At 41.0% G+C, this 1,069,143-nt stretch overlaps 5 protein-coding genes, 3 long non-coding RNA genes and 1 pseudogene across 27 annotated transcripts; 3 read left to right on the top strand and 6 right to left on the bottom strand.

Moving 5' to 3' along the window:
• The first annotated feature begins 3,911 nt into the window (after positions 1–3,911).
• Positions 3,912–546,947, top strand: CA10 (carbonic anhydrase 10). Of its 2 annotated transcripts, none has more exon segments than NM_001131337.1 (9): positions 3,912–3,990; positions 89,710–89,784; positions 233,129–233,271; positions 429,858–430,043; positions 523,621–523,716; positions 528,071–528,143; positions 541,230–541,384; positions 543,588–543,762; positions 545,654–546,940. In NM_001131337.1, coding segments are annotated over 7 exon segments (762 nt in total). In that variant the 5' UTR covers positions 3,912–3,990; positions 89,710–89,784; positions 233,129–233,217; the 3' UTR covers positions 545,677–546,940.
• On the bottom strand, positions 104,613–124,074 carry LOC129054932 (uncharacterized). Its single transcript, XR_008519557.2, has 3 exons — positions 123,867–124,074; positions 121,882–121,987; positions 104,613–104,770 (listed from the first exon to the last, which is right to left on the bottom strand). It is a non-coding gene; the product is annotated as an uncharacterized LOC129054932 (long non-coding RNA).
• Positions 348,339–356,757, bottom strand: LOC129054933 (uncharacterized). Its single transcript, XR_008519558.2, has 3 exons — positions 356,044–356,757; positions 353,129–353,300; positions 348,339–348,499 (listed from the first exon to the last, which is right to left on the bottom strand). It is a non-coding gene; the product is annotated as an uncharacterized LOC129054933 (long non-coding RNA).
• A 138,835-nt stretch (positions 546,948–685,782) lies between the features above and the next one.
• Positions 685,783–686,580, top strand: LOC100450916 (large ribosomal subunit protein uL30-like; annotated as a pseudogene).
• Positions 686,581–811,702: 125,122 nt separating this feature from the next.
• Positions 811,703–853,322, bottom strand: LOC112129730 (uncharacterized). The gene is made up of 4 exons (XR_008519569.2): positions 850,929–853,322; positions 846,804–846,921; positions 845,172–845,276; positions 811,703–812,108 (listed from the first exon to the last, which is right to left on the bottom strand). It is a non-coding gene; the product is annotated as an uncharacterized LOC112129730 (long non-coding RNA).
• A 39,996-nt stretch (positions 853,323–893,318) lies between these two features.
• Positions 893,319–930,563, bottom strand: UTP18 (UTP18 small subunit processome component). Its single transcript, XM_024234991.3, has 14 exons — positions 930,171–930,563; positions 927,735–927,847; positions 924,844–924,942; positions 922,573–922,640; positions 917,960–918,048; positions 915,432–915,557; positions 914,123–914,297; positions 911,353–911,453; positions 910,979–911,069; positions 905,828–905,951; positions 903,008–903,182; positions 897,196–897,338; positions 894,247–894,285; positions 893,319–893,470 (listed from the first exon to the last, which is right to left on the bottom strand). Exons 1-13 carry the CDS (start codon positions 930,561–930,563, stop codon positions 894,261–894,263), a joined length of 1,722 nt encoding a protein of 573 aa, XP_024090759.2. The 3' UTR covers positions 893,319–893,470; positions 894,247–894,260.
• Positions 930,564–930,839: 276 nt separating this feature from the next.
• Positions 930,840–1,014,680, top strand: MBTD1 (mbt domain containing 1). Of its 14 annotated transcripts, none has more exons than XM_054546539.2 (19): positions 931,227–931,262; positions 931,892–931,955; positions 936,309–936,407; positions 966,576–966,777; positions 971,325–971,464; positions 972,743–972,857; positions 974,335–974,417; positions 984,816–984,933; positions 987,888–988,022; positions 988,589–988,677; positions 988,882–989,116; positions 989,733–989,788; positions 990,111–990,215; positions 996,498–996,645; positions 998,338–998,420; positions 998,831–999,065; positions 999,567–999,644; positions 1,005,561–1,005,752; positions 1,011,449–1,014,680. In XM_054546539.2, the coding sequence occupies exons 4-19, from the start codon at positions 966,624–966,626 to the stop codon at positions 1,011,565–1,011,567; spliced, it is 2,085 nt and encodes a 694-aa protein (XP_054402514.1). In that variant the 5' UTR covers positions 931,227–931,262; positions 931,892–931,955; positions 936,309–936,407; positions 966,576–966,623; the 3' UTR covers positions 1,011,568–1,014,680. The 14 variants fall into 14 exon arrangements, with proteins under 14 accessions (XP_054402510.1, XP_054402511.1, XP_054402512.1 ...); XM_054546545.2 differs by having other exon boundaries at positions 966,602–966,777; positions 971,325–971,458; XM_054546543.2 differs by lacking the exons at positions 931,227–931,262; positions 936,309–936,407 and adding an exon at positions 930,892–930,977 and having other exon boundaries at positions 966,602–966,777.
• A 5,882-nt stretch (positions 1,014,681–1,020,562) lies between these two features.
• On the bottom strand, positions 1,020,563–1,026,036 carry NME2 (NME/NM23 nucleoside diphosphate kinase 2). 6 transcript variants are annotated; one of them, XM_024234268.3, is made up of 5 exons: positions 1,025,745–1,025,929; positions 1,025,352–1,025,481; positions 1,023,969–1,024,070; positions 1,022,237–1,022,349; positions 1,020,563–1,020,820 (listed from the first exon to the last, which is right to left on the bottom strand). In XM_024234268.3, the coding sequence occupies exons 2-5, from the start codon at positions 1,025,475–1,025,477 to the stop codon at positions 1,020,703–1,020,705; spliced, it is 459 nt and encodes a 152-aa protein (XP_024090036.1). In that variant the 5' UTR covers positions 1,025,478–1,025,481; positions 1,025,745–1,025,929; the 3' UTR covers positions 1,020,563–1,020,702. The 6 variants fall into 6 exon arrangements, with proteins under 6 accessions (XP_024090036.1, NP_001127154.1, XP_024090037.1 ...); NM_001133682.2 differs by having other exon boundaries at positions 1,025,811–1,025,880; XM_024234269.3 differs by having other exon boundaries at positions 1,025,707–1,025,813.
• A 4,201-nt stretch (positions 1,026,037–1,030,237) lies between these two features.
• Positions 1,030,238–1,038,713, bottom strand: LOC103892831 (nucleoside diphosphate kinase A). The gene is made up of 5 exons (XM_024234461.3): positions 1,038,583–1,038,713; positions 1,036,464–1,036,593; positions 1,032,167–1,032,268; positions 1,031,001–1,031,113; positions 1,030,238–1,030,542 (listed from the first exon to the last, which is right to left on the bottom strand). Exons 2-5 carry the CDS (start codon positions 1,036,587–1,036,589, stop codon positions 1,030,425–1,030,427), a joined length of 459 nt encoding a protein of 152 aa, XP_024090229.1. The 5' UTR covers positions 1,036,590–1,036,593; positions 1,038,583–1,038,713; the 3' UTR covers positions 1,030,238–1,030,424.
• Between the last annotated feature and the right edge of the window lie 30,430 nt (positions 1,038,714–1,069,143).

The raw sequence follows: 1,069,143 nt of genomic DNA on the forward strand, positions 1-1,069,143 counted from the left end.
GCCAAACTAATATATGTATACTGGTATCTTATTGGAGTTTTAATTTTTATTTTCCTAATGACTAATAATGTTGAGCATTTTTCTATATTCTTAATTGCCATTACTATATCTTTATGGTAAAGTGTCTTTTCAAGTCATTTGCCCATTTTAAAATTTTTGTTTTAATAAATTGAGTTTTGAGAATTATTTACCTATTTTGCTTACAAGTTATTTGTGCCATATATAATTTCCCAATATTTTCTCTCAGACTATGACTTTTAAAAATTATTTAAAATTGTCTTTTGAAGAATATTAGTTCTTAATTCCAACAAAGTTCAATTACTTTTTAATTAATCATGATATTGGTGTCATCTGTAGAAAATCTTTGTCTAACCCAAACTTACAAAGATTTTCTTTTATTTATTTTTAGTAGTTTTAAAGGCTTAGGTTTTACATTTAGGTTTATAATTCATTTCGAGTTAATCTTTTTTTTATATAGTGTAAGGTATGGATTGTAGTTCATCTTTATTTTTTCTCAAAAATAGACACCCAAATATTGAAAAGGCAATTTGTTAAAAAGACTATTCTTCCTCCAAGGAAATGAGTGTGCACCTTTGTTGAAAATCAACTCAATCAATATATGTCAGTCTATTTTTAGACTCTCTCTGTTCTATTGATTTGTCTATATTGATGCCAGTACTACATTGTCTTGATTACTATAGCTTTATAAGCCTTGAAGTTACATAATTTAAATATTCCAGCTTTGTTTTTCTTTTTCCAAATTGTTTTGGCTATTTTAGTTTCTTATATTTTTATATGGATTTTAGAAACAGCTTGACAATTTCTGTTTAAAATTTTGCTGGGATTTTTATTAGGATTATATTGACTCTATAGATCAGTTTGGGAAAAATTGGTATTTTAACAATATTGAGCTTTCTCATTCATGAACATGGTATATCTTTCCATTTATTTGGGTAATTTTATCTTTTTGATAGAAGTTGGGGTAGCTTCATCACTAACTTCTCTTTCCCTCTGGCATCTAAGCAATTAAAAATAGAAACATTTTCTAAATGGGAATGGGACAGTCCTTAAATAGAGCTTGATGTATTTCAAAATGGCATTTTCCAATTATTCACCCCAAATTCAAAACTAGAAAATCACTTATAAGGATGATTGGGTCTACAAAGAAGGCTCTAAATATGCTTTCCCAGCCACATGCATGATTGTGACTGGCCCCAGAAAGCTAAGTACTGCAAGAAAGCAGAGACCTTACTAGCTCTGCTCTTTGAAAGTGGCATACAAAATAAATATGCATAGGTACACACACTAAAATTGTGAGCTCACTGTGCCTGAAGGCAGCTTTACCAAGAAAAGAGAGAAGTGGGAAGAGTGATAGATTTCCTTTGTCTTCTAATACAGTGTGCTTAGCCTCTGATAAATGCACCCTAATGAAAGTCAAACTCTTAAAAGTTTACTATCAGATGAGTCATCCCTTCTTCTATGGTGTTGAGTGAAAGAGAAGGTACAGGAAGAACCCAAAGGAATTTAATATTTTTCTCTCTTGGAAAATGGAAATATAATTCCTTGCTTTCTATAGGCCATTGGTATCTCTCACACTTGGGTGGGCTTGGCCAAGACTCTCTGTTAAATGTGTAAGATACTTACACTTGATTTGTAGTGCAGAAATGTAGAGGAGTAGGAAAGGAACAAAAGATAAAGGTGGGTATGACGTGGAGAGATTCTTTGTAGTTATTTAGATATACATATAAGCACATTAAAATATGAAAAGGTCTAAGAATATTTTCTAGCTTCATGGAATTTTTTCCCCACATTTCTTTGGTTTGTTTTGTGGGCTAAAAAAAAAAACAAAAATGGGAGGCAGAATTTACTTAAATGTAAAGGCTTCTACTTAATGCATTTTTTTTTTTACTGAGTTATATTCTGTATTAAGATGGTGAATTTCTCAGAAAAATATATAGCAACCTACTCTAGAAATGTAGTAGCCTAGAAATGACTCAAAAATGTATGGCTCTTTCTTCTAGCAATTGCTAGTATGGAATCAATATGTTGGGGACTATTGTGTTCACTGCTGTATTCCAAGTGCCAGAACCAGAACTGACATCTAGCAGGTGCCAAAATTCTATCATTAGAAACGCTTTTGATTACTTCTGATTCCCAATGATCTTTTCCTTATCCCAACTAATGTAGTTGGGTTCTAAATTGCATTGTTTACCATTAAATTTTCATACCACCTTTGATTAACTTCCAGCTGTCCTGTGTGTACTTCTGTTCTCTTTAAGTGCAAAATAACCTCCCCAAGATGATATTTTTCATTTTACAGAGCATATAAGGAAGTGGTGTGACATGATTTCTGAGTTTAGACTTTCCAGCTATGGTCTCTACACTACTGATTAGCAGCTGTGGCGCCTTGGGCAAATAACTACCCTAGTATTGTTTTATTGTCAGTAAAAGGGAAGTGATAATGACATTTATCTCACGGTCACATTACGATGACTAAATGAGATAATTTATGTAAGGGATTCACAATGCTTCACATATAATCTTCACACATAACAATCAATACACATAATGCTTCACACATAACAATCAATACACTCAAACTTTTTTTAAACCAACAAATACTCTCATATGAGTTGCCTTTTTTAAAAACTGAAAGCACTTAGTGGCAGATCACAGATTAAATATTCTTTGGGAATGCTGGAGGTGAGGATGCAGACTGAAAGGGTGGAAATAAAGTATTATTTTACTGGCATTGGCTCTTAAAGCAGAATATAGAGGGATATATGGTCTGCAGATTTTTTGAAACCAAGGATAATGCATTTTCAATTACAAAGCCCTAGCATCTTGCCACAGTGTTTGACACATATAAGACACTTAATAATTGCAGAATTCATTAGTAAATGAGTGGGTAGTGACATAAAAATTCAGGCACCATGCTTCTGCTTCCAGAGAGACCTCTTCTGCCAGCTTGTCTTCCCACACAAGCACGGACGGTAGGTCGCTGTCCACGGTTCTGAACTCTCACCAGGCTGGAATCTGCTCATCTTTGTCAAACTGCTTTTTTTTTTTTTCTCCCTCTCTCCTCAAAAAAAAAAAAAAAGAAAGAAAGAAAGAAAGAAAAAATAATAATAATTCTTCGTGCAGTCTACTTTCAAGGCACGGAGACAAACGCCCCATATGTTTCCCAAATGGGCTAATTCTCACTATCCGGAATTCTTTTAATGTTCTGAAGTTTCATTCTTTTCCCTGCTGAGCCTGGAAGCTCTGTACATAAGAATGCTGGATTTATTTCATCTGGGCCTAGATTTTTAATGTGTTGACCACCTAGAGTCCTTGGCCTTTGTTTCACAGACCAGATCTCACGGCCACATCTCCTTCTTTAAGAGTAGGCAGGTCTGCCGGCAGTTCCTTTTTCGAATCCCTAGAGTCGGTGAGACTACGTAGCTCTGGCTCCCGCAGCCGCCCAGCCCAGACAGCTCAGAGAGCTGCTGATCTGCTCTGCGTTCTCTCTTGTTCCTCCCTCTTCTCCCCGCCACTCAGCAAAAAGACCCTCCAGACTCCTGGGCAGTTGGAGTCCCTTCAAGAATCCTGGGAGCACTGTAATGTAACTCCTTTAGCTCCCACTCCGCACCTTCAGATGCCGCACAGCCTGGGTGCTGGGATCGACACGGGAAGATTCACTAGATTGACTCTGTGCGGATGAACGGGCACCCTTTCCTTCCCCTCCTCCATCTCCACTTATCTACCCTTTGTGCAATTCTTAGACCAAGGTTTATACTGAAATAGCTTCTAAACATCAAATATTAAAAGTGGATAAAAAATCCCTGCGGGATATGTGTGTGTTTGTGTTTGTTATATGTGTGTTCATCCGCGCTTGTGCAAAATCTCCTAACGTCACAGTTCCCAATCGGGACAAGCGCGCCGAGAAATCCTGGATCTTCCCAGGGATTCCCTCTACGCTCCCTCCTCTTCTTCAGTAACCCCAAAGAGGTAGGTTTGAGCTTTCGCAAACCACCACTGCAGCGATGGAAGCAAACACATCTTTTGAGATTTTGTCTTTCCCCTTTCGTTCCCAGCCCTCTTAGGCAAGCAGTTCTGAGCACAGGGTTTTCTTCAATTCCCCCGCATCCACACTGCAACCGGGTGCAAGTCTTTCCTAGGCTATAGACAGCCCGACTCCCCACGAGACCTTCTGCGGACTGGCTGCCCTTGGCCTCGGCCTGGGCCTGGGTGGGTGGGTGGTGCTCGCGCCGCCCCTACCTTCCCCTGGGGCCCTGGAGAGCCGCGCTGGGTGTGTGTGTGTGTGCGCGCGCGGGTTTGGTGGGGAAATCTCCTTCAGTGCAAGCTGCTGAGTGTCGTTGGCGGAAAGTATCCTGAAGCCCAGCAAAAGCCTCCAAAGCACTAGAGCTTCCCCAAAGAAAAGCAGAATAAAAGAAAGACAAGAAGGGAAGCCCGTTCCTCTAAAGCCCGGGTTTCCAATAGTCCCGGATACTCCTGGAGTTGGGCGAAGGCGCAGGTGGCAGCAGCCGCTGCTGGTACCCGGACTTGGAAAGGCGGTGTTCCCCCTTTTCGGGAGGAGGGAGGCAGGGACTTGCAGGCAAGAGTTGCACCCGGTCTAGGAACCTGCAAAGAAAAGAACTCTGGGGTAAGTAGTGTTCTGGCACTGGAGTGGAAAGGGGTAAGGGGTGGGGGGCATGAGAGGGACGAAATGGGGAGGGCAGGGAATGAATTATGCAAAAAAAAAATCTCCAATATTTCGCAGCGGAGGGAGAGCACAGCACAGCACTCCCAGGATGAGTCCTGCCTGGGTCTCCCGCGCCGAACCTGCAGCACGAAGTTCTTTTTAAGAAGAGAAACTCGAAAATCCTGGAGGGTAACAGAGGCAGCCAGGGCGGGGCGGAGTGCGGAGGCGGCTGCCAGGGACTGGGGCCGAGGCGGCGGCCAAGGTGGCCTGAAGCTGTGACACCCAGCCTCCTTCTCCTCCTCCTCATGGCCGCGCTCAGCCTCACCTCCCCGCCCGGGCCTCCTGCCTCCGCCCCCGGGTGCTGGGCTGCGGAGCTGACGCTGGGACTCCTGGCGGCAGCGAGGACGCTCACCTGGCCGAGCCTCCTTCTCCTCCTCCCCCTCCCGCCCCCACCTGCCCTCCTCCTCACTGAGTTGGGAAGCGTCGGGATCCGTAGGCGAGGAAATAACGACCCCTGCAGTTGCATTGCGGAAAATCTCGGCAGCGGCGCTAGTTGCGGGCGTTGGAAGCCAGGCAACTGGGGGTTCTGGGGAGTCCAGGAAAATAGCAGAGGGGCAGGAAGCGCGCGCGCGACCTGGAGAGTCCGTGTGCCCCCACCGCGCCCCAGTCCCCGGGGCCCAGCCCTTCCCCTCGGCGCCCCGGACGCACTGCCGGAACCCGGCTGAGAGGAGGCAGGCTGCGCGCGGACTTGGGGAGCAGGGAGGGTCGGCGGAGGCTGCCGGCGGCTGGCGGTTTCGGGCAATAATCCCTGCCTCTCTTTCTTTGTGTGTCTGCTGTGTCTGCTCCTTCCCCGCCCCCCGGAAGCAGGAGAAGAACGGCCCCGGAGAGCAGCAGCCACCCTCCGACCATGCCCCGGTGAGGGGGGCGGACTTCGAGGGCAACTTGCCGCGGACTGCCTGGGCTTAGCCAGCGAGCTACGCGCTCCCGGGAGCCCGGAATTGCACGGCGCGGCCCGGCGGGGGGCTATCGTCTATGTCTTCTTGGGGCGCCAGACGAATCGGGGTCTGGTTTTTGCTGGAAGAGCCCAGTGTTGGTGGCTTCAGGTGGCTGCCGCCGCCGCCGCCGCCGCCGCTGCTAGTGCGGTTTCCGCCGCTGGTGCGAAGAGAAGAGACACGCAAGCGGGGAGACCTCCAAGGCAGCGAGGCATCGGACATGTGTCAGCACATCTGGGGCGCACATCCGTCGAGCCCGAGGGGAGATTTGCCGGAACAATTCAAACTGCGATATTGATCTTGGGGGTGACTGTCCCTGGCCGGCTGTCGGGTGGGAGTGCGAGTGTGCACTCGCTCGGAAGTGTGTGCGCGTGTGTATGTGTGTGTGCCGTGTCGGGCCCCCCCCTTCCCCCCCTGTTTTCCCGTCGAGTGATGCACTTGGAATGAGAATCAGAGGATGGAAATAGTCTGGGAGGTGCTTTTTCTTCTTCAAGCCAATTTCATCGTCTGCATATCAGGTACGGGACGCGCCGAAGTCACTGGCTGATTTGGATTATGTTGTGATGTTTGGGGTGTATGGGGTTTTATTGTATGTAGCCGCGGGGCAGAGAGGCGGGTGGCGAGACCCTTTCAGTTCTACGGGTTTGCCGCCTTCAGAATCAAAAATCTTCTCAGCCCAAGGGTGTGTGAATGTGTTTGCGGGGGGGGCGGGGGGTGGTTAGGATCTGTGTGCAGTCCTAGAAGGGTGAAGGAAAAAGTGGTGGGGGATGAGAAAGAAGAGGCAGATGGGTGTTGATTTTCAACTGCTTTCCTGGCTGAGAACTCTGGCGCCGAAATCCGAGCCTTGGCAACAACCACCCCCATCCCCTGGCTTTCAAAGTTCCCAAACTCGGTGGTTCCTGGCTGGCAAAATGGACGCGGGGCCCTGCCCGGGTATCTAAACACTTTCAAGAGACTGCGGGAGGATGCGGGACTGGAGAGTACCAGCAGGGATCAGAGATATGTCCTCCATGCCTTCCCCAAACACATCAGGACTGATTGTGATGCTTTGAAACCTGCTGGCACACCCTCCTCTACCCCCCAGTTTTCTTGTTAAAGCACTACAGTGTCACAAATACCACTTTACATCATGGTGTTTCTTAATTCCCAGTAGCAAGGATGTGCTAGCTCAGACCTCTCAGTCTACTTGGGCCTGTCTGTGCTTTTTAAGAGCAAACGGGATTTCAGGGTGTTGAGGTGAAGGAGGCTGGGCTTGTGGACACCTGTGCCTGAGTGTGTTAGGACGGGTTCTGGTTTTTGAGCACTGTCTTTGTTGATGCAGTAAATTGGGGATGGGAGGAAGCTGGGAGGGAAAGGAGAAAGCCCCTGGACCAGCAGTATTCCCCAGTTCAGTGGCTCCTCCCATTGAAGGCGTCCACCCCATTTCCCTTCACACCTGCCACTTAAGCACCCAAGGAAAAGCCCATTTGTAGTGCTCCCTTCTGCCTGCATTCCTTCTGCAGAACTGGGGACTCGGCCAACTTCCCATGAAGTCATCAGAAGAGGAGAGCAGGATATTGCCCCTTTGAGCAGCCACATTTAAGCAGCATTGGGGTGGAGAGACATGTTTCCTGCCTCTTCCTTCAGCCCTGTCAATCCCCTCCCTTTAAGCCAGATCTGATTCTGGATAGGAGAAAACAACCCTAGTTCTGCCCTCACCCTGGACTCTGTTCCAAATCCCAGTCTCGCTCCCAATTTTGTCCTCATAGGGAAGGAATGGGACTCTGTTATCCGAAATCGTTCTGTGTGGGGCTTGGCTACCCTATTAAGAAATTTGTCTCTGTGATACATCAGTGAGATGTGTTGTGTACCTGGCAGACAAGAAAATGTGCCCTGGGGTCACCCCAACTCCTCTAGTGGGACTTCTATTATTCCATTCTGCATCTAGGAGTAAAAATTCTCAAGTGACTTGTAAAGGTTTATATCAGTCATATGTCCAGATATGAACTGGGTGGCATCTCACAAGGCCATATTTTACATCTTTCTCTTCTACATGTCTATTTCAAACTCTCTCTCTGGTTCCAGAATATTTGACTAGTTATAAAATAGCCTTTCCTTACTTCTCCCCAGTATCATTAATAATTTTCAAATCAGACAAGCCATCTGAGTACCTTTAAGATTTATAAAAGGTTAACATTGATTAAGGCTCTGGATTTCTTCCAGCATCCTCTTTGTCCCCAGCCCTTACCTTGAATTTGGCCAGGCAATCACCGAGGGGAACAGGCTGAGAAAGGGTCTGATCTTAGCCTCCAAAAAATGCATTAGTGGGATACCTGTCACAGCTATATTTGATCTGGTGTATCAGCAACTAAATTATTCAAATGGAAGCATTAGGAGGGGGGTTATTTCCAACCCAGGAGGAGTGCTATGGAGTACATGGGGCCTTTCACATGTATTTAGTAAATAATCATTATTGCTATGTAATGAGACGATAAAAGTGTAAGCAAAATTGCTAGCTATTAGCTAAACACAGAAAACTAGGTTAGCGTTCCAAATGCCTAGTTAGGATCTGCATTAATTTGCACTTTATGAAGACATTTAGGCAGGGATGCAACATCATATACTCTTTATTTTACACATCCATAAACAACTTTAAAAGGCCATTTCTTCTCCATGGTCAGGGTGGCCTCATCCTCCTGTAAGCAGAGTCACTCATTCAGTAATGCCCATGTATGTGAGAATTATTATTAGTAATAAGATTATGACTCACAATTGCTACAGTTTGGGAGACTCAGACTTCATTCTTTTTCCATCTGGCAGCCTTAGGATGTATAGGAAATGCAATGCACTAAGGTTGAATAATTGTGGCTTTGAGAGAGTTTAGTGGATCTTTCATTTCTGTCTCCATGATTTGCAGTTTTAATTTACTCATGACTGAGTTCTATTGAAAGGAACATAACCCTGTGATCATAGAATCTACTGAATCTTAAATTAAAAAAAAAATTAAAAACAAAGCACCCCTTTAGCATCTTGGAATGAATTTTCCTGACCACTAAATGGGTGCTAATCCTTACAGAGTTACCAGACATTGATACTTGAAGCATTGATAGAGTTGGCTTCATTACTGAGAAACACCAGGCTGGAAAAGGCTAGTAAAAGTCTGTAGTCTAAACACTTTACAGAAGGAAAATGTTGGTAGTAGCTTTGTCGTATGGAAGATATACTGACTGATTTTCATTTGGTGGCATTTGCTTTCAGGAAAACATTGGTGCTTTGTAGCTTAGTGTTTTGTTAACCAAAGCTTCCAACACTTCCTCTAACCCACCCCCAAATTTCTCCTTGGGCCTATTTGGATATATTGCTTAAAGTACAGACACCTGGGCTTGGCATATTTGATGGTTCTGCACTAATAATTTGGTTTCGATGAAACTGTTGAAAAATGGGACTCTTTGGCCAGGCTTAGCTAGATGCTGGGTCAGTAGCATGTATGTCTTATTTGCGAGATCACATCAGCTTTGGCTACTTAATGCAACACAGCTAGGCTAAAGGGCATGATTTGGGAGTTCTTCTGGCTTTCCGTTAAACTCAGATCTCACTTTGCTGAAAATGTAAGGCATCCAGGGTCTGTGAAGAGATCAGAGACAGAAAGGGAGAGGGAGAGAGAGAGAACCAGAATGATTTTTCTGTGTACTGCAAGAGCACCATTCCCTTCCTACCAAAGCAGCTCAGATCACAAGAATGTATGCTTAGCAACATGAGGAGAGAAATTTCTTGGTCAAACGAGAGCTGCCTGATTTAATTTTTACAATGCATCCTACTTCCTCCTTATGTAACTTTACTTCTTTGTCAGTTTATTAATAATAATAACATCAATAACCATTTGAATTACGTGGCATTTTCACACATTGTGCATGTATTGCACATATTTAATTCATCTAGTCTTAGAATTTGTGGGATAATCTTACAGATATAGCAACCAAAGCCCACAGAGCTTCAGACGAGAGGTTTCACATCCAGGTCTACCTGAGTCAAAATTCAGTATATCATTAATGTTTTTTGGTTCAAGATTCCTTTCAAATATTTTTATTTAACATTTTTTATTTTGATGTCTCTGAAAGAATGAATTAGGTTAAATGAATTTAAGTCTTAGAGAATTTGGAAGTAAAAGTTTTAGATGATTACAATTTAGAGCTAGAATTAAGGTAGCATTTGAGTTGTACATTACCGTGTCAATCAAATAGATGAGGCTATTACCCAAATGCCTCTAGCATCTTAGGATCTGCAATCTCTACAAGCAAGGAATATTTCCTGCACTGTTTTCCTAATCTTAACATGAAAATGGCATAACTTCAGTTTCCTTATGTGTAGAAAAGAGATAATAGTACACATTCCACATATTTGTTCTATCAACTAAATGAGATATTGTGTCCAATGATTTTCACATAGCACAGTTTCTACCACATAGTAAGCATGAAATAATGTCATTATTTCCTACAAATCTGACATTGTATAGGCTTAGTTCATGGTCGAGTAGAGCTTTTACCTTTTTCCATATTAACTTGTTTAAAAGCAAAAAGAAAACCATCATCAGCAAGCACATCTATAACATTGAGCACAAATCCTATTTTCCAGGAAGCCTTGGCTAAACAATTTTGAAAAGTCTCTTAATTTTCCTTCTCATACAAATGAGACTGGTAGCATTAAGCTTTGGTGCATAGTCATGACTGTAACCCACTTTGTCCCTATGAGTCCAATATGGAGTTGAGGCTTGGAAGGTTTACTAAACTACCTGGAAACCATGTAGTACTTATTACCCAGGGGATCAGCGAATTTTTCTTTCCGTTGTATATTATAATGCAGTATAGACCCAACTTTAAAGTGACTCAAAACTGGCAAACTACATATGCTTTCAATATGGCTTGAAATAGAATGTCCCATCAAATAAAAAGCCCCACCCTTACAATGACTATTTATCTGATGGTCTTATTAGCAATGTGGTTTCTTTAAATCCAGTTTCCCATGTGATGTCATATAGCCCAGTTACTGACAGATAACCATCATCATAGATAAAACTCTCCAGATAGTGAGTCAAGAAAGTCTTTTGGAGTTGTATGAAATCCCAAGGGAAAAAATAAATGTCGATGTGAATACCCAGTCCCTTGGCTGGGGAGAGGGGTTTGATTACTAGCCTAAGTCAGTAACTAATGTCTCAATTTATCACCTTAATTAAGCATTACATACTTGGGACTAAGGTCAAAAAGAGATCTAGGTATCATAAATGTGTATGATAGCAAGCCATTATGGAAAGAATATGGAAATCAGAAGACATATCCTTCAATATGACTCTACCTTCATTACCTTTGTAAATTTGGGCAGTTTTCTTTACCTCTCAGAATCTCAATCCTCATCTGTAAAATAAAAATTATATTTGCTTTGCCTATTTCAAAGCATTGCTGAGGGAAACTTCAGAGAGTGATTCTTGAATAACTATTTTTTGCATTATGCAAGTGTAAAGCATCTGTGTCATTACTATATATGATCCATACTTAAGATATAGTTATAGAGGCAAAGTTGAGATACATACGCATAGTTTAAAATGATATAAAGTAATATGAGTAATGTTTATTTGTTAAGATATTATTATAAATGCAAAGTTGTAATGCTAAAATGCATTGTGATATAAAGGAATAGGAATAATGTCTAATTGTTTAATAATTGGCATAAATTGTATAGAAGGGAGAAGTCTAGACATGAAAGAAAAGGAGTATATTAGATTGATTTTGGAGGTTTGGATGAAAGAGACAGAGGGGTCCTCATCATCAAAAAGGAGGAATAGAAACAAGATGATGTACACTAAAGAATGTCCCAACTGAAACAAAAAATTCACTTTGGGAGATACTGGAAAGTTGGGATGAGCCCACTTAGGGAGCTATTGAATTGAAAGAATATGAAGTGTCCTAATATGGTTATTCACTTTGTGACTTTCGTTTTTGTATTACAGATCTTCACATTGATTCAATGGATTCTTGGTTAAAATTTGTTTGAAATTCTAACATTTCTTTGGATTTTAAATTTCTGTTGCATGTCTACAACTAGCACTGTACTTTATATAGTTTGTAGCCTGTTTGAGATTGTAGACAGTTGAGTTGGAATTTTTTTGTAGGGGGTGAACTGGAGGGGGCTGGAGGTAGGGTCTCAGCTTGCTCATCTATAAAACAGAGATGATAATTACCTCTCAAGGTTGTTCCTACAAGGTAATTATAAGGATAACAAAACACCATTTGTAAAATGGCTAATGTGGTATCTGGAATACAGTAGCCATTGGCCAATGTATACACATCATATGAGAGTAAGCCTGGGTTTTGGAGCCCAGATAGGCAGACGTGTGAATTCTAATTTTGGGATTCACTCTCTGTTTGGTCTTGGATAAGTAATTTAAGTTCTGTGTGCCTTAACTCCTCATCTGTAAAATGTGAGGTATAGAAAGTGTACATAAGAATCTGCCATACTGCCTGACATGTATTAATCATTCAGTAAATTGAAGTTGCTCCCATAAAGTTAACATCATCATCATCATTGACATCAATAAGTTTTTGTAAATGCCAATTAATTATTTAATCATTTATTCTATGTTCAACAAAAATGTATCGACAGCAAACTGTATGCTAGGCACTGGAATCACAGAAATGAACAATACTTGGTCCTTAGTATTTAACAAGAGAGTACATGTTGTAAAATAGAAATGTGTATGAAGTATAATGGAAGTATAAAGGAAGAGCAATTAACTCTGTTGTTGGTAGATACAAGTGGGGAAGGGAAAAGATTTATAGAAAACATTTGAACTAGACCTAGAAGAACACACGCGATTTCAAAAGAACAGGGAGAAAGAAGACGTATCATGTGGCAAGAATAGTATGTTCACAGACAAGAAGGTATTTAAAAAACAAAATATCAAAGTATGGTGGATTGGGCATATGGAGTGGGTAGGTTAGACTAAATGACTGGATATAGGGGTTACAAAGATAACCTTAGGCCAATGTGAAGGGGATTGTAAGCCACAATAAGAAGCTTAGACCTTACCTTTTACTTACGAGGAGCTAGCTAATGGGGAGCTAAGGAAAATGACATAATCAGGTTTGTGTGCAACTTAATATTTTTACTTTGATTGTAATAAGAAATTACTTAGAAACCCAACTCCTTGTCTTCTTTTTCTGTCAACATTTATTCTTGATCACAAAACACATTAAAAAAAAAATCCTGACCTAATAGCTCAATTAGCCCATTATGGGACATTCTAAGTGATAGACTTTTTTAAAAATTCATTTTTTATAAATCTCTTGTGGCCCTCATTTATGCTGATCTTTGAGATTTGGTATTTTCAGGTTAAGCAAATACAAATGTCTTCAATTTTGCACTTTAATAATAACAATGTCTTTAGCATTAGATGAAGGCTAAGAGAAATGAATCATCTGTACATGCATTGGTGTCATGAAGATTAATTATGGGCTAAGCAATAGATGCACTATTTGACATAAAACAGATGCTCAAAGCACTACAAAGCATTGTGTAGCAGTTTTATCTTATTACATTCTGTTCAACTCTTATTTCCAATAGAGTACACATTCACTTAACAGAGTATACCCGTGGTTAACTAAGTGATATATCCATTTTACCCACTCTGTGGTTCAGTTACTATAGAATGAGTGTAGAGACCTAAATTGAAATGGTTTTCCTTGTCCACTTAATCATTCAACATTTATTGAGGATACACTATACATCAGGTACTCAGAATCCAACCAGAATAAGTAAGACAGTGACCTTTTCCTCCAAAAATTCTTCATCTAGTAAAAGACTGATTTTTAGAATATTGGTAGTCACAGCAGAATGTGATAGGCATTGTAATAAAACAGTATAGAAAGTGTTTGAGGAGAAGAGAGAAGGGACATCTGACTCATTCTGAAAGTAGGAGGGGTAGAGAAGGAGAGTATGTAGTGTTAGTAGAGGATGCTTAGGGTGAGTCTCCAAGGATGTTAAAGAGTTGTCGTGGAAGATTTTGGCTACTTAACCAAGAGGGATGTGATGAGAGATGGATGATCATATGAAACAGCATTTGCAAAGGAAGGGAGATTAGATAGGACATAGGACATGATTAATTCAGGAGACGGTCAAAAAGTGAACATGGTCACAACTAAAGAGTGTAGTGTGATGGGTGAGGTTGAGATGGAAGAGTATTTAAGGTATATAATTTCCATAACAGTAATCCCTTGCATATAATAATGTCAGTAAAAATCACCCATTTTCCCTCTGTGCATGAAAGGCATCTTTTAAAGGCCCAAGGAAATATGCAGTTTGCATCCTTCATTGGGAGGAGACCAGTCAGTATTAAAGCTTTGGCTCTTGTCCAGCTATGCTCCACTTGGCCCAGACCACTGATCACTTTCCAGTGTTGTCCCTGGTTCCAGATGGCTTCCCAGAAGCTTTGGAATAACCCAGATATAGATTACAGAGTTTATATCATCTTGTTACTTAGTTTATTGCCATAGGTTTACACCCTAGGAAAAAAAAGCCAGGACCCTATTGACTGATCATGGATTTTACAGTATGTCTATTATCATCTTACTCATTGATTAGAGAAGGTTTTCTGTAACTTTTTGCAGTTTTTATTTCATGTAAGCTTAAACAGAACTTTAAAGGATTTCCAGCAGTCGGGGGTTGGGGTGGGAAGGTTTGGGTGGTGACAAATGATCTAGAATCACTTTTATAACAAAGCCACAATTGCTGTTTATTAGCAAGATTGGGCTGGTAATGGGATAGCCAGTGTGGGGTTTGATGACATTTGCATTAGGGGGCCATCAGGATGGCAGTGGAGAGATTATCAATGGTTATCTAGGAGACAACATACAAATGCCTTTGCCTCCTGATCTGGGAGAGGTGGTAATTTTGTCACAGTAAATGAAGAATTAATCTTTAACTTTGTCCAATACTTCATGCCTGGTGGCTGAAGGGGCTGGCAGTAGGAAATGAGACCTGTGACTTTCAGGTGAGTTTTCCAGAGCCAAGTCTTGCTGGCTTTGCAACACATTTGGCAGCAATGCCGGAGTTGGAATAAACACATTTACTGAAGGATGTGAGTCAACATATTCTCTTTCCGCTCCCCTCTCTCTCACTACACACACAGCTACCTTTTACCCTCAAGGAAAACAATTCTGATAGCTGCAATTATTGAGGGAGCATAGGCCTGTCCTCCAACACAAGGTTAGAATAATAGTAAATACCTCAGAGGATTCTTGAAATAAACAATAAAGTAATATATATGGAAGATTTTTTTCCCAGTGTTAAATGTATTTGTTAATTTATTCCACAAATGCTAACAAATGCCTCCTATGAGGTGGGCACTGGGCCAGGCATAAGATAAAATGTAGCAAACAAAACAGCAATGGTCTTTGCCCTATAAAATGTGTATGTAGTGACACACAAATGTGTGTGTTTTTTTTCCCATTACCCAACCCAGTGCCTGGCATTTAGAAAATGCTCAATAATAAATGACTGAATTAACACATAAATGAATAACAAGGAGCGATTGAGAGTGGCTTTTCTGCATTCAGGGGAGACTGAGGGACAAGATCTGAGGCCATGAGGGAGGGGAGATGAAGAAGACACCTCTACCAGCTGTTGTCTTGCTTCTACTGCATGTAGGTTTTTGAGTGTGCAGAGTCACAGAGAATGGGAACCTTCCCAATGAGCAATATGTTTGATAGTTTTCTAATCCCTAGTCTGACTCATATTTCCATTTGACAAATCATCCTTATTTGGGGCACTTATAGTTGTTTAAAATGTATTTCGGCTCTTTTGTATTTATGACACCATACCAAAGGCTTGAACTAGGACAATTAAAGATCAGTGGATACATTGTCGTTCTTTTCTCCATGTCATCTCTGTTCTTACTTGAGGAGATTGTTTAGAACATGTATGCTATTTCTTACCAAGTTCCTGCTTGGGAGAAAACAACACTTTAGAAAGCTCACTGCTCCCTAGTTAGTGTGTTGAACTAGAGTGCTTTAGGGAGAATAGCCTACCCCACTTTTTAGTCTTGATGCAGAGAAATACAGGAAATTACTGTGGTCTCTGGTGTTTTCAGTCTTGTGTCAGAAAACATTACTTCCCCTCTGGCCTTTTGTAACAGAATTGTGGTGTAGCTTGCTAGTTCTTACCAGAGAAGAGCTGGCAGCCTAGGAATTCAAAGAACAGAGTGGATTTGCTGTTCTTGGCTGTGAATTCACCCTGTAATCACCTGGTTAATCTTTACAACTGTGAGGAGATGGTCAATTGGGTAATTTGTTGTTGTTGTTTGCTCGTAATCTTAATTACAGAAAAAAATAAAAAGGGGTTATAGAAAAAAAAGGGGCCCTATTGTTAATTTCTCAGTGGATGTTTGGGGATTTTAAAGTGAGACATCGGTGAGTATCAAGTTTCTATTGGATGACCTGGGTGTGAATAGAAATATGTCACTTGATGTCTAAGTCTTGTAATGCACCATAATGATACTGGCTCTAAGTTACAGTGACTCAAACCCCTGTAGAGTGGAATATAAAGTAGTGAAGTCATTATGTTTTATTTCTATAACAAGTTTCATTCCTGTTTTTCCACTGTGGTGAAGTTCTTTGTGGCCTTTTAGTTTGTTTTAGAACTGAGTTTTATTGGCTGAATGAGAGCCACGTGCAATTTTAAGTGTATAAGTTAGTGCAGGCTTCTTTTGTTTTTTAATCTGCTTTTAGAACTGCTTAAATTAGAGCTTGACTAAGCCAGGTAAAGGAATATAATGTGCCACATCCAAAGTAAGACAAATTGAACAACTTCATGAATGAGAGTTGTGTTTATGCCTTGGTTGTTTAGGCCAATCATGTATCCAGCTGAGATGTTCTTTCTTGGTCAGTGCTCTTTGCAAGAGTCCCTATGCGAAGTGTTTTAGTGTCACAGACGTGAGTGAAGCCGGGAATCAGAGTGTACTTTATGCCAAATATGATATACTATTATGAAAACAATTTAGTAAAAAAATTATTCCCCATAGACCAAATTTTTGTTTACTAAATTTTGAAACTATAACTTTTCCAATTTGTACTTTAAAAAGAAACTTTATATCTTAAATATTTCCCCATGTTGCTTCCTAGTTGTGTCAGTTCAGCATATCCTGGACCCTGACACATACACCCCGCAATCTCAGTGACATAACACAATGGAGGCTTACTTCTTATTTGCATTAATTGTCCAATAGATACCAATGTATGTGTGTGGGCATGTAGGTGCTTGGTGAGAGGAAAGAGATAAAAGAAAAAAAAATTCTGTATTTAGTAGTGACTTGGGAGTCTCAAGGCTGATGGGGGCTCTGCTACCTCCTATGGTTTCCAAAGTTTTCCTGGGCATCAACATCACCAGATGGGGAAAAAAAGTGTAGAGGAAGACCATGGGAGGGGTTTTTGTGGGCCAAGAAGGAAAGCTGTGGGTATCCTTTCTGGTCAGTCATATTGCCACATCTTATTTTGATTTTTATTTTTTTACCATGGGGTTTCACCACATTGGTCAGGCTGGTCTCAAACTCCCAACCTCAAGTGATCCTTCTGCCTTGGCCTCCCAAAGTGCTGGGATTAAAGGAGTGAGCCAAAGTGCCCAGCCAGCCACATCTTATTTTTCTTATTATTATTATTATACTTTAAGTTCTGGGGTACATGTGCACAACATGCAGGTTTGTTACATATGTATACGTGTGCCATGTTGGTGTGTTGCACCCGTTAACATCTTATTTTAAAGCAGTTAGAGAGTTGTAGGCTAGCCTTGTAGCCAGGAGCAAAGGGAAAATGGTTTGTGAACAATTAGCTAGTGTCTGCTACTTTAATATGCATTATTTTTTCTTATATTTCCATAGTAGTTTATTCATGTAAAATAGCATTATTTATATTTAACTTTTCCCTTGTTTTTAAGCATATATGTTGTTTCTAGTTTATGACATTTTTTGGCATTTGTTTTTATCCAAGTAGATATTTATCGAATTATTTTTAAAAAATAATCTCAATATTGTGATTATTGGGTCAAACAGTATGAAGTTCCTTATCATTTTACTGTATTATATCCGAAAGTAATGTATAACCTGTTTATGAGGCTCTAGTAATGTGCTTGAATTCCTTGAGAGTAAGCAAGTATGTAGAATAGTGACTAATCTTTCAAACATCCTTTCAGCAATGGTTTACCTCAAAATCTATTAAACAAACCTAAATAGCTATGGGATTCAAGATGTTATTTTGCATAACAAGTTAGATCAGAGACAGGAAACTGTGGTTAAGATAAACAAGTACCGTTTCTAGGTCTAGAATTTTAAGCCTTCTTAAGTATTGTTCCTGGAGCACATTTTTATACATTATAAGGAAGATAGAATTAGGTGATTTGCTAAAGAGATTACTAGGATGGAAGTTAGGACATGTTGTGTTTAGTGTTAGTTTTGCCACTAGTATGTGGCATGGAGGAATTAATTTTACTATTCTGGGGCCAGTTTTCTCCTTTTAAACAGTTTAAGCATATTGGGCTAAGTAGTTTCTAGGTCCCTTTCCAACTTGGGAACTTTAGTATATTAAGAGACTTTTACAGAAAGTTGTCCAAATTTGCTGTTCATGCTAAACTTCCCCAGTTTTTGAAATGTTGAGGCAACAGGATGAAAATATAGGAAGATCTTTCACGACTATGAGTGAAAAAAAAGCGGAAAATGACTTTCTAGATGGGCAATCATAAGATAAGGCATTATGAGAAAAATAACCCAAATAATATTTGTGGAATGATTACCTTGTCACCCTCTAGTGCAACGCTTGGAAAGAGTCTAGGGGTCGTCATTGACTGCTACAGATTTATTGAAGAGCATTCATCAAAAACATTATACATTATACATTATCTTACTATTCAACCTCAACTCTGATGTTTCTTATTGTGTGACTTTAGGAAGTTATTTAATATCTCTAACTAAGTGTCAGTATCCTCATTTGTAAATTGGAGGCAATAACACCTATTTTTGGAGTTAAGCGGGCTTGAAATAAAAAAAATGGAGCCTGGTGTTTGGCATATAGAATGCACTTGATAAATGGTGGCTTTTGCTTTCGTTATGGCTGAAGCTAAAAGAATAAAAGACACATTGAGCAAAATTAGGAAGGAACTTGGCAATATCATGTAAAACATGGGGATTAAATGAGCCAATGCATGTGAAAGTGTTTAGCACAATGTCTGCACATAGCACATAATCAGTTAAGGTTGGTTGAATCTGACTCACTAGGGGAAACTGGAATGTTTGGGGAATATTTTAAAGGTAATAAGAAGGGAAATGATCATGTCTTTTCATAGCATCATCTTCAGAGACAGTTTACTGGGTCTTGCCCATATGTTCCTTTAATAATTTTTTAAAAATTAAGAAATTAATGCCACATACTTTTAGTTTACAACTGCACTTTAAATTTATCAAAACCTCTAATGTGGGCATATGGTCTCATATAATCCAATAAATATTCGGCCTTGACAGTAGTGGCATAAATAGAACCCTGGCTCAGGAATTTGCTTATTATTTTTCCCACTTAATACATTAGTAAATTCTAGATCATTTGCCAGAGCAATAAAGAAGTGAGGTATTATTATGGCCTAATCCATTTATGATAAAAGATACACTATTTGCCCTGCAATTTTTGAAACTGTCACTCATTTTTACTGAAATTTGGCTACTCTATTTCCTTTTCATTGTTCAGACTTGCCTGCTTCCCCAAGCAGTAATTTGTGTTTATGGTAACCTTACCCATGTTTTTTTTCAACCTATTCTCAACATGAAAACATAGCTTTGATTTATGTTTCATATTCACTTGAGAGAAGGATTTCTTTAAATGATAATTAAATGCTGTGCTATTCTTGGGATTGCGGTATGGTTCCTTTTCAAATATATCTGATCTGAGCATTTCAGCAAAAGGCATAAAAGGAAAACCAACAAGAAATAGGACAGATGATAAATACTGTATTGATGTTAAGTAAAGACAAGCAAACTGTGACCTGAGTATGTCTGTCTCTAGGGAGCCTGCTTCAGAGCTTTTCCCAGTGTTTGGTTTTTTTGTGGGATTTTTTTCCTCCAATCTCGTTGGTAGAGGCTGGATTACAACTGAGAATGCAGAGATTAATGGCCTGCTGTGACTAATCCACTAAACCCCTACTCCTGTTTCTCTTAAACTGATTGTACTTAGAGAAGCTGAGTGTAGACCCACCCCAGCTAGCCTGATTTTAGGTCCCAGTGATTTAATGAGATCCAGTAGCTTTAAGCACATGGAACCTTCATGGGACATCATCACTTTTTGCATTTGGGCATTATTTCGTTAGTTGCTGATTAGTTCCCAGTGGATTATTTTATAACCTCTCTTTTTTTAAAAAGAACATTTTTCACATGATTGTATTTTAAAACTTTAACACTAACATAATCCAATTTAAAGTAATTGGGAAAAAAGAGAAAAAACAGATCACTTATAATCACATAACCATAATACAACTATTATTAATATTCTGGTTTGTTTCTTTCTAAGCTTTTACTTATATAAGCATTTTTTACTTATTTAAAAATATATCACATTATTGTGTTTGGCCAGAAATTCATGTGAGATAAATATATGGTTTGTGTTCATTAAAGCAACATCCTCCTAAAATGTAGCCCAAATAATGTGAAAATAATTATATACATAGATGGATAGATATGCCATTGATGGAAATCAAGATTTAATACTAAAGCAGTGCACTGGGATTGTATTAAATTTGAACAAAATTTAAATTTACAAATATTTTATTATTGATTTGGTGATCTTAAAAAATAATTCATAGGAAGATAAAAAGATGACAAATGTAATTATAGTATTGGGGATCTTTGAGGAGAGGGAACACTGGAGAAACAATTTAGAAATGATGTTAAAAGTATTTTATTTAACTATTAAAATGCAGAAATATGTTTAAATCCACTGAGATGCCATATAGCTTGAGTTGAGAATGATTAAGAGCTGCATTTAAACCCACACTCTGCCTCTTACAAGCTGGTTGGCTTTGGGTAAGTTAACTTCTTATGTATCTCAGTTTTCTAATGGAGATAAAAATAACGCCATTATTTTTTCTAATGGAAATAATTATTATTTCTAATGGAGATAAATAAATTATTCTAATGGAGATAAATAAATTATTATTTCTAATGGAGATAAAAATAACCCCATCAGCTCCTGAGGCCTGAGGAGGTTGTGGGGAATATGAGCGGTGCTGTCTCTCTCAATGTGCCCTTTAGATGATTCCCCCTCCTAGGGCTGCCTGCACGGGTTGTAGGCTTGGGAAAGATTGTGTAGGTGACAGTGAATCAGAATGAAATGGTAGATTTTGTGTAGATGCATTTGTCTGTTGTAATTTTATACATATATATTAAACTTACTGTAACTCTACAGTTCATTTCTGTTGTAAAACATCATTAAACCATTTTCCAAGTATTTTCAAAAAAAATAACCCCATCAGTGATTTTTTATAAGCATTATTAAATGACATATGAAAGTAAAGCATTTAGTACACTATTATCAGGTACATAATAATGGCTTAATAAATGTGATCTGGTATTAGCATCAAATTCATAACATGTGAGATGCAGCCAACCATAGTCTCTTTGTAAAGGAGGAAGACTATTTGAGTTAGCTGCTTTGTAGGGGATATAGTACTACAAGCTCAGAAACCTTCAGTACCTGTCACTGACTCTTAAAAATAAAGAGTTCACACTGTTGAAAGTGATGTTTTAAAGTCTTCCATGATGTGCCATAGACTGACCTTTCCAACTTTGCTCCAATTTCCAACTCAGGATTCTGTGAAGGCACCTTGTAGACACTTACCTGTGCTTTTGCTCGTGCTGTGGTTTTTACCTTATTTTGACGCACCTGAATCCTACATGGCTTACTCGTAGGTTCTCACATGTTCAACCAGAGGCTTCTTTGTGAACACTGTTATGAGCAGTCCAGCCAGCAGCAGTATCTCCCCATAATGCCCCATCGGCTCTTCCTGTTCCCGGTGCTGCCCATCCACTGGCTGCCTTTCTACTTTCATCAGGAAAATTCACCATGGCCAGGATTCATCTAGGGTATCCCCATCCTACTCCTAATGCAACATGCTCATTGGTTGGGTTTCACTCTCCAATCCGTAATGATAGGTTTTTCCACATTCTCACCAGTAGTCTCTGCTGATTTAGGTTTTTTTTCTGTTCGCTAAACCACCAAGTCCCTTCTAGATATAACGCAACTCAGACCAGAGCTCAGCAAACAACAGCCTGTGGACTAAATCCAGCCTACAACTTGTTTGTTTACAACTTAGAAAACAAAGTTGTACTGGGACACAGTCATGCACATTCATTGATGTATTGTCTAGGGCTTCTTTTACATCACAACAGCAGCATTGAGTAGTTGCAACAGAGACCATACTGCCTGCAAAGCCTAAAACATGTATTCTCTGGCTCTTTACAAAAAAACATTTCTGAGAAACAATTGAATCAAATGCTTCCAACAGGTAGGAGGATAAACTGGGTGTCTGAATAATAATTTTTTCTTCAGTAAGGGATTGATTGAATTTTACATGTAATAGTCAATTTTTAAAAGCTTTGAAGCTTCAAGAACCTCAGAACGGTCTTGACTTTTGTGGATACCTTGGCCGTTTTACTACCCCAAAGTAATGCTTCAAGCACCTTCTACTGTCAGAAGCCAAAAACAAGAAACCTCAGTTTGTGCTGGTTTGCATTTATAAAGCTCCTTTTGCTCTCAGAGGAGCTTAGAGTAGCTCTGGTCCCATCCAGGCAAACATTATGGGGGAAAGTCACCCTCCCCTAAGGCATGGTTTGTGCTGGGATGGCAGTTTGGCAGGGAAGGAGCAAGCTTTCTGAGTACTCTTCTTCTGCCAGCTCTTTGAAAAAATAACCCTTCTCTTTGGGGAGCAAAGGTCAGACCATATTCAGAAATAAGAACATCACCTACAGAACAAGCAATTTTAGGAATGACAACCTGAGAAATCAAACTTTCCCCCGATGATTGAGACAGGCCAGACTCATAACCCAGGCCATGATCAGCTTCTGCACTTGGATAGAGCATTTTCTCTCAAATAACAAGCTGAATGAGCTTTACCAGACTCTGAGAGATGATTGTTGTCCTCTCTGCACAGATGGCAAAATTGAAGTCAAGAAGCAGCAGCTTAGGCTGGCCACAGAGAGAGTGGGTTCTGGCAAAGACCCTGCAGGGCTCACAGGAGCTGGACTCCCAGCCCTCTTAGACATGGTATTTGCACTAAGTCCCTAAAGCAGATTTCATAACGCTGCCTAACAAAGCCTCTTTGGAACTCTAGAGCAGGGGCTGACAAACAGTGGCCCACTGACCAAATCCAGCCTACTGCCTTGTCTTTGTAAGGCCCAGGGGCTAAGAATGGTTGTTACATTTTCAGATAGTTGGGGAAAAAAAATCAAAAGAGGAAATAATATATTTCATGACACATGAAAATTATATGAAAACAAATTTTGGTTCATGAATTGTGTTTGATTGAAACACAACCACACCCATTCATTTATGTACTGTCTAGTATCTATTTTCAATGGCTACATTTACACCATAGGGGCAGAGTTGAGTAGCTGCAACAGAGCCTAAGGCCAGCAAAGCTCAGATTACTTTCTATCTGTCCGTTCCTAGAAAAATGTTTGCTAACCCTTGCTCTAGAAGCATAATACATTAATTAATATAAACTTTTATTGAAGTGCAATAAACATAAAATGCACTCATTTTAAGTATATGGTTTGATGAGTTTGGGGTAAAAAAGATAGTCCTATAACCACCACCGCCACTAAGATGTGGAACATTTTCATCACTCCCCAAATTTCTGTATGTTTCTTTGTAGTCAGTCTCTCTCCAATCCTTGTGCAGGCAACCACGGATCTGATCTCTGTTAGTGGTAACAACTTTTCAACAATTATTTAGAAAGGATTTCAGATCACTAGAGACCGTGTTGAGGGAAGGTGGTGGTGGGGGTGTTTGAAAACATGAAGTTGATTTTATTCTTTCATTTGATAATTCCTTAATTCACTCCAAACACCCACTCCAAACAGCCACTTAACTGTTCACAATATTAGAACCTAACAGGCACTGTGCAAAGTGCTTTCCATTTATTATCTCATTTTATCTCTAACCCTGTGAGGGAGTTCTTATCCATTTCTGATTCTATTGAGAGGAGACAGGCACTCAGGTAACACTGAGGAGCACACAGCTGTTAAGATATAAGCTAAGATTTGAACGTGGACCTGTCTGAATCCAGAGTCTGAGCTCAGCCACCATACCACATACTTATTCAATCTTCACTACAAGTCTGTTTGGGAGTATAATATCAACATTTTGTAGAAGAAGGAAGCTCAGAGAGGTTAAGTAACTAGTTCAAGTCACGCAGCTACTAACTGCTACAGTTAGAATTTGAACTAAGCTCTCCAAACTGCAAGCAAAAGACACTGAACAGAGAGAGATGGAAATGCATTATTTTGAAAAAAAAAAAATCACCTTGTCTTACAGATGGATAAAGTAAGAGCCAAATGTGAGCAAGTTCTAGATAATGCAGAAGTGAATGAGGCAGTAGGCAAAAAGTAGTTTTAAGCCAGATATAATTTTGCTTTCTAAACTAATGGATATCCAAGACTATTTAATTTAATATAAACAACTAATGGCCGTAAAGTGCTTTGAAAACCACTGAGGGGTGCATCCATGCTGACCAGAATCAGTAATCAAAATCTCTCTTGCTATTCCTTCACAAACAGAATTCTATCTGAATTGGTCTGTCATATTGAGAAGAGATGAAAATCAAAGTCTCAGAACAGACCTCCATAGGATATTCTCTTTCTCTCCTCCCCCTACACCGGGTATTATAAAGAACAGCGCAATTTACCAACTCCTAGTTTGAATGATTGCATTCCATTTCTTCAGGGCCTTTTTTACTAAGTACTTGGCACCTAAATGGTGCCCCAAATGATTGTCTGCTGTTCCAATTTTCTAGGAGCACTCCGTCAGCCTCCCTGCAAGCCCTTCTTACAACCTAGCACAGGAGGCTATGTCCATTGGGTTCCTTAGTTATAAATAATAAAACCTTCAGGACTACTATAAACAGGAAAAATTTTTTTATTAAAGCACTTGAGGTGCTCACAGAGTCTGAGGGTAGGCCAAAAAATAGTAATTGGAAATTGTACTTACAAGGGTATATTATGGCATTGCTCTAAAAAAAGACTCCTGCCACTGCTGTGTAGAAATAGCCAGATCTCATCACTGGTATGGACTGAGCTCTATGCACCATTGGTATCCAGAAGCTGGACACTGCTGCTACTAACCTCGCCAGAAGATGGATTTGATATCAAACCTGCTTCCTCATGCTGTTCACTTTAGAACCATAATCTCAGGCATCTGAATGACCAAGTTCAGTTACATGCCTGCATCCTGTCCAAAGTAAAGTACAGGATTCTATCTGGGTGGGACTGGATACAAAAGGCAAGAAATACTCCAAATATAGTGAGTTGGCTGAAGAATAGCCTCTCAAAGTTGTTCGTGTCCTAATTCTAATGCCAGGAACCTATGAATACGTTTATTTTACATGGTAAAAGGGATTTAGCGTTCATGATTAAGTATCTTGAGATTGGGAGATTATCCTAGATTATGTGGGTGGGCCAAATGTAATCACAAAGGTCGTTATAAAAGAGGAGCAGAATGATCAGTCAGAAAAAGATGTGAGAACAGAAGCTGAGGTTGGATTGATGTGCTTTGAAGAGGAAGGAAGGGAGTTACCAGAAACAAAAGATCCCCAGTAGCTGGAAAAGACAAGGAAATTAATTCTTCCCTGGAGCCTCAAGAAAGAACACATGATTTTAGCCCCTTAAGATTCATTTCAGATTTCTGAGCTCCAGAACTGTAAGATAATACATTTGTGTTGTTTTAAGCTACTAAATGTGTAGTAATTTGTTACAGCAGCAATGGGAAACTGATGCACATAGGATAGGTATTCAGAATGTGATGACAGTCCAGGGAGCATGACAAATGTCTACCACAGCTGCAGTGAAGGTAAGCTAGAAAAATTATTAATATTTCCCGTATCCAGTGCTCTCCACCTTTTGGTAGCATTCTAATAGATTCCTAAAGCTAGGTTGGGTGAAGAAGCTAAGTAAAATTGCTTGTGATTGTTCAGATTGTTCACCCACTTTATTCACCCCATGATTTATTCAACAAATGTTCCATTTATTAAATAAATATTTACTGGAGCTGAGTGCCAAGCACTGTGAAAGATATTATGGCTTCAAAGGAGAATAAGAGAGTAAGACTCAAAGCTAACAGTCAAGAAGTTCATAGATACCAGGCTTGTATTTAACTGATTTTCAGTTGTCTCTTCACATCAAATCCTACCCCAAATTTATATTGTTTGTTTTGAACAATGGGAGTTAGGATGTCAAGATGATTTCACAACAATTTATGCATAAAAGCATTATACTGAAATGAATATTTTCACTTGAATATCTAACAGCAGTCAATATTTATTGAGTGATTCCTGTGTGTTACAGAAAATAGTAATATTTTGTATTATTTATTTCATTTAATTGTCACATCAACCCCGGAGAAATGGATAGTTGTTCTCCCCATTTTGCAGATGAGGAAGCTGAGGCTTAGGAAATATGACCAAATTCATACTGCTAGGTAAGAGAGCTGGGATTTGAATTTCCAGTTATTTGACTTTTGGGTCCATACACTTTTGCCACCCTGCCTGCCTGTGTGCCAAGCTCTGGCCTAGGGACTCACAAGTGTGTGTGAAAAAAAAAAATCCCCACATATGTAAACTTCAAAATTAATAAGTATTATAAAATGAGCTATAGAAATACAGAAGAAGAATTTATATAGATTTCCAAGTTGACTAATTTTAATAGGGAAAAAATCCCTCATTTTGATATTAATTACCAGTTCATTTAGTAAAAAGTCACGTTATTTTACAACTGAGGTATTTTCCAAAGTAACTCTGTGTTGCTTTCACTAATCTAGGTGCAAAATTTATTCTCTTAGATTATTTCCATTTCAAAATCGTATCTCACAAGGAATATACATGAAATATACTCTCTCCTGTCACCTCCTTCCCTCCATCCATAACAGTGTGAATACATTGGCCAATGATATTGTTTATGTTAATACCTGTTGTGGCCTCTTGCTAGAAATTATTAGGCTCAGAAAGGGGGACAGAGGGAACTCTCCAGGACCCTTTTTCTAGCTGGATGTCTCCCTTCTGCAAAGCTCATCAAGCACCGACACAAAAAAGCTGAAGGTGGCCAGACTGTGAGCAAGACACACAGATACCACCCCTCACTCCCAGCTTGAGTAGTTAGGGTGTGTAGGATTCCTTGACCGTGAAGCTAGGGGCCATGTCTTACACAAATAGCACACAAGTGTTTTGCTCCTTAAATTCTGGGAGCTGCTGTCGGCTGAATTACCTCTCAGCAGTCCTGTTGACAGATGGTGTAACTTGCTCATTAAATCAGGACCCTCCCCATTCCGAGGGCCCCGGGCATGTTAGGAGACAGACTTGGTGGTGTTTTCTAATGCTAATGGTCTGCAGCTCCAGAGCGAAGATAAATATTCTACTTTATTGTGCAACCACTAACTTCAGCCTTACTGGGTCTGCTCCCTTCATTTTGACAGGGCACATTTAGAAAAGTGAAATGAAGTGCTTTTAGGCATCCAGTTCCTCCATCCGTCACTTTCTTTTATATTCTGCCAGCCTCGTCTTTTTCTCTGAGACTTGTCTCCACACAGTGCTTTATATCAGTGACATACAATATCCTGAACTAAAAAGAGACCTTCCTAGTCCAGAGTTCAGGACTTAACTTTGGTTTTAAGGCAGTATCGTGCAAGGCTTGTTTATTTGGAGAGCTTGTTGGAGGAAACAGCAACAGCCTATGCAAAGAGGGGGCCTGATATAAAGTCGGTGTGGCTCCAGCACAGATAATAAGCATGATTATTAAACAACCATGTTTAACAAGTTGCATGTGTATGCTAAGAGCAATGGGGAAGCCAGGAGAGGGCCTTAGGGTGGGGGTTTCACATGATCATAGTTATGCTTTAAGAAGACCCCTCCAGCTACAGAGTGGAGAATTGAGCAGTAATGAGAAGCAGAGAGGGAAACAATTATCAACTGAAGAATGACAAGATTCATAAATTTGGGAAAACAGCTTTATTTCTCATAAAGTGTTGCAGCCTGCAGGGTGCCCATTCCCACAGGCTAGGAAGCATAGCCTCTTGCCAGAGGCTAGAAACAGACACTTCAAGGGAGAGGCAAAGGGAATAGGAACGTGTGCTGAGCAGGGTGGCCGAATATACATATTTAATAAGCTATAGGAGGAGTCATGAATATTCATGAAATGAGAAACATGGTCCTGTGCAATTGAGCTTCATGCCCATTTGTGGGTCCCATGTACAAAAAAAATGGTAGCATTAGCATGATCCAAGGGTGCAGTTTTGAGCTCTCTGATGTCAAAAGGTGAAGCAGAGGACACAAAAGCCTTTACTGCACATTCTCCGTAGATGGGCCAGAACCACTGCTGGTCAGTGGTCTTTTTTCAGGCAAAAAAAGGAGGGGCAGCATCAGGTGGTTGGATGGTATCAAAAGTGGAATCTTTCCAAAGAGCTAGTTTCTGTTTATCCCTTAGGGAGGAAAGCCTAACATGATTAGCGAGGGAGGGATATACTGAGGTATGTCTGACCTCTCATGCTGTCATGGCTGAGAACTCAGTTTTCAAGGTTAATCTGGGGTCCCCTTGGCCAATAGAGGGTCCGTTCAGTTGGGGGGCTTAGGATTCCATTTTTATTTCTCACAGGCGACCTCAGGAGGGCAGTCAGGAGGCTCTAGTGGCAGTCTGGGTTGGAGATACAGGTAACCTGTTGAAGATGATGGCACACATGGAGAGCAATGGCCAGCATCGGGAGCTGTTCAGGATGTGGATTCACAGAGCCTGATGAACTGTATATGGTGGGGGTGAGGGAGAATGGTGAGTCAGAAGGAGACCAGGGTTCTCACTCATGCATGGGGTGGATGGCAGTGACATCCACGGTGCTAGGGCACAGTGGAAGAGGCAGCTGTCATGCATAACCTGAGCTCTGCTTTGAGTCACACAGAGAATTGCAAAATACCGTGAAGGAAAGAGGCAGATGTGCAGTTGTAGGAGGGGAGAGAAAAAGAAATAATAACCCAAGAAAGAGAAGACGATTCTTTCTCCCAGAGAGTATGCCAGGGCATAAGAACAAACTTACTATTATTATCATTTTTAACTAATATTGGCAGCACCACTATTACTAGCTGCTGGTATTGCTTGTTTAGTTCATGTTTAAACTTTACAATAGCCTTCAATTCTTACCAAAATCGTGTGGATAGGCATTATTTATCATGCCTATAGAGGTGAACAGACTGAGACTCAGTGATATTAAATAATTTAGTTAAAGACAGAAAGCTTGTGGGTGGATGAGCTAGGCTTTGAACCCAAGTTTGGCACTAGAAAGTACACTCATAACTCTTAAAGAAAACCATCATCTCCCAAGAGACAAATAAATAGGTACAAGGTTACAATAAGTTAAGAATAAAGTACTGAGTAACAAAGAAGCTGATGGCAGTTTATTTTAGGATTATTTCTTGAGGAAGTTGAGGTTTAGGATTATTTTCTGGAGAACTTGAAACATTTTGTTTTGAATGAGTCTATATATGCCAAATCTTTGAATGTGAGCACATTAGTTTGAAGTAGGGAAGAAATGTGATTAATAACGTATAGAGTGAAGATGGCACTGGGGGAACAGCTCTTTGAAACATTCTGCTTTACAACCTTTTATTATGCTACCTTGCCAGTGTTTGAAAGCTGAAATGCTTAGCTTGGCACACATCACCAGCATGGCATGTTAAGACACCTTTATAAACTCACTTCCTGCCTCCCCTCGCATGCACCCTGTACAGTCCTAAAGCATGTTCCCTCCTTCGTTCCTTCTTCATTCATTAATCTTCTATTCATTTAGTGACCATTAATTGAGCATTAGCTAATATGTGCCAGGAACTTTACTAAGTCCTGGGGATATAAGGATAAATATCCTCAAGAAAATGATGAGTGACTATAATATCCAGAGTCATAATTCATTGCATAATATTTTGAAATATGCTATTACAAACATTGTATCTATTAAAACAGAGGCCAGAAGAGGGTATGGCTTCGTCTAAAGGAGGTGAACTTTGAGCTAGAGTTGAGAACAAGTGGAAATTTGTCAAATGCATAGAGCAGTCAGAAAAATGGAAAACAGCGTTCTGCAAATGTCGACATGAGACTTGAGCAGTTTCTGATATGCAACTGTGTTTTTTTTTTTTTTTCGTTACCACGTTTTGCTTTGCTCTCCCCAAATCCTGGAGCCTCTTCTTCCAGTCTCTTGTTTTCTGTTTCCTTCCACCTCTTCGCTGACTTTCTGGATTAAACTCTGCATTGCGGATCTCTGACAGTTTCTCTCCTGCTTTGCTAACCACTTTAAAAAATAGACATTTAAAGGCCTTCTGTGTATCTCCTGCTATGTTATGGCTCTCCTGCTGTGTGAATTGAAGCTCCCTGCCCAGAGGACGGATGCCCCACCGCTGGGGCGCTGGAGGCTCCAAGGCTTACCTTAGAGGTTTGCACCATGGGCTGCGATGAATGACAGCTTGGCTTTCATTCCCCAGGGTCAGTCACCTGTTCCATGCCTTCTTTCACCAAAGGGCATGGTACCAGATTGCTTGCTCACCAAGAAGGTGAGGCCCAGACAGGGCAGTGAAGCAGCTCCATGCAACATGGATTAGGTCCAGCCCAACTCCCAGCTTTTCCTTACCTTTGGATTCATATAATCCTTATCTGCATACTCAGCCTGCCCATGGTCCTCTGGGCTACTCCTAAGAAGAGGTAGCACTGATTTAAGCCCTGTAATTCCACCCCATATATTAGGCTCTGCTCCAAGGTACCCTTGCTGTTGTCTCACTGTGGTCCTGTGCCTCAGTTGAGCCACGAGATGTCATGTCACCTGTGTCTGGACCAAGTCTCCAGTTTGTACCCCAGTCCTGATGAGGGCCCTCTCTTCTGTACCTGCTACATGCATTTCTATTGTGTTAACCTATACAAGGACCTTGGAATCTCTAGGCTTAGGGCCCCAAATCCTCCCTAAATTTGTTTCTAGAACTGCCTATAAGCTAACTTCACTAAAACCAAATATGCTCAGATGGCCAGAGCCTGAGGAAAGATGCTGAATTCTGCATGTTCACTGTGCCTTCATTCCCTGTTGCTGTGCCCCACATATAAGTCAGAAACCCAGAAGTCAGATATTGGTCTTCATTCTAATTATTCAGAATAATATAGCAGTTGACAGGTACAGCACACCTACTTTCTCCTTTACTGTGCTTAGCACTTTAGAAGAATTGACTTACATAGCTCACAACAGTTCCATGTGTAGCACTCTGTGGCACTGGGATTCCAGTTTAGGCAGTCCTCTTTCAAAGTGTATTTTCTTAGCCCCCCCATGTGCTTTACTGTCTGTCACATCTGGACCATATCCTGTTGTTGTCATGCTCAGTGCCTCTCCAGTAAAACCATCTCTCTTGCAGCGTCTTCCTCTGAGTCTGCCTCTCCATTGCTTCCACAGCTCTTGGGGACAAGTTTTTTTTAATTTTTTTTAATTTAAAAATAAAAATAGTATATATTTATCATATGTAATATTGTGTTTTGATTTGTGTATAAATTGTGGGATAGATAAATCAAGCTAATTATACATATGCATTACCTCACATTCTTATTTTTAAAAAACACTTAGAATCTACTCTTTTAGCAATTTTCAAGTATACAATACATTGTTATTCACTATAGTCACCATGGAGTACAATAGGTCTCTTGAATTGATTCCTGCTGTCTAATTGAAATTTATATCCTTTGGTGGTGTGTGCCTATTGTCACAGCTACTCAGGAGGCTGAGGTGGAAGGATCACTTGAGCCCAAGAGTCTGAGGCTTTAGTGAACTATGATAGTGCCACTGAACTCCAGCCTGGGCAACAGAGCAAGACCCCATCTCAAAAAAAAAGAAAGAAAGAAGAAAAAAAGACATGTATATCCTTTGACCATCATCTCCCCAACCCCGCACCATCTAGTCACTAGTAACCACCATTCTATTCTCTGCTTCTATGAGTTCAACTTTATTACGTTCCACATTTAAGTGAGATAATGAGATATTTGTCTTTTTCTGACTTATTTCAATTAATGTAATGTTCTCTAGGTTTATACATGGTGTTGCAAATGACAGAGTTTCCTTCTATTTTAAGGCTGGATAGTATTCTATTTGTGTGTATACCACATTTCTTTATTCATTCATCAACTGATGGACATTTAGATGGATTCCATATTTTAGCTACTGTGAACAGTGCTGCAGTAAACATGAGAATGCAGATATCTCTTCAACCTCTGATCCCATATACTCTGGATATATACCTAGAAGTGGGATTGCTGGGTCATATGTTAGTGCTATTTTTAATTTTTTTGAGGAACCAGCATACTTTTTTTCTTAATGGCTGTACTAATTTGCATTCTCACCAACAGTGCACAAGGGATCCCTTTTCTCCATATCCTCACCAACACTTGTTATCTTTCATCTTTTTATTAAGAGCCATTCTAACATGAATAAGCTGATATCTCATTGTGGTTTAAATTTTTATTTCATTTCACTGATGATTAGTGATATTGAGCATTTTTTCATATACCTGTTGGCTCTTTATATGCTTTCTTTTGAAAAATGTCTATTCAGGTCCTTTGGCTATTTTTAAAGTGACTTGTTTTATTACTATTGAGTTTCTTGTATATTTTGGATATTAACCTCTTATCAAATATATGGTTTGCATATATTTTCTCCCATTCTATTGATGTTGTCTTTATTCTGTTGACTGTTTCCTTTTCTGTGCAGAATTGTCAACAAATCTTGTTCCATTCTGGCCCCTTCCCTGTGTCCAGGCCTATGTTAAGTAATTGAACCATATGCAGTTGAGTCTTGAGATGATGATAGAGAGGACTCAAGGACACTGAAAAGCCCATGGGCATCAAACTGTAAATTAGGCATATAATGAGTACTTACTTTGTACTTATTTATTACTATTTAGTACTATGTATGTACTCAGCTGTTTTTGGTGCTATAAAAGGATCACATGAAAGAAAGTCTCACTGGTTAAGCTCTTAGATTCTAGAACCTGGCTGCCAAGATTCAAATACCTGATTCACCACATAGTATATCCATGTGATCTTAAGCAAGTTACTTATCCTCTCTGTGCTCAGTTTTCTCATATCCATAATGAGGATAGCAATGGCATCTACCTCATAGTGTTCTTGCAAAGATTAAATGAATTAATTCATGGAAAGCATTCTGCACTCAATAAGTTAAAGAAAATATTTGCAATGGTGAAGAGGACAATGATGATAAAGGAGAGTATGGCAATATGTTCCCTGCTACAAGAAGCTTTTTGCCTAATAAGGGAGATGATAGATCACATAAAACAATATAAGACCATATATAATTAAATGCTAGTTTGGTTGATGAATATCAGAAGTTAATAAGGAGCCTAATAACTGTTGGGGAAAGTTGAGGAAGGCAACATGGACTATGGCTTTCAGGATGAGTAGGCTACAGAGAGGTAGAGGAGAAAGTGGTGGTAAAGACTAAGGTCTTCTTTACACGAGGGCCACTTCTTTCAATAGAACACTGATAGTCCTTGTTACAGTGTTCGTTATATGTTATTTCAGTTACCGTTCGAATAAACAGGAACTCAAGATGCTGGGTCTAACTGAAATAGTGAGGATTTGCCGTAGTCATGGTAGGGTGTGATTCACCCTTGGGAATTAGAGCATGAATTGGAAGGTGATTCAAGAGATAGTATCCAGATGTTTAGCTGTCATGGAAGCCAGGCAGTCAAGTCAGGATTTCCCTCAGCAGCTGAGCTGGAAAGCAGAATAAAGGCATGCCCAAAAGACTAAAATCTGGGGTTAAATGCTAGAAGAAGAGGTCTGGGAGGGAAAGTTAGAAAACAGGTTTAGAAGTGAAGCGCTGCAAGATATGAAGGTCTCCAATTGATTAATTAAGGCAAATTAATTCTAATTAACGTATCAGATAAATTAACTCACATGAAGGCATCAGATCCTGCATCAGTGGTGTCGTATGAGAATGGGCCATAAAGAAAATGGTTCTCAGTGGTAGAGATAGGATTAGAAACCATTCGTATCTGGAGGTTCTGATATGAGAATTACCTCCTGAAAAGATGCCACAGTGGGCTACCCATGAAGGCCATTGTCAGATTCAGCAGGGGGACAGTCAGTGATCTTGGATTGTAAGGGAGAACTTTTGTGAAGCTGAGTGATAAGTATATCTTTCTTTCAAGATATATTTATCAAGTTCCTACTGTGTTTGAGGTACTGTATTTTTTGAAATGGTCTTGGAGACAGAGGTGACTCATCCATGCATTTTTCAGTTGAGAAGCTAACAGGCTAAAAGATAAGATAAATCCTATTGACAAATAACTAATGAAAGGTAGAAAGCAATGCCTGATGCAAGGGAGGCAGAGATAAACAGCCTTAGGAGAGCAGAGAAGGGAATGATTGCTTGCAGTAGAGCCCAGTGGCTCATAGCCCCAGAACTGGTGTTGGAAACCACCCAGCCCAGATTCAGATTTCTGCTCTATGTCTTAATAGCCCTTATGTCCCTGGGTAGATCTACATACCTCTTTGTGTACTCATTTGAAAAATGTAGATCAAAGCAATACCTATCTTACAGAGTTATTTTGAGGATGTATTGAGATAGTACATCCAAAGTGTATGTCAGTTAATCAATGGTAGTTGTTATTAATTCCAAAGAACAATTTTAATGGTCAGGTGAAACACAGGTTCACAGGATATCTGTTATCAAAGATCTAGCCTTTTAAGTACTGTCTGAATTATTGTGAGCATGTCACATCTTATTTCAGCTAAAAACTGAAATAAGAAAGGACAAAGAAGCATTAAAAGGGAGTTCACTCTAGTGAAATGAAAAGGGGAGAACCATTGCCAGCTAAGCTCCTTTCACCTCTTGGGATTTACCTACTGAATATATGTTCATAACCCTCAGAGAGCTAGAGGACACCAGCCTCTTCTGCCCAACTGACTACCTCCCTAGAATAGCACAGAGATGCTTAACTGGAGTGGTTTCTGTTGGTGAAACTGTACATTGTTACTTCATTATTGGAGGGCAAGTCTGCAGTGTCTATTTAAATTTAAATGGAGGAAAGGAAGTGAATACTTCTGAAGCCATAATTATACCTCTCAGTGTATACCCTGGAGAAATATGCATGCATGTGTGCTGGGAAGCATATACAGCACAGTACATCAGAAACAGCCCAAAACCCACCCACCAGAAATGGGGTAGGTAAACTGTGGTGGATCCATGTAATACAATACTATGCCACAGTGAAAAAGAATATGCTAGAACTCGATGTTCCCACATGGTAAGGTCTCCAAGACATATGTCAAAAACAAACTTGCTGGACAATATGTATAGTGTGCTATTTATGTAAAATCTATATATATGTTTGTGATTACATACTAAAAACTCTAGAATGATACATACCAAATTGATAACAGTAATCACTTCATGGTTGGGGTAAGGTTATGATGAGGGAACAGAACAGGTAAGAGGAACTTGAGCCTTTAAAGTACTGTCTGAATTATTGTGAGCATGTGTTCACATCTTATTGTATAATTGCAAATAAATATACAAATATATAAGTAAAGAGGCCAGTGCTCTCCTCCATTTGCTACATTCTCTCCTCACTCCTAGTCAGCTTTCAAAAAGGTTGACATCAAAACATTCTTTAGCAAAATGTAATGTAGAAAAGGCATTGCTTAGTTTATTTTTATGTATTAATCCTGTATAAAGCTACATAAAGTATGCTGCCATTTTTTGAAATTTTGCAAACAGTTGCAAAATTAAATTTGTTTCCTAAGTTTCATGGGTAATGATTTAATGTTCTCCTACACATTGTTGGAATTCACATATGCCCCAAATAAAAATGAGCTACATAGAAATATAAATAACATTTATGTGAGATGGACAGTCCTGCTTAGCTTGTTTTTCAAAGTGGGCATGAAAATGCCCATTTAAAATTTATATTTAGACAGAAAAATTACCATTATCTCAATAGTATAAGAAAAAAATAATAATGCTAGAGATTGATGCTTTCAAGGGCACAGCAGTAAATTCGTGACTTTTCCAAGCATGCAGATAGGTTAACCAAACATTCAGATGAAGACCGAGGCTGTCAGCCAGACATTTGCTCATTTTCAAACATCTAAATGACTGATGGATATTTTTTTAAAATTCATGTGTTGGCTCTTGGAAAGGGTGAATAGACACTGTGTTACATCAAAATTAAAATAATAACAGTAAAGGCATATACTTTATCTGTTTTCAAAAATGCATTTCTATTCTTTCATATGTGAGCCTCATAGCCACCCTTGCTAGTTATTTAGAGCAGATATTATTAGCACCATTTTAGAGTGTTATTTTATAACATTGAGTTTCAGAGAGCTTTAACAGGTTTGTCCAGGATAGGTTGAGCAATATCATAGCCATGTTTTTTCACATAACACTTACCACTAGTATATATTACATTGTATATGTGATTATCTTTTTTTAATTTGGTCTAGCTCCCTTACTGGAAGAACTTATGAGGGCAGGGGCTTTGCTTATTCCCTTCATCACCTAGAATAGTACCTAGCACTTAGAAAGTATTCTGTAAATAGCTGTTGAAAGAATGAATGAATGAGTGAATGGATAGGACTTGAGCCTGAGCTAGCACCCCATCAAGCATTCTTTCCACCACATCAGTCACCCTCAAACAATAGCATCAGTCACCCTCAATCAGTCACCCCCAAACATCAGTCACCCCCAAACAATGGAAGCACTCTATGAAGAATGGAACCTGAAAAGATGGAAATGAATCTACAATAAGGAAAATAAAGGAGAAACTGATCACAGACTCTTCTGGGAAAGGCAGGAAATATATTAAAGAAGAAAAAAAATCTTTAAGGATAACTGTTATGGGAAAAACACCTTCATCCCCAAACTAGGAAGGTGTCAAGAGACCGAAGAATGATTTGTACAAGTGCAGCTTGGCAAGCAGATGAGTTAAGATTTACATATAGGGCACTCCTGGATGGCAGGCAGGAAGGCACCTTTAGAGATCCGCCCCACTTCCCATCTCTAAGCTGCTTTTAAGCTAATTATCTGGCTCTTAGGCCTACTGTGCATGCGTGATGGGACTGTTTTCTTTGATAGGTTCTTAGATACTCTGGGATGTTTGGGTTCTCAGGGACACCTGCTCTTTGGCTGGTCACCTGACCTCAGCTCACCAACCAGCCAGATGTCAAGATGCAGGCAGTGGATATACACCCTTAAGTAACCTGATGGGGGATCCTTCACACTACAGTAGCATTGGAAAAGTCAGTCACTAAGTACTTATCAATGAGACACTGGCAAGGAGGTACCAAGATGGCGGAAGCACTCAGGCAGCAAGGAAGACTGACACCAACGCTGACTCAGGGGGCTTCCGGAAGAATGTGACACCTCAGCTAAGACCTCCCAAACACCGAGTTGAAATTTTCCTAGCAAAAGTGATGAGGGAGGCAGAGGGAGCTCTGTGTGCAAAAGCTGTGAGGACAGACAGACAGTGATGTGCATGTGAAAACCATAAGTATTTCATTATGGAGAGAGAATAGCATCAGAGGGCATGGTAGGTATAGGAGAAGAAAACACTGAAGATGTAAGCAAGATCCAGATCATGAAGGGCCTTGATTGACATGTAGAAAGATATGGACCTTATCCTGAGAGCTGTGGAAGCTGCTGAAGTAACAGTGTTGTGGACACAGAGGAAAGCAAGCCTCACTCAGTGAGAAAGGTTCCTAAGTCATACTTAACAGGTTCTAGAAGGATGAGTTGGAACTTGCTAGGTGAACAAGGTGGTAGAGGCATTGAGGATGAAACAGCATAGGCAAAGGCTTAGAGGCATGAAGGTGGAGGACAAGGGATCCTGCCAGGTTAGCATGGTTTGGGTACTGTGGGAATAATGAGGAGTCATGGAGAAAAAAGCAGGAAAGTCAGACAAGCCAAATTATGAATATCTTATATATCATGCTAAAGAATTATATTTTTATTCCATAGGTGCAGGAAGATATGGCTCTCTAGTATCATCTGAACCTTCTTACATGACTTATATCACTCATTATGTCAGGCTTTGAGCAACTGCATGCTGTATACCATGTATACATACCTTGGTAATGTAACAGAATCCTGGGGAAAGGAGACCTGGTTCTGAATCCCAGATCTATCACTTACTGAAATCTGAGGTCATCACTCTTAAATCTCTAACCTTCAATTTCCCCATCCATAGAATGGGACCAATAATAAGTTTTGCATTGCCTGCTTCATAGAATTGTTATGAGGACTCACTCAAAAAGTGTGCAAGAAATTACCCATGCTGGACCAAGTTCTGTAGGTGGGAAATGGGATGAAGGAGAGAGGATAAATGCAGGACTAGAGAGGATAAACTAGTGTGTTGGAGAGGCAGGAAGTACAGGATGGAGCACCATAGTGAAAATGAAGAATAAATGAGTGTGGTTAAGGTTGTATACTATCTTGAACAAGATATTGGAGAGTTCAAGTGGGACAAATCCAAGAGGAAGCATCTGTGGAACATATCATTGATTTGTTAGCCAACAGGTGTGAATGAATGAGGTGCTTTATAATGTCTCTTAATGATTGTTCTTGACAAGATGCTTTTTTTAAACAGGGTCCCAAGGGTCTGTTCCTATTGGATGCCCATATCTATCTTAATATGGTTTTCTAATCCTGATGCCTTTTGAAGTTTATTCGGATGTTAAAACAATGGTGATAAAAGAAGGAACTCCTCATTCATTTATTTATTCAATAAATATGCATTGAGTCTGTCCAGGGAGAACGCTGCAGGATGTTAGGCCACACAGGTGGTTCCTGCAACTCAGAGAGCTTACATTCTAGTAGATACTCTTGAAAAACTTCTGGAAATGTTATTTTCTTAATGAATTATATCAAGCTTCGGTCAATGGCTTTGGGTCCCTTGGTCTGCTTTCCTTCCATACATTTATAAGCCTTGTATTCAATACTTGCTCAGAAACTCATTGCTCTACCGGATCTCTTTCAGTTTTTTGCCATAGCTGATTTGTTTCAACAAAACAATGGTTCCTACATAGGAGGTCCTTAGGTCCCCAAAGAACTAGAAAGCTGGTAATGGAGATCTGGATTATTTTTCAACTTTTAAATGAAAACATCACACACACACACACACACACACACCCCATATATATATATACACACACACACACACATATATGTAATCCTGTTACTACTATACCAAACTTTTTTACATTACAGTTTTATAAAGCTAGGTGAAAACATGGTATACCTACCATTTCTTTCATGTCACTCTTTTAAGTTAATATTTCATTATAATTATTTTTGAGAACTCAGTAATTCAAAATATCTAATGAAATTGTGGCATCCTTGATGAAGCTGGGCAGGCTCAGTTGCAGGTCAAGTATCTCCACCTTTGACCACAATTGTGTTGGTTCCCTCTGGCAATCACAGGTGATCTCCCACTGATCAGAATATATGATTGGCAAATTCAGATATCTTGGCCTATTAAATGGTGGACAGAATTTATGCATAAATTCATTCATAAATGTTTGCCAAAAAAAATATATTTCAAAACACAAGCCTTGGTTACAGGTGGGGAGAAAAAGTCTTTGATGGTATAAAGCCTGGGAATTACTGATCTAAAAGGACCTTGTTTGTGAAACAAAACCCCACATACAGCAGATATGGAAAAGTTAATGTTAAATTTGTGACTTTCCAATTACAGTTTCTCTTGAATAAAAGCCATAGCAGTTGAACCCAAGAGGCATATTTAAGCTGTTTAAGAATGCTTAAGTAGGATCTGCCCTCCATTCCACTTGTACTAATTCCGGGGCCTCTGATTTTTTAAGATAAGATGGGTAGCAATATTATGGAAGGCTATATCAGAAGAAAATACCCTTGTTCTTTCTAGTGATACAGGAATTATCAGTAATTTGGAGCAGGGCAGGGATAAGCATGGGATAAGCAAGGAGCTTGCCTTGGGTGCAAATTTAAGAGGGTGCCACCAGGAAACTCCTAAATCAAGATATGTAATATTTTAATAAAACATTTTTTAAAAATCAAACTTCATGCAAAAAAAATCCATGATGAATGAAATATCCAAATGTTTATTGAAAACACGATCAGCATTACTGATTTTCTCTTTTGTCTTAGGCTTTAAAGTGGCTCATTATGGTACTGCTGAATTTTATTATTTAAAATTTTGATATTTGGTTCACAATGAATTTATCTGTATTAAACTCTATTTTAAAAAATGTATTGCATTAGAATATAATTTATCTATCTCAGTCACTGAGCTTTTTAATGCACCTTAAATTTTGCCTTACCTGCCTAATTTCCATCAACTAGCCCCCAGCATCTGTGGCTTCTTAATACAAATTTGACTTTGCAGTTCATTTGTCTGGTTTTAGAACTTTTTCTTACTCTTCTCCCTCTCCAAGCTGTGTTAATGGCTGTTTGGGTAATCCTGATTGAGGTGTGCATAAAAGGATATTTGCTACACGATGAAAGGCAGTAAGAAGTATATTTGTGGGTGAGATGTTAGTTTGCTGCTGTTAGTGCTGGGATAATAATTGCTACATTCTGAGAGATGCACCAGAGGTTGGGGACGAGTGAGTAGGTCAAGGCTCCTAATGATCAGCTTCTTGCCTACAGGTTTCTGGAGGCCATTGGATGAGAAGGCAGCACAGGTGTGCAGCAGGGGCAGGATTGTTGTCTGGGAGACGGGCTTGCTTTTGTAACAAAATTTTCACTGTGTTCTGGGCTGTGATTGACCTAGTGCCTTCTAGCAGTGATTGGAAGTTAATATTTTGCCCTGGTGTGTGTGTGTTTATCTGTGTGTGTGTGTGTGTGTGTGTGTTTAGAGATAGATAGAGATTCCCTCATTTTTTTCTATTTTATGTGATTTCCAGAGGATCTCTACTGAGGGGCTGCAATTCTTTTTTTTTGAAATGAAGGTCTCTTTCTAATGAAAATTATGGAATGGGTTTACAGCTTCACATACCTAAGCATTGTAGAATGATTTATGGCAAAACTATTCAGCAACTCTGTTCTGCAGTACATACTAAGTATTAGGCTTTAGTTTGCATGCTAAGCAGAAGTCTTTTTTTTTTTTCTTTTTTAAGCAATATCCCTTCCAACCTAGGTCTTCTCCCTATTTTAATGCTAATGAGACAGTTTTGCCAATAATAGCAGAATCAAGGAGTTCTGAATGTCACCCTTGTCTTCTCATTTTGTCAAACCAACTAACCAGAGATGAGGCAGAGAAGGTGAATCCTTTGACAGTGCTTGGAGGAACTCTTAGTGTATTTGCCATAACGTCTGCAAGAGAGGAGGTGATTCAGCCTTTTGAGGCTATCTGCTATATGGAAAATTCTGACAGCGTTTAAGTAGATTAGACACCAAACCACAAATGGCAAAGACATGGAAACCAGTCAGATTCTTGGAGGCAGGGAAGTGATGGGTGAAGATTTCAACAGAACAGTGGAAGGTATCCAGGTTAATATGTAGTCATCATTTGAGCAGTCCTACCATAAACAAGTTCTCAGAAGGTAATGATACAGGATTTTTTCCTCCTTAGTTCAGCTAAAATCCAGGTTCTTGTCTCACAACAAGGAAAACTTCGACGTGCAGACACATTGAAGGGTGAGAAGGGTAGATTTATCAGGTGAAAAGAACGCTCTCAGCAAAGAAAGAGTGGGTCCTGCCAACAGGATCCCACCTCACAGATTGAATACCAGGCTACCACACATGAGCTGAAGAGGCTAGCCTCCTCCCCGTGCATGAGGTGGGAATTCCTGGTGGCTCCACTCCAGTGCACATTGACCCAGTGCACATGGGCCACCAGTCCCTTGTGGGCATGCCCAGGGAAGACCCTGTGCAGGTTCCCCATCTGCACAAAGACATCTGGCATAAACACTTGTGGGGCAGGTCAGAGATTCTCCAGGGACACTTCCTTATCTGCTTCCTGCATCTATCATTCCCCCTACTAAAGAAGTACATCTAAATGCCCTTAGGATAAAGATAAGGATAAGGATAAGGATAAGGATAAGGATAAGGATAAGGATAAGGATAAGGATAAAGATAAGGATAAGGATAAGGTTAAGGATGAAGACCAATATTAACTGCTTCTTGCTGACAGGGGGCGCTGTTTTGGGGAATCAGCAATCAGATCTCCCTCATAGGCCTATATAAGGGTCCCTGGTAAAAGGGGTGATGATCATCAAAGGCTCCGGCGGCAGGACTATTTGGAGTATTTGGAGTTTGATGGCCTGAAGGCCAGAAGAGACAAACTGGGTTATTGGAAAACATGTATCAAAATGAAACAAAAAGGGATGGGTAAGGGCAGCTCAAAAATCCCAAAGCTGCTGGCACACATAGATAACTGGTGGCTATAGTTATGCTTGCTAAGATTTGGGTGCATGGGGCTTGACTTTGGTTAGCTCCCTTGGTCTTATTTTCTCAAAAAGGATACCTCTGGGTGATGGGCACCCTATTTACTCCTATCACCTGCCAGGATTTGCAAGATAATTGCCCAGAACTAGAATATTTGATCCAGATTTTTACATTACTCATCTCTTTTGTTTCTTCTGAGCTGCAGTTGGAGATCACTGGTTGTTTCACAGGAATAAGCAGAGTTAATTTATAATGTGGGGAAAAAAAATTAAAACAACTAACAAGTCTAGAATTTAATGACAAATGTCTAAGTTTTGGAACATAATTTATCTCTCTCCAGTCCTCATTCTTGTCAAAAACAAATCATGATGGGACTGAGTTGTTTGAAAAATAGACTTTAGTCTTATACTTGGCCTGATTATTTGCATAAAGTACAGCACAAATAATTATTTTTACATTATTTCTTGGCCTTTCAGATTGGCTTTGACGGAACTCTGTCCCACAAGGAATCTGAGATAAGACTTTTTCTTCTTTTTTTTAAAGTTGAGCCCAGCCATGGGTTTGTACCCTCAAATACCTGAGTTGCATAAACTCCTCTCTTCTTGAGGTCCAAGAACATGTGGTTCTTGGACTTGTTAGAAAGCAACATTCTTTACTTACCATGGGTCAGGAACCCTGTACAGGGACTGTGAATACAAGGTGTGAGGCCAGTTTTCCCAAGGGACTTTCATCAGCTCTGCAAGTCAAGCTTGATTCCTTAATGGGATGCATACCCTTCCAGTCAAAGCTTTGGTAAAACAACCAGTTTCTCCACTTGCATTCTGTTGCAAAAGAAAATGGATTCTTATTGCAGTGACACAAATAACTATTTTGCCATAAGTCATGAATACTCATGACTAGTTTCCAAATTCTGGAGAAACCAGGAAAAGAGAAACAAATATGCTCCAAATTTTGTTCACAGAATTATACTTTATTCAATTATTAAAGGCCATAAATAGCTCAAGATAAGGTTCCTTGACTCTGAAAAACAAAACAAGGATCAGCAGTGTTCTAAGCGAACATTTAAAAAGGCTACTTGTTCGGTTTGATATTCATGAACATTTCAGCTCTTCATGAATTCATTATTCCAATGTCACAATCTCCAAAATTACAAGAAATCTGCATTTGAGAGTACCTGTCAAAGTTCTATAGCTGATTATAAACCATCTTTTGAACAGGATCAAAACAAGACAAAAATTGCCTGTGAATAAAAATATTCCAGGGTAGTTACAGTCAAAAACATGATTGACAAAGAAATTTGGTTATCTCTGTGGTTTACAATAACTTAACATAATATCAACCTTAATCATGATTGATAGCATATACCCAAACATTAGAATTTTAGAAATCCCATACAATTTTGGAATATATGTTAATATTATTCCCTAAATTATAACCTGAAGAAGATTAAACATCATTTTGGCAATCCCATGTACCTCAACATGTCAAATAATCCTGTTTACCTCTCTTTTGGATGTTCCAGGGGCCATCTGTAGCATCCAAAAGCTGAGGTCAGAAAAGACAACCTGAAGCTGAAATTTGATTCAGGGAAGCCTGTTAAATATGTTAAAAGTTTAAAACACTTGATGCTATAAAATAGAATTTCAGATTACCCTGAGTTGTTTATTTTGCCAAAATGATGACTTAGGAATTTTAAAACAAGGCAAAAAATCTTTACTCATTAACAGGGAAGACTTAGTTTTCCAAAAAATGTTTCTCTTGTCTGCTCTATCTTTTCCTTGGCAGTCTATCCACAAGGCAAATGAAAATCACTCATTATCCTTTACTAGTACATGAAAATCTTGTACAAGGGAGAGAAAGCCAAATTTTACCCTTACATTAATAGCAATTTTACCCTTACTATTAATATCTATCCCAATTTTCTAATGAAACTTTACAGACAATTCTATCTTATCTTAACCAGTTTAACCACCAGGTGAGATCCTCATAATCCTTTTATAACCCTCTACAACTTTTGCTAAAGAGCAGATTAGTGCCTTAAGAAAACCTTGTTGTGCTTTTACTTCAATGTTCCATTTACAGAAAAACCATATAATACCCTTTTGAATTAAAACCATGTAATACCCCTTTGAATTTGGTCAATGTGCAAACACAGAATTTCTTTTGCAAGATTAATTCTTAGAAACCTTCCACAATGTGTTTAAATCTTTAGCTTTATCTTATCTAATTTAAAAAATTTCTTTAGCCCTAGGCAAAAATTTACATTTCCATGCCTTCTTATAATCTTTTACTAAAAACACATTTTACTGTTCTTACACACCTTGTATGTAAATCCATTTTCAGTGGTCTCAATTACATGTTATAGTGGTAACTCTTAGGAAATTTTAACTGTAATGTAAAATCTGGTAAGTTGTTTTAATTATGTACTAGGTATCAATAAAGTTTGACTAAGTTTGATCTAAGTGCTTATTTTTCTTTAAGCCAATTAATTAGAGCTCTTTTTTATAGACATCACACACAACACATATATAACTACACAGACAGAAGAAGATCCAGTAGCTATAAAATTTTTCATTTGCCAATCTCAATTCTCAGGGTGGAGAAAAAAGGAAAAAAATCCCAATCTCAACAATCCCAGTTGGATTATTTGCCTCAGGATGGAGCCCTTTAAGAGCATGCTGTTTCCAGGGCCCAATAAACAGGTATAGCTGGAAGACAAAAACAGATTCTGAGAGGGATTTATCTGCTTCTAATTCCTGGGCTTCCATGAGGAAAACAGAGGTTTCTCCCAAAATGGAATCTGTAGTGTCTTTTCTGTCCTTCCCAAGGGGTCCCAGGCCATCAGAAATTATCTTAGGGGCTCTAATGCATGCATTAAGAGTGGCAAGGCAAAATGGAGAAAAATAATTCAGTCAACTGAGGAAAAACCTTTTTTCAGCAAAATAAGATTCAAGAAGAGAAAAACATAAAGGCCTTTTAAATATACCTATAACTTGGATATACACTTCCAATTAAGCTGAGCTCTCTTTAAGAAAATCCTTTTAAATCCCTTATTAGTTCACTTTAGCCATGCCAAGCAGCTGATATATCTAGCTTTTGAACTTTATCAAAAGTAACCTCACCAGTGAGACCAACAAGCCTCAATTAAGACACGCAAAGCATACCAGATTGGCTACAGCTTAAAACCAATCTCATATATCCTTTTTCATTAACCAGAACTTCACAGATAATATAAACAGTGATTCTTATCATTCCTTTTACTGGTGTGCACAGGGAGAGGGAAGCCGAAAGCCCAACTGGTAAAAACTTTTACCCTTTTGCCAGCATGTCAGGCTTCTGGGTTCGTTTCCCCTGAGCTCAACTCCAAGCCAACTAGACTAAAGATGAATGGCTACTCATCTAGAAGGGGTAACAGGCACCCCTGGTTCCTTTCTCTTTTTAGTGAATACCCAGGCTATATGAGTGAGAGAAGAAAAAAGCATCCTTTTTCCTTCTTCCATCTTTTTATTCCCGAATCCCAGTGGCCATGACAGGGTGCTGCCCATGGGTGTCAATGTGGCTTTCACCCATGTTAATAGGGGGGCCTGAGGGAGGGATTATCCGCTCTTACCCATGAACGCCATGTCCCGCCTGCTGTCAGTAGCTTTCAAGTTCCAAAGCTTGGAATGGAGTTTGGGGCAAAAATGTGTCTCATGGGGTTGCATGGACTCCTTATAAGCTGAATGTTAAGGCAAAGCTGTGGAACCGACTTCCCCTCCAACAAGGGAGAGAAAAGAGCGTCTTGTGAATTGGGGTCCTGGCCTAGTAAAAACACCTTCTAAAAGGAAAAATCTCTCACACAAAAGTTAACTCCTGATAGGGTGAAAAAAGAAGAAAATAATAATAGCTTAAGTGCAGGACTGGAAAGATGCCTGGGGGAATAACCTCTTATTCTTATGTAAATGGATTTCTCCAACAGAGAGAGAAACTTTTTTTTTTTTTGAGACAGAGTCTCTCTGTGTTGCCAGGCTGGAGTGCAGTGGCACAATATCAGCTCACTGTAATCTCCGCCTCCCGGGTTCAAGTGATTCTCCTGCCTCAGCCTCCCAAGCAGCCTGGACTACAGGCGTGCACCACCACACACAGATAATTTTTGTATTTTTAGCAGAGACAGGGTTTCATCATGTTGGCCAGGATGGTCTCGATCTCTTGACCTTGTGATCTGCCTGCCTCGGCCTCCCAAAGTGCTGGAATTACAGGCGTGAGCCACTGCGCCCAGCTGAGAGAAACTTTTAATTGCTGTTGGACTGAGCTGGACCCCTTGGCCAGGAGAGGGGAAGACTCCTGGTGCATGGCAGGGAATGCTGGCCAGCCAGTCATGCAGGGCCCTTGGGCCATGTGCCCGAGGCCCAACCGAGAAGGGAGGGGGGCGGGGAGCTGCTGCTCACCCATCTGTCCTGTGCATGCACCTGTGGCCATTGGGGTGGGGGTGGAACACCCCCAATATTGTAAAAGAAAAGATAGCTGCCATTACAGTCCTAACAAAAAGAAGAAAATTGCCATAGAAAAAACTGGGCTGGACTGAGGCCAACATTCCTGACCCCCAAGAATGACAAGGCAAGTCTCAGTTTTTTCTACCTTTAGAAGAAATCTGAGAACAAGAAGGCTCCAAAACAAAAGGGAAAGAAACGTTCAGGTCTGTATTTTACTCACCCTTCTCAGATCTCCATATGGGCCACCAAAATGATGCAGGATTTTTTGCTCCTTAGCTTGGCTAAAATCTAGGTCTTGTCTCAAGACCAGGAAAAATTAGGCACACAGACACATTGAAGGGTGAGGAAAGTGGTTGTATTAGGCAAAAAGAAATCTCTCAGCAAAGAAAGAAGGGGTCCTGCCAACAGGCTCCCACCTCATAGATTGAATACCAGGTCACCACACAGGAGCTGAAGAGGCCAGGCTCCTCCCCTGCATAAGGTGTGAATTCCTGATGGCTACACCCCATTCCTTCAGTGCATGTGGGCATGCCCAGGAAAGACCCTGTGCAGGTTCCCTTATCTGCACAAAAACATCTGGTGTAAACACTTGTTGGGCAGGTCAGAAATTCTCTGGGGACCCTTGCTTATCTGCCTCCTGCATATATCAGTGGCAGAGCATAGCATTAGGGGGCCCCAGTGGATGGAGAATGGCTGGGATGCAATGACTTAGTGTTTAGAATCACTGACATTGGTCAACACTAACAGCCCTTTCCAGAGAAACACAGGTAGTCTGGAGCCAGGACCTGATAGGTAGAAGACCAATTTTTGAATTAATTATAATATTATAATTAGGTCCTATTAGTGGAAGGAGTGGGGTAAGATACACACAAGGCCAGAAAGAAGACTACCAAATTGATAAACTCCAACTTGTTATATCTCCATTTGTAGGACCAGTGTTGGTCCCAGAGAAGGAGGCAGGTTGCCTCTATAGCTGGCATGTTAAGTAATTAAAAGAATTACTAATTCTACCCTCTTACTTAGCAGTGACAGGGTATGCCAGCTTATATTTATAAGGTATTTACTATGTATATTTCAAAAAGCTTCACATGTATTAGCACATTTGGCCCTAATGATAACTGTATGAGTTTAATACTAGTATCCTTCCCATTTACAACTGGGCAAACTGAGGCTCAGTGGATAGATAAGCAATTTGCTCTAGATCACAGCAGTGGGATTGGGATTGGAACCCAGGTAGTTTAGTTTGGGAGTCACATTCTTTACTGCTATGCTTACGGAGTTTATACAAGCAGATCATCAAGCTCCAAAATAAGAACTCTAGTGGTCCAAAAGGAGCAGAAATCTGAGGGTGTAGTTAAATTTGAATTTGGTGGCATATCTGGAAATAAGCCTCTTCCCCAAACATCTAGGAAATAAGGGTGGATGCAGTGAATTGGTGAATATGATAAAGAAGCTTCATTCAGGAGACTCACTTGTAGATGTTTTAGCTTAATCTTTCTAGAACGTTTTAGAATTCAGCCATGCCTGTTCATTCGTACTGACTCTGAGGAGGCTGCTCTGATATTCAGCTATGTTCTGTCAACTTGTGGGCCTTTTGATGCTGTTCAGGACCCCATCCCATCCTCCTGTTTTTGCTACAGGAGCATGCCTTCTTCCAAGACTTTACCATTCCTAGTGTTCTGATTTCCATCTGAATCTTTTGGTTTAACCTACACATTACAGCTGAAGTTGTTAAAAAACAAAGTTCAGTGACTGATTAACACACATTGTTAGCCTGGGAAGCTAGTTAATTAATGTTTATTTTAAATGAAAACACCTCAAATTACTCACTTGAAGTGTAAATACATATTTAACTTTAGTGTTTTTATCTTCCTTCAGTAAGAGGAAGTAGGATGGCCATTTTCTTGTGTTTTGATTAACAAATTTACATCATGTGGATTTTATTTTCCCCTGAAATTTCTATAATATTAACTATCTGAATTTAGCAACTAATTACTTATTGCATAGCAGTATCTTTTCCACTGTTGTCTTGTACTGTCATTGAACTCATTAATTGCTATTTAACTTTTCATGGGCTTGTCTTGCTTTCTCAAGCAGATTATTAACTCCCTAGGATGGGAATTTTACCACATTGATTTTCTCCGTGGTGCCCAGGGCAATGCCTTATGCATATGGGCATCAGTATACATGTTTTTTTAGAACTCAGAACACTGACCTTTTTATTATTAACCTGGCCATAAGGAAAAGGTGGAAAGGAAGTGAAAGAGAGAGAGAAAGAAGTACAATCTATTTATTCATCTGTATTTCTCAAAAAGGTGGGTTTTTCAAACTTCTACTAATTTTATCCCCACTTTACATTGCTACCTTACAGAGGCTGGGCCCTCTGTTCATCTTGAGCATCTAATCTGGACAAACTTGTAAGCTCTCTTAGGAATTCAAGGTTTATATTCTAAGCCAATCTCTGATCCTACAATATCTTTAGAACCTCTAATTGAGTCTAAAGATAAAAAAACACTGTGAATTGTGAAAACAAACCAGTTGTTGTGCCAGGGTTGTTAGGCTGGCCATTAAATATTTTAGACAGAAGAAGGAGGTTTGAAATCTCTGCTTGAGCTTTTTAACTGAAGCCATCTTCCAAGAATAAAGAGAGGAAAAGAAAAGAAATGGCTTCCCTTCTGCGCAGCTGCTATAGAATACCTAGAATACCTAGAAAGTATCTATCTGCATTCAGAATATTGGAGAGACATTCCAAACTTATCCATGAGAAAGGGCAGAAGGGCCTCTGGGTGGTTCTGTTAGCATGAGAGCCAACAATGTATATGGGGAGAAGGATACTTGTTCTTGTTGTTTATAATAATAATGGCTAATAGTTATTGAATCCTGAATATATGCTAGATGCTGGTCTAGGCACTTTGGATATTTAAACTTACTCAATCTTCCTATCAACCCTAAGTGGTAGATAGTGTTCATGTCCTCATGATGATTATATTGAGAAACTTTCTGAAAGTACCACAGCTAATAAGTGATAGAGCCAGTATTTAATATCAAGGAGTTTGGCTGTAGAGCAAGAGTCAGCAAACATTTTCTATAAAGGGCCAAATACAATTATTTTTTGGCATTGTGGCCAGCATGGTCTTTTTCTCACCTATTCAGCTCCACTGTTGTTATCCTAAAAGAAGCATAGGCAATATGTAAATGAATGGGCATGGCTGTGTTGTAGTGAAACTTTACTAACAGAGACAGGCAGAAAAGAGATTTGGTCCATAGTTTATGGGCTTCTAATCTAGAGCTCAGCTATATTCCTTTCCAAAATTAAAGTCTGTTTTTGCCATTAAAGTGGATGTATTAATACATGTGAGAGCTAACTTTCTGTATTGCCCATACCAAATTGTGAGGTTTTTTTTCTTTTTCTTCTTTTCTCAAATACCTCATGATCCTAATAGAACTAAAATGAAATCTGGTGAATTGGGGCAGTAGGTCCACTTGTTTCACACACATGAATCTTCTGAAATTCAACAACTTGTCTTTAGACATTCGTTTCCTTGACTTCATGAGGGTGATGATGATGTATAAAATCCCCATTTCCTTTTATATGTTATCTATTGGCCACTCACAATTAAGGCTCTTGAACCACCTGCTAGATTTGTTTTCTGAATTCAATTTAGTCTCTACCAGTAGAGAGAGTATTAGATAAAAGTACAAGAAAAGAGCAGGTTCCTCAACCTGTTTAGGCTCCTTTTTATTTGTCCCTAGTCACCTGAACAGATGTGAAATCTCTGGAAGGGGCTGATTAATTCAGAAGGAGATGTAGGTAGAACCAGGAGCACTGAACATAAAGTTGATAGTAGAATAATTAATACTAATAATTGACCTTTATAAATCACCTTGTGATTTACAAAAAGCTTTCGTCCATTCCTACTGATGACCAACCCAGCTGTCTCTTTCTATCCCTGAGTGCCTGGGGATTTGCCCTAATGGTGTTTCAGAGTGTAAGGCTGCTGATACAATCTAATCTGAGCAGGCACTGGGACCTGCGTACATGACTTATTCATTCATTTGCTGATGGAGATGGAAACCCAAGCACGACATCAGTAGATCCACAAGGCAGTCCTTCACATCTTCTGTCTCTTTAAATCTGGGTTCTTGCTTGTCAAGGAGAAGAAAAAGTACATTATTTAAAAGTGCACCTGTCACTTACGTGCTTGGAAACATGTCAGAGTGAATGGTGAAACATTATTAATTCCTTTTGCCTTCAAAGAATAATTCATGCACTTACAAGTATAATCTGCATCACAATGAAATATTTGGATGTAAGCGTAGGTGTAATTAGCACCAGAAAATCTCTGAAACAAGAGAAGCAAGAAAATTTACAGTTAAGTGAGATTCATACATAATCAGTGTGCCTGGGAATTTAGGGGTGTGCTACAACCTTGTGTAGTCTTGGCAATTCTGAGGGCCAGTGAAGGGGAGGCATGTGACAGCTGTCTCCAAAGATTCTGAACATGCGGATGAGACAAAAGCTATTCATGCTGGCTTTGCATAGTCTATGCAATTTAGATTCTTCAATTTAGTTCAACTATTTGGTGAGTCCCTGTCATGTCAAAAGCCCATATTTGGACATAGAATGATACAAATATAATAATAGTGTAGTGGGTGTTTCTGGTGCCTTGCCCAGATCTTCCTTACATGGTTGCTGTGAGTATAGGTTGCTCTCAGCTCACAACTGCCCTATTCTTCGTGGAACTGTCCTTGGCCGTGGGAGCTGCTTGGCCATGGAGGATATGTCCTTCTCTGCCCACAAAGGAAGGCAGCCTATAGCCAGTAACCAATGGACATGGAGGGTTTGAATGGGGGAAGGATAGAAATGGCTGGACCCATCCCAAGAGGGAACCAACCTTTTGGTGCAATTTATGCTTCAGACCTCCCTGTGGGATCAGGCTGAAGCTAGAGTTCAGCTTAGCTCCTCCCCCGATTCTCTCTTACTTCCCTAACTCCTTTCTTTCTGAGACCTCTCCTTCAGGCAAATCGCAGACACCCAAATCTCCATCTCAAATATTACCTCTAGAGAGCCCAACCTAGGATACAGTGGTATTATTTATCACATCAATTGCTAGGGGCAAGCATTGGCTAAGCCATTTGCATAAATGTCATTGGATACTTACAATAACTGTTTTCCTATTGGAATTGAGGCTCAGAGAGGTTAAGTGCCCAAAGCCCTACAGTTAGTAAAGTTGGCCTTCCAGGATAGGTCTATGAGACTCCAGAGGACTCATTTTATCCCGCTGTCTGAGTTAAGTAAGGCACGTGATCATACCTGCTCCCTACCCACAGGAACTTACAGTTTAACAGGCAGAGAAAGCAAATGAAAAGCTATTATCAGAGAATGGAAGAAAGGTTATGGGGATCCAGGGGAGGGAGAGCTAGCATTCAGTTGAAAAACATGACTGTAGAGATTTTATCACATGCTTATACAGAGACCATGCTGATCTGTCAATTTTTTCAGTTGGACTCATGCCGGTGTCTAGTCTAGGGTATCTTATGCTTTGTGTTTGCAGAATAGTCATGCGGATGAGATTAGGAGGGTATGAGAATGCACAGTTATATAAGCTCCTCATACACCTGTTGCAGATAAAACTTCTGTGATCATGATACTAGAGGAGGCATGGGATGCGATGCCTCTAGATTCCAGAGACAATAGGAAGAGGGTCTCAAATTCTTTAAGTCAGAAAGGAAAACGATTCTTCCTTGCTATTGCCTTCTCTGAAATTGACTGCCTGAAAGTCATGAAACACACTGGCAATGCTCTTGTTCCTATCTTTTGGACCACTGATCTAAGATAGTAATAGTGGAGATGGAGAGAATAATGGAATGTGAGACATATTTTTGAACTAGACCTGATAGATTTTAAAGACTTGCTCATGGGATTGAATGTGACTTGCATTAAACTCCCTCTCTGTTAATTTCCAGTCCCTAGAAACTAATAGCCACTATTTTGTCTACAGTCCTCAGAGAGAACACAATGTAATCTGCATTAATCTGCAATAGTTTATTCCCCAACCAGGAAATGATCTGGGGAAAGATTACAGCCTTCTACAATGTTTCCCACACAGTGCCTTCTTCTGGAAGGTACTCGCACTGAATAGAACTCTTGCTTTGGAAAAGTTAGTGCAGAATCAAACTCAAACATTTCTTCTCTCTACTCTATTGCTTTGGTTTTCCCCTGGAAATATGTGGTTTATTTTGTTTTTTGTCTCTTCGGAAAAGAAGATACACATATATGCATCCATATAGCCCTAGCATCCTTAGAAGGACTTGAATGTTTTCTCAGAAAATCTCTTAGAGCAAAATTTTAAATATCAGAAAATAGTACTTATTATCTGTGGGATTTGGTCTTTTTAGGGAAGATACATAATCTTCTTAATTATCATCTACAACATGAGTGTAATGCCCCTATGATTCCCTTCCTAGTATTGGTTTTGTTGTTGTTGTAATAAACTTGCAGATTAATTTGGGGAGAATTGACGGCTTTATTATGTCAAGTCCTCCAATCCATGAACCTAGTAGGGATGTCTCCATTTATTGAGGTCTCGTTTGATTTCTTTCATCAGCAATTTGTAATTTAATATACAGATCCTGTGTTTTTCACATTTTTTAAAAAAAAGTTTGTACTTAAGTATTTTATTTTATTTCTCCATAACTTGTTGGGGTACAGTTGGTGTTTGATTACATAGGTAAGTTCTTTAGTAGTGATTTGTGAGATTTTGGTGAACCCATCACTGAGCAGTATACACTGCACCATATTTGTTATCTTTTATCCCTTGCGCCCTCCCACTCTTCCCCAAGTCCCCAAAGCTCATTGCATCATTCTTTTTTTTTTTTTTTTCGGAGTCTCCTTCTGTCACCCAGGCTGGAGTACAGTGGTTCAATCTTTGCTCACTGCAACCTCTGCCTCCCAGGTTCAAGCGATTTTCCTGCCTCAGCATCCTGAGTAACTGAGATTACAGGCACACACCACCACGCCCAGCTAATTTTTTTTGTATTTTTAGTAGAGACAGAGTTTCAGCATGTTGGTCAGGCTGGTCTCAAATTCCTGACCTCGTGATTCACCTGCCTCGGCCTTCCAAAGTGCTGGGATTACAGGCGTGAGCCACCGCGCCTGGCCCATTCCATCATTCTTATGTCTTTGCATCCTCACAGCTTATTTCCCACATATCAGTGAGGACATACAATGTTTGGTTTTTGATTCCTGAGTTACTTTGCTTAGAGTAATAGTCTCCAGTCTCATCCAGGTCATTGCAAATGCTGTTAATTCATTCCTTTTATGGCTGGGTAGTATTCCATCATATATATTATATATATATACACCTAATATTGATTTTTAAGAAGCAAATACAATTATTCATTTCAAAGTGCCTGATAGAATAAGTGCCTGGCTTATTCTTATAATAGAATAAGTTCCTGGCTAATTAAATGCAAGGATGTTTTATTTTTAAAAACAAATTCCTTTCTTGAAACTTGGTAAATTTTCCCTAGGCCAGATTATTGCTAAGTCAATCAACTTTACGTTGTTGTATGTGGCATTTTCTGCTTTTTCTCATAGTAGAAAAGAAGTTCTTCCAGCATTGCCTTGCTCTGACTTTCTTAAATGCTCTTAATGTTTGTTGCAAGGATGGAGGATTACACTGTGCTCAACCTGCCTGAGCAAATGTCTTCTTTGAACTGTGACTAGGGACTGGGTTATCCACCAAAATGATGGAAGCGAAAGGTTGCTGATCACATTGCAGATGTGCTTTGTGGAGGGAAGTAGTGCAGCTTTTAAAAAATGTTTCTGCTTAGGGACTCAGAGCCAACTTTTCTCCCTTGGACTTGAAGGGCCTCATCATTGTATTTTCCCCCCCAAATTATAAGAATCTGCAATAAATCTCCATCTAGAATCTGGTGTTGGATTTTTTTCTCTCCTATGTTCTAGATAATAAAAAGTTACAGTTTATTCAAACTGTTCATGTGGAGACAATAGTTTCAGCTACAAGTATGAGGAGCTTTGTAAGGAATAAATCCTATGTTTTCTAGAAAATTGTCATAGGAAAAAAGAAAAAAAAACCTTTTAAAGGGGTTTTAAGAGGAATTATCTTTCTGAAAATTCCTCTCTGTCACTTATATGTGCTCGAGGTTAGTATGACTGGAGTCCTAACATATTGGAATTCAAAGGAACCCTGGAGATTTCATACCCTCCTCATTCACTTTATAGCAAGAGTAAAAGGGAATCAGAACTAAATCTCAAATTAGGACTCGATCGCAGGGCACCTGGCTTCTAACATGGAGTGCAGTCCCTACTGCCCCAGCTTGAGAGATTAAAAAGGGGCCTTGTGCCTGTCCTACCTCAACCTTCTCCTTTCACAGATGAGAGGGTAGGCCCATGTGAACTCAGATTTTCTGGCTCCTGGTCATGGTTCTTAAATTATCAAATATATGGAATCGAAAGCTCTTTCAGGAAGCAGAATATTCAAAAACAGAATAGACAGTTTGGGGTTTTATATACAGGAGTCTCTCCACCGTACTCATAATTGACCTTGAAAAAGTATGTTTGAGTTGAAAAGGCCAATACTTTCTAAAAATAGCTGTAGTTTTTGTAGGACATGGTCAAAAACAGGCATGTACTCCAGCATGTGGCCAGTAGAGGGCGATCAAGTTAATACAATCTGAGCCGTGGGCTTTCAATTAATGCATGGAAGTGAATAAATAAAACAAAGAACCAAGTTAGTCTAAATGTTTTAAAACAAACCCTTTAATCAATATCTGCTAAATGGAGGAAACCAATTTTTCTTTATCTACTGTAGTCATTCACCAAGGAGTATTACAGAGTTGTAGCATAGCCTGTTACAGTTCCTTAATTAAGCCCTAGAAATCCAGGCAGCTTGCTATTCCATCATTGTCAGGGCTCTTGGTGGCCGTCAGGTGGAAGACAGGCATGGAACTTGGCATGTGTTTTTGTAGCGCTTATAGCATTTTCACATTAACAACAACGAAAATCTATACTCTTCCAGAGTGAAAGGACCTCTTATCATATGTGATGGGGAGTAGCTCTTAACTCATTTCTCACGCCTCCCTTTTCCTCCCTATTCAATTTTCAAGGACTCAGCAATAAACAAATCAGTGGTGGAGGATTCCACCTCCCTGGCTCACTCCACTTCCAGCATAAATCAGTTCTGCTCTTGATTAGAGTCATGGGCGGGTTGCAGCATTTGGAAACGGAATGAATGGCCCCGTGGTCAGGAAGACTTTCACGATCTTCAGTCACAGGCAAAATCAGTGTGGAGGGTGAAGGCAAGTGGAAATTCCCTAGTAATCCATTCATTTGTGCATTTAGAAAACTTTCCTTAAACCCCTGATGCAGGCCAGCCCCTATAGCAAAAGCTAAGAAATAAGCACAAGAAAGATCTTTGGCTTTACTTAGGAGCCAAGCTGGGTATTTTCTTGGACAGGAAATGTATTAAGAATACTCCAGAATTATCAACTTTTATTGAAAATTGACTATTATGTGCAATTATAACAGCTGGCATTTATTGAGCATTTACTATGTACTAGGGCTCTGCTAAATACTTTTCATGCAATATTTCATTGAGTCCTCATGACTTACTTCTTTTACGCTGTTTATAATCTCCTGATGCACAAAGGTGTTAAGTAGCCCAAAGTCACAGGACTGGAGATTAGTCACTATGTCTCATAGACACACACACATAAAATGCTAATCCACAATAAGGAAGGGCTCAAATGCTTTAGCATGCTAATAATAATAAGGTATCACTTGGTGAGACTTGCCGTATGTCACACATTATGCTAAGTGATTTCCATCTTAATCTCCACAAACAGTTCTGTGGAAGGTACTGTTATTATTGTCATTTTGTAGGTGAAGAAGTGGGTAAGAACCTTGCTCAAAGTAATATGGTAGTGAGTGCAAGAATAAGGATTTGAGGCCAGGTGCGGTGGCTCACGCCTGTAATCCCAAAATGGCTCACGCACTTTGGGAGGTCGAGGTGGGCGGATCACGAGGTCAGGAGATTGAGACCATCCTGGCTAACACGGTGAAACCCGTCTCTACTAAAAAATACAAAAAACTAGCCGGGCGTGGTGGCGGGCGCCTGTGGTCTTAGCTACTCGGGAGGCTGAGGCAGGAGAATTGTGTGAACCCAGGAGGCGGAGCTTGCAGTGAGCCGAGACTGTGCCACTGCACTCTAGCCTGGGCGACAGAGCCAAGACTCTATTTCAAAAAAAATAAAAATAAAAAATAAGGATTTGAACCTGGGCCTGATTTCAGAGCTGGAGAGTTTAATAGGAAGCCAGTGGGTTTTTAAGCTTTAATGCATGTAGGAATCATCTGGGAGCTTGAATACAATTCCTTGAGCCCGGGCCAGTGATTTGACCCTAATCATCTTACAAATCACCTGAGAAGCTTTTTAAAATTACCCATGTTGCCCTACCCCAGCCTAATTGAACCAGAATCCCTGGAAGTTGAGGGTCTAGACTTCAGGTGAGTCTAAAGTGCAGCTAGGTTGATCTTTCATCAGTCTGGGTGGCTCTCAGGAACCCCTTATTTTTTTATAAGTACTCCAGCAAGAAAAGTTGCCTAAGCTCTACAGTTAATTAATCTAAGCTTTATCTAACCTACTGGGAGAAAAGAAATGGTTGTCATCTGTGCAGCAAATGATGAATCGATGGAAAGCCCTAGCAGGGCCAAGACTAGCGAGAGGCACCCAGGGCCCACAATTCAAGGAGTCAGCACTTAGGACTTGGGAGAGGGTGAATGCCTCCTTAAGTCAGTACCCTCAGTGCTTCATTTGCTGTTCCATGGAGTCCAGCACCTGGGAAACTTTCCGGGAAGGCACCAAGAGAGGAGAAGGAGGTAAGGTTGGAGATTTCAAAGAGGGTTGGATCTAGGGGTGGGAGAATGGATGCTTTGACAAAGTTCTCCTAGTAGTTATTGTTGCTGGTGCCCTTGTTTGAGAAAGACAGCTAAGAACAAGGCAGGAGGGCCAGGCACAGTGGCTCAAACCTATAATGCCAGCATTTTGGGAAGCTGAGGCAGGCGGGTTGCTTGAGCTCAGGAATTCAAGACCAGCCTGGGCAACATGAAAAAACCCAGTCTCTACAAATAAATGCAATAATTAGCTGGGCATGGTGACGCACGCCTGTAGTCCCAGTTAGCTACCCCGGAGGCTGAGGTAGGAGGGTTGGCTTGAACCTGCGAGGCCAAGGTTGCAGTGAGCAGAGATCGTGCCACTGTACTCCAGTCTAGGTGACAGAGCCAGAACCAGACACTGTCTCAGAGAAGAAAAAAAAGAAAAGGCAGGAGGTGTGATGAGGGACCCCACCCTCCTTTGTAAAGGGATCCAAAGGAGGAAGGAGCAGGTGCTGACTGCCTAACAGATGTCCTAATATCATCTTAAGTCCATTAGACTTGAGGCAGGTATTATTATTTTTTTATTATCCTCATTTTATGGATCGCAAATGGCATCTTAGTTAACTATGGTCATTGGCCCAAGGCCACAGAACTCTAGATTCTGCAGAGCTGGGGTTTGAACCTAGATCAGTCTGGCTCCAAAGCCCGAGCTTGCTTCACTACATCAGGCTGCCCATGTGGAAACATCTAAGGTGTGAGGCAGCGCCCACGCCAGTGTGAACTCATGTCATCCAACTAATCACCCAAGTGCTGGGGGGACTGCCTCTTGCGGTAAGGAGAAACTTGGGCTATGAACTTGAAACAAATGAGAGCCTTGGAAGAAGAAATGCGATGAACTGCATCCTTCATTTTGTGTATATGAATCACCAACAGTAGTTCCCAGCTTTGTGACTAAAGACAAATGTCAATGCCAAAATCACCCTAGTTCATCCTAGCTGAAGCATCAAACAGTCATGGCCACCTAATCCAGTAGGGAAGCTAGCAAAGGTTGAGTTTCCCTAATTTAAGGGTCAGCAGTCTTGGGCACAGGCACAGACTACTGAGTTGCTCTGATTAGGAGGGTGCTTACCCAGACTCACTCTTCAGCAAGATTGACCAGCTCCCCGTGGGGGAGCAAGAATGAGATTCAGGTGACAACCAATGGTATAAAAACTGAATGTGTGAACAAGTGCAAACCTGCCTCTCTGGCCTTAGAAGTCACTGTGGATTATGCCGTGGGCGACTGGGAGAGTGACTGGCGGGAAGTTGATCCTGGAGCAAATGACAGAGCATGTGGTCATTGAAAAGCCTTAATTATCTAACCACAGGTGGTGCCCAAAGAAAGAAAACAATAACGCTATCCTCCTGCGCTAAATAGTGGAGAAGTCTTACTTAGGGCTGTGTACAAAAATTATCAGGGAAGATGGTTTTACAAAACACAGGTGCTGGGTATATCCCTCAGACTCTGATTCAAAAGATCTAGTGACGTTCTTTGTAGTTTCAAAATCTCCAGGTTATTCTCATGATTACCTTAGGCTGAGACAATTCTAAAAGTGTAAACCCAAGGACAACAAAAAGAAGTGAGAAATGCATGCACATAGCAGGAAAAAAAATCTAATACATGAAAGCCCTTGAGGATGTATATTCATGTCAACAGTAAGTGACTTCCATAGAGAGTGAAGGGCACATAAGAATATATCTGGGATGACATGAATTTTGGACCTTTTGTAAGGTTTAGTCACTAAGAATGAAACACCATTCTTAGTAATGAGGTTGAGGAAATGAGGTTGAGGAAAATTTTATTTACATTCTTGAGAAGAATACTGTTAAAAGATAAACTGAGGCACAATAAAATTGTATAGAGTTTATTCTGGCAAACAGTGACTCATGAATCAGGCAGCAAGTGGTTCAGGGTTCCACTGAAGAAGCCCAGGAGGAAGGCTTTTATAGTGAATACAGAAGCAAGGCAAGGAAGATATCTGATTGGTTTTGGTTATGTAGTTGCCTCATTTTGTCTGTCCTACTGGAAAGCTTCTAGTTGCATAACTCTGTGTTAGATGGCAGCTTTTGACTGGTTCAGTTAAAGTTCCATTTTTCTTAATGTTGGCATTTATAAGAAATAGCTCAAGTTAAGTTCCACTTGTGGTTGCAAATCAAACAAGTTTAAGGTCACTTTCAAGGCCTATCTCTGTCTTCTCTAGAATTTTTCATGCCTGGTCTCCATTTTAGTTTATTTTAACAGCACTGCATTTGCTTGAGATAATCGCTCAGCAAAGTTGTTTACTAAGGAGATGAGAAAAGGTAGAGACCTCAAGGACATGTTTGAGTAAACAAAGACGTTCCACAAACAGCCTTCTAAGGAGGCCGGCCGGAATTCTCTGGAGGAGTCTCTATTTTCCTGAGAATTTTGGTGTTTAGCTTGTAAGTTAAGAACTGAGAGAGTGTTATATTGGGAGTTAGAATACATGGGAAAGTAACTTGAAATCCCACAAGAGGAGGGGACAGGATTCAGGAAAGCAGAGCTGCAGGTGTCAGGGTGGCTAAGGAGGGATTTTGGAGAGCAAAACTGTCTGTGGATTTTAAATTTTAGTGGAAACAATATGCACTCCAAAATATCCTTTACAATGACTCAATCACTCTTCAGTATGGATGACCAAGGAAAAAGTGAACAGAAAAGAAAGAGGAAAAAATGGAAGGAAAGAAAAAAGGGAGGGAGAAATTTATTAATTTAGGTGTTCAGTATTTACCTTTGAATATTTCTATTTAAACCCTATGCTATATATGTTTAAGTTGATTTTATCCATACCCTAGGAATAGCTAACATTTGAAGTGCCCTTGAGAAGAATACACACCCCAGAGGGTAGCATTGAAGAGACACTAATTAGTAGTCAACAGTTCAGTGGCAGCCAAGACAAGTGATCAACTCTCCATACCTAAATCTCTACCTAGAGACTTTGTTGGTTAACATAAGAAATATTATAATTTTTTTATTGGTGAAATGGATGGTCTTCAAGACATGTGGATTGGTCAAAAGCATCACACAGGAACCGCTGCCCTTGAATAAATAAGGTACGAGGATCTAGCAAGTCCAAAAGCTGTATGCTCCTTTCTAGTGGTGGCCCTCGCTTAGGGATCCATTTAATAAGTCTTATGTCCTGCCACTTAACAGAGAATTTGTTTGGCTGATTTTAACTGGCTTACTGGCTGAATTCTGCTGCTGACATGATGTCACATTTGCCTCAAGTCATCTTTTCATACAAGGGTCCTTTTGAAAGCGTCTTAAAGAACAGAGATGGTGCTTTGCCATCTCATATGAGAAAAAAATATTGTGTACATGCTCATGAATAAAAGGATGTATGTGTTGCAGAAATTAGATACATGTTTTCATTGCAACATCTCACCTAGTGGCTGGGTTGGGAGGCGGGGACTTAGCTCTCACTTGCATCTCATTACTGGAGGCCATCAACATGTACCCAAAAAATCCTGCCAGCTGGGAATGGTGGCATCAGCTTACATTATTCTCAGGGTTGTCGAGACTAGAATTCTTGGGGGAATATGTTAAGGTCTGAATTTTGCAACTACATTGACTTAGAACCAAAAAAGAATAAGCCTTATTTGGGCAAAGGGTTAGCTAATATCTGGACTGTAAGTCAGAGTAGCAAAAAATATTTAGAAGGCATCATAGACAATGAAGATATCATTATTTCCTCCAAAGAGCCTACCAAAGCTATAATACAGTACAAGAAAGCTATAATACAGTACAAGAAAGACCTTGCTAAGCATGTAATAAAACTGTGAGAAAGTAGGGCAAGATCGATGGTGGGTGACATTGATGATTATCAGGAAAGGCTTGATGGGAGTGATATATTTGAGATGTTCCTTGGAGGAGGAGTGAGAGTCTCAGCATACCAGCATGAGAGACCAGATATGGGGAGAAGGCTGTTAATGGCACCATTTTAAGTGTCAGAAATGGTGTGGGAGAACTGAGACAGGATAAGACGTAGTTCCATAATTTTAAGGCATTTTTATGCTGTTGAGGATATCACATTTCCTCTCCCCATTTCTCCGTTCAGAAGTTGCTTACCTCTTTCTTGCCCTCTTTCATGTAGAGTTTTGCTTTTGTTTTTGTTTTCACTTGTAGTTTGTGGGGTCCCACTAGGTGTCGGCTTGTCTGTTTTTCTTGAGAGTCCTGTTGCCCTTGAGAATGGGTTATGTTTTTTCTCAAATATAGAAGAAAATTGAGGCAGACAGAAACCCCTATACCTTTTCACTGCCCAGATAAACTATCTGTATCTCTATCCTGTCTCTTTCAGTCCTGTTTCTATGAAGATGATATCTCTGTGCCTATCAGAAATCAATCCTAATGCTTTGGTCTGGATCCCGGTCCTTTTTACCTTCTCAAGGTCTTTGCTTCTGCAATTATATCTTCCTTTATTCCTGAATCATCACATTATCCCTCTCAACTAGTCCATTTCCATTATTATACAAATACGCTCTTGGATCTCCTATTAAAAAATTGATCTCTTATTTCCTTCCAACTACCACTCTCTTCACTCCCTTCACATAAAATCTTGAGCTTATTATCTACAATCATTATTTTTACGTCCTTTCTCACATTCTTAAACTATCTGATCAGACTTTCCTCCCCACCACTCCACTAGGGCCACTATTATCAAGGTCACCACTGATCTATGTATTGCCAAATCTAGTGGGTTTTTCTGTGTTCTTATCTATCATCTTACAGTAGCATCACATATAGTCAGGCCCTGCCTCCTTGAAACACTTCTTTGAGCTCACAAGACTCCATATCTTCAGTCTTCCTCTTTTCATTCTTCCTCTGCCTTAACTGGCCACTTCTCAAATTCCTTTGCTGGTCTTTCCTCCTCTGATCAATCTGTTAGTATGACATTCCCTATGGATATGCCTTAAGAATCATCTGCTGAATATGCCAGGTCTTTTGCTCTTGCCCAACAGCTCATTGAATCTTCAGGACTCTTATTTCCAACAGTCAGCTTGCCACCAACACGTGGATGACTGGCAGCCATCTGAAACTTACCATGATCAAATGAAACTCTTGTGTTCTCTCCTCAAACATCACCCATACAACAACTTTCCCCAACCAAGTAAGTGACCCCAATAGCCAACTGACTGCTGAAGCCAAAAACAAACAGAAAAAGTAGCTACCCAGTAATTCTATCTGGAGCCTTATAGAGTCTACCTCTAAAATCCAAAAACCTCAATGATCACTAAGGCTGCATATCACACTTAGAATAAAATCTATACTCCTGACCCTGACTTATGTAGGTCAGCAGGATCTAGACCCTTTCTACCTTTTCAATGTCAGTGTGTTCTATCCCAACCCCCATTCATTATGCTCCAGGCAGTTTACTGACCTTCCCAGTCTGTGAGCATATTAAGCTCTTTCCTGCTTCAAATTCTAGTACCATCTATTTTCCTGCCTTTGATGCTCTTTTTCTTATTATCCATACACGGTGTCTTCCTGCTAATAATGCAGGTCTGAGCTTAAATGACATCATCCTGACCGCCCAGTCCATAGGAGCCACCCTGCCACCCTCACCTCTTGCTATTATTTTCAGCATAACACCACCATATGAAATTCTTCTTATTTATTTATTCATGTATTTTTGGAGCGTATCTGACCCAAGCAGAATATAAATTCCATGAGAGGAAGCACTTTGTCTCAGTACCTAAAGCAATGACCACCAGGTACGAATGCTCACGCACTATTTGTTGAAGGAATGAATGAAACATTGTAAAGATGTGTCTTAGAGCCTTAGCTCCCTGGAGGATTTCTTTAATATGGCAATGGGCCTTTGTACAGCTAAAGAAGCTCAGGTGCATTGTTGGATGCATGCTAGGTATACCTTCTCTATAGACTGGCCCAGTAGAGGAACAGGTAGGTACCACAGGCCCCTCCCGACATCACTAGCCTCCAATTTAGTATAGCTGCAAAGAGATACGTGTATACAAAAACATATCTCCATAAATAGAAGATGAAGTAGTATTGACTTTAACTTTTGCCCTTCCTAAAAAGACTTAGAGGACTTAGGTCAGTACAGGACTTAGGTCAGTACATATCTATAGTGTGACGCTGTTGTCAGAGAACTGATTTGACATTGGGCTGGGTCATTAGTGTTGGATCAGAATTATGGTGGTATTGGTTCAACTACATTTTAAGCTGCAAAGACCCTTGCTACTCAAAATATGGTCCTCAGACTAGCAGCATTGGCATCACCAGGCAAGTTGTTAGAAATACAGAATCTCAGGCCCCAGCCCAGGCCTTCTGAGTCATATCTGCAATGTTTTTAAAAAATGTAGATGTTTCATGCACACACTGAGGTTTGATAAACACTGTCCTTAGACTATTTTTCCATGAACCTATGTATTCTTCTGAGCACTATCATGTATGAAGGATAAAGATAGATCTGAAAGAGAGTAATTGGGAAGGTGAGAATACCTGTAACCAGGACACAAGTGAAAGTAGCTCCTTCCAAATATGACAGTCAAATATGTAACAGCAGTTCTGGGCACCAGCCCGTCAGAACAGGCCAGCTGCAGCACAGGCATAAGGTCCTGGTGTACCTCCCACACCCTGCCACCCCCTTAATTGATATAGAAATATTGGGGGGCCTCGCCTGGAAGAGTGGCCAGGTGATGGGGGAAAGATACACAAGAGGACTATGACAGTGGACACTTATTGCAGGCAAGTTTTATAGAAATGTCTATTTTAATAAATGGTGTGGTGAGAGGGTGAATATCTGTTAAAGTCATCCTCATTCTGTCCTACCTTTGTTTCTTGTGCATACCACTATTACTGGGCTTACCATGTTGTATCATTAGTTAATTCGATGTCTGTCTCCTCTATTAAACTGTATCTCCTTGATGACTTGACCCAGGTTTTATTCCTGACTTTGGGGTGTGCTTAATTTGTGTTTGCTGAAATGAATAAATGAGTAAGTATGTGAATGAATGAATGAATAAATAAATGAACAAATAGATATGTAAGGCAGTGATATGAAAGAAAGGTCAGACTTATTCTGTGTCATCCCAGAGTGCAAAACCAGTGTACTGGATAGAAATATCAACAATACAGATTTGGGTTCAATTTTAAAAAACTTCTGAAAATTAGAAGTGCGAGAGAAATTGGTTGAGCTTTGCTGGGAGAAGTAAAATGTTCTGGAACCAGAATTATTCAAACAGTCTAATAAACCATTTGATGTACAAAATATATAAACAAGACTGTTTATAGATAAATTCCAACAGCCATAAATGTATGAAAAATTTGTTCAGCCTCACTGGGATTCAGGAGAAATTAAAATTGCAGTAGCATACCATTACAAACCCATCTATTGACACACATTTAAAAATGTGATTATACCAACTGTGGCCAAAAGATGTGGTGTTTTAAATTGTTATAACCACTTTAGAAAGATCTAATTTGTTCCAAGATAGGCATACTCTACAATTGAGCAATTCTGCTTCTCAGCATCCATTCTAGATTTTTTTTTAAATGGGATATCCTAGTTCATAAACAATGAGAGCTACACAAGGATATTCATTGCAGCATAACTTAAAATAGCTAAAAATGGCAGAAGTGGGGTGGATCCAGCTATTTATTTGTAAGCAAATGGACAAATCCATGATTATTTATACATTGCAGTTAAAATGAATGAATTGTATCATTGCAGTTAAAATGAATGAATTGTATCTGCATTATGATAAATGAAAAAAGCGAGTTACAAAGGATAGACAGGGCTAGATGCATTTTCTATAACTTTAATGATACCGCATAGCATATTATGTGAAGACTTTGGATAGAAAACCAAAAGCATATATGCAAATGGCTTTCACCAACCTCAGAAATGAGGTGCCTCAAGGGAGGGGAGAGAAAGAGGAAGCATGCAGAGTAGAACTTCAACCCTATCTGTAATTATTTTTTTCAAGAAAGAAATCTTAGTACATTTAGCAAAATATCAATGGCTCTTCCAGAAGGATATTGGAGACATTGGTGTCTATTATGTTATTGCCTGAGCTTCTTGGAATCTGATATGTAGTAATTCTTAAAAACTGAGGGATACCTATTGTCATAGCTGTTGATGGGATGGGGGATAAAAGATTGTTCACTCTGTCCTCAGAGCCAATTCTCCTCTCTTTCTTTTGTAATCGGATGTACCAGAGTGTCCAGGAACTTTTTCTCTAAAGATGGGGAAAAGAAGGTAGACCAGTTATTCAAGTTCCTTGGTCATTACCCAGCCAAGCCTTTTAAGACACTCTCACAGGCTGCTTGTTGAGATTCCTTCCTGACAGTAGAAAGTGTGTGTTCATTAGTGAGAACACCCACTAAGTTCCAGAAAGGAAATGTGGGTCAGAGAAAAAGCAACAGATGGAGAGCAATGAGATAATCAAGCTGTAGTGGACACTCAGGCCTGCTGCTTTCTTTATGTCAGCCTATGTACCCCTATATTGGCAACCAGGTGAACCTTAGTACCCATGCTTTCTAGCTCATGGTGCTTTCCCCACATGCATTATCCCAAGAGATATTCACAATACCTGGGAGGTAAATAGGACTAGCCTGGTTTTTAGAGGTGAGGGGGCAAAGGTTCAACAAATTGAAACCAAATTTCACAGGTAATAAAAGGACATCTAGACTCAAGCTAAAGTTTTCTGACACTGAATATTACTCTCCTTTTATACCACCTTTCAATTTCTGTGCTAAGCACCTTGTTCATTTAGCACATCATGTTATATCCTTACCTACATCCAACATGGTTTTGAGGTACTGAACGGCATACATAAAACATTTTCATCAGAAGGGAAGTGGGGCTGGAGTTTGGGGAGTGAGGAGCAGAAAGAGAGAATGAAAGTAAATATACCAAAACCCAGGCTAAAATGATTAATTTTGGATTGAATTAGTGTGTGCTTCCTGACACAGGTGAGACATGACAGGATATATGGTTTTATTATCTGATAAAGGGAATCTTACCAGAGTGTCAGGAGAGACAAATGTTTTCCTTGGACCTTAATTATTAATATAAAATGGATAGATGATATAAATTCTTATTCAGGAAACTGGTATAGTTACAAGTATATTTCCATTTGCCATGTTCTTCTCATTGAGAGACAGAGTGCTGTTTGGTTAATTACTTGCTTTTTAAATTGAGATTAACATATAGAATGCACAAATCTTAATTGTACAGATTAATTAATTTTACACATGTATATACCACATAACTATCACACCAATCAAAATATGGAACATTTTCATCACTCTATAGGTTCACCCCCATCCCTTCCCAGTCAATTACCAACACCCTTCACCCTCACCCAACAGAGGAAAAAAATATTCTGACCTTTATAACTACGAACTTGTTTTGCCTGTTTTTAAACTTCATATAAATAACATCATGCAGAATGTACTCTTTGTGTCTGGCTTCTTTCACTCTACAATCTGAGACTCACCTATGTTGTTCAAGGTAGGAACTGTTCATTCTTTCAATGTTTAATATGTATGCCATTGTATGAATGTACAACAATGTATTTCTCCATTCTGGTGTCAGTAGACATATGGGTTGTTCAGTCTTTGGCTATGATAAATAAAGCTGATGTAAACATTCTTGTACATGTGTTTTAGTAGACATATGCACTAATATTTTTTGCATCTATACCTAGGAGTGAAATTATTGTCATAGAGTAGATGAAATTTGTAGTTTTTATCAGCTTTAGAAGATAAGGCCAAACACATTTTCAAAGTGGCTATACTAATTTATATTACCGCCAGCAGTATATGAGAATTCCAGTTGCACCACATTCCTGCCAATACTTGCTATTATCCATTGTATTAATTTTAGCCATTCTGGTGGTGGTAGTGGCATTTCATTGGGGTTTAAATTTGAGTAGTGTTGAACAAGTTTGTATATGCTTACTGCCCATTTGGATATTCTCCTTTATCAAGGATCTATCAAGTCTCTTGCCCATAAATGAATAAAAGACTTCATCTTTTCCCTATTAAGTTTTAAAGTATTTCTGGATACTGTATGAGTATATTTTGGATACAGTATATTCTAAATTCAACAAGTTTGCCTGGATGTATGTATCTCCTCCCAACTCATGAATTACATTTTCACTCTTTTATGATACCTTTAGGTGAACAGAAGTTCTTAATTTTAAAGAAGTCCAATTGTTTCCCCTAGTGTCCTGCTAACGAAGCCTTTGCTTACTCCAGTTGCCTGACGATACATTCCTATGTATTCTTCTAGAAACTTTATTGTTTAGTGTGACACAATTTTAAGGACATAATCTTTTTTTTTTTTTTTGCTTTATACATTTATTTAGGTTTTTTAAAAATTATACTTTAAATTCTGGGTTACATGTGCAGAATGTGCAGTTTTCTTACATAGGTATACATGTGCCATGGTGGTTTTCACCCATCAACTTGTCACCTACATTAGGTATTTCTCCTAATGTTATTCCTCCCCTAGCCCCCTACCCCCCACAGGCTCCAGTGTGTGATGTTCCCCTCCCTGTGTCCATGTGTTCTCATTGTTCAGCTACCACTTATGAGTGAGAACATGCAGTGTTTGGTTTTCTATCTTGTGATAGTTTGCTGAGAATGTTGGTTTCCAGCTTCATCCATGTCCCTGCAAAGGACATGAACTCATCTTAAGGACGTAATCTTTAAAGTTGAATCTTGCTTTCAGGCCCCAGCTTTCCAACTTACCAGATGAATGACCCTGATCAAGTAACTTTGAACTTCAGTGTCTTCATGTATAAATAAGGTAAAACCTACCTAATAAATTTCTGGTGAGAATGAAACAAGATATATGTGTAAAACGTCTAGTACAGAGGAGACTCTCAGAAAATTTAGTTATTACCCTCTTTTCCATTCTACCGCATAAAAGCTAGCAATATTTAGGAGCACTGGTCTCTTGCATTCAAAATATTAATAAATTAAACATTTATTTATATTAGCATCTTCTTTTAGAGGGGCACAACGAAGACACAAAAGTAAGGTTCTCTTAGTTGAAGAGACAATAACAAGAGAGGAGTGAAATAACAACACAAAAGTTAAGTAATGATTAAAAACCCCACAGGGAAGTGAAGGATAAATTGCTAAATAGGTGAACATTGTCATAAACATTTAGAGAGGAAGAGTTGTTTCAATTCACCGCAACAAAGGAGATTTTCCATGGGTGGGTGATGGTTTCGGTCAAGATGTAAATAGCATTTGTACAGAGAGGGAACAACCTCAGATGAGGTCTATGAATGTGAGTAAGAAAACACATTGCACTTATAGGGGGCACTTTTCTAGTTGGCTGGAGTGAAAGATTTGCTTAGATGAAGATTGGGAGATAATTCTATGAGTTGGTTAATTCATTAATTCAATAAATTAATATATTAAGCAGCTAGTATGTGCCCATCTCTGTGTTGCTTGGTTTCCCCAACTATGTGCCCTCTTTACTTCCCTGATATATGTATGTGTACATACGTGTCTACATATATATACATATATGAACAGTAATTCCTCACTTAACATTACCAGTAGATTCTTGGAAACTGACTTTAAGTGAAACAACATACAAACAAAACCAATTTTTTTTCTCGTCAACGTTATAAAAAATTACATTGAAGGAAATGATATTATTTGAAGGGCCTACTATACGTTGTTTTGCTTAAAGTTCCAGTTTCCAAGAACCTATCAACAACATTAAGTGAGGACTTACATAGACAAATTATTTTACCTTTTATTTTTTACAGAGAATAGATAGAAATCAAATGCCATATTATCTTACAGAAGCTAAGGAAAAAGCAGTTGAAGAAGATGAGTTCCATGGTATTCAATCCTCAGAGAGCAAGTACAGTAAGGACTGAGTGAAGGACATTAGATCCTCAACATTAGAAAACCCTATGAAGGATACGTTTATTTTGTCTCGGGAATGAAAATCAGGTTGCAGGAAGTGAAAAAGAGAGCTGGCAGGAAAGGAATGGAGGTGGGAAGGATGGAGGGCTGGTTGCTCTGCTGCCTTTATACCTGTGGGTTAAGTCAGTTTACATCTTCCCAGGCCATGGATTTCCCAGCCTATGGATTAGGAAGAATAGCCTTGTATCACAGAGAAGGTGCGCTCTGCAAGCATGTCCACATACCAAGAAGGGTGTTACTCTGGGGTCCACGGGGACTCATTACCAAACAGCCATCTTCCATTTTCTGCGAATGGGTGGCCTTTGGACAAAATTCTTCTGTGAGCCTCAGTTTCCTGATTTATAAGAAAAGTTTTTGGTTTTTTCTTAAAAACTTTTTTCCTCCTCTTAGGATTGCTGAATGGCTTGAATTAAATAGTGTATATAAAGTAACATAGTGCCAGAAAAAGTAAATGCTATATTAGTCCCCTTCCCTTTTAAGAAAAAATTCTGTGGACAAGAAAGAATGAATGTTATACAGAGAATGAGACAGAGATAGACACTGAGAAAAATACAAACAGACACTCATAGAAATGCACATGAAGAGGGAGAAACAGACAAAGGAGAGAGTCAGAAGGAAACAGGGACAGATACAGAGACAGACAGGCAGAGAAAGAAAGAGAGACAGAGAAAGACAGGTTGTTTTAACTCATCCCTCCCACAGAAAGATATATCGGTATGTAGAAGTTTGTGTAGTGATTTAGAAGCCCTATGTGAAGAGCATAAGCGGCATATACTTTTCAAAGGTAACATTTATCCCATTTTACCCATGGCTTATAAAACCTCGCTGGCTATGCAGAAAGCAGGTCTTTCCAGGGCACATTCATTTCATTGTGCAGCCCTCTTAGGAAGTCCTCTTAGGAAACCCTGCATCATGGAGATGGTCTTTGGGTTCCCTAAAGTGTTTGCCATTTCCTGCTAAATTGAATTCTGGTGTATACAGCAAGGTCCCCCTCCAACAGCGATGTTCCTTGTCTTGTACAACTGCAAATCAAAATTGAGTCCAAAGTGTTACCAAGTTCCCTGAGCTTAGAGCTTGAAGTAACACTCCAGGCTGTCCTCCTCATTAATCACCCTTAGGGTGGTTTCTCTGATTTAACATGTATCTTTTATGCATGAGCAAAACAAGTAACTGAGAATGGAGGGAAATTGTTTAGCCAGCAGCACAGTGGCCAATATGTGGGAGTGAGAAATTATGCTCAGAAACGGTCAATGTCCTTTGGGCTTTCTTGCTCCCATCTATAGCACTGAAAATTAAATATTAATGTTGGGAAAACTCATTATTTTTACCACTGAGAAGTTGTTAGGGTCCTCAGTGAAATCTGGGTCACTGGTTCTGGGAAGCTCAGCACACAGTGGGAGGTTTTGCCTTTATAAAAATTTGTATACCATTTTTATCCTAATCATAAAAAATACACGTTACAAAAAGTTGGAAAAGAATGGTTAGAAAATTAACTTCACTTCATCATCATAACACTTGAAAATAACCTCACTTAATATTTGGTTGTATTTCCTTCCAGATATTTTTTCCTTCTCAAAATTAGGATCATATTTTATATACTTTTTTATATCCTGATTTTTTTCAGATAGTATTTTTTGGTGAGGATTTTTCTGTCTTTACATAATCTTCAAAAAAATTATTTAATATTTCTTAGTGTGAGTGTTCCATAATATATTTAGCTAATGCTGTATTGTTCAAAATCCTGTTATTTGTAAGTTTACTAATAAGTGTGTAGTCAGCAGCTATTTACATAAATCTTTGTCTTCCTTGGCTCATGGTAACTCCCCTAGAGGATCCACTTATCTTTCCTTTAAAGAAGCCCAGATCATCAGATAATCTACGTAGATCTGTAACCCAGTTTTACACCATATTCCAGTTCATCTCACATAGGGGTGTGGACAGAATTTATTTTAATTTCTCTGAATGTTCTGTGAGAGTTAGGCTGCTGGTCTACCTAGAATGCATAAAAAACCCTTAGGTTTAGGACAAAGAGGAACCTACATTAACTTAAAGATGCTTTATTTACAGAAAAAAATAGTTATATTCTATTTACCTATTTTAAAATTTTCATTTTACATTTAACTTTTAAATCTATCCAGGATGTATATTATGACAAAAATAATAATTTTTGTTACAATTAGCCAATTTTCTTAGTAATTGTTAAATAGTCCACTTCTTTGCCATAGATTTTGATATTTACACTGTTATATCTTATATAAAAATATGTTAGGGAATATTTCAGCATCATCAATGCTATTTAATTGATCTGTCAATTACTTATCAATACCTCATCATATTAGTTATTATAACTCTATAAAGTTTCGATATCTCTACAAGTAAGTCCCTAGAATTTTCTTTTTTAAAAACCTTGTTTGTTCTTCCACGTAGTTTTGGAAACAGTTTTAAGTTACTGAAGAATTCCTTAATGTTACTGAATTAGGATTTCATTAAAACTACATCTATTTAAGAATTGACGCCTACTTGGTCTATCACTTTTGAACTATGAAGATTCTCATTGATCTGTATCTTACTGATTTATCTATCTTACTCTTCCCTTCTGAGGTTGTTTTTTTTCTAGCTAATTTTTAAAAACACATTTACAGTTACCTAATAACTTGTTTGTTTACAACTGTACCTATTTTTCCTTGCCTATTTTAAAATCATGGCTTCTTTTAAGCATACTGGAAAAACTACTGAGAATATGTGAAATACTAATAACTCATCATTCTAAAATAGCAAACATTAACATTTTGCCATATTTGTTTCTATTTTCAAATAAATAAAATTTTAGTAATCTGTGTATCCTTTCCCAGTTATATTCCCCATTCTCTCCCTTCCTCTCAAGATAGATAACCAATTTCTCCAAGTTAATATGTGTCCATGGTTTTATAACTTTACCACATATGCATGCATGCATAAAATTTATATTTTGAGAGTTTTAAAATATGCATATTATAAATGTCATATAAAATATATATACATTTAATATTATCACTGTTCTATTGTTTACTAGCTACTGTTGTTAATGTCTTACAGTGCCTAATTTGTAAATTAAACTTTATCATAAGTATCTACGTATAGAGGGAAAAAAACAGTATAAATAGTCACCAGCTATCTGAGACTTCAGGCATCCACTGAGGTTCTTGGAACATAATCCCCTGCAGAGAAGGCAGGAATACTGTAACACAAAAGAGAGTTGATGTGAATTTAATGAGTCAATACATATATAAAATGCTTAGAACAGTGCCTTCCTATAAAATCTATTTAAATGTCAGCTATTATTATTTCTTCTCTTGGCTAACTTTTGGCTGCTAAGAAAACCTTGGAATCCAACTCAAGTCCAAGACCTAATGCCAGCCCACCCTTGGTCCCTGTGGTGACACTTTCACACATTGTACACTCACCAAGACCAGCATCTATTCATTGAACACCATAGTAAGCGTACACATAGTGAGTGACACAAAAACTCAGTTAAGGTCAATACTGGTGTATTTCTTGCACACTTCTGTCATCTTCCTATCCTATCTTTTTGACCTTGAAAATTAGAGCACAACATTTGCATCAGCAGCATGTGGAATGTTTTCTGTGTCTGGTTTTGCCTACCTTTTGAAATTCGTAATTACGTGATCCTGCCTGTTCCAAAGGAAGAGGAATTGTAGCACTGTAGAGCATTAGCCTAATGATGGAATTGCTTACTTTCTAAACAAAACATAATCTGAGAAAACTGGCCACCATGATGAAAGCACTTTATTGACAGATTTATATATAATCTATAGTGTATTTTTCACTTTTGTGCTTGGTAATTTTTTCTTTTCTGAAAGTTAAGGATGCTGTGGCTCTTACAAATGACATCTACCTCACCTGTGATTTTAAAAAGTATAAGGGTTTTTTCTTTTCATTTCTTGCTTTTGTAATCATTTGCTGGTATGTAACATTTATAACAAAAATATGGTGTTCTTGGCATTCCCAGAAATTTGAGAAAACCTATTGTTTGAGGGGAAAAATGCCTATTTTGAAGTGCATTTTCCTTTGTTCCTTGAAAAATTAACTTTTAGAGGGGGATCTCAAGGAAAGCAGTTCCTATTGGTTCATTCTTTTCATTTGTAATAATCTGTCTTTGATGTACAAAGTGAGTAGATCTTGAGGTTATGTGGTAGAGTGCTGGAGGTGAATAATGGAAGAACAAAAGGTGCTTACTGTAACTTGTGACCCACGAGCTTGCCAAACTGTTCTTCCACTCAGTTTTCCTAGACAGGGTGCACATCCTCCTCTAGAGTCACTTTTCTATAAGCCAACAAGACAGAATCTCATTGTTACAGATTTCTTTGGTAGAATGACTGCATGTGATATTAAAAAACTTTGGATTTTGCTGACTACTGAACTAATTATCCTAAATAACTGAATTCAGATGTTCTGTTTAGCTGACAACTAATTCTTCCTTTTACAACTTTTTTTTAACTTTTTTTTTAAGTTCAAGGGTACATGTGCAGGTTTGTTACATAGGTAAACTTGTGTCAAGAGGGCTTGTTGTACAGATTATTTCATCACCCAGGTGGTAAGCCTAGAACTCATTTGTTGTTTTTCCTGATCCTCTCCCTTTTCCCCACCCTCCATCCTCCTATAGGCCCCAGTGCATGTTGTTCCCCTCTATTTGTCCATGTGCTCTCATCATTTAGCTCCCACTTGTGAAAACGTGGTATTTGGTGTTCTGGTCCTATTACTAAGGATAATGGCCTTCAGCTCCTTTTAAAATCCTTTTGTATGTAGTTGATAGAGCACCAATTTGGTCACCAGAAGCTCTCATAGTGTTGGCTCCTACCGTTAACTCTTCTGAAAGTTTTTATTCCTCTAGGATTCTGTTTCCCCATCTGATAAATAAGGGGGGCATAAAACACTGTCTTAAATCTCCCTTTCACATGTATAATTCTATGTTGTATTTTCATTTTTCTGAACATGCTATTTCGTATTTAGGGGAAAATTAAATGTAATTAAATAACTTCTATATATGATAATTATAACTTATTATATTCAATATTTTGTAATACAACTCATTCCGGCAGCTATTCTCACTGTATAGAACAGAATTGAAGACAGCATAGGGAGTCGTGTTGAATATTTGCTGTTGAAGAAAAGTTATTCAGGGAAGAAGGAGCCATTCTCCATACCTTCTACCACTCAGCCTTTAATTCCTCTAATAAGCTTATTTTCTTGACATTTGCCTCTTTTTATCTAGCATTTAAATACAAGGAAAGGGGCCAGGTGCGGTGGCTCACATCTGTAACCCCAGCACTTTGGGAGGCCAAGGCGGGAGGATCACCTGAGGTGAGGAGTTTGAGACCAGTCTGGCCAACATGGCAAAACTCTGTCTCTACTAAAAATATGAAAAATTAGCCAGGTGTGGTGGCACACGCCTATAATCCCAGCTACTCAGGAGGCTGAGGCAAGAGAATCACTTGAATCCAGGAGGCGGAGGTTGCAGTGAGATGACATCAGGCCACTGCCCTCCAGCCTTGATGACAAAGCAAGACTTTGTCTCAAAAATAATTAATTAATTAATTAATTAATTAAATACAAGAAAAGGTATCTGGGTCATCAGGTTTCTAGTAATTGTGTCTTCTGTAGCCAATTGAGTTGTTTGTATTGACTTATTGGCTGGCAAATGGTGAGTAAGAAAGCAGGGGAAAGAGATAGGTTGTAGGAGGATTGAAAGCAGGTGCACATTCTTGATTTCATTTAGACAACAGACACACAAGAAAAAATATGGGTCAGTATGTGGATGATCTGGTAGAAACCTAAGTGCCCTATAACCAGAGTCTTCAAAATGGCTAAAGCTGCGTGTGGAAAAGACTGCTAAGTGTAGAGATGATCACATAATTTATCATCTAAACTGGGACATCTTTGAGACCCCATTTTATAACAATATTGGGACAACAAATGCAAATAGAATATTCTAGACAAATTAGAAGTTATAACCACTCTGGCTGCATGTTCTCCAAAAAATATTTACTCCTCTTCTTGGGCCATTTTAATGGAGTGGAAAACTTTCAAATTCTCTTCAGTATCATTGTGTGTGAGGGATTCTACAAGACTTCCCTCAGTTCTGTCCAATCCAACACCACTGTGTAGTCCACAGCTGGACTACATTTCCCTAGCCTCCTTTTACATTTAGTTGTATTAAAGAGGCTAAGTTCTAGTCAATGAAATGTGGGCAGAAGTAGTGAATATTATTTCTAGGTTTAAGCCAGGAAAACAACTTTTGAGAAATCCTCCACGCTTTTTTCCATTCTGGCTTGACCTACACAGCATAGTGGCCTTTGAAGTCTTGTATTGCAGATAGCAGAGCCACAGGACAGAAGAAACCTGGGCCCTGACTTGGAGAGCTATATGCCAATCAGGAAAACCAGTTTGGAAATTTATATGTATGAGAAATAAACTGGTACTATGCCATTGAGATTTTAGAGTTTGCCTGTTATCGCAGGTAAACTAGCATTGTCAACACTATCATTATCTTAATTTGTATATTGCATACATTTTAGCCTAGAATATATTAAAGACATCCCCTTATTTCTCATTGCACTGTAAACCACTCCAAAATAAAGACCTAGAATGAGTATTCAAACATAATGAGTATGTTCTAAATATTAATATTTTCTGGATTTGATTGAATTGAATCATATTGAATTGGACTGAAATGAAATGAATTGTATACAATATGGTAAGAAACTTCAGAGATTATAATAAAGCTTTCTTTTATCTGGAGAAACCATGGAAGGTTTTTAGAAGGTAGTGTTTGAGCAGACACTTGAAATATTGGTTTACTTTGGATATACAGTAAAGAATATGATATTCCAGTAAAAGTAAATAGTGTGAGCACATGGCAAACATCACCAAGAGCAGATAGTTCAGTCTGACTAGGGTTGGTCAGTGAGAAACAAATGTCTAAATTTACTTCAGTCCAAATACATTTACAGGACACCTATTCTGACAGGAGGACAATCTCATGAAGAGGTGATTTAAGAAAAATATATATGATAAGTAAATGTATATAATAAATGCCATGAGAGCACAGAGAAAAGATGCCCAAAGAAGATAGGATGAGTTTTGGAAAACAGGTAAGTTAACCACACCATACAGCTTGTTGAAAGTTTCACTGGAACACTTGCACATTATTGTGTAACCAATAGGGAGTCATTGAAGGGCTTTGTGGAGAGCCTTGAAAGATGGTCAATGAGTTTGGACCCGGCTTTGTAAATAGTTGGTAAATGAGCTTCATAGGAAGACTCTGTGCATGTCTTTCACTGCCCCTCAAAAGTGAAAGACAACATGGACACAGTGCTGCTGTAAACAGGAAACATAATCATACAGGAAGTGTGAAGACCACAGCAGGGAGCATGGATGGACACAGGAGTCCAGTTATTAGGCCACTATAATTGGCCATTTAAGCAATCACTGAGGGCCTTTGTCTAGGATCTGTGTCTAGGCCATAGAAATGTGAAGGAAAGAATGGATTAGAGCTATAGCAGAAGTAGAGTCAATGTCTTCACTCCATGGGTATTGAAGGCAAGTGTGTATCAGCTAGGATTAGTTTCAGCTATGAGTGATGGATAAGTCTAAATAAGATGGAGATTTATTTATATCTTATAAATGTAGGCCATGCAGGGATCCCTTCTCTTTCTATCTTGATGCTGAAAATAAGGCATTTGCATGATGGTTCAGGATGGCTATTTGAAGTCTAGCTATGATGTCCACATCTCAGCTTGCTGGAAGAGGTGAGGAGAGGCATAGCATTTTCTTTTCACACTTCCTGGAACTCTTACACATTTTCTAACATCTCATTAACCAGAACTTATTCACATGTCCACACCTACCTACAAAGGAGATAGGGCTATATAGTCTGTATTCTGTGATGTCTTACTGAAACCAGAGTTTTCCTTGTTAAGGAAGAAGGGGAAATAAACATTGGGGGATTTAGTAGCACTATTTTTACCACAGGGGCAGAAGACAGTTGTGATCATGAGGTCCTGGAAAATAGCAATATTCTAATTAATAGGCTGCTGAAAAGCTTGCATGGAACTGGAATAAAAAATCCAGGTGGGGAATATAAATTTGAGAATCATCCTCATTGAAGTAGTAGCTGACATAGGGATGGTCCTCAAATCTCCTCAGATACAACTCTCCAGACAATTCAAGTTCTAAATTTTAGATTGGTCTTGGTTATTTTTATAATGAAACTCTAGTTTGGCTTGTGTGGAAAGCCCAGATATGGTCATAATTCACTGGCTCTACTACTTATAAGTATGTGACAGCACCTGTCATATAGTGCATGCTCAGCAAATGCTGTGTGGATCAGAATTGGAATGAAGGACAAAAATATGTTGAGCTATGATGTATATAAAAAATAAATCTGCCCTGGCCTTTTCCTATGGTTTGCATGTGGCTTTATGTCCCACCATGGCAAATTGACTTAATAGGTCATTTCGCCTACTTTTCTACCGGGCATTGGGCTTTATCTGGGCTTTGTCCCAGCAAAGACCACATGTTTCCCGCATGAGTTCTCTGAATCAGTTGTTTTCCTGCTGCAAATCTTATATTCTGTTCCCCAAGTTTCTTCAGTGACTGTACTTTGACTTACAAACGGCGTGAATGTCCTCAGAGGCTCCTGAAGTCTTTTTTCAGTCAGGGAGGGCTATCTTTTTTCTTCCACAAGTTGGCTCATACTTTAGAGGAGTTTTCTTGGTAATTAAAAATAGACTACCGTTCAATCTAGCAATCACAGTATTGGGTATCTACTCTAAAAAAATCATTACATCAGAAAGATAACTGCATTCATATGTTTATAGCAGTACTGTTCACAATAGCAAAGATATGGAATCAACATAAGTCTCTATCAATGGGTAAGTGCATAAAGAAAATGGGGTATATCCATACCATGGAATACTACTCAGCCATAAAAAAGAATGAAATCACGTATTTTGTGGCGACATGGATGGAACTGAAGACCGTTCACTTAAGTGAAGTAACTCAGAAACAGAAAGTCAAATATCACATATACTTATAAGTGAGAGCTATAAGCTATAATAATGTGTACACATGGAGATAGTGGAATAATAGACATTGGAGACTTAGAAGAGTGGGAGAATGAGGGGGATGAGGGATGGGAAATTCCTTAAGGAGTGTAATATACCCATTAAGGTGAGGGTTACACTAAAAGCCTAGACTTCACCACTAAGCAATATATCTGTATTTTAAAAACTGCATTTGTACTTTTTAAATTTATACAAATAAACATTTTTTAAAAAGAGATGAAATAATTTGCCCAAAGTGACACAATTAGTAGTAAGTTTGTGATTTAACCCCAGGGTGCCATGTATTTCCCATCATTTCCCACTGCCTCCCAAACCAACAATTCTGCTGGATTCCTTTCTTTTCATTGCATTTAGCCTTGCTGAATTCAAGCTTAAGAGAGATACAAGGAGATTTTAGTCTCATTCAGAGATTTCAGCTGTGATAGAAAGTTTTATGTGACATGAGATTAACCCCGCAATTGACTAACCCATTGATTTTAGGAATTACCAATAGTTTCTTTCCAATTGTAGTTTAAAAATGGATTTATTGTATCAGTATGCTCCTAGCATTCTGAATATAGCACGTACACATTTTCCTTATTGCTATGATTTATGGGAGGCTGCATGAACCTGGGCATGGACTTGAATTCTTGGGATCTGAAGTTTCATCCATCTGTTTAAAAACATAAATACACTCTACTACAAAAAGGAGCTACAATATTTACAGATAAATAATAGTATTCCAAACAGATAAATAATAGTAAAAATATGGAATAGATTTCTATGAAATGTCCATCTCATGAGCTCATGACAGAACAGATTCATTCATTAGAGTAATGATGCTTCTTAAGTTGCCTATTTGTCAGAAGTCAAAATTATATTTAAATGGTTAACATTATTTTATTATGTAGTTATCCTGAAAGTACCACCAGAATTTTCCTTTGAGAAATAATAATTTATACTTTTGTGACAATGCAGATTGTTATAATATTTTTTACAAAGTTACTTAACATATATACTTCTGTCCCTTGACTCTGATTTTGGCTCACTGTGCTAAAGAAAGGTCTAAAAGAGGACGAGCGAGGGAAGCTTTGTACCTGAGTAGGTTAAGTGCAGTATTCAAACAACCAGATAACCAATAGGGAAGGAATAATTGGTAAATTATGGCATATCTACTAAAAGAACTAGTATCTGTACATTAAAAATAAGAATGAAAAAACAAGACGTAATGTTTGGTGAAAGGAGCAAAATTATAGCTATCCTCTTAAAATTACAGAGATTAGAGGTAATCTTTTTGTCCCTTTTCTTTTGTGTTCCACTATTATTGAGTTACACTCTTCTTTGAATTCTAAGGACCTTTTATCATTAAACTTATTCCAAGGAAATAATAGAGGGTAGTCATCAGAGTGAATATTTCTATAAAACTTGTAAATAACATTTATAAATGGAGGTTCACATGTCATTCTCCCTTTCCTAGATTTATTAAGCAAATAATTGTTAAACACTGTGCCAGTGTACCTATGACATGTGTTGCATTATGGAAGACAAAGCACAACATTTTTACCCTTGAGACAGCATTAATTTAGTCAGGGAGAGAGGAGTAATAGCAAAATATATATTAAAAATATACAAAGAAAGTGTTGCAGCCATGAGGAGACTGAAGATGCTCCCAAACTACTCCCTCAGTCTCCCTCGTCATCTCAGTAACTGTCAACATCTAGTCACTCAGACTAAAAAGGGTGGGAGTTTTCCTTGAGGTGTGGTCTTCAACTTCTCTCATCCAGTTCATTACCAAGTCTTATCCATGCTTCATCTAAATCTTATGATCTGTTTTCACCAGCACTGCCCTAGTTGAAGCCACCACCACCTTTCTCTTGGGCCACTACTTAAATTGTCCGGCCTCATTTTTAGCCTCTCTCTCCCCTCTATCTACTATTATCACACCTATTGGCCACTTTTAGTTTTCTTAAAGAAGCCAAACTTATTTCTGCCAACTTTCAGTCTTTGAATCCACCTGAAATACTACCACTGTTGATCTTCATGAAACCAGATTTTTTTATTTAAATCTCTGATTTAGTGTCATAATTTCAGAGACCATCACTGTCATACAATCTAATATGTTCTTCTAGTCACTTTACTACCTCACCCTCTATATTACAGAGTACTTTTCTCCAATTTTTCTTATATATTTGAATTAGTTCTTTCCTTTTCTCTGTCTCCCTCCTGGAGAATGTATTAGGTTTATGCAAAAGTAATTGTGGTTTTGCCATTACTTAACAGCAAAACCCACAACTACTTTTGCACCCACCTAATAACTTCATGGAAAACAGGAACTTTGTACCCTCAATGCTTAGAACACTTACTGAAAATCATAGGTACTCACTAGATGTTTCTTGAATTAATAAGAATGGCAAATGAAGAATAGACACTAAAGTTCTGAAATTCAGGGAAGTGAGGGATTACAGTAGAGTTGGAATGATCAGTACACCTTTCTTGAAAGGAGTGTGAATTGGAGAGGCTTTGAGAATTGAGTAAGACCAGGTCAAGAAAAAGTAGACAAAGAGGGAATTTCAGGGGGGAAAAGGGCAGAGTGAAGGTGTGGAGAGAGCAATAAACGTGCTATGCTTGGGGACAGCAGGAAGAATGACTCTTGTAATTTTTATGATAAATGATATTAAATGTGTGGTAAACTCAAATTGCAGAAATTCTAGAATACTAGGCTGAGAATTAGCCATAATAGGGACTTTCCTCTTGATGATTTTCAACTCTAGTTACCTTTGAGCTTCTCTCTGTTTATTTATTTTTTATTTTTTTAACTTTTATTTATTTTTATTTATTTATTTATTTTTGAGACGGCTGGAGTGCAGTGGTGCGATCTCGGCTCACTGCAAGCTCCGCCTCTCGGGTTCACGCCATTCTCCTGCCTCAGCCTCCAGAGTAGCTGGGACTACAGGCGCCGGCCACCACGCCCGGCTAATTTTTTGTATTTTTAGTAGAGACGGGGTTTCGCCGTGTTAGCCAGGATGGTCTCTATCTCCTGACCTCATGATCTGCCCGCCTTGGCCTCCCAAAGTGCTGGGATCAGTGGCGTGAGCCACTGCGTCTGGCCTTGAGCTTCTTAACAATAGTATCATGCTAAGCTTTTTAGATGAAAGTAATACAGGCTACCCACTCAATATTTTTTTCTTATCTCCCAACACAAATATAATTTTGTCAGCTTGCTTAGGTCTGGTCCAACATGCAAGGTGATTCTAGGTCATACCCATCTTCTCTGCTTGGAAATAGTCACTTTGTCGTCCATTAGCCAGTTCAAGTCTCAAAGATCTGAGTGTCCTGTCTAGTTTGTATGGTAAGTGGGGTTTTCACATAGGATGGAGAGATAGAAATGAGTTTCATCCTGTCTCGCGAACTCAGGAAAAGCAAAGAATGACAGAGATGTAAATAGTTCCAGGTATGACACATCTTCCCCTTTGCTTTTAAATGAAACACATTGTGCTAAATAAAAGTAGGTTTGCTAAGCCTTTGATTTCCCTAGGCAGGGTGTCAGCTCCTGGTACTCTTCCATCTGTCAAGCAGGTGTGGGCCTGTCAACCAATTTGAAACCACTTTTGTCCACATTCCCACTGGCCACAAATACAGGCGTCACACCCACAAGTCTTTGGATAAAGACTAAAACCTCCCAAGGATTGTGTGAGCTGGACTGCAAGTTGATATAATATACAACTTCACTACCACATTTATCAGGCATTCACCCAATATTTTTCTGGCACTTATTATGTACTAAGCTTTTGCATAAATAATGGATGGATTTATTTATTTATTTATTTATTTTGAGACAGAGTCTCACTCTGTCGCCCAGGCTGTAGTGCAGTGGCGCGTTCTCTGCTCACTGTAACCTCTGTCTCCCGGGTTGAAGCGATTCTCCTGCCTCAGCCTCCCAAGTAGCTGGGATTACAGGCATGTGCTACCACACCTTGCTAATTTTTGTTTTTGTTTTTGTTTTGAGACGGAATCTCGCTCTATCACCCAGGCTGGAGTGCAGTGGTGCGATCTCTGCTCACTGCAAACTCCGCCTCCCAGGTGCATGCCATTCTCCTCCTTCAGCCTCCCGAGTAGCTGGGACTACAGGTGCCTGTCACCGCGCCCGGCTAATTTTTTATATTTTTAGTACAGACAGGGTTTCACCGTGTTAGCCAGGATGATCTCGATCTCCTGACCTCGTGATCTGCCCACCTCAGCCTCCCAGAGTGCTGGGATTACAGGCGTGAGCCACCGCGCCTGGCCAAATAATGGAATTTTAAAATAAGATATGTTCTCTGACCTCAGGAAGGTTACGGTTAGGTGGAAAAGAATGATATGGAAACAGATAGTGTGAGGTACTACCTAAATGTTAGAATGTAGGACCACACATAATACAGAGAGTGCACAGAAGAAAAATACCTTCCGGGTGTTGTAAAAGTCAAGCACCTGAGGAAGGGCATTATCCCCATTAGTCCGGTGAGTGCCATGCAGCTCAGTGGGGCAGTCATTTATGTTTCTTCTGATGATCCATGCACTTCTCAATGTTCTTGCTTCCCACTTAGAACACAGAATTGGCCATGCAAGGAAAGACAGTGATGTCATGGATATGCATCCAATATTAGAAGTACTTTTTTACCTTCCAACTTATGGTGTTTCCTGGTTAATAGACTTGGTACCTTCTTCCTTGAATTACCTCCTCCGGTGGAGAAATGCAGTTTCTGAGGGAAACAGCTGTTCAGGGCTTCTACCATTACATTAAAATGAAGTAACCAAAGCAGCGTATGTACTCTAACTGCCTCTCCTCTATATCTGGCTCCTTTTTTGCTAGTTGTAGACCACTTGGCACAGGTATAATTGTGCTTGGAAGCTCATTTTTGCAATGTGTGTGCTTATGGTTTGGTATGTTTTGACTGATGGTGGAGTTTTATTAAGCAACATCCCTTCCCCAACTGGATCCCTTTGTGAGGGCTTTTCTGTTCCCTATTGCACCATTTCCTTCCCCACCTCAACTATGCTGTCTCAGATGTTGCTTTTAAGTCTTGTTTCCCACCAGGTCAAGAGACCACTGTAATTTCCAAATGGAGTTATTTCGCAGTTATGTTTTCTCTGAACCTAAGTTAGTTAAATTAGTTGACTTGGAGCAGTAAGCCCTGTTAATGATAGGGATTTACTCACAGGCCAGATCACATCATCTTTGGGAAGTTTTAGTCTGGATCCAAAGACTTGTTGGTGTGATGCCTATATTTGTGGTCAGTGGGAATATGAACATAATTTTTTAAGTTGGTTGGCAGGCGCATACTTGCTTGAGAGTTTATGGACTTGTGGGAAGAATAAAAGGGGATCAAGATATTGTTCAGGTCTTTATTGACTGGTTTGAAAAACCCAGCATGGGTTGTAGGCCTTGTTTATATAAAGCTCCACCAGCTTTGGTGGTTTAGCCCAATGGAAATTGGGTGGAGAGAGGGAAATATTCAATTTTATATAGATGCTGGTGACCAATTTCAGATCTGGAAAAGATTTAGTATGATAAATACCTTCTGCAGTACATATTGATCAGATACCAGGCACATGTAATTCGAAACCCATATATTTCAACATTCTGATTTTTTTTTGTAAAGTAGCTCACTTCTGAACATTTAAGTAAGAAACAGAACTGGATAACAAAAATCTTTTAGATCCAAGACAGGACTGAGCAAACTGTGGCCTACAGATCAAACCCAGCTCTCTGTTTTCGTAAATAAAATTGTACTGGCACACAGCTACACCCCTGTATATTGTTTACAGCTGCTTTTGTGCTACAATGGCAAAGTGGAGCAGCTGGCACAGAAATAGTATGGGCTTCAAAGCCTAAAATATGTATTATGTCGCCCTTTATAGAAAAAGTTGCTGACCTCTGTTTTAAGACCCTAACTTCTTATAAGTGAGGTTCCCTTCTCTGTGCAAGAAGGGATCACCAAAAGCCTCTGTTCCACCCAGAAAGTTGCAAAACACTTTGCTCTTTCTTCATCCCCAACGATGGCTTCTTCCGCTATCCCATTCATTCAGAAGTAGAATTATGTAAGATAATTCTGTTCATTTGTATAAGAAGCCATTGGAGCAATGAACATTGTCTCTCAAAATCCTGAGATTCAGAGTTTCCTTTGGAAAATCATCAGTTCTCAAACTGCCACAGTGAAAAATAAACCGAGAATAAAATTGAAATAGATTTTTCCTTGCTATGTATATCTTTTCCTCTGGCAGTGATGACAATTTTTATTGTCAACACAATTTTTTTAATTAGACACCTGGATTTTTCCCAGGGGCTGGTTGCACATTAAAAAATTCTGATCCACACCTAGGCAAAGAGGAGCATAGAATGCTGTAAAAGCTCAGGCAGCTCTCTGTTCACCTGTTTGCTCTGAGGAATTCTCAATCAGCTCTTCACTCACTTCAAATCACATGTAAACAACAACAACAAGATGACTACCAAGGATCTGGTGGGAGGCATTAAAATAAGAATCCTGTATTTCTCTAGGAGATCCATCTATAATAAACTTCTTGCAGTACTGTGGCAGAACTTTAAATGAGGTACCTTTTTAAATGTGCCATCCTGTCTTTCTAAATTACCAAACAGTATGAGGCCAGCCTGAGCATCCAAGGGAATTTGAAAACATTACATAAATCATCTTTATTTTCTTCAGTTCTAGTCTGCAGCCATTAAATTTTGTAATTGATAGACATCAAATGGGCTCTTCCGGCTGACTGATTTTTGGAGAGTGAATTTGGTTCTTCACAATGCACATCAAAGACAGCTAACAGGAGCTCTGCAGTTCTACTATTACAATAGGCTTTATTCAGATGGTCTGATTGTCTTATTACCTGCTAAAATCTTACATAGTTCTGCTTCTGAATGGATGTGATAGCTAAAGAAGCAATGATTGGAGATGAAGAAAGAGCAAAGTGTTTTGCAACTTTCTGGATGGAACAGAAGCTTTTGGTGAGAATCTTGTCAGTTCCAAAACTCTTACTTACCCAGGGGCTTCTTTCTTCTTCCTTCTAGACAGATGTTTCTTAAATTGATATTTCAGTTTGACTGATAGGTTGTCCTTATAGGGGAGTGTGGAAGATATGCACATGTAAGAAAGAGAGATAAAAAGAGGGACTAGGAATGCATCTAAAAATCTGAGAACCTAGTCATCTTACTCAGGTTTTATTAGAGTTAGCTTTCCCTTTTTTGCCATCTTGACAACACGCATCTATGCTTTCTCTTTTTTCCTTACTGCTTTATCCCTTGTAGAAATGAAAGTTTCTTAATGATATGGTCAAATGGCAGGAAAGAGTAGAAAAAATATTTGAACGTATAATTGAGTGGCAAATGTATTCGGTATGACACTACAATTCAGATATATGGGGAAAGATGTATCTTTTGTCTACTTAGACAAAGTACTATCCTCTGATTAGTGTTCAACATAATGTTTCATTTTATCCTCTCTTAGCACATGTAAGTATTCTAAATAGCACCTTTAGGTCAGTGACTGTCACTAGAGATGTCACTGTTTCTGGGGGAATATTTTGGAAATGGGTGAGGGCACTTGAGATTGTTATAATGAAAGAGTGGCAATTAGCACCAACTAAAGGGGGACAGAGATGCTATGCTCTGCAACATATTAGATAGTTAGAAACAGTGATAAATTATCCCATGTCCCAACAGACATTCAAGTGAGTGGAAAAACTGTTTTATTTATTTGACCCTCCAGTCAAACTCCATTTTGCATATGCACACAAAGCATGTCTTAACAAAGTTTTATTACACCTGGTTCTTTAGCAATGCAAAGATCATGTAAATCAAGAGAAGGTGGTACTTAATTGTGTTCTAATCTTTCCCAAGAGTTCACTATTTTGGAAAACCACATACTATTGAGAGCAATGCCACTTGTGGATTCTGGAATCTCTAATATAATACAAAGTTGTTACTTTTGTCTGTGTTAATCAAGCATCCAACTTCTTCATTTTATCTTCTAGTGCACCATGCCCGAGTATTTACATATTGAAATATATAATGTCTTGTTTTACATTATGTTCCTTGTATTTCCCCCTTGTATTATAGTGAAAGCACTATATTAATTATATTGATTGTTTTTCTTTTTGAAATTATGTATGTAAATTAGCACGCAACAAATATTTTCATAAAGAGCCATGGAGGAAACATTTTAGGCTTTGTAGGCCAAATGGTCTCTGTCATAACTATTCCACTCTGCCATTGTAGTGAGAAAGCAACTCTAGAGAATATGTAATAAATATGTGTGGCTATTTGGCAATAAAACATTATGGACACGAAATTTGAATGTAATATAATTTTAACATGTCAAAACATTTTTTTCAACTCATTTTTTTTCAACCATTTAAAAATGTAATTCATTTTTAGCTCTTGGGTAGTACAGAAACAGGCAATGGGCCATGTTTGGCTAGCAGGCACAAGTTTTCCAATCTCTGTTCTAGTGTATCATACTCAAGCATTTTCACATTGAAATATATATTATTATAAATTACATTTCTTTTATTTATAGTTAAAGCACTACATTAAATTTTTAAAGTGATGTGTAAATACTGTAAAAATATTTTTGTAAAACAATTAGGTAAAAAGCTTAATGTAAAACAAAAATTGAGTGCTAAGTGGATATTTATTTGCAGTAATGAAACACATGTAAGATAATGCAGCTTCCCCAATGACTGTCTCGTAGAATAAAGAGAGAAGGCTGGATTTATGGTTTAAATTGTTTGATGACAGTCAGCAATCCTGACTGGATAAAACTTGGTGTGAGTTTTTATAAAACTCTGAAGTTTTTGCCTGTGATAAGGAAAACCAGTCCTGGCTTATCTCTGATGCTAAGCTGTTAGGTGATGTTTATAGTCCAATACTTTCAAGATCTTAGAAATGTGCATTTTTCCCAGGCTTTAGACATTTTACATGTCTAGCAGAGCTAGGCTGAAGTTTAGTGAATTATCAGGGTTGGGGTTTGGTTTTCTTGTTGTTGTTTTTTAGTAGGTTGTACTGTCTGTGAATTTTATTTAATTATACTCAAGGTGAGCATTACAAAGTAGTTGTTTCATAAGAGGGCCATTAGATATCTGATCTTACAGGTTTCTAAGCCTTTGGGATTCTCCCCTGGCTCCTATGATGACTGTCTAATGAATTGGAGGAGAAGGAGGGTGAGTCAGGCAATACCAAGACCCAGAGGAAGAATCAGAACCCTTTCTGAACCCTAGAGAAATGTTCTTTGTCTACCCACTTGGTGAATTTTGCAGCCATAACCAAACCTTGATTTGGTTTCTTGACTTGGTCGGGCCTAAAGACCTCTTGGCTGACTTCAAATCTCCCTGTCTTTCCCTGGTGCTACAAATTCTCAGTCCCAATTGAATCTTCCGTCTGACTCCCTGGTTGGACAGAATCTTTCCGGCTTCTGCTTTGAGGTCACTTCTTCCTTTGCCTGCTGTCCCAGAGCAGATGCGCTGGCTTCCAACTCAGCTGACCTCAGGATCTTCCTCAAGGGCTATGGAAACGTCCGAACTCTATCCACACCACAGGTGCAATAAGAATACCAGGAAATCCAGTATACTTTGGTGTGTCCATGCCCGAGATTTGTGCTGGGCAAATTTAAGGCGTTATTTTTTCCAGAGTCTTAAATAAGCTCTTTGTCTCTCTTCTATTTGTTTTTAAAGTCCCCTAAGCCCACTGTCAGTTCCAGAAGGAGTGGGCTTCAGTTTCACTCATCCTATGTCAGAAAATATCCTTCAACCACAAAGATACAAGCCTCAGGGCTCTTAATATCATAGGAAGAAAAAGTATCTTCACTATACTGTAAGAAGAGACTTGAAGCTAAACAGTCCAAGCTTATCTGGAAGCTGGAGAAATCTAGTAAATCTTCTCTCTATACAAAGCCTTGCATTCAAATCCATTGTCTTATACCCATTCTTTCTAACTCAGAATGATGAGTCTTTTCCCTAGAACTTTGAAGAGGAAGGCTGGGGAAAAAAAAACCCCACAAGATTTAAAGAAGAAAAGAAAAAAGTGAAGGTTTAACATTAGCATTAATAGCAGCCAAACTACAAATATGATTGATTCACTTATTTTCTTCCAATGTGTCTGGGAATTGAAATATGAATGTAGTTTAATAAAGGGATAAGCATAAATTTATGTATTATGTATACTTTGGGGTTTGCATGCATGTGTAATGGCATTGCCCCAATTCACTTGTCAACTGTCATGAATTCAAGGGTTTTCCTGAGGTCATGTCAGCATGAGCTTACAGATCTCCATGATATTTTCCAATATCTTGAGCCCTCTGCCCTTTTTGCCTGTGATGTCAAAAACCTCCACCACAGTTATTTATATTCTTGTTTTCATTTTCCTGGGACCTAAGGAAAGCTGGCTGGGTATACCTTTCAGCCTTCTAGACTGGCTCCTTCAGCAAACTTCAATCTCTCCCAAAACAAGGGTTCCATGGACATACATGGATGGGATCTGCCTCCTCTCCTCAATTTCAGCAGGGGTGCTGTGTGTGTGTGTATGTGTGTGTGTGTGTGTGTATGGGAAAGATGACGAGAACAGGTAGCAGGGGACTTAAATACATAATTACTATCTCTTTAACATCAATTAAAATATCAGAGAACTTTCAATAAAAATTTTGTTATATTTACCCATCAATGATCTATTTGAAAAAAAAAGGAAGGGAGAAGGAAGGTTCTGTTGTAGTATGACTTTGGGGTAGAAGAGGATTATTTTATGGATATTCACCCTTCTTACTTAGACAGCTGGGACACAGTGCTTCTCTACTATCATCTTAATCTCTCTTCTTTGCTTTTCCTTTAGCTCAACAGAATTCACCAAAAATCCATGAAGGCTGGTGGGCGTACAAGGAGGTGGTCCAGGGAAGCTTTGTTCCAGGTAAGTACACATTAATTATTTTATTTATTTATTAAAAACAATTAGAATGAAAGCTAGCATTATTTCCAGGATTTTACATTGCAAAAGGTGAGGCAGTCTAATTTATGTGTGCAATGAATACTCCATCAAGACAAAGTTTGTTAAGTAACAGGCAATTAGAGTACTTTTTTTTCCATCTGAGCCTGCAGTCTCAATGTCCTTCAATCTATAGGATGCCGTCAGGGGCAGGGGGATGGATGATTAAGGGCCGAAGCTCTGTCTGCTGACATTTGGTTAAGTGAGGAAGAGCCATTTCTTAACATTAATGAAACAGGAACTATGAAAAGACTGACCATGGCAATGGAGCTGCTAGAACACATGCTGTCACTTTAGCAGCATCCATGGCCAGGACTTAGCACATCGGGCCAAGTATCAGCTAAAAATATCAGGTAAAGTGGATCCTGTCAGCATGGGGGCAGAGGACAGAGAACTGAAGACAGATTAAAGCAAGGATTATATTATGACTTTAGTTCAGAAGCAAGGTGGAGGGTCCCTGTGTCTCCTCCCACTACTCTTACCCTCATTATGGTCCTCTTGCTTTTAATGGTCCTCTTGCTTTTGCTGCTTTAGTAAAGAGAGGCAAGAGAAAAAGCAAGCAAAAGGCAAGGATAGAAGGGAAAGCAGGTGACATACTTCAAAGTATTTTTAACTGCTCAGATGTGAGAATAAGAAATAAAGCTCTCAATAGGAGCCAATGTGCAATCTCTACTCAGGCACTGAAAACAGAGGGCTGGAGATGTCAGTTGAGGTCTCTGTAGTTGGTGGCAAATAGAAAGAGCAGAGTCCCAGGTCACCTCATTCATTCTTGGCTTCTATGTCTTCTTTTCCTGTCCTTCTGTAGAGTTTATTACACCAGCTGTGCAGAGCTAAGCAAGTCACAAAACCCCTCTGAGCATCATTTTTCTCATTTGTATGATGGGGCAATTATAAGTACTCGTGAGGCTTTGCAGTAGAAGGAAAGCAGGCATGGTAAGGGAGAGTGGGTGACCCAGGAAAAAGCCAACTGGCTGCCAAATAGCCTCAGAAATGAATATTATTAACTTGATAAATTTACTATGGCACATCTAGTCTATGGCCCAGTGAACATAGAAACTGAACTTGATTAATTCATCTAGAAATGACCAGGTTTCTAATCATATAACAATTTCATTGGCACAAGCTATGTTCATGTGAAATAATATTGGCAAATGGCATTCAATACTTACAATTGAGGATGCCCTTTTAAAGAAATAGAATGTTTACATACTTTTTTCCTAGGAAATCTGTTATATTCAAGATATCTCAGAAGTTACATTTATAATTATATTATTGTACCTTGTGAGTATGGAATTAGAGAAATAAAGGGTATTCTCTCCAGGTAATAAGAAGTCTTGCTAAGTTAGTACAACCTGTAAAGAGAACATCCTCTGTAGTGATTGACATGCCCATGGGTAGAACTGGGTGGTCACTGCAAAATGTTTTGTGTCTGCCTCACATTTTTCGATGTTTTTTTCTCTGTTGTCACATTCTTTCTTTAGTGTGTTCAAGGCCCTATTTGAGTTGGTTTTTGCTTCTAAGACAACCACAGGAAATAATTTTTATTGTCCCCTTACATGTTGATATAAAATAACTTTTCCTTACTCCCAAATTTAATGGAGATAATATGTGTAAACCTTACTACGTGGGAAGCAGTAACATGTGCAAGTGTAATCATGGCCTCTGAAGTCAGACTTGATGGGACTTGAGTCTGGGTTCTGTGGTTTCTTGTGGGTAGGACTGTCAGCAAGTTACCTACCCACCTCAGCTCCCTGGGTTCTTCATCTGTAAAATGGAGATAAGAACTAAATCAGCCTTGTGAGGTTTGCTGAGGATTAAATTGCATAATGGAGGTAATGTGTGTATGGTAATGTCTGGTGCGTGTTGAGTCAGTATATGTCAATTGTTGTTGGTATCTGCTTGAGAAGAGGGAGACAATTACAAACTGGAAAGTGTAATAATGTGTGTAAGGGTTTCTCAAGATGCCTGAAACATGGGAGATGTTTGAATTTTTAAGGTCAAGGGTTTTTACACAGTGGACAACTAAAAGATGACTTCCTCGTCCTCTGAATTTAACAGGTCTTTTGTCTTTCTGGTAGAGAAGATTGGTATCTGATGATTCCACTTTCTAAACTTTTGGGAACTCCAACTCTGTTTAAAAGGATAAGAGTCATGAGAATTTGTGGATTAAGCAACTGAACCTGGGGCTCTTAACATCTGACTCCAGATGACCTACTTTTTCTGAGTGGGTACTTGTGGCAAACAATGGACCCCTTACCTCTTATTACTTGACTATAAAGTTAAGAGTGTTCTTCAATTTGTTACTGAGATTTTTTTCAGGTTATGGATGTGTGAAATAGGAGAGAACTTGATAGGACTGAACTAGTTTTATCATCCCATAAGTTCCTCACTGAAGTGTCTAGAAATAATAGTCAGTTGGCATAACAGTTGTGAATCTGTGACTTCAACAAAGCTGTGGTGGATAAAAATATATGAGCTCTATAACAATGGTGAGTACAAGGTTAATTCAGCATGCAAATGCCCCACTTTGGTCAGTTCAATAGCATTTATGGAGTACCTACCTTGTGCTGAGCACCAAGTTTGGGTGGTTAATAAACAGGTAACTGATACATGATTCTTACTCAAAGGTGAGCCTATAGTCTAAAGGGGAAGATAAGCCATAAATCCATGACTCAGGGTAACAAGGGCTCCAACAGGGTTTATACATGTAAAGGAGGCAACGCAGTATTGGGATTCCGCCTGCCTAAGTGTTTAACAGATGTTGTTTACCTGCTCAAACCTATGCCTTCCTCTGACTTCACCCACAACTAGAGTCTGTCTTGCAGGCGGAGCCCTGACTATGCTTGCACATTCGCCCTCCATACCATCATATACTCAGGGAAGGAGTCCCTTACCAGCCCCAGAGGGTTACTCCTGGCTGAGATTTACACCAACAATGGTGATTCTGGTCTCTTTCTTCTCAGTAATTGGTTTAGACATTGTGATGGCTAATTTGATGTGTCCATTTGGCTAGGTATGTACCCAGATATTTGATCAAACATGCCTGGATGTTGTTGGGAAGGTACTTTTTAAGAACAGATTAACATTTGCCTCAGTAAACTTTGAGTAAAGCAGATTATCTGTATAATATGTGTGGGCCTTATCCAATGAGTTGAAGGCCTTAAGAGAAAAAGACCAAGGTCCCCAAAGAAAAAGGGAATTCTGCCTCCAGAAGCCTTAGGCCAGGAGCAGCAATATCAACATTTCCCTAGGCCTCCTGCCTATCAGCTTACCCTGTAGGCATCATCCTTGCCAGCCATCATGTGAGCCAATTTCTTAAATAAATCTCTCACTGTCACCCCATTCTGTTGATTCTCTTTCTCAGGAGAACCCGGAGTAATACACTAATATAGATATGCATATGTGATAAACAGTTCTATTCATGCCATGTAAGGAGAAGCCTTCTGAATAAACTTGGGTACAAAAGACACACTAAGATGGCAAAATGGACAGTTGAGAAAAACCTATATCTTCTATAGCTTACTTAAGAGTTGAATTCACCATGGAACTGCCTCACCACTTATTGTGTTAAGTGATGTAACAAACTTCTTACTGCTCGAGCCACTTTGAGTCAGACTTTCTGTCACTTGCAGCCTAAAGCAGTCTTCCAGGGCCAGGCATCTCACTACAAGGCTAAAGGAAGAAAGGAAGTTAGAACTGGGTCTTGACAAGGTTCAGGAGTACTCAAAGTGGAGAAGGGTGGGAAAGTGAGGAATATTTGACAGCACAGGCAAAGAGGGATTATATTAGTCCATTTTCATACTGCTTTAAAGAACTGCCTGAGACTGGGTAACTTATAAAGGAAAGAGGTTTAATTGACTCACAGTTCAGCATGGCTGGGAGGCCTCAGGAAACTTACAATTATGGCAGAAGGCAAAGGGGAAGCAAGATACCTTCTTTACAAGGCTGCAGGAAGGAAAAGTGCTGAGCGAAGGGGGAAGAGCCCCTTACAAAAGCATCAGACCTTGTGAGAACTTACTATCATGAGAACAGCGTGGGAGAAACCACCCCAAGATCCAATTACTTCACCTGGTCTCTCCTTTGAAATGGGGGGATTATGGGGATTATCATTCAAAATGAGATTTAGGTGGAGACACAAAGCCTAAACATACCATACCACTTTGGGTCCTTCCCAATCCTCATGTCTCTGACATTTCAAAACCAATCCTGCCTACCCAACTGTCCTGCAAAGTCTTAAGTCATTTCAGCATTAACTCAAAAGTCCACAGTCCAAAGTCTCATCTAAGACAAGGCCAGCCCCTTCTGCCTATGAGCCTGTAAAATCAAAAGCAACTTAGTTACTTCCTGGATACAATGCAGGTACAGGCATTGGGTAAATAGAGCCATTCCAAATGGGAGAAACTGGCCAAAACAAATGGGCTACAAGCCCCATGCAAGTCCAAAATCCAGCAAGGCACTCAAATCTTAAAGGTCCATAATGATCTCCTTTGACTCTGTGTATCACATCCAGGTCATGCTGATTCAAGAGGTGGGTAGCTCTGCCCCTGTGGCTTTGCAAGGTACAGTCCACCTCCCAGCTGCTTTCACAGGCTGGCATTGAGTGTCCACAGCTTTGCCAGGTGCATGTGGCAAGCTGTTGGTGGATCTACCATTCTGGGGTCAGGAGGATCTTGGTCCTCTTCTCACAGCTTCACTAGGCAGTGCCCCAGTGGGGACTCTATGTCGGAGTTCGCACCCCACAGTTCCCTTCCACACTGCCCTAGCAGAGGGTCTCCATGAGGGCTCCCCACTGCAGCAAACTTCTGCCTGGACATTGAGGTGTTTCCCTACATCGTCCGAAATCTGGGCAGAGGTTCCTAAACTTCAGTTGTTGGCTTCTGTGCACCCACAGGCCCAACACCACATGTAAGCCACCAAGGCCTGGGGCTTACACCCTTTGAAGCAACGGCATGAGCTATATGTTGGCCCCTTTTGGCCACAGCTGGAATGCAGGGCACCAAGTCCAGAGACTGCACAAAGCAGCTAGGCCTTGGGCCCAGCCCAGGAAACTACTTTTTCTTCTAGGCCTCTGGGCATGTGATGCGAGGGCTGCTGTAAATACCTTTGACATGCCCTGGAGACATTTTCCCCATTGTCTTGGCTATTAAAATTTGGCTCCTCATGCAAATCTCTGCAGCCAGCTTGAATTTCTCCTCAGAAAATGGGTTTTTCTTTTCTATCACATCGTCAGGCTGCAAACTTTCCAAACTTTTATACTCTGCTTCCCTTTTAAACATAAGTTCCAATATCAAACCATCTCTTTGTGAATGTATAAAATTGAATACTTTTAAGAGCACCCAAGTCACATCTTGAATGGTTTTCTGCTAAGAAATTTCTTCTGCCAGATACCCTAAATCATTTCTCTTAAGTTCAAAGCTCCACAGATCTCTGGGGTGTAGCAAAATGCCACCAGTCTCATTGCTAAAGCATAGCAAGAGTCACCTTTATACCAGTTTCCACCAAGTTTTTTTATCTTCATCTGTGTTAATCTGTTCTCATGCTGCTAATAAGGACATACCCAAGACTGGGTAATTTATAAAGGAAAGAGGTTTAATTGACTCATAGTTCCACATGACTGAGGAGGTCTCACAATCATGGCAGAAGGTGAAGGAGAAGCAAAGTCATGTCTTACATGGCAGCAGGCGAAAGAGCTTGTGCAGGGGAACTCCCATTTATAAAACCATCAGATCTCATGAGACTCATTCACTACCACAAGAACAGTATGGGGGAAACTGCACCCATGATTCAATTATCTCCACCTGGCCCTGCCCTTGACATGTGGAGATTATTACAATTCAAGGTGAGGTTTGGGTGAGGACCCAGCCAAACCATATCACCATCTGAGACCACCTTAGCCTGCTGTATTTCATTGTCCATATCACTATCAGCATTTTGATCAAAGCCATTCAACAAGTCTCTAGGAAGTTCCCACATCTTCCTGTCTTCTTCTAAGCCCTCCAAACCATTCCAACCTCTGCCTGTTACCCAGTTCCAAAGTCACTTTCACATTTTTGGGTATCTTTAGAGCAGCACCCCATTCTCTGTGATACCAATTTACTCTATTAGTCCGTTTTCATACTGCTATAAAGAACTGCCTGAGACTGGTTAATTTATAAAGATAATAGGTTTAATTGACTCACAGTTCAGCATGGCTGGGGAGGCCTCATGAAACTTACAATCATGTTGGAAGAGGAAGCAAGTCACCTTCACAGGGCAGCAGGAAGGAGAAGAGCTGAGTGAAGGAACAACTGGATACGATGAAAACTCACTCACTGTCAAGAGAACAGCATGGGAGTAACTGCCCACATGATTCAATTGTGCCCCACCAGGTCCCTCCTACAACATATGGGAATTATATGAACTACAATTCAAGATGAGATTTGGGTGGGGGCACAGCCAAACCATATCAATGGGCAAAGGCCTGGAATCTTGGAAGAGAATGTTCACTAGTGCAAGAAGAGCTCTGGGAATTAAGGCCTTGGAGAGCATCAGAGGCCTGATTATGGAGGGCCATACCAACTGGGAGTTTGGATTTTACCTGAAAGGAACTAGAAGTTTGGATTTTACCCTAAAGAATCAAAGGAGAGGTTGAAACTCTTACAGAATTCAAAGTCACAGAAGAGGGCCATATGAGCTAAGGTAGGAGCAGTGAGGGGCCTAGGGATGGTTCAGCTTCTAGGGTTAGGGACCTTGTCTCTTCCCACCACATATCCCTCCAGGATATACCTCAGGCCTTCCATGCACCAGGGGCTCAATGTTTGCCAAACAAACTTGGATCAGAACAGACAACAGTCTTTGTTCCTTAAAGAAAAAGACAAAGGCTTGACTCGGGAGACAGAGTGAAGGGCTGTTCCTCAACCCTTAAATTGAGTTATAAAATAATAATATTAACAAATACATCAGTACAATCTGCAGTACATGCTATAAATGGAAAGTACTCAAGGTTTTGAGAAGCGTAGTAGAAATAGTCGGGAGATCAAGGAGAGCCTCCTTGTGTAATCTAGGAGAAGCTAAGCTAAGGAAGGACGTTGCTAGTGCAGAGTCATCTTAGACCAGCTGTTTAAGGCAGAAGCATGAGCCTCAAGTGTGGGCATGACATGTATGAGAAATGGAACAAAGGTCACTGTGGCCAGAGTGCAAAGTGACAAGTGCAAAGTGGTTGGAGATTGGTGTGGTCAGGAGCCAGCTCATAGAGGGTCTTGTGGGCCACATAAAGTATTTGGATGGAGATCCTGGAAATAAAGGACAATAAATAGTTTTAAGCACTTTACTCTTCCTCTGAGATCTGGGAAGCAGGAATTTCTGAGGAATTAGATCACCACTTATTCAGCAGCTTAAAATCATAATACAGAATTCCTCTGAATGATTAATAGAGGAACTCATTGCTGCCATTTCTGATCAGCATTGGACCTAGCAGGCTACTTTGGCTCAGGACAGCATCATCTGTTGCATTCTTCAAAATTGGGTACAAATGGTTTACCCAGGTCAATAAACCTCCCAGCATGCTATTTTCCATCCTTTTCTTTGTGGGTAGTTTTAAAATCTAAAGATTATTGGACAAGGAAGATAATTATACCCAACCACCTACAAGTTACCACTGATATCTGTTTATCAAAATGTCCACTTTTTTTTTTTTTTTTTTTTTAAAGTCTCATGATTAAGAGGTAAGGAGTGTAAGCTCTTCTTTCTTCACAATACTCCCAGGAAAGAAATCTGGCTGGATGGTGAGGGTTACTTGCTGATCACAGCCTGGGGCTGTGCATGCTCTTCGTTCCTTAATTCATGGAGTAAGTAGTACCTGCATTGATTTTTTTGTTGCTACTTAAGAATTACCATTTATTTAGTAGTTTAAAATGATACACATTTATTGTCTCACAGTTTCCTTAGGTCAGAAGTCTGGACATGGCTTAAATGGATCCTCTACTGAGTCCCATAAGGCTGAAAAAGTTGTCATTCTGGCTGCATTCTCATCTGAAGTCAAGCTCATGCGGGTCCTTGGCAGAATTCAGTTCCATGCAATTGTAGGGCTGAGACCCTTGTCTCCTATGGCCTGCCACTGCTGAATAAGCAGTTCACAACACAGTTGTTTGCATCTTCAACGTTGGCAGGAAAGTGCCTCACTTACTTTGAATCTCCCCATCCTGAGAAGGCCTAGACTCTCTTTTAAAGGTCAAGCCTACTCAGTATAACATGCCTTTTTATTAACTCAAAGTCAACGGATTAAGAATGTTATTCACATCTGCAAAATCTCTTCATCTTTGCCAGAAATAGTAGTCTAATCAAGGAAGTGAAATCCTGTTATACTCACAAATCCCACTCATACTAGAGGGTGTGTACACTATGAGGTAGGAATCTTGGGGGCTGTCTTATTCCATTTGTGTTTCCATAAACGAATACCTGAGGCTGGAGAATTCATAAAGAATTTTGAGATAAAGAGATTCATTTGGCTTATGATTCTATAGGCTGGTGTACAAGGAGCATGGCACCAGCATCTGCATCTGGTGAGGGCCTCAGGCTGTTTCCATTCATAGTGCAAGTGGAAGGGGAGGCAGCATGTACAAAGATGACATGGTGAGAGAGGAAGCAAGAGATACAGAGAAATTGCCAGGTTCTTTTTAACAACAAGCTCTTACAGGAACCAATAGAGCAAGAACTTACTCATTACTATAAAGATGGTACCAAGCCATTCATGAGGGATCTGCCTCTAAGACCCAAACACCTCTGATTAGACCCCACCTGCAACATTGCGAATCAAATTTCAACATGAGGTTTGAAGGGTCAGATTTTCAAACCGTAGCATTCCACACTTGACTCTCCATGCCTCACATCCTTCTCACATTGCAAAATACAATCATTCTATCCCAATGGTCCCGAAAGTCTTAATTTGTTCTGGCATCTACTTAAAAGTCCCAAATCCAAAATCTCATCTGAGACTCAAGGCAAGTTCCTTCCACCTATGAGCCTGTGAAATCAAAAGCAATTCATCTACTTATAATATGCAATGGTTGTATAGGCATTAGGTAAACATTCTCATTCACAAAGACAAAAATTGGCCAAAAGGAAGGGGTAGCAGTCTTCACGGAAGTCTAAAACCCAGCAGGGGAGACATTAAATCTTAAAGCTCCAAAATAATCTTTGACCCATGTCCTGCATCCTGGGCATACTGATATGAGAAGTGGGCTCTCAAGGCCTTGGAAAGCCCTGCCCCCACAGTTTTTCTGGGTGCAGCCCACATTGCTGCTCTTACAGTTTGGAATCTAATACCTGCAGCATTTCCATGCTAGTGTGGCTCATTGCCAGTGGCTATATAATTCTGGGGTCTGAAGTGTGGTGCTTCTGTTCCCACAGCTCCCCTGGGCACTGCCCTAGTAGAAGCTCCCTGTAGGAGCTCCTCCCCTGCAGAAGGCTTCTGCCTGGGCACCCAGGCTTTCCAATACATCCTCTGAAATCTAGAGGCTTGGCAGCTTCCACCACACTTGCATTCTAGGAGCCTACAGACTTAGCACCAAGTGGATGCTGCTGAGATTTATGGCTTGCACCTTCTGGAGCACCAGCTGAAATAGTATGTGGGGTTATTTGTGCCTCACCTGGAGCTGGAGCAGCTTGAATGTTGAGAAAGCATATCAAAGTGGCTTCGGGGTAACTCGGGCCTGTTCCCTGAAACCATTTTGTTTTCCTAGGCCTACGAGCCTATGATGGGAGGGGGCTACAAAGATTTCGGAAAAACCTTTTTCCAATTTTCTTGACTCTTCACACCTGACTCCCTTTTATCCATTTTAATCTCTTTAACAAGTGGTTACCCCTCAGAACCATTGGATTTTTCTCCTGAAAACATTCTTTCCTTTCCTGTCACATTGCTAGACTGTAAATTTTTCATGTTTTTATATTCTGCTTTCCTTTTAATTATAAATTCCACCTTTAGGTAATTCCTTTGCTGCCATATCTTACTGTAAGCTGTTAAAAGTAGCCACACCTTAGCCAGGGATGGTGATGGGTGCCTGTAATCCCACATACTTGGGAGGCTGGGGCATAAGAATCACTTGAACCTGGGAGTCAAAGGTTGCTGTGAGCCAAGATTGTGCCACTGCACTCCAGCCTGAGCAACAAAGCATGACTCCATCTCAAAAAAAAAAAAAAAGTGGCCACATCATTTCTTGAAAGCTTTGCTTTGCAGCATATAGTGAATTTATGAGGTTTTCTCCCTCAGAAATTCACTATGTGACCACCCCTTCCAAGAGACCCACATTCAGTCTCCCTTTGATAAGCCAGTAAGCTTATCCTTCAATACATCCCAATTAAGTGATAGTTAAAGTAATTGTATTAGTTTCCTATAGCTCCATGTGCTAGTCCTTTTTCACACTGCTATAAAGATACTACCCAAGACTGGGTAATTTATAAACAGAGGAGGTTTAATTGACTCACAGTTCCACATGCCTGGGGAGGCCTCAAGAAACTCACAATGATGGCGGAAGGTGAATGGGAAGCAAACACCTTCTTCACATGGAGGCAGGAGAGAGAAGAAGCCAGCAAGAGAGGAACCATCGAACACTTACAAAACCATGAGATTTCATGAGAACTCACTATCATGAGAACAACACGTGGGGAAACTGCCCCCATGATCCAATCACCTCCCACTAGGTCTCTCAACACCTGGTAATTACAATTTAAGATGAGATTTGGGTGGGGACACAAAGGCTAACCATATCACTCTTGCAAAAAATTACCCTAAAGTTAGTAGCTAGAAGCAACAGATTTATTATCTTACCATTTTAAAAGTTGGACACACTAAAATCAAGGTGTCAGTAGGGCAGCCTGCATTATGGAGGCTCTGAGGAGAAATCAATCCCTTGCCTTCTCCACCTTCTAGAAGCCACCTGCATTACTCAGTGCAGAGTCCCTTCCTTGCATGGCTCCAGCCTGTGTTTCTGTTATCACATATCTTTCTCTAACTCTGACCCTTCTGCCTCCCACTTTTCAGAATGTTTGTGATTGCATTTGGCCCATCTGGATAATCTAGGATGATCTCCCCATCGTAAGATCCTCGACATAATCATATCTGCAAAATATATTTTGCCATATAAGGTAACACATTCACAGGTTTGGAGGATTAGAATATGGACATTTGGGGAAGACCATTATTCTTTTTTTCATACTTACATTATCTCCAAAGCTAATGGAAGCACAATTAACCCATCACATGAGCATATGATTTTGTAGTTGTCAGTACTGGTTCACTCATGTTACTTCATTCAGCCCTTATAAAATTTGTACTCATACTCCCCTTTTTCCAGATGAGAAAACAAAGCAAGTTAGATAAAGTTACTGTCTAAATTTCCAATGCAGGTCAACATAGAAGCAGGTTTGTAAATAAGCACATTTCTAATCCAATGCTCTTTCCACTACAAATATGTATAAATCTGATTAACAGATGATACTTCTTGGATAGACAATAGTACTGTTCTGCTTATCTTCTAGAAAAAAAATGAACTACAGGCAAAAATAAAAGGCTATATGCCAGATTAATCCACTGAAAACTCAACACAAATCTCTCTTCTCTCTAGACATGATCTAGCATTTGGATATCATTTATTACATTTTAGAAAGCCTTCCAGGTGTCATCTTTCAAAATAATTTTTTTATTTTGGAATGACTTTAGATTTACAGAAAAGTTATACAGGGAGTTTCCATATACTCTTTATCCAAGGTCCCTAATTTAATGCCTTACATTAGCAAAACATTTGTCAAAACTAAGAAACAAACCTGGATACATTACTGTTAAACTAAACTCCAGATTTTTTTTTAATATCCGAGTTTTTCCGCTAAGGTCCTGTTTCTGTTGCATAATCCAATTTAGGATACCATATTACATTTAGCCTTCATGTCTCTTTAGTCTCCTCTGGGCTGTGAAAGTTTCTGAATATTTTGATTTTTCATGACTGGCAGTTTTGAGAAATACTGGTGAGCTACTTTGTATAAAATTCCTGAATTTCTGTGTGTTTGATGCTTTTCTTGATTAATCTGGGATTGTGAGTTTTGGGGAAAAGTTCCCTGGAGATAGAGTTCCATTTGCATTACATCCTATCAGAGGGTACGTGATATCAACATGTGTTTGTCTCATTTGTGACAACTTATAAAAAGACACGTATTTCTATCACCAATCAGTAAACGTGGAAGATTCAACAAGGCTAGAGATTAATCTTTAGTTGTAGAACAAATGAATGATGGAGTTGGACCTAAAACCAGATCACTTGCATTAACAGGTAGTATTTCTCGAATTGGACTGTACTCCAAAGCCCCTACTGATGTCTTACTTTATGACATCAATTATTTTGCTACAAAATTGTATGTAAACCTTTGTGTTTGAGAGTAGAATTTTGTTTCAAGTTATCGTAAGAATAAAACTTGCATTTTAATGAGCCCTGTGGCATATTGAATAACTCTCTCCATTGGAGGTAGTCAGTTGTTAACTGTGTAAGGTCATATTTCAGCCATTGAGTTTTCTTTTTTTTTTCTTTAGCACTTTTTTAAATTATACTTTAAGTTCTAGGGTACATGTGCACAACGTGCAGTTTTGATACATAAGTATACATGTGCCATGTTGGTGTGCTGCACCTATTAACTCATCATTTACATTAGGTATATCTTCTAATTCACCCATTGAATTTTCTTGGGCAGGGAGTGTGTGTGTGGGTGAGCACACCAGTATTTTGCCCCCGCCGGACTTTGTTTTTGTTATCAGTTGTCTTCCTCCTTTGGAAAATAGATGCAGCAACGGGTTCTGGAAAGTGCTCAGTGGCTTGTGTCTTCCACTGACCAAACATGAGATCTTAGGCAAGTCACTGAGCAGATCAGGAGCTTGTTTTCCTAACCTATAGAATCAGGGTATTGAGCTGCATGGTTTTCAAAGAACCATTCAAGCTCTGATATTTTTTGTGAGCTTGCTAAGATTGGTTTGGAAGTTATAGTTAGCAGCATTAAGGAATAGAATATTGATTTCATCCACAGGATAATTTTATTATGTTCTCAATATCAGTGTTTGTTAAGTGGAGGCAGTGATGCAAGTCTCTCTCTCTAGATTTCTGATTTTTCATCTCTAAGAGGAAGCAAGCAGAATTTAATGGATATATTCTCTCAGTATGAGAGGGTGATGTTACACTGACTCACCCTCAATTAGAAATATTTTGTTATGTTTTTTTCCCCAAAAAATTGGGATGCATAGTGTGTAAAATTTACTCAGAGCCTGATGTGCCAGACACTCTGCTAGACACTAGGGATACAAATAAGAATAAATGACAGCTCCTGATCTTAAGAGCTCGCAGTTGAGTTTAGAGACAGACATGAAATTAAGAGTTACAGTTTAGCCTAATAAGGCATGTGAGACATGAGTGGTGGGATCCACACATGTGGATTGGCTGCAGAAAAAAGAAAACAACTAACCCTATCTGTGGGGTCAGAAAAGGCTTTGCAGATGAAGGCTTCTCTTGACATAGGGCTTAAAAGATGAATAGGCATCTGCCAGGTATGCAAGATGGGAAAGATCATTGCTGGTGGATTAAACATAGTGAAATCTGAACTGCTACTTAATAACAGATTGAAAACTTTGTGTAACCGGTAAATAGTCCTATTTATCATTTCATCTGTGAGAGTCCCTATTATTACCACACTTCAGAGCTGCATGGCAGAAAGCCCACTGGACTCAGAAGGTCATGCTTTGGATCCAACTCCATTGTGTTCCACCCATTTGATGGACAGTAATGTTTGAAAATCACCTAATGTCTCAGAGCCTCAGTTTACTCATTTGTAAAATACAGACAATAAGACAATGAGAAATGTGTCTTATTTTTGTAAAAATAAAATTTTGTATTAGAGTTAGTCCTGCATCATAGACTATGAAAGTATACAAAGATATTACTATTTTTATTATTATAATTTTGCTTTAGGCTATGTAAAGTTGCAAAAATGCAACCTGATCAGTTGTACCACTACTGAGTTCCTGATCCTTCTGGGTTCCTTCTGATCCAGGGAGGCACGGGTAAGGCTTTTCAGTATGTGCCAACTACAGCATATTGTACTTAAAGACACTGCCTCGTGTAAGTATATATAAACCTGCATATATATTTCAGCACTGAGAGGGTTTGGGTCACGTTTCAGCCATCCAATATGAAGTACTCCTGTTGGATAGGCTTTTGTACCAATCCTTCTCAGAGGTTCATGGCTTTCCTAGTCACACCAGGAAATTTCTGGCCAATCAACACAAGTGGTTCTAGCTAATCAACCTCTTGAGCAGCACTTTGGAACTTCAGGACCTACACAGTCAGAAGTGCACAAAGGAAGGAACACAGGGAGTGTTCCATGCTGGGTGCAGGCAGTAACAGCATGCATTGTCTGGAGAGAATTTAATAATAATAATGAAACCCACCAAAAGTTTGACCTGCTTTTTATTATCCCCAGGTGCTGGAAATTGTAAAAACGCCAGCGATAAAATACTCCACTTCGAAAAACCTTTTGTTGGTCTAAGCTCTAAACAATTGCTGTCATTACTGTTGAGTTTTAACAATACGATTTACCCTTGAGCAATGTGGTGATTAGGGATGCTGACCCCCATGCTGCCAAAAATCCATGTATAACTTTGACTACCCCAAAACTCAACTACTAAGAGCCTATGGTTGACCAGAAGCCTTACTGATAACAAATACTTCATCAACACATATTTTATATGTTATATTTATTAAATACTGTATTCTTACAATAAAGAAAGCTAAAGAAAATAAAATGTTATTAAGAAAGTCATAAGGAAAAGAAAATATATTTACTGTTCATTATGTGGAAGTGGATCATAATAAAGATCTTCCTTGTCTTCATGTTGAATAGGCTGAGGAGGAGGGAAAATAGGAAAGGTTATGCTGTTTCAGTGGTGGCAGGGGCAGAAGAGGTAGATAGATGGGGAAGCAGGATGGGCAGGCACCCTTGGTGTAACTTATTGAAAATAATCTGTGTATAAGTCGACCTATGTAGTTCACACCCGTGTTGTTCAAGGGTCAATTGCACATTTTAGTTACTGATTCTTTACTAAGCACTGCATTTTACATAGAATCTGATGGGGAAAACTCTAATTATTCAGTTAGCCTCCAACATGGAGTCATTCAGCTACATAAGTTTTGTTCCAAGAGAACATTTCAAAGGTTCCAGATTGGTGGAGCTACTGTAGGCCAAGTCGTGTCTCTAATCCCTGTTGTACTACATATTCCTGAATTTCAGCAGTTCATATAAAATAAACAATAGCACTATGTAAACACAAAGAACAGAACTTGAATTACATCAACTATGTCATTCTGTGTGACTATTTGGAGCTTTTATTTGTACTTAAAATCAGATATAGCTTTACTGAAGAGCAGTTTGGTTATCTGTTGATACTTTGTAAGGGTAAGTAGTGCTCACTGGGTTGTTGTATGATAATGGGATTGTTTACAGAATACACAGCAGGATGCTTTAACCTCAGGTTATTCCTTTTTGTCAAGCAGAAGAAAATCAAAGACAGCAAGACTATAACTCCCAACAAGGAATTCTACTTCTTATAACTGCAAAAGCATGACAGGGATATGCCTGTGGACACTTATAAAATGTAGTTTGTATAACAGTCTTAAAAATGACAAACTATATAGCAAAAGCTTTTATGCAGCAAGTATCCAGCATGGGATGCTCTTACTTTGAAAATTTCACAACACAAGCAAGCCAGCTCCTCTTTCCCAGCCCAGCCTCAGTTGAAGGACCCGTTTTGATGATCATGGCTGAGGTTAGGGGGTTTCTTTCTTCCCGCCAAACCACTTCATGACTTCTTATGAATAGACTCCATGGTGACTTATGATTTTTGCATCCCAATTCCAAATTTCCCTGCAAGCTACCTTCTTCCCTCACTGAACAGAATTGGGTCATCAGTTCCTGCCAAGTGCCCTTGGCACCTTTCCAATCACCAATCACCAATGACTCTCATTTTGGACACCTCCTCTTCCTTTCTGGAAGAGTGCACATTTCTAGATTTGAGGGTTCCTTTGCAGCCTGCTGTGCCTGCTCTTCCTCATGTCACCTCCTAAAAGGCAGATTTCCAGAGCCTCTTCATCTGCCATCTCTTCTTCTCACAGCTTCTGTCAGTGGTCACCTGCTTTATGTGAACTACTACAAAATCTCCCACCCTAGTTCCAGTTGCTTCCCAGTTACAACCTCATATTCCAAGAATTTGTTCAGCTTTACCTCCCCATGTGAGCACCTGAACTTCACAGAGTGTAGCTAATATCAATTATAAATGCTTTTATACTTTATTTGAGGCTATCTGCCTTATTCTTGGAGATATGATGGCTTTCCCCTGAAGGATCTTTCTAACACTATATCAGTTGCCCAGAATTATGACTCATTTTAAAGAGTTTTATATTCAGACCGTGCCATTCTTGCATTTATTTTTACTAGGAAAATATTACCTTTTTATGGCTAATCGGGAGAAAATAATCCTTCGTCTCATCAGTCTGAAACTGTATCAGTAATATATTTTTATAAGACTTTTTATAATATATCACACAATAATAGATCAGTTTCACAATACATTTACACTCTTGATTTTTAATCAGGCATTTGGTGTTAATGACAACTACTTTTTCTTGAAGACATTCCTGGAGCCTCCAACATGCTGTTCTAATGTCAACTGATGGTTTTCTAACCTTGTTTTTCAGATATCACACTAAATTTGTTTTACTGCCTAGATTATTTCTATTCTTTCTCATATATTGTGGTATACATTTAAATTCACTTTATAGTTTTGGAAACTCCATATTTCAGTTTTGCTTTGCTTTTTCTTTTCACCAAAAGGGTATATGAGTGATGAGTTTTCTGGGTCCTCAGGTGTCCAATAAAAGGTTTTTCTTCACCCTCATGCTTTACTGACAGTTCATCTGGTAATAAAATTCTAGTGTCAAAATTACCTTCCTTCCTTAAGATGTTCCTAGGTGTTACTCCATTGCCAGCTTGCAAAGAGTCTCAGATAAGTCTAATGCTTTTGTAGATAAATCTTCCCTACCAGACCAGGCCTTACTGGCTTTTAGGATATCATCTTTATTCTCGAAGTTCAAAAATGTCACTGGGGTATATCTAAGTGTATATGTTTGTTAATTATTTGTACAAGGCAGAGATTGTTTCCTGATCTGTAAATGCTAAGAACAATGCCTGGCAAAAAGTAAAAGCTCACTAAATCTTATCAACTAAATGAATATTCAAGTCACTTCTTAGAAAAATTTTCTTCTATTATTTCTTTGATTATCTTCTCCCATCTGTTACCCCTACTCTCTCATTCTGGATAGGTTTTGCAACACATGGTCTTTTATGCCTTTTTTTCTTTCCATTCATAATTTCCATATCTATCAGGGAAAATTCACCCCTGATATTTCACATAGGTTCTTTTCTGTTTTCCCTAAGTGTTGGCCAGTCTGAGAAATAAAGGGAAAGAGTACAAAAGAGAGATTTTAAAGCTGGGTATCCGGTGGAGACATCACATATCAGCAGGTTCCGTGATGCCCCCCAAGCCGCAAAACAAGCAAGTTTTTATTAGTGATTTTCAAAAGGCGAGGGAGTGTACAATTAGGGTGTGGGTCACAGAGATCATGTGCTTCACAAGGTAATAAGATATCACAAGGCAAATGGAGGCAGGGTGAGATCACAGGACCACAGGACTGGGGCGAAATTAAAATTGCTAATGAAGTTTTGGGCACACATTGTCATTGATAACATCTTATCAGGAGACAGGGTTTGAGAGCAGACAACCGGTCTTACCAAAATTTATTAGGCGGGAATTTCCTCATCCTAATAAGCCTGGGAGCACTACAGGAGACTGGGGCTTATTTCATCCCTTAGCTACAACCATAAAAGACAGCCGTCCCCAAAGCGGCCATTTTAGAGGCCTCCCCTTAGGGACGCCTTCTCTTTCTCAGGGATGTTCCTTGCTGAGAAAAAGAATTCAGCGATATTTCTCCTATTTGCTTTTGAAAGAAGAGAAATATGGCTCTGTTCCGCCTGGCTCACAGGCAGCCAGAGTTTAAGTTATCTCCATTGTTCCCTGAACATTGCTGTTATCCTGTTCTTTTTTCAAGGTGCCCAGATTTCATATTGTTCAAACACACATGCTCTACAAATAATTTGTGCAGTTAATGCAATCATCACAGGGTCCTGAGGCAACATACATCCTCCTCAGCTTACGAAGATGACGGGATTAAGAGATTAAAGTAAAGACAGGCATAGGAAATCACAAGGGTATTGATTGGGGAAGTGATAAGTGTCCATGAAACCTTCACAATTTATGTTCAGAGATTGCAGTAAAGACAGGCATAAGAAATTATAAAAGTATTAATTTGGGGAACTAATAAATGTCCCTAAAATCTTCACAATTTATGTTCTTCTGCCATGGCTTCAGCTGGTCCCTCCATTCAGGGTCCCTGACTTCCCACAACACATATCCTTTCTATGCACTCAATTTCTATCTCTGCCTTTTTATGTTAATTTTTAGATTTCCTTTCTTTATCTTCCATATTTCTTCTTTGGCTTTCAGCAATGTCCATCCTTTTGTATAGGACTTCTTTTACCTTCTTAAATTTTGACAATTATATCTTAATTTCCAAAAACTTTTCATTTTTCTATTTATCTGTTTATGAATATTTTCTTATTTTATAGACATATTAGTTCGCTAAATTCTTACAAGTATACTGATTGAACTTTTTAAAAGTTTTCTTTTGTTTTTTATGTTACCTTTCTTTGTTAATCTTGGTTCTTCTCTCTCATGCCATTGATTTCCCTCAGATGTCTGGTTATGTTTATCTATATGTTCCTGTTTTAAACAAAGAGCTCAGTTGGTATTGGAAGCTGGTATGATTTCCTCTGCAGTTACGTGCTTATGGTAGCCCCCTACTATTAATGAGAGGGTTAAAAATGGAGACAATGCTGGTTTCACCGTCTTCCTTCAAGATACAGGAGCAGAGGATAAAGAGACAAGTTGGTGAAATCTATTTCTAAAGTAAGGAAAACATTAGCAAGTGATATGTATGGTTGCATTTTAGTCCTCTAAAGAATTGTCCTTATTTTTTCATTTCTGTGTCAGCTGTGTGGTTCTGAAGTTACCTTGGTTTGGTCTGCTTCTTTCTGGCCGCAGGCACATAGTAGGAAGCTACCACACACACACACACACACACACACCACTCACACTCATACACACTCTCTCTTTCTCACACACACACACACATACTCACACACACTGTATTGCTTTACTTGAAGGCCCTTTACATGATTTCAATATGGGAGCAAATGCCATATCCAACCTTAGCATTAATATGCAAAGGTGGAGAAGGAAAAGCAGCCAAGGCTTTCATAGGTTGTACTCTAGTTATTGCCCTATGTAAGCTGCTTCTGCTCCCAGTACTTTTGTCAGCAGGTTTAACCTTTATCTAAGGAGCCAGTGAGAAGCTGGGAAGAAAAGCTATTATACTGCAAGGAGCTTATTCTCAGTCCTAGTTATTTATTTATTATTTTATTAAATCTGATCCTATCCACTTGATATCTTCTGAAAACTCCTCAAAATTCCTGGTCTTACAAGTACCACTTGTTCATATTTATTGAAGTTGTTATGTATTCATTTCTTTTCTAATATCTTTTCTAAGATTACATGTGGGAAGCATGCATGGAGGAGACAGTAAATATGTGTGCCCTGAATGATAATGAGCCAAAACTGAGTGAGTCCTCTTTTCATACCAAACTGGTTTATCCTTCTTAACTCCATTGTTTCAATGCCTTGCCAGGTCTGAGAGGCAAAAGTCAATGGCTACTCGTCAGGGTTGGTGAATGCCTGTCTTTTTTTTTTTTTTAAAAAAAACCTTTTAAGTTCAGGGGTACGAATGCAAGTTTGTTTGTTACATAGGTAAACTTGTGTCATGGGGGGTTGTTCAGATTATTTAATAACCCGGGTATTAAGCCTAGTACCCATTAGTTATTTTTCCTGATCCCTCCTCCCTTCCCCCACCCTCCACCCTCTGAAAGGCCCCAGTATGTATTGTTACCCTGTATGTGTCCCTGTGTTTTCATCATTTAGCTCCCACTTATAAGTGAGAATATGAAGTATGTGATTTTCTGATCCTGTGTTAGTTTGCTAAGGATAATGGCCACTAGCTCCATTTATGTCCTTGCAAAGGACATGATCTTGTTCTTTTTTATGGCCGCATAGTATTCCATGGTGTATATGTACCACATTTTCTTCATCCAGTCTATCATTGATGGGCGTTTAGGTTGATTCCGTGTCTTTGCTATTGTGAATAGTTGTACAGTGAACATATGTATGCATGTGTCTTTATAATAGAATGATTTATGTCCTTTTGGGTATATACTCAGTAATGGGGCTGCTGAGTTGAATGGTATTTCTCTCTTTAGATCTCTGTGGAATTGCCACAGTCTTCCACAATGGTAGAACTAATTTACACTCCCACCAACCGTGTTTAGGTGTGCCACAACCTTGTCAGCATCTGTTATATTTTGACTTTTTAATAATAGCCATTCTGATTGGTGTGAGATGGTATCACTGTGGTTTTGATTTGCATTTCTTTAATGATCAGTGATGTTGAGCTATTTTTTATAGGCATGTTGGCCACATATATGTCTTCTGTCGAAAATGTTCATGTCCATTGCCCACTTCTTGATGGAGTTGTTTTTTTCTTGTGAATTATCTATAGATAATTTACATTATCTATAGATGCTGGATATTAGACCTTTGTCGGATGTATAGTTTGCAAAATTTTTCTGCCATTCTGTAGGTTGTCTCGTTACTCTGTTAATAGTTTATTTTGCTGTGCAGAAGTTCTTTAGTTTAATTAGATCCCATTTGTCAATTTTGGCTTTTGCTACAATTGCTTTTCGTGTCTTCATCATGAAATCTTTGCCCATGTCTGTCCTGAATGGTATTGCCTAGGTTGTCTTCCAGGGTTTGTGTGCCTTTGTTTCTTTCCTTCTTTTCTTCTCTCTCTTCATCCCTCCCTCATTTCTTCCTTTCTTTTCTTTTCTTTTTTTTTCTTTTCTTTTCTTTTCTTTGTTCCTTCCTCCCTTCCCACTCTTCGTTTCCTCCATTATTCCTTTTTTCCCCTCCCTCCTTCCCTCCTTCCTTTCCTTCCCTCCCTTCCTTCCTTCCTTCTTTCCTTCCTTTTTTTTTTCTTTTCTTTCTTGTCAAAACATACATTTCAACCCAGGCACTAAACAGGGTCTGGGTGTATAGCAGTGAACAAAACCATATTTGTTTTGTTTATAATTAGGAGATGAGTTTATAATTATAATTATAATTATAATCAGTTTATAATTTAGGAGATGAGGCAAATATCAACCAAACAAGCCTACAATAAATACATATTTTCAAAGTATGCACATTCTATGAAGGAAATAAGAGTTGGGGGGCCTTGCTGGGAAGACGTCATTTGAAGGGAGCCCTGAAGATTAAGTAGAATTTGTTCAGTGGTCCAGCAAGGTTAGAAAGTTGCAACAAGGTGGAGCACAAACCTTGGAAGTCCTTGAAGTGAGAAAGAGCTTGGCATGTTGGCAGATGAAAGAGAAAGCCAAGGAAGGGATTGAAGGACATGAAAAGAGAATGAGAAGCTGGGAAGAAGAGGCCTTGTAGGCCATTTGAGAATATTGAGGTTTAATTCTTTATTCAGTAGTGAGTGATTAAAGAGTGTTAACCAGAGTAGTGGCATGCATGATATACATTGTTTACCAATCTGTTTAGCCATTGTGGGGAGAATCGACTAGAAGAGGGCAAGCATGGAATTGGAGAAACTGATTAGATGTCAATTACAGAAGTGCTTTTAAAAAATAACAGTGACTAGACCTGGAGAGTCAGGAGTAAAGAGAGCGATAAATGGATTGACTCTGGAAATGTTTTGGAGATAATGTCTACAGAACATACTGATGTATTGAATGGGGAAAAAAAAAGCAATGAAGGATGAATCTTAAGTTTGGATTTTCAACACCTCCATGAATGATGGTGCCATTGTCTGAATTGGCAAACTATAGGTGATTCAGGTTTGGGGTGGGGAGAGTCAAATAGTCATGTGTCACTTATCAGTGGGGATATGTTCTGAGAAATGTGCTAGACTATTTCATTGTCATGTGAACACACCATAGAGTGCACTTACACAAACCTACACGACATTGCCTACTGTACACCTAGGCTATGTGGTATAGTCTTTTGCTCCTAAGCTACAAACCTACACAGTATATTACTGTTCTGAATACTGTAGGCAATTGTGGCATAATGGTGAGTATTTGTGTATCTAAACATATATAAACATAGAAAAGGTCCAGTAAAACATATGGTATTCCAGTATAATCTTATAGGATTATGGTTGTATATACAGTCCACCATTGACTGAAACATCCATATGCAGCACATAAATGTATTCTGTTTTAGTCGTGTTAATTTTGATGCACTTGTGAAACTTTCAAAAGAAGGCATCTTGTTGGCAAGAGAAGTCTGAGGGGACATACACATTTGTCTCCTGCCAACATATAAATGATATTTATAGCCACTGAGTGAATGAAATTGGCTAAAGAGAAAATATAGCTTTCAAACAAAAGATTAAGAAGGAAGAAAAGACAACACTTTAGGAGATGGGCAGAGATGCCAAAAGTTTCACCCACGATGGCAACTCACATTAATATAGGACTATGTGAACATAGTGAGGTTTTGTTTGTTTTAACAAACACTTGTAAAACACTTACTTTGTGCCAGGCATGACTCTGAGCACTTTGCAAATGTTAACTTGTTTATTTCTCCTAACTTTCACATAAAGGAATTATTATGATTGTTGGCCATATTTTATGAGAGGAGGCATGTGCTGGTTTAGTAACTTACTCAAGGTCGCATAGCTAGTAAGTAGCAGAATCAGGACTCAAACCCAGGCAGTCCAGCTGCAGAATTCACATTCTGAGTACTCTGCCATGATACTATTCTGAGCATCCTGTGGTCACACCTGGATTCAGTGAGATTCTCGCAATCATAAGTGAATATGTGAGATGGGAATGAAAGTACATCTGCTCCTGTTTAGCCTTCTGGATCTTGATTCTTCCTAACGCCCGCCACTTAAAGTCAATATTGATCAAACTCATAGCTTTTAACTACAAAATAATTCTTATATATGTCATTTTATTGTATGCCTTCTGCTACCATTGTGGTTTCAGGCTTTCAGAATATTGTGATAAACCCCTACCTTGTTTTTATTTTCTCCCATCATTTTTTAGTCATTGCAACAAGATTAATCAAAGCACAACAGCGTCCTATTATATCCTTGATCAAAAACCTTCAGTGACCTCCCATTTCTTGTAGGGTAATGTCTACACATCTCTCCTGGTAGCCAAAGCCATCTGCAATTTGCCCTCAACTTCTAAGCTCATCAGTCACAATTCCCCAGCATGTAGCTACTGCTGTCAACCTGGACTAATTAACTCTTCCTGGGTATGTCCTCAGCATTCTCAGCTCAGCAGCTTTGTCATGCCTCTCAGCAAATTCAGATTATTTTCCTACCCCAACTGAGGGCTCCTATACCTGCCTGTTGGAATCTGACTAGTTCCACACAAGCCAGCTTTAGAGTCCCCCCTTTCATGACTCCTTGATTTTTCAGCTGGAAGTGTTCAAATTCTATTCTGAATTCTTAAACTTTCTTTGTACTCTTTACAATAGACATCACATTATAGGAATTTGTGTGTACAGATTGTCAAGTCCTAGAGGGCAAGTAATTTGTATCTTTCCACCCGCTATACTGCCTGCATGGTGCCTGGCTAACAGTAGGTGCTTAAAGTATTTATGTACTTGATAAACAGATGCAAGAAATCACTCTCAGCTGCTTCTTTCTATCTGATTAGTACCTGCAGAGCACTGCCCCCTTTGTCTTGCTTTCCAGCGGAATGATTCTGTTTCCCAGATGCATTTGTATCTTGGAGTGATTTATTACATCTTTTCCTGAAATATATACTAAAACCAAGAATGTTAAGTGACTGACTCCAAAGTTAAGTCTTTTGCAGATAGGGTGAACTCTAAACAAGACATTTTTTTCCCCAGTTTGGCTCTCAGCAAACTGCCTTTCAGATGCTTCAGCAAAATAACTAAAACCAAAAACAAAGGTTTTTTTTATTTTTTTTATTTTTGTGGGTGTGGGAGATTGGAGGGAGCCATTGGTGTATAGATGAGAAGTAAGTTTTGAAAATTCATTTGTTTTCATCTAAATAAGACCAAATGAAACTTTTTCAGGCTTTTATTTTACTAATATAATATTGTTTCACCATAAAACATATTTTCTAACTGGAATTTTTTAAGTTGGAAAGAGTTATTTTGCAATACTTATGAACTAGATATTCTGAGTTTTCTAATCAGGGAAATAAACTCCATATATTAGGTTTTAATTTTGTAGTTTTAGTAATAAAAGCAAGATATTGAATCATATATACAGTATGATTAAATTTTTTATATTCTCTCATAACTATAGAAGAAAAACTCTGGAAGGAAAGCTGCAAAAAATAAGTATTTATCTCTAGATGATAGTTATTATCTTTTTTGTACATTTCTACATTTTCTATTTTTAAAAATAATTTGCATGAATTACTTTTATGTGAAAATTTTCTTAAAATTGAACTTTCATTTTAAAAGACTTGGGAAAAAGGGAGATATTGAGAGTTTATTGTCTAAAATTTAAGACTTGTGAAAACCTTATAGTCTTTTAAAAATCTATTTTGTTGAGATATAGTTTACTTATAGTAAAATTCTTTAATTTCAAATTTACAATTTTATGAGTTTTCACAAGTGTATACGGTGCTGTAAAAGCAGGATATGTAATATTTTTATGATCCCGAAATGTTCCCTTGTGCCTCATTGTAGCAGATGAACTCCTCTGACCCCTTCACCCTTGGAAACCAATATAATTTTACATTTCCTAGAGGTTCATATTAACAGAACCATATGCATATAATCTTTTGTAGCATTTCTTTCCCTTAGCATGGTGCTTTTAAGGTTCATCCATGTTATATTGTTGACTGTATTAGCAGTTCATTCCTTTATATTGCTAAATAGTGATTTATTCTATACATACATCAAAATCACATATTGATGAACAATTTGAGTTGTTTCTAGATTTTGTCTATCTGAAATAAAACTTATGAACATTCATCTGCAAAGTCCATGTATGAACATGTTTTCATTTCTCTTGATTAAATACCTAGGAGAGGAATTGCTGCATCTATGGAAATGGCTGTGTGGTCTTTTATTTTTAGTTTGTTAAAATGGTGAATTAATGATTTGTTTTTGAATGTTGGACCAACCTTGTATTTCTGGGATGAACTGCACTTGACTATGATATATTATTCTTTAATATATTGTTGTATTCCATTTGCTAATACTTTGTTAAGGATTTTTGAACTTATGTTAAAGAGGTATATTGGTCTAAAAGTTTTTTTTCTATATAATGTGTTTGTCTGGTTTTAGTATCAAGGTGATTCTGTGTCTGGTTTCTGAAATGAGCTGTGAAGTGTTTCATCATCTTCTATTTTCTAGAAGATTAAATATTTGGTAGAAAGGCATCAATGAAACCATCTAGGCCTAGACAATTTCTATAAAGATTTATAACTACTTCGATATCTTGAATTGTTATATGACTATCCAGATTATTTCTTCTACAGTAAGCTTTGGTAGAAAGTATTTTCAAGGAATTTGTCATTTTCATATAAGTTGTAAGATTTATTAACATAACATTACTCATTATATCCTTTTAGTATACTTTTAGTGTCTGTAGAATCTTAGTGATAAATTCCTTCCTTCCCTTCGTACTGTTGATAATTTATACCTTTTATATATTATTTTCCTATTAAATTCTTTTTTTTTACTAGAAGCTTACCAATTTTGTCAATTTCTCAAAAGAACAGTTCTTGGTTGGTGTCATGGATTTTCTTTTTTCTTTGTTTTCCATTTCATTGATTTCTTTATTATGTCTTTTTTTTTTTTACTTTAGGTTCAGTTTTCTCTGCTCTTTCTAGTTTTTTAAGCCGAAAGCTAAAAACCTTGCATGCGTTATTTTTTAATATAAGAGTTTAGTGCTACAAATTTCCCTGTAGGTACTACATTAGCAACATCCCACAAATCTTAGTATGTGTGATTTAATTTTTATTCAGTTCAAACTATTTTCTTATTTCTCTGTAGTTTTTGACCCATGAGTTATTTAAAATACACTAGTTAAGTTCCAAATATCTTAAAATTTTCCTAGATATATTCCTATTACTCATATCTAGTTCATTTCTGTTGTGATTGTCACATGTCTTAAGTTTTTAAGACTTGTTTTATGTCTCACAGTATGATCAAATTGCAAAACATGCCATGTGCACTTGAAATGAATGCATATAGTGCTGTTATTTGGTGGAGTTTTAAAATACATGTCATTTAGGTTCCATTGGTTGAAAGTGTTTTTCAAGTCTTCCACACATTAACTGATTTTTTCATTGTTATGTCAATTATTTAATGAGATGTGTTGAAATCTCCAATTATCCTTGTGGATTTGCATATTTCTTCTTTCAGTTCTAGCAATTTTTCTTTATTTATTTTGAAGCACTCTTATTAGCATATGGAAACCTTACAACAGTATATTTCCATTGCCCTCCTCTTGGCTTTGTGGTATGAATGTCTTATATTTTATTCCTACTCATGTTATACACTGTATTACAATTGTTGTTTTCACTTTAAATCATAATTTATCTTCTGAAGAAATTATAAATGAGAAAAATCTTTCATATTTATCCAAATATTTAACTTTTATGTTTATTCCCTTGTGTAGATCCAAATTTTCATCCATAAAGCTATCATTTTCTATATGATTTTATTACCTCCTTAAATAGTTCTTTGAAATATTGCAGAGCTCTCGGCAATGAATATTTTTATATATTTTTTTCCTGAAATGGGCTTTATTTAACCTTTATTTATAAAATGTGTTTTTACTAGGTAATAAAATCTAAGTAGGTTGGTTGGTTGGTTTTCTGTATTTGATATTGCATCAGTTAGTTTTGTTTTGCATAGTTTTAAGTAAGTTTGCTAGCATTCTTACCTTTGTATCTCTGTATGTAATATATTTTTTAGTTTGCCCACTTCTAAGATTTTTTTTATTCTGGTTTTCATTTATTTTATTATGATGCATCTTATTGTGGTTTTATTTATGTTCAATTGTTTATGGTTCATTGAACTTCTTGGATTTGTAGGTCTTCATAAAATTTGGAAAGATTTGGCCATGATTTCTTCACAGTTGTCACCATCACCCACTTTCCAATCTCAATTCCTTCTGGAATTCTAGTTATACATATCTTAGATTGCTTGATAGTGTTTCACAAGTTATTGAGGTTCTGTTCAATTTTCTTCTTTATTTCTCTTTGCACTTTAAGTTTAATAGTTTCTATTGCTATTTCTTCTAGTTCAAGATCTTTTCATCTGCAGTGTTTAATCTGCTACTAATCTCATGAAGTATATTTTTTCGTTTCAGATATTTAAATTTTTTATGTCTAGAAGCTCCCTTTGTATATTTTGGAAAGCTTCCATTTCTCTAAAGAAATTCCCAGGCTGGGTACAGTGGCTCACACCTGTAATTGCAGTACTTTGGGGAGGCCAAGGTGGGTGGAGGGCTTGAGCTCAGGAGTTTGAGACCAGCCTGGGCAACATGACAAAACCCCATCTCTACAAAAAATGCAAAAATTAGTCAGGTGTGGTGGCATGCACCCATAGTCCCAGCTATTTGAGAAGCTGAGGTGGGAGGATTGCTTGAGCCTAGGAGGCTGAAGCTGCAGTGAGCAATGATCATGCAACTGTACCCCAGCATGGGCAACAGAGGGAGACCCTGTCTTAAATAAAAATAAAAAATAAATTCCCAGAAACATACAACCTATCAAGACTAACCATGAAGAAACAGAAAATCTGAACAGACCAATAGTGAGAAAAGAGATGAAACCAGTAATCAAAAACCTCTTATCAAAGACAAACCCAGGAGCAGATGGATCATGGGTGAATTCTACCAAACATTTAAAGATGAATTAATACCGGTCCTTGTCAAACACTTTGATAAAGTTGAAGAGGACAGAATTCTCCCAAACTAATTTTACAAGGGCAGCATGACTTTCATATCAAAGCCAGATAAGAACACTAGGAGAACAGACAATTACAGGCCAATAGCCCTGCTGAACATAGATGCAAAAATCCTCAACAAAATACTAGCAAATTGAATTCAACAGCACATTAATAGAATCATACACCCTGATCAAGTAGGATTTATCACTGGAAAGCAAGGATGGTTTAACATACAGAAGTCGGTAAACATGATGTACCACATAACAAAATGGATTATGAAAAATATATGATTATCTCAATAGATGGGGAAAAAGCATTTGACAAAATCAACATCCTTTCATAATAAAAATTCTCAACAAATTAGGTATAGAAGAAATGTACCTCAACATAATAAAGGCCATGTATGACAAGCCCACTGCTAACATTATACACAACAGTGAAAAGCTGAAAGCTCTTTCTCTAAGATCAGAAATAAGAGAGGAATGCCCACTGTCACAACTTTTATTCAATATAGTACTGGAAGTTCTAGCCAAAACAATTAGGAAAAAGAAATAAAAGATTCAAATCGGAAAGGAAGAAGTTAAATGGTCTCTCTCTGCAGATGACATGATCTTGTTTATAGAAATGCTAAAACTCCACCAAAAAACTGTTAGAACTAATAAATTTAGTAAAGTTGCAGTGTATAAAATCAACATGCAAAAAATTTTGTTTCTGTACATTAGCAACAAAATATGCAAAAAAGAGATTAAGAAAACAATCAAATTTACAATAGCACCAAAAAGAATAAAATACTTAGGAATAAATTTAAGGAGATAAAGGATCTATAGTGCAAACTGTGAGACGCTGATGGAAGAAGACACAAATAAATAGAATGATATTCTGTGTTAATGAATTGGAAGGATTAACATTGTTAAAATGCTCATGCTATGAAAAATTATCTACAGAGTCAACACAATTCCAGTGTATTTTTTCACAGAAATAGAAAAACAATCCTAGATTTCACATGCAACCACAAACAGCTCTGAATATCTAATGCAAAATTGCATTACAATAACAAAACTGGAATCATCACACTTTCTGATTTCAAACTATATTACAAAGCTCTGGTAATCAAAACAGTATAGTACTAGAATAAAAACAGACAAACAGACCAACAGAACAGACTAAGAGGCCAGAAATAAACCTATGCACATCACTCAACTCATCTTTGATAAGGGTGTCAAGAATACACAACAGGGAAAGGATAGTTTCTTAAATAAATGGTGTTGGGAAAAATAGGTATTCACATGCAAAATAATGAAATTAGACCCTTGTTTTACATCATACACATAAAAAAAACTAGAAATGAATTAAGACTTAAATGTAACATTTGAAACTAATACTCCTAGAAGTAAACATAGGGGGAAAGCTCATTGATATTGGTCTTGCCAATGATTTTTTTAATATGACACCAAAAGCACAGGCAACACAAACAAAAATAAACAAGTTGGACTACATAAAACTAAAAAGCTTCTGAACAACAAAGAAAAAAATCAAGATGAAAAGGCAAACTATAGAATGGGAGAAAATATTTGCAAATTATACATCTGATAAATGGTTAATATCTAAAATATATAAGAAACTTATACAATTCAATAGCAACCAAACCAAACCAAAAAAAAAACCCTAATTTAAAATTGTGCAAATGATCTCAATAAAAGTTTTTTTTTTTAAAGGCATACAATTGATCAGCAGGTACATGAAAAGGCATTTAACATCATTAATCATAAGAGAAATGCAAATTAAAACCACAACAAGGCATCACTTCATACCTGTTAGGATGGCTATTATGAAAAAGATAAGAGATAACAAATTTTGGTGAGGATGAGAAGAAAAGTGAACCCTTATACACTGTTGATGGAAATGTAAATTGGTACAGCCAGTATGGAAACAGTATGGATATTCCTCAAAAAACTTTAAAATTGAACTACTATATGATCCTGCTGTCTCACTTCTGGGTATATACCCAAAGGAAATGACATCAGTATCTCTAAGATGCCTGCAGTGTCATGTTCATTGGAGCACTATCCATTATAGCCAAGAGATGGAAACAATCTAAGTGTCCATCGATGGATGAATGGATAAAGAAAATGTGATTTTCTCACACACACACACACAGAGGAATATTATTTCGTTGTAAAAAAGAAGAAAATCCTGTCACTTGCCACGACATGAATGAACCTGGAGGACATTATATAAGATGAAATAAGCCAGACATAGAAAGACAAGTGCTATATGATCTCACTTATGTGTGAAATAAAAAAAAATAGAACTCATAGAAGCAGAGGGTAAAATGGTGATTGTCAGAGCCTGGGAGAAGGGAAAAGAGCAGAGCACAGTGAAAATGGGGAGATGCTCGTCAAAGAGTACAGACTTTCATTGCAAGATGAATAAGTACTGAGTATCTAACATACAGAATGGTGACTATACTTAATATCATATTGTATGCTTTAATTCACAAAAGGAGTAGATCTTGTGTTATCACCACACATTCACATAAAAGGTAATTATGTGAGATAATGGATGTGTTTATCAATTTGATGGTAATCATTTCACAATGTATACATGTATCAAATCATCATGTTGTGTGCCTTAAATATATACAATTTTTATTTGTCAATTATAACTTAATAAAGCTGGGGAGTAAAAAGCTTCCATTTATCTTCTAATCATGCTCATGCTTTTGTCTACTTCCTGAACATATGGAAAATCATGATAATAGCAATCTCAATGTTTCTGTCTGCTAATTGTATCATTTGTGTTGTTTCTGCTTTTGTTGCCATTGATTGGTTTTTCTCCTGGGCATAGGTTATCTTTTCTTGCTTCTTTGTATGACTTGCCATTTTGAATTGATAGTAGATATTGTGAATTTTACTTTTTGGGTTGCTGGATTTTGTCATATTTCTTTTCTAGTGTTGGATTTTCTTCTAGTATGCAGTTAAGTTACCTGGAATCTCTTGTAGCCTTGGAAGCTTTGCTTCCTTAGGGTAGTTCCAGAAATCATTCTAAGGCTAATTTACCTCCTCTACCAAGACCATGCCCTTTCATGGATTCTACCTGATGCTGTGTGTATTATTTACCTGTGTATTTCCTCTTTACCTGTTGAGAATACAAACTCTTCCCAGCCCTTTGTGACCTTCAGAAATTGTTGTGATTACCTCTTTTCAGTTTTCTCCCCTGGCTTTGGGTAGTCTTCTCTCCAGCATGCTAACATTCACCCTCAGCCAAAGACTCAAAAAGACCTATCTGCACATTTCTGGCAGTCCATCTTGGAATAGTTCCTTCCTCTTCAGTAACTTGCACCATGATTTCTAGCTGCCTTGGTCTCTCCAAACTCTGAACTCTGTCCCCTCCACTCAGTGAGGCTACTGGATTCGGTTTGGGTTTTCCCTCTCTGTACTTTGACCTGGAAACATTTTTTTCAGATGATGCTCTGGGCCATTTATAAGGGTCATCTTGTTTGTTTCTCTTCTTTCAGGGATCATTGTCCTGCATAGCCTGCTGTCCAATGTCTGAAAACCACTTTTTATGTATCTATACTAATTATCTAATTGTTTAAGGCATGAGGGTAATCTCATCCCTGTCATTCCATGGTGGTCTGAAATGAAAGTTTCTTTAATGATTCTCTATTTGAAGACCTACATTCAACATCTCTAGAATGCAGAGAAGGCTTTCAAGGAAAAACAGGAAGCAAATTACTATCATAGAAAAGGATATGAGGGTCCTAATACCTGTAATAAAAATGATACCACTAGTGGAAAACAAACATGAGCACTCATAAATAGAGCAGATACCTGATATCAGGGTTCCATGTTTACAGATGAAGATGAGAGTCCGTGTCTTTCCTCCAGGGGAGGTGGTGGTTTCTCTGTTATTGATTTTGAAAGTGACTTGAGAATGCTTCCAAAAAAAAAAAAAAAAAGAAAAAAAGGGATCTTAATTTTATAAAGAATCTTTGTTACTTCCCAGTTATATCATCTCCAACTGATAGCCATTTGCCCTCTCCTTACACACATTGTGTGTCTAGTCAGTGTCACCTTCTGAGAAGACCTGTTCTAATGCAGGATTGCTTGATCCTTTGGAATCTTCTTTGTACCATTTAGTCAAATATCTCTTCCTCCTGTTTATCTGCTGTGTCCTCCTGAATAGCATAGAATGTATTGTGTTATATATTAATAATTGACGACCATTATAAGGTCTCTCTTAAATCGTCTTTTATCTGAATTACAATCCTCTGTCGTCTTATAGAGAACATGACTTTCAGACCCTTTTAATGTACTACCCATTATTCTTTGGACAAACTCTAATGTGTTACTTTTACCCTTAGCATATGATTAAAAGAAATGAATACTCTAACTTAAATATAGAGTGAATGAGTCAATTACTTCCCAAGACAAGGAAATTAGATTTCTATTAATGCAGCTTAAGGTGGTATTAACTTTTTTCAAATGTGTAGAGATTTAATTTCTAGGTCTATCTGGAACTAAAGGTAATTTAAAACACATTTATTTTCTACCCAATTGATATATGGGTAGCAGAGATGATCACAGGGAGCCCATTGGTTCATCCATCTGTCTGGGCTTTGGATAGAGATTCCTGCTGGTTTCAGATCACTTTAAAAAAATCAATGTAACTTTCATTCCCTGAATTAAAGCCAGGGCCTGCTGTTTAAGATGATCACTTCTCCCCTGAAATTTTCTATCAGCTTCCAGCTGACAAAAGGTGCTGTGTAAAATGGAAGTATTTTTTTAATCCCTGTCAACAGTGAGGATAGGAACTTAATCTAGTATTTAGAGGAAAAAGTTACTCATCCTGGATTTCAGTGCTACAATAATAATACTCATAGAGAAATTCATCTAATATGTATTTACTTTCTTGGAATCATATCAAGAACAAGAAAATAAAGACATTCTCAGATTCCTAAGAACCAAATGTCAAGATGGGGGAGAATTAATCTACATTCCCGTATCACAGGAATTTCAGAAGAGTAAATAATTATAAAATGCATGTGTTGGGAAAAATTTTAGAAATCATTTAATTCCATTCTCTCACTTTACAGGTAAAGAAAGTGAGGCCGAGAGAAATAAGAGGACTTCTGACCCCTAGTCAAAATTTCTGTGACACTATTTGAAATATTTCTTGAAATATACCATGTTATTAAATTGATTTGAAACAGGACTCGGAGAAACACCAACTCTTAATTGCAATCATATTTTGATGATTAAGGCAAAAAGGAAAGGAAAAGCAAAAAATTGGCAAGAGAAATGTTTAAAGAATGTAGAGCAGGGAGGAAGTCAGGAATCCTATAATTTATTGTCTCTTAGATACATAGAGTTGTTCCAGTTTTGCAAAATGCCTGCAAAATACATTGTCTTACTTGCTTCTCATCACAGTTATATGAGGCAAGTAGATGAGACAGATCTGATTTCTCTCCTTTATAAATCCATTTTTTATACATATACCTGTTCTTGCCTCAGCAGTACAGATGCCATTTACTAGATCAGTTAATGGATGCCAAGTCTCTATTTGCATCTTGTTTTAATGTTTAATTCAGTTTAGTCTTCTGTATTCTAATTCCTAAAAGCAACATGGTATCAGAATACTGAAGTATTGTAAGAATCATATTCAATTTCTTACTGACACAAGCTGCTTTATTTGGGCAACAAATTGGTAGACTCTCCAAGCTTCTGTGCACTCATTCTTGAAATGAGAATGAAAACACTATTTTAAAGTTTATGTGATGATAAAATTACTTGTAACAAGTGTGCCTAGTACGTACCTGGTTACTTTCCTCTTCTTTGTAAGCCATCCCCACTCCCACATCCTCTCTCTAAACTTCAGTTCTCTGTGTCCCACGCAGTTGTTCAGTTTATGTGCATAACTTCTTAATTAATTTTCTTTTGCTTGTCCTGAATTATTTAGAAATGCATTTTAAGCATGACACCTGTTTCCTCCATCCTTTCAATACTGTTTATTGACTGCCTTCTATATACCAGGCACTTGGATACAACAGAACAATTGGATAGAATACAGACCAACAGAGAGGGAGTAGTTTTTCACCTTGAGGAACTGAGGAGGTAAATAAAAGAAGTGTAGGTTGTGAAAAAAATGCTATAAAGAGTTTTGGGCCAGAGGATGGTAGTAGATGGGCAAGATAACGAGGGTCTGGTATGGAACAAAAATCAAGCTTTAAGGTATGAGAGAATTATTTCCTCATTTTAGGAAAAGTTAAGGGAATTTTTCACTGAGGGAGCAGGATGACCAAAGGCACAGAGGCTAGAAAAATCATGGTGTGTATTGGGAAAATACAGACTCTGCATAGTTAAGACAATCTTCATAAAAATGTCTGAGGAGGTGAGGCTGGGCTAGTGTCATCTGGGGATCACAGAGGGCTTGGAATGTCCTTGGGGAGAGGGTGAGTAAAGCTAACTTTCAAATCTTTATTCTTGAGGTTTTCAGGAGGAGGGTATTTTGTTCATTATGGGGAGAAAAATTGCTCTTTGACTTAATTTCTGCTTATCCCCTTTTACCTTATATGTAAATATATATTTCTTTATGAAATGTACACAATACATTCCACCTAGTATAAAGCAGAGGTCTAAATTGCCTCTCCTGTTTCTAAATCCAGGTGTTACTCACTGATCTTTATCTTGCTCGATCTCTGGAGTATTCTATATTGTTGCCTGCTACTCCTCCTTAAAATTATTCTCTCTTAGATACTTGGATGCTGTCTCATGATTCTTCTTTTCTACTTCTCAATGCTGACTTTTTAAGCATTGGTGTGAACTTTCTTCTCCCTACATAATATTGCAGGGTGATATTTCACTTCCATCTATTCAACTGCCAACCCAGGGATTTCGAATTTGGGTAGCCAAGATCTTTCTTTTGCGTTCCAGACATTTCCATTTTGATATACCACTGATTTCCAAAATTGACATCATCACCTTTTCTTCAAAATCTTTTCCCACTTCTTGGTTACCACATCACTTGTCTTAATCATTCTCTCCTCTTTCAGTTGTAATGGAGACCTTAGTATGCCACTCTCTGCTCACTGCCCTCCCTGAGTCAGGCAGGAACGAGAGTCCTTCATTTCTCGCCTTGCCCGCCTCAGTAGCTCCACCTGTACCTCGTACTCTAGTTCATTAATGACTGTGAATGTATCATGCTCTGATACATCACTGGGCCATGATAATAACACTAATAACAATTGCTCATATTTATTAAGGACTAATTGTGTTTCAGGCACTAGGCCAAAATACTATACATTCATTATCTTATGTAACTCACACATCAACCCTAGGTGGTCAATTCTTTTATTATCCCTATGTTTGGAAGAAGATACTGAGGTTTTCAGGTTAAATAACTGACCCAGGCTAGTAAGTAGCAGAGCCAGAATTCCTACTGTGAAGCATGATGCCATGTTGCTTCTCTTATGCCTTACACAATCTGTTCCCTCTACCTGGAATTTCCTCCTCTCACCTGCCTATTTTTCCTGTTTGATGACTATTTATTCTTCAAGATACTCCAGGTGGCTCCTTCTTCAAGAAACCAGGTAATTCTCTGGGGTCCCAATGTTTCCTATGCTCCTGGGAGTCTTATATACTGTATCATCTATTATCTCATTTCTTCCACTAGACTGCAAGCCTCTAGAAGGCAAGGACCATATACATTTATCTTTATATACCCAGAGCCTAGCACAGCACCCAGGATACAGTTGTAACTTTATATGTTATTTTAAAATAAACAAGGTTTCCAATGAAGCCCAAATTCTTTTACTTGCTGTCTGACCTCTCTTACAAAATTGGATCAATTCTATTCTTTGATCCAATTTGACCTCATTCTATTCATGTATAAAATGAGAAAGTTACATTATAACAGTAGACACCCCCATGTGTGGCCCCTGGCCCAGCAGCATCAACATCCTCTGGGAACTTGTGGGAAATGCAAATTCTCAGGCCCCACCCCTACAGAATCAGAAAATCTGGGAGTGGGGCCCACCTATCTGTGTTTAACTAGCTCTCCAGGTGATTCTGATGCATGGAATATTTGAGAACCCCTAGACAAGTTGTTGGCCAATTACAGCCTGAGAGTCCATGAGCCAAATCCTACCCAAGGCATGTTTTTCTATGGAAAAGTTTTGTCAACTTCTGCACTAAATGCTAGTGAAGCAGGATACTTCCCTGACCCCTTCATGGGACTCACAACAGGAATGCCTCATTTACTCAGCTTGCCGCCCTCAACTCCTCGTGGGAGAGAGTGCATGAGCGAGCAAGGCAGGAACTGGAGTGCACGAGTGTTGGAACTGACTGGCTGCATCGGCACCAGCAGGAGTGAACTCCATGTGGGCCCCCCGGCAGCATCCAGGTGGGGGTGCCTGCGACCCCTGAAGCCCCAGATGATGTGTTACAGTGCTCTTTTAGCACTGCCATCTGTAGATGGCTTAAATGTTAACAGCTCAGTGAGTCTTTTGTCTTTTTGTGTGAGGCAGCTGCCCTCCGCCAGCAAAGGCAAAGGGCCAGTGTGACAGCTTTTTGCGTCTACACTCAATGGCTCTTGGGCTCTTGTATAGCAACCAGGAAAAGTGACATCACACAAATTGAAGAATGGTAAATGCAGGAGATTTTATTGCCAATGAAAGTGGCTCTCATTTGGGAAGGGGAGCTGAAAAGGGGACGGATGAGAGGGTAGGAAATCTTCCCTTGAAGTCTAGCCATCTCTGGCCAGATTATTCTCTGAAGTTACTCCATCAAGCCATCCTCTGAAGTGAAGTCGCTTCTCTCTAACATCCAGCTGCTCCTCCTCTCTGCTGGCTGAGTCTGGGGTCTTTATAGGCACAGGATGAGGCATGGTGGGGCCGTGGGTGGTTTATGAAAAGGAAACATTCAAGTGGAAAAACAGAGATAGAATTTCTCACTTTGGGCTGTTGTTTCAGGCTTTTCAGCTTGAAGGTGGGGCTTCACCAGAGACTCGCCCTTTTCTGGCTAGAATTTCTCTGCCTCCTGTCCCTATCAGTAGGATCACCAAGGAGCCTTCCAGTTATACAGTTCTTTTGTTGTGAGCCCAGTGTGATATTTCTCATTGTTTCTACCTTGTAATAAAAGTTAATTCTACTCCCCTAACCTTAGTTTCCTTGTCATGAAAAATGAGATTGAAGTAAGGTTATCATCACCCATCCCAGGTCTTCTGTCCTCTACCTACTTGAGCTGTGCACTCCATTATTTATTTTTATTTCACCATCACTTATATTTATTCCTGTAGTCTCTAAGAGCTTTCAAACACTAACTCATTTAGTCATTGTAGCACTGTTATTAGCCATATCTTATAGGTAAGGAGTTGAGACTTGGAGAGGTAAAATCATTCTCCCAAGGTGTCACGCACTGGTGAAGTGGTTGAGCTGGACTGGATTGGACTCAGACAGCTTGGCTTCAGATCCCTACTAATCTCCCCATAAAATAGAGGGGACTCCTATGTAACCATCCCCCAGCTCTATCAGATCTAAAAAGCCTGCCAATTTGTGTCACATTTCCCTCTTCTCTTTTAAGGAATAAAGATACAATCACAGTTAAAGGCAACTATGTACATCTTAATTGATTCTCTTCTTTACTTTCTACCTAGATCAAACTACTGTCCCAGACTCTATATTTGCATTCTCATGCAAGCTTTAAAAAATTTTGAGATATAATTGACATAGGCTGTACATATTTAATATATACAACTTCATGAGTTTAGAGATAAATACACACTCATGAAACCATCCCCACAATCTATGCCATAAACCTATCACCTCCAGAAGTTTCTTTCTGCTTTCTTTATTATTTCTACTATTTTGTGTGTGATAAGAAAATTTTACATAAGATCTACCCTCTTAGCAAATATTTAAGTATACAGTACAATACTGTTAACTATAGGAACTATCCTGTACTGTAGATTTCTAGGACTTGTATATTCCAAGCGCGGATAAAGTGATTTGTACCCTTGACTAATACCTCCTCACTGACCCCTTCCCGAATTTTTGTCAACTACCATTTCACTCTGCTTCTGTGAGTTTGACTAGTTTAGATTTCACATATGAGTGATATCACACAATATTTGTATTTTTGTATCTGACTTATTTCACTTAGCATAATGTCCTCTAGGATCATTCATGTTGTGGCAAATGGCAGGATTTTCTTCTTTTTAAAAGCTGAATAATCTCTTAGGAGTGCAAACCTTATTGTATATAATTGATCAAAAGAGATATTTTCACCTGCATGTTCATTGCAGCATTATTTACAATAGCCATGCAAGCCTTTTAATGTATACATTAAACAGTTTGTAGTACTATTTCCATGCTGTTAATCTTTATTGTTATGGTATCTTATGGAACGTAACTTTCTGTAGTTTGTTTTCTTTTTCCACTTAATATGTTCGTTGAGACTTATTTATTTTGATAGATCCATTGGGTTTTAGTTCATTTAACTGCTGAATAGTACCCTATTAAATGGATTTACTACAATTTATTTTTCCATTCTGCACTTCACGAAAATTTATTTCTAATTTTTCGCTATGATAAACAATATGCAATGAACGTTCTTTTGTATTCTTGGATACACATGTGGGTTTATATCAGGAATTTGACTTCCGGATTATAGGGCATATGCATCTTCAATTTTACTAGACACTTCTGTGGTGTTCTCCAAATTAGTTCTACCTATACATGGAGTATTAACCTATGTCTTTATCAGTACTTGGCATTGTCAGTCTTTTGTATTTTTTCAGTGTGAAGGGGAAAAATGAAATCTTCTAATTGTTTTCTCTGGGTTCAAATTGGTATGAGCCACAGTGTCCAATTTTACTACTCCATATCTTTGTCCTTGCTGTTTCATTTTGTATGAAACATGCTTCTGATTCTCCACTTAACAACATCTATTTTTCCTTCATGACCCAACGCAAAAATTTCTCTGAAACCTCTGGTGGCCCACCTTCCTCCAAATCCATGTTGTAGCTGGAGTCATTGCCAACCACTTAATAAGCCAAATATCTTAGTTCTCTTGACTCATGCCTTGATGTATACTTCAGTTAGGGTTCTCCTTTGTGTTTCAAGGCATTTAGATCCTAATTAGGATAATGTTTATGTCAGTCGTCCTTGCAGAATTATTGATGCTGCCCATTTCATTCTCAAATGTCACCCTGTTTGGATAATGAATCAATGCTGACCCTTATGGGCTTTATTGGAGTATATTGACATCCCATGTTGGCCCATTTTTCTCCCTGGCAAATCTGAGATCTCTTAGACCACTGATATTTTCAAAGTGCCTGACTTCCAATATTTGCTCAATAAATGTTTGCTTCTAGCCAGACACTCCTTTGTCATGCAGAAGGAAGGTTTCCAGTCATATTTTATTCTCTTTTCATGGGGCCCGACTTGGCCCAAACCCAACTTCTCCTTGCCAGAGAGAAGTGTAAAGAACGCTTTCTCTGCAGAGGCATAGCCCATTTTCTTATGAGCAACCGGCCAAGAGGAAGGTACCACGAAGACAGTAACTAAAGGAAAAGAAAGAGGCTGCTTTCTAATTTTACTTCAAGCTTTATTTAAGAGTTAAGTTTCATGAGATAATTAGATTAAGTCAGTGTGTTTCCAGCATGCAAAAAGAGGTACAAAGCCTTATGGATTACAGTTATTCAGAAAGCTATCAAGCAGACCAATGCATAAAAGGAATTGCTCTTCAAGAAAGGTTCCTTGCAGAATGAAAATAATAATAATAATAATAAAGTGATATTGATATCCTTTGGTTGCCTTGGAAATATTAGTTCATCTGCTCCTGTAAGGTATTATGGTTCATCCCACTATATTAGGTTTAATAGAAAATCACATAACCAGCTATATTTTTAACCATGTCTGGGATTTAAAGCATTCACTGGACTGTAGTGGTAGTGGGTAAGCGTAGAATTATGCATTTTAGTTTGTGCATTGATATGACCTCTCTGTTGGGTTGAGAGGGCAGAAAAGCCAGTGCTTTTAACTTACTCGATTTTTATTTATGTGTATTAGAGATCTTTACTGTGCTCATGGCAGCTCTTGTATTTTTTCAGAGTGCTTTAATTTCAAATTTCGGTCCCTCTGTTAAAATTCTGTATTGCCTTAAATATGTGGTCATGGTAACTATATTTCAAAAATTTCAGGGAAGCCAGACATTCTCAATTTCTAATTTTTATCAACTGTGTCTTTTTTTTCATCATTTGATTTATAGATTGAGCAACTTATTGCAAAAGGGAAATTTGGGGGAATGGTAGAAGATATTAGCATTAATTAAACATATGGCATCACCAAAGAACTGTGTGAAGAACTCTTTACTTATTATTGTCTTTAATCCTTGAGATGTTAGAAACCCTTGATATTTTTAAAAAATATTTTGGGAATATTTTGGGAATATTTGGGAATATTTGGGAATATTTCTACTAGAAAATGATAGAGCTTTATATGAATCCTTTACATGAACAGTCACAGAATCCCATGTTATTCCTATTACACAGTGGTGAATTGGTGAACACTACCTATATTTTAAAAGTGTCAAAATTCACAAGACTGGGTGCAGTTAAGTAAGTGTGTTTGTGCCTTACCTGTCGGAGAGTTGGAGTCACAGCCAGGCACAGTGGCTCACGCCTGTAATCCCAGCACTTTGGGAGGCTGAGGTGGGTGGATCACTTGAGGTCAGAAGTTTAAGACCAGCCTGGCTAACAATGCAAAACCCCATCTCTACTAAAAATACAAAAATTCGCCAGGCATGGTGGTGCATGCCTGTAGTCCCAGCTACTTGGGAGGCTGAGGCATGAGAATCGCTTGAACCCAGGAAGCGGAGGTAGCAGTGAGCTGAGATCATGCCACTGCACTCCAGCCTGAGCGAGAGAGATACTCCATCTCAAAAAAAAAAAAAAAAAAAAAAAAAGAGTTGAAGTCATTCCCAACCACTTAATAAGCCAAATATCTTATTTTTCTTGACTTATGCCTTGATGTATACCTCTATTACGGTTCTCCAGAGAGGCAGAATCAATAAAATATGTGTGGATAAATGAGAAGAGATTTATTTAAAGTATTGGCTCATGTGATTATCAAGGCTGAGAAGTCCCATGACATCCTCAAGCTGGAGACCCTGGGATGCCAGTAGTGTGGCTCAGTCCAAGACCGAAAGCCTCAGATCTAAGGAAGCTTATGACAATCCCCATTCCATGACCAAAGACCTGAGAGCCTCAGGTGGGGAAAGGGGTTGCTGGTATAAATTCTGGAGACCAAAGGCTGGGAGCCTGAAATTTTTGTCCAAGAACAAGAGAGGAAGAGGGTATCCCAGTTTGAGCAGATAGATTGACACATTCACCTTTTCTGGACTTGGAAGAATGAATGGTGCCTCCTCATATCAAAGGCAGATCTTCCCCACCTATTTTACTCAGACCCACATGCTAATCTCCTTGGAAAAATCCCTCACAGACACCTAAAAATAATGCTTTACCAAGTTTCTAGGTATTGCTTATTCCAGTGAAGTTGAAACCTAAAATTAACCATCACAGTACCCAAGGACTGCATATTTAGAGCAGAGATGGAAATGGAATCCCATTTTTGCCTCCTTTGCTTCCATTTATGTGGGATTCTTCAATTCTCACAGAACTAAAGCAAGTTTCCTTTGTCAGCCTGAACATCCCTGTCCCACCTCCTCCTCTCCATGGGTGCTGCTTCTGGGTACACACTCTTTCTCCCTTTTGTCCATTGATGTTATCCCACTGTTTTGCAACTCATCTTTAAGAGAGAAAGGTCAACAGGCCCTACGGCATGATCTTTAAAAGGCTGATAATGTCAAGATAAATGCATCCTCTTAAATCTGTTTCTAAAGGCCAGAACCATTCATGCATTTCTAGGAGGATAATGACATCAAAATTATTACCAGGAGCCAGTCCCTGTGATCATCAGGGGCAGCCAGGATTTACTGCTCAGCTGGACAGAAGCCTTTGCTACTACAAGCCTATGTTTCATCCCTGGTGGACTCAATTTTAGGGTATGAAGAGCAAAGTCATTCTCTCTGCACTCTGCAGCAAAGCAGTATGTGCTCTATACAAACGAACAGATGCCCTCACTTGACGTAAAAAGTCTTATAAAAGTCTTTCTCTCTTAAAGTATAAATACATAGTGTGTGAGATGTATACATATGTATTATAATACAATAAATTATAGAGTAGATCCACTTTTTAGTTCAGTTACATAGCTTTTTTCATACTTGGATTTGAAATGAAACATATGGCTAAGGAGTTATAAGTTTCTTAGAATATTTGTGATCAAGGTTCAATGGCTCATATGCTTCTTAATTTCTTTACTTTTCTTGAGAGAGTCAAGCTCAAGGTAACTGAAACTCACTGAATGACTGAATCAGGTACCACTATTGGCCAAACATCCTGACATGCACTTTATGCCTTGCTGATCTTCCACAACAGTGATGGGGATGGCAATCTTCAGTATTTTACAGATAAGAAACAGCAGAGGCCTTGAGAGGTTGAGCAACATTCCTAAGCCTGTTGTGGGGTGGTGGGGGGCGGGGGTGAGGGCGGGTGTGGTTTAACTCCAAGACCTGTGCTCTATTAATACACCCCTGCTTCAATCTCAACAGGATTATTCAAGGTTCAGAAACATGGTGCTCTATCTAAATCAGTGTGTTTGCTCTAGAATCAGGAAGAGCACTCAAAAGTTGTGGGAATATGATTGGGCTTGCTGACCAAAGCGTGTTTTGATGCCATCTCTTGAAAACTTAAATTTGAGATGATAATTGTTCATCTCCTATGATGATCTACCTAAATCAAGCAAGAGGGGGTCCAGGAGATCTAGGTGGGTTCCTTCTTGGGTTATACAGAAGATATGAGAGAAGGCAAGATCTAAGAGGAACTTCAGCAATGAATAAACATAAATGGGCTCAATTAAGTTATAGAATTAACTTATAATTTAAAACTGAAGATGTTCAATGTTTACTAGTGAAAAACAGACCATGACATATTTGGGCTATGATAACACCCTCAAAGGAATTATCCAGTAGTTTTAAATAAGATTACTGAACAGGGTTGAGGGACAGGAATAATGTTGGAAAGGGAATGTAATGCCAGAAAAATACATTCTCTAGGCCACAAGCTGGAAAGAGTTTTAGTGTAAGCTATGTGGGAAAAGGTAAAAATTGAAATGTAAAAGTTAGTGTTAGCTTCTTCATGGCCCTAAAAGTCCTGTCATCACAGCAGAAGCTTTGTGGGCACTCTAAGAGTCAACAATTTTGTGGGTTTGCATTAGAGAAGTGGACAGTATGTCTAAATCAAGATGATGGCCCCACTGCTTTTGACCAACACCAGCCCTTTGCAATACACTGGCTCATAGCTAAGTGTGGCTCCCTTCTTATTTTGTCCACACCCAGGTACTATTTTTAGTTGCTTTTCCAGAGCAACGGCCTCCAATATTTGCAAGTGATGCAACTGGCTGGTAGAATCTTCTCTTGGGAGGGCTCCACTGCCAAAATCTCAAATGGTTGTCTAGAAACTTCAGTCGTACCTCACTTCATGCCAGATCTGTACCTTTAAAAGGTTTTCAGGAAATCATTATTTTACAATTCCAATTTCACTGAAATTCCACAAAGCATGAAATGTTTTGAAGTTTTTAATAAGGAAAACTAGAATAGTTTTGTGAAAGATAGCTATATGTATAGATCCTTGATTGGTATACTTTTTCTATTAATTGGATTTGCATAGAATAGGTTTGTTTAAAAATGAGTACACACTTGTAGTCAGTTTCGCTATTGGGAAATACTGATTTCATATCTATGTCTCCTTGCTAAAAAATTGAGAGGTGTAAGAATTTGGCCAAATGTAACTCTGCAGCCTCTACATTTTGTTAATAACATCACAGTACGTCATGGGGTTTTTAACACCATCATTAAGAGGAGCTCATTTGGTTCTCACCTTTATTATCTAATTTATCTTACTATCCCTGGGAGACATAGACTCAGATATTGCTGCTTGTATTTACAGAGAGGAAACTCTGAGAGGTCAGCTAATATAAAGTGATGGTCAGCAAGATGGCTTTAGAGAGAACTCACCTCAGCCAAAAGCAGTCCAGCCTACCAGTGTTGAAAGTAGGATCCCAGAAGCTCTTGACACAATGGTTCAAGGGAAGGGAGATTCTGTCAAATGACTGTCTCTGTCTCCTACTTGTTTCTCTCTACCACTTATTAGATACACTGTGTCACTGTGGACAAATTACTCAACTGTGACTCACAGCTTTCTCATCTGAAAAATGCAAAGCATTGTATCTGCCTCACTTCTGGAAAGAGATTCTTTCCTAAGAAAAATTAGCTCTGATTCTGAGTGGGGGTGAGGGGAAAAAAGTGAATGAGGGTCTGCAAAAGGGAATGAGGTCTCCTGAACATGGCTTCTGTAAGAAGAGTTGCATAGTCATTGCTTCAGCCTCAGGGCTTCCTTCCTTCCTACACTACATAGATTTTTAAAATGTAACTTCTATGTGCATGTCATCTTTCCCCAATTTTAGATCTTAGACTCCCAGAGTACCCAGCTGGGGCAGACTTCAGATAATTATAGTTCAAACTCCTCTTATTATAGCTGAGAAAACTGAGAACCAATGAGGGGATTCCAAGAAGAAAGCCAGTCTGTTGCATTTCCTTTCCTCTAGGAGAGGGGTCTCCAACACCCCCACCCTCTACCCCCATACTAGAGGCCTGTTAGGAACTGGGCCACACAGCAGGACGTGAGCAGCAACAGGTGAGTGAGGGAAGCTTCATCTGCATTTACAGCCACTCCCCATGACTCACATTACCACTGAGCTCTGGTTCCTGTTGATCAGTAGCTGCATTAGATTCTCATAAGAGGGCAAACCCTATTGTGAACTGCACATGTGAGGGATCTAGGTTGCATGCTCCTTATGATAATCTAATGCCTGATGATCTGTCACTATCTCCCATTGCCCCTAGATGGGTCCATCTAGTTCCAGGAAAACAAACTCAGGACTCCCGTTGATTCTACATGATGGTGAGGTTGTATAATTATTTAAATATTACAATGTAATAATAGAAATCAAGCACACAATAAATGTGATGTGCTTGAATCATCCTGAAACCTTTGCCCCAACCCCCACCCCAGGTCCACAGAAATATTGTCTTCCACAAAACTGGTTCCCCATGCCAGAAATGTTGATGATATGGTTTGGCTGTGTCCCCACCCAAATCTCCTATTGAATTGTAGTTCCCATAATTCCCATATGTTGTGGGAAGGATCCCATAAGAGGTAATTGAATCATGGGGGTCGTTACCCCCATGCTGCTGTTCTCATAATAGTGAGCTCTCTTGAAATCTCAGGATTTTATAAAGGGCTTTCCCCCCTCTTGTTTAGCACTTCTCCTTGTTGCTACCACGTGAAGAAGGATCTGTTTGCTTTCCCTTCTGCCATGATTGTTAGTTTTCTGAGGCCTCCCCAGCCATGCTGAACTATGACTCAATGAAACCTCTTTCCTTTATAAATTACCCAGTCCTGGGTATGTCTTTATTAGCAGCATGAGAACAGACCAATACAGTTGGGAACCACTGCTCTAGGACGTTTTCTCCCGTCACCTGCCTCTGTTTTTGAAAACTGTAGGTCTCTGGGAGGCTTAAGCTAGAAAAAAAGGGACATAGTAGATGCTGTTGAGTAGAGAACCATGGGAGTTGTATGAGAGAGGAAAGTGAGATTCTTCAAATCTGGAAAGACAGTGGTGGTTCAGAGGAGACTTTGAGGCTTATGTAATTTTACTCTAGTGCACATTTATTGCACAACTCACTTTGATGAAGAATCCTCAGCTGCATGGGGCCCCTAACCCATGTCACTCTGTTCCACCTCAGTAGAAGACTCTTTGGCTTTCTTAGACAATTTCCTCTGTCTTCACTGGGACAAGTTTACTTATGAATGGGAGCCCATATTTGCTAGAATCTTAACCTCAGCCGGATTAGGGGAAAACTGTTATTCTTCTCTCAATTTAAAAGATATTTTCCTTCTGTGTGTACATGTATGTGTACACACAGATATATATATATGTAATATACACATTATATATACATATATACTATGTGTATATATATATTTCTATGTTTGTATATTTCTTTGTACATAAAAAAGCATAGAAGTACATCCTGGACAAGTTGATTTCCTCAGCCTTTCCCGTATGGGTTCCATCTCTTCCTTGTCACCATCAATTCTGTCTTTATCTACAGCTTGAAAAGCAATCATCAAATCCATTTGTATCAACAAAGTTGCCTATCACATGCTGAAAAGGCTGGTATTTTATGCATGTTTTACTTCTCTACAATCAAAAATATCTTAAGTTAAATGAAGACAGAAAAGGCATTCATGAATAGAAATGGCAGTGTCCTGATTTTATCATTTTCTATCTAGGTGCCTTACCCATTTGGTTTAAGTGGCACTTAGATTTTTTTTTAATTATTCCCTTATAAAAGTGCAGTGAATTTGAAGCAAAAAATCCATCTAGTCCTATGTGAATGAACCTTGGGAAAATTGCTTTCTATTATCAATATTTTCCAGCAAGAGCCGCAATGAGGAACGTGTCTCTTCTGAAATATGTGCTGTTTCTCATTGGAGACCTTGCTTATTAATCATCCTGAAACTCTGAGCTATATAAACTAGTGTGAAGTCCTTCTTCAAGCTCTGTGACAATGAGTAAGTTAGCTTTATTCTCTCCTTGACATTACTTGTATGAGGGAAAGTAGAGTAGAACCCAGGTGGAGGCATGTCCTATGTCACAGAGACCCTGTTTAGGGCACTGGTGCCCTGATATAGAACTCAGCCAGTTCAGTCAGATAGAGGCTCAGAAGCATGACCACTTTACAGTAGAAAACATATTTTAAAAGCGGTAAATATCGGACTTCCATTTTTACCTTGACCTTAATATACAGTATGTATGTATATTTAAGACATTTTTTTCCATGGACCAGGGGTTGGGAGGGAAGGTTTTGGGATGATTCAAGCGTACATACTTACTGTATATTAAGGTCAAGGTAAAAGGGGAAGTCTAGCATTCTGTCATGTCATAGCTGACTTTTTGGGGGAGTGTATATATACATATACTATATATATGATATCCTCTTTATTCATGGTAATGATAATCATTTTTACTTTATGACCATCATCACAATCATCAATATCTTAAACACAATAATCATTATCACTATCACCATTATCATAGCTCTGACTTATTAAGCAATTACCATGAATAAGACGCTATTCTAAGCACTTGCATATTTATTATTTACAGTCACTACCAGCTTGTAATATAATTATTCATGATTATCATTTTAAGAAATATGAAGCTTAGAGACAAAAATTTATCTGCTTTTAGAGGGAGGCCTGGGTATCATCTGTGGATGAGGAAGTAGACTGTGAGGGCCCCAAAGTGCTTCTGGATATCTTCCAATACATAATATACCACACTGCTACTTCCTTCACCGGGCTCCCTTCCTCTGCTTCCCTTTGGCTTGGGATTTCTGGCAGTAGCTTTACCCCCTCCCACCCCCCACTGACTCCAGCTTATGATTTGGCAGCCCCTCAAGCATGCACGGGTTTATAGTGAGGTCACGTTGCCCTAGTACTCTCACTTAGGGCAACTGGTGACTAGGACTGCAGATCTTAATGTTACTTAATAGGCTCAACATTATTATCTTTTTACATAACTTAAATTTGGCTCACATTTCACATATGTGACTATGTCTAAGTAAAAATAAGCATATTATGTGTTCAGTCTATGGCTAGGATTATGACAGTATAAGAAGTATCACCTCAAAAGGGGATGTTCTCCTTCTGGCTATGGAGGATTAGCTTAGATCAGATTGATCCTTTTGCAGAGAACCAGATAATGTGCATAAAATGATTTAAAAATATCCCAGAAGGGATTTTAGAGTAACTGAGGTTACGAAGCCCTAAGCAGCCAAGAGCCCAGATAGAAGGAAAGTGCAGAATAAGGTAGGAGTCATGTTTGCTGAGATAATGGTTGGGAATTTTCTAAAACTGATAAACACACTAACCCACAGAGCCAATAAACTTGACGAACCCCAACAAGAATAAAATAAAATAAAACTACATATAGGTAAAACATAGTAAAACTGTTAAAAAATAAAAGTAAAAAATTTAAATATAGACAGAAGAAAAAAGAGACATTTAACCTTTAAAGAAAAAGAAATAAAATGCAGACTTCATTCAACACAAATTATATCTGTTGCCCACTTTTTAATGGGGTCTTTTTTTTGCTTGTTGGATTGTTTAAGTTCTGTTTACATTCTGGATAGTAGGCCTTTGTTGCATGCATACTTTGCAAATTTTTTTTTTTTTTTGCCATTCTGTAAGCTGTCTGTTTACTTTGTTGATAGTTTCTTTTGCTGTGCAGAAACTCATTAGTTGAATCACGTCCCATTTGTAAATGTTGGAGGTTTTTTTGTTGCAATTGTTCTTGAGGACTTAGTCAAAATTCTTTGCTAAGGCCATGTCCATTAGGGTATTTCTTAGGTTTTCTTGTAGGATTTTTATAGTTTTAGGTCTTACATTTAAATCTTTAATCCGTCTCTAGTTTATTTTTGTTTACAGTGAAAGATAGAGGTTTAGTTTCATTCTGCATATGCGCAGCCAGTTATCCCAGCACCATTTATTGAATAGAAAGTCCTTTCCTCATTGCTTATTTTTGTTGACTTTGTCAAAGATCAGTTGGTTGGTTGATTGGTTGTAGGGATATGGGTTTATTTCTGGGCTCTCTATTTTGTTCCATTGGTGTTTTTTCACTGGTACCATTGCTGTTTTGGTTACTGTAGCCTTGTTATATAGTTTGAAGTTGGGTAATGTGATGAAGTCTGACTTTTATTTTTGCTTAGGATTGTTTAGCCATTTGGCTCTTTTCAAGTTCCGTATGAATTTTAGGATTGATATTTCCAATTCTGTGAAAAAAGACATTGGCAGTTTGCAAGGAGTAACATCAAATATGTAGATTGCTTTGGGCAGTATATTCATTTTAATGATATCGATTCTTCCAATATGTGAGCATGGAATGTTTCTCCATTTGTTTGTGTCATCTTTGATTTCTTTCAGCAGTGTTTGGTAGTTCTCCTTGCAGAAAATTTTTCACCCCCTTGGCTAGATGTATTCCTAGGTATTTTGTTGTTGTTGTTGCTATTGTAGATAGGATTTTGTTCTTAATTTGGCTCTCAGGTTGAATATTATCAGTGTATAGAAATGGTACTGATTTTTGTACATTTATTTTGTATCTTGAAACTTTATTGAAGTTGTTTATCAGTTTTAGGAGCCTTTTAATGGAGTCTTTAGGGTTGTCTAGATATAAAATCATGTCATCAGCAAAGAAAGATAATTTGACTTTTTTTCCTATTTGGATGCATTTTATTTCTTTCTCTTGCCTGATTTGTCTGGCTAGGAGTTCTAGTACTCAGTAGAATAGGAGTGGTTAGAATGGCATCCTTGTCTTGTTCTAGTTATTAAGGGGAATAGGGGAATTGTTATAGTTTTCACCCACTCAGTATGATGTTGGCTGTGGGTTTGTCACAGATGGTGCCAGTAATTTTGAGATACATTCCTTCAATGCCTACTTTGTTGAGGGTTTTTATCATGAAGGGATGTTGGATTTTACTGAAATCTTTCTGTGTCTATCAAGATGATCATAGGATTTACGTTTTTAATTCTGTTCATGTCGTGAATCACATTTACTGATTTGTGGATGTTGAACTAACCTTGCATCCCAGGAATAACACCTGCTTGATTGTGGTGAATTAGCACTTTGATGTGATGCTGGATTCAGCTTGCTAGTATTTGTTGAGGATTTTCATATCTGTGTTCTTCAGGGATAGTAGTTTGTAGTTTTCTTTTTTTATCGTGTCTTTGCTGGGCTTTAATGTTGAGCTGATGCTGACTTCATTGAATGAATTAGGGAGGAGTCTCTCCTCCTTGATTTTCACTTGATCTTAGCCAAAAGGCTGAGAAGCAGTCCTCCTCCTTGATTTTCTAGAATAGTTTCAGTGAGGATTGGTACCAGCTCTTCTTCATCTGTCTGGTAGAATTTGCCTGTGGATCCATCTGGTCCTGGGCCTTTTTTGGTTGGTAGTCTTTTAATGACTGATTCAATTGTGGCACATGTTATTGTTCTGTTCAGGGTTTCTATTTCTTCCTGATTCAATATTTGAAGGTTGTGTATTTCTGGGAATTTATCCATTTTCTCTAGGTTTTCTGTCTGTGTGCATAGAGGTGTTCATAATAATCTCTGAGTAACTTTTGTGTTTCTGTGGGATTGGTTGTAATGTCATCTTTGTTGTTTCTGATAGTGCTTATTTGAATCTTCTCCCTTTTTTCCTTTGTTAATCTAGCTAGTAGTCTATTGATCTTTTTTATCCTTACAAAAAATAAACTTTGGTTTTCTTGTATAGATTTTTATTTTGTTCAGTTCTGAAAAGAAGACATACAACATTATTAATTATCAGAGAAATGCAAATCAAAGTTACAGTGAGATATCATCTCAAGTCAGTCAGAATGGCTATTAAGAAAAGAAAAATAACAGATATTGGCAAGGCTGCAGAGACAAGAGAATGCTTATACACTGTTGGTGGAAATATAAATTAGTTCAACTACTGTGGAAAGCAGTTGAAGATTTCTCAAAGGATTAAAGATGGAACTACTATTCAACCCAGCAATCCCATTGCTGGGTATATCTCCAAAGGAAAATAAATCATTTTCCCAAAAAGAAACATATACTCGCATGTTCATTGGAGTGGTATTCACAATGGCAAAGACATGGAATCAACCTCAATGCCCATGATTGGTGTAGAATTTCAAAATTTCTGTGATTTGCTTTAATTCTTAAAAGATGCCATTCCATTTATTCTGCCTTCCATAACTTTTATTCAACTTCTATTTTAGATTCAGGGGGTACATGAGTATGTTTGTTATATGGAATCAACCTCGATACCCATCAATGGTAGACTGGATAAATAAAATGTGGTACATACAAACCATGTAAAACTATACAGCAATAAAAAAAGAACAAAATCATGTCTTTTGCAACAACAATGAGTGATGCTGGAGACCATTATACTAAGCAAACTAACACAAAAGCAGAAACCCAAATACTACATGTACACATACATGGTAGCTAAACATTAGGTACACATGGACATAAAGATGGCAACAATAGAACTAGGCACTACTGGAGGGGGTAAAGAAGGATGGGGCAAGGGTTGAAAAACTATTGGGTACTATGTTTACTACCTGGGTGATGGAATCAATCATGCCCCAAACATCAGCATTGTGCAATATATCCATGTAACAAACCTACTCATGTACCCCCTGAATCTAAAATAGAAGTTGAATAAAAGTTATGGAAGGCAGAATAAATGGAGTGACATTTTTTAAGAATTAAAGCAAATCACAGCAATTTTGAAATTCTATACCAAGTAAAATTATCCTTTCAGTGTAAAGACAAAATAAAGACATTTTTAGACAAAAACTGACAGATTTGTAGAAAACAAAATATAAGCAAATTCTTTAGGCAGAAGAAAAATGATCCTAGATTGAAAAGCAAGAAAATTCAGAAAGTAATGAAGAAAAAGTAGACATATAAATTAATATTGACCCTATAAAGTGATATTAAAATATAATGCTACTAATATTGTTTTGAGTTTAAAATTTATGCAGAATTAAAATACCACACCTCAAAAACAATGACATAAAATATGGAAAGGGTATCATTGGATTTGAAGCTTCTAAGAAGCTTGCATTGTTCAGGAAATGCCAAAAATATCTGAAAATATATCATCCAAATTGTTTAATATGAGGTAATGTAGATTTAAGGCAAAAAATATTACCAGCGGTAAACAGGACATTTTATAATGATAAAAGGGTCAATCCACTAAAAAGATATAACAGTTCTAAATTTGTATTCACCTTAAATCATAGACTTAATTTTAATAAAGCAAAAATTGACAAAACTAAGTGTAGAGCAATCAATAATTATAGTAGGAGACTGTAACAATTCTCAACAACTGATATAAAAAACTTTTTTTTTAAATCCAGAAAACACAAAGCAGATTGTGTATATATATATTATATGTATAATATATATATATTTTCTCTTCACAGTGATATTACACTGTAAGTAAATAACAGGAATGTAACTAGAAAATTCCCAAATGTATTCCCAAATGTTGGAAAATTAGGCAACGTATTTCTAAATAACCCATGGATCAAAGAAGCAATTACATTGGAAATTACAAAATATTTCTTGCATATGCCTACTTTGATCTGGGGCTTCTGGAATGCTGGTAATGTTCTATTTTTTAGTGTAGGACCTAGATTTTTGGTGGCAAACACATAGATGTATTTACTTTGTAGAAATGAATCAGATTATATACTTATCATCTGTGTACTTTTCTGCATGTGTTGTATACATCAATTTAAACATAGTAAAAAATTATAAAGTGTATGCTTGGATTGTTTCATGTAAGAAAATCTCCAAATACCTTCTATCTGCTGAAAACTGCTTGTGGGATTGACAAATTAAAACCAAACCAAAATAACCCTTCTCTCCCAGTATTCAGAGAGGGCGAATCAGTCAAAGATAATATTTTTGGTATAAGAGACAATACAGAGAAACATTAACATGTTTACAATGTACAAATTAATGTAAATGGCTACACTAAATTTTATTAAAATATATAATTTCACAACTAACATTTTTTCATTAAAGAGAATAATGGCAATGAGACTCTTGACCCTAATTTTAAACCACTAAAATGTCTGAATCTTGGTGTTTGTAAAAAGAACCTAGAATTATGTGTGTCTGTTTTGCGCTGCTATAAAGCAACACCTGGAATTTTGTAATTTATAAAGAAAAGAGGTTTATTTGTCTCATAGCTCTGCTGGGTGTACAGGAAGCACGGCATTAGAATCTCCTTGTGGTGATGGCTTCCAGAAGCTTCCAATCATGGTGGAAGGAAAGTGGGAGCAAGCATGTCACATGGTGAGAGAGCGAGCAAGAGATAAAGGAAGGAGTGTCAGTCTCTTTTAAACAACCAGATATGTGAACTCATAGAGTGAGAACTCACTCATTATCATGGGGACAGCACCAAGCCATTCATGAGGGATCCATCCCTGTGACCCAAACACCTCCCACTAGGTCCACCTCTAACACTGGAGGTCACATTTGAACATGAGATTTGGAAATGGCAAAATATCCATACCATATTATTTCTCCCCTGGTCCTCCAAATTTCATGTTCATCTCACATTCCAAAATACAATCATCCCTTCCCAATAGTCCTCCAAAATCTTAACTCATTCCAGCATCACTCAAAAGTCTAAAGTCTCATCTGACACTCAAGGCAAGCTTCTTCTACCTATGAGATTGTCAAATCAAAAATAAGTTATTTATTTCCTAGATATAATGGTGGTACAGGCATTGAGTAAACATTTCTATTTCAAAAGGAATAAATTAGCCAAAAGAGAGGAGTAACAAGCCCCATGCAAGTCTGAAACACAGCAGACAGACATTAAATCTTAAATCTCCACCATAATCTCCTTTGACTCTGCTTCTTGCATCCTGGGAACATGGGTATGAGGGATGGCCTCCCAAGACCTTGGGCTGGCCTGTCCCTATGGCTTTGCAGGGTACGGCCCCCACGGCTGCTCTCACAGGTTGGAGTCTGTTGCCTGTGGCTTTTTCTGACTGAGGGCATAAGCTGTCAGTGGCTCTACCATTATTTGGTCTGGAGGGCAGCATGACCCTTCCTACAGCTCTACTAGGCAGTGTGCTGGTGGGGACTTTGTATGGGGGCTCCAACCCCACACTTCCCCTCTGTACTGCCCTAGCAGAGGCTTTCTCTGAGGGCTTTTCCTCTGAAGCAGGCTTCTGTCTGAGTACCCAGGCTTTCCCATACATCCTCTGAAATCTGGGTAGAAGCTGCCAAGCCTCCTTCACTCTTGGTTCTGAGGGCCTAAAGGCTTTGCACTATGTGGAAGCTGAAAAGGCTTACAGCTTGTGCTATCTGAAGCATCTGGCTGGAGTTGTGCCTGGGACTCCTTGAGCCGCAGCCAGGAAGTGGGGAGCAATGTCCTGAGGCTGTGCAGGGAAGCAATGCCCCAGGTCTGGCTCATGAAACCATTCTTCCTTTCCAAGCCTCTGGGCCTGTGGTGGGAGGCCTGCCTCAGAAACTTGTGAAATGCCTTTGAGGTCTTTATCCCATTGTCTTGGCTATGAGTGCTTGACTACCATTTAGTCATGTGAATGTCTCTAGCAAATGGTTGCTCCACAGCCTGCTTGGACTATTCTCCTGAAAATGGTCTTTCCTTCTCTACTATGTGGCCAGGCTGTAAATTTTCCAGATTTTTATACCCTGCAGTCCTTTTCATTGTAAATTCAAACTTTAAGTTATGCCTTTGCATGTGTGTCTAATTAACTGCAGGCTGTTAGAAGCAGCCATGCCACATGTTGAATACTACTGCTTAGAAATTTTCTTCTACCAGATACCCTAAGTCATTCCTCTTAAGCTCAAACTTCCACGGATCCCTAGGACATGGACACAGTGCAGCTAAGTCCTTTGGTAGCACATAACGTGGGTAAACTTTATTCCAGATCCCAATAACTTCCTCATTTTCATATGAGACTTAATTAGCCTGGCCTTCACTGCCAATGTTTCTGTCAGCATTTTGGTCACAACCACTTAACAAGTCTCTAAGAATTTCCAAACTTTCCTTCATCTTTCTTCCTGCCTTCCTCTGAGACATCCAAACTCTTCCAACATTTGTCAGTTACCAAGTCCCAAAGCTGCTTCCACATTTTCAGGTATCTTTATAGCAGTGCTCCATGCCACAGTACGAATTTTCTGTGGTAGTCTGCTTTGCATGGCTATAAAGGAATATTTGAAATTGGGTAATTTATAAAGAAAAGAGGTTTATTTTGCTCACAGTTCTGCGGAATGTACAGAAAGCATCTCACCAGCATCTGCTTCTAGTGAGAGCCTCAAGAATCTTCCAATCATGTTGGAAGACAAAGGGGAAGCTGGTCAAATGGTGAGAAAGGGAGCAAGAGAGCAAGGAAGAAAGTGCCAGGTTATTTTATTTTAATTAATTTATTTATTTTGAGATGGAGCCTCATTCTATCACCTAGGCTGGAGGGCAGTGGCACAGTATTGGCTCACTGCAACCCCCACCTACTGGTTTCAAGCAAGTCTCCCACCTCAGCCTCCTGAGTAGCTGGGATTACAGGCATGTGCCACCACACTTGGATAATTTTTGTATTTTTAGTAGAGACAGGGTTTCACTACGTTAGCCAGGCTAGTCTTGAACCTCTGACCTAAAGTGATCTATCCACCTCAGCCTCCCAAAATTCTGAGATTACAAGTTTGAGCCACCACATCTGGCCCCAGGGTCTTTTAAACCGTCAGGTCTCACATGCACTCAGAGTGAGAACTCACTCATTACCTTGAGGACAGTACCAAGACATTTATGAGGATCCACCCCTATGACCCAAACACCTCCCACTAGACCCCAACATTGGAGGTCACATTTCAACATGAGATTTGGAGGAGGAGAAACATCCAAAGCAAATCAAATTAGCTTTTTGCAATCAATGCAATTAATACATTTACTGAGTGGTGATTGAAATTCCCAGCAATCTGCAATGCACTGGAAATAGAGTTAATGAAACGGTAGATGTGGGCCTTCCTTAAAAAGGTAATCTCTCTCCTGTAGTTGTAAGGCTTTTCTTTGTTTCTTTTAATTTCTTAGGACAAATTGTGCAATTAAGAACAGAAAGATTGCCTGTATTATGGGAAAGGCTGGCTAAAAAGCACTCTGGATGCTTTGCATGGAGATGCTCTGAGCTGCTTTGAATCCTGGTGTCTGAAAGCCCCAGCCTGTTAAAGCTCTCAGATCAAGCTATGGCAGCAAACTCCAATGCCTCTCCCAAAGGATTCTCCTTCTCCATCCATCCCACCCTTCTCCAATGTCTACTCCAAGGTGAGCAGAAGTAGACTCCAATGTCTACCTCTACTCACCTGGAACTCTGATGTCTACTTCCACTCACCTGGAAACTACCTTCTCTGAGGAGCTCCCATTCTAAAAATGATCCTCCCCACATCCAATGTGGTTGACCTGAAAGAATATCTGATTTGTTTAAATAAAAAGCAGCATTCAGAATTGGATCCTATGCCAACAACATGTAGCCTAGGACTTGTCTACAGAAATTCTTAACAGTGGATGTTCTTAGGTAAGGTTTCAGATCTTAGGCTTCAGAAATTATATGTAAATTTTGCATATATGTGCTCATTTCTTGAAGAAATGGTGAAATTGAGACTTTAATCTTCCTTCAGACTCTCAAGGAAGTCTCTGACACAAATAATTTTAGGTACCACAGGCTTAGAAGAAATAGCTGGAGACCTGTGGCTTATAAATCCTTACTTCTCATCAGTCACTTGGCCTCTGGCAATTGCCTTCCTCCTTAAGCCTTAGTTTTCAATTTGGATAACTTCCTCTCAAGTTCATTCAAGATCTAGCTATTAACTTTCTTAGGATTTGTTCATATCTTCAGTGTTCTCCTCATCATGCTCCTTGTTGACAACTCACATTTTATAAACTGTTTCAGTCATTGAAAATATGCTATTTGGGACAAATTCCCTGTTTGCTTTTAAGGAGCTAAAAGGCAGTTGAAGAGGAAACTAACAACATCCGTGCAACTTACATCAAGTCATCAGCTTCATGACCCAACCCCAGCATGATGTCAGTTCCAAAGACAAACGGCAGCAACAAAAAATAATCAAGTATTGTCTCAGAGGTCTTATTCTTAGAAAAAGTGTCATTATACGTTTATATACTTCTTCATTCCAGTTTGTTGTTTGTTTTTTGTGTTCTGTGTTTTCTTGGTCACTAGAAGGGATCACTACACTGACGTTAGTACATCACCTTTTACTCTTGGTACATATATGTGTTCATAATTATTGCATATACTATATGTGTCCTTTGCAACCTGCTTTTTTAATTATATTTTGAAATATATTCATGTTCATATATGTAGGTATAGTTTATTTATTTGATCTTAAGGATTACATTGTATAAATATGTACCACAATTATTCATCCATTTTCTTCTTTGACATGTTTGCCCAATTAATTGCAAGATTTTGCTGATGTGAATAGATATCTTTGTTTTTCAAATATGCATTTCTCTGAATTACAAGTGAAAATGAGCATCTGGTTACTTGCTTAGGTATCTTCTACTATGAGTTTTTAGTTTATATTATTTGCCTATTTTTTATCGATGTGTCAGAGTTCTGGATACTAATATTATATCACTTATGTGCCCAGCAAATATCTTCTCCCAGTCTCAGGCATTTAACTTTGCTTATACAGACAATTTAAAATGTTAATATGTCACATTTATCTACTTAACTAACTTTTCCTTGATAGCTGATAGATTTTGTACCTTATTTCATTAATCCTCCCCTGTGCTAAGATTATAAAAATATTATACTTCTCTCTAAATTTTATAACTTTTCTTTTCACATTTTGGTATTTTATCTGTGTGAAATTCTTAAATTGTATTAATATGAAGTAGGGATCCAATTATTTCCCACAGCCAGTTGAATTACTAAAATTTGTTAAATAGTCTATTCTTAAGTCCATATTGATTTTAATGCCACGTTCTTTGTATTCCAACTTCGCACATAACGCATGTGATTCTAGGCTTTCCCTTCTGCCACTGGTCTAGTTGTCTACAACTTATACTTGTATAGGTCCTGATATCATCTGGCATAATTAGTCATCATTCCTTATATTTCTACACTTGTCTTGGTGCTTTCCTCTTTCTTAAGAATTTATAATTTTTCATTCATAAATTCATATGAATTTATAATTTTTCATTATAAGATTGAGTTATTTTTAAATGGTACCTGATATTATTTTTAATACAGAAGTTTAATTTCAATTTTCATCCTGATTACTGGTATATTTGGTCAAATTTCTGCCACTTTCTATCATATTTTTGTTTGTCATGATTTATCTTTGCTTCCTCTAGTTTCCCAGAGTTCTATTTATATTCACTTAATAAATAGTTAAACTTGTACTATGCTTACATGAATTAACAGAATCGAAATTGGATCAGTGTAGTACAGTAAGCGCTCCGTGAATGGGGAAACTATGGCTATGGAGGGTCAACTATACTACGTTATTTTATATAAAGGACTTGAGCAACTACAGATTTTGGTATCAGAGTGGGGTTCTGAAACCATTCCCCTGTGGGTACTGTGGGATGACTGTAATCTACTTCTGAATATGTAAGTAACTCAGACATCACAAAAACAAAACAGGAAGTCAATTAAATACCATCATCGAAGACATAAGGGAAGACTAACAAGCCACAAGTATATACTCTAAGTTGTTTCTTGGATGGTAATCTATTTCTTTCTATGTTCCATATCTCTTCATCTTTTAACTTTTTCTATATGTTTCTGTGTGTTGAATTCTATGTGGCTTCTTCACATCTGTTTTCCAATTCTCTAATGCCCTCTTTAGCTAATCATAGCTGTTGTTTAATACACCCACTGCATTTTAATTTTATTCTTATAATTTTCACTTTTATCAGTCTATTCTGGTTTCTTCTTAAATCTGATTTTTCTTTTTCCCATAGGAGGTCTTGTTCTTTCATTATGATTGTGATTTCTATCTCTTCTGTTACATTTTTATTATAAATATGTTGTTTTTTTCAAGAGTATATATTATTTTTGATTCTTACAGCATACATTATCAGTTTAATTTTAGCTTCTGACTACTCCTACATTGATTTATTTCCTCCTGTTGTTTCTAATTTTGGTCAGGAATCTGTTATTCAATGGATATCCCTTTTTCTGTGGAAGTTCCTTGTGAGGATGGTTGTAAAAGTGTTTCTACAGAGCAATTTTGTTTTTGCTTTTCCTGGTTCCCAGATAATGGTTGCTTTATCAATTTAGGATTTTCTTATACTCATTGCAGGATTTAAGTTAAAATTTCTTACATGACATTGATGTCTATATATACACCTTGGCCAGCAAGTAAGCTACATTGGTATTTTCATTTTTAGATAGGGAGTTAGGAAAACTATTCCTATCTACAGCAGAGGAAGCCCTCTCAGGGTCAAGCCTGAGCAGAAAAAAAATGCTAACAGCCACCTAACTTTAAAATAGGACATTTTTTTTTTATAATTAACACATTTCCATTTCCTTTTTTATGTTCAAACTTACCATTCTCCAGTTTTCTACTTTTACAAAGAGAATTATTTGATATTGAAAAATTGTAGACAATTAATTAGAAAATGTTAAATTTGGTATCACAAAATTACACATGTAGGTGGGGCAGAATCTTCTGTGTGTATGATTTAATTCTTTATATTAATAATTACTGAACATACTGAACATAGTTTAACTTTGAACCATTTACATTTCTTGGAGTATTTCCTTATGTATAAAGTAAGCATATTGCAATAAAAGGTATCTAAGGGCCCTTTCACTTCTAAAATTCTATAAACTTTGACCTTTGCTTATAATATATATTCCATAACCATGTGACCTAGACTCGGCTTCTACCATTTCAAATAATGGGAGACAGTGTGTTATCTCAAGTGCTCATAGATGCATGTATGTGATTCTGTGTTTTCTCACAGATCCGTATTCAAACTTTGATTCTTCTACCTATCAGCTGTGTGGCCATTGTTAAGTGACTCAGTGTCTCCAAATTTCAGTTTCTTACCTGAAAATAAGGTTAATAATGCTGAACTAAGGTTGTTGTAAGAATTAGGGATTTCAAAAGAATCAGCAAAAGGTAACATCTTTTTCCCCTCAGTTTCTTCGTCTGTGATATCAAGATAATAACCATCACAAAATCATTATAAAGATTATGAGACATTGTAGTAAATTGCTTAGTATTAATATTAAACCTAATAAATGGCAAGCTACCATAACCAGCTCAGTTCATGGCATATTGGAGCTCCCAGGTGGAAGGTCTCCTTGGCTAATCCCTCCCTCATTCATCCCAGATTTGCGCTCACCTTCACTCCTGTTTGGCTTCACAGGCTATTCTGCCACTTTTTCTGTGGATTGCATTAAAACACAACTGTGTTCACCACCATACCCTTGAGACTAGTTACCTGGGAAAAACAATTCTCATTTCTGAGTTTTTACTTATTTCTTCTATGTTACTGAAGTCATTTCTCTGTTAGCATGTATTTCTGGTCCCTGTCTTCTTTATGACCCTCTCTTCCCCACCAGTTCACAGACCCTTGTTTGTATCATGATCTTTAGTTCTTCCTGGGTCACATCACTTATCATACATGCAGTCCTTGTGTTGCATGTGTATTTCACATACATTTTCATTATAAAGTGGGAAATAGCTCTCCCGTGTTACAGAGCATTGGTATATAGTAAAGAAAAAATCCAAATGTTCTTTTGGCAAAGTAGATTTTTTTTCTCATTTGCTTTAATAAAGCATCTCATGTTTTATATATTGATTAATATAATTGAACAAAATTATTTGGCTATAACTTCTTCTTATGACGGACTATTCCACTTTATTATGATTATTTATAAAAGATTAATGCCCAAACCATTGAGAATGTAATTTTTTAAATTGCCCTAATTATTTGCACCAGAGCATACTGCCATGATCATGACCCTCAGGACAAACTTCATTTACCTGATCAAAGCAGAAACTCAAGTTCTAATTTGCAAGTCTGATCATAGGGCTATGAATCCCAGGATTGCTGACTGGAAAATTTTCATCATCATCCTCATAATAATAAATGATTATGATAAAGGATCATAAATTATAACATAAGTGATAGGCTCCAAATATGGTATTAGGAGCATATGTACATATATTTCAGTATTCTTAACAAACATTCTTCGAATCCACAATTACAATTCTCAGTTTTTAGGCATAGAAAGTAAGGCTCAGAAGGGCTAACTAACTTCCCCAGGTTGGTAATTAGCTGACTCAGGACAGGATCCCATCTCTGTGCCTCCTCCCCCGCCCGCCCCTGCCAACTGCTTGTGTGTTTGTAGCATTCCACTTTGCACACTTCTTCTCATCATTTTCTACAGTAAATTTGCTGAAACTTGACTTCATTCCCTGCTCATTGAATTTAAACCTTAATGATTTATCTACTGATAGAATGGATTTAAGTTTTTGATTGGATTACATCAGCTTTTCTGAGTCTAATTTAAACAGCACTAACATGCATTTTTCTAATATAAATAATATTAATGAGTCCATGTTGAACAAAATATAAAAAATCCCAGGTATTCTTTAAGTTATTTAGTGGTGATTTCTGGGATTTTGCTGCACCCATCACCCAAGTAGTGTAAACTGTACCCAATGTGCTGTTGTTTATCCCTCGCCATCCCCCACCTTTTCCTCCAGTCCCCAAAGTCCAATGTATCTTCTATGCCTTTGTGTCCTCATAGGTTAGCTCCCACATATAAGTGAGAACATACGATGTTTGGTTTTCTATTCCTAGGTTACTTCCCTTAGATTGATAATCTCCACTTCCATCCAGGTTGCTGTGAATGCCATTATTTAATTCCTTTTTATGGCTGAGTAGTATTCCATGGTGTATGTGTATATACATACACATACACACACACAGCACATTTTCTTTATCCACTCATTGATTGATGGGCATTTGGGTTAGTTCCATATTTTTGCAATTACAATTGTGCTGCTGTAAACATGTGTGTGCAAGTATTTTTTTTGTATAATAACTTCTTTTCCTCTAGGTAGATACCAAGAAGTGGGATTGATGGATTAAACAGTAGATCTACTTTTAGTTCTTTAAGGAATCGCCACACTTTTTTCCATAGTGGTTGTACAAGTTTACATTCCCACCAACGGTGTAAAAGTGTTCCTTTTTCACAGCATCCATGCCAACATCTATTATTTTTTAATTTTTTTATTATGGCCATTTTTGCAGGAGTCGGGTGGTATTGCATTGTGGTTTTGATTTGTATTTCCCTGATAATTAGTGATATGGAGCATTTTTCCACATGCTTCTTGGCCATTTATATATCTTATTTTGAGAATAGTCTATTCATGTCCTTAGCCCACTTTTTGATAGGATTGCTTTATTTTTTCTTGCTGATTTGAGTTCTTTGTAGATTTTGGATACTAGTCCTTTGTTGGATATGTAGATTGTGAAGATTTTCTCCTACTCTGTGGCTTGTCTGTTAACTCTGCTGATTTATTTCTTTTGCTGTGCAGAAGCTTTTTAGTTTAATTAAGTCCCATCTATTTATCTTTGTTTTTGTTGAATTTGCTCATTCTGATTTAAAGTGTGAGTTTTGAATCATAATTTTTTATCACTCTAAAATTAAACATCTCAGAATTATAAATTTAGAAGAGAAATTATGCAAGAAATTATAATTGACCTTTGCTTTAGAGGTATTCTAAAAGCCTAGTAATTTTATGTAGCCTTGCTACAAAGCCAACGTTGAGGGGTTGATTCTTGTTAAAAGGAAGGAAGGCAACATTTCATGCCCATAGGACATCTGCTCTCCAGGTGACACATCAGCACCATAGTTCAGCAATCTTCATACTGGCCTGGTGAACATAATGATTAATTAAAAGGCAAACAAGTGAAAAATCCAAACATGATCATTTCCTTTATGTTACAAAGTATTTATTCATCAAATATTTATAAATTGTTTTGCTTTGTATAGAACAAAAATTGGATGGATCCTGGTCTTAGAGAGTTTACAGTCCTGTAAAAAAGAAAGTCTATGTCCATAAATCAGTGTCTTACGGTATAGAAAACAATAAGTGGTATAAAAGAGACATGTTAAAAAAAAACTTCCAAAATTGAATTATTTCCAGTTGTCACTATAAAGAAAAGCTTTACAACAGAGGGAGGCTGACTCTTGAAGGAGTGAGATTTAGACTTGTAGTGTCTTTAAGGGCTATGTTCATATCTGTAGAGATGAGATAGACTAAGATGAATGGCAAAAGGAAGCACTTGTAACTATTAGAGAAATATCTCTTCAGTACTCTGTGCCAGGCAATGTACTAGACACCAAAGTCAAAAAGATAAGAAGTACTTCCTATCCTCTAGGAGCTCATGGTCTAGTGTTTAGGTGAGGAACTGAGGGAAAGGTGAAACCTTAAACAAAGGCAGGCAGAAAAATGTCAACCCTTCAAGAGCAGCATCAGCTCTTCTGTTTGGGAAGAGGGAAAGGTATTCAAAAGCAGGATCAAAAAATAAGCTCAGATAGGAAGCCCAATACATTCATGTTTCAATTCCATTTTTTTTTTAATTGAGCAAGTTCAAAGAACTTTATGTATCTAAGAGCTACATGACACTTGAGACTAAGGTTATCTTTCAAAGTTTCCTAAGTAAAAGAAAGATACTGGAGGATCTATAACTTACAATATGTAAGTTGTCAAGATGACATTGCCCTTCTTCTGATTCAAACACCTAGCAGTAATAGAAAAAAACCAAAAATTGAAATTAGAAAGGCTCTAGCAGGGTACTCCATTAAATTAACATACTTAACCAATGTATAAATTATTTAGTTTCTCTATGCTGTTCCCTCCAAAAGAAAATTATACATTAAATACTTTACACACCCCATTCCCTAGTAATTGTTGTCTAATATGTTATCTTCTCAATAAAAATAGTTCTTACGTTTTTATCTAGTCATGTATTCTAAACCATCTCATTTAAAATTTACTTTGTTTCTTCTATGATTTTTATTCCATTTGGAGTATAGTCAAATATTAATTGTTGATTTTGTCAACTTTCTTTGCAATAGTTTTCCTCAAATGGTTTAGAACTTTGTTTGCAAAGGAATCCCCTGGAAAGAAGCAATAATGAAGTAGAAAACAAAGAAGAGATGATCAATACAAGTAAAACTGGCCCTTTGAAAAATAAAACTGATTGTATTAAATAATAAATTAGCAAGACTGATTAAGAAAAAAGAGAGACTGAATGAGTAATGAAAAAAATAATGCAACTGTAGATACAGTGGAAAGATAAAACTATGGTACTATTTTGATCAGTTGTTTTATTACACCAAATATTTAAAATATTAAGAGATGGATAATTTTCTTAATAAATTAAATTATTAAACTTGCTTGAAAACTTAGTTTGAAACCAAAACAAACAATTAGCTATTATAAAATGTCTTTCTTAGAAAACTATAGGTATAAATGGATTTATGAGTAAATGATGGTACATATATGGTCCAAACTGTTTCAGAGAATAGAAAAATAAAGAATGCTACCCAATTCATTTTATGAGGCTAATATAGTCTTAACATCAAGAGGAGATAAAAACAAGAGGAAAAAAAAGTATAAGCTATTCTCATGTGTGATCATATATACAAAATTGTAAATGAAACATCAGCAAATGAAATCCAACAGAGTATTAAAAATACATTGAACTATTTTTAAAAAGTCTTTTTCTTCCAGGAATATGACAATAGGACACTATCATAAAAATTCATAAAAATCTCTCAGTGTAATTCTGTACATTGATTAAAGAAAATAATCACACAATCACTTCAATAGAAGTAGGAAAAAGTATTTCTAAATTTTAGCATTGTTCATAATAAAAATTCTTATCGACCTAAGGATCAAATACTCTTAATCTGTTGAAGAGTATCCACCAACATTCTCTAGCAAACACCTTACTTATGGATGAAGTGTAAGAAATTTTTCCATTAAAGACAGGTATTTAGTAAGATATAAGATATTCAAGGCTACTGCTAGCACTTAAATTTGTTACTGGAAAGAAAAGAGAAGAATATAAACTATAGGTTGATTGGAAAAGAAGAAAAAAATTGTCACTATTTGAATATGATATGATCATATAGATATTTGAAAATGAATTTCCAGCCAAATTGTTAGAAGAGTGTTTAAAAGGTTTATTGCGCATCAGATCAATATAAAAACTTGAGAGTGTTTTTACACATCAGCTGTAACAAAATAGAGAATATAATAGGAAAAAAATTGCCATTGATAATAATGACTACAAGGAACCTGTAACTATGTACATAATATGTGTAAAATGCCTTTAACAACAATAAAAAAATTATAACGTGCAATTGAAGGATCTAAAAGATTGGATGAAAGAGAAAGAATCATAATGCACATGACTGGCTAAAGTTAATATAATGAAGACATTAATCTCAGATTAATCAATTTAGTAATATTCTAATTAAAATTCCAAGAGGGCTCAAGAATCACAATGACATTTTTTAGAAGGTGTATTTATACAGGAATATATTCTTGAACTTGAATGAGCTAGATTTTTCCTTATCAACACTGAAAAATCTCAACCAATCTTGTGTGAAAAAGCAAATTGCAGCATAAATACTATATGATTACATTTATGTAAAACTTTTTAAAACTCAAATGCTGTGTGTTATGTGGAGATGCAGATAGGTGATAAAAATATATGAACAACAATCAGAAAGGATATAAAACAGCTTTGGGACGTTGATTACCTCTAGGGAAAGAGGAAAAAAAAATGCTTAAAAGTGACAAAAATTGATCTTCCACTACATTTGCATTTTTCTCACAAAGAAAGATTTGTTGAAAGACTGGTAAGTGTTAACATTTGCTAAATCTGAGTAGAAGCACGTGGCATTAGCATTTTTATATTCCAAATTTTATGAACTTTTTATTGTGATATTTTATAATTTGAGCCCCAAATTTAGCCCCAATTTTATTTTAATATTTTATAATTTTCTGCCCCATTTTCTTTTTCAGTATAGCTAGTTGGGAACAAAGGGACAGAATAGAGTAACCTGCCCATCATGAGTTCGAGTTCATACTTTCTTCTGTAGGAACTGCTAGTGTAACACTGGAGCTGTCAATAGAAATAATATCAGGTACTACTTCCTTGTACAGAGACAGAGACCAAAATCTCTGGTCTCTGTTGATCAGCGATTTTATAGTATGTGCCTTCAGCATCATCTTCTCTTTGGCCATCTCATTACCTTACCGATTACATGGGATAAAAGTAGCAATATGGCATCACCCCTAAGAACAAAGGAAGCTCTGTGTGGGACGGAAATTTTTATACATAAAGGCAGTCTTTTTTTCATCTTCTTTTTGCTTTGAACCTTTAAATCAGCTCACCCTCACCTTTCTTACCTCTTCAAGTGTCACTCTTCTCCTTTCATGCCCAGATGTTGAAAGCAAATCTGGTTTATGGCCCACCATTCTCCAGCTGCTGGTTGTTTATCATATGACTAATTATTATAAGTCAATACAGCCAAGAGATCAATACATTTTAGTGAAAGTTCTCTGAAACAGAATTTGTGAGGATGTAAAAGGATCTTTTTGAAAAGTTTATCATTACATCAACATAGCAGACAAAAGCCCAATAGCTCCCCACTGCTGTTACCCTGGACCACAAAAGTCTGGTAAAGAATTGTCAATCCATGAAATGGCTTTGATAGCTGTTCTCCAAACTAGTTAAAGGGAGCTCTTCCAGGCAGCATGCAACACTCATGGTGTTTCCTGTTGACAAAGGACCCTAAAGAGTCATAATGTGTGATGAGTGTAATACCACTGAGGCATAGACTGGAAACACACCGTGTGATCTGGCCAATCTCTTTGGCCAGGGAGTAGCCCGGGTGGACTGCCCACTTTTGTAGAAATGATGTGAAAATAAGCTAAGATAGTGTCATGTGTACTAATAATGCAAAAGTCATACATTTATTCCAGATCTCCAATGTGACATCATTTTATTAATTCTCTTGTTAGTGTCTAAGGCATAGAATGGCTGTACTAAGAATCTCTACTGTGAACTTCTAAGAAAATACATACATGTGTCTTTTCCACAGTGTTGGTTATAAATTACAGTTTTGGTGGAATGAGCAAGATGTTAGACTTATTTTAGAAATACGCAGCTGACTTCCTTATTAACTGGGTAATTTTGTTGTTCTGATCCCTAAATAGGTAGGTACTTCTCTCTGTGTCTTTTGGTTTGGGTTCCAGTTAAGAAATTATGAAGTGAGAAACTTGTTTCATTAACTTTTCATGTGCATGTGTATATATAAAATGCATTGATTGCAACTGACTGCTAAAGGGTAACATAGGGAAATTATTACTTATGGGGATTTATTCTGGTGCTGAAAACAAGATATTAAATTATAGTATAAGAAGAAGCACAATTCAATGAATTTTTATGATCTGTAAAGATGGGCAAATTGCAGTGCAAATGATAAATGGGTTTTCAGCATCAACATCTACAAATAAATCATCATAAGTAGATATTTCGATATATTAATGTAACTAGGAAGCAGCCCTTTGGGATGTGCATGTTATTTTTGGTGGTTGTCCTCATAAGAGACAGATACTTATTATGTGTTGTGTTAAGGGTTTTTTTGTTGTTTTAGTTTTTACTATAAGTATCTATTCTGAATATTTTTAGGAAATGTTTTAATCCCTTAGAAATAAGCTTTTTTGCACATAGAAGTGGAAATAGATACTAATTTGATTAGCTCAGTATCAAAACAAAGTAAAAGCTGATAAAAGTCAACAGGACAGGTGGGAGGTCTCTTTCTCTGCCTTTTCCTTAAAGTCATTGCAACTAAGTGTATCCATTTCCCTTTTGTGTGAACTTTTGTTTCCTTCCTGAGTTGCAAGTTCCATATCAAATCCCTCTGTCTGAAGCTTCTCCTACTCTAATATCATTGGACAAATAATAAAATAATGAACATTCCTGTTTGTATTTCTTTGATCTACTATTCAAAATTGTAGCCTAAAAATTATTAAAAAGGAAAACAAAGGTTTCATCTACTCATTCTTTTAACAGACACTAACTTACCACCAGTAGTCAGGGACCATGCTGGAGCCCAGGGAAACAGTGAGCACAGCCCCTGCTTTCAAAGAATATATGGTAAAATAAAAGAAATACATATGCAGTCGGCTCTTACAATGTACTGTGGTATTTGCTTGTAGGGAGATGATAAGGTATTCTGGGAACCCACGGGACAGGCATCTTTATAAACCGGAGGGCATCCTTGGGGAGCCATGATGGCTGTCACAGTGAAAAAGGGGTGAGGGAAGACTTCCAGGAGGAGCTGATGCTCAAGTTTGACTTGAAAAATGTAAATAACAGGTCAGGTTATCTGTGGCAAGGGCAGCAGCATGTACAGTGGTCCACAGGTTAATGGGACTATATTCAGGGATCAATAAGGAGATCAATCTGTTGACAGGCCCATCGTATAACCTGAGGAAAAAAGTGGAAGCAGCTTGATATCTAGAAAGAACAAGAGACTTGGAGACAGCAAACCTCATTCCTGTGCAAACTTTTCTCTCCTTATTTCTGAAGGTAGGATAATCCTACATAGAGAAGGAAGGATTGTATAATGGAAAGAGGTCAAGGTTATAGCCAGACATAGGGCTCAAATTCCAACTTTAGAACTTGCTACTTGTCTGGGATCTCGACTAAACTTCTCAGTCACAACTTTTTCATATGTTAAAAGGCAACAATAACACCTAAATACATGGTAATAAGCACACTGGCTTCTTACGATGCTTACATGAGGGAATGTGGAAATGTCTACGGAGTGCCTGAATGTCCATCAGAGCCGCTTAATGGACATGTTTCCTTTCCCTTTTTGAAACTTTTCTGATTTCTGAAATGGAGAACTTGATTCTTTCTCCCTACATGAATTTTAAGAATAAAATAAAATTATGCATTGAAAATAATCCATAAATAAGTATAGATATAGTGCATGCTCATTATTTATTTTTGTGCAGGCATACATTTAAAGAACCCCCTGAAGTCTTACCATTTGTTTAGACACTGAACTCTCTTTGTTTGACTCCATAACTATCCATCTTCCCTCCTCTACATTCTCTGTTCAATGACCCCAAGCGGGTCACTTCTTTGCAGTAGCACCTCCTGTATGTAGTCCCAGACTCACCTGGACTTTTTATGGCCCTGTATGAATTTGTAGGCTTGGCTCACATGCCCTCTGGCCTCCCCTCTCTCCCTGATATAGATCACTGCTTGTCTTTCTCACCCACCTTACCTCTGTAGTGGGCCAACCAAGAAACATTTCCAGGAGATTCATTTTTTTTTCATTTATAACTTTTCTTTTTTTATTATACTTTAAGTTCTAGAGTACATGTGCACAATGTGCAGGTTTGTTACATATGTATACATGTGCCATTAAAGTTTCGTGGGAGTCTTGGAAGCACTTTTTTGCTTTAATATGTGTGGGCTCTTTATTCTCTTCCTAACACATTTTTGGTAAAACCAGGATAAATCTCAGAGTGGCTATCAGGTTATCTGTCTTAAGTGCTTCTTGCCCCTCCTTATTTTTGACCTAGAAAGGAGGCTAGTAGCCTTGAACCTCAGGGTAACTGTTGCCTTCAGGGTCAGCCAAATGGAAGGCTGCCCCGAGCTCTCCAGCACAATGACTTGGCTGTAACATTATTGTGTGTATTTTTTATGAAGATAAATGCTGTCTCCCAAACACACATTTTTATCATGGAAAGATGTGAATGGTAGAAACTTAAAATCTGCTTCAGGCAGGATAGTTTTGAGAAGATACATATGTAACCCTAATAAAGTTGGGCTGCCTCATGACCTATTTCTATACAGTGCAGCACCCTAAAGAAAACACAAATCCACTTTCAAAAAGTTATAATAATCTTTACTAGAATGTCTTCTAAAAATGGTAAGAGATTACGTGGCATGACAGGGAGCAATATCCCCTATTAAAAAAAAAAACAAACACTTCCCTATAGTTACTTATCCTTTAATTGCTTACAGAAAGGTGTGACAGCAATGGCAGAGAATATGTACTATCTCATGTATTCTTATTCACTTCACTGAAAAACACCAAACACAGTTTTCTTCTACTTCTTTCATTCACTCCTCTATCTTCCAAGATCTCTAGGTTGAGCTCTGCATTTTTAGACTAAATCAGTATAGGCTTTCTGGCTCTTTTAGTTCTGTATCACAAGGTTGAAAAAACAGCATGGATAGTCTATGGTTTGGCAAACTTTTTCTATAAAAGGCCAGATAGTGAATATTTTAGGGTTTGCAAGCCACACAGGCCTCTTGCATATTCTTCTTTGTTTTTTACGATCCTTTGAGAATGTAAAAACATTCTTACCTCATAGGCCACACAGAAACAGGCCTCAGGCTGGATTTGACCCATGGACCATAGTGAACTAATCCCTGGTATAAGCAATAAAGGCACTGTGTCTTCTTAGACTAAGCCCTAGTGAGACAATTAACAACAAAAAGAGTGCTCAGTACATGTCAGGCATGGTATCGGCAGCTTACTTATCTTAGCTTGGTTAGTCCTCAGAATAACAGTTTGAGATAAGTACTGTACTGTTTCATTATTAATAAGCTGAGGCTTAGAACACTATACCCACCCCCACCCCCCAACCAGTTGATCATCTGTAGTTGAGATTTTAATCCTCATTACCGTTTAACTTGATACAACATAGAGATAACTTAACCTCTCTTAATATTTGAACCTCAGTTCCCTAATCTATAAAAAAGCAATACTATTATTATCCTCATAGGTTTATTTGTGAGAATTAAATAAACTGATATGCATAGGCAATGTCTGACACATCCTTATATGTTCCGTACTTATCAGCTCTATCATTATTTCAGTGAATTGATTATTGGTCCTTGTTGTACCACTTGCCAGCCATATGACCTTCAAGCAAGCCATTTTTATACTCTGTGCTTATTTCCTCTTAAATGGGTGTTAACAGCATTTCAAGATTACTCTGAAGGTCCACTGAAGAGAGCTAGCGAAAGTCAAAGAGACATACAAAAGTAAAGCATAGTAATTACCATGAATTCACGACTGTTTGCCTAGCTTCATCTTGAGGTCTCTAGATCCATTATCAATGTGTTTCTCACAGCAAGTTTATAAGGCAAGCATTTTGACAAGTGTGGCCACTATCTGTGAAAGCACTTGAAAGAAACAAGGTGTTAAACTCATGTGTGGATTTATTGCTTTCACTACACCTGCATGAAACCAGGACATTCAGAAACCATAGGTCTTGCTCTCAACCTTCATCTTCATCACAGGCTTTGTCATATCAGTGGCCCAGGGCTTGAGGACTCCCTTAAAATGTTACTCACATCATGAAGTCCAAGATATAATTCCCAATAGTGATTCTTACCTTCACAACAGCATCTCCTGTTAATTTAGCTTATGATTATTAAAATGCAAATTGCGTATTTTGTGAATTATCTGAACAAAAAGAAAAAATCCTTAGCACAATTCTGTGTCATGCTTCATTTTCACCATAGAGCCAGAGGGACTAGTTATTGATTAAGAAACAGTTATGTGAGGAGAGGAATGATTTCCTAGGATTGCTCATTGTCAGAGTTTGACCCGAGAAGCATACCTGATAGGAGCTGTAAAGAGTAAAGAATTATTGCAAGGATTGGATGTTACGCAATTGTGGGTGCTGGATAAACAGTCTATGTGAAGCTACTGCTTCTGTGTCTTGGTGCTAGAGCCTGAAGCCCACATGTAAACCACTAGAGAAAAAAAAGACAGATGTGAAGTCGGGGAAACAAGGACAAAATGGACAGGCTGGAACCTATAAGGACAGCTGAAACATATATCAGTCTCTCACCATACTCAGCTTTCAACTTCGATGATGGAATGATCTGCAGGAAGAGCTGGCATCCTTCTTCACAGATATGAACACACAGAGGATGTCCAGCAGGAACTGAAGGTGCTGCAGGCCCAGTCACTGCCCCACATTCACAACTCAGGCTGGCAGAAAAGTGACAAGGCTTGTGCACTACACCAGTGCCTCATACTCAGCACCAATCTTGCCCACATAAAAAGAACATGGCTGACACCTTACTTCTGCCTTCCAGTCCCACACAAAATGTCTCTTGTGGCCCACACTAACTCGGAACTGCAGCAAAAGAACTTTTTAAAAACAAAATTCCAACTTAGCTACATTGCCACAACGCATATCCTTCATTTTCAGTACATGTGTGATGATCTACAACTGTTTTCCCTAACTCTTAGCCCAGAGGTTTTCCCACAATCCTCTGCTGCTCTGAACTTCCTACTCCATAAACTAGAAGATTGCCTTCCTCATGGAGTGATTGCACAAGACAGTGTTTACAAAGTACCCCAAACAGTGCTTGCTTGGCATTCTAAAAAGTACTATCTTCTTTTTCTTGATGTCTACTTAGAGATCAAGAAAACATCATTAATAAGAAATGTACATCTTTTGGAGGGAAAAAGCATATGTTGTGTTACTCAAGACAAGTATCATTAATTCAGAATCACCCATGATTTTAGATTATTCACTCCATTAATTCCCATTACAAGTTGGTAGTAGAGAGTCAGTTACAATTTCACCAGACCAATTTGGAACCTGGCTTTAGCTCCAGTTTATGTGAAGTGGAAGAAATGCACTATTCTATATGGAAGAGAGAGAGAAGAGGTGGAGAGACTTATTTGATTAGTCTCAGCTGATGGCCTACCTGACACCCCTGGATTATTACTGAGAATTATTCTGTGATCAAAATAAGTTGATTAAAACCAGAGTCCTAGCATTAAAGTGGAATTAAACTACACAGTGTGATTTTAATACTAGACTCTTTCCCTGTGGTGTGTGGCATAATAGAAACCAATTGAAAACATAGGTATTAGGACAAATAAATATAAATAAGTTGATATACTGCAGAAAGTGGACCAGGGGAGCCCACAGTGAAAGGGGGTACTGCCAGAGTTTAGAGCATTATCTTTTAATTAATAAAAGGAAAATGAGAAGAGAAATCCACTCGAGGAAGAAGGGATGGTGCTCTAATTTTATAAGGCTGGTGTTTTATGGGATAAGAAATTCCCAGGGACAGGCATTAAAAGAAAGTAAAGTTAAATTTATTCTTGGCTGACTACACTCAATGAAGAACTGCAGGAGGGCAAATACTTGTATCCCATTCTTTTCTGGATGGCCATTCTCTTGTCTCTAGCTATCTATAGCACCTGCAGTCTGAATGTGTAATTGAGCACAAAATTATTATACTACTTTCATTGTTCCTTCATTTTCTCCCATGAAGAGTCATTTTTATCCTTGATCCCCAGTATGTAGCAGTCTAGGGTGGATGAACAAAGGACATGGCTCTGTAAAGAACATAGGCTTTGACCTGGGTCCCTACCTAATGGAACAACTTAGCATCCCAATCCTTCCTCTGTCTGTCTGCACTGGGCTGGGTCCAGGGAGACCTATCTTTTACCTTGGCAGATACTACAGTTAATATGCTGCTTTCCAGTTTGCCACTTGATAGCCATAATCCCCACATGTTTCTGTCTCTGTGGTTCCCACTAGGAAAGTGACCTTAGGGTTATCACAGGAGGCTGACATTGTTACAACAGCTTATGTTGACTTTCTTCCATTACTCTGAGTGCTTCTTTCAGTGGGACTCTGGTGGGATGTTTACTCAGTGGTGTCAGTTTTCTTTGATGATCCCTGAAAGTATTGCCCTGTTCTTTTAATTTTTTAGACCATGCTATTTTAAATATGATTTCTCCCAGTTTCAGTCAGATAATATTTGTCTCAACATTGTGTTACGTCTAAAATTCTTTTCACCTCACGTACACACACAAAAAAATCAACATGTTTCATGAAAGAATCTTGGACAGCTTAACTCTCTTCTACCTCCAGATGAGTTTTCCATCCACTGGAGAGTGTGAGAAGAACTTTGCTGAGCATGATTGCAAATTTCAAAGTATTTTTTTCCCTCTTTGTCTCAAGGTATCCATACGTTCCTCATACAGACAAAACTCTTGGAAACCATTTAGCTACCCTGATAGAAGTAGATTTTCATCAACAATTGATTATCCATGGACCAAACTAAGAACATACCATCTACTACTTTTTTACACTTTTATGTCACCTGGCATGATGCAAAATGGAATTATATTTATTCCACACATACTTATTGAGACTTACTCTGTGCCAGGATAGTGCTACGTATGCATGGATGAACGAAACAGTGCTAGGTATGGATGGATGAATGAATCATTACAAAGCTTATGAACAAGTGCAGAAAAATATAGCAAACAAATAATAGATCTACAATGGTAAATTAGCGTAAGTACTATGAAGGAAAAGAACCAGACTCTATGAGAAAGATGATAGCGGGGATCAATCTGGATTGAACATCTAGAAAGATCTCTTGAGGAGGTTGAACATAAGCCAAAACTTAAAGGGTCAGCAGGTACCAACCAGACAGAGGGATTGAAAGTCATGAAGCTTAAGGTACAGTCTAGTCTCTGTCACCTGGAAGCTCTGAACCCCTAGCCTACATCTGTTGGCTGTGAGAAAGTTAGATATTTTCAGAAATTCATTAACATCTTTAGATCTGGGGGAAATAGTTGTGCATATTACGGAAGTTCTCTTGGTGACGTTTTTATCACCTGTGATTGTTTTGTGTTTGGCTGGAGTGGGGTCCTCAGCTGTTATTTACAAGGTAAGTTTTTGCTCTCATTTGGAATAACCTGCTGTGGTTGGGTGTAGCCATCTGTTAGCGGGGGTCAAAAAAGCCAAGTGGGCATGATTTTTGATCAACTGAATAAGCATTTTTATGAAGAAGATGGAGTCAGGAAGAAATTCTTACCAAGTAGAGAAAAGTACATGCTGTGAGCTACAGACAATTTAAAGAAGAGGGCATGTTTAGGGAATTAAGGAAAGTTTTGTGTATCCTGGAATATGAGATAGGAAATTAGACTGGAGAAATATAAGAGGGCCACACTGGGAAGAGTTAAACCATGGGCCATGTCGAGGAGATTGAACTTGTTTTTGTGAATAAGTCAGACCAAATGGAAATTTTTGAACCAGTGCTGCTTAAAAATAATAATAATTTAAGGAAGGAAGATACTAGTGGCAAAGAGGTTATTGTAATTGTCTAGGCTAGAGATGTGGAGGACCTAGTTCATTGACAGAAGAGATACGAGCTATTTCTGAAGGAGAAAACACCATTTAATATAAAAAGGTGAAAGAGGAGAGGGGTATGATTGTGAAGTGTGGAGGACAGGGTGGATGATGACGCCATGAATAGGGAATGTGGGAGGATCACCATTTGAATGAGCTGCTTCCTCATTGGTGCTCTTCCTCTGACATGAATAACTACTTACATATTTGCCTCTCTTGGTTTACTGGGAGCTCCTCAAGGACAAAAATGCTTTATTTACTACTGAACCCACAGTACAGGTGACAAGGCATATCTGAGGAATTCAGAAAGTAGTAACTACTATTATCATTAAGCTTTCAATAGTTTTGTTTGAGTGAATGCATGGATGGCATGCTTTTGACAGTATAATAGTGAGTTCTGAATACTCCAGAGAGAATGATGGGAAGTTGATTAAGAGAAATTCTCTTTAGATGAATTTATTTCAAGGAGGAGAAAAGTGACAGCTCCTCAGGGAAGAAGAAATGTAATATGTGAGGGGACACAAAAGCTGACCCAGTTTGGTTCCACTGCTAAAAGGCAGCCACTGGAAAGGTTTGAAAGCAAGAATAACACGGGAAATGATTTCTGAAAATCCAACCATCTCAGTTGAGTCATCCTTAGGCCTGGATAGTCAGAGAACCTTTGCACAAAGAACACATAACTTTCTCAGATATTACAGAAATTTTGGAATTAACCTTGGCTATACTTTTCTCTGTTTACATCCTCTTTTTGTTAGACCCAATTCCGCTTATTTAGGGAATGTCACCAAATGTAAGGATTTAATATAACTTTCATGAAAATGTTAAAGTGGCCTGATGAGGTTTTTAAAATTTTCTCAATGGTTGAATGATGTCTTCTCCTAATGACCAAATTTCAATTATTTAGTTAAATCATTATTTGCATATTGTTTTTTTTTAAAAAAAAATGCTAACCCATATAAATAAAATTCTTAGTTGAAAATTCAGCATTTGTGTTTCAAGCATCTTATTTCATATTTTTTTAACTTATTTGTAGTAAGTGAAGCACAACATAAAAGCAATTAACAATTTTAATTAAAGAATGACATTTTTCTAATAATCCAAATGCTGGGTGTTGGGTTTTATTTCTCTTGTTTTGTTTGTACCAAATATTTTATAACTTGAGATATGAGCAATAAATCATATTACATGGTTTTACTCCTCTATGATAACTTTGTGTATCAACCATAATCTTGATATTTTATCAGTTTTATTCTCTTTCTTCTTATATGTCTATGTCTATTTGTTGATTTCTGGATTGCCATCACATTCAATTCCATTCACGCATCTTTTGTAGTAAACTATAGGAAAGAAAAAAAGAGCTATAGAAAAGGAAAAAGGTAAAAGTCTAGAAGAAAATAAAGTCTGAGAGGTGATTCTTTAACACTGTTTTTAGAAAAGGGTTTCTGGCCCATCTTATTAAAGCCATTCTCCTTGACAAAACTCTACCATGGATATGGATATAATGAGGTAGGTGCTTTTAGGATCTAATATCGTAAAATATTTAAATCATTCAATTCTTTTTGCTGGAAGTCCATACTTAAGTAACTTTTGATTAAAATGTAGATTTCCCTTTAATTTTTAATAAATTTTAGGGCAAGCTGACAAGACTATTTACTATAAATCAATAAATTGATCTATATGTATATAGTTTATTCTAAATTTAGTCTGTGTAGATCAGGTACTCAAGTCCAGATCTCTGTAGCATTGATGAGAAGTTTCTGGACTTCCAAAATTAGAAACCAGATACTGAACTATAGTAAATTCACCAAGGTAGCCTTCCAGCCTACCTCTCCTAAAGACAGACCAATCTCATTTCCTACCGTCTCTCAGGACTTCTGCAAACCTTCAGTCGGATGTGTCCTGCCCAAAACTCCTTATATTAGAGTTGAAAAAATTAAAGCCTAGAAAAGAAATGTGACTTGACTAAGGTCACATGCAAATTTGGTCTCTTGCCAGATCTATGTTCCTTCCATTATACCATGTAGGGTCTTAATACATCGTTATCCTTGGAAGTCTAAGGAAACAATTCAATAAATAATCCAAGTCATAGGGGGAAAAAAACTCTTGGATTATGTATCAATCTAATCCCTACTCTTGTACCTCAATGGGCAGTGGTGCTACATGCAGTTGAATACACTCTGTGCCCTTTTTCTTTCTGATGGAGTCGGAACCTGGACAATGTCTATTCACTCTTTAAGATTCACCGTTTGTTGCCTCCAGTTTCAAAGTTTTTCCCATTTCTCCAAGTAGAGTTAGTCATTCTCCCTTCTGCCCATGTGTATCTCTGTTACGTGCCATATATTATATGCCACATGATATTAAATATGTACCTATTTTATTGCCTATTAAGATGTGAACTACTCTAAAAGAGTAACTACTGGTTCCTTATCTCTGCATGCCAGCACCCATCACAGCATCTGGCACTTAGTAATTTATCAATAAAAGAAGAGAGGGAACAAAGGAAGGAGGGAGATAGAAGAGAGAGAAGAAGAAACTTGAGTGCATCTTCCACTGGGAGAGACTTCTGTTTTCTCAACACCAGATTACATGAGAAGAGGAGGTGTATAAATTTAGGCAAAACCACATATGCAGCTCAAAATAATACTTATTTTTAAGGCTGATTTGGAAGACCTTGAGTTATTTTCTCTTCCTATCACCTTAAGCAGAATACAACGATAAATAATTAGAATTTTTCTTCACATTCCACCGTGAATTTAAATAATAATGCCCTTAGAACACCTGAGGCACTGGGGAGGATTTCTGTTCATGGTTACACAGATGCTAATAAATAACTATATCAGTTCTCCAAAGTGACCTCATGTCAGAGCTGAAGGATAGTTGGTTCCAGTGTCAACTGAGATGCTGCATCAGTTGAACAGATGGGAAAGAATCAAAGTGTATGCTTGAGAAGAGGTCCGTATACCATTCAGTGTCAGAGACAACAGTAGATGTTAATCTAGCAGAGCGAATTCTATAGTGGGGAGTGAAATATTATTTAATCAACAGTGCTTCATACATAATTCAATTAACTGCCTTCACTCATCAGTATTAACGACAACAGGAGCTTGGATTAATGTGCAAGAGCCTCATAAAAAAGCTCCCAGCCTACCTAAGTGCTGCCAGGACTTTATTAAGTCCTGCCAATCAAATCCTGGTATCTGGACCCAATGCATCAGTGCACTGATATTACAAATTATCCCAAGCACTTCTTATTGTTTCCTAATTCTTTAATTATGCTGATATCTGCACTAAAATGTTTAATTAGTGTATGGGGGGAAACCAAGTAAGATTGCCTGCCACTTCCTTGCCTATCAGTATTTAGCATCAAGTAAACAAAATGGAATTTTATCGCGAATAGTTTTTAAAGGCAAGTTCAACTTTTTTTATTCTGTAAATCTTGATAATTGAAAAGGAAACAGCAAGTTGGGTTATAACAATCTAAAAGGCTGAGAGGGTATTGAGGATGCCAGAAGACTGAGTGCTCATCTACCCATTATCTTTTAGTTTGGCCTCTGGACTTTGGGAACCTTAGTTTTGCCCTGGTTGTTTTTGTTTTTCTGGTATCAGGTATTGGAGATGAATATGTGATACTAACAATCAGGCGATCAGGGCCCCTTGAAAGAATAAAGAGATCGTCATTACTCTGGATTTTTGAGGATGAATGGATATTAGCCTGCATATTCTGGTCAAGTTACTATTTTAGAGAACTGGTGAAGAACTATCCTAATGTGCTTTAAGACTATGCCTGAAATCAGAGAATGGAAGGCAATCAGTCCAGCCTTTAAAGCATGTATTTACTTTACAAGTTTTGTGTACTTCCTATATATCAGGAACTGGGCTAAGCTATAGGCATATAGAGAAAATAAATAGTTCCAGATCTCAGAAAAGCAAAGACCTACTGGAGGAGACATATGAATGTGCAGAGAAAAATAATAAGGTCAAGAGTGATGATAACAATGATGGTGATGATGAGGATGACAGAGATGACGATTGTTTTAACTCTTTGTCAGTCACAGTATAAATTTTACTTAAGCCTCATAATCCTTTAAGAGGGGTATTGTAACTCCTTTTTTTATAGTAAAGCAAAAATGAAACTTATGGACACAACAGGACAGTGGTTGCCTCCAAGGAGGGAGGAAGAGAATAGGATTGGAAGGTTCACAGCTATATCAGAAACATTTATAGATCTTTAAAAACCAGAACCAAAATAATATAACGAATGTCAACATTCATGAAAAATTGAGTGGTAGAGTAAACCACGGATGTTTTACTTCTCGGTATGTTTGAAATGTTTTGTAATAAAAACAAAGGAACAGTGCCCAATTTGCAGTTAATAAGGTCTATGATTGAGGGCCCCAGAGTAAGATGAGAGGGCAGAGCTGGGGTGGGCAGAGGAGGGGGTAGTTATGGAAAGTTTTCTAAAGACTTTAGGAATGCCTAGCATCAACAAAAGGCATTTATTTATTTATTTTGAGATGGAGTTTCGCTCTTGTTGCCCAGGCTGGAGTGCAGTGGCGTGATCTCGGCTCACTCCAACCTCCACCTCCCAGGTTCAAGTGATTCTCCTGCCTCAGCCTCCCAAGTAACTGGGATTATAGGCATGTGCCACCACGCCCAGCTAATTTTGTGTTTTTAGTAGAGACAGGGTTTCTCCATGTTGGGCAGGCTTGTCTCAAACTCCTGACCTCAGGTGATCTGCCCACCTCGGCCTCCCAAATTGCTGGGATTACAGGCGTGAGCCACCAGGCTTGGCTTAACAAAAGGCATTTATTAAGTACCTGTTTATTCCTGGCATTGTAGTAAATGCCCAAGAAGGGAAATGAAACAAACCTAGACCCTGTCCTAGGATGTTGATGATGCCGTTGTAAGTAAATACAGGGGTCATTGCATACAAAGATTATTCAGCAAGAAATACATCTGAAATAGATCTAAAGGACAAATAACATTTTGGAGGGAGTTGACATGGACATGTTTGCAGTTGGCCATTAGAAAGTTTAAAATAGGGATAATATCAAGTTGAGGCCTCAAAATTCCTGTAGTTCAATAGGAAATGTATTGAAGGAAAATGCTAGTGGATTATTATTTGTCAGGCGCTGGACTCTGCACTACATTTTCCATCATTTTTCTCATTGCTGTCAGAAACACTAGGTGATAAGTTAAAATGCCAAATTACAGATGGAAGCTGAGATTCATAGTGTTTATCTAGTTCACGTTGACACAGTTAAAAACGTAAGGTTCAGAGAGCCTGAGTAACTTGCTGGAGGGCACACAGCTCTTAAGTGGTGAAGGTATATGCACACCATGGTCGTCTTTGTATCTCTCAGAAAAGGGCAGATTCTTCTCCCTGTTTCTGGTATCTGCTTTATTTGAGGCAAAGACTGGGGCCATCTATGATACAAGTGGTTTTTCTGACCTGGCAGCACCTCCTAGGAAAAGCAACTAGGTGTTGACAGCCAAAATGTGAATCCACCTAAGGGTACAAAGAACTTCCCTACCCATAACTCTCAAGAACATCCCAGCCACTTTATTGCAGTCAAGTGAGAAATAGAGAGTTGAAATTTCCAAAGGAAGAAGAATTGGACCCTTTCCAAAAAGCAGTCATGTTAACTGAGGAAATGTAAATGGAATTAGATTGATTAGAATGAAAAGCAAGAGAATCTGAAAAGAGGATCACTAATTAATGTGCAATAAAATTTACCACCTAGATATCAAGAAAGTGGTTGTTTGGATTTAGAATTATCTCAGCTTTGTACTGTCTCCCCTCCTACTTCCTTTATGGGCATTTCACTGGTTAGCACAACTTCTACTTATAAAACTCAGACCTGTTAGGTTATCATTTAGATTAATTTTTTTTAAATGAGGAAAACATTTTAGCAAAAATTCTGTTTGGATATTATACAATTTCATAAATATTTTCTTAATATTAATGTGAAATGATAGACACAGAGATAGCACCTGGCAGGTGTTCTGACCTTGGCTTCCACACAATAATATGTCTACTAGCACCTATAAAACAGGGATCTTGAGTACTGGAAATTCTGGGGCAATTGGACCCGGAAGGGCAGTCCTAGCAGGAAAACACAAATGAAGCCATCCCTCCCTCCCTTCTTTACAAAAACATTTACTGTATTAAATAGTTGTTGTAGAAAAAAGATGTATAAGATATATATCTTTGAAGAGCTAGATGTATCTTAAGTAGAAGAGACAGATATATAAACAAATAATGGTTGGTTAAGACACTGGATTCTGGAAGCAGGCTAGTTGGTTTCACATCCCAACTCCACTAATTACTAGCTGGGTGATATTGAGCAAGTTACATAATCTATTAGTGCTTCTCTTTTCTCTTCTGTAAAATGTGGATGATAGAACTTGTAAAGCATTAGCATGCAGTAACCAGCACATAATAATTGCTTTTTGGAGGAATGATGGACACGAAGAGAGGATTACAGCAGAAAACAGGTTAAGGAACTGCTGAAGAGCTTCTAGAAAATGATTGGGCTGGATATAGGTAGTCTTGCTATTCAAAGTGTGGTCTGTGAACCGAGCAGCAACAGTATCATTTGAGTGCTTGTTATAAACAGAGATTCTGTTCCTGTGTTAGTTTGCTAAGGATAATGGCCTCCAGCTCCATCCATGTCCCTGTAAAGGACATGATCTCATTCTTTTTTACAACTGCATAGTATTCCATGGTTATATGTACCACATTTTCTTTATCCAGTCTCTCAATGATAGACATTTAGGTTAATTTCATGTCTTGGCTATCGTGAATAGTGCTGCAATGAACATACTCATGCGTGTGTCTTTATAATAGAATAATTTATATTCCTTTGAGGCCATTATCTTTGGCAAACTAACACGAGAACAGAAAACCAAATACCGCATGTTCTCACTTACAAGTGGAAGCTAAAAGGTGAGAACACATGGACACTTAGAGGGGAATAACACATACTGGGGCCTTTCAGAGGGTGGAGCATGGGAGAAGGGAGAGGAATCAGGAAAAATAACTAATGGATACTAGGCTTAATATCTGGGTGATGAAATAATCTGTAGAACAAACCCCCATGACACAAGTTTACCTAGGTAACAAATCTGTACTTGTACCCCTGAACTTAAAAGTTAAAAAAAAAAAAAAAAAGAAACAGAGATTCTGATATAGTAGCTCCAGGATAAGGCTAAGATTCTGCATTTATTTTTTTCTGGGTGAAGCCAATGCAGCTGATCTGTGAACCATATTTTGAAGAGCAAGGATCTAGAACACACTGTCCAATATGGTAGGTACTAGCCACATGTAACTGTCAAGCACTTGAAACCAATATGAATTGAGATGTGCTATAAGTGTGAAGTACACACAGTATTTCAAAGATATCCAAAAAAAGTTGAAATAGCTTATTAATATTTTTATATTGGTTATATTTTTGAAACTATAATACATTGGATATACTGTTAATAAAATATTAATTTCACATTTTTTCAATGTGCATACTAGAAAATTTAAAATTATATATGCATCTCCTATTGTATCTCTATTGAACAGTGTGCCCTAGGACATTTTTACCAACAGATTTCCCTGTACTACGTGTATCTCTAAGTATTGTACTTAGAAGCTGACACTAGTAGAAAGGTAAAAATAAAGAATGTTTATTCTTAGGTAGGAGTAAAGGACCCGATACTTTAAAAATGATTTTTATTTTATTTCTTATTACAACAGTGTTGCATATTTACTGCATGACAGTTTTAAAAGGTAGAAACAGAATGGAAAAAAATTAAATCACCCACAAAAGCCACCACACTGAAACAACCACTGTTTAAATTCTGTTTTATAGGTACTCAACATCTAATAATATACTTTTAAATTTACTTTTTAACCTTCTTTTATGAGAATCTTTCTTCATGGGCATTCTGGAAACCATCTTCTCTTGGTTTTTCTCCTATCTTACTGACTGCTACATTTCATTTTCTTACCTTATTTCTCTTCATCTTCCCCACCAACTATACTTGCATATTTAATGTTTCTCAAAGTTTGTGTCTAAAACCCAACTCGATTTCTGTCTCTTAACCAGACTTTTTCTTTTTCTTTTTCTTTTTTAACTTAGTGGTTGCCCTGGGGTTTGCAAAATACATTTACAACTAATCCAAGTTCAATTTCAAATACAACTATACAACTTCACAGGTAATGCAAGTTTCTTAAAATATTCCCAATTCTTCCCTCATTTCCCTTATGACATTACTATTATTCATTTCACCCATCCATAAATTATAGTCACAAGATACATTATTATTTTGAACAAACTTATCTATTAGAGTATTGAAGAATAAGGAGCAGAAAAGATTTTATTTTACCATTCTTTCTATAACATTCTTCCTTTCTTATATAGACCTGAGTTTCTGACCTATATTATTTACCTTCTTCTGATGAACTTATTTTAACATTTCTGGCATGGCAGGTCTGCTGATGACAAATTCCCTCAAATTTTGTTTTTCCTTTGAATTTTAATTTTCATGTGTTTTTACTGTACCCCTCTCTTAATCGCCTTGGTGAATAGTTTATCTATTTTGAGTTGTTATTTATTGCTGTTACTTTTTTCCATAGAACAAAATATCAGATTTAGTAGTCAGATCTGCAGTTTTTCTGTCTTTTGTTTATTTTCTGCTTTTATCTGGCACATAGAATATTCTGAATAAATATTTGTTGAATGGATTATTAAGTAAATATTTCCTCATCCTTTTTTAAAATCTTTTCTACATTTTTTTAAATTTTTTTATTTCCATAAGTTATTAGGGAACAGGTGGTGTTTGCTTACATGAGTAAGGTCTTTAGTGGTGATTTGTGACATTTTGGTGCACCCATCACCCGAGCAGTGTACACTGCACCCTATTTGTTGTCTTTTATCCCTCGCCCCCTTCTCACCCTTTCCCCAAGTCCTCAAAGTTCACTGTGTCATTCTTACGCCTTTGCATCCTCATAGCTTAGCCCCCACTGATGAGTGAGAATATATGATGTTTGGTTTTCCATTCCTGAGTTACTTCACTTAGAATAATAGTCTCCAATCTCATCCAGGTTGCTATGAATACCATTAATTCGTTCCTTTTTATGGCTAAGTAGTATTCCATCATATACTTACGTGTATCACAGTTTCTTTATCCACTCGTTGATTGATGGGCATTTGGGTTGGTCCCACATTTCTCCAACTGCTAATTGTGCTGCTATAAACACGCATGTGCAAGTATCTTTTTCATATAATGACTTTTTCCTCTGGGTAGATATCCAGTGGTGAAATTGCTAGAGCAAATGGTAGTTCTATTTTTAGTTCTTTAAGAAATCTCCACAGTTTTCCATAGTGGTTGTAGTAGTTTACATTCCCACCAGCAGTGTAGAAGTGTTCCCTGTTCAGCACATCCATGCTAATATCTACTGTTTTTTTATTTTTTGATTATGGCCGTTCTTGCAGGAGTAAGGTTGTATTGCATTGTGGTTTTGATTTGCATTTCCCTGATCATTAGTCATGTTAAGTATTTTTTCATATGTTTATTGGCCATTTGTATATCTTCTTTTGAGAATTGTCTACTCATGTCTGTAGCCCACTTTGTGATGGGATTGTTTGTTTTTTTCTTGCTAATTTGTTGAAGTTCGTTGTAGATTCTGGATATTGTTCCTTTGTCAAATGTATAGATTGTGAAAATTTTCTCCCACTCGTAGGTTGTCTGTTTCCTCTGCTAACTGTTCCCTTTGCCATTCAAAAGCTTTTTAGTTTAATTAAGTCTCAGCTATTTATCATTGTTTTTTTCTTTTCTTGCCTTTGCTTTTGGGTTCTTGGTCGTGAAATCCCTGCCTAAGCCAACATCTACAAGGGTTTTTCTGATGTTATCTTCTAGAATTTTTACAGTTTCAGGTCTTAGATTTAAGTCCTTAATCCATCTTGAGTAGATTTTTGTATAAGGTGAGAGATGAGGATCCAGTTTCATTCTCTTACATGTGGCTTGCCAAATATCTCAGCACCATTTATTGAATAGGGTGTCCTTTCTCTACTTTGTTTTTGTTTGCTTTGCCAAAGATCAGTTGGCTTTAAGTATTTGGGTTTGTTTCTGGGTTCTCTATTCTGTTCCATTGGTCTATGTGCCTATTTTTATATCAGTACCATGTTGTTTTGGTGACTATGGCCTTATAGTATAGTTTGAAATCAGGTAATGTGATGCCTGCCTCCATATTTGTTCTTTTTGCTTAGTCTTGCTTTAGCTATGTGGGCTCTTTTTTGCTTCCCTATGAATTTGGGAATTGTTTTTTCTAGTTCTGTAAAGAATGATGGTGGTACTTTGATGGTAATTGCATTGAATTTGTGGATTGCTTTTGGCAATATGGTCATTTTCACAATATTCTACCCACCCGTGAGCATGGGATATGTTTTCATTTGTTTAAGTTGTCTGTGATTTCTTTCAGCAGTGTTTTGTAGTTTTCCTTGTAGAGGTCTTTCACCTCCTTTGTTAGGTATAATCCTAAGTATTTTTGTTTTTTTATAGCTATTGTAAAAGGGGTTGAGTTCTTGATTTGATTCTCAGCTTGGTTGCTATTGGTGTATAGGACAGCTACTGATTTGTGTACATTAATTTTGTATCTGGAAATTTGCTGAATTTGTCAGTTCTAGGAGTTTTTGGAGGAGTCTTTAGGGTTTTCTAGGTATATAATCATATCATCAGCAAACAGTGACAGTTTGACTTCCTCTTTACCAATTTGGATGCCCTTTATTTTTTTCTCTTGTCTGATTGCTCTGGCTAGGATTTCCAGTGCTATGTTGAAGAGGAGTGGTGAGAGGAGGCATCCTTGTCTTGTTCCAGTTCTCAGAGGAAATCCTTTCAACTTTTCACCGTTCAGCATTATGTTAGCTGTGGGTTTGTCATAGATGACTTTTATTACATTAAGGTATGTCCCTTGTATGCCAATTTTGCTGAGAGTTTTAATCATAATGCAATGCTGGATTTTGTCAAATGCTTTTTCTGCATCTATTAAGATGATAATGTAATCTTTGTTTTTAATTATACATATGTGGTGTATCACATTTATTGGCTTGCATATTTTAAACCATCCCTGCATCCCTGGTATGAAACCCACTTGATCATGGTGGATTATCTTTTTGATATGTTGTTGGATTCAGTTAGCTAGTATTTTGTTAAGGATATTAGCACATATGTTCATCAAGGATATCAGTCTGTAGTTTTCTTTTTTGGTTATGTCCTTTCCTGGTTTGGGTATTAGGGTGATACTGGCTTCATAGAATGAATTATGGAGAGTTCCTTCTTTCCCTATCTTGTAGAATAGTGTCAAAAGGATTGGTACCAATTCTCCTTTGAATGTCTTAGAATTCTTAGAATTCTGCTGTGAATCCATGTGGTCTTGGACTTTTTGTTGGTAACTTTTAAATTACCATTTCAATCTCACTGCTTGTTATTGGTCTGTTCAGGGTATCTAATTCTTCCTGATTTAAGCAGGAAGGGTTGTATTTTTCCAGGAACTTATTCATCTCATCTAGGTTTTCTGGTTTATGTGCATAAAGGTGTTTGTAGTAGCCTTAAATGATCTTTTGTATTTCAGTGGTGTCAGTTGTAATATCTACTGTCTTGTTTCTTAGTGAGGTTATTTGGATTTTCTTTCTTCTTTTCTTGGTTAATCTTGCTAATGGTCTGTCAATTTGATTTATTTTTTCAAAGAATAAGCTTTTTGTTTCATTTATCTTTTGTATTTTTTGTCTGTTTGTTTCTATGTTATTTAGTTCTGCTGTGATCTTGGTTATTCCTTTTTTCTGCTGGGTTTGGGTTTGGTTTGTTCTTGTTTCTCTAGTTTTTTGAGATGTGACCTTAGAATGTCAGTTTGAGCTCTTTCAGTCTTTTCAATGTAGGCATTTAGGGCTATGAACTTTCCTCTTAGTACCACCTTTGCTGTATTCCAGAGGTTTTGGTAGGTTGTGTCATTATTGTTGTTCAGTTCAAAGAATGTTTTCATTTCCATCTTGCTTTCTTTTTTGACCCAAAAGGAGAAGGTTATTTAATTTCCATGTATTTGCATGGTTTCTTCTTATTTGTGTTTGTTTTGTATCTCTTTTCCCATCATACTATTCTGTGAGATTGTATAGAGAATTATAGATGGGTAGATGCACATTTCTTGGTGAAAGGGTAGAGTGCTTTCATTACATTAGTAGTCTAATAGAATCAGAATTCATTAAAAGTTGAAAAATACTAGAATAAAAATAATTTGGGGAGGATAATCAAATACAATAGTAATGATAGTTATACTATTCAAAGTCAACCCTTGCATAGAGACTTCATGTTGGAAATATTTGCCAAAAAGAACGGAAATCAAAGGTGCTCTTACCAAAATAGTTGAAAAGGTCTTCTACCTTTTTATATGGAAAGCTTCCCCTGCCACCCAAGCAGTGACACTAGTGTCCTTGATTTGTTGGCATAGGATTTTTAAAATTTTATCTCCAATCATGACAGTGTGAGGGACTAACAAAGTCACTGACTTTCATTATTGTTGTCCAGGAACTAGACCATCTTGTTGCTGATTGTTTGCTGAAACTTTATCTAATTATAGTGTTTTTTATGCTTGATATACAGCCAGAGATAGTGTCTTATTTTGTTTTGCTTTTGTATATGACTTTAAATCAATAAAAAGTAAACAAATAAAAGGTGAAATACATATGCAGTCATCTGGAAAAAAAACACCTTTTTTATTTTTTTGTAAACTGGGATTCACAGAAACAAATAAGACCTGCCATCCATTCTCAGAGTTATTTAAGTAGAGTATATTATTGCATTCGAGAGACAGAAGAGGTACTCTAGGTACAGATAATTTATTGAGATTTCCAATGTACTTTTGATGTTGCATATCATACTGGAATAAATCAGTCAGACAAATCAGAAAGCCTTATGTGAGAGAGATTGTATACAATAATCCCCAATTTGTTTTTAGGAAAGAAAGAAAAGTTATTCATGATGACAGAAACCACTCTCTGTTATGAATGCCCTAGATAGGAATATAGCTTGAAAAGTGTTCGGGTTTGCTGATGTGCAGAAAGCTGACAGGGAACATAAAATGGTGAGTAATCTGGACAGAGTTAGTTTCATGGTGGATAAATGGCACACTCTATTAAGGGTGACCAAATATAAAACACAAAAGAGTTTGAAATGAAGGAAATATAAAAAAAATACATTATTTCCTATAAAAAAATTGAAAGCAGACTCAAAGATGTGAAAGTAGATTAGGCTTGAGATAAAAAGCAATATTACTGTAGAGGAAAACTCAAGAAAAAATAATCTAAAACGTAACTGAATATCTTAAGCTGAAATTATCTTTATAAAGTTGGCACCTAATATAATTTTAGGAGTGATGGTATTTCAAAATTTCTGCTTCCTACAGGTCATTGGTCCCTCATCAAACAGTTATTTGACACGTACTATGAACCAGACCCCAGGGACAAAGATTAATATTACAAAATACCTGCCCTCCATGAGCTCCTAGTCTTGTAAAAAAGAGACATGAGCAAATATATTTAAAATACCTGAAGTTGATGATGTAATTTATTGGGAAAAGGTTGTGGTATTTGCCAGTCTTGAGTGAAGAGTAGGACAGAATAGGACTTTAACCATCAGGGAAAAAGAGAGAGAAAACATTCCAAATAGAGAAATAGACATAAAGGAGTCTTGACCACTAGACGTAGTTTGGAATGGCCTTTGCAGTTACAAATTAGTTCAACCAAAGTTTGAACATGTGAAACTGGGATGTTCTTTACTATATTCTTGACTTAATCTTTGTTTTTGAAGGTTGGAATGAGTCAGGGCATTACATTTCCCTACCTGGACACCTTTAACTCGTAGACACAAAAGACTCCATCATGACTGACAGAATATACCTGAATGTCTGGATAGACCCTGACTGCACAATTTAAGTCAACCAAGAAGCTGAACACAATGTGGCTGTTGATAGTAGTGATGAGAATCTTCCTAACTTCACTGCCTTTATTGCCACCACAGCTAAATCCCGAGGGGGAAGGTTGCACACAGTAGACATGCTGGCAAATGTTAAATACCAGGAAAAGCACTCTGTGAAAGCACAGTGCCTGTATTATTTATGCATAATTTCTCCTGGATGTTTACTTAGCCCCTATAGTTCTAAATGTTTGAAGAGGGAGGAAAGGTTCCAAATAATTTGTATAGTCTGACAGTATATTATAAGTTAAAATTTCATGATTAAGAATGTAGTTCCACATCTGGTATTTGTTTAATCTATAAGCCTGAATGGCAATTTTCCGAGTGTGCCTTAACTTCTTAATACCTTCATATATTATATTATGTTGGGCTTACTGTAGAAAATGTTAGGGAAAAATATAATAAATAAATTCAGCTGGTTTTCTGAATTCAGCCCATTTCTTCTTATCATTTAAGTGAGTTCTTTTGTCTTATGCAGTATCTTCCTGGTGTTCTGACCAATTTCAGTACTGTCAAAATCTGCTATTTTGATTATCATTTGTTGTACATCCCAGTAACGGGGGAGAAAAGAAATTAAATGGCTGTCCTAGGGAAGGCAGATGCAAGTATCAGGTTTTATTACTAATCACATGGGTAGTCTTGTAGAAATGAAAATATAATTTATTTACAGTGAAATGCATATGCCATAAGTGTAAAATTCGGTGAATTTTGACAAGTGTAAACATCTATGTAATACACCTCCACCAAGATATAACACTTTCATTACCCCAAGGAATTTCCTTGGATCCTTTCTCAATCAACCACTCTCTCAGAGAGAATCAATGCTCTGATTCCTTTCACCATAGGTCAGTTCTACCTATCCTAGAACTTCATATAATACAGTCCTTTAATATGTATTATTTTTCTGTTTGACATTTTTGCTCAACATCATGTTTTTGAGATTCACCCATGTTGCATGTGTCAATTGGTCTTTGCTTTTTACTTCCAGACAGCATTTCACTGTATGATTCTATCACAGTTTATCTTTTTTCCTTTTGATTTTTGATGACCATTTGGGGTGTTTCAGTTTGGGATTATGATCAATAAAGATACTATGAATATTTTGTGCAAATCTTTATGTCAACATAGATTTTAATATTTATTGGGTAAATATTTAATAGTGAAAAGGCTGAATCTTATGGTAGGTATATCTGTAACCTTTTAAGAAACTATCAGAACTTCCAAAATGGCGGTACCATTTTATACTTGCAACAACAATGTATGGGTATTGGAGTTGTTTCACCTCACTAGCATTTGGTGTCACCAGTGTTTTCAATTTTATCTATTCCATTGGGTGTGTAGTGATAATCAATTGTGTTTTTAATGTGCATTTTCCCTGATGGCTAATGATGTTGAATAATTTTTCATGTGCATGTTGTCCGTTGTGAATAACTGTTTGTGAAGTAACTGGTCAATGGAACAGAAGAGAAAGTCGAGAAATGAGGCTGCACACCTACAACCATCTGATCTTCAACAAAGCTGACAAAAACAAGCAATGGGGAAAGGACTCCCTGTTCAATAACTGGTACTGGGAAAACTGGCTAGCCATGTGCAGAAGATTGAAGCTGGACCCCTTCCTTATACCATATACAAAAATCAACTCAAGATAGATTGAAGACTTCAATTGAAAATCTGAAACTATAAAAACCCTGGAAGACAACCTAGGCAATACCATCCTAGACACAGGAACAGGCAGAGATTTTGTGACAAAGACACCAAAATCAATTGCAACAAAAGCAAAATTGACAAATGGGATCTAATTAAACTTAAGAGCTTCTGCACAGCAAAAAAAACTCTCAGTAAAGAGACAACCTACAGAATGGAGGAAAATATTTGCAAACTATGTGTCTGACAAGGGTTTAATACCCAATATATATAAGGAACTTAAATGTATAAAAGAAAAGCAACCCCATTAAAAAGTGGGAAAAGGACACGAAGGGACACTTTTCAAAAGAAGACACACATACAGCCAACAATCATATGAATAAAAGATCAACATTACTGATCACTGGAGAAATGCAAATGAAAACCACAATGAAATACCATCTCACACCAGTCAGAATGGGTTTCATTAAAAAGTTAAAAAATAACAGATGCTGGCCTGGCGAGGGTGTGGAGAAAAGGAAACACTTATACACTGTTGATGGGGGTGTAAATTAGTTCAACCATTGTGGAAAGCAGTATGATGATTCCTCAAAGAGCTAAAAGCAGAACTAGAATTCAACCCAGCAATCCCATTACTGGGTATATACCCAGAAGAATATAGAACATTCTAACATAAAGACACATGCATGTGAACTTTCATTGCAGCACTATTCACAATAGCAAAGAAGCAAAGACTTGGAATCAATCTAAATGCCCATCAATGACAGATTGGATAAAGAAAATGTGGTACAAATATACCATGGGATACTATGCAGTCATAAAAAACAGGACCACGTCTTTTGCAGGATCGCGGATGGAGCTGGGTACTCATCTCTGGGTACTAATCCCTAACAAACAATAGCAGTAACAGAAAATGTAGCTCCTGCATTTCATGGAATCCATGTAAACAAATAAGGCCTGCCATCCATTCTCAGTTATTTAAGTAGAATATATTATTGAACTCAGGAGACAGAGAAGGGATATTCTAGACATAGATGATTTATTGAGATGTTTGTGAGATTTCTGTTTTCATTCTTATGAGATGCAGGAATAGAAAACCAAATACCACATGTTCTAACTTATAAATGGGAGCTAAATGATGAGAAGTCATGAACACAAAGAAGAAAACAACAGGCACTGGGGTCTATTTGACGGGGGAAGAGAAGGGAGAGGAGCAGAAAAGATAACTATTGGGTACTAGGTTTAATACCTGGGTGATGAAATAATCTGTACAACAAACCCCAATGACACAAATTTATCTATATAATAAACATTCACATGTACCCCCAAATATAAAATAAAAGTTTAAAAAATATTAAGATGTTTATTTTGTATTACTAATATATTTGTTCTGGGTACAAGTTCTTTGTCATATATGTTTTGCAAATATTTTTTTCTATCTGTTACAGGCTTATTTCTCATTAAGGCTGTGTCATAAGTGGGGAAGGAAATACACCTTGTGGGGTCTTTAAGGTTCACTCCAGTATGGTCATGGAAATTATACCTGGAGAGGCATAAGAAATTAAAGGATTTATTATACTCATAGGTCCTAGAGAAGGAGACACCACATGCTCAGAGGGCCATGCAAAGTCACCCAAAAGCCAAACGTTTGTGGCAGGCAGGGAGGAAACAGAATAAGGGCCTCTGGGCAAGTGGCTTTACTGAGGGTCATGGGTGAAGTAGCTGTGGCATGCAGGAAGCCTTCTTGTGGGTAATTTGAATGTAACTGAGTTACTATGGAAAGGAAAGAAGGGGTAAAATGGTGAAGTCATCATGAGACTTATTGCTTGAAAATATACATGTTAGGGATGAGTACCCAGAGATGGGCAATGACTAGGTAAAAGTTCAAAACAAGTGGGGGTGGCTGCTTGCATTCAGGCAGCCATGGAGCAACAAATAGCTTTACATTGCAAAGGCCTTTTAATGAGGAGAAGATTTTTCATTTTGATGAAATATAATTTATTCATTTTTCAATTAATGGTTAATGCCTATTGTGTTCTGCCTCAGATGTTATTGCCTACCTTAAGACCAAAAAGATCTTTTCATACATTTTTTGTATACTTTTTATAGTTACCCCGGTTCGTTGAAAATGATATGATATGAAGTAGAGGTTAAAGCTTGCTTATTTTTTCCTATATGAATATCTAGTTGCAGCAGCACCATTTGTTGGAAAGAGCTTATTTTCTCCATTGTATTGCTTTGATACCTTTGCACACACACAGACACACACACACACACACACACAGACACAAACACAGATCAACTGAGTATGTAAGCATGGATCTATTTCTGGGCTCTTAATTCTGTTCCATTGATCTATTTGCTTATATTAATGTGAATACCTCACTATTTTGATTATTGAAGCTTTACAGTAAGTTTTTAAGTTATCCAACTTTGTTCTTTAGATTGTTCTGGCTATTTTAGATTATTTGAATTATTATATAAACTTTATAATCCATTTGTTTCTGTTAAAAATACAAGGCTGCTGAGACTTTGATAAGAATTGCATTGAATTTTTAGATCTATTTAAAGATAAAAGACTTTTTATTAATACTGAGCCTTCCAAACCCTAAGCATGGTATATCATTCCATTTATGTAGACTTTCTTCAATTTCTCTCAGCAATATTTTAATTGTGTCAGCAGAGCATTCTTGCATGCCACCCATTAAATTTAACCCTAAATGTTTTATGATTTGAATATTTTGAATGACATTTTTGTTTTTATTTTTCAAATGTTTATTGCCGGTATATAGAACCCGAATTTTTTTCTAGATTGGATTGTATTCTGCCGTATTAGTGAATTCACTTTAGTTTCACAGGAATTTTTCTTTTTTATTTATTTATTTATTTATTTATTATACTTTAGGTTTTAGGGTACATGTGCGCAATGTGCAGGTTAGTTACATATGTATACATGTGCCATGCTGGTGCGCTGCACCCACTAACTCGTCATCTAGCATTAGGTATATCTCCCAATGCTATCCCTCCCCCCTCCCCCCACCCCACAACAGTCCCCAGAGTGTGATGTTCCCCTTCCTGTGTCCATGTGTTCTCATTGTTCAATTCCCACCTATGCGTGAGAATATGTGGTGTTTGGTTTTTTGTTCTTGCGATAGTTTACTGAGAATGATGATTTCCAATTTCTTCTGCGGATTTCTTAGAACTGTATATGTTCACAATCACAGTGTCTATAAACAATGATGGCTTTACCTCTTTACAATCTCTATGCCATTTATTTTTATTACTTTACTGAACTATCTAGGACCTCTAGTAAAATATTAAATGAAATGCTGTCAATATACATCTGTGTCCTTTTCTAGATCTTAGAAGAAAAGTGTTGAATATTTTATAATCGTTTATGACATTAGCTATAAGATTTTAGCACATACATTTTATTAGTTTGAAGACTTCCCCCCTATTTCTAGTTTGCTAAGAATTTTTCCATGATTGGCTGTTTAATTTTTAAAAATAGATTTTTTGAGCCAATCTAAATGATTATATGCTTTTTTTCTTTAATTTTTAATGGAGTAAATTCCATTAATTTAATTTTGTATATTTAACCAACCTTGAATTCCTGTACTAAATTCATTTAGTCATTATATAGAACCTTTTTTTAAAAAATGTGTTATTGGGTTTTGTTTACTAATATTTTATTAAGAATTTTTGTGTCTGGGTTCATGAGAGGTATTGGTCAGGATTTTGAGGGTTTTTTTCCCCTTTGTCTGGATTTGGTATCAAAGATATGCTATTTTCATAGAATAAAATGCAAAGTTTTCCATCTCCTCTATTCTCTGAAAAAGAATATGCTAAATGGATATTGTACAGTTCTTAAATATTTGATAGTATTCACCAGTGAAGCCATTTGTGCCTAAGAAATATTTAATTAAAATTAACTTTCTAAAATGTATACAGGGTTGGTCACACTTTCCATTTCTTGTTCTATTAGTTTTGCTAAGTTTTGTTTCATGGAATCTGCCCATTTAATCTATATTGTAAAACTAATTAGCATAAAATTATATAATATTTCTTTATTGTCTTTATAATGTCTGTAGAAAGGTCCCTTCTTTTGCTTCTGATACTGCTGATTCTTGTTTTTCCTTTTTATCTTGATGAGTTTTATTAATCAGTTTTACTAACCTTTTCTTCAAATTTTGATCTTGTTGATTTCCTTTTTTTTGTCTTTTTTTCACTCATTTTTAACTTTTCCTTTCATTTACTTTCAGTTTAATTTGTTCTTTTATCTTCTTACGATGAAATCTTAGACCATTGCTTTTATAGCTTTTATTTTCCTTTCTAATGTAGACATGTAACACTATAAATTTCCCCCAGATGAACTGCTTTAACTGCATTCTACAAATTTTAATACATAGTGTTTGTATTTTCCTTATGTTCAACAATTTTTAAAAATTTCCATTGGGCTTCCTTGTCTGACACATAAGTATTTTAGAACTGTGTTGTTTAATTTCTAAATATGTGTGTATTTTCTTAAAATAATGATTAAATTTCAATGTATGACAGTTTCGCCAGAGAACACAATCAATATGATTATTGATAGTCTGAAATAAACTAGTAGATTATCTATCTTGAAAAGAATATGTATCCTGCAGTTCTTATGTGTAATGTTTTAATTAGGTCAAGATGATTTATAATGTTATTCAAAACTTCTATATCTTATGGACTTTTGTTCATTTCTTCCAACAATTACTGAAAGACTGGTGTTATTCTTTTTAACTACGATTGTGAACAAATCTAATTCTCCCGTTAGTTTAGAAACTTTGAGAGTTTGAGAGATTTTCTATGAAATGAATACACATTTAAGATTTATGTCTTCTTGATGAGTTGTCACTTTCAACATTATAAAATATGCATCATTATCCATGATAATGCATTACTTGGTGAAGTCTAATTTGTAAGATATCTATATAACTATATTGGCTTCTACATGATTAACATCTTCATGATGTTTTTTCCATCCCTTTCCTTTTGACCTGTGTCTTTGTGTTTAAAGAATATTCCTTATAAACAGCATATAGTTGACTCTTGCTGTTTTTTTTTTTTTTTTTTTTTTTTTTGAGACAGAGTCTTACTCTGTCACCCAGGCTGGAGTGCAGTGGCGCAACCTCAGCTCACTGCAACCTCCGCCTCCTGGGTTCTAACAATCTAGCGATTTTAGTGCCTCAGCCTCCTCAGTAGCTGGGACTATGGGCATACCCCACCACACCCAGCTAATTTTTGTATTTTTATATTTATTTATTCATTTGTTTTTGAGACAGTCTCACAATGTCACCCAGGCTGGAGTGCAGTGAGGTGATCTTGCCTCATCACAACCTCTGCCTCCGGGTTCAGATGATTCTCCTGCCTCAGCCTCTCGAGTAGCTGGAATTACAGGCATTCGTCACCATGCCTCTCTACGTTTTTGTATTTTTAGTAGAGACAGGGTTTCACCATGTTAGCCAGGCTGGTCTTGAACTCCTGGCATCAGGTGATTCGCCTGCCTTGGTCTCCCAAAGTGCTGGGATTACAGGCGTGAGTCACTTTGCCCAGCCAGACTCTTGCTTTTTAAATATAATCTGACAGTCTTTGCCTTTTAAGTGGGCCATTTAGTCTGTTGACACTTAATGTAATTATTTACAATTTAGATTAAACACACTATGATTTTATTTTCTACTTTTCTATATTTTCTCTTTGTTATTTCATTTTTGCTTTCTATTTGTTCTGTTTGCTCTGTTATTTCAACTTCTCCTTTTCTACCTTCTTTTTGGTGAACTGAATAATCTTTAGTATTCTATTTCCTCTCCTTTATTGACATTTTTGCCATGCCTTTTTAGGTTACTATTTATTAATCTAGAGATTATAATGTGCATGTTTAACTTATTGCAGTCTCTCTTCAAAATATTAACTCTCCAAGAAACACAAGTTCTGTTTACCTATACATTTTACCATTTCTTGTGCAATTCATTCTTTCAACTACATATGTGTTCCATCGTCCTTTAACATAAAAATCTTATGACATTTCTTACCTTTAAAATTCTCTTCATTTTAGTTTTTTACTGAAATGTGTTTATTTTACCTTTACATTTGAAAGATATTTTGTTGGGTATGGAAGTCTGGGCTGAACAAGAGTTTTTTTCAGCCCTATCATGTGTTCCCTTTTCTTCTTACTTGCCTTGTTTCTGGTAAGTCAGCAACAATTCTTATCATTTTTCTCTTGCATGTAATGTACCTTTTCTGACAGCTTTTAAAATTTTATTTTTGGTAAAATAGTAAAATAAGTTTTCAGCAGCTGGATCATTAATTCTTCAAATAATATTTTTGCCAAATTTTTCTCTCTCTTCTCCTTCTAGCATTTCAGTTACACATTAGACTATTTGGACTGTTTGACATTGTCTCACAGATCATTGAAGCTCTTTTCTTTCTTTTTTTTTTGTTACAGTTTTTTGTTTTGTTTTAGTTTGTATGACTCCTTTTATTCTTGTCTGCGAGTTTACTAATATTACTTTGGCATTGTCCATCTACTGATAAGGCTATACAATTCCTTTTTTTTTAAATGAGATGGAGTCTCACTCTGTTGCCAGGCTGGAGTGCAGTGACGTGATCTCGGCTCACTGCAACCTCCACCTCCCGGGTTCAAGCAATTCTCCTCCCTCAGCCTCCCAAGTAGCTGGGATTACAGGCTCCCACCACCATGCCCAGTTAATTTTTGTATTTTTAGTAGAGACGGAGTTTCACCATGTTGGCCAGGATGGTCTCGATCTCCTGACCTCGTGATCTGCCTGCGTCCACCTCCCAAAGTGCTGGGATTACAGGCGTGAGCCACTGCGCCCAGCCTACAATTTCTTTAAAAATTTATCTTGTAGTTTTCAGTTGTAGAATTTCTATTCTTTTTTGTAGTTTTTCTTTAATGAGATTCTCTATATAATCTCATCAAGGCAATAAGTATATGCTTACTTTATCTTTTTGAAGAAAAAAATTGAACAAATTTATGATAGCTACTTTTGTAATCTTTTTCTGCTAATTACAGCATCAGTCTTATCCACGTCTATTGACATTATACTTCCCAATTATGTGTCATATTTTCCTGCTTCACGTTCTAGTAATTATTTTATTTTCTGATGTACATTGTGGTCACTTCATATTTAGAGCTGAAATATTATTGTCTTTCTTTAAAAAGCATTGTCTCTTTTTAACAGAGGATAGTTAATTTTCTGGAGAATCAGATTTGTGCTGTGGAGACTTGGATTTGGCTTTGTTAGAATGGGTCTAAAGACTACTTTAAGGCTCGTGTATCCCTATTCTTTATTTGCAATTTTTATGAAATTTCAGCTGAATGCTTGAGGCATTAGGAAAGTCTCTCCACTCTGAATGTCAGAACTACAGTATTTCCCCATATTATGCAGGCTTCAGAAACTCTATTCAGCTCACAATTCCCCAGAAGTTATTCTCTGCTAGACCTCACAAAGTCTAGCCTTGCTTATGTACACTGTAATACTCACTACAGTCTAGGAGACTCGTAGGCAGATTTCTGGAGCTCCTTGTCTGCAGAGCGTCCTCCTGTCCTCTTCCCTGCTGAAAGATTCCTGCCCCTCACAATCTCTGTAGTCCAATGTGTTTCCTTCATCCAGTTGAGAATGCTCCTCCTTGCATGGGCTCCACTCCATATGTCAAGACTTGAAATGTGCCCTCTGGCAACAATTCAGGATCAGTGTGTATCTCACTCGGTGTGTTTTTCTTTCACAGATCACAGCCCTGTGTTCTCTCTTATCCACGTCAGAAAATATTAACTTCTGGTCATATAGTTGTTTATGGCAGGAAGTTTGATCTGGTATTCATTACTCTGTTATATCAGGAACTGAAAATGGTGATGCTAATTAGTGTTTAATACTAAATTAGATTGAGACCCTGTAGAATGCTGCCTCATCAATTGGCTAGTACTCTGCAGACCCATTTTCCAGCATTTCCTAATCAATTTGACCACATCAGCCTGAAGTGATATGAGTGAAATTCTGTCCTTGTGATTCTCAATAGCCATGCTTGCATTTTTCCTCATTTTTATTTAGGTAGCATTTGGATGGTCTGTTGATAAGCTGGCCTTCATGTTTTGACACATTCTTTTAGTACTGCTTACTAAGGTTTTGGTTTTAGATTTTTGTTTTTTTTTTTCTTTATTACTTCTTGCCTTTACTTACTAATTTAATCTTTTCTATTGTCTTCAGAGGTGAAAAGATTAGCACACTATGCTAGATATTTCACGTTTTGTTTTAAGACATGATTTTCAGAAATATGTGATATTTTCAAACAAGAGCCTCTTTTTGATCACCCAGTACATTGTGCTATTACAGTATATTAGATTTATATGTTCCTGAATCCACTTCCTTTAATGGATGGACCTCCTCTAAGACCAGGAGTCTTACGAATCTCTATCAATGGTTTTATCCACCTCTGTATCAGTTCTTATTAATCTCTGTATCTATAACAGTAATGAAGGTCACAACTGTTGTTTTCAGATAACTTAGATATTCAGAAAAGTGCATTATACAAAACTTAGCTTAGAATACCATCGATAATCTTGAGTACTAACTTTAGATATGGAATCTAAAAACAAAGATTGAGGACTCATGAGTATTAGTGAAGATAAAAAGTAAAACGGCAAATTATGACCATGGCATGGTTTTTCAGCCGGTCTCCAAAAAATTTTCAGTGTTCAGTCTGAATCTTTCCATGACCAGAAAAAAGAAAGGAGAACTGAGTAATCTCACATTTCTTCTGTAATCTTGTTCTTTTTTTGATTCCCCAAATGGCATGCTTCCCTTATATAACTCACATATCACATTTTCTATAATTTCTGGTTCTATTTTGTTATATAATTACATATGCCCATATCTTTTTCTTCCTCCGAGGCTGCAAGATATTTGAAATTAAAAAATTGTGCTTATTTTTTAATACCCCTCTAGTGTGATCAAATGACTACTCTGATAAATCAATAGAAACTAAATAAATGTTGGTTGGTAGAATACAGGAATAATTATTATAAACTGAGAAGAAATCAATTAAATTTTCAATTTTAACTTCTATAATTTCTAAGAAAAATATTTAAAATTATTTTAAATATATGTTATACTAGCTTAGGCTAATAAAATAGGTCTCTAGCATCTTTATTCTATGTATAAGTAAGAATAGCTTTTTATTAACACAGGACATTATAAAACATGAGTTCTTTTTAAAATGGTAGAAATGGAAAGCTCAAAAGTGCATTAGTATTTTTAAACATTTCCAATATCTTGTTAAAATTCTGGTTTGCCTACTAATAAAAAATCAGTAAATAAGATTAACTTTCACTCCTATATTAATGTTATCTGAAATAGCACAAGTCCTGATTAAGCAAGTAATAATTTTCTATAGTGGTTGCTCTCTAGCTAGATCATCCCTAAATAACGTTAACTAAGCTTTATCCTTCAACAAGAAAAGCCTAGACTTTCTGAAGATTTCCTTTATAATACAGGATCCATGTCTCATACACAGATGTAGTTTTGATTTATCACGCCCAAGGACAGACTTAAACAAAATCTCACTAAGTATTTTGTGCTTCTTATGAAAGAAATGGTTGGGTAGAAGTTTCATATGATTTTTCTGCTCTTAATCCTATGAAGATAGTAAGCATAATGTTGCCCTTTACAGATAAGAAACTGTAAGCTCGGAGGTGCCTGTAAAAATGAACATGTTGTATTCTAGGTTCATTTCTAGGCACTCCTCATGGAAATATGGAGTGGTTTGAGACTTTCCAAAAATGTTGGTCTGAAATTAATGAACAGCTGTAGATCTTTAGTTTATGGAAATATTCCATTCAAGTCAAAAGTCTGATCTGGAATTTCTTTCATAGTGTATTTTGAAATCCATATTTAGATCATATCCACTAATGAATGAACACCAATTACCATATAGTACCTACCCAAATATGGAATGGTCAGGGCAATATTTCCCATGCAAATCCGTTGTGTAGTCAAGTAAATTTTCATCACTGCTTGCCCACTTTCTCTACTGCTTCTCTTTCCAGTCTCAAAACCACTTATTATTGTTGATTCTTCTTGGTTCCTCTGTGTAGGTATTTTACCTTACAATATAAATGTTACTTTATTTTTAAAAGGAAATAGTAAGAAAGCAAATGGAACTTCTCTGTGATTTGTGATAAGCAGAATAAACAAAACACTGAATATTTGCAGGATAAAAGAATAAAGAATCTGTGAAGAACATGCTTTAGTAACTTGGAAAGACTGATGAATTAGATCACAAAAGGATTAATGCATATCATGCTTATCTCATGTGAGCTAATGGTTCAAATAATTCTGAATAAGCCAAATAGTCATTTCAGCATTGGATTAGCAACACATCTATGCTCTGCTATAAAAAATTATGCAGGGTGATAACAGAATCGCTTTTCCTCTCTGAAAGCTATATAGGATAAAATTTAAAATATGCTGCAGTAGTAGCTTTTAATTCCGATTTTTAGACTTTCCATTCTCTTTTTATTCTTCATGTGTAAGAGGAACAAAAAATAATAAAACTAAAATATTCCTTTTACTTTGTGGAGGACTTTTTCTTTCCTGAAGGAAATGCCTTTTTGGATAATTCCTTCTGTTTTTCATATATATTTTTAATCCACAGTCTCATAAAATTAAATTGAAAAATAAGACTTTCTAGATGTCAAAAAAAGGATATTTGAGAAGATTGTGCTTTAATAGGATTTAAATGAAGTAAAGACTTAGCTTGGGTAGCTCAGAATTGGACAAGTTTTGCCCAGCCTTGCATAGTATCTTTTTAATTAAAGAGGCTATGAGAATTCTATTTGGAGTAAAAATCTACATTGGCCTGAGGTGTGTGTTCCATCTCTCCCCTTTCCACTCCTTGAGCTAGCTATTCTTTGAGCTTATATTACTCTACAAACAGCCCACTCAGTAACTCCATATGCCTTGGTCGTTTCACTGCAGTTAGAGCATCCAATTCCCACTGTCAGACAGCTGTGAAGAGAAGCAAAGAGCATTTAAGGGGCAGAAAGGATAGTTTCTCACAGCATAATTTTTATTTTTTTTTCTGTTTCTTTGTTAATACTGTTTGCTTCTGCCTGGAGTGGACTTTTCTGCTTATTTCCTACTCATAAGATCCCCACAAAAGCTTCTTATGGTTTATTTCTTTTATAAAATTTTTGATCTAATCTCCATTGCTTAACACAGTCCTTCACACACAGGGGTACTCAATAAATATCCATCTGCATGGAAATATGAATATGTAGCTGAGTTGAGATAAGAACTGGGGTCTTTCTTATAGTTCCAATCTATTCTTTTATTCAACATAGCAGATTAGGGAAGACGTTCTAGAGGGGACACTGTTCTCTAAGACTGTCAGTTGGTTTGCTAGAAATAAGGTGAAAAAGGGCATCACATTTGAAAAACTATTAAGGGAAAATAACAAAACTATGAGTGTGGTGTAGTAGTAATAGAAAGGGCATAGTCATCTGGACTCAGATGCACAGTGAAATTACAGCTCTGTCCACTTACCAGATACGTGAACTTGGGCAAGTGTTTAACCTAGATGAGCGTGTTTTCTCATCTGTAAAATAGGAACCATTATTTTACCTGGGATGTGGTGGCCTATGTAAAGCATCTAGCAAAGTGTCTGTCACAGACAAGATGGTAAATAATTTGTAATAACCATATTATTGTTGTTAATTAGTTCATTGTGGTGGGAGTGTTGAGTGGAGAACTAGGCAGGAGATGAAGCTCAAAAAGCATGCTTATTTAGGTTTTGAAGACATTTTACATGATATTTGGAGCAGATTGCTGCCCTTTATCCAAATATATGTGGGCTTTTGTTTTCTTTCTTATCAAAGCTGGGAGGAGAGAAAAAAATCCATGCTTCGATGATTCTTTAAGACCTGAGCAATATCTATTAGAGGAAGGCAGCTTAGAAAAAAGATATTCAATGTAGTTCAAGTTAAAAACAAAAGAAAACTAATTTTACTACGGTTAAAAATGAGATTGTGTTCACCTTATAGGTTTGTTTTCAAGGTAAATATTTAAACTGAGTAAATCATTTTTTCCTAAAACTACTTGGTGAGTATCATCATGCCCTTCATTGCCACACAAATACAAATTTGAGTTTAAAATCTTAGATTACAATGTAGAAGCTAATCAAAGCAGTTCACCATTTTTATTTTTTATTTGTGTACGATAAAATTCACTGTTTTGTGGTGTATAGTTCTGAGTCACATAACCATTACCAGAATCAGGATACAGAGCAGTTCACTCACCCCTCAAGATCCCCTAGTATTACCCCTCTGTGGTCAATATTAATCCCCATTTCCTAACCTTTGGCCACTACCTATCTGTCTCTATAGTGTCTGTTTCTTTAGAAAGTCGTATAAATGGGAATATACAATAGTCAACCTTTGAATCTGTTTGGTTTTTGTTTTGTTTTTGCTCAGTGCAATGTATTTGAGATTCATTCATGGTGTTACATGCATCAGCAGTTGATTCCTTTTTATTACTGAGTAGTATTTCATCTATAACATGGAATACTTAGCAACAAAACCACAGTTTCTTTATCCACTCACCAGTTGAAGGACATTTAGGATATTTCTAGTTTGGGATGATAATGAAGAATGCTGCTATAAATATCTGCTGCTATAAATATCTGCATACAGGTTTTGATTGAATATAGTGTTCATTTCTCTAGAGTACTGCTATGCTGTGGCCTAGGTGGGTTATAAAGATGTATGTTTAACTTCACAACAAATTATCGAACTGTTTACTAGAGTTGCTGTACTATCTTATGTTCCTTCCAGCAATGTTAGAGTTTCTCTTGCTCCGTATCCTCACCACACTTGGAATGTCTCTGACTTTCCTTTCTGTTCTCAACTGGAAAACAACACTATGCTTTTAAATGGATCATGTGATTAGATTACTTATACTTCAATAATCTCCCTTTTTCAATATAGGGTAACACACAGGAATGATATCTCATCATACCCACAGTTCCAGTCATTAAGCTGGAAAATATTGGGAGGCCATTTTTCATATTCTACCTCCTTATTTTCTTTTTTTATAATTTCAACTTCTATTTTAGATTCAGGGATACATGTACAGGTTCATTACATGGGTATACTTCGTGATGCAGAGGTTCAGAATGTAAATGATTCTGTCACCAAGGTAGGACCTGACAGTTTTTCATATCTTTGTCACCTTCTCTCACTTTCCCCTGTAGTAGTCCCCCATGTCTATTGTTCCCATCTTTATGTCAATAAATACCCAATGTTTAGGCCCCACTTATGAGTGAGACTATGCAGTATTTAGATTGCTGTTTCTGAATTAATTTGCTCAGGATAATAGCCTCCAGCTGCATCTATGTTACTGCAGAGGACATGATATCAGTCATTTTTATAGCTGCATAGTATTCCATAGTATAGATGTACCACATTTTCTTTATCCAGTCCACCATTGAGGGACACTTAGGTTGATTTCACATCTTTGCTGTTGTGAATAGTGCTACAATGAACATACAAGTGCATGTGTCTTTTTGGTAGAATTATTTATATTCATATATATATGTCTCCAGTAATGGAATTGTTGACTGAATTGTAGTTCTAAGATTCTTCAAGAAGTTTCCAAACTGCTTTCACAGTGGCTAAACAAATTTACATTTCTATCGACAGTGTATAAGTGTTCTCTTTTCTCTGCAGCTTCACCAGTATCTGTTGTATTTTGACTTTTTAATAATAGCCATTCTGACATATCAGATGGTATCTCTGTGGTTTTGATTTGAATTTCTCTGATGATTAGTGACGCTGAGAATTTTTTCATATGTTTGTTGTCTTCTTTTTAGAAGTGGCTGTTCATGTCTTTTGCCTGCTTTTTAATGGGATTGGTTTTGGTTTGTTGAGTTGTTTAAGTTTCTTATAGAATCTAGATATTAGACTTTCATCAGATGTGTAGTTTCTGAATATTTTCTCCCATTCTGTAGGTGTAGTCTGTTGATAGTTTCTTTTGCTGTACAGAAGCTCTTTAATTTAATTAGGTCCTGCTTGCCAATTTTTGTTTTTGTTGCAGTTGCTTTTGAGGACTTATTCATATATTCTGTCCCAAGGCCAATGTCCAGAATGGTATTTCCTAGGTTTTCTTCTGAGATTCTTATAGGTGGAGGTCTTACTTTTAAATCTTTAATTCATTCTGAATTAAGGTTTGTATATGATGAAAGGTAGGGGTCCAGCTTCATTCTTCTGCATACAGCTAACCAGCTATCCCAGCACTATTTATTGAATAGGGAGTCTTTCCCATTGCTTATTTTTCTTGACTTTATTGAAAATCAGATGTTCATAGATGTGTGGCTTATATCTTGGTTCTCTATTCTATTCTATTGATCAATATGTCTGTTTTAGTATCAGTACCATGCTATTTTGGTTACTGTAGGCTTGTAGTATAGTTTGAAGTCAGGTAATGTGATACCTCTGGCTGCTGCATTTTGCATAGAATTGCTTTGGCTAGTCGTGCTCTTTTTGAGTTTCATATAAGTTTTAGAATTGTTTTTTCCAGTTCTATGAAAAATGACATTGGTAGTATAATAGGAATAAAATTGAATCTGTAGATTGCACTGGGCAGCATGGCCATTTTAACAATATTGATCCTTCCAATTTGTGAGTATGGAATGTTCTTCCATCTGTGTCATCTGTGATTTCATTGAGCAGTGTTTTGAAGTTCTCCTTGTAGAGATCTCTCACCTCCTTGGTTAGATATATTTTTAGGTATTTTTTGTATGGCTATTGCAAATTAGATTACATTCTTGATTTGGCTCTCAGCTTGAATGTTACTGGTCTATAGAAATGGTACTGATTTTTGTATGTTGACTTTATAACATGAAACTTTACTGAAGTTGTTTGTCAGTTCCAGGAGCCTTTTGGCAGAGTCTTTTGGGTTTTGTAGGTATAGAATCATATCAGCAGTGAAGACAAAGAGTTTTACTTCCTCTCTTCCTATTCGGATGCTTTTTATTTTTTTCTCTTGCCTGATTGTTCTGGCTAGGACTTTTAGTACTATGTTGAATAGGAATGGTGAGAATGGGCATCCTTGTTTTATCCCAGTTCTAAGGAACATTCTCAAATGCTTTCAGCTTTTGCCTGTTTGGTATTATGTTGGCTGTAGTTTTGTGATAGATGGCTCTAGTTATTTTGGTGTGTGTTCCTTTGATGCTTAGTCTCTTGAGGGTTTTTATTATGAAGAGATGCTGCATTTTATAAAAAGCTTTTTCTGCATCTATTGAGATAATTGTATGATTTTTGAGTTTAATTATGTTCATGTGATGAATTACATGTATTGATCTGTGTATGTTGAACCAACATACACAGAAATGAAGCCTACTTGATCATGGTGAATTAACTTTTTGATGTGCTGCTGGATTCGATTTGCTAGTATTTTGTTAAGGATTTTTGTGTCTATGCCCTGCAGGTTTTTAAAATTGTCTTTACCAGGTTTTAGTATTAGGCTGATGCTGGTTTCATACAATGAGTCAGGGAAGAGTCCTTCCTCCTTGATTTCTTGAAATAGTTTCAGTAAAATTGATACTAGCTTTTCTTTGTCTGGTAGAATTTAGCTGTGAATCTCTCTGGTTTAGGGCTTTCTTATGTGACTGATTCAATTTCAGAACTCATTATTGATTTGTTCAGGGTTTCAATTTCTTCCTGATTCAATCATGGGAGGTTGTTTATTTCCAGGAATTTATCCATTTCCTCTAGGTTTTCTAGTTTGCGTGCAAAGAGGTGTTCATTATACTCTCTGACGGTCTTTTTCATTTCTGTGGGATTGGTTATAATGTCACTTTTGTTGTTCCTGATTGTGCTTATTTGGACCTCCTCTGTTTATTTTTTAATCTAAGTAGTGGTCTATTGAAATTGTTTATCCTTTCAAACAATGAACCTTTTGTTGACCCTTTGTATGGATTTGGGGGGGTCTCAATTTCTTTCAGTTCTGGTCTTGTTTTAGTTATTTCTCTTCTATTGCTAGCTTTGGGGTCAGTTTGTTCTTGTTTTTCAGGTTCCTCTAGGTACAATGATAGATCACTAATTTGAGACCTAAGTTTTTGAGGTAGGGATTTAGTGCTTTAAACTTTCCTTTTAGCACTGTATTTGCTGCATCCCAGAGACTTTGGTATATGGAGTCTTTTATTTCAAAGATTTTTTTTTGACTTCGGCATTAAATTTGTTTTTTACCCAAAAGACATTCAGGAGCAAGTTGTTATATTTCCATGTAATTGTGCTGTTGGGGGCAGGGGATTTTCTTGGTGTGGATTTCTATTTTTATTCCATTGTGGTCTGAGGGTATGGTTGGTGTAACTTCAATTTTTTTTGAAATTATTGAGACTTGCTTTATGGCTGAGAATGTGGTCAATCTTGTTGTATGTTCCATGTGCAGTTGAGAAGAATGTATATTCTGTGGTTTCTGTGTGGAGTGTTATATAGATGGCCATTAGGTCCAACTGGTCAAAATGTCTAATTTAAGTTCAGAATTTCTTTTAGTTTTCTGTATTGATGATCCATCTAATGCTGTTATTGGGGTGCTGACGTCCCCCATGATTACTGTGTGGCTGTGTAAGTTTTTTCTGTAGTTCTAGAAGTTGCTTTATGTATCTGTGTACTCCAATGTTGGATGCACATATATTTAGGATAGTAAAGGCTTCTTGTTGAATTGAACCTTTTTTCATTATTTGATGCCCCTCTTTGTCCTTTTTTTAATGTTGGTGGTTTAAAGTCTGTTTTACGCCATTTAAGAATACTGACCACTGTTCTTTTTTGTTTTCTATTTGTGTTATAGAACCTTCTCCAGCCCTTTACTTTAACCTATGAGTGTGGTTATGTTTGAGATGGGTCTCTTGAAGATCACAGACAGATGAGTCTTGTTTTTTATCCAACTAGCAACTCTGCCTTTTAAGTGGGGTGTTTAGACTATTTACATTGAAGGTTAATATTGATATGCAAGATTTTTATCCTATTGTGAAGTTGCTTGCTGGTTGCTTTATAGTTTCTATTGTTTGGTTGCTTTAGAGGGCCTGTGGGATATGCACTTAAGTGTATTTTTATGGTAGCAGGTGTCATTAATTTGTCTCCATGTTTATAATTCCCTTAAGGGTCTCTTGTAAGCCTGTTCTAATAATAAATTCCTTCAGCACTTGCTTGTCTTTAAAATATTTTATTTCTCCCTCACTTAGAAAGCTTAATTTCACAAGTTGTGAATTCTTGGTTGGAATTTCTTTTCTTTAAAAGTGCTAAAAATAGACCCCAGCCTCTCCTGACTTGTCAGGTTTGTGCTGAGAAGTCCACTGTTAGCCGTAGGTGGTTCCTTTTGTACATGATCTGATCTTTTTCTCTAGCTACCTCTGAGATTTTTTTCTTAGTGTTGATCTTGGACAGTCTGGTGGGTAATTGCTTTGGTGATGTTCATTTTGCATAGGATATTGCAGGTGTTCTCTGGATTTCTTGTATCTAGATGTCTACCTCTCTAGCAAGATTAGGGACGTTTTCTTGAATTAGCCCCTCAAATATGTTTCCCAGGTTGCTTATGTTTTCTCCTTCTCTCTCAGGAATGCCAATAATTTGTTGGTTTGTTCGCTTTACATAATCTCATATTTCTCAAAGACTTTGTTCATTTTTCTAAATATTTTTTCTTAATTTTTGTCTGACTGGGTTAGTTCAAAAGACTAGTCTTCAAGCTTTGAAATTCTTCTTTCTAGTACAGTCTATTGTTAAAGCTTTCAATTATATTTTGAAATTCCTTGAGTTTTTCAATTCTAGAAGCTCTGATTATTTTTAAGGTGTTTGTCTCTTTCTTCATTTCATTGATTTATTTAGAAGTTTATTTGTGTTGACTTTTAACCTTGTTTTAGATCTCATTGAGCTTCCTCTCAATACATGCTTTGGATTCTTTGTCATTTCTGAATTTCCATTCTGGTTGGAGACCATTGCTGGAGAACTACTGTGATCCTTTGGTGGCATCACTACATTCAGATTTTTCATGGTGCCAGAATTTTTGCATCATTTTTTTCTCATCCAGAGATGATAGGACTTCTAATTTTTATAACTATTTAACTATGTGTAGGATTTTTCCCTTTTTTCTTTATTTCCCTATAATATCATTAGAGGGTTTTTTCTTTCCCTTTCTCTTTCCCCCACTCCCTGTGGGGTGTGACCATAGAGAATGTTGAATATGGTTTTTTGCTTTGCTTCTATAGCCATATGCACTTCCTTTTGGTAAATTTTATATTGAGTTGTGTGGTTTCACTTACAAGCCAGTAGATGGTACTTATGGGTAAAAGCTGGCTGTGGCCAACATGCCTGGGTATATATTTTATTCTTGTTTACCAGTAGAAGCTCTCTGTTACCTCTAGCAATGGGCTCATCCATGGAGCCCACAGTTGTCTGAGCTGTCTGCTCAGTCCTGAGGGGTTTGGGGGCCCAGATGGGTGAGGTCAGACTGGGCAGGCCCATGTACAGGTCCCCCAGTGTCAGCCACATGCATCAGCACCAAGGAAGAAACCAGTGAAGGGCCACCAAGCCCCCAAAGGTGTGACTAGGCAAGGGCCTGGGAAACCTTTTTTGCCCGAAGTTCTCTGCACAAGTGGCGAGGTCAGCCTAAACTCCTGATCCAGGAAAGTGTGTGCTCCAGATGCCTGGTTATCTGCCTCGTCATAGAGTGTAGAGGGCCCCACTGCACCACAATTTCTGCACAGAAAGGGTGGGGCAGCTCAGGCTTATAATCCATGCAAATGTGTGCTCTGACTGCCTGGAGATATGCCTGGGCATGGGGCAGAGAGGGCCCTGCTTCACCACAGTATCTGCACAGGAGGAGTTGGGTGGCTCAGTCTGCTGATCGAGGTGACTTGGTGCTTTGACTGCCTGGAGATCTGCTTGGGCATGAAGTGGAGAGGGCCTGGATGCACCATGATTTCTGTGCAGGAAGGGTGAGGCAGCTCAGACTGTCAATCTGGGTGAACCGGTGCTTTGAATGCCTGGAGATCTGCTTGGGCATGAAGCAGAGAGGGTATCCCTGCACCAGAATCTATGCACAGGAAGGGTTGATTGCCTCAGACTGCTGATCCAGTGACCACTACCTCCCCATTTCTTGTGAGTTTTGGTAGTTTTTATCTTTCAATAAATTGATTCATTTAATCTGAGTTGTCAAATGTGCGGGAATAGAGTTGTCTATAATTTTCTCTTAATATCATTTTAATGTCTGTGTGGTCTGTAGTGTTATGTCTTCTTTCATTTCTAATAGTAATTTGCTACTTCTCTCTTTGGTCAGTCTTCTTAGAAGTTTATCAAATTTTATTGACCTTTTCAACAAACTGCCTTTTGATTTCATTGACTCTATCTGTTGTTTTCTATTTTAAATTTCATTTATTTTTTTTCTTTTACCTTTGACATTTCTCTTTTTCTCTGCTTGGTTTTGGCTTAATTTGGTTTTTGTTTTCTAATATTTTAATATGGAAGCCTAGGTTATTGGTTTGAATTTTTCACTTATAATTCAGTATTTAGTGCTGTAACTTTTCAGTATTTAATGTACAACTTTTTTCTCTAAAGCTTTAAATGCATTACAGAAATTTTTAATGTGAGGTGTATCAGTCCGTTTCCACAAAAGAAACTGTGTGTGTGTGTGTGTGTGTGTGTGTGTGTGTGTGTGTGTGTGTAGAGACAGAGAGAGAGTAGGCCCAAGAAATTGGCTTATGCAATTGTGGGTTCTGGCTAGACAAGTTCAACATTCATAGGGCAAGCCATTAGAAGCTGGAACTCTTGGGCATAAGTTGGAGCTGAAGCTGCAATCTGTAGTTAGAATGTCTACTTTTGCTTCAGGGAAGTCTCAGTTCTGCTCTTAAGGCCTTTCAACTAATAATCTTCTTGCTTAAAGGAAAATAATTATACAGTAATCATGTCTACAAAATACCTCATAGCAATACCTAGACTCATGTTAGCAAGGACTACCTCTTAGCCAAGTTGAAAATACAGAACTGATCATAATTGTGGTATTTTCATTTTCACTTAGTTCAGAATATATTCTAATGTTTCTTTTGACTTCCTCTTTCATATTTGGATTATTTGAAAGTGAGTTATTTAATTTTCCAATATTTAGAGGTTTTTAAATATCTGTTTTTTATTTCTAGTTTAATTTCACTATGATCAGAAGGTCTTTATTTCACTTTTTTCTGAAGGATATTTTTGGTTAATATAGAATTTAGAATTAATAGTTCGCTGTCAACACTTTAAATAGATTATAATACTGCCTTCTGGCTTCTGTGATTTTCACTAAAATACATTGTCATTTGAATTATTTTTTTCTATATGTAAAGTGTTCGTTTTACTTGTTGCTTTCAATATTTTTTCTTTATCTTTGGATTTTAGTGGTTTAGGTGTGAGAATCTGCAGGAAATATGTTTTTTTGGTGGTGGGGGGTGTTTCTCAGCCTCCCAAATCTGTAAACTTATGACTTTCCACAGATTTGAGAAGTTTTTAGCTATATTTTTTCTGCACCAATCTCTTACCTGTCTCCCTCTGGGATTCTAGTAACACAAATGTAAGATATATCCCACAGGTCCCTGAGGCTCTGCTCATATTTTTTTTATTTGTGTTTTCTCTCTTATTTATAAACGATTATTTCTGTTGATCTACTTTTCAAATTCAATGACTCTTTTTTTTCTGGCATCTCCATTCTGCTATTGCATTCATCCAGTATATTTTTTAGTTATTTTTTATTTTTAAAATATTTACTTCTTGTTTATATTTTCTATTTTTTACAACATTTCTTTCCATCCATTTTAAAAGAATTTTTTTCTTTTCATGGAGGATAGTTACAATAACTACTTTAAAATCTTTGTCCAATAATTTCAACATATGGGTCACCTTGGGGATTGATGTCAGTTGACTGACTTTTGAGGTGCTCTTTTTTATTTTTAGTAATTTGGGATTGTCTTATGGTCATTTGAGTATTATATATTAGACTCTGGTCCTGTTAAAATCCTCTAGAGAAGAGAAGATTTTTCTTTTCTTTTCTTTCCTTTGTTTTTTTTTGTTTGTTTGTTTTAGCAGGTAATCAGTCTCCCATGGTTCTTGTCATAAGTCTAACCTCAACCTGCTCTATGTAGACTTTGGTTTCTGTGTTAGTTTAGTTTTCAAATCCTTTATAGAGCTAGTTTGTCTGCTCCACACACACATACCAACCACCCAGGGGTCAACCTGAGCTTTGTTCTATATCATAGTTTAATTATCAAAGCAGTTGTTACGCTGCCTTGGTTAATTTCAATGCATGTGCCAATTAGTGGTGAGCCTGAGACTTCATACACAAAATTAGGTGTACTTTTTCTCTACCACTTTCTCCTCCATGATTTCTCTTCACTCACTAGTCCCCAGGGGCTTGTTTCTCTGGTCTTCTGTCATAAAAGGCAGGGCTTTAGGTTCCCTATGCTATTTCACACTTCCCATGATGACTTGCTTCCCTCGAGGGCAAAACAACCAGAGACTGGAAAGAGAAAATTAATGAGGATTCATACACAAACACACACACACAGAAAGAGAGAGAGAGAACTACAAGAACCCAGTTTTCCAGTTTCTCTGCTCAAAAACAAAACAAAACAAAACAAAACAAAACCAAAAAAGAATGTCTTCCAGAGTTTGAGGTGTATGCATAGCTGCTACTTTCACTAGTCTAAGGCTTTGTGACTGGGGCTTTTCTAGAATACAGACAGGTACATATGTTTCCCTTGAAGCATTTCCTGTCTCTGCTTGATGTGCAGTTCTGGGATTTGGGCTGTCCTAGAGTCCAAGCTGGAGGATTAAGAAGAAAACTGAAAATACCTTTAAACTTACTACCATATTGATACTACTTTCCATTTCATTTCATTCCCCAATTCATCTGTCATTATTTACTTTTCTGAATTTTCAGATAGACTCCTTACATTTATTTGTAATCAATGGGAAATGGAGGATGGTATATGCTTAATCACAGCCAGAACTGGAACCAAACCAAATTATTTATTTTTTCTTCTGTTGGTATTCTCATGTTTTCTTTTCGTTTTGTTTTTGCTTATCTGTTTCTTTGTTTTGTTTGCTTTGTTTTTACATCATGAATATTTTAGCCTGATATGTTTGAGTTTTAAAATAATTTTTCTTAGCCTGCCTTGCTAAGGTATATTTCTCTTTTCCTGTAAATTATCTAGAGAAAAGAGCCCAGATATTACTTAGGGAAAAGCCATTCACAACTGTTTCAAAAATATAATGAACCGTAATATTGAGGGAAAAATAATACACTTTTATATTCCCTGTCTAGTATTTGTCTTCTTGCCTTTAAGTTTTCCTTTCTGGACACAATTATGAGCTACTTATTTACTTTAATAAAAGCAAACATTTCACCATGTGCTATCCAGGAAAGGTAATGAATCCAGCAGCAAATGACCTGCTTTGAACATAATTTCTAAGTGAGATTCATGTGGAATAGCCTCACTTACCCACTCAAACATACACAATTTGCTTGCTTGCCCGGGGAATTGAACCTAAGATCTCTTGGTAGAGCCAAGGGAATTAATGCCAATTATCAAAAAAAAAAAAAAAAAAAAAAGAAAGAAAGAAAAAGAAAGAAACTCAATTATTTTCAGTAGAATCATACTTACATGGAATTTGAGGCAATTCTACTACCGCTATCTGTTGACTACTCTAATTCCTAATACTACATGTTTTTTTTTCTTTCAGCTACACACGTCATTTAATGAACTTCACATTGAACGCTTACTATATGTTAGCACTGTGCCACAGATTGAAGGCACGACAAAGATGAATTAGATGAGTCCCTGTCTTCTAAGAGTAAAGGACACAGAGGCATGCACAATTTATGAGACTATTTGTCAAACTGTGCTGAGTGCTGTATTTTACAGAGGCAGAAACAGCCTTCTCTGGAATACACACAAGGGAGGGATGATTCACCCTTCTCGAGGGGAGTGAGAAAGGTTTCCTAGAAAGACAATGCTTAAAATTAGCTTTAAGGTTGCATTACACAGTGGATAAGTACAGAATACAGGGAATGTCATTCAAAGCGGGAGTATCAGCAAAGGCTTGGAGGCTTGCAAATGCATGGCACTCTAGGAGAGCAGAAAATAGTTGAATATAGCTGGTGCGTGGCACACTCCATTTTGTTTTTATTCTCTCGAACCAAGTTGTATTATTTTTCTTACATCATGGTTTGGGCAGTGATAGAATTGGCCAAACTATGAAAACCAGTACTTGGACTCCAAGTAGATGTGCTATTGCAGGTGCTCCTTGGAGGCAGTCATAGATTGTTACAACTTGGCCTTCTCTTGCATCCACCCTCTATGTGGAATGTGCTTCCTATGTGACTCTCCAGAACTACTCAATCTCCTGCCTTCCTCAGTGAACCATACCATCACTCTCTCTTTACAAAAAAAAAAAAAAAGTTTTCATATATTCAGGGAGTAGCAAGTAACTTCTTAAGAGCAGACATCATCTTATTCACCCCAATGTTCTACCACCATGCCTATGAAATTAGATACTCTCATAATAAACAGAAGGAAAAAAAGTGATAAATGTAAATGTTTCAGTAGAACCAGTGGGAAGTGAGATGGTGCAAGACCTGCCTTGAACACCTTGGAATAACATTTCTTACTTTCCTTTCAATTTATATAAAATCATTAAGAAATAAATCCAAGTTCTACTTTAATTAACTTGCAAAATACTTGAGCTCATCTATTACTCTCTATTCTGTAGAAAAATTTATAGGCATATTTTAATACTGAGGAAATAAATCATATTTTTTCTAAAAGAGTTTGTTATTTCAAGAGAAAATGAAAGCAATGTGGGCCAGTGCTGAATACAGAAAACTAGGATTTAAAGAGGTAAGACTCCAGGTGCCATTTGGACTTAATTCTGCCATTCTGTATAATAGCATGAACAGCATCTTCTACCTCCATTCTTGAGACTTGGAAGAGCTTGGCAGAGGCTAAAGGGCCCCTGTAGCACGTGTGGTTCCCTTAAAAATGCTGACTGATTTCCCTCTGCTTTGAGTGTGGGTCAAAAAAAAAAAAGCCTCTGCTTTTTTGTAGGTCTAAAGAATAAAAAGTTTTTTGCTGAACCAAAAGGAACAGGAAGCCTCTCACCACTGCCAAATGTATCATTTTGATTTCCCCATAATTTCTTTTCTACCCTAAGGGCTTAAATGGTGTTTAAGGATGGGTAAGATTCATAGTTAATGGATCAATCCAGATTCACTTCCTGTTTTTGCTAATACAAGCAGTGCTGCAATGTACACTGTTGTATGTTTCTCTTACTCTACATTAAAAAACAAATGAGAAGCTAAAATTTCTATCCATTGAAGATAATTATTTTTGTATATTCACACAATAAAATACTATACAGAACATTCAATAAGTGAACTACATCTACAAAAATCACAAATGTATTGTTGAGTGAAAATCAAAATATGTACAGCTGATCTATATATAGAATGAGGTCATATGTGTACAACAACATACGAGACAATCAAATATAACTTCTGGGATACATACATGTGTAATGAATATATAAAAGCATGCCAATTAACCATAAATGCCAAATCAGGAGAGTGCTTAATACTGAGTAGGAAGAATTAGAATCAAGTCTCCTTAGAATCAAGGAGACTTATACGGAGAACCAAGTATTGTTTTATATCTTTAAAAAAAATCTGAATCAAATGGCAAAATGTTGAGATTTGATAAAGATGGAAAATGAGTATACAGGTGTTTTTGATATCATTCTTTATGCTTTTCTATAAAATATTTCTTCTAAAAATTATTAGGTGGGAAACTGTCTATACTATCTCTGCAACATTTTTGGAAATCTAAAATTAGTCCAAATAAATTTTTTGTTATTTTAAGTTCTGGGATACATGTGCAGAATGTGCAGGTTTGTTACGTAGGTATACATGTGCCATGGTGGTTTGCTGCACCTGTCAACCCGTCATCTAGGTTTTAAGCCCCTCATGCATTAGGCATTTGTCCTAATGCTCTCCGTCCCCTTTCCCGCTACTCCCTGATAGGCCCCGGTGTGTGAGGTTCCCCTCCCTGTGTCCATGTGTTCTCATTATTCAACTCCCACTTATAAGTGAGAACAAAAATGTTATCAGATCTGTCATTGGTTTACAAATGGCTTTGTCTTTAGGTCTAATCGAAAGAACCAGAGCTTAGAGTAGAAGGCTTTGAGACCAGAGAAAAAGCTTAGGTGAAGGAGTGATTCATTTTGGCTGGAAGGTTTCTCACAAACAGGAGCCTCTGATCTGAGCCTTGATTCTTAGGGAGAATATTGATTGATGAAGGAAAGGGGGAAAAAGAAAAAGTATGCCAAGGAGAGTGGGCAGCCAGTGGCATGTTTGAGGAGTGGCAAGTTGCCACTGTGGCCAAAACATGAGTTACCCGGAGAAGTGGAGCAGAAAATGAAGCTGGAGTGGAAGCTGAATTTCCAAAAAGCACCTGGCTTGCCATGCTAAGGAATGCGGACTTTACAATGTGGAAATAACCAAGGTTTCTATGGGTGGTGACAAAATCCAACCTGTTTAGTATTCCGAAGGATGGTAGAGATGAATTGAGGCCATCAAGAAAGCCACTCAGAGGTAATGAGGCTCTGAGATCAAAAAGGTGACCACTTCGAGATGCAGAAAGATGAAGGAGCAGTAGGAAACCAGTTTCTCTCTTCTTTTTTGCCTCTTGCTTTCCTCTTTCTCTTTTTCACTCTATTCCTTTCAGTACTTCTCCCAAAGTTTTCAGTTCCTTTATGAAGGCCATCAAATACTCCACCCAAGAGCTGGGCTATTTTTAAAAATGAGATGCAGTGTATTCTGTGGGAAGGTCACCAGTAATAGAGCCTCAAACTTCCTATCTCTTTTGTGAATCTTGACAGCCTGAAAAGAAGCATACATTATCTATTACACAGACTCCCTGGAAGGAACTGATGTTCTTTCCTCTGGAGCTGTAATGGGGTCTCTATAGAAAGAAGCCTCATCCCTCGACATGCAACCTCTTTTCATTTCCTTACAGAGGAGCTGCTTTGTGCCTGCAAAGGGCACCAGGGCTTCCAATTTAATAATTCTGAATATCACTGTTGCACAGTATTCTACTCATTTGCAGTCTCTCCTGTGCATCTTTGATGACCTTTCTTGGCTTCAGAGAAAGTGGAATAAAAGCAATCTGATCAGGACTTTATTCCAGCTGGTCACTCTCTGATTAAACCAGTGCCAGATTTTACAAGCATCAGAACACTGGTTTGGGAGTGAGGATATCTTGTTTTTTTACTTGCTCTAGGACCTAGTGCCTTAGCTTTTTTATTTATAAACCAGAGAGCATTATTTAGAAATCCTCTAAGCCCATTCAAATCCTAAGCTTATGTGACTCTGTGACTCCCTAGAGTCTAAAGATGAACTGTCATCATTTGTTCATATTTTATGACCATCTGCTGAGTGCAAAGAAGTGGATGCCTCAAGTGCTTGGAAATGCTTAGAGAGAGATGGTTGGCTTGTGCTAAATTTGCATTTCAAGGGAGGCATAAAAATGGAAGTAAATGAACTTTTTTAATGTTTAGTTTAATTTTGCTCAAAACAATAAAAATTTAGGAGAGGGAGCATTGGAATTTGAATCTGAAATTATAATAACATACAAGCTTTGTCAAACTGGCTTGTAACACTTTAGTTTAAAAAGTCACTTATCTTTGAACCTCAGTTTTCCTGTCAAATGAGAATAATGTTTGTCTCTCAGAGTTTGCAGAAAACAAATGATAATGGACTTGAAAATACTTTATGGTGGAAGCTCTAATCACAACCGAGTAATACTTATCACTATTAAAATTGGTTTTATTTATTGGTTTAACTTTCTTGGAGCACTGAGCAATTGCCAGGTACAGTGTCTGGCACTGAAGTTTTGTAATTCAGTATTGAAACCTTGCTTTCCCTTTTCATTTTTGATATTTGTACCCTTTATACATCTAAGAGCAACAAGTTAAAAAGTTATAATGGAAGAAAAGATGCCATCACAATAACCAAAATGATCAAATATTTAGGAATAAGATAATTAATATGCAAGATTTATATGAATTAAAATGCTATTGGTATATTTATATCAAATATATTGTGCACTATAAATATATACAGTGTTCCTTTTGTGAATTAAAAAATGTTTAATACTGTTGAGAAACACCAAAAGAGACTTGAACTAATAAAAAGTGGCTGGTTCTTGAGAAGACTCAGATGTCAAATATCCCTAATCTACAAACGTATTGCAATTCCCAATAAAATTTTGAACAGGAAATCTAGACATTCTGATAACAAAGTTCAAATTAAAAAAAGCAACAACAAAAATATCCAGGAACTATTCCTATCATATATTAAACAGATATTCAAACAATGTGGTAGCGGAGATGGAAAAGACAGAGTGTAATGGAATACAATTTAAAGTCTGGAATAAACCCAAATACATGTGGGAATTGAGTATATAATAAAGATGGTATTTAAAATGAGTTAGGAAAAAAGTTTTTCAATAAATGTTTGGATCAACCAGATAGCCATCTGTGAAAAATAAAGCTAGATCCGTACTCACAGCTTATACCAAGATAAACTCCTGATGGAGCAAATATTTCAATGTAAAAACAAACTGGTACTAGAACAGACTGCATCAGTCTGAGTCCAATCAGGAGACAAACCACACAGTGATTTAAACAAGGAAAGTTTGTATAAGACTTTGAATCTAGGCTGCATGCAGTGACTCACACCTATAATTCTAATACTTTAGGAGACTGAGGCAGGAGTATCTCTTGAGGCCAGGAGTTCAAGACTAGCCTAGTCCTTTTTTAATTCTCCTATTTTGAATGACCTCCACCAAGCAAGTTGCTGTAGATATGTCACATAAGTCTCTGGATGGGTTTTCATATAGGATGAGTCACTGCTGCTACTTCCCCTCCACAAATGCATGTGAGTCTCAGCTTTGGGAAGAATGAAATAAAGGCAGTGTGTGCTTTGGAAAGCACCAGAGCAGAGCCTTGTGCCTTGTGCTCTGAGTCTCTCTATGTTGCTATTGCTGACAGGTAACCCTGGATAAGACACTTTCCCTTTCTATTTATCACTAAAAAACAAAAGAGCTGGACCAAGTGTTTCTTAGTATTTTCTTAAGACCTAACATTTTTTACTTTTACCATTTGTTATGGTTAAATTGTGCTCCCCCAAATTTATTGATCTTCTTTTAGTTTTAATTTTTTTTTTTGAGACAGGGTCCCTCTCTGTCACCCAGGCTGGAATGCAGTGGCATGATCCTGGCTTATTGCAGCCTTGAACGCTTGAACTCCTGGGCTCAAGTGATCTTCCCACCTCAGCCTCTCAAATAGCTGAGCATGAGCCAGTGTGCAGTTACATCCCCTTTCCCAAATGTACAAGTTGCAGTCCTAACCCCCGGTACCTCAGAATGTAACCTCACTTGGAAAAAGGGTTGTTGCAAATATAATTATTCAAGTTAAATGAGAACTCTCTCCAGAACTGTGAGACAGTAAAGTTCTGTTGTTTTACCACCCGGTGTGTGATACTTGTTATAGCAGCTTTAGCAAAGTAATAAAACATTGGAGAGTCATACCACTGCTGGCAGAGGGAAATACAAGTGCCGTTCAAGTGAAAGAAAATTATATCTTACTTTGCACTTACCTATTCATGTAAGCTGTTCTATTCTGGTTCTAATAGAAAGTAGAGTTCCATTTTAATAATTTTGGCAGTTAATTTTCTCTTCTTCCCAAAGACTGTTTGAACATCACAATGTTTTGATTTACAGCTCAAGAGACTCAAAACCACATGAGAAAACTCTTACTCATGCCACTATATATAGCCAGAGATGAGCACAGCATTAAAAATTGTAGCCACATGCACATAGAAGTTATTGTGTGTACAGAATGTTTCCTCCTGGATGCAGGATTCAGCAGTTTCTCACCACTTAGGTTCTCCCTCCCAAGACAACCTCAGCAGGTTCCACGAGGTTGTCTTGAAGATCAGATTTTGTTCAGTATGGTAGCAACTCTCAGAGTACAGCTGCAGTTATTGATTAGTGCAAAGAAAGGAAACTCAGGCATGTGAAAAATAATCTGGTTTTTCCAATAGTAAAGTAATGGGCATGTTTAATAGGCATAGAGCAATTCATAAAGAATGCATCACCCAAATTTTCGCGTGGAAGACAAAAAGGTATTTGTATGTGTTTCTCATTTTTAAAAAAAAATCATTTTCTTTTGAGTTAGCTCTTTGCTGTAAGGATGTTGTTACCAAAGACGATTGTTAAGTCTGATTTGGGCAACTAAGCCCTAAGAGTTATAAGTTAATTAAGTAATGGAGCATCATATGCAAATTAAGTAACTGAGCTGGGGAGCAAGATTTTGATTGATTTTTCTCCTGTTGCAAGTAAGGACAAAGTGAGCCAAGGCTTTGCTTCCTTGGTCAGTTTTTATGGTCCTTATTGAAAGAAAAGAAGAAATGTTCTTAAAACAGAAATCAGGAGGGAGAAAGAAAATCTGTTAACTCAAAGACAACTTGAAAAAGTGAACTAATAAGGTCCTTCTCATGATTGGCTCAATATCTGTTGGAACTTTCATTATAAGAATCTTGGAGGAGGGAACTGAGAACTTTCCGGAGAGTTTGCTGCTACATTACATTTCATGTGCTTTGAAAATAATCAGGGATATGTATTATGTAGGAATTAAGCTAGGTTAGTCCAACACTTAGTAAAAGCTGGTGAAGAATAATATATATTTGTTCCTTAAGTTGGTGATTTCCAAAATGGAATGTGCAAGACAATCCACTGGGACCTAGGAGGAAAATATTATTCATCTATGTATTTGGCAGGTACCTGGGTGCCTACTAAATGCTGTGCACTATCCTAGGAGCTAAGCACATAGCAGAAAACAACAACAGGTGAAAAATCTCTGCCCTCAGCTATTTTCCATTCAAATGGGAGGAATCAGACTATCAATATAAATATATGCTATATTTATTGGTGATAAATGCTATATCATTCAGGGTCTTGGGAAGAAACAGATGGCATGCTCAAAGTAAATGTCTGAGGAGAGTGCACAAAAAGCTATTTATAGAAAGCTAGGCAGAGTTTAAGAGAAACTAACAAGGAATGGTGAAGTCGTCTAGGGCCTGCTAATAATAGGGAACTATCTCCTCCAGGGAAAGGAGCGGTGGCCCAAATGAAGAGGAAGCAGTGATTGGTGGTAGGAGAAGGACATCCAATAGGAGGTGTGACCTTGGGAGAGGAAAGCAGCCATTTCCCATCCACAGCCCTGCAAGGGTGGTTGCTGATGGAATAAGCGTCCAGGCATCTCTCCTCTCACCCTCCACTTCCCTGCGAGTGCTTCCTATTGGCCAAACCCAAAGAGAAGCCATAATTCAGGGGAGCCCAGTTGAATGTAATCCATGCAAATCAGCCTCCTAGGGCACAGAAAAGGACAGAGAAGGGGAAAGCACTCTCTGCAAGGTAAACAGAGAAACCCAGCACAAGTGTTCTAGAGTAAAGAGGAGACGGAGGGTCAGAGGTAACACAGGAAGTCAGAGAAGGCCGTCTGAGATTGACCTTCGAGCAGTCTTGAAGTAGGTGAGAATATGAACCAAGTGACTAGTGGACAGAGAGGCATCCAGTGCAGGGATGGTGAGACACGGCATGTTTGGCAAGGCTAATGATCAGTAAGAAGGTTAGTGTGACTACAACTGAATGAGAGGGTGCTGGCTGATATTCAGTGTCTTGGAGGGTACCCAAAACTAATTGTTCCTAATTGTACTAATAATTAGTATAACAGCATCCATATGTACTTTATGAATAAATATTCACATGGTGGCATTGCACACAAATTTTTTTCCCCGCCAGGGATATACTATCCAAAATTTTTGCAACTACTGCCTTAGACTGAGTTGCTTTAAGACATTGCAGTTAAGTGATCTTGTATAATGGCAGGCTGCACAGGGGCCACAAAGCTCTATAGTCCAATGTCCATCTTCACAGATTAAGATTAGCCCAAGGTTCCTCTATGGAACATCACCCTCAAGGCTAACCTTCTGTAGTTCCTGCTCAACATTTGCTTCCATACATCATACCCCCCTCCTGCTTTATAAGACGCTGAGGGCCAACTGTCTTAATAAGGAGTTCTATGTTGGCTTACACGCTAAATGAACATTCTTTGGCGTGGAATCTTGGCCACAGTGAGAGACTAACCTCCTTGCCTGGGCCTTAGAGCCTCACCCACACAGCTCTAAGTGGAAATTTTGACAAAGGAATCAAAGTGTAGAAATTTCCAACATATGTGCAGATATTCAAACACTGTCATTTTCTGAAAGGTACTTATGCCTTGATTGAAGGCAGAGGCACAGAGTTAAAATTAATTCATGAATGAGTTTGAAAATAGAAGTGTAAATGAGACCATAATTAAAGTTTTTACTAATTCTTCTTCCCAGCTGTAGACTTTTCTGTGAGTTGGTTTTAGTTATATTTAGTTGAAAAGTTAAATTTTAGATGCAGTAGCATGTGTGCCTTTGAATTACACATATTATATAAATGTTTTGGGTTTCAAATTGTGACAAAGACATAGATTGCATCTTAATTGTTTGATAGTTATTGCAATCCCAACTAAATATTGGGCAGAAGAAAAATCCTGCTGCCCCAATTACTTATGTTAAAGATATTCTAAGAGTTATTTAAATAGGGATAACAGAGTATTCTCATAAAGATCATAGTATCCTGTTATTTTTAACTTCTTGACAATTTTGTTTATTTTTGTTATATATGAAACAAATGCTTACTAATAAAAAATCACTGCTGTTATCACTCAATGTATTATGGACATCTTTCAGGACAGTAATACTAATCTATCATGTTCTTTTTAATAGATGCAGATTAATCATACATTTTTAGCATGTAAATATACCTTCAAAAATATATAATATCAGCAATTTAGCAAACATCTGTGTAACTCTGTTACAAGTAATAAGTTATGTCAATTAGGGCCCAGTGAAGAAAGTAGAAACCATGCAATTATCTCAACTGCGATAATTTAATATAAAATAATTGTTTAATTGGATATTAGAGGGCTGGAAAGGCACACACAAAAAAGACCCTGGTGCACCACAAAAGTCATAATAAAAGGAACCAACTACCACTTCAGGGACAGCAGAATAAGGAGAAGGGACTGGGATAAGAATTTAGAAGCTGAGCATTGGAGACCACAGAACTGGAGACTCAGAGCAGGGCTTTCTCCACCTGCTGTTGAGGACTCTGGAGCTTGGAGGAGGCCCTTGCAGAACTGGAACCCAGTCCTCTGGGGAGCATTGCAGCTGGTTGGTGTTGGTGTGTCCAAGGGGTTATGATGAGTCTTGTTTTAGGAATGTGGGAGGGTAAATCTTAAGAGTGGAACCAAGTGCCAGGGCAATGACCCATTGGTGGAATAATGCCAACAGGAACAGGAGGCAAACAGGAAGAGCTCCAGCCTTCCAGTGTCTCTCTAGATTTCCTATGGGCAGAGCCTGCAGGAATGAGCTGACAAAGCAGAAATATAGCTTATTGAGCCCCTGCCCCAGCAACACAGGTGGAGTGTAGAAAAGTGGATTGAAAACGGAGAGAACCTCACAGGGGTGGCAGTCTTGTTGCTAAGTCCCAGCAGTAGAAGAAATTCCACTGTGTCTAAACTTGAGTTGAGCTCAGTTTCCTTGGCCTCCTTTACTTGAAGTCCTAAAGGATAATTAACCTTGACAACAACTAGCAGGTTGAAGATGGATCTGTTTGTTGTATGCCAAAGCCCCCAAGAATGAATCTAGATATGTGGGTTTGGTCTAACCCCAGCTACTTTTTTCTTTTTCCTTGAATTTTTTGAGCCTTGCTGATATCTCTAGGATAGGCATGTTTCATATTCTCCTAAGAGGGGAACCCCACAACTGGACATATGTTGCTCCATGTTATTCTGTAGGGATTTGCAAGCAGAAGTGTTTGAAAGTGCTCAGAGAGACTGCTAAATATCCTCACAGCCACCTCCTGCATCATCTCAGGATTGTCAAGGTGTGCTAAGTGCACCATGGCCCCTGCGCATGATGCTACAAGAGGGGCTTGAAAGAAAGAGCAGAAAGTTTTAGTCAGAAAGAGGTAGTGACTTAATCTATGCTACAAAGTGCTGCATTGTGAAAACTTTGCTTGTGTAGTTGGTTGTACCCTAGCTCCAACAGGACCTCTGTCTCACATTAAGAATTCAGATTATAGTGTCATATTAAAGTGAAGTTAAACATCTGTCTGTTTGCTGGGAGAATAATTTCCCTGAGTATAATGTGCCTTTACAATTGAGTAGAAATATTTGCACAGCACTAATATAGTCTGCAAAGAGACCGGCAAGATCACGTCTACACTGACAAGAACATATGCCATGTTTACAAACCTCAGGTATGTGAACCTTTGTCGGATTTTATGAGGCTCTCCCATTCACTGTAGCCATTTGGGCTGCTCCTACCAGTCTTTTACAGTACACAAATAAAGGTGACTCAAAGTCTAGACAATGTTTTTGGCATTTATGTTTGTTTGTTTGTTTGCACATGAAGATGCATTCCAAAATCAAGATGTTGCATTCTAAAAAGTGCCTGAGGGTCTCTAAAGAGCAAGGTGGATTCTACATACGGAAATACTTAAATAATTACGTTATAAAGGCCAAGTAGAAAAAGGTCTGTCATTTCTGAGACAATGGAAGCATTCATCATATTTTTGTTTTTACTGTTTTTCTATCTGCTTATCAATATTTTATTTCTCAATTTAGATACCCAAATTGTGCTGACAGAAATGTGCGAATATATGAGAGCCAGAGCAAGTAAACAAGAATAAGAGAAAGGTCCAGCTTGTGATGTGGTAGCATTCACTCAGAATTTGTGCTCAGGATACCTTAAAACTTCACTCCTCATTCATTCATCAAACAGTGTATATTTCATTATCATACTATAAGCTACAAGGATTATTAAGACGCAAAAACATGCTTTCTGCTATTGTTATAAGACATGTTACAAATGGCATAAGAGAGACATTGGATAAAACAGAATTTTAGAGGAAGAAGAAAGTATCACTTAATGTAAGGAGCATTGAGGAAAATCCTCAAAGGAAGCAATACTTAAGTCCAGCCTTGGAAAATGAGTAAGATTTGAATGAGTAGGCATGCCAGGTGAGGGACATGGTGTGATGGAGAAAGGAAAGCACCAGGACACACTGGAAATGTCAGACTCTCATCCAGCCAGTGGCCAAGATGAGGAGCCACAGAAAACAAGCCCCACGGGATGGATTGCTGCCAGACAGCAAAGGGCATTCAAAGCCAGACTAAAGGAGGCTCAGTGCACCAGTGGCAATGAGGAGCCATTGACTGTTCTTAATCCCCAGAGATACTACAAGCTTCTGATCAGTAGATTGAAGTAGTTAAACTAAATCAAGTTAATTAACATACGTCTTACCTCACACACTTAGTTTTTTGTGGTGAAAACACTTAAAATCTGTTCTTAGCACTTTCCAAGTAGACAATGCATTGTTTTTAACTATACTTACCATGTTAATAAAATAGATTTCTGGAACTTATTCCACCTAACTGAAATTTTATATCCTTTGACTAACATCTCCCCAATTGCTCCTCTTGTCCCAGCACCTGGTAACTACCATTCTGTTCTCTGATTCTTTGAGTTCAACTATTTTAGAATCCACATGTAAGTGAGATAATGCAGTATTTGTTTTTGGTGCCTGGCTTAGTTAATAAGCCGCCCCCCAGGTTCATCCATGTTGTCCCAAATGACAAGATTTCCTGTGATCTTTTTAGGATGGTTTGGTCATAGCCCTCATCTGGCCTGAATTTCTTATCTAGCACAAATTTCTATCATCATTCCCACCTTTCCTAAGTGTGTTTTTGTTTATATCTGATCGTAAGTACCAATCAGCAGTTCAGACTGTGTGACTGTGAGAGGTGTAATCTTGCATGGGGAGCAGGAGAGATAGACTTAAAGGGAGTGAGAAATGGAAATAGGCTACCTGATAAGGGAGTCAAGGGGAAGGAGGCTTAAAAGGCAGGTGAAAATGTATGGAAGACCAATTTAGCCCACCTCAACATTTTGCAGAAGGCTAGCTCTACTAAGTGGTTTTATTCTGATACTTTGATGACAGTCCCAAGAAATGAGATTACTTATCCCCCTGTTAAGTGGTAGAACTGACTGATGTGGGAAAAGAAGGAGCAAACTCAGCTGACATTGGCTTACCTGACACCTTCAGAAGGCCCACGTAATGCAAGAGCCTCAGCCCCCTAGAGTTTTCTGTCCCTACCCCAGAACGAGTCAGTATTGATTTAATCTGAATTTAGCATTAGATGACAAAATCGAATGTGTGCCATCGTTTTCAGTTTTTCTTCAACGAGACAGGAAAGCCTGTGGTCTCCCAGCAAGGATATTTACCCCACCCCTGATGGAGCCCCAGTCTCCAGGAAAGCTAATACTCTGAGCTCCAGGACCTCAGACCTCCTGACACACAACATGCCGTCTCTAAACATCAATTGGCAGCTGAGCCCTCATTTGTTTCTTCCTCTGCAATTTTTCTTGAGATTGGAATGGATTCATCAGCCAATTAGGATGAAAACCAGCCAATTAACTAAATCTCTATTAGCTTCTCTTGTCCAAGGGCAGGGATGAAAAGGAGGAATTCTTGCTCGATATAGAGAAGTCTCCCAGGTCTTCTTTTTGACAACTGCTAAGTGTGACTGCCCTTTCTCTCCTTTCCTACAAGGGGAGGGTGTACCACCTGCATGTTATTCCTGGGTCTACCCGGATCATCCCAGTTGACCCAGAAATTCGGAAAGTGGGTGCAGAGAAGTAGAGTCTCTTTATCATTTCCTTGCTAATGAAAAGAGGTGTGATAAGAAAATTAATCAGTTTAACAGAATATAATTCTCCGTAGTGTTAAAATCTGGCCCAAAGGAGCAGTCTTATTGTTCAAATGTTTTAATTCTGAAAGTACTACCTGCTCATTGTAAATAGCTTGGAATATATATATATGTTAATATTCACCTGCAATTTCACTATCTGGAGATAACATCTATCCCCATTTTGGTTATTTTTTTGCCCCTCCAGTGCACATTGTTTTATATATTTGAGACTATATATAAAAATTTGCTGTTTTGTTAAAATTTATGTTAATGATGGCACCAATATTCTTTATGTGAGTTATACCTAATTTACTAAACCGTTCCCCTATTATTGTTGCACATTTAGATTGTTTTTAGTGTTTCATTACTATAAATTATGTTCTTGTTAATGTCTTTGTGCATAAATCGTTTTTGGTTTTTAAATGCAGCTTGTTGTTTCTTACGTGATGATGAGTTGCAGACTCTCTTCCCATAAGGTGAGGGTAGCCTGCAGAGGTAGGCCATTGAGGGGCAGGGTCTGGTTGCTGGCAGTGCCTGTTGGAGGCCACATACCGGTTAAACTTCATGGCCCCGTGTCTGATAAACATATTCTTAATTCCAGAAACAGGATAGTCCTGGTATATTCACTGATGAGGACCTTAGGGCTGACTGGTGATCATTAAAATAGCACAGGATGATGAATAAGCCGTTATGACAGTTCATTTTATAATGTGGGAATTGGGAAATCCCCTTTCTATAACAGAACTATTCGTACCTGCCATCTAAGACATTCTTTTTCTTTCTTGGGATTAGAACACTTGGTAACCTTTATCCAAAGGTTACTTGGTGGACGAAGAATTAGAACAAAAGATGGAGAAAATTGAGAGCAATGGTGGGTCCCAGTGAAATTTTACTAACCCCACCAAGAGATACTGTTCTGTACCTCTCTCAAGGGGCAGGGCGGGAGGCAAAATTTGAATGTTTGTTTCTCTGTTCCATACTTTCTTATTGACCCTTTAGTCGATGTGTTTTTCCCTTTAGGCCTGTCATTGTTAAGGCCATGTTGCTGACCTTGTAAAGCTAAGAAAAACCTGCTTTCTTCCAATAAATGTTAATTTCACTAGTTGGTTTCTCCTATTATGATGACCTATGGACAATTGCATGGGAAGCACCTGGGCTGCTTATCAAATAATGCAAATCTCTGGATACCACCATAGACTTATTTAATCAGAGTCTCTGGTTTGAGTCCCAGGTCATGCTTGCAACAAGGACTCCATTCAATTGTTGTGTATCCTAAAAATCATAAATTAAAATAATATAGGAACACATCGTGGTTAAGGTGTATTGGCTCTGGAGCCAGACTGCCTTGCTTTGAATACTTTCTAGCTGTAAAACTTTGGAAATTTGCTTCAAATCTCCTCGAGTCTCAGTTTTCTCAACTCTAAAATGGGGATAGTAACTATACCTACTCCTATCCTAGGAGTGTTGTTAGGATTAAAAGAGTTAACACATACGTCAAACACTTAGAATGGGACCTAGAATGGGTTTAGCATTTAATAAACATTAACCATTAAACAGCATTAGACCAACTCTCTGTTTATGGCATCCTGCAAAGACCTTTGACCCTTTAACCATTATTCCTTGTTTCCCTTTCTTTGTAAACATTAATCTATTCCCTTATTTCCTTGTTGAACTAATATTAGCCAATGCCTCTTATGCTCATAGAGTCTTGTTAAGCCCTGGAATTAGTGCTTTATCACCACACTAAGCCTTCATTGGTATATATTTAGTTATCAGTAATGCATCACTTCTGATTGCTTCTGGATTTGGATTTTGCTTCCTGTTCTTTAGATCAAAGAGAAATTTAAAAAGTTGCCTCCTTCTGAGAGAAGGTATACAATCTCATGTTTGGTGACTTGGACTTATACAAGGGGCTTTTGTTGAACTGCCAAATGAAATCATGCACTACTGTATGAGGTAGTAGTGAAACCTTCATGTTTTGAGAATGTGCTTTATAAACCATAAAGTAATACAAAAATTAGAGCTCTTCTGATTTAGCCAGATTTTTCAATGCAAAAATAAATAATAATTAAATAGAAAAGGGCAATAAGGGTAGTCTTATGATGAATCTGGAGCTAACACTTAGGCTGCTTACAGAGGAAACTTCTTAGAATGTGTTCATTGCTGATCCAATTTCTGAGCAGTCCTTGTGACTGTCTTAGGCATCATGGCCTTAAAACTCAAATGTTCTTTTCATGTCTTGTCACCATGAACTGGTGTTTCCTCAGGGCAGTTTGTGTTCTCAGTGAAAACCAGATCAGCACCTCCAGCTGTACTGAGAAAACTTTGTACTCTCACTGTTTCACACATACACTCAAAAATGTTGAACTTTAATGTCTGGAGCCATTGATTTCAGAGAGTTTTCTACGCTTGATTAGTTTCTTAAAAAAAAAAAAAAAAAAAAGCTTAGCTTAGATCAGCATGAATTTCTTTTGCTGGATTATTGGGGATCTCCTAGGGAAGCTTCAGGTTGGGTTAGGGTTTGTTAAGCAGCTTGGGAAGCAACAATAAAGGAAAAAGCTGATATTTATGCCATATACTTAAGTAAGCATGACAACAAAAATACGTTCCTTGTGTTTAGTACATGAACTCGAGCTGTTGTCCTGTCTGGACAGCAAAATTGTACTGAAATACAGAGACCCCACTGACCAAGAGAGTGCTGCTCATTTGTATGCATATTGCAATGTAAATATGAATAATTAGAAAGCAAAAATGTATAACAGTTGACAAAGCACGTCTACATTAATTTATCATTGAATCTTTGTACAGTAGTCTATGGAAATGAGAAGTATCTTTAAAAATGAAACCTAGGGATAGGTGTGCATTCTTCTATGTTCTAAAGTCATATTGACCAATGTCAAGGTCTCTTGAGGTGGTACCATTTTACTACTTCTTTTTCCAACTTGATTATTGGACACAGTCTTAAATCTGTTTTTCATGATTGGTACAAGGATGGATCAAATGCTTGCCATAGGGCTATACTTCTGAAAGCTCAGAGCATACCATGCTCATAAATATAGAAATGAATAAAATGCTTCTCTATTTATAGTCTAACTCATAAAATTCTTCTATTCCCTTTCCTACTGACCACTGCAAATCTCTTTACTAATCTACTTTCTTTCTTTAGTTTTGCGTCTTGAATCACTCTTTTTTTCCTGTTCTATTTGATATCCCAACTTTGAACTTCTGCCTTACCAAGAATGTGGTCAAATCTCCACTGTATCTGGTATTCTTACTTTACAACATGGATAAACAACACCGTGTTTCTAGAATCAGGCCTTACCTACCACTTCATCTGGGAAAGGTTACAGGATATTAGTCATCCTGAGTAAATGCCTAGCACTGGGCCTATCACAAGTACATGCCCAGTAAAATGACTACCCTCCCCATTCCCATCATTTGCCCCACCTTCCACTAGTATATGTCAGGTTTTTACTATTATCTCTTTTTTTTTTTAAATTTAAACACCATTGCCTGTGGATCTACCAATACTGGACACTTGTCTTTGGAATGACGAGAGATGGAAGTCTCTGTTTACAAGAAATGTTTATCCTAGTTGAGGAGGCAGGCACATACAAACTTACAACATAGTGAGTATTAGAGAAATGCCCAAAGATCACAAGGTCATGTGACTCCACTAGAAAGAGTCCGGAGTAGAGGGAATGGAAGATGGGAAAAGCTGCTTAGAGGAGTCATTGACCTGCACCTTGAAGGATGAGAATATACTCTATGCATAGGAAAGTAAGGAAGGATGCTCCAGGCAGTGCAGCCACTGCAGGCAAAGGCTTATTGGTGGAACTGTCAGGAGCCCCAAAAGGCTGGGCATACATTTGGGTACAAGGTGTTGAGGAGTGCCAGAAATTCACTAAATCTATTTTCCTGCTAGTGTCATTTTGAATACAAGAGATTTTCTTTAAAAACCCTTTAGAGATATTTACTTTTGGTCAGTCACCTTTTATAGGCCCAGGCCTTGTAATTAGGTCTTGTGCCATATCAGAGTTCCTGATCTTGAAGAACTTGCATCTACTTAGGAAATGCATTTTTAAAACAATGAACAATATAGCCATGCATAATTAAGTAGGAATCCTCTAGCACCTAACCAGCTTCTCTAGAAATCCAGTGTGATGATTTCAATAGTAAAGGATGACTTAATGGAGGGATTGGTATTTAAATTAGGGGTGCTAAGAGGTATAGAATTTGACTATGGGGTGTAGAAAGTGGAAAGAATAATTAAAGCAAAAGCACAAAAGTAAGCATGAGCATATTGTGTTATTGGGGGTATTGAAATGAAGTAGAATAATTCTCCACTCATTCTACAAATTATATTGTAAGATCATAGTATGACAAGGACGGGAGAGAAAATAATATGCAAAGCAGACACTTGGTCCTGCCCTCTCTCATGCATCCATCCATGCATCCATCCACCCACTCAATAAGTAGTTGTTGAGTATCTACATTGTGTCAAGTATTGGAATGGAAACTGGCAACATGGTGGTAGCACCAAATCAGAACTCCAGGGCTGCAAGGGAACACAGGTCTAGAGTAACCTCATCCTTACATTGCTGTGCACTAAATTCTGTTGCGGACCATGGACCTAGCCCAATTTTTAGTCCTGGTTCTTCCTTGTCTGCCAAGCTCTTATGTCATTTGCAAAAGGGAACTTTAGTAAGATACTGTAGCAAAAACTAAGGTACCTGGCAGTGGGAACCTGCATTAGGCTACTAGTAGCTAGGTTCAACATTGAAAGCATCCAAAGCTATCACCCAGATTTGATCATGGTAAGATTTGGGAGATGACAGATATATATATATATATATATATATATATATATATATATATATATATGTATATATATAATGCCTGCAAGATTTCCTTCCTGGCTAATAGGAAGTGTGATTATACAAAAGTCTAACAGGAAAGTTAAGAGGACAATTGAAATGTGTTGGTCAAGACACTATATCATAGAAGCAAAATCTAGCACCTCAATAAAAAATATATTGCACATTTATTGGACAATGAATCCTAGTGCAAAGTCATTAAAACACCAACAGATTATATATGTGGTTTCGTTCCATCTTTGGTGACCAGTTGTGTTGTGTTTGGGCTCCAAGACTCAGTGGCAGCATGAAGATTATTTCTCCTGATGTCTCATGAAGATAACTAAGCCCTGTTATTTGTGTAAATAATAAAGAAAATACCCTACATACACATAAACCTCAAGACAGACTGGAACAGCTGGAGGTTTCTATAGAATTACACAAATGTGAAGACAATGAGAAATTGCAAAATCTGAGGTATCCACCGCTGCAATGGGCTGTAAGGCTAAGTTCAACTGATCCCCATATACAGGTATTAATATGTGGTAGGGTTTGCAATTCTACTGTACCCTTCATTATTCACCTACTTTTGCCATGTGTGTAAAGGTATAATTTTGCACGTACATAAAGAGTGAGTGAGTGTTAAAGGGATAGAGGGACAGTGAGATGTTTACATACTAAAATAAAGGACAGTGTATTCCATGATATCCAGATGTTTTGCAGGATTTCAGAAGTGCTTCACCAGATGTTTGAATTTGTAGGAAATCATCACCTGATACTGTTTTGGTGAACTTTCAGAATTTACAAAGGCTGAAGAAGATCACCTATTTTCAGTGGTCATATTATTCTTTTCTGGCATTTAATTCTTGTGTCCCTGCTGGTTTCAGCATTACTGGTATTTGCTTCTGAAAGCCAAGAAGATTCAGCTTTTGTATAAACGTCAAGTAGGTCGTGTGATTATCCAGAGGCATCAGCCTGGTCGTTTTCTTCAGAGTTGAGTAGGTAGAAATAATTAATGGGCTGGTTTATTGACATGCATTGAGACATTCCTCTCTTTGTGGTTTTAATTCCCAGCTTCTATCAACTAATTTCAGATTTTATCTGAAGCACCCATAATTACATGGGGCAAGAAAACTTGCTAGCCAAATGTAACCTGATAATGCTTAACACAACTGTTAGACTAAATCTTAAACCTGATACAGGCACACAAGAGCTTATTGCCTATGTAAACCGGACTGTCTTTTATGCCTTCCCATGGATTCTTGCAAGAATGAGTCATCTGATTCAGGAGGCTTAATTCTCAGAAAGCAAAATATTGAGGAGGAAACCATAATGGTAGCTTAATTCATCTTAATTCTGTGCTAGGTCTGAGGAATGAATGAGAGCACAATGAGAGTGGGAATTTTAGACCTGGGTTCAAATCACCAGCTCAGCTGTGCACTGGCTGAATATCCTTGGATAAATTACTCAACTCTTTGAGCCTCGGTTTCCTATCTATAAAATGGGAAAACTAGTACCCATCTTTGGGGACTGCAATTATGTAGAATTTGATGTAAATCTACCTTCTTTCTGGTTTCCCACCAATGGCATACTCCATGACTTGGTGAGTAAATAGAATTGGCTATGATGATCATTGCTAATTTTATTGTTTTGATTTTTCACTATCACTTTGGTGGACAAAGATATTCGGCAAAGTGTGTCCTCTTATGACCCTGATTTTACAAAGGAGGAGACTGAGGCTCAAGAGAAAACATGTTTGGCTTAAGTCAGGGCACCAGGTTAGGAAGGAAGTATAGCACAGGAGTTATAAGAACAAGGAATCTGGAGCCAGAACAACCTGAGTTTTGAATTTTGACCTCACCACTTGCCAGGGTGTTTTTTTTGTTTATCTTGAACAAGTTAGTTTGACGTCTCTATGTCTCAGATTCCTTTAAGACTGGTGAGAATCAGGGCGATAATAAAGTCTACCTCCAAGATGATTAAAAGAGCAAATTTCCCCTCGAGGGCGTTTTGAGGAAAGGGGCAGGCCTTGTCCTCTATCAAGTATGACTAAAGTACATAACTACCTGAAGACATGAGGAGGAGCCAGATAACCTCTGACAGTCTTGTGCCCCCAAGAATGCTCCAACAGCATAAGGGTTCCTAGGATCACTAGTCCTAACTCCAGATTTCCCTGGAGCTTGGGTGTTTATGGTCCCATAGTGGTAGCAGGGGAAGAGCAGCGTCTTTTTGATCAGGAAGTTTTGTCATATAAATTACCGTAAATGTTACTACACTCAAAACAGCATGACACTTACACAAGAATACACAAATAGGTGAAACAGTCTAGAAAGACCAGAAGCAAATCCAATACATATGGAAACTTAATCTGTGATCAAAGGGGCATTCAGTTTGATGGTGAAAGATGGTTTGTTTAATAAATAGTGCTGGCACTATTCACTTTTTATCTGGGAAAAAATATTAGACCCCTGTCTCATAGCATATACAAATATTAATCACTGGTATATTTTTAAATAATCAAGTTGTAAAAAGTATAACAATAAAAATATTTTATAAAAATGTAAGAAAAACACGTATATAACCTGTAGTTGGAAAGGCCATCTTAAATGAGAGAGAAAACCCAGAAACCTTATGAAGAAAATTATCAACAAATCCAACCATACAAAATGGTAAAATCTTTATATAGCAAAATATCAAAAACAAGGTTTAAAAGCTAGATAACAGGCTACAAGAAAATATTTATACCATGTCACAAAATGTTAATATCTCCATAATTCACATGACAGCTAAAGTTGAAATGAAAAACATAAATAACCCAGAGAAGAATATGTGAAGAATATGATCAGAAGAGAAATGCAAATAACCAATGAGCATGTGAGAATATACTAGAAATATTTCTAGTAGCTAGAAAATGCAAATTCAATCAGTGAGACACCATTTTTTTCCTGTAGATTGCTAAAAATAAATAATAAATAACATCCAATACTATGGAGATTTTGGGGAAACGGATGCATCACACATTGCCGATAGGAGAGTAAATGTTCATCATAGTCACTACCAGTATCTTTGAAACTAATTTGACAGCATCTATTAAAATAAAGCATGTGCATACCTCGACAGAACAATACTACCTTTAGGAATCTTTTCTACTGAAATGAAAGCACCAGTATGAAAAAGAATATCTCTGAGGCTATTTATTGCAGCATTGATTTTCATGGTAAAGTAAGATGGAAATAACTTTAATGTCTTTCATCTAGGGAATGATTGAGAAAAGTGAAGTGCATTCAAACTATAGAAGTTCTGTAGCTTTACACAAGAAAGAGAAGCTCTGTTAGTATGGACGTGGAGGGACATCCATGGCATAATGTTACTTTTATAAAAATACTTCTTTTTTAGAAAAGAACCTCTCAAATATATATATACATGTATATATATTTGTATGGGTATTTGTAGGAGCATACTGAAAGATGTTGAATGATGCCTAATACACTTTCACACTGGTTTCCCTCAGGATGTTACTGGACGGAGGAAGAGATGATTACCTCTTGCTTTATACACCTGTGGATCGTTTGACATGTTACCATACATACATTACTTTCTTTGGTTTTTTTTCTTTGTTTGTTTTAAAGAAAGAAACTGATCTCAAATTCTAGTTCCCTAACCTACTGGCCAGGTGACCTTAGAAAGTCATTTAACCTCTTTGAGTATTATTTTCCTCACCTGTAAAATAATAATAACGAGGAGGATTGAGCAAGATAAGATGTGTCAAGTTTCTAGCACAGAGCTTGTTAAACAGTGGGTGATCAGCAAAAGAGAATTCCCTCTTCCTCCTTTCTCTTTACCTTTAGTGATGTGCTTTTGGGGATCAAGCCAGCCACCACTTGGAACCAAGTACAAACAGGAAGAAGGACAAAGCTGCTGCTGCACAAATAAGTAATCTGACAACTCCCAAAAGCTACATTAAAATGATTTTTCTTTGGAGTTAAAAACCCTATTGGATGACCCATATCACTGCTCACTGCCTGCATTTATCCAGACATTGAGAGCTATGGATCCAAGAAATAAATGCACATGGCTCATTGAAAGTATGGAATTAAGCAACTAATCCCCTGACCTAGACTCCCATCAGAGTGCCCTGTTCTGAAACCAGGCTGGGTTGGGTGGGCATCTGAAAGTTGCTTCCCTGTACCCTTCTGCCTGGCTCCTTCACCCTCAACTGTTTCTGCCCTGAGAATGCTACAGTGTTGGAATCACACTGTGGTTCATGCTGTTCCCCCTCCTCACTCAACCCCTTCTCCAATGTTTTAAATCCTTATTATAGAGCCAACATTATGCTAGACCATTTATAAATACATTCTCACAATCTTCCCAACAGCTCTGTGAAGTAGCTGTCATCCCCATTTTTACAGATAGAGAAATGAAGCCACCTAGTAATTTAGCCACCTTCTGATGGTTCTGTGGTAAGGACATGGTACTAATGATCTTTTCCCCATGGAGTAATAGCTGTATGGGAGAAATATTGGAGAAGTCAGAAGATGGAAGATGCAGTGGCTTAAATTTTCCCTGTATAATAGTTTGCATTCCGGTGATAATCCATCTTAGTTGTTAGGACTAGTATATCTCTGTTTGAGGAGATGCTTCAATGTTTTAACTAGTTACAAGACTAAAAACACACCCAAAGCAATAGGATTAAAACAATGCACTCTCTACGAGTAAGGCTTACCTTAGCACTTGAGAAAAGGGCCAGGTCAGCTTGCTTCTTGCTCTGAATTAATGTAAGCCTTAATATATACATACCCTTATTATAACACCTGTCATATTTTGTTATAACTATTTGTTAGCTTGTCTATCTTCCCACCATACTGAGTGTCCTGAAGAGTGGGAGCGTTTTGATTTATCTTTCTATCCCTGGTTCATCAGATACAGTCCATTAATTTTTTAGATGAATGCATAAATTAATGATTATGGGTTAAATAGGCTATATGCAATTCCTTAGTGGTTCCCAAGTAACAGCCCTAGTTCTCAATGGGAGAACTTACCTTTAACAATGGGCAGCCCTAGTTAAAGACCCTCCATGTGCTATGAGTCAGAGGCCCTGCAATGGAGGAAGAATTCATCAGCAAAGGGGTTAACTTTAAGGCCAATTCCATCTATGAAATAAATCAAATCAGAAATGGACCAAAAGCCTGTAGCAGGGGGTATTTTAAACTTGCTCATTAATAATGGCTCAAAGTGGAGATTTATTACAGTTGAGAAGAGAGGAAGAGGCAGTAAATCAGGATTGGTGAGGAAAAGAGCAAGGGAAAGATATGAGTTCTTATTTAAAATGTATTCATATGCTTTATAACCCCAAAGTAGAGATTGCTATATTGAAGTGGAAGGCTTTATTTGTAGGATTGAATTCACTATAGATATGTTTTATGTCAGTGTTCATTTTCCCAACTTTCATTTGCTTTCCCTTGACCAAAAAGTAGGGGACTTAGTTTATTGCTTGAAAACGAGAAAAGATTGTTTTAGCTGAGTGTCTTCATGAACATATTCCTTGCTTCAAAGAATGGCTTGTAAAGCACTAGTTCCTAGGAAAACACGATTTTATTGGCACATATTTTGAAGAGAATAATTTTAAAATATTCAATTAGTTCTGCCTTTGAAATAGAATTTAAACACACCCAAAGCAATAGGATTAAATTCACGTAAAAACCTACGTCCCCAACTGTTGCTTGGGAACCAATTCTTTTCCCATTCAAACTACTTCAAGAATAGTCAAGCTTGCTCTTGGCTGTGTTCCATCTGAGGCAGATACCTGCCTTTAATTAAAAAATCAGACCATGGTACTTCCCTGCTAAACTCTCAGTGGCTTTCTATTAATTTGGAGTAAAATGCAAACTCCTTAGTGTGGCCTGCAGAGCACTTAGCCATCTGTTCGTGGTCTACCCAGCCAGCCCCCATCTCATTTCGCTCTTCTCCTCATCTGGTCCATCAGGCTCAAGTCAACTGACTTCCTCTCAGTTCCTGAACACATCCAGCTCTTCTCTGCCAAGACTGCTCTCTTTCACTCTGCCTTCGACATCCTTTCTCCTGCCACTGTTTAGAAGCAACTTTTCCAGTCCTTCCAGAGTCTACCAGCTGACCCTTCCAGAGACACCACCCTTGACCATGCTACCTAGGTTTTCTCTCGCATACATGCTTTAAGCTATGATCCATTACCGTCTTGTCTCTACAACATGCTTACCAAAAACTTTACACAGATAGACATATAGAAACTTGTTTATCTCCCATATTTCCCACTATCCTGCAAGATTCATGAGAATAGGAACCATATCTCTCATTCATAATTGACTTCCCAGAACTGATGGCAGTGCCTGACACATAAGTAGGTCCTCAGTAAAGATTTGTTGCATCAACTTTCAGTGCCATCCCTAATGCCTGGCACATCAGAGGCTGTCAGTAAATGCTTTTGAATTGAATTTATCTTGTTGCCATAGGACTTAGCAAATTCACATAAGCTGTATAAATTTATTCCAAGTGCCTAATATCCTGCCCACAGCAGCAAATTCTGCTGGCTCAGGACAAATGAATAAGGAAGATGCCTAAAAGCACAATCTAACTTCAGAACACCTTCTCTAGGACAAAGATGTCAAGGCCAGTTTTAACTCTCCTTATCGGACTTGATTCCTCTGGTTCCTTGCTCTTCTGACCTATTTGTTTATGGTGAAAACTTTGTTGTTTTTGTCTGGACGTTGCCAAGGTGTGTTATTAAACAACTGGAGCTTTTTTATTTCATGGGTCTGAACAAGCAGCTGATAAGTTTTGCTTTGGGTTTGCCAAGGCTCATGATTTAAGCGGTTGAAATCACAGAGTCACTGAGCATCTTTCAAAATTCACTGGACCCAGAGCCAAGAGAACGTTTGGGATTTGTAATTTATGGTAAGAATGGCAGTAGTGCCATTGGGAAATACTCTGGCAAGATAACACATCACTGTGATGCAGCAGTTAAGTTCCATGGTTTAGGCTGTGTGAAAATTAATTTGCAAAAATATTTAGGTCTGTTTTGTGTTCTAGTTTATATGTAAATTAGAAGATTGTACAAAAAGGATGCCAGGGATGATGGAATTCAAACATCATCAGACTGGTTGTCTATTAATTAGAGTGATTCTTACTCTATTTTGCTTTATTTACATTTTCTCTCAACAATAAGTTGTATTGATCAAGTAAAGACACAGCATTAGCTAAAAAGCCATAATAATGGATGCTTTAAAAATAAAAGTTTAAACATCTGATTTTGGAGGATAGCCATGCAAACTAAGAGAAAGAATTCAACAATATTTCTCTTAGCTTGGAAATAGAGGCAGTGCCTGCTACAGCATTATATAACCCACTTTTGCTCCAAAAGGTGACATGGGTGTCTATAAACCTGAAGGATAACACTATGAAGGGTAGTTAAGTATCAGAACCTTGGATATAACTGAGAGTTCTGCACAAACCCACAGGGCGAGTTTCTCACTCTAAATCTTGAAGCTTTCATTCAAATGCCCATCCTTGCTCTGCATGTAAAGTGAGCCATCTGACTCCCATGTCTCAGTAGGCACGGGCACTTCATGGACGCCTGTTTTCACAGCCTTCGTCCTAAACCATTTCCCTAGAATCTAGATGACACCACATTTGCAGACCTAGTCTGGTCCATTTGGCACTTGAGTTCCGTAGACTAGCTTCAATACCTTAATTATTGTCCCAACAGTTAACACCGCTTCTAACAGCGCTGACTTCTCATTTTTATCTGCACTAAAACCTTGCCCGGTGCAGCTGACCCCAGAAACTATCCCTGGAGCAGCTCTTTGTGTGCAATCATCCCCATCAGGTCTCCTCAGAGGCCTGCAGATGGGACCCAAACACATCGCCTGAACTGAAGTCTTTTCACACCCAGGCCCTTCTGTGTATGTTACTCCATGGTTGTATGGCTCCTTTAAAATCCTGAGTTTATTTAGAATAGTTGACTTTCAAAGCAGTTTGATTCAAACCTTTGCACTTGAAATTTATTTTAACTGGAAAATAGGCACTAATGTTATTCTTGATTTACCAAAAGGGAAATTATAGCAAAAGTCTTACAGGGGCCTTGGCAACAATTAACTGAAATTTCCTGCAATGATCTGCTCACGTATAGAGCCCGCTGGAGAGGAAGGGGTTTAGAACAGCAGAGGCTCAGTAGCACTGGAAACCTTGAGTTCTGTTCTTCACTCTGTCCTTCCTCGCCTCTACCTGGCTGTGTGACCTAGAGTGGAGGACTTTACTCCCTGCCTCTATGGCCTTAAATCCGTGTAATGCATTTACGTCAGATCATCTCTAAGGTGGCTTCTATTTCTGAAAAGCTATTAATTCAGAGCTGATTTAAAATCAGCAATCCAGGGGTAAATAAACTTAGATACCCGTTCAGGACTGGAGCCAATGAGGGACACAGCTGAGCAGGAGAGATGTTTCTCAGTTGTTCCTCGATTGGCTGAGCAGGTGATTAGCATCAGAGACACAGGCTTTGATCGTGAAGTGGGGATATAAAACCCCGAAACTGTTTGTCATAAAGAATTCCATGCCCAATAAAAGAGAAGGCAGATGTTCGCATAAAGTTTTTGCTGTTTGTGTTTTTGTGGGGGTACTTTTTGGGCATGACGTTTATTAGTGAAGTACAGCAGCAGCTGCCCACCCATGTTGCCACATAATAGCAGTCTTACAGTCCATTTATGGGCTTGGAATTATTTTTGTTAATGCTTTTCATGGGAGTAGATGAAATGCAATGTGCACCAGCTGTAACTACTTTAATCATGCAGCTGCCTTCTAGGGAGAGCCCTGCAAGCATCATAGATGTCTTCATTGTCAAGGAGGTTATTGTCTCACAGAGTTTTAAAGGTAAAGGGGTGCTGTATTACTTTTCTGTCACTGCTATAACAAATGATCACAACAGCATGGCTTAAAACAGCAGACATTTATTATCTTATGTTTCTAGAGGTCAAAAGTAAATATATATATATATATATATATATATATATATTCTCAAGGGGTTAAACATCATGGTATCAGCAGGCCTGTATTCCTTACAGCAGGAGGCTCTAGGTGGAGAATCCATTGTCTTGCCTCTTCCAGCTTCTAGAGGCCCCCTGCATTTCTTGGTTCATGTTCCCTTCCTCCATCTTCAAAGCCAGCAGAGTATTAACTTCTCTCCTGGCTGACCTCTATTTCCGTCCATATATCTTTATTCTATGTCTCTGACCCTCCTACCTTTCTCTTATAAGGACTTTTGTGATTACATTGGGCCCACCCAGATAATCCTAGATAATCTCTCCATCCCAAGGCCCTTAACTTAATTACATCTGCAAAATACCCTTTACCTTCTAAGCTAGCATATTCACAGGTTCTGAGGATTAGGATAGTAAACATCATTGGTGGGGAGCCATTCGGCCTACCGCAGGAACCATGAAGAACGTGTCAGGTCCAACAGACACATGACTTACCAAGGGCCACTCAGTTCACTTGTGGAGGTGCCATGACTGTGTCCCTGGCATGCTCACATTTGCCACTTGTGTGTGCGTTACTGACAAAGACTGCTAGGAGGATGCCCTAATGAAGGCTTTATTTTCATAATTTGAGATGATTGAGGGATAAATAAATATAAGATCAAGTCAGTTTTTTTAAAAAAAGAGTAGTTTAGAAAAGACAAGTTTATATTTATAATATAAGTGCGTTCATAATCCAAGAACTTTCTTAAATATTGTAGTCTTGCTAGGACATGGTACCTTCTAAAGGTGGAGTAACTTGTAGTGATAACATATTTTAAGCAATGATAAGAAATGAGAGTGCCGAGGAAGCTCATGCACATGTGTCAATGTTTCTCCTCTTCCTCCTCTTCCTCCTTCTTCTCTTTCTCCCTCTGTAACTCAGGCCATTGCTACCATTTTGAAAGTCATTAATGACTGAAAAGCCAATTCAAACTCCTTAAACTAAAGGAAATGGTCTACCAGAGGCTTATTGGCATGGATGAAACCAAATTAGATATTTGTCATGTTTTAAAATGAGACCCATCTTATTTCGATGTTGAAGTGTTTGTCTAGGCCAAGGAACTTATTTTTAGTTCTCCTCCCATGTCTGTTACAGTTGCCTGTAACAAATAAGACAGTCATAGAATTTGAATATCTTTGGCAAGTGTCTGCCAAACTCCTCTTTTGCCTTAGTTTTCTCCATCTATGCTATAGGCAAGAATGATGGCTACTGTAAGTTAAAGGCTTTGTTCAATTTGAGTTTAACTAAACTTGAGTTTCTGAGAGGACAGGTCCATTTAAGAAGGCTAATGTGATTGTTAGGCTCATCTTCTCCAAGAGTCACTCCCTGCCTCCCCTCTACCATGGCAGGGTTGGCTTCCCCTCATCCAGAGTCTCATAGTCTCATAACATACTCGACCTCACACTAGTGAGCCTCCCCAGTGTGTTAGTTGTTCTTGTGCTTGCCTGCCTTCCTCGAGATTCAGCCTAACCCAGGGCGTGATGCAAAATAGGAGTTCACTGCATGTACTATGGGTGGATGAATGAATGGCCATATAATCTCAGGGGAATTTGAAGGACACATGGATCCAGAGACTCAATGGAAGTACTGAGAGGGGCAGCAAAAGGCTGAAAGTACAGTTTTGATCTTCACTTATATAAAACTAGTAGGCTGGCTCCCCACCCTTGCCCTGAAAACTTTCTTAAATAGAGAGAAATAGAACTGGAAATTGCCACAGAAATTTATTCTAATAGATGTTTTAATGTGACACTGAAAATGAGTGGATGGTTTCCTTTGGGTATCTGTGCTCAGCTCTCAATGTAATTTTTCTGCCTATCAAATGAACACCAATTCTATATCTACAGGTTCATTAGGTTAATGACACAGTGTTGAACTAAACAAAGATGAAGTCAAGTTGCTAAGTTGTTGTCTGGCATTGATTAGGGGGCTCATAAAATAAGTCACTCCCTCGGTTTAGTCTTGACAACCCAAAGAAAAACTTTCTGTATACTGAATGACACTTTCCTTGAAAAACTTCCAAATAGGATAAGGTTGATTTTCACATCGTTCTTGCCAGATAGGAAAAGCAGAGCATCAACTCAAGGGAATTGCTAAATATTTGTACTACCCCAGGCATATTGCAAAGATGATGAGACCTGAACAATGATGTTAGCATTAAAGTGTTAATGATGACTGCACTCAACAAAGAAACTGCAGGATGAGTGGGCCTCAAACAAGAAAATCTGATGACAAGAGATCATGCAGGTAAGACTTAGAGAAGTGGACCAAGATTCAGGCCAGGAAAATACCATAGCAACCCCCAAGGACCTCCATGGGTGGGAACATTTGGTGGTTCTCTTCCATTTTACCATGTTTGTACATAGCTCTGTTTATTTATGTTGTTTCCCCAACCTGCTACTCAGCCTAATTGTACAATTTCTTTTTGTTTCTAGTTCCTTCTTTCTGGGGATTGGTGAACTCAGCTTGGAATCTTTGCTCTGTGGGGAAACGGCAGTCGCCAGTCAACATAGAGACCAGTCACATGATCTTCGACCCCTTTCTGACACCCCTTCGCATCAACACTGGGGGCAGGAAGGTAAGCCACCATATTGCTTCCATGGTATAGTTGAAGATGGGGCCATCTTGATTCTGAAAGCTGAGCCTCAAGGCTTCAGTCTCTGTGATGAGTTTGTCCTCCCATCTAGGAATACCACAGACTTCAGACCTGCCGCCATTAGATAGAAATATGTCTACTTTGTGCTTTTTCTCCCTAACTAGTCAAACTTTTGTGCTTCTGATTACTCTGTACCTCCTGGAGGTTGCCTGAAGTCTTATCAGACAATCTTGGTACCCCCATAAAGGACAGAAAGCATAGTGGCCACCCCTGCCTATCATGCTGGGAAAATCTTTCCTCTAAGAAACTGCTTTACTAGGCCTTCTTTTAACCTCAGTGAAGTGGGAAAACCAATTAACAAAAATAAAATCAGAACTTTATCATCTTGGGAGGAAAAAAACAGACAAAAATCACCTTAGATGATTTATAAGAAAATCAATAATTAATCTTCCTAGGGGCATCTTGCTTGCTAAGAGTCCTAGCTCCTGCACAGAAATGCTGAGCTGGGTTTTGTGATTCTCACACCTAAATCCCTCCTTCACTCTCCTCCCCCCATAATGAGCTCCTCCTTAATTTGTGGAAGGGCACAGGTGCCCATCAGGTCTTCTCATCACTGGAATCTTAACATTTCTCTTGCTGGTTCATGTCTACTTGGCTATCTTTTACTGTTGAGTAGGTTGTTAAAGGTAAAAAAAAATGCACATGCAGAAAATTGTGTTCAAAGGTAATTTAGCTATTGTTAACTCAAGAGAAATGGAAAATAATTTGTGTGCAAAAAATTGTGGTTAAAATTATTGACAACTTTTGAAAATACCAGCGGCTGATTCTTTAGGGTTTGGGTTCATTGGGCTCTGTTCTCCCTTCCTTTGTGCAGTCTGTTCACCATAAGTACCATGAAGTTTGTAAGTTAACTTTTTCCCCTTCTGATATATTGAAATATATTTTCTTGTACCATGTAACTGTCACAGACACACACACCCATAATGACTCATCAAAAAGCTGTAAGTGACTTTGACTCAGGTCACAAGGCAGGTTTTAAAAGACATTGCATGTGGTCAACAGCATTTAGTTATGCAGTATTTGTGTACTGTTTTAAATATGACTTGAGAAGCATTTTTGTGGAAAGGTCATATATAGGTCATTTGGTTTATTGCTCCGATTCCATATAAAATGATGCTATCCTAATTATTGTTCCATTTAATTTTATTTTTATAAATTCTGCAAGGAGCTTGTCATGGCTTCTAAGTACATTTCTCTTTAAATAGGTGAATTATTTATTTAAAGTCATGAACACGTGTGAGTTCGCTGGTCAGTATTTAAGAAGGAAAAGTTGTAGTTATGATTAAATATTCAGTCATTCTTTCTTTCTTGGAGAGAGTGATGTAGGGGATAATTGCGTTCTAGGCAAAAGGAAAAGCAGGGGGTGGAAAAGCCCAAGATACAGAATGGGGTTTGGTGCCTGAGTTCCAGAATGCAGCTGAAAGGTAGCCAGCAAGGCTGAACACAGAGAGCAAAGAGGGGCTTGCAAGATGGTAGGCTAGAGAGGACAGCAGAGGGCAGGTCCTGAGGCAGTGTTCGGGAGCTGAATCCTTTGCCTAAGAGTTATGGCAAGCATTTGAAGGGGTTTTAGATAAAGTACAGATTGGGATTGAGATGGAAAATGTGTCAAACTAACACAAACAATGGACATATAATTTTTACTTTCCATCAGAATGTCTTAAAAGAAAAATGTTGATGTGAAAGAACAACAATGTCAACACAGCTTCTCCCTAAAATGTATTGGGAAAGAAGAGATTGGGAGATAGTCTGGTATTAAAAATCACTCACATGTTATTATTTGGGTTTTTTTTTTGTTTTAGAGATATTTTTTGAACAGATAATTTTGTATCTTTCCAATTCAGTAAAGTATACCTGATCCAAACCAATTTTCAAATGCATTGGAGTTTGGAATCTTGGCAACATTTACTTTTCATGGTGTAAATATTTATATCTGGCACAATTTTTGTTGTCAGTGGTTTGAAGAGCTGAGAACTGTCTGATGGTTCCTTTTGCATTTGTGAAAGGTAGAAAATAAAATATAGTTGGTCGTGATAAACTAATTGGTAATGAAATGCCTTAATTTGCTAGGCAATAGGTAAATCATGTTTGCATCACGTTTTTGAAGGTGATGTTTAATGAGTTGGAAACTTGTTTTGAAAGTGAGAATTCAAATCACTGCTCTGATTTTTGTTTTCCCTTAAAGAAATACCCAACTTAGTCGATTTGAAAATCACCCTGTAAGACTGGGAAGTTTTGTAGAATTTGGACAAGATGTCACATTTTGAAGTCTGAGCCAAGCTGGGTGTCAGTACGTGAAATGCAGCCTAGTAACTATGTGTTTTGTGTTGCATTTTTATCCACAAGCATTATTCTTTCTGGTGTTCAAGTGTATATTATGCACAAAACCGTGATGCAGCTCTCTGGAAGCCCCTGACTTGTGTTACTATGTTTATTTTAACATATTTGACCTGACATTGGGCTCAAATGAAGGAACAAGGGCTTTCCTTACCATAGTTTAAGGCTAAAATTCAACCTCAGTACAAGAATAACAAGGAATAATAGTTATTCCTTCTCATCCTATGCACTGTGCCTTGAATGTAATAGAAAATATTCATTTTTATTTAAAAATGAGATTTATTTCACCTTTTAGTCTCATGTGACAGGTTGCAGTCAAAATGCAGTTCAAACTGTGTTTCATGCAAAAAGTTATTTAAAATATTGTATATAATCACCTTCAGGCTATCTACATAAGACATAATGTGTATGAAACATACATGAATTTTTTGTTTCGATTTGGGTCCCATCCCCAATAAATCTCATTAGATATATGCAAGTACACAAAATTAATAAAATTTGAAATACTTATGATCCCAAACATTTTGCATAATGGATATTAAATCTGTAATTGTATTTTTACAAATGGCACGCCCTTAAGGCTGGGTTGTATGTAGATATAAGACTCCTACCTTGGAACCAATCTCCACCCTTTGACCCCATTAAATTTAACAGCCAGTTGCTACATTGTTTAGAGCTAATTAATCCATTGTAGTTAAAGCTACTAAATTAACTCAATCAAAAAGGAGGAGGTTGAGGAGATAATCCTTTGTGGTTTCAGGTTGCTTAAAGTCTCCATATATGAAGAAGTTTGATTATGATATAAATGATGTTTTACGCTGAGTTAAGCCTCACTGACTGTTTTAAAGATTGAGATGCTTGTTAGCCATTGAACTTGTAAAATTTCACAAAAATGTTCACCTTTCATGTCTTTTTGCTCAGACCAAAATGAGTGTACGCAGTGTGTTTGTGTTTTAATTTTAGTGTACTAGTCACATAAGTGAGATTCTTGGTAATTTGAAAATGAAATACAGGATGAGAAGGTTACCGCAGAGTAAAATATGGATAACTTCAATCAATTATTTTGGAATATAGATATTTGCTTTGAGCATTTGATATAAGTGGGCATTGAAAGGTTGTGAGTTTAGCTTTCAGGAAGGAAATATGGCACATAGAAACCTATCTGCTGATCTAAAATATCTAAAAGGAGAAAAAACATATTAAAACTGAGACTAAAACCCGCTTGCCGGTTCTACCATTTTAACCAAAACTTAGTTCTGTCATCTTTTCTCATCTTTTAACTCGTCTAATAAAATAGACACCTCAGTAGTTAATGACATGACAATTCCTTATCATATGTTAAGTATAAAAAGTAGGATCTATCATATGTTAGGTATAAAAGGTAGGATCTAAACATACTTATCCTATATTAAGTATAAAAGGTAGGATCATATGTTAAGTATAAGAGGTAGGATATAAGTATAAATGGTAGTTTATGACACGACGATTCCTTATCATATGTTAAGTATAAAAGGTAGGATCTAAAAAAGAGACTGGGATGAAGGATAATACTGTTTTATTTTTTCTTTTCTAAAGTTTCTAGATTTGCTAAAACAGACTTGCATTAATTTGGTAATCTGAAAAATACTTATGTTCTAACCTCTCTTTCTATTTCATTTCAAAATATATTTGGAGTTGATAAATGTGGTAGACAGAATAATGTCCCCTTCCAAAAATGTCCACATCTTAATCCACAGGACTTCTAAATGTGTCACTTTACATAGCAGAAGGTATCTTGAAGATATGATTAAATATAGGATTTTAAAACTGGAAGGTTACCCTGGACTATCCAGGCAAACCCCTTGTAATCACAGAGTCCTTAAAAGGAAAAGACAGAAGCAGGAGAGTCCGAATCAGAACAGAGACGTGAGGATGGAAGCAGAGGTCGGAGTGACACAGGGCCATGAGCCAAGGAGGCCTCTGGAAGCTGCAAAGCACAAAGAAACAGATTCTTCCTTGGAGCTTCCAGAAGAAATACAGCCCTACTGACACCTTAATTTTAGCCCAGCAAAACTGATTTCAGATTTCTAACTCCCCAAATATAAGATAATAAATTTGAGTTCACTTGAGCCACTAATTATGGGGTAATTTGTTGCAGTGCCAAAAGGAATCTAAAATAATAGATGTGAACATAAAGATTGTACTGGTTTACTAACCACAAATCAACAAATTATTTTTAAAACTTTTTGGCATTTTTGTAAAATTATAGTCAGAAACAGCCTTTTTCCTGTACAACAGGGAAACAATAAAAATGAATCTAATCACAGATTCATAACAGCTTAGATTTGTGACAGCACCTTTGGAAGCCAGCTCCTGACACTTCCAGTCCAGTGCTGTGGAGTCTAAGTTCCTCTGTGCTCTCAGTATCATCTCGTCATTTCTAGGAGTTTTAAACTACCGATACTTCTTCATATGGGTCTTGTGTTTGGTCTCTGCTGCAGAATATTTGACAGCCGTTTTTTCTTTAACCATTTTAAAGTGGATTGTTCAGTGACATTGAGTACATTCAGGCTATTGTGCAGTCATCACAACTATGCATTTTTGTAACTTTTTTATCATCCCAACTTGAAACTCTGTACCCAGTAAACAAGAACTCCCCATTTTCCATGCCCCCAGCCCCTGGTAACCTCTGTCCTACGTTCTGTTTCTATGAATTTGCCTGCTCTAGGTACCTCATATAAGTAGAATTACATAATATTTATCTTTTTTATGTCTGGCTTATTTCACTGAGCATAATGTTTTCAAGGTCCGTCCATGTTGGAGCATGTATCAGAATTTAATTCATTTTTAAGGCTGAATAATACTCCATTGTACGTATATACCACATTTTGTTTGTCTGTTCTTCTGTCGATAGACATTTGGGTTGCATCCAGTTTTTGATTATTGTGAATAAGGCTGCAATGAAAATTGGCATACAATGAACTGTTTGAGTCCCTGCTTCCAGTTTTTCTGGGTGTATGGCAAGGAGTGGAATTACTGGGGCATATCTATGTTTAACTTTTTGAGGATTGTCACACTTTTTTACACAGTGGCTATACTATTTTACATTCCCATCAGCAACACACAAGGATTCCAATCTTTCCATATCCTCACAGAAACTTGATTTTTTTTTGTTATTTATTTTGGAATAGCCATCCTAATGGTTGTGAAGTGATCTCTCATTGTGATTTTGATTTACATTTTCCTAATGAATTGACAGACTTTCACGGACATCCAGTACAAGATTTTGGAATACAATCTGTTCTGATACAGAGGATAGAAGATCTTGAAACCTCTGAGGAGGAGACAGGTTGTAGAAATAATTGACCTTAGCCTAATGGCACAGTCAGGAATATAAGAAGCAAAAAGAAGCAGGGTGCAGTGGCTTGCACCTGCAATCCCAGCTACTCAGGAGGCTAAAGCAAGAGGATCACTTGAAGCCAGGAGTTCAAGACCAGCCTGAGCAACATAATAAGACCCCATCTTTAAAAAGAGAGACAGAGAAAGAGAGAGAAGCAAAAAAGAGAAGAAGCTGGCCATCAGCAGACTGCAGACCTGCATAGGTTATCTCAAAGAAGCTGATTTTTCCCCATATCTTCAGGTTTCTTGTTTGAAATTTTGCCCAGCAGAGGCTAAAACTACGGTTGTCGCCAATTTCCTTTTGATTTCTGGATACTTGGGGATTATATCAGGGAGAGTCTCAGCAGGAGACATGGAACATGGTGAGTCATGAGGATCCCTCATAGAGGGATCGTTTATAACCACCCCAGGTCTGGAAGGGTTGAGGAGAGGGAGTGAGGACCAGAACCTGGAGACCAAATGAACCAACCATGGAGAGGAAAACCTGACCTTCAGTAAAGGAAGCAACCAGCTCAGGGCAACCCCTAAGGGTGGAGCTGGGGAACAAGGCCCTGACTGCACTCCTTTCCTCCCCTCTTATGGAAAGAAGGCAGAAGCCAAATGAGCTTGTTGAATCAGTCCATGCAAGCCAGCCTCCAAGCCCCTAAGCAAGGTAAAGGTGGATCCAAATGGATGATCGGAAGACATCCAACACAAAGCTATAGGTGTATCTACATGGAAGTTTCCACATTGCCCAAGAAATAAATATGAGCTAATAAAACTCATAATTGCTTATAAATCAGGTATAAATGCTTCAGCCTGGCATTCACAGCCCTTGTAATACAGCACCAAATCTCCATTCCAGAGACATTTGCATTATACTTTGTACATACCTTTTGTTCCCAGTGAGAGTATAAACTTTAAAAAACAAACAAACAAAACAAACAAAAAAACTGAATGCATCTCACCTTTTCCTGGGATCTGTGCTTTGGCCACAATATACCCTTCACCCCACTTGCCTAAGGAGTCTGAACCCCTGCTTTTAACCGCTGTGGCTCCAATACTATCTCTTAAATTCCTCTTGATCTCTGTAGCTAACTGTGAAATCTCTCTTTATTTGGCTTCTTAAGCACCTTACTTATATTTATTTTAGGATCTGAACCTTGGCCTGTAATATTAATATCGCTTTCCTTGTAAGGAATAGTAAGACAAATATACTATAGATATTAGCCCTTAGATTAAGAGCTCCTTATGATAAATATGCTTTCATATTTTCATTTTATATCCTTGGGGTTATCCATGACAGCGCTGACTGATTTGAATTGAACCAAGAGTACCCTTGCTTACCAAGAAATGCGTTTAGGTGGAATTCACCAAAAGTTGCTATGATCCAAGGTGGGGGGAATGTGAGAAGGCCCATGGTGAGAAAGAACTTTGCTATCCACAGAATCTGTTACTAAAACTAATTTTCAGTTACGTTTTTTATGACTATTAAAATAAGTTGAAAAAATAAGAAATGTGAATTGGTTTGGTATTTAAAATCTTATCACTTCTCTGTTTTAAAATTTTCCTGTGAACCTGATTGCAAAATTTAGTTGACTTTATTTAATCATTGCCATTCACGGCATGTACACATTGCTATGTTCTGAAACCTTTTATGTTTGAGGCTTTTATGTTCCTTCAAAAAATTTATGATGTATTTTGGGAGAAAATATGGATACACAGAAGCTAAATGGCAGTAACTGATTTAAATAACTCTTTGAGATAATAGTGGTATAGATATTAAGAAATGATTAATTAGCAAATCAATCATCTTGGCATTAATGTTTTAATGACAGTAAGAAGTTGGGTTGGTCAAACAAGACTTTATGGAAGTGGTAGGATATGAGTTAGCATGAAAAGGGAGGTAGAAAGAAATGTAACTTGCAGGAGGATCTTAAATGTCAGATGATCTTACTCTATATGCAGAAGGTGGAAAGAAAAGAAAAAGGTAGATCGATTTTGTCACCTAAATGTGTTGCTGTGGTGCTGATTTTTATTGGATAACTGATGTTAAATTTTCCTGGATAAGTATCCTTACCCATTTAAAACTCACTAGCTGTCTTTAAGCACCAAAGGTCTTTTTACACTGAAACTCTGATACGAAAACGATATGTATAATTTTATGTATATTTGTGGGATACAGCAGATCTTTAAGAGCTGCTGAAGAAGTGGATGCAATTCTTACTCATCTGTATTTTGTGGCTAGACAAATTCCTTTATTGGCATATCAACTATATCCTTTCCAGGAGAAAGTGATAGGGGTCTGGTTATTTAAATTTAATTCTAACCAACAAGGAAAGGTTTAGTGATGTGGAGTGGACAGTAACTCTAGGGAAAACGTAGGTGTGTTATCTTAGAAATAATGGTAGCAAGGTTAAAAAAAAGCTAGGCATTGTCAGACATGGATATGAAAACTTCAAAAGGCAGATTTTTAAAATATCATGATTAAAATTGATGTGATCTCATTGCCTCATGGAAGATGGCTCTAGTGGATTGAGAAGCTCTTAAAAATAAGATTATGGTAATATAATTACAAACGATAGTACCAAAAAAGGAACTGGTAGGAGCTAAAGATATCGATGTGGCTGCATGGGGAATTTTATGAGAAATAATATTGTTAAATGGCATGTAGAGATGTAGGAGAAAGGGCTTACAGCCAAGGAGGACCAGAGGAGAAATCATTTGTAAATGGTTTCACAGAGAATAAAGCCCAGGACAAGTTGAAGTTTCCAGAAAATGAGGAGCACTTTAAAAAGTTGTGGTTAGAGGAAAGTAGGATAAGCAAGACAATGTATACCTCCATTTGGGAGAGAATACATGGCCATGGATGACCAGATGTGAGAACTGAGTTTGAATTTTAGGTTGCCGCTGTCTAGCCAGCACTATCATAGATACATGTGAGAAGGTGCTGGTTGATTCAAAATGAACCAAGATTATCTTTGATTACTAAACAAAGGGTTTATTTGACTTAACTTCTCTAAGCTTCAGTTTCCTCATGTGTAAAAGGAGCATCATCATTCTACCTTCCTTGCAGGGTGGTGGTGGAGAGAATTATATGAAAAAATGCACTTATTAGGCAGGTTATAATGCAAGTTATCAAGCCAGTGACTGGCAGAGAAGAACATGCTGTTAACTACCATCACAGGTGTTTTTGTTTTCAGCAAGAAAACATAACTCCCAGTTGAATTTCTTTGTCAAAGAAACTAATGTTTGCATTAGAATTCATAGCATATGTACCGAGAGGTGAAGTGATTTCAACTCTATGGAAGATAGAAGAAGAATTCAGAGCCACCTCGCTAGTACCCCAAACCCAAAAGGCATAAAGATAAAACTTTCCTCTCAAACTATATTTACATAAAATGTCACAGATTCAGGCTGGGCAACATATTCTGTAAGAATGTGAAAAAGTAAAGGAAGTTAATGGATACTATGCTCAGTTGAATAAATAGCACAGGGGAAATGCCAAGAGATGAATTCAGTCTAATTACACAGTACATGAGATTCTACATCCATGACAAGTAGGCCATTGTCATGCAATACCCTTCACTGAGAAGACAGTATCTGGAATGTTAGCATCAGTTCCCCTAGTGCTGACAGTAAGGTTAACTAATAGAAAACACATTGACACAGTAAAGTACAGAACAAGAGGAAGAAAGTAATGAAAAATCAAAATGTTTTATATTCAGTTTTCTCTGTCTATACATCTATTGGAAAGGAAAATATTTTAAGAAGTCATTACAGCTGATTTTAAATGTACCTTTTCTGTGCAGGCTCAGACATAGGGGAGAACTAGCTCTGCTGTTTGAAAGTAACTTTGGCCAGACTTCAATTCAAAATAAGAATTCAAGCTATGTGAAAATCGAATGACCTTCTGTTTCATGGAGACCCGTGGCACAAAAAGAGTTCTGATGGGCACTGAGAGGTACTTGAAATTGTAGAGCACAATGAGGCATCAGATGAGAGCTTTGACTTGACCTGTGAATTCCCTTCCAACCTTGATGTACTTTGATTCTGTATGAGCAGTGGTTAGATGGGACGTGTGGAATATATTTGCTAGCAGCCATCCTGGAATGAAGATTTAACTAGGATGTAAATCCTTCTAAAGGAAAACACCCTTTAAAGCACTAGCATTGGAAGAAACTTGCATTGTCCTCTTATTAACCACTATCAAAATTATTCCTCAAAGTTTTGGATACAGGCTCTCTCCTTTGGTATATTGTACTCTGAGTAGCTGGAATGAAGGATTCAGAGCAAAATGAATGTTATAAAAGAGGATTTTGATTACAGATTTTAAAATGAGACCAAGGTAATTGTGTTTGTACTCAGAGCAGAGCTTTTTGCCGGGAGTGAAAGATTTCAGTGCATAGCAGTGAAAAGTGATGAAAGATAAGCAAAATGTGAAAGTCTAAGATGGTATATTTTAAGTTGGAAAATGGATTCAGTGCAGAAGCATTCTGTTGTGGGTATCAGGTTCTCATGCACCATTGCTGAGCTTAGATCTTGGCTGAGGATTGCCGCTCACTGTCTTGGCAGTTCCTTGTAATGTTTACCTCTTGACATCATCCAGAAAATTAATGCAGAGTCATTAGGCATATCTCCCAAGGAAACACCTGGTTGTTGGCTTTAGTATTTCGTAAGTGTCTCTAATTCTCTCTCATTCTTTACTCCTCCTGTAAGTATTAGAAAGGACTTCGCTCTTCTTTCCTGCATCATGTTCCTTTATTTCTCTATACTTCTCATTTTTTCTCATTTTTTCTCATTTTTTCTCATTTTTTCATCTCTTTTACTCTCTTAGCCTTTTCTTTTCTCTCCAATCTTTATCTCCAACCTCCTCTCTCCCTTTCATCATTTCCCTGTCCTTCTTTCCCTGTCCTTTCACTTCCTCCCTCTTTTCTCCTGGTTCTGTATACATATGACCAAGGAACATGTGCCTTCTCTTTTCTGTATGAGTGAAATTGGTTCTCCACTTTCATAGAACATTTTAACTAAGCACAGAAAGATTGACAGTTGTACAATTTTAGTGACGGTACTTAAATGAGAGAAAATTCAAGTTATCCTGGAACTGAGTATAATCTTTATTAAAAATTATAGAAGGACTAACTTGATATGTTTAATTAATTTATAGGCAGATTAATTCCTAGAAGAGAGAATGTTTTCCAGGAATCTCATGAGTTCAATATCCATCACATCATACCACTTTAGTTTTCTGGTTACATAATCCCACAGATAAAATTAACAGGTATTCGGCCAGGATCAGTGGCTCATGCCTGTAATCCCAGCACTTTAGCAGGCCAAGGCAGGCAGATCATGAGGTCAGGAGTTCAAGACCAGCCTGGCCAACATGGTGAAACCCCGTCTCTACTAAAAAAATACAAAAATTAGCCAGGTGTGGTGGTGCGCACCTGTAGTCCCAGCTACTCGGGAGGCTGAGGCAGGAGAATTGCTTGAACCAGGGAGGTGGAGGTTGCAGTGAGCAGAGATCACGCCACTGCACTCCAGCCTGGGCGACAAAGTGAGACTCCATCTCAAAAACAAACAATCAAACAAACAAAACAACTAACAGACATTTTACAAAACAACCAGCCTCTTAAACATAGGCAACAAAATGTGTTATTCACATAATACTGCTTGCAGCTCAGCTCTCTTATCATCCATCTAAACATGGGAGAGAAAAGAAAAAAACATGAGCTAAGTTTTACGGACTAGCTCCACCTGTCAAGCAGCCTGAGTCAAATGGTTTCACATTAGTTAAAAAGGTAAGACTGGTAGATCTCCTGGACAGCAGCAGAAGCAGTCACACATACCCAAGATAAGCTTTTGATGTTGATCTTAAAAAGCTGGTATCAGTTGTACATTCTCTCCAAGAAGGCTCTGAAATTGGTTGATCTACTCCTTGTAAGCCTGACCATTTGAATAAACTCACAAAGTTGTTCTACGTAAACCTCAGACACTTTGAATCCTATTAAAGGGATATTATTGCCTATAAACCAGGTATCTTTGGTTGGAAAATTAAAAATAAATAATAATGTATCCACTACCTCAGAAAAGAAATATAGTAGATTCTGTTTGAAGGACTTAAGAAATGGTCATTTTCTTCTAAGCTTGGTTTCTGAAACAAAAGAACTAAATTAAAACTGAAAAACTGGAATAAATAATGCAATTTGAGGAGTCTATGCAGCGTAAACAGTTGAACATCTGAGCAGCTCTCAGACTTAATTTTTCTGATGAAGATTTAATGTCATATAGATACAACTTTATTAATGTTGCATGAAAGATTAAGAATAACTAAAATAATCCATCTCTTTCCAGTATCTCATATTTTTAACGTTTTAAAAAGTTAGATGTTTTAGTTCCTTGCTCTGTAGTATGCTAGGGCCAAGATCCAAACTGCAAATAATGTGAAAATAAGCCATTCAGCCTAATACCTGTTTTTCTCATAGAGCAAACCCAGTGTCTATTCAGTAAGGCAAGAGTTTTATTTTGTTAATGTTATCTTTGCCCACCTAATGTTCTGAACAGACTAGTGTTCTGTTTTTACTCAGATCTTCATCAGATGTGACACTTGATAAGATGTTAGTCCATTCTGGCCCTTAGCTCTGAAACATGTATGCTCTAACCTACATGAAACATTTACATACAATATCATAAGATGAAGGTACATGATTTCATTTTTACCAATGGGTAAAAATGTATACACGCACACAGTTTGGTATGTTATATCTAATAGAAACCTATCAAACAAGCAGCATCTCACCTGCCGAAAAATATTTTCTGCCACCTTCATATCAAGAATATTTTTCACATCTCATCTAAGGAGCAGAGATTTTTCTCAATTTGCATTTTCCTCTGAAATATTCAGAAACTATTTATTTTAAGTTAAGGAAAAGCCACTCTTGCTTCCTTTTAAGCCAAGTAGCTATTTTCACTATTCTCAATATAAGCAAAATGCATTACTTGCACTATGATGGAGAAAATGAATACACATTATGCTTAGTATGTTGCTATTTAATGCATTGTTGCTAGGTAGGTTTGAATACAGAAATCAATTCAGTGTTTGTTGACTCTCACGTCATTTATTCTGAGCTTGTCAAATTCAAATAGAATAAGATTTTCACAAAATTATCTGTTCAAAATAAGTGTTGTGTCACCCTTCCAGAGTCTGATGCTCTCTAAGCATAGGTTTAGAGCTTGAGGTGAGAATTCTTATGCAAATAATTTTCTGAAGAAGTTTCTTATGTGAAAGCTGCTAGGGAATGGGGGAAGTAGGCCTGGGGAGAAGTTCAGCAAAGATAATAGTTCAACTGGAGTCCAACCATAGCCTGATCCCACAGTAATATAGTTTGGATATTGTGCCCTCCAAATCTCATGTTGAATTATAATCCCCAATATTGAAGGTAGGGCCCGGCAGGAGGTAACTGGACCATGGGGGTGGATTTCTCATGAATGGTTGAGTGCCATCCTCTTGGTGCTGTACTCGTGAGTGAGTTCTCGCTAGGTCCAGTTGTTTAAAAATGTGTGGCATCTTCTTCCTTACTGGCTTTTGTTCCTGCTTTTGCCATGTGACTTGCCTGCTGACACTTTTTCTGCCATGAGTAAAAACTCCCTGAGGCTTCCCCAGAAGCTAAGCAGATGCCAGTGCCATGCTTATATAGCCCACAGAACTGTAAGCCACTTAAACCTCTTTTCGTTATAAATTACCCAGCCTTGGCTATTTCTGTATAACAATGCAAGAACAGCTTAACATACACAGGGACCTCCTAAGCGTGAATAACACCAAAGTGCTCTCATCCTGCCATGCACTCCTAGGGCCTAGGGAGGCAGCCTTCAGTACCTTCTAAAAGGCACATCTCTTCCCTGGTATTCCCAGGCAAGGTGTCTCCTATACAGTGGTATCCTTAAGAAGTTGGCTCATCCTGCCTTTCAGAGCCCATCATGTGTATCTATTCCCACCTCCACATCGGGTGCCATCAAGGTGGTGACTTGAAATCCACCATGGTAGGGATGTTAACACCACAGAAATCTGCAAATGCTGCATATAAGCCCCCTTTTTTATCTGGAGAGCTGGATGATAGAGATTTATCAGCATACCACTGTTCTTAGAGGTCAAGGGCAATTCCCAGAAGAAAGGTGAGTTGATTGCAGTCAAAATTAATAGAAATTGGGGGACATGTCCAGTGGCCTCAAAAAGTGAACCCAGGTGGATCACCAACTATTGTAGCTGGTGTTGGAAAGAAAGCCTCAGATTCGTTACAAATATTCATATCGGAAAGGACTCCAGTGGCCATGGTTTGGCCTCCTGAAGAATGATTCCAACGGAACTGGCTGTGCCCTATATTTCAGGTCCCCCAGGCCCAGTTGGCACTACCTCATTCACAAAGGTGAGGGGCGGGGGAGAGCATAGGCTTGAATGTATAGAGCTATGGCTTTTCTTACTTTCATCTTAATTCCTCTTTTAATACATCTTTGTATTAGTCTGTTTTCATGCTGCTGATAAAGACATACCCAAGGCTGGGTAATTTATAAGGGAAAAGAGGTTTAATGGACTTACAGTTCCACATGGCTGGGGAGGTCTCACAATCATGGTGGAAAGTCAAAGGCATGTCTCACACGGCAGCAGACAAGAGAATTTGTGCAGGGAAACTCCCCTTTATAAAACCATCAGATCTCATGAAACTTACTCTCACAAGAATACCATGGGAAAGACCCACTCCCATGATTCAGTTACCTCCCACCAGGTCCGTCTCACAACACATGGGAATTGTGGGAGCTACAATTCCAGGTGAGATTTGGGTGGGGACAAAGCCAAACCATATCAATCTTCTTTCTTTGCTTGCCTCCTCCAAGACCATAGCCTTTCTAGTGGCACCTTTGCAATGACAAGGATGGCATATAGGTATGGCTTTTGCCCAATGCCTTGGCAGTGACAATGTTCTCAACTTCTTTACCAGTTTAAGTTTCTACCCCTCCAGAGCCTGGGAAGTCCTGGGCTATTTCACAACCCAGGTGGCAATCAGCTTCTGGCCAATAACACTGTGTTTCCAGCAGCATAGCATGCAACACGGTAAATGCATGCTGGAAATACATTCAAAATCTAAAGAGAGGAAATAGAGGGGAGCTTTTAGGCTTCTTCAACTATGTGATCTTTATTCTACACATTGCCTTTTAATGATTCACAGTTTCTGAATCTAAAAGGTAAGGTTGTTTTTTTTAACCAAAATCTTAATAGCAGTGAGGAAATAGCCCTATGCCAAGCAGTTTTGAGTCCATGCTGTTCAATCAATTCGACGTATTACTAGCATTTTCCTCAAGAGTGTAATATATGACAACTGCCAAGCTTTCCTTTTGCGATTACAAAAAGGACAAATACTGGAGTGAGCCATTTTTCTGCACTGCAGGGATATAAAAAATGAACTGCTAAAAACGGCCCAGGAGGAATGAATAGCAATAAGACATCAATGTCATCTGTATACTGATTTGTGATGAATTTCCAAAAGACTTAATGGTATGATGCTATGATATATAGGGGCCTCCTGAAAGTTAATAACTGTAAATTATCCACTTGGAGGAATGTAATGGGTGAAAGCAAGTGGTCACAGATAATATATAAATAAGTAACTTTATTAATATAGTCAAACTGTTCTGTGTTGTTGGCCTCTGTGATTAGAAATATAAAATTAAAAGAATTGTGAAGACATGGGAAAGCTGAATGTTACACAAACTCCCAGGATTACACACTTGGTGAGAACTTTAATTTGACTTTTAATAGATCGGAATCAATCTGTTAACCAAAGGGACGAATGTAAGAGTTTGTCGATCACCTTTCAGAGGTGAATTAATAACAGACACTTCTAAAGGAGGCATTCAAGTGGGAGCAACAAAATCTGTTTAGATGAACAAATTGTCCTTGCCAATTACCGTGAGATCTGGTATTTCCTACGTGGATGGTGTAACATCCATGTAGGATGCTTGAGACATCAACAGATAAGAGGCATAAGATGTGCATAAAGATGACCCCTTTCAATCTACAGTCTGGGTTCCTTTTGGCCCACTAATTTTTATGGCTCTGTCAGCATCTGGTTAGCAGCAAAGTATGTAATATACAGAAAGCAGTCAATAAATGTTTATTGGATGAAATAATAAATAGATGAATTCTAAAATGCCCCAGATCCTGGAATTACAAATAGATGAAAAAAGGGAAAGGAACTAAATATATTGAGTACTTACTACTGCCATTTATACATACATATTTTATCTCATTTAATTCCCCAAGTGACCTCAGATGCCCAGTTTTACAAACCAGGAAACTGAAATGTGCAGTTGTTAAATAATTTACCCAGAGTTACAGAGATGACAAGAAACGGAGCTGAGTTTTGATCTTAGGTTGTCTGACTCCAAAACTGGTTTCCTTTACAGAACATTGCACTGAAACTGAAGACACGGGAGAAATACATTCCATCTATATCAAGGGCTTAGGAAGAAGGCAGCATGGGTCAGAAGAGTCCTGACCTTCAGCCAATTTCCTTCTCTTTGCCATGTTTTGAGAGCATGAGGGATGGTGGGTGCTCTGATATCACCATATGTCAGCCTATTAATTGCATCTCTGCAGCCTGTTTGTTTTGGCTCTAGCACTATATGTATTTTATCCTTATGAGTGGTGTTACATGTCTGCTTTGCTATCTGACCATTGCTCTCTTCCCTGGCAAGGTGGCGAATCACATACTGAATGTCGTTTCTGAATGGGTAGTTAATTTTTTTACACCCTTCATCAAAAAAATGGCACATAAAATGCCCAAGATAGTTATCATCACTGCAGCAGTTCTGGCAGCTATAGAGTCAGGGGAAAACACATAGTTTTAATTTCTAGGTCATGATATGTATGCTTTTTGTCTGTAAAAAATGGCAGTGGTGTTCTCTCTGTCTCCTCTGCAGCCTCTCTTCTTGGCTCTGTCTCTTACTGTGAAATGAGGACAGACCTTAGTGTTTTTGCAGCTGGGATGTTCACCCCAAAAGCATGATTGCACTTTGGAAACTGTAATAGGCACATTTCCAAGTTCCACAGGGCTCAGAGTGGATCAGGAATAACTTTTAAAGTCATGAGCCTCAAAGGACTGGCCAGTGTAAATGGCCTGTCTCTGTTTCTCCTTGGCAGTCATCCTTTAAGTCATTTCATATGATGTGCATAATTTAACAGGGGCAAAGCTGACATATCCCTGCCATTCATTTCTCAGGCTGCCCTCAGTTCTCTGTAGATAATAATAATGGTAATAGATGGAAATTTAAGATTTGTGCTTCTCCTACTTCAGTGTTAAGACTGAAAGGAGCTCAAGGGTGACCCTCAGTTCCCAAGTCACACCAGGAAGAGGATAATCAAAGGCTTTGATTGCAATGGTATTTGGCTCAGCATCCCCACCAAACACTATTGCTGCCAGCTTACCCCACCCTCCCAGGGTCATCCCTTCTGCACAGTCCTGGGAGACATATGTTTCCTTGGAGGCTGGTGCTTGGGGAGGTGCGGTCATTCAGACTTCTCTAACCCAACAGCATTCTACTCCACTCTTGCAAGCACTGCTGAAACATGACACAGCTACTCCCATCGTGACAGTGGTATTTCTCCAAAGCAAATAAAGGAATTGTTCCCAAGCCTGAAAGGTCTGATCTTGAAGGGACTTTAGTCTTCTTTTGAGTTTCCCAGAAGATGGCATGGCTTTCCCAAATTTCACAAAAATCTCAAACAGTTTAAAACAGGATCCCTGGAGACTTGCTAAGATACCATTTGAGTGAACTGCACCAGGTGAGACTCAGAGACTGAGTCACCAACACAAGGATGTCTCTGCTAGGCATATATGTCTTTAGACTCACCCTGCCTTCAGTTCTTCAACTGCCAAAAATTGGTACATTTCCTCCCCCCTGCTTTTCTGGGGATTCTCACCGTCAGTTCCAAAGTTTCCTTTGCTATTTCCTGAGAGTATCCTGAAACCTTTATGTAAATGTCTTAGAGGCTAGAATCAATACCCTTGTGATTCTAAAGAGATATGCAAATTCAGCTTCGACTTAACTCCCTGTGCACATGAAAGAAATTCCTCCCACTAGCCTGCCATTCAGGAGGAAGCCTTAGTTAATGGATGCCCTCCACTCTGCCCCTTAGCTTCCACCTCCTCCCCGGCTATAAAGAGTGGGCAAAGCCATTGGGTTGAGCTTTTCCTCCTGTAACTGAAGGATAGATTCTTAGCACAGACAAGTGAACTGCCTGCAGAAGGTTATGAGATTTTTTGAATGCTATTAATGTGAATGCAGCATTATTAGAATGTACTTTGAGTTTTAGATGGATATTTTATCCTTTTGTTACCAAGGCTTTTCAAAAGATAAAATATACATTATACTGCATGGAGTATATGAAAGTTCAGTAAAATATGATAATGTTGCTTTACACGCTGTTCTCTTGGGTATGATATCAGGAAAATGTTTTCCTCTGACAGCCTCTTATAATGGATGAAAATATTCCCTTTCATTGCACACACAGTGCAAGGTTTGAGGCATATTATTGGAGTCAGGTAATCTGCCTTTGAAATACTGGTATTTGAAAAGCAAATTTAAGGCTTAGGACGTTTTAGCTTTACGATCATTGGCATTGATGTTAGTAAACTCTTTCACTAGCTATGAAGAAGAGAAATGGCAGGCAAGTTTTTTTCTTTTTCATTGCCATTTGCTTTGTAGTGACTGCACCATATGGAGCACAGTAAATAAACTATGAAGGTGACAGGATGCATGAAAACAAGGAATGCATTTGGACTCCAGGGGTCCCTAAGCAAGTTACTTTACCTCCTTGAGCCTCCTTCCTGACTTGTAGACTGGAGCTAATATTTTAAAATGGTGGTAAGGATTACAGCTTATTGGAATGCTCCCATTATTGTGCCTAGCACATAGTGTTTTCAGAATTTAATTTTAATTTTACAGAGAAATAGCTGACCCTTGAAATTATGTCAATAGAGGCTACTCATGTAATACCCTTGTGATTTGAAGTCGGTGTTATTTATTCCATCAAGTTTGCTATACTACTTAGTCCACAAAAGAGGTAATGGTGCTACATATAACATGGTGAAATAGGTGCTAGATTTGTGGGCTTTATAGAATGTGATATCTGTACTTGTTAGTCTTCATGAAGTGTAGTAATTTACATAAATTACTAATGTAATCGCTCATGTAATTATAATTTGTCATATATTTAACCGTGTCAAATGGTCTGTTTGCTTATCTCTGAGGCTGCAAATTATTTGGCACATAGTAGGTGCCCAATTAATATGCACTGAAATTGTTTGTCAGTGCTTGATAAATGCTTATTATATTTTTTTGGACTAGGATGGCCAAGCTAGGTTGAAGAATATCCGGAAATTTGAGTGATTTCATTATCACTTCTGTGATGTTCCCCAGAAAATGACAAGTAGATAATTCAAAACTCTACAGATTCTGCAGAGGTATCTCCATCATATCAGATGATTAGTGCCTAACTATAGACCAACTAGACTTCCATTTTGGTTTTCAGACTCCTTCTGTAGCTCATTACTATTCTGTCTCATTCTTTTGCACTTCTCGATTGTCCTTTTTGTATCATTCCAACCAGCAGTCTCAACTCAGCGTTTCATTCCTGCTTGGCAGACCAAATATACCCAGGGCCTATTGCAATACAGAAGCATCCATATAACATGTCAACTAATGGATCTGGTAATGCTATACAGAATGAACCATTTTCTCTAACTCTTCACTTGCTCATTCAATTTGGATATGCGAATAATATCCAAGATCATTCTCTCACTTAGTCTGCACAACTTCATGAAGTCGTCAAGGCAGAGTGTTAGAAAGTTATTGCCGCAATAATGCTATCTAACCACCACAAAAATCTCAGTGGTATAAAACATCAGCATGTATTTCTTGCTCATGGGTCTTCAGGTCTGCTGGGGAAGGTCTGATTCAAGCTTCAAGTCAAGGTCAGATGTATTCTATGGCCCAGGGTGAAGAGGCAGCAGCTACCTAGAGCATGGCCTCTTGACTGAGATTAAAAGCCCCTGAAGGGGCAAGTGGAACCATGTAATGCCACGTAATGCTTTAGGTTCAAAATCGGCCCACAGCCGTCTCCACTTTTCTTCCACTAGCCAGGGTGCATGATCACCTATGTCTTCCACCCACATTCTTTTCACTGCAGAGATTGGCTTTTACTTCAAAATTTAACATAGAACAGTTCAGACTTGACAAAAGTGATAAATTGAAAGGCGATAACTTACAGACGAAATGTGTCCCCTCCCTGCAATGACAAACACATTTAAGATTCATTTTGCTTTGCAAAACTTAATTTTATGAGCAGTTTGGGGGAATTGCTGTTGGCATTTTGTAAAGGACATTGTGTCATTGGGTCTTCCTGAAGGAAGCCCCAGATGAGAAATTTCTTTAACCCTAATTGCTAGGAAAAACCTTGCTTCCTTTGAACAATCGATGTGTTTTATTTTTCCTCTCTGCAAGAACGGTGTAACTACGTTGTCCATTTCCCTTTGAGTGTCAAGGCCTTCAGAGCCAAATTTTCACTTGTAATAAAGTTAGAGGAACTTTATAAACTGGTGAATTACTCTGGATCCTGCCATTCTATCTGAATTTGTCTTTAATCTGCTTTGATTTTTGTTGTTATTTTTGTTGTTACACGTAATGTTAGATACAATATGTTTTTCTTATCCTGTAAGCCATAACAACTCTTTTGTGGAATGAGGTGGGGTAGAAGGAAGAACAAAACAATTAAGTGAAGCTGTGCACCATCAGGAACAGCTGATTCAGAAGAGGGACATCAGCTGGTGTGTTTCCCTGCTCTTTCGTTGTTATCAATTACCATTGATAGAAGGATATTTTGTTTATAATCAAAATTAAACTAAATCTTTGGAGATTAAGTTTTCTGAAAGAGCTTAAGGGCAGGATCAAGGGGGATTGAGTACATTGTCTCTAATGCTGCCCTCTCACCATGCCCCTCTCTAAGCCTCTCCTCCCCCCACCTTCCAGGATGAACCCACAAAAGGACATAAGCCTCCCCTTCTGTTAGTAATTCCTATCACTCTGCTTCTCATGGTGCATCTGGTTTAAACAGCTTCAGTCACCAGGTTGTGAAAGGAAAAGATGACGATAAGAGGAGGAGCAGATAGATTAAGCAAGCAGTGCAGGACAACATTTTATTACATGTCTATAATTTTTAAAATTGAAGTGAAAAATTTTTCCAATTACAGAGTGGAAGAACTTGTAGTAGTTTAAAAGAGCCAGTGCGGTGAAAATAGAGAAGGGGGCTATGGGATGGCAGGCAGGCTGTTGAAGAAAGGAGTCTTTCTCGACATTCTTGTTACTTTCTGCAGTTAACATCGATGAGATGCGAACATTGCGGAAGAGTGAATACTGCAAATCTCAGAGGTACTAAATGATCTAAGAGAATAGGATGCTTTTTCTGGGAAACTAAATTATAAAAAGCTGAGCCTCCAGTTGACTATTAAATAAAAAGCTATCAAAAGAACATCTGTAGAAGATTCCCTGAAATGGGGTCTTTGTCCTCTGAATAGATGACTGGAAGTTGACAGGTTCTGTTTGATCTCAACACTGTAATTTTGCTCTTATAAAGGATTGCTTTTTATTTCTAATACTTGCCATGTTTCTTTAGTGTCTTCCCATGTCTCAAAATAGCTCAGAAAAAGAGCAGAGGACACTGAGCTTCCCCCTTTCAAATTTGTAGCATTTACCTCTGAATTTCACCTGACTTATGTGGCTTTCAGTTCCTTGAAATCATGGTAACAAGCTGGATTCTCGGTCTTCAGATAAATAGTGACTAATTCTGCAAGCCTGACCTCCAGTTCCAAAGAACTCTGAGCTCCCCTTCAGTGTAATTCTACAGAACCAGGGATGACATCCAGTCGTCTTTGGTGTTGCTTTAGCTGGAAAAAATGAGTTTCTTTATCTTTAACAGAGGCTAGGAAAGAGATATCTCAGTACACCTTTCACCTTTTTTCTCACCTGTGACGAGGAAGTGCCTGCACATTTATAGTGGCTATGGAAAGACAGCACGGCTGCTTTGAAATATCATGTGTGCTGGCGCATGCGTTCACTGGAGGTACAGTCTTCCCTGAAATGTAAGCAGCTCTATCTCTGGCTTTTGCAGAAAACCAGATGAAGTCAAAAAATCAGTTATGAAAGCCAAGGACATTTTATTCAGTGAGAGTGGCCTATTTTACTAATGTCTTTGTGTCGATATCAAATTAGCATAATCGGAGTTTGATTCTGTCTGCATTTGGACAGATGTTACAATCCATGGCTTTCCTAGTGATTTGGTAAAGTAGAGTACTAAATACATCACTGGAATATAAGTGGTGACGCTGTGGGTTTTAATCCAGTGAATGCGACAGGAGTCATTTGGAAGATATAGCATCATTCCTTATCTGAACTGGCTTTTTATTTAGTAACTGGATTTGTGTTTCCCCAGTAGTCAGGAATGAATGTGGTCAGTATACTTAGCTATTCCTATTGGCTCCCTCCCATTTTATTTTGGTGTAGAGCTAGCTAATACCAAAAGTGTCTAAAGTGGAAGTCAAGAATAAGAAGATGTGGAGTCGAATGCTGTCAGAGGAAAACTCGGCTTCTTAACAAAATCAAATCCGGCAGGCAGGAACTGCCAACATGATAAATATTCTAGTCTTTAATATCAGTATACATACCAGGGCAGAAGAAAAGGAGAAATTATTCACACAATCAAAATTTGTTAAAATTATCTCATTTGACTTCAAGGGAGAGAGGACTACGGAAATACAAAGTTCAGATGGAAACCTCAGGCTGAGCCTGACTCTGGGCTCTCCAGGGGCCTTCTGATGTGTCAATATGACCAAAGTAATTACACTGCCATGCATGAGCTCTCCCAGGTTCACCATTTGTGGGAATGAGTTCTTTCAATTAATCTGTGTGCCTTAGCTAACTGCAAGTTTCATCTGGTACCAGATGCATGCAGAAGCAAGGGCAGAATTTCAAATGGAACTGAATTTCTAATCATAAGTTGGAATTGCCTGGATGGTAGTGTTTGTGGGGCAGAGAACACAATGCCTTTGAGATCACACAGGACTAGGTCTGATCCCAGCCCTTCTACTTTATTCATTCATTTACTCACTATTTATTGAACACCTGCTATGTGCCAGGCACTGTTTTAGGCTCTGGGAAGATAACTGAAAATTAGACAGATGAGGTCTAAGCACTGGTGAACCTTATGTTCTCATGAAGGCTTTACAGATCAGGTTCCCCAGGAAGCATCCTCTGACATGGACATTGTGCACAGGAAGTTCATTGGAAAGGGCTCTCGGGCTTAAGTCCTGCGGGGAAAAGGAAGAAAGAAGGAATGGACTGTGAAGCAGGCTCAACAAAGGCTGCAGCTGACCCCGTGGAAAGCTCTGAAACTGGGATGACCCTTCAAAATGGTCCCCCACTGTGGCGAGGGAACCCTCATCTTTAGACAGGTGTATAGGTCAGTCATTGACTGTGGGCTCACTGGGAATGAGGTGCGATCTTGCACAGCTCTTATCAGCTAAAGACAATCCTGGGAAAGAGATGGCTATTGAGAACTCCCAGCAGTTGGGGGAATAAGTCCTTCAGCCTTGAAGAGGGATCTGGTCAGGAACAGATATTAAACAAATAAAGTATATATATATATATATATATATACATACACACACATATACGTATATATGTAAAATATTTTTAATGTGGTAAGTTAATAAATAAAACAGAATGAAAAAAGGTCAGGGTTGCTATTTTAGATGGGGCAGCCGGGAAGGCCCCACTGAAGGAAGAGGTGACATTTGAGCCAACCTAAGTGGAGTAAGCAACTGAACAGCAGGAAGTTGATTATTGAGCCAAAGAGAACAGCTGCTCAAAGACCATCAGGTGGTACAGACTTGGCACATTCCACAAACAGGAAAAAGGTCACTATGAACAGAGGACAGTGAGCAGAGGGCGAATTCAGGTTACAGAAAAATGGCCAAAAATCTGATTGTCAAGAGCCACATAGGCTATGGAAAGGAGTTTGGTTTTAATGCTGATGTTATAGGCAACCACTGGAAAGCTTTCAATAGATATTGGAAAGACTTGGTACAGGTTATTAAAAGATCACTCCAAGTGCTGTGTGCTATGTGTGAAGCTGACTGTACAAGGTAAGGATGGAAACAAAACACTAGGAAACCACTGTGTCATCTGGAAGAGACATAAGACCTGGTAGATGCAAGGTGCAGATAAGTGATGTAGTGCAATATCTGTTTCAAAAGTAGGGCAAGCAGGACATGCAGATGGATTGGACATTGGTTGTGAGAGAAAGAGAGTAGTCATTGAGTGAATGGCCCTTTGATATATTGAGATAGAGAAGACTGAGGAAGGAGTGGGTTTTGGCAGGGATGGGAGATCAGGAATTCTAATCTGGAGTTACTGAGTTTGAGGTGCCTTTTAAACATGCAAATAGAAATGTCAAATAGGCAAAATACATGTCTGGAAACTAAGAGAGTGGGGCTGAAGATATAAATTTGTTGGTCCATGTCATATAACAAATGTTTAAAGCCATGGGCCTACATTAGACTATCCAGGGAGTGAGTGTAGTCAGAAAAGAGGGCTAAGAATTGAGTCCTATGGTATCCCGACATTTAGAGATTGGCAGGCAGGGGAGGCACCAGCAACGGAGACTGAGACGGCACATCCGGTGAGAAAGGAGGGACATCCAGAAAGTGTGGTGCCATAAAAGCCAAAAGAAGAACAAAGTTTTTTCCTGGAGAGAGCAATTAGCTGATCATTTGATTTAGCAAGACAGAAGTCATTGATGGGAGCAGTTTCAGTGGAATAGTAGGGGGAAAAAAGCTGCTTGGAAGGTTGATAAATGAATATAGAATGAGATAGTGAAGACAGTATAAAAAACTATTTAAAAACTTTTTGACATAAAAGGGAGCACAAAATGGGGGTAGGCTAGTTGGAGAGAAATAGGGATCAAAATAAGGATATATTTTCATCCAGGACATATTAGGATATACTTGTGCTGATGGGAATAATCCAATTCACTGGTAATGCTAAGGAAAGACAGATTCTCCATAGGTGTCAAGTCCTCCTCCATGCAAGAGAATGTAGGATCCTATCCAAGAAAGGAGGTGCTGGCCACCAGTAGGTGAAGGGACAGCTCACCCCCGTAACTGGAGGGACAGAGGAGGGTTTCTGTGTGGGTGCAGCTGGGGAAGTAGGTTTGGTTGTGGGAGGATAAAGTAGCTCTGCTTTATGTTCTCAAATGAGAACCAAGGTCATCAACTGAGAGTGAGGAGCGGGAATTGGAAATTTGGGTGATGGGGAAGGCAGGTAATAAAATAGCTAGCCCGGAATGCGGGAGCATGAGTTGACTAGAGTAATGTGGGAGAATTGTGAAACACATGTGAGATTTATGGTTACAGATGAAATGATAACTGTATATCTTTATCCAGATTCATTAAACAGCTTGGGGATAAGAACAGAGAAGGCAGAGAGCTAGGTCCAACCAGCTATAAGGAATGACAGGTGAGTTTGATGAAAGAGAGCAGCAAAGGGTAGAGTTAAAAAAAAAAAAAAAAAAAAAAAAAAGGATGATGGGCCATAAACTCTAAGCAGGTAAGGAGGAGAGGCAGAAAATGATAGAAATTCCACTTACTAGCATGTGGCACTTCTATGCCTTGTGCCAAGAGGAGAAAAGAAGTGTGCCCAACTTAACCAACAGTCAAGAGCTTACTCTGTGTGTCATACACTTTTAGATCACTTCTCAATTAATCTTTACAATGGGCCCATGAGGTCAGGGAGAATTAACTCCACCTGAGGCAGTGCAAACCTTTTGCCCAAAGACTCCTATCTCCAAGCCTAAGACCCATTTTCCACCTTGAAAGCTGTCTTAGTGCCACAGGGAAGTGTCAACTGCAATTTATGGAGCACTGATGGATAAACTTTTTGATTTCCAATCTTAGGGCAAATATTCAACTGCTTATTTTGTCATCATGAAGAGAATATAGAGAATTTACTTACACCTTTGATGGTTGAAATTCTTGTATGCCTTACAATTATCTATCGTGCTGAATGTGAGAGCAAACGAAGCAGCCACCTTAGGAGGCTGGGAACATGTAAATAGTATTTTTTAATGTTTCTAGGTCTCTGTGAAAATGTAACAAGTGGACTGAGATTTAGAGGATTAAATAATTCTTCTAAGTATACTGAACTAAAAAGTGGCAGAGCAAGGACCTTCAACCAGCTCTGAACAAGCTAGAGAGGTCCCAATTCCATAGGGTTTGTATTACATGCATTGCCTCCGATAGGCATGAGAAGCAGAAGCAGCGTAGGATAGAGGCTCCCTCACCAAGCCTGCAAATAATAGAGGTAAAGGGGGCTGAGGGATAGATTAGAGAAGGCATTGACCCTCTTGGGCATGAACTTAATATATAAACAAACTGAGCTAGAACTTGCTCTTTATGCATATAAGATTTCCAAATGCATATTTTTATTGTGAGTTTTTTGTCCTTTTATGACTTAAAAGTGTATCACATGACTTTTTTTCTGTACTCTGGTGAAAAATCCCTAGCAAATATAAAAGGAGCTCTGGGCCTTCTTCATGGATAAAGGATGGGTGAAGCTGGGGGACTCTTCTTGCGCTGCAGTGGCTAATTGAGTATTCAGCCCCAAAGCTGTGAGCATGACCATTAAGAGGCAAGGAGCTGGGCCTGAGGAAAAGAAAAATGGTGGGAGAGGGGTGTGGGGTTTGGATAGATGAGCCAGTTTAGGAATTAGAAAGATCTCTGATATTCCTGTAAGCAGGCAGCCTCATTCCCCCACATTGGTCAAAGGAGAGAACAAAGGCGACAGCACTGTACTGGTCAACATGACCTTCTAAGAGTATAATAAGAGTTTTTTTTTTTAAGAGCCATACATTACATACATCAAGAGTTATCTCAGGTTGCCTGGGGCTTTCTCAGTTTTAACACTGAAATTTTTGCATCCTAGAAAGGCCCTCCATCCTGAGCAAACAGAGTCGGTTGATCACCCTGTGATGCATACCAGATAAACAGAAACTGTACTTACTTCAAACACGCTTGCTTCTAGTCCCACACGTATGCACACCAGACCATACATTTCCCACATACATGTCAGGTCATAGATTTTTCCATTTTTGTATAGAAGATATGGCAACCCTGGTACATCCAGGGAACCCAGAAAATTTTCTCCCATTTCTGATTATCCAAAAAAGAATTAAGACCTTGATAATAGAAAATAGCTTACTACCTTATTCTCTTTCTTTGTGTTCTAAGAATTCTCTGCCTGCCAGAATATTTTGGAGCTCTCTTCTCTTGTTCTTGAAAGTGTAGTTTTTGACATAATGTAGATGGGGTACAAGTGTTGGCTAATTAAGTTTTGACACATCACCATATTCTGTGAGGTGGCTACAGCATGCTTCATGTAGGAGGGGAAAAAATTAGAAAGAGTATAATCAGGTTTGCATTACTTCTAACATAGGCACCCTGATGCCATCTGTTACCCTCAGCAGAGGATGCTTCAGGTTGGGAGCTAATGCTTTACTATGAACTCTGTGGATATGATTGCAGTTTTCTCTCCATTAGTGTGTGCCTGTCTCAGTGGGCAAAGAGGAACAGTCCAACATTACATTCCATATATAAACTGAGAACAGGAAGATTACCATCTACTATATGCAGGGCTGTGAAGGAGGAAAAGGAAGCAGCAGTGTGGTAAGAAATAGCCTATCAGATTATTACAATAAAGGATATAAGCAATATTAAGTTAAGTCACTTCCAATCAGCACCTGCAAACTCTCCTTTGAATAGCCAAGCCTTGGAGGAAATACAAAATTTCTCATATTCTAGTAGAGGGCTGCAAAGAAACTCACCCTTGAATCAGAAAGATAGATCACATGCTTCTTACACCACTAACTATCCTTTGCCATATTTATCACTTCTGATTTAATGTAGGTCTATATAATCATGTGGTCAATCTTAAGTTTCCCACTAGATGATAATGGTTGAGGATAAATATCATGTGTCTATATTAACTGTGCATCCCCAGAATTCAACACACAGCATGGCAACAAGAAGGCAGTTTTTATTTGTTGAATGAATGAGTCAATGAATGATGAGCAGCGTGTCCCTCTTCTGAGAGCCACGACACTTCATTATGTCTCCTTCGTGTTACTGATCCCATTGTTATACTTCTAGATTTCATTAACTGCTTCCCCACTATAAGCTACCCGAAGACAAGCATCACTGAATGCCTAACACTTTCATAGTTCTCTGCATGCAATCAATGAGTGTTGCATGAATGGCAGAGTAAAAGGTGGGATACAACTGGTATTCCTTTGATTTTGCTGAGAGTTGTAGTAAACTGAATTTACAGCAGACATTACACAGAACCTTCATCCATAAATAGCTTAGATAGCTGATATATTGATAGGCTTGTCTTTCCTGCCAAGAGGAATCAGGGCTCACAGATAAGCTGTTGTCATGGAAGAAAGCACTGAGTTAAGAGTTAAGATTGTGTTCTGTGTTCAGGTTTTTACTAGCTCATTGTGTGGCCTTGGCAGGTAACTATGCTCACTGTCCCTCATTTTCTGTAACATGGGCATTGATAATACCTGGTGTCCTAGTCTCTCAGGGCTCTTGTAAGGCACAAATGGGAAAAAAAAGATAAAATTAAATTTACTGAGAAAAGCATAAATCATCATGACACCTGAGGTGACTTATTTCTTTATATTATCACTCATCAGAGACATCTTTCTATTTCTGAGCAATCTATAACCATGTTTCTCTTTTGGTGAATTCTGCAATGGTGCCTCCAAGAGAGAATGGTAGGAAATACATTTTTACCTGATGAATAGCAAAATCTAACCTAGGTTTCCTCGAGGCCCCAAAAGATCCTTTGAGAAAAAACATTGCCTAGTCATCTCCAGAAAAGAAATTGCACATCGTCTGTTTATTTTAAATATATTTTCTTGTATTTTCCCATTGTAACAAGGGCTTATAAGAGAAAAATAAGACAGAAAAGAAGAAAGGAAAAACTACACATAGTTTTACCTTTAAGAACCAACAGCTATTAATACTATACTGTATTTCTTTCCAGGTTTTTCAGTAAGTTGTTTTCCCTTATAAAAGGTAAAATTTTATGTCTTGCTTTTTCCATTTCTCCACTTTATTTTAAACTTTTGGTAACATTATCTTGTACTAACTTTATAACTTAGCTTTGTAAGATTGTTGTGAGGACAAAATGAGAGGGTGAATCTGTTCCTAATGATTTCTAATGAGGAATCAATAAATGTTAGCTGCTGCTATCATCAACAACAACATTGTCATGATTATTAAAATTACCATGGTGTACCTAATGTTTTCTTTTGAGATGGAGTCTCACTCTGTCACCCAGACTAGAGCGCAGTGGTGCAATCTCAGCTCACTGCAACCTCCGCCTCCTGGGTTCAAGTGATTCTCATGCCTCAGCCTCCTGAGTAGCTGGGACTACAGGTGTGCACCACCACGCCCCGCTAATGTTTGTATTTTTAGTAGAAACAGGGTTTCACCATGTTGGCCAGGCTGGTCTCTAACTCCTGACTTCAGGTGATCTGTCCACCTCAGCCTCCCAAAGTGCTGGGAACTAATATTTTCTTTTATTAGACATGTAGTGTTTCTGAAGTTTAAATATTAGAAATAAAACCTACACTGCTAACTCCTTTTTTTATGAAATGCTTAAGGAATTATTTCACTGTTGCCTTGTCATAATCAAACCCTCTCAAAATGCAAGGAACATAGAAAATTGTAAAATTACATAACATTATAATTTTTCCCCCTTTAGCCTTCCTACACTGGTCTCACAAGTAATGTACATGAGTGATATAGCTAGGATATTAGGAACGCCTGTGAGAACTTATCAAGCTCCTGGTGCTCATATTCATAGCTCTGTTTGCCAGCATGTGTAACTTAGAGCATTTAACCTTTCAGTAGACTGTTGCCTTCTTGTCGTCATCACTAAATAGAAGAAATACTCAATAGAAGCTGACTCTAGCCTGGACCCTTTTGCACATACAGAACTATATCTAGATGATTTCTGCCTCCTAGATCCTGTCCTGCAGGACTAGAATGGGCCCATAGGAGAGGATTTGAAGGCCTGGACTAAAGAAGAAAGGGTATTCATAGAGGCAACATACCAGTGATTAAGCACAGGGGCTCTGGGTTCAAATCCGTTCTTTTATTTTTTAGCTGTGTGATCTTGAGTAAGTTACTTATCCTTTCAGAGATTCATTTGTTGACATATGTGATGGGGATAATAATAATAGAACTTCCCTCATTGGGAAGGATTGTGGGGACTTGTAGCCATATGTGAAGTGCTCAGCGCAGTGCCTGCTGAAGATATGCACCCAAGAAGTGTTAGCGCCTAGTGTTGTCATCATCAGTATCATTTATTTTCCTCTTCCTTCTCTTCCTCTTCCACATCCTCCCTCTCAAAGTGACCTGAAGTAGGGTTTCTGAGACAGAACATCAATTATAATCAAGAGGAGGAGCTAAAATTATAGCCTGGAAAGTGGTACCAAGTGAAATTTTAGGGGTAAAATAAGGTGAATAAATAAGAACAGTAGTAAAAAATTATCTGCCATAGAGGATAAAGAGGAGGTTAGATTGGGGAAAGAAGTTTAGACCAAGTTTATGAAAAGTGTGGGAAGTTTACATCAAAGATGGTTTCATCTGGCTTTTCTTTGGCCCCTGCCCAAATGATCCACTATTCACTGAGGACTGTTCATTCTTGACTTAAAAATAGAAAGATGAGAGAGAGAGATCAGTCTTAGAATTGGCAAAATGCAAAGTATTACACCTAAACATAAGTAGACAGTGATATCATTGCATGATTCATATAAGTGAGGGCTAATTTTATCTTAGATTTATATTCTTTTTACTTTCATGCATGATCCAGCCAGGTGTATCATATACAGCATATCATGGTATAATATAGAATATATATGAGCTGTTAAGTGGAGACATCTGACATGACAGGCTGAGACAGGAATATGAAACACTAGAGGAAAACTCACCAATAGTGTCTCATATTTTTTTTTTATTTTTAGATAAGGAACATAAAATTTTTAGATAAGGAACATAAACTATAGTTTGAGTTTCTCTCTGTATGTTAGACCCATAGAGCCCATATATTTTTCAACCATATAGTAAGCCAATTTGATTTTAACTAGAGTCACTTAGAAAAAAAATACACTAAAAAATCCGTTGCCTTCCATTAAGTACAGACTTTTAAAATACTTACTAAGCCAGGGCGCAGCAGCCCACACCTGTAATCCCAGCACTTTGGGAGGCCAAGGTGGGCGGATCACTTGAGGTCAGGGATTCAAGACCAGCCCAGTAAACATGGCGAAACCCTATCTGTATTAAGCAAAAATTAGCCGAGCGTGGTGGCCTGCTCTTGTGGTCCCAGCTACTCAGGAGGCTGAAACAGGAGAATCACTTGAACCCAGGAGACGGAGGTTGCAGTGAGCCAAGACTGCGGGCCACGACACTCCAACTTGAGTAATACAGTGAGATCCTGTTTTTTTTTTTTTTTTTTTTTTTTTTTTTTTAAAGAACCCTTATTAAGCAGGTTCAAAATCAATTAAGATTCAAATAGATGGATAAAGTCCCCATCATAGTCAGAAGAAGGAAATCATATTTTGCTAAGAACACAGTCTAGGCTTGATTTCATGAGAATGATTTGCCATATGGGAATGTCAATACTTCCTCCTGTATACCTCCAGGAATCCATCCATTTCTCTGTGTACTTCCAACTGTATCCTAATCCAGATCATCCTCCCTTTCTGGGGCAACTTAATAATCTTCTCATTGATATGGTCCCCCATTATGTTCCAATTCATCTTCCATTCTCTTTATCCAGAGGTTTTGAAATTAGAATCTCATCACCTCTTACATTAGCACTGTTTAAAGCCTTTCAGAAATTTTTCAAGTGTTCATCTGATCTCAGAAGCTAAGCAGGGTCAGCCCTGGTTAGTACTTGGATGGGAGAACTTTTCCAAGTGTTTACGATAAAGACAAAATTCCTCACCATGACCTCAGAATAAACTCTCATTGAACCTTTTACTATTCCTTTGTAGCAGTTATGACCACTATAATTTTACCTTCACTTGTGTAATTATTTAAATTCTACCTGCCTTCTCCAGTGTACCACAAGCTCCATTGGGGGCAGAAACCACATAATTTTACCCAGCACACTACTTAGCAAATAGCAACTGTGAAAATGAAAATGTATTGAATAAATGAATGCCATTTTGCCCTCACTTGCCATTGAATCTGGGCAAGGGCCGCCAGAAGTAAATACTTATAATTAGGAACCTGGGTTCCTGATTTTTGCATTCTGAATTTTTCCTCTATTGCCAAACTACATGGCCACAAATTTGATGTTTTCTGTGACTTTTTCTGCTAGTGTGGAAGAATGGAGAGGACATGGCCTTGATTTAAACCTCAACTTTGTACTTAATAACTCTGAGACTTGAAGAAATTTCTGAACCTCTCACTCTTAGTCAATTTGGGGTACTATAACAAAGTGCCCTGGACCCAGTGGCTTATGAACAACAGCCACTGATTTCTCACAGTGCTGGAGGCTGGAAGTCCGAGATGAGGGTGCCAGCATGGTCAGGTTCTGGTGAGCGCCCTCTTTTGGGTTGCAGACTCCCAATTCCTTGTATCCTTACATGGCAGAAAGAGGACAAGAGAGCTCTCTGGGGTCTCTTTTATAGAGGCATTAATCCCATTTATAAAGGGATTTATCCTCATGGCCTAATTGCTCCCAAAGGCTCCACCTCCTAATACTGTCAAACTGAGGGTTAGAATTTCAACATGTGAATTCTAGGGGAACACAGACATTCAGTCCATTGCACACACCAAGTCACAATTTTGTCACCTGTATGAAGTAAGGAGGCTATGAAGATTAAATAAGATAATGCTAGTGAAGCACTTAACAAAATGCCTAGCAAATAATAAGCACCCATGAAAGGTGAAAGGGTAGCAATTATTTTTGTTATAGTATTACAATAGTTACTATCACTAATACTTCTGTTATTTTATTTTATTTGATTTGATTTATTTTGAGATGGAGTCTCACTCTGTCGCCCAGGCTGACATGCAGTGGCATGATCTCGGCTCACTGCAAGCTCCGCCTCCCGGGTTCACGCCATTCTCCTGCCTCAGCCTCCCGAGTAGCTGGGACTACAGGTGCCCGCCACCACGCCCAGCTAATTTTTTGTATTTTGTTTAGTAGAGATGGGGTTTCACTGTGTTAGCCAGGATGGTCTCGATCTCCTGACCTCGTGATCCGCCCGCCTTGGCCTCCCAAAGTGCTGGGATTACAGGCATAAGCCACTGCACCTGGCCACTTCTGTTATTTTTAATTTTAATATTATTCTGTCCAGAACTTTGTGATCTGATTACAAAAGTTCTTATGACTAATAAAAGTATAAGCCCTTAAAGGATGACTTAAAGTGTTTTTCACCATAATAAAGGTGACAGTGCCATAAATGGTTCCCATAGTTTCAAGTATGTAGTAAATGTCTGGGAGGTGGGGCCTGGGTTAGGATTCCAAATTTTTGAAATGTTTCTACTTACTTAGATTTGGAAATACTCATCACATCAGTTTTATCCCCTCTTATGGTATAAACAAATATGGCTATTCTTAGTAACTAAAGGTGATGGAGGCAGGGGCAGGGGGTGATAGTATTTCCTTGTTAGGGTGATAATTGCTCACAGTTTATTCAACATTATTATTGAATTAGTATTGAAAAGGTAATTTCATGCTTCATGAAGTGGCAAATTTAATTCATATGCTAGGAAGGCAAAAGAACAAATATGACATTGACCTGGATAATTATGTCCCACCCTAAAACAAGGCAAGGTAAACCTTTCACATGACTTTGGAATGAATAACCTTTTCCTTACCATCTTCTTACTAAGTAAGGACAGGACATCATAATGGAAGTCCTTTTGTTGGAATTTATTGGCCTGATCTTTTTCTAAGTAACAAGTTGTTGCATTTTGTTTGTCCTGCTCAGGAACAGATTTGTCACTTGCTAACATGAAATGAATGAATTCCCCGTATTATGTATGAATGAGGTAGAAACAGTCTCTGCATCCCCAGATTGTCATCATACTCTTTATCCAGTCATGGCTTTGTTTTACAAAGAGCTTCAATCTTTGAGGGAGGAGTTTGTGAAAGTAAGCCTTGCTTCATCTCAAACTCCCTCACCAAGCATTCATTTCTTCAATCTTCACTTTGTACAAGTGGGTAGCAATTTTTTTTTAATGAGGCTGCTATGTTTCTGTCTGAAGAACTAAACTCAGACTCACTGATGTTTTCTCAAAAAAAGAAGGAGTTAGTTCTTCCTTGAGACTAATCTGATAAGGGAGTGGTTAGTGTAAGAAGTAGCCTTACAAATTGATCATGGTGTTTTTTGTGGATAGAGTTGTTGAGGTCACTTGCATCAGTGCTTTACACGAAGCCCAAGGAGAAATTTTGGTTAGACCAGAGTACCTAGAAAAATGGTACCACTGGGGACTATGGCCACTGCTTTGTGAGGTTATTATGGTTTCTGGGATCATTATACTAGATATGTTTTCCTTCTTGCTTTGACCACTGGGATGTTCAGTACTGGATTTATGACTCAACTAGCCCTATTAAATCCCTGGATTTCTGTGAACGCATGTACCCCCAGTGTCCTCTTATTATCCTGACCTTATCTTGCTTTTACCATCATCAATTTGTCTATTTTTGTTAATTGTAAAAGTAATGTTACAAGTTCAAGTTTAAATACCATAGTATCAAGTTAAGTCCCCAAGGATCACTATCTAGGGAAGTTCATTGTTGACAATTCAGCATTGTGTATCCTTTTAGACATTTCCCTACACATAGTCAAATACCTAACATATGTACATATATACATACATACATGTGTATGTGTAAACAGGTGTGTGCGTGTGCACATGCTTTTCTTAGCAATATATGGACATTCTTCCATGGAAGTACATAAAGTTCTACTACGTTTTTTAAAAAATTGTTTAATATCCCATGGTATGGCAGGTCTTTATTTTGTGTAGCCATTCCATTGTCAAAATTGAAATCTTCAGTTTTTCTCTCTTCAAATAATCATACACTGAGCATCTTGCGGTATACATTCCTAGAAGTAGTCTACATGGAAGAATGTATATTTTTAAATTTCTAAGGAGTACTCCTAAATTACCTTGAGACTGAACCAATGTAATCACTAACCAATAAGGTATAAGAATGCTTGTCAGTTGAGGTCAGGAGTTTGAGAACAGCCTGGGCAACATGGCAAAACCTCATCTCCACTGAAAATACAAAAATTTGCTAGGTGTGGTGGCACTCACCTGTAATCCCAGCTACTCGGGAGGCCGAGGCACGAGAATTGCCTGAACCCAGGAGGCAGAGGTTGCAGTGAGCTGAGATCGTGCTACTGCACAGCAGCCTGGGTGACAAAGCGAGACTTTGTGTAAAAAAAAAAAAAGAATGCTTCTTTCTATACACCCAACTAAAATTGATATTAGAAGACTTTAAAAGTGTTTTCCAATCTGATGGACAAAAACTGTATCTTGTTTTAATTTCCATTTCTTTCATCACCAACGTGAACATTCGTTGCTATGTTTTAGACATTTCTATTTCTTCCTGGATGAGTTTCTAGTTTATATCATTTACTCATTTCTCAACTGACCTGTTAATTTTTTCTCCTTAATTTGTAGATTCTCTTTGTATGTTATTGGTGCTAAGCATTTATTAAATAGACTGTAAGAGTTTTTTCTCTTTCGTCTTTTAATCAGTTTGTGACGATCGCTACATAAAATGTTTAATTTTTTGCTCTCCAAACCTGATGTCCATTATGGCATTTATGTCTCAACTTCATATCCTATTATTTTTTTCTTATCTCTAAGGAGTCTGGATGGTCACTTTTGGCACTCTCTTTACCTAAAATGTTATGTACATGGGTGCTTAAAAATGTCCAAGAATTTTGATTTTCCTATTTTTTTTACTTTTCTATTATAACTTTGCTTTTAATATCCAACTTTATTGCAGAGAATGTGACTTGTAGGATATGAGTCTTTGTATATCTACTGAGATTATCTTTGTGGCCAACTGTATGATCAATTTTTGTAAACATTTTATAGGCATATAAAAGGAATGTACAGTCTCAGTATGTCTGGAACAAAATTCAATGTTTCCTATTCCTTAATTCCTTTCTTTCTTCCTTCCTTCTTCCTTCTTCCCTCCCTTCATTTCATCCTTACTTCCTTGCTTCAGCTTCTTCTCTCCCTTTTTCTCTCTCATTCTTTCTGAATTGTAAATTATGTTATTGAAATCCTTAATTTGATATCTACAAAATTTTTCACTCTCCCCATATATATTTTAATAAAATTATTCTTTTATTCTTTTTTCTTTTATGTATTCTCAGTATTAATATTCACAGCTATTATAACATTATAAGAACATATACTTTTAAAATCAATGTGAATTATGCTCTGTTTTGTATATAATGTTTTCTGTCTTGAGTTCTACTCTGATTCTAACTCCTAGGTTGTTGTACTGTCACTGGCTTAATCTTTGTCCTTTTTTTTTATTTTCAACTTCTTTGTGTGGTTTTGTCATAGGTATTCTTCCTTAAACAAATATAGTGGTGGTGTTTTGTGTATTAGTTTGTTTGTTGTTTTTCTCACCCCAGACTGAGAGTCCTTTAAATTAAAAAATTCAGACTAGTACCCCATCCCTGCCACACCACCACCACTGTCAGTGCAAGCACATGCACGAACACTGACACCCTACTGCCACTGGTACCTTTCTTTAGCCAACACGTGTACCCCATGATGCTGCTGCAGTTGCTGGCATGTGTGAGTGAGCACAGATCCCATGGCCACTGCCCCAACAAAACACTTTGGCTGGCACCCCCTATTGGAGTATTGTGGCTAGGGAATACCTCAGCTCTTCTTGTACAGCAGCTTTCTAACCTCAAGGGACCAGAGAACAAAGCTGGGGGCTGGGTACCAGGCACCCAGAGTTAGAGCATACAGCCCAGGAATACTAAGCTGAGCCTTTGCCCCCTAAAATATTCCAGAAATGAAGCCAGTTGACTGAACCCACGTCATACCACAATCAAACACCCACAGGCATCAAAGGAAAAAAAAAGCAATGAAATCCATCCAAAGGACAGTAACATCAAATATAAAAAGGAACATCAGCCCATACAGATAAAAAAGAACCAGGATAAGAACTCTGGCAAATCAAAAAGCCAAGATGTCTTCTTACCTCCAAACAACTGCACTGGTTCTCCAGCAATGGTTTTTAACCAGGCTGAAATGGCCGAAATGACAGACATAAAATTCAGAATATGGATAAGAATAAAGATCATTGAGATATAGGAGAAAGTTGAGACCCAATCCGAGGAATCTAAGGAATATAACAAAATGATTCAGGAGCTGAAAGACAAAATGGACATTTTAAGAAGTAATCAAATTGATCTGATAGAGCTGAAAAATGACTTCAAGAATTTTATAATACAATTGCAAGTATTAACAGCAGAATTGACCAAGCTGAGGAAAGAATTGCAGAGCTCGAACACTGCTTTTCCAAAATAACTTAGACAAAAATAAAGAAAAAAATGAACAAAACCACCAAGGGATGTAGAATTACGTAAAGAAACAAAATCTGCTACTCACTGGCATCCCTGAAAGAAAGAGAGAGAAGGCAAGGAACTTGGAAAATATTACTTGAAGATACAGTTCATGAAAATTTCTCCAACCTTGTTAGGCCAACATTCAAATTTGAGAAATACAGAGAAACTCTGTGAGATACTATACAAGATGACCATCCCCAAGACAAATAGTCATCTGATTCTCTAAGGTTGAAATGAAAGAAACAAATGTTAAAGTAAGCTAGAGAGAAGGGGCAGGTCACCTACAAAGAGGACCCCATCAGGCTAACAGTGGACCTGTCAGCAAAAACCCTAGGCCAGAAGAGATTGGGGGCCTATATTCAACATTCTTAAAGACAAGAAATTCTAACCAAGAATTTGATATCCTGCCAAACTAAGCTTCATAAGCAAAGGAAACATAAGAATCTTTTTAGACAAGTAAATGCTAAGGGAATTTGTTACTTCCAGACCTGTCTTATAAGAGGTCCTTAAGGGAATGCTAAATATGGAAAGGAAAGACCATTATGGGCCACCACAGAAACACACAAATATATAGACTATTGACACTATAAAGCAACTATACAATCAAGTCTGCATAACAACTAGCTAGTGACACAAAGCCAGGATTAAATCTACACATATCAAAATTGAATGTAAATGGGCTAAATGTCCCAATTAAAAGGCACAGAGTGGCAAGTTGGATAAAGAAGTAAAACCCAACTATATGCTATCTTCAAAGACCCATCTCACATGCAGCGACCCCCATAGGCTCAAAGTAAAGGAATGTAGAAAAATCTACCAAGCAAATGGAAAACAGAACAGGGTTTGCTATTAATTTCAGACAATATAGACTTTAAACCAACAACAATCAAAAAAGACAAAGAAGGGCATTATATAATGGCTAAGGGTTGAATTCAACAAGAAGACCTAACCTGAATATATATGCACCCAACACAGAAGCACCCAGATTCATAAAACAAGTTCTTAGAGACCTACAAAGAGACTTAGATTACCATACAACAATAGTAGGAGACTTTAACATGCCACTGACAGTATTAGACAGATTGTTGAGGCAGAAAACTAACAAATATGTTTGGGACCAGAGCTAGACACTTGACCAAATGGGCATAATAGAGACCTACAGACCACTCCACCCAAAAACAACAGCATATACGTTCTTCTCATCTACACATGGCACTCTAAAATCAACCACACAATTGGCCATAAAATATTTTCATCAAATTTTAAAAAATATATATTACCAACCACACTCTCATACCCCAGTGCAATCAAATAAGAATCAATACTAAGAAGATTACATAAAACCATGCAATTACATGGAAGTTAAACAACCTGCTCCTGAATGAATGTCTTTTGTTAAACAACAAAATCAAGGTAAAAAATTCTTTGAAAATGTTCTTTGAACTAATGAGAACAAAGATATAACATACCAGAATCTCTGGAACACAGCTAAAGCAGTTCCAACTTAAGAAAAATATTCATAGTGCTAAATGCCCATATCTAAACTTTAGAAAGGTCTCAAATTAACAATCTAACATCTTAACTAGAGGAACAAGAAAAACAAGAGCCAGCCAACCCCAAAGCTAGCAGAAGACAAGAAAAAAACAAAATCAGAGCTAAACTAAATGAAATTAAGATGGGAAAACCATACAAAAGATAAATCCGGGAGGTTTTCTTGAAAGAACAAATCAAATTGACAGACTACTAGCTAGACTAATAAAGAAAAAAAGAAAGAAGATCTAAATAAACACAACCAGAAAAGGCAAAGGGGACGTTACCACTGACCCCACAGAAATGTTTAAAAAAACCTCAGAGACTACTATGAATACCTCTATGCACACATACTATAAAACCTAGAAGAAATGGATAAATTTCTGGAAATGTACAATCTCCTAAGAATGAACCAGAAAGAAACTGAATACCTGAACAGACCAAGAATGAGTTCTGAAATTGAATCAATAATAAAAAGCCTACCAAACAGACAAAGCCCAGGACCAGATGAATTCACAGCCAAATTCTACCAGATGTGTTAAAGAGCTGGCACTATTCCTACTGAAACTTTTCCAAAAAGCTGAGGAGAAGGGATTTGTCTCTAACTCATTCTGTGAGGCACGCATCATTCTGACCAAAAAAATGGAAGAGACACAACAAAAAAGGAAAACCTCAGGCCACTCTCCTTGAAGAAAATAGATGCAAAAATCCTCTACAAAATACTGGCAAACTAAACCCAGCAGCACATCAAAAAACTAATTCATCATGATAAAGTAGGTTTTACCCCTGGGATGCAAGTTTGGTTCAACATAGGCAAATCAATAAATGTTATTTATCATATAAGCAGAACTAAAAAACTACATGATCATCTCAATAGATTCAGAAAAGGCTTTCAATAAAATTCAACATCATTTTTAAAAAACCAACAAACTAGGCATTGAGAAAACATATCTTAAAATAATAAGAGCCATTTATGACAAACCCACAGCTGACATCATATTGAAAATGCAAAAGCTGGAAGAATTCCCCCTTGAGAAGCAGAACAAGACGAGGACGTCCAGCCTCACCACTTCTATTCAACATAGTACTGGAAGTCCCAGCTAGAGCAATCAGGCATGAGAAAGAAAGAAAAGACACCCAAATAGGAAGAGCATAAGTCAAACTATCTCTGTTTGCAGACAATATGATTCTATACCTAGAAAATCCCATAGACTTTGCCCAAAAGCTCCTAGATCTGATAAACAACTTCAGCAGAGTTTCATGATACAAAATCAATGTACAAAAATCAATAGCATTTCTGTACATCAGTAACATCCAAGCTGACAGTCAAATCTAGAACACGATCTTATTCACAATAGCCACAAAAAATAATAAAATACCTAGGAATACAGCTAACCAGGGAGGTAAAAGATCTCTACAATGAGAATTACAAAACACTTCTCAAGGAAATCAGAGATGACATAAACAAATGGAAACACATTATATGTTCACATATAGATGAATCCATCTTGTTAAAATGGCCATACTGCCCAGAGCAATTTATAGATTCAATGCTACTCCTATCAAATTACCAATGACGTTCTTCCCAGAATTAGAAAAAACTATTTTAAAATTAATATGTAACCAATAAAGAGCCTGAATATCCAAAGTAATCATAACCAAAAAGAACAAAGCTGCAGGCATTACATTACCTGACTTCAAATTATACTACAAGGCTACAGTAACCAAAACAGCATGGTGCAAGTACAAAAACAGGCACACAGAACAATGGAACAGAATAGACAGCTCAAAATAAAGCTTCGTACCTACAGCCATCTGATCTCCTACAAAGCTGAGAAAAACAATGGAGAAAGGACTCTCTATTCAATAAATGGTGTTGGGATAACTGGCTAGCCATATGCTGAAGACTGAAACTGGGCCCCTCACTTATACCATATACAAAAATCAAATCAACTCAAGATGGATTAAAGACTTAAATGTAAAACCTAAAACCACAAAAACCCTAGAAGATAACCTATGAAATACCATTCTGGACATAGGCTCTGGCAAAAATTTCATGATGAAAATACTAAAAGTAATTGCAACAGCAACAAAATTGACAAGTCAGACATAATTAAACTAAAGGGCTTCTAAACAGCAAAAGAAACTATCAACAGAGTAAACAGAGAACCTACAAAATAGGAGAAAATATTTGCAAACTATGCATCTGACAAAGGTCTAATTCCCAGCATCTACAAGCAACTTAAACAAATTAAAAAAAAAAAAAATTAAAAAGTGGGCAAAGGACATGGACAGACACTTTTCAAAAGAAGACATACACATGGCCAATAAGCATATGAAAAAATGCTCAGCATCACTAATCAGTAGAGAAATGCAAATCAAAACCACAATGAGATACCACCTCATATCAGTCAGAATGGCTATTATTAAAAAGCCAAAAAGTAACAGATGCTGGGGAGGTTACAGAGAAAAGGGAATGCTTATACACTGCTGGTGGGAGTGTAAATTAGTTCAGCCACTGTGGAAACAGTTTGACAGTTTCTCAAAGAACTTAAAACAGAACTACCATTTGACCCAGCAATCCCATTGTTGGGTATATACCCAAAGATATATAAACTGTGCTGCCATAAAGACATATGCATGTGTATCTTCATCACAGCACTGTTCACAATAGCAAAGACATGAAATCAACCTAAATGTCCATCAACATTAGACTGGAGAAAGAAAATGTGGTACTTATACACCTTGGTTCACAGCCATAAAAGGAATGAGATCATGTCCTTTGCAGTAACATGGATAGAGCTGAACTCATTATCCTCAGTAAACTAATGCAGGCATAGAAAATGAAATACCACATGTTTTCACTGATGAGTGACAGCTAAACATTGAGCACATGTGGACACAAAGAAGGGAACAACAGACACTGGGGCCTCCTTGAGGGTAGAGGGGGACAGGAAGGTGAGGGCTGGAAAACTACCTACTGGGTACTGTGCTTATTACCTGGCTGATTAAATAATTTGTACACCCAACCCCCATGACATGCAATTTACCTATATACCAAACCTGCACATGTACCCCCGAACCCAATATAAAAGTTTAGAATAAATAAATAAAAATCCGTGCATTTTATTGTATGCAAATAATACCTTGATGAAGTTGATTTTTTTAAAAAAATAACATGGAACACTGCCTATTTCTAGAATAGTTTAGAAAAATTCAACTGATAGTCATTCATTATATTGTCTCATATATTCTTATGTTTTTTATTCTTTAATTTCTTGTTTTTTATTTACAGTTTACCTCATAGTAGTTTGAAATTTTCGCCTTACATTTTTGTTCTGCTAGTGAACATCCTTAAACTTGCCAAAATCAGAAATTGTTTTCCTGTCCAAATAAAAATAAAGCAGTGTCTACAACAATCTCACTTAAACAAAATACAGGTTGTATCATTGGTATTTTATAACTTCCCTTTATTTCTTCCTTACTACCTCTTTGATATTGTTAAAAATGATCTTGAATTTTGGTTCCAGATTGTTAATTTTTTACTTTGTGCCTCTTCTGTTTTATGACTACCTACTTAACAATTCCATTAAATTTCACTGCCATATTTTCAACCATTACTTAGTATTAGCTATAAGTTTTACTGATATCATTGCCCATTTTATTGGTATGTTATGTATTTCTGTTTTTCAACTTTATCTTGCTGAAGTACAACCTGAAGTTTTTTGTTGTTGCTTTGTTTTCAGAAAAGGTTATGTGGGTGGTGAGCCTTCTATGTTCTTGTGTGTCTAAAAATGTCATTCCCCTCTACCCCATACTTTAATGATAGGACTTGAGCTTGAAAACGTACTTCTTTAACTTTTTACAGGCATTGGTCTGTTGTTTTCCTGTTTTCTGTATTGTAAGTGAGAAGTTTGATGTAGCAAATAATGTAATTGTCTTCAGAAACCCATGTTTCTAAACTTGACTTTTAATTCCATTTCTACCACTTACTAACTGTAGAACTGCATAACCTCAGGGATCCTCTTTTTCCATATCCGCATACAAGTAGATAAGAGTGTGGTATAGGGTCCTGGTGTGGTGAAGATTAAAGTAAAATACTTAGCTCAAATAAATAATGGGCTCAGTGATGAGAATAATAATTCATTTATATCAAAAAATGTATTTATGGGAGCTTGTAAGATTTTTCTTTATCCTTAGGGATTCCAATTTTTTACAATTTTGCCATAAGGGACTCAGTTGGCCTTTTCTTCTCTGAAAACTCAAGTCCCTTTCCAGCTTCAAGTCAGTCTTTCTATTATTTATTTGATTGCACCATACCCTCCATCTGTATCTCTTTCTTTCCTTGTGATTTCTCACTACAGAGTTGTTGGGTCTATAGAGTCTGCTCTCTGTGTGTATTAGTTTCCTATTGCTGCTGTAACAAAGTACCACAAACTTAGTGACTAAAAACAACACAAATTCATTATTTTAATTTTTTAGAGGTCAGAATCTGAAATGGATTTCATTGGGCTAAAGTCAAGATGTCAATAGGGTGGCATTCCTTTGGAGGAATAAAATTACTTATTTACATTTATAAATCAGGATCTAAGAAAATAGAATTGGTTCCTGAAATGTAATTCTCCTTACATGAAAAAATTGTGTCTCCAACAATGGGTATAAATTCTTAAGACAGAAGTCCTGGCTCCTTTCAGGGATTGGGGCATTGGGAAGTCTTTTCTTTAGGAGGTATGAGAATTTATCCTTTAGTAGCCCATTATGGTAATCAAAGTTACTTGGGAGTTCAGTGCTGCAAATTTTTGATGCTAGTGCCCACTCTGGAAACCTCTCATGGATGATTCACCGGTTTATTCAGGGAGCTATTCTTTCAGCTTTGCTTGGGGAACAAACGTGGTGTCGGCCTTTTGAATGGGACAGCTCTTTCAGGTCTCTTTATTCAGTCATCCCTCACCTTTCTCTGCCCCCTGATCTTGGAGTCCCCCAAAATTTTGCTGAGAAAGCCCCTTCTTTCTTTCATTTTGTGTTATGAATTATTTAGCTTTTTGATATCTCAGTCAATATGTTACTATCTGCCTTACAGCTTTCAGAAATTCCTCAGTATTCAGATCTGCCAAACACAAGCTCCCTATACTTTTCTAGTGATGTTATAATTTTGTCCTCTTTGTGAATATCTTATGTCATTTAATGGGATATGAGGTTGGAGACATGCATAGTCAACTATCTTGAATTCTAAATTTTTTATTGTTCTATTGCCATATATGTGTTTTTGTAAATTGTAACAAATATTTTTCAAAAATGTATACATCAATATATAGAGACAATAGATAAGTTGATAAAAATTTTGATCTATCGACCTCACAAATACAGGATTTCTGATTTTGTCTGAATAACCATGTTATTTACTGGGTCAATTGCTTGTTTGGCAAGCATATCTATGCCTAGGCTATGTTATTCACTGGAGTTACTTTTAAAAAATAAGCCTTTTAATTCTTCATGGTGTCTATTGTTTGTACAATTCAATTTTGCACTTTAGTTTCATTCTGAAAATTTAGCATATATTATAGATTATCAGTTTATCTCACTCAGCAGTTGGCTAGAGAAGTCTGAAGGTCAGAGAATTCATTTCCATGGACCTTAGCTTTTCCTATTTCTAAATTCTTTACCAGAAACTGGACTGTCTTTGGTAGTTTGACTACTTTTTATCCCCATAAACACTGAACACTGTATTTAAGTCAAAGAGACAAAATCCCTCTTCTATAGTCCAAGCATTAATTTTACAGTCATCACTCAAATTATCCCAGTAGAAATGCTTCCCTCCCCATATCCCCTGCCATGGTTGCTGTGTTTCTGCATCTGGACAGATTGCCCTTTTCTATAACCCTGGCTTCGGGCTTAGAGCGTGGATTTTCCCAACATCCGTGCAGACAATTTCCACCCATGCAGAACCAACGTGGTTTTATGTTACTCTCAATCCTTCATGGTGACTTTATTTTCATTTTTTTATGAGGATATCACATATTTGTTTATGTATTTTGATTATAGTCTTTTTATCTGTAAGTTAGCCTATAACTTGATATTATGCAACTTATAAAAACAATAACAATAATATTGATGATGACAAGAATAATAAACATCACTTATTGAGCATAAAGTAGGTACCACGTGCTTTTATAAACTATCAATTTTAAGTGTTTTTAACTGGAAGTAATGAAAAATAAAGCCATAGTGTCTAATACAAGTAGTTTATTTTTGACACATAATGAGAAGTTTGAGGATTTGCAGCTGCTAGCATTGGTCCAGTTGTTCAATGTTATTCATAATGAAGCCTCTAGTACTCACGTGGTCTTTTCCCCATTGTGCTAAAATGACTGCATCAACTCCAGCCATCATGCCCACCAGCAGGAAGAAAGGAATATAAAATGGAGGAACCTGTATCAGAAAAGTAAAAGTATCATTGAGACTATAGCTGATCCCACCTATGTCTGATTGGCCAGAATAGTAACACACCAGCTGCCTTAGCCGGAATTGGCTAGGGAGAATAAATTTGGAATGGAGGCTGGGCCAACTAACCCATATTGGCCATATGTTTGCCATAACAAGATTATCTCATTTTATACATTTCTGCCATTGTTATTCCTCTAAGGATATGGAAAGCCAGAGAATTTATGTGACTCATGCAAAATCACACCATTGGCAAGAGAAATGGCTGGACTTGAACCTATCTCTACCTTTCTCTGAATTCTCATTCTTTCCTTTTATTACACTATCTCCCAGGATTGTTTACAAAACAACAGTATACATAATTAAAGCAGAATTGAAGGAATAAATGAATTAATGGCTTCCTAACATTGTTGTTTATGCAGATGGCTCTATATAAGAGATAGTTCTGTTAAAGTCCTTACTGAGTCAGCTTTGAGAGATAAGTGGAAAAAGGCCAGGAACAACTAGCCTGGATTCAAATCCCAGTTCCACCACTTACTCATATAGGACCATGAATCCAGCACTTCATGTCTCTGCACCTTGAGTTCTCATCTTTCTCTTTGTAACTATTCTCTCCAAGTCCAGCTATGTATTACAGCCAAATTAATCATCAAGCAGTGTTTTATTCCCCTGCTCAAAAACCATAATAGTTCTATGGCGAATGCCATGAACTAGCGACTCATAAGAGACTCATAGTTACCTTTTCCCTGAGCTTTCTTTGCCAAAGACTCAGAAAATAGAAAATACTCAATTTCTCAGCCCCCCATGTAGGTAGGGATGGCATGATACATTCCTCGCCAGTGAGATGTAGGTGACAGTCTTGGGAGGGGATTGGCCCTCCCTTTACCCTTAAACCTTCTTCCTGCTTATAGTGCAGACATGGGGCTGGAAGAGGAGCAGTCATATTCCCATCATGAGAGTGAAAGCTACCTGTGCAGAATGACAGGGCGGGGCGAAAGGAAAGAGCCTGAGTCTTCCATGGCCTCCTGAGACACCATACGAACCCTCACCTGCCTGCCTCCTGACTTCTTGTTCCATAGAATAAACCAACTGCTTCCTCATGTAAACCACTGTCTGTTATATTTTTCCATCAATTGCAGCTGGCTGCATTCTTACCTGATAACACTTCCCAAGTAAAATGTAAACCCCTGTACATGAATCTTGAAGATGCTCTAGAGTCTGGTCTCAACCTTCTTTCCAGACTTTTCTTCCATTTCTTCCATTCACAAACTCTATTATTCATCCAAACCAAATCATTAACTATTACCACCTCTGTTTCAAGGCCAGGCTGAAGTCTGACTTCCCCATTCAGCAGGTCTTCCTTATGTTGCCTGACTGGTGCTATTTCTCATTCCTTAGAACTTTAGTCTTCTTTAATACTTAGCACTTTCTCTCTTGAATTATAGTTATTTGGGTATCTGTCTCATCTCTCCCTTTGTGCGTTAGTGAAAGCCTTATTATTCACTACCAACAACCCCACCCCAATCACACACACCACCTCAATCCCTACATGGCACCTTGCCTCGGTGGATCCTTAGTGTCTCCGTGGTAATGAATGTGTAGTAGTAGATGTGATTGTTTTGGGCTATTTCTTTTTGTTTTAAATACCACTGATAATCACTGGAATCTCTTATTTGTCTCTACTGCCTTTTGCATCTTTTTCAATCAAAATTATTTTCTTAGATCTGGAATTCCATCTTTCCTGAACTATTGTTGACCTACTTATAAAAACCTGGAAAGGAGGAGAAATGGCCTTGTTTGCAGTGCTTGGTTCATAAGACTCTTTCCGGGCTGTCTGCTGTGCACTGAGCAGAAACAAGTTTTTAATTCTCTCCTTGACAGGCAGGCAGACTGGTCTGTTCTCCTGGCATAACTGTCAACTAGCTCCAAATTCAGTAACCTCTGGATAAGTAGAATAAAGGCAGCTTTTGCTTTTATGAATTCAGTCCTCTACAGAGCCTAGCACAGTGCACTATACATACTAGTGACCCAATAAATATTTTTTATGGGTTTGAAACTATGGTTTGAGTCCAAATTTTCAAACAGGCTTACTTTGCTTTAATATACTGTTCACTCATTTTTTATTTATGTGTATTATTCATACCCTGACTACTTCTCAAAGAGATGTGTGGTAACTAAAAGCTACAGGTACACCATAACTATTAAATCATTCAAGCAAGGTTAAAAAGGCAAAAAAAAAAAACAAACAACAAAATAGCCCAGTAGTAGGGAGACCTAGGGTAGGGTCTTAAAGTTCAGTTCCTTTGTTCCTTCCAACAAAATTATGGGTTTGGTATTTTTTACAAATGAGGAGGCCAAGGATCAGAAATATTGAGCAAATGGCAACAGGTCTTAAACTCATGAATTTACGAACCCACAACTCAAGCCCAACATCTGCAGATGCCATGGTCTAAAGTCTTCACTCGGTTTCATGCTGTGATGGAATAAGATTCTACATAACCTGCCTACTCTATCCCCATGAATGAACCGAAACACAGACGAGAGAGATTATTAAGTAAAAATGCGTTACAACAACCAGAAGTTAACTGAAGTGTTCTATTCTGTGAAGTTCCTTGCAAAACACTAAGCCATTGGCACATTGATGGAATATCAGGAGAGAAGTGCCCCTAAAATTCATCCAGTGTTGCTACCCCCTTTTCTTCAACTGAAGAAAACTAAGTGAATTGAGCTGCCTAAGATAATCAATGTAAAGTGTTCATCGGTGCCAACCTACTTCCTCAGGACTGCTTGGAAGCTGGGAGACACCAACTCTTTTTCTGTCTAGAGATTGAGGTCAGAAAGTCTCAAAGTATGATGTCTTCAGTGGGTGTTCAGCTAATGAAAAAGCTTTCACAAATTCTTTGGCAAAAACATGTTTGGTCATGTGTTTTGTTACCTTTGATGGAAACCTTGTTTTCATACATGCAGGTGAAACTTCCATTTGAAATTTGTAGTTGAATGGTAAGTGATCCTACTATTGATCTGACAAAGATAGAAATGCTCCTATGGGTAGGAAAGTTTAATTATAATGTAGGCAAGCCCAGCAACTAGTCTCCAAAGGTGGCCCCCAATGAACCATGCTTTCCAGAGTCATGTCCTTGTGTGCTCAAGTACTTGTGCACTTGATTCTTTTTTATTTTATTTTGTTTGGTTTGGTTTGGTTTTATTTTATTTTATTTTTGAGACAGGGCCTCACTGTCATCTAGGCTGGAGCACAGTGGTGCAATCATGGTTCACTGCAGCCTCAACCTCCCAGGTTTGGGTGATCCTCCCACCTCAGCCTCCTGGGTAGCTGGGACTATGGGTGTGCACCACAACACCTAGCTAATTTTTTTGTATTATTTGTAGAGACAGGATTTCACCACATTGCCCAGGCTAGTGTTGAGCTCCTGGGCTCAAGCAATCTGCCTTCTCCAGCCTCCCAAAGTGTTAGGATGACATGCATGAGCCACCATACCTGCCCACCTGCTTGATTCTTGACTAACCCTGTATAAGCAACAGAATGTGGTAGAGGTGACACTGCATGACTTCCACATCTAGGTCATAAGAAGCCTTGCAATCTCCTCCTGGGTCTCTTGAAATGCCCACTTGTGGGACTCTCCCTCACAAAATTCAGCCACCATGCCCAAGAAGCCAAAGCCTAGAGAGGCCATGTGCTGTTATTCTGATTGGCGGCACCAGCTGAGCTCCCGGCCAACTTCTAAGAGCAACTGTCAGCCTTGAAAGTGAGCCATCTTAGACAGCCATCCCAGAGAACCTTCAAATAATGTATCTCCAGACTACAACCATATTAAAGACCCCCAAGTGAGAGTCACCCAGCTGATCCCAGTCAATCCATGAAGCCATGAGTTATAATAATAAATAACTATTTTAAGCCACTGAATTTTGAAGATGATTTGTTATGTAGCAATAGGGAATGGGAACAGCAAAACACACTACAAAGATTATTTTTCTCTCCAGTTTCCACAAAACTCAGTGGCAAAGCATTATCAGTATCTACCAAGATCTAGAAGATGGTCAAATTGGAATTTATTTAAACTCCTCTCCCATCCTACTAGAGATTATGTCATTTCCAACTAAGTTATTTATTTCATTCCTAAGCAAGAGACACAAGGGATAGAAGGATCTTGAAAGAGGAATGCAATTTAAAAATATCTATTGAGATAAGTATTTTGACATTTGAAGGAAGAAAAGACAATTTAGGATGCTTTAAGAGCTTTCCAATGTTTACCTTCAAATTATTTCATTCTCAGTTATAGAAAGTAATCCTTATTCTACTATTTAGTTATCATTTTTATTTAGTTTGGAGAAATCTACAATGGCATGGTGTACCGCTTAAAAGATTTTAATATAAATGTTCAGTAAAAGATGATATTTGAAAGTAGCTTATTTTATCTTCCAAACTCTGAACCAAGGTAATTTTCTTCTATTTATGTATCTTTTCTTTTTTTCTATTTCTTTTTCCTTCCTTCTTTTGTTACTTCCTCTCTCCCTTCCTTCTTTCCTTTCTTCTCCCTTTTTTTTTTTTTAAATCAATACCACCTTCTGATTATCTCTTACTGGAGACAAGGAAAAGAAATCTAGAAGATGTCATATTTCAGGGACTTACCAAGTTTCAACTATCATGTGAAGTGATCACACACGTTTTTTTTGTTTTGTTTTGTTTTGTTTTTGTTTTTATTTTCTTGAGATGGAGTCTCACTCTGTCTCCCAGACTGGAGTGCAGTGGCGCAATCTCAGCTTACTGTAACCTCTGTCTCCTGGGTTCAAGCAATTCTTTGCCTCAGCCTCCTGAGTAGCTGGGATTACAGGCACCTGCCACCACACCCGGCTAATTTTTTTTCTTTTTCTTTTTTTTTTGTATTTTTAGTAGAGAAGGGGTTTAGGGGTTTCACCATCTTGGCCAGGCTGGTCTTGAACTGCTGACCTCATGATCCACCTGCTTTGGCCTCCCAAAATGCTGGAATTACAAGCTAGCCTCCCAAAGTGCTGTGACCCACTGCGCCCAGCCAATACACACTTTTATTTTATTTTATCTTCACAATAAGCCAGCCAAGTGGTGACGTTGTTCCCATTGTGCAGATGCGGAAACTGAGGCTGAGGTAAATAACTTACCCAGATTCACTGAACCAAGAGTAATTGGCAGAGCAAGGATCCCAAACATGTTATTTGTTAGTCCAAAGACTTCGCTGTTCCCATCATATAACTCTGTATCTGAAGCCTACATTTAGTTCTGGGTTGCTGAAAAGTACACAGAATGGCTGCCCAGAGTTTCTACTCATCTCAGAGTCCCCACCTGCCTTCAGGTTTGATTGCTAACAAGCTGTCAAGAACTGCTGCTCTCCTCCATTCTGTGTTTCCACCTTGTGGGCCTGCTTGCCTCAGCCTACAGGCTTATTTCTGGGTGTCTATTTTTTTTTTATTATACTTTAAGTTTTAGGGTACATGTGCACGATGTGCAGGTTAGTTACATATGTATACATGTGCCATGCTGGTGTGCTGCACCCATTAACTCGTCATTTAGCATTAGGTATATCTCCTAATGCTATCCCTCCCCCTTCCGCCCACCCCACAACAGTCCCCAGAGTGTGATGTTCCCCTTCCTGTGCCCATGTGTTCTCATCGTTCACCATCACTGGCCATCAGAGAAATGCAAATCAAAACCACAATGAGATACCATCTCACACCAGTTAGAATGGCAATCATTAAAAAGTCAGGAAACAACAGGTGCTGGAGAGGATGTGGAGAAATAGGAACACTTTTACACTGTTGGTGGGACTGTAAACTAGTTCAACCATTGTGGAAGTCGGTGTGGCGATTCCTCAGGGATCTAGAACTAGAAATACCATTTGACCCAGCCATCCCATTACTGGGTATATACCCAAAGGACTATAAATCATGCTGCTAGAAAGACACATGCACACGTATGTTTATTGCGGCACTATTCACAATAGCAAAGAGTTGGAACCAACCCAAATGTCTAACAATAATAGACTGGATTAAGAAAATGTGGCACATATACACCATGAAATACTATGCAGCCATAAAAAAGATGAGTTCATGTCCTTTGTAGGGACATGGATGAGATTGGAAATCATCATTCTCAGTAAACTATCACAAGGACAAAAAACCAAACACCGCATGTTCTCACTCATAGGTGGGAATTGAACAATGGGTGTCTATTCTTTAAGAGCAGTTCTATTGGAGGGGGTATTTAAGAAGACCCTAACTTGAAGACAAATCTATACAAAGACTTGTGGGGTTTTTTTTTTTCATTTTTTTTCTTTCCAGATTTTCAAGAATAAGATTGTATTAGCCAGAGTTCTCTACTGAAACAGATTTATAGGATATGTATATGAGGAGATTTATTATAGGAATTGGTTTACATTATTAGGGATGCCAAGAATTTTCATGATCTGCTATCTGCAAGCTGGAGAACCTGAAAAGCCAGTGGTGTGATTCAATCCCAAGTCCAAAGGCATGAGAATGGAGCAGGGTGCACCTGGGGAGCTGATGGCATAAGTCCAGGTTCTAGTTTGAAGGCCCAAGAACAAGAAGTACCAAAATCCCAGGGCGAGAGAAGATGGATATCCAAGCTCAAACAGAGAACAAATTCACTCTTCCTTTGCCTTTTTGTTCTATTTGAGCTTTCAACAGATTGGATAATTCTGGCCCATTCCGTGAGGACTATATTCTTTACTAGTTCTACTGATTCAAATGCTAATCTCTTCCAGAAACACCTACACAGACACCCAAAAATAATGTTTTACCCATTATCTGGGCATCTGTTAGTGCAGTCATGTTGACACATAAAATTAACCATCACAATGGCTGACCATGATAAATCATATACATGGATTTAGGGATGGATTTCCTTAATGTAGGAATCCTTAAATATTAGTATTCTCATATTTTCCTGGGAGCTTATTGCCAGTGCAAATTCTAGTACACTACTGCAAAGATCTGATTCCAGGGCATCTTAGATGAGACCCAGGAATTAGGTTTTTTAAAAGCAGTCAAGTTATTCTAACGGAATGACTCTAAGATTTTGTAGAACAATCTTTAAAGATAAGATCAATTGCACTTTTCAGTTACATTGTGGGAGGGAATTGTTACTCCAGGAAGTTTTTATAGTTGGAAGGTGCAGTTTTTATAGCCACTCTGTCTCATCTATATCTAAGACCACACTGCCACATTCACCCACAATGCTCAAAATACCTCTAAAAACAGCTCTAAGGGATGGTCTTTAGAAAACAATGCAGGTGGCTGTGGGAGGATTCTGCCCTTCACTTACTGGATGGGCATTAGCTATTAGACAGCTTAAGTCCAGTTTTTTGTCCTCCTGAATAGTCTATTTTGTGTGCTCCTATGCTAATCTCTCTGCACTCTCTGACCATGGTTAAGGCCTTTCCTCGAAGGCATTTGTTTATAGTAACTTCCAAAATGCCTTAGTTAGAAACCTCATCTTTCCCACCTACTTATTGGCTAACTATGTAGTACATATATCCTGGGGCCCAGTGGCCAAAATTATATTTGCTGTTACTTCAAAGCTTAAGAAGGCAAATCTACCCTACTTCTTTCATTTGGTCAACAGGTGTTTAGCATGCAGCTATTACAGTCCAAGCACTGGACAGATGCTGGGGGTTGGACTGAAGGAAAAATGCAGAGATAAGGAAGGCATTGGCCCCTGTCTGAAAGATCTCCCAGTTGAATGGAGAAGATATGAGTTGTCATGATTCTACACCAATACATTCATGTGCTAAGATGATAAAATTTCTAATGAGAAGAAGAATAACTAACTGAAAGGGACCCAGAAAAAGAGGTTGTTAACTGTTCATATGGAAGGTTTCAGAGTGAGAACTGAGCTGGTCTTAGGAGAATGTGTAAGATTTTAACAAAGAAATATGTGTTATAGAGGAAAAGAGGAGTAGATGGGGGTGAAGCCGAGACAAAGAGCAAATAAGGAGAGTTGTGAACGTGTTTGAGGAAGATCCAGGAGTTCCCCTTAGTAGAAACAGGAGATACTGAGGGAAGTGATGAAAGCTAAGAGTGAAAACTTCAGTGAGGACCAGTTTCTCTAACAGCATGAATGCTGTATCCATTGTTTGGACCTTCATCCTCTTAGTCATGAGGAGCTAGCAGGGGGATTCAGTCATTCAACAAGTCTTTATGGGTTGCATCCCACCCAGGTATAGCAGTGAAAAAAAAAATCAGACAAAACTCTGTGCTTTCTTAGAGCTTGCATTCTTGTATAAAGATAAAGACAAAAAATGAAGTAAAAATATGTTGTATGTCATATGGTGCTAGGGGTTGAATTGTCTCTCCCAATAATATATGTTGAACCCCAAATCCCTGATACTTGTGAATGGGATTTCATTTGGAAATAGTCTGCAGATACAGTCAAACTAAGATGAGGTCATACTGGATTAGGGTGGGCACTAATTTCAATGACTGGTATCCTCATAGAGAAAGGGCATGTGAAGATACAAGAATACAGACAAATAAGGAAGAAAGCCAGGTGATGATGGAGGAAAGGGATTGGAATGATGTGTCTACGAACAAAGGAACTCCTAGGATTGCTGGTGACTATCATAAGCTAGGACAGAGGCACAGCACAGATTCTCCCTCAGAACCTCCAGAAAGAACCAACCATGCCAGCACCTTGATTTCACAGTTCATGGGGCAATACTTTTCTGTTGTGCTAAGCCTCCCAGTTTGCGCTAATTTGTAACACAGCACTAGGACACTAATCATTTTGTACTAAGTGCTATGAAGAAGAAGATGCTGAAAAGGTTCAGAAATACAGAGAGGGTGGGAGAAGCTGTGTGCTATTTTAAATACCATAGTCATGGAAAGCCTCAATGAGAATAGAACATAAAGTCAAAGACCTGGATGAGTTAAATTTGCAAGCCATTGGATGTTTGCAGGGGAGAATGGCCCAAGCAGGGAGAAGAGCAGGTGCAAAGATCCCAAGACAACCTGTTCTAGAGAAAGCTTGGAGGCTGGAGAGGGAGAGTGGAGGAGTAGAGGGCAATGAGGTGAGAGGGATTGCAAGGATTTTGCTTTCAATTTGAGTACAATGAGGAACTTATGTACGGCTGCAAGCAAAGTGGCCATCTGTTTTAGAGTTTTACAGCATCACTCTGTGTTGAAAATTACTGAAGTTTCTCAAAGACTGAGTCCATGTGTCCAGTGAAAAGGCCATTGCAACAATCCAGGGAAAAGGTGGCTGTGTCTTGACCCAAGGAGGCAACAGAAGAGCTAGTGAGAACTATTCAGAATCTGGATATAATTTGAAGGTAGAGTCAACAAATTTTGCTGATAGGTTAAATATGGAATGCAAAGAAAAAAGAAGAGTCAAGGATGCCTACAAGGATTTCTCTTGAGCAACTGAAGGGATTGAAGTTATCCTTTATCATTTTGCAGAAAAATATAAGAAAAGCAGATTTGGGAGAGAATACCATGAGATGAGCCAGTTTTGAGTATGCTGAGTTTGACATATTTGTCAAACATCCAAGTGGAGACCCTAAATGGGAGGTAGAGTGTGTAAACCTAGAATCCTGAACAGGGTTAAGCTAAAAGAAAAATTTTGAGGTGTATTTAACATAGATGATATTTAAAGCCATGGCTAATGAAATCATGCTAGACAAAAGGCTTAAGGACTAAGCCCTGGAGCACCTAATATTAAGATGGGGAGGAGTTGAGGTGGAAGCAGGAAGGGAAATTAAGATGGAGCTGCCAGGGAGGGAGCTGGGAAACTAGAAGATTGTGGTATCCTGGAAGACAAAAGAAGAAAGGGTTCTCAGGCAGAAGGAGCTGTTCATGGGTCAAGTATGGTAAAGACTGAAAATGACCACGGAGTCAACAACATGGAGGCCATTCATTAGTGACCTTAACAAGAGCAGTAGAAGTGAGTGGGATGGGGGATCATTAGCATATATTCATGAGAAAATGGGAGGAAAGGATTTACAAATGAATATGGATAACTCTTGAGGACTTTTAATGTAAAAAGCTCAAAGAAACGGAGTAATAATAGCACAAGTGGGAAGAGTGATCAGGAGGGGATTTTTTTTTAAGTTGGGAAGAATAGCAGAACATTGAGTATACACTGAGAAGTATGATCCAACAGAAAATGAAAAATTAGAAGAGAGAAAGAAAATTTATTGTATTATTTTTAAGTTGATTTGCATGTGTGTTTGTGTATGTGTGTGTATGTCCAAGTTTGTTAACCCTGTCAAAATAAAATCAAAGTTTACTCCAAAGTGCTAAGGAGTAAATGTGACTGACAGTAGTTATTTAGTTTCACTCCCATTACTTCCCCCCTTCCCAAAAGGAGATGACCCACCACTAATAGTTTAGTGTGAATTCTTCTAGACCTGCACTGTGCACGTAAAATCTATTGTATGAACAAAATTTTCCACCAGTACCTTACCAAAGATGTACCCAGCCAGGATTATATCTGTTGGGAGCACAACTTTTTTCAAGAGAGAAGTGCCAAACTATTACTCTATTCTGAGAAAGGAGAACAATAGCAACTTCTGACATTTTAAAAAGAAAACCTTCCTGGACCTCTGTGTAGGCTCCCTAGAGAGGGAAGGAGGATGGCAAGGTTAGGTCTGTAAGCTGACAAATTCCAGTCTTGACTCGGTGCTCTGGCTGGCAGAGACCCGTGAAGTTGTTTGTGTAGGAACAAGAGAGCTGAGCACAGAGCCACACTCGCAGCTGAACTCAGCCCAAAAGCCATAGGGAGCATCACCCTATGAGTACCAACTACTTGACATCCTAAATCAGGCGGCATCATCACAGTCAAGTGTTACCATCATAGACTTGACTATGCCAGGTCGATGTAGTCAGGTGATACCTGGAGAAAGCCAGCCCCATTTAGTTCCATCTTTTGAGTCTGAAAGATGGATTGCCATCCTCCCCCAACACCCATACACACATACAATTTACAATTGACATTAATGAGGTGCTGAGGTTTTGGGACAATTCTGGGGATAGGCAATCTCAAGTGGGAGATCCTGGATTTCCTTGTACTAAGGCTTATGGGAATTCAAATGATCAACTGGGAAAAATGAAAAAGGATATGACGATATAACACGATAATATTATGAAACAGTTTTTCATCAATTGCTTATATTTTGTATATATAGATAGCTATCTTACATAAAATATTTTTATAAATACATATATGCTTAGCGAATACTGTACATGTTATATCATTTTGCAACTTTTCTTTCTTTTTAGCCAACAGTGTAACACACACATCTATTTTAAAGTCAGGCCCTGTAACTCTATTCTTTTCTTTTCTTTTTTTTTTTTTGCCACTGCAAAGTTTTCCACAATATTCAACCATGGGCTATTGATGAACCATTAGCATTCCTCCACTTTTTTACTATTACAAATCATATCGCATCTAACATTTTGCACATGTGTCTTTATGCATGTGAGCAAGCATTCCAATAGGATATGTGCCTAGAAGTGAAATTGCCAAACCAAAAACTCACAAACTTGTAGTTTAGATGGGTTCTGCCTATTTGTCTTCTCCAAAGCTGTTTTCCTCTCATTAACAGTGAAAGATGCTCCATTCCTACCCACCTCCCACACAGCTTTGCCAAACCTGGATATTACCAGTCTTTATAATTTTTGACAACTTAATATGGGAAAAATGCCCTCTCATTATTGACTGAATTTGCGTCTCATTGTTAGTGAGGTTCATCACCTTTTCATATGTTTGCCTTTTGTATTTGTTTGTAAATTGCCTATACATATCCCTGTTCTTTTTTTCTATCAGATAGGCTGTCTTTTTCATATTGATTTTTATGTTTTTATACTTTATGAATACGAACCATTCTTATGTTTTAGGTGTTGCAATTTTTTTCTTTTTTATCATTTGTCTTTTGAATGTGTTTATAGTGACTTTTGCTGGTGTACAAAAGCTTCCATTTTTAAAATACAAAATACATGAATCTTTGTGAATCCTGGATTTCATCCTTTCTTGATAAAGCCTTCTGTAGCATAAGATTATAAAAACATTATGCTATTAATTTAATCACTATGGTTTTTCATATCTATAATCTATCTCAAAATTATTTTTAGTTCACTGTATGATAAAAAGATAAAACTTTTTTTTTTTTTTTTTTTTTTTTTTCCTTGAGACAGAGTCTCGCTCTGTCGCCCAGGCTGGAGTGCAGTGGCGCGATCTCAGCTCACTGCAAGCTCCGCCTCCCGGGTTCACGCCATTCTCCTGCCTCAGCGTCCCAAATAGCTGGGACCACCACCACGCCCGGCTAATTTTTTTTTAATTTTTAGTAGAGACAGGGTTTCACCGTGTTAGCCAGGATGGTCTTGATCTCCTGACCTCATGATCCGCCTGTCTCGGCCTCCCAAAGTGCTGAGATTACAGGCGTGAGCCACCGCACCCAGCCGATAAAACTTTTTTCTGATTACTCAATATATTAAATAAATTGTCTAATCACCACTAATTTGAAATACAACTAAATTTCTACATATATATGTAGAAATATGTTCTGTGCTCCCTCTTTTAGTTTCTTTCTTCCCCTATCAATGCACTATGAACATTGTTTTTTTTTTTTTTCGTGCTTCCACATAGGTCTTTCATTACTTATTTTTTTTTATTACTGAAACTTACTGGATATGCCAATAAACAAGATTTCCTATAGGAGATTGGCAGAGAGTCAGCCGTTAAGTTGGGAAGGTATTAAAAATTGTGAGGTACAGTGAGCCCAACAGATCAGAAAATAATTGCGACTGAAAAGACATTTTGTGGCAGGGCACAATGTCTCACACCTATACTCCCAGCACTTTGGAAGGCTGAGGCAGGAGGATCGCTTGAGCCTAGGAGTTCAAGACAAGCCTGGGCAACATGGCGAGACACCATCTCTACAAAAAATACAAAAATTGACTGGGTGCATTGGCACATGCCATCCCATCTACTTGTTAGGCTGAGGAGAAAGGATCACATGAGCCCTGGAAATGGGGTTGCAGTGAGGCAAGATCATGCCACTGCACTCCAGCCTGGGTGACAGAACAAGACCCTGCCTCAAAAAAAAGAAAAAAAAGAAAAAAAAAAACCATTTTCTTGCTGACCGTTCCCAAGAGGAAGGGGCATGCCAATCTACTCAGTACCACACAGGGACATACCAGGGTTGGTCAGGAGGAATAAAGGTAGGAGGGAACTATGGGGAAGAGCCTTATTATGGTTTCTGCTGGAAGAGGCAAGGCAAGGAAAGCAGGGTTAGGATTGGCTCATTAGTTTCAGCAGGCTCTGGGGTGATTAGAGCAGGTGGTTAGTGGCCTGGAGTATGAGAGCCCTATAAAGAAGATAGTTGAGGTGTGGATTCTGGATTGGCCAGTTTGCATATGAAAGGCATGCTTAGAGGCAAGTTGTTCATTATGTCAAAGAATTGGCTAACCCTTGGAGGGGCACTTCCTCCTGAGTCACCTAGGCCCCAGATATCAAAGCATACAGAAAATAGAAGACATGATTAATACACCTTCACTCAAGGAGTGCCATTGGTCAGTGAAATTCACTCACGGACACATGTCACTTCCTTTTCTTTTTAGAAGAATTATCCTCTCTAATATAGATAAGAAGAATTTAATAGGGGACTTTTTTGCATTTCTTTTCTGCTCCTCATGCTCACAGTTTCTCCAGGATTCTGTTGGGAGCAATGACCTCTCTGCAGTGAGCTTTTCATTGGTCAGCTTTGGGACACTCTGTTCTCTGGTCTTCACTTCCAGCCAAGCCTATCTTACTTGCTCTGTATCATTCAGAAGTTTCTCAACGTTTCTATCTATTCCTGTTTTCTAGAGTTTTCGTTGATGTAGTTCTTTATTTTAGACCTTTTTGTTCATCTTAATAATATTGAGAAGTTTGGAGTTATCAAATAAGTGTGCTCAGCTCCACTGTCTTGAATGGGGATCCCATAGTAGATTTAATGAAGTAGAATAGAGAGAGAGTAGAATCTCTGGGTTAGATAGATAATCTTGGGAGCAGTAAGAAAGATGAGTAGAAGAAGAAAAGAATTAAAATAGGACATTTTAAAGGTTTATGCAGCTATTCGTAGTATTTGTCTCCCCAGTAATTCCAATTCTGGTAGTTTATCCTAAAGAAATAGAGCTACACATAAAAAAATTCACTGTAATACCATGTTCAGTGGACAATAATTAGAAACCACCTGAAATATATGACAGTAGATAAATGGCTACACAAGTCTGATAACCAACTGATAAGAAACTATTCAGTTGTTTAAGTTCCATTTTGAATAAATTGAATCATGGGGAAATTTTCATGTTATAATGGAAAATAAAAAGGAAAGTTACAAAGTTATATAGTATATGCTTTTATTTAAAAATGAGAACAATAATCTAAAATACCAAAAGTGATTGTTTTGAGATTTGGGAATTATAGAATTTTATTGTTATATTTGTTCATTTTATATATATATACACAAACACACATACACACACACACATATATATATATGAACATGAAAAAATTGAAAAAGAGTTCCTTGGAAGAGCACCCTGTTTATCCGTGAATGAATAGTTATAAGTTTGAAAAACATTTCTTTGGCTCATATTGTGTATTAAAATCCTGGAAAATGTAGAAGATTCCTCAATACATGCAGTAATCTAACTGAGTAATTAAAACGAATACCTGGATCACAGAAGATAATGGATCAAAGATTTTTATAGGTGGAAGCCCAACTCACACAATTTGCAGATATGAACCCTGGTGCCTACAGAGTTGAGTTCTCTTCCTCAGGTCTGTCTGCCAGTTAGATCAGAGCCAGGGATACATTTCAATCTTGAACAATAATGTGAAAAATATCCTATGACAGATTGTGATTCTGCCAGGTAGGTAATATAAACTCTTCACATCTCGAAATAGCTGGGGTAATTGCAGGAGTTTTTCTGCATCTTGCCAAGTTTCTTAGGGTCATACGTCCTACATTTCTACAACTAATGCAGGAGCTTCTGAACTTGTCTACTTATCAGAATTATATGGAGAACTTTAAAAAATATGTTAAGTCTTAGGCCTCAGTGTGGTTAAATCTTAGAACCAGAATTCCCAACTTTCTGTAGGTAATTCTGATGCACTATCAGCTTTGTGAATCATTGTGTTTTTTTCTTTCTTTCTTTTTTTTTTTTTTTTTTTTTTTTTTTTGAGACGGAGTCACACTCTGTCACCCAGGCTGGAGTGCACTGGTGTGATCCTGGCTCACCGTAACCTCCGCCTCCCGGGTTCAAGCAATTCTCCTGCCTCAGCCTCCCGAGTAGCTGGGACTACAGGCGTGTGCCACCATGCCTGGCTAATTTTTTGTATTTTTAGTAGAGTTGGGGTTTCACCGTGTTAGCCAGGATGGTCTCAATCTCCTGACCTTGTGATCCGCCCACCGCAGCCTCCGAAAGTGCTGGGATTACAGGTGTGAGTCACCATGCCCAGCCGAGAATCATTGTGTTTTTATACTTCTTTACCTCTCTTTATATTCTTAGGAAATGGACAAGCAGACAAAAAATGTGAAAAAGTTGCTGGTTAATGAAAGACCTTCTATACACTGACCTATAGAAGACAGGTTTTAAAATGACTTAGTAATACTAATTGTCATTTAGAGATGTTTGCGCCAACACAGTGATGCTACCTCCTTGAACCATTAGATGGTGTACCAGCACACCTGATGGTCAGGTGGCCAATGAAATGGGTACTTAACTTCATATCTTTGAATTTGATTTATTGCCAAGGTGCATTGAAGAAGCTACAGTAGTTCTGCTAATGCATTACAGAGAGTAAAAGCTGTGAGTTTATCAAAGAGAATCATCATGATGCGGGATGGTCAGGGAAGAGTAAATAGTTATAATAGTAGCAATCATTCACTCTGAACTTTGTTTGAGCCAAGAATTGTGCTAAATGCATTACCCACATTTGCCACATAAATGCTCACAATGAGTCTATCACATAGTAATTTGATTTAGTCAAAATAAGCTAGCAAACAATCTCAAAATACCAGTGGATTTAAACAAAGTTTTATTTCTCACACATACCTCATGTCCATTTGAGGTTTGGCAGGGTACTCTTTTCCATGTCATTTCTACTCAGCAACATTGGCTGATAACATCTCCACCATCTGGACTGTAGGTGGTTGCTAAAGCTTGGGGGAGGGAAGATGGAGCAGTGTGCAACAGCTCCTACACATGTCCACCATGAAGTGACCCACCCCACTTTCACTCTAGCCAAGCCAATTCACATAGTCACATGCAACCTAAAAGGAGCAGGAAATGAAACTTTCTCAAGTGAGGGCAATTTCAGAACTAGAAATATTAGTGAGCTGCATGCACTAATATCTGCCACAGTGTCATTCCTGATTTTAAAATCAAGGAACTCCCTAATTACAGAATGGCAAAAAATTTAAGAAACCTGCTAATATCAAGTACTGACAAAGATACAGAACAATTGGAGCTCTCAGGCATAGCTGGGGGGATGCAAAATGGTACAGATGCCCTGAAAAATAGCTTGGCAGCTTCATTTAAAGTGAAACATATACTACCATATGGACCAGGATCTTGCTTATGAGTTTTTACCTTAGAGCACTCAGTCTTCACTGAAGTCAATTTTGCCCCCCAACGTTTGGTAATGTGAGGAGACATTTTGGTTTTCACAACTGGTTCAGAGGCTGTTACGGGTACCTAATGGATAGATCCAAGTATGCTGCCAAACATCCTGCAATGCACAGGGCATTCCCCACAACAAAGGGTTATTTCACTTTAAATTCAAGGTGGAGACATTTTGCTCTAAAGAAATAAAAACTGCCAGGTGCACTGACTCATGCTGTAATCCCAGCACTCTGAGAGGCCAAGGCAGGAGGATCACTTGAGCTTAGGAGTTTGAGACCAGCCTGGGCAACATAGAGATACCTCATCTCTACCAAAAAAGAAAAAAAAAAAGATGAAAAAAAGTAGCTGGGTATGGTGGCAAGCAACTGTAGTCCCAGGTACTCAAGAGGCTGAGGTGAGAGGATTGCTTGAGCCTGAGAGGTCCAGGCTGCAGTGAGCTGAGATCATGCCACTGTACTCCAGACTGGGCAACAGGGTGAGACCTTGTTCCAAAAAAAAAAAAAAAAAAAAAAAAATGCAGAGAGAGAGAGAAGAAATAAAATTTTATCTTCATGTAAAACCTACACGTGAATGTTTATAGCTGCATTATCTATATCACTGAAAACTGGAGACAACTCTCATGTCTTTCCATAGTTAAACAGATAAACCATGGTCCCCCTTACAATGGGATACTACTCAGCAATAAAAAGAAATGAACTATTGATAAATGCAGTAGCATATATGAATCTCAAAGGCATTGTGCTAAGTCAAGGAAACTGACTTCAAAAAGTTTTATATTATTCCATTTATAGAACATTCTGGAAAGAAGAAATAGGAATAGATAACAATCAGGGGTTTCCAGGAGTAAGAAGTGTCAGAGGGTGGTGAAGGGGAGGTGAGTTAAAAGAAACTGCTTGAGGGAAATGTTGGGGGTGTTGAAATTGTTCTGTATCCTGATTTTGGCAGTGGCTACAATAATCCACACGTACTAAAACTCATTTAACTATATACCCCCCCCAAAAAAAACTTTAGTAATATAAATAACTTTTTAAGTTGAAAAAATTAAAAATAAGTAAAAACACAAAAGAACAGAGCTGAGAGACTTGTCTGTGTCCCAGAGATTGGGATGCAGAATAAAGAATAGAACCCAGATTAGAATGACTAAAGAGACAGCCTTCTTCCCCATTGCATGAAGCTGCCTCCACAAAAAGAAGGACTGTGAGCTATAAGCAGAGCTTAAATGACTTCTAAGTTCAAAAGTATTTGTCGTTCCATTGTGTTGACTCTTGAAAGTGTTAAGTGTGTCATGGTGACTTGGTAACCTTGTAATAATACCATGGTTCTCCATCAGTCTAGGAACACAGATCTAGATCCAGGTCAAAACTACATTTCTAGGCTGGGCACAGTGGGTCATACCCATAATCCCAGCACTTCGGAAGGCCAGTTTGGGAGGACTGATTGAACTCAGGAGTTCAAGACTAACTTAGGCAATATAATGAGTAGAAGCAGCTCTCCTGGTTCCTGGGAAATATAGGGAGACCCTATCTCTAAAAAACATTTAGAAATTAGCTGGGGGTGGTGGCTTACACCTGTAGTCCCAGCTACTTGGGAGGCTGAGGTGGGAGGATGGCTTGAGCCCAGGAGGTCAAGCCTGCAGTGAACCATGATCACACCACTCCAGCCTGGGCAACAAAGAAAGACCCTAAGAAAAAAAAAGAAAAGAAAAGAAAAAAAAAAAAAACCAGAAGAGAAACAACTACCTTCCTTACTCACTACCCCTCAGCCTACCCTGTACAGGATGCCCAAGGGTAAGCATGGAGACATGTCAACAGGAGGAAAGACCCAGTTTAAGTTGCAATAGCCTTGGGTAAAACATACTGTATATGAGTAATAGAAGCAGATGCTGAATTTAGTGTTAGAGTTATTTCAACTCATATCTACATTTTATTTTTCCAACCTTCATTTTGTAGTAATCTTGCAGTGGTTAATTCTAATAGTGGGCCATTGCTTGAGGTATCAGAAACAAAACCAGGAAGAGCTGAGTATCAATGTTTTCAGTACATTTTACATGTGTAACAAGGTTAATATAATAGACCACGTTAATAATGAGGTCACCTGGTGCTCTCTCATATGGCTTTCCTGGTGCATGTGGTCAGAGGCTATTCTAATCAGCTCTGCCCGCCTCCTGGCATTTTAATTACTGAAGCAATTACTATTGCCTGGGAAACAAATTTGAAAATGATTTAAATAAAAGAGCAAATAAAGGAGAGCTGGGTTTACAGTTTTTGTTTTTGTTTTTTTTTTAATAATTACTCCAAGAGTAGATGCTCAGATGAGAATTTTTTTTCTAGTTTTTTGCTGATTGATTCGTTTTTTATTTTATTTTATTATTATTATACTTTAAGTTTTAGGGTACATGTGCACAATGTGCAGGTTAGTTACATATGTATACATGTGCCATGCTGGTGTGCTGCATCCATTAACTCATCATTTAGCATTAGGTATATTTCCTAAAGCTGTCCCTCCCCATTCCCCCTACCCCACAACAGTCCCCAGAGTGTGATGTTCCCCTTCCTGTGTCCATGTGTTCTCATTGTTCAATTCCCACCTATGAGTGAGAACATGCAGTGTTTGGTTTTTTTGACCTCGCGATAGTTTACTGAGAATGATGATTTCCAATTTCATCCATGTCCCTACAAAGGACATGAACTCATCATTTTTTATGGCTGCATAGTATTTCATGGTGTATATGTGCCACATTTTCTTAATCCAGTCTATCATTGTTGGACATTTGGGTTGGTTCCAACTCTTTGCTATTGTGAATAGTGCCGCAATAAACATACGTGTGCATGTGTCTTTCTAGCAGCATGATTTATAGTCCTTTGGGTATATACCCAGTAATGGGATGGCTGGGTCAAATGGTATTTCTAGTTCTAGATCCCTGAGGAATCGCCACACCGACTTCCACAATGGTTGAACTAGTTTACAGTCCCACCAACAGTGTAAAAGTGTTCCTATTTCTCCACATCCTCTCCAGCACCTGTTGTTTCCTGACTTTTTAATGATTGCCATTCTAACTGGTGTGAGATGGTATCTCATTGTGGTTTTGATTTGCATTTCTCTGATGGCCAGAGACGGTGAGCATTTTTTCATGTGTTTTTTGGCTGCAAAAATGTCTTCTTTTGAGAAGTGTCTGTTCATATCCTTTGCCCACTTTTTGATGGGGTTGTTTGTTTTTTTCTTGTAAATTTGTTGGAGTTCTTTGTAGATTCTGGATATTAGCCTTTTGTCAGACGAGTAGGTTGCAAAATTTTTCTCCCATTTTGTAGGTTGCCTGTTCACTCTGATGGTAGTTTCTTTTGCTGTGCAGAAGCTCTTGAGTTTAATTAGATCCCATTTGTCAATTTTGGCTTTTGTTGCCATTGCTTTTGGTATTTTAGACATGAAGTCCTTGCCCATGCCTATGTCCTGAATGGTAATGCCTAGGTTTTCTTCTAGGGTTTTTATGGTTTTAGGTCTAACGTTTAAGTCTTTAATCCATCTTGAATTAATTTTCATATAAGGTGTAAGGAAGGGATCCATTTTCAGCTTTCTACATATGGCTAGCCAGTTTTCCCAGCACCATTTATTAAATAGGGAATCCTTTCCCCATTGCTTGTTTTTCTCAGGTTTGTCAAAGATCAGATAGTTGTAGTATGCGGCGTTATTTCTGAGGGCTCTGTTCTGTTCCATTGATCTATCTCTCTGTTTTGGTACAAGTACCATGCTGTTTTGGTGACTGTAGCCTTGTAGTATAGTTTGAAGTCAGGTAGTGTGATGCCTCCAGCTTTGTTCTTTTGGCTTAGGATTGACTTGGCGATGCGGGCTCTTTTTTGGTTCCATATGAACTTTAAAGTAGTTTTTTCCAATTCTGTGAAGAAAGCCATTGGTAGCTTGATGGGGATGGCATTGAATCTATAAATTACCTTGGGCAGTATGGCCATTTTCATGATATTGATTTTTCCTACCCATGAGCATGGAATGTTCTTCCATTTCTTTGTATCCTCTTTTATTTCATTGAGCAGTGGTTTGTAGTTCTTCTTGAAGACGTCCTTCACATCCCTTGTAAGTTGGATTCCTAGGTATTTCATTCTCTTTGAAGCAATTGTGAATGGGAGTTCACTCATGATTTGGCTCTCTGCTTGTCTGTTATTGGTGTATAAGAATGCTTGTGATTTTTTTTGTACATTGATTTTGTATCCTGAGACTTTGCTGAAGTTGCTTATCAGCTTAAGGAGATTTTGGGCTGAGATGATGGGGTTTTCTAGATATACAATAATGTCATCTGCAAACAGGGACAATTTGACTTCCTTTTTTCCTAATTGAATACCCTTTATTTCCTTCTTCTGCCTAATTGCCCTGGCCAGAACTTCCAACACTATGTTGAATAGGAGTGGTGAGAGAGGGCATCCCTGTCTTGTGCCCGTTTTCAAGGGGAGTGCTTCCAGTTTTTGCTCATTCAGTATGATATTGGCTGTGGGTTTGTCATAGATAGCTCTTATTATTTTCAGATACATCCCATCAATACCTAATTTATTGAGAGTTTTTAGCATGAAGGGTTGTTGAATTTTGTCAAAGGCCTTTTCTGCATCTATTGAGATAATCATGTGGTTTTTGTCTTTGGTTCTGTTTATGTGCTGGATTACATTTATTTATTTGCATATATTGAACCAGCCTTGCATCCCAGGGATGAAGCCCACTTGATCATGGTGGATAAGCTTTTTGATGTGCTGCTGGATTTGGTTTGCCAGTATTTTATTGAGGATTTTTGCATCAATGTTCATCAAGGATATTGGTCTAAAATTCTCTTTTTTGGTTGTGTCTCTGCCCGGCTTTGGTATCAGGATGATGCTGGCCTCATCAAATGAGTTAGGGAGGATTCCCTCTTTTTCTATTGATTGGAATAGTTTCAGAAGGAATGGTACCAGTTCCTCCTTGTACCTCTGGTAGAATTTGGCTGTGACTCCATCTGGTTCTGGACTCTTTTTGGTTGGTAAGCTATTGATTATTGCCACAATTTCAGAGCCTGTTATTGGTCTATTCAGAGAGTCAACTTCTTCCTGGTTTAGTCTTGGGAGGGTGTATGTGTCGAGGAATTTATCCATTTCTTCTAGATTTTCTAGTTGATTTGTGTAGAGGTGTTTGTAGTATTCTCTGATGGTAGTTTGTATTTCTGTGGGATCGGTGGTGATATCCCCTTGATCATTTTTTATTGCGTCTATTTGATTCTTCTCTCTTTTCTTCTTTATTAGTCTTGCTAGCGGTCTGTCAATTTTGTTGATCCTTTCAAAAAACCAGCTCCTGGATTCATTAATTTTTGAAGGGTTTTTTTGTGTCTCTATTTCCTTCAGTTCTGCTCTGATTTTAGTTATTTCTTGCCTTCTGCTAGCTTTTGAATGTGTTTGGTCTTGCTTTTCTAGTTCTTTTAGTTGTGATGTTAGGGTGTCAATTTTGGATCTTTCCTGCTTTCTCTTGTGGGCATTTAGTGCTATAAATTTCCCTGTACACACTGCTTTGAATGTGTCCCAGAGATTCTGGTATGTTGTGTCTTTGTTCTCATTGGTTTCAAAGAACATCTTTATTTCTGCCTTCATTTCATTATGTACCTAGTAGTCATTCAGGAGCAGGATGTTCAGTTTCCATGTAGTTGAGCGGTTTTGAGTGAGTTTCTTAATCCTGAGTTCTAGTTTGATTGCACTGTGGTCTGAGAGACAGTTTGTTATAATTTCTGATCTTTTACATTTGCTGAGGAGAGCTTTACTTCCAAGTATGTGGTCAGTTTTGGAATAGGTGTGGTGTGGTGCTGAAAAAAATGTATATTCTGTTGATTTGGGGTGGAGAGTTCTGTAGATGTCTATTAGGTCCGCTTGGTGCAGAGCTGAGTTCAATTCCTGGGTGTCCTTGTTAACTTTCTGTCTCGTTGATCTGTCTAATGTTGACAGTGGGGTGTTGAAGTCTCCCATTATTATTGTGTGGGAGTCTAAGTCTCCTTGTAGGTCACTCAGGACTTGCTTTATGAATCTGGGTGCTCCTGTATTGGGTGCATATATATTTAGCATAGTTAGCTCTTCTTGTTGAATTGATCCCTTTACCATTATGTAATGGCCTTCTTTGTCTCTTTTGATCTTTGTTGGTTTAAAGTCTGTTTTATCAGAGACTAGGATTGCAACCCCTGCCTTTTTTTGTTTTCCATTTGCTTGATAGATCTTCCTCCATCCTTTGATTTTGAGCCTATGTGTGTCTCTGCACGTGAGATGGGTTTCCTGAATACAGCTGTATTCAGGAGAATTTTTTAATGGAATTAACAAGATGATATTAGAGGTTGTTCACAACCTCCACTAAGAATGGGCATAAATGAACCAAACCTGATTCTTAACTCTCAAGGAAAATATACCACATAGTCCTGGCCATGAAAGCCACAGTCTTGTAATATTGTTTGGTATCCTTCAAGTATTTATATGTATAAAAATGGACTTAGAGCATTGGTCTGGATTCTTCAGGAAGCAAATATATACATTTCCCCTATACTCTACACAGAAAGTTCATAAAACAAATCATGCTGATTACAAGCCATAGTTAACTGGGTCTTTTTCTTTCATCAACAAAGGAGGGTTGACAAGTCTGGGAAGAAAAGGAACTCAAATTTATTAAGAACATACAATAGAAGCCAGGCACAATAGTAGTGTTGCAGGTCTGGTGCATTATCCTATATGCCTGTGTAATCCTCCCAAACACTGCTTATCAATCAGGGTCTAGTTGCAGAACACAAACACATTTTTGGTCGTTTTAGGCAGTGCACTGTGTATTTACATCATTGAGAAGGCTGAAGAAAAACACTAGGCTGGACACTCAGAGTGACTTCCAGAACAACACTGTGGAAACCAGGAGAGCTGCTTCTACTGCCACAGTCAAAAGGAGCGAACCAAAGGCCCACCCCAGCCAGCACAATTGCCTCTCAGCACCCCCATGGCCAGTCATGGACACTAGAATTGTGCTGCAGTGAAGCCCAACATCTCCACAGCCATGCCTGCCAATAAAGAAAGCCAAAAAGCAAAAAATTGGCCTCTCTCTTGCATCTGCATTTCAAACAATTACGTTGTATTGTTGGAACCTAATTCGCTTATGAATACTAGCTCCAAGGGAGTGTGGGAAATGTATTTTTTGCCTCCTAGGTCCTGTAATACTGAGATCAGGATGATAGAACGATTGCTGAGTGCCAACTACCTAATGTGCTGCACTCTGTGAAGGAGTTTATGTTTTTCCAATTCTTTATAGGAAAAATACCGAGGCTCAGAGAAGTGAAATAAGTTTAACAACATAGTACAAACTGAAAAGTAGCAGTGCCAGCATTTGAACCTAGTTGTCTATCCTCATTGTCATCATTTATTGGGTATTTACTCTGTTCTGTACATCGTTCTAAGTACCTTCAAATATTATTTTATTTAATCTTTAACTCTGTTACATAGGTATTATGGTCCCCACTTTGCAGGTGAGGGAAAAAAAACAATGCAGAGACTTAAATAACTTCCCTCAAATCCCACAGTTAGTAAAGATTAGAGCCAGCATGCTTAGAAACTAAACTCCAGCACTTCTCTTCTTCTCCTACAGCACATTGAACTCTTGACAGTGGGTGTTTGATCAGCACCATTGTTGATATATATCTCTCAACACTCCCTGAGACACCAACATTCCATGCATATGGAGTAAGATGGTAATCCTCTGAAAGCCACTTAGGTGCTTTTGGCTAACTGGTGTGGAAAGTTTGAGGGCTATTTTGAGTTAAATACTTGGTGCAGTACTGGCAAGAATCTAACAATAAGTTCCCTGGAAATAAGAGTCCTAATTTGTAGCCTTTACCAGTCTCTGTGATATAAATACTCCAACCATGGCCAATTTCAAGCTACCAATATGGTATTAACCAGTTTGCAAAATTCCTGAAAATTTAACAATTGGCTCTTGCAAGCTAGTATGAGCCAGCTCCAGACAGCTCTGTAAATGGTCTCTATTTGTTCAGGACCTAGGATACCCTTGCAAGGAAACTTGAATGCTTTCTACATTTGGAGTTCTGATATGTATTGAGATGTCTAAACACTGGAAATCTCTTGACAGAAAGCAGATAGCAGAGAGATACAAAGAGGTCTCTGAAGGGGGAAGAACACCGTAGGTTTGTCATAAATCTGGTGGGATGGGGCTGATAATTTCTGAAGAAACAATGGTTTAGGGTGCTACTCTTGAACTTGCTTGGTCTCTGGCCCCTCTGTCAACTATCAGCCCTAGGAAGGAGAGACAAACTTTTAGTGATTCAAGACACTTTGCTGGGAGAGGCCCTTATCACAGGTAGGTGAGTAATAAAGCTGAAAAAACACTATGACTAAGGTTCCAAGTCACTCTGTGGAATAACCCCTATTCTTTGTGCTATCAAAAGGAGGGAAAGGTATTTCCATTCTAGCCAGAGACTTATGGGAGCACAGGCACTGCAGAAATTCTCCATAGAAAAGACCAAGTGTAGCCACTGCCTTTCTGCTCTGTGTCTTTAATGTGCTGTTTCTTACCTGGGTATGCTTTTCCCATTTCTTTACCAATAAAAAAAATCCTATTCCTCAGTCAAAATTCAAATGCCATCTTTTACAGGACACTGGGACCCTTTCCCAAAATCTCTACAGTTGGGATTAGTAATTCTTTCCTTTGGTTATATTATCTTTTAAGGTACATGTTTCATTCTTGTTGGCATTTGCATTAATTGCCTACACATGAGTCTCTGAAGGTACATGATGAACTCTCTCAGGGTAGTGGTGGTAACTCATTTGTGTCTGTGGTTCTGTCCCTCTGGTACATAGAAAAGGGCTATCACATACACGTGCTCAGTAAGTAATGCTGACATTGCTTATATAGCAAGCAGAGAAGAAACCGGTATTAAGGTGCACTCAAAAAAAAAAAAAAAAAAGGTTAAAGAAGAAGGAAGGGCTGGCATGGTGGCTCACACCTGTAATCCCAGCACTTTGGGAGGCTGAGGCAGGTGGATCACCTGAGGTCAGGAGTTCAAGACCAGGCTGACCAACATGGCGAAACCCCTTTTCAACTAAAAATACAAAAATTACCCAGGTGTGGCTGGGCGCGATGGCTCACATCTGTAATCCCAACACTTTGGGAGGCCGAGGCGGGTGGATCACCTGAGGTCAGGAGTTCGTGACCAGCCTGGCCAACATGGTGAAACCCCGTCTCTACTAAAAAAAAAAAAAAAAAAAAAAAAAAATTATGTGTGGTGGCGGGCACCTGTAATCCCAGCTATTTGGGAGGCTGAGGCATGAGAATCGCTTGAACCTGGGAGGCAGAGGTTGCAGTGAGCTGAGATCATGCCATTGCACTCCAGCCTGGGCAACAAGAGCAAAACTCCATCTTCAATAAATAAATAAATAAATAAATAAATAAATAAATAGATAAGCAAGCCAGGCATGGTTCGGCACACCTGTAGTCCCAGTTACTCAGGAGGCTGAGAAGGAGAATTGCTTGAACCCAGGAGGCAGAGGTTGCAGTGAGCCAAGATCATGCCACTCCACTCCACCCTGAGTGACAGAGCAAGACTCTGTCTCAAAAAAAAAAAAAAAAAAAAAAGGAAGTAAAGTAGGAAGAAAGTAAAGAAGGAAGGAGGGAGGGGTGGAAAAAGAGAAGAAATCTCTACCATTCAATGTTTTGTCTGAAGGGTGAGGATACATTTTCCCCCATGATCTGATATTAAAAACATGTTCTTAGAGGAAAGCAAAGAATCTCTTTAGAACATCTTAGAGCTAGCTGCCTGAGTCATGGCATAAGAATAATCCCCCCACCCCCTGTATTTCTTATTTGTGATTCATCCTGTCTAGGGATACACATGTTCCCCACAAGAAGTGTTCACCAGTGAGATTATCCTTGGCAAAGCCATTGATCAGAGGGCAAAGGATTGTTTCAGTCCCTGTGCCAATGCTTCCTTGATGGCGATTGCTTCCACGAAGCAAACACCTTAATCACTTTGTTTTCTCTAGCATGTCAATAAGTGCTCATATATAATAAATGTGTGCTTACAGCATATATAATATATATGGATGTATGTGGTGTTTTGTATTCCATGCCTGAAAGAACAGTTGATTTATTTCATAGCTTTTATGGACTGTTTTATTATTCTCAACAACATCACATCCATTCTCTTTGCATGCATATTTTATAGCACCTTGATGGACTTATTTGATTTGACCCAGTGTTTTGATGACAGCACAGCCATAGGAGGTTCACATTAGCTTACACAAATCATTTGCTCAAGTCACTTTAGAGTGTGATCCTGCCCTCAGGTGATTTGTGGACTGCCAGCTCTTTCATGATGGGCAAAATAGCATAGCATGCCCTATAAAGCTATGGCTCAGGAAAAGCTCTTGGTGATTCTTGGATCAACAGGGCAATCTCCTAGGAGGGGCTGCTAACTGTATAAGTATAGTCAGTCATTGACAGAATTCTATCACTTGCTTTGATTCAATGTGATTCTTCTGGCTGTCAACATCCTTATAAGGAGAGGCTAAGACAGAGTATCATAACTGTATGTCAGATTCTTGAATCCTAAAAGTTCATGCAGCAATAGATTGGTCTTAGTAAATACTAATTAAAGAGTGGTTTGGGCAGGAAGGTCTGAGGATTGGCTGTGATGACTCGGACAAGCACTAAAACTTGAGAAGCCCTGCTTTAAGAAGCTCATGATATTGCCAGGGATGTTAACATGGGTTCTAATAGACATCTTTATACAGTGCTTTAGGAGCACAAAGAATGTAGTAAGAAACACCGTTTTGGGTAGTTGAGGACAGTCTTCCCAAAAATTGACATTCAGACATTTTCTCATCCTTTGATTTTTTTCCTACTCTGGCAGACAAACTGCTTTTTTATATTACTATTTTTTGTAGAGACAGAGGGTTTGCTCTATTGCCCAGGCTAGTCTCAAGCTCTTGAACTCAAGTGATCCTCTCCCCTCAGCCTCCCAAAGTTCTGGGATCACAAGCATGAACCACTATACCCAGCCTAAATGGCTTTCACTCCGTGCCTCATTCTGAGTCAAAATGGCTCTGTCCAGGGTTCTGAAACCTGCCTCCTAAATGTCCTTCATGTGAAATCAGTTCAAGGATCTGACAGGGAGTCTCCTGTTAAGTTTACTGCTGTGTTTTATATTGTTTCCTGGTGATCCCATATTAAACAGACCTGGGAGGCCTCAGGAGTAAACTTTCACATCAGGAAACTGAGTCTGGAAGAGGCCTAGCAACTCAGCCCCCAGCACAAAGTGAGTTGATGGCAGGACCAAGAAGACCAGCTCTTAGGCTTTCTGACCTTTAAGCAGCTATTCTTTCCATGACATTGGGGTCTTTTCCTGGTCCGTTTGAAATGGTTTGTGATTGGATTTGTGGCCATAAGTTAGTGTTCAAGGCTGAAATTTTCATAACATCAATAGAGATGAACTTCTTAATCTTATTAATATTTTCTTCTTGTATGTGTAGCCTTAATTTGTGAAAATAGTCCTTTTTCTATTGGAGTTTGACTTTTCCCCCTTGATAATTTATATATAAAAATTATTATGAGCATCAAAATCTTTCTATGCCAATATATTTTGAACAGCTTTAGAGGTGTATAAATCTTTTTTAAAGTAATATGTTTTCATCAAAAGTAATTAACTTAAATTAGACATTATCTTGATTTTCCATTTTTTACACTTGTGTGTGCATGTAACCTTTTATAACACCTTTTGTAAAAAAAAAAATTTTGGCTTCATGGCTAACTTGGAATTTCTTTCTTACAAGATTTGAGAATGATCACGAGTGTTCCATATCAACACTCTTGGGCAAGAATTGAGGAGAGCTGGTGACTATAAATGCTGAGTGGTGTCCAACAGAGCTGCCCATAAGTGTTATTTGTAAAGGAAGGTCATAAGGCCAAGCAGGAGATGTCAGAATACCAGGTGGTTAGTCTGAGCAGTGCTGGACTAGGGAGAGAAAAAAACAGGAATCAAATCTTTCAGTTAGTGATGTAGCTAAATCAAAGCCACAGCTCTGTAGAATTTATTAAAAGGGAGGCCAGAAGATCAGGAGACATATCAACAAAAGTCAGGTGGAGATTGGGCAGGGTTGGTAGTGTAAAATAAGGTCAGTTCAGGGATAAATCTTGTAATCTTAACCACTGAGTGCCTTTTACTGGGGACTTGACACCCTTATACTGGGTGAAGCAGGAGACGGCATGCTTAAAGCAGTAAGCACCTTCTAAGCAATAGGTCAGTTTCTCTCAGAAGCAGTAATACAAACATGCATTTATAACCCATGGCAGTAAAAATAATTTGAGCATTATGAGAAGGAGTGGAATAGATTCTGGTGCTTTGTGTAAAACCCTTTAAATTCCCATTTCATTAAAAATTCTTCTCTGCAGCTGGTAGCAGAGATTACCGTGGTTCACCATCTGTGCGGATTAATGTTTACTTAAAAAGAGAGAGGGAGAGTGAGCAGCAGATAGGATGAATGATTTCCAGATACAAGAGAGAGCCAAAGTAGAATGTCTTTGTGTGTGTGTGTGTGTGTGTGTGTGTGTGTGTGTCTTACACCTGCTTTATTTGAACTCTGTGATAGAATTGTTTAAAGAAAACCTAGGCTTATTTATGTTTAAAGATTGAATAATGTAGAAACAGTCGATCATCATCAAACTGTTTAGATTTACATCTTATGCAGAATTCATTTTGAGAGGTTTTTAGAATCTGTTAGAAATAATTAGGCATGTTTGGAACTTTCTTTTCACATTTCCCATTCTGGGAAGATTTTTCCTGATACTTACAGATTGAGTTCACGAGGCAGAACCCGACGTTCTGTCCTGTGGGGACCAGATTACCAATTCCCTCTAGGTCTGAATCTAATCAATTACAGACATGTATCTCATCCATAGACTGACTTAGCTTCAGTAGATCACTGACTGGTTGCCTTCCAGGAACTGGAATTGCTGGTGAACTATGAAAACAATATAGATAGTTTTTTGCTTGGGGTTGGTTGGTGTGTCTGTTTCAGCACTGGCTGTGTGACAAGTGCAGTCTGTGCTTTACCTGCAACATCGCTTTAATTCTCACAACCACCTAGAGAATAAACACTGTGAGCATCTCGTCTCATTATAGAGGAGACTGAGACTTAGAGAATTTAAAGAACTTGCTGCACTTCAAAGCGAATACATGTTAAAAAAGATATTTGCATTCAGATCTGTCTTCCCCTAAAGCCCATGCTCTTAACCAATACACTCTACAGTCTCATTCGATAGTTAGGTTATTTCCAATTCTATTTAGGCACTTTTAGACCCCATCTTAATATTGAGAATCTCATTTCCTTGAAAATCATGCTTTTTCCTTTCAATATGCCACGAGTCATCATTACCAGGAGCAGAAAGCATCTTACTTACTGCAATTACACTTGCTAATCAATTCTGCATCACTGCCCAGTGTTATAAATGTGTAGTTACCTATATTCTATTGACATGTGGCCTCATTTCTTACTGAAATGGGCAGTAGTCTCAATTTAGAGGCTCTTTTTTTTAATAGCACAGGGGAGCCAAAGAAATATGTCAATCTCATTGCCAATCAAACAGAAATAAACCATTGTGTTCATTCCTCATACCAGGGATCCATCAGCTTAGTGTGATCCAGGTACTTCTGAGTTTTAACTTCTGAATTAAGGAGACTATTTCTGAGAAACTGTTCTTCTTACCATTATTTTCAAATTTCCCTTTAATTTTTATGTTGATAATTATCTAACTTGCATTAAAATATTCAGTATTATTTTATAGGGTTTAAAAACCCCTATATGGAGCTACATTTCTGCTAAGCTTTACAAAATAAAACATCATAAATCATGTGACTATGTTAGGAGACATCTGGATTGATTCAGTGGTTGACTAGCCAACCACCCTAAAAGTGGTATAATGGAGGGTGAGGAAGCCCTGTTACCTCCAAAGGAGAAGGCAGGAATTATAAAGCCGAGCGGGTATCTTGAGTGTTAGTTCAATGAAGGTCAGCAATGATGTCCAGGGTGCAGAAGGAGCAAGGGCAATTAAGAGGCAGAGGTCTTAGCATCAACTAGTTGCTTATGCTCTAGATAACAGAGAAACCTACTGGCATGGCTAAGGAGTCACTGGAAGCATGGTCCGCTTTTGGGGAAACACTGATAAAAGCGAGATGAGAAGAGCACAAGAAAGAAAGGAGTAAAAACTAGCTGTCAAGAAAAACAGCCACAAAGTGGCAAGGAGGTTTAGGGGGAGTGCAGAGGGCATGGTTACTTAAAGAAGCTGTTGTGTGAACTCCAGTCCACCTTTAAGCAAGGCATGGAGACAATATACAATTTTCAGAGTCTTCTTCCTGCTGGAGGGATGGAATAGTTCCTAACGTAGTACCTCCCTGGGGCGTTGTTGGCTCAGACATGGGAGCAGTAGTCCTTAACCAGAATGAGTCAGACTAGGATTAATGACAGTTGAAATGGTCTTAGTGGCATCGTCAGGAACTAGCAGGACATGACAGAGACTTTTAAAACATTGCCTTTGTTTATTTGGCAATAGCCATTTATTTCCTCATTTGATGTCTCTTAAGAGTAAGTCACCAGGGCACAGTTAATAGGGAGATGAGGGAAGCCAACAGCTCATTCACTGCATCATTTTTATATCTGCCCTGTTCAGCCTTCTTTGAATGGTGCAAAGGGGTGCATGGTCCCATCTTACAGAATCAATGTGGTTTCCTCTGTGAATATTTGTCTAGCTTAGGCTGTGAGTGCTTCTAGTGGAGCAAATGCATCTTGCTTACTTTTCACATTCACCAGGATATGATATAGAGGCAGCCTAACATCATAGATGAGGAAAGCATGAACCATGGCATCTCTTAGGCATAGATTTAAAGCTTAGCTCTAGCACTGATGAGCTGTGGGGCTATAGGCAAGCTATTTCACCACCTATCTCCTCATTTCTGAAATTGGAAGAATAACTTGTATCTCACAGGGATACAGCAAGGGTTGAATGAGACAACACACATTATATTGTCTGGTTTTGACTGCATATTTGTTCCCCCCCCTCCACCCCCTTCCCTGAGGCCATGGACACTGCCCTGTGGGCTGGCAGTCTAAGGAACATGTCCAGCTGACTCTGGAGGATCATTGCACTATAAATGTCTTTTCAAATTTTTCACTAGCCAAGAGAAGTCTTAGACATTTGGGCAGCAGGAGGAACCCCCTGTTTAGTGGATTCGTTCATTAATACAACAAATTTTTATTGAACACCTACCATGTTCCAGACCCAGATTTTAAAACTAGACATACAGCTGTGAATGACTAGACAAAAACACTTGCCTTCACAGAGCTTACATTCTAGCTAGGGGAGAGACAGGCAAATAAACCAATAGGCAAATTATATAGTGTGTCAGATGTTGGTGAGTACCATGGAGAAAAATAAGGCAGGAAAGTGAGATGAGGAGTGTCAGGGTGCAGTAAAATAAATGCAATGTGATGTATACCAGTCATACCTCGGAAGGTGATGAAGAGACCTTGAAGAATTTTTTTGAGTTAAAGGACCTCAGAGGGAAAGTCCATTCTGTCTGTCCCCATCCCTACTGTCCCTAAGACACTAGGTTCCTCAGGAAGATGCTGCCCCTTCTTAGTACTGGTATTCTTGGCACCCAGCACAACATCTGACACATACAAGGCACTCAATAATTGTTTGTTGAACCAAACTGTACTCCTCAAACCTTGCTCAGGATCCAATGTGCCCTTTGACACCTGAAATATCAGTTTGCATTAACATCTCCACCTGCATGCCTCAGTTTGACAAGCAGTGAGATGTGAGCCTGCATGTTGTTTATTGATTTGACTAATAATAAGTAATGGAGTGGCAACTCAAATGACATTAATGTGGAAGGAAATGAACACCATAATTGAAATGCTGTCCTGCATCAAGGCACCTCTGTTACTGAGAGAAGAATTTGATTTTCTTACACAGTGTTTTCTGTTTCACTTCCTCAGCTCTCAGAACTGTAAAATCCCATTGAAAAGGTGTGAAAGGCAAAAGCAGGGTTTTAAGTAGAAATTCAAAGTCTGTTTCACAGTAGTAAGAAATGGTGATAGTGGGATGAACTCAATGAAAATAGAAGAAAGTACAGAAGGAAATAGAACAAGAGATGTGAGGGCTTCAAATGCCAGAAGTAAATCTATCCAGAAAAATAAAGATAATTGGCCAATTCTCCTTCCATAAGGTTAAAACAATGGCCTTGTCTTGAGTTTTATTATTCACTCTGTTATTCATTTAGCAAATATTTATGGACCACTTACCATGTTTTGGGTACTCTGCTAAGCAACTTATGGTGCATAATCATTATCCCTATGTCATAAAAAAAAATTGGCTTTCCTTTTTCCCCGGTTCCTGGGAGGTAACCACTAAACTTTTGGAATTTCCCAAGTGATAGGAATGTCTCTGTTTTCCATGGTGGACCCCTTGGAACATACACCTGATAGTTTTTGCTAATGAGGTGACTCATGGTGGGCTCCCTGATAGATTATGCTAATAAGATGAGTCAAGATGGGAGCTGGCTGCATTAGAAAGACCAACTGTGTGATGAGAAGGCTGGGGCTTTGAGCTGCCTAATATTAACCCAACCCTGGGGAAAGGAAAGGGACTGGTTATTGATGGCCAATGAATCATGGCCAATGATTCAGTCAATCAGTGGACATAATTAAGCCTCAATAAAAACTCTGGGCACCAAAGCTCGGGTGAGCTTTCCTGGTTGGCAGTCCTATAAGTATTGTCATATATTGATGTGCTAAGAGGGTAAGATATCCTTGAGGATGGTGGGGGTTTCACATTTAGAATCCTCCCAGACTTCTTTCTATGCATCTCTTATTTTGGTTGGTCCCTGTTTGTATTCTAATCACAAGTATAGCATGATCCTGAGTTCTGGGAGGTGTTCTATTTAATTACCAAACCTGAGGGTGTCCATGGGGACCAGTGAATTTGTATCCAGCTCATCAAAAGTGACAGTGGCCCAAGAGACCTCCAAACTTGTGACTGGCATCTTAAGTGAGAGGAGTTTGTGGAAAACTATGCCCTTAACTGTGAAGCTGGGACTAACTCCAGGTGGTTCTTCAAGTATCTCAGAGTCTAGCTAGCAAAATCAAAGAAAGAAAATCACATTCACCCAGCAATGGGAAGGCTATTTGCACGCAAATGCATCCTAGTATGTCATGAAAGAGCAAGGTCTGTGCCATCTAACTCATGGGGATAATCAAAGGTGGCCTTCTAGACAAAGTAAAACTTGAGCTGGATTTAAGCATAACTACTAATTAGCAAAGCAAGGCAGGGGCTAAGTAATGGAGACAGAAAGAGCAGCATGTGGAATAACTTCCAGATTCATCCTTGTCCTATCGGAATCGATGATGATAACAACAACAGTAGTAGTGGCTACATTTCCTTGGACTATTTTTTATGTGAAATGTGCTTACTGTTTGTTGATTTATCAAAACCTCATCGAGAAGTTATTGTGGTTCATATTTTCCAGTGAAGTATATGAGATTTAGAGGGTGTATACAATTTACCCAAAGTCATCCAACTAGTAAGTTGCCACACCTTTGCTTCACACTTTGGTTTATGTTATAGAGTAAATATTTATGCCTCCCCTCCACATTCATGTATTGAAGCCTTAATGTCTAGAGTACTGATATTTGGATATGGGGCTTTTGGTAGGTAATTAGGGTTGGATGAGGTTGTGAGGGTAGGACTCTCATGATGGTATTAGTGCCCTTTTAAGAAGAGACATCAGATAGTTTGTTCTCTCCTCTCCCCAACTTCCCCCGTCCCTTCCCCACACACATACACACAAACACACACAGAAAAAAAAAAAAAAAAAGGCCATGTGAACAGAGGAAAAGCACCCTCACCAGAACTCAACCACAATGGCACCCTAATCTTGGACTTCCAGACTCCATAACTGTACAGAAATAAATTTCTGTTGTTTAAACCACTCAGTCTATGGTATTTTGTTATGGCGATCCAAGCAAAGATAGTTTCTGAACCCAGAACTCTTATACATGATTATGGCACTGTATTTCCTTTGGGAAGAGCAACTTAGCCTCTGAAAAATATGATTACTGTAAGGCATCCTGTCTCCTCTAGAGTATAATGCACACCTTGAGGTGGGAGAAGGTGCTAAGGTTGAAGCCCAAAAAAAGACTCCAGTTAAAGGCTGGTTCTGTCTCAAATCCTCTCTTATCTAAATGAATAGAGCTGTAAATTTCTGTTGTAACATATTCTTGTTACTGGCTGCTAAAGAATCCTAAGAATCTCAGTGCAAAAGGGACTCCCCCATCTGATTCTAGATTCAAGCAGTCCTCTAACTTAAGCTTCACTAATACTAGTTGGAGCAAATTAACTACCTTCCTAGGTAGCTGATCCTTCATCATACAGATGAGATCATTAGAAACTTTCTTCAAGGAGTTGAAATTTACCACTGTGTGTTTTCCACTAATTGGTCCTGACTTTATCTGTGAGAAAATTAAGGCAAACATTAATGGCATTAGCAAGAGGGTGGCTGTTGTATCTGGTTCTATCTGTAAGAGAATTAAGGCAGAAATTAATGGCAATAGCAAGCGGGTGGCTGTTGTATACGGTGGACCATACGAGAAGTCTTACAGTTCTGTCTTGAACCCTTTCTAGCCTTACAGCATCCATTATAGTTCGTTTTAAGAAAATCATGGGTCTGGAGTTCTTTTCAGATATAGCCTTTGGTGATTCATCTTTCACTATAAGCCTTTGAAGTGTCTAGTCATATACATAAGTAATCTTTTATTCAACTCTTATTTTCTGTGTATGCATTCATTGTTCACATTAGACTTATTTTATGTAAATCAAGTCCCTTGAAATGAGGGAAACAAAGCAAAGCCAGATTAATTGGCTAATTTTCAAAGACTCATTCTACATTGATTGCAGCTTTTTTTCCCATGAATTTTTTATTATGCTCTCTCTTTGCTATGCTGAGTCTCCTTTGAAACAACAATATGTAAAGTTGGTATATAGAAAGTTGATCCAAATCATCTCATTTAAAAAAAAACACACACATCTGCAATTGTGACCTAGTTCTCATTTTATCAAACTCAGCAGGTTTAAAATATAATAGGGGGAAAGGAGTTTTTCACAGGTAAAGCTTTTCCTAATGCCTTTCTAATCCTATACTTGGTGTATGTACATCTTTTTTTTTTCTCTCTCTCATCCTTATTTTTCCACTTTTGCCATTTTAACTCATGCATTTAGAAAATTTCCACAATGAGGCTGGTTCTGCAATGTTGGAGAAACTGCAAACTGAATTAGATTTCTGTTAGAGGGAGGAACTGCTGCTGCCAGAATGAAAAAGCGAGGCCAGCAACACTTTACTTGGAGCAAACACTAAGCAGACACTACTAAGAGTATCACATCTCTCCCGTGTCCTCTGGCCTCGCAGTCTCCTTTAGCACCCCCTACTGGCAGAACCTAACAAGGATCAGCTGGCAAAGCAGAAATGCAGTTTGCTAGTCCTTAGTCCCAGCACCTCAAAGCAAAGTACAGAAAGTTAGATGTGAAGCTGAGGGACAGTGGCTTCATAAATGGCATGGAAGGTATTTTATGTTAAGATTTCAGAGAGTACAGTTTCTGTCCTTGGCTTAATAGGAGGTCAGCGCAATACAGCCCACAGGTTGTGGGGAGTAGGATTAAGTCAAATACTTAGTGTAATATCTTTGTCCCATTCTCAGTCTATTTTTGTTTGCTTCCCCAAATCTTAGTCTATCAAGATGGCTGCTGGAGGGGCATCTATTCTGAATACCCCTAAAGGTATTTTAGTGGGAGAGATAAATCAATAACTGCTATGTTGTGTTTATATATAGACATGTAGCAGAGCAAATATTAATACACAGCTATATCATCTCTATATATTATATGTTACTGGCACATATAAATATATCATTAAAAGTCTGTTTCTGTTATATAGGTAAAAACCTAAGGGGAGGAGAAAACCAAACTTAGGGAAAAAGCATCCATCCTCCAAGACTCTCTAGGAAAAGTGAATGTGGACAGGGGCCAACTATGCCCCACCAGTTGGTTCTTTCCTCCAGTTATTCTTGCATATCTGCAGCATGGAATGTCAGGCCCACCTGCTCCATATTCAGAAACATCACATATTTGGCCACTATCCTAACCATTGTTTGCACTCAGACTTCCAGCCATTCAGTTTCCTCTGTGTTTCGGAGAAAGAAAACAAGACAATGCTGAAAATAAAGCCTTAAGACTGGTGAGGCAAAGAGAATTGCAAATCTCATTGTGCTTGAGTCTCTACATAATTGGGTGGTTCTAAATAGGGAGGGCTAATTTCAGGGGGTCAGCAATGGATCCTGTAAAAGCATATGCCATTTAAAAATTAATGCTTGATGAGTGCTAAGTCCAAAGTGTCTCAAGAGACTAGGGGAGAAAGGGTTTCCAGGAATGAGATTTGGAAAGAACACAAGGATGAAATGGGATATGCCTGTAAGGAAGGAAGAAAAATGTAAAGAAATTCTGTTCTAATAAATCAGGAATAAGTAAATCTTGCTCTGTCTTTGCACACTTCCTTTTCTGCATCCCTGTAGCCTGGCACAGCCCTGTACAAACAGCCCCTCACCTCTCACCATTGTACCCTATCCTTATCCAATCTCACCACTCTGACCTTTAAATAAGAAATATACCATTTATTCTTATGTGTATCATGGCAATCTTCAGCCACAGAAACCCTCAGAATTCTTAATATATGCAACTGATCCAACAATGATGATCCTGTTTACCAAAAGTTATAACAACATCTATGTGGCTCTTTATAATTTACAGTGCCCTTTTGCATCACGTCTTTTAGTCTTCACAAAAACCCGGTGAAATAAATAATATTATCCCCATTCTTCATTTTTTATATGAGAAAACAGAGGCTCAGAGTTCATATAATGTGCCCAAAATCACATCATCAATAGGAGGTAGATCCAGGACTTGAACTCAGCTCTCCTGATGCCAATATTGACAGCCCTTCAGTGGCCTGTGTGAAACGTGGCACAAAGAACCATGTACCACAAAGCCTCACTGTGTGACTGGGTATCCCAAGGTGATTTCAAAACCCAGCCAAAAGTATATTATTGGCAGCTCTCCTGAGCCAAGTAATTCCAATATGAGGGAACAGGGTAACAAACGTGGCCACTGGGGAAACATTAACACACTAGTTTGGGATGCTGACAATTGTTTACCTGCTGTCACTCACTTACAGACATGGCCAGGCAGCAGTGTCAATCTTGCTGTGGGCTGGAACCCCTTGTTGAAGGAGGCACAAGGTAGAGTTTTGTCATTGTTCACTTTCAGTACTCTTCAGAAAGTGATTACAACACTTTCTTGTATGGATTTGGTCATGAAATTTCATTCTGCCACAGATTGAAGAACTCTGCCCTGATGTAGAAGAGAAAAAGATATCACTCCAACAATTAACTAACATTTAATGTTAATTATTAACTAATTATAATTAACTAACTTATGTTAATTATTAATTAACTAAAAATTTATTAATAATTAACTAACATTGGGCACTTACTAGATGCTTTGCATATCTCATTTAATTCCCACCACATCCTATATAGGGAGGTACCCTTATTGTTCCCATTTTGCAGATGGGAACACCGAGACTTTGATAGGCTAAGTGACCTGCTCGCATAGGGATTAAGAGGCAGATCTAGGATTCAAGCTTAGTCCCTCTGACTCTAGCACCTTTCCTCTTAATCACTGCATCATATGGCCTAGATGTTAAGGTTGTCCTTAACTACCCTTCACTAGCCACTGAAATTATTTCCATATGATGTTTCTCTCGGTAGGTTTGCACAAATGTGCTAGCCATAACAATTTTCAATGTTCCAGCACAGGCAAGGACCAAGACACATAGGAGCCAAGTGTTTTAATAACTTCCTGTGCTAGCAGTTATAAAAATGCAGGTTCAAAGAATTAAAATATGGCAAGGTAGAAGGAGCTCTTAAAGCCAGCTTTCAGAACTATGGCTTTGCCCTTGTAAACAAATTTTATATACCCCTTTTGGAGTGTGTATAATGAAATGACTAACATTTTCAGCTGTAACCGGAGCTATTACCCAGCAGCTGACTGTTTTGTTGCTTGAAATCTGTTCAGGAAAACACTGAAAATTGGTGGAAGGGGTAGACTGTAGGGACTCCTTGTCTCTGCATGGGCACATTTTCCTCGTTGTCCCAGTGAAAATGGCCTGCAGGTGAATTGCACCCATGCCTTCTCAGTATAAAATGAAGCTCTCATCTGCCTATTTTGCTTCTGCTTTTAATACCGATGTCCCTTCACTCTTGCTCACTAAAGTGGAACATATGGTTTTCTTTATTTTTAATCTTCTCCAAAGAAAACTACAAGTGGAAGATTCCAGGTGCCCACCTAGAATTCTGAAACTTACATGATTTACATTTTTGGTGGAAGTTCCCAGAGAGATATATAATGAGTCACTTCTCTCCTTTCTGTTTCTCAATTTACATAATAATATAGTTATAGTTGCATGTCACAGTTATAAATATTAAGAAAAAGTTAATATGAAGTTAACTGAGCCCCTTTTCCCCTGAATTTCAGACAGTGAGCCTCTGAAGATAGAACAACTGAGGCTAAGGAGAAACCCCTGAATTTCTCACCCAATTTCAACCCTGACTGCGCTAAAAATGAGTGTTTTCTAAGGACAGATGCTATCACAGAACCAGAGAGGTTGTTGTTTTACTTGCTTCTGCAGACTAGACAGGAAATCATAAAATTATGAAAGCAGAATATTATGCTTGTGTCATCCACTGTCTCTTATGTCATTCAGATCATAAAGATAGACTCTGTTCTATTTCCAACCCTTTCCTATGAAAATGGCTGTGGGAATAGAACATTAGGACTGTTGCTCTTTCCCCAAGCCCAATAATAGTTTTTTGCTAATAGTTTGTTGCAATAGTAAGTTGATGCATGAAGCCATGTGTGTCTCAGCCATATCATGACAGATAAATTGGGCCAGCATCATTATCTGAACCAGATTATTGTACCGTGCTGCATGGTATGGTGCTTAGGATTCCTAAGAGTAACCTTGAGAAGCTATGCTAATGACAGTACTTTTCATCTCTGGCTTTTCCTGTTAAAATACAGAGTCATGCTCTTGGCTGCCAAAATCAGTAGCATGTGGTGGAAGGCGTACACTGCAGGTGGGAGTAAAGCAGCCTTTTGAATCTGATAGCCTTTTCTCTAGTCTTCGCTCTGCCATGATATGCAGATTATGTCACTTCTCAGAACCTCAGTGTCCTCATCTGTAAAACGGGATAATAATACATATTTAGGAGGGTTTTGGCAAGGACATCACAATTGTAAAATGCCTGGAGATGTTAGACAGTTCGTAAACGACACTAAATATTATCATGGAGTATATGGTTTGGTAAATAAAAAACAATGGTTTCCATTTGTTTGGATGATAATAATGTTTTAAATCCTTAATTTATGTAATTGTGATATCCCTTTCCTCCTCAAAACAAATGAATTGCTCTGCACCGCATATAAGATAAGATCAGCCTCCCTGTTTGTCTCCTGTAACACATGTACATACAAACACCTGTAAAATCCATAATTCAGCCACCATTCACTCTGGACTATTATCCTGAACCATGGACTTGATGTTGTGTTAGTCATTTAGAATACCGATTCCTTCTTTCTCTACATGTAGAACCATTTCGTCAGCCTGTTGAGCCCCATCTGACCTCCCCCTCTTTGGAGCCTTTCATAAGCCCCCTGATTCAACTTGGGGTTCCTCAGACCTCCATATAACCTTTCACCATACCTCCATCCTAGGACTCTGCACAAGCAGCTTGTAGTAAAGGGATCTTGAAGCTATCTTTCTGCTCCACGAGAATGTGAGAATCAACTGGGAATGGGAATTGTGGCATATTCAGCTCTGTATTCCTCCTCGTTGTGGACCATATAAATAAGTAAAGGCTGGTTTGTGCAGAAGTTTGGTGTTTATGCTACTCCTATCACTGCTCTGTATTTTCTACTTGTTTATCTGTGATTTGCGTGCCTTGTCATTATTTTTATGCTCCTTGGCGGCCACTTACTTTACAACTATCTGTCCTTTTATATTAAGTGTTTCTAGACTCCTTGTGGTCTCATGTAAAGCATTTGGGGACCAGGGGAGTTGTTGTTGTTGTTGTTTTACTGAAATGTCTCCCTCACCAGTTTTCATGTGGATGACCCCTTAAATAACCAGAATTAACATCGGGAAACAAACTATGAGTTTGCAATGCAGAGTTTCTGCCACTGCTATTGCCTGGGAGGAAAGAAAGATCTCATACATTAGGATTGGATATGCTTTAGACATTTTAATCAAGCATGTCAGTCCTTCTGCAAATAGAAAGCACTGGCAGCAAAGAGACAGGACTGTCCAGGGGACAGGTCGGGAATGCTAGAAACATTAGAAAGTTCACTTTCCTAATACCCTCTTCAGCTTAAGGCTTGCACATTTGCCCGGGGCACAGGTGCATGCCTGCTCAGAGCTGAAAGAGCCTTACTGTTTGCTCCTTCAGCCCCCCATTGATAGATAAGGTAATTGAGTCCAAAGGTGAATCAGCCAGTCCAGGTCCTGTTGGCAATTAGGGAGGAAAGCAAAGACCATGACAAAAGTCTTCAGGCTCCAAGTCCCCCACTCTTTCCTCCTCTATACCTTGTGGCCACTTTCTGTACACTGATTACTCGTGTAGTTCAAATTTTGACATTTTAAGAATTCATTTAAGGAATTAATTGCAACTTTCATCATTACCTCTTTCTACTTTGAGGTAGCACCAGATTTCAACATTATTAAACTCTGCAGCTCCATGAATGTTGAAGAGACCAGCCAGCAGCTAATTGCCTTCATGCATTACCTACCAGCAGAAAGCTGGCCTGGATGAACATCTGTGTGTAGCTTTTCATTTTCTTTATGGTTCAGGCACTGTGCTCCTCAAGAAACTGGTTCTGTCTTTGTTTCTTTGCATTTCTTTCCTTTCTTGCTGGAGTTGGGGTGGAAGGGGATCTCAAATGCTTTTTGACTTGTTTGCACCTAGGTTGACTCTACTATATTTTGAATTTAGCATCATTGAAATTGAGATGGGTCTTATAGTCAATGGTGTGTGATAGTTTAATTCTCAACTTTATTTCTTAAAAGGATGGTGCATATTACAATCTTGCTATTGTGAATTTTAAAGGTCTATTATAGTTCACATTTTACAAAGTGCTTTTCTGTATAGTAATAAGAACCAACATATATCAAATGCTCATTGTGGACCAGGCACTGTGGGCTTGGTGGGAGACAGTAACTATTTTACCTCTTCCTCATAACTCTTCAAGCTGGCGTTATCCTCCATTTTATAGATAACAAAACCAAAGTAAAGTAATTTTGCCAGTGTAACAAAGCAGAAAGACACAGAGCCATAGCCACACCCGGGGTGATTTAAATCCAAAACTGGTGCTCTTTCCACCTCTCTTCCTATCAGGTTTTGCACTCAGCCTCCCCCAGAACCAAATGGATGTTAAGAGGGGCAGCATCAGAGCACTGACTCTGGAGTTACCTGGAGCCAGTTACTCAATCTCCCTGTGCCTCCATTTTCTCCTCTGTGAAATTGGGGTAAAAAGAGCATAAGGTAGTTGTGAGGTTTAAGTGAGCTGAGCTGGATAAAGCACTGGGACCCTGACCCAACACACACCAAATACTAAGGAAAGATGAATGATCACGTTATTCCCTGGTTTGCTTAATCCCCTGTGGGCACCACAGTAAGCTTTGAATATGCTCCAGTTCCTTCTGTTAGGTCATAAGCCACGTGGCCAGAAGCCTTTAGAGTGCCTTGTACCATATACCCTCTTCTAGAAGAGAGAAAGAGGAACCACAGACTTGATGCCTCTGCCTTCCAGGGACCCTCCACAGTCCTGGCATGATGACTTGTGCAGAACTCACCTTCCTCAGAGGCTGCTGTCATTAGGAAGTGACTGTTCGGCCATCTCTTCTCTTCATCCAAGTTCCCAGACTAAAGGGGAGCTACCCACAAAACTAGTCCCTGAAAACTACTCGTACCACTAGTAATAGAGTCAAGAGATTGAGTGCCTGCTGTTCACTTACAAATTGCATGGACATGCATTTCACTCTTCCCTGGAGAAACATTTCCCAGCCACAACTCTGCCATTGCTTCCCAATGCCTAGACCTAATCCTAGGTCTCCTGCATGACCAAAGACTGCCTGACCTCACTGAACATTAACAGTGTCCAGCAGGGATGAAGCTGCTGCCACCCCTGCCCTGTGAACCCATTTACTTGGCCTTGGCTTCTCACCAGGGACCACTCGTTGGCCAGAGTAACCTCGTGAGGAAGGTGGAGAAAGAAAACTGTTGAGCAAGCCAACTGGCTGATCATTCCCTGAGAATCTTGGCAAGAAGGTGCCTCTCATCCATGGCCAAGTATAGGACCAGAAGGTAAACATCTGAAGTGTATCTGAGAGCAGGTGCAGAGACTGAGTCATAAAGCATGCCTGTATAACAGGTCACCAAGGCCAGATGTATTCTTTCGTTTTCACACTGCTATAAAAAACTTCCCTGAGACTGGGTAATTTATAAAGGAAAGAGGTTTAATTGACTCACAGTTCCGCATGGCTGGGGAGGCCTCAGGAAACTTACAATCATGGCAGAAGGGGAAGCAGACACCTTCTTCACAAGGCAGCAGGAGAGCAAGCATGTGAAGGAGGAACAGTCAAACACTTATAAAACCATCAGATCTCATGAGAACTCACTATTACAAGAACAGCATGGGGGAAACCGCCCCCATGATCCATTCACCTCCCTCCCTCGACACGTGGAGATTACAATTTGAGATGAGATTTGGGTGGGGACACAGAGCCAAGCCATCTTACCAGGGCATCCTACAGTGGACAAAAAGAGCTAACAAGTCTGAAGAACTGAGGAACCAAGAGCAGAGAGAAGCACAGATTGGAGTAAATGCACCAAGAGGTGACCTGGGCTAAGTCCAACATCATGGGCAAGTGCCTTTGTTGGGGTTTGGGGCATTCCCAATATGGGCAGGCCATATCTGCTTAAAGGAATCACTGGGACAGACATTCTAAGTGCCCAGAACTCCCTGCACATGGAGCAAGGCCCCCGACCAGCGCAGGGACAGCAGACAAGCTCCAGGCCGTGCCCCACAGACCAGCCCTTGTCCAGCCTTATGCAGAACAGCCTGAGGAGCAGGGACACTGGGTGGCAACGCCAAGGCTTTCAGCGTTAGATCACTGCAGTATTTCATCACCCCACTCCCAATTAGCAGTTTCTGTGGGGTTTATTATGCAGTTAAATGTCATCATTGGGACTTTAAAAATATTCTCTTTTATTAAACAACAAATATTATAATTTATTAGCAAATATATAATAATATATTAGCATTCAGTTTAACGTCTCTCAGTAGACTCAAGCTTTATTTAGCTATCCATTTGTCCCCTTTCAGTTTTTCCAAGGACATATGATAAAGTCCCCCTATTTCTAAATAGAATGCATTTTCATTTAAATAAAACAGCTTAGACAAATTAGGGTTTCTAAATCAAACATTTCTAAAGCCATTGTTCTCTTAAGAATTAAGAGAATGGAAGAGATCTGAATTATGTAAGTAGCATGATGTAGGAGTAGTAAATTTAAAAAGTAGTAATAAATAATCTGAACATGATTAATTGTTTACTTTGTGGCAAACATTGTGCTGAGAGACTCAGGTGCCAAATCTTACTTAACCTTGACAACAACACTACGAGTGGAGTTCTTATTCTCATTTTACCATGCGGTAGAAATGATATTGGTAAAGTTTAATAGGTTCCCCCAAACAATACAGCTCTTAAGAGGCAGATCTAGAATTTACATCTAGATCCTTCTGATTCCACAGCCCAAGTGTTTAACTCAGCATAGGACATTTAGATTCAGACCTGGATTTAAATTTCAGCTGTGTGACTTTTGGAAAATTACTTTACCTCTCTGAGTCTGTAATCTGAAGGTTCATCATCCCTACCTTAACTGCCATGATGACTAAATTTAACATATAAGCAAGTGCCTAGTAGTACTATAATAGTACTATATGTGACACATATTTACTACTTAAGAATTATTACCCAAATTCCTAAATATTTCAGAAAATTAATGGGGGCTTTTTTGTCTGCAGTTTCTCTGGCAATTGATCACCTCCACTTATCATTATAGTGTGGAGAACACAGACAAGCCCAATCTCCTCGCCTCTGACTCGGTGCAGCTGAAATCTGTTTGAACGGAACTGGGCTGTGGTCATGGTTGAGTGTCCATCCACCCTGATGCTGTCTTGCAAACAAATGAATGTTGCAAGTGACAAACCCGGTGCTGCTGCCCTGATTCTAATACTGGCCCTGGAATGTTTAAAGGCTGCATGATGCTGGCTGGGTCCTGGGTGTGGAAAGTGTTGCCTTTATATTTCTTCTACTTAATTGTATGACCCAAAGGAGAAGAGCAGCAGATTTTTTTAAGCCCTTTCAACTGAAAGTCTTTATTATGTGTGGACTTCTGGCTAACAGCCAGATAGAGAGCTTTTCCTAATTTCTTTCAAAATGTGAGGATTTAAGATGGAACTAAAAGCGGGGAAGGAAAGTTTAGCAAAATCTGAAGTTCAGTGAAATCTAAACCTTTTAACTAAAACAAGTTTAGTGTTTGGCTCAAATTTCCCAATGTTTGAAGAAGGAGAAAGTAATTCATGAGGAAACATGGCCAAAGAGACTAGGGATTTTATTTGATAATAGCTGGTTCAGATTAGTTCAACAAATACTTACCAAGGACCATGTATTTGCCCATCAGTAGACAAAGGGTGATATGTGGATAAGTGGATACAACCCTTGACTTCCAGAAGCTTCCAATCTGTTCAGGAAAAGACCCTAAAATAAGTTGCTTCAATACAGAATTTTACAAAATAGTAAAATTATATCATAAATTTAAAATAACAATAAAATATTTCTCATTCACTTGCTACATGCCTTCCAAATGCTTTACATGTATTAATTAATTAATTTCATCCTCGAAACAACCCATGAGGTACATATTTCTTTTATTCCCACTTATGGGTGAGGAAACTGAGGCAAGATGGCACAGCTTGAGAATGGCAGAGCTGAGGTTTGAACGCAGGTTTGGCTGGCTCTGTTTGTGCCTTCTTTCTACTCTGTACCCATGTCCTCATCCAGGAGCAGGGCCACTGGGTTGAACAACTTCAGTGGCCACCGTTTGCATCGTAGGTTACAGGCTGTGGGTACTATCTAGCCTATGAAGCTTGTCCAGCCTAGAAGATATTAAGATGGGCATTAATGTACTCATTTCATAGGGTTAGATGATACCTCCAAAGTCACATAGCTAATAAGTGACAGTGCTGAGGCTTGGAACTGGGTCTGCTGCCCCCACGCATCTTGGTCTTTCTAGACTCCATGCTAGGCAGCTTTGCTCCTCAGAAGCTACTATGTGAGCACAGGGATAATTTAGTATGGCAGCGCAGTCTGCAGAGATGGTCATGGCAGGCACTGGGAAGAAGGGGCAGCTTGCCCTTTAAACTGTGAATTCCCAAAGGATCTCCGTAACCTGCCCTCTCAGAGGCTGCAGCTGTCCCTGCACTCCCATGAATCTGCTCTTCTGCACAAATAAGCTGCTTCATTCCTGTCATCACTGCAAAGATTCTATGGCAAGAAACCAGACAAAAAGTCAGCTGAATCCAGGTTTGCCAACTTCACTCACTTGCTCAACACATGCACCGAGGACTTACTAAGTGTTGGGCGCTGTTCTAAGAGCTGAGGATACAGTGGTGTGCAAGGCCCTTGCTTTCATGAGGCTTCTATTTCAGTGCAATATCTGCTGCCTATGTGCCCTTCCACATGTAACTCAAACGTTTGCCTGTCGGTTCTCCCATCCATGAAATGGAGACAGTAGTACCTGCCTCATAAAGTTATGGGGAGGCTGAAGTGAGAGAATGAATGTAATATGCTTAGCAGAGACCTCACCTATTACAGAGACCTCACCCCTTGCAAGTGGTCAAGAAATCTCAGTCTGTTCTCCACCCACTTGCCACTCTACAAAATGCTTGCAGACAGACCTGCCTTTGCTGCTGGCTTTCCTCTAGGTGGTGAGTATACTTGTTTGCTGCTGTATAAGTTCAGTGGATTATTCCAAGACCATTTGACTAGCATGGGTTAAAGCAATAAACTAGATCTCCGTGTTCCTCTACTTTATATACATTATGATTCTGTATATGAAACCATAAAATTCAGGACAGATTTATACGTATGCCATGCTGCATATTTTCATAGAAATGCTTTTCCAGGCACCTGTAATACACTGATATATGTGAGCAGTTTGCTAAAGTTTATTTCTCATAGATCTCTCTTAAACTGCATGTAAAGTGACATTTTATGGTTTAACTTTTGTTTTCATGACACAGCCCCAATTTGCATCTCTGCCATAGCATTCAGGACTTCCCTGCTTACAGCATGTGTATTTCCCTGTCTTTGAAGCATGTCTTCGGGAAGCTAGTTCTAAAGACCCCAGTTTGGCATCTTTCCTGAAGAAGCCAATCCTTCTGTGACTGTCTTGTGGAAATGGACTTGAATTATTCGCATCCCATATCCAACTTGCTTATGGGGTATTCCTGCAAAGAAACAGAGTGGTCTCATTCTTGGTGTGGTCAGAGCCCTTGGCATGACAGCGGCTGTGACATCTCATTGCCCATTTCCCGAGTGGTTTTCTTTGCCTGGGGTTAACTCAGCCTTTCTGACCTGTACTTCCTTCCATCAAGTTCTGAAACAAAATAGAAAAGAAAGAAATGCACATCCACCAAGTTCCTTCTATGAGGCAGACTCTTTATGAAGCACTTTGCAGATCTATAATCTCACTAAAGACCTGCACATTTGGTAGTATTGACCTTATTAAAGGAAATAGTTGCAGAAAGATTAAATACATTGACCAAGGTCGTCACACAGCTAATGAATGGTGAAGCCGGGTTTCAAGTTCAGATGTACTGACCACAGATCTTTCTGTTGCAACAAGCCCTCCAGCATCCAAGGCACTCAAAGGGGTTCTAGGTGGGCATAGTGTAACCTTGTCATCTCCATCTTACTTATAGGAAGCCATTTATTTGAACAGTCATTCAACAAACATTTTATTAAGTGTATCTTATGTTCTAGGCACTGTGGTAGGTGATGCATGTGAGCTAGCCACAACTACATATATTTAAAAGCACGCCAAAAAACTTAGTTTTTTATATATATATATACACACACACATATATACATATATACACATATATGTATACGTATATATACATATATACACATATATGTATACGTATATATACATATATACACATATATGTATACGTATATATACATATATACACATATATGTATACGTATATATACATATATACACATATATGTATACGTATATATACATATATACACATATATATGTATACGTATATATACATATATACACATATATATGTATACGTATATATACATATATACACACATATATGTATACGTATATATACATATATACACATATGTATACGTATATATACATATACATATATACACATATACACATATACATATATACATATACATATGTGTATATATGTATACGTATATGTGTGTATATATGTATATATGTGTGTGTGTGTGTGTATATATATATATAGAGAGAGAGAGAGAGAGAGAGACAGACAGAGACAGAGAAAGACAGACAGTTGGTCAGTCTCATTCTGTCACCCAGGCTGGAATGCAGTGGTACAAACACAGCTCACTGCAGCCTCGGCCTCCTGGGCTCAAGAAATTCCCCTGCCTCAGTGTCCTGAGTAGCTGAGAACCACAGGCATGCGCCACCATGTCTAGCTATTTTTATTATTATTTTAGAAACAGGGTCTCGCGATTTTGCCCCGGCTGGTCAAGAACTCCTGGACTCAAGTGATTCTCCTGCTTTGCCCTCCCAAAGTACTGGGATTGCAGGCATGAGCCACCATGCCCTGCCCACAGCAATTTTTTAGTTTCAAAAGGATTTCTCACGACTGCCTCTGGCCACTGTAAATGTTTTGTAAGGAAACACTGACTCACATAGTGACTGTTTTCTTCCTGTGACTCCAGTTGTCCCAGGCTCATATTGGGCACACTCAGAGGAGGTGCTTCCTGAACATTTTGGAGTGAATCAATGAATAGACGCATTCACAACAGCCCTAAAGAATATATGGCACATGTTTCTTTGCTTATGTGCATTCTCCACAGGCCAGTGCTGTGTATCTCCATTGCCTGCCACAGCACCTGGAACAGATTGGAGGCTTGCTGAATGAGTGTATGAGTCAACAGATAGTTAATATCAGACCAATTTAGGCACAATTAGAAACAATCATCAGATGCAACAGAAATGTCACCAGAGTCGTGAGTGTGAGAGGAGTGAGGCACAAGCCTCAGGTGCAAAATTTAAGGGGACACCAAAAAAACTTAGTAATCAAGATAAATAGTATTTTAATGCAATATTTTAAGTATTCAGGACAGGATGTGAAAGGACTAAGACCAGGATAAGTCAATGAGATGCATCAACCAAATGAAGAGCTGGATCCTGTCTCTGTTTAAAATTTTTATTTTTTCATCCTTTCTTGCATGGATTTTGGCTTTTAAAAATATTGCATGAGAATATTATTTATCTCAATCACTGAGATTTTGGCACCTCTTAAATTTTGTGCCCAAGGTGAATGCCTCAATTGCCTTAACCTAGCCCTGGCTCTGTAAAGCCAATAGCAATAACTGAAATTCCTTGATGTCAGATTATATGAAAGGTACTTTGTGTACATAAAGTTGCAGAAGGTCCCCAAAAGGTATCATCTAGAAAGTGCTGTTCTGATCTCTGTTTTACAGATAGGATGGCTCAGACTTGAGGAGACAAGTCTCAGGACACACTCCTGAGGTGTCACAGATGAATCACAGATGCACCTGAGAGATTGAGCTTCTCAGTTCCCAAGGGGTGCTGTCTAGAAGCTTTGGTTACAGAGACCCATGGATGGCTGCCTCCAACCAGTTGAAGCCTAATGCATTTACCCCAGCATGCTGCACAAATACCGTATCCTACTGATTCCTGCCATTATAAGAAGCAGGATGATTTTATGTACCATGTTCCTGCTGCCAAGATGACAGCAATTGTAAGGTGCTCACAATTGTAAGATATATCACAACTTAAGAGATTTTATCACGTAAAAAAGTGCATTTTGGAATTAGACGAAATGCGTTATTATCATATCCCAAGTGACCATGATATTGAAAAAAGTTGGGGAGACTGTACTCAAAGGTACACTGCAATAACAGACATAAAAGGATTTTGGCATTCTCTAAATATCCAGAAGTCCATTCACCACCCCCAGGCTGTCAAATGCTGATGTGATTCCTGCAATGAGACAAACTTTAACAGAAAAGCAGAGGATGCTTAAAAAGGAGACTACTTCATTTGCCTTCTGGAGCGATTTCCCTGAGAGAGGAAAGATTGCAGTATTAGTTGTCTGATTATATTATTCTTGGGTGGGTTCAGAATTTTATCTACTTACAAAATTATTTGGAGCCACAGATTAAGGAGAGAAGGCTGATGCAGTGCAGCTGATGTGAGACTCAGAATCTCTTTTAGTTACCAGCCTCTATTTAAAGAAAATCTATGTTGAGCTCCAGAGATTCCCTAGCTGTCATCCAGGGCGTCATAGGATGGTTTTGGGTTTATTATATAACACTAAACTGTCCATATTATTCCACATCATACTGATCTGCCTACCTCACCAGGCAACTATCAGCACACCTAATTAATTTCATTCCAAAATATTACATTAAAATTTATTTAGACTTATTCACAGTGCTACATTGATCCATGTCAGCCACTGGCTTCCTAACCATTTTAGGGCATGATCGCAAAACAGCTGAGTCTGCCTCCCATCATGTACTTTTCTAAAACATATCTACCCAGCACAGACACAAATCAGCCCACAGTGGTAGAGCAAGCTCGACAGCATTAGACTTGCATGATTTGCTTAAAAGGCTTGAAATTCTGCCTCATGTCATTTTTATCAAAATTCCAAATCAGATGTAGTAAAGAGTAAAACATCCTTTTTGCTGGCATTCAAAAGACTATGGAGAGATTAATATGGAGGGGCATGGCCTGAAGCCAGACTGCCCAGCTTTAAACTCAGCTTTGCCTCTTACTATGCCACAGTGTCTTCACTTGTGAAATGAGGATAATAACAGTACCTACCTGTTAAGATTGTTATGAGGATTTCCAGGGCTAATACCTGTAAAGCACTTAGATCATTGTGCAGCAAGGGGCATATAAGATTGGCTGGCATTTCTGACCATAGGCAGCCCCAGCTCAGGGTTTCCACACTCAGACAGTCATCAGAGCTTGTCTATTCACCCAAGGGGTGTGATCCTACAGTTCTGAGGCTGCTGTATAAGTGGATTTGCTTCTCCTCGCCTGCTCTGACCTTTCTTTCTTCAACATTGGATGGATGCAGTTATCACCTGGAAGGTGGTTCCTGATTGATAATGATGGGCCTTTAACTTATTGTGCCCAGTGCATGGCAGGCACTTGAAAAGTTTGGGTGAAATCAGGCAAAAGGCCAATGTCATGCCTCCTTTGTAGACCTGCGGTATGTCTGTAAGTGCTTCCATTTTCTCTGCTCCATGGTGAGGTATCCTCTCCCTTCCTCACTGGAAAAATTGTTAAAGCAGCAAGCTGCCCTCACTGGGCTCTCGAGGGATCAGGGAGACCAGAGACCAGCTGTTCACGTAGATAGGTGAATTCCCTTGAATGTCCTCTAAAGCTTACTGGGTAGAATGCCAATGTTAGTATTCATGTCCATGAGCATTTTCCAAGGGAATATGAGAAACTTCAGATCATTTTTGAAATATCTAAGGTAATAAAACTAATAAATCTCATTCACGGAAGGCAGTCGCCCTTTATTTAGAATCTTCACATATCAGAGATGATGGGCCTGTATGACAGAGCATTCTGTGCAAGAAAGAAGCCCACTTTTTATCCTGTCAGGAAAAGAGGTGGACAAGGAGTGGAAATAAAGTTATAAAAAGTTATCAGAGCCTTAGGAGAAGAAGGATCTGTTCAATGCTGAGTGCATTTTGAGTATACTTTTGAGTTGGGGAAATTGGATCTGAGAGAACAAAGGGGACTGTATTCGTTGTTTATTGATGCATAAAAATTACATCAATGCTCAGTGGTTTAAAACAATATTTAGTTTCACACAGTTTCTGTGGATCAGGAATTTGGAAGCAGCTTCACTGGGGTTCTGGCTCAGGGTTCCTCAAAAGTAAGGTCTACTTTCAAGACGGCTCACTCACATGGCCATGGCAGAAGGCTCAGTTCCTCACCATGGGGCCTCTCTGCAGGCTGCTAGAATATCTTCACGACTTGACAGCCAACTTCCATTGGAGTGAGAGATCCAAGAAAGAATGAGCACAGAGGAAGCCGCAGTGCCTTTATATCACAGTCTTTGAAGTGATCTCCTGTGCTGATGTTCTAGGGCTGCCATAGGAAAGTGCCACAAACTGGTGGATTAAAACAATAAAAAAGTATTCCCTCTCACATCTGGAGGTGAAACGTTCAAAATCAAGACGTCAGCAGAGCTGTGCTCCCTCTGAAGGTTCTAGGGGAGGAATCCTTCCTTGCGTCTTCCTCATTCCTGGTGGCCACCATCAATCCTTGGCATTCCTTGGCTTGTAAATGCATCATTCCAATATCTGCCTCCATCTTCACATGGCTGTCTTCTGTCGGTGTATCTGTTTGTCTAAGAGCACCAGTCACTGGATTAGGGCCAGCCATAGTGACCTCATCTTAACTAATTATATCTGCAAAGACCCTATTTCCTAATAAGGTCACATTCTGAGGTTCTGGATGGACATCAAATTTGTGCGGTGGATGTGGGTGTTTCTATGCAATCCACTCTACCCACCATCATTTCTGTTTTGTTTTATTAATTAGCACTAAGTCATAAATCCAGGCCACACTCAAGAAGAGGGGAATTAGGCTCTGCCTCTTTTGTGGATGTATTTTGAAACTACCTCAAGCACAGTGTTACACTTCCATTCCAGAAATCTGTTATGCTGGGACTTTCTAGTCTCATGTGAGGTTGTGTGGCTCAGTGAAAAGAGATAAGAATATTTACAGACATTCTATGTTATTTAATGACAATGGATACCTAGAAAACGCTATTTTAAGTGAGTTATCTTAAAATGAAAACCAAAATTCATTTAAAGATGAGTGAAAATATTTTGACTTGGATTTTACATTGAAAATTTATTTAAAAATCAGTATATTTTACTTAAATTTGAAAAATATTTCAGGTAATAAATATAACTATTCACTAATTCTTGAAGGATAAATTGTCATGTTTTGTTTCAACTTTTGGTGCAATTTTTCTAATAAAAATTACATGATTTCACAACATATTCTTTACTTAATTTTGACTTTCTCAACATCATAAAAAGGGTTATTTTGCAAATTTCAAGTATTTTATCAATATTCCCTAATTCTATTGGGATTCATGGCATTCTCTTCTAGAAGCCTAAACTATCATTATCCTTAAAAATTTCATCTTCTTCAAATAAGATCTAGTAATGTTTCTGTCACATCATCATATCAATAATTCTGCGTGTGATTGCAGCAGTTCTTCAGCATCACTTTTTTAAACTTCATGAATCTCCCATTTCTAGGGGAAATTAAAAAATTTACCTTATAATCAATTTACAGAGCATTTTTATAAAACTATTTTATAAGAGTTGGTGAGAGATCAGTTATGATGTTGACTAAGATTCCAGTGTTAAGTCGAGACTGATTTTGAATGGGGACTGATTTTATAAGTGGTCAATTCCGTGATAACTATTTTCATGCTATTGTGAATTTACTTTTCTGTAAAGCTTTGCAACTGTGGAGACTCCAATCATGAAAACCAGGTAATAAGAACTCCCTGAATTTTTCCCTTCTTTCTACAGCTACGCTTCTATCCTCCTAAAGATAGCATTAAAATCTTTCTATCTTCTTTAATGCAATACCATAAAAAGTAATAATATTAGAATTACTTTGAAGGGAAGTATATTGCTGTAGGGAAAGCTTGGCATATATAATTAGACACTATTACTAGGATCTATTTGAGTCATGAACTTCTTCACTGAAGATGAGCACATGTCATTTCAGACAACCAAGAGAAGATCTGGTACCTTGATTCCAAGAGAGACTTCACATGGGGGAAAAAAATCAACCAGCAGTTGGATGATTCCATTTTAACCTGCCTGGTAGCAGAGGACTAAAATTTGTTCTTCAAAAGTCCCATGAAGTCTTAAACCAGTGTGCAGGGCAAAAACCAGTGCAACAAAAATAAATGACAGGATGTCTTTTCTTACAAATGTCATGGTTTATTCAAAGGCTGTGTAGTTAGAGAGTTGTCAATTTAGTAAGTTTTCTGAGCCTAACATTAGAGGCCCAGCCATGAGAAGCTGTCTACCTTTCTTCAGAGAATGGCTCCCTCCCACAGCAACCCACTCCAGTCCCACTTTACCCGTTCAGAATGTGCTAGATGCCTGGAGTTCCTTGCTGTCTTCAAGAACAGACTGCCTCCACTGCTGGAGATGTCTCCATGGTTTGTTTCTTCTGCAGCTGTTTTTCTTTAACCTTCACTTTAGCTTGTTTCTGGGTGAATTTTGGCTGTCACTTCAGTATCTCCATCAATCCCAACTTCAACACATTCACAAGGAATTTTTAGCAATGGAGATGGTCACTGTACTTATCATTTGCAGGTAACTTAATAAGCCTGCATATATGCATTCCCCTTGTTCAACTTCTGGAAATAACCCATTCTGCATAGTTCCCATTCTGCACATTTTTCTGCAACAGAAATGAATTTTTAGTTGTCTCTCAGAAGTTCACTTATAAAAACTGAAAGCCAGCTGAATATATGGGGTCAGGTTGTGTGGTTCCATACCCTATACTGTTAACTTTCTCAGACTAAGTATTTCCATTTTCATTGATATGACTCTTACTAAAAGCAAAAAAAAAAAAAAGGTTTAATATGAATGAAAAATAAATGATCAGTTATACATATTTCTCTGTGTAAGTGTATATGTGAAAGAGAGTTTCATGCCAACAATGTCTTATCTTTCACAAGGATATGTTTCTAACAAGTAAACCTAGTGACCGTGACTTTTCAAAACTGCACATGATGTAACATATAATGACTGCTCACTCTAAAACTGCACACATTCTGATAGTGAACACAGAGTTATCTGACATGGTGCAGTGCCCAATCTCAGTAGTGTTTAATGGATAAACAGGAGATATTTTTACATTTCTGCAGCTATTGCTCACAGGCAGCCAGTTCTTTAGATCTTCAGATTTTCTCTATAATTGTGTCACACCATCCATAAGCAGAGTTCCTTGTCCCAGAATCAGTGTATCTTCTTGAGCCTGATCCTATTCTAACAGCATCCTTTGTGATTGTTTTTTTTTTCTCTTTAAAAAAAAAAAAATAAGTGTTATATGTAGAGAGTAACTGTAGCTGACCCTGTTGGCTATATACTTAAAATCTGACCTTCTCTTCTTCATTGATGAAGTACTGATTTTGTTCAGGTAGGCCCTCTCAGAAAACATGACCCTATCCCTCTTGGGGGACAAATTCCAAGTAGTCTAAGACTATCACAGGAATCCCATACTGCTTATAAGTGACTGGGTTTAGAGCTATGCACACAGACCTTGTTCAGACCAGTGAAATGAGAAAGTGTCAGAGCATTTATGGGAAATATTTCCTTGGTCTTAAAAAGAGGCAGAAGGAAAAGGCAGCCCCTTCTCTTCCTCTTGTCATTGGCATGCCTGGATATGATGCATGGAACTGCTGATGAAGCAAAACTTGAAAAGGAAGACTGGGTCACAGTGAAGTGGGGTCAAGGTCCTAACATGCCCTCCCTGGAGCTTTCCTGACCTGTGGACACCTTGCTCTGGGAGACAATAAATCTTAAATTTAAGCTGGTTAAGTCCAGGTTTTCTGCTCTTTTGCCAAAGCGGTTTGAAAAAGTAGCCAAAATAATAAATCAACCCATACTGTGTGCTTTGCTTGGAGGGAGCTTCTGCCCGTGTTTACTTGGTGATTTTGAAGACTAACCAAGGTTTCTTTGAAGTGCAATGAACTCTAGTCCAGTTTCTCATGAAACCTTGTACATACATCCTGCTATTTATCCTATTTATTGGAGTTTGTTTGTAGGTTTGTCTTCCCACACTTACACTGGAAATTCCCCTGTGGAAGAGCCAGATGTGCACCAGAAACACTGCCATGAGCACCGGTCAGTAAAATGTCACTAGCAAAGAAGATGCACTCTTTTGCACACTGGTTTACTGGGGAAGATGCTGCCAGAGTTAGAGACAATACTAGTGTCATAGCTGTGTGTGGAGGCCATGAAACCAGGAAAGGGGACTATGAAAATTAACTATCAGTATGTATCTACACACAGTCACATAAGATGGCAACTATGAATGACATGTGGACTGACAATGGCAACTATGAATGAAGTCTTAAGGTTGGTGTGGGAGGGTGAGGTTCGGACATGCTGCTGTAGGAAAGGGAATGGAAGGAACCAAAAGAGCTAGTCTTTCTTATGGATAAACAAAAGGGACTTGGCATATAAGAAACTGGTTCTCTCCAGGAAAACAGGATCCTGATTACCTGGTTGATAAAACTGAAGGCCATTACCATCTCTCTCTACCCCCATCACTTAGCCTTCCAGAATATTACTTCAGCTCTGCTTCTGAGCAACCACATGGGTCTCATGAAAAGGACTCAGCTCTGGTTTGCTTTCTGTTTCTTAAATGATAAACTGTGAGTTTGTTCTCCCTGAGGTCCGCCTCTGTTACTGCTTTGGTTCCAGTGCTGGTCTGTTTTGTTTAAGATATCTGTAGCCACAGCCACACGTTTTTTGGCTGTGGTTTTGATATTGTATTTTCATACTCAAAGCTTCTTGGCCTTCTCGCTCAGTCAGTTTCCTATAGATGATAGCTTCTTCGTTTGTACTTTCCTCTGTACTTGTATGATCCATGGGAATCTCAGACCCAATATATTCAAAACTGAAATCATCATCCTTCCCATTCTCAAGCTAAGACCTACTCTCCAGAGTCAAAAACACAGGAGTCTTAATTTCTCCCTCCCTCTATCACCTACCAACTCTGTGTTATTATAGACATAAGAAACTATATTACGTGTGTGTGTGTGTGTGTGTGTGTGTGTGTGTGTGTGTATTAAAGGTTGGGATTGAGTTCAGAGTTCAAGTACATTACAAAAATCTATTGTTGGGACAGAAATGCCCTAATAATGCTATCAGAAGTACTGCATTCTGCCTTTTTGTCCACATCAGACATCTAATGAATGCATGTCAATTATCCAGTTTGCCCAGAAAGGCAACAAACTCAGTAAAAACAGCATGAGCTCTGTGATAAAGCCGGAGTGTGAAACCCTATCTTGATCCTTGCTAGCAGTGTGCTCTCAAACTAAAGAAATAGCACTTAGTGGGGTCTGTATTAAATACTTTACCTGCCTCACCAGTGAGGTGGGCACTATCATTAGCCACTTTCCCAGGTAAAAATCCTGAGGTGTAACATGACTTGTCCAAGGTCACACAGTTAAGTTATGGACCCAATATTCAAATCTAGTTCTGCTAGACTCCAAAACAGGTATACTTAACCAGCATACTCTATTTACTTTATGCATATGATCCCGGGTTTTTATCTGTAAAAGGAGTTGAGTATTTACTTTCTAGCGTAAGTGTAAGGAATAAATGATACAATAGAAGAAACTTGCAACAATGTCTGACACCGAGTAACACTTTATCTGAATGTTAGAGACCCATTGCTCATTAACTAGCAATGTATTGCTGATTCCTGGAATTGATTTTCATGTGGATTCCTCTGCCAGAGCTATATTTGCATCTCTTCCAAAGTTTTCTAATTTTATATTTCAGTCTTCTTTCCATTTAGGACTTTGGTTTATTTTAGTTAGTCGATTATAGGCCAATCTCTTTCTACCAAGTTATAAGCCCCTCCAGGGTCCCCTGTCATTACTTTATATGTCTAGTTATCAGTTCATACTTGGAGCAGAATGAGTACTTACCTAATATCTGAGGAATCAATCAATGAATTTTTTACATCATTTCTGTTTTTAACTGCCTCTTCTACAAGGTAGTGCCTTTTTTTTTTTTTTTTTTTTTGAGGAGTCTTGCTCTGTCACCCAGGCTGGAGTGCAGTGGTGCGATCTTGGCTCACTGCAAGCTCCGCCTCCCAGATTCATGCCATTCTCCTGCCTCAGCCTCCCCAGCAGCAGCTGGGACTACAGGCGCACGCCATCACGCCTGGCTAATTTTTTTGTATTTTTAGTAGAGACAGGGTTTCACCGTGTTAGCCAGGATGGTCTCGATCTCCTGACCTCGTGATCCGCCCACCTTGGCCTCCCAAAGTGCTGGGATTACAGGCGTGAGCCACCATGCCCGGCCAAGGTAGTGCCTTTTTAATCACAACATTCTGCACATGGTAGGGAAGCACTGGATATGTTCAAAGCCTGTTGCTTCTTTTGCTTAACAATGAACATGCAATTAACTAAGGATGGAAACCATGATTTTATGCATTTGTGTCTCTTCCAACAAACATTTTGTGTAGTGCCTGCCTTGTGCTAGGTACTGTGTTAGACATAGAGACTACAAATGAAAATTAAAAAAAAAAATCCCCTTCCTGTGTCCAAAAATAAAAAAAGAAAAGAAAAAAAAATCAATCTCTGACTTTGGTGGTAAGCACACAATTTTGTGGGAAAGAAAATAAAAAATGAAAACAAAATAGCCTTATTATTCATAGAGTCTATAAAGGGCACAATGATGATAGATGAGTAGGAGTGATTCAGTCTTTGATGGGAGAAGTGGAGATGAGAAGGGCAGGAGCAGGGTCATGGAAGGTGCTGGAGAGCTAATCTGCAGGCTCCCTTGAGCATAACTGTGTGTTTTCCAACCATCTTCTTTGTGTTTGAGAAGTACAGGGTATGTATATAGAGATATTTGCTATGCAAAGGGGAAGGGCTCTTGCTTTACTATGCAGTGTCTCATTGAATTTCTATGGAAGTTTTGATAATGCATGAAGTCGTTCCATAAAATAATTGTCAGTCTTCAAAGAAACCAAGAAACAAGGCTCTTTTCCTCTGAGTGTTAACTGCATTCAGCGCCTCATGGCAATTAAAGCAGTCCCATCCCCTGTAATTGAGTTAGTGCACAAGCCACTTCATACATTTATTTCTCAGGATTGCTGAAGCTACAGCAGTCCTAAGAACCACATTTTCATGGAGGTGGGGGGTTGGAGGCAAATGGATGTTGATTTAGAAGCTACTGGTTCCATCAGGATCTTTTCTACAATAGAAATATTAAATATGCCAGGACATTAAGATATCAAGGATATATATACAAAAGACAGGTTAATGCTGAGACTCAGGCAAGATGGTTTAGTAGAAATGCCCTAAATTCAAAACGCAGAGCCAGGAATGTTGATTTCAGTCTGTCATTTGCTTCTTCTGTTGACTCAGAGGTAAATCAACTATCTCCCTGGGGATTAGATTTTTTTAATCTGTTAATGTATATTTGTAAAATGAATGAATTAGTGGAAGAATGTAAGATGAGGATCATAATACCTGCACCACCTACTGCATAAGAGTTTTAAACAAGGTAATTAATTATACGTTGGAAAGATAAAATGCTTCAAGACACTTGCCCTCCAATTTTTAAATCAGTGGTGATAAATATCACTGTAAGGATTTCAGAGTCTGAGAATGTACAAATGCTTTCATCATCCAAATTTGCCCTTGACCAGGAGAAAAGAAATGTTAACTTGAAGAGCAGATGTTATATTGCATTTTTATTAGATAATTAACTGATTTGAAACTCCAAATATCTAGCCTCCCATGGACCTGACTCAAAAAGTTTTCAGCAGCACTGAAATAATGACAAATAACTACAATAATCCCTCATATATGTATAACTGGCATATATAAAATATTTTACAGTTTCACATTTGATCATGCACAAACAAAAGGCACTCTCTGATGAAGCAGTGGTTCCAGCTAATGCTTTCAGGGAAACATTGCATAGTGGGAAAGACAAATGCTTTGGAATAAAAGAGGCCTGGGTTCCAATCCTGACTTGTACCATTGATGTCACTTCAGATAATTATTTCATAACTCTAAGCCACAATTTCCAGACATCAGTGAAATGGGTCTAGCCTTTCATACCCAATATCGTAATGTGGTCATGAGAATCACATGAAATTTTATGTACTTATATCAATCTATCCATCTAATCTGCCAAAGGGTAGACCTTCAGAAATGTCAGCCCTCGTGTCATCCCCACTGTAATTGGTAGAAGAAGGTCCTGCTTTTATAACAGGTGCCAGGATAATGCTAAAAGAGGAGGTTCACATACTTTCTGGACACTGGACTTGCAAGGGAAAGCTGTGCAAAGGCTCACTAATTCTGTTTTGCCTTCAGGACCTCTTCCTTGGAGGATCTTCTTGAAGGCTTGGAGCTTACATAGCACTAACCTCAATCTTTTCACTGACCTTCCCAAGTTGTGTGTGTGTGTGTGTGTGTGTGTGTGTCTGTGTGTGTGTGGTCTGAACTCAAACTAATGTATATGTACTGTTTCTTATGGCATTATAAATGCTCGTACAATATTTCACTCCCAAGTCCTTCCTTCTCCCCAGCCTCACACCCCCTTTCCCTGCTTCATTACTCCTTTATGCCCTGCCAAGTAAAACCTTCCAATGGAAGGAAGTAAGTATATACACTAAGAATTAAAACGCATAACAAGCTCTTTTCTCTCTCTTATGCTCAAGTATATTCCTCTTTGGGGAGTATTTGCTGTACCCACACCCTCCCTGTCAAACCCCTCCCCATCAATTGCCTCCCTCCTTTGTGCCATCACAGTTTTATAACATTCATCATGTTACATGCAATTATTTTTTTACAAGTCTCTTTTCCTCATACACTGAGAGATCCTTAACAAAGGTGTCCAAATCACTTGGCCTGGGCACTTCACAAATGTTAAGCATTTGCGAATGCATGAACCCATGTCTTTTTCTTCTCTCGGAGCCTTTACTACCTGGTGGGGAAGGGTGGGGACTCCCCACAGGCAAGTGGGGGGAAGACCTGGGTTACCCAAGTGCCCCGTGCCTGTGCTGTGGTACCTCTGCCCTTAGACAGCTTGGCCATGGCTACCTCCATCCTGTGAGCTCACTGCAAAGGAGAAACCTGACTTCTTTACCAGACTGACTTTGCCTCCACGTTGGGTCTTGCTACCTTTTTCAAAGTGCTTTTACATAGAGCACCTCACCAAATTTACAAAGGATTCATAGGGTCTTGGGAAGAAAGATCACAAGAGGAGTAATGACAGTGTTTCTTAACAGTGTGTTTACCTAAAATGGCAGTGAGAAATGGAGAACCAACCTTTAGCCTATAGACAGGATGCCTTGCTTTTTGGCCAAGTCAACAAAGACTGTTGTAGTCCTATTTGTGTTTGCTTCTCACAGTCCCTTCCCAGTCCGTGAATGAAAAGTGTGTATGGAAACATAAACCTGCACTGAGAGGTATATTGATGATGGCTGAGAGTATAAATCTGTTACATCCTATTTAATTTTTTTTCTGCTCCTCCTCCTCTTTCCTTTCCTTGCCCTTGGGTCTTAATCACCCTCATCATCAACACCATTATCATGCTTTTATTCCATCATCATGCCTTTATTCATGTTCTTCCTTCCATTCCTCTTCTATGTGGCTAATTCTTACCCTTCTAGCTCAAATGTCACCTTCTCTGACCTTCATTGCAACCCTTCTCTGCTGCAGTAGCAGTCTGTCTATTACACTCTTATGGCACTGAGCGCTAGCACTGCCTATTAGGTTGGTTAAGTAGCTGACTTCCCACTTAAATCAAAGGCAGGTGTTATATGTTTTTTTTTTTTTTATAAAACACATAAAGTACTTAGAGCACTGCCTGGAGGCAGTAAAACTCAATAACTGTTAGGAATTATTGTTGCTGGTATTAAACCCCCTCCCATTGCTCCATTTCTTGGCACCAAGGAGGTACAATGTGAATGTTTATTTTGTTGAATCGAAAGATAACAACGCCTTTCTTAGAAACCTAATTTCATTTTGCCTTCTGCTAGTTCGCTTTCAGTGCCTATATACTGAACTCACCATGTAGCAGAGGAGGAAAGCCTGATTGCTGAATGGGAGTGGCAAGCCATAGATAGCTGGGATGTTTAAGAAGTACAGCTGTGTTGTCAGCAGGCCACAGTTCCACTGCTGAAGTGCCACAAAGTAAATCTTAACTCACAAAATATATGGGTCAAGGGAAAGTGGTCTCTCTTCTCAACTGTATACTCCAAGGCATAGCCTCTACTAAAATGCCAACCTTGCTGCCTGCTGCTGAAAGCATCTGCCCCACCTTGTGTACCCAGCATGTATCGCTCTCTGTGATTAACTCTTAACTTTTCCAGTGGGAGGGGCTTAGACTACCTGCAAATGGGGGCTGACATCAGTCTAGGAATAAATACCTCCCTGAGAAGCTGACGTCCAGTTGCAAGGTGTTTATCTACAACACCATTGAGCAGCCAGGGCACAAGGTCAGATTGCTTTTGCTGCTTTTTTGAGAATTCTCCCATATTCTTCCTATATACAGCTAGAGTAGCAGGGAAGGGTTGGTCCCATTCCCAGAGCACAACCTCACACTATATCTGGCCAACTCAGCTCCTGGGAACCGTTGTCTGTCAGAGGACCGAATAGAATTGTCATACTGATCCTCTGCCCATAAATTTGCCCAGTAAAGTCTGCTTTTGCATGACACTAGGATGGTTGCCATTACCTCTAGTCCCCACTAATGAGTATCTTTAATTCCCTCGACAACTATATAAAGTAAGTTTAATTGGCACCTTTTAGCAGTTGAGGAATCTGGAGCTCAACTAATTTCAACAACGTGCTCAAGGACTCACAGTAAGTGGAGAAGCATGGGTTCAAAGTCACGTTTGTGTGACACTAAAGCCTTATTACTTTGTCGCCGGCCTCATGTGGAAGCTCCTGCTCCTCATGGGGAAGGGAGATATGTGCTACATGATCCTCACAGCACCTTGCCAGCCCAGGCGCATGGAGTCTGCTGGCATCTCTGATCCTGCAGTTAAAGAGAAAGTGGAACATTAGTGTCTCGATTTTATTAGATCATTTGGACAACAAGCAACTTCCCTTTCTTCTAAGTAATTGCCATTGTACAGATGATGTCTTTCAGGGGCATGAACAGAGAATCTGGGGAAGGAGGTAGGTCCATGAAGAGTGTCCATTCTCTTCCTGTTTTCCCATGAAATCCCAAAAAGTGCTACATGCAGTTACTTTATGAATTGAAGTCTGGGAAAAATCTCTAAATCATTCTCATGCATGCATCATATGTTGCTTTTCAAAGGGAAAGGATATGCATTAAAGATTTGTTCAGTCTTAAACCTGCTTTTGAGCATCCAAGATCAATTTGAAGGCTGATTAAGTTGTGCTCTATAGATTTCTATAGTCAAGTTCATCAAGGCATCCATTCCTCTTCCCCTAATGATGCTGAACCCCAAGTTCTTCTCTGAAGTGCTTTAATTTTCACTTGGCCATTGCAAAAAGACAGTGACTTAATAAACTGTAAATAGGAAAAGAAAGTTACGTAAATCATCTTCGCATCCTTTTCCATGGTCGTACCATGACTATTCTTTCCTCATTACAGTGCCTCCAGTGGTTTCTCCGTACTTGGCAGTGGAAATTAAATTATAAACCACATTTTCAGCAATGTGATACACCAATAAAAACATAAAATCTTCAGGATAAATAACAAAGATGAATTTATGTCAACACAGCACAATATTATTTTACCCTGTGTTACCATAATTTTCTCCCAGTTGATTCTTTAGATCTTTTAGAAGATGGTTGCCTTCTAATATATATATATATACATATTTCAGAACTACTGTCTATCAATGAAAATTTTACAAAACTGACTTCCAGGAAAAGACTACTACACAGTACCCTTTTCTTATACTCTGACAGACAGTCCTGCCTTTCAAAATGATAAGATAATGGGTTTGTGGTTTGAACACAGCTCTGTGTTTTAAAGGTAGCATTGAAAATTAAAGTGAAGTATTAATTAAAGATTAATCAAAAGTGCTAGACCTCTAGTAAGTTCAGTGCTTTTTGCTTAATTCTGAATGGCCCACTTTGAAAGAGTATTTCAATTGAACTAGAATTTTAATCAGCTGGCTAGAAGTTGGGAGAACAAGAGAAATAATCCTGAGGGTAAATGTTTAAAAATGCATCAAAGGTTGTTGGAAAATAAGCCCTTAATCTGTGCCATGTTGGAGGGAAAGAATGTTGACAAGAGGACAGGATGCATTGGTTTATCCCGGCCTCCAGGGTGGTGGCATTCCTGAGATCCATCAGTGAGAATGGCCAGCCGGCTCCCCTTTCAGAACAAGCTACTCTCACTAATGCTCAAGGGAGAAGCCTGGGTACCTGGAGGACTTCATAGTCATTCTCCCAGCAGAGGCACTAAGGGAAGAGCAGAGGAATCTACACCTGTGTTTGGCTCCAGAGGGCCTCTTTAAATTCAGCACCCCTCTCAGCTGGAAGGGCCTCTCCATCCGTTCCAGAAACTCCTGTGTGGCTGGTGTTGCCCTGCCCCTAGCTCTCACAGAATTTTGGATCTTAGAACTGAAAAGAACCTCAGAAGCATCCACCCGTACTTCCCTGCCTCCATCTGAAGCATGAATCACCTCATAGGTGATGTGCTGCTTGATTACCTCCAGTGACAGGAAACTCACTTCTCCCCAAAGCCACTCATTTCACTGTTGCCTAGCTTATACCCCATGTCCTTTCTTGTGTTGTTCAAAATTTCTCTCCAGTAATGTGATCCTTATCTTCAATCTCTGGAGACTAGACATATATGTGAAATTGCTGCTTCACAAGCCAGTGCTGCTGATACTTAAAGAAAATCACCTTAAAGCTCCTGGTTTTTCTCCAGATAAATCCTGGATGGTCATCAGGCAATCTGCTACTGGCATTCCTGTTCAGTTTCCAGGCACTGAGGTTGAATGCAAAGAGCCCAGGTATACCTGGATAAGTGACTCTGCCCAACACTTACCAGATTCTTCCTTCAGATTCATCATGAGTATCTTTAAGCCTTTGAGTCATCACCTGTATAAAGGTGTTATATGAGATTAAATAAGCTGATGCACATAACATTGTTTTGCAACACACCTGTAAGCACATGTCTGAGGAAACCCTCACCTTACACGTGGTATCAACTACCTCTATTCTAAAATCACTGGGTTATATACATGTATTGTCAGTCACCCTCCCTAGAAGGACTATGTAACAGAATACTCCACACTAGTCCTTCTCCTCCTCCTTCTAAAATAGTTATTGCTTATCATGTTCAGGAATTGAGTGTTACTATAGCATTCAGTCTTCACAACAATCCATGAGGCAGGGCTATTGCTATCCCCACATTACAGATGAAGAAAGAGAAGTGAGGAAACCCTTGCCCAGCTTGCACTGGGGGTGTGGAAGAGCCAGATTCAAACCCAGGTCTCTCTGACAGTGGGTTCAACTGAAGGCCCTGAAGCACCTAGAAGTTGGCCTGGGGAAAACAGGAATGGGAATCTTCTAGGAAATCTCCCTCTTCTAGGAGCAGAGTCCCATTGCCAGACCTTGTCAATGAGGGAGCAAGCTTGGAGTGGGATTTTGGTAGGCATCAGTTGCCTACCTAGCAACCCCTCCCCTCCCTTATTTCTTAATGGTAGAATCTGAATGTCTTAGCCCCCGGTAATAAAGCATGGTTGGTCTAAGCTTACCATGACTATCACATTCTTCCTTGTCAGATCCTTTTGCAACTAGTGGTGACCTTATAACCCTGTCCAGTCAGTGAAAAATAAGGTGGAAGGAAGATCTTTTTCTGCTGCTCCTGCTGCTGCTGCTGCTGCTGCTCCTGCTGCTGCTGCTCCTGCTGCTGCTGCTGCTGCTGCTGCTGCTGCTTTTTCTTTTCTCCTTGGAACAATCCATTTTGAAGATGTCTTCCTCTTTTTTGTTTTCCTTTTCTTCTTGGAAAAATAAATTGAGAAGATGTGCTACTTGGAGCCATTGACAGTCTTCTTGGTCATTGACAGTGACCTTTAGACAACCAACCTTAAGATAAAAAGTAAACTCACAAAACATGGGAAGATAGAGGCTGAATCCTTACTGATACTTTGATCCACCACAGCAACCCTGAAATCACCTATTCCTGCCCCATACTTCTTGTCACATGACAAGAATCTGAATTGCAAACAACAGCATCCACTGTGGTCAGGAATCTGCATTGCAAACAGCATCCACTGTGGCTAGTTCAAATTTTAAAAAACAATAATTTTAAAACGATGTTAGGGGACTTGCAGACTCTCCAGGAGGGCCAGAGAGAGCCAGGCTTTAAAACTACGGAGACAAGAACAATGTCCAACCATGCCATGGGAACTGTTTCAATGAAAGCATTACCATCAGAGCTATTGCTCTCAGCTCCAGTTCTGCACATGCTGGAATGCTGGAAGCTCTGCTTGGCTCCTTGGAAGAAGTAGCAGCCTCTTCCGTGATGAATCTCAGAATAGTGAGTGCCCACACGTGGCCACCCCCTCACATTGCTCACTCATGAATCCAAGTCTTACATGGGTATATTCTATTGATATAGGTTGGTGCAAAAGTAACTGCAGTTTTTGCCATTACTTTCAATGGCAAAAATAGAACAGAAGTTCAGGCCTGTAGTCTAGCTGCGAAGGAGTCTAAAATTACCAGTTTTCTAGTCTCCTGTTTTTGAGCAGGGAGGACTTGTAATATGAGATTTAACTAAAATATGGGGAAGACATGGAGCAGCCACAAATGGCAAATATCTACTAGAGTGACACAAACACATATCATTCCTTAAGCCAGTGTCAGTCAAGTATTCTGTTTCGTGTCTCTCTCCCCTCTGTCAGGTGTGAAGTAAGCAGAGAGGCTGCATGTTGGCCTCTTTACTGAAGCAGAAATGTCAGCTTTCTATCCCTGGAACAACTGGGCCCTGACCCTGCAAGCTCAGGGTTGTGACAGAGCCATTTAATGAGGTGAATTCCTAAAGTCATTCAAGAGTTGCAACTTTTTGGCATCAGCTGATCATAAACCCTTCATGAATAAAAACAATAGAAACTACAAAACATGGAAGCATAGAATTATAAGGATGGAATGGATCTCAGAAATTGTTTTTTTTTTTTAGGTACAATACTTTTTCTAAATCAGGTACATCTGAGAGAGAGAGAGAGAGAGAGAGAGAGAGAGAGAGAGAAGAAAAAGGCATCCCTGGTCTACTGTGCAGGAATCTCATCCATTCCTGCTTTCAGAGACTTTTCTGGGATCCCAGCGCACTCTTTATGCTCAGTCACCTATGTGTAAATACTTTCTTGACTTTTTTCTTTTTTTTCTTTCTTTCTTTTTTTTTTTTTTTTTTGAGATGGAGTCTTGCTCTGTTGCCAGGCTGGAGTACAGTGGCGCAATCTCAGCTCACTGCAACCTCCACCTCCCGGGTTCAAGGGATTCTCCTGCATCAGCCTCCCAAGTAGCTGAAATGACAGGCATGCATCAACACACCCGGCTAATTTTTGTATTTTTAGTAGAGATGGGGTTTCACCATATTGGCCAGAATGGTCTCGATCTCTTAACCTCGTGATCTGCCTACCTCAGTCTCCCAGAGTGCTAGGATTACAGGCATGAGCCACCGCGCCCGGCCTCTTGAGCTATTTATGTCTATATTGACCCCTTTCTTTCTGTGGGTTGGGCTACTTCTAAACATCATAACAAAGTTTCAAACACCTTATGTTCTAGGAAAGAACAAGGGCTTATAAATCAGCCTAGCCTGGACTCCAATCCTGTTTGAATGAGTCCTTGATTGAGCAAACCACTTGCTCAAACCAGTTTCCTTGTTTGAAAAGTTGGGGTGATAATTATAAGCACCTCACTGGACTGGTATGAGAATTAAAATGCTACTATGCTAAAGAAGGCATCTAGCACAATGCCTGGCATATACTAGGTACGTAAGTAAATGCTACTTTCCTTTCTCTTTCCCTTTGTGGTCTTTCTGCTTACAGGGCTGCACTGATTGTCAATTGCATACGTCCCTTATGACTCCTTTTCCTAAGTATTAGCATGAAGCTTTTCAATTTAGCTCCTCATGGCTGCCGTCATTTGCATGGCTCTGTCTTTGCAAGATACCACAGGGGTAATCTTTTGAACACCCGTGGAACACAGCCTCAGCACCTCACTGTTCAGTTTCTGTAACAGCTTGGACAATCCATAGGTTTAATGAATCTTTACAGCCACCAAAGCTACAGAGTTGGTAAAGATTTCAAACACTTTAAAAATTAAAGGAGGAAACTGCAGGGAAGCTGCAATGGGCTGCTTAGAGGATTCCAAACACATCCATGGGGACAGTCTTTGAGCTGTTACCCTTAGGCAAGGATTGGCAAACGTTTTTCTGTAAACAACCAAACAGTACATATTTTAGGCATGCTCTTTTTTTGCTCTTCCTTGTTTTTTTGTTTTATCCCGTAAAAATATGACAATCATTCTCAGCTTGCAGGGCCATACAGACACAGGCTATGAGCTGGAACTGACTTTGGGGGGTGGTTTACTAACTTAAGTAACAACCAGACATCTTAATAAGATCACGGAATGAAACTCTTCACCTATGATATAATGAAAATAGCTAACATTTAGTGAGCACTGGCTATGTGCCATGCACTATTTTAACATAACTGTTCATATCAACTAGGTATTTTTATTATTCACATATTACTAATGAGAAAAAAGAGACAAAAAAGATTAAGCAACTCAACATAAATGTTTACCAGTAAATCTTTGAAAGATTTATTCCATGAACAAAATGCATTTAGCTATGACACCACCCTATTGGAAAGTTTGAGCATAAAAATTGTTTTGTTTTCCATGTTTGTTGTTCTTGAAGCTTTGATTCCTCTTGGAGTGTCTTGAGTTAGTTTTTATATTTGTTTCAATGGTGGAATTTACTGGGAAGTAGTCTAAATATGTGGGGAAGTAAAAGTTTGGGATTCCTTATTTTGGCTATAATAAGTCCTAGGAATTCATTCATTCAGTAAAATTTTTTTTTAGTATCTACCCAATGCCAAGCCCCACATAAAACATTAAGAGTAGGGACAATAATACATTAAGGTCTCTGACCCCATGAAACTCATGGTCAGAGGATGAAGACCAACATGTATGCAGAGAAATGAAAGCAATTTAATAAATGCTTGCATACAGTTATGTGCACAGGAGCAGGAAGAATGGGCAGGGAATAGCCAGACTAGCTAGGACATGTGGGAGACTTCAGAGAGAAGACTGGATGCAGAGGGATGTTCTGAGTTTGAAGAGGCCAAGGCTGTATATAACCTCCACGAAAACCACTGTCTGCAGTGCCCAGCCATAGGCCACCCCCTTAGACCTCCTAATTCCCTAGTCACAAGAGGCTGTGTTAGTTTGTACAACACCAGACACAGTAACAGACGAATTCTACAATCTCAGTGACTTTGTACAGTAGAAATTTATTTCTTGCTCACTCTAAGTCCAAACAGTGGCAATGGGAAGAGGGGTGTAGTGGAAGTTCATGTATTCAGAGACGGAGGCTGAAGAAGTGGCTGCCATCTTCAACACAAGGTTTCCAAGTTTGTCCTGGGTATTGACATCCTGCCAGCATATGAGAGAAGAGAACAAAAAGGGGAGATTTTTATGGGCCAGGCTTGAAGGTGGTCCACATTATTTCTGACTACATTCTGTTAGCCAGAACTTACATGGCCACACCTAAGTTTAAGGAAAGCTGGGAAATGCAGTTCATTTTGTGTACAGGAGGGAACAGAACCAGGCTTGGTAAAGAGCTAGCCAGTCTGTGCCAAGAGCCTACTCAACCACCAAGTGCTCACAGAGCCCATAGGATGTGTTAACTCTATGTCTTAAGATGGGACTAAATGATTACCTGCCAGCAAGAGATTAATCATCTATAGCTACTTTAATGCAATCATGAAATAAATATATAGATACTGTGTATGCTGTTAGCTAGTAAAAGGTGTAAGAGTTTGCCAAAATATGTCCCTAAAGCTCTATTTCTGTGAGATTTTCTTTCCAAAAAGGGTTCCTCAAGTAAGAAAGCTTGTAATGTCTACATATTATCATATTCCATCAATTCTAAGACCGACATTTTTTCACATTTTAACATCTTTAGTGATACATTTTATAACAGGCTTCTTACAGTTTAATTGTGTGTGTGTATGCGTGTGTGTGTGTGTGTGTGTGTGCGTGTTTCTCTCCTAGTGGTGCATAATATGCACAAAACCAAATGAAATGCTCTGAGAAGTCCTGCAGATTGAAAATAAAAGGGGGTGGTAGTGATATAGTCTGTTTAACCTTGTGTCTCCCAAAGGTATTAGAAAATAATTTTTATGTCACTACTATCCATTAGATTGAATGTTCCATGGTATTCACTTTGCCAAAATTGGTAAAAACAGTGAGAGCTTTGAGTTCAGTGCCAGGTGGAGTAGCTGTCTGCTGGGTCCAGGTTTGCTAGGAAGGCCTCATAAAGCAAGTAAAACCTTGAGCAGATGAATCTTGAGGGTCCCAGTAGGAAATGATAGCACTTATTAGGAGAACTTGAGGCGAGTTTGGTAGAGGGACTGTTTGCAAAGGTATGTGCAAGGTATAGAGAAACCACAGGGAGAATGCAGCGTCCAGCACTGGCTGTCACTGCCTTTAGCTGTTTGAATGAGAGGGCCAGGTAGAGAGGGCTGCCTTGAGGGCAGCAGTGACCTCAGTTGAGGGACATAGCCAGTCCAATGAGACCCTGAGTTGGGAGAGGACAATAGAATAAATACCCTGGCTTCTTGTTCCTTCCTCTCTCCAGTCTCCTGCCGGGGCTCCTCATTGGCCAAACCCAACTAGCAGCCAGAGATTAAGGGAGCCACTGCTGACCCTAAAGGCCAGCCTCCCAGAGCAGAAACAGGTGGGAAAGAGTGGAGGCAGGAGCTAGGAGTAACTCTGAATATCCACACAAGCAGGGCTCTGAAGGATGCATGGAAAATGAATTAAGCATGATTAAATCCACCCAGGGAAAATCTGATCACCTTCCAACTGCCTCATTGCTTCATAGCTTATGAAGTCCTTTCATATCATCTTTCATTTGCTGTCACAACAGCCTGTGAGGTACACAGAGCAGGAGTAATTATCCATATTTTACACAAGAAGAAGCTGCCTTCCTCACGTTGGAGCTGGAAAGGTCACGTTGGAACCTGAAGGCAGAATTTCCCGGAACCAACCTGGTGCAATTTCCACCATGTCAATGATGAACTTTGCCGACGGTGTCCCAGAAGGGTCATCTCCATGAAAGGATGTTGTCATTAGTCACTTGCTGCTTCACTTTCCAGTAGATAGTACACTTCAGTTCTTCCACGTGTATATAGCACTTTATACTTTCCATCCACAGTATAAAAAGGTCATAGAAAATCCACGAAAACCTCAGGCCTCCCAGGAGCTGAAAGGCCATTACTACTGGGCAGGCCCCATTCCTCTGTACCCACTTCAGCAAGTACTTAATACCATTGCTATTTTGCACAATGCAAAGATGAAATACACACAATGGATTAAGACAGATTATAAGTGCATAGAGTGAAAGAACAATAAAGTACATTGAGAAATTGAGAAATTAAGTGCTATGGGCATATGGGCATGCTAAGATTGATAAAGAAGTCCTATCTTGGAGTATCAGGGAAGGCAACTGGTTCAGTCTGTCAGAGCCACCATCTATACTGCCTGTTGTGCAACGTTTGAATCATTTTGTTGCGTTTCCTTTATCATGGAAGAGGTAGCTTTTATCTGAGCCTAGAAAAGGCAAAGGTTAGGATGAGCAAAAATGGGAGAGAGTCATAGGCAAGACACTATGTTTGTATGTAATGAGTATGCAATTGAAAACAAAAACGTGCAAAAGTGAAATATGTGAAGTCCAGTTGATGTACATGTTGCATAACAGGTTTGGTGTCCTGGTTCAAAAGATGGAATTCTGAAGTCAGACTAACTGGGTTAAGTCCAAGCTCTGATGCTCACTAGCTGTGTGACCTTGGGCAAGTTACTTAACCTCTCTGTGCCTGCTTTTTCATCTATAATAGGCAGCACATATAAAACAGACAAGGTTCACACCCCATAGGGTTCTTACGAGGATTACATAAGTTAATTCATGTGCAGTGCTGAGAAGAGGGCCTGGTACAGAGTATATTCTACATTAATAATTTTAAAAATGTTACAAAGATGGTCCCAGAAGAGTTAAAAAAGAAGGAAAAAAGCATTGAAGCCTAATTTAACTTCAGCTTTTGACACAATCTTTGATAATATACCTTCAGCAGTTTTATGCATTCTTTAATCCTCTTCTTTTCTTACACATGTGGACACACAGTCAACAGGAAAATGCAGTGAGGCTCTGATTGAGCTGAGAAAGCATTGTTTTGACATGCCTAATGATTTCCATTTTTGTTCCTATTAGATTAGATTAGCAGACTTATGCTTCCTCTTGCTAGATTCAGCTCTTTCATTTTCTGTTTTTCACTCATGATCACAAAATAATAAAGAAAATGCAACAAAATGATCTGAAAGTTCAACAGCAGGCAGTATAGAGAGTGGTACTGACAAACCGAACCAGCGGCTAGCCAGCACCGCTGCCAAGGCCACGCCTGCAAATGGCCATTGCTTAGTAAAGTGAGGAAGTCAGAATTTATTAAGCAACAGTGAGAGATGTCACACAGTGGTTTATGATCAGTCCATCATAGTTTAAGAATATAGATAAAACACACAAACGTGCACATATTTCAAGAGGCCGATATCCCAAAGTCTAGGAGCTGTTGCCCAAAGGCCTGGAGGGAAGAAATGCCCAAAGAATAAAAGATTCAATGCATAACTATGATTAGAGTGCAGGGCAGGGGTCAAGGTGTTATCATTTTAAATAAGGATGAGATCAGTGCTGGTCTGAGCCATATTGAAGTCTGAGGCAAAAGGAAAAAATCAATAAGACTGATGTTGCCTTTATTTAAAATTTTAAAGTTTTGTTCATCCTAGGGTTTTTGGCATTAAAATTTCTGAATTTTTAAGTACATTACAAGTTATTTTAAGCACGCTGCAAGTTATTTAAAGCACATTACAATGTTATTTATTTTGATTATTGAATGTTGGTGCCTTCTGAAATTGTGCAGGGAGATGGGTGCCTCTCTTGCCCGTACCAGCCAATCCCTGGCCCTGCTAGAGTGTAAACTACCTGAAGGGATGTATTAAATGAGATGTCTTTGAACTCATCTGGCACAAGCTTAAATCCTGGCTCAGATCTGATCCCAGCCACATCCTGAATATGTTACCATAGGTAATTTATCTCCTTTTCAAACGTTTGGTTTATTTCTCAGTAAAAGAGCCATAAAACCTAACTCATATGTTCATTCATCTACCAACAAATATTTATTGAGCACCTATTATGTTATTGAGGCATAGGCAATATAAGTTAACAAAACAAAACATCTCTATTGTTATGATGTTTTCATCTTAGTCTGAGAGAGCAATGATCAGTAAAAATAATATGAAATATCATGTAGCCTAGTTATGGTAAATGTTTAGAAGAAAAATAAACCAGGGTGGAGTGACAGTGATGGCAGCAGAGAGGGGTAAGAAAGAAGGACAAGCTTCGAGAAAGGTTATAAAGAGGAATAAGTGAGACAGTTATGTCTAACATGTATCACAATGCCTAACAGCCTAATGACTTAATAAATGATTTATGTTGATCTAGCTAGAAAAAGAAAAGTTTGGAATGACAGGTTGGGACCCACAGACATGGCTATGCTGCTACCTATGAAGCCGAAACTCCAGAACTCTGGGCAGTTCTAACAACTCTACCACTAAGAGCACTAACTGCACAGACACAGTGTTCAAGTCTTAAGAATTGTCCTCATCCACTGGTTCAGCTCTGGGAGCATGAAGGTCTCTGGCTCTGAGAGCTGGAAAATGGAGTCATCAGAAAAGTTCCACCCTGTTCTCCCTCTATAGTGAGCACACCTAGGCTTCATCCTATTCCTTCCAGAGAGAACAGAGGAGAACCCAGATATGCAGAAGAGAGCAAAAATGATGGGCAGAACTGGAAAGCAGCCCCTTGGCAATTGGTATCCAAAGTGAACATGATTCCTTTCCAGAGCAGCGTCCAACCACGAGTAGAGGACACCAGCAAAGCTGTCGCCCTTGGCTGGAACGGGAGGGCTGCTCCTTACTCTGAACTGCAGTGACTTGAGTGCATACACCCACCGTGGCTTCCTGGAGTTGGCTGATCTGTCCTGGCCCAGCCATGTGGCCCTTTGCCGAGGTTCTGATGTGACCGCCTGGGCATTTCGCTAACTCCTTTCCTGGCTGTTGGCTTCCAGCACAGCAACATGTAAAGAAAGGAAAGATCCCTCTTCTTCATATGGGCTTTCGATGTCTGTTAAAAATCAAAGGAAACACAAAAAGGAAAACAAAAGTAAAATAAATAAATAAATAAATAAATAAAGTGCTGCCCAGGTTAGAAAAGGCAGGGCTTGGGGAAATGTTTAAAATCTATCTGTTGATAAAACCTCTAGTGGATTATTAAGCAGCAAAAGTGGGTGGGGGAGGGCAGTTGAGTAAGGCTATGTCTCCTCCTTAGGCCATTGTAGAAGGATTCTGGCTGTCATTCCATCTAGAAGCACCAAAAATTTCACAAATGAATCATGATCTTTCATTCCTTTGAGTCTTCTCACACGATATTTGGACCCCCTCATCAAATACCTTCTTCCCTCCTTTTCTGCCTGCCTAACACCTTTCAATTCTTCAAAACTTAGAGCAGATTTCCAAGAAGGACTCATGACCAAGTCCAGTTAGATGCCCCCTTTTATGTGTCTCTAGTGCACCACGCTACACATTCTTCCTACTTACATTTGTTGAGTACCTACTATGTGCCAGACACTGTTACAGTTACTAGAAATACATCACTGAACCAAACCAGCTTTCATTCTAATGGAGTGAAGGATAGTAAACACCTAAACAATTTATATATGTCCAGAAAAATTAAGCAGGAGAGTAGTAATAATGGGAGAATGCAGGTAGTAATAATGAGCGAGTGTGGTCAAGGATGGTTTTTTTTGGTTTTTGTTTGGTTTTTTGTTTTTGTTTTTGTTTTGTTTTGTTTTGTTTTGTTTTGTTTTGTTTTTTTGAGACAAAGTCTTGCTCTGTCACCCCGGCTGGAGTGCAGTGGTGGATCCCGGCTCACTGCAACCTCTCCCTCCCAGTTCGAGCTATTCTCGTGTCTCAGCCACCTGAGTAGCTGGGATTACAGGCACATGCCATCACACCCAGCTAATTTTTGTATTATTAGTAGAGACAGAGTTTTCAATGTTGGCCAGGCTGGTTGTGGTGACCTCAGGTGATCTGCCCGCCTCAGCCTCCCAAACTGCTTGGATTACAGGTGTCAGCCACCACACCTGGCCAAGGATGGGGTTTTTAATATGAGATATGAGCAGAGGCCTAAAGAAAGTGAGGGATGATCTACGTGTATATCTGCAGAAAGGATAGTCTAGGCCAGGATTGGTGTCAAAGTCTCTGTAAAAACTCTCAGGTGAGTGTGTGCTGGAAGTCATCAGGGCCAAGCAAGGAGGCTGATGTGTGTGGGCTGGGCTGGAAAGGGGTGACCACAGGTGAGAGCAGAGAGTATCCAGGACCAGATTATCCAGAACCTTGTGAGGACTTCAGATTTTGCACTGAGTGAAATGAGAAGCCACTGAGGAGCTCTGAGCTCCACAGAGGAGTGACATGTTCTGACTTCGGTGTTTACAAGTTCTTCCTGACCCCTGGATGTAGACTAGACTGGATGGGAGTGAACGTAAAAGCAGGAAAACCAATTAGGAGGCTATTCAAATTAGTTCTGGGGAGAGATGGTAATCATTTGGACCAAGGGAGCAGCTGTGGGGAGACGACAAATGATCAGATTCATGATGTATTTGAGAGTAAAGCTGGCATGATTTGCAGATAGATGGACTGCAAGATATAAGAGAAACTGAGGAGTCAATGATGATTCCAAGGTTTAGCGGATGGTCGTTCAACATTGACTTTCCCTCTTTCCAGCTGTCCATGGCACTTGGCCTACTTCGAGGTGGTTAGGGATTCACCTGTCTCTGTTTCCTTTTTAACTGTGGGCTCCCATGAAGGGAAGGAGCTTTTTCATTTGGTTTCATCTACCCAGCATCTAGCACCTGAATATCCAGCACTTAGCATCTAGTACCTGGCATGCATTATGTGCACAATAAATATTGGGAAGGAGGGAGGGAGGGAGGGAGGGAAGGAAGGAAGGAAAGGAGGGAAGGAAGGAAGGAAGGAAGGAAGGAAGGAATGAATTAAGGGAGGGAGGGAGGATGGATCTTTGAAGAAATTAATCAGCTACAGCTTTTCTACTAAGGAGTTCCACCTGGGGTAACAATCCTCAAGATTTCTACTGGATTTGCTATCCAAAATAAATCACTGCTCAGTTATTCTACCAAAAAGAAACACTTCTGCATCCAGTTTGTGGTCAGTAAGAGTAATAACTGATGTACAAGTTAGATGCAATGTATTATCTAACATAACCCTCACAGTAATTCTGGGAAGTGCTCTAAATGAGTAGATACTAGTATTCCCATTTTACAAATGAGAAAATTGAAGCTCAAGAATCTAGAGCCAATTGCCAAAGGTCACAGCCAATAGATAACAGAGTCAGGAGTCAAACTTAGGTCTTCTGACTCTAAGCTCCGTGCTTTTCTGCCCTATTAAAGTAGCTTGATATTAAGCAGTCTTCAGGTATAGGTGGAAATTTTCAAATATGATTCAGACTACAGGAAATGAGTTTGTGTGTCAGAGATTTCATCTAGACATGAGAAAGAACTTTCTCAATAAAAAGACTATCTGATACTCAGAAAGAGAAAACAGGTTCAAACTAGGAGCTTAACTTGCACAGGAAAATCAGCGGGGGGAGGGGAATCCCCAGGTTTATAAAACAAGTTCATTGCCTTCAAAAGATTATACCCCATGAGTCATCCAACAAACATTGACTGAATACCCACTGTGTGTCAGTTGGGGAGGTTCACTGTACATGCACAAGATAAGAACACATTGGAGTGGGAAATTGTGTAGGTGCAAACAACATTCTAAGAACTCACAGTTGAAGGGGGTATTACCTGCGGGGGGCGGTGCTCAGGTTCACGTTCTGGAGTCAGACTTCTTGGGTTCAAATTCTGGTAACTTGCAAGCTGTGGAACTTGGGACAAGTCATTTAACCTCTCTGTGCCTCATGTACATTACAGGAACAATGGCAGTAACAGCCTCATCAGGTTCTTATAATGATTAAGGGAGAAAATGTATATGGGAACTCAGCACAGAGTAAATCCTCAAACAAGGACAGACAGAGACAGAGACAAAGGGAGAGACAGAGAGGGGGATAAACGAAGAGGAACAGGCAGACAGAGACAGAGAAACCGAGAAACAGAGGGAGAGAAAGACAGAGACAGAGAACATACATTTCCGGAGCAGGATTTGAGTAGAGCTCTGGAGGCTGAGTCTGGAGGCAACAGGAAGAGACGGGAGAGTTATCACTGGACTGGAAGCCCCTCCGTGTTCTAGGCTCTGGCCCAGCTGGGAAGAGAATCCCACCTGCACTACTTCCTCTTAGAAGAAATATGAGCACAGGCTTTGGGGCCTTGGGAAACTGCTGGAAAGTTACTTTATTTTTAGGCTGCAAATCTGCTAAGTGACTTCAGAAGGTGACAACATTTCAGTTCCATTAGCTCATCAGCAGTTTCTTAATGAGGCTAATTAGCCCCAAACAGCTCCCATCCCTGCAGGGCTCTGCCAAGAGCTTGGTTGTGTGTAAGCCAGCAAGCCTGTGACCTCTGTCCGTGGCTAAGAGGCTTGTTTCCTGGGCATAATTTCATCAAAGCTTAATGCTTCAAGACATCTCATAGTAAGGGTTTGTGATGCCATGGATCTCCGGAGCCACCAAGGTGAGGATCAGCTCTGTGGCCAGCAAGGAGGCTGCCCCAAGTGCAGATTAAAACAAGTGGCCGATACCAACTCTTGACCAGAAAGAAGGCATCCACAGGAGATCTAACTCAGGAAGTTTAAAGTGCATATGGATGGTTTCCTCAGTACCCACACTTGCTGACACCACAACGCAAAATAAATACATATTTAAATTCACATTTAGTAATTCCAAGCAAGAGACCTAAACTAGCAGTGATTTTCTAAGATGCTGTTTTTCTCAATTATAAAACTGGGCAGATAGCCATGGTTGCTTATGACTTGTTTTTTTAGCATCCTTTTTATGGACCTCAGGATGATATGTCATAGCCTCTTTCCTGCCCCGTGAGTAAGTTGTACAAAGGAGGCTTTTGATGTAGGAGCCGTATGTTGGGCAGCTAAAACAGTAACTATGAGAACAGCTGCATTTATAGTGTTACTACATGCCGGGGACTTTATTACGTGCTTTATCCACATCATCTTATTTAACCTCTTGACACCCGTGAGGTAAGGGCTATTATTATTCTTGTTTTACACATGGAGAAGCTAAGAATCTGCAGGAGGGAAATAAAAGAGCTCAATATCCCATGGTTTGTCAGTGGCAGAGGCACCATGGAAACCCAGGTCTTTCTGAAGCCAAAACTGGTGAATTTAATGTTGCACATCTACCCTGAAAGAAAAGGAACACATTAGGTGTGACTTCTGCACTCAGAGAACCATCATCACGAAAGCGATCCCCCCTTCAGGAGTCAGTGAAGTAGTGTGGAGAACACAGGGCCCTAGGAACCCAGGATCAGAGTTCTAGTCTCAGCTCATACTTCCTAGGAAACACAAAGCAAATCCTTTTGCCTCCCTAGATGCTTGTTTCTTCAACAGCTGAAAGAAGGATTGGTTTAGAAAGATGTAATGCCAGCATTGGAAGGGCATTTAAGGACATCATTCTACGATGTGCTGTGGTAATAGAAGCAAATAAGATATACTTAAATAAAAACAGTCAGATGCTAATTTTGGCAGCTGTCAGTTTTGTGAGTATTTCAAAGAAAAATAACTTTTTTTTTTAGTGCAGAGACTTAAAAAAGAAAGATTTACTCAGCTAACTTATTTCCTTTCTTATTTAAATGAGTTCCCAATTACAAAGTGAGGTAGGATAAGGATTACAATTCTGTTCTGACAGTTGAATGAAGTGAGGCTCAGAGAGGTTAAGTGACTTACTTAGGATCACACAGCAATTCAACAGCAGAGACAAACAAGAGTTGACTTGTATCACTTGAAAGACCATTCTGGCAGCAGCCTTGTCACAGTTATACTTGGCAAACACATACACTACACAAAGGCAGTCAGATGATGATACTAACAGCCGTGAAAATGATGGAGAAAGCAATGTTGGGTTGTATAGACTGCTGGGCATGGAATCAAGCTAGGTTACAGTCCCAGCTCTGCCACTTACTAATTACACCATGGTGGGAAAATTCTTTGACTACGCTTGTCTTTATATGGTAGTTTCCTTCCCATATTCCCTTAACCCCTCTGTGACTCAGTTTCATCATCTGTAGACTGGGCGTGAGCATATCTTCTGCACTGCTACATACCGATATGAAGGGATGTACCACTGCAAAGATATGGGACAAACCAGCTTTGGTCTTCTGCCCCATGCATGCCTTCCAGATCTGAGGATGTAGGCCTACCTCATCAAAGGAAGCAAACCCATGTATGCATCGATACAGTTAACTGGTTCAAGCAAGTGACAAAGGGGCCACAGGTTCTGGCTTTAAATTCAGTTGGCCCAATGTTCATAGGTGGCAGGCATGCTGTGTGTTCCCTTGTGCCCAGCTTCAGGCACCCCATTTAGCCTGAGGAGGATAGCATCCTCCCAGGCTTTTTATCTGCATAAAGAGTCTGCCGTGCATCCCTCCCCACCATCACTTACAGGAGAAAAGTAAGGCCTAGGGCAGAGGTTGGCAAACTTTCTCTTAAAGAGACAGACAATAAATATTTTAGACTTGCAGATCATAGGATCTCTGTCTCAACTACTCAACTCTGCTATGAACGCAGGCACAGACAATATGTAAACCAATGGGTGTGGCTGCATTCCAGTGAAACTTTATTTACAAAAACGTGGATTATAGTTTGTTGACCTCTGGCTTGGGGAAAAAGCAGCCCCACTTGGTGATCCATAAAAAACCCTTCATCTGTTGTGCATTTCCATACCAGTTCTCCCATTTACTCCTCCCAGCCATCCTGTGTGGGTAAGATTCTTTCTAAGAGCAAGTTTGGAAGCCAAAGCTCAGAACAATTAAAGGGTTTGGCAAGGTTAATTAGAGCCAGTCAGGATGGGCTAATGGCTTTAACAAACATCTCCAATATCTCAGCAGATCAACACAAGAAAGGCTTATTCCTTGCTTACACTATAGCCCAATGTGGGATGACAGGACTTTGGTGGAAGGGAGGACTCTGCTCCATGCAGTCATTCAGGAACCAAGCTCCTTCCCCCAAGAGCAGCGACTCAATATTTTTGTGCCGTGGTCCTCTTTGACAGTCTGGTGTGGCTATGGACCCTTCTCTGAATAATGTTTGTAATTGAATAAAATATAAAACAAATTTGTAATATGGTAATATGTGTGCTTCTGTATCAATGCATTATAAAACAAGATCTTTCAGCTGCTCCAATAACTACTATAATTACAAAGCAGTGATGAGTAAAAATAATATTTTGAGATAGTTGATGTAATAAGTATCTCTGATTTCTATTAGCAAATTAGTTGTGGATACCAATAACACTACAATAGTTGGTGCTTACATTCATAATGAAACTAATGCTTTCAATTAGAGGTTAGTGACAATATAGAAAGTCACTAGACAATAGAGGAAGTCAATATATTGAAGAGATATCTGGACTCCCATATCTATTGCAGCACTGTTCACAATAGCTAAGATTTGGAGCAACCTAAGTGTCCATCAACAGATGACTGGATAAAGAAAATGTGGCACACATACATAGTGGAGTACTATTCAGCCATGAAAAATAATGCAGTCCTGTCAATTGCGCCAACATGGATGGAATGGAAGATCATTATGTGAAGTGAAATAAGTCAGGCACAGACAAACATTGCATGTCCTCACTTATTTGTGTGATCTAAAAGTCAAAACAATTAAACTCAGAGAGTAAAAGAGTGACTACCAGGAGCTGGAAAGGGTAGCAGGGGGCCGGGGGGAGGTGGAGATGGTTAATGGGTACAAAAAAATTAGAAAGAATGAACAAGATCTACTATTTCATAGCACAACAGGGTAACTTTGGTCAACAACAATTTAACTGTATACGTTAAAATAACTGAAAGAGTGTAGTTGGGTTGTTTTTAACACAAAGGATAAATGTTTGAGGAGGTGGATACACCATTCTCTATGCTGTGCTTATTTCACATTGCATGCGTGTATCAAAACACCTCGTGTATCCCATTATATTTACCTATATATATTTATATATAGGTAAATATACACACACACACACACACACACACACCCCTACTGTGTACCTGCAAAACTTAAAGATAAATTTTTTTTTTTTTGCGCTCATCTTGTGTTATTTATTCTTTTTTTTTTTTTGGATTTTTTTTTATTATACTTCAAGTTTTAGGGTACATGTGCACAATGTGCAGGTAAAGGCCATTTTTTCTCTCTCAAATTCCAGCATCCACTGACCTCTTGGGGATCTAGGGACCTAAGTTTAAGAACTTCTGATTCATTATCTCAGTCAGATTTCAGAATTCTCCCCTGGATTTTACCGGCAGATTGTTAAAAAGGAGCATGGATGGAAGGTCTCATGGATGGCTTAGGGGCCTGATCATTTCACCTGCAGCTCACTGCCAGGCACTAAGTGACAGAACTCTACCAATCCATGGTAAGAGGCAGGGAGGAGTTCACTGTATGAATTTTATCTGTACCAGGAAGTAGAGGAGAACTATATGGCAGTGAGCCCCAGAAGTCTTTCTCACGCTGGTGAAGCAGGACTTGAACACTGACTCTCAGGCAATGGAGCAATGCTGTCTTCAGTAATCCAAGCTGCCTCAATAATTGGACATGCAACCCGAATCATCTCACTTCCTTTAGTCCAGGGTTTCTCCACATCAGCACTTTTGATAATTGTGCAGGGTAATTCTTTGTTGTGGAAGGCTTTCCCTTATACCATAGGGTATTTAGCATCATGCCTGGCCTCTGCTCACTAGATGCCAGTAGCACCCACCTGGGGTGACAGCCAAAAATGTCCCCAGATACTTTCCAATGTCCCCAGGCAGGAGGCGGGGGTGGAGCTGCTTCTAGCTGAGCACTGCTGTTTTAGCCTTTTTACCTAATTGTTGGTGTTTAGTACTGTCTCTGGAATGTTCAACGCAACTCAGAAAGAAAAGCCAGCAAGACACCAGAAGTTTCACTACACCTTTCCCTGAACTCCCACCCCTGTACCTTTGGCTGGATGTTTAAGAGAGACAAGAGAATCTGGGCCAGCTACACAGTGATGTGAAATTTGCTCGGTACAGGTAACTTAGCATTTCATTGGCAACAAGTGGAATTTAACGGGGGTTGGAGTGGTTGCCCAGCTGGTTGTTTAGCTGAGCCAAAACAGCTAGGAAACTGAACAAAAAAGGTTGTTAAATTTGTCATGGACAGAGGGCTGTAAAATGTTTCATATTGACTCAGAAACAGAAGAACTGGTTTTGCCAGGCACATGACCTTGATCAAATTGCTTAGTCTTGATTATGCTAAAGGTTCCACAGAACAGGAGCACCAAAAAACCTAGTTTTACGAAATATTAATAGGTGTTCAGAGAAAGCAGTTTCTCTTTCATGGTTATATGTTTTAGCAAACATATTTAAATAAAATTAAGCAGGTTTCCTTACCGCAGGACTTATCAGAGGCTTTAATTTGCCTTGCCCTTTTTTCTAAGTAGGGGACATAGCATTTCCCACTCATAAATTTCTTCATAGAGTATCTTGAGGGACTAATATTTTCCCAAAACACATTTTATATAAAATGCCTCTGGAGCCTCTAGGCCTCAATTTCTTCACACTCCCACTGGAGTAGTAACATTTGCCTTAGCGACCTTCCAGAGCTGTTGGAAGAAGAGATAAGAAGACACTTGAGAAAGTGCTTTGTAAACTCTGAAGAGTTATAAAAGTTTAAGAGGTCATTATTAATGCATATTTCTTAATAATTTAATACTAATAAAATTTTGCCTGCCTTACTTCAATGTTGCGTTAATGAATGTGACAATTGAAGTAACTGAGGCCCCAAGAGGTTAAGGTCTTGCCCAAGGTCATGCAGCTAGAAATGAAGTCACAGACCAGATTAATTAAAATGACAAATACCAAAGCGCTCTGAGCTCTGGAAAAGCACTCTCTGCAATGTCAGTGGGTTCTGTTGTTGGCATGGTTATGATTTTGACTGTAGCAGGAAACAAGGCAGTGGAAAATTAAACAGTGGCATAAGCCACCTGAGAGCTTAGAAACATTGAAGAAAGAGTGCTAGATTTAGGATCAGAGCTAGGCTTGAGCCCTCTGCATTTGACTTGACCTTTTGAGCCTTTATTCTCCTATCTACAAAGTAGGAATTTTCTTTATAATACCTGCTTCCCATGAGTGGTTGGAAAAGCCAGTATATCCTATGGGATATTAGGATTCTAGTGTGGGAGTGGAGCCATTCGGAGGGGAAAGCTTTCACTCTCACTGTGCAATTGCACACAGTTTTATCGAGAATCCACTAAAGCTCCAGCTCTCTCTGATGGGCAGGTCCCTTCACAGAAGGCAAGAGAAGCAGGTGGAATGATCCCAGACCTTCAGGTGAAACATGCAAACAACCATGGAAAATAACACTGACCTTAGGGTCACCTGAGAGTGAGTTACTGGAGTTCTGAACAGGGCCTGATCATCTGAAAGTGCTCCATGGGGGAGGAGGAGCAGGTGCTGACCACCTCTTATTTCACATGTAAGCATAAGCGTGGCCCCTTACAGCAGCCTGGGTGAATGGGGTAGGCCAGTGCCTGATGGAATCCAATGGATTTATGCCAAGACTGCAGCAATTTAAAAACCTGCACCGTAGGTGTGCAGTACTGAAGCTCTACGTTGTGATATAATGGCACAATTATGTCTCAGCATTGATGCAGTTCTTTATGCTTTTGAAGTGTTTTACAACCATTAATTACCTGGACTATTAATGTGCCAGATACCATCACTAGAGGAAGCTGCTTCCTTCAGAGCACAGTGCTCTTGTTCCTCTCCCGGTGGTATAATTTTTAATCTGTTATCTATGACCCTCTTTTCTATTCACCCTGTGCTTTTTCTATTCACTCTGTGCTTTTTCTATTATCCAATTTAGTCCAAGTGAAATTTTAATGCCGATTGAACTTTTTAAAGTAAATAAATAACCTGATCATGTTTATTTCTAAACAGACCCTGACATAAAAGGAAGGCTCACCTATTGTGACTGTTCTCTTAGTTGAAAATGGGGAGCTATTTGGGAGATGGTTAAGCAGGTCCCCTCATCCTGATGGTTCTCATCAGTACTCCAAGAGTGCTGTCAGCAATCCTCCCCCGAGCTATTTCTCGCCTTTTCTTGTACTCAAGCCATAGACAGGCAATCAGCCTGAGAGCAGGTGGGACTCAGGACAGCATTACAAAAGGATATCTCAGTGCCCAAAGATAGGACTCCTTAGACAAAGAAAATCTGATGCTTATACTTTTTATACCAGAGGGCAGGAGAAGAGTTTAGATAATTAATTTCCTTCTCCAGCAATTATCTTATCACCTAAACAGTTCTTGAATCCAGCCAGAGATCTCCAGCTTTGCTCTCAATATCTTCTTCAAGGCCTCAACATCCGTGGATTAGTGTAGCCAGTGGGGTGCTAGTAAATGTTTACCAATCAACTGGAGAAAGCACAGCAGAAACCTTGGTTTGTAGTGTTTGCCAATTTCAATGGTGTAAATATTTTCACTGTGGTGAATTTCATAGCAACATGATGACACTAAACATGGGATTGGAAAGAGATGCACAGTAGGACACCATTTTATGCTATCTCTACCATATAGATGCAACCAACAAATGTACTCCAGAAAAAACGTAAAAGTATGAAAAGAATTAGGAAGTGATGAGTTTTGAGAATGTATTACCATTGTTTTTAATGTCTTTAAATGTATTCAATTATAAGTTTATATAACTTAATTTGTAGTAGTGCTATGTTTAATACTTGGCTTGCAAAATTCCTAAAAATTTGGCAATCAGCATGAGCTGGTACAGGTGGGCTTCCACATATTAGTGACTGCAGCAAACTTTTAGCAGTGCCATTGCCTTCCAGAAAAGGCAGGAACACATCTGCTGTTGAACAGGTAGAGTGTATTGCTGTTTCTATGAGGGACAATGCATAGTGTGAGATATCATGAGGCATATCAGCAAGAGGTGCTAGGAGGGACTTACAGGATTCAGATTTAGATACTTTGGAGGACAGTTCAAGGAAGCAGGGCTTCACTCTGGACTGTGTGCTGTCAGGAAATGGGGCTAGTTCTAAGATTGCATATCCTAGTAAATCTTATCTACACAGCTGGAAGAATGCAGCAGGGTTAAAACTGTAATTAGTAAACCATTACTAATAAATCATAGTAAATCATGCTACTATAAAGACACGTGCATACATATGTTTATTGCGGCACTATTCACAATAGCAAAGACTTGGAACCAACCCAAATGTCCATCAATGATAGACTGGATTAAGAAAATGTGGCACATATACACCATGGAATACTATGCAGCCATAAAAAAGGATGAGTTCATGTCCTTTGCAGGGACATGGATGAAGCTGGAAACCATCATTCTCAGCAAACTATCACAAGGACAGAGAACTAAACACCACATGTTCTCACTCACAGGTGGGAATTGAACAATGAGATTACTTGGACACAGGGTGGGGTACATCACACACTGGGGCCTGTCGGGGGTGGGGGGCTGGGGTAGCGGATAGCATTAGGAGAAATACCTAATGTAAATGATGAGTTGATGGGTACAGCAAACCAACATGACACATGTATACCTATGTATCAAACCTGCACGTTGTGCACATGTACCCTAGAACTTAAAGTATGATAAAATCAGCCACTCATATTAGCCAAGAAAGGGGACTGTTTGGTCATTTTTATAGTGTGGATGATGTTCATGCTTTTTGTTTGCATTCAGAATTTTTTTTTTTTTTTCGAGATGGAGTCTCTCTCTGTCATCCAGGCTGGAGTGCAGTGGCACAACCTTGGCTCACTGCAACCTCAGCCTCCTGGGTTCAAGTGATTCTCCCACCTTGGCCTCCCGACTAGCTGGGATTACAGGCACCCGCCACCACACCCGGCTAATTTTTGTATTTTTAGTAGAGACATGGTTTCGCCATGTTGGCCAGGCTGGTCTCAAACTCCTGACCTCAGGTAATCTGCCCGCCTCGGCCTCCCAAAGTGCTGGGATTACAGGCATAAGCCACTGCGCCCAACCTGTGTTCAGAAATTATTATAGGGTGATCTTGTTTTTTGACTTGACCCATTGGAATTGCAGTGGCCTTGTCTGGTGTGGTTGGAGAAAATGTTTATTTTGATCAAGCAAGCATCAAGTCCTGGCTGATAGTCCCAGCCCAGCTCCTGGAGGGTAAGGGGCTACGTATTCTCAACAGGGATCCTCACCCCCAATCTTGTGTTACCCAAATGTGTTTTTCCATACTGCTGAATTTTTTTAAATGCTGATTTGATCGTGTCATATCTCCACTTACAAACTCTCCAATTGATCTCCTTTGTCTTTCAAATAAAATGGAAGCTTCCGGGGCTTCTTCTTGAGCTTCATCTTTAGGCAAGTCCTGCCTGACACTTCCCAGCTCCTCTGCATAGCACGTTTCACCACCGTTGTCTGCCTGTGCTGTTCTCATGTCTTAGAATGCCCTTCCTCTCTTCCCTCAGCCCTCTCGCTCTTGCCCTGATTCCATACAGAACTTGCTCATACTTTAAGGCCCATCTCACTGCCACCTTCTGCAGGAAGCTTTCTCTGACATCCACGCCCCATTCCTGTCCAGGCTAGAAACCTTTCTTGGTGCTCCAAAAAAATCACTTAATTATCTCAATAAATATTTAGTGAATGTTTTCTTTTTCAAGCTTTGTTTGAGGATCTAAGAATTCAGCTAGAAATCAGACAGACATGGTTCCTGCTTTCTTGGATTTTATATTATAATGAAAAGAGATAAGCAATCACTTTTGTTTAAAAGTGACAAACTGAGAAACATAACCAATGTTGATCAATATTCTGTATAGATTTAAGATTAGGGTCTATGGGAAATGACTGAATGACTACTACAGACTGGGCCTTTCTGCAGAGGTGACAATTTGAGGCTGAAAGCTAAATGACAGCATTCTGTCCCACGTTTTGGCCTCATGATCTGATTATGGACCCATTTCCCTTCCAAGACTCAGGGAGGCTGGACGATGGCTTATATCTATCGCTTCATTCCTAGCCCCCAACCAAATATAGATGTTTAATGAATATCTGAAGAATCAAAGGCCGGCTCTTTGTCATTCCTTATTGCAGCCCCTGCATTATATTTGACATAATTCACTGGACTCAATTGTGATTCACTGAAGGCAAATCACCCCCAACCTCAACCCAGCACATCCTCCCCTTCTGCACCCCAACACCATGATCATGGGGTCAATCTCACCTGCCTGCTGTTAATATCTTCCCCAATATGTCCACATATCCAAATCTTACCCACTATAAAGCCCAGTGAGGTCCTCCATTGTTCAGGAAAGCTTTGCCAGCTACTGAGGAGTTTGTCAGTCCTGCAGCATCCGTCATCTGTATCACATGATGGTCCTTGATACCAGGATGTCACAGAGAAGCCACTGGATGTTCTACAAAGAGCATGTTAGTAAAGCCCAAGAGATTTTAATTTAAATCCTGGCTCTAGCACTGTCTTTCTGTGGGACATAGACAAGTCATTTAACCTTTCTGAATCTGTTTTTCGCATCTCTTCCGTGGGCAAGCTTCCTTGAGATAAAGGGCTATACTTTTCTTAGGCATAATAATTTTGTATAAATGACATACAGCCATAATGTGGGTATCTTACTTATCTTTGTAACCCCAGCATTGAACACAGTGCCTGACACATAATAGGTGTTTAGAAATGTTTGTGGAATAAATGAATGGGAATGATCACATCTACCTTCAGCAGGGAGTGTTTATGAGAAAACTGATTTCAAGGGTCTAATAAGCAATAGGTCAAAATAAACTGTTTTCATTCTTACATTAGGCTCTATTTTTTCCCTATCACTTTTGTTCCTTTTATTTGCATCATTGTATTTTTTTTTTATTTAGCCCGCATAGTGCTATGAGAAGATCTAGATGCCAAGTCAGGGCTTAATAAACTTCAGTTTACTGATTTAAAGCTATAATGTTATTAGTAATATGAGAAACTCAATAGCTTTGAAAAACAGAATACATTTAGAAAGGAAGCCTTAAAGATATTGAAAATGAATTTTGTTTGTCTTCAAAGATATCATTTTTGAAATTATAAATATAGTGCATATTCTTTAAAGTAAATTTGGGAAATATAGAAAAGTAGGAAAATAACAATATACTCTAGTTCTCCTACCTAAACATAATAATTGTTGACATTTAGTATATTTTATTTTTAGACATGTGTAATTTTGCTTAGTTGAGACATGCTATATAGACAATTTTGCTCGCTTTTTCCACTTACCATATTATAAGCACTTTCCAAGCTATTGTTGTATTTTAATGGCTGCATTATATTCCATCTAGCAGATGCATTATAGTTCACTTAAGCCTTTCCTGTCATTGGTCATTTATTTGCTTTCTATTAGTTTCTATTGTAAATAATAGCAGTAAGCTTTTCTATGGATAAAGAGTCTTGCTCTAAAACAAAACAAAATCAAAAGTTCAAGAAACAGAGATGCAGATGTACATCTGAAATTGCCTGTAGAACTTTTGGATGGGAAACAAGAAAAAGGAAAAAAAGCTATACACACTGCTAAAAGAAAAATAAAATTCCTTAGATCCAAACTCCATTGGTATAGGTTGAAAAGTCAGAGAAAGAGGATTTCAGAAGTTAATTAGGAAATAACAAGCAAGTTGAGTAAATTGCCTAATCTAAACCCATTAGATAAACATTTATTGCAATATAAAATCTTGGTGACTGTAATTAATACATTTATAAACTCTCTAAGAAACTTAAAAACCTTTCTTTAATTGACTGAAAACCAGCAGCTTTTTCAACAGAGCTTATGGCTGGGCTGACTTGTTGCCTGGGCTGTGAGATTGGTCAGCAAATTCCGTAAGCCTAATATTCTTAAACCTGGTCTTACCTCTCAGAGCTATAGTGAGAACAATGGGATATGATATAAATCCCATTGTTTAAAAGTAAAGTGGAAACTTTATTTTTCATTCATTACATCTATTGAGGTATAACTTGCATTCAGAACGCACACAGATCTTAAGAGTATATCTTGGCAAATTTTTATCCATGTTGATACCCCTATGTTACCTGCACCAGATCCAGACACAGAACATTCCCAGCACACTGCAAAGTTCCACTAGTGTTCCCCATCAGCCATAGCCACTGGCACTATTAAGACCTCAGTCACTATTTTGCCTGTTCTTGAATTTCATGTAAGTGAAATCACGCAGTCAGGACTCTTTTTTTGTCTGACTTCTTTTGCACATCATTGTATCTGTTAAGATTTACTCATGTTTGTTTTGTGAAGTGGTAGTTCATTCTTTTTCACTGCTATGTAATATTCCATGTTGTCACCATACCACAATGTAAGCACTCATTCTACCACTGAGGAACGTTTTTGTTATTTCTATTTTGCGCTATTATTAAAAAAGGTGTCATGAACATTTTTATATGTCTTTTGGTGGACAACAGATATAAGCATTTAAGTGTTCTACAAATTAGTGGTGAGAAAACAGATCCAAGAGCTAGAGGACCTGAGTTCTTGTTGGAGTTCTGCCATTTCCTAGTTTTGTGGTTTTAGACAAATCATTTCATGTCACTGGTTCTAAATTTCCTTAACAATAAAATGAATGAGGTCTTTTCACTCTGAGAATGCATGGCCTTCTGACTAAATACCTGTGTGACCTGAAAGAAAGTCCTTTTATTTCTGTGGGCCTCAGTTTCATTATCCATAAAATAAAGCAGCTAAAGCAAATGATCTCCAGGGTCTGCTCCAGCTGCAAATTCCATGCTTCAGAAGCGTTCACCATGGTGTGCCTCCTAGAGACAACCATTGCTTTCTACAGGGAAATGCCCAAGTGTCCCAGATGTGGCATTTCTTTCCAAGAGCCACTAGCCAGCAAAAGAACTTGGAAGCAGAAGGCACAGGTGTGCATCTCAACGAATACCTTAGACATGCACTTTAATCTGCCTTGATTTTCTCATCTGTAAAATGGGGATAATGAAATTTGACTTTCCTCCCTTCAAGCCTGTTACATGATCCCCTGCTCCTTAGCTTCCTTCAACAAGACCACAGTCCCTCTCAAGGGGACTCTTACTATCTTGTTAAACCAGGTACTAGCCAGTACAACATAACATAATGCCTATTATCTTATAGGTGCTCAGCAACAATTTCCCCAATGAAGGAAAGTGCTTTGAATACTATACATTATTATCACACATTATATTCCTTGTGCTGATGGAATTCAATCTCAAGGTAGATTCATGTATGCAACATGAAATTATGCAATGCCTATTTTATACATTAAATTATGCTTCTTGTTCTGGGGATTTAAAACATAAAGCATGATCTTGATCCTTGAAGAGATGCATCATTCAATTCAACAAACATTTATTTCCTGAACACCTGTTACTGTACCAGGCATAGTGCCAAGTGCTAGAAATAGAAGGAAAAACAACATATAATTCTTTTTTCTTTCTCATTTTTATTTGTTTATTGTATTTACCATTAATTTACTTGTTCAGTGAGATGTTTTTCCCCATGCAATCCACCAAATGAGTTGATAGCCTATGATAGACATGTAAACAGATTATTAACGATTGCATATAATTGTTGGTTTAATGAAAGCGTAAATTGAGCTCTATGGAAGCAAAAGTAGGAACACTGAGAAAGCCTCCCAAAATGGGTCACATTTAATCAGGCCTTAAAGAATGAACTGAATTCAGCCACATAGAACTAGCCTTCTAACTGACCTTCCTGCTTCCCTCTTTTTCCTTCCTCTAATATAGTCTCTACAAAACTGCTCAGAATTTTTTAAATGAGGATTGAAGTATGTCACACTGCTATGTAAAACCCCTTAGTGATCTCCCAATGCTCCCGGAAGAAAACTCAAGCTCCTCACCATACCACAAAGCTCTGAAGATTCTGGACCCTGACTCTTGCTCTACTCTCACCCTTGCTCATTAAGTGCAGCGGCCTCCTTTCTGCTCCTGGGCCAAGCTCTTTCCTTCCTCCAAGCCCTAGCCTTTGCTATGCCCTCTGCCAGAAGGCTCTTCTACACACTGCTTGCACAGCTGGTTTGTTCTCATCCTTCAGATCTAACTTCACCACTCTCTTCCTCATTTGCTCAGTCATAAAGGTCCTAAATCCAGACTACACCGAAAACTCCCTGGGGAATGAATTGTCTAGAAAAGGCAAATCTATAGAAAGCAGATCAGTTGTTGCTCAGGGGTGGGAGTGGGGAGTTACTGTAAATGGGCAGGAGGAAGCTTTTTGGGTGATGGAAATGTTCTAAAACTGAACTATGGAGATGGTTGCACAATTCTGTTATTTACTAAAAACTATTGAATTGTACACTTACAGTGGGTGAATTTTCCTGGGGAGCTTTTAAAAATACTAGAACTTGGACCTCATTCCCAGAAATTCTGATTTAATTGATCTGAGAATGGGGCCCAAGCACCCATAAGTTTGGAAGTTCTCCAAAGAATTCTGATGTATAGCCACAACTGAGAACCACTGCCTTATCTTATCACCCTGGTTATTGCCTTCACAGCACTGTAATTGTCTTAGTTACTCAATTGTTTACTCAGTATTTGTCCTTCTCAGAAATTATAATAAAATATCCCTTAAGGGAGAGACTTTTACTCAATCACCTTTGAATCCCCAGTTGCTAGCACATAGTAGCTGCATAATTTGTTTATTAAGTAAATGAATAGAATAGTGGAAGATGGGGGAAAGCCCTCAATAAGGCATAGAAACATGAAAGAACATGGCATGTTAACATGGCGTGCTTGCCAAACAACTGCCCAGAGTGGCAAACGTAGCTGGAACTAAGATGTTTCTGTGAAAATCATGCAGACAGTGCTGAAAGGGACCACTGAGACTAGGGGTCCCAGCAAGATGGTCACCTAACCCTGCAAAGCAATGTGGAAAGACCTCAGACACAGGAAATGCAGGTGCTCCACAGAGGAGCCCAGCAATATGGAATGGAAAGTTCAGGAAAAGTACTGTCTCTCCCTTCCCCAGTTCTCCACCCTCAAAGTGGGAAAATTTGCAATTGAGGAACTTAAGACCTTCTGGCAAAAAGAGGGTTAAAGAAAGTGCTATAGATATATGCAAACCCTTATGGTTGATTTTGCATTCACTAAGATAATAAAACAAAGACAAGTTACTAAATAATAAAATATAAATAGCATCACATACATATTTAATTAGTAAAAATGAGCTAGAAAGTTTTCAGGCCCCCTCTGCCATTTTCAGTGGGATGTGTAACTTTATTTCTCCTCGAAGAGCACATTCATTTGTTCTCTTTGGTGCTCTATTCAAGCTGCAAGAGTGAAAATGGAAACTAAGGCAGAGTCTCAGTGAAGACTGGGAGTCGATATTAATAGAAACAGAGACTTGTTTCAATAAGGGGACACCAAAATGTCCGACCTGAAGTCAAAAGTTGACTATGAATGAGATACAGGGAGCAGATTCAAAAGAGAAGACCCAATAAATAAAAGGAGAGTCTAGGCTGGGAGGATCTTGTGGGGAGGGCAAGGTAAGCAAGATGGGATGGAACTTGCTTAGAGCTCAGTAAACGAGCAGCTTTCTGTGAAGAGGATGAAAGAGAAGCATTGGAAACAAATGTGGACAGTGATAGGTCAAACTTTATGAATGATTGGCTAATTTTGCGTGGCAGGTGTTATCATCAATGACTTTCCATTCTTGTTCTCTTTTTTCTCTAGATTCATTTATAGAAATGTGTATTTTTTAACAGGCTTGACATTGGAGAAGATAAGTTTAGAAAGCACAAAGATTGTTTAAAAATCATCATAGATAGGACTAATTTAACACTTAAATATGTGCCAGGCACCATTCTATAAATTGTATAAAAAGTAATTTATTATTCACAGTGACTCTATGAGATGGACACTAATTAATATGAAGAAACTGGGGGATAGAGAGGTTTAGCAACTTGGTCAAGATCACACAGCCAGTGAGTATCCAAGTCATACCATGAACCAAACAGCTCAGCTCCTGGGTCTATGCACTTAACTACCACATAATTCATACAAAATACAATGTGGAAGAAAATCTCTTTGATTATCATTGCTTTGCCTGCTTTTTCTTCTCTGACAAAAGGAAAGATGCTCGATTCCTTGCAGCTCAGTAACTTACAGGTTCACTGCGGTGAAAGTGAAAAACATTGAAAAGTAAATTTAATTAGTTCACTGGTAATTATTGTCTGACTAAATTATACTTTAAAATTTAATATTCCAATCACCACTTAATTAGCAAACTGAGTTGTAGAGGATAGCCTTATGCTCCTAAACTGACTAAAGCTGGAACTTAAAAATCAGCATTGTACACATTTCTCCTTTTCCTAAAATGTAGTATTTCTTTGCTTATTCCTTCACACCACCCAAAAAAGGTAGAAATAAACCAATGGTTTTCCATGATTTCAAAATAGGCAGACATTTTTTTGGTTGCTATATTAGATTGTAAGTCTAGAAGAGAGACTGAGAAACCAGGATTTGGAGAGAAGAGGCAGTAAGGAGAAAGTGTAGTGTCCAGCTGAGGCCTGGAATGTAGGAATGCAGGAGCGGGAGATGCTGTGGCGAGAGCTGTCCAGTCCTGCTGCTACTCTGGGACAGTGAAGGCTCAGGAAAAGGAGGCCCCATCGCAGGAGGATGGAAGGCAGGGCCACTTCTGCTGCAGTAATCGCTAGGCAGAAAACCCCATCCTTATCAGCTTCTCAAAGCAGAAACCCCAAACCCATCTTCCTGAACAGCCTTCCTGCAAGATGATCCTTGTTGCCCACAAATCAGAGAGTTGAAAACTATCCATTTTCTGGGAGATCTCAAGTGATGTCAGGGAAAATAAGGAAAAAAACTGGTTTGCTCTGTGTTAGCCTAATCCCCCCATTTAAACCAGGAGTAGCATGTTAATTCTGTAGCCAGAGGAGTGTCTTGTCATAACTGGCAGGGTCCTGAGATTTTGGAATATGAGTCTTGCTGTCTGCTACTCTGCACTTAATGTCAACGAGATGGCTGTTTTATTACTACTGGGAAAGGAATGGGGCACTTAAATACAGGCAGATTCAGCAGAGCCTGGAATCAGATAGAGCTTGACTCCTTGGAAGTAGGTACAGGTTGCAGAGCTGTTGGCTGTTAGATATCATGGCTTAATGAGCATGGCATGGACATGGCAAGGCCCTTCCTCACCACAGCTGTCAATGTCATCTGCACACGAACTGGAGGTGGGGACACTCTGGGGACATCCCTAGCCATCTGCCCCTCAGGCTGAATCCAGACTCAGCAACCCTCCTCTCAACTTCAGGATTAATTCCCAGATGTCCTTTTTCTCAAATGTAGGGAGTGCTTCTGGTTGTTTTTTTTTTTTTTTTTTTTTTTTTTTTTTTTCCCAGACATCAGGCACAAATGATCCAAGCAGAGCCTGCGGAGTACATTAGACTCAGTCTGAAGGCACTAGCCTGAGGGGAAAGCGTTTCCCCATGTGAAAAGTGTCTTTCTTCTACAGATTCCAGGTATTGACTCTGCTAGGCATTTATGAAGATCACATGAGTTAGACAAAGCCTTTTTGGACAGTGCGTGGCAAACTGAGCTCTTTCCCACTTGGCAAATGAGAAAACGGAAGTTCAGGGAGATTAAATAAATTGCTCCACTATCATGTGATGAAAAACAGAACCAGGATGGAAACCAGGTATGCCTGATTCCAAATCATTCCCTGCTAGGATACTGTCTCCCTGAGAGGAAATTAATGAGAGGTAGTGTAACAGGCAGAACTCAACTCTACCCCAAGCCCTAGCTAAATCCACAGATAGGCATGATCAGTAATAGTTGGCTTTCCACCTGAAGTTCTAAAGCAGCCTCAGAATCACTCACAGGGTATGCCAAGCAGTCACTTTCCACCATTTGGAACCCAGATGAAGAATAATGCTATTTGCTGTCTCTCAGTCATGATACCCAACTGTAGGCATCTAGATCACTCCCTGCACCTCCTTCCCAGGAAGCTTCTTCAGTTGTGGTCTATCAGTAATTGTTCTCTGAGCAGTGTCTTCAGTAAGGCTGAAATTGAGACTTCAAAAAGAAAATCTTACATGTGTCAAATATAAGAACCACTATGGGAATTACACACCTTATGCACCATGATCAAAGACTTCCTGTGTCACTGGGTTAGATCCCTATCATAAAACATGGGTTGTCTGGCACTAGAATGCCTTCTTCTTACCACACTATAATTTTCGTGAAGTTCTGCTCTACACCTGGAATCATCCAGAACAAAATGCCAGAGGAAGAGAACTGTAGTGATGTAGACAGCATCTACCACACTGCTTACTCTTCTTTCTAGATTTCATTTCTGAGAAAGGTATCTGATCACACTTTTTTTTTCATTGTCTGTCCCCACAGAACAATTCTGCAGCCCACGTAAGGTTCACATATATGGAAGACAAAACTGAAGAGCCTGTTTTTTTTTTTTTAATTTTTTTCCTCTAGTGTAAAAATTGGAAAGCACACTCACACTGTTAAGAAAGCACATGACAGCCTTCCAACAATGAAGCTATTGTCTTATCTTTCCTAGATGACACTTGTAAATTGCAAGAGGGAGAAAATAATTCTCCCTAGTCCCCAAGGGCGACTTGAGATTTACTGACGACCGCAAGGTGGATGGGTGTACCTTTCATGCATCCTGTTGTCCGTTAGTCAACAGCTCTGACTACTCCTCACCCAAACAAAAGTGAACATGTGTGTGGTTTTACACTCTCTTCTCCATGGAAGCTGCCACTGGGAACCAGATGTCTCTCACCACGACAAAGCACTTTCCTTGTTTATCCTAGTCACATCCCATCGTAGGAGAGAGAGAAGATGCTTGAAGGATGTGGGAGGCAGAAGTGACCTCCAGTGCCTGAGGGAAAGGTAGGTCCATTCCACACTCAGAGATCCATGCCTACAAAAACACAAGAGATTCTCAGGCAGACCAGGCACTCCTAGGATAGAGCTGTAAGGGGAATGACAGAGCACCAGGTAGGACCAGAGAGGGCAAGTACTTCTTCTGGGCCCACCTGCCGAATTTGATGAAGGCTGGGAGTCAAATGTGGATAGCCCCAAAATCCATTAATCTAGGAAAGATATCTGAGCCTAAAAATGGAATCTGAAGATGGAAAGATCTACTCAGTTGAATAGATTTAATTTCAGATGCTATTTCTTCAGCACATGCCATAATTCATTGATTCTAATATGCATTTTCCATATTTTAACATCTTCAAAATTGAGATATGTCTTATAATTGATGATCTGTCATAGTTTACTTGGTAATGTTTTTCTTGGTGTATATTAAATAATGATGTCTCTTACAATCTATAGCATCATAGATTTTATGAAGTGTGGTTAACTTAGCCAAGGTTATAAGGTACTGTTCTGAGTAACTTTAAAGGAGTTATCTCATTTGGTTCTTTTTTTTTGTAGAAGGTTTATTGAGACACCATAAAATTCTTCCATTTCAGGTGTATAATTTAATGGTTTTTTTGTACATCCACAGAGTTGTGCAACCACCACCATGATCAATTTTCAAACATTTTTATCACTCCATTAAGAAATACATTAGAAGTCACACCCATTTCCCTCTGACCCACCCAGACTTAGACAACCACTAATCTATTTTCTAGCTCTATAGATTGCCTATTCTAGTTATTTTATATAAATGGAATCATAGCATACATAACCGTTTGTGTCTGTTTTCCTGCATTTAACATAATGTTTTCAAGGTTCATTCATGTTGTAGCATGTACCGGTACTTCATTCCTTTTTGTGTCTGAATAATATTTCATTATATGAGTCTACTACATTTTATTTATCTACTAATCAGTTGATGAACATCCAGGTTGTTTTCACCCTTTGGCTATTATGACTAATGATGTTATGAACATTTGTGTGGACATACATTTTTATTTCTCTTGGGCATATACCTAGGAGTGGAAGTGTTGTATCAAAAGGTAACTCTATGTTTAACTTTTTGAGGAACTTCCAAACTGTTTTCTAAAGTGGCTGCACCAACATACATTTCTCCAAGCAGTCTATGAGGCTTCCAGTTTCTCCGCATCCTCATCAACACTTGTCATTATCTGACTTTTTTATTTCAACCACCCTAGTGGGAATGAAATGGCATCTCACTGTGGGTTTAACTTGCTTTACCCTGATCATTACTGATGTGACCATTCTTTTTATGTGCCTATGAGACATTTGTATATCTTCTTTGGATAATATACTCAGTTTTTGCAACAAACTTTTATTGAGCCTTTACCCTAGTCTAGTCATATAAGAGACTTATTGCATCAATGGCCCTAATTATTTACTGTATTCTATTTTCATACTCTTTGCCACATAATTTGGTAGCACTCTCTCCTTTTGACTCTAAACTTAGCCACATGACTTGCTGTGCCCAAGGAAATGTTAGGATATTGTACCCAAGGGAGTCTGTTGGAGGATGAGATTCATGGTGGAGAGCCAATTTGCCCCATCATCCCAACTAAGACCATGCTAGATCAGCCAACAGTCAGTAAATCCCCAGAGAGATGAGCAAACAAAGCAAGTTTAGCAGAGCTGCCTAGATGACTTGCAGATAACCACAGAAACATGAGCAAATCCAGCTAAAATCACCAGAACCTCAAAGACTTATAAACTGAATAAATTGTTATCTGCCACTGAGGGTTTATGGTTATTTATTTTGCAGCATTGTTAAGGAACTAAATAACTGATATAAGACAGTGTCTTAAATACTGAGGATAAAAAGATGAAAGAAGTGATTCATGCCTTCCAAGAACCATATTGAATTGGGGAAAGCAGAAAAGTACCAGCAAGTGGTACTTTGCTGTGTTGCAAAAGACATTCGGACACTCCTTTGACCAAGTAGCTATGACTGCCCATTTTTCAGAAGAAAGCTTTCAGAGTTTGTGGAACAAAACTTCCTAGCTACTCCCCACTATTTCCCCACCTTGTGCATTTGACTGGCTCCCCTGATGTTCACTGCATTGTATCCTGTACCCACATCATGTTCTTCCTGGAGCCATTAAAAATGTTTGGTCATGCGCAGAGTTGGCATAAAATTTTAATTATGAATCTTGGTTGCCTAAATTAGTGTACTAGCATAACTTTAATTAAAAGTTACTGCTTTATATTCCTCTCAAGTCCTGCCCTGATAAAATGTTTTATTATCCCTCCAAGTCTGTGTCTTAAGCCTTCTCTGGCTTCTCTTGCCTTTTCCTTGAGGCCTTTTGGGTTGGCCATATTTGTGCTTCCCACTAGTGACAATGCAACTTTAAGCCAATTAAAAAAAGTTCTCAAGCTGCATTAGCTTTTATGATCATGTTTTCTACGTTGACATTTTATCAATCATTTTCACTATGCCTGGAACGGCTATATGTGCCGAAAAGCAGTAACTTAAGCTGCATCTCTCAAGTAAAATTATTTTTGTATTTTTTTTAAGTTCTAAACCATCTCCTTCAAACCAGTAGCCTCTTATTAGGGATATTGTAAACCAGAAGTTTTAGCCGTTTTAGGGAGATACATAAATGCCATTGGGCATGTATGAAAGCTACAAAATTTCTTGCCTGAAACAGACACAGATGCACGTACACAACAGTATTCATACATTTTCAGAGGCTGATCTCTAAAGCTTTAGGGTCTTCCTAAAGCCTTGAGGTGCCCACCTAAACAACATAGAAGGAACCTGAGCTTCTATAAGGAAGGAGGAGTACATATTTTTGATCAGTAAATGTGCTTGCCCAGCTAAATGTCCATGTGTTGTATTATGAATATAGAAAAATAGGAAGGAAGCTGTGGCCATCATTAAGGGACAGGGCATTTGCATTGTGAGAAGGAGCAAAATAAAAGAGGCGAAGGCATTTATTTCTAGTCTCATAGTCCCATTTCTGTCAGGGCTTTGCTTAAGGCAAGTCACTTCCTCTCCCAGAGCCACTGTGTCCTCTTCAATAAAAATTGCAGGGAGGGGTGGATATTTGAACTGTGATCACTAGCCCCTACATGCTAGTCCATGGATGTGTGGTAGATTAGCTACATCCAAATGATTTGGAAATCTTGTCAAATATAGATTTATTTCTCTTTTTTTTTTTTTTTTTTTGAGATGGAGTTTTGCTCTGTCACCCAGGCAGGAGTGCATTGGCGCAATCTCCGCTCACTGCAACCTCCGCCTCCTAGGTTCAAACAATTCTCCTGCCTCAGCCTGAGTAGCTGGGATTACAGGCGCATGCCACCATGCACGGCTAATTTTTGTATTTTTAGTAGAGACGGGGTTTCACCATGTTGGTCAGGCTGGTCTCGAAATCCTGACCTCGTGATCCGCCTGCCTCAGCTTCCCAAAGTGCTGGGATTACAGGCGTGAGCCACTGCACTGGCCTCTTTCTTTCTTTTTAAGGGAGTGGAGGGGTTTACCTCTTGATAATTCTGATTCAGTATGCCAGGGGTGGTGGGGCCTGGGAGTCTGTGGTTTCTAAATGCCCCCAAGATGGCCAGTAGGCATAGTCAAGTTTAAGAACGACTGGATTCAATGATCCTCAGGTCAGGTCACCTCATGAGTTAGTTGGGGGCAGGGTGTGTGTGTGTGTGTGTGTGCGCGCGTGCGCATGCGAGCTATGATTTAGAACAAGATAGAGTTTGAAGCCTGACCGTGTGAAGTCCACAGAAACAGCAGCACATTGTACTGTGTGGACAACTGGATATCATTTTTCATGCTGCTTTAATGCCTTCAATGCCTATTTCATGTCCAAGTTGGCTGGGTCATCCACCAACAGTTGGAGCTACCCATGACAAGGCTGCCTGCCTCTCTGATGCTGGAGATTCACTCTGGAGCTGTGCAGAGGCTCTCTTGGTCCATCTTCCTTCTGATGGGCAGCTGTTCTGGCAGAAACAGCTGGCAGATGGTCTGTGGCTAGAAACCTAAGTGTGTATGAGATGCTTCTGGGAGTAAAAAGGAGGCCTTTAAAGATGAGAATAATGACTGAATAATTGTTAGGAGGTCACCATCCTCATCTTTAAAGACACCTATTCTATAGTTTATAGAAGAAAATGCCAATGTCTGTAATAGCTGTGGGAGCTGGCTTTGCTGTGACCCCTCCAGGACTTGTGGGTGGTTTGTGTGAAAGTAGAGGGCTCCTTGCGTGGATGCAAGCAGGCTTAGCAATGGACAAGACTTCAGGGAGTTGGAGAGGAAGAGGATGAAATGACAGATGTTACATTAAAGTTAGGAGAATGGCTTCCCTCATTTGAAGAGTTCCAGGCACCCTAACTATAAGTAGAGAAGCCCAGAGCAATACAATTTTATGACTATTGTTATGAACTTACACTTAACCCAAAGCTAGAGTGCTCTAGGATTCATGAGTTTTACTCAAATTACCTAAAAAAGTACTAAGACTAGGGAGTATTAGGTCTACTAATCTGTTTTGCTGACTCAATCTCTTCCCTATCTCCCCCACCCCATAGAATATAGATTTCTCTGCACAATGGCCTAGAATGGCCTCAGGACAGTGCAGACAGGACACTTGAACTTGCAATCCCTGGGGATGAGGGGAGCACACTGGCCTTCTTTGAAGTCTTTGCACACTGCAGTAGAAATGGCACTGGGTCTATGATAGGGCAGGTGATCTCGGTCAGGCTTTCTCATTAACTTCCATGAGATCGCAGACAAGGCACTTTCCCTTTTCTGGGCCTCAGTGGTCGCCTCTAAAAAAAAGAACAGGATTGGAACACAGGCTCTGTACGATGCTTTCCATCAGTAACATCTAATTCCATGTTAGGGGTCCTCGGGTGGCCTTAGGAAAGAAGGTGAAGGACCAGGTCGTCACAGAGATGTCAGCAAAAACACTGGATGAAAAATCAGCACCCCCAGGTTCCCGTCTCACTGCTGCTATTTACTAGAAACCTCTGTCTCATTCCAGACTGCAAGTCCCGTTCTATAAAACAAAGCTCCTGATTAATAGCTCTGCTTTCTGTGACTTTTTTATGCCATGATTTTCTTGTGCTTTGAATTCTCTCTCACTTGAATCTACGCACAAAATCTATTTTTGGAAAGCAGGTAGATTTGACACATTTGGAAGCATTAGTGTGTGGACACTCACACCTATTCCTTCCGACAACTGCCCAGGACACTGATGCCCTGTGACCACCACGAGTGAGGATGAAGTCCATGCAGAGGTCGCCTTGTGCCTCCCTGGGGTCAGCCCTGAGCTCTGTCAGCACTGGACAGATCTGTGAGAGACTATTTTTAGTAAGGGCACTTGGGTCCTTTACCTCCTGGAGGAAGTGATGCCAAGAAACACAGACCTGCACCAAAGGCACCTTTGTTCTGTTAATATAAAACAAAACCTCAGTCACCCACAATTCTTGTAGCCACTGTATTCTGAGTCATTAAATCTTCTGGTTGACTGTGTGGCAAATACTTTTTCCTTTTCTCTGGCTAAAAGCTCTTCCAAAAATGTGTTTCCTTTTTTCTGACTAAAAAGCCGTTCCAAAAATGTGTTTCCTTTTCTCTGGCTAAAAAGCTCTTCCAAAATGTGTAACTCCATTGCTCCTCTTTGGTAATCGGAACACATTAGTGAGAACAGAATTGTGTTTTGATGGCTACAGTTCATGGGGCCTTGCTGCCACCATTTTGAATGTTGGTCCTCACTGTTTTATCTTATGGTGTAGATGGCACCAGAGACAGCTTTGAGTATGGATCAAGCCCAGGAAAGTCCTCAGGAAGTGCATTTTTAGAAATGAGATCTAAGAAAATAAGCATTTACTAAGCAGGGGCTGTATGTCAGACTCTGGGCCGGGTACTCTACACACATTTTATCCTCCCACCCACACAATGAAGCTTCACATTGGCCTTTTTCAGTAAATGAAACTGAGCCATAGAGAAGTTAAAACTTCTGGAAAATCTGGAAGTGAACCCAGGCTGTTTCCTGATGCCATCCTGCATTCTTTGTGGTCTCTTTCTCCCAAAGCAGAACTAGCAAAAACAGTTCTGATTAACTGAAAGTCCCAGATAATTCCCACTAGTTAACTAAGATTTTACAATAAACCCTATTTAAAGTGAGGATTTCTCATGTTTGAAAAGCCTCAAGTATCTTGCCTTATAGACATGGAAATGCCTTTGGTTAAGCTGCAATTACTACATTTCCTGGGTTGTACTCTCTACTTTTTAATTTCTCAACTTTTTCACTCCACTGTAGATTTATTATATTTACCTTTGAAACTCTGACAATCTCTATTCCAGTGCTTTGCACAGAGGCCCTAAATAAATATTTGTTGAAAGAATAAGGAAATTGATGATGTTGAATGTTATATGTAGTGTATATATAGATATATAATACATGATACTTATATGGTTTTATGTCTTTGGTGTTATTTAGTAAATATCATATGATTAAATTTTAAATAAAAATAGAACCCTAGTTGACTAGGAGGGGGAGTCTTACAGCCCAATACAGAGAAATTAAAATTAATACAATATAGTGGGATGACACCTGCCAACCCAGGGGTAAAATGACGTAGTCTCCACATCCACCTCAACCACAATTAGCTATATGACCTTGAACCAAGCGTGTAGCCTCTCTGACCTCAGTTTTCTACTGGTAGAATGAAGAAGGGGCACTTCCAGCAGCTTTCTTTCCAGTTCTTACACCCCTGTCTATACATGGGGGCATGCAGGCAGCATAACGCCCTGTTAACAGTCTCATTTTTGTTGTTCACAATGGAACCAGAAACAAACTAAAAACATACCTTTCCCTCTTGTGATATTCAAGAAATTCAAGGTGACTGGTGTAATTAACTTCTCTCCATGGGCCTTTCAAGACCCAAAAAAAACCCTGGCAGGAAAGCAGTTGTTTTAATTTGCAAATATCTGTCCTGCCTAGTTCAATTCAGCTTTTCTCCGAACAACTACCTGGCATCTGTTGACTTTGCAGAGGTGGGTCCCACAGTCACCATTTGCTGTTTGATGTGTTGTGTACAAAGAGAAAAGGACTCTGAAAAGCAAATCCTCATCAGACTGCATTGGATGTCCAGAATCTGAGCATGCTCAGGCATTGGAAGGCAGATGGAGGCACAGCAGGTAAGATAAATGATAACCCCACACTGAATGCACAGTTGACAAAGAAAGGTCAGAAATGAGATGGTAAGGAAAGAAAGCACAAGGAACACCAAACATCTGTCTGAAAGACACAAGGGAAAAGAAATTGTCTCTCCTCTACAGATACCATGTGGGTCTCTGTACTAATTTACCAATCAACAGCTGTTCAGCGATTCTACTGTCCATTGTGCAGGAGACAAGTTTATTACCAAGCTACAGCAAATGTCTCTACACTCAACCTCTAACCAAACAAACTTTTTGTTTTCTCCCTCTATCTGAGCCAACAGTTTCAACACAGGACAAAACCTGGTTTCTGTGGGGTATCCAGCTACTTGGATGATAATGTAATAAGTTTTTAGCAAATTAAAGATTGTCAGGGATTATCATTCCAGTCTTGATTCAGTTTGTTGCAGTCTGTGGTCCTTCCTCCTTTTCAACATGTGGCTAACTGATAGGGGCAAACAAATAACCCTAAACCCACCCCCATCATGTGAAACTGCAACCATATGATTTCCATAATGTATTAATTTTTGTTTCCTTCATTTTCCCCAATGGCCATTGATACAAAGGAAGTTGTCTGGACATTCAGGCAGTGCAAGAAGTTCATAGCCCAGCATTCTCCCCATTCCCCTCCACCCCAAGTTTATGTTAAACCGTAAAGCAAAATTTTCCATTTCTTGAGTTCACATGCAAACCACGCTGGGTCCTCTGCATTGGCCATAGAGAGAGAAGAAACATGGAACAGCATAGACAGGGGTAATGTGACTGGAGTAATCAACTTTTCTCCATGGACCTCACCACAACCATCAAAATTCTTAGAAGAAAAGCAGTTCTTAAGGGTCTGCATTTCTCTTCTTTGCTCTTGCATTAAATATGGCCAACCTTGGGCAAGTTGCTTACACCCTTGAACCTCTGCTTCCTCTCCAGTGAAATGGAGGCAATAATATACACCATATAGTCTTTTGGAGAATACAAATTTATGCGAATTTGAGATAATGTTAAGATGACAAAGAGCTGTATAAACAAACAATATTGCTCTATTGCTATATAGTTGTCATAAGAGTTAAACAAGACATTGATCATCTCTAAAGTTTGCTCACACATGATTTATGACTCCTCACTGTATAATGCAGACCAGCATCTCCACTGGTTGTGTTGATCTTGGTGCTTATTTTCCTTTCTTTTCTTTTTCAGATGTATGAAAGCATAATTAATAGCTACCGGTTCATTTATTTTTTAAAACAATTAACAGCATGCTAGGATGACTGTTTTGCACAAATCTAGCAACTGAGGCTAGGCTTCTACATGAAGCTTAATTCATTAATTTTGTCTTTGCTTTCTATCTAACTGAATTGCCTTTTCATAATGTAGTTATTCAGACAAACATATGCTGCCACCAATCTTCTATTGCTCAAGTACTTTGAAGCTGTTAAATGATTTGATTATGCTTAGCTATGATCACATACCTCCTATTTGCAAGTGAGTTTATCAGGTCTTGTTTCAATGTTTACTGAGCCTCTGTCTTGTGCAAAACATTGAGATGGAGATGGAGAAGCAAAAGGGATTTTGAAACTAAACAGAATTGGTCTCTATTTCTAACTCCACCATTTGCTGTCTTCATTGCTTGGAGGAAGTTGCTTAGCCTCTGTATGCCTGTTTTCTCTTTGGTAAAACTGAGAAAGTAATATCCTTCTCTTCTATGAGAATTACCTGTGATAGCTATAAAGCATCTGGCATAATACCTGAACTCGGAGTAGATACAATATAGCATCTCTTTATTTATTTCTCTCTCACTTGTTGTCTCCTTCCTTCCCAGCCCCACCCATCATGCATGCTTCTCTGTGCAAAGATTATATAAGTGTCTATTGTCAAGAGCTTAACATCTAGTAGAACAGAAATACGCATAAAGAATTTTAATACAAATCAGAATTACATAGGTTCTAAAATAAAGGTTCAAGCAAAGTTCCACGGAAACACAGTGGAATTGGATCAATCCCAAAAATTTGAAAAGATTTACAGGGTCTTCAAAAGCTATTAAAAGAAAGAATTCTATGAATAGTAAGTGGGAAAAATAGAACATTCACTTAGGTAGTTAACTCAAAACAGCTGATTCCACCACAGCACCATGAGAAATTCATTTGTGTCTGGTTATCTGAGTTGGTGGCACCACAGTGAACATGATTCCCCAGACATGGGGATTCATCTCCTTATGGACCACAGATGAGTTTCCTTAGGGTCTTCGTCATTGACAGTTTCCCTAAAGTGGGCCAGAAAGAATGGAATTGATTCAGCCAATCCAAAAAAATTATGTTGATATTCTCCTGTTATAATCAGTTACCAAGTCTAGCACTTGCAAGGGGAGGAGAATTCACAGGGAATTTTATTTAACAAACATTAGTTGAACACCCACTGTGCACCAGGCACTCTGCATTCCAATCAAAATGAATATACAGATGGAATATTAATTTTAACTTTGTAAATGAAGATAGAAATATGAGAATTCCTTGTTATATTATCATTTGATTGCATGAATGGGTTTTGAATAGAAATTTAAAATGGGGAAGTGTTCTATTAGGCAATATTAAACTGGTACAATAGACGAGTCATGAAATTTGAAATGCCTAGACCTTAGTCTAGCTCTTCTATTTACTAGGAGGTATGTGACAAGAATACCATTACCATTACCATGCACAGAGAACAAACTATATTCTGGGTGCTTACATAAACTCACTTATCTTTCCAAAAGTGCTTTGAGGTATGTATCTTGGTTCTCATTTTACAAATGCAGAAACTAAGGCTAAATGAATTCAAGTAACTTGCCCAAAATCACATGTCATGTAGCTGGGGAAGCCTGGAATTAAACCTCAGTCTGTCTCACTTCGAAGTGCATCCTCTTAAGCAGTATACTGTGCTGCTTCCATGCAAGTTGGCTCCTGAATAAGTTTCCATGCCCCCAAAACAGAGATAATATATATGAAAGTGGTGATGTACTGCAAAACACTATACAGATGTTGGTCATTACTTTAAAGTGGCATTTAGTGCATTGTTAACAAATGTTAATATGAATGAGATGCACAGATGGTAGAACCTTTAAAATTGATCCATCTACTCATCTTACCTTGTCATGGTAACAGAATGAATTTGAGACTAAGTTTATGTGGACACAGATTTAAGGCAACCAATATTTTTTTTATTTCATTGTTTTTCCCAGTGTAAAGATGAGTAGACAGAATCTCTGCCCTCAAGGTACTCACAGCTGCTTGCATTTGCAGGCAAATAAATTGCAGTTCATTTTTGGTGAATTCATGAAAAGAAATGTGTTCAAGGTAGACAAATAGCAGAGAGGAAAGAATGCTCACTAGAACTGGGAAAGTGACAGGTCAAGAGGGTGAATCATTATGGATTTGCCAAATGCAAGAGGTATAATCCCAACCACGTATCCATTAAGCCAGAGATTCATTAACTGCAGCTCAGAGGACAGTTGCTACAACAGGCATGTCATCCTGTTTCACACAGGAGCCAGGTTCCAGCAGCAGGCACATTAGATCTGCTGAGTTCCCTTCTCTTCGCATCATTGAGGCAAGTTATCATGGGCCTAGCTGAACAAGGGAAATCAGAGGCTGGGGCTCCAGCAAAGCAGCATATTAAACCAGGGTCCCTGGCTCTGGAAACTCTAGTTTTTGCAGATTTAGAAAGCTACCAGTCAGAGTGAGTCCTGGCTCCCCACTTGGTTAGTCCAAGCATCTGATGCACGATGGCTCCTCCCATTTCCAGCAACCAAGGAGGCCACTAAGTTAGACGCTGACCCAGCTTCACCCAGCAGGGCAAGGCTGGAGCTGGCTGCTGCTGGCACAACCTATGGACTCCCAGGAGGGCCCTTAGGGTAATGGGGATGTAAGATAATATGACTCATACAGAGAAGAGGTCTAGGGGCATCACTGATCTTCATCCCTTAGTGAGCCATCTCCACAATATCTCCTAAGGCTAAGAACCAGAGTCATTTGCTGGGTTTCACAGATCCCTTACAAGGGTAAAAGGTGAGGTGGACTTACTATCCTATGCACAGAAAACGGAAAATGGGTTTCTAAGTGTAAGTGTCATGAGCACCTGTGTATGAGCACTTGGCATGTGAAACAGGCTTAGGGAGCCATTACAGGATGGGGTCAGAGAAGGCTTCCCCAATGAAGGAAGGATATATTAGTCAGGTGGAGTGGAGGCAAGAATGGGCAGAGAAACAGGCTTCAAAACTGAGGGAGTATCATGAGCACATACTCAGAGGCAGCAGATGGTGAGCTCAGGGAGCTGTAAACCATGCAGCATGTGCTAGAGTGTTGCATGCAAAGGAGGTGGCCTTGGAGAAGAAGCTACTTGCCAGGATTTGTTGATGGAACATAGAAGAAACTCACGATGAAATACTAAGCTTGCCTCTATAAGCTGCAGCTATAATCTGTTAGTACACAATAAATTACAAATAAATATAGCATCAAAGCATTACCATGATGTAAATGTCTCTTATTAGAAAACTGTAATTGGGCTGGGCACGGTGGCTCGTGCCTGTAATCCCAGCACTTTGGGAGGCCAAGGTGGGTGGATCTCCTGAGGTCAGGAGTTCGAGACCAGCCTGACCAACATGGTGAAACCCCCCTCTCTACTAAAAGTACAAAAATTAGCCGGGTGTGGTGGCACACGCTTGTAGTTCCCAGCTACTCAGGAGGCTGAGGCAGAAGAATTGCTTGAACCCAGGAGGCAGAGGCTGCAGTGATCCAAGCTGAGATTGCGCCACTGCACTCCAGCCTGGGTGATTGAGCGAGACTCTATCTCAAAAAAAGAAAGAAAGAAAACTGTAATTGAAAATTAAATTGTATGACAAACACTATACATGCCATTGAATGTTAGAGGAAAGGAAGAAAGAAAGAGTGGATTTATTTAGTTATTCTGTAGTTGTACATTCTATCTAGAGGTATTGAGGTAGGTTTTTTTATCCCAATCTTTCAGGGGAGGAAACTGAGGCTCGTGGGAGGCAGAAGTATAAATTACTTTGCCCAGAATCACAGATAATTCTGTGTAGAATCAGGACTTTAATCTGTGTCTATTCACTTCCAAAGCTGCTGCTTTTACCTTCTAAGAACCATTGAAGTATTCAAGGGAAATCATCCTAAAGGAGGAGATATGGGACTCTGTGGAAATGCTCTACAGTAGGTTTGTTTGTTTGTTTTTTAAAAACTATTTTTACTGATACATAATAATTGCACATATTTATGGAGTGTATGTGATATTTTGATACGTGCATCCAATGTGTAATGATCAAATCAGGGTAATTAGGATATCCACCCCCTCAAACATTTAGTTGGCGGTCATCATGTTAAGTGAAATAAGCTAGGCACAGCAAGACAAATATGGTAGATATTTACAGAACATTTCACCCAGTGGCTGCAGAATACACATTTTTTCCTCAGCACTTGGACCATTGTCAACGATAGACCATATGTTATGACACAAAACAAGTCTTAAAACATTCAAAAAACTTGAAATACTATCAAGCATCTTCTCTGGTCATAATAGAATAAAACTAGAAATCAACAACAAGAGGAATTTCAGAAACTAAACAAATACATGGAAATTAAACAATCTGCTTCTGAATGACCAGAGGATCAATAAAGAAATTCAGAAGGAAATTTAAAAAATATATTGGAACAAATGATAATGGAAACACAACATACCAAAAAGCAGCAAAAGCGGTACTAACAGGGAAGTTTCTGGCTCCAAGTGCCTGCATCAAAAAAGAAGAAAAATTTCAAATAAGCAACCTAACCATGTATCTTAAAGAACTAGAAAAGCAAGAGCAAACCAACCCTAAAATTAGTAGAAGAAAAGAAATAATAAATAACAGAGCAGAAATAAATGAAATTGAAATGAAAACAATACAAAATATCAATTAAACAAAAAGTTGGATTTTTGAAAAGTTAAACAAAATAGACAAACTTCTAGGCAGACTAAGAAAAAAAGAAAATCCAAATAAAATCAGAAATGAAAAAGGAGACATTAAAACTGATACCACTGAGGCCAGGGGGAGTGGCTTACACCTGTAATCCTAGCACTTTGGAAGGCAGAGGTGGATCACTTGAGGTCAGCAGTTCGAGACCAGCCTGACCAACATAGTGAAACCCCATCTCTACTAAAAATACACACACACAAAAATAGCCAGGCATGGTGGTGTGCACCTGTAGTCCCATCTACTCGGGAGGCTGAGGCAGGAGAATCACTTGAGCCTGGGAGGAGGAGGTTGCAGTGAGCTGAGATTGTACCACTGCACTCAAGCCTGGGTGACAGACAGGAGGGTGTCTCAAAAAAAAAATAGAAAAATAGAAAAAGCCGTGATATCACTGAAATTCAAAGGATTATTACTAGCTACTATGAGCAACTATATGCTAATAAGTTGGATAATCTAGAAGAAATGGAAAAATCCCTAAACACATACAACCTACCAATATTGAATCGTGAAGAAATTCAAAGGCTGAAAAGACAAATAACAAGTAATAAGATAAAAGCCATAATTGAAAGTCTCCCAGTAAAAGCCTGGAACCTGACTGGCTCCACTGTTGAATCCTACTCAAATAATTCCAAAAAATGGAGAAGAAGGGAATACTTCCAAGTTCATTCTATGAGGCCAGTATTACCCTGATACCAAAACCAGACAAAGACACATCAAAGAAAGACAACTGCAGGCCAATATCCCTAATGAATATTGATGCAAAAATCCTCAACAAAATATTAGCGAACCAAATTCAACAGTATATTAGAAAGATCATACATCATGGCCAAGTGAGATTATCCCTGGGATGCAAAGATGGTTCAACCTACCAAATCAATCAATATAATACATCATGTCAACAGAATGAAGGACAAAAACAATATGATCATTTCCAAAAATGCTGAAAAAACATTTTATAAAATTCAACATTCCTTCATGATAAAAATCCTCAAAAAACTAGGTATAGAAAGAACATACCTCACCATGATAAAAGCTATATATGACAGACCAACATCTAGTATCATACTGAATGGGGAAAATCTGAAAGCCCTTCCTCTAAGAACTGGAACATAACAAGAATGCCCACTTTTCAGTAATATGTTGAGTAATATGTTAGTACTCAATGTTTTTACTCAACACATTACTGGAATTCCTAACAAGAGCAATCAGGCAAGAGAAAGATATAAAGGGCATCCAAATTGGAAAGGAAGAAGTCAAATTATCCTTGTTTGTAGATTATATGATCTTTGGTTGGTTGGTTGTTTTGAGACAGAGTCTCACTCTGTCACCCAGGCTGCAGTGCAGTGGCACAATCTCAGCTCACTAAAACCTCTGCCTCCTGGACTCAAGTGATTCTTGTACCTCAGCCTCCCAAATAGCTGGGATTAAAGTCAAACATCACCATGCCTGGCTAATTTTTGTATTTTTCGTAGAGACAGGGTTTCACCGTGTTGCCTAGGCTGGCCTTGAACTCCTAAGCTCAAGTGATCTGCTTGCCTCAGCCTCCCAAAGTGCTGGGATTACAGCCACGAGCCAATGCGTCCTCCCTGACCTTATATTTGGAAAAGCCTAAAGACTACACACACACACACACACACACACTCTCACACACAAAGATGTTAGAACTCATTAAAAAAAAATCAGTAAAGTAGAAGGATACAAAATCAACATACAAAAATCAGTAGCATTTCCATATGCCAACAATTAACAATCTGAAAAAGAAATCAAAAAAGTAATCTTATTTATAATAGCCACAAATAAAATTAAATACCTAGGAATTTAAATACCAAATAAGTGAAAGATCTCTATAATGAAAACATTAAAACACTGATGAAAGAAACTGAAGAGGACACCAAAAAAATGGAAAGTGGAAAGATATTCCATGTTCATGGATTGGAAGACTCAATATTGTTACAATGTCCATACTGCCCAAGGTAATCTACAGATTCAATGTGATTCCTATTAAAATACCAATGGCATTCTTTACAGAAATAGAAAAAATAATCCTTAAATTTATATGGAACCATAAAAGACCCAAAATAGCCAAATCTGTCCTGAGCAAAAAGAAGAAAACTGGAGGAATCACAATACCTAACATCAAATTATACTACCAAGCTCTAGTAACCAAAACAGCATGGTACTGGCATAAAAACAGACACATAGGCCAGTTGAACAGAACAAAGAATGCAGAAACAAATCCACACACCTATGGTAAACTCATTTTTGATAATGGTGCCAAGAACAAACAGTGGGGAAAAGACAGTCTCTTCAATAAATGGTGCTGGCGAAACTGGATATCCAAATGCAAAAGAATGAAACTAGACCCCTATCTCTTTCCATATACAAAAATCAAATTAAAATGGATTAAAGAATTAAATCTACATCCTCAAACTATGAAACTACTACACAAAAACAATGGGGAAACTCTCCCGGACATCAGTCCAGACAAACATTTCTTGAGTAATACCCAAAAGCACAGGAAACCAAAGCAAAAATGAACAAATGGGATCACACCAAGTTAAAAATTTTCTGCACAGCAAAAGAAACAGTCAGCCAAGTGAAGAGACAAATGACAGAATGTGAAAAAAAATACTTGCAAACCACCCATCTGACAAGGGATTAATAACCAGAATATATAAAGAGTTCAAATAACTCTATAGGAAAAAATATAATCCAACTTAAAAATGAGCAAAATATTTGAATAGACATTTCTCAAAAGAAGACATACAAATAGTAAATAGAAATATAAAGAGTTGCTCAACATCACTGATCATCAGAGAAATGCAAATCAAAACTACAGTGAGATATCCTCTCACCCCAGTTAAAATTGCTTATATCCAAAATGCAGGCAATAACAAATGCCGGTGAAGATGTAGAGAAAAGGGAACCCTAGTACACTGTTGGTGGGAATGTAAATTAGTACAACTGCTATGGAGAACAGTTTGGAGGTTCCTCAAAAAAAACTAAAAATAGAGCTACCCTATGATCCAGCAATCCCACTGCTAGGTATACACTCAAAAAAAAAAAAAACACAAAATCAGTATATCAAAGAGACATCTACACTCTCATGTTTGTTACAGCTCTGTTCACAATAGCCAAGATTTGGAAGCAACCTAAGTGTCCATCAGCAGATGAATTGATAAAGAAAATGTGGTACATATACACAATGGAGTGCTATTCAGCCATAAGAAAAGAATGAGATCATGTCACTTGCAACAACACAGGTGGAACTGGAGATCATTATGTTAAGTGAAATAAGCCAGGCACGGAAAGACAAACATTGCATGTTCTCACTTATTTGTGGGATCTAAAAATCAAAACAATTGAATTCATGGAGATAGAGAATAGAAGGATCGTTTTCAGAAGCTGAGAAGCATCGTGGGGGGCTTCGGGGTGGTCCAGATGGTTAAGGGATACAAAAAACTAGAATGAAAGAATAAGGCCTAGTATTTGATAGCACAACAGGGTGACCATAGTCAATAATAATTGAAGTATACATTTTTAAATAACTAAAAGTATAATTGTATCATTTGTAACACAAAGGATAAGTGCTTGAGGGGATGGATACTCCGTTCTCCATGATGTGATTATTATGCATTGCATGCCTGTAACAAAACATCTCTTGTACCACATAAATACATACACCTACTGTGTACCCACAAAACCTAAAAATAAAAAATTATATTAAAAGACAAATATGGCATGTTCTCACTAATGTGTGGGAACTAGAAAAAGTTGTTCTCATGGAGGTTGAGTGTCTAATGGTAATTACCAGAGGCTGGGAAGGGGCGGAAGACAGAGATAAACAGAGGTCGGTTAGTGGATAAAAAATCCAGTCAGACAGAATAAGTCCTAGTGTTCCATAGCAGGTTTTGATGAGAACTGTTTTAAACTGACACATTTTAAATTAAAACTCCCTAATTTCCAAAACCAGGCATAACTGCCTTCCATGTTTCCCTCACACCTTCCAGAGGCTAATGAGAATCACAGTACTGCAGGGTTCCCCTGGGCTCTGGGCAGCAGCTGGATGGCGTGCTCCTTCCTGGCTGAGAAGATAAATGTCACCTCCACGTACATGGGTTTGCTAGCTCCCTGGCGTCCAGCCAACTCCTCTGAGAACTCCCAGAGTTCACAATGGGCACTTGGCCTTGGGTAACTGAAGCTGTCTGGTTTGCTTCCCTGCCTGAAGAATGGGAATAATAATATTTAACCCCTAGACAAGGAGAGGTAGAGAAGGGGTGTCAGGTACCATATACACAGTGCTGCCTGCTAGGTGAAGCAGGTCCCTCCCTGTACCATCCCCGATGCACTCCACTTCCCTGGCAGGCCCCTCCTCTTTCAAGGAGCCCAGTAGACAAGTTCTAAAGATGGAGAGCAGGCCAGCTCTCCAGCCTTGCTCTGACACAGCTGTGTATGGGAACTGCTGTGCTGTCTGCTCGGGGGCCCCCTCATACCTGCTCTCTCTGGGCCAGGATGAACCTCAGAACCTCAGCCTCCTGGTCCCACTGCAGAACCTCAGCACCTAACAGAGCCCACCCTCTTCTGCCATTTGTATCTGAGAAAGAATGGACTCTGGAAATTCTCATTTATCCAAGGAAAGGGACCCCCCTTTAAACCAACCAGACCTTCACCTCACCTCACTGCCTTTTCTTTTCTTGTCTCCTTTTCTTTTCTTGTCTCCTTTTCTTTTCTCTATTTCTTTCTTTTCAGTTCTTTTTTTTCCTTCTCCTTTCTTATTCTCCTTGCCTGCCTCGGTATAGGGAATAGAAAAAGCCTGGATTGGAGTTAGGTGGTCGCTACCGAGAATTCCAACTCCAACATTAATCAGCAACAATAGGAAAGTGACTTGACCTTGCTGGGGTTTGGTTTCTTTATGTGTATAATGTAGACAGTGGTAGCTAGTTTGTGTATTTGTTGTGAAGACTAAATGTGAAAATCTGAGTTTTTATCTAGCCATTAATAAGTACCATTTAATTAATTCATTAATCAGAGTACCCAGGGTGTGTGAAACACTGTTCTACATTTTGAGAATAGAACAATGAGTAAAAGCAACATGAGCTTTCATACTTCTCTAACGGGCCATTCAATAAGTATTCATTTTCAGTGTAGTTACTGCTTTGGGGGCATTGCCCTGCTTATCATTGTCCCTGAAATATGGGAAGGAAAGAAAAAAAATCATTTCTCTCCAGCCAGTAAAACAACTCCAGGGAAAAGAGATGGCTATTTAGACAACAGTCAGCTGCGTGATTGTTGATAACAAGTCTACTTTCCATATTATGTCACTCAGCATTCATGGTTGCAAGCAATAGAAATCAACTCTGGCTCTCTTATGCAAAATGAAGATTTTTCTGGAAGGAGATTGGTGGGAAATTAGAAAAGCAGACTTGGAGCAAGGGAAGTCAAGCATCAGAGACAACCATATGCTGGTCAGGAGACTGTCAGTGACACTGACACGTCACTGCTGCCATCACTGCTCTGCCACTGCGGGTCAAGCTGATGTCCGCCAAGCCACCATTTGCTATCACATACTCAAGATGCAACATCCTGCCTCCCTGCTGAACCAGGAATATTGGAAGGATCTAAGCCCCAAGTTTCCAGAGTGGAGGACAGGCATTGAGAATTACTTTCCTGTCAAGATCATACACACTGGAGGAGAGACAGCGTCCCTCTTTGTCAAGGGGGTTGGATGCTGGACAATCAGAAAATGGACAGACGTCTATCATACTTTTCTTTCTGTTTTCCTGGCTCCATGGAGAATGAAGAGATGAAGGAAGCAAGCTTGGCCTTTTCTTATCAGAAAGGAATGAACCAATGCTGGATACCATCTGCCATTGTTAATAGGAAGATCCTAGTCCAGTGGGCCTTCATTTCATTTTGATGGAGAAAATGTTTTCTCCATGAAGATCCCTAGTATCAAACCTGTTCTGCAAAGAGACTGCACTGATGAGCTGGTTTGTCATCTGTGATTACAGCATCCAGGTGCTTGTGTGATGGATGGGAAGCCTAGATTTTCAGGCAGCTGTTATAATGCTGCTTAGCATATAAACAGAGAAAAATATTTTCATTTTTCCCATATGACAAAAGAGTGGTGATTCCCAAAGGTGAGAACAAGTTAGTAATACATTCTTTGGAGTAATCAGAGGACCATGGGGAAAAAGTCTTTTCAAGTTAAGTCTCTGAGTATTTAATAAATGTCTGCTTTTCCACATTAGGTTGGGTACTGGAAGAAAGAAAATATTCAGCAAACAGTCTGGTTGGGGAAAGAGACTAATATACATGGAATGAATTAGAACATCGGAAGACAGTGCACAAACTCAAGCTTGAGAGTCAGATAAGTCAAATCCCAGTCCTGCCACTTACTGGCTGTTAAGATTTGGAGCAAATCTTCTGAGCCCTGTTCCCTCATCTACAAAATAGGAATAATAACAATACCTATCTCATTGTTATCTAATACCTACCTCATTATATACGACATAAAATTGTATACATATATTGTTAAGGATTATGCCTAGCACATAGTAAGAATTCAAAAACTGTTACATGTCGTGATTGTTCTAAGAGCAAAGTCTATATGGCATAGGAATAAAGGTGGGACTTAAAGGGGAAAAGAAAAGGAAGGTGTCACATGCAGACAGAGAAACAGATACAAAGGCATCTTTATTAGCCATTCATTGAGTCCTGTTGTGTTTCTGGTTCTGTGGATGACAAATGAATTGGTCCACTTTCAAGGAACTCAAAGTCCAGTGGAGGAAATGAACAAGTAGATTTTCATCATTATTAATGCAAGTGAATTCAGATAATAAGAGGCCATTTGATCTGGAGCCTCCATTGAAGACTTTCCCTCTGGACTCATGGCCAAATAGCATCACTTTTCCTTATTTAACCTGCTGGAAAAAACACAGCACCTTGCTTCTAGAGCCTATTTCCAAACTCATGACAATCCCGCATCTCCATCTTCAAATGCATCCCAATTATGGAGAAAGTGCCATGAATAGCAGCCAACATTTTACAACACCCAGTAAATGTCAAGAACTGTGCTGGATTTATCTCAGATATTATAATAATATCCACAACAGTCCTTCTCAGGAATTATTTTTATTCCCATTTTACAGATGAGAAAGATAAGGCTCAGAGATGATAAATCACTTGTCCAAGCATGTCTTTACCGCTGGAGTCCCTTCTTGATCTCGTCTTTACCAAGCTGATCAGATTCATCTTTTGTCACACCTTCCCTCCCAGTTCTTCCTCCCCAAGCTCTACGCTCCAACCATCCTGAACTACTTATGATAGACACATATTTAGAAGAGAATGTCAACAAACTGCAGCCCACTGGCCAAATCTGGCTCTCTGCCTGATTTTGTAAATAGTTTTATTAGCCCACTGTCATGCCCATTTACTTACATGTTGTCATGCTACCACAACAGAGTTGAAGCCATATGACCACAAATCCTAAGATCTTTGCTTCCTTGCTCTTCACGGAAAATGTTTGCTGACACTTGCTTTAGAATTCGAAACCTCCAGGCTCTTGCTCACACTGGTCTTTCTGCCAAGTGTGCCATTTCTTTCATCAGGACATAACAAGCTTTGACTTTTGACTCAATACCCTCTAAGAAGACGTCCCTAATTTTTCGAGGAGTTAGTCACTTTCTCTCTTGAGTTGCCACTGCTCCGTGTGTACTCCTCCTCTTGCATTTGTCACATTTTATTGCAGTTGTTCATTTAGGTGTCCATGTGACCTTGCATCCTTACCCCTCATCATGCCACTCAATTCCTTGAATATATTGGGCTCTCACTTAATATGTATGGAAAGAAAATGAAGTCCTTGCTGATTTCCCTGCTTCTTAGCATACTGTAGTCAAATAATGAGGGGATCTCAGAAACAGTGTGGTGGCCAGAAAGAGGCACTGGGAGCTGGAAGCCAAGACGCGGAAAAATGTGGCGTCTCATCTTTAGTTCTCTCATCTTATCTCCCAAGTAGCACTGAGCAAGTCTCTCCACCTTGCTGAGCCTGCATGCCTTCCTCTGCACCATGAAAGGATTGAACTAGATTATCTCAAATGTCCCTCCCTGCCCTAAAAATTCTACGAGACTCTGATGTCTATGACTGAAGTTTAGCACTCTAAAATACAATCAGGAAGACATCTAAGTCACAAACTCTCTTTTGTTGTCAAAGGAGGTTTTGCTAGAAAGAAGCCCAAGAATGTTCTAGAATTCCAGGTTGAATGTCTATGACTACACTCTAGGATCTATTTAAAGTTTTTTTCTATTAAAAATTATTAATTGCCAAATCGTGATGTTCCTTCCTGTTTTCACGTGTGTTGGATTAGAACACTACTCATTCAGCATCCACAGGGAGAGATGTAGCCTCTGGATACTACCTATGGCAAAGCCAAGCCAGAAAGGGGTGGCTGATGTCACTGAGGTGCCCACCATTATCCAACCACAGGCAGCACTTCCCAGCCCCAAGTTTCCAGCCTTCTCCTGAGGCACATTCCCTAACTTGTCTATGACAAGAGGCACATGAATTACTTTCCAAGGTACAGATTTTCAGGTTCCTCACCTAAATCCATGAATCTGAATCACCTAGATTGGGGCCAAAGAAGCTATGTGTTTCACAAACAGCCGCAGTGGTTCAACAGGCAAGCTTGGGAATCCTGACAGAGAAGTCTGACTCCAAATGTGAAGTTCCACTGGATCCTAAGCCACAGAGGTTTGGGGTCACTGTCTGGTTGAAATGGCAAGTCCATTTGTCACCCAAACAAAGGGTAATTCCAGGAAAGCATTTGCTGGAGGGGATGCATTTTTCAAGACCCGCTGCAGCACCTTCAGATTAGGCTCATTTGCACACCTGCATATTTTCCCCCAATTTTCCAGCATAACCCTGTGTGAATCATTGCAGTTTTGCTAATTGAATCTGACAGCACCTATTTCTTAATCAATATTATGCATCACATGGACACAGATTTTGTAATGAATCATTCTAGGGGGAAGAATGATGAAATTCAAAAAAGTATTCACTGTTCATCTGCAACCTGATAACTTGTGGCCAGAATTCCATCTGGGAAGATGTAGGGCAGAGCAGGCGTAACAGACAGGGAACTTCGAGACACCAAGCCCCTCCACAGGGCTCTCGAGGCACTTATCTTTCTCCCATTTTTGGAAAGGGAAAACAGTGCCTATAAGCTGCCAACTCCCAAACACCTGTTCTGTTGCACCCTGGAAGTCCCCTTCTCTGGTTCTGAGGGCTTCAGTATTATTTTTTTATTATTATTATTATTTTTATTATTATTATTATACTTTAGGTTTTATGGTACATGTGCGCAATATGCAGGTAAGTTACATATGTATACATGTGCCATGCTGGTGCGCTGCACCCACTAACTCGTCATCTAGCATTAGGTATATCTCCCAATGCTATCCCTCCCCCCTCCCCCCACCCCACAACAGTCCCCAAAGTGTGATGTTCCCCTTCCTGTGTCCATGTGTTCTCATTGTTCAAGTCCCACCTATGAGTGAGAATATGCGGTGTTTGGTTTTTTGTGCTTGCGATAGTTTACTGAGAATGATGATTTCCAATTTCATCCATGTCCCAACAAAGGACATGAACTCATCATTTTTTATGGCTGCATAGTATTCCATGGTGTATATGTGCCACATTTTCTTAATCCAGTCTATCATTGTTGGACATTTGGGTTAAAACCACAATGAGATACCATCTCACACCAGTTAGAATGGCAATCATTAAAAAGTCAGGAAACAACAGGTGCTGGAGAGGATGTGGAGAAATAGGAACACTTTTACACTGTTGGTGGGACTGTAAACTAGTTCAACCCTTGTGGAAGTCAGTGTGGCGATGCCTCAGGGATCTAGAACTAGAAATTCCATTTGACCCAGCCATCCCATTACTGGGTATATACCCAAAGGACTATAAATCATGCCGCTATAAAGACACATGCACACATATGTTTATTGCGGCATTATTCACAATAGCACGGCTTCAGTATTATTATAGTTTTCTGTTTCTTCTCAGTTCCCAGGCTCTGCACTTCCTGCCACAAACTCTCTCTTGATCTTGCTGTAGATAAAATGGTGCTAATTCAGCTGGCTGATGGAGGTCAGGGCCTTCCAGGAGGTAGAAGCCTGAGTCCCTGGGTCCAACTCTGACCCAAGAACACGAGGCTCCAGTGTTTCTATTTCCCCAGCAGTTTCCGCTAAGCAGTTTATTTCTCCAGAAAACACCCCTCTCCTCCTCCCTGAGCAGCCTGAGCTAGAGGCCCCATTTCTGGGATCCCCTCCATTTGTTGTACCTTCTAGCATACTCTCCTCTGATTGTTTCGGAAACAGAAAGTGCCCTGCTCATCTCCGAGTCCCATGCCTCGCACAAGGCCTTGGAAAATGCAGGCACTTTACCCGTTTGAGTTGAACAAATGATTGACACTGAATTATTTCCTCTGTGTAAAGGTGTTAGATGTAATTTTACAGCCATCAGGACTATTACCATGTGGTCAAGGTGTGTTTTCTGCAATCCCATCTAAGTTAATGGAACAAAACCTACTAGCAAAGTGTGAAATCCTGTAAGACCTCATCATCTGGATCACCTATTCGGTGGCCTTATCCTTAGAAAGCTATCTGAAGAGTACTCATATAGCGATCTATGCCCCTGAACAAGCTTACAGGCAAGGCCAGCTGGCCAAGCTTGACTTCCACAGCATGCTGGGTCTGAGGGGCTGTGAGCTGTGCCTCTGGTGCTTCTCCAGTCCATCAGTTGAGTCGGGGGAGAGCTTTTCATGTGCCCAATAGCGGCTTTGTCCCATGAAACAGGACCTTCAGAGTTGATGGGTCCCAAAAAGACTAACCCAAGGTAAACAAACACCCAGAAGAAGATAGCATAAATCTGAAGGCTGCTATTATTTAGAATGAGAGTGCACTTTCTGAAGACTATGTCCTTTACCCAAGACAGCTCTCTTTACTATCATTTGTCAACAAAAGGTACTTGGACTTGGAGAGCAAAGGGGAATATACATTCCTGAAGGATCTTTTCTATCTAAACTGAGGGGAGTGCTGTGAGCCAATCCTGCCTCACAACAGATGAGGCTCCATCAATAACCACATTATTTGTGTCTATATATAATATTTATGGACAGTGAGAGACAGGGTCTTGCTCTGTTGCCCAGGCTAGAGTGCAGTGGCACAATTATGGCTCACTACAGCCTCAACATCCCAGGCTCAAGCAATCCTTCCACCTCAGCCTCCAGAGTAGCAGGAACCACAGGTGCATACCACCACGCCTGGCTAAATATTTTTGTTTTTTGTAAAGACAAGATCTTGCCATGTTGCCCAAGCTGGTCTTGAGCTCCTAGGCTCAAGCAGTCCACCCAAAGTGCTGGGATTGCAGGCGTGAACCCCCGAGCCTGGCCTATAAATATTAATATCTGCAATTTGGCCATTGTATCATCTTGTGTCCAGCCTGGGAGCTATGCTATAATATTTAAGATGACTTTGCACGTTTCCAATCATTCCCTTTATAGTTGTCCCTCAGTATACACAGGGGATTGGTTCCAGGACTTCTAAGTCTACCCAAATCCGCTCATACTCAAGTCCTGTAGTGGGCTCAGCAGAACTCTTGTACAAAAAAATTGGCCCTCCGTATACGTGGGTTTTATATCCCTCAGATACTGTATTTCTGATCTGCATTTGGTTAAAGAAAGTCTGTGTACAAGTGAAATACGTTATTTTTATTAGTCAAGCTCTAAACTGTCCTGAAATGTTTCCTGATCTGTCAGCTGGTCCATCTCAAAGCCAACTCAGTATCGCCACTTGGATCTTTCACAGGAACTCTAAACTCAAATGTCCAGAATCAAACCAATGGCCTTATTTCCAAACCAAGGCCTCCTCCCATCTTTCTCATCTCAGTAAATGCTACTACTGTTCACACAATTGTAAGCCAGAAACCTATAAATCATATTTAATTTCTCTCTCTTTTTTCCTCTCATTTTGTTCAGTCTATAAACTGCTTCCAACATGAATTCTCTTGCAGTGGATTCATCCCTTCCCTATTCCCCTTGGGTTTTATTTTCATCAGGGTTCTTTGGCTACCTAACTACCAACTGCCTCTGGCTTGCTCTGGCTTCCTCTGGCTGTGAGAGTCTGCTCTGCCTAATCACAGGCAGGCCTGGAGTGCCAGTAACGGTTCTTGGCCCTTGGTGTATGAAAAACCTGACTCCCACGCCCCACTACTCAGAAAAGATTCTCCAGGACTGAATTGTCCAATACGTGTAGGTACTAGCCACATGTGACTACTGAGGTCTTGAAATGGGGCTAGTGCAAACAACTGACATTTTAACTTTACTTAATGTGGACTAATTTAAATTGAAAAGCAGATACTCAGTTCAGTTACTGGAAAGCTTTCAAATTTGTTAGTATGACCTAAGTGTATGAATATTTTTTTCAACTACAAGTTTTATGAAATTTAAACACAGATCAAGTACTTATAAGAAAATCTGGTACTCAAGTTGAGATGTGCTGGATTTTGAAGACTTCGTATTAAAAATTCATGTAAGATATTAATAATTTTTATTTTGACTACCTGTTGAAATGATCATCTTTGGGATAGATTGAGCTAAATGGTCTATATTCTTAAAACTGATTTTACCTGTTTTTTTCTTTTGTTAATGTGGCTACTATAAAATTTTATTTTTTACATTTATTTATCTTTTCTTAGACGGAGTCTCACTTCATTGCTGAAGCTGGGGTGCAGTGGCGCATTCTCAACCCACTACAGTCTCCACCTCCCAGGTTCAAGCGATTCTCCTGCCTCAGCCTCCCGAGTAGCTGGGGCTACTCACACCAGATCGGGCTCGCACACCACTATGCCCAGCTAATTTTTGTATTTTTAGTAGAGACAGGCTTTTGCCATGTTGGTCAGGCTGGTATCAAACTCCTGACCTCAAGTGACCTGCCTGCCTCGTCTCTAATCCATTCTTTACCCAACAGCTAGGGTGACCTTTGTGAAAGCCATATCTCAGTGTATCTCACTCTTGCTTTAAGGCTTTCAATGGCTTCTCATTTCTAAGATCTTCTCTATACCTTAGAAAACACCTAGGGTATCCTAAATCTGACCCACAAGATCCTGCACAATTGGCCTACCTTACCAGCTGCATCTTGCCATATGTCCCATTCCCCTTCTGTTTCTCTGTTTCAGCCACACCTGCCTCCCTTCAGGTTCCCAAGTACCATGTGAAGAGATCATCTCTCATTCTTCCCCACATACATACTTTGCTTGGCCTCTTCCTGCTAATCCCTCAGAGTCCTATTTAAATGTCACTTGCTTAGAGAAAACAACCTTCAACTTCCAGACAAGACTGTGTCGTGCTCCCTGTTAGACGTTCTCCCAGCATCCCACGCTTCTTTGCTTTGTCCTTATTGCCGTGTAATTGTGCATTTTATTGTTAAATGTCTTTCTCCACCACTAAAATACATACTTGATGAGGACTCTTTATTTAAAACCTGGGCCCTAACACATAGTAGATATGCAATAAATACTTGTGGAATAAATAAAAGAACAGCTTTGCTATTTACAATAGATTCTTACTTGTGTTGGAGATGGCTATAGTAAATAACATTCCCTACCCACCCCCCTTGTACCCTGCATGGTTTAAATTAAGTAAGAGAAAGACCCAGGAGTCAGGTGAAAGCCAAAATGTTAGCTTTATGGATGATGAAAACTGTGTTAGGGGATCCGGCTAACATACGCTGCAAAGTGAATTTGAGAGCATTGCCCACACCATCACCCCAAATTAAACTTACCCTAAACCATCAGGCTGACCTCAGCGAGGACAGGTCTTTACCACTGAAGTCCCAGCACAGCCAAGAGAGTAAACCAGACTGTGCCCCCTCTGTGAGCAGGCCTTTCAGAGCAGATAGTGTGGCACTGAGCTTCACAGGCCCAGTCCTTTCACTCAAGTCACCAGTCTCAGAAGTAAGCCGCTCCCCCTTTAGAGGAGTAAGAATGGGGCAGAGAGTCCAGAAGTGTTTCTCTGGGAAGAGTCCCTTGTCATGAGTCAGGAGGCATGGGGAACAATGGTCCTCCAAGGCCTGGGAACCTGCTTACCCATCTGTAAGAGGAGGGGAATAAACAGCACTGCTGGGAGGGTCAGGTGAATTGGGGTACTTGTAAGTACTTGGAGAAATGGTGCATAACTATAGGATGTATGTATTAAAAACCTCTGCATGTATCTTGGCTGGCTGGCTGGCATCCTGCTTTCTTTCCTCATCTTTCTTTTAATAAAAATAAAAATTACTTGAAAAAACTGGTTTCTGGCCCATGGCCTGGAAGCCTAGAAGATGACCTTGAATGGGCTGGGCACGGTAGCTCACGCCTGTAATCCCAGTGCTTCAGGAGGCCAAGGCAGGTGGATTCCCTGATCTCAGGAGTTCGAGACCAGCCTAGGCAACATGGTGAAACCCCGTCTCTACTAAAAATACAAAAAAAAATTAGCCGGATGTGGTGGTGTGCGCCTGTAGTCCCAGCTACTCGGGAGGCTGAGGCAGGAGAATTGCTTGAACCTGGGAGGCAGAGGTTGCAGTGAGCTGAGATTGCACCACTGCACTCCAGCCTGGGCAAAAGAGTGAGACTCCACCTCAAAAAAAAAAAAAAAAAAAAAGACCTTAAATGAAGCAAGGTTTCCACTCACCCCTCCCACCAATCTAGCATTATATTGCTACCCCACTCACAGAATATAATAGCCAAACAGATTGTTTTGCAGGCTTGCGGGCAGGGGGAGAAGCTAATTAAAAATGTGCTAAAGTCCTTTGAAAATTCATAAGTAAGAGCTAAGGTTCTAGTTTGGTGCTTACATTCTGACAGCCTGACAGCTTCATGGGTTGAACTCTTTTGAAAAAGTAACTTTAAAACTTGCATAAATTGCACCTTTTGTATTTTAAGTCACACAGGCATGACAACATGATTATTCATGACTTTGGAGAATGTTCTTGACAACGAGAGGACATTAATATCCCCGGCCCTATACCAAATTAATAAGAAGCCCTGAGAATCAAAGAGAACAAAGAAGCAGAGGCCCTTCTCCTTAGAAGGAGAGAAGAGTCTGTGCTTTGAAATGTGCTGGGACCTGGGGTGCCACTTATAAAAATGCAGGTGTGTGTTTCTGGCTAGTAGCTGATAAATATGCTCAAGCAGAAACCACCGAAGAGACAGGTCTGTCTACCAGAAACCAAGCCAACTTGATTTGCTTTGTGTTGCAAGTAGCAATTGGACTTCTGAGAGTTCTGAAAGCAGGAAGGAAAAAGTATTCAAGATGCCAGAAACATTCAGATGGAAAGCACAAAAGAATCAAATGGAGGCACAACCTTAAAATGATAGCTACAGTTCATCGAAGTTGTATTATGCATCCAGCACTGTGCTGAAGCACATGACATGGGACCCTGAGGAAGGTATTCTCATCTTTATTTCACAGAGGGGTAAACTGAGGCATGGGCTGGTTAAACAGTTTTCCCATGGTCACACTGATTATAAGGAGCAGAACCAAGATTTAGACCTGAGCAATCTGGCTCCAAAGGCCCAGTGAGATCCTTTCCATGATGATAATCCTGCAGAAATCTAGCAACTTCTCCACCAGGCTCTGAGGGTGTCTTCCTACTGAATGTCTACTTCATCCTTCTCTCTGCTTCTCAGACAGGAGATGACCAGCCCACAAAGCCTCAGTTTACATCCCCTGTCTCTAAGAGACCACCCCAGATGTAATCTCCATAGTCCTAGTCCCAAATTAGAAAGACAATGATCTGAGCAGCTCAGCTTCAGTAAAGGATCCATGCTTGAGTCAGTCCTCTATAACCAGGGTTGGGAATGTATCACTCCAACCTGGTTTCCAGAATGTTCTACACACTGAGCAACCTTTGATTATGAAAGCTTTTGCATTCTCCTCAGTCTTTTATATCATAGAATCTCTCCTCTCTACTAGGTTACTCAACAGATACTTACCATGTACAAGTCAATATGTTAGGTAGGAAATAGAAAAGCGACTAAGATGCTGACTCTGTCTTGAAGGAGCTTATGGCCTGGTGGTAGGGATCACTTGCTAGTGTGCACATAAAGCAATGCATGCCGTGTGTGAGTGTTGTGTGCATGAATTGCAGAGATGCTAAGTGCTCTAAGAGTTCAGAGAAGGGAGACATCAAAATGTTCTCTCCTGAGGTGCTCCCCAGGGGCTTCTGTTGGTGGTAGAGAGGTAGAGAAAGCATGGGTTTTAGAGTAAATGTCTGTTAAAATTCCATTTCATTTTGTGACTTCAACAAGGTACTTGAACTTGAGTTTCAATTTCCACATTTGTAAAATGAGGCTAATACCATGTATCTCACATGACAGTTATGACAATTAAGTTACATAACTGTGTTAGCTGGCCTAGTTCAAAAAAAAAAAAAAAGCTTCTCTCTTTTCCCTCTCCTTGTCTTCTCTGTTCCCATGGCAATTGTAGGCCTTGCCTCATTTTAACCTGGTGGCCTGTCTCTGTGTCTGTCTTTCCATCTTTCCCATTTGGAAATTCCTCCAGGATTTAGTCAATATTTTAGTTCTCTTCGTGGCCTTAATTACTGAAACATGAAATGTTAGGGATATATATATATATATCAAAAACAGCCAAGTTTAGGAAATCTTATTTTATATCACTTTTTTTTGCTTCATATCATTCAGCACTTTCATTGTAAAATAATAAGCAAGTGCTTATACTCATTTGCATTTATTTGCATATATCTTTATAATTGTTACTTGTGGGAGCATCATAGTATTAGCAGTAATGGTAATACTAGTAATTGTTAATAGTAACTATGAGTACCTAATGTTTGTTAGGTAATTATTATGTGTTATGTACTCTTTTAACTATCTTTACGTGTATTACCTTATTTAATCTTCACAACAAAACAGTAGCCACTATTGTTCTCCCCATACACAGATGAGGAAAGTGAGGCACAGAGAGGTTCAGCTGTGTATGAGAATGAAATAGAGGAAAGTAAGTAGGAGGAGACATAGGACTCCAGCAGCAATGCAGAGCACTCCACGAGGCATCACAGGGATGGTAATTGAACCCTGATTCTGCACAGCACGTGGCCACAGATGAGGCACATACACTCTGTGAGAGGCTTTGTCCTCACCTGTGAGATGGGATGCCTGCTCCTACTTCAGAGATTCCTGTCTGGGAACCATAGGAGAATGGGTATGTGAACACTCTCTGTAAATGGTAAAGAGCCATATTGATGTTAGCCAGCTTGGTATTGGTCAAGCCTCACCTTGCTGGTCTCCTCCCCTCCTGCCCCATTCTGCCACTCAGAACCTAGGAAACCATCGGTCCAAGTACAAGTTCAATCAGTGCTTGCTAAGTCAACAGGAAAGAGTCAGGGCTGGCTAACATTCACTTTCTCAAATTTAGGAAGAAGTGGCAAGGCTGAGACATAGTGGGACAGCCACCCATGCCAAAAGGGGGAAAGGCAGAACTTGAGATTTTTCAAGTGTATAACTACTGAGTTTCATGGAAAATCGGAGTCTCCAGACCCAACATAGCCATTACAGAGAGTAGGCAATGCTGGGTGTGGCATGGGAAAACTCCATTGTCTTAATTCTGGGAGGTGATATAATAGGGAGAAGTCTTTGCACTGGGCAAGCCTGGCTTGCTGACCTAATTTTATCACCATCTAGCTCTGTGATTTTGGACAGGTCAATCATCCTCCATTATAAGGAGCACCTTTCCACATCTATAAAACAAGTGTAATATTAGTGATATAGTTTGGATATTTGTCCCAGTCCAAATCTCATGTTGAAATATGATCTCCAGTATTGGAGATGCAGCCTAGTGGGAGGTGTTTGGATCATAGGGGTGGATCCCTCATGAATGGCTTGGTGATGAGTGAGCTCTCACTCTGGGTTCACAGGAGATCTGGTCTTTTTTGTTGTTGTTGTTGTTGTTGAGATGGAGTCTCACTCTGTCGCCAGGCTGGAGAGCAGTGGTACAATCTCGGCTCACTGCAACCTCCGCCTCCTGGGTTCAAGCGATTCTCCTGCCTCAGACTCCTGAGTAGCTGGGACTACAGGCATGCACCACCACGCCAGGCTAATTTTTGTATTTTTAGTAGAGATGGGGTTTCACCATGTTGGCCAGGATGGTCTCGATCTCTTGACCTCGTGATCTGCCTGCCTCAGCCTCCCAAAGTGCTGTGAATACAGGCGTGAGCCACTGTGCCCGGCTGAGATCTGGTCTTTTTAAAAGTGTGTGGCACCTCCCCCACCACTCTCTCTCTCTTGCTCACACTTGGCCATGTGAGATGCCTGCTCCCTCTTTGCCCTCCACCATGAATAAAGGCCCCCTGAGGCCTCCCCAGAATCCAAGCTGATGACAGTGCTACACTTCCTCTGCAAGCTGCAGAACCATGAGCCAACTAAACCTCTTTTCTTTATAAATTACCCAGCCTCAGGTATTTGTGTATAGCAATGCAAGAACAGCCTAATACAATCAGTACCAGCTCATAGGATTACTGTGATGATTCAGTACGATACTGTGCTCAGCACAGTCTTGCACATAGGAAACAGTTGAGCAAATTTGCACAATACAGTTTAGCAAATATTAGTATTAATGGTGGTATTATTTCGTGCCCCTCCAAGCCTAGGGTCTGGGGGGAAGGTTTGTGTCTCCTTAGTTTTCATTGTTTAGGGGTTCTTTGTTTCTCCATAGCATATGGAGAAAACATAGGACATTATAGCCATACTTGGTAACTTGCTGCTCACCACAGATAACTATGATTTAGAGCATAACATAGAAGTTATGCCTAGAAAGCTTTTTATTTCTGGGCGGTGCAGGGAGGGTGTCAGGAATGCATTTTACAATGTGCAGCTACTGTGCATTCTTATGAATTAAAAACAGACAGGCACTCCCAAATAGCTCTAGGGAAAAAAAAAACTACAGAGGTTATTTTTAAAAGGTTTAACCTCAGTCCTATAAAAGAGCAACAGAGATATAGAATCTTAGATTCGGGAGGAAGCCTCCTAGATCTCCTTCCTGTCTAGCCTTTCTACACCAGATCCTCCAGCAACTGGCCTAAAAAAGACTCCGAGTAGCAACTTTATGGCCTCAGAGTAACAGAGGATGCACCCATTTCTTAAGCATAAATGGACCCCCATATTTACACACCGCCCCACATTGCTATTTGATCATTGCCTATGGCTGAATTGCGGCTGCACTCCCATCATCAACCACGTTGGCTTCTCTTATATCCCCTCTTTACCTGGTCTGGGGCTGAACAATCAATTCATGTTGATCAACTGTTTTAGGATGCACTGGTGAGTGCCCAGGAAGTAGTGTTTAACTCACTAGCTATATTGAATACACTTTTTCTCTGGTCCAGTTCAAACAGAAAGATGACTGAATATATATCTTTGATGCACTGCGCTGGTCTCATAGGATTTATGTGAGCCTGAATCCACCCCCTTTTACATATGGCTGATGTCTACCAATTCTGCTAGACTGATGTCAGGGTTTTATTTCCTTCCCAGAAATATTTCTGACTACCCTTTAACCCACTCCCCATCACCCCCAAATACACACACGCAGTGTGAGTCATTAACTTCTTCTACATATTTCACTAGCTCCCTTTGCAAACCTGTCTTAGCACTTACCATTTTGTATAAAATTGTGTATTTACTACTCAGTCCCCACCAGAGAGATGACTCTCTCTTTTATCTTTCTATTATATTTCTAGTTCTAGCACACTGCCTGGCACCTTGTGATTGCTTAAGAAATGCTGGGTGAGTGACCCAGTGTGTCCAGTAGTGGCAAAAACTCCACCTTCAGCTCTCCCACCCACTAGCTTGCCATGGATCCTGGGGTGTAATCTCAAGGGAATCTGTCCATCCATTTTAAAAACTATGAGCAGGCTAAATATTAGTCATCCGAACGCTGTTTTCTCATTGAGTTGCCTTAACAAATGGCAAGAACAGATGGCATTCAAGACATGTTGTCATTATAAAAGTATAAAAATGTTATTTGTTTTTAAATTTAAAAAAAATACCTGCATATCACTGCAGACAATTTCAAGAGCAGCCCTGGAAAAACCATGTGGAGAAGAAATACTGTGTTTTTTTTCTTCTCAGTCTTGCCATGTCATCAGTTTTCATCATTGGCCCTTTCCTTTCTGAAAATGAGATGAACTCTCAAAATTGAGTTTTGAGACAAGTTTGATTTTCCTTTGTCCTAACTGGAAAGGGAGCTTTAACAGAGATCACATACCCACTATGTGCCAAGTACTAGCTTACATGACTTGCAGTGTAGACTCACAGGGTTTGCACCACATTGTTTAATAAGCACAAGCAAAAGTTTACTATAAAGTTAAAGCAGCAGCAATGGAGAGAAGGTAACTATCATCACTGTGGACTTGATATAGTGCCAGGAACTGAAATTTAAAGTCAGGGACCCTGGACTCATAAATGTCTCTCCCCATGTAAGCAGATGACATCCTCATTGCAGAAAAAGTACCAGCCAGCAACTCTTGCTGGCTTGCCTTATTGAAAGTTGAGCACTAAGATCAATAGAGCAATATTTTATGAAATTCAATTTATCAGAAGATTTGATGTCTTAAAGATGATGGAATGTCTTATTTATTGGCAATCGTGGAAACTTCAGGAATATTTGGCACACTGAATGCTAAAGCCCAAAGTTGATTTGAAATTTCCTGTCCTTGAAAGAAGACAGTGATGGAGAGTCGCTTTTGAAAGCTGAATCTCAATCCCAAACCTTTGCAGCTATTGTACAAGCAGGCCAAGATCCCATGCCGAAATGAAAGTGTCGTGTGCCATGAGTTTTAAGAACTGCTGCTACCAGAAACAAAATAAAAGATAAACAAACAAACAAAAAAATCTTTACGTGGATCCAGGCTACAAAAAATGTTAGCCTTTATCCCTACCCCGACCTTTTCCCAAATGAAGTTGTGGCAAATAATCAGGTTAAAACTGAGAGTCAGTAAATGCAATGTAGTATCCCGGCTTGGATTCTGGAATAGAAACCAGACACAAGTGAAAAAACTGGTAAAATCCAAATAAAGTCTGTAGTTTAGTTCAGGGGTCCCCAACCCCCAGGCCATGGACCGCTCCCCAATGCTCACATTACTGCCTGAGCTCTACCTCCTGTCAGATCAGTGGCAGCATTAGATTCTCTTAAGAGCATGAACCCTATTATTAACTGAGCATGTGAGAGATTTGAGTTGTGTCCACCTTATGAGAATCTAATGACTGATGATCTGTCACTGTCTCCCATCACCCCCAGATGGGACCATCTAGTTGCAAAAAAGAAAGCTCAGGGCTCCCACTGATTTTACATTATGGTGAGTTGGGTAATTATTTCATTATATGTTACAATGTAATAATAGTAGAAATAAAGTGCACAATAAATGTAATGCGCTTGGATCATCCCAAAGCCGTCCCCCCACCCCTAGGTCCCTAGAAAAATAGTCTTCCATGAAACCAGTCCCTGATACCAAAAAGGTGGGGGAACCACTGGTTTAGTTGATAGTGGTGAAACAATATTACCTTATTAGTTGTAACAAATGTACAATGATTACATAAGATGTCAACATTAGCAGAAGCTGGGTGAGGGATATATGGAAATCTGTGTACTATCTTTGCAACTTTTCTGCAGACCTACTGGAATTATTCCAAAATATCAAGTTTTTTTACAAATTTAAGAGGCTCAAATCCAGAGGTCACTGAGGATGAAGTACTAAAAAGAATGTGAGATATGGAACTCACCCAAGGATGAATGAAGTATGAGTGTGAAACTCCCCTCTTCTTCTATTAGTAGCTAACTATGTGATTAAGCTAAACTCCCTGAGCCTCAGTTTTCTCATCTCTAAATACAGGCATAATTAAACCCTCCTCATGCAATTATTATAAAGATCAAATGAGAGAACATTTAAAATGAACTTGCAGTTAGTAAACACTCAGTGCACAATAGTTGGATTTAGTCAAAGGCCAAGACAAGGTAAAAGTCAAAATTAGAGATTTTTTAAATAGCAGCTGATCTCTACCAAGGCACCTCCCAAAACTTCTGGACAATGAGTTTTATTGCAAGGATGGAGCAAGCTAACGGGCATTGCCAGTCATTGCCTATCAAGGACCTCTGGCAGGATGTTGAACTTAGCACAATCCACTTCTCACCTTAAATAAACACTTCCTAATTAACACATTATGATTTTGAGCTCTCTGATTCATGGAAAATTTTTCTTTTCACAATTATTTTCCCAAGTTACTTGAGTTAACAGCAACCTTACTTTCCTGGCTAAAGTCCATTTTAGATAAGAATTGCTTCAAGGGAAAGAATCCTGATTCTGTTTATAACTTATTTTTTCTTATCTTTGGTGTTGGAGAAATAAAAATAAGCAAAAATAAGCAAACTGACATATTCATTTATCTCCCCACTTCCCTGCAAGTAGATAGATTTCCCAGCAAATTAAATGTCAGCTAAGGAAACCACAGCTCAGAGAAGTTAAGCAACCTGCCCAACACCATGAAGCTAAAAGCAAAGGAGCCAGAACTTGAACCTGACCCCAGGAGCTGTCCTTTCTTCTGCTGTGTTGCCTGTCCACTCCACTGGAATCAAGTTGAAAAATGCTAATGAAACCAGTATTTCCCGCCTGGTTCTCCCCGCCAGATCAGAGCCTTCCAGCGTGGTTAGATAGCATGCTGGAGGTTCATCAGCTCTCACATGGAGACTTGTGGAATTCATTTTCATCCACTTCTAACTTTAAAACCAAATAAGTACCTTATTTTGGGGTGCAGATTATAGAATCAAGCAATTCCAGCAAGCCTGAACATGGAGTCCTTGCTCTTAGAGGGTCTACCTTGAGCTGGAGCCTTTTAAAGAGATATCATTGGCTAGGGCTGCCTTTGGCTCCACCACCATCAAGTGCGTGGTTTTTCCTCATACCTCATAGGCAACCCTGAATTAGGATGAGTTTCCAGCACCATTGCTTACTTCCGAGCATTCCTGAACCTTTTTGCTGCCCGGCATTCCTGTTTTTGAATTGCATCTGTTTGTTTCACCTTCAGGACCACCTGCTTTCTCAGGCTGGATTTCACACTTGGCACTGCTTACCTCGTAGTGATCTCAGCTTCTCTCTTCAGCTGTAATTTACTCTTGGCTCTCAGACTACTTACCCCTGACTTTTCCAAATATCCATCTGTCTGTCTGGCCAGAGCCATCTCAGCCCTCCGGACTCTCCCTGGTACCCTTCTAGTTCTTGACATTTCTGCTGGATTGTCTACACCCAACCCCCCCTACACACATGCATGCACACACATACACACACACACACACACACACACACACACAGGGAGCTGCCTGCCTTGCAAGCTCTCATTAGCATTAAATGTCAAGTTTCAGGAATAACCAGGCTTCTTGGTTACAAGTAAAACGGAGATTGCTGCATTAATGCAGTAATGGAAATATAATGAAGGAATTTATTGTCCCTGAAAGACAATATCTGCCACACAAACCCCATGGGATATCTCCAGACAGTAAGTACAGCTCCACACCTCTAATTCCTCTGGCCCATAATTATCTTGGGAAGACCGTGACCCTGCAGTTCTCTCTATTAAGAGTATATTTCCTTACAAAATGAACTGTGCTGTATTGAATTGCATCATTTTGATCACTAGAAATTGACATATTGGGCTCATTAGCCAGGAAGTTGGATAGTTAATTTATGAGGTTTCTCAGAGCCTGTCCCAGACCACTCATTGAGGGAGCTAAACAGCCCACAATGAGATAGAAGAAAGTTGCTCCAGCAGAGTGGTTTTATTTTCTCTCATTACAGAGATAATGAACAGAAAACTTCCCTGGTACAGATATTGCTTCCCATCCCTTCTCCCCCTAACCCCAAAATGATTTTGCTTTATTGAAACCAGATACCATTTGATGGGCAAACAGTCTTATTCTGCTCATTAGCACCATTTTTCATTTAAAATCGTCAACTGCTGAGATAAAAAGACGATCTAAGTCTTTGCCTTTATCTTTAATATTTAAAACTGTTCACACAACCTTTTAAAAATCAAATATTGATGCTGCTACCTGTTGTTCTTCAAAGTGGGCAGTTATATTGCAGGCCCTTCACAGTAAGCCTGCCTTTATTAGAAATGAGAATGGGGATGTTAAGGAGACGTTTATTTCCCCGTCTGTGGCCTCTGCCCCCATCCCTATAGGGTGGAGAGCTAGGAAGAGCATTTGGCTCTTAATGAAGAAATGTGCTGAGGCAGCCACTTGAAAGCACCTAGTGAGCAGGCTGGCAAGAAATACGGAGATCCTAGGAGCATCCTCAGGGTCGATTCTGCACAATGGTACTGGGCCCTTGGAGTCATGTAGCCTTCTAGGCTCTCAGCCATAGGCCAGCTTCCTATAACCTCTGCAACCTAGATTCTCGGGGAACCGCAGCTGTGGGCAATGGGATGGTTCCACACTGCCCTCTAGTGACTAGGTTCAGAAGCTACATGTATCACACAGTCCTTTGCATTCAGCAATTCAAGGAGGACCTGCCCTGTCCTATGTCAGGGACGGGGGATATGGAGGTGAAGGAGACATATAGCCTGCTCTCCAAGGATTTCTTATAGTGGGACATGGGGGCAGATAATTACAAAGCTATGTTTATGTGTTATTACGCTTAAGTTAAGGATGTCATAGGAACTCAGGGAAGCATCATCACCAAGCCTGTGGGGTTTCAAAGGACTTTGAGGAGGTGGTCTTGACAAATGAGAAGGGGCTTTGCAAGCCTAGGAAAAGGAGATGCAGCTCAGGGCCTGATTGTGAAGGGCCTGCTGTGCCACTACAAGGTTGTGGGCATGAGCAGTCAGGAGACAATGATAAGAGTTTCATAGAGATACTGTGTATCATCCATTTAAGATGCACATTTTTTTTCATGTTTCAACATCTCTTTAGGAGGCCTCCTACAAACAGTGGCATATTTTATTTTATTTGTAGAGTTTTTTTTTACTTTCATGGTGGTTCATAAAATCAGGATATATTTCACAACCTATGGCATATTTCAGGAAATATGGTAAAATAAGGGCTTAAGTTGGGCCATATCTGGGGGACAGAGAGGAGGGGTCAGAATAAGATGAGGGATAGAATAAGATACATTAGCAGAGACAGAGAGAATGGGCAGATTACAGAGGGTTTTTAGGAGGTGGAATTTCTTTAAATTGTTGAATGAGTGTATGTCAGAGGTGAAGAAGGAGAAGAAAAAAAGGTTCCTCTGCTAAGTGTGTGTGTGTATATAAGCAACTGGAAGGAACTCATGAAAATAGGTTTTGCTGTGAGCATTTAAGTTCATTGACAGTAAAAGAGGTAGGGGGATTGCATAGCAGAAATGCACCATGAAATCATCTCATTGAGTGGAAATCTGAGAGGCTTTTCAGTGGACTAGAATGGTGAATGTGGGACGGAAAGGGTGTTAAAATGGGTCAGATGATTTCATTTGGACCCTCTGGGTTTATGATTGTCTTCTGTTTATAGAAAACAGGAGCACAGAATTGCATTTAATTGTGTCTAATTCATCTGGTGAACATGCTTTCCTGATATTAGCTGGACCAATTGTACAAATAACTTCAGAGCCACTCAATACTTTTGTCATGGATGAGATTGAAAGGTTCCATTTGCTTTCCCATGCTGGATAACCAGAGAGCTGATTTTAGGGTCATTAGACGGCAATAAAGACTCCCTACCCCCACGGCACAAACACCACCGAGTTTCCTCAGTAGGCATTTCACTATATTAAAGACGCAAACTGGCTGATGTAACCATTGCTTTGAAGCCATGAAATGGAACGTCAGTTACATAAAGTGAGCCACATATTTCTGAGATATTGATTATTGCAATATAAATCTTCTCACCCCTAAGGTAAAATCCTAGCTGGTGCTGTCAGCTACTTGATAATCATGACGTTGGGCTTTTCTTGGTTGTTGATTTTAATGTTTTATTCCTATTAGGCAAAGACCAGGCAAGAGGGAGAAGACCGTTGAAAGAGGTGCGGTGGGAGTGTAGGTGGGGGTGCACATCACAGAGGGGGCACCGAGAGTGGGGGCTTGCCTCGGTATAGAAATGTAGCAAATCTGGAGAGTTGGTGTCGCAGGGCAGAGCATAAAAGTGGGACATTATTTCCTAGGAAAAGTGTCTTTTTAAAACATGATTTGTTTCATTTTGTAGTGGAAAGGGTTGGACAGATGTGCATTCAAATTCTCCCTCCTTTTCTTGCTAGCGTATGACCTGGGCAAGTTATTTAACCCCTCAGAGCCTGGTGTTCCTTATTTGTGACTCAGAGATAGTAATACTTCTACCATACAGATTTTGGTGGAAAGTAAATAGTAGAACTATGTGAAGCCCTAGCAAAAAATCTGTCACACAGTGGGTGTTTGGCACCTACTGTCACAGATCCTCTGTGCAAACCCCTCCCCGCAGCTGCTCCTGTACCAATCACTCTGGGAACACTGGACTCATCACTATTGCCATTCCCTTTGTGTGCCTTATATTTGCCCATTCCCAAGTCTTCACTGATTTTATTCCCTATTCTACATATCTCCAGATGCCTACATCCTACCCATGCTCAAAGACACATTTCAAATGCCCGCTCCTCTGGGAAATGCCTGTTGTACCCCTGGACACAAATCATCTCTCCTCCTTAGAACCAATAACCCATGCTCCAATACCCATTTCAAATGCCCACTCCTCCAGGAAATGCCCCAGTACCCATGGACAAAAATCATCTCTCCCCCTTACAGCCAATACAGCAGCTCAGCAGGCATGGGCTCTTTCACATGTATTATCTATTACACTTATAGATCTGTGGCCTATTTACCCTCACTGAGCCTCAGTTTCTTCATCAAATGGTGATAATAAAAATATCCACTTCATGGGGTAGTGGCAAGGATCAAGTTGCTAATGCATGCATAGTTGCAGCCATATAGAGCTCTATAGATGATAGTGATATTGATGGATTATTATTAGTAGTATATCTAGATAGGACCTCTAGTTAGAAAATGCAATCTCTTTGGTTGCTTGCTTCTAGAAAGGATGCATGCAGTTTCTAGAAACTGGTGTCTTTTTCTACGGTCACACCTCACTTGTTAAGGGCTTCAGTAGTAAATAGCATCAGTGGTGAATCCAATAATAAGTGCATGAAGGGTAGAGACCTGTTTGGATTTTGGTTGTGGATGATGTTTATTTATCAGTTTAGGACCCTACGCCTTGCTTCCACAGCACAGAAAATGTTCATTACACTTGCAGAGCCACTGAGAAATGCAAATATGTGAAAACTGGACAGCAATGTGAAATATCAAATGCATAGTCATTAACTGACAAAACTAGGAGCTTTGATGAATAGAATAAATGATTGACCTTCAAGATGGGAGCAGGGATTATGTAATCTTGGGAGGAGGAAGAAGCAGTGAAATGAAAGCCCCTGGGAATTCTTCCATCATCCCCCAACAAATATACCTGTGAACAAAAGGTTTCCCACTTTTATGTCATTTATCTTTTCAGTTTTTTTAAATGATTTTCAGATTCAGCCAAATTCTTAGGAGAGATATTAGAGGTTTATAATTTAGATAATGGGACACATTATGTATTCCTAGTAAATAGCACTAAGCTATGCATTACTGAGTTTCAACGTCAATAGATTCTAACTGCCAACCCAGGCAACTGTCACTTGGCTGCTCCCAGGGTGGTTGGCCCATAAAACTTGCAATATGAATCACACACTCAAAAAGAAAGAAACCTCAACAGATAGAGGGCTATCTGTCTATTTTGGGGGTAGGAAACAAATATAAGTTACTGGCATTAGATGCCTAATTTATTCGTGGAGTGTTTAAGCCTCCTCAGAGCCTGGTATCCTCAGCAGCTGCCCAGCTGGCCACTCCTTAATATAGCTGTGCTTGCATAAGGGAGGGCAGCTTGGGAAGGAAGACTGACCTGACCAGGCTGCACTTCCAGTATGGCAGCCACTAGCCACGTGCCGCGATTGAGTCCCTGAAATGTGGTAAGTTCGAATTGTAATGTGTTTTGAGTATAAAATACATATTAAATTTCCAAGATTTATGAAAAATGAATGTAAAACACCTCATTCATAGTTATTATATCGATTACATGTTGAAATAATATTTTGGATATATTGGGTTACATGAAATAAACTAATGTTAATCTCACTGTTTTGTTTCATTAATGTGGCTACTAGAAAATTTAAAAATTACAGATGTAGCTTGCCTTCTGTTTCTATTGGATAGCTGCTGTATTGGACAGGATTCTTGTAGCACACAGCCCAGGTTATGCCATCAGATGTGATTGTCTACAGAGTATTTCATTTCATTTTAAAAATCATTCTGTTTACTTTTAAAATTCAAACAATATGAAAGAGCACAAAATGAAAAGTGAGTCTCGCATCCCATCCCCTCCTTTTCCTGCATTTCTTTCTATCCCTCCTCCAGAGGCCATCTCCCAGTGTCCTGAATACTGCCCCAAAGACATCCAAGAGAGGAGAGATGATGCTCCTCCATACCGCCACCATCTCCACCGCTCCCTGCTGTCACACACCTGGCCTGTCTCACTGATTTACACTGCCTGCTGACCACTGTGGCTGTCTTGAGTGTGTCCTAGAGCACAGCAGTCATAGTGAGAGAGAGCCTATACAGGCAAGGACACCATGGGAAATAAATGTTACATACTTAACTTGCATACAATGAAATGACAAATGAGCAAAAAGACTTACTATCTAGTTATCCCCCGAACATTTGCTATTTCTACTTTCTTTGAAAAACTGGCGTCAAGGATTCTAACATCTGATTGGTGATGACCACATGGGGAATGTTAAGAAGGTGATCTACGGACCCTGCCAGCGTCCTGTGTGCCACTGTGTTCCACAGGCACCCTTTCAAAGGCATTTTCCTCTTTGGAGATAAAATAACTGGAGATCGGAAGTTATTTGCCTAAAGCCCTGTGAATCAGGGATAGAATTAAATGACATTAAACTAGAAATAAGCTTTCTAAGGCAAGTTTTAGGATGTTAATTAAAGCAGCCTAACCTTGAATTTTCGTAGTTTAGGGAAAAACGGTGGCCTGAAGATGAATCAATGTATAACCCACTACATATATTTAGAAAGAGCTTTAGTGCTATATCTTTATAATTATCAAAGCAATTCCTTAAGGCATGAAGGGAGGTTGGAGAAAGGATAAAAAAACACTCACTGTATATTACTGTGCCCCTTCCCCACTGCACTGAAGAACTGTCGGACTCAGTTCAAATGAACGTCAAAGGAAGCCCAGAAGAGGAAGATGTCAGATTCCTGAGTCCCACCTCAGACCTACTGAGGCAGAATGGGGGGTGGAGCTTGGACCAGGTACCCAGATGATGCTCAAAGCAAAACCTTATCCATTTTCATCCAACAAATGGAAACCAAACATTGTTCAGGTGCTGAGATACGGCAGGAATTAAGACAGGTAAATAGACATCCAATCATGCCTATATTATCCTTACAAAAAAATTAAATATATTAAACATAGATTATTATATATAATAAAATATATATTAAATATTTTATATATATATTTACATATATTAAATATATTTGATATATTAAAATATATTTTAAGCACACACACACACACACACAGCAAAGAAGTGTACTCAACCCAATCTTGATTTGGGCTGGCATAGACAGCTAAGTTGGGCCCCCAGCTCATGAAAGGAGCAGCAGTGCAGGCAATTCCATTGGGGGCATACTGCTAATCAATCAGTTGGTACCATCTTGATTCCAATAACTTTATCCAGTTGCCATAAGACTCCAGCCACTCACTAAGAAGTAAAAAAAAAAAAAAAAAAAAAAAAAAAATTGATCCAGACAACCAACAATGAGGGGCTTGACAAGAACTCTCCAGGCTCTCCACATGCTAGTGGGCTAAGGTTTAAAGCAGAGCTTTAACCCAGGTAAAGGAATTGGAGAACTAAACCAGAAACCCACACTGAACTGGGGTCATACAGACTAGGCCTGCTTGTTGACAGTTAAGAGAAGCACAGTGAAGCATAAGGAGATTGACTTTGAAATCGGACAGTCTTGCATTCACAGTCTGGCTCTTGAACCCACTGGCCATATGAGCTGAGCACATGGCACCACCCTCTTACTGGAAAATGGGAAGCTCATGCTAACCTTGCAGGTTTTGTGTCAGGATTTTTAATGTTCATAAGGCAGCTAAGCAGACACAGAAGACAAATTATCAAATTTAAATTTTATTTATAATACTAAATTATTAAAATAGCAATATTAAAGTAATAAAACCATTGGTTGGCAGTGGTGGTTCAGTAGGAAAGAAATACATGGGACTCACCCCCAGAAACCCACATACCAGGATTGTGAGGGAAAAACTTACTCCAGATACCACTCTCTGAAGTGTGCCTTCCTGGTCAGAGGCTGGGCAGCCTGAAATAGGTGAAGGGCTTCAGTGCCAATGACTATGTGTGGCAAGAACATGTTCAGCCTAATGCCAGCCATGAGCCCATGGTATCCTTGGGTTGGATGGAGGAAAGAGAGCATTCTCTTGATTTAGCCCATGCCTTAGTGAACCAAGCAATATCTTTCACACCTGTTCTCTGTGTCTTTTGTCATTATCACCATCAATCAAGTTGAAGAGATGCTTCACTGCAATGGTGCTACCTAGCATCCCTGCAGAGTGTGCAAATAAATCATCTATTATTTGAAAAGTCAATATTATCAAAAACAGATTCAATGTTTTTAACAATAATATGATTAATATAATAAGCAGCACATGTGATCATCTAGTTTTTCAGTGTAGATGGCAAAATCCTATTTTTTTTCCAGAGGAAACACAGGCAGACTCAGATGGATGGGTAAGAGAAAGATCAGCATAAACTTAGCATTACTAAGGAAAAAAAAACCCACGATTTTCCCTGCAGGGTTAAGAGTAGTGGGTGAGATCTTAGAAGTACATCAACTCTCCTACCCAATCCCACCAACGGTAACTCGAAGCAGATCGCTCCAGTCTGGTTCCATTTTCTTATTTACCTAATCTAAGCCACTCTTTTCCTAACAGCCCCAACCTACGAGCTCCAAATATTTCCCTTCTGCTTTCTTTCAAAGATGCATTGCAAAAGAAAAAAAAAATGCCTACTCCTAAAGCTCCACACCCTCTGCCACCATGCTCTCATCTAACCTCTAATCTTTTCCATTTCTAATCAATACTATGAAAGCTACATAGCATAAAACATCTGGACAAACAGTGAGAAGAGCCCAGTATCTAGATACATGATGTCATGTAAATGGCAGGTCCAGATGTCAACTTGAATTGTTTCTATTTTTCTATAGGCTATAGTTGTGTATACTATATAGTTGTGTATTCTATAGTTGTGTATACACACACTTATTATAGTACTCTAGCATTTCTAACTTTGAGTCAGTATTCTTAGGTGCCCTCAGCATAAGATAATTTAAAGAAAAAGCAAGAGAATAAGAGGAGGGGGAAGTGTGCTACATAAAGCAAGAAACATTCAGTGGGTTGATTTCTAATCTTGGGTTTGCTACTTGTTTGCATAATCCTGGACAACTCACTCAACCACTGTGTCTCAGTTTCCTGGTTTATTGAATAAGAGGTTGGGCTTGATGATCTCTGAAGTCCTTTAGCGTTAGAATCCACACGCCCCTAAGTTTGCTAATCTGTGTGTCTGCTATGCTGCACTGAAGCCAATGATTTGACTCCAGTTTTTGGTACTAATCTTTTTTTCTTGCATCGATGCTTCCAGAGTGCGCATGTGAGCAAGCAGCACACTGGCTTTTTGTATTCCCTCTTTACAAATCAGCCCTTTCATCTCTTGAGCTACTTTGCAGAAAACTAGACTAAGTGGTGTTCTTAAATCTCAGATTCACTAATTACATTGCAAAGAAGGCCTATTACACACCTCAGCAGAGTGGCCAGAGACATATAACAGGAAACTTTGGTTGCAAAGAAAGGTCACCTAATTCATGACATGGCTGTTGAATCTTCTTCACTGTGTGGCCTTCCAACATTATGGGCTCAGCCACCCAGTTGCTCAGCCAACACTAGGAGAGGCAGGTATGACCCATCTCTCAACTCCCAGCAAGCGGGGACTGGAACTGCCCTGCCACCCTGGGTCTAGACCAGGTCTGGACACATTAAATCCAACCTGGCATATCCATGCAGATATTGTATTTTAATTAAGAATTGATCCCTAACCCCAGAAGCTATTTAAAAACTACCTCATCTCATGGCTGGGCACGGTGGCTCACGCCTGTAATCCCAACACTTTGGGAGGCCAAGGTGGGCGGATCATGAGGTCAGGAGATCAAGACCATCCTGGCTAACACGGTGAAACCTCGTCTCTACTAAAAAATACAAAAAAAAATTAGCCAGGCATGGTGGCGGGAGCCTGTAGTCCCAGCTACTCCGGAGGCTGAGGCAGGAGAATGGCATGAACCCGGGAGGCGGAGCTTGCAGTGAGCCGAGATCGCGTCACTGCACTCCAGCCTGGGCGACAGAGCGGAGACTCCGTCTCAAAAAAAAAAAAACAAAAACAAAAAAACAAAAAAAACTCCCTCATCTCCCCAGCACTCTTCCTACCAACTTCTGACTTCTCTTTTAAAGAGCTATAGAATGTGCAGTCGAATAGGCCTGGGCTAGAATTCTGGGACTGCCAATTTCTAACTGTGGTGCTTTAAGTAAAAATCCTTTAACCCCTTTGAGCTTCTATGTCCTCGTATGCAGAATATGGATAATGCCTTCCTCATCTGGGCAGCATAAGGATGAAATGAGATGATGATGGAAAGGGACTGAGTACACGGCCCAGAGTACACCACAGTCAAGCCGCTGTTGTGGATGTTGTGGTCCATCACCTCCCAGCGTGTTTATAGTTATGTATTTTTATAGTTACAGTAAAAGAAAATCTGTTGATTCAAGCTCATTCTTGTTGGTTAAAAAAAAAAAAAAAAAAAAAAAAAATCTGCTGAATAAGACTGTATCCCAAATCCCAAAGGCAAGAATGCCAGCTCTCCTATGTTACCAGTGAACAGGGCCCGGCTGCCAATTCCATATAGAATAGTAAATAAATAAAAGGGACATGAAATTTCTGAAATGTACATGGTCACTGAGAAATGGGAATGCACCCACCCTCTCTACAGTGATTTTGAAGCTGCTCCTTGAGACCCTAGAAAGAGCATGAGCTTTGGGTCAGGAAGACTTGAATTTTAGTCCCCTCACTGATTCCTTTTGTATCTTTGAGTAGAATTCTTTGCTGACCTGTACCTGGTTTTCTAATCTAAAAAGTGGTACAACACCTGACACATAGTAAATCCTCCAATTAGTAGGTGTCCTCCACCCTTCCTTTCCTAACTAAGTGGGTTAAGAATGCAAGTAGCTCCTGTACATGTCAGATGGGCCAACCCTTCCTTCTACATGACTGAAATTCCGTTTCCTCTCAGCTACTCCATTTGTAGTGTTATATTTCCATTTAAGCTGTAGAGAATTATTTTTTACTATATTAGAGGAGATCTGAGTCAGACTGCCTTGAGAGAGAACATATTGGAAACCTCACATAACCTTTGTGTCACATCAAGCAAGTAGCTACTTATTGAATCTTTTGGAATTTCTGAAGGTAGGATTTCCTCTAGCTTAGCTTTCTGCAGTAAACATCCACCCTACAAGCACTATCTCCATTAAACCAAAAGACCTTTGACATGTGTATTTTGTGAATTGGTCTTTATAAAAAGATATACCTCTTCCTCTTTGTTATCTCGAAATATGAGTTTACACAACATCTAAGACCCAAAACAATAAGGGATTTACATCAAAATAATCTCCATGGTCCCATCTATACTCAAGGATAAATCTGCCTTGTTCTTTAACAAGAAAAGTTAAATTATTTCTTTATAATTGTTCTATCATTCAGATGTACATTTTTTCAAACTGGTTCTCCTTCTATGTGACTGACATTTGGAAAACAGTCCTTGTGTAGCTGACTTTTAAAATTATGTGATGTAGGAAATATATAGATAAAATGCATATGTGTTTGTATTATATATAATATACATATGTGTATATATAATATATACAGATATAGATAACGTAGCTATATAATATATCATGTATATATACACACACGCATATTTGTATTATATATATAACCCTTCACGTGTGGTATCAGAACAACTATTTGCTTAAGAGCTATTTGAACTGATGTAATAAAGAAGGCAAATAGAATTTGAAAATAAGTGTAGTGGTTAATTGATGTGTTAACTTGGCTGGGCAATGGCACTCAAATATTTGGTCAAACATTAATTGGGATATTTCTGTGAGAATGTCTATGGATGAGATAAACATTTAAATCAGTGGAATTTGAGTAAAGCAGATTGCCCTGCATAAGGTTGAAGGGCCTCATCCAATCAGTGGAAGGCCTCAAGAGATCAAAAAGACTGACCTCCCTGAATGAAAAGGAACTCTGAAGGGGACCTTCAGAGGTAAACTACAGCAGCAGCTCTTGCCTCCAGCCGGCAGGCCTGCGCTGCAACTTTTGGACTTACCAATGTCCGTAATTAGATGAGACAATTTCTTAAAATCTCTTTATTTTACGAGTGATATATACATACATATATATATATATATATATATATATATATAATACACACACACACACAATAGTATGTGTGTGTGTGCACATGTGTTGTCTATTTTACCTGTGTGTGTACATATATACGTATACACACACACACTATTCTGTTTCTCTAGAGAACCCTGAGTAAACAGTAAGTAATCCTAAACATCTTGAACTCCAAACTACTGTGAGGCTCCTACACTCTCAACTCACCTCTTGAAGAAAATGCTTTAATATTACATTGTTAAATAACCAGCTGTGGCTGGGTGTGGTGACTCATGCCTGTAGTCCCAGCACTTCGGGAGGCCGAGGCAGGTGGATCACCTGAGGTCGGGAGTTCGAGACCAGCCTGGCCGACATGGTGAAACCCATCTCTACTAAAAATACAAAAATTAGCTGGGCATGATGGCAGGTACCTGTAATCTCAGCTACTCAGGAGGCTGTGGAGGGAGAATCACTTGAACCCAGGAGGTGGAGGTTGCAGTGAGCCAAGATCATGCCACTGCACTCCAGCCTGGGTGACAGAGTGAGACTCCATATCAAAAAACAAAAACAAAAACTGCACAACCTAATAATTTCCAGTGGTTAAAAGCACAGGCTTTAGAGCCAAAGATAGCTGAGGTCAAGTTCTGGCCCCCGGCTGACAGCAGTTTGCTTCTATGGAAAGTGCCATAGAAACCAGGTAAGACAGGTATGCCCTGTGGGAGGCCTTCCCTCCACATATGGGTTTAGCCTAATGTCTTCCCACTGAGAATAAGCAAATGGTGCTGGGTTTGGTGAGGGAGAAATTGTGATGATTAACAAAGAAAGTTCAGGTTCAGAATTTACCACCACCCCCTGTGACACCCAGTAAAGTTCTAACCAAGATGCCATCTGTTATGAACAGGATTGTGGCTGACTTTCAAAGAATGAAAAATTTTCCTACCTCAAAAATGCATTGACCAAATTTATTTCCCTCTAAACATGATGGTGTCACCAGAATGAAAAAAGATGACCCCATTTATTAGAGACCCCAAATCACCAACTGCTGCAAAGCACTGTGTTTGCTATGCAAAGACATCTAATTTTGCAAAATAAATACACCAGACGTAAAATTTTTGCTTTGCAAAAGAACATATTGCTTCTAGATGGTCTCAAGTTATCAAGATAATATTGATTGACATACAGTCTGGACAGGCACATCTGTGGAGCACCTATTACCTGCTTCCCTCAATATATGTAGCTCCAACCAGTCTCAAACCAGTACGAATTCTGCAGGTGAGGAAATTGAGGGACTTCCTTGACCTTCAAGTTTCTCAGAGCCTCCTCCTGGGATGAACTTCAGCAGGCTAGCATCCAATTATAGTCCTCTCTTTTCCTGAAAAAGATCCCACTTTTTCTGGAACTGCCTAAGATCTGCAAATACAGACTGGAGAAGAAATGAAAATCCCCAAAATATTTTTTATTTACTTGTTTTTTATATTTATTTATTTGTTTATTTATTTATTTATTTTTGAGATGGAGTCTCACTCTGTCACCCAGGCTGCAGTGCAGTGGCGCGATCTCAGCTACTGCAACCTCTGCCTCCTGGGTTCAAGCGATTCTCCTGCCTCAGCCTTCCGAGTAGCCACAGGTGCCTGCTACCACACCCGGCTAATAGTATTTTTAGTAGAGACGGGGTTTCGCCATGTTGGCCAGGCTGGTCTCAAGCCCCTGACCTCAGGTGATCCTCCTGCCTCGACCTCCCAAAATGTTAGGATTACAGGCGTGAACCAACGTACCTGGCCCCCCAACGTATTTTTTTTTTATCTGAAATGAGCAAGAACACTTGCGTTTGCTTACATTGAGATCATTAGTCTTGGAATCAGAAGACCTGGGTTTGCCACCTGCCACTGTATGATTCTGGATAAGTCACTGAACCTTCACCAGCCCCCGTTTACTTCCTTTGCTGGTAAAATGGACATCACACACATCTCACACCTTATTTTGCAGTGAATTAAGATAAAACAAAAAGAACTGTGAGGCAGCCAGAGGCAACCTGGTTATCCCCTGCAGCTTCAACTTCTCCATTCTGTTTTGTTTCCTGGCCTGTATAATATAACTTTTTCCAACATGCTGTGCACCAAAGTGGTTCATTGAAAACACAGTAATTAGCATTCGAGATAAAATGACACTGCTGCAATGTTAATTACTACAGTGCAGATGTACCCTTAGATATCATACATAACGTTGTCAAGCCTTTATTTTTAAATTAAAGTGCAACAAACCATACCCTGGCTACACAGCTTTTTTTGATTAATACAAATTAATGTTATTTCGGTGTCTAGGGGAAGAGTGGGGAAAAGGGGGTGTTGCATCTCATTGTAAGAACACATAGGAAAATGATAGCAGTTATGGTTTGCCCATAACTTTGTGCCCCCGTTCAGGTCTCTCCATAATGGAGTGTGAGCTCCATGATGGCAGGGAGAGGGACTGGCTTTGCTCACAGTCATACTGTCCCCAGCTCTTAGCACACTGTTAGGTGCATTGAATGTTTTGTTCTGACTAAATGGCCAACTGAATGAATGAATGAAGACAGAGCCATGTATGCAGAAGGGGTCTGGAAGTGAGATCGAAGAACTAGAAGGCACATTAGTGTATTCCTGCTTCTGGTTTGGGGTTTGCTTCACGGCCTTCAATATGATCTTGCATTCTCCTCATGTCTAGTGCCTTAAAATCCAAAACGAGAGGCCAGTGAATCATCACAAGGCAGAAGTTAGCTCCAGTTCTTCATTATGACATTTAGCAAGCAACATTATATTCCACCAGGCTCTGGGAATTGGGGAAGACATGGGGAAGAAAGATCAACGAGAATCCTTCAATATCACCTAGTCCCCCATGCCATAACAGCCAAGAGTAAGGGAAGGAAGAGAATGAACACGTGTGACCATCGCATATATTAGTTAATTATCACAACCCCGTGAGGGCAATTTTTACCAACTTTTTATTGTTGTAAAATACATATGACATAAAATTTACCATCTTAACCATTTTAAGTGTACAATTCAGTGGTGTTAAGTACATTCATATTGTTGTACAACCATCACCACCATCTGTTTCCAGAACTCTTTTTATTTTGCAAAACTGAAACTTTATACTCATTAAATACTAACTCTCTCTTCCTCCCTCCCTCAGTCCCTGGCAATCACGATTCTACTTTCTGTTTCTATGATTTTGGCTACTTTAGATATAGCATACAAGTGGAATCTATTTACATTTAAAGTAATTACTGATAAGAAGGGACTTTGTCATTTTGCCATTTGTTTCAATAGGCCTTATAGCTTTTTTGTCTGTCATTTTCATGGAGGAAATTCTGTTATCTCTATCGTTAAGAAAACTGAAGCTTCAAGAAATTCAGTAAACTACCCTAGGTCGCAAGAGGCAGACTGAGAATCTTTTGACTCCAGGGTCCCTGATTTTTCCACCTACTTGTGCCAGTGTGTATCCCAAGTACTGGGAAAATTCAGGCAAGCATAAAATGTAGTCAGTGCCTTGATTCAATGGACAATAATTTTCTTGGGAACATTAGACAGACATAGATGAAAGCATTTCTAGAAGTGTTAGGAAGCCCAAGATACTTGCCCAGTGGCACAAAGCATGCATGTCATAGGAACTTGGAGCAATGTTTTTTGTTGCCTTTTATACTACAGAATGTCACTGGATTGAATCCCGTGGTTCTATGCTTAATGTCATTTGAAGGGAATTCCAGAGATCCGGCCCTGCCCTGTGGGATCTGCTCCCCATAGCAGATGGATGCAGCGATACATAGTAAATGCTGTAATAATGTGTACACTATTTTACCTGGAATTTGCATAATGAAATATCTCTGGATTAGTGAAAATATTTATCCATAAGGATGTTTATTACAGATTTTTTTACAATAATGAGAGAGTGAAAGTGCTGTAAAGATTCAACAATCAGCTATATATTTTTACAAGGAAATATGATGTAGATATTTCAAAGTGATATTGCTAAAAAATAGTTAATGACATGGAAATATCTATATGTTAGTGAAAATAACATATAAAGTCATATATAATATACATATATGCAAGTGAAAAGTATTTATTATATATTTATAATGCACATATATAAAATGATCTCATTAAAATATGGGTCTATAGGTATGAGTGTGAAATTACATATATGCCAAAATATTAGTGGTGATTGCTGTTTAATTGTGAAATTGTGGTCGATTTGCTGTCCCATATCTTTCAAACCATATAATAATGCCTATGTATTATCTTAATAATTAGAAAAAATAGGTTATATTTAGAGATGGAAGTCATGTCTAACACAAATCTGTCTTGAGCTATTGTACTGAAAAGGAAGTTATGGGAAATGAAAAGAAGACAAGTTCTGATTATCTCACACTAACTAAATATACATTTATTTGAGGCTGGACAACAGGAGTGAAGTCATTGGCATGGATCATTTGGTTGCAAGGAATAGATAACTTGAGGTTAAAAAATGTACTGATAAGGTGTATAACATTAGAAAGTACAGTTCAGACCTCTTGAAAGAACTAGAACAAAGAGACACAAAGATATCTGAAGCTAATAGTTATTCTCCCCATTCCCTCCCCGCTTCCCCAGTGTGTGGTCTCCTCTGTCAATGTTGGGACATCTGCCTCAGTCCTCTCTCTCTGATCTGACTTTCTCTGCTTAACAGTATGGTTGGGACCCAAGCAAACTTTCAGTTCAGGAACTCAACAGAGAGTTTCTGTTGATAGTTCCAGATTTCACAGGAGAAAGAAGACGACTGACTTAGTGTGTATCAGTTCCCTTTTGCTGCATAACAAACCACCCCAAAATTTAGAGACTTAAATAATCATTTAGCTCCAAGCCTATGGGTCAGTGGACATTTCTGACCTCGGCCAGGCTAAGCTGATCTCAGCTGGGCCAGTCAGCTTGTGGATCAGCCACAGAGTAGCCAGTCTAGACAGCCTCTCCTGGGATGGCTATCCTCGCTATGGTCCCATCCTCTAGCAGGCTAGCCCAGGCTCATTTGCATGGTAGTTTCACGGCTCCAAGAAGAAGTGAAGAAAACATGCATGTACTCAAGTTCTGCTCTCAGGACTAGCATGTTGTGTCCTGAGCACATGCTGTTGGCCAAAGTAAGTGACAAGGCCAGCCCAGACTCGACGTAGAGAAATAGCCTCTTATCTAGATGACAGCAGTTACAAAATCACATTGTTGGGGGTGTAGTTATAGGGAAGGGAAGAATTCCTGTCATTTTTGTAAACTGCACATAATCTCTAGGGGTCTAGGCTGACATGAGCTCCATGCAGTCGCTGCACTACATTGCCATTTCCATATAATGCCATTGGTCGATGTACCAGGGGAAGGTGAGTCTGGGGAATCCACTATTTCAACCTGGAAGTGACACTTGTCATGACCCCTCCCAGCCCATGGCCCCTACCAGTCACATGGGCTCCATTCTATAGTAAGGTGGCAGGAAACAAAATGAGTCACTGGAGTATTTGGTGAGCATTATGGTCTCTGCCACAGTGAACAACTCAAGAGCTAATCATTCACAAACCAGTGTCAGAAAGGTGGAAGAGAGGCAGGTAAAGGATAGTGCTATAGAGCATATATATGAAAACCACATCTAATGAAGGTATCAGAAGGTACAGGAAGCCCTTCAGGAATCACTAGGGCTGAAGACTTGGCCCAAAGTCAGAGTAAGCAGGAAGAAAATCCAAGTAGTTCAGCCTCCTGTAACCCAGAAACACTCCTTCCAGACTCATTCAAATTCTCCCCTAAGCTCTAGATCCTACTCCCAGAGCTAAGTCAACCCAAGAGAGTAAGAAAGTAGAGTTTCAGATGGGAACGAGTGTTCTAGAATCAACTGTTGTTAAGAAGTGCTAAGGTCACCGTCAGGAAAATGAAGCTGAACATTAAGTCCCAGCAAGAAAAGAAGAAAAAGGAATGCCAAGCAGTCATGTTAGCAGTTTGGAGGGGCTGGAGCAAGATGGAATCAGGAATAAGGAGTAAGTCTAGGAATCTATGAAATTGGAAGTTTGAGTGAATCCCTTTAGTTTAACACCTGAGACCCAAAAGCTATGAGGATTCTGTGCAATGTCTGGTTGCAGGGCAGAAAAAGGACCTAACCAAGACACACCAGATAGGACGCTTGAGAATTCAGACCTAGGCTTTCCATCTCCCATGAGCGTCTGCTTCTAGTCACTCATTTTCTCTTCCCTGTCTCATTTGGCCTTCTTAGTATCTCACCCCTTGCTAACTGCTTTCTCCAATTTCTCACAGCTGAGATTTAGAACTCTTGCAGTATCTTTCCATTCCAAATACTTACAGTAAGAAGACAAGTTCATTTTTATAAGATGCAATGCACAAAGTATTAGTCACAATTGGTGAAAAGTCTCATTTTGAGTTCTTACCTCAAATTCCTAAGCCATCATGTGGTTTATGCCTCACAGAAATTACCATAGATTCCACATATACCCTCTGGGGCAGCTGCCACTCCCTACTCCACATGTGGATTTAACCCATCTTCCCATCAAGAGGAAGCAAAAGGCATTGATCCAAGCACCATGCTGAGTTTGGGGAGGCACAGAAGAAGGAGGGCCTTGCTTGACCTGTTGCTAATTGCCTTGCAGGTCAGTGGGACCATGTACAACACTGGAAGACACGTATCTCTTCGCCTGGACAAGGAGCACTTGGTCAACATATCTGGAGGGCCCATGACATACAGCCACCGGCTGGAGGAGATCCGACTACACTTTGGGAGTGAGGACAGCCAAGGATCGGAGCACCTCCTCAATGGACAGGCCTTCTCTGGGGAGGTAAGTTAGTCTGTCAGAGTACTAAGGTTAAATGTCAACTTACAAGATTGGGTGCCTGTTTATATCCAAGATGGGATAACATAACAAAGGGATTCGCTCTAATCTATGAAATGAGAAGGCCCATGCCTTCTTTCTCCATCTGTCTTTTGCAAATTGACATCGAAGTCAATAACAAGCTTCCAGTATTTTCCAGGGAAGGCTACAATGAAACTAGCTCTTTCCTTCTGAAACACTGTTGCAGCTCTCTTGAGACTCATGTCCAGTGATATTTCTAGAGAATTATTTCAACCCCAAATCCTCACCTTATATATATATAATACATCTTTACTTACACCTATCTGGGCGATCAGCCTCTCACGTGTCACATATGATAGCACAGATTCCATAACTTTTCTTTTGAATATAATGAGTCATATTTGCATAAAACTATAACATACTGTGAAATAAGAGTCAGGCAACTCAATAGTTTTCCTGAGTTTCTGCAAAATGGAAACGTCACTGTGTGACACCATCAACCCAGACAGAACTCAGGCCACAGCAGAGAACCCAACCACAGTTTCATTTATAGGAGAAGAACTACAGTTTAAACAGTTGTCATCTGTGGTGTGACACTTCACAGGTAGGGTGTAGGTAATTTGATCTGTTTTACCCCCATTATACTGGAGGATGTTTATGAACTAGAGATCAGGGGTCCTTACATGCTAAATGCCCTGTAACTAGGTTTCTGCTTAAAAGTCCTCGATAACTGATGTTAGGAAGGCTTTGAAATTACAAAAATATGTATTGCATGTGGTCTTTTTATTTTTTTAAAGATCACATATAAATCTGGCCTTATTTTTAGTGTGTTAAGGCCAAGCACTAAGAAACAGACCCAAAATCTTAATGAGTCCAGCAGCCAGATTTTAATGTGCATTCAAAATGTATCACTAAGAACCTGCCTAGGCACTCAGCTAGTTACCAGGGATACAGAGATTAAAAAAAAAAAGGGCTCCTACCCCAGAGGAGCTCAAAGAGTGCTACATTCAAGTCATTAAAGTATAATGTCATGCTGTAATGGGGATGTACAAAGGCCCTGGCAAACTCAAAGGAAGAAGTGATAAATTTTGCTTGAAGGGGTCAGGAGAAGCTTCACAGAGAAGGTGCCCCTTGAACTGGGCTGTAAAGAGAGGCAATGATGAACAATTTTAAGACCATCAGCTTTGGAGTCCAGTGACCTGAGTTTTGTAGTTTTGCTTTGATACACACTGTGTGATCTTGGGATGCTACTTGAGCCTTCTAAGGGACAGTTTAGACACCTCCATTTTAAAAATTAAGTGGGATTCCAGATGTAAGAACACTGAAAGTACTCAATGATTGATAAACAACAGTGATAAAGCAGGAAATGAGGGCTAGTGTGAGCAAAAGCCCCGAGGCATGTCAGGGCAGTGTGTGCTAGAGAAGCTGCATGAAGATTTCATCTAGCATTTTATCTGTAATCTATTAATAATGACTCTATAGACAATAGGGTTGAGCTGTAGTATGGGTCTCCCTCCTGGATCTGTAGGGAAAAAAAATACTAGGATTGATTAGGGATGTCTGCCAAAGGCATTGTAATGCCAAGCTCCCAAGATGCAGATTCTGAACTAGAGTACAACAAGAAATATAATGAAAGCAGGACAGAAAGTCACAATTTGAGCATAACTGGGTACTGCTAGTCTGAATTAGAGAATATTCAAAATTAGATGAATTCTTCCTCTTAAGTTATTTTAAGGTTTGTAATTATTTTGTCTGTTGACTTACTTGCTCATTTTTTTGTATGCTGTTATTTCTTTTTCTCCCCAATATTCTGTCATATTCCAGCACCTATCACAACACTGCCTCCGAGTAGAAATATTTGTTAAATGAATAATTGATAAAATGTAGATGTTTACTAGGCTAAAATCTTTACATTGTATTATTCTTTAGTAACACTTGTTTCTTCAGTATATGATAAGGGTGCTTTGTAACTTATACATGAACCACAATTTTAGAGTAAATGAGTGCTTCCAAAATCCTTAAGGGAAACATATAGTAATTTGATCTCTTAGTGTATGAATTTTCCTAGACCTACACCAGACCACAGGTATCAGGTGCACCAAAGAATTTGCATTTTAAAAGTTCCCAGGAGAGTCTGACGATTAGGTTTGTGAAGCACTTCTACAACGGTACATTATTATGTGTTCCCAATGAAGAAAGCAATGAGTGAAGAAAGCATGTAAGCAGAGTTGCAAATCACAATGAACAGGGAAGCCTTGTCAAAATATTTTCCTCTCAGTCCTTCCCAAAACCAACTGAATCAGAGTCTCAGGATATAGGATCCAGGTTTGTACATTCGTAAAACTTTCCCCAAGAGATTTTGGTTAGCGACCACTATGCCAATTTTAGGTGAAACTCCGCCTGAATTATCCCAGTTTTCTAAACAAAGGCGACTTAATCAACAAAGTCACACTGCATAAAAAGGGGGGAAGGAGCACACATTGATAGTTGTCCCCTGGAAATGGCAAGGCTGGGATGCTATCTAGACTGATGAGACTTGGAGAACAGCCTCCCAAGTAGGGTGGTCACACACACACATCCACTGCTCCAACGTAGGCTTGAGCACTGGCCTCAGCATAGGTATAATTATACCTTGCCCTGGGTAGATGCATTCATCGTATCACGTTTCTTTCCAAGCCTCTCAATGTCAGGGGTCTATAGACCAACTGGTATGGGTTTAGGTGCAAGAGACCAGAATTTCAGAGTCCCCAAAACAATGCTATATGCAAAGTAGTGCGATAAGCAGTTGACCTTTGAGATCCCATTTACGGATTTCAGCAAGCGAGAAGAGTTTGGCATCTTCTATGTAGCATAAGGGAAGACACCTATGGCCAATGAGTGGTAGCTACAGAAAGATGGAATTCAGCTACATATGTGTTCTAACAATGAAAACGATACACTGATGAAATGAGTTTGCCTCTGAAAATTGTGACTTCCTATTACTGGAATTATTTTATTTATTTATTTATTTATTTAGAGAGAAAGGGTCTTACTCTGTTGCCCAGGCTGAAGTACAGTGGTAGCACCATCACAGTTCACTGTAACCTCTAACTCCTGGGCTCAAGCAATTCTTTTGTCTTGGCCCCCCGAAGTGCTAGGATTATAGGTGTGATCCACTGCACTCAGCCCCATTACTGGAGTTATTAAGCACTGAACAGAATTTGGTGACTCCATAAAGGTGACTCACATTCGAATGAGCAGGGGAAACTGTCAGTTTTAATGTGTCTTCTGATGCTGAAATTCTATACAATCCATAATTTTTTTTTTTTTTTTTTGAGATGGAGTCTTGCTCTGTCACCCAGGCTGAAGTGCAGTGCCATGATCTCGGTTCACTGCAACCTCCACCTCCTGGGTTCAAGCAATTCTCCTGCCTCAGCCTCTCTAGTAGCCGGGATTACAGGTGTGCACCACCACACCTGGCTAATTTTTTTAAGTATGTTGGCCAGGCTGGTCTTGAACTCCTGACCTCAAGTGATCTGCCCACCTCGGCCTCCCAAAGTGCTGAGATTACAGGCGTGAGCCACTACACCAATCCATGATTTTCTTATAGAAATTTCCTTCAATTGTATTCTACTGAGGATTAGCCTCAGTAAAAGTCAGTATATCTCACCCTGAAGGTTAACTTTTAAAAAATGAATTTCAACTTTTATTATAGATTAAAGTGTACACATGCAGGTTTGTTATGTGAGTAGACTGTGTGAATCTGGTTAACTTAATTTTTATTTTGTGCTACCTTCAAAGCCACCTTTGGCCTCTGTTTTTGGCTATCCTTTGAGAGGACCCAAGTGGACACTTCTAGCAAGAAAGCATGTGTTTATTTTGTTGACAGTGAATAATCACATTGCCATCTGCCCTATCTATCACTGCTGATCGTGATAAGTCAATTAATGCCAGGCATTTTCCTTGGCACAGTGCAACAGTCGTTATCTGAAGAGCTATAGATTAATTGCAATCTTGTCTAGTGAGGTTATTGTAATTGATGGTAATCATTTGCTTTGTTTTATAAAGCTGCATGGATGTATGACATAGTCAGCAACTGCATTTTTGTAAAAATTACTCATGTCCTACACAGAGAACTCCTGGATTCCTTGTTGGGGGTTGGTGATAAATGAGCACATTCAGGGATTCAAATGTCTCAATTTCTTTAAGAAGGAAAAATTAACTGTTTTTAATAAGTAAGACCCTTAGCTTGCTAGTCATGTCTAAATGGTTAGATTAATGTCCAGTATAAAGTAGGATATTTATGAAAAGAAGAAAATACATTAGCCAGGGAAAAAATAATATTTGAAAAGAATCACGCCTTAGATTCCGTTGCAGTAGTGGGGCTAGACAAGAAGAATCTTCCTGATTTGGGATACATTAGACAAGTTCATTTAAAAATACTTCCTTAAGTTCTTCTTTTCAAGGGGGCAGAGGGGTACACTGAGAATTGTACCAGCCACTTCATGCAAGATCTATAGCCAGTTCCTCCTTTTAATTTCATCCACTCTTCACACGCTCTTGTGCTTCTGCCATGTGGTGGGCTCCGAGCTAGGCATGGGCCAGAGTGCAGCTTCTGCCCACAGATGTGTAAAGTCTATTGAGGGATATGTATATTGATAATACCACATAATGTGGATTATATTTGAAGCTTATTCCAGAAGGGGATTATGAAATAGCTCTCACTAGATAGCATCAAGCAAAGAATGGGTGAGCAGCTGTGCAACCTGACCCACTTGCTGCTCCCTCTGAAAGCAAGGTAGAAACACCTTGACCTTGCTAGCTCTCAGCCTCTGGAATCTCTGATCCTGCTCAAAACACATCTGAGAGAGGGAAAATTCCATAGCTGTTGCTATGGTGATATAGATAGGATGTGTTTAATTAAAAGGGGAGAATTAAAGTCATATGTAAAATATGGGGCTTTCTCTCTTGCTTTCTCTCTCTCTCTCAGTGGCTCTGAATCAGAAAAGAGAAAACAATTATCTCAGAACCAGCAAGTGAAACCAAACAACAGAAAATGCAGGCCTTGTCCTCTTCCAGGAATCAATTATTTGCATCCTTGAGAAGCTGGTTTCACTAAAGCAACACAAATTTGTAGGAATAAGCAAGTAACATCAAATTGTCCTGAAGCGTGCTAGGGTATGAAAAGTGCTGAGGAGAACATCCTTGAGAGCCAGGGCCCCATTAGGCAATGAATGGCTTGTGAGGAGTGTTCAGGCAATGTAATTAGCACTTTGCTGCTCTGCCACGACCTCCTGGTAGAGATGCTCCGTTGACACAATTGGAGATTGAGAGGGAATGAGGATTGGGATGTCTAAGGACAGGTATATGGACAATACATATGGAAGTACTACTTATATGCCATGGTGAAGCTGCTCCCTCTACTCTGAATGCCAGCCCCATCTCCCTTCCCCCATTCACCACAATTCCCCATCATAGCTTCCCAAGCCTGTTTCTCTCCTCCCAGACAGGAAGGTGCTGCCTCCTTTTGACTTCCAGAGGATCCTGTGTATTCATCTATTACAGGGGTTTACAAACCATACCCTGTGGACCAAGTCCAGCCTAGGAGCTAAGAATGGTTTACATTTTTAAAGGATGCTATTAAAAAGAGAGAAACTGACCGACCATATGCAGCTTGCAGAAGCCAAAATATTTACTACCTGGCCTTTTTAGCTGACCCCAATCTATTATATTGCCCATCACTGTGGGTTTTGTAACTGTTTAATCTCACTTCTATTGGAACCATAGTCCTTTGTTGATGGGAATTTTATATTGATCATTGCTGTGTTCCCAACACCTCATACATTGTCTGGACTTGAGGATAGTCAATAAATATTTACTGAATGAGGGAATAAATGACCTTGGTAAACCTCTTAAGGACAAGACCTATTCATCTTTGCATGCCATGCACCTAGCACAATGCCTGACATACAGTCAATGCTTAAGTGGTGTTTGTGGAATGAGTCATTGAACCACTGAATCAACAATTCAGTCAACCATTTGTGTCCCAGGAACAAAAATCTTATAGGCTTTTTTTTCCCTGAAATTCTGAAGTATGTTGCATCCATCACTATACAGGAAATATACAGCCCCATTTAACTTGAAGATGGAGCATTTGTATGAAGGCTACCCAAAGCATTAAATTCCATTAGAAACTGTAAAAGAGGAAGAGTGGTTCAGTTTGCAGTTACTACCAAGACATGTTCTGGAATTTCTCTGGGAAAGAAATATGCTTTGAGAAATTCAAAATGTATTTAGAAGGCACCCCACCTAGCCCTATCCCAAATGTGGTAAAGGACACAAAAGGATTGAACAATTAAGTGCTACCCTGGAGGGATTTAAGAGCCACTGGAAGGACAAGGCACAGACTTGAATTAATTACTGTGCAGCACAATCTAGAACTCACCCAGTCATGCCCATAGGTGGCTGCAGAATCTCACTGCCAACACTTGGCCACTGTTCACATGCTTTGTGGTTTACCTTCATTCATTCATCCAGTTAACAAATATTGATTGTCTATTATGTGCTACAGTGAATAAAACAAATAAAAATGTCTACCTGTAAGGTGCTTATAGTCTAGTGGGGGGAGACAGATAATAAATAATAAACATAATAAATGAGTAAATTTACATGTAAATGTAGAATATGATAAATGCTACGGAGACAGAACTAGAGCAAAACAAGAAAGATCAGAGAATGAGGAGTGGAAGGAGTGAGCTACAAGTTTAAATAGTGTGGCCAGTATAGACCTCAGTGAGAAGGAGACATTTGTGAGGTTGCCAGGGGGATGTCTGAGGAAGGACATTCCAGGCAGAGGCAATCGCCAGTACCATGATTTTGAAGTGGGAGGGAGCTGTGAGCATGCAAGGAAGAGCAGAAGCAGCATGAGCACATGTGTGAGTGATGGGGAAGGAGGTCGGAGAGGTCAGAGCAGGGCCAGAGGCTGCTGCAGACCACATGGGTCCTCTCTATGTGCACTTTGTATGGACTTTGGTTTTCACTCTGAATAAATTCCAAAGCACAGAGACAGAAATTCTCCCATTTGATCATAAACCTCAAGGCGGTTGTTCCCAATGTTACCACCTTCTTGGGGAAACAAAGGCCCAAGACCATCCAGGCAATAAATAACCAAGATTGGACTTAGTTCAGGTCTTCTGATTCATAACACTGCCTAATATAGCCCACAATTTTTCCATAACCCCAATATGAATGATTACTCATCTGCTCTGGGCCCTAGCTTGGTAGGGAAATTCAAAGACTGATAGGCCATAGTGCCTGCCTGTAAGGATCCTACAGTATAGTAGAGGATCCTGTCTTTCCAATCAGACTGTTAACTCCCTACAGTCACAGAGTATGTTGTAGTTTTTAAATATCTCCCCATACACATAATGGGCACTGGGTACATATTGCTGAGTAGAGATTAAATGAGTAAATGAGATAATTTAAGAATGTAGCTTTCAAAGTACCTAAATTATACCCAATATATCATGAATTAAATTGTGTAGTCATAATGGCAAACCTAATAAAGCTGTCAATATTAACAGAGGTTCTAGAATTTTTTATGTTAAATTATTCACAAATACAAAGTAAGTAAATTCAGAGTACCTGGGAGAAATAATGGAACAATTGAGAGCCTGTGTACCAGAAAAATTCATTTAGATTCCTCCTTTCAGCCCTGGAATTACTCCTAGGATCAGACTAAGGAGCTTTGCCAATGCTAGACATCAAATTTCTAGATTCTAAGAACCAGTCCCACCAGAGTGAGCAAACTGGCCTTCGAGAAGCAAAGCAAACAGAGGCAGAAGCTCAGATGGTGGTAGGGCACATTACAGCAATACCAGCAAGGAGATGATGACTCTGATCTAAGGAGAGGAAGTTCTCCCTCTGGGCATTTTTATAATTACTTCTGGGAAAGCACAGCCCAATCAAGTCAGCAGTTCCTGAATTGCCAGTATTGGATAGTCACCAGTGCAGCCTAAGAGAGAGGGCATTGCATTAGAAGACAGCATCCTGCGGTCAACTCATTATCCCATTGACTCCAGCCTAATCTGCATCATAACTCTGGCCTGGACCCCCAGGATGGCATATGACAGCCACCATCCTCCTCCACTTGACTCTGATCTCCCTGCTGATGCTTCATCGGAAGAAAGGAGGAAGGTGTTACATTACAAAAGACAATATTAAAGACAGGCATTAACTGGAATTTGATCAGGGTTCTGCCTCAGACCTGTCACCATGGAGACCATGGCTATTATCATTTTACAAGTGTTGAATGAGGCCTTCATTTATTTAGTAACCAATGACACTGCAGTTACAGGCATGAGTACCGCTCACAACACATCTGTGAACTAGCTGTGTTTTTTAACTCATTTCCAATGCCGCAGGAATAAAATCAATTGGAAAAAGAGGTGTTAAATAAGAATGACCTATATTCATTGGGACTGTGATACTATCAATGGCCAATGAAAATTTGTAGAGGTTCCATGAAAGGTCACATCTCTCACTTCCAGACATAGACCTGGACTTGGAAAGGACAAGTCTACTCCAAGTGTCCATCTAAAGTGACAGTGTCAAAAGAGGAACTTTTGAGGCCATCTCTTCCAGCGTACCCCTTGTGTGTACAAAGGAAAAATCAAACGCCAGAAAGGGCAAGAGACCTGCCCAAGGTCACGGAGATTTAGCGACAGAATTAGGAGCAGAACCCAAGTTTCCTGACTCTTAATTGGGGGTTTTTAATTTTTTAAATAAAATTTAGAATTCTGTCAAATCCCAAGATTCAAAAAACCTTCTTAGGTCACCTGGTTTAGTCACCTCATAGAGCAAATAGAGCCTGAGAATCAGATTTCCTGCATTTGTGAGCACAGCCCCATCACAAGGGCATATATACAGTCAGCCTCAAAACAACAAAGACATTGGGAGATGATTTTACAAAACATAAGCCATGATGAGCATCCACGAGGAAATGGATCTAGAAATCACCAAATCACCCCTGAGAAAAGACCACCAATGTGAGAGCGAGCCATAATAGTGCCTGATTGAGATAAATGTGAGAATTAAAGATTGGAAGACTGAAATATAGTGTCTTAAATGTTCTTCCTTGGTCTCAATATGAAAAGGCAATTACACTTTTGCATTAAGAACCTAAGAACAGAAGCAATGCTTTTGTGCAGTTTAAATCTCCCCCACCCACATTCCCCAATAACCCTCCAGAACAGTTCAGCAATATTAAATATAAGTAATCTAGATAATATTGCTAAATTAAATCATTCAATGTCTAGCTGCTCCATGGATGTGCTGCTCTACAATTCAAAATAAGGCCATTTAAAACCCCCGGAATCATTTGCACTGACATATCGATAAACTTTTGCCGAAACAAAGCTAATCATTTCAATGGTGCCAACTTAATTGCCCGCCAGTTGACAGATAATAAACAGATCTGAGGATTAAAATATGAACTAATTACTGTACTCAATTCCATTTACTTGATTTCATGTTCCATTAATTTTTTGCATCATTTCTGGTGGAAGCCTTAATTTATGGTTGCCCCAAATGAATTATGCCACTTACTTGCCTGTGCCATGCTCATGTTCAGAATTGGTTGGAAAGGGCAGAATTCTGGGCAGTAAATATTTAGCCGAAGCAGCCTAGGATATAGTAAGTGAAGGTAATTATCCATTCCCAAATACCAGCCAGAGTCAGCCTCTATAAATCTATCCCCATCTCTGCAGTAAAAGGGCACCAGTAGGGTTACTCTCATGATTATTCATTGGATCTGCTGGTGAGAGGCAGACTCCAAGAGCAATGGTTGGCTTGGCCTGGAAGGGGGGCTGTAGGGAAACAGGGACAAACACACTAAGGGAAGGACAATGGCCTAAGAGTTGGACACTTGGGCCGCCAGACAGAGGGCAACATTTTGACTTAAAAGATCTGACTTCAACACTCCTCTCTGCCACTTACTAGCTGTGTGATCTTGGAAAAGGCAGAATTCAGTAAGCCACTTTGCCTTTTTGAGTCTTTTAAACTGGGAGATGGAGCTAATCATGCTGGTTCTATATATATATATATATTTAAAAAATAGGGTAATTGTGCAATGCAAAGAAAACTCTTCTGTGATAGGGCTTTTTAAGCCATAAAGTGCTGTACAAGTCAGTTATTGGCTAGCCAATAACTAAGTTCTAAGGTTCACCTTAGAACTCATCTAGTCCAAACTGAAGATAAGATTCATTAGCATAATCACAGTGAACTAAAATGACTTTCTACCATCAGCTGTAATTTATTGAGCATGTACTGTGTCTCAGGCATTGTGCTTAGGGCCTTATCACACCCAGTCCTCACAATAAGCTTTTGAGCTAGCACTTATTAGCACCATTTTATATTCAAGGAACGGAAACCTCGAGAGGTTAAAGAACCTGCTTTCAGTTGCATGGTTGGTCCGGGGAAGAGAACCTGGGTCTCTGACTCCAGCTATGCACTGAGTGACCTTAGACAGTCACCTTCCCTCCCTGGCTCTGCCACTAAGTAGCTGCTTGATCCTGGGTAAGTCCATTCTTCTAATCATAAGTGCCTGATTGTGTTACCTGAGATGATCTTCCAGTTCCTCTCAATTCTGCATCAGCCTTAAGAACAGTCTGCACTGTTTCTAGCTGTAAAGTGAGACAGGAGCCTATTTCTCCAAGTAGTACAGCAGCGGTGTGAAATATGACACAGCATCACTCTGCGTTCCTGCGGAGGACCTTCATTCCTTCATTCACCTTCCCCTCCCAGATGGACAGCTACTGGGAAGTTATATGCAGATGTACAGTTACATTTTTTCTCTCTTCTTTATAACAAGCAAGGCATTGTATGTGTGTAAATTTGTGTATAAACACATCTATTTGCCTCTGCAAAGCACAAGAAACCGTATTCCTTAGTCTCAGAGGTAGCTTTGGTGAATTCATCATCTTGCTTTGGATCTATTTGCTGAGCTAGAAATTTCTGGACCCAGCCTTGGAAATGAATCCTGCAAGAGCTATTTGGCAAAATGAGCTTAGCCAGGAGGTTTTAAATCACACTCCCAGCCAGGAAAACGGGGAAGGCCCAGGGGCCACCAGATATCTGCATCAGGACTTAGCATCCTGGCACCAGTTTTTCAAATCAAATAATTGTGTCTGCTTTGGGAAAGACTAATTGTGTGTGGACTCAAATGGTCACCCTGGAACAGCTGCTGTTTCTGTAAAGTCCTCTGTGGGAGTCAAGCATTTCCTACCTGTTGCAGCTGCCTCTCTAGGGCTAATGTGTTTCCATGACCCAGGTTAAGGGCCATGACCTACTTGCATGAGCAGCTGTTAATTGTGGAAGTGAAAATTGATGGAATTATTCATTCCTGTGTTTGAATCCTGGCTCTATCAGCTGTGACCCTAGGCAATTTATTCAACCTCCTTATGCCTCAATTTCCTCATTAATGAGACAAATATGAGTGATGTCCATTCTACAGCGTGGTTTCCCCCAGCTTTGTTGAGGTATAGTTTGCATACAAAAAAAAACCAAGAATTTAAACTGTAGAATATGATGCTTTTTCGCAAATACATAGTTGTGTAACCACGACCAAAATGGTCTAGAACACTTCCATCAACCCAAAAAGTTTCTGTGTTCTTCTGTAGTCCTTCCCTCCTACCCTAGCCCCTGGCAATCACTGATCTGCAATCACTAGAGTTTTGCCTTTCCTGGATTTCAATCCATGGACTTATACAGTACATAGTCTTTTTTTTTTTTTTTTACTTTGTTTTTTAAGTTATACAGTAGAATTAACTTTTTTATTTTGGCATAAAGTTCTCTGAAGTTTAACAGGTATATAGATTTGGATGACCATCAGCACAATCAGGAGACAGAACAGTTTCACTTCATAGAGTAGTTTTATGGATTAAGGGGATCAATGTATAAAAAGTGCTCAGAATAGTTCTTTGCACAGAATGAGTGCTCAAAAATGGTTGCTTTTATTAGCAATGACATGCTTCTTCAAGCTGCATCATCTGTGGTTCACATTTTTAAAAATAATTTCAACTTTTATTTTAGATTCAGGGTGGGGTACATGTTCAGGTTTGTTTCTTGGGTATATCTCGTGATGCTGAGGTTTGGGACACAGATGATCCCATCACCCAGGTACTGAGCATAGTACCCATCAGTCAGTTCTTCAACTCTTGCTTCCCTCTCTCCCTGCCCCTCCAGTAGTCCTCAGTGTCTGTTGGTGCCATTGAGTACCCAACGTTTAGCTCCCACTTATGAGTGAAAACATGCAGTATTTGATTTTCTGTTCCTTCATTAATTCACTTAGGATAATGGCCTCCAGCTGCATCCCTGTTACTGCAAAAGACATGATTCTGTTCTTTTTTATGGCCGTGTAATATTCCACATTGCATATATACAGGGTCAGCATTTCTACCCTCCATCTATATCTAACAAGAATCCAGAGTAGCACCCATACAGACAGTGAAATTCTTAAAAATTACATGAGCAGTTGTGAGCTGGTTCCTGATATCCTTATTCTAAGAAGATGGGTCAAAGGCCCTTCTGATGCTGTTTTCTTATCAGTGTCAAGGCGTCCTGCTGTAGGGAGAAAAAGGCTCCTCCTTCTTTCCCTTTTGCCTTCCGCCATGGGATGACACAGCATTCCTCCCCTCCAGAGGATGCAGCCTCCACTAGAGAACTGAGCCTGCTGGTGTGTTGATCTTGGACTCCCCAGCCTCCAGAATGGTGAAAAATAAATTTCTGCTCTTTATAAATTACCCCATCTCAGATATTCTGATAAATGGACTAAGACACTCACTCAGGCCTGCAGAAGACAGTCAAGCCCCTACTAACCACACTTAATTGTGGAGAAAACCCATCAGCTTGAGGTCCTGCAAGGAAGCGCCCTCCCCTTCCTGGCCTCCAGGTGGTGCCCTTCCCTGCCCCCGATGGCAGTTTATTCTTGCAAAGAAGACCCGCAAATAGAATATTCCTCATTCCTTGTGAGTTTGAAGCAAAACCCTGAGCTGTCTAAATAGGACGATCACCTGCCCTGCCTTGCCTGAACAGTCCAGTTTGACACCAGTTAAGTCCTGGTATAACTGTAATATTATAGTACATCCTTTCACCTTCAAAAGTGCTCCAGTTTGCACAATGAATCATATGCTTACCCTAGGACTAGGTGACCTTTGGCAAGCCACTTAATCTCTCTAGATCTCTTTTACTTCATCCAGAAATGAAAGGACTAGATCTCTTCCAGCACCAAGAGGCCTATGGAAGTAAAATCTTCTTGCACAAGTTTGTCATCACGTATAAACCATTGATTAAGGAGCCATGGTGCTATCTTGACAGTCAGAAACATTGATGTGTAATAAATTATTTGTGTTACATTGGAGCCCCCCCACCAAAGATTGAGTAGACACTTTGTAACCACCCTCATACCTCCTTTTAGGTAAAATCTTGGGAAATTAAGTTATTTGATGAAAAAGTAAAGCTCAGATTGTTCTGCTCACTTGGATGTGTGACCTTTTCTTGTTATGATGCTTGAAATATTGAACCTCCTGCTCCTGCCACTACCATACTAGTAGCTTGCACACACATACACCCCATCACACCTCAGTCATTTTGCACCTCCCAGGTAAAACGCCCCTGTGGTTAATAAGGTATTTTACTAGAAACTCTAGGTTCCCCTTGAACCATTTTGCTTTGTATAATTAATTACAAGTTAAATGATTTCTCTGCATTGAGCACCCCTAGGAAGCAACCCCAGGAATTATCAGCATCATCCACTTAGGCTTTGTTTCAATTCTGGTCTTTCGAGAGCCGAAACAGCAAGAAGATTCTGTCACCTCCAACTCCTCCGTGAATCCTATTGGTGTCGGCATTTAGCCTCCTTTGCCATCAAACAAAAGGGAGAGTGTTTCTGCTCCAAAAAGCAGTTGCAAGCTTTGCTTTTAAAACCTCAGGGGCATCCAAACACTCAATCCTACAAAGCTCTAGTGCCGCTTCTAGAGTATTCATTTAGCTTGATTTACATTATTTTAATTTTCTTAGGGGTGTCTTTACTAGCTGGAGGGCGATATTTCCCCCTTAATTAAAGAACAAGTTGATTCCAAAGCACTCAAAACAAGCCCCTTTCAAACCCTGTCTCACTTGTCACTTTCTCCTGCTGTTGCCTGTCTTCTGAGTGCTTTTCAGCTTCCCAGCCTCCCTGCCTTCTCAAACTGGAAACGAGACGGAACAACAGTGAGGCGAAGCGTGGCTTTCAATGGAACCAGCCAGCCCTTGGTTTTAATTCATCTAATTCCCTGGAGCGTATGGCAATTTGGGGAGGACCAGGTAGTGTTATCGCTATCTCATAGAAAAGCTATATCAAGTTAGTAAAATTCAACAAAAATTCATATAACTAAGCCAGGAACCATGCTAGCTTAGGGCTGCACCCAAGAACAAATCCTGCCGCTGTCCTCTGGGGGCTCTAGTTCCTGACGGCATCTTAGGTAAAGTGCTTTGGGGTGCAAGTAACAGAAGCGCACTCAAATGGGGTTAAGCTAAAAGGGGGATTTACTAGAAGACCTTTGGGATATGTCATAGAACTCAAGGGTAACTGGGCAAATGAAGGAACCGGAAGCCAAAACTGAAACAAGGTCATGAGCCGGGGACTCACTCCTACTCCATTGCTCATCTCTGAATGACGGCCTTATTCTCAATTCTCCCCATGAGCTGTCTTTTTTTTATTTTTTATTCTCTGTGTATATAGAGGGCAGAAATGGTCCCACTTCAGCTCCCAAGTTTATGTTCCTTTGGCGAAAGACCTTCTTGTACTGACTAGCTGGCTGGCTCTTTATCCCAATTCCACATTCTCCAAAGAAGAAATTTGATTTTCCCCGAGAGGATCTGGTGTCCTCTCTGACCCAATCAGCTATCCATGTGGGATGAGGTAGATAAATAGATCTTGGTTACCTGCCTGTATGGTGGGGAGAACAGTTATCTGGTGAAGGCAGACACTGTCAGTTATGCAGACACCCTAAAAGATGTCTGCCACGGTGGGAAGATAGACAGTTCTATTCAGATCAGCCTGACAAAATTCACAAGCTCAAGTGCTGTTGACACATCTGACTCAAATTAGGGGGATGGAGAAGGCTTTCTGACATAAGCCGGATCTTGAAAGAGAAGCATGAACATAACTGAAATAGGATAAAAGCATCCCGGACAAACAGGAGTATCACCCATTAATAGAAAGAATAACTATAAGCAATCTATAATGTACACTCAAAGAATTTAGCATCTTGTAATTGAGTGTCACAACAGTCTTACTCATCACAGGGACTCAGTGGCACATCACAGCCATGTGACTCATCTTCCTGGCTGCTAACATTGTTCTCCCTCTCCTTTCTTTCTGCCAGTCAATGTAAAAATCACAGGGTGGGCTCAGATGAGTTGCTCAGGCGTTAGCATTAGCTTCAAGCAAACACATTTGAATGACAGCTCTGCCACCTACTGTGTGCCTTCTGATAAGTTATCTATGCTCTTCCTGAGTGAGAAGAATGGTAATAATAATAATAAATAATAATAATAATGTCAACCTCAAAGGGCTGTTGTTGGGATAAAATGAGTTAGTATGAGATAAAGAACCTTAGCACTGGATCTGGCACAGAGTGCTAGCGCTTTGGGAGGCTGAGGCAGGAAAATCCCTTGAGGCCAGGAGTTCGAGACCAGCCTGGCCAACATGGTGAAACCCTGTCTCTACTAAAAATATAATTAGTCCGGTGTGGTGGTGGGTGTCTGTAATCCCAGCTACTCGGGAGGCTGAGGCACAAGAATCGCTTGAACCCAGGAGGTGGAGGTTGCAACAAGCCAAGATCTTGCCACCACACTCCAGCCTGGGCAACAGAGTAAGACCCTGTCTCAAAATAAATAAATAAATAAATCTTTTTTTTTTCTTTTTTTTTTTTTTTTTTACCGGCCCCCTTCCTCTTTGTCTTTTCCAGTAGTAGGCTGATGAGATGTCATAGATTTTAAAAATGCGGACTTTAGGTATGTGGTCTAACATAGGGACAGAACAGTTAAAACAAGGACTCCCCCCACCACCAAAGGAAGTTTTCTAACATAATGGTCCTTCGGATATGTCCTCATCTCTTGTCTCCCTGTCAGTTTCTAGAACTCAGAGCAAAAAGAATTGTTTATATTGTTCCAGATTACTCATTGACCAGGATCCATTTCCCTTTCTTTTTTTCTTGAGACGGAGTCTCGCCCTGTCGCCAGGCTGGAGTGCAGTGGCACAATCTCGGCTCACTGCAACCTCCACCTCCCGGGTTCAAGTGATTCTCCTGCCTCAGCCTCCAGAGTAGCTGAAACTACAGGCATGCACCACCACGCCCAGCTAGTTTTTGTATTTTTAGTAGAGATGGGGTTTCACCATGTTGGCCACGATGGTCTCCATCTCTTGACCTCATGATCTACCCGTCTTGGCCTCCCAAAGTGCTGGGATTACAGGCATGAGCCACTTTGCCTGGCCCCATTTCCCTTTCTTGATATGGAGCCTGTTAGGTGTGCACCATCCTGTTCAGCCAATCTTCCTAGCTCCCTGTCATCCACACCCAGTCAGGGACCATCTTATCCGGGCAAAGGAGATTGGTCTATAACAACTGTATTTAGTATCGGTCCCTTCCAAGGTACTAAAACAACCCAAGCACTTTTTTTTTTTTTATCCCTGTGTTGATTTATCTTTTTAACAGTCCCAGATGTAGGACACTTTCCAAAAACCTTTCGAATATTTAAGTCCAAGATATCCCCACTGGGATAGTTTTCCCATTATTAATGTTTTGAAAAATGTCAACAGGTTAGAAACACACAGCTTTCTTGCACAGAGGCTAAGCTTCATCAACATTGCAGGTTATATTATTTAATTTTTGTGCTCGTTTTAATTAAAAGTTTAGTTACAGTGGACCTTTAATATGGAAGATGCATTTTTTTTTCATACTGGCATGCATTTGATTTCTTTTCTAAAGGAAAAAGAATGTTTGCTTGAGTTCAGAGCTGGGGTCAGGGTTTAATGTACAAAACCACTGCTTTCTTAGCTACAGCATGACTCACTTTATTGCAAATATATGTTAATTCCTTTAACCTCCCTTAAGTTCCTGTTGATTTTCTGGCCAGATTTACAAAACATTTCTATGAGGAAATAATACCCAAAAAGTGTAGAAAAGGAATCCAACTAAGGAAAATAGATTCCTACATTACAGTCTGACCAGTGTCTCTGATGCCTTCCTCATCAAAGAAACAGAAGAATGACTAATCCAAAATAATGAATAATCCAAAACTCTGTATAATGAATAATATTCATTCCTCACAGATACCTATTTGAGTTCCTACTGTGTGAATTATTTTGCCAATCTCTAGGTTCAATTATGAGTAAGTCATAATTCTTGCCCTCAGGGAGCTTCCATTCTAGTAAGGAGACATTTACAGTCTTTCTTTGCTGATGTTGTGCTAGGAGAAGGCACTGTCTACAATAGGAGTCCTCCACACTAGAGCCACTGCCGGGGGATTGTGGGTACATCCAGACTGCTTGGACTTGACTCTTGGCTCTGCTCCTGGTACTAGCCTTAGGAAAGTTATTTACCACTCCCTGCCTCAGTTTACTCATCTGTAAAATGAGAATTATAGTGGTACTAACTCACCGATGCATTTTCTGTGCTGATTCATTGGCCATTTAGGAGAGATTCCTATTCAAGACTTATTTCCCTTTATCTGACCACATGGATTGACTTGCCTTTTATTTTCTCTGAAAAGAAATGCAACCTCAATATCCACATCCACCTCATTAGAGAAAGCAGAGATTTATGAGGTTTAGTAGAAACTATATGATATCATACAACTCATGCCAGCTGGTGGGAGGCATGATGCGTATGCCTCTTTAGTCACCAGCAAATGAAGAGGGAGCAGAAGAATTTGCTAATACCTGAAATTTAGTCAGTGTCTAAAGCATGGAGCAAAGGAATTGATTGCTTGTCAACTTGGCAGTGATAACTGTCAGAAAAAAACAACCTTAAGGAGATGGACGCTAAAGAGTCACAGTTGCCTATTGGCTTTTCAAGCATGCCCAGTTAGCTTAAGAAAGTTTCCAAGCCCATATGAAAAGTCCATATGCAGTGGGCTTCCCTCTAACCCACGTGCCAATACTTCTAGGGACTTGGGCACCTACTCACTCACTGTGTGTTTGTTTGTGTGTGTGTGCGTGTGTGTGTGTGTGTGTGGTGATACAGAAAAAAAAAAAAATGGTTAAGCATCTGAAAAGATGACATTGAATAAAACCTTAGAGAAGTGAGGGAGATGACTATGAGGGTAAAAAGGAGAACAGTTTCTCCATAAGGAGCTGCCAGCGCCAAGGCCTGAGTGTGGAGTGTGCTTGGTGTGTTTGAGGAATAGCAAGGTGGTCAGTGGGGCTAGAGGTCAAATGGGGGACAGATTGTGCAGATTGTGTGGGCCGGTGTTGGGACTGTGGCTTTCCCTCTGGTGGAACAGGAGTCACTGGAGGGTTTTGAAAAGGGGAGAGGCATGGTCTGATCATGCCAAGTTTGCTCCTGCACTGGAAACTGTTCCTTCTCTCTCTAGCATGCTCCTTCCCCTGGTCTTTTCATGGCTAACTCCTTATTATTTGGATATCAGCTGAAACTGTCCCTAACCACCCAGTCACTCACAATCACATCACTTAGTTTTGATTCTCTGCTCAAAACTGATCATTCATTGATAATTTTTCATGTTTATTTACTCCATTATTTTCTATCTCCTTTTGCTAAAAAGCAAGCTCTGCTAATTCCCCTCCTCTTCAGTGTGGTGGGCAGGACTTAGTAACTTCCTTCCAAAGAAAAGCAAATGGAAAAGGAAAATAATATCTTCACAGAGAAGGAACCTGGCAGACACCACCTGGGCCAAGTGATCAAAGCTAACTGCACCAGGGATGTCATGTGAATATTGGGTACCTCTGATGCGAAGAGAAGGGCACTTTCCCCTGTGATATGTATCCAAAAATCCATAAGCCCAGAATAATTGTAAGAGAGCATCAGACAAACATAAACTGAGGGACATTCTACAAAATATCTGATAAGTACCCGTCAAAAGTGTGAAGATTGTGAAAAGCAAGGAAAGACTGAGGATCTATCACAGATTGGAGGAGACTGAATAGAGATGACAACTAATTGTGTGTGAGATCCTGGATTAGATCCTGGCAACAGAAAAAGGACAGTAGTAGAAAAAGTAGTAGAAACTGAATATAGTCTCTAATTTAGTTCATAGTGTTGTGCCATGTTAACTTCTTAGTTTCAATAAATAAAAAAAAAATGTTAAGGGAAGATGGATGAAAGTTATATGCAAACTTCCTGTACTAGCTTAACTCTTCTATAGATCAAAATTATTTCAAAATAAAAAGTATTTAAAGGCCTGGCACAGTGGCTTACACCTATAATCCCAGAAATTTTGGAGGCTAAGGCAGAGACCACTTGAGCCCAGGAGTTCAAGACCAGCCTGGGTAACATAGCAAGACCTTGTCTCTACCAAACAACAACAACAAAAAATTAGCTGGGTGTGGTGACATGCACCTGTAGTCTCAGCTACTCAAGGGACTGAGGTGGGAAGATTGCTTGAGCCCAAGTGCTCAAGGCTGCAGTGAACTATAATCATGCCACTGCACTCCAGCCTAGGTGACAGTGAGACCCTATCTTTAAAAAAATATTTTCAAGTCTTTAAAAAAATAAGTTCTGCAAAAGTCTTTTATTTTTAAAAAAGAAAGTTCTGCAATAACAGGGGCATTGTCTGTCTTTTTTCACTGCTGTGTTCCTAATGTTTAGAATCATAATAGGCACTCAATAAATATTTGATAAATAAATAGGATGGACATGAAGTAAAATCAGTGATAGCATCTTTAAAAAAATTAATGAAGCATTTAAAGTGCTTTATCAAGCTCAAAGTACTTTGCAAGTTGCTATTTACAAATATAAGGAAATATCATTATTATCCTATTTTGATTTTTAGAATAGGAGAAGGACTTCCCACTTCCTGAGGCATAGCTGTAAAAAGTGACAGCTTAGCCCAGGACCCACATGAGCCACTGTATGTGATCAAGGCATTTCTGGGCATCACTGACATGCAGCCATCTCTGTTCATAAAGATCTTCTGAAACAAAGGCTCTGAGACAAAAGAAACTTCATTTTAAAGTAAAAAAAAAAAAAAATCATCTTGGTGACATCTCATTAATCTGGGTTCATTATAAATGTGTGGGATACCCCTCCTACTCCACAGGTGATTATTACTCTGAAAACACTCATCAGAGATGGGGGGAAGACCTTTCCTCCTGAAGAATTAAAAGCGAAAGCAGGAAATTACATCCTCTCCACTCCCTTCCTCCCCACCCCCCACAAATGCCAACTGCTCTGTGAAAGGTGTCCTCAGAAGGCTCTGGTAGGAGACAGTCCATTGCTGAGGAGTCTCCACTTTTGAAAATACAAATTTGCCTCCCCCAAGATGGTGTGGAGGCAACAGGGAGAGAGATGAAGAGGTTTAGCAAATAACTGAAGAGTGGGTGGCATTGAGACAAGGCTGCAATTGACAGGCATCACACACCCATGATATCCATCTATCCACCTGCCCACAACAAACAGGGAAGCAGCTGATGAAACCAGCAGGTCACTACCTGAGAATCAGAAGACCTGAGTTCTGATCCCACCTGTGCCACCAAATGATTTCATTAAAGTTCATTTCCCCTTTCTGGGCCTGTTATTTGTCAAATGAGGGCAGTTCTCTGAAAAATCTCCAAAGTCTTTTTCTGGCTCATTCTAGATACATGTTAAATATTTTTAAGTACTCTGTTCTATGCTTGTCATAGTAGGGGAACAGAATATATATAGAATATGCTCTGTGCTTTCCAAAGGCTACCAGTATAGTTAAGGGGAAAAAATAGATATCCATTGGAGAGTTAAGTAACAACACAAGGCCTAGTTGATTAAGTATAGACAGATAATGCTACAGATTTTTTATAGATATTTAAAAATTTTTCAACTGGCAAATTTAAAATGTATTTATTTTTGGTGTATAACATGTTTTGAAATATGCGTATTTTGTGGATGGGTTAAATCAGGCTAATTAACACATACATTATCTTGCATACTTAACGTTTTCTTGTGGTGAGAATACTTAAAAATCTACTCTCTCAGCAATTTTGAAGTATACAATGCAGTATGTTGTTATTAACTACAGTCACTGTGTTGTACAATAGATCTCTTGAACTTACTCCTCCTGTCTAAACTGAAATTTTGAATCCTTTGACCAACATCAGGATTATTTTAAAAGGAGAGCAAGGTGTTACCTGGAGTAGTGTAGATCAGCCTCTCAGAGAAAGTGGGACTTGTGCTGTACTTAAAGGAGGCATCACACTTACATAAACAGAGAATAAGTATTTCCCAGTTTCTTCTCTGAAAACCACATTTCTCCAAGCCTTTGTATAGGCGTTCATCTGCCCGGAACACTCCATCCTCCTGCCCTGTTTGCCTATCAAATCCTACTTCTCTTTCAAGATTCAGTTTAAATGTGCACCTGAGCTATGAAGACTTCTCCAACCCCACCAGCATCACTACTTTCACTCTCCGACAGGGTGAATGACTCTTTGGGGCTCTGGCAGCATGTGTAAATGTGTTCTCATTACACTTCACATTTTTTTGTACCTAGAGGGTCTTCCCACCCCCAAGACGGTTCAGGGTTCCTGTCTCGCTTAGAACACAACGTCCAGCATAGAGCAGGCACTCTATAAATAATGAATGCACAAGTGCACACATCTATGTATAAAGAACAAACCCAGAGCCCATTACAGCTGACTGTGAACATCTGCCTTCTACTCAAGCCTGAGAAACAAGCATGTGGGATGGGTGCAGGGAAAGGGCAGAGAAATCTCAAGAGAAAAAGGGTCTCTCTCAGTGAGCTGACACACCCCCCGGATGCTGGAGAAGGAGAGAGAAACCAAAAATCTTTCTTTATCAATCAGCCAGCAAGTGGCCACTGGGTACCTCCCTTTGCCCACTCCCACATCCTAGGGATGTGTGGAGACACCCAAGAGGGCTGCACTGCTGGCCCTGCCACAGACAGGGTTACTGGGAAAGTTTTCCTTGTCTTGTTGATATGCTGGGCCACTAGTGGTGCACACTTCCCTCCCTGAAAAGTGTGGCTCACGCTGATGAAACCTTGACATTTAGTGAAACTAAAAAAGAGGAAGATGTGCATTCTATTAAAGTTCAAGCCTACAGCAATGATAAAACCAAGAAACCAAGCCAACTTACTGGTCCTTTCTCATATGAGTTATTCAAAAGCTATTTTCAAAGGGGCTCCGGCCTGCTCATCAATCCTTGGCCTGTCCAGGTGCAAATAAAGAGAAGCACACCAGCTGGTCACAGCAACGTGTGTCCTGTCCTATGCAGAAGCCACTGAGATCTCTGCATAGAGCAGGGGCTTTGGAATCAGATTCCAGTCCTGTCATTTACTGATTGTGTGGCCTTAGACTTCACCTCTTTGAGTCTCAGGCTATTTGTGAAATGTGTTATAATTCCTTTTTTGCTGGCTCATTATGAGGAATGCATATGGTGACTGTTGAGGCCCATAAAACTGCTCCCACCAGAGCTGGCTCCTGGTAGGCACTCAACAGTGAAAGCTGTTATCACTACATTAGCTATTACTGTGCCCTTTATCTTCAGGTATTTACTGAGCGGCCAGTAGACTCACACCAATGTGCTGCGCCCTGGGGAAGCACAAAGATATTTAAGAGGGGAATTTCATGGAAGGAATGGAATTTTCCCTGGGTCTTCAAGGATAGGCATGGTTTAGTTTCATTCTCAAGTCAGGAAGGGAAATACTCTCTTTTACATTGTATTTTCAATTGCAAACCTTCATCTCTTTAGAGAGCAGGTAATTGTTTTTCCACATTGCACAGATATCATAATGATATTCTGAGAAAACAAAATTTAAAAAAAGGAAAAAATTTACCCACAGTTCTCCACCCCAGCAAATCAAAGCTGCTTTTGATTTCTAAGTTCAGAGTGAGTGCAATTTTATTAGGCAAAGATAGAGTGAGGAATGACTTTTCATTCAGAAGTGGTTGGGCCTCTTTTACTTCATCCAAAGCATGGAAATTCTAGCCCATCTTATACTTTTGCTGGGAACTGCCGGTGTTTATAGTGAGCCCATTCTGAACATTCAGGTTATTTGAAAGTGCATATCCCAACTAGACCCTCCTAAGCACATATATGGAAAAGTTTCCTTAAGTAGAAAATAAGCAGGCAGAACCAAATAGCCTCAATACATCTCCCAACCAAGGAATGTCACTTATTTTGGCAATATTCTTTCATATTCCATCCATTACAGAATTCATGAGAATGGGTGCGTCTGCCACTCTGCAGGGACAGTAATAGAAACTGCACTTGCTGGAAGTTCTTTCTTTCATTTAAAATAACTGTTTACAGAATCTCACACTTTCTAATTCTATCCAAAACCTCATTCCTCTCCAGCCCCCTCAAAATTCCAAACTCCCAGCCCCCCCCTTGTCCTCCTGATTACTATTTATCAGGCCTGTTCATCTGCCCTGCAGCACTGTTGGGAGCCAGGACTCAGGACAAGGGATGTCAGAGCCCTTGGCTTCTCTCACAGGTGCCCAGGGCAATGCCAGGTACCCCATGGGCACCCAGTAAACATGGGCTGGCTGGCTGCAGTGGCGCCCCAGTTAATGAGTGCCAGGCTTTTAATCTGTACTCAGAAATGTGAGGACAGATGGAAAAGAGGGCAGAGGGGAAAAACAGCTTCACACTGAAGCCCAGATAGCATTGCACCAGCACATGCAGCAGACATGAAGGATTCTGATTTCGGCAAAGATAAAAGGGTCAGCAAGCACGCTATCTGAATGACAAGTAGGCTAAAAAAGATTTCAGTCTAATTCTGCTTTTTCCACATCAAAGGAAAGATGAACTGAGTTTCAAAAAGCTTCCCCAGAGACCATATATATGTGATTCCTTGATATTATACGATGTTATTTCCCTAAAGTGTGTGTCTTTCCCATAGATGATATCTGCAGGAGCACTCAGTAGATGCCCTGTCTTGTCCTGCGTGGTACCCATCACCACATCCCAGGTACCAATCCCGGGCACCAGTAGCACTTACTGGGTGTTCACATCTTAGGTTCTGAACCACGTTTCTCATACTGAATCCATCCTTTTCTTGAACCTTTTGGCTTCAACTTCATGATTCATCCTCCAATTTCATCCCTAACCTCACCTTTTGAACTTGACATTCAGTACTAATTTTTAGCTGTAACTTTGATCCTCCCTGTCACAGTTTAGGTTCTCCCACCAACTACATGTGCTAGTCTAGGTTGAGTAAGCACATGCCCAAGATTGATTCATCCCTCACATTCTCCTTTCCTTGGGCTCTTATTGGGTCATTGTCCCATTTGGTCCAGTCCCACACGTGGGAACCAGGCAGCATCTTGAAAGGCTCATTAACAAAGCTGAGTGTTGTTGGTCTAATTACACTTTTCTAGTCTCTGTCTCAACAGGAGGGAAACTAACTTGAAGAGGAGTCTATATTTTACAGACAGTAGTATTGGCAGGGAGGGGGGAAGGTAAACCCTAGATTTGCTATGAAGAAAATCTGCACTGGGGGCCTAAATGATATAACCAAAGGAGAAAGTACCAAACTAAGAATACAAATGGGTTTTTAACCCAGTTCTACCAGTGACCATGTGGCTATGGGCAAATCACTTCCTGATCCAGGCTTCATTTTCCCTTCATAAAATGAAGGGATTTTGCCACATGATCTCCAAAATGCCCTCCAGGTTTAATATGCTTTGATTCTTTTATTGTAGTCTGTCTTTCTGAGATTCCATTCTCTCATTTGGAAAATTGTGATGATATGTCTAGTTGAAATGTCCTCCCAAGGCTAATGTGAGTGTCAAATAAGAAACTGTATGAAAGTCCGTGGCACACTGTTAATTTTGGTAAAGGAGCAGGGGGACAGGGGGCCCTGAGGCCATCGCACAACCTACTGTTTAGCAGAGTTACTTACATGAGCTGTGACTGCAAAAATGCATCCCTCTTTCTCATTTCTTCAATTAAAGAAAACTTAGAAAACACATGAAATAGAACCAGATTACAGGATACCCATATCAGTCCTGTTGAAAAGATGCTTCTTAAGGGTAAAATGTCACACACACCTACAAATTTGCAATGGACCTTAATGTTGGAGCAAGGAGTTGGGCCACTGGAATCAGGCCAGATCGTTGAAGTGGCTGGGGAGGCATGAGGGAGAATAAGCATTCATACAGTGCTATTGCCTTCTTAGTCACTCTCGGTGCATTAGGCAATTCAGCTGTCTCTGAAATCATGCTGTAAAAGCATAATTCATTATTATTATTATTATATGTTTTTTAACACCAACAAATTCTCCAGTTCTCCAAACACCAGCTGACTGTTCTACAATTTAATTCAACTCTAAGACTTATCTACCTAAAGTTAACATCAGATCACAAGAGTTACAGTGTTTAGTTTCATCAGACTCCTCCTACTTCAGAGGCCAATCATAAGTCTAGGCCTCAAACTGACTAAGCAACTATAAATCCTACAACCCCTCTTCATGTTTGAAAATTTGCTAGAATGACTCACAGAACTCAAGGAAACATAATAACTCTGGTTTATTATAAAGGATACAACTCAGGAACAGCGACGTGGAACAGGTACACAGTGTAAGGTTGCAGCAGGACTAGGGCAGGGGCAAGGAATATGCAGAATATGCATGAAGCTTCTAGGCCTTCTTTGGGTGCATCACCATCCCAGCACCTCAATACATTCACCAATCGGGAAGCTCATCAAATCTCGTGAAGACTTTTTTTAAAAAAAATTATGACCCCTCACCTGATGGATAGGATTTTTTGTTTTATTCATACATCTTAAAGTTTATTTTCAACTGGCCAGGTGCGGTGGCTCACACTTGTAATCCCAACACTTTGGGAAGCCAAAGTGGGCAGATCACTTGCGCTCAGGAGTTCGAGAGCAGCCTGGCCAGCAAGTGAAACCCATCTCTACTAAAAATAGAAAAATTAGCTGGGTATGGTGGCAGGCGCCTGTGTAATCCCAGTTACTCGGGAGGCTGAGGCAGGAGAATCACCTGAACCTAGGAGGTAGAGGTTGCAGTGAGCCACTGCACTCTAGCCTGAGTGACAGAACGAGATTCTGTCTCAAAAATAAATAAAATAAAGTTGGTTTATTTTTTTTGAGATGAAGTCTCACTCTGGCCCCCAGGTTACAGTGCAATGGCGTGATCTCGGTTCACCGCAACCTCTGCCTCCCAGGTTCAAGTGATTCTCCAGCCTCAGCCTCCCCAGTAGCTGGGATCACAGGCTCACGCCACCATGCCAGGCTAATTTTTTTGTATTTTTAGTAGAGACAGGGTTTTGCCATGTTGGCCAGGCTGGTCTCAAACTCCTGACCTTAGGTGATCCGCCCACCTCGGCCTCCCAAAGTGCTGGGATTACAGGCATGAGCCACCACGCCCAGCCTAATAAAGTTTATTTTTAACTGACAAATAATAATTGTGTATATATATGGGATACAATGTGATGTTTTGATCTAGGTATACATTGTAGAAGAGTAAATCAAGCTAATTGACATATCCATCACCTCACATCATTTTTTTATGGTGAGAATGTTAACAATCTATTAGCAATTTTAAAGTATACAATACATTATTATTAACTGTGGTCACCATAGAGCAGAGAGTAATAGATCACTAAAACCTATTCCTCCAGTCTACCTGAAATTTTCTACCGTTTCTCCTTCCCTCTCTCCACCAACCTCTGGTAACTACCTTTCTACTCTGTTTCTATGACATTGACTTTTTTTAGATTGTACATATAGGTGAGATCAGTTGGTATTCATCATTCTGTGCCTGGCTTATTTCAGTTAGCATAATGTCCTCCAGTTCCATCCATGTTGTTGCAAATCACATAATTTCCTTCCTTTTTAAGGCTGTATAGTATTCCATTGTGTATATATACCATATTTTCTTTATGCATTGATGGACACTTGTTGTTCAAGACTTTTTATAGAGCTTATATCTCCAGCTTTCGGACTGGTGGATGGGACTGAAGTTTCAACCCTCTAATGAGTTGGTTCTGGTGACCAGCCTCTTCCTGAGGCTATCTAGGGTCCCCACCTTAAGTCACCTCACTAGCATAAACTCAGATATGATTAAAAGGGCTCATTATGAATAACAAAAGATACTCTCATTCAGGCATGTCCACTGCTTCCAGTATATAATACTGTGCTATAAAAGGAAGTGCAGAAGACTTCCTCACTGCAGTAGGTTTCCAAAGATGGCAGGAACCTATTGCATAGATTACTCAAGTAATAGAATAATTTATTCTAGATGTCCCATCCTACTTAAGATTCCTCCTGTCTACATATTCCAAGCCAGAAGTCCCAAGAGTTTTAGAAATTCTGTGGCAAGAACCACAGACAAAAACCAAATAATATTTCTTATTATACCACAATTATTATTACTCTTAGTATTATTATCATCCTTTCAGTGCTGGAAACCCAGGGTTCAGAGATTTTATGCCTATTATGTTCTAGAGTTGAGAACCAAACTCCAGCCTATCTGGATCAAAGCCCACTTCATTGCCTCCTTAAAAGGCTGCAAAAGTTTTTTGTTTTGTTTTGTTTTTTTGTGACAGGCCCTGGCTCTGCCACCCAGGCTGCAGTGGTGGGATTACAGTTCACTCCAGCCTCGAACTCCTGGGCTTGTGATACACCCCCCACCCCAACTTCCTGAGTAGCTGGGATTACAGGCTCATTCCACCATGCCTGGCTAACTTTTTTAAATTTTTTTGTAAAGATAGGATCTCACTATGCTGCCCAGGCTTGTCTCAAACTCCTGGCCTCAAGTAATTCTCCCACCTCAGCCTCTCAAAGTGCTGGGATTTTAAGCATAAGCCGCCACACCCGGCCAATACTTAACCTTTTAAATCCCAACATAAGACTGGGATATCATGAATGAAAGATACCTGATGGGTCTTAACTTCTCTTGAACAGAGGCAGCTCTTCTTCCTATTGGTAAACACGCCAAAAACATTTTCTGAGACCTGCTGTGTCCCAAATTTGTATTAGATGCTGGGCTATGGGGGTAAATACGCCATGGATCTTCCCTTCAATTCCCCAATGACTGAACTTTCTAGTCTACTTTTCAGCAACAGGCGAAGCTCAGGTGTCACGTAGGTTCAGTGGTGAGAGGTGTAGCTATTGCATAAGTTTTGTGAGGACAAGTTGAAAAGAACAAGGAGGAGCCATCTGGGAGTTTAAAATTTCATGCCTTCATGCCTCAATTTGCAGGCGATGTCATGCATCATTTATGTGGGGGTTCTGGTGGCATTTATTTTATTCAAAGCCCATTTATACTGGACTTTTTCCAGTACTGTGTGAGATTTTATGATTCATCAAATCCCTCTTCTCCATAATGTAGTTTTGCACACATGCTGATGTGTGGTGTGCTCAAATGAGCTCTCAGAAGGGAATAAAGAACTGGAGTGAGGTCAGAGGAAAGTGTGACCATTTTTGGACCTGGCCATGCTTTCCATGTGTGATGCTGTGCTATAAATAGAGGTATAGAAGACATCCTCAGGGCAGTAGTATGAGATATGGAGAAAAGAAAAAACCAAGTGTTTTTTTTCTATCCTCTCATTCAACAATCAACACTTCTGTGACCTCTGGTTGCCAAAACACGTGAGGATTTCTTCCCACGGTCAACCAAGCAATCAATTCTGCAGCAGACACCAGCTGGGTATTCTCTTATTCGATTCAATTCTAACACTATCTACTTGGAGATAGCAACAGACCCCACAGATGGAGGGCTTAGTTTTCCCCCCACTTCAGAGGCCAATAATAAGCACAGGTTGTAACCCATGTTCCCGTGACCACTTTTCTGGGTTCAATTAATTTGCTAGAGCGGCTCACAGAAATCAGAGAAACACTTAGCAGTTTACTACAAAGAGTATTACAAAAGATACAAATGAACAGCTGGGGGGAATAACTGTAGAGGGCAAGGTATGGGGAAGAGTTGAGGAGCTTCTGCGCCCTCTCCAGGCCCACTGCCTTCCAGGAACCTCTAGAACTCAGTGCTTTTGAGTGTTTATTGGAGGCATCCTTACCTAGGCACAATTGATTAAGTCATTGTTCATTGGTGATTAGCTCAACCTTCGGCCCCTCTCTTCTTCCTGGAGGTTGAGGTGGAGCTGAAAGTTCCAATACTTTATTTGTATTTATTTATCTATTTATTTTTACTGTAAGCTGCTTTGGCTTTTATTTCATTTTAAATCTTTTTTTCATAAATTATTGGGGTACAGGTAGTATTTGGTTACATGACTAAATTCCTTAGTGGTGATTTGTGAGATTTTGGTGCTCCCATCACCTGAGCAGTATACGCTGCACCATATTTGTATGTCTTTTGTCCCTCGCCCCCCTCCTCCTCTTCCCCGCAAGTCCCCAAAGTCCACTGTATCATTCTTATGCCTTTACGTCTTCTGAGCTTAGCTCCCACATATCTGTGACAACATACAATGATTTTCCATTCCTGAGTTACTTCACTTAAAATAGTAGTCTCCAATCTCATCCAAGTCGGCAAATCCTGTTAATTCCTTCCTTTTTATGGCTGAGTAGTATTCTATCCTGTATATATATATACCAGTTTCTTTACCCACTTGTTGATTGATATGCATTTGGGTTGGTTCCACGATTTTGCGATTGTGAACTGTGCTGCTATAAACATGCGTGCACAAGTATCTTTTTCGAATAACGACTTCTTTTCCTCTGGATTGCTGGATCAAATAATAGTACTATTTTTAATCACATGGTTCATTTTCCTGGCCAACAGGCCCATGTTGTGCTAGCCAGGTGCCCACCAAGAGTCATCTCGTTAGAACAAAAGAGGCTCCTATCACCCAGGGAGTTCCAAGAGATTTAGGAGCTCTGTGTCAGAAAATGGGGGTCAAGGACCAAATGCTAAAAAATTCCAGCACCTCTGTCTACAAGGATATTCGGAGCTCTCTCTCAGGAACTTAAGCAGAAGCCAAGCATTAGAACAAAAAAATTCCCCTAGCACTCCCATCACTCAGGAAATTACAAGGGTTTTAGGAGCTCTGTGCCAGGGACTGGGGACAGAGAACAATATATATATTTCCTATTATTTCACAAGTGAGGGTTCCAAAGATGGCAGCAACTTATTGCATAGATTACTCAAGCAACACTATAATTCATTTCTCTGTGTCTCATCCCAGTTAAGATCTCCCTGCCAACATATTCAAAGCTCAGAAGACTATAAACTTGATGAACAAATGCTGGACCTACCATGACCTTGACCAACCTTGGGCTTTCTGTTGAATGAAAAACCAATTTCCTATCATTGTTCAGTAATAGGTCTTAAGATTGAAGGGTGCATGAAGGAAAGGATTTTATACCTAATTCAACATTTACTGAGGCCTGTGATTCACTAGGGTACACAGCACATGCTTAAATAATTCCCCTACAAGATGCTATGGAGGGAACTGCAGCTTAATGAACCCCAAGTTCATACATTGGTAAGTGGTGAGACAGTATTTGAACCATGTCACTGACATCACCTTAGGGGCAGCCCTGCTACCCACTCCAACCAGAGCTCAACCCTGGGGGGCTGGCAAGAACCAGGAGGGGACAGAGAAGTAGCCAATGGGTGAACTTCTTGGCATTTTTTCTCTTTTTTTTTTTCTCTCTGAATAAATATCACTTTTCGAGGCCAAAAAAGCAGGGAGAACCATGAGCATTTTAGACATCCTTTTATTTGGGGGTAGTTTCTTGCCTCAGGTGTGCTTCTCCCAAAAATGCTGATCCAGTTCCCTTAGATTAGTCACGTCCAGGCCCAGGGCTCTTCCATCCCAACCCAATTCCCCTGAAAATGATTAAAGAGTCTGTAATATATCACTCAATCTCATTTGCTGGATCAAATCTAGAGGGAGAAGTGCTGAGTAAGGTGACCTAGGGGACTGTCCCCAGGTGGGGAGCAAAAGAAAGAAAATAGTAGCCATTTTCACAGTGTTTTGTGTAGTAGTTATTGATTTAGGTAAACAAACACAAAATTCTGAATCAAATTACCTGGGGGATGATTACCAGAGTCTGGGAAGGGTAGTAGGGGGCTGGAGGGGAGGTGGGAATTGTTAATGGGTTCAAAAAATAATAATTAGAAAGAATGAGGACTGGGCACGGTGGCTTATGCCTGTAATCCCAATACTTTGGGAGGCCAAGGTGGGCGGATCACCTGAGGTCAGGGGTTCGAGACCAGCCTGGCCAACATGGTGAAATCCCATCTCTACTAAAAATACAAAAGTTAGCCAGGCGTGGTGGCATGTGCCTGTAATCCCAGCTACTCAGAGGCTGTGGCAGGAGAATTGCTTGAGCCCAGGAGGCAGAGGTTGCAGTGAGCTGAGATTGAGCCAGTATACTCCAGCCTGGGTAACAGAGCAAGACTCCGTCTGAAAAAAAAAAAAAGAATGAATGAACAAGACTACTATCTGATCACACAACAGGATGACTATAGTCAATAATAAATTGTACATTTTAAAATAACTTAATTGTACATTTTAAAATAACCAAAAGAGTGTAACTGGATTGTTTGTAACACAAAGGGTAAATACTTGAGGGGATGGATACCTCATTCCCTGTTTTGTGATTATTTCACATTGCATGTCTGTATCAACACATCTCATGTAGCCCAAAAATATATACAAGCATTATGTACCCACAAAAATTTTTAAAAAGGAAAAATTTTTTTAATTACTTGGAAGCTTCTCCCCAAAAATGTTTTTTTTAATTTTATTATTATTACACTTTAAGTTTTAGGGTACATGTGCACAACGTGCAGGTTTGTTACATATGTATACATGTGCCATGTTGGTGTGCTGCACCCATTAACTCGTCATTTAGCATTAGGTATATCTCCTAATGCTATCCCTCCCCCCGCCCCCCACCCCACAACAGGCCCCGTTGTGTGATGTTCCCCTTCCTGTGTCCATGTGTTCTCATTGTTCAGTTCCCACCTATGAGTGAGAACATGCAGTGTTTGGTTTTTTGTCGTTGCGATAGTTTGCTGAGAATGATGGTTTCCAGTTTCATCCGTGTCCCTACAAAGGACATGAACTCATCATCCTCCCTTATTTTGTTCTTTTCACCACAACAAACTTAGAATGTGAGAACATGAAGCTATAAGAACTATGATGATTGAAAAGCTAGAACTCTTATAAAGTACTGATAATTTGAGAAAAGGGCTCTTGTGTTCCCAGGCTCTGCTATTTTTTTCATTCTCTGAATAATGAGCACCTATTTAGTAGCCAGGATCACAAATGTGAAGGAAGAGCCATGATTTTTAATTCCTCCCTGCCCACTGTCTCCTCAGGCCACAAACTGAAACCATCACTCACAGGTGTAGATTTAAAAATCGGTGTTCTGCAGATTTCTTGTATCTGTAATTCCTTCTTCTCTCTCCATCTGAGCACATCCTTGCTTACATCTAAACTAAGCTTCTCCCATCACCATCGAAGTCCATTGTCTTAGCAAGAGCAATCATCGCCTTCTCAGTCATCTCTCTCATGTTTGAAACCACAGTGTGTCTCTACCCACCCACCTGAATGTGGCCTCATCAGGTATCTGGAGAAGGTCCAACCTTGTAAAATAACCATAGCGATGAGGACCCCAGCCCACCTCCCAAAGAGCTCCAGAGGGAGGAAGGAAATTATTTTTCTAGTGCAAGTCACAATACTTGGCCCTTTTTATATATTGCCTTAAATCTCACAAACCCCTGTGAGAAGATAGGTATTATTGTACCCATTTTACAGGTGACAAAGGTGAAAGGATACAGAATTTGCCCAAGATTACACAAATTGCAAATGATGGAACTGGCAGTCAAACTCAATTTTCTCTGGATTGCAAAATCTATGCTTGTTCCCCTACGAGACTTTGCTTCTTTAAGAAAGAGATCGATGGTAACATATAATATCACACCCTACCTCTCAAATTGAAAAGGGGCCTGAAGTACCTTTTGTGGAGGCCTCAGGAACTGGTGTCAGTGCTTATAAGAGCACAAATGCACACATATACAGACAGAGCAAGAGAAAGAGAGACTGGCCTTTCTCTCCTTAGGGGCACCATGGCCCCCTACCCGGGAGCACTCAGTGTTCTTTGACTGTAAGAAGCAGAAAGCCACTCTAGTTAATTTAAGGATTAGTTTATTTGAAAGAACACTAGGTAACTCATAGAATCAAGGACCACAAGAAGGTCAGGAACATCAGGTCAGTACCAGGGATCTCCGATTCATTCTTTCTGAGCATTGCCATCAAATTGACTTGTCTTCATTCACCTTCCATTCATATTTCACTCCACTTATAATTCAGATTCCTGGGAGACTGAGTCTGGCCAACCTGTAAGGTCATGGACCTATCCAGGAGCAGGGTACCGGGTTTGATGTCCCCCAGGGCCATATGGAAATACAGTAGGCACAGTTCTCCAAAGGAAAGGAAGGGTGCTGTTACCAAGGAAAGAGGGATAAATATATGCTGGGCAAGATAACAACAGATGCCTGTACCCACACTCTACCCTTTGCTCTAGTAAGTAAGCCTAGTGATTAGGGAAGCTAGCCTTTGGTCCTAGGCTTAACTGACAACTAAGGAGTGATATTTTTCAAAAGATATAGAACCAAAATTTGTATTTTTTTCAGGCCCTATTTTTCTCAAATGACTTACTATCATCAATGTCCTCAAGTCCTCCCGTTGTCCCCACTAGATATCATTGATGGGTTCAGTTAATGCATATTTGGAATTGTAACCTTACACTGCCTATTAAACATCTATGCCCTTGCTGTGGTCATGACCCAGCCAAGAAATGGCCAGTCATAGGCTCCTTTCTCCATCTGACCATGCCTGAAGTCCAACCATTCATCCAGCCCCTTAATCAATGATAAGAATGATGCTCAAACCATTCAGTGCGTGTGTAAGATCATCTTGAGTAGCAGCTCCCAATCCTTCCACATCTCTAAAGTAGGAAAATACTTCCTTGGGAAGTTCCCCGATTGAACAAGTGAAGTCTTCATAGTCCTGGTGAAAACCTCACCTCCAATTTACTGTTTGGCTGAGTTTCTGTGATGACCTTCTGCTCTAGACCCACAGATAGCTGCCCAGCAGGGGCAAGAAAAGAGGATCTGTGGAGGACATGACAGATAATCAGACAGTGGGAACACCAAGTCACAGAGTTCCTGCAGCTGTGTGTCCTGTGCAGACAAAGCCACTCACCCTCCTCCTGCCTTTATGGAAGGAAGGTCGTAGGCAATGTTACCTTGTTTTTGGCAAACCCCCAAAAGAAGAAACCATTCCACATAGTCTGAGAGGTAGTATAGTAAGTGTTGTACATAGAGACCTCATTAATGGCCAACACCTGTTTTATTTGCAACTCACAATCTTTCTAGTTAAGAAGAGTTCAGAGCCTGACCTGCACACTATATTGGGAGATAAAACAATGAGATGCTCATTCTCAATGTGCCTGGCTTTATGGAGTAGCTTCATTCCTACAAGTGTGTTCTGTAGATCAATATCAATCCCCGGTGCCTATTGACTTTACAGCACAGTTCCAGTATTGCTTTATCTTTACAGAGTAAATTTTTATTATTAGAGACTTCTAATCCTTTAGCTTTAAATGTCTACATTCCTGCACTTCAGCTTTTCTGAAGTTTTCCAAAGAAAAACATGTTATGAGAAAAAGCTAAATTACTAAGTATATTCATGTGCTATTTCTCCTAATCCTCACAAAACCCTGTCATGTTGTGATTTTTCCCTATTTTGAAGATTGGACAACTGATGTATAAGGCATCATTCCTAATGAAAAGATACATGAGGGTCAACCCATGTCTTCTGATGGGACTGAACCTCAAGTCTCAAGTTATTGCTTCATCTTCAGTGGGTGTTTGTGAAATGTGTAGAGAGGGCATGGAAGCTGCATCATTTTCAGTGGATACTGCAAGTGTTCTGTTTGCCATTCATTTAACACACATTTGTTGATGACCCATTATGTTCAGAGGTGAACAAGATAGTGTCTGGAGCCTGAGGTAGCTCTGACTTTAGAATAGGCTTGTTCATCAAAGACAGCTTTCGTCCTGCCTAAGATCACTCAACAATCTCTATGAGGCAGAAGTTCCTTGGTCCAGTGTTGTAGACCTCCTGCCCAGATCCCATCCAGTAGCTGCTGCCCCTCTCCCCCTGCAGCTATGACTTTGTCTGATCACACCTCACAGCCACCGCTTTTCGTGGGGGATTGCCCTCTGCTAATTGCTCAACAGGCTACACTCCCACATTCCCACCTCACCCCCAGCAGAAGCCCACAGCCCATGACTAATAGATACATGCCAAGGGGCATCAGAGGCTGATCTTCCTGCCTCAAGTGGAACTAATTTTGTTGTGAGATTCATACCCCAGCACCTTCCTGTGGGCTCAGACTGAAACAATCTACAGGCAAGTCAAAAGTTTTGCTTAGATATTTGTTTCAGCTCTGTCCCGCTTTCCTCCTTCCCCTTTTCTGGGGACCATATCCTCAGGAAAGCACTTGAACTAGACTCTCCATCACAGGCTGTGTCTAAAGGAACCCAACAGAAGACATCTAGTTTGACTTTATTTTGCAGCAGAAGAGTTACAAATTTTTAGTGTCTGAAAAAAAAAATCTGTATTTCATGTTTTCACTCATTCAGATTGGGCCTTCTCCTAAAATTAAACAAAACCAGCAAGATCTGTCTTTGCAGGATTTTGTTTGTACTGAGGGTAAGGAAACAGTGAGCTCTTAAAATATTCAGGACTACTAAAATACAACAGGTGCATTGCCAGTTTCCTAATAGTATATCTCGAAAGCAGAGCATCACACCCGCTGATAGGAGTCATGAGTTTTTGCTTTTGAGTAGTGATATGAACCTAAGTGTGTGTTGCATTGAAAATTAACGCACTGCCTGCCTGATCATTTTCACAGAGCCTTTGGTGAGGCTGATGTTGAGCTTGTTGGATAATTATCTGTTTTTTAAAAAATCCAAGCATCCTTTTATACATCGCGTTTTCTGTTTGCAAGTTTCGCTTCAAGTTTACTGAACCGTTTAATTAACTTAAGTGTTTAAACTTCTAGAGGTGTTGATTGATTCTAATCAGTATTTTCTGCTACTCTAATTGAAGGCTTCCTCTCTTGGACTATTGTCAGTGAAGCAAAAAAAAAAAAAAAAAAGCAAAATGTTGTTCAGTCTTTGGCATAATCTAACACAAATTTAGTTGGTCCCATGATTGCATGAACTTCAGGAGGCCAGAAGAGAGCCAATTTCTCTATGTTTTTGAAATCGCAGAGCCAGCCCCAGGAAGAGACTGTGCTGCAGGCACAGAGAGGACTTGCAACCTCTGGCGGGGACTTAGACTCCAAGCCAAACCACTTGCAGGTTTGGCAGTTTTCACTCTTCCTGGAAACTCAGTTGGGGGATGTTTTGCAGGGACCCTTACCACCCAGAGGAAATGATTTTCTCCTTTAATCACTCTTCTTTTCTCAGAAAAACAAAAAATTACCCCCCAAACTCCCACCTCCTGTGATAACACCCCAGGCAAAGGCAAACTTAGTCCCTAGAATAAGAGCTGCCCAATATTGAGTAGGTCTTTCTGCTGGTGGTGAGAAGTCATGCTTCTAAACTCCAGGTGTTCAGACAACCTGGGTGTTGTGTTTATCTGCCCTTTAGAATTGCTCTGGAGAGAGCAAGAGGGGAGTCCCTGTCAAAACAGCTCAGGTAGCTCCTCCAGCCTCCAGGGACCTGAGACATGGCCCTTCGGCCACTCCCCAACTTCAGCTTTTGAAGACCAGGTTTTCTGCTGCCTTCAAAAAGATTTTCTGGCAAGCTGACTTTGGTCCCTCCTGAGACAATTCTGTTCTAGTTGACTTCTGTTCAGCACAAAATAATGTATTATGGATATTGCATTTTTCTGCTAAGAAAACGTCGGCTGCTAAACTGGATCAAACCACCCTCCAGTTCTTCAGTGCTGACTCATTTTAATTATTGAACTTTTCTCCCTGGAAAGTACACTCCGTGCTGTTTGTCGAGAAACTGGCAGTTTTGACACAATTTGGAAACTTTTCATAGATTGATCACCCCAGGAAAACAGGCAGCTGATCACCAGAGAAATTCTGCAGTTCAGATTAGTTTGCTGTGTGATGACACTGAAGAAATGAAATGTATGGGGTTTCTCCCCACCACCCATTCCAACTCCCTGGCTCCTCACAAGACAATGCCACCACATGCAGCAAGGAGCTCTTGTTTTCTGTGTACTTCTGTGCACTGTGGGGTCCAGCTCTGGATCTGTGACATGCTCACCAGCTCACCTAAGCGAATATAATCCCTGACTCCCTCCCCAGATTTGTTTCTTACCTCCATCTAATTCAGTCATACCTACCTTCTTTCTGCCTGGGGAACACTCCAAGCCATTCCCTACCTTAGGACATTTGCATATGCTATTCTGTCTAGTAAGTTCCGCTTCTGGTCTAGGTTGGTTTGCAACCCTGGCTGCACATTAGAATAATTTTAAGCCTTACCTTGAGGTTAATTAAATTTCCACCTCTGGAGATGGGGTCCACCATCTATTTTTAAAAACTCCCAGGTGATATGAATGCACTTCAAAGGTTGTGAGTCATCACTTTAAATCTTCATGTGGCTGGGTCCTCCCATTGTTCAGGTCTCAGCACCAAGATCCCTTCCCAGAGAAGCATTCCCTAATCATCTTATCTGAAGTAGCCTGAACTCTAACCCCTAGAGCTCTGTACATCACTCACTGATTTTATTATCTCTACAGTACTCTTCACTCTCTAAAGTTATCTTTTCTATTTTTTATTTATTGTCTTTCCCACTGTAATTCAAGCTTCAAGAGAGGGATTTGTTCATCTTGTTGACTTCTGTATCAGGACATCTGCCCGATACATAGTAAGTGCTCAAAATATATTTGCTAGATGAGCAAGTAAATGAATAGATGGATATATGAATGAATAGACAAATGAATGAGTTTCTGCCCTTAGAGTCTGTATTAGTCAGGGTTCTCTGAAGGGACAGAACTAATAGGATAGGTGTATATATGAAGGAGAGTTTATTAAGGAGTATTGACTCACACAGTGACAAGGTGAGGTCCCACAATAGGCCGTCTGCAAGCTGAGGAGCAGGGAAGCCAGTCCCAGTCCCCAAATCTCAAAAGTTGGGAAGATGACAGAGTGCAGCTTTCAGTCTGTGGCTGAAGGCCCAAGGGCCCCTGGCAAACCACTGGTGTAAGTCCAAGAGTCCAAAAGCTGAAGAACTTGGAGTCTGACGTTCAAGGGCAGGAAGCATCTAGCCCAGGAGAAGGATGAGGACCGGAAGACTCAGCAAGTCTAGTCCTTCCACGTTCTTCTGCCTGCGTTACTCTACCTGCACTGGCAGCTGATTAGATGGAGCCCACTCATATTGAAGGTGGGTCTCCTCCTCCCAGTCCACTGGCTCAAATGTTAATCTCCTTTGGCAACACCTCACAGCCATGCCCAGGAAAAATACTTTGCATCCTTCAATGTAATCAAGTTGACACTCAACATTAACCATCACAGAGTCCAAGTTGGTATTTTTGATAGTATACTTCACTGGATAAGAGCTGCCACTCAGCACACCTGGGGAAAAGTATACTTGCTCTACAGACATTATTTTCTACTTTGAGTTCCTCAACATGAGGATGCAAAAAGTTTTAATAAACAACAACAAATTTATTTAACTACAACCTATCACAAGTTGCATATTGATATTGAAAATTCTGTGAAAGTCTAAGTGTTCAATGCCTCTCCTTCCATGTGTCCCACCAGCATGGCCATCAGAGCAGCAAGCCAATGCTTTGCCATCCAGCACCTGTGCCCTACCCACCCAGTGCCAAGCCACAGTGGAGGCATGAGAGCTCTTTTCTTTCCCTCTCTATTTGCTCGGCCTCCTTTCGAAGCTCCTGAGAGAAGCATTTAAAAAATACGCTGGTCTTCAATAATAGAATGCAATTGGAAGGACTGCTAGAGCCCACTTGTAATCACTGAAGCAGCAAGGACAGATCACGTCTTTCATGATTTTCTTCCACTTTTAGTGCCATCTTCCACTCACTTCTACTTCCAGATCCTTCCTAGGTTGGTGTCCTGCTTTAAGTGTCTCCATGAGTCTCTTATCCGCTCCAGTGTCTTCATCATGAATTGCCAGCAGCTTGTCCTTTGACCAACACGTGTCCCAACTTGGAGAAGCCCGATGAGTTCTGGGAAATCACCACCACCATGTTTCTCTTACTTAGAACTGCCTCCAGTTTTTCTATAAAAGCCAAACCACTATTCTCCAAAATAGAAAAATGGTAGAGCTTCAAATTTGGTCATGAGGTCTTCCAGAAGGGATTCCATTTTCTTGATTAAGGATAGGAACATGAGAAACACACACACACACACACAAGCACACACATATTCATCCACTTTCCTTCCCTGCACACCTGTTCAGCAGGCACAATGACTGTATTAATTCATTCACATATAATAAATTTATCCTCTTTCCTTCCCTGGAAAGTGGATGAATAATGGCAGACTCTGCCATTTCCTACCATTTTGGCTATTAATGCACATCAGCAAGTGTGTTTCAGCTTCAGGGAACTGAGAGATATTTCTGGTAACCTGTGAGAGCTAATTCACCTTCAGGAGGTGAGTAGCCAAATATTTATACCTTATCAGATTCTGACTCATTCTCTACCATTAAAAGTATGTGTCACAGTGCCTAACGCTTAGGCTGGGTATCAGGGACATCTAAGGTGCCAGACTGACTCTGCAACCCAGAGGATTCAGAAATTTGATTTTAGCAGAATCTGTATAAAGAGAATGCTCAGGGAGTCTGGCCCACACTAACCTTATAAGCCAGGACAGTTTCTGAGCATACACATAAGGCTTCACCCCAAGAAGTGGGCTGACCATTCATTCACATAATAAATATTTATTAAGCACCTAGCATGTTGCTTCTATGAGAATCTAGGCACCGAGGAACAACAGGGAACAAAAAAAGAACAAAAACTCTTTTGTAATGGAACTTAGTGGGAGAGACAGACAATAGACAAATATGTAAAATATATAAGGATCAAATAGTGACAAGTGCTGTGGGTAAAATAAAGTAGGAGATGAGTTATAGGAAAAGGTGTCCAGTGTGGGGTGGGGATTGCAGTGTTAAATAAGGCAGTCAGGGAAGGCCTCAGCTAGAATGTGACACATGAACAAAGACCTAAAGGAGATGGAAAGGCCAGCTTGCAAGTTTCTAGGTAGAGAGGTTTCCGGCCCTCAGGCAGGAGTGTGCCCGGTGTGTGGCAAGACCACTGTAGCTAGAACCTATGTGTTAGGAGAGAGTGCATAGGATCAAAAAAGTTGTCTAATGTGGAATCCTGAAAGTTTTGGGAGACTGGATCTGGATATGGATTTTCTTCTAAGTGTGATGGGGCCATCAGACGTCTTCAAGCAGGGGAGTGGTATGATCTGATTTAGCTTTTAGCTGGTTTTTTCTGGCTGTTAGCCAAGAGGAGACCATAGAGGGCAAAGGCCACGGCAGGCAGGCCTATTAGGAGGCCACTACAGTCATCTGGGAAAGAGATGCTGATAGCTTGAACCAGGGCAGTAGCAGCAAAAGGAGAGAGAAGCAATTGGATTCTGCATGCATTTTGAAAGGAGAGCCAACACAAGTTACTGCTAGACTTGGTATGCTATGGAGAAAAAGAGAGGAGTCAAGGTTTAGAGCCACAGAAAGGTACAGTTTCCATGAGAGCCCATTTCTGGCAAATGGGTTTACTCAGGAATCAAATGCAGACCAGATGGACAGTTAGGTGAGCACAGAATTATGACAAAGTAATTCATCTCACTGACAACAGCTTTCACTTAAGAGCACTGAGTGTAGGCCAGGCCTTGTGTTAAGCATGAGCTTACATACTCCGTTTCTTCTTCCAATAGCCCAATGGTAAACATACCATTATCCCCATAAATGAGGAAATTGAGGCTCAGAGCAAAGTGATTTCCCCAGCACTGTGCAGAAACTCAGTGCTGGAACTATGACTTCAACCAGGCCTGTCTGACATTCCCTTAACCACTGTGCTACACAGATTCCTACGCAAAATGCTTTTTAACCACACTCAAGAACAATTATGGATTGCTCTCTTTCCTCTAGGGCTTTTTCAACTACTTAACCAATATTCTAGACTGAAAAACTACCCCTACCTTGCACAGTGGCAGAGACCCCTGGTCAAATTCTCTCTGGCCTTTTGTTTTTTCCATCTCTACCTGTCACCTATACCCTCCGTCAGCAGCTCAGCAGTGGCTTCACAGCTATGGTTGCATCCATTTTGGTTCAAAAGGGTCCTCCCCCTTAAGATTTGAGAGACACCGTGGGCTAGCTGATGGGGTTTAGAGAGCACCTTGCTCTTATGAGCAGTGAGTTTACAACATACGGGTGGCTTTCTTTTGAGGCATTTTTTTTTCAAGTGAATTACCCCAGTAAGGATGCTATTTCCTGTCCTCATCTCTGGGTGTGAGGAATTCATATTTGTCAGCCTAGGGCACTCACCATATTCTCCATGTTAGTTCAGAAGAATGCTTGCTGGGGGCCCTGTATGTGCCAAGCACTGTTTTAGGGAGTGCAGTAGTGAGAAAACTAGACCCAGTTCCTTCTCCCAAGAGGGTGGTAAGCTGGTGGGGCAGCCAGATGTTAAGCTAAGGATCCCTTCTGCTACAGTTCAGGGTTGGGGTTTGTGCTCTAAAAGGAAGAAACATTGATCTATGTGTATATATAGAAGCCACGCCTCACTTGGGAGGTGAGAGAAAGTGACCCTGAAGAAATGGTGAGTAGGCTGCTATCTGAAGGATGAGCAGTTCTCCCAGGATAGAAGATGGGGAAAGGTACAAGTGGTCCACACGGAAGCCTTGTAATAAGAGGGAACACAGCAAGTTTAAGGAGCAAAGATAGCAAGTCAAGTCTTAATACAAAATGAGCTGGAGAACTGGGAAGAGCTGCGAAGACCTTCCTTAAGAACGTTGATCTTCAGCCAAAGAGGAATAGAATCCACCACTACAGGGATGAATGAAAAAAAAGATGTGATAGATTTTCTTTCTCTTTTCTATTTTTTTTTTTTTTTTTTTTTTTTTTTTTTTTTTTTTTTTTTTTTTGAGACAGAGTCGCTCTGTTGCCCAGGCTGGAGTGGAATGGTGTGATCCTGGCTCACTGCAACCTCCACTTCCACCTCCAGCTTCAAGTGATTCTCCTGCCTCAGCCTCCCTGATAGCTGGGATTACAGGTGCATGCCATCACACCTGGCTAATTTTTGTATTTTTAGCAGAGATGGGGTTTTGCCATGTTGGCCAGGCTGGTCTTGAACTCCTGACCTTAGGTGGTGAGCCACCACTGTAGCCTCCCAAAGTGCTGGGATTACAGGCGTGAGCCACCACATCCAGCTGTGATAGATTTTCTTTTGAAAAGATGACTCTGCCTACACTGTAGAAGATAGTGTGGATGGGCAAGGTGGACAGAGGAGACCACTGACTAGATTATTGCACTCACAAGATGATCTCATCTTGCCCTGAATTTGCCTGGACAGAGAATCTTAGCATATCTGACCATGAAGAGATCTTAGAGAGCATTGCTTGAGTTCAGCTACATTATTTTATGGATGAAAATTTTGGCCTAGAGAGAAACACTTGCCCAAGACCACAAGGCCACTTAAATTACAAAGTCAACTCTCAAACCAAGGTCTTTTGACTTAATGCCTTGTGCTTGTAACCATTGTTTCAATTGTGTGCATTTACATGAAGCCTGGGCTCTTTCAAAGTATTGATTGTGTCATATTTAGTATAGAATCTCCAGTGTTTGGTGGGAGTAGCAAATCAGTATATGTTGGATGGATGAATAAATGGCCGGAAGAATAGGTGGATAGACAGATGGATGATGATGTATGAATGAATGAATGATAGATACATGCATACATTGATGGATGGATGAATGGATGAACAGATAGATGGGTTAGTACATGGATGGATGGATTTGAAAGGATACTTTTTTATAATCCACAAGCTTCCATAGAAACAATCGAAAGAGATCATTTTTCCTTTAGTGAAAACCATACTTCATAACCTTTCTCGAATCATGGCAACCTCTCTTGGGCCACAGCATCAGTGTGACCCCATAGGACATCCTTCCTTATCCAAGTCTGTACCTGGGAACTTCAGTCCCTGAAAGGTGATAAACTTACTGCAGTTGTTTGGAATGGCAAGCAGCCCAGGACCGGTTAGGTCATGCACTGACTCCTTATTTTTCCTGGAAAGGAGCCTAGCTTGCTAACTGTCCAAATTGAATTTTAAAAACTTTAATTAGGTCACCACAAAGGTTCGTCTCTTTTAATGGCAGAAAGCCCAGTTTCCTAAGTGTTTCCTCAGGAGCCCATCCTTTGCCACCCCACAGCTCTTGTACATCGCACACCTCATTAAGGGAGGACCCTTGAATGGAATGCTGATGAAATATTATCTTGAGTGTCAACAGTATGGAGGTGCTCAGAAAATGGCTCAGAGACTATTGCCAAAATACACCCTTGACACACATCCTCTCATTTTATTCTCAAAACAATAGGGGATGGGTGGGGTGGGGTGGGGAGAGAATGAGGCCTTATCTCAATTTTGTAAACAAAGAGAATGAGACCATAGAGTCTAAGGGGCTTGCCCACCCCAGGGCCAATACACAGACTCAGATCTGCTAGGGACACTCCCAGTTTGGAATATCATTATCTTTCCATGGAAAGATATTATCATGGAAAGATAATGATATTCCAAATGTGCTGACTTCCTTGTTGGAGTTATTTAGAACATAATCACTATAACTAATGAACAAAGAAAACATGTTTGTCATCAGCCAACATTTATTGATTACCTATTATGTACAGTACATTTTACCAGAGGCTTATCTCAGGCCAACTGGACGTTCCTCTTTGCCCTCCTAGCATGAAACTAGGGACCTCATTCAAGTCCCCAGTCAGCCACTTTCTCCACAATATGACCTAGAGAAAGACACTTAACCTCTCTGAGCTTCAGTCTCCTTCTCGCTAAATGGGCACAGTGATTTGTATATAACAACCTCCCAGCAGGATACATACAGAACACTCAAAATTGAATTATTTGAGGAGAATGTATTACAAAAAGACCATTCCCAAAGGCCTGGGTAAGGGAGCCACCAGAGATAATGCACTAACCTGGAGACAGAAAGAGCCTGGCTGCTACTACTCCAAGGTCTAAAGAGACAAAAGGAAGGAGCGGTTATAGGAACTGGAAAGGGAGAGATTCTTGTAGAGTTGGCATCCTTGAGAGAAGCAGGGACCTCTGGACACAGCCAGCCTGAGACAGTTTCACAGATCAGGAACCAGGGTAGAAGGGCCCTGATCTCCCTGTCTACCTCCCTCTGGTTTCCTTCCAGGGTGGCCATGGCAGAAACCTTTGATAGCCAGAGGTATGGGAGCCAGTGAGTGCCATGCACACAGTGGGTCTCCCCAGGCAGAGTAGAGAAAGGAGGAGAGGGAGTCTGGGGTCCAGGTGGAAGCCACCATCACACAGCACCTGCTCTGCCTTCATGAAGGTGATCTTATAAAGGTAAAGATTCTCTGTAAAAGAGAAAATGTCAACTAGTATACAAAATTTTCTACAAGCCTGAGAATAAGAATGACCTGTCACCAGCCTTCTATTGGCTATCTAGTGTGCCACCAAGGATGAGAGTGACTGAAAAGCAGAGGCCCAGTAGTTCAAGGCAAGGTCATATAAAGGGCTCCAGATCCAGGCAATGCTGGATCTGAATCTGGATCTACTGCCTGCTAGCTGAGCAGTCACAGCAAGTCTCTCAACTGCTCTTGGCCTCTGTGCTCTCATCTGGAATGCAGAGACCATAATATCTATCTTGCACAGTGCTGTGAGGTTCAAAGGGAATAGAATAGGAAACTCACAATGCCTGGCACATAATAGGTGCTCAAGAAATATATTGTAAAGTGAACAAATGAATGATTTTTAGGATCCCTTCTGACTCCCACATGGTAGGGGTCTGATTCTGTAGTCTGGTTGGCAGGTTCTGAGAAGTATTTGTGACATCTGGGTAAGGTGCCAACCGGAGGATAAGACCCAGGGTAGGATGAGGTGGCCAGAGGTACACATGGTGACTACAAGGTCCACAGAAAGAGGTTCTGAGTGGAGACAATGTGTCTCCGAACTCTGTCTCTAGTCATAAAACCTTCTGTAGAACTGTGGCAGCCTCTAGGTAAATGGAATGTGAATGCAAGCTAGAAACTTTGATAGAATGTCTAATTTGTCAAAATAGGATTTTTCTGGCAATTCATTACAAATGACTGTGAAATTGCTTTCTTGGCCAGTTACCAAACATGGGTGAATAATTGAGAATTAACTATTATGAGACTTTCATTTGGGGATATAAATAATATTTAAAGGATTAAGAACTTGAGGGAAGGAAGCTGACATTTGTGAGTATCATGGGATCCTACCAGCTCATATATTAAAGGTCCCAATCTTCGCAGAGTTTATTGAGCAGAGGTAAACAAACAAGAAACATAACAAAAATAAATAAATTAGAGTGTTATGGGTTGAACTGAGTCCTCCAAAAAGATATGTTGCAGTCCTAACCCCCAGAACCTCTGAATGTGACCTTATTTGGAACCAGGGTCCTTGCAGATGTACTCAATCAAGTTAAGACGAAGTCATACTGAATTAAGGTGGGCCCTGATCCAACAACTGGTGTCCTTATGAGAAGAGGGAAATTTGGACGCAGACAGAAGACAACCACGTGAAAACAGAGGCAGAGGCTGGAGTGATGGTGCCAGCAGCTGAGGAACGCCAAGGATTGCTAGCGACCACAAGAACCTAGGAGAGAGCATAGCACAGATCCCCCAGCCAGCCTCCAGAAGGGAACCAACTCTTCCAGCACCTTGATATCAGACTTTTGAAAAAAAAAATAGTTTTTTTAATTTGTAAGTTCTGGGATACATGTGCAGGGCATACAGGGTTGTTTTCATAGGTATACGTGTGCCATGGTGGTTTGCTGCACCTATCCATCCATCACCTAGGTATTAAGCCCTGCATGTATTAGCTATTAATCCTGATGCTCTCCCTCCCTGCTCCCCCCACTCCCGCCCCCATAGGCCCCAGGGTGTGTGGTTTCCCTCCCTGTGTCCATATGTTCTCATTGTTCAGCTCCCACTTATGAGTGAGAACACACAGTGTTTGGTTTTCTGTTCCTGTGTTAGTTTGCTAAGGATAATGGCTTCCAGCTCCATCTATGTCCCTCAGTTTGTGGTGTTCTGACAGCCCAGGAACATGACCACTTTTGGAATGTTAGGCGATGGTAAGTGCTGTCGTGAAAAGCAATCCAGAGAACAGGAGAGAAGGATTAGGAAGGAGAGGCCCGGCAGGCAAGGGAAGCATAGAGTCGTTGGGACAGGCTTCACGGAGAAGGTGAGACATGAGCAGATGGAAGGCCATGGGGGGTGAGCCAAGCACAGGTGGGGAAGAATGTGGCAGCAGAGGAAGCAGGTGCCATGGAGGCCCATGGAACTGTGCCATGTTCAAGGAGCACCAAGGAGGCCAATGTGGCCAGAGTGTGAGCAAACGGAGGTGGGAGAAGGGGCCAGAGAAGACGTCGGACAAAACCCAGGGGTCTTGTCAGCCATTGCCAGGATTCTGCCCTTACTCTGAGTGGGGTGGGGAGCTTTGGGAGGGTCTGTGAGCAGTGCAGTGATATCATCTGAAGTATGACTTAAAACACTCCCTCTGGCTGCTGCATTGAGGACAGATGGAAGCAAGACAAGGACAGCAGGGAGACCTGTTAGGCGGTCACTGCAGCAACCCAGCTATGACTACTTCACTGACCAGGACATTCACTGGTTTTCCAAGGATGCTCTCCTGTTTCAAAGGTAGAGCTGGGATTCCTAGTCTGGTTCTCTCTGCAGCATCATGTGGCCTACCACCTGATGGCCAGGTCTCTAGCCACAACCACGATATAAACTTATTCTAAGATCTTGAAAGGAAGGAAGGAAAGTACTTTGCAGGCCTTCCTCCTTCCTTTACCCTCAACTCTGATGTCTACCCCATGGGGATGTTGTAAGAATCAAATAAAGGAACAGCTGTCGAAGCATTTTTGAAAAAGCATGAAGCACTAAATGCAAGAGATTATAATTAATACTAATAGCAGTCACCTCTCTCTCTTTATCCTACAACTGTCTGCTTATAAATACCACCAAAACAATGTCTCATAAAGAGATTGATACCCGCATGGGGATGAAGCTGGTCTACACATCTGCTGGGGAGAATTTTTCATTTAATAGCTTTCATTGTAACAAGATCAGCAATGCCCCGTTACCATGGGCCATCTGTCGGGACATGCAAGTAGACTTGTCATGCAGAACTGGACTGTCAAAGGGAACAACAGTCTACCAACATGCAATAAGGCAATACATTTTTTCTGTACTTTTAACAATGATGACTGTTTTTTCTTATGCTCTCGAGGGATGTCTTGGCTGAAGCTAAGCAAAAACTGAGCATGAGGGACCAGCAGACACCTGCTGGCAGACAAGCATTTGCAGGAATTTGTAGGCCTGGGGGCTGTGTGTGTCTCTGGTTGCAAGAAGAGGAGGAGATTAGTTCAAAGAAAGCTAGAAAGCACTATGGAGGCTCCTCAAAAAATTAAAAATAAAACCACCTTACTATCCAGCAACCCCACTTCTGGGTATATACACAAAAGAAATAATTTTTTTTTGAGGCGGAGTTTCACTCTTGTCACCCAGGCTGGAGTGCAATGGCATGATCTTGGCTCACTGCAAGCTCCACCTCCTGGGTTCAAGCGATTCTCCTGCCTCACCCTCCCAAGTAGCTGGGATTACAAGCGCCTGCCACCACACCCGGGTAATTTTTTTGTATTTTTAGTAGAGACGGGGTTTCACCATGTTGCCCAGGCTGGTCTCGAACACCTGACCTCAGGTGATCCACCCACCTTGGCCTCCCAAAGTGCTGGGATTACAGGCATGAGTCACCACGCTCGGCCCAGGAAATAAAATTTTTATCCTGAACAGATGATTGATAGATATTTGCACTCCCGTGTTCACTGCAGCCTTATTCATAATAACCAATATATGGAAACAACATAATGTTCATGAACAGATGAATGGGTAATGAAAATGTAATATTATCCAGCCTTAAAAACAAAGGAAATCCTGCCATTTGCAACATGGATGAACCTGGAAGACATTAGGCTAAGTGACATAAGCCAGGCACAGAAAAGCAAATACTATGTGATGTCTTACATATGGAATCTAAAATAGTCAAGCTCACAGAAGCAGAGAGTAGGTGGTGGTTACCAGGGGCTGGAAGGAGGGGCAAATGAGGAGATCTGGGCAAAGGGTACAGTATCAGTATGCAAAATTAATAAATTCTGGAGATTTAATGCACTGTAAGTGACAACAGTTAACAATACCGTATTGTGTATTCGAAATTTGTATGAGGGTAGATCTTAAGTGTTCCCACCAAAGAAAAAAGAGAAAAGGTAACTATGTGAGGTGATGGATATGTTAATTAACTTGACTGATTATTTCACAATGTCTACAAATATTAAAAAGTCATTCTGTATACGTTAAATATATACAATTGCCTTCTATCAATTATACCTTAGTAAAGCAGGAAGAAAAACAGAAGGGAGACAACCAAATTAAGGGCACGATGGTGTCTCTTTGCCAGATACTGGTCCTAAGTGAAAACTGAAGAAGACTTGTTTTGTCCAGCGACCTTGAAAGGCTTGGAGCACACGCTGCTTCACTTCAGGGTCCAGATGAGCCAGCCAGATGGAGGGTGAGGGAGCGGAGCATTTTCTGAGTTTCTAGGGAGAACACAGCGACAGCAGTCAGAAAGGATGGGAAGCAGCAACAGTAGCAGCAGCAGCATCTGCTGTGTCTGGCAAGGTGATGAGGAAGCAGCAGGACTCAGCAGGGAGGCAGGAAAGCAGCATCCCACAGAGGGCAGCAGCTGCTGGGCCGAGAGGGGCCATCCCCACAGGACTTCAAGTACATGACACATGATGGCACCACAAGTCCAGAGCTAAAGAACAAAATCAGATGGCCACCTGGGCCCCAATTATAAATGACTGGAGGAGACATCACAGTAGTGGTCGAAAAGGAGGGTGACACCTGCAGATGTGCAGGTTTGGCAAGTAGTGAAATTGGGCATTAAAATTATTCACAGTTCCAGGATGACGTTGCCTGGGAAAATCCAGGTAACAACAATAATACAATAATAGCTACATTCCTTAGATGTGTACAATATACCAGGCACTGTACTGAGTGATTTCATTCATGCATTCATTTGTTTATTCATTCAGTGAATATTTATGGGGTGCCTTCTATGTGCCAGGCTGTGTTCTAGTTGCTGGGGATACACCAGTGTAAAACACGAAGACCCTGGCCCTCATATGGCTTACATTCTAGCAGTTGGAGATAGATACTAATTAATAAATACAATGTCTCATCTACAAGGAGATGTTAACTGCTATGGAAAGAAGAGAAAGCAAAGCAAAGGGTCTTGAGAGTGGCAGGAGGAGAATACAGAACTAATCAGAGGAGTCAGGACAAGCCTCATGGAGGAGGGGACATGAGAGCGAAGACTTGATGTGGTGAGCCATTTGGAGATCTGAGAAGAAAATGTTTGAGCAAAGGGAAGAGCTGGTACAAAGGCCCTGAGGCAGGCACTTGCCCAGTGAATTTGAGGAATGACTAAGAAACTAAGGCAGCTGGAGAGAAATGTGCTTTAGGGGGAGTATCTTAGGCCGTAAGCTCAGAGGTGAATGGGAAGCCCAAGTCAGGTAGAGCTTTATGTTTAATCCTCACCATGAAGCTAAAATACATGTTACTGTTCCCATTTTACTGATAGGAAGGCAAAGGTACAGAGAGTTTAAGTAATTTACCCACATGGAGATAGTACATAAGTGATGGTACTAGTACAGTCCAGCTCTAACACAGTGCTTTTTTTTTTTTCCATTACATTTCATTATTACCCTTAAGAGGCCCCTGGGAGATACCTACCCGTGTACGTAAATTAAAATCAAAGTCCTGTGGTTTACTGATTTCCCAAAGCCAAAACACATAGACACAGATGTATATACATATCAATCTACAGGATGTCTCTTCACTCTATTGTTTTCTTTGCTGTGCGGAAGAATACAGTTGCATCAAACTCGTTTTAGTTTGATGCAACTATATGTTTGTTTTTTGCTGCCTATGCTTTTGTGGTTCTATCCAAGAGGTCCAACAATTCATTCAAATAAATAAAAACAGAGACACAACATGCCAAAATCTGTGGGATACAGCAAAAGTTATGTTAAAGGGACAGTTTATAGTGCTAAACACCAGCCTCAAAAAGAGAGAAAGATCTCAAATTAACAATCTAACATCACACCTAAAGGAACTAGAAAAACAAGAACGAACTAACCTCAAAGCTAGCAAAAGAAAAGAAATAACTAAAATTGAGCAGAACTGAATGAAATTGGCAACCCAAAAATCCAAAGAATCAAAAAATCTAGAAGGTGGCTTTTTGAAAAGATAAACAAAATCAATCGACCACTAGCTAGATTACCAAAGGAAAAGAGAAAAGATCCAAGTAAGCACAATCAGAAACTGCAAAGGTAACATTACAACAATCCCACAGAAATACATAAATTTCTGAAAACACACAACCTCCCAAGATTAAATGGAAACCCTGAACAGACCAATATTAAGTTCCAAAATTGAATCAGTAATTTAAAACCTACCAACCAAAAAAAGGCCAAATCAGGTGGATTCACAGCCAAATTCTACCATATAAACAAAGAAGAGCTGGTACCAACTCTATTGAAACTATTCCAAAAAATCAAGGAGGCAGGACTCCCCCTTAACTCTTTCTATGAAGCCGGCATCACCCTGACACCAAAACCTGGCAAAGATACAACAACAAAAAAGAAAACTAAAGGTCAATATCCCTGATGAACTTAGACGTAAAAATCTGCAATGAAATACTAGCAAACCAAATCCAGCAGCACATTAAAAAGTTAATTCACCGTGACCAAATAGGCTTCCTTCCTGGGATGCAAGGTTGGTTCAATATATATGAATCAACAGATGTGATTCACCACATAAACAGAATTAAAAACAAAACCATATGATCATCTCAATAGATATAGAAAAAGATTTTAATAAAATCCAACATCCCTAAGTGATAAAAACCCCCAAAAAACAAGACATCAAAGAAACATACCTCAAAATAATAGGAGCCATCTATGACAAAACCACAGCCAACATTATACTAAATAGGCAAAAGCTGGAAGCATTCCCCTTGAGAACTGGAAAAAGCGAAGGATGCTCACTCTCACTACTTCTATTCAACATAGTACTGGAAGTCCTTGCCAGAGCAATCTGGCAAGAAAAAGAAATAAAAGACATCCAAATAGGAAAAGAAGGAGTCAAACTATCTCTCTTTGCTGATGATAGGATACCTAGAAAACCCTAAGGACTCTGTCAAAAAGCTCCTGGCACTGATAAATGACTTCAGTGAAGTTTCAGGATACAAAATCAATGTACGAAAATATAGCATTTCTATACACCGATAACATTCAAGCTGAGAGTCAAATCAAGAACACAATCCCTCTTATAATAGCCACACACAAACACACACATATATAGTAATACATCTAACCAAAGAGGAGAAAGATCTCTACAAGGAGAATTACAAAAACAAAAACAAACAAACAAACAAAAACTATGAAAGAAATCATAGAGGACACAAACAAATGGAAAAATATTCCATGCTCATGGATTGGAAGAATCAATATTATTAAAATGGCCATACTGCCCAAAGCAATCTACAGATTCAATGCTATTCTTATCAAGCTACCATCATTTTTCACAAAACTAGAAAAAATTATTCTAAAATTCATATGGAACCAAAAAAGAACATGAGTAGCCAAAGCAATCCTAGGCAAAAACAACACAGCTGGAGGAATCATATTACCCAACTTCAAACTATGCTATAAGGCCACAGTAACCAAAACAGTATGGTACTGGTACAAAAACAGACACATAGAACAATGGGACAGAATAGAGAACTTAGAAATAAGCCATACGCCCACAGCCATCTGATATGCAACAAAGTGAGAATAAATAAGCAATGGGAAAAGGACTTCTATTCAATAAATGGTGCTGGAATAGCCAGCTAGCCATATGCAGAAGAATGAAACTGGACCCCTACCTTTCACCTATACAAAAGTCAACTCAAGATATATTAATGATGTAAATGTAAGACCTCAAACTACAAGAATCCTGGAAGAAAACCTAGGAAACACCATTCTGGATGTTGACCTTGGGATATAGTTTATGAATAAGTCCTCAAAAGCAATTGCAACAAAAACAGAAATTGACAAGTGGGACCGAATTAAACTAAAGATCTTCTACACAGCAAAAGAAACTATCAACAGAGTAAACAGACAACCCATAGCATTAGAGAAAATATTCACAAACTATGCATCCAACAAAGCTCCGATATCCAGAACCTACAAGAAATTTTAACAACTGAAGAAGCAAAAAAAAAAAAACCCATTAAAAAGTGGGCAAAAGACATGAAGAGCCACTTCTCAAAAGAAAACATACAAGTGAACAACAACAACAAAATATTCCATATCAGTAATCATCAGAGAAATGCAAATCAAAACCACAAAGAGATACCATCTCACACAAGTCAGAATGGCTATTACTAAAAAGTCAAAAAACAACAGATACTGGCAAGGCTGTGGAGAAAAAGGAAACACTTACACATTATTGGTGGGAATGTAAATTAGTTCTGCCACTTGGAAAGCAATTTGGAGATTTCTTTTTTTTTTTTTTTCCTGAGACGGAGTTTCGCTCTTGTTGCCCAGGCTGGAGTGCAATGGCATGATCTCAGCTCACTGCAACCTCTGCCTCCTGGGTTCAAGCGATTCTCCTGCCTCAGCCTCCCAAGTAGCTGGGATTACAGGCATGTGCCACCATGCCCAGCTAATTTTGTATTTTCAGTAGAGACAGGATTTCTCCATGTTGGTCAGGCTGGTCTCGAACTCCCAACCTCAGGTGATCCACCTCAGTCTCCCAAAGTGCTGGAATTACAGGTGTGAACCACTGTGCCTGGCCGGGGGTGGATTTCTTAAAGAACTTAGAGCAGAACTACCATTAAACCTCACAATCCCATTATGGGGTATATATCCAAAAGAAAATAAATTGTTCTACCAAAAAGACACATGCACTCCTCTATTCATCACATTAGTATTTACAATAACAAAGACATGGATCAACCTAGGGGCCCCCCATTAACAGTGAATCAAATAAAGAAAATATGGTACATATACACCATGAAATGCTACACAGACATAAAAAAAGAATGAAGTCATGAGTTTTGCAGCAACATGGATGCAGCTGGAGGCCATTATCCTAAGCAAATTAATGTAGAAACAGAAAACCAAATACTGCATGTTCTCACTTATAAATAGGAGGTAAACATTGGGTACACATGGACATAAAGATGACAAACACAAACACTGGGGACTGCTAGATGGTTGGGGGGTGGATAGGTCGGGGGGCTGAAAAACTATTGGGTGCTATGCTCAGTACCTTGGTGATGGGAGCAATCATACCCCAAACTCAGTATCATGCAATATACCCAGGTAACCTGTACATATAACACCAAGTCAAAAATGTTGGAATTATTTTTTTTAAAAGAGAAAAAGATATAATTACCCAGAGGAGTCTAAACTGTTCTAAACCAGTCAAAACCAGCTAAAACTGGCTGCCACTGCCTTAAACCAGTTGAAGCCAGCTGAAACTAGTCAAAACAGATGGCTGAAGCCAAATGAAACTGGTCAAAGCTGGATGAAACCAGTCAACATTGGCTGAAGCTAGCTAAAACCAGTCAAAACCAACAGAAACTGGTCAAAACCAGCTTGAACCAGTTGAGCCCTGCTGAAACGAGTCCAAACTGGCTAAAACTAGTAAAAATCTGTTATAACCCGTGGAAATTAGCAGAAGCTAGTTGAAACAAGTCAAAACCAAATGAAACCGGCTGAAACTGGCTGAAACCAACTGACTAAGACCTGTTGAAACTGGCCAACACCAGCCAAGACCATTCAAAACAGGTGGAAACCAGTTGAAGCTGGTTGTGGACAGCCAAAACCAGCGATAGCTGCTCAAATCCAGTCAAAGCCAGTCACGGCCAGTTGAAACTGGTCAATTCATAATAACACTCCTTGGTGTTTGTTTAAATTAATAAAAAACTTATTTCCACACAAAAACCTGCATACAAATATTTAGAGGAGCTTTATTCATAATTGTGAAAACCTAGAAACACCAACATGTCCTTCAATAGGCCAATAATTAATGGATTAACCATGGTGCATCTACAAAATGAAATACTATTCATTGATAAACAGAAATGAGAGCTGGAACAAGACAAGGATGTTCACTTTCACTGCATTTATGCAACATAGTACTGTAGGGGTCATGAGCAATTAAGCAAGAGAAAGAAAGAATGGGTATCCAAGTTGGAAAGGAAGAAATAAAATTATCCTTGTTTGCAAATGAGATAATCTTAGGTTTTAAGAAAACCTATCATTCCCATGGCAAATGGTAAGATAGATAAATGATAGATAGGTAGATAGATAGATAGACAGATAGATAGATAGATAGGATGGGTAGGTAGGTAGGTAGATAGAAAACAAACTGTAGCATTACTATATGTTAACAGTGATCAATCTGAGAAAGGAATCAAGAAATCAATCCCATTTATGATAGCTACCAAAAAAAAAAAACCCTAAGAATAAATTAACCAAAGAAGTAAAAGCTATCTACAAGGAAACCTATAAAACACTAAGAAAAGAAATTGAAGAGGACACAAAAAAATGTAGTGAGATATCCCATGCTCATGAGCTGGAAGAATTAATATTGTTAAAACATCTGTACTACCCAGAATGGTCTACAGATTCAAGCAATCCCTATCAAAATACCAATGACATTGTTCATAGAAATAGAAAAAGATCCTAAAATTCATATGGAATCACAATACATCTCAATTAGCTAAAGCACTTTTAAATCAAGTTTTAAGAGCCATGTTTTATTTTTAAGTATCCCATGGGTTTTTCTCAGCAACATCTGAAAGTGACTCAGGCCAATATGACAGTAAGGGTGACAAAGGTGTCAAGAACACACACTGGGGAAAGGACAGTCTCTTCAATAAATGGTGTTGGGAAAACTGGATAGTCACATGTAGAAGAATGAAATTAGACCCCTAATTTTGTGGTGCACACCATGCACCACAAAAGCCAACTAAAAGTGGATTAAAGACTTAAATGTAAGACCTGAAACTATGAAACTACTAGAAGAAAACATAAGGCAACATTGGTCTATGACATTAGTCTAGGCAATGATTTTTTTTTCTGTATATGAACACAAAAGCACAGGCCACAAAAGCAAAAATAGACAAATGGGACTACATCAAACTGAAAACCTTTTATGCAGCCAAGGAAATAATCAACAGAGTGTAGAGACAACCTACAGAAGGAGAGAAAGTATTAATATTTGTAAACCATACACCTGATAAGAAGTTGATATCCAAAATATATAGGAGCTCAAGCAACTCAGTAGTAGTAAAAACAACCTGATTTAAAAATGGGCAAAGGATCGGAACTGACAGTTCTCAAAATGACATACCAATGACCAATAGATATGTGAAAAAATGTTCAACATCCCTAATCATCAGACAAATGCAAATGAAAATCACAGTGAGATATCATCTCACAATTTAGAATATCTATTATCAAAAAGATGAAACATAACAAGTGTTGGAGAATATGTGCAAAGGATGTGAAGAAAAGGGAACCCTGGAACACTGTTGATGGGAATGCAAATTAGCTCAGCCATTACGGAAACAGTATGAAGATTCCTCAAAAAAGTAAAACCACCATACGATCCAGGAATCCCACTACTGCATATATGCCCAAAGGATATGGAATCAGTATATTGAAATGATATCTGCATCCCATGTTTGTTGCAGCATTATTTGCAATAGCTAAGATATGAAATTAACCTAAGTGTCCATCAGTGGAGCAATGGTAAAGAAAATGTGGTGGATATACACAATGGAATACTACTCAGCCTTAAAAAAAAAAGGAAGGAAATTCTGTCATTTGAGACAACCTAGATGAATCTGGAAGACATTATGCTAAGTGAAATAAGCCAGGCACAAATACCACAAGATCTCACTTACATGTTGTATTAGTCCATTTTCATACTGCTATGAAGAAATACCCAAGACTGGGTAATTTATGAAGAAAAAGAGGTTTAATAGACTCACAGTTCCACATGGCTGGGAAGGCCTCACAATCATGGTGGAAGGTGAAAGAGAAGCAAAGGCATGTCTTACATGGCAGTAGGCAAGAGAGCATGTACAGGGGAACTGCCCTTCATAAAACCATCAGATCTCATGAGACTTATTCACTGTCACAAGAACAACATGGGAACACCCATCCCCATGATTCAATTACCTCCCACCAGGTCTCTCCCACGACACATGAGGAATAGCGGAGCAATAATTCAAGATGAAATTTGGGTGGGGACATAGCCAAACCATATCACACATGGAATCTTAAAAAGTTAAACTCACAGAAGTCAAGAGAAGAATGTTGGTTACCAGAGGCTGGAGGAAGGTTGGGGAATTAGAGAGATGTCACTCAAAGTATACAAAATTGTAGTTAGAATAAGTTCAAAAGCCCTACTGTACAACATGATGACTATAGTTAATAGCAATGTATTGTGGTATTAAAAATTGCTAAGAGAGGGGCCGGGCATGGTGGCTCACGCCTGTAATCCCAGCACTTTGGGAGGCCAAGGCAGGCAGATCACCTGAGGTCATGAGTTCAAGATCAGCCTGGCCAACATGGTAAAACCCCGTGTCTACTAAAAATACAAAAATTAACTGGGTGTGGTGGTGTGCACCTGTAATCCCAGCTACTTGGGAGACTGAGGCAGGAGAATCACTTGAACCTGGGAGGTGGAGGCTGCAGTGAGCCAAGATCATGCCACTGCACTCCAGCCTGGGTGAAAGAGTGAGACTCCATCTCAAAAAAAAAAAATTGCTAAAAGTAGATTTTAAGTATTCTCACCACAAACAAGTATACGAAGTAATGCATGTTAATTAGCTAGATTTAGTCAATCCACAACGTGTACATATTTCAAAACATCACATTGCACACAATAAATATATTCAATTTTCATTTGTCAGTTAAAAATATAAATAAATTTTAAAATGCTAAAGGAAGGAAGAAAGGGAGGGAAAAAAGAGAAAGAAAAGTCATGTTGTCTGTACCACAGGGCACATGGAGGGTGGGGACAGCTCAAATTGTAAAGGATGTCAGCCTCTATACTGGAAGTTGTCACTGGCAATCAGCAGGTCACATAAAATAGAGAGCTGTCCAGCACAGTCAATATTTTTCCTACTGTGGCATCATTTCCTTATATCTCAATAACCTCATTATTATTTCAAATTATATTTATCTCAAAGTAGAAATAAGTACACACGATCATTCACTTTCTCCTTTGCCAATTTATGACAAATGATATTCCATCACATATTCATGTAATCATTCATTCATTCATTCAAAATGATTAGGAGTGTTTGATGCCATGAAAAAAGAATGGTCCTTGGAATCAAATGGCCCTAGGCTGGAATCCTGACTGCTATGCCACCCCTAGGAGCTTTACATGAAGTTATTTAGCCTTGCTAAGCCTTAGGATTCTCATTTGTAAATGGCGGTTTTTAAAATCTCTGCTTTGTAACGTTCTCAGCATAGTATTTTATATAGCAGATAATAATTGCTGTTATTGTTATTACAAGCTTCCCGTATTCCAAAAACTCTAGTGGGTACTAGGGAGGCCAACATAAGTGAGCCAGGGTCTCTGTCCATAGGGTACTCCCTTTCTCTGAGGGATGATATGGTTGAGAGCACCACATTGGGAGCTGAAATGCCCAGGTTTTAATCCTGGCTCTACTGCATGCTTAAATCTCTCTGTGCCTCCGTTTCCCCTTATATAAAATAGAGATAAAAATAGAACTTGCCTCTTAGGGCTATTGTAACAATTACATGAGTCAATATATACAAGTGTTAGGACAACACCTGGCCTGTAGTAACAGCCAAATAAGTGCTTGGTAGGATTGTATATGGTAGAAGAGATGGACATGTCAGTAACTAATTGTAATACACAATGATAAGTGCTATAATAGAGGAAAGAATACAGGGACAAAGGAGGAAAGGATCAGCTCTTCTAAGGTCAAGAAGGGCATCATAGAGGATAAATACTTGTACTAGGTCTGGAATAAAGAGTAATTCTGCAGGCAGATGGGGAAAGGGATACAATTCAGGCATAGAAGATGGTACTGCAAATCATTTAGGCATGAAATAGTCCATAACAATATAAAACAAGAATAATAATAAAAATAACATTTAATAACATTAGTTCCAAACACAGACATCATCTCATTTAATCCTCACAGCAACCTAAGAAGTAGGGATGAATACTATTTCTATGTTATAGACAAGAAAGCTAAAGCTTAGAGATGTTTCGTGGTTAAACTAGGCAGTCGTGCAAACCATAATTCAAAAAAGATTACAGCAATGCAGAGGTCTCCAGACTTTTGGAATGTTATTAATCAATGTATTAGTTATCCATTGCTGCATAATTGTTATCCCAAAATGTAATGACTTAAAAAACATTACCTCACAGTTTCAGGAATCTGGGAGTGGCTTAGCCGGGTAGTTCCAGCTAGGGGTCTTCCGAGAGGTTGCAGTCTGATGTCGCCCAAGGCAGAAGTCATCTGAAGGCTTGACTGGGGTAGGAGATTCACTTCCAAGGTGGCTTACTCATATGGGTGGTGAATCAGTGCTGGCTGATGGCTGGAGGCCTCAGTTCCTCACCACACACATTTCTCATAGGGCTACTTGAGTGTTCACAGGACATTGCAGCCATCTCCCCCCAAAGCAGGTGATCCAAGGGAGCATAAGAAGGAAGCTGTGGTGTTTTATGATGTGGCCCTGAAAGTCGCACACTGTCATTTACTCAATATCCTGTTGGTTTCACAGTTCAACTATGCAACATGAGAGGGAACCACACAGGAGCATGAATATCAGGTGGCAAGAATCACTAAGGAGTATTCTTGGAGGCTGGATACGACAATCATAACTTTTTTAGAAAACTAGAAACTTTATTGGGTTATCACAGTTTTTATTTTGTTGAGGAAGTTAAAATAAACTCCCAAATAACTTGGCATATATTATCAATAGCATTTTATAAGAGCAAGGACATTTTAATATCAAAAAAGCAAGAAGTAAATAATCTCAAAATATAAGCAAGTTGTTTCTATTTGATAGAACCACAGTGATGTCTTTGTTCTCATTTCACTATGGATTGACAAAAACTTGACCTGGAAACCACTGGTACAAACCATAGAGCATGGCCACTACAAGCTATAAAATCTTAAGCTAGTTTCTCTGGGCCTTGCTTTCTTTCATTGATAGAATTCATTCATTCATTCATTCAACATATATTTATTGAGCACCTAGTATGTGCCAGGCTCTATATTAGGCATTGAGAATTTAGCAGTGAACAAAATAGACTAGGTCCCTGTTTCATGGAATTTACATTCTAGTGAGGGCTTGTAGGTAACAAACAAGAAAATACTACATGGTGATAAATGACTAATTGATATTGAATGACTAAGAATGATCTAAGGAGGAAACATTTTTATGATGTCATCTAAATGACAAGACCCAACGAGCCCTGTGAAGATCAAAGGAAGTACATTTTACACAAATGAAATGGTGCAAAATTTCAAACATGTGAATGAGCCTGATGGATACGGGATGAATGATACAAAATGAGATCAGAAAGGTAAGATGTAGAAAGTCACTGAGGGTTTCAAAAGTCAGGACAATGAGCTTGGATTTTATATGACATGGGATAGAAGCCACTGGAGGTTTTTAAATAGGGGTGTGACATGACCTGGTTTTAAGATTACTTTGGATAGCAGAGGCAGAAGTGAGTAGAGAAGAGCCAAATGTAAGCAGATTAATTAAAACTTGCAGTGGTACAGGTTGGACTTGATGGTAGAATGACGTTGGATGTTTTCAAGTTGGAACTGAAGAATTTGCTGGTGGAGTAGCTGTAGGTAGTGAGAGAAAATAAACAATTAGAATCAAGCTTACGTTTGGGGCTTGAGAGATCAGTGGATGGGGAAGCCATCCACTGATCCAGTCTGAGATGATCAAGTGTGAAATAGGGATAATAATGAAGTTTATTTGGTCATATTACATTTGAGACACTAATTATACATCCAAGTGGAGAGATTAAGTGGGCAACTTAATCTCAAACTTAACTGCACCTTGGAATTACCTGTAGAGTTAAAACTAATGCCTGGGTCCCACTCCTAGAGATCTTGACTTCATTCATCTAGGGTGTAGACATTAAGGTTTTTTTTATATCCTCAAGGTGATTCTAATACATAGAAAACTTTGAGACCCACTGACTAAGAGATCTAAGCTAGGGAGAGGTCAATTGAAGGTGTAACTTTGAGTATCTTCAGGGTATAGATGCTTCTTAAAAGCCACAGGACTGATTGAGATACTTTGGTGAGATAGTGAGGCTGAAGAAGAGAAAGCCAAGGCCCAAGTCCTAGGGCACGTGTATTAGTCTGTTCTTATGCTGCTAATAAAGATGTACCTGTAACTGGATAATTTATAAAGGAAAGAGGTTTAATTGACTCACAGGTCCACATAGCTGGGAAGGCCTCACAATCATGGCAGGTGAATGAGGAGCAAAGTCACGTCTTACATGGTGACAAGCAAGAGAGCTTGTGCAGGGGTACTCCCATTTATAAAACCATCAGATCTCATGAGACTTATTCACTACCACAAGAACAGTATGGGGGAAACACCCCACCCCCCACCATGATTCAATTATCTCCACCTGGCCCTGCCCTTGACCCATGGGGATTATTACAATTGAAGGTGAGATTTGGGTGGGGACACAGCCAAACCGTGTTAGCGCCCCCAAACCCTGGGGTACCCCAGGTTTGGAGGTTGAGCAGAGGAGCTGGCAAGGAGCTTAAGCAGCAACAGCCAGCATTGAGCTCAGAATGGGTGTCAGGCCGTTTGTATTCCTCTTTGTAGAGTATCAGGTGCCTGTGAGGCAGGAGTTAACTTGATCATTTTCCTCCCTCTGACTTTTCTGGGGTTATTTTCCTACAACAGGGACCGGCCTCTTCAACCTTCACCTCTGTTGATTGTTTGGCTGCCGCTCAGGCCCATTTCTATTCCCTGGTCAGTGTAATGCAAACCAATTCATTTAGCAGCTGTTCCTCCTTCTGATTGTTTGTTCCAAGACATATTATTTTACATTTGTCCACATTAAACTGCATTTTATCATTCATTATCCCAAGTCCTTCAGTGATCTGGGTCCCTCTGCATTTGATTGCAAGGCTCAGTGATTTGTGGTGCCTGCAAAAGCCACCATTTGCAGATTTGAAATCCTTCTTGCAGGGTCATTATGTGGGTCATTAGCATCAATAACACAGAGCAGTTGTACCTGGCAGCTTTGCAGAGGTAGGAGGAGACACAACGGGCTGGAGATGGGTTTGTTTTCTTTACCAGAAGACACAACGACACTCTAGCCCTCCCATCTCCCACTCCCAGCCTATGGGACTTCCCTTCCAGTCCTGAAGATGACACAGAGAGAGTCTCAAATGATTTACAGACTCCAAATCTGAGTCTTCATGCCATCTTCCCCATCATTCGTAGCCTCCAGAAATCTCAATAATAAACCGTTCACAGCAGCATGCCTCTGGCTATCTCTATTCAAGCTGGGTGTATTTTTCAACCATCCCTAGCCTAATTGTAAGGGATATTTCTGGAGATCAAACATATATTTGTATTTTTAGCATGAGAGTCCTCAGATGGCTATATCTGGTAAACCATATGTCCCTCCTAACATCCTACGATTTGCCTTTGACCCACATGTGAGACCTAAGAAGGTGTTCAAGTGGGTAATGCCTGTCTAATTTTTGCAGTCAGGAATTCAAGGCCAAAGGTGGAGCTAAGAAACAAACCACCCACCCCAGGTATCTAGGTGTCTCTTTCTCTGCTTCTTTTAATGACATTTGATTTCATTATTTTCAGCATACACTTTTTAATATTTTAAGGCATTATAAATTCTTTTTGGAGGAGTGAGAAATGATCAAAGAATCCATTTATTTTCTTCACAATCACTTTGAGAGCACCAACTCTGGGCCAGGTGGTGGATCCGGATGTACAGAGGTCATGCAGGCATAAAGAAGTTTCCAATCTCATAGCGAGCAAATTAATACTAAAGAGAACCATTAAGCTTTAAAGGTATTTTTTAAATTCAGCTCTTCTGAAGCCCATTCCCACATGTTCTTTTAGTCCCCAGATGTGTCAGCTATGTAAGCTGTGACTTTCAACCACGGCATGGCACGTTTTGGGTAGTTAAATGATTTGGGAGGCTGGCACTTGGTACTTAATCAGATGCTAGGTGCCCTGCTATGCTAGAAACCAGCCTCCACTCACATGACAATAGCACCCCACTGATAAACACTGGGAAAGGTGGGGGTGCACTGGTTTCCTATGGCTACTCTAACACTACCACAAATGTAGTGGCTCGAAACCACACACGTTTATTATCTTATAGTTCTGGAGGTCGGAAGCCCAAAGTGGGTTTCACTGAGCTAAGATCAACGTGTTGGTAGGGCTTCATTCTTTCTGGAGGCTGTAGGGCAGAATCCATCTTCAAAGCCAGCAATGGCCAGTTGAGGCCTTCTCACACTCATCACACTCCAACCTCTGGTCCCACATCACGTCTCCTTCTGTGCTCTCCCCCCTCCCCGGTTCACTTGGAAGGATCCTTGTGATTATGTTGAGCTCACTTGGATAATCCAGGATAATCTCCCCTCTCTTCTCAAGACCCTTAACTTAATCACATCTGCAAAGTTATTTTTTCCATGTAAGACAACATTTTCACAGGTTCTAGGGATTAGAACATGAGCATCTTTAAGGACCTATTTATTCAGCCTGCCAAAGGGTGGGACCAGGCTTAGGAGTCTGAAGGTTCTCTGACAGTCTCAGTCACTAGAGAGTGATCTAGGCAACCCCCAATTATCCTTCCTAAAGTGGTGGTTCTATTAATATTCACTTATCCATGTTAATCCAGTGGAGCACTGGCTGTCACATATCATGAGTTTCAGAGAACACATGTGCACATGCCTTTAGATGGTGGCTTGTCCCGGGGTTTCTTGCATTTAGTAGCAGCCTTTGCCAGAGAGCACTTTTCATACTTTGTTTCATCTGTCAATAAATGTGAATTCCTTGTTTTCACATCATCCACGCTGTGTGAAGTCACCCAAAAGTGAGAAGAAAAGTTCAAAGCTTTACGTATTGCACAAAAAAGAAACTGGTTACACAGATAATTGGGGTATCAACTCCATCAGGAATGGATAATATTAAGACCTCACAGGCAGCTTTACCATTTGCAAAAACGTTTTCCTGTCCATTATCTCATTTGGTCCACATAATGGATCTGGAAGCAGTCAGAGCAAGTGTGATTTTTTAATCACCATTTTACAGATGAAAAAACTGTGACCAGGAGGGCTTTAGTAACTTGCCTAAGGTCACAGAGCTAATAAACTGCAGAGCTGTAACTCAGTCCTTGGACTCCAGTTACAGCGGTCATGTCCTCTCCACCACACTGACTCTCAAAGCTCTAAGGAACTGATATGCAAAGCAGAGACAAATTTTAAGCCCATCTTGTCTGAGTCTTAATTGGACCTGTCATTTCTAAGGAGGCAGCATGAAGCCATGAAAAGGGTTTAGAATTAAGGGTCAGGCAAAGATACTTTCCACATCTATATAACTTGGGAATGATGAATTACAGTTTAATGAAGTGTTTTCCAATCTAGCTGATCATTAGACACTCCTGAAGTGATGGCTAAAAATACAGATTTTCATGTTTCCCCAGACAGTAGGATTCAGTAGGTCCAAGGGAGGGACAAAGACCTCTGGATTTATAATAAGCATGCCTGGTGGTTCTTATAAGCAGGCAAATTTGGGAAATAACCACCCACAGGATTTTTGTGTGAATTAAATGGAATAATGTATGTATCAAGCACCCGGCACTGTGCCTGCTACAGAGGAACCCTTCATCAACGTCAGGTTTCCCTTCTTTGCCCCACCTTTATCAGGGCGTGTTCCGTCTTTCCATTTCCTTACATTTGGTTATTAATGGTAAGGAGACAAGCTTCTGTTTCCAATGCATATACAAAATTTCAGAATGTTCTCATAGAATATATGGCCATGGGTAGGTAGGGTAAATGGGATGAAGGGTGGTGGCAGTAAATGGTCACTTAAGAAAGAATCCACTGGGTTTATTGAATTCTCTTCATTTTCTGTTAACTGTAATTCACCATCCCCTTTCACCTTTATCCAGGGAGCAGGAGTATCTAGCCCAATGCATTTATTTTACTTGCCTGCTGATTTATAAAACCCACCTTCTGCCTTGAGCCCTGAGTATATTATACTCATATAAACAATAAACCCCATATAATCAGTCTTGTCAACCAAACCACATCCCCTGAGATAAATTCAGCCTCCTCACAGTAGCAAGGGGAACTTTCATTTTGCCAGCGGGTTCAGCTTGTGCGTTGGCCCAACTCTCAGAATAAACACCCACATAAATCCACCTGGCCTCCCATCTTATCAGTGTGGCTGCCCAACCACGTTTTTTAGAAACCCGATGGCAGACTCTGCCCGGAAAACAAATGGCCGCTTCATGGCCAGAGTTTTCAGGAGTCTTCTTCCTCAGTTGGGGCTCTGCAAAAAAAGGTGGTCCCTACCTAGAGAACAGGGACCACGTCTTATTTCTATCTGTCCCCAGGATCGAATGCAGTACCTGGCATTAGGGGAAAACATGGTATGTTGCTGAATTTACAGACCATAGAGCTTGGAGATTTATGGTCAGATTTTTTGCGAAGACAAAAATCAAAGCAATCCTGCATTTCTCCCTTCACCCCAAACAGCCACAAATCAGAAAATCAAATACCCCATGTTCCCACGTCTAAGTGAAGCTTAATAATACGTACCCATGGACCTAGAGTATGGACTTGTAGACACTGGAGACGCAGAAGGGTGGCAGGGGGAGGGATGAGAAATTACCTGATGGCTACAATGTATGTTATTTGGGTGATGGTTACACTAAAAGCCCACACTTCACTACTACACAATATAGCCATGTGACAAAACTGCAATTGTACCCCTTACATTTGTATAAAAAGATAAATAGCCACGACTTATTTTTCTCTCACCTTAAACCAGTGGTCTCGATCGAGGACCATATTGCCTTCCAGGGGACATTTGGCAATGTCTAGGGACAGTTTGGGTTGTCATGACTGGGAGTGCTACTGGCATCTCTAGTGGGTAGAGGCCAGGGATACTATTAGACATCCTACAATGTACAAGGTAGCCCCCACAACAAAGAATTATCCAGCCCAATATGTGAACAGTGCCAAGGTTGAGAAGCCATGCCTTACATCAACCAATGCCATGCGTGGCTAAAATTGGTTCCCCTCTAATTTTCCCACCTGCTATTCTGATGCCAACAGCAGCACTGATGGCATCAGAAAATCAGTTCATGTTCATTGAAGCAAAGAGAGAAGGAAACTCATTTACAGGGCACCCCTAAGGGCCCCAATATTGTGCTAAGCCTGCCCCACAGATTATCTCAATCAATACTTAAAACAATCTATTACCATACCCATTTTGCAGATCAGAAAACAAGAAAATGTAAAATAACTTGTCCAGGTTTCCCAGCTAGGAAAAGACAAAGCTGAAATCGTACCCAGCTCTTTCTGATTGCAAAGCTAGCCATCTAACCACTGTGCAGATTAAGGCTGGAAGACTGGTTGTGAATAAATAACTGTCATTGACCTTCACCCATCATGCAAATCTTATCTTTCATAGGCACTATAAATATCCCCTACAATATAGATTCTCTTTGGATTTGTACTCTACCCTGGCATTCTGGCTTTCCGGGAATGTCGGGGGGAAATGGAAGTCTTTTGTTCTCACTGCCAAGCAATAGCATCAATCTGCCCTCTTGCTTGGTCTCCATTCATCACTATCCAAGTGGGTTCCATTCCCTTCCTCCAAGTCTTTTAATTTCTCAACCTGTGATCATTCCACACCACAGAAGAGTCCTCAGACTGAGCACATTATTGAGGGTGCTGTTGGCGTTCAGGGGAGGACCTGTGACCTTGCCCAGAACTATAGTCTTCTGCATCCCACTGTAAATCCTTTAGCATTCTTGACTCCTGGGGAGTAAATATCAGGAGATGTCCCTTAATTATTATGACAACCCAAAACAGATGTTTCCAAACACTCCCTGGGGAACGGGGTGTGGGGGTGTCACTCCCCAACTTTGAGAACCACTGGGTTCCAAATGCTCACCCAGAAATCCACTGTTACACCTTGCCTTCGCTATTGCTCACGGATACACACGTAGTCCACCATACATTTGCCCAATTGGTTTAATCTTCCCAGAGCTGGGAACCAGAGTTTCTTTGTGTCAGAGCATTTCTCTTTCCCATTCAGAAGTAAGCTGGCAGTCTGGACAGCAACCTGGCTTAAGGCTTTCGACACTGAGATCTGCAGTCATGCCACCTGCTTTCCTTATTTCCAAGCCTACGCATTTACTAGATTTCCTTCCTAGCCCCCCCACAACGGCTGCCACTCAGATCCTACTCACTGGCCAAGCTAGTCATATACTCTTCCTCCATGAAGTCTCCCCTGATGAATACAGCTGGAAATGATCTTTCCCTCTCTCTTGAAATCCCCTATTACTTTATACCAGGGATAGACAATTTTTTTTCCTGTGAAGGGCCAGATAGTAAACATGTTAGGCTTTGTGGGCCATATGGTCTCAGTTGCAACTACTCAACTCTGCCTTTGTAGTGGGAAAGCAGTCATAGACAATATGCAAACAAATAGGGGTGACTGTTCCAATGAAACTTTACAGATGCTGAAATTTGAATTTTATATAATAATTTTCAGTTGTCATGAAACAGCCTTCTTCAATTGTTTTGGTTTGAGTTTTTTCCCAACCATTTAAAAATGTATAACCATCCTTAGTTAGTTCATGGGCCATACAAAAGTAGGATATGGCCTGCAGGCTGTTTGCTGAATCTGCTGTATGGCATCTCCTTTTTATTGTGTTATCACACTCTAGCCCCTCAGGCCAGGAACACAGGCTTCACCTCTGTGCTCTTAGAAATACAGAGTCTCCATTCGGGAGGCTGAGGCAGGAGAATCGCTTCAACCCAGGAGGCGGAGGTTGCAGTGAGCCGAGATTGTGCCACTGCACTCCAGCCTGGTGACAAAGGAAGACTCTGTCTTTAAAAAAAAAAAAAAAGAGGCCAGGCGCAGTGGCTCACACCTGTAATCCCAGCACTTTGGGAGGCCGAGACGGGCGGATCACGAGGTCAGAAGATCGAGACCATCCTGGCTAACACGGTGAAACCCCGTCTCTACTAAAAATACAAAAAGAAATTAGTCAGGCATGGTGGTGGGCACTTGTAGTCCCAGCTACTAGGGAGGCTGAGGCAGGAGAATGGCGTGAACCCAGGAGGCGGAGCTTGCAGTGAGCAGAGATCGCGCCACTGCACTCCAGCCTGGGCGGCAGAGCGAGACTCCATCCCAAAAAAAAAAAAAAGAGAAACAGAGTCTCAGACCCTGCCCCAGACATAATGAATCAGAATCTGCATTTTAACAAGATTGCCAAAGGATTCATATGCACAGTACAGTCTGACATATGATGCTGTGGTTTACTGCACACTTGTTTGTGTCCATGTCCCCCACCTCCACCAGTAAATGATAAACTCTTTGAGGGTGGAGAATGACTGTAACATACAAATAAGAAATACAATTGATTTGGAACATGAAGGAATGAATGAATGGAGAAAGCTTAAGTCTACAGGCAATCCTTGTCCTTCTTTCCCTTCATTCTGTTGTTAGTCTCTCCCAAAGCTTAGTTTCCTATTTGCTGGCTAATCCATTAGGGAAAGAGAGGGCTTACTGTACCTAAGACTTTCTTTGCTAATTAAGATAAAGAGAGAGACAGAAACTTGGAGGAAACTTCAGATCATCACAAATTGTTTAATGGAGAAAAACTGCCAATTTTATGCTCCTGGATCTGTCTCTCAGGAGAACTTGCCTGCATCCTTCTCCTTCACATTTTTCTCTTGACTGCATTAAACCATTCCTATGGCCCTGTCTTAGATGTTCACCTGTCTTAGAAGCAACTGAGTTATTAATAACTTTCATAGTTCCTGATTTTTACCTGAAATCCCTGAACCAGCAAGGCCAAGTTAATGACCACATACACATGCTGGAGGGCTGCATATTCGTCATCTGAGTTCCCCACATGGACAGAGGGATTTTCAGTTATAGCCAGAAGCAACAGAAGTAAAATATTTTTTAAACGGCTTTGCTTTTTGGCATAAGTAAATCAGTTATTCAGGCTGAGCCTTTCATCCTTTATTGTTCTATAAACATATATACATATATATTTTTAATTAGTTTAATTTTAATAGTATAAAAGTAACCATTTTAAAGTGAACAATTTAATGGCACTTAGCACAGTCATAATGTTATGCATTTATGCATAACATTATCTAGTTCCAAAACACTTTCACCATTCCAAAAGGAAACCCCATTATCTATTAAAGTCACTCCCATTTCTCCCTTCCCCCAGCTTCTGGCAACCTGTCTCTATGGATTTACCTGTTCTAGATTTTACATCTTATTATACAATATGTGAGTTTTTGGTCTGCTTTCTTTCACATAGCATGTTTCCAAGGTTCATCCACATTGTAGCATTGTAATTTCTTCCTTTTCATGGCAGGATAATATTCCATTTTGTGGGTATACCACAAATTGTCCATTCATTCATTGATGGACATTTGGGTTGTTTCTACCTTTTGGTATTGTGAATAGTGCTGCTGTGAACATGGGTGTACAGTTTTCAGTTTGGGTACCTATTTTCAATTGGCAGCCAGTGGGGGGGTGTACACCTAGGAGTGGCATTACTGGGTTATATGGTAATTGTATGTTTAACTTTTTGAGGTACCAAATTGTTTTGAGCACTTAACCTGTACCAAGCACTGAGTTGAAGAGTTCACAAAATAGTTCACTTGGATGACAAACATCTAGAGCCAAGAGGAGACAGAGGGCCAAAGTAGTTCAAAAAGTCTTTAGGAATTTATGACAGTTCTCTCTCTCTCTCTCTACTCCACCCTGTCTCCCTCTTTCTATGTACATATTTGGTTTTTTTTTTAAATTATCAGCAATGATTAATAACAGCAATAACCACTTCTATTAGTTCATTCTCGCATTGCTATAAATAAATGCCTGAGACTGGGTACATTATAAGAAAAGAGGTTTCATTGGCTCATGGTTCTGCAGGCTGTACAGGAAGCATGGCAGCATCTGCTTCTGGGGGGGCCTCAGGAAACGTACAATGATGGCAGGAGCAGGTGTCTTCATATGGCTGGAGCAGGAGGAAGAGCACAAAGGAGAAGGTACTACACACTTAAACAACTGCATCTCATGATAACTCACTATCACAAGAACAGCCCCCAGTGGATGGTGCTAAACCATTCATGAGAACTCCACCCACATGATCCAGTAACCTCTCACCAGGCCTCACCTCCAATGTTGAGTATTACAATCGAATATGAGATTTGGGTGGGGACACAGACCCAAACCATATCACCACCATTTATTGAACAAATATTATTCCACATAGTAGATATTATTAACCCATTTTGCAGGCTCAAGTAGCAGAATCAGAATTCGAACCCCGATCTGTTTGACAACAAAATGTATGCTCTACTACATTACCACTTCCTGACAGCAGAAAAAGGAAAGGCTTAAAACAAACACCAGATATCAATTCGAGGCTGCTCTCTGCTGTCAGGAAGCCACAGAGGGCTACTCTGTGGCCATGGACTCACTCTGTGGTAGACCCATCATCACATTTGCAGGCTGGCCTGGGTGTTAAAGAAGAGCACAGTCTCGGGATTACTAAAACGACCCTGGATTATTTCTGCTGTGACAAGTTAAGAGCCCCTGACATGACATGGAACTGAGGTGACTCTGCCTGGAATGGTAGGGTTTTGCAGTTGTAAGTGAAGTGGGTGCACATAACCTGCTAAAAGTGGGGAGTGTTGCATATGATTCACTGTATTGAAGTTAGAGGAGACGAAAAGCTATCTCTAAAGCAGTATCTGTCACTCACTTTGCAGCCAATAGGGTTTCTGATGTAAGAGCAACAAGGATAACACTGCACCTACATCTATCTCAGAGCTTCTCAGTCTTGAGTAATCATCAGAAACACCTAGAGGGCTTCTTAAAAACAGATTCCTGGGCCTCACCCCCAGAAATGCTGGTGCAGTAGGTCTGGGTGGGGCCCCAGATTCTGCATGTCTAATATGCTCTCAGATGATGCCTGTGCTGATGGTGCCACTCACAGCAGACAATCAGAGTAGGGTAGAGGAGTAAGAGCAAGTGAGCAAGAGGGACAACTGTGACAGATTCCCAAAGATGACTTGAACTACTTTGGCCCTCTGGTCTCCTCCTGGCTCTAGATGTTCACCCTCCAAGTACACTATCTCATGAACTCTTCAACTCAGGGCCTGGCACACATAAGTGCTCAACTTTAAAATACAGGAAAACGATTTGGTGGTTCCTCAAAAAGTTGAACATAAAAGTACAGAGCCTAGCAATGCTGGTCATAGGTATATACCCAAAATAACTGAAAACAGGTACTCAAACTAAAACTTGTACACACATGTTCACAGACTCCACTTAAGTAGCACTAGCCAATCTTATTTGTGCCAAGACTCCCAATAACCAGCCATTGCTGACTTACCATTAATACTTAGGACCTTACAGGCATCACGGTGCTTCATGTCCCTACAAGATACGTGTAGATCCTTCTCAAAAGCAGAGTGTTCCGATGGGAGTGTCTCTCACATGCAAATGTCTTGCATGTGTCAAGTAAGAGAAAATGTTATTAGTTTGGCACAAAAGTAATTGCAGTTCTTGTTCTTAAAACTAATGGCAAAAACCACAAATACTTTTGCACCAACCTAATAGAACCACTGATTCAGAGAATTGGGAGTTGTTGTGTGTGTGTGTGTTTTTTTTTTTTTTTTTTTTTTTGAGACACAGCCTCACTCTTTCGCCCAGGCTGGAGTACAGTGGCGCAATCTCGGCTCACGGCAACCTCCGCCCCCAGGGTTCAAGCAATTCTCCTGCCTCAGCCTCCTGAGTAGCTGGGATTACAGGTGCCTGCCACCACACCTGGCTAATTTTTTTTTGAGATGGAGTCTTACTCTGTCACCCAGGCTGGAGTGCAGTGGCGCGATCTCAGCTCACTGCAACCTCTGCCTCTTGGGTTCAAGTGATTCTCCCCTGAGTAGCTGGGACTACAGGCATCCACCACCACGCCCAGCTAATTTTTGTATTTTTAGTAGAGATGGGGTTTTGCCATATTGGCCAGGCTGGTCTCAAACTCCTGACCTCGGGTCATCCATCTGCCTTGGCCTCCCAAAGTGCTGGGATCATAGGCATGAGCCACCACGCTCGACTGAGAATTGGGAATTTTAAAGGGCACGGATCCCATTCACATTGCTCAGGCCATACAGAATAATGACAATTATGCTAATTACTCCTCCAAACCTCATGGCAGTTTGGGGGACTATGCTTTTCCCTCCTCCAGCTGCCTCCATGGGTAGCATCCTCTGCAAAACTACGCTTTCTTACCTCCTTGCCTCTTCAGAACTTATCTCATACAAAGGAGAGCACAGCCTCCTGGAAACAGTTCTGTTTGTTTAAGGCAACTGGGGGCAACAGGCTGTGTGTTGAAGATGAAATGGGAGCCATGTTAATTTCGTGTTAATGACAACAGAGCAATTTTCTTACAGGAAATAACTAGTTACCTTAATCATTTTAAGTAGTTATTAGCAGCAGCCTAAAAAGGATGGCTATGCTTATCACAATACACGCACAAAGGAAATGAAGACATGAGTAACAGTACCTTAAACAGACTTCTGGCATCTTCCTTCTGGGTGGTATTAAATGGTATTAATCTTTTTAACTGACTTCAATCCTGAGTCCACAGCCATGTGATAAAATGTTAAGTGAACTGCTGGAAATAGAGGTGGTCCCCCCAGATTTATTGTGCCAATTTACCAGCAGCGGAAGAGCACACCACTGCTGTGAGAAAAGCCATAGAAAAGAAAGAATGACAGGTAGATGTATGGATTAATTAGTATAATGCAGATAATAGCATCTTTTCCAATATTAATACTTCTTCAGAGGATGTTCTATATATATCTCTGGGAAAGAAAAAAGCTAGAATATATTGTTTGCTGTTTCATCCCATCCCCCTCACAAGATAGCAATCAGAGTTAAGAAATGCATAAAACTCAGACGACTTTATCCAGACCACAGCCACACAATGAAAAAGAAAAAGTAACCACACAAGAAGGATAAAGTGCTTGTTCAAGGGTTTTACAGTTAAGACATGTCAAGCAATTTTTTTCCTAAGTAAGAGGACTATTTTTCTTCCCTGCAATGGTTGCGCTTGTGAAAGAAATCAGCTGGATCAATTCAGAAAAATCGTCTATATCAACAAAGTATATTTAGCGCTTATGATGTGTCAAGAGCTGTGCTAAGTCCTGGGGAAATAACTTCTATAAACCACTGTCTGGCCCTCAAGCAGCTTTCATTTTACCTGGGAGATGCGCTGTACACAAATCATTGCAATATGGAGCAGTAGAGGCCTTAATAGAGGTATGTTGTGGGCACGATGGTAGCAGAGAGGCATGCATGAGCATCTCTACCTGGAGGGTGAAGCCTGAGCAGGGTTTTGAAGGATGAGTAAGAGTTTTCCAGATGAACCTGGGGGGAAGGACATTCTAGGAGGAGGGGAAGGTGTGTTTACAGATACAGATGTGCAAACAGCCAGGTCCATGCAGTGGCTTGGCATGGCCGGCTTATGTGGGCTGGGCAGGGAGGTGAATGGTGAAGCTGGAGGTCATGGTGGGCCTTTCAGGCTGGATAAAAGAGCCTAGACATTTCCCAGAGGAAACTAAGGTGCCACTGAAGGATTTCCTTTGCAGGGAAGTGAAATGTTTAGACCTAGAGCCATCACAATGGCTATAGAGAGACATAAGGTTGGAAGCAGCAAGACCAGTTAGGAAGTGATGCAATAATAAGGTGAGATTACTTGAGGCCCTGATCTGAAGCAGTAGCACTGGGCATAAAGAGGACAGCAATAGTTGCAAGAACCATGAAGCGTATTACAAAAATTCACAGAACTTCGTGACTAATGAGCTCTCATGAATAAGGAAGACAAAAGAGTCTCCGTAGGCACCCAAGTCTATAAATGTAGCACTGGGAGGATGATGGCCATGTTAGAGGGGACGAAGGAAGAGGAGGAGGAGATTTGGAGTGCAGTTCAGGGTGGCAGGATAATGAGCTTGACTTGGAATAGGCTATTTGAGGTACAGAATTCCCACTGAGTGCTCATAAGTCCTCCTTGCATAGACACAATGATTCACTACAACCAGCTGAGGTAGCTGCGTGAATTGCCTGGGGCCATCCCTTGTCTCTACCATCTGGGACATCAAGGTTCCTGCTTACCAAATGCCAAAGGAGAATGAACACAAGAGAGGATCCAGGGCTGGCTGGGGCTAGGGGGTTCATTTTCTCATCACTGCTCAACCCAGCTCTGAATTCATGGACCAAGAAAGCAAAGAATGGCCCTTTCCTGAAACCATCCAGTGTGATAGGCATTAAGGCCACAAGACTGTTCAACTCAGAAAGACCAACAAGAGAGGTGTGTGTTTTGTCTCAGCCAAGACAGAGTCAAGAAAATCCGTTTCTTGGGCATGCCTTGGAATAAACTAAGTTGGTGGAGTTCTTCCAAGTCTCCCCTCCTGCAAAGCCACTGGAACTCCCTCCCCACTAGAAAGCAGCCAGAGCTCAGGGAACTCATTTTAACGATTCCGGGAGAAGACTGGGACTGGCAGGGTGAGGGATCTGGGCTGGTAGAATTCATTTATGTTCAATTCAGCTCCCCTGGGCAAATAGCCCTGGCATGGGAATCAAGAAATGAGCTTTTTCTGAATTTCTGAAGCCCTTTCTGAGACACTGGAGAGGACTCTGAAAATAATGCCGGCTATCTGGAGTTCACTTTCATTCTGGCTTCTGGTTAAGAGCCAGGATCTGATATTGGGCTCCTGGGGTCCAAATTCCAGCTCTTCAACTTATTAGAAAAGTGAGATATTGTGTAAACTACTTAACCTCTAAGTTTTGGTCCACTGGCCCCCACCACTCTGCAAAATAGGGGTGATGAAAATGTTATTACCTAACCCCATAGGGGATTCATTGGGAGGCTCAAATAAGATAATGCTTATAAAACACCAAGTACAATGCCTTGGTGTTGTACCCAATAAATGTTAGCTGCATTACTGTACTCACTTAGGGCAACTGATCCCAACCCAGGTGTTAGTTACTCGTTTGCAAAACAGTGACTAAAACCATGGGCTGCTAGGGAACTTTATAGCACTGGCATGCTGTGATCCTGTACACACTGGGCATTGAGCCATCATTGTGGTCGTGGCAGCAGCAGTAGTACTGTTTGTGTGTGACAATCTGTGTGTATTTTGGGGAAGAGGTAATAAGAAATGTGGGAATATGGGTAACTTAAGATTCTTGAGTGCCTATTGCATGTCTGGTGGATACTAGGTGTTTTACATGCACTAACTTACGTAATTCTTACAACAACTAGGGAAGTAAACAGTATTATCTCTACCCTAAAGATGAAGTTCAGACAGGTTAACTCAATGCCCTAAGTCACAGTTATGAAGTGGCAAGGCTAGGGTTAGATTTCTAACTCTTCTTACTACTTACAGGCTATGGAGGAACTTCTACAAGCACAGAAGCTATCATTGAAAGCACAATCAAGTCCATATTTTAATGTTACAAGATTTCAAAAGGAGGAAGACAGCAAATTCATACAGGAAAATCCAGAAGGCCAGCATGGAGGAGATAGCAATTTAGGAGGGGCATTCCACTAACAGAAATTACAGCCAAAACAATGGCCATTCCTGGTAGAGACAAACTGCATGGATGAAGACCCAAATGTGGCCAGGCACGGTGGCTCACGCCTGTAATCCCAGCACTTTAGGAGGCCGAGGCGGGCGGATCACGAGGTCAGGAGATCGAGACCATCCTGGCTAACACGGTGAAACCACATCTCTACTAAAAATACAAAAAATTAGCCAGGCGTGGTGGCAGGCGCCTATAGTCACAGCTACTCAGAAGGCTGAGGCAGGAGAATGGCGTGAACTCGGGAGGTGGAGCTTGCAGTGAGCCAAGATCACACCACTGCACTCCAGCCTGGGCAACAGAGCAAGACTCTGTGTCCAAAAAAAAAAAAAAAAAAAAAAAAACACGACCCAAATGTGTGAAACTGTGAGTCATGTTCAGGGGGCATCAAAGAGCCCCTTCAACAGTAGGTGTATGTTGTAAAGGAGGAGGTGAGAGAACGCTGGAAAAGTCAGGATTGGACTATGGAGAACCCTGAGGGACAGCTCAGGGCAGGGAGCCTTGAAGGTGGGAAGGAAATAGCATTAGCAGCTGGGAAGAGCCAAAGGCCAGCCCCCAATCAGAACCTGCAGGAAAGGGTTAGTGCTGTGCCTGGGGTAGTTCCTACCTAGAAGACAGAACCTGAGACTTAACAGCTGACAGATACACCAAGCCAGCGGTGCCTATTTCTCCACAGCTGACATGAAGTAAAACACTCACTACAGGAGTGCAAGGGGACTTCATTCCACAGGGGTCCATTTATTTAGCCACCCCCTAAGTCTGATTGACAATCCCAAGTCCCAGAGCACTTCCATCTATTAGAGGCCAGATAACTTAGTGCTTAACATTTTGTTTTTGGCATCGGACACAAGCTCTTGTTCTATTAAAAACTGTGTAACCTGGATACATTACTTAGCATCTCTAAGCCTCAGTTTCCTTAACTCTAAATTGGAGGTGATAAGGTTCTCATACGTGGAATTTTTGCGAGGATTAAATGAGATAATGCATCAGAACAGGCTAACACAGCCCTGGCTTACATTATAGCCCAATAATGTTCACTAGAATTCACTAGTGGTGGTGTTACTCATTGTGGATATAAGAGAGAAGCACCTGGAAACTTGGGGAAGTATGGATGCTACAGATAAATCCAGAGAAAGAGCTGGAATGGAGCTCAGGGATCACTGAACCCCTCAGCCAGGGCCCAACAAGAGAAGATTAATGAGTTGGTGTCTCAGAGATCCCAGGGGAAAAAAAAAAAAAAGGAATGCGGACCCAATCAATCAGGGAAGCTCCCCACAATCCTTGGTGAGAAAGCCCACAAACCAGGTCTAACATGTGGCTCTGCCTTTTACTGACTGAGTGAATTCAAGCAAGTTATTTCACCTCCCCCACTTCGGTTTCCCCATCTGGTAAATGGGGACAGTAATCCCTGCCTGTACACCTGTTGTGAGAACTGAATGAGATGACCTCTGTAGGGCATTGAGGACCCTGCTGGCACATGGGAAACTCTCCTTAAATGGTATCTACTATAATTCTTTTAAATTGAAGGTCAGGCAAGATAGGATGGGCAGATAAGAGTAGGGAGGTGTATCAGTCCATTTTCATGCTGCTGAGACTGAGTAATTTATAAAGGAAAGAGGTTTAATTGACTCACAGTTCCACGTGGCTAGGGGAGCCTCACAATCATGGTGGAAGATGAAAGAAGAGCAAAGGGAACATCTTACGTGGCAGCCTTACATGGCATCTTACATGGCAAAGAGATAATGAGAACCAAGTGAAAGGGGTTTCCCCTGATAAAACCATCAGAACTCATGAGACTTATTCACTACCATGGGAACAGTACAGGGGAAACCACCCCGTGATTCAATTATCTCCCACCAGGTTCCTCCCACATGTGGGAATTATGGGAGCTAAAATTCAAGATAAGATTTGAGTGGGGACACAGCCAAACCATATTGTGTCCGAAATTGGCGGGTTCTTGGTCTTGCTGACTTCAAGAATGAAGCCACGGACCCTCGCGGTGAGTGTTACAGTTTTTAAAGATGGTGTGTCTGGAGTGTCTTCCTTCTGGTGGGTTCGCGGTCTCGCTGGCTTCAGGAGTGAAGCTGCAGACCTTTGCAGTGAGTGTTACAGTTTTTAAAGGTGGTGCATCTGGAGTTGTTCATCCCTCCTGGTGGGTTCATGGTCTCGCTGGCTTCAGGAGTGAAGCTGCAGACCTTCATGGTGAGTGTTACAGCTCATAAAGGCGGCATGGACCCAAAGAGTGAGCAGCAGCAAGATTTAGTGCGAAGAGCGAAAGAACAAAGCTTCCACAGTGTGGAAGGGGACCCCAGCAGGTTGCCACTGCTGGCTGGGGCAGCCTGCTTTTATTCCCTTATCTGACCCCACCCACATCCTGCTGATTGGTCCATTTTGACAGAGTGCTGATTGGTGCATTTACAATCCTTTAGTTGGACACAAAAGTTCTCCAAGTCCCCACTAGGTTAGCTAGACACTGAGCACTGATTGGTGCATCCACAAACCCCAAGCTAGATACAGAGTGCTGATTGGTACATATACAATCCTCCAGCTAGACATAAAAGTTCTCCAAGTCCCCACCTGACTCAGGAGCCCAGCTGGCTTTGCCTAGTGGATCCCACACTGGGCCGCGTGCAGAGCTGCCCTCCGGTCCCGCGCCTGCACTCCTCAGCCCTTGGGCAGTTGATGGGACCGGGCACCACAGGGCCACGCGGGAGCCCACGGCAGGGGCGGGGAGGGGGGGATCTCGGGCATGGTGGGCTGCAGGTCCCGAGCTCTGCCCCACAGGGAAGTGGCTGAGGCCCAGCAAGAATTGGAGCTCGGCGCAGGCAGGCCAGCAGTGCTGGGGGACCCGGCGCCCCCTCCGCAGCTGCTGGCCCGGATGCTAAGCCCCTCACTGCCCAGGGCCTGTGACGCAGGCCGGCCGCTCCGAGTGTGGGCCCACTGAGCCCGTGCCCACCCGGAACTCGCGCTGGCCCACGAGCGCCGGCACAGCCCCGGTTCCCACCTGCGCCTCTCTCTCCACCCCTCCCCGCAAGCAGAGGGAGCCGGCTCTGGCATCGGCCAGCCCAGAGAGGGGCTCCCACAGTGCAGCTGCGGGCTGAAGGGCTCCTCAAGCATGGCCAGAGTGGTTGCAGAGGCCGAGGAGGCCCCCAGAGCGAGCAAGGGTTGCTAGCACATTGTCACCTCTCAATATCAGGACGGTACACCAAACAAAAGCAGCAGTTTGACCAAGTCTACACATCGAAATTAGACTGTGTTTGGGAATCAGAGACCTGGATTTAAGTCTAGATCTGTTGATAAACAACTGAGTGACTTTGGATCCTCAGCTCCTCCTGTCTGAAAGACAGTTTCAAAGCATCCTGGCCTAACTCACAGAAGGGCTATTGTTTGGGTTCAGAAAGGAAGTGGGCAGGAAGATGCATTGTAATTTATAAAGCTCTGCCTGCAAGAGCTGGGTTTCTCTCACTCTCTGGACTGAGAAATGCTTGAGGCTAAGACTGAGTCTCTTCTTGAAATCGCCCCTCCCTGGTACAGTAGCTGGCATGGCATGCATGCCACCACTCTGTGGATGGGAACCACACTGTACCCACTCACCCTTGGGAATGCCTCAGACTCTGACTACCCAAGGGATGAAGACCTTCCCCTCTAGCTGACCCAGTTCTACTGGAAACAACCTTTGCCCTGGCAAAAGACAGAGGCCCCAGAGGGAGCCATGGTATTTGGGGGTAGACCCTTTGCTGAATGGTTGGGCCTGGGTTACAAGGATAGGGAGGAAAGAATGAAAAATGGAATCTGCCCCAGAGAGATTGGGACCAGTGGTTTCCAAGTAAAGCCACAGTGCTCTCACATACACACAGATACACTTGGAATGGATATTGAAGTCTTAATATAGACTGCCCACATGCCTGTTCCCAAGTGCTGTCAGCAAAATGCTGTCTCTGTTTCCCTCCCAGAGCATATTTTGGAAGCTTAGGACAAGGGCACCATCTGGACTTCCCTGCAGTACAGTGAGAGTAATTTGGCTTTCCCTCCTTCTGTCTCCTTTCCCCACTGTCACCCCCAACTCACCTTTCAGTCACAGGACCAAAGGTCCTTCTGTAAAACAAAATCCACTAGGAGAGAAAAGAAGCAGCTGCATCCTGCACAGAAGTGACATTGAATGACCACACAGGGTGCAGCAGGAAGGATGTTCTAACCCAAGGTCTTTTTTTTTTTTTGCTTGCTCAGCAGAAATGTGTAGCACAAGAACCTATCAATCATTCTTCCAATTTACAGATAAGGAAACTGACTTTCCTAGCCACAGCCCTCCATCTGGGCAGTACACACACATATATACCACAAGGGCTGTTTTAAAATGGGTAGGAGGTATTTGGGATTGACATCATGATGGAAGTACTGCAAGCAATTAGTGGGAGTGGTGCAAAGGTTCTAAAGGCCCTGCAAGCAAGGGGCAATCACACACAATGAAGACTTGCTCAGACCCCACTGTCCATTGACCTCTAGCAACACTGTCTGGGGAGCAGGGGGAGAGCTGGATTCTGAGATTTAACTTGGCCCAAAAGCCCTTCCATCAGAAGTCACAATTCCTTCTTCAATGTGGTGCGTTCCTGCGGCTCCCTCCCTCCTGTGTGGCATGTAAGAGCCCGTAAAACAGATCTCATTGTCCTCTGGCATTTGGCTTCATTTCAAATTGCAGCAATGGGCTGGAATCAATATGACTGTCCCTGGATTGCTCAAATTAGTTCCTGAATCATTGCTTTTATACTTTTCCACATAAATGTGGGTACTTTCTTGGTATTTGGTTTTTCTTGCCATTTATTTTCCAATAATTGGATGAAATGTGTCTTGTTTCTTGGAATAAGCTAATACTTTCCCGTGCTCACCAAAAGTTGTTTTGTGCTCATTACTCGTCTTTTATAATCTTCTTGGATGCTTTTCCGATTTTTCAGAAGCCTGTGTTGGGATCTCCTATTCCCTGCAATCTGAATTGATACATCATTTTCTTATTTGCTTTTTTATTAAAAAAAATCACTAAATAATTTGTGGTGCCTTGTATAGTTAAAATATTAATAGACAGATATTCAAATTACTTTTAACTTGTCAAGTACTGGCACATGACAGAGGTTATTAAATTTGGGTGATTTGATTCCAGGGTTAGGAATACCTGGCTCACCAAGAACCTAGGCAGGCTCTGGAAGGGCAAGAATAGGGGAAAGTTGGCAGGCAGTTGGTAATGTGATTTCTGGAAGAATCAGACACCACATTGAGAAAAGGCGCTATAGTAAAGGGTCACTTCCCTCTAGAGTTTTCAATTGAGTGTCAGAAACAAACCTGCTGTCATCAACATTCCCTACCCCTGCACATACAACCCCCTTCCCCATCTTCAAACTTTGGATGACTTTCCACTGTTCTGAGGATAAAGACAATATTTTTACCAGGGTCTCCAAGACTGAATGTGGTCTGTCCTTACCTTTTTCTCCTGGGTCAGCCTACCTCATTCCCCTTCCCTTCTGGGCTCCAGCCTCTTCCTCTTACACGTGGTCTTCCATGGTGCTACAGGACACTTGCATATGTGCCTCCTACTGGCTCTAAGGTCTTCCCTCTTTTCATCTCCTCATGCCCAGCACAGTGCTTGGCACATGGGAAACACATACGGGTTTGTTGGAAGAATCAATGAGTGAAGGTTTGAGATATTTTGTTTTGTTTGGATTTGGTGTGATTTGACCTAAGCACGATCAAATGAAGAAACCAGAAGTCACAAAGTGGCTGCCAGGAGACCCTGGGACTAAGCTGCACATTCATTTTGGCCGTGGTCTTTGCCTAGCCTTCTTCTCTGTTGAGACAAGCAGCCTGGTCCCGTAGTCATCCATTTGCAACCCCAGGCATAAATATGCTGCCTACTGAAACTTTGGTTTAAATATTTGGTTTCAATTCTACATACAGTCGCATACCACCCAACATTTCCTTCAATGACAGGCTGCCTATGTGACAGTGGTCCCCTAAGACTACAATATCGTATTTTGATTGAGCCTTTTCTACGTTTAGATACACAAATACTTACCGCTGTGTACAATACAATTGCCTACGGTATTCAGTACGGTAACATGCTGTGCAGGTTTGTAGCCTAGGAGCAATAGGCTATACCATATACCATCTAGGTTTATATAAGTACACTCTATGATGTTCACACAATGACAAAATCACCTAATAACACATTTCTCAGAATGCATCCTGGTTTTTAAGCAACATGTGACTATAACTTGACTTTGATGGAAACTCAAGAGGCAACATCCTATATTTCCCATCAGTGTTTTAGAAGAATGACAAAACCCTGTCCTGAAAATCTCCATGTTTTCCTGATAAAGACCCTGAGGTCTAAAAGGGGGCAGTGACTCACCGAGCACACCTACCTACTGAGCGGCAGAGCTGTCATTCAAACTCAGCCCCTTTGACTCCCAGCCCTGTGCTCTTTCTAATATTCATCCCCCACAGTCAATCCACTGCGGGTTTAATGGCTTTGGAATAAACCAGTGTGTGTTTCTGCTTATTAAGTATCATACTTTATGCAATTAATGTGTACAAAACCAAGCCTAGTTTTGTGAACAGTTTATCCAAATTGCTGTGCAGCTTCATTTATGAGAGGAGAGAAAACCCTCCTCTCTTATCTAATAGATGTTATGTGTCTATTTTCCATGAATATATCAGTTAGGACAGTAGCCACCTAAAGTGACTCTTCTGAATTAACCCTGAGTGAATAAGAGGGCTTTGGCAAGCAGTGTGTGAGGATTCAGTCTTTCCTTCCTCCGGGATGGGGACTAACTGTGAAGTGAGCTAGAAAAGTCTTCTCCGTCAACCCCTTGGTGTGCATCTACTGCAGGTACTGAAAGTCATTGCCCCTGGATATTTGACAAATCACATTCCTCTTCAATTTAGTTATATCTATACCAGTGAAGCTATAAACCTTTATGAATAACTATAAGAGGATAAAACCTCGCATTGTGGTCTCCTGAAATATCATTCAGTCACATTGCCCTCTGGACACCACATTGCTGAAGCTTTCAGAGCCTTTCTCAGCATCACAGAGACATGCTTTGGCCTAAATTGTCTCATGATCATCTAGAAGCTGTCTTCCTTGTTCACTCCAGAGCTCAGACCTCAGGTAAAAGACATCCCAGGCATCAGGTTGAAGCATTAGATTCTATTTTTTTTTTTTTGTATAGTTCATCCATTTAAGTGAGAAGTAATTCCACTAAAATGGATGTTAATTTGGTTAGCTCTATCTAAATATAGGTACTCCATATTGAGATGTTCATGTCCCTTTTTTTCTACTTCATTCAATTGATGTGCTAGATCACATTGGAAGATTTCTCCAGCATTGATTTACCCTTAACTCCTGATATGAGCCCTACTTCATTGTAATAAATTATTTTTAATGCTGTTTTCCACTAGCTAGTATTAATTTTGGCTTTTTGCATATATGATCGTAAAAGACACTGGCCTATTTTCCCCTCAAATATCTGCTGGAATATACTTGTAAACCCATCTAGACCAACGCTTTTTTGTGGGTAGGAGATGACCAAAAATAATTCTTGCCTTAACTCAAATGAACTACATAACATTAAATCTCTACAATAATTAAAACAAAGCAAGCCTTTATTAATACTATTTATGTGGGCTCTGGAATGACTTAATATTTAACAAAAATGCCCTACACATACCAGTACAGTGGTTCTCATGGGACAAACTCTTCCACAGAAATAGCAACAATCCTAAAAGAGAAAAGGTATATAGTATGAGACATGTTCAGAGACATGTTCAGTATATCTATTTTCATAATACAAGAATACGAGCTACAGAAAGAAAAGACTGGAAAAATCTTCTTGGTTGTCATCTGACAATAAGATAAAGTAAGCTACAAATGTGAATAATATATGGACTCTCAAGAAATACAGTCCCAAAGTGTGAATGGCCTGACTTTGTTGTTATCTATGGAACTTAACACGTCACTTCATCATTCTAGGGCCTCTCCCTTTATCAGAGCCCCAGCAGCCAGACATTTCTAATAATAATCATTGCAACTCCCACTTAATGAGGGCTTACTTTGTGCCAGGCACTGCATTTGAAGCCTCCTTTATCCCATGTACACCTGAGCTCATTTACATGTTTTGGCTCATTTAATCAGCACGATTATTTGAGTGGTTATGTTGTCATCACAGTTTTGCCTGTGAAGAAATTGAAGTTCAAAGAGACCAAAAGACCCAGGACTTGGAGCCAGAGCCAAACTCTCCTCATCCATGCCCTGTGTTAGGATGAGTTTGAGGTCGTAGGAGCATGGGGAGGAAATAGGCTTAACTAAAATCAGCAGAGGTTTCAAAAGGACCTGCAGACCTCATCTTTAATTCTTGGATGGTGGCAGCCACTGCCTACAAGTCACTTCTGGGAGGATCTAGACGTCGTTGCAGGAGGCTCATCCCACTCGGGCTTTCAGCAGCTTCTTTAATAAGAAGTGGAAGGGATACAGATGCTCTGGGGAAAGGATCATAGAAGAAAAGTTGGCTTCTAGAAACAGCTATTTCAGAATGTTTCAGGGAAAAAAAAAAAAGCATCACGGAACTTCCCTGACTCTTTATGTGTGTTATCTCATCTGTTTATCTTGTTTACTTATACCCTGCCAAGTTCCTGAAAGACTGTGTCATTGATTATCTTGTTTCACTCTCATGACAATTCTTAGATAGATGCATCCCTATATTACGGATAAAAAAATAATCAGAGGGGATAAGTAGCCCCATGTTACTTGGACAGAAGAGGTATCTGACTAGGCTCAAGGTCTTGCATTTTCCAGCATGATCCTGCACCCAAATATATCACTCTACATTTGTGCAAACTCCCATACAACTTGATGGAAAACATGCTTTAAAATCCAAGTTTTGTTATCTTTTGGGGGAAAATAATTACATTTCATGCTGGTTTTCTATGTTGGTGTGATAGCCAGACCACATTTGGGGATCTTCTGTCAATGAAACTATGGAAAATTCTTTTTATTTTTAGCCATAATTGCATTCCATAGCCTACAATGCAGAAAATCTCATCACCGGCCAGGCCCATGATAATTACCAAACCATAGGGTGAGAGTGTGGTGGTTGGTAAACATCAAACTGTGTTCTTCTCTGCAGACTGTGTGTGCTCTTATGCATAAAGACAAACTTGTTAATGACTTTCTATAAATAAGTTCTAGCTTATAATTGTTCCAGCAACAGCTGCTGAAATGTGATCTCCCCTCAAATACAGAACACCTTTCCTTTTCTCTTTACTTTCTTGTAGAAAGAAATTATTTGCATACGCTAAAGTGAAATGAATAGTCACTGTCACTTTTTGTCTGTGTGACCTCAGAAGAGGTGCTTAACCTCTCTGTGCCTTAATGTCTTCGCTTCACCTATTTTAGGAACAAACGTGGCAATATGGGTGAGCTCTTTTAGGCTATGGAATATACAGCATTCATCTCTGGACTTCTGGGATCTGGCATAGGGTGGGCATTTGGGACCTATACGTTGGCTAGAATTCAGCTCATTTGAGTTTAATATGCCTTGAAAAGTTTAAAGGACTGTATAAAGGTGACAATAGTAATCATCATCATTTAAAGGAAAGGGAGAGCTTAATGCTTAGGTTCTCTCAACATGTATTTTCCTCCTATCTGTATAGAACATTTACCGGAAAATATATGCCTGGAAGTTCTTTATTCATCTCCCAAATTTAAACTAGCAGGGGTCAGAAAAGTACAGTCACAGACCAAATCTAGCCTATGCTGTGTTTCTGTAGCTTTACTGGAACCCAGCCACGCCCATTCTTTTATATTTTGTCCATGACTGCTTTCATATTATAAAAGCAGAATTGAGTAGTTGTGACAGGTACTATATAGTCGGCATAGGTAAAAATATTTACTATCTGAATCTTTACAGGAAAAAGTCTGCTGACCTTTGAATTACAGCATGAGGCATTCAGAATGCATTTCTCTTTAAAAGTTCTCACTTCATTCAGTGTCTGGAACACAGTGGGTGCTCCCCAACAGGTGACACCTTCCTCAAGTTTCCTTGGGAGAACAGACTCAATGTCGGATCCACAAAGGAGAACTGCACATACCTAACCCCTATTTCTACAGAAGCTGAAGGCTGTATTATCTATTGCTTGTATAATAAATATTGCATAACAACAACAATAGTAGCTTATCATGGAATGCTTACTGCATGGCCGGGCCTTGGCCTAAGTGCTTTTTTATATTCGGTTTTATAGAATCATCACACAGTGCTATGAGTATTAGTTATGAATTCTTATTACTATCCCTGTTATAGATGAGAGACTTGCTCACGTAATGGTACCCAAGGGTGAAACCAGGCTTTGTGACCCACACAGCCCAATGTGATACTCAGTGTCTTGGTTCCCATTAGAGATACCCTTTGGAATTCCAGACTGTTCTTTAACCAGCTCAGCCAAGTGCCTTGTTCTCTCTGTCCCTTGGGACATCACACTTCATTGTACAATAGACAGCCTGCATTGCTTCATTCATTAACAATTATTTCTGCCTTGATATAGTTAATATGTACCAGGTATAGATGTCACAGGGGCCAATAAGATAGAGCCCGTGCCTGGATGAAGCCTAAAGTCTAGTGAAAGAGGTGAGCATTCGTCAGTCACACAACAAATGTCAACATAAAACTGTGATATGTATTTTGAAAAGTACAGAGTGCCATGAGAGTGGATCATGGGGATCTCCCTCAACAGGTGACCCTTGAGCTGAGATACAAAGGAGTTCATAAGTAGGAGTCAAACAGTGAAGGGAGGGAAGTTTATTCCCTCCCTTCTCTGTTTAAGGGAAGGGAAGCATAAGAAACAGAATAAGCACATGTTCTAGGAAAGGAAGAAGCCCAGTACATAAGGGAGGCTGAAACAAAGACACTGAGCAGAGCACAGAAAACAAGTACACATGGTTAGAAAAGCCAGGGGCCCCAGATGTGCATCTTTATGTTACAGGCAAGGGGAAGCCACTGAGGTGTTTAAGCAGGGGTAAAGTGATAACATTGTCACTGTGAACGCCATGTGTGGTCTTCGGTTCCAAGGCTGCTCTTTTGCGTTCACAAAAGGGCTTCTGCTAATGGAGCATCATGCTGAGAAAGGTGATCTAAGGTCTGAGAACACAGCCTGTTGCCCTCCTGAGGCATGAGGGGTGAGTGAGCAGCCCCCGGCACACCCTAGTGCATCACCTTGCTACCACAAAATGAAAACTCTGAGACCTGTGCAACTGAAGCTGCTCCCAGCTTAACCTATGACAAGTGTGGCTCGTGTCAACTTGGAAGACTGCTTGCAGCAGGTCTGCTTATTTAACACAGAGGAGTACTTGTCTGTTAGCGTGAAAGCTGAGTTACTGGTCACCAAAGGCCAATGGTTTTCAGGCTTCCACTTCAATTAAGTGCATAGGTCCTAAGAAAATTCTAGGACATAAGTGAAATTCTTCGTTACCCTTACGATGGAATCAAGACCCCCTACCTTGGCCTGCCAAGCTCTGTATGGTCTTCTCCTGCCTTCCAATACAATTTCTCCTCATATCACCCTCCCTTACTTAGGAGTTGTTCAATAAACACATGTTGAATGATTGGATCTATGAATGACTATATAATCATGGGCAAGATATAGCTCCTCTTTGATCCTCATTTTCTTCATTTTTAAAAGTCATGGGCTGAGAACTAAGACCTTGATTTTCTCTAAGACCACTTCTAAGACTCTATGAGATGCGGAATTGGTATTCATTCAGCAAATGCTTGCCAACATCTCCTCTGAGCCAAATCCCATCACCAGGGATCTGATGATGGATATCCATGCCCTTGAGATGTTTACCCAAAAGTAGACACAGACTCAAAGACAATAGTTTCAAAATAGCATGTGCTTGAGTATGAACTCAAATAGTCACAGGAACTGGGCACAATCCCAGCTCTGCCACTATCTCTCAGAGGCTTGGTGTCCCCATGACTCAAATGGAAATAATGGCACTAACTCATAGAAGTTTTCAAGAATTAAATGAGTTGTTTCTGCTGGCATCGTCTCTCGCACAAAGAGGTGCCCGACAAATGTTGGTAATGATCATCAAAAGTGGTGATGATGACTAACTTTGACAATGATATTCAGCACTCATGTGACTGTACTGGGCATCTATGGTTTACATCTGTTCTGATCACCCAGTACTCATCCCATTTTGGTTGCAAAGTATTTTGAATTTTGATTAGTCAGAGTTCTCCAGACAAACAGAATCAGTAGGCTATATACACAGATATATAAGAGGAGATTTATTGTGGGAATTGGCTCACAATTATGGAAGCCAAGAAGTCCCACAATATGCAGTCTGCAAGCTGGAGAACCAGGAGGTACTGATGGTGTAATACCCAATCCCAAACCATAGGGAGAGAGGTGGTCGCTAGTGTAAGTCCCAGAGTCTAAAATCTGAAGACCCAAGAACCAGGAGCTCTGATGTCCAGGGGTGAAAAAAGAGGGATGTCCCAGCTCAAGGAAGAGAGAATCCTCCACCTTTGTATTCTATTCATACCTGCAATAGATTGGATGTTGCCCATCCTCGCTGATAAGGCCAGATCTTCTTTACTCAGCCTACTGATTCAAATGCTAATATCTTCTAGAAGCACCTTCACAGGCACACCCAGAAATAATGTTTTTCCTGCTGTCTGGGCATCCCTTTGCCCAGTCAAGTTGCGTATAAAATTAACCATCACAAACTTGCCTCCTGGATGAGAGCATCATGAGAGCAGAGAGGAGCTGCACTTGGTGTTCAGAGACAGTGTTTCATGGAAGGTGTCCTGGAGAAGATAAGACACAGAGAATAGTTGCAAAATAGCATGTGCTTCAGTGTGAACTCAAATAGTTGTAGGAACTGGGCACAATCCCAGCTGAACTATGAGGTAAAGACGGGTAGGCAAGGCTTCCTCAGTCCCCACTTTGCCCTCCTCTACACCAGAGATCTTTCAAAAACGCACATCAGATCATTTGGTTTCTTATTTAACACCTGTGACTTCCTATTGTGTTTGGAATAACATCAAAGCTCCTCACCATGGTCTACAAAGCCTTACACGAACTGGCCCCATCTTGAGCCACCTTCATCCTTTCCCAGCCCCCATTCCTAGCCGCTTGTCCCTATCTCAGGCTCTTTGCATTGGCCGTGTTCTCTACAAGTGATATGCCTCCCTCTGATCTTCCCATACCTGGCTCCTGGTCATCAGAATTCAGCTCAAATGTTAGCCTACCCAAAGACTTTTCACCAACCATATTACAGAATGTTGCTCCCACTTCTGCATCCTTGCCCTCATTCTTTCCACTACTGCCTTTCAATTTGTAAGTCAAAATCTAGTTTTGTTTCCTTCAAAGCTATCTTTGCTGCCATCTGAAACTATCTCTAGGAAGGAGGACAAAGACCTTCTCAGTCTTATTCCAATTGACCTCAGCACATAGTTGGCCCTCAAAGATTTTTTGAACAAACGAATTCCAGGCCCATGTAAAGGATTGAGGTGAGGTGGCCTTTCTGAGATGAGAAGACAAGTCATATTAGAGATCATGGAGGACTTAGATATAGAGAATGCACTGGATCATGGCACCGGCCATGTGGGAGCATCATGACAAGACTGGTAGTATTCTCCTTGGCAGACTGCCTGCCATTTCTCAGTCTTGCATTTCCAGGAAGCTTCTCTAGGAGGATACTCACCTAAAACTAATTTAAAAAATCAAGATTATAAAATAATTTCCAGGAATCCAGGTTTAGCCCTTTCACATGGTAATGCCAACTGAACTAGCAGAAGCCCTCAAGGCATCTCTTTAATGAATATCTTAAATTCTTGAACTTGAACTTGGTGTTTAATTAGCATGTCATCATTAGCCCCCGAAGAGTTTGCTCTCATTGTCCCTGCAGTCTTAGTCAAATCATGTACTTGCTCAGACAGTTGAACAATCACTTATTGATCATCTGTTTCACATCAGACACTCTGATTACTCTGCATAAGCCTTAAAGTTGGGGTTCAGTTAAGGTATAGCTTAGGGACCATCATCTAAGTTATTCAAAATTCAGACTTTCTATGGTTGAGATTTAAAAGTGTTATCTATAAATGGCAAAAAGAAATCCACAGGCATCACTTTCAGAACTCATCTGCCAATCTGATACTCTGTCCCTAGCAGGATGTGATTTGCACATTGCTGCTCCCCAAGCCCAAAGTCATGGTAGGAAAAGCAGTGAACACTGCTTTTCTCCAGACCCACCTGGACCCATGCATGTTGTGAGTGGTTAGTGGGTATTGGGTTGGCATTATTGTGCCTGGCTAGGGAAGAGCAAAGGCAACAGCTGCAGGAACTGTGATCACCACCAACAAAGACCAGGAAGGCAGTAGCAAGGAAGCAGCACTTTTTCATGGTTAAGCCCTGCTGTTGGTGCATGAACTGGTACAGGTCCCAGGTTATCTTTGATGCCCAAACTGTGTTCTTACAGCTGAGAACAAAAAGCCTGGTGACTGTCAAGCTGTCTCCTGGGCTCTTCTGTTGCTCCTAGATGTTCTGTTGCCTGGGGAATCTCCTGGTGCCTCTTCAGCACACAAACATACACATTCTATAAACTGCAAAGGCCTATAGAGCACATCTCTGCCTTAATAACCATCATCTGAAATTAAATACCCCCCAACCCCCACCTCTATTTTCTCCTGGCTCCAATCTGCCCTCTTACAGTCCATGCTGATTATCTCATTCCCCTGCTCAAAGCCTTTCTATTGCTGACATTCCAGGGGTCCTGTGATCTGGACTCAGCCTGTTTTCCAACATAGGTGATGCGTGTGCTCCTTAACCCACCCAAACTGAAGTGGAGAAGGGGTAAACAGCCAGACAAGCAGGACTCTGCTCACCAGCCAACAGTATCTGCTATAGCAGCACTTCTGAAACTTTAGCGTGCATCCAAATCACTAGGAATTTGAGAAAATACAGATCTTGATTCAGGAGACCTGGGATGGGGCTCCTGATTCTGCATTTCTAACAAGCTCCTAGATGCTGCGGCTGCTGCTGATCTCTAGAGCACACACTGAATAGCCAAGCACTATGTCATCTTATTAACATCTGACTGGAGGTCAGAAAGAAAATGCTCAAAACTCATATTCAAAATAGCTTTATTTCTAGAATGTATTAGCTATAAATTCACCAGTTTTGTAAAGCAAAAGATCAATTTCATGTGGTTCAACCTAACACAATAGATAGTCCATCAACAACTACTAATAGAAACCAAAGCTCCTGATATCAGAATCCTAGCCAACTCACCTTGGAATAGAGAGGAGGTATGACTTCAGATCAAAGTTTTAAATGTGTTAACTCAAGCTTAAAGCACAGCCTCAGCCCTGTACTTGCCAGCTCCTTTCTTACAGTTCCTGGCTCCCAAAAGAACCCCACCCTGTGAGGCAGCCCATGGCCCAGGAGACTTCTTCCTGCCTTTTTCTGACTTGCGAGCTGGACAGAAGGATCACTCCACTGGATTGCCTTTCACGTCCCTGCTCTGGTGTTCAAAACATGCTGTAACTTCAAGGCAGGTCTGGAAGCACTGGTACATCCCCTGACAGTTTTGTCGGTCACCTGTATCAGTGGGAAGAACTTAGCAGATGGCAGGGTGTGTTTTGTTCTCATTGGAAGCTTGCTCAGCACTGGAAGGGAGGTGTGTGAGTGTGTGAGAACCCCCCAGTCCCTGGTTCTTCCACCACCTGGCAACATTTCTCCACCTGCAGAAAGTCCTGGTTGTGTGGGGGTACAAGGGAGAGGGGATTAAAAGTCCTGCGGAGGCAGAGCAACCCCTGGCCTGCGGTTGACTTTCTGATGACAGAGTAGCTACTGTAGAGTCATCCATCTCCACTGGCAAAACTCATAGGTGAAAAAGTAATAAGCAAATAGAATATTTCAAGAGCAGCAGTAACACGTGCTCTCTTCATGAGAAGTTCCACTACACCTCAGGAGGCTCAGGATATTCTCAGCTTCAAGGTACTGTCCATCTGATTTAGGCATTGATGGAATATTAATGTTCATTGATTATGTTCCACTTGTTCTCAAGTGCAACTTCTCTCTAGCTGGTAAGCTTTTGATGAATACAAGTATCATCCCAAATCAATTAAATCAGAATGTGAGAAGGCATAGACAGGCACAGGTGGGCTTTAAAAACACCCAGGTGATCTGGATGCGCAGTGAAGGTCACAAACCACTGGGTTAGATATGGTTTCTTTTTCTCAAAGTTCAAGGAAATCATCTTTTTTGATCATCACATTTCTCAACTTCTAAAACTTCACCTTTTTTAATGCAATTCAAGATATTGGCAATAATGAGTACTCTGTTACACTTTCAGAGTCACAAATCACTTCTACATGCACTAACTTATTGGATTCTCAAATCAGCCTTGGAAAATGCTAACACCATTACAGAAAGATATATGATGTGCTTGCTGTGACATTGTTTATAGGAGACAAAAAAATGGAAACAACCTGAAAGCCAGCGAGAAGATGGTTAAATATGTTATGGATGTTTGTGCAACTGAGAATTCTATAGTTATTTGGAAAACCTGGGGAGATCTATATGCATTGGCTTAGAAAGATAGCTACAAACTACTTTTAAATTTTAAAAAATCAAGTTCAGAATCATAATTATTAATCATCCCTTTCTATTTTTTAACCCTTACTGTGGACTAGGGAATTCATTATTTTTTATACCCTATGTGTGTTTGTGTGATTTATAAGCACAAAACAAGTAACCACAAGGATGTACACTAAACTGTTAATAGTTGTATGTATAGCGTGGACTAGAATTAGAGGTGGTGGTAGGGGCATCACGTTTTTTACTTCTGTATTTTAATTTGTTAAAAAATTATGCTTGCGGCTGGGCGCAGTGGCTCACACCTGTAATCCCAGCACTTTGGGAGGCCAAGGTGGGTGGATCACGAGATCAGGAGATCGAGACCATCCTGGCTAACACGGTGAAACCCCGTCTCTACTAAAAATACAAAAAATTAGCCTGGCATGGTGACATGCGCCTGTAGTCCTAGCTACTCGGAAGGCTGAGGCAGGAGAATGGCGTGAACCTGGGAGGCGGAGGTTACAGTGAGCTGAAATCGCACCACTGCACTCCAGCCCGGGTGACAGAGCGAGACTCCAACTTAAAAAAAAAAAAATTAGACTTCCATACTGTTAAAAAAAAACTATTTTAAAATCACAGCCCTGAGATGAATTTTAAGGAAAGATCATCATATCAATTTTTCAGAGGAAACAATTGATCCCAGTGATGTGGGGTAACTTGATCATGTGGCTAAAAATTGCTGGAGCATCTGTTTGAACACATATGTATGTTTATACACAATTTTTAAAAATGAATTTAAAAAAATTAACAGGCAAAAGGCTCAACAGGTGAACTGATCCTTATTGAATGAGGAGGAAATAAAGTCCTACACAACCAGATGACCGGGACAGGCTGGTGCATCAGAAGCCTGATCCATCAGCTACTACTGCATCTTGCAGGCTGGCCAGTTTCATCCCAGGTCGTGGCTGACTCAGGACCTAACAGCTCCCTGTTTGCCCCAAGGCTGCGAGGAAGATTTACTGGCTTCGAGTGGCAGCTCTTGGTGCAGCAGGGACAAAACATCCACCCCTACAGGGCAGTTCCGTTCCTAATAAGGAAAATTCACTTTACACATGCTTTAGGGGAAATGTCCTGGGATGGAGCCAGAGCCAGATGGGCTCTGAGCTTATTAAAAGCATGCTTGTTGCCAGAAAACATTTGCAAATATGTATGGGTATTTTTGTTTGCATGTATATGCATTTTACACACATACGCACACATATCCCTCTGAAATCCCTTCAATTAAAATTGTCTTCCAAATTGTTCCTCAATATACTTTGCAGTTCACCCTTACGTAGGGGCGAGTGCTATGCCTCATACCTTTTAATGTTGGATTATTGTTCTGATTCTTGTTTTTCCCTCCTGCCAGGTGCAGCTCATCCACTATAACCATGAGCTATATACAAATGTCACAGAAGCTGCAAAGAGTCCAAATGGATTGGTGGTAGTTTCTATATTTATAAAAGTAAGTCTCTTGCATTCCTTCATTCTTCTCACCATCCCCACCTCAATCAGAATACCAATTTACAGTCTCTGTTGGAGTTAGAAATATTAAAAGGGGTGCTATCCATGCCTAAGAAAACTATGGGGTGGTGCCTTTTATATACATGAGATTTATGAAAAATGAGGTCCCCTGCAGTGAGATGCAAAAATGATCATCTCCATTTCAGAGCATCTGGGCCTGAGGATTCAAGCAGCTTCTGTCCTAGAAAGAAAAAGGGGGCTAGATCCAGGAACAGGCTTTAGGACCCACCTAATGCAGTCAAATCAGAAGGATGTAATACAAGAAGGATGGGTGGCTCACTAATGCCCCACAGGATTAAAGTCCTGTTCACCATTCAGCTGCCCCTTGTAAACATAGGAAGCAGCGAGATGTCTCTCCCCTCCAGGCACTGCACTAAATAGCTCCTTCCAGCTTCCTCACAATTGCTCTGAGCATCATCTTTCTCTCTCGCTCTCCCATTCCTTCATAAGCATCCCTGGTAATAAGATTACCCACACTGACTTTATGACATTCTGAGGAAACTCCACATCTCCCTAACAGTCAACAACGACCACATAAAATCTCCAACCAAGCACATTCTAATTTGTTTCCAAAAAAAAATACTAATTACCTTTAACATTTTAGCAGATGTAGAGAGAAGCAGGTATGCAAATTTTTTAATAAAAAAAGAAATTGCTTTTCTAATTAGAAAAATAAAAATTTTAAAAAAAGCCATGTGTGGCAGTTCCAAACATTAGCAGTCACCATGCTAGCCCCTGGGGATGTTTTGGCCAGATCATTAGAGAAAGTGCCCCAATCAGAATTGGGAATCTGATGAAGATGATCAATAGATCAAAACTGCCACCAGGGAATTTTAACAGGGCTGTCATGATGACATCATTATTACTCAGAAGAATGGGCACCTGGGGCACTACTCCCTCTCCCCGCCCCCATAAAAGCATTACCCTGTGCAATAGGCACTTCACCCTCCCTGGTCATCCATGCCATGCCCCCTCCTAACTTCCTCACCCTCCCCTCGGTCAGATCAGGGCAGACCTATGCACTGGGCAGGGGCTGGATGGGGCAACCATGGCTTGTTGCTATCCCTGGCCACTAACCTCAACCTCCTCTGGTTTGTCATTAACAAAGAGAGGAAGGGACATTTGGCCAGGGAAGCATATTTTTAGGCCTTCATGCCTTTGTGATACTTGACATGACATCTCAAAGGAAACTGGTCCCAGCACAGATCCTAATGGTATCTCCTGGCATCATCACAAACCCTGGAATAATAAACAGTAGATTTCTGAATGCCAGACACTATGATATGTATTTTACATCTATTTTATTGTGTAGTAATAAACTCAGAGGTTGGGCATTCATGTTGTATCTTACAGATGAGTAAAATTATTCAGAGAACCTTTGGCATTTCACCCAAGTTCATGTCGCTTGTAACAGTCCAGCCAGGAGAGGATCCAAGTCTTCCCTGACTTTAATACTCATGAAAGAATGGCTTACTCATTCTATGCCTCCCCAATAGAGCTGGGAGAGAGCAAGTGAGGGCAAGGAGTAAATGACATTTTAAAACATTCTTCCCACGCTCCCCACAACCCCATGCTACTCATAAGCACAGGGCACATTCCTGTATCTCTTAATCAAGCCCTGATTATGGCATTGATAACCAATTTGTACATTCAACCTTGGCCGCACTCACTGTGAAGCCTGTAGATAGGTCAGAATATTGTCATGTGTGTCCAGGAGCTCACGTCCCCCTGTGACTTTCCCAGCACAAATCCTGCCTGCCCCAGCAATTCCTGTCCTTTGGAGAGTGTCTCGGCCTTGGTCCTGACTTTGCCTCATGTGGCTGAAAACTTGAGTCAGTGACTGTCATTCTGGAAGCACAGGCACATGACAGCTGACAGAGTGATGGATACACTGGGAAGCCAACAACAAACTACTGGTGTGTTTCACAAGCTCCTACAGAAACATTCATTCCTGCCGAGCTCATGACTAGCAGTTGGGGTTTGCAGGTCCTAGTTGCTTGCCCACAGGCTGTTGAAAGAAATTTAGGCTGTAGACCCTGAGGTCAGTGAAGGGATAATAACTACCTCCTGCATCTTCTCAGGTCAGTTTAGCTCCTAAGGATGAAGCCATTCTTTCCCTGAGCAGACCTGAAGCTTTCTTGCTAGATCTCAAAATAAGCCACAACATTTCTGTCTTCCCTCCATATAATCAACTCCCAGAAAATCAACTCCACCATGAGTTATTTAAGCTGTGACTGACCATTTACTCATCTCAAAACTCTGATGGAGCATGAGGTACTACAGGCCAGCCCTCTGCTAGGCACTGGTATCCAGAAGGAAGATGCACAAAGCTCTTGGTCCCTAAGGGTGCACAGCCTCTTGTAGTTGTCCTCTCCTCCTTCTGAACTCCCTGCCTTCCCTTCCCAGCCGGGTGGGCAGGAGTGGGATATGACAAGCCCCACAACCTGGTAGTTTAGCCCTAGAGTTATCACCCTGGCTAAAAGCTGAGCTGTAGAAAAGTTGGAGTTACTGTCTAAAAGGAGATACTTGCCTATCTATGAGTCTTATTTATCTCTGTCCTCCACAAATCCCCCACCCTTGCTGTGACCACAGGGAACTGAGATTTGGCTGTAATTGCTGCTCAATCACACACCATTAACTTCCCACTTAAGCTCACTTATACCAAGTACATATTTTATCCTCTCACCCACGCAGCCAACACACTAGAGCCCACAAATCATCTGTGTGCACTTTGGAAATTTTTCAATTATTTTTAATCAGCTCAAAACGGTCTGGTCCCAATGCAAGGGCTGCCCAGACTCACCAGGTACCAGGAGTTCAAGGCACCCAGGGAGTAAGGTACATAACAGATTCCTTACCTGCCACGACAATATATTCCTAGCCATCTTTCTTTCACGGGGTGCATCAGCACCAGGAGCAGGCTTCAAGCTATCTTTTAAATGGCTGAAGAGGATGTCAAAGTAGATGTTGAATATAGCACTGAGGGGAGCAACAGTATTCAATTTTGGACTTTTTCTATTTAGGGGTGGACTTTTACCTCCACTGGGCATTGTCACTTACCAAGCTCCCTTTGGTGTGTGTCTCACCACAACACAGCCAGGAAACCGCAAAAAGAGAGACAGATGGAGAGAAAATAAACAGTCTGTGCTTTGTCCAAGTTAAAATTACCTGTTGCTTATCTAATAATAATAATCATCTGCTGCAATTTTTCCAACCCTCAGATAAATCAGATTTAAAATGTTGATGTGTCACAACATCCGATTAGCTGCCGAGGCATAAATCACAGAGCAGAGCTAAGCAAGGTAGGAGAGAAATGACTAGGATGAACAATGCTATCCTGGAAAAGGCTGAGTAAATGGGTGTTTTTAAGAAAACCATTTTCTTATGTAGGGCCACATCACAGCCTCATCAATGATGGTTCCCTACTAAAGCCCCTGGAAACCTGGTTTCTTCTCCCAAAGGAGGAATTTGAAGCTATAAGGGCATAGGCATAAAATGGGAACAGATCCCTGAACATCTGGTACAATGTTTGGCCCATAATAGACCCTCTGCAAATATTTGTTGGATGGGTGGGTGGATGGATGGATGGATGGTTGATTGAATTACATGGCTTATGATATACTCAATTCATACAATAATGAGCAGTGATACTTTCCAGTTTTTTTTTCCCACCATTTCCTTATACCTCTATTCTGGGTACTCTTTATGTCTCACTCTCTACCTAGATGAATTTCCCCTTCCTAACATGCCAGTCCCTACCTTGCTTAAAAGCCTGACATGATCTGGCCCCTGCCAATCTTTCTAGGCTCACTTCCTATCCTTCCCCATACCCTCAGCTCCAAGTACACTGAAGTCTTCACATGAGCATGCCTGGTTCTCACTTCCCCATGTCGGTGTATGTACAGATTCTCTGTATGAAACGCTTTTCCTTGCCTTTCATCCCTTTTCACACTCTATCACCAGAACACTTTGTTAACTTCTACCCATCCTCCCAGACTCATGACTTAGATTCTCAGGTGGTGCCTGGTCTTCCTCCAACATCATTACACCAATGACTCAATCATAGCACTCTTCACACTGTGTGAGAACAGTTTGTTCACTTACCTGTCTTCCTCTCTAGACAGGGCTGTCCTTGAGAGTAGGGACTCTGGCTTTGCTCTCTGAATTTCCAGCTGTCATTGTGTTTGGCTCATGGTAGATACTCAGTAACTATGAATGAATAAGTGAATGTCACAGGGAGATGTTTGTCCTGCAAGAGTGATGCCCAGTCATTAATATTTTCTTTTCTTCTCCAGGTTTCTGATTCATCAAACCCATTCCTTAATCGAATGCTCAACAGAGATACTATCACAAGAATAACATATAAAAGTAAGTTTGGTTCAATTTCCTCTACAGCAACTATTCTGTAAAGGTTAGACCTGACTGAAGGCAGGAAGCCAGAACTGATGATCTCCATGGGCCCTTTTCAGTTTCATGATCCTGCAGTTCTGTCGAAAGTCACTCTGGAGATTAGGGTTTGGCTAAGAAGCAGCTCATTTCAAGTAGAAGTCCCTAGGGTGCCTTTGTGATCCATGCCTAAGGCGATAATGATTATGACTATGGTGGTCATCGTTATCCCATAGATTGGTAATGAGCCAGGGAACTCTGCCGGCTGACACACTCCACCATGTCAGCTGGCCACAGTTGGGGCTTTGCCAATTATGGGATTGAGAAAGCCCTCATCAGGTACTATGGATCCAATCGCAACACTTACAGAAGGCCTCAGCTAGACCAGTTCTGTGTGTGTGGCTGGGTCTCCTTTCCAGGCAGAGACAGGGTGGAATCTCTCTTTAGCCACATGTGTGGCCCATGGATGTAGAGGACTCTGTCTAGTTTCCTTGTGTTTCCAGAGTGTTTTATCCCCAGACTCATTATGCAGAAAAGAGAGAACAGTGCAAAGTTGAAGGAGAAAGGAAAAAGATGCTGCTGTCATCTCCAGCAATCCCAGAAGGTGCAGGATTTGGGAAAAGTTGGGTGAGACAGCACACATCCATAGATGAAAGAAATAATATGAGGAAAAAAAGATTGTCTTTACCTAATTAGGAGCGAGCAGGATACTGGGATTCAAGTCTTGGCTTTGTCCTTCATCAAGGAGTTTCCTCACTTTGACTCTGTCATTCATCTTGTAAAGTAAAAAAGTTGAACTTCAAGTTTCTAAAGTCCTTCTAGGTCTGGGATTCTGAATTAAGCAATAGGTAAATAATGATTCTCACAAAAGTGAAAAACAGTTGGCAAACATACAAGCACCCACATCTCCTTGGCATGCCCTTCACCAAGCCAGGAGCTCAGCTGTGTCTGCTGCTTCTATCTCCAATGGTGATGTGAAGAAAAAAAAAAATGAATGTGTACGGGTCTCACCTTGGACTGCCAAGGGAGAGTATGGAGAATCCTTCACTCAGCCATTTACTCAGTTATTCGACAAACATTTCCTGCATGCCTGCTCCATGACAGGCACCAAGCGAAGCTCCAGGGATGTAAAGATGGCCCAGACAGCAGCCCTACAACTACCACGTGCTCACTGCCAAGTCCCTCCCATCTGCAGAGGCTGGGAGGCTGGTAGGGCTGAGGAATGAACCTGGAGAATCCCACTCCACCTAGATAGACATTGCCCAGAAGAATGAATTAAGTTGTCTCCAAGCATAATCTGCCTTTTCTCATTAGTATTCTTATGGAGTCTTCTCTAAGCACACACTTAGATTGCTCAGCTAAGGGAGATATTTCTGTCTTGTGTGTAAATAGCACATTTATAACTGCCCATAAAAGATTATTATTCTTTTAACTTTTTTGATTAAAAAAGCATGAAAATTAAATAAAATGTTTTCAAATAATCTTGGATTTGCAATTTAGAGACCGTGAAAATGCATGAAATCACACATTAAGCCCCAACACACAGTCTAACAGATTACCAGCTGCAGAGTCAATCATTAGAGGGACTTTCCTCCCCACCCCACCACCCACCACCCACCCCCCAGCACTGGTCTGATTAATATTAAGTGATGTGGCTTGTGCCACCAAGGGAGAAGCAAGAGAGGGGAGGGAGAGGAAGGGGAGGCAGGGAAGAAGGAAAAGACGAATGGAAGGAAGGAAAGGAAGAAAGGGAGGGAGGGAAGGAAAAGCATTCCAAGTGTGGGGAGCCACATGCACAAAACCTGGAGAGCACTGAAGGCCGGCGAAGAGTTCAGGAGGAGGAACTCTGTCTTCATCAGCTCTTCATCTCAGTGCCTAAGACAAGGCACGCCCAATAAGCATTGGTGATGGCCTGGGTGAATAGAAGGATGAATGGCCTCTTTCAGGAGCTGTGACGGGGCAGAGGGAGTGGCAAGAAAGATGTTCTGGAGCCGGATCTTGAGCCATGTTAAGGTGTTTGTTTATGCAGGAGGCAGGCAGACATTTAAACACCCTTACCACCTCTGAAGACACATTCCTAGAAATACAAATAGAAGACATCAGGAGCACCCTCTCCTTCTGATCCCCATACTCTACACCTCTCAAGGCCCAGGGAAAAGAAAGGGGAGCCAAAGCAAGATAAAGAGATCCTGGCCTGCATGGGGAAAGATAGCTGATTTAGGGCCCCTAATAACAAGAATTTTGTGCTCCTATAATCCAGCAGGGAGTAATGGAGGTGTCCTCTGTAGTGACCTTTAGTCACATACCTGAAGGGAGCAGCAATGCAGGAATAATGATAGCCGATTCATGAGAATGACCCTGACACTGCTTTACCTAGGACACTGTGGCAGAAAGGAATTGATTTGCGCAGCAAAAAACCACAGCTCTCTTTTGTTGCTAGGGCAGCCAGAAGGTTGGCCCAGTGGCAGGCAGGGGAGTCTGGAGTAGGAGTCATTCACTAGAATACAGCCAGTGGGTGGGAAACATAAGACTGGAAGTCTCTCCCGAGGCTCTCCAACAGGCAGCAGGTTAGGCCAGCGCTGACCCATAAATTCAGGTTAAGATGAAGACAACTCAGGGGGCCCTATCAGGGTATCCTGCTTCTGTCCTTCTAAGTGTGCGAGAGACAGAAATCAACCCCCCACCCCACCATTTCTACCATGCTACTGAGGGACACCTAACCTCCACCCCTGCCCATTCTACTGTTGCTACCCAGAACTGCACCCCAGCATAGCTTCCATTTGCTCTGCTCATTTAGATGCAGTATCCACTCTGCAACGTGCTGAGCCCCAGGAATATGGAGATGATGCTTACTGAGCACTTTCCACACACCAAGGTCTATGCTTTACATACAGGCTCCTTACCTCCTTCAGAGCAGTATGATTGCCATCCCCAGTTTACAGATGGGAAAAATCAAGGCTTCAAGAGGTGAAGTCATTTGACCAGTGACACACATTTAATGGCTGTATCAGTCAGCAACTTCTGCGTAATAAACAAGCATTCAATGATAAGCATTGATTTCTTATTGCTCCCTCTGTGGGTTGGTAGGGGTGGCTCTGCTTCCAGCTACAGGTCTGCAAGTGAGCTGAAGCAGCTCAGCTCCACGTGGCTCTCATTTTTCTAGGATCAAGTTGATATCCAGGGCAAGTAGTTCTCATGGTAGAGGGAAGAAATAAGTGATGTGACTTAAGGCCTAGTCATGAAACTCACACACTCACTCTGTCCACTTCCACAAGCCAAAGCAAGCCATATGGCCAAGCTCAATATGAAAATCCTCCCAAGGAGATGAAGATGAGGAAGAAGTGAACATTTCCTGAAAAATATTATTCCATAGTGGAAGAGCAAGGATCCAAATACAGGTCTTCCTGGGTACTGTTTCCTCTGCTTTTCCTTCCTATCATGCTTTCTCCCTAAGGAGGAAGGAAAGCTTAGCTCCAGGGTCTTAAAACTAATTGCAATGAAGATGTTTTCATGTTCCATGAAACTTGTCAGCATGTTTTTCTCTTAATTCCAACTTTGGGTCAGTTTGAAGAAGCATCTTTTTGCTATTTGCATGTGCCTCCACTTGAAAGGGACATATACTAACCACAGAACTGATGGGAACTTTGGCAGTTCAAGTCCATCCTGACCTAAGCTCTCTCCAACTCCTGCCTGGCCCTGAACATGGTACCTCCAGTGGAAATCAGTCATTCAGAGGGACACAGTGACATTGCCATTATTGACATATATAGTCACCAGAGAAGGCACAGAGATTAATTCTAGAGGGGGTCGGTCTTCTGAAAATCTGCCCCTTGAAGGTCATTGTAACAAAAAGCCAATCTAGGAATTTAAGCAGAGTGACATAATCTGTTGACAAAAGGATCACCTCATTGCTTGGTTGAGAATAGACTACAAGGGGTAGAGTCCACAATAGAAGAGAATTGCAGCAACCCAAACAATGAGACGATGGCACTGACCATGACCAGGCTGATGGGGATTGGCAGGGAGATGGTGAGAAATAATTGGATATATTTTAAAGAAAAAGCCAAGAGGCCGGGCGCAGTGGCTCACACCTGTAATTCCAGCACTTTGGGAGGCCAAGGCAGGTGGATCACGAGGTCAAGAGTTCGAGACCAGCCTGACCAACATGGTGAGACCCCATCTCCACTAAAAATACAAAAATTAGCTGGGGTAGTGGCATGCACCTGTAATTCCAGCTACTTGGGAGGCTGAGGCAGGAGAATCACTTGAACCCGGGAGGCGGAGGTTGCAGTGAGCTGAGATAGTACCATTGCACTCCAGCCTGGGCAACAAAGCAAGACTCTGTTTCAAAAAAAAAAAGCCAAGAAATGTACTGATATATCTGACAATACGTCTGATGTTTTATGTGAGAGAAAGAGGGGAGTGAGGGATGACTGTCAGGCTTTTAGCCTGAGCAACTGGAAAGAAGACATTTTCATCCACTGAGATGGGGAGACTGTGGATGAAGCGTATTCGTGGGTGGGAAGGAAATCAGAAATTTTGAACATGTTCAGCTTGAGATGTTTATAAGGTACCCAAGAAGAGGTGTGGAGTAGGCAGTTGGGTATATGAGTCTGGATTTCAGGAGGGAGAACTGAAGATATAAATGTGGAAGACGTTGGCATCCAGATGGCGTTTAAACGTTGGTGAAATCCTGAGAGTAAGAATAAATAGAGAAGAGAGGCGGGACATGTCCTCACTTTTGAAAGAGCAACTCAAATCTCCATGACTTAGGATTGAAAATCACTTCTAAAGATATCTTTAAAATCCCACCCTGGAAGAGGCTCCCACGTGGCTGCCTCATCAACTCACTGAGGTGGTGCAGGGAGCTGCTGCACGCATGGAGGCAGCGGGGTGAAATCACAACATGGCAGCTGGAAGAGACACGGTCCATTTGCCCGGTTTGTAGGATTGGGCACAGAATGAATGACCAGGAAAAAAAAAGGGGAACTGTGCAAAATCATTCTTTTGAGCCAGTTACAAAAAAAATCAATGCCAGGAAATTTATACAGGGAGGAAAGGGAGAATCTCGCCAAGAGGATTGGGAATTTTGGAAGCTAAATGCCATGCTGGTAAAGGCACCACACCCATGGGAGGCAGTGTGTTCTAGTGAAGAGAGATCTGGGCTCCTATCCTGGCTCTACCACTTCCTTTTGTTGCCTGACTTTAAGCAAGCTTCTAAACACCTTCCCGATCTGTAAGAGGAAGATATTAATGCTGACGTTGAGATGGTTGGCGTGAGAATCAAACAAGGTAATGAGTCAAATGCCTGAACAATGAGTGGTATAAACTAGGTGTAAAATGAACGTGTATTTCTGAGTTGTCTTCAGGTACCTGGCTGTCAAATCCAGTTTCCTTCAGGGCAGGAGGCAGGTTGCTATGATGCCAAATAAAAATTATGTTGAAGATAAATGTAATACAGGACACAGAGTCAACAGAATTTGCTTGTTTTAAATGAAACACTGCTCCTGTGCTTGAATCCATGCAGTGGATGGTGATGATTTAATGAGATTCTACTACTTTCCTTGCAAGCTTAGATTTCATATGTCTGAGTGAAACTTATAAAACACTCTAACGGGGACTGGCAATGAAAAAAACTAGCCAAACTAAATTCGGGCTGAATTTAGAAAGTCTTCTAAAGAAAACCCATTTTATTGAAGTCAAATTCCCCTTCAACAGATTGGGGGTTAAGACTGAAATCATGACATTGAAAAATAGATTTTCTGAATAGATTTTCTGGAGGAGACATTGGTAATTTACTTGACGTATTTTAATTTTTTAACGTAGTGTATTGGAATAATGCTAATATCCCTCCATTTTTCTTGTGTTAATTAATTGGTATTAATTAACAGAATCCCAATTAAATAAAAGGTAGTATTCTTATTTTATTATCTACCCAATTTCATTAAGCCAGCATTATTTTTTAAAAAGAGATTTTATGCTGTTTTCAAGTGGCTAAACTAGTGACCAATGAAGTGCAAAAAGGCTTCTTAAGTGGGTAAGAGGGAACAGTTATTAGAACACTGCATATAAAACACTTTCCTCCAACATCCTAGGACAGTGTCATTTTGGTAGTTTCATTCTCCTTCAGTGTCGCATGCCCCATTCATTTAGTCCAATAAGAATCCAAAGGATCACAAATTTCAAATTTAAAAAGGTATGGTGGCCGGGTATGTTGACTCACACTTATAATCCCAGCACTTTGGGAGGCCGAGATGGGCAGATCACCCGAAGTCAGGAGTTCAAGACCAGCCTGGCCACCATGGTGAAACCCTGTCTGTACCAAAAATACAAAAATTAGCTGGGCATGGTGGTGGGCACCTATAATCCCAGCTACTCGGGAGGCTGAGGCAGGACAATCACTGGAACCTGGGAGGTGGAGGTTACAGTGAGCCAAGATCATGCCACTGCACTCCAGCCTGGGCAACAGAGCAAGACTCCATCTCAAATAAAAAATAAGGAAAAAAAAAGATATGGCTATTGTCTTAATGTATTTCCTCTAAGGAAATAAAACCACACCACTGAAGGCATCTGGAGGAGAGCTTTAGATACAGCGTTTTGACACGTGGCACAAGCCCTTTAAAGCATCTTTTTCAGTCTTACCTGTTTATAACTTTGCTTTACTTCCCCCAACCCCCAGATCTTCTATTCAGCTAAAAGATGAATGTGTAGGCAAGGACAGATCAACTTGGAACTGCCTTATACTTCTCAGTTCTTTGGGAAGTGTTTTATGTGCCGCTCCTCAGAGGGACGTGGTGTTAAATGTGATGAAATATCACCAAGGAGTTTAAGCATATTGCTCCTGGTGCCTTTCTCTATGCTTAATTGAACTTGTACTTTCATTTCAAAGGAACGGCTTTGGAAATGTTTTCACAGAATGCGAAATGCAGCACACCACTTTCCATGTTGCAATCTAAGTAGTTACTCATGTCAGCAAGGAACAGAACAGGAGCAGCTTACCTCCATGAATCCAATTCTCAGAGGCCCCTTTTTTCATTTATTGTTTGTGTAAAACAAAATATCATGTTACTTCATTCTTTAGTAATTGCCTTTTTTCATTTCAGTTGAATTTGCCTCAGATTACAAGAGGAAATGTCATTCTATATGAGAAAATTGCCAAATAGTTCCATATTGATCAGGAACAAGTCCAGTATTGATCTCTGAAACTGCCGTGCCTTGTTCTCATTGGAATAGTTCTCTTCAAATGGGAACTTCATAAGCAGGAAGCCGGGCAATATTAAATCTCATCAGTGGTCCACATGAGTAAGCACAATGCATTTAACAGAGGCTGCCTGTTAAATGAAGACTGAAAAAAAAGTTCAGACTGAGGGAAAGTTTCCCCCACTCCCCCAAGTGGTCCTAGGCATTTTATCATAGTGTACGTCTCCTACAAAAAGAAAAAGTCAGCTTGGGAGTTGTAACCATGACTAAGAACTCAGTATAAGATAAATCACAGGTTCATCAAGAACATGTCAAAAAACCAAAGGTTCAGCTGTCAACTTCTGCAGTCATTTGAAATAATAAAATTAGGTGATAAACTACACACATATATTCTACACTTATTGATTATCCAAGATCCAAGGGGGTCTTCCTTTACTATAAAGATATAGCCAACACATAAAAAATTACAACACTGTCATACAAAAATATGACCTACCTAAGACAAATTTGGCTAACAAGCTTGTTTGTGTTGAAAGATGTTTTTGGATCCATAGAATGTTTAATACCTGAAGATGCAATTTTCCAGGACTGTTTGGTATCCTCAAGTAAGAGGTTACATTCTTTTCCATGAAGGAAGAATGAGTTGCTGGCAAAGCTACCATTAGAACTCAGACTTGAATTAAGACTCTTGACATCTAGGATTTGCCCTTTATAAGCTATTTTCTCATATGACAGGTAAATAGGTGATAGAGATATGAGAGAGAGAGAGAGAGAGAGGAGAGAGAGAGAGAGCTGAGAGAGAGACAGAGAGACAGAGACAGAAAGAGGGGATAGGTAGAGAAACCTCTCTGTAAAACTATTCATGAAACTTTATTTGAACATCTGTCCTCACTTCCACCAATAAACATCCTTAAAGCAAGCAGAGGCATGCATGATCACTCCCCCACTGGCCTCTGAGCTTCACCCCAAATTTGCATCTTTGTTCACAAACAACTCTGACCTCCTGTAGATCTTTGCCATCCTTACTCATGAATAGAGCCATGGAAGTTTAGACAGGAGGATCGCCCTTCTGGTATATTGGTCCTCAGTCTCCTTTCTGTCTATAATGCCCAGACGATAATGCTGACAAGAACCAAACAATGGTTTTCTGCTGGATGCTGCAAGGACAAGATAGTTTGTGACTAAAAACTAGTTCCTGGCCTAGTTAGCCCTGGAAAACACCCCAGTGTGCCTTGACATTAGGGCTGAAAACTTCTGTTTTACTCATGTTCTTTTCTTGGGTCCCTCTGCTTCTGTCCTATCAAACATACCAAGCAAGCTTCAATAGAGAGAAAAGAAGATGCAAAAAGTTAGCCAGTGGCTTTCAAATCCCAATACCTAAAAGATAGACACTGATTTAATGTCAGCCTCTGTGGCAGCATGATGAGTCATGAAAACAAACATTACACGTTAAATGCACAGTGACTCAGCAATGTAAATATGAAGGTACAGGAGTCTTTGGTATGGAAACATGGTAATACCATAGGGAGATGGAAACAGGGCAGGCAATCTCACCCTGATGTCTTAGGGTGTGAGACATAGGGGGGAGGTGGTAGGCAGCATGTATTTAAGCTAAGGATGCTGACTGGAGCCTCAGAGATGCTTCCCCTCATCTGATAAATGATGTTGTCTCTTCCTCCCTTGCTTTTGCCCAGCACTGCCAGGAGGTAGAGCTGCTGAGCAGAAACCATTTCATTCGTTCATTCAAGCAGTGTTTACTAAACACCCAGTATGTGGTGGACTCATGCTGGCATTTGGGGGCTCAGAGATACAAGATGCAAACCCTTCCCCTGAAGGCTCACAGCTTAGCAGGGACAGTCAAATAGGCAAATAATGATTGACAAGCTAATTGAGTAAATACAGCGAAAGAGGAGGGCACTGGCCCAGCTGGGGAAGCCAGGGAGTCCTTGAGGAGAGGAGCAGTAGTTATTCCAGGACAGGGTATGAGGATGTGACAAACCTGGACCACACCTTATGCTAGGTGCTTGAAAAGCATGATCCTGTTTATTCCTCAAACAACCCCGTGAGCAAAGTACTCCAACCATCTGCTTATTACAAATGTAGAAACTGAGGCTCAGAGGGTTACTTGTGGGTCCAAGGACACACGGACAGTGAGCAGCAAAGTCAGCACTCCAACTGAGATGTGAGTCTAAAACTCACACTCTCCACTCTGGGTCTTTCCAAGTTCTGTTGTGTGAGGATATAAAAAGGGCAAAAGGTAGAGTATAAGTATTAACAAGATTTGCAGAAAGAACACAGTGGGGAGTGAAAATGCCAGGAGAGCAGAAGCTGCCTATGTCCTCTGATGACTGTTACATCTTGGAGAGGAAGTGGACTAAGAGGGATCTCCTGGCAGGACCTCAGTGGATAGAGTCTGGGGTATCAGCACTATGGTGTTTTGGAAACCTGCTGTGTGTGATAAATCAATGAGCATAATCTTTGCCTCTTGCTCCTAGCCTGCACTACCCCTCGGCCCCCAATCTTTTCCACAAATACAGCTGCAGCACAAAGGCTGGTTACAGTTTCAAAGAAAAAAACATGTTCCTTTTCTTTACTCCAGTCATGCCTGGAATGCCTCTCTTTCTACTTCCTCCTTCACTCCTCCCCACCACCCCAAATAAAATAAAATGCAATAATAACAGCATGCTAGAGTACCCAATGTGTTCCTCATGCAAGCTTGGTTAAACAAATCACATTGACCTTTAACAAAAATATGCCGAATGCTTCCTTCTCTTACTCAGTATGTTCATCTTCAGGCCAAACCGCCATCAGAGCAAGCCTCATTAAGTGCAAATCTGATCATGCTACTCCCTGGCTTCAAACCCTTCAGTGGTTCCGCATTGCCTCCGGATGAAGCCCAAACTCCCAGTAGCGCTGGGAAGACTTTCTGGTGTGGCCTGTGCTGACCCCACCAGCCACATTTCTCACAGCAGCCCTCCCTCCCCTTGCATCTCCACATCGCCCTGCAGCTCACACTCCATTCGTCCCCGAGTACACACCACTCTTTCCTTGACTCTTTTTCTAGTATTGCTCTGTCTACAGTGGCCTTGACACCCTACCCCATTCCCAGCTACACACTGATCACCTCCTGCTGTTAAAGATGCAGTTCAAGTCAACTCCTCAATTCATTCCTTCCTGATTCCCCCACACCCTCGCCCCAGACAGAACTCACAGCCTCTCTCTGGGCCCAATGCAGATTTATGTCATTGTCTCTATGATGCCTTCTGCATTCACTTAATTATTTCCTACTCTTCTATACCTGGCTTAGTGCCTGACACATCTTAGGGACTTAAGAGGCGGTCAGAGACAAATGCTGATATCCAATGTTAACTTATTGTGTTGGCCCCTGATGTAACCCCCAAGGTCCCTCACGTCGTGTGTGCCCTGGGCACTGTGGCTTTGTTATGGAAGCATCTGCCCAAACAGGCCATAGTGCAGACCCAGGCTGGCCATATTCCAATCACTGTGTCTCTCTTGAGCATGTGCTCGTTCCTTGGTGTTTTGACGGAAAGGTAGAAACATTTAAATGAAAAGTGAAAGAAAGTCCTTCCTCCTAGGGTTGGTCTCCAAATCCAGCTTGATGAAGCTATCTTCCTCAGAGACTGTGCGTGGATGGAACCTTGGAGGGGTTCCCTTACCCCATCAAGGGAGTAGGAGGCCAGGAGGTGCAGCTTTGAATGGAGTAGGCAAATTGTGATTGTATTTATATCATTCCAAACCATTGGCTCCATTGATTTGTTCACAATTTAATTGACAAAGCAACACTGAAATTCAAGTTCCCTTAGCAAAGGTAACTCTTATTGGAGAAGGCTGAACGAGCAATTTCTAGAGGAAGAAATGGAGGAGAGGGCGTCTTTGCCAAGGAAAATAAATTAGCAGCATTAATCAGTAGGTAAGTACAGGCAGGTCAAGGTGCACTTATTACTGTAACATTATAGCCTACTTATTTTTATTTTGCCATTTGTTATCTATCTCTCCAACTAGAATAAGGTCAGGGACTGCATCTATCTTGTTAATTGCTCCGTCCCCAGAGCTTAACACTGTGCCTAGCACAAAGAGGTTCTAGTGAATAATTGTTGAATGAAAAAATGACCTTGGTCTGGAGGTTGGAAGAGCTGAGTTCTAATTTCCACTTTGCAGTCACCAGCTAGCCCTGTGACCTTGGGCAGCCCACTTTGCCTCCCTGATCTTTAGTTTCTTGTCAGTGGAGGATGTTACTATCTGCCTGACTCATTTTATTGAGTCAATGTGAGGTTCCAGCCATATGTGAAAGTCTTCCTTTACCATATATGTGCCCAATATTAAACTGAAGAGGTTACCTCAACCACTGAAGAATGAGTCCTTTCCCACTGGGAGTTAGACACATGGACGAGATGGGGCTGGGGAGTCAGTCTTATCCCTTGGCCAGCCAGGCTTTGGGACCCTGCCATGTGTTCTCCAGGTCTCCTGGACTGGCCACAGTGATGGGTGCTCATGGTATCCCTGGGGATGTGATACCTCTGGAGATATAGATCTGGAATCACTGGGATACAGAAGGCAAGTGAAGCCATGGATGTAGATGAGCTACTCTCGGAGGAGAGGATAGAGTAAGAAAAGAAGGGAGCCTTGGACTGATCTTTGGGGAATTGCATCATTGAGAGAAGCAGGTAGAAGATCAGGAGACAGCAACAAAACCTGAGAGAGAATGGCCAGAAAAATGGGAATACTAAGTATGATATTTTTGAAGCCAGCAGAAGAGAGCAATCACATGCTAAAAGAAAGGAAGAAGGATCATGAAGAGGGGAGAAAAGGAGAGAGACATTGCAATTAACTGATATTTTAAAACTCCAATACACACAATTTTATCAAAAATACAACCAATACATTGAATAAAAAAATTAACAGGAAACACACCAAAATGCTAATAGTAACAGTTTTAGATGACTGAAATTGTTTTCTTTTTCTTTTTTCCATATAGTCTGTGATGTACTTATGTCATTTTTACCATTGAATTACTATATTTAGTAATACAAGATATATGGGTATGAATACCTCAAATGGGTGTAAGAGAAAAGGCTATCTACATAGACCTGAGAGAGAGAAAAATGCACACACACACACACACACACACACAAAATAATCAGTTATTGAGCTTAACCATAGAATCTCATGGTAGGATTTGGCCTGATTTACTTTTCTATCCAAAAGTATTTTCTTATTGTTTTAAGTGAGAATGGTCACCAGGTGACTTTCAACAGGTCTTGAAGCTTTAATTGTCCATCTCATGATACCTGTAATGCCTAGGAGTCCAGATCTCAGGGACTCCTCAAACAATCCCTGTGGTAGAACGCATTGCTTACAGCTCACCAATGGTCAGGGCCCCATCCTGTGAAAGGAATGTGCTTCCTCGCATCCCTGACATCAGCCTTAACCATGTGACTTCTTTGGCTACCAAAACGTGAGCACAAGTGATGCGTGCCACTTCTGGGATGGAAGTTTTAAGAACCAACACACATTCACCATGCTTTCACTTCTGTCACTGTGATCCACACAGGTCCAGGTGTTTACTGCTCTAAGAGTCTAGGTCCCAAAGCATGGACAATGACATGGAGGGAAGCCTCAGCCAACCTGGAATGATCATGTGTGTGAGCAAGAAATAAATTCTTATTGCTTAAAACAACTGAGATTTGGAGGACAACTGCTTGTTACTGCAGCCTGTTGTGACAGATAGAGTCTTCTGGAATTCCAAAAGAAATATATATATATATGTATATGTATGTATGTATATATGTCAGCAATACCATCCCTTTCTCAAGAAACCTAATTTTTAAGTCTTCTTTCCTTCTCTAGATGATGCATATTTACTACAGGGGCTTAATATAGAGGAACTATATCCAGAGACCTCTAGTTTCATCACTTACGATGGGTCAATGACTATCCCACCCTGCTATGAGACAGCAAGTTGGATCATAATGAACAAACCTGTCTATATAACCAGGATGCAGGTGAGTTTCTCTCTGGTCATTTAGCTAATGGAGAAGAATGATGTTAAAAAAAAAATCACTGAAATGTGGAGTGCCTATTATAATAGTTTACTAGGACCACTATAACAAAGTCCCACAAACTGGGTAGTTGAAACTAACACAAACTTATCGCCTCACAGTTCTGGAGACTAGAAGTCCAAGATCAAGGTGTCAGCAGCGTTGCTTCCTTCAGCGGAATGTGAGGAAGAATCTGTTCCATGCCTCTCCCCTAGCTTCTAGTGGTTTGCTGACAATCTTTGGCATGCTTTGGCATTCAAAAGCACCACCCCAAGCTCTACCTCCATCTTTTTTTTTTTTTTTCTTTTTTGAGATGGAGTCTCGCTCTTGTCACCCAGGCTGGAGTGCAGTGGCGTGATCTCGGCTCACTGCAACCTCCGCCTCCTGGGTTCAAGCGATTCTTGTGCCTCAGCCTCCTGAGTAGCTGGGATTACAGACACATGCCACCACGCCTGGCTAATTTTTGTACTTTTAGTAGAGATGGGGTTTCATCATGTTGGCCAGGCTGGTCTTGAACTCCTGACCTCAGGTAATCCATTTGCCTCGACCTCCCAAAGTGCTGGGATTACAGGTGTAAGCCACCACACCCAGCCTCTACCTCCATCTTTATAAGGTGTTCTCCCTGTGTCTGAGGCTCTGTGTCCAAATTTCCCCTTTTTATAAAGACACCTTCTGTATTCCATTAAAGCCTAACCCCAATAAGCTTGTCTTAGCTCATTCCATCTGCAATGACTATTTCCAAATAAGGTCACATTCTGAGCTACTGGGGGTTACCAGTACCTTCAGCTTATGAATTTCAGGGGTACACGATTCAACCCATATGCCTGGGTTTAAAGAGCCAGCATCCAAAAGGCTTAGCCTGAGCTATTTATAGAAGCATCTCACCTGTCTCAGTGGGAAAAGATAGCCATTAATTCCCAGAGTGTATTCTACAACTACAGTGTTCAGAAAGCAAGCAAGCAAAATGGAAGATGTCATCATGCATTTGAAAAAGTTGGGTTTTAAAAAGTTAAATAGATTCCATTGTTGAAGGACTTCTGGGGTCCTTCTTAAATGCTAATACATGTGTCAGTCTTCAAGAGGAAGTGGTATGATATGTAGTATTTTGCATACATATTTGAATTTGCAGGTTTCTTTTGGATCATCTCACAGAGTTAGTACTCATCAGAACTGGATGGGAGGCAGATGGGTCCTCCTGTGTGAGCTTGGCTACACGGCTTGTTGTGCTCTTCAGACCTGTCACCCACCTCTATGAAATGAACACTCCTCTTTATTGAGAGGGGGATAAATTACATGAGTTTGCTCCAGCTCTGACATTCTATGACTGTGGGAGTCTATAACAAATTAAAGGAGAGATGAGCAAAGGAAGCAGAAGCCAATATCCTTGACGGGATATGTGTTCCCACCCGACAACCATTTGAACAATTTGAAGTTCCTTATCCTATCTGTATTGATTGGGACCCTGAGTGACAGGCAACAGTAACTCCCCACTTAAGCTTAGAAAAAGCATTTATTTGAGAGCTACGGGGGCATCTTAGAGAATTTAAAATCAGAAATTGACATCAGAAATTCACTGAAATGGGAACCCCAGAAGCGCTTTCTCTCTGTTGTCCTCTTCTCACCACACATTCACTTCATTCTTCTCTCCTGCTAGAGACTGTCTTCTTTTGCCTCACAGTCCTGTGGCAGAACATGGCTGCAAACAGTCCAGCCACCTGGCCCTCATAGTCTCACAGAAAAGAAACCAAACTGGTCCAGCTTAGTTTAGCTCTGACCCATGGACCAATCACTATGATCCACGTAATACCATGTGGGAGTCATGGAATTATTGAACCAAAGAGTATCAAAGAAAGAAAGAACCTTAGAGAAACCTAACCAGATTTGCTTCTTTTTTGGACGCTGCATTTGAGGGTGAGAGAGCGCAAGTGACTTGTTCAGAGGCATACACAAGCTGGTAAGCTAGAAGAAAGGCTGGCTTCATGTTTGGAGGCATAATGGGCCTTCAGCTCAACTGAACCCATGGAAAAAAGGGACTCTGTGGGGCTTATACAGCCCTTTCCTCATACAGCCGATACCACCTAGCTTGGCCAGAGTCTCTGCGGTCTTATTTCTTCCCTAGAGCATTTAAGAGGATGGTTGGATCTCACGACTACTTCTCTCTCCTCAGATGCATTCCTTGCGCCTGCTCAGCCAGAACCAGCCATCTCAGATCTTTCTGAGCATGAGTGACAACTTCAGGCCTGTCCAGCCACTCAACAACCGCTGCATCCGCACCAATATCAACTTCAGTTTACAGGGGAAGGACTGTCCAAACAACCGAGCCCAGAAGCTTCAGTATAGAGGTGGGTTTGGTGGCTCAGAGAGTGGAGGATCTAGGCCGGAGCTCAGTCTTTCTGCTTAGACCTGTTCTTAAAGGCCTGGCGTTATCTTCCATTATAGGAATGATGACTATAAATGACAATAACCATCACGCTCCATTTGCATGGTGATGAAGGTCTAAAGTTTTGATATATGTGATATAGATATCTGTATGAATGCATCTAGGTAGGTAGGTAAGTAAGTGGATGGATGGATGGATGGATAGACGGTAGGTAGATGGCAAGGTGTAGAGGTTTGATATATATGAGATATATATATATATAAAACCTTTAAACACATATATCAAACCTTTAAAACCCCTGTAGATCAGGCAAGACAGTTTCTTTTTATTGCCATTTTTCAGAAGAGCCCAGAAAGGCTGATGTTTCCAAGGTTATCTGTTAGAACAGGACAGTGAAAAGCATTAGAGCTTTTAAGCATTAGAGCTTTAAGCAAGAAAGACCCCCTTTCCCCTGGAAGGTGAACAAATACTCTAAAGGGCAGGCCATTAGAATCCAATGGGGTAATTTGTGAGTGTATCTTTGCCCAGTGCTATGTCCCTAGAAATGGTTATTATTCCTACTAAAGGGGACATTTAAGGTGACATCTGCCTCCTGTAACTCTGTGGTCCACACCCAGCCCTCTCTCTCTTCCCTTCTGCTTACTACTAAACATCTGTTAATCATTGTGGTAAACACTCAGTGTGGAAAGAAAGATGGAGGCAGGATGGGGTCTTGGAGAGCCCTGGACTGGAAATCAGGACACCCAAGTTCTGGGCCTAGTTCTAACAAGCTGTGCAAACCCAGCCACATTGTTTACCCCCTAGACCCGGCTTCTTTGTGACAGTTTGTATGCCATCTACTTCACAGCTTGTTAAAGGAAGCAAACAAGAGCCTGGATAGGGAAGCCCTTTGTAGCAATAACATGCTCCCCAAATAGGAGGGTTGTAGTTATTACCAGACAGCTTTTAGAAGCAGCCTCCACCACTACTCCTTGATCCTCCACTTCATTCCTCCTACTTCCCCCATGTTCCCTTCTTTTTTCTCTCTCAGATACACTTGCATGCCCAAACTACATATTTTCCACACCCTTCCAGCTGGAACTACCAGAAAAGTAAATACCTAACTCATTCATTACTTCTTCTCTTTAGTCAAAACCCCTGTATTGTGTTCCTACCATGTGTCAGTTAGTTGGGTGATGGGTGACAGATAAGACACCTACCCAAACAGAGCATATGGTCTACAACAGGAGTCTACACACTTTTTCTATAAAGGACAGAGAGTAAATATGTTAAGTTTTGAAGCCATAAAATCCCTACGGCACTCTGACATTGTAGTATGAAATCAGCCATTGATAATATCTAAATGAATGGGTATGGCTGGGTTCCAATAAAACTTTATTTATAAAAACAGGTATTGTTTTTATAAATGTGCTGGATTAGATCTGTGGACTGTTGTTTTTCCATCCCTGGCCTAGAGCAGTGTCATCCACTAGAACTTTCTCTGGTAATGGGAATGTTTTCATGATAGGTTGATGACTATCTTGCATTGCCCAATACAGCAGCTACTAGCCATATGTGGCTATTGAACATTGGATGAGTGACTAGTACAATGATGCAACTAATTTTTTATTGTAATTAATTTAAATTTATAGTAGCCACATATGGCAGCTAGTGGCCACTATATTGGTCAGTATAGGCCTAGAAGGTCATGGAGAATTGGAAGGGGGTAGTTGGAATGCATATAAGTAAGCAGGCATTTACAAAACAGTCCCTTCTGCTCTGGAGGAATTCTCTAAAACTGTGTGCAAATTAATTGAGTATGCCTCGTTTTATGTTGTATGTGTGATTTTTTTTTTCTTTCTCTCTCTTTGCAGTAAATGAATGGCTCCTCAAGTAGGGAACAAAGCCAAGAAGAATCCCACCTCAGTGAAATGCTACAACTGTGAATTGACGTAACCTAGAATGTCCCCCCTTCTTGCTTCTCTCTCCTTCTTTCCCCCAAGCCTCATTCATTCTTGGGATTGGCCCTTTCTTCATGAAAAGTGTCTGCAAAACCATGGCAGAGGAATACATCTCTCACCCATACTCACAAACACACACACAAGCACTTGCACATACATACAAACACATGCAAACATACCTACACACACACACACTCTCTTACAACCTCCATCATGGGAAGTCAAGTTTCAGAAACAAGTCTCATTCATAAGAGGTCTTAGAAGAAAATAACCAGTTAACCTGATTACAATTTTGATACCGTTTTCCTGAACTAATAAATCTACCCAATGAGACTTTTCAGCCTTTGTACATACAAAATTCTTCCAAAAGAGAGAGGAGAAAATACAGCTCTGATGGTATCAAACGGACTTTGCATCAAGTAATTTCAGATAGTGTCCTAGGATCCTTTGAGGGTGCTGGTAGCAGGTGAGCAGGACAAAGTTGACCAAGGACACTTATTTCTAGATTATGATTCTTCTGTTTACTCAACAATTTAAAAAGAAAAGAAGGACAGACATTGAAGAGCTACACATTGTATATATATCACCACAGACTATAAAGAAAGGAATTATTTCCCTCTTTGTCACATATCTGTAGTAGGATTTGCCAAGATCAGAAATGATCCATTTGCTGTTTCTTGTTTTCCAAAGGTCATACATTGTGTTTGGTTATTGTTACCAGCTCAATAAATGTGTTTAACGAGTTACTTTCATTTTTCTGGCTTTGGTCTGTTCTCCTTCCTTACAGGCTAAGCCCTGGCTCCATGCAACTGCATTCTTTGATTTCACTTGTTCCTTCATCTACATGTTTTGTTCATTTGCAGCCAGTTTTTACTGAGTTTGTGGCAATCAGGAATGCATTTGCTAAGCAAGTATGACTTTAATTCCACTCCATGGCTTGATCATTCACATGAGGTGAGCTTCAGCCTGAGATAGCAGGCGACAGATTTCTCGCGTTGCAAAACTGCCATGCCCCCCTGTGATGCTCCCGTGAAGGAATGCACTTTGCCTTGTAAGTTCCTGGGAAAGGGGTATCTTTTCTCTCCAGGTGCAGCCAGATCTCACAAAGTACAAAACGAATGCCTTTCTCTTCTTGTTTATAATGGTCACTCACTGTGTTTGGTTACTGTCAAGAAATCAATAAATGTGTTTAACAAGTTACCCAGTACCCATGTCTGACTTTATTGAGAAAGAGGACGCTCCCTGCTGAAGTCTCTGAGTCCTGCTGGGTGCAGGAGCAATTGCATACGGGGCTGGCAGGGCAGCCAGAACAGCCTGTCTAGCCATTCCCAGAGCCAGGTAATTAATACCCTGTTGAGAAAACATATAGGCTTAGCTCCTGGAAGAGAACACTTGGATGTTTGTTCAGTGGCCAAATTAAAAATAACTTTCATCTCTCCTTTCTGTCACACTCTCCTGGAAGGGGGAGAATGCAGGCAAGGAGAGTCTGTGCAAATGAGAACATTCCCAAGCATATGAAAAACTTCAGCCTAGTGACTAGATGGATTGACAATGAAAAATTCAAAACACCCAGTTATTTCATATTCAAAATAATATACTTAACTGGATTTTGTCTTTTACTTTTTGCATCAATGTCAGACACACGGCAGCCTTAGCTATGATGGCATCTAGACCTATTTCTGAGCAACCTTATTTTTCCAGAGAACCAAATATTCACAAAGGTTTAGGGTAAGCAGGTGGCAATCTTTACATGGCTTGCTGCTGCTTCTGAGGTAGAATCTTCCTTATCCTGCAATGGCAGGCAGCGATATAGTATAACAGCTGAAGAATATGGATGGTAAATCAACTTTACTCTGCCTCTTGCCTGCTGTGTGACCCTAGGCAAGTTGCTTTACTTCTCTATCTGTACATTGGGGAGGTTAATAATTGCCTCTATGAGTTATGAGGCTTAAACACTACGTAGTTACTTAAAGCAGCCTGCACAATACCTGCAATGACTGTTCTATAAATGGTACCAATAGTAGAGCATTTGTATGACCTGCCTATTAAAAGTTTATCTGAGTCATACCATGCCTTCCTTTACAGGGTGGTGGTAGCATCAATCACAACAAGGACACCAGAGTGACAGCAAACGAAAGCAAAAGATACCCAGCAAACTGCACATAGATAAATGCCTATGATGTGTTGAGGAAGAGGAGAAGCACGAGCAAGGAAGGCAGGCAGGCAACTGGGTTTCTAGGCCCCACCCCATCACAGCATCCTCTCTGACACTGGGCAAGTCAACTCCCCTCCCTGGGACTGAGTCCTTATCGACAAATGATTTGGACAAGATGACGTCCCCTGGCCTTTCCACTCTTCATTCCCCAACTGTGCCTCTCATTCATTTCTTTAGTCCAATGAGAACAAAGAAAAACCCAGTCTGTCACCCCTAGGGCCCCTAGGCATAGGCAGACTTTCACCTTGACCAAACAGGACTCAAAATGGGGCAAACTGGCTCCTGTCTCTGACTTTCTGGGCCAGTCCTAAATGCCCCTTTCTCCATACTCGCTAGGTTTCCCAAACTATAAAAAGAAAATATAGTCACTTTGCCTTCACAATATGTGGGAGTAATAAAAAGACTAGCTAGATTAGTACCTCTCACAAAAAAAAAAAAAAAAGGTGGTAGTTTTTAAAGTACCAACGAGCCCCTGGACTTCCTGAGCACCCATGGGCTGCAAAATCTATTGATGTATTTTTGTTCTTTGATGTCTTCATCTAGGACTTGATCTGATCTGGGTCGCGATCTCTTCAACATCACTAATCATCAGGGAAATGCAAATCAAAACTACAATGACATACCACCTCATACCTGTTGAAGACATCAAGGAACAAAAATACATTAATCGATTTTGCAGTCCATGGGTGCTCAGGAAGTCCCAGGGGAGTGGTGTCTCTGTGCTCCACAGTGTGCGCCAAACGGCCAGCTTTGCCTGTTGGAGCCCTGGCTGACATGGGCACCCCTTCCCTTTTGGAGAAGTAGTCTACAACCTGCAAGGAAACACATGCTAAGCCTCAGTTCCCTCCTCTGCGAAATGGGGGAGGGAGGTAAATATACACCCAAGAGAAATCTGGACAAATTGGATGAAAAAAAGAGAACATATCGAGGTGAGTGGATCACCTGAGGTCAGGAGTTTGAGAACAGCCTGGTCAGTATGGTGAAACCGTGTCTCCACTAAAAATACAAAAATTAGCCGGGCATGGTGTCACGTGCCTGTAATCCCAATTACTCGGGAGGCTGAGGCAGGAGAATCACTTGAACCCAGAAGGTGGAGGTTGCCGTAAGCCAAGATGCATCACTCCACTGCACTCCAGCCTGAGTGACAGAGTAAGACTCTGTCTCAAAAAAAAAAAAAAAAATCGTGGAAATCCACAGCCGTAGCCCCTTCTTTTTTTTTTTTTTTTTTTTTTTTTTTACACGATCAATTTTAAATTTATTCATTCTTTTGGGTGAAAATACATTCTCTTTTTTTTATAGCTTTATTTTATTATTATTATTATTATTATACTTTAGGTTTTATGGTACATGTGTGCAATGTGCAGGTAAGTTACATATGTATACATGTACCATGCTGGTGCGCTGCACGCACTAACTCGTCATCTAGCATTAGGTATATTTCCCAATGCTATCCCTCCCCCCTCCCCCCACCCCACAACAGTCCCCCGAATGTGATGTTCCCCTTCCTGTGTCCATGTGTTCTCATTGTTCAATTCCCACCTATGAGTGAGAATATGCGGTGTTTGGTTTTTTGTTCTTGCGATAGTTTACTGAGAACGATGATTTTCAATTTCATCCATGTCCCTACAAAGGACATGAACTCATCATTTTTTATGGCTGCATAGTGTTCCATGGTGTATATGTGCCACATTTTCTTAGTCCAGTCTATCATTGTTGGACATTTGGGTTGGTTCCAAGTCTTTGCTATTGTGAATAATGCCGCAATAAACATACGTGTGCATGTGTCTTTATAGCAGCATGATTTATAGTCCTTTGGGTATATACCCAGTAATAGGATGGCTGGGTCAAATGGAATTTCTAGTTCTAGATCCCTGAGGAATCGCCACACTGACTTCCACAAGGGTTGAACTAGTTTACAGTCCCACCAACAATGTACAAGTGTTCCTATTTCTCCACATCCTCTCCAGTACCTGTTGTTTCCTGACTTTTTAATGATTGCCATTCTAACTGGTGTGAGATGGTATCTCATTGTGGTTTGGATTTGCATTTCTCTGATGGCCAGTGATGGTGAGCATTTTTTCATGTGTTTTTTGGCTGCATAAATGTCTTCTTTTGAGAAGTGTCTGTTCATGTCCTTCACCCACTTTTTGATGGGGTTTTTTTGTTTTTTTCTTGTAAATCTGTTGGAGTTCATTGTAGATTCTGGATATTAGCCCTTTGTCAGATGAGTAGGTTGTGAAAATTTTCTCCCATTTTGTAGGTTGCCTGTTCACTCTGATGGTAGTTTCTTTTGCTGTGCAGAAGCTCTTGAGTTTAATTAGATCCCATTTGTCAATTTTGACTTTTGTTGCCATTGCTTTTGGTGTTTTAGACATGAAGTCCTTGCCCATGCCTATGTCCTGAATGGTAATGCCTAGGTTTTCTTCTAGGGTTTTTATGGTTTTAGGTCTAATGTTTAAGTCTTTAATCCATCTTGAATTGATTTTTGTATAAGGTGTAAGGAAGGGATCCAGTTTCAGCTTTCTCCATATAGCTAGCCAGTTTTCCCAGCACCATTTATTAAATAGGGAATCCTTTCCCCATTTCTTGTTTTTGTCAGGTTTGTCAAAGATCAGATAGTTGTAGATATGTGGCATTATGTCTGAGGGCTCTGTTCTGTTCCATTGATCTATATCTCTGTTTTGGTACCAGTACCATGCTGTTTTGGTTACTGTAGCCTTGTAGGATAGTTTGAAGTCAGGTAGTGTGATGCCTCCAGCTTTGTTCTTTTGGCTTAGGATTGACTTGGCGATGCGGGCTCTTTTTTGGTTCCATATGAACTTTAAAGTAGTTTTTTCCAATTCTGTGAAGAAAGTCATTGGTAGCTTGATGGGGATGGCATTGAATCTGTAAATTACCTTGGGAAGTATGGCCATTTTCATGATATTGATTCTTCCTACCCATGAGCATAGAATGTTCTGCCATTTGTTTGTATCCTCTTTTATTTCCTTGAGCAGTGGTTTGTAGTTCTCCTTGAAGAGGTCCTTCACATCCCTTGTAAGTTGGATTCCTAGGTATTTTATTCTCTTTGAAGCAATTGTGAATGGGAGTTCACTCATGATTTGGCTCTCTGCTTGTCTGTTATTGGTGTATAAGAATGCTTGTGATTTTTGTACATTGATTTTGTATCCTGAGACTTTGCTAAAGTTGCTTATCAGCTTAAGGAGATTTTGGGCTGAGACAATGGGGTTTTCTAGATATACAATCATGTCATCTGCAAACAGGGACAATTTGACTTCCTCTTTTCCTAATTGAATACCCTTTATTTCCTTCTCTTGCCTAATTGCCCTGGCCAGAACTTCCAACACTATGTTGAATAGAAGTAGTGAGAGAGGGCATCCCTGTCTTGTGCCAGTTTTCAAAGGGAATGCTTCCAGTTTTTGCCCATTCAGTATGATATTGGCTTTGGGTTTGTCATAGATAGCTCTTATTATTTTGAGATACGTCCCATCAATACCTAATTTATTGAGAGTTTTTAGCATGAAGCGTTGTTGAATTTTGTCAAAGGCCTTTTCTGCATCTATTGAGATAATCATGTGGTTTTTGTCTTTGGTTCTGTTTATATGCTGGATTACATTTATTGATTTGCGTATATTGAACCAGCCTTGCATCCCAGGGATGAAGCCCACTTGATCATGGTGGATAAGCTTTTTGATGTGCTGCTGGATTCGGTTTGCCAGTATTTTATTGAGGATTTTTGCATCGATGTTCATCAAGGATATTGGTCTAAAATTCTCTTTTTTGGTTGTGTCTCTGCCCGGCTTTGGTATCAGGATGATGCTGGCCTCATCAAATGAGTTAGGGAGGATTCCCTCTTTTTCTATTGATTGGAATAGTTTCAGAAGGAATGGTACCAGTTCCTCCTTGTACCTCTGGTAGAATTCGGCTGTGAATCCATCTGGTCCTGGACTCATTTTGGTTGGTAAGCTATTGATTATTGCCACAATTTCAGCTCCTGTTATTGGTCTATTCAGAGATTCAACTTCTTCCTGGTTTAGTCTTGGGAGGGTGTATGTGTTGAGGAATTTATCCATTTATTCTAGATTTTCTAGTTTATTTGCATAGAGGTGTTTGTAGTATTCTCTGATGGTAGTTTGTATTTCTGTGGGATCGGTGGTGATATCCCCTTTATCATTTTTTATTGCATCTATTTGATTCTTCCCTCTTTTTTTATTAATCTTGCTAGTGGTCTATCAATTTTGTTGATCCTTTCAAAAAACCAGCTCCTGGATTCATTAATTTTTTGAAGGGTTTTTTGTGTCTCCATTTCCTTCAGTTCTGCTCTGATTTTAGTTATTTCTTGCCTTCTGCTGGCTTTTGAATGTGTTTGCTCTTGCTTTTCTAGTTCTTTTAATTGTGATGTTAGGGTGTCAATTTTGGATATTTCCTGCTTTCTCTTATGGGCATTTAATGCTATAAATTTTTCCCTCTACACAGTGCTTTGAATGTGTCCCAGAGATTCTGGTATGTTGTGTCTTGGTTCTCGCTGGTTTCAAACAACATCTTTATTTCTGCCTTCATTTTGTTATGTACCCAGTAGTCATTCAGGAGCAGGTTGTTCAGTTTCCATGTAGTTGAGCGGTTTTGAGTGAGATTCTTAATCCTGAGTTCTAGCCTGATTGCACTGTGATCTGAGAGATCGTTTGTTATAATTTCTGTTCTTTTACATTTATTGAGGAGAGCTTTACTTCCAAGTATGTGGTCAATTTTGGAATGGGTGTGGTGTGGTGCTGAAAAAAATGTATATTCTGTTGATTTGGGGTGGAGAGTTCTGTAGATGTCTATTAGGTCTGCTTGGTGCAGAGCTGAGTTCAATTCCTGGGTAACCTTGTTGACTTTCTGTCTCATTGATCTGTCTAATGTTGACAGTGGGGCGTTAAAGTCTCCCATTATTAATGTGTGGGAGTCTAAGTCTCTGTGTAGGTCACTCAGGACTTGCTTTATGAATCTGGGTGCTCCTGTATTGGGTGCATATATATTTAGGATAGTTAGCTCTTCTTGTTGAATTGATCCCTTTACCATTATGTAATGGCCTTCTTTGTCTCTTTTGATCTTTATTGGTTTTAAGTCTGTTTTATCAGAGACTAGGATTGCAACCCCTGCCTTTTTTTGTTTTCCATTTGCTTGGTAGATCTTCCTCCATCCTTTTATTCTGAGCCTATGTGTGTCTCTGCACGTGAGATGGGTTTCCTGAATACAGCACACTGATGGGTCTTGAGTCTTTATCCAATTTGCCAGTCTGTGTCTTTTAATTGGAGCATTTAGTCCATTTACATTTAAAGTTAATATTGTTATGTGTGAATTTGATCCTGTCATTATGATGTTAGCTGGTTATTTTGCTCGTTAGTTGATGCAGTCTCTTCCTAGTCTCGATGGTCTTTACATTTTGGCATGATTTTGCAGTGGCTGGTACCTGTTGTGCCTTTCCATGTTTAGCGCTTCCTTCAGGAGCTCTTTTAGGGCAGGCCTGGTGGTGACAAAATCTCTCAGCATTTGCTTGTCTGTAAAGTATTTTATTTCTCCTTCACTTATGAAGCTTAGTTTGGCAGGATATGAAATTCTGGGTTGAAAATTCTTTTCTTTAAGAATGTTGAATATTGGCCCCCACTCTCTTCTGGCTTGTAGGGTTTCTGTCGAGAGATCCACTGTTAGTCTGATGAGCTTCCCTTTGATGGTAACCCGACCTTTCTCTCTGGCTGCCCTTAACATTTTTTCCTTCATTTCAACTTTGGTGAATCTGACAATTATGTGTCTTAGAGTTGCTCTTCTCGAGGAGTATCTTTGTGGCGTTCTCTGTATTTCCTGAATCTGAATGTTGGCCTGCCTTGCTAGATTGGGGAAGTTCTCCTGGATAATATCCTGCAGAGTGTTTCCCAACTTGTTTCCATTCTCCCCGTCACTTTCAGGTACACCAATCAGACGTACATTTGGTCTTTTCACATAGTCCCATATTTCTTGGAGGCTTTGCTCGTTTCTTTTTATTCTTTTTTCTCTAAACTTCCCTTCTCGCTTCATTTCATTCATTTCATCATCCAGGGCTGACACCCTTTCTTCCATTTGATCGCATCAGCTCCTGAGGCTTCTGCATTCTTCACGTAGTTCTCGAGCCTTGGTTTTCAGCTCCATCAGCTCCTTTAAGCACTTCTCTGTATTGGTTATTCTAGTTATACATTCTTCTAAATTTTTTTCAAAGTTTTCTACTTCTTTGCCTTTGGTTTGAATATCCTCCCGTAGCTCGGAGTAATTTGATCGTCTGAAGCCTTCTTCTCTCAGCTCGTCAAAGTCATTCTCTGTCCAGCTTTGTTCCGTTGCTGGTGAGGAACTGCGTTCCTTTGGAGGAGGAGAGGTACTCTGCTTTTTAGAGTTTCCAGTTTTTCTGCTCTGTTTTTTCCCCATCTTTGTGGTTTTATCTACTTTTGGTCTTTGATGATGGTGATGTACAGATGGGTTTTTGGTGTGGATGTCCTTTCTGTTAGTTTTCCTTCTAACAGACAGGACCCTCAGCTGCAGGTCTGTTGGAGTACCTGGCCAGCCGTGTGAGGTGTCAGTCTGCCCCTGCTGGGGGCTGCCTCCCAGTTAGGCTGCTTGGGAGTCAGGGGTCAGGGACCCACTTGAGGAGGCAGTCTGCCCGTTCTCAGATCTCCAGCTGCGTGCTGGGAGAACCACTGCTCTCCTCAAAGCTGTCAGACAGGGACATTGAAGTCTGCAGAGGTTACTGCTGTCTTTTTGTTTGTCTGTGCCCTGCCCCCAGAGGTGGAGCCTACAGAGGCAGGCAGGCCTCCTTGAGCTGTGGTGGGCTCCACCCAGTTCAAGCTTCCAGGCTGCTTTGTTTACCTAAGTGAGCCTGGGCAATGGCAGGCGCCCCTCCCCCAGCCTCACTGCTGACTTGCTGTTTGATCTCAGACTGCTGTGCTAGCAATCAGCGAGACTCCGTGGGCGTAGGACCCTCTGAGCCAGGTGAGGGCTATAATCTCCTGGGGCACCGTTTCCTAAGCCCGTCGGAAAAGCACAGTATTTGGGTGGGAGTGGCCCGATTTTCCAGGTGCCATCTGTCACCCCTGGAAAGGGAACTCCCTGACCCCTTGCGCTTCCCGAGTGAGGCAATGCCTTGCCCCTGCTTCGGCTGGTGCACGGTGCACTCACCCACTGACCTGCGCCCACTGTCTGGCACTCCCTAGTGAGATGAACCAGGTACCTCAGATGGAAATGCAGAAATCACCCGTCTTCTGCATCGCTCACGCTGGGAGCTGTAGACCGGAGCTGTTCCTATTCGGCCATCTTGGCTCCTCCCCCAGGCCTAGCCCCTTCTTAGGGACACATTCTGTGGTTTCCCAGACCATTTAGGGCCTTGTTCCAATCTCCCTCTGTAGCAGTTAAGTTTCCATGGTGACATCAGGACAACCACAACTCACTGCACTAAATGTGTCTGGAATGTGGTACAAGACAGTAAGAGAATCACATGGAATCTGGACAGGAAAGCGGTCCTTGACCACAGCCCATAACACACACATCAGGCCAAAGAAGATGATTGACAATGGTCAATTAGCATATGCCCATACCCCCAGGGTGGACCCTTCCTGCTGGAACCCAGAACACCTGCAGTTCATAAGAGTATCTCAATGTTTCTGTTCCAGAAATCCTAAAAGTAGGACCTCTAGGAGCAGAAACTTATGTGATATTATTCACCAACTGGCACAACTGAACATAAGGAAAGATCTGCCAAGACTCCAGATGAAAAAAACATACTATTATTGATAAGGTCTGCCATAGGTTGCACATTTTCTGTGGTCCAGGCCCTGTGCCAAGCAGTTTACAAATATCATCTCATTTTACCCACACAGTGACCCACAAAGTAATCACCACTGCTGTCCCTGGGTTGTAAATGCAGAAATTGACTTCTTATAGACCAGGTGATAGCCTCAGGGTCACATAGCTCATAGGTGGCAATGCCAGACTCTTCTAAGCCAGTGGTTCTCAAAGCATGGCCACAGCCATGAGCATCACTTAGGAGCTGGTTAGATATGCACATTTTTAGATCCCACTGCAGACCTACTGACACTCAGAGGGTGAGGCCCGGCCATCTGTTTTAACAAGCACCCTAGATGATTCTGATGCACACTCAAGTGTGAGAACCACCGTAAATCAAATATTCATCCCTACTACTTCCTACTCTAGAGGTTCCCAAACCTTACTACATATTAGAACCTCTTTAGCATAATGTACTCCAAGTTCACCCACATTGTGGCAAATGGCAAGATTTCCTTCTTTTTAAGGCTAATATTCCATTGTATGTCTATGCCACATTTTCTTTACCTGTTCATCTGTCAGTGAACAGTTTAGCTTTTATCCCTGTCTTTGTTATTGTAAATAATGTTGCATTGAACGTGGGAGTACAGATATCTCTTTGTAATCCTGGTTTCAATTCTTTTGGTGTATACGCAGAAGTGGGATTGTTGGATCATACAGTAGGTCTATTTAATTTTTTGTGGAATCTCCATACTGTTTTCCATAGTCTGTACCAATTTACATTCCCATCAACAGTGTACAAAGGTTCCCTTTTCCCCACATCTTTGCCACATTTGTTATCTTTGGTTTGCTTGATAAAAGCCATAACAGGTATGAGGTGGTATCTCATTGTAGTTTTGATTTGCATTTCCCTGATGATTAGTGATGTTGAACACCTTTTCATATACCTGTTGGCCACTTGCATGTCTTCTTTGGACAAATGACTATTCAGGTCTTTTACCCATTTTTTAATCAGATTATTGGGGTTTTTTTCTATTGAGTTGTGGGGGTACTAAATGAAATAAGCCAGACTCAGAGGAACAAATACTACATGACCCCATTTACATTAGGAATCTAAAATAGTCAAACTCATAGAAGCAGAGGGTAGAGTGGTGGTTACCAGGAGGTTGGGGGAGGAGAAATCAGGGAGGTGTTGGTCAAAAGTCAAAGTTAACCATGCTATCTTTTATATTTTAAGCATGTATATATAAAAATAATAGGGTAGATCTTAATGCTAAGTGTTCTTATGACAAAAGGCGAGGAAACTTTTAAGGATAATGGTTGCATTTATGCATTGTTTATGGTGATGGCTTCAAGGGTGTATACTTATCTTCAAACTTATCTTCAAACTCATCAAGATGTATATACATTAAATATATACAACAGTTTTATATGTCAATCATAAAAACATAATTATATAGTTGTCATTCATTCATTTTGTATGTCAATCATAAAAATATAACTCAATAAAAAATATAGTAATAATTTAAAAAAGAATCTCCTAGAAAGTTTTAAAAATCCCAATGCCCAAGTTGTACTGCATATCACTTAAATCAGGATGTCTGGGAGCAGCAGCCAGGCTTCAGTGTATTATAAAGATCTGCAGATGAGTAGGTTGCAAAAATTTTCTCCCATTTTGTACGTTGCCTGTTCACTCTGATGGTAGTTTCTTTTGCTGTGCAGAAGCTCTTGAGTTTAATTAGATCCCATTTGTCAATTTTGGCTTTTGTTGCCATTGCTTTTGGTGTTTTAGACATGAAGTCCTTGCCCATGCCTATGTCCTGAATGGTAAAATGCCTAGGTTTTCTTCTAGGGTTTTTATGGTTTTAGGTCTAACGTTTAAGTCTTTAATCCATCTTGAATTGATTTTTTGTATAAGGTGTAAGGAAGGGATCCAGTTTCAGCTTTCTACATATGGCTAGCCAGTTTTCCCAGCACCATTTATTAAATAGGGAATCCTTTCCCCATTGCTTGTTTTTCTCAGGTTTGTCAAAGATCAGATAGTTGTAGATATGCGGCGTTATTTCTGAGGGCTCTGTTCTGTTCCATTGATCTGTATCTCTGTTTTGGTACCAGTACCATGCTGTTTTGGTTACTGTAGCCTTGTAGTATAGTTTGAAGTCAGGTAGTGTGATGCCTCCAGCTTTGTTCTTTTGGCTTAGGATTGACTTGGTGATGCGGGCTCTTTTTTGGTTCCATATGAACTTTAAAGTAGTTTTTTCTATTAATATCCAGAATCTACAATGAACTCCAACAAATTTACAAGAAAAAAAAAAACAACCCCATCAAAAAGTGGGTGAAGGACATGAACAGACACTTCTCAAAAGAAGACATTTATGCAGCCAAAAAACACATGAAAAAATGCTCACCATCACTGGCTATCAGAGAAATGCAAATCCAAACCACAATGAGATACCATCTCACACCAGTTAGAATGGCAATCATTAAAAAGTCAGGAAACAACAGGTGCTGGAGAGGATGTGGAGAAATAGCAACACTTGTACACTGTTGGTGGGACTGTAAACTAGTTCAACCCTTGTGGAAGTCAGTGTGGCGATTCCTCAGGGATCTAGAACTAGAAATACCATTTGACCCAGCAATCCCATTACTGGGTATATACCCAAAGGACTATAAATTATGCTGCTATAAAGACACATGCACACGTATGTTTATTGCACCATTATTCACAATAGCAAAGACTTGGAACCAACCCAAATGTCCAACAATGATAGACTGGATTAAGAAAATGTGGCACATATACACCATGGAATACTATGCAGCCATAAAAAATGATGAGTTCATGTCCTTTGTAGGGACATGGATGAAATTGGAAATCATCATTCTCAGTAAACTATCGCAAGAACAAAAAACCAAACACCGCATATTCTCACTCATAGGTGGGAATTGAACAATGAGAACACATGGACACAGGAAGGGGAACATCACACTCTGGGGACTGTTGTGGGGTGGGGGGAGGGGGGAGGGATAGCACTGGGAGATATACCTAATGCTAGATGACGAGTTAGTGGGTGCAGCGCACCAGCATGGCACATGTATACATATGTAACTAACCTGCACATTGTGCACATGTACCCTAAAACTTAAAGTATAATCATAAATTAATTAATTTTTTTAAAAAAGAGCTGCAGATGATTCCAACATGCAGCAAACTTTGGGGATCACACCTCTACCTAAAGGACCTTCTCAGTGGAGGGTTCACCACTGATGGGCATCCATCGGAGCCCAGCGGCCAGAGTTATCTAATGGCCATTACCTTTTCAGAATCAGGTCTAGATTCCTATGCATGTTAACTATTTTCGATGGTCTCAGAATGTTTCCCATCCCAATTTTCTCCTTCAATTAACAGGTCCAGAGTTTGAATAACAAATCTCTCTCAAAACATTGCTATTTGAAATACTGGCTTGGCACCAGCCTTCTAAAATCCACTCCAAGTCATCACTTCTAATAACTCAGATTGCAAAGTTTCCAAGACCTCAGACTATTACCAACAAATGAAAACAAGCTGTGAGTCAGGATACCAGAAGTTCAGAAACAAGCTGGGTCCATCACAAAAAGTTATAAGCCAGCTATGGCCCCATCAGTTCTAACTCCAAAGTGTCTCTTCCATGCCACATTCCCTCCCCCAACCCTTCAGCCCTGTGACAAGGCCTAGTCCCAGCCCTCATCCTCTTTGGCCTGGACTACAACAATATCTACCCAGAAGGTCTTTCTGCCTCCAGTCTCCAGATAAGTGAGAGACTGTGGGTCAAGAGTGTAAAAATACCCAAACACTGTTCCCATATAAAGGGAACCTGAGTTCACCCTGAATAAATGTTGAAGGAAATTTAGGCTGGGCTGAGGAGTAGGTAGAAAACTATCTCAGACACTTTCCAGAGAGGAGACCAAAACACAAAGCTACACAGAAAATCCAGCAGGGCAGCATTCCAAATTGATTTGGTAGAGAAACAGACTTCAGGCTCAATACAAGAGGGCAGCACCTGGATGCCAGACCTGGAATGGACATAGGAATTAGGACCCAGGAGAATTGCCTGAGCTGCTCTTCACAGGGTATCTGAGGTCTTAGCCATGGCCCAGGTAGGGAGGAAGGGTTAGAGAGTCATATTCTGACCCGGACTTTGCCAGCCCACTCCCATCTCATCACTAGGACGAACGAACGAAAACTTCCAACCAGAGCATATCTCCCAACACTCAAGCTTTCAATGGTTCCCAATTGTTTCAACGTTAAAGGATCAAATTCTTTTGCAAAGCCTTTCTTAATGGATTCTCAGCAGAGGTCCAAAAATTCGTGTCTCAGCCCTCCTGATGAATGTTGGGGGGCCAGCTACCCTAGACCCTTCGCTGTCATTCAGACACCCGCTCATACTTTCCAGCCTCCTAACCATAGTCCATGTCATCGCTCAGCTTAAAATGCTCTTTTTGATTCTTCCTCACCTATGGAAACATGACCTACCTTTAAAGAGACCTAGCTCAAATGCCACTTCCCAAGATTCCTTCATCTCCTCAGGCAAAATGATTTCTTCCATCCTCTGAGCTCACACAGCATATTGATTATATTTCTAATTAGCATTTACTTCACTCAGTTCTCTCTTAGAAATATGTGTATGTAATATACAAAGAACTTCATGTGGTTCTATATTTTCTTGTCTGCACGTGCCAATTTGAAGTTCCCTGAAGACAGAGATGATCTCTTCATTCATCTTTGTATCTCTCCCTTCTATGCACAGAAAGAGGAATAGAAAGAAATCATATCATAATACTTTGCAAAATAGGAGATACTCAAAAAAAATATTGCTACATAGAATTTTCCTATGGGATGGAGGACAGCATTTGATTCTTTTCAATTCAGAGTTGTTGACCTATGTATCAAATATGTATCAGGCAGAGTGCTGGCTTATTTTACATATATTTTGCATACATTCTTTATTTTATTTGGTGCTCCTAGCAGTTCTGCCAAGTAGTTCTTGACCTTATTTTATAGATAAGGAAGTTATCAAAGAGATCCATACACACCCAGGATCATATAGCTGGTGTGTACTGGAAACAAAGTTACAGCAAAAGCTGATGCTAGAGAAGCCTCCGGTGAACATGTCTTAGCTGATGCCGGAATGGAACAGTGCTTGTCTTTGGGACTGTAGTCATCTAGTCTTATTCTTTATACTGGATCTGTTACAGTCTGAATTTTTTTGCTTTTGTTTCTGAGACAGGTTCTCACTCTGTCTCCCAGGCTGGAGTATAGTGGCAAAATCATAGCTCACTGCAGCCTCGACCTCCTGGGCTCAAGCCATCCTCCCACCCCAGCCTCCCAAGTAGCTGGACTACAGGTGTGCTTCACCACACCTGGCTAATTTTTATTATTTTTAATAGAAACAAGGTCTCATTATATTGCACAGGCTGGTCTCGAACTCCTGGGCTCAAGTGATCCTCCTGCCTCAGCATCCCAAAGTGCTGAAATTACAGGTGTGAGCCACCATGCCTGGGCCTAATCTGAATTTCTGTCTCCCTAAAATTCGTATGTTGTAATTTTAACCCCCAAGGCAAATGTATTAGGAGGTAGGACTTTTGGGAGGTGATTAGGTCATAAGGGTGGAGCCCTCATGAATGGGATTAGTGTCTTTATAAAAGAGGCTTGAGAGAGATGCCTCACCCCTTTTACCATGTGAGGACACAGCAGGAAGGCACCATCTATAAGACAGAAAGTGGGCCCTCACCAGACACTAAATCTGCTTTAATCTTGGACTTCCCAGCCTTCAGAACTCTGAGAAATAAATTTCTGTTTCTATAATGCAGCCAGTTTATTGTATTTTGTTTAAACAGCCAAAATGGACCAAGACAGGACCCAAGGCATAGGACCTCTGCCAATGGCTCCCAACCCCAGACCAATTAAATCAGTCTCTGACTTTTGAGTCCATGCCATCAATAGATTTTTTAATGTTTTTTTTAAGTCACAGGTGATTCTATTCTTCTATCTGCAAATATATCGAGACATTTGCTTTCCTCTAGAAAATAGTTTCCAAGGGAAAAAAAGATATTTGCCTAACAGTTCCAAATACATATAGGTTACCTGGCCCTGGAACAGATGCTCAGATAGAATGGTAGGACAGAGAGTGGATGAAAGAAAAGGACAATTCCTTTAGGGGCCCAGAATGCTAGGTTCTGACATGAATTCAGTGAGGTGTACTACAGGTTGATTATCCCTTATCTGAAATGCCGAAGTGTTTCTGATTTTTTCAGGTTTTGAAATAGTTGCAGAATAAATACTACTTTTGGCATCCCAAATCTGAAAATCCAAAATTCAAAATGCTCCAATGAGCCTTTCCTTTGAGCACTATGTCAACACTCAAAAAAGTTTTGGATTTTAAAGCATCTTGGATTTCAGATTTTTGGATCTGGGATGCTCAACCTGTAGTAGGATTTCTAGAGTTGACGAGGATACTCACCCCTCCCACCCAAGTTGGCCTCTTTACTTCGGGGTGAGACTCTGGGAATTCTAAGGATATTGAATGGTTAACTTCAGACAAGAGTTAAGAGGAGGAAACAAGAGCCAAACTGTCACTGTGCCGGAGTAGTCACCTGAGTGAGTGGCAGCCTCACCCCTGTCACCAGACAATGAGATAAGATGCTTCTGCTTCCTGGAGTTAAGGTGCCTCCTCATGGGAGAAATGGATATAATTTCTTTTCTCATAACCTAACAGGTTGTGAAAACAAAACCAGAGAAGAGATGAGAAAAAGCTTGGGGAAAGTGTTAAACAAATGTCAAATAGTGCTAATAGAAGGGATGCAAATACTTTTGCTGCAGTGAATGAAGATGCGTTGCTGGAAAATGTACACAGCTAGGGAACCTGGTGGACAGAGATTCAACAGCCATTGAGTGAAGGCCTACTATGGGCCAGGCACAAGCTTTGTCCACAAAAGAACTTAGCGTAGAAGGGGAGATGTGGTCCCAGTGGATTTGGGGATATACCTCCCTGATAGAGATTTTAAAGGTAAAAATTTGAGCTGCATCTTAAGAAATACTTTTGGGAGCTGAGAATTGTGGGTTAGAAGAGAAAGGCCACCTTGGAAATTATAGGAGGAAGAAATTGATTCTAACAGAGGCTTCTGAGAAAGAAGCCTTCCCTAATGAATGCCATTTCAGCTGATAAAGCTCAAAATGAAGAAACAGCAGTTGGTGGGTGTGCCCCCAAAATAGTGAAGCAGATCTTAGCAGTGGCTAAGATCATCTGTGGGTGTCAGTCAGCTCTTTCCTGCAAGAGTTTTGCTGAGTCCCTTCAGAGCCAAGGCTGACACACTTCCTCTAAGTCACTTCATTTTCTGGACACTAGAGACTTAGCACTTGGCTTTGGACCAGGCACAGTGGGGAAAACTGAAGGACAAGTAATGGTCATTGCCCTCAAGAAGCTTAAAATCTAATTGGGAAGACACAACAAATGAGTGAGGAACTCTTACAATCTATGTGACTTAGTAACATTTAACACTCAGAAAGCAATTATTTTGAAACTGTCAGATAGGCAAGTTGGCTAAGTATGGTTGTCCAGTCAGCACACTACCCAAAAGTGCCCAGCTGAGAAGAAGACTAAGGACATCCTTTTACAATTCATCAGCCTAGGGTAAATGAATGCCTTCTTGTAATTCACACAAAGACACTGCTTATGCTAGCTGAAGGCCAAAGAGCAGCAACTTGAAAAATGATAGGAAATTCAGAAATGAAGAACAAGGTCTTGATTGAAAGCTCAGTAGGAAGCTTTAGTGAAGAAAGAGGGATTTGAATTATGCCTGCCAGGTGGCAGGATTGGAATTGGTGGGAGGCAGGATGGTATTCCAGACAAACAGAACAGCTGGGGCTAAGATCTGAAGCTAGAATGAGCCTGGCAGGTGTTCTGGGCATGATGAGAATTCACTGGCTTAGTACAGATCAGTTGAAAGTAGACTAAGGAAAAATCAGCTGGGTTTGATACAGGGGGTCAGAGAGGGAAGGCAGCATGCAAACCAGAAGTAGCAGGTGCTCCTGGGTCTGCTCGTGTCTTCTAGTCTGGGCTCTGCAATTCACACGCTGATGACGCTTGACAATTATGTTATACCTCTGAGTCAAATATTCCTTATCCAGAGAAAGTAGAAGAATCTCCCTTATCCCCCTATGCAAGAAAATACACAAAAATGAAATGGGGAGAGAGCTACCTAGTTCATGGGGTTTCAGAGAGGTTTTGTTAATATAACAAACAATAGGAAGCCATTGCAAGCCATGAGAAAGAATATGGCATAGCCATATGGGATCTGGGAAAATATCTGAGACATAGATCCAGAGAACCCGTGGAGGGGAGGAAGAAGGCAGCTTTAGATCCCTACTGGTCAGGTGGGAATAAGCTCAAAGTCCCACTCCTCTAAACTTGGTGGGTGTCTTCTTTCTGTTCCCAAGGAGCTGACTCCCCAGGTTCCCAGGACTCCCCATGTTAAAGGGACAAAACAGCGGCTCAACTACCTTGCCCAGGAAGAAATTTCAGTCACCAGCTGATGAAAGAGCTGCTCTGGATATTTGAAAGATGAAAGATCCTAATACAAACGGGGGTCCAAAAGGAGATTGCAGGAAGTAAGTACTGAAAAGAGAGGATAGCAGTGATTGCTAATGTTCATTACACACAGACTATGTGCTTTACAGGTATCAATTCATCTGATCATTACAATCCTCCTATAGGGGCTGTCATTATGAATGCCATATTACAGAGGGGAACACAGAGGTGTGGAGAGGCCAAGCCCCTTGACCAATATGGTTCAACCAGTAAGTAGCAAAGAAGAGAGCCAGGTATCAGAGTCCTCATGCCTCATCACTCTGTCATGGTGCCTCTCAGAAAATGTGGTGGCAAAAAACATAGCAGAAATTAATTAAAATAAGTAGCCAGAATACACCCCAAGGAACTGAAAACAGGTATGCAAACAAGTACACATCAAGCATGTTTACAGCAGCACAAGTCACAATAGCCAAGAGGTGGAAACAGCCCAAACACCCATGGATGGACGAATGAATAAGCAAAATATGCTACAATGACTATTATTCATCCATAAAAAAGAATGAAGTACTGATACACACTACAATACGGATGAACCTGAGCACATTATGCTACGCGAAAGCAGCTAGACCCGAAAGGCCACATGCTGCATGCCTTCATTTCTGTGAAATATCCAGAACAGGTAGATCCATAGAGACAGATTGGTCATCACAAGGGGTTGGAAAGAGAGGAGAAGAGGGAGCAACCGCTTAATTGGTATGTGGTTTTCTATTGGGGTAATGAAAATGTTTTGGAACTAGATAGAGATAGTGGTAGTACAACATTGTTAAGGTACTAAATACCACTGAATTGTTCACTTCTAAATGGTTGACCTTATGCTATGTGAATGTCACCTCAATTTTTATTTTATTTTTTTTTTAGATGAATCCTGCTCTGTTGCCCAGGCTGGAGTGCAGTGGCACGATCGTGGCTCACTACAACCTCTGTCTCCCAGGTTCAAGCGATTCTCCTACCTCAGCCTCCCGAGTAGCTGGGACTACGGGTGTGCGCCACCATGCCTGCCTAATTTTTCTATTTTTAGTAGAGATGGGGTTTCACCACGTTGGCCAGGCTGGTCTCGAACTCCTGACCTCAGGTGATCTGCCTGCCTCAGCCTCCCAAAGTACTGGGATTACAGACACGAGCCACCGTGCCTGGCCTTGCCTCAATTTTTTAAAAAATAGTAAGTAACCAAAGCCCAGGATAGGCAATGCTAGGGAGGAAAGCACCTGGACGACAGAGGAGGAAATTACAGGGAGGCAGAGAATCTGCGAACAGCCTCTGGCTCATGCCCCCCACACAGCCTTGCTTAAACTGAACTTTGTTGTATCACTTGGTTGGTGGGAAAATACAGTGAAGAGCAATGCCTGCTAGCCACTGAATACCTTCCATGTGCCAGACATTATGCTAAGCACTTTACCGGCATTATTTTATCCGATCCTTTAACAGTATTCTGTAATTTTAAAAAATGCTTGTTGTCCCTAAGCACAGTGAGCCTAACAAAGGTTCAGAGCGTTGAAGGGACTTGCTCAATAGCCTAATCTTAGTAAAGTGGCAGAACCAGGATTCAAGCCCTGGTGTCTCAGATTGTTCAACACTACACCTTACTATACTATTCCCTCTGTCCCTGACACTTCAGAAACCCTCCTCATACCTGGGTTACTCTGGGACTGGGGAGATTGCTACTATAGACATCCAGCAACACTTTCACCTCAGCTATTTACCATCCTTTGGGCAAAGAGAAGTGAGCTCACCCTTCCACCAGCAGCATGCAGAGGAGTTACCTGCCTGCCAGAGTTTAACTAATAGCATGCAGCTTGGCCATGCAGCTTCCAATTTTTTCCCCAATTCAGAGGTAGACAAGTAGTCCTTGTGGCTTAGAGCAATTGTTTTGTTTCCAGTGAATTAAAACAACTCTCAAACCATTGAGGCCATCTTCTAGACTCCTGTTACAGAATTATTCAGAAGGGAAGTTTGCATGATAAAAACGCAAACCAATTATAGAGAGAAGCCCAGCATCAGAGAGAACCCAGACTTCTTCCTGCAGTCTTCAAAGTCTGGAAATAACTACGGATCTGTCAAACGCCCAAGGGAAGCAGAGCATGAAAAATGGATAATAAATATTTTCAAGAGGAGACTGGACACTGACAAGAGGAAGTGGTACAAGTGGCCCAATTCCAGGAATTCAGGCTGCTTAACCCTCACTCAAGTGGCATACAACCCAGGCTTCCCAGAAAAGCCAGAGTTGGGAAGAATTGATGACACCAAGGAAAGCTTAGTAGGAGAGCATAATTTAATAAAAAGAGATGAGAAATTTGGTTACCCTAGGTGCCAGAAACCTCAGGAAGTAACTACTCTACAACCTGAAGAAACCCCCACACTTCGGCCCACATTTGAGATCAAAGACAGAGTTAGTTGGGCTCTCCTTGAGCACATTCTATAAAATTTATGACCTTTGAAAATAATGGAATTAAAGTCAAGGTTGATATTGATAGTTTTTAGATACATAACAAAAAGTACATATATATTAGCAGAAGCAAAGTAAAGGTAAGACTTTGATTTGGGTGAAGAAATTTGCCAAAGCTAGAATCTTTTTATGTGCCAGCTGCTCCCACCCACCAGAGGTACTGGCCCATCACCCAAGCTTGGTTCCCCTGGTGTTGAAATTTGGCTATATGGTGAGTTACTTTTTAAATTGAGCAAGAACAGTTCTAGAAGCTCTGATTAGAGACTGGCCACTTTCTAGGGGAAGTTTGATTATCAATAGAAGAAAAAAAGAGTGGGGTTTGAACATGGGTTCCAGTCCCAGGGTTTCGTCTTACTAGCCAGGTGACATGGATGAGGCACTTTCCCTCTATGACCCTCAGTTTTCTCACATAAATGAGTAGGGTGTTACTTTCTATTCTCTTTTTCTTTTTTCACTGATAACACACGTACGTGTTTTACACGATACTTGGTGAAGCTTTCTGAATTCTGACAGCTCATTTACTCTGGTCCCTTCTGCGTTACAGAGGTCTTGTTCTTCATGTGCCTTTTTCAAAGTCTTTCTTGTATTGTTTCATCTGAAGGTCCCTTCTTTCTTCCAGATTATTAGTAACTTGATGACTCCCCAGCTGTGCAATGATTGAAAGTTATTTAATTTTTTTTGAGCCACAGTTTCTTCTTATGCAAAGCAGAGATAATGAATAATAAATAATCTCTCATGATTGTTGAGAGGATTAACTGAGTTAACATATGTGAACATGCCTAGCATATTTTTTAAATGCCTAGCATAGCATTGGCCACAGAGTCACAATCAGATAAGTGTCATTTTTATCTAAGAGTAAAATGCCAAAATAGAGGTGGTATCTCATCCCACATACTAGAAATGTTTTCCCTGAATATTTCCATTTAAAGGCTCAGCACATCAAGCACACATTTGAGGTAGCCTCAATTAGGCAGTGTCCAGCTAAAGACGAGGAAGAGAAGAGTATATTAATTAGTGAAGTTAATTAAAGCTAGCTGCTATAACAACCCCAAAAGTTTAACATAATAAAGATTTCTATTTCTCTTACATTACAGTCCAATATCAATGTCAACTCTCTTCAGTAGCTGTCCTCCAAGCAGGGGGTGACTCAGGTATCCAAGTTCTTTTTCCCACTTAGGATACTGCTGTATTAAACACAGCCACTGTGTAAGTCAGGATTCTCCAGAGGGACAGAACCAATAGGATAAGGAGGGTGGTGGGGAGGGAAAGAGAGAGGGAGAAGGAATGAGAGAGGGGGAGAGGGAAAGAGAGAGGGGAGAAGGAAAGGGTGTGGGAGAGAGGGGGAGAGAGAGGGGGGAGAGAGAGAGAGAGGGAGAGAGAGAGGGGAGAGAGGGGGGAGAGAGGGGAGAGAGGGAGGGGAGAGAGGGGGGAGAGAGGGGGGGAGAGAGGGGCAGAGGGGGGCAAGGGAGGGGGGAGGGACAGGGGTGAAGGGGGAGGGAGGGGTGAGGGGGGAGGGAGGGGGAGGGGGAGGGAGGGGGAGGGGGGAGGGAGAGGAGGTGAGGGGGGAGGGAGGGGGTGAGGGAAGGGGGAGGGAGAGGGGGGTAGAGGGAGGGGGAAGGGAGAGGGGGGGGAGAGGGTGAGAGGGAGGGGAGGGAGGGGGAGTGAGGGGAGGGAGGGGGCGGAGAGGGAGGGGGGCCAGGGAGGGGAGAGGGAGGGGGGCCAGGGAGGGGAGAGGGAGAGGGGCAGAGGGGGGAGAGGGAGGGAGGGGGGAGAGGGGAGGGGGGAGGGAGAGAGGGGGAGAGGGAGAGAGGGGGAGAGGGAGAGAGGGGGAGAGGGAGAGGGGGAGAGGGGGAGAGAGGGGAGAGGGAGAGGGAGAGGGAGGGGGAGAGGGGAGGGGGGAGGAGGGGAGGGGAGAGGGGAAGGGGAGGGGGGCAGAGAGGGGGAGAGGGGAAGGGGAGGGGGGCACAGAGGGGGAGATGGAGGGGGGAAGGGGAGGGGGAGCGACAGAGAGGGGAGATGGAGGGGGGAGTGGTAGGGGAGGGGGAGAGTGGGGAGAGGGAGAGGGGGGAAGGGGGTTGGGGGAAGGGGGGATAGGGGAAGGGGGATGAGGGAGAGGGGGTAAGGGGGGATGGGGGGGATGGGGGGGAAGGGGGGATGGGGGAAGGGGGGATGAGGGGGGGGATGGGGGAAGGGGGGATGAGGGAGGGGGGAAGGGGGGAAGGGGGGATGGGGGAAGGGGGGATGAGGGAGGGGGGAAGGGGGGATGAGGGAGGGGGAAGGGGGGATGAGGGAGGGGGGAAGGGGGGATGAGGGAGAGGGGGAAGAAGGGGAAGGGGAGAGTGAGGGGGAGAGGAGGAGAGAGGGGGAGAGAGAGAGGGGGAGAGAAAGGGGGAGAGAAAGGGGGAGAGAAAGGGAGATAGGGGAAGAGAGACAGAGAGAGATGGACTGGGTAGGGAAGATTAGCCCTCAATGTGAGCAAACACCATCCAATTGGCTGTGGGCCTATCCACATTGAGGGCTAATCTTCCCCACTCAGTCCATCAATTCACACAACATTCTTCTCTGAAAACACCCATGCAGACACACCCAAAAGTAATGCTTTACCAGTTCTCTAGGGATATCTTAATTCAGTCAAGTGGACCCTAAAATTAACCATCACAGACACCACCATCAGTTTTGAAGAAAAGAGTCCTTTGCTTCTAGTGGCACAAAAGGAAAAACCAGCGAGTTTGTGGACAATGATTCATGAGGTCTAATGGCCAGACCGGGAAGTGTCATCTGTCATTTATGGCCACATCTTATTGGCCAGGATCCAATCACATGGCCCACTCTAAATCAAAAAGAAACTGAAAATGTAGTCTTCCTGTGTGACTAGGATGGAGACAATATCATTTTATGAGAATGCGGCATTGCCCCCAACACGGTCTGGCCTCAGCCCTGGATTTTACATGACTGTGGCATTGAATGAATGCATGAGTTGATTTCTCAGCAGCTCTTCTTACCATTCATTTAGTTGTTTCATTCATTCTTTAATTTATTCATTTATGTATCTATTCATTCCACATTAATTGGGCGTCTACTATGTGCCAGGTATTATGCTTCCTCCTCAGATTACAAATAAGACATAATGCTTGCCTCCAGGGAGTTGCTCATCTAGCAGGTAATAGATAAGCAAACAATTAGAGTACAGTACAAAAGTGTCTGCAATACAGACACTGTTTTTTTTCAATACAGGCCTGTACAGGCAGTACAGGGAGGACTGCTACCCACTCTGCTGCTGCCTTAAGAAACACAGTCACTCCATCTCCTGGCACCTCAGCCCAGCCAGGGCCCACCTTGCTCTGGAGAAGGTTTGCTGCTCTTGGTCCAATGGGGTCTGTCCTGGGAGAAGGCAGGGCCTCCTAGGCAGGAGGTAACAATTTCACTCAGTAGCCGGTTGACGTGCCCTTCTACCTATGCAACTCTGGGAGAGAGAGACTTGACTCACCTCACAAGGGGAGGCCCACCTGTGAAAGTGAATGTTGCTGCAGAAACACAAATACTTAGACACCTGAGTCCTGGGCCCTCTCCATCCACAAGTCCCAGGACAGAGCTTCCTCATTTCCCCAGGGTGCTATAGCGTCTCCTTTCCCCCTCCAGACCCATTTTTCACCTGTCTTTATCCTACTCTGCACCCCAGGAGACTGACCTTGGCACCCATTAGCAAGCTCCCTGGGTCTCATTCCCATTTGGGACTAGTAATAGTCCTGTGACAAGCAAGAGACTAGAGGATGGGGAGAGAGTGAGGTGGAGGTATTTATTCCCACAGCTCTCTCCCCCAGGCAGCAGGCTGACAGTGTCTGGATTGTCTGTGAAAGGCCACAGCTCCAGGGACCAGCCCTTCTTGTAGCTACAGAACTCAGAGAGCAGCTGCTCCCTCCCTCTGCCCCACGAGTTTCATTTACCCATGATGCAAGTCTCCGCCATGTTCCCTTGGCTAAGGCATTTATGCTGTGTGTGTCTGGGTACCTGGTGGCCTTCCCAAGAGAGCAGCTACATCCCATGTCAAAGCTTCAGAGGATCTAGATCCCAAGGCTGATAGATCGAGTGCAGCATGGGCCCTCACTGCAGCCTCAGTCCCAAGAAGATGTGGGATGCGCTAGAAAGAGACGAGTCTAGGCCCAGATGGGGCAATAATTTGTTCCACAAATATGGGCAGGTTCTTTGGTCTCTCTGAGCCTCATTTTTCTTATCTATGAAAATAGGGTGAAACTATCCCTTTCCTGAGGACTCAATGAACAATATAGGTGCAGTGCCAGCCAGAGGGGAACCTTCAATAAAAGAAGAAAAAATCTCAGAAAAAAGAAACTTTTTTCTTTCCTTCCTTCCTTTCTTCATTCTTTCTTTCTATCCTTTCCTTCCTTGTTCGTTCCCTTCCTCCCTCCCTCTTAAATTCCTCACCCATGCAGTAAAGGAGGGGACTTTAAAATCAGATTTAAAATAACACATCTTAATCAAGCTTCTACCATGGGCAAGCAACTCTACAGCATGCTATGGAGGACACAAGAGGATGTAAGCCCCATGCCTTCTTCCAGACAGGTTAGGACTCTGACAAGGGAGACGGATTATCAATCCCTGCATCTGAAACAGGTGGAGGTCAGCCAAAAACTTGAACAAAACACAAAGGGCGCACAGTGCGGGGAGCAATTACCCAATTACCCGGGACTGGGAGATGGGAAACGCATCCTGAAGGAGTTCAAGTCTGAAGTTCTGAGTTTTCTATAGAATAGTTGGGACCATTACCTATTCACACTAAGTACCTCATTTCCTGCAGTAATCTGTCACCATTCAGCAGGTTGGGCCTGACATCCAATTCTGCCCTGGGCAAAACACTCTTCAGAGTGTAAATGACATTTTCTTGTGGTTTTGTCCAAAATAAAATGCAAAAAGGAAAAAACAACATTGCTGTACACTGTGGGCCTCTGACTGCGGTGGTAACAGAGCTGATTTGTTGAGAAAGTCTCCAGAAGGCTCCCCTGCAGCCCCCGGGGCTCATCTGACCTCTCACTTTCTGCTTATATCTGTCAAGTTTCCCCCATCGCCCTTGGAATAAAGATGAAATTCAATCCACTTAGTAGTGTCCATAAGGCCTTTTATTATCTGACCCCCACCTTTCCCCACTGCTCTCAGACCCCAGACTCTCTGTCCTATACCCTGTGTTCTCATCACACAAATTACTGGCAAGGCCTTGAACAAATCACAGTACTTCAAGCCTTGGTATATGCTTTTTCTCTCTGTTTGAAACATCCTTCCCCAACCCCTCTCACCTGCGTAGTAAAAGCATTCTAAGTACTACTTCCTGCCAGAACCTCCTCTGACTTCACCATCTGCCCTTCCTCTATGTACGTGTCTGTATTGCAGATACTTTTGTACTGTACTCTAATTGTTTGCTTATCTATTACCCGTTAGATGAGCAACTCCCTGGAGGCAAGCACCATGTTTTATTTGTAATCTGAGCAGGAAGCATAATGCCTGGCACATAGTAGATGCCCAATTAATGTGGAATGAATAGATATATAAATGAATAACTTAAAGAATGAATGAAAGAAATAACTAAATGAATGCTAAGAAGAGCTACCGAGAAATCAAACCATGCATTCACATAACGCCACAGTCATGTAAACTCCAGAGCTGAAGTCAACACTTGGGGTCCTGTGCAAGCCGATGAGTATGCACTCTGGAGAGAGGGAACAGAGCAGCCCCTCAGCAGCTGGACAGCAAGCTGCTACTTAGATGGAAGAAAGAGCCGTAGTTAACCCTTTCTGCACTCTTATGTCATAGGTACAATTATAGTCTTCATTTTACACATTAGGTAACCAACACTTGCCCAGGGTCCCACAGGTAACAAGTGGTGAGCCAGGATTCATACCCGGGAAATTTGACATCAGGGCCGCCTGCTCAACCCCTACACAATAGCCTCCCAACTTGGGGTTACTGTCATCAGTTCCTCACCACTCCCCAGGTCTCAGAAGACCTGGCTCCATTTCTTATACTTGCCTTGAATTACACAATTCCACCTGAACGCTGACAGTCAAAGCCCTGCACTTGACCTGCAGGTCTGTGTTTCCTGTGACCCAGGAGGCCAGATTTGAGGTCCTCTGATGAAGGCCTTGGGAAAGAATGGGAGAAAAGGCCAGGATAACACATGAAGGAGACTAAAGTGGACCTCCCTGAAGCTCAGGGTAGAAGGGCACAGGTTGCCTGGAAAAAACACGCAAGAGGGTGGGACCCAGGCTGGCGTTTTTTTTTTTCTGGTAGAGACAGGGTCTTGCTATGTTGCCCAGGCTGGTCTTAAACTTCTGGCCTCAAGTGGTCCTCCCACTTTGACCTCCCCAAGTGCTAGGATTACAGGTGTGAGCCACTGTGCCCGACCCAGGCTGGCATTTTAAAAAGTAAAGTTCCACCAGCCCACCTAGAATTATATACCTAAAGCTTCTCTTTATCTATCCCCAAGGCACAAGCCTGGATAAGGAATCTGCTCAAAATGTTTATTGTTTCTCAAAGGAAATGTCACCTAGGAGCTGTCAGCCTACATCTCAGAGAAGCCTAAACTAAAAATACCAGCAGGATTCTGAGACTCAGAGACTCCTTGAATAGTAGAGCTGGAATAATGAAAATAATGAAAGCAGCAATGACTACATGTGCCAGGCCCCAGGATGCGTACTCGATATATGTTCATCCAATTCTCACAACCCTCCCTGCAAAGTTAGTATTATCATCATGGTTTTTATGGCCAAACAATCTCAGGATCAGAAAGATTAATTAACTTGCCTAAAGTCAAACTGTTAGTGTCCAAGGTAGGAGTCAAGCCCCCATGGGTCTAATCTCATTTCTCAAACCCTTCCTGCTATAGCAGCATCAGCCCACTGCCTGTTTGTGTAAATAAAGTTTTATTGGAACACAGCTGTGCTCACTGTTGTGACTGTTCTTGTGGTAGAACAGTAGGGTTTTAGTCCCACAGAGACCATACCAGCTGAAAAGCCTAAAATATTTGCTCTCTGAACCTTTATAGGAACAGTTTGCTGATCACTTTTTTTATACCTTGCTACTTTGGAGAGTTTTTTTAAGATTATCCAAGTGATGTACAGATAAGTAAAGTGACCTGCCCAAGGCAACACTAGCTCTCCTCACTAGTTTTCACTCATTAAATATTTACTTTTTCACTGTGCTATTTACTCTGAGGAATGGGAATTGGCTCCTGTCAACAAGGAATGTAACCTACTGTTGCAAAGACAGACGTACCAGAAAAAGTTTCTGAACGCAAGTCAGTACACACTGCATATTGCCATACTTCTCACTTCAGGCTCACCTCCGCAACCCTACCCCCATCCTTCATTACACTCTGGCCTTCTGTTTCCCAGCAGGCTATTAAACACTGACCACAAGGCAGAAAATAAGTCTTGGAGGGAGAAGCCAGGAAATCAAGTCAACTGGATTCAGTCAAGAAAGCAAAGTGTTTGCAGGTCCAGCTGAGTGGTTGGGAATGGAGGCTGTGAACCCTTTGTGGGTAGACTGGGAACTCAGAAGCACCAGACAGAAACAGACAGATGTGCAGCCCTCTTTATAAAGCTGATGCTTCAGTTCCACTTTTTATAGGAAACTTGGGCTGCTTTTTCAGTTGCACAGATAGTGAGAACTCAGTCAACAACACCTTCTTACTTAATTGCAAATTCCCAAGTGCCTTATCTAACGTAAAAGGTCTATCTGGATTTCTCCCTTAGAGAGCTAAGGAATTTGTATGAGAATCAGCTGAATGACTGCATTAGCTAACCCTGTTACCTAGACTAGGCCAAAAACTACCTCCTGGAAATCAAAACTCATTTTGGCTGGTGAACAACAAAGACATCAGAGACAAAGGAGAATCTTGGCCCTCACAGGGTCATAACCCAGTAGAAAAGAAAGGACATGTACAAAGAAGCAACGTGATAGAACATGCTGGGCTTTTGAAGATATGTGTTGCAGATCTGGCCCTTCGGATTGACCCCTCACAGGCTATCAGGCCCCAAGTAATTGACTTAACCTCTCAGACCCTTGGCATCTTCACTTCCAGCCTGGTGATAATCTTGCCTATGACATAGGGCCATTGTGAGGATTAATGAGATTATTGTCAATATTAACAAGTAGTTATTAACTAGTATTTATCTCACACTTTACAATTAACAAATCACTGTCCACTTAGTGTTTTCATAAATGGTAAAAGTGTCGTGAGAATTAAATCTCTGTGGAAACACTGAGGTCATGCTCTTTTCCTTGTAACTACAGAGGACTATGCCTGAGCTGCCTTATTTGATCCTAAGGGTCTGCTGCCCAGGAGTTGACGCACTGGACCTTGGGGGAGACCCATTCTTCTCGAGGGAATTTACAACCAGGTATACTGACAAATAGAGTCTTGAGCAAGTTATTTCTTTCTGAATTTCAGCTTTCTCCTCCATAAAATGGGGTTATTAACCCTTAGGTTATTGTGCTCTCAAGAAAGAGTTCCCGACAAAGTAGAGGAGAGAGACAGGAGAGATATAGGTTAATAATACCTCTTCACCAAAGGCAAGCCATTCCCTAAGTTAGACCGGAACACAGGATTTTGTTTTGTTTTGTTTTCAACTGCAATGAAGTTTCAGGTCAAGGAGCAATGGTATACTGTGGCAACTCATGCCAGCTCACAGAAAGCTGACAGTAAAACATTCAAGAATTTTGCATGCTAGTTGTTAAACCGTTGATGGTTTGAAATCAGCCATGGTGGGAGCATTTACACCATGGAAATTGGCAAACACTACAAACTAGGCTTTTTTTCTTCTTCCTGGAGAGCTGGTCTACCAGCCCACCAATGGCAAAGTGAACAACTTGGTAGTGATCAGAGCATCAGGGTCAGTAATTAGAAATTCACCTGGGAATAGAATGAATGGAAAGCTGTTTTAAACAACATACTCAATTCTATAGTACTTCAGATATAAGGGGGGCCACTATCCTTTCCTCAAAAACAGGGGCTCTTAAAATTTTCTCCCAGTCAAATACATGTCACAGGAAAGACACATAAGTCTGATTTCCTCCAGCACCCTGCCTGGTGCCCATCCCTTCCCCTCCATTGAAGAAAACATATCAGAATGCCACAAGTGGGGGATAATAGTTTTATAAACATAATCTCGAGGCTGCTCCCACTTTTCCTAAGTATGCTGTTTGCAAACACTGTTACTTCATTACTACCAACAAATTGGTTATGACAAACTTCACCAAAGAGTCAAGACCCAGCTATTGAGAATAATCATACTAAGCAGATGATGATGGCTCACAACTTGTACTCAATCCAACGCCCTCATTTTTCAAGCTGACTTTAAAGCTGCTAATGCATTCTTCGAACTGATTTGGAAAAAGAGAGAAAAATCATCTCAGAGGTGACACTTGTGATTTTACACTTAGGCTTTCCCATAAGCAATCAGTCATTCACCCATCTACCTGTTCGATAAACACATAGTGACCCTGTTGCGTCCACCATTCTCTAGCTACTGCCAGGGGCGGCCAACAGAAATGTAGGCTTGATCCCTTTCTTCTCTTCTTAGACCCTTCACTAGCTCCCCACTGTCTGCAGGGTGGGTTCAACCTTGACCCTGAGATACAGGGCTCGCATTATCTGGCCCCAGCATATGTCCCCAACTGCACTTTTCTGGAATGACACATGCTCCCACATCTTGACTTGTTCTTATAAAATAATTGGGAACACATTCTCAGGATTAAAATTTTAAACGATAAAAAAATACATGGAGTGAAAAAAAAGTTCCTCTTTGTCTTCCATCTCTCACCCCCAACATCATCCTCCTCCCCAGAGGTAACCACATAACATTTTAGGTTCTATCTATGTAGACTTTTTAAAAATGCATTTTCACATTTACGGTGTGCATATTAATGTATTGTTTGGATTTTTAAAATAAATAAGATCATTATTATACTTTAAGTTTTAGGGTACATGTGCACAATGTGCAGGTTAGTTACATATGTATACATGTGCCATGCTGGTGTGCTGCACCCATTAACTCGCCATTTAGCATTAGGTATATCTCCTAATGCTATCCCTCCCCCCTCCCCCGACCCCACAACAGTCCCCAGAGTGTGATGTTCCCCTTCCTGTGTCCATGTACCCTAAAACTTAAAGTATAATAATAATTAAAAATAATAAAAAATAAAAAAAACAAAACAAAAAAACAAATATCCCTAACAAAATAAAAAATAAAAAATAAAATAAAATAAATAAGATCATATATATTTACATGTATTATATGCTATATATATATAAAATATGCAAAATAATTTTTTTACTTTATATCTCAGAGATCTTCCCATGTCTGGGCATGTGTATCTCTCATTGTTCTAAACTGTTGTCAATTTCCATAGTGTATATGTGTGTGTGTATGTATATGTGTGTGTGTGTGTATATATATATATATATATAATTATTTAATCAACTTCCACTTGATGGACATTTAGGTTAACTATTTTTCACAATTGCAAACAATTCTGTAATGAGTATCCTTGTACATATTTGTGCACATGAATAAGTATTTCTGTAGAACACAAATCTGGAATTGGAATTCCTGGGTGAAAGCACATTCATTTAGAATTTCAATAGGTACAGCCAAAACACCCTCGATAAAGACTCTACTGATTGGTACATCTATCTACAGTGTATGACGGTTCCTATTTTCTCACAATCCCATCCAATCTTGGACTTACTCATTTTTCAATTTTTTGCTGATCTGATAGGTTTAAAAAATATCTCATTCATTGTCACTTAAATTTTTATTTTCTTGGCTACTGGAGTATGCAATTTTTCAAATATTTATTGGCACTCTTTTCTACTGTAAATTATCTGTAACTCTTTGGCCATTTTTCTGTTAGGTTGGTTAGGTTGTCTTTCTTACTGATTTGTACGAGTTCTTTATATACTGATAGGAATAATCCTTTGTCTATTAAATATGTTAATTGGTCACCCCCTTTGCTTTTTAAGCAGAGGGCTTGAATGACAAAAAATCTGATACAAGACTTTTTATAATATATAATCCCTACAAACACTTCTCTACTTATTGTACTCATCCTTTAATAGGTGCAAACATTGCCCCTTTCTGTGCCTGTGATAGACTCACTAAGCAACCATGACATTCTATCCCACGGAGCCTGAACATAGCCCTTGAATCTGTGTCAATGCAGTGCTCCAGGTAGCTAGCATGCATAAACCAAAATTGGACCAGTAGAGTAAATCTTTCTGCCACATCAGCTATAAAACATACATGGTGTATGCTTAAGAATGGTCCTGTCCAAAGAAGCATCATCCCTCAGTCCTTAATTTCTAGATTAATATTCCAGGGGTTTACAAAACTTCTCTGTCATTGGCCAGGTCACAGTGCTCTTATAAATGTTTAAAATAACATTGTTACTTGTGTATGCACCCTCCTTATCTCCTCGGGAGTTATTTTTGGGAAGGGTGTGTTGTCATCCTTATTTTTAAAGTTAAACTGTAAACTAAATTCCTCCCATAGCTGGCTTGGCTTACATGCAGGAATGAGCAAAGGCAGTTAGCCTGTGAAGTCAGAAGCAAGAAGATGGAGTCAGTTATGTTCGATTTCTCACTGTTACACTCACTACTGGGAAGCCAGACTGGATGATGACTGCAAGATTTTGTTCTTTCTTGTCAACAGTTATGCTCATCCTCCGGCTGAAAGTCCCATCAAAAATAATGTTTATGCTATGTATTTTCCTCCAAATGTGACTTCATTAATTCAGCCATGTGATCAGGTTATACTTAAATCAATGAAGAGTAAATATTAAAACACTTTCTTGAACAGCACACTAACAGCAGTGAAGAGAGGCATGGGTGTGACAGGTTTTCAAAAGGAGTTTAGCATGAAGGATGCCATATATGCTGTTGCCAATACTTAGAACACAGTGACTAAAGACACAGTTGGGCATGCCTGGCACAAGCTCTGGCCTGCAACTATATTCAGTGATGATGATGAACAAGGTGGTGACTTTGAAGGATTCTGTATGTCAAGTGAGGAAAACATGATGTCTAACCTCCTTACATATGCAAAAAACACCTTCGGCGTCCATCAGTAAGCTGGAAGAAATGGATATCAAAGAAGTTTTTTAACATTAATAATAAGGTTACAGTTGTTCATTCATTGACCAATGGTGAAATAGCAAAAGTGATTGTAAATCAAGGTGATTGAGATAACAGTGACAAAGATGATGTTGTTAACACTGCAGAAAAAGTGCCCATAGACAACATGGAGAAAATATACACTGGGCTTATTGAAGGACTAGAGCAGCATGTGTTCATAACAGAACAAGAAATCATGTCAGTTTAAGCCAAAGAGAGTCTTCTCAGATAAAAACCATTGTTCATGAAGCAAGTGATTCTGGAGGAAACAGCTTTAAATCCCATCCAGCAGAATGCCTCCTCATCCCAAGTGACCCGTGTCCTGGTCCCTCAGCTGCTTCTGATGTTTCTTCTCAGCAAAGAAAAATGAAATACAATGCACAGTAACTTAAGTCAAAACACAACATCGGAGGTGGAGACTGAAAGTCTGCTCTTGTCAGCCGCTACTGATGTCTAACAGTAGATGCAGGTATTATGGCAATGCTACCGCGCTGCTTAGTTATCCTAAACACATTATTTTTTCACTCTATTAATAGCATGTCATGTTTTCTAATGTTAAGTACCTATGGGTGAATAAATGTAAGAAAATTATTGCTTATGGTAGCATATAAATTCAGTCAGGAATGACAGTGATGTCAAACAACCACAGATCGTCCACATGGGTGATGCGATTGAGTCCTTTGCTTTCTTATGGTTTAATGTACACAAACTTTGTTTCACACACAAAATTATTTAAAATATTATATAAAATTACCCTTCATATATATAAATATATATGAAACATAACTGAATTATATTTTTAGACTTGGGTCCCATCCCCATGATATCTCAGTATGTATATGCAAATATTCCAAAATCTGAAATCTGAAACACTTCTGGTTTCATGCCTTTTGGATAAAGGATACTCAACCTGAAGTTTCTGTCTGATGAACACTATTGTGTCAGGTCATTCATGGCCCATTGGCCAACCTGGGCTGGCCCAGGTTTCATAAAGCTGAATCTCTTGGCCTTGAATAATGTGTCTCCAGCAGATAAAAATTAGGGATAGAGGAGGTGTACTCCAAGTCACAGAGCATGCACACAGGAGACATGCTTGTGAAGCTGACACAGGCATCCTTACCAGTGGTGCTAGAAGAAATTGATTTCCTCTTCTGCAAAAAGTTTTTCCTCCATTCACACAACACTTCAGACACCAAATGTGTATCAAGAAATTCTCCAACTCTCTGGACACCAACTGGACGTCCAATAATTTAATTAATTTTGACACTACCTTAAATTAGCATCAGATCCTGCAAGCTGAAGGCTCACTCCACAAGACTGCCCCAACTTCAGACGCCAGTTGTAAGTCCTGACCTCCTATACTTCTGATCAACTGACTATAAACTGGAGCTTCCTACCATCCCCTCTTTGGGTTCAATTATTTGTTAGAATGGTTCACAAAACCCAAGGAAACAGTTTATACTTATTTTTACAGGTTTGTTATAAAGGATACAGCTCAGGAACAGCCAGATGGGAGATGCATGGAGCAAAGTATGGAGGTGGAGGGGTGCATGGTGCTTCCTTCAGTGCCTTCTTTGGGCACATCACCCACCCTCCCGTCACCTCCATGTGTTCACCAACCTGGAAACTCATCAGAGCTTGTCATTCAAGAGTTCTTATAAAGCTTTGTTTCCAGTTCTATCCTCCTTCCTGAAAGTTGGTGGGTGGAGCCGAAAGTGTCTACTCTCTAACCATCTGGTCTTTCTGGTAGCCAGACCTATCCAGAGGCTGTTTAGGATTCACCACCCGAAATCACTCATTAGCATAAACTGAAGTATAATCAAAAAGGGCTTGTTATGAGTAACAAAAGACACACTTACCACTCAGAAAATTCCAAAGATTTAGAAGCTCTGTTCCCAGAACCAGGAACAAAGACCAAATGTGTTTTTTGTTATACTACACTTCCACTGCATGAGGAAAAGAGGAAGTAAAGACAAGCCTAAGAGTGCTTGTGTCCCTGACATGACACGTCACCTAGGAAGCCTATGCACCATCACCTAGGAAGCCTATGCACCATCTCCTTCCCCACTCCCTGTGCATCCCTCAACTTTGCTGCTCTTATCTCCTTGTTCTATAACTGTGTTTTTACTTATCTGGAGCTTCTTCAAGGTAGGGATGAGGCCATATTCTAATTTTTCAGCGTATGAATTTGTCATAGTGACTGAAACTCTATAGCTATTCAGTAAATGTTATTGCACTAATAAATGAATGGTCATTGTACTTACCAGTGAAGGCAGAACTATTCTATGTTGAGCCCTATGCTAAGAACATTACATACTTTATAATTTAATTCTCACAACACTATGAAGTTGGAGTTATTATATATTATATAGCTGGTGAAACTGGGGGTAAGTAAATTCTCTAAAATCATATAGCTTATATGAAAATTGTCAGAATAAAAATGCATTCATTTGTGTCAAATAGCCCTGACAAATAGAAATGTGGAAGGCCATGAAAAGAGAATTCTTATGCATAAATGGCTGATAACAAAAACTGTCACAAAGACTGCAAAAAAATACAACCTTGCACAAAGGCCATAACTTTATACAAAAAAATACTTCCGCAAGGACATCTGCCCAGTAACAGACTGTCCAATCTCAGACTGGTGTTACTCTTGTTATTAATCCTTGTAGCCAAAGATAATTATCTCAAAACAGTTATGTAATTCTCCTTACGTTTTCTTGAAAACCCTTTGTCTTCTTTTACTTACCTGAATACTAGGGCATGTATATTCACATTGCAATACCCTACTCCCAAATAAATATCATTTACTTTTAGAGAACCTCTCTCTTTTTATTTAGGTTGATGTATAGGCCATTCTTAACATCACTATAAAGAAATTCCTGTGACTGGGTAACTTGGAAAGGAGGTTTAATTGGCTCATGGTTCTGCAAACTTTCCAGGAAGCAGGGTGCTGGCATCTGCTCAGCTTCTGCGGAGGCCCCGGAAGCTTTTAATTACAGCAGAAGGCAAAGGATGAAAGCAGGAGCAAGCGAGAAGGAGACAGAGTGGGTGCCACAAACTCTTAAATGACCAGATCTCCAAGAACTCACTATCATGAGGACAGCACCAAGCCATGATGTATCTGTCCCCATGATCAAAACACCCCCCACCCGGCCCCATCACCAGCATGGGGGATTACGATTCAAAATGAGATTTGGGTGGGGACAAATATCCAAACCAAATCATTCTGCCCCTAGCCCCTCCCAAATCTCATGTCCTCTCACTGTTGATGAAAAGTCAAACTCTAAAATATTTGAAGAGATTTATTCTGAGCAAAATATGAGTGACTAATGGCCCATGACACAGCCCTCAAGAGATCTTGAAAACATGTGCCCAAGGTGGTTGGGCCACAATTTGGTTTTATACATTTTAGGGAGACATAAAGCACTAATCAATATATGTATGATGTACATTGGTTTGGTCTGGAAAGGTGGAACAACAGAAAGTGGGGACTTCCAAGTCACAGACGTGTTGAAAGATTTTCTGATTGGCAATTGGTTAAAAGAGTTATTATCAATAGGAAGTAATGTCTCAGTTACAATAAGGGTTATGGAGACCAAGGTTTTATCATTCAGATGACTCCTCCAGGCAGCAAGCTTCAGAGAGAATAGATTGTAAATGTTTCTTATCAGGCTTAAAGAGTCTGTTCAATCAGTACAAAAGGAAAGTGGGTACAGTGATGCATGTCTGGCTCCCCCTTCTCATCCTGACCTGAAATCATTTTTTCAGGTTAATTTTGGATGCCTTTGACAAAGAGCAGGGATCTATTCGGATGGTTGGGGGTGCTTAGAATTTTATATCATGTTGCAAAATACAATTATGCCAGGAGCTCCTCCCAAATCTCATATCTTTCTCACATTGCAAAATACAATCATGCCTTCCCAACAGTCCTTCAAAGTCTTCACACACTTCAGCATTAATTCAAAAGTCCAAAGTCTCATCTGAAACAAGGCAAATTCCTTCCACCTATCAGCCTGTAAAATCAAAAACAAGTTGGTTACTTCTTCCAAGAAACAATGGAGGTATAGGCATTGGGTAAACTTCTCCATTCCAAAAGGGAGAAGTTGGCCAAAAGAAAGGGACTACAGGCCCCATGCAAGTTCAAAACCCAGCAGGACAGTCATTAAATCTTAAAGCTCCAGAATAATCTCCTTTGGTTCTGTGTCCTACATCCAGGACACACTGGTGGAAGGGAGTGACTCCCATAGCTTTGAGCAGCTCCATTTTTGTGGCTTTGGAGGGTTCAGCCTCCAAGGCTGCTGTCACAGGTTGTTTAGTGCCTGTGGCTTTTCCAGGGACAGGGTGCAAGCTTCCAGTGTATCTACCATTCTGGGGTCTGGAGTATGGTGGCCCCCTTCTCATAACTCCACTAGGCAATGCCCCACTGGGAACTCTTTGTGGGGCCCCCAACTCCACATTTCCCTTTGACTCTACCCCTGCAGCAGGTTTCTACCTGGGCACTTAGGTTTTCTCATACATTCTGTGAGATCTAGGCAGAGGCTGCAAAGCATTCTTCACTCTTGCATTCTGTGCACCTGTAAGCTTAACACCACATGGAAGCCACCAAGACTTACAGCTTGCATTCTCCAAAGTAGAAACCCTAGCTGTACCTGGGCCCTTTTGAGCCACAACTGGAGCCAGAGCAGCTGATTGTGAGGAGCAATGTCTCAAGGCTGTATATGGCAGTGGGGTTCTGGCTCTGGCCCACAAAACCATTTTTCCCTCCTAGGCCTCTAACCCTGTAATAGCAGAGCTGCCATAAAAGTCTCTGAAATGTCTTTGAGGTCTTTTTCCAATTGTCTTGGCTATTAACACTTGGCTCCTTTTTAGTTATGCAAATTTCTCTAGCAAGTGGTTGCTTTCAGCCTGCTTGAATTCCTCTCCCTAAAAGGTGTTTTCTTTCTCTGCCATGTGGTCAGGCTGCAAATTTTCCAAACTCAATCTGCTTCCCTTTTAATTGTAAGTTCCATCTTTAGGTCTTTTCCTTGCTCCCACATTTTAGCATAGGTTGTTGGAAGCAGCCAGGTCATATCTTGAACACTTTGCTGCTTAGAAATTTCTTCCACCAGATACCCTACATTATCACTCTTTAGTTCAAACTTCTACAGATCCCTAGGGCATGAACAGAATGCAGCCAAGTTATTTCCTAAGATATAACATGTGTGACCTTTGCTCCAGTTTCCAATAATATCCTCACTGCTGACTGAGATCTCATCAGCCTGGACTTCACCGTCTATATCACTATCAGCATTTTGTTCACAACCATTTACCCCATTCTCTAAGAAGTTGCAAACTTTTCCTCATCTTCCTGTCTTCTTCTGAGCCCTCTAAACTCTTCCAACTTCTGCCTGTTACCCAGTTCCAAAGTTGCTTCCACATTTTCAGACATCTTTAGAAGAATGCCTCACTCTTCAATACCAATTTTCTGTGTTCAGCAATTCTTGCATTACTATAAAGAAATACCCGAGACTGGGTAATTTATAAGGAAAAAGGGTTTAATTGGCTCATGGTTCTGTGAGCTTTACAGGAAGCATCATGCTTGTATCTGCTCAGCTTCTGGGGAGGCCTTAGGAAGTTTACTATTATGGCAGAAAGTAAGAGTAGCAGGCACACCACGTAGCAAAAGCAGGAGCAAGTGAGAGAGAGAATGGGGGTGGAGGTGCCACAGACTTTTAAATGACCAGATCTTATAAGAACCCACTATCACAAAGACAGCACCAAGCCATGAGGATCACCCCCATGATCCAAACACCTCCCACCAGGCCCCTCCTCTAGCACTGGAGACTACAATTCAACATGATATTTGGGTGGGGACAAATATCCAAACTGTATAAATTGATAAATAACAATAAAGACAATCCCATAGAAACCTTGGAAGCTGAATCCCCAGCCACAACAGGATCAGAGATCAGACATGCCTTGTTATACCTCCTCCCCGGCTAATCACCATTAGGCTTTCTTCCCTAAGGGTTAAACAGAAACCGGCTCTTTTGAAAGACTGCACCACTGATATCAACCAACCACCTAATGCTACCCAATAATTTTGTGGTTTCCACACAACCAACCAGCACTTCTTCCTAACAAGAGACCACTGACCACGGAGTGATTCTTGCCAGTCTGCAGAGGACATGCAGCAAGGGTTTTTGCATCCTCTGCTTCACCCTTTGATGTCAGAGGGATGAAAACTCCACCCTTGGATCATGCTAACGCTGCCCATTTTTGCACTTGGGACCCATAGAATGACATGAAGCTTAGTGTGCGTGCACGTGTTTCTCATTTCATAAACATTCATAATTCTTCCTGTAGCTTATTAAATATGTATATTTGGCCACTTCATTCAGCATAAATTCACGTTCCCTTTGCCCCTCCCTCAAAGTGCCCGTTACTGGCTTCTAGCCCAAAGCTATGCTTCCCAGCCTGTTAGAATGGCCACCCTGCAAGCTACAACACTTTATGAGAAGTAAAGCTCTCCTTTACAAATTAATGAACTTCATCATTCTCCATTTGATGAGGTTAACACTTATAAGTGGTAAATCCAGAAATAATGCCAAGATCTATCTGAATTCAAAGCCCACTACTCTAAATTATTATTCTATACAGCCTCCAACTGAAGTCTGGTTCACAGGTAGGCAAGATAATGTCATTGTCTTTATGGAGCAAAAAGAATGAATACACATGTGGTATATAAAATATTCTGTATATAAAAATAGAACAACTTAGCTATTAGAAATGATAAGATGAATATTCATTGATAATAAATTTATATTAAATGAAAAACAGCCATTTTCAAAATATGCCCATTATATACGATATATAATTACAGAAAAATATAGAAGAAAATATGCACTGTGATATTACAATTATCATGGGTCTTGTGCATTTTTTATCTCCAAATTTATCTGTATTTTCTAATGTCTAATATTTCGATTAAGTTCATACACATTATCCTTGATATTAGAAGACAACAATGCTCTCAAGATATAAGTCCTTGTGCCAGCTAGCAACTGATAATCAGAGATGTGAAATAAAACAGTATAGAATATTACATTTAATAATTAATAATGACCTCATTTTACAAATAAGATCAGTAAAATCCAAAAACATGAAGTGACTTATTCAAGTTTACTAAGCTCCTCAGAAAGACATTCAGGATCACAGCCAAATAAAAATACCGCATGTTCTCACTCATAAATGGGAGCTGAACAATGAGAACACATGGACACAGGGAAGGGAACATCACACACTGGGGCCTATCAGGGAGTTGGGGGCTAGGGGAGGGATAGCATTAGGAGAAATACCTAATGTAGGTGATGGATTGATGAGTGCAGCAAACCACCATGGCACGTGTATACCTATGAAACAAAACTGCAAGTTCTGCACGTGTACCCCAGAACTTAAATACAATAATTTTAAAAAAATTTTCTCTCCCAACTCAGGTTATCTCCAACTTACAACACATCTGACTTCTTCCAGTGGGCCTGAATGAGGGACCCTCTGTCAATGCCAAAAACAGCACGTGGTATCTCCTTGCACTAAACTCCCTTTTCCCTGCTGCTCTCTCCCTCTCATCGTGACCTCTGAAAGTATCCCAGGATGGAATGCTAACTTATTGCTGAGAAAGCACTTTTAAATACAGCAAAGGCAAAGGCACAAATAACCAAGAAAAAGTAAAAGCTATAAAATAAAAATGAAAACAGAGGTCAAACAAAGGTCCCTCAACCAAATCTGGCCCACTGCCTGTTTGTGTGAATAGTTGTATTGAAACACAGTCGTGCCCACTCCTTTACACGTTGTCTTAGACTGTTTTTGTGCTATAGCAACACAAACTGTATAGCCTGAGAAGCTGAAAATCTTTCCCATCAGGCCCTTTACAGAAAGGGTTTGCTGATCCATGATGTAAATAAGTAAACGTTGTTAAATGAAGTTTAGCCTAAAGCTGCCTTTTTTTTTTTTTTTTTAAAGACAGGGTCCCAGCCTGACCAACATGGTGAAACCCCGTCTCTACTAAAAAAAAAAATACAAAAATTAGCCAGGCATGGTGGCGTGTGCCTGTAATCCCAGCTACTCAGGAGGCTGAGGCAGGAGAATCATTTCAACCCGGGAGGTGGAGGTTGCAGTGAGTTGAGATCACACCGCTGCACTCCAGCCTGGGTGACAGAGTGAGACTCTGTCTCAAAAAAAAAGACAGGATCTCACTCTGTCACCAAGGCTGGAGTACAGTGGTGCAATCACAGATCACTACAGCCTCAACCTCCTGGGCTCAAGCAATCCTCCCACTTCAGCTTCCCGAGTAGCTGGGACTATAGGCATGCACCACCACGCCAAGCTAATTTTTATATTTTTTGTAGCGAGAGGGTTTTGCCATGTTTCCCAGGCTGGTCTCAAACTCCTGGGCTCAAGCAATCCACCTGCCTCAGCCTTCCTTACGTATTTTAAGTTCATCCTAAAGACTTCTCTGTACATAGTGAACAATAACCTAAATGGAGGTGTAAACAGACTGTAACCCACACTGGTGCCAATCACCAGGTTTTGTCCATTCAAAGGGGGCCAACTGTTCAAACTGTGTCCAAATAAGGCAAAAGCTGAGCTGTAACCCATAAAGCTGTTTCCATACCTTCCTTCCATTTTCTATACATCACTTTCCTTTTCCTTCTATAAATCTTCTTCTATCACAAAGCTGTGCTGCAGTCTCTCTGAGCCTACTCTGGCTTAGGAGTCTGCCTGATTCATGAATCGTTCTTTGCTCAATTAAACTATTAAATTTCATTTGGCTAAGGATTTTTTTAACCATCTACTTCCCCTTTTGGTGACACTCATCAATAAGGACCATCAAACAATCCCCCACAATCTTCAGAGGTGGCCACTGAAGGGCGTAAGTCCACACAGTCCCTTCTATTAACTTCAGCAGGCACACAGCCCAGAAGCAGATAACACAGACACTCAGATGAGCTCTCAAATGGTAACACTCAGATCACGGCTACACATTTAATGTTTGCCATTTTCCTTTTTTTATTTTTAATAAGAGAAAAACACAAACCCCTACTAAAGGTCAATAAGACAGTTAACAAAGAGTGACGACAGGGCAAGATATGAGAGAAACACTGTCAACGTAATCTGCAAGATTCCACCAGTCAAACAGCATCGATAAGGAATAAATGGGCCATCCAAAGAGCTGGAAAAGGTCAGGGAAGACTACACAGATGATATTAAAGAGGAAATAAGGAAAATTGGAAAAGGCAGAGTATTCATAAGTGGGGGCAGGAGAGACAGATGGACTGTCACAGAGGGTAAATTGTTCCGAGAGAGAATGAGAAATATGCCAAGAGCTGAGAGAAAATCAGATCCTGGGCCCACCACGTGAGGTGGGGAAAGGAATAATAAAGACAAGTCTGCAAGCAAAGTGATGTACAAATAGTGTTTTTTCCAGAAATAGGCTAATAAAATGCAGATGAAAACCATCAAATTGAAAAATGCTTTTCATCACCTGAAATGCAGCAGCACTGTGTGCTGAAAAGTGTACGGCCGTGGAAGCTGGTTAGAAAGGGGTTGGAATTCAGGCTCCATCACTTAATAGTTCACCCACATCAAAATAAATTTTACTGAGAAGGAATTCTCTAAGTGACCCTCCTTACCTAGCTTGGCTCACTATAGGTACCAGAATCTTGACTGATCCCTTTACATCATGGATAATATTCATAATCTCTAACGACAGTAAATGGATCAGAATCTTGACTGATCCATTTACATCATGGATAATATTCAGAATCTCTAACGACAGTTATGGCATCAGCCCTGGCCAGTCAGAGTAGATGCCTACTGGTAAGGCATAGAGGTGTGTACTAAGCGAGCATGAGCCCTGATATGAGACACAGCAATGCCTAGGGTGGATTTGTGAAGAGTGATTACAGCCTTAGTCTGGAATAAAACTACTTACAATGTGAATGTGTATTAAGTGGACTAGAAAAAGACACGTGTCCTGACCCTAGTCTATGCTTACTCTTCAGGAAGAGGCGATGATAACTGTCAGTGCTGGCCTAGGATGGATCCTTCTTCCTTTAGATGTTGAGGATCACCTGTTTCCCACGCTGGCTTCTTGCTATAGGCCTTCATAACTAATTCCACATGCTCAAAGAGAAATCCTTAAGGATTTAGTCATTTTTCATTGATTTCCGCAGAAGGCAACATTTTCTTCTAATGTAGTCCAACAAGCACAAAATATTGGCTGTGTGCATTCCTATCAGGAAGAAATATTCATATTTCTCTCACTTTTTCTTTTTCAATCAGAGTGCTCAGGAAGGTAGCACAGCCTTCCACTGTGACAGAGGAGGGTTTTCATCACCTTTAACGAGCAGAGACACTTTCTGATTGAGATCTGAGCTGGAAATGGATGGGAGGTATGTCACTTCAGCTTTCTGAACCTCAGTTTCCTCGTCTATAGAATGGTTGTAGCAGAATTCAGAAATTGTTTTAGTAGCTGATACATGATGAAGCCTGAACTTCCTGGATGAAAAATACCCTGCCACCCACCCACCAGAAAACACCTGTGTCTCTCACCATATCAGTGAGGAAAAAAAAAAAAAAACAAACAAAGAAACAATTTGGTTTTAGGCTAATGTATTTTAGTGGAAAGAACACAGTCTGAGAGCCAGGCCTAGAGGCCCAGGTTCAAGACTGCATCCTGGCATTACCTGGTCATGAGCTCTTGCACTGACTGTATTCCCAGCTGTCAAATGAAAGCTCAGATCTAGAACAACAGTTTCTCTGGAGCTCCAACAAGATGCTTCAGGGACCACAGAGAATGAGGTTGAACTTTGGGGACTTTCTCCCCTCCCCATCATCAATCCATTTCTATCTGAACCATTTCCCATCATCTGTTATATATATTATGTAGTCACATCATATTTCAGTTGATAAAGTGGACCATTACTTAAGAAGATTTAAAGTTTAGACTTCTCGGAGGGAGGAGCCAAGATGGCCGAATAGGAACAGCTCTGGTCTATAGCTCCCAGCGTGAGTGATGCAGAAGACGGGTGATTTCTGCATTTCCATCTGAGGTACCAGGTTCATCTCACTAGGGAGTGCCAGACAGTGGGCGCAGGTCAGTGGGTGCGCGCACTGTGCACGAGCCGAAGAAGGGCGAGGCATTGCCTCACTCGGGAAGTGCAAGGGGTCAGGGAGTTCCCTTTCCTAGTCAAAGAAACGGGTGACAGCCGGCACCTGGAAAATCGGGTCACTCCCACCCGAATACTGTGCTTTTCCGAGGGGCTTAAAAAACGGCACACCAGGAGATTATATCACGCACCTGGCTCAGAGGGTCCTACGCCCACGGAGTCTCGCTGATTGCTAGCACAGCAGTCTGAGATCAAACTGCAAGGATGCAGCGAGGCTGGGGGAGGGGCGCCCGCCATTGCCCGGGCTTGCTTAGGTAAACAAAGCAGCCAGGAAGCTCGAACTGGGTGGAGCCCACCACAGCTCAAGGGGGCCTGCCTGCCTCTGTAGGCTCCACCTCTGGGGGCAGGGCACAGACAAACAAAAGACAGCAGTAACCTCTGCAGACTTAAATGTCCCTGTCTGACAGCTTTGAAGAGAGCAGTGGTTCTCCCAGCATGCAGCTGGAGATCTGAGAACGGGCCGACTGCATCCTTAAGTGGGTCCCTGACCCCTGACCCCCGAGCAGCCTAACTGGGAGGCACCCCCCAGCAGGGGCAGACTGACACCTCACACAGCTGGCCAGGTACTCCAACAGACCTGCAGCTGAGGGTCCTGTCTGTTAGAAGGAAAACTAACAAACAGAAAGGACATCCACACCAAAAACCCATCTGTACATCACCATCATCAAAGACCAAAAGTAGATAAAACCACAAAGATGGGGAAAAAACAGAGCAGAAAAACTGGAAACTCTAAAAAGCAGGTGCCTCTCCTCCAAAGGAACGCAGTTCCTCACCAGCAACGGAACAAAGCTGGACAGAGAATGACTTTGACGAGCTGAGAGCAGAAGGCTTCAGATGATCAAATTACTCCGAGCTACGGGAGGATATTCAAACCAAAGGCAAAGAAGTTGAAAACTTTGAAAAAATTTAGAAGAATGTATAACTAGAATAACCAATACAGAGAAGTGCTTAAAGGAGCTGATGGAGCTGAAAACCAAGGCTCGAGAACTACGTGAAGAATGCAGAAGCCTCAGGAGCCGATGTGATCAAATGGAAGAAAGGGTATCAGCGATGGAAGATGAAATGAATGAAATGAAGCGAGAAGGGAAGTTTAGAGAAAAAAGATAAGAAAAAACGAGCAAAGCCTCCAAGAAATATGGGACTATGTGAAAAGACAAAATCTTCGTCTGATTGGTGTACCTGAAAGTGACGGGGAGAATAGAACCAAGTTGGAAAACAGTGCAGGATATTATCCAGGAGAACTTCCCCAATCTACCAAGGCAGGCCAACATTCAAATTCAGGAAATACAGAGAACGCCACAAAGATACTCCTCGAGAAGAGCAACTCCAAGACACATAATTGTCAGATTCACCAAAGTTGAAATGAAGGAAAAAATGTTAAGGGCAGCCAGAGAGAAAGGTCGGGTTACCCTCAAAGGGAGGCCCATCAGACTAACAGCAGATCTCTCGGCAGAAACTCTACAAGCCAGAAGAGAGTGGGGGCCAATATTCAACATTCTTAAAGAAAAGAATTTTCAACCCAGAATTTCATATCCAGCCAAACTAAGCTTCATAAGTGAAGGAGAAATAAAATACTTTACAGACAAGCAAATGCTGAGAGATTTTGCCACCACCAGGCCTGCCCTAAAAGAGCTCCTGAAGGAAGCACTAAACACGGAAAGGAACAACCGGTACCAGCCACTGCAAAATCATGCCAAAATGTAAAGACCATCGAGACTAGGAAGAGACTGCATCAACTAACGAGCAAAATTACCAGCTAACATCATAATGACAGGATCAAATTCACACATAACAATATTAACTTTAAATGTAAATGGACTAAATGCTCCAATTAAAAGACACAGACTGGCAAATTGGATAAAGAGTCAAGACCCATCAGTGTGCTGTATTCAGGAAACCCATCTCACGTGCAGAGACACACATAGGCTCAAAATAAAAGGATGGAGGAAGATCTACCAAGCAAATGGAAAACAAAAAAAGGCAGGGGTTGCAATCCCAGTCTCTGATAAAACAGACTTAAAACCAACAAAGATCAAAAGAGACAAAGAAGGCCATTACATAATGGTAAAGGGATCAATTCAACAAGAAGAGCTAACTATCCTAAATGTATATGCACCCAATACAGGAGCACCCAGATTCATAAAGCAAGTCCTGAGTGACCTACAGAGAGACTTAGACTCCCACACATTAATAATGGGAGACTTTAACAACCCACTGTCAACATTAGACAGATCAACGAGACAGAAAGTCAACAAGGATACCCAGGAATTGAACTCAGCTCTGCACCAAGCGGACCTAATAGACATCTACAGAACTCTCCACCCCAAATCAACAGAATATACATTTTTTTCAGCACCACACCACACCCATTCCAAAATTGACCATATACTTGGAAGTAAAGCTCTCCTCAGTAAATGTAAAAGAATAGAAATTATAACAAACTATCTCTCAGATCACAGTGCAATCCAGCTAGAACTCAGGATTAAGAATCTCACTCAAAACTGCTCAACTACATGGAAACTGATCAACCTGCTCCTGAATGACTACTGGGTACATAACAAAATGAAGGCAGAAATAAAGATGTTCTTTGAAACCAATGAGAACCAAGACACAACATACCAGAATCTCTGGGATGCATTCAAAGCAGTGTGTAGAGGGAAATTTATAGCATTAAATGCCCACAAGAGAAAGCAGGAAATATCCAAAATTGACACCCTAACATCACAATTAAAAGAACTAGAAAAGCAAGAGCAAACACATTCAAAAGCTAGCAGAAGGCAAGAAATAACTAAAATCAGAGCAGAACTGAAGGAAATGGAGACACAAAAAACCCTTCAAAAAATTAATGAATCCAGGAGCTGGTTTTTGGAAAGGATCAACAAAATTGATAGACCGCTAGCAAGATTAATAAAGAAAAAAAGAAGAATCAAATAGATGCAGTAAAAAATGATAAAGGGGATATCACCACCGATCCCACAGAAATACAAACTACCATCAGAGAATATTACAAACACCTCTAAGCAAACAAACTAGAAAATCTAGAAGAAATGGATAAATTCCTCGACACATACACTCTCCCAAGACTAAACCAGGAAGAAGTTGAATCTCTGAATAGACCAATAACAGGAGCTGAAATTGTGGCAATAATCAATAGCTTACCAACCAAAAAGAGTCCAGGACCAGATGGATTCACAGCCAAATTCTACCAGAGGTACAAGGAGGAACTGATACCATTCCTTCTGAAACTATTCCAATCAATAGAAAGAGAGGGAATCCTCCCTAACTCATTTTATGAGGCCAGCATCATCCTGATACCAAAGCTGGGCAGAGACACAACCAAAAAAGAGAATTTTAGACCAATATCCTTGATGAACATTGATGCAAAAATCCTCAATAAAATACTGGCAAACAGAATCCAGCAGCACATCAAAAAGCTTATCCACCATGATCAAGTGGGCTTCATCCCTGGGATGCAAGGCTGGTTTAATATACACAAATCAATAAATGTAATCCAGCATATAAACAGAACCAAAGACAAAAACCACATGATTATCTCAATAGATGCAGAAAAGGCCTTTGACAAAATTCAACAACACTTCATGCTAAAAACTCTCAATAAATTAGGTATTGATGGGACATATCTCAAAATAATAAGAGCTATCTATGACAAACCCAAAGCCAATATCATACTGAATGGACAAAAACTGGAAGCATTCCCTTTGAAAACTGGCACAAGACAGGGATGCCCTCTCTCACCACTCCTATTCAACATAGTGTTGGAAGTTCTGGCCAGGGCAATTAGGCAGGAGAAGGAAATAAAGGGTATTCAATTAGGAAAAGAGGAAGTCAAATTGTCCCTGTTTGCAGATGACATGATTGGATATCTAGAAAACCCCATTGTCTCAGCCCAAAATCTCCTTAAGCTGATAAGCAACTTCAGCAAAGTCTCAGGATACAAAATCAACGTACAAAATCACAAGCATTCTTATACACCAACAACAGACAAACAGAGAGCCAAATCATGAGTGAACTCCCACTCACAATTGCTTCAAAGAGAATCAAATACCTAGGAATCCAACTTACAAGGGATGTGAAGGACCTCTTCAAGGAGAACTACAAACCACTGCTCAAGGAAATAAAAGAGGATACAAACAAATGGAAGAACATTCCATGCTCATGGGTAGGAAGAATCAATATCGTGAAAATGGCCATACTGCCCAAGATAATTTGTAGATTCAATGCCATCCCCATCAAGCTACCAATTACTTTCCTCACAGAATTGGAAAAAACTAAAGTTCATATGGAACCAAAAAAGAGCCCACATCGCCAAGTCAATCCTAAGCCAAAAGAACAAAGCTGGAGGCATCACACTACCTGACTTCAAACTATCCTACAAGGCTACAGTAACCAAAACAGCATGGTACTGGTACCAAAACAGACATATAGATCAATGGAACAGAACAGAGCCCTCAGAAATAACGCCGCATATCTACAACTATCTGATCTTTGACAAACCTGACAAAAACAAGCAATGGGGAAAGGATTCCCTATTTAATAAATGGTGCTGGGAAAACTGGCTAGCCATATGTAGAAAGCTGAAACTGGATCCCTTCCTTACACCTTATAAAAAAATCAATTCAAGATGGATTAAAGACTTAAACGTTAGACCTAAAACCATAAAAACCCTAGAAGAAAACCTAGGCATTAGCATTCAGGACATAGGCATGGGCAAGGACTTCATGTCTAAAACACCAAAAGCAATGGCAACAAAAGCCAAAATTAACAAATGGGATCTAATTAAACTCAAGAGCTTCTGCACAGCAAAAGAAACTACCATCAGAGTGAACAGACAACCTACAAAATGGGAGAAAATTTTTGCAACCTACTCATCTGACAAAGGGTTAATATCCAGAATCTACAATGAACTCAAACAAATTTACAAGAAAAAAACAAACAACCCCATCAAAAAGTGGGTGAAGGACATGAAGCCAAAGAACACATGAAAAAATGCTCACCATCACTGGCCATCAGAGAAATGCAAATCAAAACCACAATGAGATACCATCTCACACCAGTTAGAATGGCAATCATTAAAAAGTCAGGAAACAACAGGTGCTGGAGAGGATGTGGAGAAATAGCAACACTTTTACACTGTTGGTGGGACTGTAAACTAGTTCAACCATTGTGGAAGTCAGTGTAGCGATTCCTCAGGGATCTAGAACTAGAAATTCCATTTGACCCAGCCATCCCATTACTGGGTATATACCCAAAGGACTATAAATCATGCTGCTAGAAAGACACATGCACACATATGTTTATTGCGGCATTATTCACAATAGCAAAGACTTGGAACCAACCCAAATGTCCAACAATGATAGACTGGATTAAGAAAATGTGGCACATATACACCATGGAATACTATGCAGCCATAAAAAATGATGAGTTCATGTCCTTTGTAGGGACATGGATGAAATTGGAAATCATCATTCTCAGTAAACTATCACAAGAACAAAAAACCAAACACCGCATATTCTCACTCATAGGTGGGAATTGAACAATGAGAACACATGGACACAGGAACGGGAACATCACACTCTGGAGACTGTTGTGGGGTGGGGGGAGGGGGGAGGGATAGCACTGGGAGATATACCTAATGCTAGATGACGAGTTAGTGGGTGCAGCGCACCAGCATGGCACATGTATACATATGTAACTAACCTGCACATTGCACACATGTACCCTAAAACCTAAAGTATAATAAGTTAATTAATTAATTAATTTAAAAAAAGTTTAAAAACCTCCCTTAGCATTCTGTGCTTCTATAACATGATCCTTTTTTAAGTCATTTTAAAATATTTTTGTAAGATAAAAATGTAATGCTTATGGTAAAATGCTAAAGCAGAGAGAGAAAGAGAGAGAGAAAAAAAGAGAAAGAGAGAGAGGAAGAGAGAAAGAAGAAAAAAGAAGGGAGAGAAAGAGAAAAGCAGCAGGCAAAATATGGAGGATTAACCCAAGTATTTAGCAGAGAATAATAAAAAGTAATAAAGGGTTTTTCTCTCCACTTCAAAATGGGACTGGATAGCTGGGGTGAGCATTGGATTGGTATTATTTGTCTTAAATTGCCTGTATATCAGGTCTTTTTGGAAATGTTCTGAAATCCATATTACCTCGTCTTCTTAAGTCTGAGCTGATCTACCAGCAGGCACATGGTCTACCCAAAAGAGCAGAGTGTTGGTTTCCTATTGCCGCTCTAACACATTACCACAAATTTAGTGGTTTGAAACAACAGAAATGTATTATCTTACAGTGCCAGAGGTCTAAACAGGGTCTCACTCTGCAAAAATCCAAGTGTTGGCAGAATAGTTTTTTCCAGGAGGCTCAGGAAGACTCTGTCCTCTTGCCCTTCCCAGCTTCTAGAGGTTGGTTCCCCACATTCCTGGGCCATAGCCCCTTTTATCTTCAACACCAGCAATGGCCATTCAAGTCTTTCACATACATTACTCTGACCCTGACTCCCCTGATCCCCCTTTTCCCTAGTACAGACACTTGTGATTATACTGGAGTTACCCAGATAATCCAGGATAAACTCCCCATTCAAGGTCAGCTGATTGGCAGCCTAAATTCTATTTGCAACCTTAATTCCCCTTTATCATATAAGATAAGATAGTCAGCTTCTGAAAATGAGAGCATGAACATCTTTGTGGGGAGGAAAGGAGGACATTATTCTGTCAATCACAGGCAGTTTCCAAGGAAGGAAGTCTTAGGACCTGCCAGAGCAGGAGGTAGTTGGGAGATGATGGAAGGAGAAAGGGTTATTACCAGTCGTCTACAAGCACTAATGTCAAGGTAGAAAGATAAACTGAAAATGGAAGTATCAGGAGTCCAAGATAAATGTTGAGAGCTCTGGTCGAGCAAGTCAGTGTCAGAACTGGAAGTATGTATCAAAAGTGGGGACGGACTAGATGGGAAACTAAAACTTACAGAGATTAAATAATTGACCCAAGGACACTCCAGTTTTTTTGTTTTGGGGGTTTGGGTTCTATTTGGGTTTGTTTTCGGTTGTTGTTTTTTTTTTTTCCCAGACTTGGACTCACTTTGTTGCCCAGGCTGGAGTGAAGTGATGCTGTCATAGCTCACTGCAGCCTCAAACTCCTGGGCTCAAGCGATCCACCCACCTAAGCCTCCCAAGTAGCTAAGACTACAGGCAGGTGCCACCATGACCTGCTAAATCTTTTTAAATTTTTTGTAGAGATGAGGTCTCACTATGTTGCCCAGGCTGGTCTCAAACTCCTGGGCTCAAGCAATCCTCCTGCCTCAGCCTTCCAAGTCACTGAGATTACAGGCATAAGCCACCACACCCAGCTGACACTCAAGTTTCAGGTGAATTCTAAATTATGTTTGTCTGATTCCAAAGCCCATAAATCACTGGGCTATCATCCTCCCCATCACATATAGCTTTTACAACAGAATTGGCATGTTTTGTCAGACTGGGGAAAGAGTCTTAAAAAAAATTTATTATTCAATAACTTCACAGTTTTAATCTAAAATGAGTTTGTAAAATGAAAAATAAGATTAATTTTTTTTAATTCTCAACTTGTAACTTTTTAAGAATTTTTTAACCGTACTTTCTAGTATCCGATAATCAACAAGCACTGTGCAAGACACCTTAAGCTATGTATTTAGAAAACGTTTTCCCAATTGACAAGCAGTTAACAAATGCTGGTTACACTTCCATTTTAAAAGCATTGCCTGGGGAGTTTTGAGCTTGGTGTTAGAATCCTGTTTGGGTATTGAGGAACTACAGACAAAACCTCTGCCTCAAGGTCTCCATCCCTTTTCTCTTTTCCCTTCTCTTTCACTCCAGAAGCTGTCCACTCTTCCCTCCAGGTGTCTGAACATGAGGCAAAGTATTCAGCTCCTTTTAGCTATGCAAGGAAAGAGAACCATAATTCAATTTTGTTTTCCAGAGTTTATTGTATGAATTCAAATTGGCATTGATTCACCTCTAGCAGAAAATTTACTCACAGAATGCCTTGACATTTGAGGCAAAGATAGCCTCCCTTATAATCGTAAGAGCAATAGAAAAATGCCTTTCAAGACTGAGTTTTGGGGCCTTCCATCCGCAGATTCCCATTCAGGCTCTGACATTGCTTGTCCTTGATGTATCACCTTCCATACACAGGCCCTGGGTAACACAGTGAGAATTCTGGCCCACAAGAAAATGAGGTATTCTCCAAAGGGAATACTCATAACTGGCCAACAATAGCTAGTCAGGTCCTAAGAGATAGAGAAACACTCGAGGAAAGCCAGCTTTCTAAAGCGAAGCCAGATCACATCATTCCTCTTCAATTATTCAACGATCCTCCACCACTTATGGGACCCATGCCAAGATACTTAGCGAAGTACAAAAGGCTCTTCATAACCTGGCCTCTGCTGATCTTTCCAGGCTCATTTCCCAGCCATTCTCAAATGTGCAGCCAGTCAGAGTCTGCACTCTGGTTCTACCAAACTTGTCATCGTTTCCAAGTGCACTTCATCTTAAGGGATTCACACATGCTATTTGTTCTGTCTGGAAAGCAAATTCTTTACCTCAACCTCCACTCTGTTGACTGAGCTAGTCCTTTTGAAACCTTTAAGACCCCCAGTCAAATGTGATCCCATCTAACCATCCATCCACCTATTGTTGCTGTAACAGTTGTATCATATATGTATTTTCACAAATACGTATAACCCAGAAGCAGAAAAGGCAAAAAAAAAAGACATTGTTTCTATCCACAGCTGGTTTGTGTCCCTTAGTCATCCCAAACCCAATGCTAAGATTGAATTTCTCTCCTTCTATGATTTACACCCAGAGGAGTATATACATCTGCAGAGGCCAGCCTCAGAGTACCTGATTTATGGACCAGATAGAGCCAAGTTCAAATCATGGTCCTGCCCCTTATTATTTTATCTTACATAAGCTACTTAACTCTTCTGATCCTTATTTGTTCTATTCTGCAGAATGGGGGGTACTAATATCTACATAATAGGAATTTTGTATAAATTAAATGATATAACTTAAATAAGAAAACTAGTAGTGCCTGACAAATAATAGGTGCTCAATAAATGGTGTTATAAGCTTCACATATAACAACTTAAAAGTTCACATTTCAAAAAAAGAAAATATATATACACATTACGTTTCAAACTTAGTATCCCAAGAAGTAAAACTGAAAATGGTAAAGACGTAACCAAAAAGGAGAAAAAGTGGGTGAGTTATGCAGCCTCCCTAGGTGACGGGTCATTAACTCCCTTTCTTTTGTGAAGGGAGGTTCAAAATGTCACAACTATAAAAGATCCCAGAGATTATCCAAATCCACACACCCAACATTGTACTTTTCAAGAAGAAATCAAAGACCCAGTGGCACTGCTAAGAAACCTTACAGGGCCTAGAAGTTTCAAAGGACAAGGGCAAAAGTAATTAAGAAGTTACCTGCCTCAAATTCATTTTTGAAGCAGGTGGGACATAAGTAATACATAAAATAAATAAGATTAATCGTTTTCTTCCTAACAGCAGCAGAGACTGCCTGCCTCTGATAAACCAGAAGCCAAGTGCAAAGACCCTGTAGACGAGAGGCAAATACTAGCCTACATGCAATCACAAAAGGGGAAGACTCAGATAAGCAGCAGATCATCGTAAAAACAGTCTTCAAAGGAAGAATATGAGTGACAAAACATACCTTATTTATAATCAGCAACTAGAAATTAATGTCTTCTTTCTTAACCAAGAAAGGCTTTTGTAGGAAAGTATGAGCGAGTGTGAAGTCAATTTATTATAAGTTATTGCAAACAGGAAGTTCCCCAAAGTGCTCACATTATTTCTAAGGGCATCTACGTTTCACCTAAGGCTAGCATTTCATCCCTTAAATGATACTGATGAAGCATTTACAGATGGTGCCCAGCTTGCAATGGTTCAACTTTGATTCTTTGACATTACAGTGATGTGAATGCAATATGCATTCAGTAGAAATCGTACTTAGAGTACCCAAACAACCACTCTGCTTTTCACTTTCAGTATTCAACAGATTACGTAAGATATTCAACACTTTATTATAAAATAAGCTTGTATTTTATTATTTTGTTCTACTATAGGCTAATGTAAGTGTCCTGGGTACATTTAAGGTAGGCTAGGCTAAGCTATGATGATCAGTAGGTTAGGTGTATTAATTGCATTTTTTACTTAAGATATTTTAACTTGCAGTAGGCTTATTAGGTTGTAATCCCATTGTAAGTCAAGGAGTATCTGTATTTATTCACCTAATATTTATTGCACACCTATTAAGTATCACACACTGTTTATCTAGGCACTAGGAATATACTAGCAAATAAAACAAAACAAGTTCTGCCCGAGATGGGAGACAGAATCAACAATTTTAAAAGCCAGATAATTTTTATGGAGTGACAAGTGCTCCTTGGAAAAATAGAGAGCTACCTTGGTAATAAAGATCTCTCTGGCAAGGTGATGTTTGCACTGAATGACAAAGGATTAAGCAAATGAAAATCTGGGAATAGTGTTCTAAACAGAAGGAAACATAAGTTTAAAGGCAATACGGAATGAGCCAGTTTGGTGTTCAAAGAAGAGGAAACCAAGTGTGGTTAAAGGAGAAGGAGCAAGAGGAAGACTACAAGAAGAAGTGGTCAGAAAAGTGATTGGAAGAGGACAGATAGGGTCAAGTCTATTAGGCTAGAGAAAGGAGTTTGAATTTTATTCCATACTTGGAAATTATTTGAGACATTAAGCATGGAAGTGAAATAATCTGACTTACATTTTCATTATCAAGTTTTAAAATCTTCAATATAATGGAAGTCAGTCTCTAAAATAGGTGTCCTTAGAGGAAGAGCCCAATGCCAGTAAGCAGCAGAGCTTCCCCTAGAGTGAGTCTAAAACAGTAGCTTAGAGAATATGTGAATATGTGCATGTAACCCAGATAAGTCCTAGGGCCCACATGACTCAGTGTAAGTATCATTCATGCATTCATTTACTTATTCATTCAACAAATATTTATTGAAAACTAAGTGCTGGACATAGAGCGTTAAATAAAACAAAATGTATCTCCTGATGGATTTTACATTTTAAGAGGGAAATAACCAATAACAAACACACAAATATTTAAATATTAGTATTATGAAGAAATACAAAATAATGTAAGGTGCTAAAGAACACCTGGAAATAATATTTTTGATTTTCCTCTTTTTAGAGGGAAAGTCCCTTTAAGGAATGGAGATTTGAGCATGGAGCTAAATAAGCCATGCAGCTATCCAGGGGCAGAACATTCCAAGCAAGGAATAAGCAATCACAGAAGCTCTGAGGCAGGGGCATGTTTGCTGTGTCCAACAAGCAGCAGAGTCCAGGGAGGCTCTGCCATTGCAACAAAAGCAAAAGATGAAAAGTGGCATCTAATTAAACTAAAGAGCTTCTGCACAGCAGAAGAAACTATACACAGTGTAAACAAACTACAGAATGGGAAAAATATATTTTACAAACTATGAATCTGACAAAGGTCTAATATCTAGCATCTATAAGAAACTTAAACAAATTTACAAGAAAAAACTAACCGCACTATCAAAAAGTGGGCAAATGACATGACACTTCTCAAAAGAAGACATACATGCAGCCAACAAGCATATGAATGGATCATCCATGTGGATTTTGAAAACACCAAGAATGATGGCAGGACTAGAGATGGAGAGAAAGAAGCAAAAACAGTCGCTCTAATTTTCTTTCTTTTTCTTTTTTTTTTTTTTTCTGAGACAGAATCTCACTCTGTCTCCCAGGCTGGAGCGCAGTGGCGCGATCTTGGCTCGCTGCAAGCTCCACCTCCCGGGTCCACGCCATTCTCCTGCTCAACATCACTCCTTATTAGAGAAATGCAAATCAAAACCACAATGAGATAACATCTCACACCAGTTGGAATGGCTATTACTAAAAAGTCAAAAAACAACAGATGCTGGTGAGGTCGTAGAGAAAAAGGAATACTTAGACACTGTTGGTGGGAGTGTAAATTAGTTCAACCGTTGTGAAAAACAGTGTGGCAATTCCTCAAAGACCTAAAGACAGAAATAGCATTCAACCCAGTAATCCTACTACTGGGTATATACCCAAAGGAATATAAGTAGTTCTATTATAAAGACACATGCATGTATACGTTCATTGCAGCACTATTCACAATAGCAAAGTGATAGAATCAACCTAATGCCTATCAATGATAGACTAGATAAAGAAAATGTGGTACATATACACCATGGAATACTATGCATCCATAAAAAAGAATGAGATCATGTCCTTTGCAGGGACGTAGATGAAACTAGAGACCATTATCCTTGCAAACTTACACAGGAACAGAAAACCAAATATCACATGTTCTTACTTGTAAGTAGGAACTAAATGAGAACACGTGGACACAGAGGGGAATGACACACACTGGGGCCTATCAGATGGTGGAGGGTGAAGGGGTGAGAGGATCAGGAAAAATAAATAATGGATTTATTAGGCTTAATGCCTGGGTGATGAAATAGTCTGTACAACAAACCCCCATGATACACATTTACATGTGTAACAAACCTGCACATCCTGCTCACGTACCCCTGAACTTAAAAGTTTTTTAAAAAGAATTATTAACTAGCAAAAGGTAGTTTGGTGCTAACAGAATTTAAAGAACACTCTAAGGAAGACAGAAATAGCAAAAGTAGGGAGTAGCTACTGGCCATGGTACTACAGTCCAACGCTGGCAAGCTGGAAGGTACCCAGTGGGAGGCTGGCAGAACAAGCTGGAAGGTGGGCACTACTGAGTCTTCCACAAGCTGCTGAGAGCCACATGATCAGAGGAAGAAAAGCGTCCTAGAACCTAAACACCCTCTTCCTCCTTCTGCTATGCCCTGCAGTGTCCCTCCAGTGCCCTCTACTGACAAAGCCTAACATTCCGCCACCTGGCATTGAAATGTTTCCAGGGTCCAGCTCTACTATCACAAAGCAGAGCAAAGAAGGGTGCATTTGGAGCTAAAAGTCAATAAATTGGTAACTAGTATAATAACACTGTAAATTATTTAGCTCCAGAATGAGTTCTGAAATCCTTTAAAATAAGTCTCGAACAAATCCTCCACCTTCTTCTTATTCAAAAGCACCTTGGCTATTCCTGGCCTTTTGCAGTTTCAAATGAACACTGGAACCAGCTTGTCAATTTGAAAAGAACAAAGTTTTAACTTGTATTGAGATTGCATTGCATATATAATCAATTTGGGGAGTGTTGACTTTTCACAATCTTGAGTTTTTCCTTGCATGAACATATTAAATCTATTTGTTTTTACATTTTTTCTTAATTTTTTTCATCTTCTAGGTACAAGTTTTGTCAAAGTCTTTTAGATTTCTTTCTAGGTGTTTGGTCTTTTTGTTTTGTGGTCATGAATTTCAGGTCAAACAGTCATTACAGTTACAATTTTTCTTCAGCTACATTCGGCTTCCTGAGTGCAGATACAGTGTTGGAGAAGAGAGTTAACCTGGGATAGTGTTTGTCTTATTGAGTAAGACAGGGGGAAATAGGAGCAAGAGAGTTGCTCCATAACAAAAGCTTTATGCAAAGGGCTACAAATATGGGCCTCGAAATTTAAGTTGGGTGACAGGGAAAGTGGGGGTATGAGAAAGATAATAGACAATGGAAAGTGTTGAGGTTAGTGGATTGAAGGTCTGAGTGGAGTCAAAGAGTTATTAGGGTGAGGTATGTGAGGGAGTTAACTGCAATGATGTGAGATGGTAGTCTGTAAGTGCAATGCTTGAAACTGTAATGACAAGGTCTTAGTGCAGCACTGTTCTATGGAGCTTTCTACAGTGATGGAAATATTTTGTATCTATGCTGTTCAATATGGTAGCCACTAACCACACATGGCAATTGGTCACTTGTAATGTGGCTGGTGCTACTGAAGGACTAATCTTTATTATATTTTATTAATTTCAAATTTAGACAGTTGTATGTGGGTAGTTACTGTTGTATTGAGCAGCACAGGTCTAGTGTATGACCATGACAATGTCTGGCTGAGTGTGGTGAAGGACACAATCATTGGAGTTGAGGTAGCCAAGGAACTGAGAAGCCAGGACACTGGATGGGTCATCCATGTGGATTTTGAAAATGCCAAGAATGACGGCAGGACTAGGGATGGAAAGAAAGAAGCAAAAACAGTTGCTCCTTTTTATTTTTTTTTTTATTTTTTTTTTTTGAGATGGAGTCTTGCTCTTTCACCCAGGCTGGAGCACAGTGGCATGATCTCGGCTCACTGCAACCTCCGCCTCTCAGGTTCACACCATTCTCCTGCCTCAGCCTCCTGAGTAGCTGGGACTACAGGCACCCACCACCATGCCCAGCTAATATTTTTGTATTTTTAGTAGAGACAGGGTTTCACCATGTTAGCCAGGATGGTCTCAATCCCCTTACCTTGTGATCCGCCTGCCTCGACCTCCCAAAGTGCTGGGATTACAGGCGTGAGCCACCGTGCCCGGCCAGTTGGTCTAATTTTCAATGAATGAGTTTAACCATCAGAACTGAAGAAGATTGCAACAATGAAGGGCAGTGGATGGTATGGTCTGAAGGAGCTGGGTTCTTTAAGGATGCAGAAGAAACAATGGTCTGGTAGTCAGCATGAGGAACAGACAGCGCCTTCAGGACCAGTAGTTGGCAGGAAGTGGGGAAAGGAAAAGCCACATGAGAGGATATAGGGGAATCAGTGGCTTCAGGGGAGAGTCAGTTTTCATACAGAGCAAGGAAAAGAAGTAATGTTACAAAGAGAGTTTGAGAATGCTGGGAATTTTGCTATTAACAGACCAATGAGTTCTAAAGGGCAGAGTGGAAAGGTCTGAGAAGTTAAAGGGGTGATACATTGGGTCAAACTGGGGGATGTACAGACCCTTAAGTAGATGAGAGTCCAGGTGAAAATGGGTCAAATGAGAAGCTTGAAAGTCTTGGTAAGTGGGGTAACACACATAAGGGTATGATGCAACTGGTCCTTGTGGTCACTTAGGGCAGTGGTTTTCAATCACTTCTGACTGAAATTCACCAAAAGAAATACCTCATAGCAACACTAAGTACAGACATCATGTAAAACAACGTGGAGATTCCTCAAAAAAATTAAAATAGGCTGGGCACGGTGGCTCACACCTGTAATCCCAGCACTTTAGGAGGCTGACGCTGGTGGATCACAAGGTCAGGAGTTTGAGACCAGCCTAGCCAATATGGCAAAACTCCATCTCTACTAAAAATACAAAAATTAGCTGGGCATGGTGGCGGGTGCCTGTAGTCCCAGCTACTTGGGAGGCTGAGGCAGGAGAATCACTTGAACCCAGGAGGCGGAGGTTACAGTGAGTCGAGATGGTGCCACTGCACTCCAGCCTAGGCAACAGAGTGAGACTCTGTCTCAAAAAAAATAAAATCAAAATAGAACTACCGTATGATCCAGCAATCCCTCTTCTAGGTATGTATGCAAAAGAAATAAAATCTGTGTGTCAAAGAAATAACTGAACTCCCATGTTCAATGTAGTGTTATTCACTAACCAACCATGAAATCAACCTAAGTGCCCATCAATGGACTTTTTTAAAATGTGGCACATATACACAATGGAATACTGTTCAGCCTTAAAAAGAAAATAAGGAAATCCTCTTATTTTCAACAACATGGATAAACTTGGAGGCCATTATGCTAAGTAAAATAAGCCAAGCACAGAAAGACAATTACTGCATGATCTCACTTATATGTGGAATCTGAAAAAGTCCAACTCGAAATCAGAGAGCAGAATGGTGGTTACCAGAGACTGAGAGTGAGGGGTTTGTGGGAAATGTTGGTCAAAATATACCAAATTTCAGTTACACAGAAGGAATAAGTTCAAGAAATCTATTGTACAACCTACTGACTATAGTTAATAACAATATATTGTATACTTGAAAATTGCTTGGGGAGTACATTCTAAATGTTCTCACCACAAAGGAAATGTTAAGTATGTAAGGTAATAGATATATTAATTAGCTTAATTTAGCTATTTCATAGCTAAGTTATACATTATACATGATATGTATACCAACCCATCCCCACACACACACACATATATATAGGTTTGGGGTTTGAGGGAGTTCCTCTGTCCATCTGCCAAGTGAAGACTCAGCAACACGGCACTATCTATGAAGCAGAGAGCTTTCACCAGACACTGAATCTGCCAGTGCCCTGATCTTGAACTTACACACACACACACAGACAGACACTACAATGTATAATTTAGCTATGAAATAGCTATATCAAGCTAATTAATATATCCATTACCTTACATACTTAACATTTCTTTTGTGGTGAGAACATTTAGAATCTACTCTCCTAGCAATTTTCAAGTATACAATATATTGTTATATTGTGTATACACACACACACACCCTGTTGTACACCATGTGCATACAATCATTGTACACCATGTTGTATACTGTCTTAGTCTGTCTGGGCTGCCATAACAAAATATCTTAGACCATGTAATTTATAAACAACAGTTCTGGAGGCTGGGAAGTTCAAGGTCAGGGCAACAACAGATTCAATGTCTGGTGAAAGATCTCTGCTTCATAGATGGTGCCCTGTTGCTGAGTCATTACATGGCAGATGGGCAAAAGAATTCCATCAAACTTCTTTTATAAGGGCACTAATCCCATTCATGTGGGTTCTGCCATCATGAACTAGTTACCTCCCAAAAGCACCACATCTTAATACCAATACATTGAGAACTAGATTTCAACATATGAAAGTTGGAGAGACACAAATATTCAAACCGTAGCAAATAATGTAAATATATACAATTTTTGTCAATTTAAATTTTAAAAATACTAAGAAAGATAAAAATATAAGAAATGCTGCGTTAATGTACATATGGTGAAACAAAGATTTTAACAAATGATAGCTGTCTTTACTATCTGTCACACAGCTTGTTTTTAAAATCTGTTTATTTCCTTGTCTATTTATTTTGTTTTCATTAGAAAGACAACATGCAGGTCACAAGACATGGAATTGATTCCACTACTCTATAATGTGGGAAAAACTGGCTTACGAGGAGGTGGATAATCAGATCTCGTTTTGTCCTTCTTGGAATTGGTCTCTGGACAGTTTAGTCAGGGGAGGCAGGGAGTTTGTATACAGGGTGTTGAAAGGTGAGAACCATGGGGTCTTAACAGGTTCATGGAGAGCTCTGTAGATCCCCTCATTTGAAATCCTATAAAGAGGACAGGTGAATCCAGAAGAGGAAAAGTCTTGCCATAATATCATGATGTTGTCGTCAAAGACTACAGATTAGCAACCAAAGCAACTTTAATTTCTATATGTATCTCTCAGGAAAAAATATTAAAGATCCAATTTATAATCTACAGCACTGCTTTTTTTTCAGAGCAGGAGTGAAAGTTTATTAAAAAGCTTTAGAACAGTAAAAAAAAAAAAAAAGGAAGGAAAGGAAAGAAGGAAAGTACAACTTGGAAGAGGGTCAAGCAAGCGACTTGAAAAACCAAGTGCACCCACAGCACTACTACTTAACACTTCCTCAAATCCTCTTCCTAATCATCTTGGTTTCCAGTCTTCTCACAAGCCAAAGCTACACTGGAACCTCCTCCTTTCCAAGCCCTCAACAATCAAATTTCAACCTTAATGGCCCTAAACCCTGGATGCTCAGTTGAATCACCAAGGCAGTTTTATTAAAATGCCAATCCCTAGACCAGTTAAATCAGAGGCCCATGCATTGGCATTTTTTATTATACTTTAAGTTCTAGGATACATGTGCAGAATGTGTAGGTTTCTTACATAGATATACAGGTGCCATGGTGGTTTGCTGCACCCATCAACGCATCATCTACGTTATGTATTTCTTCTAATGCTATCCCTCCCCTTGCTTCCCATCCCACCAACAGGCCCTGGTGTGTAATGTTCCCCTCCCTGTGCCTATATGTTCTCATTGTTCAACTCCCACTTATGAGAACATGCAGTGTTTGGTTTTCTGTTCCTGTGTTACTGAGAATGATGGTTTCCAGCTTCATCCATATCCCTGCAAAAGATATGAACTCATTTTTTATAGCTGCATAGTATTCCATGGTATATATGTGCCACATTTTCTTTTACCAGTCTATCATTGATAGGCATTTGGGTTGGTTCTAAGTCTTTGCTATTGTGAATAGTGCTGCAATAAACATACGTGTGCATGTGTCTTTATAGGAGAATGATTTATAATTCTTTGGGTATATACCCAGGAATGGGATTGCTGGGTCAAATGGTATTTCTAGTTCTAGATCCTTGAGGAATGGCCACACTGTCTTCCACAATGGTTGAACAAATTTACCCTCTCACCAACAGTGTAAAAGTGTTCCTATTTCTCTACATCCTCTCCAGCATCTGTTGTTTCCTGACTTTTGAATGACCACCATTCTAATGGTATGAGATAATATCTCATTGTGGTTTTGATCTGCATTTCTCTAATGACCAGGGATGATGAGCTTTTTTTCATGTTTGTTGGCTGCATAAATGTCTTCTTTTGAAAAGTGTCTGTTCATATCCTTCACCCACTTTTTGATGTTTTTTTTTTTCTTGAAAGTTTGTTAAAGTTCCTTGTAGATTCTGGATATTAGCCCTTTGTTAGATGGGTAGATTGCAAAAATTTTCTCCAATTCTGTAGGTTGCCCACTCACTCTGATGTTAGTTTCTTTTGTTTGCAGAAGCTCTTTAGTTTAAATTAGATCCCATTTGTCAATTTTGGCTTTTGTTGCCATTGCTTTTGGTGTTTTAGTCATCAAGTCTTGCCCATGCCTGTGTCTTGAATGGTATTGCCTAGGTTTTCTTCTAGGGTTTTTATGGTTTTAGGTATTATGTTTAAGTCTTTAATCCATCTTGAGTTAATCTTTGTATAAGGTGTAAGGAAGGGGTCCAGTTTCAGCTTTCTGCATATGGCTAGCCCGTTTTCCCAACACCGTTTATTAGACAGGGACTTTTTTCCCCATTACTTGTGTGTGTCAGGTTTGTCAAAGATCAAGTGGTTGTAGATGTGTGGTGTTATTTCTGAGGCCTCTGTTCTGTTCCGTTGGTCTATCTCTCTGTTTTGGTACCAGTACCATGCTGTTTTGGTTACTGTAGCCTTGTAGTATAGTTTGAAGTCAGGTAGCGCTATGCCCCCAGCTTTGTTCTTTTCGCTTAGGATTGTCTTGGCTATACAGGCTCTTTTTTGGTTCCACATGAAATTTAAAGTACTTTTTTCTAATTCTGTGAAGAAATACAATGGTAGTTTGATGGGAATAGCATTGAATCTATAAATTACTTTGAGCAGTATGGCCATTTTCATGATAATTGATTCTTCCTATCCATGAGCATGGAATCTTTTTCCATTTGTTGGTATCCTCTTATTTCCTTAAGCAGTTCTTTACAATTCTCCCTGAAGAGGTCCTTCACATCCCTTGTAAGTTGTATTCCCAGGTATTTTATTCTTTGTAGCAATTGGGAATGGGAGTTCACTCACAATTTGGCTACTATTGGTATATAGGAATGCTTGTGATTTTTGCACATTGATTTTTTATCCTGAGATTTTGCTGAAGTTGCTTATCAGCTTAAAGAGTTTTTGGCCTGAGACAATGGGGTTTTCTAAATATACAATCATGTCACCTGCAAACAGAGATGATTTAACTTCCTCTCTTCCTATTTGAATATGCTTTATTTCTCTTGCCTGATTACCCTGGCCAGAACTTCCAATACTATGTTGAATAGGAGTGGAGAGAGAGGACATTCTTGTCTTGTGCCACTTTTCAAAGGGAATGCTTTCAGCTTTTGTCCATTCAGTATGATACTGCCTGTGGGTTTGTCATAAATAGATATTATTTTGAGATATGTTCCATCAATACCTAGTTTATTGAGAGTTTTTAACATGAAGGGGTATTGAATTTTATAGAAGGCCTTTTCTGTATCTATTGAGATAATCTTGTGGTCTTTGTCATTGGTTCTGTTTATGTGATGGATTGTGTTTATTGATTTGCGTATGTTGAACCAGTCTTGCATCCCAGGGATGAAGCTGACTTGATCGCGATGGATAAGCTTTTTAAAGTGCTGCTGGATTCAATTTGCAAGTATTTTTTTGAGAATTTTCACATCAATGTGCATCAGGGATATTGGCCTGAAATTTTCTTTTTGTTGTTGTTGTGTCTCTGCCAGGTTTTGGTATCAGGATGATGCTGGCCTCATAAAATGAGTTAGGGAGGAGTCCCCCTTTTTCTATTGTTTGGAATAGTTTCAGAAGAAATGGTACCAGCTCCTCTTTGTTCCTCTGGTAGAATTCGGCTGTGATTCTGTCTGGTCCTGGACTTTTTTTGGTTGGTAGGCTATTAATTACTACCTCAATTTCAGAACCTGTTATTGGTCAATTCAGAGATTCAGCTTCCTGATTTAGACTTGAGAAGGTGTATGTTTCCAGGCATTTATCCATTTCTTCTACATTTTCTAGTTTATATGCGTAGACATGTTTATAGTATTCTCTGATGGTAGTGTGTATTTCTGTGGGATCAGTGGTGATATCCCCTTTATCGTTTTTATTGTGTCTATTTGATTCTTCTCTCTTTTCCTATTAGTCTGGCTAGCAGTCTATTTTGTTAATCTTTTTAAAAAACCAGCTCCTCGATTCATTGGTTTTTTGAAGGGTTTTTTGTGTCTCTATCTCCTTCAGTTCTGCTCTAATCTTAGTTATTTCTTGCCTTCTGCTAGCTTTTGAATTTGTTTGCCCTTGCTTCTCTAGTTATTTTCATTGTGATGTTAGGGTGTCGATTTTAGATCTTTCTTCCTTTCTCTTGTGGGCATTTAGTGCTATAAATTTCCCTCTAAACACTGCTTTAGCTGTGTCCTACAGATTCTGGTACGTTGTGTCTTTGTCCTCATTGATTTCAATGAACTTATTCCTGCCTTAATTTTGTTATTTACCCAGTAATCCTTCAGGAGCAGGTTGTTCAGTTTCCATGTAGTTGTGCGGTTTTGAGTTTCTTAATCCTGAGTCCTAATATGATTGCACTGTGGTCTGACAGACTTATGATTTCCATTCTTTTGTATTTGCTGAGGAGTGTTTTACTTCCAATTATGTGGTCAGTTTTAGAATAAGTGCTATGTGGTGCTGAGAAGAATGTATTTTCTGTTGATTTGGGGTGGAGAGTATGTAGATGTCTGTTAGGTCCACTTGATGCAGAGCTGAGTTCAAGTCCTGAATATTCTTGTTAATTTTCTGTCTCATTGATCTAATATTGGCAGTGGGATGTTAAAGTCTCCCACTATTATTGTGTGGGAGTCTAAGTCTCTTCATAGGTCTCTAAGAACTTGCTTTATGAATCTGGGTGCTCCTGTATTGGGTGGATATATATTTAGGATAGTTCATTCTTCTTGTTGCATTGATCCCTTTACCATTATGTAATGCCTTTGTCTTTTTTTGTCTCTGTTGGTTTAAGGTCTGCTTTATCAGAGACTAGGATTGCAACTTTTTTTTTTTTTTTTTTTGCTTTCCACTTGCTTGGTAAATCTTCCTCTATCCCTTTATTTTGAGCCTATGTGTGTCTTTCCACATGAGATGGGCCTCCTGAATACAGCACACTGATGGGTCTTGACTCTTTACCCAATTTGCCAGTCTGTCTTAATTGGGGCATATAGTCCATTTACATTTAAGGTTAATATTGTTGTACATGAATTTGATCCTGTGATTATGATGCTAGCTGGTTATTTTGCCCATTAGTTGATGCAGTTTCTTCATAGTGTCGATGGTCTTTATATTTTGGTATATTTTTCCAGGGGCTGGTACCAGTTTTTCCTTTCCATATTTAGTGCTTCCTTCAGGAGCTCTTGTAAGGCAGGCCTGGTGGTGACAAAATCCCTCAGCATTTGCTTGTCTGTAAAAGATTTTATTTCTCCTTCACTTATGAAGCTTAGTTTGGCTGGATGTGAAACTCTGGGTTGAAAATTATTTTAAGAATGTTGAATATTGGCCCCCACTCTCTTCTGGCTGGTAGGGTGTCTGCTGAGAGATCTGCTGTTAGTCTGATGGGCTTCCCTTTGTGGGTAACCCGACCTTTCTCTCTGGCTGCCTTTAACATTTTTTCCTTCATTTCAACCTTGGTGAATCTGACAATTACATGTCTTGGGGTTGCTTTTCTCAAGGGGTATCTTTGTGGTGTTCTCTGTATTTCCTGAATTTGAATGTTGGCCTGTCTTGCAAGGTTTGGGAAGTTCTCCTGGACAATATCCTGAAGTGTGTCTTCCAACTTGGTTCCATTCTCTCCTTCACTTTCAGGTACACCAATCAAACATAGATTTAGTCTTTTCACACAGTCCCACATTTCTTGGAGGTTTGTTCATTCCTTTTCATTCTTTTTTCTCTAATCTTGTCTTCTGGCTTTATTTCATTATGTTGATCTTCAATCTCTGATATCCTTTCTTCCACTTGATTGATTTGGCTATTGATACTTATATATGCTTCACAAAGTACTCATGCTGTGTTTTTCAGCTCCATCAGGTCATTTATATTCTTCTCTAAACTGGTTATTCTAGTTAGCAGTTCCTGTAACCTTTTATCAAGGTTCTTAGCTTCCTTGCATTGGGTTAGAACATGCTCCTTTAGCTCAGAGGAGTTTGTTATTACCCACCTTCTGAAGCCTACTTCTGTCAATTCGTCTAACTCATTCTCTGTCCAGTTTTTTTCCCTTGCTGGCAAGGAGTTCTGATCCTTTGCAGGAGAAGAGGCATTCCAGTTTTGGAAGTCTCAGCATTTTTGCACTGTTTTTTTCTCATTTTCATGGATTTATCTACCTTTGGTCTTTGATGTTGGTTACCTTTGAATGGGGTTTTTGCACGGTCATCCTTTTTGATGTTGATGCTATTGCTGTTTGTTAGTTTTCCTTCTAACAGGCCCCTCCTTCTGCAGGTCTGTTGGAGTTTGCTGGAGATCCACTCCAGACCCTGTTTGCCTGGGTATCACCAGTGGAGGCTACAGAACAGCAAAGATTGCTGCCTGCTCCTTCCTCTGGAAGCTTTGTCCCAGAAAGGCACCTGCCAGATGCCAGCTGGAACTCTCCTATATGAAGTGTCTGTCCACTCCTGCTGGGAGGTGTCTCCTTATCAGGAGGCACTGGGGTCAGGGATCCACTTGAGGAGGCAGTCTGTCCCTTAGCAGAGCTCCCGCGCTGTGCTGGGAGATTCACTGCTCTCTTCTGAGCCAGCAGGCAGGAAAGTTTAAGTCTGATGAGGCTGTGCTCACAGCAGTCCCTTCCCTCAGGTGCTCTCTCCCAGGGAGATGGGAGTTTTATCTGTAAGCCCTTGACTAGGGCTGCTGCCTTTCTTTCAGAGATGTTCTGCCCAGAGAGGAGGAATCTAGAAAGGCAGTCTGGCTACAGCAGGTCTGCGGTGCTGTGGTGGGCTCCACCCAGTCTGAGTTTCCTGTGGCTTTGTTTACACTGGGAAGGGAAAACTGCCTACTCAAGCCTCAGTGATGGTGGAGCCCCTCCCACCACCAAGCTTGAGCGTCCCAGGTAGAGTTCAGACTGCTGTGCTGGCAGCAAAAATTTCAAGCCAGTGGATCTTAGCTTGTTGGACACTCCATTGAGGTGGGAACCGCTGAGCTAGACCACTTGGCTCCCTAGCTTCAGGCCCCTTTCCAGTGAACAGTTCTGTCTCACTGGTGTTGTAGGTGCCACTGTGGTATGAAAAAAAAACTCCTGCATCTAGCTTGGTGTCTGCCCAAGTGGCTGCTCTGTTTTGCACTTGAAACCCAGGGCCCTGGTGGTGTAGGCACCCGAGGGAATCCACTGGTCTGCGGGTTGCAAAGACCATGGGAAAAGCATAGCATCTGGGCCAGATAGCACCATCCTTCATGGCACAGTCCCTCACAGCTTCCTTTGGCTAAATGAGGGAGCTCCCAGATCCCTAGCACTTTCTGGGTGAGGCAATGCCCCACCCTGCTTCTGCTGGCCCTCCATGGGCTGCATTCACTGTCTAACCAGTCCCAGTGAGATGAACTGGGTACATCCCAGTTCATTGGAAATGCAGAAATCACTGCCTTCTGCATTGATCTTGCTGGGAGCTGCAGACCGGAGCTGCTCCTATTCAGCCATCTTGCCCAGGAGTCCTCGCATTGGCATTTTAAAAACATTCCCAAGGAGGTTCTAACAAGCAGCCTTGCCTGCCTCAACACCCCTTGCACTCTTCCTTTCCCTTCCTCCTTCTCACCATCTGCCATTGTTATTTTTTCTCTCAAGTAATCTTAGCTGGATAGGGGGAAGAATGCAGATCAAAAGATGGTAAAAAGTCAAACAGAAAACCCAGAAGTTTACCTAGCAGAGGTTTGGAGTGAAAATGTTCTACAAAGATACTAACAGAATCATAATTTGTCTTGCCTGCCACAAGTATAACCACAGAAAGAAGAAACAGATTTTGGGTGTATGAATAAGCAAAAACTTCCTAGTTAACCATTATATTGGTTCATTATCAAGTATGGGAAGGCTAAAGTGTGACTTTCTATCTGCACTATATTTCCTGTGATCTTATGTGTACATTATAGTCCCTGGATATAGTCCCTGCCCTTTTAACCATAGGGCTGCCTGGGATCAACAGGCTAGAAGGACTGTACCAAACAGAAGAGTATTCAAGTGTACACACACTTTGCAGAAGAACTTTTAGCAATGCAGAGTTTCCTCTAATTTAAATGTGTAATAGGATATAATGACCTTGTATTTTTATTGATACATAATATTTGTACATATTCTGGGAGTACGCATATTTTGCTACATGCATAGAATGTGTAATCATTGAATCAGGGCATTTAGGGTATCCATCACCTTGAGTATTTATCATTTCTATGTGTTGGGAATATTTCAAGTACTCTCTTCTGACTATTTTGAAACGTATAATACATTGTGGTTAACTATAATTGCTCTACTCTGCTGTTGAACATTGGAACTTATCCTTTTTATGTAACTGTATATTTATACCCATTAACCAATCTGTCTTCATCCCCCACTCCCATTGCACACCCTCCCCAGTCTCTGGTACATATCATTCTATTCTCTACCTCCGTGAGATCAGCTTTTTAGCTCCTAAGAGAGAACATTGAATATTTGTCTTTCTGTGCCTGGCTGATTTGACTTAACATAATAACCTCCATGAACTTGTATTTTTGAAGTCTGGAAAACTATTTTTAGAGGAACTATACAATATGCATAAATTGATCCGTAGTTGAATAGTTTCAGAGACAGCTTGGAAAATCAATAATTGCATTATTTTCATCTGAAATCAACATTTTTCTCTAGCGTTTTCTACCCTCAAAAGGGACAAGTGAAGAAAACAAAGTGAGAAGAACAGGAAATCTGAAATTACACATGTACAAAGTATTTTAATCCCTCTCCACAAAAGGAGAATAAATGTTTAGAAAGTAAGGACAGTTGTCCCAAAACATGCTCTTCTACCTGAAGCTCCAATATAAACATCTCATGATGGACATAGAAGAGGATGGAGAAAAATATGTCAAAACCACCTTTCTTTAAGTGTCCCCAAAACAAAACTATTTCAAGTTAAATTATCACTGCTACTTGGAGACTGGTACATTTTTTGCCTGTTTCTGATGAACACTTCCTTCTGTTTCTCTCATTTGTATTTTCTTCTCAGTTAAGATAAAGTATTTTCCATGACGTTTAATATGAAAAGCAAAGGACAAAAGTACAACAGGGCCATGATTCACTTACATACTCTGAGTTTTACAAGGAGATGCCAAGATTTACAGATCCATGAAAAATCCTGAGTCCTACTCAGGGTTTTCCTTTATCAGTGTCAGTTTGCTTTATGTAACCTCTTTTAGCTAAGTGGTTGATTCAATCCCAGGGAAAATTGGACAGGCCCAATGGTCCTTCATTGTAACTAATTCAAAGGACCCTCAGCTCCTGTGTCATGGGTATATGAAGCAAGAAGAGACTATTTGGACCTGAGAAACTAACCTTGGCAGTGGCCAAGGCAGGGTCTTCAGCCTTCATGTTGGAGCCATCTTTGTTTCTCTGGCTTGGTGTCAAGAGGCCAAGGAGACAAAAACTCAGCAAGACTAAGAACTGTGCGTAGACATTATCTTTTCACCCTCTAGCAATTCTTTGGGTTGTCAATTTGGTAGGGCTCAGCTAGGATGGCTCATCTCTGTTCCACATGGTAACAGCTGGGCTGATTCATGCATCTATGGTCAGTTTTCAGGTCAGCTGGTGGCTGGCTGACCCAAATGGACTCAGTCACACGTTTGTCAGTTACCTGGGGCTTTCAGCCAGTATGTCATGCCTCTCCTTTGAAAGACTCCTCTTCCCCAGTAATTAGACCAGGCTTTTTCCATGATGACAGGGGCATTCCATGAAGATGACAGTAGCAGTTGCAAGGTCTTTTTTTTTTTTTTTTTTTTTTTTGGAGATGGAATCTTGCTCTGTCACCCAGGCTGGAGTGCAGTGGTGTGATCTTGGCTCACTACAAGCTCTGCCTCCCAGGTTCACGCCATTCTCCTGCCTCAGCCTCCCAAGTACCTGGGACTACAGATGCCTGCCACCACACCTGGCTAATTTTTTGTATTTTTTTTTAGTAGAGACGGGGTTTCACCGTGTTAGCCAGGATGGTCTCGATCTCCTGACCTCGTGATCTGCCTGCCTCAGCCTCCCAAAATGCTGGGATTACAGGCTTCTTAAGGCTGAGCTTCAGAAGTCTCAGATGTCACTTCTGTAGCATTCTATTAGTGAAGGTCACAAGGGTAGCACAGATTCAGGAAGTAGGGAAATAGAGTCCATGTGTGGGAAAAACAAAGTCACATTACAAAGGGAGAAGACAAGGAGGCATCATTTATTGGGGGCCAGTATTCCAACAAACTACCACTGTCCTCCCTCTAGCCCCAATGATTCATGTGAAATACATGAAATACATTCACCTTCTCCCAAGATTCCCAAGTTCTCTTTTAATCACAGTATCAGGCTCAAAGTCATGATTTCATGATCTGTAGCAGGTTCTAATCCAGTAAAAGTTGTTTGGGTACAGCTCCTCTTCATTCAAAGACATTCTGTGGGCTGGTAACTTGGGCAGGGATCAGCTGGGATGGCTCCTCTTTACCCCATGTGGTATCAGCTGAGTTCATTTGTGTTTTTATGGTCAAGTGGTAGTTTGCTGGGCCAGATAGTTTCCAATGGCCACTGTCTCACATCTGGCAGTTGATTGCAAGTACTGACTGGGAGGGCAACATTCTTTTCCATATGATTTCTCATCCTCCAATAGGTTAGACCAGGCTTTACCACAATGATAAAAACATTCAAAGCTAAACTTTGTCATTTGATGAGTATCTTAAATTAACATCGTGTTGCATAGGGTGTTATTTAAAAATTGTCACAATATGCAGTCTTACCTGAGGCCACATTCCCCAAAAACAGACCCTGAGACAAGGATTTGAGTACAGGTAATTCGTTTGGAATGTGATCCCAAGAAACATGGTAAGGGAAGTGAAAAAGTGAGATAGAGATGGGAAGAACATCAATAAAGAGTATGTTATCAACAAGGTTTCCATTTGTGGAATCCGAAGCTCAATCCACCTGGGAAACATTGAGAGGCAAGGCAGAACCCACCTCAGAGTTGTCCCTCTCAAGGGGTGAGGAAACCAGGTTATTTATCCTCCAGTTCCCACATTTCATTGGCCAGTCGCTGTTCCCAGGGTCATTAAACCCCCAACACTTATGGTTGCCCCCAACTGCAGGTTTAGAAAACCCTCAAGTGTAGGATTTTAAGAGCTTATAGTAGGGCTAATCAGAATATGCTAGAACAACAAGTACCAAAAAAAATGCAGGTGAGGCATGGATAGTATTTGCTTCAAAACTTTACACCAACAAACCTCAACTCAGAAAAGTGTTGTATCCTACTCATGATTTGGCTGTTTGTCTGTTATTGGTGTATAAGAATGCTTGTGATTTTTGCACATTGATTTTGTATCCTGAGACTTTGCTGAAGTTGCTTAACAGCTTAAGGAGATTTTGGGCTGAGACGATGGGGTTTTCTAGATATACAGTCATGTCATCTGCAAACAGGGACAATTTGACTTCCTCTTTTCCTAATTGAATACCCTTTATTTCCTTCTCCTGCCTGATCGCCCTGGCCAGAACTTCCAACACTATGTTGAATAGGAGTGGTGAGAGAGGGCATCCCTGTCTTGTGCCAGTTTTCAAAGGGAATGCTTCCAGTTTTTGTCCATTCAGTATGATATTGGCTGTGGGTTTGTCATAGATAGCTCTTATTATTTTGAGATATGTCCCATCAATACCTAATTTATTGAGAGTTTTTAGCATGAAGGTTGTTGAATTTTGTCAAAGGCCTTTTCTGCATCTATTGAGATAATCATGTGATTTTTGTCATTGGTTCTGTTATATGCTGGATTACGTTTATTGATTTGTGAACATTGAACCAGCCTTGCATCCCAGGGATGAAGTCCACTTGATCATGGTGGATAAGCTTTTTGATGTGCTGCTGGATTCAGTTTGCCCTTCAAGGAGAACTACAAACCACTGCACAATGAAATAAAAGAGGATACAAACAAATGGAAGAACATTCCATGCTCATGGGTAGGAAGAATCAATGTCATGAAAATGGCCATACTGCCCAAGGTAATTTATAGATTCAATGCCATCCGCATCAAGCTACCAATGACTTTCTTCACAGAATTGGAAAAAACTACTTTAAAGTTCATATGGTACCAAAAATAGCCCACATTGCCAAGTCAATCCTAAGCCAAAAGAACAAAGCTGGAGGCATCATGCTACCTGACTTCAAACTATACTACAAGGCTACAGTCACCAAAACAGCATGGTACTGGGACCAAAACAGAGATATAGACCAATGGAACAGAACAGAGCCCTCAGAAATAATGCCACATATCTACAACTATCTGATCTTTGACAAACCTGAGAAAAACAAGCAATGGGGAAAGGATTCCCTATTTAATAAATGGTGCTGGGAAAACTGGCTAGCCATATGTAGAAAGCTGAATCTGGATCCCTTCCTTACACCTTATACAAAAATTAATTCAAGATGGATTAAAGACTTAAATTTTAGACCTAAAACTATAAAAACCCTAGAAGAAAACCTAGGCAATACTATTCAGGACATAGGCATGGGAAAGGACTTCATGTCTAAAACACCAAAAAGCCAAATGGCAACAAAAGCCAAAATTGACAAATGGGATCTAATTAAACCAAAGAGCTTCTGCACAGCAAAAGAAATGACCATAAGAGTGAACAGGAAACCTACAGAATGGGAGAAAATTTTTGCAATCTACTCGTCTGACAAAGGGTTAATATCTAGAATCTACAATGAACTCCAACAAATTTACAAGAAAAAACAAGCAACCCCATCAACAAGTGGGTGAAGGATATGAACAGACACTTCTCTAAAGAAGACATTTATGCAGCCAAAAGACACATGAAAAAATGCTCACCATCACTGGCCATCAGAGAAATGCAAATCAAAACCACAATGAGATACCATCTTACACCAGTTAGAATGGCAGTCATTAAAAAGTCAGGAAACAACAAGTGCTGGAGAGGATGTAGAGAAATAGGAACACTTTTACACTGTTGGTGGGACTGTAAACTAGTTCAACCATTGCGGAAGTCAGTGTAGTGATTCCTCAGGGATCTAGAACTAGAAATACCATTTGACCCAGCAATCCCATTACTGGGTATATACCCAAAGGATTATAAATCATGCTGCTATAAAGACACATGCACACGTATGTTTACTGTTGCACTATTCACAATAGCAAAGACTTGGAACCAACCCAAATGTCCAACAGCGATAGACTGGATTAAGAAAATGTGGCACATATACACCATGGAATACTATGCAGCCATAAAAAATGATGAGTTCATGTCCTTTGTAGGGACATGGATGAAGCTGGAAACCATCATTCTCAGCCAACTATTGCAAGGACAAAAAACCAAATAACACGTTCTCACTCATAGATGGGAATTGAACAATGAGAACACATGGACACAGGAAGGGGAACATCACACACTGGGGCCTGTTGTGGGGTGGGGGGAGGGGGGAGGGACAGCATTAGGAGATATACTTAAGATTAAATGACAAGTTAATGGGTGCGGCACACCAACATGGCACATGTATACATATGTAACAAACCTGCACGTTGTGCACATGTACCCTAAAACTTAAAGTATAATTTAAAAAAAAAAAGAAATGTGTTGTATTCTAAATGTTTATATGAACATTAATATGAACAATTTTAAACTCAGAATACTTTTTTGTAAAAACTAAAAGGTTATTTTATATGTATATATATACACATATCTTTTTCTTTAAAAAATTTGTAGATGTATATACACACACACACACACACACATATATATATATATATATATATATATATATATATATATATATTCAGAAGTTCTTACCTTTAGATCCATCAAAGGAATCCCAGATGGTCTTGATCCCCCTGAAGCTTTAGACAAAATGCTCACAGTACAATTTTCTGGAAAGAGCGTCCACAGCTTACGTATTATACTGTAAGGATTCCTGACCTCAGATGGATTAAGAAGCACTGCAGAACACAGGACTAAGAGCCCTATATTTAAGCCTCAGGTTGGCCACTTGAGCAAATTTCTTAACTTCATGTCTCTTATGTTCTCATTTTTAAATAGAGGAAAACAAAAGTACCTATTTCATAGGATTGTGAGAACTAAGCTCAGGAATATAGCACAAGCTGGTGCCAAAATAATATAACTCTATAGCTGATCGTAACCTGAGCTGCTGAAAGTATCTAGAACAATCAAAATTCCCAGCTCTGAAAGGGAAAATCCTGTAGATTTTTATTTATAAATTGTTGCCCCAATATCTCCAACTGTTTCTTTCCCAACTATGGATGGAGAAAACCTAGACAACGTTCCTCCCTAGCATTTGCTTTCTCAATTTTCCGACTTTCCGAGATTCTAAGTGAGAATTTTTTTTTTTTTTTTTTTTTTTTTTTTTTGAGACAGAATCTTGCTCTGTCACCCAGGCTGGAGTGCAGTGACACAATCATAGCTCACTACAACCTTGAATTTCTGGGCTCAAGTAATCCTCCCACCCTCAGCCTTCTGATTAGCTGGGACTATAGGCATGCACCACCACACCCATCTAATTTTTTTTAGTTTTAGTAGAGATAAGGTCTCCCTATGTTGCCCAGGCTGGTCTTGAACTCCTGGCCTGAAGTGATCCTCCCACCACTGCCTCCCAAAGTTCTGGGATTACACGCATGAGCCACCATGCCTGGCCTTAAGTGAGAAATCTTAAAATCAGCCAGACACTTAAAATAGTCACCTTGCTCGTAAAGCTCACCACTGAGTTTGATTTTACATTGTTCCTTGGATGTAGAGCTTCTCTGCTCAAATTCACTAGACAACTGCCAAAACATCAGTGTAGCTCCACATAGCTTGTTTATTGCATGCTGGTCCCTTTAAACGAACCCAGCCCAATCTTCCCAACATGTCTGACTTTCTAAAACTAAAATTTAACCTAAGATCGTCACCTCCAGAATTAGCCCAAGCAACAATCCTGCTCACTAATTCTACCCTGCTTCTACCTGTTTTATCTTCCTTCATGTTCTGACCCCCATTTGATTCCAAATCTTGGTCCTAAGATTGGTGTCCTCTCATTAACTACCCCACTTAAGATCTGTTGGATCTCCACACTTTGGGGGCACAAATTTGCTTCTCCGCTACCTGATCCCCATGTGGGGGCTAAGTAGGGGGTCTCCTTCCTGCCTTCTTCCACATTGGGAGAGAAGAACTGCACATGGTCAACTGTGTCAGGAGTTAGGGTCCAATGTAGTTCTCCCGGCATTGTCAGCTCATGCCCTTCTTCATCTTGTGCCCATGGGGCCAGGCTGAGCTGCTCATAAGGGTAATACACAAGTATCAAATAACTTAAGCCTATACTAAACAAGGGGCTTATTCCCAGTGATCAGTTCACATGAAAACTGCATACCACGAGGAAGCAATCTCAAAAAGACACCAGGAATCAAAGCCAAGGGTGACCACAGGGCACTGTAGGTAAAGGTATTAGGTAGAAGAGAAATTTGACAATAGAAAAGGCAGATAGCAGGAAGGCCACAAGTTGTAGAAAAGTGGAGCAGTTCTACATCTCAGTCTATGATGCTGAACACCTGCAAGAATGTTCTAGGTCTATATTAGCCCTTGAAGTAACATTAGGCCAACATTGTTTTTGCTTGAAATCACTGCTTATCAGTGTCAATATGATACAAGTGATACGAACTCATAACTAGGATAAATTTAATTTTTCCTATGTTGTTTTACCACTAAGGTGTTAGCCCAGTTTCCTCTCATTTTTCCAGGGATCTTCCAGTCAAATTCTCATCAAGAGGCAGCAAATGAAATCCGCTCTTAGAATGGTTAGCTCTGTGAAACCCAATCATCTCCTCTAGTGGAGACAGAACAACTAGGGTAGGGTTGCTTTATTCTGAGCTATTTGTTTCCTTTTTTCTTTTCTTTTTTTTTTTTTTTTGGTTTTTGGTTTTACTTTTTACTTCTCTGCTCAAGTACAAAGCAATCTTCAAGGCTGGTTTAGTTCCAGAAATAAAGTATAAAATTTAAATACAACTTTCTCTTGTAGTGCAAATAGAAACGAAAACATGTCACACTTTTTACCTGCCCGTGGTTGCAAAGCACAGGTCTGAAATCAGGTGAGATGCTAACATCTGTATTTAGAATTTATTAAGGATATATGAAAAAATATGCTTAAAACATAACACAGAAAAAAAGAATGAATATGAGGAAAAACAGTAACTCAACAGTGCATAATCAGACAAACTCCTTGACTGGATGGTCAAAATTAACATCAGTGAGGGACAGATGGAGATGGGCACCTTCAGATGTGATACCTTGAGAAGGACATAGAATTGCTTATACAGCATTCAAGCAAAGATGCATAACCTGAATCTAACCACAAGGAAACATCAGATAAATCCCAAAACAAGGAGCTTTCTGTTAAACACAAAAACAGGATTGTAGCTTCAAAAATATCAATGTCAAATGATAAAGGCTGCAAAAAGCTCCAAATTAAAGGAGACTAAAGAGACGTGACAACTAAATACTTGAGTCTACATTTATTTCTTTACTGGAAGGAAAAAGAGAAATGCTATAATGGACATTACTGAGTTAATTGACAAAACTGGAATATGCATGGTAGATGAAAGCATCATATTAGTGTTAAATTACTGAAGTTGACATATAAGAATATTCCTATTCTTAGGAAATACATATTTAAAGTATTTGGGGATAAAGGGGCATGATGCATACAAACTTATATCAAAAGGTGCAGAAAATTTGTATGTTTGCGTGTCTGTGTGTGTGTGCGTAGAGCAAGAAAAATCAAAGCAAATGGGCTAAAAATGTTAACAATAGCTCATCTGGAAAAAGAGTATATTGGTGGTCTTTGAACTATATACTATATCTTGTAGCTTTTCTGAAAGTATTTTCTAATAAAATGAGGATTTTTTGGCTTTTGTTTTTTACTTGTATTCATGAGCACTTTTAGAGTCATGTTGCTTCATTTACCCTGAATTTCACATACAGGAACCTTGAATACATTCTTCTTTTAAGATGAATTAAAGAAACAATAGCCCAGCATTAGGGAAAACTAATGTAAACCAATGAAAACAGCAAGACTTGTGCTGTCTTCTACCTCTGTGTCAACCAAATGTCTTTATTAACCTAAATATTCTAGTACACATATCAAACAAGATATCATCCTGTTCTTAGGGATTTTTTTTAATTGTCTCATTTCTCTGTTCGTGCCTGGTGAGAGGGTCCCGTTGGCTTTCCAAAGATATCTGGAAATTCTGACTTTTCCCATCCCAGCATCACACTTAAAGGGTGACCAACTCTTCCCATTTGCCTGGGACTAAGGAGTTTCCTGGGATATAAAGTTTCAGTGCCAAAACTAGGAGTCCTTAAGAGTTATCCTGTGTTATAGTTCTGAGTCCTGGTTACTCTGGTTTCACTCCCAACACCTACAGCATTTTTTTTCTCTGCCCCTCACCAATCTGGAACTCAGCCCCTTTTCTGTGGTGACACATGTCATCTACCCTAAAGTGGACACTACTCTCTCAAGTCATTTGAGGAAGTAGCAAGTGTCTGAAGATCTGAGCAGTGAGGAGTTTTACAGCACCACAGTGCTCAGCCCCCTCTGTCCCTTGGTTTCTAGGCTCCCTTTACTCTCTGGCTCCTTCTGAAACTCAACTCTTCTCAAGTTTACCTCTAGAACCTGCACTCCTAGTCTTCCTTTGGATAATCTGAAACATCTTAATGTATTTCACTAAATAAAGGATCAACTTCATGTTTTTCACTTTAGAGGCCAGCACTCTGGACAGCGACTTTGAAATTTCTGCATTTTTTTCTCTGCCATCTCCTCTGACACTGAAGAATATTCTGTATCATGTAAGAGAATAAGATCTATTCTGCATAATTTGAACTTTATGTGTACTTTTATTCTCATTCTTTGAAGATAGCAATTCATGGTTAGCATGTAATATAATATCTTCAATATGTATATTTCAATATAGAATGTTTAAAACACTCCTACATACATCACCTCATTTGATTCCTGCATTATCGCTGACAAACAGACAGGACAGGCATATGATACCCAGTTAGAAGATTCAAAGCCTGAAGCTTGAATAATTGACGTAATTCACTAGAAAGCAACAGAGCTATGCCTTTGATCTAAGCCCAGGATTCTTGCCACCATTCCACAGCCTCATATTAATTCTGCATTAACTAAAGTGTCCAATTAACCAAAAAATTGATTTCTGGGCCATGCAGTGTATCAGAAAATTTCCATAAGATGATGATAGAGCAGACCTGGGTGGGTGAGAAGAAATTCCTTTCATCCCATTAAGAACTACTGGTCTTGCAGATGCAGCCAGGTGCTACCTGACAGAAGGCTTTACAGCTAAATCAGAGACTAATTAGGCCCTGAACTGCCAGTGATTATTCTCTTACCCTAGTAGAGTGTGAGAGGCTGTCTGGGGCAGAAATTGTGTCCATTTCAAAGCCCTCTTGCTTTAGGGTACAGGTAGCTCCATCCACTACTGTGACTCTCCCAGCCTCCTTGGCTCTCCCTTCTGCACTGCCTTCCACTTTCTGTGCAATGTTGTATCTTGAGCAATGTCAGTTTAATTTAGCCTCCTGTAAATCCACCCTACATGATTTCTTTGCATGCTACTTTGCATCAATTGCCCTTTCTTGTTCAGCTTTAGCAGCCATTCACCTACTTCCAATTCCTTCATGTCATGGACCTCTTAGTTTTATCTGACACAGACAAGATCCCATTTCACCTCTACCACTCAGAAAAAGCTATCCTACACTTTATCCTAACAGCTTCTGTCTTACCTTCTTTCCCCCAGACCTTGCTGGGAAAACAAGACAGTGCTGCTCTGGCACACTCTGCTCCTATCTGAGTCTCTTTTTCAGGGCTTGAGGTCAGACCTAGTGGGGGCAATGACCAAACAGAATCCTGGGGACAGATTCAATAGGATTCCTCAAAGCCAACAGTTACTATGAACAGACGTTGAGCAGAAGCTAAGAGATAGCCAAGGATTTAAACTCAAATGATGTAATTGATTTATGGGTCTAAAACAGAGCTAAATCCAGCACTAGTGATATCCTGGGTTGCATAATTATTGTTGTAGGGTAGGGGTCCAATTGTTGTAGGTAACAGTCCATGGCCTGTTAGGAACTTGGCCACACAGCAGGAGGTGAGCAGCAGGCAAGCCAGGGAGGCTTCATCTGTGTTTACAGCCACTCTCCATCACTCACATTATTGCCTGAGCTCTGCCACCTGTCAGATCAGCAGGAGCATTAGACTCTCATAGGAGCACTAGACTCTCATAAGAGCACAAACCCTATTGTGAACTATGCATGCGAGGGATCTAGGTCATGTGCTCTATGAGAATCTAATGCCTGATGATCTGTCACTGTCTCCCATCACCCCAAGGTGGGATCATCTAGTTGCAGGAAAACAAGCTCAGGGCTCCCACTGATTCTACACTGTGGTGAATTTTATGATCTTTTCATTATATATTACAATGTAATAAAAAGAAAGTACGCAATAAATGTAATGTGCTTGAATCATCCCAAAACCATCTCCCCCACCCCCACCCCCACCCCCAAACTGGTCCATGGAAAAATTGTCTTTTACAAAACCTGTCCCTGGTACCAAAAAGATTGGGGACTGCTGTTGTAGGGGACCGTCCTGTGGGCAGGAGGATGTTTAGTTCCAACTCTGCCCTCTACTCACTAGAAACCAGGAGCATACCCTCCAAGTTGTGACAAACAAAAATGTCTCCAGACATTGCCAAATGTTCCCTGGGTGGGGAGAGGAAATGTCACCTTCCCCCACTGAGAATTACTGACCCAAGATGTAAGCACAGGGTCTCTCTTTTTCAGAGAGACAGTTATACTTTTCGGGCCAGGTAAATAAGAAAGAAGACAGCAAATTGCTAAATTGGATCAAAAAGCTGACAGCTGATAGCTGATAGCTTTTACCACCATTAAGAGTGATATGCCCCAAGCTCATGCTAACAGAGCTGCACGAGTCTATATGGTTTAAGAGAATAGAGGCTAATGTGACCTCATCATACTTGCCTCAGACTGTCTTCCCTATTAGTCTAAGATAATCAATCTGCAGCATGTTAGGCAGCTGCTTAGCTCTGCAGCCTGCATCCTCACGATGATCATGAACTCTCCCCTAAAGTTCTGGGCAAAGAAGACTAATTTTCCCCCTCATAGTTTATGTCAGGGCAGCAGCACAGATCTGTGTCCACTCTAGGTCAGTTCACTGTGTTGCCTTTGTTATTAGCCAGGTCTCTATCAATTTTCTGGCTGAAAAATAATTTTAAAAAAAAGAATACTCACTTCTGTTTAAACTAATTTAAGCAAATTAAGGATTTTTATTTAGTTTAAACAAATAAGATTTTTTCCCCATAAATCTGAAAGTAAACTGATAGCTCAATGATTGCATGGCCAATTTCTTGGTAATCTTCTTAGCCTTTCCCATGCAGTTCTAAGTTGGATGCTTCACCTCCAGGTATCTGATCCATGTGTTCTCAGGAGGAAAAAAGTTGAGATGATGTCAGCTGTGTTCATCTCTTTATTGGGGGAACCATTCCAGGAGAAAGGAAGGCTGAGTAATGAGCATTTAGCTTTTCTAGCCCCTACAGAGCAGGTGAGAAAACAGGAGTGGGTACTGGATTAGCCAAACAATAAAGTCTCACATAGCCTCCACATTTAAAATCACCCTATTGCTTCCTTATCTAGAGGAGGAAAAGGCTACCAAAATGAAGTGTCTTAGCAGAATGGTAAAACTACTCATCTACTAAGCCTGAGCTGATTACGAAGTTCTACCAGAAAATTCAGGGAAAGTAGAAAATATCTCCAACAGTCCGCACCCAAAGTGTATCTATGAATAAAATTACTTACCCTAACAAGGAAAGGAAGGAACAAGGAAGCCAAAGGTCAAGAAAAACATATTGCTGGAAGGTCAGTCCCATTAGTAAGAAGGTAGGGCACACAGTCAGGATGCCTCTTACTGTCAGCCCCCGTATGTGGGGCAGGATGACCAACATCAAGATCATTTCCTAGAAAGGTGTCAATGACAAAGCCAAAAGAGTGGCTCAAACCAGGAGCCAAGCAAGGTGTGGAAAGAGAACTGGGAATCAGAATCAAAATAAGGGAAGACTGAGCCACGAGAAAGCCATGAGCAAGGAGCGGTGGAATGCGAGATTGGGAGGGGGCCTACAGAAGGTTTGGAAATAGAATCTACAAATGCCAGAGCAGGTTTTTCAAGCATTGATAAGGGAACCATGCTTATTAAATGGGACAGAAAGGAGAAGACACCTGCATTCCAGAAGTCACCAGATAATTTACCTACTCAGCACATACTCTTGCCTTTAAGCTGCTTGGAAAGAACATGGCTGGAATCAAGGTCAAAATGTGCTAGGAGCCAGCAATACCAGCTGTTGTTGAGATGACATCAGTGAGGTAAGGAGCTTACCAGGCTATAGAAACTGGTTCTTCTTCAGAGAGGACCCCATCAATTCAAGATATCATGTCCAAAAGGTATAGTTAGCTCAAGCCTGGTCTGGGTGAGTATCAACGCTGACAAGTCCAATCTGACAGAAGAGCACAATAGCAAAACTCAAGAGTGGAGATTACACGAAGTCAAGGGAAGGGTTTGCACTATTCAAGTGATCAACTTATTCGTTATAGGACCCTAGCTAGTGGCTGGGGGAATGAGGAGACTGATTCAATCCCCCATCAAGGTCGTAGCTACTGGAATACCACTCCTAACCACCTCTCTGGGGAACCCAATGAGGGAGGACATCAGCCAAGAAGAAATCATCAGAGATTGGTTTCCAAAGGGTCATGCATAGTGAGGGCAGTTCAGATTGAGACAGGTTACAAGCCAAAGTCCATTAGAGAGAATCATGAATCCAATGCCAAAGAGACCAACGCAAATATAGAAGTCAAAGGCCCAGAGGAATAATGTTGTGGGGGCAGTGCCAAGCGTTCAGAGTTCGGCAGGGACAGCACCGAAGCAGGAACAAGCAGGGAGAGTGCAAGCCAATTGCAATAAACAGCCCTGAGGAAACCATGGCTCACCTTCATTAACTGGTAGACATGTGAGACTGTCCTAAAGGTCAGAACAGGCCTACACCAGCCAAGTTTAAGTGTTCTCCTGGACAGCCAGGCAATCAATAAGCCAGAGTCTAGTCTGGTGCTAACAGAGTAGGCAATGCTGTGACTCAGAAGAATTCCAGATGTATCTCTGAACTTCAACATAGAAAACGTAGAATTCCAAGAACTACCAAGTGATGGTGCGGTGATCATTAATACATTCCCAGCCTTTGCCCTAACTGACGGGAAAGAGGGTGAACTTGGGCTCCAGGATTGGTCCATGACCCCAGCGATGAACTGAGTTCACAAATTTAAAAAATAACCCGAAGCAGGTTTTGCCTCAATTTTAAAGGCTTCAAAGCATATCCTGGCTGCTGTGGCTGATACAACATTTTTTAAGTAAACTTGGTTTTCAAGTACAACACATACACAGAAAAGTGCACTAATCAAAAGTGTACAGCCATATGAAATCTTGCAACATGAACATACTGTGTAATCAGCACACAGATCAAGAAACTGCTCCCCAGAAGCTCCCATCACGTGCCCTTCCAGTTTCTACCTTCTTCTTTTACATTTTTAAACTTTTTATTTTGAAATAATTTTAGATTCATGGAAGAGTTGCAAAGAGAGTACAGAGAGATCACGTATCACCCCATTTCCCCTAATGTTAAGCTTGACTTGATTCTATATTCACTTTTCTTGGCCCTCTGCTAGCCCCTGACCCCTGTCCTGGCTTTCAGCCCTGCATTTTCTATTGACCTGTGCCTACAGCTGGAGATAAGAAATGGGCATGCTTGCATTCAAAGCTTCAGATCCCAAGAAACTCACTGAGAAATGGCAGCTCCTGAGCAAGAATTCTGCAAAGAATCTGATTTGCCACTTTGAAAAAGTTTGTTTCTTAACACGTCAGAGCCAATATACCACACACACAGGGCCAGAGGGATAGGGAGAGGGCATCTTGATGTCCCCCACTATCCAAAAGAACAATTAGTCACTGCAAAAAAATAAATAAATAAATAATAGTAACAGGTCATCATCTTTTTAAATACGCCTGAGGAGATTTTACAAGATCTTCTAAGCATTCTTAAAAATTTTTTTCCACCTAAATCTTCCAAAGTCATTTTTTTCTCATTCTGTTCTCATGATTCATAGTAACGTAATGAGGTTGGATTCTAAGTTTTATCGTTAATTAAACATATAAGAATAACCAAGTCTTAGTAGTAGAGTTGTCAGGCCACCTCTAATTACCAGAGTCCTGCTAACATACTAATTGCACACTCACGACTCTTCATCAATGTACAAGGCTGTAGTGGGGCTAGTTCCAAACTCTCTTGGGTATCCTGCTAGCACAGGATATAGATTATCACTGACAATTTGACAACAGAAATATGGTAACAAAGACAATGAAAAAACAAATTTGAACATACTAAAAGTTGTGACCTGAATAAAATGCCAGCAATCACTCCCTCCAATTCCAGGTAGTTCAAAATTTATCACCTGATCATCCCAAAGCCATTATGAAACCAGTCATCCAATTGGGGTCCCAAACCAATGCAAGAAAAAGAGGAAAACACAAAATTAGTTTAATTAACATACCCGATAAAACTACATATTGTTAGTATTGCCATCAGCTGCATTTAACAGGAAACTGACATTAATGTTTCAGTCCAAGAGTGTATTGTTTTCGTGTAACAAGAAGTCCACAGGGAATTGACTAGGGTTGGTACAGCTTCTAAAGCAAGCCAATAAGGATGCAAGCCCATTCCAGCTTATGGCTCCACTGCACTTGGTGTTTCTTTCCTTATGCTCACAACTTAGCTGCACTTAATGCTTATATTTTTTTAATTAAAAAATACAATTTGTTATTTTTAAAATGTAAACGATACAAAGAAATTAAAAAACAAGGCTTAAAAATTATTCCATACCCAATTAACCAGAAATAACCAATGTTATTTGGTGACTATCATTTATGATAATTCCCATTTCCCATACAGGTAAAAGTATAGATGGATAGGCAGGGAGAAAGACAGCTAAGGAGATAATAGGTAAATGGATAAATAAGAACAAGGCTATGCTATATATACTAACTTTAGTTAAAATAATTAAACTTTTTAAAAAAGGTATATAGAGACTGCTGTGTCATCTGAGTTTTCACAGGCTTTGAAATATGTATATATGTTGCCTTGTGTCTATGGCCTTTATATCTGAAAAACATCATGGCCGAGTATAAATTCCTGGATCAACCATCTTTTCCAGAGACTCCATAGATACTTCTCTACTGTCTTCTAGCATTACATGTGGCTGTAGAGAAGTCTAAACCTCGGGGCTCTAATCAAATGATGATTCCAAATGATTAGAGACTCAAATTGTTTGTTTCTCATCCACCAAACTTTTCTCGTACCATGTCTAATCCATCAGTGGACACTTCTTACTCTCTTCCAAAACATACCCCAAGTCCTCACACTCCCCTCCATCTCTACTACTTTATCCCTCTGTTCCAAGTACTATCATACTTGTCTAGGGAAATGCAATAGTTTAACTGCTCTTCCTGCTTCCACCGCTGCATCTCTTCATTCCACCCTCCACACCCTCAAGATTAGCCACCATAATCTTCCTGACAGTCAGATCATGTCAGTTATTTCGCTGGGTGAATAAGCAAAACATGAGCTATCCATGCCATGAACTGCTACTCAGCATTAAAAAACAGAAGAAAGAAACAACGTATGGGCCACAACATGGACGAGTCTCAAAATCTCATGAAAGAAGTCAGTGAAAGGAGTCAAATGCAAAACACTACATATTGTATGATTCCTTTATAGGAAATAATCGAAGACAGAGCAGATGAACAGTTGCCAAGAGCTGAGGGTGGGAATAAGGAATGACTGCAAAGGAGCAGGAGGAATTTGGGGCAGGATGATGAAAATGATCTAAAACTGAACTGTAGTGACAGTTATATACCTCTGCAAATTTACTAAAAATCATTTAATTGTATACTTGAATAGGTGAATTTTATGACACTTTTGAGATGGAGTCTTGCTCTGTCACCCAGGCTGGAGTGCGATCTTGGCTTACTGCAACCTCTGCCTCCAGGGTTCAAGCAATTCTCCTGCCTCAGCCTCCCAAGTAGCTGGGATTACAGGTGCTCACCACCACACCTGGCTAATTTTTTTTTTTTTTTTTTTTTGTATTTTTAGTAGAGACTTGGTTTTGCCATGTTGGCCAGCTTGTCTCAAACTCCTGACCTTAGATGATCCACCTGCCTTGGCCTCCCAAAGTGCTGGGATTACACCTCACTTTTTAAACAGGGGGCCTCCAAGAATATCCATAATACTTCAAGTAGTCTTCTTCCCCTGACTTACAAAGCCCTACGTGACGTGCCCCTTACTCACGTTTCTGTTATCTTCCACTTCTACATCCAGCATAAGCATCCTCTGTGCACACTATGCTTGATCCCATCTTAGGGCCTTGGTACTCCCTGACTTCCAAATAGCTGACTCCTCCTTGATATTCAGATATTGACTTAAATGCCAGCTTCTTAGAGTAGCCTTCCCTGAAAGACAATCTAAAATAGCCGCCTATTAACTATATCACTCTGTTTTGATTCTCTGTATTGCCTATTTCTACCTTATATTTTTCTTATGGTTTATTACATGTCATCATTCACCAGAATGTCCAAGTGAATTGGCACATTTTTGACAGGGTATCACTAGTCCCATCATATCTTCCTACTCATAATAATATCAGAGGATATTCATTGAATGAATGACTGAATGAACAATTGAAATTATCAGAAAGTCACACAGAAAAGAAAAATACTTTTCCAAGGAAGAAAACAGGAGTTTCCTGTGCTTGCTTTGAGTTAAAAAGATGATACCAACAACAGATGGCTTCTCTTTGACCTGGACAGTAGCAGCAACGAGACCATTTGCTCCTCATACCAAAAGAAATGGACTTCCATGAAACCTCCTAAAATCACAAAGGAACCTCTGAAATTAACTGTGTGTTATTTGAAAGAATGTTGGTTGTTCTGCTCAAGGCACGTTGAGTGTCAAGGAACAAACCCATTTTAAATAGATCCAATAAAGGGGAGTTTGTTTTAAACGTACGAACAACAGTCAAATAGAAATCTAAGGATTCGTTGAGACAGGAACCATGACTGTTTTCTACCTATCAGAAGCTACGTGGGTCCATTGTAACTTTTCTTGGCTACCAGCAATTTAGTTCTTGATAGTTTTTTAGTTTCCTTCACCAAGACCTTGACCCTGAACAAATGTGACATGGGAGAGGTAAGTTTATTTGCATAAGAGTTAAAGAAACCAGTCTGAGTACCAGTGGAGTGCTTAAGTGGAGTGCCCTGAAGGAAGGAGAACATAAGGCTATGAACAATTAGAGTGGAAAGAATGTAGAAAGGGAGAAAGGAGGAATCTAGGGAAGGTACAGCAAAGCTGATGTGGGCAATTCTAGGCTATTGCTTGGGGATTAGCAGGTCTAGAGGGGGAAATACCTATTTATTTAATTCAATATAACCAACATAGAATACTATTATTTCAATATGTAGTCTATATATTAGTTATTTCATATTTTTCATACTGAATCTTTGAAATCATTGTATATTTTATATGTATATCTCATATTTCAAGTGCTCAATAGCTTCAAATAAGTGGCTACCACATAGATCTATACAGGTGCTTCAATATGGACAGGCACTGTATTAGGCAGCAGGGTACTAAGTTGAAAACTGCACAGTTTCTGACCTCAAATTGCACACTGCCAAGATTGTCAGAGTCTTGAACCTAAATTGTGCCTACCGCTGGGATTCGGATGAGCCCAGGCAAGTTAAGTGAACTGGCCGGAAAGACCCACCTGAAGGCTTTTTAAATTAGAATCCAAAAAAACCTCCTGAGAAAGAATTCTTCCTACAGAAATAGAGCCAGGAAGAAGAGCCAGTACTGGTAATGGATCCTTAAATTACTGCAAAAGAGAGACAATTTGAGAGTCAGTATGATCTGTTTGCAAATCCAACTCAAGTTCCAGGACCCTCCCTGCCCAAATCATGTCATTTTTTTTTTTTAAACAGTGAGTATGTCTTTCTTTTATGGTAAAAATAACCATAAAATTTTCTCAAAGAAAGAGAGATTAGCTGGGCATGGTGGTGAATGCCTGTAGCCCCAGCTACTTGGGACGCTGAGGCAGGAGAATCACTTGAACCCAGAAGGCGGAGGTTGCAGTGAGCTGAGATCACATCACTGTACTCCAGCCTGGCAACAGAGCAAGACTCCGTCTCCAAAAAAAAAAAAAAAAAGAGGGGTTTGTGGTGGTGGTGGTTGTGGGCTATAAGAGTGAGGGAGGGACTTCTTGCAAAGCTTGTCTTGGGACCCAGAGCCTCTCCTCTTGTCGGCTGTCACTGTCTTGTGTTCTTTGGAGACATCATATCCAGGCTTGGAAACAGATGTTTTCATTCCACTCCATGAGTTCCACTCCCTGAGTGACATCCTGCACACTGATAACAGCAGATGGCCATTCCCATCATGGTGGCAGCATTGCCGTCTGTCTGTCTCCTGTAGCAATTTGTGAGCCTCAGAAGCTGGTGTTTTCAGTGCATTTGTGCTTGGTTTATGGCAAATCCCAGCCCACACAAAGCAAAACACCAAGATGCAACATCAAGGACACAAGCCCCAGCAGAACGGCTCGCTCAGTAATCACATATGTGTCACCTCCATGGGAGCCTCATGTGGCAGCTACAAGTGAGAGAGGAAATGGTACCCTCTCCATAGGGAGTTATATGAGGCGGCAGGTTATGGATACAGAACCAAGAAGCAGTGTTATAGGCTCCTGGGTAAGTCTAGAAATCCAGAATAGACAAGTGATACTAATTCAGAAAAGGAGATAGTGATCCAGGGGTGAATGGTCAGGACAGAGGAAAGGGTCCAAAATCAGGAGACTGTTTACAGCAGAAGTCAACAAACTTTCTGTAAAAGGCCAAATAGTCAATATTTTAGGCTTTGTGGGCTATAAGGTCTTTGTTGTGACTGCACAATTCTGCTGCTGTGGCATGAAAGCAGCCACACACAAGTCATAAGTGAATGAGTATGCTGTGTCCCGATAAAGCTCTATTTAGAGACACTGGAATTCAAGTTTCATGTAACTCTCAAGAAAGATTCTTCTTTTGATGCTTTCTTCAACTATTTAAAAACGTAGGTCAGGCATGGTGCCTCACTCCCCTAATTTCAGCACTTTGGAAGGCCAAGGCAAGAGGATTACTTGAGGCCAGGAGTTTGAGACCAGCCTGGGCAACATAGCAAGACCCCATACCTTAAAAAAAAAAAAAAAAAAAAAAAAAAAAACTAGCCAGGCATAATGGTGCATGCCTGTAGTCTTAACCTGGGAGGCTGAGGCAGGAGAATCAGTTAAGCCTAGGAGTTTGAGGCTGCAGTGAGCTATGATCACACCACTGCACTCCCAGCCTGGGCAAAAGAATGAGACCCTGTCTCTGAAAATTGAAAAATAAAAATGTAAAACCCATTATTAGCTGGTGGGCCATGCAAAAACAGGCAGAGGGCCAGATTTGGCACAGGAGTATATTTGCCTACTTCTGGTCTAGAACAGCATCATCCAATAGAAATATGATGTGAGCCACATATGTAACTTAAAATTTTCTAACAGCCACTTTAAAAAGTATAAAGAAACAGGTGATTGAGGAATTATCCTAAACTCTCTAAGTATCAGGCTCATAGTAACTTTAAAAAGAAGGCTAATAAAAGTAATTTATAGCATTGCTGTGATGACTAAATGACCCAAATCACGTGAAGTATCTAGAACAGTGCTGAGCACATAGTAAGTCCTCAATAAGCTTAGCTTCATTGTTACCCTCTCAAAAAGAGAAGCATTAAAGTAAAATTTTATTTTATTTAATTCCGTATCACCAAAATAGAATATGGTGTTAATATGTCATCAATATATTAGCTTTTTTATATTTTTCATACTGAATCTTTGAAATCCATTGTATATTTTATACTTATATCTCATATTTCAAGTGCTCAGTAGCCCCATGTATCTAGTGGCTAACACATAGATCTAGAGCACAGATCTAGGGCAAAGATGAATCCCCTATCAAAGGTCAGAGTCAAGCAAATAGAGCAGATCCTGGAAGAGGTAGACAATATCACACAGAAAAGGCAAAGTCCAAGGTCAAGGAGGTAGGTAAGTTACAGGCACCTGGGCAAGCACCAAAGCAGACCATGGCCCAGGATTCAGAAGAACATCTGAGCAGCAGAGACCTTCTGGGCCAAGCACCACAAGAAGCACTTCACATTGATGCTCTCATTTAATCTTCACATGGCCTTGTGATATTCTTACCCTCACATTAGGAGTAAGATGCTAAAGAAAATGATTTGTTCAAAATCATGTAGGTGGTAGGTAAGTGGAGTAGGATTTGAACTCATGTCTGTCTGGCTCCAACTCCCACTCAGCTTCTTAATTACACTGCTTCATGAATAGCCAAGGCAATAAGGGTGCATAAAAGCTCAGAATCCAGGGAAAGACACTGAGCAATGATGTCTCTTGCCTCCATCCACTCCTCTCCATCCTGACTGCCCAGGCTCCAGCTCACTCTGTCTTCACCTCTTACCTGAGCTAGTGCAGCAGCATCATCCCTGGTCTCAAGTATCTCCAGCTTCAATTTTTCCACCATTCATCTGACAAAATAATTTTCATCAAGCCCAATTCTGGACATATCCCTTTCTGACTCAAGACCTTCCACTGGCTTCTCTTGGTTGCAGGATACAAACCCAAGTTCAGGAAACATAGATCCTAGGCTCCCTGTCTTACTCTAATTAGCTCTCTGACTTCTAGGCATGGCATTCCAGACTCTCTGTGCCTCAACCTATCATGCTGCCTTCATACTCCTTGACTTCTCCTTCTATATTTCAAGAAGGTGTGCTAGAATCTAGTCAACCAGCCATTGACCCCCTGACACCAACTTTTTCCCAAACACAGCCTACAATGTTTACATCTGTGCCTGGAGGTCACATTGTTCCTTCAACTTTAAAAGACCTTTCCTTCTTGTCCTCTCCACTCTGCTTGCATAGACCCTACTTGTCTCAATCACCTTGCTTCATGAACCCTTGGATCCCTGATCCCTCTTCTGGACCCTCCCAACACCGTGTCTGTGCCGCTTGTATAGCTCTTACTACTTCCTACCTTATTTCTCAGATATATGGTGTGTCTCTCCCTTTCTGCAATGTGAGCTACTCATGGAAAGGTTTGGTATCTATCTCCCATAGCATATGCAACAGTGTTTCACATTAATGGATCAGGTACTTGGTATGCTTGTTTAATTAAAAAGATAAGCCAATGTTGGTTGAGTTGAATTGATCATGATGCTTAAAGTGTTTTTTATCCAATTTATTCCTTAAGCACACTCAAGAAATTTTAGGCTGGACGTGGTGGCTCATGCCTGTAGTCTCAGCACTTTGGGAGGCCAAGATGGGCAGAACACTTGCAGTCAGCAGTTCAAGACCAGCCTGACCAACATGGTGAAACCCCATTTCTACTAAAAATACAAAAATTAGCCAGGCCTGGTGGTGGTGGGTGCCTGCAGTCCCAGCTACTCAGGAGGCTGAGGCAGGAGAATCACTTGAATCTGGGAAGTGGAGGTTGCAGTGAGCCAAGATCATGCCACTGCACTCCAGCCTGGGTGACAGAGTAAGTGAGACTCCGTCTCAAAAGAAAAAAAAAATTTTAATTGAAACAATGCACTACATTAACCTAAAGATATAAAATCAAGTAACATTCAGCAGGATTTCAGTATGCCACCATTCACTAGAAAAGGGAGTCATGCGGCTGATGTTTTTGTTCGCTTTGGCTGTTAGAAAACTCAGTTGAAAATCTAGTGTTCAAGGACAAGAACATCCTTAACCTGGGCTTTTATTGTCCCTTTAACCCCCTTCCTCCCTTTAGTGATTCAGTGTTTGTCTAGGCCAACTTTAAGTATTGTTTATTAAAAGCTGCCTGGAATACTTTTGAAAGTATGTGTGAAAGGGAGTGGATGTAAGTCCTAAACCAATACTATTGGTAGGATTAAGCTCCTGAGCTTAATCATGAGGCATAAGCAGGAGGAATTCTGGGCCCTTAGCCCCCTGGGTGCAGAAGTAAGGAGAAGAGCCAGGATCAAAGGGACGGAAACTAAGAGAAACAACTCAGCATCAGAACTAGTCCCTAAATGGGAAACCATCAGTCCAAAACCCATCATCCAGCAGGATGTGGTGGTCTCAGGTTTGACTGGGCTAGAGCTGCAATGCAAACGACCCCAACTTACAGTATGGGACGTGGTTGCAAGAAGAACAAGGCAGCAGCCATGTGCAGAGCCAAGCAATGAGTCTCATCTGACGGCTAGGAATGATTGAAAATCCAACTTCCAGAAGGAAGGTTGGCAAGACCCGAAGGGGATCAGGGTCTCCATTAACGAACGGGGATTCACAGACTCCAGCCCCAGTGTGTGACAACAGAAATGGACAGGGAACCCAAGCAGAAACAGCTATGAAGAATGAGCAGTAACACTGAGACTAGGGAAAAGTTGTCCCTTTCAGTGCTATGAATCCCTAGTCCCTCAGGAAATCCTAATGGTCAGTGGGCTCAGAGCCATACACAAGTCAGTAGTCTTAAATGGATGACACTTATCTGTTAGGCTAAAGATTGAAGGCCTTGTCCCCTACAGGAAAATGTAATAGGAAGACACATAAGATGACAATTTTGTTTTGAGCAAGGGCCTGAGAGAATGCACAGTATGATGGGTTAGCTTTGATAGGGTTTAACAGACAGAAAAACTCCAGACAAGAGGCCAAGGGCCAGAGGAGGTATCTATATAGGCAGAAAATAACAGAGTAGAGAACACCTGTCAACAAGGAGGCAGAGGCCTCCCAAGAGGGCAGGCTCGCCATTTGGTCAAGAGTCAACTCTGTTAACAATATGGAAACCACATAAGATGGAAAAAAGAATAGCACTTCCTCCCTGCCTGCCATGATGGATACAGTTTCTAACTTCATAGCAGACACTGTTGTCCCCTTTTACAAGGGAGGAAATGGAATCTCAGAGTGCTTATGTGCCCAAGTCATCTAGCTATGACAAGTCAAAATTCAAATCCAAGCCTCTGACTCTTGAGCTGGTGCCCTTACCACACACTGGGCTGTCATCCAATAAGAGTTAACCCAGCAATCCCATTACTGGGTATATACCCAGAGAAATATGAATAATTCTACCATAAAGACACATGAACACGAATGTTCATTGCAGCACTAGCCACAATAGCAAAGACATGGAATCAACCTAAATGACCATCAATGCCAGATTGGATAAAGAAAATGTGGTACAGCTACACCATGGAATACTATGCAGCCATAAAAAAGAATGAAATCAAGTCTTTTGCAGGAACGTGAATGGAGCTGGAGGCTATTATCCTTAGCAAACTAATACAGGAACAGAAAACCAAACAGTGCATGCTCTCACTTATAAGTGGGAGCTAAATAAGAACTTATGAACACAAAGAAGGAAACAACAGACACTGGGGTCTGCTGAGAGTTAATGGTAGAAGGAGGGAGAGAAGCAGAGAAGATAACTATTGGATACTGGGCTTAATATCTAGGTGACGAAGTAATCAAACCGTTGTGATACATGTTTACCTATGTAACAAACCTTCGCATGTATCCCTGAACCTAAAAGGTTTTTTTTGGCTGGGCGTGATGGCTCACGCCTGTAATCCCAGCACTTTGGGAGTCCCAGGCGGGTGGATCACTAGGTCAGGAGTTCGAGACCAGCCTGACCAATATGGTGAAACTCCATCTCTACTAAAAACACAAAAATCAGCTGGGCGTGGTGGCAGGCACCTGTAATCCCAGCTACGTGAGAGGCTGAAGCAGGAGAATCGCTTGAACCCAGGAGGCGGAGGTTGCAGTGAGCAGAGATCGCACCACTGCACTCCAGCCTGGGTGACACAGCAAGCCTCTGTCTCAAAAAAGAAAAAAAAAAGTAAAATAGAACAAAAACAGATGCAAAGTAAGTGAAACTTCTGGAGCTCACCAAATACTCCCTTGGCACTGGGTTGGGGTGCAAAATCTCCCCAGTGAGGTCAGTACTCTCCTGCCCTGGGGCTGTAGGCACGGGTGGCTTCAGGAGGGAAAACACACATCCACAAGGTGAGCTGTACTCACACCATGGAGGAAGAAATTCCAGTCCCCAAAGGTGCCTGCTGCTGCTTCAGTTCATGGAACAGATTATGTCTGCCAGCTCCTTGGGGAAAGGGCTCTGCTGCAAAGCTGAAAGGTCAAGAGCAGTTCCTCAACACCTGATGGTTGGGCCAGGCTGGCAGCGAGGGCTCCAATCTGGACAGTTACACCTGCTAAGAGCACAGAATGCCTCGGGCCTGCCCTGCCCGGCTTGACATTTCCTCTTTAATTGCCAATCCTTGCTTTTTACCTCTTTGAGAAGCTGACTCATCTTTTCAAGCCATAGAGCTGGCGTGTGGGGGTCCTCTGAAATCTAATATGCCAAGAGTTTTCTCAAGTCGTATTTAATGGGAGAAAGCTCATGCCTAAATCCATCATGTTTAACAAGCATTTTTGATGCTTTCTGTGCACAAGCAACCTCGCAGGCATTGTGGTAGACCCATGGTTTCCCAACCAAGGGGAAGAGAGAAACATATCACCAACTTAAGTTAGTGATGCCAAACCTACATAAGAAATCTATAGAAGCTATGATTAAGGGGAGGAAAAAAAAGAGTCTTTCAGTGGGGCCTTAAGTCCTCACCTTGTACAGTCTCTAGGATGCTTTCATCTAGTAAGTTTCAGGAAAATAGCATCCCCTCCTGGCAACTGACATTTTCTGCCTTGTGCCAGGGGTGTCCCCTCTGTGTTCTGCTGAACAGCATTTTAATCAACTGCTGGTGATGATACTTACACCAGGAAATCCCTTGACTCCCCAGGTTGTTGACCCTGGATGCCTGTGCTCCCCCGGAGATGGAGGAGGGAGGATTAAGGATTAGGGCTATGTTACTATATTCCCAAGAAGGGGGCCTTTGTAGTGAAAGAGTGCCTGTTCTTCACTAAGAATTTCAAGACAGGTTCCCCTCTGAAACTGGTTTAGAGAACATTTGAGTGTCACTCTGACATAACCAGTCTCTTTCTTTGGTAATAATCAATTTGTGTCTAAAAACAGAAGGAAACTCAATGTCAAGGGAAAATTCTAACCTATGCCAAGAACTTCCCCACAGAGGTGGGTAATAGGGTTTATCTTCCTTTCTTAGCTGGGGAGACTTTTTTTTTTTTTTTTTTTTTTTGAGAGAGTCTCGCTCTGTCACCCAGGCTGGAATGCAGTGGTGTCATCTCGGTGCACTGCAACTTCTACCTCCAGGGTTCAAGAAATTCTTTTGCCTCAGCCTCCTGAGTAGCTGGGATTACAGGTGCCCGCCACCACACCTGGCTAATTTTTGTATTTTTGGTAGAGACGGGGTTTCACCATGTTGGCCAGGCTGGTCTCAAACTCCTGACCTCAAGTGATCCGCCTGCCTTTGCCTCTCAAAGTGCTGGGATTAGAGAAGTGAGCCACTGCACCCAGCTGAGAGACTTAATTTTGGTTTCTCAAAATTTAACCATCAGTTTCAAAATACTCTCCTCTAATATCCCAAGAGGTCCATGAAATTCCCAGGTAAATAGTATTCCTGGCAACACATACCACTGAGCCAAATTTCCCACTCCAGCAAATGGATTCAGCTTGTCTCTCAAAACCACATGGCACTCATACAGTATACACACATATATATATTTGTAGTTAATAATTAAGTAAAGAAAAACCTAGAAGCATTAAGTCACAAAAGTAGCAAGAGGCAATTTCTGAGCCCAAGCTAGGAATGTGACAATGTTCAAGTCAGAAGCCAGGAGGACTGACGGCAAGTTATATGATGTGTTGTCACAAGTGGTTCAGAACTAATGCTGTGAATGGTGAGAAAGTGCTAGAAGTTCACTTTTATATGCTCTGTGTAACCTGGGACAAACCCAACCACCTAAAGGGGCAGTCAGGGGTCAGATAGGGTGGCCAGGGTCAGCTGGTCCACAAGTGAGTTTGAACATGATGGTTAAGGGTTCCTAGTTCCACACTGAACTCAGTCGAGAGCAATTCCTTCTCTTGCCTTTGCCTATGCAGAGGTTTCAGAACTGCCCTGAAAGAGGGAAAACTTGGGAGGGAGTTGGGGCAGGGGCACTTGGGATGAATTGGCTGCCCCTGGAGTTTGCCTTGATTGATACTAATTGAATTCTAATTGAAACCATCCATCCAGGCCCCAAGTGCCCCTGCAGGAAACTTCAATATCCGGAAGCCACACCCCAGAGTGTTTGCTAGCTTCTCTCGTCTTGCACAATTCCACCAAGTACATCATTTGTCTATTAAACCTTAATACACCTTTGGAGACTCCGCAGATTGCCCTGCTAAAGACAAAAAGAGCACAGCCTCTATTTTGGGCTGCCCTACAAAGCTGGGTTTTGACCTGGTAAGACTATAACAGTTCATTTAGCATCATTGCTGTGCACCATACTAATTAGAACTTAGGGACTCTTAAAATCACTGGATTATGCAGTGTTTCCTCCCAGGTCTTTCTGTGTTGTGGTCCAAATCCTTATGAAATTTGTATTCAATGAATAAAAAGCAGGGAGGAAAGACATGGGGAGTGAAGGGGAGTAGCTAGAGGTGAATCAGAATTTTATATTGCTTCACTGGGTAAACAAGCTCCTAAACAGCCTTTTGTTCATTCATTCCACAAACATTTACCAAGCCCCTACTATGTGCAAAGTATTAATTATTCTAGAACCTGGAAATACAGTGTCTCAAAAGTACATATTTTAGTGAAGGAGGCCAAACAGGTGGAAATGAATACATGAAATACTTCCAGGTGCAAAGTTCAATCAAGAAAACAAAATGGGGCAATCAGATTAAGAGTAGATGGAGAGAGAGGGGTTAAGTATTAGTCCCTTCCTGCATTGCTATAAAGAACTACCTGAGACTGGGTAATTTATAAAGAAAAGACATTTAATTGGCTCACAGTTCTGTAGGTTGTACAGGAAGCATAGTTGAAGAGGCCTCAGAAAACTTACCAATCATGGCAGAAGGCAAAGGGGAGCAGGCACGTCTTCCATAGCCAGAGATAAAGGAGGAGAGAGCAAGCAGGGAGGTGCTACACGCTTTTAAACAACCAGATCTCGTGAGAACTCACTATCACAAGAACAATAAGGGGAAAGTCAGACCCCATGACCCTATCACCTCCCACCCAGGCCCCTCCTCCAACACTGGGGATGACAATTCGACTTGAGATTTGAGCAAGGACGAAAATCCAAACCATATCAAGGTGGTTAGCCAGGGTTGATGGGAAAGCCGTCTCTATGGAGATGATATTTGAATTAAGAGCTGAACAATGAGAAACAGGTTTGTGAGAAGCTCTGAGGAAAGAGTATTCCAGAGGAGGCATAGCGAGTATAAATAAATGAAGGGAAGAACTTGGCATGTTTGAGGGTCAGAAAGAAGGGCAGAGACAGATAAGACTAGAGAGGTAACCAGGGACTTATAGGGCCTTGTAGGTCATGGAACAAGATTTGTGAGGTTGGGGGGCGTTTTCCTAAATGGAAACCATTCCTTAAGCAGTAAAGTGTCCTGATCTGATTTCTACTTTAGGAAGATCATTCTGGCTGCTCTATGGAAGATGGACTGGGAGAGGGGGGAGTGGAGGCAGAAACAGAGCCAGAGAGATCAATTAGGAAGCTGTCGCAAGCGTCAAGCAAGAAATAATGCCTTGTACTGGATAGGAGCAGTGACGGAAAAATTTGGAAACAAAGTCCATAGGCTGTATTAACAGATTGCATTTAGGAGTGTGTAGAAAGAGGAAATAAAAAAGCTCAGGCTTTGGCCCTGAGGGATGAGGTGGATGGGGGTACTCTTTGCAAAGATGGAGAGAGTGGAGTGACGGATGGAGCTGGAAGAAAATCAAATGCTGCATTTGGCCACATTTTGTTTGACATGGCAACGGAACATCCAAGTGGAGATGGGAGGAGGTGGCTCTTGGATAGCGAAGGCTGGTGCCTGGGGAGAGGTATGTGATGAGGCCTCAGCATGTGGAGGATGAGGCGGGGTCAGGTCACTAGAGACCAAGTGTAAATGAAGAGGAAGGCCACTGAGATCAGAGTCCCAGGCCTGGAGAGCCTGGTTGGGGCAGGGGAGCCAGCTGAGGAGTCTGGGAGGGAAAAAGAGAAGGGAGAGGAAAACCAGGAGAGGGGTCTCCCAGAGGCCTAGAGAGAGGTTAGCCCTGTCAAATGCTGCTGAGAGTGCCAGTCAAGCAGTTTCCGGGACCGACCACTGGTTTTAGCCAAATGTAGTCACAGATGAACCTTATTAAGGGGCGTTTCCTTGAACAGGTGGCAGTGAGCACCCAATTGAGGAGCCATTAGAAGAAAATGGAAGGTGAGGAACTGGGAAGAGTGAGTGTAGATAATCTTCTTACGAAGAGAAGCAGAGGAATCAGGTAATAGCTGGAGGGAGATATAGGGGTCAAGAGAGGATGTGGATCTTGTTTTGTTTTAAAGATGAATGACAATGGTCTGTCTGTGTGCAGTGGATACAAGCCCACAGACAGAGAAAAATCAGTTATTAGAGAAAAGGAGATAATCACTGGAGCCTCAAGTCCCTGAGGAAGCAAGAGAGGGATAGGATACAGGAACCAAGAAGACGTATCAGTCTAAGTCAGCACTGCCCCAAATGACAAGGTCATTCCTAAGGCTTAATATGCAGAGAAGGGTTACAGACAATAAACAAAGATGCAAATATAGAACTAGGAAAATTTCTAGGAGTAGTGTTATGAAGAAATAAACAGTGACATGACAAGGAGTGACAGAACAGGAAATAGGCTACTTCCAGCCATAAAGGCCTCAGTCACCACAGCCCAGTGGCCCTGGCCCTGTTCACAGTGCTTGGTGACAGAAGCTGGAGCCAAGGTGGAAAATAGTTTGCAAAACCAATATTCCTCAAGCATGTTTTATCAGCTAGATGCTTTGTAAGTATTCTCTTGTTAAATTCTAGTTTAATCCTCACAAGAACCCCATGCAGTAAATATTAGCCCTATTTTCCTGATGACAATACTGAGACTTGAAAAGCCTAAGTGGGCCGGGTGCGATGGCTCACACCTGTAATCCCAGCACTTTGGGAAGCCAAGGCGGGTGGATCACCTGAGATCAGGAGTTCAAGACCAGCCTGGCCAACATGGTGAAACCCCATCTCTACCAAAAATACAAAAAATTAGGTGGGTATGGTGGCAGGTGCCTGTAATCCCAGCTACTTGGGAGGCTGAGGCAGAAGAATTGCTTGAACCCGGAAGACAGAGCTTGCAGTGAGCTGAGATCGTGCCACTAAACTCAGCCTGGGTGATGGAGCGGGACTGTCTCAAAAAAAAAAAAAGCACCCAAATGCTTCCTCCAGGGTCAAGCAGCCAGTGAGCATCAGAGCTGGTGTCTAACCTCACATCTGCCTGATTCCAGATATCAGCTATCAGGTATTTTCCAATATCTCACATTGTATTTCTTTTATAAATGCTACTGACCTTTATTTATTATGCTTGGCATAACTGGGCATTCTCAATAAAAAAATTATAAAACATTCCTTTTTTTTTCAGCAAACCACCATGGCACATGTATACCTATGTAACAAACCTGCACATTCTGCACATGTATCCCAGAACTTAAAGTATAATAATATTTAAAAAAATGCTAAGAACATCATATTGATGACAAAAATCTATTATGTAGTTGTAGGTGCATTTCTAAGGGGAGGTAGTGTATGGGGAGACATGGGCGAAGGTGAATGGAACCCTCCTGAAATTCTTCCCACTATAAAATTCCCTCTTCCTCTTCCCTCTGCTGGAGCAAGCCTCTCACTCCCTTTCTAATCCTACATTTAAAATTTATCCTCTGGGAAATCTTCCCTGAATTCCCTTTCCAATCCTGTTTCTCAGTATACATCTTCTGCATCATCTAACAAAAAGAGATACTATTTACCTGGAAGGTAATAAAACATGAAAGTGGTAGGCACTTAGTAGGTGTTATTATATTATCGCTATTATTACTACTTTGGCCTTTATTATTACTGTTAATGTGGCATCAATTGCTAAAGGCTTTCTCAGACATGGTTTCATTTGTCCTGCCTCTTCATCCTAAGATACACAGACCACAACACAGAAGAAAAACAGCGTAGATAATGCTCATTTGTACACAAGTAACCAAATCCTGGCTGTAGCCTGCAATCTTGTAAAGCTCATTCATAATGCAAAGGTACAATGAATTCCATCCACATCACAGCTTTCCATTTTCCCTAGCTCATTGCTTGAAGTCACACATTATAAATTGCCTTTTATGTTATCTCTCTATTCCAGTAAACCCTTCCCCTAATCCTTTTGCCCTGCCCAGAGCCCATGCTCCGGGGCTGCCTACAGCAAGCCACCAGCAACTGCTCTTTGTAAAGCTATCGATTTCTATAAACTACTTTATTAGTGGTCATTATTATTCTGTTTCTAATCACCACTTTAATTAAAGTTTTATCATTCACATTAAAGAGGGTATATGACTTTTAACAGGCTGGATGGTTCTCTCTCAGCCATGAAGCATTCCTGTGAAATCAGCCCAATGGACTCTTGGTTTCAAGGACTTTCTGAAGCCTGACTCTGTTCAGGACACAGGTGTGTTTATTAGTGAGAACGGGGTGTAATGCATGGAGTTCTCTCCTCAGTAGCCCCTTTGTCTCCCTGGCTCAGGAACCCCCCAACAGCAAGTGCTCAGTGGTCACATAAGAATTATCTAATCTCAGAATTGAAAGTACCCACCTAACTTGAATAGTCTGTAAATTCAAAAGGGGATATTGATCAAGACTTCAAAATTTCCATCAAGTCCACATTTCTTATCATACCCACTTTTGCAAAATCTTCTCCTCTTGCAGGAGTTCCCCACTTACACTAAGATCTAAATATTAAAGAGAAGCAATTGCTTCTCTGACCAAACCTACATCCAAATAGAATCATTTGCTGATGTATCTGCTCCAACAGTCTCCCTGAACCCCCTCCTCCCATGCTAAACTGAGCTATTTGAGGGGAAGGGCACATCTGAGTTGATTTTGGATCTGCAATATCAAACCCAGTGCCAAGAAAACAATGAGTCTTCAGAGGGTCTAGAGTGACATCACTGACTCTGTCCAGGAGGCCGAGCCCACAATGGAGGGTAAAATAGAATCAAAATGGGTACTGCCCTTCAGGGCCTTCTCCTTTGTATTTCTCCTGGAATAAGAGTCAGGAGAATGTGTTCTTTGTAGCATTACTCACAACAGCCAAAGGATGAACACAACCCAGTGTCTGTTGATGGACAAATGGATAAACAAAATGTAGTTACATACGTACAATGGAACATTCAAAAGGAAGAAAACCCTGGCCAGGCATGGTGGCTCACGCCTGTACTCCCAACACTTTGAGAGGCCGAGGCGAGAGGATCACTCAAGGTCAGGAGTCTGAGACCCGCCTGGCCAACATGGTGAAACCCCGTCTCTACCAAAAATACAAAAATTAGCCAGGTGTGGTGGCGTATGCCTGTAATCCCAGCTACTCAGGAGGCTGAGGCAAAAGAATCACTTGAACCCTGGAGGTAGAAGTTGCAGTGCACCGAGATGGCGCCAACGCACTCCAGCCTGGGTGACGGAGCGAGACTACAGCTCAAAAAAAAAAGGAAATCTTGTCATATGCTATAACATGGATTAACCTAAAAGATATTATGCTAAGTAATGTGAGCTTGTTGCTCATTACAAAAAAGAAGTATTATTTCACTTATATGAGGTATCTAGGGTAATCAGATTGACAGGAAATAGCATAGTGCTTTACCAAGGGCTGAGAGGAGAGGAAATAAGAAGTTACTGTTTAAGGAGCTTCTGTTCATGGAGATGAAAAATTTTTGGAGTTGAATGGTGGTGATAGTTGCACAACAATGTGAATGTACTTAATGCCACTGAATGTTTAAAAAATGGTTAAAATGGTTAATGTTATGTGTATTTTAATCACAATTTTTCAAGTAGGGAAGTATTCTTGGTTCTCTAGGGGCCAGGAAATATAACGTTTTTGCAGTTAGATCTTTTCGTCTCCTCCTGGGGTTCCAGGAAGTCTAACCACAACACGGCACAAGTCACCAATTGCATTCATGCTTTCATCAATGGACACCGAGTGCCTACTGTGTTTTAAGAGCTAGAACTACAAAGACAAACTGCGCACACTGTGCAAGGGACATGCTTCGAGGAGGCAGCACCCCACAGCCATCAAACCCTCCGGGGCCCGCATGATGTTGTGTTCCCTTCAATTCCTACCGCACGGAGTCACCGCAGGTTCTTTCAGAGACGGGGAGAATGCCCCTTGCCCAAGGCTCTGTCTTAGGTTGTCACCGGGCCTGATGCCACTCTGCTTCCCAAATCCCATGAGATCCTAGTGCAAACAGTCCCTTTCCCTCAAACTGACAGCTCTCTCATTCCAGAAGTCTCAGAGTGGGTCCACAGGGCCACCCTAAAGACAACACCATCTCTCTTCCTCACAGGGCTGGGACTTGCCTTGGGCACAACTTTAAAGGGGTGCCAAAAAACTTCACAATCAAGATAAAGAATATTTTAATGCAACATTTTTTAAAAATCAAAATGAATGCAAAGAAACCCGAGATGAACAAAACATCAAAACTTCAAATAAAAACAGGATCAGCATTACTGAATTGTCCTTTTGCCTCAGGCTTAAAGATGGCTTGGCATGACACTGTTCTTGACCCTTTGTTCATTTGAAATGTTGATGTTTTGTTCGTTGTGATATGTTGTATTCATATTTGTGTTTCAGCTGTTTTTCCATTGCATTACAATAGAATTACTGAGTTCTTGGGCACCCCTTTAAGTTTGGGACTGAGACAAGTGCCTTACTCACCTCATCTCAGTCCAGGCTTTACTTCTCCATTTCATTCCCTCTACCCCCAGCAGCCAGGACCCTCAGCAGCCTGCAGCGACTCAGACCTGCAGCAATGCCTCCCAACAGATAATTAAGGACCCACCTGGTCGTCAAAGAGAAAGCAGTATCAATCATCCCAGGCTTATGCCTTTGAGACCAGGGGAGTGGGGGCATCTGTTAGGAACTGAACGTTTGTGTCCCTAACCACAACAAATTCATATGTGGACATTCTAACTTACCACGTAAAAGTACTAGGAGGTGGGCACTTGGGAAGTGTATTAGTCTGTTCTCACACTGCTAATAAAGACATACCTGAGACTGGATAATTTATAAAGGAAGAGGTTTAATGGACTCACAGTTCCACATGGCTGGGGAGGCCTCACAATCATGGCAGAAGGCAAAGGTGACATCTTACATGGTGGCAGGCCAGAGAAGATGTGCAGGGAACTCCCCTTTATAAAACCAGCAGATCTCAAGAGACTTATTCACTGTCACAAGAACAGCATGGGAAAGACCCACCCCCATATTTCAATTACCTCCCACCAGGTCCCTCCCATGGCACGTGGGGATTACGGGAGCTACAATTCAAGATGAGATTTGGGTGGGGACACAGCTAAACTATATCAGGAGGTGATTATGTCATGAGAGTGGAGCCCTCATGAATAGGATTAGTGCCCTCATAAGAGCTTTCTTTCTCTCTCCCCCCTCCCCAACCCTCTCTCCCTCATGCCCACCCCACCTCATGTGAAAATACAATGAGAAGGCAGCCATGTGCAACCCAGAAGAGGAAGCTCATCAGAATTACACCATGCTGGCACCCTGATCTTGGACTTCCAGCCTCCAGAGCTGTGAGAAGTAAATTTCTGTTTTTTATAAGCCACCCAGTCTATGGTGCTTTGCTGCAGCAGCCTGAACTGGCAAAAACAGTCTCTCTCCGTATGCTCCTGCCCATCTCTCCCACCAGCCTGCAAGCACGTACAGAAAGGCTCTGTGCTGCTTCCTTGGTGTCTGTATCCTGGGCCCCTAGCACAGCACCTACAATAGGGCAGAGTCTCAAGCAGTGTTGTCAAACTCACTTTAATCCCTCTAAGAGTCCCTGTGAGAAATATAAATAAGTATATTTCCTTCCACACCCTCTCATTTGCCTCATGTGAAGTTTTATGGCAGTTTTATAATTTTCTTCTTCCATTTCTTCGATCCAGGCTTCTTGGAGAGGTTAAGCTGCTTTTTAATCAAATACATTTCCCTTGCAACCTGTTCCTCACATCTCTATCGGGCAGGTCACAGACTCTTGCCTGTAATTACCCCCTATTTTCAGCTTTGCCGCCTAAGCCTTCACTGTGGAGTTCATCCCCTGCGGGTAATTTTCAGCTGTTTTGTGAGCTCAAACCAATCCCTACCCCAACCTCCAACAACTCTCATAGACACTTCACCGTTCACTATTTTATTTCCTTAATTGGATTTTAATTTGTTTCACTAAACCCAGATTTACTTGAAAATTTCTCATCCCATGTTGAAATTGCAAATTGAAATGACACATACCTTGCAGAAGGAAGAGGGAACAGGATGTAGGTCAGGAAAATTACAAAGCGCAGAAAGAGAGCCAAAACAAAGAAGGTCAGGCCGGGCGCTGTGGCTCACTCCTGTAATCCCAGCACTTTGGGAGGCCAAGGTGGGTGGATCACGAGGTGAGGAGTTCGAGACCAGCCTGGCCAACATGGTGAAACCCTGTCTCTACTAAAAATACAAAAATTAGCCAAGCATGGTGACACACACCTGTAATCCTAGCTACTCAGGAGGCTGAGACAGGAGAATCACTTGAACCTGGGAGGCAGAGGTTGCAGTGAGCTGAGATCACGTCACTGTGCTCCAGCCTGGGCAACATAGTGAGACTCTGTCTCAAAAAAAAAAGAAGGCCAAATGGACCAGGTTTTGGTTCACAAAACCATCTAACTTGTGAGTATAACAGGACCACCTCATGGCCGTTTTACAATGTTACATTCCCAGAAACTTCCAAACTGAGATTCAAAAGATGCACACACTGAAGAATAACAAGTGTTTATTTTGCTCATCACTATGTCTCTCACTACTATCCTTTCTTGGTAAATCAAGTAACTACTCTTTAGCTTCCCTTTGATCCTCCCCATTCTTTATCCTAAGCAACACAGCAAGGCCCAGGAGCTATGCAGGTGATTTAAGGATCCCTCCAGAAAACAATGGAGAGGTCAACGCTGTGAGCACTTAGACGCTGTATTACTTGTGCCTCTGTCACACACCCATTGCCTCTGAATCCATTTCAAGGCGAATCTGTGGCAGGTACCTTAGCTCAAGTGGATAGAATAACAGCATCTCCCTTTCGGCCTGAGGGACACGCAGAGTGGAGATTGGGATGGAGCTGGTATACAGGATAAGGGCAGCTGTTCAGTAGGACTGACTCACTGTGTGCAGGGGCTCCCCAACCCTGGCTTTTGAGAAAGTGCCGCTAGGTGCCAACTTATACCTACATCCTGACTCAACTTCAGCACATCCTTAGGAATAGATATCCTAAGCTAACTTATAACCCGGTATATTAGTCCGTTCTCACATTGCTGTAAAGAACTACCTGAGACCAGGTAACTTATAAAGAAAAGAGGTTTAATTGGCTCACGGTTCTGCAGGCTGTACGGGAAGCCTGGCTGGGAAGTCCTCAGGAAACTCACAATCATGGCAGAAGGCAAAGGGGAATCAGACACGTCCTACATGACTGGAGCAAGAGGAAGACAGCAAAGGGGTAGGTGCTACACACTTTAAACAACCAGATCTCATGAGAACTCACTCACTATCGCGAGAACAGCAAGGGGGATGTCCGTCCCCATGATCCAATCACCTCCCACCAGACCCCTCCTCCAACACTGGGGATGACAATTAGACATGAGATTTAGGTGGGGACACAAATGCAAATCATATCACCTGGCTTCTATGCCTTCCCTGCCCCGGGTTAGTGTTTCCAAACTTCCCTGATGATAAGCATCACCTGGGTACTTGTTATAATTGTGAATTCCAGCCCCATTCCAGACCCATTAATTGAGAATCACCTGTGGAAGGGCCTGGGGAGCGGTATAATCAGCCCCAGGGGATTCTGTTTTATTTGGTTGGTTGGTTGGTTGTTTGGTTGGGGGGAATTTTTTTGTTTTGTTTTTTGTTATTTTGTTTGTTGTTTGTTTGTTTTGACAGATCAGGGTCTTACTCTATTGTCCAGGCTGGAGTGCAGTGGCTCAATCATCACTGGCTACAGTCTTGAACTCCTGGTCTCAAGTCATCCTCCTGCCTCAGCCTCCTGAGTAGCTGGGACTGCAGGCACATGCCACCACACTCAGCCAATTTTTAAAAATTATTTTTTGTAGAGACAACTTCTCACTATGTCACCCAGGCTGGTCTCAAACCATCCTCCTGCCTTGGCCTCCCAAAGTGCTGGGAATACAGTTGTGACCCACCACACTCAGCCCCTAGGGGGCTGAGAATTAAAACTGAGAAATTGATGATGCCTGGTCCCTGCCCTCAGAAATTCTGGGCAGGGTTTCTCAACCTTGATATTATTGACATTTTGAGCCAAACAATTTTTTGAAGGGCTGTCCTGTACACTGAAGGAAGCTTAGCATCCCTGACCTCTACCCACTAGATGCCAGTAGTACCTGCAACCCAGTTATAACAACCAAAACTACCTCTAAACATTGGCAAATATTAGGAAGTGTAGGGCAAAATCCACATGGTTGAAACCCACTAGTCTAAGGTGTGGCCTGAGCACTGTAGTTTTTTTAAAGCCCTCCAGATGATTCAATGTGCAGCCAAGGTGCTTTAGCACTTCTAAAACTGTAATGTGCATGAAAATCACCTGTGGATTTTGTCAAAATGCAGTTTCTGATTTTGTAGGTCTGCATGGGGCCTGAGAGTCTGCATTCCTAAAAGGCCCCCAGGGAACACTGATGTTGCTCATTGGCACTTTGAGAAGCAAAGCTAAAGATCATCCTTTAATGGGGCCAGTCACGAGGGTTATTTTGTCCAACTGTTATAGCAAACTAGTTTTCCCCTGAGTCAACAAATACGAGATCACCATAATGCAAGGGTGGAACTTATAAACGAGGTCCATGGAGTGGAGAAGATACTGACAAGTTGCCCACCATTCAATCTCCTGGAGAAATGATTTGAGAAAAAGCTACCTGCACAGGTTCTCCTGTGTACTGCACCACTAACCCTGAGGACCACAAATCAGTCATTGGTCTGGAGGCGCTCCACGGATGACAAGAATCACCTGACTCCCTCCAGGAGCGAGAGAAGGGCAGGGGTGGGTGGAGCCCAGCCATAGATGACTCTGATCTTCCTGTGTCAGTTGACGTAAGAGCAGTCCTTTGCCCAGATAATTCTTGTTTGTTTGTTTGAGACGGAGTCTCGCTCTGTTGCCCAGGTTGGAGTGCAGTGGCACGATTTTGGCTCACTGCAACCTCCGCCTCCTGGGTTCAAGCGATTCTGCTGCCTCAGCCTTCTGAGTAGCTGGAATTACAGGCACCCACCACCACGCCTGGCTAACTTTTGTATTTTTTTTTAGTAGAGATGAGGTTTCACCATGTTGGCCAGGCTGGTCTCGAATTCCTGACCTCAAGTGATCCACCCACCTCAGCCTCCCAAAGTGCTGGTATTACAGGTGTGAGCCATCTTGCCCAGCCTTGCCCAGATAATTCTCTTTCTCCCTTAACAATAAGCTTTCTGGGGACAGAAAATGGAATGTAACAAAGAGTTCTTTGGGGGAGACTGCAAAGGAGGGACAGAAAAGAACTTGGGAGTAGTAAGTTCAAAGCTAAATGTCAGAATCTTTCTGTCCAATCCTTTGGACATGGGCTCTGGCCTGGCCAAATGCTAGGATTCTGAAAGCCTAAAATTCTTCATTTGAAGCTTTAGGAAATCCAAGAATGTGCAATTCCTAAAATCTTATAACAAAACCAACTTCCAAAAACCAGAACAAGTTGAAAATTTTTACTAAATTAGCACCAAAAAAGGTGCTTCCTTAACATCATAAACCAAGAGCAGCCAGCATCATTTTTCTCAATGAAATACTAAAGACATTCTGAGAAATGAAACAGGGATGTCCACCATCACCACCATTACTTATCTTTATCATTTATTGTTGTTACTCAGGTAATTCTAGCCAGTGATTAAGAAAATGAGAGAGAAAAACAGTATAAATATTGGAGGAAAGGAAAATGTGATTACCTGGAAACCCAAAAGAATGAACTGAAGACTTTTGATCTAATAACAGTTTGGTAAGCTGGCTAACTACAAAATGCAAACACAGAAATCAATAGCATTTTTATGCAGGCAAAGTCTAAAAAAAAAGCCTAATAATTTACATTCTTTCCCAACTCACTATAAAAAGTAATCCATGAGGGTTTTAAAGATATGTTCACAATTCTTTAATATGTCTCTCAAGAAGTGAGGCTTCATTTCACTCCCCCAGTCTTCTGACTTGGGTTCTCTCTCTCTCTCTCTCTCTCTCTCTCTCTCTCTCTCTCTCTCTCTCTCTGTCTCTCTCATCACTTTCTCTCTGTGTGTGTTCTGGGGAAAGCTAGCTAACATATCATGAAGACACTCGGCCTATGTAGATCCCCACATGGCAAGTGTTTTAGTTCATTTTGTGCTGCTATAACACAGATTAGGTCATGCATAGAGAACAGACATTTATTTCTCACAGTTCTGGCAGCTGGAAAGTGCAAGATCAAGGTGCTGGCAGATTAGGGCCCAATCTCTCTGCTTCCAAGATGGTGCCTTGAATGCTACATCCTCTGGAGGAGAGAACATGCATCCTTATGTAACAGAAGAGGAGGAGAGCAAACCCACTCCTGCAAGCCTTTTTTTTTCCCCCCTGAGATGGAGTTTTGCTCTTGTTGCCCAGGCTGGAGTACAATGGTGCAATCTTGGCCCGCTGCAACCTCTGCCTCCTGGGTTCAAGCGATTCTCCTGCCTCAGCCTCCTGAGTAGCTAGGATTACAGGCATGTGCCACCACACCCCTAATTTTGTATTTTTAGTAGAGACGGGATTTATCCACGTTGGTCAGGCTGGTCTCGAAATCCTGACCTCAGGTGATCCACCTAAAGTGCTGGAATTACAGGCGTGAGCCAACTCGCCCAGCCCCTTGCAAGTCTTCTTTACAGTGGCATTAATGCATTCCTGAGGGCAGAGCCCTGGTAACCCAAACAACTCCCATTAGGCCTCACCTCCCAATGCTGTTGCATTGGGGGTTAAGCCTTCAATACATGAATATGGAGGGGACAAAATGTTCAAACCATAGCCGCAAGAAACTAAGGCTTACTAGCAGCTTGGAAGCAGCTCCTCCCACTAATTGAATCTTGAAATGACCGCAGCCTCATGAGAGAGCTTGCACCAGAACCATGCAGCTAAGCTGCTCCCAGATTCCTGACTCAGAGAAACTGTGAGATAATAAATGTTGCTTTAAGATGCTAAGGTTGCAGTAATTTGTCATGTAGCAACAAATAACTAATAGAGAATGTTTTGTTGCTCAAATGACCAAGGATCTCAGCTTGGGCGGTGCTGATTACAGTAATGGATAGACAGGCAGAGTTGGAATAATCCTAGAAATACTGGTTTGGGTGACATTTAAAGGAGCTTGGTGCTACCCAAGGAAGAGCAGAATAGATCTGGAAGAGGTGAATGGAGAGAGAGAGAGAGATACACAGCTGGTAGGATGGGTGACCAATGATGAGGCATCTAGCCTGCTTTGCTGTGCACCATGCAATGTAATGCTCCCCTTGCACCCTTTAGTGAGCCTTTGGGAAAGATTTTAATTGTTTTTCAATTCTTTTAAATATCAGTCTTGTGTTCTGCTAAATGTGACACTGCTGAAATCTGTGTCAGTTGTGAAACCACAGCTGAAGTGTGGCAGTTCAGCTTTATTTGCATATCAACCATATCAATAATAACCATTTGGAAATGTAATGGGATAATGGAGGGAAATATTCCTTTGTAATAATAACCAAAAATTGCATAATGTCTAGCAATACAGCAAACATGCAGGCTTTATATGATATAAGCAATAAATTGTTACTGTGGGACATACAAGCAGATTTAAATAAGAGACAATCAGTCATTCATTTAGTCAACAGACCCTTAGTTGAAAGATCAAGGCCTTAGGGAAAATAAAAGGGAAGCAATTTAAAGTGTATATATTGTTTAAATATTAATACATATTGTAAAACAGGTTGAGCAAACACTGTAGAAGCTATCTCCTTCAAAACAAGCCATAGACGTTGGCATTAGAAATCTTCTTTAGGAGAAAACCCTTTTCTTGAAAAGCTTTTTTGAGCAAACAATGCTGAAGTATCAGGGTGTTCTGGGGCAGATTATCCTCAGAATCTTATATTTTGAACACAATAGTTAATAGTTACGTCTTTTATAAATTTAAATGTAATGCCTTTTCTTGCAATCTCTCATTTCACAAAATCACCAAAAAATGACCTTGTAGAAATTGTGACAATACAAAAGGTAAATTTTCAAGACCTCTTATTATATCTGTATACTGAGAATTAGAGTATAAACTGACTTTCTCTCTCTGAAATACTCCATTGACCAGTTCACGTGACCTACCAAGGCAATGATTGTTAGCCTGTCACATACATTTTTTAAAACTGTTAATTTTAAATTTTATGTTATACAAATGTGAAATTAAGTAACTCATACTGAGGTAGGCAAAATTGTTGTAATCATTGCATGTATACCCACATAGCTCTCCTATGGCCGTGAGTGATATTACTATTCCCAGTTTATAAACAAGGAAACCAAGGCCAAGGGCACCATTGAATACATTGCTAGTAAGTGGCAGAGCTGAGATTCAAATCCCAGCAGGCTGGCTCCTATCTTCTTAGCCACTATGTTATCTCAATGTTCAATATAGAGAATTAGTTGCAGCCATTAAAAATAATATACAAGAGAGGCTTAAAAACTGGCTCTCAGAAGCCACAAAAAGTCCAAGTGAGCATGACCCACACTATTCAATCTCTATTTAGAGAAGCTCTGCTTTCCATTTTATTTATTGGGATTCCACAAAAGATTTCATTTGCAAGACTGATTAGAATGAGTATATTGAGGAAGGAGAGGTTAAAACCAAAGTTATAGAAGAATCTCTAATGATATGAGGAAATGTGAAAGGAAAGACAATTTTCCAAGCAGTATATATAGTAGGACCCCTATTTGTAAACAAGACACGCACACACACACACACACATGACTGAAAAAAACATTTCAAAAAGTAACAATGGTTATATCTAGATTGTGGAAATACAAGGGATTTTTATATTTTTCTTTGACTTTTCTGCATATTTTTAATTTTGTACAATGGATATCTTTAATTTAAAAAAAAATTAAGGCACGTAAAAATGCCCAACATCATTAGTCATTAGGGAAATGCAAATTAAAGCCACAATGAGATACCATTTCATACCCACTAATGGCTATAATAAAAAAGACATGCAATAATAGATGTTGGTGAGGATGTGGAAAACCAGAAACCCCTCATTTATTGCTGGTAGCAATATAAAAAGGCACAGCTACTTTGGAAAACAGTTTGGCAATTTCTTAAAAAGTGAAACATGAGTTTTCCTTATGATCCAGCAATTTCAGTCTTAGGTACCTACTCAAGAAAAATGAAAACATATGTGCACACAGACTTGCACGTGGACGTTCTCAGCAGTGTTGTTCATATTATCAAAAAATTGGAAACAACCCAAATGTCCATCAACTGGTGAATGAATGACTAGACAAAATATGGCACACACACATAACGTAAACTAGTCAGCACGACCTATACATGCTATGACATGGATAAACCTCAAAAACATGATGGGACAAGAGACCACATACTGTATGATTCCATGTACATGAAGTATCCAGAAATGACAAAGCTATAGAGACAGAAGGTAGATTACTGGTTACTTGGGGAAAGAATAGAGAAGAGGGAAAGATGTATATTAGCTGTAAATATGCTTGCTTGAGAGATACTAAGATGATAAGAATATTCTTTTATATTTTTATTTCAATATTTTTGGGGGAACAGGTGGTGTTTAGTTGCATGCAAAAGTTCTTTAGTGGCGATTTCTGAGATTCTGGTGCACCCATCACCCGAGCAGTGTACACTGTACCCAGTGTACGGTCTTTTATCCCTCACCCTCCTCTCATCCTTACCCCTGAGTCTCCAAAGTCCATTATATTATTCTTATGCCTTTGTGTCTTCATAGCTTAACTCCTGCTCATAAATGAGAACACACGATGTTTGGTTCTCCATTCCTGAGTTACTTCACTTAGAATAATGGTCTCCAGCTCCATCCAGGTTGCTGCAAATGCCATTGTTTCATTCCTTTTGATGGGTGAGTAGTATTCCATGGTGTATATATACCACATTATCTTTATCCACTCATTGGTTAATGAGCATTTCGACTGGTTCCATATTTTTGCGACTGCAAATTTCACCACTATAAACATGCATGTAAAAGTGTCTTTTTCATATAATTACTCCTTTTCCTCTGGGTAAATACCCAGGAGTGGGATTGCTGGATTGAGTGGTATTTCTACTTTTAGTTCTTTAAGGAATCTCCATACTGCTAGTGGTTGTACTCATTTACATTCCCACCAGCAGGGTGAAAGTGCTCCCTTTTCACCACATCCACACCAACATCTATTATTTATTGATTTCTTGATTATGGCCATTCTTGCAGGAGTAAGGTGGTATCTCTTTGTGGTTTTAATTTGCATTTCTCTGATCATTAGTGATGTTGAGTATTTTTTCATATGTTTGTTGGCCATTTGTATATCTTCTTTTCAGAATTGTCTATTCATGTCCTCAGCCCACTTTTTGATGAGATTATTTGCTTTTTCCTTGCTGATTTGTCTGACTTCCTTGTAGATTATAGATGTTAGTCCTTTGGTGGATGCATAGCTTGTGAATATTTTTCCCACTCTATGAATTGTCTGTTTACTCTGCTGATTTTTTTGCTGTGTGGAAGCCTAGATGATAAGAATACTCTAATCTGATTTATGGTGATGGATGCACCACTTGGTAAATTTAATAAAAAATCATTGAATTGTGTATTTCAAATGGGTAAATTATATGATATGCCAAATTTACATCAATAAAATAATTTTTAAACAGCTAAAACAACATGAGGAGAACATTTGGAGAGCCTCCAAACCATAAGGGCCAAAAACAGGAAGTAAATCCAAAAATTAAGAGGGACAGACATCAAAGTGAGTACTAGTGAGTGATAGGAAAAAAAAAGAGAGAGATTATTCTAAATGGTACTTCTCAAACTTATCTCAGAAAGAATCCTACTGGGGGAATGTGAATCCGTATATCCCCTCTGGAAGGTAATCTGTCAATATGTCATGTTTAAAATGTTTACAGCTACTTTAACTCTTCAATTCCACTTCTAGCAATGTATGCTGTGGAGTATGTTGGACAAGTGTTCAAAGATGCGTGAACAAGGATGTTCACCACAGCATTGTTTATAAGAGCAAAATACTGGCAATACCCAAGAAATAGAGATTGGTTTAAAAAATTACGGTGCATTCATATAATTAAACAGTATGTAGTCATTTATTTAAAAATTCATTCTTTGGAATGATATTTATTGATATGGAAAGACGTCCATAGGACATTATTGAAAAAATTGCAAAAAAAATGTAAAATAGCCTAGAAAATATCCAGAAGGTTACATGCCAGAATATTAACAACAGTTTTCTTTGGTGGACAGGGTTATGAATGCTTTTATTGCTTTCTTCTTTATAGCAGCCTGTATTTCTACCTATGGAAAGGCATTAAGGTATTTTGACGAGGACAGGGCCTCTAAAGCAAAGCCTCCATTCCATCCCCTACAATAATAGTTTATGTCTTGAGCAAATTACCTAACCTTTCTCAGCCGCACTTTGCTCATCTATAAAATGGGCATAGCAATAGTTCCTTCCTTCTCGTGTTGCTCGTGCATGTAAAGTGCTTAGCCCAGTACCTGGCACAGATTATGAGCTCAATCAATATCAATTCTGATAATTTTTCAACAGCAATGCTTAGAATCCATAATTTTTAGAAGATATAATGAAGTTATTTTTGTCTAATTTTTTTAAAAAATAACAATGACTGGACAAAGAAGAACAAAGGAGCAGGAAGTGTTGGCAGGGAACAAACACCAGACACACATGTCTTTCCCTTTTCTCTTCCCCAAAGCATGGCATGGCCTGCTCTTCTGCTCACACTGCCAAGGCTCCCTCCCTTCCCTCTGGGAGGCCACGGGGGCCGGAGATGCTGGACACTGCACCTGCTCGCCCGGATAGGAAGGTGCCACATTGTTATAGCTTGATTTGTTTGACGAGCCTTAACAGTTTCTGTAACAGACGCCTCATCTGCACAGAGTTTGTGTTTGCAGGATAGAGCAGAGGAAAAACGTGTTCCTGTCTGCTCCGTCACTGACTCCCCTCAGCCGGGCTGCAAGGAGAGGTGGGGGGCGGGGGTGGCCAGGATTTTAGATTGGAAAACAAAGCAGAGAGATGCCACGACTCATAAGAGATCCTACTCCGACGAGCACCCAAGCCAGGACCTATGGCCCTCAGTGCTATATGACCTTTTCATTTACAAAGTGCCTGAATGTCCATCATCTCCACTGATCCTCACAGCAACTGCCCTTTCCTGAGTCTTTCGTCCAGCAGGCCCATCACCACACCGTGCAGCTGGCAGCCAATAAAACCAGACGTTGGTACTTTCACAAGGTTCAAGACCCCCATGGTCAACTGCACCTGAACCACCCCATTCACCACTGTTCCTAACACCCCTGGTTTCTGAATTAGTGACTAATTTCCTGTCAGTGACCCTATCTTATTCCTCAAACCTCACAGTGGAAACTGCTGTTGCTATAGGGGTATCAGACCACAGGACTTTTGTGTGTGCTGTGGGGAGAGGAGAGGAGAGGAGGGGAAATAGGAATGGGGGAATAATCATTCCATGAGATTCTTTGGGAAACTTTCTTTGCCATTCTCAACGGGGTTTTATACCTCCTGGGCCCTCCTGGGAATGCTGCAGACACTGTCTGTATGTCTACCTAACTGCAAGATTCAAGAACGAGAAAAAAAAAAATCCCAGCCTATTCCTGAGAGCTTACTGTCACCTTCCAAGGTGTGGCTATCTTCTAACAGGTCCAGGCTCTAGGACTACCTGAAGTCTGTTGTAGGACCAGTTTACATTCCAGCTAGTATAGGAGTACTTTAATCCTCAGCCTACAAGAGTTACACACATTTAGTAAAATCACCTGATTCCTACTCATGAGCTGGAATGTGTTAGAAGGAGCTCCTCCAATAAATAAGATGCTGAACTAGGAGGAGGATTCCAGCACCAAGTTGCAGTAGGAGGGGTTTGCCCAAAGTAATGTATGCAGTCAGAGGGGTCACAGTCATAGCTAAAGGAGCAATGACAAGTATCAAATATGAGAGGTCAGAGGATGACAAAAACGAATAGATGCAAAAATAAGACCCTTTGAACTCGCTGACATAGGCTCTGCATAGAACAAAGTCCTCCTGACACTCCCATACTGTATCAGTTCAGGTCCTCTGAGCAGCAGCCCTCAAAACAGAATTAAATGTGCAAAAGATTTATTAGGGAAATGGACATGAAGGATGAAGGATGAAAGGTGAAGGAGTGGGATAGGCAAGAGGAGTATGTGCAAGTCTTACACCTGAAAAAAGGAGAGAAGGAAGGAAGAATTGGGTAGGAAGAGCCTCAGACTGCAATGCAGTTCTGAGAAAATTTTCACCCGGCCAATACAGAGTCTCCAAGCAAAAGTTGCCCATTAGGGAAATCCAGCACTGGGCAGAAATAGGGCTGTGCTAGTAAGCCAGCTGCACCCAGCATTGGTTGGAAGCAACCTGGAGAGTGTGGCCTTGGAATCCATGGAACAACAGCTGGAAACTGTCACTCAACTATTCTCCCTGCTGCAGGTCCTCTCAAAAGAGGCCTGAGTGGCATACTTCTGCTACTGCCATACCTTCCAAGGGCCATTCTGTAGACATGCCATTCCATCTTTATGGGAGCCTTTTCTCAATCTGGGCATTTGCCAGCATACCTCAAACCATGAGATGATGTCCACCCAGAACTGGATTCTTTCCATCTCTGCCTACAAGCCACACAGCAGCTCTCACCACTTTTTCAAGACCAAGCAATATATATTTTGTGAACCGTCAGCCATTTCTGGGATCAAATATCCTGCTATTTTTTGCCAAAATTCAGTACTTTGAGGCTAGTCATTTGCTACCAGAGTTCTCATCCTCAATCATCCAAAGAAAGGCAAGGACTTTTCCCCATCTCATCACTCTTGTATTCTAGCTGACGCTGCTTTGCACTTCTTCAGTCTTGAGTCCAGAATAGAGCCTGCCTACTAAAAAAAAAAAAAAAAAAAAAAAAAATCAAAGAAACAAAAAAAATCTTGTAGCTCCATCCACTGAAAAACTCATTCCATTGTTAATGTTAAAAATTCTGTATCTTTGGCCTCTTTGTCGAACTTTTTCTCACTCCCAGGCTTAATGGGAATCTGATCCTCACCTGAGGATAACTTTTACCCCACTTTATACCAAATTTGAGTTGGACCTTTACTGGATCCCCATTGCCACTTTCTAGACCTTATCTTTTTCATCTTCCCCTGGGGCTCACACCACTGGGCTCTATCACCCTTAACCTCTGTGCATCTGACCATCCAGTAACCTCTTAGCACTTCCTCTTATTCCCTGAAGATGTTGGAACCTACTCATGGTTTTCTGCTTTACCCCAGCAGGAGATTTCTGTCTCCATATAAATGATGTATTCAATGACCTAGTCTTGGGCTTGGGCTTGGAGAAGGAGTGGGTTACAAGACTCAAGAACAGCAGAGTGTTGGAGAAAGAATCCATGAAGTGGAGCCTGGGAAGACCAGACAACTGGAAGAAAGTAGCGTATGTGGAGAAGGAAGGCTGACAGAGGGATGTCCACAAGGCTTGGTAAGCTGGTGACCTGAGGGAATATGTCTGTTTAAAAGAAACCTACTGCACACCTATTTAAATAGCTAAAACCTAAAAAATAGATGATGCCAGTTGCTGAATGTGGAGGAACAGGAGCTCTCATCATTGCTGGTGGGAAAGAAAAATAGTGCATCACTTTGGAAGATAGTTTGGCAATTTCTTACGAAGTTCAGCATAGTCTTGCCATACAAGCCAGCCATCATGCTCTTTGGTATTTGCTCAAATGATTTGAAAACTTAAGTCCATACAAAAATGGACCAAGAATGGCCCTAACATTCTCCTCACCTTGTCTACACTTTAGACAGGTTTCTCCCTGACCATAGGTCCCTAAACCTCCCTTTTCTTAGCTCATTTACTTTAGAAAAATTGCAATTGTGAATTATTTCTCTGCCCCTTTATGATGGAAATCTTCTTCCAGCCCCTTGCCAGTTTTGCCACCCAGGAATGTCTCAAGGACCTGGGAGCTGTCCCTTTGAAATGTAAACATCAATAAATATAGTGCCCCTATCTCCCAGACTCTGTGGAAGGAGTCTAACTTCAAAAGTGCTAATTAGTAATCACAAATGCCCTGATCACATTAACCAAGCTTCACCTTAATATCCTCCAGTACTTTTTCACTAGCTCACCCCAACACTTAAAAACTCTTTTTTTTTTTTCAGCTGAGTTAATTTCAATCTCTCTCCCCTGTTTTAATAGTCTGGAACAAGGTCCCCCTTGCCTATTTAACTTGCCCAGTGCAATTTCCTTTGACAAAACTTACTATTGAACGTTTATAGCAGCTTTGTTTATAATCATCAATAACTAGAAGCAACCAAGATTGTTGTCCTGCAACAGGTAATAAATAAACAAACTGTGGTATATCCATCCAGTGGAATACTATTCAGTCATAAAAAGGAATGACCTATCAAGCCATTCAAAGTCATGAATGAATCTTTCATGAATGTTGCTTAGTGAAAGAAGCCAGTCTGAAAAAATTTCACTCATATGACATTCTGGAAAAAGCAGAACTAGAAAGTCAGTAAACAGATCGGGGGTTGGAAGAGAGGAGGGTTTTTTTAGGGTGGTAAAACTATTCTATATGATAATATAATGGTGGATACACAGCATTTTGCATTTGTCAAAATCTATAGAGCTTTACAACACAAAGTAAACCTTATATAGCTGCACATTTTAAAAATTCATTTGGGTGGTCAGGAGATTTCACAGTGGAATGCAGACTGTGACAAAATAATCTGACTGTATTATAAATGTATAAAATCACCTTTCTGAAGGAGGTGGAGAGAACTATGCTGACCTATATTGCTTTGTTGCTATGGTTTGGACATCCCGTCCACAACTCATGTTGAAATTTAATTGCCATTTTGATGATATTAAAAGATAGAAACTTTAATAACTGATTAGATCATGAGGGCTTCAATCTCATGAGTGGATTAGTGCTGTTATCATGGGAATGGATTAGTTATGGGAGTTCAGCTCCGTTCTTCTCTCTCTGTCTCATATGTTCTATGCTCTCACCCTCTTTTGCCCTCCTTGCCTTCCACTATGTTATGACACAGCAAGAAGGCCCTCACAAGATGCAGCCCCTTGATCTTAGACTTCCCAGCCTCCAGAATCATAAGCCAATAAACTTCTTGCCTTTATAAATTACTCAATCTGTGGTATTCTGTGATGCAGCAGAAAACAGACTAAGACATTTAGAAATCAGTGTTCTCTGTAAGACTAAAGGCAAAATAATTGCATATAAGCATTGTACTCTGATGAAAGTCATGTCCCACAGAGGCAAAGAAACCACTATGCATGAACAACAGAATTGAACCATTAATAGAACACATGGAAGATGATGGAAGCTAGGTTCTCACTGTTTAGCAGTAAGTTACAGATAGGAGAGGAAGCTAGAATGATCCATGTGATACTACATGAATGTGAGAGAAATCAGTATAAGCTCATATTTGGTTAAATATACATACAGATGAATATATACAATAATATAGACATGTATGTATACACAGGTTAGTATACACACATATATTTCCTTACCCTCATGGCTAAAAGGGTCTACAAGCAACAGCCTTCCATTATCAATGATCATACCTAGCACCCATATCTTGGCTTCCAATACCATTCTCTAATAAAATAAACCAGGGCTCCTTAGAGAAATTGATGCATCTAGGAATGGAGCAGAGAATAAATGAGATGAGCCTGTAACAGCTTATGGTACAAGAAAGCAAAGGAGTTCTGAAAATAATATTTAAAAAAAAACCGCAATGATAAGGATATGTCAAAGGGACACAGGAGCCAGCTGAAAGAGCTCCCGATGGCCAAAGCTGGAATAATTTGAACAACAAAATAAAGTAGTATTGGATTATAACCCAAAGTACAAAATAATTATCTATGAGTCCAAATGGATATAAATAAAACATTGAACAAATGAATTAATTAGGGAGAATAGGCAAATCTACGTAGAAGAATTCCAAACAACTTATGTACCAAACACCCCACTTTAAAGTAAATAAAGCATAACTCTCCACTCCTTGAGTGTGGGTAGAACAGAGTGGACTTCCTTCCAAAAAATACAACATGGAAATGGGGAGGGGAGGGGAATAACTTTGCAGCAGAGAAAACACCACTTCAAGCCAGTTGATCAAGGTCAACATCAACAATAATAAGGCATGTTGACAGCAGGTCCACTTGATATGATGTGATGAGAATGGCACTTGACCTTTGGGGTTTCCTTTCAACATCTCATAACCCCAGTTTAATAAGAGAAAAATGTCAGACAAATCCCAAGAGGGACATTCTACAAAATGCATGACCAGGATTCCTCAAAACTGTTAAGGTCATCCAAACTTAGGAAAGCCTGAGAAACTGTCAGAGCCAAGAGGAGCCTAAGGAGGTGTGACAGTTAAATGTAGTGTGGGATCCTGGATGGGAACCTGGAAGAGAAAAAGGGAACTGATTGAAAACTAAGAAAATCTGAATCAAGTATGGACTTTAGTTAATTATAAAAGTGCACACCTGCTATATGCTTTTTTCTCTAAACACTTTTCTCCCATCACCCTCTTTGCCTTGAAGTTGCCTCCTCATTTCCCTGCTCTCCTTCCCTGACCATTACTTGTTTTTGTCACTCATTAGATTACAAGTTCCCTGGAAGCAAGAACTGTGTCTGCCATGTTCATTATTGCATCAGTACTTAGCACAAGGATGTCTGGGACATAGCAGGGAGTCAATAAATTTTTAATGAATAAAAATGAATTCTAAAAATCCTTCATTTATCATGTGCCCCTCCGGCTGATATCCAGTTTCTCCTCACTTGCTCATCTGAATTTCTCAAAATAGTAATTTACAGTTGCTTTCCACACTTTTTCTCTTTCCATTTTTTTTTCAACCCACTAACATCTGGCTTTTGCCTCCTGCAACCACTGTATTGAATTTGCTCCTTCTGGGTCACCAGTGACCTCCAGACTGCCAAAAGCACTGGACTTTTGAAAGATGCCCTTTCTCTATGTTCCTGGGCCCTGTGCTAGATCTCTCAATAATGCATTTAACCTTTTATGTGTCTATCTCTTCCACTACACTGAGATCACCTTGAGGACAGGAATTGTGTAAAGATTATTCACCTTTGTATCCTCAGCACGTGGCACATTTCTCAGAACTTAGTAGGTGCTCCACACATCCTGGTTTTTGTTGAAGTTGTAAGGGTTGACAGCAAAATGGAATTATGCATGAGGAGCAGCTATAAGAATGTGTTTCTAAAACAAGACTGCAAAAGGCACTTTGTGTTGAAGCTTCTCTTCTACAGAGTGCTTGCTTCATATGTGACAGTTTAAAGAAACTTTGCCCAGTCAAGAAAAAAAAAGGGGAGGAAGTGAATTCCCTTGGACTCCTCACTCATGATTCTTCAGCAGTTCTGAAACACCACCACAAACTCACGAGCCCACTGTGGGCAGATAAACCTTGTATTCAACAAGAGTTCTCTGACTCGAAGCAGTGTTGATGGACAGGTGTGCACTTAAAGGTACATATACACCTGCCTCCCCACGTCCTTAAGAGGGGACTACGCAACCATCAGCAGTATAGACAGCAGCCTCAGGGACAGTGGTAGTGTCTTCCTGCCTGAATAACACTTCCTTTACCTACTGGCTAATGACTAATGCCTGGCCTTCACTTACCCAGCTTAAGGGGTTTAGTCTTTTTTTTTTTCTTTTTGGTCTTTTGAAAAAAAACATATTCAGCAGAAAGCAGCAAGGCTATCAGCTGTTACCCAGCCATTGTCACAGTGAAGATGAGATCCAGCTCCTTCCCTGAAGGAAGGTGTTGATGGAGGGGGACAGCAGAGTGTCTGCATGAAGGAGTGGAAGGAGCCCACCAGGTGCGACGAGGCTGGACAAAACTGAAGGTGCCACCAGAAACGTCCACTTAACAGGTTTGCCTGGAGTCAGCCTTGCAAGGAACTCTGCTTGTGATGGCTCATTTACTTCTCAAATTGCTGCAGAAAAGAACATAGGGAAGAAAGAGGCTAAGAGATGAAAGAGAATTTTCAAGTAGACATCCCGCATGAAAAACACTAGTTCCAGTCCCACCTGGGGTTCACACAGCAAACAGGTTTAAAACCCACATCGAACATTGGCCACTGAACTATAGATATGGCCATGCATAGGTTCTTCTCATGGCTATAAAGCTTCTTCAGGACAGAATTCAGACTCATTAGCATGACATTCCAGACCCCAATATACATTTCTAGTCTCATGTGACATTCCCCAAATGTTCTCTGTGTCTTTCAATCACAAGACTTACTGCTGAACTCAGGACACTAAGGATTTTTATATCTCCACACTTTCTCTCTGTGACATTATAAATTAAAATCAGAGATATATATTTGGTCTTCATCCCTGCTTCCTGGCACAGACCTCCTAAAACTCCTGTAGATAGGGGTGCTAGGAGAATCTTTTGTTCTAATATTTGGCCTTTGAACCCAGTTCCTGACACAGAGATCTTAAAACCCTTGTAATTTCTTGAGTGACAGGAGTGTATGACACAGAGCTCCTAAATCCCTTGGGATTTCCTAGGTGATAGGCACCTCTTTTGTTCTAATGAGGCAACTCTTGGGGGGCTCCTGGGTAGCCCAAAATGGGAACTGGGAACCAACCACGTGATTAGAGGTTTGGATTGTTCAGCCAACACCCAGCCTCCAAGGAGGAAAGAGGGGTTGAAGGTTGAGTTGATCACCAATGGCCAATGATCTGATCAGTTTTGCCTATATAATGAATCCTCTATTAAAACCTAAAAGGGTTGAACAATGAGAACACATGGACACAAGGCAGGGAACATTACACACCAGGGCCTGTCAGGGGGTGGGGTGCTGGGGGAGGGATAACATTAGGAGAAATTCCTAATGTAAATGTCGAGTTGATGGGTGCAGCAAACCAACGTGGCACATGTATACCTGTGTAACAAACCTGCACATTGTGCACATATACCCTAGAACTTAAAGTATTGAAAAAAAAAAAAAGTAAAAGGACTAGGTTAAGGAAGCTTCTGGATGGCTGAACAGATTGAGGTTCTAGGAGGGTGGAGAGGCCGTGGAAGTTCCTTAGCCCTTCCCACATGACTTGCCCCACCTGGCTACTCATTTGTAACCTTTGTCATATCCCTTATAACAAATGACTAAGCATAAGTAAAGTGTTCCCTGAGTTCTGTGAGCTGCCATGGCAACTTAATCAAGCCTAAGGAGGGGGTCATAGAAACCACAATTTATAGCACGTGGGTCAGAAGCACAGGTCACAACCTGAGCTTGCAATTAGCATCTGACATTGGAGTGGGAGGCAGGAGTCTTGCAGGACTGAGCTCTCAACCTGTGGGATCTGACACTATCTCCAGGTAGTGTCGGAATTGAATTGAAATAGAGGATACCCAGCTGGTGTCCACTGAAAAATTGCTTGCTTGGTGTGTGAGGAAACCTCCCCCATGAATCTGGTGTCAGAAATGTTGTGTTAAGTAGTACGTGAGAGGGAATAGAAAAATAAACACTTTGGTCTTTGGTTTTTCTTATGTCTATTAATCTCTATCTGAAATATCCTCCCTCCTTTACCTTCCAGACCTAGTAGACTTATATGCTCCATCCGCAGCCAAGCTTGCTAATCCTTCACTTGCTTCCCCATGCAGAGCTTTGTACTACTTTTTCTATTTTCTCAGTGATACAGTAGTCACACTTTATTATGGTGTTGGAGATAGAAACTGTCAATTAACTCCCGCTTCTGTCCTCTGGGCTCTAACTGGTAGAGAATGGAATCAAATGAGGCTCAGAATAAAATCAGCCTCATTAATGATAAAACTAGATTGGAGAACACGGTTTGAATGAAGTCCTAAATGTGCTTTCTGCTCTCTGCCTTACAAACTGCAGAGAATTAGCCCCTAAGAAAGAGCTGGCCTGCTCCCCCTCCCGCATTCACAGGCTAAGAAGCTGGAACAGAAAGAGCCAAGACCTGGGTCGGGCGCAGTGGCTCACGCCTGTAATCCCAGCACTTTGGGAGACCGAGGCGGGCAGATCACCTGAGGTCATGAGTTCGAGACCAGCCTGACCAACATGGAAAAACCCCCATCTCTACTAAAAATACAAAAGTAGCCAGGCGTGGTGGCACATGCCTGTAATCCCAGCTACTTGGGATGCTGAGGCAGGAAAATCGCTTGAACCCAGGAGGCAGAGGTTGCAGTGAGCCAAGATTGTGCCATTGCACTCCAGCCTGGACAACAGGAGTGAAACTCCATCTCAAAAAAATAAAAATACAAATAAATAAATAAATAGAAAAAGCCAAGACCCGGCTGGTTAAGTGGAGGCAGGTCCTACCTGGTATGTGCACTCTCTGAAGACCAGCCATGCAAAGGGTCTGCTTCCATCAATCCAGGAAGAATTCTCAGCCATGAATACACACTAAAATCACCTGGGAGCTTTAAAAAACACTGCTGCCCAGGGCTTACCTGAGACCAGTGAAATCTGGAGGTAGGGCCTAGGCATCAATTTTTTTTAAAGTTCTCCAGCTGATTCTAATGTGAAGCCAGGGCTAGGAATCTCCAATTGAGTCTAAGCGGCCAGAAGGAAACACAAACCCACCAATAGATAAACTAGGCTAATAATGTCAATGGCTTCCCTGCTTCATCAGTCAGGCTAGCTCTGCCCCTCCATTAGAAAGAGGTGAAAAATGAATGGGTGGAAGGAGAACTAGAGGGTCTCTTTTCACTTCTTCCCTGCTGGCTGGGCAAAAGCATCATTTGTTCTCTTATGGGCTAAGGAGGAATATGAGAACAAATGTTTTCATGTCATACTTCACTTGAACTTCACACTTCATGTGTGATATTCAGGTAGGCAGAATTATCTCTATGTCACAGAGGAGGAAAGTATTTATACACTGTCACCCTTTTCTTTCTTTTTTTTTTCTTTTTTTGAGACAGAGTCTCGCTCTGTCGCCCAGGCTGGAGTGCAGTGGTGCTATCTCGGCTCACTGTAACCTCTGCTTCCAGATTCAAGCAATTCTCCTGCTTCAGCCTCCCGAGTAGCCGGGACTACAGGTGCACACAACCACGCCTAGCTAATCTTTGTATTTTTAGTAGAGACGGGGTTTCATTGTTTTGACCAGGCTGGTCTTGAACTCCTGACCTCAAGTGATCCACCCACCTCGGCCTCCCAAAGTGCTGGGATTACAGGCATGAGCCACCGTGCCCGGCTCTTATCTTTCTATTTGACCTTCACTTCATATTTTATTTTTTTCTGATTATAAAACTAATGCAGTTTCACTATGGAACTGTATCAACAGAAGTATAAAGCATTAAATAAAAATAAATAATTCTGCTACCAACCACACAGCTACCATTTTGTTGTATTTCCTTCCAATTTTGTCTTCTTCCTTTCTCACTTAAAAATATACACCTTTATGTATTTTTTAATGATTACATTATCTTCCATTGTATGGATGTATGGCTTATTTAGCCATTCTCCTAACTTTAAATGTTTATGATATTTCCAAATTTATATCATAGTAAATAAAGTTATAGGAAATCTCTTAAACATATGGCTTTCTACATTTTAAATTATTTCCTTAGGATAAATTATTATAAATAGAGTTACTGTGTCAAAGATTATGAATATATTTTTAAGAATCTTGATACATTTTTCCAAATTTCTTTTTGGAAAAGTTTTTGCCAATAGAAGCCATAGTTATTTATGAAAGCAGAAAAAACACTGAGTTTTCTCTATTAGTGACAACTCAGTGTATCTTCTGACACATTTTAGAAGTAAAAGGGATTTCTGCTTTTCATTCTTCACTCAGGAGATGTCTTTTATTTTTTCTTCTGTAAGAGATGACAGAGGTACTTCTAAAGTTCGTCATCTTTATAACAATTGTCATTTGCTTTTCACTATTCCTGGTTCAACAACCAAATAGTTCCACTAGATCCTGGGTAAAAGATAAATGAGGCAAGAAAAGCCAATCATGCTTTCCAAGTAATAAAGACTTTTGTGTACTCTCTCCGTGTCTACAAAGCCAGTAAAGCAGTTGTGACAAGTTTCACAAGTATCCTGTTGCTGCTGGAAGAAAGTGGGGCTCACAGAGATCACTGACCAAGATCACAGGCTGGAGAGGATCCAAACGCAGCATTTTTTTTGTTTGGTTGGTTGGTTTTTGGTCTTGGGGGTTTTTTGGTTTTTGTAGGTTTTTTGTTGTTTTTGGTTGGTTTGTTTTTGTTTGTTGTCTTGTTTGTTTTTGCTGTCACCTATCTGTCCCTGAAGTAGCCAGGTCTTCTGTCTCTATATCTCGATGCTTTGCCCCTACACCTCAGCTTCCTCTGTGTCACGCTCTGTATAAGATGGGATGCAGACATCATTTTTTTTTATTTAGATGGTAGTGTGTTGTTTTGCGGGGGTTTGTGTTTTTTTTTCTCTTTCAACTTTTATTTTAAGTTCAGGCATACATGTGCAGGATGTGCAGGTTTGTTACGTCAGTAAATGTGTGCCATGGTGATTTGCTGCACAGATCATCCCATCACCTAGGTACTAAGCCCAGCATTCATTAGCTATTCCTCCTGATGCTCTCCCTCCCTCCACCCTTGCCAACCCTAACAGGCCCCAGTGTGTGTTGTTCCCTCCCATGCATCCACGTGTTCTCATCATTCAGTTCCCACTTATAAGTGAGAACATGCGGTGTTCAGTTTTCTGTTCCTGTGTTAGTTTGCTGAGGATAACAGCTTCCAGCTCCATCCATGTCCCTCCAAAGGACATGATCTCATTCTTTTTATGCCTGCATAGTATTCCATGGTGTATTTGTACCACATTTTCTTTATCCAGTCTATCAGTGATAGGCATTTAGGTTGCTTCCACGGACATCATTTCTTACCAAAGATATCCCACACATCAGCTGAGATCTCCCTGCCTCTTGAGATGTAGATGAGATCACCTAATCCCTGGTACTAATTTTCTAGGGCTGCCTAGAAACAAAACAAAATACCACAGACTTGTTGGCTTAACCAACAGAAATTTATTTCTCACAGTTCTGGAGACTGGAAGTCCAAGACCAAGGTGCCACCAGGGCTGGTTTCTCCTGAGGCCTCTCCCCTAGACTTGCAGACATCTGTCTTCTCGCTGTGTCCTCACGTGGACTTTTCTCTGTGCACGTGCATCCGGGTACCTCTTTTTCTTCTTATAAGGACACTAGGGTTACTGGAGTATAGCCCCACCACTATGACCCTGTTTAACCTTAAATATCTCTCTAATGGCTTTGTCTAAGGTAGTGGGAGTTAGAACTTCAACATATACATTTTGAAAGGACAGAATTCATCCCATAACACCCTTTATCCCACCTCCCACAGAACATAAAGCTCTCCCAACTTGAGGTGGGTTCTTAGTGGAGAAGTGGTGGGAGCAAGGAGAGAAGTGCCTCTCTCTGGCTCCAAACTCCAGCTTTCGTAAAATTAAGTCATTGTATTCATCTTGTCTCCATCCAGCATAGATTCTCTCTCTCCCCCACTTCCTGTAGACATAGAAATGAGAAAGAGATCTTGTGTTTTCCAGGGTGAAATCATTCTCAGGGGCCATTTGGGTGTGTATTTGATATTATTAAGAAGTCCAGGGACAGAAGGGATAGAAAAGGACTCTACAGACAGTTTCAAATTGAACATCAATCCTAAGCCTTGTTCTTGGGAGAACGACCTTATCACATTTGAATCCAAGTATCTAGTCTCAACCAGTTAGAGCCCAAGGGAAGGAAAGGTGGTTAATTGATAGTTCACATCATTAACCTCATAATAATGTGTGAATACTGTATCACAGGAAAGTAGAGAAAATCCACCTATGGGGATGTTTCACTGGCTACCTAGTCATGCGGTTCCAAGCCTAGTGCCATCCTGTAGGCTCTTCTCTCATGCTTTGCCTTCCTTTATTCCTCCTGACTCTTGCCCCCTTGAATTGCTCCCTGGAAATTCTAAATTCATCTCCCTCAGTTAGGCAGAGTCTTTCTGCTCTCCCCAGCTCCCAACAACAACCTCTGCTCCAGACTGCCTTTGAATAGCCAGACCAAACGCCTGGAAGGCTCAACAGAATGGAAGGCCTTCAATTTAACCAGCTCTACTTTCCTCAGAGTCCAGTTGCAATTTAAATAGCATTGTGTCTTCATTACTCAAACAAATCCTAATATGTTGATATTAGTGAAGATGAATGTTTAACAGCTTGGGACTGAAATAATGAAGTTGCTAAATAAAGAATGAGGTCAGAGTTGCTAAAATGCTTGAAAAATGTCAGCTGGGATGGATAAAAGGGCATCCTGTTCATGAGTGGCTTAAGAATATAAAGTAGAAGAGTCTGGAAGAGAAAGTTAAGTGAATCAAGCTACAGTTCTAAGTATGAATGTAGTCACAATCAATGATACACTTTAGTCCTGAAGCCATTGCTTATCACCTGGGGTGGGTGGGGCAGAGGTGGAATCTGACCTTGGGGAGAGACAGACAGCGAGAAACTGACAAAGAAAAGACATTAGCAGGTAGCTGCCTCCCTGCCTTAGCCACTGAGGCCCAAAGGAAATGAATTTTGACTCATTCCATTCAGTGACTTATAAGCAGGAAAATAATTGCAGTAGAAAACCAAACCGTGGGGTTTAAAAAGAAAGAAGACATAGAAGAACCCTACAGAGGCTGCTGAAATGTGGGCTTTCATTCTTAGCCTCCATAATACCAGCTCCCATTTATTGATCGCCCCCAACTATGTGCCAGGTATTGTTTAAACTGGAAACAACCCAAAGTTTATTTAGCAGGAAAATGGATAAGCACACTGTGGTACACCCGTACATTGGAATATTACTCAGCAATAAATGGAACCAACTATTGATACACACAACTTAGATGGATCTCAAAGGCATTGTGCTGAACAAAAGAAGCCAGTCCCAAAAGGCTGAATGATTCCTTCTAGTGGACATTCTCAGAAAGACAAATTATAGTGATGGAGAAAAGAGAAGTAGTTACCAGAGATTAAGAGTTGGGGAGGGTGTAATGATAAAGGGGTAACTGAGGAATCTCTTTTGTATTTCCATGGTTGTGGTGGTTAAACAAATCTATGCATATGTTAAAACTCATAGAACTGTACACTCTCAAAAAGCCAATTTTACTCTATATTGTTTTTTAATAATTTTAATAAAAATTAAAAAGCAATAATGGAGAGAATGTGGAGAAATATGAACACTTTTACACTGTTGATGAGAGTGTAAATGAGTTCAACCATTGTGGAAGACAGTGTGGTGACTCCTCAAGGATCTAGAACCAGAGATACCCATTTGACCCCGCAATCCCATTGCTGGGTATATACCCAAATGATTATAAATCATTCTACTATAAAAACACATGCACATGTTTGTTTATTGCAGCACTATTCACAATAGCAAAGACTTGGAACCAACCCAAATGCCCATCAATGATAGAATGGATAAAGAAAATGTGGCACATTTACACCATGGAATACTATGCAGTCATGAAAAAGGATGAGTTCATGTCCTATGCAGGGACATGGATGAAGCTGGAAACTATCATTCTCAGCAAACTAACACAGCAACAGAAAACCAACCACCACATGTTCTCACTCACAAGTGGGAGTTGAACAATGAGAACACATGGACACAGGAAGGGGAACATCACACACCAGGGCCTGTCGGGGGGTGGGGGGCTTGAGGAGGGATAGCATTAGGAGAAATACCTAATGTAGATGATGGGTTCATGGGTGCAGCAAACCACCATGGCACGTGTATACCTATGTAACAAACCTGCACATTCTGCACATGTATCCCAGAACTTAAGGTATAATTTTTAAAAAACATTATTATAAAATAAAACTATTCATTTTAAACAATCCATCAACCTAAAAATTCAAAAATACACCTGCACTAAATGTGTGTATGATGTGATTCCTCCTTATGTTTCTCCAATTCCCAGGTTTCCTCAGAGATGCCCCAAGGGCTAGAGTAGCAGCGCAGGAGAGGCCCAGCGGACAGGGCTTTCCACTGCCATTCAACTAGAAAGCTCCACTCTAACCTGTTTTCTATATTTAGATCTAAGAAACATTTCATTTGAATAAATTAAAGCTTGAGCCATCGATATAACAAAACCTAGTAATAATTAGCATATATCAAGAGCTTACTATTGCCAAGCACTGGACAAATCTTTCTCAGATGCATTATCTCATTCATTCCTTCATTGAATTCTATGATTAAGAGATGAATTATCTTAAAGATGAGGAAAATGAGACTAAGAGAAATTATTTAACTTACCACAATCACCTGGATAGTGAATGTCAATGTTACTGTAGAGGGTCTTGACTGCAAGTTGTCCAGGTTCTTGGCATTTTGAACAAAGAATTGGACAAAACACACCACAGTGCAAGGAAAGACTGAAACAAAGAAAGCAGAGATTTATTGAAAATGAAAGTGCACTCCACAGGGTGGAAGCGGGCCGAGTGGCAGCTCAAGGGCTCCAGTTAATGAATCTTCTGGGGTCCAAATACCCACTAGAGGTTTCCCACTGGCAACTTGGTGTACACCCCATGCAAATGAAGTGGTGGCCTGCAATCAGTCTGATTGGTGGCAGAAAGGTTTCTTTCTGCCACCAATCAGAGGCTGAAGTGAAGCTACAAAGGTTATACTCCCATGCAAATGTCTAATTGGTTACGGAAAGCAACCAATCAGAGGCTAAAGTGAAGTTACAAAGTTGTACTGCTACGCAAAGGAAGACTTGGCCTCCAACCAATTTGGCTGTGGAAAGCAACCAATCAGAGGTACTCTCAATTTTCCATCTGCCGCACAGAAAAGGGGGTGGTTTGCAAAGGGAGTAGCCTCATCCTTTTGTTACTGAAGTGTGTAAAGTTGGGGTTTTCCTTTCAATTTAGTTCTAGGAAATCAGCATGAATCGGTCGTATGTTTCTGCCTCCAAACCCTATTCTCCTGCCTCAGCGAAACAGAGATTGGCACTGTGGCAGTGCCTCTCAGGTCCTCCATGCTGGGAGGGTAACAGGCCCACAGCCCTGATGCACTCTGAAATCCACTGCTGCTTTCACATAAAGCCACATGTCCCAGGGGCTGCCCTGGGCCAATGACAGAGCAAGCAGGGGTGCTATTCTGGGGAGATGTGAGACTCTTCTCATGGATGAATTTGGCTCTAGATTCTCCATCAGCATGGCTCCTTAAACTATTCTGCAGTTCTTCCCTCATTCATTTCTTCTTTCTTTCCTTCCTGCCTGCTTTCCTGCCTACATGGCCTCCTTCCATCTTTCTCTCAGGGGCCAAACCTGCAGCATACTCTGATGCCTCTCCCAGCCTTCTCTGTCTCCCTTCCCATTTTCCCTCATCACGAAATTCATCTTTCCCGATGAATTCTTTCATGCCTAATTCATCTTGGTGTTTGCTTCTTGAAGGACCCAGACTAGCACGTCTTACTCCAGAAGTCAAGTTCTCATAAGCTTTGCAACAATGAAACAATCCAAGTCTTAGAGATAATAGTATTTAACACAGGGTTGTTGTAAAAATTAAGCTTCCTAAAGGCATAAGAATGATACAATGGACTTTGGAGACTTGGGGGGAAGAGTGGGAGGGGGGCGAGGGATAAAAGACAACAAATATGGTTCAGTTTATACTGCTCAGGTGACGGGTGCACCAGGTTCTCACAAATCTCCACTAAAGAACTTACTCATGTAACCAAATACCACCTGTACCCCAATAACTTATGGAAAAATAAAATTTAAAAAAAAATTAAGCTTCCCGACACAGATGAATCCCCACTGTGTGCCCTTCACCTGGCTTGTAGTATATACTCAACAGTTATTGGATGAATGAAATGAAATGAAGTTTGTATGACCATTAGCTAGGAGGGATTTCATGAAGGCTTGTTGTCTTCTGGCATTTAAAGAGAACACAGGAGGGAAGAGCAAGTGGATTCCCTCGGGGCATCTGGCAGTCCCTACCTGAGTGTCCATAGGACCACAGCACTACCAGCCTCTTCCTCCCTCCAAACCCAGCCAGACGCAGGCGGATCTGGCTGCCTCTTCTCACCCCCATCAGCTTTTTATACAAAGAAGAGTTTTCATGCTGTCATCCCAGCTGGCCCCATAGCTCGTGAAAGTCACTTCGTGGGCTGAAAAAAAAAGTCTCTCTCTGAAAGAATCACTCTCATAAAGTGCTGTGAATTGGATGCTGACCTGGAGTTGACCAGAGGAATTTTTCAATACCCACTTTTATATATAAAATTTGTAACCTTTCTCTTTTCATTGAAACTAGGTAGTATTGACAGAGTAGAAATTTCAGGAAAGTATGTTTGGAACTTAATAGGAGTCAGCCCGTGGTAATCGCGGCTACCTGCAGTTCCATCAAGATTCCTAACCAAAAGGAGAAAATAAAATCAGAATCAATACTTCCATGGTCACGCAGTTTAAGAACTCTACAGTGATTTGAGCAGAGCCTCCTTCTGGCACAGCCAGCTCTCATTCCTGCCACAGGCCTGTTTCTCCATCATTTGTCAGTTGGGAGACAAAGAAGGAAGAATTGAAGAAGGAATAAATGGAAGGGGATTCCAGCAGAGAGACAAGAAATCCATCAGCAGGGAAAGGAGACCAGAACTAAGAACCAACCAGAGAGGAAAACGGATGCCTTTGTGTAACAACAGAGCACCAACTCTTGCCTGTCAATAGTAGGCAAGGGTCCTTGTCTTCAGAACTTGCAGAAAAATCAGAAAATGTCAGATCTTGAAGGGTACAGGAGATTCTTATTTTGCAAATAAAACTAAGGCTTAGGCCCAACAACTTGCTCAAGATCTTGAAGAAACAGGTGAGGAAAGGGCTAAAATGTAGCCCCTGTCATTCAGAATCATTACACACAGGCCTATTCCTTCTCACGATGAAGAATCTCACTACTTGTAAGTTTCCCTCTTTCCTCCTTTTTTAGTTATCTAGAGGACTCTACTTTCAACTTTAAGTCTTCCAGGACCCAAGCACCTAAGAGTTTATCCAGTTTCACTTCCACTGTGAGGTGGGGTACGTGGGTTGGTGTATAAACATCACAGGACTCAGAGACTTTCATTGGCAATGCCTGACAGGCAGACCTGGACTTATGGTGCACAGCGGGGGATGGAGGCAGGACAAGGTGTTAAGGGACCCTTCCCTATAGGACCGAAAAGCTGGGCCCAGGTCCAATCAGAGCTTTCACATCATACCCTGAGTCACCCTCTCCACTGCTCCCATTGTTCGTTCTTTCTTTCTTTCTTTTCTTTTCTTTCTTTCTTCTTTCTTTCTTTCCCTCCCTTCCTTCCTTCCTTCCTTCCTTCCTTTCTTTCTTTCTTTCTTTCTTTCTTTCTTGAGACAGGGTCTTGCTATGTTGCCCAGGCTGGAGTGCAATGGCACAATCATAACTTCTTGTAACCTCAAACTCCTGGGCTCATCCAATCCTCCCACCTCAGCTTCCCAAGTAGCTGGGTCCACCATGCCCAACTAATTATTTTTATTTTTGTAGAGACAGGATCTCATTGTGATGCCCTGGTCTCAAACTCCTGGGCTCAGGTGATCCTCCTGCCTCAGCCTCCCAAAGTGCTGGGGTTACAGGAATGAGATGCTGACCTGGCCCCCCATTGTACCCTCTTCCAATTAGCATGACTGAAAATCCTAAAGAACTGAGATCTGATTATTCACAGTCTTTGTGCAAAGGCAGGGGGCTTGATGAGTTGATCTTTTGCCAATCAAAAGAACTCAACTTTTCAGAGTGGCATCATTTTCTCCTACTCATGAGATCCTACTCCACAATTCTATCTCTGGAGTGTTTGGGGTATCTTGCAACCAGCACACCACTGGCAATTTGGAATAAATGGAAAACAGGGGAATAAGTGAACAGTTGACACAAAGGAAAACACTGTTCCATTTGGCTGCACATGTCCAGCAAATGAAAGCATACAATAGATTACCCATGAATTTCTAGTAACACAACGTTTTAAAAGGCTTCTTTGAAACCCAGATATCTCTCAAATAGCTGAGCTGAAGCCTGGTGTCTATACCACAGACTTTTAAATTTCCTTCCCCAGTTACTGGGCTATTCATACTTTCCACTTCTTCTTGACTCAATTATGATCATTTATATTCTCTCAGAAAATCATCCATTCCTTTGATATTTTCAAATCTGTTATCATGTAGTAGAATTTTATCCTTCCCTTAAATATCTATTGTTATATCCTCTTTCTAATTCCTCGTGTTGTGTGCTTATGTTTTCTCTCAATTGATTTGATTTGAATTGCTTGATTTGAATTGCTAGCACCTGGTCTATTATATTACTTTCTTTTATTTTTTTAAGTTGTCATATAATCTTTATTTGCTTTACATTAAGCATATTTGTTTCTCTAATTACTGAATTAAATTTTTGTATGAAGTTTATGCCTTGTTTAAAAATAAAGGTATTTAAGGTCATGCATTTTCCCTGAGTCCAATTTTGGTCATATCCTATAATGCTGGATATCTAGCATCCTCAATTCCATTATTGCCTAACTAGACTCCAAGTGTACCTTTTTTTTTTCTAAGACAGAGTCTTGCTCTGTCATCTAGGCTGAAGTGCAGTGGCATGATCTCGGCTCACTACAAACTCCACCTCCCGGGTTCAAGCAATTCTCATGCCTCAGCCTTCCAAGTAGCTGGGATTACTGGTGTACACCACTATGCCCCACTAATTTTTGTATTTTTAGTAGAGACAGGGTTTCACCATGTTCGCCAGGCTGGTCTCGAACTCCTGGCCTCGAGCAATCCACCTGCCTCGGCCTCCCAAAGTCCAAGCGTACTTCTTAATTACTCCTTGACCTAAGAATTGTTTAGGTGAATGTTCTGCATTTGTTTTGTTTTTCATTTTCAAGTGGTAGCAGTTTTATTTCTACTTTTATTTATTAATAGCATTATAGTTAAAGAATGTGACCTGTGTAATTTTGATGAAGGGGAAAGAGAACAGTTTAAATTAACTGCAGAATTGTAGAGATCCAGCAGCCTGAGGGAGGAAGCTGAAGCTATATGACACTACTGCAGAGGTTTTACCTCTGTGTTTACAAATTTATTTGCCATGCTAGAGTGGCAGTCAAGAGTCAGCCGGGGAGTGCCCCCATGCGTCACCTGGCAGAAACATCTGTGCCAAGTACAGTCTAAGTAGGTACCACACAGGCATAGAACACTTAACAGGCTTCTTGCAAGATCCAGACATTTCTCTCTGACTGGCTGCTGCCCACTCTTGCCTCCAGCTGGCATCCCTCAGAATGGAAAGACGTCTGAATTCTGGCAAAATATCTCCTGCTCACCTCCCAGACACTCTGGTTTTAAGTGTAAAAGAAGTCATGAATCCAATCAGTACTTCTTTAGATCCATATTTAGCAGAAAGGCTATGGTTTCTGGGATATGTGTCTACAAACATTTCTCACGTCCTATGCAGATTTCTCCTTCCTTTATACCCTTGGCCATTTCCATGAGATTCTGCGATGATAGGAACTAGATCCCAGTGCTGAAGTCACTAACTTCCTTAGAAATTCCCACTGGCCTTTTTTCTTTTCTTTTCTTTTCTTTTTTTCCCTGCCACTCAGAACAATAGTCTATTGGCAAAGTCCTCATTAATGGGTAGGTTAATATTTCCTCTTCAGACGTGAACCTAAGGATAGAAAACTAAATGCATTGAAAGCAGCACCATTACAGAATGTGCTCTGCCTAAGATTGGTTTTAGCTGAGCTTCAGGGCCACATTCTACTCCTATCAGAACAGCAGATGTCCCTGAGTCACCAGAGCTCACCGTCAATCATGTCTTATGTCTGAAAATAAATCCAGCATTAGGCAGCTGACCACATATGTGCCTCTGAAACTATGGCAACAGAAAGTCCTTTTACCTCTGTGTCCCAATTAAAAGTGTTCTGTTGGCTGTAATTGGGGTGTTTGGTCTCCAAAACTAATAGATCAAAGCAATCACATAAGCCTCAAATGTCACCATCATACAAATTGATATTTCCCATGCAAGCAGCTAATGAGTGGTCACACCAAAGAGCATATGAAATTGAGGTTACAGAGAATAGCTGGATAAATCCATTTTTGGATCCTTTTCTCCATGTTCCCAACCCACCCAAGATTTGAAAACTGATTGAATATTGCCGAAGGGGGAGAAAGGACAATGGCAATTTCAAGTTGGATGTCCAGGAGGATAGAGGAGCTTTTAATAGAAATGGGGAGAAAATTCTTGGAGTAGGTTTTGTAGAAAGAATGACGCATGTTGAGAAATAAATGTATTCAAGTCTACTGTACTAGGGTAGCCAGGTGTCTAGCATTGAACCAGGGCACATAATATTTGAGTTTTCTGCCTGGTTTCTAAAAAAAATTGACTAGTAATATGAATGTCTTCTTTTGATCATTATACTTTCAGATTTGTTTTATTGTTGTTTCTGATTGATTCTTAATGAGCAATAGCATGAAACAACTCCACTTTTAGTTTTCTCTGTTAATATGAAATGATCAATAAACAAACACTTAAAAAGGTGCAACTGAAAGATCTTTTGTGTGATCCCTGTAATCTTTTGGTAATCAGAAAAATCCTCTGGTAATGTAAACAAGCTCACTCTCTAATAATCAGTTTACTAACACAAGTAATATTACTTAATAATGTAAAAGGCTATTGGGGGGATCAAAGGTATATATACACACTTTTTTTGCTCTATGAGAGGAATATGTTTGACAAACAATAGGAAGCTCAATTTATAGTAGCTTAATCAACTCAGAAAGTAGGCAGTTGCTGATATTAGTTCAGCAGCTCTGAGTACAAGTTTGTCTTCCAGTCACCATTAGACTAAGAGAATTGTGTGAGCTTTGGCTCAAGCTCAAGCCAAACCCTCGCAATTCTCTTAACCTAATGGTGACTGGAAGATTATTCAACCTCTAATATGTCATCCAAATTCTAGGCAAAAAGAAGAGGGTTAAAGAGAAATGGCATATTAGCTGGTTCTTCCCTGCTGTAATGGAACCTTCTCAGCAATTCCACCCAGTAACGTCACCTACATCTCATTACACAGCGCTGTGTCACATGGTCATCCCATCTGGAAAAAAAAAACTGGTAAATGTAGTTTCTTAGTGGATGCATCATCATCTTTTAGCTGGAGTTTTGTTAATAATAAAGAAGAGAAAATAGATATTGGATAAGTTGTTACCATCTCCCCTCTCTATTCAACTCACCCAGAAGGACTGGCATTTTCCTGGCAGCCATCATGCAGCATTGAATCTAGGGTTTCAAGAGGCAAGTCATACATGCTCTATCATTAAAACAAAGGAGTTCCCATCAAAAGACCTGTGATCAGGTTCTGGCTCTGCCACTAGCTCTGTGACCTTGAACAACTAAGTCATTTACTTTCATTTCTAATCTGTAAAATGAGAGAACTTCAAGCAGTCACTGTAAAAATCCTGAAATCCTATGCTTCGATTGTAGAGCCTTACCTGGTAGATATCAAAGTTTTCTTATGCTCCTCTCCTGGACCCTGTGCCCCACCTTTTGTTCCTGGTAGACAAGGAAACATTGCTATAGCAGTCTATCCAGAACCTAAGAGCACTATCGCTTCAGGAACCATGTTGCCTTGAAGAAATAAAAATAGTTTCTTCTATCCCCTATAAAGAGAATGTTGAAGGGCAATGGTGGTTCTAAGACAATGTACATGATCCACTTCAGCAAGGCTCCTGGGCTGTGTGTGACCAGCACACCTGTGTCCAAGGCAAGAGGTCATCTGTGGAAGTCAAAGATAAGAAGATCTATCAAAGGTGAGACATTCAGCAGATGTCTCCAGACAGTAGCAACACTTGCCACCACCACTGCACACAGACTGCCAGGAAAACAGCTGGAAGTGGGATGGGAAAAGGGGAGGAAGTAGGGAGGAGAGGGAGGTAAGAAAATCTTAGGGTAATACAGGTAACCTTGCTCAGATCTATAACACTGTGAGGTCTATAGTGTTTTCTGTGGCAAATTGACAATACCAAAAGAGAAAAATTCACTTTCTTCCCACTCCTTCCATCCAGAAACCTCATCCTTTCTTAGCTAAACCCACTTTCCCAGCTAGAAAAGGAGGGGTGCTCTATTGGTTACATGCAAGAGGGACCAATTACGCTTTGCATCGGGGAACCTGTCTTACTAGCTACACCATTGTAGGTGAGCCCTGTTCAAGCCAAATAAATTTTACCCTCTTCCTCTCTCTTTCAGCTCCACCTACCACCTTCTCACTGCATCAAATTTACTGGTGGATGGAGACTTCCATTAGCTGCCTCTGGTTAGCTGATAAATTAGGCTTTGGAATGCTTCTATGACTTTATATCACCCATTAAGCTCTTTAGATATTTAATAATAGAAAACCCTGACCTCTGTTGGAAATAATCCACAAAGGAGTACAGCAAATAGAAGAATAGAAAGTGCCCCTTTCCCATGTAAATTGCACAGGCTAGAACAAGATTACCAAAGAGTCTGAGGGACCTTCGACAGGTAGACAGGTGCAGTAAACCACCATGGCACATGTATACTTACGTAACAAACCTGCAAGTTCTGCACTTGTATCCTGAAACTTCAAGTAAAATTTAAAAAAAGAAAGAAGTGAGCTATCAAGCTATGGCAGACATGGAGGAAGCTTAAATATTTCTAAGTGAAAGAAGCCAATCAGAAAATTTTTGATTCCAAAAATATGACATTTGAAAATGGCAAAACTATGAAGACAGTAAAAAGATCAATGGTTGCCAGGAGTTAAAGGAGGAGAAGGATGAATAAACAGAACACAGAGGATTTTTAGGGCAATAAGACTAATCTGTAGGATACCCTAATGTATACACGTCATTATGTATTTGTCAAAACCCACATAATGTACAACATCAAAAGTGAATCCTAATGTAAACTGTAGATTTTAAGTGATAATGATGTGTCCATGTAGGTTCATCAATTGTAACAAATGTACCACTCTGGTGCCACAAGTCCATAGTGCGAGAGGTTGTGCATGTGTAGGGATGGAGGGATATGCGAACTCTGTATATTTCCCTCAATTTTCCTGTGAACTCAAAACTGCTCTAAAAAATAAAGTCTATTATTTTTAAAAAATTTATTTGCTGACCTAAAAATGAACATAGATGCTTCTAAACCCTCTTCACCTCCCAAGAAACTAACACCTCAATGTTTCCCAAAGAGAGATTGCTAGAAATTTAGGAGCATCTACTGATTGCAAGCGTTTCTGTTCAGTCCTGTTCTCACCACTGTGGCCAATTCGCTCTTTACTCTGCCCACTGAGCTTTAATTTCAACGACAGCATTTTTCATTTCAAGGTCCCTTTGGCTCTCCTGCTTCATTTTTTCCCGATATTATCACCTTCTTCTATTATAACCTTGATGATTTTATTAGTATACTCATTTCATGGTCTCCACTAATAGCTCTGTTACTGGAAGCTCTTGGGGCTCCAATCCTGCTGTCTCTTTTGCCCAGTGGCTCTTAGATATGGCAGATGGTTTCCTTGTGCATTTTGTAATTTTTGTTTTTGAGTTCAATTCTAGTAGAAGTCTATCTGTGCAAATACCAAGCAGCCTGAGTTAAGGGTCTATCCAGCTCTCCAGCGTAGTTTTGTATTTGCTTCTGTGGCCATTCCAAGGATATTACTTGCCTAGAACCAGTGCCATATTCATTTTTCAGCTTAATGGCTCCCAAGATCATGCAAGTAGAATAAATTAGAATCTCAAACTTGTGCAAAAAAGTATGTTGTGAATGAATATTGTTATGCATTCTTAAGGGGAAATTTATTCCCCACTTGGAACTCAAGAGAAGACAGATAAATCTCACTATAGTATATCTGCCAGTGAGTGGGCTTTTTTCTATCTATCCATTTCTCCAAAGGTGTAGATTTTCAACGCCCCAGATTTTTTCAGTGATCGCCATTCCAATTTCCTGCCACTCAAGGGCTCAAGACCTCATCTCCCATATCCATTTGAGCTTTAAAATCCAGAAGCCTTATACATTGTTGGTGGGAAAGTAAATTAGTACAACCTCTATGAAAAACTGTACGGAGATTTCTTGAAGAACTAAAAATAGAATTACCATTTGACCCAGCAATCTCAGTACTGGGCATCTACCCAAAGGAAAAGAAATTATATTAAAAAGATACCACTCTTTTTCAGGCTAGAACCGTGGAGGGTGTAGAAGAGAAGAAGAAGAAGGTTCCTGCTGTGCCAGAAACCCTTAAGAAAAAGAGAAGGAATTTCGCAGAGCCGAAGATCAAGTACCTGAGAAAGAAGTTTGCCCAAAATATGCTTCAAAAGGCAAGGAGGAAGCTTGTCTATGAAAAAGCAAAGCACTATCACAAGGAATATAGGCAATTGTACAGAACTGAAATTCAAATGCCAAGGATGGCAAGAAAAGCTGGCAACTTCTATGTACCTGCAGAACCCAAATTGGCATTTGTCATCAGGATCAGAGGTGTCAATGGTGTGAGCCCAAAGGTCCGAAAGGTGTTGCAGCTTCTTCGCCTTCGTCAAATCTTCAATGGAACCTTTGTGAAGCTCAACAAGGCTTCAGTTAACATGCTGAGGATTGTAGAGCCATACATTGCATGGGGGTGCCCAAATCTGAAGTCAGTAAATGAACTAGTTTACAAGTGTGGTTATAGCAAAATCAGTAAGAAGTGAGTTGCTTCGACAGATAATACTTTGATTGCTCGATCTCTTGATAAATATAGCATCATCTGCATGGAGGATCTTATTCATGAGATCTATACTGTTGGAAAATGCTTCAAAGAAGCAAATAACTTCCTGTGGCCCTTCAAATTATCTTCTCCATGAGGCAGAATGAAGAAAAAAACCACCCATTTTGTAGAAGTGGAGATGCTGGCAACAGGGAGGACCAGATCAACAGGCTTACTAGAAGACTGAACTAAGGTGTCTACCATGATTATTTTTCTAAGCTGATTGGTTAATAAACAGTACCTGCTCTCAAAATGGAAAAAAAAAAAAAAGATACCTGCACTCATGTTTATCACAGCACTATACACAATAGCAACATCATGGAATCAACCTAAGTGTCCATCAGCAGATGATCACATAAAGAAAATATGGGATACACACACCATGTAATACTATGCAGCCATAAAAAAGAATTAAATAATGTTCTTTGCAGCATCATAGATAGAGTTGGAGGCCATTATCTTAAATGAAATAACTCAGAAACAGAAAATCAAATACTGCATGTTTTGACTTATAAGTAAGAGCTAAACTCACAGACATAAAGATGGAAATAATAGACACTGAGGACTCCAAAAGGGGGAGGGATGGGATGAGGCAAGGGTTTTAAAAATTACCTATCGGGCTGGGCACAGAGGCTCACATCTGTAATCCTAGCATTTTGGGAAGCCAAGGCAGGAAGATTGAGCCTTCTTGAGCTCAACTCCTGCTTTAGCCCAAGAGTTTGAGACCAGCCTGGGAAACATGGTGAAACCACATCTCTACAAAATATACAAAAATTAGCTGGGCTTGGTGGTGCATGCCTGTAGTACCAGCTACACAGGAGGCTGAGGTAGGAGGATCACTTGAGCACAGGAGGTCAAGGCTGCAGTCAGCCATGATCACACTACTGTACTCCAGCCTGGGCAACAGAGTGAGACCCTGTCTCGAAAAAATACAGACAAAAATTTTTAAATGGCCTGTTGGGTACAATGTTCACTATTTGGGTAATGGGTACACTAGAGCCTAAACCTCACAATTATGCAAAATATCCATGTAACAAACCTGCACATATACCCCTTGAATCTAAAACTATTTTTAAAATAAAATAAAACAATACCCAGCAAAAAAAAAAAAAAAAAAATCCAAGTCCATTATTTACCAGCAACAATAAACTCTGGCCCCTCTGAGACTGCATGACTATCAGCCCTAGTCTTCAGCTCCCTCTGGTTCTAGGCATTTGAAAAGATGTTTGTTCAGGTTAAATTTTGTTATCACTTATGACAATTTCTAATGTTTATGAATAAACATTGGGAAACTAATCCTTTCTGAAAACTACTAGTGAGCCTCTGTTGGTATAAAACAACTAAACATCTTATATCATAGTTGCTCAGTGTGTTATAATGTACATTTGAATTTACCTATAATGTGTGACTATTGAACAGTCTTTTTTCCATATCAATATGAATGAGAATAGATGTAAAAATCAAGAATAAAATCTATTGGTGAAAAAATAAAAGGAAGTTCATTACATTCTATTGAACATTTCTAGGTATTTTCTAGTAAGAAGGTTTTCAGACTACTTAGACTTCTATCTTACTGGAAATGGAACCAGCAGTTACATTAGATGCATCACTCCATTTAATCCTCATCCCAACCATGCAAGATAGATAATCATACTCCCATTTCACAAATGAGGAAATTGAGACTCATAGAAGTTACATAATTTTATCAAGGTCACACAACTAATGCTGTCTGATCTCAAACACCACATAATTCTCCTTATCTCATATTATCTCTTTGGAGAGCCCCCCTATTTCCTCTACTGTGTCAGAAAGAAGGGAGTCCAGAGCTTGTGAACAGTTTAAGCCAGAGTCCTTTGAATGTTCTCCTTGAAAAACAGTCTTAAGAAAAAATTCCTGGCAGGTTTCCATTATTAATTATAAGGGTGAGTGGTAAGCCAAAGAGTTATGAAGCCTAGATGTGGCTTGACATCACCTTTGGGGAAACCATCAAGAATTCCTGAATAGGCTCGTGCCTGAGCATACAGAGAGAGAGAGGCAGACCTTCCCTCCCCAGGCAGACAGCCTCATTTTATTCAAGGGTGGGTCAGCAGAAGGTTTGGAGGATTGGCTCTGCCTGAAATCTGTAGGAGAAAGTGGATACAGGAGAGGTTAATGTCCATGCTGGGGAATCATGAAGCAGATAAAAACCTGGATCATTGGGTTAGAAGCTGGCCCAAGGCCAGACACAAAATATAGCCATAATTGGAGCCTTCCCAAGTAGAAAAAGGTTATTAGTGGAATCACATTAATCACAATGATTAATGCTGAAACTCAAGGCTTTTATTATGTAAAAGGTTCAAAAGAGTATATTGGCAGAGAGGGAAAGGGTTCCAATTTTGCAGAAAATAGTGAACCAAAGAGGTACAGTAAATATTCAGGATGTGATTTGAAAATCAGAAACTTGGACGGATCACACAAATCACACTTAAAAGCTGCTTATGCAAAGAAATTTGCCAGAAAGCAAATGTGCCTACAGATGGCCCATCAGAAGGCAGTTGGGTACTCCCTGCTTGCTGCAAGGGCAGCCAGGCCAAGGGACAGGACAGGCCAGGAGGGGCCCACGGTGTGGGGTGGAATGAGAACACAAGCCAAGAACAAAGATCTCACTGTCCACAATCCTCCCAGAGTCCTCAACCTGCCAAGGGCAATGCCCCAGCGAGGTCATCTTGGAGCTCCAGGGCCTTTAAAATCTCCTACCCTGGACGAGTTGGGGCAGAGGAACAGTGCTAACCAGGTGTGACTTGTGAGTCAAAAAAGAAATTACAATTACAAAAAAAAAAAAAAACAAGATTTAAAACCAGTGCTGAATCATAAAAGTACACAAACCAAAGCCTCACCCATGAATCCAAACCAAGCTAGATGAAAGGTTGGTTAACGATGAGGGAGACTCAGAAGAATGAGGCCATTTAAAAACGAAGAAGAAAGTTTATGCTGGAGAAAATCTGTAAACTGGAATTAGGTACTCAGGAGGCTCTTGTGGTCTGACCATTACCAATGGCAGGGACCCAACTCACAGGCAGGAAAGGGACCCAACTCACAGGCAGGAAAGGGACCCAACTCACAGGCAGGAAAGGACCACAAGTGTCCTTCCATATTCCTGGGCTTCTCAAACTGAGAGCAGACCATTAAATAATTATTCCCTGCCTTACATTTTATAGAAAAAAAAATTCTGGAAGAAGAGAGGCAAATTATGTGCCTTTTAAAATTAATTTTTTACATGCCTGTTTCCAAAAGGATCTAGGGTATGTCACACTATTAAAGCATATACACATGGCAGTTAAATAAAGATGCTTGGCAAAGACTGGCTCACTCTTCACCAAACCCATTTTCTCTTCCAGCCAATAACATATGAACAGAAATATTAGTGCCACTTTCAGGGCTGGCCCATAGACACCTCCTAGGCATGACCACCCATAGTCTTTCTTCATTTTCTGGCTAAATTCAGGAGGATCTGAGTGGAATGACTCTCTGGGTCCCTGAATCTTTGCCTGTGGGACAACTGCCTGATGATCAGGAAAACACATTTGCACTTCACATGGGAAAACAATTCCTACTGTGAGAAGCCACTACGACTTGGGGGATTATTATTATAACAGCTGACATTCTATTTAATACAGAAGTTGGTAACTTGAAGAGGAATACTGACATAATAAAAACCAAACACAGTATTGGCTTAGCACTCAGGTGGTAGGCAGAAAGGAAACTGTTCTCATAGTGGAAAGATGGAGACCTACCATATTTCATGGCAAAACATTATACTTGTCACCTGGCATAACTTGGAAGCCAGAGCATGTGCCAACTGAGCCTGTAGCTCTAGAAAAGAAGTTGAAGAAAAGCTCAAATTTTTTTTCTGCTCTTAATAAGAAGGAAGAGGGAGGGAGAGAGAGAAACAGATATTGAGTTGGGGGCTTCTAAGGATTGTAAAATCCTATTTTAAGGCTGCAAACAGTAATAGATTAGACTGAAGGAAGCATTAAAGAAAAAGGACTCCCAGATAAGAGTGTATTTCCAGCCAAGGCCTCTCATTATGATTCCCTACCCTCTATGGCCTTTCTGTTCCAACATGAGGCCTCCTCAGCTCCTTGCCTCTCTCTAGCTCGTGCACAGCCCTCACTGAGGCTCTAGGGAGCTTCTCACTCCCTGGACGTTGTTCATGGACCCTGAGGAACTGGAGAACTCTCTCGGGCCCAGTTTCTTGGAAACTTCCCTCAGCCATGTTTAATCTACATCCGGCCTCAACCACTGTAATATCAGACACCATAGTGAAACTGGAGCATCTCCAAAGGCCTTGCAATTTTCTTAGCTTGTGGCTTAAGAAATATGAAGTTCCCTGCCACTGGGTTTTCCCCTACCCACCTCCCTGGGTGCTTCCACCACCCCTTGATTCTCCTTTCTACTCCCAGTTCTTTCTCCCCATACCAGACAGGATTCCTTCCTCCTATTCCTATATCAAAGGAAATCACCTCTAAGGAAGATCTTTCAAAAATATTGACCCTCTTATGCCTAGGCACACCTAGGCTATAAGATCCTTAATAGCAAGGATGCCTTGCCTTCAGGACTCATCCAGTTCTGACATGCAGTAGGCACCAATGTATTTTTGGTGAAATAAATTGAACTGCAGTAAATTAAGGGACAGAGAAAAGGGCATGCAAGCAAAAAGTGGAAGAGAAGCTCCAAGGTCTCAAGATAAAGATGTGGGGAAGCAGGGAGCAGGGAGCAGTGGGAACGGTGGTGGAGTTGCAGCTTGTATCTCTTGCCTGGTATAAACTTCCCAAGAGGACTTCTGAATTCAATTTGTTGCAGTCCCTGTTTTCCTGCAAACCCCAAGGAAGGAGTACAGGCATGACTGCATTCACTCAGAGGTCCGGACTTAAAGCCTAAGCTGCATTCATTATAATTCAAACACATCTGGGCATGAGTGGAAGGCTGGTGGGGCAGGCCTTCCAAGGACCAGTTTGCATGAGGCACTAAGGAGACCCCTGGGAAATAATCCATCCCAGGGGAAGAAACAGTTGAAGGGGAAAGTTTGAACCAAACAGAATAGAGGGTCAGGAAAGGAGGGGCAACTTTGAGTATAGCATAATGTCCATCTTTCAGCTCACTGTCTAGTCTAGTCCCTGTGGATGTGTGCCAGAATCCGAGATAAAGGTCACTGCATTAAAAATAATTTTTTAAAGACAGAGCTTTATTTTTTTGAAAAAAATTATATATTATTCAGTTTGTACTGTAGAAATTGAAAGAAAGTTTGAGATCTATGCAGAGTGATCATATGTCCCAGTTCTCCCAGGACACTCCCAGTTTGCACCTGTTGTCTCAGCAGGTAACCCTGTTCCCTCTTCCAGCTTACTTCTGAAGTGTTCTAGAAGTTGTATGGTCACCTTGGTTCTGAGGGGCATTTTGGGGATAAATCTAGGTAAGTCACACGCTCTTTTTCTAACATATAATGTCCTTGTGTTCGTAAAAGGAGCATCCTACTACAAAACAAAGAGAACAAGAAAAAGGAACACAAATTCCATTTTCGTATGAGACTACGTGACATCTGTAACCCAGAAGCATATGAGATGAATCCAGAAAGCAAATAGAGGAATAGTAAATGGCTCAGCAGGGCAGACTGAACTAACACTGAAGTGTCTTTAGAGGGACTTAACAGAGAGAAGAGGGCTACTGTACCCTGAAGAATCCAAGAAAAACTAAGGAACTGGAGTCACCAGGTACCTAGAAGGCAAGAGTAGAACCATCACTGTATGCTATAAAGAAATTATCCCCTCAACATCCCATTCAGGAGATGTGATACAGATTCTCTACATGAGTTGAACCAGACTTGCCTCATCTCAGGGACACCAGGCCCAGAGGAGGGCGTGCGAATCAAACTCAAACCAGGGAGAATTAACTGAATACTCTATCCTGAAATGTGAGACTCCAATCATTTTCCCAGTTCCAGCTTCAGAACATTATCATTTAGCCTTCCATTCTCCAAGAAGATTTTAAAAAATAAAACACCCTGAGGGTGGAGGGTTGAAGGGAAAACCTATAAATAATGACATTTGGGGCAATCTGGCTGGCCAACAAATTTTCCTACTTGAAACTCTGTAAGTAAACAAAACCAGCCCAAGTCTAATCAGTTTTTTAGTGCCTCATTCTTAAATATGAATGGGCACCAGGCTTTGGGGGCAGCTGTTAACTTGAAAGACGAAGGCTAAAACAAACAGGATAAAAAGAACAGGGGGTAAAAACAAAGACAGGATAAGAAGCAAGAGAAAATGTTAAGAAAATTATAATTAATGATAACCAATGACTTTAGAGGATGAAGAAAGATAGGCTACTATCTTCCTAAAGAAAAGTCAGAGAATATGAATAAGCTCTTAGAAATTTAAATATTATATTCACATTTTTTTAATTATTGAACAAAAAGATAGAGGTGGACATTAGGAGACGAAAACTGAGGGAAACGGAGGCTCAATCCAAGTGGACAATATCTGCCTCATAGGAATTCCAAAAACAGAGAAAAAAAATGGGGCTCGGCAGAGTGGGTGGCACATGGCTGAAATCCCAGCACTTTGGGAGGGTCATATAGGAGGATAACTTGAGCCCAAAAGTTTGAGACCAGCTTGGGCAACATAGTAAGATCCCATTCTACCAAAAAAAAATTAAATTAGCTGGGTGTGGTGGCACATGCCTGTAGTCCTAGCTATTCAGGAAGCTGAGGCAGGAGGCTTGTTTGAGCCCAAGAGTGCAAGGTTACAGTGAGCTATAATTGCACCGCCGCACTCCAGTCTGGGCAACAGAGTGAGATCCTGTCTCTTAAAAGAAGAAAAGAATAGAAAATTATCAAAGAAATACCACAAGAAAATTTTCCATTTGAAAAACTATTCACATTGAAAGAGTACACCAAGTATATAACATACTGAATGAATAAAAGCACATCATTTGTGAAATTTCAGAACATTATGGATAAAAAGATTTCAAAAGATCTTAAAAGTTTCCAGAAAAAAAACAAGTCACAAAAAAAATGAAGAATCAGAATAGCATCAGATTTTTAAAAAGCAATATTAGAAGCTAGAAGAAGGTAGAATAACACCTTACACACTCTGAGAAAAATAGTTTCCAACATAAAATTCTATACCCATTTAAACAATCAATCAATTTTTAAAGTAGAACAAAAAGGATAGAATCTTATAAAATATATCTGTCATACTTCCATTTCTCAGAAAACTACAGGAAATGGGCTCCACAAAAATGATGGAGTTAAACAAGAAAAAAAAAAAGAGTACATCGCATCCAGGAAATAGATTGCATCCAGGAAATAGGAGATTCAAGATAGGAGAAAGGCAGAAGGAATACCTAGCATGACATCAGGGAAGCCATTCAGGGCACAACTCTTTGTGACTGAAGCAAGGGATGAAAAGCTCTAGAAGAAGTTAGCCTCTAACAAAGGTTAAAATGTTAAATGATTTTAACATTGTCTGGCAGGTACATAAGAAATTATCCCTATAAACTTTATAAAATTCATCCGGGAAGGGTAGGAAGAGACACTAAAATAAACCAGGCTTGCAGCACATTCAGCATTAATCATTAGGTCAGCTTGCTCTTTGATCTGCTTTCTCATAGTCTTTTTGGTGCCTATTGCTTCAGAATCACTGCTATAGCTTCAGAACCTGTTACAAGATTATAGTTCCAATGACAGAAAACCAAACACTACATGTTCTCACTCATAAGTGGGAGTTGAACAATGAGAACACATGGACACAGGAAAGGGAACATCACACACCGGGGCCTGTCAGGGAGTGGGGAGTTAGGGGAGGGATACCATTAGGAGAAATACCTAATGTAGATGACGGGTTGATGGGTGCAGCAAACCACCATGGAACGTGTATACCTATGTAACAAACCTGCATGTTCTGCACATGTATCTCAGAACTTAAAGTATAATAATTTAAAAAAAGATTATAGTTCCCATGAACTACTCTATAGATAACAACTTAAACATTATTAAATGATAACCTTTCCTCTTGAGATATTCTTTCATGTCCTGTGTACCAGTGAAATTACTGACATCAGCTGGTCTGAAGGACCCCATGAGAAGCAGACTCACCCAAAAAAGTGTAGTTTCCACATCCTGATGATTTCATTCCCTTTACCCCCAACAAATCAATGACACTGATTTTCCAACTCCTCACCTTCCATAATCCCCTTAAAAACCCCAGCCCAGAATTCCTTGGACAAATGGATTTGAGGGTCTCCTCCCATCTCCTCACTTGACACTCTGAAATCAGTAAACTCTCTGCTTCAAACCCTGCTGTCTCAGCGTATTGGTCTGTTACTGTATAGCATGCATATAAAGGTGTTGGTCCTGTAACACATGTAGAAAATTGAATTGAGTGGAATTTTATAGAACTGTGGCAAGATGTGGAAAGATTTAGCCCAAGATTCCAGAAAATAAAAGAAGTAAAAATAAATGAGACACTTATCAATTTTTGGAAAAATAAGTTGTTCAAGAAGGAAGTAAAATAATATACTCTTAACTCAGCCAGAATAAGTAAGATCAAACCATATGCTAAGAACAGTAAATACGGACTTTACTATGGTTATGTAGTCTTCTAATTATATTGGGAGGGTGGGAGATATCAAGTGGTAATAGAGATTTAAAAGTCTCATCTCCCCATTATAAACACTGTCTAGAAGTGATTAATCAAGAGAGAGCAGCATGTCTGTATTAGTTAGAAATATCAAGGTAAATATCAGAAGAAAAAAATTAAAAGCTAAAAGTGACTACTTCTGGAAAGATGGAGGAAGGCTGTTAAGCGGGGGAAAGCTGGGTATTTTTTAAATAAGTATTTTAGCACTACTTGACTTTTTAAAATTACGGGCATGTACTTCTTCAACAAAAATGAAAATACTCTTCTAAAGCGTAGGACTTCTTTGTAGGCTCTTTTTCCTCCATCTAGTAATTTTTTAAATTACAATAATAAATCTATGTAAGAAGATGGGAGCCTAAGGCGTTAATGAGGGGTGAAAGGCATTATCTCCATTTCAAAGCCATTGTTGAAGCACAGAACAGGCCCAACAGCCTGAACAGTGAGTACCAAGGAGGTTTTTCATAATTTCTGATATCCCGAACTGTGTGAATAGCCTTCCTGAGTTTAGGAAACTTTCCACTAGAGTACTACTGCCTCCTCAAGTCAGATTCTTGCTTCCCCAGTCTTCTTTGCAGCCAGGGTATGGAGCACAGGCTTCAGTATGAAGAAAAGTGACGTGAAGAAGGAGGCACCATATGGGAGCCCTTCTGGCAGAATGGGAAAGCATGGCAGGGTTACAGCTGGCCCTCAAAGGCAGCAATGGCAAAGGTCTTAGCAGTCAGCGTGCCAGGCCCAGCATTGGCACCACGAGCCACACTGCCCCTACACAGCAGGAAAAGTGAGCAGTCATTCCATGTAGTTGGGCTTTGTTTCTAGCTGTGTTGCTCAAAGCCTGATTCTCTGATCTCTTCTATGATTCTTTAAACATCCTGGTATCCTTTAACAAATTCCTTTTCTGCTTAAATTAACTAGGGTAGGTTTCATTACTTTCAACTATGAACCATGGCTGATACAGTGAGCCAGACCAGCATAACCTGGAATGGAGATTTATGGGAGGACAAGAGAACACTGAAATGTCAAGATCCAGAGAAAACTCCCTTGTAGCAACCAGAGCAGGCAAAAAGGAAAACAGCAGAAGAACATGATAGCTCGGAGGGCTGGGTAAGTGAACACTTGAAGATGCCGTAGTCTTCCTGAACTCGTTGCAATACGTTTTAGGATGGGCTGGAATTCTGACAAAGCACATCAGGACAGAACCAGAGAAGTATAGTTTCATTATTGCTAAATGATGAGCTTAGTTGTATCCCCCAAACTGATGTGTCTAGGAAGAAAAGTCCAGAGTAGTCAAAGGCCTGAACGGAAATCCATGTGTTACATTCAGCTTCTCCTGGGTATTGCACTCCTCTGCTCAAACCCTCGAATGGATTGCCCATATTATTCAATGAGTCCCTCCCCAACATGAAGTTTCTGACCTTACATCCTACCCGCTTCACTCCTTATGCCCCAGCCACTGTTTTTACTGTTCCCCAAATCCAGACATGCTCCTACCTCAGGGCCTTGGCACTGGCAGGGCCCTCTCTCCAGAACACCTGTCCCCAGATAGCCACATGGCTCACCAATCCCTTTTTCCAAAGACTTAAATGTGGCTTGCTCTGACCACCCTACTTTATATCTCACCCTTCCCAAGCATTCCCCAAACCTCTGCTTATTTTTTTGTTGTAACCCTCAGTGTCATCTAGCTCACTATACAATTTACTAATTTATTCAGTTATTAACTGTCTCCCTTGACTAGATTGAGGGTGTTGGATCTCAAGTGAAGCTATTTGTTCCTTTTTAGTTTCTGTATCAACTGATCTTCAAAGGAAGCAAAGTATTTTTAGCAGCTCCATGTTCCAAAACATAGCTGAATTAAAAGCAGTCGAATTCTACTGGCCTGAGGACAGCATGGCTTGCCTTTCACCTGAAATGAAGTCTAAAGGGTAATCAGCGTGGCAGGCCAACTCAGTCTCTAATTGACGATCTTCCACAGCCTGTTAGCCACCAACTCAGAAAACACCAATCTCTGCTCTCAGGAGCCTTCCAAAGCCCCCTAACAGCCAAGAAGATCAGATTCCATTATGGTCTTCAAATCTGAAATCGCTGATGTGAAAATGAAAACTCTAGAATACATACACACGTGCACACACACACATACACACACAAGCACACACACACTCTCTATACAATAGGTAGTAGATTCTCTTACTCCCAGTTTAAGAAGCTGACATTGTACCAAGACTTACTTACAACTAATATCTAAGTATGTGAATGAAATGAGAATGGATGTCCCTCCTTGGTGCAGAATTCCACTCACACTAATGTTTCCAGCAGTGTCCACATTTGGAAATGAGAGTGAGGTGTGTGCTGCCAGGGGTCTGGCCAGTGCTCCTGAGAATTCAGGCGAGCAGCCGCTGCATTGCTTCCCTCAACCGTGTGCTCCTGCATGGTCCTGGCCCCACCCAGGGGAGTGTCGATGTAACTGGAAACCACAAACATCTGGAGGGCCACTTAGGGTCTCTAAGCTCCCTCCCAGATGAGTGGGGGCTCCACCCAGGCTGGATTTCAGGAGCATGCCAAGTGGGTGTGATGGTAATGCAGATCCACACGGTGAAATGGAGAGCAAAAGGAAATGGAAAACTGTGCCATCTTAGTCCATTCAGACTGCTATAACAAAACGCCACAGACCGGGTGGCTTATAAACCACAGAAATGTATTCCTCACAGTTCTGGAGGCTGAAAGGTCCAAGGTCAAACAAATTCAGTGTCTGGTGAGGGCCTGCTTACTAGTTCATGGACAGCTGTCTTCCTGCTGTGTCCTCACATGGAAGAAGGGGCAAGGGACTTCTTTGGGCCTTTTTTTTTTTTTTTTTTTTGAGACAGAGTCTCACTCTGTTGCCGAGGCTGGAGTGCAATGGTTCAATCTCGGCTCACTGCAGCCTCTACCTCTTCCTCTTGATTCAAGCGATTCTCCCGCCTCAGCTTCCCAAGTAGCTGGGATTATAGGTGTGTGCCTCCACGCCTGGCTACTTTTTGTATTTTTAGTAGAGATGGAGTTTCACTTGTTGGCCAGGCTGGTCTCAAACTCCTGACTTCAGGTGATCCAACCCGCCTCGGTCTCCCAAAGTCCTGGGATTACAGGCGTGAGCCACCACGCCCAGCCATCTGGGCCCTCTTTTATAAGGGCACTAATCCCATTCATGAGGACTCCACCCTCATGACCTAATTCCATCCTCATGTCCTAATTCACCTCCTAATTCCATCACACTGGGGGCTAGTAACGTATGAATTTGGTGGGAGACACAAACATTCAGAGCCTAGCATGTGCAAAGACAAAGAGCATTCAGAAGCAAGGAACCTTCTGAATCATCAAGTCTAAGAAAGCAGGCAGAGAAGACAGAACAAAATCGAGTCTAGAGGTTCTACACAAATGCAGGACAGATGCAGCAGATAGGTGCAGAAAGCAGTGCCCAGAGTGGTTCCCTGGGTACCAGGGCACAGAGGAGGAAAATGTTTACAGAGCACGAGGTTTCATTCTTGAAGAGCGAGGGGGCAATTGAGGATCATGAGCCATATCAGACTGTGGGGGAAAGAGTCACTGAGGAGGCAGCTGGCATCACTGTCATCAGGGTTGATGGAGAGCCTAATCCCATGTGGAACACAACCAGGAGGACGGAAAGCAGCAGCCTAGGATTCCAGACAAGAGAAGGGCATTGAGTAAACATGTGCTAGACCCTACAAGCAACATTGGCCACTGCAAAGATGTTCAAAAATTCATTTTTCATAAGCCAAAACTTTTTTTTAGAGACAGAGTCTCACTCTGTCATCCAGGCTGAAGTGCAGTGACATCATCATAGCTCACTCTAACCTCAGCCTCCTGGGCTCAAGCGATCCTCTGACCTCAACCTCCCGAGTAGCTGGGACTACAGGCATGTGCCACCTTGCCCAGCTAATTTTTTTTTTTAATTTTTGTAGAGACAGAGGTCTCACCATGTTTCCCAGGCTGGTCTCAAACTCCTCGGTTCAAGCAATCCTCCTATTTTTGCCTCCCAAAGCGCTGGGGATACAGGTGTGAGCCACCGCACCTGGCCCCAAACTTATTTAAGCACATTGAGTGATGATTTTTAAAAGAACCTGTTGTGATATAAATAATCTCTGAGCCATGGTGTAACTTTAGATCCCCAGATATTTTAATTTCTTGAAGCAAGTCAAACAAGTACACAAATAGAACTTATTCTCAGTATTTCTACCCTACATGCCGCTGGGAGGGTGTATGTAATAGGTAGGCCTCCCAGACAGCAAAGGAAAAACAAAACCTCCCTGAAACCAAATTCTGCAAAAAGAGGAGGATCCTCTTACTTGCCCCTGATATGGATCAGAATATTGGCCATAACAATTATTTCGGATTCATCCAGTTTGGTTATCCGCATAGAATACCTAAAGACATTCTTTTTTAAATATGTTATTTTTAACTGACAAATAATAATTGTATATATCTATGGGGAACAATGCAATGTTTTGATATATACATATATATACATTGTGGAAAGATTAAATCAAGCTAATTAACATATCTGCCACTTCACATTTTTTTGGTCTGGTGCAAACATTTGAAATCTACTTTTTAAGCAATTTTAAAATGTAATTTTTTTTAATTTTACTTTAAGTTCTAAAAATACATTATTGCTAACTATAGTCCCCATGTTGTACAATAGAACTTATTCCTCCTAACCGAAACTTTGTACCTTTGACCAACATTCTGTAACTTGAAACTTTATGAAGGCAACAAAATAATTCCTTAAAGATGTCAACAACCTTCCTTCTCCATGGTAAGGACACCATCTGGATTACTCTGCTTGTCAATACACAACAAACAACAGAGAATATGTGGGGGATTCTCGTCCTGAGTCACCCATTTCCCATACAGTACAAACCTGGTGACTCCCCACCAGCACACTCACGAGTGTTCTTATCTGTCCTAAATCCTTTTGTTTATAGTTAGGTTGCTCTTGGCAAATGTTACTGCTGACTTATCCTCTGCATTTGCGGCTGTTCAATATACAATTTTTAAGTTCCAGAAGACTTGTCAAACTGCAAGCCCTTTTGGATTTAACACTCATAGTTTTGACCATGCTTGAATGGCACTGAAGACCTAGGGCATCTACTATTTTGCAGGTTTTTTTGAGGCACAAATTTCAATCCTACATTCTACAGGATCAGTGGTCTGAGCCAAGTTATCAACTTAACTAGTGAGTAAACCTGCTTGGATTCCCAAATCTGCATTTCAACATGAATCGGTCATTCTCTCCTTGTTGCCATGTACACCATAAGTTTTATGAAGTAACTGAAGTTTCGTTTCTGTGTGCAAAGTGGCTCCCAAAAAGAAAATCAGCTGCTGGTGCTGATGATAAAAATGAACAAAAAGTGAAGATGTCTCAGAAAGTAATGGTTGTTATCAGAGAATCGAACATTTCAGGGTGGAATGTCACATTTGGCATCTATAATCTAATAGACTCCACTATGCATTCTATATAATAACAATAAAGGCAATTTGTAAAATGGCTTCAGGACATTTTATAGCCAGTGTAAAATAAAAATTGCTCATCGGGTGAGCAGTAAGTCAGTAAGTCATTTTTGTAAGAGTCACTTAAATTTTTCAGTTATACTCACAAGGAAAAGTATATGCTAGAATGGTGGGGATTCCTGTTGCTCTTGAGACATACGTTAACTAGCAAAGACACATCTCAACCATCAATTATATTAGGTTTTTATTCACCGGCAGTTGCAAAAGGTTTTGCTTTCCGCAGCCCCCTGTGCCACACGGCGGCCGTGTCTGTGATGTTGCCGCCCTCTGTCTCTCTAACATGAGGACTTGGCGCCGACAATGACTCTTGCCCGTGATTGCCTTCCACGTACTCAGGTGACAGGGTGGTGCCTTCGTCGGTGGACTCTCTTCCTTCCTGGACTTAACTCTGAAAATAGCTCCCTCTTGAGGCAGAGAGATTCATATAGTGACACAACCTTGCTTACAACACTGAAGAGCTCCCAGAATTCACAGTGACTGTTCAGTCATTTTATCTATTCACTTACTCATTTTTCCTTTTTGTGTTATGCCCTTAAAAAATAAACAGCACAACTCTTCATCATCTTGAAGACCACACCTCTTTGTGATATTGGCCATCAACCATTTGAGTACACACACACACATTATTACCTGGGGAAGATAAAATCTTCTAACGTGATGGACTTAACCTTAACTCTCAGAGACGTACCGAACTGCAAAGGTTCTCATCTCTCTTCGGAGAAATAGCCCTCCTTTTCACCATTTTCTCACAAGTTGTGCAGAAATTCCATGGCCTCTGATGGGGGCGTGCTTAGCATATTTGACACCTGCGACAAATTATTTTAAAATACCCTTCTCCTCTATAACAGAATTATTTTCAGTAATAATCATAAAATAAAATAAATAATAATTTCTTGGGAAATTCAAAGAGTAGTAAGTTTCTTCTATTGAATCTCTTATGTATAAAATAATTTCAGTAAAGTAAAAATAATATGGGTACCTTAGATGACCAATCCCCAATATTATGCAATATACCAATGTAACAAACATGCCCATGTACCCCTTGAATCTAAAATAAAATAAAATAATAATAAATAAAATAAATATTACAGCACAAAACAGGAAAAAAATGAATAGCTTAAAGCTTTGTAATTACCTATACTCCCCTCCCCAGTCAGCGTGCGCCCATAGCTAAGAACAACTGCAAATGGGCAATGAAGTCAGCAGCTGCCTTGTTAAGACCATAACACACTCTCTCTGGCTGTATCATTCTTGATTCCGTTTTAAGAAGAAATTTAGGCCTTCACATATTTATCCCACTTAGCCTTTTGGTTTCATCCAGAGCATCTAATACATTCAAAACTATTTTAGTAAACAGACACTCAAGATTTCTCCCAGGATAACACGGTGTCCTCGATATTGCCTGCTTTTTGGCCAAATTAGTGCAGATTCATGTCTGGTTCTCTAGTTACTATAGATAATTTCCTGGAAACATATAATGGCTTAGAAAATGTCTCCATAATGTACCAGTCATTATCTTGGCAGTTTTATCTTTTTTGAAATATGTCTGTGCATAGAACTAGGTCCTCAAGTCAGAAAATCCATGCACAATAATCTCCATGCACAATAATTCTTGCGGGATGCATAAGCCTCTTGGTCCATTCCTTTAGCTGCTCTCTCAGTCTGGGCCTTTCACTTTATGTGTTTTACAAAACTGTTGGTACCTGTATTTCATATGCATTGCTATTCCTAGAAAGTAAAATTAGCCTCTTCCCAATTCACTTAATAAATATTTACTGAGTCCCTGTTCTATGCTAAGCACAGGGAATGTAAGAGGGAAATAAACACAGTCCCTGCCTTCAATGAATTTAAGTCTAGTTAGAATCTAGACAACACTTAGTTAATCACAATATAGGAGCTTTTGATGAAGCCTTGGCTCTCTGCCATATGACAGTACTTCTTCCCTTTGTGGACTTGGTAAAGATTCTCTAGAAGACCAAAAAACCTGTTAATTTACACCAATTACAAAAGGGAAGTCAATGGATGCCTGTGAATTCTATAATCTTTCCATTGTGAACTTGTTTATTTGTAAAGTCTCTGTTAGAGAATCTAGACATACCAACTCTCGGTACCCAAAAGGAAAACAGAAAGGCTGTAATTGGATGATATCTTTGCCAACCAACCAGATATAAAACAGGCAGGTTACATGAAGAAGCAGCAGCAATGGCAGAGCCTGATGGTGGACTCGCCCTCTTCTGTGTGCACCTCATAAAAGGAACTGGAACTAGGCTGCTCTCCAGGTCTGTGTGGGTCTTGGAAACACTTCAAGGAGAGAGATCTCACCCATAGAGTGTTGAGAAGGCACTGCTGTTAAATTCCGATTCTTAATGTTACCATAAACAGAAAATGAAGAAAGTGTTTCAAACCACTTATGATGAATATCTACTTATTACAGTTCTGTGATATTCACTTTATTGCAGTGGTCTGGAACCAAACTTGCAATATCTATGAGGTATGTCAGTATTTATATTTCAAAGCTCTGCCACAGGGAGGGACTTGATTACTATCAAGATATTTAAAACTAGGGGTGCTTTAGCAAATTAAGCAACAAATAAGCCCCAAACCAGCTCAACTTCTAAGTAGATAAAAGAAACCAATCCTTGCCCTAGCTACCTGATGGTGGAAAGAACAATCTCTTTTAGGGGAAAATATTATCTATTTCAGACTCTATTATTCTATTATGTATAATGTGACTCGTAACCAGAAGAAAAAGTAGTTAACACAAGTAAGTAGTCTCACAGATGATCAAGATGTTGGAATACACAGAAAATATCTTTAAAGTAATTATTATTCATATAATAAATAAACTAGAGGACACTATCAATAAATTGGGTGAAAAGATGGGGAATTTCCATAGATAAACGGAAACCAAGAAAAAACAAACTGAAAAATAAAATATCTGAATTGAAGAAATCACTGGATAGCCTTAACAACAGACTGGACATATCAGAAGAAATGATTGTCCAGGTGTGGTGGCTCACACGTATAATGCCAGCACTTTGGGAAGCCAAGTGGGAGGATCACTTGAGGTCAGGAGTTCAAAACCAGCCTGGCCAACATGGTGAAACCCATCTCTACTGAAAATACAAAAATTAGTTGGGCGTGGTGGCACCTGCCTCTAATCCTAGCTACTCTACTCAGAAGCCTGGGGCACGAGAATCACTTGAACCTGGGAGGTGGAGGTTGCAGTGAGCCAAGATTGCACCACTGCACTCCAGCCTGGACAACAGAGCAAGACTCTGTCTCAAAAAAAAGAAAAGAAAAAGAAAAAGAAGAAATGAGTAATAGACTTGAAGACAGGTTAGTAGAAGTTATCCAAACTGAAGCATAGAGAGAAAAAAGTAATATAGGGGAAACAAAGAAAAAAGCATCAGATACCTCTGGGACAATATCCAATGTATAGTTGGAGTCCCAATCTCATGTTTGAAATGTTTGAATGATAGCCAAGAATTTTCCAAAAGTGATTAAAATTATCAGCCTTCAGATTCGGGAGGCTCTACAAACTCTATGCAGAATAAGGGAAAAGAAACCTACACCTAGTATATCACAGCCAAATGTTGAAAAGCAAAGATAAAGAGAAAATCTTAAAAGCAGCCAGAAGAAAAAAACACATATTGCATTCAGGGGAATAATAAGAACAATGAGTGACTTCTCTTTAGAAACAGTGGAAGCCAGAGAACAATAGAATTATATATTTTAAATACTTGAAAGGAAAAAAACTGTCAACATTAAATTCTATACCCAGCAAAAGTATGCTTCAAAAATAAAGGAAAAATAAAACTCCCACCTCCAGCATTTTTCTATTTTTTCTGCTAAGTACAACTAAAAACACTGAACAATGTATATAAGTGAAATATAAAAAGATTCAGAAAGATGAATAAAAGGCAGACTGGCTAAGGACCCCAGGATCCAAAGAGAGAGTTAGTGGTGAGTTCTGTGGCTTTTCTTTTTGCCTCCCATATCTGACTTGGAGCCAAAAAAAAGCTAGCAATCCAGAAATGCCAACAGGCACAAAAAACAAAAGCCTTGGCAAGAGCCTGACCGCTGCAGCCAAAAAAGCAGGAAAGGGGCATCCTAGCAGACAGAAAACTTAAAGACAAAAATGACTTTGCTTCAACCAAACACCATAAAAAAAAACCTGTGAGCACACCCCACCCACATCAGTAAAGGCCAAATGAAAAGCCTGGGCTTCCACTCTCACTACAACAAAACACTCCAATGCCCCTGCCAGGGTAGGTAGGGTCAGAGAAGGACAAGCAAGAAACCAGGACTTTCATCCCTGACAACTTGCAATGAGCCTCCACTGACCACAGAATCAGTGGAGACCACACAGGGATCCTGCACTTGCACTCCTACTCAGAGGTAATAAGAACTGCCACACACACTGGCAGTCCACAGAGGTTAAGTAGGGAAACTAAAATTATACCTTCAGCTGTCAGGATGAGGTGGTGTTTCCCCTTCCCCAGTCAGAGCAATGTCAGAGAAAGCCAACTAATACAGAAGTTTTAAAAAGGATCTAGAGTTTTAAGATATAATACGAAAATCAGGTCTCAATAGAAAATCACTCTACATGCTAAGAACCAAGAACCTCTCAAACTGAATGTGAAAAAAAGACAATAGATTCCAATGCCAAAATGACAGAGATGTTAAAATAATCTAACAAAGATCTTAATGCAACCATGATTTTTTAAGAAGTACTTCAACAAGCCAGATATGATGGCTTATAACTGTAATCCCAACATTTGGGAGGTGGGAGGAGTTTGAGACCAACCTGGGCAACATAGCAAGACCTCATCTCTTTTTTTTTATTGTTTTAATAAAAATGGTTTTAGAAGTGCTTCAATGAAGCATTTACATCCACTCTTGAAACAAATGAAAAAAGTTGAAAATCTTAACAAAGAAATAGAAAGTCTCAGCAAAAAAATAGAAGATATAAAAAAGACCCAAAGGGACATTTTAAAACTGAAGAATACAATAACGGAAATAAAAATCTCAGTCGATGGCCTCAGTGGCAGAATGGAGAGAACAGAGAAAAAAATCAGTGAACAAGAAGGTAGAAATTACATAACCTCAAGAAAGAAAAACTAGGCTGAAAAAAGAAATGAACAGAACCTCAGGGACATCGGACTGTAACAAAAGACCCCACTTTCATGTCATGGGAGTCCTGAAAAGAGCAGAAAAAGAAGGCAAGGCTGGAAAAGCACTTGAAAATGTAATGGCTGAAAACTTCCCAGATTTTGCAAGAAACATAAACTACAGATTCAGAAACCTTAGCATATCTCAAACAGAATAAACCCAAAGAAATCTGCTCCAAGATGCATCATAATTAAACTTGTGAAAACTAAAGAGAAAGAAAAAACCTTGAAACAACCAGAGAAAACAATAGCTTGTCTGTGAAAGCCAAGACAAATGACAGTGATTTCTTATCAGAGGGGAGGTTAATGCTGGCCAGGTTATCAACTAGAAAGGGGCACAAGGCAAAAATTTCTATAGCTAAATCTTCATATGGGTGGTGGTCACATGATAAAAATCCATCCTAGCTGTACACTCAAGATGTATGCATTTTGGTATGTAAATTTTTCCTCAATAAAGTACTGTAAAAATACAGTACCAGCATTAAATGTTGGTTTGGAACAGGAAAGAGAGACCTGGGAGTAAATTAGCTATATCACAGTGGACTCCTCTGTAGAGTGGCCTAAGATGGCTTTGCCACACATAAACTCTTCTCCCACCACTCAGCCTACTGGTGGGAGAACAAATAAAACTGTCTTTTCTAATGAGTTTGGCTGTTTCAAATGACTCCCTTAGCAAATTAGGGTGGTCAGACTGTAGGGTCAGACTGTAGGATGGTCAGACTGTAGGCCCCCCTTTTTATAATGTATTTTATTTATTTTTTATAAATTTTTTTTGATAGAGTCAGGGTCTTGCTATAGTGCCCAGGCTGCTCTTGTACTCCTGGCCTCAAGCGATCCTCCTGCTCTGCCTCCCAAAGTGTTAGGATTACAGGTGTCAGCCACTGCGTCTGGCATTGGCCCCTTTTAAATGTCCCCTTTTAAAACCTTCTTTTTGTCGTTTAATTAACTCCAGCCATTTTCCCAACTAACCACTGTTTTCAGAGCCTAGTTACCATCCCACAGATTCTCACTAATGCTCTCAACCCTCATACGAATTACACTAATCTGGGACACTTAAAAAAAACAAACAAAACAAAAAAAACACCCGGGCCCACAGACCAATTAAATCAAAATCTTTGTGGTGGGTCCAGGAATAGGATTGCCATCTGAAGCTCCTCTGGTGATTCTAGCATGCAGCCAGGACTGAGATTCCCTGCACTAAGCAAATGAGCACAGCGGAGCCGCAACCTGATCCGATCCAGATCTGACTACAAACAGACCCAAAGCAGGCAGCACATAATTGGGTGCAAAAAAAAGGAAAAAGAGTCCTATTCCCAATCTAGGCCAAGGGGTGGAGGTGGGGGGTGGAGGCAGATTTTCCTCTGTGTTAAGTGGCAATGAATATGAAAGAGCATGTCAGGCTACTTAGGTTTTCTGGACAGCTCCATCTCCAGCATGAGGTCTTTAATTAAGCTCAGTCCCCACGGCACATCAAGAGACAACTGGGAAAAGAAACCCGCGATCAAAACTTCTCACTGGACTCAGTCTCCAGATCCAATTCAATCAAAAAAATTTTCCCACAAGCTTTATAAGAGTTATGTGTCCTCAGCCTCCAGCATCTCTGAAATAGCCTACGGAGGACACCTGTGCCCTGAACTCCAGACACTTTTTTATTAAGTCTGACTCTGAGAGAGTTGGCGTCAGTGCAGGACCTGTTTGCAAGTCAGGCAGATCCTTGGTTATTTGTGCACAAAGTCCCAGCACATGAGTGCTGTGAAATCTAAACACTTGCCAATATCGGTAATGACCCCAGCTTTCCTCAGACTCTCCCTTTGAGGTCTAATGGCAGGTGTAAATAACTTCTCTGCCCTGGAACTGGTATTGCGTGTGCTGGTGGTAAACCCTGAATAAAGCAGCTTTTCCTTGCAAGCTCCCCATCTCAACTCTAGCCCTCACTCAAGCATACCCTCTTGGCTAGGACTTGGACACCTGCCTTGTATCTGCCAGCCCGCATCTCTCTCTGGAAGCTGAACACTGCTGTTTGTACCCCTGTAAACAAGTTATGGACTTGCTATGTGTAGATGTGAAAATGGACACCTCACCCTCTTGAAGCTCTATCATCTTCTGCTTACATGCTCACTTTCCTGCCCAAAACTGGGCTCCCTGAATTCCAACACCTGCTAACACAAGCTTAAATAGGGATTTCAACATTGAATATTGGATCTCTAACACACCCTTATCAACTCTTATTTGATTTCAACATTGGCTATTGGATCTCTAAGCCATTCTTATCAAATCTATTTGATTTCCACATTGGCTATTGGATCTCCAAGTCACTCTTATCAAATCTATTCAGTGCAGCTGGGTGAGTGTCCGCAGCCTCTGTCTGAGCCCTGACTTCCTGCACCTCCCAAGAAGCCAAGTTCCTGAGCTTCCAGCACATCTCATGAAGATCCCATCAAAGTTCTGACCTTGGAAAATCCAGAGTTCTTCAGGTAGAAAAAAAATAAGTATTCTTCTATTAATTTATCTTTTTCCCCCAGAAAGAACATTGATTATACATATACACAACAATAGAAATTTGGACAAAAGAGAATTGCTTTGCCCTAGAGTGGCAAGTAGTTTTCATCTCTAGTAACCCTGATCAATCAGCAGGAGCAGCCTAGAGAGCCACTTTGAGAAGAATTCTGACGCTGTCTCTGGGCTCCACTTGAAATCTTATCTTGATTGATTAGCAATGTCTGCCATAGACAAAGATGGGAGTATCAGGATTATGTCAAATATCATCAGACACTGATTCTATTCCATATTAGCAGCAAAGTCAGGTCTAAAACCCAGGTTTCCTGATGCCCAGTTTTTCCCACATGCCATTACACAACACCTAATAGACATGCATCTGATTTTATAAAATAGAAACTAGGCATGATCCAGTGCATTCCAGAACTCTTTTTGCCTTGAAATGTCTTTACATGAAAAATACCAAGTCTTCAGTAAATTAAAGGGCTGGTTTATGGATCATTAACAACTTGACTGTAAAACCTGGAAGCAGATCATTGGGACCTCTCACTAAATGACCATCAGAGAGAAATTAACCTGAAATTAAGCTCAGAGATGATCATGTAAACTAGCGGTGAAATAAGACATAGTTTATAAGAACTCCATTTACCTTGAGTTTTTCAAAATCATGACTCCTAAAGAGATAAACACATTCTCAAATTACAAAGAAAAATAAAAGGAGACATAATATTTTCCCTTTGGTGATCTTCATAAGGTGTGAAAATGATTCTCTTTGGGATACATGATTTATGAAGTTAAACACTTATTTGAAAAGTAAAAGAGAAGTTTTACAGTGTGAATACCCTTGGAGCCAGCAATTTTCTTGAGTTAATGGATTAGCCAGAAATCCCATGAAGAGACGTAATACATTTCTCCTAGGAGAAGAAACCCCTAAGCAACTCTTCTCATTGTAATGGAAGTGTAATGAGACATGATGGAATAACCAGTAAATTGAGGGAGGATATCCAAGGACTTGGACCTGATAGACTGAGTTTCCCAGGAAAGAGTCAGCAGAAAGAGGGAAGGAGGGAACTCTGGCTCTGAGAGCTCAATACTGCAGACTCCCCAGTGGTCACTGAGCTCTGCATGGCTGGCACTGACTGTGGACTTCTGGCTAATGAGGTGAGGGTTCACATTAGATGGGAATAAAGTGAAAGGAACTTCTCCGTGGATGAAGAAAGATGGCCAGCTGCCTGTGGACTTGCTGAATTACTGTCTTTCTGATTGATTTGACGTCATGCTAGCAATTCACAGCATTATGCTACTTGACTCAAGCTTACAGAGACCATTGTTTAGGTAACAGGGCCCCTGTACTTGCACCTAGTAAGGACTCAGAACCAGCTGCCTGCCCTTGGTCAAATCTGTGTCTCGCCATCACCTTTTGAATCTGCAACGCAATCTATAATAGCAGCATCCTGGAAGAATAATGATTCTCAACAATAAATGGACAGAGGGTTCACCTTCCATTACAGCAAGAGTGACTTGCTGCCTGCCAAAGCTAAATTAAGTTTTTTGTTTTTGTTTCTTGTTTTTTGTTTTTAAGAGACTGAGTCTCGCTCTGTTGCCCAGGCTGGAGTGCAGTGGCACAATCTCGGTTCACTGCAACCTCCACCTCTTGGGTTCAAGCAATTCTGCCGCAGCCTCCAGGGTAGCTGGGATTACAAGTGCGTGTCACCACACCCGGCTAATTTTTGTATTTTCAGTAGTTAAGGGGTTTCACTTGTTGGCCAGGCTGGTGTCGAACTCCTGACCTCAGGTGATCCGCCTGCCTCGGCCTCCCAGAGTGCTGGGATTACAGGCGTGAGCCACTGCGCCTGTCCCCAAACTAAGTTTTTTAAAAGATCCAAGATAAAACCTGTGTTACACCCATAAACTTCATGCGTTGAAACTACGTTGGAATTTCCATGCACACAGATAAAGATGCTCACTGCTTTTTTAATCTACTTTTTTTAATAAAAGAAGGCAAAACAAAATTATATCAATAATTCTCATGGACTGGATCTATATATCTATGTCAAGAAACTGCCTTTGGCAATTTTTTTCATTTTTTAACTGCATAATTACAAACCTGCAAGAGGTGTGGTGTATAATGAAGTCACTGATGTAACCTTAACTGGCTCCCTGCTAATAGGTGTCTCTCTCATTTTGCACATTATAAGCTGCAAATAATGACATGCCTGGAAAGCAGTGACGGGAACTCATGAAGCTTAGCACCAAGAGTTAGAAAACGCCCATGAGAAGCCATCACAGGCAGATTTATTATGGCATTACACAACACACGTATGGCATTAATTATACCTACCAAGTTTTTGCTAGATCGCAGCCCCAGACAGTGTGTCAGGCAGTAACACCCCATCCACCGTGTCTCTTAGCCACTTATCAGTGACATCTTTGTCATGGACAATCTGCTACACTAGAAGGCCCCAGGCCCAGGCTCAGAGGACAGGCTCCAAATGTTCCATCCTGACTCAGTCTGGAAGGCAGTCTGGTGAACTCAAGCTAATGTTGAGAAAGCAGTACCCTCCTCCAAAAACAAAAACAAGCAAACAAAAAAAGATGTCTCAAGATTGAAGAGAAAATGAGAGATTGGCTGAGAGGCTACAGGACTGCAGAATCGGGGAGAAAGGACTTAGAATTGTTTAGCAAAGGCAAGAGAGTGCTAGAGATGGAAGTAAGAGAAGAGGCAGAGGAGAGGATGTTAACGTCTGTCTTTATATCTTCAGATTATTGATTCTCATGCCCAGAAGGGACCTAACACTTCCAGCCAACACTTTGATCTTTAAACCTTGATACAACAGCCCACCAAAAGGGCAGACAACCCCCCCTGCACAACCCAATCACAAAAACTTTTCACTTCCAAAACAGTTAATTTTGTCTTAGCCAGCTCTGACGATCAGCAAGTTTATCTTCTTGTTGAACCAAATTCTGTCTCCCTGTAACTGACAGCTGCTAGAAGAAACCTGGAATGACTGCTTCCTCCTTCAAGTGATAATAGCAGCTTCAAGTATAATGAGAGCTATTGTGTCCCACAGATGACCCTTCCTCAATATAGCATAGATGCATCTGTCTCTGACCCATTGGAACACTATTATCAAAAACAGAAAAAGAGACATTTTTTAAATAAATAAGTGTATAAAATAAACACATGGAAGAACTCTGTGATAATCAGGAACTGTTAAAAGATAATTTTCCCCCAAAAAAATGTGAAATCATGACACTCATATAGACATAAACTAAACTTGTGTTCAAGATTTTATTTGATTCATGACCAAATGAGGGAACCACTAAGATGTTAACAACCAATTCAAAGGACAAACCAAAGAGCAGACACGTTTATAGATGAAGAATATCAAAATGAACATGCAAATGAAAGCAAAACTGTCTTCTTTCACAGTAGAGGAAAGAAGACAGTTAAACCTCTATGTGGACAGGACAAAATTTGCATGTCTATAGACAATAATTATTTTGCATTGCTAATAGTTACCTACAATTTTGAGGTTAAAATAACTCAAAGGCAAGGTATTCCTTTACTAGGGCTGCCTTAACAAAGTACCACAAATGGGGAGGCTTGAAAAGCAGAAATGTATTGCCTCACATTTCTGAAGTTTGAGCGGCCACTATCAAGGTGTCAATAGGTCTGTGAGAAAGAATCCATTCCCTACCTCCCTTCTAAGTTCTGTTGGTTTGCAGGCAACCTGCTATATTCCTTGGGCTATAGAGGCATCACCCAGATCTGTGCCTTCATCTTCACACGACAGCATTCTCCTTGTGTGTGTTCACGTCCAAATTCCCCTTTTTATAGCAACACCAGTCATATTAAATTAGGAGAACACCCTATTCCAGTATAACCTCATCTTATATCTGCAAAGACCCTAATTCCAAACAAGGTCATACTCTGAGATACTGGGAGTTAAGACTTCAACATATTACTTCCAGGGGGACAGAATTCCATTTATAACAGGTGCAAAACTCCCATATAATCAGAATAAAATAACCTGAAAGAGTATGCTCTAAACAATGCATAAATTTCCACTGAAGCACAAACTTCTTCCCTACCTAACCATGTAGAGAACTTCCATTAAAAATTTCAGGAAATATTGAAAGAGTGATACCTGGAGACCTGGATATTTAGAACTAACTCTCAGGGGGTTTTTTTGTGTGTAGTTTGTCAAAACATTACAAATTCTGTTCTGCAGATCATTCTCTAATGACTTGATGGAAAAAAACATCCACAATTCAAAAAGGCTAAGGAAATTGCCTACTGCTGCAAATGTGCCCACTTGCTTAAAAATTTTGTCTGTGTAATTCATTTTTAGCAGATGCTGATTGAGCTGGGTTGAAAAAAGGAATCTCTGTTATGATAGCAATAATTTATTTCTATAGTGCTTTCTAATGTAATTCTCATGACCCTTGGAGGTAAAGAGTTTGGTTCTATTAAAAATAATTAAATGGGAAACCACTGGACTGGGTACTCTGACATCCTGGCTTCCTACATAAGCAAACCAAAAGCAAACTCAGAATTTAAAAGAAAGCAAAACAGGCTAGCAAACTTACAAACAGCCAACTGGGATTAGTTATATTGTCTTGAACTTCCCACCAGGATAGTCCAAATAGAGAAATTGCTCAAACTTCAACCAAGCAAATAATTTCTTTGCTGTGTTTCTGCAGTTACCCTACAAAAGCCTTCCCCTCATGCCTCTTATGGAGAGCCCTCACCCACTTCTAGTTTGCCTGTTTCATGAATCACTGTCTGCTTAAAAAAACTGTTTAAAATTTCAATGTGCCAAAGTTTATCATCATTTTTTCACATACAGAAAAATTAGAATGTAAAAGTTTATCTTTTAACAGTCCCCATCTAGCCCAGTATGATGGCTCATGCCTGTAGTCCCAGCTACTTGGGAGGCTGAGGCAGGAGAATTACTTGAGCCCAGGAGGTTGAGGATGCAGCAAGCCTTGATCACACCACTGCACTCTAGCCTGGGCAACAGAGCAAGACCCTGTGTCTAAAAAGAAATAAAATAAAAATTAACAGCTCTCATGTTATAAATGGAGAACTGAAGCTCAGAGTATTTAAATCTCACATAGTAGGTGCTCCTCTAAGAAGAAACTAGACTTAGATCTCCAGAATCAGAAAGCTGGGTAGAGACTGTGTGGCAAACACAGCTTCACTCTATTGTTCTACCTTCTCTTCCCCTTTGCTCAAATGTCCTTATCAGTTCTTTAAATGGTTAAGTAGTATTTGTTTCTCAACCCACATCCACATGCTTTGTTGAAATAGAGCAAGGAATAAAGAAGTTAAAAAGCCACACAACCAGGACCTGAGTACGGTAGCAATGCTTCTGGCTATGTCAGCACAGCTACTAGGCAATGAGTCCTGCCCCACCCCTACCAGCCCCAGGCTCCTCTGTGGGTCTGGTGAGCAGGACTGGTGAGCAAAACTGATGCTCAGAGTCCTGGAAAAACCTGTCAAGTGCCCCAGATTCTATGTATCATATGCATAGTCAGGGTTTAGCACAAAAAAAAAAAAAAAAATTCAGGAGAATTACACCCTCCTGTAACATCTTCATGTGAACAAGATCAACAAAAACAAAACATGTGGGATCTCAGAACTGCGGAGGAGCAGCATATGTTATGTGACAGGGACTGGCACCTAGCTAGCAAGTGTTCAATAAATACTAATTTAGTTAATTTTCTGCTTTCCATCCCTTGAGTAAAGCCAGAATCACATAATATGCAGACATAACTCATCCCTTTCAGAACATGTTTATCTTGCTTTTTTCCAGCATTCAAAAGTTAAAGAGAAGTATAGAGTTTGCTTTACAAGATGAAAAATTCTGGAGATCTATTGCATGACAATATGAATACAGAATGCTACTGAACTGTGCACTTAATCATGGTTGGAATGGAAAACTTTTTGTTACATTTTTTTTTTAAGAGATGGGGTCTCACTCTGTCGCCCAGGCTGGAGTGCAGTGGCACCACGATGGCTCACTGCAGCTTTGACCTCCGGGGCTAAAGCAATCCTCCCACTTCAGCTTCCCGAGTAGCTGGGACTACAGGCAGGTGCCACCATGGAAGTCTAATTTTTTTATTTGTTTGTAGAGATGGGGTCCCCCTGTGTTGCCCAGGCTGATCTCGAACTCCTAGGCTCAAGCAATCCTCCCCTCTTAGCCACAAAGTACTGGGATTACAAGCATGAGCCACCATACCCTACCTATGTTACATGATTTTCTACCACAATTTTTTTAAAGGTGAAAGGAGACCCACAAGCTTTCTAATCGGTTATGCTTATTCCTCAGTCATTATTGATTCAGACGATTTTTTTCCTATAGGAGACTGAGGTTTTTCTCCATACAATTGGCAGGTAGTTAGATGAGGAGACACTTCTTTTCTCTTTTGCCCAAATTTCCTTATCTATTTAAAAAACTGTTTAAAAAACCATTAGCTAGTATTTGTTTTAGATTAATATCTGCTGACCTTTGTTTTCTCAAATGCCAAGTGTTTGTTGTACCAATATATTCACACTTTATTAGTATGTACATGTTAACTACAAAAGCAAAGGCAGGGGAGGACCAGAAAAATCAAGAAAGCCATTTTAAATGAAACTGCTTGCTCTAGATATCTTTGGGGGAAGAGGCTGCTTTTCAAAAAGGATTCTCATAATGTCCACCCCCTTTCTCAGATTGAGGGTAATTTGGATCCAAGAAAACTTGTGTATGAATTCTGCCCCCGACTCTCTACACCCACCCCAAACATACCTATTTCCTCAAACCCTCCTTCTGTGGGTGTAAAGCAGCAGCAAGCAGTGAAGTCCATTACGCAAATATAAATTGCGTGGTGACAGCAGGGGGAACAACGACTGTCTCTCCCCAAACTGAAGAAGGAGAGTCCTCAAAGTACCTCCAAATAGATTGTTTAGTTATCAGGTATTTATTGAGCACCAGCTATGTGCCTGACACCAGGCTAGTTTCTGCAGACTATAATTCTAGATGTGGCACACATGTCTGTGCAGTTACTTGCTGTGGATGGGCAATTCTGATTCCTGCAGGCACATCATTAGCTGTTCCCTTGCACGTACAGAGGCATGAACCAATGTTGCAGTAGAGTGCAAATCCCTCTCACAGACTTAGCAGTGTTTTTATATTTCTCACAGCTCCAAACTACATGTTTTTTCTTGCAAAGGATCCATGTGAATCAAAGGATTTACCTTGCTTCATAGGCCTGTCACAAATAAAATTAATCTAGCAGGAAGGAGGCACCCCTCCCATGGGTATTATCCACAGTGAGGATGAGTGCTGGGCCAAATTCCTTTATGCAGGCCTCCTCTTGTATCTGAGAAGCACTGAGAAAAGGGGCTGGAGAGAACTTCGGGAACTTTCTAGCCCCAGCTCTTCTTATTCTAATGGGAGAATCTGAGGCCCAGAGATATTAAGCAACTTGCCCAAAGTCACACAGCTGGAGCCAGAACCCAGATCTCCCAGAGCCAGGCCAGGGACTTTTCCAACACATCCTAAAGAGCTTGGTTTGATTTTAAAACATCCCCTCCTCCTCCTAGTGATCTGTAATACCTGCCACTCTATTACGTGTTTGCTTGCCATAGTCTTGCATTGTTGGGGCTTTTTTTTTAAGAGACAGGGTCTCACTTTGTCACACAAGCTGGAGTGCAGTGGCAATCATAGTTCACTGCCCCCTCAAACTCCTGGGCTCAAGAGCTCCTCCTACCTCACCCTCCCTAGTAGAGGAAATTCTTTGAGTACTTCTTTTGAAATTTCACAAGAGCTATTAATATTATGGGAGACTTTCAGACAGTAATTTTTAACCACGTGTAACTTGAAAAAAAAGTGCCTGAACTCCATCCCAAACCTGCTGACTCTGAATCTTAAGGATGACTTTTAAGCCCCACAGGCGTTTCTGAAGGCCAGAAACCATGGCTCCAGGTTATTCCAGAATCAGTCTGGGAATGGTCCCTTCACAGGGCATAATTTTTTTCAGTGTCTTAGTATTTTATTGATTTTAAATATCTATATCATTTCCAACTATAGCTACTACACTAGTTCAGAGGCTTGGACATGCTTAGTCAAGGATTACACAGAATCTGCCTGGAACGTGAGACTACATTGCACAGACTAATAGTTTATTCCCATTTCAAGTAGTTTTTTGGGGGGTGGGGGGAGGGAAGGGGTTGTTTTGTTTTGTTTTGTTTTTTGAGACAAGGTCTTACTTCGACATCCAGGCTGGAGTACAATGGCATGATCACAGCTCACTGCAGCCTCGACTTCCCAGGCTCAGGTGATTCTTCCACCTCAGCCTCCCGAGTAGTAGGTATGTGCCACCATACCAGGCTAATTTCATTTATTTTTTGTAGAGAATGTCACCATGTTGCCCAGGCTGGTCTCAAACTCCTGGACTCAAGCGATGCACCCACCTTGGCCTCCCAAAGTGCCAGAATGATAGGCATGAGCCACCACACCTGACCTCAAGTAAATATTCTTTAAATATTTATTTAATATCTATTTAGTGGGGACAGGAACAGGCCTAACTTTAATTTTTTAATATATAATTTCAACTTTTATTTTAGATTCGGGGGTACATGTGCAGGTTTGTTAAAGGGGCATATTGCAGGATGCTGAAGTTTGGGTATGACTGGTCCCATCACCCAGATAGTGCACATGGTACACAATAGGTGTCTTTCAGCCCTTGACCCCCCTCCCTCTTTAGCTGTCCTCAGTGTTTATTGTTCCCAACTTTATGTCCATATGTACCCAATGTTTAGCTTCCATTTATTAGTGAGAATATGGGGTATTTGGTTTTCTCTTCCTGCATTGATTTGCTTAGGATAACAGGTTCCAGCTGAATCCATGTTGCTGCATAGGACATTATTCTGTTCTTTTTTATGGCTTCATAGTATTCCATAGTGTATATTTACCATATTTTCTTTATCCAATCCTCCATTGATGGGCACCTAGGTTGATTCCATGTCTTTACTATTGTGAACAGTGCTACAATGAACATATAAGCACATGTGCCTTTTTGGTAGAACAATTTATTTTATTTTGGGTATATAACTGGTAATGGGCTTGCTGAGTCAAATGGTAGTTCTGTTCTAAGTTGTTGAGAAATCTCTAAACTTCTTTCCACAGTGGCAGAACAAATTTACCTTCCCAGCGAAAGTGTATAAGTGTTCCCTTTTCTCTCCACAGCCTCACCAGCATCCACTGTCTTTTGACTTTTTAATAGTAGCCATTCCGACTGGTGTGAGATGGTATCTCATTGTGGTTTTGATTTTTTTTTTTTTTTTTGAGAAGGAGTCTCATTCTGTCGCCCAGGCTGGAGTGCAGTGGCACAGTCTTGGCTCACTGCAAGCTCCGCTTCCCGGGTTCACCCCATTCTCCTGCCTCAGCCTCCCTAGTAGCTGGGACTACAGGCACCCGCCACCACGCCCGGCTAATTTTTCTATTTTTTTAGTAGAAACGAGGTTTCACCGTATTAGCCAGGATGGTCTCGATCTCCTGACGTCGTGATCCGCCCTCCTTGGCCTCCCAAAGTGCTGGGATTACAGGCGTGAGCCACCGCGCCAGGCCCTTGATTTTCATCTCTGCAATGATTAGTGATGTTGAGCATGTTTCCATAAGTGTGTTGGCTGCTGGTATGTTTTCTTTCCAGAAATGTCTCACAGGGCACATTTATTCAGCAAAATCATTTCACAGAGAAAGAAACAAATGCTTCTAAGAGTTAAGAAAGTCAGGAAGGGCCGGGCTCACGCCTGTAATCCCAGCACTTTGGAAGGCCAAGGCGGGTGGATCACGAGATCAGGAAATCGAGACCATCCTGGCCAACATGGTGAAACCCCATCTCTACTAAATATACAAAAATTAGCTGGGCTTGGTGGCGGGCGCCTGTAGTCCCAGCTACTTGGGAGGCTGAGGCAGGAGAATCACTTGAACTCGGGAGGTGGAGGTTGCAGTGAGCCGAGATCGTGCCACTGCACCCCAGCCTGGGGAGAGAGCGAGACTCCATCTCAAAAAGAAAAAAAGAAAAAGAAAATCAGGAAAGTTCACATACATAACCCCACTTCCACTATAAAAACAGATATGCCGGACATGCTTAGGAGGCAGGTTCAACCCCCTGCATCTGGGGCTGCACTTTTGCTACTTGTGTGAGTCCAGTGAGAAAATGGAACACTCACACACGCAACTGACATGAAGCAGGCTTATTATTTACAGACAGACAGCAAGCGACAACAGAAGACTAGGATTCATAACAAGCCGGTATCCCGGAGGCACAGGAAAGCTGCTCACGCAGATGGAGTCTCATCTCATCTTCTCATGCTGCACTTACATCACAGTTGGGCACCCTAGAAAGCAGCCCACCCTGGGTATATCCCAGAGGTCACAGGATCATTGCACTGAAGTGCTAAAGGACATCCTGTTTCTAGCAGGGACTGGAAGAGCCCAGGCTGTTCTGGCTAGTTTCTCTTTATCTCAGGATGTTGAACTCCCAGCACCTTCTGCAGTTATTCTTGAGAACTACAAGCAAAAAACTGAAACTAGGTTGGAAACTGGGTTGGTCCTAGACTGCCCAGAAAACTGTCCTACAATGATATTTTTAAATATATAAAAATACATAGTTATGGGATAAACAAATTGTCCTATATTCATACAATGAAATAGTATCCATCAATAAAAGGGTATAAATTACTGAGACAAGTATCAATATGGATGAATCTCAAAATCATGATGTTGAACAAAAGAAGCCACACAAAGGAGTGTATATTATGGGACTGCATTAACACCATATTCAAGAACAGGCAAAACTATCTATTGTAATAAAAATTAGGCTAACTCTTAGGGGAGATCGTACTACCAATAAAGGGACCCAAGGAAAAATTCTGGAGTGAGAGAAATAGTTTTCATTTTTTTATTTTTTTGAGACAGGGTCTCACTCTGTTGCCCAGGATGGAATACAGTGGAGCAATCACAGCTCACTGCAGCCTTGACTTCCCAGGTTCAAGCGATCTGCTCACCTCAGTCTCCCAAGTAGCTGGGACTACAGGTGCACACCTCTACACCAGGCTAATTTTTGTAATTTTTTGTAGAGACAGGGTTTCTTCATGTTGCCCAGGCTGGTCTTGAACTCCTGGGCTGAACGATTTGCCTACCTCAGCCTCCCAAAGTACTGGGATTACAGACATGAGCCACCACACCCAGCTGAGATAGGTTCTGTCTTGATGTCAAATGTATGTTAAGTACACTTAAGATTTTATCTTTTACTGTGTATAAATTGTACTTTAATAAAACATTATCAATATGAAAATTCAAAGAGACAAAATACAAAGCTGTATTCAAAAACAAGAGGAGGAAAAAAGCAGAAGGATATGAAATTGAGGGTAGTAACTGCCTGTAGGGAGAGAAGGCCTGGGTCAGTGCAGTTTCTATCTCCTGTGAAAAGCAAATAGGACAAAACCATTTTTAATTCTGGACTGTTAGATTATGAGTGTTTGTTAAATCATCTACTGTACTTTCCAGGTTTTGCTTTTGTTTTTAAGAAGGAAGAGAAATCAATGTGAGAGAAGGCTCAAGAGCCATAAGCAGAGGCCACATCTTCTTTCACCGGGTCCAGCAATCTTTCCACTCTCCAAAGAGGGCCATTAAGGGAGTTCTTCCTTAAATGTGTGCATTCAAGAAGCTTTTCAATGAAAGGACAACATGTGTGCTAATTGATGTTTTGCCTTATAGTGTTTGCACTTCATATTCAGTTGGGGGTCTTAATGGGTTCTGTTTATTCACTCAGATGAAAAGATGAGCCATAAACTCACCTCTGAGAATGTTTTATATCTTAGTTTTCTCATCTATAAAATGAATTGATTGGACCAACTGATCTGTAACTTCCCCTCATTCATTCATTCATTCATTCAGCTGCTCAGATTTTTTTTTTTTTAGCTTTCACTATTTGCCAAGCCCTGATGCTATGTCTCTTTCAGATCTGACGCACTACAAATTCATTCAATCATTTATTCATTACATATTTATTAAGCATCCCCTGAATGCCAAGCTCTGTGGCAGGCAGTGGCCAACAAAGCTGAGAGAGGAGCTGTGGATACTATTGACCCACAGGCCAGAGGATGTTTGAACTAGACAGGAACTCATCCAGCCAAGCTTTGTAACAGGTGAGGGAAAAGAGATCCCGACAGAGAATGTGACTGACCCAAAATTAGCTACCTGGCTAGGGGCAAAGCCAAGGCAAAAGCTTGGTCTACCTGCCTCCAGATGTCACGGAAGCTGGTGGTCTTCCTAGAGGACAATAGAGTAAATATCAGGGGTGTGCATATATAAATGCCAAGTTGCTCTCACAATCAAGGATGGCTATAGGAGCCCAGAAGAGGAAAAGCATAGCTTCTGGCTAGGGTCGTAGAAGCTTGGAAGATGGCTAGCATTAGAAGCAGGTGAGAAACCAAGAGAACATACCAATCAGAAAAAGAGAAGATGCCCAGAGGCACGAAAACTTGGTCAGTGTTCAGGAACGGTGAGAAAACCAGTTTGGCTTCAGCAGAGAATTCAGGAAGAGAGTAGGTATCATACTGGGAAATTATTACTATTTGTAGATTCTTCCAGTAGATTTGGATGTTTGTGGACTTGGTATTGTGGCATGAACACTAGAAAGAATTAGAAAACTCAGTCCTTTATTCAAAAAATCTGATTCTGCAGCTCCTGCTAAGTTCCAGGCTCTGTTCTAGCCCACTGGCAATCAGCCTTGGCTACACATTAGGATTAGGTGGGAAGTATGTATATGTCAGACACATGTGATAGCAATAGCTTAACTTCAGAAGAAGAACGTGTGCTCAGAGTTCCGCGGTAAGGCATCCAGCAGTGGTCAACCTGGAGATTCATTCCTTATCTGTGAGGAATATCTGAAGCCCTGACCCAGCCCATGGAACACAGGTCATATAGGGGATTGAGGCCCTTTATTTGGGTTTAAATGAAGGTTGCCAGGTGGAGGTTGTTAAGGGGAGGGTGTTGAGTGAAAATGCTATATAAACTGCATGCTTTTGTAAGCAGCTGTGGTTCTCCTGTCCAGCCCGCCACTGCTGGACCACACTGTATGTAAGTCCCCTCAATAAATTCTATGTTTCATTCACTGGCTCTGGGTCTGTCCTTCAGCCTCTTGAACATGGTGCCATCTCTGTTGAAGTTAATAGGAGTCTGGCATGCCAGTGTATTACTCAGCTCAGGTACATAACAAAGTACCACAAACTAGGCAGCTTAAACAACAGAAATGTGTTTTCTCACAGTTCTGGAGACTAAAAGTCTGAAATCAAGGTGTTGACAGGGTTGGTGTCTTCTGAGGCCTTTCTCCTTGACATGTAGATGACCATCTTCTTCCAGTGTGTTCACAGGGTCTTCCTCTGTATACATCCGTGTCCTCGTCACCTCTTTTTTTTTTTTTTTTTTTTTGAGATAGAGTCTCACTCAGTTGTCCAGAATGGAGTGCAGTGGTGTGATCTCAACTCACTGCAGCCTCCACCTCCCGGGTTCAAGTGATTCTCATGCCTCCTGAGTAGCTGGGATTACAGTCATGCACCACCACACCTGGCTAATTTTTGTATTTTTAGTAGAGTCGGGGTTTCACCATGTTGGCCAGTCTGGTCTCAAACTCCTGGCCTCAAGTGATCCACCCCACTCAGCCTCCCAAAGTGCTGGAATTACAGGCATGAGCCACCACGCCCAGCCACCATCACCTCTTCTTGTAAGGACATCAGTTATTTTGGATTAGGGACCACCCTAATAACCTCAGTTTACCTTAGTTACATCTTTTTTTTTTTTGAGATGGAGTCTTGCTCTGTCGCCCAGGCTGGAGTGCAGTGGCGCGATCTCAGCTCACTGCAAGCTCTGCCTCCCGGGTTCATGCTATTCTCCTGCCTCAGCCTCCCAAGTAGCTGAGACTACAGGTGCCCGCCACCACGCCCAGCTAATTTTTTGTATTTTTAATAGAGACAGGATTTCACCGTGTTAGCCAGGACGGTCTCGATCTCCTGACCTCGTGATCCACCCGCCTCGGCCTCCCAAAGTGCTGGGATTACAGGTGTGAGCCACCGCGCCTGGCCAGTTACATCTTTAAAAGGGCTATCTCCAAAAACAGTCACATTCTAAAGTACTGGGGATTCTAACTTCAATGTATAGATGAGCAGGACACAATACAGCCCATACACAGCTTTGAAAAAATAGCAATTCTGAAGTCCCAGAATTGGTCTGGATGGGGCCTGGCATTGGTATTTTTTTTTAAGTTCCCAAGTGATTCTAATGTGCATCCACCATTAAGAACCACTAGCTGGAGATTCTAGCACCAATTCAAGTCAAAAAAAAAAAAAGTAGGGGGAAACACACTTTTCCCAGTTATAAAATGAGCCAGCTGGACAAAACAATTTTAAAGTCCATCTTAATAGTTAAATTTCATGGTACAGAGGGAAGAAAATAGTCTCGAGCCTAATTCTTCTTTTCATCCTAGACACTGTTACCTTTCATGGCATCCTGATAAGAAGTGGCATATTTGGGTTTCACGAGTAAATGTAAAGAACTCAGAAAAGTTACAGGAGGATCAACTTCTAGCCAATCAGGTGTTGCCCAGTAATACAGTTGGGCAGGTCACTCATGGCATTCTGCCTAAGTGCTATTGCAGCTGAAAGCTATCGGGAAAGCATCAAGGGGCCCTGCTATTAGTGTCTCTGAGCAGCTGCAATGGGAGTCCTCTGAAAGCAAATTTGCACAAAGACTATGGTATGCTAATTAAAATGGAATTCTGTGTGGACATTTCACTTCAGGATTAGTTAAATGCAATTAGCATCTGGGGCAGAAAGGGGACTTCAGGAAAGAGGCTGAGCTGGGGACATTTTTGGGTGGAACGGAAGAGTTAGGCTTTAGTTACAGTGCTTAAGGGAGCTGACTCTGCAGTCTCCTTGGGAGCTCTGTTATAGTGAGACAAAATCCACAAAGCAGGCTGGGTGAACCCAGGCCGTATGATAGATTTAGTGGGTTCTTGAGCTTACACCAACTTTCTTTCTACTTCTTGCCTTGCTTGCCACCATTAGGAACATAATATAATAAAAGCAGACTGATCAATGGCATGTTCACTTTTAGCCAGATGGTAATATGAGACCTCAAACTGCACATTTCTGAAAATTTCCTACAATGAAGCTTTTAAAAGGTGTGGGGGGGGCATGGAAGAAGGTGAGTTCCAAACTGCCAGGTACAATGGACAATAGGCCAGGAGCGAAAAATCCCCGGAGGGCATGTGTGAATTGGGAGAACTTATTTTTCTTCCCTCTGCCGTAAGGCAAGATTAAAAGGCCTGGAAATAAGAGACAAGAGATGGTGGAAGATAAAGCAATGTAGGGAGGGCATAGTAGCTCAAGGTCCTCCAATTAACAAGGAAAAAACAGGGAAAGTGAAAGAAAAACATGAGAGGATCCTCTGGAAGTTTAGGTGTATCTGTAAATGTGTGGACTAACATGCTATTTCTTTTTCTTAAGAGTCAGGCCAGCCCAGGTTGGAATGCAGTGGTGCGATGATACCTCACTGCAGCCTTGAACTCCTGGGCTCAAGCAATCCTCCCCATTCAGCTTCCCAAGTAACCAGGACTACATGCATGAACCACTGCACCAAGCTCCCTACTGTACTCTTTCTTGACTAACATTAGAAATTGAGATGCCATGCGTAGTATAAGACATGGGCAGGACAATAAAGAGATGGCAGCAAGCATTTCCAGACAAGAGAGGGCAGAAGCCCCCCTAGCAGCTTGCACCTGACATGGAGAAGACCCAGAAGGTATCCGTGCCCAGTGGAGAGGGAGATACACAGAAGGCGACAGTCTTGGTGGGCATGCTTGACCAGGCATTTCTATGGCAAGCAGCAAATTGACCCTGGAGTGGAAGACTTGAAGGCCAGCCTGCCCTAGCCCAAGGGGATCCCAGCTGCAGCCAGAATTAAGCCCGAAGTTCCCCTAAAGAGATTGCTAGTGTATCCGGTGGGGTCCAGTCAGGAGACAGAAACCACGCCAGTTATTTGAACAAGAAAGAATGTAAAGAACTGCTAACTAGGCAACTGGAAATGCCAAAAGAGAATTCTAGGGTATCATGGAAGTAGCGACTTAGGGAAGAGCCCCTAATCCCTTAAGGCTGGGGGAATAAAGGAGAGAGATTGTAATTATTAACAGTTGAAGCTCGAATCAGGAGGTGTTCCATGGAGGTGAAACTCAGATCCGTGAGGGCAGGGTGCCAGCCAGTTGGTGCCGGTGTCTCTAGGGATACAGGAGATAGCTGGTTCTGTGGTGTTGGAAAAACTGCACAGTAGATTCAGCGGCTGCTACAGGGAGGCACTGCTGCCGCCAGGGTGAATCTCTAGAGTGATGCTCAGAGACAGACAGGAAGCCCACGGGAAGGCGGCCATCCCCTCTCCCTGCTCCAGCCTGGCAGTCTCTGTCTCTAGCACCACCTACTGGCAGAGCCTAACAGGGCCAGCTGGCAAACAAGAAAACTGTTCACAGTCCCAGCCCCAAGATCCCAAGTATAGAGTACGGATGTAGGGGTTTGGATCCAAGAAACAATAGCTTGGCAGTAGCAATAGCTGGCACAAATGGTCAGTCCCTATGAGCGACCAGACTGTATATGCAAACAACAGCGAACAACCACCAATCTTCCTCTGGTATTTTAGGATTAAAGAAGATTCTCTTCTTTCTGTGCCCTGTCCCTCCCTGATACCACGGTTTCGAACCATGCGATCCAAGGGTTCCTCAACTTACTTTGCTATTGGTCACCATCTGGAACTCTGGAACTCTTTAGGTGCAATGCTGCTGCCCTACTACAAGACCGACCTCAAGAAGAGGGTGGTGTAAGCAAGACCTAACGTCACTTTAAGTCTGTCCACACCTTCATGTCAATTCTTTATGGCACCACCAATACAACTTTATTCCAGGTTTAGGCATTACCAAGGAAAATTATCATGCAGGACAGCATACAGCTCAAAATTTAATATTAGATATTACTGTTGCTAGAGTTTATCAGATATTCTGTCTTTATGGACTCTCTGTCCTCAAGGCTTGATCTGCTATCATATTCCTATGCTCTATTTTCCTATTCTCTCACTTCTTTGAGTTCCAGGCCCCCAATCCACAAGGGCTAGCTGAAAAGTCCTGCTGATTTGTTATCTACAGCAAATTCAAGTCCATTGTCTCAACTTCTCAAATCCAGAATTAGCCTTGAGTCTCTCTTTTCATAAGCAAACATCCACTATCAGGCTTTCTTAAATAAAACAATATTGTTCCCTTAAGGAAAATTATACTACTCCCCTAAAATAGATGAACAACTGATGTTAATATTTTTATGATTCTTCTGTCTTTCTTCTCAATAGTTGTCCTGGAGTAGACCCTCCTGACATATCATGTCTCAGAGTCACTTGAATCCTCTGAATTAAACAGATTGGACAGATCATAAGCTAATCATATCTGCCTGTGGAGCTTCCATCTCCTCCTCAGCAAAATAAGAAGGTTGGATCAGATCTAATCCAAGATCTCTTCCAACAATATGATGTCATGAATATTCATATGAATTATGAAATTGATTGGTTCTTCTTTAGCTTTGGCTTTCTAACAGCTACCACAATACTTGATTCCATAGCAGATGCTCAATAAACATGCATCAAATGAATAAATGAATGAAAGAATCATAGCCGTAATTTTGTAGTTTTTTTAACATCTACAAGGGAAGGAGAAATCCAATTGTGAGTCCCATGTGTATGTGATGAGCTGCAATTGGTCAATGAGCAAAAAGACACATTAATGATGTTAAAAAGGAAAAGTATATAATTATATCAATAGGTATGTCAAAAAGTAAAATATTTTATAAGCTCCAATTAATCAATTCATTTGCTCTTTCAATAAATAATTTACTCATGGCCTACAGGCACTAATCTAACCACTGGAGACAAAAGAGATAAAAACCCATGTCCTCATGAAATTCATTACATTCAAAATTGAAACTTTTTTACAATCTAGGAACAGAAGAAAACTTTCTTAACCTGATAAAGGATTTTTTTTAACCAAAAACCTGCAACAAACATTATAGCTACTACCAAAACCTTAGAAGTACGCATATTGAAGTCAATAATTAGTTGCTCACTGTCACCTTTTTTATTCAACATTGTAAAGCAGGCCCTAATCAATGAATTTACATAAGAAAAATAAATAAAATGCTTAAGAATTCGAAATAAAGACTTGCAGATTGCTGACATAGAAAATTCAAGTTATCTAAAAATTATAAGAATAAGAGAATTCATCAGGATTGCTAATTGCAAAAACAAAATTTTAAAATCAGTGTTCCTTTATACCAATAATAATTAGTAAGAAATTATAATAGAAAAAAATTACCCCTTGTTGCATCATTCTATATACCTCTGAATAAATAAGATGTGTAAGAACCTTATAATGAAATTATAGAACATTATTGGAAATTCTAAAGAACACCTAAAGACAGAAGTATGCCATGTTCATAAATAGGAAGACTCAATTCCACATAGATTGTTTTTTCCAAAGCAATCTGTAAGTTTATGACAGTGACTGCCTCTCTGAAAAAGAATGGAAAGGACAGAGAGAGAAAAGGAAATAAAAGTGAGTTTAGGAACAAAGGTGACTCAAGTTTATCTGTAAGCGTCTATTTACTTTATAGTTTTTAAAATGAAGGAAAAATGGGAGAGGAAGATTTGCTGGACCTAACTCCCCTTTCTACTAAGCCTCCCTGACCCATAGCCTTCTCCTCTCCATGGAAGCAATCATCTATCTGTTCTTTGGAAGGAAAAGGAAAGGTAGCCACTGGTTGGATCAAAAGTGAACCTCTTGACTTAAGCACAACCAGTTCATGGACTGGCCAGTAGTCTATGATGTGGCCTGAAAGAAAACAATAGGCTAGGCCAATCAGATTTTTTTCCCCCAAGACATGAATTGGAGGCACTGAAAAAAAGATACCAGCTGCTATGGTCAGAGCTGGCAAAAGACTTACTGAATCTTTTTTTTTTTCTTTTTTTTTGAGATGGAGTCTCACTCTGTCGCCCAAGCTAGAGTGCAGTGGCATGATCTCAGCTCACTGCAACTTCCATCTCCCGGGTTCAAGCAATTCTCTGCCTCAGCCTCCCGAGTAGCTGGGATTACAGGTGCCTGCCACCATGCCCAGCTAATTTTTTTTTGTATTTTTAGTAGAGATGGGGTTTCATCATCTTGGCCAGGCTGGTCTTGAACTCCTGACCTTGTGATCCACCCACCTCGGCCTCCCAAAGTGTTGGCATTACAGGCATGAGCCACCACGCCCAGCCAAGAGTTACTGAATCTTGTAAATGGGTGCTCTGGAGTGAAAATCTGTAATCCAGCACTGCTAGGGCCATGCTCTTCCTAAGTCTGGCCATTCAACTTTTCCTGGGTTTCCATGCATACAGCAAACTGTCAATAAACTCCATTACTTGAAGCAACTTGGGTGGGTTGCAACCAACAACATTCTGCTAACAAACCTCTTCACCTATGAACTGGATGCCATCCCTTCCACCTGTTGATGATTCTCATCCTCCTCTGGACCTAAAATCAATCAATCAATATCTTTCTTTCATTCTCATTCTCTCTCTCTCTCTCTCTCTCTTTCTCTCTCCTGCCCCCCACCCCTGCCTTGCCTCCTTCACGTCTACACATTTAAATACATTCAAGTCTTCAAGTCTCTTTAATCCTTCCCTCTGTCTTAATCAGTTTGAGCTGCTGTAACAAAATACCATAGACTGGGTGGTGTAAACAACAGAAATTTATTTCTCAGTTTTGGAAGCTGAGAAGTCCAAGATCAAGGTGCTAGTAGATCCAGTGTCTAGTTGATGGCTGATTCCTGGTTTGCAGATGGCCATCTTCTCATTGTACTCTTACATGGCAAAGAGCAGAGGGGGAAAGGAAGCATGCCCTTACATGTCTGTTTTTTTTGTTGTTGTTGTTGTTGTTGTTGTTTTGTTTTGTTTTGAGACTGAGCCTCACTCTGTCACCCAGGCTGGAGTGCAGTGGCAGTGGCGTGATCTTGGCTCACTGCAACCTCCACCTCCCGGGTTCAAGTGATACTCCTGCCTCAGCCTCCGGAGAAACTGGGATTACAGGCGCCTGTCACCATGCCTGGCTAATTTGTGCATTTTTATAGAGACGGGATTTCACCATGTTGGCCAGGCTGGTCTTGAACTTCTGACCTCAGGTGATCTGCCCTCCTCAGCCTCCCAAAGTGCTGGGACTACAGGCATGAGCCACTGTACCCGACCTTCATGTCTTTTTATAAGGGAGCTCTTTGGCGCCTTCCATCCTGTGAGGACACCTCAAGAAGGCACTGTCTATAAGGAATGGGCCCTCACCAGACACCAAATCTGCTAGCAACTTGATCTTGGAGTTCCTAGCCTCCAGAACTGTGAGAAATAAGTGTTGTTTATAAACTACAAAAAGTCTAAAGTATTTTGTTAAAGCAGCCTGAAGCAACAAAGACATAAATATTAACATTCCTTGCCATTTTTAACCATCCTAATGTTGAATGTCTTAGCCCTGAATAATTTCACTAAGAGTAAACTTAATTTTTAAAAGTCTGCAAATTGGTGAGGACCACTTGTATAAAATTATATATTTGGTCACTAATTGCATCTTAAATTGATACAGCTATTGCATTCAAATAAAAGAGTTCTCAACTCCCTGACTTTTAAGGAACCTCAATTAAACCGGTTTATAAGCTGGTTCCCTTGAGCAGCCTCAGGGATGGAACAGAGAGTGAAGTTGTGTGGCTAATGCAAAGGTGTCTCTGTCAATCAAAAACAGACACTAAGAACCCTATGTTAAAAGGTACAAAGCAAACCTGGTTCCTTCTGAGACCACAGTCTTGTTGACCACGTCAAAGAAAGAGTTAAGCTTCTTGTTCCGCCTTTGAACTTCATGCAAATATAAATGGTAAGTGCAGAAAATGTAGCAGCTTTGGATTTGTGTCATAAATCACAAGCATGAGCAGCAGCCTTTCTTCTGGCAGTTTTAAAGTTTATTATGTTCTGACTCATGTAGTCAAGGATGACATCAGCACAAACTCAGTTATGATATATAAGGTGATGACAACCCTGACTGATGCCCACTTTTAGCTTCCCATTTCTGAAAGTTGAAATATGCCCTTTCTCCCTCCAAATGCAGTAAATTCACATTGACTTAGAAGACACCTTTCCAAATAAGATATCAAACTTTATATAAGGACATTTCTCTTGAAGGCAGTGGGTACTATCACTGGCCCAGTTGGCTGCTCTGCTCCTGAAGAACTCTTCAGAGTGTGGCTAAGACTAGGAGCCCCTTCCCAGTAGTTGTGGATCTTACTATAGGGTAGTTTAAAACTAGACAGATGGCTGGGCACAGTGGCTGACACCTGTAATCCCAGCACTTTAGGATTACACTTTAGAATCACTGGAGGCCAGGAGTTTAAGAATGGCCTGGGCAACATGGCAAAATCCTGTCTCTACAAAAAATTTTAAAATTTAGCCAGGTGTGGTGGTGTGCACCTGTAGTCCCAGCTGCTTGGGAGGCTGAAGTGGAGGATCACCCGAGCCCAGGAGGTTCAGGCAGCAGTGAGCTATGATTGTGCCACTGCACTCCAGCCTGGGCAACAGACCAAGACCCTGTCTCTCAAATTAAAATAAAGGTAAATAAATAAATGAAAGTAGATAGAAACCAATCTGGCTGCCATTCACTTGAGAGATTTTGTCATCTTCATAAACCCAAAGGGTCTGAAAGGAAAGTTAACAGCTACCAGGCCTCTCTCAGAAGTGCCCAGGATCAAGATTGTAGTCGTTTACCTTCAAGATGGCCACCATCAATTCTTTTCTCCCTACAGACATGTGTTCCCCTCCTATCAAGAGGTGGAGCCTGTTTCTGAGTGCAGGAATAAATAGAAAATATTTCCCGAGGCATTAGCTCATAGGCAAAGCTTTCCTTGAGTCCTCCAGGCTATTATGAGATTTCTCCTCCGAGACATTGTACCTTCCTCTACCACAGCACTTACCTCATTATGTGTAACTCTTCTATACCCATAAGACTGCAAGCCCCTTGACGGTTCCAAGCAGAAAATCTGGCAGGTGATGGGCAGTGTAGCACAATGATTAACTCCAAGGGTTTGGAAGATATCCTATACCACGTTCGAATCCTGACTCTCCCACTAATTTTTAGAAGTATGATTTAAGCCAAGTTATTTGACTTCTCTGATTCTTAGTTTCTCCATCTGCAAAAGGGGGTAAGAATATCTCATAATGTTGTGTGGTGCGAGCATTAGATGATATAATGTGTGCAAATGACTCAGCACAGGGCCTGGCACAGCAAAGCCTTCACTAGGTGGTAGCTATTATTATTAGGTACTCAATGCATGTTATAGAACAAATAAAAACACTTCTAACCTCTCTCTGGCCCTATGAGATGGCTTCTTGAATTTCTCTTCTGTCATCCCCTTTAACTGATTGCTCTTCACTTCAGCTACACAGTATTATTACCTGGGAAGCCTTAAAAAGTCAGATACCAAAAATAAATAATAATTTTTAAAGCATACACACACACACACACACACACACATGCACGCACACCATTCTGATAGCCAGGTTGCCTTTCAGGCCAATGAAATCAGAATATCTGGAGGTGAGACCCAGGCATCAGGAGCTTTTATAGCCTCTAAGTGATCCCAACATGCAGCCTCCCTTAAATGGAGGCATTTCTCAAGGCCCAGCCTTTGGACCACCGCTCTTCCTCATCTGTGTGGCCTCCCTGTGGGATCACATCCCTCTCAGGGCCTCACTGTCTTCCCCTAGGCTGGTGACTCTCAGGACTCTCCTCTGGACCTGTCTCCTCTCCCAAGCACCAAATGTGGATTTCCCTCTGCTGTCTGGCCCTTTCATCTGGATAGCTCACAACACTTTGAATCAACAAATCCAAAACAGAAGTCTCGGTCTTTCATCCCCACCCTCAACCTATCTCCTTTGTGGGTTACCCACTTCAGTTAAGGGAAAGGGCAGATTCCTAAGTGCTCAAGCTGAAAATCACAAAATCATGTCTTTCCCTCTTAGCCCTGAAAGGATGGGCTTGGCCAATTGAAAGCCCATCTCCCTATTCACTTTCATCATAGAAAGGAGGTTTTCCAAGTCACTGAATCTATTATCTCAGTACTGAGAGCGTCATTACCTGTTGTGCCAAGAGGAGCCACGGCACAGGATTAAGTACAAATTCTGGAGCCAGGATATTTCTTAGATTTTACTCCTAGCTCTGCCACTTGTCACCTGTGTGAACTTGAGCAAGTTGCTTAACTCCCTTGCTTAGCTCCTCCATTTGTAAAGTGGAAATAATAATAGTACCATCTTATAAGATTGTCATGAGGATTAAATGACTTAATATTTTAAGCTCCTTAGAATAGTATCTGGCACATGGTACTAAGCATTGTGTAAGAGCTTGTTAAATAAATAGGGAATCTGAGTATGTTAACAAGCATGTTAACCCCCTCAGGGCAAAAATAATGTCTTCTTTGTCTCGAACACAGTCAGCATTCAAAAAATACGTGAGTGCTGATAGCTGGTAGTAGAAGGGGAAATTGGTTGTTTCTGGAGGACATTATGTATCAAAATTTTTAACACAACTCTTCTTTGATCCAGTAATTCCAACTCTTAGAATGTTTTCTATGGATGTAACTAAAAAATGCGAAAAGATGCATCTGTAAGGATACTCATTGCAATGCTGCTTATAGTAGAAAAAAAAATAGAAACAGCCTTAATGTCCGTTAATAGAGAATCGGTTACATAAACCATGAGACACATATACAATGGAATATCATGCAGCTATTAAAAGATGATAGGGCCAGGTATGGTGGCTCACATCTGTAATCCCAGCACTTTGGGAGGCCAAGGTGGGAGGATCGCTTGAGGCCAGGAGTTCAAAACCAGCCTGGGCAATATAGTGAGATCCCCCCACCATCTCTAAAAAAAAAAGTTTTAAAAATTAGTCAGGCATGGTGGCGTGCACCTGTAGTCACAGTTACTTGGGAGGCTGAGGTGGGAGAATCGTTTGAGTCCAAGAGTTCAAGGCTTGCAGTCGCCCTCCAGCCTGGGTGACAGAGCAAGACTTGTCTCAAAAAAAAAAATGCTACATATCTGTATTTTGAGAAAATGAAAAGATGTCTAAGATATATCATTAAGCTTTAAAAGCAGGCTACACCACAGTATACTTTGATATTTTTTGCACATACATGTATATGTATTTACATGTGGATAAAAAACATCAGAAAGATGTCAACTTTAAAATAAATTTAAAATTAGAGAAATCAGAAAGAATGCATATTAAATGTTAAAAGTTATTACATCTGGGCAGTGAGATTATGGGCATTTGCATCTTTGTCTTTAAATTATAAAATAATATATTTATTAATGTGCTTTGGATTGAAATAATACTGAAATATATGTACTGAAAAAAGAAAACAGTCCCCTCAACCTCCTGATAACTCACACCATGCAGCTAAACAGTTTGAGGCGTGAACTTCCTAAATTTTTTTTTCTTTTTTTTTTTTTGTGTGTGTGTGTGTGCATTCAAACATACTTGGATGTTGTATAAGGTTTGTTTTTTTTTGTTTTTTTTTTTTTGAAATGCCCAAAAGCAAGTACAAGAAAGAGAGAGAGGAGAAAGAGAGAGAGGCTGACTTAAAACAAACAAAAAAAAAAACTCAAAGGTATAGACTCTGCCTGGCCATTAGCTGCTTATGGTAATTTAAGTGAAAATTTAGACTTTAGGTTTGCCCTCTTCACGAGTCTAGCTTTGCAGAGGTTGAACTCCTACTGTATACCAGGCCCTGACAGTTGGCAGTGTCTGGTCTGGTATGCAGGTGCAGTAGGTGATCAATACATATTTGTTGGTAATTGCTAATGCAACTTTTGAGGTTTTCTTTGGTCTTGGGGAACTGGTGCCCTGCAGCTTGTGGTTTTCTTTTTTTTTTTTTTGTTTAATTATACTTAAGTTCTGGGGTACATGTGCAGAATGTGCAGATTTGTTGCATAGGTATACATGTGCCATGGTGGTTTGCCGCACCCATCTACCTGTCATCTACATTAGGTATTTCTCCTAATGCTATCCCTCCTCTTTACCCGCACCCCCTGACAGGCCCCAGTGTGTGATGTTCTCCTCCCTGTGTCCATATGTTCTCATTGTTCAACTCCCACTTATGAGAGAGAACACGCAGTGTTTGCTTTTCTGTATCTGGGATAGTTGTTGTGTTAGTTTGCTGAGAATGATGGTTTCCAGCTTCATCTACGTCCCTGCAAAGGACATGAACTCATTCTTTTTTATGGCTGCATAGTATTCCATGGTGTATATGTGCCACATTTTCTTTATCCAGTCTATCATTGATGGGCATTTGGGTTGGTTCCAAGTCTTGGCTGTTGTGAATAGTGCTGCAATAAACATACGTGTGCATGTATCTTTATAGTAGAATGATTTATAATCTTTTGGGTATATACCTAGTAATGGGATCGCTGGGTCAAATGGTATTTCTGGTTCTAGATCCTTGAGGAATTGCCACACTGTCTTCCACAATGGTTGAACTAATTGACACTCCCACCAACAGTGTAAAAGCATTGCTGTTTCTCCACATCCTCTCCAGTATCTGTTGTTTCCTGACTTTTGAATGATTGCCATTCTAACTGGTGTGAGATGGTATCTCATTGTGGTTTTGATATGCATTTCTCTAATGACCAGTGATGATGAGCTTTTCTTCATATTTTTTTGGTCACATAAATGTCTTCTTTTAAAAAGTGTCTGTTCATATCCTTCACCCACTTTTTGATGGGGTTGTCTTTTCTTGTAAATTTGTTAAAGTTCCTTGTAGATTCTGAATATCAGCCCTTTGTTAGATGGGTAGATTGCAAACATTTTCTCCAAATCTGTAGGTTGCCCGTTCATTCTGATGATAGTTTCTTTTGCGGTGCAGAAGATCTTTAGTTTAATTAGATCCCATTTGTCAATTTTGGCATTTGTTGCAGTTGCTTTTGGTGTTTTAGTCATGAAGTCTTTGCCCATTCCTATGTCCTGAATGGTACTGCCTAGGTTTTCTTCTAGAGTTTTTATAGTTTTAAGTCTCATCTTTAAATCTTTAATCCATCTTAATTTTTGTATAAGGTATAAGGAAGGGGGTCCAGTGTCAGTTTTCTGCATGTGGCTAGCCAGTTTTCCCAACACCATTTATTAGATAGTGACTCCTTTCCTCATTGCTTGTTTTTGTCAGGTTTGTCAAAGATCAGATGGTTGTAGATGTGTGGTGTTATTTTTGAGGCCTCTGTTCTGTTCCATTGGTCTATATATCTGTTTTGGTACCAGTACCAGGCTGTTTTGGTTACTGTAACCTTGTAGTATAGTTTGAAGTCAGGTAGCGTGATGCCTCCAGCTTTATTCTTTTTGTTTAGGATTGTCTTGGCTATACAGGCTCTTTTTTGGTTCCATATGAAATTTAAAGTAGTTTTTTCTAATTCTGTGAAGAAATTCAATGGTAGCTTGATGGGAATAGCACTCAATCTATAAATTACTTTGGGCAGTATGGCCATTTTCACAATATTGATTCTTCCTATCCATGAGCATGGAATGTTTTTCAATGTGTTTGTGCCCACTCTTATTTCCTTGAGCAGTGGTTTGTAGTTCTCTTCGAAGAGGTCATTCACATCCTTTGTAAGTTGTATTCCTAGGTATTTTATTCTCTTTGTAGCAATTGTGAATGGGAGTTCACTCATGATTTGACTCTCTGTCTGTTCTTGGTTTATAGGATGCTTGTGATTTTGCACATTGATTTTGTATCCTGAGACTTTGCTGAAGTTGCTTATCAGCTCAAGGAGATTTTGGGCTGAGACGATGGGGTTTTCTAAATATACAATCATGTCATCTGCAAACAGAGATGATTTGACTTCCTCTCTTCCTATTTGAATATTCTTTATTTCTTTCTCTTGCCTGATTGCCCTGGCCAGAACTTCCAATACTACGTTGAATAGGAGTGGTGAGAGAGGGCATCCCTGTCTTGTGCCAGTTTTCAAAGGGAATGCTTCCAGCTTTTGCCCATTTAGTATGATATTGGCTGTAGGTTTGTCATAAATAGCTCTTATTATTTTAAGAAACATTCCATCAATACCTAGTTTATTGAGAGTTTTTAGCATGAAGCGGTGTTGAATTTTATCAAAGGCCTTTTCTGCATCTATTGAGACAATTATGTGGTTTTTGTCATTAGTTCTGTTTATGTAATGGATTACGTTTATTGATTTGCATGTTTTGAACCAGCCTTGCATCTCAGAAGTGAAGCCAACTTGATCATAGTGGATAAGCTTTTTGAAGTGCTGCTGGATTCAGTTTGCCAGTATTTTATTGAGGATTTTTGCATCGGTGTTCATCAGGGATATTGGCCTGAAATTTTCTTTTCTTTTTTTTTTTTTTTTTTTTGTTGTTGTTGTTGTTGTTGTTGTTGTGTCTCTGCCAGATTTTGGTATCAGGATGATGCTGGCCTCATAAAATTACTTAGGGAGGAGTACCTCTTTTTCTATTGATTGGAATAGTTTCAGAAGGAATGGTACCAGCTTCTCTTTGTACCTCTGGTAGAATTCGGCTGTGAATCCTTCTGTTCCTGGGCTTTTCTTGGTTGATAGGCTGTTAATTACTGCCTCTATTTCAGAATTTGTTATTGGTCTATTAAGGGACTCAACTTCTTCCTGGCTTAGTCTTGGGAGGGTGTATGTGTCCAGGAATTTATCCATTTCTTTTAGATTTTCTAGTTTATTTGCATAGAGGTGTTTATAATATTCTCTGATGGTAGTTTGTATTTCTGTGGGATCAGTGGTGATATCCCCTTTATCATCTTTTATTGTGTCTATTTGATTGTTCTCTTTTCTTCTTTATTATTCTGGCTAGTGGTCTATTTTGCTAAACTTTCAAAAAACCAGAACCTGGATTCATTGATTTTTTGAAGGGATTTCATGTCTCTATCTCCTTCAGTTCTGCTCTGATCTTAGTTACTTCTTGTCTTCTGCTAGCATTTGAATTTGTTTGCTCTTTCTTCTCTGGTTCTTTTAATTGTGATGTTAGGGTGTTGATTTTAGATCTTTACCACTTTCTCCTGTGGGCATTTAGTGCTATAAATTTCCCTCTAAACACTGCTTTAGCTGTATCCCAGAGATTCCGGTACATTGTGTCTTTGTTCTCACTGGTTTCAAAGAACTTATTTATTTCTGCCTTATTTACCCAGCAGTCATTCAGTAGCAGGTTGTTCAGTTTCCATGTAATTGTGCGGTCTTGAGTGAGTTTCTTAATCTTGAGTTCTAATTTGATTGCACTGTGGTCTGAGAGACTGCTATGATTTCCGTTCTTTTGCATTTGCTGAGGAGTGTTTTACTTCCAATTATGTGGTCAATTTTAGAATAAGTGCTATGTGGTGCAGAGAAGAATGTATATTCTGTTGATTTGGGATGGAGAGTTCTGTAGATGTCTATTAGGTCTGCTTGGTCCAAAGCTGAGTTCAAGTCCTGAATATCCTAGTTAATTTTCTGTCTCGTTGATCTAATATTGACAGTGGAGCGTTAAAGTCTCCCACTATTATTGTGTGGGAGTCTGTCTCTGTAGTTCTCTAAGAACTTGCTTTATGAATCTGGGTGCTCCTATATTGGGTGCATATATATTTAGGGTAGTTAGCTCTTCTTGTTGCATTGATCCCTTTATCACTATGTAATGTCCTTCTTTGTATTTTCTCATCTTTGTTGGTTTAAAGTCTGTTTTATCAGAGACTAAGTTTGCAACCCGTGGTTTATTTATTTTTTTATTTTTTTATTTATTTTTTTTGCTTTCCACTTGCTTGGTAAATATTCCTCCATCCCTTTATTTTGAGCCTATGTGTGTCTTTCCACATGAGATGGGTCTCCTGAATACAGTACACCAATGGATCTTGACTCTTTATCCAATTTGCCAGTCCGTATCTTTTAATTGGGGCATTTTGCCCATTTATATTTAAGGTTAATATTGTTATGTTTGAATTTGATCCTGTCATTATGATGCTAGCTGGTTATTTTGCCCATTCATTGATGCAGTTTCTTCATAGTGTTGATGGTCTTTACATTTTGATATGTTTTTGCAGTGGCTGGTACTGGTTTTACCTTTCCGTATTTAGTGCTTCCTTCAGGAGCTCTTGTAAGGCAGGCCTGGTAGTGACAAATTCCCTTAGCATTTGCTTGTCTGCAGAGGATTTTATTTCTCCTTCACTTATGAAGCTTAGTTTGGCTGGATGTGAAACTCTGGGTTGAAAATTCTTTTCTTTAAGAATGTTGAATTTTGGCCCCCACCCTCTTCTGGCTTGTGGGGTTTCTGCAGAGAGAGATGCTGTTAGTCTGATGGGCTTCACTATGTGGGTAACCCGACCTTTCTCTCTGGCTGGCTGTCCTTAACATTTTTTCCTTTATTTCAACCTTGGTGAATTTGATGATTATGTGTCTTGGGGTTGCTCTTCTCAAGGAGTATCTTTGTGGTATTCTCTGTATTTCCTGAACTTGAATGTTGGCCTGTCTTGCTAGGTTGGGGAAGTGCTCCTGGACAATATCCTGAAGTGTGTTTTCCAGTTTGTTTCCTTCTCCCCATCACTTTCAGATACACCAATCAAATGTTGGTTTGGTCTCTTCACATAGTCCCATATTTCTTGGAGGCTTTGTTTGTTCCTTTTCATTCTTTTTTCTCTTATCTTGTCTTCACACTTTATTTCATTAAGTTGATCTTCAATCTCTGCTATCCTTTCCTCTGCTTGATCGATTCAGCTATTGATATTTGTCTATGCTTCACAAAGTTCTCATGCTGTGTTTTTCAGCTCCATCAGGTCATTTATGTTCTTCTCTAAACTAGTTATTCTAGTTAGCAGTTCCTGTAACCTTTTATCAAAGTTCTTAGCTTCCTTGCATTCGGTTAGAACATGCTTCTTTAGCTTGGAGGAGTTTGTTATTACCCACCTTCTGAAGCCTACTTCTGTCAGTTCGTCAAACTCATTCTCCATCCAGTTTTGTTCCCTTGCTGGTGAGGAGTTGTGATCCTATGGAGGAGAAGAGGCTTTCTGGTTTTTGGAAGTCTCAGCATTTTTGCACTGGTTTTTCCTCATCTTCGTGGATTTGTCTACCTTTGGTCTTTGATGTTGGTGACCTTTGGATGGGGTTTTTGAATGGTCATCCTTTTTGTTGATGTTGATGCTATTGCTTCCTGTTTGTTAGTTTTCCTTCTAACTGTCAGGTTCCCCTGCTGCAGGTCTACTGGCATTTGCTGGAGTTCCACTCCAGACCCTGTTTGCCTGAGTATCACCAGTGGAGGCTGAAGGACAGCAAAGATTGTTCCCTGCTTCTTCCTCTGGAAGCTTCATCCCAAAGGGGCACCTGCCAGATGCCAGCTGGAGCTCTCCTCTATGAGGTGTCTGTCAACCCCTGCTGGGAGGTGTCTTCCCATCAGGAGACACGGGGGTAAGGGACCCACTTGAGGAGGCAGTCTGTCCCTTAGCAGAGCTTGAGTGCTGTGCTGGGAGGTCCACTGCTCTCTTCAGAGCTGGCAGGCAGGAACATTTAAGTCTGCTGAAGCTGTGCCCACAGCCACCCCTTCCCCCAGGTGCTCTGCCCCAGGGAGATGGGAGTTTTATCTATAAGCCCCTGACTGGGGATGCTGCATTTCTTTCAGAGATACCCTGCCCAGAGAGGAGGCATCTAGAGAGTAGGCATCTAGAAAGGCAGTCTGGCTATGGCAGCTGTGCAGTGCTGCGGTGGGTTCTGCCCAGTTCAAACTTTCCAGTGGCTTTGTTTACACTGTGAGGGGAAAACTGCCTACTCAAGCCTCAGAAATGGTGGACACCCCTCCCCCGCACCAAGCTTGAGCATCCCAGGTCGACTCCAGACTGCTGTGCTGGCAGTGAGAGTTTCAAGCCAGTGGATCTTAGCTTGTTCGTCTCCGTCGGGGTGGGATCCGCTGAGCAAGAGCACTTGGCTTCCTGGCTTCAGCCCCCTTTCCAGGGGAGTGAACAGTTCTGTCTCGCTGGCATTCCAGGTGCCACTGGGGTACTAAAAAAAACTCCTGTGGCTAGCTTGGTGTCTGCCCAACCAGCCGCCCAGCTTTGTGCTTAAAACCCAGGGCCCTGGTGGCATAGGCACCGGAGGTAATCTCCTGGTCGGCAGGTTGGGAAGACCATGGGAAAAGCATAGTGTCTGGGCTAGAATGCACCAACCCTCATGGCACAATCCCTCATGGCTTCCTTTGGCTAGGAGAGGGAGTTCCCTGACCCCTTGCACTTCCCAGGTGAGGCAATGCTCCACCCTGCTTTGGCTCACCCTCCATGGGCTGCACCCACTGTCTAATCAGTCCTAATGAGATGAACTGGGTACCTCAGTTGGAAATGCAGAAATCACCCACCTTCTGCATTGGTCTCACTGGGAGCTGCAGACTGAAGCTGTTCCTATTCAGCCATCTTGCCTGGGAGTCCCCCTGTATAAGGTTTTTCTAAGCTTTCCAATTCAAATAAAATTGGCAACGTTGCTTCCACAACCTCCTAGACGACAAAGGCTCTTCCTAAGATTTCTATGAATCCCCAAAGACATACATTTTTGTGACCTCCACGGGCTTTGAATCCCTAGTCTTACCAAATTCAGTCTTGTTTCTGAATTCCCTTCCCCACCTCTTCTTTCCTCTGCATTCACTGATCCTAATGTGTGTACAGTAAACACACCTGATAGCATCATTGAAGCACACCCTTAGAACAACCCTGCATGGCAGATGCACCTGAATGTGTGTCCTGAGCTAGAGAATCCAGGAGTGGTCAAGCTGGAGATTCATTCCTTATCTACAATAAACATCTGAGTCCCTGGACTATCTGGTGAAACATGGGCTGTACAGGGGATTGAGGCCCTGAGTTTTGGGTTAAATGAAGGTTGCCAGGTGAAGGTTGTTGGAGGGAGAGGAGTAAGTAGAAATGCTACATAAACTGCATGACATTTGCAGGCAGTTGTGGTTTTCCTCTCCAGCCCGCAGCTACTGGGCCCTGTGGTTATCTTGTCCAGCCCGCTATCGCTGCACTGTCTCCCTTGTATGGAAGCCCCTAATAAGACCCCATGTCTCATTTACTGGCTCTGAGTGTCTTCTTTGGCCTCTTGAGCCTGGTGCCTTCCCTACTGAGATTAATAGAGGTTCAGCACAATGATGTGCAACAGAGTTTTTGTGGGTTTATTCTGATTTTGCCCAAATCACTCCCATATTGCTAGAAGGATTTACTGAGTATTTGATGCAATGGCTGGGGACTTATTTCACAGAAAAAGAACTTGTAACCTAAAAATTCCCATTCTTTTTTTATTTTTATTTCAGGTTCAGGAGTACATGTGCAGGTTTGTTACCTAGGTTAACTGGTATCACGGGGGTCTGTTGTACAGATTATTTTGTCACCCAGGTACTAAACCTGGTACACAACAGTAAGGTACCAAATTTTGACAGGTTCAAAATTTCAGTGAAGGAAGTAACTGTGGATGTGGTAGAAACAGCAAGAGAACTTGAATTAGAGTGAACCTGAAGATGTGACCAGATTGCTGCAATCTCATGATCAAATTTGAATAGATGAGGAGTTGCTTCTTATGGGTAAGCAAAAAAAGTGGTTTCTCGAGATGAGATTTACTCCTGGTGAAGATGCCATGAACATTGTTGTAATGACAATGAAGGATTTAAACTATTACAGAAACTTAGTTGATAAAGCAGTGGTAGGGTACCCGATAGTACCAGGTTTAGTACCTGGGTGACAAAATAATCTGTACAACAAGATTAATTTGTTTTTCTGCTCCTCTCCCTCCTCCTACCCTCCACCCTCAAAGAGGTCCCAGTGTCTGTTGTTCCCCTCTTTGTATCCATGATGTCTCCTCATTTAGCTCCCTCTTATGAGTAAGAACATGCACTATTTCGTTTTCCGTTTCTGCATTAGTTTGCTAAGGATAATGGCCTCCAGCTCCATCATGTTCCTGCAAAATACATGATCTTGTTCTTTTTTATGGCTGCATGGTATTCCATGGGACCTATGTACCACATTTTTTATCCAATCTGTCATTGATGGGCATTTAGGTTGATTCTATGTCTTTACTATTTTGAATAGTGCTGCAATGAACATTTGTTGCACATGTTTTTATGGTAGAATGATTTCTATTCCTCCGGGCATATACCCAGTAATGGGTTTGCTGGGTCAAATGGTAGTCCTGTTTTTAGCTCTTTGAGGAATCACCACACTGCTTTCCATAATGGTTGAACTAATTTAAACTCCTACTAACAGTGTATAAGTATTTCCTTTACTCTGCAACTTTACCAGCCATCGGTTATTTTTTTGACTTTTTAATAATAGCCATTCTGACTGGTGTGAGATGATATATCTCATTGTGGTTTTGATTTGCATTTCTCTAATGATCATGATACTGAGCTTTTTTTCATTTGCTTGTTAGCCACATGTATGTCTTCTTAGCAAAGTGTCTGTTCATGTACTTTGCCCACTTTTTGTTGGAATTGTTAGTTATTTCTTATAAATTTGTTTAAGTTCCTTATAGATGCTGGATATGAGACCTTTGTTGGATACTTACTTTGCAAATATGTTCTCCTATTCCGTAGGTTGTTTACTCTGTTGATAATTTCTTTTGCTGTTCAGAAGCTCTTAGGTTTAATCAGATCACATTTGTCAATTTTTGCTTTTGCTGCAATTGCTTTTAGTGTCTTCATCATGAAATCTTTGCCCGTTCCTATATCCAGGGTGGTATTGCCTAGGTTGTCTTCCAGAGTTTTTATAGTTCTGGGTTTTACATTTAAGTCTTTAATCCATCTTGAGTTGATTTCTGTATATGGTGTGAGGAAGGAGTCCAGTTTCAATCTTCTGCATATGGCTAATCAGTCAACCCAGCACCATTTATTGAACAAGGAGTCCATTACTCATTGCTTGCTTTGTTGAAGATCAGATGGCCATGGGTGTGTGGCCTTATTTCTAGGCTCTCTATCCCCATTCTCAAAAATCCTCCTGAACCACCACTCCCATCCCCCGCAATGGGAATTTCTCCTCACCACTTTTCTCAACACTCTAGAGACTCCAGCTAGGTTTCTTGAGCTTTCTATATCTCTCAAGACCCTCCTCACATTTACTCACATTTGAGAGCTTACAAACTGTTCAACAAAAGGCCATGTTCTCTAGGCCTCATCCTTAAGGTGACATATTAAAGACCCCAAAACACATTGTTCAGCCAAAGGATCCAGATACTTCCCCAGATGGTGTCCCCAAGGCAGAAGTGGTGGCTCAGATGATTCCACAGAGCACTGCGTGGGTAACGTCTTCCTCTCTCACTCCAGAGGAACTATAAATAATTCTTGATAGAGGGTGAATTTCTTTCAACCTAAGAAAACTGATTTTTAAAAACTAAAAAGAAGAAAATAATAAATAAAGGGTGAATTTCTAACTCTTCCTGTCGAGACATCCCTCCTGTTTCACTGCCTTCAGAAGAGTTTCTTCCTAACACTGTCATTAAATAATATTATTTCAGCGCCCAGAAGCTTCAGCTTAGTCAACCAATTCCAGGAGCCCCATATTTAGCTTATATCATGGGGGGATTGGGAGGGATGTCCCTATGGCATGTTCCTATCTTCAGCGGTATCATGTGTCCCTCTCCCATGCTCAGACTCACTGTTTACCCACCTCCCTTTTCTCCTAACAGTTTGGAAAATCCCTTTAGGAAGATCTCCCAAGAGTCAGAAGGAAGTTCTAAAACTTATTTGAGATAAACCTCACCATTTGAGGGTGGTGGGTGCAGGTACACTGTCAGAGAACCAAGTACACATGGTCTGAGGGCCAGAAATTTCCCTTGGGTGAAAGCAGGCAAAGGAGGCCTCTGAAAATTGGTCAGAAGAATCAGCACCTAGAGACACAGGATTTCTATATATGTATATACATATACATATATATATTTCTTTTTTTATTTTATTTTATTATTATTACACTTTAAGTTTTAGGGTTGAAGTCTTTGTTGAAAGATATGCTTGGACTGATGGAAAATTCTCACCCAGTCTACCTGCTGAGGCAGAAGCCCAAGGAGACTGGCTGACGCAGCAAAGAAAGAAATTAGGGGTACAATGGACTCCCTGGTAGAAGCTGCGTGCTATCAGGCTCGGGGGAGATTCTAAGGAAATGCAATGCAGGGCCTGGAGAGGATAATTGTAACGTGTGGTTAGACACATTCTGGAGATGTTATTACAATACTGGCAGGGCCCTGAAGCAGAGGAGCGGGAACTGACAGTCAGTCTCCCACTCTCTGCTTCAGAAGCCAGCAACTGCCTCGGAGCTTCAAATGCCTCGGTCCCGGTGGCTGGCTGCCTAACAACATTCAAACAGGTAGCTAGAAATGCAGAGGGAAACGGGGACTCAGACACTAAATGTTGACTGTGTTCCAACAGATAGGAGAAATGTTGTCCTCATACGTGTGTCAAAGAACAGTTGCCGGAGACAGCGTGGGAACTGTGAGCCAGCTCCCAGAAAGAGGCCCACCCCAGACTGTCCCAAGGTGGCATGACCAGGCCTTTGGGATTCTGCCCCTGACACTCAAGGTTCAGGGGAGTGGGACAGCCCCTACCTCTGTCAGAGGGTTTCCAGCAGAGACCTACTTGAAGTCAGCTATCCTACTGATGAAGATGGGGTCAGCTATCCTACTGACAGAGATAGCTACAAATTGCCTCTTGGTGCTTAGCAAAAAGAATGTGACAGATCCAGGAAAGAGCCAAAAATGTGCCAAGCACCTTCCAAGGGCGGGAGAAACAAAAGCAAAAAGAAATGCCCTCTGCTCTGAAGAAGCCTGAGGTCGCCTGGAGACAGAGTTACACAATGCAAATTATAAAGCAGTAAAGAGAGGTCAGTGGTTTACACAGGTTCAAAAGCTCTCCGAGACCTGAATGGGGTATGTCAATGGCACCCTATGTTTACTCTTCAATCACTGTCTTTTCTGTCTCCCACTCCTACTATACTGAGCATGGAGAGACGAAGTACTATGCCCCAGTCAACACCATATCCCTGCTATGGCATCATGCCTCACAGTGGCAGTTTCAGTTATCTAAGCGAAAATTAAACACAGAACACATATGTTAGTTGGAAAGCAAAAACTGAGATATTCACACCTTTAAGAAACAGGGCACATGGCAGGAATACAGAGAAGTGATTCGAAAGAGGCAACACCTAGCATAGTACTCAAACCAAAAGAGCTCTCACTCTCATTTGGAAGAGTAGATGAAAGAATGTCAGACGTGGATCAGAGGGTAGGGCTGCTGGTTCACCTGGGCCTCTGGTGCAATGTGTGGTCAGGTGGTTAACCTCCTTAGCCTCGTTCCATGGTCTTTAAAATGGGAATAGCCACACCCCCACTGCCCACCTAACTAACCTCATCAAGTTGTAGAGAAGCTCACACAGTCAATGAAGAGACAGAATATAAAACAGTGCTATCAAGTGTTATTCAGGATTCAGGAGCTATTGTTCCCGTGCTTCCCACTGGATGGGCAGGAAGGCAATGGCAGGCCCAGCAGCAGAAGTAGAAGCTCAGGGTTAGGAGAGAAGAGTTGGCCGAGACCTCCTGCCTGTCTCTCTCAGCTCCCAGCTCATGCTGGCTCCAAGGAGTCCCCACAGTGCCCCTTCCTCCTCTGGGCCCTGGGCCCCAGGCACACATCAGCAGACCAGAACCACCTCTTCCTCAAGGAGAGAGGTCTGGCCGTTCCCCAGCCTGGGCAACTTGAGCTGAGCTGCCCTGGACCACGCCCGTCTATCAGAAAACCCATTCCTGCATTACTCGACTGAGGCCACTCTGCATGGTGTAAATATCACTCAGCTGGTGCGATGGTTTGAGTCTTTGTCCCCTCCAAAACATATGTTGAAACTTAATCCCCAGGGTGGCAGTATTGAGAGATGGGGCTTTTAAGAGGTGCTTGGGTCCTGAGGGCTCTGCTCTCATGAATGGATGAGTGAATTCCTGGAGTCACGGTTATCATGGGAGTGGGACTGGTGGCTTTATAAGAAAAGGAAGAGAGAGTTGAGTTAGCACACTCAGCCCCCTCACCATATAATGCCTTGTGTTACCTCAGGATGCCACAGAAAGTCACCACCAGCAAGAAGGCCCTCACCAGATGTAGCCTTGACCTTACACTTATCAGCCTCCATAACTGTAATAAATAAATTCCTTTTCTTTACAAGTTACTCAGCTTCAGGTATTCTGTTGTAAGCAACAGAAAACAGACTAAGACACCTGGGGTGCTGCAAACCTCCACTCTGACGTCATCTCTGCCTCACTTGAGCTGTGTGACTTAGGGGTGGGCATCCAACTCTTAGGAACCCTGTTTCCATATCTGCAAATAAGGGATTTCCAAGATCAGACTTTCTCAATCTCAGCACCATTGACATTTCAGGTTAGATGATTCCATATTGTGGGAAGTTATCCTATGCATATTTAGAGTCTGGCCTCAACCCACCAGAGGCTAGTAGCACACACCCACCTCCACCATGACAACCAAAAATGTTTCCAGACATTACCAAATCCCCCACAGTTGAGAACAACTAACCTAGCTGATTCCTTAGGGCCTCCAACCTGCTTGGACTTCTCCAGCCCAGGCACTCTGCCTTCAGTACAGGCTTCTTTTGCTTGAGACAAATGCCCCCTCATATCAACCACCACCTCCTCTTTAACAACCACATCCAAAACAAAGGCATTCACCTCTCTCCATGGGTTTCTTCAGTTACCTGCATTCTTGTATTCCATTTAAATGGTTGTCAGGCATGGAAATCTGAGCAGAAAGGACCCAGCTGTCATATCACAGGGTCCAAAGGAAAAGGGAGATTTCTGGAATGACCTTGGAGTCAAGCAGATCTGAATCTGAATCCTGGCTTTGCTATGTGTCCTTCACCAATTCACAGAATCTCTCCAAGCTTCGACTTCCTGTGTATAAAGTAGGAAAATAAAATAATTGCATGGGGTCAACATGAGGATTAACTAAGTGTTGAAAGGGCCTGATGCTGTGTCTCCTCCACAGTGGGCTCTGGATGTGTGGTCACTCCTGCTCTGCTCTGTAGTTGTGTTGATGGCAAGGAACTCAGTGATGGGGAGTCCCTCCAGCTCTTTGACCTGACCCCTTTCTCAAACCTAAGATGACACTGCGTGGCTTTGCTCCATCTCTCTTGGCTGTGGCAACGTGTGGCCAGAGGCCCTGGCCCATTTTCATCTGGCCTCAGCAATAGATGCCTGGTCCACGCGCCAGCTCTCCAGTAGGAGAGCCAGTCCTCATCTTCAGAGTTCTGCCACCAACACGAAGCAATTAAGCCCATCTTCACATCGTATGGATGCATCCGGACTAAGTGGGAAAAGCTGCTGGGGAATTCATTACTTGCTGAAAACAGAATCCTCTTAACCCTGCTTCATCTCCCTTCCTGCCTTCCCTCCCCAATCCTCACAGTTCAGTAATTTAATAGGAAGGAAACAGAACCAACAGGAAACGGAGCTGCCTGTCTGTTTGCAATAAACACAATAGAATCTCACTTCAGAACAAATCCAGGAGCACAGGCTCGGCTATGAGTCATGCCTACTGATGAAGCATCTCCCTTCCCCACTGTAGCAATGAGGCCCTCCCCAAGACCAGGAAAGGCATGCAGAGAAAGCACATAAGCACATGAATTCTGCAGTGTGTGTGTGATGTTGGCCTGTCTGCTCAGCCTTCTGTCAGATAGAAAACATCAGAGCAGACCAATAACTTCTGGAGGCCTTGAGCAAGTTAACTACTCTATGCCTCAATGCCTCATTTGTTAAGCAGAGGTAGTAAGAGTACATTACCACATAAGGAGGTTGTGAGGATTGAGTGAGTTAATACATAAAGCACTTAGGACAGTACCTGGGATATACTTAGTACTATATAAGCGTGCCATGTTTTTGTTGTCATCATCATTATTATTATCCTCAGTCTCTGCTCCTTATTTGGGGACCCCAGAGACAGATGAGATCCAACACAGCACTATTATCCAAGCTTTCATTATTGTAATCACAATCAAAGCCAATGATGATTGAGAACTGACTGTGTGTATGTTTCTTCATTCTTTATGGCCATTCTGTGTGGCTCATTATTATCTCCATTTTATAGAAAAGAAAACAGGCTTAGGGAGTTTGGGAGACCTATCCAAGGACACCAATAAGCAAAGGAGCCACTAGATGTCACATCCAATTTGGCTTAGGTCTCTTCACTCCAGAGCCTGAATGTCACTGGGTGGCATGGCCTACATTTCCCAGCACTTCCAGAAATTTCTGAAACACAGAGCACATTTCTTGCCACAGTGGGGTTGCAAACAACAGAAAGTGATTTTGCCTAACTTAAGCAAAAAGGGATACCAGGGAAGGAGAGGCTCTGGGAATCCACTGGAAGGCTGGGACCCAGGCCTGGATGCTGCTAGGGGGCACAGACAGTTCCTGGAGACAGGAAGAACAGAAATGGTCCTACCGCAGCAGTGGCAGGTCCAGGCATCACTAATGGATGACGTTTGCAACCTTCTCCCATTTGCTCAAGGTTCAGATTCTAGGGAAAAAAGCATCTCTTTGGCAGGGTTTGGGTCACATGTCCCCCTCATGTTTATTAGAAGTCAGAGATCTGACAGACTAAAGACATTGGACAAAAGGTAATTATCCCAAAGGATAGCAAAGCACTGTTAGGAATGAGACATGGATGCCAGAGGGCCCCAAGGCATGCTTGCCAGCACCATGAGACTTCCAAGAGTTTTCACATCACAGCACACGAGGAAAAGAGTGAGTCCTCTAATGGGGGGTGAGTCAAGTTACCTTGGGTGTGACAGAGCTAAATAAGAATCCTAATGTGCTAGAGTTTGAAGGAATCTTGGAATTATCTCATCTAGCCTCCCCCTCTCCCCTTTTTCTTACAGACAAGAAAAGAAAAAATGGTGGGTTACCAGAGCCACACCACATGTTGGTGGTAGAGCCAGGACAAAGGATTCTGGAGCCCATCAGCGCCTCTTCCACTAAAATACTAATGATCTCCCACTATCCAGAAGCGTTGCCACCCATTCCAAACACCAAGTCAGGCCACCGTGCAGTCCCAGAGATCTTTCTGGGGTCTGGAAAATCAGGTCAGTCATCTACTCTAGAGCCTCCCTTTCCTGAGCAGCCAGCCAGAGATGCCTTTAGGAGAAGCAGAGAACTATAGAGAAAGGGGTAGTTCAGCCAACCACGAGACACCTGTCCACACACATTGGATCTGAATGGGAAGAAGAGTTGTTGCTTGTGCCTTTCCCCTTCTCCATCCCCCTCCCAGGCTCCTGTGATCCTTTGCTGTATCCTCCCATCCCTGAAGGGGTCCTCAATATTCACTGTAACCAGACTTCCCAGTATTCTGATGTGGGAGAGTCTGGGGATTCCTTCGGCTGAGACACACCCAGGTGTCACACTCAGATAAAGATGGCTCTGTCTGTTCTTGGTCTTTTGAGTTGTGACATCTGGACTGCCATTGCTAGTGCTCTAATTTAGAAGTTGCATCCCTGTAGAGGCAGAAATAAGAAACAAGGGGCGAGCAGGGGTGCAGGGGTGGGGTGGAATATGTGCTCCCAGGTGCTAGAGGGGTGGCCCCTGCCAAAAAAAATTAATAAATGCTAGTTTTTGCAAATTCTAGCTCAGCTATGTGCCTATAAGGAGTGTGGGCACAACCATATATGACATTACCCATGGGCGTCATTAACCTGTCGACTCCATGCATTCGTTGTTTATATACTAAGTCAGGGTCATGCAGATAAAAGTCTACAAAATAGGGTGCAGTGTATACTGCCCAGGTGATGGGTGCATCAAAATCTCACGAATCACCCCTAAAGAACTTACTCATGTAACCAAACACCACCTGTTCCCCAATAACCTATGGAAATAAAACATTTTTTTAAAAAAAAAAGTTACATATCACCTAGTCAAACTTCTGGATGGGGAAGAAAATTCATTGCCCCAACTGCTTTATAAAAAGCTTCTGAGGCCAGGCACAGTGGCTCATACCTGTAATCCCAGTACTGTGGGAGGCCAAGGCAGGTGGATCAACTGAGGTCAGGAGTTCAAGACCAGCCAGGCCAACATGGCAAAACCCCACCTCTGCTAAAAATACAAAAAAAAAAAAAAAAAAAATTAGCCAGGAGTGGTGGTGCACGCCTGTAGTCCCAGCTACTTCGGAGGCTGAGGCAGGAGAATGGTGTGAACCCAGGAAGTGGAGCTTGCAGTGAGCTAAGATCATGCCACTGCACTCCAGCCTGGGCGACAGAGCGAGACTGTGTCAAAAAAAAAAAAAAAAATCCTTCTGAGAGTGTTGATGCTGCTACCAGAAAAATGGCTTAGACAAGAGCAGACTTCCGCTAAGAAGGCAGAAAGTAATTAATACATTGCTCTTCCTCCTTTCCAAATGCAGTAAAGCTTGTGTTCCCATATATTAAAATAGGGCACTCTTCAAAATTTTCAAGATCATCACAAGCAATAAAACACTGAGACACTGTCACAGATGGGAGGAAGCTAAGGACCTCTGACAACTACACACAATGTGGGATCCCAGATTGTTTCCTGGAACAGAAAAAAAGACATTCGTGGAAAAGCTGGTGAATTCTGAAGTCTATAATTAATAGTATTGTACCAAAAAAGGTGAATAGCAAGGCAAGCTGGATGAAGGGCATTTGGGAATTCTGCAGTATCTTTGCAACTTTCCTAAAAATTCAAACTAAAAAGTTAATTAAAGTGGGGAAGGGATCTCAGATAGGGCAAAGGATGGACCATCCCTTGGTACTAAGCCCAGCATGGGTGTGAAGGGAAGCCTTGGATGAGGCACATTTAAGAGCAAATCTAGCTCAGCCTCACTCAGGCCTTGAACGTTCAGAAACACTTTGGCAGAAATGCCAGAAAAAGGAAGCAAAGAAAATGCCAAGAGTTACTCGAGTTAACAAGCAGCACCAGCAAAAAACCCAGGAGAGATCATGGGGACTTATCTCATCCTTGTGAAAATGCAAAGCAAAAAAAACATCAGGCTGGGTCAGCTTGGGTGGTAAGCTCCCAGATTTAAAAAAAGAAGAATGAAAAAAATTCTGTGATATTTAATAAAGGAAAACCTTAAAATTTTAAAGTATTAAAAAGGGAGCCAAGGGGTCAGGAAAACAAAGGGTAGAGAAGGGACAAAGATAAGCACTGGTGTCCTCTGGTCACAGGGGAGCAGAAATCAATCTGACTGCCCAAACAAACTCCCTCAAAGCCAAGCATGCCCTTGCCAAGTCCAACTCATCCTTCTGAGGCTCCCTACCGGGTTGACTGCTGGTAAATATCATGACTGCACAGCGCCCCAAGTGGTGAGCAGGCTGAGTCTTGCATAGGGGCTCCCCTGGCTGTACATCTAGAGCTTGGAAAATCGCAAAACCCCACACACACCCCAGCATCTCCACCTACAATCTGCAGCCACCTCTTGGCTGAGCTCACCCAAAATACTTGCAGCTGAAAAGCAAAGGTAGCAAAAACTCCAGGAGGTGGTCTTTGCATCCAGGACACATCACAGAGTCTGTAAGTTTGACTCTCGGTTTTTCTTCTTTTTCCGTGCATTTATTTGCTCATCCAGCAGCTGCGTAACCGCCCAATGGGTTCACCTTGCCCACTGCCTAGACACAGCTGATACCGCTGCCTAGACACAGCTGATATATCAAGACAGGGGAACTGCAATAGAGAAAGAGTAATTCACTGCAGAGACTGCTGTGTGGGAGACCAGAGTTTTATTATTACTCAAAGGATCAGAGATTTTAAGGACAACTTGGTGGGTGAGGGAAAGCCAGTGAGCCAGGAGTGCTGATTGGTTAGGTAGGAGATGAAATTATAGGAAGCTGAAGCTGTCCTCTTTTGCTGAGTCAGTTCCTGGGTGGCGGCCACAAGATCAGATGAGCCAGTTTATCAATCTGGGTGGTGTCAGCTGATCCATCAAGTGCAGAGTCTGCAAAATATCTCAAGCAGTGATCTTAGGAACAGTTTAGGGAGGCTCAGAATCTTGTAGCCTCCAGCCACATGATTCCTAAACCATAATTTATAATCTTGTGGCTAATTTATTAGTCCTACAAAGGCAGTCTAGTGCCCAGGCAAGAAGGAAGTTTGTTTTGGGAAAGGGCTGCCATCGTCTTTGTTTTAAACTGAAACTAAGTTCCTCCCTAAGTTAGTTCAGCTTACACCCAAGAAGGAACAGCGCAGCTTAAAGGTTAGAAGCAAGATGAAGTCAGTTAAGTTAGATCTCTTTCACTGTCTCGGTCATTATTTTGCAAAGGCAGTTTCAGCTGCACAAGCTGATTCTCAGAATTCTTGCAGATTTGATCTTCTTAACTTCATTAACTAGCCTGCCAAGTTATGCCGTTAGATATGAGTTCTAAATTTCTTTTCAAAGAATCAATATGTCAGTATATTCAATTCTTTGCCTTCTACTTTTAAACTTCATCATAAAGCAACCTTTTTCTATTACCTGCTCCACCCTCATTTCAATCACCTGCTCCACCCTGACTCATTCCGATTACCTGCTCCACCCTGACATTCCAATTACCTGCCACCTGCTCTGCCCTGACTCATCCTCCTCACTGCATAACCATTTTTTCCCGCCAAACCACTCGCCCCAATCTCGCTGTTTAAATTAGCCAATCAGAATTAGTTTAGCCTGTGCGGTCTAATCCTAGCCAATAGGGGAACAACACAGCAGCAGGGGCCACAGCGCCTCAGGGATAAGAACCCCTTTCCCTCCCTTGTCCAGGTGTGTACTCACCATTGCTCCATCTGTAAGGACTCACCTTTCTATAGAAGTACATTGCCTTGCTGAGAATTAAAAAGAAAATTTTACATTCAAGTGCTATTTCTTTTGCAGCACCAAAACGTTACAATACCCATGTCAGAGTTAAGGAAGCCGATGGTCAGTAATGTTAGTTAAGCTCAGGTGACTAATAAGGGGCAAAGTTGGGGCAAAAATAGGTCAAACTTGAGGGCCAAAATTGTGTCCTCAACATCATAGTAGTGAATTGCTTACCATGTGTAAAGCTATGGGAGAATATAGAAAACTTTTTTTTAATGGTCCCTGTCCTCAAACAGATAAACAAAGAGACCAAAAATGCCCACATATAATTCAATCGAATAAACATTTATTAATAATTAAATCTAAATGATAGAAGTGGGACATGAAATTGCAATGGAAGTTTAAATGGATTCTTAAACTGTAAGAGGCATGCTCTAAGAAAAAAGTTAACATACAATTAAAATTCCAAATTATTTTGGCAAAACTGGAGGGACATGAACTTGTGTAATTGTTGAAGAGATATGTTTAACTATGTGTATTAAAAGTAAACACAGTAGAATATGAATTCATATTAGAACTTCTAATTCACTGGAGAGGAAGAAAAGGAATAAACTTTATCAACCTAACAAAAATAAGTAAAGCAGAAATGAGGGAACCAATAGAAAGTGTAATAAACAGAAAGCATAAAATTAAATGGCAGGAGTGAGACCAAACTTCCTGGATGCCAAATTCATGTGAGAGGGTTAAATTCCACTATGAAATGGTAAAGGTCCTTGGGGATGAGTTGGAAAAACAAAAATCCAATTATATGCAATTTATAAGAGATGGACCTAAAACAAAATGACATGGGGAAAGTGAAAACAGTTGGATAAGCGAACATGTATCAGACAAAAGCAAACAAGGGGAAACATGGATAGAGATATTAAGGGCTAAGAAAAGAATGTTAGGCCAAAAATTTAAACAGTTTAAAGGAAGGATATTCTTAATGATAAAAGGGCACTCCATGAAGAAGTAGCTATAGTCATGAAAATATATGCAGCGAACAATCTACAAGGCAAAGGCTCTCAGAAATGCAAAGCAAATTCAATTTAAAAAAAAAAAAAAAGCACAGTGAAAATCCAAAACATCACTCTTCAAATTTTGTAGATTAAACAGACAAAAGAAGGAACAAGTATAGACATCATTTTCGCAACATAATTATCAATCCTGATTTAACAGATATGTAGAAAGAGAACCATGTACACTAAAAAGGAAAATATATTCTTTTTTTTTTTTTTTTTTTTGAGATAGTCTTGCTCTGTTGCCCAGGCTGGAGTGCAGTGGTGCGATCTTGGCTCACTGCAAGCTCCGCCTCCCAGGTTCACGCCATTCTTCTGCTTCAGCCTCCCGAGTAGCTGGGACTACAGGCGCCCGCCACCATGCCCAGCTAATTTTTTTGTATTTTTAGTAGAGACGGGGTTTCACCATGTTAGCCAGGATGCTCTCGATCTCCCGACCTTGTGATCTGCCTGCCTCGGCCTCCCAAAGTGCTGGGATTACAGGCGTGAGCCACCGTGCCAGGCCCCAGAAAATATATTCTTTATTCCCATAGAAGACTTAAAAATAGGGACCATGTACTTAACCACATATGTTATTTTCTAAAAAGTTAGTATTTTACAGGTCATGCTAATTGAGTATAATTATACAAATTCACAAGCTAATAATTAACAGATAAGCAAACAAAAAATTTTAATCATTGGGGAAACCTGAAAATTATCCTTTAAATAACTCGGGAATTTTTTTAATTATTAGAAATAAAATGACAAAATTGCCGGACACAGTGGCTCAAGCCTGTAATCCCAGCTACTTGGGAGGATAAGGTGGGAGGATCACTTGGGCTCAGGAGTTTCAGATCAACCTGGGCAACAAAGTAAGATCCCACCTCTAAAAAAATAAAAATAAAAAAATTAGCCAGATGTGGTGGTGCATACCCGTAGTCCCAGGTGCTCAGTAGATTGAGGTGTAAGGATAGCTTGAGCCTAGAATTTCAAGGCTGCAGTGAGCTATAATCACACTACTGCACTCCAGCCTAAGTGAAAGAGCAAGACCTTGGTCTCTAGAAAGAAAAAAAACAAAAAAGATAAAATTATTTAGAGCTAACAAAAATCAGATTACTTCTTTTCAAACTCTTTGGGATATGGCTAAACCCATACTTAGAGGAAAATTCAGTCAAATTATTTATTAATAACTATCAGAAAGATTTTAAAACGAATTACATAAGTAATGAGCACATGAGAAAATATTCAACATCATTAATCTTCAGAAAAATTTAAACCATGATAAAATACCACTACATACCTGCTTAAATTGATAAAATGAAAAAGACATCACCTAATGGAAAAGATAGACACCATTGAAGAGGATGTTGAGTAACCAGAACTCTCGTACTTATTTGTAAGAATGTAAAATGGTTGTAACCAACTTTGGAGAACTGTTTGGCAGTTTCTTAATAAGTTAAATGTATATCTACCCTATAAGGTTGAAATTTTACTTCTAAGTTTTTGTGATTTAATTAATTATTTTAAAATGTTTAGAATGGGGCCTGGTAAACAGTATAGGGTCAATAACTAATAGTCATTATTATTTCAAAAGAAAGGAGTCTGTGGCTTATACTGCAGGTGATTTGGTAAAGTCAAGCTCTTGTTCCCTATTAGAAGGTCTTGTAGTTTAATGATGAGATCACTTATCAAGTAGTGTGAGCACCCCAACCTCACTAGGAGACTTTACTTCTGTCTTTTTCTATGAACAGTAACAGAAAACATCTTAACAGGGATAATACCCACTAGGCCATCCAAGCCAGAAAACAGGTGTAAAACCTAAATGTCCTATTGCCATTTCCTCCAATCTCCTTTCCCAAAACGCAGGGACCAGCTGAAGGCAGAAGATCAATGCTGAGGGGCACTGACAAGTCCCTTGCTTATCTGCAAGCCGAAAACATTTCACCCATGCCCTTATCTGTGAATATCCATCCATGGAGGGCAGCACGATGTAGAGAAAGCAGCAGGTACTTGGGTGGAGTCCACCCGGGTCTGAATTCCAGCACTGTGGCCTGGGCCAGTCCCTGCACCACCTTCCCCACTGGGAACCAAGAGGATGACAGGCACCTGAGATATTTCACCCAAAGCAGCCTCCAGGACATGGCTTGTGATACATTTTAATTCTCTTGTTTAGTCAGATCTTTCTCGGTTGCAAGCATCTCCTTTGAAATTGTAATTGCCTGTATTGTTTGAATTTTGCTTACAATGAGCATGTATCACTATATAATCGGAAGAAACAACAAAGATATTCCCTCTACATGGGGGAAAAAAACACAATTACTCTGGACAAATAACCTTCTAAGCATTGATCAGCTAATCCCTTAATGAGGCAGACTGGATAAGGGTGTATGTGATGGGCGGGCAACAAAAACTGTCAACAATAACAACACCACCTAACAGTTGCATAACACTTGTCCATATACAAGGCACTTTCAAGCATGTGATTTTGATTTGTTCTAACAACAAAGCAGCACAAGATCTTCTTCCCTCCAGGTATCTGCCCTCCCCTCCCTTACTGCAGGGTTCTGTGGCCCCATCAGAGAAGCCGTCAGTGGCTGTTTCAATAGACACAACTTTCTCTCCATTACGCCATCCTCCATCCTGCTCTGTGTTCCTCCAGAGCACTGACCACTACCTGAACCTAAATACACAGAGATCTATATTTATATCTTTATTTATTTATCCAGATAAATCTAGCACCCGGTATGTGTTAAGAATTAAAGAAAGAGGAAAGAAACATGAAAGGTGGCTCAACAGTCAAGGACAGGTTTATTTTAGAGAAAGCAAACCTGAGAGTGGCTTCTGGCCGAGTTCGGTCAGAGACCACTCTGTTACAGACTAAGAGATTTTAAGGATTCAGGGTGGGAGAGTTTGTCAGAGGCTTGGACTGCTTCTGTGTCTCTTTGTTGTGCTTCTCTGGGAAGGAGAGTTTTGTGTCTGTTCTCATACATCTTTCTGCAGCTGTAGGCATACCCCTGAGTCTGCTTTTAGCTTTTCTATCTTAGAGCATCCTGAAGGGAAAGGAATGTGCTTATTAAGGCCCACTGTTTTACTCGGGCCTATTGTATGAGGGTGAAGTTTGGCAGCTACCCAAGAGACTTTCCCTCCACCTCCCTCTGTGCCCGAGCTGTCTTATCTGTGTTTTACTGTCTGCTCTTTCTGGTTGCTTGTTGTTAGAAGAGAAGTGATTTCCTTGAAATGCATGAGGCTAGAAAGGGAGCTGGAACTTAAAGTGGCAGTGTTTATCTGAGATGACGGTGCTCCTGCTCTGTCAGTATGTATGTATGCCTATCTCCCCTACAAGAATGCAAGCTCTGGGAGATACAGAATTGTGTCTGTCTTACTTGCTGTTGTATCACCAGGGGTACACAGTAGGCACTCAGTAAATTTGCATTGTGTGAATGAATGGCTGTGATAGGCAACCTCTAGGATGGCCCCCAATGATCTCTCCTCATGGAACCCATCCCCTTATGGTATTTCCCCTCCTTGAGTACAAGCTGGACTGAGTGACTCTGTTCTTACAAATAGAATACAGCAGAAGTGATGGAAGCCAACGTGATAAAGGTCATTTCCAAGATTCGGTTATACAAGGACTTTTGGGAGTGTTTTCAGATTCTCCCATGGATCACCAGTTCCTGTGTCATGAGAACACTCAGGCAGTTCATAGAGAGGCCTGTGTGGTGAAAAACTACTGTGGCCCGAGTTGTGTTCCCCCAAAATTCGTACGTTGAAACCCTAGGCCCCAATGTGACTACATTTGGAGATAGGGCCTTCAAAGAGCTAATTAAGGTTAACTGAGGACATGAGGGTGGGGTCTAATCCAGTGTCCTTATAAGAATGAGAAGAGATCCCAGGAATGCACAGGCACAGAGAAAAGGCCATGTGAGGACACAGCAAGAAGGCAGCCATCTGCAAGCCAAGGATAGAGGCCTCAGGAAAGACCAACTCAGCCAGCCCCTTAATCTTGGACTTCAGGCTCCAGAGCTGTGAGAAAATCAATTCCTGTGGTGTAAGCCACCCAGTCTGTGGTATTTTGTTACGGCAGCCCCAGCAGACAGGAACCAAGGGTATGCGAGTGAACTTGAAGTTGAGCCTTAAGACGACTGCAGTCTTGGCCCACGGCTTGATTACAATCTCATGAGAGACCCAAAGCTAGAGGTACCCAGCTAAGCTGTGCCCAGATTTCTGACCAACAGAACTGAGAATTAATAAAATGTTTGTTGTTTTAAGCCACTACATTTTGGTGTAATAACGCAGCCATAGGCCACTAATATAGTGAGTGAACACTTCCTTGAGTTAGATAAAGACTGGTATTATCATTAGCCCCTGTTCATGGGCAAGAAAGCTAAGCCTCCAAAAGGCAGAGTGACTTGCCTAAGGTCAAACAGCCTGGCAGAACCTGTCAAGGGAGAGCAGAGGAAATCAAAGATGAAGTTCGGCCTCCGCGCAAGTTTTGCTATGGGCAACCCTGCCAGGCCTATTCAGCTGGGGACACCAAGATACAGAGAACATTCCTGAAATACCCCAGAGTGTCACCTTAATGGTCTCCTTGGAGTCTTTGCTGCCAGAGTTGAACAAGAATTGGAGTTTTAACACGGTTCACCTTGGTGACCTGGCCACATGCAGTAACAAGCCCCCTTGGACATAGTCTAAGAGAACCACCTCCATCACACCAAACAGTGTGCTACTGAGGCTCATGTCAGAAAAAAATCCTAATGTTTGTGGTCTTATCAGAAATTATAACAGCAAAGACTTACAGAACATTAACTGTGTTCTAGGCAGTGCTCTAAGCACTTTATTATATTCATTTAATTCTCTGAGGTAATTCTACAATCATCCTCATTTTACAGATAAAGAAACTGAGGCACCTAAAGGGGCCGAGCAGTTTGCCCAAGGTCGTACAGCTAGCCAGTGATAGAACCAAGATTTAAGGCCAGGTAGTTTAACTCCAGAGTTAATACTCTGACAAATTTTTCTCTAGGTCTTTGCATTATTTAATATCTCCAATATAATAGTAAGTAATTTGCTGGCAAGGCTCTATGTCCCAAAGCCTCTCTAGCTTTAAAATATCAAAGTGAAAAATAATCACAGCACATGAAGGCATCTTGCCATGCCCCAAGAAAAACCTTTTAGGGGCTCCCCACTGCCCTCAGAGTGGCCGATGAGGCGCCCCCCAGGTTCTGGCTCCCAGCCTGCACTCACTACTCCCGCCCCGACTCAAACAGCCTGATTTCCTCTTTGCTGTAACCCAGACACCCCACATCCTGTGCCTCCTTGCCTTTGCACAGGCTCTGCCTGGAAAATCACCTTCACTCATCTCCCTTCCTGCTAAACATTGTCTATTCTTTACTTCTGGGGAGTTTCATCTTCACACCAGTCAGGAGCCTTAGTCCTGCCCCCACCACCCTGGAAACCCTGGCCCGGCACTAGTGTGTTACCCTCTCTCACTCCCTCTCCCACTGGACTCTGATTTCTGCAAGGGCAAAAGCAGCTTATTTGTCTTTATATTCCCAGCAATTAGCACAGCACCTGGTTCCTATTAAGTACCAGTTTGTTGAATGAACACAAGCCCTCCAAAGAACCTAGCAACACTGTTTCATTACTCACTCCAACTGTCTCCACTGGGCGGTCCTGGAGCATAGACCATACAAGGGCTATACTGGAAGGGGCCCAACAGAGATGCCAGTTTAATCCAATCCCTTCAGTGAACAGGTGGAAAAATATTGCCTCAACTAGTCAAGGGCATAATAGGAGCACAGTGGGGTCAAGTTTCCAGACGTCTGAGCCCCCACCAAACACTCAAAGTCATCTGTATTCATTTCCTGTTGCTGCTATGAGAGATTGTCACTATTTTGGAGGGTTTTTTTGTTTTCTATTGTTTTGTTTTTGTTTGAGTCTTGCTCTGTTGCCCAGGCTGGAGTGCAGTGACGCAATCTCACCTCACTGCAATCTCTGCTTCCCAGGTTCAAGTGATTCTCCTGCCTCAGCCTCCCGAGCAGCTGGGATTACAGGCACGTGCCACCTCACCCGGCTGATTTTTGTATTTTTAGTAGAAATGGGGTTTCACCATGTTGGGCAAGCTGGTCTCAAACTCCTGGATTGTCACAAATTTAGTAACTTAAAAACAACATGCATTTATTATCTTATAGTTCTAGAGATCAGAAGTCCAAAATGGATCTCACTGTGCTAGGTCTCAAACTCCTGGATTATCACAAATTTAGTAGCTTAAAAACAACATGCACTTATTATCTTACAGTTCTAGAGATCAGAAGTCCAAAATGGATCTCACTGGGCTAACACATCAAGGCGTTGGTCGGGCTGTGTTCACTCTGGAGGCTCTAAGAGTGATTGGCTCCCTTGCCATCCCAGCTTCCAGAGGCCACCTGTGCTCCTTAACTTATTACCCCTTTCTTCTTCAGTACCCACAGTGTAACATCTTCAAATCTCCCTCTCCTTGGATCTCATGCTTCTGTCATCTCCTCCTGCCTCTCCTGCCCCCTTCTTTTCCCTAGAAGGACCCTATAATAAGGACCCAGGATAATGTCATCTCATGACCCTTAATTTAATCGAGGCTGCAAAATCCCTCTGCCATGTAAAGCAACATGTTCACAGGTTCTGGAGATTGGGACGTGAACATCTTTGAGGAGCCACTGTTTGGTCTACCACAGCGTCCTTATGTTTCTGATGTAAAAACATTCATGATCTGACAGCATCTTCCATGGGCAGGATGAAAACAAAACAAAACAAAACTTCACCAATGTTCAAACATATTTCATTCTTTTTCCATTGTCTAAATGTCTACTTTTGAAGAACTAGTAAAAGTGGTTTATATATATTTATATAAAATATGATATTATATACTAATAACTACAGTATATTCCTCTGTAACATTTATGTTTTAGGCATCCATTTCTAATATACTAATCCTTCTGATTGATTCTTTACAAAGTCTGTAATACCTAATATGCAAAGAGAGTGGATAGAAGGAAGTAATATTTAGTGAGTATTGCTATATGTCAGGCACTCTGGGTCTTATCTAATTTAAACCTCACAATAGCCTTCTGACCTTGGCTCTATTGTGTCCCATTTCATAGATGAACAAACTGACTCTTAGATGAGGTAACTTATCTAACTGATAGAGCCAATAAGTGACAGAACGGGTTTGAAACCCAGATTTATTTGACTCCAGAACTCATGGTCTTTCCACTAGACCTAGTGGTGTCCCCAAAAAGTTCAACTTTTCTTTTAGCTGCCTGATTTATTGATTGATCCAGAGAAAAAGGGCAAAGAGGGGTAGAGGAGGAAAAGAGAGAGAGAAAAAGAGAGCAAGATGGATAAATTTGGGTGGAAATTTCCATGTGCAAAGCAACTTTGGGGAAGCCCTTCTCGAGGGAGTATGGATGCTGTCCACCAAAATCTGCAGTGAGGTCCAGGAGACTGCTTGTTGCTAGGCAACTCCTCTCCGACCACACTCCACATCAATCTAATTAGCAGATTTCACCTGAGTTCCAACAGTTGCTAGGTAACTCTCTGACTGGGGCCTTTTCCTCTCCCCTTCAAACCATTTCTGATCCCAAAAGAAAAGAAGGGTGTGTTAGGGAAAAAAAAAATCCACTGATGTTATCCATCTACAAAATTCCCCTGTGCTTTCACTATATCCACCAAGAGTAAGTAAACCCAGGAAATGGAATTCAGTGGCTCTGATGTTGCAAAAAAGGGGATCCATGAGCCAGAGAACTGATTCTTTAGGGACAAAAGACATATGGGACAAGAAAAATCCAGAGATTTGGGCCGGGCGCGGTGGCTCACACCTGTAATCCCAGCACTTTGGGAGGCCGAGGCGGGCGAATCACGAGGTCGGGAGATGGAGACCATCCTGGCAAACACGGTGAAATCCTATCTCTACTAAAAATACAAAAATTAGCCGGGAGTGGTGGCAGGTGCCTGTAGTCCCAGCTACTCGGGAGGCTGAGGCAGGAGAATGGCATGAACCCAGGAGGTGGAGCCTGCAGTGAGCCGAGATCGCAGCCACTGCACTCCAGCCTGGGTGACAGAGAGAGACTCCATCTCAAAATAAATAAATAATAAATAAATAAATAGGCCAGAGACCAGGCTGAACTATGTCTGTGAACCGCTTCAGACAAGAATTCCTATTAGTGACTCTAAAAGGACTGCGCTTGGTGCACCCCAAGAGGGAGGAAGGGAGGCTAATATTTATGGAGCACCTGTTACATACCTGGCAACGGGTTTGATGGTTTCACAAACACCTCATTTAATCTTCACAAAATTTCAGTGAGTTGGGTAGCTGTTACCATCTACATTTTACCAATGAGAAATTGCAGTTCAGAAATAGTAAGTAATTTGATCACAATCACTTGCCCAGAGGAACTTTAAGTTAAAGACAGGACTGTCTGACTAAATTTCATGCATGATCTTCCCACTATTTGCTGCACATCTCCTGTCTCCATGGGGCTATCTCCACAGGATGACAAGTACTATAATTCATTCAATATAACTTCAGTATTAAAACAGACTACTGCAAACGAAGATGCAAGCAGAAAAAAGGTAAATTCCCTTCCCCCGTTCATTGCCAGGGACTTAACATTACCCTAAGGCAGTGAGTGATTCTCAAATGTTTAATCCCGGGATGCTTTCACAGTCTTAAAAATGAGTGAGGACCCCAAAGAGCTCTTGTTTATGTAGGTAACATCTATCAATACTTGCCATATCAGAAATTAAAACTGAGAAATCTCTACAAGTGTACACACTAATTCATCTTTAAAGTTACTAATAAACTCATTGCATGTTAACGTAAATATCTATTTTTACATAAAATAACTATTTTCCAAAAAAAATAGTGAGAAGAGTGGCACTGTTTTCCATTCTTGCAGACTTCTTTAATGGCTGGCTTCACGGAAGACATGGGTTCTCGTGCCTGCTTCCGCATTCAGTCTGTAGCATCGTCACATGCCAGGCATCCCCTGGAATATTTCATTCTCCTCCACCGTACACCGGTGAGTCAATGACAGTAACATAAGCAAATAATGTCTTATATTACTATGAAAATAGTTTTGATCTTGAGGACCCTCTGAAAGAAATCTCAGAATCTCCCAGGGCTCCCCAGAACACGCTTTGAGAACCACTGCCTTAAGGCATAATAGCTAGAAAGCCCAGAATGCATTCTGTGCATTCCCTGTGTTCCCTCTGTTTTTTCAGCCAATTGTTTAAGAAAGCCCACATCTTTCTTGCCTGTAGCATTTTATGGCCCCTGAGAACCCTCAACTATCCCTCTGGTATGCTGTCTTTGCAATGCCATCTGTGAAAAACAAGATTCAGATACTGGCTCCAGACTGACGAACTGTTAGAAATATCAAAACACATAGTTTTTGTCTTCCCAGCAACCTTTTCCCCACCTCTTCTAGTAACTGGTACAGGAAGAAGCAAGAGACCCTCTGGCCTGTGATAGGTAGAAGGGATAGGCATTGGACTCAGCCAGGCCAATCAGAGCCCTTCCCTGAATTTTTTCACCCTGTCTTGCAATTTATCTTTCCCCTGAGGTATTAGCATGTTATACTGGATCACCAGCTTTATGTTCGTGCTTTATAGTCATCCATCCTGCCCTCCCACCTCAACCCCACAGTGTGATGTCATATGTTGGGAATCCTATCAGATGATTTCTAACAGAGCTTTTAACATTGAGGTTCTGCCCCAAGTTTGTTTGCTGAACAAATGTCTCATTGCCCCTGAAAAGTCTCATCTTGGCTGCCCATCGAAGTCCACAGCCTGGAACACTGACGGGCACCTCTCTGCTTCCTCCCATCCTCCGATGCACTTACCCAAATTCCTTTTCCAGGGACTCAACCCTTCTCTGCTTTCACAGCAGTGGCGAAGCAGCTCAGGATGTACATATGCAGCTCCCCATCTTGCAGCTAAGTGCCATGGTAGAACATGCCTTTTGTCTTTGTGTAAGCCATTCCCAAGTCAGCTCAACGCACTTTAGCAAGCATTTATTGAGCACCTACTATGTGCTGGACACTGTACTGAAAATACAGAAACGTAAAAGACAGTCCAGATCCTCAAAGAGCTCACATATAGGAGGGAAGATGAGACATAACCAATAACTACAATAAGAGCTAGTTGATAAGGTTTATATATCACCTAGGACTCTTACAGTACAAATGATAGAACAGGCACCCAAAACCGGCTTATGCAAAAAGAAGGATTATTGGTTTTCCTAACTGACAAATCTAACAGACATTAGCTTCGTGCTGGTTTTTTCCACTTACCTCCCCGACCCCAGATCCATTCTCCGCCCTTCTCTGCTGTGTTCTGTGTCTGGAAGGCTGACCTTAATCTCTGGCTTTGATTGTTGTGTCCAATCGATGCAGGGCCAGCAGAAGATGAGAAGGCTCCAGGAGGGTACGGTCAGAGAGCATTTGTCTCCCCCAGCGCTTTCCCACTTCCTCCCTGCCTCATCACAGTCTGCCAATGGCTGCATTCCTCTGCCACCACCATCCCCCTTCCATGACTCAGCTCCTGTCAGGCTCTGGTAACACTGTTCCCTCCCCTCACCCCTTCAGGACTACGGGTACTAACAGCTTCCCACTGTTGCTAGTCCCTGAGTGATTCACTGTGCTTTCTCATTCCCCTAATCCTCCTCCACACCTCTGCAAATACTCCTGGCATTAGCCTTTCTTCAGTTGTGCCCTTTTGAGTATTCCATCTGTTTCCTGCTGAGAATCTGACATAAGTTTGATGCAGAGGCCCCAACTGATGACATCGAGAACTGGTTTCTTCTCTAGGTTCTGCTACACCCGTTGGCTCAATGCTCAGGCAAGGTCTCCCCTCATAGCAACAGGGTGGCTACTGCTGAATAGAGCCTCCCAGCCTTCGAGCTGTCAAGATCCCAGGCAGTGGAAAGAGGGTATCTCTCTTACCTGTAGCATCCACTAAATTCTGGTCACCTGCCCACCCCTGAACCAATCACTGTGGCTCGAGGAATTCAGTGGTCCGACATGCCAGGTGTGGCCAAAGGATCCACCCCCAAAGCCAGCAGTGGAGCCATCTTCATCTAACACCTGTGGCCTTAAGCATGAGGAAGGAGTAGCCCAAAGGAAATTCTAGGTGCTGTCACCAAAAGAAGGAGGAATGGGCCTGGATGGCCCCAAAACAAGGAATTTCACTTCAGTGCATCGCAATAGAAAGAACCAGGTGGAGATAGAGAGATGAGAGGAGCCACCAGTAACAGAGATTGTCCTTCTGTTGATTATGCTAGAACGTTCATGGCCCCCTTTTGCTTCAAAAGTTATTCTCAGCCTAACATGCTCACTATCTCTCACCAAGAGGGTGAGACACCTTTGTATATTCCTCCATGATTCTCTGAACCATAGATTTCTCCCAGAATACTCACAGGAATATGCCTGCTGCCACTTCATTTCAAAGTAATAAACTAACTCAAAAGCTGAAGTTGAGGCGTATGCCAAACCTCATCAGATTTGGTAACTTCTTTCAAAATTATCATAATATGCATGGATATGTGTGAACTTCCAAGTGATAAGTTGTAACAGACATCCCCTTTTATTCCATTTAATGCAGCAAATATATTGCATGCTGAAGTGGAAGCATTTTGTAAATTGAAAAGCACCATACAAATAGCAGGCATAATTAATGCCATGTTTAAGGAATGTGCTGGGCCCTGTCCCACCTGCTCAGCCCTGTAAGACTGCAATCCCAGCCTCCACGCCCAGCAGCCAGTACTACCAAAGGCAGATGCTTCACACCCACTATCTAACTTTCAAACCACCTGTTCCACTACCCCACATCCCAGCCTGCTGCAAATCACAAAGCCTTGTGACCTCATTACTCTGGGTGTCCTCCGTCTTCAGACTTGAGCCTTCCAGGTAGGACCTTGTCTCCACTCCTGCACAGTTAAGTCTTGCCCTGGCTGCACTGTCTCAGACCACATGATAGAGGGCCTCCCTCTGATCCAGGAAGGGCAAATACTCCCTTGCAAGATGCTGTTGGTTCTGGTGTCCTCCTGACCTTTCAGAAAGACAGTGCACAACTCTGAAGAATCCTGAGCCGCGGCCCCTGAGAACAACACGTCAATTACCTTCCAGGGTGGTCATGATATCAAATGCGGGGAGAGAGTGGGATACGGCAAGCCCCTAGAAAGAACTCTTTGATCGTGAGACTCTGGCACACGTATCCATCAGTGCCTTAGAGTCTAAAAAAATGGCTGATAATCTTGTAATCAATTAAATCTGATTCCTCTCTTGCCAATTTGTTGCCCTTCTGCACTTTCTCCTCCCTCAATTTGGATATCGATATCTGTGGCCATATAATTTAGATGTGAAAAGCAAAAATTGTAGGATCACATGACCTATTTTCAAATGTAGGCACTGTCCCTTATCAGCTGTGTGACCTCAGGCAATTCACTTAACCTCTCTGAACCTCAATGGTAAAATAAGGATAATCATTCTGCTCTACCCAGCTCATAGATGCCTGCAGATTAAGTGAGACAGTGAGTAGAACACAGTAGGTGCTCGAAAAAGATGTGTGTGAACTGTTACTATTTTACCATTATCATTACTGTATTCGTCTGTTCTCACACTGCTAATAAAGACATACTAAGACTGGGTAATTTATAAAGGAAAGAGGTTTAATTGATTCACAGTTCCACATGGCTGGGAGGCCTCACAATCACGGTGGAAGGCAAATGAGGAGCAAAGTCACATCTTACATCGTGGCAGGCAAGAGCGTGGCCAGGGGAACTCCCCTTTATAAAATCCTTGGATCTCATGAGACTTATTCTCTATCATGAGAACAGTACAGGAAAGAGTGATGATTCAATTACCTCCCACTGGGCCCCTCCCACAACACATGGGAATTATAGGAGCTACAATTCAGGATGAGATTTGGGTGGGGACACAGCCAAACCATATCAATTACTATTAATAAAACTTGAGGGGACATAAGTCCCATTTTTCCCCTTCCAATAATCATACAGCACCCCCCAAATCACCCCTCAAATACAGTCACCTACTTCAACCAAGCTCATGCCCCTCCCTGACCACCAGGGCACTGTTTGCCTCATATATTTCTCTTTAAAAGTATCATTACTTGGAACTCATCTCTCCATAGAAACCCAGAGAATAAATAGAAGCAGCAGGTTTTCAGTAGTTTTCACTCTGACTGCTTCAATTAAATAAACTCCACACAACTCTTCCATTAGCATGTGGGTGGAGAAGCCAGCAATGTCTCAGCGACCCTCGCTCCGTGGTTCACTTAGACCATCCAATTATTTTCAGCCAATAACATCTCCTTGGCTGGTCTTGTTATAAGTAACCTGTGCCAATATCTGCATGAAGAGATGTGGTTGGGACAAATCTGCTATAACCTTCACATCTCTTACAAGTGTTGAAATTACAAATGTTTTTCGAATCATGAAATTCTTTATCAAGTAATTTTTTTCTTCCAGTGTTTCTCCAGTGTCTTCTATTAGCAGACTCTTGAACTTATAAAAAGGTGAACGATAAATAAATGGAAATAGGAATCCTCAGCTTGGTTGAGAATGTACAAAATATAATCTATATAAGGAAAGTCCCATGCCTCGGGGGGCACTCCACAAGTCAGTGTGCACCAGGTAGGGTTCCTACATCTTTCCCTATGAAGACTTTCTTCAGGGCCACAGGTAGCCTGCTTTCTTGTTCCCACCAGATACAGCCAGGTAGCCTCTCCAAGATGTGGCTTCGCTGGCTGCCAGAGGAAGAGATTTCACTGCAGTGAGATGAAGTTGCTGAGGAACAAGAAGAGAAACCCTGGCTTTGGCGTCAGTGAGAGATGTGGGGAGTGAAGGATGAGGGTGCCCAGTGTCCACACCTGCTGCAAGGGAAGCAGTTCTGCATTTGGATTTAGAAAGCTCGAGAGTGAAATAGAAAAGTGCCACCTCTCTACCAAGGAAAACAATAAAGTAGCTTGAAAGAATGATTTCAGTTTGCAAAAACTAACATGTAGGAATCTCCAAAACAGATTGTTAAAAGAAAAAAAAAAGCCAGTTGCAGTTTATCTACAGTATTCCATGCATGTAAAAGAACACACAAGAGCATGCAAAATAAAACTATGTATTTCTATTGCTATATATATATATAGTGTGTGTGTGTGTGTGTGTGTGTGTGTGTGTGTGTGTACATGTGTAGAAAAAGATCGGGAATGTTAAACACCCAACTATCAATAGCAGAGTCCTGAAGACTGGGTTTGGGGTCAGGGGAAGAAAACTCAGATTCCACCACTTTCAATTTTTGTGTTAAGTTCATTCTGATTTTCCCCATTCTGCATGTGGGAAATTTGAGATCTTAAAAAATTACCCAGAGACCCAGAGAAGTCTCTGGCCTTTTGCATAAACGTTGAACATCTTTGCTTTTATACCTGAAGATAATGGCCTTTGCTCCCTTTGTGCACCTGTGCGTATAGTAGGTATTGTGTGCACATGCTTCCTCTAGCTAGTGATTCTCAGACACTGCCATCACAGCACTTACTCGGGTACTCTTGCTTCTGTGTCCACATCAGCGTCTCTGCATCCTGACTATCCCTACTGTGGTCAGATCGTACTAAACTCTCACCAGGATTATTTCAAGAGACTCCTAAGTGGTCTCCCTGCCTTTCTCCGATCTACCCTACACTTAACTCCAGAGAGAGTTATCTAAACCACAGATTCAGCAGCATTACCACTTCAAACTCTTCAATGACTCTTGTCTATTTCCACAGTAGTTCTCAACTTCAGTACACCAGAATCACCTGGGAGCTTCTTTAAAATGCAGATTTCTGGGTCCCTCCTTCAAAGACTCTGATTCTGCAAACCTGATTTGTTTTTAACAAGCATTTCGGATGTGCTAATGCAAAGACTATGGGGATCAAACTTTGCAAAACACTAATCTTAGGCTAAAGAAGCGCTAGTTCCTTAGCATGCCCATCAGATTCTTTATAACCTGGTGCTTACTTCCTTCTCCAGACTTACCTTGCACCTCTCCGCACCTCACACATTTCCTTCCAGCAACACAGAACAGCTTCTTGTCCCCCACTTGCTGTTTTGCCCCCAATGTTGTTGTCCTCAGCTGTCCCATAAGGCTCTCCTTGCTCATCCACCACCACTCTTCATCTGGCTGATGCCTACACAACCTTTAAAACTCAGCTAAGGCATCACCTCCCCCAAGAAACCTTCCCCAACACTCCCAGGTTATGTTACATGCCCCCACCTCATCCTTCTAATAGGTAAGGTACATGTTAGGCAAAGCTCTTATGCTGTTTCCTGGATTTTTTAGAATTCCTGGATTCTGAGGGTCCTTGTAGCAACTCTGTGTCTTACTCATCACTTGACTTCCACAAGAGCTAGCACAGAGCTTGGCACACTGTGGGCAGTTATCGGGGCATGCAGTTACAGTGGTACACTGTTGGCAGTGTGCTGATGGTTGGATGAGGCCACAGCAGGGGAAGACTTTTCAGGTAATACTTCCTTGAATCCACAAGAGCAAGTTGGCCAAGAGATGATACACTTGACCCCAACCCCTCCTCAATCAAACAATGTTTCTACTCAACCTAAACTTTGGTATTTTTCCAGCCACACACACACACACAAAATGCATCTAGCAGAAGTTTGGCTCCAAAAAATTCAATAACCACTGCGACTGAGAAAGAGGATTTTGCCCAACCCCCTTAGTAAACCAGACAGTCTTATGCTGGGTGACGTTCTTATTCATCTCACAGTTTGCCATCATTCTATCTCCTGACCCTATCCTCACTACCAAATGATTTTTAATTTCTGGAAAATACTCACAAGGACCTTACCTCTAGAGAGCAATGGCTACACTTAGGGGCAAAAGTAAAGAATGAACTTTCCCTCTCCCCTTGCCCACAACATGGGTTTCGAGGTCCCTCATGAGTGACTCCATGAATGTTCACCTCATTCCTGAGGATTTGTGCTAATCAATTATAACCCTGTTTGATCCAGGTCACCAGTTTCTGACTTGCTGCTGTACACTGGACATCACTAAAAGGAAATAGGGAATGCATTCCCAAACTTACTTGACAAACTGTCTCAAAGGACTAGTGTCCTCTGAAATATATTTTGGTAAATGCTGCTTAAGAAAATATTGGATCTTGAGATTTGCACAACTAATGCCCCAGATATTCCAACACATTGTCTTAGGATCCAATGCTTCATTCTATTTCCGGGGCAAGCTATGGAGTTAGGGTAGAGGAAAGAATAGACCTCATTTAATCAGGATGACCTCATTTCCCTGAGACTTCTGAGGGAACCCAGTGCCTCAGAAAAGGTGAAAAGTAGGAGGTACTGTAGAGATTATATCCAATGCTCTTGTTTCCCAGCAAAGAATTATAAGTGCCAAATATCTGGAAAAAAAAAAGTGTCTAACTTCACAGCCACACAGTCATGGAGCTAGGATCCAGAACAAGGTTCTAATTCAAATTCAGAAGTCTTTCCACTACACCATGCTGCCTTCAAATCATTTATTATATCTGTAAGATACATAATAGTTTCACCTCCACAGCAGAACAACAACATGTAGTAATGCCATTGGCTGGTTAATGCATCCTAAGTAGGTAATGTACTTCTGAAAAATCTCCCTAGATCTGTCCTCTCTGTTTCAGGGATCCTTTCACGGCCAGGCACGGTGGCTCACACCTGTAATCCCAGCACTTTGGGAGGCTAAGTTGGGCGGATCACTTGAGGTTAGAAGTTTGAGACCAGCCTGGCCAACATGGTGAAACCCCCTCTCTACTAAAAATACAAAAATTAGCTGAGTGTGGTGGTGTGCACCTGTAATCCCAGCTACTCGAGAGGCTGAGGCACAAGAATCACTTGAGCCCAGGAGGCAGAGGTTGCAGTGAGCTGAGATCATGCCACTGCACACCAGCCTGGGTGACAGAATGAGACTCTTGCCTCAGAAAAAAAAAAAGCAAAGACCCTTTTACAACCATCCCATTTTTCCATCTCAATCTCACTATCAAGTGATTTTTAAATTCTAGAAATTGTAGAATTTAATTTCTATTAAATTTTTAAATTTAATAGAATTTATTAAATTTTAATTATTCTATTTAATAAATAGAATTTATTTATTAAATTAAAATTAAATTTTAATTTAATCCAGTGCTCACCCTTTGGGGCAGTCAAATAAAGCCTTCCCCTCACTCTTTATGCATCACACGACTTTGGAAGTACTTGATATTCAAATATTGCTAATTCTAATAATGTCTTCCTCAAAGCTGTTTCTGACCCATGGAACTATTCTGTGCTCATCATCCCATCCACAGCCAAATTTCCTAAAAAATGATGTAGTATCTGTCACTTCCTCACATACTATTCACTCTTTTTCATCCAATCTGGCAAACTATCAATAGCGGGTGAGTTTAATTCATTCACATTTATTGTTGTTGATATATGTGGACTGGGTTTCTGCCATCTTACTTTGTGCTTTCTATTTATTTTAATTTACTTCTTCTTTGCTTCCTCCTTTTCTTGTACTACACTGTCAGGAGCTGAGGGAGATTGTGTTTTTGTTATTAGAAAAAGAGGGAATGAATACTGAGTAGGAAAAGTGAGAATTTTACCACATGCTGTTCAAATAATTTAAAACCAACTTTTTCAGGAGCACCAATTACAAACATTACATTAATTTCAAATCTTTCTTGTCTATTCACTATAGCAAAGCTGGCAGACCTCTAATTTTCTAACATTTCACAATATGTTTCATTTCTCCTCTATTCGTTTAAAATTTAGCCCAGATGCAGTGGTTCACATCTATAACCCCAGCACTTTGGGAGGCCAAGACAGGCAGATCACTTGAAGTCAAGAGTTCAAGACCAGCATGGCCAAATGATGAAACTCTGTCTCTACTAAAAATACAAAAAATTTGCCAGGCATAGTGGTGCACACCTGTAATCCTAGCTACTTGGGAGGCTGAGGTGGGAGGATCACTTGAACCAAGAGTTAGATGTTGCAGTGAGCCAAGATCACACCACTGCACTCCAGCCTGGGTGACAGACGAGACTCCATCTCAAAAAAAAAAAAATATATATATATATATATATACAATCTGTTTTTACTATTTTAGTGGCTACCCTTAAAATTTTACCAGAAATACTTAGCATAACAAAGTCTAAATTATTCAGTATCTTAAATCTATCCACCCTTCAATAAGACAAGGGTCTTAGAATACTTCATTTTCAATCACTGCCTCTCAATATATGTGTTCTTATCATCCAGCATTTTAGTTCTGTCCTTTTTGTTATCTCACGAATTTGACATTGTCACCATCATCTTCATCGCCATTCATCATTATAAACAGACAATGCTTATTTACATTTACCGACATGTTTTCTGATTTATTCACTCACCATTCCTTCTTACATCTCAGATATTTTTCCTGGATCATTTTCCTTTTGAAGTCCAATCCTTTAGAAGTTTCCTTAGTGAAAGTCTGCTGGTGATAAATTCTTGGCTTTTGTTAATCTGAAATTTTATTTTGTAGTCTCGTTACTGTATAGATAATTCTAAATTGGTGGTAATTTTCCTTTGGCACTTTGAAGATATTATTCCATTGTCTTCTATCTTTTGCTGTTCTTAGAAAGTCCACCATCAATCTAATAGCTGCTGCTTTGTTCATGATCTGTCCTTTTTCTCTAGCTGCTTTCAAGATTTTATCTTCATTTGGGGGCTCTGCAATTTCACTATAATATATCTAGGAATAGATTTATTTTTATTTATCCTGAATGAGATTTGTTTTGCTTCCTGATTAAGAATAACTTTTATCAGTTACAGAAATTATTTCTTCAAATATTTCTTCTCCCCCATTTTCTTTGTTATCTCCTTTTGTGAACCTGATAAGACATATGTCACACATTATTATGTGATTCTCAATGTCTCTTCATGCTTCATTCTTTATAATTTTTTAGACCTATCTTCCAGTTCACTAATTCTCTCTTCATTTTCCTCTTGTCTATTGTTTAACACATCCACCGAGGTTTTAATTTCAACAATTATATTTTTATTTCTAAAATGTCTATTTTCTACCTTTTAAAATCTGCGTGACATTTTTATGACTTCTTATTTCTTGCTCATAATTCATTTCATCTTTTGTATCTTTAGGCATTTCACAATTAGTTGCCTTATATTCTATATCCAATATTTACAATATTTGAAGTCCTTCGAGATGTACATCTCTTGTTTCTATTCTACTAATTCCCACGCATGGTGGTTTGTTTCCTTGTATGTTTGGTAATATTTTTACTGTAGGCTTATATTTTATAGAACTTAATCTTGGGAATTCTGAGGGCCTAAACTGGAAATATTTTCCTCTAGGCAGGACATGTTTACTCCTGTCAGATTCAAAGGACCCTACTGACTGAGTCTTCACCCTTTCAGCTCCTCTCGTTTGCCAAGGTTCCAAGATCTAATCTCCCATTTGCAGAGTTGATATTATATTTGCCTGTCAAGAAGTCCCCCTGTTTGAGTTTGCTTATTGCTCACAGCTCCCTCCTTCCTGATCTGTGTTTAACTCCCTGATTTATGCACAATTTTTATTTGGTTTTTTTCTTCCTCTTGGTGATTTCTCTTATTTTCAAAAGTAAGATGTTAATTAATTATTAAAAATTAAGGCTAGGCATGGTGGCTCAATCCTGTAATCCCAGCACTTTGGTAGGCTGAGGTGGGTGGATCACCTGAGCTCAGGAGTTTGAGACCGGCCTGGGCAACATGGCGAACCCAGTCCCTACCAAAAGCACAAAAAATTAGCCAGGCATGATGGCATGCATCTGTGGTCCCAGCTACTCAGGAAGCTAAGGTGGGAGATTGCTTGAGCCTAGGAAGCTGAGGTTGCAATGAGCCGTGATCCTGCCACTCTGTCAACCAGCCTGGGTAACAGAGTAAGACCCTTGTCTCAAAAAAAATTATTAAAAATTATAGTTGATTGTATTTAGCATGAAGGCCTTTCATAGTATTTTGTTTGGTGTACCATCAGCCCATTGATGCTTCAGCCCAATGTAGCCTGGGTCTGACCTCCTCACTCCATTATAACTATTCTCACAAAAGTCGCTGGCAACTACATATCACATCTAGTGGCTTCCTCATTCCAGCATTCATCCAAATTGACATCGTTGTAGCATTTGTTAGTATTAGCCACTAATGCCTTGTTAAAATTCTGTGCTCCCTTGGTTTTTGCGACAGCTCTCTCTACCTCCTCCACCTCTGGTTATTCTATTTCTCTGGTTGTTTCTCCTCCGTCTTTTCACTGACTCCAATTCCTCTATCCAAGCCTTAAATAAATGCATTCCCCAGAATCCAGTTCTTCACTTTCTGTCATGCTCTCTTCCTGGCCTCTCAAAATCACTTCTTGGTATCAATTAATGCCCATTCAAACTTATCCATCCAAATATTCATGATGCCTAACCCATATCAGCAGCCCAGGCTCTCACACAAATGCCATTCACAGACCCGCCTGAGTCCCACTAGCACCCCAAGCTGACTACATCTAAAATGAAGCTTATTCCATCTACCCACAATTGTTAAAAACTTGCTCTTTGCCCTTTGTCGTCTGTCTGTGGTGATAGCATGTCAATTCCCAAAGTCATTCAAGCTAGAAGTCACACTACCCTTGACTTCAACATTCCCTCCACTCATGAGATGTCTTTGTCAATTCTTCCTGTCTATCACAACTGCTATTCCCTTGATTCAGATCTTCTTTTTATCTTGTCTGGATTCTATCAACAGCTCCCTAACTCATCTTCCCCACCCTCTTCACTCCATCTTCATGGTGATATTACCACAATCTGATCACATTATCTTCCTTCCTTGACTAAAGAATTACATTTATGATGACTATAAATACTACTTACAGTTTCCAAAATTCTATGATATAAAAAGTAAAAGGCAGAGAAGATATATAGATACACTAAAAATATGCAAAAGAATAGATATGTGTAAAAGATAGACATAAAAATATACCAACTAGTAGTCGGATTGAGGTGATAAAATTCACCCTGGATTTTTCTCTCTTGTCTATTTTTCATAATGAGGTTATACTACCTTTTCAACAGAAAAAATAAACTTATTTTTTAAAATTAAAACTCTGATGTGTTCCCATCACCTATAGCAGAGTTTTCCAAAGTGCTTTGAGATGTTAACTGGTCTTGGGTGAAGAAAAACAAAAAGAAAACTTGATGATCAAATAAATTGAGGAAATACTTGCCAGACAAAGTTAAACAGGTCTCTTTGCTGCATGATTTCTTGGGGTTTTTGAATTATTAATGTTCATTATGAATCTTCAAATGGGAGCAAGAGTATTCAGTGATACCCAAAGTGATTTCATCTTTAAACCCTATTTCTGCAGAATATATCAAAGGGTAGAACACTTTTTTAGAATCTCTGCCCTGTAGGAAAAAAGAATGTAACCTACAAAGCTTTTCATAGCCTGGCTCTGCCTACTTTTCAGACTCCTTCCCCACATCCCCTCTTCCCAGTCTGTATTAGGTTTCTATTGCTGCTTCAACAAATGACCACAACCTTGGTGGCTTCAACAACACAAATGTATTCTCTTATAGTTCTACAGGTTGGAAGTCCAGCACAAGTCTCACTGAACTAAAATCAAGGTGTCAGCAGGATCGTGCTCCTTTCTGAAGGCTTTGTGGGAGAATCCCTTGTCTTGCCTTGCCTCTAGTGTTTCTGGAGGTCACCCACACTTCTTGGCTTATGACTTCTTTCTCCATCTTCAAAGCCAGTTGAGTTCAGAGTGAGTTGAGTCTTTCTCACCTTGCATTACTCTGACTCCTTCCTCTGCATCCTTCTACTTTCAAGGACATTTGTGACTACATTGATGCCCCCTGGATAATCCAGGACAATCTCCCTATTTTAAGATCAGCTTATTGGCAACCTTAATCCCATCTACAAAGTTAATTCCTCTTTGCATGTAAGGTAACATCTTCACAGGTACCAGGGATTAGGATGTGGACATTTGGAGAGCAGGAAGCATATTCTGCCTACCACACCACCTTTTACATTTCCCTACCTTTTTTCCATAATACCCTCTACACTTTTCACCAAAGCCACCTGTTATTCTCAGAGATAAAATTGTTCATACCTCTACTTTCCTCTATCTCTAATACCCATTCCCAGCCTCACCATTGTCTTACCTATCCAGAGCATTCCTACTTATCCATTGAAGTCTTGTTCAAATCTCACTTCCTCTATGAATATCTCCCTGAATCCTCCAAGTACAATGGGACACTCTGGGCTCCTATATTGTTTTGTTCATGTCACCAAGATAACACTCATCATACTGTATTGCATTCATAATAATATAACAGCTAATACTAATTGAGCACTTACTAATGCACCCATCACTGTGCTATGTGCTTCACCCACATTAACTCATTCTCTCCTCACAGCAACCTTATCAGGTAGGCATTATTGACCCTTCATTCTCCTTCTCCAGCCCTAGATGATGAGCATTTACAATGCGTGAGCCCTCCATGCCGCCTCCAATTCCACACCATCAACACCTCACTCAATCTCAGTTCATTTGGATCTGTTGAACTGCACTGCTAGTTCCCTGAGCCAAAAAAGTATTATTGGCCACCCTACTAAATGCTGGAATGAAAGCTTTCCTGTAGGTTACACTAAAGGATTATGACATCTGATCTGTCTTGAGTCTTGGGATCAGGAGCAAAAATATCTGAACTTGGTACATGACAGATCACAATGCAGCCCAGCTGTTTGAAGAGCATCACACAAAGCCCTCAATGAGCAAGAAAGAACAGCTCATAAGGCAAGTGCTGCATCAAAAGCAGATTTCTGCTGTAGCACCTGCAGACACCACTGTGGTGTCCAGTTGGTCATGCACCCCTTCTAAAAGAATGAGCCATCCAGGCCAGACGCAGTGGCTTACACCTGTAATCCCAGCACTTTGGGAGGTCAAGGCGGGCGAATCACTTGAGCTCAGGAGCTTGAGACCATCCTGGGCAACATAACAAAACCCCGTCTCTACAAAAAAATACAAAAATTAGCCAGGCATGATGGTGCATGGCTGTGGGTCCCAGCTACTTGGGGGGCTGAGGTGGGAGGACTGCTTGGACCCAGAAGGCAGAGGTTGCAGTGAGTTGAGATCGTGCCACTGCAATCCAGCCTGGGTAACAGAGCAAGACCCTACCTCAAAAAAAAAAAAAAAAAAAAAACAGCCATCCATCACTGGCTGATGATTCAGCCATTAAATCAACCATGGAATAAATATTTGTTGAGTGTACCCAGTTACATATTAGTATAGAATAAATTCACTGATTAATAAGCACATTGGCACATTGAATGACAACATTTCTTCACATAATAATAGTTCCTGAAGACATGCCACATTGGGGGCATAGACAATGAATAAAACCAGGCTCCTGCCTGTGAGGATGTCATGGTTCCATAGGAATAACAGACCAGAAAAGAAATCTGTACAATTGGACTGTGAGGTAATAATAAAATCCCTGGACAAAAAAAAAAAGAGAGATTTGAGCTTATTTATTGCATAAGCCTCAGGTTCCTCACATTTGCATTGGGGATAATAATAGTATCTACCTCTATAGGGTTTGTGTGAGGATCATAAGAGTTACGCATTTAGGGAGCTCAGATGGACAGGAAGACACAGGGGGAGTTTTGGTTTGGTTTGGTTTGGTTTGGTTGTTTTTTTGTTTGCTTGTTTGTTTGAGATGGAGTCTTGCTCTGTTGCCCAGGCTGGAGGGCAGTGGCGAAATCTCGGCTCACTGCAACCTCTGCCTCCTGGATTCAAGCAATTCTCCTGCCTCAGCCTCCTGAGTAGCTGGGATTACAGGCGCCCACCACCACACCTGGCTAATTTTTTGTATTTTTAGTAGAGACGGGGTTTCACCGTGTTAGCCAGGATGGTCTCGATCTTCTGACCTCGTGATCCACCCGCCTCGCTTCCCAAAGTGCTAGGATTACAGGCGTGAGCCACCGCGCCTGGTCCACAGCAGGAGTTTTCTGTAGAAATAGTCTCATCGCAGGGGTGCCTATAAGGGAAAGGATGGTCCTTGCTGCTCTGCCCTAGGGTTTCTCTTTGACGCCGAGTTATGCCACACAGGATGTTAGCCTAAAGAACTTGGACTGAGCTGTTTACAGCCAGTAATTTTATAATCCTTAACAAAGAAAGTGTAATCGATGGTTACACTTGTGCAGGGTATTTGTGGGGGCTTTGGGGGATGGAGGAGGTTACTGATTGTGTTTATTGCGACTCTAAATCTTTAATAATAAAACAAATGTAAAAAAGATGTTTGCCATCAGACTAGAAGTTCCAATAAACGAAGCGGCAGAAATCAGTGGCTATTCATTTTATCATTGAGGAAGTTTTAAACTTTGAAGGATAATAAAGAAATGGACAATTAAAAAAATAAAGAGCTCAGAACACGATCTGGCACCTAGAAAAGTCTGATTCATGTTGACAATGCACAAAGTTCTGTGGAAGCAAAGAGGGGGACGGGTGTTCATGCAGAGCTAGGAAAGGCTTCCTGGGATTGGTGATGTTTAGCCTGGGCCTGGAAGGATAAGGAAATGTTCACCCACCCAAAGAAACAGGGTAAGAAGAATTTAGGCTTAAACTTTTAGAGCTTCGTTTAGGGAAGAAGAGTTTAGAGGAAATAGCAAAGACAAACTCATTAAGATTTGAGCTAGGCCAGGCGCCGTGGCTCGCGCCTGTAATCCCAGCACTTTGGGAGGCTGAGGAGGGCGGATCACCTGAGGTCAGGAGTTCGAGACCAGCCTGACCAAAATGATGAAACCCCACCTGTACTAAAAAATACAAAATTAGCCAGGCGTGGTGGCACACGCCTGTAGTCCCAGCTACTCAGGAGGCTGACGCATGAGAATTGTTTGAGCCCCAGAGGTGGAAGTTGCAGTGAACCAAGATCATGCCACTGCATTTCAGCTTGGGCTACAGAATGAGACTCCATCTCAAAAAAAAAAAAAAGATTTGAGCTACAGAAATAAAGCTATTTGTCCATCAAACCCATTTCTTTGTCCTCTTGGGCACACAACTCAACTACATTTCCCAGCCTCCTATGCAGTTATCAGGGCCACACAGTTGAGTTCTAGCCAATAAAATCAGAACAGAGTGATATAAGATCTGGCTACTAAAATTTCCTAAGAATCCACCCATACACTTTATTTTTTTTATTTTTTTTTTTTTACAGTCTCCCTCGGCCACCCAGGATGCAGTGCAGCGGTGCAAGCTCAGCTCTCTGCAACCTCTGCCTCCCAGGTTCAAGCAATTCTTGTGCTTCACCCACCTGAGTACCTGGGATTTCAGGTGTGTTCCATCATGCCCGGCTAATTTTTATATTTTTAGTAAAGACGGAGTTTTGCCATGTTGCCCAGGCTGATCTCAAACTTCTGGCCTCAAATGATCTGCCTACCTCAGCCTCCCAAAGTGCTGGGATTACAGGCATGAGTCACCGCGCCTGGCCTCATCCATACACTTTATACTCTCATCTCCTGGCTGGATGGCTCCAGGGTGAACTTAAAATCACTTGTAGAGATGGAAGGAGCCTGGATCCCTGAGTTATTGCTTGGAGGAGAGCCGCCCAGGAAAGCTGCCATACCAGGAACGTCACATTAGACTGAGGAAAAGCAGTATATAAAGTTTTATTGTGTTAAGGCACTGAGATTTCAGAGTGTATCCATTACCTCAGCAGAGCCTAGCATTACCTATCTTAATACAGTATAAAACCTTATCTTGAGCTTAAACAGTAACTAGGAGTTGTTTACTAAAATTTAGATTCGTGTGAGAAAAGGCTAGAAAGGTATTTGGGAATCAATTTGCAAAGGAGCATAAGTGCCTCACTAAGGACTTTGGGCCTTGTCCTATAATCAAAGGGAAGTTATTAAAGGTTTTGACTAGGGCAATAGCAAAATCAAAGGTGTGCTTTCGAAAGATCGCCCTGCAACAGAGAGGAAGGAGAACCTGGGTGGAAGTGGGGCTGAAAGTGGAAATTCAGTTATTAAAGACCATTAGTTAGTGAGGCCTTGAAGACAAAGAGTGTATAATACCCAGCATTGTCCCAAGACTTAGCCCAGTGCAGGTCCTCAGTGCAGCTGGGTGGTTAGAGAGATGGATGGGTGGACAGGCAGATGTTATTACAGAAATCCTAGTGAGAGGTGATGAGGCATGAACTAGAATGGTGGCAGTGGGGACAGAGAATAAGGGACAGACTGCAGATGTATTTAAGGAGTCTGAGTAGATGAGGCTTGAGGACCCATTGGCTGTAGAGACGATGAATTTCCAAGAAACATCAAGTTCTGGGTCCTGAAGTCAGAGCCTAGAGCCAGAGAAGATAAATAGTAGAGGAGAGCCCTGTCATGAGCCAGATTTTCAGAAGGACCATCTTGAGACCTGGCCTTTTGCCAGACTTTCAACACATATTTTCCTACAATCTCTGCAAAAGGCTTTGCATCCCCCACAGAGACAGAGGAATTAAAAGAAGCAGATGTATCCATTTCCTAATATTTCCTGGCTGCTATTGCCAGGTCTGTGGAAGGTCTATATGCTCTCTTCATTCCCCCTCGCTCCTTTCCCTGGAAAGTAGTGTTTTCTCACAAATTCTCTGCCTTAATCTTTTGGGGGTTCCTCACTTTTCTGATTCTATGATTCCTCATTTTGAAATTCCTCCCACCTTAGAAGTCAATGATGTTCTATGTCAGGAATCAATAAACTTTTTCTGTAAAGGTCCAGAGATTAGATATTTCGGGCTTTGTGGGCCATGCAGACTGCGACAACTCCTCAACTCTGTTGTTAAGCCATAGATAATATGTAAATGAATGAGCATGGCTGTTTCCCAGTAAAACTTTACTTAACAAAAACAAGCAGTGGGCCAGATTCAGCCTGTGGGCCACAGTTAGACAACCCTGCCCTAGACAGACCCAAAGCCATATTGGAGTGGAAACCACAGCCAGCAAGGAGAAGACCCAATCCCTGGTCTGCTTTTACTGTGTCGCCATGAGCAAAGACTATAGAATCTCCCTGGACCCGAGTTCAGGGATAATAGGGATATTGTTATCAGTTATTCCTGCCATCCCTGATATTGCAGACAAAACAACTGACTACTGTTACATGCCAACCATGTGCCAGGGACTTTCTACTCCATATTTCATCTAATCCCCAGAGGAACCCCAAGATGTATTATCACAGCCACTTTTCAGATGAGAAAGGCAGGTTTCAGAGAGGTTAAGTAAACAATGTCTGTATTAGTCTGGTCTCACGCTGCTAATAAAGACATACCCAAGACTAGGTAATTTATAAAGGAAAGAGGTTTAACCCTCCACATGGCTGGGGAGGTGTCACAATCATGACAGAAGACAAAGGAAGAGCAGAGGCATGTCTTAGATGGCGGCAGGCAAGAGCATGTCCAGGGGAACCTCCCTTTATAAAACCATTAGATCTCATGAGACCTATTCACTATCACCAGAACAGCAGGAAAGAAACCTGCCCCCATGATTCAATTACCTCCCACCAGGTCCCTCCCACGACACATGAGGATTGCTACAATTTAAGGTGAGATTTGGGTGGGGACACAGACCCAAACCATATCAACGTCACATTGCTAAAAAAAAATAAATAAAATAATAATAATAATAAAAGATAGAGCTAGGATTTTACTGTGGATCCACCTAGTTCCAAGTTCAACCCCCTTCCAGTATATCATACTGTTCCCCAAAGAGAGCTACTGCCAGGGAAAAGCTAGCTGACCAGCTCTGGCCAGAGAGGCCCTCAACGTCATCATCACTTCTCCAGGTCTGGTCCTCAGCTTGCAAGGTAAAGAGTTAATTGACCTGTCTCTCTTAGACAAACTCCCATTACCCAAGCTCATAAAAGACTTTCTATAAATCAGAATGCCAAAGTATCTGTTTCTCATGGGGGATCCCATTCCTCTTTTTTTGTAATAGAATGTTCCAGTCCCTAAATCAGTGCACACCCCTTCCCAATATCAGGGCACACAAAGGTCAAATTAAAATCCCAGTGGGTGTGGAATCAGCCAGGGGAAATGGGAAGCCAAGGTGAGGCCCAGCTCATGATCCATCTCTGGACATAACAGGGCCTGGAATCCTCATGGCCCCAAATTCAGGTCTCAATGACCAGGACTTTGCTGTCCACTGCACCTTTCTGTTCTCTCTCTGGCTCCCCATTTTCCCAGGAAGGAAAGTTGGTCATGGGTGGTGGAGGTATCTGAAGATGGACAGACATACAGTCTCTGCTTTTCAGACCTGTTGCTATTCCTCTCCACAGAGATCTGGACTAATAGAGACAGGCCCAGAGTGCAGCACGAGAGATGCAAGTCAGACCTAGGGCATAACTTGATGGCTAAGCACCTCCCTTTTAATGGCTCATTCTTTCTTTCTTTAATAAGTGTTTATCTTATTCCAAATACAAGTTCATTTTAGGAAACTTCAAAACTACACTAAAAATTATTATAAATCAGCCATAATCCACCACCTCAACATAATTGACTGAAGACTTGGTCAATATTTTGGAATACAGACATTCAACCTTTTTTCTATACATGGTAGTATATATACACATAAGTATGTACATATATGCATATATATATATATACACACACACATACACATATATGCTTTCATAAGACTGGCACTGTGTTGTATATGCTTCCTGGTCACTTTTTTCTTCACTAAATAATATATGGCAAACAATTTCTTTCTTTTTTTTTTTTTTTTTTTTTTTTGAGACAGTCTTACTCTGTTGCCCAGGCTGGATTGCAGTGGCACGATCTCGGCTCACTGCAACCTCCGCTTCCCAGGTTCAAGCAATTCTCCTGCCTCAGCCTCCTGAGTAGCTGGGATTATAGACCTGCACCACCACACCCAGCTAATTTTTGTATTTGTAGTAAAGACGGGGTTTCGCCGTGTTGGCCGGGCTGGTCTCGAACTCCTGACCTCAAGTGATCCACCCACTTCAGCCTCCCAAAGTGCTGGGATTACAGGCGTGAAGCACGGCACCCAGCTGGCAAACAACTTCTAATGCTGCCATCTTGTCTTCTTGATCATTAATTTAATGGTTGCATGATAGCCCATTACAAGTATGTGCCATAATTCATTTCCCCAGTTCCCCTCCTGTTGGACTCCTTCTTCCTTTAGCTGCGTTAATATTCACCAATTTGACAATAGCTTGTCCTGGGAACCTTCAAGTCTCTTAATCCCTTGCCTTATTTTTATTAGTCATGCTCTCTGCCTCTCCTATCTGAGCCATTCTTCCTCACAGCATGCTCTGGGGTCTAAATAAGGTGTGCGCATTAAAGCCCTCTCTGTGCTGTAGAGCACGGTCCCCAGGAAAGCGCTGATTGAGCCTGCATATGAGAAACTGACAGGAGGCTGGGATTAGCACCAGGGAAGAAGGTACCAGGGAGTGGGGTTGGGGAATGACCTTGGGTTTTCTATCCCTGGCCTCTCCCTCCAAGGAACTCCAGAAATGCACACTAGAGAACAAGGGAGTGGGACTGGGCAGGCAAAGGCCAAGGTGCATCAGTGCCCAGCACCATCAACTGGGACAGCTCACAGTGCTCCTGTACTGACTGCAATCACTCATGCAAACACACACACACACACACACACACACATCAGAGTCTGCCAAGAATATGAAGCTCCTCAATGTCAATGTCAGAGTGAGAGCGTCCCCTTCTTCCTGCGGCTGCTGAGAGAGCAATGAGCATCTGGGCTCTGGATTCGGACTCTCTGGGTTTGAACGCCCAGCTCAAATCCTACCAGCTACATGGCGTTGGGAACACTGCTTAACTTCAACACAGCTGTACGCTGCACCTTTGTAAATTGATGAGAAAATAATGTCTACCTTACAAGACTATTTGAGAAGCATGAAATAATGTATATTAAGTGTTAACGTATGTGCCCAGCACCTGGTAAAGGCTTAGCAGGCATGAGCTATTTTTACTATTATTATTATTATTGTTATTATTGTTATTACTGCTGTTGTTAACAAAGGTTAAGTGATATCTCAGAGCCAGCTACACAGAGAAGAACCTGAGCCTTGATAAATTCCAGCTCACTAAAGCCCATAACAACTCCATTATCACAGCCATAAACCACTGGGGGCACCTTCAGCACGCCGGCTGATATAATGCTGTACTCTGGATGACAGAGGCCAGCCCATAAATAAATCAGACCAAGCTTCAAAGCCAGAGCATGCAGCCTCCTAAAACTTAGCAGTGTGCTTGTCATTTCAGCTTCTACCCTTTTTCCATCAGCAGGCTCCCAGGGCCTAGGTTTCCACAACCTGTCACTACTTGCAGGTCGAATTAAGAAGGGAGGCTGGGTGTGGGAGTATGCACTTCTAACCCTAGCTACTCAGGAGGCTGAGGCAGGAGGATCAGTTGAGCCCAGGAGTTCCAGGCTGCTGTGAGCTATGATTGCACCATTGTACTCCAGCCTGGGCAACAGAGCAAGACCCCATCTCTTTAAAAAAGGGAAAAAAGAAAAAGAAGGCAAGTGGGAAGTATCGTGGTGGAAGCAAAGAAAGGCACAAGTAGGAGGTGTGTGGGGATGATGTCATTGGCAGTGGAGCTATCTGAGGATGTACAGACCATATAGTCTTTACTTTTCAGAGCCTGTTGCCGCTCCTCTCCACAGTGATCTGAGCTAATAGAAACAGGCCCACAGTACAGCATGAGGGATGCAAGTCAGACCTACGACACAACCATATGGCTACAACAACGGTTAAAACAGTGGCTGAGAAGTCAAAGTTGTTTTAGTGTATCTTTCCTCCAGGGTATCATTAAAAAGAAAAACAAATTGAATCTCCCTGGTTCAGGCCAGACTTCCCCAGCAGAGAGGAAGAAGAGGACGGTGAAACGGGGAAGAGGAGGCAGTGAACAAAATAGGAGGGAGACACATGCTGTACCTGTTGGTCATATGCTCACTTTATTCAGAGATCAATTGCATAACAAGTTCATATGCTCTAAAGTCAATCATGACATTAATTCCAAAAGAAGATTTATTTCCTCGCCTGAGTTGAAAGTCCTGTATTGACACATGTCTGCTACTTGGCACCCTTCTTGTACATTAGTGTCTCTTTCCATCAGGGTCTGCATGCTGATGAGAGCAGGTGGTTTTTAGTAGCAGAATCAGGCTCCGGCTGCATGGTTTGAAATTATACTCCGGCGTGCGGCTGGATCTCAAGCAATTCACTCCTTCTAGGCTGACAACATCACCACCACCCACCCCACCCCACCCCACCCACCATGGGAGAAGGTGATCTTCCTGAGCTCTATGAAACGGGATGGGGTTCCTTCCCTGCTCCCTCATTCTCTTCTTCCCACACTCACTTCTTCCTGAGTCAAGGTCTTTGGTAAGGCTGAAAAAGAGGCACCTTGTTAGGATAATGACACCCCCGGGTTCTCCTTTAAGAGGCTATAGATAATGACAAAGCAAGGGTTTTTGGTCATATGGAGGTTTCACTCAGAAGACTTGGAAAGACCTGCAGTGCCCAGGGTTGGGCCTATGGAAGCCCTTCAAGGTGGAGCTGGGACTCTGTGGGGAGAAGCAAGAGCCTGAAAAGACCAAGATGGTCCCAGGGTGGGAAGGGGACAAGAAGGAAGGGGGTCAGAGAGAAAACAGCCTCCCAGGCATCTAGTAATGGGAGTTCGATATGGACAGAAAGGTGGTCAAATGAAGCAGGAAGGAAGTGGCTTATACCCTCTGGACTTTGAGTGTTTTTCTTGGTCGAGTGAGGGTAAGACTTTCATTCTGGCAATAGTCCACATAACCACACCCCACCAGATATCATGGACATTACCAAGGGCTTTGTCCTACACCAAGACTCTGTCTATATTTTCTGGTGGCACACTGAGAGCCCAAGAAGAACCACATAATAAGAGTAACAGCAAATAAGGATTTGGAGTTTACTGCCTTTTAGGTGCTGGTCCAAGCACTGTATGCATATTAATTTATCTAGTTTTCTCCACAGCCCTCTTACAAGCATAGCTCATATCCCCATTTTATAGATGAGGAAACTGAGGAGCAGAGAGGTTAAGGAATTGCACAAGGCCACACAGCTAGGCAGTGGATGAAGCTGGGATTCAAATCCAGGCAGTCTGGTTTCAAGGAAAGTCCATGGGCCAGGATCAGTGCTGAGGAATAGAGCTTGAGGCCATGTCAAGGAGTTTGGGACAAGGAGATAAACAAGATAAATGGGAGAGGATGTCACGGACAAACATGAGTCATAAGGGAAGACTTCATGAGTGCCTAGAACATCCTCTAGCATTCAGGACTTGTTTGGGGGTGCAAAGAAGTATGGGGCAAGGTGTGTGGATGGTCCCACCTGGCTTGATAGGCCAGGAGTAGTAGATGTACCAGATAAGCAGCACATTAGAGAGTGAGATACTGACAGGTTCTGCATCTCCATCGACTGCTCCTGCATGAGACCTTTATGCCCTTTCTGATCCTTTCACTACATCAAATAGGAAGAGCCCACTCATGAATCAACACATATTAATTGAGAAGCTCCCACGAGCTAGGAACTGTCCTAGGTGCCAGGGGCATAGGGGAGTAAACAAGACACAGTCCTGCCCTTAACATGCTTGCATTCAAATGGGCCCGGAGGAATAAATTTTGAGCAAGAAAAGGAGAGATAGGATGGACCCATCCGAAGGGATGCTTTAAAAATAAAATTCCAAATACAATCTGGAAACAAAGCAATGTTTTCACAGCCCTTCTGTGTCAATCTGCAGGGAATGTCAGCATTAAGCAAACCAATCTGATCACTTTAGGGAATTCTTTTGCACGTGGTACAATAAGTCCTTTAAGGTTTAGCTAAACACCAATAAATTGTTCCAAAAATCTCATAATAATCAGTCATTCGGATCACTCTTCATGAATTCCATGTTTTTTAAAAGTGATATTTGAATGCACTTTGCAAATTATGGTGTCTTCCCCAAATGGTATCTAAAGTTCATGATAATTTTCAGTGACAGTATTTGTGTGAATATGGATGCCATTCATTCTTTTATATCTTCCACAAGCGATTATTCAGTGCCTGCTCTGTGCTGGACACAGCATGCTGTGTTTGCCTTCAAGGATCTACGGCATAGCAGGGACACACAGAAAGAGCAGACAATTACAATATGGCCATGAGGCACTGAGTGGGGTGAGTACCCAATACTAAGGAAGGCCTAGACTTGTGGAATAAGAGGCCACATGAAGCTAGGAATTCACATCCTAGCTAAGACCTGCAGGATGTATAGAGTGGCCAATAAAATACCCAAATAAGACTCCTGCTATCAGCTGGGCACGGTGGCTCACGCCTTTAATCCCAACACTTTGGGAGGCCGATGCAGGCAGATCACTTGAGGTCAGGAGTTCAAATCCAGCCTGGCCAACGTGGTGAAACCCCGTCTCTACTAAAAATACAAAAATTAGCTGGGCGTAGTGGCATACGCCTGTATTCCCAGCTACTCAGGAGGCTGAAGCAAAAGAATCACTTGAACTGGGAGGCAGAGATTGCAGTGAGCCGAGATCATGCCACTGCACTCCAGCCTGGACTGCAGGGCGAGACTCCATCTCAAAAGAAAAAAAGAAAAAAAAAAAGAATCCTGCTATCACTTCTGGAGAGAATAAAAGCTTCAGAAAAGCCTAGGTGTAAATCATAACTTACCAGTTGGGTGTTACTGGGCAAATTCCTTCATTTATGTGAGCCTCTGTTTCCTGATTTGGAAGATAAGCATACTAACATTCACTTTCCAGGCTCAGTTTAAGGATTACTTGTAAATTGCCCAGCACAGTATCTGGCACACAGTACATACTTAATAAATGGGAGCCTTAATAAATTATTTGCATGATAGTGGGAAGTCAATAAACAATTGTTCCTTTCAACAGACCAGGAGTAACCCTGAGCTTACAGACACAGGGAGCCAGGGAAAATAAAGTAAAAACATTACCATATTTCCTCATTAAAACCTGACTTCTCTTTGGAAATGAGAAGATTTTTCCTCCCTCTTCTCTCATACGTTGTGATTAACTAACCTACTCCAAAGTGGGAGAAATGCCACTTCCCCTCCAATAAATAATAAGGTGAAATTTTTCTACATGCTCCAGGCCACCTCTGGTCTCATCTTTGTGAGCCAGCAGGAAGCCTCTCCTGAGTGCTAAGGGTGACTGTAATTGAATCATTTGGCATGAAATTGGGGAATGCACCATAATAAATCACACCCACTCCTGCATCCTGAAAGAAGCAGGCACCTAAGAGACCCGGATGCCAGATCTAGCTGGGAGGGCCCAGCTGCTGGGGCCATAGAAGGTTGCCTGCATTTCTGCACAGTTGTTGAAAGGAAGACTATTGACAGGTCATGCCACCTATCCTTCTGACTCCAGAACACCGTGCACTCATCCAGCAGACAAAGACAGAGTCTTTGATGTGTGCAGACGTGCTCAGGAAAGCAGATTGCTCAGGCAGCAAAATCAGATAGTGGCAAAAGCAGAGGCTCTGAGTCTGACAGCCTAGTTCAGGACCAAACCTTTGTTCCATCTCTTGCTAACTGTGTGTCTTTGGGCAAGTTGCTCAACCTGACTGAGCTTCCTCATTTGTAAAAATGAGGATTATAAAAATACAACCTTATTAGTTTCCTATTGCTGCTATAATAAACACTGCAAACTTAGTAGCTTACAGAGAACTGTAAGATTTATTCTCTTACAGTTCTAGAGCTCAGAAGTCTGAATTCAGATTCACTGGGCTAAAGTCAAGATGTCAGCACAGCTGGTTCCTTCCAGAGCGTCTGAGAGGAGAATTCATTTCCCTGCTTTTTCAGCTTCTAACAGCCACTTATACTTCTTGGTTTGTGGCCCTTTCCTCCGTCTTTAAAGTACATCACTCCAACTGCTGCTTTATCACATTGCCTTCTCTGACTCTGACCCTTTCAGCTCCCTCTTATAAGTAAGGGCCCTCGTGATTATACCAGGCTCATGTGGATAATCCAGGATAAGCCCAGTCTTAAGATCATTAACTTCTGTCTGCAAAATCCCTTTTGCCATGTAAGGTATCGTTCACAGATTCTGGGGATTAGGATGTGGACATATTTGTAGGGGTCATTATTCAACCCAACAACATTACCAAAGAACAAAACAAGACATGTAAAGCACCTGACACTATGCCTGGGACCCAACAGGCCCTTGGTAACCTTCCCTCCTTTCCTATTCCCCCAGGACCCCCACGGGACACTTGTGCCTGGAGGGATCATTGCATAGGCGCGCCTTGCCTTTCATGCCATACATACCATACCCTGTCTTCACAGCTGACTCATCCAGCTGCACTTGGAAGCTACATAGCTTCCCACTGAGACTCTGACTGTTCCTGATTCTGTGATGAGGCACCTCTCGTCATCTGTGACATTCTTCTGGTCAGGGGTTGTTTGCTTTCAAGGAAAAGAAACTCTCTTGGGCTAGATTGAGTCATTGTAGGGCTACAACAAGCAATCAAGCATCCAGAGACAGTCACAAAGGACTGGGAAACTCCCGAAACTCTCTGTCTGGACCTTGGCACATCTCTGCTTCTCTCTGCTTAATCCTCTCAAAAGACCAGCTTTGGGGCAAAGCTCTAGAGTCTCCCCTAATACCTTCAGCTTGCCGATGGGTCTGGCTGGCCCTGGCTCCAACTCTGGCCCCAACATTGCATGAATGACCCTTGCCCAACACCATCCCATCCAGTCAGTCTCTATACCCTTTCATTCTGTTGATCAATAGAGATTGGTTGGCTCAATGCATTGGTGATACCCCTGAGTTAGGTGTCCGCCCCAGCTCAGTCAGCTCTATGGTTAAGGGGCTGAGATGGCAGAGGACAGACGTAGACTCTTAGATCTCTCTCCACACCTGGGAGAGAGACAGCAATCTCCAAAAAAGGCAGTCTGGGCCGACACTCACTCCAAAACACAGATATTTGACAACCATCTTTTTTTTTTTTTTGAGACAGAGTCTCACTCTGTCACCCAGGCTGGAGTGCAGTGGCATGATCTCAGCTCACTGCAACCTCTGCCTCCTGGGTTCAAGTGATTCTCCTGCCTCAGCCTCCTGAGTAGCCGAGACTACAGGAGCGCACCACCATGCCCAGCTAATTGGTTTTTTTTTTTTTTGTATTTTTAGTAGAGACGGGGTTTCACCATGTTGGCCAGGCTAGTCTTGAATGGCTGACCTTAGGTGATCCACCCGACTTGGCCTCCCAAAGTTCTGGGATTATAGGCGTGAGCCACCATGCATGGCTGACAAACCACCCAATCTCTAAAAGGGATCCAGAACTCTGCTCATATTCAAAAGTGACCATTAGTTTTATTAGTGCTTGGAATACCCAAGAATCATTAATAACAAACTGCCTAATGATTAAGAATGAGAACTCCATGAACAGCTAATCACAAATTCCCACTTTCTTGCCCTGGAAGCTGGCAGCCTAGTGTAGTAAAAGGCACCAAATGGACCCAGAGTCTAATGCTGCCAGTTGCTCTGCCCCTAGAAGCAAAGATGTCCATTTCCTCCAAGGCTACAGAAAGCCCAAAACAAACATGACAGTGCCTAATTTGGGAACTTTAGAAATGTCTTTCTCTATTGTTAGACCTAAGACAATTGTTCAGCAAGAAAAGCCAGCCCTGCTGACTGAGCTTTCAATGATTAATGCAAAAATTGCCCATTTAAGGAAATACAGAGTTGAGTCTTGATTCCAAAAAGCCAAGAATTAGAAGGCAGGCAGAGAAAGAGATAGAATCTGATCCATTGATCAGACCACAACTTGCCCACACCCCAGAATAATGGGAGATGGAGTCACCATGACCTGGAAGTATCATTGGTGTCGTTTGTAACTAAGATCTTGTGGGCCTCATTGGCTGTTCTTCCAAAAAGGATGTGAGGACATCCCTGTGTAGGTGAGCCTCCTTTCATCCCCCTAGTCCATGGAAAGGTAGCCAAATCAACATGAGCTTGCACCCATCTGGACCCCTCTAGACCTCGTCTGTTTCAAACACACTGGAAAAATGGAGGTAGTTTAGAAGACTCTTCATTGAAACAGTGGTACTCCTGCCCATGGGGGGAGGCGGGAATCCTAGGCCACAGTTGGCAGGGTTCTGCCTCACTGCCGAGCCCAGCATAACGGAACACAGAGGGAATAGGAGTGAGATTCATGCTGCGTATGTTTACCAGCCCGTTTCCAATTTTGTGTCTGAAATCAAACAGCCAAGGATCTGCATGCTTTGAATTTTAATCTATCCCTTTAGGGCAATCACAGGTTATGAATACAGAGTTCCTGGCATGGTGAGCCAGCTATGTACATATATTTATCCTGTGTGTCCCTTTACCAAGGCCTCAGCATAGAGGTCCTGCTGGTCTTATTTTAGCCAAAAATCTTGTGCCAAAAAAAAAGAGGCATTTTTATTTCCATCCAATAAACACCATCTGACCATGCTCTGGAGGCAGCCAGGTAGCTGATGAAACCCCATTTCCTCTCTTGAACCGTGATCTGCTCTGACATCTCAGTCCCCAGGTGACCATATTCGGAAAGAACTTCGTTTATCACTGATGTTTGGCCTCCACGAAAACAGATTCTTCATTTTCAAAATATCTTCTCCATGGTGGCAAAAAGAAACCAAATACTCATTCTATGGGGCCTCAAAATTGAAATTGAAGTTAAAATGAATATCCAAAAAATAAAACATTAGAACTTTATGAGCAGCCATTGATTTTTAGATATTTTGAATGTATAGATTTCTTTTATGCGGCCTTAATGTTATGCATTCCAATATCTTTGGCCATGCTCAGGATTTTCAAAAGTTATATGTTGTCTATAGATGTGAAGGTTGAGTTCTAAATTACGAAAAAAACAAAGAGATAATTTTTTTTTTTTTTTTTTTTTTTTTGAGACAGGGTCTGACTCTGTCGCCCAGGCTGGAATGCAGTGGCATGATCTCGGCAAACTGCAGCCTCCGCCTCCCAGGCTCAAGAGACCCTCCCACCTCAGCCCTGCAGGTGTGCACCACGATGCTTAGCTAATTTTTGTATTTTTTGTAGAGACAAGGTTGCACCATGTTGCCCAGGCTGGTTTTGAATTCTTGAGCTCAAGCATTCCGCCTGCCTCAGCCTCCCAAAGTGCTGGGATTACAGGTGTGAGCCACTGTGCCTGGCCAAGATACATTTTTTGAGTAGGAAAAGATGATACCACAAGCAACTCCGGAAGTTTCCTGTAAATCAAAGCACCTGACATTCAACTTGGACTCTTAACCAAGTCTAAGTCTACATATTTAGCAAGTGTATAATGAATGGCTGATTGGGATTTAATCCTATTTAACTTGCAAATATGAAGAAAGAAAAAAATTAAGACAAGTTTTTTTTAAGGCAAATTGGTTTTATTTTTGCAGAATCAAAGGGCAGTGCAGCTTTCTTTCCCCATTTCAGGCTCTATTCAAGATGTCTGTTTAAATCTAATCAAAGGCTTCTTCCTTTGCATACCATATCAGTGTTTCTGAAATTATGGATGATCAACCACCATAAAGCTGGAAAAGTATGAAACCATGTTTTGTTTTGTTTTTAACTTAAGGTCTAGTTTGGCAAATGGATTGAATTATTTAGTGAGCCTACAAACTACATGTCAATTAAACTTCTTCTGGGCTTGGTAAAGAAAAAAAAACTCAACCTTCTACGAGGGGAAATCTTTGGCCATGAGCCACTTATGCAAACATAATTGTAGAAAAGAACCCCAATTTGCACACAGACATTTATCTTTGTACCTTTCCTACTTTAAATCAGTCTCAATGCTAAATGAGCCCCTTGCAGTTCGTTGATTTCTTTCTCTGTTGCCTTCAAGGACAAGATTTCCTAGAAACAGAGTTACTAGGAGAATTAACTCTAGAAGGTAGATTGAAAATGCTGAGAATAGTAGATTCTCCCACATGATGGGCAACAAGGCACTGTTCTGGAGCCAGGAGGGTAATCTCACTGGAAACTGAGGGAGACTGAAAGCCATGCCCAGAAGCCTAAAATGAGAGGGCAGATCACAAGGTCAGGAGTTCGAAACCAGCCTGGCCAACATAGTGAAACCCCGTCTCTACTAAAAATACAAAAATTAGCCAGGCATGGTGGCACATGCCTGTAGTCCCAGCTACTCAGGAGGCTGAGGCAGGATAATTACTTGAACCAAGGAGGCAGAGGTTGTGGTGAGCCAAGACTACACCACTGCACTCCAGCCTGGGCAACAAAGCAAGACTCCATTTAAAAAAAAAAAAAAGAGAAAGATATATTGGATCTACTCTTTGCTCTGCCTCTAATACCCTTCTTTAGCCTCTCCCCTCATCTTTTTCAGCTGGAAGAACTTCCCATCCTTTGAGCTCAGACAAGTTGACACCTTCTCTCTAAAGCCTATTGGTTTTATTGGCCGAATGAGGATAACCTCAGAAGAGAAAGGGTTTTTCGTGAGGATGGACGAGTAATGGTCTGAAAAGGACCACGGAAGCAGGAGGAAAACTAATACTCAATCTACACCCCATTGACAAAAACCACTAGGCTTTGTCACACCTGACCCTATGCACCTTTTATCATGCTGTAACTTAATATGTTGTCTTCCCAGCTGATTCTACCTCCTCCCCACACTCAAAACCTGTGACCATGAGCCCCCCAAGTTTCAGGACTGTATCCCAGGATCTCACACAGAATAGAACCTGAGACATAATCATCTCTCAGAAAATCATCTCTCTGGTCTGTCCTTGTGGATTCTCACTCATGCTCATGGGTTCCAGCTTATCTTTACTCTCCCCCACTTGAAATCCATCCTGCCTTCCTGACTGCCTACCCAGAGAACTTCAAGCTTCAGCATAAGACAAAAGCCTAATAGAGACTGTTGAACCAACTTGCACAATTGAGAACAGAGTAAACTTGTAACTGTGTGTATATCTCCCAGGGTTCGGTTTCTCTGATTGAACCTAGTATTGTCTTTTTTTTTTTTTTTTTTCTGTATGCTGTAATGAATGGTGGAGGCCCTCTACTCTCAGACACAAAGAAAGACAGCCATCGATGTTCTCTAAATCAGGAAATATTGAGTATAACAGGGTCCAGGAAAATTCTAAAGGCAGGAATTCCTTCAGAATTCCTAAAGATGAAAATACTGTTGCACTCCCCAGCTCAGCCACAAATACTCCATCACGAGCCACGCTTTGGCACCTAAAATGTTTTTGACCTGATACCCAGAAATCTATAGTCTTCTTTATTTTCCCTCTTACTGGCTTGCTCTTACCCTTAAACTCAAGACTGTGTGCCCAAACTGACTACGGCCAAATACACCACCACAAAACAACCATTGCTGCTGATTAAAATGTGTTTGAAAATGCTGATTCTTGACTGGCCTTACCCTGAAAAATGGCTGTACACTGGTGAGTGCCCACGTGTCATCTTCCTTTCCCCAAATGGTGTACCTCAACGTCTTTGAGTGTCTCCAGCCTCAGCCCAGTGTTCTGGACCTCCAGCCCACAGTCCCTTGGGAGAATTTGAACGTCTAAAGTAAAAAATAAATAAATAAATAGTAAAGAATGCTGCTTTCCACTGTCTCTTCACTCCACAGAACCAATGGCAAGGGCAGCTCACAGTGGCCAGCAGGGAGGGTGAACAGAGGGAACAAAAGTCTCCCACAGGTCAGCCTCAGAACAAGCTCCCTCCACCTTGTGATGGCGGTTGTCCAGCTCTTCTGCCTGCACTGTCTACCCATTCTCTCCACAGCCACTGCCCTGCTCCAGATATACTCACACTCACAATACACACACACACACACACACACACACACACACAGTTCATTCTTAGCACCTCCTACCATCCAATGTTCCAGCTGAACAAATGAGGTGGCTCTGTGATCTGTCAGTTTATCTAGGCTGAACATGATTTCCCAAAATTTCCTTCCCCGTGGCTTCCCATTAGGTTTGACCACAGGTTGGGGCAGAATCATCGCTGTTTTTGTAGCTCACATGTTGTCACTTATCTGATGACTCACCTCATTGGCACGGGGGCAGCGTCAGGTCTGCAACTGTCGCACTTTCCCCTGGAGCCTCCTTAGCCCTCTCTGACTCGTGGGCCAGGCGTGCATTTAGCTCTGTGATGAAGGACTCCTGCCTCCACCACAGTATGATCACATCATCCAGGCTGGAGGCAGTGAGAATGCTGCAGGTTCTAGTCTGTCCTCGTGGGTTTCACTCATGCTCATGGGTTCCAGCTTGTCTTTACTCTCCCTCACTTGAAATCCATCCTCCCTTCCTGACTGCCTGCCCCGAGAACTTCAAGCTTCAGCATAAGACAAAAGCCTAATAGAGACTGTTTAACCAACTTGCACAATTGACAACAGAGTAAACTTGTAACTATGTGTATATCTCCCAGGGTTACATTTCTCTGATTGAATCTTGTATTGTCTTTTTTATTTTTCTGTATGTTATGATGTTTTGATGTGTGTGTGTGTGTGTGTGTGTGTGTGTGTCAGAGTCTTGCTCTGTCACCCAGGTTGGAGCACAGTGGTGCAATCTGAGCTCACTGCAACCTCCACCTCCCGGGTTCAAGAGGTTCTCTAGCCTCAGCCTTCCAAGTAGCTGGGATTACAGGCACCTACCACCATGACCAGCTAATTTTTATATTTTTAGTAGAGATGGGGTTTCACCATGTTGGCCAGACTGGTCTCAACTCCTGACTTCAAATGATCTGTCTGCCTTGGCCATCCAAAGTGCTGGGATTACAGGCATGAGCCACCGTGTCCGGCCATGTTTAGATATCTTAATAACGTTTCTAAGTGGGAAGAGACTGCCCCTCCCTGAGCTAGCCAATTCTTACAGAGAGCAAAGGGATCAGCCAGGGCGTGCCTTAGATACACAAACCAATCAACATAGAGCTGCACCTCTTCTATCTGGCTCGTGATCCCCAGGAGACAATATTCCTCTGCCTTCATCATCCCAGAACTGGTACCAGGCAACTGAGGACCATTGGTGCACACACACAAAGTTCATTCTTAGCAACTCCACCCTTAAGCTTGTAGTCCGCTAAAATTATTTAAACTAGCCCATAGGCTGTGCCTCCCCTTTCTAGGACCTGAGAGTACAATCAGCTTTGTTTTCCTGAGCCTCTCCTATGTCTCCTCTCGTGGCCACACCTAACTGACCATTACATTAACAACACAGGACAAATCTTTGCTGATACAACATAAATGCTAGAAGACCCTTCTCTTCTCCATCAGCTCTGCATCCCCTGGGATTGGACTGCTGTGTCCCTCCTTTGGTCTCACTGCAATAAAAAGGCATTTTCTATCTTCTCTGCGGTGGATGTTATCTTTATTCATCCCATGATCTTTCATTCCCATTCCTGGATTATACCCAACCTGGGGCCAATAAAAGAACCAAATATCCCTCAACAAAAGTGACCCAAGCTGAGGCCATTACAGTCTTTTTACACTGGAGCTGACAGGGAATACTCTCTTGCTTTGGGGGTCATGGAGAAAGCTCCCCTGAAGGAAAAGGGAATGAAACTTAATGAAATCCAGCAGAAAGAAGTAGAGATGAGAGAGAAACTGACAGACAGAGACTCAGTTCTATCACATGCTCCTGATTTCTGTCATGACATCACTCATACCAGTCCATGGACATCACTGCAGGTCCATGGCCCTTCACAGCTGTGGCCTGTTTATTTTGCTTCCCTGGAACACCTTTCCACAAAGACTGTTTCTTAAAATACAAATTCCTCAATACAGCAAAGGATTCCACCATCCACTAAGATGGGGAAACCCTGTTATGGGCTCAATTGTGCCCCTCCTAAATTCATTCATGATGTCCTAACTCCCAGTATCTCAGAGTGTGACTGTATTTGTAAATAAGGCCTTAAAGAGGTGATTAAGTTAAAACGAGTCCTTTATGAATCTGACTGGGAGATTCAGGAAGGTGTACATGCAGAGAAAAGATCACGTGAGGACACAGCGAGAAGGGGGCCATCTGCAAGCTAAGGAGCAATTACCTTGGGAGAAACCAAACCTGCCAACACCTTGATCTCAGACTTTCAGCCTCCAGAACTGTGAGAAAATAAATTCCCATTTTTCAAGCCACTCAGTTTGTGGTACCACGTTATGCAGCTGATCCGACCAGGACAGTGACCATAACGTCTCCGTGAAGAGTCGCAGTGTGTACTAACCAGGTAAAGGCTCTGTGAAGTCCTGCAGTGAAGATGACTTCTTGCCTTCAAACTGTGTTTCCTGAAGTTCCTTATCTATTCTCTGCACAGAGCTGCCATGATCAAGAATGATGGCAGAGAGAAGGCCATCTGGATATCAGTAAAAATTATGTTCTTGCTCTTCAGAAATAAAGAGGTGAAGAAATAATTGTCAAAACATTTACCAAATTACGAAAAAGGAGGGATGTTATAAAAATGCAGACAGCTTCATGGTGTAAAGATAAAAACACCAAAGTTAAAACCAAAGTTCAGATTCCATCTCTGCTATTAACTGGCTGGGTGACTTTGGTCAAGTCCCTTCTCCTCTCTGGCCTCAGTTTCCCCATTTATAAAGTGAGTGGTCTGGCTGGTGATCTCTTTAACTAGGTTTTCCCTGAGTCAGAAATCTGTTGGCATGCCAAGATTTCTTAGAGATTCCCTAGTTAACCTACCAAGGTCTCTTTCTTGTTTCCAACATTCAGGTTGAAGTTTCTTATTGTTGCTATTTTAAATTTGAAAGCATACCTCATAACTTGGTTCCAAGCTCCTCTCTGATGTTTTCAGTTTTCCTGATCTTTAATTTTTTTTCTCATTGTGTCACCCAGGCTGGAATGCAGTGGTGCGATCACGGCTCACTACAGCCTCAGCCTCCCAGGCTCAGACAATCCTCCTACCTCCGCCTCCAAGTAGCTGGGTCTACAGACATGTACCACCATGACCAGCTAATTTTTTTTATTTTTTGTAGAGATGGGGTCTCCCTGTGTTGCCCAGGCTGGTCTCAAACTCCCAGGCCCAAGCAATCCAACCACCTCAGCCTGCCAAAGTGCTGGGATTACAGGCATGAGCAATCTGCACCCAGCTTTAATTTTTTCAATCTTTAACTGTCGTCATAAAATAACATTTTGATAAATTACCAGGATTTCCCACCTCCACACCTTTCTTTTATCCTTTGCTCTTCTTTATCCATGAATGTGAGCATTCATTCTATAGTTACCATTTCAAGGAAGAAATCACATAGCAAAATACAGAGAGAAAAAGTGAGTCATTCTTGGCTTTTTGACTGAAAATCCTAAAATCTGAGTGGGTTTGGGGCATAGAAAAAACATGAAGAAGAGCAAAGCTGGACTAGCTGGAGATTTCCTGGAAAGACTTCTGGTTCCAAAATGGTAACAAAAAACTCTTTCCACCCCCTTTCCTTCTGAAAAAATTATCTCAAAAAAACAAGGAGAAAAAGATAACAGAAATCCAAATTAATGAGGCTACAAGATATCTGTAAAATCAAACCATGACATATAGAAATAGAGAAGGATGGAGGAATGGAAAAGGGCATGGCAGAGAAAAGTCAAAACTGAGCGTCCAGAGGAAGAGATCATCAGCGAGAAGAAAACCAGTTCACCCCTCAGACCCTCAGAGAGGCAGAAAGGACTGGAAGCAACAGACACCTTGAAAGGCGGGGCACTAAAAACAGGGGGCTTCTTGAGAGTCTCCGTAAAGAAACAATAGATCCTGTGATGGCCAGTCTTTAGGATGACCCACAACGATCCCCATCTTCTGGTATTCACACATTTACATTATTTCCTGCACATTGTACCAGGGTCAGTTTGTGTGACCACAGCAGAAATGACAGTAAGTCATTTCCAAGATTAGGTTATAAAAGACACTGCAGTTTCCACCTGGGTCTCGGTCTCTCTGTCTCTCTTTCTCTCTCTCTCTCTCCTCTTATGGTTACTAGTGTCATCTTGATTGGATTGAAGGATGTAAAGTATGGTTCCTGGGTGTGTCTGTGAGGGTGTTGCCAAAGGAGATTAACATTTGAGTCAGTGGACTGGGAGAGGCAGACCCACCCTCAATCTGGGTGGCCACAATCAAATCAGCTGCCAGCACTGCTAGAATAAAGCAGGCAGAAGAAGGTGGAATGAGCAGATTTGCTGGGTCTTCATCTTTCTCTTGCGCTCATTGCTTCCTGCCCTCAAACAGCAGACTCCAAGTTCTTCATCTTTGGAGTCCTGAACTTAGACCAGTGGCTTGCCAGGGGCTATCAGGCCTTTGGCCACAGACTGAAGGCTGCACTGTCGGCTTCCCTGCTTTTGAGGTTTTGGGACTTGGACTGATCCACTACTGGCTTCCTTGCTCCTCAACTTGCAGATGGTCTATCATGAGACTTTACCTTGTGATCGTGTGAGTCAATTCTCCTTAATAAACTCCCTTTCATGTATACATTTATCCTATTAGTTCTGTCCCTCTAGAGAACCCTGACTCATACACTCCACTCCACCTTACTCCTTCTCTCTTTCTCTCTCTGCCTCTCTCTCCCTATCTCATCACTAGCTATATGGACTAGTACAGGACTTCTCAACTGCAACACTGAAAGCTAGAAGATAATGAAGCAACACCTTAAAATTCTGACTGAAAATTATTTTCAGCCTAAAATTCTTGCCCTCACCAAACTATCAGTCAAGTATGATGCAAGAAAAGATACTTTCAGATGCTCATGGACTCAAAAAGAATACCTCCGTGCACCCTTGTCTCAGGAAACTTCCAGCAGCTGTGCTCTACCCACGTGAAGGACTAAATCATAATAAACAGAGCTATGGGATTGAGGAAGCAGAATTTCCAACACAGGAGAGAAGTAAGGGGCACCCCAGGGTGATGGGTATGCAGCAGGTGGAGGCACCCAGGACAAGCTGGGGCAGCAGGACAGAGGACTCCAAGAGAGATGACTCCAAGGTAAGGGAAAAAAGTTTCACTACATGGACATTTGTATCAAAGACTATTTCATAGAATTATTGGAAGATGTGAGGATGCTTAGCCAGAAATGCAAAGAAAACAAGAAAGCAAATAAAATGTCACAATTATTAATGTTTTAAAAGAGTTGTTCAAAAAAGGACATAGGATCAAAGCCCGTTCCATAGTGAACAACAATAGTATAGTTATAATAATGAAATACTTTGTATGCACAAAAACCTGCGATACAACTAGATTAGAGGGATGAGAGCATTGAAGAGGGTGAACAAAGGTAAAATATTCTCATCTACCATAACAGGAATTAAGTAGAGAATGTCTAAAGTGGGCAAATCAAGAGAAAGCCCTATACACATATTATTTACAAAGCTGGAGAAATAGCTTTTTTTAAAATGGAAAGGGTTGCCTCTGGGGAATGAGAAGGAGTGGAAGTGGGAGATAGGCAGGTCAGGGTGGCTTGTTTTTATTAAAAGAATTTTAGCACAATTTGTCCTTCATGGACTGATGCTGGGATGAGGGGAGGACACCTTGGGAATGACAGCGGAGACACCACTGAGACCCTGGCCTTATATAAGATCCCAGAATCCGTCCCGCCACAGGAAATGGGAGAAGGACCCCAAAAAGACCATTCATTAAGTGTCCTTCGCCCAGCCCGATAAGGGCTTGCAATAAATATTAAATTCAGTCATAGAACTTGAAGTTACATTCCTTAACCACCGAAGTAAATGGACTGATATTCGCACCTGTTAGCAACACAGCCCAGTAGAACTTTCTGGAATGGTGGAAATGTTCTGCACTGTCCAGTGTAGTAGCCACCAGACACATGTGGCTATTGAGCCTTTAAAATGTGGATAGTGTGACTGAGGTCCTAAATTTTTAACTTTATTTCATTTTAGTGAATTTAAATGTCAATAACCACGTGAGACTAGCGGTTGCCATAATGGACAGAGCAATAGAGTGTCTCCCATTACATCAGTCTGTCGTTCAACAAACGTGGGGGCCTACTGGGGTGAGGCCCTGTTCAAGGAGATTGAATAAGTCATGCCTAGTCCCTTTCCTCACAGAGTATGGGGCTAAGTGGGTGACACAGACAATCATGGTTCCCACGCATGGTACCATGAAGGACAGACAGGCTGGTAAGGCAGAGCATCACTGTGGCTCCTCATTAAGATGGGGAAGTCCTCTCAGGAAAAGGGGGCAGGAACAAAGCCAGGAAACAACGGTCGGACCAGAAGCCAGGGTATCTGCAGGCCCAGGCTTGAGGGAAGACAAGGACCAGGAGATGAGGCTGCACAGGTGGGCAAAACCACATTGTCAGGGCCTCTTGGCCAGCCTGAGAGTTTATATTCTACTCTCAGTGGCACAAGCAGATTCCCATTTTAAAATGGGAATTAGGCTGGGCACAGTGGCTCACACCTGCAATCCCAGCACTTTGGGAGGCCAAGGCGGGCGGATCACCTGAGGTCAGGAGTTCGAGACCAGCCTGACCAACATGGGGAAACCCCGTCTCCACTAAAAATACAAAAATTAGCCGGGCGTGGTGGCAGGCGCCTGTAGTCCCAGCTACTCGGGAGGCTGAGGCAGGAGAATCGCTTGAACCCGGGAGGTGGAGGTTGTGGTAAGCCGAGATCGCACCACTGCACTCCAGCCTGGGCGACAGGAGTGAAACGCAGTCTCAAAAAAAAAAAAGAAAAGAAAAAACGTGAATTAAACTCCAGTTGTGTGGAGAATGACGTGAAGAAGGCAGAGTGAACGGGTGAAGATTTGCAGGGGACTGCCCCAGCTCTAGGGGTGAGTGACGGTGACTCGGGCCACGCTGGAGGCGGCTGAGGCGGCATGACCAGGTCGCGGCTGTTTATAGGAAGAGTCGCTGTTGTGGGAGGGGACAGAAAAAGATGTGGGAGCAGGCCTAGAGAAGCCCATGTGAGGGGAAGGATGGCGGATGGATCCCGCCAGTGATCTGGGTCGGCGCTGCAGCTTCTCGGATCTGGGGATTTGTTCTCCACTCAATCTTGGAAGGCACGAGGGATGCAAGGGTCGTCCCTTCAGCTCCCGGTGGATGCTCCAGAGCCTGAGCCCCTGTCCAGCTCACTACACAGCAGCAGCACTCTCTGGTGGCCCAGCCCCCTTTCCCCACCCCACATATCCATCTCACTCCAATCTGGGTTTTCACCGCAGGTCCTTACTTTCACCTGGAGTTCTTGTCACCCATGAACGTCTCTCCGGGCCCCATCTCCTCGACATCCCACCCCCCAGAAGCCTGTCCTGTGTTTTCCCGAGCAAAGACCCCCACGCTTAGGACAGGGCTGGGGGCTCAGGGTTAAGGGGCTGGGCATGGGAGTGGGCTGGATTCAGAGCGAGGGCTGCGTTTCCAAGATGAGAATGTAACTGGAACTCCAGGGAAGAGCCAACATCCCGGAGTTCGCAACGGAGGGAGGGGAGCAAGATCAGACCCCAAGCAGGATGGAAGGCTGAGGAGGCCACGGGCAGAGAGCCCCTTCAAGAGGCTCCTCGGGAAGACTCCCTGGGCCAGTGGCACACAGGCAGGGGCCTTTTATGGCCTGTCTATGAAGGAGCTCCAGGCTGAAACAGAGCCCCTAAAACCGCCTCAAGGAAAACATTTCACTCTGGTGAAATGTAAACTCTAAAAGGCTGGGCTGTTTTCCTTTACACAGAAAAGGCGCCGCACCCCAAACTCCGCAAAAGCCTCCCTACCTGGGACCACGTGGTCAGTGTCCACACTCTGAAGGAGCTGGTGCTCTGGGGCAGCATAGTCGTGGCCATGTCTCTCAGATCCAGCCAGTCCATGGGCACGGCCATGACCCCTAACACCGCCCGAGGCTCCACTCGGCGCCTCCCTAGACCCGGACGAACTTGTGTTGGTCTTTTCTCCTTCCCATAACCTGACCGTTGAACCGGTCTGAGCTCTCAGATGTGTACCCTTTTCTCCACCTTGGGTAGGGGGTCCCCATCTGAGTGGCTCAACTGAGAGGACACCAGTTTAGGCATATCTGGGAAATCTGAGGAATCAGTGAGACGCCCTCCACCAGTGATCTATGTGCAAAAAGGAAACAGGGGCCTCCTGGGATGTAGGGACCTCAACTTAAGAGGAAATGTGATATATAAACTTTTGGAAAGAGAATTTTTTTGGAAAGGTTGGTGAAGGTAGGGTGATTCTGACCACAGTCCCAGAAAGAGGAGTTGGCTGGAATAAGAGCCCCGTGACAACCTCTGCAAGGTGGTGTGAGCAGAAGCCAGACCCTTGCTTTGCAGCCTATGTTCCATGCTCCAGTGTGACACACACAGCATAAATGCCACCTCCTCCAGAGGACCTCCCAGTAACCCACACTAGGTAAATTCTCCTTGCCATATGTTCCCACAGGATCCTGTGCTTCCCTCTCAGCATTTATCAACTTTCTCTAGCACTTGCCTGTTGGCTTACCCACCTCTCTGCTGGTTGGAACCATTATGAGCCCACAGGCCACGTTCGTCTTGTTTGCTGTTGTATGCCCAGCACCTGCAACAGTGCCTGGCACAGGACTTGGAAAGTCATGATGCAAGTGTAGACACTTTCCCCATTTCAGTGAGGAACCAAGTTCCTTCCTAGGGAAGACACCTGCACTACCCACTAACATCCGGTGCCGAAGACCTCCTCAAGGAGCTGGCAGGAACTCAGAAGTTTCAGTGACCACAGTTCTGCAGGCAGGAATAAAAGCATAGGAAAGCTGCATGCATGTGCCTGCAGCCCTGAAACTGGCCTCGTTAGGAAACAACTACGACACACACTAGAACATCCTAAGCAAAGAATACCAAGGTCAGAGCCACATCTCTCCCATCATAGGTTAAAAATTCAGGGACTAAGTTGTTGCAGATGGATATATAGAAAAGTAAAGCTTCTAGGCCCGGCGTGGTGGCTCGTGCCTGTAATTACTTTGGGAGGCCGAGGCAAGTGGATCACCTGAGGTCAGGAGTTCGAGACCAGCCTGACCAACATGGCGAAACCTCTACTAAAAATACAAAAATTAGCTGGGCATGATGGTGGGCACCTGTAATCACAGCTACTAGGGAGGCTGAGGCATGAGAATCGCTTGAACCCAGGAGGTGGAGGTTGCAGTGAGCCAAGATCATGCGACTGCACTCCAGCCTGGGTGACCGACCAAGACTCCATCTCAAAAAAAAAAAAAAAAAGTAAAGGTTCTAATAGAAGCAACAACATTTCTTCAGCTTTACAGACACTGTCAGATACCACGACAATATTCATTGTCTTTTCTCCTGACTTAAATCATTTTTCCTCAGCCACAGGACCATCAGTTTAGAATCTGATGTACAGCTATCAGAGAGAATAACAGACACTTGCTGCTCCAAACTTGACTCCTAAAATAAGATAATAATTCTTTTGACACCTCAGAGAATATTCCATCAGTTGGTCAAAAATGGATGAAGCCATCTAAATATATTTCCAGAACTCAGCAAGAGTTGATTTAAGCACATTTGTTTTAAAGAATTGGAGAAGCGGGTAGGGAGGAGACTGCTGATTCTTCAGCCCAGAAAAGTCATGAATTTACTACTTGACCACAGGCTAAAACCATATTAATTTTATTTCAAATGTATGTATCCAAGCTAAGAGAGGGTGTCGTGAAAGGTTTAAATCTTAAATCAAATGTTCTTTCCAATAAGGTCATTAGTGACAGGCTGAAATGTTGCAAGGGATGTATTACATGATGGATGTTTGTCATTTATTCAAAGAAAAATGCTACAGTGAGCCTAAAGGGTCATTTCTCCAATCACGAAGTATTCTCAAGGGGCAAGGCTGCCAAGCAATTAAATCCAAATTGCTCTCCTCCCCTTCTCACCATGTTAATTACTCCTGAACTTTGCAAGGACAAGCATTCTGCTCTCAATCAGCGGTCTCCCACATTGCCAAAGGAAATTATAGCCAGTATGTTTGAACATGTGCTCTTCAGGAGATCACCAAACCCCAGAAAAGGGAGAAGGAAGAAGAACCTTATATCATCAGAAAGGTCTGGAGGCTTTCTCTGAGCATGAGATTTATGGACATTTTTACATGTTCGTATTTGGGAATAACCAAAGTAACCAAGGATATCACTGGGCCAGAGGTGGATGTGGATTCCAATTCTACCTGTTGGTACATGACCTGTCATGGGGCCATTAAGTAACAATACCACTGCTATGTCCCCCGCATCTAAAACAGTGATATTCAGATAGTTGCAGAATCTCCCTGAAGTCCCCATGAACAGTCTAGAGTTGCACAGAACAGAGTTAAAAAACTAGGGAATTTGAGATTGCGTGGGTGTAGGCAAGGTTAAGACCTGACCCTACCACTTCCTAGCTGGGTGACCATGGATAAAATGTGTAGCTAAGTAAACAGCCTTTCCCTAGTGCCCCACAACTCCTCCCAGAATCCCCTTCTTTGTCCCAAAGCCTGCTGGTATCCTCACTGTCAAGTAACTATAATAATCAGCTAGCAACCATGGTTGCAATAAGCAGAATACCACTCATATATATACAGTCTACAAAGCATTTTCAGTATACATTATCTCACATCTTTCTCCTGACATTCTCTTGATGGAGGGAGCACAGGGCTACTTCCCAATGTTACAGGCCAAGAAGAGCTCAGAGAGATGAAACCCAAAACCACACAGCAAAGAGATGTGCCAGGACTAATACTGGGAGCTCCAATGTTCTCTTTCTACACTGTGCCACCTCCTCACTCAGCACCTAGCAGTACCCACCAGTCACCTGGCATACACAGGAGTATATAACCATGTCGCAGTCTACTCCAGGAGGCCTGTAGGAAGCCTGTGGTCCCAGGGGAAATGACTGCCCTGGGCAGGGCTTTATGAAGGATGTCATCTATAATAAAATGAAGTCAGGGCTGTCCTTGGAGCAAATAAATTGGCTCTTGCATCACACTCAAACCTTTTCTTGAATATTACAAATGAGAGTTCATGGATGTCCATAGAAATGGCCATATCATGGTGGTACTGCTGCCCTGGGCTCCTCTGGTCAACTATCTTCCACAATATTGGATTTTCTGTTCTGAAACCGCATGGAAAAGTCATTATAGAAATGATAATTCTCTATGCTCATTTTAAGTTGCCAAGATGAACAAGTCACCCTTGATATCATATTCAAGTGGCATTTGGTATGGAAAAAAACTTTGTAATTTACAAGTCTTGGACTGGCAACATCGAGCTACATTAGCCAAGCACAAAATCTGGAAAGTCTAATGGCAGGGCAGCCTCTTCTCTTCACATACATGGAAAAAACAGCTCTTCAGGACCACTCCCTCCCTGCTTATTTATGTCTTTCCAGACTGCTAGAGTCAGAGCCAGACACCCTCAGTGTTTAATAGTCTTATAAGTGGTCAACCTTGGCTAGGCTTTGGGAGGCTCTTGCCCCTGTCCTGGAGGACTCCATGTACCTGATCTTTTCTTCCAGGAGAGACCTCAGGGATGGTTTTATCTTATAGCCTCGTTTTACAGATGAGAAAACTGAGGCCAAAAGAGTTGAAGGCCCTTGCCCAGAGACAGTCAGCAACTTAAGATATGAGCTCAGATGCTGATAAAGAGACACACTAAATGAACCAAAGCAGCACGTGTTTCTCCTAATTCTCCATGCAATAATATATTCAATTGCTTTTCTTTCTTTAGGGTAAGCATAACTCTTTTGTGCCACCAAGCTAAGCTCTGGGCCTTATATGATTCTTACATCAATAGAACAAAAGACACACATGATTTGTTTCATTTTATAGATGAGGAAGCTGAGATGGAGTTGTCCAAGGCCACACAATGAAGAAGCAACAGAACTGGAATCCAAATATAGTTTCGCTTAGCTCCCAAATATGCTCGTTCTCCTTCCTCAACCTGTGGAGTGTACAGAGACCTCAGCTGGGTTGTTCTGGAGGCTGGCACTCACCCAGAATTTGGAAGTACAGTTCCAGGTAGGCTGCTGAGCACCTAGTCCTTGCTCTCCCAGAAAAGAACCCTTTCTGCTTAGCTGTCAGTGGAGCCTGCAGCAGCCAGATGCTTACAGACCACCTGAAGATGTGGAAGCCATTCTCCTGAATGCCCAGAAGGTGCCCTTTATGAACAGAGTAGCTGGGAATCTCTACCTCTAACCTGCCACCACCATTACTTAGCCCCTTTCCTCTGGCACTGGGAAGCCAGTCAACCGCAAAGACTTCTGTCAGGAGAGTAGAAAAGCTCCTGCGCCAAGAAATGGGGCGAAAGTCTAAGATGGACATGAGACTTAGACCCATGTGACTCAGACTGCCACCTGAAACCTGCCTCGCACTGGCACAAATGCCCTCCACACCAGGCAGCCCGCCTCCCCTGGGCCCTGGGCTCCATGCTTCAGGAGTCTGCTCAGTCAGAGGAACAGCAGACTGCCTCTGTATGCTGGTGCAAAAAGGAAAGCAATTGATTTTGTTTGGGAGAATTTTATGTTAGTCCTTTTTATTATCTCAAGAAGGGTCATGGAATCTACTAAAGCAAAATCAATTACAACCATGCTGAGGGAGGCCAGAGCAGCCCTTTGGCTTTGAGCAAGAGGTAGGTCTCCAGATGAGAAACCTAGCCTTTGAGTGGCTGCTGGTCTTCTCTCTGCTGGCTTGGACTCATGTCACCCTCTGCTCTCTATAAAGCTCCTTTGTCACCTGACTGGATAGCCCTGCCCCAAGACCCACAGTATGGGACAAGGGGGGACACTGGTCCACACTGGACCAATTGATTCCCTCTCCTAGAAATTGAGAAGTGGGATCCTGAGCCAGATAGCCTCTGAATGTGGCTGGAACAGAAGGGACATTAAAATGGTAGCTGGGGGAAGGGCATCTTCTACCACGTGTTCTAAAAAGCAGGGGAAACCTGTCTGAACAGAAAAAGAAGAAACTGATACATAAAAAGAAACAGAAACAAAAGACAGTGCAGAACTCTGGCAAGTCTTCAGACCCTGGCCCCAGACCCCCTGACTAGGCATGGCTTCCAGAAGGAACTCTCTCAGTTAAGCCGGCTCAAGCTGGTGTGTGCTGTTTGCAACCAAATATTAGAAATATTATTTTTCTTCAGTTTGGTAAATGTAAGAATAACACCCCATAAATGTGTTCAGATGTTTTCTTTTTTTTCTTTTTTTGAGATGGAGTCTCGCTCTGTTGCCCAGGCTGGAGTGCAATGACACCATCTCAGCTCACTGCAACCTCCACCTCCCAGGTTCAAGTGGTTCACCTGCCTCAGCCTCCTGAGTAGCTGGGACTATAGGTGTTTCACCACATTAGCCAGGCTGATCTTGAACTCCTGACCTCAGGTAATCCACCCACCTCAGCCTCCCAAAGTGCTGGGATTACAGGAATGAGCCACTGTGCCCGGCCTCAGTTGTTTTCATTAAGAAACAGGGCCAGGTGCGGTGGCTCACACCTGTAATCCCAGCACTTTGGGAGTCCTAGTTGGGCAAATCATGAGGTCAGGAGACCGAGACCATCCTGGCTAACACGGTGAAACCCTGTCTCTACTAAAAATACAAAAAATTAGCCGGGTGTGGTGGCATGCGCCTGTGGTCCCAGAGGTGACTCCATCTCAAAAATGAATGAGACTCCATCTCAAAAAAAAAGAAAAAGAACAAAAGAAAGAAACAGTGTGTTATACAAAATATCCAGAATAGGTAAGTCCATAGAGATAGAAACACATTGTCAGTTGCCAGGGGGAAGTAGGGAGTGACTGTTTAATAGGCATGGGGTTTTCTTTCGGGGTGATGTAAATTTTTTAGAACTTGATATAACTGCTGGTTGTACAAAATTGTGAATGCACTAAACACCACTGAGTTGTATACTTTCAGATGGTTACTTTTACATTCGGTAAATTTCACCTCGATTTTTCTTTAAAAAAAAAAACCAGCTTGTTATACCTATGACTATCAGGAAGGCCAAATAAAGACGCACATTTTGCCAACTAACTTGCTGAAGTATCTAATTCATTTGTCCATTTATTCATTAATGAGAACATATATACTTATTGGCCACATGCCAAGCACTGTGCTGAGAATACTGTGGTGGCCAAGATAGACATGAATCCTTGCCTTGGAGAGTGAGAGTGGACAATTGGCAAGCTGTAACATTAAAGTACTTGTTTTTGTCCTCCAGCACCCACTCCTCCCTTTCTTCCAGCAACAGAACTCCCCTATCCAACAAATAATGTCTTCTCTCTCTGTGATACAGAAAGGAGGCTGTTTCTACCCACCCCTTCCAAGAGGTCAGTCAGAATACTCCCATCCTCCTGGCCACAATGATTGGTTTGGAAATGGACACTTAACCAAAGGTGAACCAATGAGAATCTCCCCGGAACTTTTCTACCATTGGTATTCTGACTCTTCCTCCCACTGATGTTGCTAAGCATGGGATGCTGGGGCCATCTTGCCCATCATGTGGAGATAACTGGTCTAAGAAGTAGAGAGAAAGAGAGAGGGACCCAGAGCCCTACAATTAGCTGTCCAGTGATATTTCACATTTCCAGTGATGAAGCCAAGAAATTATCTTGCTTTTGTGTTAAGCTAGTTTGAGTTGTGTTTAATCACTTGTATTTAAGATTTTTTTCATTGCAAGGAGGACAAGGGATGTACTTGATATCGTGGAAGCTCACAACAGGCACATCTATTAGAGCACAGGTTATATGAAGTGCTTTTTCCTATAATTTACATATATATATAGGATTTCAACATTGATTGATTAGTGAACATTTATAGTCAAACTGCTGTTGCTATACATCACTACACTATGATTTCCAAAATGTTCTATGAGACCAAGCACAGTGGCTGATGCCCGTAATCCCAACACTTTGGGAGGCTAAGGCAGGGGGATCGCTCGAGGTCAGGAGTTCAAGAACAGCCTGGGCAACATAGTGAGACCCCATCGATACAAAAAAAATTTTTTTAATTAGACAGGCATGGTGGTGCATGCCTGTAGTCCTAACTACTTGGGAGGCCAAGGTGGGAGGATCCCTTGAGCCTAGGAGTTTGAATCTGCAATGAGCTATGATCATGCCACTGCACTCCAGCCTGGGTGACAGAACGAGACCCTATTTCAAAAAATTAATTATTAATTAATTAAATGTTTTATGGCCACTGCTGCTTGGGAAACATGACACCACAACATACCATCTCTGAGCCCTTGGAGAACAGTTGGTAAAGGAGCCATTCCTGGGGCCTCTATGTTTCCAGATCCCTGAGGAAATAGCTGGCCGAAGCCACACAATGGCAGTAGCAGTGCGGGGGTAACCCTCAGTCTCTGGAAGCTCAGAAGAGCCTGAATTGATCATGTACATTTAGCATCCTTCATCACATCCTTCATTCCAACAGGACTGAGGCTGGTTTCCTAGCAACCCTGCTCCATTCCTGTCCACCCACCCAGAATTGCAGTCCATTCTTCTTCGCTAGGTTACTAGAATTACTCCCTGATGGTCAGATTCTCAAAGTCTGCTACCTCCCTTCTCCCTTAACTGCCCCCCCAGGAAGGAAGTTCTCACCATTCATCACACATGACATTTACATACAGCTTCACCATTTATAACATGCTTCTACTCACCTTTCTTCCTCAGATACTCACCGCCACCCTATAAGGTAGGAATTACTCCCTTCAATGTACTGATGAGGAAACTGAGGCTCAATAAAGGAACCAGGATGGGACAATTAAAGAAGAAATCACCCATCTCAACAGACTGCTGTCCACATGATTACTCGTAGGCTGAACACTCTCCCACCCTGGTTTCTGAGCTTTGCCAGTTGATTCTGTCATCAGTCTCATTGAAACTCTGTGACTCTTGCTATCTTAACTGGCAAGGGACCTGATCCTGCTTTACCTTCCAGGATGCAGTTTCCACATCCTGCCCACATTCTTGGGGACATCTAGTCTCTTACTAGCTGGGTATTTTGCTTTTCACCCATCACAGACATCTCAGGAGGTCACAGGGTCACAGGCATAGGACAATGGTTGGAAAACACCAAATCCAGGAGGTCTTTTGACAACCTGAAGGTTTAGGTGCCTGTCAGTTATAGCTAATACACAGGTTAACAATAGGGATACACAAAATAATTCAGGATATAGCTGATGTTTCCAAAACTAATTTGACATTTATGGCAAAGAGAACTTAACCCTAACAGGACTCTGCCCTGGCTCCCTGGGGTGGGCCAGCGAGCTCAGTTCACCAAGGCAGGAGGAGCTTCCGGAGAAACCAGAAGCAAAGCAGTTTCTCCAGAAGAAGGTGCTGATTAAGCAGAGGAGATTGTGCAAACTGTTCAATTCCATTTAAAATTATGAGAAAAAACTCCAGGAGATCTTGTGTCACAATGTCAGCCACAGCAGTTGTTTGTTACAAGGCTGGCCATTCAGAGCCCGGTTACCAAGCTCTGGCAGCAAGAGTTTATCTTACACGACGATATGTGTTTATGTGCATGTGTGCATCTGTGTGTGTGTGTAGTTTTATGATTGTGGCATATAAGATTGCTGTTTTGCTTTGTTTCTGGTTTTTTTGTTTTTTTGTTTTTTTGAGATGGAGTCTCACTCTATCACCCAGGCTGAAGTACAGTGGCACAGTCTAGGCTCACTGCAACCTCCATCCCCTAGGCTTCAAGCGATTCTCGTGCCTCGGCCTCCTGAGTAACTGGGATTACAGGAACTCACCACCATGCTTGGCTAATTTTTGGATTTTTAGTAGAAATGTGGTTTCGCCATGTTGGCCAGGCTGGTCTCAAACTCCTGACCTCAAGTGATCCTCCCACCTCGGCTACCCAAAGTGCTGGGATTACAGGTGTGAGCCACCGTGCCTGGCCTAAAATTGCTGTTTTTCTAAGACCAAAGCAGCTAGGTCTTGGAAATGTTATTTGGTTCAAACTAATGTTTTGAAAAATGGAAAATTCCATATTCATGGATGATGTATTCACAACCCTCCTCCGAAAGTTTACTTTTCAAAACCAACAAGCAACACAAAGGACTGATTTGGCTTTCAGTTGATGAGTATGAGAAGTAAGGGCCCGAGGGAGAGTGGGCCGTGCTCTCAATCATGCCCAGTCCTGGCAGCTCCAGCAGGAGGGATCACAGCCGCCTATCAAAGGCTTCATCTGCTGGAACAAAGTCAGACCCTGCATATTCTGCTCAGAACCCCTATGTGCCTCATTTGCTGGCAAGATGATCTTGTTCTCTGCTTCTGTTTCCCCTTCGTGGACTCTAGCACTTCCTCTGCTTCCCAGCAAGCGTGAAGGCTTCCAGGACTCCGAGCTCAGCCTGCAATTCCACTCCTGGCTTCTCCTACTGCAAGGTGTCTTTTCCTTACCATACACCCCCTCCCAAATCCTCTTTCCCCCCTACTCCCCATTCAATGCCAGCACACCACAGGATGGCTTTCGTAAATGTTTTTAAATGTCTCAGAAATGTATTACAATGGAAATGTTTGTCATTTTTATCCAGGTCTATTCCCCTAAAAATGTGGGCTGTCTTGAGAAAACTTCAATAAGGCAGGATGCTGCTTTCAGAGAAAAGAGACTCCAGGAGAAGCTGGGAACCTTGCAGCCTTATTGAGGAGGACCTGGAGAAAGAGAGGCCTGGGAGATGGCAACCCAATAAGGGGCACAGTTGGCCAGAAAAAAGGAGCTGTCCAGGAAGGGATGAACCCTCAAAAGCTACCCATAGGAGTTTTCAGGGTCTGATTCACCCCAGGTGGGCTTCTCCAGGAAAAACATCCCAAAGTCACATACCCTGAGACAGGCAATGCAGCCTTCGGTTCAGACGCTGCTGCTGGCAGTCCTGTGGGAAGAAGGTAGAGACTGAGAAGAGGGAAGGGAAGTGTGCAGAGGAAGTCAAGAAGCTGATGTTACTGGGTATGGGGTACCCACCAACAAGGCTTGTGCAACTTCTCCATTGTTTACAAAGCAGGCATTTCACCAAAACAAGGCTCTTTAGTTTGGTGATGTTATACAAAGAGTGCAATATTTAGGACATATTTATACTAAAATATTGTTCATTGTTTATCTGAAATTCAAATTCAAACTTTGTCCTGTATTTTACTGGCAATCCTAGGAGGCTGGGGAGGCTTCCAGGAGGGATACAAAACCACCTACCCAACCTGTGATGACAGCCTACCCACACCTCTCCCCCAAGGTGAAACCTACACTACCGTCAGCACAGATGAAGGACAGGCTCACATTTCAAAGGGAGAGTCAAGAGGGGTCAGGATGAGGATGCGAGAAAGAAGTGCTCCCAGCTCCCTGCATCCAGCCTGGGCTCTGGCCCAGTTCCCAGACCAAGGGTCTAAGCATACATGATGTAAGTAGCTCCCACACCTACCTGTCCATCACCTCCAGGAAGTATTGTATCCCTCACCCTGTGACACCTTCCCCGAAGTACATTTGTGGTCCCTACAGCAGCATTTTTAAATTTTAATCTTGACTATGTAAATGATAGCTGTAAATGATTATGCAAGTGGTTCACTGTAAAAGAAATGGAAAATAGAGGAAACCCTAAGTGAGAGAACAAGAGGCAATCCTATTGTGCTGAAATGCTCTCTTGCAGTCTTTTCATATGCATATATGAACTTCTTTTTACATAGCTGGCATCATACCGTACATTCATTGTTTTCCCTTGTTTTTACTCCAGCTGTTTTTTCATTTGACATCATCCCATTCCACTCAACTTTAGTCAATAAATATTTACCAAATGTCTGCTATAGGCGCCTCACTGTGTGCAGAGCAGTAAACAAGCCTGACACAGTCTCTGCCCTGTGATGCTATGATTCAGGGTGGGAGTCAGAGACTGAACCAGGGAGATAAAAAGTGAATTAAATAGTCTCCTACAAAGTCTGCAATATAATTCAATTGTACATTTTGCTTTCGAGGAAATATGTTCTTAGAAATACAGAGAGAATATTTTAAAGGGTTATATTTAAAGTAAATATTTTGTGCATGACTCTAAGTGGTAGAACATTTAAATGAAAATAGGTATTGCCTATTTGAATTTATTTGTGCCTCACGTGAACCCCGAGGCTTCCTGGGATTGCTACTTAACAAAGCACTGTGATGTCTGAAAGGCCAACATGTTCTTCTACCACATGATTTTGGGGGCTGCCTCCAACACTTCTGTGTGACGCTTTTGTGCGAATAGACTATAAGTTCTTTAACGCGTTATCGATAAACATTTACATTGATTCTAAACATTTACTTTTATAATAACAGAGCAATGAACATCTTTGTGCATGAATATCTGTGTGTACAAACCTGATTATTTATTTGGGATAAACTCTATCATCCATATAAAGAATGAGTCTGGTGCAGAAATTGTCTGGTTATACACAAAACCTATTTCCTCATTCTCCCGGGCACAGGCTAGACTACATTTCCCAGCCTCCTTTGTAGTTAGGGATGGCCACATGACTCATTTCTGGCCAATGGAATTAAGGCGGAAGGCCATCCCCATTGGGCCTGGCTGGAATACCTCCCGTGTGTGCTCCTCCATGTTCTTTCTACTTCTTGTAAGAATCTGTAGAAGCCACGTGTTGAAAATGGAAGAGTCCGAAGTTGGAAGGAGGTTGGGTGCTTCTATCACCATTTGAGGGAGAATTACCCACTAGCTGATCAGGGATCAGCCATTTTGAACATTACACAAGCAGGAAATGAACTTCTATTGTGGTAAGCCACTGAGATTTTAAGTTTTATCTGTTATAGCCACTAGTGTTAACTAATACAGGAGTCCTGCCTTCACTTCCCCTGCCTAAGTCCAATCCAGGTATGCCCAGCTGGGCATCTCAGGTGGTAGAAATGCCATGGTCCCCACTCAAAGTTTCCTCTCCATTCACCTATGCACCTACCCAGTTTCACCACAGGAACCAAGCCCCAGTCTTGTTCCTGATAGGCTTCCTCCCTAGGAATCATCCCAAAAGCTGAGGCTCAGTGGAAGCTGCCCTACCCAGATATCCACCTGGGAAGACCCCAGAGAAAGCCACTGGCTGCCTACCCTGGGATTTGCTTTGTAGCCTCTGCATCTAGAAGGCCAGCACCAATTTCTACTCAAGGAACAAAAAGAATCTATACACACCACAGGATAAATAACCCCACAGATTACAAATAACCCATTCTCCAGGCTCACTGGCACTCATTCTATGCCCGGAAACCTCTGTGTCATTTTGTCTCTATGTCTCTTTCATCAGAAAGCAAAATGGACAATGTAGCTCTGTTCTGGGAAGAGCTATGGGTTACTGCAAATGGAAGTGTCTGACTATGACTGCCGGACTGCCTGGAGTTTGGGTCAGCAGGGGATGTCAGCTTTTCAATCCCTCTGTAAAAGCCCCTTCCCCCAACTATGCATTAGGGAGACTTCTCCGTAGCTGGAAGACAGATGTTCAGTGTTCCTTCCTGGAGGCTGCAAGCCCATCCATCCTTGTGTTGTGATTGCCATCTTGTGGCAGAGAGACAGCAAGGCAGTGGGGGAGGACCCAACCAATGATGAGCCTCCCAAGAGCACCATCAGATGATGGTCAAAATCAGAGTTCCTTCCAAAGCCCTTTCCTTTGTCTGCTCCCCCAACCACCAAAAAAAAAAAAAGTCCTGCTCTCTGTTTACCATTCCCCAAATCATATGCTTTGGGGATTCTCTGCAACTAGTTTTTTTATTTAGCTATTATAAAAATGATATATGCCCATCATTTACAAATTTAGGCCGGGTGCAGTGGCTCATGCCTGTAATCCCAGCACTTTGGGAGGCCAAGGTGGGCAGATCACAAGGTCAGGAGATCGAGACCATCCTGGCCAAAATGGTGAAACTCCATCTGTACTAAAATACAAAAAATTACCAGGCGTTGTGGCGCACACCTGTAGTCCCAGCTACTCAGGAGGCTGAGGCAGGAGAATCGCTTGAACCCAGGAGGCAGAGGTTGCAGTGAGCTGAGATTGTGCCACTGCACTCCAGCCTGGGCGACAGAGCCAGACTCTGTCTCAAAAAAAAAAAAAAATTGAAACACGACTGAAGAATTTAAAAACTAAAGTCAAAAGTCACCCCAAATGCAGCCACTCTGAACTACCAGCATTAGTACATGGGGCAAGTCCCTGCAGACATCTCTCCATGCCACCGACAAGCAGAGAAGCAGATGGCCCGGTAGCGGTTCAGAGCTTGGGCTCTGGTGCCTGGCTGCCGGGGTTCCTGGTTGGCTTTGCCACTTCCTAATTTGTGACCTTAGGCAAATTCCTTAACCTCCATGTATCTTATGTTCTCACCTTAAAAACAGGGACAACAGTGGCATCTCTTACAGAATGGCTATAGGGACTTCCTCTGCAAACCTCAGAGCACAGTGCCTGGCACTTGGTAAACATTCACATGTCAGCCACTGTTATGATGGATGGATGAATGGGCAGATAGATATACTTTTAGGAGAAGGATGTTTAATGTCGCATGTTACTTTTTTTTTTCAGTTTTATTTTTCCCCTTCTTTTCACAGGTGGTGATGTATGTTACTTTTTACTTTAAAGAAAAAAGTATGAACTGTGAAAAGAACAGGATAGGGAATCCATAATTGGAGAGGCTAGGAACTGAGTAGCTGAATCCTCCTGGGTCCACAGGTGATTAGCCACATGTCTCCTGACTGGCTCTTCATCCCCATCTGGTTTCCCCCTGCCACCAGCATGCCACCAGAGATGCTGCCCCTAGCTGTAGCAGTTCCCACTTAAGCAGTTCTCAATCAGGAGAAAAAAGGTATGCTAATAACCAACCAGGAAGAAATGGAATCAGGAGAGAAAACCCATCCTGCTGCTGGCACAAATCTATGAGCTGGCACAAATCTCTGAGAGCCAGCACCAATGCATTGCTCTGTCCAGGGGCTTCAAGGCCACTGAGAAGGATGAAAGAAATCAGTGGCCATTTCTGCAGTTGTGAAAGGCAGCGGGCATACCACACCTCCTCACTGCCTTCATGTACTGCCCACTAACTGTGTATGATGCAGGCCTTCTCCCAGCCCCTAGCAGAACACGGACCTGCCCTGGCTCTGACTCTCCAGAACCCACAGTCAGGTGACTGGACCTCTTTCCACTCCAAACTGTGGGTGAGATGGCCAAGTGATGCAGAGCTGGCCATCACTAGGGCCAGCCTGCTTTCCAGCCCTCTGGCTTCCCCATCCAGGATTTGAAGAGTAAACCCAGAGCTTCCCAAAGCAGTCAAAGGAGCCCTCAGAAGAGTCACAGGGACGGAAAGAAAGCTCCTGCCACATAAGAATTGGGCATAAAAGGCTATGTCCAATTCCCCTTAGGAATCCCATACACCTGTAGGGAAAAAAAAGAGGCTGGCAGGCTGGGAATGTGCTCACAGAAACAGCCAGCATTTGGGAGAATGCCAAGTAGCAAAGGTATGGACACTCCCTCTTGCCCAGGACAGAGGCACACACCCTGGGGCCGCTATTCTTTCGTCCTCCCCTCCCCTCCTGCAGTGAGTGGAGGCCTGGACAGGTAAGAACATCCCACAGAAAAGCATGTCCATGATGAGGACTGGGAAAAAGAGAACAGCATTCCCAGAAATGTGTCCCAGGATTCTGCCAGACCACAGATTTGTCACATTTGAGTAGTCCTGAGAAGGCCCCTAGATCTCTTCGTGTACTAGTTGGCTTTGCAAGTAGACATCAGATTTGGATTCTGGAAACTTGGGCCCAAGTCCCAATCCAGGCACTAGCCATGTGACCTTATGTAAGGCATTCCCCATCTCTGGGCCTCAGTTTGCTCAGTAGCATGACAGGGTGAATTAAGAGATGCCTCCTTGGCCTCCTCCAACTCTGACTCTACAGTCCTCAGTAGTGGCCGTAGCATGGAGAAAGGAGAAGAGGAATGATAGGGGAGGCTCCTGTTCAGCTTAGGTCCATCCCCAGATGCAGCAGATGAATGACTGACTGGTTATGTTTCCACTTTTCTGTCTGCCCAAAACATGCCTGCCCTTGTTTAAGGAAGGCAACTCCTGATCCCCACCTTGATTTCACATCAGAAAGACATCAGAGAGACTCAGAGTGCAGCTGGGCAATCCTCACATTTTACACGCAAAGAAGATAAAGCTCCAAGAGTTAGAAGCATTGCTAGCAGTGAAACCCAGGACTCTGAGTCTACCTCTGCAGAGTGACTGCAGGCTTCCTGAAGCATGCTATCCTTCTGATTGAGACTGCCCAGAAACACAGGGGCTGAAATGGCACTAGGGGCACTAGAGTGGTGAGCACAGAGTATGAACATGGAAATTATTAATTCTAGGAATCCAGCTGCATTACAGCCCAATTATTTACATAATCTCAACAATGGAAGTTTCATACATTTGGAGTTCATTCAGTGATTGTTCTATCTTATAAGAAAGTTGGAATAATGCAGTGGCTCATTCTGTGGATCTAAAGAAAACAATGGACCCTGATCTTGACCCTGATTTCCCAAAAACATAAACGCCTGATTTTGAAACAATTTCAAAGGATCCCCAAACCCAATGAAACTCACAAATAATCTACTAGGTGTTATGGGACCTCAGATTAAGAGTCCCTGGAGAAGAAAGACCTCAGCCTTTTAAAAATTGACACATGGGATCTAATTAAACTAAAGAGCTTCTGCACAGCAAAAGAAACTATCATCAGAGTGAACAGGCAACCTGCAGAATGGGAGAAAATTTTTGCAATCTATCCATCTGACAAAGGGCTAATATCCAGAATCTACAAAGAACTTAAACAAATTTACAAGTAAAAAACAAACAACCCCATCAAAAAGTGGGCGAAGGATATGAACAGACACTTCTCAAAAGAAGACATTTATGCAGCCAACAAACATATGAAAAAAAGCTCATCATCACTGGTCATTAGAGAAATGCAAATCAAAACCACAACAAGATATTATCTCACGCCAGTTAGAATGGCAGTCATTAAAAAGTCAGTAAAGAACAGATGCTAGAGAGGACGTAGAGTAATAGGAATGCTTTTACACTGTTGGTGGGAGTGTAAATTAGTTCAACCATTGTGGAAGACAGTGTGGCAATCCCTCAAGGATCTAGAACCAGAAATAGCATTTGACCCAGCAATCCCATTACTGGGTATATACCCAAAAGATTATAAATCATTCTACTATAAAGACACATGCACACATATGTTTATTGCAGCACTATTCACAATAGCAAAGACTTGGAACCAATCCAAATGTCCATCAATGATAGACTGGGTAAAGAAAATATGGCACATATACACCATGGAATACTATGCAGCCATAAAAAAGGATGAGTTCATGTCCTTTGCAGGGACATGGATGAAGCTGGAAACCATCATTCTGAGCAAACTAACACAAGAACAGAAAACCAAACACTGCATGTTCTCACTCATAAGTGGGAGTTGAACAATGAGAACACATGGACACAGGGAGGGGAACATCACACACTGGGGCTTGTTGGGGGTTTGGGGGTGAGGGGAGGCATAGCATTAGGAGAAATACCTGATGTAGATGACGGGTTGATGGGTGCAGCAAACCACCATGGCATGTGTATACCTATGTAACAAACCTGCACATTCTGCACATGTATCCCAGAACTTAAAGTATAATTTAAAAAAAAAAAAAAAGGAAAGAAAGAAAGACCCAGGCTTCTTAGCTAAAATTCTAAGGTTCAAATCTCAGCTCCACTACTTACTATATAATCTTAACCCATTTTCCAAACCTCTGAGCCCCCATTTCCTCATCTGTGAAGCGGAGGTGATACCTCCTCCAGTTGTGGGATTAAAGGAGATGTGAAATCCTATAATCTAGGAATGCTGCCAGGCTTGCAGTCAGTAATAGGTGATAGAAACTGAGTGCTTTCTAAGCACCAGGCTCTGCCCTATGCACTGTATCTGCACTATCTCAACACCACTAGGAGACAGGTACTATTGTGATCCCTGTTTTATAGATAAGGAAGCTGAGACGGAGAGGTTAAGTATTTGCCCAAGATGGCACACCTTCTAAATGGCACAGCCAGTCAGTGGATTCCAGAGTCCATGCTTCTAACCACTACATCATATTATCTCATTAAACAATTTAATTTACTTCAGAAGTCTGGCTTTAAAAAAATTAAACTCAGAGAAGGAAGAAGAATGGAAAGAAAAAGAAGATCTTGGTGAGGAATGAGTTGACCCAAAGGCCCCTTTGCCAACCTGTCCATTTTGTCCCTTTCTAAGGACAGATGCAGAAAAGCAGTGTCCTGAGCTCTCTGCAGCAGATGGCCCTGAAGCTCCATCTCACCCAGGTTGTGGCTGGCCAGTGCACATTTCATGTGCAGGCAGTGCCCAAAAATGCTTTGCAAAAATCATCCCATTCAATTCATCCCACACACTCACAGTGCTATGAGACAGATGCTACCTCTAGCTCCATTTTACAGGTAAGAAAACTAAAACACAGGTGTAAAATGTCCCCCACAACAACTGCTGCCCTAAACTACTACCACCACAGGGTCTCATAAACAGTTTTGGTAAAATGCTGAGAGGGGATAGTTCCCTTGACTCCCTTTGCGGGCAGGAACTGGAGTGGCTCGTTTCACTCAGCCCACCACTGGCCACTCCTCGCAGGAGGGAGAGTGTGAGTGAGCGAATGCAGGAACCCGAGCGAACGAACGGTGGAACTGGAACTGGCTGGTCACTCCTCTCCGGTGGGAGCAGTGTCTGTGCGGGCCCCACAGCAGCGTCCAAGCTTGTTACAACCAGTGCTCTTTCAGCTCTGCTGTCAGGATCAGCCAAGTGCCAACCAGCTCAGTGGAGGGTCAGGGTGGCAGCCTCTGCCCTCTCGGCACCCAGGTTCTTGTCCAGCGTCCAAGAAGAATCAGGTCACATGGACTGTTTGAAAGGTGATGAATGCGGAAGACTCTATTGAGTAGTGGGTGGCTCTCAGTGGAAAGGAAGGCTGGAAAGGGGATGGGAAGGTGATCTTTCCCTGAAGTTGAGCCATCTCCGGCCGGGCCCCTCTCTGAAGCCACACTGTCTGAAGTCAGCCACACCTATCCATAGTCTCTGATGCTCAGTTGCTTCTCTGCTCACTCCTCAGGCACTTGTATCCTCGATGCTCAGCCGCCTATGTTGTTCTGCCAGCTAAAGTTTTTTATGGGCACAGGATATGGATGAGGCAGGCCAAAAAAGGCAACATTTGGACAGAAAAATGGGGTCAGCTGTTTTCACTTAGGGGGCAGTTCCAGGCTTAAGAGTGGGGTTTAGCTGGGAGCCCAACCCTCTGTATCAGTACGATGGTTAAAATCAGAAACTTTGGGGCCAAATCCAATAAAACGTGGGGGTGGGGAGAGGGGCTGTTAGGGAGGAGGGTTAAATAAGCACAGTCCACGTACTGCACATTGGAGCTGTTTCTACCCAATGTGAACTGCATGGGTGTAAGGAACATGGCTGTGCTTTGGTCAAGGATAGGCCAAGGTAAGATGTTTACATCCCTGTGTGTCTCAGCGAGCTCAGAGCACAGGTGTAAAACTCCACTTGTTGTCATAGCCATGTAGCCGTCACTAGATGGGAAGGCCATTGCTTGGCTCTACACCACTATTGTCTATAAAAGGTATAATTGCCCTGTTGACACTGCGCAGGTGCACTGGCGCCCAGAGAAAGAGAGAAAGAGCCAAAGCTGTCCATCTGCAAGATGGACAGAGGGGAGCCGCGGCACAGCTCATGCTGGTGCCCAGAGAAAGGGTTAATTTGCTGACCCTGAAGGCAAGAGAGAGCAGGCCACGCAGCTGTGTCTGGGGGCTGCCGGACCAAGAAGCTGAGACAGGGTGGACAGTGTGAGAAAGCTGTTGATAAGAGCTGCTGCTGAATAAAATAATTCACCTGCCTACGGCCCCCCAAGTGTTCTTTCTGCTCATCCACCCGCTCCCTCTAGACCTCACCATGACCTTTGGCATAGTCATGAACCTGACAATAGGTGTGGCAGGACTCATCAGAGAAGCCATCCCAAGGCTGGAGTAGATAAGTAGAGGAAGTGAGCTAACAGATTTGAGTCAGGAAGTTGTTGGGTGAGGCAGGCAGCACTTTAAAGGAGGAAACTGGAGGCCTGAACCCCAGGTAGAAAACAACAACCCACTCTGATTTTCAGAGCCCCTGGGAAAACTCAGCACTCAGGGCTCTGGCATAAATGACAGTGGGGCACAGGAACAGCCCTTGCCTCATCCCCTCCAGGCAAGTGAACCAGACCTCATTCTTTGGCTCTGAATTCAGCCTCCAGATAAGCAGCGGCAAGTCAGTGGGGGCAGGACGGAGATTTTCCAAAGGAAGAAGTGCAGGACCACAAAAAAGCTGACACCCTGTCTGCATATGCATCCTGACATCCCTCACCTTGCTTAAAAATATTTGTTCCTAATCTTGGCCACACAGTGGAATTCCTCGAGGAGCTTTTTAAAAATACCAATCGTCTCTAGGGATGGGACTTGGAGATTCAAGTGTCAAAAACCCACCAGGTGGTCTTCATGTGCAGGCAGAATTGAGGATCCATCCTCTATTTGTCACCCATCATGTCCTATCGAGGACACCTGCACTCTAAGTGTGGTCCACACAGCCTCCACCTCAACATCGCCTGGGAACTCGTTAGAAATGCAGAATCACAGCTCCCTCCTCAGTCCTCTAGACTCGGAATCTGCATTTTAACAAGATCCCCAGATGATTCATGTGCACAGTAAAGTTTGAGAGATGCCAGTTTAGACTCTTACTACCCACCCGCCACCACTTTCCATCTGAACAATCAGCAGCTGTTCCACTCCCCACCTCCCTTAGCCTGAGACAGGAATCAAGATGTAATGCAAGGGTTCCCAAGTTTTAGCATGCCTCAGAAGCATCTGGGCAGCTTATTTAAAATACAGATACCCAGGCTCAGGTGTGTTTAACGCACACTCCCCACCCCAGGTGCTTCTGCCCCAGGTGCTCCAGAAGCTGTGAATGGAAAAGCTGTTATCGCGAAAGCACAGAGGTATTGGAATCAGGTGAATTACACCCTAAATTCTGACTCTGCCACTTGCTATCTGTTTGAACTACAGGAGTCACAGATGTCTCTGAGCCTGTTTTGTCACCTACAAAAATCAGGATAACGACATCTCACTTACAGTGATGTTATGGCTTGTATTGTGTCCTCCAAAAAGATAACGATAAACTCCTAACCCCCACTACCAGAAAATGTTACCTTATTGGGAAATAAGATCCTTGCAGATGTAATTAGTTAAAATAAGGTCATCCTGGAATAGGGTGGGCCCTTGATCCAATATAACTGGTCTCATTAAAAAACACACATATACACAAGGGGAGAATGTTTTGGGACAACAGAGGCAGGGACTGAAATGCCATAGGTGCAAGCCAAGGAACACCAAGAATTGCCACCACCACCAGAAGCAAAGAAGAAGCAAGGAAGGCCTCTCCCTCCTCCAGGTTTCAGAGGGAGTGTGGCCCTGCCGACACCTTGATTTCAGACGTCTAACCTCCAGAACTGACAGTCAGTTTCTGTTGTTTTAAGCCACCCAGTTTGTGGTGCTTTGCTATGGCAATATTGGGAAGCAAACACCAGTGAGGGTCACGGATTAGGGAGTTAATATTTGGGAGATCCTACAAATACAAGGTATCAACAAAGATGGTTCTCATCTCCTGTACCCTATTTTCTGATTTTCCAGTCCTTTGTCGGCATTCAACACGAGAGCACTACAGCTCACCACTTCTTCAAGGAGCTTTGGGTCCAGAGTAAAGCGGCAGGGAAAATTCTTTGCAGGGTGACACACGAAGATACTCAGTCCTTGCACCATAAGCAGCCAGACAACAGCTCTCAGAGCAGAGCAGTGGGATCAAAACCTAACTCTGCCTGTGCCAAGTCCACAGCAGCAGTGACCCCCCGGCGTGGCCCCAGCAGCTGTCAGCAGCCCAGAAGGAAGCCTTCTCCCTAAGTGACCCACTGCTTCCTCTACCCACACCCCAAAGAAAAAATACAAAGGATGGATCAAATAACTACTCAGACTTGGAATTATTTCAGAAAATTCATAAAATCTTAAAAGGAACTTTGAGTGATGCCAACTGGATGGGGTAAAAGAGAAAAGAGATGCAAGGACAAGGCTATTTGAATATGAAAAGCGAAGAATGGCTCTTAGAATGAATGAAGAATTATAAGACATTCCTGCAAAAGGGAAGACTTAGAAAGCATCTTTCATCCCCTCTGCTGAGAGGGCGATGAGCTCACCCTGAATCATTTTACAGATAGGGAACTGAGGCCCAAAGACAGGAAGGGTTGTCCAAGGTTACACAGGTAAAACCGAGCTAGGACCTGAGACTTCTGACTCCCAGCCTGGTGCTCTTTCCAACACTAGAATTCCTGGGAGGATGCCTCATTCGTTTGTCTGTACAGGGTTATTGAGTCCAAGCTGGTTTGATTGTGAGAGGTTCTCTCAAGCCACAGAGCTATGAGCATGTGAAAGAAACCCGAGAGTGTGGCAGCAGGGATCCTTCCATTGAAGTCAATACAAAGAGAAAAGTTTCGTTTTGTCATAAAAAATCAGACCCAGAAACCCTGCCAGGCAGCAACTCTGGACAGTGCTTCCCTAAACTCACCTATAGACTTTGCCCTGGTGTCTTCACTGCACAGACAGAGAACCTGCTGGGCTCCCCTCACCTTACATTGTATCCTGACCCTTTGTTATGGACCGAATGTTGGTGTCCCCACCAAAATTCATACGTTAAATCCCTGATGCCTAATGTGATGGTATTAGGAGGTGGGGACTTTGGGAGGTAATTAGGTTTAGATAAGGTCATGCGGTGCCCCCTACGATGGGATTCATGTCCTAACAAGAGGAGACCAGAGCCCTCTCTCTGCAACATGAGGATACAGTGAGAAGGAGGCTACTGTGAGACGGAGGCCATCCAAAAGCCAGGAGGAGGGTCCTCACCAGAACTCAACCATGTTGGCACCTTGATCTTGGAATTCCAGCCGCCAAAGCTGTGAGAAATAAATGTCTGCTGTTTAAGCCACCAGTCTATGGTAATGTTACAGGGAGCTGGACAGTCATGAGCGGTACTTAGACACCCACTAAGAATGCTGGGTGATGGTTCAGCAATTATTACATTGCCTCTCTAAAAGTGATAAATTATGGCTGGGCACGGTGGCTCACGCCTATAATCCCAGCACTTTGGGAGGCCAAGGCAGGCGGTTCATCTGAGATAGGGAGTTTGAGACCATCCTGACCAAAATGGTAAAACTCTGTCCTACTAAAAATACAAAATTTAGCTGGGGCTGTGGTGGTGCGTGCCTGTAATCATGGCTACTCAGGAGGCTAAGGCAGGAGAATCCCTTGAACCTGGGAGGCTGAGGGTGCAGTGAACCGAGATCGCGCCACTGCACTCCAGCCTGGGTGACAAAGGGAGATCCTGTCTCAAAAAAATATAAAATAAAAGTGATAAATTGGCAGCCGGTGCCAGGGAGAGACCATATCCTGAAGGTCCACACCTGTTGCACTAAAGTGTTAATTGCGGCCAGGCATGGTGGCTCACGCCTGTAATCTCAGCACTTTAGGAGGCTGAAGTGGGTGGATCACCTGAGGTCGGGAGTTCGAGACCAGCCTGACCAACATGGAGAAGCCCTGTCTCTACTAAAAATACAAAATTAGCTGGACGTGGTGGCGCATGCCTGTAATCTCAGCTACTCGGGAGGCTGAGGCAGGAGAATGATTTGAACCTGGGAGGCGGAGGTTGCTGTGAACCGAGATCGCATCATTGCACTCCAGCCTGGGCAAAAAGAGTGAAACTCCATCTCAAAAAATAAAAAATAAAGTGTTAATTGAATGCAGATGCCTGGGAAGAAGCAACTTCCCAGGCGTCTGCATTAAGAGACAAAATGGCGGAGTATGACTTTCCGGGGGCACTCCACTAGAAAAGGGAAGAAGAGTCTCAGATGGGCATGCATACAGCTTCCTAAGCACACTGCATGTTCTCACTTCCCAAGCATAAGAAGGGCACTGCACACATGCGCAGCCCATCCTAAGGGAAGAATCATGGGAAAGGGTCAGCCTATAAAGCCCTAGGATCACAGTTAAACTCTGCACTTGACCTTCAGGTGCCCACTTGGGTTTCTTCCAAGCATACTTTTCTTTCTTTCTTGTTCTAAAGCCAATTTAAATAAACTTCCACTCCTGCTCTGAAACTCGCCTCCGTCTCTTTTTCTGCCTTATGCCCCTCAGTCAAATTCTTTCTTCTGAGGAGGCAAGAATTGAGGTTGCTCTAGACCGTATGGATTCACTGCCGGTAACTGGGATACCTTCCACTGGTAACAGTATTTTGTTATAGCAGCTTGAACAGAGTAAGACATCCTTAAAATCCTAGAATCGCTCAGCCAGAGGGGGCCTTAGGAGCATTCTGGTCAAACCACCTCATTTCACACCAAAAGCCAGGCCCAGAAAGGAAGGACACATTTGGAATGGAATAATGAGAATAGCAATGGATGGTGACAATAACAGATGCTTGTTAAACAGTGATCGTGCTAGCCGTGTGTCAGGTACTGCTGCATAGTACTTTCACGACCTCCTTGAATTCTCATGACAACCCTGGGAGGTACTTGTATCAATTGGGGTTTAGTACAAGAAACTAGGCGCGGTGGCTCATGCCTGTAATCCCAGCACTTTGGGAGGTCAAGGTGGGGAGATCACAAGGTCAGGAGTTCGAGACCAGCCTGACCAACATAGTGAAACCCCATCACTACTAAAACTACAAAAATTAGTCAGGCATGGTGGCATGCACCTGTAATCCCAGCTACTGAGGAGGCTGAGGCAGGAGAATCACTTGAACCTGGGAGGTGGAGGTTGCAGTGAGTTGAGATTGCATTATTTCACTCCAGCCTGGGCGACAAAGCAAGACTCCATCTAAAAAAAAAGAGAGAGAGAGAAAGAAAGAAAGAAACTGGAACAACTCTGGGTATTTTAAGCCGAAAGAGATTTAATAAAAGAAATTAGGCACTACAAAATTACTGGAAGAGCTGGAGGAGTAGGCTCTGGCCTAGGTGCCAGGGCTGATTTCCAGAACAATAAGCACTGGTCAATTTGGGGAGATGCTATCTCTAAGGCTGACACTAGACTACTATGTCGATGACATGGCCCCAGTGCTATGAGCCAGAGGTCAGAAACCAGAATGAGGAATTCTCTGCCCCCAAATACTGTCTCTGTAACCACTGCTCATTCCAGGAGGCTGGGAGCAGGATACTAGAACACTGCAATAAAACCTTTTACTCTCACTCCCTTGCTTGCCAGCAGAAGGGTCAGGAAGAAGGCCTCTGCATGGCCTCACTTGGCCTTCCAAATACTGGGCAAGTGTCTCTAATTACAATTAGACCCTACATTCTATTCTAAGCCCTAGCTGCAAAGCATCTGGAAAATGGAGATTGTTGCTTTCCAGGCTCCATAGTACAGGAAGGCAGCCTAAAAGGAGAGTGGAATGGAGATTGAGCAAGCCAATCCACAGCATTGCTAGCCAATCCACAGTAATTACTAGTGTCATTTCTATGTCTTACAGATAAGGAAAATGAGGCATGGAAAGGTTCAGTAATTTGCCTAAGGTAACACAGAAAATCAGTGGTGGAGCCAGGATTTGAACCCAAGGGATCTGACGTCAGGATCCTCTTAAAATGATCCCTTTCAAGAAAGGACACTTTACAACTTCAGACAGTATGTTTACAACTTTAGACAGTATATTTACAAAAGATATATACTTTTTCTTTTTGCTGCAGAAAATGACAAGATAAAGCTTCATTTTTTGATAGTGTAATATCAAAATGGGACTCTAAATTCAGCCGAACTGCTTGAAATAGAGTTCAAATATCTAAGAAGTTTTTAAAATAGCCATTGTATAAAATCTAGTCTCACATGTTGATGGAAATAGAAGCATGAAGTAACACTATGTTATTCAACTCAGAATGTCCTAGGAGAACAAAGAGAAGCAGAGAAACTATAGCCTTGGAGCACCAGCAGCTTGTCCTGGCTTCTTTGTGAATGGCCGTGAAGAAAGGTGAATAGGGAACTGTAAAACTACTAGAAGAAAACAGGAAAAGCTCTACCCCATTGGTCTGGGAAAGTATTTCGTGGATGTCATTCACCTCACAAACACTGGCAACAAAAGCAAAAATAGACTAATGGGATTGCATCAAACTAAAACGCTTCTGCACAGCAAAGGAAACAACAGAGTGAAGAGACAACCTACAGATTGGGAGAAAATATTTGCAAATCATGCATCAGATAAGGCGCTAATACCCAAAATACATAAGGAACTCAAACTACTCAATAATAGGAAAACAAATAACTCTTTTTTTGTTTGTTTGTTTGTTTCATTTTTGAGACAAGCTCTCACTCTGTTGCCCAGGCTGGAGTGCAGTGGCATGATCTTGGCTCACTGCAACATCCACCTCCTGGGCTCAAGCAATCCTCCCACCTCAGCCTCCTGAGTAGCTGGGACTACTTAATCTTAAGCAGGGACAGGTGCATGCCACCATACTCAGCTAATTTTTTGTTTTTGTTTTTGTTTTTGGTAAAAATAGGACTTCATCAGTTTGCCCAGGCTGGTCTCAAACTCCTGGGCTCAAGCAATCCAGCCACCTCAGCCTCCCAAAGTGCAGGGATAACAGGCATGAGCCACCACACCTGGCCCACTCTATTTTAAAATTGGCGAAAGACCTGAATAGCCATTTCTCAAGAGGCTATATAAATGGCCAACAGATATATGAAAAAATGCCCAACATCACTAATCATTAGGGACATGCAAATCAAGGCCACAATAAGATATCACTTCACCCTAGTTAGAATGGCTATTATCAAAAAATAACAAATGCTGCCAAAGATTTGAAGAGAGGGGAATTCCTATACATAGTTGGTGGGAATGGAAATGAGCACAGCCATTGTGGAAAACAATATGGCGGTTCCTCACAAAATTGAAAACAGAACTACCATATGATCCACCAATCCCACTTCTGGGTGTATATTCAAAGGAATTGAGATCAGTATGTCGAGGAGATGTCTGCATCCCACGTTCATTGCCACATCATTCACAATAGCCAAGATCTGGAAACAACCTAAGTGCCCATCAATGAATAAATTGATTTGTAAAATGTGGTGTCTATATATACAACAGAATATATTCAGCCTTGAAAAAGAAGAAAATTCTGTCACTTGCAACAACATGGATGAATCTAGAGGACACTATGCTCAGTGATATAAGCCAGGCTCAGAAAGTCAAATACTACACATGATCTCACATATACATAGAATCTTTTTTTTTTTCCTTTGAGATGGAGTCTCACTCTATCACCCACGCTGGAGTGCAGTGGCGTGATCTTGGCTCATTGCAACCTCCAGCTCCCGGGTTCAAGCAGTTCTCCTGTCTCAGCCTCCCAAGTAGCTGGGACTATAGGCACCTGCCACCACACCCAGCTAATTTTTGTATTTTTAGTAGAGACGGAGTTTCACCATATTGGTCAGGCTGGTCTCAAACTCCTGACCTCAAGTGATCCACCCGCCTCGTCCTCCCAAAGTGCTGGGATTACAGGCATGACCCACCATGCCCAGCCATATATGGAATCTTCAAAAGCTGAACTCATAGAAGCAGAGTAGATTTTAAATGTCCTCATCACAAAAAAAATGATAAGTATTGAGGTGACGGATATGTTCATTAGCCTGATTTGATCAATTCTACAATGTCTACATGTATGGAAACATCACATTGTACCCCATAAATATATATGATTATTATTCATCAATTAAAAGTTTACAAATTAGCCAGATATGGTGGCTCACGCCTGTAATCCCAGCTCTTTGGGAGGCTGAGGTGGGAGGATCACTTAAGGTCAGGAGTTCAAGACGAGCCTGGCCAACATAGTGAAACCCTGTCTCTACTAAAAATACAAAAATTAGCTGGGCATGGTGGTACGCATCTGTAGTCCAAGCTACTCGGAAGGCTGAGGCAGGAGAATGCCTTGAACCTGGGAGGCAGAGGTTGCAGTGAGCCGAGATCGTGCCACTGCACTCCAATCTTGGCGACAGAGTGAGACTCCATCTAAAAAAAAAAAAAAAGTTTAAAAATTAAAGTGGATTAATTCTGAAAAAATAAAAGGAAAGCAGATAGGCAACTGGAAAAGGTACCAGAACCTCCCCATTCCAAGGTTACTTATCACAGAGTTGTGAATGGATGTCTGGGGGTGATGCTGTAGAACAAAGTGATCAAGGACAAGCAATGATTCCCAAACCCTCACCTGGGATCTAGGGTGCAAGACCCAGGGACCTGCCCTGTGCGCAGTCAGGAGAGATCAGTGAGCAGCTGTCCTCACCCTTGGGGGCCCACCTCCTTTCTTCAACCTTACAAATCTGACCTGTGGATATAAGGTCTAAAACCCCCATCGACGTAAGTCTGATTTTCTTGCTGTTCTGTCTCCAACACAGACAAGAAGAGAACCTTTTAGGGCCCAAAAGAAAAATGATAAATTCCAACAAGGTTTGAGATTAATTGTATTTTTCATTTTTTATTTAACTCTCTTTGCTTTCTATGGCTACAGGAAAGCGTGAGTAGTCTATAAGGGCTGTCCCTTAGCCGAGCATCATAATCTTTGCTAATTCAGGACCGTGACATGCATGGAGGAACAAATGGATAGTTACGTAGATAAATTGACTATTGGTGGGTAGATAAACTGGTAGATAAATAATGCTGTAAAGAGAGAAGAACAGAGACAGAGAGAGTAAATTTTAAGCAGTCAATCAGCAAGGCCAGGGCTGGAACAAACACCATCTCCCTAGAATTGCCCAGAAGAAGAACGTGGCTTCTGGAAGGCTTCTAGGAATGTACATAGAAGAATATTCAAACTGCCCAAAGAAATAGCAACAACAACAACAAAAATCAGTTATCCAACTACAAAAGGGTGAACAGAATAATTATGAACCTCAGGAATTAGAAATAGAAGAGGAAAGAAAATGGAAAGAGAGACTTATGAAAAACCTTAACACTTCTATCTACCGCCAGGTTCAAAGTAAAGTCCAAACCAATCAGCAAAACTCCTAAGAGGACCTGCGGCTGCGAGAAATCCTTCTGAGGTCACTGAGTCCCTACCCTGCCTGAGGGAGGCAGAGCTGTTCCTAAGTTGCCCTCCCCTGGAAAAGAAGCTCGGATCCTAAGGGCTGATTCCTGCGCCTTGGAGAAATACTCTTTAAAATTAAAGAATTACTCAGCAGGTTTTTTCTTCTCTTGCCTAATCGTGCATTACCAAAAGGGAGAATAAGCTGCAACTGTCAGGTCCGGCGGCTCCACCCTCAGTCTAGGAAGGAGCTCGCGTGTGCACTGTCATCAAACAGATTTGTCCCTAGAGCCAAGATGTTCTCCGCAGTCTCAGTTATAATGCTCAGTAAATTAGATCCAAGGCTGCTGCTGTTTCTGCAGACTGGCGTTGGTCAGTTACAGGCAGGGCAGGGAAGGAGTGGATGGAGAATGTAATTATCTGTTTTGAATAGGGATGGCAGGTAGGCAGTATGGGGGCGGGAGGAACATGCGCAGATCTTTGGGTTTTCATTTCTGCTCTGCCAGATGGCCACTGTGTGCCTGTAAGCAAGTGACCGCACCTCTCTGCCTCTCTGAACTTCCACTTCCCCGTCTACAAGAAGAGATAGTAGTGCCTATCCCCTGAAGTTATTTCAGGATTAAAGATTATGCATAAAAGGGCCCATCCCACAATCCGTGAAAGCTGTCATCACGGTCATCAGCCCCTGCCTGGCTCTCAGGCCTGCCCCGCTGCTCCAGCCCTGCCCACAGCTGAGGCTTCTGACTCCACATGCAGTTTCTTCCCCTCACTTCCCTCCAAAAGGCAGCTCCAGATGGAATGTGTCAGCTCTGCCTCAGTCTTCCTTGCTACTGTGCCAACTCTAATGGGGTGGCTCCAGCATTACAGGTGGCCTTTGACCTGGTGTCTGCCTCTAGTTTCTTGGCCTCATCAACTATGCAGTGGTCTTACTGAGCACCTGCTAACTCGGGTCCCTTCTGAAACAGACATCCTGCCTGGCTCCTGCCTTACTCTCACTGTCTCTCTCCCAGAGACTAGACTTCTACTCTGAGCCCCAGTCTGATGACAAATGCTTTGCTATTCAAAGAGAAACGTCTGCACTGACAGAATCCTAAGCATCTCCCACACCAGGATCCCTGCTGCTGGACTCTGCCCACGTCAACCCCCACCACTTGGTTCAGTCCCACCATTGTTGCAGGCTGCCTGCCAGAGATCACAAGGCACCTCCCTCCTTTCTGCCAAATCTTTCTCCCTCTGCAGAATGTGGTTTGGTGAAATAGACACAAATTATAGAATCAGACTGCCCTGCACATCTATGTGTGACCTTGGGCAATTTCTTCACCTCTCAGAACCCCATGTATAAAATGAGGACAACAGCCTTATTAGGCCATGGAGGAAATTCAGGGAAGGGCGTGCATTGCAAGCCTGGCACTGTGCCTGGCATGGGGACAGTGCTCCCTAAAGGCCCACTCCCCTTTGCCTCCTCCCGTCGCCAATGGCCTGTAACTGGTCATGCCCACCTGAATCCAGAGGTAGAAAATGGTCATTAAAACAAATTGTCACTTGATTCTATAAGCCAGGTGGCACATGACAGCCATTAATTTTTCACATGAAAAATGGCTCTGCTAATTGAAAAACATCAAAAAGATTGAGGTTTACACAAATGTTCAGCTCTGTTTATTTTTTCTAATTTACTTTTCAGCAGTCAGTAAGAACTTAATGAGCTCTCATTTATGGCTTCCTCCCTATTTATAGATATTGGCGCCTGTGGTGTTCTAGATGTATATACTGAGAGCATTCAGCCTGGGCTACATGGCCAGTAGGGAACAGTTACAATACCCAGGTAAATGCCAGACAGGAATTACTGCTCCTCAAAAACTTAGCGATACACTGTTCATTAGGAAAATGCCCTGATGCTTTACATTGGCTGGATACTGTTTTCCTCTTCTTGGGACAAATTTTTCTAGCTGGAAGTTTCATTTGATATGACATGAAAATAGGTAACATTTATGGAGCAATTGCTCGGTTTCAGACACCATGTTGTGCATGGTATGTGGATTCTTTCATTTCATGCTTGTCATAACACTGAGGAAAATACCCTTATTAACCCTGTTTCCAGATGAGGGAATTAAGATGTAGGGGAAAATTAAAAATGTTGAAACCCAATTTTCTCTAGGTCCAGATTCCATATTTTTATCATGGTGCCTACACAGCCATACCCTCTCTTCAACAAGCAGAGAGCCAACTGGTGAGTTCTGTCCATTTGAGGAGAGACAGATATGGGAGAAGAGCACTGCACCAAGAGTCAGGAGACATGAATTCAAGTCCCACATCTTCCAAGAGTCCTCAGGACCTTGAGCAGGTCCCTCACCATCTCTGCTTTGAAGTTTAGAGGTCTGGGGTAGGGCTGGAGCCAGAACATGGGCATCAACCCTTCTTCCCCTCTCGCTGACCAGCTAACAAAGACAACAAGGGGAATTAGAGTTTCAGATTTATTAATGGCCAGTTTTATATCCCCAGACCACCAAAAGTAGAGCCCTCTGACAAAGCTGGAATGGCAAACACAGATTAGACTCAGGCCAAAGTGGAGGCCTCTGACTCCTGCCCCAGGTCTAGACCTTGGAACCCACCAGACCATGAGGATGCCTCATCTGGTCAGGCTTGGAGTGAGAACAGAGGTCTTTGAGTCCTGGGGCAAACAGGTCAGAAAGATAAAGTGGAGCCTCTTTCCCACTGCTGAGGCACCAGAAACCCTGCCCAGCAGCAAAACATGACTCAACCAGTCCTCTAATGAAGAGAAACAAGAGGGCGGAGAGAGGAACAGAGCTTACACAGCAGTCCTTCCCTGAGCAGGGAGACGTAAGAGCAGAAGTTCTCACCCCCATGGGCCAAGGTGGGGGTGGGCAGAGAGGAGGAGAAAGATCCCCCTAAAATTCTTGACCTGTAAACTAAAAGGCTGGACCCCTGAAGCAAGAGGCAACACAGATGAACGAGAGGAATGGCTGCCACTATGCAAAGTGAATGGATTCAAGAAGTTGGATTGTACCTGACTGCAGACTAGAGACGCAGCAGTGGGAAGGCTGGCACCTCTGGTTTGGAGAAACTGAGGATGATTCCTTTGAGTTAAGGACACTGTCTTATTCATTCTGTGTCCCCCGCACCCTGCAAAGATGGAGCCTGGCTCAGGGTCAGGTTCGGTGTCTGTTGAACTAATGAGAGAATGAATAGAAGGGCTGTGGTTTGGCATCTCCTGAGACAACAAGCCCACAGAGTTGCTCTGAGACATGATTCGTAAGCCTTCTGGTGCTGCAGGGATGGTCACTCGTGTTGTACCTGTTCATTTTGACTCCCAGTCACATATTAACAACCAAGATGGCAGCAGTTCTCACAATAGCATTTGTGGGGAGATAACACAAATAGAAATAAATTACTTCTAGAGATCAGCATGTTACAGCTCAATCACTTGTATAACTGCATACCTCAGGCCTTGGGAGTATAATCGAGATTTAGCCTGGAACCCTGGGCTCCCGACTCGCATTCTGGTGCTCCTTTCCTCCACCACAGAGCGCAGTGGAGGCTGCCGTACAGGCAGAGCTACACACAGCACAGGACTCAGTGAAGACCCCATCTACACTCAGGCCAAGAACTCTTTTTTTTTTTTTTTTTTTTTTTTGAGGCAGCATCTCACTCTATCACCCAGGCTGGAGTGCAGTGGTGCAATCTTGGCTCACCGTAGCCTCAAATCCCTGAGCTCAAGCAATCCTCCCACCTCAGCCTCCCAAGTAGCTGGGACTACAGGTGTGCACCACTATGCCCGGCTAATTTTTTTATTTTTAGTAGAGATGAGGTCTAGCTATGTTGCCCAGGCTGGTCTCAAACTCCTGGGCTCAAGCAATCCTCCCCTTGGCTTCCCAAAGTGCTAGGATTACAGGCTTGAGCCACCACACCCAGGCAAGAGCCCTTCTTACAAACTGTTTTTTTTAACACTCCTAATCTTGCCATCATCCCACAAGTAACAAATAATCAAAATCCTCTTCTTGGACTTCAAATACAAGCACCAGGAATGCACAGAAATATATGCATGAGTTATCTTGCAATCTTATGTTGACAACTGAACCAGTGAGTTCAGGCAGCTAGTAAGCAGCTGATCTGGGCTGCAGTCCCAGATATTCCCTGAGCCAAGGCTGAGGTAAAGCTTTTTCAAGAATGTGATGTTTAAGCTGAGCCCAGGAAAATGAATAAGCAGGAGTTAGCTTGGGGAAGGGGATGAGATGGAAGCTCCTACAGGGAGAGGGAGGAGCACTTTCAACATCCTTGAGGTGGGAGCGCCTATGATTTTTCCATCAGACCACGCTGCCTCACAAAACCTCATTTTATGAATGAAAAGAGGGCTTCTCCAAGAACAACAATCTTGTATCATATCATGGGAAAGGAAGGAAGGGGCAGGGAAGAGGAGGAGGGGAGAGGGGAGGAGATCGAATTCTTCACCTTTCCAATATGATAACATCCTTTTCAGCAGATCACTCACCTTGGGAGATGCTCCATAAGAACAGAGTTCTAAGACCAAATAAATTTGGGAAATAACCACATAGCTATATCCTCCTCTTGACAAGTCACACAGCTCATTAACCATTTAAAGACCTTGAGAAGTCCTGCAGCAAAGAACACGAGTTTCTCCAACCCATTTGACTACTTCTTCAATCAATACCTATTTAACATTCCACAGGATATACGTCAAGGAAAGCCTTCCATAAATTAACTTCAACAGCCACATGGAAAGTGCTAACTCCGACCTCAGCCCCAAGGACCAAAATCTCTTTAATACCACAGTCTATTGCGCCAAGTTTCCTATGCAGTCCCATGAGCATCGCAAGTGCCCTGGTCAAGCCCCACGCTTAAAGCACCCATCCCCAAGACAAGGGGCATGTGGAATGAAGCACACGCTCACTATTTGATCCCTGGGAAAAGGGAGGAGGAGGCATGACTCGAGCTGGCTTAACAGAGATTTACTTCACCGGCATCCTTTGGAATGGATATCCTGCATGATTGAGCCGGGCTTTGTTCAATTCTCAAAGCAATTTGCCAGGAGTGAGAAAGGAGCGCTTAGAAAAGCAAGTTGGTCAGTCCTGGATGATTAATTCTTATTCCAAAACAATTACTGTAAAGGTAAAATGGGTTATGTTGCTGTAAAAAATATGACTCTCTCCAAACAGTAACACATGGATTCCCAACTGGAGCCATCAAGGCCCGGCCAAAAGCAGACCGGGCATAGGAACTCGGGGGGAGATGCTTCTGCCTGTCAAACAGTACTGGTTTAAAACAGAATTAACACAGATAAAGGAGGGCTAGATAAGTAGGGGTTGTGTGGGGCAGTGATGGGGTGCCCTGAAGATAAGTACCTCCTTAGCAGCCTGAGCCCATCCCTACAGAGTACTCTGAGATGTAAAAAGACAAACACCCAGTTTCCTTCTTCTTCTGCCTCAATCTCCAGACCCACTGGACCTCCTAAAAGAATAGGGCTAAGTAGGATTTCTCAACCTCAGCACTGCTGACATTTTGGTTGGGTAATTGTTGTGGGGGGCAGTCCTGTGCATTTTGGGATGTTTAGCTGCAGCCCTGGCCTCCACCCCAAATACCAATAACAATCCCTCCTCCCCACCCAGTTGTGACCATCCAAACTGTCTCCAGACATTGCCAAATGTCCCCAGGAGGTAGGAAGTACAAGCAAAATAACGCCTGATCGGGAACCACAGGACAAAAGCAATATGGACATGGGAGAAGGATCCGACCAAGTCTTTGGATCCAGCCCATCACCAAGAGAAAACTGTGCTCAAGACTGGCCTCTCCAAGAGAGCAAAGAGGAATGCATCCAGAAGTTGTTGCTGTTGGCCCTTTTCTGGGCACTGATGGAACAAGAGGGGTCTGAGTGCCCAGTCACTGGCATCACAGCCACGTGCCCAGCCTGCTCCACAGAGGACAGCCAGCATAAGGGATAGAACCAAAAGACACCAAAGAGCCTTCCTCATAAGCCAAGTCATTCTAGGCAGCCACTCCCCTTACCTAGCCTTGCTTCCAATCATTCCTTTGCTGGTTAAAAGAAGACAAGTTAAAATATGAGAGTGTCTTTTAAGACTCAAGGAGGCTAAGTAGGAAGACTTTGATAACTGTTTCTCAAAACTAAAGATGTTCATTGCTCCCCAGCTGACAGCCAACAGATAATGTTGCTATATAATGGCCTGGGTTTGTTTCTCACAATTTATTAATAAGCTGCCATTAATATGAACTGCCTGTGAATGATAGAGTGGGAAGAATGCCTTGGCTTGGTGTTAGATGCTGAGGTACAGGTCCTGATGCTGACAGCTGTTCAAGATCACTTCACTTCATCATCCCCAAGCTTTCTGTCCACCATAAAATGAAGAAAACAGCAATATTCCAATACCCACCTCCCTGGGTTGTTGCAAGTTTCAAATGCAATATATGTGAAAGCGAGTTGCAAATGCAGAGCACCAGGCTGATGTCAGTTGTTTTTATTAACCCATCAGGTCAGTTTTGATTCACTTAAAAGTAGACATGAGGCAACAATTTGCAGAGGAGAGTACTGGGAAGAAATATCTGCTTTGAATATAGTGATTAAGGGAAGCTAAGATGGAAGAAAAATGTGGAACAGTGTTTTTAAGATTCTAAGAGTGATTATTAAAGCATCTCAGAACTCTTAGGTACATAGAGAAAAAATAACATTGCTCTTCAAAGTGGTCCTTTCTGTGTCTTTTTTTCCACTTTCTTAGCCCTTTATTCTCTTTTCCCCCATTCACCTCATTTCCATCTCCACCCAGGCCCCTGAAGTACACTTAATTGTCATTGCCAGCCTCATCCAGAGCCACTATGAAGCATTTAACTGCTGATGGCACCAACCAGGCACTGTACTGAGAAAATTACTATTGGTGTAGGAGAGAAGGAGGAAGAGAGGGAAAGAGAGAGGGAGGGAAAGAAGGAGGAGGTAACAGAGGGAGAAGCTGGGACCTGACCTCTCTTAAGCTTTGAATCTCAGCTCTACATCCAAACCTGGAAGTAGGAGGGGAAACTAACATTGACTGGGGACCTAGCATGTGCCTGGGACTGTGCTAGATGCTTCACATAGCTGGTCACATCTAATCCTTGCAGCATTCTTAAGTAGGGCAGCCTTCCCAAAGCATGTTCCATGTAACTGCAATGGAACTACAATTGCATTGATTCAACCAATGTTTACTGTGCTTTCTCTATGTGCCAGATACCGGTCTAGGTAACTATAAAAGCAAATATTTATATAGGGCCTATTATTTGCCAAACACTGTTTTATATATGTTCATTTAATCACAACAACTTTCTAAAGATATTATTATCATACCAATGTTACAAATGAGAAGAGTTCAGTTATTGCCCAAAGATACACAACTAGTGGGACAGGCAGGCTCTCAGATGGTCTCTGAAGACCCCACCTTTGGGTATCCACACCACTGCATAGTCTCTCTCCTTGAGTGTGGGCTGGCCTAGTGACTGCTTCTAACCAGCAGAATATAGCAAAGGAGACAGGCTGTTACTTCCATGATTAGGCTACATGAGATCATGCCTTCCATCTTGCTAGCACACTCTCTTCTTCACTGGCCTTAATGAAGCAGAATGTTATGCCGGAACTGAGTCCTGCCAACAGTCCCATGGGTTTGGAAGAAGATCCTTCCCCAGCAGAGACTTCAGATGAGAACCCAACCCTGGCCTGCACCTTGACTGAAGCCTCATGAGAGACACTGAAGCAATGACTCAGCTCAGCTCTACTGAATTCCAGACCCATGGAAACTGTAATATAATGAAAGTGCTTTTTTTTCAGTCACTATTCTTGTGGTCAATTGTCACACAGTAGTAAACAGCTGATACAACTAGTAAGGAACAAAGGTGGGGCTTGTGCTCAGGCCATCTGGCTCCCAAGCCTGTGTCCTTCACCACTACGTTATATCATGTTTCATGTCTAAGGGGATATTCTGTTTGTTTAAAAAAAAAGTGGTAACATAAGTTTGGAAATGTTGAATGTTATACGGCCTTCTTGAAGATTCACATTGCAAGAAGTCCTTTAGTGAAGAAGTGTCTTTATCTTCACCTGACCCAGCATTGCTCATACTTTTCAAATCACATATTTCTTTGTTTATGTGACACCTGTGGCATCCCACCAAACCAGAACTCCATAGAAGGGATTTTAGAAATGTTGACACAGGCATAATCTCCTTATTTTACAGATGAAAAAAACTACGACTTAGAGAGGTTCAATACTGTCAGAAGTCACATATGACAATGGTGAGCCCAAATTTGTGGTCTGACTCAAAGACCCATGCTTCTCCCACCAATCTACCCTGAAAAGGGAAGGGCAGACAAAATGATGTCGTGAGTAGGGTGGGGAGGAGTTGGGGAGTGGAGAAGAAATCGCCTGAAGCAAGCATCATTTGACTGATCAGCAGCCACTGCTTAAACCACAGCCAATCAAAAAGTCACCAGCCTCACACCCGGAAGCCCTCGGTGCCCAGGTGATATCACCTGAACACTGGGAAAGGAAGTCTCATCTGCTGGGGCTACAACTGCAAAATGACTGTGGTGAGAAAGGACAGGTGGGAAGGTGCAGTCCAGTAAGCAGGGGAGAGAGCCCCCAGGACCTGTGTCTACAGCATGTGCAACCCCAACTTTCCTTTATGCCTTGCTTTGCCTGGACAATCAGGTCCCAAGGCCCTGAAAGTGCTGCCTACAAGCAACCTAGAGGCCTGCTGTCCTCTTCGGCCAGGTGGACACCTACACTAATGCCCTGTTTGAGGGAGCTTGGCATTATCACCCCTAATTAGCTCATCCTTTGAACTGACCTCTGAAAAAATGATGAGAAGGAGAGAGGAACACTGCCAAGTGGTTATATTGTTCCATGCTAGATGCTGAACAAACACTATAGCATTGAATCCTAACAAGCTTCTGAACTGGTGACTCTCCTGCCTCTCCCATTTTATAAGTGAGAAAACCGAGGTTCAAAAAGATTAAGGCATCTGCTCAAGGTAAGTAAATGGTAAGTAAACACAGGTGGGTCTCACTCCAAAGCCCAAAATTCATTTAAATACAGTTTGAGGCAGGCAGAAGTTTCTTAGAAACCCTTTTCCCGCTCTCCACATTTCACATAAAGCTGATGAAACATAGATGCATTGGGAGCTTTCAGAGAACTAGCAATGTCAGAGCAAAGCACCCATCTCTTCATGAACACTCAGCTCTTGCTAGGTTTCAAAAAAACCTTGGTGCTAAGAACAACTCTAGAAGGAATGTTTCTGCCCCATCTGTGGACAAATGTAGAAAAACAGCCTCAGGGGTTAGCTTAGGATGTGAGTTTTTGGTTTTCTTTTAATGGCCATTTTTATAAGTGAAATGGAAGGAACTACACTTCCCGGAATAACAGAGGGGGAGTTTTGTCATCCAGGATGTCTTGGAAGCTGCATGGGCCAGACAGAGCGAGTCCATCAGAGACAGAGGCTCTGCCTTGTATGAAGCTATGGTTCTGGTGCACCACCGGCATACCAACGCGAGCAGGATCCACAACAGCCCTTTGTGTAGACAGGCTGTGAAAGCAGATGTCTTCGTTAATATTCTGCAGGGCTACTCCTGGGCTCACATCTCCTTCCGCGTGTGTGTTTGTTTGTGTTTGTGTGTGTGTTTTGTAAGATTCAATCACCCCTAGATGGGCAAATAACTATGAATCACTCCATCAATCCACAAAAGAACACTAAAAGGAAATTTACATGTAATGAATTCACTCCCAGACTCTGCACCAGGCACTGAGCACACATTTTCTTGTGTAATGCTCAACTTGCAAGGCAGACCCTCCCCCATCTGCTGTCCCCAGTTTATAGATGAAGAAAGAAAGGCTCTGAGAGGTTAAGCCACTTGTACAACACCACACAGCTAGTCCATGGTCAAGCTAGGATCTCACCCTGGTCAGCCTGGCTGCAAAATGCACATCCATCTTCTGCACCATGCTACTTCCAAAGGGAGAGACATAAAGAGAAATACGAGCAAACCCTAAGGGGTCCCAACTGCATGAATAGTGTCTGTGCTGGCTGCCTTCCACATTCAATCCTTACAGCGATCCTGCAAGATAGATCCTACCATGCTCATTTCACAGATGAGATTGCAAAGGCTCAGAAAGATTTAATAAATTGCTACAAGATCAGCCATGATCTGAACCTAGAAATACCCGACTCCAAAGCCTGGGAGCTTTCCACCACACCATCAGTACTCATTGACACAACTCTGCCCTCTTCCCCAGCCCTCCACCTACACTGCCCCACCCCTCCCCAACCCACTCCAGGACCACTGACCCAGGGAGGTAAAAGAGACAGACTGGGAGCTAGACTGGCTGTTTGGGCACCAGTATAGAGTGGGTTTGGGGGATCAGTGTTTGTCTCAGCCTGCTACGGTGAGTAAGGGTGGATTCTGGTGACAGTAGGAATCATTTTCACTTATGGAGCAGTGTGTGTGCACTTGATGAAGGAGGGGCTTGGGCGAAGGAGAAAGCGTATTTGTTGCCTCTGGCCCAGTTATTGTGTTCATGCAGCTACAGTGGTCCCATCTGTAAAGTGGGGTCAACCCAACAGTCCTGACGCACCTCACCCTGCAGGTGCACAAGTGGAAGAGAGTTGGTTTCCGGAGAGAGCAGCACGCTGAGGCAAAAGCCTTTGGCCCACAGCTAAAATCATTCAAGCACCAAGTAGCCAAAAGAAGCCACATGAGACTCTACAGGCCCATCCTATGTATTCACCTTTCCTATTCCACTCTCCCTTCCTCCTCATTCTAAAAGATTCACTCATGTTACATTATAACCTCTAGTTTGTTTATTTTTGCCTAGATAAGAACAAATTTGCTTTTTGGGAGGGTCAGATTACATTATGTAATTCCAGGTTTAGTTTGCTACAGCTACATCCATTTAGGGAAGCCTCTTAGAATAATAAAACATGGTTTGCTTGTTTGTTTGTTTGTTTGTTTTGAGACAGAGTCTCACCCTGTTGCCCAGGCTGGAGTGCAATGGCGCGATCTTGGCTCACTGCAATCTCCGCCTCGCAGGTTCAAGCGATTCTCCTGCCTCAACCTCCTGAGAAGCTGGGATTCAGCCTCCTGAGTAGCTGGGGTTACAGGCATGCACCACCACACCCAGCTAATTTTTGTATTTTTAGTAGAGATGGGGTTTCGCCCTGTTGGCCATGCTGGTCTTGAACTCCTGACCTCAAGTGATCCACCCACCTCGGCCTCCCAAAGTACTGGGATTACAGGTGTGAGCCATTGTGCCTGGCCAATAAAACATGTTTTAAGGAAATGTTTCAAAAATGAGTCTCCATGCTCTTCCAGGAAGCAAGAGGTCGCAGCCTAGTGCCCTGTCTCATCCTGTGTTCCCTTTGATCCCTGCACAGCAGGGTGCCATGCATCGTTACTCTCATCATCCATCCATTTGTGCATTCCTTCTTTCATTCACTGAAATGTACTTATTTATTTATTCATTCAATGCCTACCAAGTATCGGTTGCTTGGGAAACACGGTCATGGATGAGCAAAAATAAGCACGGTCCTTCTCATAGAATTTAGTGTCTAGTGGAGGGGAAATGAATTAATATGTCACATGCAAAAAAAAAAAAAGTATCCCTAAAAAACATGATAAGGGCCTGGAAGGAACAGTACATGATACTTTGAGAGCAAATAACAGAAAGACCTGACCTGCTTGAAGAAAATAATGCTTGTGGCTGGATGCAGTGGCTCATGCCTGTAATCCCAGCACTTTGGGAGGCCGAGGTGAGCAGATCAACTGAGGCCAGGAGTTCAAGACCAGCCTGGCCAACATGGTGAAACCTCCATCTTTACTAAAAATACAAAAATTAGCTGGTGTGGTGGTGGGCACCTGTAATCCCAGCTACTCGGGAGGCTGAAACAGGAGAATTTCTTGAACCCCGGAGGCAGATGTTGCAGTGAGCCAAGATCACGCCACTGCACTCCAGACTGGGTGACAGAGCGAGACTCTGTCTAAAAAAAAAAAAAAAAAGAAAGAAAAGAGAAGAAAACTTGAGGTGTGTTCTAAGGCACAACAGAGCTAGGCATGGTGGTGCATGCCTGTAATCCCAGCTACTCGGGAGACTGAGGCAGAAGGATGGATTGAGCCCAGTAGGTCAAAGCTGCAGTAAGCTATGATCATACCACTTCACTCCAGCCTGGGAGACAGAATGAGACCCCATCTCAAAAAAAAAAAAAAAGGAATGAGGTAGAAGGGGAGTTCCAGATATGATCAGATTTGCATTTTTATAGTGGGGAGAGTCGGGGGTAGTTTTCCTACAGGGTACAGTGTTCACTATTTGGGCAATATGTACACTAGAAGCCCAATCCCCACCAGTATGCAATTTGCACGTGTAATAAACAAGCATAGGTACCTCCCTGAATCTAAAATAAATCAATCAATAATAAAAGATCCCTGGATGCAGGTTGGCAGTGGAGACAGTGCAGGCTCCAGGGCATGTGAGGAGAACAGATGGGAGAATGTTACAGAACTCCAGGAGAAAAGTGATGCTGGCTTGGACTAGGGTGGTAGCTACAAGTTGAAGAATAATGGGCAGAGTTCAGAGCTATCACAGCAGTATCACTGACAGATTCAGTGACTGGAGGGTGAAAGGAGGAGGCATCAAGATTGACTCTTGGTTTTGAGGCTGCCTAATGGAATGGCTGCGGGTGCCATTCATTGAATTTATCACTCACGGTGTGCCCAGCACAGTGCCCAACGCCATGAGCCACACAAAGGGAGCACTGGTCTTGGACCCTTCCCCTGTGTCCATGCCTTACAAAGGCCCAGGTTTCATAATCTCTCATACAAACCCATCCAAGCCATTAAATGGTTCCATGTGAAGGCTGTCATGGTTTCCCTGGCGGTGCTCTAAACCCTGGTCACAGTGAATTCTGCATCCTCTCCACCCCAGAAGATGCCAGGCCCCATTCCAAACTCAGTGGCCAAAAAAAAAAACAAAAAACAAAAACAGGCATGGCTCCTGCAGTGGTGTAGAAATGACCTTGAACTTTCCCTCCCAAAAACCCAGGTGTCCACCCTGACCCACAGTCCCTCTTGCAGCCGTTGTCACAGACTCTTTGGCTGGGCTGTGACCTGGCTCTTGGTGTCCATTCTGTCCTAATTTTCAGCAGCTTCACATACATTTCCCACAGCCCCCATCTCAGTCGCACACCTGGTGCCTGCATCTGATGACTGAATTTGGCCCTCCTGCTTTAAATCCTGCATGCTCTAAGGTCAAAACCCTGTCCCCCATCTAGCTCCTTCCACCACCCTGAAGGGCAGGCTTTTAGGACTAAAACACTAGGAAGACATCAATTAAAAGCCCTGGGACAGAGGGCACCAGTGCATCGGTTTAGGGTTTTCTTTCGTTTTGAGGGAAAACAGTTAATGCATAAGAACGTGATAATTACCTAGATGGTTGAAGATTACCAGAAAGCAGGAATAAAAGGGGTTAGAATTTTTCTCTGAAATCACCATCACAAAGAGAGGTAGATTTCCTCCTGAAGGAAAGCTCACCGGGTTGTAGAAAAAAGACCAAGCTTGTGTCACCACTTAACTGTTTAAGTAAGTGATGTCAGACAGATCAGATCTGAGTTTGGCCTCTCTCCCCTCTAAAGCAGAAAATAACATCCACCCAACAGGGTCATGATGAGATCTAAATGGGGTCGTGGGAACCACAAGGTGCTGTACACAAGTAATTCTTGTCACTGCCAGCAGGTCTGCAAGGCTTATTCTAAAGCCTGAATCTTCACATTCACTTTCTCTAGACCTGTTTCCTCTGCCCTCTGTTCAAAGAGGTCTTTTGGTCTGCAGAAGGCTTCCCTAGGGGCCTGATGGGTACTGTCCCTCTTCTTTCTCATCCAGAGACGAAGGGAGTGATGCATTCAGGCCCCAGAATTTCAGCCCAGTGCCCCCAACCCTATTCATTATCCCATCAATAAATATTTAGTGTGGAACTTTGTATTGGGCACTGTTTGGGGTGCTGAAGATATAGAAGTAAAAAAAATAACACAGCGGCCAGGCAAGGTGGCTCACACCTGTGATCCCAACACTTTGGGAGGCCGAGGTGGGTGGATCACCTGAGGTCAGGAGTTTGAGACCAGCCTGGCCAACATAGTGAAACCCTGTCTCTACTAAAAATACAAAAAAAAAAATAGCTGGGCATGGTGGTGGGTGCCTGTAATCCCAGCTACTCAGGAGGCTGAGGCAGGAGAATCGCTTGAACCCGGGAGGCGGAGGTTGCAGTGAGCCAAGATCGCGCCATTGCACTCCAACCTGGGCAACAAGAGCAAGACTCCGTCTCAAAACAAAATAATAAATAAATAAATAACACAGCACTTCTCAAAAAGCCCATGTCATGGGAAAATAGCTAGGTAAACAGGCAAGTGTTCTATGAAAAGGTATGTACCTTTAGATAAGGCAGGTGCTTGCATAAGATAAAAAGGCAACAGTGAGGAGGAAGATTTAGCCAGAAGGAGCCCACCCAGGAGGCTCACAGAAGAGGTGAAGCTTGAGGAAGGCATAGGACAAATGCGGTCAACCTGAGATCTTCTGGGGTCATGAGCAGGACAGAGATGTGGAGGACAGGAGGCCTTTCTTGAATCAAAGAAAGCCATATTGGAAAATAGAAAGAATTTTCCCCTTCTGCCCTTCTTGGAGTGTTTTCCTGCCAGGTCACAGAATTTTCCATCACAGTGGAATCAAACATTCTTGGATTGGATAGTGAGACAACTCACTCATGCATGTTCTTTTAAAAGCAGGTGACAATAGAACCGGTGACCTGGTTAACATCCTACATGGGTTGTCTTCTTTTCTTCTTTCTTCCTTTGCTTCCCTTTTACCTGAAAGGGACAAACATGATGTATACCACCACTATTGATAAATTAGGCAGCCACAAACCCTGAGCTGAGCAACTTTGGGGAAAGTATAATTTTTTTTTTTTTTTTTTGCAGTAATCACATGCACACGATAATCCAGGGACAAAGAAATTAGCAAACTCTTCCAGTTACATTCAAAACTCCAACCCTGGCATTTACTTGAAAATATTAAGTACCTTCAAGGCAAATCATTGAAGTGGCTGAGAAGTCTCTACTGCAATATTTAATGATGCTTATAAATCCTAAAACCCTCATGGGACCATTCCTGGCTGGTGATGGAACAGTGTTTGATGTTTCTGAAATTTTGAGTGTTTAATTATGTCTAACAAAGTTGGTTATCAATAAAGTGTGCATCCATGTCTGAACTCAATCCATCTTTTCCTGTCATTTAGGATGATGGGAATCAGTTTGAATGGGGTTAGTGAGCTTTTTCTGTAAAAGTCCGGTTACTACATATTTTTAAGCATTGCTGTCCACAATGTCTCTGTGAAAACTATTCAACTCTGTCATGGTAGGGCAAAAGCAGCCAGAGATAATCCATAAGTAAATGAGCAGATCTGTGTTCCAATAAAACTTATTTATGGACACCAAAATTTGAATATCAGTTTTCATGTGTCATGAAATATTATTATTCTTTTGACTTTTTTAACCATTAAAAAATGTTAAAAGGTCAGGTGTGGTGGCTCATGCCTGTGCCCTCATTTAATCTTCACCAAGGGCCTCTGATTATTCATTTTATTTATTTTTATTTTTATTTTTTTGAGAGAGGGTCTGGCTTTGCTGCCCAGGCTAGAGTGCAGTGGTACAATCTCGGCTCACTGCAGCCAAGAAGGCCAAGGCTGGAGGACCACTTGAGCCTAGGAGTTCAAGACCAGGCTGGACAATAGTTTTTCTATTGATTTAATTTATGCTGTCAGAATTTATTATAACACTGTATATCAACTGTAGAAGTAAACATTTAAAAAAGTTTAATGCAGTAGGATTGCATTGAATGATTGTTATAGATCAGAATAAACGAAATATCTAAACTATGATTTAGTAGGTTAAATGTTGCTTTTATATTTATTCAATATTTATTCAAGACATATATTGACCACCTATTACGTGGTAGGCCCCTTACTCCGTACCGAGTATTCAACTTATATTTAATACCAAAGAAAGGAAATAATATTGAGAACATAGGCAAAATTATATCTTTCAAATTAAAGAAGTGCTGTTATCCACGGAATAGTTTCTCCATTTGTTTCAGGGATTCAGCTTATAAACAAAAGCCAAAGTAAGGAAATAATATCTAGAATGTGGAATAAATTACAAATTTAAAATAAAGAAATGTAGGCTGGGTGTGGTGGGTCACACCTGTAATCCCAGCACTTTGGGAGGCTGAGGCAGACAGATAACTTGAACCCAGGAGTTCAAGACCAGCCTGGGCAACATGGTGAGACCGTGTCTCTCCAAAAAATACAAAAATCAGCTGGGCATGGTGGTGCTCACCTGTTGTCCCAACTACTTGGGATATTGAGGCAGGAGGATTGCTTGAGCCTGGGAAGCCAAGGTTGCAGTGAGCTGAGATTGTGCCACTGCACTTCAGCCTGGGCGACACAGTAAAACTCTGTCTTTAAGAAAAAAAAAAAAAAAAGTTATTACTCAATGGATAGTTTGCTATTCAATATAAAAATAACCTTGTCTCTACCAAAAAAAAAAAAAAAAAAAAAAAAATTTAGCTGGGCATGGTGGTGTGTACTTGTAGTCCCAGCTACTTCGGGGCCTGAGGTTGGAGGATCACTTGAGTCCAGGAAGCGAAGGCTGCAGTGAGAAGAGGTTGCGCCACTGCACTCCAGCCTGAGTGACAGAGCAAGACCGTCTCAAAAAGAGGAAAAAAAATGTAAAAACCATTCCTAGATCACAGGACACACAGAAACAGGCAGTGTGGTGGATTTAGCCTGCAGTCTGTAGTATGCTGACCCCTGATTTTGAATGTTTGGGCTGCACTGGAAGAGTATGAAGAACATAAACTTAGACTTCCACAATCCTTAGACCTGGGCAGCCAAGCAAGATCCTTAAGCTCCCTAGGTCTCCATTTCTTCTCTCTAAAATGAATAATCAGGCCAGACGTGGTAGCTCATGCCTGTAATCCCAGCACTTTGGAAGGCTGAGGCAGGTGGATCTCTCGAGCTCAGGAGTTGGAGACTAGCCTGGGCAACACAGCAAAACCCCATCTCTACTAAAAATACAAAAAATTCGCCAAGCGTGGTGGCATGTGCCTATGGTCCTAGCTACTCTGGAGGCTGAGGTGGGAGGATCACCTGAGCCCAGGAGGCAGAGGCTGCAGTGAGCCAAGATTGTGCCACTGCACTCCAGCCTAGATGACACAACCAGACCCTGTCTCAAAAAAATTAAAATTAAAATAATAAAATGGGCTGTGTGCAGTGGCTCATGCCTGTAATCCCAGCACTTTGGGAGGCCAAGACGGGCAGATCACCTGAGGTCAGGAGTTTAAGACCAGCTTGGCCAACATGGTGAAACCCCGTCTCTGCTAAAAAAAAAAAAAAAAAAATTATATATATATACATATATATACATATATATATATATATATATATATATATATATATATATATATATTAGCCGGCATGGTGGCACATGCCTGTAGTTCCAGCTACTCGGGAGGCTGAGGAAGGAAAATCACTTGAATCTGAGAGGCAGAGGTTGCAGTGAGCCAAGATCACACCACTGCACTCCAGCCTAGGTGACAGCAAGACCCTGTCTCAAATAAATAAATAAATAAATAAAATGAATAAGTGGAGGCCCTTGATGAAGATTAAATGAGGTGATATATGTATAGCAGAGAGATGTTCCGGAAGAATCCAGAAAGTTTGAGCTCAGGAGGGATCTGAGTGCTCTGTAAATGCCAGCTCTCTCTTTCCCCTACTTTCTAAGTGTCTTACTACCAGTGTTTTTTGTTTATTTCTCTATCTTTGTATCTAATCTTCCCTTGTAGCAACTAATTAAGTAATGAAGCATGAGAACAGGTTTGCTCCTAACAGGAGGAAAACCAGCCCTGTCCCTTGCTGACTTGAGCCCTCCCAGGCTGACACTTTTCGTCTTGGTGTGGGTGGCCCAAGCCCGGTCCTGGAGGGCTGGGTTTTAACTACTATTAAATATCAGGGAGAAACTAATGAAGCCGCAATTGATTCATCAAGCTGGATCCCATCTCCCTGTGAAAGTGCCCCACTAGAGTTTCAGGGTCTCTTTGAGGGGATTTACAGCAGCTGCAAATATCAGTGGCAATTATATGTGTCTCATCTTTCTTATCAAGTGGCCACCTTCTCCTCCCCCTCCCTCAAGTGCCCCAAGGTTTACCAATCACAAGCACCACAGGTCACAGCATCCTCCACCAGACTCAGTGTGTCCCATGGGCTGGGTAGCGGAGGGGGAGCATCTCTCCCCAGCAAGAAAGGAAAATCCTAGAAGAACTAAGGAAGCCAGAGCTTCCTGAGAGCTGGAGAGTGGAATCCAAGTGGGATCTTCAAGATCACCTGAAGCTGATTCTTTCTAACTGTGAAACTATCCAGAAGTTATTTTAAAGAGGTATGCTCTGACCTACTGCTTCTGGAAGAACAGGATCAGAAATCTTCTCATTTCAAATGCTCCGTATCTGTATTAGTCAAGGTTCCCAAGGCAGACAGAACCAGTAGGATATATGAAAAGAAATGTATTAGGGGGCATTGGCCCATGTGATTACAGAGGCGGAGAAGTCCCATGATAGGCCATCCACAAGCTGGAGAATCAGAGAAGCCCATAGCATGCCTCAGTCCAAGTCTGGAAGCCTCAGAATCAGGGAGGCCAACAGCACAGACCTTCCTTGGAGGCTGAAGGCCTGAGGGCCCCGGGAGGCCATTGGTACAAGTCCTAGAATCCAAAAGCCAAAGACCCTGTAGTCTGATGTCCAAGGAGAAAAGGCATCCTGCTCCAGAAAGCAGGGAGAGAGAATCCTCCTTCTTCTGCCTGTTTGTCCCAGCCTGGCCTTGAGCTGATTGGATGGTGCACACTCACACTGAGAACGGGTCTGCCTCTCAGCCCGCTGGCTCACATGTGAGTCTCCTCTGGAAACACTCTCACAGACACACCCAGGAATAATGGACTCCACCAGCCACTGAGGCATTCCTCAACCCAGTCAAGCTGATACCCTAAAATTAACCATCACAGTCTCAGATCTTAAGAATGCCCAAGGACATCTATTCCGGCTGGCCAGTATGCTAAAGTTGATTGGTGCCATTGGGAAGAGCTGATGAGATGCACTAGAGATGACGCAGCTTTAGAGTTAGGAATCAGTGTCCAGATTTCTGCCTCTTCCTGCCTTTTGATGCTGAACTTGCCTCTCTGATCCTCGGTATCTAAACCTCTAATGCCATGGGAAGAGGGAGATCATAGCTCCTAATGTTAACCAAGGAGACAGCATCTGTTGAGCTTTTGGGTTTTCCTATGAGCACTTCTTCCAGGAAGGCCCATCAAACCTTCCTCTACAAAGGTTTATTCCTCCAGTGAGCTCTGCAAGGGCAGAGAGTGCCTCGTGCCCCTCACTATCCCTAGCAGCCAGCTGGGTGCAGGACCCAGCAAGTGCTCAGTAAGCATCTGCAAAGCAATGACAGCGTGCCTGGAATCTACTGAGAGAAAAAATCAAATGGCCATTATTCACAGTTGGCCAGGTCTGCCATAACAAAGTACCACAGGCTGGGTGGCTTAAACAACAGAATTTATTTTCTCACAGATTGGGAGGCTAGAACTCTGAGAGTTGGTTTCTTTGGTGGCCTCTCTCTTCGGCTTGCTGTGTGTCCACATGATCATCTCTCCGCCTGTGTGTTTTCTGTGTCCTAATTGCCTCTTGTAAACACACCAGTCATATTGGTTAGGACCCACCATATGACCTCATTTTATCTTAATGACATTTTTAGTGGCCCTATCTCCAAATACATTCACATTCCAAGGTACCAGGGATTAGGACATCAGTATGAATTTTAGGGGGACACAGTCACTGCCTACATCCCCATCCTTCTGCTTTGCCCTTGTAGCTTCGCTTCCTGGGTTCTCCATGCAAGGCTGAGGGTGGAGACGCCACACCTGGATACAGCCACCTCAGAACCCACCATTCAGAAAGGCCTCTGCAAGTGACTTGGGTCCCTGACAATTACTCCCTTGTGCCTCTGACCATGTGTCCTTGCTCCTAGAAGCAAGCATGGGGTAGCTGATAGGACCTCTTGTAGATTCCGCTATGTCCTCTTCTCCATGGGCAAACTCTTTACCTTCTTGCAGGCCTGTGTTCTTACCCTTCACCCCCTCAGCCCCACCTTGGTCCACCACTGCAGGGTCAGACCCTTCTGGACCCAACACCAGCCTGAAGTCCACAGACCCCAGCAGAGACACACCCCTTTGGTGTCAGGCTTCCACCACCCCGACTACTGGTTTGTGCCTGGCCCCTGAGATTCATCTGCTCTCTTTATCTCCTGTCCATTCATCTGCACTCCTCTGCACTGGGATAAATTTTGAAGAGCTAACTAGTATGTTTTCCCCACCATCCATTTTTTCCTAGCCAGCCCTCCCTACCACAGCTTCTCTTACGTCCGTCCCCCGTGCCCGCCGCGTCTTCATCTGTCCCAGCAGAAGGGGAGGAGGAAAATCTGCTTTCTCCTGATCACACCTTCTTCCCAAATCTTTCTACTTTATAACTGCTCCTGTGGCTCTGGAGCTTAATGGGTAATAATTTACCACCTCTTTTCTCTGTTCTGCCCAATGCTGATTTCCTCGCTGGTCTCCTCCCTCTTGGGGAGAATCAAAGGGCCTGGATAAACAGGGCGTGTGCAGAAACCGCATTGATGAGTTTCTTACCCACCACCCTCCCTGCCACACACACATCTGAGGGCCTTGGTTTCTGATCCCACCTCGCTCCCTTGGCCCCTGTCATGGGCTAAATGTTTGTGTTTCCCAAAAATTCATATATTGAAATCCTAACCCCCAAGGAGATAATGGAGGTGGGGCCTTTGGGAGTAATTAGGTCATAAGGGTGGAGCTGTCATGAATGGGATTAGTGCCTCATAAAAGAGACCCCAGAGAGCTCTCTAGCTCTTTCTGCCGTGTGAGGATAAGAAGTCAGCAGTCTGCAACCCAGAAGAGGGCCCTAACCAGAAAGCTATTGTGGCCCTGATCTGACGTCCAGCCTCCAGAACTATAAGAAGTCAATGTCTGTTGTTTACAAGCCACTGTCTTGACTTTTGTTACAGGAGCCCAAATTAACTAAGACAGCCCTATCTGAGGCTGGGCACAGTGGCTCATGCCTGTAATCCCAGCACTTTGGGAGGCTGAGGCAGACGGATCACAAGGTCAGGAGTTTGAGACCAGCCTGGCCAACATGGTGAAACCCCATCTCTACTAAAAATACAAAAACTAGCCAGGCAAGGTGGTGCATGCCTGTAATCCCAGCTACTCAGGAGGCTGAGTCAGGATAATTGCTTGAACCTGGGAAGCAGAGGCTACAGTGAGCCAAGACTGAGACACTGCACTCCAGCCTGGGCAACAGAGCAAGACTCCATCTCAAAAAAAAAAAAAAAAAAAAAAAAGACAACCCCATCTGGAGAAAACTAAAAAGGCTCAGTCTTTCCCCTGGGCCCAGAATGCCCTTCTTCCCCCTGCCCTAGGAAAGCCCAGTCACCTCTGAGGAGGCAGCAACATCCTGGCTCCTCCCACTTGCTTTCAGTGCATCCCCACATCCATTCTCTCATGGAACCCTGTGCACATCTCTATCTGAGCACCCGTAAGACTGTGTTCCGCTAGCTCATGTGTTCATCATCTCCGTGTTGACTGTAAACTTCACTTTGTACCCTGTCCCCCAGAATCCAGCACCTAATCTGGCACACTGAATGAATGAATGAGTGAATCAAAGAATGAGTGGGCAAGTAAGTGAATAAATTAACAAGCTTCCCTGGAGTGATGACATAGAATTGTTTCTTAATTATTTTGTAGGTTTCTCCTCTTTCCACCTTCTATATCACAACAGGATGATTCTAAAGGGCCATCCCAGCTTCAAAGTTCCCTGGGGGCTGGCTGAGGCTTTCACTGGGACTTCATCAGTGCTCAGGTTCTTCATCTGCCCCATCCTGCTTCCAACTCATTCTTTCCACAGGTATTGATCCCAAGCACATTCCTCGTAAATCTCCTGCATACAAATCTCCATCTCAGAGCTAGCTTCTGGGAACCCTCATGCTACAAGTCATTAGGAACATGGATTTTGGACACTTCTAACAAGCCTGAGTTTTAGTCCTGGCTCTTGTACTTACTTGTACTGTGACTAGAGAAAAATTACCTAACTTCTCAGGGGCTTCATCTGCAATAGAAATGAATTCATTGAGTCGTGGGAGTTCAATGAAATGTTGTTTGAAGCACATTTAGCACAGCACCTGGTACACTGATAAGTGCTCACTAAAGGATTATTTGTATCATCATCAATATTGCATGGCCCTAGGCACATGGCAAGGCTATGGAACACACAGAAGCCAACTAGATTGGCTACAAGGCCAGCCTCAAAAGAGTTAGGTCCACTCTGGCTTTCAAGAGGTGGTGGTTGGGCCTGTAGTCATATGGTAGTGGTACCTGGAGTGTGCATGCATCATGGGCTGTATGATGGGTTCTTTGGGAGTTGGTGGGATTTCAGAATGAAGTCTATAGTCTAGGTACTCCACCAGTCCTCAAGCAAGTTCCATGCATCATGGGGAACTAGAATTTAATCAGCTGTTAGAGAAAGCAATAATGTATTTTTCCAGTGGTGCAAGTGGTATTGTCCTAGGGGGATGCAAGTCTGAAATCTGTATCAGACTATGGAGGGAGGTACTGCTTTTCTGACTGGGATGCTAGAGACAGACCTGAATACATGCACAGATATTTGTGCTTTGAGTAAATTTGGCTTTGTTTAATCTCTTCTCTTAGTCTTAGAAGCCACGGCTGCAAAAGCACTTTTGTCTCTTAAAACATCAGGAAACACAAAAAGGACGGTCCCTTGTTAAAGGTCTTGGATGTTCTGTTCTCACTTAGTCTTATTAATGAATACTAGGCAAGAGAGTTTCAAAAATGAATAGGACCAGATCCCTACCCTTGAGACACTGATATTCTTATAGGAAGAAACAGATGTATATAAAAAAATACAAATTGTAAACCTTATCATGTAAGTAGTCATTTGTCCACTAACTGGCTGTTTAGTGCTAGGCGCTGTGTTCAATGTGGCAGGCACAAAGATGAACTAGATGTTGCTCCAGACCACAAGAGATAAAGTTTAGTGGGTACAAGGTGCAGTGGGAGCAGTAAGGAAGCAAAGAAGGAAAGCCTGGAAACAAGAAACGAATTCTGAGCCAGAGCCTAGCTCCAGTCATGAAAACTAACACAGTCCTGATGTTCCAAAGACTCTCAGACACCCTAAGTCTTTGTTTTGTCACTACCTAGAAATATTGAGGTAATAAGGCAAAGCCAACACACAATCAAATGCAGTAAACCTATTTCATTGCATTCATTTCAGTGTCTAGCAAAATGTAAATCAGATTTCTGCTTAATGCAACTTCCCAGCACCTACTCCACTAAAGAGAACCCAACTAAATAAGTGTAGTCTCTTTCTGGTTAGTATGTCCACAAAGACATACGTTAAATATATTTTTATACATACCAGAGACAATTAGAAATATCCTTGCCCAGTCCTCCAGCAAATAACCTGTGATATAAATTTATTAAACTGGAATATCAAAAGTTTCTAGCTTCTGTTGGTAGACTGAACACATGTATTTATTCCCTCTCATTTTAGATTTCACTAAATTTATAGTAAAGGAATAAAACACAATATATGCCCACAAAAAGGAAAACGAGGGTAAAGGGGCTTATTGTGAATAGAGATTTCTGCAAAATTGTAGATATCAGGCAGCCAGTGGCAGAGCGATCACCGGTGGAGCAGAGCAAGCAAGCCCTAGCAAAGCGTGCTCCAAGGGGGGCTACAGACAAGAAAACCAATTTGGCCTCACAGAATGCACAGAAGCTCAGAGACTCCACACTCGGAGAAGCGCAGGAGTGAAATGCAGGGTTGAAAACAGACAGATTAATTGAGAGATTTTTAGGAAGAGTAGATCCCTCACCTGTCCCTTTACCATCAGTAAACCCCATCCCCAAGCTTCACATAACACTGATGAGTAGGCAGGCATTTCCCCACACCCACTGTGGCAAAGACTGGAAGTTTCTCCTCTGAAAAAATATCGGGGTGGGCACGGTGGCTCACGCCTCTAATCCCAGCATTTTGGGAGGCTGAGATGGGTGGATCTCTTGAGGCCAGGAGTTTGAAACCAGCCTGGCCAACACGGTGAAACCCCGTCTCTACTAAAAATACAAAAATTATCTGGGCATGGTGGCTCATGCCTGTAATCCCGGCTACTCGGGAGGCTGAGGCAGGAGAATTCTCTTGAACCCGAGAGGTGGAGGTTGCAATGAGCTGAGATGGCACCACTGTACTCCAGCCTGGGTAACAGAGTGAGACTCTGCCTCAAAAAAAAAAAAAAAAATCAGGTTTTCCCAGGGAAAAAGACCACCTCATTCTGGCCTTCTCCTCCAGCATAGCAACAGTATCTTCCCCATTCACCCAAAGCAAAGCCTGCCAATCATGCAGTACCTCCTTCCCACTCAGAGTTCCAATGAGCTTCACTATGCCCCACTCCTGTAATCAAAAGGACCAGCCTTTGGTCACCAGGTTACTTGAGAAATACAGGAAAAAAAAAAATGCTCCAACATAAAAAAAAGATAAATAAGAAAAAGTAACATTCTGACCTAAAAATCTATCATTATTTTCTTAAAAGATAGTAGAGAAGATATTGCACCCATAAAATAAGAAGACTTTATGAAGAATAAAGTTTAAAAAACAAGAGTTCAAGAAATTTAAAAATATCTGCTAAACTATGAAAATTTAACAAAAAAGTCAGAAGATAAAGTCAGAAAGCAGAACAAAAAACAGAGACAGAAGATATAGGAGGAAAAAATGAGAGATATTTTAATTCAAGAGGTCCAAAATCTATTGACTTAGGAGTTCTGTTATAGAGAGAGAAACACAGAAACTAAGGAAGGTAGAATTACTGATGAAACAGTTCAAGTTAATTCCCAGAGCTGATGTTTACAGATAGCAAGTTCCACTGAGAACCCAGAACAAGGGACGCAAAAAGACACAAACCAAGGGACATTATCGTAAAATCCTGCAGTACCAAGAATAAAGAATGGATTCTAAAAGCTACCAAAGAAAAAGGCCAAAAAAAATGAAAATTGCTTTGAAAGTAAATATAATCAGAATAGTATCAGATTTTGTAACAGTAATACTGTCTTCCAGAAGGAAAACGCCTCAGAATTCTAAGGGATTTGATTTTCAGATCCAAGTAGTTATTTTCAAGTTCTAAGAAAATTTGCCTCCAATACATCCTATTTTAGAAAGTTGTTTGAGAATGTGCTAGGAAAAAGCAAGGGACTAAACCAAGAAAATGGAGAATGTGGGAGCCAGGAGACAGAAGCCAACCAACAAGAGAGCAGTCAAGGAGAATCCCAGAGTCCAGATGGGAGCGGAAGGAAGATTCAGGAAAACAGATCAGTGCCTAATCTAATGGCACAGCTGGAGGAAAACACAAAAACAAACTGAAGATATGATAAAGGAAGGCAACATAATAAATTAATTGTAATCAAAATATACCATTTCCATTTCTAGTTAACAATATTCACTTAGTCATAATAATAGAAACAACTAAACATAATAAAATTACTATATTGGGAGGACTGAATAGGGGAAGGGAGACTGGCGCAATAGAGATAAATTCTCATGTAAATGTTACAGAAGGAAGTAAACATAAAATGTCTAAAGATGATATACCATGAAAAAGTAGTATTAGTATATTATCTGGAGATATGGAAGCAGCTATCAGAAGAAAGGGCGAAAGGGATGCCAAATGTCTGCCTCTAAGGAGTAGGACTGAGGACTTACTTCTAGGATTGGGCCCCATGTTTAGGAGAAACTGCACACCATAAAGACACATCCACAAAACAGAATAAAACCATTATTGTTTCAAATCAAGCTCAAACACATTTTTTAAACTACAAGACATAAAAGAACATTATAAATCAGAATTAGAAAAACTCAGAAGTGAAATGACAGAACTCAGGAAACAATTGAGAGAAAAAGCATTTCAGAAATGAAGACTAAACTAGAAAGAAGATCAAATAAACACAGGCTTATTTATTTATCTATTTTATACTTTAAGTTCTAGGGTACATGTGCACAACATGCAGGTTTGTTAGATAGGTATACATGTGCCATGTTTGTTTGCTGCACCCATTAACTCGTCATTTACATTAGGTATTTCTCCTAATGCTATCCCTCCCTCTGCCCCCAACCCCACGACTAGCCCCCATGTGTGATGTTCCCCGCCCTGTGTCCAAGTGTTCTCATTGTTCAGTTCCCACTTATGAGTGGGAACATGAGGTGTTTGGTTTTCTGTCCTTGTGATAGTTTGCTCAGAATGATGGTTTCCAGCTTCATCCATGTCCCTGCAAAGGACATGAACTCATCCTCTTTTATGGCTACATAGTATTCCATGGTGTATATGTGCCACATTTTCTTAATAAAGTCTATCATTGATGGACATTTGGGTTGGTTCCAAGTTTTTGCTATTGTTAATAGTGTCACAATAAACATATGTGTGCATGTGTCTTTATATTAGAATGATTTATAATCCTTTGGGTATATACCCAGTAATGGGATCTCTCAGTCAAATGGTATTTCTTGTTCTAGATCCTTGAGGAATCACCACACTGTCTTCCACAATGGTTGAACTAGTTTACACTCCCACCAACAGTGTAAAAGTGTTCCTATTTCTCCACATCCTCTCCAGCATCTGTTGTTTCCTGACTTTTTAATGATTGCCATTCTAACTGGTGTGAGATGGTATCTCATTGTGGTTTTGATTTGCATTTCTCTGATGACCAGTGATGATGAGCATTTTTTCACATGTCTGTTGGCTGCATAAATGTCTTCTTTTGAGAAGTGTCTGTTCATATCCTTTGCCCACTTTTTGATGAGGTTGTTTGTTTTTTTTCTTGTAAATTTGTTTAAGTTCTTTGTAGATTCTGGATATTAGCCCTTTGTCAGATGGGTAGATTGCAAAAATTTTCTCCCATTCTGTAGGTTGCCTGTTCACTCTAATGGTAGTTTATTTTGCTGTGCAGAAGCTCTTTAGTTTAATTAAATCTCACTTTTCTATTTTGGCTTTTGTTTCCATTGCTTTTGGTGGTTTAGTCATGAAGTCCTTGCCCATGCCTATGTCCTGAAAGGTATTACCTAGGTTTTCTTCTAGGGTTTTTATGGTTTTAGGTCTAAAATTTAAGTCTTTAATCCATCTTGAATTAATTTTTGTATAAGGTGTAGTAAGGAAGGGACCCAGTTTCAGCTTTCTGCATATGGCTAGCTGGTTTTCCCAGCACCATTTATTAAATAGGGAATCCTCTCCCCATTTCTTCTTTTTGTCAGGTTTATCAAAGATCAGATGGTTGTAGATGTGTGGTATTATTTCTGTTCTGTTCTATTAGTCTATCTCTGTTTTGGTACCAGTACCATGCTTTTTTGGTTACTGTAGGCTTATAGTATAGTTTGAAGTCATGCAGCGTGATGCCTCCAGCTTTGTTCTTTTTGCTTAGGATTGTTTTGGCTATGTGGGCTCTTTTTGGGTTCCATATGAACTTTAAAGTACTTTTTCCAGTTCTGTGAAGAAAATCACTGGTAGCTTGATGGGGATGGCATTGAATCTACAAATTACCTTGGGAAGTATGGCCATTTTCACAATATTGATTCTTCCTATCCATGAGCATGGATTGTTCTTCCATTTGTTTGTGTCCTCTTGTATTTCGTTGAGCAGTGGTTTGTAGTTCTCCTTGAAGAGGTCCTTCACATCCCTTGTAAGTTGGATTCCTAGGTATTTTATTCTCTTTGTAGCAATTGTGAATGGGAGTTCACTCATGATTTGGCTCTCTGTTTGTCTGTTATTGGTGTATAGGAATGCTTATGATTTTTGCACATTGATTTTGTATCCTGAGATTTTGCTGAAGTTGCTTATCAGCTCAAGGAGATTTTGGGCTGAGACAATGGGGTTTTCTAAGGGATACAATCATGTCATCTGCAAACAGGGACAATTTGACTTCCTCTTTTCCTAATTGAATACCCTTTATTTCTTTCTCTTGCCTGATTGCCCTGGCCAGAACTTCCAACACTATGTTGAATAGGAGTGGTGAGACAGGGCATCCCTGTCTTGTGCCAGTTTTCAAAGGGAATGCTTCCAGTTTTTGCCCATTCAGTATGATATTGGCTGTGGGTTTGCCATAAATAGCTCTCATTATTTTGAGATACATTCCGTCAATACCTAGTTTATTGAGAGTTTTTAGCATGAAGGGCTGTTGAATTTTGTTGATGGCCTTTTCTGCATCTATTGAGATAATCATGTGGTGTTTGTCATTGGATCTGTTTATGTGATGGATTACATTTATTGATTTGCATATGTTGAACCAGTCTTGCATCCCAGGGATGAAGCCAACTTGATCGTGGTGGATAAGCTTTTTGATGAGCTGCTGGATTCGGTTTGCCAGTATTTTATTGAGGATTTTTGCATCAATGTTCATCAGGGATATTGGTCTAAAATTCTCTTTTTTTGTTGTGTCTCTGCCAGGCTTTGGTATCAGGATGATACTGGCCTCATACAATGAGTTAGGGAGGATTCTCTCTTTTTCTATTGATTGGAATAGTTTCAGAAGGAATGGTAACAGCTCCTCTTTGTACCTCTGGCAGAATTTGGCTGTGAATCTGTCTGGTCCTGGACTTTTTTTGGTTGGTAGGCTATTAATTATTGCCTCAATTTCAGAGCCTGTTATTGGTCTATTCAGAGATTCAACTTCTTCCTGGTTTAGTCTTGAGAGGGTGTATGTGTCCAGGAATTTATCCATTTCTTCTAGATTTTCTAGTTTATTTGCATAGAGGTGTTTATAGTATTCTCTGATGGTAGTTTGTATTTCTGTGGGATCGGTGGCAATATCCCCTTTATCATTTTTATTGTGTCTATTTGATTCTTCTCTCTTTTCTTCTTTATTAGTCTTGCTAGCAGTCTATCAATTTTGTTGATCTTTTCAAAAAACCAGCTCCTGGATTCATTGATTTTTTGAAGGGTTTTTTGTGTCTCTATCTCCTTCAGTTCTCCTCTGATCTTAGTTATTTCTTGCCTTCTGCTAGCTTTTGAATTTGTTTGCTCTTACAGATTCTCTAGTTCTTTTAATTGTGATGTTAAGGTGTTGATATTAGATCTTTCGTATTTTCTCTTGTGGGCATTTAGTGCTATACATTTCCCTCTACATACTCCTTTAAATGTGTCCCAGAGATTCTGGTATGTTGTGTCTTTGCTCTCATTGGTTTCAAAGAACATCTTTATTTCTGCCTTCATTTCGTTACTTACCCCGTAGTCATTCAGGAGCAGATTGTTCACTTTCCATGTAATTGTGCAGTTTTGAGTGAGTTTCTTAATCCTGAATACTAATTTGATTGCACTGTGGTCTGAGAGACAGTTTGTTGTGATTTCTGTTCTTTTACATTTGCTGAGGAGTGCTTTACTTCCAACTATGTGGTCAATTTTGGAATAAGTGCAATGTGGTGCTGAGAAGAATGTATATTCTGTTGATTTGGGGTGGACAGTTCTGTAGATGTCTATTAGGTCTGCTTGGTGCAGAGCTGAGTTCAAGTCCTGGATATCCTTGTTAACCTTCTGTCTCATTGATCTGTCTAATGTTGAGAGTGGGGTGTTGAAGTCTTCCATTACTATTGTGTGGGAGTCTTAAGTCTCTTTGTAGGTCTCTAAAGGCTTGCTTTATGAATCTGGGTGCTCCAGTATTGGGTGCATATATATTTAGGATAGTTAGCTCTTCTTGTTGAATTGATCCCTTTACCATTATGTAATGTCCTTCTTTGTCTCTTTTGATCTTTGTTGGTTTAAAGTCTGTTTTATCAGAGACTAGGATTGCAACCCCTGGCTTTTTTTGCTTTCCATTTGCTGGGTAGATCTTCCTCCATCACTTTATTTTGAGCCTATGTGTGTCTCTGCATGTGAGATGGGTCTCCTGAATACAGCACACTGATGGGTCTTGACTCTTTATCCAATTTGCTAGCCTGTGTCTTTTAATTGGGGCATTTAGCCCATTTACATTTAAGGTTAATATTGTTATGTGTGAATCTGATCCTGTCATCATGATGTTAGCTGGTTATTTTGCCCATTCGTTAATGCAGTTTCTTCCTAGCATTGATGGTTTTTACAATTTGGCATGTTTTTGCAGTGGCTGGTACCAGTTGTTCCTTTCCATGTTTAGTGCTTCCTTCAGGAGCTCTTGTAAGGCAGGCCTGGTGGTGACAAAATCTCCCAGGATTTGCTTTTCTGTAAAGGATTTTATTTATCTTTCACTTATGAAGCTTAGTTTGGCTGGATATGAAATTCTGGGTTGAAAATTCTTTTCTTTAAGAATGTTGAATATTGGCCCCCACTCTCTTCTGGCTTGTAGACTTTCTGCCAAGAGATCCACTGTTAGTCTGATGGGCTTCCCTTTGTGGGTAACCCAACCTTTCTCTCTGGCTGCCCTTAACATTTTTTCCTTCATTTCAACCTTGGTGAATCTGATAATCATGTGTCTTGGGGTTGTTCTTCTCCAGGAGTATCTTTGTGGCATTCTCTGTATTTCCTGAATTTGAATGTTGGCCTTCCTTGCTAGCTTGGGGAAGTTCTCCTGGATAATATCGTGAAGACTGTTTTCCAACTTGGTTCTATTCTCCCCGTCACTTTCAGGTACACCAGTCAAACATAGATTTGGTCTTTTCACATAGTCCCATATTTCTTGGAGGCTTTGTTTGTTTCTTTTTACTCTATTTTTCTCTAAACTTCTCCTCTTGCTTTATTTCATTAATTTGATCTTCAATCACTGATACCCTTTCTTCCACTTGATTGAATCTGCTATTGAAGCTTGTGCATGTGTCACATAGTTCTTGTGCCATGGTTTTCAGCTTCAAAAGGTCATTTAAGGTCTTCTCTACACTGTTTATTCTAGTTAGCCATTCGTCTAACCTTTTTTCAAGGTTTTTAGCTTCCTTGCGATGGATTCAAACATCCTCCTTTAGCTCGGAGAAGTTTGTTATTACCGATCTTCTGAAGCCTACTTCTGTCAGCTCGTCAAAGTCATTCTCCATCCAGCTTTGTTCCGTTGCTGGTGAGGAGCTGCGATCCTTTGGAGGAGAGGAGGCGCTCCAGTTTTTAGAATTATCAGCTTTTCTGCTCTGGTTTCTCCCCATCTTTGTGGTTTTATCTACCTTTGGTCTTTGATGCTGGTGACCTACAGATGGGGTTTGGGTGTAGATGTCCTTTTTGTTAATGCTGGTGACCTACAGATGGGGTTTTGGTGTGGATGTCCTTTTTGTTGATGTTGATGCTATTCCTTCCTGTTTGTTAGTTTTTCTTCTAAGAGTCAGGTCCCTCAGCTGCAGGTCTGTTGGAGTTTGCTGGAGGTCCACTCCAGACCCTGTTTGCCTGGATATCACCAGTGGAGGCTGCAGAACAGCAAATATTGCTGCCTGATCCTTCCTCTGGAAGCTTCATCCCAGAGGGGCACCCGCCTGTATGAGGTGTCAGTCAGCCCCTACTGGGAGGTATCTCCTAGTTAGGCTACACGGGAGTCAGGGACCCACTTGAGGAGGCAGTCTGTCCATTCTCAGAGCTCAAACACCATGCCGGGAGAACCACTGCTCTCTTCAGAAATGTCAGACAGGGTCAATAAACACACATTTCTTAAGAGAAACAGGTGAGGTTCATGCCTGTAACCCCCGCACTTTAAGAGGCTGATGTGGGAGGATCACTTGAACCCAGGAGTTCAAGACCAGCCTGGGAACCATAAGGAGACCCCATCTCCATTCAGAAAAAAAAAAAAGAGAGAGAGAGAGAGAGAGAAACAGGTGAAAAACAGGAAAAAGAATCTTAACAAATAAAAATGAAGAGATAAAAAGAATTGAAGAGAAACTGACAAATATTGAAGGCAGGCAAAGAAGATCATACATACAGATAATAAAGTTCCTAAAAAAAACCACAAGAAGGGAACAGAACAGACACTAAAACTATAATTCAAGAAAACGTTCCTGAAATAAAAAAAAGATTCCAGACTGCATATTAAAAGAGAAGACCTCATCCCTGAGGATATTTACCCAGAATAACCAGTACCAAGACATTCTAGTAAAAGTACTGTACTTTAAATAACGTCTTTAGCTATAAAGAAAATTAAAGTACATGATTTAAGAAGGGAAAGAAATTCAGCTAATTATCAGACTCTTCAACAGCAATATTTTATGGTAAAGGAAATGGAATTCACATATTTAAGATGCCCAAGGAAAGAAAGAGCCAAGGATTTTATATCCAGTAAAACTGATCTTCAATTGTAAAAGGCACAGACAAATGTTATCAACATGCAATAAATCCCTTACCTCACGTCCCCCCAGTTCTAAGTGTTTATTGAAAAGGTCTAGAAATAAGGCCCAACCTCAGTAGTAATGATCATCACTAGCAGATTGTGGTCTTGATGTACAGTTTTGTATTAGGATTCTCTAGAGGGACAGAACTAATGGGATAGATGTATATATAAGGGGGAGTTTATTAAGGGGTACTGACTCACACAGTCACAAAGTGAAGTGTGAACAGGCCACCTGTAAACTGAGGAGCAAGGAAGCCAGCTGAGCCCCAAAACCTCACAAGTAGGGAAGCCAGCTAGGCGCGGTGGCTCACGCCTGTAATCACAGCACTTTGGGAGGCCAAGGCAGGCGGATTACCTGAGGTCAGGAGTTGGAGACCAGCCTGGCCTTGTCTCTTCTAAAAATACAAAAATTAGCCAGGTGTGGTGGCACACGCCTATAATCCCAGCTACTCAGGAGGCTGAGGCAGGAGAATTTCTTGAACCCAGGAGGCAGAGGTTGCAGTGAGCTGAGATTGTGCCACTGTACTCCAGCCTGGCTGACAGAGCAAGACTCTGTCTCAAAAAAAGAAAAAAAAAGAAAGTAGAGAAGCCAAAAGTGCAATCTTCAGTCTGTGGCAAAAGGCCCGAAAGCCCTGGCAAACCAGTGGTGTAAGTCCAAGAGTCCAAAAGCTAAAGAACTCAGGGTCCGATGTTCAAGGGCAGGAAGCATCTGGCATAGGAGAAAGATGAAGGCCAGAAGAATCAGCAAGTCTGCTCTTTCTGTCTTCTGCCTGCTTTATTCTAGCCACGCTGGTAGCTGATTAGATTGAGCTCAGATTGTGCCCATCCAGATTGAGGGTGGGTCTACCTCTCCCAGTCCACTGGCTCAAATGTTAATCTCCTTTGGCAACACCCTCACAGACACACCCAGGAACAATACTTTGCATTCTTCAATCCAATCAAGTTGACACTCAATATTAACCATCACAAATTTCTTATCCAAAGAAACCAGTGATTCTCAGAGAAATGGCTCATTTTATGTCTGGAGCAGGAAATATATGAGATGAGCCTGGAACACCTCTTCATGCCAAATAATAAGGAAACTATAAAAAACCACTACGGTCATGTCAAAAGGACTTAGGATCAAACCTGAAGAAGCTCCCACTGACCAAAGATGGGGGACAACTTGAGCTTCAATGATGATAATAATTGCAATGGACCAGGGGTGTCCAATCTTTTGGCTTCCCTGGGCCACACTGGAAGAAGACTTGTCTTAGGCCACACATAAAATACACTAACAACAACTGAGGAACTTAAAAAAAAAATTGCAAAAATAATCTCATAATGTTTTAAGAAAGTTTACAAATTTGTGTTAGGCCACATTCAAAGCTATCTGGGCTGCATGCAGACTGTGGGCCACAAGCTGGACAAGCTTGCAATAGACTAAAACCATCAAATATATTTAAACCTATGGATTCATAATGATATTTTTTAAAATGATTGGTCACCCTCAGAGGATGATAGGGAATTAATTCATTGTCTTGAAAACTGGTATGTAAAGGGGGAAAACTCCAGCATTAATCCCGCCTTTCCCATAGGAACTGCACCACTGGGTAAACAAATAATAAACAAGGGTAAGTTTCCCTTTATAAAAGTATCCCAACTAATAAATGGAAAAGAAATGATAGAATATCACCATTCTGCAGCCCTCAATAAAGTACATATGAATGGTTACCAACATAAAAAGAGAGACCATTAGATATTATGCACTTCCTATATTCATGCCTAACACCACCTACAATCTTGCCAAAGAAACTGAACCTGAGTTCTAATCCAGTCTCTGAACTACCTGCCAATTTGTAGAAAACACAGAGGACTGAGGAACATGCTTAACTGCACCATAAGTATGCAGTCAGCAAAACCCAGACTATGGGAAACTCTACAAGCCAAAAGGCCTGATTTCTTCTACAGGTAAATTGTAAAGAAAAAAAAGAGGGATGGAGGAAGAATTTACTGAATAATCGCGTCTTTAAAAAATTATCACTTTTTTTTAATGAGCAAGACTAGAGTATCTTGAGATGCGCATTTGGATCTTAAAAAAAATTTTTAAAGTAAATGATTACTACAAAAGTCAATAGAGTGGGTACTTATAGAGAGAGAGGGGTAGGCAACTGGGATGAGGGAAAGGGACACAGGTTCTGGGGTGGGTGGCAAAGTTCTGCTTCTTAACTCAGGTGGCGTTCACAATAATTCATTAAGCCGTGCATTTGTTAGGTGTGGGGTTTTGTATCTGCATTTTATTTTTCAATAAAAAAAGTTGAAGTATGCTTAAGTAAATTGGGAACTTTCACTCACACAGTTGATGGTAGTATAAACTGATAAAGGTTTTTATAAGGCAATTTAGCCATATCCTTTTCTATTTCAAATTCATACTGGTCCCATGTGCCTCATGGGTTTGGCGCAAATGAAGTCATTAATGTTACTGTGGATGGATAAATGTGAAGGACAAAGATAAACACATAAGATAAACTCAGGCTGACCAAGCCCCTAGTAAGTGTCAGGGACAGTGCTATGCAAGGCTCTTTACAATACGTCAACTCATTGAACCCTTTACACAGGTCTGTGAGATAAGAATCATCATTTCAGATGTGGCACCCGAGGCTCAGAGAGAGGTTCAGCAACTTACCCAGCAACACCCGGTCCACAAGTGAAACACCCCTTCATTTCAGAAGTGAATACTCCAGAGGTAAGAAAATAAGCAAGCAATAGCCCTACCCTGCCAACCTATCGGACAACAAAGAAGGATGAAATCAATGCTTTTATTGAACAAAATGGAATGTTCTTGGTAATGTGTAAAAGCAAGAGGCCCAGAGGCCTTGAATAAGAAGTTATCCTTTGTATAAAATGCAAGTAAAAACTCATTAGTATCTTTCCAGTAATATCATATATATTATAATACTTGAGATAAAATTAAATCATTCTGCAATTTTCAAATGCACAAATATATGTTAGGTTTTCTTTCAGGTTGAAGGGACTCAAGGTAATTCCACCCAATAGACTACTAAGTTAACTCCCAGCTGAAGGCTCAATGTACTCACTGCATGAGCAGGAACCCTCCAGCCTTCCAGCGACTGAGTAGCCCTCCTGAATCCTCCTGAGAGGCCTGCATCCTGGCCTCACAGAAACAGGTAGCGTTTTGACTGGTGGGTTTCTGGAAACTAACACCAGGCAGAATTCTGACAAGAGGAGGAGAAGCTGGAAGGAAAGAGAATTCACAAACATGAAAGTTGGTCAGGCAGGTCCCCAAGGAAAATACCATTCATTTCAGAGGCCACTCAGAGGGAGAAGGAGCACTGAACTCAGAGTCAGACCACCTGGGGTCCTGACTGCCATTCACTGGCTCTGTGACCTCAGATCAAGTCATTTAACATTTCTGAAACTCAGCCTTCCCAGGAGTATAGAAGGGTTAATAACACCTGCCCTGCCTATCTCCCAAGGCTGCTGTAGGGATCAGATGAGAAAATAATAACAGCTGGCATTTATTGAACGCTTGCTATGTGCCAGGCAGTGGGCCATGTGCTTTATATGTCATAGCACCTCTTAATTCTCCATCAGCCCTCTGAAGTAGCTTCGATTGTTGTCCCTCAGTGAAGAAACTGAGACTTGGAGAGTTTAAATAATTTGCCCAAGTTAAGGCTGACGTTAAACCCAAGTAGACTGACTCCAGGTTCTGTGTTCTTAACTCTGATGCCATACTGCCTCCTAGAGCACATCTCTAGAAAGACCTTGTGTACTTAACACTCTACAACAGAAGGTGGCAGTAGGTATGAACTGTCACCTATAACTCAATTCCTCCAAAAGTGAAGCAGAGGGATGCTTCAAGGGCACTTGTAAGCAAAGATTGAGGAATGTAGGGAGATTCCATGATAAAAGTCCTCCAAATGCTCACTCAGACGAGACAGACTCTGGCAAGTAGCAGGAGGGGGCATTATATCCTCCCCCAACTCCCACCCCATCCCTGAGAGACAGCCAGGCATGCTCTCTAGAGAGAATTTCCAGTTTCTGGGATTGCATGGGGGAGTCCACTTTTTGCAGAGGAGACAAAAAAAGACTTTTGAGCACAGAGTCAAGGCCTTTGTCACTTTCTAGTGATAAAAGACAGACTCCACAAAGAGACTGGAAAAGCATGGGGTACTGTCATAGAAAGAGCATTAAAGTACAAATCAGGATGCCTATGTTCAAGTATGAAGACCTGGATCCCAAGTCCAGCTCTAACATTAATTAACAAGTCATTTAACCTTGGACAAAGCCTTCCCACTGTCAGGATGACTTCTAAGGTACTCAACAAACATTTGATTCCTACAACCCTATCTTCTCTGCCTTAACTGGCCCATGGGCACTGGGATAAGGGAAGATGAGTAAGCAGTTATGAAGTGCCTGTTATGTACAATGTACAGTCAGAGTCTTTTAAAAATAATAGTAGGGGTAATACATATCAAGAACTTACCCTGTGCGGGAGCCAGTGCTAAATGCCTTATCAATGTAGCAATGCTATGATAAGAAAAGTTAAAAGACAAAATGATTACCCCATGGAAATAAGACAAAATGATTACCGTGTCCTTTAAAACTCATATTAGAGCATTGTGTAAGAAGGAAGAGTCACAGTAGCATTTTTTTCTTTTTTTTTTTTTTTGAAACAGGGTCTCACTCTGTCACCCAGGCTGAAGTGCAGTGACAGGACCACTGCTCATTGCAGCTTTGACCTCCTGGGCTAAGCCTCCAGATTAACTGGTACTACAGGCGTGGGCCACCCATACCTGGCTAATTTTCCGAGAGACAGTTTTCACCATGTTGCCCAGGTTGGTCTTGAACTTCTCGGCTCAAGAGATCTGCCCACCTTGGCCTCCCAAACTGCTGGGATTACAGGCGTGAGCCACCACAACCAACCCACAGGAGCATTCTATTGCCAAACTGAAATGGGGAGGTGGGCAGAGCCATCAAAGAGCAGAGACCCACTGGAGACCCAGGAGCTTCAGGAAGAATCCAGGGCTGGAAAAAGAGAAGCAGTCAATAAATGCACAGGGAGCTTTCACAGTAGGACAAGGAATTCCAGAGGACAAGGGAGAGCAGGCTTGGGGAGAAATGGGGTGAGGGGAAGGCGCTAGCATGAAATACTCCTGGCCAACTTCTACTCACTCTTCTGAACTCAGCTTAAACATGGCTTCCTCAGGAAGACTTCCAGGACCCTTCAGACCAGGTCCTGTTTCCTTGCCCTATGTTCCCAAAGCACTATGCCTTTCTCTTTCGGTCATGTTTGTCCAACTTGTAATTAACTAATCCATGACTTTGCCTCTGTGAGTGCTGGGAATCCAGCGTGAACCACATAGTGCCTAACATCCACAGGAACTCCATTGATTCTCATTGGGCCGATGGGAGGAGGGATGGGTGGGTGGATGGGTGATCTGAAAATCCAGATGAGGGCAACAGAAGGAAGATGTTGCATTTGAGGAAGCAAGAGTTTGGGGGAGAACAGGAGGTATATAAAAATAACAGCATATAACCTTACTGGAATTTTTGGGAATTTGATTTTATTTTACAGAAAGCATATATAGGCAAGCCTATATATGCTTTCTGAAGAAGAGGCAGGATCTACAATGAGGGAATTTTATCACTGCTTAGGTGTCAATGAGAAAATGCATTTGCCGGCTGCCGGCTAATTCAGTTTCATGGTTTATTTTCAACTCATCATTTTTAAAACTGACTTGAATTTTGTCTACAGCTACCTATAGTTCATCTGTCCTCATGCCTCAACATTCCCTCTCAAGCTCTTCTTTACAATATAAACCCCCAAATAGTCCCAATTCCAAATATTCTGACTTGCTGTCCACAAACCATCAAAATACCTTGGAATTTTCATCATGTCTACATTCATACCGTGCCTCCAAGACAGCGTCTCACATCTGAAAATGGCAAAAAGTCCCTAGTTAGCCCATGTATCTTGATTTGGGACTCAGAAAATGTGCTTTTAGCCCTCACCTCATATTTACTCTGTAAACCAAACATAAAATTCTAAACCCCTCAACTGACTGAATGGACTGCCGCCTCTCGGCCAAGGGCATTTCCAAAGTAAACCTGAAAAACTAGTTCAGGCCATGATGGGAAGGGAAGTCGAACATCCCTCATTATACCCTCCTCCCTTTGGAATTCAGGCACAACTGATCAGCACTATCATTACAACACAGATATTAAGACTGACAAAACAGACTCTTTGTAGCAGTAAGATACCAAATTCCAACCTGACTCTAGTATAGCATCACATGACAGATAGCAGGCCCTGAAAGAATTCAAAGTATTTTACCCAAAAATATATTTCTTTGACATATTTTGAAATGGCCCTGCAAAGCTCTCTCTTTTAGGAAAATCCATATTCTGTAGAGAATCCCCTTCCCTTTCCAGGTCTTTTCTGATCCAGGAGATAGTTAATTGAGAGTCTGGCAGCTTTTTAGGTCTGATAAGAGACATTTGCCATCTACTCTCTCTGAAGCCAGCTACCTGGAGGCTTCATCTGCAATAATAAGAACTTTGGTTTCCACAACCTCTTATCTTAATCCAAATCTTCCTTTTTATTGATTCCAGGTCTTTAGATAATAACTTAACTCTTTCAACCAATTGCCAATCAGAAAATATTTTTTTTTTTTTTGCAGGGGGGATGGTACATGTAGGATATAATAATGCTTCTTCAAAGGTGTTAGCCTATAAATTGTTAAGTACAATGAGTTCTGAGATCCTCTCCAAAGAACCAATGTATCAGTATGTTCAGCTCCCGTTCTTTGTTCCTCATTTTAAAGCTTAACTTCCTCATTCTTTACATCTCCTTGTCCCTAGTTTCAGTAAACAACCCCCTCCTAGCCTCTATCACCTGCTCTGACCTTAGTCACCCTTGGTCACCTGCTCTGACCTTAGTCATCCTTGGTCACCTGCTCTGTTCTTAGTCATCTTGAGTCACCTGTTCTGTAACTGTCCTTCCTGCCAAACTACTCTCCCTGCCACTCCGGCTCGTACCCCTGCTCTCTTTAAAATAGCCCATTGGAGTTAGCTTAGACTGTGTGGTCCAACCCTAGCCAAAGGCGAACGACACAGCAGTAGGGGCTACCTGCGTCACAGATAAGAACTCCTTCCCCTCCCTTGTGCTCTCGCCATTGCTCCATCTGCAAGACGCACCCTTCTATAGAAGTAAAATTGTCTTGCTGAGAAAATTCATGTTCGAGTGCTATTTCTTTTGCGGCACCATAAATTTATTTCTAACAGTGCAGGAGGAAAGACAAGGGCTCATTCTGTCACCCAGGCTGGAGTGCAGTGGCTCACTGAAGCCTCGAATTCCTGGGATCGAGCTAACTTCCCACCTCCCACATAGCTGAGACTACAGACATGCACCACCGCACATGGCTAATTTTTAAAATTTCTTGTAGAGACAAGGTCTTACTATGTTGCCTAGGCTGGTCTCGAACTCCTGGGCTCAAGCAATCGTCCCACTTCAGCCTCCCAAAGTGCTGGGATTACAGGCATAAGCCACCATGCCCAAGCTAGAAAATCTTTGAATCCACCTACAAGCTAGAAACCCTCCAGCCCTTCAAGTTGTCCAGCCATTCCAGACCGAACCAATGTATACCTTACATGTATACACACTGATGTCTGCCTGTATCTGAGACAGGTCTCAGTTAATTTAGAAAGTTTATTTTGCCAGCCGGGCACGGTGGCTCACGCCTGCAATCCCAGCGCTTTGGGAGGCTGAGGCGGGCAGATCATCTGAGATCAGGAGTTTGAGACCAGCCTCAACATGGAGAAACCGCGTCTCTACTACAGATACAAAATTAGCCAGGCGTAGTGGTGCATGTCTGTAATCTCAGCTACTCGGGAGGCTGAGGCAGGAGAACTGCTTGAACCCGGGAGGCGGAGGTTGCGGTAAGCCGAGATCGTGCCATTGCACTCCAGCCTGGGCAACAAGAGTGAAACTCTGTCTCAAAAAAAAAAAAAAAAAAAGAAAGTTTATTTTGCCAAAGTTGAGGATGCACACCCATGACACAGCCTCAGGAGATCCTGACGACATGTGCCCAAAGTGATTGGGGCATAGCTTGGTTTTACACATTGTAGAGAGACATGAGACATCAATCAGTATATGTAAGAGGTACACATTGGTTCCGTCCAGAAAGGCAGGACAACTTGAAGCAGGGAGGGGGTTTCCAGGTCACAGGTAGGTGAGAGACAAATAGTTGCATTCTTTTGAGTTTCTGATTAGCCTTTCCAAAGGAGGCAATCAGATGTGCATTTATCTCAGTGAGCAGAGGGATGACTTTGAATAGAATGGGAGGCAGGTTTGCCTTAAGTGGTTCCCAGCTTGACTTTTCCCTTTAGCTTAGTGATTTGGGGGCCCCAAGATTTATTTTCCTTTCACATTTCCCCCCTTTTCTTTTGAAAATCTTTTGGAGAAAGCCTATTAGAAGGAAATGAGTCTCTGGTCTCAGGTTTCATCTGATCTCTCATGGCTAGGACAGTTTATTCCTAGACAGTAGGTCCCAAGTTATCAGGAAAGTTCACCTTTAGCAGGCTGGGAACTCCCATGTCCTATGAAGAGAGAATAGGGGGAGGAATGGTGAAAAACAACAAAAAACAAAAGAACAATCTGGGAAAATTGATATAGGCGACATTACTCTCAAGTCTATACATTAGTAAGCAGGTAAGAAAGTGGCTTATATATGTATATGGTTGCTGTTATTTTCTTCTGAAGTTTAAGTTGTCTAGCTTTAGTTTGCAGAGTTTTAAGAAAGCACAGCTTAGTTTTCAGTTATTTCACATTAGGAAAATGGTTGGGGAGGGAAGGAAAAGAAAAAAGAAAAAAATGGAAAACATTATTTTGGAGACTTGTAGCCAGGAAAAATTAGAATTCAGTTCAAACTGTAGAAAATAATAAAAATTGAAAAATAATAGGCAAGACTAGAATCTAACAACAGATGTATTATAGTTTTTGAAATAAAATTTTTCTTTCTCCTGTTACCAATTTTTACAAAAGACAAATCATCGTAGGACCAATTTGCTTTATTATACTTGGCTAGACTATTTCTATAAAGTGAAGCAAGAATAATTATTTTTCACATAGGCTTTTAAAATTGGCTTTAATGGAACTTTGTTCCACAGAAGGAATCTCAGATAAGACTTTTTAAAGCCAAGCCCAGTCATGGATTTGTACCATCGAATACCTATGAGTTGAGTAAATTCCTCTCTTCTTGAGGTCCCAAGATAACTTGGGGTTCCTGGGCCTGTCAGAAAGTGATATTCTTTACTTACCACAGATCAGGAACCCTATTCAGGAACTGTGTAGACATGGTATGCAGCCAGTTTTCTTCTAAGGGGTTTTTATTGGCTCTATAAGTCAAGTTTGATTCCTTAAAGAAAAGCATGCCATTCCAGTCAAGCCTTTGGTAAAACAACCAGTTCCTCCAATTCCGTCCTGTTACAAATGAAAACAGATTCTTATTGCACTTATGCAAATAACTATATGGGCATAAGTTAGGAATACTCTCAAAAAGTTTCCAAATTCTGGAGAAATCACGTAGCAAGAAGCAAATATGCTCTACATTTTGTTCATAGGAGTATACTTTACTTAATTGTTACACAGTAGCCCAAAAGAAGTTTACTCTGAAAAACAAAACAAAGGATCAGCAACATTTTAAGCAAAAACTAAAAAGATTACTCCAGTCTTCTATTAGTTCAGTCCACTCAGTTAATTCCTGTTCTGCTTAATACTCATGAATATTTCAGCTCTCCATGAGTCCTGCCATTTTTCCTCTATTCTGATGTCACAATCTCCAAAGTAATCAGAAACCTGTATTCAAGAGCACCTGTTAGAGTTTTATAGTTAATTAGCTATAAAACCACTTTCTAAAGAGGACCAAAACAAGACAACAATTGTCTGTGGATGGCAAACAGTTTTAAGGCAGCCATAGTCAAAGACACAATTGACAAGGAATTACCTCTGTAGCACATAATAATTTAACATAACAATTATAATTATTCCTGATAACATACACTAAGTCAATCAGAATTATAGGAGTTTCCCATAATTTTGGAACACATACCAATAATATACAAATACAGCCCAAAGAAAGCCAAAAACCATTTCATATTTGACAATGCTTCCTGTATAATTTTTATACCAAATAAGCCAAATTATGTCCTTTTTGGACTTTAGGGAAATTAATATCTTAAAGGAATATTTATGTTGGAAAAAGTCATAATTTATAATTTGATTTTGGAAAGTTCGTCAGATATCAGAGGTTTAAAACACTTGATATCACAAAATAGGATCACAGGTCATTGTAAAATAAGTCATTCATTTAACCAAACTGATAACTCAAGGATTTCAAAAAAAGGCAAAAACCTTCATTCTTCAAGAAACTTAATTTTCCAAACAATAAGCCCTAATAAAAAGAACATGAAGACAATTAGTTTTTCAAATTGTTATAAATTATTGAATTTTAATATTGACCATAAGATATAACATGAATAAGCCTTTTACAATCATTATAAGTTTTATTAAGAAGTCAGTTAATGCTTCAAGAAAACATTGTTAATCTGACAAAGGGTCCCATATGCTGGTCTTGCATCAGTGTACCTTTCATATTAATGGTTAATTTATAGAGAAACTGAACTTATTTTCTCTCTCAAAATCAGCCCTTGTAATCTCATGCACCTACGTTTTCCACAATAGCCCCTGGGCCCTGAGGAGTTGAATAACTTTAATTTCTGGCCCTGTGTCTCAGGAACACAGTTTATTTTGATTGGAATCTTCTACCAGGCCAGGAGACAAGGCCTTAATTATTGCCAGTGTTTAAGATTTAAGAAGACATAGTGTACTTTTTATTTTTTATTTGATTTTATTTTTTTGAGGCAGAGTTTCGCCATTCTTGCCCAGGCTGGAGTGCAATGGCGCGATCTTGGCTCGCTACAACCTCCGCCTCCTGGATTCAAGCAATTCTCCTGCCTCAGCCTCCCAAATAACTGGGATTACAGATGCACACCACCACACCCAGCTAATTTTTGTATTTTTAGTAAAGATGGGGCCTCACCATGTTGGCAGGCTGGTCTTAAACTCTTGACCTCAGGTGATCTACCTGTCTAGGCCTCCCAAAATATTGAGATTACAGGTGTGAGCCACCATGCCTGGCCTGGTGTCCTTTTTAGACCCAGGTGTCAAAGCCCTGTAACTCCATGTCACAAGGACTTTAAAAGCACATACAGAAAGATACACAGGTGTAATAATCTTAATTTAATTTAATTTAATTTTTTTGAGACAGAGTCTCGCCCTATTGCCCAGGCTGGAGTGCAGTAGCGCTATCTCAGCTCACTGCAACCTCCACCTCCCAGGTTCAAGCAATTCTCCTGCCTCAGCCTGCCGAGTAGCTGGGATTACAGGCACACACCACCAGGTCCGGCTAATTTTTGTATTTTTAGTAGAGACAGAAGTTCACCATGTTGGCCAGGCTGGTCTCAAACTCCTGACCTCATGATCCACCCACCTCAGCCTCCTCAAGTCCTGGGATTACAGGCGTGAGCCACTGCGCCCAGCCAATAATCTTAATTTTAACAAAAACTTTTCATGCCTGTAATCCCGGCAATTTGGGAGGCCAAGGCGGGCAGATCACAAGGTCAGGAATCCAGATCTCCCGGCCAACATGGGGAAACCCCATGTCTACTAAAAATACAAAAATTAGCTGGATGTGGTGGCGCATGCCTGTAATCCCAGCTACTCGGGAGGCTGAGGCAAAAGAATCACTAAACCAGGGAGTCAGAGGTTGCAGTGAGCCAAGATCGCACCACTGCACTCCAGCCTGGCAACAGAGTGAGACTGTCTCAAAAAAAAAAAAAAAAAAAAAAACTTTTTTAATCTCAGTTTTTTTCTAATCAAACCAAAACTTAATAATAATGGCACGGGAATTATTTCAATAACACATAAAGTCTGTTAAGCCAGTTACCAAAAGGCAAAAGAAAAGACCTTCTGCACTGCACAGAATATTATGTTGGAAGAAAACATTTGCTTTAGACCTTTAAGGAAACATTGTTAGCATAAGGCCACAACAAACAGAACCTGAGGGGGGTGGAAAAAAACTTAAGCTGAAAATGGTTTGAAGAAGAGTATTATTATTTCATGCCTTTTAAAGGGGGAGAGAAAACCAAAAATGGCAAGATGCAATAAAAGTTGAACTTTGGGTTTAAAAAAATTAAAATATCTTAAGAATAAATCAATCCCTTAAGAAAATTTCATTGTTCTGGCCAGACACGGTGGCTCATGCTTGTAATCCCAGCAATTTGGGAGGCGAAGGTGGGCGGATCACCTGAGGTCAAGAGTTCAAGACCAGCCTGGCCAACATGGTGAAACCCCATCTCTACTAAAAATGCAAAAATTAGCCGGGTGTGGTGGCAAGTGCCTGTAATCCCAGCTACTCGGGAGGCTGAGGCAGCGGAATCACATGAACCCAAGAGGTGGAGGTTTCAGTGAGCCACGAGTGCGCCACTGCACTCCAGCCTGGGCAAAAGAGTGAGACTCTGTCTCAAAAAAAAAAAAAAAAAAATTATTGTTCTAACCAATTTTTTAGTGTATAAGAGTTTTTTTTTTTTAATATCAAACCCAATCTCTAGAAAGGCCATTATATTTTCCCTTTAATTATAGACAACTTGATCATATAAATGTTTTTGGTATTTTTTAAAAATACTCATATAGAGCATCCATGACATGCTGGGACTTTCTGGTTTGTCCTGAACATCTCTCTTTCTTTCTTTTTGTTTTTTTTTTTTGGAGATGGAGTTTCACTCTTGTTGCCCAGGCTGGAGTGCAGTGGCAAAATCTCGGCTCACTGCAACCTCTGCCTCCCAGGTTCAAGCAATTCTCCTGCCTCAGCCTCCCAAGTAGCTGGGAGTACAGGCGCCCGCCACCACACCCAGCTAATTTTTTGTATTTTTAGTAGAGACAGGGTTTCACCATGTCGGCCAGGCTGGCCAGGCTGGTCTCGAACTCCTGAACTCAGGTGATCCACCCGCCTCAGCCTCCCAAAGTGCTGGCATTTAGAGGCATGAGCCACTGCGCCTGGCCTGAACATCTCTCTTTCTTAAACAACCAGTCATTTTATTCTAGGACTAAATTTACCATACAAGATTCTTTCTCATATGAAATCATTTCTCTTGGCTGGGCATGGTGGCTCACACCTATAATCCCAGCACTTTGGGAGGCTGAGGCAGGTGGATCATTTGAGCTCAGGAGTTTGAGATGAGCCTGGCCAACACGATGAAACCCCATCTCTACTAAAAATACAAAAATTAGCTGGGTATGGTGGCATGCACCTGTAATCCCAGCTACTTGGGAGACTGAGGCAGGAGAATTGGTTGAACCCGGGAGACACAGGTTGCAGTGAGCCAAATTTTGTCACTGCACTCTAGCTGGGCGACAGAGTGAGACTCTGTCTGAAAAGGAAAAAAAAATCATTTCTCTTTAAGCTTTCCCACCAAAAAATACCTCTTTATTTCTATAACTTTCTTTTTTTGTTTGTTTTTTGAGCAGGGTCTCACTCTGTCACCGAGGCTGGAGTTCAGTGGCACGATCTCAGCTCACTACAACGTACTCTGCCACTGGGATTCCAATGATTATCCTGCCTCAGCCTCCCGAGTAGGTGAGATTACAGGTGCACACCACCACATCCGGCTAATTTTTGTATTTTTAGTAAAGATGAGGTTACACCATACTGCCCAGGCTGTTCTCGAACTCCTGGCCTCAAGTAATTCACCCGTGTCAGCCTCCCAAAGTGCTGGGATTACAGGCGTAAGCAACTGTGCCGGGCCTTTATTTCTATAACTTTCTTTACATCTCTCTTATTTCCTGGTTCCTTTTACCTTGCTTATACATAACCTTTAAATAAGCATTGAATTAGACAAAAATTATTCACCTTTTTCAAACAAATCTTTTTTTAAGAAGGAATGTTTTCCTACAATACATTTTTATTGGAAAATACCCAAATAATGAAATATCTATTATTTAACATAAGTTTAGATTCTAAACTATGACAAGTTTGTCTACAAGTATTTCTGCCATTACATTTACCTAATTATTTTATTTTGTTTACCTAGATTATTTATGAAAACTGCAATAGTCATCATTGAAAGTTATGAAACCGCCATTGCAAAATTATAACTGAGACAGTGAAAAAGATATGATTTAATCCATCTTGCTTCTAACTGCCAAGATGTCCTTGTTCATTCCTGGGCATAGGCAAAACTAACTTTGGGGGGATCTTAGTATATACTTTAGCTTTTGTGATGGTTAATACTGAGTGTTAACTTGATTGGATTGAAGGATACAAAGTATTGATCCTGGGTGTGTCTGTGAGGGTGTTGCCAAAGGAGATTAACATTTGAGTCAGTGGGCTGGGAAAGTCAGACCCACCCTTAATCTGGGTGGGCACAATCTAATCAACTGCCAGCTCGGCTAGAATAGAAGCAGGCAGAAAAACGTGTAAAGAGAGACTGGCCTAGCCTCCCAGCCTACATCTTTCTCCCATGCTGGATGCCTCCTACCCTTGAACATTAGACTCCAAATTCTTCAGTTTTGGAAGTCGAACTGACCCTCCTTGTTCCTCAGCCTGCAGATGGCCTATTGTGGGACCTTGTGATTGTGTGAGTTAACACTTAATATTAACTCCCCTTTATATATATATATATAAAATATATTTTATATATATAATATATATAAAATATATTTTATATATATAATATATATATTATATATTATCTATTATTATATAATATATTATATATTTATATTATATATAAATACTTATATTATAATATAAACATTTATATTATATATAATATAAATATATAATATATAATATATAATATAAATGTATATATATTTATATATTCCATTAGTTCTATCCCTCTAAAGAACCCTGATTAATACAGCTTTGAAACAAAGACAATAACAGTCCTTTCCCAAAATAGACCTCCTTCCTGCCTGTAGACTAGACTGCCTAAAGCCACAAGATTAGAGGTTATAGTATTTTAGTAAATAATTCAAGATGTAGCTATCTTCATTAAACCAATGTCAATGTCTTCTTTATTAAAATTTATACAAGCAAAGATCATTCTGTTTGGGACTGGATTTATAGTTTTGTAACCCCTATACCAAAATGTTGGCACCTTATAGTATTTGGCAGGGATAAGTGTGAAATTGCTTGAACAATAAATACAAACAAAAATGCATGCTAGCAATTCTTAAGACATTTCTAATATTACTTTACCAATAATTTTAAAGCTAGCTTATTTATTAAAGATTTTAAGTCACATAAACTTGAAAAAGCATTTGACTAGTCTTTCCTTTTTTTCTGATAAAGTATTTGATTTAAGTGCTTTTATTTTTCTTTAGGCCAATTAATTAGAGCATTTTTATTATTATACTTTAAATTCTAGGGTACATGTGCACAACGTGCAGGTTTGTTACGTAGGTATACATGTGCCATATTGGTCTGCTGCACCCATCAACTCGTCATTTACATTAGGTATTTCTCCTAATGCTATCCATCCTCCACCCCCCAACAGGCCCCAGTGTGTGATGTTCCTTGCCCTGTGTTCAAGTGTTCTCATTGTTCAATTTCCACCTATGAGTGAGAACATGCGATGTTTGGTTTTCTCTCCTTGTGTTAGTTTGCTGAGAACGATGGTTTCCACCTTCATCCATGTCCCTGCAAAGGACATTAACTCATCCTTTTTTATGGCAGCATAGTATTCCATAGTGTATATGTGCCACATTTCCTTAATCCAGTCTATCATTGATGGATATTTGGGTTGGTTCCAAGTCTTTGCTATTTTGAATAGTGCCGCAATAAACACACATGTGCATGTGTCTTTATAGTAGCATGGTTTATAATCCTTTGGGTATATACCCAGTAATGGGATCTCTCAGTCAAATGGTATTTCTAGTTCTAGATCCTTGAGGAATTGCCACACTGACTTGTACAGAGGTTGAACTAATTTACACTCCCACCAACAGTGTAAAAGCATTCCTATTTCTCCACATCCTCTCCAGCATCTATTGTTTTCTGACTTTTTAATGATCGCCATTCTAACTGGCGTGAGATGGTATCTTATTGTGGTTTTGATTTGCATTTCTCTGATGACCAGTGATGATGAGCATTTTTTCACGTCTGTTGGCTGTATAAATGTCTTCTTTTGAGAAGTGTCTGTCCATATCCTTGGCCCACTTTTTCATGGGGTTGTTATTTTCTTGTAAATTTGTTTAAGTTCTTTGCAGATTCTTTGTCAGATGGGTAGCTGGAAAAATTTTCTTTCATTCTGTAGGTTGCCTGTTCTCTTCTGATGGTAGTTTATTTTGCTGTGCAGAAGCTCTTTAGTTTAATCAGATCCCATTTGTCTATTTTGGCTTTTGTTGCCATGACTTTTTGTGTTTTAGTCATAAAGTCTTTGCCCATGCCTATGTCCTGAATGGTATTGCCTAGGTTTTCTTCTAGGGTTTTTTATGGTTTTAGGTCTAAAATTTAAGTTTTTAATCCATCTTGAATAAATTTTTATATAAGATGTAAGGAAGGGATCCAGTTTCAGCTTTCTACATAAGGCTAGCCAGTTTTCCCAGCACCATTTATTAAATAGGGAATCCTCTCTCCATTTCTTGTTTTTGTCAGGTTTGCCAAAGATCAGATGGTTGTAGATGTGTGGTGTTATTTCTGAGGCCTCCGTTCCCTTCCATTGGTCTATCTCTCTGTTTTGGTACCAGTACCATGCTGTTTTGGTTACTGCAGCCTTATAGTATAGTTTGAAGTCAGGTAGCGTGATGCCTCCAGCTTTGTTCTTTTGGCTTAGGATGTCTTGGCTATGTGGGCTCTTTTTTGGTTCCATATGAACTTTAAAGTAGTTTTTTCCAATTCTGTGAAGAAAGTCATTGGTAGCTTGAAGGGGATGGCATTGAATCTATAAATTATCTTGGGTAGTATGGCCATTTTCACAATATTGATTCTTCCTGTCCGTGAGTATGGAATGTTCTTCAATTTGTTTGTGTCCTCTTTCATTTCGTTGAGCAGTGGTCTGTAGTTCTCCTTGAAGAGGTCCTTCACATCCCTTGTAAGTTGAATTCCTAGGTATTTTATTCTCTTTGTAGCAATTGTGAATGGGAGTTCACTCATGATTTGGCTCTCTGTTATTGGTGTACAGGAATGCTTGTGATTTTTGCACATTGATTGTGTATCCTGAGACTTTGCTGAAGTTCCTTATCAGCTTAAGGAGATTTTGGGCTGAGATGATGGGGTTTTCTAAATATACAATCATGTCATCTGCAAACAGGGACAATTTGACTTCCTCTTTTCCTAATTGAATACCCTTTATTTCTTTCTCTTGCCTGATTGCCCTGGCCAGAACTTCCAACGCTATGTTGAATAGGAGTGGTGAGACAGGGCATCCCTGTCTTGTGCCAGTTTTCAAAGGGATTGCTCCCAGTTTTTGCCCATTCAGTATGATATCGGCTGTGGGTTTGTCATAAACAACTCTTATTATTTTGAGATACGTTCCAACAATACCTAGTTTATTGAGAGTTTTTAGCATGAAGGGCTGTTGAATTTTGTTGAAGGCCTTTTCTGCATCTATTGAGATAATCATGTGGTGTTTGTCATTGGTTCTGTTTATGTGATAGATTATGTTTATTGATTTGCATATGTTGAACCAGCATTGCATCCCAGGGATGAAGCTGACTTCATCATTGTGGATAAGCTTTTTGATGAGCTGCTGGATTTGGTTTGCCAGTATTTTACTGAGTATTTTCACATTGACATTCATCAGGGATATTGGTTTAAAATTCTTGGGAGGATTCCCTCTTTTTCTATTGATTGGAATAGTTTCAGAAGGAATGGTGCCAGTTCCTCTTTGTACCTCTGGTAGAATTTGGCCGTGAATCCGTCTGGTCATGGACTTTTTTTGGTTGGTAGGCAATTAATTTTGCCTCAATTTCAGAGCCTGTTATTGGTCTATTCAGAAATTCAATTTCTTCCTGGTTTAGTCTTGGGAGGGTATATGTGTCCAGGAATTCATCCATTTCTTCTAGATTTTCTAGTTTATTTGTGTAGAGGTGTTTATAGTATTCTCTGATGGTAGTTTGTATTTCTGTGGGATTGGTGGTGATATCCCCTTTATCATTTTTTATTGAGTCTATTTGATTCCCGGTGATATCCCCTTTATCATTTTTTATTGTGTCTATGTGATTCTTCTCTCTTTTCTTCTTTATTAGTCTTGCTAGCAGTCTATCAATTTTGCTGATCTTTCCAAAAAAACAGCTCCTGGATTCATTGATTCTTTTGAAGGGTTTTTTGTGTCTCTATCTCCTTCAGTTCTCCTCTGACCTTAGTTATTTCTTGCCTTCTGTTAGCTTGTGAATTTGTTTTCTCTTACAGATTCTCTAGTTCTTTTAATCGTGATGTTAGGGTGTCGATTTTAGATCTTTCCTGCTTTCTCTTGTGGCATTTAGTGCTATAAATTTCCCTCTACACACTGCTTTAAATCTGTCCCAGAGATTCTGGTACATTGTGTCTTTGTTCTCATTGGTTTCAAAGAACATCTTTTTTTCTACCTTCATTTCATTATTTACTCAGTAGTCATTCAGGAGCAGATTGTTCACTTTCCATGTAGTTGTTTAGTTTTGAGTGAGTTTCTTAATCCTGAGTTCTGGTTTGATTGCACTGTGGTCTGAGAAACAGTTTGTCATAATTTGTGTTCTTTTACATTTGCTGAGGAGTGCTTTACATCCAACTACGTGGTCAATTTTGGAATAAGTGTGATGTGGTGCTGAGAAGAATATATATTCTGTTGATTTGGAGGGGAGAGTTCTGTAGATATCTATTAGGTCTGCTTGGTGTAGAGCTGAGTTCAAGTCCTGGATATCCTTGTTAACCTTCTGTCTCACTGATCTGTTTAATATTGACAGTGGGGTGTTAAAGTCTCCCATTATTATTGTATGGGAGTCTAAGTCTCTTTGTAGGTCTCTAAGGACTTGCTTTATGAATCTGGGTGCTCCAGTATTGGTTGCATATATATTTAGGATAGTTAGCTCTTCTTGTTGAATTCATCCGTTTACCATTATGTAATGTCCTTCTTTGTCTCTTTTGATCTTTGTTGGTTTAAAGTCTGTTTTATCAGAGACTAGGATTGCAACCCCTGGCTTTTTTTGCTTTCCATTTGCTGGGTAGATCTTCCTCCATCACTTTATTTTGAGCCTATGTGTGTCTCTGCACGTGAGATGGATCTCCTGAATACAGCACACTGATGGGTCTTGACTCTTTATCCAATTTGCCAGTCTGTGTCTTTTAATTGGGGCATTTAGCCCATTTACATTTAAGGTTAATATTGTTATGTGTGAATTTGATCCTGTTATTATGATGTTAGCTAGTTATTTTGCCCATTAATTGATGCAGTTTCTTCATAGCATTGATGGTCTTTACAATTTGGCATGTTTTTGCAGTGGCTGGTACCAGTTGTTCCTTTCCATGTTTAGTGCTTCCTTCAGGAGCTCTTGTAAGGCAGGCCTGGTGGTGACAAAATCTCTCAGCATTTGCTTGTCTTTAAAGGATTTTATTTATCTTTCATTTATGAAGCTTAGTTTGGCTGGATATGAAATTCTGGGTTGAAAATTCTTTTCTTTAAGAATGTTGAATATTGGCCCCCCACTCTCCTCTAGCTTGTAGAGTTTCTGCCAAAAGACCCGCTGTTAGTCTGATGGGCTTCCCTTTGTGGGTAACCCAACCTTTCTCTCTGGCTGCTCTTAACATTTTTTCCTTCATTTCAACCTTGGTGAATCTGACAATTATATGTCTTGGGGTTGCTCTTCTCGAGGAGTATCTTTGTGGTGTTCTCTGTATTTCCTGAATTTGAATGTTGGCCTTCCTTGCTAGCTTGGGGAAGTTCTCCTGGACAATATCCTAAAGAGTGTTTTCCAACTTGGCTCCATTCTCCCCATCACTTTCAGGTACACCAATCAAACGTAGATTTGGTCTTTTCACATAGTCCCATATTTCTTGGAGGCTTTGTTCATTTCTTTTTAGTGTTTTTTCTCTAATCTTGTCTTCTTGCTTTATTTCATTAATTTGATCTTCAATCACTGACATCCTTTCTTCCACCTGGTCGAATCAGCTACTGAAGCTTGTGCATGCATCACGAAGCTCTCATGCCATGGTTTTCAGCTCCATCAGGTCATTTAAGGTAATCTCTACACTGCTTATTCTAGTTAGCCATTCCTCTAACCTTTTTTCAAGGTTTTTAGCTTCTTTGAGATGGTTTAGAACATGCTCCTTTAGCTCGGAGAAGTTTGTTATTACCGACCTTCTGAAGCCTACTTCTGTCAACTCATCGAAGTCATTTTCTGTCCAGCTTTGTTCTGTTGCTGGTGAGGAGCTGTGATCATTTGGAGGAGAAGGGGCACTCTGGTTTTTAGAGCTTTCAGCTTTTCTGCTCTGGTTTCTCCCCATCTTTGTGGTTTTATCTACCTTTGGTCTTTGATGTTGGTGACCTACACATGGGGTTTGGGTGTGGATGTCCTTTTTGTCAGTGTTGACACTATTCCTTTCTGTTTGTTAGTTTTCCTTCTAACAGTCAGGTCCCTCAGCTGCAGGTCTGTTGGAGTTTGCTGGAGGTCCACTTCAGACCCTGTTTGCCTGGGTATCACCAGCACAGGCTATACAACAGCAAATATTGCAGAAAAGCAAATATTGTTGCCTGATCCTTCATCTGAAAGATTTGTCCCAGAGGGGCACCCACCTGTATGAGGTGTCTGTCGGCCCCTACTGGGAGGTGTCTCCCAGTTAGGCTACACAGGGATCAGCGACCCACTTGAGGAGGCAGTCTGTCCACTCTCAGAGCTCAAATGCCATGCTGGGAGAACCACTGTTCTCTTCAGAGGTGTCAGACAGGGACGTTTAAGATTGCAGAAGTTTCTGCTGCCCTTTATTCAGCTATGCCCTGCCCACAGAGGTGGAGTCTATAGAGGCAGTAGGCCTTGCTGAGCTGTGGTGGGCTCCACCCAGTTTGAGTTTCCCAGCTGCTTTGTTTACCTAAACAAACTTCAGCAATGGCAGATGCCCCTCTCCCCGCCAGGCTGCAGCCTCGCAGGTCTATCTCAGACTGCTGCGCTAGCCTTAAGCAAGGATCCATGGGTGTGAGTCCCACCGAGCCAGGCATGGGAGAGAATCTCCTTGTCTGCTGGTTGATAAAACTTTGTAAAAAGTGCAGTATTTGGGTGGCAGTGTCCCGTTTTTCCAGGTACAGTCTGTTACGGCTTCCCTTGGCTAGGAAAGGGAAATCCCCAGACCCCTTGTGCTTCCTGGGTGAGGCAACGCCCTGCCCTGCTTCAGCTCACCCTCCGTGGGCTGCACCCACTGTTCAACCAGTACCAATGAGATGAACTAGGTATCTCAGTTGGAAATGCAGAAATCACCCATCTTCTGAGTCGATCGTGCTGGGAGCTGCAGACCAGAGCTGTTCCTATTCAGCCATCTTGGGACGAAAATTAGAGCTTTTATATATTTTTAGTAGTGAAACATTGTATACACAATACATAATTACATAGACATATTAGGCGTACCAATAGAAGTACATCTTATAGATTCATAAGACCTACTTTTTTTTTCCTGTCTTAGACTTGCAAACTCTTCATAACCTGTTTCATTACCCTGGCAGTTGTCAGCTAAATTGCCTTAAATCTGCATATCAAAGGAAACAAGTCTTAGGTGAAAAATCAGGTAACAAAATTTACATCTCAAGTTACAGAGAGAAAAAGTCTGGTGATGCTAGAGGGAGATTAAAGATGGATGCCAAATCAAACATAAAATTATAGAAATCTATCATAGGATTGTATAAGGAAACCAATTTTATTTAGATACGGACTATCTGCCTTTTAAGTGAATCTGTGATCTCCGGGCAGAGCCCACACTGAATCCTGGATCTCCAAAAAGGGAGAATTACTGTAAGACTAGACCTCATGATGCTTTTCCAGTGCACTCAAAAAAAAATTTTTTAACAAAGGCATTTCTAAATGTCTAAACTACATTCTTTCTTAACAACCCAAGAGTTGCCTCTGTTGCAATAACTATTTTAGTTAAAAAAATCAGGTAACACAATACAAAAGCAAGCAGTTTGAGAGCTGAGACGAACTTGTCTGTTTACACTCTTTGGATTCCATAAGGAAAAACAGACATTTCCCAAAAGGGAGTCTGGCACCTTCTCTGTTTTTTTGTTTTTTTATTTTTTTGGTTTTTTTTTGGGACAGTCTCACTCTGTCACCCAGGCTGGAGTGCAGTGGTGCTATCTCAGCTCACTGCAAGCTCTGCCTCCCAGGTTCACGCCATTCTCCTGCCTCAGCCTCCCGAGTAGCTGGGACTACAAGCGCCTGCCACCACACCCTGCTAATTTTTTGTATTTTTTTTTAGCAGAGATGGGGTTTCACCGTGTTGGCCAGGATGGTCTCGATCTCCTGACCTTGTGATCCACCCACCTCGGCCTCCCAAAGTGCTGGGATTATACCTTCTCTTTTTTATTTTTTTCTTTTTTTCTTTTAGGAACTTCAGACTATTATAAACTATTTTAGGTCTTCATGCAGCAGAGGGTGCAAGAGAAAGGAGGGACAGCAGAAGCAAATAAAGAAAACAGAATTCAGTCAACAGAGAAGAAAAAAGGTTTTGTTCAAAAAAAAGACAAGGTCCTAAGAGGAAAAAAAAATGAAGGCCTTTAAAATACAAACACACACACACACACACACACACACACACACACACACACGTGCATCTTCGATGTTAGCTTTTAATTGAGCTTTTAACCACTGAGCTCCTTTTAAAACAATCTTTTTAAATTTCATTACCATATTTCAAATAGGACAAATTGCTGCTATTTCAGAAGCACCAAGTATTAAACCAGAAAGGCCTTCATTTAGGGACAAAACCCAGGCTGTCATGATGATAAAAAAGAAGGCAGAACATTAGCTATGGAAATCCACTGTAGGGTAACAGCCATTGCTCTTACAGTTTGGCCTGGCTAGCCAAAAGGTGGCCTTCTTATGTAATAAAGCCCCTTAAGTAATCAAAATCAAATATCTTTCCTTTTTATTTTTTTCTTTTTGCTGGCCATTTTTCTCCCCTCACCATACCATCTTTGTGTGTGTGGGAAGGGGGGCGTGGGGGGAGTATGGGGGAATTGAAAAACAGCCAGCAAGAGGGAAAAAAAAGATTTTTTATTTTGACTACTTAAGGGTTTTATTTACATAACAAGGCCACTTTTTGTGTATGTGTGGGAATTTAGCCAATTCAGAGGGCTTCTTCCCCATAATTTGAACCTTTCTTTGGATTTGATCAAGTCAGATACAGTTGGTCAAACCCAATGGGAAAAAGGTTGAAACAACAAAAACAGAGACAAACAACAACAAAACCATTAAGCAAAACAAACAATCGCACAACTTACATGATTATTGAGCACTCTAATGGTAAGGAGAAATGAAGACCAGCTGGTTGTTAACCTTAACTTTAGCCAAGACAAACCCCAGTTCAGTTACTTACCTAGGGACAGGTCTCAGGCTGAAGACTGCTCTCTATTATCCTAGAAGCAGGAAAAAAAAAAAAAAACCCTCAAATTTGCCTTTCCTGTTGGGAGCAAGTTCAAAGCCCTGAAGGAGTAAACTATTTGTCATGGAAGCAGGAAAACTAGCCTTCCTTGTGCTGGAGGAAGCAAATACAACTCAAAAAAAAAAAAAAAAAAAAGAGTTGTACAGCAAAATAAACTTCAGATCTTGACCAAATTTTGAGAGATCAGGGATTCTCTGGAGGGCGTGCTTCCAGGCCTCAGCAAATTGCCCTATCGGTTTGAGCCATCAAGACAGCTCAAGATAGGTATGAAGCACCAATAGGAGATTTGTCAAAGGCCGGGGGGCACCTCCACTCAGAGTTCCTTCGTGGTTACCAAAATGTGAACCCTGAATATCTGAGACAGGTCTCAGTTAATTTAGAAACTTTATTTTGCCAAAGTTGAGGACTTGCACCTGTGACACAGCCTCAGGGAGTCCCGACAACATGCGTGCCCAAGTTGGTCAGGGCACAGCTTGGTTTTATACATTTTAGGGAGACATGAGACATCAATCAATATATGTAACAGGTACATTGGTTCTGTCCAGAAAGGCAGGACAACTTGAAGCAGGGAGGGGGCTTCCAGGTCATAGGTAGGTGAGAGAAAAACAGTAGCATTCTTTTGAGTTTCTGATTAACCTTTCCAAAGGAGGCAATCAGATGTGCATTTATCTCAGTGAGCACAGGGATGACTTTGAATAGAATGGGAGGCAGGTTTGTTCTAACCAGTTCCCGGCTTGACTTTTCCCTTTAGCTTAGTGATCTGGGGGCCCCAAAATGTATTTTCCTTTCACACCTCTGTCCCCCTAAAATATCTAAAATCAAGCTATAACCCAGCCACCTTGGGCACATGTTCTCAGGATCTCTTGAGAGTCTGCACTGGGCCTTAGTCACTCATATTTGGCCAGAATAATTCCCTCAAATATTTTATGGAATTTGACTCTTTGTTGCCAACTTTTTGTTCTGTCTGTAATCAAGTCAGATTTTTTAAGTTTATAGAATTATATATCTAACATATGGAGCAAGCATTGAACTAAATGCTGGAGATACAAAGGTGAATAAAACCTAGCAGGAAAGAAATGAATTGACAAATACATGTCAAGAATGTGGAGGCGGGAAAGTACTGCTTTCCCTGATGAACTAGAATAAACTTCTCTAACAATGTGAATCACCTAACTCGTGCTGCCCATTGTTAAGTGGCAGAAATCAAAATCACAGCTTGAGCAAACTAAAATAATGATAGGAATCATGTTTCACTCATGAGATTATGAACATCTAGTGGTGAACAAATACAATAAAGGGTAGAGGTACTATAGTAAAAGTCCATCCAGTTTACCATTTAGGACCAAAAAATGTAGACAAGGAATTCCAACTGAGTCTTGCTAGATATGCAATGTTTTGAAAGGAAGCAAAGGAAAAAGCAAGGGAGAAACACCAGCAAAACAAAGTCATGCAGGAGAGTAACAGCTTGGCTTATTCAGGGAAATTACAAGTAGCTCAAGATTTGTGCAGCCTCATAGGACTGAGAAAGCTGGAGAGATGTGTAAAGGCCAAAATAACAGGACTTTCTAAGAAGCTAAGGAGCTTGAACATCATCTTGCAGCTGACCATGGTCAAAATGATTATAATGACGGTAACTAACATTCACTGAGAATGTGTTCTGGGCCAGGTGCTGTCATAACTAATCCTACAAGGCAGGTCTGTTTTTATGCCCTTTCTATGTACGGAGAAATTAAAGAGTGTTTGGGAGAGATGAGCTGTTGAAGAATTTTAAGCAAGCATAGCATGTTAAAATTTGCATTCTTAAAACACATCTCTGTATATACTACAGATGAAATACTACATCTTGCCTTTGCTTCATAATAAACCAGAGTTTGTGGGTGAGGATATAAAGATTTCCACAACCTGATAGTTGTTGAATCTGGGTGATGCATGCTATTATACTAATCTCTCATTTTTTTTGGGGGGGGGGGATGGAGTCTCTGGTCGCCCAGGCTAGAGTATAATAGCGCAATCTCGGCTCGCAGCAACCTCCGCCTCCCGGATTCAAGTGATTCTCCTGCCTCAGCCTCCCAAGTAGCTGGGATTACAGGCGCACATCACCACGCCCAGCTAATTTTTGTATTTTTTAGTAGAGATGGGGTCTTGCCATGTTGGCCAGCCTGGTCTCGAACTCCTGACCTCAGGTGATCCACCCGGCTCAGCCTCCCAAAGTGCTGGGATTACAGGTGTGAGCTACCACGCATGGCCTCATCTTTTATATGTTTGAAGTTTTCCATAATAAACGTTTAAAATAATCTCTGGCTATAATGTGGGCATCCAATTGAAAAGCAGGAAGTGGGAAGTAATAAAACCAGTTGGAGGATTGTTTAATAAGTGAAAGCTGATGAGAGCTGGGCAAGTGGCGGTATGCTAGAGAGAACAATCTTTTTTATTAAATTTTTATTTTTGTGGGTACATAGTTGGTGTATATATTTATGGGGTAGATATTTTGATACAGGCATGCAATGTGTAAGAATTACATCATGGGGCTGGGCACAGTGGCTCACGCCTGTAATCTCAGCACTTTGGGAGGCCGAGGTGGGTGGATCACCTGAGGTCAGGAGTTCCAGACCAGCCTGACCCATATGGTAAAACCCCATCTCTACTAAAAATACATGTGGTGGGGGGCGCCTGTAATCCCAGCTACTCGGGAGGCTGAGGCAGGAGGATCACTTGAACCTGGGAGGCGGAGGTTGCAGTGAGCCGAGATTGTGCCACTGCACTCCAGCCTGGGCAACAGAGCAAGACTCTGTCTCAAAAAAAAAAAACATGGAAAATGGGGTATCAATCACCTTAAGTTTTTATCCTTTGTTACAAACAATCCAATTACACTGTTATTTTAGAATGTACAATTAAGTTATTACTGACTATAGTCACTTTGTCACTTTGTTGTGCTATTAAATACTAGGTCTTGCTCATTACAGAGAAAAATTGGAAAAATATTGCTTTGAACCAGTCTTTGTAGGGGGGGGTTGGGGTAGAGAAAAATCTCAAGTTTAAAGTCAGTCTAAAGTACCTAGCTTATGTGACAGTTAATAGAGAAGCTTTAACATTATAGGGAACATAAAAAGTGTTTGGGAACAGTGGAGGACAGGCTGTGGAAATGTGTCAAGTTTGGCATGGCAGCCAGGCACCTAGGCCAGTGGTCCTTTAATAAGAAATGTACATTGTGGTGAGAACCGTGGCTCAAGTCTATAATCCCAGCACTTTGAGAAGTTGAGGCAGGCAAACTGCTTGAGCCCAGGAGTTCCAAGACCAGCCTGGGCAATATAGAGAAACCCTATCTCTACTAAAAATATAAAAATTAGATGGGCGTGGTGGGGTGCCTCTGTAATACCAGCTACTAGGGAGGCTGAGGTGGGAGGATCACTTGAACTTGGGAGATCAGGTCTGCAGTGAGCCATGATCATGCCACTGTACTCCAGCCTGGGTGACAGAGCAAGACCGTCTCAAAAGAAAAAAAAGAAATGTATATTGAATGTACCCCCAATGTAAACATATCTGTTTATGGCCAGGTACAGTGGCTCACGCCTGTAATCCCAGCACTTTGGGAGGCTGAGGCAGGTGAATCACCTGAGGTCAGGAGTTCGAGACCAGCCTGGCCAACATGGCAAAACCCCGTCTCTACTAAAAATACAAAAATTTAGCCAGGCGTGGTGGCGGATGCCTGTAATCCCAGCTACTCTGGAGGCTGAGGCAGGAGAATCTCTTGAACCCGGGAGGCAGAGGTTGCAGTGAGCCGAGATCACAACATTGCACTCCAGCCTGGGTAACAAGAGCGAAACTCTGTCTCAAAAACAAAAAACCATATCTGTTTCTAAGTGATCTCTATGATCTACAGTATGAACACATTATGTAACAAAAATACTTTTTTTTTTTTTTGAGACGGAGTGTCACTGTGTTGCCAGGCTGGAGTGCAGTGGCACGAACTTGGCTCACTCTAACCTCCGCCTCCCGGGTTCAAGTGATTCTCCTGCCTCAGCCTCCCGAGTAACTGGGACAAAAATACTTTTTACACAGCATAGAAGTTCTAGTATTTCCTTCCCACAATCTAAAGAGCTGTATCTCATACCCTTAGAGTATGCAAACCCTGCTTTGTGGACCACTGATCTATGTCAAAATGACGGCTTTGGGGCCAAGATGTTCAATCTCTTGAAACTTCAATTTACTTTCCTGTAAAATGACAATGTTATTTTCCTCACAGAGGAACGAGAATTATATGAGATTCTATGTACATATTACTGATGTCAGCACAATTACAGCACCAGGGGGTCGGAAACGCTATCCACATCCCCACAGCCTACCTTCTCCACAAGCCTCTTGCACCAGCCTCCATTTCCTCCAGTTTAAAAGAATGGAAAATGCTTTGTTTCTTGTGTAATGACTTTGCAGATGCATTTAAGCATCATCCCAGGCTGGGCGCGGTGGCTCACGCCTGTAATCCCAGCACTTTGGGAGGCCGAGGCAGGCGGATCACGAGGTCAGGAGATTGAGACCATCCTGGCTAACACGGTGAAACCCCATCTCTACTAAAAATACAAAAAATCAGTCGGGCGAGGTGGTGGGCACCTGTAGTCCCAGCTACTCGGGAGGCTGAGGCAGGAGAATGGCGTGAACCCCAGGGGGCGGAGCCTGCAGTGAGCCGAGATCGCACCACTGCACTCCAACCTGGGCGACAGCGAGACTCCGTCTCAAAAAAAAAAAAAAAAGTATCATCCCAAGTAGCTTAACTCTTCGAAGCTGTGAGCCAGCACCTGACTTCATGGGCATTTGCTTGCCTCTATCCCATCCTCAAACTGGAGGTGCAGATATGCCTACAAACTCTTCAGCTGGTCGGCTTATAACAGGTTACATATCCGCACCAGAAACACACACATACACACACACTTAACGTCCATCGGTAAGGCAAATGACTTTTAACCTGTACTTTGTTTAAACAGAGGAAACGTCTTCATAAGACTAATCATTCTTTGGTTCACTAATTATTAGTGAGGAGGTGGGGGAGAGATGAATGGGACACATCGAAGATTTCAACTTGTCGATTTACCACTCAAAGTATACCCAAGTACATCCTGTGTGGCTCTGGATGGCAAAATATCACCTCACAGCTCAAGATGGTTCCCCCCAAAACAGAGACATGAGCCACTTTCACGCTATCATAAAAGAGCCAACTGCCAAAAGAGCATCTATAAAGAATTTCATGGCTATGGATCTCATTTCCTTGAAGAATTAGCTTGGCACTGGTTACAAGGAGATGCAATGAAAGTCTGACTCAAATCCCTAACTCTCATTGAGGGGGAAAAAATATTAAACATTAAAATACAAGACACAGGATTAGTAGCAACTCTGTCTGTAGAACAAATAGTACATCTGTCTACCTTGGAGATTAGAACTGGATTCTTTATTCTGCTCCTAGTAGTGTATAAAAATGATCTAGAGAGTTTAACAAAGAACAGTTAAAATTTAGACTCTGCTTCCATCATTTTCTGTAGGATAAGTTCCTATAAATTGTCACACTTCTGGGAACTGAAAACCATACACAAAATAAGCACATACAAGGCTTGGTGTCCATTTCTGAAATGATTTAGCTGAAGCTAAGGACAAGGTGACAGCAAAAAGCTCCAAAAGCCCTTGCCTTCAACTATTCATGTGATCCAATGCTGCCCTCTAGCAATGGGAGAGAGAAATAGCACTAACAAGCCCACTGGTTTCAGGAATTCGAGGTTTTAGCATTAATAGTATTTACTATGGAAAAAGTTGCTGAAAAAGGAGGAAGTAGGGGAAGGGTCTCCACAATTAGATTGCAACAGTCCATCTCAACAGAAAATGTTCTTTTAGAAAGACACTGGGATAAGTTAACACAACCCATACCTATTGGACTGCTCTATGTCCTACGTCCTCTCCAGCTGACCCAGGAGAGCCTTGAAGACACGAAGGGACTCTCCACTGACCTGGAACCTATTACTTCACTGGGCAGAGCTACTTTCTGTTGCTGGAAAAACTCCCTCCTCCGCCCTGACTTCTCTCTTCCACGTTTTAGTAGAGGGTGGGGCTGAAAGCTATTAGACCTAACTTGATACTTCTCGTAACACCCGCCCAACCCCTTTAATATTTCCTAAATGCATGACATAGTATCAGTTCTTCCTAAGAAATGTTAAGGACTGGTCTCAAGCAAGGTTATATTATGATAAGAGAACTATGGAGCCAGCTGTCAACCTTGAAATACAAATTAAACATTTAAGTTGGCATAATGAACATTTCCAGGAAGGGCAGTGGCTAATAATCTGTAGGACAAGGCTACCAGGTTTACTATGGCTCCTCTTCAAATGACAATGACAAAGATTTGAAGTAATAAGCCCAGACAAGCCTTTTCATTTCCAAAATCACCCTTCCTGGAAGACTTGGAAGTTCAAACTTCACTACGTGAGATTTCACTGCTCTCATATCAAGCCGACTGACCTCCACAGCTCGAGACTACCTGTTAGCTGATCCCCTAAAGCATGGAGAGATCTATTCAGGAAGGGGGATCTATTCAGGAAGAGATCTATGCATCAGGGTTAGCTGTATGAGAAGTATAAGAAAATCTGCTTATATTATTTTTGGCTACAGACAGGTGTTTCCAATTTCTCATGTTTAGTCTTAAATGCATCCAAGTTTGTGTGTGTGTGTTGGGGGTGGAGGGAAGAACCAGATACACTTATTTTCAAACAAAAGCTGCCACATGTTTATTAAGACATTACTGGCTCTTAAGCACAGCTGGATCTATAAATCATTTTCCATATATTATCACACATTCAGGAAAGTTTCTGAGATGATATATCAAGACAGGCTTCTCTTGTGACTCAACTGGACCTGAGGAAAGAACAAAAGAAATTACATACCTGATTTACAGCTGCTGGTCATCAACAAACACGTACTGGCAATGTAATCTTTAGAGACAGGATAGCTAAACTGCTTTCCCCTCCTTGCTAAAGCTTTGCCCAAAATGCCTGTACCTTTAAAAATCCTTTGCCTAATTAAATCTATCTGCATTCTCAAAGTCCCACAACATTCATTAATCTCTGAGGAGACCAAACAGTCAACTGTGATGAAGAGGCCAATTGCAAAGCTCAATCTCAGAACCACCACATCTCAGGCCCGAAAGGACACCATGAGAAGGGAAGGATGTTCTATGGTTTTAAATATTGGGCAGCAGAACTAATGGCCAGCCCCATTATCTAGCTCTATGAAACAGGGCAAGCTGCTAATCTCTCAAGAAACATATACATAACAAGAGGATTTAAGCTCATACGAGCTATAGCTATATCTGAAGACCCATCTCTCTGTGTTATTAAGTCTTTTTGGATTAAACATGTTCAGTAATTACAATTTTGATGAGAATTATTGAATGCAACATTAGAGATCAGACCTCAGAAGAACTGCGCCAGATTGTTGTGATTTAGGATAAGAAAGGAGGGTCCAACTTCAGCTAGACAGTTCCTATCTACTTCCAACCCACCCCTCTAAATAAAGATACAGTAACCTAGGGGTAGAGAAACAAAGCTCAGCTAATGTGCTGCTTCCACCAACTGACAGCAATGGGTGTAATCTTAAAACCTGCAGAATTTGTAAGAAAAGGGTTTTCTTACTTCAAATAGTCTCTTTAGAAGTCTGAGTAATGGTGCAACCTGGAAAAGTAACAAATAAGTCATCTAAACAACTTTGTAATTATCCACAGTGTTTTCAATTAGATCACAGAATGGCACTTAGGAAGATTTTAGTGGGAAAAATATGTAATCACAATCATTCACACCAAGCAGTTAGATTCAGACTCCTCAATCTGACATTCTGGAGGATCTGAACGCCTCAGATTTTAGATAACATGAGTAAGCTTACTCCAAAGTTTCCCATGGGGGGGTCTATGAAATACCTGATCAGACATAATCAATAAAAATGTCATCAGTCAATTCCAGTCACTGGCATAGCTAGAAACAGTGTCATTCTAAAAAGCAATGCTCTGGTGGAAAATCTAATGGCCTTTGGGTCTTAGAGAAAAGAAAATTTCAGTTATAAAAATACCAAAGGATTTGGAAGAAAATTCTAAGTGCAATAAGAATCTGCATCCTTTTATAAAATACAAACTGAAACAGAACCACTCCAAATCTGATCTGAAATGAGACTGATGAAATTATCCTGGTATAACCTGTTTTCCTTTCAAAGTAAGTAGAACTGTAAACCACATTATTGTCTGGTATATTCTCCTTTCACAACTATTTCCTCAAAACCAATTTACATTCCTCCTTTTCTTCACTCCAGATTTTAGTCCACTTTGAAAGCAGGAATTCCCTAAAGCATACAAACATAAACACAGGGTTCTATGTAGCATTCACTACCAACACAAGGAGCAAGGAAAGAGGGCTGCGATTTACATCACAAGTTTTCTACTGAAAGCTCTTTAGTTCTCCCTAAAGCTCCACCTTGTCACCTATATCTTCTAGCAATGATGCAATTAGGTTTTGTTTGTTCCTGTTTTATAGCCAAGTATGTTGGGTACAGAAAAGAACCTGGACAGCGCATATAAGTTTTGGTTATCTTTGTGGTTAACACCCTTATTTACAGCTTACAGCTACAGGGAAAGAAACACCTTTTAAAAAGAAATCAACTAAGTCTAGTGGAGTAAACTGAATTATTAAATCAGCAAAAGCTAATCTAAACATAAGGCACGAAGAAAGTGGAAATATTATTAAAGTGGCTACTTTTTCTCAATTTGACATTCTCAAAATAGTGCTTTCCAAAAAATATATATATTCCCCAGGTGAACTTTCCTGCTAGTGACATTTTATGGTAGAAAATTACCCAAAGTACTGCCCAAGGTAATTTATAGATTCAATGCCATCCCCATCAAGCTACCAACGACTTTCTTCACAGAATTGGAAAAAACTACTTTAAAGTTCATATGGAACCAAAAAAGAGCCCACATTGCCAAGTCAATCCTAAGCCAAAAGTACAAAAGCCAGAGGCATCACGCTACCTGACTTCAAACTATACTACAAGGCTACAGTAACCAAAACAGCAGGGTACTGGTACCAAAACAGAGATATTGACCAACGGAACAGAACAGAGCCCTCAGAAATAATGCTGCATATCTACAACCATCTGATCTTTGACAAACCTGACAAAAACAAGCAATGGGGAAAGGATTCCCTATTTAATAAATGGTGCTGGGAAAACTGGCTAGCCATATGGAGAAAGCTGAAACTGGACCCCTTCCTCACACCTTATACAAAAATTAATTCAAGATGGATTAAAGACTTACATGTTAGACCTAAAACCATAAAAACCCTAGAAGAAAACCTAGGCAATACCATTCAGAACATAGGCATGGGCAAAGACTTCATGTCTAAAACACCAAAAGCAATGGCAACAAAAGCCAGAATTGACAAATGGGATCTAATTAAAGAGCTTCTGCACAGCAAAAGAAACTACCATCAGAGTGAACAGGCAACCCACAAAATGGGAGAAAATTTTCACAACCTACTCATCTGACAAAGGGCTAATATCCAGAATCTACAATGAACTCAAACAAATTTACAAGAAAAAAACAAACAACCCTATCAAAAAGTGGGCAAAGGATATGAACAGACACTTCTCAAAAGAAGACATTTATGCAGCCAAAAAACACATGAAAAAATGTTCATCATCACTGGCCATCAGAGAAATGCAAATCAAAACCACAATGAGATACCATCTCACACCAGTCAGAATGGCGATCATTAAAAAGTCAGGAAACAACAGGTGCTGGAGAGGATGTGGAAAAATAGGAACACTTTTACACTGTTGGTGGGACTGTAAACTAGTTCAACCATTGTGGAAGTCAGTGTGGTGATTCCTCAGGGATCTAGAACTAGAAATACCATTTGACCCAGCAATCCCATTACTGGGTATATACCCAAAGGATTATAAATCATACTGCTATAAAGACACATGCACACATATGTTTACTGCGGCACTATTCACAACAGCAAAGACTTGGAACCAACCTAAACGTCCAACAACAATAGACTGGATTAAGAAAATGTGGCACATATACACCATGGAATACTATGCAGCCATAAAAAATGAAGAGTTCATGTCCTTTGTAGGGACATGGATGAAACTGGAAACCATCATTTTCAGCAAACTATCGCAAGGACAAAAAACCAAACACCGCGTATTCTCACTCATAGGTGGGAATTGAACAATGAGAACACATGGACACAGGAAGGGGAACATCACACTCCAGGGACTGTTGTGGGTGGGGGAGGGGGGAGGGATAGCATTAGGAGATATACCTAATACTAAATGACGAGTTAATAGGTGCAGCACACCAACATATCACATGTATACACATGTAACAAACCTGCACAGTGTGCACATGTACCCTAAAACTTAAAATATAATAATAAAATAAAATTACCCAAAGTAAGATAATGAAGATGAGAGTCAAGATAAACAGACTACAATTTATTAACTGTAGAATTAAGAATATATAGTATCTCTTCATACAGTCAGAAGTAGTTTATAGGTATCTCTGACTTTTAAACATAAATAATACCTACCTATACATCAGGGCCTTGCCCTTTTCATTCCCCAAGGCAAAGTATCCACTTCTGGGAGAAAAATCCATGGTATGAACATGAGAAATATTCTTATTTTTAATGACTGGGAAGTTTGAAAATACTGTACAGGAAGGAAGATGAACCTGCAGGAGATAATAAAAAGCTTTAAAGTGTAACAACTGGGAGCTCATGTTTCTTAAATTGTTATCTTCATTCTATATTTCAGCTGAAACATAAAGCTCATTTTGATTGTAGCACACAAGAAAGTACAGTCTATTAGTGCAGCAAAGTGTTCCAAAATTGTTTGATCTTTCATTTTTTTATTACTTTATAGTTAAGAGATACAACTGCAGTTTTGCTACATGAATTTCTTGCGCAGTGGTGAAGTCTAGGCTCTTAAGTGTCACCATCACTCCAATGGTGGACAGGGGTGTCCAATCTTTTGGCTTCCCTGGGCCACAACGGAAGAATTGTCTTGGGCCACACATAAAATACACTAACACTAACGACAGGTGATGAGCTAAAAAAAAAAAAACTCATATTTTAAGAAAATTTACAAATTAGTGTTGGGCCACAATCAAACCGTCCTGGGCTGTGGGTTGGACAAGCTTGATGTACACTGTACCCATCAGATAATTTCTCGTCCCCTATCCCTCTCCCATGCTCCCACCCTTCCAAGTCTCCAATGCCTATTATTCTACTCTCTGTGTCCATGTGTACACATTATAAAATTTGATCTTTAATGTGTTATTAACTGAGCAGAAAAGGAGGAAAGAGAAAAAAGCGTCAGTACAGCATGATGCCTCAAAGATTCAAATGTTTGCTGAATGAGTAAATTAACGAATAAACTAAAGTAAGAAGTACCCACTCTAGCTTAATGACCACAGTAAAGCATACTAAAATCTGATCACAGGGAAAAGAGATTTTAAACATGAAGATTCATCTGGTTAGTTAAATGGTGAAAAAAATTAAACATTATAAAGTCTGATTTTACATAACTGAAGCCTAGGCAAAGTCATACCACATATATTCTACTATCATAAAATTGCCATTTTGTACTTTTAATTTTCAACTATTGTATATACTCTTTGCCTTTTACAATTTCTCCTCGAAGAGGGCTGAATCATGAAAATCTAACTCCAAGTGAAACTGTTCTGATTTAGAGAGAGCCAAAAGCTCACCTCAAAGCCAGACGTAAGCATGAGGAGGAACACACACAGTCTCTTTTTCCAGAGTCTACTTCCTAAGTTCAGGAGAGTTGAGACAGGTCCTCACCCAATTTGTGGATGAATAAAACCCAGGTGTGGAAGCAGTTACCTTTAGGCCACAATTGTAACAACGCTCACTTTCAGATGTTCTCTAGCTCTTCCAAGAGATATAGCACCTTCATGTTCAAATATATACAACTGTTATCATTCAGCTGGGCAGTCAGTCATCCTCCACACTTTTAGGTCCGACTTTATACCATCAATCAAAGTGATTTTCACAGGCAAGTGCTGGGTAAAAACCACTGATACATACACCTATTAAACTGGCGTCAGTCAGTCACATATTAGGCCAAATTCTGATACATACTTACTGACCATTTTGTCAAGAAAATACTGTTTACAGTGAATCTCCAAGCCACATTCAATTATTTTCAACTTTGCCAGAAGGCAGGTTCTGCCTGCACAGCGTGGCATCAATGTGAAGGCGATGGTGCTAATGAGAAGTGGTCTTGACCCATTAAAGCTAAGAAGTTGGCAGTACCTCAATTTGGACTTCACTTCTAAAGTTCTTAAATACCACTGTCTATACAGGTTCCTCGAGAAATTACTTTTAAGTATATATATTTTTTCAAGCACTTAGTAAAAAAGCAGACTCCTGTTTTACAGAGAGAAGCCACAACGTGGATATTGCAAAATTTATTTACATTTAATTTGGGAAGGCAGATATTATATAAATTTGTGATAAGTACCTTAGCTTAACTGTGTTTCGCTTGGGTTATTTTAAGTTTGTATCCTTCAAGCATGCCCCAACTATGAACAGATGATCCAAATCATCAAGAAAGCAGATGATCAGGAAAAAAACATTTGCTGCAAGGGCTGAGGACAAAGCTGTTCTACCTCTGCCTTTTGTTCCCACCCTATTCACCTGATACTATGAAACTATGCCTCAGGCATTCACTCACCAACTTTCCTGGAATGACTTTGAAGTTTGGGGAGCTGGTTTTCTGACTCTTCCTCATCAAAACACACTAGAACCAACCTTTCTATCTGAATGACTTCTTTTTTTTTTTTGGAGATCAAGTCTCACTCACTCTGTTGCCCAGGCTGGAGTACAGTGGCGCGATCTCAGCTCACTGCAACCTCCGCCTCTTGAGGGCAAGCAATTCTTCTGTCTCAGCCTCCTGAGTAGCCGGGATTACAGGTGTGGGCCACCACACCCAGCTAATTTTTGTATTTTTAGTAGAAATGGGGTTTCACCATGTTGGCCAGGCTGGTCTCGAACTCCTGGCCTCAAGTGATCCTCTCACCTTGGCCTCTCAAAGTGCTGGGATGAAGGTGTGGGCCACTGCACCTGACCTATGTTTAAACTTTCTCTCTGCTACTGACTTGGAATATCGGGAAAAGGAGGGGGATTGTTTACAATGTCCTCCTAAGAGATCAATAGCATCTACCTGCAAAATTCCCCAGTGTAATCTCTCAATGCATTGGTGAATCTTCCCTCAGGCCAATGATCTCACCTGATTAAAACTATGCTGTGCTCTGACATCTATTTATAGCCCCCATTTTAAAAGCTATAATTGAACTATTAATTAGGAAAAATGCCTATAAAGATCCAACTTCTTTAACTCCTGGCCTCAGGTGATCTGTCTGCCTCGGCCTCACAAAGTGCTGGGATTACAGGCATGAGCCACCGCAGCCGGCTTTCTAATACCATTTCTATCACAACAGTTAAGTGTCCAGATATCAAAATTCAACAAGTAAAAAGCTCGCTCATCCTTGATTTAATGGGTAGAAAGTTCCATGACGTTCTACTACATCCAAAATTCTCAATGTAACAGGAATTTGACTTCTGAGTCTCCTACTATTCCAACAGCTTAAATTCACAGTGCTTTGTAATGGGATGACAAAACCGTCTGGATCATTATAAGGAATTGATTGCATTTAACAATGCTAACAATGCTAACAACGTTTTACCAAGGCATTATGGAGCTGCTATGCCTGGCTTCTTTCCATTAGACATTATGGTTGACTACCATTTAAAAACTGTATTTGGCTTTTACTAATGAATTCCTTGTGTGATTTTGCCACAATAAAAAAAATATAAATGCTGTCATGATCACTGAAGCAAACAATGCAGAACTATTATGTGTCTTGCAGAATATATTATGTCAAGAGGAGATAGATCCCATGGTTTTCTAAAACAATTTACTACCATTAAAGTGATAAAAGGTTAATATTACTAGTATACCACTCCCATTAGGGAGCAGGGATTTTAAAGCTGACTTGAATTAGAACCTTCTCATTTATCAAATGATTCATTCAACAGCATAGCAATAAAATGCTATGCTGTAATTTTCATTCTTTTTCCAGCAAACCATTTTGTTGTTGTTGTTATTGTTTTTGAGACAGAGTCTTACTCTGTCACCCAGGCTGGAGTACAGAGGCACGATCTCGGCTCACTGCAACCTCCACCTTCCAGGCTCAAGCGATTCTCCTGCCTCAGCCTCCTGAGTACCTGGGATTACAGGCGCCCACCACAATGCCCAGCTAATATTTGTAATTTTAGTACAGATGGGGTTTCACCATGTTGGCCAGGCTGGTCTTGAACTCCTGACCTCAAGTGATCCACCCACCTCAGCCTCCCAAAGTGCTGGGATTACAGGTCTGAGCCACATGCCCAGCACAACAAAACATTTCTTAAGGAAATCATATGCAGAATCCCAATATATACCACAGACAACAATGACACTGCTCTACATGATACAAGTAAGGAGCTTAGCCTCCTCCTTGCCCTACATGCCATATAAAGCCCTGTGCAGAATCTAGGATTCTGTGGAATTCAGCCAGAAAACCAATGAACTGCTAGAAAAAAATGTGGAATCTAAATCACAATTCTGCCCTTTATTAACTGTTTACTTTGGTTAAGTTAATCCTCTGAAGAACTGTTATTTGGCTCAAACTTTTTGTAGAACTGTTTCTAAATCTTTGTAAATGATATATTCTAATACAAAGCTGATGGCAGATGCAAGGCTTTTTGCCAAGTGAGCACAATAAAAATAACACACTTTGTAAAGTGCATACAATCTGGCAGTACACACACAGCAGCAAACGTAATTCTGCTATTCAAAGTTCTATGCCTTCTGTATACCTGGTGCCTTGAGCAAAAAATTGTTAAATGAATGAGGAAATTGGCTCTGCCTGAAGAGTAGGAAACTTCACAGAGATGGGGTGACACTGAAAGTGAGCTCTGATGTTGGGCAGAAAAGAGTTTACATAGGCCCGAGGCTGCCATCCTTAGGAAGTTCTGGGCTGGGCGCGGCGGCTCACTCCTGTAATCCCGGCCGGCACTTTGGGAGCCCGAGGCAGGCAGACCATGAGGTCGGGAGTTCGAGACCAGCCTGACCAAAATGGTGAAACCCCGTCACTACTAAAAAAAAAAAATACAAAAATTAGCTGGGCATGGTGGCGCATGCCTATAATCCCAGCTACTCAGGAGGCTGAGGCAGAAGAATCGCTTGAACCCAGGAGGCGGAGGTTGCAGTGAGCCGAGATCGCACCACTGCACTCCAGCCTGAGCAACAAAGAGAGACTTGGTCTCAAAAAAAAAAAAAAAAAAACAGAAAGGTCTGCTTACAAGGGTGGCCATTGCATAATGTCGGAGAACTTGACTAGCACACAGTCCCTATACTGGCATGAAACTTTCCCTAAATGATATGGGTAGCTCACTGTGCCTAAGCTGTTTGTACAAACAATGTGATTTATGCTAAACACCTGGCTTTTCTTCTGGGAATCTAGAATTTTGGTACATGCTAAGCAGAGGGTACCTATATGAAGTCCCAGTAAAAACCTTCTGCAATGAGTCTCTAATGAGCTTCCCAGGTAGAAAACACTTAACACTTGTTGTTACAACTCATTACTGGAGGAATTAAACTGTCCTGTGTGACTCTACTAGAAGAGGACTCTTAGAAGGTTTCCTCCAGACTTTACTCCATGTACCCTTTCCCTTTGCTGATTTTGCTTTGTATCCTTTTCACTGCAATACATTTTAGTCATGAGTTCAATGAACATATGCAGAGTCCTGGAAGTCGTCTCTAGTTAGCCACCAAACCTGGAGGTGGTCCTGCAGATTCCTGACACAAAGGGTATATTCAAAGGTACTACCTAGCTATTTAAATTACAATACTTTCATAAAATTTAATTTTCAAGTTCAACTTACTTTCAAAACCCGAGAATTGCCTCCGTTCAGTTAAGATAATAGGCCTTAAAAAGGTAAATGAGGAAAGAAAATTGTGAAGGAATGAAGTGTCTGCCTTAAATATAGTCCTTAACATTAATACTAAAAGAAACCTCTGAAAATGAGGACCACTTTAGGAATGGTGAGAATGGACAGCAAAGCTTTACTGAAAGAACTGACATAATCAAATGTGGTGGCTACTGTGCATCCTTCCAACAACCACATCCAAAAACTACAATACTAATAATTCCTATATCAAAAGAAGCCACTGTTTTAAAAATAATTCAACGCTCTCCTTTCCTGTTACTCTTGCATGTTTTCAACTTAAATTTAAAAATGAACAATAATAAAGGGGTAATGAAATATTTACCAATCTGACTGCTTCTTTCATTTTTTCTGAAGCAATTGCCAAGATTTCTGTAGTAGGATTGAAGGTCAGAGAAGTAACACCTGTAACCAAGTTCATTATAGCTTTTATTGGCTTTGGGTTTGTTTCTTGGATACAAGAATCTTGATTGTATATATTTACCACTCCACAATTAGAACTACAAAGAGAAAAGGGATTAAAATAGATTAAAAAACAAGTAAAAGGGCTTTCACAACCTAAGTGAATACAGATTTAACTCCACAAACTGGTATTTACAGGAATCATATGTTACAAAGAGACCAGCTATCACTATAGCCACAGATGTCCTATAGAATCTCCAAACAAACAGGTCGAAAACAGAATTCAAATTCTCCCCCGTCTGTTGACTTCTTGAAGGCTAAACTTTACTGACTCTTCTTGCATCCTGATTCCTTCACAGTCACCTCTTTCTCCACTGATTCTTGTCCGCAGGATTCTATTTCCAACCTACTTCTAGTGTCTCATTCATCTCATTTACTCTCACAGACCACCTATCACCCACCACATCCAAATCAGTGCCTTTAGTCCTAATTATGCACTGCATTCCTAACGGTTTGTGGGGGTGGCCACATGCATATTATCTCCTCTAACACCATCACCCCTCCTCCCCTCCTTCCCCCTCCCTTCAATGACAATTCCACTCCTCTGGTTGCACAGGCCTGGAGCCTGAGAATGTGAATACTTCTCTCCCACTCCCCATCTTCTAAGCATTTATCAAATACATTACAAACATCCTTTGCCTATTCCCCTATTGCCATTCCTACTGTCCTGGTGACTCATTACCTGATGCCTGCCTACTGCTGCAGTGACCTCAAGGCTCATCTCCCTGTCCTTTCTTCCTCTTCTAAAAGCTTAAAGATTTGCTTAAGATTCTTTAAGAATAACTTTAAGATTCTAAAAGCTTAAACGGTCTTTGGCCAAGCACATCAGAAATCAATTGCACTGAAGGGCAATTAAAATTAAATGAGTTTAAGCTACTAGTATTAGATTCTTTCCTATATAGGCCCTTCAAAGGGGGCTAATAAAAAGTGATACAAAAAAGAGAGGGCAAGGAAGACTGGCTTCACAAATCTGAGTGAAGATCATTTTTGCGCAGTTTTTCTTGCCCCACACAGAGGCAAATGCAGTTCTTAAAACTACTTATAATGGACACAGGAAGGGGAACATCACATACCGGGGCCTGTTGGGGGGAGGGGGGAGGGATAGCATTAGGAGATATACCTACTGCTAAATTTAATGGGTACAGCACACCAACATGGCACATGTATACATATGTAAGAAACCTGCACATTGTGCACATATACCCTAAAACTTAAAAGGTATAATAAAAAAAATAAATAAACTACTTATAATGAGTTTAAACAGCAGTCTTCATTTTAAAGGAGCTTTATTCCCAGAAGATCTGCTACTCATGAATTGCTGCCATAGCGCACACTACCCTGGTAAATGCCTGGCTTGTGCTGAGACATCCCTCGCTACTGGCTTGGCACGGGTATGGGTAGGAAAGGAAGGGGCCTTCATCAGGGCACTCTCCCTCCAAGGGATCTGTTACTGTCTTACTGCCTAAGGTAGATGGCCTGGTCTCCAAGCTCCATAGCCTAGTTCTACTTGCCTTTCCTCCCAAACTCCAATTTGCAAACGGTGGTAGGGATATATATACAAGCAGTTTCCCCAGTTTTAACCTGGAAGGAGAGAGTGAAAAAAGAGTAGAGAGTATGCTAAGTTTCTGGACAAGACCCCTTGACTTCCCATCCCAGGGAGGATATGACTGAAATCATTTCATGGTTCAACTGTGTTTGGTCTAAGAAAATCATAAAAACCTACTTCTTGAAGTTACAGAATTATGGGTGCTAATTAGTGGTTTAGTAAGTTAGCTTAGAATTAATGCGAAGTATCCAATGCCTCACCCTCCCACCCTGCATCTTCAGAATCAAGTAGAACACAGCCATCTTTTCCCCAGTGTAATAACCAATTTTTTCAGTAATAGCACAATAAAATGTGTTCTAGATAATATTTTTAAAGTTTCTACAATACTAGCAAATGGTATTTCCTAGGAACATGTTTTTTATTTATACCCCCAGCTGAATAAAGGAAAAATGCTTTAGGTATCTTTAAGATTTAAACCCAAAGTTACTTATTCTATCTCCTCATCAATGACAAGAAGCTGAAAATAATTACAGGAAAACTTGATGTGATCAAACAGGTATTTTAAATAGGAAAAAATACAATGATATAAGGTAGCGCCAGCATTTTCTTTGCTAAAAAGGTGTTCAACTGCAATTATAGTAATCCCTCCTTATCGGCAGGGCATATGTTCCAAGACCCCCAGTGGATGCCTCAAACTGTGGATTACTGAACCCTATGTGTACTGTGTTTTCTCCTATACACACATCTCTATAAAAAAGTTTAATTTATAAATTAGGCATAGTAACAGACTAACATAACTAATAATAAAACAGAACAATTATAACAATGTTTCCTAATAAAAGTTACGTGAATGTGGTCTCTTGCTCTCAAAATATCTTATATAGATTTCAGATTGTGATTAACCACAGGTAACTAAAACCACAAACAGTGAAACTGCAGATAAGGGGGGAACTACTGTAATATTATTATTAAACACTGCACAAAGATGATAAAATGAAAAAAGCTCAGCTGGGTTGACCAATTTCATATTACTGAATAGTTTATAAAGAGAACTACTCATGCACCATCTAGTATATTCCTCAACATATTCTCATTAGCACAATGTGATTAAGGTTACAAGAACCTCTCTTTACTTACCCACAAGCAACATACTGTCCATTCCTAGATGTGGCAATGCTCAATCCATATAAACTGCCTTCATCCACAAATCTGTTAAGGCACTTCCTTGAGTTCACATCCCAAACATAAACTTCTCCATCCCCTGAATAAAAGAGCGAAAAAAAGAGTTGTTAATTTTGCTTTAAACTTGAAAGGCAAGTAAACTGGCCACTCTCAGTCCCTCTTAACAGTATAGGAGACTACAAATACAGACCTATTATAACCCTCCTAGTTCTGGAAAACTGGACTAAGAATATTTCTTTTTTCTTTTTCCCTTTTTTTTTTTTTTTTTTTGAGACGCAGTTTTGCTCGTCGCCCAGGCTGGAGTGTAACTGCGCCATCTCGGCACACTGCAACCTCCTCCTCCCGGGTTCAAGTGATTCTCCTGCCTCAGCCTCCCGAGTAGCTGGGATTACAGGTTTGTGCCACCATGCCCAGCTAATGTTTGTATTTTTAGTAGAAACAGGGTTTCACCATGTTGGCCAGGCTGGTCTCGAAATCTTGACCTCAGGTGATCCACCTGCCTTGGCCTCCCAAAGTGCTGGGATTACAGGTGTGAGCCACCATGCCCAGCCTAAGAATATTTATTGTATACATTCACATACACAGAAGAAAACTGCATCAGTTAGTCACTAATAGACAGTACTTTCAGGTTTACAGGAAAAAATCACAAGCTGTTGGTTTGAGTTGAACTTTTAGAAAAAGCTTCTAAGTTCCACTCAGATAAATTATTGAAGCAAAAATCTGAAGCAAAACAAAACACCACTCACTAGCATAACTCTTCCAACATCTATCAACAGGTATTAGACTACCTAATAGGCAAGGTTAGTGATTTAGATACCGAACTGTTAATGATGATGGAAGAGGAAGAAGTGAAAAATGAACGGATCCAGAACACGTGAATATATAATTAAGAAGACACACACAATTTATCTATTACCAAGTTATTTAAATGATTAAAAAAATGCTAAACACAAGCTTATGAATAAGCACAAATAGTTTACTCTAATGACCCTACATCCATCTCAAAAGTGGATCCTCACTATTTTACCTCTTCCTTTTTCTAGTACCTCAATATCCTTCCTTGCAGGATATTGCTCTAAAGTTCACCCTTCCATATGTACTCTTATTCTCCCAATGAGAATTCAGTGAATCTCAGTTTCAACTCCCTAACAAATAAAATGTTCCAGGCTAGAGTAAGGGTGCAGGTTAAGCAGCAGTAAAACACATTTGGGAAAACTGAATAGGATCAAATTTTAAAACCTTTGTCTTATATGTCTGCCGGTACATTAATGTTATAATAAAGGAAAGTGTTTAAAGATTAGTCTCTCAGTAGACTAAAATGGGAAGAGATCAAAAGCAAGAACATCTAGAAAGCAAGTGCATGAAATGGTCATGAGTTGATGACTTACGGCAAAAAAGGCAACAAAGAATCCATGAGATGGCCAGGCATGGTGGCTCATGCCTGTAATCCCAGCACTTTGGGAGGCCGAGGCAGGCGGATCACTTGAGGCCAGGAGTTCGAGACCAACCTGGCCAAAATGGTGAATCACCATCTCTACTAAAAATACAAAAATTAGCTGGCCGTGGTGGCACATGCCTGTAATCCCAGCTACTCGGGGAGGCTGAGGCATGAGAATCGCCTGAACCCAGGAGGCAGAGGATGCCGTGAGCCAAGATCACACCACTGCACTCCAGCCTAGGAGACAGAGCAATGCTCTGTCTCAAAAAAAATAAAATAAAAAAGAATTCCATAAGTAAACAAAGACAAAACGAGTAAAGTTAGAAAAAGGTAAATTCTTCAACTCTTTTTATCTCAAATTATTCTTTACATGTAACAGTGTAATGTGAACAATATGTTACTAATCACACAAACGACTCCATACAGAATAAGAAAAGGGTCCACACGCAGTGGCTCACGCCTATAATCCCAGCACTTTGGGAGGCCAAGGCGGGCAGATCACCTGAGGTCAGTAGTTCGAGACCAGCCTGGCCAACATGATGAAACCCTGTCTCTATTAAAAATACAAAAGTTAGCCGATGTGTTGGTGTGTGCCTGTAATCCCAGCTACCCAGGAGGCTGAGGCAGGAGAACTGCTGGAACCCGGGAGGCAGAGGTTGCAGTGAGCAGAGATCGCACCACTGCACTCCAGCCTGGGCAACACAAGACTCAGTCTCAAAAAAAAAAGAAGTGGCTGGGCGCGGTAGCTCACGCCTGTAATCCTAGCACTTTGGGAGGCCGAGGCAGGTGGATTGCCTGAGCTCAGGAGTTAGAGACCAGCCTGGGCAACACAGGGAAACCCCGTCTCTACTAAAATACAAAAAATTAGCCGGGCATGGCGGTATACGCCTATAATTCCAGCTACTCAGAAGGCTGAGGCAGGAAAATTGCTAGAACTTAGGAGGCAGAGGTTGCAGTGAGCCGAGATCATGCCACTGCACTCCAGCCTAAGCAACAGAGTGAGACTCTGTCTCAAAAAAAAAAAAAGAAGAAGAAAAGTAGAAAGAAGGGGAGAAAGAGGAAGAGAACCATCAAAATTTCAAAATTACCCCTAACTTACCAAGGCTCAACTTTTGATTTCTCCTTCCCTGTTTTCTTAGGACCTTATGATAAATTAGATCTCCACAGCCATGACCAAATTTGTAAATACATTACATCTGCGTCCAATTCATATATCAAATCTCAGTACCTCTGCTGATCAACCCTCCCCACCTCTTTTCCCTCCCCAACCTCTTCTCCCTTCCCGACTCTCTCTCTCCCAGGGCCAAGGGCCATTTCATCAGGAATATTACTCTGAACTAATTCTTCCTTTCTTTCCTTCCTTCCTTCCATCTTTCTTTCCTTCCTTCCTTCCCTCCCTCCTTTCTTCCTCTTTCTGTTTCTTTCTTCTCACAAAAACTAGTATAATACAGAAAATATAGCTGCTCCTGGCCTTATATGCATTGATTAAAAACATACAAATGTAAATAACCTTGTGAAAGTCTGATTCTAGGATAAAAACACAACAAAAATTAATGTTAATGCTAAAATTAATCCTTTTTAAAAGTTAAAAAATAATTTTAATTAATGCTATTAATTTTATTAATGTTATATTACCAAATGCTCCTAGCTGAGGTCAAATAAAAATTATGCTAAAATGCTTTACAGAGGTTGCTGACTACTACTCACAGAGCAGAACCACTTGAAAGCCTCCCGCTACCAAACACAGCATTAGCTAAACTAAGATTATGTAGCTGTCCCAAGGGATGGCCCCCACGGTCCTTTGGGATAGACAGTAAGACTTAAGAAGACTTAGGGAAGTCAGAAAGGTAGAAGAGCAGAACAGTGCAGGTTAATCAAAAGAGCTACAGAAATGTCAGAAAGGACAATAATGTAGAAAATTTAACACACTATCAAAGTCAAGAGAGTATTGCTACAAGGGCTGATGATTTTAAGTAACTTTCAAAAAGAAAGTCAGAAAACCTTCAAATGAATCATCTTTTTTTAAATAATGTCTGCCTTATCTTTTTAAGAAAGGTAGGACTACTTATTTAAAATTATGCCTTTTAGATTCACATACACTGTAAGGAATAATACAGAAAACACAGTGTACTCTTTACCAGTTTCCCCCCAATGTTAACATTTTGCATAAATACAGGACAACATTACAACCAGGATAGTGACACTGATACAGTCAAGACACAAAACTTCCCATCACCACAAGGACCCCTCCTGTTGCTCTTTTATAGCCACCTCCACTTCTCTCCTGCACTCAAATCCTCCTTAAACCCTCACAACCACTAATCTATTCTCTATTTCTACGATTTCGTCATTTCAAGAATGTTAATATAAATGAAACTGTAGTGGAAGTTTTTCCTTTGCCCCCCTGAAAGTTTCCTGAAAACCAAGTGACAAAAGATAGAATAGGGAAAAAAAGGCATATAAAATTTTATTTTAATTTTCATAGTATGGGGAATCATAGGAGAATGATTTACCCCTGAATAATCTTTTAAATAAGCATTATCTTCCCATTCTTTCCCCAAACATGTTAAAACTGCATGTTAAATTGTTAGCCCTCCACTATTATTAATGAGAAGGCAATGGCAACAAAAATGAATTCTAAAAATAAATCTGATTTTCTAGCTAAAAAGAAACTTTAAAACCAAACACAACTTTTTGTTAAATATACACATATATGTGTGTATATGTGTGTATATATACACGTGTGTGTATATATACACATATGTGTGTATGTGTGTATATATACACGTGTATATGTGTGTATATATACACATGTGTGTCTACATGTGTATATACACGGGTGTATGTGTGTATATATGTGTGTGTATATATACACATATGTGTATATATACACATATGTGTATGTGTGTATGTGTATATATACACATATGTGTGTATGTGTATATACACATATGTGTGTATATATACACATATGTGTGTGTGTGTGTATATATATAGAGAGAGAGACGTGATCTCACCTCAGTGCAGCCTCTGTCTCCCAGGTTCGTGATTCTCTGCCTCAGCCTCCCAACTAGCTGGGATTACAGGCGAACGCCAGCATGCCTGGCTAATTTTTGTATTTTTAGCAGAGACAGGGTCTTACCATGTTGGCCAGGCTGGTCTTAAATTCCTGACCTCAAATGATCCACTCGCCTCAGCCTCCCAAAGTGCTGGGATTACAGGCATAAGCCACCGCGCCTGGTCCTAGGTTTTTTTTTTGTTTTCTGTTTTTTGTTTTTTGAGACAGAGTCTTGCTCTGTCGCCCAGGATAGATGGCTAAAAAAAAATTTTTTATTGAGATGGAGTCTCGTTCTGTCCCCCAGGCTGGACTGCAGTGGCCCAATCACAGCTCACTGCAACCTCTGCCTCCCAGGTTCAAGAGATTCTCCCACCTCAGCCTCTCAAGCAGCTGGGACTACAGGCCCATGCCACCATGCCCAGCTACTTTTTTTATTTTCAGTAGAGACGGAGTTTTACCATGTTGGCCAGGCTGGTCTTACCCGCTGACCTCAAGTGATCTGCCCTCCTCACCCTCCCAAAGTGGTGGAATTACAGACGTGAGCCACCGCGCCTGGCCCAAAATTTAAAATGTAAAAATATCCTTAGCTTCTTTCATGTCGTTGTCTTACCCGAAGAGGTGTATACTTTCTTACTATCTGAAGAGAACGTGGATGCTGCAACCCTTCCATTAATTTTCATGCTTCCAATTAGTTCTTTGGTCTAAAACAATAAATATTATTTATCAAACTGTTAGAAAGTATACAGAAGAATCACACCATGTAGAGTAAGAACAACCTAGTTCTCTATTTTCTAGCACCTACTCAACTTTATTTTTCCCTGTAATCAAAAGGTCTCCCCCAACTGCCCACAACTTCTCTCCAAGTCCCACCTGTGCTCCTCTACTTGGAGATGCAGATTTAAGGACACACTGAGTTAAGGTGCAAGACTATCCCTACACTAGTGTCTTGTGGGAGAAGAACAAGTAGCAATAATAATGCTTTACCTTCACTGCTAGCAAATGCAAATATCCAGCAATGCCATTTATGAGCAAGAAGGACCCATCTGGGGAGACTTCAAAGCTCCTCACTATCTTCTCTTTCAAACCTAAAATAGGAAATGAAGCAATTAAATACAGTTTTATATAGTTTTCAATAAAACTATCATCTAATGACAAATGAGTTTCTTACTTTTTAAAATATATAAGTGGCTCAAATTAAACAAAACCCTGGCTCAGACTCTGAGTAAGTCTAAACGCAGGCATCACTGAGTTTGACCCAAACGTAAGGTCACTACAAAGCACTTAGCAAACTTCTCTTCTTTGTCCTGGTTAGCATTCACCATTTTAACTGCAGGCCAGAGACTCAGCTCTCCAAACAGTAAACATATCAACTAATTTTCCAAATACATGCAGTAATACCTCTAATTAACTAAAAGGATAAATTATACTTCTTTGTCACAAAGTTCATTACCAGAAGGGAAATACACTGCCACTAGAGACAGCCAAAAACATAAAAACATATATAAACTAGCTGCTGGCCACTTACTAAGCAGCTCATGATGGACAGGAATCTCATCTTTAACTTTGTGAGTCGAAAAAAAAAAACAAAAAACCCAAAACTTTTCACAATATGTCAGTTTACTTAAGGACTGACTAGCTTCTCTGGATGTGACACATGTAACCAAATCATATATGAGAGCTAGGTATATACAGTCAACTTACTTACAAAAGGACATGTCTCTTTTTCCATGACTGAAAGGTTCATATTGACCATACAGGGGGACTCCTCCTGATATCAAAATGCTTAGAGAGCCAAGTTACTCATTAAAAAGTTACCTAACAGGATGCATCAGAATGCATACAACTGGCTACCTTCAAGGAAGGAAAGTAGGAAGACAGGGAGACAGAGCAGAAGAGAGTTTTCACTATCCATTCATTTCTACATAGTAGATTCTTAACACCATGTGAATATATTGCCTAGTCAAAAATATATGTCTATATTTTTAAAATTTTAAGTTACTAAGTTAAAATATTAATTAGAGAAAAAGGACCCTTGTTTCACTACAGGAAAATACAAATTAAGGCTACTTTCCACTACTACAAACTGGACATCCCACTCTAGTCCTGTCTCTCAAAGACTACATCTTAGTTCCCTTGCTTGGACTCATGCTCCCCAATATTATTTCAGACATATATTATATTTCCGATCACTGGGGTTACTTCTGCTGATGACTAGTCTCCTTACTATGAAAGGCACTCCACTATGCCTATTAAGGGTAATTTGAATCCCAATTTCTGAATAAACCGTATGTACTGACTAAAGTATACTGAAGTAGTTCCAAACATAAAGAAAATATCATTACGTGATGAGGTAGGACAGGAGGCTTGTTCTAACACCATGTGAAGCTACAATTGGAAACACCTACAGACCTAATCCTAACAGTACAGTATCAGGCGGTGGAAATGTGAAAATAGAAAAAGGAGAAATACTGGGAAGGAAAGATCAATGCCATGTCTCCAAAGCAGTTGGTGACTGGACACACACTCCTGCACACCTAGCAGATCCATGGTAAAGATCACTAACTGTATCTTGGCCAATGCATGGTGTGCTTTCTCTCAAGAGGATGCAAGACAAGGAGATGCCAGAATCCATTACTTTTGATTAGTGAAATGACATCCAAAAATAATAACTACTAAATATTGTTTTCTATTTCAATATGAGAAGATGGTTTAAGACTTTTTAACCAAGTGAGGTCCATGGACCACAGTATCACCATCACCTGAGAGAATCAGAAATGCAGACTCAACCCACCTAAGACCTACAGAATCAGAATCTGCAGCTTAATGAGATCCCCAGGTGATTCATGTGCACATTTACTTCTGAGAAGCTCTGCCTTAGAGTAAACCAAGGATCTACTCAGAAAGGATCAAAGTGTCAGGAACACAGGAAAGAAAAGATTGGAAATGCTAAAGATAAACATCATAAATGTTTCTAAAGTTGGCCCCATCCACTTTCAACCATTAGTAGAAAAATGGTTGTACAGAGCTACTCTTGTCCTTTCCAGCCACATGCATGTGCAGTTTAATAGGGAGAGCACCAGTGAGCCGTGCCATACGCCAACACTACCTCCTGAGATTAGCCAGACAACCTCATTAGAAGGGCTTTGGTTCCCAAAGGATGCATGAAGGTGTCGGTGTATTTTGGGGTATAAAGGAGTAGGGAAATATAGGAAAAGAATGGGTATAGTAGAGGGCAGATAAATTTTCACCTCCTAAAAAAGCTTTATTTTTTAAGTAGTTCATTCTTTAAAATACAGAAGCACTTCCAAAAGCAGTGCTTTATTCCCTTTAAATATAAATCAAAACTTTATTATAACTAACACTAAAACTACAGAGTATCCAAGTTTCCTGAAGATCAGAGAGGTGAAACAGTTTGTCCAAAGAAATGGAATCCGGGTCTTCTAGCTCCATGGCTCATGCTTTTTCTGCTGCATCAACTGCTAACTTTACAGCCAAGTATTTGCAATTGCTTGTCTGGTGTAGGGGGAATATATATTTCCAAATTATGATCATTCCATAAGTGTTCAATAAAAAAGTTCACTGGTTTCATTCAAACGTGTTATCTCAAAAGCACAAAGACATTTTCCAAACACTATACCTAAAGAAACTCTTACTTTTAAGAATCCTATGGAGTGGACAAAAGTGTTGTAAACACTGTTACATAAACTCACCTTGGGGGGAATGACTGGTTGTGTGCGTTCAACAGAAATCTTACCTCTCACTTGATGCACAGGAATTAACTTTCCAGCTAGCATGTCATAGACATAAAGAACCTTGCTGTGGGTACTCGTGGCTAAAACTTCTTCCCCATTAGCACTAAAACAAGCCTTAAAGATTGGAAACCTTTCCAAATAGATGCTCTGGATTTTAGGATTTGTTTTCCCATCAACCTATAAAGAAGTACAAAATGGTTCTTTTGATTATTTCCATGGACCCTGTATCCTGGTAGTATATACTTTTCACTACAAGTGTTCATTTAAAAATACACACCCAAGGGGCTGAAGGCTGACTTAAGCAGCCACGGCCAGTGATTTAAATCAACCATGCCTATGTCAAGAGGCCTTCATAAAAAAGCTTAACAGAAGGGATTCAGAGAGCTTCTGGGTTGCTGAACACACGGAGGTGCTGGGGAGGTGGCGTGCCCCGAGAAGGCACGGAAGCTCCACGCTCCTTCCCCATACCTTGCCTTACTAATTTCTTGAGTTTGTCCACCCACAGATAAGGAGATAGAGTCAGTCCCATCCAAACTACATGAACTGGACCAAGTGTTATTCTCTAAAAGAAAACTGGGATACCCTATCCAAAAGCAGATACTGTGAAGCACCTGCAGGACTGAATGGTGACATTTGTGACCATGTGTTCACCATCTATACCCCCATCAGAGAGTGACATCCTAAAGTGAAGGGCCAGGTCTGTTGTTTATTGTTGCAACCCAAGAAACTATCAGGGTACATCAGTGTTAGATTAAACATGGAAGACCCAGTAAAGTCATGAGGTTATATTATTGCTTTGCTCTAATAACTCACCAGAAAATTAAAAGAACATGTTTTTGTAGAGATAATATATTCACTAACATGATTAATATATTCTTCACTTCTCAATCTATTATTTTAAACCACTATTTTACTGAACTTTTATATTCAGTGGAAGAAAAATTTTACTCCAAATCCCCTATTATTATGGCTCCTTGTACAATGAAGTCACACAGGTGCATTCAATAAAAATGTGAGTGGGCAAGGGATGGTGAGCGACCCAAACTGTGAACAGGCAAGGGGTGAGCAGCTGTGACTGAAAACAGTGACGACAGACTTTGGAGCAAGAAGCAAGGGCAGTATGCTGACTGGATGTTCTATTTTGTATTTCCAAGCAAATGAACTCTGTCACTTCTGTGAGACTGATCTACGCTTCGGGCTATGATGTTTTAGCTATGAATATCTTTTTTCAGTATTTTTGCATTTGGGGTTTCATATGTCTGGTTCTTAAATAAAAATAATGCATTAGAAATAAATAATAAAGATGCATACCTGAAATAGTGATACAGCATTATCTAATCCAGCAACCATCACAATCTGTGCACCGGGATGGAACTGCACAGATGAGATCCGAGCAACAGTAGGACGTTCAGCATTCGCATGCTGGCAGTTCTTCATCTATAGGAAATAAAAGCTGGGATTTTATCAATTGAAATGAATTAACATTATTTTCTTTAGAGTATGAAGAAAAGACATTATAGTTTATAATGCAGGAAAAAAATGCACTGGAATGGTAACCAAACACAACTCAACAAAACAAAACAAAAAAACCGCAGCTCTGGCACCAACTAGCAAGTCACTTTACCACACAAGAATCCATTTTTACCATCTTTCAAATAAGAAGATTAAATCATTAAAGTGCTTTCCATATCTAGAAGTCTGAATGTATTACTCATTCTTGGAGCACTAGTATGTAATCATTTCCCCAAAATACATCCATTTGTGTTAAGAGACTTTCGCTTCTGAGGAAATTTCACTTAAAACTTCTACTTTGGCACCTGGCATCTTTGCATTCATGGCACAAATGCAGGAGGCACTGCACAGTTGTCCCCACAGTTCTTCGATTGGCACAGGTTGCTTTATTCTCTTAGGGTACATGGTTCCAAGTTTAAAGTAATGGTAATCTCATTCATCACCTGGACTATTTTGTTATTTATTTTGTTTTTACAGGTTTCCCCTTGAATTTTTAAGATTCAGTAAAAACAAAAGTATGTGTTTTGTTTGTAGCCACCGAAGTTAAATTTTTATGGTAACTACACTTCTTTTTTTTTTTTTTTTTTTTGAGACTGAGTTTCACTCTTGTTGCCCAGGCTGGAGTGCAATGGCGTGATCTTGACTCACCACAACCTCTGCCTCCCGGGTTCAAGGGCTCTCCTGCCTCAGCCTCCAGAGTAGCTGGGATTACAGACATGTGCCACCACATCCAGCTAATTTTGTATTTTCAGTAGAGACGAGGTTTCTCCATGTTGGTCACGCTGGTCTCAAACTCCCAACCTCAGGTGATCTGCCCGCCTCGGCCTCCCAAAGTGCTGGGATTACAGGTGTGAGCCACTGCGCCCGGCCATGCGGTAACTACTTTTTTAATGGAGGTGAATTCACCCTGTGAAGGGCTAAATGAATTGTCCTCATAAGGTGGGAGAGACAAAATCACTGTATCTAATTTATCATAATAGTTTCCCCTGCCCCGTTTAAATACTCCTGCCATGGTGTAGTAAGAAAAGATATCTATGTTGCTGGGCGCGGTGGCTCACGCCTGTAATCCCAGCACGTTGGGAGCTGAGGCGGGCAGATCACGTGAGGTCAGGAGTTCGAGACCAGCCTGACTAACATGGAGAAACCCTGTCTCTACCAAAAAAACAACAAAAAAAATTAGCCAGGCATGGTGGTGCATGCCTGTAATCCCAGCTACTTGGGTGGCTGAGGCAGGAGAATCGCTTCAACTCGGGCAGCGGAGATTGCAGTGAGCCAAGATCACGCCCTTGCACTCCAGCCTGAGCAAAAGAGCAAAACTCTGTCTCAAAAAAAACAAAAACAAAAACAAAAGATATCTATGTCATAGAGAGATCTGTTAATATGACAGATATTTAACTAAAGTACTGTCTGTTAGTATGATAGATATTTAACTAAAGTACTGTGCTAAGTAGGCAGCTGGTTACCACAATGAACATGCTAGACACAGTGATGAGTTAGAAAGTGAATAGTGTAGACCACTTTAGAGAAAGTCTTGTCTAAGGTGCCATCTGAGCAGAAAGGTAAGAATGAGCTAGCCATTAGGACTGCCTGAAGACAAGACAGGCAGAACAAAAGAGAAAGAGCAAAGGTTCACAGGCAAGAAAGGACCTAGCAGCATGTCCAAGAAACAGAAAAAGGCTTGTGTGACTCAAGTGGGAAATCATGGGAAACAGGTCTGAGATGAGGCTAAGGATCCGGGCAAAAGCCAGATTGTAAAGGGCAGTGTAGAATACGATAAGGAATTCAGAAGTTTTCAAAGAGCAATGAAAAGTGACATGACCTGATGTTTTATTTTTAAAAGATCCCTCTGGCTGCCATACAAAGAATGATTTAAAAAGAGGTAAAGTGGAAGTAAAGAGTCCAGTCACAAAGCTACTGCAACATGCCAGATAAGAGATGACAGCAGTATGGACTAGGCTGATGCCAATGAAAATGAAGATAAACCAAATAGGATTCCTAGAATTACTGGAAAATTTATTTATTTATTTATTTATTTATTATTTTAGAGACAGGGTCTCGCTTTCACCCAGGCTAAAGTACAGTGGTTCCATCACAGCTCACTGTAGCTTCAAACTCCTGAGCTCAAGCAATAGGAACATAATACCTCTAGAACATTTTTGCAAAAGGAAAAAAAAACAACAATAACATAAGTATTTACCAGGGCAAAATGACAGCAAACATATTTAACCCCACAGATAAAAGGAATCCATACATCTGTTACTGGGAAGCAAATTAAACTGCAGAGGTAAGTAGTTGGATAGAGTCCCCCAAACTTCACTGACTCTCACCTTCAAGATTCCTCTTGGAAGAGAAGTTGATGTGGATATGAAATTCCCAGTCCTTTGCAACAAATCATCTTCATCCTCTTCACTTTCATCTAAGTCAAACAAACCCAGAAGGCTGATCTTTAGAATCAATGAGCTGCCCCTTTACCTACCCCAAACTTCTATGAATATATTTTCAACATCAACTCCCTTTCCAGCCTCCCTACCTCAATTGCTTTTTTTAAAGCTGCAACTGGCAAAAGCAAAACAAGAAAAAAAAAAAAAAAACACATTTAAAGGAGAAGAAAAAGACAACACAAAGCTAACATCCATAGTTAAAATCAAAGTTTAACTCTAGAATAAAAGACTAACACATACACAGATGGTTACTAAAACAAGATGAAGTGAAATAAAAGTTTAAAGCCAGCATTTCATTTAAAAAGAGCAACTCATAATTATGGCAAAATTGGCAACAGGTTGGCTACTGATCGAGTTTAACAACTCACATGAATAAAAACCAGAACTTTTAGCTGAATGATCAATGTCAGCAATCTATGTATCAAACTTCAAAAAGAGCTAATGGGCTGCTTTTCCCCTGGAGATGACTGATGATTCCAGTGGAGACAGCTAAGAAGCTGAGCAAACTTAAAACACTTGCGGAGCTAAGAAGGTAAAAACTAGCTCTAAGCTTCTTGACAGGGTCTGGTAAGCCACCAGGTTTTAGACTGGGGCCACGAAGGGCAACCACTAGGATTAAAGACGAAATCAAAGAATTATAAGAAAATCTTCCAAAAACTGAAATTCTGCTTCACAACTCCTCACTAAAATAAAACGTTCTGGGATTGCTAGTGTCCTCTGCCAAGCTACCTACCTAGAAGTAAACATATAAACCATCATCCTAGATCTAATTAATTTACATTATTTTTCATATGCAATGTCCACCACTCAATGAAATATAACCAGGCAAATACTGACAAGATAACTTGACTAAAAACCACAAGCAAAAACAGACAATCCCCACAGGGATCTAAACAATGGAATTATCAGACACAAACCTTAAAAATACTATGTTTAGGCCAGGCGCGGTGGCTCACATCTGTAATCCCAGCACTTTGGGAAGCCAAGGTGAGTGGATCACCTGAGGTCAGGAGTCAGAGATCAACCTGACCAACATGGAGAAACCCCGTCTCTACTAAAAATACAAAAATTAACTGGGCATGATGGCTTATGCCTGTAATCCCAGCTACTTAGGAGGCTGAAGCAGGAGAATCACTTGAACCCAGGAGGCAAAGGTTGCAGTGAGCTGAGATTGCACCACTGCGCTCCAGCCTGGGTGACAAAATAAGACTCTGTCTCAAAAAAAAACAAACAATGACGACAAAAAACTATGTTTAATGTATTTAAGAATGAAAGACAAGATTCAAAATTGAGCCAGAAATCTAGAATATTTGAAAAAGAAATTCTAGAGCTGAAAAATACGTAATTAAAATCAAGCCCCCAACAGGCCAGGCATGGTGGCTCATACTTGTAATTCCAGTACTTTGGGAGGCCGAGGTGAGTGGATCACTTGAGGTCAGGAGTTCGAGACCAGCCTGATCAAAATGGTGAAACCCCGTGTCTACTAAAAATACAAAAATTAGCCGGGCGTGGTAGTGCACACCTGTAATCCCAGCTACTTGGGTGGCTGAGACAGGAGAATCACTTGAACTCGGGAGGCAGAGGTTGCGGTGAGCCGAGGTAGCGCCACTGCACTCCAGCCTACGTGACAGAGCAAGACTGCCTCAAAAAATAATAATAAATAAAATTAAATTAAGCCTCCAATAGATGTTTTTAACAGTATATCAAAATTAGCTGTAGAGAAAATTTGTGGTCTAGAAAACGAATCAGAAAAATATACCCACACTGAAGTACAGAAAGAAAAAGAATAAAAAACAATGAATACCAACGTGGGCAACATAGTAAGATCCTGTCACTACAAAAAACAATTTTTTTTTCATTAGCTGGGCATGGTGGCACATGCCTGTAGTCCTAGCTACTCCAGAGGCTGAGGTGGGAGGATTGCTTGAACCCAGGAGGTCGAGACTACAGTGAGTCAAGATCACGTTACTGCACTCCAGACTGGGCGACAGAGTGAGACCCTGTCACAAAAAAAAAAAAAAAAAAAAAAACACAAAAAACAAAAAACCAAACCACACAGAATAGGTCGAAGACATTTAATATACATATTACTAATAATCCAGAAAGGAAGACTGGAACAGAAACAATACTTGAAGACAGGTGAGAATTCCCAAAACTTACAGAAGACATCAAGCCAGTTCAAAAGTACCATGAAGTCTAAGCAAAATACAAAGCAAGCTAAAATGATAGGGGGAGGGGATAAACAAAGAGCAACACAATAAAACAATTCATAATATTAATGAATTGCTGTTGATTTCTGGAGGTGTGGTTATGTTCAAAAGGGAGAATTTTCTTATAAAGAAACTCAGTAAATATTTACAGATAAAAATAACACACTGGAGATAATCATGAGGCTGAGTGCTAGTCACCATTCTGTCAACAATAAGTATACCTTCAACAAGTCACTCTCTTTGAACCTCTCTCATGTACAAAATAAATGTATTAGACAAGCATATCCCATACCGTAGCAGACTGACTGACTGCTGACTTAATCCACCTCCTTTTTCTCCTGTGCACAAAGCCAAACTACACTTCCTAGGATCCTCTCAGCTAGTGTGGCCTTATGACTGAGTTCCAGCCAGCAAAATGTAGGCAAAAGTATCCTGTACCATTTCCAGGAAAGGCCAATAAAAATCCCCTCTTTCGCCTCCTATAAGCCAAGTGGATGTCAACATCTTAGGCAACTTTGGAAAAACCAACCTGAAGATGACAGAACCTCTATAAACTTGGGTCCCTAAAGTAAACCATCACCTTCCTACCACCCCAATTTTATGTGCTGAAAAAACCAACTTCAATTGGATTATGCCACTGGGATCTGTGGGATTTTGTTTCAACAGCTAGCATAACCGTATCTAAAATTACAGGAATCTAAAATGTTGTGGGGTTCTATAAACACAGCATTCTGAAATGGATAATAAAATTATGTTTCATCCAGGAGGGCAAACTGGTGATCTAGGGTCTAGAAGTACGCCACCAAAAAAATGGTCAAAATAATGAGGGATGTTTAACATACTAAAAAACAAACATGGAAAGAGGCTTCCCAAATAAGAGAAAAAGAAGATAATCTGTATGTTTCAAACCGTAGGAGTAGAGAGTTGTTGGGACATACATTTCAAAACAGGAAAAACTGTCTAACAGTTCTTAAAGAAAAGGGAAGAAGGGGAAGAAACAGTTTAGTAAAAAGTACATTATTTAGGCCAGGCACAGTGGCTCATGCCTGTAATCCCAACACTTTGGAAGGCCAAGAGTTCAAGACCAGCCTGGCCAACACGGTGAAACCCCAATTCTACTAAAAATACAAAAATTAGCCAGGTGTAATAGCGCATACCTGTATCCCCAGCTACTCAGGTGGCTGAGACAAAACAATCACTGGAACCCAGGAGGCAGAGGTTGTAGTGAGCTGAGATTGCCCCACTGCACTCCAGCCCTGGGTGACAGAGTGAGATTCTGACACACACACACCCACACACACACCCACCCACACACCCACCCACACACACACCCACACCCCCACACACACACACCCACACCCACACACACTCACACCCACACCCACACACCATTATTTGATATATTTAAGCAGAGGATAATGTAGAAAAGATTACTGCAGTGGATAAAGTCAGGTCACATCACTAAGATTCCTTCAACCTCTAAAAGCAAATGGCTAGAAACAAAGACGGTCAATTTCTACTTAATAACAGATTGTCTTTTCTAATAGAATTACATAAAACACTGGCTCTTTGTATGGACTCCCTGCATTTACGTACCATGAGGACTAACAGGGTAGGGAGAAAAGGGGACAGAGGTGGTGGTCATCATCAAACTGAAGCTCTACGGACATCAAGGATGCTAAGGAAGGAGCTCCTACATGATGTGAGAGGATATACTCCGGACTCTCAGGATTTCAAAGGTTAATTCCAAGTCTAAAATGTGTAACTCCAAGCACACAAACCAGATTTTAGCTAAGCCATCCATATTTATAATAGCTAAACTCAAAAGATCGAAAAAGCAGAAAATAGCCATGGTACAAGTTAAATTTAAAACCTACAGTCAAAAAACAGATTTTATTTTTTTTTTTTGAGACAGAGTCTCACTCTATCACCCAGGCTGGAGTACAGTGGCACTTATCACAGGTTACTGCACCTTAGTCTTCCCTGGCTCAAGCAATCCTCCCACCTCAGCCTCCCGAGTAGCCGGGACTACAGGAACACACCACCAGGCCTGGCTAATTTTTGTATTTTTTGTAGAGATGGGGTTTCGCCATGTCACCCGGTCTGGTCTTAAACTCCTGGACTCAAGCGATCCATCCGCCTCGGGCTCCCAAAGCACTGGGATTACAGGCGTGAGCTACCGAGCCAGGCAAGAAATGCCAGGTTTTAATGAGCCTCATAATAAAGCTCAAATAATAACAAACAGGAACAGGGACTTACATACTAATTTACAGAAATATCAACGCTCACCATCTGAAGATGTTTTCCGCTTAGTAGTCTCTGCCCAGGCAGGTACTCCTCCCATGGCATGTTGGAATCTAAGCAAAAATATTTGAAAAATAAATTTATGGCAACCACTACATGTCCATAAAGCTTGATACATTTAAAGCATACAGACTGAATCACCCTTGGGAATATGTATGGACTCTCTTCCAAAGAAGTAACTATCTTTAAGAACAGAAGTTATTATCTTTACTCACACAGAACAGTCCCAACCTGCCTATACTGGAAACCTCCATGAACCTCTGCCCACTTCAACTAGTCCTGGATACGTATTTTTTGTTAATTATTTCCATCTAGTTACATGGTTGTCTTATTTGCTCCTATCAACACATCCCGGATATCAGGACTATGTAAAGAAGTCTCTTTGTGGTTTATGCCACAGTACATAGACTACACACTAGAACATGTCTAAAAGAAACTGACCAGATTGTTAGAAATATACAAAACTTCATTATATATCATCTGAATAAAACAGAATCACTTCACTCTGGAAAAAGTAAGCTTTAACAGAAGCACGATAGCTGTGTTCTTAAGAACTGGTACCTGGAAGAGGGCAAAGAGTTGTTTTAATTTTCTGATGCAGAAGTACAGACTAGCTCACCAAACTAAGCCCACTAACCATAAACAACTAGAAACCTGGACAAAATATATGAAACAACTTTTTTCGGAAACTGGATGACAGCATAGGACTGTGATCCCTCAGAGAAGGGAAATAAGCAAGATGAACCCCATCACCACCATGAATTTTCCCCTAAAGGCATTTATAAGACCCTGACACAAAGCTGAGAAAAAGATGACTTGAAAGAGACTGATACAACTGGACTTTGAGGGGCAGTGTCTGGTACACATCATCTTAAGATACTCCTCACCAAAATACATAATTGAATTCTAACCAAGACTTTAAGCCCAACTTAACAGGAAATACAGATGACAGAACAAGTTAAACAACACAAAGAAAAAATAATCAGATTGAGGGAAGAGGAAATGCGAAGTGACTAATTAATGGAGAGTTTTCTTTTGAGGTGATAAAAATGTTTAAGAACCAAAAAAAAAACCAAAAAAAAAGTTTTAGAACTGGATTGAAGAGGTGGTGGCACAACATTCTAAATATACTAAATGCCACCAAATTTACACTTTAAAATGGCTAACACTGTTATGTGAACTTCACCTCAATAAAAAAAAGAAGTCTTAAAATTTCAGAATGTAGGATATTCTACAAGACAACAGGTCTGAACACTTAAAAGATAGGTAATGGCTGAACACAGTGGCTCACATCTGTATTCCCAGCACTTTGGGAGGCCAAGAAGGGCAGATCGCTTGAGCCCAGTTCAAGACCAGCCTGGGCGACATGGCGAAAAACCTCATCTCTACAAAAAAATACAAAAATTAGCTGGGCTTGGTGGCACACACCTGTAGTGCCAGCTACTCGGGAGGCTGAGGTGGGAGGATTTCTTGAGCCCAGGAGCTCAAGACCAGCCTGAGCAACATAGTGAAACCCCGTTCCTACAAAAATATTTTAAAAATTAAGGTGGTACATGCCTGTAGTCCCAGCTATGGGGAGCCCAGGAGATAGAGGTTGCAATGAGCCATGACAGCACCACTCCATTTCAGCCTGGGTGACAGAGTGAGATCCTATCTCAAAAAAATAAATAAATAAATTTAAAGAACATAAAATCCAAATAAAATGTATGCACCTTACAACAATTGGAGAAACTAACATGGACTAGCCATAAACTGTTAATTTTCTTAGGTATGACAATGGTATTGTGAATATGAAGGAAAATATCCTTAATCTTAAGAGATGCACATTGACAAATTTATGAGTTAAGTGTCGTATTATCTGTACCATACTCTTAAATACACTGGGAAAGCACACACATCCCCCAAATACATAAAGCAAACACGACAAAATGTTAAAAACCATTGAACCCAGGTGGCAGCCATTTAAATTTTCGAAAATGTTCATATTATAAAATTATGGTTTACCATATGCAAATAAACAAGTAAGCAATATTATCACTGATTATATTTGAGTGGTAAGATAATTTTTTTCCAAATTTTCTTTGTGTTTTGTGTTTTGTCCCCTCTCCCCTAAAACTACAGAAATTTAGTCACTGCCCACAATAGCAAGCCTCTTACTGTTTCAAAATGGAAAACTACACAAGAAGTGGTTACGGTTAATGACTGGGCATTGGTTATATACACCTCTTGGTAAACCATATGAAAAAAGACACTTACTCTTCTTTAAGTCTCTTTTTAAGGTTGTCTTTCGAAAGTTTACTTTCACTAGCATTTTTCATCATATCTTTCCGAAACCGATTATTCATCATGTCAACCCTACAAAAACAGAACAGCATATTTTAAATAACTTTTAAAGAGTTAATATAAATAGCTGCTGCTTTTAGCACTTGGAGAAAAATGTTTAATGGAACAATATAGGTCAAGATTTTTAAGATGTGAACATTTCAAATGCATCTTTTCTGTTCTTCCTAAAACAAAAAAGTAGTCGCCAGTATTTCAGATCATCTGGTTTACACTTTGGAAAGCTACTATTTGAGAAAATTCATCATGACTTATCTACACAGTTTATGAAATTCTCCAAAATAAATCCCAGGTAAATCAAAGAGTTAAATACATAAAGAGCAAACCTTAGGCCCGGTGTGGTGGCTCACGCCTGTAATCCCAGCACTTTGGGAGGCTGAGGCAGGTGGATCACGAGGTCAAGAGATCGAGACCATCTTGGCCAACGTGGTGAAACGCTATCTCTACGAAAAATACAGAAATTAGCTGGGCGTGGTGGCACACACCTAGTAATCCCAGCTACTCAGGAGGCTGAGGCAAAAGAACCACTTGAACCCGGGAGGCAGAGGTTGAAATGAGCCCAGATCGTGCCACTGCACTCCAGCCTGGGCAAAAGAGTGAGACTGTCTCAAAAAAAAAAAAAAAAAAAAAAGCCGGGCACAGTGGCTCATGCCTGCAATCCCAGCACTTTGGGAGGCAGACACGGGCAGATCACTGAAGGTCGGGAGCTCGAGACCAGCCTGGCCAACATGGTGGAACCCCGCCTCTACTAAAAACACAAAATTAGTCCAGCGTGGTGGCAGGAGCCTGTAATCCCATCTACTCAGGAGGCTGAGGCAGGTAAATCGCCTGAACCTGGGAAGCAGAGGCTGCAGTGAGCCAAGATGGCACCACTACACTCTAGCCCAGGCAAGAAGAGCGAAACTCCACCTCAAAAAAAAAAAAAAAAAAGAGCAAACCTTAAAATACTATGAAGTAAAAATATAGGTAAACATTTGTCTCTCTCTGTTAAAGAACTACTTACTATTAAAAACAGCAGTAAAAATAATGAAGGAAAAGATTCACAGATTTGACTATATAAAAATTTAAAACTTCAATGCACAGAAAGCTGGGGGAAAAGCTACAATAAATCTAACATAAAAAGGTTTGAAATTCTCAATATGTCAGGAACTAATATACCAAGATTATTTAAAAAGTCTTCAATAGACAAGGACATAATAAAGAATACTTATAAGAAACGAGGCCAGGTGTGGTTGCTCATGTCTGTAACCCCAGCATTTTAGGAGGCTGAGGCAAGCAGGTCACTTGAGGCCAACAGTTCAAGACCAGCCTGGCCAACATGGCAAAACCCCGTCTCTACTAAAAATACAAAAATTAGCTGGGCATGGTGACATGTGCCTGTAGTCCCAGCTACTTGGGAGGCTGAAGCAGGAGAATCGCTTGAACCTGGGAGGCGGAGGTTGCAGTGAGCCAAGATCGCGCCACTGAACTCCAGTCTGGATGAAAGGATGAGAGTCTCAAAAAAAAAAGACAATGACTAAACACAAAAACGTTTTCTCAAAACAAACTAGGTAGAGATATTACCCACCACCAAACTGACAGAGTCTGAAAAAAAAACAAATAAAAAAAAAAATTGTGTCTAAGAATGGACTGAAACTGACACCTTTCAATGGGAAGGCAAACCGGTAGAGCCTCATAGCATGCAGTCTGGCAGTACTTATCAAGAGCCTTAAAAATAACTGTGCTCTCTGATCAAGTAATTCTACCTCAAAGAATCTTTCTTAAGGCGATAAATTAGAAAATAAAGAAAGGTTTATTCATAAAGAGGTGATAAACATTAATGCTGAGATAATCCGCATTAAAGGGAAAAACAAGGCTGGGCACAGCAGTTCACGCCTGTAATCTCAGCACTTTGGGAGGCAGAGACGGGTGTCTACTTGAGGTCAGGAGTTCAAGACCAGCCTGGCCAACATAGCCAAACTCCGTCTAACTCCGTCTCTACTAAAAATACAAAAATTAGCCAGGTGTGGTGGTACACGCCTGTAGTCACAGCTACTCGGGAGGCTGAGGCAGAATAGCTTGAACCCGGGAGGCAGAGGTTGCAGTGAGCCAAGATCGCACCACTGCACTCCAGCCTAGGTGAAACAGCAAGATTCTGTTTCAAAAAAAATAATTAAAAAAAAAAAGGGAAAAAGAAAATCCACCCAACAATAGCCACGTAAATTATGGTTAATTCACATAATTGACTACAACATAGCCATTTTAAAATGTCTATTTTTTTTAAGTAGGGAGAAATGTTTACAAAGTAACTTTATGTAGAAAAAGTCAAAATGTTAAATCAAGCATACAGTACTCTCTCATCTATGACAGTTCCTATGGTGTGAGTTACCTTCTTTTTAGCCTTTACTCAGTTTCAGGCACTGTGCTAAAAGTTCTACATGCACTATTTCGTTTAATCCCAACAAAATTCTGGTGTAGTTACTATCATTGTGCCCATTTCACAAAGGAAAAAATGTAAGTTCCAAACTGCCCATGGTCAATTAGAAACTGGCCAAATGAGGAGGCAAATCGACATCTGACTTCAAACACTGTATTCTCTTAGCTACTGTATACAGAAAAGAGGAGACTGAGACAGAAGTGTGACAACATGCTAACAGCAGTTCTCCCTCGGTGGTGGGATTAGGAACCATGAAAGATCTCTTCTATACTTTCAAATATTTTTCAAATCTTCACATAATCACAAATTGGTAAAAAGAATGATTTTAAAATCTGCAAAATAACTTTTTTAAGCGTCCAGAGGGATTCACAAGAAAAGTTAGGCAACTTACATTTCCTCATCTTCATCTTCTTCATCCACCCAAACTGGCTTCTTTTGAGGTGGAAAATTACCTTTTGCTTCATTCTCCACTTCTGAGCCACCCGAGTCTTCATGTCCTTGAACCTACAGCAGACAAAACACCCTCAAGCACTGAGATTTTCCTATCCCATGACTGCAGACACATAGGCCTTATAGCCCAATGGCTCATAGAATGTTTCTTCTACCACTCTCTGATGAAATAATGGGATGGAATGCTACCATTGCAAATGCTGGAGTCAGAGGCAGAAAATGGAGAAATCAGAGAATGGCACCACCGACTGGACAGGTGAGGCAAAACGTAACAGTCAAGGAGAAAAAGTCAACACTTAACACACAGAAAGGAAAACAACAAGTAAGACAAGAACAAAAGATGAGTCTGCAGATGAAAAAAAGGGGAGAAATGTCAGAACTACAGAAATTACAGGACCGGAGGCAAACTAGAGTCAAAGATATCTCCATTTTCCTAATCTGTTTTTGACCCCCTACCTCCTTAAGAAACTTTATACCAGCAGAGAGCACAGTGCCTCATGCCTGTCATCCCAACACTTTGGGAGGTCAAGGTGGGAGGACTGCTTGGGCCCAGGAGTTCGAGTCCAGCCTGGGCAACACAGGGAGACCTCGTCTCTACAGAAAATTTTTAAATTTAGCTGGGTGTGTGGTGTGCACCTGTGGCCCCAGCTAGCTACTTGGGAGGTGGAGGCAGGAGGATCACTTGAGCCTAGGAGGATGAAGCTGACTTCTGAACTTAAAGTGCTCGGAGAATTGTGCAGGTGTAATTTATCTGTGACCAAAAAGAAGAGCAACCAGTTACTATTAGCAAAAGGGAGCTGGAAGACTAATAGGTGCCGCTACACTCCAGTCTGGGTGACAGAGTTAGACCGTATCTCTAAATAAGTAAAAAATAAATATACCATCAAATCTAAATTCTGAAGTTATAAATTTATACCATGAAGTTTATACTATCAAATCTAAACCTAGGCCGGGCGCGGTGGCTCACACTTGTAGTCCCAGCACTTTGGGAGGCCGCGGCGGGCGGATAACGAGGTCAGGAGTTTGAGACCAGCCTGGCCAAGATGGTGAAACCCCGTTTCTACTAAAGATACAAAAAAAAACTAGCCAGGCGTGGTGGCACACGCCTGTAATGCCAGCTACTCCAGAGGCTGAGGCAAGAGAATCGCTTGAACCCGGGAGGCGGAGGTTGCAGTGAGCCGAGATGGCGCCACTGCACTCCAGCCTGGGCGACAGGGCGAGTCTTAAAAAAAAAAAATCTAAACCTAGACCACAGAATACCCCTTGAAGTGAGTTTGAGCTTCCCAAAACCAATGATAGAAATGTCCAAGTGGTTTCTACTTGCTCTACTACCAGTCTAATAGCCTTCAAACCCAACAGCTCCCACCTCCGTACACTGTTCCTTTTCCAGACGACAAAACTGTCACACAGTTCAGCATGTTTCCAGTAATAGTTCTGTACTTCCCAAACAGATTGCTGCCACTTCTCCCACAAGCACCCGAAGGCGGCTCTGGTAAGCAGCTGACATTAGCTAGGTCAGCATTTGTGTAATAAACATGGCCCGGGTAATTCTCGGTGAGCTTTCCTCTGCCCCCTTTATCTAAAATTTCACAGGCCTCTACACACGCTCATCTCCCTTTCCCGAATGTCCTTTTTTCTCTTCAGCACTTGTCACCAACAAACCTGAAGTTTACTCGTTTATCTCATCTATCCTGTCTCTGCCACTAGCACACAAGCGCCAAGAGGCAGGGATTTTTGTCACTTTTGTCCATTGCTGTGTCTCCTCCAGTGCCTAGAACAATGTCTGGGACTCTCTCAAGAAAAGCCTGGTATAGAATTTAAAGGGATAGCAAAATGTGTGCAAAAAGTATGATCAATCACGCAGGTATCTGATAACAGGTTCACCAATATTTGCTAAATGAACGAAATACACGATCATTCTCAAAACATGGTGGGTCTCATAGTCACATGGGGAGATAGTTACAACGCAGATGCCCAGGCCCGTGCCCACGAATTGATTCCATCAACGAAATCGAATTCCTGAATCACAAGGAATTGAGGCAGGTGATCAAAGACCACCCTCAGTTTGGGAAGAAAATAGCGGAGTCGAGCAGCAGCGAAAGATGCTCACGACCACAGTTCGCAAAGCAGATAACCCAAGCAGCGGCGCCTCCGGGGGCGGAGAAAAACGCGGTCCCCGCCCTCCAGGCACTTTCAGTCTGGAGCAGGGAGGCGAGGGACCCGCAGCTGCGACCCTCCGCGCCCGCGTTCTCGGGCTCCCTCCCACCTGAGCGCTCCCCGCCGCCGCAGGTCGCCCAGGCTCCGCCCCCCGGAGCTTCACCGCCCACCGCGCGCCCCGCCCGAGTGCGCCCAGCCCGCGCGCCGCGGCCTCCCTCACCCTCGGGCCCCGCAGACGCCGCAGCAATGCGTCCTCGTCGTTCTCGACGTCGCCGAAGACCATCTCCTCCAAGCACCGCTCCACGGCCGGTTTGTCCTCCTCCAGCGTCAGGCGGTTCCGCTGCCGGAGCCGTCTCTCCTCCTCCGCCGCCGCGACTGCATTCGCAGCGGCCGCCGCGCTCGGCCGGGCCGACGGTTTCCGCTGGGATGAAGGGGCAGGCTTTTGGGGAGGCCCGCCTGGCCCCGCTCCGGCTTTCCAGTCCGGCCTCATTCCGGGCTTCCGCTTCGGCTTCGCTCCGGTTCTCCGGTCCAGTTTCATTCGTCTCCTCCGTTCCGGCGGCATCGTTAGGTTTGAGGAAAAACGCAGGCGCTCACGTGGAATCTCGCTGCGCATGCGCCCAGGCGCCTCGCTGCCCGCCGCCGCCGAAGCCCCGGGGGCCGGAAGGAGCCTGCGCAGCCACTTGCCACGTGACCAGCACTCCCTCTCTCTACGTAACTCCCACTCCCCTACCCAGCTCCGCCCCGTGTGGGAGTTCCTCCGGCAGGGCCAATCTTCCGGGTGTAGGGGGAAGCGGCGTGACTGGAGTGGAAAATTTTTCCAACACAATTTTGCAGCTGCAACATATTGAAAGGAGCGCAAGAAAGCCCGAGTATACACTGGGACGGCTGAATGGAACTTCTGCTTTTCCTCTTGACTTTAACCACTTCACTTGACACAAGCCCCAATACGCTTTCCACCCTTCGTCTTGGTACGGTCCGTGGAGTACGGAGCCTGCAGAGGGTCCCACGCTGGAAGCGAGAGAGGAGGGTATGTAGGGAAGTGGGCCAATCGGGGCGCGGGTCACGGCGCAGGCGCGCTGGGGAGGGAGGGCTATGCTAATGTTGTTGATATCCTGGGGCCACCCGAGTTAAAGGGGGGAAATCCGGGGGCTGCTGCAGCCGCCACCGGTCTGGGCCCAGCCGGGGGTCCCCTGTAGTCGCCGCAGTCCCGGGGAGAGGCACCTGCCCCCAGCCCGGGGAGGGGGCGCCGCGGGCTCGGGGAGCACGGACAACCCCTACCCATGAGGCCCTGATGGAAAACACAAAGGATCTGGTGAGAGCTGAGCGCGGCAGCCGCTTTGTGTGCCAGGTTGGGGGGGACGCCTGCAGCTGCCCGACCCCAGGAACCCCGCAGCTCCCTGACCCCGCTCCCTGGCCTGCTTCTCCATCCCACGCCCCCTCAATCTCCGGAGCCCCCCTCCCCCTTCCAGCCGTTAAACGATTCAGGGGTTCCCCTCCCCCCACCCCGTCAGCCCTGGACTCGTTGGGGTTCTCTCCATCTCCTCTACCCTTTGGAAGAAAAATTCGAGAAGAAAGTTTTTCTCTGCGTCCTGCCCCCGCCCCCTGCTTTGGCTAGGGGGGAAAGGCTGGATCCGAGACTTTTCCTTTTTTAGCCACCCAGGGTGGGAGAGTGGAGTAGTCCTCTCTTCTTGGCGGGGAGGGGGAGCATAGTTTTGGTGCTTTGCAGGGGAAGGTGTCTATCTGCCTTGGGGCCAGTGCCGCGAGGCGGTTTGCACGTGGAGGTGGAAATATTGAAAGGGGGCGGGGTGGGCACGTGCGGGAGAGGTGGGAGTGGTGTTTGGGAAGCAGCCTCCAAGGCTGCATATTTAAAAGGGTTTCAAGTCGGTGGGCTTCTGTGACCATTGCGTTCTCCTTTGTGAAATAAGAATCCTAACATTTCAGAGTCGGAAGAGACATTAGAGGTCATCCAAAGCAGCCGTCCCCTCTGCAGCCTCTCTGACAAGTGGTAGGTAGTCTGATCCCTGCTTACACCCCTAAAAGCACTGAGAGCTCACTACTGCCCAGGAAAGCCTATGTTTCAGTAGTTCTAATTGTTGTCTGCCTACCCTTATTAGACCCTTCAGTCTCATTCATGTCCTGGTTAAGTTGCTCCTTTTTTTACTTCTCAAATTTTCTCTCACATCCTCCTCACCCACCCACTGCTCATTGGCCTATATTTTGTGTGCCAGGAAAGAACAGCAGGGAAGTGGAGGAAGAGGGGGTTGAGAGATAGTGAGGGCTAGCCGAAAACTTTGCTGGGTCAGTGTCAAGTGTGCTGGCTTACATGCCTGAAGATGTTTTTCTGCAGGAAGCTAAAGAATTACAATATGGGAATTTCTTGCCTGTTTTCTCTCACGAGTGCATCTTTTTGAAGTTAGAAATTTCAGCGTCATCTCCGTGGTTCTTGTATCACAAAACACATTTGCTTGTCCCTAAATCACTTCTAAGGATGTCTAAAACTGTCTCTTAGGGATGGTACTGAAGCTGTTAGAAGCATCACCTGGTAGAGGGATGATTAGATGATTACCGCCGCCACCCGTATTTGACCTGTGTTCCTCGGAAGCTAGTCTTTCTTCCAAGGGCCTCTCTTCGAAATGCTTTTACTCTTTTTTTTTTTTTTAAAGTAACTATCTTTTATGAGATTTGAAATTTACGAACCATTTTAATGCTTGTTTAGAGTTTAGAATATTTTTAATTCTCCTTGTACTAGCATGCACCAGTACTTATCACTGGGTGGTTGAGATAGTTGAAACTATTGTCGCTGGATGTTTTTCTAACATTCTCCTTCATTTGGTGAGCTATGCTGCCTCCAAAAGTAGCTTTATTGGCCTAAGAATCTTGGATATACCTGTTACTCTCTAATGTGGTGAAGTGGGGTCAAGACATAACAGGTATAATGTAGAAATAATGCATCTGATTTAAAAGCCAGCAAATAAATTTCACCTTAAGCCCCAGTCTCCTATTTAAAAGGTTAGACTCAATTTTTCTCTCCTCCTGTTATAACTTAGAGACTGTTGCTTTGCTCATGTGTACTTAGACTGTTATTTTATTTTTCATTTGTTTTCCTCAACACCAGAGTGTTTAGAAAGAAAATACCTGTGCTTTTTTTTTTTTTTTGCACCACCTGCTTCTCTGAATAACAAGTAGCTTCTATCTATCTAGAACTCCATACTGAATGCTTGTGAGTATCTTGCAAATTATGGCAACATCTGTCTTGAATAAGTATTTGTTCATAGTGCCTTACGTTGTTGCGTCATGCTTTTTAGCCATCCAGTTTCTAACTTTATGAATGTTTGACATAAAATATTTCCTCTAAATCTACTCACTAGAATTCAGCTTGTGAAAAAGAATCAATAGAGCTGTAATAATAGTGTTTTTAACATTTTAATTAATAAGGAGTTCCAGGTTTTTTTCCTGCTTACTTTAAACATGAACTGTCATGACTTAAGTTGACTGACTTTGGAGACATCTGCATTCTAAACATACTAGACAGGAACAACTGGTTTTATTTTTAAGACGCTGCCATATTCTTTAAAGCTGGTTATATGTTGACCTTATTATCTAAACTTTTCTAGATGTTCTAGTGCTGCTTTTAGTCCCTCAATTATGTTGAAAATTAAAACATTTTAAATTGTTTTCAAATGTAACATAGTGGTCAAAGGAAAATATAAGCTATAGTTTAAAAGTGAAAACAACATATTAGTATAAATACTAAACCACTGAATTACTAAAAGCCAAGAGTGCTCAGTAGTCTGAGTAACCACATTCTAAAATTAGACAAGTGACATTCTTTGGGTTGCTCTTTGTTTCTCAGCTTTTCATCTTTAAAATGTTTGCTAAATAAGATATAATCTTTCACACTTATGTATCATTAGTCTGAGGGTTTCAAAATTCAAGAAAGAATAAAAACATCAGGACAATAAAAGAGAAAGGACTTACAATAGTTAAAACAAGCTAAGATATGTCTCCTAACACCACAGTATTCTTAACTGTGCAAGATGACTTTTGATTTCATGCAAAAATTGCAGATAGATTTAATCATTATTTTTTAATAAACCTTGGCTTAAGGATTTTTTTACCCGCAAATTTAGGATTTCTCTTCTTGCTTTGCTGGAACCCACAATAAAAGGTGAAAAGGAAATAATTCCCATTTGAACAAACCCTGAATATGAGATAGGATGAAGTGATACAATAGGAGGGGTGCTGGCAGTGAGGTTGATGTCACAATTCTGCCACTGACTAGCTCCATGGCCCTTGTTGGACAAGATCCTGTGCCTCCGTTTTCTCATGGCAGTTGAAGGGTTAGTCTAGTATCAGCATAATCCAATAGAACTTTCTGCAATGATGGAAATTTCCTGTATCTTTGCTGTCAAGTTATGGTAGCCACTAGCCACATGTGGTTGTTGAGCACTTGAAATGTAACTGGTGGAACTAAAAATTGAAGAACTCAATTTTTAATTTTGCTGTTTTAATCAATGTAAATTTAAGTAGCCAAATGTCTGGCATACTGGACATACAGACATAGAACACTGTTTTCTAAGCATAACTAATCATTAGAATCACTTCTTGGCGGCTCTTGTTAAAATACAAAATCTCTCTCCTATAACTTATTTAGTAGGTCTACAGTGGGTCCTGGGAATGTTTTTAATATATACCCCAGAAAGTTTATCAGATTGGTTAGGGAAACACTCCATTAGGAGATTTCTGAGGTCCCTTCGAGTTCTCACTTTAGCACTGATAATTTAGAATTCAGTGTAGTAGAAGTGAGCTCTGGACAAAGTCGGCAAGCTAGCTCTCTGAACTGCGATCTTAGGTGAGTTGTGTAACCTCTTTGAAAGCTTCACTTTCCTCATCTGAAATACAGGGTGAACATCAGCCCTGCCTCCTGTAGTTTCTGTAAACCTCCACTCAGATGTTATGCCCGCTGTTTAAAAAAATGTAAGCTGCTGTAAAAGATGAGACAAGTCATGAGATAAAATGTTAAGATGTGTTCCCAGGCTTTCCTTCTTTTTTCTTTTTCACTATGTTTAATTCCTAGTACTAGTCTTTTAAAACTGGTTGTATATAATACTCATTAGTTTGTTCAACGTTGTGGCCCAATTATTTGGCCACCGTTTGCAGTCCAATATAGGACAGAAATGTTAAGTCTAATACTTCTTTGTATTTCTGGTGCTAAGCGTAATGATTTGTATATATCGTTCAATAAATATTGGTTAATATTAGCCAGGTGTGGTGGCTCACGCCTGTAATCCCAACACTTTGAGAGCCCAGGGCAGGCAGATTGCTTGAGCCCAGGAGTTCAAGATCAGCCTGGGCAACATGGCAAAACCCTGTCTCTACAAAAAAAAAAAATAACAAAAATTAGTCAGGTGTGGTGGCACACACCTGTAGTCCCAGCTACTCGGGGGCAGAGGTGGAAGGATTGCTTGAGTCTGGTGGGAGACCCAGGTTGAAGTGAGCCATGATTGTGCCACTGGACTCCAGCCTGGGCGACAGATTGAGACTCCGTCTCAAAAAAAAAAAAAAAGAAAGAAAAAGGAAAAAAAAGGTTATCATCATCTATTACTTTAAGACTTCTAAGCTTTAAAATTTGCTAGCGATTATACACCAGATAAGTAGCCTCCTTGTGTATATGTTATGTGTTTAACCCAACTTTGTTTAATTATTAACACCCTGTAGTTACTATTGTTCAGTGGTTTTATATCTTCTGAGCAACCAGTTCCAAATATATTTTTTAAAGGTAAACACCAAGAGAATGTTATCATTTCAGATCAAGTGTTTTTAGGTTATATCAAATCAATATGACACTGAATAAGCTGTTTAATTTATTTTCTCTTTTTTTTTTTTTTGAGATGGAGTCTCGCTCTGTCGCCCAGGCTGGAGTGCAGTGGCATGATCTCGGCTCACTGCAGTCTCCGCCTCCCGGGTTCAAGCGATTCTTCTGCCTCAGCCTCCCGAGTGGCTGGGACTACAGGCGAGTGCCACCACACCCAGTTCATTTTTGTATTTTTAGTAGAGGTGGGGTTTCACCATATTGGCCAGGCTGGTCTCAAACTCCTGACCTTGTGATCTGCCCGCTTCAGCCTCCCAAAGTGCTGGGATTAAAGGCGTGAGCCACTGTGCCTGGCCTGTCTCTATGTTAACATACTAATAAATGATCTTGTTTGATCATTCAGACCACATTTGCCCTACAGACCCAGCTTGAGTATGAATTCTGTTATTGGGGGTAGAATTGATAGCTGATAATGATCTCAGGGAATCTCTAGGCCACTGCATGTTTCAGACTTAATTTTGATATGGTCCTCTTATTTTTAATTAGCTTTCCAGGTTCGTACTTAAGGATTCATAGCTTTCTTCAGGAGAACTGAAAGCCTATTCATGTGAATTTTTTTATTTTATCATACATCCTTCCTGTGTGGTAAGTGATGTTTTTCTTATTTAGAAGAGAGGGAAACTGAGACCCAAGTAATTGTTACATCCAAAGTCATAACAGTGATAGGTCTAGAAGTTGAACCCAAAGAGGTAGAAATTTGTATTTCTTGTAGATCAAAGAATGACTTCCTTTTGCTCACTGTTGCTTTAAATCTTAAAATATTGCTATGTAGAATATTGTCCTCTCCTGTCATTCTCCTGGGTACTTTTCCATTTCTTTAGATGGGTTATTCAGAATATTATTGCTTTCGGTTTTCTCTTGATTGTATCATTGACATGAATTTATTCTTGCTTGCACATTGAATTTGTGGGAAATAAAAACCCAGTAATCCCAGATCCTTACCATTTATGTTCCTCATAACGGTAAGCTTAGAAAGAAAGAAGGCATTTCTCTTTACACTGATGAGTTTTATCACTATACCAGAATGTGCTTTCATCCTCATAGTATAATAGAATGAAAAAGAGGCCTGCAGAAGCTAAATAGCTCTTGAGCTTCTACCAAGTTCAGTCATCGTAGAGTATGTATTAATCTCTGTTGTGTACTTTGTGATGTCATGCATACAACATTCAAATTTAAGGTTCTAGAAAATATTTGCTCCATAGCTAAATATAAAACTTTGAAAATTATGTGAGCCACTGCTCCCAGTGGGTTTGGATAATGAAGAATTGGTTGACTTCTGATGAGTTTATTCATATCTGATTAGTTTACTCATATTGAAATTATACTATTATTAATATTACTTGGCTCCAAATTTATTGACACCTGCATTTAAGATTTCAAGTGTTTTCTGTCATTTCTCCCAGAGATGTTTAGTTTTGTTGGAACTTTTGTTTGATTATACCAATAAGTTAATGACTATGCTTTTTAATTCCCTTGTAGATTTTATAGGGAGGATGGTTTACCTAAGTGACAGTTACAGTAGGACAATGAAGTTCTGTTGTGATTTGTGATCTCTTTTTTAATTTTGTCACTATAAAAACCTTTTGTTTTATTTTTTATTATAGAAGTATACCTATAATGTTTTAAAAAAGAAAAATATTGAAAAGTTAGATTCATCTTCCCATGCTACTCCTACCCTGCTAAAAGTTTAGCTACTCCTAAGGTCTTTCTTAGTGCACATAAAAACAAACATACCTATATTGATCTGTGTATATGCCAGTGTATATTATTTCTTTGAATAAAAAGTGAGTCATACTGTGATATATTTTATTATACTATATATTGTGATTTATTTTTTCCACTCAGTATTTTACCTATTGCTCATCATTCCCCTGCTGATTGTAAGATTGTCTCCAGTTTTTCATTATTATTACATTAGCAAACATCCTTCTACATAGGTTCTTTTGTCCTTGTATGTATTATGTATGAGTATTTCTGAAGGACAGATTCCTAAAAATGGAATTACCTGGTCAAAAGGCATAGCCATTTTAAGTTTTCATACGTAATGTCAAATTGCCTTCCAGAAAGATAGTGTAAGGTTACCTTCCTACCAAGTGTATATGAGCACTGTTTTTCCCACATGTATTTACTGATACCAGATATCATCAGTCTCTCAATATCTACCAACTTAATTTTTTAATGTACTGTATACTTCATATAAATTAGCTTTTATTTTTATCAAAGTAATACATGCACTTGATAGTACAATAATTAAACAATGCTAAAAGTATTCCAAAAAAAATAGTTCCTTGTCCCAATTCAGCTCTGATGAGACAACTACTTTCATTCTTTTAGCTTTCTCATCTAGTATCTATCTCTCGAATTCTAAAGTTTAGGCTTGTATTATTTATTTAGTATATGAATTTTAGACATTAGTGGCTTTATAGTGGACAGGGAATTAGAACATACACCCAAATATAAAGCAAGGTTTACCTACCTACAATCATTCCATCTCCCTACATTCAAGACCTTAAATAGTCATCTAATATGATTTGCGATTTTTTGGGGTTTTTTTTTTTTTTTTTTGAGACAGAGTCTCACTCTGTCGCCCAGACTGGAATGCAGTAGCTCAATCTCGGCTCTCTGCAACCGTCGCCTCCTGGATTCAAGTGATTCTCCTGCCTCAGCCTCCCTGGTAGCTGGACTACAGGTGCCACCACCACACCTGGCTGATTTTTGTATTTTTAGTAGAGACGGGGTTTTACCATATTGGCCAGGCTGATCTGGAACTCCTGACCTCAAGTAATCCACCCACCTTGGTCTCCCAAAGTGCTGGGATTACAGGTGTGAGCCACTGCACCTGGCCTCGGCTTTATTTTGAAGAGCAAAATGTTCATGAAGGCACATTAACTGAAACATATTTATTTGATGCTTGTTTTCTATGCTTACAGAGGCTAGCTGACAGAACCAGTATGGGGGGAGGGGAGAAAGAAGGTTAAAATTTAAAACGTTTTATGATAGTCCCATGATTCATATTATTAGTGTTCGTGGTGGTTATATGATCTTGGGCAAGTTGCTTAGCCTATTTGGGCCACTGCTTCCTCCTGTAAAATGAGAGTAACACTCATAAGGTTTAAATTCGCTGCTACAGATTTAAGTGCTGAATATGCCTGACACATACTAAGCATTATATAATAATCTGACACATAATAAGCATTATATAAGTATTATAATACAAATATTATAATAATAACCAAATCAGATCAGTAACAAAAATAGTCCAACATGGCTGGGTGCGGTGGCTCATGCCTGTAATCCCAACACTTTGGGAGGCCGAAGTGGGCGAATCACTTGAGGCCAGGAGTCCGAGATCAGCCTGGCCAACATGGCGAAACCCTGTCTCTACGAAAAATACAAAAATTACCCAGGTGTTGTGGCACACACTGTAATCCCAGCTTCTCGGGAGACTGAGGCATGAGAATCGCTTGAACCTGGGAGGCAGAGGTTACAATAAGCCAAGATCATGCCACTGCACTGCAGCTTGAACGGCAGAGCAAGTCCAATATTAGGTTATTGTAGAATTTACAAATAAACTCCTATAGGACGAAATGTGTTTAAGAGTTCAACTCACAAATTTAGTTTATTTCTCTACCTATAAGTAGAGATTTGTAGATTCTTATAGGTAGAGAAATAAACCAAATTCCAACTGCTCCTTATGCTCATTCCTTTAGGTGTTAAGAGTGGGAGAGGGAAGGCTTGACAAATTTACTGAAAGAGGTATGGGAGCGTGAAAGCTTTAGACAAGGTACAAAGATCCACTCCCAGAAAGAGAAAATCTGAAAGAAGTTCCAAAACATTGATCATAGGTTTGGAGTTTGATAGTTCACAGCTCTATGTATAGAGAAGAGCTTAAAGGTAAGCAGTGCCAGAATTGGTAGCTTTAAATTATAAGCATTGCCTCATAAGGGAAACATGAAGACTTGGAGACATGGCAGTGAAGACTTGGAGACATGGCAGTGAAGAAGAAGAAAGAAGAAAAAATTCTTCAGGAAAAGAAAAAAACTGAACTTAGAGAAGAGGGTGTTCTCGAACTAGGAGCTCTGCCTGTGAAATGAACAGAAATAGAAAAGAGCAGGCCACATCCATACAGAACTGTAAGAAAAAACAAACAGGAAATGTGAATCAGCATTTCAACTGATGAAAATCTACCCCCATCAAAAAAAGCAGGAAAAAATTGACACAATGCTCCAAGTGAAATTAAACATCCTCAAACCAATGTTTGGAGATTTGAAAAATAAAATCAAGAAATATTCTGAAACAAATATAAAACTCAGAACAGAAAGGGACAAAAAGCATTAAGAAATGAACACAAAGTAGATTAAACAGAAAAATAGAAGATAAAATCATAACTAATAATGAAGTTTTAACATTCCCACAGGACAAATTCAAATTCAAATTTAATAAAAAGTATTGAAGAAAAGCGGGAAAACAGGATAATTGAGATGAGATTTTTGTTTTGAAAATTGACCAAGTTGAAATGGGAGATGGATCCAAAGTCTACTGTATATAATTGGTGTCCTTCAAGAAGAGAAAATATTTAAAACTATAATCCAAGAAAACTTTCTGGAAATGAAAAGAGATCTGAATCTATACCACAGAAGTTCATACCAGAAGGCACACTCAAAGATATTTCCTAGTAAAGCTGTATGACTAAAGATGCAAAGAATTCTCAGGGTCTCCAGGCAAAGACGTGACATAGAGGCAAGAGAATTAGACCAGTGTCAGATTTCTCAAAAGCAACATAACAGAGCGAGACAGCGGAGCAGCATGAGGAAAGTGACTGCTAGCCAAGGATTTTATATCCAGCTAACTGTTGTTCAGGTATTAAGACTGCAGAACAACAGTTTGAACATGCAGGAACTCAGGGAATACTGTACTCGTTTACCCCTCCTGAGGACACTCGAAAAGGGTGACTTTCATCTAAAAGAGATATTTGGGACATTTCCTACAAAAAGATTGTGACAATAAGTATTTCAGATATCTTTTTGAACTAAGATTAAAACCAATAGTAGGGACCTAGAGAATAGAATAGTACATAAACATTATACATTCTGACAAAGCAGAAAGAATGTAACTAAAATATAATGGGATGGGAAATAAAAGGAAAAACTAAGGCCATGTGCGGTGGCTCACACCTGTAATCCCAGCACTTTGGGAGGCTTAGGTGGGTGGATTACTTGAGCCCAGGACTTCTAGACCAGCCTGGGCAACATAGTGAGACCCAGTCTCTACAAAAAAAAAAAAAAAGGATTTAATTAGCCAGGCGTGGTGGCTTATGCCTGTGGTCCCAACTACTCAGGAGGCTGAAGTAGGAGGATCATTTGAGCCCAGGAGGTCGAGGCTGCAGAGAGCTGTGTTTGCCTAACTGCACTCCAGCCTGGGCAACAGAATGAGACCCTGTCTAGAACTGTTCTTTTCAGAACTAGAATAAAAATAATTACTGTAATTGAAGTAATATGAAGGAGTCAGAGGCTACCATCTAAAACTGAAAGACCAAATAGAAAAGATTAGGTAAGAAAAAAAAAAAAACAGTGTACTGTAAAAGCTATTAATATAAAGGTAAGCATGAGGAAGACTTTCCAAAATACTGAGAGAAATTTTTAAAGGGACAAAGAAAACCATGATGGAACAGAAAAAAAGTATACAGTACATAATGCACACCCCAATGATAAAATATATGGAGAATTGAGAGCAAACATAAAGGCCAGGACAAATATGTACCGGGCAAATAGAAACCCCAAGAATGCAAGACTGAAAATGCTGATAGCAAAGTAGAATTCAAACCAAAAAAAGCATTAAATCAGACAAAAGAGAACAGTTTATAATGCTAAAAACCATGATTCACAACAAAGAATTCACAGTTAAATATGTACCAAATATACACAGCAACAATCTGTATAAAGCAAAATCTATATGAAGTATAAGAAGAAATAAAAAACTAAAATTAGGGGACTATGACACTTAGCACAAGATGTAGTGGGTAAAAAAGGATATAAAAGATCTAAATAATATAATGCAAATCTTCAAGTATATCCCTAATAATCAAGAATATACTGCTTCCCCTGGCCCCCCACTCTGTCTCCCAGGCTGGAATACAGTGGCGTGATCACGGCTTACTGCAGCCTTGACCTCCCTGCCTCAGGTGATCTCCCACCTCAGCCTCCCAAGTAGCTGAGACCACATGTGCACACCACCATGCCCAGCTAATTTTTTTTTTTTTTTTTTTTTTTTTTTTGCTTATTGTAGAGACGAAGTCTCACCATGTTGCCCAGGCTAGTCTCAAACTCTTGGGCTCAAGCAGTCTTCCTGCCTTGGCCTCCCAAAGTGCTGGGATTATAGGTGTGAGCCACCATGCCGGGCCAGAGAGTATGTCCTTTTTAAACACAGAATATTCACAAAAAATTGTCAATCTATTAGAAAAACATTAGTAGGTCTCATACAAGAAAACAAAAACAAATCCAAAAAGCAAAAGGACATTGCACTTCCGTCTTGAAATTAAGAAACCTTGTATTATGTATTCACAGAAAACCTTGTACAAGAATTTTTGTGGCAGCTTTATTCATAGTAGAATCTGGATGAAGAAAGGGTAAGCTGATATATTGACGAGTATTACTCAGCAATAAAAAGAAACCATTTATACATGTAACATGAATGAATCTCAAAAACACTATGCTGACTGGAAGAAATTAGACACAAAAATATGCATATGATTTTATGCCATTTATATAAAATCTTAAATATATACAAAATTTAGCCAAAGCTAATAGAACTCAGGACTGGGGAGAGATTGAGTGGGAAAGGACAGGAAGGAGCCTTCTAGAGTGACAGAAAAGTCCTATATTTTGATAAGTGTTAAACAGTATGCCTTAATTTTTAAAAGTTTAATGGATAAAAGGGAAACACAAATTGCAAAGTTTCTGGAAAATGATGATAAGAAGAATACTGCATAATACTACATACCAGAATCTGTGGAATACATGTAAAGCAGTGAGCAGAGGAAAATTCATAGCCCTAAACACTTATGTAAATGAAAATAAATTCCCAATTCAGAAATGAACAAAGTTAACCAAAAGCACAAGAAAGGAAATAAAGATAAAAGTAGAAGTTAATGAGTTAACAGAAAAACTATACGTCTAGTTGATGAATCAATCTTAGACCCTTGAGGGAAAAGTCACATAATAGGTGAATCACTAGCTAATTTAACCAAGTGGGGAAAGGGAGAAAGCACAAATGAAATTTTAAGAAATAACAATGGGAAAATAACATTGGATACAGAGGAAATTGAGAACTATTTTAATACAGAACTATTTTGCACACCTCTGTACAAATACATTTCAAAACCTAGATGAAATGGATAATTTCTTAGGAAAATACAGTTTAATAAAATTGACCTCATTAGAGATTAAAAGAAAATAAGACCAGTTTTCCTAGAAGAAATAGAAATTTGTCAGGGAACCATCCCACCAAACACCAGGCCTAGATGGTTTCGCAGGGGAATTCTGCCTGACCAGATATTCCCGATGCTACATGACTATAGAAAATGGAAAGCTAATTATTTTTATGACGTAAGAGTAATACTGGACTGTACGCAATGGCTCACACCTGTAATCCCAGCATTTTGGGAGGCCAAGGTAGGAGGATCACTTGACCCCAGGAGTTTGAGATTGGCCTGGGCAATTGTAGTGAGACTTCATCTCTACAAACAACTAAAAAATTATCTGAGCACAGTGGCATGTGCCTGTAGTCCCAGCTACTTGGGAGGCTGGGGTGGGAGGGTCACTTGAGCCCAGGGGTGTTGAGGCTGCAGGGAGCCAAGATCGTGTCACTGCACTCCAGCCTGAGCAATAGAGCAAGACCCTGTCTCAAAAAAAAAAAAAAAAAAAACTGATTTCTTAGCCTGATAAAGATAGCTCAAAAAATGAAAATTACAGAGTTATCACATACAGATACTAATGGAAAAATATTACTGTGCAGTGTCTCACACCATATTACAAAAATACATTTTGATGAGTGAGTTTTATACCAGGAATACAAGGATGATTCAGTATTTGGAAATTATTTATGTAGTTCACCATACTAATCGGTCAAAAGAGAAAAGTTGTGTTCTCTCTATAGAAGCTGAAAAAGCCTATGACAAAATTCAACACCTGTTCCTAACAAAAACTTTTCAGAAAACAGGAATGGATGAATACTTCCTTAACATATAATATTTTTATTTTTATGAATACACACATATGCACATGTACATAGCCTTAACCCTAAAGCCAGAATCTTATTAAGAAACACCACAATCAAGAATAAAGTAAGGATGCCCATTTTCTCCATGACTTAACATTATACTGGAAATATGAGCCAGAATGTGGCTCATAGAAAAGAAACAAATAGAAAAGAAAACTTCTTTCTACACATAGAAAAGAAAACAAATGGCTGGGTGCGATGGCTCACACCTGTAATCCCAGCACTTTGGGAGGCTGAGGCAGGCGGATCACCTGAGGTCAGGAGTTCAAGACCAGCCTGGCCAATCCAACATGGTGAAACCCCGTCTGTACTAAGAATAAAAAAAAAATCATCTGGGTGTGGTGGTATGTGCCTGTAGTCCCAGCTACTCAGGAGGCTAAGGTGGGAGAATTGCTTGAACCCTGGAGGCGGAGGTTGCAGTGAGCTGAGATTGCACCGCTGCACTCCAGCCTGGACGACAGAGTGAGACCCTGTCTCAAAAAACAAATTAGAGACATAACAGTGGAAAAAGAAGAAAAGATTCTTTGTTAGTGACATGATTGTTTATCTGGAAAGCCTTAGAAAATCAATGACAAAACTACCTTCAAACAATTCAGCGAGGTAGGATATAAAATAATAAACCTTTGTGTAGTGAGAAAATAACCAGTTAAGAAAATACAACAAAAGAGAAGATTACAATAGCAACAACAAAACATAGATTGAGCATCTCTAATCCAAAAACCTGAAGTCCAAAGTGCTCCAAAATTTGAAACTCTTTGAGCATGGACATGACACCACAGATAACCACATAGGCAACTGAGATAGTGACACCTTTGCTTTCTGCTGGTTCAGTGTACACAAACCTTATTTAATGCACAAAATTGTTTTTATACTGTATAAAATTATCTTCAGGCTATGTGTATAAGTTGGATATGAAACAAGTGAATTTCGTGTTTAGACTTGGGTCTCATCCCCAAGATATCTAATGATGTGTATGCACATATTCCAAAATCTGAAATGTTTCTGGTCCCAAGCATTTTGGATGAGGAATACTCAAACTAATTAAATTCCTAAGGATTTACTTCTTAAAAACGTTGTTAAAAACCTATGTGAAGCAGGCTATATAAAACATTCCCAAAAGACACAAAGCAGACTTGAACAAATGGAAAGACATCCACTGTCCTTGAGACATATCAAAATGTCACTTTTTCCAAAGTTAATTAGAAATTTAATGAGATCCTAATATAAAAAGACTGATAACTTTTTGGTATAGAATTGAACTATCTAATACTTGAAGTGCGCTTGGAAAAATAAACATGCAAGAATGTAAAAACATTAAAAGATTTTTGAGGGGGTATCTAGCTCTGCAAGATATCAGAATACATTCCAAACCCTTAATGATTCAGAAAGCAAGACATTGGCACAAGAATAGACCAGGGAAATAGTGTGAAATCCAGAAATGGACACAACTACATATGGAAACCTAGCACTTAAAGTGGTATTTTAAATCACTGAGATAAAGATGGACATTTTGATAAAGGATGTTGGCGCAACTAGATAGCCATTTGGAAAAAATATTAGAACTGTTCTTCATGCCATACATAATAATAAAGTCCAGACACATTAGATCTAAATATAAAAACTATGCAAATACCAGGAAAAAATATGGGAAAATTTTTTTCCTGTACCATTCTTCAGGAAAAAATTTTCTGACTCATAATCAAGGTACAATGCAATAAAATACTGATACATTTTGCTACCTCAGATATTTTAAATGTACGGGGAAAAACTTCATTTGCAAAATCACAATTTTCCATACATACAGATAAAGGGTAAATGTAAATTTCTTAATGCCAAGAACTTTGAAGAAAATTAAGACTAAAAACCCTAAAGAAGAGAAAAGATAGGCACATAAAACCACACAAGATAACAAAAAAATCCTCTAGGGCCGGGCACGGTGGCTCATGCCTATAATCCCAGCACTTTGGGAGGCTGAGGCGAGCAGATCACAAGGTCAGGAGATCGAGACCATCCTGGCTAACACGGTGAAACCCTGCCTCTACTAAAAATACAAAAAATTAGCCAGGCGTGGTGGCACACCCCTGTAGTCCCAGCTACTCGAGAAGCTGAGGCAGGAAAATCGCTTGAACCTGGGAGGCGGAGGTTGCAGTGAGCCAAGATCATGCCACTGCACTCCACCTGGGCAACAGAGTGAGAACTCCATTAAAAAAAAAAATGCTCTGTAGAACTGCACTGAGTGCCCAGATCTTGGCTTTCAATACCAGTTCTTTGCTAATAAGGACTAGAGTTCCTTGGAAAAATTATTAATTTCAGGGCTGGAGCAGCATAGGTATAAAATGAGCCTGGAATATCTTGATAAGGAAGAAAGTAAGGAATTCCTCAAAAAAAAAGATGGAAGCATGTCAAAAGGACACAGGTGGTCTGGCATGTTGGGTCACGCCTGTAATCCCAGCACTTTGGGAGGCTCAGTCAGGCAGATCACTTGAGGCCAGGAGTTCGAGACCAGCCTGGTCAACATGGTGAAACACTGCCTCTACTAAAAATACAAAAATTAGCCTGGCTTGTTGGTGCACACCTGTAATCCCAGCTACTCAGAAGGCTGAGGCACAAGAATCACTTGAACCCGGGAGGCAGAGGTTGCAGTGAGCTGAGATCACCCCACTGCACTGGCGACAAGGGGAGACTGTCTCAGGAAAACAAAGAGGACACAAGAACCAGTTCAGGGACATCATTGTGTCCACATCTGGCATATTTTGAGCCCCAGAATAAGAATAGTCATGAGTGATAAACCACTGGAAAAAAAATAGAAGTTAGTGAATTCATACTGATAATGAATAGGTAGGTTTGTCAATAAAAGGGGGTGATGACAGGATTTCTTGCTGACTGATAAGAAAAAAGTGCTGGAGTTGGGAAATCGTTTTGCAGCCATCATATTAATGTTTGGTTTGGCACAAGTTATCATTAGATGCCAAATTTAAGAATGGCGGTGAGATTTCAGTGAGAAACAATGTGGTCATATTTCAAAGTGTGTCCCTGAGGTTGCCTATTGGTTGGAAGGAGAAATACGTAGTATACAGTGGAAAACTGGACTACACCTTAACAAAGTAATCAACATTAACATCACCAGTGAGAGACAGATAGGAATCTTGTGATTCTGGTTACAATTTCCTGAGGACAAATGTAATATTATGGGGTACATAACCAGAGTCTCCTAAGGACACAGACACATCAGATGAACCTCAAATGAGAAGCATTCTGTTAAGGGAGAAGGGGCTTGCTTGCATTCTTCAAAAATAATTTCAAACGAAACACGTCAGTGTACACCTGTAATCCCAGCTACTCAGGAGGCTGTGGTGGGAGGATGGCTTGACACCAGGAGTTTGAGTCCAGCCAGGGCAACATAGGGAGATCCTGTATCTAAAAAAAATTAAAACTAATCTTCCAGATTAAAGGACACTAAAGAGATAAATACAACTTTTTAATTTTTATGTGATCCTGGTCTTGAAGGAGGAAATGCTATAAAGACATTGAGTCAGTTGGAATGTGGATGGTGAATTAGGGAAAAGTATCATATATTGTCAGATTTCCTAAAACTGATAACTGTGCTCCAGTTATAAGAAAATGTTTTTATTCCAAGGAAATGCACATTGAATTATTTTGTGATATGTAACTTTCAAATTATTCAGAAAATCTATGTGTTTAGAGAAGAAAAATAGGGGCAAAATATTAGTAATTGTTGTGTTTGAGTAGAGTACACAGGACTTCATTGTATTATTCTTCTAACTTTCCTGAAAGGTCAAAGTTATTTCCAAATAGAGAGCTTAAAAAAAAAAAAAAACAAAAACAAAACAGTGACAACAATACTGGCATACCATTTTTCATCCATCATTTTGGGAAAGATTCAGACACTTGACAATACATTCCCAGCACCTCTGGGGAAACAAGCACTCTCAATATTGCTGGTGCAAATGATTACATTTCTTTGGAGTGGAATTTGGCAATATCTAACAAAATTACAAATACATATATCCTACCCAGCAATCCCATTTCTAAAAATATATCCTGGAGGTATACCATGCACAGTATAAACACACAGATACATAAGTTTGCCGCAGCGTATTTGTAATTGCAAAACATTGAAAACTAAATGTTGAAACGAGAGATTTGTTGAATAAACATACACAATGGAGTACTATGCAGCTGCAAGAAGAATAAGGAAGATGTCAGTGCACTTAAATGGAAGGATTTCCAGGATATATTTCCAAACTAATAAAAACACAGGAGAGAGGAATATAGTATGTGACTTTTGTGAAGGAAATGGAAATAAGAAAACATATATATAGCTGTACATATACTGTTTACTTTTTCAAAATGTACACAAGAAGAGTGAACCAGAAAGTGATAAAGTTGGTTACCCGCTTAACAGGGTGGGTGGTGAGGCAGGGAAAGAAATGACATTTCTTTGAGTTACACCTATTTGTATATTTCTTTATTTTTGCAAGAAGGATGATCTTCCCAGTAGTCCCCCCAAAAAATGAAATTAATCCAATAAGGATGATGGAGGAGACTAAAAACCAAAAGCAAACCAATTCTAACTTATTTCAAATAGTAACAACCACATTGAAATAAATAATCCAAGGAACTTTTATACTCAGCAGTCAGTCTAGAGAGAAGTGACTGCAAAGAATACTAAACTCCAACAGTTTTTTTGTAGTGGTATGCTGTAATGCTTCTGTAACTATTTAAATGTCTAAAAGGGTTGAGCAAATGAGTAGATAGGTTTTGTTAAAAGCCAGCATTCTGTCGAAAAAGACACAAATGTGAAGTGTGGGAAGGTGAGAAAAAAGCCCTGTGGAGAGGCTTGGAGTTGGGGATTTAAGTGTGAACTCATAATTTTCTAAAATACATGTGTATATACATATGTCACATACGTGTGTATACTTTGTCCAGTGGAAAGGCCCAGAAGCAAAGAGTTACCCAAATAGCAATAAGTACATTGAATACCTAGATCTTTATTTCTTATATCATTCCCCACTAAAAGATACCAAGGCTGTTAGGAGAAATGTTTGGTTCCAGGGCTGGGACAGAGAAATGGTTATAAGATAAGCCTGGAGTATCTTGTTTTGTAAGAAAGTAAGGAAATGCTCAGAAAATGATAGAGGCATGTCAGAATGACACAGGAGTAGGCTTTAAGGGGCTCCCACTGTCCTACTCTGGGACAGTATGATCACCCAGATAATTAAGGACAGTAACAAGTTACAAAACCTTGAAAAGTAGGCTGGGCGTGGTGGCTCATGCCTATAATCCTAGCACTTTGCAAAGCCGAGGCGGGCAGATCACTTGAAGTCAGGAGTTCGAAACCAGCCTGGCCAACATGGTGAAACCCGTCTGTACTAAAAATAAAAATTTAAAAAAAAAAATAGCCTGGCATGGTGGCAGGCACCTGTAATCCCAGCTACTTGGGAGGCTGAGGCAGAAGAATTGCTTAAACCCGGGAGGCGGAGGTTGCAGTGAGCCAAGATAGCACCACTGCACTCCAGCCCGGGCAACAGCGAGACACTATCTCAAAAAAATAAAACATTGAAAAATAGAAATCCATGAGTTGATACCAATAATAAATAAAAAGAGAAAAAAGAGAGCTGTTCCTTAGAGAATGCTGACTGGTGAACGTGCAGGGAATGTTGGGGTTGGGAAATCATCACAGTGAGAGACTGGGCAAGAATCATTGGATCCTAAATCTTGAGTGAAAATTTGATGAGCTGAATGTTTGCATTATCTTTAAAGTGTCTCCCCATAGATTGCTTATTAAAGAAAATAGTAAAAGTACAGTGGAGAAACCAGACCATATCTAGACCAGGTCATTAAAATTAACACCAGCCAGGTGCAGCAGCTCACACCTGTAATCCCAGCACTTTGGGAGGCCAAGGCAGGAGGATCACATGAGGCCAGGAGTTTGAGACCAGCCTGGCAACATGGCAAAACTCTGTCTCTACGAAAAGTACAAAAATTAGTTGGGTGAAGTGGCACATGTGTAATCCCAGCTATTCAGGAGGCTGAGGCAAAAGGATTGCTTGAACCCTAGAGGTGGAGGTTGCAGTGAGCCGAAATCACGCCACTGCACTCCAGCCTGGATGCAGCCTGGGAGATCCTGTCTCAAAGAAAAAAAAAAAATTAACATCACCAATAAGGGGCGGATGGACCTCATGCCTCTGGATTTGATGCCTTGAAAATTACAGCATCAGTTAGGCAGTGCAACCTAAGTATAATCCTGAGGACACCTAAAACCCAAAACAAGGAAATTTTTTATTTTTTAAAAGAGGAAATCTATACAGAAGAATTCCAGATACTTTATATGAATATTCCACTCTCAAGAAGGGGAGTATGTAACTCCCTGCTCCATAAGTGTGGGGTATACATAGTCACTTTGTTCCAAAGAGTATAGTTTAGGAAGGGATTCAGAGTAACTTCACAGCAGAGAAACCTGATAAACACTACCTCAATCAGATAGATGATCAAGTTCAACGTCAGCATTGATAAGTCATGTTAGTGTGTATCGTTGAAATGCTCTGATACAAAGGACACTTTACCTCTGCCGTGTACCTGCCAAAAACATAACCCCAGCCTGATAATGAGGAAACTATCAGACAAATTCCAATAGGACAGTCAGCAAAATATCTGACCAAGATTCCTCAAAACTGTCAAGGTCATGAAAAACCAAGAAAACCTGAGAAATTCTCACAACCAAGAGAAGCTGTATGACAACTTAAATAATGAAGACTTAGGGTGACTAAGTGTACTGTGGGATCTTGGAACAGAGAAAAGAACAGTAAAAATGAAGGAAAACAAAGTATAGAATTTAGTTAATGACAGTGTACATATCAGTATTTCATTTATTACAGCATGTTCAATACTAATGTAAGATGTTAATAGGGGAAACTGGGCCATACAGGAACTCTACTAAATTTTCACTTTTACTGTAAATTTGTTAGTTCTCAAAAAATAAAGTCTTTAAGAAAAAAAGACTTTTGAGAACAGTTATAGATTTATAGAAAAAGGATAAAAAGTTTTAAAGGGACTGCATTCTTAAAAGACATCAAATATAAAAAAAGATAAGGTCTCCCTCTAGATTAAAGACTAAGGCACATGACAAATGAAATACATGACCCTGGGCTGAAGAAGAAAAGAAGATCTTGTAAAGGGTGTTGTTGAGTCAGTTGATGAAACTGGAGGATGGATGGTAGATCAGATCAAAAGTATTGGGTTAATGTTAACTTTCTTGAAGATGATAGCTGACCTATGATTGTGTAAGAGAATATCCTTATTACTAGTAAAGGCACATTGAAGGATAAGGCAATAGTTCTCAACTGGGATTTTTTTTTTTTTTTTTTGCTTCCAGGGGACATTTAGCAATGCCTAAAGGCATTTTTGGTTGTCACCGCTGGGGGATAAAGGCGAGTGTTACTGCCACAAATGATGCTAGACATTTTATAATGCACAGGCTAGCCTCCTACAAAAAAAGCATTTTCTGGCCCAAAGTAATATTGCCAAGGTGAAAAAACCCTGAGCTATGCTTCTACTTCTGATTTAGAGGTAAAAGGGCTTAAAGCATATAAACCATTCATTAATGGTTGAGAGGGAAAAATATACGTGTAGAGAGGAATAATTGGGAGAAAATATTAATCATTGGTCAGTCAGGATAAAGGTTGTCTAGATGTTCTTTGTATTGTTGTAACTTATAAATTTATAAATAAAAAGTTAAGTATTTTATGGTAAAAACCTATAACCATCCTTAAAGAAAGTGATCTTATAATAAAGGACATGATCTTATAATAAAAGGCAGTAATTTAAATTTAATGAATTAAGCTTTATGAAAAATAAAAAATGTATTAGTTGATACAAATAGACATTTGCTCTTTTACTCTCTATCCCCTAAACTGTTTTTATTCAAGTTGACCCAAAAAAATTCTGTTTTTTTAATCTCATTGGGAAACGGGGGGCCACCTTATTTTCACACTTACCCACTTTATTGACTTTTTTTTTTTGAAACGGAGACTCGCTTGGCCGCCCAAGCTGGAGTGCAGTGGCGTGATCTTGGCTCACTGCAACCTCCTCCTCCAAAGTTCAAGCAGTTCTCCTGCCTCTGCCTCCCGAGTAGCTGGGACTACAGATGCACATTACCACGCCCAGTTAATTTTTGTATTTTTAGTAGAGACAGCGTTTTACCATGTTAGCCAGGCTGGTCTCGAACTCCTGACTTAAAGTGATCCCTCCACCTCAGCCTCCCAAAGTTCTGGGATTATAGGCATGAGCCACCACACCCGGCCCACTTCATTGACTTTTATCACAAGTTTTGTTTAAATTGCTAGTGTTTATATAGTACATAAATAGTATTTACAGCTTCCCAGCCAGTCACTGTACTGTTTCCTTTCTGATACAACTTTGTTTCCTGCAGTTACTGATTGGTTCACTTTTTTCATTTAGTCAGTGTTGAAAGTGCCTGTTGCCTTTTTCCCCATGCTGCTGCAACAAGCTCCAAACACAAAGATTCATATTTTTCCTAGAATCCTTCCAGAGCCATCATCCATCTCCTTTTTCTAATACAATCTGGTTGCTCTCTAAACCCGCTATACAGCTGTAATGCTGAGACATCCCTTTATCATTGTTTTAGAAACTCTCGTTACCTCTGTGCTGTATTGAATCATGTAGTTCCTAAATCAACCATCTTCCTCTTTCTTGGTTACTTTGATGTTATAATGAAGCATATGTTCTAATCATCTCCTGAGAAAAAGTGAGCATGAGAGCTAAGTTTTTTGAAGGGGCTTCAGGGGCATATCTGAAAATACATTTTCTACCATTAGACTTGGTTGATAATTTGGCTGGCTGTAGATTTTTTTAACAGCCTTATTGAAGTAAAAATTGACAAAATTAAACTGCACAGAAACATAGGTGTACACTCATGAAACCTTCACCACAATCTAGATAGTATATTCCTCATCTCCAAAAGTTTCCTCATGCTCCTTTATAACTCCCCTTTTCCACTCCTGGCCCCCACCCCATCCCCAGGTAATTACTGACCTGCCTTCTGTCACTATACGGCTAGTTTGCATTTGTGAAAAGAGTCATACAGTAAGACGATTTTGGGTCTGGCTTAGGTTTATCCACGCTGTGTATATCAATAATTCATTCCTTTTTATTACCAAGAAGCAAAATGAAATCATTGTATGGACGTACCACAATTTGTGTAATCCCTTATTGATGGGCATTTAAATTGTTTCCAGTTTGGGGCTATGATGACCATTGGTGTTTATGTCTTTGTATGGGTATATGCCTTCATTTCTCACAGATATATACCTATGAGTGGAATGGATGGTAGGTGGTGGTTTAACTTTTTAAGAAACTGCCTGCTTTTGAACATGCTTGTACCATTTTACATTCCCATCCACAATGTATGAGAGTTCCATTTGCCAACACTGACTGTAGAGGACTTTTATAAATTTTAGTCATTCTAATAGGTGTGTTACAGTATCTTGTGGTTTTAATTTGCGTTTTCTCAATTACCGCTGATGTTGAGCATCTTTTCATGTTGTTACTTGCCATCTGTATATCTTTGAATTTCTGTTTAGATCTTTTGCCCCTTTTTATGAATTGCGTTATTTCAGTCATTGAATTTCGATACTTCTTTATGTTTCTAGATACAAATCCCTTATCAAATCTGTGATTTGCAAGTATTTTTCCCAGTCTGTGCTTGTCTTATTCTCTTAAACATTGTCTTTCAAAGAGCAGAAATGTTTCATTTTGACAAAATGTAGTTTATGAAATTTTTTCTTTTTTCTTTTTTTTTTTTTTTTTTTTTTTGAGACAGAGTCTCACACCATCACCCAGGCTGGAGTGCAATGGCACGATCTTGGCTCACTGCAACCTCCGCCTCCTGGGGTCAAGCGATTCTTCCACCTCAGCCTCCCGAGTAGCTGAGGTTACAGGCACCTGCCATCATGCCCAGCTAATTTTTGTATTTTTGTAGAGACAGGGTTTTATTATGTTGGCCAGACTGGTCTTGAACTACTGACCTCAGGTGATCCACCCACCTCGGCCTCCCAGGTGCTGGGATTACAGGCGTGAGCCACCGTGCTCGGCCAAATTTTTTTTCCTTTGTGGGTTCTATTTTTTTTTGTCATAGCTAAAAACTTTTTGCTTAACACAAGGTTGTTAATATTTTTCCCACGAGTTTTATAGAACTCTTACATTAACTTACATTTAGGCCTATGAACTACTTTCAGTTGATTTTTATATATGATGTGAGGTATGGATCAAAGTGGTATTTTGGCATATGAATGTCTTAATTCTTCCAGCACCATTTGTTCAAAGACTATTTTTTTTTTCTCCACTAAATTGCCTTTTCAGCTTTGTCAGAAATCAATTGACCATATATATCTACAGATATATAAGCAAACAGAGAGAGGTGATAGAGGTAGGCCTGCGAGTGCAGCAGAGGCCTCCCTGCGTCGGGCCTTGTGCCACACCATTGAACTGTGCCACATGCTTGGAGGGCTGGAAGATGAACAAGACTAACCTTGATGAGCAATGCACAAAGTGGCATAAAAAACAGGCCAGACGCAGTGGCTCATGCCTGTAATCCCAGCAATTTGGGAAGCTGAGGCGGGCAGATCACTTGAGGCCAGGTGTTTGAGACCAGCCTGGCCAACATGGTGAAACCCTGTCTCTACTAAAAATAAAAAATTAGCTAGGCATAGTGGCACACGCCTGTAATCCTAGCTACTCAGGAGGCTGAAGCAGGAGAATCGCTTGAACCCGGGAGGTGAAGGTTGCAGTGAGCTGAGATCATGCCACTGCACTCCAGCCTGGGCAACAGGGTGAGACCCCATCTCAAAAAATAAAAACAAAAACATAGTGTCATTACATAGGGTGAACAAAGCAGTGTGAACAAAACACTGGCAATATAGATATCTATAGGTAGAGATATGTGAATCTATAGATATATATAGACTGTAGATATCTATATAGATATTGACATATCTATATAGATACTGACGTATCTATAGGTATGTAAATCTATAGATATATATACACTATATATATATCTATAGATATCTATATATAGACTCATATATACCCATAAATAGACATACATATAGAGAGAGACCGATAGATAGATAGAGGTCTATTTATGGACTCTTACTCTGTTTCATTGATCTTTTTGTCTATATTCATGCTAAAACCCTACTGTTTTCATACTGTAGCTTTATAATATATCTTGGAGTCAGGAAGCTTTAGTCTTAACTTTGTTCTTTTGAAATTTGCTTTGGCTATTCTAGAGCCTTTGCAGTTCCATATGAATTTTAGAACCAGCTTTTGATTTTTACCCAAAAATCTGCTGTGATTCTCATTGGATTGTGTTAAATCATAAATCAATTTGGGAAGGACTGACATTTTAGTAATGTTAATTTTTCTGATCCATGAACATAGTATATCTTTCCATTTATTTGGACCTTTTTAAAATTCTTTAAGCAACATTTTGTCATTTTCAAGATACCAGTCTTGCACATCTTTTACCAGATTTGTCCCCAATTGTTTCATAATTTTTGACGGTATTGTAAATAGTGTTTTAAAGTTTCCATTTCTAGTTGTTTGTTGCTAGTATATAGAAACACAACGAATTTTTGTATATTAATTCTGTGTCTTCTAGTTTTGCTGCATTTACTTATTAGTCCCAATAGCTTTTCATAGATACCATCAGATTTTCTACATAGATAATTATTTTGCCTGGGAATAAAGATGCATTTACTCCTTTTCGAATATGGATTCCTTTGTTTTTTGTGCCTTATTACATTTGTTAGAACCTCTAGTACAGTGTTGAACAAAAGTGACCAAAACAGACGTACTCACCCTGTGTCCAGCCTTATGGGGGAACATAGGTAGCCTTTCACAATTAAGTATGATGCTAGCGTTAGGATTTTCCTAAATGCTCTTTATCAGGTGAGGAAATTTATTCCTAGTTTGCTAAGAATATTTTTCAGGAATCAATGTTAGATTTTTGTCAAGTGCATTTTCTGCACATTTCAAGGTGATTATATGGCTCCTCTTAGGTCTGTTAATGTGGTGAATTTATTGATTTTCAAATGTTGAATTAGTTTTACATTCCTGGAAGGAACGTACTTAGTCATGCTATGTTCTTTTTATATATTGTTAGGTTCAATTTGCTAAAATTTTGTTAACAATGTTTTCATCTAGCTGGGCATGATGGGTCACACCTGTAATTCCAGCACTTTGGGAGGCTGAGGTGGGTGGATTACCTGAGGTCAGCAGTTCGAGACCAGCCTGGCCAACATGGTGAAACCCCATCTCTACTAAAAATACAAAAATTAGCTGGGTATGATGGCACATGCCTGTAATCCCAGCCACTCAGGAGGCTAAGACACGAGAATAGCTTGAACCCAGGAGGCAGAAGTCGCAGTGAGCCAAGATCTCACCGCTGCACTCCAGCCTGGACAACAGAGTGAGACTCTGTCTCAAAAGATTAAAAAAAAATTGCATCCTATATTCATGATACTTATTCTGTAGTTTTCTTCTAATTGCTTTATCTGGTTTGGGGATCAAAGTAATACTGGCCTAGTTGAATGAGTTTGGAAACTGTTTCATCCTATTCAATATTCTAGAAAAGTTGATATGTAGGCCAGGCGCGGTGGCTCACGCCTGTAATCCCAGCACTTTGGGAGGCCGAGGTGGGCAGATCACCTGAGGTCAGGAGTTCGAGACCAACCTAACCAACATGGAGAAACCCCATCTCTACTGAAAATACAAAAAAAATTAGCCAGGCGTGGTGGTGTATGCCTATAATCCCAGCTACTCGGGAGGCTGAGGCAGGAGAATTGCTTGAACCTGGGAGGCGGAGGTTGTGGTGAGCCGAGATTGCACCATTGCACTCCAGCCTGGGCGACAAGAGCAAAACTTCGTCTCAAAAAACAAAAAGAAAAGTTGGTATAAAGTCTATAGTATTTCCTAAGTAGAATTCCCCAGTAAAGCCATTTGAGCCTAGAGTTTCATTTGTGGGAAGATCTTTAACAAATTTAGTTTTTTAAATAGATACAGGCTTATTCAGGTATGTTTCTTTATGAGTGACATTTGGTTCTATGTCTCTGAAGGAATTTTTCCGTTTCATCCAAGTTGTCAAATTTAGTGTCATAAGGTTGTTGATAATATAGTCTTTTTAATATTTTAATATCTGTAGACTCTGCAGCAATGTTTTCTTTTGTTGTTGTTTGTTTTTTTGGCGGGGCAGACAAAGTCTCTCCTCTGTGGTCCAGGCTGGAGTACAATGGTGCAATCTCAGCTCACTGCAACCTCTGTCTCCCAGGTTCAAGTGGTTTTCCTTTCTCAGCCTCCTGAGTCGCTGGGATTACAGGTGCACGCCACTACACCCAGCTAATATTTGTATTTTTAGTAGAGATGGGGTTTTGCCACATTGGCCAGGTTGGTCTCGAACTCCTGACCTCAGGTGATCCACCCACTTCAGCCTCCCAGAGTGCTGGAATTACAGGCGTGAGCCACCACGCCTGGCCTTGTTATTTCTTTTATTTATGATATTGGGATATTTGTGTCTTCTTTTTTTTTTTTTTTTTTTTTTTTTTTTGCTGTCTCTGATTTGAGGTTTATCAGTTTTATTGATCTCAAAAAACCAACTTTGTTTTCATTTTTTTTCCTTTTTTCTATTTTTAATTTCATTTATTTTCACTTGGAGCTTTGAATATAGATTTTCTGGTAAGAATTTTTTTCTTTAGAAATCTGAAGGCATACATTTATCAGTCTTGCTGTTGAGAAGTCCACTGATATTTTGATTCCCTTCTCTTTTTGTGTAGCATAGTGCCGAAGCTTTTAATACCAGTATTGGCAGAGTTCTGAATTGTTATAATGATGCATGTTGGTATAAATTTTTTTTTAAGTCATTAAGCTGGGCTTATGTGGTCTCTTTAAATATGGATGCCCCATTTTGGTCTTGGAAATTTGTTTTGTTTTGTTTTGTTTCTTTTATGTAACTTTGTTCCCGTCTGTTTTCTCTTTCTTGAATATCTCTTAATTGGATTTTGGATCTTCTAGATTGAACTCTTATTTTTTTCTTTCTTGTTGCCTAGCTTTTTTTCTCATGTATACACACACACTCACTTTTTGAAAGATTTCCTTGACTTTATCATCCATTTATTGAATTTGTTTTGCCATTTTTGTTTTTAAATTCCGAGGTCTATCTTGTTCTCTGATAGTATCCTATTCTTACATCTCTGAAGAATTCGTTATTTTTTTTTGGAGTTTTCTTATGCTGTTTGCTTTTCTTCTGTTTCCTTTAGATGCATCTTTCCTGGAGATTTGTTTTGTCCTTTCATATACTTAGAGGCCTTAATGGTTAGGTACTAAGCACCTGATTAGACTGTCTACCTGAGTAGAGCTTGTTGACTGCTGAGCTTCACTGTGGTGATTGGCTGCTTTTTAATATCTTTCCTTTGATGTTCTGCAGTTTTACTATGATCTGTTTAGATGTGGATACCTTTTTGTTGTGCTTAATTTACATTATAGTTTTATCTGTGAATTCATGTTCTCTCTGTCTCTCCCTCTTTTTTTTTTTTTTTTTTTTTTTTTTGTGAGGGAAGGTCTTGCTCTGTCGCCTAGGCTGGAGTGCAGTGGCGCAATTGTGATTGCGCCTCACTGCGAACTGAATCTCCTGTGCTCAAGTGATCCTCTCATCTCAGCCTCCTGAGTAGCTGGGACCACAAGCACATACCACCACAGCTGCTTAATTTTTTTCATTTTTTTTTTTTTGTAGAGGCAGTGTCACACTTTGTTGCTCAGGCTGGTCTCGAACTCCTGGCCTCAAGCAGTCCTCCTGCCTTGGTCTCCCACAGTTCTGGGATTATAGACATGAGCCACTGTGCCTGGCCTAATTCGTGTTCTCATTTCTGCAGAATTCTTAGCCAGTATCTAATTCAACATTGCCTTTCTCCATTCTCCATATTCGCTCCTTTAAGAATTCTTGTTAGACTTTTATTGGATCTTTACATTCTGTTCTCTTATGTTGACATCTTGTTTTCCAGTTTTCTATTTTTCTTTGCTGCATTTTGAGTGTTTATCATGTATCTTCCATTTTTTAATTCTCTTTAGCCATGTCTAATAAGTTGGCGTTTGTTTTATATTGCTTATTTTTCAATAATATTTTTCTTATTAAACAACTCATAATGCTTATTTTATGTTCTGTCTCTGTCAATTCCAATGCCCAAAGTATTGGGGATTCTTAATCAGTTTCTGCTGATGCTTGCTCATGGTGGATTACTTATTATGTGTTTGCTATTTGATCGTGCACTCATACTTGATAAAATTGGTGGGAATGCTGAAAGGCCTGAATGGTAGGTGACTTATTTCCTGATCTAATTTATGTTTGCTTCTGCTAGGTATCAAAGGGCACTGGTAGCCTGGAACCACTTTAATTTCTTGGCCTGGGAGTTCCCTGACCATAGAGGGAAGAGAAAATTTCAACCTCAGACTTAACTCATGAGGTCAGGCCTGTGATTACAAAACCCCAGAGAAGCCTCTTCACCGAGAGCATGGACCTGAAATGCTCCCTCATAGGTCTTTTGCGTATAATTAACTTCTTTCTCACTCATCCTTTTAGTGAAGTTGCAGGCCGTTTCACGGGTTTTGGTCTAATGTCGGAGTTTCCAGTTAAGTGCCCTCATAGTAAATAAAAGGTTAAGTTTTACATAGGGTAAATCAATTATAGTTTATATATTAATATTTAGTTCACTGGTATTCTATCCTAATGTATATTTTAAAAAAAAACTTAGATAAGTCACTGTAGTGTTTGCAAGGGGGAAAAAGTACAAAAAAAAAAATCACTTTAGAAAACCACATTGCCTAAGTAGAATAAAGCTTACCAACTAGTGTTCCTTAGATTAGAAGTATGTCCAGGTATTCATTCCTGCAATACTTAGGACAGTCAGAGGCCTTAGGCTGGGTGCATCCAGGGGTTTATTCCCCTAGTGTTGTACAGATGATCATTTTCTGTGTGTGCTAGGACCATGGAAAAGATCAGAGAACATTTCTCTAAAACAGTCCTAAAAGATACTCTAGAAAAGACTGCATACTGTATATTCCTCTTTAATCACTGTAATGTTCATAAGCATATTAAAGTCTCCAGAAGACCTTGACGTGAGGAAAATTTCCCAAACATCTTTGACCATGGTACTTTTTAAAAAAATACTAATAGCCTGTAATTATTGAAAACAAAATATCTGTAATCATTGACCTCCTGAAATTTTAAGGCTATAGTCCCTGAAAATAGAGTCAGAATAAGGTATTCTGGGTTGACATTTAAGGGTCAATAATCTTACATTAGCTGCTAACCAAGTTGGCTATATATTAATAGTAGACAAGCCTATATGAAAACTATGGATATAAAAGGTCTGGCCAAGCCGGTGGCTCACAGCTGTAATCCTAGCACTTTGGGAGGCCAAGGCGCGCAGATCACAAGGTCAGGAGTTCAAGACCAGCCTGACCAACATGGCGAAACCCCGTCTCTACTAAAAATACAAAAGTTAGCCTGGCGTGGTGGCAGGCACCTGTAGTCCCAGCTACTCGAGAGGCTGAGGCAGAAGAATCACTTGAACTCAGGAGGCGGAGGTTGCAGTGAGCTGAGATCGTGCCACTGCACTCCAACCTGGGCAACAGAGCAAGACTCTGTCTCAAAAAACAAAAAAGAAAACTATGAGTATAAAAGGTCAGAGGTGAGCTGTATGACTCTATTAGAACGTAGAATCTAGCCAGTGTTTATTAAATGTGTAGAGAAGGCACTGTGATAAATAGTTCATAATGTCTTCCCATTGCCTCCAGGAAAAAATTCAATTCCTTACCCTGGCCTACAAGGGCCCTCATAATCTGGCCCCTATATCCTCTGACCTCATCTCCCATACCTTTCACACTGCGTGCCAGCCACACTGGCCTCCGAGTGTGCTAAGTTTATTCTAGCCGGAAAGCCCTTGTCTTGCACTTTCCTTTGCCTAGAATATGCCAGCATCAGATGTTTAAGTGGCTGCCTTTTTGTCCTCATGGTCTTACCTCACTGAGATTGTTCATCACTGCTGAATCTCAGCTAATCGCCCCTGCTTGAGTGACTCTACCCTCACACAGCCTTGCTTGGTTTCCTCCTACCAGTAGCTTACAGTCTTCCTGAAAACCATGGATCTTGTCTGCTTTGTATGCTCTTCTGTCTTTAGCCTTGGTTACTATGAGACTCACAAATACTTGATAAATAGATGTCGAATGAGTAAGAGAAGCAGCCCATAACTTGCACAAGTTCACAGCTAACAAGTGTCAAAGTTGAGTCTTAACCCATGTTTGTCAGAATTCTGTGTTCATAACACCACACTGTATCTAAATGTGGTTGTCCCATTCCCTTCTACATTGTCAGTTCAAAGTGCTGTTAGAACTTTCCTTTTGTATTGCCTTCAAGGTCTCACTTCATCTTTTAGATCTCCTGTTTGTAGCAAATCTTGATTCTTTGAAGATACCTTTGATTTATAGAAATACCTAAAAGTTATTCAGAACCAAATCTGCTGAATCAGGTAGATGACCAAGCTAGGGAAGACTGATGCAGGGAACAGGAGGAATAATTCTGAAGTGACCACAAATGATAGGTTTTTCTTTTTAAAATCGTATCTAAAAGGCAGTACTAAAAGAAGTATACTGGCTGGGCGCAGTGGCTCACGCCTGTAATCCCAGCATTTTGGGAGGCCAAGACGGGGATCATGAGGTCAGGAGATGAAGGCCATCCTGGTTAACGCAGTGAAACCCCGTCTCTACTAAAAATACAAAAAATTAGCCGGGCATGGTGGTGGGCGCCTGTAATCCCATCTACTTAGGAGGCTGAGGCAGGAGAATGGCGTGAACCCAGGAGGCGGAGCTTGCAGTGAGCCAAGATCGCGCCACTGCACTCCAGCCTGGGTGACAGAGGAAGACCCTGTCTCCAAAAAAAAAAAAAAAAAGAAGTATACTAAAAATGCCTGGGCTGTAGCAACATTATTAGAACATGTATATAACCTCCCAAGGGAACTTCTTTGGTAATGTAATATTTCCATTGTGTGGACTAAGAAATCAGTTTTTGTAGCTTTCATAGCTGCACCTGATACAACTGAAAATTAGTTTCCTGTCTCAATGCAAATGTTTAATACATGACAATGACATGTGGATGGTTTTATCTTGTCAAACTTTGGACAACAGTACATGTCCAGCCTTGTTACTGGTCATGTAATACTAGCTTTGTTTTGTGGTCATTTAATACCAAAAAGAAGGTAGACTAGCCAGGAAAAAAAAATTTTAGCTTAAAGTGTAGTGTGAGAGGATAAAAAAAACTGTATCTGTATAGCAAAAGAAAAAGGATAGGTGCCAAATCTCAAAGATTCTTGAGTTGGTAGATTTCATCTCTCTGGTTATAACTCACTTAATGTTTTGTAATGGTTTGGTTTGGTTTTCTTGTTTGTTTGTTTAGTAGAGATAGGGTCTCCCTATGTTGCCCAGATTGGTCTTGAACTCCTGGGCTCAGGCAGTCCTCCAGCCTCGGCCTCCCAGAGTGCTGGGATTACAGGTGTGAGACACTGCACTTGGCCTGTTTGTTTTTTCTTTTTCTTGTTGTTGCTGTTGTTGTTTTTTCCCCTGTTGTTTGTTTGTTAGGTTTAGGGATATGAGCTGGGCCTCAGCCAGTGGCCCGTTGCCTGTTTTTATTTTGCATTTGAGATACCTTTCCCTCCCCCCCCGCAAGAAGGACTCTTACTCTGTCACCCAGGCTGGAGTATAGTGGCGCCATCTCAGCTCACTGCAACCTCTGCCTCCCGGGTTCAAGCAGTTCTACCCGCCTCAGCCTCCCGAGTAGCTGGGATAATGGGTGCCTACCACCGCTCCTGGCTAATTTTTTTTTTGTATTTTTAGTAGAGGTGGGGTTTCGCCATATTGGCCAGGCTGGTCTCAAACTCCTGACCTCAGCCTCCCAAAGCGCTGGGATTACAGGCATGACCCACTGCGCCCAGCCTCCCATTTTTTTGTCCTTTTTATTGTCTCCTATTTTCTTTTCACTTCTCACAAAGCCTGTAGTTTTGGAATTTATTTTGGAAATGGTTAGAGTAGCAATATTAGTTTTTTCTTGGTTTTTTTTTTATTTTTTTGTGGTTTGAATGAGGCAACATCTTGGAGGAGACATAAGACTAGCATTCACTAAAGATGATATAACTTCTTTGTATTTTTCTTTGAAAAGGAAATTTTTTTAATACTTTTAAGTTCATGGGTACATGTGCAGGTTTGCTACATGGGTAAATGTGTGTCATGAGGGTTTGTCGAACAGATTATTTCATCACCCAGATACTAAGCCTAGTAGCCTAGTACTCATTTGTTATTTTTCCTGGTCCTCTCCCTCCTCCCACCCTCCACCCTCCAGTAGGCCCCAGTGTCTGCTGTTCCCTCTGTGTGTCCATGTGTTCTCATCATTTTAGCTCCCACTTATAAGTGAGAACATGTGGTATTTGGTTTTCTGAGGAAATACTGTTTAGCTTGAGAAAATTGGGTTGGGTTTTAAACCATTGTTTATGTTTTTTAAAAAACTGAATAAATATATATGTAGAAATATTATCTCCTACAATTTTTGAAATATTTGCCATCTTAAAATTGTAAAAGGTAAAATTTTCTTTTTCTTTTTTTTTTTTTTTTTTCCTTGAGACGGAATCTTGCTCTGTCGCCCAGGCTGGAGTGCAGTGGCACAATCTTGGCTGACTGCAACCTCTGCCTCCTGGGTTCAAGCGATTTTCGTGCCTCAGCCTCCCAAGTAGCTGGGACTACAGGCATGCACCACCACGCCCAGCTAATTTGTGTATATTTTTAGTAGAGATGGGATTTCCCCACGTGGACTAGGCTGGTCTCAAACTCTTGACCTCAGGCATCTCCTCGCCTCAGCCTCCCAAAGTACTGGGATTACAGGCATGAGCCACTGCGCCCAGCTGAAAGGCAAAATTTTGTATTAGACCCTTCAGAGCTCTTAGCACTTATTTTTTCTTTTTTTTCTTTTCCAACATGATAAAGTATCAAGCAAAGTGGTTCTTGGTTTTGGGTTTGAGACAGGGTCTCACTCAGTCGCCCAGGCTGAAGTTCAGGGGCACGATCATGGCTCACTGCAGCCTCGACCTCCTGAGGTCAAGCTCTCCTCCTACTTCAGCCTCCCAAGTAGCTGGGACCACAGGCGCAAGCCACCACTCTTGGCTAATTTTTGTATTTTTTGTAGAGATGGAGTTTTGCCATATTGCCCAGGCTAGTCTTGAACTCCTGGGCTCAAGCGATCCACCAGCCTTGACTTCTCAAAGTACTAGGATTACAGATGTGAGCCGCCATGCCCAGCCAGCAAAGCAATTTTTTTTTTTTTTTTTTCTTGAGACAGAGTCTCACTCTGTCACCCAGGCTGGAATGCAGTGGCTCAATCTCAAGCTCTGCCTCCCAGGTTCACGCCATTCTCCTGCCTCAGCCTCCCCAGTAGCTGGGACTACAGGCACCTGCCACCACACCCGACTAATTTTTTATATTTTTAGTAGAGACAGGGTTTCACCGTGTTAGCCAAGATGGTCTCAATCTCCTGACCTTGTGATCCGCCTGCCTCGGCCTCCCGAAGTACTGGGATTACAGGTGTGAGTCACTGCACCCAGCCCAAAGCAATTTTTAAAAACGTCTGTGTGTTGGCTGGGTGCGGTGCCTCACGCCTGTAATCCCAGCACTTTGGGAAGCCGAGGCAGGCGATCACTTGAGGCCAGGAGTTCAAGACCATCCTTGCCAACATAGCAAAACGCCATCTCTACTAAAAGTACAAAGGTTAGCTGGGCATGTTGGCACACACTTGTAGTCCCAGCTACTTGGGAGGCTGAGGCACAAGAATCACATGAGCCTGGGAGATGGAGATTGCAGTGAGCTGAGATCATACCACTGCACTCCAGCCTGGGTGGCAGAGTGAGACTCTGTCATCAAAAAAAGAAAGAAAAAAAGCATCCATATTTTCTGGATACTCCAAATTGGTCTAGAAGTTTAGTTTTAGAGATGAAAGGCAAATTTAAAAATCATGTTTGTTATGTATATTTCACCACAATTTTTATTTTATTTTTGAGACATGGTCTTTCTCTGTCATGCAGGCTGGAGTGCAGTGGCATGATCTCAACTCACTGCAACCTCCTCCTCCCAGGCTCTAGTGATCCTGCCACATAGCTGGGACTACAGATGCGTGCCACCACCACACCCAGCTAATTTTTGTGTTTTTTGTAGAGTCAGGGTTTCGTCATGTTGCCCAGGCTGGTCTCAAACTCCTCAACTCCTCAAACTCCTGTGACCACCTCGGCCTCCTAAAGTGCTGGGATTACAGGAGTGAGCCACCATGCCTGGCCCACAATTATTTTTATATGGTTTTTTGTTTTGTTTTGTTTTTTTGTTTTTTTGTTTTTTTGTTTTTGGTAGAGAGGGAGTCTCACCATGTTGCCCAGGCTGGTCTCAAACTCCTGGGCTCAAGCTATCCTCCCACCTCGACCTCCCAAAGTGCTAGGATTAGGCTGGGTGCAGTGGCTCACACCTGTAATCCCAGCACTTTGGGAGGCTGAGGTGGGCGGATCACTTGAGTTCAGGAGTTTGAGAACAGCCTGGCCAACATGGCAAAACCCTGTCTCTACTAAAAATACAAAAATTAGCTGGGTGTGGTGGCATGTGCCTGTAATCACAGCTACTCGTGAGGCTGAGGCAGGAGAATCACTTGAACCCAGGAGGCAGAGGTTGCAGTGAGCCGAGATTGTGCCACTGCACTCCAGCCTGGGCAACAGAGTGAGACCCAGTCTCAAAAAAAAAAAGTGCTAGGATTATAGGCATGAGCCAGCATGCCCATTCCATAATTAAAAAGAAAAAAGAAACCTGGGCGAGGCACACTGGCTCACACCTGTCATCCCAGTGCTTTGGGATGCAGAGGCAGGACATCCCTTGAGGCGGGGAGGTGGCTCACATCCATAATCTGAGCACTCTGGGAGACTTGGGTGGGCAGATTGCTTGAGACGAGGAATTAAAGACCAGCCTGGGCAACATGGCAAAACCCCATCTCTACAAAAAAACACAAAAATGTTTATGGGATGGTGGCACTTGCCTGTAGTCCCAGCTACTCAGGAGGCCAAGGTGGGAGGATCATCTGAGTGCAGGAGGTGGAGGTTGCAGTGACCCAAGATTGTGCCACTGCAGTCCAGCCTGGGTAACAGAGCGAGACTCTGTCTCAAAGCATTTAAAAAAAAAGAAAGAAAATGGTTATTTCTCAGGGCTGCGTTTTCATTTATCAAATCTCATTTACCAGAATTTGTGCTAGGGTCTTTTAGGGGGTGTGTATGAGTGTTGTGTCATGTGTCACTGGTTTCTCTTACTTCAAAGACTGAACATTCTTCACGATCTGAAAGGAAAAGAAGAGATTCTTTCGGGATGTTTGACGGTTATGATAGCTGCAGTGAGGACACAAGCAGCAGCTCCAGCTCCGAAGAGAGTGAGGAAGAAGTTGCTCCTTTACCTTCTAATCTCCCGATTATCAAAAACAATGGGCAAGTCTACACATACCCAGATGGTAAATCTGGCATGGGTGAGTATTTATAACCTTCACCTGTTCTACAGCTTAATGTTTAAGGGTGTGTTTTCATTTGGTTTCTTCTGTCATTTCGCCTTCCTTAGAATTATTAAGGGGCAGTTTGAAGAGCTGACGTTTATAATTCGAGATAAGATCACTGAGTTGGTGTTTAACTCTTTATTTTGCCTACCTCCTGGTGGAAAGCAGATACAACAAAATAAAAAACAAAAGGCCAGTGAGAAACTTCATGTGGATATAAATTTGGTAATTAGATAAGAAATGCCTCTGTAACTGAAAGTACAAGTGCATAGGATCATGGGCTTTATAAAGTTGAAAGAGACATTCAAGGTTGGGCTCCCTCCTCTATATTAATTTCTTATAATTTCTGTTTTAACATAACTGGTGCTTGGGTATTCTCTGACTCAGTAAGGAATTTCTCTCTGCCTAAAATCTGGCTTGAAAAAGAAAAAGGAAATGAAAAAGGAAGCAGTTTCATTTCTTAGTATCTCAAATTACTAGAATAGTCTCTTTATTGAACCAAAATTTCCTTCCTCCAACTTTTATCTTTTGGTCTTAGTTTTGCCTTTTTAACTTTGCTTCTGGGAGTCTGGAAAGTTTTGCTTTTTAAAGCTACACAGAATAATTCTAATCCTTGTTCTAATGACATCTTTTTTCTCCACAATAGAACCCTTCATTCTAGTTTATCTCTAAGGCATACCAAGGAGCCATAGTTGCTTCAACCATTTCTCTCATGGTGTATCCCAGTGATTTAATTCTTTGATATCCTGGTCACTGTATTCTGGGGATACTTCTGATTATGTGGTAGTAGGGTAACAAGTCATCCTGATTTGCCTAAAACTGTCCTGGTTTTACCATTGAAAGTTGCACATCCTGGAAATGTGGGAACCAAACAAATGGTCACCCTGTGTGAGGCCAGAAGATAGTTCCACCTTTATCTCCCCTTTTCAAGGCACTGTTTCCATTCATGCCACCAAAATTGCTTTAGCTTTCTTGAAAATGATAATGAACTTGTAAATAACTGATGTCCTTTGACCTTTACCACATGAACTAACCCAGTTTAAACCAGTCTTACTGCAGTTAACTTTTTAAACCCAAGATGTAGGACTTTGGATCTCTCTATATAACCTTTTTCTTACTAACTTTCAGTCTTAGAAATTGTTGTTGTTGTTGTTGAGACAGTCTCACTCTGTTGCCCAAGCTGGAGTGCAGTGGTGCAATCTCGGCTCACTGTAGCCTCCACCTCCCGGGTTCAAGCGATTCTCCTGCCTCAGCCTCCCAAGTAGCTGGGACTACAGGCCTGCACCACCATGCCTGGCGTATTTTCATATTTTTAGTAAAGATAGGGTTGCACCATATTGGCCAGGCCGGTCTCAAACTCCTGACCTTAAGCGATCTGCCTGCCTTGGCCTCTCAAAGTGCTGGGATTACTGGGGTGAGCCACCACGCCCAGGCTTCTTGTTGTTGTTGTTGTTGTTGTCGTTGTTGAGACAGTCTTGCTGTATTACCCAGGCTGGAATGGCAGCAGCAAGATCTCGACTCACTGCAATCTCTGCCTCCCAAGCTCAGGTGATCCTCTCACCTCACCCTCCCAAGTAGCTGGTACTGTAGGCACATGCTACCATACCTGGCTAATTTTTGTATTTTTTTCAGAGACGGGCAATTTTCACCATATTGCCCAGGCTGGTCTCAAACTCCTGAACTCAAGCGATCCACCTGCCTCAGCCTCCTAAAGTGCTGGGTTTACAGGTGTGAACCACTGCACCCTGCCCAGTCTTAGAAATTTTTGATTGCTAATTCTGTCATCTAATGTTGAATGCTGTGTCATCTAATCTTCCAGTTTTATATCATTTACAGTTGATAATCCTGCCCTGTTGGTCCTATTCTAGTCTTTTGGTTAAAAAGATGAATAGCATGGCCAGGTGCGGTGGCTCATGTCTGTAATCCCAGCACTTTGGGAGGCCGAGGCAGGCAGATCATGAGGTCAAGAGATCGAGACCATCCTGGCCAACATGGTGAAACCCCGTCTCTGCGAAAAAAAATTGAAAAAAATTAGCTGGGCATGGTAGTCATGTGCCTGTAGTCCCAGCTATTCAGGAGGCTGAGGCAGGAGAATTGCTTGTACCTGGGAGGCAGAGGTTGCAGTGAGCTAAGATCACGCCACTGCACTCCAGCCTGGCTACAGAGCAAGACTTCAAAAAAATTAAAAAAATTATGAACAGCACAGGGGCTGATAGTCATGCAGACCATATCAAAAAGCTTCATTTATCAGGATTCGCTGGGTTTGGTCATCCTCCAGTTAAAACCTACCTGGGTGTCGCTGGGCGTGGTGGCTAACGCCTGTAATCCTAGTACTTTGGGAGGCTGAGGCGGGCAGATTGCCTGAGCTCAGGAGTTCGAGACCAGCCTGGGCAACATGGTGAAACCCCATCTCTAACAAAAAATCAGCCAGGCATGGTGGTGTGTGCCTGTAGTCCCAGCTACTCAGGAAGCTGAGGCAGGAGAATTGCTTGAACCCGCGAGGCGGAGGTTGTAGTGAGCCGAGATAGTGCCACCGCACTCCAGCCTGGGCGAGAGACCGAGACTCTGTCTCAAAAAAAAAAACTACCCATGTGTCTTCTACTCCAGCTGAAATTTCTCAGTCCTGTTATCAAAGCTACATGAGATTTTATCAAATGTGTTAGCTCCTGTTAGTGTATATTCTTGCCATGGTTTGATTATAACATACCAGCCTAGTAATCCTATCATAAAAGGAAATAACGTTTGTTGAAGCTTTGTGTGTGCTAGCATCTGTTTTAAATACTGGAGATAGCAGATGAACAACGCAGAATAAGTTTCCTGTCCTGATGGAACTTGCATCCTACTTGTGGGAATTCTAGTTTGACATGTATAATTTCTGGCAAAGATTCGCTATTTCCTTGGGATCACAACTTTTCTATCTAGGTGTTCAGAACATTCTTTAACAATTATTCTAGAATTTTTGCAACAGAAAACCATTTAGTTTTCTCTCCCAGTAGATACCCTTTGTTCACCTGCAATCTTCTGGCACTTTTATCTTTTTTCCATGATTTCTCATAGATTTGTAAGTAAGTACAGTTGTCCCCTGGTATCCATGGGGGATTGGTTCCAAGACTTCCCTCAGATACCAAATTCACAAATGCTCAAATTCCTTATATAAAATGGTGTGGTATTTACATATAACTTATGCACATCCTTCCATATACTTTAAATCATGTCTAGATTACTTATAGCTAATACAATGTAAATGCCATGCAAATAATTGTTAATACTATACTGTTTAGAGAATAATAAGAAAAAAACGGTCTGTGTATGTTCAGTACAGACGCAATTTTTTTTTTCCCAAAATATTTTCAGTCCGCTTTTGGTTGAATCCACAAATACAGAACCCATGGAAGCACAGAGCCAACCGTACCGGTTACACTACAGGCCTCTCCAGTTTACCTGTTTGGGTGGAGGCTTTGACTCACTAAGGCAGTTATTTGCTGTGCTACTTTTTGTTTATCTTTTTTAAACTTCAATTCTTGTGAACCTTGTTCTAATTCTACCTTTCAAATTATTGTGTATTATGCAATAGTAGCCAAGAGTTCTGCTGTTTCCCACTGTCACTGATTAATAATAGAGCACCTACGTCAAACTTGTTTTGTTTTTTTGTTTGTTTGTTTTGTTTTTGTTTTTGTTTTTGTTTTATTCAGGATCTTCTTCTGTTGTCCAGGCGAGAGTGCAGTGGTGCGATCATAGCTCACTGTAACCCTGAACTCCTGGACTTAAGCAATCCTCCCTCCTCAGTCTCCTGAATAGCTGGGACTACAGATGTGTGCTACCATGCCTGGCTCTTTTTTATTTTTATTTTTTGAAGATACTGGATCTTGCTATCTTGCCCAGGCTGGTCCCATACTCCTGGCCTTGAGCCAATTCTCCTGCCTCGGCCTCCCAAAGTTCTGGGATTACCGGCATGAGTCACTGCACCTGGCCTCTACCTCAAACTTTGAACCCATTCCTTTTTTTTGTCCCCTAAACATAACTTGAAGGAATCCTCATACAGCTCTTAGCATTTTTCCAAGTATTACTACCTCTTTTTAAGTTTCAACTTTTGCAGTATTTTAAAGGCCTGTGTTATACTTTGTTATTAATCCTCAGTTGTGTGGCACTTTTCATCTTTCATGTGTAATCATTTCAAAAGCTGGAATTTGTTGTATATGAAAATGCCTGGCACGTGGTAAGCACTAAGGAAATGTTGGTTGAATCCAGCGTATCTGCCCTGTTTCTGATGACCCTTTGTAAAGCCTTTCAGACCTCAAGCCACTATCAGACCTTCTAAAACCCATCACCATGGCACAATACCAGTGTTCCCTCTGACTTCTCTGTGCAGGCTTCTTTATCATTTGTATAGGAGATAGGAGAAATGTTCAAGGCAAATTTTTTAATTAAAACTTTAAGATGGCAGGAGAAATTATTTAAACTGTTAGATGAAGATTGATTTTATTATATCATCATAACACTAGTGTTTTTATTTTGTTAATTAGCTACCTGTGAGATGTGTGGGATGGTTGGCGTCCGAGATGCTTTTTACTCTAAAACAAAGCGTTTCTGTAGCGTTTCATGTTCAAGAAGTTACTCGTCAAACTCCAAGAAGGCAAGCATTTTGGCCAGACTTCAGGTAACGGTACAGAAACTTTCTTACTTATGTCCGTTATTTCTATGGCTTTTGCCATTTATCTGTCATTTGACTGTGATTCACTGCACTCCACCTCTGCCCACTCAGTTATCGTTTTATACCACATCTTGAGGAAACATGTGAGCCCCAAAGTTTGTTCAGCCTATAAAATTGAAAAACTATTTTAAACGGATAAGCCATACTATCCAAATAAACTATTATTTGCAGAAGTTAATTAAAATACCCTTTTTCCAAATAAGTATAAACACTTTTTTATATACAGAAATTGAAGACATTTTCCTGTTTCCCTTTGTTTCCTTTTGTGTTAAAATCAAGGTAGAATCTTTCAACATTTGGGGGGAAATAATTTAATCTCTGGTTTTATTTTCTCATCATCCTCGCTTTGTACTTTTTAGTACAATCCATTTGATACCTTGACCAAATGTATTTGGTTAATCCAACTAACCTTTTTGACAACGCTCATGGTATGGAAAGAAAATCGTCTTGCTTTAAATGTACATCAGTGCCTACAAAATGACTGGAGACTTGACCATTTGACTAAGTTCTTACTATTGTGTTGTAAACAACTTTTTAAAGGCATTAACTTAACTGATTTTTGCAGTGTTTTTATTGGATGATCACAGTCTTCTCATTTAATTTATTATTGTGATCATTACATAGCACTGAAAGGGTTATTTAAATCCTCCAAATTAAGGAAATACATCACTTAGATGTATTTCTATATTTCAGATAGACAGTACCTAAAGATCCTGAGCAGTGGTCTGTACCCAAATGGATGGCAGTTTGTCACACTGTGAATTTGGCCCATGATCATTTTGTCATTGATCTTTTGCGTTAGCACTAAAGGTATAAACCTCAGTCACTTGCTCTTTGAACATTAAATTATCTTCTCTTACCATATAAATAGCAATGCTTGGCAACCTGCATGAGTAAATAACCACTGGTTCTATCTACTATAAGAAGGAATCAAGTATCCACCACAGCCTATATTTTAACATCTTGTGGGATATAATTTTTTATTAACATATTAATTTGCGTATTGCTGTTGTAGTCTATGCCAGCTCTGCTACCCATATTAGATAACTACATTGTAGCAGAACTCCAGAAAAAATTCTCATGTTAAAATTCTTGTATGTTTCCTCTGCTTTAATAATTTTCTAAACCCTCAATGTTTACTTAAGCAGAATGTGTAGTATGCAGTCCAGTTAAATTGTGGTGGTGAGGGGATGAAAAAGAATCCTATTTACTTAACTTTTCTTGTTTTAGGGTAAGCCTCCAACAAAGAAAGCAAAAGTTCTTCAGAAACAACCTTTAGTTGCTAAGCTAGCCGCATATGCTCAGTATCAAGCTACCTTGCAAAATCAAGCAAAGACAAAAGCAGGTAATATTGGTGAATCTGACAGAGGTGAAATATTTGACATTGATTCATTTAGTTTTAATTAATGACATTGTAATTTTGAATTCTGTTTAACTAAGCTGTTTCTATGTCCTGTTAGCACATTACGGCTCTAAGCTTCCTAATAGTTGTTTTGATTTCAATAAATTACTCTAGAAGAGTATAGTTGCATGCATAAGTTCAGGTGCTTTTGGCAGTCTCCTTAATGTTTTTATTTGGTTTATTATTTACTTTTCATGTACAGATTATCTGAATTGTGAAGATATTAGGCAAAGAAATAGGATGTTCAGCAGGCTTCAAAGGGATTGAGGGAAGAAGAGTAGTAAGAGGAGATTAAGGAAAGGACCATTTCCAATAGATTTTTTTTTTTTTTGGGCGGGACAGAGTCTTGCTCTGTCACTCACACTAGAGTCCAGTGGCGTGATCTCAGCTCACTGTAACCTCTGCCTCATGGGTTCAAACAGTTCTCATGTCTCAGCCTCCCAAGTAGCTGAGACTACAGGTGCACGCCACCACGTTCGGCTTATTTTTGTATTTTTAGTAGAGATAGGGTTTCACCATGTTGGCCAGGCTGGTCTAGAACTCCAGACCTCAAATGATCCACCCACCTCAGCGTCCCAAAGTGCTGGGAATACAGGTGTGAGCCACAGCGCCTGGCCAGAAGATTTTTAATAGAAGTAAATAGAAAGTGAAGCAATAAGTGAGTAAATAATGAGGAGAGCAATAAGAGAGTAAATAGTGAGGAGGGCAATAAGTGAGTAAATAGAAGAGGCAATAAGTGAGGTAATTAAAAGTGATATGGGGTAGGTATCTCACTGAGGTACATGGCAAGAACTGAATGGAAATAAAAGCACAAAAGCAGCCACAACAGTGTTTGTCATTCTGTACACTTCTCTCAACTTCTCTTTGCTCCCTTTAACCGAAGAGCTTGTACCTCACTTCCTCAGGAGCATGTGTCATGTATAGAACAGTTAAGAAACTCCTGGCCAGGCGTGGTGGCTCACACCTGTAATCCCAGGGCCAAGGCCAGGTGGATCACGAGGTCAGGAGTTCAAGACCAGCCTGGCCAATATGGTGAAACCCCATCTCTACTAAAAATACAAAAATTAGCTGGGTGTGGTGGCATGCACCTGTAGTCCCAGATGCTCGGGAGGCTGAGGCAGGAGAATCACTTGAACCTGGGAAGCAGAAGTTCCAGTGAGCCAAGATCATGCCACCGCACTCCAGCCTGGGTGTCAGAGGGAGACTCAGTCTCAAAAAAAATAAACTCCTGTTTGTTTGCAAATATGATATAAGCCAAAGCTCATGCTATTTAGAGAAGTTATTTGATCTTTACATAAAGAAAACGTTCTTTAAATGGGATAAATTAATTTTATGTCCATTCACACATTTTAACAATGATAACCTTCTTATAAATAAAAGATTTGAGAATTGTAATATATCTAAATTTGTTTCATTTTAGCAGTCTCCATGGAAGGTTTCAGCTGGGGTAACTACATCAATAGCAATAGCTTTATAGCAGCTCCGGTTACCTGTTTTAAACATGTAAGTACAGAATTTCTCACCTTATTTTGAAGTACTTAGTCATTGTTTAAATCTGAAGGTACAATAACAGCTAAGCATTTTACCCTTAGAAGGTGTTTGTTTTTATGCTTGTAATTGAAATGCTTCTTTTATTATTATACTTAATAATAGTTAACAAGAACTTCTGTAAGTTTTGTAAGTACAAGTTTCCTATAAAGAAATTGCAGTTTGAAGTTATTTTAAACAGGGAGAAGTTCTAGTCTTCTCTTATAAATACTAATCTTCTTTTATATTTATTTATTTTTTAAATTTTTTTGTAAAGACATGGTCTCGCTATGTTGCCCAGGCTGGTGTCAAACTCCTGGCATCAAGCAGTCCTCCCACCTTTGCCTCCCAAAATGCTGGGATTACAGGTATGAGCCACCACACCCAGCCTCATCAGATGTTCATATTAAGTTGAACTGCTAGCTTTGTCCAGGCACAGTGGCTCAACTGTATTCCTAGCAACTTGGGAGAATGAGGCAGGAGGATCACTTGAGGTCAGGAGTTCAGGACCATCCTGGGCTACATAGTGAGACTTCTTTTCTACAAAAAATGAAAGTAAATGAAATTACTAGTATTGTGTATCAAAAATGTGCATATTGACAATGTCATACGATTTGACCTAACAGAAACCATTCATTATGTATGTTACTTAAATCTGCAATTTGACCTGATAATTCAGAAGAGGAAGGATCTTTTTTCTTAATTTTTTTGTCTCCAAATGTTAAGTCACAAAAACAAGGAACTATTAGTAACATAGTATTGTGAGCTGAAATATGTGCTATATATATATATATATCATGAGAAACCCTTTAAAAGGTTTTCTTTTCAGCAAGTGGATTGTTACAGAGCATTTAAAATAATTTAGAATTATGTTTAAAATTTATCTGATGACAAGTTCTTTCCTTGATTATTTTATTCCTTTAGATTTGATTAATTCTGTCTAATACTTGTTTAACCTGACTGCAACTTTAATTAATACTTAAAGATCTTTTCTGCTGCTATACATGTTTAAGAAGAAAAGAGAATTTAGAAAATACATGAACTTTTGTTTGCACTTAACATTTTGTTAACTTAGGGCTCTAGGCCGGGCACGGTGGCTCACGCCTGTAATCCTAGCACTTTGGGAGGCCAAAGCAGGTGGATCACCTGAGGTCGGGAGTTCAAGACCAGCCTGGCCAACATGGTGAAATCCCGTTTCTACTAAAAATACAAAAATTAGCCAGGGGTGATGGTGGGCACCTGTAATCCCAGCTACTCGAGAGGCTGAGGCATGAGAATCACTTGAACCCAGGAGGCAGAGGTTGCAGTGAGCTGAGATTACGCCACTGCACTCCAGCCTGGGCAATAGAGCGATGCTCAGTCTCAAAAAAAAAAAAAAAAAAATTAGGACTTTATTTTTAGATAACAGCATGTGAACAAAGCTGAGCTTAGGTTCCTGTTGTAGAAATCTAAGCGAATTTTCAGTGATTCATGGCCAGTAAAGGAGTTTGATCAAGGTCAAGCATGTTAATTTGCTAATTCTCATTCTTGAAAATACAATGTGAAGCCCTTAGTCAGTGACATCTTGCCTTAAATGGAATCTTATTTCTGTGTAAAGTAGGTGATTTATTTTGCTGTAATGTTGATAATAGTGTCACATTTGTGAGAAATATTCCATACACAGCAATAGCAGCTTTAAAGAGAGATCTTTAAAAAGAAAATCTTTAACTCTCTTCTCTTGGGATATTGCTTTCCTGAAGCTCAGAATTAGATTAAGTTCTCAGTTACAGTAACTCTTTCATCTCAGATTCCTGGAACATTTGTCTTTTGTCTCTTTCTGAATGGCCTTTCTCTCTTTTTGTATCTGTTTTTATATTATAAACCATATCAAACTTTTCTGTAAGTAGTCAGGGTATTAAAAAGAATGGCATTTCAACCCCAGAAGTATAATATTTTATTTTCTGTCCAAATCTTTGAATTGTTATACTATATTAAAGTTATTTATGAGAAAATTTCTATGGTAATAATGAACTTGGTTGACTGTTCAATTCTGCCTTTTTTGAGATTGAAATGTTCTATCAGGGAATCAAGCAGCTAACCTTACCACATGATTAATAAGAATGTGGAGCCTCTGCTTTCTCACTCAGAAATGAGGCATCTGTTTCTCAATTATGTGGACCCAGTGCCTTCCTGTTCCGTTTACCTCTCTTTACTGCCTTCTCCTTATCAAACAGGAAAAATCTGTCTTAATAATTCCTTGGTATGTTTTTGTACAAAGAGCTTGCTCTCTTACCTTAACTGGCATATTCATTTGAAGCCATTTTGTTAAGGGGGCCACACTTCATGCTGCACTTGATTTTGTCCTTTAGAGTTGACTCTTTCTGGTTGTCCCCTCCGAAACAGTTTTCTGGGTCTCTAAGGAGAGTTACTAGCTTTGTCTTTAGAAAACCTATAGTCAGGAGCTACTAGGAGTACAAGATCCTGCCTTGTATCATCAGAGTCTTCTAAGACTTGACACTTGCTCTGAAACTGGTTCATTAGTCAGGAAGGCCTCTTTGTTCCAGACTCTACACCTGCCTTCTCTTCTACTTGAGTACAAGTCGGGAGCCTTTCTTGCTCCTAGGAGATTCTTTTTCAAACATAATTTACGAAAGAACACCTAGCGTGTAACATGTAACACAGAGGCAGAGCTGTTGTGATTGAATCAGGAATTGGGATGGGGATGCTGTCAGAGCCCTGGCTTCTTTAACTTAACCCAACCTCTTCTTCTAGAATAAGGATCCCAGATAAATACTTTCTGTTTTCCAGCACTTAGATATTATTGTGATTAGTTCTAAAATCATAGAATTTCAAGAATATAATTCTTCTTTCCATGGTCTGTCTGTAAGCTTCTGAGAATGAACTTTCTACAGAGTAGATCATAGGACTATATCCTTTTTGATAATTCCTGTAACTATTCATAGTGGCTTATACTCAGTCACTCAATTACAACAGTACTGGACAATTTTTTTTTTATAATCAGCAAAGGAAATCAAGCCCCAATTGACATTTAATATATCTACTTAGGCTGGGCACAATGGCTTACACCTGTAATCGCAACACTTTGGGAGGCCAAGGCAGGAAGATGGCTTGAGGCCAGCCTGGTCAACATAGCAAGACCCTGTCTCTACAAAAGTGTGTGTGTATGTGTATATATATATATGATGTGCATATATACATATGTGTGTGTGTTTATACATATATGTATACATACACCCACATATATACTACTTAAAAATCTGTATATTATGATTGGCTGATATGTCTTTTATTGTACCTAGGGGTTAGTTTTTCAGACCTTTTATTTAAGCATCATAATTGCCCCCTTTTTTTTTTTTCTTTTCTTTACTTGCCATACGTTGGCAAGAATTCCCCTTTTCTCTAACAAAAATCTTAGACCTCAGAACACAGGATAAGAGGAAACTGCACTGATTGTTCTGGCAGAGATGGGGTGTTGCTGTGAGAGCCTTGGCTCCTGACATTTGAACACCCCATCGTTGGCAGTTCCTGAGGCTGGAAACCACTAAAATTGGGTAATATCACTTTTAATTAATCCTAAATCATATGGTCACAAAGCTAGAAGGCATCTTTAAAATCATCTGGTTCAGCTAGTCCATCTCTTATAAATGAAGAATACTTGCTACTTTATTGAGTAGCTGGACTCTAATTTTCAGCTTTGGGCTTTAACCCATTTTTCATAATGCAAGTCTTTTTTTTTTTTTATGTGCTTTTTAATTAAGCCCCTAAGAGCAGTATCCATATCTATCCTAATGGTGGAAAAATCTCCAAAATAGTAATACAGTATTATATGCCAGTTAGGTGCAATGTATAGATCAAAGAAATTCACAGATTATTTTCTATTAGTAATTTAATTTTAACCCGGCAGAGGCTTCAGTTAATGTCTGTGTATTCAGAATATTTGGCTTTAAAGCACTCTAGCCAAGAGCAGTGGCTCACGCCTGTAATCCCAGCATTTTGGGAGGTCAAGGCAGGAGGATCAGTTGAGCCCAGGAGTTTGAGACCAGCATGGGCAACATAGTGAGACCTCATTTCTACAAAAAAATTAGCTGGGCATGGTGGCACATGCCTATAGTCCCAGCTACTCAGGAAGCTGAAGGGGAAGGATTGCTTGAGCCCAGGAGGTCAGGGCTGCAGTTAGCCCTGATTGTACCACTGCACTCCAGCCTAGGTGACAGTATGAGACACTGTCTCAAAAAATAAATAAAAATAAATGCTCTTCAGGCCAGGCACGGTGGCTCACGCCTGTAATCCCAGCACTTTGGGAGGCCGAGGCAGGCGGATCACGAGGTCAGCAATTCAAGACCAGCCTGACCAACATGGTGAAACCCCATCTCTACTAAAAATAGAAAAAAAAATTAGCTAGACTTAAGAGGCTGAGGCAGGAGAATTGCTTGAAACCAGAAGGTGGAGGTTGCAGTGAGTCGAGATTGCGCCACTGCACTCTAGCCTGGGCAATAAGAGCAAAATTCTGTCTCAAAAATAAATAAATAAATTAAGCACTCTTCATTATTTTTTAATTACTTAAAGACTTTAAATTGAAGCACTTCTGTTTTCCATTATTTGCCATGTGAAATCAAGTAAAACTTTTTTTTTTCCTAGGTATTGTAGCACGGGCTAAAATGTATAAATGTACATAAAGTCGTCTTCTTTCAGTTATATATTTACAGACTTCAGATTTCTTCTGTTTGGTACCTAAACTAATAATCTCATGTCTTATTGATGCTGTCTTTACTAAGATCAGAAATGTTGAAATCATCCCATTTTCTCCCTCAAATACAGTTGTAGTTTGTACCCAAAAAAAAAAAGAAAAAAAAAGTCCTTTGTACACATATATGCAGAAACTTTTCAGCTGAGTTTATCATACCTTTTCTTTTTTTTTTTTTTTTTTTTTTTTTTTGAGACAGAGCCTCACTCTTTCATTCAGGCTGGAGTGCAGTGGTGTGATCTTGACTCACTGCAACCTCTGCTTCCCAGGTTCAATCAATTCTCCTGCCTCAGCCTCCTTAGTAGCTGGGATTACAGGCCCACGCAACCACACTCGGCTAATTTTTGTATTTTTAGTAGAGACAAAGTTTCACCATGTTGGTCAGGCTGGTCTCAAACTCCTGACCTCGTGATCTGTCCACCTCGGCCTCCCAAAGTGCTGGGATTACAGGTGTGAGCCACCGTGCCTGGCCACATACTTTTTCATTCTGCCTCCACAGATACCCTCTTGTTACTTATGTGACATACTCTAATCCTCTTTCTTTTGTCTGACCTATATGTATGTCAGCTTTTTTGAAGGGATAAAGTTACCATGTTTTTTTGCAGTGCATATCACATATACTTCTAGGTTTTAAGGAAAGAAAAATAAAAGCCCTTTTGTGTATGTACAGTAGCAATAGTTTATAGTAAAACTCATTATCTATTTCTCAGTTATGTGCTTGTTAGTAAAATCTTTTTCAAGTAGAGTCATTTTTGGGTTTTTTTCCCTAGTTGTGACCCCACACACAGGACTCTATTAAAGGTTAGAAATAAATCATATTACTTCATCTCCATTTTAACTGAAGTTAAAATCTTCAATGTAGCATTCTAGATTGCAGGATTTTCCTTCTAATGGAAATAAAACTTAAATTGGTTTCTTAAGTTTTGCTCCATTTCAGTACTTGTTAGTGCTCCATCTCAGTTAACTAGTCTGAGTGTTGTCATGAAATAAATTCTCTGCAGGAAAGCAGTGGACTCTAACATAATAAACATCACCTTGTCTTGTCTTTTTTTTTTTTTTTTTTTTTTTGAACAGTCTCTCTCCTGTTGCCCAGGCTAGAGTCCAGTAGCACGATTACAGCTTACTGCAGCCTCGACTTCTTGGGCTCAGGTGACTCTCCCACCTCAGCCTCACAAGTAGCTGGGACTACAGGCACACACCACCATGCCCAGATAATTTTTTGTATTAATTTTTTTCTATTTTTAGTAAAGACGGGGTTTCGCCATGTTGCCCAGGCTGTTGCAAACTGCTGGGTACAAGCAGTCCTCCCACCTTGGCCTCCCAAAGTACTGGGATTACAGGCATAAGCCATCACGCCTGGCCCTGTCTTCCCGTTGTTTTAAAGAAAGCCTAACTTAAATTTTTTTTTTTCCTTTTTTATTTTTTTCTTCTTTTTTTCCGAGATGTAATCTTGCTCTGTCACCCAGGCTGGAGTGTAATGGCGCCATCTTGGCTCACTGCAAACTCCGCCTCCTGGGTTCAAGCAATTCTTGTGCCTCAGCCTCCTGACTAGCTGGGACTACAGGTGCGTGCCACCACACCCGGCTAATTTTTGTATTTTGGGTAGAGACAGGGTTTCACCTTGTTGGTCAGGACAGGGTTTCACCTTGTTGGTCAGGCTGGTCTTGAACTCCTGGCCTCAAGTGATCTGCCCACCTTGGCCTCCCAAAGTGCTTGGCGTGAGCCACCACACCATGCCAATTCTTTAGTGATACTGGTTTAATATGGTTTTTTAAAAAAAAATTATTGACTGTTTTATGCGGTTTTTGGTGGTGGTGGTGGTGGTGGTGTTGTGTTGTTGTTTTTGTTTTGAGACAGAGTCTTGCTTTGTTGCCCAGGCTGGAGTGCAGTAGCACAGTCTTGGCTCACTGCAGCCTCTGCCTCCTGGGTTCAAGTGATTCTCCTGCCTCAGCCTCCCAAGTAGCTAGAACTACAGGCATGTGCCACCACACCCAGCTAGTTTTTGTATTTTTAATAGAGACAGGATTTCTCCATGTTGGCCAGGCTGCTCTTGAACTCCTGACCTCGAGTGATCCACCTGCCTCGGCCTCCCAAACTGCTGGGATTACAGGTGTGAGCCACCACACCCGGCCGCCTTTCAAATGAGTAACCAGTGCTTCCTATCTTTTTACATATGCATAGCATTATCTCAGCCTTAATCTTACTTCCACCCTAGGCATCCCATTATCCTTTTTGTCCTCTCCTTGGACTCCCCATCTGCCTGCTGCCACCACCCCAAAAGATAGATTCTGGTATCAAATCAAAAGGTGAGTGGAGGACAGGCACAGTGGCTCATGCCTGTAATCCCAGCACTTTGGGAGGCTAAGGCAGGCAGATCATCTGAGGTCACAAGTTAGAGAACAGCCTGGCCAACATGGCAAAACTAAAAATACAAAAATTAGCCAGGCTTGGTGGCACGTGCCTGTAATCCCAGCTACTCAGGAGGCTGAGGCAAGAGAATGGCTTGAACCCAGGAGGCGGAGGTTGCAGTGAGCCGAGATCGTGCCACTTCACTCCAGCCTGGGCGACAGAGTGAGACTCTGTCTCAAAAAAAAAAAAAAAAAAAAAAAAAAAAAAGGTGAGTGGACTTTATGGAGAAGGCAGGAACAGTTTTTTTTTTTTTCTTTTTCTACTTTCTACCAGAAAATTCTGTAAATAGTTAGGAACTCTCATTTCTTTCTACTTAATTTTCTGTAATGTTTTCTCCCCTTCCAAATAATATTTCATCATCCTCTGCTAGATGTACTTTGCCTGTTAGTCTGAAGACATTTTGATGATGGCTTTTTGTACATTTGCCATCTCATTGGGATAAATTATTCCTTCTTGGTTACTTATATGCGACCTCCGGTCTTGTCTCTGCCCACTCACAGATTAATATTAAAGATTGTATGGTTATCTTTGGTTGGCAGCTCTGCAGAGGGAAATCTCTTATCTCTGCCATAAAGCATCGTGTGTGCAGTGCATCAACCCCCTGAGAGTCTGAATACTAGCCAGCTGAGCTGTTGGACTATCTGGGAATGATCTTGAAGTACAGCAAATAAGACTTCCCACCCAGTTATTTTCTTACAGTCATGTGGAGGTTGTCATACATTTGTGTTGGGGACCCCTCAGCATTTGGATTTGGCCGTGTCCTGCAGGACCTGATGACAGCTTACCTTGCAGGGAAGGAGAGTCGCTCCCAGATAGCCCTCACGAGTGGCCCTGGAGCAGGAAGTGGTGGAGCAGATCTTCCTTGTTTGGGAGGAGCCTGAGGTGGACCTCGCGTCCTGAGTCTGGAAGGTAAATTTGTTGTTACCTGTAAATTATGGTTCTGCTAGTTCATGCTATGCCAATCCAGACTTTCAGAGGTATCCCTCCTGCCAGCAAGAGAAGACAGATGACTTGGACGAAGATGGCTGTCAAGCCCTGGGTCATTTAGTCTTCCACACTTAAGAATATTCATTTTAAACAAAAGGGCAGACATATCTATGAAATTACCGTATTATTTCAACACATTGAGCACATACTATGCTATGACTGTGGTGCTCTTTCTTGTTGATGTTGTTTCTTCGTTTTTTTTCTTAGAATGAACCATATGGATTGGTTTAAGAGGGCCTAGCAGAACCACAACCTTACAGGCAAGAACAAATGTCACTTTCTGCTACTTTCTCCTATACCAATCCAGACTGTAGGGACCAAAACACAGTATACTCCACCAAAGTGAACATTATTTTTTAAGCAAGCATATTGACATTTTGTTTTCTTTAATAAAATAGTATTAAAAGTTTTCTCCCAACAAATGTTAAGGCTTTAAAAAATAAAAGTCTATGACACATTTAGCTCAAAGGGAGTACTGTATGCCAAACTTACTTACCAGTGTGCCAACCTGACCCCCAGCCCATTAGCATAAGCACGCCTCTTTCTTCTCAGTGAAAAATAAACCCAATTCACAGATTTGGTAACCAGACAAAGAGGGATGGATGCTGCACTGCATTCGTTTAACTGCATCTATCTGCTCGAATTGGTACATCCTCACAGAAATGAATACGTGATCTTTGTGTTAATATATGTTAGCTTATTCTATGTTACCTGTCTTCCTTCTAGTTTCTCCTTTTTTGATCATATCTGCTGGCAACAGGGATGGCCCTACAGTCTAGAATGATATAGGGGAAAGATAGCAGAACCTGAAGAGTCCAGTCTTTCAGTTTAAAGAAGAGGTAGTCACAATGAATATATTATTTTTTGCACAAGTCGGGGAGATAGTTATATGTACCCTTCCAGAACCGCAAATAGTTGAGCTAGTCCATTTCTCCAAGTTACTGAGGTAAACTCATTGCTTACTACTTAAACCAGTAGCCATTAATTGATTCTGTCTTTGGTTTCTAGACTTATCGAACTTCGGTATTTGACATTCTCTTCCTCTCCTTCAGAAATTCCAGAAACTACTGAGAGGGTAGGGGTTGAATGTTGTTTTAGGCTAATCCTCCTGTTGGGTGAGCATCCACCAAAGTAGGAGGGGCCTTGCATGGAGGACATTTGCCTAATGTTCAAATTGGGTAGTTCATGTAACTCCTAGATATCTTTGCTCATCTTTGAGCTTTGAGGCTATTTTGGTTTTTCCTGATTTGTTCATACTATCAAGTCTTTTATAACCTCACATAATCCTTTTCTTTATTATCAAGTTTCTAAATTTAATGAGGAACTGATTGTCCAGAGCAACAGAAACTGTTTAGTATTATCAGCATTTATATTCTTAAATTTGCTTATTTGATTTAATTTACCATTGCATGAGTTCCAAGTAATTGTGAATTGCCTTGAGTTTTAAAGATTAAAATATAATGGAAACAGTACTTTGGGAACATCTGTTAGATTTCGGAAAATCCCTTCATGATGCTCATTTAATTGATTTTCCGAGTCCCCATCTTAACCATTTGCTGTGGGAGGCTAGTGATTACCAGTTCTAACATTGGAAGTTTTCTCTTTATAGTAATTTCTACATGAGAAATTTTGAAATAATAATTTAAATAGTTTACCATGGTACTCATCTCCAAAATTCTTCAACTCCACCTTCTTAATAACTTTATCCAGTGCTTTTCCCTCATGTCCATCTTTGTGGACTAGATTTATATTCTATGAATTTAACTTAAATTGAAAATTTTCATTTCTCTTATTCATGTTGTTGGAAACCACATTGCTGATTGGAATTGTTTTTCTTTCTGCTCTTTGGCCAGATCTTTTAAAATTAGAAATTAGGGTAAAGTGTATTCATTCAGTACATATTAAAAATAATAAATTTCTTAAATCAGTTTAATCCTATTAAATCTGATATTGAGTTTGTAATTCCACTCATAGAAAAATCGCTGCTTAAATCTTATATTAGGACAGTATCAAATTTTGAAGTCAGCATGAATCTAGTCTAATATATGTGAATTCTCTTTATCTTGTTTGTCCCTGAAACTGGCTTTTTCCAGATCGAAATCTAGGAAACAAACGGAATTAAGATGACATTTTTAGTTTAATATTCCTATTATTGATGGTACTGCTTAATTTTCAATGATATGTTTTAGGCTTTGTGTTAATAAGACAATAATTTAATGATTTTTATATGACAGGCACCTATGGGGACCTGCTGGGGTGATATCTCAGAAAATGTGAGAGTAGAAGTTCCCAATACAGACTGCAGCCTACCTACCAAAGTCTTCTGGATTGCTGGAATTGTAAAATTAGCAGGTGAAAAGCATGAATAATAATTTAGTAGAAAATGCAGAGATCCTTGTAACCTTTCGTAAAAAAGCGTGTTGATAAATTTCGCAAGTATTGCCAAATAAAAAATATGTTATGATATAGGGCAGGGGTTGGCAAATTGTTTTCTGTGAAAAGCCAAACAAATATTTTCAACTTTGCAGGCCATATGATCTCTGTCACAGCTATCCATCTCTATCATTATAGCATGAAAGCACCCTTAGCAATACATAAACAAATGGACGTGATTGTGTTCCAGTAGAACTTTATTTACAGGAAATTTGAATCTCATATAATTGTTATGTATCATGAAATGTCCTTTTTTTTTCTTTTCAACCATTAAAAATGTAAAAGTAATTCTTAGATCACAGCCATAAAAATAATCCAGCAATAGACCAGATATATAGGCCATAATGTATATGTTACTTTGAAAAGTAACAAAAGTTGAGGTACTAAAAAAAGTGATTAGAGCTGGCCACAGTGACTCATGCCTGTAATCCCAGCTTTTAGGGAGGCAGAGGCGGGAGGATAGCTTGAGCCTAGGAGTTCAAGACCCACCTGGGCAAAATAGCGAGACCCATTCTCCATTTAAAAAAAATAAAAATAAAGTGGTAAGAACCTTAATACCAAATTTATACAAGTGTTGATAATTTTATATATCTTGGGTTCTTCCTTTCTCTTTATTCCCAGTGCCTCCACCATACCAAGCCCTTTACTGCTCATGAAATAAACATGTTAGGAATCTACTGTGGTAGACAATGTGGACAAAGGATGATGTCCAGAAGTATAAGACTTGTATTTTTTCCAGCATGTTCACATCAGCCACATGTTGACTACTACCAGGCATTGATATGACAAGGTACTCAGTGAGTAGTGTAGTAGGGCAGTGTGGAGGACAGGCAGGCAGCCACTCATAAGAAAAGTTATCTTCGATTACTACTGTGACAGATTTTTAACTCCTCCTACTCTCTCTAGTTTTATTTCCGGCATTCTCCTCAAAACACACTGTAGACTGCTCTGTTGTGTACTGCTAATTGACTTAATTTACCTAAAAATTATTTTAATTTTATTTTTCTGTTCAAGCATCTTTTATGGCCTCTTTGTACTTAAAGGATCAAGATGGCCAGCATTTATGGCATTTATGGCTATTGATGAGTTGCACCATTATACCACATGCCAGATGTATTGTAGTTCTCCAGCATGAATGATCTGTTGTGATGAGGCCAGTCTCCCTTTCCCCTTCATACAGCATGTTTTTGTCACCTCTGTGCCTTGGGTTACTCTTGCAAGAGTGTCCCATCTCTGTACTGAACTGTACTACTACCCAGGTCAATTCCCCATCTTTTTCTTGAAACATTTTCCCAGCTATATAAGCATTCACTAAATGCTTGTATTATTCTGTACACTGTAATTTAAAACAACAGCATATTATTTTTGCCCTTGGTGTTTAAGTTAGTTACGTTTAAATAGCTCTTAAAATCAGTGCATTTACTATCCAAAAATTACTTCTGCCTTCCATCTCCGATTTTACATTTCTCTTTTATCTAACTGCATCATGTATCTTCTTTTAAGCCACTTTAATGCCATTGTAGAAGTGAGCCTAATGTTAACCAGAAGCTAGAGTTCAGCAGTAATTAGCAAACTCATAAATTGTTCTGAGAAATTATTGAATTTTAAAACTGAACATTTAAGGCTATATGTTTTCACAGACATGAAAATGCTGACTGAACTTGTCTCCTAACCTGAAATACACATATATTGGCCTTTTTCTGTTTCATTAAAGGCCTTAAATTAAATCGTAATCTTTTATCAACATAAAGTTTATGAAATTATAAATAGGATATATTACATATTTTTTGTACTTTCCAAGAATAAGCCTTCCTATTTGCCTAGGACACACAGTTTTTAACTCATTTTACATAATTTTCTTTGTGTTTATTGAACTTTTTACCTGGCATATTCAAATCTTATTTCTAAATACATACGACAGAAAAATTTAGATTCTTAAAGTAGCCACATTCAAATTACCCAGGAGTAATTGGCCACCTAAGCAGCTGGATAAAGCAATTTCTTTGAAATATATTTCAAGGCCAGGCGCAGTGGCTCATGCCTGTAATCCCAGCACTTTGGGAGGCCAAGGTGGGCATATCACCTGAGGTTGAGAGTTCGAGACTAGCCTGGCAAACATGGTGAAACCCCATCTCTACAAAATACAAAAATTAGCTGGGCGTGGTGGCACACGCCTGTAATCCCAGCTACTCGGGAGGCTGAGGCAGGTGAATCACTTGAACCCAGGAGGCAGAGGTTGCAGTGAGCCAAGATCATACCACTGCACTCCAGCCTGGGTGATAGAGCAAGACCCTGTCTTCATAAAATATATATATATAATTATATATAATATAAATATGTAATATGTATTTTTATATGTTTATATGTTTATACATAAATATATATGTATAATTACATATATATGCCTGTAATCCCAGCTACTTAGGAGGCTGAGGTAGGAGAATCGCTTGAACCCAGGAGACCAAGGTTGTAGTAAGGCAAAATAGTGCCACTGCGCTCCAGCCTAGGCAACAGAGCAAGACTCCAAAAAAGAAAAGAAAAGGAAACTATGGGTACAGTTGAAATACATGTAAGGATGCCATGCTCTGAAAACAGTTGAACTGTTTGCACTGAACAAATGGTTCTCAAAGTTTGCTCCATAGACCAGCAGCAACAGCATCACCTGAGGACTTGTTAAAAAGGCATATTCTTAGTTCCACCCAAGATCTACAAAATCAGAATCTCTGGAGTGAGACCCAGCCATCTGTCTGTTAACAAACCCTGCAGGTGATTGTATTGCAGATAGACACTAGTTTGACAACTGCTATCAGGTGCTGTATTGTTTTATTTAATTTTATTTTCTTACTATGTAGTGATTTATTTCTGGGTTTCAGGTTACAATGCCCTTTTAAGATATGAAGGATTTGAAAATGACTCTGGTCTGGACTTCTGGTGCAATATATGTGGTTCTGATATCCATCCAGTTGGTTGGTGTGCAGCCAGCGGAAAACCTCTTGTTCCTCCTAGAAGTAAGTAGTTTATTTACCCTTACTGTAATTTTTTTATATGTGTACTTTAATGCTATTTTACACATGGTAATGTTAGAGTAATATGGAAATTAAAGGCCGGGCATGGTCGCTCACACCTGTAATCCCAGCACTTTGGGAGGCCAAGGCAGTCGGATCACTTGAGGTCAGGAGTTTGAGACCAGCCTGACCAACATGGCAAAACCCCATCTCAACTTCTCCCTAGCTGGGCATGGTGGTGCGTGCCTGTACTCAGGAGGCTGAGGCAGAAGAATCGCTTGAACCAGGGAGATGGAGGTTGCAGTGAGCCAAGATCACGCCACTGCACTCCAGCCTGGGCGACAGAGCGAGACTCCATCTCAAAAAAAAAAAAAGAAAGGAATTAAAATAGTTTTTTCGGTGTCAAGCAGCTTTTTGCTGGCAAGGCATATACTTGCTTTCTCTATATTTGTTACTTTTCAGAATGTTAATAGCCTGACTTTGCAAGGAAATCTGTTACTTTTTTAACAAATAATTTATGAAACAGTTCTTTTTTGCTAAAGTATAACTGGTTATTTCTTCTATTTTAGCTATTCAGCATAAATATACAAACTGGAAAGCTTTTCTAGTGAAACGACTTACTGGTGCCAAAACACTGCCTCCTGATTTCTCACAAAAGGTAAAAACAGGATCTTATAAAGACTGAAGAGCTCTAAAAAACAAGGGTAACAGAGAACATTTTTAAGGAATTGGTTTAATTTTGTGAACCAGATGATCTGTGTTACATTTCAAGCGCATTCAGTATTTTTTACAGTATAATACGAAAATTTCTTGTAGACCTTTGTCATAAATTTCGAGCAGTTTTTTTTTGTATGCTTTTAAGGTTTCAGAGAGTATGCAGTATCCTTTCAAACCTTGCATGAGAGTAGAAGTGGTTGACAAGAGGCATTTGTGTCGAACACGAGTAGCAGTGGTGGAAAGTGTAATTGGAGGAAGATTAAGACTAGTGTATGAAGAAAGCGAAGATAGAACAGATGACTTCTGGTGCCATATGCACAGCCCATTAATACATCATATTGGTTGGTCTCGAAGCATAGGTCATCGATTCAAAAGATCTGGTAAGCACCTATCACAAGAACTCCTGTCAAAACCATCATTGAGGCTGATTATACTAGTTGGTTATTTTTCTCTGCAGAATTGCATAGATGAAAAATAGCATTCTAGTTGTTTGGGCTGCTTCTTCTACCTTAATTAGTGAAGGTTCACACCATATTAGTGTCCTAATAAATTTTTTTGTATTCCTTCCACTTGTTCTCCAAAAGAAGGAACTTCTGGTCACAACTACAATTGTTTCTTTTATTATTCAGCCCATTTGAAAGATCTAAAGATACCTTTGCCTTTCCATTCAATTTTAATCAAAATAGCAAGATTAAACGTGGTTAGACTTAATACTAAGCACATGAAAACATGCTTCTAAAGTTGTAATTTTCTAACTAGGGAATTACATTAAAATTATGAGCATTAAAATTGGCTGAATATATTTAAAAGCATATATGCACATGTACCCTGAAGAGAGAAAAGACTATTAAAGAATATTCACCCCAAATGTAGAAGGCATGTCTTTTTGCCATGTTTTATAGTATGACATACTTTGTGAGTTTGAAGCCTTCAAAGAACGTGGTTTTTGGTCTTCTCACAAATGCTGACAGATTAGTGTGTAACTTTTCCTTGTAGATATTACAAAGAAACAGGATGGACATTTTGATACACCACCACATTTATTTGCTAAGGTAAGAAGTTTTTATAAGAACCCTCATTTGTAAATTAGGTTTGAAAGAGGGTTGTGGGTTTTTTCCTAAAATTATGGAAATCACAATTACATATGTTCACTTAAAAGAATTAAGACCTTGTAAATTCATTAGGTGTCACAACTCTTTATTATAATTATTCTTAAATTCTATTTGAATTCTCTCTAAACCTTAATGGAAGTTTGAGTTATAATATTAGGTAGGTAGGAGAAGGCACCTGGTAAATCTTTTCACATTGGTAATATTTTAATTATTAAAATAACAACATTTGTAACAGTAGATGTGCTTTCATATAATTCTTTAGGTAAAAGAAGTAGACCAGAGTGGGGAATGGTTCAAGGAAGGAATGAAATTGGAAGCTATAGACCCATTAAATCTTTCTACAATATGTGTCGCAACCATTAGAAAGGTAAGATAATAGGTTTTAAAATATAGAAATGCAATTACAGGAATGCAATTATAGAAATGCAATTAAGCTAATAGAAGGAGTCCCCAAGCATATTCGTTTTGACATAAAATGTGTATGTGTGTGTATCTTCACTGGGGAGAAGGTTGCTAGGAATTTCAAAATAAATTAGAATTCTCTGATCTTTCTTATATAGGTTATTGTCAAGATTGTCATTTTGAGTCTGCTACATTTATTTATGGAAGTATGTCCTAATTTAGAGGAAAAATATTTATTTAAGTTACTCCTAGTCAGGGCTAGTCCAATTCAGAATTGTAACAAGGCCAAGTTTATCTTCAATTTCCTGTGTTTCCTTTTTAGGCCTTTTTCTTCCTTTCGGTAGTAGTTTTTGCTGCTTTTCTCTTTTCCCCCTCATCTGAAACTGCTCTTACAAAAAGACCTAGAAGAGAAATTCTTGGGGTTTTTTTTTGTTTGTTTGTTCATTTTTTTTGAGACACAGTCTCTCTCTGTCATCTAGGCTGGAGTGCAGTAGTGTGATCACAGGCTCAAGTGACCCTCCCACTTCAGCCTTCAGAGTGGCTGGGATCACAGGTGTGTGCTATCATGCCTGGCTAATTTTCTTATTTTTATTTTTGTAGGTACGGGGTCTCCCTAGGTTGCCCAGGCTGTTCTCAGATTCCTGGGCTCAGGCAATCCTCCTAAAGTGCTAGGATTATAGGCGTGAGCCACAGCACCCAGCATTTTTTTTTTTTTTAAAGACATGGTTTCACTGTGTCACCCAGGCTGGAGTGCAGTGGCATGATCTCAGCTCACTGCAACCTCTGCCTCCCAGGCTCAAGTGATCCTCCTGCCTCGGCCCCCCAAGTAGCTGAGATTACAGGTGCATGCCACCACGCCCGGTTAATTTTTGTATATTTTGTAGAGATGGGATTTCACCATGTTGCCCGGGCTGGTCTCAAATTTCTGGACTCAAGTAACCCACCTGCTTCGGCCTCCCACAGTGCTGGGATTACAGGCATGAGCCACCATGCCTGGCCTTGTTTTTTTTTTGTTTGTTTGTTTTTTGTTTGTTTTTTTTTTTTTTTTTTGTGAGATGGTATCTCGCCCTTTCACCCAGGCTGTAATGCAGTGGTGTGATCATAGCTCACCACAGCCTTGAGCTCAAGCAGTTCTCCCACTTCAGCTTCCTGAGCAGCTGGTACTACAGGCACAAGCCACCACACCCAACCAGTTTTTTTGTTGTTGTTGTTTTCTTAGCAATGGGGTCTCACTGTATTGCCCAGGATAGTCTCGAACTCCTGAGCTCAAGCAATTCTCCTGCCTCAGCCTCCTGAGTAGCTGGGAATACAGGCAGGAGCCACCTGCCTGGCTAGCATTGGCATTTTTTTAAGGTCCCAGGTGAATATCATGTACAGCCATGGTCAAGAACCACCTAAGGAAAGTCTGCTTACATAAAGGTGTAACTTAAATCGTGATTTACATTTCAACAGTTTAAAACCTTCAGCTAAAAGAAAAACAGTCACAATGGCCCGGGCATGGTAGCTCACGCCTGTAATCCCAGCACTTTGGGAGGCCAAGGCAAGCAGATCACGAGGTCAGGATATCAAGACCATCCTGGCTAACACAGTGAAACCCCATCTCTACTAAAAATACAAAAAATTAGCCGGGCGTGGTGGCACGCACCTGTAGTCCCAGCTACTCAGGAGACTGAGGCAGGAGAATCACTTGAACCCGGGAGGTGGAGGTTGCAGTGAGCCAAGATGGCGCCACTGCACTCCAGCCTGGGCGACAGAGTGAGACTCTGTCTCAAAAAAAAACAGAGAAAAAGAAAAACAATTATGATGGCTGCCATGTCACATGGTCAAACAGCTGGACGAGACTGGCTCCAAACCCTGTTCTTCCTCTTTTCCTGACTAGTGATCAGAATGAGCCAATAAGATTTAAAACAGGCCGAGGTGGGCGAATCACAAGGTCAGGAGTTCGAGACCAGCCTGGTCAATGTGGTGAGACCCTATCTCTACTAAAAATACAAAAATTAGCCGGGCGTGGTGGCGGGCACCTGTAGTCCCAGCTGCTTGGGAGGCTGAGGCAGAAGAGTCGCTTGAACCCGGGAAGGGGAGGTTGCAGTGAGCTGAGATCGCACCACTGCACTCCATCCTGGGCGACAAAGCAAGACTCTGTCTCAAAAAAAAAATAAAATAAAATAATTAAAAACACTTGATTCCTGAAACACCTTGATCATGTTAAAAAGAAAAAAAAAGGCCAGGCCCTTTTTTTATTACAATTACAGGTGGCTCACACCTGTAATTCCAGCACTTTAGAAGGGCGGATCACAAGGTCAGGAGTTCAAGACCAGCCTGGCCAACATGATGAAACTAAAAATACAAAAAAGTTAGCTGGGCCTGGGGCCGGGCACCTGTAATCCCAGTTCTTGGGAGGCTGAGGCAGGAGAATGCTTGAACCTGGGACACGGAGGTTGCAGTGAGCTGAGATTGTGCTATTGCACTCCAGCCTGGGCAACAAGAGCAAAACTCTGTCTCAAAAAAAAGAAAAAAATAAAGACTGGGTGCAATGCCTCATGCCTGTAATCCCAGCACTTTGGGAGTCCAAGGCGGGTGGATCACTTGAGGTCAGGAGTTCAAGACCAGCCTGGCCAACATGATGAAACCCTATCTCCATACAAAAATTAGCCAGGTGTGGTGGTGTGTGCCTATAATCCCAGCTACTCGAAAGGCTGAGGCAAGAGAATCACTTGAACCCGGGAGGTGGAGGTTGCAGTGAGCTGAGATCGAGCCACTGCACTTCAGCCTAAGCATAGAGCAAGACTGTCTCAAACAACAACAACAAAAATCACATGGATTCCCATGATCGACTCCATGTCTACATGACCGGAATCACAGTCAAGGCCAGGCTTGGTGGCTCATGCCTGCAATTCCAGCACTTTGGGAGGCTGAACTGGGAGGATCCTTTCAGTTCCAGCTCCCACGCACGTGACAACAGTCTCTGTGTCTGTTAATTCTGATTACTGAGAAAGAGTCTGAATAGCTGAGCTAAGCCTTTGGTTTAGTTCCATACGTGATACATACAAGTCCCTAGTCTAGTCACCTGTATTTAGAAGAATGAAGAAAGGAATCCAATGTAAGTGGGGTAGTTCTGTCTAGAGGTCTTAGGCAAAGCTGTCAAGCTTAAGAGTAGTAAATTTAGTGTACATGTTTACCATATAGGAATAACCAGAGAAAGGAACTTGGGGGAAGGGACCAAAAGATAATGTGGAACCATTATTACAGTCTTTAAACACTTGGTCAAGTCATCTGAGAGTTCTTTAGTAGACAAGATAACTTAGTACAGGTACTGGCCTGAACAGAGGTTGGACTGAAGGAAAGTTTTACTGTCTAAGAGGGGCAGCATCCATAGAGGATGGCTGAAAGCAATTATATCAAACAAGATAGCAAAGTCAAGACAGAGATTAATGGCAAGTTGAGGTGGAGTTGTGGAATATGGTGATTGATTACCTCTAAAGGAGTAAGAGGAGTTGTTGATTTGACACCCTGTACTAACTCAGAGAATATGTTCAGCATGCAGGTAAAATGCTGGACCGAGACACTGGAAGAGAGGCAAACTCATGATAAAACTTTAGGAATCACTGGTGTAGAAGTTCATCATTGTAGCACTGGGGTGGATGAGGTCATCAAAACAGAAAGAAAAGAGCTAAAATCAGAAACTTGAAGGTTGGAGATGAAAGAGCAAGTACCAAAAGGAATGCAGAAAGAACGATCAGAGAGATGAGAAGATTGATTGGTAGACCAGAATGTGATAAGAGACTAGGAGAAAATGTTTCAGAAAATTAACAGTAGGCTGGGTGTGGTAGCTCACGCCAGTAATCCTAGCACTTTGGGAGGCCGAGGCGGGCAGATTGCTTGAGCCCACCTTGGCCCCCAGGAGTTCAAAACCAGCCTGAGCAATAGGGCAAAATGCTGTCTTTACAAAAATTAGCTGGGTGTGGTGGCACACCTATAGACCCAGCTACCCAGGAGGCTAAGGTGGGAGCATCACCTTGAGCTCAGGGAAGTTGGCTGCAGTGAGCCATGATTGTACCACTGCACCCCAGCCTGGGTGACCTTGTCTCAAAAAAAAAAAAAAACAAAACAAAATTAAGAGTAGTGAGCAAGTAGCAGAGACTCAGTGAGGTTGGGCAAATTAGGAGTTTATTCGTGAATTTAGCAGTTTAGGTAAAGGCAACATACTGCAGGAAGAAGACAGCCAAAAACAAAAATTCAACAAATAAATAAAAAATATGAAGGAATATTTGGGAGGCAGAGGCAGGAGAATCACATGAGGCCAGGAATTTAAGACCAGCCCAGCCAACATGGCGAAATCCCATCTCTACTAAAAATACAAAAATAGGTCGGGTGTGGTGGTGAGCACCTGTAATCCCAGCTACTTGGGAGACTGAGGCAGGAGAATTACTTGAACCCAGGAGGGGGAGGTTACAATGAGCTGAGATTGTACCACTGCACTCCAGCCTGGGCAACAAAGCGAGACTCCATCTCAAAAAAAAAAAATATATATATATATATATGTATGTGTATATATATATAAAATAAAAGAATAGATAAAGACAAAAATCAACTGCAAGGAGTTGCGTGGTATGTAACTTCAATTGAGTGTCTGGGTGAATAGAGTTTATTCTACTATTCTATAACCTTGAACCTATTTCAAGGTAAAAAAAAAAAATTTTTTTTTCCCCTTTGAAACAGAGTCTTGCTCTGTCACCCAGGCTGGAGTGCAATGCCATGATCTTGGCTCACTGCAGCCTCTGCCTCCCTGGTTCAAGCAATTCTCCCTGCCTCAGCCTCCCAAGTAGCTGGGATTACAGGTCCCCACCACCATGCCTGGCTAATTTTTGTATTTTTAGTAGAGACTGGGTTTCGCCATGTTGGCCAGTCTGGTTGCAAACACCTGACCTCAGGTGTCTGCCCATCTCAGCCTCCCAAAGTGCTGGTATTACAGGCATGAGCTACCGCGCCCAGCCAAAATATTTTTAATATAATGGAAATTGGGAAACATTAGAGTATAAGAGATGGTCTTTTGAAAGCAAAATTCCAGTGGTAATAGGGCAAGATGGGGAAGTTTGTCTTAGTTTTAAAAAGGGGGGGGCAGCCTGGTCAAGGTGGGTGGGTCACCTGAGGTCAGGAGTTCGAGACCAGCCTGGCCAACATGATGAAATCCCATCTCTACTAAAATACAAAAATTAGCTGGGCGTGGTGGCGCATGCCTGTAATCCCAGCTACTTGGGAGGCTGAGGCAGAAGAATCACTTGAACCCAGGAGGCAGAGGTTGCAGTGAGCCGAGATTGACCCATTGCACTCCAGCCTAGGTGACGAGGGAAACTCCGTCTCAAAAAAAAAAAAAAAAAAAAAGGGCAGGGTGGGGACAGCCAGACATAGTGGCTCGTGCCTGTAATCCCAACACTTTGGGAGGCCACGGCAGAAGGATCACTTGAGCCCAGGAGTTTGAGACCAGCCTGAGCAACATGGTGAGACCCCATCTCTACAAAATAAAAATTAAACAATTAGCTGAGTGTGATGGCATGCACCTGTAGTCCTAGCTACTCAGGAGGCAGAGACAGAAGGATTGCTTGAGCTAGGGAGGTCAAGGCTGCAGTGGGCCATGTTCGCACCATTGCACTCCAGCCTGAGTGACAGAGTGAGACCTTGTCTCAAAAAGGGGGAGTTGGGTACTTGTTACAACAGTCCCTGAGGCGTGAAGAAACGAACAAGAGGACCCTTAATGTGGACCGGCCGTAGCATCTGCCATAGAGGAGTATGGTTATCTGTAGCATAAAAGAGATCAAGTTGGAGCCTGAAGAAGGTAGAGACCGTTTGTAAAAACTCTGTATTTGATAAATCAGAAAGAAAGAAGTAAAAGTGTTACCAAGTAGGATTTGGAGCCTAGCTGAAACTAGATAGGTAAATAGTAAGGACTCAGCCCAGTTTCATGATGCCACAACAGCAGGCAGCTATAGCCATGGTCAAAGGCACTGCTTTTCCCAGACCTTCGAGGTCAGTTATAGGTAATCCTGCTTTTGTTTCTGGAACACACTAGAATTTATATAGATTTTTTCCATTAGAACTTCTGTTATTTACCATAACTCAATAGAGAAGCATGTTTCACTTTGAAGAGACCTTTATATAATAGATTTTCCTTTCTTTTAGAATGTCAAAGTATTATTTTTATAATAGTGGTATCTAATTTCAAGTACTTAGAATTCTCTTCATTAAAAAGGTGCTAGCTGACGGATTCCTGATGATTGGGATCGATGGCTCAGAAGCAGCAGACGGATCTGACTGGTTCTGTTACCATGCAACCTCTCCTTCTATTTTCCCTGTCGGTTTCTGTGAAATTAACATGATTGAACTTACTCCACCCAGAGGTACTTCATCCTAATAAACACTGGGTTTTAATCGTTGCTTTCTTCTTACATGGTTTTTGTTTACAACATTTAACACAGCCCTAGATTTCCTGAGTATGTATATAATGTGTGTGGATAAACATATACATACAGGAGCTGTAGGTTGCTCTAAAAGTATGAAGTACTGTATTCTAGCTTACTTTAATAAATTACAGTAGTATAGAATTTTTCCTGAGCATCTGTGTATTTTATAATATGAATTGGTATGCTCAAACTCTGTTGAGTCAGTAGTGTAGGCTCAACAGGCTATAGCATACTTTTTTTTTTTTTTTTTCCCCAATAAAGACAGGGTCTTGCTCTGTTGCCCAGGCTGGAGTGCAGTGGCACAATCATAGCTCACGGTAACTTCCAACTCCTGGGCCCAAGCAATCCTCCCACCTCAGCCTCCCTAGTAGCTGAAACTACAGCTGAAAGGCACAACCATGTCTGACTTTTTTTTTTTTTTTCCTTTTTTCTTTGTATGTACAGACAGGAATCTCACTATGTTACCCAGGCTGGTCTTGAAGTCCTGGCCTCAAGTGATCCTCCCATCTCAGCCTCCCCAAAGTGCTGGGATTAGGAGTGAACCACCACACTTAGATATGTGGACTTTTTTTTTTTTGAGACAGTCTCGCTCTGTCACCCAGGCTGGAATGCAGGGGTGCTATTTCACCTCTTTACAGCCTCCGCCTCCCAGGTTCAAGTGATTCTTGTGCCTCCTCTCCCAAGTAGCTGGAATTAGAGGTGTGCACCACCACGCCCAGCTGATTTTTCTATTTTTAGTAGACAGGGTTTTGCCATGTAGGCCAGGCTCATCACGTACTCCTGGCCTCAAGTGATCCGCCCACTTTGGCCTCCCAGCGTGCTGGGATTATAGGCGTGAGCCACTGCACCCAGCCCTATGTGTACTTTAAAAGGATGGCTGTTTTACTCATGGCTTAACCAGTGATTTTCCCAATTTTAATACTTGAGCATTAAGTTGCTCCTCTAAGAAAGGAGGAAAGCTATAACAGAGGTCTATAAAAATAGTATTTGCTCAGCCAGTTTTCTTTCTTGCAAGGAAAGAAAAATGTCACTCCATACTATTAGGTGCTAGACTCTTCTAAAGCCTAGGATTGAAAGAGCAAAAGTGTACCATTGTAGTAAACAGAAAAAGAGAGCCACTTTTGCATTAGACTAAGTAGGCACACCAGTGTTTCTAGAAAGGGGAGGGAAATCTGTGTAACATGGAGGAATTATTGCACTCAGCAGCATAAATCATATAGGCCAGGTGCAGTGGCTCACGCCAGTAATCCCAGCACTTTGGGAGACTGAGGTAGGAGGATTGCTTGAGACCAGGAGTTTGAGAACAACCCGGGCAACATAGGGAGACCCTGTCTCTACTAAAAACAACAAAAAATTAGCCTGTCCCAGTGGCATGCGCCTGTAGTCCCAGCTACTAGAGAGGCTGAGGCAGGAGGATCACTTGAGCCCTGGAGGTTGAGGCTGCAGTAAGCCGTTGAGGGCACTACTGCACTCCAGCCTGGGCCACAGAGCAAGACCCTGTCTCAAAAAAAATAAAGTTGATCATATAACCTATGCTCTTAAGATTTTGTGTACTGTTACTTTTTGTCTGCATTTTAATATTATGCTAATTTTAAATGAACTGCTAGTTAAACCAGTTGTGTTTTTTAGGTTACACAAAACTTCCTTTTAAATGGTTTGACTACCTCAGGGAAACTGGCTCCATTGCAGCACCAGTAAAACTATTTAATAAGGTAAATTTAAATGGCAGCATAATTATGTGAGGACTTATTAATGCCCCACAAATACAATTTGTGTTCATAAAAATGTCTTTGCCTTGTATTAGAATTTCTTAGTGGAGATATAATATAAACAAATACAGCAATGAAACAATATAAATATTTTCTTTACCTGGGAATCAAAACTTGTTTCCAAACTATGTTTCGTTTTTAATCTGAAGGAAATAGAAATGAAGACTTTTCCTAACAAGTTTTTAAATACTTCACCTTTGTATTATGTTTAAATAGTTAAGGAATTATTTGGAATTCATGGTTTAAATTATGTTATTTAGCTAGTTGCTTCTGTTTTTTGCTTTCTTAGTGATAGTGGGGTTGTGCATTCTTTCTTCTTTATACCAATATTAATGTTTTCTTCTCTGTGTCAGGATGTTCCAAATCACGGATTTCGTGTAGGAATGAAATTAGAAGCAGTAGATCTCATGGAGCCACGTTTAATATGTGTAGCCACAGTAACTCGAATTATTCATCGTCTCTTGAGGATACATTTTGATGGATGGGAAGAAGAGTATGATCAGTGGGTAGACTGTGAGTCCCCTGACCTCTATCCTGTAGGGTGGTGTCAGTTAACTGGATATCAACTACAGCCTCCAGCATCACAGTGTAAGTTGGTATACAGAAAAGGTGTCCTTTTGTAAAAATCAGCAATTCTCCAGAGGACTATCTCACATAAGTCATCTTATGAGCTCACAGGACAAGAATATACCTATGTCTGATTGGTTGCCAGGTAAGACATTGAGACTCAACAACAATATCACAGAATCAGACCATGTGTACCATGGCAGTGTGAATCCAATAGTCAATTACATAATGACTATAGAAACACAACAATCACCAAATTAAACTAGACTTACTATTTTAGTGAGTTAAAAATTACAGACTAAAAGTTTATTGGTATGTAATAAATGCTTTTGAGTAAATAGTGGAATCTGTCTCATGTTGAGGCTATGGTTTTGTAGGAACAAGTACCCTTATTTTCAGAGCATCATGTACTTAAGTATAATGGTCTTGGTAAAGATAATTCATCTAAGTTGTATCTAGACAGCTGTATCGTCTAAATTGTAAACAATTATCTGGTACCAATTTTCCCTTTTTATTTTTCAGCATCAAGAGAAAACCAATCAGCTTCATCAAAACAGAAGAAAAAGGCTAAGTCCCAGCAATACAAAGGACATAAGAAAAGTGGGTCACCACGTGGTGTTCACATACATTTTCTAATTGTTAACTAATTGGAGTCACAGTATTCTTGGACAGAAAATGATATCTCTTGTGAGAACTGATAATTGTGCATTATGTATTATGCTTAAAGGTGCAGTATGCCATAAAAGGCAAACCCTTGAAATAATGAGAAACACTGATATTTTACTAACAGGAGAAATGATTACCACAGTATTTAAAGTATATGTGGTAAAGAATAGAGTCTGTGAATGATTCTTGAAATAATATGTAAAACCTACTGAAAGTTAATCCTTTTTAAAAACTTTATTTAAAAAGAAAAATTAGCAGCCAGGTGCAGTGGCTCACGCCTGTAATCCCAGCACTTTAGGAGACCGAGGCAGGCAGATCACAAGGTCAGAAGATCGAGACCATCCTGGCTAACACGGTGAAACCCTCTCTCCACCAAAAATACAAAAAATCTGCCGGGCGTGGTGGCACGCGCCTGAGGTCCCAGCTACTCGGGAGGCTGAGGCAAGAGAATCACTTGAACCCAGGAGGTGGAGGTTGCAGTGAGCCAAGATCACGCCACTACACTCCAGCTGGGCAACACAGCAAGACTCTTTGTCTCAAAAAAAAAAAAAAAAAAAAAAAAATTAGCAGATGCTTGATGCTTACAGTAGATGTAAAGCCTAATAAACCCATTTTTCCTAGAAAGCAAAACTTTCTAGAGTGATACTGGTAAGAAATCCTCGTTGATGGCAAACAAGCTTTACCAAATTTTTCTAGAAATGCTTTCTATACTAAAAAATTAGCCGGGCATGGTGGTGCATGCCTGTAATCCCAGCTACTTGGGAGGCTGAGGCAGGAGAATCGCTTGAACCCAGGAGGCAGAGGTTGAGGTGAGCCGAGATTGTGCCATTGCACTCTAGCCTAGGCAACAAGAGCAAAACTCCATCTCAAACAAAAAAAAAAGAAATTCTTTCTGTACTGTATTTTACCTTACAGTGAATTGTTGGCATAAGCCAAAGTAATATAAAATATATTGATAACTATATTTGATTTTTTTTAAATCTTATTTCCCCACCATAGAAAGCCATAGCTTTCTCTCTTCATAAAACTTGTCATTCTTTTTTGAGACAAGGCCTCACTTTGTTGTCCAGGCTGGAAGGGAGTGCAGTGGCACAATCTCCGCTCACTACAGCCTTGACCTTCCCTGGCTCAAGCAGTCCTCCCACCCCAGCCTCCTGAGTAGCTTGGACCACAGGCATGTGTTGCCACACACCCAGCTAAGTTTTGTATTTTTTTGTAGAGGCAGAGTCTTGCCACGTTGCCCAGGCTGGTCTCAAACTTCTGGACTCAAGCAGTCTGCCCACCTCAGCCTCCCAAAGTGCTGGGATTACAGGCATGAGCCATCACACCTGGCCATATTTCATTTCATTCTTAGATAAGGTTATTTATATATATATATATATATATATATATATACATTTTTTTTTTTTTTTTTTGAGACAGAGTCTCAGTCTGTCGCCCAGGCTGGAATGGAGTGGTATGATCTTGGCTCACTGCAGCCTCGACTTGCCAGGTACAAGCAATTCTCCCACCTCAGCCCCTAGAGTAGCTGGGACCACAGGAGTATACCACCATGCCCAGCTAGTTTTTATATTTTTATAGAAATGATGTCTCACCATATTGCCCAGGCTGGTCTCAAACTCCTGGGCTCAAGCGATCCATCTGCCTGCCTTGGCCTCCCAAAGTGCTGGGATTACAGGTGTGATCCTCTGAGTCTGGCCAATTTTTATTTAAAGATATTTTTTAAATTGGACTGGATGCGGTGGCTCATGCCTGTAATTAATCCCAGCAATTTTGGGAGGCCGAGGCAGGCAGATGGCTTTAGACCAGTCTGGGCAACATGGCAAGACCCCATCTCTAAAAACAAAAAAAAGGAAGAAAAAAACAAGCTATTTAAAAAATGTAAAAGTACACTTGAGGATTAAAACTGAAACAGATTTTTCCAGCTGACTTGCCAAATATGCTCAGGTACATGCTGATCTGCCTCATTAACAACCTAGAGACTGAAGTAGCAAGAAGAATCGAATATACTCTGTTCTAACCTTTCTGATGTTTGCTTGTTAAGTGGGAAACTTAAAAATTTTTGCTGTCCACTGTAGTAGTACTTTGAAAGATAAGTTTTCTCCCAGCTCAAAACCCATGTCAGCCACACACAAGTAGCAACCTACAGGCCTGTCTCTTGACCTCTCGTTTATAGGCACAAGCCTCCCACAGGCCCAGAATTATTTTGCCCACCAGCTGCTTGCCAGGTCTGATGCTCACCTAAAAGAACTTTAGGGAGCATTGCCAAACCAGCCTGATGAAAGGGAGTTCTCATGTATCTAAATGAGTAGCAAGAATTCACATGGGAACTTCATTTATGTCAGTGGACTGACAATAGCAGGTATGACCACTAAGCTTTCTGTGAAGTAAATAACAAGTCTGTTTTCACTTTCTGTTGGATAAGACTTTGGAATTTCAGAATTTTATTTCCAAGATGTCAAATTAAAAATGGTTTTTATTACTCAGTGGCTATATGACATTGCTTTTTAGAACTTATCTGTGAGTTTTGTGTAGACAATTTATTTGCCTCCCTCAGCGTGACTCTTGTAGGATTTGTTTCTGACTTGTGGAGTTAAAACTGTTTTGAATTAATGGGCTGGAAACATGGAAAGAAATATGTAATTAATGAAGAAATATTAGCACCCCGGTTTTTAGTGATATTTACCATTACTAGAGTTCTGGATTCACTGAAAAAATGAATTTTGGTCTACATGTAACATATTCCTTAACTATAACGTTTTACTATTTCCTAATAGTATGACATCATCTCTAATACCTTTAAATTGTCCTTTGGACATAGAAAAGAAAAGAACTATGAACCCACAGTACCTCATTAGATGCCTTTGGGACCAGATGTGCATTGGAATTCAGAATTTTGTGGATTTTAGAAGAGAAATATAGTCTGTGTAACATACATTATGTAACACTCCAGACTCTGAAACAATTTTTAAAGCAAATATATATATAAATATTTACATTAAATGGCCCAAATAAAAATTATAAGTAGTGTCACCAAGTGAGGTATGGCTTTGTTGCCAAAGTTTTTTTTTAAAAAACTTCCTGAGGCCAGGCGTGGTGGCTCACGCCTGTTATCCCAGCACTTTGGGAGGCCGAGGCGGGCAGATCACCTGAGGTCAGGAGTTCGAGACCAGCCTGACCAACATGGAGAAACCCCGTCTCTACTAAAAATACAAAATTAGCCAGGCGTGGTGGCGCATGCCTGTAATCCCAGCACTCGGGAGGCTGAGGCAGGAGAATCGCTTGAACCTGGGAGGCAGAGGTTGCAGTGAGCCGAGATCGCGCCATTGCACTCCAGCCTGGGCAACAAGAGCAAAACTCCGTCTCAAAAAAAATTGAGGATAAGGAAGTATAGTGGCGTATTAAGAAGCAGCAGTTTTCACTCTAATGGTGCCGCCGCCTCTTATTTTTTTTCTATTACTCAGCAAACAGTTTTTTAGAAAGTTTTCTCACTAAGCTTTAGTTACACAAATAAGTATTTGGGGTTTAGAAACCTGTCATCCATTGCAGGCAGATTGATATAAATACCAGATGGGCTATAAAACCTTTTGTTTTTACGTTTCCCTTGGTAGATTATCATATTCTGGCTCTGTTGTTTCATCTTACAGCTCGTTGGTCTTTTTGAACTTAAGATCATCTGTTAGTGGTATATTCTTTGGCAGTGCTTATTGTACAGAAACAGCTGATGAGCTTCATTGGTCTAGCTAGCTTTGTAGTAAGTTGTGTTCATGCCACGAAGGAGGGATAATTACTAACACTTTCGAGAAAAAGTATAAGGTTCTGCCAGAAGGATCATAGACACTCTCTAGTCTCAAAAGCCTCTTTTCCTTAAGATGTGGTAATTCTAGAGCAGGAAAAGCAGTACTGATTTCTGCTTTAAATCTCACCATTTTCGGAGACTACTGTAAGTAGTAAGAGTGGACATTGCTCCTTGCATTTTTATCTGTGAGTATGTGGTATATTAGGAAAAAGTCTTAAGTTGTTGCTGCATGTGATTTTGGTTTGGCTCTTGAGAATTGAATCTACTCAATAACAGCTTAAATCCCACATCATTTTACATAGGAATACTGTGTGGCTTACATTTACCTTTTAGTTTTGATTTTGTGAAGCATAATTTTTTATGCTCTTACTCGGTTTATTCTGTCATCTGGAAGAAAACAGACATAACTCAATCACAAAGATAAAGATCCTTTTGCTTTTTTTTTTTTCTTTCTTTCTTTTTGAGACAGAGTCTTCCTCTGTCTCCCAGGCTGGAGTGCAGTGGTGCGCTGTCGGCTCGCCACAACCTCCGCCTCCCAGATTCAAGCGATTCTCCTGCTTCAGCCTCCCAAGTAGTGGGATTACAGATGTGCACCACTACTTATGGCTAATTTTTGTATTTTTAGTAGAGGCAGGCTTTCACCATGTTGGCCAGGCTGGTCTTGAACTCCTGACCTCAAGTGGTCCACCTGCCTCGGCCTCCCAAAGTGCTGGGATTACAGGCTTGAGCCACTGTACCCTACTGATCCTTCAGCTTTCAGTATGATTAATGCACTATGCCTGGTTCTTCAATATTTGCAGAGTTCGGAGTATTTTTTTGGTTGGCAAAAGCATTGTACGTGTCTTGGAAGGCTTATATTTGTATAGAAAACTATAGCTGAAGGGTGTAATACTTTTTTTTTTTTTTTTGAGACAAAAAAAAATTGCCCAGCCTGGAGCACTGTGGTACAATCATAGCTCACTGCAGCCTTGAACCCCTGGGCTCAAGCAAATCTCCCACATCAGACTCCGGCATTGCCCAGCTAATTTTTTTATTTTTTGTAGAGATGGGTCTCACTGTGTTGCCCAGGCTGGTCTTAAACTCCTGGCCTGAAGCCATCCTTATTCTTCTGCCTTGGCATCCCGAGGTGCTGGGATTACAGGCATAAGCCACCATGCCCAGCCTGATAAATTTGTTTCAGAATAAATCAGATTGCTTAAGAATTTACAGGCAATAAGCTTTGAATTTGGAAGTATGTTTTAGAATAAGAATTGTGTTTTCTAAAAAAGTGAATTGTAAACGAAAAGTTAGGGAAGCACATTTCATATCAGTAACATCCTACACCCAGATAATACATTTAAATTGTTTTGATTTCTCCACCAGTGTTTGGGCTTATATGAGCTATGAAATGCTACCTAAAAGTAGTGTTTTAAGACCCTTTCTTCCTTCCTTTGGGTTTTTATCCCACCTCAAGCAGAGACTTTCTTGAAAGAAATTGGCCAGCTGTTCTTTTTTTTTTGAGACGGAGTCTTGCTCTGTCGCCCAGGCTGGAGTGCAGCAGCGCGATCTCGGCTCACTGCAAGCTCCGCCTCCCAGGTTCACGCCATTCTCCTGCCTCAGCCTCCTGAGTAGCTGGGACCACAGGCGCCTGCCACCACACCCAGCTATTTTTGTATTTTTAGTAGAGATGGGGTTTCACTGTGTGAGCCAGGATGGTCTCGATCTCCTGACCTCGTGATCCACCCACCTTGGCCTCCCAAAGTGCTGGGATTACAGGTGTGAGCCACCACAGCCGGCCCAGCTTTTCTTAAAGCTCTCTGTAATTCATTTTACTTTGTCTTGTTTTAAATTTGAGAGTCAGAACTAATTATTACCAGACTCTCGGAGAGTAGAAACAATCTCCCCCAACACACACATTCAGTCTCTCTTTCCTTGTTTTCAGAAATACAAACTTTGCATAATTGGTTCTCTTTTGAGAGTGTCCTGTGCAGCACAGCTTTCCTAGTTATATAATGCACTTTTCTTACCACGCATGTAAGTGAAAGCTTACTTTAGTCTGACTTGATATTTAGAGAGGAAGATGCCAATTGGGAAGAAGCCTGTCAGTTTGTCGAGCCTGCCTATGACAGGTGGGGTGCGGAGGAGCTTCTCTGGTGACGAAGAGTTGACTCCTCCTCCATATCGAACCCTTCCAGCACAGACAGCCCCGGAGGCCTTCCCACCTCCCAGCACTAGCCGAGAGTTCAGTCCCAGCCTCAAAACAGGTAATTAGTCACATCAGCATCTCAGGTACTTCAGAGGGTAAAAGTACTGGGTAGGGTGGTGGGAGACAAAGCATGGTCTCGCAAGACAGATGCTGACTCATTGAATTTTTTTTCTTTTTCTTTCAACTAAAGAATTCATTTCACTAGTCCTTAGTAGTCACTTCACTAAGACAAAACATCAGGGAAGGATTTTTTACTTCGTTATAAAATACTTCCAAGCTTCAAATAAGAGTGGTTACAATTTCAAGTTCTGGAATTGTGAGACAACTTGGAATATTTCATGGTTTTGAACATTCCTCATTGCAGAATTGTATGTGACTTGACCTGGGAACAAAGTGTGTCATTAGGGATAAGTCTGATTAAAAAGACAGAAAAACGAGGCTTTGTTCATAACATTTCATAGTGTCTCATTCATGGAAAGGATGTGTTTTGAGTTCCAGTTTAATTTTAGTTGTGGCAGTAACATTGATCACAATCTTAGTTGAATAACAAATTTGGAAATTCAATACCTGCATTTTATTATTTCCGTAAGTTCATGATTATGTATGTATAGTGATTAAATAGTCAGTGGCATTTGATTTGAGTGTAATTGGTTAGGCCAAGGTAGTCGATTGTAAGGAAGACTGCAAAAGGTTTTGCCCTTTGTAATTACTAAGAACAAGCATGGTATTATCATAGGGTATGAGGACTTCACTTAGGTATGATGAACTTCAGGTGTGAGTACAGATCAGCTCATACAGCTTCAAAGCCAAAGTTATACCTGCCTTAGCATATGTTCTGCCATATGCTAACTATTGCTTTTAGACTAAATTGTTTTCTATAATCAGCATTCTTTAAAATGTCTTGTATGTTGAAAACCTAGATGAGACTTGTTACCTAGCTCTGTTTTCTTCTCATTCTTCTGTTCGCTAATATTTTTGCACCTATGGGGGTTTTCTTGTTTGTTTCCGGTGTTGGTTTTTTTGGTGGTTTTTGCCATTTTAGGATATGTTCTTTAGCTTTTGCCTCCCTCATAATGTATTAGGCCATCTTGCCCCCTTCCCAGTCTTTTTCTCTGAAGATCATTGTGATGTTCTTACATCCAGAGGAAATTACACTACTACTTTTGTACGAAAAACAAATTAGGATTGTAAATCCAATGTCACCTGCTCTTTAACGGAAAAATGTTCAGAGTCTAAAGAGCATTCCAGTTTCTTGTCTGAGTTTTTTTCTTTTTGCACTTATTTATGAAATAGTCTTGCATTACTTAAGTATGGATATTGTGAGTTCCGAATATATTTGAGCTTTTATTGGATCTTGGATGCATTTTCTTTAAGCATGAGGCTGGTTTTGAAGATGTATGTCACATTTTGTGATAGGTTACTGATTCATTTAAAACGGAACTTCTGGCACTGGCAAAACCCAAGTATTTAGAGTAGACGAACTAGAAGGAAACACCTGGCCTCCTGTGTGACTTCCTTCTTCCACTGATGTCTATAGTATATTCTGAGCTGGGGCACAACTTGTGGGACTTGGTGTGATTTTTCTCTGATGAAACTAAGTAGGGACTATATTGCTACCTTAACTATCTGAAAGCTATGGTTTCATTAGCTGTTGAAAGAGTTTATTATTTATGGGCTTCGTAGCTGGAAAAATGTGACTTCAGTTAGCTTATCTCCTGAAATGTTAGTGATTAGTGTCAACAAAGTGACTTCCTTCTAAAAACAGAGCTGAGAAAAGAAAAGGCATTTGTGTAGAAAGTGACATTCAACCACAGGATCTGTTTTATTTCATCCATCATTTATTGAGAAGGCCTGGAAGGGAGAAATGATTCATGTGAAGATAATGACAGGCTTTGTTTTAGATTCCATGAAAACAGTGAAACTTTACATTAAAACATTGCACATCTGAGTGAGTGTTTCACCTTTATCTTGAGTGACTTTTTTTAGCACATCATTTTCATATTTTAACATGACTAGAAGCATAATCCAGAAATTTGTTGTTAGCAGTAATGCATATAGCTTCAGGATATGCTTTAGAATCACAACTTACCTTTCTTACATTTTTTTAAAAAACATCCGTTTGAATGAAACATGTTTGATCTTGAAGCACAGTAATTCTTTTCTCATTCATTTAGCCATCCAGTCATCATAGAACAAGATACTGTTTTAATCAACCTTTTATTGTGGGTACTGCACCTTTAATGAAACTTGGGTTTTGTTTTCTTTTCCATGTGTGTATTTTCTAGGTATTGTTAAAATGGCCTTCACGCTGAATGACTGCATGCTGGCTAGATTTGAAGGATAACTGTCATACATTTGATATCATTCCTCATAAAAGCATTTTTATTTATATTAAGTAATTTTTTAATGAAAGGAAGAACTGCACAGTCTTGTTTGCTGTACATTTGAACAGTCTGATGGGTGTTTGCTATGATTATATGCATAACGTATTCACTTTTCTGTCTTTGGCCTGTTAAATTTTTGATCATCAATACCAAAACCAGTACCAAATAAAATAAATTGCCATCTCTCAAAAGATTATTCTTGGCCGGGCACAGTGGCTTACGCCTGTAATCCCAGCACTTTGGGAGGCTGAGGCAGGTGGATCACCTGAGATCAGGAGTTTGAAACCAGCTGGCCAAAATGAGGAAACCACATCTCTACTGAAAATACAAAAATTAGCCGGGTGTGGTGGTGCACACCTGTAATCCCAACTACTTGGGAGGCTGAGGCAGGAGAATCACTTGAACCTGGGAGGTGGAGGTTGCAGTGAGCCGAAATTGTGCCACTGCACTCCAGTCTAGGTGACAGAGCGAGACTATCTTAAAAAAAAAAAAAAAAAAGATTATTCTTTAAATTAGCAAGTAAGATGTCAGCAGCCATTATTTTTAAACTAATTGCTTGTAACTAAAATCAAGACATGGGCCAGGCACGGTGGCTCACGCCTGTAATCCCAGCACTTTGGGAGGCTAAGGTGGGAGGATCACGAGGTCAGGAGTTCGAGACCAGCCTGACCAACATGGTGAAACCCCATCTCTACTAAAAAAATAAAGACATAAAGTATTTTTCTGACTGTACTATTTGACTTTAAAAGTTGTAGCAATTTTAATATTGTTCCACATGATGACACTGCCATTGCTTCATGAAAAACTTAAATGGCATACTACCTATCCAGATACTCTGCTGAGTTCTCATTCTCATCAGTTGATTTTTTTCTCTGTATGAGCAGTTTCCAGTTTACATCCCATATATGTGTATCCTCTCCATTTATTAATGAAAAGATACATAATAGAGAAAAATGAAGAACTTTTACCCTTGATCTAGGGCCAGATGCCTGCAGGGGCTGGTGGTTACCTGTGTGAGTATTGTGGGCAACCTGGGCAGTGAGCTCTGTGGTGGACAGAGATCTCAGGCTGCCCAGATTCAGGGGGTAGTAAGTAGCCAGTCAGTTCCCATTGATCACAGCTCTTTAAGGATGCTGTGCTCATGTTTCCAAGTCTATCTACTTTTCAGATTTTCATGTGAAATCTCTTGTATCGAAATATTCAGTCAAATGTGTAAAGAACCACTCAAATGTATAAAGAGGCCAGGTGCGGTGGCTCACACCTGTAATCCAAACGCTTTGGGAGGCCAAGGTGGGTGGATCACATGAGGCTAGGAGTTCAAGACCAGCCCAGCCAACATGGCAAAACCCCATCTCTACTAAAAATACAAAAGAATTCGCCAGGCGTGGTGGCACACACCTATAATCCCAGCCACTTGGGAGGCTGAGGCATGAGAATCACTTGAACCCGGGAGGTGGAAGTTGCAGTAAGCTGAGATCATGCCACTGCACCACAGCCTGGGTGATGGAGTGAGACTGTGTCTCAAAAAAAAAAAAAATTGCACAGGGCCCAGGCAGGGGTGGAAAAAGCAGTTTCTGACTTCTGATTGAGCAGATCCGTGTATGCTAAAGAAGTTGGGGAAGAAGGGAGCATTGCCCACCATGGGACTAGATTGAAGTGGATGTGTTAGCACAAAAGACCACCTCATCTGTTTAAATTATTTGAGCTCAACTTTGGTTAGACGGTAACCTGAACACAGCCAGGCGTGGTGGCTCACACCTGTAATCCCAGCACTTTGGGGATATGAAACTGAAAAACCGTTTTCCATACTAAAGACTTACGGAAACATGGCTATACTGTTAATTTATTTTCGTTAAAAAGTAAGTCATCAGATAAGAACTCAGGCAGGCACTCAGCTTTGAACTGGCCTCATGCCTTGTCCTCCTACATAGCTGGGACTGTAAGCATTAGCCACCACACTCGGCTCAGGAGTTTAATATTAGTTTTTCTTGGTAGGAGGGAGAGGTACACAGGGTCTCACTCTGCCACTCAGGCTAGAGTGCAATGACACAATCAGGTCACTGTAATCTCGAACTCCTGGGCTCTAGCAATCCTTCTGCCTCAGTCCTGAGTAGCTGGGACTACAGGCTTGCACAGCCATACCCAGCTTTTTTTTTGTTGTTTTTTGTAGAGATGGGGATTTGCTACATTGCCCAGGCTGCTACCACATCCAGCCCAGATAAACTTTTTAAAAATATATGTTACATCCTTATATAATTTATAATTTTTTAATGTTTTTATTTAACATCAGATATATATCTTTTTTTTCAGAGAATCTTTTTAATAAAAGTACTCCTTGAGGCTGGGTGCGGTGGCTCACGCCTGTCATCCCAGCACTTTGGGAGGCCGAGGTGGGCAGATCACAAGGTCAAGAGATCAAGACCATCCTGGCCAACATGATGAAACCCTGTCTCTACTAAAAATACAAAAATCAGCTGGGTGTGGTGGTGGGTGCCTGCAGTCCCAGCTACTTGAGGGGGCAGTGCTGAGGCAGGAGAACCGCTTGAACCCGGGAAGTGGAGGTTGCAGTGAGCCGAGATCACACCACTGCACTCCAGCCTGGCTACAGAGCGAGACTCCATCTCAAAAATAAATAAATAATACTCTTTGGGATTAATAATATATTAAAGTCATATTTATTGTGTTGGTAATTAAGATTGTACTTATGAGGCCAGGCGCGGTGGCTCACGCCTGTAATCCCAACCCTTTGGGAGGCTGAGGCGGACAGATCACAAGATCAGGAGATCGAGACCATCCTGGCCAATACGGTGAAACCACGTCTCTACTAAAATACAAAAAATTAGTCAGGCATGGTGGTACGTGCCTGTAGTCCCAGCTACTTGGGAGGCTGAGGCAGGAGAATCGCTTGAACTGGGAAGCAGAGGTTGCAGTAAGCCGAGTTCACTCCACTGCGCTCTAGCCTGATGACAGAGTGAGACTCCATCTCAAAAAAAAAAAAAAAAAAAAGATTGTACTTAAGAATCATGAAAGAACTACATCATTGTTTGTACAAACATTGACATAAAAGTGAATACTTAATCACAAACAAAATTCTCATTATCCCAGTCAGATTAGTGAGCACCATTACCATGAACATTTCATTGAAGATGTCCATTACACAGTACTGTTCCTTTCCAGAATGTTTCTTAACTGCTAATATACTTGAAAATTAAAATGAACTGAATGCTCGTACTTCAGGGATTTAACTTGAAGTTACTGAAGAAATGAAGAAGTCTTAATAACTGTAAAGCTGACGGAACATGAAGATCACAGGCAATCCGAGTACCCTAGAGAGCCTTAATGCCCATATGTTTCTCTCTCTTTCATTCAGTGACGACACTGCAGCTGAAGGAGGAGTTGCTGGATGGAGAGGATTATAATTTCCTTCAAGGAGCATCTGATCAGGAAAGCAATGGCTCTGCCAACTTCTACATCAAACAAGAGCCATGAGGTGGCTCAGAAACTGAGGGCGGGAGGGGAAGGATTTTACACAGGACTGATTTATAATCAATCCAGCTGTACAGGGGGCTATTCTACTGGGACATTTTGCTAAACATAAAAGATTTCAGTTCCAGATTTTTCAGGTGGGTGGGGGAACTATTTTAGTCGGGGGGTGGGGTGGGAAATTTTCAATTTATAAAGATGGACAATTTTTGTGTTGTATTTGAAGCTTTTGAAAGAATTTTGTAATATTTTCCAAGTTTGGATTTATGTGCATTGTTAACAAGAACTGAAATTCTAACTTTTTTGGTAAGATTAAAGTTTAGGTAGCAGGATTGAAGGAAATGATTTAAGAAGGATATAGCTGTTAAATGCAAATGAACTGTCATTACAAATGAACCTTTTTGGTACCTGTTGGGAGATTTTGGGATTTTTAGAAGTTAGGCCAGTCACATCTCCAGCTTCCTTTGCTGCAGAAATATGCAACTGAACTCCTCACGGAGGGGTCATCACCACAAAGGTCATGGAAGGGTCATTATTTCTGCTTGTTGGCATTTTATTGCAGCCCATTTTAAATGTTTGTACAGAAATATTTTTCATTCTGTGAAAATTTATTTGGAGTTCTGTATGAAACTGGAAGAACTCTGGATACTTTTATATGTTCTCTTTTAATTAAAAAAAAATGATTAGAATTATCCTAACACTAAAGTGTTAAACTGGAATGGTTGACAAGATATACAGGATCTCAGTCTACACATTGAGGGGTTGGGGAAAATGTAATGTTGTCCTTAGTTTATTTTCCTTTCTAAAAAAAAATACCCCACAAAAGGGATTCTGATCAGTTCTCTGCCATTTCCCTCTATCTGTGAAATAACAGCTTGGTATAACCACAACCAAAAACAGATGTTCTGTATTAGGAGAATCGAATTGAAAGTTATTCAAAGCCAAAATAAGTTTAGATTTCAAAATCATTCCAGCTCTGCTTTTATCTATCCTGGATTTGGTAGAAAACTAATTTGAAAGAGAATTTAATTTTCTTAAAATTCCATATATATATATATATAATTGTCTTTAATTGTATTCAGGATTTATTTTAATAATAACCGATTTGGACCATTTTGAACATTCCCTGTTTTAAAATTCACATGACTTCCTTTTTAAAAAAAAAAAAAGGATACAAGGGTAAATTGGTGAAAGGTTTGCTCTCTGCATTTTCTAACTTTCTACTGAGTTGTGACTGAATGAGAGCGCTCTAGCATTTACCAGTGAGGTTCATAAACTAAACTCTCAGGAATTAATTGCATCTGTTCTAGAAGTGCTTCTGGGTCTTAGCCTGGCCTCTTCAGAGTGGTAATATTGACCATCTCCTCTGGAATATAGGTAGGGCTAATTAGAAATTAATCAAAATGATTAACCTCTACAGTCCTTCAGCCTATGGAATGCTTTAAAAAATGTTAATGGAAAGCCCCAGGAGACCATTTTAGGTAAGATTTTTGTTTGAATTTTAAAATGCATAGAACGTTAAAAAAAACCAGCAATTTATTTTCTAAAATATTGCTCTACTTTTGGGAATAATAGCATTGGTAATACGCACAGGTTTACCTCATTCTATGCAAGAGGGGTTAATAACATAAGGTTTTATAATAGCTACTGGAAGTAAAATTTGTTACTTTATAGTGTAAGAATGTATGGAATCGCATGTCACCATTTCTTAATACTGACTCTTTAGGGGCATAAATGCAGATCACATCAACACAAGTTGATTCTCATGTGTCAAATATATGTGAATTCAGCTGTTAAATTACTGGATATTTATCTTAACATTGCTGAGAGGGACCTACTGTAAATGTGACATCCTCACACTTCCCATATCTTTAACTTTGAAAAATCTTCTTGTAAACTTAAAGCCTAGAAGTATTCCAAAGCAAGGGTTACAGCAGTCTTTATTCTCAGGCTCACTGAATTAAACCCAGGACTAATTCCACAGCATAGGCACAAGAAGCCTGTTGTATAGTGTACTCTGCCAGTACCTTGGATTTAGGAGCTCCATGGGGAACTGCCTAAACCAGGAGAGAGAGGATTTGGAGCTAGTCAGTCCTGGTAATCTATGAAATGCTCATTTATACCCAGGTTTCATAAGCTTCCAATTCTATAGCAAACCCAGGCTCTGAGTGTTTTAGAATTTCCTAATTCATGAAGTGTTTCTTGTCTTGATCCCGTGACCAACAGTTGAAGGTTGGTAAGGACTTTCCTACAGTCTAAACACAACCTAAAGCCCTCTTTCATTGTTCACACACTAACTCCTACTGCTGACGAACCGAAAAATAATTAATGCAGAGGAGATTTATGTCTTAGCCATAACTCCAGTTGTACAACTCAATCGCCCCATTCTTTTTTACGGTTCAAAATGTACTGCTGACCTTGGGTTTGTTTTTGTTTTGTTTTGTTTTTCCTGTTAGGATTTATTTGGGGACTTTTGGTAGTTTAAACTCTTTAACCTTTTCCTTGCCGTGTATGAGGAAAGCTAAAGCTGTTATCAACTTCTTATTCTACAATACTAACACGGGTTTTCAGTGTTTGTTTGTTTTTATTATTATTATTAATTTTGCGTGATGTGAATACCCTCTCCCATCAATATTTGTATTATGGTGCTATATATTGGTAATGATCCTTTAATATTGGGAAGGGATTTTAAAAATACTGTGATTAAACTGGGTTTCTTCCTTTGATTTTCATATTTTAAATAAAGCCACAGTCATTTATACAAAAGAAAAGCATCTGTCCCTGGGCAAATCTTTTGAGGACAGAGGTCAAGTAAACTGCATAAGGTTTTTACATCATTTCTGTATGTATTTGATATATAGATCAATACCTGTACAAATTTAATCTTTTATTTTCTTGGTAACTCGTGATCATTGAGAAAGTGTTTGAAACTTTCTCATGAAGTGTATATATAATGGCGTGAAAAATTCGTTTGGAAAAATTTATGTTCCTTTCATTTTTACCAAATTGCAGATTTTCAGCATGGATGTGAAAAGCATTAAAATTATAACTTTGTGTACAAGATGAAAATAATTCACTAAATTTGCCCTTTTTTACACAAAATAAAATGTTGAAGTTAAGCTGGATTTGAGCAGTTCTTTAATATGCTTTGGTTTGGGGGGTTGCTTTTCTATTGCGTGCCCTCTATAAGCAGTCAGAGACCCCTATGAAAGTTGGATCAGACCCTTCCTCTTACAAGGGGTAGCAGGCACATGAGTGCTGTAAGGAAGAATTTACCACTAGCTGGCAAGGGAGCCAAGAGTAGTATGGTTACACATATGGATGAGGTTGCATTGGAGGTGTAGTATGGTTACACATATGGATGAGGTTGCATTGGAGGTGTAGTATGGTTACACATATGGATGAGGTTGCATTGGAGGTGTAGTATGGTTACACATATGGATGAGGTTGCATTGGAGGTGTAGTATGGTTACACATATGGATGAGGTTGCATTGGAGGTGGGATTTCATGGGCAGGGAGGGAAAGGGCAAAAACCACAGCAGGAGCCAAGGTGAATAGGGACCTTTATGGGGAAATTAAACCATCTTAGCTAGAACATCGTGTTTTGGGGTTGGCATGCTTAGTAGGAGACTTTTTTTTTTTTTTTTGAGACGGAGCCTTGCTCTGTCGCCCAGGCTGGAGTGAAGTGGCGCTATATTGGCTCACTGCAACCTCCACCTCCCGTGTTCACACCATTCTCCCGCCTCAGCCTCCTGAGTAGCTGGGAATACAGGCGCCTGCCACCACGCCCAGCTAATTTTTTGTATTTTTAGTAGAGACGGGGTTTCACCGTGTTAGCCAGGATGGTCTCGATCTCCTGACCTCGTGATCCGCCCACCTCGGCCTCCCAAAGTGCTGGGATTACAGGCGTGAGCCACTGCACCCGGCTAGTAGGAGACTTTTTTTTTTAACTCCATTAACCTCAGCAGCAAAAGTTAATTGTATGTAAGTAAAGTATCCCAGCTAGCTCTTGCCCTTAACATTAAAAGGGAATGCAAAAAAGCCCTCCTTTACCAACAGCTGGCTCTTTGGAAAATTATTCAGCTTTTACTGCAGATGCAGTTGGTAGAGATTTTTATGAATTGGGAAACAATATGTAAGACAGTAATGAGATGGACTGGGTCTCTTCAGGGATTAATTTCATATAACGCATTCCAAGAAAAAAGCCTAATTTCTGCCCTGCTTTCTACCTTAAGTGGTTTGAACAGTTGCTGTAGAAAGCTGGAATTCCTAGGTTGGTGCTCATTTACTATCCCATGAGCTTTGACAAATTATATATATATATATATATATATTTTTTTTTTTTTGAGACGGAGTCTCACTCTCACCAGGCTGGAGAGCAGTGGCATAATCTCAGCTCACTGCAGCCTCTGCCTCCTGGGTTCAAGTGATTCTCCTGCCTCAGCCTCCCAAGTAGCTGGGAGTACAGGCGCACACCACCACACCCAACTAATTTTTGTATTTTTAGTAGAGACGGGGTTTCACCATGTTGGCCAGGATGGTCTTGATCTCTTGACCTCGTGATCTGCCTGCCTCAGCAGCCTCCCAAAATGCTGGGATTACAGGCGTGAGCCACTGCACCCCGCATTTTTTTTTTTTTTTTTTTTTTTTTTTTTTTGAGATAGAGTCTCACTCTGTCACCTAGGCTGGAGTACAGTGGTGTGATCTCAGCTCACTGCAACCTCCATCTTCCAGGTTCTAGCAATTCTGCCCCATCCTCCCAAGTATCTGGGACTACAGGCACACGCCACCACGCCTGGCTAATTTTTGTATTTTTCAGTAGAGATGGGGGTTTCACCATATGGGCCAGGCTGGTCTTGAACTCTTGACCTCGTGATCTGTCGGCCTCAGCCTCCCAAAGTGCTGGGATTACAGGCATGAGCCACCGCGCCTGGCCACATGTATTTCTTTAAACCATTACATGCTTCTTGGGAAACTAGTTATGCCCAGAAACAAGTGTCTCAAGAGCTCAAGGGATGCTCCTGCCTTGGCCTCCCAAAGTGCTGGGATTACAGGCATGAGCCATTGCATCCAGCTAAGGTAATAATGCATTTTAAATAATAATGCACTTTTACTATTTTTTTTTTAAAAGGTTTATTGAAAGCATGAGATGTTCTGAATGATATGTCATTTTCAGGCAGGCACAGTGACTCATGCCTGTCTGTAATCCTAACACTTTGGAAGGCCAAGGTGGGCAGATTGCTTGAGACCAGCCTGGCCAACGTGGTGAAACACCATCTCTACGAAAACTACAAAAATTAGCCGGGCATATTTGCACACACCTGAAGTCCCAGCTTCTTGGGTGGCTGAAGCACGAGAATCACTTGAACCCAGGAGGCAGAGGCTGCAGTGAACTGAGTGAGCCACTGCTCTCCAGCCTGGGCAACAGAGCCGAGACTGTCTCTCAAATAAATAAATGAGTTGTTACTTTCACACACCTAGCTGCTGCAGGATTAGGACCTAAACCGTCCAGAGGCAGTATTTTTTTTTTTTTTTTTTTTTTTTTTTTGAGACAGAGTTTTGCTCTTGTTGCCCAGGCTGGAGTGCAATGGCGCAATCTCGGCTCACTGCAATGTACACCTGCTGGGTTCAAGTGATTCCCCTGCCTCAGCCTCCCAATTTAGCTGGGATTACAGGCATGCACCACCATGCCCTGCTAATTTTGTATTTTTAGTGGAGACAGGGTTTCACCATATTGGTCAGGCTGGTCTCGACTCCTGACTTCAGGTGATCTGCCTGGCTCGGCCTCCCAAAGTGCTGGGATTACAGTTGTGAGCCACGGCGCCAGCACAGAAGCAGTACTTTAAATCTCACCATAGTCTACTCCGTATTTCTTATTCAGTTCTAACAAATTGAGTCCTAACATCCAAAGCCTTACTCAGCTTTCACCACTACAGGTTGACGTCACTTACCCTCCAAACTCACTTCCTCACATCACTTGGGAAAGTATTTAAAGACAGTTCAAACAAAACAAAAAAAAAGGCCGGGCACGGTGGCTTATGCCTGTAATCCCAAGCACTTTGGGAGGCCGAGTCGGGTGGATCACAAAGTCAGGAGTTCAAGACCAGCCTGGCCAACATAGTGAAACCCCGTCTCTACTAAAAATACAAAAAAAATTAGCCAGGTGTGGTAGCGAGCGCCTGTAATCCCAGCTACTCAGGAGGTGAGGCAGGAGAATCACTTGAACTTGAGAGGCAGAGGTTGCAGTAAGCCGAGATTGCACCACTGCACTCCAGCCCGGGCGACAGTGCAAGACTCCATCTCAAAAATAAAGGGAAAAAAAAGGCGGTAAAGCATAGTCGCCGTGGGCATGGAGTCTGAAGACAGCTATCGGGTTGGAAACTGGCTCCTCCTCCACTGGCTAGTTATGTAACTTGGCTCAGTTTCCTCCGTTGTAAAATGGGGATACTGGTGCCAGCCTCCCAAGAGTCATGAAGATGCAATGAATGCATGTATATAAAGTTCTTTGAACAGCCCTGGCAGAGTAAGCCCATGCTTTGCGGCTGCTCCTAACCCAGGTACCTCCACCAACATGCTTAAGTGTCACTGGTAGCACAGTGAAATGCAGGTGCTCAGGCCCTGCCCCAGACTCTTAAGATGTTAGTATTAAACTCTGCTTAACTGTGATGAGAATGTAGCATATATAAATATATATGAATTACATTTGAAATTGAGGAATGATTTTTAAAATAAACATCAATTGTTGACTTGTAACTAGAATCTTTACACATATTTTTGTACTAAAACATTAAAAATATTTCTTACTTCATTCCAAAGGAAAATTGAGCTGTTTTCTCTCTGTCACTGACCTCAACACTTCTGACACTAGATGTAGTGTCCAGCAGACACCAGCTGGGTGTCCTCTCCTTCAATTCTGATACCGTCTACCTGGAGTCAGATCCCACGGGTTAAGGACTCCGGCCCCCAAGACTGCCCCCATTTCAAATGCCAACTGCAAGCCCCAGGTTATGACTTTGTTCTTCTGACCAATTGGCCATAAATTAAGGGTTCCCATGACCCCCTTCTTAGATTCAGTTAAGTTGCTAGAGAGGATCACAGAACTCAGAGAACCACTACTTACATGTATTGGTTTAATAAAGGATGTAGCTGGGCACAGTGGTGCACATCTGTGATCCCAGCAACTCAAGAGGCTTGAGTGGGGAGGACTGCTTGAGCTGGGAGTTCAAAGCTTAGCCTGGACAACATAGCGAAACCCCCATCTCTAAAAAATAAAGTATATATATGGACCAGATGCATGGGGCAGGGTATGTGGAAAATGGCATGGAGCTACCCTCTCAAGTGTACTACCCTCCAAGCACCTCAGCAATCTGGAAGCTCCCCAAACCCTATTCTGGGGTTTTATGGAGGCTTCATTACATAGGCATGATTGATGGCATAATTGGCCATTGGTGCGCAATTCAACCTTAGCCCCTCTCCTCTTCTTGGAGGTTGTAGGGAGGCTATCCAGGAGCCCCCACAGCCACCAGTCATATCATTAGCATATAAGAAACCTAACATTTGAGATTACAAGGATTTTAGGAGCTGTGTGCCAGGAACCAATGGCAGAGACCAAATATGTACTTATGTCACAATGTCATTGTATTATATTTACTGTAGCAGTATACATAAAAAGCATAGGATTGGCTGGGCGCGGTGGCTCACGCCTATAATCCCAGCACTTTGGGAAGCCGAGGCAGGTGGATCACAAGGTCAGAAGCTGAAGACCAGCCTGGCCAAGATGGTGAAACCCCGCCTCTACTAAAAATACAAAAATTAGCCGGGTGTGGTGGCAGGCGCCTGTAAACCCAGCTACTCGGGAGGCTGAGGCAGAGATTGCAGTGAGCCAAGATCGGGCCACTGCACTCCAGCCTGGGTGACAGAGCAAGACTCCATCTTAAAAAAAAAAAGCATAGGATTGTTATATATAGGAGTGACATTTAGCTTTTACCAGTTTTTTAATAGGAAATATAAATTTATAATTGATTCCAGGTGATAGTGCTACAAATGATTTGTATTGACAGGTGCTATTAACATTTTACAACTGTTCCAATCCAGCAAAATTAACCTCAAAAGCAGGGAATATGCCTCTAGCAACCACTCACTGCATCTAGCCCAGGAAACCAGCATGAATAAGTATCTCACCCCAGGGAAAAAAATTAAAGGGGTAGGGTTGCAGAAATATGTACCAACTATAGGCAAAGCACTAGGTTAGCTGCATATATATAATTTCATTAATCTTGCATTACAGTGGTAGATATGCCCATTTCACAGATGTCTTTAGGCTTCCATTTCCTAATAAGTAACTTGCCCAATTTGTAATCAGCAGATATATAAATCTAGAGTATTTCCCTAGTCTGTATGTTTCACTCCAAGTTTCAACAAATCTTTCTTACAGGTGGCCAGGTGCAGTGGTTCATGCCTGTAATCCCAGCTACTCGGGAGGCTGAGGCACAAGAACCACCTGACCAACTAGGCTTGAGCCCAGAAGGTGGAGGTTGCAGTGAGCTGAGATCACGCCACTGCACTCTAGCCTGGGCGACAAAGCGAGACTCTGTCTCAAATAAATAAATAAATAGGCCGGGCGCGGTGGTTCACACCTGTAATCCCAGCACTTTGGGAGGCCAAGGCAGGCAGATCACCTGAGATCGGGAGTACAAGACCAGTCTGACCAACATGGAGAAACCCTGTCTCTACTAAAAATACAAAATCAGCAGGGCGTGGTGGCACATGCCTGTAATCCCAGCTACTCAGGAGGCTGAGACAGGAGAATCGCTTGAACCCGGGGGGCAAAGGTTGCAGTGAGCCGAGATCGCGCCATTGCACTCCAGCTTGGGCAACAATGATCTATCAGGATCAGATCATTCTTTGACAAGCAGGATTTAGATGTAGATAATGCTACTATAGCCAGAGAACCAAGTCACTTCTTTCAGCCCAGTATCAAATAAGCACAAGGAGACAGTGTCCAGCTTCCAAAAGCTTTATTGGCAAATATGCTCTATAAAAGAATGATCAATCCTGTTGCCTCTAAGTCAGTGGAATGAAGAGCTGTGTCCAGGGACACACCATGCCGTGCTGAAGGAGACTGCTGCTGTGTCCACCTCTTATTCATAGACCCAGTCATGAGCACAAGACTTGTAGTCAACCAGTTCTTCAGGCTTAAACCATAGGCTGATTTCTTTTTCAGCACTCTTTACTGAATCACTGCCATGAATGATGTTCCTAAGAAAGAAAACAATTACGAGTTGCCATATTTTAAAGTGCAAAAGTCTGTTTAATACCGCAACGGACAGCCACTCCAGACTCTTTCAGCCAAATTGCCACTTGAAGCAGCAGACCAATTTATACCCCCAAAGCATTTCCTTTTTTTAAAAGCAGCTATACAACTGTAAAGGTGCTTGATTTAAAACATTCCTTGTTTCAACTGTATTATGCTTCCAAGTCTGGCCTCCCCATCAAAAGAGTGCTTGTACCCCAAGATTGCCAATGACATAAAACACCCCTCCTCATATTTTGGAAAATACAATGATACTCAAACCCACTCCAGAGCAACATCCCAACTAGATATGATGTATTCATTATCATAGGCCAGCTCTGCTGCATTTTCTTATAACACTGATTTGCAAAGCCCAATCATGACATAACACTGCTTATTAATAAAAATCCCTTTATCCCACTTGAACCTCACAACTTTGTAAAGGTTTTGAACAGACTGTGTACAGGTGAGGGAATCAAAAGGTTAAGTGACACACCCATGGACAAAGTACTCATGGATGTGGCTAGAATGCTTCCCTTCTCCACACCTAGCATTTTTTGCTGTACTATACGGAATTACCACATATGGCTCCCTTGTTGTCTTGCTTAAAATTAAGTAACCTAGGGAAGAAGCTATGTGTGAAAGCTTTTTTTTTTTTTTTTTTTGAGACGGAATTTCGCTCTTGTTGCCCAGGCTGGAGTGCAGTGGCGTGATCTTAGCTCAATGCAGCCTCCACCTCCTGGGTTCAAGTGATTCTTCTGTCTCAGCCTCCTGAGTAGCTAGGATTACAGGCATGCACCACCATGCCATCATGCCCTAATTTTTTACTTTTAGTAGAGACGGGGTTCATGTTGGCCAGGCTCCAGGCTAGTCTCAAACTCCTGACCTCAGGTGATCCACCCACCTCGGCCTCCCAAAGCTTTTATACAATGATATACCCAGCCTGAAAGTTGTTATACAATGATAATCACCAACTAATTTAAAAGTTCAGGCCAAGTGCAGTGGCTCATGTCTGTAATCCCAGCACCTTGCGGGGCCGAGGCAGGCAGATCACCTGAGGTCAGGAGTTTGAAACTAGCCTGGCCAACGTGGTGAAACCCTGTCTCTACTAAAAATACAAAAATTAGCCAGGCGTGGTGGTATGCACCTGTAATCCCAGCTATTTGGGAGGTTGTGGCAGGAGGATCGCTTGAACCCGGGAGGTGGAGGTTACAGTGAACCGAGATGGCACCACTGCACTCCAGCTAGGCAACAGAGGGAGACTTTGTCTCAAGAAAAAAAAAAAAAAAAGTGCACAGATTCTTCTGAAAGTAGGATACGCCCGATGTCTGCTTTAAATGGTGTTGCATAAAAGTCATCCACCCTCCTGTCCCCGGACTTACCTGCCAACCTGAATGCAGAAGTCCCCACGAATGGTGCCTGGCTTAGAATCTGCTGGATTGGTCTCCCCAAGCATCAGTCGGCCTGTCTTCACCACGTTCAGCCCCTCCCAGACCTCGAAAGTGTGAAAATGGATTTATAATCAGATCTGCCACTCAGGACAGGTAGGGTCTAACATTTACTCCTACCTGACAGGACACATCAATGAGACCGATCAGTGACATGATTATCAGCTAACCCCAGCAGAGAGTAGGGGCCTATATAAAAACTCCATTCCAAACGTATTGCCAGGATTCAAAGAAAAGTCTGTCCAACCTGGGGACTTCCCAGTTTAGCTGAGACAGAGATAAACAATGTTGAAGAATCCTTATGCAGCCATCAACACAGAAGAACTGGTGAAGAAAGGAGAAAGTGGCCAGTCTGGAATAGGATCAGTGGGAAGGGCATCCCAGAAGACTGCTAGAAGAGGGAAAAGAAAGACTAACATGCTGGGGTAAGGATTCCAGGGAACAGCAGAAGGAAGAAAAAGGGGAACAGGAAATAGATCTACTTTCTCAACAATTTCACTGCCTCCCGATTTTACTCTCTCCTTTTTTTTTTTTTTTTTTTTTTTTTGAGACAGAGTCTTGCTCTGTTGCCCAGGCTGGAGTGCAGTGGCTCAGCTCACTGCAACCTCCGCCTCCCGGGTTCAAGCAATTTTCCCACCTCAGCGTCCCAAGTAGCTGGGATTACAGGCACACGCCACCATGCCCGGCTAATTTTTGTATTTTTTTTAGCAGAGATGGGGTTTCACCATGTTGACCAGGCTGGTCTTGAACTCCTGACCTTGTAATCCACCCACCTCGGCCTCCCAAAGTGCTGGGATTACAGGCATGAGCCACCGCGCCCAGCCACTCTCTCCTCATATTCTCTCCTCTCCCAATTGGACATTAGCACCATCCAGAAGAAACTGCTTCTAGTATAGGATTGAGAACGTCTTATATCCTTACATTTGAATTTTTCATGAGAAAATAGGATAAAGTTTTTTAATCTAGGAAACATTAAGGTCTAAAACACTTGTCAAACAGAAGAAATTTAGTACTCTATTATTTTTTTTGAGATGGAGTCTTGCTGTCGCCCAGGCTGGAGTGCAGTGGCATGATTTCGGCTCACTGCAACCTCCACCTCCCGAGTTCAAGCGATTCTCGTGCTTCAGCCTCCTGACTAACTGGCCTCCTGAGTAACTGGGATTAACTCCTGGCCTCAGGTGATCCACCCGCCTCAGCCTTCCAAAGTGCTGGGATTACAGGCATGAGCCACCGAGCCTGGCCCGAAAATTTACCACTCTTGCAGGCAGTGAGATTCTACTTAACCCTAGAGACATGTACCTGAAAAAGTCCTTCCCATATCTTTTTTTTTTTCTTTGTTGAGACAGAGTCTCGCTCTGTTGCCCAGGCTGGAGTGCAGTGGCACGATCTCAGCTCACTGCAACCTCCACCTCCCAGGTTCAAGCAATTCTCCTACCTCAGCCTCACAAGTAGCTGAGATTACAGCCATGCACCACCACACCCAGCTAACATCCTTCCCATTTCTAAGGTCTGATTTGCTTTCTCCTCCCAAGTTCCTAGTTGCTCAGTTAAGTAACTTCAGCAGGTTCCATTCATAAAATAAAATTTAGATTAGCTGAGGGAGATGTCTAACAAAGAACACTGAGCACTTTTTCCTCATTTTCTCTCATTCCCCACAAGCACTCACCATGGCCACGACCGGCCCTGAGTTCATGTACTTCACCAGCCCAGGGAAGAATGGGCGGTCTTTCAGGTCAGTGTAGTGCTGCTTCAGGTGTTCTTCAGAGGCCTGGCATTGGAGAGGAGGCACCAGTTAGGAGCTAAGCTGGAAAGACTTCATCCCATCCTCTGAACCTCCCATTAGCAAGTCCGGTTTTATATTCTAGCCCACATTCCTAAGTGGTGTGTGGAAATATATATATATACACACACATACACACACACATAAATATTTTTTAAATCCCATCCAAACAATGAAACTAATGCCATTTTAACAGAAAGACTGTTCTTTTTTTGGTGTGTTGTTTTGGTTTGTTTTAGGAAACAGGTTCTCACTATCATCACCCAGGCTGGAATGCAGTGGCACAATCGTGGCTCACTGCAGCCTCAACTTCCAGGGCTCAAGTGATTTTCCTACCTCAGCCTCCCAAGTAGCTGGAACTACAGATGCACTCAACCATGCCCAATAAATTTTTTTTTTTTTTTTTTTGTAGAGGCAGAGGCTTGCTATGTGGCTCAGGCTGATCTCCAACTCCTGGGCTCCACCCACCTCGGCCTCCCAAATTGCTGGGATTATAGGCGTGAGCCCCGCGCCTGGCCAAGACTGTTGTAATTGTAAAGACACCCTCATACTGTCAATGACATTAGGGGTTTTGTAAGCCTAAAAAGTAGGTGGTTTGAGGATCTAGATTTAGGGAATTAAATTTTGGCTGCAACTGAAGTACATATGTCAGGTCATATGCCTGGCAGAGGTCATGTTAAACTCCCCTGGGCTACTCACAATGCCCTTTGAAATATTTCAGATAATAACTGAGAACATTCTCTTCACCGATGAGCCTGGTTGAATTTCAGTACTTAGATACTTACCCGTAAGTGTAGGGATTCAGATCTGTGCCCCAAATTTAATGTGGAAAATATAGTTCCTATCCTATGCTAAAGGAGGAGCACCGCACTGGAACTCGGAGTTTCAGACTAAAGCAAAGGAGATTCCAAGCCTCCATTCTGTGCCTAGGTGGACCCGAGTGGGTAGGCGCAGGGGATCTGGGGCACGGGGTTTTTTCCGCTCCCTGCTGCCCCCCTGCGGCGGGTGGGCAGGTAGCGGCCCGCGGGAAGGAACTCAGACCCGGAGGGCGAGTCACGCTACCAGCGCTTCACCTTCCCAAGGGCGTCTGTCCCCACCGCCCCGGGAAAGGGTCGGCGGGCCCGAGCCGCCGTGGGCGGGGGCAGAGGGCAAAGGGATTTCGCGGCCGCGAAATGAACTCGGAAAGCAGACGCGGCCAAACGGCCGCCGGGAGGGAAAAACACCCGCGAGCCGGCTGCAGGCGGGGAAGGGGAGACGGGGGAGAGTTACCCGGAGGAACTTCATGGCCACGAGGCGGAACCCCTTCTGCTCGAAGCGCTTGATGATCTCGCCCACCAGGCCGCGCTGCACGCCGTCCGGCTTGATGGCGATGAAGGTGCGCTCCAGGTTGGCCATGGTCCTGCGGGGCGAGAGGTGCGGTCAGGGCCCGGGCGAAGGCCCTGGCGTGGCCCGCGGAGGCCACGTGGGCGCCGCCGGGCCCGCCTCCCCCACCACGCGCGGCCGCGGGGACACGTGGCTTCCCGGCTGCTTCCGCCCCGCGCAGGGCCGGCGTCCCTCTGCGGAGCGCGAAGGCCCGCGGAGCGCAAGCTGCAAGGGAATCTCCCGCTCCGACCCCGCGCGGGACCTGCGGGAAATCGGGGGGCGCCCACAGACCGGGCCCACCTGCGGCACTGCAAGCAGAAGAGGGAACGGGAGGAGTCGCCAGGGGATGCGCCCCCACCGCCTTACCCGGAAGCTGGAGGGGCCGGGCGGCGGCGCTGCGCTGGGAGAGCAGAGAGCTGGAGCGACCACCACACCCGGGAGCCGGCGGCGGAGGAGGGGCGCAGGGCGGAGCGCGGGGTGGCCACACCCCGGAGGGCCCAGCCGCCCAACCCGCAGGAACGCCCCACCCCCCCGGCCGGACGCGGCCGGAGAACAGTGTCCACGCCCAGCCGGGGCGCGCCCTCGCCGGGCAGAGATCGAGACGGATCCAGAGACAGGAAGTAATCCCTTCACCTGGACGTCCTATGAGTTCAACTACGCACGTCCCAAATCCCACTCCTCACCTCTCAGTACTTCCCGTGACCCCGAAAGCTCCTACACACACACACACACAGAACCTGCTCCTGTGCTCGAGTTCTCTACCCCGGTCAAGGCCATCTGCTGCTTTCACCATCCGCCCGAGCACTGGCATTAACCTTGACTTGGCTCTCCCTCCCCGTCGTGCACCCACGGTCCTTATCCTCCCTACCTCTGAAATCCAGCCTTCCCTCCTGTCTGCTTGAGTTAAGCCTCGGCCTCCCAAGGGGCCTTGATCTCACCTCTCCCCGCAAACCGGGAGCTTTGCTCAGCACCTCAAACGGCCATCTGGTCCTGCCTCTGCCCTGCCTTGATGACTCCCCCGCCTACAGGATGGCATTCAGACTCCTCAGCGGGATGCTCTTCTCGCAGGATGCCCTGCTCCCTGGCTGCCGCCTCCCCACCTACATTTCCAGCCCCAATCAGCCGCCCCACTCCCACCCTGACATGGGGATCCCTGCCCACCTGGCACTAAAGTGCGGTCGAGTTTTCCAGTTCACCCTGAGGCGCGCCCCTGGACCCTGAGGAAAGTCTAGACCCTGTCATAGAGATCAGGCCTGTCATCGACCTGTAGACACTTCCTACTTGCAGTGTCCCTGGCAAACAAGCTCCCTTTGGTGATGCCCAGCTTCCCTGGGGCGGTCACGAGCCCCTCCTCTCAGTGCCTGCAGCACTGACTGACAGCCGCACAGCAGTGGTACTGCCCTGAGACGGTGGGAGCCCGCTTGCTTCCCCTCAGGACTCTGAGCTGACCACAGCAATCATGCCATCACCCGAGTGCCCCTAGCACTGCGCTGATCACCCGTCACTGGCCAGATGGAAGACAACCTGGCCTCTGTTATACCTTATCGGCTTTCCAAACTTCTAGTTACAGAGCATTAGCCCACCAGACATTGACAATAACTGTCATGTGCCCTCATTTGGGGGCACTGTATTTTTTTGGCTTCAATCTCAAGCACACTCTCATTTGGATTTACCAAACGTCAACTGTGAAAACAAGTCTCGAAATTGCATGGACTTTTCTCTGTCCAGGGGAGAGCTATCTGCTCCCCTTGGTCAGGTCACTGATGGCTACTCAGGGTACAGTCAGGACCACCCCTCTGCTTTCACCTCTTCTTTCCTTCCTGGGACGACTGTCCTTAACTGGGGAGGCTGCAACCCTCCAGCTGCACTACACACATGTTCATTCCCCAAGTCCTGGTATGCTCATCTCACGCCCCAAAACAAACAGGCCACACTTTGTGTAAAATATTAATAGAAATTCAGGCTGGGTGCGGTAGCTCACGTCTGTAATCCCAGCACTTTGAAAGGCCGAGGCGGGTGGATCACGAGGTCAGGAGTTCGAGACAAGCCTGACCAACGTGGTGAAACCCCATCCCCACGAAAATTACAAAAATTAGCCGGGCATAGTGGCTCGTGCCTGTAATCCCAGCTACTCAGGAGGCTGAGGCAGGAGAAGCGCTTGAACCCGGGAAGCAGAGGTTGCAGTGAGCTGAGATCGTGCCATTGCACTCCAGCCTGGGCGACAGAGTGAGATTCCATCTCAAAAATTTTTTAAAAAGGGCCAGGTGCGGTGGCTCACGCCTGTAATCCCAGGACTTTGGGAGGCCGAGGCGGGCAGATCACGAGATCAGATCGAGACCATCCTGGCTAACACAGTGAAACCCAGTGTCTACTAAAAATACAAAAAAATTAGCTGGGCGTGGTGGCGGGCACCTGTAGTCCCAGCTACTCGGGAGGCTGAGGCAGGAGAATGGCGTGCACCCGGGAGGCAGAGCTTGCAGTGAGCTGAGATGGCGCCACTGCATTCCAGCCTGGGCAACAGAGCAAGACTCCGTCTCAAAAAAAAAAATTAAAAAAAATGTCATCTCGCCCTCATCTGTCTGTAAAGGCAGCCCACCCCAACTACCCTCTTCTCACCCATCCTGAGAATTCTCTTCCCCTCTATTGCCTCTACCGAAGCCAGATGAAAAGGAAAGATAAGAAAAACCCTCAGGTGGGCAGTCGCAGTGGCTTATGCCTGTAATCCCAGCACTTTGGGAGGCTGAGGCAGGTGGATCATCTGAGGTCAGAAGTTCGAGACCAGCCTGGCCAACATGGTGAAAACCTGTCTCTACTAAAAATACAAAAATTAGCCGGGAGTGGTGGCACACACCTGTAATCCCAGCTACTCGGGAGGCTGAGGCAGGAGAATCGCTTGAACCCGGGAGGCAGAGGTTGCAGTTAGCCAAGATGGCGCCATTACACTCCAGCCTGGGCGACAAGAGCAAGACTTTGTCTCAAAAAAAAAAAGGAAAAAGAAAAAAAAGAAAAACCCTCAGGCTGGGCGCAGTGGCTCACGCCTATAATCTCTGCACTTTGGGAGGCCCAGGCAGGCAGATCGCTTGAGCCCAGCAGTTGGAGACCAGCCTGGGAAACACGATGAAACCCCATCTCTACAGAAAATACAAAAATTAGTTGTATTTTCTACTACAGACGTGGTGGCACATGCCTGTAGTCCCGGTTACTCAGGAGGCTAAGGTAGGAGATCACTTGGGCCCAGAGAGGTCAAGACTGCAGTGAGATGCTGTCATCACACCACTGCACTCCATCCTAGGTGACAGAGCAAGACCCTGTCTCAAAAGAAAAAAAAAATTCCAATTTCTCTTGCAGCTAGATGCAGCCATATGACTAAGTTCTAGCCAATGGGATGTGAGAGGAAGTGAAGGTTGTAATTCAGAGCTGTCTCTTTAAAAGGGATACTTCTTCCACTTTGCTTCCCAACTTGCAGAAGGCACATGGGGTGGTAATCCAAGTAGGACTGATTAGAAGGAACCAGGTGTGTGCAGACCACCTTAAAGATCAGCGCCTTCCCACTGTCATCACCCCTACTGAGCAGCTAGGGCTTTTTCTTTTTTGAAGACAGGTCTCACTCTGTCACCCAGGCTGAAGTGCAGAGGCGGGATCACAGCTCACTGCTCCAACCTCCGGGGCTCAAGCAATCCTCCTACCTCAGCCTCCTGAGTAGTTAGGACTACAGGAACGTGCCACCACACCCGACTAATTTTTAATGTTTGGCAGAGATGAGGTCTCACTCTGTTCCCCAGGCTGGTCTCAAACTCCTGGGCTCAAGCAATCCTCTTGCCTTGGCCTCCCAAAGTGCTGGGATTATAGGCATGAGCCACTGCACTCGACCACACTTGAACTTTCAAATGAAAGAGAAGTACATTTCTATCTTGTCTCCATTAAAGCAACCAAATCAATATCCTAACAAATCAAAGCTACTTACAAGAACTCCTGCTTCATTTGAGGCCATGCCAGGGACCCAGGCTTACTGTCTACCTAGCTTTTCTGATTTTTGGAGGAATTACAACTTCCCAGACTCCCCCATTCACTGAATCCCCAAGAGCTTCTCAAGAACAGGATGGATATGTTTTTATTTAAAAGACATCTCACTCTGTCACCCAGGCTGAAGTACAGCAGCATGATCATGGTCCACTGAAGCCTTGGACTCCTGGGCACAATCCTCTTGCCTATGCCTTCCCAATAGCTAGGACTAGAGGTGCACAGCACCAGAGCTAATTTTTTTTTTTTGTAAAGACAGTGTCTTGCTATGTTGCCCACCCTGGACTTGAACTTCTGGCCTCTAGCGATTCTCCCCCTCAGCCTCCTGAATAGCTGGGATTAAAGGCATGAGCCATCGTACCCAGCCTAATTTTTCTTTTTTTTTTTTTTTTAGTGAGACAGGGTCTTGCTATGTTACCCAGGCTGGTCTCCCACCTCAGCCTCCCAAGTAGCTGGTATCACAAGCACAAGCCAGCACACCCAGCCCTCATGTTTTCTTTCATTTCTGATGAATCTTCTGCACCTAGTCCAGTCTTGGCCACGTAGCACATGCTCCATAGATGCCTGTTGAGTAGCTCAGTGCCAAGAGTGGAAGGGATGCAGGGGTTAAGAAAGGCAGGCAAAGAATGCCTGTGTGTATGTGAGATCTCAATATAAATCATTTTTATAGTATTTACACTCTCTATTAGGTCAGGTTATTCAGTGTACATGAAAAGAAGAAAAAAAAAAAAGCAATATAACAATACGAAGTAACCAACTCAATGAATCCTATGTTGGGAGGAAGCATTTTAATCAGATGGTAGGGGATGGTAACACTGTACAGGGAGCATCACAGCTCCAAGAGCTTCCCTCCAAATTATGATGAAGTTCCTGTAAATAACTAGATTTCCTACAGCCTGGTCCTCTGCCCATGGGAAGGAGGGGAAATGGATGTGAAAAGCACTGTGGTCTGCCCTCCTGTCATTCATAGATCCAGTTCTGAGCACAGCTCGTGTAATCTACCAGTTCCTCAGGGTGAAACCACAGGCCGATCTCCTTCTCTGCACTCTCCACGGAATCACTGCCATGTATAATGTTCCTGGGTGGAGAAAGAGACAGTCACATGACCAAGACCAGAAGGATTAAAATGCGCCCATTGCCAGAAATCTACAGCCACGGCAGCATAAAAGCTGAAGCTCCATGGACATTAGACCATGTTAAAAGAAAAAGCCTACAATGGCCATTCATGTAAGGGTGAAAAACGCCCTCCCCACATCCAGCCCTCTCGGCCACGCTGGTGCAAACAGTGAGAGCCTTCAGGAAAGACTGTGGCCAGCAAAGTGTGTTGTACCAGGTTCTACACTTCGTGTAACAGAGGTACAACTACAGTGATGTTAACAACGAAAGCCAAATGCCAACTTAAGAGGGAGGAAAACAATAAACTCAGATAAAATCAACCTGCATATGGTATCATGTCTACCTCCAGCCTCAGAAACCCAAATCCTTGTGGCAACTAAATCAGATTTTGGAAAAGGGGGGAAAATACCAAAATCTCACCTGCCAACTTGTATGCAGAAGTCTCCACGGATGGTCCCAGGCTTGGAGTCTGCAGGGTTGGTCTCCCCGAGCATGACTCGGCCTGTCTTCACCACATTCAGCCCCTCCCAGACCTCCAAGGACAGAAGAAGATATAGTCAAAGAAGAAAATCAATCGCAGCAGAAAATCTGGCAACTATTAATTCAAAAAAGGAAAAATAAAAAGGCCCCTTAAGATGATATTCATTCACTGAACAAATGTTTATAGAGTATCCACTTATTCCAGCACTGAGGATCCTGGTCTCCCTGCCCTGATGCTTGCCTTTCTACAATGTATTCTCCATACAGCAACCAGAGCAGCCTCCTTAAAATGCCAAGTGTGGGCAGGGTGCAGTGGCTCACGCCTGTAATCCCAGCCCTTTGGGAGGCTGAGGTGAGCGGATCACGAGGTCCGGAGATCGAGACCATCCTGACTATGGTGAAACCCCGTCTCTACTAAAAATACGAAAAGATTAGCTGGGCGTGGTGGCGGGCGCCTGTAGTCCCAGCTACTCAGGAGGCTGAGGCAGGAGAATGGCGTGAACCCGGGAGGTGGAGCTTGGGGTGAGATAAGATGGCGCCACTGCACTCCAGCCTGGGCAACAGAGCAAGACTCCGTCTCAAAAAAAAAAAAAAAAATGCCAAGTGTGAAGTGTCCCATAGCTTCCCAGCACTCAGGAAGTATATGGTCAACACACCCCTAAGAGAGGAGGCCCCTGCCCATGCCTCTGAACTCTTCACATCCCAACTTCCCTCCCACCCATCAGGCTTCGGGCATTTCAACTCTCCTCCCGTACTTCAAAAAGCCAAGCTCATTCCTGGGACCTTTGCACATGCTGTTTGCTTGGCTGGAAATGTTTTTCACTGTGATTCTGTACATGGCTGGCTGCTTCTTGTCATTCAGATCACAGCTTAAAAATTGCATTCTTTGATCATCCAATCTAAAGTGATCACTTGCTACTCCTATTCATTTCTGGGCATATCACTAACCTATTTCATTTCTGAAGCCTATCACTAACCATTAGCTGATATATGAAAACAGGTATCTATTTGGTCTCATTCATGACTGTATCCCCAGTGTCTAGAAGAGAGCCTAGCACAGATGACAAGCAATGCATACTTGGAGTATCCCACACAGGCACACTCACCATGGCAACTACCGGCCCTGAGTGCATGTATTTCACCAGGCCAGCAAAGAATGGACGGTCCTTCAGGTCAACGTAGTGTTCCTTGAGAAGATCTTCAGAAGCCTATTCAACAGGACGGAGAATGAGAATAGCCCCCAAACCATCTAAGAACATATAATCCATTTAATTTCCCCTCACCCACCCTGCTATGTAAAACATGAGTGGTTGGGCTCACTGATTCTGTTATAACCCAATTCATTCTCCACACTGGAAGGGAGCAGTGACAGGACTAAATGTACTTCTCCAATTTTATATCAGTTGTCTCCCTATTGGCATTGACTGATAATAAAACCACAGAACATTAAAATTAAATCCAGCTATCTCATTTAAAAAAAAATCAAACTCCTGGGCTCAAGTGATCCTCCTGCCTCGGACTCCCGAGTAGGTAGGACTGTAGACACACACTACCAGACTTGACTAATTTTATTTATTTATTATTTTGAGACAGAGTCTCCCTCTGTCACCCAGGCTGGAGTGCAGTGGCGTGATCCTGACTTACTGCAACCTCCACCTCCCGGGTTCAAGTGATTCTCCTGCTTCAGCCTCCCAAGTAGCTGAGATTACAGGTGGCCGCCATCATGCCTGGCCAATTTTTGTATTTTTAGTAGAAACAGGGTTTCACCATGTTGGCCAGGCTGGTCTCAGGTGACCGCAAGTGATCTGCCTGCCTTGGCCTCCCAAAGGGCTGGGACTACAGGCGTAAGCCACCGTGCCCAGCCATACCTGGCTAATTTTAAAAAATTATTTGTAGAGATAGGGTCTCACTATGTTGCCCAGGCTGTTCTCAAACTCCTGGACTCAAGTGATCCTCCAGCCTCCGCCTCCCAAAGTGCTGGGCTTACAGGCGTGACCCACCATGCCTGGCCCTCAACTATCTCATTTTAGACAGGAAAATCAACAATACAATAAATTTCCATTCCCAGAGCAAACCTCAAATAAAATATTAGAAGGACACCAGGAAGCAAGTCTTGGCATTTGATGAGCAGCAAACTAAACCAGGCCATTACCCAGGGATGTTTCATGTTTATTCAGAGGATAAAAGCCCAGTGTGATGACCATGTGATTACCAAAGGTATCTGCAAATCACCCAAAAGTGCAAGACATCTAGCAATAAATAATTTTCCTGAAAAACGAATTAGAACTTCTCATACTGCAAGGCTAATATGTGGGAACGAATCAAGTTAGCTAGAGAACAACCATCTGCTTAGCAGTTTCAACTCAATTTGGCTGTGTTCTCTCTTCTACTGCATATATGCTTCTTAAAATCTAACAGGGTCCCATGATTTTTCCAGCTCTGTGGTATTGCACTGTATGATGCATATCACACACATTAGAGACACACACAAATGTGGAGACTGGCTGCCCAAAAGTCCCATCATTCAGCCACCAGTTATCATCACTTGCCAAAGTAAAATTATATGGCCATATAATCATTCCGTGGTAGGGATCCAACCCTCGCCCTGTCCTTTCCTATCCAAATGGAAGACTTTTGTTGTGGAAGTCTCCTAACAGACACTGAGGTGACCTTCCCTTATCAGCATACTCTTTTAATTCTATTAATTGGTTCCAATTATCTTTTTGTTGGTTTTGTTGTTTGTTTGTTTTGAGACAGGGTTTTTCTGTCACCCAGGCTGGAGTGCAATGGCATGATCATAGCTCACTGTGGCCTCAAACTCCCAGGCTCCAGCAATTTTCTTGCCTCAGATTCTCGTAGCTAGGACTACGGGTATGCACCACTACACCAGACTAACTGATTATGTTTTTTTGAGACAGGGTCTTGCTCTGTTACCCAGGCTGGAGTGCGGTGGCTCGATATCCGCTCACTGCAACCTCCACCTCCTGAGTTCAAGCCATCCTCCCACCTCAGCCTCCCTGGTAGCTGGGACTACAGGCATGCACCATCACACCCAGCTAAATTTTATATTTTTAGTAGAGACGGGGTTTCACCACGTTGGCCAGGCTGGTCTCGAACTCCTGACCTCAGATGATCCACCCACCTTGACCTCCCAAAATGCTGGGATTACAGGTGTGAGCCACCACACCAGGCCCTAACTGATTATCTTTAGTCTGCAAAACAGATCACAGGCTTTTTTAAGGGATTGGGGGTTAGGAACCTCAAGTTCTCCCTTGCTTCCTACCTCCACACCAGATTTAAATGTCCCTTTAGAGTCATGGCAGCTATCCTTCCGTCCATTCTTCACCAAACCCATATATCCTTAATAGGAAATTCAATGTAAAGGAGAAAATATCTGCACTCAGGGGTCAGAGAGACTCAAGTTAAAATCCCAGCGGCATCACTGTATGCTATCAGGCACATCACTGAACCTCTCCAAGTCTTAGGTTGCTCATCACTAACAACCACGAGAACAGGAGTAAGTACTTCTCAAGGCTGGCATGAAGACTAAATCAGAAAACATATGTGCCCAGCATATGGTAAATGCCTGATCAACAACACATCCATTTCATGTTACCTTCTGCTGTGATCTGAATGTGTCCCCCAAAGTTCATATGTTGGAAATTTAATCCTCGATGCAACAATGTTGGGAGATGAGGCCTAATGGGAGGTGTTTAGGTCATGAGGGCTTCACCCTCATGAATAGATTAATGTCTTATCTCAGGAGAGGGTCTGTTATAAAATTAAGATCAGCCCCCTCTTGCTCTCTCTCTAGCTCTCTCTCACTCTTGCACTCTCTTGCCCTTCCATTCTGTCATGGGATGATGCAGCAAGAAAATCTTCATTAGATGCCAGCTCCTCGACCTTGAACACCATATTCTCCTCTCAGCATGAACATCAGTCTACCCTCTTTTACATTAAAGCAGTTTTTCTTTTCTTTTTTTTCCTTTTTTTTGGAGACGGAGCCTCCCAAAGTGCTGGGATGACAGGCGAGTCACCGTGCCAGCCCTAAAGCAGTTTTTCTAAAATATCACATAGGAAGTAAACTGCAAGTCAAACTAAATTTTAAAATGCACTAGAAGGGTCCAAAATTGATTCCCTTTTAGGAAAACATACTATCCCCTATTTGACTTGAGAATTGGAATTCTTTTTTTTTTTGAGACAGAGCCTGTTGCCCAGGCTGCAGTGTGGTGCAATCTCGGCTCACTGAAACCTCCACCTCCTGGGTTCAAAAGCAATTCTTTTTTTTTTTTTCTGGAGATGGAGTTTCACTCTTGTTGCACAGGCTGGAGTGCAATGATGCAATCTCGGTCACTGCAACCTTCACCTCCCCAGTTCAAGCGATTCTCCTGTCTCAGCCTCCCGAGTAGCTGGGATGACAGGCGCATGCCACCACACCTTGCTAATTTTTGTATTTTTAGTAGAGACGGGGTTTCATCACATTGGTCAGGCAGTCTCGAACTCCTGACCTCAGGTGATCTGCCCACCTCAGCCTCCCAAAATGCTAGGATTACAGGCGTTAGCCACCGCGCCTGGCCGGTTCAAGCAATTCTTATGTCTCAGCCTGCCGAGTAGCTGGGATTACAGGGGCCTGCCCTGACGCCTGGATAATTTTTGTATTTTTAGTAGAGATGGGGTTTCGCCATGTTGGCCAGGCTGGTCTTGAACTCCTGACCTCAAGTGACCAGCTTCCCAAACTGCTGGGATTACAGGCGTGAGCCACTATGTCTTGCCCAGCCGAGAATTTGGATTCTTATCTCTAGAATTTGTTTGAAGAAGGGTTATTGGTCAATCAATCCTTTGCATTTATCAAAAGATTGCTTTGTAAGTAGCTTGCAGGTACATCTGCTCTCTGCTATTGCAGAAGAACCTCCCCAAAACCAAAACCATAGTTTTCCTCCACAAGCTCCTATGATACCTAATATATGCTAAACAATAAGCATTTATTAGTGTCTAGTAATTGATGATGGAAAGATTTTCTTGCTAAAAATAGCCTGTCTCAAAGGGGGAAAAAAATCTCTCTAAAATTATCTGCTCAGGAAGCTCAATCAAGACCAAGAACTCAAACATGCTCAGCTCTGAGTCAGAAATTACAGAGGTGTGGTCATATGTGGAATTCTGCACTGCTTTTCCCATAGCAATGCACCTCATATTACAGAGCCTATTTTGGAAAATCCTGAATAACTTGGTTTATTACAAGATGTAGCCAAACGCTAGGGCACTGAGGAGTTTCCAGGTCTCAAGACACTTGTGTTCACTCTACTGTGGAGAAGTTTAAATAAGAAAGACGGGGAGAAACAGGTTAATCACAGTATTCTCCTATACTATGAAGGAATCAAAATGGGAACAATGAAGTCCACTTACTTGCACGAATTTCAGACCAACAAGGTGGAATCCCTTCTGCTCAAAACGCTTGATAATCTCTCCCACAAGACCCCGCTGGACCCCATCCGGTTTGATCGCAATGAAGGTACGCTCACAGTTGGCCATGGTCCTGGGGGCAGGCAGGTAGAGGAATGAAACAGCACTGAATCACTTGCCTACATTGTCATCCTTCTCAAGCGGATTATCCCATAAAGCTGGTTTAAATCTGTCGGGTCAGCTCCAGGTCTCCCTCTGGTAAAAACCCAATTCCTCCCCAGTCCCCTGATCTATGAACTAATATGTCCATGTGGGAAAGGATCCAAAAGCAAGGACTATAATTTCTATCCCATTTGATTTATTTTCATTTGTTTTGATTTTTGTGGGTTTTTTTTTTTTTTTTTAGAGATGGGGTTTCGCTGTGTTGCCTAGGCTGGTCTCGAACTCCTGTCCTCAAGTGATCCACCCACCTCGGCCTACCAAAGTGCTGGGGTTATGGCCATGAGCCACCGCGCCCAGCCCCACTTTTTTTTTTTTTTTTTTTTTTTGGTATGGAGTCTTGCTCTTTCGCCCAGGATGGAGTGCAGTGGTGCGACCTTGGCTCACTGCAACCTGCACTTCCCAGGAAAGCAATTCTCCTACCTCAACCTCCCAAATAGCTGGGACTACAGGCACATGCCACCACACCCAGCTAATTTTTGTATTTTTTTTTTTTTTAGTAGAGATGGGGTTTCACCATGTTGGCCAGGCTGGTCTCCAACTCCTGACCTCAAGTAATCCACCCACCTCAGCCTCCCAAAGTGCTGGGATTACAGGCATGAGCCCCATGAGCTTGGCCACCATTTGATTTAATAAGCTTCTTTTAAACATCTACTGTTTACCAAACACTGTGGTGGAACTAGGATACAGGATGTTAAAAACAAGGCACTATCTTTCTCAATAATCAAGCTTGGGAGCAACTACACTGATGAAAAGTTTGACTAATGTGAAAGTGATGTCTGGTACAAAGCAGTAAGAAATAATAGTTTGACTTAATGCCACAGCCACAGCATTAGGGGTTTTAGAGAATATATCTTTACAACCCCCTTCATTTTACAAATGAGGAAACAGGACCAGAGCACCAGAATGAAGGCCAAAACCCAGAATTCCCAACCCATTAATCCATTCTTGTAATGTTATGCTACACTTTACAATGCAAAGAATATTTTGACTAGCCAATAAACGGTGGGGTATGGGAGAACTACAGACATTAGGAATATATGATACGGGACATCATACTGAAAGGAAGCCTAGAGAGTACCTATTCCGTCCAGATCCCTCATTTTACAGAAGACTGGGCTCATGATCTACCCTGTATCACAACTTGAGATAGGAGGCCCCTTGCCTTGAAAGACAATCCCTAAAGTAGACAGTAGCACCACCTCTTGGCCCCATCTTCCTGTCCTTTAGTTAACCTCTTCTTACAGCATCTTAGCACTGTAGTCCAATTTTCTGTTTGTGTGTCTGCCTCCCCTGCATACCAGGCTGATTTACTCCTGTATAGTTCTATGGTACCTAGCCACAGGGCCTAACAGTCAATAGGAGCAAAGAAAATCATTTATCATCATTCTGCAACTTCCAAAAAAAAAAAAGAGACAAAGCCCAAAGACTGCGGAGAATCGCCCGATGGGGTGCGGGGCAAGCATAGATTGTCCAGGAGAAAATAGGACTAAAGCGCCAGAAATAGACCCTAAAAATGTCCCTCCACATCGATCCCGGTGACACAACAGTAAGCACTCAGTGCTTGCTGAATGAATGACACACACACCCATCATTTATCCAGCAAGCACTTACAGAGCGCCAATTCCGTGCCCGGCACTGCCCTCGACAGAGACAAATAAGGCACAGTCCTGTCGTCGCGGCCTGACGAGAAAGGCGGCCACCGACAAAGGCGAGTCCACGTGGCGTGGGACGTGCACCCACCGGTCTGCACTTGTCCACAGGCGCTCCCTGCTCCTCCTCCCATCCGATCCTCCTCGCCGCCTCTTAGAGCTGAACTCATCTCTTCACTAACCCCTCACCTAACCCTCTCCCGCGACTACACTCCTTTCCTTTTCCTCTCAGGATCCCGAACACCTCTTACCCTTCCAGCTGCTCAGGTTTGAATTCCGGCTGCAGCCGCCAGCAACCGAAACGCTCCCGGGACCCACGTGGTTCGCAACACTTGCACGCACGGAACGTTTCTGCGCAGATCCGCTGCCGGAGAGCCCATTTTGCAGAACACCGCTCGCCCACGCTTCCTCTTGGGAGTAGGCAGTCATTCTGGGGAACAACTTTCTGCAGTTTAACTTCCGGCGCTAGCTTTTTCAGACTTTTCCGGTTAGCTGCTTGCTTTCTTCCCTCCACCCCCGGGTTCTCTGACTCACTTCCTTCGTTCGCGAGCAGATTGGCTTCCCGAGAGGTGGCGCTCACACGTTGCATGAAGTCCAAAAAGCGCCTGACCTACAAGTAGACTTTTCGCTCCCGCTTTGTGTTTATTCACCTTTTCTAGCCTGTCAAGCAGTAAGTTTTATTGAGTACCTACTATGTGGACGCATTATTCTACGCCCTAGGGATACAACAATATGCTCTCTTGGAGCTTATGGGAGGGATGGGAATATAGGAAAACAAGAAACAAATAAGCAAATTCATATGTAATAGATCGCATTATGTAAGCGCTGTGAAGAAAAGGCCAGAGAAATCTCTGAGGAAGTGAGAATAGACCTACATGAAGTGAGGGCGCCAGCCCAGTGATTCTCCGAGAGCCAAGTATTACGGTGGACATCGAGTGGTGGAAAATGCCGTTAGAATAGAGCCAAATCTTACGATGTGAGATGCCAATACAGATTTTGCACAAGGCATGACATCATCACTAACATACGTTTTCAAAAAAACATTCCCACTGCTCTAAGGGGAAATGAACGGGGGAAAGGTACAAAAATGGAATCAGGAGCCGTTTCAACAAATGATGCTGAAGCAATTGGACGAATATAGACCCAAAGAACCTCAACCTAAACCTCACACCTTATACAAAATTCACTCAAAATGAATCATAGATTTAAATGTAAAACAAATCACTTATGGGGAAAAAAAGTTAAAAAAAATCCTCAGGACCTAGGGCCAGGCAAATAGTTTTTAGACACCAAAAGACCAATCTATACAAGGAAAAAGTTGATAAATTGGAACTTACTGAAATTTAAAACTTTTGGCCGAGCGCGGTGGCTCACGCCTGTAATCCCAGCACGTTGGGAAGCGGCGGCGGGAGGATCAGTTGAGCTCAGGAATTCGAGACTAGCCTGGGCAACATGGTGAAACCCCGTCTCTACTAAAAATACAAAAATTAGCCGGGCATGGTTGCAGGCGCCTGTAGTCCCAGCTACTCTGGAGGCTGAGGCAGGAGAATCGCTTGAACCCGGGAGGAAGAGGTTGCAGTGAGCCGAGATTGCGCCAGGGCACTCCAGCCTGGGTGACAGAGCGAGACTCGGTCTCAAAAAAATAAAAAATAAATAAAATAAATAAGTAAAATTTCATTATTCTCCTGTTTTCTTTTTTTTCTTTTTGAGACCGAGTCTTGCTTTGTCGCCCAGGCTGAAGCGCAGTGGCACGATGTCGGTTCACTGCAAACTCCGCCATCAAGCGATGGCGATTCTCGTGACTCAGCTTCCCGCGTAGCTGGGACTACAGGCGCCTGCCACCACGCCCGGCATTTTTTTTTTTTTTTTCTTTTTTGAGACGGAGCCTCGCCCGTCGCCCAGGCTGGAGTGCGGGGGTGCGATCACTGCAACCTCCGCCTCCCGGGTTCAAGCGAATCTCCTGCCCCAGCCTCCCGAGCAGCTGGGATTACAGGTGCCCACCACCACACCCGGCTACTTTTTGTATTTTTAGTAGAGACGGGGTTTCACCATGTTGGCCAGATTGGTCTCAAACTCTTGACCTCGTGATCCGCCCGCCTCGGCCTCCCAAAGTGCTGAGATTACAGGCATGAGCCACCGCGCCCGGCCCTAATTTTTGTATTTTTAGTAGAGACGGGGTTTCACTGTGCTGGCCAGGCTGGTATCGAACTCCTGACTTCAAGTGTTCCATTTGCCTTGGCCTACCAAAGTGCAGGGATTACAGGCATGAGCCACCGTGCTCGGCCTTTTATTTATTTATTTATTTGTTTGTTTATTTATTTATTGAGACGCAGTCTTGCTCTGTCACCCATGCTGGAGTGCCTTGGCGGATCTCAGCTCACTGCAACCTCTGCCTCCCGCGTTCAAGTGATTCTCCTGCCTCAGCCTCCCGAGTAGCTGGGACTACAGGTGTGCACCACCACACCAGGCTAATTTTTGTATTTTTAGTAGAGACGGGGTTTCACCATGTTGGCCAGGCTGGTCTCAAACCCCTGACCTCAGGTGATCCACCCACCTTGGCCTCGCAGAGTGCTGGAATTACAGGCGTGAGCCACTGTGCCCTGCAGAAACGAAATTTAAAAGCTTTGTCCTGTGAAAGACCTTTTGAAGAGGACGAAAAAACAAGCTAGAGTGGAAGAAAATATTTCCAAACCACATATCAGATAAAGGCCTTCTCTTCATTTGAAGATTTGAATATTTGAAGAACTCTGAACACTCAACAGGTTAAAAAAATCCAATTAGAAAGTGGGCAAAAGACATGAATAGACATTTCATTGAACAGGATATACAGAGGCAAGAAAGCACATGAAAAGATGTTCGACATCATTAGCCACCAGGGAAATTCAAATTAAAACCAAAATCAGATATTACTACATGCCTATCAGAATGCTAAAGTGAAAAGCAGTGATACACCAAACGCTATTAAGGAGGTATAGAAACTGGATCCACATTACTGGTAGGAATGTAAAATTGTACAGCCACTCTGAAAAAGTTTGATAGTTTCTTATAAAACTAAACATGTGCTTACCATATGACCCAGCCATTGCACACTTGGGCATTTATCCAACAGGAATGAAAACTTATGCTCTCTTCACAGAAAAACCTGTGCACAAATGTTCATTGCAGCTTTATTTGTAATAACCAAAAACTGGAAACAACCCAAATGTCTTTCATCATGTGAATGGTTAAACAAACTATGCTACATCCATACTGTGGAATGCTACTCAACAATAGAAAAAAATAACAAACTATTAATACATGCAATATACATAATTCCCTTGGATAGATTTCAAGGGAATTAGGTTGACTGAAGAAAAGCCAAACATAAAAAGTTACATATTGTATTATTGCATTTATTTAACATTTGTGAAATATTAATAACAAAAGTATAGACATAGAGGATAGACTAGTTTAGTGGTTGCCAGGAATTAGAGATGAGGGAAAGGGCCAGGTATGGTGGCTCTCACCTGAAATCCCACCACTTTGGGAGGCTGAGGCAAGAGGATCCCTTGAAGCCAGGAGCTCAAGACCAGCCTACATAGTATAATAAGACACTGTCAGAGGCTTTTGAACCAGAGCAACTCCATCTTAAATAGGGGCTGGGTAAAAAGAGGCTTAGACCTACTGGGCTGCATTCCCAGGAGGCTAGGCATTCTTAGTCACAGGATGAGATAGAAGATGGACACAAGGGCTGGGCACGGTGGCTCATGCCTGTAATCCCAGCACTTTGGGAGGCTGAGGTGGGTGGATTACCTGAGATCAGGAGCTTGAGATCAGCCTGGCCAACATGGCGAAACTCTGTCTCTACTAAAAATACAAAAATTAGCCCGGCGTGGTGGCGTGCGCCTGTAGTCCCAGGTACTCAGGAGGCTGAGGCAGAAGAATTGATTGAACCCGGGAGGTGGAGGTTGCAGTGAGCTGAGATCGCACCACTGCACTCCAGCCTGAGCAACAGAACAAACCTCCACCTCAAAAAGAACAAAAGATCAACATGAGACACAGATTACAAAGACCTTGGTGATCAAACAGTGGTAAAGAAGCCAGTCAAATCCCACCAAAACCAAGATGGCAACAAAAGTGACCTCTGATCGCCCTCACTGCTTATTATATGCTAACTATAATGGATTCACATGCTAAAAGACACACCCATCAGCACCATGACAGTTTACAGATGCCATGGAAACAACCAGAAGTTACCCTATATGGTCTAAAAAGGGGAGGAGCACTCAACTGGGGGAGAGGGGAAATTGCCCATCCCTTTCCCAGAAAACTCACAAACAATCTACCCTTGTTTAGCATATAATCAAGAAATAACTCCTCTGCCTGTAGAGTAGCCATTCTTTTATTCCTTTACTTTCTTTTTTTTTTTTTTTTTTTTTTTTTTCAGACTGAGTCTCCCTTTGTTGCCAGGCTGGAGTGCAGTGGCGGGATCTCGGCTGACTGCGACCTCCACCTTCCAGGTTCAAGCAGTTCTCTGCCTCAGCCTCCCAAGTAGCTGGGATTACAGGCACCCGCCACCATGCCCAGCTAATTTTTGTATTTTTAGTAGAGACGAGGTTTCATCATGTTAGCCAGGATGGTCTCGATGTCCTGACCTCGTGATCCACCCACCTCAGCCTCCCAAAGTGCTGGGATTACAGGCATGAGGCACGGCACCTGGCCTAGTCCTTTACTTTCTTAATAAACTTGCTTCCACTTTATGGATTCACCTTGGATTTTTTTTTTTTCCTGCCTCAAATTCTTTCTTGCACGAGACCCAAGAACCCTCTCTTGGGATCTGGATCAGGACCCCTTTCTGGTAACAATACTGTCGCTCCAAAAAAAGAAAGAAAATGTTTTTAATTAGCTGGGCATGGTGGCACATGCCTGTAGGCCAAGCTACTCAGAGGAGGCTGAAGCGTGAGGATCAATTGAGCCCAGGATTTCGAGGCTGCAGTGAGCCATGATCACGCCATCGCACTCCAGCCTGGGTGACAGAATAAGACCCGTCCCAAAAAAATATTAAAATGGGGCCGGGCCAGGTGGCTTATGCCTGTAATCCCAGCACTTTGAGAGGCCAAGGTGGGTGGATCACAAGGTCAGGAGATCGAGACCACCCTAGCTAACACGGTGAAACCCCGTCTCTGCTAAAAAAAAAAAAATACAAAAAGTAGCCGGGCGGGGTGGCAGGCGCCTGTAGTCCCAGCTACTCAGGAGGCTGAGGCAGGAGAATGGCATGAACCCGGGAGACGGAGCTTGCAGTGAGCCAAGATCGCACCACTGCACTCCAGCCTGGGTGACAGAACAAGACTCCATGTCAAAAAAAATTAAAATTAAAGAGACGGGGAAAAGGCATGGCTGTATTCATAAGGAGATCGCACAGGGAATCAGAATCCTATGGTTCGGAAGCGGTAAAACCACCAGAGTGACAATCTTCGAATGCTAAGAAGTATAGACCTTGAACTGTGGTTAACAGGAAGCCATTAAAGTCTGGAAATAGGACGGTGACATGAGAAACATCTTAACATTCTAGGACTTAATAAAACTATTGAAGGCTGGGCGCAGTGGCTCACGCCTGTAATCCCAGTACTTTGGGAGGCCAAGGCAGGCAGAGCACAAGGTCAGGAGCTCGAGACCAGTCTGACCAACATGGGGAAACCCCATCTCTACTAAAAATACAAAAATTAGCTCACTTTACAGAGAAACAGACTAAAAGAAATGACCCATTTATTTAAGATTATACTGGGGCAGTGACTCATACCTGTAATCCCCAGCACTTTGGGAGGCCAAGGAGGGCGGATTGCCTGAGTTCTGGAATTCCAGACCAGCCTGGGCAACATGGTTAAACCCCATGTCTACAAAAAATACAAAAAAAAAAAAAAAATTAATGGAAAAAAGAAAGAAAAAAGATTACAGTGGTATATGGGGAGGCTATGTTTTAGACCATGGAGAATCTAGCTACAGTCTGGAGGATAAATTGGACAGGGAGAGGCTGGAAGCAAAGAAACCCAATAGGAAGTTGTTGACATAATCAATAATTAGGGCTGGTCATGGTGGCTCACGCCTGTAATCCCAGCACTTAGGAGGCCAAGGCGGGAAGATCACTTGAGGTCAGAAGTTTGAGATCAGCCTGGCCAACATGGTGAAACCCCGTCTCTACTAAAAATACAAAAAATAGCTGGGCGTGGTGGTGGGTACCTGTAATCCCAGCTACTCGTGAGGCTGAGGCCAAGAGTTGCTTGAACCTGGGAGACAGAGGTTGCAGTGAGCCGAGATCACGCCACTGCACTCCAGCCTGGGCAACAGAGCAAGACTCTGACTCAAAAAAGCAAAACAAACAAACAAAAACAAGCAATAGAGAGAAACTCTGACAGCATAACCATGATAGTGCTTAAGAGCATGGGTCTGTTTTCAAAACATGTGGGTGTAACTCTTGGCTGAGTCACTTATTATGAATAGTTACATGACCTTTGACAAGTCATTTAACCATCTCTAAACATCAGTTTCTAGAGTTGCTAGAGTTGCTAAACGGAGGTAGTAATAGCCCCTGCATCAAAAAATTGTTGTGAGAATTATATATAAGTAATCCAATAAAGATTTAACATGGTGTCTGGCACACAGTAAATAATAAATGTCAGTTGTTTGTTCAGGGCTTTTTTTAATAGTTTTGGGTGACAAAATTACCTCTAAAAAGCTATAAACAAAAATAGTATTAAGAGAAATAGGGAAGACCAAAGTAGCCAGTCAGAAGACTGAGTTTGATGTAATGTGAATGATGGAGGATGATACAGAGAGAAAGTGTGCAGTCATCAATGGAAGACATTTATCTGGGGTTCAGAAGAGATGTCATCCTTGAGGAGAGAAGTGGGAATTTTCTGCATAAAGGTGATCTATAGGTCTAAAAAGTATTTAGAAGGGGTGATAATTACCATTCATTTGTTACACAAAAATTGATAATAGCCAACAGTGATTGAAAGATTGCTCTGTGCCAGGCACAAAGTACCTTGCCTGAATTAATTTGTTTAAACTGCACAACTCCTCTGTGAGTAAACACAACCATTATCCTCATTTTTTTTATGTGAGGAAGCAGACTCATGGAGACAGAGTAACTTGCTCAAGTGCAGAGAGCTCGAAGAGGTAGAACCAGGGTTTTATGGGGGTTTTGTGTGTGTGTGCGCGCGCATGTGTTTTGCGCGCACAGTGTCTCTCTCTCTGTTGCTGAGGTTAGAGTGCAGCGGTGCAATCTCGGCTCACTACAGCCTTGACCTCCCAGACTCAAACGATCCTCCCACCTCAGTCTCTCTAGTAGCTGGGACTACAGGTACACACTACCAAGCCAGGCTGTTTTTTTTGTGTGTGTGTGAGACAGTCCCGCTGTGTCACCCAGGCTAGAGTTCAGTGGCATAATTTCAGCTCACTGCAACCTCTGCCTCCCAGGTCCAAGCAATTCTCCTGCCTCAGCCTCCCAAGTAGCAGGGATTATAGGCGCACACCACCAAACCTGGCTAATTTTTGTATTTTTAGTAGAGACAACGTTTCACCATGTTGGCCACGCTGGTATCGATCTCCTGACCTCAAGTGATCCGTCCACCTCGGCCTCCCAAAGTGCTGGGATTATAGGCGTGAGCCACCGTGCCCAGCCAATTTTTTTGTTTTGTTTTGTTTTGTTTTGTTTTGAGAGGGAGTCTCACTCTGTCACTCAGGCTGGAGTGCAGTAGTGCAACCTCGGCTCCCTGCAACCTCCGCCTCCTGGGTTCAAGTGATTCTCCTGCCTCAGCCTCCTGAGTAGCTAGGAGCACATGCGCTCACCTCTATGCCCAGCTAATTTTTTGTATTTTTTTTTTTTTTTTTTTTTTGTGAGATGGAATCTCACTCTGTCACCCAGGCTGGAGTGCAGTGGCATGATCTCGGCTCACTGCAAGCTCCACCTCCCGGGTTGACACCATTCTCCTGCCTCAGCCTCCCGAGTAGCTGGGACTACAGGTGCCCGCCACCACGCCCGCCTAATTTTTTATATTTTTAGTAGAGACGGGGTTTCACCATGTTAACCAGGATGGTCTCGATCTCCTGACCTTGTGATCCACCTGCCTCGGCCTCCCAAAGTGCTGGGATTACAGGCGTAAGCCACCATGCCTGGCCATTTTTTGTATTTTTAATAGAGTCGGGGTTTCACCATGTTGGCCAGGCTGGTCTCGAACTCCTGACCTCATGATTCGCCTGCCTCAGCCTCCTAAAGTGCTGGGATTACAGGCGTGAGTCACCATGCCCAGCCCAGTCTGCACAGTGCCCGAACCCAGGCCCTTAACCATGTGTGTGCTGCATCATGATGCACAAGGCTTTATTCTTGGGTCTCACTGCCATTCAGTGAGATGGGGTGCAAATAAATCACAAGGAGAGACAAGGAAATAACATAATTGGTTTTTATTTTATTATTATTATTATTATATAGAGACAGGGTCTCCCTGTTGCCCAGGCTGGTCTCGAACTCCTGGACTCAAGGGATCTTCCTGCCTCAGCCTGCCAAAGTGCTAGGATTACAAGTGTGAGCCACTACACCCGGCCAACATAATTGTCTTTAAATGCAACTTGAGACCAACAAGACGGCTAGCTCTAATACTGTACAAAGAATGGAATTGATTCAGGACATGACTCCCTGTTATTAATGATTTAAGGAATCAGAACAACTAATGCATTATGCCTGTGTGTGAGAAGAGAAAAACATCTTGGGATACAGGGCAAAGAAAGAACATTCATAACACCAATTGAGAATGAGCCCCCAGGGAATCTTCACTGCTCATAATCAAGAATGAAGTATGAGCCCTCCCACCTTTGACTCCAGAGTCAACCAACAAATCAAACAACAGGATCATTTGGTGAGGGTAATTGCCTGTGCTTTACAAAACCCACACATAGGTCATCCGTCTGCTTCTTGCTCTGGAATATGCATAGGTAAACTACCTCCTCAATGCTTCTGAGGCCCTGATTCCTGAGGGAGGGAGGAAGAGAGTTTTTTGGGAAATGTGCATTATTTGCCGATTGGGGAAGGTAGTCATGAGGGACTACTCACATAGTCTGGTGCTACAACCATATGAGGCAGGCACTATTCTTTTTTTTTTTTTGGCGTGATCTCGGCTCACTGTCTTTCAGGCACTTTAGCCTAAAAGACTGTACCAGGGTCAAAGTAAGTGGAGAGACTGTTACAGGAAAAGAGCCTGTGGTTTTGCTAAAGGCTTTATTGTACCTAATCTCAGAACATGGAAACAAGAAGAAGGTTATAGGAGAATATAAAAGTAAGTGGAGAGATGGTCAAGGAGCTTAAGGAGAAAAGGTCAATGGTATTAGAATCATTGTTGATAAGAGCAGAAAATGAAAGGCGTGGCCTCCCGGGTTCATGCCATTCTCCTGCCTCAGCCTCCCGAGTAGCTGGGACTACAGGCGCCTGCTACCACACCAGCTCATTTTTTTGTATTTTTAGTAGAGACGGGGTTTCACCATGTTAGCCACGATGGTCTCGATCTCCTGACCTTGTGATCTGCCTGCCTCGGCCTCCCAAAGTGCTGAGATTACATGCGTGAGGGGCAGGCACTATTGTTATTTCTGTTTTACAGATGGGAAAACTGAGCACAGGAAGGTTAAATAACCTGCCCAAGGCCACAAAACTAATAAGTGGCAGAGCCTGGTTATGAACCCATCTTACTCTTGCTCCAGAGGTCACATTCTTTTTTTTTATGTTTTAGATAGGATCTTGATCTGTCACCCAGGCCGGAGTGCAATGGTGCAATTTTGGCTCACTGCAGCCTTGAGCTCCTGGGATCAAAGGATCCTCTCACCTTAGCCACTCAAGTACCTGGGACCACAGGTGTGTGCCACCATACCCAGCTAATGGTTTGGTTTTGTTTTTTGTAGAGATGGGTTCTCACTATGTTGGTCCCACACTCCTGAGCTAAAGCAATCCTCCTGCCTCAGCCTCCCAACGTGTTGGGAATACAGGCATGAGCCACCAGGCCTGGCCCAGAGTTCACATTCCTTTTTTTTTTTTTGGCTGAGTTTCACTCTTGTTGCCCAGGCTGGAGTGCAATGGCACAATCTCGGCTCTCTGCAACCTCCGCCTCCCGGGTTCAAGTGATCTCCTGCCTCAGCCTCCCGAGTAGCTGGGATTACAGGCACCCGCCACCACGCTCGGCAAATTTTGTATTTTTAGTAGAGACAGGGTTTCTCTGTGTCGGTCAGGCTGGTCTCGAACTCCCGACCTCAGGCGATCTGCCCGCCTTGGCCTCCCAAAGTGCTGGGATTACAGGCTTGAGCCACCGCACCCGGCTCAGAGCTGACATTCTTAACCACCAAACTGTGTACCATAGGCTATGATGTCCTCAGAAATCATAGACTTTCCTGGTATAATGAAACCTTAATGGTCACAATCCAAACCAAATTATATCACTCATGTTTTTCCTTCTATTGAACTATACTACCTTGCTTTGAAAGCCTTTCATTTTCTGCTCTTATCAACAATGATTCTAATACCATCAACCTTTTCTCCTTAAGCTCCTTGACCGTCTCTCCACTTATTTTTATATTCTCCTATAACCTTCTTCTTGTTTCCATGTTCTGAGATTAGGTACAATAAAGCCTTTAGCAAAACCACAGCCTCTTTTCCTGTAACAGTCTCTCCACTTACTTTGACCCTGGTACAGTCTTTTAGGCTAAACCTCTCTGGGGGAAAGGATTATGTAGATGAAGAAGCTCAACACTCAGGGTAGTGATTTAGCATTAATCTTCTTGCTTTCATGTGGTTTGACCCTAGACCCTATTGGGAGTCTTTGACAGAGGCCTGATATATTTTGTCTTTACCAGTGGTGATTCTTGACTGGCTCCAGCTCTTCTTCGTCCCTTCAGCCTCTCTAGTTTGGAGCTGAATATCATGTAATGTATAATTTCTAGAATACTATTTTTGCTTTTTTTTGTTTTTTTTGTTTTCCGATGAAGTATCGCTCTGTTGCCCAGGTTGGAGTGCGGTGCCACAATCTCAGCTCACTGCATTCTACGCCTCCCAGGTTCAAGCATTTTTCATGCATCAGCCTCCTGAGTAGCTGGGATTACAGGCATACATCACCATGCCCGGCTAATTTTTTGTATTTTTAGTAGAGACAGGGTTACACCATGTTGCCCAGGCTGGTCTTGAACTCCTGGCCTCAAGCAATCCGCCCGCCTAAGCCTCCCAAAATGTTGGGATTACAAGTGTAAACCACTGCAAGCCCGGCTACAATACTATTGTTGAAGTGCCTTTTTGTATTTATCAGGATATGCTAGGTTATGCTGCAACGAGACATCCCATGTCTCAGTGGTTTAACAGAACCAAACTTTCTCATTCACCTAAAATCAAGGGCCAGCATCTCTTCAGTTACCTGACCCCTACAGCAACTCTAAGAACCTTTCCAACATGTAGCTCTGCCATCTCAGTACAAGGCCTAAGTGTACCACCGTGGAGTAAAGAAAGCTGGAGGATCACACAATACCTATTAAATGGTTGGTTTGGCCTAGAGGTGACACCTATCACTTCCAGCCCATTGACCAAACTAGTCAAATGGCTCTGCCTAAAGCTAAAAGATTTAGGAAATATGCGGGAACACTTGGCATTCTGTGAGCCAGAGATGTCATTGCCTTTTTCTCACTAATATATCACATACTGGCCGGGCACCGTGGCTAGCGCCTATAATCCCAGCTCTTTGGGAGGCCAAGGCAGGTGGATCACCTGAGGTCCGGAGTTTGAGACCAGCCTGACCTACATGGTGAAACCCTTTCTCTACTAAAAATACAAAAATTGGCTGGGCACGGTGGCTCACACCTGTAATCCTAGCACTTTGGGAGGCCAAGGCGGGTGGATGACGAGGTCAGGAGTTCGAGACCAGCCTGGCCAACACAGTGAAACCCCATTTCTACTAAAAATACAAAATTTAGCCAGGCATGGTGGCATGCGCCTGTAGTCCCAGCTACTCGGGAGGCTGAAGCAAGAGAATCACTTGAACCCGGGAGGTGGAAGTTGCGGTGAGCCGAGATAGAGCCATTGCACTCCAGCCTGGGCAACAGAGCAAAACTCCGTCTCAAAAATAATAATAATAATGAAGTAGGCCGGGTGCGCTGGCTCACGCCTGTAATCCCAGCACTTTGGGAGGTTGAGGAGGGCAGTTCACGAGGTCAGGAGATCTAGACCATCTTGGCCAACATGATGGAACCCCATCTCTACTAAAGTACAAAAAATTAGCCGGGTGTGGTGGCACGTGCCTGTAATCCCAGCTACTTGGGAGGCTGAGGCAGGGCAGTCACTTGAACCTGGGAGGCGGAGGTTGCAGTGAGCTGAGATCACGCCACTGCACTCCAGCCTTGTGATAGAGCAAGACTCCATCTCAAAAATAAATAAATAAATAATAAGTAAATAAATAAAATAGAAATAAAAATACAAAAATTGCTGGGCATGGTGGTGCACACCTGTAATCCCAGCTACTCAGAAGACTGAGGCAGGAGGATTGCTTGAACCTGGGAGGTGGAGGCTGCAGTGAGCTGAGATCACGCCACTGCACTCCAGCCTGGGTGACAGAGCAAGACTCTGTCTCAAAAACATAACAAACAAAACAAAACAAAAAAAAACACCAACAAAACAAATATATCAGACATTGCAATCTTTATTTTTTTTTTAATTGTTGTTTTTTGAGATGGAGTCTCGCTCTGTCGCCTAGGCTGGAGTGCAGTGGCACCATCTCGGCTCACTGAAACCTCCGCCTTCCAGGTTCAAGCGATTCTCCTGCCTCAGCACCCCCAGTAGCTGGGATTACAGGCAAGTGCCACCATGCCCGGGAGGAATTTTTTATTTTTGTATTTGTAGTAGAGACAGGGTTTCGCCATGTTGGCCAGGCTGGTCTCAAACTCCTGACCTTCATGTGATTAACCCGCCTTGGCCTCCCAAAGTGCTGGGATTACAGGTGTGAGCCACCGTGCCTGGACTTCTTTTTTTTTTTTTTAAAGACAGAGTCTCACTCTGTCGCCCAGGCTGGAGTGCAGTAATGTGATCTCGGCTCACTACAAACTCTGCCTCCCAGGTTCAAGCAATTCTCCTGCCTCAGCCTCCCTAGTGTTTGGGATTACAGATGTGCACCACCATGCCCAGTAATTTTTGTATTTTTAGTAGAGATGGGGTTTTGCCATGTTGGCCACACTGGTCTTAAACTCCTGGCCTCAAGTGATCCACCCTCCTTGGCCTCCCAAAGTGCTGGGATTACACCAGGGGAGCCATTGTGCCCCGCCAAACACACTGCGATCTTTTTTTTCTAATTTTTTTTTTCCCTTTTCTCAGCTTTCTGATCTATTTCTGAAACACTATGATCTTATCTCTTCCTTTCCCAGTCTAGTCCCAGCCCATACACTTGTACTTTGGGCTTTAACCTTCTACCTCTAAATCCACTAATTATAGCTTAATCCAATTCTTGTTCTTTGGAGTGTTTTAACCTGCCAGATGACTGTTGCAGCTCTTTAACTTACATGCCTCACCGTCGAAATATTTTCTCCCTCTTCTCCGTGCCTAGCTTTGAAACTTGTCATTTATCAGGAGTTACCTAGCTGACAGTGGTCTGAAAAGACTCCTGAATTTTCTATAGTTGGAGCTTTTGAAAAAAAAATTTTTTTTTTTTGAGATGGAGTTTCACTCTTATTGCCCAGGCTGGAGTGCAGTGGTGCGATCTCCGCTCACTGCAAACTCCGGCTCCCAGGTTCAAGCGATTCAACTGCCTCAGCCTTCTAAGTAGCTGGGATTACAGGCACCCACCACCACGCCTGCCTAACTTTTGTATTTTTAGTAGAGACGGGGTTTCACCATGTTGGCCAGGCTGGTCTTGAACTCCTAACCTCAAGTGATCTGCCCACCTCGGCCTCCCAAAGTGCTGGGATTACAGGTGTGAGCCACCTGGTCCAGCCAAAAAAAAAAAAAAAAAAAAGGTTTTATATAGAGATGGGATCTCACTATGTTGCCCAGGCTGGTGTTGAACTCCTGGCCTGAAATGATCCTCCCACCTTGGCCTCCCAAAGTCCCAAGATTACAGGCATGAGCCATTGCTCCCAGCCGATTGGTTACTAAGAGCAAGAAACACTCTTTCTCTGAAGTAGGGTGAAGAAAGAGAGATGGAAGAAACACTGAAGGGATAAAAGCAGGTTTGAACAAATCCCCTGGAAGCCAGGTCCAAGAGACATTCCTGGTCCACTATCTCCCTAGGACAGTTTATTATTATTATTTTGTAACAGGATCTCGTACTGTCTCCCAGGCTGGAGTGCAGTGGTGCAATCATGGCTCACTGCAGCCTTGACCTCCCAGGCTCAAGTGATCCTCCTATCTCAGCCTCTCAAGTAGCTATGACTACAGGCACAGGCCACCACACTTGGCTAATTTTATTTTATTGTTATTATTTTTTTATTTTTAGTAGAGACAAGGTCTCACTATGTTGCCCAGGCTGACTTAGACAGTTTAATACAGGTCAGACATAAAGGGAAAAGGCCACATAACTCTGGCAGAGAAGGGCCTTCTTCTTCCACAGTTTATACACTAGTCCAAATGATTATTAATGTTGTGCTTTTGTTTTTAATTAAACACACTGTAAGATTAAAGATACCTTGAGCAAGCTTGTCCACCTCACAGCCCAGGGCAACTTTGAATGCAGCCCAACAGAAATTCGTACACTTTCTTAAAACATTGTGAGTTTTTTTGTGATTTCTTTTTTTTTTAGCTCATCAGCTATCATTAGTGTTTTGTTTTGTTTTGTTTTTTTGAGACAGTCTCCCTATCTCCCAGGCTGGAGTGCAGTGATGCAATCTCGGCTCCCTACAACTTCCACCTCCCAGGCTCAAGCAATTCTCATGCCTCAGCCTCCCCAGTAGCTGGGAGTATAGGCAGATGCCACAGCACCCAGCAAAGTTTTGTATTTTCTTTTTAGTAGAGACAGGGTTTTGCCATGTTGGCCAGGCTGGCCTCAAACTCCTGACCTCAAGTGATCTGCCTTCCTTGACCTCCCAAAGTGCTCAGATTACAGGTGTGAGCCACCGCGCCTGGCCAGTGTCAGTGTATTTGATGTGTGGCCCAAGACAATTCTTCTTCTTTTAATGTAGCCCAGGGAAGCCAAAAGATTGGACACTCCTGATTTAAGGAAACTTTTTTTTTTTTGAGACAGAGTTTTGCTTTTGTTGCCCAGGCTGGAGGGCAATGGTGCAATCTCGCCTCACTGCAACCTCTGCCTCCCTGGTTCAAGCAATTCTCCTGCCTCAGCCACCCAAGTAGCTGGGATTGCAGGCATGCGCCACCACACCCAGCTAATTTTGTATTTTTAGTAGAGACAAGGTTACTCCATGTTGGTCAGGCTGGTCTCAAACTCCCAACCTCAGGTGATCCACCCACCTTGGTCTCCCAAAGTGCTGGGATTACAGCCACGAGCCACCACGCCTGGCCAAGAAACTCAAAAGAAAGAAAAATTAATCCTCCCAACCTAAAAACGGTCATTGTTTGCATACTTCTTTCCAGTCTTGATTTTTATATGTTTGTAATTATATCAAACATACAACTAGTAAATAAGCAATTCCTTTAAACGGTGTGTATCCCTGAGAAGAGAACACATAAAGTGTTAGTCGTTTATGTCATAGTAAGAATTAGCTAAGGGAGCCTTTTTTTTTTTCTTTAACAACCGATTGGAATCTGTACACTAAAAGTTGGGTACAGAAAAGCAGGGGAGGGGTAGCTGATAGGTTGGTGGGAAGTACTGCGTTTGAGACTTTGGGTAACTCATGGAACACGCAATCCTTAGGTCTTGGGGAATGGAGGCCGTGGGGGTAGAATATCAGAATTAGAAAAAGGAGCAGAAGAAGGAAATAGTTGGCTTCAAAAGCAAATTTTGCCAACCTAAACATTTTAAGATCTGGTGAACAGGATCTTAAAACACACCTATCCCAGCTGGGCGCGGTGGCTCATGCCTGTAATCCCGGCACTTTGGGAGGCCGAGGTGGGCAGATCACCTGAGGTCGGGAGTTCAAGACCAGTCTGGCCAACATGGTAAAATCCTGTCTCTACTAAAAATACAAAATTACTTGGGCATGGAGGTGCGCACCTGTAATCCCAGCTACTCGGGAGGCTGAGGCAGGAGGATCGCTTGAACCCAGGGGGCGGAGGTTACAGTGAGCCGAGATGGTGCCATTGCACTCCAGCCTGGGCAACAACAGCAAAACTCCATCTCAAAAACAACAACAAAACAAACAAACAAAATCCTTACCTATTCCAACTCCCATGTTGCGTTTCTCTTGACCACATCCCTCCCATATGCTGTCCAAGTCAGGTGTGAAAACTGCAGTGGTGGAGACTCCACTATTTCCCAAGATCCCCCTAACCATTTTTGGACAACTCCCACTGATATTTTTTAAATTTTTTTATTTTTTATTTTATTTTTTTGAGACAGAGTCTTGCTCTGTCACCCAGGCTGGAGTGCCAGTGGCGTGATCTCACCCACTGCAACCACCACTTCTCAGGTTCAAGTGATTCTTCTGCCTCGGCCTCTTCAGTAGCTGGGATTACAGGCGTGCACCACCACGCCTGGCTAATTTTTGTATTTTTAGTAAAGATGGGGTTTCACCACGTTGGTCAGGCTGGTCTTGAACTCCTGACCTCATGATCGGCCCACATTGGCCTCCCAAAGTGCTGGGATTACAGGTGTGAGCCACCGCGCCTGGCATTTTTTTTTTTTTTTTTGAGACGAGTCTCGCTCTGTCATCCAGACTGGAGTGTAGTGGTGGGATCTTGGCTCATTGCAACCTCTGCCTCCCGGGTTTAAGCGATTCTCCTGCCTCAGCCGCCTGAGTAGCTGGGACAACAGGCCCGCGCCACCATGCCCAGCTAATTTTTGTATTTTTAGTAGAGATGGGGTTTCACCATATTGGCCAAGCTGGTCTCAAATTCCTGACCTCAAGTGATCTGCCTGCCTCAGCCTCCCAACGTGCTGGGATTATAGGCATGAGCCACCGTGTCCAGCCTAAAGTTCTTACATTGAGAAAAAATGCACGTCTTGAAAGCTTTGGTTATCATCCTCCCTCTAGCTGTCTCTCTATATGACACGCTATTTGAAGACAGCTCACTAATGTCACAGGCTGCTCTTCAATAGCATAATCGTGTCCAATGACTTCAAATTTTCTTCTTATCTCAAGACTTCAAGTCCCCTCTCCAACAAGGACACTTTCCTCAAAAATACCTGGCTACTGTAGTTTTCAAGAGATAAAAGTCAGCTGGCATTAACACTTAAAAAGCAAATATGGCATCCTTCTAAGAGACTGGAAAGCCTGCTACAGATATGCTGGGTGTGCTTTTGAAACAGCAACATGCAGGCCAGGCATGGTGGCTCACACCTGTAATCCTAGCACTTTGGGATTACAGGCCAAGGCAGGAGGATCACTTGAGGTCAGCAGTTCCAGCCAGCCTGGGCAACATAATGAGATCCCGTCTCTACAGAGAAAATGAAAAAATTAGCTGGGCTTGATGGCACGTCTCAGCTACTCAGGAGGCTGAGGAGGGAGGCTTGCTTGAGCCCAGGAGTTCAAGACGAGCCTGGGAAGATCATAGCTTACATTTTGTATTAGTCCATTTTCACAATGCTGACACAGTTCCACATGGCTGAGGAGGCCTCATAATCATGGCAGAAGGTGAAAAGCACATCTCACATGGCAGCAGATAAGAGAAGAGAGAGCTTGTGCAGGGAAACTCTGTTTTTGTTTTGTTTTGTTTTGTTTTTGAGACTTGAGTCTCACTCTGTCACCCAGGCTGGAGTGTAGTGGCGTGATCTTGGCTCACTGCAACCTCCGCCTCCTGAGTTCAAGTGATTCTCCTGCCTCAGCCTCTGAAGTAGCTGGGACTATAGCTACTAAAAATACAAAATGTATTTTTAGTAGAGACAGGGTTTCACCAGGTTGGCCAGGTGGTCTCGAACTCCTGACCTCAGGTGATCCACCCATCTCAGCCTCCCAAAGTGCTGGGATTACAGGCGTGAGCCACTGAGCCTGGCTGAAAACTCCGTTTTATATTTTTGAAATGAAGTCTCGCTCTTGTTGCCCAGGCTGGAGTGTAATGGCATGATGTTGGCTCACTGCAACCTCCACCTCCCGGGTTCAAGCGATTCTCCTGCCTCAGCTTCCCAAGTAGCTGGGATTACAGGTGCCTGCAACCATGCCCAGCTAATTTTTGTATTTTTGGTAGAGACAGGGTTTCACCAGGTTGGCCAGGCTGGTCTCGAACTCCTGACCTCAGGCGATCCGCCCACCTCGGCCTCCCAAAGTGCCGGGATTACAGACGTGAGCCAACGCACCAGGCAAAAACTCCGTTTTCTAATACCATTAGATCTCATGAGATTTACTCACTATCATGAGAACAGCACCGGAAAGACCTGCCCCCGAGATTCAATTATCTCCCACCAGGTTCCCCCTAAAACACGTGGGAATTATGGGAGGTATAAAATGAGATTCGGGTGGGGACACAGAGCCAAATCACATCACATTTATTGAATATTTATATGCCAAGCACTATTCCAAGTGCTGTGTGTATATTATCTCATTTAACCTTCACAAAAACCCTGTGAGATAGGTACTGTTTTTCTCAACCTCATTTTACAGGTCAGAAAACAGGTAGAAAGAGTAACTTCAGGCCAGGCACGATGGCTTACGCCTGTAATCCCAGCACTTTGGGAGGCCGAGGTGGGCGGATCACGAGGTCAGGAGATTCAGACCATCCTGGCTAACACAGTGAAACCCCGTCTCTACTAAAAATACAAAAAAATTAGCCAGGCGTGGTGGCGGGCGCCTGTAGTCCCAGCTACTCGGAGGCTGAGGCAGGAGAATGGTGTGAACCCGGGAGGCGGAGCTTGCAGTGAGCTGAGATCGCGCCACTGCACTCCAGCCTGGGCGAGAGAGGAAGACTCTGTCTCAAAATAAAAATAAAAATAAAAGAGTAACTTCACAGTTAATAAGTGGCAGAACCACAGTTCAGACTCCACAGCTAACCCCAGATCCTTGCACTCTCAGTTGCTCTTGTTTGTTGTGGATGCTTGATGAAGATTTTGAATTTTAACGAAACAGTAAAGAATACATCCCTCTGGGGCTAGGCATGGTGGCTTACACCTGTAATCCCAGTACTTTGGGAGGCCAAGGGGGGATGGATCACCTGAGGTCAGGAGTTCAAGACCAGCCTGGACAACATGGTGAAATCCTGTTTCTACTAAAAATACAATTAGCTGGGTGTGGTGGCATACACCTGTAATCCCAGCTACTTGGGAGGCTGAGGCAGAAGAATTGCTGGAACACAAGCAGAGGTTGCAGTGAGCCGAGATCGTGCCACTGCATTCCAGCCTGGATGACAGAGCGAGACTCCATCTCAAAAAAAAAAAAAAAAAAAAAAAGAGGCGGGGTGCGGTGGCTCATGGCTGTAGTCCCAGCACTTTGGGAGGCCGAGGCTGGCAGATCACCTGAGGTCAGGAATTCGAGACCAGCCTGACCAACGTGGTGAAACTCCATCTCTACTAAAAATACAAAATTAGCTGAGTGTGGTGACGTATGCCTATAATCCAGCTACTTGGGAGGCTGAAGCAGAAGAATTGCTTGAACCCAGGAGTTAGAGGTTGCAGTGAGCCGAGATCACGCCATTGCACTCTAGCCTGCGCAACAAGAGCGAAACTCTGTCTCAAAACAAAAAAAAGAATATATCCCTATGGGTCTTGATGTCTACTAATTTCATAGTGAACAACAGAATGTTATCTCCTTATATTCAACATTTAACTTACATTATAATGGGATATCAGCCCTGAGTATATCCTCTTCTTCTGGAACTATGGTCTCGTGTCAAACATGTGCTATTATTTAGCTTTTGACTTAGGAATGTGGAACAATGGAGATACAATGAGGCACTGGGCTGAGAGTCCAACATAGCCACAAACTTACATGTGACTGTGGATGATTCTTCAGTTGTAAAATGAGTGAAATGGACTCCACTCACTGCTGGCTAAGGGCCTCCTAATACTGAAATTTCAAGTCCAAAGGAGTCATTCTTCCATTGGGAGGTTCCAATACTGTGGCGGAAAGAAAGAAAGAGCAAATATACATCTTGAAAGGGGCAGACTCTCTGGTGCCCCTTGAGTCACACATATTAGTTGAAATGAATAAATATTTTTTCCCTGCTTCTGATGTGTGAGGCTGTTGATGGGCAATAGTTACTATGCTTAGGTTTTCAACTGGCTCTGTTGCCCCTACTAAAAATAAACCACAGGGTGTTAGGGCTGAGTCATTTTCATACAGGAATATGTGGAGGAAAAAAGTGACAAAGGTCACAGGGGATCTATGGATTATTTCCCTTCTGACCAGACATCACCCCTTGTTCCCAACCAGCCCCTCTTTTTCTGTTGTATTTCAGATAAGCTGTAGACCTTAAATAGAACATATATTCCACAGCATGTTATTGTGTTCCAGTTTGTTCATATCCTGTTCTTTGCTTGTGGATTGAACTTGTCCTTAGACCTGGGATTTTTTTGTTTTGTTTTGTATTTGTTTTTTTGATGGAGTCTCGCTCCATTACACAGGCTGGAGTGCAGTGGCATGATCTTGGCTCACTGCAACCTCCACCTCCTGGGTTCAAGCGATTCTCCTGCCTCAGGCTCCTAAGTAGCTGTGATTACAGGTGTGTGCCACTACGCCTGGCTCATTTTTGTATTTTTAGTAGAGACAGAGCTTTGCCATGTTGGCCAGGCTGGTCTCAAACTCCTGACCTCGGGTGACCCACCTACCTCGCCCTCCCAAAGTGCTGGAATTACAGGCGTGAGCCACCGCGCCTAGCCTAGACCTGGGTTTTTTATGTTTTTGAGGAATAATGGTTGATGTTAGCAACACTGGTAACTGGACTTTGCAGTTTGCAAAGTGATTTCATATACATGGTTTCTTTGGAACAGTTGGTCTTCCCCCTGGTGATGGGGCAACTTGGGGACAAGTTCCTGGTGTTCGCTTAAGGTAGTAAAGTCTTATTGGAACAGGATTCATCCTACGGTTTTGTTTTAGGGTAGTTTTTCTATTCAGCTTTTGGGGATTATTTCTCACCTTCTTGAACCTCCTTTTTCCACTCTCCTCTCCCCAGGGCCAGTGCCCTCATTTTGCTTTCTGCTCAAAGCCTTGAACCCTTTAGGCCCTAGTTTCGTCAGCAATAAAATGGGAGGAAAGGTTGGGAAGAAAAACACTAAAGTTCTTTCTTTCTTTCCCTCCCTCTCCCTCCCCTTTGGCTTTCCCTTTCCCTTTCCCTTTCTTTCTGATGGAGTCTCATTCTGTCACCCAGGCTGGAGTGCAATGGCGTGGTCTCAGCTCACTGCAACCTCTGCCTCCCGGGTTCAAGCAATTCTCCCACCTCAGCCTCCCGAGTAGCTGGGACTACAGGCACGTGCCACCACGCCTGGCTAATTTTTGTATTTTTAGTAGAGACGGGGTTTCACTATGTTGGCCAGGCTGTCTCCAACTCCTGACCTCAGGCAATCCACCCGCCTCGGCCTCCCAAAGTGCTGGGATTACAGGCGTGAGCCACTGCGCCCACCCCCAAGTTCTTTCTTAATCTTCATTTTTCTCCCCAAATTTGCTTTCCTAAGAAGTAGTGATATAAATTCCAAAATTAGCTCAGGTTTCTTTCCCTTACCCAGCAAAATTCGCTTTCCCTTAGGGGAGGTGATTTCAAATAGCTATTTGGTAGAAACAGTTGACTAAAGAAAATATAAAGGGTAGGCCAGGTGCAGTGGCTCACACCTGTAGTCCCAGCAGGTGTGAGCCACTGTGCCCAGCCTATCTCCTTTGAGAGGCCGAGGCAGGCAGATCACTTAAGCCCAGGAGTTTGAGACCAGCCTGGGCAACATGATGAGACCCCCGTGTCTACAAAAAAATACAAAAAATATATCTCATGGGTAAATATTGGGCCAGCTATGGTGGTTCACACCTGTAATTCCAGCACTTTGGGAGGCTAAGGCAGGAGGATCAATTGAGGCCAGGAGTTCAAGTTTGCAATAAGGTATGATAGTGCCACTGGGAGTGCACTGGAGTCAGCCTGGATGACAGAGTGAGATCCCGTCTCAGAAAAATAAAAATAAAAAGGATAAATGTTGGATGATGTGTTTCACAAAATAATTCTTCCTAGGAGTATTATTTACAAATAAGACTTTACTACATTTATAAATTAATGACTTTAAAAGATTTGTACAGCCACTATTATTTTTTGAGATTCAATCCAGAAGTATCTCAAACCAAAGGAGTCCAAAATGAATCCATTGTTTTATTTTCAAAAGATGCTTTCCTTCCTGAATTAGCTATTTTGATTGCTGGCACCACCATTTACCCATTTACTCAAACCAGAAATCTGTGAGTCCCCTCTCTATCACCCTCTAAAACTACCAAGGTCTGTTCATTAGATCTCTCAAATGTTTCTCATACCCAAACCATTGCCATTATATTAATATTAGCATAGAGGGGCCAGGCATGGTGGCTCACACCTGTAATCCCAGCACTTTGGGAAGCTGATGGGGGGCGGGTTGCGGGGGGGTAGTGGATCACAAGGTCAGGAGTTTGAGACCAGCCTGGCCAATATGGTGAAACCCTGTCTCTACTAAGAATACAAAAATTAGCAGGGTGTGGTGGCAGGCACCTGTAATCCCAGCTACTTGGGAGGCTGAGGCAAGAGAATTGCTTGAACCTGGGAAGCGGAGGTTGCAGTGAGCCGAGATTGAACCCCTGCACTCTAGCCTGGGTGACAGAGCAAGGCTCCATCTTGGAAAAAAAAAATACACATTAGCATAGAGGATAGGGAGGCATCTATGAAGACTAGACAGACAGAGATTGAATGCGAACAGAAAGATCTAAATAAGATCAGCTTAAACATATGCACCAAGACTAGCACCAACCACAGCTTTGTTGTTGTTGTTTGTTTGTTTTTGAGAGAGGGTCTTGTTCTGTCACCCAGGATAAAGTGCAGTGGCACAATCATAGCTCACTGCAACCTCAAATGCCTGGCCTCAAGCAATCCTCCCACCTCAGCTTCCCAAATGCTGAAATTATAGGCATAAGCCACCACAACTGGCCTCACTTTTTAGTCTGGAAGATTGGTGAGATGGAAGCAAAGAAACAGGAATGGGCTAGGCGTGGTAGCTCATGCCTGTAATCTCAGCACTTTGAGAGGCCGAGGCAGGTGGATCATGAGGCCAAGAGATCTAGATCATCCTGGCCAACATGGTGAAACCCCATCTCTACCAAAACTACAAAAAATTAACTGGGCGTGGTGGCAGGCACCTGTAGTCCCAGCTACTTGGGAGGCTGAGGCAGGAGAATCACTTGAACCCAGGAGGCGGAGGCGGAGGTTGCAGTGAGCTGAGATTGCCCCACTGCACTCCAGCCTGGCAACAGAGCGAAACTCTGACTCAAAAAAACAAAACAAAACAAAACAAAACAGGAATGAAGAGAATAAAACTGTCAGGTATGTGCCCACATTTTTGGAAGTCCAGGTTTCATCCCAGAGAGTAGGAGATGGGCTGGATAACGGAAAGTAATCCTGAGGGCCCTACCCTCTTCTCATCTGGGGTTCAGAAAGATGCTGCCCTGAAGACCACCCCATACCAATCTAAAAAACAGCGTATCAAACTGGCTGTGCTGTGGGATCAGGCCATGGAAGGCTCAGAGGTTTATCTTTCCCTAGCCTAGCCTGGATGCTTGGGTGGGGTGGGTGATAGACAGCAGGTGGCTCTGAGAGAAGGGTTACAGTGAAGGCTACCATCACAGCCACACTTCAGAGATGACTTGGGTAGCATTAGAGTCAAAGGTGGCCAAGTTATACAGGGAACAATGAGAAAAGAATGGATTCTGAGTTCTAGTAGCTCACAGCTACAACTCTCAAGGCCAGTTGGATATTCAGAGACCAAGAAAACAAGGAATATTGTTTTGAGACCAGAAGACAGACAGCAAAGGTCACTATATGAATCCAAAGACTCCATAAATCTTTGTCCATCTTGATCAAGTAACAGAAGCCATATTCCACTCCCATACTTTTTTTTTTTTTTTTTTTTTTTGAGGCAGAGTCTCACTCTGTCGCCCAGGCTGGAGTGCAGTGGCACGATCTTGGCTCACTGCAACCTTAGCCTCCTGGGTTCAAGTGATTCTCCTGCCTCAGCCTCCTGAGTAGCTGAGATTACAGGTGTCTGCCACCATGCCCAGCTATTTTTTTGTACTTGTAGTAGATACTGGGTTTCACCACGTTGGTCAGACTGGTCTCGAACTCCTGGCCTCAAATGATCCACTCACCTTGGCCTTCCAAAGTGCTGGGATTACAGGCATGAGCCACCACGGCCGGCCTATATTTAGCAAATTTTCTTCTTTTTTTTTTTTTTGAGACGGAGTCTTGCTCTGTTGCCCAGACTGGAATGCAGTGGCTCGGTTTCAGCTCACTGCAACCTCTGCCTCCCGGGTTCAAGCAATTCCCCTGCCTCCGCCTCCCGAGTAGCCGGGATTACAGGTACCTGCCACCACGCCCGGCTCATTTTTATATTTTTAGTAGAGATGGGGTTTCACCATGTTGGCCAGGCTGGTCTTGACCTGACCTCGTGATCCGCCCACCTCAGCCTCCCAAAATGCTGGGATTACAAGTGTGAGCCACCGCGCCTGGCCATATTTAGCAAATTTTCTTCTCTCTCTTTTTTTTTTTTTGAGACGGAGTCTGGCTCTGTCGCCAGGCTGGAGTGCAGTGGTGCGATCTTGGCTCACTGCAACCTCCGCCTCCCAGATTCAAGCGATTCTCGTGCCTCAGCCTTCTGAGTAACTGGGACTACAGGCGTGCGCCACCATCCCCAGCTACTTTTTGTATTTTTAGTAGAGACAGGGTTTCACCATGTTGGCCAGGATGGTCTTGAGCTCTTTACTTCATGATCCGCCTGCCTCGGCCTCCCAAAGTGCTGGGATTACAGGCGTGAGCCACTGTGCCTGGCCCATATTTAGCAAATTTTCTATAGTGAGTATGCATTCCTTGTATAATTGGGAGGGAAAACCCCAAGCAACCTGAGGTAGGAGGCAGGGACTGGACTCCAGAGGCAGGGGTTGGACACTGGACCAAACTGAGGACTAGCTTAAAAACCCCCAGGGCAGAAGCAGCTTTCTATAAGACACACCCACCAGCGTGCCCTGTCAGTTTACCATTGCCATGGCAACACCCAGACGTTACCACCCATTTCCATGGCAATGACCCAACAACCCAGAAGTTACAACCCTTTTCCTAGAAAGTCTGCATAAACTGCCCCCTATTTTGCATATGATTATAAGTGGGTATAAATATGAGTGCAGAACTGCCTCTGAGATGCTATTCTGGGCACACTGACTATGGGGTATCTCCCTGCCTGCTAGGAACAGTACCTCTGCTGCTGCTATACACTACCACTTCAATACAAGTTGCTGTTTAATACCACCAGCTTGCTCTTGAATTCTTTCCTGGAGGAAGCCAACAACCCTCCCTGGCTAAGCCCCAATTTGGGAGCTTGCCTGTCCTGTATCAAATCTACTGTTTTGAAAATATGTCTTTTATTCCCAGATGAATGCAACTCTGTGTGTACAAAGTATACTGAGAGGTGGTGGTGGGCCTCCTCTTCATCCACTCAGCCCAAGTCAGAAAAAGTGGAGAGAGAAAATAGACCTGCACACAAATATGACCAACATTTCTTGGCCCCATCAAAAATAGCCTCAATACCGGGATTTCTGCTTCAACCATGTGTACAGCCTCTTCTTAGAGGCAATTCCAGTGAATCCAAAGCTCTTGGGGAAAAGGGAGTAAAACAGAATAGTTATTGTCTAGAGGCCTTCTAACTTCAACCTGGATACATTTACCCATCTTGTTTTGGCACATTAAAAAGGCTTTCAAGGACAGGCATAGTGGCTCACTCCTGTAATCCCAGCACTTTGGGAGGCTGAGGTGGGAGGATCACTTGAGCCCAGGAGTTTGAGACCAGCCAGGGCAACAGAGCCAGACCTTGTCTCAATAAAAAGTAAAAAAATAAATTAGCCGGGGTGGTGGCGTATTTGTAGTTGGTAGGCTGAGGTGGAAGGATCCCTTGAGCCTGGGAGGTCAAGGCTTCAGTGAGCAGCGATCGTGCCACTGTACTCCAGCTTCGGTGACAGAGTGAGACCCTGTCTCTTAAAAAAAAAAAGGCTTTGGCCAGGCATGGTGGATCACTTCTGTAATCCCAGCACTTTGGGAGGCTGAGGCCAGTGGATCACTTGAGGCTTGGAGTTCGAGACCAGCCTGGCCAACATGACAGAACCCCATGTCTACTAAAAATATAAAAATTAGCTGGGGATGGTGGCATGCACCCATAATCCTAGCTACTCAGGAGGCTGAGGCATGAGAATCACCTGAACCTGGGAGGTGGAGCTTGCACTGAGCTGAGATCTTGCCACTGCACTCCAGCCTGGGTGACAGAGTGAAACTCTGTCTCAAAAAAAAAAAAAAGAAAGAAAGAAAAGGCTGAGGGCAGTGGCTCATGCCTGTAATCCCAACACTTTGAGAGGCCAAGGGGGGCGGATTGCCTGAGGTTAGGAGTTTGTGATGAGTCTGGCCAACATGGTGAAACCCCATCTCTAGTAAAAATACAAAAAAAAAATTAGCTGGGTATGGTGGCGTGCACCTGTAGTCCCAGCTACTCGGGAGGCTGAGGTAGGGGAATTGCTTGAACCAGGAAGGCAGAGGTTGCAGTGAGCCAAGATTGCGCCACTGCACTCCAGCCTGGGTGACAGAGCGAGACTCCGTCTCAAAATGAAAGGCTTTCAAAGGAAAAACTGAGGACTCAGAAAAATACCCTGGTGCTTTTCATTCTGAGCCTGGAATTCCATAGCTAGACTGCCTCACCAAACATGTGTTAGTTTGTACCCAGTGATGAATTACTTATCATTTCACACTGCCATGACCAGAGGGCCTTGTGCCTGGGGAACCCTATCTTCTCTTCCTTTTTCAGTGACTCTCTCCTTGCAGGTGGGAAAATGTCATTTGTGAAACCAGAGAAATTGATTCACATAGAAATAACTGTATATGTTCCAGAAGGCTGGACAAACAACAGGACTAGTAATTTCAGCCTTCCAGTGATTATAGTTATTATGCTTAGGAAGAAACTCCTCCCTTCCTGCCCTCATTAACTGCTCCCCTCTGCTGCCCCCGTGACTGTCCTCACTATTTTTGCAAGGCCAAGGAATCTCTTGAAATGGAATTTCCTTCCCTGTAGGAATCAAAAGTAAACACTTTACTCTAAAGTCCACAAGATGACCTATTTTTCCTTAACAACTGTTAGTTATTGATACTCTCATTGCGGGTCAGGGGTGGAAGTTGGGAATCTATCCAGCCAATTGAATATAGGAGGTAGTAGTACTGCTTACATAAGTAGGAGTTCACTAACGGGACTCAATATCAAGACCCTGTCTCCTGTCTGTCATTACAACCTATTATACAAGAGAATCATAGGATTTTAGAACTGCAAAAACCCTTTACAGGCCAGGTGCGGTGGCTCACGCCTGTAATTCCAGCACTTTGGGAGGTCAAGGCGGGCGGATCACAAGGTCAGGAGATCGAGACCATTCTGGCCTGTAACATGGTGAAATCCCATCTCTACTAAAAATACAAAAATTAGCTGGACATGGTAGCACATGTCTGCAACCCCAGCTACTTGGGAGGCTGAGGCAGGAGAATCGTTTGAACCCGGGAGATGGAGGTTGCAGTGAGCTGAGATCGCACCACTGCACTCCAGCCTGGCGACAGAGTGAGACTCCATCTCAAAAAAAAAAAAAAAAGGCGGGGGGGCTAGTTATGGTGACTCACACCTGTAATCCCAGCACTCTGGGATGCTGAGGTGGGCAGGTCACCTGAGGTCGGGAGTTTGAGACCAGCCTGGACAACACAGTGAAAACCCATCTCTACTAAAAATATAAAAATTAGCCAGGTATGGTGGCAGGCGCCTGTAATCCCAGCTACTCGGGAGGCCAAGGCAGGAGAATCACTTGAACCCGGGAGGCAGAGGTTGCAGTGAGCCAAGATCGTGCCATTGCACTTCGGCCTGGAGGACAAGAGAGAGACTTCGTCTCAAAAAAACAAAACAAAACAACAAAACAACGCCTTTACAGATTTTTCTTTTCTTTCTTTCTCTTTCTTTCTTTCCCTTTCTTTTTTTTCTTTCTCTCTCTCTCTTCCTTTTTCTTTCTTTCTTTATGGAGTTGTGGTCTTGCTCTGTTGCCCAGGCTGGAGTGCAGTTGTGCCATCACAGCTCACTGTAGCCTCAACCTCCTGGGCTCAAGTGATCCTTATGGCTTAGCCTCCCAAGTAGTAGCTGGGACTACAGGCCTGCACCAGCACAACCTGGGCTTTATTTTTCATTTTTATTTTCAGAAATGGTCTGGCTATGTTGCCCAGGCTTCTCTCAAACTCCTACCCTCAACTGATCCTCCCACCTCAGCCTCCCAAAGTGCTGGGACAGATTTTCTAATAAACCCCTTCATCATATGGATGAATAAGCTGAAGTTTACAGCCCTTATCCTTGTGACTGTCACTAAGTGGGTAATCAGTAACTACTTGCTCTTTTGTTTATGGCCTAAGTTGTTCAAAATGACCAGTCCATACTAGAATACAAGGTTCCTAATTTCAACACCAGTTTCTTTCACCTCAATCATACTGAGGGATGTGCTTTCATTGGGTCTACTATAAAAATCATTATAGCCATACATTTTATTTATTTATTTATTTATTTGAGATGGAGTCTCGGTCTATGGCCCAGGCTGGAGTGCAATGGCATGATCTCAGCTCACTGCAACCTCTGCCTCCCGGTTCAAGCGATTCTCCTGCCTCAGCCTCCCGAGTAGCTGGGATTACAGGTGCACGCCACCATGCCCAGCTAATTTTTGTATTTTTAGTAGAGATGGGGTTTCACCATGTTGGTCAGCTGGTCTCGAACTCCTGACCTCAAGTGATCTGCTCACCTTGGCCTTCCAAAGTGCTGGGATTACAGGCATGAACCACCACGCCCTGCCAGCCATAACTTTTACCTCATTCATTTTTTTAATAGCTTGAGATATAATTCACATACCATATAATTCACTCATTTAATGTGTAAAGTTGAATGTCTTTTAGCATATTTTCAGAGTTGTGTATTCATCATTATAATCAATTTTTAGAACATTTTCATTATCCTAAAAAGAAACCCCATACCTATTAGCAGGCACTCCCATTTCCCCTCATCTCACCCTTTCATGCCCCTCAGACCTAGCCAATCACTAAATTCACATTTCATACGAATGGAATTGTACAATATGTGGTCCTTTGTGACTGACTTCTTTCACTTAGCTTTTTCAAGATTCAGCTATGTCTCTGGGCATGGTGGCTCATGCCTGTAATCCCAGCACTTTGGGAGGCAAAGGTGGGTGGATCACCTGAGGTCAGGAGTTTGAGATCAGCCTGGCTAACATAGTGAAACCCTGTTTCTACTAAAAATACAAAAAATTAGCCGGGTGTGGTGGTGCACACCTGTAATCCCAGCTACTTGGGAGGCTGAGGCAGGAGAATCGCTTGAACTCGGGAGGCGGAGGTTTCGGTGAGCTGAGATTGCACCATTGCACTCCAGCTTAGGCAACAAGAGCGAAATTCTGTCTCAAAAAAAAAAAAAAAAGATTCAGCTATGTCATGGCATGTACTTAAAATTTTTGTTTTCTATTCTATTCTTTTTTTTTTTTGAGATGGAGTTTTGCTCTTGTTGCCCAGGCTGGAGTGCAATGGCTCGATCTTGGCTCACCACAACCTCCGCCTCCCGGAGGCAATTCTCCTGCCTCAGCCTCCTGAGTAGCTAAGCATACAGGTGCGGGCCACCATGCCTGGCTAATTTTGTATTTTTAGTAGAGACAGGGTTTCTCCATGTTGGTCAGGCTGATCTTGAACATCTGACCTCTGACCTCAGGTGATCTGCCCGCCTCGACCTCCCAAAGTGCTGGGATTACAGGTGTGAGCCACCGTGCCTGGCCAAAAAAATTTTTTTTTTTTTTTTTGTCAGGGATGAAGGTCTCACTGTGTTGCCCAGGCTGGTCTCCAACTCATGGCACAAGCCATCCTCTTGCCTCGAACCTCCCAAAGTGCTGAGATTACAGGCGCGAGCCACCACGCCTACTCCCCTCCCATCCAACGACTTTCTTTTTATTGCCAAATAATAGTCCATTGTATATATATGTCACATTTTATCCATTCATCAGTTGATGGTTATTTAGCTGAATTTTATTTTAACTAAATATTATCTCTGATAACTAGCAGAAGCTTAAAATCAAGACATAGGTGTGTATCTTTCTATGTTGAACTTATACCTAAAGAAGTATACTTATTAGGAATGACAATTAAAATCTCATACTTGAAAAATCGATACTTTTTTCTTTTTTCTTTTTGAGATGGAGTCTCACTCTGTCGCCCAGGCTGGAGTGCAATGGCGTGATCTCTGCTCACTGCAACCTCCACCTCCCAGGTTCAAGCAATTCTTCTGCCTCAGCCTCCTGAGTAGCTGGGATTACAGGTGTGCACCACCATGCCCGACTAATTTTTGTATTTTTTAGTGGAAACGGGGTTTCACCATGTTGTTCAGGCTGGCCTTGAACTCCTGACCTCGTGATCCACCCGCCTCGGCCTCCCAAAGTGCTGGGATTACAGGCATGAGTCACCACGCCCGGCTGAT

The sequence above is a fragment of the Pongo abelii genome, chromosome 19, assembly GCF_028885655.2.
Source record: "Pongo abelii isolate AG06213 chromosome 19, NHGRI_mPonAbe1-v2.0_pri, whole genome shotgun sequence".
In the NCBI taxonomy this organism is placed as follows: Eukaryota; Metazoa; Chordata; class Mammalia; order Primates; family Hominidae; genus Pongo; species Pongo abelii.

What these genes read in the sequence shown, in the direction of transcription:
- UTP18 (XM_024234991.3), bottom strand. Translation starts at nt 930,563, where the DNA reads ATGCGCAGCGAGATTCCACGTGAGCGCCTGCGTTTTTCCTCAAACCTA. An exon ending in GAAAGTATACACCTCTTCGG is followed by an intron (nt 905,952 to 910,978) that starts GTAAGACAACGA and finishes TCTTTTATTCAG; the next exon opens with GGGATGGAGAAGTTTATGTT. An exon ending in TGAAAGAAGCAGTCAGATTG is followed by an intron (nt 897,339 to 903,007) that starts GTAAATATTTCA and finishes TATCTCCTGCAG; the next exon opens with GTTCATCTTCCTTCCTGTAC.
- LOC103892831 (XM_024234461.3), bottom strand. Translation starts at nt 1,036,589, where the DNA reads ATGGCCAACTGTGAGCGTACCTTCATTGCGATCAAACCGGATGGGGTC. An exon ending in TTGGTCTGAAATTCGTGCAA is followed by an intron (nt 1,032,269 to 1,036,463) that starts GTAAGTGGACTT and finishes CCTGTTGAATAG; the next exon opens with GCTTCTGAAGATCTTCTCAA. An exon ending in TTCTGCATACAAGTTGGCAG is followed by an intron (nt 1,030,543 to 1,031,000) that starts GTGAGATTTTGG and finishes TTCTCCACCCAG; the next exon opens with GAACATTATACATGGCAGTG.
- NME2 (XM_024234268.3), bottom strand. Translation starts at nt 1,025,477, where the DNA reads ATGGCCAACCTGGAGCGCACCTTCATCGCCATCAAGCCGGACGGCGTG. An exon ending in TGGCCATGAAGTTCCTCCGG is followed by an intron (nt 1,024,071 to 1,025,351) that starts GTAACTCTCCCC and finishes CTCCAATGCCAG; the next exon opens with GCCTCTGAAGAACACCTGAA. An exon ending in TTCTGCATTCAGGTTGGCAG is followed by an intron (nt 1,020,821 to 1,022,236) that starts GTAAGTCCGGGG and finishes TTTCTTTCTTAG; the next exon opens with GAACATCATTCATGGCAGTG.
- MBTD1 (XM_054546535.2), top strand. Translation starts at nt 930,840, where the DNA reads ATGGAACTTCTGCTTTTCCTCTTGACTTTAACCACTTCACTTGACACA. An exon ending in AGATGGTAAATCTGGCATGG is followed by an intron (nt 966,778 to 971,324) that starts GTGAGTATTTAT and finishes TTTGTTAATTAG; the next exon opens with CTACCTGTGAGATGTGTGGG. An exon ending in TGAACTTACTCCACCCAGAG is followed by an intron (nt 996,646 to 998,337) that starts GTACTTCATCCT and finishes TGTGTTTTTTAG; the next exon opens with GTTACACAAAACTTCCTTTT.
- CA10 (XM_024234139.3), top strand. Translation starts at nt 6,134, where the DNA reads ATGGAAATAGTCTGGGAGGTGCTTTTTCTTCTTCAAGCCAATTTCATC. An exon ending in CACAAGAATAACATATAAAA is followed by an intron (nt 528,144 to 541,229) that starts GTAAGTTTGGTT and finishes TTCCTTCTCTAG; the next exon opens with ATGATGCATATTTACTACAG. An exon ending in CCAGAAGCTTCAGTATAGAG is followed by an intron (nt 543,763 to 545,653) that starts GTGGGTTTGGTG and finishes CTCTCTTTGCAG; the next exon opens with TAAATGAATGGCTCCTCAAG.